This window comes from Diabrotica virgifera, chromosome 3 (genome assembly GCF_917563875.1).
Source record: "Diabrotica virgifera virgifera chromosome 3, PGI_DIABVI_V3a".
Classification (NCBI taxonomy): Eukaryota; Metazoa; Arthropoda; class Insecta; order Coleoptera; family Chrysomelidae; genus Diabrotica; species Diabrotica virgifera.
In genome coordinates this window covers 110,984,634-111,954,331 of record NC_065445.1, presented here as the reverse complement: position 1 = coordinate 111,954,331, position 969,698 = coordinate 110,984,634, and the positions used below count along the sequence as shown (strand labels likewise).

The following is a 969,698-nucleotide window of genomic DNA, read 5'->3' as shown; positions in this document are numbered from 1 at the left end:
AGCAGTGCGTGAAGGGTTTAAAGTGTGAGTGAAGTAACAATGTACCTATTTTAAATGGGATTTACTTTTTCGCACTGTTTTTGACACACTTTCATAATATAATCAGATATCCTTAACTTTCGCGTTATCATGGTGATGACATAATGAGCAATAAATTACAACAAAAATTTTGACAGATTTGTGGTTTGAAAGAAATTAGAATTTTTAAATGTCAAAGTTCTAAAAATTGTAGAATAGAAATGAATTCCAGTGACGAAGAGTTACAGTTTTTTTATTTGTTTATCGTAGATAAAATATTGTATGGAACTGTGCGTGAAGTACTTTTTGCGAACTTACGCGATGTAAAACATCGCGTGCGTTCGCAAAAAGCATACTTCACGAACTGTTTCATAAATAACTATTAATGTCCGACTCACAAACCATACATACTCATAGACGTTTCACGACCATGTTAATCTTTCGGATTGAATTAACGCCATACCTTGATTGGAATGGGAACTAAATTGACAAATTTTAGTTACGTGGGAATTTCAAATTATAAATTTTGCGGGATTTTTATGAAATTTCGCAGGAAATTAAAACAACAGAAAGGCAATTAAATGTTTTATTCCATATTTTACTGAAAACTTCAAATATTTCAATTTGTTTTCAAAATGCTAAACACTACTGCCATGTGTCAGGTGAAAGCACTGATGTGTAATATTGAGTTGAACGAAAATTTTTGAAAGTAAATATGATAAATATAATAAAAGTTACTTATTTTTACGTAAGGTATCCAAATCTGCAATAAAAAATAGGGGCGCGCGACTTTTCCCCAACACGACTCTACCTTATCGGCAGAGTTTTCTAGAAGTATACGGTAAATTGAAGCTGTAATTACAAAAGAGGGAAATATGTATGTCTTTGTACTCACTTTATCACGCTTAACGAATTACGGGATCTGGATTTCAATGCATATTTTTTTATAATTCTCGTATCAAAGTTACGCGTGAAGTTAGTCGTATTGATGACAGTTGGGGAAACGTCCGCGACCCAAAAAATAGATGTGCCTATGTAAGAGTTTATAGTTATCCCCACTCCAACTCTAGTGGGTGGAGTGAGGGTCGTGTTTAGTGTTATTCGATGGATTTTTGAAACATATTGAACACGTATTTTTAAGTTTTTCAATCTGATGTTCATTTCGCGAAATGTTCGACCGCTCCCGCTACTTTTGGCACACCCTATATATTTATGGTTTTATCTACACCGCCCCATGAAAATCGTCAAAAATATATTTTTTCGTAATCTTTTAAAATAAAAAAAATCAATCGCGATCAAATATTTCAAGATGACGTTTTTTTACAACTTTGTGACTGACCCATTTAGTTACGAGCCGCTCAAATCGTCAGATTATTGAAATATACACTGTTATTAATGTACTTGACTTACCTTGTCTTAATCTGACGCGGTAGAGTTTTCTGATGATAGATTTTTTTCAGTAACTGCCCTCAACGGACGCCCCTGTATTAAGAGTCCATATATGGTAGGAATACATTTACAGGATACAAGCTTACCATTTGATTTTCTAACGCGCTTTTCTTCCTTTAAGGTAGGGATCCCATACCACCAGGGAAGACAAGAGATGTTCATGTGGAAGAAGCAATGTAAGGAAATTGAAAGCACTGATGCTTGTGTGAGACTTCAAAAGATGCTCTTAAAGGAGAAAACACAACCTAAATTAACTCATTACTAGTAGTGATGAGCAAAACAAGAACAAGATCAAGACCACGCTTGTCTTGGTCTTGGTCTTTTTCTTGCAAGCTTGGTCTTGGTCGTGCAGCTAAAAGGCAGTCTTGGTCTTGGTCTTGGTCTTGCACTAATCGGTCTTGTTCTTGGTATTGGTCTTGCTGCAAGAGTCTTGCTGGTCTTGCTTTTTTGGTAGTAATAATTTGAACCAAACAAGTTCGAATAAAATGTACATTGAAATAAATAAAGATGTGAAGAATGAAACTATATTTTTGCTTTAAAATTTTAAAAGAATGTAGAATGTAGATTCAAACGGATACCAATTTTAACAATATACATTCACCTAATTATTTCAATAAAAAGTATGTTTCAAATATAAAGGTTTATTTTCAAATTTCAATTTTGAATTCAAAGTTGAATTGAGACACAACCTGATTCTTATACATTCGATAGATATAAAATTATACATTTTATACATAAAAGAAAAAATTAGTGAAAAAAAAAGAAGAAAAAATAAAAAGTTATTAGTTACATTTTATTTTATTTGGAGGAAATACGCGCTTTATTTAATTATACATACTTATATACAAGGCAATTTTAACCAGATGTAAAATTCCTATTGAAATGATGTATCGAACGTGAACACTGATTTCTCATTAAAAAAAAAATTATTTTCAGTTCATATGAACGTTTAACCTATAAGTTTGTACACATACTTAGTAAACATTCTGCATATACAGGGTGGCTGTATAGTGTGACAAAGCTCGATATCTCGGAAACTGTTCATAGAGAATAACTGAAAATAGAAAAATTAAAGAAAATCATTTTCCTAAGAATCCAGTATCACTCAAAAAAATTTCATTATTTTTAGCTTTTAAGTTCCAATTAGTAACAAATATGGCGGAAAATCTATTATACTGGAAACTGTTGAACTGTCATAGGAATAATTTTATTTCTGTTTCTACATCTACGGTTTTTTAAATGTCATTTTTTGGGTACTACAGAAACGAAGTCATCAGTATTCTTTTCATAAAATGTGTTCTTATACGACAGTCTAATACGGATAATTTTTTTTTAAATTCGATTGTGCTCCCCTTTTTTGACGTTCGATTGCTTTTTTTGTTATTTACTGAACCTAAGCTTTGGATTTTGCGATACCAAGCTTGACACATTACAATCGACAACCAGTTATTTTTTATTCAGGCCACAATGCTTTCACAGCAAAATCTTTCCCTTTTCAAAATCTATTTTGATATTTTTTGGTATTAAGGTGAAACAGTAGCGATCAACAGGTAGCGAAAACGCGTTCCAAGATTGCGGCTTTAATTTTGAATATTTTTTCGAGATATTTGGCACACGTATTTGTAATATAATACAGAATGGTGGTACAGAGCCCAATTTGAAAAATATATTAATATGTGGAAATTACTCTGTAATTAAATATAATATTAAAAAAACGAGCCTGTACCGCCATTGAGAAGAACAAAAAAATACACTTTCTTCAAATAAACTTTTTTTATCCGATGCCTAGATTTTGTGTCATTTTGGAACTACTAATGAAATAAAAAATTTTAGTAGTTCCAAAATGACACAAAATCTAGGCATCGGATAAAAAATTTTATTTGAAGAAAGTGTATTTTTTTGTTTTTTCTTAATGGCAGTATAGGCTCGTTTTTTCAATATTGTATTTAATTACAGAGTAATTTCCACATATTAATATATTTTTCAAATTGGGGTCTGTACCGCCATTCTTTATTATATTACGAATACGTGTGCCAAATATCTCGAAAAAATATTCAAAATTACAGCCGCAATCTTGGAACGCGTTTTTGCTACCTGTTGATCGCTACTGTTTCCTCTTAATTTTAAATTTAACGACCTACATTTTTCCTCGATTATGCGAAAAGAATTGAAATAAGTGTCAGACAAAATATAATATTTATATAGACAAAAAAGCGAAAACTATTGGTACATAAAAACCGTTTTTAATGGCATTTTTTTTAATGGATTACCCTATTTATAATTACATTTTTTTGTCTTACAAGTAATTTCAATTGTCCTTGAACTGTCGCCGTTTGAAAACTTGCCTTCTGGACACTTTGAAGGTTGAGAAAATGCAAACAGTTTGACTTAATCAAAACGACTTTAAAATATAACCAAAATATTATGTATTTTAAAAATTCGATATTGTTTAAGGTTTATTACAATGTCAGTATATATTATTGAACTAAAAAAAATAAAGTTAAATAATAAAAAAACCAATTTCTCAAAAAAGTGCAAGAGTCTTGCAGGTTGGTCTTGGTCTTGCGTAGTCTTGCAAGGTTCGGTCTTGGTCTTGGTCTTGAATACCTGGTCTTGGTCTTGGTCTTGCAAACCAAAAGACGGTCCTGCAAGACCAAGACCAAGACCGCAAGACCAAGACCAGTCTCGCTCATCACTAATTCCTAAATGATACGGGCGAGAATACCAATACAGAAAAAGACACAGCTAAAAATATTTTCATAGCCAGTGCACGTTACTAGATCACAAAAAGTTGAATCACCAATTGACAGATCAGCAGGCAAAAATGCTTTACAGAGGTCCTTACGAACTAACTGGCAGACAGTTGAAAAAATTGAGAATTATGAAAAAGTAGCTTGGGCAACAAACTCATTGAGCCGTATAAATGACACAAAATCTAGGCATCGGATAAAAAATTTTATTTGAAGAAAGTGTATTTTTTTGTTTTTTCTTAATGGCAGTATAGGCTCGTTTTTTCAATATTGTATTTAATTACAGAGTAATTTCCACATATTAATATATTTTTCAAATTGGGCTCTGTACCGCCATTCTTTATTATATTACGAATACGTGTGCCAAATATCTCGAAAAAATATTCAAAATTACAGCCGCAATCTTGGAACGCGTTTTTGCTACCTGTTGATCGCTACTGTTTCCTCTTAATTTTAAATTTAACGACCTACATTTTTCCTCGATTATGCGAAAAGAATTGAAATAAGTGTCAGACAAAATATAATATTTATATAGACAAAAAAGCGAAAACTATTGGTACATAAAAACCGTTTTTAATGGCATTTTTTTTAATGGATTACCCTATTTATAATTACATTTTTTTGTCTTACAAGTAATTTCAATTGTCCTTGAACTGTCGCCGTTTGAAAACTTGCCTTCTGGACACTTTGAAGGTTGAGAAAATGCAAACAGTTTGACTTAATCAAAACGACTTTAAAATATAACCAAAATATTATGTATTTTAAAAATTCGATATTGTTTAAGGTTTATTACAATGTCAGTATATATTATTGAACTAAAAAAAATAAAGTTAAATAATAAAAAAACCAATTTCTCAAAAAAGTGCAAGAGTCTTGCAGGTTGGTCTTGGTCTTGCGTAGTCTTGCAAGGTTCGGTCTTGGTCTTGGTCTTGAATACCTGGTCTTGGTCTTGGTCTTGCAAACCAAAAGACGGTCCTGCAAGACCAAGACCAAGACCGCAAGACCAAGACCAGTCTCGCTCATCACTAATTCCTAAATGATACGGGCGAGAATACCAATACAGAAAAAGACACAGCTAAAAATATTTTCATAGCCAGTGCACGTTACTAGATCACAAATAGTTGAATCACCAATTGACAGATCAGCAGGCAAAAATGCTTTACAGAGGTCCTTACGAACTAACTGGCAGACAGTTGAAAAAATTGAGAATTATGAAAAAGTAGCTTGGGCAACAAACTCATTGAGCCGTATAAATCATCAGGAATGTATGGTGTATACATCCAGTGTTATTACAATAGGCAACATAATTTTGTACCGCAAAATATGGAATATACTTATTTATTTATTTATTAAGCGCAACAGGCCTTGTAGGCCTAGGGCTAAAATGTTTACATTTCTGATTACATAAATAATATAGTAAATAACTTAATATAACTTACATAACTTATAAATTTTATTTAAATACACTTCAGTCTTTTGATACACTCCTTCACCACCTCTCTCCATCTCCTTCTGTCCAATGCTAGTTCTTTCCATCTCTCAATGTTACTTTTCTTCAAGTCTTCATATACACTGTCCTTCCATCTTTTCCTTGGCCTGCCTTTCCTCCTCTTTTGTATTGGTCTTCGTGAAAGTACCATTTTTGGCATTCGTTTACTTCCCATTCTCTCTATGTGCCCCAAGTATCGTATTCTCTGTGCTTTGATCGTCGTCGTGATCGTTGGCTCTTGATATAGTTCTTCCAATTCTTTATTGGTTCTTCTTCTCCACTGACCTTCTATTTTCACACCTCCATATATTGCTCTTTGCATTTTTCTCTCCCATCTTTCTAAAAGGTCTGTTTCTGACTTTTTGAGCACCCATGTTTCGCTTGCGTATGTTACTGTAGGTCTGATAACAGTCTTATAAATTCTTATTTATATACTTATACTTCAGGGAAATACGCTAGAAATAGACCATGTTCGGGCCACTCAAATATTCAGGTAGCTGACTACTTTTTTAGTTATTGTAGACCTATGGGAAGAAAACCTAACTGTTACCTGCCTAGAGTTCGCATCTGGCTTTTAATTATTAACAACTTAGTGGAAAAATCACGATTTTTTCGATTTTTTGCACCCCATTCAACATTCAAAATCTAAATATGTAGTTGACCTAAAATTACAAAATTTAATTCTTTAGAACATTGAAAATCCTTCAAAATGCTGATTTTTTAAATTTAAAAAGTTAATTTGTTGCTATGCAAACTGCATAATAAGTGAAAATTGTTATTTGTTAATTGTTCCTACTAAAAGCACCTTAGAACTTTGGTGTCCCAATACCCCAATACCCAACTCACCCAAAGTTGGGTATTGGGGTACTTAACAAACACTCAAAATTTGAGACCGATCCATTAATTAGTTTAAAAGTTATTCTATTTGTTTATCCTAGAGACCTTTATTTTGCAATAACATAAGACAGAAAATAATGAAGATAGGCCAATTCTGCGTATGCCACATGAAAGTAAAAAAGTGATACTCTCAAAATGTACTAAAAAAAGATAAAAAATTATCTAATATAGTCAAAAATCCTAATGCCAAATTTTTGAAATTTTGTAGTTTATAAACATTTAGAATAACTTTAAAAATATTGTCCGTAGAAAAAATCATTTTACATATTTAAAAAGCTGGTATTTTACACGAGTTTTTAAAAATGTAGTTCAATTGATGACTAGTCGTGGTAAGTGAAGGGGGAGCTGGGAGCCGACAAATGCACGAGTTCAAAAACTAAAAACGGCAACTTAAAACTATTATCATTTTCTATATCTCAGGATCTACTGAATATATGTATTTTGATCTTTCTTTTTTTTTAATTTGTATGTAATTTTTCTGTACATTACGAATATGCACCTTGTCTAGATATTTGTTAATTAATAAGCAGTCTAACTGGTTTAAACAATTTTTGAAAAAATAATTTTTTCCCAAAAATCCATGTTTTTAATCATACTATCATTATTAATCATAGAAAAAGTTAATGTATACATTAATAAATAAATTATCTTCAATAAATAATTATCTAATAAAAATAATTTATTTATTAAAGTTTACTTTAACTTTTTCTATGATCATTAATGATACTATGATTAAAAAAATAGATTTTTGTAAAAAAAGATTGAATTGTTTAAGTTTAAACAAACTAGACTGTTTATTAATTAACTAATTTATAAACAGATTACACATTTGTAATGTACGTAGAAATTATATACAAATTAAAAAAAGAAACATCAAAATCCGTTGAGTTGATCTGGAGATACAGAAAATTGTATTAGTTTGGTGGATTTGGTGATTTTTTAACTCGGTGGATTTGTAGGTTCCCCCTAGTAACCGTTTGAACTACATTTTTGAAAACTCGTAGAGGGTGCTGTGAAGGTACAATGTTTGTGCAGATTTTTTAACAAAAAACACAAATCCCATTCTTTAAAATGGCGTCAATGATATTCCTTAATTGTTATAAACAAATTAGCTGTCAATTAAAAAAACACATGGCTAAATTTGTCCCAAATGAACCCAGGCTAAATTTTTTTTATTTGAAAATTCGTGTTAAAATACTAGCTTTTTGAATATATAAAAATATTGTTTTTACGGACAATATTTTTAAAGTTATTCTAAATGTCTGTAAACTACAAAATTTCAAAAATTTGGCATTAGGATTTTTGACTATATTAATTAATTTTTTTATCTTTTTTTTTAATACATTTTGATACTACCACACTTCTACTTTCATTTGGCGTACTCAGATTTGCCCTATGTTCATTATTTTCTGTCTTATCTTATTGCAAAATAAAGGTCTCAGGGATAAACAAATAGAATAACTTTTAAACTAATTAATGGTTCGGTATCAAATTTTGAGAGTTTGTTAAGTACCCCAATACCCAACTTTGGGTGAGTTGGGTATTGGGGTATTGTGTAACATAGTACGTTAACCCTTAGCATTGAATAAAATATTATAAGTATAGTTTATAGTAATGTAAATATGTTTCGGCATTGACCGGTATTGACCTTATGATTTATTGTATATAAACGAACCAAAGAATTGACGAGACATTCAGATCAATCGATTAGTCACGATGAAGCAATAATACCTTAGTTATTGTTTACATATATACTGTTGTTTAATTGTGTAAACGAACGCTGTGAAGTTCAAATATATTTATAAAGTGAAAATGGTATATTATTATACATCCCGCACTTAGGGCACAATAGCTCAGCCACCAGACCTAGTACCACGTCATGGCGATCATCTGCCTAATTGGAAAAGCATGCTAAGCTCCAGCCTTTTGGACCCGAAGGAAAGTACGCAGAAAATAGTTGTTATAAACTAGAAATGGGAAGTAAAACCAATCCAATAGAGAAACGAACCAAAGTCGACACAGGGGAGAAACTTTAAAAGGACAATCCAAAGAAGCAATCCAGGTGTAAAGAGACAAGGTAAGAATTTATCCTATTTTTATACTTCCTTTATCGAACTTTTATTATTATTTTCAAATTTTTATTATCATGACGGACCGAGTTTAAGGTATTGACATTATTTTATAGGGATTCTAAAATATAATATTCTTTAATATTCATTGACATGACATTTTACTAATGATTTAACTTAATATAACATAATATTTTTTTAATATAATGAGCAATGATTAGATTTGCTTTAAATGTCGGCTAATTGGGAAACTTTTGAAAATAAATTAGATAGCCTGTTAAAAGAAAGTGATAAACAGAGTAAAAGAGCATTGAAAAAAGCAATACCCAAAAATATAGAAGTACGATTGGACATAATCAGCAACCTAATCACTACATATAACGAGTTCATTGCACTGGTAAGCAAAAACGAAGGAATCCTTAACGACGCTCAGCGTACTATTTGTAGCAATTATTTCTGCAAAATCAGGGATAAGGTTATCAGAACTTTCCAAGCTCTAGACTCAAGGATAATAGTTCCCGAGACGATTACACAACATATAAGAAAAGATATAGTGGAAGCACAGGACCACAGCGAAACTGAGGAAAACATGGCCTTAAATATGAACGACTTTCTAACTACAGCGAGTAGGGTGTTGCCCAGAGAATTCGATGGAGAAATCGGGAAGTTGCAAGCATTCGTGGATGCATTAGAATTCGTAAAATCGATACAAGAAGGGCACGAAAATACAGCAATAACACTGGTAAAATCAAGGCTTATTGGAAAAGCGAGAAGTCTAATCACGACAGAGGATTCCATCGAAAAAATTATAGACACATTAAAGAAAAATATAAAAGGAGATAGTCCTAAATTGGTAATAGCCAAGCTGAATAGGAAGAAACAAGCCCATAGGGACGCGACAACATACGCTACAGAAATAGAAGAATTGGTAGAACAACTGAAAACAGCGTATATAGCGGAAGGAATGCCCGGAGACCTGGTTAGAAAATACGCGGCGGAAGCAACAGTCAATACATTGACGCGAAATGCAAGTTCGGAAAGGGTAAGGATAATAATGGAAGCAGGGAAGTTTGACACACCACAGGAGGCGTTGACAAAATTTTTGTCAATAGACACGTCAGATGAGCAGCAGAATAGAGTGCTGAACTATAAGACCAACTTTAGAGGAAACAGTAGTAGAGGTCAGGACAGAAATTGGAATAGAAACAATTATGAGAGACAGCAAGGAGAATGGCGAAATAACGGTACTAGATATAGAGGAGACCCAAGATATAGGAGAAATCAGGAATATTATAATAGGGGAAACAGTAGATCAAATTTTAACAGAGCAAATAATGCCAATATTAGAACTTGCGAAAGCGAGAGTACAAGCGAAAATTCGCCTGAGGAAACGCAGTTGGGGTTTTGAATGGAAATAGGGTTAGGGTCAATCCCAACCGTCTCACAAAAGAAAGTAGCCATTATATTTACAACTTTGACTTAACACTCTCTAACTTTGTAGAAATTTACACAAAAATATCGAATAAAATACACACATTTATACTGGATACAGGAGCAGATATTTCCTTATTAAAAATTGAGGATGATTTCCCACGCCAAGCAATACAAAGAAACTCAATAGTCAAAATAAAGGGAGTTACGCAAGGAGAATTACAAACGTTAGGGAGAGTAGACACTTTACTAAACATAAATGGAAACACTTTTCTTCATAGCTTCCAGGTAGTTAGGAAAGACTTTCCGATACCCACAGATGGAATAATCGGGAGAGACTTCATAACCAAATATCAATGTATGTTAGACTATTCCAACCTGAAACTACACGTAAAAACTGACGATGATTATTACATTAGTCTTAATATTCTTGATAACACAAATCAGAACAACATAGCAATTCCACCGAGATGCGAAATTTATAGATTAATCAATGGATTTAAAGGTATAAATGATAATATAGTCGTAGAACAACAGGAAATTATACAAGGAGTTTTCATAGCAAGATCGATCATTTCAAGGAGAAACCCATATATCAAAATTTTGAATACAAACTATGAGAGTGCGATTATCAATACAAATGACATCAAAACATTGGAGCTGAACCTATTCAACATATATAAGGTGGAGAATGTTATGGAAAACAGGAAGAAAATATTGCAGGAATCACTGAATCTAGAAGTTCCTGAGTATACGAAAGAGAAACTAGTAGCCTTGTGTGAAGATTTTGCAGACATCTTTGCATTAAAAGACGACATATTAACACATAATAATTTTTACGAACAGAAGCTACGGGTGAAGGATACTACCCCAGTATATATTAAAAATTATCGTACCCCACATTTTCAAACATCGGAAGTCAACGCGCAGGTAAACAAAATGCTAAAGCAAGGTATCGTAGAACCTTCAACGTCGGAATACAACAGTCCAGTAGTTTTAGTACCTAAAAAATCAATAGACGGAAGCAAGGCGTGGAGATTGTGCATTGATTTTAGACAACTTAATAAGAAGTTAGTCACAGATAAATTCCCGTTACCGCGCATAGATGCAATTCTAGATCAATTAGGAAGATCTAGGTGGTTTTCAGTCCTGGACCTAATGTCAGGTTTCCACCAAATCCCACTAGAAAAAGCCTCAAGAAAATACACCTCCTTCAGTACAGAGAAAGGATCATTTCAGTACACAAGATTACCGTTTGGGTTAAACATAAGCCCAAATAGCTTTTCAAGAATGATGTCGATAGCATTCTCAGGATTGACACCCGAAAAAGCATTCCTATATATGGACGATATAGTTGTAATAGGCATATCAGAAAATCATCACTTAACTAACTTAAGAAAGGTATTCGAAACATGCCGGAAATTCAACCTAAAGCTAAATCCTGAAAAATGCCAATTCTTCCGAAAAGAGGTTACTTACTTAGGGCATGATTTATCTCAAGACGGCGTACGACCAGATAAAGCAAAATATTCGGTAATTGAGAATTATCCTACCCCTACAAACGCTGATGAAGCAAAAAGATTTGTAGCTTTTTGTAATTATTACAGACGATTTATTAGGAAATTTGCAGAAATTTGTATACCGCTAAATAGATTGGCAAAGAAAAAAGTGAAATTTGAATGGTCGACAGAGTGCGAAAATTCTTTTCAGAAGCTAAAACTGGCATTAACAAACCCTCCTATACTTCAATATCCGGACTTCAACAAACAATTTATTTTGACAACGGATGCATCTAATACAGCATGTTCAGCAATTCTGAGTCAAAACTATGATGGTATAGATCTACCCATAGCATATGCATCACGTGTCTTCAAGAAAAGTGAAATCAATAAGCCTATAATTATGAAAGAACTGCTAGCTATACATTGGGGCATAAATCATTTTAAATGCTATCTATATGGGGCACCGAAATTTATTATTAAAACAGATCACAAACCATTGACCCATCTGTTCTCCATGACAGAACCTACATCTAAACTCACAAGAATTAGGCTAGATTTGGAGGAATACAACTTTGACATACACTACATCACAGGAAATAATAACTACGCGGATAGTATTTCAAGAATATCCGTGGATCAGCTGAAAGACTTATATATTGATAATACTCATATCTTGGCAATAACAAGGGCCCAAGCAAAAAGAAATGCAGGGTCTAAGGTAGAGTGCGGAAAGCCCGTCCCGAATCAAGCAAAGATTAACACTCACAGTCAGGGAAAAGCTGTAAGGAAGGTACTAAATAATTTAGAAGCACATAAGCTACCAATCCTGTCTTTTGTAGATAACCGTATTTCTCTCGAGATGAACATACGGATCAGAAACAGGATACGGGTTTGCGAAAGACTGCCTACCAATTTTACCAACTTTGATTTAGGTCAAGCGTTGGGAAAGCTTAATAAGCTTGCGGAGGCTAGAGGAATCAAAAGAATAAAAATATATACAAATGACGTTATTTTCACAAACTGCACAATCACAGAATTTATAGAGAAAGGAAATAAAGTATTAAAAAATATAGAAATATGCATTTGCGAAGTACCTAGAACAATAACGGAGAAAAAAGAAAAAAAGCAATTAATAGAAACCTATCATAACCACCCGATGTTTGGAGGCCATGTAGGGAATAATAGACTAATAAAGAAACTAAAAGCCAATTTTAAATGGAAAAATATGGAAAACGAAGTAAGACTGTATATCAAGAATTGCCACAAATGTCAAGTAAACAAACCAAAGAAAGGCCATACAGAGGAATTCGTAGTAACGGACACTTCCGAGAAACCATGGGATATAGTGTATATTGACACGGTAGGCCCATTCCCACGGAGCAGAGAAGGAAATCGGTATTGCATAACAATGCTCTGCGAACTGACGAAATACGCAGTAAGTATCCCGGTGCAGGACAAGGAGGCGCATACAATAGCTAGGGGTATATTCGAAAACTTCATACCCACCTACGGGCTAATGAAACAAATAAGGACGGATCAAGGGACGGAATACAAAAACGAAATAATGTCGAGTTTGACGAAAATGCTCAACATCCAACATAACTTCTCGGTAGCTTACCACCCTCAATCGATAGGAAGCTGCGAAAAATTACATCGCACACTTAACGAGTACGTCAGGTGTTTCATCAACGAAGGTAAGGATGACTGGGATGAGTGGTGTAGAATGTTCACATACTGTTACAACACCACCCCCAATTCATACCATGGGTACACACCTTTTGAATTAGTATATGGGAGGCCAGCAAATATACCTGAGAACCTCACCTCTAACATCCAACCATGCTACAATATAGACGCATATTATAATGAGCTTAAGTATAAACTTCAGTTTGCGCATACCAGAGCCCGCAAAATTTTAATACAACAAAAAATAAACAGGCAGGGGCAAAGCCAAATCGTAGCATCACCTCAGAAATTCAAAGTAGGTGACTTAGTCTTAATTAAAAACGAAGAGAACACCAAATTCGATTCATTGTACAACGGTCCATATAGGATATCAGAGATAGGTAAAGTAAATTGCAAAATTGAGTTAAAACCGGGAAAAATAAAGGAAGTTCATAAGAATAGGCTATATTCATACAAGAAGTGAATTAGTGTGAAAGAAAGACTAAAATATATTTAATTTGTAAATAAGATTTAATCTGATTATAAAATAGGTACCAATTTATTAGAATAAGGAATAATATAAATATTTTATTGCTATATTTTGGATAAAAATAGGATTTCTGTTAAGTTAGGGTGATAATATAGTTGAGGACTTATATCTGACGATATAAGCCCTCCTCTCTAAAAGGGGATGATGTAACATAGTACGTTAACCCTTAGCATTGAATAAAATATTATAAGTATAGTTTATAGTAATGTAAATATGTTTCGGCATTGACCGGTATTGACCTTATGATTTATTGTATATAAACGAACCAAAGAATTGACGAGACATTCAGATCAATCGATTAGTCACGATGAAGCAATAATACCTTAGTTATTGTTTACATATATACTGTTGTTTAATTGTGTAAACGAACGCTGTGAAGTTCAAATATATTTATAAAGTGAAAATGGTATATTATTATACATCCCGCACTTAGGGCACAATAGCTCAGCCACCAGACCTAGTACCACGTCAGTACCACGTCAATTGGGACACCAAAGTTCTAAGGTGCTTTTAGTAGGAACAATTAACAAATAACAATTTTCACTTATTATGCAGTTTGCATAGCAATAAATTAACTTTTTAAATTTAAAAAATCAGAACAAATAGAATAACTTTTAAACTAATTAATGGTTCGGTATCAAATTTCGAGAGTTTTTTAAGTACCAAAATATCCAACTTTGGGTGAAACTTCAAAGTTATAAGCTAAATTTAGTAATTAACAAATATCGATATTCATTTATTTTGCAATTTGCGAAACAACAAATTGACTTTCAGAAAATCAGTATTGTAAGGCTTTTTCAATGTTCTAAAAAATCAAATGTTGTTATTTTATGCCAACTATTTAACGTTTTCATGGTTTTCATGGGGTGCCAAAAAAATCTAAAAAATTGCGTTTTTTGCACTAAATTGTTAATAATTAAAAAACGGACGCGAACTCTAGGCAGAAAACAGGTAGGTTTTCTTCCTATAGGTCCACAATAACTAAAAAAGTAGTCAGCTACCTGGATATTTGAGTGTCCTGAGAAAGTTCTTATTTCTCTGGACTATTAGAAGTAGTGTAGCCTACGAGTACATCCTTAAAACATGGAGATCAATTTAAAGTAATTGTCATTCCTAAACCGGGGACAAGATAACGGGAAAAGGAAAAGTCTACTAAAAAAAATTATTTTTTTGAAAAGTCTACTATCATTCCTACAGAAGTTAGAGAAACTGCTTGACAGGTATATTATCAGTAGTAATTGCACAAGAGCTCTGAAATTAATGAATTGTTCCCGAGTGACACTTTGACGTTTTAATTTCACGAGCCGAAGGCGAGTGAAATTATGTCAAAGTGTCACGAGAGCAAAAATTCTATATTAATTTCAGAGGTCGAGTGCAATTTGTTGCGATTATTTCATGAATAAAACTGTTCAACACCAAAGTTTTATTGTAATTTATTTATGTAAGTACCATTAAACACACAGATTTTATAAATATTTGACGATTGAAAGACATCACTTTTATAATTTTTAAAACATTAATTGTCATTAATGTCACTGAATGTACTTTTTCGTAGCAACGAAGGGCATCTGACGTAATATACTTAACGACGGGAGATTATCAAAAATTATCGATTTAATTCAGATTTCTGTAGCTTTCTATTGGTCAGAATCTCCTATGAATGAAATAATCAGTAGTAATTGCACAAGAGCTCTGAAATTATTGAATTTTTCCCGAGTGACACTTTGACAGTTTTAATTTCACGAGCCGAAGGCGAGTGAAATTATGTCAAAGTGTCACGAGAGCAAAAATTCTATATTAATTTCAGAGGTCGAGTGCAATTTGTTGCGATTATTTCATGAATAAAACTGTTCAAAACCAAAATTTTATTGTAATTTATTTATGTAAGTACCATTAAACACACAGTTTTTATAAATATTTGACGATTGAAAGTCATCACTTTTATAATTTTTAAAACATTAATTGTCATTAATGTCACTGAATGTATTTTTTCGTAGCAACGAAGGGCATCTGACGTAATATACTTAACGACGGGAGATTATCAAAAATTATCGATTTAATTCAGATTTCTGTAGCTTTCTATTGTTCAGAATCTCCTATGAATGAAATAATCGGGGATAAACTATAGACACACACTTCAATACATCAAGAACACTATGCCTATAGAGCAGACAATTCAACCGAAACAGCACTCCACAGACTCATAGAAAAATGGAGAACACAATTGAAAATGAATATGTGATACTGGGAGCCTTTTTAGATATAGAAAGAACCCTTCGATACACTTCGATTACATCCATAACAAATGCATTGGGACAGAAAGGATTACGACACGAATCATTGATGTTACTTTCAATTTGAACGACATCTCAGTTGTTACTCTGATTTTCTGGATTTGAATAATAAGCCTAATAGTTGTTCTTCTTCTTAAGCCTGCATCCACTCCTAGACAAAGGCCTCCCCATGAGTTCTCCACTCTTCTCTGTTTTATGTTATTTGGTACCAGTTTCTCCCCACTTTTGCTTTGATGTCATCTAGCAATCGTTTTTAGTCTTCCTCTAGTACGATTTTGTTAGCGTGGTCTCCAATGTACAATGTTTCTTGTCCACTTTTCGTTGTTTTGATGTGCCACGTGTACTACCCAATTCCATTTCATTTGCGCAATTCTTCAAATTACATCTTCCACCTTCGTCATGCTTCGCACGTCCTCGTTTCGTACATGTTCTCTCAGAGATACTCCCAACATACTCGTTCGATAGCTCTCTGTGTTGTTCTTAACCTTCGGATGACCAAGCGGGGGAAATTGTGACCCCAGCGTATGTTTTTCTTTAATAAATTCAAAAATATTTTCAATTTTTAACTCATTATTTTTTTATTTGACTTTAATATCATTCTAGATATTCTCATATTTTGAAATAAAAAAATTCCCTATATTTTACGAATAAAAAATATATTCTGAAGTTGATGTTTAGTAAAATAGCGTCTATTATGTGTAATTCCAAGTAGTTTTACACTAATGACGTCGACTTTGCAAAGTAACAAGACACTTACTCAACATACACACTACACATGACACTAATACTCATGTTGTGACTGGCTGAATGACATAAAATCCATGCCATAAAAAAATTTAAAAAAATTAAAAAAAAAAACTTCATTTTTTTGTTAATTGTCATTTTTGACATTTTTGACCTGGGGTCATTCCCCCCCCCCTGGTCATCCGTGTAACAAAAAAAGGTTAGTCATCGGAAGGTTAATCTATTGGCTGACAACTCTGTAAGTGTCATGGTCTCCATGACTTATGGAATGGAGGCCGTATAGTTACCATGACAGAAATATCCTCATCAACGCTAGTGGATAATAATATTCATATACAGTATGCGGCAAAATAAACAGTACTGAAATAAATATTTTACTGTTTATGATTATTTATATATCTAGAATACATCATATAGTCTTGCAACATCATTCACGATGACGCACGTTCTCCATAAAACAGATGTTAAAGATGCCCTCTGGCTAGTGGCGGATTTACGGGTAGGAAAAATGAGGAAATTTCCTCCCCTAGCAAGGTCCAAAATTAACGAAAAAGAATTGTTCAAACAAAAAAATAATCTATATTAGCTGACATGAAACCGAAACCACAAAAAGACAATTTCAACCCAATAAACACGCTAGTTAGGAAAATTAAGGGAAGTTAATGCCTATACATTATTATTTATGACTTTTATGTAATCTGAGTTTATCTTTTTTATGTCTTTTGTTTGGGTTTTCATTGAAAGTTCCCCCTCCTTAGGCATATTTCTAGATCCACCACTGCCTCTGGCATGAACAAAATGTTTAATTCTAGTCCGCAATTCCGAAATAGCAGACGGTGGATTTGTCTGACTCCTTCAGCATTCCCCATATGTACGCATCTGGTGGCGTTAGTTCTGGTGAGTGGCACTCCCAAAATGACCTCGCAGTATTCGAAGAGACTCCCTGGCAGTGTGACAGGATGTCCCGTCATGCTGAAAATATTGTTGATTTTAAGCTTGGATCGTTTTCGTGACCTTTTCCGTATGACCGAAAATAGTACTCCAACATAAAAAAAATTTATGCAAAACTTAGAACCATTCTGAAGCACCTAACGTTATCACGACATTCACATACATTATAACGACGTTCGGAAAGCACTCATAGTCTAAGAGCTAGTGAACCACTAGTGAACCCTCCGACTAACGGTCTTCCTGTAAGGCTAGAAATTTGTATAGTGATAGGCTAAAGTGAAGTGAAGAATTTGTATAGTGAAGGCTAAAAACCATGACCTGGCAGGCATCAGCCCTGCATGTGTATCTACCAGGTGAATCGAAAAGTGCATAGTTTAGGGGAAAAATAAACTTTCTCCTGTAAAGTTTAAATTTAAGTATGTGTTTGAGTAAGTCATTTAGAAGAAATGTGTACAATGCCAGGCGATTCTGAACAGCATAAGACCTTGCCAGGCGAGGGGAAAGATTAGGGGTTTTTCCTAAAATTATTTTTTTTGCATCGAACAAAGTTTTTTTAGGTTTTTTGAATCATTCCAAACAGAAAAGGTCTTTAGTGACTTTTCTCTTAGGTTAATATTTTTTGTTATATAAGCGATTAAAAATTTTAAAAGTTGCGAAATCGGCCATTTTTAACAATAAATCGGACATTTAACTAAAAACTTCAATGTTGCCAAGGTAGGTAGATATTCTTTAAACATTGAATAATGAAATCCCGAAGAGTTTTTTGCAATACAATATCGAAAAATCCTTTGATTTTTAATTGCTAATCAAGCGGACGCGACACTGTAGTATAAGTGAGGACGTTTGAATTTGCATAAATTCGTTCTCTCGAGAATGGGCAAATTTGAAGAGAAATCCTCAGAGAGGTCGATTTTTATTTTTAAATTAGGACTTTTTGGCATTTATATAATACTAGTGACGTCATCTATCTGGGCGTGATGACGTAATCGATGATTTTGTTAAATAAGAGTAGGGGTTGTGTTATAGCTCATTTGAAAGGTTATTTAATTCTCTATTCAGTAATATACACATTAACATAATTATTTATACAGGGTGTACAAAAAAAATTTCTTCGTTTTGTCTAAATTAATTTAATAAAAAAAAATGTTTGTACACCATGTATAAATAATTATATTAATGTTTATATTAATGAATAGAAAATTAAATAACCTTTCAAATGGGCTATCACGCAACCCCTACTCTCATTTAAAAAAATCATCGATTACGTCATCACGTCCAGATGGATGACGTCACTAGTATTATATCCATATATGCCAAAAAGTCCTAATTTAGGAATAAAAATTAACCTGTGTGAGGATTTCTCTTAAAATTTGCCCATTCTCGAGATAATGAATTTATGCAAACTCAAACGTGCTCACTTATACTACAGTGTCGCGCCCGCTTGATTAGCAATTAAAAAACAAAGGGGTTTTCGATATTGTATTGCAAAAAACTTTTCAGGATTTCATCAATCGATGTTTAAAGAATATCTACCTACCTTGGCAACATTGAAATTTTTAGTTAAATGTCCGATTTAGGGTTAAAAATAGCTAATTTCGCAATTTTCAAAATTTTTAATCGCTTATATAACAAAAGCTATTAACCTAAGAGAAAAATCACTTAAGACCTTTTCTGTTTGGAATTATTCAAAAAACCTAAAAAAACTTTGTTCGATGCAAAAAAAATAAGTTTAGGAAAAACCCCTAATTTTTCCCCTCGCCTAGCAAGGTCTTATGCTGTTCAGAATCGCCTGTCATTGTACACATTTCTTCTAAATGACTTACTCAAACACATACTTAAATTTAAACTTTACAGGAAAAAGTTTATTTTCTCCCTAAACTATGCACTTTTCGATTCACCTGGTAGATACACGTGCAGGGCTGATGCCTGCCAGGTCATGGTTTTTAGCCTTGGTGTGCTATGAATTATCACTATACAAATTTCTAGCCTTACAGGAGGACCGTTAGTCGGCGGGTTCACTAGCTCTTAGACTATCAGTACGTTTCGGCGCCTTACACATACAAATTTGAGGCATACGAATTTCGGTACTGTTTATTTTGTCGCATACCGTACTTAATCTGATAGAAATAATACTAACAAATAATAATGTTTTTTTGCAATAGAAACGAATTGCAAAATGCTTAACATTTATGTATATAACATTTTAATCAATTACTTATGTATAATTAAATTTAAATGAGAAAGACATTAACCATGGTATTTTCGATAATTACCTACCTACGAGTTATATGTATGTTAAAGGTTAATAGATTTAGAAATTAATTTATAAACCCTACTCTTAATGTTTTTTTAAAATAATTACCAGATATGTTTGATGAGCCCATAACATAAGCTATATTTGGATCTTATTTATTTAATAGCAATAGACCTAGTTCAAAAGCATTCATAATTGCAAACGAGAAGAAACTGTCCGTAAAACTATATAAAATATGATGCGATTTCTAAAACATATCCAATGTGCTTTTTATTTGGTAAAAGTTAAAAAACCAATCGTGAGTTGAGAAAATGTCAATGGAGAAATTTTCGATTGATAGATATAGTCCAGTCGGGTTAGACGAAAAAAACGCCTAACCTTGCATGGCATAACCCAATTTTATTTATTTTGCCCATTTAGGGGTCAATACTAGTGTAAATAGATTGCATTCTGCCGCCGTGTTAGCCGCCATCTTGAATTTAGAAGAAAACTGTTTTTGCTTAATATTTCCGTCATTTTTAACTTTTCTACCAAAACGGTAATTTCCTACAAATTCTTTCTTACAAACTTTTTTGTGAGGTCAATATTTTCCGTAGTGACAAAGGTTAATTATTGAAAGTCAAAGTTTTCAATCTAATAAAATATTTAAAAATATAATATCAAATTGAAATCTTATTAGACCATTTTCCTAGTAACACCTCCACGGCATCTAAAAATTGTAAGGCAGATGGATGCTGCAAAGAAGACAAGAGGGAATTTTAAAATTTGCAATTCACAGCACCGTCTGTTCAGCGTGGTAAATTTCAACGGAAAATGGACCTAGTTACTCAATAGGACTAATACTAATAGAAAATAAAAATGTCTACCATTTTTATTTAGTTGCAATGCGAAGCTAAAACTGTCTTAATTTTCACTAAGTTCAGAGAGCGCAAACCAGCACTCTAATCGACGATTTCGCCTCTTATTAGAGGCTCATCAGAGAATGCATAGGTTAGCTTATCTCTGACCCAAGTGAAAATCTTCAGCCAGCTAGTCCCCGCATTACAACTAACGTGATGGTAGTAGGTGCTTGGCGGCATCTGCTAAATAAAAGTCAAAGTTTTCAACCTAATAAAATATTTAACAATAATATCAAATTAAAAACTTATTATCAAATTATTGAATTAGCTCGTTTATTATTTACTTTGCATATATACATAAACAAAAATCGAGAGAATTACATTTTATACAATTTTGACCTTTTTGCTGAAATCAATATTTTGAGGTCGTACGTATACGATACAGGTTCCAACGTAAGTGTTTGCAAAGATCGGTTTTATAGGAATGTGTGTGTGTGTGTGTGTGTGTTTAGATTTATGACCTTGGTTTGAACCAATTGGCCAGCTCAAATTTTTTTTTTTTATTTTCATAGACACAATTTCCTAATTTTAACTGATATACATTATATTTTAATAATCACAAACATATATTATTACATACATTACATTAAAAATACATACTAATAAAACACTATTACTAAATACTTATACTAAACCACTAATTGATATTAACTTTTTTTTTTTTTCTTTTTTTTTTTCTTTCGCGCTAAGACCTAAACCCGATTCATCCTCGCGGAGGTTTAGGCCTTCTTTGTGATTTTTTTGTTTTTTTTTTGTTTTTTTTTTTATTTGTTTTTTTTTTGTTTTTTAATATTTATTTATTTTTTTTTTATTATTTTTTTTTTCTTTTTTTTCTTTTTTTTTTATATATATATTTTTTTTAATTTTTTATATATATATATTTTTTTTTAAATATCAATTTTCATATTTTTTAAGTGGTTATAAACAATTTTATACAAATTTATATTTCGTGTACATAAAATGGAATTTAAATTGGTGGGGAGAGTAACTCCTACTGTTTGTAGATTCTTATATAACTGTTGATTCAGCATCTGGAAGTTTGCGCAATCGAAAATCACATGCTCTAAAGTACCCAACTCCCCGCATGTGCAGTTTTGAGAAGTGGCCAACCCTAGTTTATTTTTGTGAACTGGATATAAACCATGTTTGTTCCTTGCTCTATTTAAGGTTTTAATGAAGTGCCGATTTGTAATGTCGTTAAACCACGGTTTTCTATAAATTTTTGGTTGGATATCATGAAATCGTACACCTTTAAGAGAGATATCATATTCCAGTTGCCATTGCTCCATTTGTTTTTTCTTAAACCATTGTCGTAGATCAGTGACTGGCATTAATGGTTCTTCTATCGTTTCCCCTGTTGTAGTAGCATCCTTGGCAAGTCTATCCACTATTTCATTTCCGTTAATTCCATAATGAGCCTTAATCCAAACCAAAGAAATTTGTTTACCTGTATTCGTAAGTAACTGGATTGTTTCTAAAATTTTTATAATTACTACTGATGAAGTGCTTGATAATTTAGTTTGTACTATTGTGTCTACCGAACTTTTGCTATCTGTTAATATAACAAACTTATTCTTGTGATGGATATTAATATACCTCAAAGCTTGAAGAATTGCGATGAGCTCAGCAGTATAACTAGACATTTGATTTGAAAGTTTAAATTTTTTGGATAGATTTTCATTTGAATGGTAAAAGGCGCATCCAGTTGACTCAGCGAATTTGGATCCATCTGTATAAATACAATCGGACTCCGGCCATCTTTTCAGAATTGTATTCTCAAGAAACGTATTTATGTTAAATTGATTAACATGTGGTTCAATATTAAGATAATAATAAGGAATTTGTAGTTCTAATAGGTTATAATCACAATTATAAAAGGGAAGGATGTCATTTCTGTAAACCTCGCTATTAAATTGGATTAATAGCTGATAACTGCTTATTACTTTGGGATGAATTTTACGTCGCCAGAAGGGACTATCTATTTTTGAATTGAGGTTTTGTATTTTCTCAGATCTTTTCTGTGCTAGGAGTTTTGACATAAAAGCATCACACAAAAATTGCCGTCTAAGATGCAAAGGAGGCTCTGCTGCTTCAATTTCTAAAATATGTGTTGGTGTGCTTTGTATACATCCAAGACAAAGTCGTAAACACTTATTTTTTATTTTTTCCAATATCTCCAATTGAGTCAAATTTGCATTTCCATATAAAATACAACCATAGTCAATCACTGAACGTATTAGTGCTCTATAGAAGATTAGTGATATATTTGGATCGGCTCCCCACTTTGTGTGGCTAAAAGCTCTTAGTACATTTATTGCGTTTTCACATTTTTTTGACAAATGATGAATATGTTCTTTCCAAGAGAGCTTTTGATTTAAAATTATGCCAAGGTATTTAACAGATGTTTTATATGGGAATGTGAAAGGTCCTATATTAATTTGGTTTGGTGGTTGATAACGTCTTCTCGTAAATGAACACATGACTGATTTATCTTGAGAGATGCTGAATCCATTTCTTTGTGACCATTCGGCAATTCTTTCTGTGGCGTTTTCTAATGCATTGATTGAAACTTCGATCGACTTCTTTTCCGTATAAATGCAAAAGTCGTCTGCGTACTGAAGTATTCTAGTTTCTTCGGTAATAGAACTAGTAACATCAGCAGTGTACAGAATAAACAATAATGGACTTAAAATACTTCCTTGAGGCAATCCAATTTATGTTGATTTGGGCGTACCTATCACTCCATTTATATTTAAATACACTTTTCTATCACGGTATAACTTCATTAAGTTCGCAATAACCCCTTCTGGAATTCCTATGGCGTATAATTTATCTGTCAATATGTCTAGATTAACTACATCATATGCTCCCTTAATGTCTAAAAATAGGCAGGATATTGAGTTGTTACGAGTAAATGCTAATTGTACATCAGTAACAAATGATGTTGTAACTTCTTGAGTTAAAACGTCCTCTTCTGAATGCATATTGGACTGCTGATAATAATTGATTTTTCTCCAGCCAGTGTTCTAACCTGTTTTTAATAAGTCGTTCGTACGTTTTCATTATACAAGACCCCAATGCAATAGGTCTGTAGGAGTCTGCAGAATCTCTAGGTTTATTAGGTTTAAGAATAGGTACTATTAAATATTTTTTCCAATCGTCTGGTATGTTCGACTTGTTTGTATATATACTGTTATAAATGCCTAATAAGCGCTGCTTAGTTATAAATGGAATCTCAGCAATCATTGGGTAGTGGATGTTGTCTATTCCGGGAGACGTATTATTTCTTTTCTTACAAGCTTGTTGTAATTCGTTCATTGTGAAAGGTTTATTTAGCATGTGATCATTTGTATAATTATTTTTGAACTCTCTTGGTTTTTCATTAACCCAATTCGGACAGATTTTACTATGAAAATATTCTGTCCATTCTCCCCACTCTATTCGATGTCTATTTGCTTGTTTCCTGTTTTTGAATCTGTTTAATTTAGCCCAAACATCTTTCATTGGAGTATTTTTGTTCAAACTTTCACAATACGATTTCCAACTAGCTCTTTTTGCTTCATTTGTAATTCTTTTAACGATCGCATCTTGATTTTGATACTTATTAAGATTATCCAAATTTGGATTCTCTTTATATTTACTAAATAACTGCTTGCGTTTCGTTACTGCATCTTGGCAGTCATTATTCCACCATGGTTTGCATTTTTCCCAAGTATTTCGTTTATTTGTACTCTTTTTTGGTATAGCTACGGTAGCTGCTTCGTTCATATCTTCTAATAATTTGTCATAACTATCGTCAATAACATTCAATGATTTTTCATATAACAAAGTGCTAAATTTTCTCCAGTCTGCCTTGTTAATTTTCCATATTTTATGACTTTTTGTTGGTGGTGGCGTTCCTCTAAGTTGACATTTCATGAGTATTGGCAAATGGTTAGAGCCATGGGGATCTTGAAGTACCTCCCACTGGAATAATTGACTGATATTTTGAGAGCATATAGTAATATCAATAGCACTTTTTCTTTGGCCTGGTCTAGTAACAAGGGTTGGTTCCCCTGTATTTAAAAATACTAGATTTAATGAGTTTATTGCTTCTAACAGGTTTCTTCCTTCAAAATCTTCTAGATCTGATCCAAAAGCCGAATGATGCGAATTAAAATCCCCACCAATTATACATGGTTTTGGTATGCTATTAAAAAAATTAAGAAATTGTGTCAGTGTAACTCTACTCAAAGGTTTTATGTAAACTGAAACAAGATAAACTTCCTTAAATTGACCAATCCGAACACACACACACCTAGCCATAATCTTTTCCATTTGAGGTAAATCTATCTCAGAAAAACTAATTTCATCCTTAATTAAAATTGCTACACCAGCTTTTCCATCTTCTCTATCTAAACGTGAACAATTATAACCTACGAAATTATAATAAATATTTGGTTTAAACCAAGTCTCCGAAAGAAGACCTATATTGATTTTATATTCATGAAGTAAATACTCCAAATTACATTTATTTGAAACTGCCGACCGGCAGTTCCATTGTGTAATAGAAAAGGTTTTGTTCATGTCTGCGAGCTTAATCCCTGTTTATTGAGTCTGTCCTTAATAATATTAACCACTTCAAACTGTTGAACATTTAAAATATTATCCCTATTTAAAGACTTTAATATATCCATAACTAATTCAAATACTAATGTTATCGTTTCTGTTTCTGACATTTCATTCGTTTTAATAATATTCTCTCGGTAAGATTCTTGACTCAAAATACCCCCTTGTAACCTAGCGATTTCAATTGGTTTAGTTATTTTGATTGCTTCATTAATACAAGGATCAGGTGTTTGAGGCCTGGCCCTTTTCGTTGGATTTCTATAGATAGTGTATTTATGGGAATCTATGGGGCTAGACTGCGAAAAACCTGAAGAATATGGAAGAGCAGCTTGACTGGGAAGGAGTGGAAAAGCTTTTTGAGACGCTAATTCTATGGGAAATTGAGGATTTAATGTTTTATTTTCACTAGTAGTTGCATTTGCATATGTTCTATTGGGGATTAATTTAATTGCGTCATTGTATGTTAAATTTTTTTGAGACATAATATCTTTAATAGTTTTTTGCCTCAGATATTCAGGACACAGCTGAAAATTTGTAGTTAAATGATCTCCGTTGCACTGAAGACATTTATTGTTTGGGTTTTCCGTGCATTTGGAGGATAAATGTTCACCGTGACATTTGAAACATCTAGACTTACCACGACACTGTCCACCCACGTGCCCGTAACGATGGCAATTGAAACACAAAATTACTTTCTGTACAAATAGTTCGACCGGAATTAATACCTTATTAATAACTACATACTTAGGTAAACTTTGTGCCCTAAAAGTCACAATAATACTTTTAGTTGGAACATATACCGTAGTTTTATTCTCAACAATTTTCCTTTTTAATCTTTTGACTTCTACTACTGTAAATTTACAGTGGTAGTCATAGGCTTTAATTTTATTTTTTAACTCCTCATCTGAAATGTCTCTATCAATATCCCTTAAAATACCCTGACGATGAATCATAAATTTAGGTACATAAGCCTCAAGTTTATTTTCAGTAAACCTTTTTGATTTATTTTGATCTACTAAAAAATTGGCCCATTTTGACTCTCCAAAAACTACTTTTACTCGATGTTTTCCTGCCAAATCAATTCTTTTTATTTTATTATCGAGTTCCGGCCAATTTTTTAATATTATATCACCAACCCTAATCGCATTTAAACGTAAATCACTTTTATTTTCAATTATTACTTCAAAAGGACCTGTGTCAGTTTGTAAATATTTATAGGTAGTTCTAATGTCATTTGTATTTATTTGGGACGAGTTTGACGAAATATGAAGTTGATTTTTACTTACGTTTGAGCTGCTATTGACATTTTTATTAATATTATCGATACCTGAAACCGCTATTATTTCCATATTATTATTCTGTTCTTCTCTAAACTTGTAAAATTCGTCCTCTCCGGGATCGGGAGGGTCACCGTCACCGTGTCCGCTCATCAAGATTTAATCGCTTCGAACGCTAAAACTGACTTATATTTATATAAAACTTAAACTATAACTAAATTAACGAAACTAAAAAAGAAAATTTAACGGATTTAACTAATAAAAACTGCTAATAAATATAAATTTTCGAGAGGAACTTTGAAATGCGTCTTTACACTTTGACAGTAGTTTGACGTTGTTATAGGAATGGTTATTGTTCAATATCTTAGTCGTTTTCAATTTTCGACAAAATGGTACGGACTAAATACGGACTAAAATTCGGTAATAAAAGAAATGAAGAAAATTGTTCCATGGGAAGCCAAGAAAATACATTTTTTAATGTATACCGATTTTGAACTTTGAGATTATATTTTCTTCAACCTAGTTTTTGATTGTGATTTTGGTATTTTTGGTATTTTTTACGCGTAATATCAACCTTTTTTTATTATTAAAATATATGTTATGAGTCTCTTGAAGATATGAAAACTTGTATGTAGAAAGAGGACCAAAATAAAAAGGTAAGGTTCAAAAATTACCATCCAATTATTTAAACTTCTTCACAAATACCGGTCAAATTTGACCGGCTGTATCTCAGGAACCACTAATCGCAATTAAACTTTTTTCTTTTAAAAGAAACGTCCTACAGCAATACTGTTTTCTTAATTTCATTAATACTCTTGGCTAATTAGCAAAATTCATGGAAAAGTTATTTACCAGCAATTTTATTGCTGGAATCGAATTATAAGTTCCTATAATATATTAATAATATAGGTATGCAAAGTCCGCAGATAGTGTGCTAATTTTTTTTTAAACAAAATGGCGCCGACAAATCGTATTTTTTTCAATTATTGCTCTATAACTCCGAAGATTTTAACTTTACAACAAAAACAACCAAATAAAAATTCACCGCAATTAAATTCTGCTTAGAGATATGTTTTTCCAGATTTACTCCGACGAAAATTTTCCTCGGAAAATGCGGGTTTTCCCAACAAAATTTCTAATTTTCAAATAAAGTTTTAGGTAAGTAATTATTAATCAATAATTAAATAAATTAGTGACGTCAAAGCTTTCTTAGTATATATTGTAATTCCAGAAGCCGGTGAAAATTAAACGAATATTTTAGCAACAATTCAATTGTTAATTAACAATTTACGATCGCAATAATAACAAAAATAATCATGATATATTGATCAAACTTATAAAGATTATAAAGATGAGATGCTTATTTAATATTTTATCGACAAATATAAACGAAGATTTTAACTTTACACCAAAAACACTCAAATAAAAATTCACTCCAATTTAATTCTACATAAAGGCATGTTTTCCCGATTTGTTCCGATGAAAATTTTCATCGGAAAATGTGGGTTTTCCCAACAAAATCTCGAATTTTCAAATAAATTTTTTGGGCAAGTAATTATTTATCAATAATTAAATAACTTTAATAGTGTGCTGAAATAAATGCTTTCTTGGTACAGATTACAACTGTAGAAGCCGGTGAAAATTAAACGAATATTTTAGCAAAACAATTTACAGTCGCAATAACAACCAAAATAATCATGAGACATTGATCAAACTTAGAAAGATTATAAAGATGTGATGCCTATTTAATATTTTGTCGACAAAATATAAATTTTTCTTTTTTTTTGCATAATCTTTAAATGTTTAAAAAAAATAGTTATAAAGAAATTAGCATTTCTCAGAAATTGTTTGTTATATTATAATTTTAAAAAATTCTTAAAATGCGTATTTCAAAGGTCTTGAAAAGAATGCTTTAAAAAAATTTTCCAACCATTTGCAAAAAAGTTATGAAACAGCAAAGTAAACATACGATTACTCCGTTGGTTATAACTTGTTTTAATTGTTTCGAAGCTTAAAAATGAGTTTATGGTACAAACTAATTACTCTCAAAAAATATCAAACATTAGTTCAATGGTTACATTTTAATCAAAGATTGAAAATATTTTTTTTTGTAAGTTTTAGCGCTAAAGTAGGCTTGATACAGAGCCGGAGCTAAAATGTTCACTCTAAGCGACTGACACGCTTTAAACTGGCGCGAGTTGTGTATGTGGAGGGGTTATAATACATACAGTCGGAAAAATGAAAGAATACCCATGAACGAACATAATATAAAACACGCTGTATTTTCCTGTCACCGTGTCACAAAGAAAATTGCCCATCGGAAGTACATGTAATAATAATTATTACATGTACTTGCGCTGGCCAATTTTTTGTATGACATGGTGACAGGAGAATACAGCGTGTTTTGTATGTTCGTTCATAGGTATTCTTTCATTTTTCCTACAGTAATTTTATTTATTAACTACTCTACGTCGCGCGGCGGTCGTCGCATATATATATATATATATATATATATATATATATATATATATATATATATATATATATATATATATATATATTTTGTAAGTAATTAGCTTGTACTTTAAACTCACTTTTACGCTTTGAAAGAATTAAAAAATATATAAACAACGTAGTAATCGTATGTTTATTTTGCTGTTTCATAACTTTTTTGTAAATGGTTGCAAAAAAGTTTTAAAGCATTCATTTTCAAGATCTTTGAAATTCGCATTTTACCTATTTTTTAAAATTAGAATATAATAAAAACTTTCTGAGAAACGTTAATTTGTTTATACCTATTTTTTTAAACATTTTAAGATTATTCAAAAAAAAAAAATTATATTTTGTCGACAAAATATTAAACAGGCATCTCATCTTTATAATCTTTCTAAGTTTGATCAATGTCTCATGATTATTTTGGTTGTTATTGCGACTGTAAATTGTTAATTAACAATTGAATTGTTGCTAAAATATTCGTTTAATTTTCACCGGCTTCTGGAACTATAACCTAAACCAATACAGCTTTTATGTCACCGAGTTATTTAATTATTTGTAGATACAGTGGAACCTGCTTAATTCGAACTTCCATAATTCGAAATCTTCTTTAATTCGAATTTTTATTCTGGTCCCTAGCATTTCCTATATAAGTAATGGTAAAAAGTCGTGAATAATTCGAATTATATTTTGGGTAATTCGAATTTTTCTACTATCTTTTCTGGATATCTTAGAATCATTTGTCATTACTGAGAAGCTAAATTCTAAAAAGCAGCTAAAAATTTCAGATCTCTTTGCAAAAAAATAAAGTAGATCTTTTTATAGCTTGCAAATATTTTAATTGGTATTTTTGGCCGAATTTTGTTGGCTCATTTTTTTAAGTTGGCAAAACTGGCAAGTTGGCAAGAATAGAAACAAAAATATCTCCAGCGTTAAAAATGATCAACTACTGTTTTTTGCTGATCAACTACTGATATTTATCATTATTTGCAGATGTTTATGTAGGTAATGATTGTTTTTATAGATTTATTTTTTAATTCGAATTTTTGGATAATTCGAATATTTTTAACGGTCCCCTGAGATTCGAATTATCCAAGTTTCACTGTAATTACTTATCTAAAACTTTATTTGAAATTTAAAGATTTTGTTGGGAAAATCCGCATTTTCCGAGGAAAATTTTCGTCGGAGCAGATCGGGAAATACATGTCTTTATGCAGAATTTAATTTCGGTGAATTTTTATTAGGATGTTTTTGGTGTAAAGTTAAAAAGTTCGAAGTTATGGAGCAAAAATAAAAAAAAACACGATTTGAGTGCGCCATTTTGTTAATAAAAAAAGTAGCACACTATCTGCAGAGTTTGCATACATTTATTATTAATATATATAATCATAAGCTTCGATTCCAGCAATAAAATTGCTTGTAAATAACTTTTCCCAAAAATGGCCTATTCTCCGATAATCAGCCCAGACTATAACTTAAGTTGCCTAGATAGATATTCTATTTGTTTAAGAGCAAAAAATTGTTTATAACTTTAAAACGTTCCTGAGGCCTCTCATATACTCAAATTTCAATTCTGTTAAATACATAAGATAGGCTATAGTGTCTTTTTATACGAAAATCATAGTTATTCTGGTGTATCATAATTATTATGGTTAATATTGCCACCCTAAATTGGTTATTAACAATTTAATTGTTGCTAAACTATTCGTTCAATTTCCACCGGCTTTTGGAAATATAAACTTTACCAAAAAATTTATGTCAACAAGTTATTTAATTAGTGATCTGATAAATAATTACTTTCCTCAAATTTTAGTGGAAAATAAAAGATTTTGATTTTGGTGTAAAAGTAAAATCTTCGTAGTTACAGAGCAATAATTAAAAAAAAAAGATTTCGGAGCTCTAGTTTATTTATGAAAAAAATAGCACACTCTCTGCGGACTTTGAATACCTATATTATTAGTACATATATACCATCATAAGATTCGATCCCAGCAATAAAATTATTGCTCGTAAATAACTTTTTCTATGGATACTACACAATGTGCCACTTCTTTCACTATTTACATACATTCAAAACAAAACATTTCTCACGCAGTGAGAAAAGTCGGCCATTGCAGTGAGAAAAGTCGGCTATTGCCGGTTTTCCATACACATGATCACCGTTTCCATGGTAACATGCACAATACAAACACGATTACTTTTGTCAAACAAAATGTATTGAAGCAAAACTTACCAAGAATTACCTTTTAAATCTGTTCAAATTTAACTGTGAATTATAATTTTAAATAAATAAAATATATAAATATTAAGTATATTAAATACCTACATATTCTGTGTATATAATATGTCTTATTTCAATTTAGACATATAATATACCTAAAAGCGCCTAAATTAATTAATTTTGAAGTTTGAACTCTTGACAAAAACGCATCCATAGAAAAAGTACAATGTACAACACGTGAGAAAATGACATATTCCTTCCTCGCTTGATTTGCGAACAAACTTCGGCGCTCATGAGAAATATGTCCTTCTCATTTGTTATACAATATACTATTTCCTTATTTTTTTGCTAATTTGCCCTGAGTAAAAATGTAATTCTCATTACAATCAATTGTTGTTTAATCACCAAAAAATCATATTAACCCTATACAGTGCGTCCATAATGTAACGCATAAATGAATTACTAGCTAAATAAACAACATTATTAGAAATTCCCAAAACAGGTCGATTTTTGATTTTTTTTTTGTGATTTGTTGACATATATATCATACTAGTGACATCATCCGTCTGGATGTGATGACGTAATCGATGATTTTTTTAAATGGGAATAAGGGTCGTGTGCCAGCTTATTTGAAATGTAATTCAATTCTCTTCAATTCATCATTAAAAACATTAACATAATTATTTATACAGGGTGTCCAAAAAATTGTTTTTAATTAAATTAATTGACACAAAAAGAATAATGTGCGTAATTTATTTAATTCAAAATACATTTTACTGCTATCAGAAAACAGAAATAAAATGTTTATTTGACAAATGAACATTGAGTTAAACTCAATGTCAAAGCTGCCACCCACCGACCTCTTGGCAGTTTGAACATTTAATTTAAGAGGATGGGTACGTATTTTCGGCTGCAATGCTATTCAAATGGGGATTCATTTTTGTCGAATCCTGAGAAAACTAATAGGTATTTTTGAAAAATTTAAACGCAGAATGAAAGATTACGTTATTAGTGTGGGCCGAAAGTCCCTGATAACTTCTATAATGTTTATTTTAATACGTTACAGAAGTGAAAAACTAAAAGAAAAGTTAGTGTGATTTTTAATTTCAAATATATGATTCAAAATAAACTTTTTATTTATTCTAAGGAACTTTCGGCTCTCGGTAATAATTTAGTCTTTCATTCTCCGTTTAAATTTTTTAAAAGTATATATTAGTTTTTTCAGGATTCGAAAAAAATGGACTCCATGTCCGTGGTAATATTTTCCAAATCTATCTTTGTCTTACAACTCACTCAGGCGAATAGAATATTGTCAGCTTATTGTCAGTCAGACATTGACAATCAGTGATAATCTTAAATATTTGACATGGCATCGGGAATATTTTGAGTTGTTGATTAAATAATATTTATATATATACAGGGTGTCCCAGACTAATTTAGCCACGCTATATCTCTTAAACGAATAGAGATTTTCGAATGAGACAAAAAGTGGTCTATTCTACTTGTAATACACTTTAATATGACGTAGAAAAAATCATCCCCTAAATATTCATCCCTTAGTTACAACCCCTAACTTTAATTTTTTTAATAGCACCCTGTATATTTTTTTATAGTTTTGGATGTGGTCTTCTATCGTCTATTCAACACATTTTTTGAAAATAAAATCGGTTCGTAAATAACCAAGAAAATATCAGTTTAGTTTTGTTAATTATGTGTCCTAGACTAATTTATCCAGGCTATATTTCTTAAACGAATAGAGATTTTCGAATGGGACAAAAACTGATGTATTAAATTTGTAATACACTTCAATATGGCGTAGAAAAAAAATTACCCCTAAATATTCATCCCTTAGTTACAACCCCTAACTTTATTTTTTTTAAATAGCACCCTGTAAGTTAGGGATGAATATTTAGCGGATGAAATTTTTCTACGCTATATGAAAGTGTACTACAAATGGAATAGATCAGTTTTTGTCCCATTCGAAAATCTCTATTCGTTTAAGAAATATAGCCTGGATAAATTAGTCTGGAACACACAATTAACAAAAATAAACTGATAGTTTCTTGGTTATTTAAGAACCGATTTTATTTTCAAAAAATGTGTTGAATAGACAATAAAAGACCACATCCAAAACTATAAAAAAATATACAGGGTGCTATTAAAAAAATTAAAGTTAGGGGTTTTAACTAAGGGATGAATATTTAGGCGACGATTTTTTTTACGCCATATTAAAGTGTATTACAAGTAGAATATATCACTTTTTGTCACATTCGAAAATATCTATTCGTTTAAGAGATATAGCGTGGCTAAATTAGTCTGGGACACCCTGTATATATATATATATATATATATATATATATATATATATATATATATATATGTATAGTGTATTTGATAAGTAATTGATTTAAGACGTGAACTTAATAAAAAGTTATTTATTGTGTATTATTTGTGGAAAATCCAATCAGAGAATACATCAGGATAATATATTCTGTGATCCAAGTATTTTATTGTTAAAGATGTTCAAAATTGTAAGCGTTCCATAGTAACAATATATTATTAAAAAATCACTTTAACACTTTTCCTCTTTTCTCGATTGAGTATTAGTTTTTGTTGTACATATAAATTATTACAATCACTGAATCACTGAATACGTAGTTAGTGAAAAAATTATGACATTTATTAACTGAATTAATAATTTGCAATTATACAAATAACAGTTATCCAAGAACATTCAAAAGCCATCTCTTTAAGTTAATGATGATATTTTCAAGTATAATGACATTCTAGTAATGTTTACATATCCATACCAGTGTGAATTTTACTACACGTAATTTGCCGTGTAAAGACAGAAAAAGTGGGGATAGCCGTAAAATATTTGCGAATTATATACCCATGGCCTTAATCGAAAAGTAATGTTTATTTTTCAAATAAACATTTTATTTCTATGTTCTGACAGCAGTTAAATGTATTTTGAATTAAATAAATTACTCACATTCTTCTTTTTGTGTTAATTTAGGTAAAAATTTTTTTGGACACCCTATATAAATAATTATGTTAATGTTTATATTACTGAATAGAGAATTTAAATACCTTTCAAAGGAGCTACCGCACGACATCTATTCTCATTTGAAAAAATTATCGATTCCGTCATTACGTCCAAACGAATGATGTCACTAGTATGATATATATGCCAAAAAATCATAAATTAAAATCAAAAACCGACCGGTTTCGGGAATTTCTAATAATGTTGTTTATTTAGCTAATAATGAATTTATGCGTTACTGTATGGACGCACTGTATACACACACCCAAACTTATATGGAATCATCTGATATTTCTTATTATTTCGTACAAATTTTAAAAAACGAACACATAAACTGAAACAATATTTATTCTAAAGCGATTTAACAACAAATACATAACAATTAAACAAAACAATAAAGTATTTAAAAAACAAATTGAAACTAGTTATTTTAAAGTCAATAGCATGTGAGCAAGCAGTCCACTCCAAACAAGGAATACCTTCTGCTTCAATGATGTCTCTAGTCACTCTAATGGTATGTGAGGTCTATTATCATGCATGAAAATTAAATTTTCTCCTGTTGCACCTCTCCAGAGCCTAACTACAGGTTATCAACATACCTGTGAGCAGTTAAAGTTGATTGGACGAAAATTAAAGGAGTTTTTTTACGGATCACAATTCCTCTTCAGAACATTACACTTCCACTTGTATATTTGTGAACAGATCTGACAGTTTTCGTTCTTGCGTGTCTTCCTCGACCTCTAAGTACACGATTTCGTGGGTCTGATTTTACACAAATCCTGACATTTTCTGAAAATATAACATTTTGTCAATTCCTAATGTTCCATTTTTGGTGGTGAAGACAGCAATTTAGGCGATCAATTTTGTGCTGCTTGGATAACTCGGGAACCCATAATTATCTCCTGCTGTATACTTCTTGACACGGACTCTTCTTCTTCTTGTTTCAACTGAAACAGTTACACCTGTATCTTCCAAAAGCTGCCTTTGGAGCTGCAGGTGAGAAATGGTTGGGTGTCTTCTAGCTGATTTGACAATTAAACAATCGGCGGAGCCTTTCCTACTTTTTGGCGACTTTCCCTTGCTTTATTATTGAATTTCCTAGTTCCTGTTCCCTAACATAGGTTATGGACAGATCGCCCTAAGTTACGCCTAGCTCTGCAGTTATGTTCCTCTGATAACCTTACTTGCTTGACAAGACCAATAATCTTTCCCCACATAAGACAATAATCTTTTCTATAACCCCACATAAGACATATTTTCGTTTTTGGACGCAAGTTAGTTTATTTATTTTCGTTCAATTTGCAACTCAACCAAATAACCTATACCGTACCGAGCTGTACTATCTGATTGTCTTATCGATTTGTTTATTTTCAATAAAAACCTATATTCTTCGCAACAATAACAAGTTTTTTCAAGAGAAATAAATATTTCTTTTAAATACATGGTGATTCATTATAAGTTTGGGTGTGTGTATTTATTAAAAAGAGGATTCCTTAACATTACTTATTCCTTGATTCTTTGTATTTTATTTATTTTTTTTTTGTTTCAGGAATCAAAATGTGACAGAAACAGAATGTGCATATCAGACACATTTTAGGTGAGTGTTTTAAATGCAATTCCCAATACAATTCAAACCATTTTAAAAGACAATTTACTTAATGCAATCCTCCATGTCTGCCTTTTATAAGTACTATTTGCCAGTACACTATCGTCGTTATCTTTAATGACAGCCAATTTGTTTCTTTTTTCCTATCGTTCCTTTTAAATGAGCCAAATTTGCATGTTGGTGTGTCCATAAAAAGTTTTATTCTCTTTTAACTTAACGCCTTATTACTTAACAACTTATTCTGCACAATTGTCTAGTTTACTGTTTTAGTAATTATGTAAAAGATCTAGTTTATTTACCCAAGTTCTCCGTTTTCAATTGTGAATCAAACCAATATACAGAGTGTGTCAAAAGTATCGAGACGCTCGAATATTTTGCGCAATTAACATCAGATCGAAAAACTGAAAAAACGTGTTGAATATTTTTCAAAAATCTATTGAATAAGACCAAACACGACTCCACACTCCTAGCCTTGGCGGTGGCGTAGGGGTAATTTTAAAACCCATTTTTTATTGCAGATTTGAATGTCTTATGCAAAAATAAGTTAATAACTTTGGCGCGATAATCGTAAAAACCTATTTGTCGTGATACTCTAGGTAAATTATAGATAGGTAATTATAGATATTATAGAAACAGCCTAATATCTTGATAAATGCACTTCCAAATAAAAAACCAAAAAACATGTGTTTAATATTTTTTTTAAACTATCGAATAGCACTAAACACGACCCCGCACTCTCATCCTTTGGGACTGAGGCAGGGACAACTTTGAAGTCTAAAATGGAGAACCACATTTTCATTGGAGATTAGCATTCTGTGTGATGAATCCTTTATCTGAATTTTTTTCGGTTCGCGATAAATGGCGCTGTAATAATCGAAAAACCTACAGTCCGTCTAATTTACTTACCGTTGCACGTCATTATTTACGTTAGAGATCTAAGTTGACATTGTTGCCCAATTACAAAAAATTCTTGAATTAATTTTAAATCAAATACATCACACAGCAAAACAAATTAATATTCAATATAAATAAATAAAAACTTTAGAAATAGAAAACAATAATTAAGTTATAATTTTACGTTAAAGTACATAATAAAAGCAGTAAATATAATGAAACAAATAGTTAAGTAAAACATATAAACAAATACAAAGTGTCACCACGGCAACTGTCAAATAAATGTTACCAATTTATGCCAAAATATCACCTTCGTTCGATTATAGTTACAGTGTATTCCGAACAAATGTGCTTCATAAAAACGCTTTATAATCCATTTATACAAATTAAATTAAACATATCTATTGTGTATTGCTTTAAGTTAACATTAATAAAAATCTTTAAATATTATTTCTACGCGTATATAATAAAATATGTCAAGTGGTTGTAATGTCAGTGTACTCAGCAAAGTGATTCTAAAAAAGGACACACCTACCGACTAAATATTTCGTGTTGGTATCATGTGACGTCACGGGCTATGACGCGGATGACGTTCAACGGTACGTAAATTAGATGGAGTATATATAGATCCGTCTGCAAACTAATGGGTGCGTTCACCAGATGCAAACACTTTCACAACTGTTTGGGCTTTGAATCATAAACATGTTGATAGCGAGCTGAACGGTTGGTTGTTGAGTTTGATATTTGACATAATATGTTTGACACGTTTGACATTTTGCTTTGCTTGTTTGGGTGTGGATGTGCATGTGGGTTCTTTTGAAATTTTGAACATAACTTAAAGTAAATTGTCTCAATAAATAAGTTATTGAATTATTAAAAAAAAAGAAAATAGGCGAGCACCGTATTAACGTAGCTAGGATTGTTGGTATGGTTGTAGATTTAGCGAAACCTTTATTGGATTTAGCCGATTTATTTCCCGCTGAACGACGGGATATAACTCGTAATGAAAATTATTATGAGGAAACAATTCCCAACTACACTAATACTCAGTTTCAAGAGCATTTCCGCATGTCAAGAGAAACGTTTGAGGTAGTATTGAATTTACAGGTACCTAATACTATTTTATAACACGTTCTGATTTTAGGTTTTGTTAAAACAAGTACAACAGTTTGTTGAAGTCGAAGGTACTCGAATACATCTAAGAAAAAAATTATTATTTGCGTTATGGACCATCAGTAAACAAGACAGTTTTCTGGCAGCAGGGGATCGATTTGGTTTGGCAAAAAGCTCAGGACATGGCATTTTTATTGAAATGGTTAGTCATTGGGCGAATGTGTCAGACATATATTAATTGGCCAAATTTAGAAGCACAAATGCGCATAGCTAATGTAAGATGTGTTTTATAAAATATTGTTAAAATATTCATCCTATTTTTATACAGGTGTTTGAGCATCGCTCTCGTGGCATTCCAGGTATAATAGGGGCAATTGATGGATGTCACATACAAATAAAACAGCCAGAAGGAAACGCCATTGACTATTATAATAGAAAAGGTACACATTCAGTCATCTTGCAAGGTAAATATTTTAAATAAACTCTAACATCAAAGTAAAACAACTTCTATATAATAGGTACCTATAATTTAATAAAATCCTAAAAAATCTCAGTGGATTGTATAAAATACGTTCAGAATTAACGTTTTCGGACCTATCAGTCCATCATCAGTGAACTCGTACTTGGTAACTAGCTCCAGAACCAAACAATGGTTGTAATTATAATTCAATCTACATTCTAAGGTAGGCTTAACGCCGATGTTAGTAGATAACCTCTAGGAACATGGTGAAACCCTAAGTGAAATCTTTAACAACCACCTCACACATTCATGGCCCAAGATGGTTGTTAAAGTTTTCGCTTAGGGTTTCACAATGTTCCTAGAGGTTATTTACTAACATCGGTGTTAAGCCTTCTCAATTTCACTACCTTAGAATATATATTGAATTATAATTACAACCATTGTTTGGTTCTGGGGCTAGTTAGCAAGTATATGAGTTCACTGATGATGGACTGATAAGTCTGAAAACGTTCGTTCTGTACATATTTTATACAATCCATTGGGATTTTTTAGCATTTTATTAAATTATATCTATTACGTAGAAGTTGTTTTACTTTGATGTTAGAGTTTATTTAATTATGTGGTATACAGCCAACCCAGGAAACTAGACCTTTTTAGTAAATATTTTAGGTGTATATTATAGTGAATTGCACCGTTAAGTTAACTTTTATTATCCACTTGTTAGCAAATTTTATTCTTTATCAAAAGTGGTATACTGCAGAACATTTTCGGTTGTCAAAGTTCAAATTTTCCAAACAGTATAGTAGGGAACATATGGATAATTAAAGTTTCTCAAATAGTACAGATTTTCTGAAACTTATTAATTAGTTATTGATGGATAGATTTATGAAAAAGGTCAATACTCACAATCTTATTGTTTTATTAGATATTACAAGAGGCGACTGGTTTCGTGACCTACAATTTATTCCCTATCCTCAGGCACAGCAAAGAGTGTGTTTATACAAAACAATACTAGAAGCTAAAATTAAAATAAGCTAACAATAACAACTAAAACATTATTATTGTGAAGTACATGTAATGTGTGTTTTTAACTTATATGTATGCATTTGTTGTCTACTTTTATAAAATTCAAAATAACAAATAATCTGACAACTTGGAACAATCCTAAGTCTATGGCAAAAATAACTAGAATGTAATTAAAGTATAAAGAACCATTGTAACACCTACACAGTTACTTCTCAATGTTTAATCTCAAATTCCAAGAGTTTCATCCTATTGGAAAGCTTTACACACAGAGAAGAATTAACACACTTCTTCACTTAAATACATAGTGTCTTTGATGTTAACAGAAAACTTCTTGCAACTGATATGTAAGTTATTTAATGTTTAATTCTTAATAAAATCATAGTTTTATAACTACTACTATTACTCCCATGTTTACCAGCCTCACGTCTACTAGGCAAAATTTTATATACATACTACGGCTGTCATCAGATTGGATGCAATTTAACAGTGTTAATCTTCAAATGCACATTACATAATCAGTCAATACTTCACCATAATAATATTTTAGTTGTTAGCTTATTTTAATTTTAATATGATACTGGTTTGTTATTTGTTTGTAATTGCCTATTTTTAAAATATTAGCTTTTAGTGTTGTTTTGTATTGACAAACTCTTTACTGGCCTGAGGATGGGGCATAAATAATTGTAAGTCTCGAAACCAGTCGCCTCTTATAACATATAATAAAATAATAAGATTGTGAGTATTGACAGTTTTTCATAAATCTATACATTATGGACTCACATTTGCAACCTTTTCATCATTTACTTATTTATGGAATTATGTGTTTTAGGTACATGTAACGATAAAGGACTTTTTACAGATATTTGCATAGGCATGCCAGGAAGAATGCATGATGCCCGTGTATTTAGATTAAGCCCTTTATTTAATAGGTTACAAGAATTGGTACCTAATAATTACCATTTAATTGGGGATTCTGCCTATCCCCTTTTACATCAGTTGATGAAACCCTATCAAGATAATGGCCACCTTAGTAGAGAACAAATTCATTTTAATACAAGATTGTCTAGTGTAAGGTCCATAATTGAACGAACATTTGGTCTTCTAAAAAGAAAGTTTCGGAGATTAAAATATTTAGATGTTGCAACTTCTGAAATGGCTAGCGAAATAATATTGGCTGCCTGTGTACTACACAATTTTATTGTGCTGCAGGAGAACCCCCAAGACAATTACCTTTTAGGAGAAATTGAAGATCAACAAGAAAATAATGTAGTGGAAAACAATGAGCCAATACTTCAAGGGGCAGAAATGAAACGCAGAGAACTGGTGAACCTGTGCAACAGACAATAAAACAAGAATACATTTAAAATATATTATATGTATTTTTATATTTAAGACATTAAATTATCATTCTACACTTAAGTTGTTGTTTTAATATTTCAATCCTCTCCTTTTGAATCCTGTTATTCTTTATGTACAAGCTCTTCACCAATGAAATTCCAAGAGACTGGAAAAGAGCAGTTATATGCCCAATCCACAAGAAGGGAGACAAACTCAGCTACAAAAACTATAGAGGTATATCCTTTTTCTGTGTGAGTTATAAGGTGTTTAAGTGGATCATAAACTAGAAATTATATAAGCTACTTCACAGAACAAATCATAGGAGAAAACCAGGCCAGTCTACTATTGACCAGCTATTCAACGTAAAACAAATTTAATATGAGCCGAAGCCTAGGAGCACCACCTATCTTTGTAGATTTTCGACAAGCCTATGTTAACATACATAGAGATAAAGTATAGTACGAAAAATTACCTTCTATCTTCCAGATATTTAACATATTTCATATGTTCGTTCATGGGTAATCTTTCATTTTTCCTACTATATATGTAATTATGCAAGAGTTTAGTGTACCAAGGAAATTGGTAAAGTTAATTCAAGCCACCATGACTTACACACACTTAAATTTACTGTTTAATAAATCTAACTAGATTGTAATGTACCTACCTAGGTGATATAAACTTGATGAGAAGAACAGCAAGATACATCACAAAAGTATATGTGCAGCTTGAAGAAAATGCGAAAGAAATAGGGCTGCAGTCAGTGTACATAAAACTAAAGCCCTAATACAACCAAGGAACCAACGAAATTTGCAGAATTTAACAATAGACGACCCTAACATAGAAGAAGTAGAACAGCTCACATACCTGGGTTTACAGATAACTGAGAATGGCAGCAAGGAGGAGGAAATAGGGAAACGGATAATACTTGCTAACAAAGCAAACTTATCTCTGTTGCAGGTGTTTGAATCCAAAGACATCCATAAGGAAATAAAGTTTAAAATATATAAAACCATCATACAGCCAATAGCAACATATGACGTATAAACATGGATCATGACTGAAAAGACAAAGCTTATTAATACTTTTGAAAGAAAGATATTGGGAAAAAGGAAGATATTGGGCCCATCTGCAATAATGGTATATGGAGAATAAGGTTCAACCTCAAATTAACATTTGAACTTGTAAAAGGAAAGGTTGGGTGATTAAAATATTTAGATGTTGAACCTCCTGAAATGGCTAGTGAAATAATATTGGCTGCCTGTGTACTACACAAATTTATTGTGCTGTAGGAAAACCTCAAGTTAATTACCTTTTAGGAGAAGTTGAAGAAAATCAATAAGAAAACAATTTAGTTGAACACAATGAGCCAATATTTCAAGGGGCAGAAATTAAACATAGAATACTGGTGAACCTGTGCAACACATAATAAAACAAGACTGCTTTTAAAAACTATTTATTATTATTTAACTAACTAAATCTACTTAACTACATTTTATACTTATGTATTTTTATACTACTTACTATTCGTCAGCTTAGGGACACACAAACCTAACTACATTTCGGGTAAGAGGGGACATATTATAACATATACCTATACTATTTTACTTATTATATTATATTATCTATTTTTATGGAATATGTAAATCATTCACCTGGACATACTCGTAGGTAATATACAGGAGGAAAAATGAAAGAATACCCATGAACGAACATATAAAACACGCTGTATTTTCCTGTCACCGTGTTACACAAAAAATTGGCCAGCGCAAGTACATGTAATAATTATTGTTACATGTACTTGCGCTGGGCAATTTTCTTTGTGACACAGTGACAGGAAAATACAGCGTGTTTTATATGTTTGTTCATGGGTATTATTTCATTTTTCCGACTGTACATTAAGGTAAGTATGACAACTGCGCTCTCTCAGCAACACTTTCATGGTTCTTTCATCAAAGCCCCAGACATTTTTACTTCTAGTATCTATTTTACGTTATTTATTATTATATATTTAAAAAGCTTTGGAGGCCTGTTGACGTTATTATAAAACACTTTTTATTTGAAAACTAATTTCAAAATTAACACTTTAACTGCTGGGTCCATTTATTCTGATAAGTTGTCACAGCCTGCAGCCACTTTTTCTCGCTTGAATAAGTTCTACTCTTGTGTATCAAATTCATATACATATAGGTCTGGAAGCCACATATGAAAAAAAATTTGATTAATAGCAAGCTGAAAATTTGTTAATAGCTTAAGGGTGTCTAGTCGGATAAACTTTGATATATGCGAACACTGCAACAGGGGCAGTTTTAATTGTGGAACAGGTTAAAAATTTGGAACGGTCAGACCACGAAAACGGCACATTTATTTTGTACGACAGAACAGACTTAAACTCTCCGAACAGAGATTAAACTCTCATGCAAAAATCAGACTGCTGTTTATCACCTGTCATAATTACTGTCATTTTACATATTCTACATGTTCCACTCATTAAAACGCCCATTTGGTGATAAATAGCAGTCTGATTTTTGCATGAGAGTTTAATCTCTGTTCGGAGAGTTTAAATCTGTTCTGTCAGACAAAATACATGTGCCATTTTCGTGGTCTGACCGTTCCAAATTTTTAACCTGTTCCACAATTAAAACTTCCCCTGTTCCTGTGTTCCCATATATCAAAATTCGTCCAACTAGACATCGTTAAGCTATTAACAAATTTTCAGCTTGCTATTAATCAACTTTTTTTTCATATGCGGGATCCAGACCTAATAGGCTCAGGAAGAGTACCTGTTGTGTATTATGTATGATACACATAGGAGTCAAAGTGTTAATCAGTCATAGTTCTTCCATTCTCTCAAGCCAAAAATATTCAGCTACTACATTGTCATATGTTTTAATGTTTATTGAATAGGTAATGAGTACTCATTTCGGCACACAACTCATTTCGGCACACACTCATTTCGGAACACAAATAAACGTCAGAACATGAATATGTAGTAACTGAATATTTTTGGCCTGAGAGAATGGAAAAAATATATGTCTGTTTAATTTTGAAATAATAATTTTAGAAATTAAGTAAGATAGATAATAAAAGTAAAAACATCTGGGGGGAGGCTTGACGATACCAGTGTCAGCGATAGAGTGCAGTTGCCATACTTACCTTAATGTTTATTACCTATGTCCAGCTGAAAGATTTACGTACTGTATTACACAATATCACTCTGCTTTTTTCTCTTTCTGTAAACTGTTCCTGTCCCTTTGGATTCGGTTGCTCTCTGCAATTTCCTTCACTAACTGTTCTAATGCAATAATTTTTCTTTTTTCCAATTCCAAATATTCTTTTCGGAATTTATATAGGCCTCTCCCTGCCTTCGGCTTGCTTGTTTGTTTGGTAGGCGTTGTAACTTCTTTCGGTTTTATCCCACTTGATGTGCTAGGACTTCCTAACAGTACCTCAGGTGCAACCGTATGTACCATATTTGATACGCTAGAACCTAATACATGGGGTGCAACTGCAACCGTATGTATCATATTTGATACCTTAGAACCTAATACATTGGGTGCAACTGCAACCCCTGTATTAGGTTTGGCACCTGATGTACTTGGTAAATTAAGGGAAGATATGATTCTCCCATGGTTTATTGTCTTATCATCCGCAAATACTTCTTCAAATAGGTCGAAGTATTCCCAAACGATGCGGCCTCCACCAGTCTTTGATTTTTTATTATTATCCTTAATATTTTTGTAGTGGTGTTTTAGGTTACGCATTTTCCTGTCCAGGTCATCCTCACACACTGCATAATCCATTTTACGGAAAACTTCTTTTATTTTTCCCCACACAGTTTTTTTTTTAATTTTTGGATCCCGGAATTCAGAAATGTTTTTGCCGTATTCCGTTATTAATAGTTTTGTGTTCTCGGAATTCCACGAGAACACTTTAGCATTTTCAGGAACGGGAACAATTGTTTCTGGTTTCTCTTCCTCTGGCTTAATTTCGATTGAGTTGGAATTTTCTTTTATGTAATTTAGAAAGAACTCAGTATCTCTAATAAAAATTTTTTTACGTTATAACACACATAAGCTGGTGATTAATAATTTAACTTATTACCATCAAATTGTTGATGAATTTCTTCAGTAGTGTGGACTTTATACAGGGTGTTTCATTAATAATTGTCCATATAGTAACTGGAGAAACCTTAACACAAAATACGAAGATTTAACCTAAAACACTTAAATAAAATGTTGTTCCTTACTGAGTTACAGGGTGTTTTATCTAAAAATTTAAAAACTATTTTTGCTTAGAATTTTAGAACTATTCGACGTATCCTTTTCATACTTGGCAGAAAGTGCGACTACTAGACACCCTACTAAACTGTGATAAACAAGCGTTTCTAGCTACTACCAGAGGCGTACGACAGGGGATGGTGAATGGTTGGCCCTTCTCAAATTCTACGCCACTGGAGAAATTACTATTTTAGTGCCATTTTTAGATTCTACAATACTTTCTACGTAAATAATATACTCTTCATTGGTAACGATAAAGCCAATAGTTTTCGAGATATTTGAAGTTAAATATGAAACGGCACAGTCATTTTGATTAATTTATGATACGATTCATATGATTAAAATTTAAAAATTATTTGTACCCAGTACTTTAAAGCTATTTGGCGTATCCTTATAATACTTGGCAGACAGTGTAGGTACTTTACATCCTACTAAATTAAAATAAATAAACGTTTCTAGCTACTACTAGAGGCGTACGACAGGGGGTAGTGACTGGTTGACCCCTCCCAAATTCTACGCCACTGACGAAATTGCTATTTTAGTGTATTTTTTTGATTTTTTAATACTTTTTATTTAAATAAGATACTCTTCATTCGTAACGATAAAATGATTAGTTTTCGAGATATTTGAAATTAAATATGAAGCGACACAATACACTGATCAAAATAACCGTGTCGTTTCATTTTTAACTTCAAATATCTCGAACACTACTAACTTTATCGTTACGAATGAAGAGTATATTATTTTCATAGAAAGTATTGGAGAATCCAAAAATTGAACTAAAATAGCAATTTCGCCAGTGGCGTAGAATTTGGAAAGGGTCAACCATTCACTTTCCCCCGTCGTACGCCTCTGGTAATAGCCATAAACGTTTGTTTAACATAATTTAGTAGGTTGTATAGTACCTATACTTCCTGCCAAGTATGAAAAAGATACGTCGAATAATTTTAAAATGTTGAGCAAAAATAGTTTTTAAATTTTTAGATAAAACACCCTGTAACTCAGTAAGGAACCACATTTTATTTAAGTGTTTTAGGTTAAATCTTCGTATTTTGTGCTAAGGTTTCTCCAGTTACTATATGGACAATTATTAATGAAACACCCTGTATAGGAATCCATCGTAAAGATATTCTACAGTATATTCTATCATCTCCATATTTCCCGCCATAAGTAAACAGACCAAAACAGACTAAACAAAACAAGTTTGCAAAGTTCAACCTAAATAATTTTATGTTTGCAAAAATGGCGACCGCTTTCCAAACATGGTTGACGTTAGCAAGTCGTTCAGAAGCATAAAACGCAAACTGATTGCCAACGTTTGCATCTGGTGAACGCACACATTCTTTATGGTACTAGTCCTGTCGCCAGTGGGAGTACAACGGCCTCCTTAATTCAGATGGACTTACCCAAGTTTTTTTTATGTATTTTGACCCGTAGAACACGAATTTTTTGGGTAACAGTCGATCCGGATGTCGATAAGATTGTTATAAACAAAGAACTTGAGGAATCACATAACAGCGATTTTTCGCAAAACAAAACATTTTTTTGTATTTTTTGGGTCATTCTAAGCAAAAAATGTTTTTACAAGTTTTTTCGTAGGATGCATAGTTTTCGACATAAACGCGGTTGAACTTTCAAAAAATCGAAAAAATGCAATTTTTGAACCCGAATAAATTTTGATTGAAAAATAAAATAGCAATTCTGCTTACCGCATTTGAAAGTTCAAGTCAAATTCTATCGGTTTTGATTACCTTCATTGCTAAAAATTAATTTTTTTATTGTTAAACAAAGCTATAAACACATAGTGGTTGAATGATATTTTCAATGCATTTCTCATTTGAAATCCAACGAGTAGGCGCGCATATGCTTCTTTTCATGAGTATTTTTCAGTGCGTCACAAATGATAGAAAAAAAGGTAAGTCCGTGATAATATACATTTTAGTGACATGACATTTTAGTTAAATCTGACAGTTGTCAAATTTTATTTGCAATTTGGCATAAAAACAAATCAATTCTGTTTATTGCATTTATAAAATGGTATTTTCTTTGATTTGTATAGTCTTATAAATTGTACAGATTATATTCGTAGATATATTATATAATTCAAAAATAATTTTTATTTCGATTATAGCGCCATTTATTGACAACTAGAATAAATGTTATAAATGTCACCGACGAAATGTAATCACCGACTTGCTTTTTTTCTTGTGACGAAAAACTGTGACGCACTGAAAGATCCTCATGAGAAAAAGCATACAGACAATTTCTACGTACATAGATTACCTTCATTAAAACGCATGCATTGGGCACGGGAAACACTATGTGTTTATGGCTTTGTTTAACAAATAAAAACATAATTTTTATCAATGCAAAAAGTCAAAACCGATAGAATTTAATTTGATCTTTCAAATGCAGTAAGCAGAATTGCTATTTTATTTTTTAATCAAAAGTTATTCGGGTTCAAAAATTGCACTTTTTCGATTTTTTGAAAGTTCAACAGCGTTTATCTCGAAAACTATGCATCCTACGAAAAAACTTGTAAGACCATTTTTTGCTGAGAATCGCCCAAAAAATGCAAAAAAATGTTTTGTTTTGCGAAAAATCGCTGTTATGTAATTCCTCAAGTTCTTTGTTTATAACAATCTTATCGACATCCGGATCAACTGTTACTCAAAAAATTCGTGTTCTACGGGTCAAAATACATAAAAAAAGTTGGGTAAGTCCATCTGAATTAAGGAGGCCGTTGTACCCCACTGGCGACAGGACTATACGGAATACAGTTTTTTAAGAATGTTTTGTAGAATCAGAATCTGCAATAAAAATGGGTAATCTTATCAAAGATTTCAAAGTTATCCCCACCCCATCGCCAGGCGGGGAGGCAGGTATGGTATGATTCGACAGATTTTTAAAAAATATTGTTGTAAAGAACACGTGTTTTTCAGTTTTTCATTTAAAAGTGTATTTCTTGAGATATTAGTTTGTTTCCCTAATTTTACTAGGGCATAGGAAAAATCGCTTTTTTTTCGATTATAATGCCTAATTCGAAAAAATGTATCGAATAACAGTTACTTATTTTTATACAGGAAATTAAAATTTGTAATAAAAAAGAAGGGTTCCTATTTAAGATTTTAAAGTTACCGCCCACTCTACTTTCAGAGGGTGCAGTGTGGAGTCGTGTTTAGTGTCATTTGATAGTTTTTTGAAAAATAACACACTAGTATACTGAAATAAACACTAGTATGGTATAACTAGACCCAAACCCAGACATCTAAAGTGAAAGTTATCCTTCAACGTCAAATTGTTCTATATGGTCCACATATTGTTCAGTAAAGAGTTACACCATTTTGAGCGTCGGGTTTGGGGGGGGGGGGGGTAAATTAAGAGTTTTTTAGGTTTTTCGTCAATATTTCTAAAACTATGCGATTTAGCATAAACAATGTTCTATAGAAAAATGTTCATCATTGAATTTTAAACAAAAAAGGTCATATGCATAATCCTTCTAAAATGAACGGTTCTAAAGTTACGAAGGTAGTATAGTATAATTGGTCCAAAAAAGGCCTAATCCCGTCATCCAAAATTAAAGTTTTCCTCCGATACCAAGTTGTTCTATATGGTTCACATATTTTTCAGTAAAAAGTTACATTTTGAGCGTCGGGTTTGGGGGGAGATGGACGCGAGAAGTCGGCAAATTATTAGTTTTTTACGTTTTTCGTCAATATTTCTAAACCTAAGCGGTTTAGCGAGAACTATAATTTATACAAAAATGTTCTACATTAAATTTAAAACGAAAATTTTACTGTTGGAAAGATATTTATGCGACATTGTCCATAGAAAGTTCAGATTGGATTTCTCCGTACCAAAGATTTATGTGGCCTACGCTTGTAGAAGCCTCTTGGTGAGGTTGACGTTCCTTCAAGGGCTTAACAGTAATATACCACCAGCCAATGAAATAGCAAATTATATTTAGAAAACACAATCCTGTTAAAAAAATTAGTTTCTTCATTAATAATATTATAATTTGTCCAACCAATATAAAAAATATAGAAAACCTCCACTTTACACCCTCAGTAACACCGAAACCGTTGATTTTAGAATAATTATGCATACGACCTTTTTCGTTTCAAATTTAATGTAGAACGTTTTTGTATAGAATATTGTTCACGCTAAACCGCTTAGGTTTAGAAATATTGACGAAAAACCTAAAAAACTACTAATTTACCGACTTTCCCCTCCCCTCCTCCGCAAACCCGACGCTCAAAATAGTGTAACTTTTTACTGAACAATATGTGGACCATATAGAACATTTTGGTGTTGGAGGAAAACTTTTATTTTGGATGACGGGGTTAGGCCTTTTTTGGACCAATTTGTACTATACTACTTCCGTAACTTTGGAACCATTCATTTTAGAAGGATTATGCATAGGACCTTTTTTGTTTAAAATTTAATGTTGAACATTTTTGTAAAGAACATTGTTTACGCTAAACCGCATAGTTTTAGAAATATCGACGAAAAACTTAAAAAACTCTTAATTTACCTACTTCTCCCGACGCTCAACCCGATGCTGTGACTTTTTACTGAACAATATGTAGACCATATAGAATAGAACAATTTGGCGTTGAAGGATAACTTTCACTTTGGATGTCAGGGTTATGCCTTTTTTGGATCAACTTTATCATACTACACGTATTTTTCGGTATTTCAATGTTCGATATTCTATTGATATTTTAGTAGTTTGTCTCAGTTACTTACACTAATTCACGATGGACAAGATGTAGATATGTATTCAAAGAACTAAAGCTTTAACTGAACAGTACGCCATAGGCTATACATCCGTGAATGAAGCGTTTTATTTTAAAATTGTTTTGCCAAAAATGTTTACTGTCTGGCATACAATTGCGCGTCTGTTGTTTTAGAAAATGAATCCAAATATTTTTCTCTTCGAATGCAAAAATACAGAAAATAAATTATGAATAATGGATACAATTTGTGAGATATTCATACGGGGTGACCGTCAATATCTTAATACCCGTAAATAATATTAAAAATCGGAAAAAGGTCAAGTTTGTTTTGAAGGTGAAGACTTTCACTATATATTTTTAGTCCTCGAATTCAATCCCCTATCAAGTGTAAATGTTACCAGTGGCGACGCGTGACTTTTTCGAAAGTGTTACCAAAACCAGATGTAAAAAAATCTTATTTAAAAAAATTATTTTGAATCTCCTAAATATAAGTTTTTGTTTTTAATCCTGAGGGATAAAATTAAACAAATCATTCCCAAAATAAAATGTATGTAATTATGTATACTGGGTTGGGATAAAGTATGGAACCAAGCAAATATCTTTGAAACGAAAAGAACAATATATATGAAACTTCGTACAGTGACGTAAAAGGCATCTGTTGCCATATTTTTTGTTACTACTCCACTTCCGGTTTCACCGGAAATACCCTTAACTTATTTAATTTAAATAGGACACCTTGTATATTTTTGCGGATTTTAAAAGAACACATTATTTTTAATTCATACATACCAAATTTGGTAGAAAAAATTTGTTAAAAAGTGTCTGTAGATAATTTTTTGTATTAATACAAAAACGAGTACTACCATCTATACTGTAGACCAAAATTGTTGTTTACATGCACTGCATGACTTATTTGAATTTATACATGTACGTGAAACTGTTACACAAAACTAATTGACAGAAATAAGTTTTATTAAAAATGGTTAATTTAAGTGAAAAAGATCGTATTAAAATATTAATGATAATTATTGGTTATGGTGAATTTTCATTTTTTGGAAGTGAATTTTCCAAATCGATGGATTGGACGTAGAGGATTCATAGAGTGGCCCGCTCGTTCTCCGGACCTCAACCCGTTAGATTTTTTTCTTTGGGATTATCTAGAATCACGTGTTTACGTTAGGCGACCAACATGCTTGCAGGATTTGAAAAAAAGAATAATTGATGAATGTGAACTAATACGTGGAGAGTGCAAAAAGTGACTCATGAATTTATTTATAGCCTTGCACGTTGTCAGCAGGTGAACAGCAAACATTTTCAACATTTGAATTTTTTTTTTTTATTTTTAATATCATTGGTCTAACGTAAATAAATTAACCTATTGTTTAACTGTAAAGAGATTTATTTCTTGTTTTAATAGTTTTTTCTTAAAAACTTGATATGTATGAATTAAAAATAACAAGTTCTTTTAAAATATGCAAAAATGTACAGGGTGTCCCATTTAAAGTAAATAAGTTAAGGGTATTTCCGGTGAAATCGGAAGTGAAATATTAACAAAAATTATGGCAACAGGTGCTTTTTGCGTCACTGTACTTGAATGCAAAGTTTCATCAATATTGTTCTTTTCGTTTCAAAGATATTTGCTTGGTTCCATACTTTATCCCAACTCTGTATGTAATAGGTATAACAATAAATAATAAACAAACTAAACAGATTATTCTTCCATAAAATTAACATAGAAAAATTAACAAGTAGGAAAAAGGACATATTTTGAAAACTATTGTTTATATTTTAAGTCTTCCATTTTCAACAATCCCATTTTTTTTTTCAAAATTATATATAAAAAAAATATACAAGGAGAATGACTTTTCAAGTAGTTGATCGATTACGCAATGGGCAGCAACACTCTTCCATGTTTAAATGCACGCACACTGTAATCTGTAGTAGGTACTAAACGAACGTCACCAAACCAAAATATGGTTACAATGCTGATATACACAGCATGCCAAAGCGCCGTATCTAGAGCCGTTGCTCCTTCAAAATTTTCAGAAATTAGCTAGTCCCGAGCGACAGCGAGTATTCTCCTGCGTTACCATACCCAAATGTGGTAACAGCATATAATAACGTGCAACGGATTCACATAATCTCGCCAATGTTTCCGTGCGTCTTGTTGGCTATTTACTGAATTAGGTACTATTAATAAATATTTCTGTTAGTAAAAAATATAAATGGAATTATTTCATAGTAGTCATAAAATATTTATTTACAAGATTTTTAACTGTTACCAATAGTAACAGTGGTTACATGGACGCTTCGCCAGTGAATGTTACCCTTGCTTTTTAAATAGGAAGTAGAGTTAAAGTGGAACACCAATTTAAAGGGTATTTAATGCTCTCCACAATGGTAGATTTATCTAATATTTGTTTGTTTAACAGTTCCAAACAATCATGTTCGAAAGTTACAGTAGTAATTAGAAAACGCCTGCACTGAAATTAATAATTCTGTAAAGGTATTATGTAAATGAAAAAATATTTTATTTAGACTTTTTTAATTGAAACGCAAAATAATAATACTTATAGCATAGTTAAATATAATTACAATATAATCTATAAAGCCGCATTCCCACGGTTCAATTTTAGTTGATCAACTTTAAAGGATCAACTAAAATCTGTCAAGTTTTTGTTCACACATTTCAAACAAAATTGAAGCAATTAGGTTTAATAAAATGGCACCAAGTGTAGTTATACGCAAAAGTATAAATATTATTAGTAGTTTACTGATTCAGCAACTCACGAAAATTAGGTTAAGAGGGAATAAAGAACATAAAAAAGTGGTGTTTCAGAAACTCTGCTAAATGAACTTACTTTGGAGGATACAGAAGGATATAAACATCTGAACATAACACTCTCTGGCCACTTTAAACTCATTTTGTTAATTTAAACGATAACAATTTACGCAGACAAGAGTGATTTTGGCGCCATTTTATTAAATCTAATTGCTTCAATTTTGTTTGAAGTGTGTGAACAACAAACTGAACAAACATGACCGATTTTAGTTGAAAGTTGATCATGATGGTTTGTCATCATGATCATCATGATCCACTAAAGTTGATCATGATGAACTCACCACGCGATCAGCACCTCGATTGCGATGTAAAACAAACGATTTTCGCGAGGGTGAACGGGTCACACATCCTTGGTATGTGCGATCTCATAAGAAAATGAAGGTTTGTTTTGATATCGATGTAGCGACAGCGATCGCGACCTACACCGCGCACATCCATGTATCTTCGGCATGTTCGTACCCTAAGACTTATCAAATTGTATTCGTTACATCTTTTTGAAATTTTGAGTGCCACTAAAAAGTGACGGCATAGTGTTCATACGTTTTCTTTTAGGTTCTACTATTTAAGCCTATTAGCAAATTTCACATATACCGGCTCTTAGTCTATAACCCGTTCTGTTGGATCTCGATCATCAACAAAAAATTCGGATGTGTAGGTTTTTCGTATTTCTGCTTCTTCCTGTTAATCTATTATCAATTTCTTCTCTTCCTTTTCGTCGATAAGTATTGTTGCTATTAATTTAATGTTTGTGTTATTTTTTTGACTTCTTATGCAGATTAAAAATATCCTATTTTCTTTCTAGCGTATCTATGTCCCTTCTTTATTAATTTACCCATTTTTCTTTGGATTCTTTAATTTGTATTAATGATTTTATTAATTCTGCTATATTTTTTCTGTTATGTTATTGCAGTCTTCTCTCTTATTTCAGCTGTAGGATTTCAATCAATCTTTTCCTTTTTATTTACTTGCTTTTTCCAGGATTTCTAATGTAGTTTCTTTTGGTATGACTCTGATCTTGTGTAAAATGCTGATCGATACGGCTAGTCAGCTATCCTTCATAAAGAGTAGCTTAGTGAAAAGGTAATGCTATAGGTTTTGTCACTAGTTAACTCTAATAGGTACACTCGAATTGATTCCTTTGTATTTTTTGTAATTTCCTTTTTTAAGAATTTGCCATCTCCGATGCCCCTGAGAGGCATAAGGAGTTTCGAGAAAGAAGAAGAATTTGCCTTGTAATATTCAACCCTGGTTATCTGTCCTAATGTTGTTATGAAGCTATTTCCCTGTGGCATTTTTATGACTGACTAACTGTTTATATGTGAAATAAGCCACAATTAAATTGAAAAAAATAATTTTATTAACGTTGCGACGCCCAAATCGGGTGTCGTTGTCAAAATAAAAAAAAACTACTAAATTAAACCAAAATGTTGTTGCTAAGTAAAATATTCTTCTAATAATTTATTTAATCTGACTCATTTATATTGGCAATTCAGACATATATTATACATTTTAAAGTAGAAGACTTTAAAATGATATTGCTCTTTTTTATTAAAAAATGATTATCCTTTATCGTTCATAAATAAGGAATTGTCAAGATTGGATCGAATGGAACATAACAACTTAATAAAAAGGGATCCTACAACATTCAAAGAAATAATACGAGGAAAATAACAATACCATATATAAAAGGACTATCCGAGAAACTTAAAACAATAGGAAATAAATTCAACATTTCAACAACATTCAAAACAACAAACACATTGAGATCTATTCTATCTAAAACTAAACCTAACAATGAACAAGAAAGAACAAGGAATTGCATTTATAAAATACCTTGTAAATGCGAACAATTTTATTTAGGTGAAACATCAAGACCATTAAACGTTAGAATAAGTGAACATCAGTCTTATATTAAAAATAGAAAATTTGATAGATCTCAAATAGGTCAACACGCATGGGATAATGAACATAGAGTTCAGTGGAGAGATTCAAGTATAGTCCTGAAAGAATCAGATAGTAAAAAGAGAAAAATCAAAGAAGCGGCTCTAATTATGCTAAATGAAACCAATTGTGTCGCAAATTCCTCGGTAGAATGCAGTAGGATGTGGTTACCCATACTGAAAGAGGAAGTCAATAGAAAGAAAATACCATGATTAGTAAGTCAATAAGATATCGAGTTAGTATAAATTTTATATTTTAGTATTACTTATGGTATCTATATATTATTAATATTATTTATAATTTAAACATATTAAAGTCAGAATTTGGTATTAGATTTTTGAAAGTAAATTAAATGTAAGACCAAATACTTACGATGTCGGGATAGTCTCACGAGGTATTTTCCTGTTTTCCCTCGTAATTTACTATGGAATCTCTAACGCGAGAATTTTACTGTCATCGTTGCATTTGGTTGTCTTTTTAAAGACAGATTACATGCTATGATTTTTTTTGTGACGGATATTCTTGAGTTGGGGTTGATTTCATGTGATCGAATGAACTATCTTTCAGTAAAGTCGTCCCAGGAACGCAACTCATAAATATTGGCAATATCATTTTAAAGTCTTCTACTTTAAAATGTATGTCTGAATTGCCAATATAAATGAGTCAGATTAAATAAATTATTAGAAAAATATTTTACTTAGCAACAACATTTTTGTTTAATTTAGTAGTATTTTGTATTTTGACAACGACACCCGATTTGGGAGTCGAAACGTTAATTTAATTATTTTTTTCAATTTAATTGTGGCTTATTTCCCATATAAATAGTTTATCTGTCCTGTATAAACTACTAAACAAATATTCTCAAAATAAACAAATAAACTAAAAGTCAAAAAATCAGGCATGCACGTCATAGACTTAATGACATCATAACCCACCAGTACAAACTTGACGGCAAACAAATTCAACAATTTTTTTCTCATAATATGTATTAGTCCTTTCACTACCGTTAGTTTAGCAGGAAAGCGTTGTTGCCAAATAAAAAAACATATATATTTACCACAGCAACAGGTCCATGTCACCAGCCCCCCCTTTTTCAATTTGAGGGTCAAAAAAAAGCTCATTCGTTTGTATTGCGTTAGTACTGGATTGTATCACCCTTCATTCGTTTGTACTGCCCCCACCCTTTTAAATCTGCCTGGAGGGGCTGGTGACATGCCATCCCCCCCTTTTTCGATTTGAGGGTCAAAAAAAAGCTCATTCGTTTGTATTGCGTTAGTACTGGATTGTATCACCCTTCATTCGTTTGTACTGCCCCCACCCTTTTAAATCTGCCTGGAGGGGCTGGTGACATGCCATCCCCCCCTTTTTCGATCTGAAGGTCCGGGATGGGTATGTTCGTTTGTACTGCGTTAGTATCGGATTGTATCGTCCTTATTTTGTTTGTACTGCCCCCACCCGTCTAGATTGGCCTGGGGGGGCCAGTGACATGCTACCCTCTACTCTGCACTTTTTGCCTTCTGAATGTCGAAAATAGGCTACTTCGTTTGTACTGTGTTAGTACTGGATTGTATCACCCTTCATTCGTTTGTACTGCCCCCACCCTTTTAAATCTGCCTGGAGGGGCTGGTGACATGCCATCCCCCCCTTTTTCGATTTGAGGGTCAAAAAAAAGCTCATTCGTTTGTATTGCGTTAGTACTGGATTGTATCACCCTTCATTCGTTTGTACTGCCCCCACCCTTTTAAATCTGCCTGGAGGGACTGGTGACATGCCATCCCCCCGTTTTCGATATAGGGGTCCGGGATGGGTATGTTCGTTTGTACTACGTTAGTATCGGATTGTATCGCCCTTATTTTGTTTGTACCACCCCCACCCGTCTAGATTGGCCTGGGGGGCCCAGTGACATGCTACCCCTCTAATCTGCACTTTTTGCCATCTGACGTCGAAAGTAGGCTATTTCGTTTGTACTGCGTTAGTACTGGATTGTATCACCCTTCATCCGTTTGTACTGCCCCACCCTTTTAAATCTGACTGGAGGGGGATCCCTTTTTTCGATCACGGGGTCCGGGATGGGTATGTTCGTTTGTACTGCGTTAGTATCGGATTGTATCGCCCTTATTTTGTTTGTACCGCCCCCACCCGTCTAGATTGGCCTGGGGGGCCAGCGACATGCTACCCTCTACTGTGCACTCTTTGTCTTCTGAACGTCGAAAATAGGCTATTTCGTTTGTACTGCGTTAGTACTGGATTGTATCACTCTTCATTCGTTTGTACTGCCTTCACCCTTTTAAATCTGTCTGGAGGGGCTGGTGACATGCCATCCCCCCTTTTTCGATATGGTGGTCCGGGATGGGTATGTTCATTTGTACTGCGTTAGTATCGGATTGTATCGCCCTTATTTTGTTTGTACCGCCCCCACCCGTCTAGGTTAGCCTGGGGGGCCAGTGACATGCTACCCTTCTACATTTAAAACAGGGAAAGATTAATGCTAGGAGTAAGGACACAAAATTAGCCAAAACTATTATAGTAACACCGCGGGTGTAATGGTAAATTCGTCAAAAATGTAACGAATTACATTTTGAAACTGAAAAACAGGCTTGCAAGCCACTCTCCAAGGGGAATGGAAAGTTACACCCTCAGATGGATCTCGGAGTAGTTCCATGCTACCGATTTGAAAAATGGTACATGTATTTGTTGGAGATATTTTGAACACCATTTTCGATCAGAAATCAGAGGAGCGACCTTGCCTTTTCCTACTAGGAAGAAATTTATCCATCCCCTCAATAAATTTTACAGTTTTACACGCTATCGATATGAAAATCAAAGATCTCATGCGGCGCATTCCGAAATGCACTCTTCGTTGTACAATTTCAACCTCTCTGGATAACTGATTAACTGAAACTTACATGCAGAATTCATTGGAATCGAAAATTATTAAAAGTATTTGGAACATTAAATGAAAAATTCCCACAATCAATGTCTTTCCTACCATCTAATGCGAGAGACCAGATAATAATTGCCGTTGCTATGTTATGGTAATTTGTTTTCTAGAAAGGTTTGTATTGTTCATTTATGACTGCAATGAGATTCAGAATTTCCGTATTCCATTTGCAAAATAAATATAGTGTCAAAAACTTGCTTATACATTTGACGCACTGTCCGTCAACGTGTTAATTGACTCTACAGATTCAGTGCCAAAACGAGACATTTTTATAGAAAAATATTTGCAAATATATGAAATGCCAAACTGACCTATTAAATAAACAATGACAGTGCAATTTTCGATTTTTTTACTATGGAATTATCGCTGTATAGACCAGAGCGGATCTGTTTTGAAGTGGATGTGAGAGGTGGCATTCCGATTTTTGCAGATAAAATTAGGTGACAACTTCAGTAATTATAATTGGCTTATGCTCCTTCTCAAATATGTCCGGAACATTAATAAAAACCTTCAAATATTTAAAAATTTCGAAGAACATCGATTTTTTCAACTTTTCAATCGTTTTTAAAACGATTCATTTTAGAACAAAGTCGTAGGGAAATAAAATAAAGATAATTGAAGTTTTTATGATATACGACTATAAAATACACTTAATAGATTTTGCATAATAATTTTGCAATCTAAATTTTTTTAAAAAAGTTAAAATTTTTTATAAACTTTCTGAACAAAAAGTAGACCATTATTTAGAAGTTTGCTAATTTTTTTACATAGAAAGATACGCCCTACCTATCTAATACACTTTACAGAACTTAAGTTGGTTTATTTAATCGGCCTCAGCAATGTTTTAAAGTTATACACAATTTTTTGGCTTATAAACAAATACAGTGAGGACGTTTGAGTTAATAAATACCAATAAATTCATGTTTCTGTTATTTATCAAATAAACATTTTTTTCTGTTTTAGGACAACAGTAAAATGTATCTCGAATTAACTAAATTAAATACTTTCTTCTGTTTGTCTCAATTAATTTAAAAAAATTTGGGCACCCTGTATAAATAATTATGTAATAAATAGAGAATTGAATAATCTTTCAAATAAGCTAGCACACGACCCACATTTTCATTTTAAAAAATCATCGATTACATCATCACACCCAGATGGATGATGTTAGTAGTATGATAGATATCCCAAAAATTATAATTTAAATATAAAAATCGACCTGTTTAGGGATTTATCTCCAGAGTTGCCCATTCTCGAGAAAATGAATTTACTCCAACTCAAACGTCCTCACTATATTTGTTTATAAGCAAAAAAATTGTTTATATCCTTAAGACAGTGCTGAGGCCGCTTAAATAATCCGATTTTAATTTTGTAAAGTGTATTGGATTGGTAAAGTACCTCTCGATGTGTAAAAAAATTAGCAAACTTCTAACAGGTCTACTTTTTGTTCAGAAAGTTTTTAAAAATTTGAACTTTTTCTAAAAAAATTTAGATTGCAAAATTAGTATGCAAAATCTATTATGTTGATTTTAATGAAATTTGGTGGACGGATTGAGTATGTCGTAAAAATTTTTTAAGTAAAATACGATGGTTCTAAGAGCAACCAAAGTGGTTGAAAAACACTGAATAAAAAGAGGCTTATTTTGCCCTCTTATTTTGTATTTATTGCTATTTTGCAGAAAGGAAAATCATTTAAGATATTTTATACCAGTCGTGTCGTATGTCACTTCAATGATCAATTATCAATTCAATTATCATTATGATATATCTTTATGACATATCATAATGTCATAAATTTAATTATTCAATTCAATTCAATTATCAATTGAATTTTAATTTCTTTATTTTATTTCCCTATGACTTTGTTCCAAAATGAATCGTTTTTAAGTTACAATCAATGAAAGTTGAAAAAATCGATGTTTTTCGAAATTTTTCAAATATTTAATTTTTTTTAATAATGTTCCAAACATATTTGAGAAGGAGGATAAGTCAATTATAATTACTGAAGTTGTCACCTAATTTTATCTGCAAAAATCGGAATGCCACCTCTCACATCCACCTCAAAACAGATCCGCCCTGGTCTATACAGCGATAATTCCATAGTAGAAATCGAAAATTGCAATGACATTGTTTATTTAATAGGTCAGTTTGGCATTTAATATACTTGCAAATATTTTTCTATAAAAATGTCTCGTTTTGGCACTGAATATGAGTCAATTAACACGTTGACGGACCGTGCGTCAAATGTATAAGCAAGTTTTTGACACTATATTTATTTTACAAATGAAATACGGAAATTCTGAATCTTATTGCAGTCATAAACGAACAATACAAACCTTTCTAGAAAACAAATTACCATAACATAGCAGCGGCAATTATTGTTATCTGGTCTCTGACATTAGATGGTAAGAAAGATATTGATTGTGGGAATTTTTCATTTAATGTTCCAAATACTTTCTTTTAATAATTTTCGATTCCAATGAATTCTGTCGTATGTATGTTTCAGTTAATTAGTTATCCAGAGAGGTTGAAATTGTACAACGAAGAGTGCATTTCGGAATGCGCCGCATAAGATCTTTGATTTTCATATCGATAGCGTCTGAAACTGTAAAATTTATTGAGGGGATGGATAAATTTCTTCCTAGTAGGGAAAGACAAGGTCGCTGCTCTCTGATTTTAGATTGAAAATGGTGTTCAAAATATCTCCAACAAATACATGTACCATTTTTCAAATCGCTACTACACCGAGATCCATCTGAGGGGGTAAATTTCCATTCCCCATGGAGAGTGGAGAGTGGCTTGCAAGCCTGTTTTTCAGTTTCAAAATTTAATTCGTTTCATTTTTGACGATTTTACCAAATTTTACACCCGCGGTGTTACTATGTGCAAGGTTTGGCTGATTTTGTGTCCTTACTCCTAGCACTAATCCTTCTCTGTTTTAAATTTAGAAGGGTAGGGGTAGTACAAACAAAATAAGGGCGATACAATTGAGTACTAACGCAGTACAAACGAAATAGCCTATTTTTGACATTCAGATGGCAAAGAATGCATAGTAGAGGGGTAGCATGTCACTGGCCCCCCCAGGCCAATCTAGACGGGTGGGGGCGGTACAAACAAAATAAGGGCGATACAATCCGATACTAACGTAGTACAAACGAACATACCCATCCCGGACCCCCATATCGAAAAAGGGGGGGATAGCATGTCACCAGCCCCTCCAGGCAGATTTAAAAGGGTGGGGGCAGTACAAACGAATGAAGGGTGATACAATCCAGTACTAACGCAATACAAACGAATGAGCTTTTTTTTGACCCTCAAATCGAAAAAGGGGGGAAGGCATGTCACCAGCCCCTCCAGGCAGATTTAAAAGGGTGGGGGTAGTACAAACGAATGAAGGGTGATACAATCCAGTACTAACGCAGTACAAACGAAATAACCTATTTTCGACATGCAGAAGGCAAAAAGTGCAGAGTAGAGGGTAGCATGTCACTGGCCCCCCCAGGCCAATCTAGACGGGTGGGGGCAGTACAAACAAAATAAGGGCGATACAATCCGATACTAACGCAGTACAAACGAACGTACCCATTCCGGACCCCCAGATCGAAAAAGGGGGGGATGGCATGTCACCAGCCCCTCCAGGCAAATTTAAAAGGGTGGGGGCAGTACAAACGAATGAAGGGTGATACAATCCAGTACTAACGCAATACAAACGAATGAGCTTTTTTTTGACCCTCAAATCGAAAAAGGGGGGGATGGCATGTCACCAGCCCCTCCAGGCAGATTTAAAAGGGTGGGGGCAGTACAAACGAATGAAGGGTGATACAATCCAGTACTAACGCAATACAAACGAATGAGCTTTTTTTTGACCCTCAAATCGAAAAAGGGGGGGCTGGTGACATGGACCTCACAGCAACTACCTGCTACACTGTTTCTCTTTGTCTTTAAGAGTGTGAAACAAAGATAAATATCTGTAATATAAGTGTCAAAGTCATATTGTCCTATAGAAGGTTATGTAAGATTTGTGTGTGTTTATTTTTTGTTTTGTTTTCTTTTATGGCCTTTGGGAGCTGTGCCCATTTAACCAGCAACATTTTTGAAATTAACGCCTAACTAAACCTACCATAAAACAAAACTATTACACGAAGCTAATCGACGAATCAAGGATAGGGAAGGGAAAGTGAAGTTGGTTAAAAAATAAACTGACAAATAAACTAAAAAATTAAAACGACAATAAATCGATAAATTTTATATTTTATAAATTATAAAAATTTTAATTTTAAAACAATAATTTGATATTATAATTATTAACCTCCAATATTATGAGAGACGTCAGTTACCATTTACAATCTCCAAAATATAATAATAACGTCATCTACACTCGTCATTAATTCTAGCCAATGAAATGCTCGATGTAATAGGAATGGCGCGAGATTTCAGTTTCTCTAGGATTTGTGTTATGGGAGAATTTGGACCAATCACGAGTCACAGATTTTCGATTTTTTGACACTTGACAGTTCGATTGTCAACTTTCGAAAATAGATCCATTTACCACAATAATAAAAAAACTAAAAACAAATTTGTTTTTAAATGTGTATTTACCTCTTTCATTTTGTTATTTTTATCCATTTTTATTTTGTTTTGTAGTATTCTGTACTTTTATTGATCTTTGTAGGTTAATTGAATGATTTATAGGAGTATAATTGGATTTACATATTTATCAAAATGCACTAAAAATGAATTCAAATTCAGAAGATGTAAGTGTATATAATTATATTATGTAGATTATTTTTTGATGATTTTAACTTCCAATCGTATAGTAAGATATTTGATCACGTGTTTAATTCTGTCCAATCAGATTAAAATTATACTGAGAATTATCTACTGTAGAAAATTACCGATAGAATTTTTTTACGTAGATTGTTTCTGTTTAATGGCAACCAGTTTCCTAGTTTTGACAACTGTCACATTTAAGAAAATATCCATAATATACGTATTAAAAAATAGTCTTACGAATATCACACGACAGTAAGAATAAATAAGAAAATAATGCTTCATTTTTACTCAAATTTGTTGTCATTGGGCAATAATCACTCGAGCCCTGCGGGCTCTCGTGTCTATTGCCAGACAACAAATTTTCGAAAAACTGTCGCATTATTTTCAATTTATTCTCACTCTCTTGTGATATTATACCCGATAATTAATGATAATAATTTTAATACTGTGAAAATGTAAAATAAATACACCTTAAATATAAATACAAGTGTTTTAATTTATTACCAAAACAAATTTTATTACCAAATAGTAAGGTATTTGAATAAATAAAAATGATTGGGATTTTTTAATTTTCTAGTATGTATTTTACCTTTCATTATAAGACTTTTCTATGCTGGAGTCACACAAAATAATAAGGTACATAAATACTTTTGAATGTTCTATAATTTCTTTATACAAAAACAACCAATGTCATCTTGTTCTTATGGTATTCACTATAGTACATAGTACATCTACTTATACAACACTTTTGCTTATATAATTAAAATATATAAAACTATACATAATATACAATTTTAAATACATAATATACAATTTTATTTTAAATATCGTCGCTTATTTGCAAAAAGGTGCCAAGTGACATTTTATTCAAAAGAGGGAGCAAAAATGATAGGTACGAAAGTTCTACCTATTCTGTAAACAAGGGTCAAGTGTATTACTTATTGTTGTTGAGATAGTCTCATAAGTTTTTGGTGCCAAGTAACATTTTGTTTTAAACTGTTTGTGTAAAAGGGAGCTAAAGTTCTACTTAGTAAAAATATAAAATGTTACTTGGCCTCTTTTTGCAAATCAGCGACAATATATAACCACACACATTACCCATTAAAGTACACACATTTAAAAATAGCCAGAAATAACCTAAAATGAAATAAACACATAAGTACCATTCTAAATTCTTTACCCAAATCCAAATTATTTATTAATCTGGATTTATAGTTTAATTTGACAGACTGTAGAGGAAGACGCACTGGAAAAAGATCAATATAGAAGTTTGTGTACTCTTGATTATAAAGCTTGTCACGCACGGGGAGCTATACTATAATATATCATATTGCTCACTATAATAATGAGTGAGCCTGCACGCACGTAACCATTCGTTCCTAACTAATTAGGTTCCTAGTTAGGAATCGCTGTAGTGAGCGATATTATGATACGAGTGAACCTGCATGCATGGAACCATTAGTTCCTAACTAATTAGGTTCCTAGTTAGGAATCGTTATAGTGAGCGATATGATATAATATAATTTATTATAGTATAGCTCCCCATGCGTGGCAAGCTTTATAAACAAGAGTACACAAACTTCTATGTTGATCTTTTTTCAGAGTGTCTATGTCTACAGTCTGTCAAACTATAAATCCAGCTTAATAAATAATTTGGATTTTGGTAAAGAATTTTAGAATGGTACTTATGTGTTTATTTCATTTTAGGTTTTTTCCTGTTCATTTTTTAACTATGTGTACGTTTAACAGTTTAATGGGTAATGTGTATGATTATCTACATAAAATAAAATTGTATAGGTATGTATTGAAAAGTATAAACGCACATTGGTTACATTATAGTTTTATATATTTTATGTTTATAAGGAAAAGTATTGTATAAGTAGATGTACTATGTACTGTAGAGAATACCATAAGAACAAGATGATATTGGTTGTTTTTCTATAAAAAAAATTATAGAAAATTCACAAGTATTTATCTTATTATTTTGTGTGACTCCAAGCATAGAAAAAGTCTTATAATGAAAGGTAAAATACACACCTACATATTAGGAAATTAAAAAATCCCAATCATTTTATTTCTTTGATTGTAACTTATCTGTTTTTGAGGGTTTGGATCTAACAAAAGTGTAGGTATTATTTAAATTTACTATTTAAAATTTGTTTTTGTAATAAATTAAAACACTTGTATTTATATTTAAGGTGTATTTATTTTACATCTTCTGAATTTGAATTCATTTTTCGAGTTCACTATATTTTGATAAATGTAAATCCAATTATACTTCTATAAATCCAATTCACCTAGAGGCTACAATGATGAATGAAAGGACAGAATACTACAGAACAAAATAGAAATGGATAAAAATAAAAAAATGAAAGAGGTAAACACACAGTATTAAAAACAAATTTGTTTTTATTGTGGTAAGGTAAATGGATATATTTTCGAAAGTTGATAATAGCACTGTCAAGTGTCAAATCGAAAATCTGTGACCCGTGATTGGTCCAAATTCTTCCATAACACAAGTCCTGGAGAAACTGAAATCTCGCAGGAATGGCATGTCAAAAAAATCTGATTATTCCCTATACGCTCTGAGCTTCGCTGGTGTCGCTCCTAGCGGATTATTAATGCAACTTTCACCGGTAATTTTTAAATTTATTATTTAATTATTATCGCTTAATATTTACAACGCAAAAAAGTAATTAAATTGTAATCGATTTTTTTAAGATTTTGCTAATCATTTTGACGTTCTATTGATGAAATATTAATTTCTTACTTCGGATACTTTCACAATTATCGTGTAGATGGCGCTAAGATTAATAGATTAATTTATAATTACATATTACGGAACATTAAAAAAACTTAAATTCAGTATTTAAAACGTAAGTATATTTAAGGTAAAAATATATACCACAGCTTTGACCAACTAATATTTTTTATAATTAATGTTTTTATTTTTAATTTTAAATTAAGCACTTTGACATTTATGTCAAATTTCCAGTAAACGTTTACAGATTTGTCACTACTTGCGCTCGCGAATTTTTAAATATCCCCTCTACGTACGAGCTCAGAGCGTATATATTTTTTTAAATTTAGAATATGACAAGGAGGAAATTACATGAATTCCTTATTGGTTGACTTTTCGTATATCTCATACATCCAAAATAAGCCTAAGAACCTAGGAACTACCAGTAGTAATATATATGTAAATCTTCTAGTATGATACCATTTTCATTAGTAACGAAATCGTTCATGTTAAAATTTAATATCAGGAAGGAAATGCATATCATATACGGTTAAGCAAAGTCTAGAAATCCGTTTTTAATTAATTATTTTATGTTCAATGAAAACTCTTACGTAAGTTATAAATTAAATTATTACCAAACAAAGGAGTTGCTAAATTTAATCCTAATATGTAGTAATAAATAGTAATAAACTAAAGGAAAAATAAATAGGTATCGATAAAATCCTCATTTTCTTCATAGAGTATTAAATTTTTAATTGTAAATTAAAAATATTACTCCCCATTTTAATTACCGTTTTAAATACTAAGGTATAATGATCAAGAAAATAATTATGTATTGCATTGTATGTATGAAATGATTCCTACTTGTAAAAGATAACTCAAAAGGTAACTAAAAGTTGTCTGATTCGAATCGGATCCGATATATTCAGGTATTGAGCGTTGTGTATCCATTGCTCTTTAAATCGACGCTCCATCTGGTAGGTGGTAGGTGGTCTACCTGTACTTTTTATCTCACTGAGTATTTTATCCTCTCTGGGTCTCCATATTTATTAATCTTCTCTTCCAACGGTTGTCGGTCATTTGGCCTATGTGAGATGTCCATCTCTATTTCGATTGTGTCAAACGTTAAATTTCAACGAAATATCATGTCTATAATAGCGTGATAAGATGGCAAAATATGCTCTCGGTTGGATCCTTGTTAGTACAGCCGATATGTGAAACAATATTGTGCATTTAATGATAGAAGTATATAATTTGGACCACATATACTACACATATAAAGGTTCAAATTTAGATATGAGCCCATCTCAGTTTTTGCCTTTTACAAAAATGGCGGCCATTCAAAATGGAGACTATACATATGTGACTAATATGCACGATAACTTTTGAACGAGACGTCAGATTTTAACCAAATTTGGTATGTATGTTCTTTTTTTGATGTATAAGATCGAGGTCTTGAACCGGAAGAATTGATTTACCAGAAGTTGTGTTCTTCCTGGTTTTTATGTACAAATATGTTGTTCTTTTTTTCAATTCTTTCACCCTGTATGTATTAATTTTTCAAAAAGATAACACCGCCATTAAAAAGAGCGTAAAAATATCTTTTAGTAAATATTTTTAACTTTTTAGTTCTGTTCATTACCATTTAATAAATGCATAACGTATCTTCACATGTACCTATGTGCGGCAGATTCGTGCAAATATCATAAGAATTATTGTGCATTTAATGGTAGAAGCATATAATTTGGACCACATATACTACACATATAAAGGTTTAAATTGAGATATGGGGCCATCTCAGTTTTTGTTTCTTTTACAAAAATGGCGTGCATCCAAAATGGCGACAATACATATGTGACTAATAGCACGATAACTTTTGAACGAGTATATAACGAGTTTGGTATATAGGTACTTTTTTAATGAGCAAGATCGAGGTCTTGCACCGAAAGAATCGGTTAACCAGAAGTTGTGTTTTTACTGTTTTTTTATGTAAAAATATGTTGTTTCTTTTTCAATTCTTTCACCCTGTATATATAAATTTTTCAAAAAGGTAATACCGTTATTGAAAATAGTGTAAAAATATTTTTTAGGAAATATTTTGAACTTTTTAGTTATGTTAATTACCATTTAATAAATGCATAACGTATGTTCACATGTACCTATGGGCGGCAGATTCAATTTAAATGCCCGCCATTTTTGTAAAACACAAAATCTGAGATGGCCTCTTATCTAAATTTGAATCTTTATATGTGCAGTATGTATGGTCCAAATTATACACAATAATTATTATATTATTATTTGCACGAATCTGCCGCACATAGGTACCTACCTGTGATGATACGTTATGGATTTATTAAATGGTAATTAATACAACTAAAGAGTTCAAAATATTTCCTAAAAAATATTTTTACGTTCCTTTCAAAGGTGGTATTACCTTTTTGAAAAATTAATATATACACGGTGAAAGGATTGAAAAAATAAACAACATATTTTTATAAAAATAATCAGTAAAAACACAACTTCTGGTAAACCTATTCTTCCGGTTCAAGAACTTGATCTTATACATCAAAAAAAGAACCTATATACCAAATTTGGTTGAAATCGGACTTTTCGTTCAAAAGTTATCGTGCTATTAGTCACATATGTATAGTTGCCATTTTGAATGCCCGCCTTTTTTGTAAAAGGCAAAATCTGAGATGGCCTGATATTTAAATTTGAACCTTTGTATGTGTAGTATATGTGGTCCAAATTATATACTTCTATCATCAAACACACAATTCTTATAATATTTGCACGAATCTGTTTTAGAATAAACCGTTCGAAAGTACAGTAGATCCCCGATACGTCGGTCTCCGATAACCCGGAAGTCTGGCTAACCCAGATTTTCATCAGACAAAACAAACATTTTTTCACTTTGACCAAGTTTTTTACCAAGAAAAAAACAATACTGTATACAACTGTACGTAATTTAGATGTACTGTCCATATGTATTTCATGTTTTTGCAATTATAATGGAGTTTATTAGTATTGCGTGTTTTATTAACTTTTACCCTATTCTTCGGCTAACCCGGATTTTCGATAACCCGGATCGGCCGCGGTCCCGATTAATTCGACTTATCGAGGTTCCACTATATGTCCAAATTCAAAAACCCCATTATCCAAATTTGTAGCTTCCTAGATGGCTCCATGGGTTTCCTATCGCAAAAATGTTTTTTTCGAAAACAAAATTTCTAATACCGTGATCAGGTTTACCAGTCGCAGACCAGAACATGCTCAAAATACAACAAACTCTCTTTTTTGACATTTTTCAGAGTCATACTCTGAATTCTAAAACACTGCATTTTCCATGCTTTTTTTATATTTTAAGTTCATTTAAATGTGACACCTCAATTGTCCCATTTAAATGTGCCAAAAAATAACTATTGTTCCTCCTCCACCTTCCTTCGAGTGATGAAAATTATTTAAATAGGTATTATCACTTATAGTCGAGGCATTTTGAAGCACAAAAATAGGCCTTACTGTCGATTTTTGGCGCAGTAAGACGGATTTTAATGCAGTTTGGTGCGTTGGATTCGTAAGAATGTCAGGAAATTTTGTGAACTAATGTAATGAATAAGAAATCTCAAATTGCATTTGTGCATAAGAAAAATGCATTTCAAAAATGTATTTCGGCAAATAGTGGTAAAAATTGACTAAATTTTCTTACTCGGGGGTTTTGGGGTCGCTGAAAACGAATATGAGGTCGGCGAGAGTGTGCAAACTACCTGGTGTCTGCAGCGGGTGTAATAAACGTGTTCCACTGGAGAATTGTGGTAATTTATCATATAATTGGCTTAAACTCATTACTCGGGGGGTTTTTGGGGTCGCTGAAAATAAATATGAGGTCGGCGAGAGTGTGCAAACTACCTGGTGCCTGCAGCAGGTGTAATAAACGTCTTCCTCTGGACTATTATGGTAATTAATTAAATAATTGGCCCAAACTTGTTACTCGGGGGTCTTTGGGGTCGCTGAAAATAAATATCGGAACGACTAAATTCTAATTTCATATCATTTAAAGCAGTTTGAATTAAGGCGCAAGTGGATGATGTGGTTTTGCCTTGAGAGAAAATTACTAGATAGAGAATGTAGTTAATGGCTATTGCCAAAAATAAAAAGGTTGTCATTGGAAAAATTCTTTCATCTGTTGATGCATTTACCCAGTATTTAAAAACTGTATATTTACAAACACAAATTTGGCTGCATGGAGAGGACAGTAACATGAACCCAACCGATTGGGGATGGGAATTACAAAATAATATATGAATTCCAGTTAGAATGACTCAGTCACCTGGTCCTCCAAACATTTTAAATTTAATATTCTGTAGTTGTAAGTCAGACTGAGGCAACTCATGTGGGTGCAGGAAGCATGGGTTAGTTTGTAATTTAACCTGCAATAATTGTGCAGGCTGTGATTGCACAAATATTGCATTAGACTCGAGAGAGGAATAATGAAGAAGAAGATGATAATGATGAAGAAAATGAATTTTAAAGATAAATTACGATAAATTATGTATAATGAACTTTTTTAACCATAAATATATTATAATAATATTTATGTTTATTTATAATAAAAATACCACCCTTTTCGATCACTATAGTTACATCGAAGAAAATAGATTACCCCAAAAACCCCGAGTAACGAGTTTAAACTAATTATATGATAAATTACCATAACACTCCAGAGAAAGACGTTTATTACACCCGCTCCAGGCACCAGGTAGTTTGCACACTCTCGCAGACCTCATATTCATTTTCCGCAATCCCAAAAACCCCCGAGTAATGAGTTTAAGCCAATTATATGATAAATTACCACAATACTCCAGAGGAAGACGTTTATTACACCCGCTACAGGCACCAGGTAGTTTGCACACTCTCGCCGACCTCATATTCGTTTTCAGCGACCCCAAAACCCCCGAGTAAGAAAATTGAGTCAATTTTTCCCACTATTTACCGAAATGCTACCTATATATAGATAGGTTATCTTCCAGAGTTTCGAGAGTTTTCGGTACTAAATTGATGCAAATGGATTACTCTTAGGTTTTTGGGGTTGCTTAACATGCATGCATACAGTAACAGATCCGATCCACGGAGCAGCTGGTGCCTAAAGCAGGTCATCTTCTGGAGTTTCGACAGGTTTTTGCATTAAATTGATGCTGATGGGGATTATTTATGGATTTTTGGGGCTGCTGAACACAAATACGCGATCAGAACAGACACCGGGGTACCTGTTGCCTAAGGCACGTCATCTTCTGGGGTTAAGAGAGTTTTGCTACTAATTTGATGCAAGCGGATTACTCCGGAGTGTTTTTGTGGTTGCTGAACATGAATATGACTTACATAAAAGACTCTTTAGTATCTAGTGACCTAGTGACCACGATGAATAACACTATTAAAATAGAATATAGTAAATCGATCTTAAAATAAATGAAGGAAATACATTGTCAGATATAAATTAAGTTTATATTTTTATAAATAATTATATATATATATCCCGTTCACAGCGTAATACGCCTTTGGGTTCCCGTTCGCCAAGCCTGTCTATTCTGCCAGTCTTCTTCAGATAGATTTCTTGCTGACATTGCTTTTGAGATTCCTTGGATCCATGTTGTTGGTGGTCGTCCTCGTTTTCTTTTCTCTGGTGGTACCCATTCTAATATCTTTTTGGGTAGTCTTTCTTCCCCCATACGTCTAACATGTCCGTACCATATTAGTTGTTGTTTTTCGATGTCTTCTATAATTGATCTTTGTACTTTCATTTGTCTCCTGATGTCCTCATTTTTCACATGTTCTAATCTAGACTTTCCCGCTGCTCTCCTCCAAAAATCCATTTCAACTGCCAATAGGTTACCTTTAAGTTTTTGTGATAACTGCCACACTTCTGAGCCATAGACGATTACTGGTTTTAATATGGTATTATATATTCGTTTTTTCGTTTCCGGTCTTATATTTTTTTGCCATAATACTGAATTCAACGCACCTATAACTTGTTTTCCTTTGGTTATTCTGTCTTTTATGGCTTCATCACTTCGTCCTGTCTTTGTCAGTTTTACCCCCAAATATGTACATTGGTCACATTTCTTAATAGTTTCATCTTCTAAGTCGAGGTCATCTGGATTATTTTCTCCTCCTACGCAAAGATATTGTGTTTTTTGGACATTTACTTCGAGGCCCCATTTTTTGTACTCTTCCATTAGTTTTCTAGCCATATACTCCAGGTCTTCTTTGTCTTGGGCAATAACTACCTGGTCATCTGCATAGTGCAACGTATATAACGTTTCATCCCCAATAGATAGCCCCATCCCTTTACACTTCTTCTTCCAGTGCCTGAGTGCTTCATCGATATATATGTTGAACAGTATGGGAGATAAACAACAACCTTGCTTAAGTCCTTTTGTTACCTGAAAACCATTAGACACCTCTTTTCCTATTTTAACTTTTGCTATTGTGTTCTTATAAAGCTCTTTAATAGCATCGATTAGTGTAACGCTGATACTGGTTTTCTCCAATACTTTCCACAACTTCGCAACCGGCACGGTGTCATATGCTTTTGTTAAATCGACTAAGAGTAAATGCACTTCTCGAGATCTCAGTGTTCTTTTCTCAAGTATTTGGGATAAGCAGAAAATACTATCTATTGTGGATCGTCCTGCTCTGAATCCGTTTTGTTCTTCTGACTCAAAAGGGCGGTATTCTTCGCATATGCGTTCTTTTATAATTCTTCCATATAATCTGCTAAGCGTACTCGTAACAGTTATACCCCGATAGTTATTGCAATCTTCCTTATTTCCTTTCTTATGGATAGATGTAATCCATCCTTCTTTCCAACTTTGTGGCACTGGTTCTCCATGCAAGTGCCTATTGAAAACTTCTGTTAGAATCTCGAATAGTTTGTTGGTTCCATTTTTTATTAACTCTGCATATATCCCCTCTGGACCAGGAGCACGTCCATTTTTCAGCAGTGATACAGCTTTTTTAGTGTCTTCTACGTTGATTGCTAATGGCTCCCCTTGAATCAGGACTTCATGTTGTTCTATGTTTTTGTATTCCGGTCTTTCTTCTACTAACAGTGTTTTATAGTGTTTTTCCCATTTTTCAGGTTCTATGGAGTGTATGGCTATTTGTTCTGTTTTGTTGGATCTGATGTTTTTTATAAACCTCCAGGATTCTCTTGATTTGCGGCCGCCGATGTACGTATCTAATTCCTGACATTTTCTTTCCCAGCTTTGATTTTTTGACTCTATTACCGTTGATTTAAATTTATTTACCATTTCTCTATATTCTCTTTTATGTTCTTGATCTTTTGTTCCCAGCCATCTGTGATATAATTTTTGCTTTTGTTCTTTCATTTCCTGTAGTTCATCATTCCACCAATTATTTGTCTTTCTGGGTTTATTTTCTCTTATACCTAAGGCTTCTTTGGCGGCTTGATGTATTCCTTTTTTTATTATTCTATGTAGCTCTTCTGTTGTTTTATGTTTGAATTCCTGTGGTAGTTGTTGCTCTAATCTTTTTTTATACAATTCTCTAGTACTATCGTTGTCTAAACTTGTTAGATTGTACTGCAGTTGTTTAACTTCTACTGAGTGATTTTCGTTTATGTTTTGATTTTGTTGGTGTTTACAATTTCCGCTTAGAGGTAGTATCATTTTGGCTTTTACTAAGTAGTGGTCACTTCCACATTCGGCTCCTCGAAACACTCTTACGTCATGCACTTTTATTTTAGATTTTTGTTTCATTATTAGGTAATCAATTACTGATCTCAAGTTTCTTGTAGGCTGAGTCCATGTATATGTATGTATTGCCTTATGTTTGAAATACCCATTCATGATCCTTAGTGAATTGTGTCTACACATTTCTATTAAGTTATTGCCATTGTCGTTTGTAGTGTTTTCTCCATATGGTCCTATTATTTCATCGTTTATTCTTCTACCAGTTCTTGCATTTAGGTCACCTAGTATAATAGTTTCCCTTGTTTGACCTATTTGAGAAATAGTTTCATCTAAGACTTCATAATATTTTCCTTTTTCTTCTACGCGTGCATCATCATTCGGGCCGTATGTGCCTATTATTGTCATTTTTGATCCTTTCAGGTTGAGGTTGACCTTTATGATTCTTTCATTTATTGCTTGCCAGTTCGATATGTTCTTTTTGTATTTCTTCAATATAAGTATTGATACTCCTCTTTTTGCATGTTCTTCCTTATTAACTCCTGTATGTATATGTATATATCTATCCAGATTTTGAGTTCCTTGTCCTTTTTTCTTTGTTTCAGAGAGTACAGCAAAGTCCATTTTGTGTTTCTTCATTTCTTCGATAACATCTTCGATTTTATTTCTAATTCCCTGTGTATTCCAAGTACCACAAATCAGTGTCCGTTTTCGTTGCCATTGTCGTCGTCCTTTAGTTCCATCCGTATTCCGAGGCTTGGTTTCGGTATTATTAGCGTAAAAATATTTTTCCAAGAATGAGTTGCTGGCCCATTGCTAAACCCCCTTGCTAGGAGGACCAGAATTTTCTGTCGGGGTTTATTCCCTTAGCCGATAAATAACTCGCCGCGCTGGCACGACGGTTTGGCAAGTGAGGGGGGATATAGGAAAGGAATTTGGGGTTTGGGTAGGATAATACTAGGGTTTGGGCCTGGTTTCACCTAAGTCGGGAGTGGAGGAAAAACCAGGAGCTCGCGTGGGCAGGGACGCTACCTCCCTGAAGTAAGTCTACCCTCAATCGGGACCATAGAGGGATACCTACCCGCTACCTCATATACCTACCCGCTACCTCCTATAAATAATTAAAACAATTAAATAGCACCACACAGTTATTTTAATAAAAATCTACAAATATCAAAAAAAAATGTTCACCAATTTGTACGCTTTCTTTGAACAGCAACTCATAAAACCTGGGTACCAATCCGTTTGCATCAATTTAGTACCGAAAACTCTCGAAACTCCAGAAGATGACGTGCCTTAGGCGCTAGGTGCTCCGGTGTCTGTTCTGATGGCGTATTCGTGTTCAGCAACTCCAAAAAGCCATGAGTAATCCCCATCTGCATCAATTTAATGCCGAAATCCCTCGAAACTCCAAAAGATGAAGTGCCGTAGGCACAATGTAATTCGTGGGTCGGATCTGATAGTGTATGCATGTTCAGCAACCTCAAAAATCTAAGAGTAATCCATTTGCATCAATTTAGTACCGAAAGCTCTCGAAACTCCAGATGATAACCTATCTTAGGCACCAGGTTCTCCTGTGCCTGTGCTGATCACGTATTCGTGTTCAGCAACCTCAAAAACCTATAACTAATCCGTTTGCATTAACCAGGTGCATAACCAGGTGCTCCGGGAGTCGGTTCTGGTGGCATATTCGTGTTTAGCGACCTCAAAAAGCCCTCCAGTAATTCATTTGATCAATAAAAACCATCAAAACTCTAAAAGATAACGTCCTTTGCAGTGACCCTGGCCACCACGTTCTCCGGAGGTCAATTCTGATGGCATATTCATGTTTAGCGATTCCAAAAACCCATGAGTAATCTGTTTATATCAATTTAATCTAGAAAACCCTCGAAACTCTAGAAGATGACGTCCCTCTAGAATTTCCTCTAGCCAGGAAAAAATCCTGGACTACTAGTACTTTTCTTTGATCCAAACTTCTACATATTGCCAGATAACCAGTAACTCAGGGAATTGGAATACTCAGGTAAATCTTATAATTTTCCGAGTTTGTGCCTCGAGATGTGCCCATGTGAACTTTTCATCACAATGCTTCAAAGAGTATTTTCCCAAAGTATGAACTAAATCCACTGGAACCTAATTTCCATAAGGTTTGTGCGAGGTACTTTGTTTATAACGTTATCAAATCATAAGAATATTAAAATGTATACTTCCATACATAAATATTTAAAACAATATTTGTCCTTCTTTAGTAGGTACACCAGGGAAATAAGGCAAAAATATACCATGTTCTGGGCACTTGAGCAGCCAGGTTGCAAATGGGTTTTTTGAGTACTATATACCTAATACATTATAAATAAAAAGATGGCCGTCACAGTTTGGACGAGAAATTTAGTTATTAACAAATAAGGGTCAAAAATGAGAGTTTTTTCGTTTAAATCGCTACAGGTAAAAATAGGATAATTAAATGTCTTATTTATAATATTTTTATTTTAGTAGATAAGCCAAGGTTTAAAATAACGTTTTTTGAATTTTGGTCTGATCATTTGTTGCTTCGGATATTGCAAAATAAAACTAAAATTTCGCAAATAAAAAATTTGCTATGACTTTTGCGAAAATGAATTTAGGACTTTCATATTGCATGAAAAGTTGAGTCAAACAGTCCATACAATGCACAAAAAAAATTTAAGACGATGCGTCAATTAGTTTAGATTTTCTTCGATTTGTTTATCCCAAAGAGCTTTTCTTCGCAATGTTATTGTTCAGAAAATAATAATGATACAGCAATTCTGTGAAAACAACATGAAAGAAGAATAGTTATGTTTTCAAGGCATTTAAACAAATCATTAAAAAGTCATTTTTATCACTCAGAAAACATTTTACTAAAATATAGTCATTTTTGGCTTATAAACAATTTGAATAATTTTGTTAATATTGACTGTAGGCTAAAACTACAATGGAATTTGAAAAAGTGGTTTATACGAATTTTTAAAGAAAAACTTTTCGTCTAGGTTAATTAAGGACAAAGTTAGCCACTTTTTTTTATTTAATTGACGGCTACTTTGTTTATAACAATTAAGCAATCTAACTAGAGCCATTTTGAAGTTGAAAAAATATAGGTTATGTGTAAAAGTTTGAGTAAACTAAAAATGGCGTCCGAACGAAATTAATTGGTGGTCGGTGGAGGGGAATTACTAAAATACGTGCACTCAAAAAATGAAACTGATTCTGCAAACATAATATGCTGCGATTAATATCGCTGGAACTTGTTGATGGATTTTGATCATAATTTTTTAAATTTGTATGTAGTCGTAGTCTTATAGAGTACGTTATGAACACACAACCCTACCTAACATTACAAAATGTTAGGGGGAACTCCCCTTATCACTCAGGGATATAAAAATAGATTACGACTGATTCTAAGACCTACCGAATATACATATATAATTTCATAAAAATCGGTCAAGCGGTCTCGGAGTAGTATGGAAACAAACACTGTGACAGGAGAATTTTATAGATGTAAATATATAGATGGCTATTAACAAATAGGGGTTGGTGATAGAAGAGTGAAAATTAAGGGTTGTATGTATTTTTTAATTCTACATCATATAAAATTAAGGTAGATAATTTTGTAGAAAAAAATTAAAAAAAATGACAGGGGGGCAACCCCCCTTATAACTTATGGGTATAAAAATAGATTAAAACCTCTTCAACGTCCTATAGGATAAACAAGTAAAATTTTATCGAAATCGGCCAAGCCGTTTCGGAGTAGTATGGTAACAAACACTGTTACAGGAGAATTTGATGTATAGAAGTAACTGTAACTTAAATAAAAAAAGTGGCTAACTTTGAACCTAATTAACCTAGACAAAAAGTTTTTTTTCTGAAAATTCGTATAAAAATACCAGCTTTTGAAATCCTAAAGTAGATAGATAGATCTATAGTCAATATTAACAAAGTTATTCAAATTGTTTAGAAGCCAAAAATGACTCTATTTTACTAAACTTTGTTCGGAGTGATAAAAACGACTCTTTAATGATTTTTTTCAATACCTTAAAAATATAATTATTATTCTTGCATGTGGTTTCCACAGAATTGCTATGTCATTATTATTTTCTGAACAATAACATTGTGAAAAAAAAGCTCTTTGCGATAAACAAATTGAATAAAATTTAAACTAATTGACGAATCGCCTTAAAGTTTTTTTGCATTATATGAAATGTTTCACTCAACTTTTCGTGCAATATGAAAGTCTTAAGGCCATTTTCGCAAAAGTTATAGCACATTTTTTATTTTTGAAATTTTAGTCTTATTTTGCACTTTCCGAAACAAAAAAGGATCGGAACAAAATTCAAATAGTGCCATTTTAAACCTTGGCTCATCTACAAAAAGAAGAATATTATAAATAAGATATTTAATTACCCTATTTTTACCTGTAGCGATTTAAACGAAAAAACTGCCATTTTTGACTCTTATTTGTTAATAACTAAGTTTCTCGTCCGAACTGTGACGGACATTTTTGTATTTATGATGTATTAGGGATATAGTACCCAAAAAATCCATTTGCAACCTGGCTGCTCAAGTGTCCCGACAAAAACCTTATTTCTCTGGACTATAGATGTTGCCTTTTTACAATCAGTATATATAAATATCTCACATTTTAGATTTTCTTAATCATAAATATTTTTTTCATTGTAGACATTTTCTTACAAAAATATTAATAATGTTCGTTTATAATTTCTGTTTGAATACCAATTTTGTGCAGTTTAGCAACACCCTGTAAAATCGTGAATTCAACCGCGCTTCTCCGGTTTTCAATCTGTACTCACGGTCTAAAAAGTGAACATTAGCATAAAACTGATATGAGTCGAGTGAGACCGGACTCGTCTTTTGCTCTTTAATGGTTTAGTTCAGTAGTATTGAAATAGCTGTGTTGGTGTACAGTTATTTGGTGATATTGTCGCAGGAAGAAGCATCGTGTATCGGCAACGTCAGTGCGCGTATGTTTTCATACGACCAATACACGTTGTGCGGTAAACAAGGCTTGGATTGGATGCGAGTCGATCCGTTCGGTATTTTTTGTTTGTTATGATTGTGTTTTGTGATAATTAGAAAAAACGGTAAACCTGTGTTAGTGTCACCAAACAAACTGTACCGGAGCAGTTAGTGGATATTTTTCTGGATTAGGGATTGTCAGCAAGGTGAGTGGTTTTCTCGCTTTATATTCATTCAAACAGGTGATTTGCTGCTGGTGTGGGAGGTTCATGTTTATCTGGCAATTAAAATATAAACAAACACTATCTTTATGTAAAACCAACCAAATCATTGAGTATTTACATGTAACTTGAAATATATAAATAAATATCTGGTTAATTATGGTTTAATATGGTTTATTTTTAATTATCCATCTACGATGTTCAATCTTTGTTTGCGTTAAAAAAGGATGTGAGTTTGAAAACTGTATATCCAGTGCAGTATGTCCTTTAAAGTATGATATTTATATTTAAGATTAGTTTTATTGGAACTGGAACGGAAGACAGTGCTTCCCGCTGTTTTCCTTAAGTGATACGGGAAAAATATTTTAATTAGTTCTTCCTTTCAACTTCAACTGCTATATACAGTCTAATCACTCATAATCATATTAAATGAAATTACCAGTAAATTCTACATGTTTAAAACATACACTTTGTTCCAACGAAAATTTGACCATCTCAGAAACTCATAAACCAAGAGTTTATTCAAAATTTAAAAAAATACGTTAATTTATACTGTGAGGGTGATGAATTTTTTATTCAAAATGCATGCCCTCAAATGTAACCACCTACGGCCCCGCATAAACCCCCAGTTTTTGTTAAGGAAGTGTCGTCGAATTTCACATCATTTGAAAGGTATTTTTTTTCTCTACAAGACACTCTATTTTTTTAATTTGCGGAATAACTTTGAAGATAATTTTGGATTTAACTGATTTATTGATTGAACATCATTAATAACAAAAAATCAAAAAATGAACCAATTAAATGTTCGAAATAATCTCCTGTGCCTCTGACCTCCATATAATAACACAGTCTATTTTTAATGCCTCTTCGTATATTTGCAAATACCTCAATATTATCAGTATGAGATTTAATATTTTAGTAGTATTTAACCAGTAAATTAGTTAAATCCAAAACTATCTTCAAAGTTATTACGCAAATTCAATTACGCGAATTAAAAAAATAGAGTGTCGTGTAGAGAAAAACATTATCTTTCAAATGATGTGCCACTCGACCACACTTGCTACTTAAAAAAAACTGGGGTTGATGCGGGGCAGTATGGGGTTACATTTGAGGACATGAATTTTGCATGAAATTTCATCCCCAACCCAGTCTAAATTGGCGTTTTTTTTTTAATTTTAAAGAAACTTTTGGTTTCTGAATTTCTGGGGGGTCAAATTTTAGTTGGAACACAGGTACTTATACATATTTCTTATGGGTGCTCTATGTTCTATGAGATCTAAGTAGATACCTAATAGTTTTAAGCGACTATGATTTTTCTACTTTATAGCTTTTGGTTGCATTTATTTTTAATAATTATTTGTTATATAAACTATATTTCTTTAAAAGGTAGAAACGCCAAAACTGAATAAAAACGACAGTGAAAACATACAAGTGAATATCTATAAGCAGGCCTTACAGGTCTTGGCTTCGATAGTCTTCATCCACTAGATTCATCCACTCAATCCACTGTTCCATTCCTTCACTTCTGTCTCCAGTCTCTTGTTCCCATTTCTTCTATGTCAGTCAGGACGACAAGAAACCATTTCCTTCGGAATCTCCCGCTTCATTTTTTCCCTTGTTCTCCTGCTTGCAAAACTCTTAGGAATTTCCTTTCTTGTGGCATTCGCGAAACATGTCCCAATCGTCTAACTCTCTGGGTCCCGATTTTCTGTTATTTTAAGTCTCTTATCAGGGCCGGATTTAAGGGGTGGCAGGCTGGGCAGCTGCCCGGAGCCCCCACATTCCGGTGGCCCCACAAAGCCCGAAACTTAAAAAAGCTGCACATTATTCATATAGACTAATTTTTGGCAATCAATTAACTCTGATATTTCTTTACATGGAAGGTTTCTCTCCTGTTGAAAATGTATTTTGCGAAATCACGATCATAAAGAAGAAGATATATTTAATTCTCTAATTTTTCTCTTTCAAGGAGATGATATCGATTTGAAAAACTGCATGGGACATTCCTACGACAACGCGTCATAACATAATATTTTGGCGTTGTGTTAAATTTAGTTGCAAATGCTGCAACAGTGTTGTCCTGCTGCCTGCTGCCATAGCATTCTTTGATTTCTTCGAAGCACTATATAAACTGTATGTATTGTTCACTTCCTCTACATATAGATACAAGTTTTTAATCGAATATTTAAAAGCTGCGTCTTTAAGCGAGAGCAACGCCCACCGTGGCAGAAATATTATTGTTCCCAAAGGGGTAAATACTACTAGATGGTCATCTAAAAGTGATGCCGCAGAAGCACGAGCTATACGTTATAATCAGATTAAAGGAGCATAATCCAAAATTTCAGAAGACGATGAGGAACGATTTAAAACTCGTAACAATGCGAATGGTTTGTATAATCGAATGTGTTTGTGTACAGGAAACAGGAATATTTGCAATATTTTGGAATGAAATCTTAGAGAGGACAAACAGCACAATACGTATTCTCCAATATCCAAATATTGACCTTAATTTAGGAGTGGCGGCACTTAGATCACTTAACGAATTTATGTTATTTTAAGGAATATTCGATTGACTCCACTGGATTATGGAACATCTCTAGAGATTGAAATGACAAAATCGGAGAAATTTAGGACTCAAAATTTGATCGCTATTATAGATCACTTCATTTCGTCTTTAAGTCAGAGACTTTCTGCATATGAATCCATTCATTCCAATTTTGGATTTTTACATCATTTGGAAAATTTAACTCCCACTGAAATTGAAGCTCACTCACTGAAGCTTACCGACTCGTACAACAATGATTTAGTTGAACACCTAGGTGTCGAACTGGTATAATTTGTAGAATTTTTCAATTCAGTTAAAGAGAAGGTTGGCTCATCAATAATAGGTAAGTAAAGAGCTTCAAATGTTCCTTCTGATAAAAGAAAAGAATGTGAATGATGCGTTTCCAAACGTTGAGGTGACACTTCGTTTATATTTTTTAGTTGTGATGCTAACTAACTGCAGTGGAGAGCATTCTCAAAACTTAAGTTAATTAAAAAACGACTTCGGTCTATGATGAGCCAAGAGCGTTTGAATCATCTTTTTATAATAATGAGCATTGAACACGATGTTTTAAGATATCTGGACATGTCAGACATAATCAAGGAATTTTCAATTAAAAATTCTCGAAAAGTACCGTGACTTTAACCATTCATCTAACTATGTTTATTTTTAATATTTTACTGTAACAAGATAAAGCCCTTGTATTTTTTATTATTTAACAATATATTGATAAAAGTAGATCAACATTTTTTTAACATTGTTCTAAAGCTATTTGTTTGTGGCATTTATGTAATTTACTATTCTAACTGGGAAATAAGCCACAATTTAACTTGGAAAATGAATTTACTAACGTTTCGGCTTCCACTTCGGACGTCATTATCAAAATACAAAATATTAATTTTATATAAATAAGTACATTAATATTTTGTATTTTGATAACGACGTCCGAAGTGGAAGTCGAAATGTCAATAAAATCATTTTATCGTGGCTGAATGGATCAAGCAATCCAAAGCCAATAAGAAAAGAAAAAAAAATAAATTTCCCAGTTAGAATAAAATTTTTTTTTAATTTCTAAAAGGTAAAATCCTGTAGTTGACTATGTAGGTACCATAGTTATAACAACAATTTTTTTCAATGGCAGGATGTAGGACCCCACACCAATTCTGCCCAGGGGCCCCCACTGCCTTAAATCCGGCTCTGTCTCTTATACATCTCCTTTAGCTCCTGGTTTGTTCTCATTTTCTTCTCATAAATCTCTAGATTTTTTCTTCTCTGTGATTTATTGTCCAAGTTTCCATACATTCAACACTGTTGGCGTCACCATTGGTTCAGAAGATAGAATCTTGCCCTGGATATGTTTTTTGCCTTCAACAGTGCGTTTAATGATCCTACTGCTTTGCAACCTTTCAACAACCGTTTATCGATTTCTCTCTCTTCGTCTCCTCTGTTTGTAACTGTTACTCCAAGGTACTCAAATTTAGACTCTCTGTCATTCATCCTTAGAGTGATCCATTTATTTTCTTCTGTATTTTCGATAACCTTTTTCGTGCAGTGAAAATCGAAGGAAAAAGAAGGAAAATCTGATTATACATATCTAAAATATCATTAATTTTAGCACTAATATCCTCTTCTTCTTCTTCTTTTACTTCATGGACATCTTTTGATCTGTTTAATTCTGAAGTTGCCTCTGGTTAATTTCTTGGGAGGTATAAAATGCCAACTATCCCTCCATCTTTTAGGTGGTCTTCTGGGGGGTCTTGAACCGGGCGAATTGTTTTCTAGGGCAATTTTTGGGAGTCTATCCTCATCCATTCGTCTTACATGGTTGTACCACATCCTCTTGCCCTGCCTTCCCCATCTTACAATTCTTGAATTTTGCATTGCTCTCTAATGTCTGTATTTCTTACTCTGTCTCTTCTTGTTTTGCCCACTATTGTTCTTAGGGTTTTCATTTCGGCAACTCTTAGCATATGTTTCGTTTTGTTGGTGTCTTCGCGCACTTCTATGCCATATGTCATGATCGGTCGTAAGCAAGTCTTGTAGATTCCAATTTTACTATCTGTGCGCATATACGGATTTGACCAGAATATCTCCCGCAGACATCCTGACAATGCAGATACTTTGTTGATCTGACTCATCAGGACCTTTACTGGGTCGTGAGTGCTTGATATATCTATGCCCAGATATCTGAATTGCATCACTTGTTCTATGGGGTTGTTCTCAACCACTAACTTACATCTGAGCGGATCTTTTGCTATTGTCATACATTTAGTTTTGTTGGTAGAAATGTTCATATTTAGTTGGCAGCTTACTTGAAAGAACTGAAAGAGCTGTCTCTAAAGATCATCTTCTGATTCAGCAATAATTGCTGCGTTATCTGCGTAACACACCATACCAATTCGTTTGTTGCCCATTTTATATCCGAGATTAAGAGATGTTACTTTGTTTATAATTTTGCCCATGAGTAGGTTAAACAAGAAGGGGCTTAAACTGTATCCTTGTCTAATTCCTCCCGGTGTTGGAATATTTTCAGTGAACTGGTCTTCTGCTCTAGCTTTGGTTCTTCTTCTTCTTCAGGTGCCATCTGCGCTACGGAGGTTGGCAATCATTATAGCTATTTTAATTTTTGAGGCAGTAGCTCTAAACAGTTGTTTTGAGCTGCATCCAAACCATTCTCGCAGGTTCTTCAGCCATGAAATTCGTCTTCTTTCTTAACTTTGGTTACGTTGTTGTTATTTAGGTTATGGACTATCTTTGTTATTTTGGTCGGTGTTTTATCCGACTATTATCCAAACTAGCACTAATATCCAAACTATTTAAATAATCACTGTTAAATAGAATACTCGAAAACGTCTTCATGAAATATATGCAACTACATACAAATCAAATTCTTAAGGCGGATCCACATCAATAAAGATTTATGTTGTACGTTGTATTTGACGCAAATTTGCTCGTGTGCGCTGAACATTTTGTTAATGTAGACTGTGCGCCGCATAGAAAAACGCAAAAATATTTTGGTAAAGAACAACGCACGCTCTCCGTCATGCTGTCGGTTTTTCAGTCGCTTTCAAAGAAATTTCCGCCGCACAGCAATGTAAGTGTGGACTTAATTGTCCACTTGTCTCTAAGTGGATTCGGCGGTACAACACACGAACTAAATATCATAGTCCACATCAACAAAAAAGAATGTGTGTGTACTTTGTACGCACGTAAGAAGTTATACTTCTACTATTTATTATGTAACTTTTAAGACTATACCAAAAATTTAAAAAAATAAAAGAATAAAACGCACACAAACACATTGAAAAATGCCACAAAGAAAAAATGATTTCTGAACGATAATAATTGTTGGCAAAAATTATAAATACGCATTTTCTGAAAAAAAAAAAATTATATAACAAATATACTTACAATCATAACATGCATAAAAAAATAAAAAAATAAAACTTGCATCGGGAATTGAACCCGTGAATTTCGTGGCCGATGATTCGTAATCGAAGCGTAGACTCACTCGTTCAATCCCACATTATTTATCATGTGGAAAAATACGGTAACTGAACGTTTTACTGTTTGACAGTTGTTTTGAAAATTAAATTATGTAGTTTAAATTTTGTGGAAGAAAATATAAAAATATAACAAAACAGTAAGAAAACAATATATTAGATGAAGATTGGTAGAACTTTTGGTGGTAATCAAATTAAGTATGTAAATCAAAGCATTACATACCTACTAGATAAATAAATCTACGCCAAAAAATCATAATTTAAAAATAAAAATCGAACCTAATTTGGGATTTCTCTCTAAAATCCGCATTCTTGAGAAAATAAATGTATGTATTTCAACCTAATCCAAATGTATAATTACAATATGATTATAATAAAAACTACTTACCAAATTAGAATGAGTTTTCCTTGTGCAAAATAGTCCAAAAGTCCAAAAATATAGGTATATGAAAACTATTTAAAAAGGCAGTATAACTATTAACTAACTTTTGTTTGTTGTTTCTTTTCACACAAATTTTAAAACGCAACAACCATAAATAATCTAACTACAGCTGTGCCACAGCCGCCATATTGAATAATTTTTGACATGTCATTTGAACATCCCATCAGAACAAAGTTATAATGCGCATGCGCCCGGTCGCTAGGTTTTACCATATAAAAATTCACCCTCTATCGCCGGTAAAGAAGTATAACTTCAAAAAGTTTAGATTTGCGTCAAATACAACGTACAAAATAGATTTTTATTGATGTGGATCCGCCTTTAGAGTGTGGTACGCGAGTCTTGTGCGCCTAGTTAGATATGGCCTCCCTAAAATCATACTGCACTCTATAAACTCAGAAGTTCGCAATACAAGAAAACCAACATCCTTGGACTGTTCCTATACAAAATATTCACTGCAGGCATACCAATGACCGAGTGACCAATGATGTTGTGTTGATGACAACATTTGTTGACTCAACTATACTTACCTCATATACAAACTATGCTTATATACTATATAATGATATGCTGTACTTACGTTCCTCTACAAAATTTTCACCGCAGACATACCAGTGACCAAGTGAGCAACGATATTCTGTTGATGACAACATTTATTTTGTTTACTCAACTGTACTTACCTTACATAAAAATTATTAAAATACTACCTACCTAAAGAAATAGAAATATTAAGATCAACTGAAAACATGGCTAAAATAAAACTTAAATAATATAACTTCAAGAACATTCAACAAAAAAGAAACGAAAAAATCCTAATTTATTTAAATAAACCTCCATATACCCACAACACTAGCTAAAGCTCAACACATATTTACCAATCATATACTACATATTATCCTCTTAATTATGTCTTCTGTGTTATTCGTAGCTTTGAAATTTTCTTGTATAGTAGAACCGAAACTTTGTCAGAATGCTCGAACGCGGCTTTATCAATGTTTGGTGTAAATGTGGTAAGACATTTGATACGGCCGCTTTAAAAATAAGAGCTAGCCGATTTAACATTCTATTAATCATGAAAATTAGTCATTGTTAGTAAACTTGCATATTACTACAGTTCAAATTATTAAACGATAAAATATTAAGCAAGAGAAATTAAACGTTTTTTTCTAGTTTTAAGCACAAAAAAAGCAAATTCATTACCGGAACCGAGTTCAAAATTATTTTGCACATCATATTTGAAACATTATTTGGTTAAAACATCTCATTTTTGTCGGTAAAAAGATTATTAATTTGTCTGGACTAAATTACGGTTTTGTTGATATCCTATATGACTTAGTATTCACAAAATATTGTCTTTTGCAACGTGAAATATCTGTTCAAACTGAGGTTAGTCAAATCTCTCTTTGCTGAGGATATATTTGAAGCAAAGATTTCTTCTTTTTTGCCAATCCTTTTCTTCCTTTGACTCTTTCTTGCATGATTACGTGTAGCAGGGAGTATTTATTGTTTAGTGTAACATTAAGTAAATACAAATCTAAATTCTGCGAAACTATTAGAATATAGCACAGGCAAACTTAAATCATCTATAGCAAACGTTTCACAAATGTATCAGATATAAAGAGAGAGGAAAACTGCATACCTAATTGGATAAAAAATTCAAAATAAATAGTCTTCTATTTATGCTATACGGGTTCGCAATTTTTAATTCAATCTCACGATTATATAGAAACAAAGAAAGACTCAGGTCTTGGAGCGCGAATCATCATCAATACATCGTCCATTCACTCTCTCTCAGTGATCGAGAAAAACCCAGTGTCGATCTTAAAATTGCCTGTAGCAATATAGTGAGAAACAAGTAGGTATAAATAAAGTATGGCAAGCACTTCTTGAAGCAACAAATAGGTATCCTACATTAATTTTTTTAATTAAATTCAGATTTTCAAAATTATGCTTGTTTGAATTTTCATCGAAGATTTTTAAACATAGCATTTTTGCTAAGCATCCCTTGATAAATGACTTTTTTTCAATAATATTATTGTTTTCCTTTCCTCAAAGGTAGTTTTCACCACCCCTGTTGAGCTAGCCCCCCCTACCCACTTGCAAAAATTAAAAAACAAATAGCGCTGATTTATGAGCTATTTATGAGCTTTCATATTCCACAAATTAAATTTTAGCTCTTTACACTGAGCAGGAATTTCATATTTTAGTGGGGGGGGGGGCTGACTCAGCCCCCCACTATTTAAAAATGAGGATGTTGAATCGATCTTTGCGGCAGAATTATGAGCTATTTATGAGCTCTTGAAATGATATAGTTTCGATTTTTGAGCTCATCCCCTTCACCCCCCAAACAACCCTTTATTTGATTTAACTTAAGAGAAACATGCTGAAAAAAATTAAAGTATATCGTATCGCGGATATAATTCCTATAGCTTATATATTCTAAAAATAAACTCTTAAATCGCGCGCATTTCGATTATTGAGCTACAACACCTTCGCAAGAAAACCACCCCATCTTCCCGGCTTAGAGAGAGTTGTACTTAAAATGCATTAAATTAATTATTTGGCGACTACATATCATACATGAAAATAATAGGAGCCTTTCAAATTTTTTAGTAAAGAGTGAAAAATAAAACGAACGCCATTTCCACAAAAATTAAAATCTTTAGTAATCTATTATTTAATTAAAAACTTTTCAAATTTTCGTAAATTATTTGCTTTGGATAATAACTCCAGCAATACTCGACACATGTAAAAAATTCTAGATAGGCAACGAAATTTGAGTTTTTTATTAGCAAAGAGTGTACTTGTCTTTTGATTCCTGTATGAATCAAAATAACCAAGATAGAAACGTTTAAGTCTAAATTTTACTGCGAGAACAATGTAACTGCAGCCCTTTAACCTATTATCATAAAAAAAATAAAGTATTTGAAAGATTAAAAATGTAATATAGTTCTATAGCTCTTGAAATTACCTTTCAAATAGTTGGATGTGCCTGATACCATAAAAATTAACAGTTATTCGAAACAAAAATCAATATTATTTTTTTGGAAAAATTTTTGGAGTATAAATTTTGATGCTATCAACTTTTTCTGGAGCTCATTTGATAAATATTTCTAAGTACTGTGACAAGTATTTAGTAAGTGTTATAAAATGCATCGTGTTCCCGTTATTTAAGCTTGGATCCTTAGTTTTGAATACTCGCAGAAAAAAATATATATATTCAATTACCTATAACTTACTTTTTCTACAACCGTGCTAAAAATGCAATTTTTAGCACTCCATACGAGCGTTAAAAATGCTACTTTAAGGCACTAGTGCTTTAAAATATTTTTTTCTACAACCACTATTCAAAGTGCACTTTTCTGCACGGTTTTATGTTAGCAAACTTGATATTTTCTCACAGTATAAGATATTTGACATTAGTGTGCAGAAAAGTGACGTTTCTGTGCCGCAAAGTGACGTTTCTGTGCCGCAAAGTTCTTTTCTGCACAGTTGACTACCTCATTCCGAGTAACGTTATTCTGTTTACATCCGTGGACTACCGCATTCTGAGTAACGTTATATTCTGTTTACATCCGTGGTTAAACTTTAGACAAATATATAACCTATAAGACAATTATTATATTTAACTATAGCATAGAAACTAAATTATGGATGTTACAACTGTTTTATTTTACAATTTTATTCTTATTAAACATTTTATAATTATCAAATAACCAATAAGGATTTAGCAACCTGTGCAAGAGACGTCGAATGAAGTAGGTTTTGTGTAAATCCGTGACTGCATAAATATGTCAATAATGTGTAATAATTGTTTAAATTTAAACAAATTAAGGCAGTCCATTAATTTTTTAACTGATTTCTGTGCAATTTATTTAGGTATAAGGAATTTAAATTGATTAGTAGGTATTAATTAAATACAGTTTAAAATTTATCACATAGGTACCTATTATAATTAATCGTCGTTTGGAAATTGTGATTTTTATTTTTAGGAAAAACTGTGCTTGTAGAAAAAGTATAGTGTGAAACACGTGCAGAAAGGTAATTTCTCACTCGTTTGAATTGCGGCACTCGCTTGCGCTCGTACCGCAACTTTTCAAACTCGTGAGAAATTAGTACCTTTCTGCACTTGTTGCACAATATACTATTAAGGCACTGCAGTTCGTATCATAGATTTATAATACTCTAGATTGCGCCTTACGATCTTAAAATGGGTGACGGTTGCGACAGAGATAAATGAGCCTATTTGGTCGGTAGTCTCTTTTTAATTTAAGGGGAATATCGACGACGTGACTATCCCACTTTATCGAGTATTATGTATTGACAGTTCGAGCGGGTGGTGACGAGAAATGGTCTTTGGTCTTCGGACATGGATAATCGTGGTTCGAATCCCATACCAACTTTACCTTTTTTATTTTTATTTAATCAATATTGCGTTTATTAGATATTTTTACATCTGAAAAATGGACCTAAGTTAAATCTAGCAGATAATAAATGTATGTATAGTAAGTTAATATTGGAATACATAATTATTTGTAAAATAAGTCATTCGTTATTAATATAAATTCGGCCTTATTCGAATGACGTGAATAATGTTTGTATTGCTTCTACCTTTTTAAAAAATTGTAATAATAGTTTCATAAATAAAAATAATGTCTAATTACTTATAATTGAATCGGTCATTTCAAAAACAGCAAAGTCCACAATTTTCAGAAACTAACTTTTTGAGAGGAATAGACTCCTTTAAGATAAACATTGTGTGCAAAAACGACACCAGTCCAGTAAAAACATTAGGAACAAAACTACAATATAACTCTGAATTTTGATGTCATCCATTTCATCCATCTTTCGACTATATAGGTAGTTTTCTTTGCTCTTCTGTAAAATTAGGAATATGTGACTCGTGTCTCGTGATGTTTTTGAAATGACCGATTCAATTAATAATTCGATGATGGTACATTATGTTGATATTAATTATTGGTAATTTGTACGAATATTTTTAACAATTACTTTATACTATTGTACCATTAACTTATTAAAAAAATAACATTGGCTTTTATATTTTTAAAAATCTATAGGTACCTACACAGTTTTTCTTATTTGTTATATATTTCTTTGCTTAGATTTATTTTAGAGATATAATAATATCTAATAAACGCAATATTGATTAAATAAAAAATAAAAAAAGTAAAGATTGGTATGGGATTCGAACCAGGATTATCCACGCCCGAAGACAAACGACCAGTTCTCGTCGCCATCCGCTCGAACTGTCAAATCATCTAAAATACTCGTCGATAGGGTAGGATAGTGACGTCGTCGATACTCCCCTTGAATTAGAAAGAGACTACCGACCAAATAGGCTCATTTATCTCTGTCGCAACCGTCACCCATTTTAAGATCGTAAGGCGCAATCTAGAGTATAATATATCTATGGTTCGTATTGACCGTATAGGAAATTTTTATGTAATGTCAAAAAAATATAAAAATGGAATGTTCAAGTAAAAGTTTTTGTAGATATTGTCCTGTAATTACGTTTGTAGAAAAAATATTGTATGAAATGCGTGTTAAAAAGTACATTTTTAAGGTAATCATGTCAATTGCAGTACTAGCTATCGCTCATTCTGCAAACTTTCACATGCGTGCCTTAAACGTGTACTTTTAACACTTATATCATAAATAACTATTAAATTACCATTAAATGGTTTTACAAGTTAGGAATTTATTATAGTTTTTATTATTGTCCTTTTCATGAGCATTTTTCAGTGCGCACAAATGATAGGAAAAAGGGTAAGTCCGTGATAATACACATTTATGACATTTATTCTAACATGACATTTTAGTAAAATCTGACAGTTGTCACATTTTATTTTCAATTTGGATTAAAAACAAATCAAATATGTTTCTTGCATTTATAAAATGGTATTTTCTTTGATTTGTATAGTCTTATAAATTATACAGATTATATTTGTAATATTATTATCTAATTAAAAAAAAATTATTTTTTTTTATTATGGCGCCATCTATCGACAACTAGAATAATTACCAAAGTAATCACCGACGTGCCTTTTTTCTGTCATATACAATTTAATGCGTTAGAAAGAAATCGAGAAACTGTGACGCACTGAAAGATGATCATGAGAAAAAGAATAGCTTCAATTTTAGTAATGAAAACTTTTTTGTAAAAACTTACAGTTTTTGAGTTATTTATGAAAACTCGCTTTAAAGCATGCATTTTTTAACAAAAATTAAAATATTTGATCTTAAATAACTCAAAAAGTATTGATTTATTTTAATAACATTACATAACAAATTTTGCTTAGAATTTGTCCCTCTATCGATTTGTGGAGTTATTTTTAATAAAGTAATTTTCACCCTCGAGAAGGGGTGACATCTACCCTAGGCAAAAACTGCAAGTTGGTACCATGTTATTTTGGTTCCTTGAGGTATCCTCTATCCACTCACCAATGTTCGTGAAAATTAATGGAGGTTCACCGAAATTGAAGGTCGCAGTTGATTTTTACCTTCAGTGACTGCACTATAGAAAGAAAATTGCAATTCAACAATAATTTAAATGCGTTTATTTTGCGAGCTCATGAATAATTAAACGATATGTAGTCGCCAAATAATTAATTTAATTCATTTTAAGTACAATTATCTATCAAGCCGAGACGATGGGGTGATTTTCTTGCGAAGGGGTTGAAACTCAAAAAGTCATCATCATCAGTGACGTTACAGCTCTTTATGAGCCAAAGCCTTCTTCAGAACAATCCTCCATTCGCCCCTGTCTCTGGCAACTCTTCTCCATGCTCTAATTCCTATAGATTTCAAATCATTTTCATTTTATTTCATTTTATTTCAAAATGAAATATGAAAATGATTTGAAACTCAAAAAGTATTGACTTATTTTAATAGCTTTATATACAAATTATGCTTATAATTTGTCCTGCTATCGAGTTGTGGAGTTATTTTTAATAAAATAATTTTCACCCCCGAGAAGGGGCGGTATCCACCCTCAGGGTAAAGGCGCAAGGTAGCACCATGTCACCTTTGTTTCTTGGGGTATCCTATAACCACTCACCAATTTTCGTGAAAATCAATGAAGGTTCACCGAAATTGAAGGTAATAGTTTATGTTTACCGTCAGTGACTGCACTATACAAAAGGAATTGCAATTTATTGATCTAAATGCGTGTATTTTGGGAGCTCATAAATTATTAAATGATATGTAGTCGCCAAATAATTAGTTTAATGCATTTTAAGTAATTAATACTCTCTTAAGCCGAGAAGATGGGGTGGTTTTCTTGCGAAGGGGTTGTAGCTCAATAATCGAAATGCGAAATCGAATAACTCGGAATTCTGTCGCAAAAATCGGTTCAATATCCCTATTTTTAAGTAGTGGGGCCTGAGTCCCTTCAGCCCCCCCCCCCACTAAAATATTAAATTCCTGCTCAGTGTAACGAGCTCAAATTTTTGATGTGCGGAATATGAAAGCTCATAAATAGCTCATAAATCAGCGCCATTTGTTTTTTAATTTTTGCAAGTGGGGGGGGGGCAGCTCAACACGGATGTTTTCACGTATCGTTCATAAAATATGGCCCAAGAGTGATAATTTCTGCAAATTGAAATAAATACAAGGTGGGCGGTTGATTGCTCCGGTGAGTGTAATATAGGAATAAACCAAATTTTAAACGCAATTTATAAAAAATATTTTATAATAAATTATTTATAATAAATTAAAACCAATAGAGTTCTTTTAACCGTATAATAAATATTACTGCTCGCCGCTGGTGTTTTAATTTTGTATCTGGTCAATTAATTTCTGAAACTGTTTTATTGTGGCATGTTTAAGTTAAATACAGGAGGAGAATTACATTTTATATTTGCTTTTCCGATTCAATTTTCAATACGGAAATCGTTTTTAAAATTCTGAAATAAAAAATTATGAAATAAAATGTAATTGTCAATACAATCAATTGAGGTTTAATCCGTTAAAAAATAATATCATTATGTGAGTAAATATATTATATATTATTATTTCATTGTGCCGACTCAAATATCACATTTTTAAAATTCAAAAAATTATTTATAGTCCAAGCTGTGGGTGAAAAATAGGTCGATTTTAGGATATAATTCAGGAATTTTTAAAACCTATCAGGTATTGTAATAGTAGGGAATTAAAGTATGCTAAATTTGCAGTTACTGGAGCGTTATGGGGACCTATTGGGTTGTGATTATTAGGTCCAAAAACAAAAAAAGTTAAGTAACGATTTCCATTTATTGGGAACTTTCCATTTTTTAATTTAATTTTCCTTTTCCAACAATCGTTTTTTCCGACTATAGCTCCATCTATCTATAATTCGAAAAAATGTCTCGAATAAAAGTTGCATCTTAAGATTTTAAAGTAACACCCTTACCTCACCTCCGTGGAGGATCGTATTTAGTATCATTCGATATCTTTTTCAAAAGTATCGAATAAGTGTATTTTGCAGTTTTTCGATCTGATGTTCATTTCGCGAAATATCGCGGGGTTCGTATTTAAAATTTTAAATTTGCCCCCACCCCTTTCCGTGGGGGGTCATGTTTGGTATCTTTCGGTAGATTCTTGAAAAATATTGAAAACGTATTTTTTAGTTTTTCGATATGGCGAATATTTCTCGATATATTCGCTTTTCTCCTGTGAAGCTTTGTCACTCACGCATTTCCTTACGCCCCTCTCAAATCGTCAGGTTTTTGAAATATACACTCTTTTGCATGTACTTAACTTACCTTATCTTTATCTGACGATTTCGAGTTGTTCTAAAGATAGATTTTTTTTCTTTAACGACCTCCGCTGTGTTAATAGCCAATATGGTAGAGGTACATCTGCAGGGTACCAGGTTTCTCCCCATATGATAATCTGACGCACTCGAGTAACTGCAAAAATCCCCGCTTGGGCTCCCCTACCATAAAGGACAATGCCAGAATAACTTCTATTGAAATGTAACCAAAAATGTTGTGCGCTTTTTTATTTATGGCGTTTTTCATTTGTTAAATTTGCAATTTTTAAAGATTTTTAATTTTGCAACTTAGCATATTCATTTTAGAAAATAACTTTTAAATAGAAAGATGTAGTAAATTAAAAATTCTACAGTTTGAGCTATGGCAAGTTTAATTTGCAAATCAGCCTGCGAAATGTATAAAAATGGCCGTTTTTTTTGCAATTACATTATCTATTGTAAAAATATTTTTTTTATTTTTTAAGGCTTTAAAATGACGATCTTTCAGTTCCAAACATAAAAAAAATTGTAAAGCCCAATTGCTGAACATTTCCGGACTTATTTTGAACGTATATTTTGTACCCCCATAAGGAGTGAAACTCACCCCCAGGGCAAAAGCACACATCGGCCTAATTTCACTTTTCTTCTTTGACATGTTATCTATGTACCTATATGCCAAATTTTATGTCAATCTGTATAATTCAAAGTAAAGTAAATGCGATTCGTCTCCCTGGTCCGCTTGGCCATCTGACCGACATTAGCAACATCATCATTATAAATAAACTTGGAGAAGCCACACGAGAGATGACTTCTGACCATATGGTACCCAAATATAGGATCAAACTACCTTTTAGGTGTAAATTCGTCAACAGAAGGCGTGGGGTAGAGAGTACATAAACCAGACAGCAGATATATTTCTTTTATATGGACCGATATAAAGTTGCAAAAGGGCTGGGTGTAGAACTGTAAATATAGTCTCTAGGCTAGAGTGGTAATACCGAAAAGAATTCGACAGACTAGTAGAGCATAATAGTGTCACACTGATATGGGTGCCAGGTCATCCGTGAATATAGGCAAAGAAAAAGCAAATCAATTTGCCAAATGAGCTGATAAACTTGCTAAAAGAGGATCAGCTACAAAATTTTTCAGTCCACAGTAGGTAACGAATCGCTTATAACAATCAACAAACAAATTTAAATAATTGAAAGAATCACGCAAAAGACCATTGCATAGTAAACGAGTTACCATTTGGAATGAGTCTAATCTGTACATGGGATAAGTACTTTTCTACCTTTTTGTGAGGACCAACTTTCAGTTACTGGCAATATAGAGTATTTTAGATGGAACATAATTTCGTCTTTTGTGAGATATTTACGCCACTTTTTCGCTGCAATAAGCACTATTTATTTTTCTTCTTCAAGTTCCATCTTCTATCGAAGGTTGGAAATCATCATGGCAATGCGGAACCTGTTGACTGCCGCTCTAAATAGGTCTGCACGATATGCTTCGTCTTCCCACATTTCGCTTTTCTTGGATTTTGCCTTGCATAATAAGTTGTAATAATGAGTATTTTTGCTCTCTCATCACATGTCCTAAGTATAGGAGACTTAGGATCTACAACCACTATGTCAACTATGTGTAAATATATTTTATGCGGATACTTACTAAATGTAGTTTCAAAAATGTTCTCTTTATTATTTTTAAATATACTCGTATTTTCCTGTTTCTTGTAATGCTACGGTAAGTATGATTAATCGGAAATTATTAATAATTACCAGTTACTATTAATACAAACCGAATAGCTAGGTAAAAGTAATAAATATACCAGAATTAATCACATCTACCGGTAATTATTAATAAATCCCGGATTAGAACGGTAAATGTGATACATTGCAATATCGTTAAGTGCGTAGAAGCTTGCGGAATATAGGGAGGTTTATTAGTGTCACTGTGACATACCCAAGTTAAATATGGAGCATAGTGCATACCATAGTGTTAGTCAATCTGTAGTTGGAAGCGGCCACTGTGTAATACACTATTTAATGTATTAAATACATAAGACTAAAGTAGATTAAAAAAGTAGATTAAAAACATCCTTACCTCCTTGTACTTTATCCGAAATAGGAAGAAGATTTAGCAGCGACAATAGCAGATCATTCTGATGACGCTGATGATGGAGCAAAGCACCCTGGTGATATGGAACTCAACAGTTCAACCGAGGATTCCCAGTTAGCGAAATTGAAGATACAGCTAACACTAACAGTCCAATCGAACATATTGCGTGTGCGATAATTGCTGTCAATGAGGAAGACAATGCCACAATTGGCGTTAAAGAAAATGAGGGAGACGAAGAACATGGCACTGCAATTATTGACAATACTTCAAAAGAAAATTCAGAAGACTCGGCAGCTTGCTAAACATTCACTTATAAAATAATCTGACAGAATGTTAAAACATTCTAATAATAGATTCCCTGTTGAAAAAGTAGGTTAAAGTGTTAAGGTAGAATTCCGCACCAAGCGACCGAGACAGGAGACCGCGACAGGCGACAGTTAGGTCGCAATAGGCGATAGTTGCGTAGCTGGTCTCGGTCGCGGGCTGCAGAACTACCCTGATAGAGTGCCAATTCCAGAAATTGATAGAGCTAAAGCCGATAGCCAAAACATTATTGCCATTAGTATTTCTGTTATAGATGAAATGCTATACAAGCTAGGCAATAAGCATGGTATTTTAAACCAAGTTCATGCAAGAAACAAATTTACCACCTGCAAGGAAACACTTTTTCAGTCAACGAAGCGCCTGATACTGAAATAAGTCTCAGTGAATGCGTTCGTAAATATTCGAATTTAGGCAGTCAAAGATTCCGCCACTGCAGTTGTAGTGACCAATGCAATTAAAAATGCTGCAAACGCAAAAAATTAGGCGTTTTTTGTAATTCTAAGTGCCACAACAGCCTTTCCTATAAAACAAGTATGTAATTATAGTCTAGTAACTTAAAGCCTAATGCGTGCGTATGAGTTTGTTTTTACCTATAAGGTGTCTAGTTGAGTTTTTTTTCAACGAAAACTTTTCGTTTATAAATTTGCAAAAGTCTGTGTGTTATTGCGTTGCCGCTCCTGCAATACTTAGAGCAGGCGTATCGATGGATTCTTATGTAGTTTTGCCTTCTGAATCCAAATCTGAAAACGGCATTTCGATACCTCTAACCGTCTTCGAGATAATCGACCTCAAAGTCTAAAATGTGACGTCACAATCCGGTTATTTCCTACCGACGCACTAAACGTCAGCTCAAATGGTTGATTAGGAAGTAGGCTACTTTTCAAAAAGCTAAACATCAAACTCAATAAGTTACGAGTAGACTAGTAATAATTATCTAGTAGTTTTACAAATGTTTGACATTTCTCTTCCAGAATTGAACAAGCGCTGTCGTATTTTTGTGTGACTATAAAAAAATCAATTTATTTAATCTCAATTTGTTCAGCAAAGCATAGTTTATTTACATTTGAGTTTGACACTTCGTGAATGTCAAACTAAATTTTAAATTAAGTATTAATAAAACATCAATGACATTTGATAGTGAATTTAATTATTATATAAAATAAATAAGATGTTCAAAAATACAATTTGAGTATATTTTAAAAGCAATAATTTATTAAGTAGGTATATATTTACGAGTATACGGCCTACCCTTTATGATAAATGGGCTGTTCAATTTGTTATGAAATTAAAATACAGGGTGTTCAGAAACTCAGAAACAGAACTAGAGGTTCCTCAGATAACTTTAAGACAATTTAACCCAATTAATCTAGTCCGAAAATGCTTCCTAAAGGAGCTAGAGCTAGTTGAAGATGGCGTCTGGTAATTAGTTTATCTTAAATATCTCCAGAACGCTTCTATTTAGAAGAACGAAAATTGGTACACATATTTATCTTCCAGGGATAAATCGATTTCATTAATTGACAATTTCTAGTACCGGTCATAGGCGTCCGTTTGGGTAGGGCATCAGTTATATTATCGTATAACTTTTTTGTTTTCAATTTTTAAGCACTTTTGAGTCTGGATTATTAAAATGAAAGGTATTATAGTACTAAAAGGTACTCTTACTTTAAGTCGATAGGATACACCGTTTTCTAGAAAAATCGATTTGAAAATTTTTCGTTGTTTGAATAAAAAAAAATTTCAATAAAAAAAAATTATTTAGAAAAACCAAAATTGGTACATTTATTTATATTCCAGAGATGAATCGATTTTATTAATTGTGAATTTCTAGTACCGGTCATATGCGTCTGTTTTGGGTAGATCGACGGTTATTTTATAGCATACCTTTTTTGTCTTTAATTTTTAAGGATTTTTGACACTAGATTATTAAATTATGAGGTATTCTAGTATTAAAATTTACTCTTGCTTGGATTTGGTAAAATACACCGTTTTTTTTTAATTTTCAAAATTTTTTTCAAAATCAGGAAACGAAAAATTTTCAAATCGATTTTTCTAGAAAACGGTGTGTCCTACCGACTTAAAGCAAGAGTACCTTTTAGTACTAGAATACCTCACAATTTAATAATCCAGTATCAAAAGTGCTTAAAAGTTAAAGACAAAAAAGTTATGCGATAAAATAACCGTTGCCTCACCCAAAACCACCACCCAAAGTCACCATAGATGGAATCGATTTTTCTCTGGAAGATAAATATGTGTACCAATTTTCGATTTTTCTAACTAAAAGCGCTCTGGAGGTATTTAAGAAAAACTAATTGCAAGGCGCCATCTTCAAAGAGCTCTAGCTTCCTTAGGAAGCATTTTCGGACTAGGTGAATGTGGTTAAATTCTCTTAAAATTATCTGAGGAATCTCCTGTCTTCTTTGTCGGTAGAGTTTCTGGACACCCTGTATAGTCGGTTCGCTAAGCTCGACACAACGGGCTAGTGATTTTAGTAGGTAATTTTTTTTTGTTTTTTGCGAATTTTGCCAAGATTTATGATGCAACCAACATATTATATAAAGTTTTATTAATTTTATACGAGGTATATAAAAATATAAATTTAGATCAAGAGTAAACTACCTTTATAGTTCATGACATTTAAATTAGAATGATATAATTGCACATTAAAACATAATTATTAATTCTAAACTACTTTTCATTACGAATTAAAATACGTAAATAAACAAAGTTTTCTTTATGATAATGCTCGCATTTTCAGCTTGTTTATTGATAAATTCTGTTTAAGTGGTTAACTTTATTATCAAATTTCATAAATAAACAATAGTGAAGCCCAAAATGCGTTTTTATTACATTAACCAGAATTGCTGGGAAAGTATTAATAATAACCGGTAAATCTAATTATAAAAGCATTATTAATCACATTGACAAGCTGCTACGGTAATTATTAATATTTACCGGTAATTATTAATACAGACAGGATTTATCACATCAACCGTATCATATACATTTTGTGGTTTATTATAATACTAACAATAATTTCATTTTAATACCACAAGAATAGATAAGAATGAGTATATTATTATGTAGCAGAGAATTACTATTTCATGAACTTTTGTTATGCAAAGGGGAACAGGATTAATACTTACTATTTGTTAACCGCATATTATACTACACATAGTTTCAAAAGTTATGCTTTACCCCTTGTATTCACGATGTTTACGCTTCTATAAATCTGTATCTTTATCACATATTTAATGGGCCTTTTTTATAAAAAATATAGCATTTTTGGTTTTTTATTTTATTTTATTACCCATTTAATTGACCTGGTTTTGCCAAGGTGTAAACATTTGAAAAAATGAATCGTACTTTAATTTCTGAGTTGGACCGTATGTATAAGAATTATCGATTTAGTTGAAGAAGGCCATTCACAGCGGTTCGTGGAGGAAAGAGTGGGTGTTTCTCAGAGTGATGTCTCACGGATATGAAATAGGTTCCTGGAGACAAACTCGATACGGAATAGAGCTCGGTCTGGTAGACCCCGAGTTACCAATGATCGACAGAATGGATATATCAGAATTTCCATCCGTAGAAATTCTTCTATGTCTGTATGAGCCCTCCAAAGAGAATTCAGGCATGGTACAAGAGTCAGAGTATCGTTGGCTACAATAAGAAGAATTTTAGACTCAGGTTTGAGGAGTCGTCGACCAATAAGAGTTCCTCAGCTACAACCTAGACATGTTTTGGACCTACTCCAGTGGGAGGAACACATACAGCTCTCCCAACAATTTTGGAATTTTGCGTTTTTTTCAGACGAGACCAGAATCTGTTTAAATACATAGTGATAACCGGCGAATTCGTGTGTGGCTAGTTGTGCAGCTCTTGTTTGCTCTCGCCACACACAAATTCGCCGGTTATCACTATTTAAAGAGATTCTGGTCTCGTCTAAAAAAAGCACAAAATTCCAAAACAGTTGGGGGAGCTCTATGTGTTCTTGAGCCACTAGAGGCGGTCCAAAACATGTCTAGGTTGTAGCTGACGAACTCTTATTGGTCGGCGACTCCTCAAACCTGAGTCTAAAATTCTTCTTCTTATTGTAGATAACGATACTCTGACTCCTCTAGCATGCCTGAATTCTCTTTGGAGGGCTGGTGCAGACATAGAAGAATTTATACGGATGGAAATTCTGATATATCTATTCTGTCGATCATTGATAACTCGGGGTCTACCAGACCGAGTTCTATTCAGTATCAAATTTGTCTCCAGCATCCTATTTCATATCCGTGAGACATCACTCTGAGAAACACCCACTGTTTCCTTCATGAACCGCTGTGAATGGCCTTCTTCAACTAAATCGATAATTCTTATACGGTCCAACTCAGAAATTAAAGTACAATTCATTTTTAATCACGTTTTCAAAACTTTCACCAGAATAAATTTTTCAAACGTTTACCCCTTGGCAAAACCAGGTCAATTAAATGGGTAATCAAATAAAATAAAAAACCAAAAATGGTATATTTTTTATACAAAAAGGCCCATTAAATATGTGATAAAGATATGGATTTATAAAAGCGTAAACATCGTGAATACGAGGGTGATGCATAACTTTTGATTTTTTTGATGTGTAGTATCTTACGGTGCTGAACATACCAAACCGTTTTTCATTAAAAATAATAGGCGATAATCAAATTAACACTTTAGTCCTAGCTATACGAATAACGTATCTACCGGTACTTCATTATCTATGTTGTGACCATATTTGAAATCAGATGCTGCTGCGTCTGTTGTATGGCATCTGTAATTTTCTCTTTTTTAAACTGTTGTATTATTTATTAAAATAAAATATTAAATAGACCAGTGCACTTAGAACAAAAATCACCGGAATAAAACGATTTTTAACTACAGCGCCTGTCGACTTGCAACTTTCTTGTGTTCTGGATGACGTCAGGAAAAAAGTCTGCAATAGAGAAATGACATCAGTGCATAAAATGTAGATACACATGTCAAAATCCTTATATTAAGGTTCAAATTTTAGTACACAGTTGTTTTTTGGGTCACTAAATATGAATCCGCTATCAGAACGGACCTCCGGAGCACCTGGTGCCCAGGGTTACGGCTCAGCCACGTCATGTTCTGGAGTTTTGAGGATTTTCGGCACTTAATTGTTGCAAACAGATTAAGTACTAAGTAGGTGGTTTTTGGAATCGCTAAACATGAATACGCCATCAGAACCGAGCCCCGAAGCACCTGGTGCCCAGGGTCACTGCTGAGGCACGTCATCTTTCGTAATTTTGAGGCTTTTCGGCTGTTGATTGATGTAAACGGATTACTGGGGGGTTTTTGCTATTTTTTTATACCCCATAGTACCCTGTTTGCATCAATTTAGTGTAGGCAGGCCTCAAGATTCCAGAAGATGACGTGCATAGTAGTTACCCCAGGCACTCTGCTCAGAGTTCTGCATCAATTTAGTACCGAAAACTCTTGAAACACCAGTTTGACATGCCTTAGGAGTAACCCTGGGTACCAGATGCTTCGGGTGTCAGTTCTGATAGCGGATTCATGTTCAGCGACCCCAAAAACTCCTGAGTAACAAAATGTGGCACTAAATATTACTGATTTTGACGTGTTTATGCACTGCGAATTTTATGTATACAGGGTGTTTGTTAGGTAAAGAATGGACCATAGCTTAACCGTAGATTTCTGAGCTTAAAATAGGTCGATTTAAGCTAACTTACCTTAGTACCAAAGTTGATAATAACCGAAATACAGGGTGCCAAAGTTAAACTTATTTTATTAAAGAATAAATTTTATTCTTGAATATTTCCTGACAGACATAGGATATCAACACTAAATTTGGTAAGCAGGGGTTTTTTGGGATGAAAACTCTAAAAATTTGCCACCAAAAATGATTTCTGCCACTCATTTAATACGTTCAATTTTTGTATCCCCCACTTCACGTACTTTTGCAATCAAAATTTTTATTCTCTTAATATTTTTACTTAAAAAAGGTATAAGTACTACATTCATCTCGCTAAACTGAACTGTTTTCGAGATAAAAGCATTTTAAGTCTGCGGTACAACCTAATTTTTTGCAAAATATCATTGTAATTAGACCCGAAAAATAAACTTGGAACCATAATAATTGTGCCAGTTCTCTTATTTATGTCATTTCATTGCATTGCAAATTCCATTTGAAGACATTTGCGATACATTTTTGTAAATTTTTACAAGAATAAAAAACCGCTAAAAGCCGTAAAAATGAGTGGCGCATACAATATTCTATCTACAAAATATCTGATATGAATATTACGTGGCGCGAAAATGTATTTTCATTTTGATGCAAAACAAAATTCTAGTTTTATTTGAAAAGATTTTTCCATAATATTTGCTAAATTTGAAGTAAAACGCCCCACAAAAGAGTAACTTTGATACAGTTTGAATTTTGAAACTCTTTTGTGGCGCGTTTACTTCAAATTTAGCAAATATTATGAAAAAATCTTTTAAAATAAAACTAAAATTTTGTTTTGCATCAAAATGAAAATACATGTTCGCGCCACGTAATATTCATATCAGATCTTTTGTAGCTGGAATATTGTATGCGCCACTCATTTTTACGGCGTTCAGCGGTTTTTCATTCTTGTTTAATTATATCAAAAGGATTTATTGTAAATAACTTCTTGTTGTAAATGTAAAAGATGACTATAATAGAATTTTTTTAAATTCAATTTAGAAATTACAGTGGAACTCCGATAAGTCGGCCTCCGATAAGTTTACAAAAATGTATCGCAAATTTTTTCAAACGGAATTTGCGATGCAATGAAATGACATAAATAAGAGAACTATAATTAGAACAATTATTATGGTTTCAAGTTTATTTTTCGGGTCTAACTACAATGATATTTAGCAAAAAATTAGGTTGTACCGCAGCCTTAAAATGCTTTTATCTCGAAAACAGTTCATTTTAGCGAGATGAATGTAGTACACCTTTTTTAAGTAAAAATATTAAGAGAATAAAAATTTTGATTGCAAAAGTACGTGGAGTGGGAGGATTGAACGTATTAAATGAACTCTGAAAGACGTATGTAGCGCCCTCTGGGTAATAAATCATTTTTGATGGCAAATTTAGATTTTTCATCCCAAAAAACCCCCGCTTACCAAATTTCGTATTGCTATCCTATGTCTGTCAGGAAATATTCAAGAATAAATAAAATAAAAGTTTAACTTTGGCACTCTTTATTTCGGTTATTATCAACTTTGGTACTAAGGTAAGTTAGCTTAATTCGACCTATTTTAAGCTCAGAAATCTACGGTTAAGCTATGGTCCATTCTTTACCTAACACCCTGTATACATAAAATTCACAGTGCATAAGCACGTCAAAATCAGTAATATTTAGGGCCACATTTTGTTACTCGACGCAAATTGTGTTAATATGGACGTGTTCGTCGCATAAATCGGTCGCAAGAATTTTCGACGCACACAACGCACCAGCTCCATCGGAAGTCGGTTTTTGAGCGAAGATCAAAGGATTTGCGTCGCATACAATCTGCAGTGTGGACGCTTTTTTGGTAAAGTGTGTGTTTTTAAGGTACTCCACACAAACTGGGCAGACGATAAACAAATTTTCGATGGTCGAGTAGTTAAAGCGGCGCAAATTCTTGCGACGGACCATAAGTTCAATACGCACGTAAAAATTTACCAGTGAGTATTCCCTACATTGCTTCCAAACGTCTTTATATCTTGTACCGTGTAGCACATTGCCTTTTCTTCTTTCGGAATAATACTGAACTAAAGAAATTATTAATTAAAGAAATCCAATTCCATTGTTTTGAGTATTAATTTGATATTAACAAGTGGAAATTCCCATAAATACAAAATTAATACACCGCAATATGAATAATTATTTATCAGAAATACCTGCATATTTTGGAATTCTATGTCCTTACCTACGTTGGTAGTTGTTTCTATACTTAATTTATGGTGCACAAGCTTAATTCTCTACCGGATACAAATATCATCACAAAGGTATTTTATTATTTTTCACATTTTTACGTGCATGATATAGCACTATTTGATTTAAATTTTATCACTGATATTTTAACGAGTAATGAACGAGTATGAATATTTCACAAATATATTTGTGCAGTTTTTTAATATGTTCGTAATTATGTATACTTTAATTTTATTAATAAAAGTTAAATAACTTCAAAAACGTTGTCGAACTGTCGTATAGACCAGGGACCAGGTTAAGCACTAAAAATACCTGACTAAATCGATTTTTAAATACAGCAGAATACAGAAATGTATTACCAGAATACCTCACAACTTTTTGCATTGTGTTCAGGATGACTGATCGTTCGTCTTTCTTTCTTTTTTGAGGGCTCTCCTCAAATGTGTTTTCTAGTTTTTCTCTTAGCCTGTTTTCCAGTATAGGTACTAGCATAAAGTTTTCCTTCTGTGCTTCCAAGTGTTATTCCTCTATAGTTTGAGCATCCTTTGCTATCTCCCTTTTTTTACAATGGTGTTATAATGCCTATCTGCCAGTTTCGTGGTACTTTATTTTCTTTCTTAGCTTGGTTCATGATGTTTAGTAATTCTTGTTGTCTTTCTTCATTCATTTATTTGACCATTTCTGCAGTTATATCGTCATGTCCTGGTGCTTTTCCCATCTTGATTTTGTTGATTGCATTTGTTAATTATTCGTTTTGTGTTATATTTCCTATCTGTTTCTGTTTCTCTTGTGGGGTGTGTGGATTTTTGTTTTGTTATATCTTATCTCCTTCTACTTGTTCCACTTCCAAGAGTTCTTCAAAATATTATCTCCACCCTCCACCTCTCCATAATCTCATTCTCTTCTGTAAGTATGGTTCCATTCTTATCCTTCACATTTTTCAATGTATTTGGTTTTGGTTTTCTCATGCTCTTAAGTGTGTTATAGAACAATTTCTGGTTTTCACCGAATGCTTCTGTTAATTTATTTCCAAATCCTACCCACATTCTGTCTTTGTTATTTTTAACCATCTGTTTAACTTCTGTTCTTTTTTTCTTTGTACTTGTCATAGCTTTCTTGCTTTCTGTCTGTTAAGTATTTTTTCCACAGTTATTTCTTTTCTTGTACCATTTTTTTCTAAGTCTTTTGTCCACCATGCCGTGCGTTTTTTGGGGTTATTACTTATTTTTGTTACTCCACAACTCTCTTTTGCAGCCACTAATAGACTATGTTTATAATCTTTCCATCTTTCTTCTATATTTTGGTACTTATTTTCTCTTTTCCTATGTTCCTCCCCTATTTTCCTATGTTTTTATTCAATGACTCCAAAAACCTCTCGAATATAAAAATCATTAATATACTGATTTTGACATGTTTATGCACTTTGTGATGCATTTTATGCACTATAAAATGCAGAAAGGGAAATCGATAGAATATAACAAATTCGCATATATTTGCTTCGGAGACCTAACGAAAGCATTTGACAGAGTCAGAGTTAGCGATATATTACAGAAAATGAAGCAAAAAAGGATACCGGCAAGCATTGTTGAAGTCATAAAACAAATGAATAATAACAACACGACAAAAATTAAAACAAATGACACCACTACGGACAACATAACAACACCAGGGGAAATCAGGCAGGGAGACAGCCTCACTCCATTTCTATTCAATATGCTAATGGATGAAATAATATAAGATGTGGAATCGCTACAACTAGGATACAGACTCGGTCACAGTAGAATCAGTATAGTGTGCTATGCGGATGATGCAGCCCTGATTGCGGAGGATCAGGATGACCTACAAAGACAACTTTATCGATTCTACCAAGCATGTCAACGACTCAACATGAGCATATCCACGCAGAAAACAATATGCTTTACCATTGCGAAAGATCCAATTAGATACAAGCTCGTGGTAGAGGGGAAACCCATAGAACAGCTAAACCAGTTTAAATGTCTTGGTGTAGACTTATCAAGTTATCATGACCCAGCCAGAGACCTAAGAGGACAAATTAACAAGGCCGCTGTCTTGTCCAGATGTTTGAGAGATGTGGTCTGGAATAACCCATATATGAGAATGAACACCAAACTTAGAATTTATAAAACTTTCATCAGACCTGTTATGACCTATGGCATTCAATCAAGAGAAGACACCAATAAAACCAAAATCATGCTACGAACAGCCGAAATGAAGACACTAAGAGCAATAGCAGGGAAGACAAAAAGAGATAGAATACGAAACAACATCATCAGGGAACAATGTGGCGTGCAAGATGTAGTCAGATGGGGCAGGCAAAGATGAAGAGAATGGTTCAGTCATGTTAAAAGAATGGAGTAGCACAGACTACCAAAAATTGCGCTAAAAGGAAAACCAGCAGGCAAGCGTCCACCGGGGAGACCACCAAAAAGGGGAGAGATAGCTGGCAGTCTACTTCTCAAGAAATACTTCAACGTCGGAATTAACTGATCGACAGATCTACAACAAGTATATGAAGAAGAAGAAGATGCAGTTATGCATTTTTACCTATTTTTCTATTGTAGATCGAATACAGTGAATACAGTGCTATATTTAAAAATCGATTTATTTTTTCCTAAATGCCGTGGTCTAAAAGGAACTTCGGTTTGGTTAAAACCGATATACTCTGGGCTAATTAGCAAAATACAAGGAAAAGTTATTTACCTGCAATTTTATTGCTGGAATAGAATCTTATTATTGTATGTATTAATAATATAGGTATGCAAAGTCCGCAGATAGTGTGCTACTTTTTTTATGAACAAAATGTCGCCCGAAAATCGTTTTTTTTTCAATTTTTGCCGTATAACTCCAAAGATTTTAACTTTACACCAAAAACACCCAAATAAAAATGCACCGCAATTAAATTCTGCATAGAGACGTGTTTTCTCCGATTCACTTTGACGAAAACTTTCCCCGGAAAAAGCGGGTTTTTCCAACAAAATCTTTCATTTGCAACTAAAAGTTTAGATAAGTAATTGTTAATCAATAATTAAATTACTCGGTAATGTAAAATCACTTTTCGTATAGATTATAATTCCAGCAGCCGATAGAAATTGAATGAACAGTTTAGCAACAATTGAATTGTTAATTAAAAATTTACGGTCGCTATAATAACGACAATAATTATGATGCATAAGAATAACTATAATTTTTTCATAAAAAGATACTATACCTATCTAATGTACTTTACAGAATTGAAATTGGACTATTTAAGCGGCCTCAGGAATATTTTAAAATTATAAACAATTTTTTGGCTTATAAACAAATGGAATATCTTGGTAAGTGTTAAACTAAATTAAATCGTGAAAATGGCATTCGAAAAACAGCGGCAGGAGGCTTCTTTTAAAAGAAAAAACGTTTAATTATGACGAGTGGTTCCTGAGATACAACCGGTCAAATTTTACCGGAATTGACGGCAAAGATATAAACAATAGGATCATAATTTTCAAACCATCACCTTTTTATTTTTGTCCCCTTTCTCCAAACCAATTTTCATATCTTTAAAATACTCATAATATATATTATTATAATAAAAACTCTCAATAATACGTGTGAAAATTGTCAAAAATAGCAAAATTCCAATCAAAAATTAGGTTGGAGAAAATGTAACTTTCTCGGCTTTCCATGGAGCAATTTCCTTCATTATTTTTTTGTTTCCTAATAACTCGAGTAGAGCCATCGAACGCATTATTAAATGTCAAACTTGCTTTTGTTTTGTTATAATAGATTAATTTATTTATAAGAACAGAAAACTACATATTTTTTCCAGTTGTACGCTTTTTTTAGATAAACTTACTACAAGTGTACCTTTTAAAGTTAAAAACATAAATATTCTCATTTGAAAGTTGTATAATTATTTAAACAATTTTTATTTAAACAAATTAAAATTTTGTGTTATAATAAATCAATTAATTTATTATAACAAAACAAAAGCAAGTTTGGCATTTAATGATGCATTAGTTCGATGGCTCTACTCGAGTTACTTGGGAACAAAAAAAGAATGAAGGAAATTGCTCCATGGAAAGCCGAGAAAATGCATTTTTTTAACGTAGACCGATTTTGAACTTTGAGGGTTACATTTTCTCCAACCTAATTTTTGATTGGAATTTTGCTATATTTGGCAATTTTCACACGTATTATCGATAGTTTTTATTATAATAATATATGTTATGAGTATTTTAAGGATATCAAAATTGGTGTGGAGGAAAAGGACAAAAATAAAAGGTGATGGTTTGAAAATTATGATCCTATTGTTTATATCTTTGCCGTAAATTCCGGTCAAATTTGACCGGTTGTATCTCAGGAACTACTCATCATAATTAAACGTTTTTTCTTTTAAAGGAAGCGTTTTGCCACTGTTTTTCGAATACCGTTGTTATAATTTAATTTGGCTTATAGTATAGTATAGTTGATCCAAAAGATGGCATAACCCAGACATCCAAAGTGAAAGTTATCCTTCAACACCAAATTGTTCTATATGGTCCACACAATGTCCAGAAAAAAGTCACACCATTTTCAGCGTCGGGTTTGGGGGGGAGAGGGGGGAGAAATCGGTAAATTCGTAGTTTTTTAAGTTTTTCGCCAATATTTCTAAAACTATGCGGTTTAGCACGAACAACCCTCTATACAAAATTGTTCTACATTCAATTTGAAATAAAAAAAGTTCTATGCATAATCTTTCTAAAATGAATGGTTCCAAAGTTACGGAGGTAGTATAGTATAACTGGTCCAAAAAAAGGCCTAACCCAAACATCCAAAGTAGAAGTTTTCCTCCAACACCAAAATGTTCTATATGGTCCACATATTGTTCAGTAAAAAGTTACACCATTTTGAGCGTTAGGTTTGGGAGGGAGATGGAAGAGAAGCCGGTAAATTAGTAGTTTTTTTTAAGTTTTTCGTCAATATTTCTAAAACTATACTTTAGTGTAAACAATGTTATATACAAAAATGTTCTACATGAAATTTAAAATGAAAAATGTTCTATACATAATTCTTATAAAATCAACGGTTCCAGAGTTACGGAGGGTGAAAAGTCGAGGTTTTCGATACTTTTTATATTTTTTGGGCAATATTTATGATATAACTATACCAAAAACCCAGACATCCAAAGTGAAAGTTATCCTCCAACACCACATTGTTCTATAATATGGTCCACATAATGTTCAGAAAAAAGTCACACCATTTTGAGCGTCGGGTTTGGGGGGGGGAGAGGGGGGAAAATTCGGTGAATATAAAAAGTATCGAAAACCTCCAATTTTCACCCTCCGTAACTCTGGAACCGTTGATTTTATGACAATTATGTATCGAACCTTTTTTGTTTTAAATTTTATGTAGAACATTTTTCTATAGAACATTCCTTACGCTAAAGCATAGTTTTAGAAATATTGACGAAAAACTTAAAAAAACTACTAATTTACCGAATTCTCCCCCATCTCCCCCCAAACCGGACGCTCAAAATGGTGTAACTTTTTACTGAACAATATGTGGACCATATAGAACAATTTGATGTTGAAGGAAAACTTTTACTTTGGATGTCTGGGTTAGGCCTTTTTTTGGACCAATTATACTATACTACGTCCGTAACTTTGGAACCGTTCATTTTAGAAGGGTTATGCATGGGGCCTTTTTTATTTAAAATTTAATGTAGAACAATTTTGTGTAGAGGGTTGTTTATGCTAAACCGCTTAGTTTTAGAAATATTGACGAAAAACCTAAAAAACTACGAATTTTCGATTTCTCCCCCCTCTCCCCCCCCAAACCCGACGCTCAAAATGGTGTGACTTTTTTCTGAACATTATGTGGACCATATAGAACAATTTGGTGTTGGAGGATAACTTTCACTTTGGATGTCTGGGTTTGGTTCTAACTATACCATACTATTAATATTTCCCGAGAAATTCTATTTGTTTATAAGCCAAAAAATTATTTATAATTTTAAAATATTCCTGAGGCCGCTTAAATTCTCCAATTTCAATTCTGTAAAGTACATTAGATAGGTATAGTGTGTTTTTATGAAAAAATCATAGTTATTCTTAAGCATTATAATTATTGTCGTTATTATAGCGACCGTAAAATTTTAATTAACAATTCAATTGTTGCTAAACTGTTTATTCAATTTCCATCGGCTTCTGGAATTATAATCTATACAAAAAGGGCTTTTTGTATTACTAAGTTATTTAATTATTGATTAACAATTACTTATCTAAAACTTTAGTTGAAAATTAAAGGTTTTGTTGGAAAAACCCGCTTTTTCCGGGGAAAGTTTTCGTCGAAGTAAATCTAAAAAAACACGTCTCTATACAGAATTTAATTGCGGTGAATTTTTATTTGAGTGTTTTTGGTGTAAAGTTAAAAACTTTGGAGTTATAGAGCAAAAATTGAAAAAAAACACGATTTTCGTGCGCCATTTTGTTTATAAAAAAAGTAGCACACTATCTGCGGACTTTGCATACCTATATTATTAATATTTACAATCATAAGATTCGATTCCAGCAATAAAATCGCTGGTAAATAACTTTTCCCAAAAATGGCCTATTCTCCGTTAATCAGCCCAGACTAATAGTATTTATTTAATTGTGGTGCTATCATGTAACAAGATATTACTATTATCTATATGTGTATTATCAGGTGAGTCAGATTGGGTCAATGGCTTCTCTACATTCATTTTTCCAATTTATTTATTTGGTATACTAACTACATTGTGCACAAACCTTATATTACAGTCCATTAAATCACGGTTTTTGCTCCAAATTTTAAAGAACCGCTTGGATTGACATGAAGTTTGGTATTCACTTAGGTAACATGTCAAAGAAAAAAAAGTGATATTATGCCGAGGTGTGCTTTTCCCCAGAGGGTCGAGTTTCACTCCTTCTCGGGGGTGAAAAAAAATTACGTTCAAAGTAAGTCTGGAGTGGATAAATTGACTACTTATATGCAACTTTTTTTCTATAGAGGTTTTTCAATAGGTCAATACTTTTCGAGTTATTTGCGAGTGAATGTGTTCATTTTTCAACAAAAACAAAACTACGTTTTTAATGGTAGGGGAGCAAAGTATGCTAAATGTGCAGTCACTCGAGCGTTATGGGGACGTATTGGGCTGTGAAGAGTAGGTCCTAAAACCAAAAAAAGTTAGGTAAAGTTTTCCATTTTAGTGGGAACTTTCAATTTTTAATTTAATTTTCCATTTCCAACAGTCGTTTTTTTAGATTATAGCGCCATCTATCCATAATTCGAAAAAATGTCTCGAATAAAAGTTACTTATTTTTACGTGAGAAATCTAATTATGCAATAAAAAATGGGGGGTATAATTCGATAGATATTTGAAAAATATTGAGCACGTATTTTTTAGTTTTTCGATCTGACATTAATTTCATCAAATCGTCAGATTTTTAAATATACACTGTTTTGCATGTACCTAACTTACCTTATCTTAATCTGAAGAGTTCGAGTTTTTCTAAGGATAGATTTTTTCGGTCCCCCTTAACGAACTCCCCTGCATTAAGAGCCAATATAAGGTAGAGGTACATTTTCAGAGTACAAGGTTTCTCCCCATCTAGACGCAGTAGAATCAGAGTTGTAGCTAATGAAAAATAGGTTCATATTCGTCTAATTTCAAATCGAATATCTTAACGTGAAATAACCGATAAATGAATCAGTTTTTGGGGAAAAGTCATTGTAAGTTTTATTTTTATTTTTAGAAGCTTTATTTTGGTTTTTTAAAAAAGTTTCTAGCATCAACAGTAAACAAGTTATGCCCAACGTAAAGTTGGTCCCTTTTTTTGGTAAAAAAATCGAAAAATCACCCCCTAATTGGCATCTCAAATGAAATTAATCGTTACCTCTTCATTAGTCGCTTTAATTATGTTTTATTTATATGATCTGTAAGCTTTATCGGTGCAAAGTGTTTAATTTTGGAAAAAATTTGGTTTTAAAATAATTTTTTTAAAATTTTTATTTTGAAAAAATGCTTCTTTTTGAGATCGGGGTTTGACTGGTCAAACCCCGATTACAAACAACCTATTAAAATGTTGTAATTTGTTAGATTACGTTTAGTAGAACGTCATTTTTTAATTGTAATGTTTATTATTTTTATATTGTCGTAATTAAAATAAAAAAATTAGTGTTTATTCTCTCATGTTGAGGCATTATGGCATATTTAGAGTTGCACAATACGTTAGACCTTTTACAATTACATGGTTTTGATGATCACTTCTTATTGCAGTGGTATTTTATAAATCCTTGTCCTCCAAATTTAGAATCTTTTGTACTATTTTCTCTTAGAGACAGCTTAACGTCTGGAACATCTTCGAAATTAGGAAAATTCTCTTTGCATTCTCTTATTTGATTTCTTGAAAAAAATGTGTTTATTTATTGTTCCGTATTTCGTACCAACTCTATATAAACCGTCAATTATTGTTTTATTTTGTATGGCACCCAAAATACTTCTAGCACCTCCTTGACACGCGTTCGAGCATGCGTTGTGCACAGACAGAAAAGATCACACAAAATAGATAAAGGAAATGCGATTGAAGATCTTCATGCCCAGGCTAATGCTATGAAACAATTAAGTGAAAAAAATGTCCTCCAATTTCAATCGGAAAAACTATGGCGATACCTATCCCCAGCTTTGATAGAGCCAAAGAGGATGCTCGAAATATTTTGAGTAGCATACAAGATAAAACAATTGACTGTTTATATAGAGTTGGTACGAAACACCCAACAATAAACACATTTTTTTCAAGAAATCAAATAAAAGAATGCAAGGAGAAATTTCCTAATTTCGAAGATGTTCCATGTTAAGCTGTCTCTGTCTCTAAGAGAAATTAGTACAAAAGATTCTAAATTTGGAGGACAAGAATTTATAAAATGCTACTGCAATGAGAAATGCTCTTTCAAATTACGTAAGTGTAAAAAGTCTAACGTATTGTGCAACTCTAAATGCCATAATGCCTCAACATGTGAGAATAAACACTACTTTTTTATTTTAATTACGACAATATAAAAATAATAAACATTAAAATTAAAAAATGACGTTTTATTAAACGTAATCTAACAAATTACAACATTTTAATAGGTGATCGGGGTTTGACTAGTCAAACCCCGATTTCATAAAATTAAATTTCGACCTTTGCCTGACCAACGTAGTCTCTCCTAGGTTTGACTAGTCAAAGGCCGAAACTGTAATTTATTTCGGGCTTTGACTAAGACAGTCAGTCAGACCTGAGGATTGCCTAGTCAAACCTAGGAGTGCCTGAAATTCGGGCTTTGACTATAACACATATATTAAATATTATAATATAATGAATAAAACAAACAATGCATAGTTTACTTTTACTATTAATTCTGTGTATTCGTTCAATAAACGGTTTACAATAATACTCCAGTTTATAATTTATGTTTTCTAAATAAATATCTATTTTTCTCGTTTTGTAATATTTCACATACTTATATACCAAGTTTACCAGAAAAGTACAAGTTTCAAACCGCGAGAGAGCGCTACTGGTGAAACTCACAGCGAATACGTATGACCATTCAAAAGATACGAGGGGGAGGAGGAATTTTTGACTAGCACTGTATAATAATTTATAGTAAACGCATGGATCTTTCTATAATGACTTGTTTCATACAATTCTGGGCCACATCTAAGCTATTAGTCATTAGAAAATCGTGTATAGTCCAAAATCCTCACTAATTGAGCATGATCAATGTGCCGCTGTTTATTTATTGTGTGGTAATTACCGGCATGTCTCTTTGATGTCATTAACATAACGCGATTTTAAACAATAATATATGGTCTAATGTCACCAACCCGATCTGGAGGTCAATTCACGTGTAGCCTAGCTACATTTTGTATAGTGTAACGCAAAAATACTTGATATTTAAAAAATGACCATAGTGTAGGAAACAGAGGTTGAATCTCGCGAACTGGACGCAAGCCCGGTTTTATTCTTTTTCTGGTATATCAAGGGGTGCTTATTATAAGACTAACTTTTTCTTAAAAAATTTCGCCCCGGAACCTCCATTTTCATCCCTTTAAACGTTTTGAAAAAAAGTTGTCCTTCCTGTACGGTTTGAAAAAAATTTCCTTATTAGAAATATGAAGAGGACTATATTTCCTACTATTTATTCCCACAGCATATGTCTATCACTCACGTGGGGGTGGCGCTCCAAAGTTGACAAGTTCTTAAAAAAAATGTTAAAAAAATTATTTTTCCCTAACTGTAATGGGAATGAACAAGAAACCCTGCGACAATTAATCACAAATAAGTTGGCTGATTTTTTGATATACCTAGGTTTGATTTAAGGTCAATTGCCAATTTTTTAATTACAGGGTGTTTAATTACACTTTAACAAACCCCTTTTTGTACCATATGCTCCATCAATAGTGTTGCAGCACCCCTGCGGAAACTACCCCTATCGCTGAAAATAAGTTGGGCGAGCATGTTTTTACGATTTTCTCATTGCCAATGCATTTTTTGAAACAAAACTTAAATAAGGTCCTATTCATTTTTTTCGTATGAGCAACCGTTACTGCACAGTGGCGTCGTAAACCTCAGACATGCTTTGGCGGGCTCCAGTTTTTGTTTTTTTTTTTTTTCGTCACCTATTCATTTTATTGATAAAGTACTTACGGCAAATAAAAGACCACACTGTCTGCTACACATTATGACCTATCGATATTTTACTTTCTTTGCACCCTAAAGCCACAGTGGTGGCTTAAAGTCAATTTTGCATATTTTCTTTAGTCATTCTCTTTTTTTGGTGGTTCCGGGGAAAAATGGGGGTACATTATATAAATTTGTAAATAACACCAGTACATGGATAATCGCTGACAGTTTTTTACTATCAAAAGCGGTTCAGATGGTATAAAAAGGGGTTTTTTAAAATGTAACACACTATAATTGCCTTTAAATCAAACCTATACCAAAAAATCAGGCACTTATTTGTGATTAATTGCCGCAGGGTTTCTTCTTGTTTCCCGTTACAGTTAGGGAATAGCTATTTTTTTAAACAGCTTTATAAAAACTTGTCAACTTTGGGGCCTCACCCCCACTAAACGGTGGGTGATAGACATATGCTGTTGGGGAGTAAATTGTAGGATATATAGTCCTTTTCATATTTCTAATAAGGAAATTTTTATCAAAACGTACAGGAAGGGCAACGTTTCACAAAAACCCAAATTACCCTCTTTAAAGGGACGTAAATGGGGGTTTCGAGGCGAATTTTTTTAAGAAAAACTTAGTCTCATAATAAGCACCCCTTGATATACCAGAAAAAAATAAAACCGGACTTATGTCAAGTTACTTGCGAGGTTCATCATCTGTTTCCTACACTACCAAGGTAATGTAAAATATTTCGTTTGTCATACTCTGTAAGATAAGTAAAGCTCCATGGTACGTATCTAACCAGACACTTCACAACGATCTGGACATCCCACTCATCAAGGACTTAATAAAGAATCGTTCAATAAAATATAAAAATCGCACCACTGACCACACCAACGAATTGATAAATAATTTATTCACCCAACCACTTACTGAAAGAAGACAAGAGAATATGGTCAGACGACCTACCACAATAATACTTAGAGAACTGTCACTGGACGGTACCTAACTCGTGTTAATTGACTTACATACCATTTACTTATTACTTTGTATATACAATGCAGTGTAAAAATGCAGTGTATCAAATAAAAAAAAAAAAATTTTGTATTACCAAAATGTTTGAAATCAGAATTTATAAGACTGTTATCAGACCTACAGTAACATACGCATGCGAAACATGGGTGCTGAAAAAGTCAGAAACAAAAGGATGGGAGAGAAAAATGCAGGGAGCAATATATGGAGATGTGAAAATAGAAGGTAAGTGGAGAAGAAGAACCAATACAGAATTGGAAGAACTGTAGAACGGCGACAATCAAACCACAGAGAATGCGATATTTGGGGCACATCGAAAGAATCGGAAGTGAAAGAATGCTAAAAATGGTACTCTGACGAAGATCAATACGAAAGAGAAGGAAAGGCAGGCAGAGAAAAATATGGAAGGACAGTGTGTACGAAGACCCGAAGAAAAGCCACATTGAGAGAAGCAAAAACTAGTATTGAATAGAAGGAGGTGGAGGGAGGTGGTAAAGGAGTATATAAAAAGACTGAAGTGAAATTAAATAGAATTTATAAGTCTAGAATAAAATGTAATTAGAAATATAAACGTTTTAGCCCTAGGACTACAAGGCTTGTTTAACTGTTAACATCAAATTAACGTAGACATTTTTTGGAAAATATAATAATTAAAAATACTAAATTAATTAAAAAAAAATTGAAGAAAAAGATCGTCTGTGTAAAAGGTATATTAGTTTGAAAACCCCAATAAAGGGCTACATTAAAATACACAACGTTTTCGCTCTAAAGAGAGCATCATCAGTGTTCTAAGCAAGCTCTACATGCTAAGCCACCAAAAATACATGGGTTAAAACCCTTAAAATGCCGACCAAAGGTCTTACATTGGCATATTATTTGTATACCTCAAGGCACCATATGACTATACCACAAGCAAGTGGGTGGTTAAGTTGATTTCTCTGTCTTCACAAAAGGAAATAGAATATTTTCCTTGTGGAAATTAATTTTATTATTATTACTCTTAAAACAAAAAATCATATCCAGAAAAGAATAAGGAACTGCGAATATAGCTTAAAAACTAATGTAACAATTCCGGTTGTTTAAGATTTGTCATTTTCGTAATATACTCCAGTCTTCAGACGAAAATGCAGCTAAAACTCTAAAACCTCTCGAACAAGCTAAATTTTTTGAAAATATTTCAAATAAGAAATGTACTTGAGATAATTTTGAATCCTAATATTCATTAGCCCTTTTTTGTAAAACGAATCGTTCTCCCAGAAACAATCCTTGAAGAGACCGGCGATTTTAAATGTCAGTTACGTATCAGTAATGTATTTATTTTTGTTTTAATTTATTGGATTCCTTTTTTTTAGTGTATGTTTACTTAATAGTTATTTATGATATAAGTGTTAAAAGTACACGTTTAAGGCACTCATGTGAAAGTTTGCAGAACTCGCTATCGCTCATTCTGCAATTCACATTAGTGCCTTAAAAATGTACTTTTTAACACGCATATCATACAATATTTTTCTACAAACGTAATTACAGGACAATATCTACAAAAACTTTTACTTGAACTTGACTGACATTCCATTTTTATATTTTTTTGCCATTACATCAAAATTGTCTATACGGTCAATACGAACTGCAGTGCCTTAAAAATATTTTAAAGCACTAGTGCCTTAAAGTAGCATTTTTAACGCTCGTATGGAGTGCTAAAAATTGCATTTTTAACACGGTTGTAGAAAAAATGTTTTGTGCCTCTTAGTTTCTAAAAATGTCATTTCTTTGTCCTTTCATAATATAAGTTTAATCAGATAACTATGTACCTACTTATTTCCGTTTGATTTCTAATCGTGAGATTAAAAATATGTATAAATAATTAGCGTTTACATTGCAATTATTTAAGTATCGGTCAATCTTTGGTATATGTAACATTTTAGGAGAGAGAAATACATTTTTCTTTTTTAAAAACGTGTGAAAACTATACAGGGTGTTTCAAAAAAGGTAACCCCGTCTCTAGGGTAGGTAAAAAACTGAAAAATAATTGGGGTTTGCTTAGTACAAAATTTTTGTAACGCCATCCGTTTTCAAGATACAGGGCGTTGAAGAAAAAAAATTTTACGCATTTTTGAAAATTGAAAAATTGAAACAAGGTTTAAAAACTCTAATTATTGTTTATCGCCATAACAATCAATAAATGTCAGATTTCCATGGCACGCTTGGAGAAATTAGAGGTATACCTATTAGAATTTTGTCATTACTACCAGCATCAATTATTACTTCATAATTTTCAAATCAAAATATTCCGAAAACGGTACACATTATCGAGTTTTACCAAGAGTACCTTTTTCGTGTAAAATTGAATAATGTTTACTTGAAATTTTGATTAATAATTATACTCTTAAAAAAGTTATATTGACTAATACTTAGTACGATCCGTGTAACGTGTAACTAGCGCCCTCTATGAGAATCAGATATAAAAACAAATTCATGGGATGTATCAACTTCCAAAACATATTCGTATAAAATTTCATTACAATGTTGCCCGTAGTTTCGGCAAAATCGTAAAAAATGCGTAAAATTTTTTTTTCAACGCCCTGTATCTTGGAAACGGATGGCGTTACAAAAATTTTTTACTAAGCAAACCCCAATTATTTTTCAGATTTTTATCTACCCTAGAGACGGGGCTACCTTTTTTTGAAACACTCTGTATACAGTGTACGGGTGGCAAGTTACTTATTGTAAAGAGAGTAAACTAGTTAAGAAAATCCAAGCCTTGTGAAAGCCATTTTGTTCCATTATTTCTTTGTTGCTTGTACTTCTTCACAATAATTCCGAACAAAGGTCTACTTTGAGAACTAGTGAAATTGGTAAATGTCTATTTAGATGTACTCATATTGCGAATAATTGCAAATACGAAAAAATGACAGTGCGCTGATTTGATAAATTTTCAGTAGTAATTTCACGAGAACTCTAAAATTATCGATTTGTATCCCGAGTGACACTTTGACAGTTTTAGTTTCACGACCAGAAGGGGAGAGAAATTATGCCAAAGTGTCACGAGGTCAACAAGTCTATAATAATTGTAGAGATCGAGTGTAATTCGCTAAGATTATTTCATGAATAAAACTATCTTTTTAAAGAATTTTAACTAATATTTTATTGATATCTTAACCTGAATATTTGCTAAATCTTTTTTCTTGGTGTTCTCTGTGACAAGTTGTAAAACATTAATAATTGTCATTAATGTCACTGAATGTTGATTTTTTCGTAGTAATGAAGGGCATCTGACGTAATGCTTGACGACGGGATATTATCAGTAGTAATTGCACAAGAGCTCTGAAATTATTGAATTTTTCCCGAGTGACACTTTGACAGTTTTAATTTCACAAGCCGAAGGCGAGTGAAATTATGTCAAAGTGTCACGAGAGCAAAAATTCTATATTAATTTCAGAGGTCGAGTGCAATTTGTTGCGATTATTTCATGAATAAAACTGTTCAAAACCAAAATTTTATTGTAATTTATTTATGTAAGTACCATTAAACACACAGTTTTTATAAATATTTGACGATTGAAAGTCATCACTTTTATAATTTTTAAAACATTAATTGTTATTAATGTCACTGAATGTATTTTTTCGTAGCAACGAAGGGCATCTGACGTAATATACTTAACGACGGGAGATTATCAAAAATTATCGATTTAATTCAGATTTCTGTAGCTTTCTATTGGTCAGAATCTCCTATGAATGAAATAATCAAAAAGTATCTCTGTAATTTTATTTCTGTAGCTTTCTATTGGTCAGAATCTCCTATGAATGAAATAATCCTAAAAATACAATCAGACATAGTGCTGCAAAGTGTAACCTTTTTTATACTTTTTTTCTTTATAGGTACTCTTCATGAACTCAAATAATACTTTAAATTCGTGTTAAATATTAAAATAAACCAAAAAAACACAACACTTTTATATTTATCAGAATGTAGGAAACTAATGGTTTATTTGTATATCTTTTTGTTAAGTAATTTGCCTGTTAATTGTAGTTCATATCCATTGTTTATAACTATTTGCTTAATGCGGCTCAATTATTAAAGTATTATAATTATTATCTTGTGGCATGGAAATACTCATTAACCTATGTCAGTGGTGAGCAAACTTTTTTAATGAGGGGGCCACAAAGTTCCAGAAATTCTACAGGAGGGCCAGAATTATAGAAAAATGGATTTTGAGTTAAAACTATATGTATACTATCATGTAGACAGATCCTCTGGGGCCGGATTAAATACTGTCGCGGGCCGGCGTTGGCCCGCGGGCCGTACTTTGCCCATTACTGACCTATGTATTACACTATTATATTATATGCCAAATACGAGGCCATACGAGAGAAGAAAAAAATAAGTAAAGGTAGGAATCTAATTATCAAACTAATTAATGATGAAAAGAAATTATAGAAATACCAAGTAGAGAAAAACACCGAAAAATAATAAAAAATGTTGGGTCTGAAGATATGTATCACATAAATAATAAAGGAAAAAATAAGAAACACAATGAACACAATGCGAAATAAGAACGCCTCAGGTGAAGACAGAATAATGTTAAAAACTAAAAAAAATTAAAAAAAAACAGAACATGTTAAACTACAAAGAGGGATTAGACAAGGAGAGAGAGTTTCTCTCTCTCTCTCTCTCTCTCTCTCTCTCTCTCTCTCTCTCTCTCTCTCTCTCTCTCTCTGTGCAGTTTCCATCCGCTACCGTCCCAATTCGTTGTAGGTAGGCCCTTAAAGAAGCCGTGCCCTGTGAGGAAGTACTCACCCAGCCACTATTTGTTGTTGCTCATCCTTCCTGTAGGTTTCCGCTCTAAGAAAGCTATGGTAGGTGAGCCCAAGCGGGGATTTTTGCAGTTACTCGAGCGCGTCAGAAAATCACATGGTGAGAAAACTTGTACCCTGTAAGTGTACTCATACCATATATGGACTGTTAATACAGGGGCGTGGGTTGGGGGCAGTCCGTAAAGGTATCTATCCTCAAAAAACTCGAAAACGTCAGATTAAGACAAGGTACGTTAAGTACATGAATAACAGTGTATATTTAACCTTCCGATGACCAACCTTTTTTTGTTACACGGATGACCAACGGGGGCAAAAATGACCCCAGATCAAAAATGACCTGGAATGAATGTTTTCAACATTTAAATCTTCATCTAATAATACATCCTCGTTTTCTGATACTATTTCATCTTCTATATCATCATAAAAATCGCTAGCAGTAACAATTTCCTGTAACTCAGCCAAAGTAAGATATTTGCGGGTCATATCTTATATGTACACAAAATACTAGGAAACTATAATAATATCCGCCAGGAAATAATAATAATGACTAACTGTAACAGACAGGAATGTCATGATTCGTACATAACAGGCACCACAGTCTAAAAATAGATTTTGATAACGCGCAGTATAAAACTACTTGGAATTCCACATAATAGACGGTATTTTACTAAACATCATCTTCAGAATATATTTTTTATTCGTAAAATATAGGGAATTTTTTTTATTTCAAAATATGAGGATATCTAGAATAATATTAAAGTCAAATAAAAAAATAATTAGTTAAAAATTGAAAATACTTTTGAATTTATTAAAGAAAAACATACGCTGGGGTCCAAATTTACTTCCGAAGTTATACTTCTATTATATGATTTCAACGAAATCAATATACTTTAAACAGTTTATTTATATTTTATTTAAATATTAAACTAAAATTAATACTTATTACTTTCCAAAAATTTTATTAAAACAATACCTACCAAAAATTAAAAAAATAAAACACACGCAAACACATTTAATCATGAAACAAAGAAATGATTTCTGAACAATTGTTGAGAAAATTTTAACTATACTTTAAATTCAATAGGATTGTCAGGGCGGACATTTTGTATTTCGTAAATACTTGATGGTAAGCGGCTATATATTTAATTTTTATTAGCCCTTATTTTCCCTTATTTTAACAATGTTCACACCCCGATTAAACTACACTCGTCTCTCATCTCAGGCCCCTCCAGAGGCTATCATCTTTAAGCGATACCCTGACAATCCTATCGAATTTCGACTATAAATACGTATTTTCTGAAAAAAGATGTAATTTTTTTTATTTGGGTTGAAAAAAATATAATAAATATACTTACAATCATAAAATGTATAAAAAAATAAAAAAAAAAATAAAAATTTGCATTGGGAATTGAACCTGCGTCCATCAGGTTGTTAGATTATTTATTTTGAACTCACCCCATGCAGAATTTAACTACGAAGACACGTGAATGAAGTGGGAAGATATAGCATCTAAACGTTTTAAAAATTTTTGACAGTTGCTTATTTTCTTTAATCAAATAAATCAGTTTAATCAAATAAATTTGATTCTTGTGGAATTTAAATACAAAAAAATATAGGCTAAAAAAGCAATATATTAGATGGAGATTTTTGTTGGTAAATCAAAGCATTACCTAGGTAGGTAAGTAGCTAGGTTAGCTAGGTAGGTACATTTTCCAAATAGGTATTTAATTTGTAATTGCTTTTAAAAACTATTTAAAAAGTCACTACAATAATTATAAACTTGCTTTTTGTCTTTGTCCTCACAACAATAAAAAATAATATACACAATATTTGTTTATGCATAATATCCATTTGAACAAATATTGACAGATGATTTTAACATTATCAGATCCCGTATAACGTTTGAGCGACTAAAACCATACTGTCGGTGTGCGCATGCGCCCGGCAAAATAAAAATTCACCCTCGTGCCTAAAGAAGTACAGTAAGGTCTCGTTTTATGCGGTGAATACGTTCTACAGAAAAGCGCATAAAAAAATCGCATAAAAAAAGACTTTACTTGCATTGAAAAAGTACGTTCCGTAGTTTTCTAAAATCACATAAAATGGTGGACGTTTGTCCACCAAAAATCGTATGTGTTTGATGTTTTTTTCTCCATTAGGCCAAATAAAATCTTAAAGAAGGAATTAAAAACGCAATCTAACGATATTGAAATTGCGAAAACCTCCTCTAATGAAACATAAAACTTTATGACACTTAATTAAATGTTTCAATCCAGAAATCAAAATGTGCTGTTTATTATACTGCAACTTGAAATCAGCAACATTTACGCCCGGTTTCATAATCAACTTAAAGTGAACATTAACTAAAGTTCACTTTAACGTTGATATTTACCCATATGAATTGCATCGATAAAGGTACCAACTTAAAATTTAAAGTCCACATTAACTGATTCTGAAACCGGGCGTTAAACTCTTTAATACTTAAACATTTAAATTTAATTTCAAAAGAATTACAGGTTATATAGTACATTCTTTCACGGTTTTTGCTCTAAATTTTAAAGAACCGCTTGGATTGACATGAAATTTGGCATACGCATAGCTTACATGTCAAAGAAAAAAAGTGATATTGTGCCGATGTGTGGTTTTGCCCTGGGGTGACTTTCACCCCCTATTGGGGGTGAAAAAATATATGTCCAAAATAAGTCCGGAAATGGGTAAACTGACTAATTTTAAGTAACTTTTGTTGTATAGAACTTTTTCTCCAAGTCAACACTTTTCCAGTTATTTGCTAGTGAATATGTTCATTTTTCAACAAAATAACCACATTTTTAGACGGTTTTTCGCAAATAACTCAAAACTTAAGTATTTTGTCGAAAAAAACGTTCTTAGCAAAAATATAGCCTGTAAAAAAGTAAAAAAAAAATGGTGTACGCGTTAGGTCACTGGACCTTGTAGAACCAGAGTTATAGCCAATGAAAAATATATTCATATTCCCCAAATTTCAAATAGAATATTTCGACGTGAAATATCCAAAAAATTAAGCACTTTTTGTGGAAAACCCATTAAAACTTTTTTAAAGTGTTTAAGAAAAGCTTCATTTCTGTTTTTATAGAAAGTTTCTAGCATTAAATTTAAGCAAGTTACGCTCAAAATAAAGTTGTTCCCTTTTGTTTTGGCAAAAAAATATCGGGAAGACCATCCCCTAATTAGCAACTTAGATGAAATTAATCGTTACCGCTCCACAAATTATTTTAGTTATGTTGTGTTTATACGATCTGTAAGTTTCATCGATTCAAAGTGCTTATTTTTTAAAAATTGGTTTTAAAGTAAAATTTTTAAAAATTTTAATTTTGAAAAATATGCTTTTTTCAAAATAACTTAAAAATTGTTAGAGATACCAAAAATCTCGAAAAACAAAAAAAGTCAGCATTGCTTTTCTAAATATCATGTATTTTTTTGTTTTTCTGTTAGACAAAAATTGATTAAGATTTGGTGTTTCTAAATTTGCATACATTCGTGATCAGTGACTCGTTCAACCCCTTTTAACTACAGCCCTTTCAAAAATAATGAATTTGAACCGATAAAACTTACAGATTACATAAACAATACATACGCGAGTCAAAAAACTTGTGAAGTCGTAACAATTAAGTTCATTTGAGATACTAATTAGGGGGTGATTTTCCCGATTTTTTTTACGAAAAAAAAGGGACTAACTTTATTTTGAGCGTAACTTGTTTACTTTTGATGCTAGAAATTTTTTTTATAAGACAAAAATGAAGCTTTTTTTAAATACTTTAAATAAGTTGTAATAAGTTTTCCCCGAAATGTGCTTCATTTTTGGTTATTTCACGTTAAAGTATTCCATTGGGAATTTGACGAATATGAACCTATTTTTCATTAGCTATAACTCTGCTTCTACTAGGTATAGAGATGTGATATATAAACCATTTTTAAAATTTTTTTACAGACTATATTTTTGCTAACAATTTTTTTTCGGCAAAATATTTACTATTTGAGTTATTTGCGAGAGACCGTCTAAAAGCGTGGTTATTTTGTTGAAAAAATGAACATATTTACTGGCAAATAACTCGAAAAGTATTGACTTAGTGAAAAACTCTATAGAACAAAAGTTACTTAAAATTAGTCAGTTTATCCATTTTCGGACTTACTTTGGACGAATATTTTTTCATCCCCAAGAGGGGGTGAAAACCACCCCCAGGGCAAAAGCACATATCGGCACAATATCACTTTTTTTCTTTGACTTGTTAGCTATGTGTATGCCAAATTTCATGCCAATCCAAGCGGTTCTTTAAAATTTAGAGGTTTTGCAATATTTTGCCGTTAAAGAACGGACTAATACCTTTCAATGCGAAACTCGACCAGATTGATGTAATAGCTACATGCTACATCATGGAACAAGGGGAAATACCCGAATTGCAAACCCTCAGATTAGTGACATCTGGATGGGAATAGTTAATATTAATTATACTAGTTAATAATAATAGAAATTTTTGGATGAAATACAAACCGCATAACATAAAAAAAAATCCGCATAAAAAGATACCTTACTGTATAACTTCAAAAATCTGACGATTTAGGTAAGGAAATGGGTGAGACAAGAGTTTCACACAAAAAAAGAAAATATTTCGCGAAATTAACATCAAATCGAAAAACTGAAAAATATGTGTTCAATATTTTTGTTTGGTTGGGGTGGCGGGTAACTTTAAAATTTTAAATAGGAAACCTTCACCCCATATACAAGCGTTTCTAAATTTGTGTATACCATAAAAAAAGTCCTAATTTTAATCGTGTTTATTGTGTTTCCCACAATAAGTGGGAAATAAACAATAGATCGATTTTTGCTACTGAGCGTATTAGATCTATCTAGATCTAGCTAGATCTAGATTTAGATTCAACATCTAGTAAACTTTGTGCCCATTCAAATTCGAAATCTATAATTAATTCATCTCGGTATCTCCGTGGACAACTATACGTATAGAAAACTGGATTGGACGTTGAGTTCGGTTCAGTGACTGTGACTGTTTGGGTTCTTCAATGGTTCACTGTCACACATGTCTACTAACTGCAATTTCCTATGCATTGAAATTAAATTTTAAAATGACACGAGTATCCCTTACCTTAATGAAAAATTTAAAAAGCGGATTTCTAGTAAGCTAACAATAGAGCCTTTTCATACCGTTGTATTCTTAAAAGACATTATGGCCATAATAGTTCCAGGAAAACGTTTTATATGACCAACGAATATAGCGTACATATTACTCAATTTACATCCTGATACTATTTGTATTTGTGCAATTGCACAGTTTACACTAAGCAACAAATTTGGGTTTGATTTTGAAAGTATACATTAAACATCTGAAAACCTGTCGGTAATCTGTGTATAATTAAATTCATTATTACCATTATAGGTCTGGATCCCGCGTATGAAAAAAAAGTTGATTAATAGCAAGCTGAAAATTTGGTAATAGCTGAAGGGTGTCTAGTCGAACAAACTTTGATATATGGGAACACTGGAACAGGGGAAGTTTTAATTGTGGAGCAGGTTAAAAATTTGGAACGGTCAGACCACGAAACCGTCATATGTATTTTGTTCGACAGAACTTCCAATTGATTTGTTACCCTTTCATTAAACTCTCATGCAAAAATCAGACTGCTATTTATCAATTGTCATAATTCCTATCATTTGACATATTCTACGTGTTCCACTCATTATAATTCCCATTTGGTGATAAATAGCAGCCTGATTTTTGCATGAGAGTTTAATGAAAGGGAACAAATCAATTGGAAGTTTTGTCGGACAAAATACATGTGACGTTTTCGTGGTCTCACCGTTCTAAATTTTTAACCTGTTCCACAATTAAAACTTCCCCTGTTCCAGTGTTCCTATATATCAAAGTTTGTCCGAATAGATACCCTTAAGCTATTGATAAATTTTCAGCTTGCTATTAATCAACTTTTTTTTCATACGCGTGATCCAGACCTATTACTTATTAAGGTGAAAAACCAGTTAAAATCCTTTAAAAAGTATATTTTATTTAAAAATCCCTTAAAGGACTACATTACAAAACGTTTTCGAAATAAAGAGGTCATCATCAGTGCTGTTAACAGGTTTTTACATGCTTGAGCAACCAAAATATAGTGGTGCCCGGTGCCCTTTAAATTTTGTAGTATATATCTATCTTATTAGCCTTCTTCGGTCCATCTTTGGACATAGGCCTCCCCAATCCTTTTCCGTTCTTCTCTGTCTGTCGCTACAGTTATCCACCTAGAGCCCACGTGCTTCTTGACATCATCTGCCCATCTCATTTGTGGTCTTCCTCTGCTTCGTTTATATTCCCACGGTCTCCAATTTATAAGAATTTTCTTCCATCGGTCTTCTTTTCTTCCATTTGTCTTATATTGTGTCCGGAAAATTTCCATTTCAATTTTGCAACTTCTTGTCCAACATCCCTCATTTTGTTTTCTATATTATCCACTTAGTCCAGAAAGCCACTGCGCATCCGCTATGAAAAATATTCCGATTCGGATTTTTTGCACAATCTTACTCAAAAAGGACCCCTTTTAACAAATTTGCATGTTGCCGGGACCAAAAATGGGTCAAAAATTTTTTAAACGTTTTTTTTTTGTTTTTGTTTTCTAAAATTATTTTTTTGTATGGAACAAAGTTTTTTTATGTTTTTTGGATCATTTAAAACAGAAAAGGTATTTGGTGACTTTTCTCTAAAGTTGATAGTTTTTGACATATAAGCGATTAAAAATTGAAAAATTGCGAAATCGGCCATTTTTAACCTTCAAAAACTATGTGAAAAACTTAAAATTTTAATGTTGCCAAGGTAGGTAGATATTCTTTAAACATCGATTGATGAAATCCCGAAGAGTTTTTTGCAATACAGTATTCAAAACTCCTTTGTTTTTTAATTTCTAATCACGCGTGCGCGACACTATTTTCCACCGTTGCATGTGTATGTGTACAGTATGGTGCAAATGAAAGGAATTAATTCGTTATTTCGTAAACCGGCGACTTTAAGAAAAAAACCCGAAACAGGTCGATTTTTATTTTTAAGTTATGATATTGTGGCATATATGGTATACTAGTGACGTCATCAGTCTGAGCGTGATGACGTAATCGATGATTTTTTTAAATAAGAATAGGGGTCGTGTGGTAGCTCATTTAAAAGGTTCTTCAATTCTCTATTCAGTAATGTAAACATTTACATAATTATTTATTCAGGCTGTCCAAAAAATTTTTATTAAATTAAATTATTTGACAAAAAAAGAAGTAGAAGGACACCCTGTATAAATAATTATATAAATGTTTATATTACTGAATAGAGAATTGAAGAACCTTTCAAATGAGCTAGCACACGACCCCTATTCTCATTTAAAAAAATCATCGATTACGTCATCACGCCCAGATGGATGACGTCACTAGTATACCATATATGCCACAATATCATAATTTAAAAATAAAAATCGACCTCTTTCGGGATTTTTGCACCATACTGTCGGTGGAAAATAGTGTCGGGCACGCTTGATTAGCAATTAAAAAACAAAGGAGTTTTGAATATTGTATTGCAAAAAACTCTTCGGGATTTCATCTATCGATGTTTAAAAAATATCTACCTACCTTGGCAACATTCAAATTTTCAGTTTTTCACATAGTTTTTGAGGGTTAAAAATGGCCAATTTCGCAATTTTTCAAGTTTTAATCGCTTATATGTCAAAAACTATCAACTTTAGAGAAATGTCACTAAAGACCTTTTCTGTTTGGAATGATCCAAAAACCTAAAAAAACTTTGTTGCATGCAAAAAAAAATAATTTTGGGAAAAAAACAAAAAAAAACGTTTAAAAAATTTTTGACCCACTTTTGGTCCTGGCAACATGCAAATTTGTTAAAAGGGGTCCTTTTTGAGTAAGATTGTGGAAAAAATCCGAATCGGAATATTTTTCCTAGCGGATGCGCAGTGGCTTTCTGGACTAACTCGTTTCTCTTTTTATTCATTAGTCTTGCGTTTTTATGATTTTGCCCATGTTTGCTTTTGTAAACGTCCACGTTTAGTAACGATAAGTGATCATAGGGAGTACGCATTGATTGTAGACCTTGGTCTTAAGATGTTTGGATATCTTTTGTTTTTAACGATGTAGCTTAGTTTGTCAAAGGCCGCCCATGCCAGTCTCTTTTGATCGATGCTGTTTGGTTTTCCTTGTTACGTTTTATAATTTGACCCAGATATATGTAATCGTGAACTTGTTCTATTTCATCTTGTCCTCATTGTGATGTCCTCATCCGTATTTGTTATGATTTTGGTCTTGCTGTAATTCATATTAAGGCCTATCTTTCCAGTTTTTATGTCCAGTTCTTTTATCATTTCAAACAATTCTTCTTTTTTATCGGTTATCAATACGATGCCATCAGCGTATCTTAGATGGTCCAAGCATTGTCCACAAATTTTTATAAATTTTTCTTCCCATTCTAATCTTTTAAAAATATCTTTTAGGGCCTGATTGAAAAGTTTCGATGATATCATGTCACCCTGTCTCACGCATCTAAAAATTTTAACCAATAGATTGACGACAAAATTCGACGAATACCAGTCGAAAGAACAAGCTGGTTTTAGAAAGGGATTCAGCACAAGTAACCATTTAATAAGCATGAAAATCCTTATAGAATGAGCAAATAAATACCACATTTCTCTATATATAGCGTTCATAGATTTATAAAAGGCTTTCGACAGTGTCGAACATTGGTGTCAATAAATAATAGTGTTAAGTTTAAATTTAATTATTACGTTTAGAGTAAACGTTTAACGTCAATTTATTACGTTTAGAGTTCCCTCAATTACTTCTACTTCAAGTACCTACAACTTCTGATCCATTAAAGATTGGATTTTTGTTTTATTTGATTTTAATAATAACGGTAATAGGTCTGGATCCCGCGTATGAAAAGAAAGTTGCTTAATAGCAAGCTGAAAATTTGTTAATAGCTTAAGGGTGTCTAGTTGGATAAACTTTGATATATGGGAACACTGGAACAGGGGCAGTTTTAATTGTGGAACAGTTTAAAAATTTGGAACGGTCAGACCACGAAAACGGCACATTTATTTTGTCCGACAGAATAGAATTAAACTCTCCGAACAGAGATTAAACTCTCATGCAAAAATCAGACTGCTATTTATCGCCTGTCATAATTCCTGTCATTTGACATATTCTACATGTTCCACTCATTAAAACGCTCATTAATTAAAACTTTTCATTTCATTTACTCCTTGCCTTTTTTATTCCTCGCTTTTTTTTTCATTTACTTTTATAGCTTTAAAAGACTAATTAATCTAATGACCCATTTTTAGTTTTAATGTATTGGTTGCGTTTCGGGCAATCAAGCAGAAATTTACACTTGCACTTAAAAAAGCATACGAAATTCAAAAATGTTTTATAGTCCCCACTTACATCCCAAGTTGAAAAAAGTGTTTTCAATGAGACAGGTTTAATGGATTTTTGTTGTTATACTTTTAGAGTTTGCTGATGGCATAAAATCTGTAACAGTTAAAGGGCATAACATGGAAATTTGGCAGTTTATATGCTAATTATTGTATATCTTCGTAAACGAGAAATGTTTTGATTAAATTGTTTAAACTATTAAACTGACCAGATAGTGATTATTGTGATAAACTATACTTTAATTTTCTAGGCCTGCATCCCGCGTACAAAAAAAATTGATTGATAGCAAGCTGAAAATTTATTAATAGCTTAACGATGTCTACTCGAACAAACTTTGATGTACGGGAACACTGGAATAGGGGAAGTTTTAATTGTGGAACGTGATTTTAATTGTGGAACGTTTGTGGAAGTTTCTGATTGTGAAAACTAGCAGGTTGTTTTTAATTTTATTCAATAGCAAATTTTATATAATATTTGAAAAAATGTTTGTCCGAGAAATATATTGGGCATTTTAATAAGTAGAACGTAGAACATGTCAAATGACAGGAATTATATTGGTTGTAAATAGCAGTCTGATTTTTGCATGAGAGTTTAATGAAGGTAACAAATCAATTGGAAGTTCTGTCCGACAAAATACGTGGGACGTTTTCGTAGTCTGACCAGAGAATAACGAACACGAAACGTTGCAAAAAAGTTTTCTTGGTCAAGTGATTCTAGAAAAACAAATGTTTTAAATAAAATTAAACAAAGAATTTCACATGATTAAAGAAAGGAAAAAATGCAACACCACAAACAATCCAAATACTCGCAAAAAGAGATTTGAAGATTACAACAAAATACGTTATAACAACACTGAAAACAACCAATACACTGAGATTTGTTCTGCCCAAAACAAACAACACACAGGAGAGTTTGAAGAATTGCATCTATAAAATACGCTGTGAATGTAACAATTTATATGTGGGAGAATGGGAGAAACCGCAAGACCAGAAAACTAGCATGAAACATACATCAAAGGCAGAGACTTCGTCATAGGTACAGAGTACAATGAAAAGATGCATCAGCCATCATGAAAGAAATACACATCAAAAAGAGAAAACATCTTATCTTCCTCAATTATCTTACTCATTGAAGAAAAAACCCATCTACAAAAAATCCCTTACCAAACCCATCAAGAGAATTTAGCAGGTGATTTTTACCAATTCTAAAAGAAGATACAAACGTATGTCAAATACTTTGTAAGCGTGAAGATGTTTTATTTTTTTGCATAGTCTTTTTTTAACACAGGAACACATTAGACAAGGGAACACATTTAACACATTAGACAAGGGAAAATTGACTTTTTTTAACAAATTGAACAAAGAATTCAAAAATGATTTTTAATTTTAAATATCCCAGTGACGTACTATTTTTTTTAATTCAGACCATTACCCGTATGCGCGCCAACAATCCCTATCTCAGAAACGAAGCATTTGCGGACAGATAAGAAAATTGTTATTATTTTTCATGTAGAATTACCTCTTAAAGTGTGTCACACTTATTTAGAAACACCCTGTATATGTGGCACAAATTTTTATTTAAAAATAAAAACCATTCAAGAAAATATTATTATTCTTCTTCTTCTTCGTGCGACTAGGATTACTCCTGTTTGTCTGCCTCTTGTCAAACCATGGACAGGACTAAAAAACATAGGAGACCTAATACATACTGCAAGGGAAAGAGAAAAATGGTCAAACGTGATCGCGAACATCCATTAGTGGATTGCATAAGAAGAAGAAGAAGAAGAAGTCTGCCTCTTATTCTGTTTCAGTTGTTGTTGACTCTACATTGTCTTTCCACCTTTTCGGCGGCCTTCCAACGGGTCTACTGCTATACGGCTTGTTGTTTCTACAGATGTTCGCTAATCTATCTGGCTCCATTCGGTTTACATGTTCGTTCCGGTTTTCCTTTCTTGTTTTTATCCACCTCTTAATATTTTGAATTTTGCATCGTTCTCGTATACTTCTATTGCTTTGTCTGTCTCTTAATGATATGCCCGCTATTGATCTTCATACTTTCATTTCGATATTGTTGATTTGTTGTTTCGTCTTTCTTGTATCGGTCCGTGTCTCCGCTGCATATGTTAGGACAGTGGCGACGCGTGATTTTTTTCTAAAGTGTTACCAAAACCAGATGCAAAAAAACCTTATTTAAAAAAATTATGATATGGCTAAATGTATATATGGCTTTAATAATATCATTTTGTATATCACTTGAAACACTCGAAAAAACAGTTGATGTTTCTAGATGTTGGCAAAAGTTTTGATCTTTTTTGGCAATTAATGTTAACAATTCCCTGTAATTGCCTCGATTGTCAGAGTCGTCGCCCTCAAAATGACCACGAAACGCTAATTCTTGTTTTGCCAAAAACATACGGTATCTATTATAAGTGTGCTTAAGATATACCTATCTATTTTTTTAACAAACTCATTATGTTTAGCAATATTTGCTTTAAAGCTTGGTTAAGAGAACTTTCGATTCTTGTTTTGCCAAACTGGGATTTTCCCAGTTTGGCAAAACATAACCAAGGATTTTCACTGTACCAACTAAATTTAAAATATTGAACTACTTTTTTTAATTCCTTTTTTAAATTGTTTAAAATAGGTCTTCCATTTTCAATAATCTCATTTTTTTCTTCAAAATTATACAAGGAGAATTACTTTTCAAGTAGTTGATCGATTACGCCTCTACATTCATCCATGGTTAATTGCACGCATACTGTAATATGTAATAGGTACTGTAAGCAAATCAAAATCTGGTAACATGCCTACTGATATAGACAGCGTACCCACACCATCGCTCCTTCAAAACTTTCAGCCACTAGCCGGTACCGACCGACAGCGAGGATCACCATATTATTATACCACATATTTATGTAATCACAGCCGAAAGTTGTACAGATAATATGTAACAACTCTACGAGTAGTTGGATATTTACTGAATTAGGGACTATTAACACATAATATATTTCTCTTGGTAAAAATATAAATGGAATTATTTCACAGTAGCCATAAAATATTTATTTGTAAGATTTTTAACTGTTACCAATGGTAACAGTGGTTACATGGACGCTTCGCCAGTGTGTTAGGATAGGTCTTACTGTTGTTTTGTACTTATACTTTTATTTTGCTTTCCGTGGTCAGATATTTGTTTCACCCATATGGTTTCTCGGAGGCAACCACTTACTCTTGCTGCTTTTGTTGCTTGTGTTGTGGTCTCTGCTCTTATATCCCTGTCACTTGTGATATCTACTCCTAGGTAATTGAATTTCATTACTTGTTCTACAATTTTGCCGTCTATTTCTAACTTGCATATACGAGGCTCTTTACTTATCACTATCTATACATTTAGTTTTGTCTACTGATATTCTCATATTAAGTTTATTTGCTGTGATATTGAAAGTGTGGAGCTGCCTTTGTAGGTCATCCTCGTTATCAGCAATCAGTACTGCATCATCGGCAGTATCATCATAGAATCGTAATTTTATGCGCTCCCATGTGGTATCCATGTCGTTTTCTTACTTCGTGAATTATTTGATTCATCACCATATTGATTGATTTGATTCCTCCTTTTAGTTATATGCGTTCTGTTTCTCCTGTTGACATTATAACTCGGGTCTTGTTGTTCTTGTTAATTTCATTAATTAGCCTTATTATTTGGTGGTATATTTGTTCAGCTTGTAATAAATTTAAGATGTCAGAAAAAATTAAGTTATTCAATAATTTTGCCTTTTATTATACAGTCAGCGCCAACATACTAGACACATAGGAACATTGAGCCATTAGAGTCCTGGAACCTTCACTTGTTGCAATGAACCTTCACTTGTTTAGAACGTCAGATTAATATGGCAGGGATGAAAATCACATCTGAGAACGGACCGGATTAGCCCATAAGCATAGCAATTAGGTACCTCCCCATGTGTCTAGTACGGTGACTCTTACTGTATACTTGCTATACAGATGTGCCATAGGCGAGTTATCCATTCATTATTTATAAAAGCTATTTTTTATTTCAAAAAAATTTATTATTTTTGTCTCTTACGTAAATCTACCAATATTTAGTAGTTTTTTATTATTTTGCAATGTATTTTACAACTAGAATTAAAATTTTAATATGAAAACAATTGAACATTAATTTTCAAAATATCGCTTTTCAATTTGTGTGGTTCATTAAAAATAATCTCTTTGAGTGGGTATTTGATATAATAAAATGCCTTTTGTAATGATTTCAATCGTAATTATAGGTTTTGTAATTTATATTATTTAATATCGTTGATTAGGAATTCAGCTATTAATTTCACAAATCAGAAATCTCAGTCAATAACATTTATAATTTGCTATTGTCAATATAAAGGTTGTTTTATTCAACAATTAATAATATAATATAATTGTTTAAAAAATTTGCTAAGAAAATTTGAAATAAGTTAGAAGTTAGCTTATGTTTATTATTTTCTAGAAGTGGCTAAACTTGCAAACACGTTTTTTTAATACACAGACTATGTACTCTTATTAGATAATCCTCTTAGTCAAAATGGGCGATAAGACACAACCAGATAACCACAGAGTTTTTTGCTAGCAGTTGCCGCTAGGGCATCCCTGCCATTTCGTTCGTTGCAATCCGTGACTGCACGCCGGGGTTTGTCCTAGTTGGGTCAGAGAGAGCAGCATATGTGCCTCCTTATGAGAGACTAATAAGTTTAGAAACCGGTAGAGGTGCTTGCTGCACTCTCTGATTGAACTGGAATAATGCGGCTGTAGTTTCGTGTTGCAACGAAATTGAAAATGGTTATTCATTTTTGATTTACATGATTACATGTTTAATCTGATTGGAGTACGAAGGGAACCATTCTCGTTGGAACTTTACCGCGCTGAGCAGATGGGACGTGAATTATAAATTGTAAAATTCCCTCCTCTGCCTTAGTCTCAGCATCCGTTATGGCTTGCAAATTGTAGAAGCCTCGGAGTTGTTACCAGAGAAGGTTCCCATTGTTTTCAATCTGGTAGGATGTAAAGTAACATTTTTGGATGTTGTTAGATTTGTCTATTAGATTGAAAACTTAGCTTTTTTTTAATTACAAATGTCTTGGAGTTGCTGGGAGCGAGATTCATGTTGAGATGTTTTCCTTGAACGACATGATAGAGATCCTCTAATTTATGTACCAGTTTAGTTACTCTTGTTACTCTTAGATTTCTCCCAAAAGCGACAAATGGAGGCGTGCCCAAAAGTGGAAGGAATAAGGCAGGAAAAATCGATATATCATTCCAAACATTTTTTTTTATAATTTTTTACTAATGTATGGAAACAATTTTCTTTAGATTAATAACAATACTTTAATAAATTTTTTTCTACAGACTATTGTCTATAAACTAATATTATTTCAACATACATGACGTGATTTTATTACCACCACATTCGAGTATATATTCATCTCAATTAAAGCATTATCGCAGTTTCTATTTTTATTGTAGACTGTAATTGAAAGTGCATAGCTTCAGAGAACAGGATGTGGGAGCATTAAGTGGTTTGTAATTGGATGAGTTGGTAAGCATTTTTGTAAAATACACAACTTTTAGTATTTTTCACCGATTTATAAACTTCTAATCTGTACCATGATATCCAATAACTTAAAAAAAAACGTGTTTTTTCTTCTAGCTAATAGTTATCTATTACAGCTAGTACATGTTATCAGTCTTTGCCTTTGGATATATTCCCAGGACGATCACTGCATCTTCTGTAATAGGTTTGATCTAGCAAACAGCCAAACTAGTCAGAAACCGTCAGTAAACAGTTGGTCAGTGAGAGAACATAATACAGTCACCAGTGCTATCCCCTCTACTGGCGCTGGTCCACTATTCGCTGATGGTTTGAAACCGTTTGAAACTGATGCTAGAACAAACCTAATATTAACTTGTTATCAGGAAGAAAACCTAAACACCATTTCATACAAACATACCAACTCATACAATTGACGTTTTTTTTTTCAAATGTTTTAAGATTTGAAGTTTGAAGTTTTTATATATCAGGGAGCAGCTTGGAATAAAAAATAGTTTATATTGACATAACTAAGAAGAATGATGACTTCAAATATATTTATAATGACATAAACAATTGTCTTTATCGTTATTGCTGATAACTAAATGGAGATTTTTTAAATTTTTTGTTTAATTTAAGCTAAGATTTAAACAACGTAGAATGAAGTAAACATTTCTGTTGTATGTAGGTATATGAATTTATTAAAATTCTTAAAATTTATCCACAAGGGAGTGGAAGTACAAAACGTTTTCGGTCAAACTGACTATCATCAGTGTAAACGTCCAGTGTACAAGTAATTGAAACTAGCCACTTCAATAGGTGTAAAAACCTCTAAATAACATTATTGCTACATTATGAGCTATATAGTAATCGACATTAAGTCGATGTCTTAAGATTATAAATATCACATGTGGATGTATGTCATCCTTGCTCGGAAATTGCACAAGGTTGTTGTGATCAGGTGAGAGGTTAACAACCAACTTAACCTCTCACCTGATCACAACAACCTTGTGCAATTTCCGAGCAAGGATGACATACATCCGCATGTGATATTTATAATCTTAAGACATCGACTTAATGTCGATTACTATATAGCTTATAATGTAGCAATAATGTTATTTAGAGGTTTTTACACCTATTGAAGTGGCTAGTTTCAATTACTTGTACACTGGACGTTTACACTGATGATGGTCAGTTTGTCCGAAAACGTTTTGTACTTCCACTCCCTTGTGGATAAATTTCAAGAATTTTAATAAATTCATATACCTACATACAACAGAAGTGTTTACTTCATTCTACGTTGTTTTAACGAAGGTATACAGCCAACTACAGGGTTTACCCTTTTAAAGTTCTAAGATTTAAACTTTGGAGTTCAATTGTTTAGGTTAAAATGTAGGAGAAATTATGTCTTCTCATTTATTGACATTTATTGAGCAAGAGTATCTGATGAAGTTTTTTGTGAAAGAGAAAGTCACAATGAACAGATTCTCAAGATCTATAATAGATATATCTGTTAGACATGGAGAATTTGAGTATAATAGTTAAGTTGTAGTTTATCGTTGGAGCAGTTAATGTTGGAAATATTTTTAGTCTTAAATGTGAGTGAAAAAACAAAATTTTCTGTTATATTTTGTTTTTAGAAGCTTGATCTAATACTGTTTTTTGATTATTGAAATGTTAAGTTTTTTTGTTATGTTAAATAAATTTAGTAAAATTAAAAACAATCAACTTACGGAAAAAAGGCAAAAATAAGGAAAAATTTCCAGTAGTTGGCGGTATACCTAGAGATGCATCAAGTCAAACTATGTAGTTTGATTTTACTCAACAAACTTGATTTGACTTGAAAACCAAACTCTTTTTGTAAAAAAGTTTGACTTGAGTTGATTTCGATATCTTTTGTACCAGAACAACGTGAGTCTGATTTTGAAAATATCCCAACTTCAAAAATTAAGAGAAAAAAACTGTAGACGAGGCAGAATTAATTAACAAGAAAAAGAAATAGAAACAGGTATACTGATTTATTTAATGTTTCGGCAGGTGATTCTAAACCAAAGAAAATTGCAAAGTGCACATTATGTAAAAATAAGAACAGCGTTATAAAATGATATAGTGGAACTACTTCTTTAAAACTACATCTGATGAAAAATCACAAAAAGATGTATGAAGAAGAATTTCCGTATGAAGCAACAACGTCTAGGACAAATAGTGTTTGTGCTAGTAACAACAAAAATATAAATATTATATTTTGTTGTTCCTTAATATTTTTTTTTCAAGTAGATTAAATTACACTTAGTGTCATAAAAAATTAATCCAACGGATTTTTTGTTGTAATATAACACTCAAATAAACATAAAAAAGTAATATTGTTGACAGAGTAGAAGAATTGTCAAACATAAAACGAAACTTACTATCAAGCAGTTTTACGTGCAAATGAATCAGTTTCTTATATTTACTACTCTATGTTGACTTGAATCGCTCTGTATTAAGTAATTTTTATATGGGACTCATTATATTTTTAATTTTGTTATCTTAACGGGCATCTTAATTACATTTTTATCTAAAAAAAGTATATCTAGGTACTAAATAAATTGTTTTTCAAACTAGTTTGACAAACAGTTTTGAATTTTCAAACCTGTAACCATTGACCAGTTTGACTTGACTTGAATTATTTGTCAGAAAGATTGACTTGAGTTTGACTTGAAATTAAGTCAAGCTCAAGTCAATTTCAAACATTTAAGTCAAACTTGTGCAACTCTAGGTAATATACCATAATTTAAAAATTAAAAAGAAAATATAAAAACTTCAAAATTGAAACTTCAAAAAAATTGTCCAAAGGGATTAGTTGAAAAACGTATCAAAACGTAATTTTCCCAGTCATTTTTTGTTTTAGTTTCAAAATAATTTATCAAAATTATTTTTCAAACAGTAATAAAATTCTATTGATTTATTAGTTTGCCTATCAAAACGCTAAGTGGCATGTCATAATGTAATATGTACTTATATTAATTGCATATCAACAAAACCATATGTAGTTGATGACTAACGATTTATGATTTATGCCCAAATAATGAGATTCATTTTCGAACAATTGTGTAAATACAATATGAGATTTGCATTTTATCATGTCTATTAATTCTTGAAAATCTGTTTTCAATTGAATTCGAGCCATTGTAAAACAAAGCGGATCAAAAATATTCTGATTAAATCCGCTTTTAACGTTTTCCTTGTAGGCCTGGATCCCGCATACCAAAATTTATTAATAGCAAGCTGATAATTTGTTAATAGCTTAACGGTGTCTAGTCGGACAAACTTTGATGTATGGTAACACTGGACAGGGGAACTTTTAATTGTGGAACTTGTCATTCTGACAAGTTTAGGATTGTAAAAACTAGCAGGTTGTTTTTAAGTTTATTCAATAATAGCAAACTTAAAAAAATATATGAAAAAATGTTTGTCCGACAATGTGGCCCTTAACATATGTGAGAAAATTTAAATTTTGAAATTTCACCCTCTCACCCCCCAAAAGTGTTTCATTATACATCAAACTTATACGTGCGAAATTTCAAGAAAATCGGTGAATATTTAGATGTGGCCCCGGGTCTGGAAGTTTCGTATATTCGTTATTCATGCTAGTATATTGCTGTTATAAAATAATGGGATATATAAAATAATTTTAATAATTTATTAATAAAAATAAATAATTTCTATGATCTTTAACACCTATAAGAAAGATTCACTACAGTAATTACTTATTATGCTGTTTTGTTTTCAAGATTTCGCTTTTTATAGAGCCCGGAAAAATTTTTCGATGCTCCGCGACTACTTGCAAGAGTTATTGTAACTGTTCTTCCTTATTAGTGAGTTTTTGTTAAGATCTTCAATTAGTGCAACTCCTCTTTCTGTCCTATCATTTGTCGTCACGAAATTCTTCACCATCTTTTAAGCTGCCTTGAAACTTTCATCATCTTTCCATTCTGAAAAACCGGATCTCTTTTTAAAAAGTCATTAAGAAGTCCAAGCATGTTGAAGAATTGTTTGGAGTTTACAGTAAAATCTTCTCCAGACTTTGCTCTCCAAAAATGCACAAGATTTCATATCAGTAGGACGTTTTAGAGGGTGTTCAGCAGCTTGATTCTCCATAGCTGCAATCATTAATCTTTTGGATTCTGGAAGTATCCTGGAATCAAAAAGACTCATCGGAAAGAGATGTTAAGATAGATATCATAAGTGTTTTTGAAGTTTTTGGCTCGTTACGATGGCACTTCTTTGGTGCGGGTAGTTAAGGAGCTGTTTCCTAAGTCGAAATCATTGAATGGCGCTTCAATAGCTAATGGTGCTTGTATCTAGTCCCTCAAGTATGCGCTGAGTGCGAAGAGCACTGATTTACAATTCCCTTCAGCTCCGAAGCTGTGAACATTAATTGGCTGTGAAACAACCACATATTTATAGCATAGATAACTTTAGACATCCATATCCATCTCGCCTCTGCATGGCTCCAGGATAATAGAAACGAACCCCTTTCTTTGGAAGCCAGTTCAAAAGTACTTTTGTCTATAGTTGCCCAGCTGTCTTAAATCTTTCGAAAATACTTATTTGGAGGCTAGATGATTTACTACTCATTACCTCATCAAACACAGATCCAACTATAAGTTCCGAAATATGGTGGCGGCAGGCTAAAAAAAGTAAGTCCTTTCTGGAGTTATGCTGAAGAATGGTACATGTTCCAGACTTCGGCCCTGAGTCGCATGCAGAAGTATCGAAACAGAGCTGTGACTTCATGAACAATACCCCATTCCTACAAACATTCCAAAATGGCATTTGCCTGGGCAATTCCCGTTCCATTGTGTAATTTTGGAACACCCAGCAGCTGTTTATATCCACGATTGACATTTGACACAACAACAGAAAGGCGATCTACATGTTTCTTGGAAGTTAAGTCCTCTATTAGCTTACCGTCCAAATGAACAATATCAGATCCAGAAATTAAAAAGTCTTTTTTTTTAATTTTGTTGCAATCTTGAATCGAGTTATCTCTCTCTCGCGCTGAATATAGTTGCGATTGATGACTAACGAGCTTACATCATGACCAAGACTGGATACTACATCACTAATAATAAATGTGGCTGTCTTGTAAGATACCTGGGTTTTATCGAGGGAAGAAGAAAGTTCAGAAGTCATGATTTTGATTCGTGCTCTTTTAGGTAAGGTTTCACCTTCAGAAGTCACAACCGCACCAACGTTAGCATCATCATTGTTCACCAATTTTAATATTCTTTATTCCTGTGCTTAATTGTAACTGCTAGGCGATTAATTATTAATATCTTTTACATTATTAGCAGAAATTCGTAGTTCACGACTAATTTCAATTCCATGTGGTCTCAGGGGCCCGGGGCCACCTTTAAATATTTTCAGATTTCAATAAAAATTTGTAATTTTAAGTTTCTTCATAATTAGAACAATTTTAGGGGGTGGGAGGTAAAAATCGTTAAATTTCATTTTTAAGGGCCACCCTCGAACAATTGTTTAAATACAATATGATATTTGCATTTTATTATGTCTATTAATTCTTGAAAATCTGTTTTCAATTGAATTCGAGCCATTGTAAAAAAAGCGGATCAAAAATATTCTGATTAAATCCGCTTTTAACGTTTTCCTTATAGGCCTGGATCCCGCATACCAAAATTTATTAATAGCAAGCTGATAACTTAACGGTGTCTAGTCGGACAAACTTTGATGTATGGTAACACTGGACAAGGGAACTTTTAATTGTGGAACTTGTCATCCTGACAAGTTTATGATTGTAAAAAGAAGCAGGTTGTTTTTAAGTTTATTCAATAATAGCAAACTTAAAAAAATATATGAAAAAATGTTTGTCCGACATACATGTTGGGCATTTTTATAAGTCCTACACGTAGAACATGTCAAATGACAGGAATTATGTTGATGATAAAAAATATCAGTCTGATTTTTGCATGGGAGTTTAATGAAAGGGTAACAAATCAATTGGAAGTTCTGTCTGACAAAATACATGGGGCGTTTTCGTAGTTTGATGTTCGAAACCTGTAACCTGTTCCACATATTAAAACTTCCCCTGTTTTATTGTTCGCGTACATCAAAGTTTGTCCGACTAGACACCATTAAGCAAATTTTGAGCTTGCTATTTATAAACTGTTTTTGATACGCGGGATCTAGGCCTATTATATTTATTTAGCTAAAACTTTATTGAAAGTAGTAACATTTAATAAATACGATATGGATATGTAAATATACTTACTTACTTAAGCCGTCCTCTTGTACCTTACGGTGTCGAAGTAACAATCGGAATACACTCATGATATACGGCGAATTTCACAAACTGATGATACCAGACCAGAATTGTTCCAACCGTTGATATGTGAATATAATATACTTCATATATATGGGTCATTCCATTTCAAATCACTCAATTTTGGAGCAAAAAAAAATTTTGGGCTTCCGATTTGTCTGAAAATTGGTATATAGCTTCTGCGGGACGTAAAAATAAGATATTTAAGGTCAAAAAATCTTCTTCTTCTTTTTTCTCAAAATGTTATTTTATGCGATTTTACAGTGATTTGGTGTTTATTTATACAAATTTGCATTTTCTATCGTAAAGTATCAATGAAAAACATAATATTTTAATAGAAGGGACTCAAAAATGTCATTATATGGCATTATAACAAGTTACTTTGATTCAAAACAAGCTTTTGATCAAATTTTATAGTGTAGAAAACGTTAAAATACCGTTTTTACATTTTTCTCCATTCCCAAAATACATCATAATCGATTTGGCTGAAAATTTGCCCACAGATAGACAAAACATAGGACTTTAAGTGGTGAAAAGGATTTGAATTATATTACAATACCAAAAAAGTTACATGCAATATTATAGTCAAAAATATAGGCGTCTACTGTAAGTAAAATTAACTCGAAAATATCGACCTCACCACAAAAATTGTTAAAAAGAAATTGTAATAATTGTAAATACGATTTATTTGGAACAATTTCAGTTCCTACCATTTTTGTCGAAAAGTTAAAAATGGCGGAGATATTGAGCAAAACAGGTTCTTATTTAAAATCAAGATGGCGGCTAACGTAACGGAGGAATTCATTCGTGATTTTAAATTTAGGCTACTATTGACTCCCCTTAAGATCAGAAAAATAAAATTTTGGGCATCTCGGCATTCAAGGTCAAATGCTATCCCGACTGGACTAATATATACTTTTGGGTCTGATATTACTGCATGTAACTTTTTTGGAATTGTAATATAATTCAAATCCTTCTAACCACTTAAAATCCTATCTTTTGGCTATCTGTGGGCAAATTTTCAGCCAAATCAATGATGATGTATTTCGGGAATGGAGGAAAATGTAAAAAACGGTATTTTAACGTTTTTTACACTATTAAATTTGATCAAAAACTTGTTTTGATTCAAAATAACTTATTATAATGCCATATAATGACATTTTTGAGTCCTTTCTATTAAAATATTATGTTTTTCATTGATACTTTACGACAGAAAATGCAAATTTGTATAAATAAACACCAAATCACTGTAAAATCGCATAAAATAACATTTTGAGGGAAAAAAGAAGAAGAAGATTTTTTGACCTTAAATATCTTATATTTACGTCCCGCAGCAGCTATATACCAATTTTCAGACAAATCAGAGATCCAAAATTTTTTGCCTAAGTGATTTGACATGGAATGTACCATATTCATTTTTCGAAAAATTATCTAAAAGACACAAAAGATTTTAACTTAGAATACCTAGAAACATTAGAGAGAGTGAAAGAGAGAGAGTGAGAGAGAGAGAGTGAGAGAGAGAGAGTGAGAGAGAGAGTGAGAGAGAGAGAGAGAGAGAGAGAGAGAGAGAGAGAGAGAGAGAGAGAGAGAGAGAGAGAGAGAGAGAGAGAGAGAGAGGGGGTAGATGGATATGTTTTGGGATACGTCTCGGTATTCCGGAAAAATACGTAGGTAATTTTACGGTGGTTTTTAGGGAGAAATCATAACCTTTAGGGAGATACACAATATACAATAAATTGTGTTAAGTTACAAAGGTCTTTGGAACAGGCAGTCATGGATAATTCAAGGTTTTTATATTTTTTTAATCCATCTGTGTATCATCCATACGTGTGTGTATGCTCAAAATAAGTTATCCTGACTGTCAGGCTGACCGATTATGTCGGGCGGTCTTGCTATTCCATCATCCTGACAAATTTGTCGTGTCAGGACGTGTGTAGCATTGTTGGCTTGATTTCTGACTCAAACAAGGATGAATTTAATAATCTATAAGGATGGCTTTTCTAAAGCGGTGGACACGAATTACGTGTTAACTATGCTAAAGTATATAATATAGAGTACCTAACTTACTACTTGGAGCTGTATATTTTAACATGTTGCATTTTTTACTCCAATTATGACGTTAGAATTTAAAAATAAGGGCTTATAAACATTAGTCCTAAGAAAAAATGTAAGTAAAATGATAATTTTAAGCTAGTGATACACACGCGAACGCAATACGCGAACTTATGGCTCGAGTTTTGAGAAAACCGTAAACCGTATTTGTTTTTGAGTAAATCTAATTATTTATAGGCTGTTTTATCCTCCTGATGAAGATATTATCCTCTTATTTATGATATTTTGTTAGTTACCCACACTTTTCGATTTCGTCTTTTTTTATTAGTATTAAAAATATATAATACGATAGGATACGATACGAAGTATATAATACGATAAAATTCCTAAATAGCACAAAGCATCTTCTCACGTGTATCACCGAAGGCGAGCTAAGTAGGTCCGCGATCTTTAAACCCGCGTACTTAATAACGTTTGCGTGTATATCACACGCTTTACATATTTATACCATTTACCATATTCGTAAGAAGTTGTTTATTTCGTTCTTTTCGTATTACTTGGAGCTGCATATTTTAAAACGTTGACAATAGAAATTAAAAAATACGGCTTATACACATTATGTTTAGACAAAATGTAAGTAAAATAATAATTTTACGTTTTGTCAGATACTTTTGTTAGGACATGTGTACGCTAACCCCGACAAAAATGGTCGGGGAATTTTGTCGTGTCAGATTAGGTTGCCAGGTTGTCAGGTAGACGGTTTAATACCTATACAAAAATGAGATATTATTAAATTATCAAAGGCATTATTATCTTCACCATGTTATATCACCAAATCCATTTAGTTCCTTTAATATATTTTTGAACTACTTCGCGTAATAATATGTATTAAAATGAAAGTTCTGTATCACTGCATGTTAAATTAACTTTAATTAAGAGCATGATAATGATATCAAACTTCACTCAATTACAGTCAATTACAATGAGTGTTCTATGACATTCTACCGCATCGTTTTAATTGATAATTGTGTTATATGAGTAGAGGAAATGAAAAAATAATCGAATAGTATAACAATATGAAGTCCCGTTATATCGGTTTTATTGTTATGATGTGTAGATACGTTATTCTGCGTGAAATGGTAATGAAAGGTTACCGGGGCACAATCAGAGGTGTAAAGTTTATCGCACTGTGATTCATTAATTTAGAAAGGAAAACATAAAACAACATTAGCCCAGTGAATTAACGTGAAATACGGCGATACCATGTAATTTTCAGTGTCGCCACCGAATTGGATGAAAATTTTGACTTAGGTTCTACTTACCCTCCACTTCAAAGTTGGACTTGTGCCTTGGTTGCTTCTACTTGGGGGGTGAAAAAACATTCGTTTAAAATAAGTCTGGAAATAGATACATTGACTAACTCTAAGCAGCTTTTGTTCTATAGAGTTTTTTAGCTAAGTCAATAGTTTTCGAGATATATGCGAGCGAATATGCTCATTTTTCAACAAAAAGAACAACCTTTTAAGACGATTTTTCGCAAATAACTCAAGTACTGTGTCGAATAAAAATGATCTTAGCATAAATGTAGCTTATAAATAAGAAAAAAGTGTATTCATGAAGTCCATCGACCCAGTAAAAGCAAGATTCGTCAAATTCCAAAGCAAATATTTCAACTTGAAAACCAAAAAATGAAGCACTTTTCAGGGACAATGCCTTAAAACAATTTTAAAGTGTTTAAAAAAGTTTTATTTTTTTTTTGTTATAAAATTTTCTAGCATCAAAACTAAGGAATTACGCTCAAAATAAAATTGGTCCCTTTTTTGGGAAAAAAATCGTGAAAATCACCCCCTATTTATCAATACAAATGAATTTAATCTTTACCGCTTTGACAGGTTTGTAAGTTTGACAGGTTCGAAGTGTTATTTTTGAAAAAAATTGGTATTATATTAAAATAATAAAAAGAGTGTGTGTACTCTGTATGCACGTAAGAAGCTATACTTCTTTATCACTATTTCAATAAGCTTTAAAAATGTATTCAAAATTACCTATTTAATCTTAACTCCGCCCTCTTAATATAATTTTAGATAACAAATAATACGTATAACATATTATACGATTACAAAAAACTGAACTGCCAACTAGTTTACTAAAATGTAAATATGTAAGTACTAGATACAAACTTCTCTAATTACGCTTTTTTGTCGATAGCTCAGTATTAACCTTATTAAAATACATAATATCAAAAATAAATAAAAAGAGGGAGTCCACAACATGCGGAAATCCCAAGCGATCACCCATCCAGGTACTAACCGCGCCCGATATTGCTTTACTTCGGTGATTAGACCCGAGAACAATTTTTTTAATCGGCCTTTGCCGATTTTAAATGAAACAAAGTTGATTTTTATGTCTTCTTTACCATATTCTTAGGTGAAATTAAACTTCCGTGAATATTTACTTATAAATTATCAATAAATATCTATCACTGTTGTATAATACAGTGCTAGTCAAAAGTCCGTACCCCCTCTTATCTTTTGAACGGTTATACCTATAATAGTGAAATTTGGAGGGAGGAAATAATAGGACGTACGCTTCTCAAATAGTTATAACAGGTGACGTAATAGTGACAGATGACGTTACAGAGCCACTGTGACCGATAATTTTAAATGGGACCTTAGAGCAAGTGATACCTCGTTTGAAAGGTATTCAAAATACCTATTCAGGCATTCTAATTTTTTTGGGTTTAAGTTGATTTTGATTTTGGTGAATAAATTAAATAAATATAATATTGTAGTTTCGCATTTAATTAATAAAAATTCAAAGGTCCGCCTATGCTTTTTCTTCTCAAAAAAGTTGACGTTTTTCAATTCTCTAGTAGTTATTACGTCAACGTCAACCTTTTTGACAAGTTATCATAGGAGGAATTTTGAATATTTATTAATTAAATGCGAAACTACAATTTTATATTTATTTAATTTATTCATCAAAATTAGCTTAAACTCAAACAAAATTAGTATGACTGAATAGGCATTTTCAGTACCTTTCAAACGAGGTATGACTTGCCATAAAGTCCCATTTAAAATTATCTGCCACAGTGGCGCTGTAAAGTCATCTGTCACTATTACGTCACCTGTCATGACTACTTAACAAGCTTACGTCCGTTTATTTCCTCCCTCCAAATTTCACTATTATAGGTGTAACCGTTCACAAGATACGAGGGGGGTACGGACTTTTGACAAGCACTGTATATAATTGAATTAACAAAAACACCAATAATTTTTTTCACATTTTATATAGGTATGTAAGTTGAAATATTTAGCAACTAACTTCAGACTGTCATTTTTATCTTGTCGGTGTGCGTGTACTTCGGACTGTAGTTTTTATAAAAGCTCACTCTCGTGAGAGTGCTAAAGAAAATAAAAAATAAAATCATGCCTAAAGAAGTACAACTTAAAAAAAAATTAATTTTGGAAAATATGCCCTTTTTTCAAAATAAAAATTGTTAGTGATACGAAAAATCTTAAAGAGTAAAAAAATGTAAGTTTTGCTTTTATAAATATTTTGGTTGTATTTGCGTACATTGGTGATTAGTGACTCGTTCAAGCCTTTTCAACGCACACCCATTAAAAAATAAGCACTATACATTTTATTACAGGCCGTATAAAAATGCATAAGGTATTATTATATAAACTAAAGCGGTAATGATTAATTTCATTAGAGGTGCTAAATAGGGGGATATTTTCACATTTTTTTTACCAAAAAAAAGGGGCCAATTTTATTCTGAGCGTAACTCGCTTAGATTTGATGCTAAAAACTTTTGTAAAAAACTAAATTTTAAATAAAAAGCTTTTTAAACACTTTACAAGAGTTTTAATGAGTTTTCCCCCAAAAGTGCTTCATTTTTTGGTTATTTCATGTTAAAAGTGACGAATAAGAACAATAGGGAACTTGCACTAAAAATTTTTTTTGCATAAAATTGTTAATTTATGTTTTAAAATGTTATATTCAAAATATTACGTCTTAACAATGAATAGTGTACATACAACATCTAATCAAAGTTCCGCGCCTAAAATTTCCGTTTTAAACAACTTCGAAAGCGAGACCTGTGGTCTGACGTCACAGGCCACTCGTATCGTTTGTCCGTTCGGGGTGGGCCATTGCATTGATGCAGTTTGCCCATAGATAAATAATATAGTTGAAATATCTTGTTTTACTCTGTGGCAAAAATGATTTTTTCTGTGACAGGCAAAATATTAACATTTTATCTCTGTTGACATGTATCAAAAAGTTCTTTTTTATGAAATTACTTTGTTCGTTTCTTGTGTTGAAGAACAAAGAAGAAACAAGTAACTTAAAAATAAACAAAACTGTTAGTAATAAAAGTAAGAGTAACTAAAAAGTATTGGTGCTACTATAGTATGCGGTCTACAGTCGGGTTTCTACTATAGCTTGCGGTCTACCGAGGTATGCGGTGTAAGTATAAGCTGAGATGATAAAGATATTAACTTGTAAAATTACAATAACGATTCTTCTTATTTATGCGTATTATTAACTTTGTAAAGAAGGATTTTGTTGCTGCTAATCACCATAATCTTTTCTCAGAAGGCTTTGAACACAATAATGACAGGCTCCAGTAGGTACTAATAAACATTACAATAAAATATAATCTTTATTATAATGCAAATTACACCGTAATCTTTTCCAGGATATACGAAATCCTTCGATTAGAGGTAGGTAGATCAAACCCACGGGGTAAACCGTATAAGTACTATAATATAATGGTACCAAACTATTGTTATAAACGGTTTAAACATGCTTATTAATAACTCTTACTTATTTGCCTTGACACCTCGCATTGCTCCAATAGAATAGCTTTTACTACTTTTTATAAAAGTTGACACGATGAAGACATCAACGGTAGGTAAGTTAGTCAGATTGACCTTTTGAAAAACCCTCGTCCGTCATATTATGCGTTTTAAACTCTTTACAAGGTAGCACTCAACTTTATCAATTTCAGTTTAAAACTAAGCTGATTGGGGAACTACTTATTACAATATATAAGATAACATAAATAATACCTAGGAATTTTTCATTAAAGACGATTAAAATGTAATATACCCGTGATACCTACCTTAATCGCGTTGTTTCCGCCGGTTCACCGTGGCCGGTGACGTCGAACCAATAGAAGGACGTTCAAGAGCCTCCTAAGATATTTGAATTTTATAGCATTTTCAAAACGTCGTAATTAGCGTACGGGTTAAAAATATTTGTTTTTTTCGCATGCAAGCGTTTTAAGATCATGTTACCTTATGTTTTTTAATATCATTTTAATATTTAAAAATTTTTGCAAGTTCCCTATTTTCTATGAAATATTACTTTGATTTTACTGGGTTAATAGACTTCATAAATTATTTATAATCTGCATTTTGCTAAGAATATTTTTTTCGATAAAATACGTACTTTTTGAGTTATTTGCGAAAAACCGCCTGAAAACGTTTTTTTTTTGTTGAACGATTTTTTATTTATAAACATTTTCATTCGCAAATAAGAAAAGCAAAAACATTACTATATAAATCAAATAAAATATGTAAAATTAAATATATAAATGACAAACTATATAAATCAAAAGTTGCTTAGAAATAGTCAATTTATCCATTTCCGGACTGTTTTTTCAGCCCCGAGAAGTGGTGCCATCCACCTCTGCCCCTACCCCACCCCGCTCCACCAAGTAAACAGCAACTTTGCAAAAACAAGTCCAACTTGGTGGTGACACTGAAAATTACACGGTATCGGCGTATTTCACGTTCATATACTGGGCTAATATTGTTTTAATCAAAACAAAAAATTGTTGTATGTACAATATGAACTTATTTGAGATTCTTTAGTGAATCTTCTTATAAATATCTACGTCTTTCTGCTCCTGTTCATCTACTTAGTAACTTTTGAAGGAAAATTTCTGGTGTTGAAACTTAGTACATAAGTTCCTCTTGATCCAAGGAAGAATCCTATTAAATTTGGAGTAAGCGGGCCAAAGGTCACTAAACTTACACCTAACTTCGGATAGAGAGGACATAAAGTCTGGAAACTTTAGTATAGGTATAGTTTTTTGAAGTAGTAATATTTCAAGTTCCTTTTTAAAGAGACTAACTTTTTTCATTAGAAATTTAAATTATTTGTTTTGAGCAGGAAAAACCTGTAGAATCCTTGACGTATTTTTTTATTTGATACTTATTAGGCATTCTTAACTTTTTTATATGTTTAGCACACCTTAAATACTTACGGCATACATCATGTCCTTGCGGATTTGCAAGTTAATTAATCTTAAACCATCATAAACAAACTTGCTACAACGTTCTTTGTGCTGCCTGCTGGCCGGTCATTCTGTTTGACTACGCTCAACAATTCCATAGACTGAATCACCCTGTGTCTAAACACGTTCTTCCTGCGCTCCTCCAATGGCCTGCAAAAGCATCAATAACGTTAATAGTCCATGTATGTAGGTATACATATACGATATACATATTATACGTTATAGTCTCTAGTCAAATAAAATACAATACGTACATGCACATCAAAATGTACAAAAGATATTTTTAAGAAAATATCAAATTTATATTACAAGATCGTTAAATTACTGAAATTATGTCATTTTTGCAGACAATTTTCTTTTTTTACTGCTGCGGTAATTCATATTCTTATGAAGGTATTTGTGATTTTTTTACTGCAAACTTGGAGGAGCAATCTTTCATTCGATATTATAAGTTTTGTATGCTACCCCAAATGAGAAGGTATATTATGTAGTTCTATTATATCATTTCAAACAATTAGGAATGCACGTCATAGATTTAATGACATCATAGTACAAACTTGACGACAAACAAATTGAACAAAATTTGCCTCATATTATTAGTATTTTCACTACTGTCAATTGCCAAGGAAGCGCTGTTACCGAATAAAAAACTTATGTATATTTACAAAAACGCTACCGGCTAAACTGTTTCTCTTTGTCTTCAATAGTGTGAAACAAAGATAACTACAATTGGAAAAATGAAAGATTACCCATGAACGATCACATCAATCACATATTTTGTATTTGCTGTCTTTTTCTATAACAAACGTTTGTTATTTATAGAAAAAGACAGCAAATACAAAATAAGTGATTGATGTGATCGTTCATCGGTAATCTTTCATTTTCCGACTGTATCTGTAATAGGGCTTTTCATCGATTGTCATTTGTTTCGAGCTTCTGTCATGTGTCACATAATATTAATATATCTACGTCGTACGTCTTTGGTTTGTATCATTGGATATATCAATAACGTATGACGTAGATATATTAATATTTAGTGACACATGACAAGCTCGAAACAAATGACTGTGAATGAAAAGCCCTATGTAAGTCTCACGTCACAAAGTCATGTTGTAATATAGAAGGTTATGTAAGATTTTTTTGTATTTTTTTTTCTTCTTCTTTTATGGCCTTTGGGATCTGTGGACTTATGTAAATGCACAATTAGCCAGCGTTTCTTAAAATTAACGCATAACTAAACCTACCATTTAACAAAACTATTACGAATCTAATCGACCAATCAGGGATAGGGAAGGGAAAGGGTTAAAAAATAAACTGTCGGTAAAATAAACTAAATAAATAAAATTTAATTTGAAAACAATAATTTGACATTATATTTAACCTCCAATATTATGACAGACGTCAGTTACCATTTACAATCTCTCCAAATATAATAATGACGTCATAATATAAACTCGTCACTAATTCTACCCAATGAAGTACTCGCTGTAATAGGGCTTTTCATTCACAGTCATTTGTTTCGAGCTTCTGTCATGTGTCACATAATATTAATTTATCTACGTCGTACGTTATTGGTATGTACCAATGATACAAACCAAAGACGTATGACGTAGACATATTAATATTATGTGACACATGACAGAAGCTCGAAACAAATGACAATCGATGAAAAGCCCTATAGGAATGGCATGTCAGGCATGTCAAAAAAATCTGATTATTCCCTATATATTTTTTCAAATTAAGAATATGGCAACAAGGGGAAAATTACGTGCATTCCTTATTGTTTGACTTTTGGTATATTTTAAACAGTTTATTTGTATTTTAATCAAATAATAAATATTAAACTAATTTTAATATTTACTACTTTCTAAAAAATTGTATTAAAATAACAACAAAAATAAAAAAAAGTAAAGAATCACCCATAAAAAATTGGTCCAGAGTAATAAGGTTTTTTCCATGACACTTGAACAGCCAGGGTACTGAAGTGTTTTTTCGACAGGTAATACCTATAAGAGCAAATTGTAACTATTTCCTGCGTAGGATCTGGCGGCCATTTTTATATATAAACAATTAAGTGTCAAAAAATGGCATTTTCATTTTTTTTCAAATCAATGGAAAATAGGAAAACTTTTAGGTTTTTTTAGTAAAAATATCTTCGAGATTATGGAAAATGCTTTAAAATGACGTATTACAAAGTTTGATATACTCAGTTATTGTTAATATAATTGCGAAAAAAGGTCGGAAATGCAAAAAAAAATATTTTCGCAATAACTGTTGTAAAAATTAGTGTACACCTTTAAAAATTTTGTCAAATAAGGGATCTTTGGTGCTTAATATGTGATAAAAATTTCAAGGCGATTCATTAAATTGTTTAAATTTTATTCAAATTGATTATCCCAGAGAGTATTTTTTTGCAATAACATAAGTCAGAAGAAAATGACGTTAGAACCATTCCACAGGTGTCACCTGAAAGATCATGAGCTATATTTTCAACTTGGTTTAAAAAAAGTGAATAAAAAATGAATTGATTACTAATAAATAATTATGCAAAAGTATCGTAAATCTTTCCTTATAAACTTTTTATTTTGTTATATAAGAAATTATACATATTTATTACAATTTTTTATCAATTATGATATAGATAGATAACATTACTTGGTAGTTGTGCACTTAAAACAGGGTAAAAAAGTTAATTTTTTTGGAAAAAGTTATTCAAAAAGTTTCTAAAGAAAAATTGACGATACTTTTGCATAATTATTTATTACTAATAAATGCATTTTTTATTAACTTTTTTAGCCATGTTGAAAACGTAGCTCATGCTCTTTCATTTGACACCTGTGGAATGGTTCTAAGGTCATTTTTTTCTGACTTATGTTATTGCAAAAACAATTCCCTCTTGGATAACCAATTTTAATAAAATTTAAACAATTGAATGAATCGCTTTGAAATTTTTATCACATATTAAGCACTAAAGGACCCTCATTTAACAAAAATTTCAAAGCTGTACACTAATTTTTACAACAGTTATTGAGAAAATATTTTTTTTGTAATTCCGACCTTTTTTGCAATTATGTTAACAATAAATGAGTATATCAAACTTTGTAATACGTCATTTTAAAGCTTTTTCCATAATCTCGAAGATATTTGTACTAAAAAACCACAAGTTTCCCTGTTTTCCGTTGATTTGAAAAAAAAGGGGAAAATGCCATTTTTTGACAGTAAATTGTTTATAAATAAAAATGGCCGCCAGATGCTACGCAGGAAATAGTTATAATTTGTTCCTATAGGTATTACCTGTCTAGAAAACGCTTCAGTACCCTGGCTTCTGAAGTGTCACGAACAGGATATATTTTTGTCTTATTACCCTGGCCTAAATATAATCGCGCTAAACATTGCTTGACTACATCGGGCGACAACCGTGTAAGTCACTGTGCTAGGGCCGTAAAATTGATACTAAAATGAATTATTTTGACAGATTGTACAAATAATATTAAAATTGCTTTTTAATCTTCTTTTTATCATATCTTGACACTTACTATCCTATTCCCGACGAAGACAAATCCAAAGACACAAAAATTATAATAAGTAAATATATTTACTAATAACACCAGTATATTTTTTCACACTTTGTACTGATACATACGTAACTTGAAAGATTTAGCAACTAACTGCATACTGTTGGTGTGCAAGTACTTTATACTGTCATTTTTATAAAAATTTACCCCCACATTTTTCCCAATCGCGCCTAAAAAGTATAACTTAAAAATATTCAAGTACCTACATTATTAACGAAGATATTGGAAACAACTCTTCCACCACTTTTCAGGCAAAAAGTTTTCAGTTAGGTCTCTATGAGAATCATTAATTTTCAAAATATTGTACAATTTTTACTATATGTTAAATTGCATTGTTAAGTAGTAGGGTTGATAGACGTACTCACGCACTTTTGAATCTTAATATTGATAAACAAATAAACTATGAATTTTTAAATTTGGAAAAGTTTTCTCTGAAAAAATGATCCTAGAAAAACATTTTTTAAAATGTGTGAAAAATTATCAAGAACACGAATATCGAAACAGCATTTTAAAATTTTTAATCCAGGCGATGCGCGATGGTATTAAAAAACAAGTTATGAACAAATTACAACAATTTTCAAACGCCATTTTGGAAGTGAGTTTGATTGAAATTTTGATTTCTCAATAAATTTATCGAAAACATACCTCAAAACAAAAAAAAAATGATAATACTCGATCGGCAACAGCCGCATTTTTGCAATTGAAAAAATTTTAATATTTAATAAACAAATTAAATATCTAATTAACCATTTTTTCAAGAAATGAAATAAGAGAATGCAAAGAGAATTTCGAAAGTGTTCCAGACGTTAAGCTGTCTCTAAGAGAAATTAGTACAAAAGATTCTAAAGTAGGAGAACAAGGCTTTATAAAATTCTACTGCAATAAAAAATGCTCTTCAAAATTATGTAAGTAAGTGTAAAAGGTCAAACGTATTGTGCAACACTAAATGACATAATGCCTCAACATGTGAGAATAAACACTATTTTTTTATTTGAAGTAGGACATTATAGAAATAATAAAAGTACTTCTAACAATAAATAATCAATGATAGATTAAAATCCATTCTCTTAACGCAAATTCCCCAAGAACAATGCGGATTCGTCCCAGGTAGAGCAACAAGAGAACACATTCTTAATATTCGTCAAATTATCGAAAAATCTCGAGAGCTTAACATAGAAACATATTTGTGCTTTGTTGACTACTCCAAGGCCTTCGATAACGTAAAATGGGATAAAATGTGGCATATACTTAGAGAAATGGGTACGCCAGAACATCTAATCTATCTATTACAAGCACTTTATGTAAATAACACCGCTAATGTAAGAGTTAATAATGTGGTTTCGAAAAACTTCAAATTAAAATCTGGAGTGCGGCAGGGATGTATAATATCCCCCATTCTATTCAATATATATAGTGAACACATTATGCGTCAAGTTTTTGAGGAATGGCAAGCTGGAGCAACGATATGAGGAAGAAAAATAAAAAACCTACTTTATGCTGATGACACTGTTATATTGGCGTCTTCACCAGAAGAACTGGAAGAAATTATGAATAGGCTAGGAACGGTGAGTACGGAATATGGTTTGAAAATAAATATACAGAAAACCAAAATAATGATCATCGATAGGATCAGAAACAACCAACCGGAGATAAGAGACTTGGCAGGTTACAAAGTGGTCAGACAATTTAATTACTTAGGCTCCGTTATTACTAACAGTGGAGGATGCGAAGACGAGATCCGTAGACGCATCACAATGGCCAGATCGGCAACAGCCAAACTCACAAAAATATGAAAAAATGCTGACATTACAAAAAACACAAAATTACGCCTTGTTCGAGCGTTAATATTTCCTATCGCCACCTATGCTTCAGAGACTTGAACCATCAAAAAAGCAGATTCAAAACGTATAATGGCATTTGAAATGTGGGTCTACCGGAGAATGTTGCGCATACCATGGACCGCACATCGCACAAATAATTCAATATTAGCCGAACTTCTATCAACCAAAATATACTGAGATATTTTGGACATATAACTACAAGAAGAGAAGGCATGGAACGAATGATAGTTGAAGGCAACGTAGAGGGCAGAAGATCCAGAGGAAGATCTCCATTACGATGGTCGGACCAAATAAAGGACATGACTGGTTACTCATTCTCCGAAGCAAAACAACACGCGCAGAAGAGAGAGAATTGGACAGAAATAGTCAAACGACTTACATGACGCCACTACATCCTTACGAAGGAGAACAGATAGAGGAGGAGGAGAAATAATAAACATTAAATTTAAAAATGACATTTTATTAAACCTAATCTAACAAATTACGACATTTTAATAGCTGATCTAAGTTTGACTAGTCGAACCCCCATTTTATAAAATTAAATTTCGACCTTTGCCTGACCAACTTAGTCACTCCTAGGTTTGACTAGTCAGAGGCCGAAACTGTAATTTATTTCGGGCTTTGACTAAGACCGTCAGTCATACCTGAGGATTGCCTAGTCAAACCTAGGAATGCCTGAAATTCGGGTTTTGACTATAACATAAAATATATATAAAATACAATATTTATATATATCTTCTGTATATAGATATGATTGGGATGTACGGTCATTCTGTTTGACTGCGCTCAACAATTGCATATACGTACTGAATCACCCTGTACCTAAACACGTTCTTCCTGCGCTCCTCCGATGGTCTGCAAAAGCATTAATAACGTTAAGTGCAACTGATTCAAGCACATACCAAACAAACCAGCTGGTAAACTGCAAAAAATTTGTGTCGCACGACCTTCTTGGAAAGTGCATCATACCGGATACGGTTGTTGTTGGCTGTTTAGTCGTGGCTAAATAAATTCCTGGCAAAATAACAACATAAAATTGCATATTATTGTGTATTGTGTCTTGTAATTTAAGTCGGCCATGGATCACGTGCCTCCCGAGATGATTTTTATTAAATAATTAGTGTAATATCGCAGCGAAATAGCTTAATAATAGTGTAAGTACTTTATTCTATGTTTAAATTCTGTTTTAATCAAATAAAACATTGGAAAACTTATTGGGTTGCTGGGACAAAGATGAAATAACCTGTTAGATTTTTCATGTTAAGTACCTAATTTATTATACATTATGATGCAAAAGTATGAAATAAATTTATTATTTCAAAAACAGACTTTTTGAAAAAACCTTAAAACCCCACAATTTAAATTTTTGAATGGCTATGAATTACTATACAGTGATGACCGCGCCAATAACCGGAAAAATAACGCAAAAGATGAAAAACATATTAAGATATGAGGTAAAAAGAAACGAAACTAGTGGAGGTGGGAAATTTAGTGATAAAAACCTATAAATTTACATTATATTTATTGTTTCCCATCTTTAGACGTATCGGACGAGTTTGGCAACTGCCGCTGTGACAGTGACAGTTTTAGTTGACATACTCCTCTGATTCGTCTAAAGATGGGAAACAATAAATAGAATGTAAATTTATAGGTTTTTATCGCTAAATTTTTCATCTCCACTAGTTTCATTTCTTTTTATCTCACAACTTATATGCTTTCCATATTTTGCGTTATTTGGTCGGTTATTAGCGCGCTCATCAATGTATATGTGTTGGATATTACCAGTGGCGCACCCAGGGGGGGTTTTGGGGGTTAAAACCCCTCCCAGGGCATATCAAAAATATAAAGAATAGTAGGAAAATGTAACTTGTCTTTCAGAAACAATATAAAAAAATTTCGGTGCCCAAGCGAAGAGGACAAATAATCCCCGGACAAATAATCCCGGACAAAAATCTCATCCCCAGACAAAAAATCCCCGGACAAATAATCACAGGACAGAAAATCCCGGAAAAATAATCCCCACAAATTTTTTTGAACAGAATATCCCCACAAAAAATCCCGGACAAAAAATATTTGCTGCCGTATAATAGTTCTCTAAAAAATTTCCCGTTAATACAATCGACTCAACTGTTTTTCAGGCTTAGTGCGTGAGAGCTATAGAAATCGCCATGAAACCGCTTTTCGGCACGAAAATAATTATTGGCAATTAATAGGTATTAAGCATGAATTGCAATTTCGATTACCAAATTTCGAAGTTCAATTCCATGTCGAAAACTTCAAATTTTACATGACAAACGAGTTTGAGTTTTTTCAAAAATCGTGGAAGATTTGGGGAATGTGCTAAGGCTGTGGGAACCGTGTTGTAACTATTCGCTTGCATCTTTTATTCACTCTGCTTCGAATAACTATGTTTAAAACATTGCCTATTCGTGATAAGAACTGCTGCTCCCGAAAACGATAATCTTGATTGTAATGCGCAAAACCTGTTACTTTTTGTAAATTTAACGTCAAGAATATTTAGTTATTATCATCATCAATGGCGTTATAACTCTTCGAGTATCCTTGCAAGTGGTTTACTATTGCCTTCCATGTGTCGGTCCTGTGCCACTATTTCCCATTGTCTCACTCCCATTTTCTCCAGATCTTCTCTGACTGCATCTTTCCTCCTTTTTCTAGGCCGTCCTCCAGATTTTCTCCCATCTGGCCTCTTTCGAGCAGCTATGTCTGCTTTGATTTTTGGATAAATTTTTCGCATGGCATATTCTAAGGCCAGGTTAAACAACAACGGGGACAACGGATCCCCCTGTCTCAGTTCAGAATTTACGCAGAAAGCATTTGATATTTCCCCACCTCTTCTAACTTGTGCAAAGAAGTTACTTACACACATTTGTGTTACCGCAGTTAGTTTCTTGGGTACTCCCAGCTCGACCATTGTATTCCATAGTGTAGGATGATTAATGGAATCATATGCCTGTTTGAAATCTATAAAGATCTGATGCACGTCTTGATTATACTCCCAATCCTTTCAAGCATTTTTTGTCTAATAGTAAATATTTTATCAACAGTCGATCTACCGGGCCTGAAATCACACTGGTAGTCACCAACTATTTTTTCGGTTTATGGTAGTAATCTTTTTAGTAATACATAACGAAAAATATGTATTTAGTTTCAATTCTCTTCAAGCAACATTTCAGAAACCTGCTTCAAAAGCTTTCAAAAGCTATGTCAAAAACCTGTGTTCTGCGTTTTCATAACAAAGCTGAACATTCTTAATAGCGCAAAAAATTTTCATGTATGCACACAGATAATAGGCAATGTTTTGAACTTATTTATTCAAGGCAGAGTGAGCAAAAGATTTAAGCGAATAATTACAACATGATTCCCGCAGCCTTAGCTCATCCCTCATATCTTCCACGATTTTTGAAAAAACTCACACTCGTTTGTCATGTAAAATTTGAAGTTTTCGGCATCTACATAATTGTAATTCAAAATTTGGTAATCGAACTTACAATAATTCATGCTTAATCTTAATTACTTAATCATTATTGTCGTGCCGAAAAGCGGTTTCATGGCCATTGCTATTATAACTCTTATGCACTGAGGCTGAAAAACATGAGTCGATTGCGTTCACGGGAAAACTTTTGTAGAACTATTCGGTAGCAAATATTTCATGGAGATTTTTTGTGGGGATTATTTTTGTCCAGGATTATTTTTGTCCGGGATTTTTTGTGGGGATTTTTGCCCGGGGATAATTTGTCCGGGGATTTTTTTGTCTGGAGATTTTTGTCCAGGGTTAATCTGTGGGGATTTTTTGTCAGGGATTATTTGTCCGAACCCCGCCCAAGCCAACCCCCCCTAGAGGAAAATTCTGGGTGCGCCACTGGATATTACGATTCAGTAGGTACTAGTGTAATTACGTAATCGAAATTTTTTTAAATACAAACCGAGGTCACGGAACACCGAATTTAAAAAGTCTACTAATCGGCTTTGCAACGATATATTATTCGAATATTTATTTCTAGAGGGTTAACCAAAATTATGTACTTAGTTAAGTATAATGCGAAAGTATGGAATCAGTTCATTATTGCAGAGACCGATGACTGTAAAGAAATATCTTAAACCACGTCAGTTTTGATTTTGAAATTTCTATTAGCTTTTATATATGTGTTGGACATTACGTCATCAGCGTTGGCGTAATGACGTAATCGACAATTTTTTTAAATACAAACCGAGGTTACGCCTTATCGACATTCGTCGATATGCCCACATTCAAATTTTTTGAGTCTCTGAGCTTTTAGGGTCCGCGCTTTGACGAAATGCAGAAGTTTAGAATATATGTCGTACTTCACAAAGTAATTTCTTAATATGGCAGCTGTCCAGGTGTTTGAACTTATGTAGAAAATTTTTTGGTTATGTCTGTTTCGGATACCTGTTTGTATACAGGTTGATTCGCATTATGGTTTTTTATCAATATTTTTGTTTGTATGGCGTTAATTTTTAAGCCCAGTAGATTTCCTTTGGCTGACGCCTTGTTAAGTAATCTCTGCAAGCACTCAGAACTTTCTTCAATTAAAACTACCATCGGCATGTCTTATATACTAATTTTTCAACGTTCCATTTGCTTCTATACCATTTTTTGAACTTTCAAGGGTTTACAGCTTTCTCTGGCTCCATATTTAATTGGTACAGCTTTTGTTTCGATGAAAACTCTACTGTCGCGTTCTGATGTCTGTAGACGTACTGTTTTGAGATCTTTGGAGTTTAAACCTTTTGTTTCTATAATGTTCAGTATCGTGCTAGGTTTTACATGGTCAAATGCTTCGGTATAATGCATGAAACAAGAGTATAAAATTATTTTCGCTGGTCGCGACACTTTTGGAGCAAAACCAACAGCGTGAACATAACTTCTCTAGTTCCTAATCGTTTTCAAAAACTAGGGATGGTGGTTATTGGTAAAACACCGGTTTTCGGTTATACCGGTTTTTTTACTTGGCGGTTATAACCGGTCAACCAAATCGGTTATTCCAAAAACTGGTTTTCGATTTCTGTAAATGATAGCCAATACCCAACAGGTTACAATGTTACATTTACATTACACTTTCAGTTTGCGATACTCGATTCGAACCGATAACGATACTATAGAAAGAATATATCGAGACCAAGATAATCAATCGATATAATTTTTATAAATGACGACGGCGTGTATTGCGTAGGTACTGCTGTCAGTATCTTACCTCAATTTTGCTACTTATGTTCTATCAATTAATATATCAATTTGTCAGTATCCCCATTTTTATTGATCCGTTCATTATAGCATCCACATCAATATTACTTGGTTTTTTTGATAGTTTCTAAAACTAAAAAGCTAAAAGTAACTTTGCCGGGATAGGTGCGAAAAGTAATCCTAGTTCCTCTCCCCATCGTAGTTCTTCATTTAAATTTCCAGAATAATAGTGTAGTTAGATTAGTTAGTTAGAATAGGTTACACATTTGTTACTGGCTGAATGGGCACTTAGCCCAAAGGCCAAAAAAAAAAAAAAAAAAAAAAACTTTGCCGGGAAGAATAAAAGATAATCTTTAAGTTAACGAACTGTTAAACCAAAAAGATGCCAATTGCAATGTAAAGCCAAAAAGATGGGAGAAACATTGAGTTTTAATACCAGGAACAGAGGAGCCTGTGTTCATTGATGAGCGGAAGAGATAAAAAATGGAATTGAATAAAAAAAAAAAATGACAAAAAAAACTTTCCTGTTGCTTTCTCTTATTTCTTCTTGTTGTGCCAATTCGGTTCGGATGTTGGCGACAATCATGGCAATCTGTACATCGCACACTGCTGTTTTGAAAAAAATTGTGATTGGTGACTTTGGGTTGAACCACTACCTACGTAGAAGGTACGTAGCCAGGAAATCCTTCGCCTTTCTGGTCCTCGCTTTCCTTCTACTTTTCCCTATAAAATTAGTTGCAGCAATTCATATAATATGGTATTCATGATATTGACTCTTGATGTGACCGAGGTATTCCATTTTGGGTGTTTTTTATTGGGGTTAATAGCTCTTTTTCTTTATATATTTTTACGGCACCCTGATTTAGACGCTCTGATTAGTAACGTGGCCGATATAAGTCTCAAGTAAGAGTAAGACCACATTTTTAAAGTCTGAATTTTCTTGCAGTTAGAGCCTGTGAGAGTCCACTCTCAATACAACTCCGTACATCTCTCTTAGTTAGAGTTTATTAATTTTTTTGAAATGATATATTTCCCTTACAGTGAATGTCTCTAGCTATTGGCGGATTCCTTTTGATAATTAACTTTTTTATATTTTTAATTTTATGTGGAACGTCTATCTTATCGATTGTTAGTTCATTGTTATAATTGTAATCTTAATTACATTGAATTTAGTTTATAGGCTGTAACCACCTTATTCTCTACAATACTATAAAATAACATTGAACATTAATACCCATGTAATAATTTTGATAACATCAGCTACTTTCGGAAATTTCTTTGCGGTTTATTGTTAGATAGTGAACAGTGAAAATATGCGTAAATAAATAGAAAATGTGTTGTTAATGATTATTGCACAGAAAATACAGTAGAACTTGATAATAGGATGTTTTCACATCGTTATTTAATCTATATGATAATGTAATTTACAGTCAATAACAGTGTAAGTACAGAGTGGCCGATTAAAAGGAATCTTTCAGTAAGAGTTGCAGGTTACTAAAAATGTAAAAACTGGAGTTAATAGTATACTTTCTAAAGATAAATAAACAAATAAATAAATAATGGTAATATACGTAACAAGTTCCGAAAGCGATATTTTACGGGATGAGTAGGATCCGGCGAATCTTGTAAATCGCCTTTGGACCGTGTTACGTACAATATTTTTCTTACGATTCCAAGGTTTTTTATAGATTTTATTATATACTTTGTCGCGAAAACTATTTATAACAGTCAAGGAGAAGGCATTGAAACTATTAGAGTGGGACTAGAAGGGTACAACAAGTAGAACAAGTAACACAGAGAGTTGGTTTAAAGATAAATTATGGAAAAACAAAAATTATAACGAATCTCATCCCCAATGGGCTAATAGAAATTGTGAAAAGATATATGTTAGTCGAGGAAATGAAACTGAAAAAATGGCAAAACCTCGCAATTTTTTCGTCCAGCATCGATTTGTACAAAAATTTAGGATTAGGCTCATTTCACCCTCTAGTTCATTTTCTATATTGAGCCGTTGTATGCTTTTGGTTTTTAAAGGGTGAAAACTACCCCTAAAAAAACTACTTGTAAAAAATTATAAAATAACATTTTAAACTTTAATATTGTCAACATTTGGTTCTTATTAGTTACATAATGATTGTTTTATGTTTTAAGATATAATATCATAATATTTCAACCCTTACAACCACCCTTGCTGGAGCTATATAGAAAAAATATTACTTATCCTAAAATAATAATTTCGGCTTGCATCGATTTACATAAAAATTTGGGATTAGGATCATCTCACCCTGTACTTCATATTCTATATCATGCTTAAGAACGTCGATTATTTTTATGGGTGTAAACTACCCCCTATTTTCAAAAATTATATAAAAACATTGTAAACTTTAATATGGGTAAAATTTGGTTTTGATTGACTAAAAATAATGATTGTTTTATGCTTTAGGATATAATATCATAATATTTCAACCCTTAAAAACCACCCTTAAGAACCTTACAATTTTTATAAGTAGATAATCTATAGATCTATACAGAAAAAAAAGTAGAATTAAAGAACTACAAAAACATTTATTTACACAAAAATACGAATTTACAAATATGTAGAAGTACAAATACAAATAGTTTTTAAGTCATCTTCCAGTATACGAACCAGTTCTGTGGTATTATACATGCTTGAGTGCATATATTTAAGTGCATATTGAAAATGTTCCATAAGCGGACTATTCGAATATTTCGAAAAAAAAAAAATTCGTTTTATAAACATAGCTCCTTCATTTTTGGCGATAAAAAGTTTTTTCAAAAATGATTTTGTAGGATTTTTGAAGAGCTATAAGACTGTGTAATTTATTTCGTATTAAATGTATTAAATTCCGTAAGATCCCTTAGTTTTTAATTGGGGTGGGTTTAAAGGGCTCGAATAAGGGGGTGTTTGTTCGTAAATTGAGGTTTTAAACAGCTGTATCTCGCTAACTGTTCACTGTAATGAAAATCTATGCACAATGTAATTTTAGTTATTAAAAAAACTACAATTTATTGGTCCATCATTTTTTTCGTATCTCCAGTATTTTCGGAGATATTTTGAAGTAAAAGGTGAAAAACACGAAATTGCAAAAAATCAATCTTTCTTTGAACTCCAATTTTTCTAAAATTGGGCCTTTTAAATAGGTCAAACTTCTTGGGTGTATTGAAAATACAAATATAAAAGGAATTACAGAAAGGTAAAGACCAATTTTTAATTAGGAGGGTAGTTAGGGAGTTATATTCACTGATTTTTTCGTAGAGAAAAGCAGGTACCGACCTTTTTTTTGATCATAAGTCGCTCTATTTTTATGCTAGAATTTTTTTATTATTATTCTTTGAAATGATTAATTGTATACTAGAAAAAAGATAATTTAAGATTTTCTCGAAAAATGCCTAGTTTTCCCGTTATTTGGCTTTGAATATTTCAAATTATGCATTTGACGAGAAAAGCTAACCTTTAACATGCCGTATCTCGGTTTGTATTGGTCTTAAAGATATAGAAAAATAATTTGGTTTGTGTTACTAAATGATACAATTTTGATATCTGCAGGTTTTTTGATTAAGTGCATATTTTTCGAGGTATTCTCAAAAAACCCTCTAAAAAAGTCGATTTTTTCGTCGAAAAACTGTTACTTTCAAGCGCGAATAACTCGAAAAATATTAGTTTTACGAAGAAAATGTAAAAAACATTTTTTTCTTAGAATTACTTTTTACATCAATTTACATGGTTAAAATGTAATTAAAAATTCCCACCTCCGAGATGTGGTGGCAACCAACCCCAAGGTTTTAGCGTACAGCGGCATGATATAGAAAATGATCCTTGGACTATTCCCTACCTTCTGTGAAAATTTCAAGTAAATCCATGCTGGACGAAAAAATTGCGAGCCAAAATGCTTCATTTCCTCGACTATGTGTATGTGGATAGCGAAATAAGGTTACCGCGAGACAACCAAACATACGACTACTCAGAAAAATAAAAACTTGGGCCACATTGAGAAAAATAAGAGACGTGTAACAAATAGGTATTCCAATCCATTTAAAAAGAAAAGCCTTTTTTTAGCCGGTGCCACCCGGTGTATTCTACCAGTCCTCACATACGGAGCAGCAACTTTAACTCAAAACTTTAACTCGCAAAAACATCAGCGGAAAAATTGAGGACATAACGAAAAATGGAGAGATCACTGCTTGGAATAAACTTAAGAAATAGAGTCAGAAACGAGGAAGTTCGTAGACGAATCAGGCAAGCAAACACAACACGCAAGTTATTTTCAGAAAATACGTATTTAGTTAAATTTTTTGTCAATAATTATTCCGAAATCATTTCTTTGTGGCATTTTCCAATGTGTTTGTGTTTTTTATTTTTTTATTTTTTCAATTTTTGGTAATGTTTTAAGAAAAATTTTGGAAAGTAGTAAGTATTAAAATTAGTTTAATATTTAAATAAAATATAAATAAACTGTTTAACGTATATTTATTTCGTTGAAATCATAATAATAGAAGTATAACTTCTTACATGCGTACAAAGTACACACACATTCTTTTTTTCTGCTTTTGTGTCCCTCACTATATAATTTATTTCACAATATTATTAATATTGTAAAAATAATAATTTACATACCTATTTGTTAGATAAGCCATCGGAGTGTTACATTTCAGTTGTTGTATTACAAATATACAACTTGATCCCATTTTTGATAAACACGATTTTATAAATAAATTCATAATTTTACTTCCTTCGAGCTATTTATTCATGTAACAAGGCTTTGTTTACAAACTTTTGCTTTTTAATCTCGTAAAATATTTATAAGGTGTATAAAATATACTTTTAACAAGTTTGTTTGTTTTGTGAAACTACGTTTTTTGTTGAAAGCAATTATTGAAGAATCAACCACATGAAGTATATTTTTTACCAACAGTTCTTTCATTTATGTACTGCAACGTCTCTTGGCAAATTAATCTTTTTAAAGCAATAAATGCAAAAAATAATAATAATAAAGTGAAAATAAAGTTCAACAATGACTAGGACAAGAAGATCCATTGTCGTCATTTGTTTTTAATGTAGTATTAGAAATGGTAATAAAAGGTGCTAATATCAATAGGCCATATATGTATATCATATAATCCATCAATGTTTGACATTCGTGGATCGTGGATGATGTAGTAATTCTGTACAGAAACAAGAAATGATTAAAGAAGGTAGAGGGCCAACTAAGAAAAATAGTGTAAGAAAATGGACTGTATATAAACGAAACTAAGTAGTTGCATGGAATAGACGGACAAGGAATATGAACAGGGAATTTATGTTGAATAGCTGAGGGCTAAATTTGAAATTGATCGATAAAAGAATGATTAGGATCTAGATCTAGAAGGTGAAGTGCGAACGTAAAATCTATTTTTATTATCGAAAACCCTTTTGTGTTCTGCTATACGTATGTTAAAGGTTTGACCAATGTAAGTTTTTTGGCAGCATGTAGTGATCTAAAAACTTGCATTGGTCAAACTAGTAGAACCTTTTATTCCGAGTTATTCCAGTGAAAATTGGGACTAAATACTTACCAATCTCTTGGACAAGTTTCAGTTTACTAAATTGACGACTGACTGGCCTAAATAATGCTACAGATGAATCCATTGCATATTTCAATAAGAATCACGCTCATCATTTTATGCGAAATGATTGTGCTCACAAATTTTTATTACTCTGTCTACTTCTATTTCGTATTGAAAATAGTTCGTGCTACTGTTATAGCACCGCAGTCATCTACTATCTTATTTTAAATAACATTTGACATTTTTATATTAAAAAATTTGTTTTTAATACCAATAAATTAAAATTGCCGGTAAAAGTCATTTGGCTAACACTGTACTATCATATTTTACTGAAAGTTTGGCAAATAATCAAAAATTATTCATACTTTAAGATCGTTCTAATTACCCGAAATCAAAAGATTTCGGTAGTAAAATATTAGTTTTAACTAGTTACTGGTTAAATAATATCTGCCTTTGTGGATAATCCTTAGTTAGTGGATAATATCGTTTCTCTGGTACTGTATACCATATTGTGGTAAGTAACTTTACCGTTTAAGATACTGTATAATATACCAGGGCGCATCTGTAAAAATATTAGTACATTTGGACGTTGAGTGGTGACTCAAATTTTTTTTTGCAGAAATTGCTTGATAATAAGTCAAATAATAATATTTGAGTTATCCTCCCTCTCAAAAAGGTCCGGAACATTGTTTAAATAATCAAAATGTCAAAAAATGAAGGAAAAAGTCGATTTTTTTCTTCGTTTTCTGATTATAACTTAAAAAGTATTCATTTCCGAGAAAAGTTGAACTGACATAAAAGTTGCGTAATTAAATTTCCTACAATGTAGAATTGGTTAAAAGTTTAAAAAATAGTCACCCTTGTTGCAAAATAGCAATAATTGCGAAAAAAACATACAAAAACAAGTATTCGCATTATACGTTTTTTAATCATTTATGCTCCACCTAGGACATTCATATTTCACCCAGAAAAACTTTATGACTCAGTAAAACAATACTGTAAATTTCATTTAGATCGGTTTAATACCTTTTGCAAAATAAATTTTTGCAATCCAGCTTTCGCAAAAAAAATCATTTTTTCAAAATGTTACAGGACTCAAAATAAAGCAGATAGCAAGTTGAAATTTTTTTGCATATAGAAGTGTACAGTTCCTTTCATTTGCAGTTTGCAAAATTAATATCGAATAACTACCACGGCGTCAGGAATTTTTTTAAATAAACATTAATTATTGGTGCTACGCGCAGGACAGCGGATAGTTTGCTCTGATTTGGCATTCCAATGACCTTTGATAATGATTGATACATTTTAATTTTTATTACATTCCGATATAAATAAATAAATTTGTTTATTGCAAAATAAAAACACGTACTCTATCCTTTGAAATAAACCTTTTTTTTTAGCATAAACTTTCTTTGTTCATATATCTTAACTTAGAGAATATAAGTTTATTATTTTTAAACATAAGCAATTGTTTAAACAATATTTCACAAACAATAATAAAATTACTTTGATTTTTGTGGAATTAAAATATTAAAATACAACAAAATATAGAGTAAGAAAATAATAGATAAGGATTGGAAGAAATTTTGGTGGAAATCAACTTGTGTGAATCGAACACCGCTGTCCTGCGCGTAGCACCAAAAATTAATGTTTATTTAAAAAATTTCCTGACGCCGTGGTAATTAAGGCTATGGGTACATAATTCGCAAATATTTTACGTGTATCCCTACTTTTTCTGTCTTTACACGGTAAATTACGTGTAGTAAAATTCACACTGGTGTGGATATGTAAACATTACTAGAATGTCATTCTACTTGAAAATGTCATAATTAATTTAAAGAGATGGCTTTTGAATGTTCTTGGATAACTGTTATTTTTATAATTGCAAATTATTAATTCAGTTAATAAATGTGATAATTGTTTCACTAACTATGTTTTCAGTGATTGTAATAATTTATTTGTACAACAAAAACTAATAATCAATCGAGAAAAGAGGAAAAGTGTTAAAGTGATTTTTTAATAATATGTTGTTATTTTGGAACGCTTACAATTTTGAACATCTCTAACAACAAAATACTTGGATCACAGGATATATCTGATGTATTCTCTGCTTGGATCTTCCACAAATAATACACAATAAATAACTTTTTATTAAGTTCACGTCTTAAATCAATTATTTATCAAATACACTATATATCAATAATATTTAATCAATTTCTCAAAATATTCCCGATGCAATGTCAAATATTTAAAATTGTCACTGATTGTCAGTGTCTGACTGACAATATAAAATCATTATATTCGGTTGAGTGCGTTGTAAGACAAAGACAGATTTGGAAAATATTACCACGGCATTGTGTTCATTTTTTTCAAATCCTGAAAAAACCAATAAATATTTTTGAAAAATTTAAACGCAGAATGAAAGACTAAATTATTACCGAGGGCCGAAAGTCCCTTAGAATAAATAAAAAGTTTATTTTGAATGAGATATTTGAAATTAAAAATCACACTAAATTTTCTCTTAGTTTTTTCACCCCTGTAACTTATTAAAATAAACATTATAGAAGTTCTCAGGGACTTTCGGCCCTCGCTAATAACGTAATCTTTCATTCTGCGTTTAAATTTTTCAAAAATACTTATTAGTTTTCTCAGGATTTGAAAAAAATGAATCCCCATTTGAATAGCATTGCAGCAGAAAATACGTTCCGATCCTCTTAATCGATTTTAATTTTGCAAATTGCAAATGAAAAGTACAGTCCACTTCTATAAGCAAAAAAAAATTAACTTGTTTCTGCTTTATTTTCAGTCCTGCAACATTAAAAAAAATGAATTTTTTTTGTGAAAGCTGGATTGCAAAATTTATTTTGCAAAATCTATTAAACCGATTTTAATGAAATTTGCAGTGTTGTTTTGCTTTATCATAAAGTTTTTCTGGGTAAAATATGAAGGTCCTAAGTGTAGCATAAATGGTTGAAAAACGTAAAATGCGAATACTTGTTTGTGTATGGTTTTTTTCGCAATTATTGCTATTTTGCAACAAGGTTGACTATTTTTTAAATTTTTAACCAATTCTATATTATAAGAAACTTTATTACGCAACTTTTATGTCAGTACAACTTTTCTCAAAAATGAACAGTTTTAAAGTTATAATCAAAAAACCAATAAAAAATCGAATTTTTCCTTCATATTTTGGCATTTTGATTATTTAAACAATGTTCCGGACCATTTTGAGTGGGAGGATAACTCAAGTATTATTATTTGAGTTATTTTCAAGCCATTTCTGCAAAAAAATTTGAGTCACCTCTCAACGTCCATCTCAAAACAGATGCGCCCTGGACTATAATTAGTGTGACCAACTCGAATTCAGTCGTGTTCGGGACAAATCTGAAAAAATACCTGAAATCCGGGACTTTTCAATAAAAATCGGGCCATTTTTTTTACATATAGAACTTTAATATTCATTTAAGTCATCATTTAATTGATTTTTTAAGATTTTTTTGTTGACAATTTTTGTTAATTTTTGTGTTTTCGTAGAACTCTAATATCACGATATAAAATACATGCGTTTTGGATGTGGTATTAGTATCACACTCTACAAATTGTCGAATTTTTTCGTCCCACCAATTCAATTTGATATGAATTCTTAAAAAAATAACATATTCAACATTTCAAAATAGAATTTTACCAAAACGTTGAAAATTCGGATGGCCCGGAAGCCATGTCCCGGATTTTTCGGACTAGTTGGTCACACTATGTATAATGTATATGTATTAATGCTGTCACATTTAAGATATCACGATATAATGAACTCAACAACCAACTGGACTTCGTAAGTCCTAGATTTTCACCCAACATGACGAGAAGTAGAACCGGAAGTCGATATTTGAACTCTTCGTGGAACTTTAAGTCGATTCATATACGATCTCACTAATTAATTTGAGCTACTTTGCCAAATTTCCGGATAAATTTTTACCCGGAAACAACACCAAAACCGGAACTAAGTATTAGGGCTCGCCTTTTTACTACGCGTCGATTCATACATCACATGTACTATTTCTGCGACTATAATGTGTCACCTCCGGTTAAAATTTTTTAACCAGAATTGACAAAAACCGGAAGTTTAATATGTATATTTGTTCTTATCTTGCTAAGGCGCGTCGAATAATATATCTTTTGTACTATTTCGGGACTTTATACAGTACTTCCGGTTGCAACTCTAAAACCGGAAGTCCAAGGTGAAATTTCTTCACCTTTAACACCATCTTTGGGTACATTCTATGTATACTCCATCTAATTTACTTACCGTTGCACGTCATCCGCGTCATAGCCCGTGACGTCACACGATATTAACACGAAATATTTAGGCGGTAAGTGTGTTCATTTTTAGAATCACTTTGACGAGTGCACTGGCATTACAGCCACTAGACATATTACATTATATACGCGTAGAAATAATATTCCAAGATTTCTATCAATGTTAACTTAAAGAAATACACAATAATATATGTTTCATTTAATTTGTATAAATGGATTATAAAGCGTTTTTATGAAGCACATTTGTTCGGAATACACTGTAACTATAATCGAACGAAGATGATATTTTGGCATAAATTGGTAACATTTATTTGACAGTTGCGGTGATGACACTTCATATCTGTTTATATTTTTTACTATAAGTATTTGTTTCATTATATTTACTGTTTTTATTATGTACTTTAACGCAAGATTATAACTTAATTCTTGTTTTCTATTTCTAAAGTTTTTATTTATTTACATTAAATATTAATTTGTTTTGCTGTATAATGCACTTCCGCAAAAATTGTGTGATGTATTTGATTTAAAATGAATTCAAGAACTTTTTGCAATTGGGCAACAATGTCAACTTATATCTCTAACGTAGATAATGACGTGCAACGGTAAGTAAATTAGACGGACTGTATCTGGTTTAATGACGGAGTTGTTTTATTTACAGACGGACAGACAAACCTGGATAATTCGTGGCTTTCACATTTTTGTTAAATGGGTGAAAACAAAACTCTCATATCCTCTTCATAGAGGTGATCATCATCTTTTCTCAACTTGTTAAGTACTCCAGTCCTAGGTATATACTTCTCCAAAATCCTTCATTTTGTAGCGGTTAAACGTATTCCTCCTTTCTTAAATTCTCCTCGTTTTCCAGTTAGTACTCTTGAGCTTGAGATAAAAGAATAAAAAATTAAAAAAACTGACTTTTTGTTCTGAAGCAAATTTTATGTATCTTCGATACTTTTGTACTTACTTTGAAAAAAGATGGTATTTTTAAGAATGCCAAAATATTTTTTCATTGTAACCATAATCTTACAAAATTATTCATTTTAAATTTAGGCCAGGGTAATAAGACAAAAATATACCCTGTTCGTGACACTTCAGGAGCCAGGGCACTGAAGCGTTTTTTCGACAGGTAATACCTATAGGAACAAACTATAACTATTTCCTGCGTAGGATCTGGCGGCCATTTTTATTTATAAACAATTAACTGTAAAAAATGACATTTCCCCTTTTTTTCAAATCAACGGAAAACAGTGAAACTTATGATTTTTTTATTACAAGTATATTTGAGATTAGGGAAAAAGCTTTAAAATGACGTATTACAAAGATTTATATACTCATTAATTGTTAATATAATTGCGACAACTGATCGAAATTGCAAAAAAAAAATATTTTCTCAATAACTATTGTAAAAATTAGTGTACAGCTTTAAAATTTTTGTCAAATGAGGGTTCTTTGGTGCTTAATATGTGATAAATATTTCAAAGCGATTCATTCAATTGTTTATATTTTATTCAAATTGTTTATCCCAGAGAGAATTTTTTTTCAATAACATAAGTCAGAAAAAAATGACCTTAGAACCATTCCACAGGTGTCAAATGAAAGAGCATGAGCTACATTTTCAACATGGTTTAAAAAAGTGAATAAAAAATGCATTTATTAGTAATAAATAATTATGCAAAAGTATCGTCAATTTTTCTTTATAAACTTTCTGAATAACTTTTTCCAAAAAAATAAACTTTTTTACCCTGTTTTAAGTGCACAACTACCAAGTAATGTTATCTATATCATAATTGATAAAAAATTGTAACAAATATGTATAATTTCTTATATAACAACATAAAAAGTTTATAAGGAAAGATTTACGATACTTTTGCATAATTATTTATTACTAATAAATGCATTTTTTATTCACTTTTTTAAACCAAGTTGAAAATATAGCTCATGCTCTTTCATTTGACACCTGTGGAATGGTTCTAACATCGTTTTCTTCTGACTTATGTTATTGCAAAAAATGCTCTCTGGGATAAACAATTTGAATAAAATTTAAACAATTGAATGAATCGCTTTGAAATTTTTATCGCATATTAAGCACCAAAGAACCCTTATTTGACAAAAATTTCAAAGCTGTCCACTAATTTTTACAACAGTTATTGCGAAAATAATTTTCTTTGCAATTCCGACCTTTTTTCGCAAATATATTAACAATAAATGAGTATATCTAACTTTGTAATACGTTATTTTAAAGCTTTTTCCACAGTCTCTCCACAATATAAAGATATTTGTACTAAAAAAACCATAAGTTTCCCTGTTTTCCATTGATTTGAAAAAAAGTGAAAAATTCCATTTTTTGACACTTCATTGTTTATAAATAAAAATGGCCGCCAGATCCTACGCAGGAAATAGTTAAAATTTGCTCTTATAGTTATTCTGTCGAAAAAACGCTTCAGTACCCTGGCTGTTCAAGTGTCATGGAAAAAACCTTATTACCCTAGACTAATTGTTCAAACTCTTGGATCCCTTTACTGTTGCTTAAATAAAGTGAATTTTAAATATATGTAAACGTTTAAAAATATAAACGTTTAATTTTAATTAGGGTAGAAATATAGCAAGAGTATTATAGCAAGAGTAGTATTGTTTTTTTACGAAACAAAAAATAGGGATCGACCTTATTCCGACATAACTCCCAAGTTTAGATTGTATAGGGTTCTACAAAGTCTCATTTTAATGCTTTTTAAGTACTTTAAAAAATTTATGGTAATTTTTTTTAAGTAAACTGAACCGTTTTCTTGTTATTCTATGTTGGATTTTTAAATTTTTTGTTAAATACGTAATTTTTCCCCTTAATGAAGTATAACACGAGTTGTATTAGGATTGCAGCAAAAACGAAACAGAGATCTCTTCGTTTTTTATAAGCTACATTATCTTATTCCTTTACAGTTTTTTGAAAAAATATTAAGTTTTTGAGTTACTTGTGAAAAATCGATTGAAAACATAAGAAAAATTAAAAATGTAAAGACTGAAATAGTTTTTGTGCACACTTATGACTACTGAAACAAGGAGAAGCGTACTTTTGAAGTGTGTAAAATATGTAACTCCTAGCTAAGCGCTTTCGGCTTATAAAGCCATCAGAGCTATGCTACAATAAAAAGGTCTCTAATGAATAATTGAACTTGGAATTCAAAAGTTTAACTTACGTCAAAAAGTTCAAAATACCCATATGAAGAGAGAGGGATCCCATGTAAGATATAAAAAAGACTTCTACTTCTTATGCAGTTTTTTAATGGTTGGCAGTAAAAACCTTGTCTGGCCTTTGGAAAAAACTGTCCAATGGTGCTGTCAGTTTGTAATCGGAACATAAAAAACATCAATTACATTACAAATTAAAAATTAAAAATATTTGATCATGGTAAGGTCAAAACACCTTACCATCTGAAGTGTACGTTGTCAGCATGCAGAATGGAGACATTATTATTCTTCTTCTTCTTTAAGTGCCGTCTCCTAATCGGAGGTTGGATATCATCATCACTATCTATGCACCGCTGCTCTAAAGAGTTCTATAGAACTGCATCTAAACCAGTCCCTTAAATTCTTTAATCATGACACTTTCCTTCTTCCTATACTCCTTCCGCCTCTTATCTTTCCCTGTATTATCAGTCTTAGCATTTCATATCGCGATCCCCTCATTACGTGTCTCAGATATTGTAACTTTCTTATTTTTATTGTGTTTATTATTTCGCATTCTTTACCCGTTTCTCGCAATACTTCCGTGTTCGTTTTCTTCTGTGTCCATGCTATTCTAAACATCCTTCTGTAACACCACATTTCAAATGACTGTAGCTTATTTTTGTGTTCTTGCTTTAATGTCCAGATTTCAAGTCCATATTGTAGTATCGAGAACACGTAGCATCTCAAAGCTCTTACTCTCAGTTCTAAGCTAAGGTCTTTGTTGCAGAGAACTGTTTTCATTTTTACAAACGCATTTCTTGCTATTTCTATCCTGGTCCTTATTTCTGTTGTTTATCTTTATCCAGGTTCCTAGGTATTTGTATTTATCAACCCTTTCTATCGGTACATTTCCCAAATGTATGCTTGTTTGTATGTTTGTTTTCTTAGTTATTATCATGTATTTGGTCTTTTTATATTCATTTTTAGTCCATATTCTTCACAGAAATTGTTTGTTTTGTTTAGTAGTAGTTGGAGTTGTTCAGCAGAGCTTGCCATAATCACGGTGTCATCTGAATATCTTATGTTGTTAATAGATCTTCCGTTAATTATTATTCCTTCACTTTGAGATAGCAATGCTTCTTTAAAAATGGCTTCACTATATGCATTAAAGAGTAATGGAGACATAATACATCCCTGTCGAACTCCTCTCCTGATTTCAATTTCTGGACTGGGTTCGTTATATATTACAATTTGTGCTCTTTGATTCCAGTAAAGGTTTGTTATTATTCGTAAGTCCCTTTTGTTTATGTTTTTTGTCTTTAGAATTTGGACTAATTTTTCATGTCTTACTTTGTCAAAAGCTTTCTCAAAATCAACGTAACAAACATGCACATCCACATTCATGTCCATGCATCTTTGAGCTAACACATTAAAAGCAAATAACGCTTCTCTGGTTCCTAGTCCGTTTCTCAACCCAAACTGACTATCATCTATTCCTTCTTCTAGTTTTTTATTTATACGTCCATGTATTATTTTCAAGAATAATTTGAGAATGTGACTTATTAATGATATTGTTCTGTATTCACTGCAATCTTTAGAGTTTGTATTTTTAGGGATAGCACAAAAGGTTTGGAGGCATGGAGGCATTTAATGACATCTAGTATCTATCTATCTACCTAGTGTCTAGGCCTATCTGTGTCGGCTGTCATTAAATGCCTCCATGCCTCAATTCTACATGCTGACAACGTACACTTCAAATGGTAAGGTTTTTTGACCTTACCATGATCAAATCTTTTTAATTTTTAATCTGTAATGTAATTTTTTGTGTAAGAGTCCTTTGTGCCTGTTTTTGATGTTTCTTATGTTCCGATTACAAACTGACAGCACCATTGGACAGTTTTTTTTTTCAAAGATCAGACAAGGTTTTTTTCAACCATTAAAAACTGCATAAGAAGTAGAAGTCTTTTTATATCTTACATGGAATCTCTCTCTCTCTTCATAGTGGTATTTTGAACTTTTTAACGTAAGTTAAACTTTTGAATTCTAAGATCAATTATTCATTAGAGACCTTTTTATTGTAGCATAGCTCTGAAGATGGCTTTATACGCTTTATACGCTTCTCCTTGTTTTTCAATATGAAAAATTGAAATGTCAAATTACGAATAAATCTAAAATTATTTAGTTTTCGAAAAACTATAGAATATTTTTTGTTTAGAATGTATATCTTTATCGATTTTTGAGGTTCTCAATATAAAGATTCCCACTCCCAGTTTAGGTGGATTCAACTTTGGAAACGCACTTCGGCATTGGGTAGATTGTGTTTGCACTTTCTAGTTTGCGCATGTTGCAGGTGTCCAGGTTGTTTTTTTTTCAACAATATGATATCAAAGCCAATTTAAACAAAATTTGAAACGGTCACCAACATTGTTGGATAATTTTGAGTTCACTGGTTCAGTAGTCAATCATACAACACAGGACACTCAACTCATGCAGGAGAATCCGATACAGTTGATTTCACATCGCTCACAACCACAACTGGAGCTGGAGCTGTAGGTAAACCACCATACACAATGACGTGTGTTCGTTGAATGAATCACGTTTGGAATATAGAGCAGTTGAAAAATCGCCTTTTAGTGAAGTCACTAGAGGTGGATATGAGCTATTACCTCCGATTTCGTTGAACCTCCATAGATTTGCATGAAAATTAGTGAGTGGTTAGAGGATATCTCAGGGAACAAAGGTGACATGGTGCCAACTTGCGCTTTTACCCTGGGGGTGGATGCCACCCCTTCTCAGGGGTGAAAATTATTTTATTGAAAATAACCCCATAATTCGATAAAGGGACAAATTCTAAGCAAAATTTGATATATAAAGTTATTAAAATAAATCAAAACTTTTTGAGTTATTGAAGATCAAAGATTTTAATTTTTCTTGAGAAAAATGCATGTTTTAACCGATTTTTCATCAATAACTCAAAAACTATAAGTTTTTGCAAAAAAGTTAATATTACCAAAATTTAAGCTAATAAAAAATGAAATAAATCCTCTACTAGAAAAACCTTTTAGTGTTTACTAAACGTGAGTTATAGGTAATTGAATATATATTTTTTTCGGCGAGTAAAAAAATTCAAGTATTCAAGCTGAAATAACGGGAAAATGATGCATTTTATAACATAAACTTATTTAACATTTGTCAAAGTATTTAAAAATATCTATTGAATGAGCCCCCGAACATGTTCATAGCATTAAAATTTATGCACCAAAACTTTTTCAAAATTTTTTTTTTTTTAATTTTTCCAAAAAATGTTATTGTTTTTTTTAATAACTCCGTTTATTTTTTAAATATCTGGTTTATCTAAAAACCGTTTGGAAGTTAATTCCAAGGGCTATTTAACCACGTTGAATTTAATCTTTTAGACCCCTCACTTTTTTAAAAATAAAAGGGTAAATGGCCCCGGTTGCATGGTTTTCACATCATTTAAGATTTAAACGTTTCTATCTCGGTTATTTATTACCCTATGGAAAAAGTAAAATATTTGGCACAAAATAAACTAAAATTTGGGAATTTATCATTTTTTACGTATATTGAGTATTTTTGGAGTTGTTATCAAAAGAATATGAAAATTACAATGATTTTAAATATTATGATTTTTTTAAATTATATCTTTTTTTCAAAAATATGCATTCTAAACCGGTCAAAATTATTGAAATCATTACTTATGCTAATATAAAGAAGTTATTTTAAGGATTATTATAAATTTTAATTTTTGTGGAAATGGCGTATGTTTTATTTTTCACTTTTTTATAAAAAATTCGAAAGGATTCTTTTATTTTCATCATAACTTGCTTAATTTTGACGCTATTAACTTGTTATGAAGCTCATTTAATAGGTATTTCGAAGTACGTTGACAAATGACTAGCAGGTATATTTTATACACTGCATCGTTTTCCCGTTATTTAAGCTTGAATACTTAGATTTGAGTACTGGTCGAAAAAAATACACATTGAATTGCCAATAACTCACTTTGAACTAACATTAGTTTAGTTAAGTGAGGAATGTATTCAGTTTTTTAATATCATCAATTTTATTAATAATAACTATTTTGTAAAAGCTTATAGTTTTTGAGTTATACGTGAAAAACCGATTTAAAACATGCATTTTTTTTACGGAAAAATAAAATCTTTGGTCTTTAATAACTCAAAAAGTGTTGATTTATATTAATAACTTGATATAACAAATTTTGCTTATAATTTGTCCCTCTATCGATTTATGGTATTATTTTTAATAAAATAATTTTCACCCCCGAGAAGGGGTGGCATCCACCCCCAGGGTAAAAGCGCAAGTTGGCATTATGTCACCTTTTTTCCTTGAGGTATCCTCTAATTACTCACCAATTTTCATGAAAATCGATGGAGGTTCAACGAAATCAGAGGTGAAAACCTTCAGTTACTCCACTATTTATCTCTCGTGGAGTTGATGTGAATTGGCCTCCTAGATCGTACGATTTGACCCTGTTCTCTTTCTTGTGTAGTTTTCTTATGTTAAGGTATATGCGGACCTCAAAGCTAATATAACCCATGTCATTCACATCGAGAGTTGTGAGATCTCAAAGAATAGAAAGTTAACCCTTCCAATTATGTGAACCACCAACAGCTTGAATACGCAAACCAATACAAATATATTGGCTGCTAGTTCAACAATCAACTTGATTATAAACAAGAAGTAAGAGTTAGAATAGAGGGGTAGCCCGGTAAGACTTTATCAAAATGAAAAGTTTTTTTTGTAACAGTAGCATTAATATTAGTCTTAGATGTCGTTTTCTGCATTGCTATGTATGGTGAATACTTTCGTATGAAACGAAGGCCTGAACGCTCAACATACTGATGAATAAGTTAAGAAACCGTTGAACTCTGGTTTTATAGAAGAATATTGAAAATACCTGGGACAACCCACACCACCAACGAAAATGTTCTGAGGAGAATAGATACAGATAGTGACCTGCTAAAGATTATCAAAAATTGGAGAAATTACATACCTGGAATAAATAATGAGAAAAGAAAAGTGCTGCCTCGCGGGACTGATCAATTAGGGGGAGATTGAAGGAAAACGGGGTCTCGGTAGGCTCCAGATTTTATGGCTTAGAAATATCAGAGACTGAACCGGCCTTGTTTCAATATCTTTGTTTAGAGCCGCATTTGGACAGAGACAGATTTTCCAGTGTAGAGAGGGGCCTTTCAAATGAATGAAATGTCGATAATATCTTAAACACACTTTGTTTTTATCCCAAAAAATTCATGGACGTATGCATTAATTTGTTGACCCATTTCATGGAGCATTTCAAACAACGTTTTCTACTCTCAGGACTGATTTCATTAGAATAAAATACTAGACCTTCACTAACAAATAAAAGTGTATAAGTTGTGAGTAATATGACATTTTAAATCCTCGTTTAGGATTTTTCTTGAGAACGCTCCTTCTAACACGCCCTTTTTTATTATAGTGTAAAATGCTGAAGACAGCAATAATTGTAACAATAGTGAATTGTAAGTCTTGAGTCTGTGTTTGTTTTTTGATTTGCGGTAACGTTAATATGAACTACTGCAGCAGATACTGTTGTATTCAAATTGGATTAAAAATAATACGAAGATGTATGTCGTTCACAGTGGTGGAGTAGGTACATTTTTATTGAAAAATAATTTTCAATAGAATTAAAGTAAAGTGTCAACAGTCAGTAAAATAATCACTCCCCTTTTATAGTGGAAAATCAAGATATAACTTTCTGTAATTTTATTAAATGTATAATAAATGACATTTCAAAAAGTTCTACTCCAAAAGTGGGTGCTGCATTTTTGATTAAACAAATTAACTGCAAAATTAGCTGTTTTTAAAAATATAAATATAGCTGCGAAAATATAAATTTTAGAAAAAAACTGAGCTAATCCTTGAAAAATTCAGAGAATTTTACACAAAAAGCCATATATTGTTCGTCCGCTATAACTTTTCCCATGCGTCACGATTCATTTTCAAACAAATTAAGTCAAAACATAAAGTGAAACGTACGCCGATGTGTTTAGTATATAGTATACACTATACAAAATGTATATACACATCAACGTTCGTTTCACTTTATGTTTTGACTTAATTTGGTTGAAAATGAATCGTGACGGGGAAAATTATAGCGGAAGAACTATACCTACCTATAAAGGTTCTTCTAAAATAAAATTCACAGCTTATGTAATTTTTTATTCGTAAGTCGCGAGTCACCCCTCTCACAGGCATTAGCGCACTGTATGGCATCGTTCGGCCGAGCGCGCGATTGACTAAATTTAACATATCTTTTTAATGAATTGAAATTAAATTTTACAAATTAAAAGGGAAAGAAGAACATTAAAGCTATTTTATAGTTAAATTACAAAGAAAAAAGTTATGTACATAAGTACAGTGTAGACAAAATTAATTTTTGATCCCAGTGAATGCTTTGCAATAGATCCGAATCATTTATTAAAATATATTTTCCGTCGACCGTCCATTTATGATCAATTTTAACACCCTCAAAATCATTGATTAATGACCCCTATTAATGAATGATTTTCTATTAGTGAACGATTTCATTATAGGCAACACAACATACATTGCTTGCATAAATTAATTAAACGCTCTGTGATTGGCAGTGACCTGTGGTGTAGGCAACCAAACATATACCTATTTATATTCACACTAAAAAATTTAAAATCAAGTAGCCGCTGTTGGTACTATCATTATATGTCATTATTTACTTTATTGTTTAAAATTCTGTGTATTTGAAAAATCAAAAGATGGATATATCTTTATTTCTGAAAAGTACGATCGACGGAAAAGTTTTGTAACCTAGCGCTCGCGCCGCTCACGCGGTAAAATATCCCAATTGTTAATCGCCCTTATTAATACACTTGTTGGTTAAATAACTATTAAAAATATTCAATTACTTTTAATGGGAAATAAACCAGAATTTTACCAAAAGTGATTTCATTAACGTTTCGAAGCCCAAATCGGGTTTCGTTGTCAAAATACAAAATACTACTAAAATAAACAAAAATGTTGTTGCTAAGTAATAAAATTCTTCTAATAATTTATTTAATCTGACTCATTTATATTGGCAATTCAGACGTATATTATGCATTTTAAAGTAGAAGAATTTAAAATGATATCGCCAATATTTATGAGTTGCGTTCCTGGGACGGCTTTACTAAAAGATAGTTCATTCGATTACATGAAATCAATCCCAACTCAAGAATATCCGTCACAAAAAAATCATAGCATGTTATCTGTCTTTAAAAAGACAACCAAATGCAACGATGACAGTAAAATTCTCGCGTTAGAGATTCCATAGTAAATCACGAGAGAAAACCAGGAAAAAAAAAACCTCGTGATACTATCCCGACATCGTAAGTATTTGCTCTTACATTTAATTTACTTTCAAAAAACTAATACCAAATTCTGACTTTAATATGTTTAAATGATAAATAATATTAATAATATATAAATATATGTACAATAAGTAATACTAAAATATAAAATTTGTAGTAACTCGATATGTTATTGACTTACTAATCGTGGTATTTTCTTTCTATTGACTTCCTCTTTCAGTATGGGTAACCACATCTTACTGCATTCTACCGAGGAATTTGCGACACAATTGGTTTCATTTAGCATAATTAGAGCCGCTTCTTTGATTTTTCTCTTTTTACTATCTGAACTAACGCGAGAATTTTACTGTCATCGTTGCATTTGGTTGTCTTTTTAAAGACAGATCACATGCTATGATTTTTTTTGTGACGGATATTCTTGAGTTGGGATTGATTTCATGTAATCGAATGAACTATTTTTTTAGTAAAGTCGTCCCAGGAACGCAACTCATAAATATTGGCAATATCATTTTAAAGTCTTCTACTTTAAAATGTATAATATACGCCTGAATTACCAATATAAATGAGTCAGATTAAATAAATTATTAGAAAAATTGTATTACTTAGCAACAACATTTTTGTTTATTTTAGTAATATTTTGTTTTTTGACAACGAAACCCGATTTGGGCTTCGAAACGTTAATAAAATCATTTTTTTGGTAAAATTGTGGCTTATTTCCCATTAAAAGTAATTGATTATAAAAATGCCACAAGAAAATAGCTTCAGAACAACATTATTAAAAATATATTTAAAATATATTTCGCATTAATTGATAAAAAATTATATTGTACACTTAATATAGATTTTAAAGTTTTAATGTTCAACTGCGTTTTTTCAGTTGTCCATACTTTATTGATACTAGAAAAACACGTTCTGATATTGTATTTATTTTAAGGAACATTACTGTTTAAAATAAAGGAATAACTTGGTTCATTTTTTGTCTGTTTCCACATTTACAGACAACCAACATTTTTTAATTTTTTGGTATCTGTAAAAATTTTTTTTTGACCTATGACGCCTCATCAAAAAGATTATTTTTCAAAAAATGTTTACTAGGTAATAGATAAATTCAAAAGTCCACAAGGAAAAGAAATAATTTTTCCTCTAGCTGGTTCTATACCATCAATGACAAAAATTTTATTGAAAAATCCTTTGTAAAAGGTATAAGTTTTTTTATTAAAATACCTTTAAGGGCTATATCACAGAGCGTTGTCGATTTTCTTAAAAAATCATCATCAGTGTTAAAAAATAAACAGGTTGAATGAGAAGCCTTTAAATGGTATACAGTTATGTTATACATGCATATTTGCTTGAAATTCCATAGGATGGATAAAATTTATAAGGAATTATGCCCGTAGGTAAAGTATGACATTCCCATCACGTGGGATGTAAAGTGAGTTGTTTTTTCAATAAAATTTTTTAAATGTAAAAGATTTTTCCACATATTCCCATAAATCTCCTTTTTTAATGTCACCCAATGAAAATTTTTAATATCGTTGAATTGAACTGTTCATTCTTCAATATATTCCAAGTAGTTTCCAACTGTACCTTGTCCTTCCAACCTAGTGATAAGGTATAGTTGGAAACCCTTCCAACCGTAGTCTTTTCGAATAATGAAAGGAAAGTAATGGTTATCAATTATTCTTTCTCGTAATTACTGATTTCATTTGACCCTTTTGTAATTGAAATTTTCACCCCTTTTTTACAGCAATGTGAAATAATGTAGCTTGCTTGTGTATGAACTGAAGCCAAAGTTGTGATAAGCCATTTTCAAAAAAGAGCTGCAATATACTTGTGACAGTTCTTTAAATATTTGCTACAGCTGGTAAAAGAGCCTGTTTTGCTGTCACCAAGAATGCTTTTATATTCGATTTCTGCGCTTTCACAAAAATCCTTCAACCTTTTAGCACGCACAGTATATTATTTTCAATATATTCAACATCAACTTCAAGCAGGTAAGTCAGATGCTGTTTAAATAGTATTATGTAGAATGTGCGCTGCAAAATCTACTCCAATATTGTTTTGGTTCATATGTTCGTTAAGTTTCCAAAAAACGTTATTGATGCCTCTTCTATATTTTCCACCAAACTTTGCGATAGTTTTAGATTTACCCGCACAATAAGCAATAATTTCATAATAAAATTTTTATTGTTCAAATTATTGTTTTTTAAAATAGTAGGTAGGTATTTATTGAGTCAAAAATTATTTTTGAAGTTTCATTCGGCAATGAAAACTTTGTGGTTTTTTAAATCTTTGTGGTTGAAAGCATCAGAATATATGGTGAAAATGCCCATTTCACGATATGGCACCATATCGTGAAAACGAATATGGTGAAAAAACATAATAACTGCTTCGGTTTTTGTACTTGCATATCCAAATTTTTTGTCGTATAAAATGTTGATCATTTGCGACGTATAATTCATTAATCTGAAACTTTGATTATGGCGTTATTAAAGAAGCGCCGTAATTAAAAAATCTTTTGTGCCTCTTTGTCGCTAGATGTTTAGTAATATTTCTTTTTCACCATATGAGACCGAAAAATCAACATTGAATTTATCACACCGTACCACAAAACACCACCACCGAGTAAATTTTAACTCGGTACATTGTCTAATTTAGTTTATTCTGCATGAATTTTATGTGTTTTTTACGTACTTTTTATTTTTTTATATTCACCATAATACTTAATAAATAATAGGTAATATATTCTTACAGTACATTTAAAATAAGAGATACAGGTATTTTCTAAAAAGCGAAACATTTTTAAAAATCTGCGGGACGCAGGACATTCCACTAAAAAACGGGACTGTCCCGCCAAAATCTTGACGTTGGTCATTTTAAATTATTAACGTAGCCTATGGACGCATTAGCTATGCACACAGCCCGAATTTCGGTGAATCAGCGGTTTATGTTGATGCACAGCCTTTGATATTCGTTAATTTACCGCTCCCAAGAGCGAATTACTGTGCACACACGACTCATCCAAGAGCGAATTACTGTGCACACACGACTCATGTTGTTTACGAATCGATTTTTAACGCACAAGACCCTACACACTATTCGTGCACTGACCGCGAATCGCGCATCACGAATCGCGAATCACTCAACGAACCAGCCGCTACACACTATGCGTGCACTGCCCGCGAATCACGCATCACGAATCGAGAATCGTGCATAATCTGTAGCGAGCTGAAGATAAAATCTTCAAGGTCGCGTCAGTGCAGTGATGCCACAGCTACCGATTTTTCTGTAGATCTACCTGTCAAATCTACCGATCTACCTAATTCTCCTTTTTCTCTACCGAAAAATCAAAATTTTCAAATTAATCTGCCGATTTTTTTTGTCTACCGAAAAATCAAAATTATTAGAAAAATTTTTTTAGCGGATAGATTTGGCAACAGAATTTAGTAAATTTTCAAGAATTCTCGAATTGCTTTTACTAGCTTGTGACACAATGTGCGAACCAGTAGATACGGATTTACCGATATCAATTTTATGACTAGTCCTTTGTCCTTTTATATTATGATTTAGGGAGTAAAATGTATCTACCTGAATCTGAATAGTGAATACTGAAGGATTGTGGCTTATTTTGATACAGAAGATAATTCCAAACTAAAAATAGTATTTATATTAAAATCTTAAAACAGGAGAAATTTATTTTGCACGTTTTTAACTTACAGTATTTCGACATAACTAAAGAACATTAAAAAAATTTAAAAGCACTTATGGGAGTGCCGACAGAAGTGAAAACTTCTTATGCTGTCTAAATTACGAGCTCAATGCTTTTTCCCCATCCAAAAAGAAGTGCTATACCTATATTATATACGCGTTGCGTCCGTTCTATACAATTTATGTATACATATGTAATGAAACTACATATTATACTTTCATCATTTTAATATTGCTGTGCTCCAAGATGTCATCTCAAATTGGAATTTCAAATTGGAACGCAGTCAGCCAACGTTAGAAATTCGGAACACACTCCTGGCCTGCCGAACCGTCACTAGCTGAGAAGAGATTGGATTGACAGACGTCGTCATTTATGAAATGTCAAGCATTTATGAAACTTTTATTTTCACTTATTTGTAGAAATAATCATAGATTGGGAATATTGACATTAAATGTCGTTTCTTTATTCTAGGTAAATATTGTAAATGTTGTATTAAAACATGTTTTAATAAAATACTTTATTCTAGAGCAACACAGCTGTCCTTATTCCTATAAATATCATTACAAAACGACATTACTAGTCAAAAAAATGGAGAAATTAAAGTTCCAGTTTACAATACAGGGATCCGCAGATGGAAAAACGAATGAAATATGTATAACAGCAATTGAAACTCCAGATGGACGTGTTTTTGAGCTCCCAGAAGAATTCAAGCAGGTAAATAAACATACATACCTAGCGAAATCTAATGTATTTATGAAAGTAAAAAATTCTTTGAAAAAAAGAGGTCAAAAAAGAAATTTATGGGTACCATTAGATATTGAAATGAGAAAGATATATTTAGATGATGGTGAGAATTTACAATTTGGGGAACAGTATTTAGATGAGAAAACACAATCTGTAGTTGCTACTTATGAAAAAGAAATACCATCAATAAAAAATTTAAGCAGAGTAACTGAAAGTTTTTTGATTGAAAAATTTTCTATAAAAATACCGAATGCTTGTCAGTGGATGGAAGACTTTGAGAGAGAGTGCGAACGATTTGAAATCATAGATGATGAACAGAAAATAGAGTCATTAAAATACTTACTTGAAAAACAATGTTTAGATTGGTACAGTAGCATGATAATTAAATACACAGTACAATCAGATTGGAAAATTTGGAAAACAAACTTTTGTGATGCATATGAAAAGAAAGGTTGGTCTCAAATCAAATACGCATTCACATTCAAATATCAAAGTGGTTCTCTTATAGAATATGCAACAAAAAAAGAAAGATTATTATTGGAAGTAAATAAAACAATCGACAATGACACATTAATAAACCTTATTGTATTAGGTTTGCCAGACGACATAATGAATAAACTTGATAAATATTCATTGATTTCAACTACTCATCTATTTAGTGAGTTGAACAAGAATGAATACTTGGTAAACAAGCAAGGTAAAAGACAGAAAGTATTCTTAGATTTTAAAGAAAAAGTTGAAGAAAAACAATACAAAACCAGCCAAAGATTATACAAAGAACAAAAACACATATGCAGTATTTGTGAAAAGCTTAAAAAAGGAACACGTTACCACTTAGAATCAGCATGTTGGTATAAGGCAAAAGATAATCACAATGACAAAGATAGTCAAATTCAACTTATCAACAACTCAGAAATAGAATGTGAACTACAAAATGAAAATCAAAAAAACTGCTAGTGTTGCCATTAATAAAAGTAAAATTAGTACTGAATAGCAATTTTGAGATTTTTGGAATATATGATTCAGGTTCAAATGTCTCATTAATAAATTCAAAATTGTTGAAAATAAATAATGAAACACTAATTAATCCTAGAGGTACTAATTTAAAAACTATTAATGGCCTTAAAAAAACAAATGGAATGGTCAAATTAAGTATAAAAATTTTTGACGTAGAAAAAGAAACTGAAGTCTTTGTGATTGACAAGGATAATTTTGATTATGATTTTCTAATTGGTTTAGACTGTATAAAAAATTTTTATTTATGTCAAGATGAAAACCTGAAAATAAGTCAAAAACCACCTATACATATAGATACTATTTCTAAGGAAATAGAAAAAACTTTTCAAACAAATGCTAAAATTTCTAAGGAAATTAATGAAGAAATAATATTTGCTTCTAAGGAAACAAATGATAATTCAAAGGTATCTGATATGTCAAATGAAATGGGAAATAAACATTTAATAAATTTTAATGAACACTTTGAAAATCAAATTTTTGAAATTTATGTAAACCATTTAGATCGCTATCAACAATTAAGAATAGATGAATTAATAAATGAAAACAAATCCATATTTGCCAAAGATAAGTATGATGTAGGAACAGTAAAGGATTATGAAGCACACATTGATTTATTAGAAGAAAAATATTGCAGCAGAAGGCCATATAGAAACTCAATTGAGGATAGAAAGGAAATTGAAAAGCAAATTGCAATGCTATTAGACAAAAAGCTAATCGAAGAATCATACAGCCCCTTCGCAGCACCAGTTACATTAGCTTACAAGAGAGAGGAAAATACAAAATCACGATTATGCATTGATTTTAGAGACCTGAATAAAATTGTTGTGCCACAATCACAACCATTTCCTCATATTGAAGATTTAATGCAAAAGACGAGAAACTGTAAATTTTTCTCAACCCTTGATATCAATTCTGCATTTTGGTCAATTCCTATGCGTATTACAGATAGATACAAAACAGGATTTGTTACACAAGAGGGACATTTTCAGTGGACTTGTTTACCATTTGGGCTGAAAACATCCCCAGCTATATTTCAGCGAATAATGTGTAATATAATAAGAAAACACAAACTTGCTGACTTTGCAGTGAGCTACATAGATGACATACTAGTTTTTTCAAAATCATTCTCAGAACATATCAGACATCTAACACAACTATTTACAGCTATCAAAAGTGAAGGATTCAGATTAAAGCTTACAAAATGCACATTTGCTGCGGAATCTGTAAAATACTTGGGTCATATAATACAAAATAATAGTGTACGACCACTGAAGGACAACTTAATTTCAATAAAGGAATTTCCAATACCTAGAACACAAAAACATGTAAGACAATTTCTAGGAAAGATAAATTTTTACCACAAATATGTGCCAAACATTGCAATAACATTGAACCCATTACACAACCTGTTGAGAAAAGGACAACCATTTATTTGGACTACAGAATGCCAAAATTCGTTTGACAAATTAAAAAACATATTGTTAACTCAACCTGTATTAACTATATTTGATCCAAATCTACCAATACATATTTATACTGATGCCAGCTTATTGGGAGTAGCAGGGGTATTAAAACAACCACAGGAAAACAAAGAAGAAAAACCAGTGGCTTATTTTTCAAAAAAATTAAATGAAGTTCAAAAAAGAAAAAAGGCCATATACTTGGAGTGTTTGGCCATTAAAGAATGTGTTAGGTATTGGCAACATTACTTAATTGGTAAGAAATTTACTGTTTTTTCTGATCATAAACCATTAGAAAATATGAATATAAAATCTAGGACTGATGAGGAACTAGGAGATCTAACATATTATTTATCACAATATGATTTTGATGTTAAATATTGTCCTGGGAAACATAACTTAGAAGCTGATTGCCTTAGCAGAAATCCTGTCCTAGGCCCAGATAAAAATACTGAGGAACAGTTAAAAATTGTAAATTCAATAACTATCCAAGATATACTGGAAGATCAAGAAAAAAATAGAGACATACAGGAAAATAAGTATAAATTAATAAATAAACATAATGTTTATTACAAAAATATAAAAGGAAGAGAAAAAATCCTTTTGACTGAAGACTTTAGTAGAGAATTTTTAAAAAACGTTCATAGAAACTTGTGTCACATAGGAGTGAAACAAATGCATAATATGATTGGAACATATTATACAGCAAAAAACTTAACAAAAAACATTAGAGAAACCTGCCAAAAATGCTCAGTATGCATTAGAAATAAATCAAGGGGATTAGAAAAATTCGGATTAATGTCACATTTGGGACCAGCCACAAAGCCTTTCAGCATTGTCAGTATAGACACAGTAGGAGGTTTTGGAGGTTCCCGTTCTACAAAAAAATATTTACATATTCTAGTAGACCACTTCACACGATATGCATATATATTGACATCGAAAACTCAAACTGCAAATGATTTCATTAAACTTGTAAATAGTATTCCAGAAAATGATCAAATCGAAATGATTCTATCAGACCAATATCCAGGAATAAATTCAAATGATTTTAAAAAGTTTTTAAAGAAAAAGTTTACGAAACTAATATTCACTGCTGCTAACTCTCCTTTTTCTAATGGTCTCAATGAGAGACTAAATCAAACCCTGGTTAATAAAATTAGGTGTAGAATTAACGAGACAAAAGAAAAAAAAGCTTGGACAACAATAGCACAAGAATGTGTGGGCAAATACAATGATACCGAACATACTGTAACTGGTTTCTCACCATCATATTTAATGTATGGCAAAAAAGTAACAACACTGCCATCTGAACTGAAAGAAGTAGATTCAGAAAAAGATTGGATAAGAAACAAAAATCTTGCTTTAGAAAGAACGAAAAGATCTCACAAATATAATAAACAAATTTATGACAAGAACCGTAAACATGTGGACTTCAACATAGGTGATTTGGTGTTTGTCGAAAATGGAAACAGGTTAAACCGAAAAAAATTGGACGAATTAAAAATTGGACCATATGAAATAACAGAAAAACTATCAAATTCCATTTATAAAGTAAATATGAATCGGAAGAAGTCAGACTCTAATCTATTCCATATCTCGAAGCTGGTTCCATTCCCTATACAGGAAGAAGGTCAAGATGAAGATGGTAACGAAAATATTTGAATATTTTCACCTTTGGGAAGGATGATGTAATGAAACTACATATTATACTTTCATCATTTTAATATTGCTGTGCTCCAAGATGTCATCTCAAATTGGAATTTCAAATTGGAACGCAGTCAGCCAACGTTAGAAATTCGGAACACACTCCTGGCCTGCCGAACCGTCACTAGCTGAGAAGAGATTGGATTGACAGACGTCGTCATTTATGAAATGTCAAGCATTTATGAAACTTTTATTTTCACTTATTTGTAGAAATAATCATAGATTGGGAATATTGACATTAAATGTCGTTTCTTTATTCTAGGTAAATATTGTAAATGTTGTATTAAAACATGTTTTAATAAAATACTTTATTCTAGAGCAACACAGCTGTCCTTATTCCTATAAATATCATTACACATATACATAATATATAATATACGGTCGCAATGACGGTCGCGATGACGGTCGCGATGACGGTCGCGATGACGGTCGCGAATCCAATGCCTTTTCCCCAATTCAAAAATCGCACAAGGTCCCTAAAGAAGTTTTCACTTCAAAAATAGGTACAAAATTTATTACGCCAAAGTGATGACGGTCGCGATGACGGTCGCCAAATCAATTCCTTTTTCCCATCCAAAAATATAATTTACATTTATTTTAAATTTAAATACTTCTACAAAATTTATATACACATACATTATAATATATGTATACGTACAATATTTATTTCGCCGAAGCGATGACGGTCGCGATGACGGTCACCAAATCAATCCTTTTTCCCCATTTAAAAATAGGTTTTACATTTATTTTAAATTTAAATACTTCTACACAATTTATACACACATACTTACATTATAATAATATGTATACATACGTACAATATTTATGTCGCCGAAGCGATGACGGTCGCCAAATCAATCATTTTTCCCATCCACAAATAGGTTTTACATTTATTTTAAATTTAAATACTTCTACACAATTTATATATATACATACATATTTTTAATATAGACGTACAGTATTTATTTCGCCGAAGCGATGACGGTCGCGATGACGGTCGCAATGACGGTCGCGATGACGGTCGCGAATTTATTACTTTTGCCCCATCCAAAAAGTGCGCTGACGGTCGCAATGACGGTCGCGAATTCAATGCTTTTACTCCATCCAAAAAGTGCACAACGTCCCTAAAGAAGATTTCACTTCAAAAATTGTCTCGTTCTCAATTGCTTCAATATCCGACATTGTTTTGTTTTTAAATGATTATAACGTGTAATAAATCATGTATTTGCCTATAAAACGTTCTTTGTAGATTTTAGAGAAAATTGTTTCAAATAAAAAATATTTTAGATCTTAATAGTTTCTAATTTGAAATACATAAACAATTGGAGATACATAATTGCAAAAAACCCTTATTTTTGCAGTAATTTATGTTAATAACTATAACTATTATTTATTATAATAACAATTTTTAACTCGTTTAAACAATTATACAGCTTTCAAATAAGAAGATTTGTATTTTGAACGTTAATAGGTACACGTGTGGTAAGTCTTTTAAAAAGTCTACAACAGGAAAAAATATGCAGTTTTATTTTATTATAAATAAATTAATTCCTTATAACAAAACTGAAGCATCCTTGATATTTAGTATTGCGTTAGTTAGACAGCTCTACTCGAGTTACTTTGGATTAAAAAAAAAATGAAGAAAATTGCTCTATAATACCTAGAAAGCCGAGAAAATACATTTTTTAAGGTATACCGATTTTGAACTTTGACTGATTTTTATGATGAATGGTGATTATTGATCATTATGATGAATGTAGTTTATTTTTGAATACTCGTACCTAAAGTAACATTTTTTTGCAATGTAATAGCAAAAGAAGCAATAAATGATATCTACCGAAATTTGACGATTTCTACCGAAAAAATAGGAGCAGTCTCCTGAAATTTTGTCCAAGACCTCTGGCAACACGGCGTCAGTGTAAAAGTGAACTAGTCAATGAGACGTAATAAAAGTTGTATTAAAAAAATTATAAGTCTTGTCTTTGTAAATCCTAATTTTATTCTTTGCTTATATTATGTTGATTCTGCACACAAACCAGAAATGAATCTACATTGAATTTTAACTCACTAACTAAAGTGTTCACATTTTCTCCCATTTAGCAATACAAAACGTGATATATAGATTAATAAAATGATTAACCTGGTTAATTCTTTCGTCCTCCGTTCAAGCTTTTATAATGGTAAGATATAATAATAATATAACCTAGTCAAGTCTGTAAATTGAACGGATTCTCCACTGAATTGTAGCGAAGAATTGAAAATTTAATAAGTGTAGAGCAATGAACCATAAAAATGAAGCATAGTAGCGTATTAATTAATTTAATAATATAAAGTAGTTATATTATCTCACTGACTACCTACAGTTAATTAAACTTTAATTATAGGGAATACATCAATACATTTTTAAATGTACCCGACATTCAAACAATGGGATAACGAGGGAGCAGAATGTCTAATGATTTGATTAAAAATTCTTGGATTAGTAGATTATCCAAGATATCAGTGCCGGTTTATCCACTGGGCGCTTGGGGCGGGCGCCCAGGGGCCCGGGCCCAGGAGGTTCCCGAATGGCCCCTTTCCTTTTAATTATTAAATAATAAAGTCGCTAAATAATCTACATATTTTCCGAAAATAATCTCATACTCAGATACGCCAATACACTGCATATAAGAACTGTGAACTTTTAAACCAAAGAGAAAATTAACCTTAGAAAATTGTAAAAAAATGTATCAAGATGGAGACAAAACTTATTATAGAAGATTAAATGAAAGCAACTTTTATAGAGTTAAACCCAATGGAGGCAAAGAAAAGAGAGATTGGCTAATATACGTCGCAAGTGTTAAAGCTGTTAATTGTTGCCCATTCAAATTATTTACAATTGAAAAAATATTTTAACTGATTGATTTTGGATGTACCGACTGGAAACATTTCACATCACATTCAAATCTCACGAAGAAAATAAATTTCAACTGATATGTATGGTTACATTAATAACAAGATCATCATTCATTGGAGTTATAGACGCTGGCTTGAAAGAGAAAGTGGAACGCGAAGCTGACTATTGGGTAAAGGGCATAAGAAGAGTTGTGGCAACCATTAAATTACTTGCTTCTCAAGGACTAGCTTTCCGTAGATTCAATGATGATTTAACGAGTCGTCATAGAAGCAATTACTTAAGTTGTCTTGTATACTTGGCTAAATTTGACAACTTCTTAGCTGAGCATTTACAGCGGTATGCGAATACAGGAAAAGGTTCAGTTAGCTATCTGTCTCACCAAATTTTAAATGAATTCCTGGAAGTGATAAAAACAAAACTTGTAAAAACTTTTATACAGGAAATTATAGAAGCCAAATACTTCTCTATAATTGTAGACTGTACTCTAGACATCAGCCATGAAGACCCGCTTACATTGATCCTCGGGTGTGTAAAGGACAACACGGTAGTCGAGAGATTCTTTGGTTTTATCCAGTTGGAGAGACACACCGCAGAGTATTTAGCAGATGTATTTATAAAAAAAAATTAGAAAAGTTAGGCTTAGATATTGAAAATTGTCGAGGACAGACCTATAATAATGCCGCAAGTATGTCGGATCGTTACACAGGGCTTCAAGAAAGAATACGAGCATTATCATCAACCGCTTTTTATGTCCCATGTGCGAATCATTATTTATCTAGCAGTGAATTTTGCATGTGAATCCAGCTTGGAAGCAACTGGGTATTTCAGCACTGTTGAAAGTATCTACACGATTTTTTTCGGCTTCTCCGCAAAGGTGGAATTTACTAAAAGAAAGCAGCAAATATTGTGTAAAAAGATTAATTGAAACTAGATGGTCCGTCCGATTTGAAGCTGTAACTGCATTACTTAAAAACTATATGAAATACTATGTTAAATACTTTATGCGAGAAATATAAAAACGATGTTGATGAAAACAAATAGAACTTGCGTAATGAAATTACCCATTTTGTAACGTTATGCCAAAATTTGAATAAACATACAATTATTTATGAAAAATTTGATGTCATCCAGGATATAAAGGCAACTTTTCCCAATATTTTAACTTTACTGCAAATTTATTTGACGATACCAATTTCTAATGCGTCAAGCGAGAGGTCTTTTTGGCCTTAAAAAGAATAAAAACATATTTAAGGTCAAATTTGGGTCAATAAAACCTAGACGCATTATCACTATTGTATATAGAGAATGAAGAACTGGAGAAACTGAATTGTGATAATATTATATTATGACAGTTTGCGAATGCCAAGTCAAGAAAAAGTGATCTAATTTTTGTCTTTATGTATTTTTTAGAATATGTTTTTTTGTTTGTCATGTGTTGTTTTGTGGAACGTTCTGTTTTGAATTTATGTTTTTTGTTTCTGTTTTTTAAATGTATTATTTGGATTATTTTTTAGGTTTGCTATTCTTCTTGCTTGTTTAAAAAAGTTTATTTTATGGATTTTAAAATAAACCTTTACAGTTAGTGCATGTGAAGAGTACAGGGAAAAACAAGGAATGTCACTTTTTCATGAATTTTGGCTTTTCTCGCGATGTTGTAGCAAAAACTGAGTACTATCGACTAGCCTATCGATTCAGGACAATAACCAAGAAGATCAGTGTATATAAATTTTCTAAGAATTTCTATCAAGACGAAGAACCAGGATTGTCCGCACGCCACTGAACAAAAATAAGGAATGTTTGCAGTTTTTTTGATGCATTATTATATTAATAATTAATAATATAGATTAATATTATATTAGGATTATAGAATAAGAATTTGCTAGAATTCTGCTAAGAATCTTTTAAGTAGTTTTTAGATATTCTCAGAATTAAACCTTTATTGGTGTTTATCTCAATATGTATAAAATGTGACATTCCTTGTTTTTCCCCTGTACTCTTCATGTGTTTTCTTGTTATACAACTGACAACGAATAGCAATGAAGGGGGCCCCTAAATCTCCAGCGCCCAGGGCCTGAAATTAAGTTAAACCGGCACTGCAAGATATACAATCTTGGATATCTTCTTTTATTAAAAAATCTATATTTTTAATTCCAAATTTATTACACTGTGTGTCCAAACTGAGTTGACATTATTTTTTAATCCAAAAGCCATAGTTATCAAGAAGTATGGATTTGCATAGTTCATGTCTTATGTCGCAACTATCAATGTAGGTTAAGAAGAGATATTATCACTATTTGAATTATTGAAATTAAATAATTAAAAATGGATTCGAAAATGTAAGCTCAAAATGAATTTTAACATTTAATTTAAATCAAATAAGATAGGTATAGAAGATAAACTTTCAAATGTAAAAAAGGGCTAATAAAAGAGGCTTTGATAGAATTAAAATAAAAAGCTTATGTAGATATAGTGCTAGCATGGCTGCAACATAGTGGTGACGATCAACTAATCAGCAATGCGTATTTACTGTAGCCTTCCGCCTTTGATACCTTTTTCCTTTTTTTTTCATTCTTTTCCATTTTTTCATAAATATCCAATCCACTTAAAAGGCCATTTTACTGATTGATCCACCATTGTTTCTTATACTTTCACTCGAGTCTATCAACACTTCCCATTTCCGTTCCTGCTCTATTTCTTACGTATAATCCTTACTACCGCTAAGAGCCTTTTTTTAGGTCTGCATTAAGAGTTTACACCTCTGGCACTGAGCTTAAAATAGATTTCACCAAGGCTAAACCCACTCTTCTTATTTTCATTTGAGATATTTTCATTCCACCATACTTAATTAAAACTTTCATTTTTCTATCTGTCATCAATTTTTTTTGAGTTTCTGTAATTCCAATTTTTTACATATTTATCATATTGCCTTTTCATTATGAATTCTAAATCATATGAGTCCTGGGCTAACCTGACCATCTGCAAAACTGGGTGAAAAATTCGTATTATTGTTGTTAATAGAAATTCCCATTCCACAATGTGTTTTCCATTTTTTTTATTATTGCTTATTAAATGCATTAATTTTTTTCGAATCCTAAAACGTATTTTTGAAAAATTTAAAGAATGAAAGATTACGTTATTACCGAGGGCCGAAAGTCATAAAAAACTTCTATAATGTTGTTTTTAATAAGTTACAGGGATGACAAAAAGAGAAAATTTAGTGTGATTTTTAACTTCACATATTTCATTCAAAAGAAACTTTTTGTTTATTCTAAGGGAGTTTCGGCTCTCGGTAATAATGTAGTATTTCATTCTACGTTTAAATTTTTCAAAAATATTTATGAGTTTTCTCAGGATTGCATTGTAAATGCAATGTAAATGCATTTTAATTGCATTGCAAATGCATGTAAATAGCATTGGACCAAGATTTTGCGCCTACCCCCTAACGCCATAATATATTTCGGAATATATTATCGTCACAGAATAAATAACCATACAGAAGCGAAACTCCTGCCGAAAACGGTAACATAATTTTCATGCTCATGTGTCAACGTAACTGGTGCAACCTCACTTTTGCGACTGACCTGACAGTTGTTTATAGTTAAATACTATATTTATATATGTCTTATTTTATATTTTATTTATATTTTATATTTCATATTTAATTAATAACAACTTGTCAAAAAATTACCTAATTTGGAATGGTTTATTCCTTAGAACATCAAGTTCTATTCTGTAACTGGCGCACAAGGTCAAATATTTCGGTCCCAACAAAATCAATGGAAACGACAGTCAGATTCCCTTCTGTGTGGTTATATATTCTGTGTTATCGTAGAGTTTTCCACACATTTTAGGTCCACAAATTCTGAATGTAATTAGTTTCCTACACCTACAAATTTGTATGCGATCTGTTGTAATAAAGATGTGTTATACATATATCTGTATAAAAGTTATCTGGGAGTCAAATCAGTTATAAAATTTTTTTCTGCCGAAGATGCTTACCTATGTGTCAGCGAAACACCGAGTTGACTGTATCATGTGGAAATTTAAAATAGTGTTATTTTCATATTAATTGTACTATTATTGACGATAAAAATCATGAGATCAAACTTTTATTTAGCACCGGATATTATATTTTTTGTGTTTTTTATTAATATAGTCCGTTCTTTAACGGTAAAATATTGCAAAACCTCTAAATTTTAAAGAACCGCTTGGATTGACATAAAATTTGGCATACACATAGCTAACAAATCAAAGAAAAAAGCGATATTGTGCCGATATGTGCTTTTGCCTTGGGGATGGTTTTCACCCACTTTTGGGGGTGAAAAAATATTCGTCCAAAGAAAGTCAGGAAATGGATAAACTGGCTAATTTTAAGTAACTTTTGTTCTATAGAGCTTTTTCACTAAGTCAATACTTTTCGAGTTATGTATTTGGCAGTGAATATGTTCATTTTTTCAACAAAGTAACCACGCTTTTAGACGGTTTTTCGCAAATAACTCAAATAGTAAGTATTTTGTCGAAAAAACATTCTTAGCAAAATATATCCTGTAAAAAGTTAAAAAAAATGGTGTATATATCACGTCTCTACACCTAGTAGAAGCAGAGTTATAGCTAATGAAAAATAGGTTCATATTCGTGAAATTCCAAATGGAATACTTTAACGTGAAATAACCAAAAATGAAGCACGTTTCGGGGAAAACTCATTACAACTTATTTAAAGTGTTTAAAAAAAGCTTCATTTTTGTTTTATAAAAAAATGCTAGCATCAAAATTAAACAAGTTACGCTCAAAATAAAGTTAGTCCCTTTTGGTTTTGGTAAAAAAATCGAGAAAATCACCCCCTAATTAGTATCTTAAATGAACTTAATCGTTACGACTTCACAAGTTTCTTGATTCGTGTATATGTTGTTTATATGATGTGTAAGTTTCATCGGTTCAGAGTCCTGATTATTGAAAGGGCTGTAGTTAAAAGGGGTTGAACGAGTCACTGATCACGAATGTATGCAAATTTAGAAACACCAAATCTCTATCAATTTTTGTCTAATAGAAAAACAAAAAATACATGCTATTCAGAAAAGCAAATCTGACTTTTTTGTCTTTCGAGATTTTTGGTATATCTAACAATTTTTAAGGTATTTTGAAAAAAAGCATATTTTTCAAAAATAAGCACTGTAAATCGATGAAACTTACAGATCATATAAACACAATATAAGTAAAATAAGTTGTGGAGCGGTAACGATTAATTTCATTTAAGTTGCTAATTAGGGGGTGGTCTTCCCGGTTTTTTTTTTGCAAAAACAAATGGGACCAACTTTATTTTGAGCGTAACTTGCTTAAATTTAATGCTAGAAACTTTTTGTAAAAACAAAAATAAAGCTTTTTTAAACACTTTAAAAAAGTTATAATGGGTTTTTCCCAAAAAGTGCTTAATTTTTTGGATATTTCACGTCGAAGCATTCTATTTGAAATTTGGTGAATATTAATCTATTTTTCATTGGCTATAACTCTGGTTCTACGAGATCCAGAGACCTAACGTGTACACCACTTTTTTTACTTTTTTATAGGCTATATTTTCGCTAAGAACATTTTTTCGACAAAATACTTACTTTTTGAGTTATTTGCAAAAAACCGTCTGAAATTGTGGTTATTTTGTTGAAAAATGAACATATTCACTCGCAAATAACTCGAAAAGTGTTGACTTGGCGAAAAAGCTCTATAGAACAAAAGTTACTTAAAATTAGTCAGTTTACCCATTTCCTGACTTATTTTGGACATATATTTTTTTACCCCCAAGAGGGGGTGAAAGTCACCCCCAGGGCAAAAGCACACATCGGCACAATATCACTTTTTTTATTTGACATGTAAGCTACACGTATGCCAAATTTCATGTCAATCCAAGCGGTTCTTTAAAATTTAAAGCAAAAACCGTGAAAGAATGGACTAATAGTATTTTTTGTGATGGCAAAAAATTATAAGGTGCTACACGGAGAGATAAGTTCCGCTAATATTTTCTTTGTCCTATTAATTTGTCTAACTTTATGGTTTATTTAATTTAACTAATTTTAAAATTCACGTTGCAATTACCTAATGTCTTTGTTTTGTTTCAGGTAATAAATTAAAAAAATAGTTTTTAATTGGTAAGTAATATAATCATTAAATCTTATATTTTGGAACAATTTTTAGTGCAATTAGAATGAAAATATGCATTGTTTCGGAAAAATTCAAACAAGCTTATATTTTTCTAAAACTTTTTTTGTTAGTTTATATACATGTTAAAGTAAAATGTTCTACTCGCGGATTTGGCCGCTAATTGTTTATTAATTGTTTAAACAATAACAATTGTTTTGTATTAATAATTTTAAAAATATCGTTAAATTCATAATTTAACTTTGATCAAATATGTTTCTATTTTGTTTTTGATTATACTGAATCCGAATATGGCATTGCAATTTGAAAATTCTTATACAGAAGCTCTTATACAGTATGTCTGCGTAACTAGGAACCACATGGAAAACTATTTATTATCAAATTTACGAAAAAAAGTTATTCTTCATAAAATGCTCTGGATAGTCAAAAATCTAAAACTCAACCACCAGATATCAAATTTTATCAATTTTGTACGAGTTATGTCAAAAATATGAATTTCGTTAAAGAGTAAAGTACCTTTCTATTTCAGAATATCAAAAAATGCTATTAGGAAAAGTTGTTCGAAATTAAAAACTATGTTTAAATATACAATTACATTATCCTGATCTAAAAAAATTTTTTCAATTTTTTTTTTCAAATTACGGATACTCATCATCATTTTATTACAATTATGATAACTATTTTATTATCACTTTTACGAAAAAAACTTATTCTTCATGAAATGATCTCCCTGGTCTAATATCTAAGATACAACCATCAGGTATTAAACTTTTTTAATTTTATACGAGGTATGTAAAAAATATGAATTTTTCTTAAGAGTTAAGGGCCTTTATTATTCACAATATTTTAATTAGAAGGATGTAATTAAACACTAAAACAAATTTTTTAATTCCAAACAACTTTTCTTAATAACAATTTTCGATATTGTGAAATTTAACGATATTTTACTCTTGAGTGAAATTCATATTTTTGACATTATATATACCTCCTATAAAATTCATTAAATTTGATATTTGATGATTGCATCTTTGATTATATACGATGCAGACTTTAAGAATAAGAATAAGAATAACTTTTTTTCGTAAAACTGATAATAAAAAGTTATCAATAGGTTCCAAGTTACGCAGACATACTGTATAAGAGCTAAAAAATTTTTTTTGCTGAACATTTATTATTGTTGAAGTTTATTATTAAATGTATTTTAGGTAAGTTTTCCAGAAAAAAGTTTTGATCACTTTATATAAACATTTTTTTAGCTGGTAATTTTCGGTTTTTGTATTACATTTTTGTTATCTTTCTTAATTTTCTCAACAAGAAATAGTCGATTTCATTTCTAAAATAAAATAATTCATTGCATTTTAAAGATTACATCCTAAGTTTTAAAAAAGCACTTATAGATCTGTAATAGATCTGTTCAAACTTGAGTAATACCGTCTTAAATTGGTGGTAATTCTATAAAACTACGAAGATTTCAAAAATTACATTTTTTAAAACGTCATATCATTTGAATTAAATTTTTGAGATTTTTTTTAAATAAAACATAATTTATTAGGATGCTTGAAAGTTAAGTTGTGCAAAATTGAGGGTTTTTTAAGAAAAATTGTATTAGTTACACATTTTTAAAGCATTTTTAAACAAAATTCATGTAAGGCTCACTTTCCGCCCCCACCGTACTTATGCCCATACATTTTATTTCTTTTTATTATAACCATAAGATAGCTTAATGATTCTTCTTTTAGGTTCAATTTGTAGAATTTTATTTGATCTATTAGTTAAAGAATTACATTAAAATAACTCAACCGTACACTTCGCCGTACGCTAGTTTACAGTGCGCCAATGTTTGTCAGAAGGGTGACTTTAGCGTTATAAATAAAAAATTATAGAAGGTACAGATTTAATTTAAGAAAATTCTTTATGTAAGGTTTTTTTGTAAAATTTTCTGATTTTTTTAATGGTCAAGTCAGTTTTTTTCTAAAATTTATATTTTCGGAGTTATTTAAAAAAACATCAAACTTCGTAGTTCATTTGTTTAATAAAAAATGAAGCACCCACTTCTCGAGTAGAACTTTTTGATATGTTTATTTTTTGTATTAAATTAACGAGATTTTCTGCTGCATAGAGACTTTAGCGTTCGTACCATCATACCATTCATACCTCATACCAAATGATGGTACATAGATATCTTTTTATCTAATATGGCGAGCATGTAATTTGTCAGTGTTGTTTTCAGCGTCCCTCAGGGTATTACGTATGTGTAGTACATATCGATAATAAATGTAACAACAAACTGTGATGTTTCACTTTTCGGGTTATAGGTGAATTTCAATGGACTCTCAGCTTATTTGGTGTATGTAGATGTAAACAATCAATAAATTAGATAGATGCGCCCAAAGCTATTCTAATTATTGGCACATAAACCACAATTTAACTTAAAAATAGTTAATTATGAAACAGTTCGTGAAATATGCTTTTTGCGAACGCACGCGATGTTCAGAGCACGAGGGACAGCGGAGCGAGTGCTATACATCGCGTAAGTTCGCAAAAAGTACTTCACGCACAGTTTCATACAATATTTTATCTACGATAAACAAATAAAAAACTGTAACTCTTCGTCAATGAAATTCATTTCTATTCTACAATTTTTAGAACTTTGAGATTTAAAAATTCTAACTTCTTTCAAACCACAAAACTATGAAAACTTTTGTTGTAATTTATTGCTCACATGTCATCACCATGACAACGCCAAACTTGAGGATATTTGATTATATGAAAGTGCGCCAAAAAACAGTGCGAAAAAGTAAATCCCATTTAAAATACATTGTTTCTTCACGCACACTATAAATCCTTCACTCACTGCTATCTATAATGACAGTTTTCACAAACTAAAAACTTATACATAATATGACATAATATGAGATAGAGTAGATAAAATAATTTTATTAACGTTTCGACTTTCAATTCGAACGTCGTTGTCAAAATACAAAATAATTAATGATTTAATTAATTACATTAATATTTTGTTTTTTGAAAACGGCGTCCGAATTGGAAGTCGAAACATTAATAAAATTATTTTTTCGAGTTAAATTGTAGCTTATTTCCCAATTAGAATTTAGTTAATTACAAAAATGCCATAAAGAAATATCTTCAGAACCATCTATTTAATTTTGTGTTTTATCGACGGCTAGATTAACAGGTTTTTTATTACACAACTTTTTTCAGTTATCAGAAACTTTTTGCTATTATACCGTTTTCAAAACCAGGAGGAGTAAACTTAAAGACAGATTCACATCCAATAATGTCACTACAAAAATCACCAAAATCACCTTTTTTGGTTGATCATGTCGGTCTTCGACGGTAATCCATAATAGTATATGATGCAACGAGCATTTAATGATGGTCATTATGAAACGAGTATGAGGAATTTGAAACGAGCCGCCTAGCGGCGGGTTTCGTATAGAGTACGAGCTTCATAATGATAATTAAATGCAAGTTGTATACACGATTTTTTCTATGATCATTCACAACAAAAATATATTCATATTTATTAATTTTGTAACGCAAACGAATTAAGTAGTTTGTCAGTTTGACAGTTTGTTTACATATTGAGAACTGCCTAAGCGTATGTATTTGACTCGGCATTGGTCACTGCGCGTGTGCCACCTTCATCGCGAATGACATACGCGATTATATTGGTTAAAAATCTATATCATAATGAAGTTCATTATGATACACGTAGTCAAATCATAATTAATATATTACAGTATGAGAATAGAAAAATATTATATTATACTAATTAGTCGCTAAAGAGGTCTAAAAACAACTGTTTTTTATATAAAAGCAGACTAAAAATCTAAAAATTAAAGGAATAACGTAGAAAACATAAAAAATCGCGGATATAACTTATTAACCTATGAAATGTCATTCGTTTCAAAATGTCAATATGTAGTGTCAAAATTTCATAATAGTGGATTAAACTTGCCTGAGGTTGGACGAATTACAAACAAGCCTTAAGGCGCAGTAAATTATTAAATTATTCCTCCTAGTTTAAGAGGATCGGTACGTTTTTTCGGCTGCAATGCTATTCTAATGGGGATTAATTTTTTTCGGATCCTGAGAAAACTAATAAGTATTTTTAAAAAATTTAAATGCCGAATGAAATATTACATTATGAGCGAGGGCCGAAAGTCCCTGAGAACTTCTATAATGTTTATTTTAATAAGTTACAGGGGTGAAAAACTAAGAGAAAATTTAGTGTTATTTTTAATTTCAAATATCTCATTCAAAATAAACTTTTTATTTATTCTAAGTGACTTTCGGCCCTCGGTAATAATTTAGTCTTTCATTCTGCGTTTAGATTTTTCAAAAAGATTTATTGGTTTTTTCAGGATTCGAAAAAAATGAACACAATGTCCGTTGTAATATTCTCCAAATCTATCTTTGTCATACAACGCACTTAGTCGAATAGAATATTGTCAGTCAGACACTGACAATCAGTGTCAATTTTAAATAATTATTTGACATGAATCGAGAATATTTTTAGTTGTTGATAAAATAATATTGATATTCTCCTTTTCATGACCATTTTTTAGTGCATCACAAGTTATAGAAAAAAAGGTAAGTCCGTGATAATACACATTTATGACATTTATTCTAACACGACATTTTAGTTAAATCTGACAGTTGTCACATTTTATTTTCAATTTGGAATAAAAACAAATCAATTGTGTCTATTGCATTTATAAAATGGTATTTCCTTTGATTTGTATAGTCTTATAAATTGTACAGATTATATTGATAATATTATTATTTTATTTAATAAATAATTCTTTTTTGATTATGGCGCTATCCATCGACAACTAGAATAACTAGAAGAAATGTTATAAATGTCTGTAATCACCGACGTGCCTCTTTTTCTGTCACATACAATGTAATGCGTTAGAGAGAAATCGAAAAACTGTTACGCACTGAAAAATGGTCATGAAAAGGCCTATTCGCGGTGTGCAAGTACTTGGAAGGGAGACGAGAAACGACCGTGCGCAAGTCGTGGAGAAATATTGCAACTATCTTAAATAATTCATATTGTCAATTGAAATTGTCAAATTGACGTATATTTCATACCTTCTGTCATTGAAGCAGAAAAATTATATATTGCTCCACAATATTGATATAATATGCAATTATTATATAAAGGTACATTTAATTAATTGTATTTTGCTTGCAGAACTGCATTTTAATAACTAATTTTATTTACTACATACAATTGTTTATGTTTTCATAACATAACCTGAATCTTATTTTTTCTTATTATTTTTTTGGATATGGCCTTGACAATTATCCAGTAACCAGACTAATATAATTGGCCAATATAATTAAAAACGCGAATAAAAGTACAGAGCGTAGAAATAGGGGTCGCTTTGCCGAACTTGCACGGTCCCAATATAAGTGTATTTGATAAATAATTGATTTAAGAGGTGAACTTTATAAAAAGTTATTTATTGTGTATTATTTATGGAAGATAGAAGCAGAGAATACATTAAGATATATTCTGTGATCCAAGTATTTTGTTGTTAAAGATGTTCAAAATTGAAAGCGTTCCATAGTAACAATATATTATTAAAAAATCACAACACTTTTCCTCTTTTCTCGATTGAGTATTAGTTTTTGTTGTAGGTACATATAAATTATTACAATCACTGAATACATAGCTAGTGAAAAAATTATCACATTTATTAACTGAATTAATAATTTGCAATTATACAAAAAATAACAGTTATCCAATAACATTCAAAAGCCATCTCTTTAAGCTAGTTATGACATTGTCAAGTAGAATGACATTCTAGTACTATGTACATATCCATACCAGGGTGAATTTTACTACACGTATTTTACCATGTAAAGACAGAAAAGGTAGGGATAGTCTTAAAATATTTGCGAATTATGTACCCATAGCCTTAAAACAAAGTATAATAATAAAAAACTGTAAAATCTCAATACAATTAGTTGCTATTAGTACCAAAAATATAGATTTTTATCTCTAATATTTTCCAGAATATTAAAGCACTGAAAACAGACATAATATACAATTTAATGATAGTCGTTTAGTTGGCAAAATATTACAAATCATTCCAAATGATAAACGTTTAATTCCTAACTGTAAACGAGTAATCCATTAAAAAGCTATGTCCATAAAATAGTGAATGGATTATCAGCTCTATATAGTATTTGAACGAATCTAAATGTTTGTCAATTGATACTAAATATTATACTGTAGATTCATAAAAAAATATGGATTAAAATGAACAGAGATCTTCAAGCGTATAGATATAATGGGTGTATGTATAATATGAGCTGATAATGTAAGATAGGGTGCTCTACAATTACACGGAAATATAGATATATAATTTTGTGTAGACAGATACTATTCAGACAGATATTCGGGAGCAAATGTCAATAGCCAGTGTAACCCAAAAAAAGAAATTCTATCAAGAATCGAACAAGCGAGAAAAACACTCATGAACATGGAACCATTTTTTACAAGATCGGACCTTAGTCTGGAGCTCAAAATTCGAATTATCAGATGTTATGTGTTTTCTGTCTTGCTATATGGCTGTGAAAGTTGGACAATGGACTCTGAAACAGAAAAGAGAATAGATGCCTTTGAGATGTGTGCATACAGACGGATGCTGAGAATTCCATGGGAACAAAAGGTTTCTAATAATGAGGTACTTCGGCTCATGAACAAACAAAAAGAATTACTAAGAATAATCCAAGAAAGAAAAATACAATACTTGGGCCATGTGTTGAGAAAGGAAAGATATGAGCTACTTCAAATAATATTGGAAGGTAATGTACAGGGCAAAAGATCAGTAGGACAGTGATTCTCAACCTGTGGGGCGCGCCCCCTTAGGGGGGCGCGTTTTTAGTAATGGGGGGCGTGAGTATATAAAAAAACACCAACATTGACTAATTTACTAAAAGCAAAGCAAAACAAAATTCTGACAAAATAAAATACCCATGAACACTGACAAGGAGCTATAATTAAAGAGCATTGAATACTAAATTAATACTAATTAATACTAAATTAATACTAATTAATACTAATTATCAAAAAATTTAATGTAAATTAGTGACTTCTTTGGGCTTGTTCTGCAAAAAAAGTTGACCGAAACAGGGTGTAACTAGAACATAATATGTACACATCCACAATAAATTTAACAGTTACAGAAAGACTGACTGAACTGACTCGACTAAGACAAAGACTGGTTGGTCAGAGTTAGAACTGAGAAGATGTAGATGTAGGCAGAAGATCGAGAATGTTCAAAATAACTCGGAATTTCCCGCGAAAAGAGACAATCTGTTCCGAATCGGTGTTGAATTTTTTGTCAAAATGCTTAAGGTACACTGTTATTGCATATGATATATTTTGTTACTGTACGAGGGGGGGGGGGGCATGAAAATAATTATGGAAAATTGGGTCGCAAATGGTAAAAGTATGAGAAACGCTGCAGTAGGAAGATGCCAGAACTGGTGGCTGAGGGACCTGAGAAGATGGTTTGACTGCTCATCCGCATAAGTAGAAGAAAATTTTAAAATTATAGTTAGGAAAGTAACACGGAGGTCCGAGACGCCTATTCCTCAAAATTTCCTCGTGTTTTTCACTTATGTTCCAGTCAGACGTACATATATCTCACCGGCACGAAAAACGGGCACCCTAAAAAATGCGTCAATTTTGATGTCTCGTAGCTCCTAAACTTGTTGTCCGATTTAAGTAATTCATTTAATATGTTATAGCCTTATTCTGTAACAATATCGCTGTAATAATATTGTTGCTAGACAGTTAAATTTTCATTGTATACCGGGTGTACCAATCAAACTGGAATTTTTTCTCAATTTTCACAACACCCTGTGGAATATTCTAGCCTTTGTAAAATATTAAAATTAAATCCCAACTATAGCCCTAGGTTTTCCTAACATTCTGTTTTTTTATTCATTCGCTTGTGTTGGATAATAAAAAAGTTAAGGACTTTAACAACTAGCAATGTTCTTTATCAATACAGGGTGTTTCTAAATAAGTGCGACAAACTTTAAGGGGTAATTCTACATGAATAAATAATGACCGTTTGCTTTATAAACCTATGTCCGCAACTGCTTCGTTTCCGAGATACGGGATGTTGAATTTTGTCTTACAAACTGACGATTTATTTATTGCTCTAAAACCGGTTAAGATATGCAAATTAAATTTGGTAGGTTTTAAGCGGTAGTTATTCCGCAATTTTTGACATACAATTGAGAATTTATATTCACCATTGGCGTGCATACGGGTCATATTACCCGGTCACATTACCCGCATGCACGCCAATGGTAAATATAAAATTTTTAATTGTATGTCAAAAAATGCGCAATAAGTACCTCTTAAAACCTATCAAATTTCATTTGCATATCTCCACCGGTTTTAGAGCAATAAATAAATCGTTAGTTTGTAAAAAAAAATTCAACATCCCGTATCTCGGAAACGAAGCATTTGCGGACGTAGGTTTATCAAGCAAACGGCCATTATTGTTTCATGCAGAATTACTCCTTAAATATTGTCGCTCTTATTTAGAAACACCCTGTATTGATAAAGAACATGGCTAGTTGTTAAAGTCCCTAACTTTTTTATTATCCAACACAAGCGAATAAATAAAAAACAGAATGTTACTAAAACCTGGAGCTCTAGTTGGGTTTTAATTTTCAATATTTTATAAAGGCTAAAATATTCCACAGGGTGTTGTGAAAATTGAGAAAAAAAAAACCCAGTTTGATTGGTACACCCGGTATACAATGAAAATTTACCTGTCTATCAACAATATTATTTTAGCGGTATTGTTAAAGAATAAAGCTATAAAACATTAAAAAAATTACTTAAATTGGACAACAGGTTTAGGAGATACGAGCTATCAAAAATTACCCATTTTTTGGGGTGCCCGTTTTTCGTGCCGGTGAGTGTATTATTATGTTTATATAATTTATTACGAAATTTTCACACCGTCTCAAACCGCCCAAATTAAAACTTTTCGACTATAAATTTCCGTCACGACCATCTTAAGAAATCCACGAAATTGCAACCTGCTGTTTTTTCTTCAACTCGCTTTGACGGATAGTTATCCTTAATAATATGAGCTTACAATTTAAGAGCCATTACTTGCAAATCTCACATTTCCTATAATAAAAGAGTCATTAATAATTAAATAATCAATATCGATAAAATATTTGTATATTAAATAATAATAATAATACCTATTGATTAAAATCAATTATTAACACACGTTCCTAATTTTGTCTTAAAAATAAATATTTTTTAATTATTAAAAGTAGTAGTCCGGGATCCCAGGTCCGTTTTCACCATTTATTACTAACAAGCTAATTTTTCGATTTTTCGTGAGTAGCTTCATTTTGACAAGACGTCCAACTTTTGTCCTTACAACCATTTTTGTTTCTGGCAGCTAAGAGGGACAGCAGGGGTGAAATATGTTGATTTGACGATTCTCAAAAATTTATTACTAACTGGGATTTTTTTGTTAATCCTGAAGATAATTATCTCAATTAACCAAGAAAAATTTGTCCCACAAAACGCAAGATTTTATCAAAGAGTCCCCCTTTCCAACAGGTATCTTTAATCTTTAACGAGGTCATGAAAAATAATTGATAACCATTTGACTTTTTTCGGTTGATTAGTTAATATTTAGATAATTTAACACCCACATTGTCCTACAAATTGTATGGTACTTTATCCTGGCCGTACGTTCAAAAGTTGTGGTTACTCCCATATTAACATAATATTTATTAGACATGCCAAAAAAAGTAGTTTCAGAACCTTATTATTGCACGTTTTATGTGAATGTATTCTTTTTCTTATTTCTTATTAAAATACATATAAGAAAATTATAGTCGGTTCGCTAAACTCAGACGCAACTGGCTAGATATTTTAGTCGATAATTTTTTTGTTTTTTGCCAATTTTGCAAAAATTTGCAAAATTACTAACTATTTAGTGATTATTAACTGTTCAGTAATTATTTTTTGCCAATTTTACTAAAATTGGCAAAATTACTGACTAAAATATCTAGAAAGTTGCGTCTGAGTTTAGCGAACAGACTATACTTATTTAGTCTTAAAAAGTAGTCGGTAATTAGCTTGTTATTTTATTACATAAAATACTAGTCACTTGTTGCTCTAAATTATAAAAATTAGAAAAATTTACATTAGTTTGGCCATTCAGAAAACGTCTTATCTTATAACATTACAAGCGACTAGAATGGGCGAACTGTTTCTTAAAAATTTTATAACAGGCAAGTGGGTGGTAATATGTATAGTTTGTACACAAAGGAAATTGTTTTATGACCTGAAAACGTGAATTTGTCAACGACTGATTGAATTGGTACTCATAACAAACTAATAAAATATTTATTACCTGACAACCCTAATATAAAACAGCACTACACGCCGTCGAGGCCCTTGTAGGTAAAAATTTATTCGTCGACCTGAAAAATATTCTAATAAGCGGTATTATTTTAATAATACGTATTTCAATAAACGAATAAATTTATTAAGGAATAAATGGAAACGTTTCGGGACCTCAAATTAATATTCCATAAACCGGGATATTCCTATAACCGATACTCTAATAAGCGGGTTCTACTGTAGTTATTAAATTTTAAAGAAACGCCGAAAGAGGTCCATTTTTATTTTTAAATTACAATTTTTTTATATATATTTTATACTAGTGACGTCATCCATCTGGGCGTGATGACGTAATCGACGATTTTTTTAAATGGGAATAGGGATCGTGTGGCAGCTCAGTGAAATGGTGGTGAATTCTCTATTCAGTAACATAAACATTAATTTCAATATTTATGCAGGGTGGCCATAAAATATTTGTTGAATTAAATTAATTGACGCAAAAAGAAGAATGTATATAATATATTTAACTGAAAATAGATTCCATGTAAAATTGTTTATTTAGAAAATAAACATTGCTTTTCGCTTAAATTAAAGATTCACCCTGCCGAGAGTGAGGAGGAGGCTGTTTGTGATTTAATTTAAGCGAAAAGAAATGTTTGTTTGTGAAATAGTTATTTTTTTTTCTATTTTCTGACAGCAGTACAATGTATTTTGAGTTAAATAAATTATATATATTCTTCTTTTTGCGTCAATTAATTTAATTCAAATATTTTTTTGGTCACCCTGTATAAATAATGATATTAGTGTTTATATTACTAAATAGAGAATTAAACGTCCTTTCAAATGAGCTACCGCACTACTTATATTCCCTTTTAAAAAAAATACGCTCACATGGATGACGTCACTAGTATGAAATATATCCCAAAAAATTGCAATATAAAAATAAAAATCAACCTGTTTCGGCATTTCCTTAAAATCTAATAACTACTGCCAAATATCGGGATGGACTCTTTTCTTTGGCCTACCCTGTATAACTAAATTGCTTCTTTGTCAGTGATATTTCACTTGACTTCACTTGTTACTATTCGTTTTTTCAATTAATTTATGTCGTATTTATTTGTTTCACTCTTTCTCGGGTTCATGTGAAACAATTTATTTACACAATTCTTTTATTATTTGAATTGCTCCTTCTTCTTCCATAGTCCACTACCTAGTCGCTTTCTTTATTATTTATTTCGTCCTTTCTGTTCTGCTGTATCCTTTACTAATTTGTTCCGTTTTATATTGTAAGTTTTTTTACAGTGTAAGTCAAGTTTTTCTACAGTTTTTTTTACTTTTTCAACAACGATGCAAGAGAAGCATATTATACAAAAAAAAAATAAACAATAGGTTCTCTGATATGGCAACTGTGGATGATTGTGAAAAGTTTTAATTATAAATCACCATAAAACAATCATATTTGATGATGTGAAAAGCACTTTTTAAAAATTTGGAAAAAGGAAGATTTGCTTCTCTGCTGTATTCTTTTCTGATGTTTTGGTGTACATTCTAAGTTTTTTACAGTGTAGGTCAAGTTTTTCCATAGTTTTTTTTTGACTTTTTGCATTTTTTTATTCGTCTTTTGTTATATCTATAGTTTACTCACTATATAACTGGAGTGGAGTAAAATAAGAAGAAAATTGACGTTAAATTGAACAAAATTACATACAACTATCCTTACTGTTACATTAACTAAATTAAATATTTTAATCACCAGACATAATATTAATTCCCAATAATTCAGCTGCTATTATAATCTTGTTTGGTATTGATGGAGTAAATAGGAGATTATTAATGGCATAGATATTACTAGTTATATTTCATGTGGATTAATCTTTTACATCATTTGTTATTTATACTAACTGAATAAACGTTATGCGATAAACATACCTTTTTAATTAATTTATTTTAAAACGAGTAAATTTGTGAAACTAAACAATCTGTCAACTGAATTTTTATTTTTTGGTAATTTGTTACTCATAGGTAAAGTGAATGATGATTATAAAAAATATACCATTGCTCACAATGCGTTGATTATCCGATATATCATATCCTTAAAACTTTTCTCAGAATCAGCCATACACGAATTAACAAGAAGTGTGAGTTCCAGATGAGATATGAGTGACAATTGCATTTTGCATTAAATGTGTTAACCGAACGATGCGGAGACATGAATGTAGATGAATATGCATGTTTTATTGATTATCGAAAAGCATTTGACTGTGGTAACCATCAAATGATGATCGAAATTCTGAAAACAACTGGAATTAAAGAACAAGACTATATATGGCACCAAACGGCAAAATTTAAATGGAGCCCACAACATCTGAAGATATACGAATCCAATGGGGAATGTGACAGGGTTGCGTCGTATCACCGTTATTATTTAATCTGTATTCAAAGTCTATATTCAGAGAAGCATTGGAGAAGGTTCAAAGTGAAATCAAGATTAACGGAACCAGACCAGCATAGACATCAGGTACGCTGATAATACCGTCCTAATACAAGCAACGCACAAAAAATACAAAATGTAATCAATAGTTCGTCATAGCGAAATGTTCGGTTTACATCTAAACATTTCAAAAATTAAAATTTTACTAGATAAAAGGCATTATATTTAATTTCGATTCAGAGATCATTACCATCTTTCTATGGACCATTTCGAACTCTTTTGTTCTCATCAGGAAAGCAACTGTAATGATGCTCTAGATAAAATTTTACTATTTTCAAAGGTAGAAATACATTTGTATGCCAAGGGACAAATAATAGAACATATAACTTCCATAAAATATTTGGAATCAAATATCAATAGTCAGTGTGACCCAAAATAAGAAATCCTATCAAAAATCTAATAAGCGGGGAAAAGACTCAAGAACATGAAAATGTTTTTTCAGGAACGTATGTTAGCTTGGAGCTCAAAATCCGAATGATCAGATGTTCTATCTTTCTGTAAAGGTTGGCTCACACGAATCGTGTACTGGGCAAATACACAATTATTTGCTTACTTGGCAAGTACAAGAGTTTTGCGATTGCGATTGTAAGAAGGGCGCTGTACAATTTACAAGTACGCGAGTGTGAACATTTGGCTTAAAAACCTTGAAAAGTGATTCAGTGTGTTGATGTCTTTGAAAACTAAATGAATAGTTTCAGTAAATGCCAATTATTTGTGCATTTCCTTGTAGCATTTCCATAAGCGCCTCTGCATGTATTGACAACTATACGACGTATTTCTACGGCATTGGGACACCAATGAGTCTAAAATTTTATAAGCAACGCATATTTTCGGCTTTGGTAAATTGAGACCATAACACCTTGAACGTATATATTATATACGGCGGCTGGGAATACAGACCCACTTTTTCAAAAACATATATATGCAGCGTTGGGACAGGAAGTTTTAACGTACATACAATCGACGTATACCACACTTTTTACGTCATTGGTGGCATTTCTTGTATTGCACCAAAACATGCAATAGCTCCTAACCAATCCATTCCTCGGCTAAAAACTAAACCCGCAACTGAGGTTTATGAAAGTCAGAGAGCTGTTCAACTAATACATTGTGAAAGGACAAAACCTCAAGGTTTATCAGAAATCAAGATCCGAAGGGAATGTTTACACTAACTGAAACTGTGACTCCATCTGTGCCTGATCTTCTGTGGCTCTAAGGGAAAAGCAGAGACATTCTCGGTATTTTAGGATGGAATGGATTCATGGAAGCTGTGAGAAGAGACATACCGTATTCATATTATGAACTAACATTTATTATTTGTACAGAAAACTAGGAGAAATTTATCAAATGACAGCATTCTAATAAAAACTAAAGTTTTGGAATGTAAAAAGTGGGTTTTGCCGAGACCGTTAAAACTTGGCAATTTTGAACTTGCACTCTAGACCGAACGGTTCGTCTAAAAAAAAAGTAAATAGTCATATTTGTAGATAATTTTAAGTACTTTAATTTCTGTTAACAGACCATTTACTAAAAGTTAATAGTTTTCGAGATTTGAGCAAAAAAGCGGAAAAAACCTGAAATTTTTCGATTTTTTCGCGATTTTTTCAATGTTCCGGCAAGAAATTTTGTCCGCAAACCTCATATTCGGATTCAGCAACCCAAAATCCATATATAATGAAAAAATTCAGAACTACCCCAAAACTTTCCCACTAGGGAGCTCGTATAGTACAAATTCACTGAATCAAAAGGCGTTGGACTACCCCAGCTAATTGAAATAATATTCGAAAATATTACCTCAATCATCCAAGATAGCCATCGCTACACCCTTAGCTTAGCTCAGTATCTCAAGGTGTGTGTGTTCGTCTTATCCTAATCTTAGAAATAAACTATGAAAATTCAGAATGGAAGCAAACAAAACAATATTTTTAACTAATCATGTTTATTGTTCATAAAAATATAATAAAAATGTGACTTATTAAGTGCATTAACAAATATATTCAAATTCTTGCCAAAAACTAACAATTTGTAGATTATACTTATGGCTTTGTGGTGTTTGGTTCGATGGTAACTTATTGATGTCGAATGGTACTGCTGTTGGTTCTGCAACGGGCTCGGGGTTTTAGGTGTTCAGGGACACCAGGCCTACAGGTGTTGGTTGTTGCAGTCTATGAAGTTACAGTCTGGATGACATGTCCCTCGTTCTTGTATCGCCGGCGATTTGAGGATTCTTGAAGCTCTCAGAGGGAGGACGGTGATCTTTATTAAAAACTAGAAGAATAATGCGTGTATAAGTTTTGACATCAAGAAGAAAAGGTACCCTTTGCCAAAAAGTATTCAAAGAGTAGCAGATGGCAAGGGGCAAATTAAATGGAATTAAGATGAGAATAGTTAAAATTTGATTACTAAACGTGCATATGTGTAAATTAAAAAGATATATTTAAAACTAAAATATCAGAAACCATGCTTTTAGATGGGATGTTAGATATAAAAAATATTAGAAATAGCTGTTAGATGTTGAACTGTGATTACAAGAAAAAATAATAATGAATATTCTTACCCCAAGAGAAGATTTCATTTGGAAATAGATAGCTATTATCAGCTCTGTAATTGCTTTATAATATTACCACCACCATTTTGAGAATTGGCAATCATCATGGCTATTCTGATCTTAGATGCTGCTGCTCTGAATAGTTCGGTTGATGTGCATCCGTACCATTCCCTCAAGTTACGCAACCGCGAGATTCGTCTCCTTCCTACACTTCTCTTGCCCTGGATTTTCCCCTGTATAATCAACTGAAGTATGTTGTATCTCTCATTACACATAACATGCCCCAGCTACTGCAGCTTTCGTGTCTTGATGGTTTCCAATATTTCCAGTCTTTTGTTGACTCTTCTCATGACTTCGTTGTTTGTTATATGCTCGGTCCATGATATCTTCAGGATTCTTCTATACACCCACAGTTCAAATGCTTCCAACTTTTTAGTAGTCGATGCGTTAAGTGTCCGTGCTTCTATCCCGTAAAGCAGAGTCGAGAAAATATAACACCTTGCCAGCCTAACTCTCAAGTCTAATTTCAGTTCTCTTGCACAAAATACCTTTCTCATTTTATTGAAGTTTGTTCTTGCTTTCTCTATTTAAACTTTGATTTCTTTGGAGTAATCGTTTGTGTGATTAATTATTGTGCCAAGATAGTTGTAGTTTTCTACTTGTTCTAAAGTTTTACCTTTAATTGTCAGGATTTCATCATTATTTTGGGTTTTTGATAATCTCATAAATTTAGTTTTCTTGATGTTTATTGATAATCCATATTCTTCTCCATACTCATCTTGTTCATTAGCTTTTGAAGGTCTTTAAAGTTGTCTGCTATTATGATAGTATCGTCCGCATATCTAATGTTGTTAATTGGCGTTCCATTTACTTTTATTCCTGCTGTTTCTCCCTCAAGAGCTCTTTTCATAATTTCTTCAGAGTATGCATTGAATAGTAGTGGTGATAATACACACCCCTGTCGCACTCCTCTTTTAATTTCGAACTCTTCTGATGTGTGTTCGTTAATGCGTATGTGTACTTGCTGTTTATAATATAGATTTGATATAATTCGAAGGTCATTGTATTGTAATTGTTTTGCTTTGAGGACGTCCATTAGCTATTTGTGGCGGACTTTATCGAAAGCCTTGTAATCTATGAAACAGACGTACATATCCTGGTTCACGTCCAAGCATCTCTGGATTAGTACGTTGAATGTAAAGAGAGCTTCACGGGTACCTACGCCTCTACGGAATCCAAATTGGGTTTCTTCAATATCCATATCAAGTGTTTGGTAAATGCGTTTATGAATGATCTTTAAAAACATTTTAAGTGTGTCAGACATCAGGCTTATGGTGCGGTGGTCGGTGCATTCTCTAGCATTTTTCTTTTTTGGGAGACAAATAAATGTTGAGGTCAACCATTCGTTGGGTATGTCACCCAACTGATAAATTTCATTAAAGAGCTTTAAGAGGACATCTATGTACTCATTTTCTATTATTTTAAGGATATCAGTAGGCAGTTGATCTGGCCCCGGGCTTTTTCCGCTACTGGTGTTTTTTAGTGCATACAATATTTCTTCCTTTGTAATTTCTACACTTGTTTCTCTGTTTTCGAAAGATATGCCTTGTAGGTTTCCTCTTTCGTCGTCGAAAAGCTCTTCCATATATTCTTTCCATCGTTTTAGCTTTTCGTCAGTCGTATAATAGTGTTTCCATTTTTGTCTAAAAGAGTTGTGTTGTGGTTTCTTTTTTGCAGCCCGGCCATTTCTTTAACCTTTTTATGCAGGTTGAATAGATCGTATTTGTTTGTATACATAGTAAGTTTGTTTTGTCTCTCTTATCTATTTTCTGATTTCATTGTTAATTATTTTGTAATTGTGATTGTCTTTGTTCTTGGCTTGTCTTCGTTGGTCCATCATGCCGAGTATCTCGTCGGTCATCCAGTTGTCTCTCTTTCTTATCGGTTCTTTTAATATCTCTTCGCATGGAACAAGTAGGCAATTTTTTAGTGTTTCCCATTGATGGTTTATCTCGTAGGTGTTAGTATCTAATTTATCAAGGTTTTCGTATATTTTCTGTCGAAGTTTGTTTTTTATATCAACTTCTTTCAGTTTTTTTTTTATTTACAATTTGCTTCAACCACAAGGGTTATTAGCAATGAACTGTATTTACATCAAATTACAAAATTTAGGTATATTAAATTTGGTTAATGAGTCCTATAGTACGTAAAAAATTAAGAGTCTTACATGAATTACTTTCACTTAAACAATCTTTAATTGTAGTTGGTAACTGTTGATGTTGCCGTTCTATAACGTAGAGGGGACAGTCTATTATTATATGTTGCACTGTTAGTTCACTATCACACACATAACACATCGGAGGGGCTTCCTTCTTTAATAAAAAGTCGTGGGTGATCTTCGTATGACCAAGTCGCAATCTGGACATGAGCACTTGGTCTCTTCTCTTTGTAGGATGTTTCGACGGTGATATACTTTGTTTGATTGTTCTTAATGTAGAGTTTGATTCGTTCCAATTTGTTTGCCATTTTGTCATGATCTTGTTTTTAAAATATTGCTTTAGATCAGTATGAACGCAAGTAGTTATGATGTCTGTTAAGGGATTCTCACTCGCATTTTTTGCTAATGTGTCAGCTTTATCATTTCCACTTATCTCGCAATGTGATGGTACCCAGAGGAACTGAACTAATCTTTGATTTTGTTGGCATATCAAGAGTTCCGCCTTAATTAAGAGGAGGATAGGATGTTTGGGGTATACCCGCCTCAAGGCCGTTAATGCACTTAGGGAATCGCTAATGATTATTGAGAATTTGATGTCATGTGTGTTAACAAACTTTAATGACTGGAGGATAGCAAAGAGTTCAGCTGAGAATATGGAGGTTTGGGGAGGGAGCTGGTAGGAACTGTTATAGTTATCTGTTGTGAAAGCCGCTCCTACTCCATTTGCAGATCTGGATGCATCGGTATAAATATGGATGTGATCATTAAAACCATTTAATATCTCTAATAATCTCTGATTGAAGATTTTTGCTGGTGTGTCACCTTTCTTGAATGCAGATAGGTTTGTATTACAAGCAGGGAGAGCAATTGTCCATGGTAATATGTGTTGGCTGACTTTAAAAGTATTGTAAGTGTGTGGAATTATTGTGTCTAAGCTCTGTAACGTTGCTCTCACTCGATGATAAAACGGAGGATCCAATCTTTTCCCACAATTAAATGTCGATGGAAATCTATCTGTAAATGTGTTTTTATAAACAGGTACATGTGGGTTAGTTGATACTCTTAAGGCATACATGAGGCTAAGGTATTCTCTCCTGAGTTGAAGGGATGGTTCGCCTGATTCAACATACATACATTCAACTGAGCTTGTGTAGTGTGCTCCCAGTGCAATTCTAATTGCTGAATTATGAACTGTGTCTAGCACTTTCAATAGTGAACCTTTGGCTGAGTTGTAGGCAACAGCAGCATAATCTAGTTTTGAACGAATTAGGGTTTTGTATACAGTCATAAGAGTTTGGAAATCGGCAGCCCATTGTTTATGAGAGATACTTTTCATTAAGTTAAGGCCGTTTTGAACTGACAGACGGAGAGAGTGGATGTGGTCTTGCCAAGATAGTCGGCTATCCAGTTTTACTCCCAAGAAGTTGATCGATTCTGAATACTTTATTGGTAAATTTTTTAGGAAGAGTTTCGGTGGATTTACTTGTTTCTTTGGAGTTTTACTGAAGATCATTGCTTTCGTGTTAGTGGGTGAAAATTCTAGGCCAGTAGTATTCGACCAATTCTCTAGTTTGTAAATGGCTTGCTGTATATGGGTCGTCATTGTTGATATATTTTTACCACGACAGAATATAACAAGATCATCAGCAAATAGACGGGCTTTGACTAATGGGCTAAGTGACTTAGCGATGTCATTGATGGCAATAAGGAAAAGTGCAACACTAAGAGTAGACCCTTGAGGAATACCGTTTAATTGGATTTTAGAGTCTGAAAGAAAGTTGTCTATTCGAACTTTGAAGTTTCGCCTATATAAAAAATTATTAATAAACTTGATAATATTTCCTTTAATCGACCAACTTGACAGGATTCTTATGATATCTGATCTCCAGATTGTATCGTATGCACGCGTTATATCAAAAAATACAGCCAGACATTCTTGACCACATCCAAATGACTCATGAATTACAGATTCAATATCCACTATGTTGTCTAATGTAGATCTGGACTTTCTAAATCCACTTTGTATAGGGCTAAGTAGCTGTCGATCTTCTAGGTACCACATTAGTCGGTTGCTTGCCATTTTTTCAAGTACTTTGCACATATTAGATGTTAGGGAGATTGGTCGGTAAGACTCTGGGTCCGATTTATTCTTGCCCTGTTTAAGAACTGGTACAATAATGGAATCGTACCAATCAATGGGGAAAACATTATTTGTCCAAATGAAATTATAAAGATCCAAAAGATATTGTTTTCCTTCCGTTGGCATAGCTTTTAAAAATGTCGTAGGGATGTTGTCAGGCCCTGGGCTAGTGTCTTTAACTTTGTTTAAAGTTTCTAACAGTTCATCCATCGTAAATATGGCATTTAGAGGTAAATTATTGTGGTCATCAAGATTTATACATGCATTATTAAATTTATTTTTATGGGCTAGGAAACTTGTAGATAGATTTTCGTCACTGCTATGTTGTTGGTATACGTTTGCTAGTACGGAGGCTATTTCTTGCTTAGTTGAATAAATATGGTTATGATGTTCTAGGTAATGAATGGTGTTAAATGATTTTTTCCCGTACATTCTGCTTATCATTTGCCAAACCTCAGAAGTCGGGGTAGATGAATTTAAAGATGATACATAATTTTTCCAGGCTTCTCTCTTACTCTTCTTTAAGGTGTATCTACAATACGCCCTTAATATTTTGAATTCTAGCTTGTTATTTAAAGTTGGGTGCCTTCTTAATTTATAAAACGCCTTTTTTGACTCTTTAATTGCTGCTTCGCAGTGGGAATTCCACCACGGGACTGGAGCACGTTTTTTTGGAAATTTTGAATAACCTATGGACTCGTGAGCTATTGACGTTAAAAACTGTACGAGATGGAGTACTTTGGAGTTAATATCAATGTCTGTATCAAAGGGCTGAACCAACTGAGAAATTTTTTGTGAAATTAAAGAGGAATATAGAGACCAATCTGCATTTTTCAGACACCATTTATTGGATGGAATTGATGAGGAGATATGGTTATTGTTCGTAATTAGGATAGGAAAATGATCGCTTCCATGCAAATGGGATGTCACATCCCACGACAGAGTTGGTTGTAAGACAGGGTCACAGAGGGATAAATCTATTGGGGATCCATTGCCGGTGGAAATATTGAACCTTGTGATTCTTCCATCGTTAAGGATATTCATATTAGAATCTGTAACAATTTGTTCGATTTTACGTCCCAAGGAATCTGTTTTTTTACCTCCCCAAAGTATATTGTGGGCATTAAAATCGCCTAATATAATACGCGGTTCTGGAATTTGATTGAAGAGTTCAGTTATTTCTTTTATGGACGGGTCTAAGTTCGGAGGAAAATAAATATTACATATATTGACTTTGTGGGGGCCTTTTATAGATACTGCTGTTGCCTCCAACTCAGTTCTTAAACGTATTACTTCGGTATTAAATGAGTTATGGACATATATTACTACTCCCCCACTAGCATGGCTAGCAGTTATTCTGTTCTTATAGTACGGAGTATAGTTTCTTAAATTATGACAGTTATCTTCTTTGAAGTGGGTTTCTTGTAGGCATATTACAGATGGTTTAAACTTAGCTATAATTAATTTAAGTTCTTCTAAATGGGTGTAATACCCATTTAGGTTCCATTGCAGTATACAGTTGAATGTTGTATTAAATTTCAGCAGAGGCGTCGCTGCTGTATTCACTGTGATCAGTAGAGAAAGCGGATAATAATAGCTGTTTATTAATCTTAGTTTTTAATCTTGTACAGCGACTTTTCAGATACTTGGGAGTTAATGCTGGATGGATTTTAGTTAAAAAATTAAGTAGTCCTTCGATATCTTCTGTATACGTTTTTGCAATGCTGAGAGGGTCTGCAGAGCCGTATGCATTTTCAAAGAAATCAATTAGTTCTTCCTGGGTTAAATATCCGTTGTCAGAATTATCTTGGAAAAAAGAACTAGTGCATTTAATAAGATCTTCTGCTAAAGTCTTATTATCTTCAGGAATAGTTTTTGCTTTCTTAGATTTACGCAGAGGTTCTTTAAATGGGTTCTGGTCTACTGATGTTGAAGGAGACGTTATTTCTGACACCGCTCGTTTAGACGATTGAGTGTCATAGGGTGTAGGAGGTTGATTTTGGCTGTGATTATTCATTTCAACATTATCTGGCTGGATAGGTGTTTGAATGGGATTTGAATCAAATAGAGAAGTATTGGTTGTTTCTTTTGATTGTGGACTGGTGGATTGTTGCGAAGATTGTGAAGGATGGATAGTTGGCTGAGCATCTGTTATGATAGGGTGGCAATTTTGGATATAATTTGGTTGAGCAGTAGGTGATGAATTTTCGATAGATGTTTGAGTGTTTGTATTTTTTTTGCACTGAGAGGCTAGATGACCTTGTTCTTTACAAATGTAACAAGACTGTTTTTCAAGTGAAAAATAAATTCGATAATTGATTTGTTCATAGTTAATTAATATAGACTCAGGGATATTTTCCAGATTTTTAGGAGAAATGTAAGTATAGCGTCGGAAACTCAAGATATGCTTAAATAAACAGTTAGTTGTACCTATTCTTAGAAAATCCAATGGAGTTATTTGATGAATTGCAAAATTTTGTAGTTGAGTCTCTATAATACTGTGAGGTATTGATGGGGGGACATTAGAAATTATCAGTTTTTCGCTTGGTATGACTAACTTCCTGGCTTGGATACGTTCCTGATTGATTACTATTGTTCCATTATCTGTTCTTAAAAATTCGGTGACTGTTTCTTCAGTAGTAAAATATACGCAAATACGATCGTTTACAATCCTGGAAATGGCGAGAATTTTATTGGGATCGACTTTAGTTGCTATGGCATTTAAATAATCTTCAATTTTTGTATTTGGAAGTGAATTGAATAAAATGGCTTGGTTTTTGCTTGCGAATTTTTTGTTAGGTTGAGTCAGAGCGGTTGAATATAATTTTGATTGATTGGATGGATTAATGACATCTTGAGAATTTTGAAGTTCAGAAGATCTCTCCTCTGAAATTTCCTGCATATTGGGCGTATGTTGCCTGATTACGGCCCTTGTGCTTGGACAGGTTCATTAGTAATTAAGCTACTTAATTACCTCGTTACTGGTATTTATAACCGTTGTTTACTGTTTGTTGATTAAAAAATAGTAATAAAGATGATCTAACTTACAGTTTGATCCCAAAATCGGATTAAGCACTATATAATACACTATTATACCAACTTTGATAATTTTCTAACAAGTAAAACCACCTTAATTTTGATAAAAACTAAGAGCTAATCGGAAACACTGTTTACTAGTTAAGAAACCAGTTTCGAATCTTCTTTCAGTTTTCTAACATCTATATTTGGAGTTCTTTGGGGTTTTCTAATACGTTTAAGCTTAAGCGTGACATTAGCGATTAGTGGGTTATGGTCTGATGTGACATCTGCTCCTGGATATGTTTTAACGGATTTGATGGTGTTACGATATCTCTCTTTAATTACGATATATATTAAATAGAAGATAATAAAAGAGGATAATAAAAGAGGGCGCCAACGAGTTTTTAACGAAGAAACTGGTAAAACAAATAGAAGAAAATTATTGTTAATGAAATATTAAATAAAATAAAGTAAAATAATTATTTACAATTAAAATAACAAAGTAGTGACGTTTGTAACGTTACAGTTCTGAAGCTATTTTCTTGTGGCATTTTTGCAATTAACTAGTTTTGATGGGAAATAATTCCACAATTTTACTAAAAAAATCGGATACTCAGAATTCCATGGGTAGAAAAAGTAACTAACAATGAGGTACTTCTTATCCTTATCGCAATTGATGTCTACTCAAAAATTAAAATTGAGACGTGTTTTAAGTTTTTTTTAAGTCGTGTGTTTCTGAGGTAACGGATTTATTCCATACTTTTGCATCATACTGTATATATTATAGTACAAACTTTTTAACTTTCGTAATAAAATTGTTTCAAATTTCCACTAAATACTATCCTGCAACTACGTTTTAGACTAACCTTGTGTTTATATCCACTGTTAGCAGAATACATACTTGTTTTTTATTGCACGTTCGAACCATAAAAGAATGGCCATTTTCTTGTTGATTCACTTTTTATATGGACATATGCACTGGACGCTCTTCCAAGAACTGTGAACAGATAAAAAGAGTCCTTAATGCAATTTAAGACCGGATGTATCCCGTTTCTCCGCTTTTCCTCGAAATAACGGATGAAAAGTAGAGACTCTTTACCCAAGCTTTTTTGGTTATTAAAACATAATGGTTTAAATTATAAAAGTCCACTTGCGAGAAAAAAACTCGACTCACTCAATGTATTGTAGTTTATGCTTTGTTATTTCATGTTGCGTTCTTTGAATTAAAACAACTTATAATATTAGTATGCAACATTATTAGTGTAAAGTAATGACTAATAGACCAGTAAGGATCTGCTTTTAGGTGGATGTGAGAGGTGGCATTCAGATTTTTGCGGATAAAGTTAGGTGATAACTTCGTTAATAATAATTGATTTATGCTCCTTCTCAAATATGCCCGGAACATTAATAAAACAAATAAAATATTTAAAAATTTCAAAAAAATTCGTTTTTTTTCTCTACTTTTTTTGCTTATAACTTTAAAATTCATTTTGGAACAAAGTCGTACAGGAATAAAACAAAGATAATTAAATTTTCTATCAGATGCGATTGGTTAAAAATGTCTTAATTTATCACCCTTGCTGCAGAAGAGCAATAAATATAAAACGGAATGGGACGTTTCATCGCCGCCGGTTCATCGCCGCCGTTTCGATGCCGCCGGTTCATCGCCAGTCCATTTTATCGCCGGCCGTTTCATCGCCAGTTAGTCAGTTGATCTTGTATTATGGGAGATGACACGACACGACGTTAAATTCAGTTCAAAACTTATGACAAATAAATAGATAAAAAATATTATTATATTAATTTACTGTTCTATTTCTACTTCCCCTAAATTTGATACTAAACGGTATCAAATTTGTAGTGTTAAATTATATTTTATATTATAAAAGTTTAAAAGTCTATTAAAAGATTAAGTATGGCAACGGGAATGGTCATATCTTGCATTTCCTAGAATTCCTAATTAATACTAAAAATAAATAATAAATGTAACTGTCGATTACCTGACTGGCGATGAACCGGCGGCATCGAAACGGCCGGCGATGAATCGGACGGCGATGAACTGTCCGCATCGAAACGGCGGCGATGAACTACTGGCGGCGATGAAACGTCCTAGACCCATATAAAATAAGGGGGCAAAACAAGTCTGTCCTTATTCAATGATTTTCCATCACTTAGGTTACACTTGGAACCTTCCTAATTCGCTTAAAAAATTTTTGTAACGTGCTAAAACCGTACATCAAATTTCATTAAAATTGACTTACTAGATTTTGAATAATAAATTTGCAATCTAAACTTTTTTAAAAAATTAAAATTTTTTAAAATCTTGAACAACAAAAACTAGAACATACAAAGATTTGTCAATTTTTTTACATATAAAGAAGCACTCCACCTATCTAATACAGTTTACAGAATTGAAATCGGATTATTTAAGCAGCCTCAGCAATGTTTTAAAGTTATAAACAATTTTTTGGCTTATAAACAAATTAGTGCTGTGGCCAGGAGGGTGTGCTACGGGCTCCTTTATTTAGATGGACTTACCCAAGATTTTTATGTATTTTTTACCCGTATAGAACACGATTTTTTTTTATAACAGTTGATCCGGATGTCGATAAGATTGTTATAAACAAAGAACTTGAGGAATTACATAACATTAAATTTTTCAAAATAATATATTTTTTTGTATTTCTGGGGTAATTCTAAGCAAAAAATGTTCTTACAAGTTTTTTCGTAGGATGCATAGTTTTCGAGATAAACGCAGTGGACCTTTCAAAAAATCGAAAAATTGCAATTTTTGAACGCGAATAACTTTTGATTAAAAAATAAAATAGCAATTCTGCTGACAGCATTTGAAAGTTTAAGGTAAATTATATTGGTTTTAATTATTTTCATTGCTAAAAATTAATTTTTTTATTATTAAACGAAGCTATTTGTTTATAAGCCACAAAATTGTTTATAACTTTAAAACATTGCTGAGGCTGCTTAAATAATCCGATTTTAATTCTGTAAAGTGTATTAGATAGGTAGAGCACCTCTATATATGTAAAAAATTAGCCAACTTCTAAATGGTCTACTTTTTGTTCAGAAAGATTTTAAAAAATTTGAACTTTTTTAAAAACATTTAGATTGGAAATTTATTATGCAAAATCTATTAAGTCGATTTTAATTAAATTTGGTACACGGTTTAAGTATGTTACAAAGAATTTCCTAAGCGAATTATTAAGGTTCTAAGTGCCATCAAGGTGGTTAAAAACATTGAATAACAACAGGCGTATTTTGCTCCCTTATTTTCTATTTATTGCTATATTACAGAAAAGATAATACGTTAAGACATTTTTGACCAGTCGTATATCATACAAAATTCAATTATCTTTATTTTATTTCTCTACGACTTTGTTCCAAAACGAATGGTTTTAAAATTATAAGCAAAGAAAGCAGAAAAAAATCGACGTTTTTCGAAATTTTTAAATATTTTAATTTTTTTATTAATGTTCCGGGCATATTTGAGAAGGAGCATAAGTCAATTATTATTACTGAAGGTGTCACCTAACTTTATCTGCAAAAATCCGAATGCCACCTCTCACATCCAAAAATTTACGTTTTTTCACAGATCCTTACTGGTCTATAAAGCCCGGATTATAAGCATGACAGAAAGGTCAAAATAAGCACTTATATACAAAGCAAAAAATGACGCAAAGATAAGCAAAGTTTTTATGAAATAAACAAGGTTCAAGAAAAAAAAGCCTGTAAGTAAACATGGATATGATATAAATATGAATAAAGGGCAACAACATTAAATTACATTTATTTTTAATTATCGTATTATTATCAATAAATAAAAAATTACAAAAGTATTAAACTAGAATATAATAAAAAAATCGAAAAATGATTAACACATTAATAATTTTTTATTCATGGCCATTAGCATAAAAACAATTAACAATATGTTTTTCAAAATTTTCTTGTAATAAGTTGTCTTCTATCTGTAGATATATTATTTATACGTAGAAAAAGTTCTTTCAAGATCTGCAGATGTGATTGGTGCGTAGGTATTTAAATTTAGACAAATGTACCGATACTACCGAAAAGTATTTTACAACAATATAATAAATTTGGGCTTTCTGCAGACAACTATTAGTTTATTACATGGACAGGTATAACGATGGGTTTTCGCGTTTATCTGCTAAGCCTAAGGGATTAAAATTCTTATGGTTTATTGAATTATTAGGGTTTTATAGCTCTGTATACTTATAGAATTTTGCTTAAGACAGGAAGTAATACATGAAATTTAACTTTAGTTTATCATAAGAAGCAAAATAAACAAAGATGAGCAACATATCTTTAAAATAAGCATTTTTACTAAAAATCCTAATAATAAGCAAAAAAAGCAAAATGCTTATAATCCGGGCTTTAGTAATGACAGAAGACGACACGTCTATTGAAGGCCCGGAGAACCATTTGCCCAGTGCTGCAGTGTCAAAACCTTAGAATATAAAATAAACCAGGAAGGAGTACAATGAAAAACAGAAATTTTGTTTGTGATCAGTGGTGGTCGCGGAGGAGGTTTGTCAGCGGATCGCTACATTACGGGTATTTTCCAAGACCATGTTGTTCCTTACGCCGGCTACATAGGCGACAGCTTCATGCCAATGCATGATAACGCTCGATGCCACACAGCGTGGATTACAAACGATTACCTGGCCAACACCAATATAACAACAATGGACTGGCCTCTATTGAGTCCGGACATGAATCCCATCGAACACATATGAAATGAGCTCAAATGCAAGGTTCCACAACACAGCACCAGCGACAGTGGCGAAGTTAAAACTGCATTAGATATAGAGTGGAAAGCGATTCTTGAACAATCAATCTGAAACTTAATAAGGTCCTTAAGATCTTGCATGGAAAGTATAACACAACGCAGAGAAGGAAATACTCTGTAAATTTTAATTTTTTATGTTAATTTATTTTTATGTTCATTACATAATGACTTTCATTCATAACCTGTTTTTTGAGATACAATATTAAGTTACCTTTGTTATGTTCTTTAGTTACTAACTTTATAAATATTGGTGTCATTGCAATAAAAATTACTTCTGTTCACAATAATTTACTTCTAATTTTAGAGTAAGAGCCGCTATAGGTGAAATTTCTTAATCGTTTTAGGCACGATAAGAGATCCCTATAACTTAAATAGTAACCTAAAAGAAAACGTTTGAACACTGTGCCGTCACTTTTCAGTAGCACATCACATCACATCGACAGTGGCGCATCAAACTTTTCCAAACGTCAGTAAGTATGGACGGGATAAATAAATTAAAAGTTACCCTCCCTCAATACCAGAATTCAATTTTTTTCATTATTTTAAGTTCTATGTGATTAACACATAAGATTCAGCGTAATTTTAACCCACCACCCCCTTCCCCCTGCCATCTACATCAAAAAATTCATTTTTCGTTTTTATTATTTTTTTTTGTGGGATGCAATCAATTTTGAAATTTCAAAAAATTCACACGCATAGTTGAGGTTTTTATAAAACATGTTTATTTTTTATAGACCTGTAGGTGAAGTGTACATAACCTCAAAAAATTAAAAAAAATTTTGGAAAAATGCGTATAACTTTTTTTTTGGGGATAGCTGCAGGTCTAATTTTTTCTTAATCTTGTGTATTTTATCAAACACTATATTTCTAATTTTCTTCAGATTTTTCCGTAAAGCTCGCCACCTTCAAAAATTCGAAAACAATTTTTTAGAGGTTTCTTGGGGATTTTCCCTATTTTATAGACTTCATAATAGATCAAATCAATTTCTTTTTTATAGGCTATATGTATTGTACATTGAAGTAACTGAGTCGTTTAGAATATTTAAAAATGGGAGAAACTTGTTCAAACCCCCCAAAACCCCATTTAAAAACATTTTTTTGAATTTTTGAAGGTGACCAGCGTTACGGAAAATCTGAAAAAAATTAGAAATATAGTGTTTGATAAAATACACAAGATTAAGAAAAAATTAGATCTACAGCTATCCCAAAAAAAGTTATCCGCTTTTTTCCAAAAAAATTTTTTTTGAGGTTATGTACACGCAACCTACTGGTCTATACAAAAATAGACATGTTTGACTCGATAGACTCAACTATGCGTGTGAATTTTTTGAAATTTTAAAATTGATTGCATCCCACCAAAAAAAAAATAAAAACGAAAAATGAAGTTTTTGATAGTGAGGCAGGGGGAAGGGGGTGGTGGGTTAAAATTACGCTGAATCTTATGTGTTAATCACATAGAACTTAAAAAATGAAAAAAATTTAATTCTGGTGGTGAGGGAGGGTAACTTTTAATTTATATATCCTGTCCATAAGTGGAAAGTTTGATGCGCCACTGTCGACGCACGTGCCACTGAAAAGTGACGGCACAGTGTTCAAACTTTTTCTTTTAGGTTCTACTATTTAAGTTATAGCCTCTTATCGTGCCTAAAATGATTAAGAAATTTCGGACATCTTGGATATTAAAGCACCCTAATATGTCTGTGTAGATATTGGCAATGAATCCGACCCAGTCCGACCGTCACATGTAACACCGTTGCCGTATCCTCTATTTTTTCATACTATCACGTTACAATTTTTTGTGATATTATATTTGTGTGTGAAATGTATCATTTTTGTGTATTTTAGGTATGTTCTAATATGTTATGTATATATAAGTTTTTACTTGATTATTTTAAATCATTGTGACGTTTAACTTGCTAGAAACCTTGTAATATTGTGTACCTAATGTGTTAAAAGTAAATAGTTTTCAAACACCAATTAAGTAAAGTTTATTATGTTGTTGTTTTCACCAATTTTGAAAAAATGTGAAAACATTGAATTGTCCACGTCCGTCTGTCCGTCCGTCCGTCTTGTCTGTCTGTTTGCAAACTCAACTCCTCCGTCAATATACCAGGTAGAATGACAAATGAGGTGTCAAATGAAAGCTTATCCAAGGATGGTACTAAAGGTGAGAAATTTAACCTAGGCTGTCTGTCCGTCTGTCTGTCCGACCGCGTATATGATTCCTTCGTCAGTGTACCAGGTAGAATGACAAATGCGGTGTCAAATGAAAGCTTATAATCCAAGGATGGTACCAAAGATGAGAAGTTTGACATAGGCTGTCTGTCCGCCTGTCCGTCCGACCTGGTATAGTGACGGAGGAGTTATATTCGCGGACAGACAGACAGACGGACAGACAACATAGGTCTAATTTCTCACCTTTACTACTATCCTTGGATTATAAACTTTCAGTTGACACCCCATTTGTCATTCTACCTGGTACAGTGACGAATGAGTTATACTCGCGGTCGGACGTACAGACGGACAGACAGCCTATGTCAAATTTCTCACCTTTAGTACCATCCTTGTATTATAAGCGTTCATTTGACACCTTATTTATCATTCTACCTGGTATAGTGACCAAGGAGTTATATTCGCGGTCGGACGGACAGGCGGACAGACAACCTATGTCAAATTTCTCACCTTCAGTACAATCCTTGGATTATAAGCTTTCATTTGACACCTCATTTGTCATTCTACCTGGTATAGTAACGGAGGAGTTATATTCGCGGTCAGACAGACAGACGGACAGACAACCTAGGTCTAATTTCTTACCTTTAGTACTATCCTTGGATTATAAGCTTTAATTTGACACCTCATTTGTCATTATACCTAGTATAATGACGAAGAAGTAAATGTTATTATTCTATTATTATTGTAGGTACATTTAACATTGATTGAAATTATGAAAGAAATATATAGAAAACAGCATGGCAACACTGTGATGCACAAACATAAAAATTCAGCCACATTCAGCTGTGCCGGCTGTGCGTTACATAGGGTGCTTTAAATCCAAGATGTCCGAAATTTCACCTATACCGACTCTTATTTTACTTATACAGTGAGGACGTTTGAGTTGGAATAAATTCATTATCTCAAGAATGCACAAATTTGGAGGGAAATTCTAAGACGGGTCGATTTTTATTTTTAATTTGTGATTTTTTGACATATATATCATACTAGTGACGTCATCCATCTGGGCGTGATGACGTAATCAATGATTTTTTAAATAAGAGTAGGGGTCGTGTGATAGCTCATTTGAAAGGTTATTTAATTCTCTATTGAGGAATATAAACATTAATATAAATATTTATACACAGGGTGTTCAAAAAAAATTTTTATTAAATTAATTTACGGAAAAAGAAGAATGTAAGCAATTTATTTAATTCAAAATACATTTTACTGCTCTCAGGAAAACAGGTAATAATGTTTATTTCACAAATAAACATTGCTTCTCTCTTAAATTCAATGTTCACCCTGCTAAAATACAGGTTGGTGGCAGTTTTAACATTGAATTTAAGCAAAAAGGAATATTTATTTGTCATATAAACATTTATTTCTGTTTTCTGACAGCACTCAAATGTATTTTGAAATAAATGAATTACATACATTCTTCTTTTTGTATCGATTAATTTAATTAAAAAATTTTTTTTGGACATCCTGTATAAATAATTATGTTAACGTTTATACTACTGAATAGAGAATTAAATAAACTTTCAAATGAGCTACAACACAACCCCTACTCTCATTTAAAAAAATCATCGACTACGTCATCACGCCCAGATGGATGACGTCACTAGTATGATATATATGCTAAAAAGTCATAATTTAAAAATAATAATCGATCTGTCTCAGGATTCAAACGTCCTCACTGTATATGGATAGACAATTGCCAAACAGCAGCTTAGTCAAAAGATATAACTTATTTTACTTTTTTGCTCGCAAGTGTATTACTTTATTCAGATAAGCGACAGGTATATCCAATGTTGATGACATGTAATTTCTGATAAAAGATCAAGAAAAGTTAAATAGGTACCTAAATAATTTATTTTGAACCAGATAAATTGCCATGGAAACGGCAGTCGCATGTTCTGCGCCCGAAGCCTTAAGTTCTGCAGATGCTCTTAATATTAATTATAATGACCGAGTAAGAGGAAATACATCAGTATACTATCCATCCATCGACATTGTTCCTAATTGATGTTCGCTATAAACTTGGCGAATTTCTAAATTTAGCAATTTAACAAAAGGAATAGTGTATCTTAGCCGATACATAATACTATTATGCAATGAATGATATTTGGTTTGATACTATTCATCATCAGTTGGAAACATTTCCGAGTTACATATAGTTCCTCTAAATAGATCCATTAATTAAAATGATCTATTATATCTCAGTTTACAGAGGTATTCAATTTCCACAAAATGTTACTAGTAATATAAAAAACAATATATTATGTAGGTACATACAAAAAATCCGTGTAACACAGTACAGTATGCTCAAGTCAATAATTTATAGGTGATAAAACTGATTTTGGTTGAATATATTATACCATTTTGCTGTAGAATATTCCACTTTCTTCAATTCCATTCAATCGGTCCCATTCAAATTAATATCATTAAAATATTGATTTTTTTGTCAAATTTAGTAAAAATTAATCTTTTATACTACGCCATTGACTCGCGCTGTAAAGCAGCAGCTTGTCCACACATACCTATTAGTAACCGTTTTGTAGATGCCATTGTTATCCAATTAGACAAGAAGACGAAAAGCTCGGGTTCGTTCGAAAAAATATTCCCATTAAACAAATAATTGTAAGAATAAATTTTTTTTATTGGTACCCCATTTTGCTCATGTTAAGTAACTTTCAAAAACGCGCAAGTTACCATGCAACTTTTGTACATCAACAAATGAACAGTTTTAAATATTGATCTGACCTGACAAGAATATACCTTGTAACGTCAAATAAATAAAATATGAAATATGATATTACTAACCAATGTTTCAATAGCTTTATTAAAATATGTATTTGAAAATCTTAATCTTTTAAATGCATGTGACATAATATTCTCGGAAGCCAATGAGGTTGTACTTCCATTCAATACTCTCTTCAACGTAACCAGTAGCCACAGCTGCCGATTTCCATCCTCCAATTTCCATCCTAGTTGTCGTTGGATTTATTGATCTATTGTCATGCCACTGTTCCCCATATTTGTAACGGTTTTTACGTCGAAACGCATGTCCAGTGTATTTTTCAGGATCGTCCAATTTTAGATAACGGGCGATTTGCAAGGGATATTATCCAAATGTATTAATACCAATTACTTGATTAGTGCACTTCCCTTTACCATACCACAAGAAAACTCGATTTGTACTTACATTTTTGGGGCGCAATAATAAATATTTCTTCACCAAACTCACATAATTAATTATTGCATCGTTATCAGTCACTGTAAAACATCTAGACATCACAGTCTAGGTGGTCGGATAGTAATAAGCAATAAGCTTTCTTCTTTCTTGATGTCATGTAAGCGTAAATCGCACAATTCACATATTCTGCAAGAGCCAAAGATTCCGCAGATGGCTACCACCTTCAACAATAAATACGTAATGTCAGGTGCATCTGTGAAAAACTTCCATAAATCGTCTCCCTTAATTACCTAAGCCCTAATATGCTACCCTGTGGTAGTCCTATATTTGTAAGACGTGGAGTGGAGATGGAATTGTTGATTTTTAAAACTGTCCATCTACGATACGGTGTACTCATGGTGTACACTGTCCTCAGAAATCTAGCTAAGTTGATGGGAATCCGATGTCTACTAGGTTTTTATACATAATGTCCAAATTAACTGTTTCGAATGCAGAAGAGACATCTAGAAAATAAGCCATAGTATTACGCATTATCAGTAAAGTTTATTAGTATAGATGAGACTAAGGAAGTTATCGCATGTTGAGTTGATTTTGATTTTCGAAACCCATACTGAGATTTTGGGAAAATATGTTTTTGCTCTTTCCAATGTTCAATTCTATTTTTTATTAATCTTTCTAAAGTCTTTAGGAAGCAAGAAGCTAGGGATATTGGTCTATATGAACTACAGCAATTTTCTGGTTTTCTAGGTTTTTTTAATAGGTATTAGAATATATTCCTTCCAACTCTCTGGAATTTGTGACGTATCATTCCAAATTTCGTTAAAAATATGTAATAATGATCTTTTATAGTAAAGTGGTGTATGTATCATGGAATATGAAATATTGTCTTTACCTGGAGCACTGCTATTTTGCTGACTAAGTACTCGATCTAACTCTCATAATTTAAATGGTTGTTCTAAGCCAAACTTATCCCTTGAAATTGTTTCGCTGTATTCTGGAAAATATTGGGAAGGTACCCACTGAGTAGTTATTTTATTATGAAATTCATCTAGCCAGCTTGAATTTGGATTTATTGGAATCTTGTTGGACTATTTGCGGTTTTTAAAGGCGTTTACTTTCTTTCATACTTCACTGATTTTTGTTTTTAATTAAGGCTTTCGCAGTACATACTCTATTCAATTCTGTTTTTTTTTCTTTTGTTTGAAGAGTTTTTTTGCGACAGCATCAAGTCTCTTAAATTCAAATAAATTATTCCTTGTAGGGTTTTGTTTATGTTTTCCGCATGCAATTTTACGGTTATCAGCAGCAGTTTTACAACGTTCGAACGACCATTGGTTTGAAATTTGTCTCTTATGTATGACGTTAGATGAAAACTTCGGTATTGCTAAATTGGCTGCTTTATTAATGTTTGCTATTAATTGTTGATAATTACTAGGAGAATTTTCAGCTTCGTCTAGTACAGAGGTGTATAAGTTCCAATCGGCCTAGTTAAGATTCCAGATCTTGTGAAAGTTTTCAGTTGGAGATGAAGTTGTATTATCTGTTTCCATGTTTATGATAATCGAAAGATGATTGGATCCATGAGGATCTTGTAAGACTCTCCAAGTTAAAAATTTTTAAATATTTTGAGTACAAAAGGTTAAGTCAATAGCAGATGGACTGTTACTAGTTGCTAATGTGGGCGACCCGTCATTCAGACGTATCAAATTAAAATGGTCAATACTTTCTAAAAGTTTTTTACCATAGTTGTCTTCAATTTCACAGCCCCATGCGATATTGTGGGCATTAAAATCCCCACCAATAATAAACGATTTAGGTATATCTTTAAATAATTCCAATCATTGTCGTTCAGATATCTGGGTTTTTGGTTCAATGTAAACTGACACAATAGTAATATGATTTTTGTTTCGAAATACATTTATGAGTGAAAGGATATCTATTTTTAAGATTGATTTCTTCACATCTTTTGTTTGATTTTAATAAAATGACAGTTCCACCATACCTGTCTGCACGATCTGATCTAAAGCAATTATAACCTTTAAAATTATAATAGTATTTTGATTTAAACCAGGTTTCTGAGAGTGATGCTATGGAAATTTGATTTTGATATAGCAGATATTCTAAATTTACTTTATTAGCTACGCTGAACTACAATTCCATTGCGGCAAATTCATATTTGTGATGTCTGCGAATTTGAAGAGAAGGGTTGGTTTACAAAAATGTAATTAAGTATTTTCTATGGAAGTAAGCCACAATTTTACTAAAAAAATGAATTTATTAACGTTTCGAAGCCCAAATCGGGTTTCTTTGTCAAAATACAAAATACTATTATTAATATTAGATCAATAGTATTTTGTATTTTGACAACGAAACCCGATTTGGGCTTCGAAACGTTAATAAATTCATTTTTTAGTAAAATTGTGGCTTATTTCCCATAGAAAATACTTAATTATAAAAATGCCACAAGGAAATAGCTTCAGAACAACATTAAAAATGTAATTAGTAAAATTATTTTTATAAGATTTGGGTTGTAAATTCTGTGTCTGCGGGAATTGGGGTTGAGAAGAATGGGGATAATTTGTCGAGGATATTACACTACTTTCCATGGCAGAGGTATTAAAAACGACTATGTTGGCGTATGTATTTCTTGGGACCTGTTTATTTGCCTCAAAGAAATTAACATTGCAAGAGCTGATGGTTTCCTTCACAATTTTTTGTGTTTTAAATTCTGGACAAGAAGATAAATTAGTTGTAACATGATTTTCTTGACAGCTAAAGCAATTTGGTAGGTAATCAGTACTAGTACAATCTTTTGTGGTGTGGGATTCCTGACATTTACTACATCTCGGTCTACTTCGACACTGACTACCCAGATGGCAGAAACGGAGGCAGTTATAACATAATAATACCTTTTGTTTGTAGGGTTCTAATTCCATAATAACTTTATAAATAGAAATATATTTTGGCAAAATTTGAGATTTGAAAGTAACAATGCAATACTTAGTGCCTACAGATTCTATTGATTTACCATCATCTGTAACTTTTTCTACTTTACGATTTATTCTTTTGACGTTAGGAACTTCAAAAGTGCAATGTTGATCAAATTGTTTTATTTTATCTTTTATATACGCATCCGAAAAGTCTTGTTCAATATCTTTAATGACTCCCTGTCTATGAAGAATAAATTTTGGAATATACAATACAAAGTTATTTTTAACAAAAATGTTTTCGTTTTTCTGATTTATTAGAAAATTCGCTGATTTATAATCTTTTAACTTGATTCTAATCCTATTCCGACCTATAGAATCAATACAAATAATTTTGTTGTCTATTTGCGGGAAGTTAGAAAAAATTATATCTCCGATTTTAAGAGCATTTAATTTACCTTTCAATTCAGCTGTATTATTCTCACCATAAATATGATACGGGCCTAAATCAGTACTTACATACAAAAACTCCTCTCTTTCTTTTGACATACAGTGGAACCTCGATAACTCGGATTAATCGGGACCACGGCCGATCCGGGTTATCGACAATCCGGGTTAGCCGCAGAATATGGTAAAAATTAATAAAATACGGTATACTTACAGATAAACTCCGTTATAATTGAAATACGACTGTACTACACACTATACAGTCACAATCGGAACGATGTCATGTTATTTAAGAACAGTGGGGACTAAGACCATTGTTTAAAAAATATTTTTTTAAATAGTATTTTAGTCTTTTTTAAACAATGCTAAGACAGTTTGAAATAAATAAAGGAATAACAGGTGCCTGTTGTTTCCTATATTCCGAGACAATTAACGTCGCTCTGCCGCGTGTGCCATACATTCAGTCATTTTTACTATCGTATAGTTCAAATTACACAAATACCCATTATCTCTCAAATATTATATTACATACATTTTTATTGTTGAAATGTTTGTCTGATGAAAATCGGTCCGGGTTAGCTGGACTTCCGGGTTATCGGGGGCCGACTTATCGAGGTTCCACTGTATTGTCGATTTTATCATTTTTTGACGAACTTTGATTAATTAATAAATTATTTTCAGTACTTACAGGATGATTTTCGTTGGAAATGTTATTTTTATTAAAGGTGGTCACCTGTCCGACTGGATAAATATCCATGCTTTACATCTTTACTCAAATCTATGTTTTTTTGATATAAATCTGGGGGTACAGGGTCAGGGGGTTTTCCCCCAACTTGCAGGTCCATTTATTTGGTTTTGAACACTCCATCCAAACTTTCTCTTATACCACCGAATTTGAAGAATTATAAGACACATTTTTAATCGGATACTGTGTAATTTGGTTTCACTCTTGCCGATAAACACGTCCGACTCCTAGGTGAACTACATCAGAACTTTAATGAAAAAGAAAACGATGAAAACTAATATTTTCTTGGGGGAAATTTAAAATATCGGTTTTCAATTGTAACGTTTTTTGACGGTTTTAACGTCTATGTTATGGTATAATATATAGGTCTATATAATATATGTTACATTTTTCTTAAATCTATAAAATATTCTGAGAATTATTTTTAGACTTTTGCATGTGACAGTTCACTTCCTCCCTTTTGAAAAAATGTGTCACAATAATTTATTGTTTTCACCCAATTTTAAAAAAATGTGAAAACATTGAATTACCCACGTCCGTCTATCCGTTTGTCTGTAAACACAACTCCTCCATCATTATAGCAGGTAGAATTACAAATTAGGTGTCAAATGAAAGCTTATAATCCAAGGATGGTACTAAAGCTGAGAAATTTGACCTAAGCTGTCTGTCCGTCCGACCGCGAATATAACTCCTCCGTAATTATCCCAGGTAGTATAACAAATGAGGTGCCAAATAAATGCTTATAATCCAAGGATGGTATTAAAGGTGATAAATTTGACCTAGGCTCTCTGTCCGTCTGTCCGTCCGACCGCGAATATAACTTCTCTGTCATTAAGCCAGGTAGAATGACAAATAAGGTGTCAAATAAAAGCTTATAATCCAAGGATGGTACTAAAGTGAGAAATTTGACCTAGATTGTCTGTCCGTCTATCCGTCCGTCAGCGAATATACCTCCTCAGTCACTATTCTAGGTAGAATGACAAATGAGGTGTCAAATGAAAGCTTATAATCCAAGGATGGTACTAAAGGTGAGAAATTTGACCTTGCTGTCTGTCCGTCTGTCCGTCAGACCGCGAATATAACTCCTACGTCATTATACCAGCTAGAATAATAAAAATGAGGTGTCAAATGAAAGCTTATAATCCAAGGGTGTTACTAAAGGTGCGAAAGACCGTGAATATTACTCCTCCGTCACTATACCAGGAATAATGACAAATGAGGTGTCGAATGAAAGTTTGTAATGCAATGATGGTACTAAATGTGATCAATTTGCCCTAGGACTTCCGGTTTTAGAAACGCGACCGGAAGTACTATTTTAGTCACCGGAATAATACAAGTAATATATTATTCGACGCACCTTCGCAAGACGAGAACAAATATATTTGTTTCATGACTGTCTGTCCGTCTGTCTGTCCATCCTCGAATACAACTCCTCGTTATTAATACAAATAGAATGACAAATGAGGTGTCGAATGAAAGCTTATAACCCAAGGATGGTAGATGAGAAATTTGTATAAACGATATATCATTCGACCTGCCTTGGCAAGATGAGAACAAATGTAAAATTTTGGTGCTTTATCATTTTCGGTTAAAAAGTTCTACCCAGAAGTGCCATTGTAGTCGCAGAAATAGTACATGTAACACATCAATCGAAGCCTATTGAAAAGTTTAGTTTGAATCTTTAGTTCCGGTTTTGAAGTCACTGCTGTTTAAAGAATGATCACCCAAAGTTTAGTAAAAATGACACAAAATTAGTAAAATTGTATCAATCGACTCAAAGTTACACGAAGAGTTCAAATATCGACTTCCAGTTCTACTTTCGATTACTTTGGGTAAAAGTCTAGGACTTACGAAGTCTAGTTACTTGTTTCTATTGTACTTATGTTCTCGCACTTTACTTATGTAATACTGTAAAAATAAATTATCAAAATTTTACACCTTTTTATTTAAATGGTTAATTACATGCTAATAAAAAATTTCTTAAAAAGACATTACATTTGCTAGAGAAATTGAATATTTTTCACATAAATTTTGCTTGACCTTTACGAATTTCTTGCATAATGATCTCATCGATAAGAAGGATCGGTTTATTCCCAGCTATTACGTATGTCTTCAGACTTTAACAATTGACGGTAGTTTTCAAGACGAGTACCTACTCGTATTATAAACCCAAACAATTATCTACTAATAATATAAAAAGTACCGTTATTTATGCAGTCGAACCCGCTTATTGGAATAGCCTTCATGCCAAGCAAAAATATTCTTATAACCGGGATACTCTAATAACCAATCATTGGTGGCTAGCCGTAATAAGTGTACCGAATATACGTAATAATAGTACATACTATGTTACTATGTATATGTATATGGTTTTAGGTCTTTTTATGTCAATAATACAATAGCGTAACGTATTTATTAAAAAACCAAATTACATTATATTATGTGGATGCATACAGTAATTAATATGAAATGTATGCAATATAAATATTTTAAATATAAATATAAATTTTTAAATATAAATATTTTGTATTAAAATACATAATATACTTAATAAGAAAGTTACTTATTTAGTCTTGAAAAATAATCGGTAAATGTAGCTTGTTTTTTTTTGTTACATAAAATACTAGTCACTTTTGTTGCTCTGAATTATTATAAAATTTAGAAAAATTTGCAACGGTTTGGCCATCGCGAAAACGTTTTATAACTTTACAAGCGATTAAGATGGGCGAACTATTTCTTAAAAATTTTATAACAGGCAAGAGGGTAGCAATATATATAGTTTGTAGAAAAGGAAATTATTGAAGTTATACTTCTTTACGGGCGTAATGAAGGTGAAATTTTATATGGTAAAACCTAGCGACAGGGCGCATGCGCATTATAACTTTGTTCTGATTGGATGTTCAAATGACATGACAAAAATTATCCAATATGGCAGCTGTGGCACAGCTGTGGGACTGTGGTTTGGTTATAATGTATGCTTGTTGCGTTTTAAAATTTGTAGGAAGAGAAACAACAAACAAAAAGTTAGTTAATGGTTATACTGCCTTTTTAAATAGTTTTCATATTATATTTTTGGACTTATTTACATAGAAGAGATGATTGTTGCATGCCAATGTGAAAGCCCATCAAACTGTGACTAGTATGAGTGCCGCAGATCTCGCTTATTCAAAGCTAAAGAATCTTTCACTGGTAAGTGTTTTATAAATAGTTGATCAAATTTTGTTATGATATTTGAACATAGCCACTTTGCACGACGCAAGTGATTGTGAAATTTATTAGTCGTTATACGGGCTCCGATACCTACCTTGAACCTACCAAAATACATAAGTAGTATGTAATACTTTTATTTACATAATTTGATTACCATCAAAATTTCTATCAATATTCACCTAATATATTGTTTTCTTACTCTATGTTTTGTTGTATTTTTTCAATTCTAAATCATTTCAATTCAAAATCAAAATAATTTGATTTACATAAGTTAAAAATGTCAAAAGGTTAATATGTTTAGTTAGACGATCTTCGCACATAGTGACAAGCTGTCTCTGTGGCGAAGTTTTAATGCGAGTGAATCCCAATACAACGCAAATACCAGCCGCGTGGTAAGTTGGTTCGAATCCCAATAGAAACTTTTATTTTTTTATTTTTTTATACATTTTATGATTGTAAGTATATTTATTATATAATTTTATTTTCAGAAAATACGTATTTAGTTAAAAATTTTTCCGACAATTAATGTTCAGAAATCATTTGTGGCATTTTTAATGTGTTTGTGTGTGTTTTATTTTTTTATTATTTTAATTTTTGGCACTGTTTTAATAAAAATGTTTGAGAAGTAGTAAGTATAAATTAATTTAATATTTAAATAAAATATAAATAAAAAGTATATTAATTTCGTTTATAATCATATAATCATATAATAGAAGTATAACTTCTTACGTGCGTACAAAGTACACACACATTCTTTTTTTACGACTGAATTTGTCGGTAAACGATTGAATTGGTACTCATAACAACGCAATAAAATATTTATTACCTATTTGACAAACCCAAAATAAAACAGCACTACAGACTACAAGCCTTCGAAGCCCTTGGCGAGAAACCATAATACAAGACACAATTTAAATTTTTAGGAAATTCGAAATTGTAGGTAAAATTTTATTCGTTGACCTGAATAATATTCTAATAAGCGGTATTGTTTTATTAATACGTATTCCAATAAACGGATAAATTTATTAAGGAGTAAAGGGAAACGTTTCGGGACTCGAATTTGTATTCCATAAACCGGGATATTCCTATAACCGGTACTCTAATAAGCGGGTTCGACTGTATAAAAAAGTTCATGGTGAACTATTGAACAACCGGTTGTAAATGAATACGCATAGCATCGATAAGTTCGTCGCAAAACAGCAATCGAAGGCTTTTTCAGTATTTGAAATCGTCTAATTGCACAATCTTCTCACTAACTAACCTCGGAAAACTCGAAGAGCAAACAGAGCCGCAGGTTGACTGAATTAAACAATATGGAGAAATAAAAATATCGGAAAAGAAATGAAAGTCAGTCATCAGACCAATAATAACATACACAGAAACACGACCTGACACAGATACGACAAAAAGAATGCTAGAAAAAGAAGAGATGAAAACCTGAAACAAGAAAAAAAAAAGACTTCTGTTGGAGTGAAAGTAAAAAGAAAGATATACTCCAACAGAAGTAAGGAAAAAGAAAGTAACTAATGGGACAAAAATGAAAATAGATCGGATGTAAAGAAGAGAGTGAAGTAATAAAAATACTACTTTGCAGTAGTAGGGGGATTAAAAGGGATAGAAGTAGAAGTATGAAGAGACAGAGGGAAACTGAATAGAATTGGCTAGCAAGAGATGCAAGACAACAACTTGACACTCAAGGGTGGATACGGCTCGTTTGCATGCCTGTCGAAGAATAGTAGCTCTAATTAGATAGTAATGATGACTAAAAGGTGAACTAATAAAATACGAATAATGTACTGAAAATGAATGAAGATGAATAATTGCTGAAGACGAACAAACTAAATAAAGCTAACAAATCATGGGCGCCAAGAAAATGATCTTCGATCACTCTCCCAGGTATCTTACACTGCTGTCAAATATTAAATATATTAAATATATGAGTAAATGTAAATATAAAGGAATAATAAGAAATGAATGATATACAAAATAAATAAATATTTATTATAAATAACTACTAGATTTTAGACAATCTCTGAGTTAAACAAAGTGCATATCATGTGACTCTGAAATGACATAAGTTATACAAAAGTTATATCTATCTAAGATAAAACAATAACGTTACCTGTTACAATATTACATAAGTATCTCTTACTTACATATAGGGTACAACTCACATGAGATTTCTACCAAATGGTTATAGTACGCTTGCTACGTACAACTAAAGTAAAACCGACAAATATTAAAAGTAATATAAATAAATAGGCACAAGCCTGACGAAGAGAAAATACAATGATGAATTAAGCAAATGAATTAATAAAAGTTATAAAAAGGAAGCTAAGATAAATACCGAAATGTTGACCTAAATTAACCGAGCAAATGGAATAAAGCAAATAAACAATAAAATATTTGGGAAACAAGCAATTAATATTATAAAATAAATATCAAACCAATAATAAAATATAAAACCCTAATTGTCTATGCCTGATTACCTTGTGCACACAAGTAACTTACCATAGATCGTAAATAAGTTTGGGAACCCAATACAATAGTACACAAACATGTCATATAAAAAAAACAAAGGCAATCTAAATCTGAAAAAGTAATGTCTGAAATATAAAACCAACAGTTACTCAAAGCACCCAAACTTAAATGTTCCCAAACAAATCCAAAGGACTCCTAAAAAGTCCGCTACTGCATCCAAAATGAGCACCTGGATGGTACGAAATGGTACCTCCTGTATGTCCAGGTGTAGAATGAAAATCAGGAGCAGGAACGCCCCAAGTGTTTCCCAAATGACATACTCCCAAAGTGACTTGACTGTGGCTGTAATGGTTTCCCTAGGTGGTCACTGGGCTACGACTTCATATTAGGGTTTCTTCCAAACGGCTAAAAAAACATTCCCAGTTTTATTTCTCATATAAACATGAGTAAAAAGTAAAGAGAAGAAATAATTGAGGAAACTTTTTTTTTAAGAAGAAATGATACTGAAAAAGTGACCATTTAAATGGAACAAAAACTAATCTCAGGTAACCTTGAACTATTTTGGGTGTGAAGACATGAACAAATAATGACATTGAATTGGAAATTGGAATATAAAATATGCTTTATCTGAGAGAATATGAGATTAATATAATAATAGCCATCTACATACATTTTATATACCTTCATGAAATGGTATGGAATCAGGGAAAGATAGTTATTTGACAATTTATAGATATATTGGATGCTCAATCAGTTTAAAACGTACAGCGAAGTAATGATAATTATGTTCAATATTACTTGAGGACTTCAGAAATGTTTGGTTATGTAAAACCAAAAACATATTAATATACTTATAATTTCCCTTGAATGAATATTAAATAAAATCAAAATAATCTACATACTTCACTTAATGGGTTCACTAAGGAATTTTAACGATGAAACTAATATTTCAAATATTCTATAACAAAAAACTCCCAAGGCTAACTGAAAACTTATAAAAAAGAATTTTTTACCGGTGATTCCTATTCAGGCTCCAAGAGGAGTTGTGTCACACACACACATACACATGTCTCCCTACTCCAGACAACCATTGGTGGTAACTTTTAAACTTTTCACTTTAAAATTGAACTTAGTTGAATAAAAATTTAGCTGGAAATCAACCCGCCATTTTTGTCTAACCTATTCGACACCACAGCCAACAGTCAAGTAAAGAACATTCCTCTCTCATTCAGCGAGGAAAACGTCAAACTCCCACGGAACACGAATTAAACGACAAGGAACGGTTCAACAACTATGTTCCGTACGCCTAAGTGTGACATCACGTAAGGAGTCCTTTACGAGAAAATTAAAGAAATTAATTGGGAGGTCAAGAGAAAATAATTATAAAAATAATTAAAGAGCTAAAAATTATATTATAACGGGTGGACCGTTACAAACCCCTTTGGAAAATCGATGGTAGGACACTATGGGACAGAGCTAGAAGTACAGATGAACGACGAAGATGCAAGGTGGAGAACATTAATGACTAGGTAAGAAACAAAAGAGTACAATGGAATGACCACATAAGCCGAGTGATAACAAATAGAGTAGTAAGAACGGCGGGAGACGGTTTCCCAATAGGAAGACGATAGGTGTAAAGACCACGAAAACAATTAAACAACACCTTACTGGAGGTACATTGAAAAATCAGATAGAGTCATGTCTACCCAAAAAGACGAAAAAGAATTATTTTTCGACTCTTGCATATTATGATAGTTGATTCCCTCCCGTTTAAAAAATGTGTTGTTTATTTCAATTGTTGTACCTACTTATGATTTCGAACTTTACTTATGTAGTACTGTAAAAAATTATCAAAATTTTACACCTTTTTACAAAATTTACTCCAATGGGAGTAAGGGGATCCATTTTCGTCAACTTTGCCGCGATGAACAGGGACTTGAATTATAATTTGTACAATTCCCTTATCTTCTTTCGTCTCAGCATCCGTTATGGCTTGCATTTTTTAGAAGCCTCGGGGGTGTAACCAGCAAATGGTCATAATAGTTTTAATCTGGTGGAATGTAAAATAATATTTTAAATTTTATTTTATGTACTATTAGATTAAAAATCTTTTTTACACCTTTTTATTTAAAAATGTAGTGTGCTTCATGCTAATAAAAATTTTCAAAAAAACATAAATGTTTGCTATAGAAATTAAAATATTTTTCACATAAATTTTGCTGTACCTTTACGAATTTCTTGCATAATGATCGGTTTCTTCTCAGTCATTACGTATGTCTTCATACTTAACAACCAACGATAGTTTTCAAGACGAGTACTCGTATTATAAACCCAAACAATTATCTACCAATAATATAAAAAGTACCGTTATTTATACAAAATGTTAATGGCGAGCTATTCAACAACCGGTTGTAAATGACTACTTATAGCATCGATAAGTTCATCACAAAACAGCAATCGAAGGCTTTTTCAGTACCTATTTGAAATCGTCTAATTACTAGATAAGGCTGTATTAATTTGGTCAACGCAATTACTTTAACATTGTCTATATAGAAGTAACTTTTAACTGTAATTAGTTTAGACGGCTTCAACCGTTTAACAAAGGATCAACGTGTATGACCTTAGCTTTATTTATATATAATTATACTTGAAATAGAAAAAAGAATTATTTTGAACGTCCATGTCCATACAAATATCTATAAATAATACGAGGATACTTTAACCAAGACTAGAGGTAATACGGAAGAAGTTTTAGTAATATTATTATCTTTCTGATGCAGATTTAAAAATTCGAAATATCGGTGTATAGTGGTGACCTGGACTTTCACATAATGACCCTTATAGACACACTCAAAACCACGTCAACCCTTTGTTTAATAAGTCTTTGATTAGAACCAGAAATGTGGCTGAGGGATATTGTGGCAATTCGAAGTGACAATTTTCAGCAGAGAGATACTGTAGATGTATTTCATTAAGAGATTCCTAACCTGTAACCTAAAGTAACCTAACCTGCTGTACAAGCATTCCGCCAGTGCGACAGAGAAAACTGTTCGAAATTAGCGTAGGCAGCTCTTTCCAATCGGCGGGGTTTATCAAATCGGCGGCAGTGGTAAAGTCACGTGGTCGATAAATCCAACGTCATTGGCTATGCCCCGTCGATTAGTAAGAGATGTCAACTCTAAATACAAACACTTTTCTCTGTGGTGCTGGGGAAACAATTTTAGATTGCAGCGCGTATTAGGTAGGTATTATGCCGCGTCCTCACTGGTAAAATTTGCGTGCTCGAGGTAAATTGTGTTAGTGTGAATGTCATCATCATCAGTAGTTCGACAACCCTTTTTGGATCCTGGATTGTTCTAGGATTTTCCGCCATTCTGTTCTGTTCCTTGATTTGTCCTTCCAGTGGGTAATCTCAAGTGTTTTCAGATCTTGTTCCACTTGTTCCATGTATCTAAGTTTGGGTCTTCCCTTTGACCTTCTCCCTACTGGTGTTTGCTTCATTATGTGTTTTGGTGTTTCGGTCTCCAACATCCGTTCAATATAGCCCATCCAGCGCAGACGTCCGATCTTTATGGATGTTATGACGTCTGGTTCGTTGTATGCTGCGTATGTGTGAATGTATTCGTTGCATAAATCTGACGCAAGAATTTTCGACGCACACAACGCAACGCTCCATCGGTTGTCGGTTCCCGAGCGAAGGTCAAATAATTTGAGCACCGCGTCCTCACTGGTACAAATTTGCGACGAACCATTAGTTCAATACGCACGAAAAATTTACCAATGCGAACGCGGCATTATATGTCTCTAAGCATTATATCGAACCAGCTAAACGTCGCAACTATTTGCGTGCTCGAGGTAAATTGTGCTAATGTGGACGTGTTCGTCGCATAAATCGAATGCAAGAATTTTCGTCGCACACAACGCACACGCTCTTGGTATTCATACTTCCATTGTCCATCTCAGCATGTCCGGAGTCTGAAACAAGAGGACCGCGTTGTCAAATCTGGACTTTGTGGATGCCAAGGCATTGGTGCGGGACAAACTTGGAGAACCGTGTCTAAAACATTGTCCCTGGAAGACTTCATTGAGAAGGTTGCGGATATCGAGACAAGATGGGATGGAGCGCCATCTTGTTGAAAATAGACAGTGTCAGCAGTTTCCTGAATGCCAACAAAAATTATAATATATGTTATATATTATATGTAATAATATATGTTATACATTCTTACAGTGGAACCTCCATAAGTCGGCCCCCGATAACTCGGAAGTCCGGCAACCCGGACCAATTTTCATCAGACAAACATTTCAATAATAAAAATGTATGTATTATGTTAAAACATTTTATCTGTAGCCTCTTCTGGAATGTCTTAAAAATATTGAGTTTCATTGATAAAACTTCGCTTTGACCAGAATATAATATTTGAGAGATAATGGTTATTTGTGTAATTTGAACTATAAGATAGTAAAAATGACTCATGGCACACGGCTGCGGCGGCAGAGCGACGTTCATTATCTCGGGCTATCGCAAACAACAGGCACCTGTTATTCTTTTATTTATTTCCAACTGTCTTTTAAAAAATTCTTACAATGGTCTTTTAAACAATGAAAGAGCCACTGTTCTTAAATAATATAACATCGTTCCGATTGGCACAACCGAAACTGACTGAGTTTTTTACCTAGAAATGAACAATACTCTATACTATCTATACTATACTGTATACAACTATAGGTAAGTTAGATGTGTACTGTGCATATATATATATATATATATATATATATATATATATATATATATATATATGGCTCACAAATGATAGGAAGCCCGCTACAACCTGCCGATGAATGGAAGCCCGCGGTTTACGGGGTAAGGGGATTGTAGCACTGTCTTATTCCTACAGTCTTACGAAGCCCACTCGTATAAACGCGTTCACAGTGTATATGGATTACGCATTATACGAAGCCCGACGATGTTGCCATGTTTTAATTTACGTTTAAATAATACGACTGTTCTACGAGATCCTTATATGTGTATATAAGTCGTCATATTGCCTGTTATAAGAAGCCCAATTCTATTCAGCAATCTATACGAAGCATTTTAGAAGAGTCAAGATAGAACGAAAAGATGCATTGTTTCGGAGCAATTCAAACAAGATTATCTTTTTCTAAAACTTTTTTTGTTAGTTTATATACATGTTAAAGTAAAAAAGTTCTACTCACAGATTTTGCCGCTAATTGATTATTATTTGTTTAAACAATAACAATAATTGTTTTGTACAGTGTGTCCAATTAACACGTTGTCGGACACTGCGTCAAATGTATAAGCAAGTGTTGTGACACTATATGTATTTTGCAAAGTAGAATAGGGAAAAATTCAACGTATATAGACGTTGTGTCACATTACATCAATGGAAATTAGACGACTATAGACGTTCTGTTCGTCAACGTGAAAAGTTGTGCATGGTCTAAATTAAAAATAGAACCATCAGTTCATTTTTTTTAAGCCGTATACGAGATATTATGTCAAAAAATATGAATTTTACTCAAGAGTAAAGTAGCTTTATTATTCAAAATATTAAAAATTGTTGTAATGAAAAGTTGTTTGGAATTAAGAACTATATTTTAATATTCCACTTCATCTTTCTAATTAAAAAAAAGTTGAATTTTTTTTAATTATGGATATACAACATTATTTTCAGTTATTTCAATTATGATAACTATTTTATTATAGACCAGTAAGGATCTGTGAAAAAACGTCTATTTTTGGATGTGAAAGGTAGCATTCGAATTTTTGCAGATAAAGTAAGGTGATAACTTCGTTAATAATAATTTACTTATGCTCCTTCTCAAATATGGCCGGAACATTAATAAAAAAAAATAAAATATTTAAAAATTCGAAAAACGTCGATTTTTTTCTGTTTCTTTGCTTATAACTTTAAAACGATTCATTTTGGAACAAAGTCGTAGAGAAATAAAATAAAGATAATTGAATTTTGTATGATATCCGACTGGTCAAAAATGTCTTAACTTATTACCTTTTCTGCAATATAGCAATAAATACAAAATAAGGGGGCAAAATATGCCTGTTGTTATTCAATGTTTTTAACCACTTCGGTGGTACTTAGAACCTTAGTAATTCGCTTAGGAAATTCTTTGTAACATACTTAAACTGTGTGCCAAATTTCATTAAAATCGACCTAATAGATTTTGCATAATAAATTTGCAATTTAAATGTTTTTAAAAAAGTTCAAATTTTTTAAAATCTTTCTGAACAAAAAGTAGACCATTTAGAAGTTGTCTAATTTTTTTACATATAAAGAGGTGCTTTACCTATCTAATACACTTTACAGAATTAAAATCGGATTATTTAAGGGGCCTCAGCAATGTTTTAAACTTATAAATAATTTTTTGGCTTATAAACAAATAGCTTTGTTTAATAATAAAAAATTAATTTTTAGCAATGCAAATAATTAAAACCGGTATAATTTGATTTATACTTTCAAATTCTGTCAGCAGAATTGCTATTTTATTTTTTAATCAAAAGTTATTCGCGTTCAAAAATTGCACTTTTTCGATTTTTTGAAAGTTCCACTGCGTTTATCTCGAAAACTATGCATCCTACGAAAAAACTTGTAAGAACATTTTTTGCTTAGACTTACCCAAGAAATATAAAAAAGTGTTTTATTTTGCGAAAAATCGATGTTATGTAATTCCTCAAGTTGTTTGTTTATAACAATTTTATTGATATCCGGATCAACTGTTACCCAAAAAAATCGTGTTCCACGGGTCAAAAAATACATAAAAATCTTGGGTAAGTGCATCTAAATAAAGGAGCCCGCAGCACCCGCTCCTGGCCACAGGACTAATTTGTTTATAAGCCAAAAAATTGTTTATAACTTTAAAACATTGCTGAGGCTGCTTAAACAATCCGATTTTAATTCTGTAAAGTGCATTAAATAGGTGGAGTGCTTCTTTATATGTAGAAAAATTGACAAATCTTTGTATACACTAGTTTTTGTTGTGCAAGATTTTAAAAAATTTTAATTTTTTAAAAAAAGTTTAGATTGCAAAATTATTATTCAAAATCTAGTAAGTCAATTTTAATGAAATTTGGTGTACGGTTTTAGCACATTACAAAAATTTTCTAAGCGAATTAGGAAGGTTCCAAGTGTAACCTAAGTGATGGAAAATAATTGAATAATAACAGGCTTGTTTTGCCCCCTTATTTTATATTTATTACTATTTTGCAGCAAGGGTGATTAATTAAGAGACTTTTAACCAATCGCATCTGATAGAAAATTTAATTACCTTTGTTTTATTCCTATACGACTTTGTTCCAGAATGAATCGTTTTAAAGTTATAAGCAAAAAAATTAGAAAAAAAAAAACGAAATTTTTTGAAATTTTTAAATATTTTATTTTTTTTATTAATGTTCCGGGCATATTTGAGACGGAGCATTAATCAATTATTAATAACGAAGTTATCACCTAACTTTATCCGCAAAAATCTGAATGCCACCTCTCACATCCATCTAAAAACAGATCCTTACTGGTCTATTATTAATTATACGAAAAAAAAGTTATCCTTTGTAAAAAGTTCTGCATGGCCAAAGACCTTAAATACAACCATCTTATATCAATTTTGATTAATTTTATACGAGGTATGTCAAAAAAGATAAATTTCGATCAAGAATAAAGTACCTTTATAGTTCAGAATATTTCAATGAGAAGGATGGAATATTGGAAGATGGTTTTTAGTGTTGTTCTGAAGCTATTTTCTTGTGGCATTTTTATAATTATTTTGATTGGGAAATAAGCCACAATTAAATTGAAAAAATAATTTTATTAACGTTTCGACGCCCAAATCGGATGTCATTGTCAAAATACAAAATATTACCGAGTAAATATTAGTAATATTTTATATTTTGACAACGACATCCGATTTGGGCGTCCAAACGCGAACAAAATTATTTTTTCAATTTAATTGTGGCTTATTTCCCAACCAAAGATAGATTCCCAACCTAGCGACCCGGCATTGGTCGCTAGGTAGATTGTGACGCGAGTGGTCGCGCGTGAGATTTTCTCTCACATATCCAAATTTTACCTTTTTTTACAAAATAAAGTTTTTAAAACAGTTTTTAAACTTTTTTTATTAACTAATAATAAGAAAAAAAAATGTAACATAATATAGATAATAATATAATAAAATAAAAAGAAATAATCGGAATTAAACCAATATTAATCAATCTCCGTATCTTGATAATTTACGGCACAGCACACAAATATAACAAGAATGCTCTGGAAAAATTGATTGATGACAATTACAATTTTTTTTACATTATTTTAGGTTTTAAGTGCCAAAATAAAATTAATTTTTATGTACAGTTCGTAACGCGGGTGGTCGCTTGATGAGAGAATGTCTCACTTGAAGCGCGCTGACTCAACAATTGGGTGATATTAGGTCAACTGAGTCACTATCTAAGCGGACGATTCTATTAGATTGTCGAGGGAGGATAGTTAGGAGACTAGAAGGAACTACAGATCTTATAATTTCCCAGAATAAAAATTCTGTGCAATTTTCTGAAACCGTGAGAGAAAATCTCATATAGCGACCACTGGCGGGTTAATTATGGTTTTTAGTTCTAAACAACTTTACATAAGCACAATTTTCAATATTGTGAAAAATAAGGGTATACTATTTAAGTACTCTTGGGAAAATTCATATTTTTTTATATACCTCGTATAAAATTGACAAAATTTGATATTAGACGGTTGTATTTTAGGTTTTAGACCCTGTAGAACATTTTATAAAGAATAACTGTTTTTCGTAAAATGAATAATAAAAGAGTTTTCCACCTACCTCTACTGAAAGTATACTTTTCCGGACCTGATTGTAGGGAGCAAAGTTGTACTTTTCCTCCCTAGGGAAGAAAAGTAAAAGTGACATCATGGTATTTCATTCATAAAAATATAACTTATTGACGCCCTGTACAATATCTATTTTCTATTACGTAAGTTTGTATACATTTTAACGTTTATTTATAAAACACTCTGTATTTCACAGAATGGTAAAAAACTGTAAATTGTTATTTTGATTTAACAATGTTTACATTTTTATTTTGACTTATATTTGACAGTTGACAGTTATATTGTACGTACTTATTAGTTTTAGTTCTAATAAATTTTGTTGGTTAGTTACACAAATAAATTAAGTAAAAATGAAAAAATGACTTGTTATTTGAGGAAGGTGGAAAAACCATATGTATAACATGGGAGTAAAGTGCCTTTTCCTCCCTTGAATGATTACTGCCCTCCGCTACGCGTCGGGCAGTAAACTTCATTCTCGGGAGGAAAAGAAGCAATTTCCTCCCTTGTTATACAAATATCTATATGTATCATAATTGAAATAAACAACTAAAAATAATGTTGATTAGAAAAATTTTCAAATTTTTTTTTTCCATTAGAAGGATGAAATTGCATATCAGAATATAGTTCTTAATTCCAAACAATCATGTTAAATTATATAATTTAAAATAATTTTAAAATATCGTTGAATTTTGTTTCTATTTTGTTTTTGATTATGCTGAATCCGAATATGGCATTACAATTTGAAAATACTTATAAAGAAGCTCTTCTACACTATGTCTGCGTAGCAAGGAACCATATTTGAAACATTTTTATTACAAATTTTACGAAAAAAAGTTTATTCTTCATAAATTGCTCTGCATAGTCTAAAATCTAAAACCCAATCATCAGATATCAAGTTTTATCAATTTTATACGAGGTATGTCAAAAATACGAATTTTGTTAAAGAGTAAAGTACCTTTATATTCCAGAATATCAAAATATGGGTATTATAAAAAGTTGTTGGGAATTAAAAACTATGTTTTATTATAATTACATCATTATAATTGAAAAAAAAAATTCAATGTTTTCTCAAATTACGGATACCCATCATCATTATTTTATTTCAATTATTTCAACTGTTTTATTATTAATTTTACGAAAAAAAGTTATTCTTCATAAAATACTCTATTCTGGTCTAAAGTCCAAAAAACAACCATCAGATATCAAACAAATATGACTTTTGCTTAACAGTTCAGTATGGTTTGTTCAACAGTAAATGGTTGAGTTCAATTAGTGCGGTCGTAAATATTATTAAATTTATCTGACCTGGCCCATTGTTAAGACCCACCCGGAGCGATAAGCAACCGAGGTAGACAGAGTTGGTCTTTTGACAATTAACACTGACTAGACGGTAATCCCATAATAAAGCAAAGAAATTGTACCAGAAAACATATTTAAATTTTACCTGAAACCGGACCTTTTATACTATTATCGGTTATTCCAGGATGTTTATAGTGGTAACTAATTGAACTCGACCATTTACGGTTAAACATACCATACCTTTATAGTTCACAATATCTCATTTAGAAGAATGTAATTAAACAGTGAAACATATTTTGTAATTCCAACCAACTTTTTTTATTAACAATTTTCGATATTGTGAAATCTAAAGGTACTTTACTCTTGAGTGAAATTCATATTTTTTTACATACCTCGTATGTCAAAATGTAAAATCGTATGTAAAACCTCGTATGTAAAATTAATAAAATTTGATATTTGATGGTTGCATCTGAGATCATATACGATGCAGAGTATTTTATAAAGAATAACTTTTTTCGTAAAACTGGTAATAAAAAAGTTATTAATAGGTTCGAAGTTACGCAGACATAATGTTTAAGAGCTAAAAATATTTTTTTGTTGAAAATTTATTATTGTTCAAGCTTATTATTAAATTTATTTTAGGTAAGTTTTAGAGAAAACATTTTTGATCACTTTTTATAAACAATTTTTTAGTTGGTAATTTTCGGTTTTTGTATTAGGTACATTTTTGTTATCTTTCTTAATTTTTGTCAAAAAGGAATAGTTTCATTCATAGTTTCATAGTTTCATTTCTAAAATAAAATTATTGAGTAAATTTTAAAAATACATCAAATGCTTTAAAAAATCACCTATAAAATTGTAAAAAATCTTTTCAAACTTGAGTAATACCGTTTTAAAGTGCTGGTAATTCTGTAAACTACGTTTTTCCTTAAAACTTACGTAAAAGTTTTCAAAAATTGCATTTTTGCGTCATATCATTTGAATTAAATTTTTGGCATTTTTTTGAATGAAACATTGTTTAGTAAGATGTTTGAAAGGTAAGTTGTGCAAATTTGAGAGCTTTATAAGAAAAATTTTATTAGTTACACATTTTTAAATAATGTTTAAACAAAATTCAGCCCACACCGTACTTATGCCCATACATTTTATTTCTTTTTATTATAACCATAAGATAGCTTAATTGTTCTTCTTTCCAATTAAGCTATTCTTTCTTGTTCCTTCTCTTAATTTCCTTCTTTCTTGTCCAATTTGTAAAATTTTATTTGATCCATTAATTAGAGAAATACACTGAAATAACTCAGCCGTGCACTTCGCTAGTTTACAGTGCGCCAATGTTTGTGAGAAGGGTGACTTTAGCGTTATAAATAAAAAATTATAGAAGCTACAGATTTAATTTTATAAAAATTTTAATCTTATATTTAGGTTTTTTTCAATAGTCTGAATTTTTCAATTCAAGTCAGTTTTTTTCTAAAATTTATATTTTCGGGGTTATTTAAATAAACATCTAATTTCGCAGTTCATTTGTTTAATAAAAAATTAAGTGCCCACTTCTAGAGTAGAACTTTTTAATATGTTGTTTATTAAACATTTCTTAGGGCCATTGGTACATAATTCGCAAATATTTTAAGGCTATCCCCACTCTTTCTGTCTTTACACGGCAAATTACGTGTAGTAAAATTGTCACTGGTATGGATATGTAAACTTTACTTGACAACTTCATCATTAACTGTAAAGATGGCTTTTGAATGTTCTTGGATAACTTTTACTAGTATAATTAATTGCCTTAATTGTTAATTCAGTTAATTAATATGATTATTTCATATTTCCGACCAATAGAAAGCTACAGAAATACAAATTAAATTGATCATTTTTGATAATATCCCATCGTCAAGTATATTAGGTCAGATGCCCTTCGTTGCTGTGAAAAAATACATTCAGTGACATTAATGACAATTACTGTTTTAAAACTTATAAAAGTGATGACTTTCAATCGTCAAATATTTATAACAACTGTGTGTTTAATTGTACTAATCTGTACTTACATAAATAAATTACAATAAAATTTTGGTTTTAAACAGTTTTATTCATGAAATAATCGCAGCAAATTGCAGCTCGATCTCTGAAATTATTATCGAATTGTTTCCCTCGTGCCACTTGACGTAATTTCACTCCCCTTCGGGTCGTGAAATTAATACTGTCAAAGTGTCACTCGGGAAAAATTCGATAATTTCAGAGCTCTTGTGCAATTACTACTGATGATTTTTTCACTACCTATGTATTCAGTAATAATTTATCTACTGTACAACAAAAGCTAATAATCAATCGAGAAAAGAGGAAAAGTGATAAAGTGATTTTTTAATAATATATTGTTACTATGAAACGCTTACAATTTTGAACATCTGTAACAACACAATACTTGGATCACTGAATATATCCTGGTGTATTCTCTGCTTTGGATCTTCCATAAATAATAAACAATAAATAACTTTTTATTAAGTTCACGTCTTAAATCAATTATTTATTAAACACATTATCAATATTATTTAATCAACAACTGAAAATATTCCCAATGCCAGGTCAAATATTTAAAATTGTCACTGTCTGACTGACAATATGCTGGCAATATTCTATTTACTACTGACAAAGATTTGGAAAATATTACCACGGACATTCTGTTCATTTTTTTTCAAATCCTGAAAAAAAAAACAATAAATATTTTTGAAAAATTTAAACGCAAAATGAAAGACTAAATTATTGCCGAGGGCCGAAAGTCTCTTACAATAAATAAAAAGTTTATTTTGAATGAGATATTTTGAAATTAAAAGTCACACTAAATTTTCTTTTAGTTTTTAGCCCTGTAACTTATTAAAATAAACATTATAGAAGTTCTCAGGGACTTTCGGCCCTCGCTAATAACGTAATCTCTTATTCTGAGTTTAAAATTTTCAAAAATAATTATTAGTTTTCTCAGAATTCGAAAAAAAAAAATAAATTCCATTTGAGTAGCATTTCAGCAGAAACTACGTGCCCATTCCCTTAATGAAATTAAAAAACATCTATATTGTTTGATTTTTTCCGAAGGGAAAATCTATATGCATTATTGTATTAAATATTTTGTATTTGTATTAAATGAGGCGCTCAGAGCAACAGTGGCACAGTCCACAAATTGAGCATTTTTAGATTAATACATCAATAAAAGCAGAAAAATTGGATATATGGTTCAACAGTGGTCTACACAATCTAGCTCTATATTTGGCAATATGGCACTACATAATGTATTGTTGCCTTGACAAATACTAAAAATACGAATGAAACAGTGGCCTAACCCTCAATTGTGTGACTCAGACCCATCAAAGAAGTGTTCATCGTATCAGAATCAGAATAATACGCATAATTCATAAGAATGACTATTTTTAATTTTATAAAGTAATATTTAATAATAATAACTTTAACTCCGTCCTTGACTGAGTGGTAAGAGCGCCTACCTTTGGATCGAAAAATCCGAATGGTTGTGAGTTCGAATCTCACCAGGGTCAGACATGTTTCATTTATTATAAATTAATAAATGAAAATAGTTTCTGTCCTTGTGGGATCGGTACTCACCGGAGGAACCGCCGACGTTCGGATACAGTTAGCGTCTCTTTGCAAAGACAATGACGTCAACTTTGCAAAGTAACAAGACACTTACTCAACACACACACACACACACTACACATTACACTAGGTACCTAACTGTTAAAAATTACCGTACCTACCATGCCAATGGCCATTAGTTGTCGAGGCATTAACCTTTTTTAAATAAAAAAAAAAAACAATAATTTAATTTGTCATATTAATTTCCTATTTGGTAGCAAATTTTGTGGCTTATTACAAACTAAAATAGTAAATTAGTAATACAAAGTATTAATTTGTATTAATTGTATCAATTAAAATAAATAATTCTTTTGCGATTCAATTTTTAAATCTTTTTTCTGTCGGTATCTTACTGTGTACAGGTAATGCTAAGAATTACCATAATCTGTTCTCGGGAGTCTTAGTACACAAGATTAATGACGATGAAAGACCCAAAAATACAAAAAATGTGCATTGCCAGGTAATAATAAAAATGTTTACAAGCTAATAGTACTTTGAGGAATATGCAAAAACGTTGCCAAACTTCAGGGCTTCTTATAATCGGTAGCTCAATGTGGGCTTCCTAACGCTGCTGAACTTCTACAGAGTATATACTTCTTTTCGCAGCGCAAACTGGTGGTAGATACCATGAACTACGAGTGTATGTTTTGATAATAATTCCAGGCATAAGCAGCCCGGGCTTCGTATTGTTAATCATGATTTCAGAGCTACCTATGGTACATTTCTAAAATTTGTCCGAATATATATGAAGCCCAAGCATATTCACATGTTCTGAGCTTGGTTAAAATATCGAGAGATGGTGTAAAGTACGTTTTTTGGGGAAATAACATTAAAGAATTACGAAGCCCGAATCCGGGCTTCGTAAGGAGGTGTCGGGCTTCGTATGACCGGTGCGATATAGCGTTTTTGGCTTCCTAAAGTCGGAATCCATATATATATATATATATATATATATATATATATATATATATATATATATGGATTCCGACTTTAGGAAGCCAAAAACGCTATATCGCACCGGTCATACGAAGCCCGACACCTCCTTACGAAGCCCGGATTCGGGCTTCGTAATTCTTTAATGTTATTTCCCCAAAAAACGTACTTTACACCATCTCTCGATATTTTAACCAAGCTCAGAACATGTGAATACGCTTGGGCTTCATATATATTCGGACAAATTTTAGAAATGTACCATAGGTAGCTCTGAAATCATGATTAACAATACGAAGCCCGGGCTGCTTATGCCTGGAATTATTATCAAAACATACACTCGTAGTTCATGGTATCTACCACCAGTTTGCGCTGCGAAAAAAAGTATATACTCTGTAGAAGTTCAGCAGCGTTAGGAACCCCACATTGAGCTACCGATTATAAGAAGCCCTGAAGTTTGGCAACGTTTTTGCGTATTCCTCAAAGTACTATTAGCTTGTAAACATTTTTATTATTACCTGGCAATGCACATTTTTTGTATTTTTGGGTCGTTCATCGTCATTAATCTTGTGTACTAAGACTCCCGAGAACAGATTATGGTAATTCTTAGCATTACCTGTACACAGTAAGATACCGACAGAAAAAAGATTTAAAAATTGAATCGCAAAAGAATTATTTATTTTAATTGATACAATTAATACAAATTAATACTTTGTACTACTAATTTACTATTTTAGTTTGTAATAAGCCACAAAATTTGCTACCAAATAGGAAATTAATATGACAAATTAAATTATTGTTTTTTTTTTATTTAAAAAAGGTTAATGCCTCGACAACTAATGGCCATTGGCATGGTAGGTACGGTAATTTTTAACAGTTAGGTACCTAGTGTAATGTGTAGTGTGTGTGTGTGTTGAGTAAGTGTCTTGTTACTTTGCAAAGTTGACGTCATTGTCTTTGCAAAGAGACGCTAACTGTATCCGAACGTCTGCGGTTCCTCCGGTGAGTACCGATCCCACAAGGACAGAAACTATTTTCATTTATTAATTTATAATAAATGAAACATTTCTGACCCTGGTGAGATTCGAAATCACAACCATTCGGATTTTTCGATCCAAAGGTAGGCGCTCTTACCACTCAGTCAAGGACGGGGTTAAAGTTATTATTATTAAATATTACTTTATAAAATTAAAAATAGTCATTCTTATGAATTATGCGTATTATTCTGATTCTGATACGATGAACACTTGTTTGATGGGTCTGAGCCACACAATTGAGGGTTAGGCCACTGTTTCATTCGTATTTTTAGTATTTGTCAAGGCAACAATACATTATGTAGTGCCATATTGCCAAATATAGAGCTAGATTGTGTAGACCACTGTTGAACCATATATCCAATTTTTCTGCTTTTATTGATGTATTAATCTAAAAATGCTCAATTTGTGGACTGTGCCACTGTTGCTCTGAGCGCCTCATTTAATACAAATACAAAATATTTAATACAATAATGCATATAGATTTTCCCTTCGGAAAAAATCAAACAATATAGATGTTTTTTAATTTCATTAAGGGAATGGGCACGTAGTTTCTGCTGAAATGCTACTCAAATGGAATTCATTTTTTTTCGAATTCTGAGAAAACTAATAATTATTTTTGAAAATTTTAAACTCGGAATAAGAGATTACGTTATTAGCGAGGGCCGAAAGTCCCTGAGAACTTCTATAATGTTTATTTTAATAAGTTACAGGGCTAAAAACTAAAAGAAAATTTAGACTTTTAATTTCAAAATATCTCATTCAAAATAAACTTTTTATTTATTGTAAGAGACTTTCGGCCCTCGGTAATAATTTAGTCTTTCATTTTGCGTTTAAATTTTTCAAAAATATTTATTGTTTTTTTTTTTTCAGGATTTGAAAATAAATGAACACAAAGTCCGTAGTAATATTTTCCAAATCTTTGTCAGTCAGACAGTGACAATTTTAAATATTTGACCTGGCATTGGGAATATTTTCAGTTGTTGATTAAATAATATTGATAATGTGTTTAATAAATAATTGATTTAAGACGTGAACTTAATAAAAAGTTATTTATTGTTTATTATTTATGGAAGATCCAAAGCAGAGAATACACCAGGATATATTCAGTGATCCAAGTATTGTGTTGTTACAGATGTTCAAAATTGTAAGCGTTTCATAGTAACAATATATTATTAAAAAATCACTTTATCACTTTTCCTCTTTTCTCGATTGATTATTAGCTTTTGTTGTACAGTAGATAAATTATTACTGAATACATAGGTAGTGAAAAAATTATCAGTAGTAATTGAACAAGAGCTCTGAAATTATCGAATTTTTCCCGAGTGACACTTTGACAGTGTTAATTTCACGACCCGAAGGGGAGTGAAATTACGTCAAGTGGCACGAGGGAAACAATTCGATAATAATTTCAGAGATCGAGCTGCAATTTGCTGCGATTATTTCATGAATAAAACTGTTTAAAACCAAAATTTTATTGTAATTTATTTATGTAAGTACAAATTAGTACAATTAAACACACAGTTGTTATAAAGATTTGACGATTGAAAGTCATCACTTTTATAAGTTTTAAAACAGTAATTGTCATTAATGTCACTCAATGTATTTTTTCACAGCAACGAAGGGCATCTGACGTAATATACGTGACGATGGGATATTATCAAAAATGATCAATTTAATTTGTATTTCTGTAGCTTTCTATTGGTCGGAAATATGAAATAATCATATTAATTAACTGAATTAACAATTAAGGCAATTAATTATACTAGTAATAGTTATCCAAGAACATTCAAAAGCCATCTTTACAGTTAATGATGAAATTGTCAAGTAAAGTTTACATATCCATACCAGTGACAATTTTACTACACGTAATTTGCCGTGTAAAGACAGAAAGAGTGGGGATAGCCTTAAAATATTTGCGAATTATGTACCGATGGCCCTAAGAAATGTTTAATAAACAACATATTAAAAAGTTCTACTCTAGAAGTGGGCACTTAATTTTTTATTAAACAAATGAACTGCGAAATTAGATGTTTCTTTAAATAACCCCGAAAACATAAATTTTAGAAAAAAACTGAGTTGACTTGAAAAATTCAGACTATTGAAAAAAACCTAAATATAAGATTAAAATTTTTATAAAATTAAATCTGTAGCTTCTATAATTTTTTATTTATAACGCTAAAGTCACCCTTCTCACAAACATTGGCGCACTGTAAACTAGCGAAGTGCACGGCTGAGTTATTTCAGTGTATTTCTCTAATTAATGGATCAAATAAAATTTTACAAATTGGACAAGAAAGAAGGAAATTAAGAGAAGGAACAAGAAAGGATAGCTTAATTGGAAAGAAGAACAATTAAGCTATCTTATGGTTATAATAAAAAGAAATAAAATGTATGGGCATAAGTACGGTGTGGGCTGAATTTTGTTTAAACATTATTTAAAAATGTGTAACTAATAAAATTTTTCTTATAAAGCTCTCAAATTTGCACAACTTACCTTTCAAACATCTTACTAAACAATGTTTCATTCAAAAAAATGCCAAAAATTTAATTCAAATGATATGACGCAAAAATGCAATTTTTGAAAACTTTTACGTAAGTTTTAAGTAAAAACGTAGTTTACAGAATTACCAGCACTTTAAAACGGTATTACTCAAGTTTGAAAAGATTTTTTACAATTTTATAGGTGATTTTTTAAAGCATTTGATGTATTTTTAAAATTTACTCAATAATTTTATTTTAGAAATGAAACTATGAAACTATGAATGAAACTATTCCTTTTTGACAAAAATTAAGAAAGATAACAAAAATGTACCTAATACAAAAACCGAAAATTACCAACTAAAAAATTGTTTATAAAAAGTGATCAAAAATGTTTTCTCTAAAACTTACCTAAAATAAATTTAATAATAAGCTTGAACAATAATAAATTTTCAACAAAAAAATATTTTTAGCTCTTAAACATTATGTCTGCGTAACTTCGAACCTATTAATAACTTTTTTATTACCAGTTTTACGAAAAAAGTTATTCTTTATAAAATACTCTGCATCGTATATGATCTCAGATGCAACCATCAAATATCAAATTTTATTAATTTTACATACGAGGTTTTACATACGATTTTACATTTTGACATACGAGGTAGGTATGTAAAAAAATATGAATTTCACTCAAGAGTAAAGTACCTTTAGATTTCACAATATCGAAAATTGTTATTAAAAAAAGTTGTTTGGAATTACAAAATATGTTTCACTGTTTAATTACATTCTTCTAAATGAGATATTGTGAACTATAAAGGTATGGTATGTTTAACAGTAAATGGTCGAGTTCAATTAGTTACCACTATAAACATCCTGGAATAACCGATAATAGTATAAAAGGTCCGGTTTCAGGTAAAATTTAAATATGTTTTCTGGTACAATTTCTTTGCTTTATTATGGGATTACCGTCTAGTCAGTGTTAATTGTCAAAAGACCAACTCTGTCTACCTCGGTTGCTTATCGCTCCGGGTGGGTCTTAACAATGGACCAGGTCAGATAAATTTAATAATATTTACGACCGCACTAATTGAACTCAACCATTTACTGTTGAACAAACCATACTGAACTGTTAAGCAAAAGTCATATTTTTTACATACCTCGTATAAAATTGAAAAAGTTTGATATCTGATGGTTGTTTTTTGGACTTTAGACCAGAATAGAGTATTTTATGAAGAATAACTTTTTTTCGTAAAATTAATAAAAAAATAGTTGAAATAATTGAAATAAAATAATGATGATGGGTATCCGTAATTTGAGAAAACATTGAATTTTTTTTTCAATTATAATGATGTAATTATAATAAAACATTTTTATAATACCCATATTTTGATATTCTGGAATATAAAGGTACTTTACGCTTTAATAAAATTCGTATTTTTGACATACCTCGTATAAAATTGATAAAACTTGATATCTGATGATTGGGTTTTAGATTTTAGACTATGCAGAGCAATGTATGAAGAATAAACTTTTTTTCGTAAAATTTGTAATAAAAATGTTTCAAATATGGTTCCTTGCTACGCAGACATAGTGTAGAAGAGCTTCTTTATAAGCATTTTCAAATTGTAATGCCATATTCGGATTCAGCATAATCAAAAACAAAATAGAAACAAAATTCAACGATATTTTTAAAATTATTTTAAATTATATAATTTAACATGATTGTTTGGAATTAAGAACTATATTCTGATATGCAATTTCATCCTTCTAATGGAAAAAAAAATTTGAAAATTTTTCTAATCAACATTATTTTTAGTTGTTTATTTCAATTATGATACATATAGATATTTGTATAACAAGGCAGGGAAGTGCTTCTTTTCCTCCCGAGAATGAAGTTTACTGCTCGACGCGTAGCGGAGGGCAGTAATCATTCAAGGGAGGAAAAGGCACTTTACTCCCATGTTATACATATGGTTTTTCCACCTTCCTCAAATAACAAGTCATTTTTTCATTTTTACTTAATTTATTTATGTAACTAACCAACAAAATTTATTAGAACTAAAACTAATAAGTACGTACAATATAACTGTCAACTGTCAAATATAAGTCAAAATAAAAATGTAAACATTGTTAAATCAAAATAACAATTTACAGTTTTTTACCATTCTGTGAAATACAGAGTGTTTTATAAATAAACCTTAAAATGTATACAAACTTACGTAATAGAAAATAGATATTGTACAGGGCGTCAATAAGTTATATTTTTATGAATGAAATACCATGATGTCACTTTTACTTTTCTTCCCTAGGGAGGAAAAGTACAACTTTGCTCCCTACAATCAGGTCCGGAAAAGTATACTTTCGGTAGAGGTAGGTGGAAAACTCTTTTATTATTCATTTTACGAAAAACAGTTTATAAAATTCATTCATTCATTCATTCTTTATAAAATGTTCTACAGGGTCTAAAACCTAAAATACAACCGTCTAATATCAAATTTTGTTAATTTTATACGAGGTATATAAAAAATATATGAATTTTCCCAAGAGTACTTAAATAATATACCCTTATTTTTCACAATATTGAAAATTGTGCTTATGTAAAGTTGTTTAGAACTAAAAACCATAATTAACCCGCCAGTGGTCGCTATATGAGATTTTCTCTCACGGTTTCAGAAAATTGCACAGAATTTTTTTTCTGGGAAATTATAAGATCTGTAGTTCCTTCTAGTCTCCTAACTATCCTCCCTCGACAATCTAATAGAATCGTCCGCTTAGATAGTGACTCAGTTGACCTAATATCACCCAATTGTTGAGTCAGCGCGCTTCAAGTGAGACATTCTCTCATCAAGCGACCACCCGCGTTACGAACTGTACATAAAAATTAATTTTATTTTGGCACTTAAAACCTAAAATAATGTAAAAAAAATTGTAATTGTCATCAATCAATTTTTCCAGAGCATTCTTGTTATATTTGTGTGCTGTGCCGTAAATTATCAAGATACGGAGATTGATTAATATTGGTTTAATTCCGATTATTTCTTTTTATTTTATTATATTATTATCTATATTATGTTACATTTTTTTTTCTTATTATTAGTTAATAAAAAAAGTTTAAAAACTGTTTTAAAAACTTTATTTTGTAAAAAAAGGTAAAATTTCACGCGCGACCACTCGCATAACAATCTACCTAGCGACCAATGCCGGGTCGCTAGGTTGGGAATCTATCTTTGGTTGGGAAATAAGCCACAATTAAATTGAAAAAATAATTTTATTCGCGTTTGGACGCCCAAATCGGATGTCGTTGTCAAAATATAAAATATTACTAATATTTACTCGGTAATATTTTGTATTTTGACAAGGACATCCGATTTGGGCGTCGAAACGTTAATAAAATTATTTTTTCAATTTAATTGTGGCTTATTTCCCAATCAAAATAATTATAAAAAAGCCACAAGAAAATAGCTTCAGAACAACACTAAAAACCATCTTCCAATATTCCATCCTTCTCATTGAAATATTCTGAACTATAAAGGTACTTTATTCTTGATCGAAATTTATCTTTTTTGACATACCTCGTATAAAATTAATCAAAATTGATATAAGATGGTTGTATTTAAGGTCTTTGGCCATGCAGAACTTTTTACAAAGGATAACTTTTTTTGTATAATTAATAATAGACCAGTAAGGATCTGTTTTTAGATGGATGTGAGAGGTGGCATTCAGATTCTTGCGGATAAAGTTAGGTGATAACTTCGTTATTAATAATTGATTAATGCTCCGTCTCAAATATGCCCGGAACATTAATAAAAAAAATAAAATATTTAAAAATTTCAAAAAATTTCGTTTTTTTTTCTAATTTTTTTGCTTATAACTTTAAAACGATTCATTTTGGAACAAAGTCGTATAGGAATAAAACAAAGGTAATTAAATTTTCTATCAGATGCGATTGGTTAAAAATCTCTTAATTAATCACCCTTGCTGCAAAATAGCAATAAATATAAAATAAGGGGGCAAAACAAGCCTGTTATTATTCAATTATTTTCCATCAATTAGGTTACACTTGGAACTTTCCTAATTCGCTTAGAAAATTTTTTTAATGTGCTAAAACCGTACACCAAATTTCATTAAAATTGACTTATTAGATTTTGAATAATAATTTTGCAATCTAAACTTTTTTTAAAAAATTAAAATTTTTTAAAATCTTGCACAACAAAAACTAGTGTATACAAAGATTGGTCAATTTTTTTACATATAAAGAAGCACTCCACCTATCTAATGCACTTTACAGAATTAAAATCGGATTGTTTAAGAAGCCTCAGCAATGTTTTAAAATTATAAACAATTTTTTGGCTTATAAACAAATTAGTCCTTTGGCCAGGAGGGGGTGCTGCGGGCTCCTTTATTTAGATGGACTTACCCAAGATTTTTATGTATTTTTTGACCCGTGGAACACGATTTTTTTGGGTAACAGTTGATCCGGATGTCAATAAAATTGTTATAAACAAACAACTTGAGGAATTACATAACATCGATTTTTCGCAAAATAAAACACTTTTTTATATTTCTTGGGTAAGTCTAAGCAAAAAATGTTCTTACAAGTTTTTTCGTAGGATGCATAGTTTTCGAGATAAACGCAATGGAACTTTCAAAAAATCGAAAAAGTGCAATTTTTGAACGCGAATAACTTTTGATTAAAAAATAAAATAGCAATTCTGCTGACAGAATTTGAAAGTATAAATCAAATTATACCGGTTTTAATTATTTGCATTGCTAAAAATTAATTTTTTATTATTAAACAAAGCTATTTGTTTATAAGCCAAAAAATTATTTATAAGTTTAAAACATTGCTGAGGCCCCTTAAATAATCCGATTTTAATTCTGTAAAGTGTATTAGATAGGTAAAGCACCTCTTTATATGTAAAAAAATTAGACAACTTCTAAATGGTCTACTTTTTGTTCAGAAAGATTTTAAAAAATTTGAACTTTTTTAAAAACATTTAAATTGCAAATTTATTATGCAAAATCTATTAGGTTGATTTTAATGAAATTTGGTACACAGTTTAAGTATGTTACAAAGAATTTCCTAAGTGAATTACTAAGGTTCTAAGTACCACCGAAGGGGTTAAAAGCATTGAATAACAACAGGCATATTTTGCCCCCTTATTTTGTATTTATTGCTATATTGCAGAAAAGGTAATAAGTTAAGACATTGTTGACCAGTCGGATATAATACAAAATTCAATTATCTTTATTTTATTTCTCTACGACTTTGTTCCAAAACGAATCGTTTTAAAGTTATAAGCAAAGAAACAGAAAAAAATCGACGTTTTTCGAATTTTTAAATATTTTATTTTTTTTATTAATGTTCCGGCCATATTTGAGAAGGAGCATAAGTAAATTATTATTAACGAAGTTATCACCTTACTTTATCTGCAAAAATTCGAATGCCACCTTTCACATCCAAAAATAGACGTTTTTTCACAGATCCTTACTGGTCTATAATAAAATAGTTATCATAATTGAAATAACTGAAAATAATGTTGTATATCCATAATTAAAAAAAATTCAACTTTTTTTTAATTAGAAAGATGAAGTGGCATATTAGAATATAGTTCTTAATTCCAAACAACTTTTCATTACAACAATTTTTAATATTTTGAATAATAAAGCTACTTTACTCTTGAGTAAAATTCATATTTTTTGACATAATATCTCGTATACGGCTTAAAAAAAATGAACTGATGGTTCTATTTTTAATTTAGACCATGCACAACTTTTCACGTTGACGAACAGAACGTCTATAGTCGTCTAATTTCCATTGATGTAATGTGACACAACGTCTATATACGTTGAATTTTTCCCTATTCTACTTTGCAAAATACATATAGTGTCACAACACTTGCTTATACATTTGACGCAGTGTCCGACAACGTGTTAATTGGACACACTGTACAAAACAATTATTGTTATTGTTTAAACAAATAATAAACAATTAGCGGCAAAATCTGTGAGTAGAACTTTTTACTCTAACATGTATATAAACTAACAAAAAAAGTTTTAGAAAAAGATAATCTTGTTTGAATTGCTCCGAAACAATGCATCTTTTCGTTCTATCTTGACTCTTCTAAAATGCTTCGTATAGATTGCTGAATAGAATTGGGCTTCTTATAACAGGCAATATGACGACTTATATACACATATAAGGATCTCGTAGAACAGTCGTATTATTTAAACGTAAATTAAAACATGGCAACATCGTCGGGCTTCGTATAATGCGTAATCCATATACACTGTGAACGCGTTTATACGAGTGGGCTTCGTAAGACTGTAGGAATAAGACAGTGCTACAATCCCCTTACCCCGTAAACCGCGGGCTTCCATTCATCGGCAGGTTGTAGCGGGCTTCCTATCATTTGTGAGCCATATATATATATATATATATATATATATATATATATATATTTAATTATAACGGACTTTATTATAATTGTTACCGTATTTTATTAATTTTTACCATGCTCTCCGGCTAACCCGGATTTTCGATAACCCGGATCGGCCGCGGTCCCGATTAATCCGAGTTATCAAGGTTCCACTGTACTTTTAATAAAAGAAAATTACACCAACAATGAACCAAACATAAGAAAATATACCTTTTATAAAGGATTTTATGATAAGAAAATGGTTTCACAAAAGTAAACAACACTGATACAACCACATTTTCAAAACATTAATGGTGAGTAGGCAGCCCAAACAAGTCTTGAAGATTTAAATTAATACATATTAAGTATGTACATAATTATTTTGCAAGATTAATGGTTGTATAATATAACATGAATACTTACTTATCAAGCATATAAAGATAAATACTAATTACTAATTATTCAGTTTTTGCTTCATTTGCCTAGAAATTGTACTTTTTCAAGATTTCATTTTTAGCTTCTTTTTGTAACATCATTCGCGTATGTTTTACAGCTATTTTTATTTCTGCATAATAATTAAACATAATTTATTTCTGAATATGTTGATGATTCAAATTCATGTATTTCATCATAGAAAGTTAACTATCACTTGTCATTGTCACATACAAAAGAGTAGAGGACAAAATAAATCTTAAGTAGAATATTTCACTAAAAAAAAGAATAAAAGAACTGCAAGATAATAGTGAGACTGTGAGCTTACAACATAAGTTGTGCTGTACATAAAAATAAAATGCGAAAACAAACCACTAAACGCTTGTCCATATGAGGGATGTTTGCCAGCGGTTGACGCCGCGGTTAGCCGACATTTTGTATCGTACACGTGCGAGCGGTTGACTGGCGGTCCCATTCCTCGCCTAGTTAAACTTACAACCGCCGCGGTTTGACGACGCACCGGTTGGGTTTTTCAGGTAAACCGCGACGTCGACGTTGTCAAACCGCCCTCATGTGGACAAGCTGTAAGGTTCAAAACAGACGGACCACGCTGCAGTGGTACGCTGTGGATCCACAAAGTACAGTGGAACTCCGACAAGTCGGCCCCCGATAACCCGAAAGTCCGGCTAACCCGGACCGATTTTTATCAGACAAACATTTCAACAATATAAATGTATGTAATATAATATTTGAGAGATAATGTGTATTTGTGTAATTTGAACTATGCGATAGTAAAAATGGCACACGGCGGCAGAGCGACGGTCATTGGCTCGGATTATCGGAAACAGCAGGCACCTGTAGTACTCCTTTATGTATTTGAAACTGTCTTAGCATTGTTTAAAAAAGTCAAATGTTATTTAATAAATTCTTTGTTAAATAATGGTCTTAGTCTCCACCGTTCTTAAATAACATAGTATCGTTCCGATTATGACTGTATTGTGTGTAGTATAGTCTTGTATTGTTCGCTTCCGTTATGTAATCGTACTTCAGATAGATTTGTGTTTGCGTGTATTTTTGTCTACGTAATGGCAACAAAACGTAAAAATGTTGTGTGACAATAAAAAAGAAAGTAGAAGCATTAGGTAGGATCGATGAAGGCGAATCTTTAAAAACAATTGCAGCGTCAAATGGTGTCGGTACATCTACAGTATTGGATTGAAAAAAAAATAGAACTAAAATCCAAGAATTTTGTTTCAAAATGATAACAAAAGACAGTTTGGACAATCGGTGCAAAGCTAATACAGCTAAAAATGAGACTCTCGACGACGCTTTGTATGTGCGGTTTTGTGCGGAACGCGAACGTGGTTTACCAGTGTCTGGACCAACTCTATACTCTATACAACTATACCTAATTTAGATGTGTACTGTGCATATATATTTCATGTTATTTCAATTATAACGGAGTGTATCTGTAAGTATACCGTATTTTATTAATTTTTACCATATTCTCCGGCTAACCCGGATCGGCCGCAGTCCCGATTAATCCGACTTATCGAGGTTCCACTGTAGTTTCCGATGATTAGCCGTAAATTCCCATGCAAATCAAACGTACCATCCCAGACGAGCGACAGTGGCCAGCCACAGTCGCTCTACTCCACAGGAAACTACTTTTGTGGAACCACAGCGTAGAGCTGCGGCGTGGTCCGTCTGTTTTGAACGTATATCGGAAAGGGCCACAATAATCAAGCGGTGATGTCAAACAAGTTGAGACAGAGGGTCTATCCAGGTGTGATCTTGGGCTCCCGCTACATTCACCCAACTGAATTTCTATCTACCTGAGTCCTCTCTAAAACAACTTAAAATAATCTACTACGAAGACGACGCAATACTAATCTCTCAAAGTGAAGATGATTTACAACGTATGCTGTACCAATTTAATATAACCGCTAGAAAATTTAACATGTTACAGTCGAACCCGCTTATTGGAATAGCCTTCGTGCCAAGCAAAAATATTCTTATAACCGGGATATTCTAATAACCGATCATTGGTTGCTGACCGTAATAAGTGTACCTAATATGCGTAATAATAGTATCTCACAATAAAACACTGAAAACTTTTGTTTTCTATAGTTCCACAAAATTTATTATTTACAACTATGTGACTACTAGTCTGGGCTGATTATCGGAGAATAGGCCATTTTTGGGAAAAGTTATTTACCAGCAATTTTATTGCTGGAATCGAATCTTATGATTGTATATATTAATAATATAGGTATGCAAAGTCCGCAGATAGTGTGCTACTTTTTTTATAAACAAAATGGCGCCCGAAAATCGTGTTTTTTTCAATTTTTGCTCTATAACTCCAAAGATTTTAACTTTACACCAAAAACACTCAAATAAAAATTCACCGCAATTAAATTCTACATAGAGACGTGTTTTTTCCGATTTACTTCGAAGAAAACTTTCCACGGAAAAGCGGGTTTTTCCAACAAAATCTTTAATTTTCAACTAAACTTTTAGATAAGTAATTGTTAATCAATAATTAAATAACTTGGTAATGTAAAAGCCCTTTTTGTATAGTTTATAATTTCAGAAGCCGATGGAAATTACATAAACAGTTTAGCAACAATTGAACTGTTAGTTAAAAATTTACGGTCGTTATAATAACGACAATAGTTATCACGCATAAGAATAACTATGATTTTTTCATAAAAATACACTATACCTATCTAATGTACTTTACAGAATTGAAATTGGACCATTTAAGCGGCCTCAGGAATATTTTAAAATTATAAAGAATTTTTTGGCTTATAAACAAATAAAATCGGGAAATATTAAATTAAATTAAATTCTAAAAACGGTATTCGAAAAGTAGCGCCAGCACCCTCCTTTTAAAAGAAAAAACGTTTTATTATGATGGGTAGTTCCTGAGATACAACCGGTCAAATTTGACCGGAATTTACGGCAAAGAGATAAACAACAGGATCATAATTTTCAAACCATCACCTTTTAATTTTTGTCCTCTTTCTCTACACCAATTTTCATATCATTAAAATACTCATAACATATATTATTATAATAAAAACTATCGATAATACCTGTGAAAATTGCCAAAAATAGCAAAATTCCAATCAAAAATTAGGTTGGAGAAAATGTAACCCTCAAAGTTCAAAATCGGTATACGTTAAAAAAATGCATTTTCTCGGCTTCCCATGGAGCAATTTCCTTCATTCTTTTTTTGTTTCCAAGTAACTCGAGTAGAGCCATCGAACTAACGCATTAATAAATGTCAAACTTGCTTTTGTTTTGTTATAATAAATTAATTTATTTATTATAACACAAAATTTTAATGTGTTTAAATAAAAATTGTTTAAATAATTATACAGCTTTCAAATGAGAATATTTATGCTTCTAACTTTAAAAGCTACACTTGTAGTAAGTTTATCTAAAAAAAAGCATACAACTGGAAAAAATATGTAGTTTTCTGTTCTTTTAAATAAATTAATCTATTATAACAAAACAAAAGCAAGTTTGGCATTTGATAATGCGTTAGTTCGATGGCTCTACTCGATTTATTAGGGAACAAAAAAAGAATGAAGGAAATTGCTCCATGGGAAGCCGAGAAAATGCATTTTTTTAACGTATACCGATTTTGAACTTTGAGGGTTACACTTTCTCCAACCTAATTTTTGATTGGAATTTTGCTATTTTTGGCAATTTTCACACGTATTATCGATAGTTTTTATTATAATAATATATGTTATGAGTATTTTAAAGATATGAAAATTGGTGTGGAGAAAGAGGACAAAAATGAAAAGGTGATGGTTTAAAAATTATGATCCTATTGTTTATATATTTGCCGTAAATTCCGGTCAACTTTTACAGGTTGTATCTCAGGAACAACTCGTCGTAATTAAACGTTTTTCTTTCAAAAGAAGCGTTCTGCTGCTGCTTTTCGAAAACCGTTTTCACAATTTAATTTAGTTTAATATTTCCCGAGATATTTTATTTGTTTATAAGCCAAAAAATTGTTTATAATTTTAAAATATTCCTGGGGCCGCCTAAATAGTCCAATTTCAATTCTGTAAAGTAGATTAGATAGGTATAATGTCTTTTTATAAAAAAATCATAGTTATTCTTATGTATCTTAATTATTGTCGTTATTATAGCGACCGTAAATTTTTAATTAACAATTAAATTGTTGCTAAACTGTCCATTCAATTTTCATCGGCTTCTGGAATTATAATCTATATAAAAAGGGCTTTTACATTACCAAGTTATTTAATTATTGATTAACAATTACTTATCTAAAATTTTAGTTGAAATTAAAGATTTTGTTGGAAAAACCCGCTTTTTCCGGGGAAAGTTTTCGTCTAAGTGAATCGGGAAAAACATGTCTCTATGCAGAATTTAATTGCCGTGAATTTTTATTTGAGTGTTTTTGGTGTAAAGTTAAAATCTTTGAAGTTATAGAGCAAAAATTGAAAAAAACACGATTTTCGGGCGCCATTTTGTTCATAAAAAAGGTAGCACACTATCTGCGGACTTTGCATACCTATATTATTAATACATACAATAATAAGATTCGATTCCAGCAATAAAATTGCTGGTAAATAACTTTTCCTTGTATTTTGCTAATTAGCCCAGAGTATACAGCTGTTTCGGCAGAGTGCCTTTCTCAAGTGATATAATTTACAATGTGTTTGCCTTTTTAAGTCTCTAACTGAAGAGGTTGAGGAGTGGGGAGCTGTTTGTCTCGAGTTGGTCATTCAGAATTATATCTGTTTTTTTTTCAGTTTATTAATTTCCATAGATTCTAAAAAAGATAGCTTAAGGCCTTTATTTTGGATCTGCAGAATTTGAAACTCTTCAATGAAAGAATGATTATGATCTAGAAGGTGAAGTGCGTATGTAGAAGTGTCTGTTTTTCTATTGTTGAAAGCCCTTTTGTGTTCTGCTATCCGTTTGTCAAAAGTTCTGCCAGTTTGACCGATGTACGTTTTCGGACAGTCACCACAAGTTAGTTTGTACACACCACTCTGTAGTTGCTTTCTCTTTCGGCTTTTATTGTTCTTAATATATTTACTTAAGTTGTTGTTAGTTCTGAAAGCTGGTATTATTCCTTTCTTTTTTATGTATCTGGCTATTTTTGTTGTTATCTTGCCAGTATATGTGAGAGAGCAGAAGGTACTGGGTTCTTTCTGTGGTGGTGGATACACTAATTTCAGGGCTTTCTTATGGAGTTTTTGATTTAAAATTTTTATGGAGTTTTTGATTTAAAATTTTGTTTACTATAGCTATAACGAACAAACAGTAAACAAAATTTTAAATCAAAAACTCCATAAGAAAGCCCTAAAATTAGTGTATCCACCACCACAGAATGAACCCAGTACCTTCTGCTCTCTCACATATACTGGCAAGATAACAACAAAAATAGCCAGATGCATAAAAAAGAAAGGAATAATACCAGCTTTCAGAACTAACAACAACTTAAGCAAATATATTAAGAACAATAAAAGCCGAAATAGAAAGCAACAAGTGTGGTGTGTACAAACTAACTTGTGGTGACTGTCCGAAAACGTACATCGGTCAAACTGGCAGAACTTTTGACAAACGGATAGCAGAACACAAAAGGGCTTTCAACAATAGAAAAACAGACACTTCTACATACGCACTTCACCTTCTAGATCATAATCATTCTTTCAATGAAGAGTTTCAAATTCTGCATATCCAAAATAAAGGCCTTAAGCTATCTTTTTTAGAATCTATGGAAATTAATAAACTGAAAAATACAGATATAATTCTGAATGACCAACTCGAGACAAACAGCTCTCCACTCCTCAACCTCTTCAGTTAGAGACTTAAAAAGGCAAACACATTGTAAATTATATCACTTGAGAAAGGCACTCTGCCGAAACAGCTGTAGTCACATAGTTGTAAATAATAAATTTTGTGGAAGTATAGAAAATAAAAGTTTTCAGTGTTTTATTGTGAGATAAAATGAACTTCCATCAAGTAACGGTCGAATCCATCGATTAGTAATAATAGTACATACCATGTTAATATGTATGCATATAGTTTTAACGACGTTCTACACCTTCGGCAAAGAATTAAAGATTTGCATGAAATTTTATTATGTTATAGTTTACTTCAAAAAACTAAGACTTGATTTTTTAAAAATTGTTTTATCGTGCCGTTTAATTATTATTAAGGGTCAAAGTTAAGTTTTAACATGGGCTCTTATCGGAATTCTTAAAAAGTTAATAACTTTTGACCAAAATTCTCGATTTTTAATTATTTGTGCTTAAATTAAAGGTTTTTTGTAAGGAATAACATATTAAAAAATGAGGATTGTTTACCCTACCATTTATTTTTAATTTATTTATTATAATTAATTCCGTAATTTATTCCGTAATGTCCGTAATTTATTATAATTTATTTTTATAAAGTATTCAATACTGAAACATATGATTTGAGTATTCTGCTATAAATGCATTGTTACCAACTTTCGCTTGCATATAAGTTTCCCCCCTTTCCTCTGAGAGGCATACCCCGCAACGAAGTTGTAGAACGTCGTTTTATGTCAATAATATAATAGCGTAACTTATTTATTAAAAGACCAAATTACATTAGGTATATTATGTGGATGCATACAGTAATTAATATGAAATTTATGCAAAATATATATTATGTAAATATTTTCGTATTAAAATACATATAAGAAAATTACATCGGTAGTCTTGAAAAGTACATTATTTTTTACTTTAAGTACTTTACAACAAGTAGCTTGTTTTTTATTACATAAAAGACTAGTCACTTGTTGCTCTAAATTATAAAAATTAGACAAATTTACATTGGTTTGGCCCTTCAGAAAACGTCTTATCTTATAACATTACAAGCAATAAGGTTGGGCGAACTGTTCTTAAAATTTTTTTAACAGGCAAATGGGTGGCGGTATGTATATTTTGTACACAAAGGAAATTATTTTATGACCTGAAAACGTGAATTTGTCGGCGACCGGTTGAATTGGTACTCATAACAAACTAATAAAATATTTATTACCTGACAACCCTAATATAAAACAGCGCTACAGGCCGTCGCGTCGAGGTCCTTGGCGAGAAACCATAATACAAGATATAATTTAAATTTTTCGGAAATTGTAGGTAAAAATTTATTCGTCGACCTGAAAAATATTCTAATAAGCGGTATTATTTTATTAATATGTATTCCAATAAACGGATAAATTTATTAAGGAGTAAATGGAAACGTTTCTGGACCTCGAATTTATATTCCATAAACCGGGATATTCCTATAACCGGTACTCTAATAAGCGGGTTCTACTGTAATTTCTCCAAAAAAGACTAAATGCAACTAAACTAAACAGCAAATCTAATAAGGTGTAAATTAGAGCTGGAGGGTCAGATAATAGAACAAGTCATGGAGTTTGAATATCACACTATAATTGCCTGAATGAAACAATATGGAGAACTAAAAATACCTGAAAAGAAGTGAAAGGCAGAATTTAGAAAACAGTCATCAGACCAATAATGACATATGCGGCAGAAACACGACCTAATACAGAAAGGACAAAAAGAATGCTAGTGACAGCAGAGGTGAAAACACTTCGAAAAATCGATGGTAAGGACACTATGGGATAGAGCTAGAAATGCAGATATACGATGGACATGCAAGATGGACAACATTAATAACTGGGTGAAAAACAGAAGAGTAGAACGGAACGATTACATAAGCCTAATAACAATAAATAGAGTAGTAAGGAGGGCGAGAGACGGTTCCCCAATAGGAAGACGTTTAGTGGGAAGACCACGAAAACGATGGAATGACAACTTACTGGAGGCACATTGAAAAACAAACAGTCATGTCTACACAAAGAGAAGAAGACTTTTAAAAAAGCGACTTACATTCCTTATCCAAGGTCAGAAACAATAAATATCTATGGTGCATATTAAGATAATAATTATATTCTCGTGTTTACGAATTATATTTCTAATATCACACTTGGCATTCAACTGAATTAAAATGAGCACATGTAAAACGTGCTTAATTTTACATACGCTATGACGCTATAATTACAGTATTAATTCATCATTTTTTAACCCGGCACCTGCCACGTGGGGTGCTACCAGCACCCCATATCATATTTTTATCAAATATTTGGTATTTCAAATTTGGTTACCGTGCCGTGCGTCATAGTAGCTTTCTATAATAGTATATAGCATAGATGTATTAGCATTTGAAGTGGTTATTTAGTGTCATTCTGAACTTGTAGCTCTAAAGTCGAAATGGAGTGTCATCATCTGGCACTTTAAGTTTTAAATTTTTTTTGTATTTTTGATAAGCAGGTCAAATTTACATTTTTTATTGAAATAACTGATTTAAATTATTAATATAGACTCTATACTCACTAAATCTTAATTTGTTTAGATATTTTCCTTGACTTCATTTATTATGGCTTGGTACTTGCTAATTTGCTTATAACACCTTTTTTATTTTATTTTTTAACTTTTATAACATATTAGTGGCTAATAAGTTAATAAAACATGTTTTTTTATATTCTTGTGCTACTCAACACATTATTTTGTTTTTTAAACAAGTAGATCACAGAAAATTTTTAAGGGGTGCTGTGAGCACCCCACGTGGCAGTTGGCGCCTTGCAAAGCCACGTGGCAGGTGCCGGGTTAAGCAAGTTCTTATTCCCAAGGAATAACCACATAACCAGATTGGGGGAGACACGAGTGGTCAAAATAGCAAGAAATAAATCACCAATCGGTAGAAGTATCGGCCGACCGCGCAAAAGATGGAGTGACAACCTTCCATATATGCAATATAGGTATCAATCCGCCAATGAACAAGCAGCATTAGCATTGCATATAAAAAGGAAGAAGAAGAAGAAATTCTTATTCGTCTGACGAAACGTTTCTAAAAAGGACCAATTTGGATTTAATTTGTTATGCGCTTCAAGAAATAAAAGCAGTAAAATAAAAATTGCATTTTGTTTTGGCAACTGATGCACCTATCTTTAGAGATATGCAGATATGACCAATTTCAATGTATATTCGCAAAGTGATATGATCCCATTATTTTAAATAACATTTCAAAATTGATATAGAACAGAACTACTTTTTCGGATTGAAGAGCAAAGCAAAGAATAACGATGATATAAACTTCAAAACCCGTTTTATAGACAAAGGTGTATCGCGTTGACAAAGAATTATATTTAAATACATAAACATTGTTGTCTAAGGACATATATTTCTTGTTTAGCATTCCAAAAGGTCAAGACCGCTCTCTAAAAGAATGTACAAAGATTGTCAATATATTATTTTGAAATATTCGCATTAGGCACTAGTTAATAATATCTAATAATTTAACAAATCATAGTGAAAAGTATCTCTCTAATGTTGTTTGTGAGGTAATAACGATTTACTCCTAGATCCCGCGTACCCAAAAAAATGATTAATAGCAAGCTGAAAATTTTGTTAATGGCGTAACGGTGTCTAGTCGGACAAACTTTGATGTACGGGAACACTGGAACAGGGGAAGTTTTAATTGTGGAACAGTTTAAAAATTTGGAACGTCAGATTACGAAAACGCCCCACATATTTTGTCGGACAGAACCAGAGAACAACGACCACATGTGGCCGTTGTTGTCTGGACAGAACTTCCAATTGATTTGTTACCGTTCCATTAAACTCTCATATGCAAAAATCAGACTGCTATTTTATCACCAATATAATTCCTGTCATTTGACATGTTCTTCATGTTTGACTTATTAAAATGCCCAGTTGGTGATAAATACCAGTCTGATTTTTGCGTGAAAGTTTAATGAAATGGTAACAAATACGACATGGCTTTCTGTCTGACAAAATACATGGAACGTTTTCGTAGTCTGACGTTTCAAATTTTTAACCTGTTCCACAATTAAAACTTTTTCTGTTCCAGTGTTACCATACATCAAAGTTTGTCCTTCTAGACACCGTTAAGCTATTAACAAATTTTCAGCTTGCTACTAATCAACTTTATTTTTGTGCGCGTGATCCAGGACTAATTGCTAATCGCTAAGTCCTAGACCATAAATTGTAAAAATAATATTTACTTAAAAAATTTCAGGACGTGTTTCGACATATCTGTCATGCTCAGCTTTATAAATTAGCAGAAGCTAAGCGGAGTCTAATTTAAATAAAACTGGCATTAAATGTTTGTGTACGATCCAATTAATTTATTGTTTTTTATTATCTTAGATAAAAGTGCATAATTTCAAGAATACTGTCTAAGAATTTCAGATTGATCGGATTAAAATTACCAGAGATAGATACAGCATGTTGAACATCTCTACCTTCGACTCGCTTTGCCGCGGTTTCGCGCCAGCACGCTTGAGCGTAGTGAGAAACGTTCAACAACTGTTCGCCTTCTCTTTTGTATATTACTCTGCGATTCAAAAAACATATTCCGATGTGCATCATTTTACTATTTGACAGACAAATAAGAAGATGAAAATGTAGTTGTCAAAACTTTAAACGCGTTTTTCTCAAAACTGCTTTTTCAAATGCGATGGACATTGTCACTCAAAAATTACTCGACCGACTTACCTCAAATTTTGCGCAGATTTTCTTTAGGCATTTCATTAGGTAATCTGTCGAGATATATTTGTTTTTGCGCTTATTTTTGGTTTAAAAAATAATAAATATTGATTTTTACCCTTTTGTTACAAATAATTTCGTTTTTTTTTTGGACTTCCGAGTTATACCAAGAACTCAAAAACGGTTAAAAATAAAAAAACTCGACAGCGTTACCTCGAGAAACTCATGAGATAATAAAATCTCTTTGAATTATTCTGTCTGTAAAAATTTGTCACTATTGGCATATTTTCAATATTTTTTATTGAAAATATTTTTGGATATTCTGTGAAATGTACAATATGCTTCTTAAATTTAAAAATAAAATATAGTTTCAAAAAAAATCACAAAAATTTGCTTGAAATGTTGATTTCAAACCGTACTCTTTCCTTATACACAATGGTTTTAAAACTTTTTTGCGACTTAGTACTTTTTCAATAAGGTAAGCAGCACATTGGGACGCAAGTGACACAGGCGACGCAGTGCAGAACAGGTTACACAGGTCAGAAAATATACGTGTCACGCAGTGTGAGCGCATATTTGGAAGCAGTCCTCTCAAAAATTTTGAGGTGTGAATATCAAATATATTATCTGAACATAGAAAGAGAATTTTATAATTTAAATAATGGCGGTATTTCTGGACAGTTCCGAGTCAGAGTCAGAAGCTGAATTTGAAGAAACGGTTTTAATATTCAACATGTCAAAGAGAAAAAAATCATTTTGGAAAAGCCACTAGATGAAAAGGAGAAATACTCACGGGGAATTTGCACTATCATCCGAATCCTCTGAGCCTGCTTATTTAAATTATTTTCGGTTAAGCAGAAAACAAGTTGATGAAGTACATAATTTAATAGAAAACAGTATTTATTCAGATGGTTGTAATGCCGAAACACCAATAGGAACTAAAGAAAAACTAGCTGTTTTTTAAGGTATTATTTTTATTAATTTTATGTTTTATTAAAAATTACAAAAATATTAATTTAAACAGTCATAATTCTATACTCTATAATTTTCCACAAAATTACGAATATTACCGGTATTGGCGGTTTGAGGAGATGTCTCAATAGACAACCTGGGGGTGAGTGTGGTAGATGAATAATTATTATTGGTGCTTCTAGAGTTGTAAGCACTCGAGCATAAAAAAGAGTTGTTGGTCATAGGAGATAGAGGATTATTATAATGTTGATTCTCAGTATTCTGACTACTGTGGCTGGAACTTGGTGATTGAAGAGGTGTTGACGAGTAAGGGGGGCTGCTGAATATGAGTATTAACATATGCACCTGTAAAAACTCTTTGTTCACTATGAGTGTAGTTTTCTTGACTGGGATCCTGCATTTCTAAATATGCAGCTTCCAGCTGCGATATAGCTTGAAACACATCATTTCTTGCACGATGTTGAAATTTAGGAGACATTTTTTTGGTTATTTTGTACATCGACATATAAAAATGATAGAGATCATCATCCAAAGGCTTCTGTACTGCCCTTTCAACTGCTCTTTCTTCGGCCCTTTTTTGACGTTGGATAATTGACTGCTTTATCACTTCCTGTATATCATCATTTTTAGGTTTCTTATTTTTAGCTGGTTTGGTTGTGATTGATTGGTCTGCAGTTGCCTTACGTTTGGCATTTTCTTTTTCGTTATTTTTTTTGTATAACAATACCAGACGTAGACGGCTCATCAACAATGTCATTTTTAACACTCTCGATTTCTTCGGTATCATGTCGAATGTCGCTGGTCACCTCGTCAAAAAGTTCACTGTCTGGATCAACTATGAATTCTTCCTGTTGTAGGTCTTCATCTTCACTATCTTCTTGTAAATTACCTTCACGTGATCTGTTGGACATATATGGAATCAAAAAATTCATCTGTTTTTGAAATTTCCATTTTTTGATGACGACAGCAGCAGCTCCGCTTTTTAGACACTTTTTCTGTCTTCGCAGTGCATCGCGGTGGCAGTTACGAAGCTTAAGCCAAAGTGTCTTCGCCTCATTTCCTGTAACAAAGTTTTATTTTTAAATAAATTCAGGCGTAAAGGGGATAAAAGACTTATGCAATATTGCATGATGTGTTGAAAAATAGTAACACAGATGTAACTTTTTTGTAGGTCTATAGGTTCTGGAGATAGCTACAGAAGCATAACGTACAGCTATAGAATGGGGGATCGAACAGTTGCTAAAATAGTAAACGAGATATCTGTTGCAATATGGACCAACATGCAACCACTGTACTTAGCAAAACCGACTACTGAAATGTGGAAAGCGATGTCATTGGATTTTGAGAAGAAATGGCATTTCCCTCATTGCGTGGGAGCTGTCGACGGGAAACATATCGTAATTCAAAAACCACCCAAAACTGGCTCCTCATACTACAATTATAAACAACATTGCTCCATTGTTTTAATGGCTACCGTTGATGTAAATTATAAATTTACTACCATTGATGTTGGGTCAATGGGGAGATTCAGCGATGGTAATATTTTCTCAAGCAGCCTACTTGGGAAAAGAATGATGAGAAAAACTTTGGGTCTTCTACAGCCGACTTTATTCGGTACAGCTGAAGTGCATTTACCATACGTTTTTGTGGGCGATGAAGCCTTTCCGCTAACAGAAAATTTAATGCGACCTTATCCGAGACGAAGCGTTATTGGTAATGGTAATCTTGAAAATAAAATATTTAACTACAGGCTATCACGAGCCTGTCAATGTGTTGAATGTGCCTTTGGAATTCTCGCCTCTCGATTTCGTGTGTTCAGAAAGCCTTTTGAAATAAAAGTTGAAAGTGTTGTGAATGTTACAAAAGCAGCCTGTGTCCTGCACAACTACCTAAGAGGCTGTAAAGAAGCCTGTAACCACGTGGATGGAACCAATACTGAGTCAGCTACTTTCATTACGAAACAATAATATCCGAAGTACATCAAACGCTTTCCTAATAAGGCAAAACTTTACGCAATATTTTAATACAGAAGGGCAAATACCTTGGCAAGAATCAAGCGTTTTACAAGGAAAATTTTAATATTTTATTTAAGCAGAAAAATCTTGTAGTGGTCTAAGGGGAAAGGTACAAAATGTCGCCTGTCAAAATATTCAATTTGTTTTAAATGTATTGATTTATTTCGAATCCTGCGAAAACTAATAAGTATTTTTGAAAAATTTAAACGCAGATTGAAAGGATACGTTATTACCGAGAGCCGAAAGTCCCTTAGAATAAATTTTATTCTTTCGGCCCTCGGTAATAACGTATTATTTAATAATAAGTTTCTTTTGAATGAAATATTTGCAATGAGAAATCACACTAAATTTTCTCTTTGATTTTCACCTATGTAACCTATTAAAATCAATTAACATTATAGAAGTTTTCAGGGACTTTCTGCCCTCAGTAATAATATAATCTTTCATTCTGCGTTTAAATTTTTCAAAAATATTTATTAGTTTTCTCAGGATTCGAAAAAAATGAATGCATTTAAAACACATTGAACATTTTGACAGACGACATTTTGCGGCTATGCCCTTAAAAATAACGTAGCTATATACTTACTGTTCTGATATAATTAAAAGTATTTGTTTAACTTACCGCTTTTTAAATTTAGTTTTTTTCCTATATCATTTCATAATTCATCCTTCAATTTTGCTTTTAAATAATTGGGATCGTTGGTATCCTAAAGAATTGTCTGGCTTCTCACCAATTCAATTAATTGTTCATTCATTTCGAATATAACCACACAAAATTTTACTAGAAACAAACAAACTGCTCTGCACGTGGCACAGGAATCTGTGTCCGGACGACTGCGCTGGCAGGTTTTCTTAAACACAGTTCTGTGCTGCACTGCCCTGCATTTCAATTCGCGCGGCGTAATGTAATTGTACGGAAAACAGAAACCTGTGCTGTCCTACGCTGCGTTGCTTGCGTCACCTGCGTCTCAATGTGCGGCGCGCCTAAGTCAGTTTTTTTCGAGATACGGCTTTTTTGTTAATCTATTTCAAATTTTTGAATACCTGAATTCTGTCATTTTAATCGGGTGCACAAATTTCACTGTTTTTTACATGTTCCTGCTATAAGAATGGCACATGTAAAATTTCAATATAAAATCTCTAACAGTTTTCAATATATTAGAAAAAATCGCTTTTCATTTTGTAACTTCAAAGGGCTGTAACTTTTTTTATGTGCATATTTGTTAGTTAGTTTCAATCGAACTATTTTTGGTCCCAAAATATGTGATTTAATTTATGACCTACCTTTTTGTTGCACCCTGTATACTCCAAAAGAGATCATTGGCAGCATAGTTCAAGTTCAGTATGTACCACGCAATCTACATTACTATTTGATGCATAAACAATCGTTTGAACTACTTGTTTTTAAAACGGCAACAATTATTATTATCTCGAGGAAGTTGGCGGCGATAGTATAAAATGACCAGCAACTAATCCATATCTCAAATTTGTAAGTATGTATTTCTTTTTAATATGGGAATTATTGTAACACGTGAAAACGCTGTATCAGTGATTATATAAAATAATTTTTTAGTATGAACAAAATTTTGGATATTAGAAATAATATAGGGTTTACTAGGGAATAATATAAAAATATATTAGGTTCGTATTTTTTATTCTTCTTTCTTAGTTCACGAAGATTTTTTGATTTATAGATTGTCAAAATCTTAACCTTTTTGGCGGTCTGTCGTTACTTTGCCGTCGATTATTATTGTCTGATTTACATTATATTTTTCTTTGCATTTTACTTTATACTTTTTTCGTCTTTATTTTTCATTTCATCCAATTTCATTTACTGTGGGTCATTTGAATGGTTTAAGCGAGAATATATTCGTAAACATATTCTTCCTTTAGTGGTTACAAGTTCAGCGTGCAATGTGTAGATTTTTACTTTTCTGTTATTCCCACATAATATTTATATTCCCTGGCTTTTTCGTTAATTTCTTACCTTAGTCGAAACTGTTCCGCTCTAATTAGTCCATGTGGTGAGACCACTCCCGTCTGGAAAAATTTCTGATTCGGTTTCTTTGTGGATTGCTATTCAAAAATGTCCCCTTTAAACAAATCTAAAGGGTGCCGGGCGGAATTTTTGGGCAGAAATTGTTTAAACAATTTTTTTAAACAAATACAGAAGATCACGTTTTTTTGCTTCGGAGCATATATTTTTAAGTTTTGTGGGTCATTCTAAACAAAAAAGGTATCCTGTAAATTTTCTCAAAAATTGATAGTTTTTGAGTTATAGGCGATTTAAAATCTGAAAAATGCGAAAATATGCATTTTTGGGGCCTAAATACTCATATTTAAATTGGTATTTTTGAGGTTGCCAGATACTTAAATTGAAGATTAAGCTTCAAGATCCCAAAATGTAATTGCGTCTAACCTTAAATTAAGCCGTCGTTTTTTAATTGTTGAATGCATGTTCATCTGATTTTTTGCCGGTGCGGCGCGCTCTATTTCAAAAATCTCTATTGTTCCTCCGAAAGATATTTTTTCTAGATTCTTTGGAATATTCTAAATAAAATAAGTTTTTTGACATTTTTCTCAAAAATTAACAGTTTTAAAATTATAAGCGATTTAAAATTCGAAAATGCGTTTTTTTGGCATTTTTCGGATTTTAAATCGCTTATAACTTTAAAACTATTAACTTTTGAGAAAAATGTCAAAAACCTTATTTTATTTAGAATATCCCAAAGAATCTAGAAAACATTTCTAGAAAAAAATTTTTCGGAAGAAAATAGGAGATTTTTGAAATAGAGCGCGCCGCACCGGCAAAAATATCGGGTAAACACTCATATTTAACAATTAAAAAACAACGGTATAAATTAAGGCTAAACGCGATCACTCTTTAGAATTTTGAAGCTGAATGTTTATTCTTCAATTTAAGTACCTGGCAACCTCAAAAATACTAACTTAAATATGAGTTTTTAAGCCTCGAAAATACGTATTTTCGCATTTTTCAGATTTTAAATCGCCTATAACTTGAAAACTATCAATTTTTAAGAATCAATCTCTATCAAATATCTATCAAATTACAAGATACCTTTCTTGTTTAGAATGACACAAGAAACGTAAAAATATATGCTCCAGGGCAATAAAAGGTGATCTTTTGTATTTGTTTAAAAAAATTATTTAAACAATTTCTGTCCATAAATTCCGCGCGGCACCCTTCAGATTTGTTTAAAGGGGACATTTTTGAATAGGAATCCACAAAGAAACCGAATCAGAAATTTTTTCAGACGGGAGCGGTCTCACCACATGGACTAAATAGTTGGTCTTAATAATCATGTACTCTTCTGTACCCTCTTCTTTCAATAAACTTCGCCAAAATGTCTTGTGTTCGAGGTAAAACTCAGCAATTTTAATAACTTGCACTATGAAATTGGCAAAAGAGCTTAAAGTGCGGCCTGTCGAATTCTGCTTCGAACTCCAATCTCCTTGTCGTCTCTTATACTCACATGTAGCCTTGTATAGACTTGAAACATAGGCCTCCACACTGAGTCCTATATTTTGTTTTCAAATGACAGCTAATATCTTCAGATCTCCACTTTTGCTCTTTGGAACAAACCTAATAAAATATGTCGAATATAGTGATTTTTTAAGCATTAACATGTGCTTCCCTTCTTTTTCTCGAATAAAAGAACTCTTTGTCAGAATATATCAACTCAAAGTATCTGTCCATGAGTCGACTTCTTTCATATTGAGGAGAACATTAAACTTGATTATACTTCTTCTCCCCTAAACTTCATTGTCCCCTTCTTTTCATCAGCAAGAACAATAACGGCTAAATCTAAATCAATTTTTTTACTTTTTCGATAAATGTGGTGCCATTGGCGGGAAACCTCGAAAGACGGGAAAGCAATTGGACCTGATCAAGTTCCTGTTGAGTTACTCAGATTGTTAGATGAAGAGGGAATGACGATACTCCAAAGATTTTTCAACCAAATCTATAAAAAAGGAAAATTTCGTGTCCAATGGCTTGTATCTGCCTTTATCCCTTTGCCAAAAAAGAACAATGCAATAAAGTGTAAAGACCACCGACTGATAAGTCTGATGAGCTATTCTTTAAAATTATTCCTCAAAGTTCTTCACTACAGAATCTCCACAAAATGCGATAAGGTTATTGGTTGCTCATAATTTGGATTTAGAAAAGGCCTGGGTACCAGGAAAGCACTAGTTGCAAGCCAAGTGCTAGCTCAGAACTGCTACGATCAAAGGAAAGATGTAATGATGTGCTTTATAGATTATGAAAAAGCCTTCGATCGAGTAAAACATAAACTCGCACATATACTAAAACAACTCGACATAGATCAAAAAGACATTCGTTGCATAGAAGCTCTTTACTGGAATCAAACAGCTGTCGTCAAGGTGAATAATGAAACAACGCAAGCTCAAAAAATTCTCAGTGGTGTAAGACAGGGATGCATTCTCTCTCCACTACTGTTCAATTTATATTCAGAAAGTATCTTCCAGGAAGCTCTTGAGTAATGCGAAAGCGGCATCAAAGTAAATGGTACCTGTATCAATAATATACGATATGCGGAATGACTTGGTCTTAATATATATGGACCGTTCACTCTTGTTAGAGTATAGGTCGCTCAAATACTATGAGCTCTTTTAATCCATTTCACGCGGTGGATTAGTCCGCAGTGTCCTTTAGGTCGTCGTTCATAGGTGGTGATGTTTTTTTGCCTTCTCTACTATCTTCTTCCACTCACTCCGGTCCTGAATCTTTTCTCTCCAGTTTGCAATTTCCATCTTTGATATATCGTCTAGCAGTTGGTCTTCCCATCTTATTTTTGGTCTTGCTCTTGGTCTATTTGTTATTGGTCTCCAGTTCATTATCTTCCTGATCAGTTCTTCTACCCCTCTTCTTTGTGTGTGCCCAAACCATCTGAGCCTTTGTGCTTTAATAAATTTTACGAGATCTTCTCCTTCAGTTATATTTATTATTTCATGGTTCATCAGCTTTCTATATTCCCCTGTTTCTGTCTTGACTGGGCCATGTATTCTTCTCAAAATTTTTCTCTCAATTATTATTAACTTTTCTTCGTCTTTTTTCGTAAGGCACATTACTTCTGCTCCATAGGCTATCACTGGTCTAATTGCTGCTGTATATATTTTTAAATTTGTTTTTTTGCTCAGGTTTTTGTCCTTGAGTAGTCGGTGATATTTCCAATTTACCTGCTTTAATTCTTTCGTTTATCTCTATACTCCTTTCGTTTTTGCCGTCCACCATCACCCCCAGGTATTTGAAGCAATCTACTCTCTGGAATGTATTTTCACCTATCTATTTCTACCTACCTATTTCTGTTATTCTGTTTACATTGTCTCTTGTGCTTATAAGGTATTTTGTTTTATTCTGATTGATTATTAATCCTCTCGTCTTTGCTTCTCTTACCAGGGTTAAAAGTGCCTCTTCTAGTCTTTTTTTATCTCGTGCTACCAGTCCTAGGTCATCCGCATATCCTATGATCTGTGTTGAGCTTTGAATAATTGTCTTTTTCAGGCCTTTGTTCCTAATTACTCCTTCTAGAGCGATATTAAATAGTGTCGTTGACAGACTGTCTCCATGTCTTACCCCAAGTTCTATTTTGATGTCGTTTGTATCTCCCTCATTTGTTTTAACTTTTGCTGTTGAGTCTTTCATTGTCATTCTAGTTAGTCTTATTAATTTTGCCGGTATCTCCATTTTTTTCATTTCCTTTAATAATTGTTGTCCTTATATGCTGTCGAAGGCCTGTTGGAAGTCGATGAATAGTATGTGTAATTCTATGTCATGTTCATAGCTTTTTTCAATTGTTTGTGTTAGTACGTGTATTGCATCTATTGTTGATCTTCCTTTTCTAAAGCCCTGTTGGTATGGTCCTATAATTTTTTCTGTGTATTGATTTAGTCGGTTTCTTATAATTGTGGTCAATATCTTATACGTTGTATTTAGTAGCATAATTGCTCTGTAGTTACAACACTTAGTTGGATCTCCTTTCTTAAATATTGGTGCGATATGTCCGTTTTTCCATTCTATAGGCATGCTTTCGTCCTTCCAAATTGTAACCATTAATTTGTGCATTCGCTTCGTGAGCTCCTCTCCTCCCTTGATGATAAGTTCGTTGTTGATTTCATCTGGCCCTGGCGTTTTGTTTACTTTTAATTGTTTTAGTACCTCCATGAATTCCTGATAAGTAGGTGCGCCTTCCTGTTCATCCCTGTTATCTCTTATTATATCCTCATCATCTGAATCTGCCTTGTTGTTGTTTTTGTATAGGTCCGTGAAATGTTTTTCCCAATCTTTTTAGTTTATTTTTGTGACAGTTTTTTTGGTGCTGTATTGTTGTTTTATGTATTCGAACAATTTCTTGTTGTCTTTATTATTCGTTTCTAATTCTTGCATTTGTTCAGAGATCCATGTGTTCTTCTTTCTTCTATAGAGTTTTAATGCTTCTTGTTTTTCTTTTCTATATTGGCCCAGTTGATCCTGTTGTTCCTGTTCGGCATTTGACACAAATGTACGAAGTTCGAAGTTTTATCACTATTCACTAATTACTAATTATGTGGAATGTTTTTTTGCCGAACAAAAACACTATTAAAAATACATAGATCTTCCTTAGGACGGTAACAGCAACCCTTGTACTTTCATGAACGTCCCATTTTCATGAAATTGATAATAGGTATTAACAATATCACTCACGTTTTTGAACGCCACTTGGTCTTAATAGCAAACAATATAGAAGACCTCCAAAACCTTCTTAATAAAATTGGAGAACATAGCGAGAACATGGAACCTAGCATCAACATAAAAAAGACGAAGTTCCTTATAATCAGCCGTCAATTATGTCAACATCAAAATGCAAGACTAGAATATAACAATCAAGATGTAGAGTGCGTAAGAAAATTTAAGTACCTGGGAATCTGGCTATGTGAAGACTGGATGTCGGATATGGAAATTAAATGTCGGATAGAAAGGGCCAGAACTCCATTCATGAAATTAAGAAACGTCTTTACGAATTATGACTTTGACCTGAACCTAAGACTAAAATTCACGAAATGATATATTATATGGTCGGTGCTCCTATATGGCATGGAAGCATGGACTTTAAAAATAAACACAATGAATAAGCTAGAGGCATTTGAGATGTGGATTTATCGACGAATCCTTAAAGTTCCCTGGACCGCACGAATAACAAATGAAGAAATTCTGAGAAGAATTGGTACAGAATGACAACTGATATGCACAATTAAACAGAGAAAAAGGCATACCTGGGGCACCTAATTAGAAACGAAAGATACCAGTTTCTGCAAACCTTAATTGAAGGAAAGATTGAAGGAAGAAGGGGAGTGGATAGGAAGAAAATGTCATGGCTCCGTAATGTCAAACAGTGGACAGGGCTAAGAAAATGAGACCTAATACATACTGCAAGGAATAGAGAAAAATGGTCAAACGTGATCGCGAACATCCGTTAGTGGATTGCATAAGAAGAAGAAGAAGAATTAAATAAGCAAACAAATTCAATTATCAATTCCCTATATTGACATTTTCTAGAGTTTCTTTTGGCGGAGGCTCGATTATGAGTATGATGGCATATGTTTAGTGGCATATACATAGTTTGTGATGATTTATAACTGAATTTTAACTGCCGCTTGGTACTTCGTATAGTATTACTAATATTCTACAAGATTATGCTATTCCGTAAGTCCTGACATTGCTCGTTTTATAACTGATTTTTTAATCCACGTTGAAACTAGCCGACGGGCTAGTAATGGGCTTGAGCATGTCTGGTACATGCTACCTGCTAGTGAGAAGAACAACAATCATTTCTATTAACAACTTCAAACCATAAATATAAAACATAACTTAAATAAACTGCCATAAAACATACCAAAATGTATTAGAATTAGTTACTTTTAACGATTTTTTCCTTAACATTCATTTTTAAATTTGCTCTTCAGACAATAAAATATTATATAACATACCTGTTCCTTTAAATTTTCCGGTGTATTTAGCTTGGAGCTAAAATTGCGACATGATTTTTGTCTTAACCAATATAAAAAAACTTGTTTCAATTCCTTTAGCAAAGTAGCTTTTATTTCAACCTTCAGTTTACTTAATACCCAATTACCATATTTAACATTATTTACTGTACTCCACATACAGACTAAAATAAAAAGACCTTAAAACCTAAATATTTTTGTCACGCTTAAAATTATACTTGCAAATATACTTAAAAACCTCCTTGAACCTTAAGTTTGCAATCGATATGGGATATCAACACTATTAAAATTCTACAGAAGTAAATAGACAATAGACTAAGGACTTTTTAAAAATATTAATGATTTTATAGCAACAACAAAATTGATTGAATTTTACAAAATTGTTTTTTATAGTTTTATGATTTAATTTATTTTAAAACTAATAATACAACTAAAAATATATCTGTTACCGGCCAAACCCGATTTCAGGACAAACTAGTCTGGCCTAGGCCAAACTAGTTTGTCCTAAGAGCGTTAAAATAAACTAGTATGGCCTAGGCCAAACTAGTTTATCCTGATATAAAGATGCACAGTTCAGGCCAAACTAGTTTATCCTGAAGTGTATGTTTTTATATCAGGATAAACTAGTTTAGCCCAATCTGAACCAATTTAATCTAGTCGAAAGTAATTGATTACAGATCGGTTGCTGATTTAGGGTCGATTTCTCATACCTGCGTTAATCTATGGTTCAGTTGAACCAGGTTCACCGGTGATCTGTGGTTTTGTTTGGAATGCATTTCTCATTGCACGTTCATGTCAGCGCTCGTTCTACAGCTTTCGAGAAATGCCAATAGATGGCAAAAGATAAAAAACTGTCGCCATTTTGAACTACCTTTTTTATGCTGTTCTTAAATAAAGTTAAATTTAAGTATTTATAGTCAAATAGTCATTTTAATAATTATAAATAAATATTATAAAAACAAAAATAATGTTATCGTTTATCGTTAGGCTCAATATAATAAAATAGGATATATTTATATTATGACAGCGTTTCGTGTTAATACAACGCATGCGTAGTCGATGAAATCATCTGAACTGAGTTCTGAAATCTTTGAACGGCCGAATTCCACCGTTCAAGCATCGTTCAAGTTTAAACTGCCATCGGTTGAACGTGCGAATTGAGAAAGACGATTTTGACTTTAAACTGACGTTTACTAGAAGTTCAGGTTAAACTGGAGTTGAACTCGATATGAGAAATTGGCCCTTAGACGTAAGTTTAGAAGAGTTGTAAGACTTTTAAGTATTTGGGGTAAATGATAAACCGAGATGGCACTTGTATGAAAGATATAGAAATGAAAATAGTAGGTACAGGGAAAACAAGCCACAAAAGCACCCCATGGGGTGATATGGAAGAACACTAACTAAAGAAAACAAAAAAGGATTTTTCAGAGCATAGTGCTGAATATTACCCTACATGAAGTGAATAGTGAATTTTGAGTCACTTTATTTACATTCCTATCATATTTTGAGTGACTTTAAAACAGTACTTGCGGTTGCAACTCTAAAACCGAACTCCGATATCAAATTTCTCATGTTTAATACTATCCTTGGGATATAAGCTTTCATTCGACACCTCATTTGTCATTCTATCTGTATTAATAACGGAGGAGTTGTATTCGCGGACGGACGGACAGACAGTCATGAAACTGGAAGTATATATTTGTTCTCGTCTTGCGAAATCGCGTCAAATAATATATCACTTGTACTATTCCGGTGACTTTAAAATAGTACTTCCGGTCGCATTTCTACAACCGGAAGTTCTAGATTAGGTCCTTTAGTACCATTCTTGGATTATAAGCTTTCATTTGACACCTTATTTGTCATTCTACCTGGTATAGTGACGGATGAGTTATATTCGCGGCCGGACGCACAGACAGCCTAGGTCAATTTTCTCACCTTTAGTACCATTCTTGGATTACAGTTGAGCCCGCGAATCTTTACTTGTGCGTCATTATTTAAAGCATACGAAGTAAGTCAATGATAAGTCGAAAATTGAAATTTACTAAACGCAACAGCCAGTGACTTGCTGTTGCGTTTAGTAAATTTCAATTTCCGACTTATCATCGACTTATTTCGTATGCTTTAAATGATGACGCACGGGTAAATATTCGGGGACTCAACTGTATAAGCTTTCATTTGACACCTCATTTGTCATTCTACCTGGTATAATAACTGAGGAGTTGAGTTCACGGACAGACAGACAGACGGACGGACGGACAGACGGACGTGGATAATTCAACGTTTTCACATTTTTTTCAAAATTGGTGAAAACAGTATTAATTTGTACTCGATTTTATTCGTAAGTGTATTTTTCTTTTAATTTTTGGAGAAAACCTCATCCTTTTATTTATTATTTATTATCATATGATACAATATATCGATGTATAATTTTTTGCCATTCCTGTTGGGACGTGATTTGGGAATGCATGTAAAAGTTCTTACATGTTCTCTAAATTACCTTCGACTCAGCTAAATTGGTTTAGACTAGACCGTACTAGTTAATCCTGAAGTGTGAGTCTTTATTATATCAGGATAAACTAGTTTGGTCTGTAGTGTGTGTATTTATATCAGGATAAACTATTTTGGCCTACGACAAACTTGTTTGGCCTACGCGCGATAGGACAAACTAGTTTGGCCTAGGCCATACTAGGACAAACTAGTTTGGCCTAGGCCATACTAGTTTATCCTAACGCGCTTAGGACAAACTAGTTTGGCCTAGTCCAAACTAGTTTGTCCTGAAATCGGGTTTGGCCGGTAACATATCTACGCATTAATGAACCACCAACACCTAAAGTGACGACAAATGAAGAAATTAACATCGAGTAGTGAGAGGTAAAGGAAGCATTAAGGAAATTAAAAAATAGAAAATCTCCAGGAGAGGATAGAATATCAAATGAAATCCTTAAAGTAGGAAGGGGAAGTTTTTTCCAAACAACTATCAAAAGATAGTACAACTAATAGAACAAAACAGAATACCACCAGAATGCAGATCAAGCATCCTTCAAAAAGGGAGACAAATTGGATAATTTGAGAATTACAGAGGAATTACTTTATTAAACACAACATTAAAATTAAAAACCAAAGTGACAACAAACAATATGAATGAAATTATAACAGCAGAAGGACAACAAGGTTTCAGATCGGGGGGAGATCTTGAACCGACGCTATATTTATAATGAGGCAAATTCAAGAGAAATCATTAGATTACATCAAACCGGCATATTTATGTTTCGTGGACATTAAGAAGGCATTTGACAAGGTTGAATTAAAGGACGTTATCCATTTGTTGTACTTAAGGGAGATACCTCTAGGCACAATTAAAACGATCGAAAGTACCTACTATACTAAATTTAAAATCAAGACGCAGTAGAAATAAACAAGCTAAAACCAAAGATGTAGAAGTTTTTGGTTCAACGACCACTCGTACGAAATCAATCAAATGAAATAGAGAATGTGGACATAAATAAAGATATTCAACCTCTCATCTTTACTGATGAGCCCAGAGAGGTTGAAGAGGGCGAAACATATTTCTAAGAACTAGTGTTTGGATCTTTAATTCTATTCAAAAAATGTTCCCCAAATTGGTGGATGTGTGAATTATTCGTAAGGGGATTTCTCCACATTCTCTATTTCATTTAACAAACTAAAACACGTCAAATGCTACTAGAAGCACTCCCGAATCATAATTTACAATGTATATACATTGTAAATCCCAAATCATGATTTCCAACGTTAAACATTGTAAATTATGGTTCGGGAATGCTCCTAGTAGCATTTAACGTGTCTTCGTTTGTTGATTTCTACTGCATGTTGATGTTAAATTTAGTATAGAATACCTGAAACAACACAAAAACGATAAAGGGTAAAAGATAAACTAACCACCCAATTGATGCTGGTAATGGGATAAGACAGGGAGACTCCCTGAGCCCTCTATGGTTCAACCTGATTATGGATGAAATAATAAAAAAATAAGTAAACAAGGATACCAAATGGGAGAAAAACAACTTAAAATTATCTGGTATGCAGAGGACGCAAAACTAAAAGTAGAAGATAAACTAACTGACCCAATTGATGCTGGTAATGGGATAAGACAGGGAGACTCCCTGAGCCCTCTATTGTTTAACCTGATCATGGATGAAATAATAAAAAAGAACTAAACAAGGATACCAAATGGGAGAAAAACAACTTAAAATTATCTGCTATGCAGAGGACGCAAAACTAAAAGTAGAAGATAAACAAACTGACCCAATTGATGCTGGTAATGTAATAAGACAGGGAGACTCCCTGAGCCCTCTATGGTTCAACCTGATCATGGATGAAATAATAAAAAAAGAACTAAACAAGTATACCAAATGGGAGAAAAACAACTTAAAATTATCTACTATGCAGACGACGCAAAACTAATATATCAAAGTGAAGATTTAGATCGAAAACGTTTTACAATCCATTTGGATGACATTTTAATAGTTTTTAATAAACTTTTTATACCATTATACAAACGAAGTTTTTTACTTCTGTATGAGAAGTGAAGATGATTTTCAACATATGCTGTAACAATTTAACATAACCGCCAGAAAATTTAACAAAAACAAATTTTCCCAAAAAAGACAAAATTAATGGTTATAACAACAAATCCAATAAGATGTAAATTAGAGCTGGAGGGCCAGATAATAGATAATAGAATAAGTGATGGAGTTTAAATGTCTAGGCATCACACTATCTAGCTACGGAAAGCTCGAAACAGAAAGCGAAATTATTTCATCAACTTCATCAGGATAAGTAACTTCACTCATACGTTAAAACTATTAAAAAATTTAGGAAACTGGATCAGTAGCTGATAAAAAAACTGTTCTGAATTAAGAACTTATTAATTTAAAATTTGGTTCATTTTATTTAGTCCTGTTGCCAGGGCGGGATATAACGGCCTTCTTTATTCAGATGGACTTAACCAAGTTTCTTTTATGTATTTTGACCCGTAGAACAAGAATTTTTTGGGTAACAGTTGATCCGGATGTCGATAAGATTGTTATAAACAAAGAACTTGAGGAATTACATAACAGCGATTTTTCGCAAAGCAAAACATTTTCTTGTATTTTTTGGGTCATTCTAAGCAAAAAATGTTTTTACAAGTTTTTTCGTAGGATACATAGTTTTCGAGATAAACGCGGTTGAACTTACAAAAAATCGAAAAATTGCAACTTTTGAACCCGAATAACTTTGATTAAAAAATAAAATAGCTTACCGTATTTGAAAGTTCAAGTCAAATTATACCGGTTTTGATTATTTGCATTGCTAGAGGTTAATTTTTTTATTATTAAACAAAGCTATAAACACATAGTGCTTGAGTGATGTTTTCAATGCATCTCTCATTTAAAATCGAACGAGTAGACGTGCCTACAAACGGAAATTTCTACGTAGCATGCATTAAAATACATGCATTCGGCACGGGTAAAACGCTCAAACACTATTGTTTATAGCTTTGTTTGACAATAAAAAAATTAATTTTTAGCAATGCAAATAACCAAAATCGGTATAATTTGACTTGATCTTTCAAATGCGGTAAGCAGAATTGCTATTTTGTTTTTTAATCAAAAGTTATTAGGGTTCAAAAATTTCAATTTTTCGATTTTTTGAAATTTTAACCGCGTTTATCTCGAAAACTATGCATCCTACGAAAAAACTTGTAAGAACATTTTTTGCTTAGAATGATCCAAACAATACAAAAAAATGTTTTGTTTTGCGGAAAATCGCTGTTATGTAAGTACCTACTCAAGTTCTTGGTTTATAACAATCTTATCGACATCCGGATCAACTGTTATCCAAAAAATTTGTGTTCTACGGGTCAAAATACATAAAAAAACTTGGGTAAGTCCATCTAAATAAAGGAGGCCGTTGTACCCTCCCTGGCGACAGCACTAATTTACGTTAGGTACATTTAATACAATTTCCTACTAATGTTGCAAAGTTATCGTTCGTTAAAAAGGCGAAAATTCAATTATATGTAGACACCTTTATTTTACTACTTATGCTTTATCTAAATTTTCATAATACCTACATTATTCGAGGTATACTTTTTGTTGTTAATTAAAATGTCCTGATCGACCCCTGGGCGAGAAGAGTGTAATCCCTTTTAAATCCTTTTTTCTAAAGTAATATAATTAATCATTCTAGATGTGTGGGAAACCTACCTAATGCCAAAAAAGGCATTTGGACATAGGGAAGACTACGTGAAAAATATTCTTTTTTTAAGGATTTTAAATATAAAAAAGTATACAGGATGAACCATTGGAAATATTAAAGATATTTCCATCAAAAGAATGTGTGTGTACTTGGTACGCAAGTAAGAAGTTATAGTTCTATTATATGATTTCAAGGAAATAAATATACAAAATCAATGGGAAAATCACAGTAGCTGGCTGTATACCATAATTAAAAATCATACAGAACAAGTAAAATCTTCGTTTGTACAATGGTATAAAAAGTTTATTGGCAAAACTATTAAAAAGTCATCCAAAAGGATTCGCAAAACGTTTTCGACCTACATCAGATCATCTTCAGTGCGTTCTGCTTAGTAGATGAAACTAGCAACCTTATAAAATAGGTGACATCGAGAAATATGATTTACATGTTGAAAATCTGATGTTAGTAGCGACTCTAAGTCGATGTTAAATGATAAATTTAGATGTTGCCCTTCGAGCACTAAATTTATTTTTTAACATCGACTTAGAGTCGCTACTAACATCAGATTTTCAACATGTAAATCATATTTCTCGATGTCACCTATTTTATAAGGTTGCTAGTTTCATCTACTAAGCAGTACGCACTTAAGATGATCTGATCTAGATCGAAAACGTTTTGCGAATCCTTTTGGATGACTTTTTAATAGCTTTTCAATAAACTTTTTATACCAATGTACAACCGAAGTTTTTACTTGTTCTGTATGAAAATAAATATACCTTAAACATTTTTTTGTATACGATTTAAATATTAAACTAATTTTAATACTTACAACTTTCCAAAAAATTTTATTAAAACACTACCAAAAATTAAAAAAAAAATATGATTTCAACGAAATAATTTTTTTAAAACAGTTTAATTGTATCTTTATTTAAATATTAAACTAAGTTTAATACTTAAAATAATACCAAAAATTAAAAATAACGTTAATACGTCATTTTTTATAAAGTGTAGCCTCCCCGCAATTACTTTTCCCTTGATGAATCGTAGAAAATCTAAGAAATGTCAGATTTTCTACATAAATTTTTAATTTTCTTTTCATTATATTTTAATACTAATTATCCTATTTCCAATGAAGACCAATCCAGAAACACAAAAATTATAATAAATATATTTACTAAAAATACCAATAATTTTTTTCACACGTTATTTGCATTGATACATACGTAACTTGAAATATTTAGCAACTAACTTCATACTGTCTATGTGCGCGTAGTTCATACTGTCACTTTTATAAAATTTCTCTGTCAACATTTTTCCCAATCGCTACTAAAGAAGTATATTATGTAACTTAAAAAAAAAAAAGAAAATCTAACAACCAATTAAAAAAAGCTACTATAAAATCGGTCGTATTATCTACAAACCTCTTAAAATCCAAAATTTATAAAAATCATGTAAAAGGGTAATGGTAAGGGTCAATGTAATCATTTTTTCTACATGAAAAAATAATGACAGTTTATTATACAAACGCGCATGTCCGCAAATGCTCGTTTCCGAGACACGGGGTGTTGAAAGGGTTTTTTTACAAAGTACGATTTATTTATTGCTCTGAAACCGGTTGATATATGCAAATGAAATTCTATTCTATCCATTTTACTCTTCTGGTTCTTACCCAGTTATTAATATTGTTCACCTCGCATCTCCATCGTATATGTTTGTCTTACCATCGATTTTTCGCAGGATTTTCATCTCTGCTGTTTCTCGTATTTTTTTGTCCTCTCTATGTCAGATCGTGTCTCTGCCTCTCATTCCTTTTCGGATATTTTTATTTCTCCATCTTGTTTCATTCAAGCAACCTGCGGCTCTGTTTTCTCTATTAAATTGATCTTCCACTTCTTGCACATTTTCCGTTTTCAAAAAAAAACAGAAAAATAATTTCAACGCGTCCTGCGATGGAATAGACCATTTTGAGTCCAAAAATAAGAGCAACACATAGTCATTTAATTTTTAAATGTCCTAGAAAAACAAACACCACGTTTGTTTTCAATTAAGTAGGTGACATAGATTTCTCAACACAAGTACACTAATCGGCAATAACGCTTGGTCAACTAGTCAATATTATTGTAATTCACGGCCACGATATATCAGCATTCAAAACAACAACACCTTACACTTTACTTATACATCCAGCAGAAGAAGCGTGATTCATTCTAATTCGATCTGTTATCAATTACCATTCGTTCAGATGGTTATACCGTAAGCACACTAACTCTTTACTGTTATACTTAGAGTTGGTAAATAAATACGTATACAGCGAGTAGTGTTTACTTCATCAACCCCTATCATAGGGGGTAACTACCCCCAACCAATATGAGACGTTCCTGAGGGTAGAGTACCACCATATGGCGATCCTGCCAGGATGTCCTGCCTACAACCCCTAACGCGTATCATGGTTACACACCGTTTGAACTGCTATATGGCAGGAAGATTAACCTACCAGAAGACCTTACAAGGGAGATTTAACCATGTTGCAATATAGATGCCTACTACAATGAATTACGATACAAACTACAAAGCGCACACGAGAGAGCTAGAACCTTCTTACTAAAGCACAAAAAAGAGCGGCAAGAAAAGAATAAGCCCAAAGCAACACTACAACACTTTAAAATAGGAGACCTAGTCCTGGTAAAAAGAGAAGAGAATGGTAAGTTTGATAGTCTTTATGTAGGCCCCTTCACAATAACAGACGTAAATAACGTTAATTGTAAGATCAAAATGGAAAACAATAAAATCAAGGAAATACATAAGAATAGATTATATGCTTACAGTCCGAGGACACAGTGAGTGACAAGTGAAACGGGAACAATGTTGTTATCGAACATTTTTTTTGTATTTACTTATTAGTAATAAGAAATAAATATTTAATTTTGTATTGATTAAAACACAGTAATCAGTTGTTGGCGCACACAAAAATTTTCTTCCTTGTCGGTAGTCAGAAAATTTTTCCCGTAAAGGGATGGATGTATCAGGATTATCAGCATCCAAAAATAAGAGCAACACATAGTCATTTAATTTTTAAATGTCCTAGAAAAACAAACACCACGTTTGTTTTCAATTAAGTAGGTGACACAGATTTCTCACCACAAGTACACTAATAGGCAATAACGCTTGGTCAGCTAGTCAATATTATTTTAATTCACGGCCACGCTGTATCAGCATTCAAAACAACAACACCTTACACTTTACTTATACATCCAGCAGAAGAAGCGTGATTCATTCTATTTCGATCTGTTAGCAATTACCATTCGTTCAGATGGTTATACCGTAAGCACACCAACTCTTTAGTGTTATACTTAGAGTTGGTAAATAAATACGTATACAGCCAGTAGTGTTTACTTCATCAACCCCTATCATAGGGGTTAAGTACCCCCAACCAACATGGGACGTTCCTGAGGGTGGAATACCACCATAACGAATTTAAACAATATTTTTTTAATATCGTTGTTGCTACCAATAACAGTTCAAATAAATAATTTTTAACTTATTACAAATCTCTTTCAATGTACTTTTTGACATAATGGGAAAATTTTGAAAATGACACTAGCAAAACATAGGCGTATGGTTTTTAAGAGGTATAACATTCTAATAGTTTGATTCTTTTAACACGAATAGAGTGGGAAAAAACATGGATGCCTGAAATCTCCAGCAAAATATCGGTCGTACCTTCTTCTTCTTGTAATTCCTTCTCCTATCGGAGGTTGTCTATTATCACTGTTATCTGTACCTTATTGGCGGCTGCTCTGAAAAGATCTACTGTCCTGCAAATATATCTCTTAGGTTTCTCGGCCAGGAAATTCTTCTTGTACCTATGGATCTTTTAGCCTTAATTTTACCTTGCAATATGAGCCTTAATATCTCATATTTCGCACCTCTGGTAATGTGGCCTAAATTTTCCAGCTTTCTTATTTTGATGTTCTTTATCAACTCACAATTCTTTTGTAGCCTTCTTAACACTTCCGCATTTGTAACTCGTTGGATCTATGGTATTTTCAAAATTCTTCTATAGCACCACATCTCAAATGCTTCCAACTTCTTTATATTGTCAACTTTTAGTGTACAGTTTTATATTCCATACAACAAAGTCGAGAACACGTAGCATCTTAAGGCTCTTATCCTCAGCTCCAGAGGAAGGTCTCGATTAACAAATATTTTTTTCATTTTTATAAATGCTTGTCTTGCAATTCCAATGCTTGTCCTGATTTCTCTACCTTGTTCTAATTTACCCAGGTTCCCAGATATTTGTAGTTATTCGCTCTTTCTACTTGTTTTCCCTCGATATCTAGCCTTCCTACTGGTGTTGCTTAGAGATAATCATATGAACTTGGTTTTCTTAACGTTCATTTGTAGTCCATATTTTATACTGAATTTATATAATCTACATATTTCCTAATAAGTAGTTGCAGTGCTTCTAGACTGTCTCCAAAAATAGTGGTGTCGTCTGCGAATCTTATGTTGTTCAAGATTTTTCTGTTTTTTTATATACCCTGTTCTTCCTCTGATATTGCTTCCTTAAAAATAGCATCGCTGTAAAAATTGAATAACAGTGGAGACAACACGCAACCCTGTGTAATGCCCGTATTGTGTAATGACCTTGAATAAAACTTGTGTGTAAACTAAATACGAATTTTATTCAAGGTCGACCTTGACTTTGAGACTCGACGAGGTCTTGCGAGACTCGACGAGGTCTTGCGAGACTCGACTATAAATACGGGAATAACGGTACCCCGTCAAAATAGCCCCGTCAAAAAAGCTCCGACAAAATAGCCCCGACATAATATCCCGCACACAAAATAGCTCCGACAAAATAGCCTGCAGACAAAATAGCCGCGGAATAATAGCCCGCCGACAAAATAGCCCCGACAAAATAGCCCCGACAAAAAAGCTCCCTTCAGAATTCATCATGAAATAATTCCTTAAAAATACATTTTTTCGGAAATGGTAGTTATCCTCTATTCAGATGTTTATCTAAACTACATTAAATAAAAATGGTCTTTTCAGAGAACTCGAGTCCTGTCTTCCCTGCCTCTTGGAAGTTTGAACATTTAAGTTAAGCGAAAATCAATGTTTATTTATGATATAAACATTTTTTTCTGTTTTCGGGCAACAGTAAAATGCATTTTAAATTAAATAAATTAAATACATTCTTCCTTTTTGTCAAATAATTGAAATTAAAAAAAGTTTTTGGACACCTTGTATAAATAATTATGTAAGTGTTTATAAGAGGCTGTTTTAGCCGGGGCTATTTTAGCCGGGGCTGTTTTGACCGGGGCTATTTTGTGTGCGATCTATTTTGTCGGGGCTATTTTGTTTGCGGGCTATTTTGTCGAGGCTATTTTGTGTTCGGGCTATTTTGACGGGGCTTTTTTGACGGGGCTGTTTTGACCGGGCTATTTTGACGGGTCACGGGGAATAACACATCTTTTGATTTCTACGGTTTCTGTTTCGACATTTTCAATTTTAACCTTTGCTTTTTGATTCCAGTACAGTATTTTCTTTTAAAAGTTCTACGAGTTTCTGATGTCGTACTCCATCAAAAGCTTTTTATAATCTATAGTGCAGACATACAGATCTTGGTTCACATCTAGCCGTCTTTGCGCGAGAACGTTAACAGCGAACAGAGCCTCTCTCGTTCCTAGTCCTCTTCTGAATCCAAATTGAGTGTCATCTATATCATCTTCTATTTTTTTGTATAATCTTCCATGTATTATTTTGAGGAATATTGAGTCTTGAGACCATGTCTGGTCGTATCACACATCTTTTTCTTGATGTGCCTATATGTGACGAATGTTGGCGATCATCATGGCAATCTTCACCTTCACCTTATCTGCAGCAACGCGGAAAGCTGCACAGATGTTGTGTTGAACCAGGTTCTGAGGTTCTTTAACCAGGATGTTCTTCTTCTTCCTGGACCTCGCTTTCCAAATATTTTTCCTTGCAGGATGGCTTGTAGGAGGGCATATCTGGATTCATTTCGCATAATGTGTCCAAAGTATTCCAACTTTCGAGATTTGATGGTGGTCAGTAAATCTCGGTTCTTCCCCATTCTTCTAAGGACCTCCTCATTTGTGACCCGATCAGTCAGTATCACACATGGTCTGCTCGTATTCCCTATTTAAACTTAAGGATGTGGGATTGGAGGGGAAGAGGGGAATTTGAAAATAACAGATATCTATATCTTGTAAAGATGACGCACTTGGAAAAAAATCACCTATGCCGTATGACCAATCCTGATATTTGATTTGACACAGGATTATTCGCAGTGTGCAAGTACTTGGAAGAAATACGCGAAACGATCGTGCGCGAATAGCGGAGAAATATTGCAGCTTTCTTAAATAATTCATATTTTCAATTGAAATTGTCAAATTGACGTACATTTCATACTTATTGTCATTTAAGAAGAACAATTATATATTGCTCCACAGTATTGATATGATATGCAATTATTATATAAAGGTAAATTTAATTATTGTATTTTGCTTGCAGTACTGCATTTTAATAACTAATTTTATTTACTACATACAATTGTTTACGTTTAAATAACATAACCTAAATCTTATTTTTTTTTTCTTATTATTTTTTTTGGACTATGGCCTTGACAATTATCCAGTAACCAGGACCATATGATTGGCCAATATAATCAAAAGTGCGAATAAAAGTGCAGAGCGCAGAAATAGGTGTCGCTTTTCCAAACTTGCACGGTCCTAATATGGACTTCTTATAAAAAATGTAAAAACTTATCTCTTATATGTTTTTATTTATGTATAAACTTCATCATACGCTTTATACCCACACCCTTTTAGACAAAAGAAGAGAAAAGAAAAATATCTTTAATCTTTTAATGATTTTAAAGCGGCGACAAAGACTAATTGAACTTTTCTAAATTGCGTTCCAAAGTTAAATGACTTTTTTTACTTGAAGACCCTAAATCCGGTAAAATCAATAACGGTGACATTAGTTAGATTGTTTTTTTAATGCATGAAAACTGATTTATTGCAGATTAGTTCGGTAGAAATTCAGGGACAAGACAAATTCAGTTAAATCATGAAAGTAAATAAATCAATTTAGAGACAATCCAATTTAGTCTCGAACAAGTGCATTGTAATAGTAATTTTTTATTTAGCTAATGCCTCGACAACTAATGGCCATTGGCATGGTGATGGTACTGTATGGATTTTTCCACTTAGGTACCTAGTGTAATGTGTGTGTTGAGTAAGTGTCTTGATTACTTTGCAAAGTCGACGTCATTGTCTTTGCAAAGAGACGCTAATTGTATCCGAACGACTGCGGTCCCTCCGGTGAGTACCAATCCCACAAGGATAGAAACTATTCTCACTTTAATTTATAATAAACGAAAAATTCTCTACCCTGGTGAGATTCGAGCCCACGACCATTCGGACCTGTCGGTCCAAAGGTAGGCGCTCTTACCACTGAGCCACAGAGGGGGTGGTAATAGTTTTTAAAGGGGTAAAGGTTAAACGATTATCATATACAGTGTGATCAAACAAACTTTGAACGTATTAACTGACTTAAACAATTTTTTTTTAATGTTAAGTTACACACTGTCCACCAAAATTAACAGAACAAGTTTATTTTAAGTAAAATTAAAAATTATTTAGAAAAAGTTAAATTCTCATATATTTTTTTATTTTATGTTCAATTACAAAACATAATAAAATATAATTTTGGGTGTACCGACGCCTTCTTCGTATATCCTGGACCGAACATGTCACCAACATAGAGGTAATCCACAGAATCGGAAAAAAGAAATAGGTGCATATAGATTTTCACTTTGGAAAAAATCAAACAAGATAGAACTTTTTGTAATTTCATTAAGAAATGTTTAATAAACAACATATCAAATAGTTCTACTCGAGAAGTGGGTGCTCCATTTTTTATTAAACAAATGAACTGCGAAATTAGATGTTTTTTTAAATAACTCCGAAAATATAAATTTTAGAAAAGAACTGACTTGATTGACTTAGAAAAATTCAGAAAATTTTACAAAAAAAACCTTATATAAATATTTTTTAAAATTAAATCTGTAGCTTCTATAATTTTTTATTTATAGCGCTAAAGTCACCCTTCTCACAAACATTGGCCCACTGTAAACTAGCGTACGGCGAAGTGCACGGTGAGTTATTTTAATGTAATTCTTTAACTGATCGATCAAATGAAATTTTAGAAATTTGACATGAAAGAAGAATAATTAAGCTATCATATGGTTATAATAAAAAGAAATAAAATGTATGGGCATAAGTACGGTATGGTCTGAAAATGAGACATGAATTTTGTTTAAAAATGATTTAAAAATGTGTAACTAATACAATTTTTCTTATAAAACTCTCAATTTTGCACAACTTACCTTTCAAACATCTTACTAAACGATGTTTTATTCAAAAAAAATCTAACGAATTTCATTCAAATGATACGACGTCTCAAAAAATATAATTTTTGAAAACTTCATAGTTTTACATAATTAACACCACTTTAAGAAGGTATTACTCAAGTTTGAACAGCTCTATTACAGTTTTATAGGTGTTTTCGATAGCTTAGGATGTAGTCTTTAAAATGCACTAAATTATTTTACTATAGAAATGAAATACACTATTTCTTTTTGAGAAAATTAAGAAAGATAACAAAAATGTAATACAAACACCGAAAATTACCAGCTAAAAAATGTTTATACAAAGTGATCAAAACTTTTTTCTGTAAAACTTACCTAAAATACAAATAATAATAAGCTTCAACAATAATAAATGTTCAACAAAAATTTTTTTTAGCTCTTATACAGTATGTCTGCGTAACTTGGAACCTATTGATAACTTTTTTATTATCAGTCTTACGAAAAAAAGTTATTCTTTATAAAATACTCTGCATCATATATGATCTAAGATGCAACTGTCAAATATAAAATTTTATTAATTTTATACGTGGTATGTCAAAAATATGAATTTCACTCAAGAGTAAAGTACCTCTATATTTCACAATATCGAAAATTGTTATTAAGAAAAGTTGTTTGGAATTAAAAAATATGTTTCAGTGTTCAATTACATCCTTCTAATTAAAATATTGTGAATTATAAAGGCACTTAACTCTTAAGAAAAATTCATATTTTTTACATACCTCGTATAAAACTGAAAAAGTTTGATATCTGATGGTCATATCTTAGATTTTAGACTAGGTAGAGCATTTTATGAAGAATAACTTTTTTTCGTAAAATTGATATTAAAATAGTTAAATAATTGAAATAAAATGATGATGGGTATTCGTAATTTGAGAAAACATTGAATTTTTCAATTTTTCAATTGTTCGATTAGAACGATGTAACTGTATATTAAAATATAGTTTTTAATTTGAAACAACTTTTCATAATATCAGTTTTTGATATTCTGGAAAATAAAGGTACTTTACTCTCTAACAAAATTCATATTTTTGACATAACTCGTATAAAATTGATAAAATTTAATATCTGATGGTTGAGTTTTAGATTTTTGACTATTCAGAGTATTTTATGAATAATAACTTTTTTTCGTAAAATTGATAATAAAAAAAGTTTTCCATGTGGTTCCTAGCTACGCAAACATACTCATAAGAGCTTCTGATTAAGAATTTTCAAATTGTAATGCCATATTCGGATTCAGCATAACCAAAAACAAAATAGAAACATATTTGATCAAAGTAAAATGATGAATTCAACGATATTTTTAAAATTATTTATACAAAACAATTGTTATTGTTTAAACAATTAATAAACAATTAGCGGCCAAATCTGCGAGTAGAACTTTTTACTTTAACATGTATATAAACTAACAAAAAAAGTTTTAGAAAAATATAAGCTTGTTTGAATTATTCCGAAACAATGCATGTTTTCGTTCTAATTGCACAAAAGAAATCGTGAGCACAATTAAACAAAAAAACTTGAATATCTGCGCCACATATTGAGATACGATAAGTACCGTCTACTGCAATTGATTGTTCAGGGGAAAATAGACAGTAAGCGTGGGCCAGGCGGGAGAAGACACTCGTGGCTCCAATGATTCGAATATGGATATTACAATCGAGTATTTCATCCTCGATCTCAAATAATAGCTTTCATCCTTTCATTGCTTAGCCTGGATCAAAGCAGCAATCTCGTTTTGCGGTATTTGTTCCGACTGGTTTACCAGTACTCTTCTAATATTAGCACAGTTTCAAACTCACCATAATTTTGCCTAACTACTCTTCCAAAGTTGTCCCACAAATGCTCTATGCCCTATGGGGTTAAGGTTTGGACTTCTAGGAGACCAGGCTGTACGCTAATACCAACATCTGTAAAGTATCGCATTGATATCCTGGCTATGTGCGGCTGAAAATCATCCTGCATTAGGAGAAAATGTTCACCAATAAAATGCACCACGTGCCCTTTCAGATATTTCCTAATGTACCTATCAGCTTATCCTCCTAACATAACAATATCTGTATGTGCTTCCAAAGAAATGCCCCCCATACCATTATACCTCCACCACCAAACTGTAGAGTAGTTAAGAGTAAAGCAGCAATGAGCATAGCTTTCTGCAGACCTTCTCCAAACTCTTTGGTAACCATCAGGTGAATGTCTCGTAAAACGAGACACATCTGCAAACAGAACATTTTTTCAATCTTCCATATCCCAATCTGCATGAGTACGAGAGAATTTCAAACGTTGTGTTCTATGAGCTGCGTCCAATATGTAAAGAATAGATACATAAGATGATACATTTTGTTCGCTTAATCTTTTGTGTCTGTATCAGGTGAAACTATGATAGCATGAACATCTGCCAGTTTCCTAGGCAAAGCTGTAGTAGTAACTGTCTATAGACCTGGATCCCGCGTACCAAAAAAAAGTTGATTAACAGCAAGCTGAAAATTTGTTAATACCTTAACGGTGTCTAGTCGGACAAACTTTGATGTATGGAAACACTGGAACAGGGGAAGTTTTAATTGTGGAGCAGGTTAAAAATTTGGAACGTCAGACTACGAAAACGTTCCATGTATTTTGTAAGACAGAACTTCCAATTGATTTGTTACCATTTTATTAAACTCTCATGCAAAAATCAGACTTGTGTTTATAACCAACTGGGCATTTTAATAAGTCGAACAAGAAGAACATGTCAAATGACAGGAATCATGTTGGTTAGTAATAGCAGTCTGATTTTTGCATGAGAAATGAATGAAAGGGTAACAAATCAATTAGATGTTCTGTCCGACAAAATACACGGGTCGTTTTCGTAATCTGACGTTCCAAATTTTTAAACTGTTCCACAATTAAAACTTGCCCTGTCCCAGTGTTCCCGTACATCAGACCGTACTAGACATCGTTAAGCTATTAACAAATTTTCAGCTTGCTATGAATCAACTTTTTTTTGTACGCGGGATCCAGGTCTACTACACTCGAAGTCTAAAACTGGGGTTTTAAAACCTTTCACGACGTTTATTGCATTTGATCTTGCATATCCAGGTCTTCTTGAGTAAGGAACAGTTTTTCGAAATCTGTGCAAAGCATAGGAGTTTGTACTTTTGTTATAACTTTTGTATTTTGTACTAACGTTGTGACGTTATCTTGTAGAGTTTCGATGGTTTTCGGCATTTAATTGATGCAAATGAATTCCTGGAGGGTTTTTTGAGGTCGCTAAACACGAATATGTCACCAGAACCGACACGTATTCGTGTTCAGCAACCCCAAAAACCTATAACTAATCCGTTTGCATTAATGTAGTACCGAAGTCCCTCGAAACTCCAGGAGCCCCTTTCATTGACCTTGGAAACCAGGCGCTCCGGGAGTCGGTTTTGGTAGCATATTCGTGTTTAGCGACCTCAAAAAACCCTCCAGTAGTTCAGTTGCATCAATTAAAGGCCGAAAACCATCGAAACTCTAGAAGATGACGTCCCTGGCCACCACGTGCTTCGGAGGTAAATTCTGATGGCATATTCGTGTTTAGCGATCCCAAAAACCCATGAGTAATCCGTTTATATCAATTTAATGCCAAAAACCCTCGAAGCTCTAGAAGATGACGTCCGTTGAAGGTCAAGGTCAAAGTAAAGGTCGCCATTGGATAGCCAGAATAAAATCCTAGACTACTATTGTTTGTTTTTTAACCAAGAGGAGTGATTCAAATTTACCGCGCTGTATGGCTTGTTTGTAATTGGCCCAACCGCAGGCAAGTTTACTCCACTGTTATAAAATTTTGACACTAATGACTAAAGCTCGGATTATATGCAAAATGCCTGCCTATTTTGCCTATTATAATTGTTTTTTGCACTTTTTGCCTTTTTTCGTAAATTCCGCCTATTTGTGCCTTTTTTAAAATTTCATGGTACTACCCATGATATTATTCTATTACTAAACCATTCTATAATAAAATTTTGGGTCAATAATAAAATATCAATAGTTTGTTTATATAACAGATTTCTAGGAAAATGTACCTGATCGACACTTGAGGGTTAACTATTTGGAAATCCCTAAGCTTTATTAGTTTATTATCAGTTGTACAGTCGGTTACTGTATCAGAGTTTAGTCACAAATTGCTATATCCTAGTTTAGTTTTGTTGCGTATACCGAAAAGCAAAGAACACGTTTTAGACATTTGTGTGAAAAGATGACATCTAAATTAAGGCTATGGATCGCACCTTATTCGGAACTTTCTCTAGAAGGAGATGGAGCATTTTGTAAACCATGCGGCAAATCGGTAAGTTTTATTTTTTCTCTTTTTTTCTCGTCCCACAACATAACTAAATTCTAAAGCGGTTTTAGAATTCTAATTATTTTTTTTTAAATTCTCAGATTTCAAGTAGAAAAAAGTACTTTATTGACCAGCATTGTAGAACCCCACTTCATAAACGTAATTTGGAAAAATTAAATTCCTCTAAGTTAGCCCAAATATCTCTGCGGGATAGTTTAAGCAGTTCAAAAAAAAAAGGAGGAAGACGCATTTAAATTTGATTTATGCCAGATGATGATTGCATCCAACATTCCTCTATATAAAGTTAATAACACTAGTTTTAAATGCTTTTTCGAAAAATATCTTAATAAATTCTTACCGGACGAGAGTACATTGAGAAAACATACTGTGGAAAAATGTTATGTGGAATGTATTTCAAAAATTAAGCGGGAGTTAGAGGGCAATTTTTTGTATATTATCGTGGATGAAACGACAGATGTATACGGCAGGTATATAGCTAATTTAATGATAGGAATTTTGAACGAAAACTTTGCGAGAAAACCTTATTTAGTTGCCGTTAAAGAATTGGAAAAAACAAACAATTTAACAATAAGTCGATTTGTACAAGATAGTTTAACAAACCTCTTTTTACCCAACCCTATACCAGTGAATAAAATAGTTTTAATGCTTTCAGATGCTGCGGCATATATGTTAAAAGCTGCTGTTAATTTAAAGATTTTTTATCCTAATTTAATTCATTGCACTTGTGTAGCCCACGGGGTAAATAGAATTCCTGAAGAAATAAGAAATCTGTTTCCGTTGGTAAATAATTTTATAAATTTTATGAAAAAAGTCTTTGTAAAGGCTCCGTTGAGGGTGCAAATATATAAAGAAAGACTTCCCGGTGTCCCTTTGCCACCTAAACCAGTAATTACAAGGTGGGGAACCTGGCTCGAAGCAGTTTTTTTTACTTTGAACACTGCAATGAAATAGAATTAGTTATGTCAGAATTTGATGATGATATTTCCGAAGCCATTCGAGAAGCAAAAAAAATGTTAAAAAATCCCAAATTGAAACAGGAACTCGCTTATATCAATGACAATTATAAATTAATAGTTATCACAATTACCTTATTAGAAAAACAAGAGATAAATTTATGTGGGTCAGTAAAATTAATAGATAATTTAAAGACGAAAATTAAATCGGCACCTGGAAGTAACGGTCAATTAATTTAAAAAAAAATGAAATATGTTTTCGACAAGAATGAAGGTTTTTCGTTTTTATCTAATGTTGGTAAAGTTTTGAATGGGACATTTTCCGAGGAATTACAAATTATGCCAGATTTATTATACGCTCTGAAATATGCTCCAATTACATCTGTCGATGTCGAACGTTCGTTTTCAATGTACAAATTAATTTTAAGTGATCGAAGACATAGTTTTAAGACCGAAAATATTGAAAAACATTTAGTTGTTTCTATTAATGATAAAATTTTAAGTGGTTACAATGTTTAATTATTAATTAACAGTTATTTAGTTACTAGTTTATTTATACTAATGTGTAAATATACCTGCCTTAAGTTAATATTACGTTAATTCACTTTGTACAATAAATAATAAGTTATATTCCTTTATTGCCTATATTTTGCCTAAATGTTAATATTCCTGCCTTTTTTAATAAAAATCTTTGCCTATATAGGCGCCTTTATATAGCTTTACTAATGACATTTATCAAATTTTGACACTAGTGACATTTCATAAGTTAATTAAGTTATATCGGCGATTTTTGTGTTTTCTGTGTTATTCCTTTAATTTTTAGATTGTTAGTCTGCTTTTATATGAAAGGCAGTTGTTTTTGGAACTCTTTAGCGACGTATTAATTTAATATAATATTTATGGATTACCGTTGAGGGTCGACTAGATCAACCAAAAAAGAAGATGTATTTGGTTATTATTCTAGTGATTTTCTTGGGTGTGAATCTGTCTTTTTAGTTTACTCCTCCTGGTTAAAAAATAAACGTTAGTACTTTTCTTTGATCCAAACTTCTACATGTTGCCAGATAACCAGTAACTCAGGGAATTGTAATACCCAGTAAATTTTATAATTTTTTCCGAGTTGGTGCCTCTATATCTTGAAAATCTTCCAGATTTTAGAATATTATTTTTATAGTAACTACTCGTATTATTACCAACTCTCTATGTTCTTACTTAACAATTTATAAATATGTGATGTATTTTACAAATGTTACAAATATCTCAAGAAATACTGGCTTATCGAAAAAGTACTAAGAGGCAAAACAGTTAAAAACATTGTGTTTAACTAATGGTACCACAATAATAATTTAATTGGAACGTACACAATAATTTGGGGGGTTTAAGGGAACAAAACCCCCATACAATTTGTATGGGGTGCACAAATTTCACTGTTATTTTTTTTTCTGCCACAAAGATGTTCCTGCCATAAGAATGTCACACGTCCATTTGCAATAAAATATATCTTTTAATTTTCGATATATTGAAAAAAAAAATCGATTTTGATTTTGTAACTTCAAAGAGCTGTAACTTTTTTTATGTGCACATGTTTACTAAGATCAGTTCAATCGAACTATTTTTGGTCCCAGAATATATGATTTAATTTATGACCTGCCTTTTGGTTACACCCTGTATAAAGACTTTATAATTATTATGCTGAAGGTTTTGATTGTTAAAATTTTATATGTTCTAATATCGGAATTGTGTTGACGGACAGACAGACAGACAGACATGAATAATTCAATGTTTTCACATTTTAATGCTTTAAAATGGGTGAAAACAATATTGATTTAAACCGAGACACAAACTTTTAATCATAAGTCAATTGTTAGTTTTTCTATTAAATTAATGAATATAATACAAATTGTCTCAATTTTTTTAAAGAAAAAATAGTACGCCACTGAGATATTTCAAATTAAAAATCATTTTTGGATTGCTCGTTCATCATCATCATCATTCTCTTTGCCTTATCCCTATGCGGGGTCGGCTTCCCTAATTGCATTTCTCCATACAATTCTGTCTTGGGTTATATCAATATTAATCCCCTTTACCAACATGTCCTGCCTAATCGTCTCCCCCCACGTCTTCTTTGGTCTTCCTCTCCTACTCCTTCCAGGAATCTACACTTCAGCAATTCTTCGTATTGGGTGATTAGCGTCTCGACGTTGAACATGACCAAACCATCTCAACCTATGCTCTCTCATTTTGGCATCAATTGATGCCACACCTAGACTTCCCCTAATATACTCATTTTTAATTTTATCCTTTTTTGTCACTCCACTCAGCCATGTAAGCATTCTCATTTCCGCTACATGCATTCGTTGTTCCTCTTTCTTTTTCACTGCCCAACATTCAGTTCCGTACATCATAGCTGGTCTTATGGCTGTTTTATAGGATTTTCCCTTCAACTTCATTGGAATTTTCTTGTCACACAGCACACCACTCGCTTCCTTCCACTTCATCCATCCAGCCCTAATTCTGCTGCATGCATCTCCATCTATTTCTCCATTACTTTGTAATACCGATCCCAGGTACTTAAAACTATTGCTTTTTACAATCAGTTCACCATCCAAAGATACCATTTTATTTGTAGTAACTCCATCTTTAAATGAACATTCCAAATACTCTGTTTTTGTCCTACTAAAGTTTTAAACATTTTTCCTCCAGAGCTTGTCTCCACTGATCCAGTTTTTGTTCTAAGTCTCTTTCAGTATTTCCTACTAACACGACACATCACATACATACATTGGATTGCTCGTTCAATTTACGACAAAAATCTTTCTTTTATTTTTTCATACGAGGCGCCGTTTTATGCAAAAAAATAAAAGATCTTAACGTTTACAAAGTACATAATATGTACTTCAAATATTATTTGAAGTAAGTTTCTATGCGTATGGAAACTACTTCGAATACTTTGTAAGCGTTAAGATGTTTTATTTTTTTATATAAAAACGGCGCCTCATATGAAAAAAAGGCAAGATATATTTTCTATCACAAATTATACGAGGAATTTAAAAATGATTTTTAGTTTGACATATCCTAGTGACGTACTATTTTTTTCTTAAAAAAATTCAGACCATTACCCGTACGCGCGCAAATGATGAATATAAAATTCATCTGTCACCGGTGAAGAAGGTATTTTGAACATTTGTTGTAGCTTTGCACCTAGTTAAAATCCTATTAGTAATATTTTCTGTTATTGTTCTAGTTTAGTATTATTATTTTGGATAGTTTCTTATAATGTATTAAGAAATGAAAAATACGCGACAAGATGTTTTATTTTTTTTAAGACAGGAAAGATTTTTTATCATAACTTATGGTAGGGGAGTAAAGTATGCTAAATGTGCAGTCACTCGAACGCTTTGGGGACCTATTGGGTTGTGATGAGTAAGTCCTAAAACCAAAAAAAGTTAAGTAAAGTTTTCCATTTTAGTGGGCGCTTGCCATTTTTTAATTTAATTTTTTAATTTTTAATTTTTTTTCTAATAAAAGTTACTTATTTTTACGTAAGGAATCCAAATCTGCAATAAAAAATGAGGGTTCCTATTTAAGAATTTAAAGTAACTCCCCACCCCACCTCCGTGGGGGATCGTGTTTGATGCCATTGGATAGATCTTTAAAAAATATTGAATAAGTGTATTTTACAGTTTTCCGATCTGATGTTCATTTCGTGAAATATCGCGGGATTCGTATTTAAAATATTAAATTTTCCCCCCACCCCTCTCCGTGGGAAGTCGTGTTTGGTATCATTCGATAGATTTTAAAAAATATTGAGCACATATTTTTTAGTTTTTCGATATGTCATTCATTTCGCGAAATATTCGCTTTTTTCTTGTGAAAGTTTGGGACTCACCCATTTCCTTACGCCCGGCTCAAATCATCAGATTTTTGAAATATACACTCTTTTGCATATACTTAACATACCTTATCTTAATCTGACAATTTCGAGTTTTTTTAAGGATAGATTTTTTTTTCGGGCTCCCCTTAACGAACTCCCCTGTGTTAAGAGCCAATATATGGTAGAGGTACATCTGCAGGGTACCAGGTTTCTCCCCATATGATAATCTGACGCGCTCGAGTAACTGCAAAAATCCCCGCTTGGGCACCCCTACCATTAAACGTGGAATTTAAAAATGATTTTTAATTTGGCATGCCTCAGTGGCGTACTATTTTTTTTTTCTTTAAAATATTCAGACCATTATCCGTAGGCGCGTCAATGATGAATACAAAATTCATAATTGTATGTTAAAAAATGCGCAATCACTACCTCTTAAAACCCACCAAATTTCATTTTCATAGCTCAAACGGTCTTAGAACAATACATAAATTGGCAGTTTGAAATAAAAATTTTAACACCTCGTATCTCGAAAATGAAGCATTTGCGGACATAATATGTTTATAGAGCAAACTGTTATTATTTTTTCATGTAAAATTACCCCTTAAAGTTTGTCATACTTATTTACTAACACCCTGTATAGAAATATTTCTAATAATACTCGAGATGTATAAACAAACCTTTTTTGACTATGTGAAGTTTATGACTTAAAATAACGCACGAAGAAAATAATTCTTTACGACGTATTTAATTTCATGAACATAATTGTAAGCTTTGAAAAACTCATTATCTAAAAAACAATAAAAATGTTAGCTTTTCTAGTAGATTTACCTGAGTAATATAACATGCAGTGCAAAATTTAAATACGTTTTGCTAGTAAATATATCCCCATTTTATGTTCATTATAATAATTAGTCTCAAGAGATATCTTTTGGAATTTATTAAAGTTTACACAAGGGAATGTACAAAACCAACATTTTTAATTAAATGTTTGGCTACATACCTACGTGGACTAAAAATCGCTAATCACAAAAGATTAATGTTGAGACTCGAAACATACACTAATCACAAAAAGTATCGCATAATTTTTGAAACAGAAAAAAAGTTTATAAAAATAATTTTTAATTTTTAGCAAAATGTTATAATACTCATCTATCGTCTCAATAGAATAGAATAGAATAGAATAGAAATATGCTTTATTGTCATGAAAAATTGTACAATTTTATCGGCAAAGCTTACAAAAAGTCAAGAAAACAAAACAATAACAATTCAATTTACTTAAATTACATAAATCGTCAGTATAAATTAAAAAAATAATGAAGTTAAACAGCTAATCAATTGCAAAATTTAAAAATTTAAATAAATTGCAAATTGAATAGTCTACCTAGTAATTAAGTTTAAAAGTTAAGCTGCTGCATATGACACCCAAATACAGATGAAAAATAATAATAAAAATACTATTTGTGCAAAGGGTACTGTAATTTCTTAGTTATTGATTAAAAAAATCTTCTAGTGCATAATATGGTCCTTCGGATAGGTAGGCTTTTGTCAGTTTACGGAATTTGGGGAAAGATGCTGCAGATTTAGTTGTCGAGGGAGATAGTTGTAAAGTTTTTTTGCTGAATATAATATAGATTTCTTTACTAACTCAGATGACGGGGTCGGTAAATAGACGTCAAAGGTAGAATTTCTCGTGAAGTAGTCATGATTCGGTCTTGGTGGAAAGACATGTAGATGTTTACGAATTAAGCAGTTTCTAAAATATATAAAGATGGAAGGGTTAAAATTCTGTGATCTTTGAAGTAACTTCTACAATGTGTTGTTTTTCTGAGGCCAAACAGATATCTTATTGCTCTTTTTTGTAATTTGAAAATAACATCGAATTGGGCAGCTGTACCAGAACCCCAAAAAGGAAGACCATAACGAAGATGTGACTCGAACAAAGAAAAATATGTTATTTTGGATGATGCTAAATTAAGTTCATTAGAAACAGATCTTATAGCTTAGCAAGCTGAAGATAGTTTCTTCCTTAACAAATTAATATGGAGGGACCATTTAAGGTTGCTGTCTAAAAAAATACTAAGAAATTTTATAGAATCAACAGTACTGATCTGGCTGTTATTAAGAGGCAAGGGTTGGAGAGCTCCTTTATAAGATAATGCTACTGTTTTATCTCCGTTAAACGAGAGTAAATTAGAGTCAGACCAGGTTTGTATTGTAAGTAGATCAGAAGTTATAGTAGCATGAAGAGTTGCAATATTTGAGTTGCTCCAAGTGATACTGGTATCATCAGCAAAAAGAAAGATTTTTCCACCGATTTTTAAACTAGTGATGTCATTAATAAAAATAAGGAAAAGTAGAGGATCCAATACTGATCCTTGAGGTACCCCACATACAATGTTTTTGACACTAGAGTCTGTATCATTTGCTCTAACTAGTTGTTTCCTATCATCCAAGTAAAATTGGAACCAATTCAAAGAAATACCTCGAATTCCGTAGAAATTTAGTTTTTTTAGCAAAATGCTGTGATTTACACAATCAAAAGCTTTGGCGTAGTCACAAAAAACGGTGGCAGTGTGAAGATTATTGTTCAGTGCTTGATAAACCTCATGTAGTACAGAAAACATGGCATCAGTGGTGCATTTATTATTTAAAAAGCCGAACTGATTTTGAGATAAAATGTTGTTTTTAACGAGAAAGAACATAAGTCGGGCTTTTATGAGTCTCTCAATAATTTTGGAGAGTACCGGTAGTAGTGCAATAGGTCTATAATTGCAGGTATTAGATATTTCACCACCCTTATGAAGAGGAATAATGATGGCTGTCTTCAGGCACTCTGGAAATTTACCTTTCTCAAAGGAATCATTAATTAGTGAGATGAGGACTTCTAACACATTTTCTGGGAGATTAGAAAAAAATTTTATCGATAGACCATCAGTACTACAGGAAGATTTGCTTTTGATACTATTTATTGTTTGGATAAGAATAACAAATGAATGAATGAAGAAATCCTGAGAAGAATTGGTACAGAACGACAACTGATGTGCACAATTAAACAGAGAAAAACGGCATACCTGGGACACATAATTAGAAATGAAAGATATCAGTTTCTGCAAACCTTAATTGAAGGAAAGATCGAAGGAAGAAGGGGAGTGGGCAGGAAGAAAATGTCATGGCTCCGTAATGTCAAACAATGGACAGGACTAAAAAACATAGGAGACCTAATACATACTGCAAGGGATAGAGAAAAATGGTCAAACGTGATCGCGAACATCCATTAGTGGATTGCATAAGAAGAAGAAGAAGATTGTTTGGATCAGTTCAGATTTATCGACTGGTTTTATAAAGAATGAATTCCTTTAGGTGTCTACAAACATTTCAAGTTAAAACGTATTTTTGGCGAAAAAAAAGCAGTAAACAAAATATTGGTTGTTGAAGGAGAATATTTATTTTGGACATTTGTGTTCGAGAACTTGATCTGTGCACTATGTCTGCTTGAGTATTCAATGAGGAGAAAAAAATTAGTGATATAACGTCAGAACAAACAGCCCAAATTGTAGGTTTAATTGGAGATGACAATTTCTTGCCGATGTTATGGGAATTCACCAAGCCAGCGTTTCAATAGCTTTAAGAAGATATAGAGAAAATGGAGTATGCAAAAAGAAGACCAGTTCCAGGACTTTCCAGGTACACGAACCCCGCAAATGAACGTTATTTACATCTGCATACTTTGAGTACACATCATGTTACAGTTAGACAACTGCGAAATGATCTTTCCACAGCCCGTAATGTTCGTAGAAGTGCCAACTCCGTTAGAAAGGGAATTTGGAATCAGAGCCAGAATGTTTGCTCCTGCTCCACTGTTAACGAGGCACACCGTTTAAGTTTTGCGCCAGTAGTCCAGGGTAATAAGGATTTTCTCGGGACACTCAAAGATCCAGGTAGCTGACTACTTTTTTAGTTATTGTAGACCTATAGGAAGAAAACCTACCTGTTTCCTGCCTAGAGTTTGCGTCCGTTTTTTAATTATTAACAATTTAGTGCAAAAATCGCAATTTTTTGGAATTCTTGCACTCCATTCAAAAACTAAATAGTTGACATAAAATTACAAAATTCAGTTTTTTAGAAGACTGAAAAACCTTCAAAATGCCGATTTTTGAAAGTTAAAAAGTTAATTTGTTGTTACGCAAACTGCAAAATAAGTGAAAATCGTTATTTGTTAATAACTTTTACTAAAACTACCTTAGAACTTTAGTGTTTCACCCAAAGTTGGATATTGGTACAAACCCTCAAAATTTGAGACCGATCCATTAATTAGTTTAAGAGTTATTCTATTTGTTTATCCCACAGACCTTTATTTTGCAATACGATAAGACAGAAAATAATGAAGATAGAGCAATTCTGAGTATGCCAAATGAAAGTAGAAGAGTGATAGTATCAAAATGTATTAAAAAAGGTAAAAAAATAATTAACATAGTCAAAAATCCTAATGCCAAATTTTTAAAATTTTGTAGTTTATAAACATTTAGAATAACTTTAAAAATGTTGTCCATAGAAACACTATTTTTATATATTCGAAAATATAGTATTTTAACACGAATTTTCAAATAAAAAAAATTAGCCTGGGCTCATTTGGGACAAAGTTAGCCATATGTTTTTTTTAATTCACAGCTAATTTGTTTATAATAATTAAGGAATCTCATTAATGCCACTTTAAAGAATGGGATTTGTATTTTTTTTAATTTGCACAAACATTATACCTTCACAGCACCCTCTACGATTTTTCAAAAATGTAGTGCAAACGATTACTAGGGGAACCTACAAATCCAGCGAGTTAAAATACCGAAAAAGCAATTTCAAACCAATATAATTTGCTTTATCTCCGGATCAACTCAATGGATTTTGATCTTTCTTTTTTTTAATTGGTATGTAATTTTTACGTACATTACAAATATGCAATTTGTTTATAAATTTATTAATTTAAACGGTCTAATTTGTTTAAACAATTCTTGAAAAAATATTTTTTTACAAAAACCTATTTTTTTAATCATAGTATCATTAATGATCACAGAAAAAGTTAAAGTACACTTTAATAAATAAATGATTTTTATTAGATAATTATTTATTAAAGTATACCTTAACTTTTTTATGATTAATAGGGATAGTATGATTAAAATCCTGGATTTTTGGGAAAAAATTATTTTTTCACAAATTGTTTAAACAAATTAGACTGTTTATTAATTAATGAATATCTAGACAAATTGCATATTTGTAATGTACAGAAAAATTACATACAAATTAAAAAAGAGCGATCAAAATATATTCAGTAGATCCCGAGATATAGAAAATGATAGTAGTTTTAAGTTGCTTTTTTTAGTTTTTGAACTCGTGCATTTGTCGGCTCCCAGCTTCCCCTTCACTTACCACGACTAGTCACAAATTAAACTACACTTTTAAAAATTCGTGTAAAATACCAGCTTTTCTAATATGTAAAAAGACTTTTTCTACGGACAATATTTTTAAAGTTTTTCTAAATGTTTTTAAACTACAAAATTTTACAAATTTGGCATTAGGATTTTTGACTATATTAGATAATTTTTTATCGTTTTTTAGTACATTTTGATAGTATCAGTTTTTTACTTTCATTTGGCATACGCAGAATTGCCCTATCTTCATTATTTTCTGTCTTATGTTATTGCAAAATAAAGGTCTCTGGGATAAACAATTAGAATAACTCTTAAACTAATTAATGGATCGGTCTCAAATTTTGAGGGTTTGTTAAGTACTCCAATACCCAACTTTGGGTGAAACACTAAAGTTCTAAGATAGTTTTAGTAAAAATTATTAACAAATAACGATTTTCACTTATTTTGCAGTTTGCGTAGCAACAAATTAAGTTTTTAACTTTCAAAAATCGGCATTTTGAAGGTTTTTTAATGTTCTAAAAAATAAAATTTTTTAATTTTATGTCAACTATTTAGCTTTTGAATGAGGTGCAAAAAATCTAAAAAATCGCGATTTTTGCACTAAATTGTTAATAATTAAAACGGATGCGAACTCTAGGCAGGAAACAGGTAGGTTTTCATCCTATAGGTATACAATAACTAAAAAAGTAGTCAGCTACCTGGATCTTTGAGTGTCCCGAACATGGTCTATTTCTAGCTTGTTACCCTGGAGTAATGTCGATTGGGATATTAACGACTGGGCTAATATTCTTTTTATTGATGAGTCAAGATTTGCACTTTGTGGATCCGAAGTGCTTGCCGGAAGAGGATCAGCTACACAATACTTCAGTCAAGCACATCACAAAATGTATATTGAACGGACATGCGCTAATAGGGCTGAAGTACTGCGGAATGAGCTTAGAACTCTAACGAGTTCCTTTACTGAACATGCCTTCTTGGGGCCATTTCGTGCTGTAGCAGAAAACCTGAAATACTTAACTATATCTTGCATGACAAACACTGTTTGAAGAATACCAAGTGATTCCAAAAATACATAGTACAAATCCTCTAAACCTATATAAGCTGGTACAAGGATTGAGAATTATGTGGATATGATGAATAAATAGAAAATATACAATAAACTAATTGGCTACAGTAGTACCGGTTTGTAACAGTTGGATTAACAGATATAAATTAAAATTATTGCCGTGTTTAATTTAAATAAAAAAATAAGTATTTTGATTATATACGGAATTATGTCTGGGTTTTAAATATGTAAGTATATAGTATATTAAAAAAACGTATTAAAGGCAATCATATAATTTATTATTACTCCTACTCGTACATATTAGTCCAGGGACCGAAGCTTTTCACCTCGAAATTTTTACAGAATGGATCGATTGATTTGCTTGAAAATTTGAGAATAAGTAGTGGATAGTCCAAGGATCAAAATCTATATGATGCCGAAAGGCACTTTTACCATGGGGGTGGTTGCCACCCCATCTCGGGGTGAAAACTTTTTATTATATTTTGACCGCAAAAGTTGATAAAACATTCGTTCTAAGCTAAAAATGCTCTATACATTTATTCCATAAAATTAATAGTTTTCGATTTATTCGCTATCGAAAGTGTTAGTTTTATATCGAAAAAATCAATGTTTTTCGATAATACTCATTTACGATTCACTCAATTTTTGCCGTAGAAAAAATTTTTTCAAACCAAGTTCTTGGGAATTAAATAACCTACAATTTCATATTTAGACATTTTTTCGTATCTTTGATGCTAATCTTGCTATTCTGAAGAAAATGGCATTTTTTACCAAACTACAAAAATTCGTTATTCAATTTTAACTCCAGTTTTTAAAAACTGATCATTCTAAGCTAGTAAAACTTCTAGAATCTATTAATAATACATAAATAAAGAAGAATGGATAAGGCCAATGACTAAAAACACCGCTAACTTACATTATTATGCTTCCAATTGGACTTCTCCATTTTTTAACCGCAACTTTTTTATTTTCTATCTTAGAAAGGTTGGTAAAAAAGAGATTTCTAGGTTTTTACAAGATCTATAAGCCAATTAATAATAAATCTTTGTAAAGTCCTCAGTCGCAAAAAGAGGTGACTTTGAAAGCGTTGGTAAAGATGGTTATTGCATGTCATTACAAGTTTTAATTGTCAATAGCCTCACCCAATTTTTGCAAACCAGCTTTTTGGGAATTAAATAAGCTACGATTTAATATTTAAACATTTTTTTCCTATATCTGATGATAATCTTTCTATTCTGAAGAAAAGGCAATTTTTTTCCAAACTACAAAAATTCGTTATTCGCTTTTAACTCAATTTTTTTAAAACTAGTCATTCTAAGCCGGTCAAACTTCTAGGACCTATTAATAATACATAATTAAAGAAGACCAATTAAGGTCAATGACTTATTTGAATTAGGGTGGTGATTAGGAGGTTACTTCCGATCACTTTTTCGCTGAAAAAAATAGGGACTGACATTCTTTTCATTATAAGTCACTTAATTTTTGAGTTAGAGACTTTTTTTATTTCTGGAGATAGACATTTTTAAATACTTTAAATTAGTTTGAACAAGTTATTCTCGAAAAATGCAGTTTTCCCATCTTTTGACTTTGAAACTACAATATGTAGCATTTGACGAAGAAGAACTAACATTATAAACTATAGCTCGATTACTATTGGTCTTAAAGAAAATTAAGAAAAAAAAGGTTTTGTTTATTTTTTTAAAAGGTACATTTTTGTTAAGTAAAGTTGTTTTGATTAAACGAAAACTTTTGGAGTTATTAGCAGAAAACTTATTAACAACATTGATTTTTCGATATAAAACTAACACTTTCGATAGCGAATAGATCGAAAACTATTAATTTTATCAAAAAAATGTATAGAACGTTTTTTGCTTAGAATGAATGTTTTACCAAGTTTTGCGGTCAAAATATAATAAAAAATTTCCACCGCCGAGATGGGGTGGCAACCACCCCATGGTAAAAGCGCCTTTCGGCATCATATAGATTTTGATCTTTGGACTACCCACTACTTATTCTCAAATTTTCGATCAAATTGATCCATTCTGTAAAAATTGCTAGGTTTTGTCCTATTTTAATCTTCATTACTTGGACTATATAGAAATTATTTTGATTGTATAATTTTATTAAAAATTGTTACAAGTAATTTCATCACAAAATAACTTTAACCTTGATGTTTTAGTATTTTGTGTATGTGGATAAAGAGAGCATTAATATTGTTGAACTACAGGAGCAATGTATTATAGGTACTTCTGGAGTTTAATAATCGAGTCAGTAATAAAATCCTATTAAACCTTCCATCATTGTGTTAAAATAGTTCGTTGTCTTGCCACTTTTGTACCAAACTGTGTCCTTTCGACTAAAAAGTCTTGTGCTCTAGATAAAACTAATTAACGATCTAATGGCGATTTTATAGATTTGTCCTGACTACGCAAGTCATATACTTAAATTGGAAACATATGGGAAATTTTTTTATTATTAATTTTACGAAAAAAAGTTATTCTTCATAAAAAGTTCTGCATGCTCTAAAACCTAAGATTCAATCATTAGATATCAAATTTTATCAATATTATACGAGGTATTTAAAAAAATATGAATTTCGTTCAAGGGTAAAGTACCTTTATTTCTCTAAATATCGAAAATTCTTATTATGAAAAGTTGTTTGGAATTAAAAACTAAGATCAAATTTGCAATTATATGCTTCTAATTAAAAAAAAATTTCCAAAATTTTCTCAAATTTATGGATACTTACTTAGTTTTTATTTATTACACATAAGATAACTCTTTTATTATTACTTTTACAAAAAAAATGTATACTTTATAAAAATCTCTGTATGTCCTAAGCCCTAAGATGCAACCACCAGATATCACATTTTATTCATTTTATACGAGGTATGTCAAAAAATATGAATTTCACTCAGAAGTAAAGTACCTTTATTTTTCACAATATTGAAAATAGTTATTACAAAAAGTTGTTTAAAATTAAAAACAATGTTTCAATATGCAATAATTACATCCTTCTAATTGAAATATTGTGAAATATAAAGGTACATACTATATTCATGAACGAAATTCATATTTTTTGACACACCTTGTATAAAATTAACAAAAATTAATATATCATGGTTGTATCTTAGTTTGTAGACCATTCAGAGCCTTTTATGAAGAATAACTTTTTTTCGTAAAATGAATAATAAAAGAGTTATCATATTTGCAATAAATAAAAAAGATGTTGGGTATTCATAAAGAGAAAAATTTGTAAAATATATTTTTTTTTTTTAATTAGAAGCATGTAATTGCATATTTGATCTTAGTTTGTAATTCCAAACAACTTTCCATAATAAGAATTTTCGATATTCAGAGAAATAAAGGTCCCTTGAACGAAATTCATATTTTTTGTCATACCTCGTATAATATTGATAAAATTTAATATCTAATGATTGAATCTTAGGTTCTAGAGCGTGCAGAACTTTTTATGAAGAATAACTTTTTTTTCGTGAAATTAATAATAAAAAAGTTTTCCATATGTTTCCAACTTAAGTAGACACGCTGTACAGTATTTAAATTTTTGAATGGCCATCAACGATGCATTATTCGAATATTTATTCCTACAGGGTTAACCAAAACTATATATGTACTTAGTGAAATATTATGCAAGGCTATGGAATACATTCATTATTACAGAAACAGGCAAATCTTAAAACACGTCAATTTTTATGTTTGCGTCAACTTCAATTGGACATCTACTGGACATAACGTCGTCAGTGTTGGCCTAACGACGTAATCCACGATGTTTTTAAATACAAACTGAGGTCACGGGATACCTCATTTGAAAAGTCTTCTAATCGGCTTTGCAACGATTTTAATATTTATCTAAACAAGGTTAATCAAAACTGTCTTTTTATTATTGTAATTAACTTATAATAAATGTTAGTAGTATACAATAAAATTATAAAAAATATTGAAATTGAACGACCTTCAGTAAAGATGCAATGAGAAAGATGAGCAATAAACTTGTTCCTAACGTAATTTGGTTTAGTGAATGAGTATTTATTGTAATTCCATTTTACTTAACTAAGTCTTCTAATCGGCTTTGCAACGATTTTAATATATATCTAAACAAGGTTAATAAAAACTGTCTTTTTATTATAATTAACTTATAATAAATGTTAGTAGTGTACAATAAAATTATAAAAAATATTGAAATTGAACGACCTTCGGTAAAGATGCAATGAGAAAGATGAGCAATAAACTTGTTCCTAACGTAATTTGGTTTAGTGAATGAGTATTTATTGTAATTCCATTTTACTTAACTAAGTACATACTTTTGGTTACCCCTGTAAAAAAAATATTAGAATAGTACATCGTTATAATTCGATTAGGAGAACTTTTAGCCACAGTTCTAAGTGGCTTGCGCTCTCTGTTCTAAGTGAAAAATAAGACAGTTTTGCCTTCGCATTGCAACTGAATAAAAATGGTATACATTTTTATTTCATTTCAATTTTTTGCGTTTCATTGTAGGTACTAAAAACCATTGGACATAATCCTTGTCATACTTGACTACAAGTGTAGGTACCGTACACATTACTAAATTATGTTAAACAAACGTTTCTGGCTACTACCAGTGGCGTACGACGAGGGAAAGTGAATAGTTGGTCCTTCCCAAATTCTGCGCCACTGGAGGAATTGCTATTTTAGTACAATTTTTGGATTCTCGAATTATTTTTATGTAAATGATATACTCTTCATTCGTAATGATTAAGTAATTAGTTTTCGAGATATTTGAAATTAAAAACGAAGTGACAATACATTAATCAAAATAAATGTGTCGTTTCATTTTTAACTTCAAATATCTCGAAAACTAAGGACTTTATCTTTACAAATGAAGAGTACATTATTTACGTACAAAGTATTGGCGAATTCAAAAACTATGCTAAAATAGCAGTTCCGTCAGTGGCGTAGAATTTGGGAATGGTAAACCATTCACTTTCCTCTTTCGTACGCCTCTGGTAGTAGCCAGAAACGGTTATTTAACATAATTTAGTAAGGTCAGTGGTGTCATGGCAAAATTAGCAGTGCTGGTACGTACTTTCCTTAACTTTTTTACAAGTAAAATATTACTCTATGTTTTTTTAATACAAGTTACGTTTGCATATTTTAAAATATATATGCATTTGCTTAATTCAAAATATTTTATTTACAAAACCTAAATTCCGGCGCGTTCCGGCACCATGACACCACTGAGTAAGGTGTACTGTAGCTATACTTTCTGGAAAGTATGATAAGGATAATATGTCAAACAATTTTAAAGTATCAGGTAAAAAATAATAGTTCTTAAACTTTTAAATAAAGAATAAATTATTAAAAAAATACTTTAAAACTATTTAACATATCCGTGTCATATTTGGCAGAAAGTATATTACGTGCTATAGACCCTACTAAATTATGTTAAATAATCGTTTCTGGATACTACCAGAGGCGTACGACAGGAGAACATGAATGGTTGGCCCTTCCCAAATTCTACGCCACTGACGGAACTGTTATTTTATCATAATTTTTAGATTCTTCAATAATTTGTATGTAAATAAGGTACTCTTCATTCCTAACGATAAAGTCATTAGTTTTCGAGATATCTGAAGAGTATATTATTTACATAGAAAGTATTGAAGAATCGAAAAATTGTACAAAAATAGCAATTCCACCAGTGGCGTAGAATTTGGTATTCTTCGATAATTTGTATGTAAATAAGGTACTTTTCATTCATAAAGATGAAGTCGTTAGTTTTCGAGATATCTGAAGTTAAAAATGAAGCGGCACAGTTATTTTGATCAATGTATTATGCTCCTTGGTTTTTAACTGCAAATATCTCGAAAACTAATGACTTTATCGTTACGAATGAAGAGTATATTATTTAAATAGAAAGTATTGGAAAATCTAAAATTTGTACTAAAGTAGCAATTCCGTCAGTGGCGTAGAATTTGGGAAGAGTCAACCGTTCACTTTCCCCCGTCGTACGCCACTGGTAGTAGCCAGAAACGTGTGTGTAACATAATTTAGTAGTGTGTACAGCTTGCTGCCAAATATGACAAGGATATATCAAATGGTTTTTAGTAACTACAATGAAATGCAAAAAATTGAATTTTGCATCGTAGAATTAAAATGCGTTTATCTCGAAAACGGTTGAGTTTAGTAAAATTAATGTAGTATCCTTTTTTTTAATTACAAATAATAGGGGAATAAAAGCTTTAATAAAAATTGTTATCATGGTCTAACATTTTAAATCACTCGGCTTCTATTGTAGACATTTTAATCACAAACTAACTTTATCCTTTTAACTTTTTATACGGATTAACTAGTGCCTAACCTATTTTTCTGCGGTGCAAAATAGTATCATTGAACTGAAAAAGCAACTATTGTCCTAATGAAATGAAATTCAATCAATAACAAAAATTAAATAAACGTGAAGCTCACGAATCGTGAACTTATTAGTTTCGTGAAAATAACAACACGCACGCTATTAATCAATGATTGTATTTCCATTTAGAATATTATTTTTTAATAGCTAAAATCAATAAAAGATGAAATTAGAAAAAGTAATTAATGATGTTTCTTCTTCTTCTTATCGTATGAAAATAAGTATAATCTCTTAATTCTTACATCTTGATATATTAGGCACATATTACATGATTGTCTGCTTTAAAGTACACCGCACACATCTTATGGAAAATATAATGTAACTCAAATCCTTTTCGAAATTAAGATCATTTCATATCATTGCAACAATTCTTAATTTTGCAATATCGGCGTAAATTGATATAAACAAATCTAAAATCAACTGGGTATGTACATGAGATAGAGAGAGAGAGAACATATTTTTTAATTCCTTACTCCATAATTCTACTGCATGTATTCTTTTTATAGACAATAAATGACAACGGCTTAAGCTCTTATCGGCTTAGCTCACGCTGGGTTTACTGTTTTAAATAGCACCTAGACTAATAGTATTTATGAATGACATAATATGTACTTCAAAAATGTGATTTCGATAAATTTTAATTACAATTTACGCCGTAATTAATCAAAATTCAGACTTGGCGCACTGAAATGAAATTATGGTAAATTCGAGACGAATCTATTCATGTAAATTTGATTGAATTTGAGTGACATTATATTCTCCATAAGATGTGTGCGGTGTCCTTTGTAATCTTAAACTATCTACTCAAATAAACCATTTATTGTTAAACGTAATTTGAACATTAGAACATATTGTTTACCTTTTTATGTAAAAAGAATAATTATTTATCTATTCCTTCTTTATAATATGTAGGGCGTTTATTTCATACCGATACCGAAATGAAAATGGTCATAACTCGTTAAATACCCTGTATAGTAGCGTGACATTTATTATTGTAGGAACAGGGATTATGTGATAAATCTAAATTATAAGAAAATATATATATTCATCTAACGCAAAAAATGTTTTCTTTCGAGAAGTGTCCTGAGCGATCTTTTGCTTTAAAAAATCGGAAAAAATTCGTGAATATACAATTAGGTCTGGATCCCGCGTATGAAAAAAAAGTTGATTAATAGCAAGCTGAAAATTTGTTAATAGCTTAAGGGTGTCTAGTCGGATAAACTTTGATATATGGGAACACTGGAACAGGGGCAGTTTTAATTTTGGAACGGGTTAAAAATTTGGAACGGCCAGACCACGAAAACGGCACATTTATTTTGTCCGACAGAATAGACTTAAACTCTCCGAACAGAGATTAAACTCTCATGCAAAAATCAGACTGCTATTTCTCACCAGATGGGCGTTTTAATGAGTGGAACATGTAGAATATGTCAAATGACAGGAATTATAACAGGTGATAAATAGCAGTCTGATTTTTGCATGAGAGTTTAATCTCTGTTCGGAGAGTTTAAGTCTATTCTGTCGGACAAAATAAATGTGCCGTTTTCGTGGTCTGACCGTTCCAAATTTTTAACCTGTTCCACAATTAAAACTGCCCCTGTTCCAGTGTTCCCATATATCAAAGTTTATTCGACTAGACACCCTTAAGCTATTAACAAATTTTCAGCTTGCTATTAATCAACTTTTTTTTCATACGCGGGATCCAGACCTAAATTTGATTCCCACAAATACTCTGTTTTTGGATTTTGGATCAAAATTTAGCTCAGGAAAAATAGTTAAATTTTTCAAAAAATTAAGTAATTTTGGCAAACTTCTAAATAATTATTTTTTGTTTATTTTTTTTTTTCGTTCTTTTGAATGACGGGATATAAATAGCTATTTTATAGACTAGAAGATGATCAAATTACTGCAAACTCTGTTTTATATGGCCTGCATGTAGGACGATTTTTGATCTATTTTTTTTTCGGTTTTTCTAATAACAGTGTCACGTTGGCCATTTTTCGATCCAAACATACTCTAGATTCGAAAAAACTGCATTTTTCGGTGATTACCCCCCCCCCCCTCTATCGAGAACCCCAAATAAGAATCCAGCCATGTGCAGATGTTACCAGCTTATCCCGCTATAGCCTTTAATTTTAATAAATTTCATTTGTAAAAATTATCTACATTTTATTTATAAATCTTTTCTTTTTTTTCAGGTTAGTTAATCATTTTTGGAATAGTCTTAGGTTGCTTTGTAAGTATACAATATTTCACATATTTATACAGATTTACAACATAATATGTTTTTTTGGAAAGTTAAGCCGTAATATTAACCAATAATATTTTAATATTGTGTCGGCAATAATGGACAGCTTAAATTTAAATTGTTCGGTGTTTGTAAAGGTAGGGATCGGAAAATGCACATATCATATTTTCTTTGGAAATTAGGTTAACTTGTAACTTCTCTTTTCATGTAGATTGTTTCTTTTATATCAGCTGATTTGATTGGTACTACTAGCGGAAAAAATGGGTTGTATTCAATTTCCTATATAGGTTAATGTTGAACAAAGTTGAAATACATTTATGGACCTTGTGCACGCCCTACAAGCATGTATGGTGTTTGTAGGATTAGCAGTTGTTACGGCTTTGTTAACCATCTTTGTTATGCTGTTCTTTTCTTTTGTCGTTTTACCACTGTCTACCATATATCAGCGTGTTTATAGGGAATTTCCGCCGCTTCTATGATTGCTGGTTCTGCTGTTTTCCAAGCTGGATGGAATTCAGATATCATTCGCATTCGCATAGTTTGTGGAATGTCTACGGATAATATGTTAGGTGATTGTCCCATTTAATGGACTTGTAATAAATTGGCAGCTGTTGATTGTTTGGATACTGTTTGATTCACGTTAGCACTTCTTCATACTCTAAGGGTAAGAACAGAACAAGTGGGTCGAGGTTAGCGTTACCAGGTGTCCCGATTTGCGCGGGACGTCCCGATTTTCAGGGGTCTGGGGACGCGTACCGATTTGTAGCTGATCGGGACACTAAATGTCCCGATTTTCACCCACGAAAACCAATTTCAGGAGGACTTGCAGTGAATTTTATAACTATGTTATAAAAACAAGGCACTCTAAAAAGCGACAAAATCGAATGAAAAATATAATTTTAATAAAAAATAAATAATTAACTTAATCTACGATTTTTTTTTTGTAATTTCGTCTTATTATTATTATTATGTAGGATTAAATACAGATTATAGAAACACCTTGTAGTCCAGTAAATGAACTGGAAATACGGCGATACCGTGTAATTTTCAGGATCAACTCCGAATTGAATAAAAATTTGGACGGCTTATGCCGTTGGTTGCTTTTACTCGGGAGGTGACAGTCACCTTCTTGGGGGTGAAAAATCGCGCGTTTAAGATAAGTTCGGAGATGGAAAGATTGACTAATTCTAAGCAATTTTAGTTCTATAGAATTTTAACTCAGTTAATACTTTTCGAGTTATTTACGATTGAAAATTTTTATTTTTCGACAAAAAATCACGTTTTCAGGCGATTTTTACAAATAAGTCAAAAGTAAGTATTTGATAGAAAAAAAATATTGATATAAAAAATGAAAAAAATTGTGAACTCGTGAAGTCTATAGACCCAGCAAATGCAAAGTTGTATTTCCCACCCAGCAAATATTTCAAAGTGAAATAACCAAGAAATGAAGCATTTTTCGGGAAAACCCAATTAAAACTTTTTTACTTAATAAAACTTTATTTTTATGTTTTAAAAAAGTTTCTAGCATTAAAACTAAGAGAGTTATGCTCAAAATCAAGTTGACTCATTTTTTTTTGGTAAAAAAAATCGTGAAAATCTCCCCCTACTTAGCACCCTAAATGAAATTAATCGTTACCAGTTTACAAACAATTTAATTTACTTATGTATTTTTTACATGATTGAAAGAGCCTGAACGAGTCATTAATCAAGAGTGTATGCAAAATATGAACAGCCATATTTGAAAAAATTTTTGTTTAACAGAAAAACAAAATGAATCTATCATATTTATAAAAGCAAAACCTGCCTACTTTTTACTCTTTGAGATTTTTAGTATCCCTAATACTTTTTAAGTTATTTTGAAAAAAGTACATTTTATATTTTAGGAAATTTTTTTTTACTATAAAACCAATTTTTTTCAAAATTAACACTCCCAACCGGTAAACCTTACAGATCGTATAAACAATACACATATAAAGTAAATGGTAAAGCGGTAACGATTTATTTTATTTACGGTGCTAAATAGGGGGAGATTTTCACGATTTTTTTTAACAAAAAAAGGAGCCAACTTTATTTTGAGCATAACTCGCTTAGTTTTAATACTAGAGACTTTTATATAAAACAAAATTAAAGATTCTTTTAAACACTTTAAAAAGTTTTAAAAAAATTTTGCTCGAAAATTATTGCTTAATTTTTTGGTTATTTCAAGTTGAAAAATTCGATTTGAAATTTGACGAATAAGAACGTATTTTTGATGAGCTACAACTTTGCTTTTACTGGTTTTATAGACTTTCTGACAATTTTTTTTCTTTTTTAAAAGCTACATTTTTGCCAAGAATATTTTTTTTATAAAATTACTCGAAAAGTATTGACTTAGTTAAAAAATTATATAGAACAAAAGTTTTTTAGAGTTAGTCAGTTGATCCATTTTGGGACTTAGTTTAAATGCGCGTTATTTTTACCCCCGAGAAGGGGTAACTGTAACTGTCACCACCCAAGTAAAAGCAACCAACGGTACAGGGGCTAGATTCCGTGCACTGTAATATCTACAGTCGCTTTCTATCGATGTCAATTGCCATGAAAATATTTGAAATTTTAGCTTTAATTGAATTATTTTCTAGTTTTGCTAGGTTATACTCTAATTGATACTGAAGTGACACTTAGTAAAACAAGAAAATATTTGAATTAAAACTAAAAATTCAAATATTTTCATGACAATTGACATCGATAGAAAGCGACTGTAGATATCTACAGTGCACGGAATCTAGGCCCTGGTTCAACTTTAAGTAGACAGTAAGTAGAACCTAAAACCAGATTTTCATGCAATTCGGAGTTGACTCTGAAAATTACATTCCAAAACGGTCATTTACTGGGCTATTGTTGTTTATTTGTCCCGATCTACAACCCCAAATCCCGATTTGTTTTTGCTTGTGTATCGATTAAAAACAAATTGGACCTGGCAACACTAGTCGAGGTGGAGGTGTAGGTTGCGGTAGATGCTACTAGTTAAGTCGCGGTCGATGTCGACAGCACATAGCAAGGAGGTCCCCTGCGCTGTCAGTCGAGCTAGAATCACTATCAAGTGAAGTAGTTTAATGAAATTTGAATGACAAAAAGACTGTGCTTTTGCGATGTTGTGTCAGTCAAGTGATGATAGTGATGAAATGTCAGCTGTAAATAATCAGATCCTCCTTCATATTTCAAAAAATTACTAAATTACTTTAGAAATTCAAAAATAATCTGAATACAAAAAAGGGATTATATAAAAAGTATCAACTCAGATAGCGCAGGTAATGACAACTTGGCTTCGAACGGACCAATCACAGGGAAGCATCCTTGTAGGCCGCGCAGTAGAGATCCATGTAAAACAAACTCATTTTATTTTCAAAAGCATCGATGTAAACCTCCTGGATGGCATCGCGCTAAACCTCCACCGCGACTTACCTGCTCTGTTCTCTTCCATTCACTACAATGTGTTTGTTTTGCATGGATATCGACATCGACCGCGACCTCCACATCCACCTCCACCGCGACCCACTTGTTCTGTTCTTACCCTGATACTTTAAACTAGAGGCTGAATTATTCAACATCAACTACGTCAACTAGTCTATTCAAGGGTTAAATGAGTGTTGCTTTTTTATAGCAGATGTAGATAGTGTAGCAAGTTCAAGAAAATGTAATAATAACAATAGCTTAAATTCACCGCGAAACGGTCCAAAACATATATGTATGTACATTTAATATCTTATTTATACCTGTAGACCAGGGCGCATCTGTAAAAATATTAGTACATTTGGACGTTGAGAGGTGACTCAAATTTTTTTGCAGAAATTGCTTGAAAATAACTCAAATAATAATATTTGAGTTATCCTCCCTCTCAAAAAGGTCCGGAACATTGTTTAAATAATCAAAATGTCAAAAAATGAAGGAAAAGTTCGATTTTTTTCTTTGTTTTTTGATTCTAACTTTAAAAGTATTCATTTCCGAGAAAAACTGTACTGAGATAAAAGTTGCGTAATTAAATTTCCTACAATATAGTATTAGCTAAAAATTTAAAAAATAGTCACCCTTGTTTCAAAATAGCAATAATTGCGAAAAAACCATACAAAACCAAGTACTCGTATTTTACGTTTTTCAACCATTTATGCTATACTTAGGACCTTCATATTCCACCCAGAGAAACTTTATGATACAGTAAAACAATACTGTAAATTTCATTAAGATCGGTTAAATAGATATTGCAAAATAAATTTTGCAATTCAGCTTTCGCAAAAAAAATTCATTTTTTCAAAATGTTACAGGACTGAAAATAAAGCAGATAGCAAGTTGAAATTTTTTTTGCATATAGAAGTGTACTGTACCTTTCATTTGAAATTTACAAAACTAAAATCGATTAACCACCACCGCGTCAGGAATTTTTTTAAATAAACATTAATTACTGGTGCTACGCGCAGGACAGCGGATAGTTTGCTCTGATTGGGCATTCCAATGACCTTTGATAATGATGGATACATTTTAATTTTTATTACATTTCGATATAAATAAATAAATTTGTTTATTGCAAAATAAAAACACATGCTCTGTCCTTTGAAATAACACTTTTTTTTAGCAAAAACTTTCTTTGTTCATATATTTTAACTTAGAGAATAAAAGTTTATTATTTTTAAACATATGCAATTGTTTAAACAATATTTCACAAACAATAATAAAATTAGTTTGATTTTTGTGGAAATAAAATATTAAAATACAACAAGATATAGAGTAAGAAAATAATATATTAGACAAAGATTGGAAAAAAAATTGGTGGAAATCAACTTGTGTGAATCGAACACCGCTGTCCTGCGCGTAGCACCAAAAATTAATGTTTATTTAAAAAATTTTCTGACGCCGTGGTAATTAATCGATTTTAATTTTGCAAATTGAAAATGAAAGGTACAGTACACTTCTATAAGCAAAAAAAATTCAACTTGCTATATGCTTTATTTTCTGTCCTGCAACATTTTAAAACAATTATTTTTTTTTGCGAAAGCTGGATTGCAAAATTTATTTTGCAAAATCTATCAAACCGATCTTAATGAAATTTACAGTGTCGGTTTACTATATCATTAAGTTTTTCTGGATAAAATACGAAGGTCCTAAGTGTAGCATAAATGGTTGAAAAACGTAAAATGCGAATGCTTGTTTTTGTATGGTTTTTTTCGCAATTATTGCTATTTTGCAACAAGGATGACTATTTTTTGAATTTTTAACCAATTCTATATTGTAGGAAATTTAATTACGCAACTTTTATGTCAGTACAACTTTTCTCAGAAATGAACAGTTTTAAAGTTATAATCAAATCAGAAATGAACAGTTTTAAAGTTATAATCAAAAAACCAATAACAAAATCGAATTTTTCCTTCATATTTTAACATTTTGATTATTTAAACAATGTTCCGGACCATTTTGAGTGGGAGGATAACTTAAATATTATTATTTGAGTTATTTTCAAGCAATTTCTGCAAAAAAATTTGAGTCACCTCTCAACGTCCATCTCAAAACAGATGCGCCCTGGACTACTACATATATATTGTGTCCTCTTTTAGGTTACAAGCACCAGTATTTATATTTGACTTCTATTATACAAAATACTTGAGCATGGTAACCACATACGGAATGCTTTGGTAAATATTCTAGTTATTTATTGAATTTACAAAATACTACAATTAGTAGTCAGTTTGACGCAAATATCAGCTATATAATTATTATCAGCAATTATAATAATTATTATTATTATTGTAATAACGATAACTAAATGCTACTTTCATTCATTACTGAAACATTATGGTAGGGGAGCCCAAGCGGCGATTTTTGCAGTTACTCGAGCGCGTAAGATTATCACATGGGGAGAAACCTTGTACCCTGTAAAGTGTAAATGTACCTCTACGATTGGCTCTTAATACAGGGGAGTTCGTTAAGGGGGTCCGAAAAAAAATATATCCTTAGAGAAACTCGAAATCGTCAGATTTGATTCAATAAAATTGTGTTTTGGCTAGGAAAGTTTTGGGGTAGTTCTGCTTTCTTTCATTATATATGGATTTTGGCCTGCTGAATCCGAATATGAGGTTTGCGGACAAAATTTCTTGGCGGACCATTCAAAAAATCTCGAAAAAAGCGAAAAATTTCAGCTTTTTTCCGCTTTTTTGCTCAAATCTCGAAATCTATGAACTTTTAGTAAATGGTCTGTTAACAGAAACTAAATAAAATTATCTACAAATATCACTATTTACTTTTTTTTCAGACGATCCGTTCGGTCTAAAGTACAAGTTGAAAATTGCCAATTTTTAACGGTCTCGGCAAAACCCACTTTTTACATTCCAAAATTAACCAGCCGTGCTTTACACAACAGACAACAGGTGTACGAAAACGCTGATTTTAACCCTTTCTATGCCAGGTGTGCAAGCCTTTCTATGTTGGTCCCTCAATCCCAAAGGTTTTTTCATGCTTAGAGTCCCATTATCTTATATATACGTCGCATATAAATAAACAAATAAATGACCAAAACATGTTTTTAATGAGTTTTTTTAACCCACTTAAACGTTTTCTTTTCAAAAGTACTCATCAGAGAGCAAAACCAACTTGAAAAAATGTAACTAACTTAAAAAAAATAATGTAATGTAAATTAACATTAAAGTTTTCTTTTGTGTGGTACTCCTCAAAACATGACACTACGCAAAGGCCGACTTCGCATCTTCCACACATGTATCTCGATTCGCTTCTTTTTTTCTGGTCTTTTCTGTGGCTACAAACGCTTCACCTTCTAGCAGCTACCTATAAGCGTTGTCAGCAGTATCTAAAATATGTGAACAAATATATACGGCAATGGGTCCGCATGACCTGTCTTAGGTGCCAACATTTTGAGGCTTTGGGAACAATGATCTAACATTTTCGAACATATTTCTACGGCATTGGGACACCAATGAGTCTAAAATTTTATAAGCAACGCATATTTTCGGCTTTTATTAAATTGAGACCATAACACCTTGAAGGTATATATACGGCGGCTGGGAATACAGACCCACTTTTTCAAAAACATATATATGCAGCGTTGGGACAGAAAGGGTTAAGGGTTAAGGTACATACAATCAACGGATACCACAATTTTTACGTCATGGGTGGCATTTCCTGTATTGCACCAAAACATGCAATAGCTCCTAACCAATCCATTCCTCGGCTAAAAACTAAACCCGCACCTGAAGCTGTTTATCTAATACATTTTGAAAGGACAAAACCTCAAGGTTTATCAGAAATCAAGATCCGAAGGGAATGTTCACACCAACGAAACTGTGACTCCATCTGTGCCTGATCTTCTGTGGCTCTAAGGGAAAAGCCAGAGACATTCTCGGTATTTTAGGATGGAATGGATTCATGGAAGCTGTGAGAAGAGACATACCATATTCATATTATGAACTAACATTTATTATTTGTACAGAAAACTAGGAGAAATTTATCAAATGACAGCATTCTAATAATAGTATAGTATAGTTGATCCAAAAAATGGCATAACCCAGACATCCAAAGTGAAAGTTATCCTTCAACACCAAGTTGTTCTATATGGTCCACACAATGTCCAGAAAAAAGTCACACCATTTTGAGCGTCGGGTTTGGGGGGAGAGGGGGGAGAAATCGGTAAATTCGTAGTTTTTTAAGTTTTTCGCCAATATTTCTAAAACTATGCGGTTTAGCATGAACAACCTTCTATACAAAATTGTCCTACATTAAATTTGAAATAAAAAAGGCCCTATGCTTAATCTTTCTAAAATGAATGGTTCCAAAGTTACGGAGGTAGTATAGTGTAACTGGTCCAAAAAAAGGCCTAACCCAAACATCCAAAGTAAAAAGTTTTCCTCCAACACCAAAATGTTCTATATGGTCCACATATTGTTCAGTAAAAAGTTACACCATTTTGAGCGTCCGGTTTGGGAGGGAGATGGGAGAGAAGCCGGTAAATTAGTGTTTTTTTTTACGTTTTTCGTCAATATTTCTAAAACTCTGCTTTAGCGTAAACAGTGTTATATACAAAAATGTTCTACATAAAATTTAAAACAAAAAAGGTTCTATACATAATTGTTATAAAATCAACGGTTCCAGAGTTACGGAGGGTGAAAAGTCGAGGTTTTCGATACTTTTTATATTTTTTGAGCTATATTTATGATATAACTATACCAAAAACCCAGACATCCAAAGTGAAAGTTATCCTCCAACACCAAATTGTTCTATATGGTCCACATAATGTTCAGAAAAAAGTCACACCATTTTGAGCGTCGGGTTTGGGGGGAGAGGGGAGGAGAAATCGGTAAATATAAAAAGTATCGAAAACCTTCACTTTTCACCCTCCGTAACTCTGGAACCGTTGATTTTATAACAATTATGTATAGAATCTTTTTTGTTTTAAATTTTATGTAGAACATTTTTCTATAGAACATTCCTTACGATGAAGCATAGTTTTAGAAATATTGACGAAAAACGTAAAAAAACTACTAATTTACCGACTTCTCCCCCATCTCCCCCCCAAACCGGACGCTCAAATCGCCCAAACCGGACGCTGTAACTTTTTACTGACCAATATATGGACCATATAGAACAATTTGGTGTTGAAGGAAAACTTTTACTTTGGATGTCTGGTTTAGGCCTTTTTTTGGACCAATTATACTATACTACCTCCGTAACTTTGGAACCGTTCATTTTAGAAGGGTTATGCATAGGGCCTTTTTTATTTCAAATTTAATTTAGAACAATTTTGTGTAGAGGGTTGTTCATGCTAAACCGCTTAGTTTTAGAAATATTGACGAAAAACCTAAAAAACTACGAATTTGCAGATTTCTCCCCTCTCTCCCCCCCAAACCCGACGCTCAAAATGGTGTGACTTTTTTCTGAACATTATGTGGACCATATAGAACAATTTGGTATTGGAGGATAACTTTCACTTTGGATGTCTGGGTTTGGGTCTAACTATACCATACTATAAAAACTAAAGTTTTGGAATGTAAAAAGTGGGTTTTGCCGAGACCGTTAAAAATTGTAAATTTTCAACTTGCACTTCAGACCGAACATTTAGTCTGAAAAAAAAGTAAATAGTGATATTTGTAGATAATTTTAAGTACTTTAATTGCTGTTAACAGACCATTTACTAAAAGTTAATAGTTTTCGAGATTTGAGCAAAAAATCGGAAAAAAGCTGAAATTTTTCGATTTTGTCGCGTTTTTTCCAATGTTCTTTGCCAGAAGCCGAAAATCCATATATAATGAAAGAAATCAGAACTACCCCAAAACTTTCCCACTAGGGAGCTCGTAGAGTACAAATTGACTGAATCAATTAAGATTAGGCAAGTTAAGTACATACATGCAAAACAGTGTATATTTCAAAAATCTGACGATTTGATCGGGGCGTAAGGAAATGGGCGAGTTACAAAGTTTCGCAAAAGAAAAGCGAATATTTCGCGAAATGAACGTCAGATCGAAAAACTAAAAAATACGTGTTCAATATTGTTCAAAAATTTATATAATGATACCAACCGCGACCCCGCACGGAGAGGGGTGGGGGTAAATTTAAAATTTTAAATACGAACCCCGCGATATTTCGCGAAATGAACATCAAATCGAAAAACTGCAAAATACAAGTATTAATTATTTTTGAAAAATCGATCGAATGGCACCAAACACGACCCCCACGGAGGTGAGGTGGGTTAAATTTTTTTGGTTTTAGGACCTACTCTTCACAACCCAATAGGTCCCCATAACGCTCGAGTAACTGCAAATTGAGCATATTTTCCTCTCCTACTATTAAACATATCTGCATTTATTAGCTTTTAATATATTTAAAGCGTGTTTTAATATTTTAACGTCACTTTAATATACACTCGGGTGTAAAATTAACCGGACACCTTAAAAATGGGTAATTTTTGATGTCTCGCAATTCCTAAACCTGTGGTCCGATTTAAGTGATTTTTTAATATGTTATAGCTTTATTCTTTAACAATACCGTTTTAATAATATTGTTGCTAAACAGGTAAATTTTCATTGTATACGAGGTGTACCAATAAAACTGTGTTTTTTTCTTAAACTTCGCATCACCCTGTGGAATATTCTAGCATTTACAAAATACTGAAACATTCTAAACATTTTGTTTTTTGATTCATTCGCGTACATTGGACCATAAAAAAGTTAGGTAATTTAACAACTAGCCATATTTTTCATCAATACGGGGTCTTTTCAAATAAGTATGGCAACCTTTAAAGGGTAATTCTGCATGAAAAAATAATGACAGTTTGCTTTATAAACGGTATGTCCTCAATTGCTTCGTTTCTGAGATAGGGGGTGTTGAAATTTTTCTTACAAACTGATGATTTATTTATTGCTTTAAAACCGGTTGAGATATGCAAATGAAATTTGGTGGGTTTTAAGACGTAGTTATTGCACATTTTTTGACATACAACTAAGAATTTAATATTCACTATTGGCGCGCATACGGGTAATATGACAGCTCATATTACCCGTATGCGCGCTAATGGTGAATATTAAATTCTAACTTGTATGTCAAAAGTTGTATAATAACTACGTCTTAAAACCCACCAAACTTCATTTGCATATCTCAACCGATTTTAAAGCAATAAATAAATCGTCAGTTTATAAGAAAAATTTCAACACCCTCTATCTTAGAAATTAAGCATTTGCGGACATAGGTTTATAAAGCAAACCGTCATTATTTTTTCATGTAGAATAACTCCATAAAGTTTGCCATGCTTATTTAAAAGCATACTGTTTTGATAAAAAACATGGCTAACTGTTAAAGTACCTACTTCTTAACGGTCCAACATAAGCGAATGACTCAAAAAACAGAATGTTGAGAAAACATGAGGCTACAGTTGGGTTTAAATTTGAGTATTTTGTAAATGTTAGAATACTCCACAGGGCGATGCGAAGTTTGAGAAAAAAACACAGCTTCATTGGTACACCCGGTATACAATGAAAATTTACCTGCTTAGCAACAATATTATTAAAACGGTATTGTTAAGGAAGAAGGCTATAACATATTAAAAAATCACTTAAATCGGACAACAGGTTTAGGAATTGCGAGACATCAAAAATTACTCATTTTTAAGGTGTCCGGTTAATTTTGCACCCGAGTGTATTATTAAAGTGTGTCGCATTTAAGTGAGCACCTACATTCGATCCGTATTTCTCCGATCCGATCAGATCCGATCCAATCCGACGTCGCGTCGGATCGGAGAAAAACGGATCCAATGTAGGTGCAGCCTAAAGCCGGATTTATGTTACAACGGGGACGTGGACGGGACGGGGCACGTTGAAAAATCGTCTGATATGAGTAGCATTGGTTAGTTTATTATACAACGGAACGGGGCGACACCGGGAAGTGCCGAGGACGTGCGATTTCTATTGTTCTGCGCGCCATGCCGTCCACGTCCCGGTGTAAGATAAATCAGCCTTAAGACGAAGATACCCCTATATTTTCCTTGCGCTTTTGCGCAGTTATAGCTTGATGATTCACATTTTTAAGATACTCAATTGAAATTTAAATTTTAAACGCGGCCTACTGCGAACCCACAAACAGGGTCAATTTTAGAGATATCGGAAAAAGTTATTTGAAAAAGGTGTTCCAAATATTATTCTAACTCCACATACCAAATTTCATGACAAAATTCGCACTGTTAGTTTTTTCGGTTTTTGTTGTCAGGATCCTAAAACCGACAATTAACTGTACCGAGATGCATTATAATAATATTTCTTGCAGTAACCTCTTGATATGCATCTCTTACCAGTGCTTCTATGGCGAATTTGGTTCAGTTATGCTACTTAGAATGTGCTGTTGTTCATTTATAGGAATGTTACTTTTTATATTGTGGATCGGTTTTTTCTATTTTTTATAAAGTCTTACTATTATTTGATTGCATTATTGTCATTACATTGACACTAGTAATGAACTTTGTAAGAGGATTTGTTGAGGCACTTAAGAATGTTTTTATACAAGGTTTTTGTATATGTTTTTATACATGGTTATAAAGCAAGTCCCACGAGAGTTAGTGCGATTGATTGTATCTCCTTTTTTTTTAAATAGACACGATCCTGATTCGTTTCTATATTTTTTTTGTATTATTCCATGATTAATAATTATATGTAATGTTAAATAGTATTTAGGTTTGGTATTTTATCTTTATTTGAGTTTTGTGGTTATCGCCTCTGCATCTATTGTAACATTTTGAATGTCTTCTTTTGGTTCTTCGTGATTTCCTCTGTTTGTGTGCAGATATGTTCTAAGGCCACGGCCAGTCAAGCGATAATGTACGGCGCTGTAAGAGCAGTAAAATGAAGCGCGAAAATGGGTCCCACGGTGAATGTAGTGGATGGCCAGACTGGGCTGTAAAATATCGCGCAGCAACATTGAACGGGCCCATCTTCGGCGTCGTGTCGCAAACGAATGGACCTGGGCCTAAATTTGTACCTCATCTAGCCACGACAACGACCAAAACGCTTTATTTACATCTCGCGACACGCCGTAATTTACATCCCCTGTGGCCATGCTTTTTACTACAGCTACTGCCGCTTCATTTTACTGCTCTTACTGCTCTTACAGCGCCGTAAATTATCGCTTGTCTGGCTAGCCTTAGTATTTCTTCTATGTTTCGCTTATAATTATTTCTGTGACCGTTTGCCAAAAGCTGATATGCCCACTTTTTGTGATTTGCACTTTTTTATGCCAATTAATAGTGTGTGATTATATGCTCCATATGCCCAAAGCAGATATGTGTAGTGTACTGTGAAATGTAGTTTACCCTCCATTTTTAAATCTGGATAATATATGTCCACATGACCAAATCAACGTTTGCCAAAATCTGATATTATATACCCTTGTAAGTCATAAAATACTGCGCATGCCAAAGGCAGATATGTACAGTTGAAGTGGATTTATCAGCTTTTGGCAGACATTTTTTTCTATATTTTTGGAACTCATCTTGTTTCTTTAGGAGCAGTATTTTGTTATTTTGTATTAAGACTTTAATGTTGTTCTGAAGCTATTTCCTTGTGGCATTTTTGAATCAACTATTCTAAATGGGAAATAAGCCACAATTTAACTACAAAAAAGGTTTTAATTACCGTTTCGACGTCCAAATCGGATGTCGTTGTCAAAATACAAAATATTAATAAATTAGACAAAAATGTGATTTAATCTGACTCATTTATATCGGCAATTCAGACATATACATATTATACATTTTAAAATAGAAGACTTTAAAATGATAAGTCTTCTATTTTAAAATGATATTGCCAATATTTACGAGTATATCCGATTTGGACGTCGAAACGGTAATAAAATCATGTTTTTTAGTTTAAAATTATTGTGGCTTGTTTCCCATTTAGAATAGTTGATTATAAAGATTTTGTTTTAAAACTGTTTAACTCTATTATTTTGGCAATATTTTTTTTTATTTAGGAAGCTTACATTATAATATAGATTTAGAAGAAATAAAAAATTATACTGAATACTAAATAAACAGAAAAGCTCACTGAAGGTACGGCTACCGTTTATATACAGGGTGTTTCTAAATAAGTTTGACAAATTTTAAGGGGTAATTCTACATGAACAATTATGGCAGTTTGCAAATACTTCGTTTACGAGATACAGGGTGTTGAAATTTTTTTACGAACTGACGATTTATTTATTGCTCTAAAACCGGTTGAGATATGCAAATGAAATTTGGTAGGTTTTAAGATATATCTATTGTGCATTTTTTGACATACAATTAAGAATTTTATATTCACTATTGCCGCGCATAAGGGTAACGATTTGAATTAAAAAAATAGTACTTACGTCAATGAGATATTGCAAATTAAAAATCATTTTTGACTTCCTCGTTCAATTTGTGACAAAATATCTATTGTCCTTTTCATGAGCATTTTTCAGTGCGTAACAAATGATAGGAAAAAGGGTAAGTCCGTGATAATACACATTTATGACATTTATTCTAACACGACATTTTAGTTAAATCTGACAGTTGTCACATTTTATTTTCAATTTCGAATAAAAACAAATCAAATGTGTTTCTTGCATTTATAAAATGGTATTTTCTTTGATTTGTATAGTCTTATAAATTATACAGATTATATTTGTAATATTATTATCTAATTAAAAAAATTATTTTTTTTATTAAGGCCCCATCTATCGACAACTAGAATAACTAGAATAAATGTTGTAAATGTCTGTAATCACGGACGTGCCTTTTTTTCTGTCACATACAATTTAATGCGTTAGAAAGAAATCGAAAAACTGTGACGCACTGAAAGATGATCATGAGAAAAAGAATATCTTCATTTTTTTATACGACGCGCAGTTTCCATAAAACTTAATACTTACAAAGTGTTCGACGTAGTTTCTATATTATTATGAATGAATAGAAACTTATTTCGAATACATACTTGTAAACTTGTAAAATTCTATGAAAAAAATGGAAGATAGATGTTTTGTTGCCAATTGAAGGAGTAATTCAAAAACTATTTCAATTTAAAATATCTCAATAGCGTACTTTTTTTATTTAAACAAATTTAATCCATTACCCGTTTGCGCACCAATGGTGAATAAAAAATTGTTAGTTGTATGTCAAAAAATGCGCAATAACTACGTCTTAAATCCCATCAAATTTTATTACAATGTGGCCAGATAGATGTTTTGTTGCCAATTGAAGGAGTAATTCAAAAATTATTTCAATTTAAAATATCTCAATAGCGTACTTTTTTTATTTAAACAAATTTAATCCATTACCCGTTTGCGCACCAATGGTGAATAAAAAATTGTTAGTTGTATGTCAAAAAATGCGCAATAACTACGTCTTAAATCCCATCAAATTTTGTTACAATGTGGCCAGTAGTTTATTTAAAAAACGTTTGCCAAAAGCTGATATGTGCACTTAGATCCGTAAATTTTTTGCATTCTGCAAAATTAACAAAAAATTTTTATGAAATTTGTAGCTAGGTTATATGTAAACTCATATGGATAGCTGTAAGAAAATTAAATTCAAAACCAAATATGATATTTCTAAAACTGTGATTTTATGGACGTCGCGCGTCGTAGAAATTTGAATTTGCTCTCCTGAAAAGTAGCAAAAATGGATATATCAGCTTTTGGCAAACGACCACTCATTTTTAGTTGTATAGTTTCGTGCCCGTAATTATGTTATCATAAGAAGATATCCCATGGAAAGTACCATTGTTGTTGTTTACTATAATTGTTGTAAACACCGACCTTATAAATACAGCTACAGTGTTTGTTAGCATTCATTCTTTCTACAACATTCATTCTACAATATTCAGTCTATATTGTTATTACTTAGCATTGTAACTCAGTAGTTATTATTCCATATATAAAAGTGTACAAAGAAATTATATGTATATCAGTTTTGTTGAACACTGTATACATATTTGTCATTTTCTGTAGAAATAAAGTTTTAAAAACAAAGTCTACGAAAGTGAAAACTTATTTGGCGCAGTCAGTAGGATATCCGACGGTTGCTGAAAGATACAGTGTGTGTTAAAAGTTTGAAAAGTTGCAGTCCAGATCCAGAATTTTGGAAAAGTGCGTCCAAAGCTGAATCTTTGCTGTCCAAAGCTGAATCTTTGCTGTCCGCTGGTTTCCACCACTCATCGGGAAGAACCAACAAAGAAATAGAGCAAAATTGTAAGTACTGTGGATTATTCCTTTTGTACTTTCCTAATTTTGTTAATTGTTGGAATATTTTCCTTTTTCTTTCGCTACACTTTTATTTTGTTATTGAAATTCTTCATTGCAACAGTAATTTAATAAATTTGAATTATTTTTAAAGCAAAATAGTAAGATTTTTCAATAATTTAAAAATTTATGGAATAAATAAAAATTTTGAAAAAAAAAAATATTTTGAAAAATAATAAATTCTCAAAATAATAATTTTAGAAATAATTTTAATTGTTTTGGATATACAAAATATCTATATATAAAAACAAAGCTCTTTATATAAGTAGTTACTTGAGTTACTTATTAATTAAAATACATTTTACCTCCTTTAAAATAAATAAAAAATATTTTTTGTATAAAAAATATTGAAATATGGCATTGAATAATAATGCAATTAATGCAGTTAAGGCTCTTGCTGAGTCCTTACCTATTTTCAATGGAAATCCATATAATTTAGAAATGTTTATATACAAATGTGACAAATTTCATACCACATTTGGACAAACGCAAGACAATGTATTAAATGATTATGCTTTTAATCTTATTTGTTCAAAAATACAAGGAGAAGTTGCAAATTTTATATTTTGTCGTTCTGATTTGACTACTTGGCCGTTAGTTAGAGATACTCTCAGAAATAATTTCGGTGATCGTATGGATCGTCAAACCCTAACTAAAGAATTTTTGAATATGTCAATAAATAGAAACGAAGATATAATAGATTTTGGATCAAGAGTTAGTCAAATGAAATCACGATTAGAAGTAAAGATTAACTCAGAAAAAGATTTTAATGCTGATAGAAAACAGCTAATGATGGAACAGATCGAAGGAAATGCAATTGATATTTTATCGTCAAATGTAGACGAGAAAACTAGAACTATTTTAGATATAAAAGGACCAAAAACATTTATTGAAGCTATGGATATTTTAACTAGACAAACATATAATGATCAAAGAATCCAATCTATAAAAAATTCTAGAAACCACACTACTCAAAAACATTTTTCTAATTATAAGACAAATGCTAATCCTTCTTATTCTAAACAACAATCTCAAAGTTTTGAATTTAAATCAAAACCAAACTTTTCACAAAATAATTTCCCAAGTACTTCTTCATATGTCCCAAAACCATATGTTCAAAATAATTTTCCTAATAACTCAAATTATACACCAAGACCAAATTTTTCGTATAATTCGAATAAAACAAATAATTTTCCTAGTCAACCTATACCAATTCAACCCAGACCAATTAATCGAAAATATTTTACAAATGAACAAGTGTTTGGAAAACCAAAAAATGTTTTCCATCCCAGAAATGTTCCAAAAAATACTTTTAAGCCAGAACGTATGTCAACAACTTCTAGAAATACTTTACCTAAACAAAATCCACAATGGAATTCTCAATGGAATTCGAGATATCCTCCATTTCAAGTAGAAGAATTATACCATAATCAAATTGATGATAATCAAAATACAAATTTTCGCGAAAATCACGAAAAACCCCCAAGAAGATAGCGGATAAAATAAAAATTGATTTAAATAATATTTTACCAAATTCGCTACCATATATAGAAATAAATGAACCTTTTCCAATAAAACTTCTTATTGACACTGGTTGTCATCCCTCTATATTAAGACCCTATATCGCTGAAAAATATTTTCCAGAAAAAATTATTAGACATTCAACTCCAATTATAACATGTGCCGGATCTCGTGAAGCACAATTTAAAGCCTCTATTCCTATATTACAAGAATATAATATATCACAACCATTAAATTTAGTTTTATTTGACTTCCACTCATTTTTTGATGGGGTCCTCGGCATGAGAGACCTACGTAAACTGAAGCTAAATATAAATATAAATCAACAAATATTATTTAATAATTATGTTAGTATTCCTCTTAAATATAGAGAAGATTTTAATATTCAAAAAATAGAAATTCCTCCTTATTCGTCAGTAATGAAACAAATAATTACTTCATTACCTGATAACGATTATCTTATCGAAGAATTAATAACCGCAAAAGGAACTCTCATCGTCCCATCTGGTATTATTCCAGTAAGGAATGGTTTAGCCACAATTGAATTTGTAAACAAAACACCTTACAGCGAACTTATACAGATAGACGATTTCCTGTTAAATAAACATGTAAATATGTTTACAACGGAAAAATTTGACTCGTTTTCTTATGAAGAAATAATGAATATTTCTATACAAGATGAAAAGGTCAAAGATAAATATATAAATAAAAATACGAATAAAAGAAATAAAAAGAATAAAATAAATTTATCTAATTTTAGAAAAGATCATTTAAATTTAGAAGAACTTCGTGCTTTAAAGTCACTGATTGATGAATTTAAAGATGTTTTTCATCATCCTGATGATAAACTTACATTTACTAATCAAGTAAAGCATGTCATCAAAACGACTGATGAAGTACCAGTTTATACAAAATCTTATCGTTACCCTCATATACATAAAGAAGAGGTTAACAGACAGATTAATAAAATGTTGGAAGACGAAATAATTCGACCTTCACAGAGCCCGTTCAGCTCGCCGATATGGATCATTCCAAAAAAGATGGACGCAAGTGGTAAACAGAAATGGCGTATTGTTGTTGATTATAGAAAAGTCAACGAAAAAACTATTGATGATCGCTACCCTATCCCTTCTATTCAAGATATTTTAGATAAATTAGGACGTTGCCAATATTTTACAACGCTTGATTTAGCATCTGGTTTCACCCAAATCGAAATGGATGAAAAGTCTATCCCTAAAACCGCTTTTAATGTAGAAAATGGACATTATGAATATCTACGTATGCCATTCGGATTAAAGAATGCCCCCGCTACATTTCAACGTGTTATGGATAATGTTTTGAAAGGAATTTTAAATAAAATATGTTTCGTTTATATGGACGACATAATTATTTTTTCAACGTCATTACAAGAGCATATAAATAGCATTAAGCAAGTATTTAAACGACTAAGACAAGCTGGTCTGAAAATCCAGTTAGATAAATCTGAATTTTTATGCAAAGAAGTTGAATATTTAGGACATGTAATTACTCCTGAAGGTATAAAACCTAACCCAAAGAAGATTAGTGCTATACAAAAATTCCCAATTCCTAAAACAGCTAAAGAAATTAAATCATTTCTAGGACTAGTTGGTTACTATAGAAGATTTATTAAAAATTTTGCGAAACTAACTAAACCTTTAACTTCATGTCTCAAGAAAGGTATACAAATAAAACATACCCCTGAATTTGTTGAAAGTTTTGAAATTTGTAAAAATATTCTAATGAATAATCCAATTCTCCAATACCCCGATTTTACTAAGCCCTTTAATGTCACTACCGATGCATCAAACTTTGCTATAGGTGCTATCTTATCCCAAGGACCCATAGGGAAAGATTTACCTGTCGCCTATGCATCTCGTACTTTAAACCCTGCAGAATGTAATTATAGCACAATTGAAAAGGAACTACTAGCTATAGTTTATGCTACTAAATACTTCAGACCTTACTTGTATGGTAGAAAATTTAATATTATAAGCGATCACAAACCACTTCAATGGTTATTTTCACTGAAAGAACCTAACTCAAAATTAGTTAGATGGAGACTTAAACTTGAAGAATATGATTATAATATAATTTACAAAAAAGGTAAATTAAATACAAATGCTGATGCACTTTCAAGAGTAGAAATAAATCCTCTTGAAACAGATGATAATACTTCATTAATAATGAATCTCGATCCTGATGAATTTTTCGATTATGAGCGTTTAACTCAAGATAATCAAGATATACCGAGATTACGAGATCTAGATTCAGATGAGATTATTGGTAGATCACCAATAAATGCTAATGAAGAAAATATAATAAATATTAATTCAAATAAAAATATTACCCAAGATTACATTGATCAATTCATTGATGATGAACTTCTTTCTACAAAACACGATATTGTTCAAGATACGACACTTGACGAAATATCTGACATAGAAAAGTTCATAAATGAATGTGAAGTAGAAAAAACTAAGGAAAACTTAGAAAATAAAAATAAGAAAATTAAAATATTACAGAATATTTCTATTAATCCTAAAGAAAAGGATACAAGAGATACCCTATTATCTGATAAAACAGATAATGTAGATAACCCTATCGTAAACGAAAATAATTCTGAATCATCAGATGAAACAATACATACTAGTCATGAAGACCCTATTTTAAATATCCCATTTACAGAAAAACCTATAAATGTATATAAAAATCAAATAATATTATCTTTTACAAATATTAAAAAACCAAAAGGTACATACGAAAAGATATTTGACAAAAATAGATATAACTGGCAATTTCCAAAAAGAAATTTTAATGACAATAATTTCTTGAAGCTAGTTAAAGATGTAATTAAACCCAAAGCAAACTATTGTCTATTATTTAAAGACGAATCTCTAAAGATTCCATTTATTAATTTTATGACCAATTTCTTTAAAAACAACTCATTTTCATTAGTTATTTCCAATAAATTATTAACGGATGTAATCGATGAAGAAGAAAGGAAAGAAAAATTAAAATTCTATCATGAGACAAAAACATCTCATAGAGGAATAAATGAAAATATTGCAGCCTTAAAGAAAATTTATTATTGGCCAGATATGGATAAAGATGTAACTAATTATGTAAATAGTTGTGAACTTTGCCAAAAATCAAAATATGAGAGACATCCCACTTCCTTGGTCTTTAAACCAACACCTATAGGGAAAAGTCCATTTGAACACCTTTATATTGATACTTTTAAGTTTAATAACCAAAACTTTGTAACAATTATTGATAGTTTTTCAAAGTTCGGACAAGCTTATGCAATTAATTCAATAAATGCTATTGAAATTGTAAACAAATTAATATTTTTTATGAGTCATTATGGTATTCCAAATAAATTAACCTGTGATAATGGCATTGAGTTTAAAAATAAAACTTTACAAGACCTTTGTCTACTTCATCAAATAGAAATACATTACGTTACTGCATATAACCCTAACAGTAACAGTCCTGTTGAGAGATTCCATTCATCTCTTATAGAAAGTTTAAGAATTTTAAGAGAAGAAAAAGAAAACGTCCCAAGTAAAAATCTTATGACTTATGCAATATTAACTTATAATAATAGTATACATAGCTCAACTGGATACACTCCATTCCAAATAATAAAAGGAAGACTCGATTACAAAAATCCTTTTGAGAAAGACGAAAATGAAAGAATAACACAGTATATATGTGAACATGCTGATAATTTAAATATTTTAAATGATTTTATATATAATAAAGTAAAAACTAATCAAACAAAAAATTTGACAAAAGTAAATAAGTCAAAAAGTAAAGAATTAAAGATAGATACAAATCGCCCATTATACAGATTAAAGACTTCTGATCAACGATCAGAAAAGGCCAGTCAGCCTTATAAAAAGTTATCTAATCCAGAATTAATTGGAGATAACAAAATAAAAGAAGATAGTAGAGTATATCATTTAAGAAGTCTAAAACCTCAACGTTTTGTTGCAGATGACGCTTCAAATGCTACTACTACTATCAATCCTCGTACTTCAAAGTCAAACAAGAAGTCAAAGTTTAGAAGTACAGAAAATAATTAATCCCATATTACCCGTACAAATAGGAGAAGCACGCCCTATTCTCTCCAAGCATACCTTTGTGTATCATGTAAATTTAAGTGAACCATTAGAGATAAATAAGAATATATATAATGAATTATTAAGTATGAATAACTCTATTAATGATACGAATGATTTATCTATATTAGTTTTAAGTAAAATTAATCAAGCTATTAGATTAAGCACTACAATAAATAATCAATTAATGATATTTTCATATAAACCTAGAATTAAGAGAGCACTTATTGATGCTGTTGGAAAAGTATCCAAATGGTTATTCGGTACATTAGATACTGACGATGAAAAGTATTTTAATGAATATCTTAATATTTTATCTGAAAATCAGAAACAACTTAATATGAGTTTATATAAACATCATACCTTGTTAGAAGAAATGACCAAATTATATTCTGATAATTTTAATATTTTACGAGAAAATCAAAATTCTCTAAAGAAACAAGTAAAAGTAGTCACAGAAGAAGTTAATGAACTCTTACATATAAAAAATGCTTTTTCTTTAAGTATAATAATTGACAATTTAATTAATCAATTAAAAGACTTGCAATTTCTTCTCAATAACTTAGAAACAGCTATTTCATTAGCAAAAATTAATATTTTGCATAACACTATCATAAATCCAAAACAGTTGGAATTAATAATTAAGAAATTAAATGAAAAATATAAAATAAGACATATTCCTATTTTAAAGAATTTTATGAACTATTATAATTTATTTTCAACACAAGTTATTATTCGAGAAAATTTAATAATATTTAAGGTACATACTCCAATAATTAATACTCCTTTTCGTTATTTTCATATATTTCCTGTACCTTTACATAATCTTACTATATTACCTGAAAAACCTTTCCTACTCCACAGTAAAGAAGAAAGTTGGACAACTGACGAATTGTGTCCAGAGATAGAAGATTATTATTATTGCCCACTACAAGTACTGCAAAGAAATAAACAACCATGTTTAGATGTTTTAATCACCAATGGAAAAAACAATTGTACAAGTACCCACATCTTTCAAGAAAAAACTATGATTATGCAAGTTAATGCTTATCAAATAATTATTATACCTGTTAATACGACACGTATACATACTACATGTGAAAATCATGGTATTCATCAAATAAATGACCCATCCATTGTTACTATTGGAAAGTGTCCAATTTTAATTGAAGAAAGAAGATATCAGAGAGAAGAAACTGTACATAAAGAATATATTTTCAATTTACCTCGTATTGAGTACAAAGAAAAAATTACCAAGTTACCAATGGTAAAACTAAAAACTTTAGATTCTAAAAAAATCAAAGAAGTTCAAAACTTAGTAAAAAATTTAGAACTTCCAAACTTACAAACAACTCCAACTTATCATTCATGGACTAATACTTCACTATTAATATTTTGTTTAATTGTTATTGGTGCATTATTGACATTCCGCTTTATTTGGCCAAGACTGAGAAGAATTCAAAGAAGAAAACCCCAGACGAATGATATAGCTCTAGAAACTGCAGTCCCCTTAGTTTCTCAGCTACAGGAGGGAGGAATTATGTTATCATAAGAAGATATCCCATGGAAAGTACCATTGTTGTTGTTTACTATAATTGTTGTAAACACCGACCTTATAAATACAGCTACAGTGTTTGTTAGCATTCATTCTTTCTACAACATTCATTCTACAATATTCAGTCTATATTGTTATTACTTAGCATTGTAACTCAGTAGTTATTATTCCATATATAAAAGTGTACAAAGAAATTATATGTATATCAGTTTTGTTGAACACTGTATACATATTTGTCATTTTCTGTAGAAATAAAGTTTTAAAAACAAAGTCTACGAAAGTGAAAACTTATTTCCGTTCCTTTTCATGCCTCATAATATTCTCATTCTCGCTTCCTAATATTCCTCATATTCATTTTTGTTGTCCCCATATATCTGCTTTAATTTTACTGATATATATCTTCCAGTTTTTTCTTTGATTTCCCAGGGAATTTCGTTTTATCTAACAATAGCTGGGGGTGGGGGGAGCTGTTTGTCTGAATCGGAAGAATAATTTGTTACTTTCATTAAAAGAACGATTATGACATAGAAGGTGAAGTGCGTACGTAGAATCAGTTTTTCTATTATTGAAAGCCCTATTGTGCTCTGCTATGCGTTTGTCTAAGGTTCTGCCAGTATGAGAGATGTAAGTTTTTGGACAGTCACCACATGTCAGTTTGTATACAGAGTCGGTATTTTCTTATCGATGGTGTGTGCCTTTAATAAGAGCAACAAAGAGACATGCATTTATTATACATTTAAAACGGGTTAGAAGATATTGGGCGGCCGAAGTGGGAAGGGTCACCAAAAAATTTCGCGTTGTAGGTATGGCTTTGTCAGACAGCGTTGCCGAATTTGGAAATTATCAAAAGAAAATATTAAAGTAGAAAAAATAATATAGTTAACTTTTTGTAAACAGATATAATAAACAAATTATTTAAAAATAACAAAATATTGTTTTCACCCATTTTAAAAAAATGTGAAAACGTTGAATTATAATTCAACGTTTATTTTTTTACTTATATTTTTCTTTTAAATAATTTGTTTAATAGATGTACTTATTTGTTCACAAAAAATAATATAGGTACAGTAATGAGTGCGCTATTAAGAACCGGCAAAATAACGCAAAATATGGAAAGCATAATACGTTGTGGAATATAAAAAAGAGATAAAACTAATAGAGATGTAAAATTATCGAGAGGAACCTATAAATTTACATAACATTACATAGTTTCGCACCTTTAGACATATCTGAGGAGTATAACAAATCTAACCGTGACAGGAGAATTTTATAAAATTCTAAATATTTTCTGTCACAGACGTCTAAAGGAGGGAAACTATGTACCTGATGTAATGTAAACTTATAGGTTCCTATCGATAATTTTACACATCTACTAGTTTCATCTCTTTTTATTTCACAACGTATTAAGTTTTCCATCTTTTGCGTTATTTGGCCGGTTATTAGCTCGCTCATCACTGTATTATTTTTTTTTCTACTTTGATGGATAATTACGCATGTCTGTCTCTCTCAGAGACTTTGTAAACACAACTTTTCCGTCATTAGATAAAACAGGACAAATGAGCTGTCGAATGAAAGCTCATTACCCAACGATCTTATTAAGGTGACAAATTTGACCTTGCACTTCCAGTTTTAGAGTTGAAACTTAAAGTACTATGTATTTTAAAGTCACCCAATAAATATTATAAACAACTTATTATTGGACGCGCTTTAGCAAGACGAAAACTATTATATTTTTCCGGCTTTGTGCAAGTCTGTCCGTCCGTCTGTCTATCGAATATAACTCCTACGTTATTAAAACACTCAACTCCGGTAGAAAGATAATATAGCAGGAGACCTGAAAGCTACGGGCGTGGAGAACTGGACAGAGATTGTCTAAGACAGAGAAGAGTGAAGGCATGCTGTCGAGTGGGCTAAAACCCACGAAGGGTTGTAACGCCACGTAGTAAGTATGAGGTGTCGAATTAAGGATGGTATTAAAGCTGAGAAATTGGACTCACACTTCCGGTTGCAGAGTTGAAACTGGAAGTAGTGTTTTATAGTCGCCGAAATAGTACAAGCGACATATTATTCGACGCGCCGTAGCAAGATGCTTCCGGTATTATACAAGTCGGTCCGCCCGACAAAAAAATAGAATGACAAATGTGTCGAATGAGAGCTTATAACCCAAAGGGTTATAAGCTCATTTTTTTTTAAAATGGGTGAAAACAATATTTTGTTATTTTTAAATAATTTGTTTATTATATCTGTTTACAAAAAGTTAACTATATTATTTTTTCTACTTTAATATTTTCTTTTGATAATTTCCAAATTCGGCAACGCTGTCTGACAAAGCCATACCTACAACGCGAAATTTTTTGGTGACCCTTCCCACTTCGGCCGCCCAATATCTTCTAACCCGTTTTAAATGTATAATAAATGCATGTCTCTTTGTTGCTCTTATTAAAGGCACACACCATCGATAAGAAAATACCGACTCTGTATATCACTCTGTAATTGCTTTTTCTTTTAACATATTATACTTTCGTTTATGTTAAATATATTTGTTTTATTTTTCTCCATATGTAATTAATATTTGAAACTGTTTTCATTAACATAAAGATGTTGATAGGTTATTATAATGTACAAACTTTTAATATTAACCCAGATACGACGTAAACAAAAAATATGAAATATTTTCATACTTTTATCCACTGCATCCATCTGAAATGAACGCACTACTAAATGAACGAATACTATGATTATGGAGGAAAATTATCTTGAATGGCCTATTTCGAGGAATTAGCTTTTCTTGTCAGCATTTTCAGTTTTCCATTCCTGTATTTCAGCAGTCGCGAAATACATAATTGCGTAATATTTTAAATTGTACATGACATTCATTCCTGCAGGACTAATTACGGACTAAAATGAACCCAAAGAAATTCCATACTCACAATCCATTATTCTCGTTTGTTAGATAACGTACAGTGGCGGGCTAAGTACAAAAAGGAATTTACTAAATAATTAAAAAGTGGCTGTAAAACAAGGTGAAATAATTGTAAAGTATTGAAACTCTAAAAGTATTGCAAAATGTACTTGAACTAATGATCAACGATAGAATGGTGAATTCCAACAAAAATCGCCCAAACCAAATCCCTGTGGATTATGGCTAACGCCAGCTCGTTTTGAAAATCCTCTTCTGGGTTATACTCCGGTCAAGTTACACATCCGAGGTTACAAAAATACGCAGCTAGCTGAAAATTGGCAGCATTGTTCAAAATATCATCATAAATAAAATCTAAAAAATCCTCATCGATCCGACCCAAGGAAAAAAAATACTCAGGGTCAAAGGTAACAAAAACGGGTTTTTCGCAATTTTCAGCGAAATGGTAAATAAATGGTTTTATCATAAAATTAGTCTAGACAAAAATTGTATACTAGATAATTATCTATAAAAAATATTTCAATCCTTTTTTTTATAAAAGCCACCGTTTTTGAGATATTTATAACGTTCTGTAATGATTGTGTTTAATTTGAAGCTAGTGAATAATTGATATTGACAAGGGTTGAAAATGATAAAAGTGATAAAAAGCGGTGTAAATTAAAAGAAATAATAATACAGTGGGTGATCGTATTATTAGAGCCACCTAGTAAAATTCAATGCTTTAGAAGAAGGGTATATAATTGAGCTGTATCATATATTACTGCATTTGTTTCCATTTGGCTGTCTTGTTACACTTTATGAAAGTGCAATAAATAGTCTGACAATGGTGGCAACACGCATGTGTGGCAATGCGTGACTCAGATGCCATTGTTCTTCAGTGCTGCCCAGCCTAGCTTGCAACTCGTGTGCCTATTATTTTGTATTCTTGGTGTTATAATAAACTTTGTGAGTTTCCATTGCTCTCTAGTGATATTCTGACAGTCCTATACTATATTTTATGACTTTAGTAAAAATTGCGCGTTCGTTACACTAGTGGTACCAGAACATCATGGGAAATCCAAAGACATCTCACCAAGGAAAATAGCAGAAATATAAACTTTAATATTCAATACTAATCACTCCAACAGAAACATAGCATCCATTTCTAAAGTTTCAAAGGCAACGTGGACCGTATAAAGAAAAAACTTACATACGATTATTAAACAAAAGTAAAATTTTCTGAGGTGGCTCTAATAATATGATCACCCACTGTAAATAAAAGAATTTTATGATAAAACGTATCATTTCGCTGAAAATTGTTAAAAACCCATTTTTGTGACTGTGACCTTTGACCCCGAGTAATTTTTTTCCTCGGGTCGGATCGATGAGGCCTTTTTAGATTCCATTTATGATGGTATTTTGAATAATCCTACCAATTTTCAGTTAGCTGCCAATTATTGTAACCTCACACCTATTTTTGGGTCTAACTAGGCCGGTCTATTAGAAGAATTATTCATCTTCTCATTATTATTTATAACTTGCAGTGTTGCTTTGCTGCTATGTCATCCAGCTATCTTCTAGAACTTTCTCTGCTCCAGAGACTTCGACATCTATGTGGGCTGGTCTCAGTATGTGTTCAACCTATTCAAAGGGGATAGACAATATGTTCCTGACTATGGTTTCCCTCTTTAATTCAATTTCAATTTCACTATTTGTTTCCATTCTTCTGTCTCCTTGCCTTGTTACATTGGGGCCTTAGTATTGTTGTATTTAATATTTTTCTTTTGAATTTCAGAAGGTTATCTTCCTCTTTTTTGTTCAGCGTTTCTATTCCACATACATACCGGGTGGACCAAAAGTCAGTTAACGCTATCAAAAAAGTCACGCACAAACTTGCGGCGTTTCCAAGAAAATCCTAAGAAGGAATCCTAAAGAATATCATGCTCTGTGAAAGGCCTTGCAAATAATCCACAGTTACAAGGTATTCGATATTTTCAGCAAGACGATGCACCGCCTCATTACGGATTGCAAGTTCGTGAGTTTCTAAATGACCAGTTTAGTGATTGAATAGGGAGAAGAGACACAATTGAATGGCTCGCGCGTTCGCCAGATTTGACGCCCTGTGATTTTGCCTTGTGGGGAGTACTTCAAGATAAAGTTTTTGCCAATTTGAAGTTCTCCGTGCCAACTTGGAAGTCTGTAGAAAGACTTGTTTCACTGTGTATAAGCGTTGCCAAAAATGTATTGATGAAGGTGGTTTACATTTTGAACATAAAATGTAAAGCATACACTTCTTTGTACCTACTTATGTACAATAAACAATAAACATTTTTTTACTTCAGTTATTTTTGCTTTTATTATTATACAAAACGGTTAACTGACTTTTGGTCCACCCGGTATAACAGGTCTGATTAAGATTATATAGATTTATTTTTGTTTTCTTACTTATAGTCTTTATTCTTAGCAGATTTCTATAAATTTCAAATAGGCATTTTTCCTGGTTTTGAATATTCTTTGGCCTCTTATTTTTTTCTGTTTGTTCCCATTGTCGCTCTAAGGGTAAGAACAGAACAAGTGGGTCGAGGTGGAGGTGGAGGTCGCGGTAGATGCTACTGGTTAAGTCGCGGTCGGTGTCAAAAGCACATAGTAAGGAGGTCACCTGCGCTGTCAGTCGAGCTAGAACCACTATCAAGTGAAGTAGTTTAATGAAATTTGAATGATAAAAAGACTGTGCTTTTGCGATGTTGTGTCAGTCAAGTGATGATAGTGATGAAATGTCAGCTGTAAATAATCAGATCCTCCTTCACATTTCAAAAATTTACTGAATTTAAGTACTTAAGGAGTTCAAAAATAAAGTGAATACAAAGAAGGGATTAACTATCTTTCAATAAAGTCGTCCCAGGAACGCACCTCATAAATATTGGCAATATCATTTTTTAAGGTAAATTGTGGTTTATTTCCCAGTTAGAATAGTAGTTTACAAATAGGTTATAAACACCAAGTTGAATCTCTTCTACAAAATTCTATACAAGAGTTGTGTAAAATTCTATTTGATCACAGTTTATAATTCAAAGTCAAATGTTAATTAGTTGTTTTCCTGTTTTAATAATAGAAAATTTTCATTACAAGCTAGTTGTGTAATCATTGTTTCATTAACACGATTGATTTTTTTAATTATATTATTATATTAATAAATTAATTTATCTTTTAATTAATTTACAATAGTTTAAGGCATTGCTTATTTTGTTCGTGTCAAATTTATTTCGTGACCGTGTATAACTATGAATAAGAACTGCATAGATATTAATTTAGATGTTTTTTATAAGACAATTGTTATCTCATAAACCAAGAAATGTATTGCGTCTATGATGTACTTCGGAAACCGAAGTGTAAATGAAAACGTCAAAATAAACGTATTTGTGAACAATAGTTTTTTAATGTACCTACAAGTCATTGAGCGGGTTTCTTGGTACAACTATTATCAACGAAACTAACTAAAACTAACTAATATTGTAAAAATAATAATATAACAAGCATGAGCTGTGTTCATCAAAATGAAAAAACCCTTGCCAACATCATATCTTGCTATGACTCTAAGAATCAGAATGGTTCGGTGTTATATATTGCTTATAGTCTTATACGGTGTGAAAATCTGGACACTAAATAAGAAACTCCTTAAAAAGAATGCAGACCTTCGAAATATGGATCTGCAGACTCGTTCTCAGAGTGTCCTGGACGGATAGAGTCACAAATCAGGCAGTGCTGGAAAGACTGAATATTGAACTAGAAATTATATTTGCTATAAAGAAGAGAAAACTTGACTTTCTAAGCCACGTCTTAAGATGCGCAAGACATAAGTTCCTATAGCTTATAATGCAAGGAAATAACATAAAAATTCTACAAGCAAAATAGTTTCAGAACCATATTACGGTGAAATATTTCAATCAAACAATATGAACAGACTGAATGAAATACTGATTTATAAAGGACAATATAGATAGTTAATAGGACTTTAAATGAACCTATGAAAAACAAAAGTAATAACAAACCGTAAATATGTAAGTTATACACACATAGGAGGACGAAAATGCAGTGAATCATGGAAATTTCTGAACAAGATCAAGAATAACGAAACACGCAACGACAAAGTAGAATTAATACCAACAGATAAATGGGTTCAACATTATAAGGACTTATTAACTGAACAAAGGCCCGAATACTCACAACCAACAGAGATGGAAATACAAATTGTAGGGGAAGAAATAAACATAAACAGTGTAGCAGTTAAAATGCAATTAAACAACTAAAAAATGGAAGATCTCCTGGTCCAGGTGGAATCAATGCCGAACTACTGAAAAATGGAACTAAAAAACTTTTCGAATCTCTGGCATATGTATTTACAAAGTACATCAATGGCGAAAATGTACCCAGTGACTGGAAAATAGCTTATATATCATCGATTCATAAAAAAGGCAATAAACTAAAATGTAGCAATTATCGCGGAATATCGCAATATATCAATTATCGCAAAAATTTTAAGAGAACTGATTGAACAAGAATACTCAGGATACGAAGAAGAAGAGCAATGCGGGTTTAGAGCTGGAAGGTCCTGTACGGATAATGTATTTTCGTTAAAACAAATCATCGAAAAAAAAATTAGAACGGAATAGGCCAATACACCTAGTTTTTATAGATTTATAAAAAGCATATGACAATATACCGATACCGAAACTATGGGAAGTACTGCAAAACTCCAACATTAACTTTACTCTCATAAAAGCTGTCCAAAATTTATACAGTGACATGAAATCTGCAGTAAAATTAGGAAACAAAATAACAGATTTGTTTACAGTCAACAAAGGTCTACGACAAGGATGTTGCATATCACCGAGTCTGTTTAAGATTTATATCGCCAAAGCCCTTGCAATATGGAAAAGCAAATGCAGTGGAATGGGCATCCAAATCGATGACAACACCTGCCTGTACACCCGTCAGTTTGCAGACGATCAGATAATATGTGCAAACGATAAAGAAGATTTGGAATATATGACTCGCAAATTAAAGGAAGAATACGAAAAATGGGGATTGCAGATGAATGTAGAAAAAACACAATATTTATGCCTAGGTGAGGATTCAGCTGATATGATATTGGACAATAATCAGAAAATAACTAGCTGTGATAAATATAAGTATTTGGGCATTAATTTCAACAAGGAAGGTACTGACGATGCAGAAATTAAGAGCAGAATAAATAAAGCAAGAACGATAATTAAATTATTGAACGGAGTTTTGTGGAGTACCGAGATAGGGAAACAAAGAAAAATGCGAATATACAACACCATGATTAAGAGCACATTCACATTGGTATACGGATTCGAAACATGGAGAATAAAGGAACACCTAAAACGAAAAATAGAAGCTACTGAGATGAACGCCCTAAGAAGAGCAAGTAGAACATCGAGATTGGACCGGGTTAGAAACGAGGAAGTAAAGCGAAGAGTGAATTTACAGGAAACGGTTGTAGAATGCATTGAGAAGAAACAATTAACGTGGTAGGGACATGTTCAGAGAATGGGGGAGGAAAGACTGCCAAAGAAAATTATGAATTGGATACCCACAGAAAACAGAAAAAGAGGTAGGCCAAGAACGACATGGATACAAGGAGTAAGACGATCAATGAGTGTACGAGGATTAGAAGATGAAAACTGCAATGATAGAAGATATTGGCAACAAGGCATCGGACAACGTCGGAGGACGTTTTGAACCCGAATTTATATATATATATATATATATATATATATATATATATATATAAATATGTAAGTTACAGCTACAGCCCAACACCGAAAGGTACAAATGGGTTTAACTAATTAAAAATAAATATGTAAGTCAAATAAACGTCGTGGAATAATATAAAGATAGCAGCTTTTCCTACAGGTGCCAATACAATCAAAAGAAACCAGAGGAATATTAAGAAAAAGATACGAAACGTAGGAAATCACATAGCTATCTTAAACTTAGACCTGGACACTTAAACAGAAGATAGGACGAAATATACAGCAAAATTACTATTTGGAGACCGATAACAGACAAAAGAGATAGGGAGAACCAATAGCGTGATGGAAAGACGGCATAAATAAAGATGGCGGAAAAATTGGATGGACATAATGTTAGTGCGTGATGGGGAGGTATACGTACATGAATGAAGTACACTTGAGATGTTGGTAAATGGTGATGATGATCATTTGATATTGTTCTGAAGCTATTTATTGTAGCAACCTAATACAATTTACTGTTTTTATTGGGAATAAGCCACCATTTTACTTTAAAATAAGGTTATTTTGACGTTTCGTTCTCAAAATACAAAATTTGGTATTTTGATTTTTGATTTGTCACCAAAATTAGATTAAATCTAATGGTTGCATCATAAAAGCAAGGAAGATGGTAATTCGGTCAAAAGTGATGGAGATAAAGCAAACATCCCAATTTTTTTAAATCACACATCAAAATTTTCTCAATTGAAAAAAAAATCATTCACGAAAACTTAAATGCATTCTACAATATGTCACCTATAGAAAAGATCAAAATAACTAGAATCAAAAATTTAGTAAATAATTTCTATGAAAAAATTTACCTGAAGAAGGATTTCTAATGGCTCCTCTACATAATCGGCGATTACAGACAAGCAAGCGCGAGCACGATTGTGTAGAGGACATACTCGGCTATAGTTGCCCATGATCGTCTACGATCGCCCATGACTGTAGACGATCTGTGAGTTTGCGGTTTTTCGGAGACGCTTCAAAGGGAATCGTCGAGTAATAAATAATAAGTTAATGCGTAATAAGAAAGTAATAAGTTGTTATAGTTACATGCCTTCCGTCGGAAAATATTGCGCTTAGGTTAAAAAAGACGTAATTTTAATTTAGTTATACTAAAAAATTGATGCAAGCTTTTATAACTATCCCCAGTAGACAAAAATCCCAATGTGATGGCAAGTTGTATTTTAATTGGTATGGACTTTCTGAAAGTAGTAGTAATTCCTCTGGAAACAAAGTATGTATACCTAAGTGCAAAGCGATTAGTGGCAAATAGATGTTTATCGAATTGCGAAGTTTGACCAGGATGTTCTTCTTCTTCCTGGACCTCGCTTTCCAAATATTTTTCCTTGCAGGGTGGCTTGTAGGAGGGCATATCTGGATTTAATATGCATAATGTCCCCAAAGTATTGCAACTTTCGAGATTTGATTGTGGTTAGTACCTCTCGGTTCTTCCCCGTTCTTCTAGGGACCTCGTCATTTGTGACCCGATCAGTCCATGAGATTTTGAATTCTCCGATATAGCCACATCTCAAATGCTTCCAATTTTCGGCACATATCTTCGTTCAGGGTTCATTATTCAACACAAAAAGGACAGAAAAGACGTAGCATCTCAGTATTCTTTTATACCAAGAGAAAGTTTGTGGCTCTTGAAAAAGGCTCCCATACGGTTGATCTAGCTTTTCCGATGCGCGCTCTTATCTCTTGGTTGTTAGTCCATTCTTCATTTATTATGCTTTAAATTATTATTATTATTATGCTATCATTCAACTTTTTGTTGGTCCACATTAACATAATGATTGTATAAATACCGCTATTAAATAAATTGTTGCAGCAATAACACACTCCACGTCCATCTTGATGGTGGTCGTTCGACATGCTACGGACGATTATGTGAACACTAGCACGATAATTGTGCCGATCATAGACAATCACATGATCGGCCATCATCGGCGATAATGAAGAGCAGGCATAACAATTATGTCGAGCTCCACATACAATATGAATTATCTAGCACATTTAGAAGAATTATACATTCTCTAGTCCGAAGTCAGGCAGTTCATCTCGCTTTCTATTCTTTTCGTCAAGATATAAGAAATTTGACCTGACGCTGGTGGGATGTCCCTACCGATTTAGTATCATAATAAATAGTTGACGTTACTAATCCCTCAATTGACTTTGCGACGGGTGGCAATAGTTTTGGAACAGCTACTAGGGCCGTACTTTATATTATTTACAGAACTGACTCGTTACCTATCAATGCAAATAAATTATTAAAATTAAAATTTCTAGACAATGTATTAAAAATTTTGTTTACTGTAGACGAATTCGTTTAGTCATCTGAAATTAACTTGCTTTAAGTCTGACATTTGCACATTCAGTCAGTTATTTTCTTGCATTTAGATGTCTGAAGTCGGTGAAGCTAGTGCTAAGTGTAAAACACGTGTACATTTACCTGATGATGCCAAAAAAATTATTAGGAATGTTTATCAAACTGTGAAAGGAGATAATCCAAATCCAGAAGACGGTAAATTCCTCATCAAGACAACATCTCGACTGACAAGGATGCCATATACAACAGTGTGGAAAATTGTTACGAATAGAATTCAACCTCTTAAAAAGCGGAGTGACTTTTCTACACATAAAGCAGTAAATGAAAAAGATGCTGAGGTAATTAGAAGAGCAATTTACAATTTCTATTCAAAGAACCTAGTTCCAACGCTTAGTATGATCTACGATCAACTTGTTAAAGACTATTCCATTACGTATTCGCCTTCAACTTTATCAAGATTTTTGAATCGCATTGGTTTCCGATACAAGAAAATTAATAAGCGATCATCAATAATGGATTCTCCTCGTCTAATTAAATGGAGAAATGAATACTTGGATGCTATATCTAAATTTAGAGATGAAGGAAGACCGATATTTTATCTAGATGAAACATGGTTCGATACCCACGATACTGCTCAAAAAGGTTGGACAGACGATTCTATTAAATGTGCACCCAATTATCCAATTAATAGAGGTCAGCGAATAATTATTCTGAACATTGGATCCAAAAATGGCTGGCTTGGAGGGGAAAGTTTTTTACTATCGGCAAAAAACATTAAAGCTTCAAAGCTGGACTACCATGAAAATATGACGAGTAGCTTGTTTAAGGAATGGTTTGAAAAGAAGGTGTTGCCAAATTTGCCTCCAAAAAGTGTAATTGTAATGGATAACGCAACGTATCACAGCGAACAAATTAGAAAAATCCCCGGTGTAGGTTCGACAAAAAAACAGATATTTGATTTATGACAATGATTTGTACTTTGAAGAAACATATACAAATGAACATATACAGAGAGAGTCTGTAAAGTGGAATAAATTCAATATCTCAAATACTAATTGTTTTTTTGGAAAATGCTCAGACCCGTCGATTAGTATTTCAAATTGTCCTTTTTGACATTCAATAATAATGTATACAGGGTGTCCCAATTTAGAGATATGACGTCATCGTCGATTTTCTTAAATGACAACACTGTCATTTTGATAGCTAATTTGATAGGGTTTGTAAAGTTATACATAACTGCAAAATATCAAATTTTTATTCTCTACCATTTACAAGATAATAGAAAATAACAAAGTTATATCTGTAATTTGGAATACATTCAATAATTAAAATACTAACTGTTTTTTTGAAAAATGCTCAGACCCGTCGATTAGTATATCAAATTGTCCTTTTTGACATATAATAATAATGTATACAGGGTGTCCCAATTTAGAGATATGACGTCATCGTTGATTTTCTTAAATGGCAACACTGTCATTTTGATAGCTATTTTGATAGGGTGTGTAAAGTTATACACAACTGCAAAATTTCAAATTTGTATTCTCTACCATTTAGATGATAATAAAAAATAACAAAGTTATGAAAAAGAAGTAATCAACTAATAATTGAATTTAATTATTTCAATAAATTAAGCAAAAACTCATAATGTTACCCTCAATTATTGTCAAATTGTCAATGGGCAAAGTTATGAGCATTTGCTTAATTGAAATAAATAAATTCAATTATTATTTGATTACTTCTTGTTCTTCATAACTTTGTTATTTTTTATTATCTTGTAAATGGTAGGAAATAAAATTTTGAAATTTTTCAGATGTGTATAACTTTACTCACGCTATCAAAATAGCTATCAAAATGATAGTGTTGCCATTTAAGAAAATCAACGATGACGTCATATCTCTAAATTGGGACACCCTGTATACATTATTATTATATGTCAAAAATGACAATTTGATATACTAATCGACGGGTCTGAGCATTTTTCAAAAAAACAGTTAGTATTTTAATTATTGAATATATTCCAAATTACAGATATAACTTTGTTATTTTCTATTATCTTGTAAATGGTAGAGAATAAAAATTTGATATTTTGCAGTTATGTATAACTTTACAAACCCTATCAAATTAGCTATCAAAATGACAGTGTTGTCATTTAAGAAAATCGACGATGACGTCATATCTCTAAATTGGGACACCCTGTATACATTTTTATTGAATGTCAAAAAGGACAATTTGAAATACTAATCGACGGGTCTGAGCATTTTCCAAAAAAACAATTAGTATTTGAGATATTGGATTTATTCCACTTTACAGACTCTCTCTGTATAAGAAATGTTGGAAGTTCTTCACACAAAAGTGTTTGAGAAACAATTTGTTATAGACGAATTAGCCAAACGTGATGGTCATAATGTATTGCGATTACCTCCTTACTACTGTGTCTTCAACCCCATTCAATTAATCTGGAGACAACTTAAGGAAAGTTTACGGCGAAACAACTGCTGTCCCAAATTTAGTAGCGAATCGTTGTCACATGTTGTAGAAGAAATAAAAAAAGATTTCCCCAACACTGTGGCAAAATTGTGTTTCAGATGTTATAAAAACGGAAGATCATCACAGAACATTAACCTCAGATATTAAACCAATAATTATAACATTAGATAACGATTCTAGTGAAGATGACAGCGATAGTGACATAGAGTTGTAGTTTGTATATAAATATAAATACGTAATGTAGCGGAAGAGAAATCTTGGCCGATCCCCGTATAACAGTAAACACCTCGAGAATGACGTAATCGGATGTGCTAGGCCTCCGGCGCGCCGGAGAATTCTGGAAGGTACGTCACGTAGGCGGAACAAGCCGATAGCTCGAGATGGGAGTCGATTGTTCCAGAATAACAACTGGGTATAAATACGGGCATATTTTGTGAATAAGTTTAGTGTATAAGATAAATTCGTCTGTAACTTATATAAATAAAGTCGTATATAAATTACGAACCGCTAGTTTTATTGTAATTAGAAGTAATTACACTAATCACGCTACAGTTGGTGTCAGGTGTGGGGTTAACTTAGTGCGATATAAATAAGTGAATTACAGAGAGACTTTAAAAGACTTTTGAACTTTATTCGTCGGGAATAACCGGAGTGCGTTAATTGTTCGGTATTCGGAAAGACTTTAAAATACTTTTGGACTTTATTCGTCGGGAATAGTTAAAGTGCGTTGATTGTTCGGTATTCGGAAAGACTGTTAAAAGACATTTTGGAAAGTACGTGTGTGCCGACCAAAGATGTTGCTACAAGAACTTACAGTAAAACAGCTCCGTGAACAGCTCGAGGAACGGGATCTGGACAGCAGTGGGCTCAAGATAGTCCTACAAGCACGACTCGAGGATGTCCTCACGAAGAACGGAGAAGACCCAAAGACGTTCCACTTCCAGTCAGCAGAACAAGTAATCTTATCGAAATTAAAAACTGTTTCTGAAACGATCGATGAAACTTCTAGAAGAAGCGACGAGAAACTTGAAGAAGTTAGTAGAAAAAGCGACGAGAAATTCGAAAATGTTGCTAAAAGATTCGATGAGACTTCTCAAATAATTAAAGAGGTCTGTAGGCAAAACAACGAAAAACTAGAAGAAGTTTGTAAACAGAATAATGAGAAATTTGAAGAAGTTTCTAGAACATTCGATAAGATGCAGAAAAGTGTAGAGACCGTAGAAGAAAAGATCAAACACCTAGAGAGCAGGATAACCGATACAAAAGTTCAACCATCAGTTAATGCAGCAGCGTTAGATCCTTTAGTGAAAGATGAACTACCGAGAGACGAAACGTCGCATAATATGAGATTCAAATTACCACCATTTGATGGAAAGTCCTCTTGGTCCATATATCTTAGACAGTTTGAAGCTATTGCGACCGCCAATCATTGGACCGAACAAGAAAAGGCTGTTTCCTTGACTGCTGCTTTACGAGGTGATGCTGCAGATATATTAAGGTCAATTCCCAAGGGTCAAGAAAATTGTTACCAGACCTTGTTCACTCGTCTAGAAAAACGCTATGGAGATGCCCATCTACAACAAGTATACAAAGCACAACTGCGAAGTAGAAGTCAACGAGCAAGTGAGAATCTGCAAGAATTTGAAGCAGATGTGGCTCGTGTGGTGCGGTTGGCTTATCCGGAGGTGCCAGACAGCGTTTTAGAAGAAATTGCGGTAGATACCTTTGTCAATGGGCTGAAAGATAGTGAACTACAGAAAGCTTTACGACTAGCAAGACCGAAAGTTTTAGATGAAGCACTTGCTATTGCCTTGGAACACGAAGCAGCTAGCCAAGCTTCACGAAACAATCGAGTAATAACCGTGGAAAAAGGCGATAAGAGAAAAGATGAACGTTTGGTGGAAATGGTACGGAGGGTGATTCGTGACACGATGCCGAAGAGACGCATGAAGAGGGCTGGAAGAGTTGGTTCAAATACAGATGCTTCCTCGATACGGCCATGCAGTGAAAGTTGTAATCACCAGCTTAAAGTAGATGAACAGCTTTGCCCTGTGAGACGAACTACCGTCGTTAATGAGCAATGGCAGCCACAACAGTTACAAGAAGCCCAAGAAGACGATCCGTGTATAAAAAGAGTATTGGATTGGATGCGTCGAGGTGAGAGACCTAGTTGGCAAAACATTAGTGCATGTAGTCCGGAAGTCAAGGCCTACTGGAGCCAATGGAATTGCCTGATACTAAAAGATGATCTTCTGTACAGAACCTTTGAGAACGATGATGGTACAGAATCTAAGCTTCAGTTGATTGTACCTAAAAGTAAAGTGTCAGAAGTATTGCGTCAGTTGCATGACGGTACATCAGGTGGACACTTTGGTATTACGAAGACTCTGCAAAAGGTTCGAGAACGGTTCTATTGGGTGAACTGTAAAGATGATGTAAGAAGATGGTGCCGAAAATGTGAACCGTGTGCATCCGGTAATGGTCCGGTTGGTAAAAAGAGAGCACCCATGAGACAGTACAATGTTGGAAGTCCTATGGAAAGAGTAGCTATCGACATTGCAGGTCCATTTCCAGAAACCGATGCTGGAAATAAATACATCCTGGTAGCCATGGATTATTTTACAAAATGGACTGAGGCCTATGCATTACCAAATCAAGAAGCTGCTACCGTTGCAGAGGTACTTGTTAAAGAATTCTTTAGCCGATTTGGTGTTCCCTTGGAGATCCACTCCGACCAAGGGCGAAACTTTGAGTCAGCTCTTTTCCAAAACGTTTGTAAATTGATTGGTGTCAATAAGACCAGAACAACACCCCTGCATCCTCAATCAGATGGGATGGTCGAGAGGATGAACCGAACGATGGGTAAACACTTGTCCAAAGTTGTATCTGAACATCAGCGAGATTGGGACCAACACATTCATTTATTCCTGATGGCCTACCGCTCGGCCGTGAATGAAACTACAGGTCAAACACCAACCTGCCTGATGTTGGGTCGTGAAGTTCGTTTGCCCTGCGACCTAGAGTTTGGCTGCAGACCTTCCGAGGAATATGTTGCAGGCGAAGAATACGTAGACCGCCTGAAGTTACGAATGAACAACATTCATGAACTTGCCCGACAACACATCCAGATAGCCAGTGACAGAATGAAAGATCAATATGATTCTCGCTGCAAGAATGAAATCTTCGAAGTAGGTGATCTTGTCTGGCTTTATAATCCACAACGTCGTCGAGGCCTGTGTCCTAAACTGCAAAGACAATGGGAAGGTCCGTATGAAGTTAAGAAGAAAATAAATGACGTAATATACAGAATTAAGAAGTTGCCAAACGGTAAACCAAAAGTTATTCACATAAATCGTCTTGCACCATATGCTGGCTCAAATGAAACAGAAGAAGCACGAGTCCTCCAACAGGAGATGAAAGATGTCGCACAGCCAAGTTTTAATCAATTTATGTCAAATTACGCAGCGAGAAAGAGTGCTAGATTCGGCGTGACCACAGAAGTTCAGCAAGATCTGTTTGGTGTTCCAGAAAACGTCTCTCTGGCCCACTGTGTTGCCCAAGACCTCGAGATGACTAAAGGAATATCGTCCGTATTCAATAGAAAGTTCGGCCGCCTGGACGAGTTAAGAAATCAGCAGCCTAAAATTGGAAGAGTACTGCGATTGGAAGATGGTCCTCGATCTTTGCTGTATATGGTGACCAGAAAGTCTTATACGGACACGCCAAGCTACGAGAACATATGGCGTGCTCTAACTAATTTGAAGAAAATCGTGTGTAATTATGACATCAAAAATTTGGCTTTACCAAAAATAGGCCATGCAGTAGAAAATCTGGATTGGAAGATTGTGAGAAGCATGCTTGAAGTGGTCTTCAGAGGAACTGGTGTACAAATCACTGTGTGTTGCATGAACCCGAAGATGTCGTACCCTTCAAAGACAGTAGACTGTTATTTCTTCTTGAAGGGTGTATGCAGAGCTGGAGAGTCGTGTAGATTCCGCCATCCTGGGCCTTCATTTAGAGTTGCTGATCGAGACGCTCAGATCTTAAGAGGGGAGCAGTGTAGCGGAAGAGAAATCTTGGCCGATCCCCGTATAACAGTAAACACCTCGAGAATGACGTAATCGGATGTGCTAGGCCTCGCCGGAGAATTCTGGAAGGTACGTCACGTAGGCGGAACAAGCCGATAGCTCGAGATGGGAGTCGATTGTTCCAGAATAACAACTGGGTATAAATACGGGCATATTTTGTGAATAAGTTTAGTGTATAAGATAAATTCGTCTGTAACTTATATAAATAAAGTCGTATATAAATTACGAACCGCTAGTTTTATTGTAATTAGAAGTAATTACACTAATCACGCTACAGTAATAATATAATGATATGATATTTAAATTTATATACCATATTCCACGAACATACGCCTGTTTTGGATTACTTCGACAACGAATATTTTACTGTGCAAAATAAGAAGAACGAAAGTAAATTGCAAATTACATTGTTGTTTATTGGAATAATTATTAGCGCCATTTACTTTCGTACTTCTTACGTTGCTCAGTGGAATATTCGTGGTCGAAGTAATCCAAAACAGGCGTATGTTCGTGGAATGGCCCATATTTATTATTCCAACCCCATTAAAATATTATATCTACTTGAAGACTTGAATTTTTTTTTTTTTGTTAAGGGGATGGGTACGAACTTTCGGCTTTAAGCCTTTACGTTATTACCGAGGGCCGAAAGTCACTGAAAACTTCTATAATGTTTATTTTAATTAGTTACAGGGGTGAAAAGCTAAGAGAAAATTTAGTGTGATTTTTAATTTCAAATATCTCATTCAAAAGAAACTTTTAATTCATTCCAAGGGACTTTCGGCCCTCGGTAATAAAGTAATTTTTCATTCTGCGTTTAAATTTTTCAAAAATACTTACATATTAGTTTTCTCAGGATTCGAAAAAAATGATTACATTTAAAACACATTGAAAATTTTGACAGGCGTCAAAATTTTGCATTTGTTCCTTTCCCCTTAATTTTAGCGAATCCGCTCCTGAAGGGTTTGTTGTTTGTTATTATGATACTAAATCGGTAGGGACATCCCACCAGCGTCAGGCCAAATTTCTTATATCTTGACGCGAAGACGTATAACTACATATGTGTACTCGCCTTAGTTCATATCTCGCTCTTTCTTCGTATTAAACGTGCATATTCGACATAGCAAAGAAGCCATTTAAACTTAGTTATTTTCAAGACAAATTGTTAAGATAATGTGTTTGTAAAATTAACTATGCTGCCGTGCTAAGCCCAAAGGCGGTAACTGATTTTTTATCGAAAATGAGATTTTTGTATTTCTAGGTAGGTTTCATTATATTATAATGCTTCTGCAACTCCAAAGACTTTGTAAATATATTCTAGATACCCATTATAATACTTCTGCAACTCCAAGAACTTTGTAAATATATTCTAAATATCCTGTTCTACCCTAGAAATACACCAATCTCATTTTCGATAAAAAATCAGTTACCGCCTTTGGGCTTAGCACGGCAGTATGGGGACAGCACTTATAAGATGCGACTAATAATAAGTCTACTCACTCTAAAACACACCTACACCACTGATTTCTCAACATGGACCAAGAACAAAAACGGTCGGATATTCGCCATGGCAATAATTATTAAAGGTTTACAAGTTGAAAGGGAGAAACATGACGTGCCGGCCGAGCGATATCCTCTTCGGCTGTCTTCTTTACTCCGTTCGATCATTATGGACCCTTTTTATGACAAAGGGAAAGGCTAGAGGGCGCCAATAATTTCCTGATGAGTTTAATCGTTTGCGATGACCCTTTTAGTCTAAGTGCTTGCTCACGAAATGTATCAATCACATTTGGAGTATTTAATATGTTTTCTTTTAAACTCTGCCCCCGAAGCCTGCATTTTGAAGTTAAAGTTTTAAAAAGAATTCCGAGGGAACGTATTTAGGCATGCTTTGCGAAATAGAACAATATAACAGAAAAACATAAAAACTGAAGAAGGGAATCAATGTAACGTGAAATTTCTCTCAAAATGTGTTATTTATGATCCTTAAGCTAATACTGAACGCTAATTTATGGTCTCTGGAGCATCGTGTTTTTGCGGAGCAGCGTGTTTTTATCCGTGAATTGTGGGTAAAGTGACACGCTTCAAAGAAATTTAATATACATGAACTAAGGCGTCCACCCTTCCGGCGGAGCTTAGGGCTGATACGATCAGTGCCGGGGTAATTTTACTATGTAGCGCTCTAACCACGTTGTGTTAAGATTTTTATCATTGTATGAGTTAACCAACTTAATAAAATTTCTACCGTCCACACTGGTAGTGTACCGTCCATGCCCTGGGTCCAACCGATTTTATCAGAAAGTAAATATTTATTAATTTCATAGTAACATTGAGTGCTAACTGTATTCTCTTTCCTTTTCACTATTATACAGGGTGTTTGGTAATGAATGGGCCATAGCTTAACCTCAGGTTTCTGGGCTTAAAATAGGTCGATTTAAGCTAATTTACCTTAGTACGAAAGTTGATAATATCAGAAATACAGGGTGTCAAAGTTAAACTTTTATTTTATCTATTTTTGAATATTTCCTGACATGCAATATGGGATAACAACACGAAATTTGGTAAGTGGGGGTTTTTTTGGGACGAGAAATCTAAATTTCCCACCAAAAATTATATATTACCCAGACGGCGCCACATACGTCTTTCATCGCTCATTTAATACGTTCAATTTTTTTTCCCATTCTATATAATTTTGAAATCAAAACTTTTATTCCACTATTATTTTTACTTAAAAAAGGTATACTTTATTCATCTCGCTAAACTTAACCGTTTTTTAAATCTACGATGCAAAATGCAACTTTGTGCATTTCATTGTAGTTACTAAAAACCATTTGACTTATCCTTGTCATACTTGGCAGCAAGTGTAGGTACTATACATCCTACTAAATTATGTTAAACAAACGTTTCTGGCTACTACCAGTGGCGTACGACGAGGGAAAGTGAATGGCTGACCCTTCCCAAATTCTACGGCACTGGCGGAATTTCTATTTTAGTACCATTTTTGGATTCTTCAAGACATTATATGTAAATAATACACTCTTCATTCGTAACGATAAAGTCATTAGTTTTCGAGATATTTGAAGTTAAAAACGAAGGGACATAATACATTAATCAAAATAACTGTGCCGTTTCAATTTAAAACTTCAAATATCTCGAAAACTAATGACTTTATCAATATGAATGAAGAGTACGTTATTTACATACAAAGTATTGGCGATTCTAAAAATTATGCTAAATAGCAGTTCTGTCAGTGGCGTAGAATTTGGTAAGGGCCACCATTCACTTTCACCTGACGTACGCCTCTGGTAGTAGCCAGAAAGGATTATTTAACACAATTTAGTAGGGTGTACAGTATCTACACTTTCTGCCAAGTATGATTAGGTTAATATGTCAAATAATTTTAAAGTACCTGGTACAATAATTAATAATACTTCTTAAAGTTCTAAATAAAGAATCAATTATAAAAAAAATAATATTTTAAAACTAGCTGATATATCCGTGTCATAATTGGCAGAAAATGTAGGTGATGTAGACCCTACTAAATTATGTTAAATACTCGTTTCGGGCTACTACCAGAGACGTACGACGGGGGCAAGTAAATGGTCGACCCTTTCCAAATTCTACGCCACTGGCGAAATTGCTATTTTAGTTCAATTTTTGGATTCTCCAATACTTTCTATGAAAATAATATACTCTTCATTCGTAACGATAAAGTCATTAGTTTTCGAGATATTTGAAGTTAAAAATGAAACGGCACAGTTATTTTGATTAGTGCATTATGCCCCTTCGTTTTTAACTTCAAATATCTCGAAAACTAATGACTTTATCGTTACGAATGAAGAGTATATTATTTACATAAAAAGTATTAGAGAATCCAAAAATTGCACTAAAATAGCAATTCCTCCAGTGGCGCAGAATTTGGGAAGGGCCAACCATTCACTTTACCTCGTCGTACGCCAGTGGTAGTAGCCAGAAACGTTTGTTTAACATAATTTAGTTAGTCCAGTCGGGTTAGACAAATAACAGGCCTAACCTTGCATTAGGAGCTGCCCTAAGTTTTATTTTTTTAATCTTTAGGGGGGTAAATAGTAGTGTAAATTTAAAATCTCGACTGAATTCCGCCATTGCGTTAGCCGCTATCTTGATTTTAAACGAGAACAGTTTTTACTCAATATCTCCGCCATTTTCAACTTTTCGACAAAAAGTATAACAACCAAAACTGTTGAAAATGTAATTTTCTATCATTTCTATTTTTACAATTTTTTCGTGCCATCGATATTTTCCGAGTTATAGCGGAAAATAGTGACAGTTATATATAAATAGAGCATAATTATTGAATTATCTCGTTTTTCTACGACCGTTTAATAACATGCTCATTATTCGCTATTTTTTCATAGATAATAGCACCCATTACTGTACCCGTGAGTAATAATTCATTACTCACGGGCTGAAGTTATTCACGGGTCATTACTCACGGGCTGAAGTTGGATTCAAGTGACGCATGCCACTTTTAATATTAATCGTATATAAACTGCAAATAAAATTACTTAAAGTTGTTAATTTAATACAATAATTATTGTAATTTATATCAATAATTAACTTCAAATATTTTTAAAGGAATTTTAACTGTAACAATGTCAGTATATTTTTTTCGTTTATATCTTGTTTACTAAAAATTTTGACGTTTATCATTTATTTTAGTGACAGTGACATTAGCTCATTTTGTTTGTTAATTGGAATTTATATCTAATATTATGTTTATTTTTCAAGTTATATTGTGTTAAATATGTTATAACATATTATGTATAGTTATATTATTATATTATATATAGTTAAATGTAAATATACATTTATAACTATTGAAATACGTCCACCGACAACAGCCACTTCCTATTTATTAGATTAATTGACAGTAGGTACAAATTTAAGCTTATAATTTTTCGGAAACGAATAGAACTTATAAGTATTGACTATTTCTAGTTGTATTTTTACAATAAATAATAATTTGGTAATAGTAGGCAACCAATTATTCAGTCACGTACTAATGGGTAAATAGCATGTAGGTATTCTAGTAAATTATTCTAATTTAAATCTCGAGTAGTTGATAATTACATTTTTTACCAATTAAAATGAAAAAATAGGTCGTAGAAAAAGTATAGTATTCTACTCGCATGTAATGGCTATTACTCACTCTGATGAATTACGACACTCGCCTACGGCTCGTGTCGAAAACTTCATCATCGTGAGTAATAGCCATCATTACATGCTCGTTGAATAATATACTATTATTGTTAGTTTTACGACAAAAATGTTCCTATACAAAAATAGAGAGAATTAAATTCTACACAATTTTAGTTTCTTACATTTTTTTGCTAAAGTTAATATTTAAGGTAGTATGTATGCGATAATGGCGCCAGCGTAAGACCTGATTGATTTTGTAGCAATTGTTTTTGTTCAATATCTACGCCATTTTTAACTTAAATTGTTCCAAATATGATTTCCTACAATTTCTTTTTAACAATTTTTTTCATGCGGATGATATTTTCCGAGTTAAGTGGGAAAATAGTAAAAAGTGGTGGGGGGAGCATAATTACTGAATTTAATCTTTTTTCCGAGCTGCCCCAAATTTTATAATTCTATCCTTTAGGGGAGATTAATAGTAGTGTAAATTTAAGATCTCGACTGAATTCCGCGGTTGCATTAGCCGCCATATTGATTTTGAAGGAGAACCGTTGTTGCTTAATATCTACGCCATTTTCAACTTTTCGACAAAGACGGTAGGAACTAAAATTAAAATAAACTAAAATTGTTGGAAACGCAATTTCCTACAATTTTTTTTCCACAATTTTTTTATGCGATCAATATTCTCCGAGTTGAGGAGGAAAATAGTGGAAGCGTAGGGGAAGCATAATTATTGAATTGTCTCATTTATTACCTATTAACTTTTCGACATAATTGTACCTAAACAAAAATAAAGAGAATTATATTTTATACAATTTTTGAAACTTCCAATGAAACACCAACCAAACTAAGTACATAAAAGACATAAATAATAACTTATATGCATTAAGTTCACTTAATTTTATTAACTAGCGGGTTTTATTGGTTGAATTTGTCTGTCGATAATTAAGTTTCATGTCAGCTAACATATTTTAATATTTCAACAATTTTTTTTTTAATTTTGGACCCCGTTGGGGGGAATTTTCCCATTCCCCCCTTTTAGAGCCGTCACTGGTTCTCTCAAAAAATTGTAGTAAATCGTAATTGCAACAATTTCAGTCCTTACACTTTTTGTCGAAAAGTTAAAAATGGGGAAGATATTGAACAAAAACAATTGCTTTAAAATCAATCGGGTCTTACGCTCGCGCCTTTACCGCATACGTACTACCTTAAATCTTGATTTTATCAAAAAAATGAAAGAGATCGAAATTGTGCAAAATTTAATTCTCTTCATTTTTGTATAGGTTAAAATTTGTTGTAAAAGTAATAATAAACGAGATAATTCAATAAATCAATAATTATGCTTTAACTGTCTGGTTTTTCCCCATAACTCGGAAAATATGGACCGCACGAAAAACATTGTAATAAACGAAATTATAGAAAATCACGTTTTCAACAATTTTCAGTTTTTATATTTTTTGTCGAAAAGTTGAGAATGGCGGAGATATTGAGCAAAAACAGTTCTCGTTTAAAATCAAGATGGCGGCTAACGCAACGGTCAAATTCAGTCGAGATTTTAACTTTATACTTCTATTGACCTAAAGATTAGAAAAATAAAATTTGGGGCAGCTTCTAATGCAAGGTCAAATGGTATCCCGACTGGGCTAAGTAGAGTGTACAGTACCTACACTTGCAGCCAAGTATGACAAGAATATGTCAAATTGTTTTTAGTAGTTACAATCAAATGTAAAAAATTGAATTTTGCATCATAGATTTAAAATGCGTTTATCTCGAAAACAGTTGAGTTTAGTGACATGAATGTAGTGTATCTTTTTAAGTGAAAATAATTGGGTAATAAAAGGTTTGATCTCAAAATTATGTAGAGGGGGGATAAAAAAAATTGAACGTATTAAAAAAATGAGGGCTGAAAGACGTATGTGGCGCCCTCGGGGTAATATATAATTTTTGGTAGGGAATTTAGGTTTTTCGTTCCCAAATAGCCCCACTCACCAAATTTCGTGTTGTTATCCCATGCCTGTCAGGAATTATTCAAAAATGAATAAAATAAAAGTTTAACTTTGACACCCTGTACTTCTGTTATGATCAACTTTCGTACTGAGGTAAGTTAGCTTAAGTCGACCTATTTTAACCTCAGGAATCTAAGGTTAAGCTATGACCCATTAATTACCAAACACCCAGTATATATTCAATTTCTCTTTGCCGACGTTTCAATTGGTAAATGGTGAAGCGCGCCTCAACACGCGTCGTTGGTCCGATCCTTTACAGAAAAGGTAATTTAAACATAAAATTTATCTTGAAACTACTACTTTTAACCAATAAATTTCTTTAATATTTGTTTGTCGATAACGGGTATCTACATTTGCATTATCGTAAATGTTTTAGTGTCATGTTCCCAGATACATAGTAGTACCTACCATAAATTTTAAAATAGATAGTACTAATACATTATCAACAATCACGAGTAATACTGTAGAATACATTTTTACAGTTTGCATATCTGCTAGTAAGGAAAATAAAGATAAATAGTCATATAACAAACAACCCTTAATAGGGAACTTGCATAAAATTTTAAATTCGAGAAAAATGTTATAAATCACAACAGAACATAATTTAAAATATATATCAAAGAAAATTAAGTTGTTTTTGTCTTAATTTCTACAGCTCCTAACATAGAGTAACAGTTAGGGTAAACATGGGCCCAGGGCCGTCTTAACCCGGGGGTGCAAGGAGTGCGAAGCACCCGGGCGCCAAGTCCAAGGGGCGCAAGCCGAACTGTTGTTAGGCTCAAACTTGCGCTTCTTGTCCTTAAAAAAATTACAAATAACAAAATTATACAAGTGCACTTTCGGTATTTTTTACAAAGGCATTAATGCTTACTACACCTACGATATGAAACATTTTTCAGTGCGTCACAAATGAGAGAAAAAAAGGTAAGTCCGTGATAATACACATTTATAACATGACATTTTAGTTAAATCTGACGTGACAGTTGTCAGAATCGTAATCAGCCAAACATAAAAAGGGTATTGCAGTATAACCCTTTTATTTGCAATTTGGTATAAAAACAGGTCAATTGTGTTTATTGCATTTATAAAATGGTATTTTCTTTGATTTGTATAGTCTTATAAATTGTCCACATTATAGTCGTATGTATATAATTCGTAAATATTTTTTTGTTCGCTTATAGCACCTGATAGCGCCCTCTATCAACAGCTAGAATAAATGTTAGAAATTACTGTAATCACGTTAATGCGTTAGAAAGAAATCGAAAAACTGTGACGCACTGAAAAGTGCCTATGAGAAAGAGATTAGTCGTTATTTTTTTAAAGTTGGCGGTAGAATCTTTTATGATTGCCGAAGTTAGTCTAAGTTTTTTACCGGTTACTGATACTACCGAACAAAGATTAGAAAATTATTTGTTAGAATGTTTGAAATTAATGATTATTGATTTAGATGATTTACGACGCCAAGGTTATGATAATGGGATAAATATCAGAGGAAAATATGGGCCTTTAAAAAAAATGTTTAGCCTTAGATTAATCAGGGTGCTCTTTTGTTCATTGTGCAGCTCACAGCCTTAATTTAGTGCTAAAATTATGCTGTTAAATGCTCATTGGAAATAACAATTTGTTTTTCAATTGCTTAAGAAATTTATGTTTTCTTCCTCATCAACATTACGGTTGAATGTCATAATGAATAAGATATCTACCCACTTTTACATTAAAACCGCTTTCAAATACGCGATGTGAGAGTAGAATTGATTCATTAAAAATACTTAGTTTTAATATGGGGAAAATTTACGATGTATTATCCTCAATTTTTGACAACAACAACTACGACAATGACACAAGAAACATCGCAGCTGATTGATGACAAAATTAAAGAACTTTAAGTTTATCGGCTCTGTCGTGACATGCTACAATATTTTAGCAAATGTTTAATATTATTATCAACAAAACTTTGCAAACGAGCGAAGATTTAGCCAATAACCAGAGGAGGATTTGAAGATTTGCTGTCCCTGGGCTATCCACAATTTGCCGCCCTCCCCTTTGCATTTTTTCCTTTTTTACCAAAATTTGCCGCCCCCTAAATTCTACCGCCCTGGGCTATAGCCTATTCAGCCCATATGTAAATCTAGCCCTGTCAATAACCACACTGATACTGCGTTTGATCAGATATTAATTGACTCAGTATCAATTGCTAAAGAATTAGATTGCGAAACTAAGTTTTCTGAAACTGTTCGTCCATGTCCCCGAAAAATACATCTCAATCTCAATTACGAGGCTGCAGACGAGCCTCTTTTAGACTCAGAACAAAATTTTAAAGTTAACCTATTATTATTTATTGGACATTGTCATTGCAAAATTAGGTGAAAGATTTGAAATGTTGAGCAAACGTAATTATAATTTTTCTTTCCTGGAAAATATATTGAGTTGGAGAAACTCCGAAGAAAACTTAAAAACAACGCAATGTTTAAATTGAAAATAAAAACTTGCGCATGAAATGAGAATGAATTAGAATTTCTTACCAATATTTTTTATAAATAAAGACTTAACCCCACTCGATATTATCAGTTATATGTATATTCTAATAATTTACTCTGTGTTTTCCCAAATTTTCTAGGTGTCTAAGGATATATTTAACACTTCCAGTAACAGTAGCTGAAGATAAAAGGTCTTTTTCTAAACTTAAATTGATCAAAACTTATCTGCACTCAACAATGGCCCAAGACAGATTAACAAACCCCGCTTTAATATTAATACTTAAGTATAGAAAAGCAAGTAAAAATAAAAAATAAAACGGGATAATACCCGAAGGTTGGCTGTATACCATCTAGTTAAATAAAATTAACATGAAGTAAAACTCCCTAGTGTAGTTGGTATATTTAATAAAAATTATAAAAAATTTTAAAAATCCAAACGGATTACGTTCATAACGTTTTCGGACTCATCAGTCCATCATTAGTGAACCTAAAAGTAAGTAATCTCACTTAATAAAATTGAAAGGGTGAAATTTTGAATGTTAAAAAATTGAAAAGTGTAATTAAGATTACTTACTCTCTGTCCTTGCTAAATAACCACAATGCAAAACACTGGTTAAGATGTATGTTCTAACTACATATTTAAATTTGTAAATTTCCGTAACCACATTGGATTCTGACCTTGGTTAATACCTTGAAAATTGCCCTTTCCTGGATGTCAATGTCACTGACATTTGAACTATTTCTACTTCCTTCTAAATCATTGACAGACTAAACGTAGTTCAATGTAGACCTAATTATATATAAAAAATCTCTTAATTAATGGAGTAGAGCATCATGTTGCTAGTATTAATCCGTTGGCATTCAATGTAAGCCAAATTATTTTACAAATTTCACTATGTAGTTAGAACATACATCTTAACCAGTGTTTGGCATTGTGGCAATTTAGCAAGGACAGAGAGTAAGTAATCTTAACCACACTTTTCAATTTTTTAACATTCAAAATTTCATCCTTTCAATTTTATTAAGTGAGATTTCTTACTTTTAGGTTCACTGATGATGGACTGATAAGTCCGAAAACGTTATGAACGTAATCCGTTTGGATTTTTAAAATTTTTTATAATTTTTATTAAATATACTAACTACACTAGGGAGTTTTACTTCATGTTAATTTTATTCAAGTAAAAGTAGATACCACCGAAGTAATAAAAACTTTTGCCAAATTAAAAGCTAGAAAAATTGACTTTGATATGTGTTATAAAATTGATCTTGTTTGAATATTGAAATCACTTTTTTTTAATATAGTTTAATTTAGTTTAATTAGTTTTAATTTTACCGTAACTATAACCTATATGATCTATTCTGACCAAAGGGGGCGCAAATGTGAGTGATATTGCACCCCGGCGCCGTGTGTGCTTAAGACGCCCCTGCGTGGGCCGTAAGAGAGAAGACAGTGCTTTTGGCTTCGATGCATATAAGATTGGATAGGGTTGGGCTCGAAAACTTTGTTGAGAGCCCGAAAATAGAGAAGAATTTTGTCAAGATGAGAGTTTTTGCCGATCTTCAATAGAAGAGGGCACTCGACGAAGAAGAATCTAGCAGAAATAATATATCAATAATAACTCCAGTACCTACATACACATTCGATCACCTGAAAATATTTCATATTATTATTCTACAAATAATGTGTTGATATTTACACATTTTTTAACACGGTAAGAATCAGCCCTTGGACTAATAATGTTTTCCTTCCGTTCAAAAGTTCATCCACAACGATCGCGATAAACGTTGACATTAGTGAAGTCGAGCATTTTTTTTATTTTTATTTTTTCATCAAATTAACTGGACCAAATTAAATTAGCTGGATTAACTTGTTATCACGAGCATGAACTTGCCAACAATAAATTCTTTGTATTGTTTGGGCCCCAGGAGGGAAATATATTTCGTTGTATATAAAAAGATGTTGTTTCTCTGTTGGTCGGTTATTGTTCAAATTAAATCGTTTTCCCAGAAGAGCGAAGGATAGAGAGAACCATCTTTCTTGTCAAAATAGTTTTATGTTCATACTTAAAGCAACTTATATACTGGTATTCAAAATAATAGGCCTGGATCCAGCGTACCAAAAAAAAGTTTATTAATAGCATGCCGAAAATTTGTTAATAACTTAACGGTGTCTGGTCGGACAAACTTTGATGTACGGGAACACTGGAACAGGGGAAGTTTTAATTGTGAAGAAAAAAAACTGCTGGTGACTGGACCACCGCAAATTGAAAAGCAGTTTTACGCCTGACGTGTTTCTTTCTTGCCGAGTTCCTGGATCTTACCTCCACACACCATAACAATCTGCGGAATCAGAACTGCGTAGCGCAGGATCACGGCATGTCACGGACCGTGAAAACTGCGTCACGTCAGTCTGCGCGTGAACTTGCGGTGTTAGTATCATTTCTGTGTTTCACAGAAATTCACAGTGACTAACCCTCTGTCACGTCACGAATCTGCGTGTCAACTTGCAGCCGGCCTTATCGTCTTTGTAAAAAATCAGCGTTAGATATTATTGCATTGTTTAAATTTTCGGGTATGCCCTCTTTTTGAAAGCACAAGATATAACTTTTGTCAATGTAATAGTTTATGTATAAGAAAACTAAATAGTAAACATTAAATAACGCACTTAAAAAAGATGCAATCCCAAGACAATGTTAATGACAAGTTAAGACAATACTTTAAATTTTATTAACGCTGTATACTTAAACTGCCGTCAAACGGTCGTGCACTATAATGCCGTTAACAGCTATGGCGTCATCCTTATGATGCGTTTGACGGCATTTTCTTCGACTGCCGTTCGCTTGGAGGCTGGCCATCTTAGTACCTATTCAATTTATTAATATTAGAAGGTTTTCTTATAAATGAAAAAGAAAACGAAGTGAAATATTAAAACGTATTTTAATTAAGGGTAATGATAAATACATAATTAAATTAGTCTTTATTATTATTGTAAAACCTGTTGTAAACTAAGAAAAAAAAATTAATTATAGAAATTTAATCCTTTCTTTGGAATGGAACCCTGGATTTATTTGGAAATGTTTTGGGGTTCCTTTTCTTTTTTTTTTTTTGTAATCCTATTGCTGTCAGGCTTTTTCCTTTTGGGCGTCCCTGTTTCTTTACTGCCACTAGCATTTTAATTGTCGACAAAACAACATCGTTCACTTGAAGAAATGTTATAAAAGAATTTTTTACCAATTTCAAAAAATGAAATAAAAAGTGAAATATAATCAAAAGTCATGATAAAACCATTTAGTATTTGAAAGTTCATTATTTATTAACAATTTGTTGTCCAATATTGTTAAAATTAATAAATTAAATTTATTCAAATGCAGAAACCCAAATAAACTCCAATTTGGTTAACAGTGCCGACGTTGTAGCGTTGTACCTATTGATAATCATTATATGCTTACTTTTGAGATATCATGAATGTGCTGAGTTTGAATTGACGTTATTTCTAACGCATTTCCATCTAACGATGCCTTGAATCGTACATGTACTGAGCGATCTTCTTTGAATGTCCAAGACTGCCGAAAATTTTTCCCACCGCTCTTGAAGTTCCTTTCACCATAATTGAATGCATAAACAAGTTGATAATAAATTAAATAGCTTTCCATCGGTCTCTTCATTTTACTGCTTGCAATAGTACGTGCATCTCGTTTCCAAAACGTGGTAAATGTACTTCCGAGATGGCTTTTTTGCATCGGCAAATGAGGAAAATGTATCGCCAACTTTTAACATCATTGACATACCAATACTTAACCGAACTAAAAGTTCCAATATTTAGAAAACGAACGAACGCCCAATAATGACACTTACCTAAGTCATTCAAGTTTTTCAAATTTAAACTTATTATTCCCACAATAATTAACAGTTAGGTACAAATATAACGCTTGTAACTATATGTATACTGAGACGGGCACTATAATAAAATAAGATTAGAGAATCCTCAACTCGTGCATTAACTCACCACGTGTATATGCTGAACTGCAAGTGGAAACAAACGGCAGCCGAAGAAAATACCGTCAAACGCATCATACGAATGATCATAGCTGTTAACGGCATTATAGTGCAAGACCGTTTGACGGCAGTTTAAGTACAGCGTTTTATTAATGGCATGTCCAAATTTTCAATATAAGTAATGGATAACTAGTTGTAGTTCTACTTCTTGTTATCAAAACTTTTTGTCAGTTATGAAATATTTTTAATATGAAGTAAAAGACCGCAATCATTCATTGTTAACTCTCGACGACCGGTTTTACATTTTTCGCATTTTTATACCCATCAATATTTTTTACCCAACTCCACAACTAACCCTTTGTTTTCTTTCTTTTTCTTTTCCTTTTTGCTCTGGTTTTCAGTTTCAGATACCTACATTGATATTAAGAGGATCGGTACGTATTTTCGGCTGCAATGCTATTCAAATGGGGATTCATTTTTTTCGAATCCTGAGAAAACTGATAAGTATTTTTGAAAAATATAAACGCAGAATGAAAGGTCACGTTATTAGCGAGGGCCGAAAGTCCCTGAGAACTTCTATAATGTTTATTTTAATAAGTTACAGGGGTGAAAAACTAAGAGAAAATTAAGTGTGATTTTTAATTTCAAATATATCATTCAAAATAAACTTTTTATTTATTCTAAGGGACTTTCGGCCCTCGGTAATAATTTAGTCTTTCATTCTGCGTTTAAATTTTTCAAAAATATTTATTGGTTTTTTCAGGATTCGAAAAAAATAAACACAATGCCGTGGTAATATTTTCCAAATCTATCTTTGTCTTAAAACGCACTCAGACGAATATACAGTCGGAAAAATGAAAGAATACCCATGAACGAACATATAAAACACACTGTATTTTCCTGTTACCGTGTCACACAAAAAATTGGCCAGCGCAAGTACATGTAATAATTATTGTTACATGTACTTGCACTGGACAATTTTCTTTGTCACACGGTGACAGGAAAATACAGCGTGTTTTATATGTTCGTTCATGGGTATTCTTTCATTTTTCCGACTGTATGTATATTGTCAGCATATATTGTCAGTCAGACACTGACAATCAGTGACAATTTTAAATATTTGACATTGCATCGGGAATATGTTGAGTTATTGATTAAATATTATTGATATATAAGGTATTTGATAAATAATTTATTTAAGACGTGAACTTAATAAAAAGTTATTTATTGTGTATTATTTGTGGAAGATCCAAGCAGAGAATACATCAGGATAATATATTCTGTGATCCAAGTATTTTGTTGTTAAAGATGTTCAAAATTGTAAGCGTTCCATAACAATATATTATTAAAAAATCACTTTAACACTTTTCTCTTTTTTCGATTGAGTATTAGTCTTTGTTGTACAAATAAATTATTACAATCACTGAATACATAGTTAGTGAAAAAATTATCACATTTATTAACTGAATTAATAATTTGCAATTATAAAAATAACAGTTATCCAAGAACATTCAAAACCCATCTCTTTAAATTAATGATGGCATTTTCAAGTAGAATGACATTCTAGTAATGTTTACATATCCATACCAGTGTGAATTTTACTACACGTAATTTGCCGTGTAAAGACAGAAAAAGTAGGGATACACGTAAAATATTTGCGAATTATGTACCCATAGCCTTAACCAAATCACATTTTTTTATAATATGACTGCAAATACAATCATTTAGTTACTTTTTTGACTGTTTCTTCCTGTGTACGACCACTGCTGCTGACATTGGAACATCGAGGAGCAATGATCTTAAAAATTAGGTTACAATTGCATAACCAGAGTTAACACCAATTTCAGATATTATTTTTTTTGATCCAAACGTTGTCAGTCTTACACTTATAGACTTCTTTTAATAAATTAAAATAAACTTCAAAACCGTTACATATTAAAAAAAAGTAAATATATGACATCCAACATAGATTTGTTGGCTGTCTCTCACCACTTTTCTCCCTACCCTCAAGAACTTGTCCATATACTTGTTAATCTATACAACATTTTCCGTCCATCCAATCATATTTGAGCAATAAATCATGTTATTAAAGACTATAGCAGGAGCCCTTTGTAGCGGCATGTGAGTACAACACATTAACATTTGATAATCAAAGACTGCATACATTTGCATGTGTTTGCGGGCATAAGAGCGTCTGTTACTGCCAGTATGTGTACACACATATTATGTATTTGTCTGTGGTCTTGATTTTTATATATATTGTTCAATATTGGCTTGATCTTATGGATCGTTTTAGCATCTTTTAACAACCAGACATTGTTCTAACTATGGTTTTTATTTGTAGCATTTAGTTTACTTGTAACCGTTGACCTGAAGATGCTCTGCATATTATAGAGAGCGAACCGGTCGTCAGGAGTTAACAATAAATGATTGCGAGTACTTCTGTCTTTTACTTCATTTAAAATGAACTCGCATATTATGCAACCCATTCAACTTTTATTTTTGATATATATTCCCATTTCACTCAAAATTAGTTTATGTGCGGTAAGTATAGAGTAGAGAGATATTTGCTTAAACGTATCAAAAATAAATTTCCCGTTCTTCAAGATAATTTTAAACTTGCTGAAATCTGTAATTACAAACAGGATATACTTTGACGTTAAATAATACTCGTATATACGTAATTCAGTGCCGCGAAAATAAAACGTTGAATATAATTTTTTTAAATTTAAGTAATTCGGGAAAGTGTGTTCATTAATTGAAAATTAATTTATCGTTTCTGAATCCGCAATTATGGCAGTAAAGGTGACTTTAAAGTGAAAAAAGTTAAAAATCTTATATTCTTATCGATAGCTTAAATAATCAGATCAAACTCTGTGCAGTTGCCATCGTTAGTTATCCTGGATCCGAGATAGTTGAAGCTGTGGACTATCTGGTATTCCTGCAAGTGGTTACTCAGCTATTGAATCTCTCTCACCATTATTTTCGTCTTGTCTTTATTAATTTTAATACCAATTTTTATAATTTTCAACTCAACTCTTTGCAAGAGATCCTAGCATTTCTTCTTCATTTGCTGCTATAAGTAGTGTCATCAACAAATCTTAATTTTTTGTCTACCAGCCATCGTTACTCCATTATTTAAAGTCATCCGCATGACATGCGCATCATAAATATTTAATAAGTCAGGTGACAAAGCACATTCTTGTCTAACCCCTCTCTCTAATCTGAAATGTGTTGAGAACCTGTGACCTAGTCGTACTGTTGCCATATTGAACTGGTACAGATTTTTAATAAGTGTATCGGTACACCCATCTCTATTAAAATGGACCAAAGATATATCCAGCTTACACAATCGAATGCCTTCTGGTAGTAAACAAAGCATAGGTACTTGAAATTCTCCTGACTTTTCAATGCCTTTTCTCAGGTTCACTATTTGCTCACGTGTACATTTTTTATTTGCAAAACCTGCTTGTTTCTGTGGTATTTGTCAATGTGGGTAAGTTTTTAATATGTTCTTCATGATATGCAACAATATTTTACTGAAATGTGTTGTGTCACAATTAACGGTATACTCCAGTAGAGTTAGACGAATAACAGGCAATAACAGGCTTAACCTTCCATGCCAAGCTGACCCAAATTTCGTTTTTCTAATTTTTAGGGGGGTCAATAGTAGTGTAAATTTAAGATCTCGATTAGATTCCGCTATTGCGTTAGCCGTCATCTTGATATTAACGAGAACCGTTTTTGCTCAATATCTCAGCTATTTTAAACTTTTCGACAAAAGTATAAGAACTAAAAATGTTTAAAATATGATTTTCTATAATTTCGTATACCTGTTACTGTTCAAGTTGATTATCCGGTTGAAGTTGACTTTTCCTAGTTCGAGTCGACTCAAACGGCTGGTTTTAGTAAAAGTTTATTACAAATATAAAATGAAGATTTTTATTCAACATTTACTAGTAAAAGTAGACTCCAACTAGTTAAAGTATACTCTTCCCAATGCCATTTAGTAAAAGTTGATTCACACAAACAACCGATTCTAGAAATTAAATGTTACTGTATATTATGTTCAAATCGTGATATTTATAGTCCAGACTGTATCGTCGCCCCCGTTAGGTAAATTATTCCAGTTCGATTTTTTGCACAAATTTACTCAAAAAGAGGTCCTTATAACGAATCCACAGGGTGTCAGGTGGTACCGTAATCGAAAAATTGTTTAAACAATTTTTTTTAAACAAATTCACAAAAAAAATTCACTTCGGACATTTTTTTACATCATTAATTTGGGTCATTCGGAGCAAAAGAGGTCTTTTGTGATTTTTCTGTAAAATTTATTGTTCTCGAGTTATACGCGATTTAAAATTTGAAAAATGCGAAAATCACCATTTTCAAGGCTTAATAACTCAGTTAAAAATTATTATTATGAAAGTCAGAAAGTCACCAAATCAAATTTTAACGACCCCCCTACAAGGTACTGAAGAAATATTTGTCGTTATTGTATTACTAAGCTGTTATTATTAACTATTAACAATGAGCGCTAGGAGCGTATTGAGGCGGTTGTCAATGTGGGTGCGACTGAGATGCACCATTGGACGGTCGGAATGGAGGATCTTACTCGCACTCACATTGACGGCCGTCTCAATACGCTTTTAGCGCTCATTGTTGATAATTAAAAATAACAGCTTAGTAATAAAATAATGACAAAAATTTCTTCAGGATCTTGTAGGGGGGCTTTAAACTTTGATTACAGTCGGAAAAATTAAGGAATACCCATGAACGATCACATCAATCACTTATTTTGTATTTGCTGTCTTTTTCTATAAATAGCAAACGTTTGTTATAGAAAAAGACAGCAAATACAAAATAAGTGATTGATGTGATCGTTCATGGGTATTCTTTCATTTTTCCGACTGTAAGTGACTTTCTGACTTTCATAATAATAGTTTTTAATCGAGTTATTAAGCCTTAAAAATGGTCATTTCGCATTTTCTAAATTTTAAATCGCGTATAACTCGAAAACTATCAATTTTATAGAAAAATCACAAGAGACCTGTTTTGCTCCGAATGACCAAAATAATCTAAAAAAATTTGTCCGGAGTGAAATGCTTAGTTATTTATAAAACAGTTCGTGAAGTATGCTTTTTGCGCACGCACGCGATGTTTAGAGCAGGAGAGGGCCGAGTGCTATACATCGCCTAAGTGCGCAAAAAGTACTTCACGCACAGTTTCATACAATATTTTATCTACCAAAAAACAAATAAATAAACTGCAACTCTTCGTCACTGGAATACATTCCTATTGTACAATTTTTTAGAACTTTGACATTTAAAAATTCAAACTTCTGTCAAACCACAAAACTGTCAAAACTTTTTTTGTAATTTATTGCTCACATGTCATCACCATGACAAGGCGAAAGTTAAGGATATTTGATTATATGAAAGTGTGCTAAAAAACAGTGCGAAAAAGTAAATCCCATTTAAAATACATTATTACTTCAGGCACACTTTAAACCCTTCATGTACTGCTATCTATATTTACAATTTTCACACAATAAAAACTTATACATAATATGAGGTAGAGTAGATAAGAATTTTGTGGATTTGGTTAACAAAAATTGGTTAAACAATTTTTCGACCGCGGTACCGCCTGACACTGTGTATTTGTTATAAGGATGTATTTGTTTGAGTGGGTTTGTGCAAAAAAATCGAATCAGAATAATTTACCTAACGGGGGCGACGTTAAAGCCTGGACTAATAAGTAGTTGAAACGGTCAAAACAAAGAGACGCACACTCATCAAAAATGCACGTGAGAATATACTCGTATAAATTGTATAATCTACTTTTACTAACAAGAGTTAGGAAGAGTCAACTTCAACTAGTAAAAGTTGATTAAAATTTTTCAAATCAACTTTTACTGCTCGTTTCAGTTGGAGTTGACTCGAACTAGGAAAAGTCAACTCTAATTGAGAATCAACTTGAACTGTAACATACCTATTACAATTTTTTTCGTGCGGTCGATATTTTCCGAGTTATGGGGGAAAATATTGAGAGTTAGAGCATAATTATTGAATTATCACGTTTATTATTAGTTTCTCGACACAAATGTACCTATACAAAAATGAAGAGGATTAAATTTTATACAAGTTTGATCTCTTTCAATTCTTTGATAAAATCAATATTTAAGGTAGTGAGCATGCAGTAGGAGTGCGAGCGTAAGACCTGATTGGTTTTATTGCAATTGTTTTTGTTCAATATCTCCGCCATTTTCAACTTTTCGACAAAAAGTGTACAGACTGAAATTGTTGCAATTACGATTTCCTATAATTTTTCGAGAAAACCAGTGGCGGATATAGTAGAGGAGGGTGATGGGGAAATTCCCCCCAAAAAGGTAAAAAATAAAAAAAAAAATCTTGAATCTTAAACTATAGGCAGGCAAATTCGACCCAATAAACCCGTTAATAAAATTAAGTGAACTAAATGCATATAAGTTATTAACTATTTATGTCTTTTATGTAGTTTGGTTGATGTTTCATTTAAAGGTCTAAAAATTATTTAAAATATAATTCCCTCCATTTTTGTTTATTTACAATTATGCCATAAAGATAGTAATAAACGAGAACATTCAATAATTATTATCTATGCTTCCTATCCCCTTACAGTATTTTCCCCTTATATTGACTTATACTTAACTCGGAAAATATTGACCACAAAAATAAATTATAGAAAAAATATTGTAGGAAATTGCATTTTCAACAATTTTAGTCCCTGCCATTTTTATCGAAAATGGCGTAGATATTGAACAAAAACAATAATGGCTATAAAACCAATCAGGTCTTACGCTCGCGCCTTTACCGCATACGTACCGCATACATTAAATAGTGATTTTAGCAAAAATATAAAAGATATACAAGTTGTTTAAAATTTAATTTTCTCCATTTTCGTATAGGTACATTTTGGTCGAATATACTAATAATAAACGAAATAATTCAATAATTATGCCCTAGCTGTCACTATTTTCCCCCATAACTTGAAAAATATAGACCGCACGAAAAAAATTGTAATACATATTATACGAAATTATAGAACAAATTTTAGTTGTTGTCGAAAAGTTGTCATACTTTTTGTCAAAAAGTTGAAAATAGCGTAGATATTGAGCAAAAACTGTTCTCATTTAAAATCAAGACGGCTACTGACGCAACGGCGAAATTCAGTCGAAATTTTAAATTTACACTACTATTGACCCCCGCTAATTAGAAAAATAAAATACGCGGTAGCTCGGCATGCAACGTCAAATGGACTAAAAAGACTGGACTAAAAAGACAATTTCATTCCTTATACTTTCTGTCGAAAAGTTGAAAATGGCGGAGGTATTGAACAAAAACAATTGAAATAAAACCAATCAGGTCTTACGCTCACGCCTTTACCGCATGCGTACTACCTTAAATATTGATTTTATCAAAAAACTGAAATAGATCAAACTTGTTTAAAATTCAATTGTCTTCATATACGAAATTATAGAAAATTATATTTTCAACAATTTTAGTTGTCATACTTTTTGTCGAAAAGTTGAAAATAACGGAGATATTGCGCAAAAACGGTTCTCGTTTAAAATCAAGGTGGCGGCTAACGCAACGGCGGAATTCAGTCGAGATTTAAAATTTACACTACTATTGACCCCCTACCCTTAAAGATTAGAAAAATAAAATTTGGGGCATCTCGGCATGCAAGGTCAAATGCTATCCCGACTGGGCTAGTAGTTTTCACATTTAGGCAGTGGCGTTTTTTGTGTAGTGGAATATAAACTGAGGTAGATACACCAATCAGATTGTCATTTTACCGAATTGCAATTAGCATCACAGATAGAATGGATAATATGTAACCCTTTGTCATTCAGAGACTGAGACGGCAGCATTTCTCCTAGTATTGTGGCAATTCCTGGGGATTTATTTTATTTTAGTTTTTTGTTTAAACAAATATATAATATATAGTACCTATATGTTTTTTAAGCAACCAGGTACAACGGGTAATAATTATATTAGAGGTCGTTGCGCTAAAAATATGTTAATGTAGATATCTGAAGATATTTTTAATAATGGCATTGGAACAACTGAGCAAATAACTTCAATAATTTTGTTTACATCACTCGGTTGTTCATTTTTTTTATTTAATATTATTTTACTTATGATATTGTTTATAGTATTTTAATTTATTCATTCGTCTTCTACTTTAACATTAACATTAATCCATAATTTGTGCTTTTTATTCCTTTTTTTATTTTTTAACAACATAGCCTATTAAGGATTTTTGTTTAGAATGTACATCAATATTCTATTCATTAAACCGTTCATCAAAAAGAATTTGGCAAACGTTTCCATTTATCGTTGGAAGTAATTAAGTGATGTAATTTAAATTTATATACCAGAATTTCGGAGCAAGGTAAAATAAAGTATAAAATCTGTCTATACTACAGGGTCATTAGTCGTTTCAGGTTTACATTAATAATACGGGTTTGTTGAATTCTTGTCAAAATCGTTTTAGGCCAGCAAATACTGGTATAGTAGGTATATTCGCTAAACTCAGACACAACTGGCTAGTGATTTTAGTAGGTATTTTTTTTGTTTTTTGTCAATTTTGACAAAATTGGCAAAATTACTAACTATTTAGTAATTATTAGCTATATAATAATTATTTTTTTGCCATTTAACTAAATTGGCAAAATTACTTATTAAAATCACTAGCCAGTTGTGTCTGAGTTTAGCGAACCGACTTATATATTAATTTGTACTTAAAATAAGTATTGTTTTGAAGCTAAAAATTCGAATTAGAAGTGAACATATTTATTGTGTTTCTAAGTCTTCCATCTCAATATCGCTTGATTAATTGTATTTTTCCAATCAACTAGGAAATTTTTAAAATAATCGTGGTGACTGACAAGAATGCATTGACTTCGACATAAACTCTGTAGATCATTTTTTGCTTTGTTTTCCCAAAATGGGATGAATTTAGGGATGGTGACAGGTGGGCGACATGGTTGCCTACTTGGTTGTTGGTTAACCAAAAGCTGTGTATTTAGTATTTTCCCTTTACTGACTAGTATGTATTTTTTTGTATTAAGATCTAGTCTCTAGTCCATACCTACTCATTACTGATTAGCCCAGAAAATGAACGTGAAATACGGCGATACCGTGTAATTTTCAGGGTCAACTTCGAATTGCATAAAAATTTGGATTTGGATTCTACTTATCTTCAACTTCAAAGTAGGACTTATGCTGTTGTTTGCTTTCACTGTTTGTTTGTTCACTGTTTGCTGTTTAAAATAAGTCCGGAAATAGGCAAATTGATTAATTAATTCTAAGCAACTTTTGTTAAATAGTTTTAATTGTTAATAGAGTTTTTTAAGGTAGTCATTACTTTTCGAGTTATTTGCGATTGAAAATGTTTATTTTTCAACAAAAAACACGTTGCGAAAAACACGGCGGTTTTTCGCAAACAACTCAAAAAGTAAGTATTTTATCCAAAAAAATATTCTTAGCAAAAATAGAGCTTATATAAAAACGAAAAAAACGGTATATTCGCGATGTCTATAGAACCTGTAGAAGCAAAGTTTAAGCCAATGAGGGATACGTTTTCATTCGTCGAATTTCAAGTCGAATATTTCAACGTGAAATAACCAAAAATTAAGCAGTTTTCGGGAAAAGTTCATTTAATCCATTAAAGTGTTTAAAAATGCTTTATTTTTTTGTTTTATAAAAGTTTATAAAAGGGCCCTTAGAAGGGCCCCTCTTTTTTGAAAAAAAAAATTCGTGAATATCTTCCCCTATTGAGCAACCCAAATTAAATTAATCGTTACCACTTTACAAACAATTTACTTACATAACTTGCTCCAATATTTTATTACTTGCTCAATTGGTTATTACAGCTTTACTTAACTTGCTCAAATTTACGGTTCAAATTGCTTATTTTTGAAAGGGTTATAGTTAAAAGGGCTTGAACGAGTCACTAATCGCGAGTGTATGCAAATTTTGAACAGCCATATCTTAACCAATTTTTGTTTACATAGAAACAAAATCCAACTAAGATATTTACAAAATAAAAAACTACATTTTTTACTCTTGGAGTAAATACTCTTTATTACTCTTACAGATCACTTTACTCATCACAGATTTTACTCTTACAGATCGTATGAATAATACATATACATACCATAAATTAAATGGTAAAGTGGTAAGGATTAATTTCATTTACGGTGCTAAATTGGAGGAGATTTTCACGATTCTGTTTTGCCAAACGAAAAGGAGCCAACTTTATTTTGATCGTAACTGGCTTAGTTTCGATGCAAAGTTCTAACTTTATAGACTACAGGTCCATGTCAAAAATGGATGGGTCATATGAACCACCAGGTGACGTATATAGGACGATATAAGAGCATAAAATAATAAGATTCAGCACTATGCCGTCACTTGTAAGCAGTCCAACTGAGTGCTTGTGAGAATTCAAAAGTGCAGGTAGAGTGCGTACATTTTGGTCATATATTTTTGTACGGCATTTTTACCATCGATAGATCCATGAAAAATAGTAAGAAAGCGCGCAGTGCCGTAAAAAAATGGTGAGCCACAAAGTTGGTAAATTTTTTTGATTTACTGACAATTTCCAGGGTAAATTTGGTCATTTCATTCTGTACAACATCAGTTTCATACTGTTTCAATACAACTTCTAATCCATTATTCCTCAACGCCGTACAAAAATCATGCGACAAGGGGAAAAAATGGAGGGTTGCAATCCCCTCTCTTTCCGTGGTCCGGGGGGTGATTTCATCAGCCTAAAATATATGGTCTGCATTAAAATGTACGGCATCATTTTTCCTAATTTATTTATCTAGTACTATTTAAAACAAAGGATAAATGTAGAAAATTGCTATATTTTATTAATCTATGAATATTTAAACTTTCGAAATAATTTTAAAAATTTCTGTTTTTGTATTTCTCTATAATTTTTTAAGTGAAAACTTCTTTAGGGACGTTGTGCGGTTTTTGGATAGGGGAAAAGTATTGAATTCGCGACCGTCATCGCGACCGTCATTGCGACCGTCATCGCTTATGCTATATATTATTTGTATGTATATATAAATTGTATAGAAGTATTTCAATTTAAAATAAATGTAAAACCAATGTAAATGACCGTCATCTCTTCAGCGAAATAAATTTTGTACGTATCTATATTATGTATATGTGTACATAAATAATTGTATAGAAGTATTTAAATTTAAAATAAATGTAAAAACTATTTGTGGATGGGGAAAAAGGATTTATTTCGCGACCGTCATCGCGACCGTCATCTCTTCGACGAAATAAATTTTATACGTATATTTATTGAAGTGAAAACTTCTTTAGGGACGTTGTGCACTTTTTGGATGGGAAAATGTATTAAGGTGATACAGTAGCGATCAACAGGTAGCAAAAACGCGTTCCAAGATTGTGGCTGTAATTTTGAATATGTTTTCGAGATATTTGGCACACGTATTCGTAAATAAAGAATGGCGGTACAGAGCCCAATTTGAAAAATATATTAATATGTGGAAATTACTCTGTAATTAAATACAATATTAAAAAAACTAGCCTGTACCGCCATTAAGAAGAACAAAAAAATACACTTTCTTCAAATAAACTTTTTTATCCGATGCCTAGATTTTGTGTCATTTTGGAACTACTCAAATTTTTTATTGCATTAGTAGTTCCAAAATGGCACAAAATCTAGGTATCGGATAAAAAAGCTTATTTGAAGAAAGTGTATTTTTTTTGTTAAAAAAAACTTTTTGGTGGCTCACTCATGCATGCTATTGGCTTAACACTGATGATGGATTACTTATTAATCCGAAAACGTTTTGTTTTGTGATGTAACCCTTATTGGGGTATTTTAAATATACCTTTTACAAAGGATCTAGTATTTTTTGTGATTTATGGTATACAGCCAGCTACAGGAATTTTATTTTCCTCGTGGATTTTATTTTTTGTTCTTCTTAATGGCGGTACAGGCTTGTTTTTTTAATATTGTATTTAACTACAGAGTAATTTCCACATATTAATATATTTTTCAAATTGGGCTCTGTACCGCCATTCTTTATTATATTACGAATACGTGTGCCAAATATCTCAAAAAAATATTCAAAATTACAGCCGCAATATTGGAACGCGTTTTCGCTACCTGTTGATCGCTACTGTTTCCTCTTAAATTGGCGACCGTCATCGCGACCGTCATGGCTTCAAAGAAATAAATTTTTGAAGTGAAAACTTCTTGAGGGACATTGTGTACTTTTTAAATGGGAATAAAGTATTGAATTAGCGACCGTCATCGCGACCGTCATCACTTTGAAGGAATAAATTTTTTAAGTGAAAACTTCTTGAGGGACGTTGTGCACTTTTTGGATGGAAAAAAGTATTGAATTAGCGACTGCCATCGCGACCGTCATCGCTTCGGCGAAATAAATTTTTGAAGTGAAAACTTCTTTAGGGACGATGTGCATTTTTGATGGGGAAAATCTATTAAATTAGCGACCGTCATCGCTTCGGCGGAATTCATTTTTGAAGTGAAAACTTCTTTAGGGACGTTGTGCACTTTTTGGATGGGGAAAAAGTTTTGAATTAGCGACCGTCAACGCTCTGGCAAAATAAATTTTTGAAAAAAAATTTAAAATCTTCTTTTGATAAAAGAATAAAACTTCTTTAGGGACGTTGTGCACTTTTTGGAAGGGGAAAAAGTATTGAATTAGCGACCGTCATCGCTTCGGCGAAATAAATTTTTGAAGTGAAAACTTCTTTAGGGACGTTGTGCACTTTTTTGATGGGGAAAATGATTAAATTAGCGACCGTCATCACTTCGACGAAATAAATTTTGTACGTATATTTATTGAAGTAAAAACTTCTTTAGATACGTTGTGCACTTTTTGGATGGGAAAAAGTATTAAATTAGCGACCGTTATCGCGACCATCATCGCTTCGATGAAATAAATATTTGAAATGAAAACTTTTTGAGGGACATTGTGCACTTTTTGGATGGGGAAAAATATTAAATTAGGGAACTTCATCGCTTCCACGAAATAAATTTTTGAATTGAAAATTTCTTTAGGGACGTTGTGCACTTCTTGTATGGGGAAAAAGTATTGAATTTGCGACAGTCATCGCTTCGCTGAAATAAATTTTGTACATATATAAATTATGTGTATCTATACATAAATAGCATAGGGCATACGCATTGCGTATATGATATAGGCAGGCATAGCACTTCTTTTTGGATTGGGAAAAGCATTAAGTTGGTAATTTATTTACTATAAGAAGTTTTTACTTCTGTCGGTACTCCCACGAGTGCCTTCATTTTTTTTTAAAACAGTTTCTTTTAAACGGCGATACTATATAACAATTTTATTTTACAATATCATGTTAAAAAAAGGTTGCCGTACAGAGTCAAATGATTTTTTTAGCTTTATAAATCAAGTATACCATGAAATTAACATAAATATTAATATACATTCAAATGAACAATACTTTTTTGACGTCATTATTTTTAATAGTACTTTTGAGTGCTAGATAATGTTTTGGAACCGAAGCCGTACTTTTTCAAATCACCCCCCGCACCACGGAAAGAGAGGGGATTGCAACCCTCGATTTTCCCCTTGTCGCATGATTTTTGTACGGCGTTGCGGAATAATGGATTAGAAGTTGTATTGAAACAGTATGAAATTGATGCCGTACAGAATGAAATGACCAAATTTACCCTGGAAAGTGTCAGAAAATCAAAAAAATTTACCAACCTTGTGGCTCACCATTTTTTTACGGCACTGGGCGCTTTCTTAATATTTTTCATGGATTTATCGATGGTAAAAATGCCGTACAAAAATATATGACCAAAATGTACCCACTCTACCTGCACTTTTGAATTCTCACCAGCACTCAGTTGGACTGCTTACAAGTGACGGCATAGTGCTGAATCTTATTATTTTATGCTCTTATATCGTCCTATATACGTCACCTGGTGGTTCATATGACCCATCCATTTTTGACATGGGCCTGTAGTCTATTACTTTTACTGGGTCTATAGACTTCATGAATACATCAGTTTTTTGTCTTTTTTATAAGCTACATTTTTGTTAAGAATATTTTTTTCGATAAAATAGTATTTTTTGAGATTTGCGAAAAACCGCCCGAAAACGTGTTTTTTTTTTTGTTGAAAAATAAATATTTTCACTCGCCAATAACTCGAAAAGTATTGGGTTAGTTAAAAGACTGTATGGAACAGAAGTTGCTTAGAATTAGTAATTTTATCCATTTTTTTAGGTATATTTTATGACTTATTGTTAACCCCCCGCCCCCCTCATAATATGCAATTCAGTGGCAACACTAAAAATTACACTGTATCGCTGTATTTCACGTTTATTTACTGAGCTAATAGACTGGATTAGTTTTAAATTTCGCCTACTACTCTGGCCTAATAACAATACTTGTTTATTAATTTCTTATAAGCAGAATTTTCCAAATCACGTATGAAGCATACGCATTACACAGGCCTGGAACGGCATTATAATTTTGTAACTGCGCTTTTTTTTTCAACGAGTTTTTTTTTTAACGAAACGATCAAGAGAACCAATTATTTATTCCGTTTACGCCTGAAGGCGTAATTCCAGACCGACGAGAAATATATTCTGTATCGGTTTTATTCTGAGGAATTGCTTTCAATATAGTCCGGTTGAATGAAGATATAAATATGGGAAAGGGAAACGAACAATACAAAAGAGTTCTTGAAATACAACAAAGACAACTTGAAACTACTTCACCTTTATGTACAAAATAATTAAGATAAAGGTAAAAAAAACGGAGGTGTTACCAGAGAAGGTTTCCATTGTTTTCAGTCTGGTAGGATGTAGAATAACATTTTTGGATGTTGTTTTATGTGTTCTTAGATTGAACACTTAGTTTTTGATAGCAGTTGCCGCTAGGGCATCCCTGCCATTTCATTCGTTGCAATCCGTGACTGCACGCCGTGGTTTGTCCTAGTTGGATCAGAGAGAGCAGCATATGTGCCTCCTGATGAGAGACTAATAAGTTTCGAAACCGGTAGAGGTGCTTGCTGCACTCTCTGATTGAACTGGAATAATGATGCGGCTGTAGTTTCGTGTTGCAACGAAATTGAAAATGGTTATTCATTTTTGATAAGATGAAGGTCTCAGGTAAAACTACGCGTCTCCGACGTTTAATATTAATACTACACCCAACGAAAAAGGTACGTAATATCAATAAAAATGTTAATTCTGACAACAAACGCAATACTTAAAATTTGTCCAATTCTTGGTTTTATTGGGACAACAAAACGATGTTCATCAATTCATTATTTTCGTTCGTTGAGCCAATGTATTACGTTTATTGAATGGACGAACATTCATTATGTATACCATAATATCACTTTATTGGTATTACGAACTCTGTTCACTGAGTCAACGAACACTATTTATTAATATTACGAAATCTGTTCACTGAGTCAACGAATACTATTTATTGAAACAACAACGTCGTTAATTGACCGACGAAGACTATTCGTTGTGTCAATAACAGTGTTATTTCTCCTAACGTATTTCGTTTATTTCTACAATTATTTCCGTTTATTGTTACAATTAATTCCGTTAATTCCCACAATAAATACGGTTTTTCTTACAATCAATTCTATTCATTCTTACAATCAGTTTCGTTCATTCCTACTATGAACGTATTTTATATTAATAATTACTGAATGCAATAGCCCAATGTATGATATTAATTGATTAATAATAATTTTTTTAAATCCCCCTTTTTTGTCCTTAACCTAAAGGACTTTACACTGTGTGATTTTTCATATGACTTCACTTATATAGTGTACTGGAATAAGTGTTACATTCCCCCCCGCCCCCTTATTAACTTATTTATTTTTAGCACATAAGCAAAACGCTCGGACAGGTCGATTTTTAAAATAATAAAAGTATATTATAACATCAATGTTTCGAACTTTACACGATTCCTCTTCAGGTGACAGGTGCGGCGTAACTTTGATTTTTTTTAATGGGAAAGTACGTCATGTGACAGCTTATTTAAAAGCGTTTGAAACAGTGATTCCAAAAATGTATAACACTTTAATCCTTTTTGACAGCGCAGGTGCAAAATTTCGATCGAATTCTTTTTAAAATCATTCATTTTTTTTTTAATTCTGAGAAAACTAATAAGTATTTTTGAAAAATTTAAACGCAGAATAAAATATTACATTATTACCGAGGGCAGAAAGTCCCTTAGAATAAACAAAAAGTTTCTGTTAAATGGTATGCCTATTTGAAATTAAAAAGCATACTAAATTTTCTCTTTTTCACCCCTGTGACTTATTAAAATAATCATTATAGAGGTTCTCAGGGACTTCAGACCCTCGATAATACTCTAATATTTTATTTTGCATTTAAATTTTCAAAAATAATAATTAGTTTTCTCAGGATTCGAAAAAAATGAATACATTTAAAAATAATTCGACCGAAATTTCACGATAATAGACACACAAAAACTTCCTTCTACTACGGACTACACTTGAAAACGAAATGCAATTATTATTCGGCACTTCGGTAACACAGAGAAGCTAGGGGTATCACGATAAGGAAAAGCCGTTAACTTTCAAATGGTCAAGCAAAACATTTATTGTCTCAATAACTACGATTATTGTCACAATGAACGCATTGATTGTGGGTATTAAATACAGTAGTAGATTGATTAATGCATTCGTTGTCACAACAATCAATTTACATATATTCAATAATCATATATTACTCTATATTAACAACATTTGTACATTGTTTTAATGAAATCTGTACGTTGTCACGATAAACCAAGGTAATTGCTTGTCATCTACGAAATGAAGAACATGAGTTGCTGCCAGAATTAACAGTATTTATTAAATATACGAAACTAAGTTATTGGCTGAATAAATTGAGTGTTATTGATTAATGTACTCTAGTTATTCTCACAATTATTATTCAATCATTGTGACAATAACCAAATACATTCGTCAATGTCTAAAAGTTCGTTGAAACAACAAATTAAATTGTTGTGACAACGAAATACTATTCAGTAATCACTGTTAATCAATAATACGAACTAAATTTTTTTGAGTGTATACATACAGATTTTTTTCGCCATTGAAGATTAAGTTATACAAAATATTAATTCAACGATTAGTCCATTGAAATGTTTTTTTCCTTTTTTAGGCCTTAGTTGGCTATTTTTAGAGAACACAAATTTTTTGTGTGCTGGGAAGATGTTTTTTAATTTCCTTAAAACTTTGATGAATTTTGAGTTTACCTATCTTTTAAGCTGTTGTCTTTTTGTCTGTTAAGATTGTCTCGCATCCTGAAAATGCATGGAAAACAGCAAATTCTCCGCAATAACGTTACCATAGACTGCGTCTTTCCTAATGCCGTAAGCAAGACAAGAATATCAATGTCCTCTACTACGACAGTCACAGAATCATCTGATGATGATGACTGTATCTGCATCTGATTCAGCCTGGTTGACACCAAAAACCCATTTCTGGTAGAACAGTTTGGAAAAGATTTATTAGATTATTGACTGCTTGGAAAAATACTTCTTCTTCTTTTTCTTCTGGTTCCCATCCGTTTCGGATGTTGGAAATCATATTGGCAATCATAACCTTGCTTGCTGCGACTAGAAACAGGTCCGTTGAGGTTTTCTTAAACCATGTTCTCAAATTCTGCAGCCATGATATTATAGTTGGAAAAATCATCAGTTTGGATGAAACTGATATACCGAAAGCTTCAATTTCAGCTGAAATAATTAAAAGGATCTAATCTAAAAATGGAATAAACTTGTCTGATGGTTCACTTAGCTTATCTAAAGAGCTAAATGGAATATGAAGATCTGAAAGAAGAAAACTAAAATAACAAAGTAAAATTGAAATAGTAGCATTTACAGACAAAATTTATGTTTTTTGTTTTGATTTTTGTAAAATACAATATTTATAGCTGTACTAACATTTTAAATTTGTCTATTTTTTTTTATTTACCTAATGCCTCGACAACTAATGGCCATTGGCATGGTAGGTACGGTGAATTTTTGCAGTTAGGTACCTAGTGTCATATGTAGTGTGTGTGTGTTGAGTAAGGGTAAGAAGAGAACAAGTGGGTCGAGGTGGAGGTGAAGGTCGCGGTGGATGCTACTAGTTAAGTCGCGGTCGATGTCGACAGCACATAGCAAGGAGGTCACCTGCGCTGTCAGTCGAGCTAGAACCACTATCAAGTGAAGTAGTTTAATGAAATTTAAATGACAAAAAGACTGTGCCTTTGCGATGTTGTGTCAGTCAAGTGATGGTAGTGACGAAGTGTCAGCTGTAAATAATCAGATCCTCCTTCATATTTCAAAAATTTACTGAATTTAATTACTTTATAAATTCAAAAATAAACTGAATACAAGAAACGGATTATATAAAAAGTATCAACTCAGATAGCGCAGGTAATGACAACTTGGCTTCGAACGGACCAATCGCAGGGAAGCAACCTTGTAGGCCTCGCAGTTGACATCCATGTAAAACATACTCATTTTATTTTCAAAAGCATCGATGTAAAACTCCTGAATGGCATCGCGCTAAACCTCCACCGCGACTTACCTGCTCTGTTCTCTTCCATTCACTACAATGTGTTTGTTTTAACATGGATATCGACATCGACCGCTACCTACACCTCCACCGCGACCCACTTGTACTGTTCTTACCCTTAGTGTCGTGTTACTTTGCAAAGTCGACGTCATTGACTTTGCAAAGGGATGCTAATTGTATCCCAGCTTCTGAGGTCCCTCCGGTGAGTACCGATCCCACAAGAACAGAAACTATTTTCATTTATTAATTTATAATAAACGAGAAATTTCTGACCCCGGTGAGATTCGAACTCACGACCATTCGGACCTTTCGATCCAAAGGTAGGCGCTCTTACCACTGAGCCACAGAAGGGGTTAAATTTGTCTATTAAAACCGCCATACTATACCGAATATACACATAGTTTCAAAAGTTATGCATCACCCCTCGTATTCACGATGTTTACGCGTTTATAAATCCGTATCTTTATCACATATTTAATGGGCCTTTTTTATAAAAAATATACCATTTTTGGTTTTTTATTTTATTTGATTATCCATTTAATTAACCTGGTTTTGCCAAGGTGTAAACATTTGAAAAATTTATTCTGGTGAAATTTTTTAAAAAGTAATTAAAAATGAATTGTACTTTAATTTCTGAGTTGGACCGTATAAGAATTATCGATTTAGTTGAAGAAGGCCATTCACAGCGGTTCGTGGTGGAAAGAGTGGGTGTTTCTCAGAGTGATGTCTCACGGATATGGAATAGGTTCCTGGAGACAAACTCGATACACAATAGAACCCGTTCTGGTAGACCCCGAGTTACCAATGCTCGACAGAATAGATATATCAAAATTTCCATCTGTAGAAATTCTTCTATGTCTGTACCAGCCCTCCAAAGAGAATTCAGGCATGCTACAGGAGTCAGAGTATCGTTGTCGACAATAAGAAGAAGAATTTTAGACTCAGGTTTGAGGAGTCGTCGATCAATAAGAGTTCCTCAGCTACAACCTAGACATGTTTTGGACCGCCTCCAGTGGGCCCAAGAACACATACAGCTCCCCCAACAATTTTGGAATTTTGCGCTTTTTTCAGACGAGACCAGAATCTGTTTAAATAGTGATAACCGGCGAATTCGTGTGTGGCTAGTTGTGCAGCTCTTGTTGGCTCTCGCCACACACATATTCGCCGGTTATTACTATTTAAACAGATTCTGGTCTCGTCTGAAAAAAGCACAAAATTCCGAAACAGTTGGGGGAGCTCTATGTGTTCTTGAGCCCACTGGAGGCGGTCCAAAACATGTCTAGGTTGTAGCTGAGGAACTCTTATTGGTCGACGACTCCTGAAACCTGAGTCTAAAATTCTTCTTCTTATTGTAGACAACAATACTGACTCCTGTAGCATGCCTGAATTCTCTTTGGAGGGCTGGTACAGACATAGAAGATTTTTTACAGATGTAAATTCTTATATATCTATTCTGACGATCATTGGTAACTCGGGCGGTCTACCAGACCGAGCTCTATTCCGTATCGAGTTTGTCTCCAGGAACCTATTTCATATCCGTGAGACATCACTGTGAGAAACACCCACTCTTTCCTCCACGAACCGCTGTGAATGGACTTCTTCAACTAAATCGATAATTCTTATACGGTCCAACTCAGAAATTAAAGTACGATTCATTTTTAATCACGTTTTCAAAAATTTCACCAGAATAAATTTTTCAAATGTTTACCCCTTGGCAAAACCAGGTCAATTAAATAGGTAATCAAATAAAATAAAAAACCAAAAATGGTATATTTTTCATAAAAAAGGCCCATTAAATATGTGATAAAGATACGGATTTATAAAAGCGTAAACATCGTGAATACGAGGGGTGATGCATACCTTTTGAAACTATGTTACTCTGGGCTAATTAGCAAAATTCATGGAAAAGTTATTTACCAGCAATTTTATTGCTGGAATCGAATTATAAGATCCTATATATTAATAATATAGGTATGCAAAGTCCGCAGATAGTGTGCTACTTTTTTTATAAACAAAATGGCGCCGACAAATCGTATTTTTTTTTTCAATTATTGCTCTATAACTCCGAAGATTTTAACTTTACAACAAAAATACTCAAATAAAAATTCACCGCAATTAAATTCTGTATAGAGATATGTTTTTCACGATTTGCTCCGACGAAAATTTTCCTCTGAAAATGCGGGTTTTCCTAACAAAAACTATAATTTTCAAATAAAGTTTTAGGTAAGTAATTATTAATCAATAATTAAATAACTTAGTGACATCAAAGATTTCTTGGTATAGATTGTAATTCCAGAAGCCGGTGAAAATTAAACGAATATTTTAGCAACAATTCAATTGTTAATTAACAATTTACGATCGCAATAATAACCAAAATAATCATGATACATTGATCAAACTTATAGAGATTATAAAGATGAGATGCTTGTTTAATATTTTATCGACAAAATATAAATTTTTCTTTTTTTTGCATAATCTTTAAATTTTGAAAAAAAATTAGTTATAATACGTTGGTCTAATTAGTAAAGTACAAAGAAAGGTTATTTACCAGCAATTTTATTGCTTTAATCGAATTATAAGATCCTATATATTATTAATATAGGTATGCAAAGTCCACAGATAGTGTGCTACTTTTTTTATAAACAAAATGGCGCCGACAAATCGTATTTTTTTCAATTATTGCTCTATAACTCCGAAGATTTTAACTTTACACCAAAAATACTCAAATAAAAATTCACCCCAATTTAATACTACATACAGGCATGTTTTTCCTGATTTGCTCCGACGAAAATTTTCCTCGGAAAATGTGGGTTTTCCCAACAAAATCTCGAATTTTCAAATAAATTTTTTGAGCCAGTAATTATTTATCAATAATTATATAGCTTGGTGAAATAAAAGCTTCTTGGTATAGATTATAAATTCAGAAGCCGGTTAAAATGAAACAAATATTTTAGCAACAATTCAATTGTTAATTAACAATTTACAGTCGCAATAACAACCAAAATAATCATGAGACATTGATCAAACTTAGAAAGATTATAAAGGTGTGATGCTTATTTAATATTTTGTCGACAAAATATAAATTTTTCATTTTTTTGCATAATCTTTAAATGTTTAAAAAAATTGTTATAAACAAATTAACATTTCTTAGAAATTGTTTATTATATTCTAATTTTAAAAAATACTTAAAATGCGTATTTCATAGGTCTTGAAAATGAATGCTTTAAAAAATTTTTCCAACCATTTGCAAAAAAGTTAGGAAACAGCAAAATAAATATACGATATCTCCATTCTTTATAATTTGTTTTAATTGTTTCAAAGCTTAAAAGTGAGTCTATGGTACAATCTAATTACTCACAAAGAATGTCAAAAATTAGTGCAATGGTTATATTTTAATCAAAGATTAAAAATACTTTTTTTTGTAATTTTTAGCGCAAAAGTAGGCTTGATACAGAGCCGGAGATAAAATGTTCACTCGAAGCGACTGACACGCTTAAACTCGCGCGAGTTGTGTATGTGGGCGGGTAGCTACGGTACTGTATTATTCTACTTTCACGCGTGTAAATTACAAAAAAATATATTTATAATCTTTAATTAAAATATAACCATTAACCTGATTATCGATATTGTTTCATAAATAATTAGCTTGTACTTTAAACTCACTTCTACGCTTTGAAGAATTAAAAAAAATTATTAACACCATAGTAATCGTATGTTTACTTTGCTGTTTCATAACTTTTTTGCAAATGGTTGCAAAAAAGTTTTAAAGCATTCATTTTCAAGATATTTGAAATGCGCATTTTAGCTATTTTTTAAAATTATAATATAATAAAAACTTTCTGAGAAACGTTAATTTGTTTATAACTATTTTTTTTTTAAACATTTAAAGATTATGCAAAAAAATAAAAAATTTATATTTTGTAGACAAAATGTTAAATAGGCATCTCATCTTTATAAGATTTCAAAGTTTGATCAGTGTATCATAATTATTTTGGTTATTATTGCGACCGTAATTTATTAATTAACAATTGAATTGTTGCTAAAATATTCGTTTAATTTTCACCAGCTTCTGGAACTATAATCTAAACCAAGAAGGCTTTTAAGTCACCAAATTATTTAATTATTGGTAAATAATTACTTATCTATAACTTTATTTGAAAATTAAAGATTTTGTTGGGAAAACCCGCATTTTCCGAGGAAAATTTTCGTCGGAGCAGATCGGGAAAAACACGTCTCTATGCAGAATTTAATCACGGTGAATTTTTATTTGAGTGTTTTTGTTGTAAAGTTAAAATCTTCGGAGCTCTAGAGCAATAATTGAAAAAAACACGATTTTCGGGCGCCATTTTGTTTATAAAAAAAGTAGCACACTATCTGAGGACTTTGCATACCTATATTATTAATATATAGGATCTTATAATTCGATTCCAGCAATATAATTGCTGGTAAATAACTTTTCCCAAAAATGGCCTATTCTCCGATAATCAGCCCAGACTATGTGTATTTATAGAAATATACCTATATAATAAAATCTTGTTCTTTTTGTTTCAGGTAAGATTTCGAGTTGATGTTTATATTGGTAAGAAAAATTTGTGTTAATAATAATAAATTATTTAAAATTAAGTTTAGAAGTTTTTTTCCTACAAATTCAAATGAGGCCAATTGATATTTTTGTCAAACCTTGAAATTTCCTGTAAATATACAAGTGTTATGAAATTTTGAGAAAGCCTCCAGTACTAATGACTTTCGTTGCGATGGTCACTTGTTATATTGCACGCATACATATTACGTAAATTTTAATATGTTTATTAGTATGTACTATTAACTAGAAACGGTACTTCAGAAGCAGAAGTTGTGTGTTAAAAATATTAATAATTTCCTATAATGTTGAAGACGAGACTAGTATCGGTATTTCAGCATTAAATTAAAAGTGTTTTGAACATAATTTGCTTAAATAACGGTTATTATACCACACCTGTCACCGATCACCGATAAATATAAAATCAGCAAAGCAAGTAAAACACAGTAAAAATAGTACAAGATACGTAGAGAAAAAATAGAGAGGGGGAATGTTATATGCTATTACTGTAGTCACGTCTATAAAAATAAGATCTTCTTGTTCTTATATTAGACCTCTTCACCTGTTTTCACCCGTTTTTGAGTTTGTATTCGTAGCTGTCATGTTGACTGCCAGCTATCTCGCCACCTTTTAATGGGTCTATTGGACCTATTGGTCTTCTGCCTGTTGGTCTTAAATCTCTGGCTATACGGGCTATTCTCGCCTGTCCATTCTCGTCCCATACTGATTCCACTCTCGTTTTCTCTGTGTTCCCCACCGTACTATATCTTGTATGTTACAGAGATCTCTTATTCTGTCGTTGGTATTTTGTCTCTCAGTGTTTTTCCAGTTATTGACATCAACGTTCTTATTTCTGATGTTCTCAGTCTCCTCTTGCTTTCTGCTGTGTCACATCTTGTTTCTATCGCGTACGTCATGAGCGGTCTTGCACATGATTTGTATATGCATACTTTCCCTTCCAGCCTCATATCTTTGTTCCTCCAAATGATATCCCTCAGACATCCTGACACGTAATTGGCTTTCTTGCTTGCTTTCAGACGCTCTCTTTAACATCTCCATAACTATACTAAATCTACAATCAAGATGCAGTAAGAGTAAGAATGAACAAACCAAGACACGTTAAATGCCACTAGGAGCACAACCAAATCATAATTTACAATGTATATACATTGTAAATCCCAAATCGCGATTTCCAAAGTTTAAACATTGTAAATTATGATTCGCGAGTGCTCCTAGTAGCATTTAACGTGTCTTGGTTTGTTTATTTCTACTGCATCTTGATTGTAAATTTAGTATAGGTACATATTTCCACTCCCTGATATTCCAATCTCGAGACTTGTTCAATTAGTTCGTTGTTACTATTCGTTGTAATCACCATTTTGCATCTTATGGGTTTCCTTGACACTACCAGGAATTTGGTCTTAGCTGTTGATATTTTCATTCTGTAGTTCTGCTGTAGTAGTAAAAAAGGATAATTTCATAAAAAAACCATCTTGCTTTTTTTAACATCATAACCCTGGATGGGTCTTTGCTTGTCTGGCTGTATCCTTCCATTCAGATGTCTCTTGTGCTTTTCTCCTCCATTGTCTTTTATTCATGGTTTTCAGGTCGTCTTCCACGTCATCCAACCATCTCGCTGCTTCCTTTTATTGTCTTCTTTTCGGCTTCCATTGTATTTTATTTTGCTCTTTTTGCATCTTCTTGTCTCTGGGCGTTTCCACAAATCTTACAATATCATACCCTCCATTCAATTCATGTTCAATTCGTTTCTCCTAATTCTCCACATACTGTCTTCCTCTTACACCGGGCCATATAATTTTCTCAGTATCTTTCTCTCGAATGTCCTGAGTTGGGCTTCATCTTTTTCCGTTTTTACTCAGGTTTCACAGCCATGGGTTATTACAGGTCTAATCAATGTTGTGTGGTTTAATAACCATTTTGGTTCTTTTGTCAATGTAATAATTTCGATGCCATCAATATTTTATTAGTATGTATGATTCCCACTGGAAATAACATGTGCATTAATACAATAATAGTACTACAGCGTGCACTATGGACGCGCCCCAGCGCAGTTTAGATTTTAACTTATCAAACATGTAACGAGTACTATAACTATCCTAAACAATGAAATAAAACTAAACTAAATGAATTAATAACCGACACACTAGAAAGGAAATAAAGTTATCAAACTTATGCGAGGACAGAATACTTCAAATAACCACTATTACAAGATCCATCCTATGTTACTATCCTTAACAGAATTACCACATATATTCCAATATAACATATCTAAACGATCAGCTGCAACTATAGTAAGACTAAAAACTAGTCACGGTGCTGTTCCAGCTCACCTGGATAGATTTAAAATTATCGAATCAGGAAAGTGCTCATGCGATAATATTTCCCAGTGTGATATTAATCACATCCTTTTTGAATGTTTTAAAAACAAAGCGCTTTCAGATATATTTTCTGAAAACCTTGTAAAAAGTAATGTGCAACTTCCAGTAAACATAACCACTCTCCTATCACTCAATGAGAAATCAATATTTGAACTCGTATGTAATCATCTATACGCTTCCGGATATATAATTTAGATTTGTAACAGTCAAGTTTCAATTCGTAAATATACTATAATTAATATAACTTAGAATAAGATTATAAAACATGCAAAATCTGTGGCAAATGGACTAGTTTCCATGCCAAACATCACCATCATCATCATCATCATCATCATCAAACTAAAATAAATGAATTAACCCACACACTAGAAAGGAAATAAAGTTAACAAACTTATGCGAGGACATGTAAATTCACAAACTTTTGGCAGCTTTTCAGCTAGCAAAATAATTCTGCGGTATTTAGATTCTTGCCGATTCTCGTATGTTGTTTGTCGAAAAGCTTTTCTAGTATCAACTTTAGGCGGCTCTACAGGAAATTTGCAGAGTTCCTTTCATCCTCATTTCAAGTGCTATCAATTTTACAGTTTTGTTTTATTGTTCAGATTTGAGTTTTTGTATAAATGAATAACAGCCCGTTCGGACGGCATTCGCGAGCACAATTCGATTATTCTCCACTTTATCTCGTAGTACATTACTTGGGAAACAATAAACAACTTATTAACTAAATAGAAAAGTAAAAAAGAGAAGCGATTAAAAGAACAAACGCAAGCTGGATCAAAAAATGTGAATACATAGATCAACAATTAGGAGGAACTAGGACTTCAGAAGCATGGAAGATGATAAAGAATATCAGAACATCACATAAAGGCGGGCACACAATTAAGAGTGTATCTGATACCGAGTGGGAACAACATTTTAAGGAATTATTAGTAGAAAAACAACCTCAATAAGTAACAAGAATACAAGAAAAAGAGAATAACATACAGAGAGAACATGAAATAAAACTAGATAAAAGCAAAGTTAAAGAAGCTATTTAAACTATGAAATCCTGGAAAGCACCCGGAGCTGGAGGAATTAATCTTGAATTAATAAAATATGGACCACCCAAACTATGGGATATGCCTAAAAAACTTTTCGAAAGACGTCTGAATGGAGAAAAAGTACTAGATGAATGGCTAACATCACATATTACTCACATACAAGATGGGGTCTAAAAATAACCACAAATACCATATGGGAATCATAGTCATCACCACGATTGGAAGATTATACTCCAGGATATTAAGAAATGAAATGGAACAAGAAATTCAAGGAAAGCAAGCTGAATAACAAGGTGGCTTTCTTGAGGAACGTTCAACGGTAGACAATCTCTTCACTTTAAAAATAACCCTAGAAAAAAGAATACAGAGAAATTAGGAAACCCACTTCGCTTTTATTGACCTAAAAAAAGCCCATGATAGTGTCCCCATAATAGAACTATAATAGAATTTTAAATAAGGTTGTTGCAACAAGTGAAGAATTTGGTCTGTCACTAAACATAAAGAAAACGAAATTCATGGTTATATCAAAGAAAAATATTAGAAACATCAATCTACACGTAAATAATAAGACAATAGAACGAGTTCAGAATTATAACTATTTAGGGACGAACATTAGTGAAACAAACGATTATACCAAAGAAATCCGAATTAGAACAGAAAAGGCTAGAAGTGCATTCACTAATATGAAACAAATATTGTGTAGTAGAGACCTCAGCCTAGACCTTAGAAAGCGAGTACTAAAATGTTATGTATTTTCTGTTCTTTTGTATGGTGTGGAGACATGGACTCTCAATAAACAATGCCTCAATAGATTGGAAGCATTTGAGATGTGGACGTATCGAAGAATGCTGAGAATCTCCTGGACAGACAGAATAACCAATGAGGAAGTACTAAGGAGAATACAGAACAGCAGGGAGATACTGGATTCCATCAAAATAAGAAAACTTCAATACTTGGGTCATATAACACGTGGTGACAGATATGAACTCCTAAAATTAATTATGCAGGGAAAGATTCAAGGAAGGCGCAGCATAGGTAGGAGAAAAATGTCCTGGCTGAGAAATCTCAAAGAATGGTTTGGATGCAGCTCAACTGAACTCTTTCGGGCTGTAGTGTCGAAAGTGAGAATATCAATGATGATTGCCAACCTTCGTCGCGGAGATGGCACGTAAAGAAGAATAGAACTATGGAAGTCAATGAAAGGCATCGGTATGGATGGAACACTCATACAAGCAACAATATTATCCGAGACCACTAACACCAGAATCAAAAACGACAAAAATTTCACTGAGGTATTTAATACTTCAAAAGGCCTCCTACAAGGATCTATCTAATACAAAGATCCTATCTCCCACTCTCTTTAAAATAGACTTGGACCAATCCTTACAGAGGTGGACAAAAGCAGTAAAACCGATAGGACTGAAAGTGAGAAACGACTCTTATTTACCTTATACTATGGGGACTTAAGACAAGATGACTTAAGCTATATAATACGAAAGCTAAATGAACATTACCAACAGGCAGGATTAGTAGTAAATATGGATAAGTTGGAATACTTTGTAGTGGGAAACGAAGACATTGAAAACTTACTATTGGAACAAGGACATATTGTTGGTGTGAGACAATGCAAATATTTGGGACCTATATTTAACAAACGAGGAAATAGTGAAGATGAAATACAACCCAGGATCAATAAATGTAGAAACATCAATAGATCCCTTAATTCAATTTTATGGGACAAATTTATCAGGAAGGAAACAAAGAGAAGAATATATGAAAGTATAATGAAGAGCGCTACAATCTACGGTGCAGAAGTTTGGGACATAAGTGCAAGAAATAAAAAGAAGCTACTTAGTACAGAAATGGACTTTTTGAGGAAAAGTTGTCAAGTTTCGAGATTGGAACATGTAAGAAATGAAACAATTATAGAACGTATGAAGGTGGAAAAAACTATAATAGACAATATTGAAAAGAGACAGCTGATATGGTTCGGTCACGTTAAAAGAATGAATGAGGCTCGCTGTCCGAGAAAAATATTAGAATGGGTCCCACTGGAGAGAAGAAGAAGAGGACGACCACTGAGAAGCGGGAGGGACAATATTCAGGAGGCGATGGATTCGAGGAAGTTAGATGAAGATATGTGTTACGATAGAAAAAATTGAAAGCTGCGTATGGAGAGGCGGCGACGACAGTCGTAGAAATCTATTATACAGGGTGTCCCGAAAATATTGGTCATAAATTATACCACAGATTCTGGGAACAAAAATAAGTTGATTCAAGCTCACTTACCTATATACAATAGTGCACACAACAAAAGTTACAGCCCTTTGAAGTTAGAAAATGAAAATCGATTTTTTTTCAAATATCGAAAACTCTTATGAGATTTTTTATTGAAAACGGACATGTGGCATTCTTATGGCAGCAACTTCTTAAAAAAAGATTAAAATGGAATTTGTTCACCCCATAAAAATTTTATGGGGGTTTTGTTCCCATAAACCCCCCCCCCAAACTTTTGTGTACGTTCCAATTAAATTATTATTGTGGCACCATTAGTTAAAAACAATGTTTTTAAAACTTTTTTGACTCTTAGTACTTTTTCTATAAGCCAGTGTTTATCGAGATATTTTGAATATTTTTCGAATCCACCACATATTTGTATATGTAGGGAAGTGCAATTAGAACGAAAACATGCATTGACCAGATATCAAACTTTTTTAATTTTATACGAGGTATGTAAAAAATATAAATTTTTCTTAAGAGTTAAGTGCCTTTATTATTTACAATATTTTAATTAGGAGGATGTAATTGAATATTTAAACATAGGTCTTAATTCCAAACAACTTTTCTTTATAACAATTTTCGATATTGTGAAATGTAAAGGTACTTTACTCTTGAGTGAAATTCATATTTTTGACATACCTCGTATAACATTAATTAAATTTGATATTTGATGATTGCTTCTTAGATTATATACGATGCAAAGTATTTTATCAAGAACATTTTTTTCGAAAAACTGATAATAAAAAAGTTATCAATAGGTTCCAAGTTACGCAGACATACTGTATAAGAGCTAAAAAAATTTTTTGCTGAACATTTATTCTTGTTGAAGCTTACTATTAAATGTATTTTAGGTAAGTTTTACAGAAAAAAGTTGTGATCACTTTGTATGAACATTTTTTTAGCTGGTAATTTTCGGTTTTTGTATTACATTTTTGTTATCTTTCTTAATTTTCTTTAATAAAATAGTTTATTTCATTGCTAAAGTAAAATAATTTAGTGCATTTTAAAGATTACATCCTAAGCTTTAAAAAAGCACTTATAAAACTGTAATAGATCTGTTCAAACTTGAGTAATACCGTCTTAAATTGGTGGTAATTCTATAAAACTACGAAGATTTCAAAAATTACATTTTTGAGACGTCATATCATTTGAATTAAATTTTTGAGATTTTTTTTAATGAAACATCATTTAGTAAGATGCTTAAAAGGTAAGTTGTGCAAAATTGAGAGTTTTATAGGATAAATTGTATTAGTTACATATTTTTAAATCATTTTTAAACAAAATTCATTTAAGGCTCATTTTCGGCCCACACCTTACTTATGTCCATACATTTTATTTCTTTCTATTATAACCATAAGATAGCTTAATTATTCTTCTTTCATGTTCAATTTGTAAAATTTAATTTGATCCATTGATTAAAGAATTACATTAAAATAACTTAACCGTGCACTTCGCCGTACGCTAGTTTACAGTGCGCCAATGTTTGTGAGAAGGGTGACTTTAGCGTTAAAAATAAAAAATTATAGAAGCTACAGATTTAATTTTAGAAAAATCTGTATATAAGGTTTTTTTGTAGAATTTTCTGAATTTTGCAATGGTCAAGTCAGTTTTTTTCTAAAATTTATATTTTCGGAGTTATTTAAAAAACATCTAATTTCGCAGTTCATTTGTTTAATAAAAAATGAAGCACCCACTTCTCGAGTAGAACTTTTTGATATGTTGTTTATTAAACATTTCTGAATGAAATTACAAAAAGTTCTATCTTGTTTGATTTTATCCGAAGTGAAAATCTATATGCACTCCCCTAATGGTTAAGTACGATCATAGACACATGTTAATAATCTGAAAATGTATTTATAATTTACGCTTTTAGGTATATGTATATTGAAAAAGAAGCCACATTTCGATAAAAAGTGACTTATTGAAAAAAGTGAAAAAGTGACTAAAAGGCAAAAAAGTTTTAAAAATGTTGTGTTTAATTAATGGTACCACAATAATGAATTAATTGGAACGTAAACAAAAGTTTGGGGGGTTTAAAGAAACAAAACCCCCATAAAATTTTATGGGGTGGACAAATTTCACTATAATTTTTTTTAATATGTTCCTGCGATAAGAATGATACATGTCCATTTTCAATAAAAAATATCTAATAGTTTTCGATATATTGAAAAAAATCTATTTTTATTTTGTAGCTTCAAAGAGCTGTAACTTTTTTTATGATCACATTTGTACAAAGGTAAGTTAGGTTCAATCGAACTATTTCTGACCCCAGAATGTGTGGTATAATTTATGACCAATCTTTTCGGGGCACCCTGTATAATATATTAAAAAACTGTCTAGCTTTGCGTTTTTGGTGTTCCGACTAGGTCGACAAATTTCGAAACGTACGAACAAGCGTATCTAGATACAACGCCACTGAGATCGATTTGATTTTTTATTGCATCATGGCATACGGTTTGCAGTGACAAAATAATGGAATGTTAAGTCGGACTACCGAGTAAAATTTTCAAGCGCGATATACGATCAATCAACTCAACGTTCCCGTTTAAAACTATGTGCCATTGACCAATTCGACATTTTTATCAATTTGAACAAAATTCCCAATCCGTACCGTCTGAACGGGTTGTAAGTCAGACGCAGCATATAAACGTTTTAGTCACAATTACAGCAACAAGTTGTTACTTAAAGTAACGAATTTATTGTTATCAACGTACATGAGTATGTTCTATTGTACACTTCATTTCGTTACGTGTGCTCAATCCTTTTGTACTGAAGTTTCCAATTTATTTTAGTTCATTTGGGACAATGCGCGTCTTTCGTGAGTAGGGCATTTGTTACTGTTTATTTTATGTGTCTAAAGGCCGTATGACACTATGAATTTTCTTGTATGATTTCTTATATCGTTTCTGATATAGAAAGTTTTATATGTTTTCTTGTATCGTTTCTTGCACGTACCTTTTTTGTGCCCTGTATGACACTATGCATGTTCTTTTACCGAAAATTGTATGTAATTCGGCAAGTGATTGGTCGAAATTTTGTTTGCCACCCTATGTCACGTTACATTGTTATGGTAGTAATGCGTCTACAGCTGATTTTAAGGATTTTATAAATTAATGCCTAGTTGCACCAACAGATCTTAAAACGTGCGTTAAGCTCAGCTTACGAAACATACACGTTAAACCATTGAGTCTTAGATCAATTTTCAGCTTATCACAATGGATTGCCACGTGGATAGCTTAGATAGGAATCGAAAATTATGGTGCAACGTAATTGAGCCTTAAAGTGGCTCTATCTATAGGCTGTTTATCTATAGACAATATAGATACCGTTGCACGTCATTATCTACGCCAGAGATCTAAGTTGGCATCATTGCCCAATTACAAAACAATCTTAAATGCATTTTAAATCAGATATATCACATAATTATTGCGAAGTGGGTTATAACGTATGGTCCTAAAGTTTAGGGAAAAATTTCAAAAGCATATAACTCTGACCACAATAATCTTATATTTTTATTAAATTATTCAACAATTTAACTTAACTATCCTTATTATAAATCAAAATTCAAATGACAGACAAGGGACCATTATTTTCGATTTGCCTAATAATTCCCCTGACACGTTGCATCATCCTTTGGACGACCTCGGCGTCAATTTCTCTAATTTTTGTATATATGCGGCGTCTTAGCTGTTCCTGATTTTGTGCTTCCCATCCGTTATTATAGACTTTCCGACTTAATATTGCCCTTCTTCTTCTTAAAGTTCCATCTCCTAGCGGAGGTTGGATATCATAATGGCTATGGTCACTTTGTTGGCTGCTGCTATGTAATATTGCCCAGAACTCTTCAATTGGACGAGCCTGAGGTAGGTTGGGGGGATTGTCTGCTTTCAGTACAAAGGTAATGTTGTTAGTTTCGTACCAGTCCCTTGTGATCCTCGCGTAATGACATAAAGCAAGATCTGGCCAAAAGACTATTTGATCATTTGCATGATGTGTGTTCACAAACTGAAGCCATTTAGAGAGACATATTTGAATATAAATATTTGCGTATAAGGCTTCGCCTCGAACAACACCAATGTAGGGCTGTGAGATAAAGCCAGCCTCAGAAATTGCACACCATACCAAAATTTTGTCCTCAAATTTTTTCTTACTTTTGAATTTTATTTCATCAGGTACATTTTCGTAATCGTTCGTGTAAAACCCATCGTTACCCTTCATCTCAGAGTTGGACAAAGTAAAATATTTTTCATCGTCCATCACGATCAACTTGTTGACGAAATGCATCGCCTTAACGCGCGGCAACATCTCGGAATTCTCTCTAATTGATCCTCTGTGTATTTTGGAGCTTTCCTTCTTTTCCGGTAGATAATATTGTTACTCGATAGGGTCCTGTATACTGTAGTCTTTCCAACATGAAATCTTCTGGCCAGTTTTCGCTGTGAGACCCCAGTTTTGTTCTTAGCTGCTTCAATCAGTATTGCCTCTCTTATATGGTTCAAAATCCGCGGTCGGCCACTTTTACGCAAGTTAACGCATGGTATCCCTTCTCCACATTCTCTGATTGTGCGATAAATTGTCGATTTGCGTATGTTTTGATCTCGATAAATATTAACAATATCTCGTTTCGACATTCGCCCAACCATATTATAAACACCTCGACGAATATCAATTTTATAAGACATTTTGCAGAGCACAAACCAAAATATTCTGCTTTGTTTATTAAATGTCAATAACTGATGACATTTCAATTCCATGGCCTTCTTTGTTAAATGCATTTTGCTTCTCAATCAGACCAGGTGAAATTTTTCCCAAAACTTTAGGACCATACGTTACAACAAAACACATTAATATTCAATGTAAATAAATAAAAACATTAGAAATAGGAAACAAGAATTAAATTATAATCTTATAGGTCTGGATCCCGCGTATGAAAAAAAGTTGATTAATAGCAAGCTGAAAATTTGTTAATAACTTAAGGGTGTCTAGTCGGACAAATTTTGATATATGGGAACACTGGAACAGGGGAAGTTTTAATTGTGAAACAGGTTAAAAATTTGGAACGGTCAGACCACGAAAACGGCACATGTATTTTGTCCGACAGAACAGACTTAAACTCTCCTAACAGAGATTAAACTCTCATGCAAAAATCAGACTGCTATTTATCACCAAATGGGCGTTTTAATGAGTGGAACATGTAGAATATGTCAAATGACAGGAATTATGACAGGTGATAAATAGCAGTCTGATTTTTGTATGAGAGTTTAATCTCTGTTCGGAGAGTTTAAGTCGATTCTGTCGGACAAAATAAATGTGCCGTTTTCGTGGTCTGACCGTTCCAAATTTTTAACCTGTTCCACAATTACAACTTCCCCTGTTCCAGTGTTCCCATATATCAAAGTTTATCCGACTAGACACCCTTAAGCTATTAAAAAATTTTCAGCTTGCTATTAATCAACTTTTTTTCACACACGGGATCCAGACCTATTACGTTAAAGTAAATATAGGGCAGTCAATGAGGTTATTTGGCTCCGAATTCCATTGTACTACATCTATTTACTTGATATTTTCACAGTAAGGAGACAACAGCTCAAGAAACAAAGTCTACCCTATGCCGACGTGTGCTTTTATCTAGGTGGTGGTTCCCACCCCTTCTCGGGGGTGGAAAATTTTTTGGTTAAAATAACCACGGAAGTACCTAGCCAATTCTAAGCAAAAACTGTTCTGTATTTTTTTTGAAAACTCAATAATTTTTGAGTTATTTGTGGTTGAAAATTGGCCGTTTTCATAAAAAAATGACACCTTTTCGGACGCTTTTTGGGAATACCTTAAAAACTATGAATCTAACAAAAAAAACTATATAAAATATTTTTGTAGCTTATAAAAAACAAAGAGATTTGTTGCTTCATAAATTTTCTAGTTATAATACAAAAAGAGATATGGTAGGTGAGAAGAGTTTGTTTGTTTGGTGCATGCTCAAATCAGTGTATTCAACTTAAAATAAAAGAGAAACGGTCGATTTTAGGTGTATAATGCTACTAATACCTTTTGTAGAGCTTGAAAATACCTTTAGAAAGGACGATACTAAATGTCGATTACATTCAAACTAAGCGATATATGCTGCAAAAAAATTTATGACTAATTTATTTTAAGAAAAAAGAAGTATATTTAACCCCTCATCCATCAGAATTTAAATGCATCGTTTTCCTTCTACAATACTTTTTATTATAGTGTTACTTCTATGTTCAAAAAGTTACACGGGTTTAAAATGGATGGTTTTTGAAAAAAATAAGATCAAATTATATAGCACATTTTTAAATTTTCTTAGAAATCTTCCTTTTTCTCCATGTAGCTTGAAAATAATAAGAGATACGAAAAAACATACTGTAACGAACAAGAAAACTTCTGTTGGAGTGAAAGTCAAGAGCCATAAACTCCAACAGAAGTAAGAAAAAATAGTATCAATGTAAGCTATTGGAACAAAAATTAAAATAAACAGAAAATAGCTTCTCGTTGAAACGGCTGAAGTAATAGAAATACTACTTTTCAGCAGTATTTTGTAGGGGGGAAATGATTAGATGAAAGGAGTGATGAACAAATAATATATAAATGAATAGACATAAGCAAAATGAATAGAGTAAGGCTAGCAAGAGATGCAAGAGAAGAACAACTTAACACTCAAGGATGGATACGGCTCATTTGCATGCCTGTCGAAGACGGTAGCTCAAAGTAGATAATGATGATGACTAGAAAAGGTAAATACTAAAATAAGAATAATATACTGAAATTAGGTAAAGAAGAATAATTGATAAAGAAGAACAAATTAAATAACACTAACAAATCATGGGCGCAAAGAAAATGATCTTCGATCACTCTCCCAGGTATCTTACACTGCTGTCAAATATTAAATATAATAAATCATTAAATGTGAACCTACTCCAGAGAACCATTTGTGGTAACTTTTCACTTTAAAATTGATGTTGAATAAAATAAGTTGGATGGAAATCACCCGCCATTTTATGGTACCACACCAACCTCACATACAGCCACAAGCCAAGTGCCAATCATTCCTCTCTTATTCAAAGAGAAGAATGTCAAACTCTCAGAACGCGAGGTCATATTCGCCAGTAGGTGGCGTAGAGTATGTTCCGTACACCGAAGTATGACGTCACGTAAATATTTATTTACGACAAAATTAGAGAATCTGAAAGAAATCAACAGAAAATAAATTATACAATAATTAAAGAGTTCAAAAATGATTCCGTAACGTGTCAAACCGTTACAATACCGCACAAAAATGTAGGGTTTTGTTGGACAAAAATTTCGTTTTTATTTTTCATTATTATATCTCTTATCATTTTCAAATTACATGTAGAAAAAGGAAGATTTTTAAGAAAATTTAAAAATGCGCTCTATAAATTGATCTTATTTTTTTTTCAAAAACCATTCATTTTAAACCCCTCCAACTTTTTGAACATAGAAATACCACTATAATAAAATGTATTGTAGAAGTAAAATTATGCATTAAAATTCTGGTGGATGAGGGGTTAAATATACTTCTTATTTTTTCTTAAAATACATTAGTCATCAATATTTTTTGCAGCATATCTCGCTTAGTTTATATGTGATCGGCCTTTAATATTGCTCATTTTAAAGGTCTTTTTAAGCACTACAAAAGGTATTGGTAGCATTATACACCTAAAATCGACGGTTTCTACGTTATTTCAAGTTGAATACACCGATTTGAGCATGCACCAAAAAACAAACTATTTTCACCTACCATATCTCTTTTTGTACTATAACTATGAAGCAACAAATCTCTTTGTTTTTTATAAGGTCTAAAAATGTTTTATATAGTGTTTTTAGTTAGATGAATAGTTTTTAAGGTATTCGCAAAAAACCGTTCGAAAAGGAGGTTATGTTTCAATGAAAATGGCCAATTTTCAATCACGAACTCAAAAAGTATTGAGTTTTCAAAAAAAGATTACAGAACCGTTTTTGCTTAGAACTAGGCTCTCTAGCCATTTCCGTGATTAATTTATTCAAGAAATTTTCCACCCCCGAGAAGGGGTGGGAACCACCCCCAAGATAAAAGCACATATCGGTATAGGGTAGACTTTGAAATAGGAGATAAGTAGAGGCTATTCCCAAAATTTCATTAAAATCCATGCGGTAGGATAGAATTCGGAGGTAATATCCTATTCTTGATCCCATTGACTGGCGTAATAATAAAAACAATAAATACCACAGATTAACCCAACATGTGTAAATACCTATAATAAAACAAATACTTACCGTAAAGAACAGAAACCAATCTGAATAGTCAATACCGAAACTGTAAAATAGATATTAGGTACCAATTTATGCCAAAATGTCACCTTTGTTCGGTCGCAGTTAGAATACGATCGAACAAATTGCTTTATAAAAACGCTTAATGTTCCACTTATAAAAATTAAATGAAACAAGTTAGGATATGTTTCTTTAAATTTACGTTAATAGAAATATTCAAATATTATTTCTACGCGTATATAATAAAATATTTCTAGTGGCTGTAATTCCAGTGTACTCAGCTAAACGATTCTAAAAAGGAACACACCTACGACTTAAATATTTCGTGTTGGTATCATATGACGTCACATGCTGTGACGTGGATGACGTGCAACGGTATCTATATTGTACGGACTGTATAATATGACTCTCGCTTGTCGATCACGTAATCTCTAGAGTCTCACTCTCCTTGAATCTGCGTGGAGATTAAACCTAGCTGCGTTTATGAATTCCAGCGACGTAATGTGGAAATACTTGACTCTTCGCGTGCAGTTGTATGCACATATCGCCAAACTAATCGCTACCATCCATCATGCCAAGCCATAATTGCTCGTTGACGACTTCCATGTCTTTCAACGGCATCACCAAATTATTCATAACAATGCCACAACCACAAAACCACGCTCCGAGAGGCGTCAAAATGAGATGCAATATTAGCAAGCGGAAATCTAGCGTCAAGTCCAAATAACAAATTTAAAGCTTTGTCACTTTTAACCTAGAATTACAGTGTATGGAAGCTGATTATTTTGCTCCATCGCTGAGTTACTTACAATAAAACATTGGCAAATATTCACTTTTAGTTTTCAACGTAATAGGTTAAAATTAACAAAATTTTTTTCATGGGAAAACCCTAACCATCTACCATGTATAATGCTCCTCGACAAAAATATTGTTTGACCTCTACAAATCACTTTTTTACGCACATATGACATGATTCTATTACCAGGTAAGTAGACTGTAAGTCTTAGAAACAGTTATTAATCGCTGGAGATCAAATCTGGAGAATTTTATGGATACTCAATAATTCGAAGCCTCCGTAAGCGATTGTAGCTGTTTTAATGACGTGAAAAGAGATGAAAACGTTGAATTATTATCCATGTCTGTCTGTCCGTCTGTAAAAACAACTCATCCGTCATTAGACCAGATAAAATGACAAATGAGGTATCGAATGAAAGCTTATAATCCTAGGATGCTAATAAAGATGAGAAATTTGACCTAGGACTTCCGGTTTTAGAGTTGCAACCGGAACTACTGTTTTAAAGTCGCCGAAATAGTTCAAGCGATATATTATTCGACGCGCCTGAGCAACACGAAAATATAATTATATATTAAGTCTGTTCGCGAATATAATTCCTCCGTTATTAAAACAGATAGAATGACAGATGAGGTGCGAATGAGAGCTTATACACCAAAAATGGTATTAAATTTGAGAAATTTAACCTCGGACTTCCGGTTCCAGAGTTGTAACCGGAAGTACTATTTTAAAGTCGCGGAAATAGTTCATGCGATATTACTCGACCCGCCTTAACAAGACGAGAATAAAAATAGATACTTCCGGTTTTTCTCTCAATCCGGTTAAAAGTAGTAGCCGGAAGTGCCACGTTTTAGTCGCAGAACCAGTACATATAATATATGTCAATCATCCCGTATTGAAAAGTCGAGCTCGAATATTAATTCCAGTTTTGATGTAATTTCGATGATGTTGATGATGTAATGAAGTTATGACCGGAAGTTTGAGTACAATAACTCAAAATGAGTGAAATCGTATATCAATCGACGCAAAGTTATACAAAGAGTTCAAATAGTGACTTCCGGTTATACTTCCGGTCTCATTCATTTGCATTATGGGTTGTGAGAAAGCAAAATTATTAACATATCGAAAATTGTGTACATATATACCTACCTACCAAAAATTATTCGAATTTTTTGTTAAATTAGAGAAACCATAGTGGTCTAAGTTTGATATTCTGATGTGATATGTTTATTTCACATAAGGCGTTGTTCTTAATCTTATTTGTTTTGCTCACTTGCAATATTTCTGGTAATAGGCCTGGATCCCGCGTACCACAAAAAAATTGACTCATAGCATGCTGATAATTTGTTAATAGCTTAACGGTGTCTAGTCGGACAAACTTTGATGTATGGGAACACTGGAACAAGGGAAGTTTTAATTGTGGAACGTGTCATCCTGACAAGTTTATGATTGTGAAAACTACCAGGTTATTTTAAAATTTATTCAATAGCAATCTTTATATAATATATGAAACAATGTTTGTCCGACAAATATGTTGGTCATTTTAATAAGTCCGAAACGTAGAACATGTCAAATGGCAGGAATTTTATTGGTGGTAAATAGCAGTCCGATTGTTTGCATGAGAGTTAAATGAAAGGGTAACAAGTCAATTGGAAGTTCTGTCCGACAAAATACATGGGACGATTTCGTAGTCTGACATTCGAAACCTGTAACCTGTTCCACAAATAAAACTTCCTCTGCTCCAGAGTTCCCGTACATCAAAGTTTGTCCGACTAGACACCGTTAAGCTATTAACAAAGTTTCAGCTTGCTACTAATCAACTTTTTTTTTGGTACGCGGTATCCAGGCCTATAACGGTGTCTAGTCCGATAAGCTTTGATGTACGGGAACACTGGAACCGGGGAACTTTTAATTGTGGAACAAGTTGCAGGTTTCAAACGTCAGACTATGAAAATGTCCCATGTATTTTGTCGGACAGAACTTCCAATTGATTTTTTAACCTGTCATTACACTCTCATGCAAAAATCAGACTGCTATTTACCACGAATATAATTCCTGTCATTTGACATGTTCTACGTGTCGGACTTTTTTCATATTATATAAAGATTGCAATACTTCATTATATAAAGATTGCTATTGAGTAAACTTAAAAACAATCTGCTTGTTTTCACAATCATAAACTTGTCACGATGACACGTTCCACAATTAAAATCACGTTCCACAATTAGAACTTCCCCTGTTCCAGTGTTTCCTTACATCAAAGATTGTCCGACTATACACAATCACATTAAAGATACACTAGAAGTAAACAAACCAAGTCACATTAACTGTTTATTTAGTCAGGAGTGCTCCTTGTAGCGAGATTTCAGTTTCTCCAGGACTTGTGTTATGGAAGAATTTGGACCAATCACGGGTCACAGATTTTCGATTTGACACTTGACAGTTTGATTATCAACTTTCGAAAATATATCCATTTACCGCAATAAAAACAGATTTGTTTTACTGTTACATTTTGTTATTTTTATCCATTTCTATTTTGTTCTGTAGTATTCTGTCCTTTTATTCATCATTGTAGCCTGTAGGTGAATTGGATTTATAGAAGTATAATTGGATTTACATTTATCAAAATATAGTGAACTCTAAAAATGAATTCAAATTCAGAATATATAAGTGTCAAATGTAATGATATGTAGATAATTAATGATAATAATTTTAATTCTATGAAAATATATAATAAATACACATTAAATATAAATACAAGTGTTTTAATTTATTACCAAAACAAATTTTAAATAGTAATAGTAAATTTAAATAGTACACTTAAGTTACAATCAAAGAAATAAAATGATTGGGATTTTTTAATTTCCTAATATCGATGGTGAAAGTTCCCAACCTCCTATGTCAATTTTTGGATATTTTGTTTTGTTGCCCTAAAATTAAAGAGAAATATATGTATTTTGACTGTTTACAAGCTCCTATGTCGTTAATTCATGTATGGCCATCTATAAGCTAATTAATGAAATAACGACAAAGGAGCTGTAAATAGTAAAAATACATATTTTTCGTTAATTTAAGGTAACAAAACAAAATAGCCAAAATTGACATAATAGGTTGGGAACTTTCACCATCGATATGTAGGGTAGGTACCTATGTATTTTACCTTTCATTATAAGACTTTTTCTATGCTGTGAGTCACACAAAATAATAAGATAAATAGGTACTTGTGGATTTTCTATAATTTTTTTATAGCAAAACAACCAATATCATCTTGTTCTTATGGTATTCCCTACAGTACATAGTGCATCTACTTATACAATACTTTTGCTTATAATATGCTTATATAATGTAACCCAAAGTGCATTTATACTTTTAAATATAGGTACCTATACAATTTTATTTTAAGTAGGTATATAATATATACTAATACTAATACTAATTATATATACTAATATATAATATAATGTGTATCATTATATTATAATGATACACATTACTCATTAAACTGTTAAACGTACACACAGTTAAAAAATGGACAGGAAAAAACCTAAAATGAAATAAACACATTCTAAAATTCTTTACCCAAATCCAAATTAAGCTGGATTTATAGTTTGACGAACTGTAGACATAGACACTGAAAAAAGTCAACATAGAAGTTTGTGTACTCTTGTTTATAAAGCTTGCCACGTTTGGGGAGCTATACTATAATATATTATATTATATCATATCGCTCACTATAACGATTCCTAACTAGGAACCTAATTAGTTATTAACTAATGGTTCCATGCGTGCAGGTTCACTCATCATTACTATAGTATCATATCGCTCACTACAGCGATTCCTAACTAGGAACTTAATTAGTTAGGAACGAATGGTTACGTACGTGCAGAATGACTCATTACTATAATAGTGAGCGATATGATATATTATACATAGTGTAGCTCCCTGTGCGTGACAAGCTTTATAATCAAGAGTACACAAACTTCTATGTTGATCTTTTTCCAGTGCTTCTTCCTCTACAGTCCGTAAGCGTGTGCTCACTACGGAGACCTAAGGATGGTATCCTAGCCTAGAGCATAGTATCCTACTCTTCATATTCGTGAATTCTGGCATTCAAAATAATGCAGTTATTTTACATAGCGATCGATAATATAGTTTCGATCGCCATCCAGGTAAAATAAATACATTATTTTAAATGCGAGAATTCACGAATATGAAGAGTACGATACCATGCTCTAGGCTAGGATACCATCCTTTGGTCTCCGTAGTGAGCAAACCCTCAAACTACAAATCCAGCTTAATAAATAATTTGGATTTGGGTAAAGAATTTAGAATGGTACTTATGTATTTATTTCAATTTAGGCTTTTTCTGACTATTTTTTAAATGTGTGTACGTTTAATGGGTATTAATGTGTGTGATTAAACAGGGTGGTTCATCTTATTCGCCTCAGTGTTTGTACGGAAAACCACTTAATATTTTAAAAAAATTCTCCACAGAAATATACAGGGCCATTAATACTACAATCTAAAAATAATGTGAATTATACAGGGTACTCCAAAAAAGAGTGGTATATCAAAGTTATATTTTTGCTTATGGAATGCCCTGTATCTGATGACATTATCGAATTGACCTTAAAAAATAAACTATCCTTTCAAAAGGTTCCCTGCACCTAAATACAGGGTGTTTTGATTTATTTCGATTTTTATAAAAATGTGAGGTTTTAGAAAAAAATAAAAACAAAAAAATAAATATCTAAGAATCAGTAACAAATTCTTTCTTGAATCTTAATAATAGACTATCTAGCATACTGAAACAGATGCTTATTGCAACAAAGTTTCTTACAGGGTGGTCAAAATATGAGATTCTTCTATTAACAAATTCAAGCTGTAATAACTCTTATACAATACAAGTCTTATAATGAAAGGTAAAATAATACATACTAGCAAATTAAAAAATCCCAATCATTTTATTTCTTTGATTGTAACTTGTCTATTTTTGAGGGTTTGGATCTATAATAACAAAAATCCCTCATTTTCTATTTAAAATTTGTTTTGGTAATAAATTAAAACACTTGTATTTATATTTAAGGTGTATTTATTTTACATTTTCATAGTATTAAAATTAATACCATTAATTATCTACATATAATTACACTTACATCTTCTGAATTTGAATTCATTTTTAGAGTGCACTTTGATAAATATGTAACTCCAAACTCCAATTATGCTTCTATAAATCATCCAATTAACCTACAAAAATCAATAAAAGTACAGAATACTACATAACAAAATAAAAATGGATAAAAATAACAAAATGAAAGAGGTAAACACACAATATTAAAAACAAATTTGTTTTTAGTTTTTTTATTGTGGAGCTATTTTCGAAAGTTGACAATCGAACTGCTAAGTGTCAAAAAATCGAAAATCTGTGACTCGTGATTGGTCCAAATTCTCCCATAACACAAGTCCTGGAGAAACTGAAATCTCGCCTCCTTGTATTGTTTGTCCGCTATAACTTTTCCCATGCGTCACGATTCATTTTCAAACAAATTAAGTCAAAACATAAAGTGAAACGTACGCCGATGTGTGTAGTATATAATATACAGTATACAAAATGTATATACACATCGACGTTCGTTTCACTTTATGTTTTGACTTAATTTGTTTGAAAATAAATCGTGACGCATGGGAAAAGTTATAGCGGACGAACAATACAAGGAGCACTCCTGAATCATGATTTACAATGTACATATATACATTGTAAATCCCAAATAATGATTTACAAATTTATACATTGTATATCATGATTCAGGAGTGCTCCCTTGCAGCAGTTAACGTGTCTTGGTTTGTTTACTTCTAGTGCATCTTGATTATGATTTTATGTAGTATAGACACCGTTAAGCTATTAATAAATTTTCAGCTTGCTATTAATCAACTTTTTTTGGTACGCGGGATCCAGGTCTATAATTTGAAACTCAATAAGCAAAAGTGGAAAGACGTAACAAATAATGCTCATATTATTTGGATTAATATCTGCACTCAATTCATTTTTCTGGTTTTTTTCTAAAGCGACAGTCAAATAATTGTGATAAATGAAGAGGTGTCACGCTGGAACGAGGAAAACAGGCCTTCGTGGTAAACAACTGAATGATTAAAGATACCAATAATGCTCTTGACAGATTATGTGGAAGTTTTCAACAATGATTAAATGAATTTTAAGCAAAGGGGATGGTTCTTTTATGTTTCCAGTAAATAGGAAAAATTTAAAGAGTTTATTGCACCAGTGTTATCAACATTTTTTTTACTATTTAAATATCCACAGAGAACGGCAGTTCTCACCAGTGGCGCACAACACCCCTACAAGCGACACTATATATACACGAAATTTTCGATTTTCTAAACCTGACTGAGTGGAAAATTGGGCCACATCCCATCTTAAAGTTTACGAAAAGACTCGTCCATCCATATGTTACTTCTCCATTTTGGTCCAAGGGTGTGGAATTTACGGCCCTTCCCATTTAAAGTCTGTTTTTCGTTCTCGTCCCCAAAACTCCCAAAAATTTCAAAAATTTAAGCCCTACCTTTGCGGCTTCTGATAGCATAGATCATTACCTTTCCAACGCATGTTTAATTTTGAAAATCGGTTGTACCATCCAAAAGTTATCGAGCTCAGAAATATGACTCAATTTTTATTTAAAAAATGGAAAATGTTTGTAAATATGTATGTTTGTATGTTTGTATGTGGAAAAGTTAAACCGATCTGAATTTTTTTTTCTGTGTTTCAAGAGGGTGTGAGGGCCGATTCAGAACCGGTCTAATTTTTGACTTCTGACTACCCGTAAGTTAGCTAGAGGACTAAGTAGATACAAAATAGCATATTTTTTGGGCGTATATATCTTAGGTTCAAGAAAAGACAGGAACACCGCAAATACACCAAATTAATAGGGTTGAGTTAAGCTTTCAAATGGCCCTTAAGCGATCAAGCTGAGACATACTGCACTGTTCACCATAGCCAAAAAACTGAAAAATTAAACTTTGAAGATTTTGGTTTTTCGACAATTACTCAAAATTTCAACCTACGAATTGCGCCAAAAACTGAGCGATTGTAGAATTTTTAAGTTATAGGGTTCATAAGTATGATCAAATCTATTTCTTATGGGAAAAACGGTTTTTCAAGCTCAATAATTCCTGTAATATGTTCAGTTATCATACTCGATCTTGGATGCATCAGATACTACTTGTCAATATGTTTCAAATTCATGTTTAGTGATCAACATCAGGTAAGCCGTTCAGAAATTATAGAGCTCCAAAGGTATAATTAGTCCAGGAACTGAAATTTTTCACTTCGCAATTTTTACAGAATGGATAGATTTGTTTAAAAATTTGACAATAAGTAGTGGATAGTCCAAGGATCAAAATCTATATGATGCCGAAAGACGCTTTTACCAAGGGGGTAGTTGCCACCTCATCTCGAGGGTGGAAATTTTTTTTTTATATTTTGACCGCAAATGCTGGTAAAAATATTAATTATAAACAAAAAATGTTCATTATACATTTTTTTGATAAAATTAATAGTTTTCGATTTATTAGTTATCGAAGCTGTTAGTTTTATATCGGAAAGATTACCAGATAACGGCAGTTCTCGCCAGTGGCGCAGAAATACACCCCCCTACACGCGACACTATTATATACACGAAATTTTCAATTTTCTAAATCTGACTGAATTGAAAATTGTGCCAACTCCCATCTTCAAGTTCAGAAAAAGACTCACCCATTCATATATCAACCATCCATTTTGGTCCAAGGGTGTCGATTTTACGGCCCTTCCTATTTAGGGTCTGTTTTTCGTTCTGGTCCATAAAACTCCCAAAAACTTCGAAAATTTAAGTCCAACCTTTACGGTTTCTAATAGAACTGATCATTGCCTTTCCAACGCATGTCTAATTTTGAAAATCGGTTATACCATTCAAAAGTTATAGAGCTTAGAAATGTGACTCAATTTTTATTTAAAAAAGGGAAAATGTTTGTGGATATGTATGTATGTGTGTTTGAAAGTTAAACCGATTTGATATTTTTTCTCTGTATTTAAAGAGGGGGTCAGGGCCGATTTAGAACCGGTGTAGTTTGTGACTTTTGACCACTCATAAGCCAGCTATAGGACTTTGTAGGTACAAAACGGCATATTTTTTGGGGGTATATATATTCGGATCAAGAAGAGGCATGAGAACCGCAAATATATCAAATCAATAGTGTTGACTTAAGCTTTCAAATGGTGTCCAAGCCGTCAGGATCAGATATACACACGGCTCAGTATAGCCGAAAAACTGAAAAACTAAACTTTGAAAATTTTGGTTTTTCGACAATTACTCAACATTTCAACGTACGAATTGTGCCAATAACTTAGCGTTTGTATAAGGACTCAAGACGAATCTAACGATGTATACCTCATATCCGGGAAAATTCAAATTTTTAGGTTATAGGCTTCATAAATATGATAAAATATATTTTCTGTGGGAAAAACGGTTTCGAAAGCTAAATAATTCCTGTACCTAATAGCTTCAGTTATCATACTTGACCTTAGATCCATCAGATACTACTGGTCAATACGTTTCAAACTCATGTTTACTGATCAAAATCGGTTAAGCCGTTTAGAGAAGTTATTAAGATACAAAAGTATAATCCAATTAACGATTATTCCCCAAATGGTTTATGAGTTGTAGTGGTTACGACGCTAAATTTGATCTGGCAACGGGCAATCCGACTTCATTTACCGGCCATCTCAATATATTTTTTTTTTCAATCTATTTCGAATAGAAAAAAATCTAGTGTATATTCGATGGACACTAGATGATTTGGGAGATAATGCAACAAAGGTGACCAGTTATAAATCTTGACGTGTAATAGAGGAACATTGCATTCAACTTCATACATTTAATTTATAAATAACTTTGAAAAACTCCTGATACAAGAATAAAAAACCGCTAAACGCCGTAAAAATGAGTGGCGCATAAAATATTCCAGCTACAAAAGATCTGATATGAATGTTACGTGGCGCGAAAATGGATTTTCATTTGATGCAAAACAAAATTCTAGTTTTATTTTAAAAGATTTTTCCATAATATTTGCTAAATTTGAAGTAAGCGCGCCACAAAAGAGTTTCAAAATTCAAACTGTATCAAAGTTACTCTTTTGTGGCGCGTTTACTTCAAATTTAGCAAATATTATGGAAAAATCTTTTAAAATAAAACTAGAATTTTGTTTTGCATTAAATGAAAATCCATTTTCGCGCCACGTAACATTCATATCAGATCTTTTGTAGCTGGAATATTTTATGCGCCACTCATTTTTACGGCGTTTAGCGGTTTTTTATTCTTGTTTCCTTATTCGATAATAAAGTAGAGAGTCGCATCTAAATATTATAATTAATAATAGTAGGTAGTGTATGCAATGATAATGATGCATCTGAAAATATCGAAATTAGTAAAATGGTAGGGGAGCCCAAGCGGGGATTTTTGCAGTTATTCGAGCGCGTCAGATTATCATATGGGGAGAAATGTGGTACCCTGCAGATGTACCTCTACCAATTGGCTCTTAATACAGGGGAGTCCGTTCAGGGGGGCTCGAAGAAAAAAATATATCCTTAAAAATACTTGAAATTGTCAGATTAAGATAAGGTAAGTTAAGTACATGCAAAAGAGTTTATATTTAAAAAATCTGATGATTTGAGCGGGGCGTACGAAAATGGGCGAGTCAAAAAGTTTCACAAAAAAAAGCAAGTATTTCGCGAAATGAACGTCAGATCGAAAAACTAAAAACTACGTGTTCAATATTTTTCAAAAATCTATCGAGAGATACCAAACATGACCCCACGGAGAGGGGTGGGGGGTAAATTTAAAATTTTAAATATAAATCCCGCGATATTTCGCAAAATAAACATTAGATCGAAAAACTGCAAAATACACTTATTCAGTATTTTTGAAAAATCTATCGAATGGTAACAAACACGACCCCCACGGAGTTGGGATGGAGGTTACTTTAAAATCTTAAATGGGAGCCCCCATTTTTTTGTTGCCGATTTGGATTCTTTGCATAAAAATAGGCAACTTTTATTCGAAACATTTTTTCGAATTATGGATAGATGGCGCTATAATCTAAAAAAAAGTGTTGGAAATGGAAATTAACCTAGGTTTTAGGACCTACTCTTCACAACCCAATAGGTCCCCAAAGCGCTCGAGTGACTGCACGTTTAGCATACTTTGCTCCCCTACTATAAATGACAGAATACAGATTCGTTGATGCAGCCGATAAAGCCTCTATACCTACAAACATTTACGAATTGCTGCTTTGTACGAAACTCCACAACATGTTATCTGATAAGCGTATTATCCAGAAAAGGAGGATATACCATAACATTTAACATAAAGTCTCTAGATATAAAAAAACTTCTTGAAGCTTTAAGGAGGCAGTAAGACTGCGTGATATGCTCTAATCACTGAGGAGCATCAAAGCAAGCAAAAAAAGAAGGATAAAATATATCTTATAGCTGGCAGTGTGACTTCTTTTCTTAAATTAGGAACATTAGAAGTGTGGTAACTATTTTTGTATTTATACATTCTATCTATTGTGTTTCTACTCGTCGTTATTTTTTTGATAGATCCAAATTTTTACGTGGTAAGTTCACTCATCATGTGTATACTAAGGAAAATCTTTTTCCAACTACTCAAATACACTATTACATACTTTGATAATATGACAATTTATTTAAATAATATTTAAACCAACGTTTTTGATGGTATTATATAATGTATTATAAATCGTCGCACTGCAACCAATTGGTCTATTGTATATCTTCTATTTATTCATAAATGCAATTCCAGAAATCTGAAATCCTGCATCAGCGTGGACAGATCTAGTGGGCATAGGTACTATTATGTTTTTATAGCTATTGGTTAGTCTCCAAAAAGATATTGATGCTTGCGATCTAAAACCTTGCACTCATGCATGATATGATTAACTGTTTCAGATGCTCCATTAGAGTATTTGAAACTTGCACCTCCACAAAATAGCCCTAGTTATTTCCTGGGACTGGCGTATGTCCAATAATATAAGGAAGTATACTAATATATAAGGAAGCCTGTTATGATTATGAGTTGAGCTTGTTCTTGGCAGCCCTATTAACACCTTCTGTCTAATATACATTTTGATATTGTACGTCCTACGTGACCGGGTATACCTTTACAGTGAGAGTTATGCTTTACTGTGTTCAGATCCAACCTTTTTGACACCCTTCCGGTCGGATGGGGATCGAAATATTTTGTAACGGATTAACCCATCCAGGACCAGATTCTACAAGAGATAAAATAGGGTTCCTGTGCTACATATGATGGCACCGTATCTTTTAGTACAGTTTATCCGCCGATAGCTGATTTCTTCTATTCCTTTCAACCCAGTATTTTTATGAAGAATCCAGCTTTACACACATATCGTCTCTGATGTATTCGACTTCAATTGATACACTATCTACAATGTGCCCATAGAGCAGTTTTTATAGAGTCTTGAGTACAAACGGCACGAGACATATTGACCTCAGGGAATTAGTTTTGTCCTATCTAGTTCTATCTGGCCAATTTAGGTATGAAATCTAGCCTTACAGGACTCCGTGTTTTTACTATATAGTGCAGTTACTAAAGGTGGATATGAGCTATTACCTTCGATTTCGTTGAAACTCCATCGATTTGCATGAAAATTGGTGAGTGGTTAGAGGATATCTCAAGGAACAAAGGTGACATAGTGGCAACTTGCGCTTTTACCCTGGGGATGGATGCTACCCCTTCTCTTGGGTCAAAATTATTTTATTAAAAATAACCCATAATTCGATAGAAGAACAAATTCTAAGTAAAATTTGTTTTATAAAGTTATTAAAATAAATTACAACTTTTTGAGTTATTAAAGGTCAAAGATTTTAATTTTTCGTGACAAAAATGCAGGTTTTTAACCGATTTTTCATAAATAACTCAAAAAATAGTTTTTACAAAAAAGTTATTATTATCAAAATTGAAGCCAATAAAGAAATGAAATAAACACCTAACTAGACAAACCTACTAATGTTAACTAAAAGTGAATTATAGGTAATTGAATGTATATTTTTTTCGGCGAGTACCCAAATCTAAGTATTCAAGCTTAAATAACGGGAAAATTATGCATTTTATGACATAAGCTTATTAAACATTTGTCAAAGTACTTAGAAATATCTATCAAATGAGTCCCGGAACAAGTTTTGAAAAATTTATCTTTTAATAATTTTTCCATAAAATTTTATTGTTTTTTTTTTAATAACTTCGTTAATTTTTACGATATCAGGTTCACCTAAAAACCATTTAAATTAAACCACGTTAAACTTAATCGTCTAAACCTCTTACTTTTTTTAAAATAAAAGGTTAAATGGCCCCGGTTACATGGTTCTCGCAGCAAAATTTAAGCTTTAAACGTTTCTATCTCGGTTATTTTTTACCATACAGAAATAGTAAGAAAGGTAAAATAATTGATACAAGAAAACTAAAATTTGGTTGTATATCATTTTTTACGTATGTTGAGTATTTTTGGAGTTATTATCAAAATAAAATGAAAATTACGACAATTTTAAAAATTCTAATGTTTTTAAATTATATCCTTTTTTTTTCAATAATATACATTCTAAACCGGTCAAAATTGTTGAAAGCATTACTTATGCTAATATAGAGAAATTATTGTAAGGATTATTATAAATTTTAATTTTTATGGAAATGGCGTATGTTTCATTTTTCACTTTTTCCTAAAAAATTCGAAAGGGTTCTCTTGTTTTCATCATAACGTGCTTAATGTTGATGATATTAACTTTTCCTGGAGCTCATTTGATAGGTATTCCGAAGTACTTTGACAAGTGTTTAGCAAGTAAGTTTAGCAAGTGCATCGTTTTCCCGTTATTTAAGCTTGAATACTTAGATTTGAGTACTCGTCGAAAAAAATATAGATTCAATTACCCGTAACTCACTTTGAATTAACATTAGTTTAGTTCTTTAGTAAGGAGTGTATTCAGTTTTTTATTATCTTCAATTTTGATAATATTAACTTTTTTCTAAAAGCTCATAGTTTTTGAGTTATACGTGAAAAACAGCTTTAAAATATGCATTTGTTTACGAAAAAATAAAATATTTGATCTTTAATAACTCAAAATGTATTTATTTATATTAATAACTTTATATAACAAATTTTGCATAGAATTAGAGGTATTATTTTTAATAAAATAGTTTTCACCCACTAGAAGGGGTGGCATCCACCCCCAGGGTAAAAGCGCAAGTTGGCATCATGTCACCTTTATTCCTTGAGGTATCCTCTAACCACTCACCAATTTTCATGAAAATCGATGGAGGTTCAACGAAATCGGAGGTGAAAACCTTCAGTGACTGCACTAATATACTCTAATTCTAAACAAGCTTGTAGTATCATACTTACCTAGTTTTTGTGTAGAAAGTCGTTTCTCTTGTGTACAAGTATTGGATAAATCTCATCCGATCCGGTGATTTGTATTTCTCGAATGAGTTTATTGTCCATTTGATTTTGTCTTAATCTACCACTTCTTTTGTCGTACACTAATTTACCTAGACGTTATGGTCTCCAGGCCAGCCTTCTGTCATGTATCTAAGGCTATTAATTTTGTGTCCGACTCAGGAAAGTGCACCTTGAAAAGTTCTCTAGGGCGTTCCTCGAGTAGTGATATTTAACACATTTCCCTCAATTGTTTCCTAATTACAATTTTTTATGTTTAGTCACATCCAAATGCACTTAGGAAAATGCATTTTCCTTGTTCAATAATCCAATTTACATTTTGTCATCATCACTTTAGTTCACAACGTAGCCTAATGTTCTTACGAATCGATTGCAACAAGTGTGATTGAGACGCATCCAATTGCAAAAATTGGGTAGGTTTTGGGCTTTTTACTGCTTCATTGCCTAATCATAAAATATAAAAATGCAACAAGAAAATAGTTTCAGAACTCAGAACTATATTGAGTATAAATATTACCAAGCATTTAATGCAGCATAACTTAGTCCATACGTAACATTATGTTTTTTTTAATAAAATATACAGTAGATCCCCGCAAATCCGAACTAATTGTAGTTGGAGAGATAGAAGCGGATTTTGTGCGTGATAAGTAATATGGAAAAACTATACGGGGATATGTTGAATTAGTTGTGTACATGACTTTCCCCAACGGGCGGAAACCAGAGTGGGGGACGATCGTAGCTATAAGGGGTCAAAGTCGCGGTTTTTATTATTTTTTTTGTGACGCTCATGATCGAGATAGTGCACCAAAATTTGGGAATAAGTAGATCATGCATGACCTAACTAAGTAAAATCTCCAGGGGCGGAACGCTGCGTGGCTGACAAAGGGGTGGGGGCAGGGGTGAATATAAAAATTATAAGGGGTTTTTGTGACGTTTCTGATCGAGATAATGCACCAACATTTGGGAATAAGTAGACCATGAAATAACTACGTAAAATCCCCAGAGGCGGAAACCAGAGTGGCGGACGAGGGTAGTTATAATGGGTCAAAGTCGCGGTTTTTATTATTTTTTTGTGACGCTCATGATCTAGATATTTCCCCAAAATTTGCGAATAAGTAGGTCATGACGTAACTAAGTAAAATCTCCAGGGGCGGAACGCTGCGTGGTCGAGAAAGGGGCGGGGGCAGGGGTGAATATAAAAATTATATACCCCACGCAGCGTTCCGCCTCTGGAGATTTTGCTTAGTTACGTCATCTACCTATTCCCAAATTTTGGTACACTATCTCGATCATGAGCATCACAAAAAAAAAATAATAAAAACCGCGACTTTGACCCCTTATCGCTGGTACCTATGATTAATGTGATTCCTAATACATTTCCAGTGAAAATAATAACTCTTTGATAAGTGTTGCCGATAAAATTTTTTTTATATGCGTGTCCGCGAAGATTATAACTCACAAAATATTTATAACGAAAATATTTAGTTGATAATAGATGCCGAAGAAAACAATTATTTTTGAGAACTTTTTAGTAATTATAATTTTCGTGGACCCACAAACAGAAATGATGTTTTTTGCTGATACTCCTCAAAAAATAAATTTTTTCGCTAACAGTTTATTAGGGATTATAATTTTCACAATCATATAATCGAAAATAATATTTTTTCGAGGCGTTCATTGAAAGTTCTACTCTTAACGGCATTTTTCGGAGTTATACTTTTCGTAGGCGGCGGCGTTGTAACTACCCTCGTCCGCCGCTCTGGTTTCCGCCTCTGGAGATTTTACTTAGTTATGTCATGGTCTACTTATTCCCAAATTTTGGTACACCTCTCGATCAGGAAAGTCACAAAAAACCCCTTATAATTTTTGGAATGAATGTCGACTCGATTCAAGTTCTCTGTTAACCCATATATGACAATATCAAAAGGCACCTCTAGGAAAATATTCCAATATGCGGTTCAGAGAACCTGTATGAAACGAATCTTTGTACTCTAATACAGAGTATGGCATTAGTAAAAATAGAAAATATACGGTTTCGTTTTGATTTAAATCTGTCTCTTGCCATCCCCCGATAGCGCTATTTCTAGGTGTACCTGTTATCAAGGAGGCTATGCAAGAAGACAAATTTACACCAAAACGTCCGTAGTTCTCGGTACAAAATAAAACTATTTATACCGTAGTATGACTAGAATGCCCTCTAACGGGGAATAAGTGAATGAATGTCGACGAATAGTTTTATTTTGTACCGAGAACTACGGACATTTTGGTGTAAATTTGTCTTCTTGCATAGCCTCCTTGATAACAGGTAGACCTAGAAATAGCACTATCCGGGATGGCAGGAGACAGATTTAAATCAAAACATAACCGTATATTTTCTATTTTTACCAATACCATACTCTGTATTAGAGTACAAAGATTCGTTTCATACAGGTTCTCTGAACCGCATATTGGAATATTTTCCTAGCGGTGCCTTTTGATATTGTCATATCTGGGTTAACACAGAACTTGAATCGAGTCGACATTCATTTCACTTATTCCCCGTTAGAGGGCGTTCTAACCATACTACGGTATAAATAGTTTTATTTTGTACCGAGAACTACGGACGTTTTGGTGTAAATTTAATAATAAATAAAAAAAATAATAAAAACCGCGACTTTGACCCCTTAAAACTACCCTCGCCCCCCACTCTGGTTTCCGCCCGTTGTGGAAAGTCATGTACACAACTAATTCAACATATCCCCCTATAGTTTTTCCATATTACTTATCACGCACAAAACCCGCTCCCAGCTCTTAGACTATTAGAGGGACAGCCTGTTCGGATTCCGAAAAGTTCGGATTATCCGAAAGTTATCCTAACTAATAATTCAAAGCTTTCGTTGTCCTTGATTTTAAGTCGCAAAACGTTCTCACAAGAGTGTGGACAATATTTTTGGACTCAAGTTGACTGCAAGAGAACCGAAGTGTTTGTATTTAACCTTTATAAGCACTACGTATAAAGTACGTATTCATTTTTAAGAAATTTTTAATCTCAAAGTCCTATTAATACTACATTGTTCAATTTTTTAGTTTTACTTCGTATAATAAACTTTTTTTTAAGTTCTGTCTTGAATTTTTCAATTTTTTTCACTTTCTGTTGGTTTGGTTTTGCAGAACGTTCGGATTAGCGGGGTTCGGATTTGCTGGGTTCTACTGTACCTATAATCACATGCATTGTTTTACTGCCTACATCACAGTTCCAAAGTTGCTAATTTCTTTCACACAATTCACACCTTAAATGTTTATTTGTGGCGGATGAGTTAGAAATGCTAATGAACTAACCAATTTCGAGATTTACGATGATGCAACTCAATCCGTGTCCCCGTTTTTTATGTCGTGGATAATAAATTTGGTGATCATTGTGTAGTAAGTTATTACCTTTTGTTCGGAGATGTATTTAGCAAATAAATTAAATTAGTAGGATATTTGCAAAATGCCGCAGTTTCTTAACGATCCTTAATGGAGCTGTGTCCCAATCCGAAATTAAAATAGGTAAAATGATAATTTTATTCCAACAAATTAATAACAATAATATAACTGCATATTTTATGAAACATTAATTAATTTTGATTATATTTTTAATAAAATTAATGTTTGAAATTTTTTTATCTCTACGTAATATGCCAGCCAATGAGAGCAAAAATAGGATATTACCTCCGAATTCTATCCTACTGCATGCATTTTAATTTTGGGAATACGCACTCCTAATTCAAAGTCTACCCTACGCCGATGTGCGCTTTTATCTTGGAGGTGGTTCCCACGCCTTCTCGGGGGTGAAAATTTTTTTGGTCAAACTAACCACGGATGTGGCTAGAGAATCTAATTCGAAGATAAAACAGTTGTATAATTTTTTTTGAAAACCCAATACTTTTTGAGTTATTCGTGGTTGAAAATTTGCTATTTTCATTGAAATAGTCTTTTGTACGGGTTTTTTGCGAATACTGTAAAAATTATGCATCTAACGAACAAAACTATATTAACATTTTGGTAGCTTATGAAAAATCAAATACATAGATTCAAATCAAATAGTTTCTTCGTAAAGCTTTTAGTTATAATACAAAAAGAGATATGTTAGGTGAAAAGAGATTTTTTTGGTGCATGCTCAGATCGGTGTGTTCAACTTCAAATAACAAAGAAATAGTCAATTTTAAGGGTATATTTCCAACCAATATCTTTTGTAGTGCTTGAAAACGCCTTTAAAACCAGCACTGTTAAATGTTGATTACAGTCAAACTACACGAGATATGAAGCAAAAAAAATTGATGACTAATTTATTTTAAGATATAATGCGAAGTGTATTTAACCCCTCATGCATCAGATTTAAATGCATCGTTTTACTTCTACAATGCCTTTTATTATAGTGTTATTTCTATGTTCAAAAAGTTAGATTGGTTTAAAATGCATGGTTAAAAAAAAGATCAAATTATAAAGCGCATTTGTAAATTTTCTTAAAAATCTTCCTTTTTCTCCATGTAACTCGAAAATAATAAAGAGATACTAAATGAAATACTAAACAAAATTGTTATCTGAAAAAACCCTACATTTCTGTAATGTATCTTTTTTTCGTATCTCTTATCATTTTTGGGTTACATGGAGAAAAAGGAAGATTTTTAAGACAATTTAAATATGCGCTCTATAATTTGATCTTATTTTTCTCAAAAACCATTCATTTTAAACCCGTACAACTTTTTGAACATAGAAATAACACTATAGTAAAAAGTATTGTAGAAGGAAAACGATGCATTTAAATTCTGATAGATGAGGGGTTAAATATACTTCTGATTTTTTCTTAAAATAAATTAGTCATCAATTTTTTTGTACCATACGTCGCTTATTTTGAATGTAATCGACATTTAACAGTGTTCGTTTAAAGGTCTTTTCAAGCACTACAAAAGGTATTGGTAGCATGATACCCCTAAAATCGACAATTTCTCTGTTATTTTAAGTTGAATATACCGATTTGAGCATGCACAAAAAAATCTTTTTTCACCAACCATATCTGTTTTTGTATTATAACTAGAGAATTTATGAAAAAGTAAATCTCTTGGATTTTTCATTAGCTAAAAATATGTTATTGAGTTTTCAAAATAAAAATTATAGAACAGTTTTTTCTTATAATTAGAATCTCTGGCCACTCTGTAGTTATTTTGACCAAAAAAAATTCCACCCCCGAGAAGGGGTGGGAACCATTCCCAAGATAAAAGCTCCATATAATATAGGGTAGAATTTGTTTCTTGAGCTATTCCTTACTTACAGTGAAAATATCAACTAAATTGATGCAGTAGGATGGAATCGGAGCCAAATACCCTCACTGACTGCACTATAAATAGCTACTCAAAAATGAATTCAATCGCATATTTTATGATTATCTAACTTATTAAAAATCAAATTAACGAACTTTTATAGAAAATGGTCCCAAAAACAAGCTAGTAATATAGGGTGCTAAATAAAAACGAAACTTTATCCACATTCCGAAGCATTTTTCGGGGATTTTTATAAAAATGCTGCTGGTATAGAATTTTTTTAAGAAATTTCCACAAAAAGAAATCACTGAGCGATAAATCTGGTTAATAAGATGATAGTCAATTCAGCCGCTGTTATCAATACAGTACCTATAATACAATAATACGACGCAGTCTGGTTCTAAATGCCGAAAAGGTAGTCATGAACCTTTAAAAGCGTACATTGTTTATACACTTCGGAATTACCTTCGTACCTAAGGGGGCGGATCCAACATGGCGAAAAGAAATTGAAAATATCAATCAAAACGAAAATGTTTTTGTCAAACTTGATGGTTTAAGTTCCCTGATTAAAAAATCTAACATTTTTTTGAAAAACAAAATGGCAGATCCAATATGGCCGAAAGAATTTCGAAAATTTTGTTTTAAGCGCATATTTTTTTGAAATTTCATATTATATGATTGCTGAATGCTGATTGTTGATCGCTGATTACCAATACCTACATTTTTGTTTTTGAAGTACAATATTTAGAACCTATTACTTATGTACAACCGCCCATACATACACTATATAATCGCTAGAACCATGTAGCTAATTTTTGAATGTATTTTCTAAAAATTTTGATTATTTTAATATAGGTATTTTTACTGTTTATTCATTAACAAATTTTATGCATTTTTCTTGTTATCAAATCTTTAGTCAAATTTTATCTTACATTAATACATACTTAAAAAAGAAGAATATGCTTTACAGCAATCAAATTGATAGACTACAAAACGTTTTACAGCGTTTTCAATATACGCATTCTTTTTTACTTTCACTGCCGGCCAAAATAAATCGTACATGGCTCACTTGTCCCGGAGTTATGAATAAGAATAGATCCGGTCTAATCCTTAAACCTGCGTATGCGTATTACGATAGTATGAGAAAACTACTGTAAACATGAAAATCCCTAAATAGGAGCTTTTTATTTTATCTCACGACCACGTTTTTAGCATTTGGAACCACTGTGTGACAGTATGATAAGGTTTACAGGGTGTTTGGTAAAGAATGGGCCATAGCTTAACCTTAGGTTTCCTGATTCCTGAGGTTAAAATGGGTCGATTTAAGTTAACTTACCTTAGTACGAAAGTTGATAATAACCGAAATACAGCGTGTCAAAGTTAAACTTTTATTTTATTTATTTTTGAATATTTCCTGACATGTAATATGGGATAATAACACGAAATTTCGTAGGCGGGGTTTTTTCGCTGTATTACGCAGAGGGCGCCACATACGCCTTTCAGCGCTCATTTAATAGGTTCAATTTTTTTTTTACCTACTCTATATACTATTTGAATAAAAACTTTTATTCTCTTAATATTTTTACTTAAAAAAGGTATACTATATTCATCTCGCTAAACTCAACCGTTTTCGAGATAAACGTATTATTTTAAATCAGCGAGGCAACATACTATAATTTTTTGCATACTATCATAGTACTAACACCCAAAAAATAACTTAAAACCATAATAAATTTAAAAAATTGATCGCAAATTTCTTTAAATTGAATTATCAAAATGGCACAATTATTATGGTTTCAAGTTTATTTTTCGGGTCTAACTACAATGATATTATGCAAAAAATTATGTTGTAAAGCAGGTTTAAAATGCGTTTATCTCGAAAACCGTTGAGTTTAGCGAGATGAATCTAGTATACCTTTTTTAAGTAAAAATATTGAGAGAATAAAAACTTTGATTCATAAAGTAGGTAGAGTGAGGGATAAAAAAAATTGAACGTATTAAATGAGCGCTGAAAGACGTATGTGGCGCCCTCTGGGTAATACATCATTTTTGCTGACGAATTTAGAGTTCTCATCAAAAAAACCCCCGCTTACCAAATTTCGTGTTGTTAGTTATCCCATGCATAGGCGTAACCAGGATGATCCTAAGGGGGGGTTACAACTACTGGAAGGTCTCTGAGACCTATGGTGTTAAGCGTATAGAGCTCAAAGTACATCCGAATGGGGGGGTTATAACCCCCAAACCCACCCCTGGTTACGCCTATGATCCCATGCCTATCAGAAAATATTCAAAAATAAATAAAATAAAAGTTTAACTTTGACACCCTGTATTTCGGTTATTATCAACTTTGGTACTATGGTAAGTTAGCTTAAATCGACCTATTTTAAGCTCAGGAATCTAAGGTTAAGCTATGGCCCATTCTTTACCAAACACCCTGTATATATTATACTAGACCTAGATATGGCTGCCAAACAATTTAAAAGGTTCTCATATCGTCATTTGAAGACACAATTATCCGAAAATAGTCACTTATAATCCATTACTTTGACTTTAAAACAGAGGAACTATAATCAATTGACGTGTAATAAACATTTTATAAAAAATACAGATAAAAAATTGTGATGTGAGATGGTACCACCCATAAAGGAAAGTAAAAGTAAATATGGAAATATACCTATTTGGAAAAATAAAATAGCAGATCTTGTTTATCGACCTCTGAACGGTATATCATCATTGACGAAAACTTCTTTAACACGAACAGCTCTATTTGTGTCAATTTAAACGTCGCATTTTTGAGGAATCCTATTTCCTGCGGTAACTTTTTTATAAAGCAAATATAAATCTCAGTTAGAATATAAAAAGGATCCAAGGCGATATGTTTAACAAATCTCGTAAAAAATCGTCGAGTTGGGAAGCACACTCAAAGGATCCATCAAATTTGGATTCGGCCTTGTTGTTAATTAAATTTGTTGGTTGATATATTGCGATATATTGGGATTGTTATTTTGCGAACTTACTGTATAAGACTTTTAGAGACACATTCAGAATATTTCAGAAAGATTGCGTAAATGGCGATATATAAAAGTTCTCAGGAGCTGATTTCTTGATAATCTCAAAAAAATGTTTTTAAACTCTATTTTTTTTTTCTTTATCTAATGGCATAGACATTATCGAATGACAAAATATATGGAGTGCACAAAGTCGAATCAACATGAAAATCTGAAGCAGTGTTGCCAATCGCCGTATAATTATCCGATTTTCGGATCTTTTTAGAGTTGTCGTATCTTCTTCGTATCTTCAAATAAATCGGATATTTGCGTATATTTTTCGGTGTATCTACCAATCTACTACAACCGACTAATAACAAAAATAAACTTAAACAAATCCGTTTCTCATCCATATATTTCTAACAACACTTTAATTATTTTCTTATATTCTAACAAAAATTGTTTATTAATTGTTTAAACAATAAAAGCTGTTTTGTACAAACAATTTTAACAATATCGGTGAATCTTTTTACCTTAATCAAAAATGTTTCTATTTTGTTTTTAATTAATCTGAATCCAATTCTGACGTAACAACTGGATAATTTAAAAAAAAATTGAGCTCTTATACTGTGTGTCTGCGTAACTTGGAACCATATGGAAATTTTTTTATTGTCAATTTTACGAAAAAAAGTTATTCTTTATAAAAAGCTGTGCATGGTCTAAAATCTATGATGTAATAATAATATATAAACTTTTATCAATTTTATATGAGGTATGTTAAAAAATATAAATTTCGCTCAAGAATAAAGTAGGTCCTTTTATTTGAAATTCACAATATTTCAAACAGAATGATATAATTGAATATTAAAACATAGTTTTTAATTTAGAACAACGTTTTATAACATTATAATAATTTTCGATATTGTGAAATATAAAAATACTTTACTCTTCTTGAGCAAAATTCATATTTTTTTATATACCTCGTATAAAATTGATAAAATTTAAAATCTGATGTTGCATCTTAGATTTTATACCATGCAAAGCATTTTATGAAGAATAACTTTTTTTCGTAAAATTGATAACAAAAAAGTTTCCAATAGGTTCCAAGTTACGCAGACATACTGAATAAGCGCTCAAAATTTTTTTTTAATATTCCTTATTTTTTAAGCTTGTTATTAAATGTATTCTGGGTTAGTTGTACAGAAAAACGTTTTGATGACTTTGTATAAGCATTTTTTAACTGATATTTTTCGATGGTTGTATTACATTTTTTATCTTTCTTAATGTTTTCAAAAAAAATTGTTTATATCATTTTTAAAGTAAAATAATTTAGTGCATTTTACAGATTACATCTTATAAGTTTTAAAAAAACACCTATAAAATTGTAATATATCCGTTTAAACTTGAGTATAATATCCTCTTAAATTGGTAATTCTGTAAAACTACAGTGGTAATACTGTAAAGTATTCAAAAATTACATTTTTGAGGACTTTCTATCATTTTTTGAGATTTTTTTGAATAAAACATTGTTTAGTAGGATGTTTGAAAAGTAAGTTAGGCAAATTTGAGAGTTTTATAGGTAAAATTGTATTAGTAATAAATATATATTTTTAAATCATTTTTAAACAAAACTCTTGTTAAGTCCACTTTCCGCCCACACTGTACGTATGGCAATGTTTATGAGAGGGGTGACTTGAGCGTTTTAAATAAAGAATTATAGAAGCTGTAGATTTAATTTAAAAATAAATATTTATGTAAGGTTTTTTTTGTAAAATTTTCTGAATTTTCAGTGGTCCACTTTTATAAAAGTTTTATAAAAATTCATATTTTGGTAGGTATTTAAAAAAACAACTAATTCGCAGTTAATTTGTTTAATAAAAAATTAAGCACCCACTTTTGGAGTAGAAGTTTTTGATATGTTGTTTATTATACATTTCTTAATGAATTTATAAAAAGTTCTATCTTGTTTGATTTTTTCCCTAAGTAAAAACACCCATGACTCCATTAATGGTGACTGTTCAGTTTTTCGGAAAAATAAAGGGTGTCACATTTTTTTAAGGTAAAATTAGATACTTATGTAGATTCAGATTTTTCTATTGACTGGGTTCGGGGTAGTTTTAACCATATAAGTGTTGATTCAATTTCATTAAAATTAAATAAATCTGAATAAAATTAAAGAAAATAAATTAAAATTAAATTAAATTAAACAAAATTAAATAGAATCAAATAAAAATTAATTACTTAAATCAAATAAAACTGAATAAAATTAAATATCAAACAATAATAGTAGGTAAATACATGAACTAATCAGCTAGGATATGAGACATCAATCTATAAACGAAAATTGTTAAAATTAAATGGTAAAACAGAAAATCCAGTAGATTAAAAATTATTCTGTAATAAGTAGTCAGATAAAAGAATAACATTGGCAGCATTGATTTTAATTACAGAATAATTTTTGACGTAGCGTATCTCAGGGCGGATCCAGAGGGGAAGGGGGATTCACGGGGTCACAACCCTCCCCCCAAAAACGAAAATAAATATCAATTCAATAATCCTAAAAAAATAAAAACCGAGAGCTGTCAAACAAAAAAAATTTAGGCAAATCCAAAAAATAATTGAAAACCCACTTATCCTAGGGGTGGTAAGAATACCTGGCATCATGGAAAAGTAATTAAATCACCCTCAAGATCCACGACCCCCCCCCCCCCAAAATCATGGATCCGCCACTGGCGTATCTTTTTGTGACAAATCGGATCTTTTTCGAGCGATCATCGGATAATCTAGAGAAATTCAGTTGGCAACACTGAACTGAAGATAGACAACCATATTTACGAATATGCCTCCAATTTTCCCTACCTAGGCCCAATAAGAAATGACAACAACAACACCAGTCAAGAAATACAAGCACGGCTTCTTAACGGTAATAAGTGTTTTTATGCACACAAAGACTTAATATGAAAAGTAAGTTACTGAATCGTGAGTCTAAGCTTAGAATCTACAAAACAGTAATTAGACCAGTGGTCTTATATTCATGTGAAAATCAACTGAGAATATTTGAGCGCAAAATACTAAGGAAGATATTTGAACCAACACATTGCAGCGATGCTCGATGGCTCATGGAGAAGTAAAATGAACCACGAGCTGGATGAACTAATGCAGAGCGCAGATATTGTTCGATTTGTAAAATCACAAAGGCTAAACTGGCTTGTTCACTTAGAAAGAATGCCAGACAATCGAACTGTGAAATTAATCTAGAGATGGAAGCCCCAAGGAAATAGAACAAGAGGAAGGCCCCGTAAAAAGATGGATAGACGACGTAGAGGGGGATTTTAAAACCATGAACATCAGGCAGTGGCGGAGGAAAGTATCCGACAGGACAGAATGGAAGAACATGCTTAAGCAGGCCAAGACTCACAAAGGGTTGTAGCGCAATTAGAAGAAGAAGGTGGTTACATAAATGGCGCCCAACGTCTAAGGCTTTGTATACAGATATTTCGCGACCAACTACGGCAAACATATTATATATATATATATATATATATATATATATATATATATATATATATATATATATATATATATATATTCGTATGAACTTTACACATTGGTAAAACATACAATAGATTGTAAGAATATAAATGAAAACATTAAAGGCGGAAAGGCATTCCAATGACTCAGGAGTTAGTTCGTGGATTTCGATTAAGCTTCCTTCGAATCGTGTGGCTGGACATTCTTGTGTAATGTGGTGGACTGTTTGTTCAGCAGCATTGCATTTGTCACATAGCGGGCTGTCTGCGATGCCCCATTGGTTAAGTGATTTATTGCACACTCCATGACCTGCCCTGATTCGGTTCAGATTACACCATTCTCGGCGCGGAAGAGAGAAACCGTTGAGTTTGACTGTGGGATTTCCTATTAGGTGTGCATTGTTCACTTCTTCGTTCCATTCGCTTATCCAATGCTCATCGATTGTGAAATTGTTTGGAAGATTTTTTGCTGTTCTTGTTGGCGGGTTTCGAGATCTCAGCTGCAATTGGCCCTGGTTTAACTGATCTATGTCGGTATTTATTGGCAATGAGGGATTCTTTTGACATTTCTGGTATTGTGATTTAAGGGCAGCTAACCGTCGTGTTTTGGTTGGTGCAATGTTGCTTAGAACTGGAAGCCACTGAGTTGGTGTGCTTTTTATGGTCCCCGTAATATACCTTATTGTCTGATTTAGTTGTGTGTCTAGGACGTTAGTATGGTAACTATGTAGCCAGACTGGAGCCCAATATTCGGCTGCTGAATAGACTAATGCAAGAGCGCTTGTCCTGATTGTGTCTGCATTGGCTCCCCAAGAGGTGTTTGCAAGCTTGTGAATGATATTATTGCGAGTTTTTACTTTAGCTTCAGTTTTATATAAGTGTTCCTTGAAAGTTAGAGTACGATTCAGTGTTACACCGAGATATTTTGGATTTGGGTTATGTTTTAGGGTAACCCCTTCGCTTTCTATGTTTAGTCTGTAGTTCACTTCCCGGTTACTTAGATGGAAGGCAGTAACTTCTGTTTTTGTGGGATTTGGCTGAAGGCCCCATTTTTTAAAATATGTGTTAATAGTATGTAAGTTGCTTTCTAGGATAGCTTGGGCGTTCTCGATGTTTCTTTCTTGTATGCCTAAAGCCATGTCATCTGCCTAAATAAACTTGCGTGAGATTGTAGTGGGAGCGTCTGAGGTGTAAATGTTAAACAGGAGCGGCGATAGAACCGATCCTTGGGGTAACCCATTCTGTAAACTTCTGTATTTACTAGTTTTCCCATTAACGCTAACTTGGAATAATCTGTCACACTGCATTTGATTTATTAGCTTATTAAATGATTGGCATGGTACCATCTGGTACAATTTTAGTAGTAGTCCTTCTTTCCAAACCGTGTCGTAAGCACAAGTCAGATCAATGAATGCTACTGTCGTTTTGATTTTCTTTTGGAAGCCATTTTCAATAAATGTGGTTAGAGAAAGAACTTGATCACTGCAGTTCCTTCCTGGCATAAATCCAGCTTGTTCTACGGGAATATTTTCTCTTACAGAGTGTAAAAGTCTCGCGTAGATTATCCTCTCAAAAGTCTTATAGCAGACACTTAAAAGGGCGATTGATCTGTAACTCTCGGGCAATGAAGCATCTTTGCCTGGTTTACAGATTGCGATGACTTTGCTTTGCTTGAATAGTTTGGGGAGCTTTTGCGTCGTCATTATCTGGTTGAAGAAGTCGAGGAGCCACTTTCGAGTTTTTGGACCAATGTGTTTTATGAACTCAGGATATATTTTGTCAACTCCTGCAGCTTTGCGGCACTTAATTAAGTCTAGCTAGAGCGTTGAAAAGTTCCTCGGTCTCTATTTGCCTCATGATGGGTAGGCTTTGTTGAGATGCAGTTTTGATCTTTTTGAGCTGATATCGCTGATAACATATTATAAGGTTACGTGACGAACACCAAGGTAAAATGTTTAAAAGTACCAATAGAGAAATCATTTTGAGAGAAAGACATTTAACATTTTAGACAAGAAATTTAATACGATGGGGATCTGTTCACATAACGAAGAATTAACACTTTTTGCAACTTATATTCGTTAATCTGGTCATAAAACGTTTACAAATTTACAATCACAAGTTCAGTATAAGTAACTGTAATGCAACTAGTTTATTTGTCGTTATCATTTATACATGGAAGAGTTCTTTGTTCAAGGAAACTAACTAAGTAGAATTTGTCTTGATTCCCGGATTTTCACGAGATTTTATATATCACGGTAGTTGTGTAGGATTGCGTTGTAAATTCTGAGAAGATAGCTTAATGTCAGAGGCTATAAACGGATCTAATAAAGAAGTTCTTAATAAGGCGAATCTAGATCGATACCGTCATCCGACTAACGTACTTGGATAAATGAAAGACTGCTGGATATTATATAAATCTCAAGAGTAACGTTAAAATAGTTCACATCAAGTATTCGATGAAGCGTTGAGATAGAATAGACTTCAAAGGAATGCGAGTACAAAACTGTATTGTTCTTATAATTTATGAATCTGATATTATATTCAACAGAAGATTGTAAACAAGTAAAAAGATTTTTATACAAAAATGGAATACATAAAAGTTAAAAATATTAAAATATAATGAAGAATCAAAATGTATGGAAAGTTTCAAAAAAGTAGAAAATTCAAATAATACAAACGCAGAACAGTCAAAACGGAGAGTAGATGTTGTATTATCTCTATATAGGCTATTGATTATGTACTATAGAAAGGAACTACAACGTTAACGGGGTTTTATTATTTCATATGGTCAATGAATCTCTATATATGAAAAAACCGCGGAGTGCTACCATTTAAAGGGGTGCGTTTTTGAGAAATGGGTGAATTAGTCCCTGGGCACAGGTTACATTAGGGTGAGTTCTATGCACTTTTGGTACAAACACGTCTACATAAAAATTGTTTCTGGTTCAATTTCCTATCTAAATATAACTTTTTAAAGTCAAAGATACTTTTTTTTACAAAAATATATTCAAAAGAAAAAGCACAAAGAAACCCAAAAGAAAAAAAAATTGTTTTTTGTCCCATAACTTTTGTCCACGGGGATATAGGTATAGACACTGCTTCACAGAAAAAAAACTTACAAACCAATATCCAACTATTTAGATGTAAAAGTATTTTTTTCATAATTTCTTAAATAACTTGAAAATAAGCCTTCTTTTAAAACTTTACATTTTAAGAAAAGTCACCATAACTCAGAACACTCTGTACATAGGTATAGGGAAGTCTTATTAAACTATACCTTATTTTCTGCGGACAATTAAAAGATGCAATAAAATATAGGGTGTTCCATAAGAAAAAATATAACTTTGATACGCCGCCATTTATTGGGACACCCTGTATATTTCAAAATAATTTTAAAATGTAGATTTTATCAACTTACAAAGTACTAATTTAAAATTTTTTTCAAATCTTTTACCATTTCGCTGTAATCTTTTGTCCCGTTAGAGGTGACTCACCCTGTATACCTAAATGTAGAAAAAAAAAGTTATAACGGGAAATTTAAAAAGTAATCGTAAAAAATATAAAAACTCGTTAAAAGTATAAAATCTTGAAAAAGATAACCTCTTTAAAAGAAGTTGTACAACATTATACAGTAGAACATTTTAACGGTAATTGATTTCTATTCCTCTTACATGTACCACTGCATATGCCTAAAGTTACGTAGAAAAAAGGTACAGAACAATATTTGCGAAATAACAAGGAAAATTGCCCAAAATTGCTGTGAGTGGCGAACTTTGAAAAATCATATTTCGAAAACTGTAAATCCTAATCACCTCTACCAAACATCATTTTAAAGAGAAAATATGTAAGTACATATGTACAGAACTTATTCAAGGGAAAATACAAGGTATGGTACAAAGGTCATGACCAAGTGGCAGAGACTAACTAGTCTCGCCTGATCTAAGAAGAAGAAAAAGGCATCACAATATTTTCAACAAATAAAGCGTGTAAATATAATGTATTTTAATTAAATTTCTCTGTAATTAACCACTAATAAAGATAAGATAGTTATGTTTTATTTTTTGAACTCTTATCAGAAAGTACACAGCTCTTGTTATAAATGATAATTATTACGAATAATACATTCACGTTAGTGTATCTTGAATAACTGATATAGAAATTAAAATTACTGTGTAGTTGGTGAAAATGATAAAGATCGTGTCAAAAAGAGTAAGTGAAGATTTAAGCTACAACTCTCCACTAACATCAAATAGTTTGATGACATAACATTTAATGGTCGTTTTCTTTGATTGAAATGTAACCTTGGCATTTATATTAATATTTAATGATTATTTACCAAACCGGGTTTTAAGAAATGACGAACCCACGTTATTCTTCAAGGGATTGACAGTTCGTTTGAAAGTGAAAAGGAATTTTTTAGTCACGAAGTGAGTAGGATCAACGAATAGGAGACACCTTTGTTGGTAGGATCTTATTCAATATTTTGAATTAAACAAATGTAAACATTTTACGGTAGAGTAGAAATTTGAAATGAATGTGTCACTTTATGAAAGATGGTGACAAAATCATTTTAATGTTGTAATAAAAATGTTTCCTCTTATCAAAAGAAACAATATACACTGATCAAAACGAAAAAGGAGCCACTAACTTAATTTAATGTAACTTGTTTATTTCGTTAGATAGGAACTTGAAAATGTACGTTCACCCAGTAGACACATACAGTTTTTATAAATGAAAGGAAAAAACAAGTTTCTTATCTTCGTTTTTCTTGTATTCAGTAACAAAGCAAAAGTTGATAACATTTTGGAATCACATTTATTCCGTTATTGAATTTCTGTCGATATCTACGTTAAAGTTGTTAAGAATTAATTATGGATTTTGATGTGCTTGGAAGGCCCCGAATGCGCAGTGTATCTCACAGAGTTTCAAATTGCTAGGGCTAGGTTACTCAAGACGTCGTTCCCAAGAAATGTTAAATTTTAGTCGTGCTGCGATAATAGAGCCTGGACCAGACATGAAATGTATGGAGTTATTAGAAGACAACCTTATACGCATCTTGCAAGATCAACTACAGCTAGAGAGGATCAACTTTTACAACTAAGGGCCGTCATAGACCGTCGAAGTACTGCTCGAGCGCTACAAAATATAATAATAATAATAATAATAATAATGGAGTTTATTCGTAGCAAATAAATTATACAATAATAAACTCAGTTCCTCACTGAAGTTGTACGTACCTACAACTTGTGCGTGAGGGTTCAATTTTGATTGTCTTTAACAACACTAATCAATTTTAAAATTTACAAAAAGGAATCAAATAAAGTTTTTTTCGTTCATCTGTCTCGAAATTTGGGCTCCTCTTCTCACTAATTCAGTTACTATTACATGTTGTTTTTAGGACCTACGAAAATTTCTCATAAAATTCAAGAAATGATTGCAAAACGTTTCCTATGGGACTCCTCTGGTGGGACTTCGTTTTCTATGATAATTATCATTATTTTTAATGTGTTTTATCTATTTTTACAAAAATTTTTACAAATTTAACACTTATAAGTGACATTTCAAAAAATTCATTTTTGACATTTTGCTAAATGATTTGGTAAAAGCTATGGGTGAAGGAGTCACTACCCAAACTATGCGTAATCAGCTGCATAAACATGGGTTTGATGCAAGAAGGTCAGCTAGAGCTCCTTTGACCCCTGCACATCGTAGAGCTAGACGCTTGTTTGCAGAAGAACACATGAATTGGACTAGGGCACAATGGAGTAACCTTATGTTTACTGATGAGTCCAGACTTCTTTTAAATCGTGTTGATGGACGTGCTAGAGTCTAGAGAAGACCAGGCAAGCGCTTTTTGGATTCCTCAATTCAAAAAACCCAGGATCTTGGCGGAAGTTCCATTATGGTCATGGATGGGATAACTTTTAATTGCCGTTCTGACTGAGTAGTTATTCGGCTACGGGCGATGACGGCAGAGCGGTACATTAATGAATTTCTTGAACCACAGGTTGTCCAATTTGCTGAAAATATGGGTCCAGCATTTATCCTTCAGCAAGATAATGCGAGACCGCCAGAATAGTGCAAAATTGTTTGACTACCCACAATATTCAGGTTATGGAGTGGCCAGCGAGGAGTCCAGATTTAAATCCCATTGAACACATTTTGGATATACTTGGGAAGTCCTTGGAGGATCGTCATCCACCAAGAAACCTAGAACATGTCGAGGAAGTTCTAGTGGAAGAATGGGAACAACTAGATCAAGGAACTATTCGAAATGTGATCAAAAGCATGCCTGAAAGTTGTGCAGAAATTCGGCGAGTTAGAGGAGCCCATACACGCTTCTAATTTTGTTTTAAAATAATTTTTAACAACTCTGTTATTAAAAAAAAATAAAACGAATTTTTCACATTTATCATTTTTTTTCTCCAGAAAATTAGAAAATTTACAGTTCAGTAAGAAAAACTTTACTATGTTTATAGCTAAAAGCCTTAACTGTAATAGTCCAGGAACCGAAGCTTGTCACTTCGCAATTTTTACAGAATGGATCGATTTGATTGAAAATTTGAGAATAAGTAGTGGATAGTCCAAGTATCAAAATCTACATCATGCCGAAGGGCGCTTTTACCATGGCGGTGGTTGCCACCCCATCTCGGGGTGGAAATTTTTTGTTATATTTTGGCCTCAAAAGTTGATAAAAATATTCATTTTAAGTAAAAAATTTTCTATACATTTGTTTGATAAAATTAATAGTTTTCGATTTATTTGCTATCGAAAGTGTTAGTTTTATATCGACAAAATCAATGTTTTTCGATATTATACTCATTTACGGTTCACTCAATTTTTGCCGTAGAAAAAATTTTTTCAAACCAAGTTCTCGGAAATTAAATAACCTACAATTTCATATTTTAACATTTCTTCGTATCTCTGATGCTAATCTTTCTATTCTGAAGAAAATGGCATTTTTTACCAAACTACAAAAATTCCTTATTCCGTTTTAACTAGGTATGGGAAAAACCTACCGGTTTTAACCTAAAACCGATTTTTTTTACTTCGCAATAACCGGTTTTACCGGTTGTTTTTTTTGTCCCGGTTATAACCGGTTTTTTCTTTTTAAAGTAAAAACCGGTCATTAGGTTTTTACCGTGATTAGGATTAGATTAGGTATTATTTTCGATCCCAATCATAATTATTATTCTCAAGTAATTATTCCAAACAAATCCATAATTCAAATTTTATTTTATAAATACAGAAGCAAACTGAAAGTGCAAACTCACATCAGCCAGAAACAATTAAGTTTTATTATAATATTTCATTAAAAAGGTATTTGTAATCATAATATTTACATAAGAAGTGATCTGGTTGAAGTAGACACAAACATCATCTATTTTTCACACTTGACTCTTGACATTGAAAGTGGGTGAATGACTTTTTCTGATTACCAAAAATAATGTTCGGACTATGAATATCGAATTACCGATTACGAATACGAATCTCCAAGGATTTCTCTACGTTTTCAAAACGATACACCCATACAGGAAGCATTAAATGAGTTAAAATGTACCTATTATATAAATATACAAACGTGTTAACAAGAATTACATGATTAATTTTTTTTGATGGTAGTAAAAATAAAAGATAAATTGCAATATCCAATTTATTTTTAAGTAAAATATTTATGTTTATATTATTTTTTTTTAATCCCATTTGAAAGAGTCTGGGAATATTATTGCAACATGTATATATTAATCTTACGCTATATTATATTTAATAATAATCAATAAATATAATATAATAATAATAAAATATTAAATAAATATAATAATTAATCGAATAAAACGGTTTTATTAAAAATTGTGTTTTATTTATATTGATATGTTTCGATCATTTTGATATCGAGTATCGAGTCGAGTGGAGTATCGCAAAGTAAAGTGCATTGTAAATGAAACATTGTAACTTATTGGATTAAAAGAACCGAAAACCGGTTTTTGGAAAAACCGGCTTTTTTGGCCGGTTATAAACGCCAGGTTAAACCGTAAGCAAAAAAAAACGGTATAACCGAAAACCGGTGTTTTGTCAAAAACCGCCATCCCTAGTTTTAACTCCAGTTTTCTAAAAACTAATCATTCTAAGTCAGTCAAGCTTCTGTAATCTATTAATAATACATAAATAAAGAATAATTAATAAGGCCAATGACTAAAAACACTGCTAACTTGGATTATTATGCTTCCAAATGGATTTCTCCTTTTCTTTTTCAAAAAAATATATTGATTTTTTAACCGTAACTTTTTCATTTTTTATCCTAGAAAGTTTGGTAAAAAATAGTTTTGTAGGCTTTTATAAGATCTATAAGACTATTAATGTTAAACCCTTTTAGAATCGTCAGTTGCAAAAATAGGTGACTTTAAAAGGGTTGGTAAAGGTGGTTTTTGCATGTTATTACAAATTTTTGCAAACCAAGTTCTTGGGAATTAACTAAGCTACAATTTTATATTAAAATATTGTTTCGTATCTTTGATGCTAATCTTTCTATTCTGAAGAAATTGGCATTTTTTACCAAACTACAAAAATTCGTTATTCGCTTTTAACTTCATTTTTTTTTAAACTAAGCATTCTAAGCTGGTCAAACTTCTAGAAGCTATTAATAATACATAAATAAAGAAGACCAAATAAGACCAGGTGGTGAGGTGGATGTTTCCGATCATTTTTTCGCTGAAAAAAATAGCGACTGACATTCTTTTTATTATAAGTCGCTTAATTTTTGAGCTAAATACTATTTTTTTATTTTAGGAGATAGATATTTTTAAATATTTTAAATTATTTTGAACAAGTTATCCTCGAAAAATGCATAGTTTTCCCGTCTTTTGCCTTTGAAACTACAATATTTAGCATTTGACGAAGAAGAGCTAACATATAATAAAGTATAGCTCGATTACTATTGGTCTTACAGAAAATAAAAAAAAAACGGTTTAGTTTATTTCTTCAAAAGGTAAATTTTTGTTTAGCAAAGTTGTTTTGATAAAACGAAAACTTTTTGCGTTATTAGCAGAAAACTGATTAAAAACATTGATTTTTTCGATATAAAACTAACACTTTCGATAGCGAATAAATCGAAAACTATTAATTTTATCAAAAAAATGTATAGAACGTTTTTGCTTAGAATGAATGTTTTACCAACTTTTGCAGTCAAAATAAAATAAAAAATTTCCACCCCCAAGATGCGGTGGCAACCACCCCTATGGTAATAGCGCCTTTTGGCATGATATAGATTTTGATCCTTGGACTATCCACTACTTATTCTCAAATTTTCAAGCAAATCGATCCATTCTGTAAAAATTGCGAGGTTTTGTCCTATTTTAAGCTTCATTACTTGGACTATAAAATAAAAAAAATAATATAGTCATAAAAAGAATTAGTTCAAAATTACGAACATCTTTATAAGTGGCTCCTTTTTCCTTTTGATCAGTGTATTTGTGTAATGGGTATGTACCGTTATTATAAACTCCTCTTTCTTCTGGTTGAGGCATACACGCCAACAAAAGTCTAGAAACAATTTATAATAGTTAATATATTTTTTTGAAAATTGAAATTTTGGTATCAATGATAGTTTCGGATGTATTTGGCAAAATTGATAAAAATAAAAACTTTGAAAAAAAATTTAATTTTTTTCTCAAATTTTGTTCAAATTCAAAAAACGCAAAATTTTCAAATCGATTCCATTCCATTCATTGGGATTTCGCTTGTGTATATGCATTCTTGAAATTGTTGTCGAAGATATTCGTACAATTTCTTCGTTCCATACTTAAGGGGCTGTCCATTAATCACGTGAGGCTCGAAAGAGGGGGGAGGGTTCCATAAAAAATCACGAAACATCACAAGGGGGGAGGGGGTCTAGTAATAATATCACGTGTATTTATTTTTTAAGGAAAATGCCCGAAACTCAACTGAAAAGTGGCGTTACATGTATTTATTTTTTTGTCAAATGCACACAAAAATCGAAAGTGGCATTGGTGTAACTGATAAAAAAAATCATTTCTCATTCTAATATTATATAAACCAACAACACATTAACTTTCTTTGGTTCCACTCAAATTTCTTTAGCGACGCGGTATACTTTACATGGTAATTATTTTAAGTGCTTTATACCTACTATCTGATAAATTGGTAAAATGGTGGGAGTTATTCTGTTGTTTTGGCACTGAATATCTACGAATCTATGTAAGAATCGGAGGCACATTTCTTCTTGGATCTTAACACTAGAGTATTTGACATATTCAAACATAATATGTTTATTGTTACACAATTTTGTACAGGGTGATCAAAATATTATAATATTCTATTGACAAACTCAATATTTTAGCTCATGTATCAATACTTCAAAAGTATTGCCCATGCCCTACACAACTTTGTCAAGCATGATCTAGAGCAATATTTATCTTTACAAATGCACCTGGTATAGCGCGTTCAATCGCGTTGAGAGAAGAATGGCGCCTTTCAGCCCGGAATTATCTGGACTTACACTTCCATATGATTCTTATGGAACCCATTTGGATGAACAAGGGAGAACAAAAGATCATGACCTTGAAAAAAACTTTCAGAAGGCTGGTGAAGTTCTCTCAGAAGTATGGAGTAATACGGTTATTGACGGTCATGGCGTCGTAGCAGAGAGCAGAGTATGTCAAGCCAGATAACATTGTCGAAAGTTTTATTCCAGATCTATCTTCCCAGCAGTGGTATAGCAAGCATGTGTGAGAAAGTCAATATTTGCTTTAGGTATATAATATGCGGAGTTCTATAAGATTCATTCTTTCGGAACGATTCGTTATACCTCCTTACCCGATTTTGCATTCGTTCGGTGGCCTATATTATATTCCAGAGCCTCAAGAGCATGATGACAAGATCCATCATGCTCCATTTCTTCTGCGACGTTCTCTCGAAATTACTCCAACGTATGAAGTCTTCGGCAAATTGATTTATGACCAGTATTGCCCTAGCATGCAGAAGGATCATCAGATACTTTTGAAAGGACATGTCAGCTGTGTGCACTGGACTTCTGTACAAAGAAAAAAGCTAAAGCGCATGTGAATACTTGTCACAAGACTCACAAGCAACTGAATCTGAGCAATAACACTCTAGAGATGCACAATGTTCATCCTTCCTGCATCCTCACGCAACGATCGAACAGTAGATCGAGAGAGATTATCTGCGTAGTGCGCGAAAATAATGACGCCGAATGGCTTGATGAAACTGATGTGGATCTTCAACAAAGCACTGTGCCAACAACTGACTTGCTAGATGCTTATCCAGTTATTGGTGTTGAAGAAAGTCTTGCTCATTAGTGATCCGAGGACACCGTACATTAAATAATGTTTATGTATAATACATTTAGTATTTAATACTAATTTAGTACAAAAATGTTTTTCGCATTTTTTTCATTATTTTTGTCAGTCAAAAACAACCTGCAACCTTTCTGTCTACCTCTAAACGTTATTATTGTAGTCTTTAATCTTTTATAAAAAAAATTGATGATACTTATCTACCTACTATACGTGTATTTTATGGATATTAAAAAAATAGATTTTTTGTAGATCCTAAAAAATATCACGTGATATAGGGGGTGGGGGGGGGGAGTCTTAAACCTCACCATGTATCACCAATGGGGAGGGGGGTTAAAAAATGCCAAAAAAATATCACGTGATTAATGGACGGCCCCTAAACAATTCTCCGGGTATATCCCCTCGTCCGGGTACTTTGTTCCTCTTCAGCTGTTTACATACATTTTTAATTTACTCTGTTGTTAATCTAATTGGCGAACCGACTATTGAAATTCTATCTTGGTTTTGATTTCCACGTTCTTGAAATTCGACTCTATTCTCTACCAAAAGTTATTTGAAATACTCTTCCCAGTCTTCAGGGTTTATGCTCTGTATTATGTCTTTATTATTTTCTTTTCTTATTTCTTTTCTCTATCGATTTATCTCTGGAAGATAAATAGGCGTACCAGTTTTCGTTTTTCTCAATAAGAACGTTCTGGAGGTATTTAAAGAAACTAATAATTACAAGACGTCATCTTCAAAGAGCTCTATACTGCGTTTCAAATGTTAGAATCAGTGTGCTTGTATATTGCAATAGGGTTTGCCATACTTCGCCCATTGTGTGAATATCATAAATAAAAAATACTTCTTTTGTATTCCACAGCAGTTAACAGCGATAATCCTCTACAATACTATCTTTTACCACTACCGTGAAGATGCCGTGAAGATCTGTAACCTGGTATAAAACAACCTTTTACTGAATCTACAGTTAAAATAATTGTATAGCAAATTTGATGGCCACTCAGAAATTATAATTGACTGCATCATACCAAACTGCATCATACTGTATATCAATATAATTTTCTTTTTAATATTAGAAAATTTTAAAATAAAAATGTATACCATTTTTATTCGGTTACAATGCGAAGGCAAAACAATCTTACTTTTCAATCAGAATACGGAGCGGAGTCCAGTCCTCTGAATCGCGATTTTCGGCTCTTATTGGAGCCTCATCGGAAAGAACGTAGGCACTGTTCTCCATACCCTAATTGACTAGCGTCGAGAGTTTTTCCCACCCATTGCAACCGAAGTGAAGGTATTAGGTGACTAGCGTCATCTGGCAATTGAAAGATGAAGTTAGTTTTCAATCCTAATAGCAAAATTAATAATATTGAAAATATTAAAAATATTGCTTAAAGATTTTTAAATTGAAAACTTATTGGTACATTTCCCTGGTGACACCTCCAAGGCTTCTACAATTTGCAAGCCAAATGGATGCTGCAGTAAAGACAAAGGGAAGGAATTCTACACTATGCAATTCACATCCCCCGTCTGCAACTCGGTAAAGTTCCAACGAAAAATGCACCTGGTTACTCTACGGAGTAATACGACTATAAAATAAAAATGTATACCATTTTTATTCAGTTGCAATGCGAAGGCAAAACAGAGTTTTTCCCACCCATTGCAACTCTCGACGCTAGTCAATTAGGGTATGGAGAACAGTGCCTACGTTCTTTCCGATGAGGCTCCAGTAAGAGCCGAAAATCGCGATTCAGAGGACTGGACTGCGCTCCGTATTCTGATTGAAAAGTAAGATTGTTTTGCCTTCGCATTGCAACTGAATAAAAATGGTATACATTTTTATTTTATAGTCGTATTACTCCGTAGAGTAACCAGGTGCATTTTCCGTTGGAACTTTACCGAGCTGCAGACGGGGGATGTGAATTACATAGTGTAGAATTCCTTCCCTTTGTCTTCACTGCAGCATCCATTTGGCTTGCAAATTGTAGAAACCTTGGAGGTGTCACCAGGGAAATGTACCAATAAGTTTTCAATTTAAAAATATTTTAGTAATATTTTTAATATTTTCAATATTATTAATTTTGCTATTAGGATTGAAAACTAACTTCATCTTTCAATTGCCAGATGACGCTAGTCACCTAATACCTTCACTTCGGTTGCAATGAGTGGGAAAAACTCTCGACGCTAGTCAATTAGGGTATGGAGAACAGTGCCTACGTTCTTTCCGATGAGGCTCCAATAAGAGCCGAAAATCGCGATTCAGAGGACTGGACTGCGCTCCGTATTCTGATTGAAAAGTAAGATTGTTTTGCCTTCGCATTGCAACTGAATAAAAATGGTATACATTTTTATTTTATAGTCGTATTACTCCGTTGAGTAACCAGGTGCATTTTCCGTTGGAACTTTACCGAGCTGCAGACGGGGGATGTGAATTACATAGTGTAGAATTCCTTCCCTTTGTCTTCACTGCAGCATCCATTTGGCTTGCAAATTGTGGAAGCCTTGGAGGTGTCACCAGGGAAATGTACCAATAAGTTTTCAATTTAAAAATCTTTTAGGAATATTTTTAATATTTTCAATATTATTAATTTTGCTATTAGGATTGAAAACTAACCTTTAGAAAAATTTAATATGGTTGATAGTTTTACGATACTCGTCTATTTCAAAAGCAGACAGGCCACTTGACAATGCATACCTCAAATTATTGTCTCAAAAATTTAGTTATAACTTGTTGATAAGAAAATAATCAAAAAAACCTTATGATATATCTAATTTCTATGATATAATACCCATCTAATTTTAATTGATATTTTTAAGATCTATAATAAACTAATGTTTGATGAAAAGATAATAAGCGATTATGTATTTCTTATTATAAACAAAAACTATAATTTAATTTTATGTTCATTTCAAAATTACATTTTTACTTAACTAATGTTTGACGTTTCAATTTCCACTTCGGAAATCATTCTCAAAAAGGCTTATTTTAAAAATTCTGGGAAGATTTATAACCTAATTTTATTAGGTTATGTGTGTCTTATCAACATGTTGACACACTTGACTAGATCTTGTAGGTCACAGCAAATATATAGTTGAAAAAATTTTTGGGGGGAGGTGTTATTACCCTAGGGAATATTAAATTCAGATTGTTTTTGTGTTTATTTTGTATTAATTTGTTCATTTCATCTGTATCGTAGTGGTTGTGTAACTTTTTTAGTAAGTTTTTTAAATCTTCTACATCAGTTATGTGTGCTCATGTACAGGGTGTCCCAAATTGGTATGTTTTGCAGTGTATACCGAAAACTAGAGGAGATAGAAAAAAAGTAGTTAAGATGCCATGACTTCTTTTTTCGTTAAAGTAACGATTGCCCAATCAAATCATCAATAGCTCCTCACATTATCGAGATACTGGGCGATTATTGAAAAATGTCGAAAACGACAGGGTTGCAGATCTTCTTTATTAAGAAAAATTTTAAAAAAACTTTATAGGAACTTTTGATAAGATATATTATGGACGGATTCAGTGGCGTACAAATTTTTTTTAAGGGGGTCTCGCTAAGGAAATATAAACCATACTTATGTTTTTTTTTAAATGGGACACCCTGTATATTTTGACATTTTTCGTTTACCTTTTTAATTCTCTTTCATCTGATATGACATATCATATATCTATTTTCAGTTGTTGGAGCTACCGTGCAAATAAATTGTTTATAGTTGACGACAGGTTAAAGGCACTTAAAAATAAAACACTCGGTAACGTATTTTAACATTTTAATATTAGGGTAATACCAATCCTTGACATTTTTATTAAATTTATTTATTAAAATAAAATCAGGACCTACCTAACTTGAAAATAAAGTAAATACTTAACTGCTTATTATTGGTTCAAAGTGAATTTTTATTTTTAAATTGTTGATTCCATATTTTATAAAATAAAATTATCACGAAATAGAATACACTGTATTTTATTACCTTTTTCGTTACCATTTTTTAATTTTTCTACCCAATATATTATTATTGTCTTTTATATTTTCTATCTAAAATGACATACTGTTACATCTTGTAAGAATGTTCATTTCATCGAGTAGGCTTTGGTAATTAATGTTGGCACGGAAAATAAAACAAAACATGTGTCATCTTAGACCAGGGCGCATCTGTAAAAATATTAGTAGGTACATTTGGACGTTGAGAGGTGACTCAAATTTTTTTGCAGAAATTGCTTGAAAATAAATCAAATAATAATATTTGAGTTATCCTCCCTCTCAAAAAGGTCCGGAACATTGTTTAAATAATCAAAATGTCAAAAAATTAAGGAAAAATTCGATTTTTTTCTTGGTTTTTTGATTATAACTTTAAAAGTATTCATTTCCGAGAAAAGTTGTACTGACCTAAAAGTTGCGTAATTAAATTTCCTACAATATAGAATTGGTTAAAAATTTAAGAAATAGTCACCCTTGTTGCAAAATAGCAATAATTGTGAAAAAAACATACAAAAACAAGTATTTGCATTTTACGTTTTTCAACCATTTATGCCACACTTAGGACCTTCATATTTCACCCTGAAAAATTGTATGATACAGTAAAACAATACTGTAAATTTCATTAAGATCGGTTCAATAGATTTTGCAAAATAAATTTTGCAATCCAGCTTTCGTAAAACAAATTCATTTTTTCAAAATGTTACAGGACTAAAAATAAAGCAGATAGCAAGTTGAAAAAATTTTTGCATATAGAAGTGTACTGTACCTTTCATTTGCAATTTTGTAAAATTAAAATCGTTTAACACCACGGCCTCAGGAATTTTTTTAAATAAACATTAATTATTGGTGCTGCGCGCAGGACAGCGGATAGGTTGCTCTGATTGGGCATTCCAATGACCTTTGATAATGATTGATCCATTTTAATTTTTATGACATTTCGATATAAATAAATAAATTTGTTTATTGCAAAATAAAAACACATACTCTATCCTTTGAAATAACATTTTTATTAGAAAAAACTTTCTTTGTTCATATATTTTAACTTAAATAATAAAAGTTTATTATTTTTAAACATATGCAATTGTTTAAACAATATTTCACAAACAATAATAAAATTAGTTTGATTTTTGTGGAATTAAAAAATTAAAATACAACAAAATATAGAGTAAGAAAATAATATATTAGATAAAGATTGGAAGAAATTTTGGTGGAAATCAACCTGTGTGAATCGAACACCGCTGTCCTGCGCGTAGCACCAAAAATTATTGTTTATTTCAAAAATTTTCTGACGCCGTGGTAATTAATCGATTTTAATTTTGAAAATTGCAAATGAAAGGTACAGTACACTTCTATAAGCAAAAAAAAATTCAACTTGCTATATGCTTTATTTTCAGTCCTGTAACAATTTGAAAAAATGAATTTTTTTTGTGAAAGCTGTATTGCAAAATTTATTTTGCAAAATCTATTCAACCAATCTTAATGAAATTTACAGTATTCTTTTACTGTATCATAAAGTTTTTCTGGGTAAAATATGAAGGTCCTAAGTGTAGCATAAATGGTTGAAAAACGTAAAATGCGAATACTTGTTTTTGTATGGTTTTTTCGCAATTATTGCTATTTTGCAACTAGGGTAACTATTTTTTAAATTTTTAACCAATTCTATATTGTAGTAAATTGAATTACGCAACTTTTATGTTAGTACAACTTTTCTCGGAAATGAATACTTTTAAAGTTATAATCAAAAAACGAAGAAAAAAATCAAAATTTTCCTTCAATTCTTGACATTTTGATTATTTAAACAATGTTCCGGACCTTTTTGAGAGGGAGGATAACTCAAATATTATTAATTGATTTATTTTCAAGCAATTTCTGCAAAAAAAATTGAGTCACCTCTCAACGTCCATCTCAAAACAGATCCGCCCTGGACTATCTGTGTTATCTGTCAGAATTAATATTGCCACTAAAGTATTCTCAACAAAAACATGAATTTTGAAAATTATGAAAAATACGATAAGCATTTGGCATATATTGAATGTCAAAAGAATGTTATTGCTGCATCTGAATTATATTTTCAACCATATCCAGAAAGAAGGCAACCAGACAACAGAATTTTTAAAAAGCTTTATTTAAATTTATTACAGTATGGATGTTTCGTAAAACCACGGCGTCAGTATGAAAAAAATAATGAAGCGAGAGTTTTAAATACGTTGGTTGGGTTATTATATACACGCATACCATAAAATTTCTTTGCGTCAAATTGAGAAGGAAATAGGTATTCCAAAGACAAGTGCTGGGAGAATTTTAAAGAAACATAAATTTAGGCCTTATCGTACATCTGTCCGACAAAAATGATATCCTAACGATTATTTGAGAAGGATAGAATTTACAGAATGGCATATAGAAAAATGTAATGAAAATCCAAATTTTTATTCAAAGGTAATATTTAGCGATGATGCTCGCATATCCAGTGCAGGAATATTTAACCGACACAATGAACCATATTGGAATGACTCAAATTCCCCTTAGTTCAAGGGATCAGGAGGCAAGGCAGATTCGGTTTTAACGTTAGTTGTTTTTGCAAGCATAATAAATTAGTTTATCACGTATTTGACGATAAACTAACTGCTGCCGGATATGTAGATATCTTAGAAACGAATTTAAATGACATTTTTGATAAGGAATATTATTCGGCTGATCGGAATACATTTTGGTTCCAACAAGATGTAGCACCTGCCCATAATGCAGAATTCGTTGGAAATTATTTAAATGAAAAACTTCATAATCTGTGGATTGGAACTTATGGTCCTGTTAGGTGGCCCCCCCTCGTTCACCAGAACTAAATCCTCCTGATTTTTTTATTTGGGGATTTTTAAAAAACAATATTTATAAAACTGAATTTAACACCAAGGAAGAATTATTACAAAGCATTCATCAAGCGTTTAGAAAAATAAAACCAGTGCACATACTCAATTGTGTAAGATCTGTAAGAAAAAGGTGTCAATTATTATTACAACAAAACGGGGAGTATTTTGAACATCTATTATAATTTTCATATTTTTGTAAAATTAATTATAGTTGTTACGTTGTTTATTATTGTTGTTTGTTGGTTTATGTTAATGTTATTATTTTCGTAAAATTAATTCTTGTAGTTAAGTAGTTATTTGTTGTTGGTAAATTCGTTATTCCTATTTTTTAAGTTGATTGATTTTATTTTTGGTAAATAAAAATGTCAAGGATTGGTACCCTAATATTAAAATGTTAAAATACGTTACCGAGTGTTTCATTTTTAAGTGCCTTTAACCTGACGTCAACTAGAAACAATTTATTTGCACGGTAGCTCCAACAACTAAAAATAGATATATGATATGCCATATCAGATGAAAGAGAATTAAAAAGGTAAACGAAAAATGTCAAAATATACAGGGTGTCCCATTTAAAAAAACATAAGTATGGTTTATATTTCCTTAGCGAGACCCCCTAAAAATTTTCTTTGTACGCCACTGAATCCGTCCATAATGTATCTTATCAAAAGTTCCTATGAAGCTTTTTAAAATTTTTCTTAATAAAGAAGATCTGTAACCCTGTCGTTTTCGACATTTTTCAATAATCGCCCAGTATCTCGATAATGTGAGGAGTTATTGTTGCTTTGATTGGGCAATCGTTCTTCTTCTTCTTCTTCTTCTTCTTGTGCCATTCCTATCGGAGATTGGAAATCATCAAGGCTACCCTGACAATTCAAGGCTACCCTGGGCAATCGTTACTTTAACGAAAAAAGAAGTCATGACATCTTAACTACTTTTTTTCTATCTCCTCTAGTTTTCGGTATACACTGAAAAACATACCAATTTGGGACACACTGCATAGTGTCTTGCATATGCATTGTGTACGAGATTGTAGACCTGAGATAAGGAGCTCAGGGAACAATGGGAAGATGTATAAATAATAATTAAAGAAACAGACATGAAAAAGATAAAAGTCAAAGAAGCAGCCCCCACCCTACTTAACGAAGAAAAATTGTGGAAAAGCCACATATGGGAATTGGTTGCCAATACTAAAAGAAGAGGTAACAAAAAGAACATAGGTACCGGAAAAAAAGATAGCTATAGCGGAGTAAGGGACAAGCATCTCAAAGGGTATACACCTCCCTCAAATATTTTTTCAACCGCGCATTTATTGTGGCTTACAATATCTAGGCATCTAGTCCATTTGTTGAAAAGACACACATCTTCTTCTTATGGTGCCTATCCGTTACGGATGTTGGACACTAACATGGCTAGTCTGACTCTGTTGACTGCTGCCCTGAAAAGTCCGGTAGTGGTTAAGTTAAACCATGTTCGCAGGTTATGCAGCCAGGATATTCTTCTTCGTCCTGGACCTCTTTTCCCATGCACTTTACCTTGAAGTATGGTCCGAAGTAGGTCATATCGTTGTTCATTGCGCATTATATGGCCCAGGTATTCCAGTTTGCGACGTTTTATGGTTACGACTAGTTCGCGCTCTTTACCCATTCTATGTAGAACTTCTTCGTTGGTAACTCTGTCTATCCAGGAAATCCTCAACATGCGTCTATAGCACCACATCTCAAATGTTTCGAGTCTCTTCAGTGATGCTTCAGTTAAAGTCCATGACTCCACGCCATATAAAAGAACGGAGAATACGTAGCATTTTAGTAAACGAACTTTTATTTCCAATTTTTATCGTGGCTGTTAAAGATTTTTTTCATTTTGACGAAAGCTGATCTTGCCTTATCGATCCTTGTCTTAAATTCCGTCGATTGGTCCCACTGTTCATTTAAGTTTGCACCCAAATAACAAAAGTTTGTGATTTGTATTATAGGTTGTTGGTTAACTAGTAATTGACCAGGTGGTATCCTATTTTTGCTTATAACCATGTATTTCGTTTTTTTGATGTTAAAATCAAGCCTAAACCTGCTACTTACTTCTGCCACCCTGGAGACAAGTGTCTATAGACCTTCAAGACTGTCTGCAAAAATGACAGTATCATCAGCGTATCTTATATTGTTCAATCGTTCTCCGTTTATAAGTATTCAATTTATTGAACAATAATGGGGACAATATACATCCCTGTCGCACACCTCTTTTTATCTTTATGTCGTCTGTTAACTGATCCCCTACTCTAACAGCTGCAGTTTGTTCGTAATAGATATTGTTTATTATACGGCGATCTCTGCTGTCTAGACCAATTGAATTTAATATTTTCATCAGGTCGTCATGTTTTATTCTATCGAACGCTTTCTGGTAATCAACAAAACACACATATCACAATTCACGTCTCTACATCTTTGAAAGAGAACTTGTATTGCAAAAAGTGCCTCTCGAGTACCCAATGCATCCCTGAAGCCGAATTGTGTGTTTGTCATGTGTTCTTCACACTTTTTATATATTCTTTTATGTATAATTTAAAAAAAATTAAAAAAACACACACATAAGTTAATAAAATTAGTTCAATACATCTTCCCAAAATTTTCAGTAGTAGGTAATTATCCTAGTAGTAGGTAAAAACAAATCGATACTTGTTAAGAGCTCGAATTCTATAAGATTATTTCATGAATAAAATTGTTTTTTAATCATTATAACTAATATTTTATTGATATCTTCTCCTGAATATTTGATAAACCTGTTCATGGTGTTCTCTTTGATAAGTTATAAAACATTAATAATTGTCATTATTCTCACTGAATGTTCATTTTTGCGTAGCAACGAACGGCATCTAACGTCTGACGTAATACTTGTAGCTTTCTATTGGTCAGAATCTATATGAATGAAATAATCAAAATAATCCTTTTTTATAACGGTTGTCGGAGTGAAAATCGAAATTTCAAATATTAGTTAAGTGTACCTACCAATAATTATTGTGGCTTAATTTCATATAAACATAATACGTAAATTAGACATGCCACAAGAAGGCATTTAAAACTTTAAAAAACTATAATGACAAAAAGAAAATATATAAAATTTTTCGTTTGAACCTAAATACTACTAGCATCATCTCGTTTTTGTATAAATTTTATTTATTTTGCCCAGCTACCTCTACTATTAGTCCGTTCTTTAACGGTAAAATATTGCAAAATCTCTAAATTTTAAAGAACCGCTTAGATTGACATAAAATTTGGCATACACATAGCTAAGAAGTCAAAGAAAAAAAGTGATATTGTGCCGATATGTTCTTTTGCCCTGGGGGTGGTTGTCACCCCCTCTTGAGGGTGAAAAAATATTCGTCCAAAGAAAGTCAGGAAATGGATAAACTGGCTAATTTTAAGTAACTTTTGTTCTATACAGTTTTTTCACCAAGTCAATATTTTTCGAGTTATTTTGCAGGGAATATGTTCATTTTTTCAACAAAATAAACACGCTTTTAGACGGTTTTTCGCAAATAACTCAAATAGTAAGTATTTAGTCGAAAAAACATTCTTAGCAAAAATATAGCCTGTAAAAAATTTAAAAAAATGGTGTATATATCACGTCTCTACACCTAGTAGAAGCAGAGTTATAGCTGATGAAAAATAGGTTCATATTCGTCAAATTCCAAATGGAATACTTTAACGTGAAATTAACCAAAAATGAAGCACATTTCGGGAAAACTCATTACAACTTATTTAAAGTGTTTAAAAAAAGCTTCATTTTTGTTTTATAAAAAAATTCTAGCGTCAAAATTAAACAATTTACGCTCAAAATAAAGTTAGTCCCTTTTGGTTTTGGTAAAAAAATCGAGAAAATCACCCCCTAATTAGTAGCTTAAATGAACTTAATCGTTACGACTTCATAAGTTTCTTGACTCGTGTACAGTCGGAAAAATGAAAGAATACCCATGAACGAACATATAAAACACGCTGTATTTTCCTGTCACCGTGTCACAAAGAAAATTGTCCAACGCAAGTACATGTAATAATAATTCTTACATGTACTTGCGCTGGACAATTTTTTGTGTGACACGGCGACAGGAAAATACAGCGTGTTTTATATGTTCGTTCATGGGTATTCTTTCATTTTTCCTACTGTATATATTGTTTATATGATCTGTAAGTTTCATCGGTTCAAAGTCCTTATTATTGAAAGGGCTGTAGTTAAAAGGGGTTGAACGAGTCACTGATCACGAATGTATGCAAATTTAGAAACACCAAATCTCAATCAATTTTTGTCTAACGGAAAAACAAAAAAATACATGATATTTAGAAAAGCAAATCTGACTTTTTTTGTTTTTCGACATTTTTGGTATCTCTCACAATTTTTAAGTTATTTTGAAAAAAAACATATTTTTCAAAATTTAAATTTTTAAAAATTTTGCTGTGAAACCAAATTTTTTCAAAAAAGCACTTTAAATCGATGAAATTTACATATCATATAAACACAACATAAGTAAAATAATTTGTGGAGTGGTAACGATTAATTTCATTTAAGTTGCTAATTAGGGGGTGGTCTTCCCGATTTTTTTTTGCAAAAACAAAAGGGACCAACTTTATTTTGAGCGTAACTTGCTTAAATTTAATGCTAGAAACTTTTTGTAAAAACAGAAATAAAGCTTTTTTTAAACATTTAAAAAAGTTATAATGGGTTCTTCCCAAAAAGTGCTTAATTTTTTGGATATTTCACGTCGAAATATTCTATTTGAAACTTGGTAAATATGAATATATTTTTCATTAGCTATAACTCTGGTTCTACGAGATCCAGAGACCTAACGCGTACACCATTTTTTTACTTTTTTATAGGCTATATTTTTTCTAAGAACTTTTTTTTCCACAAAATACTTACTTTTTGAGTTATTTGCGAAAAACCGTCTAAAAATGTGGTTATTTTGTTGAAAAATGAACATATTCACTCGCAAATAACTCGAAAAGTTGTTGACTTGTCGAAAAAGCTCTATAGAAAAAAAGGTACTTAAAATTAGTCAGTTTACCCATTTCCGGACATATTTTGGACATATATTTTTTTACCTCCAAGAGGGGGTGAAAGTCACCCCCAGGGCAAAAGCACACATCGGCACAATATCACTTTTTTTCTTTGACTTGTTAGCTATGTGTATGCCAAATTTCATGTCAATCCAAGCGGTTCTTTAAAATTTAGAGCAAAAACCGTGAAAGAATGGACTATATACCTATTTTATAATGAAATCAAACAAATCATCAAACCGTATATCAGATTTTTGAACGTGTGAAGTAAATGAAATGTGATCATTTATTCTTGTTTACAAATTTTAAATTACAATTATTCTAGGTAAGTTTTCAACTAACCCAAAAATCATTACATAACGTTAGCTTTATAATAGCTAATAAAAATGTAACTAATTAGTTAATCTAGACTAGGTTAATAGTTAATATAATGCAGCAATCAGCAAATTGGTGGGAATTAGGTATACCGTAAAAATAATTTCGTTTAATAAAGCAAAGTATTTTGTTACATTTATTTTCGTATGTATAGAGTGAGCACGTAAAGGCTGGAATAAATTCATTTTTTCGTAAATGGGCTATTTTGGAAAAAAATCCCAACAAAAAAGGTCCATTTTTATTTTGAAATTATAATATTTTGTCACATATCTCATACTAGTGACGTCATCTAGGCGTGATGACGTAATCGATTATTTTTTTATTGCTGTATTTACTGCTATCAGAAATCGGAAAAAGATGTTTTATCGACAAATAAATATTGTGTTTTGCTTAAATTCAATGTTAAAGCTGCCACCCACCTGCCCCTTGGCAGTTTGAATATTATTTGTATTTAAAAAATATTTACGAAAAGCAATGTTTATTTGTGAAATAAACATTTTTTCTGTTTTCCGACAGCACTAAAATGTATTTTATAAATTACTTACATTTTTCTTTTTGTCTCAATTAACTTAATTAAAAATATTTGGACACCCTGTATAAATAATTAATGTTAAGGTTTATATTACTGAATAAAGAATGTATAAAAGGATACAAAAAAATATCTTACTCTTGACAAGGGTCTCTCAATACATAATATCGAACGTCAATGCATACTAGCTCAATGGAAAATGAATTTAGATAAAAAATATTCCCTTTTATAGAGAGATAATCAAAAGGGATATCGTTATTTTTTGTGTCTGTGTGGTCCAAAATATACGGATCTGTAATGTTGATACAAAAGCCACCGACGCCACTGTAATTAAATAAAATATTACAAAAACGAGTCTGTACCGTCATTAAGAAGAACAAAAAAATACACTTTCTTCAAATAAACTTTTGTATCCCATGCCTAAATTTTGCGTCAGATTGGAATTACTAAAATCGTTTATCTATAAAAAGAAATAACTGACAAGACAATTGACTGATTGGCAACATTTAGCGCCCCCATGAGTATAATATACACTACTCCAAGAAATTAACGCACCACCTTAAAAATGTGTCATTTTTTATGTCTCGAATTTCCTAAACCTGTTGCCCGTTTTAGATGATTTTTAAAATGTTATAGCCTTATTCTTTAACAATATCGCTGTAATAATATCATTGCTAGACAGGTAAATAATTGTCATTGTATACCAAGTGTACCAATCAAACTGTGTTTTTTTTTCTTGAAGTTCTCCACACCCTGTGGAATATTCTCGCATTTATAAAATACTGAAACTAAAACCCAACTATAGCCTAAGGTTTTCTTAAAATTCTGTTTTTTGATTTAATTACTACTTATGTTTGATAATAAAAAGTTAGTTACTTTAACAACTAGCCATGTTTTTCATCAATACTCGGTGTGCGACAAACTTTAATGGGTAATTTAACTACATGAAAAAGAAATGACAGTTTGCTTTATAAAGGGCCTAGCCGGGTAAGATGATGAAAAGTGCCCACAACTCGATTCGAATTCCATATAGGTCACTAGTGAAACTAACTTTCTGAAATTTTTAGCCCCCTAGGTGGTCATGTGACCCACCTAGAGCCTAATTAGGCTTTTTATGTTTTTATTTTTTATCTCAGCCGCATCGAGAATTAGCGAAAAACTTTAAATAAAAAATAAGGTTCTGTGCGAAATTTTTTTTTTATTTTTGGCGGGAAATTTAAATTTTAGAACGATTTTAAAATTTTAAATGAGTAGTATAAAAAAATAACTAAGACATTCGTTTTCACGAAAAAAATATATAACGTGTATTTTTGCATAATATTTCACCCTGAATTTTTTCAAATTTTTAAAATTGGTGAAACGCACCTTTAAAAATGAAAAAACCGCATTTTTCGGTTTTTTTTCGTTTTTTGATACAATTTTTTACATTTTTTTCAAAAAAGGTAATACCGTCACTAATATAGGTAAAAAACTGAAAAATAATTGGGGTTTGCTTAATAAAAATTTTTTGTAATCCCATCCCTTTTCAATATACAGGGCGTTGAAGAAAACAAAGTTTTACACATTTTTTACGATTTTGCCGAAACTACTGGCAACATTGTAATAAAATTTGGCGAAATTTAAGAGGTGGTTGTTGTGCATTTTTTGACATACAATTAAGAATTTTATATTTATCATTGGTGCGTATACGGGTAATAGTCTGAACTTTTTAAAGAAAAAATATAGTACGCCACTGACATATTTCAAATTAACAATCTTTTTTGAATTCCTCGTTTAGTTTGTGACAAAAAATCTAGCTTCCTAATTTTTCATACATCGCGCCATTTTTATTCAAAAAATAAAACATCTTAACCCTTACAAAGTATTCGAACTTCTATTAGTAGTTTCTACATCTACATACAGCAGGAAAAATGAAAAAATGCCCATGAACGAACATATAAAACACGCTGTATTTTCCTGTCACCGTGTCACACAAAAAATTGTCCAGCGCAAGTACCTGTAATCATTATTATTACATGTACTTGCGCTGGGCAATTTTCTTTGTGACACGGTGACAGGAAAATACAGCGTCTTTTATATGTTCGCTCATAGGTATTCTTTCATTTTTCCGACTGTACGTAAACTCGTACGTCCATTATAAAAACTAATTCGAATACTTTGGAAGCGTTAAGATATTTTATTTTTTGCAGCAAAACGGCGCCTCGTATGAAAAAATGATAAGATGGTTTTTTTTATCGCAAATTGAATGAGGAATTTAAAAATGATTGTTAGTTTGAAATATGTCAGTGGCGTACTATCTTTTTTTCTTTGAAAAGTTCAGACCATTACCCCTAAGCGCGCCAATGATGAATATCAAATCCTTAATTGTATGTCACAACATGCACAATAACTACCTCTTAAAACCCGCCAAGTTTTATTACAATGTTGCCAGAAGTTTCGGCAAAATCGTAAAAAATGTGTAAAATTTTGTTTCCTTCAACGCCCTGTATTTTGAAAATGGATGGTGTTACAAAAAATTTTTATTAAGCAAACTCCAATTCTTTTTAAATTTTTTACCTGATCCAGTGACGGTGTTACCTTTTTTGAAAAATATGTATAAAATTGTATCAAAAAACGAAAAAAAAACGCTGTGTCTAGGTACACGCTAACGTGTACGCAAATAAAAAAGTTAGGTACACGCGAATTAAACTTCATCAAGTCAGTGACGTCATTATTTAGCGTGCGCAGTGACTTTATATTTTGGTACACGCTATTTTGATATTTTTAGTGTTTGTTGTTTGTTTGATAGAAAATATTTTTATTAAGGAAGGGGAAGGGAAGCAAAACTATTCAGATGTTTCAAACTTAATTATTGTAATAAAATAATATGTATATTAAAGTATATATATTTTATTCAGGTTAGCAAAATAAATATTAGTTAACATGATATATACAAAATACTGCTAAAATCATTTTTATACGTAAGTTAATTATACCAGTTTATATTGGTGTTTATTTTTGCTGTGGTGTTTATTTTTATTTATACAGGGAGTTGAACTTGTTACGATTTTCATAGAAAATTGGTTATAACTTTGTAAATACCCTGTATAACATAATAAACCTTTATATTTTTGTGATATGGAAGTTAAGAAGATTTCGAATATAAAATAAAATATAGAGGGTGTTTCATTTAAAAAACATAAGTTTGGTCTGCCACCATATTATCGAACGCCCTGTAACATTCTAACTAATTTTAGTAATTTTGTAATATGAAGCTCAAAGTTTGCTAAAATTTTTGTTACCAACTTTTATTGCTATCTATTACTATAGCGGATCTACTGAGCTTTATCACACTAATCAATCGCCCCGTATATTTTATCTTATTACTTCTGCTACCCTTAATCACGAATTTTTGTCTCTTATCTTTTTCATACTGTTTTAGAATGTTGTTAAACTCATTAAAAGAACTAAATAATTGTCCACACTCCATAGTTAATTGAAAAAAAAAACACTAAGCCAGTGATCTCTTATCTTTTTCATACTGTTTTAGAATGTTGTTAAACTCATTAAAAGAACTAAATAATTGTCCACGCTCCATAGTTAATTTTAAAAAACACTAAACAAGTAAAAAATAAGAAAACTCTTTACAAATCAATATTAAAGTTTAAACATAACGCGATTAGACAAATTCTAACCACACTCTGACACTCGCGATACTTACAGATACTTAATAACGCGGCTCAAATTAGCGTGTACCAAAAAACCCAGTCATAGTACACGCTAAATAATGACGTCACTGAGTTGATGACGTTTAAGCGTGTACCTAACTTTTTTATTTGCGTACACGTTAGCGTGTACCTAGACACAGCGAAAAAAAAAACCGAAAAAATGCGGTTTTTTATTTTTGAAGGTGCGTTTCACCAATTTTAAAAATTTGAAAAAATTCAGGGTGAAATACTATGCAAAAATACAAGTTATATATTTTTTTCGTGAAAACGAATGTCTTAGTTATTTTTTTATACTCATTTAAAATTTTAAAATCGTTCTAAAATTTAAATTTCCCGCCAAAAATTTAAAAAAAAAATTTTTTCGCACAGAACTTTTTAAATCTTACAAATTTTTTATTTAAAGTTTTTCGCTAATTCTCGATGCGGCTGAGATAAAAAATAAAAACATATAAAGCCTAATTAGGCTCTAGGTGGGTCACATGACCACCTAGGGGGCTAAAAATTTCAGAAAGTTAGTTTCACTATATTTGCTAAACGGTGACCTATATGGAATTCGAATCGAGTTGGGGGCTTTTTTCATCATCTTACCCGACTAGGACCTTTATGTCCGAAAATGCTTCGTTTCCGAGATACGGCGTGTTGAAATTTTTCCTACAAACTGGCGATTTATCTATTGCTCTAAAACCGGTTGAGATATGCAAATGGAATTTGGTGGGTGTTAAGAGGTAGTTATTGCACATTTTTTGACATACAATAAAGAATTTTATAGTTACCATTGGCGTGCATACGGCTAATATGACTCGTATGCGCGCCAATGGAGAATATAAAATTCTTAATTAAATGTCAAACAATACGAAATAACTACCTCTTAAAACTTAAATTAAATTAAATAAATACATAGTACTTACCAAAAGTAATCAAATTAAGAGAGGACAGTAGTTAGTCGTTTTCACAATAATTTTATGTTTGAAAATAAAAATTACAATGTATAATGACTAAAACTTAAATAATTTGAAAAACCGAATAAACACTAAATTCTGTTTGTGTGTTTGTGTTTTATTGGCACTGGTTTTAGCAACCAACAGGGCTTTTCATTCACAGTCATTTGTTTCGAGCTTATGTCATGTGTCGTCTAATATTAATATATCTACGTCATACGTCTTTGCTTTGTATCATTGGTATATACCAATAACGTATGACGTAGATATATTAATATTAGACGACACATGACGGAAGCTCGAAAAAAAATGACAATCGATGAAAAGCCCCTGGCCAAAACAATAAATTTGAATAATAATCAACAAATGCGTTAATGTAACTGTCACTTAAAATCATAAGCGTCATAATAATTCATAGTAAACAAGGAATCAACGACATGTCCTATTGTTTATCCTTATTTAACTTATTGTGGTTTCTATGGATAAGCGGCTTTTCGTGACTAATAAATTATCACAATATTGCGCGTTAGTTTTTGATAGTATTGGCTCCGTGCATGACTGACGTGATGCCTAGCGTAGTGGCCTGTAATTTTTGGCGAACACAGTTTAGAATAGAATAGAATAGAATAGAATAGAATAGAATAGAATAGAATAGAATAGAATAGAATAGAATAGAATAGAATAGAATAGAATAGAATAGAATAGAATAGAATAGAATAGAATAGAATAGAATAGAATAGAATAGAATAGAATAGAATAGAATAGAATAGAATAGAATAGAATAGAATAGAATAGAATAGAATAGAATAGAATAGAATAGAATAGGATAGAATAGAATAGAATAGAATAGAATAGAATAGAATAGAATAGAACAGAAATATGATTTATTGTCACTGAAATTTATACAAATTTTATGGACAAAGCTTAACATAATCAGAAAAAAATAATAACAATAACAACAACAAATACAATTTTCTGAAATTTGATAAATCGTCATTATAAAAACAATTCAAGTTAATAAAGTAAAGAAAAAACAAAACCGATATATTGCCAAATTAATATAAATTGCAAAGTGAATATACAACAAAATACAGACATAGGAACTTATAAGTTTAAGCTGCTGCATGTGACACCCAAATATAGGTAAATTTAGTTACTTGTACCGGGTGTCCCAATAAGAATGGCGCTCGGCCATATCTCAGGAACCGTTTATAGTACAGCTTTGGGAAAAAAAAATGTATAAGAAAAGTTGCCTCGAGAAAAGCCTGGAAATTATTTTCATAATTGTAAGTCCACCCCTAGAGGGCGTAATTGAATATCAAAAATTAAAAAATCGAAATTTTACAAAATTTGCCTAATGAAAGGGCACTGGAAATCCGATTATCGTATTCTTTATAAAATTCTGCGCATATTTTATTTCACAAGTTTAAGTCTCCTATGCAAATAAGAGGTGGGGGTGAGTGGAAACCTTGTTATTAAAAAAGTCGCTGTAAGTCCGGTTCTGCTTAATCGATTTTTGCAAACTTGGTGTTGTTGAAAACAGCTCTTTTTAGTCAATGTAATAGTTATAATTTGGAAACAGCCTATTACGTAATATGCCGGCTAGGAGGCGCTATTTATTTTCTTTTTAGAAATCTAGTTTTCTTTGGAAAATATTAAATACAAGTATGTAGTTTTTTTCCTTTATTACAAAATTAGACCAAATTAGCAACAGAATACCGAAAACCGCATGTCTATACCTTTTTTCTATCTCGAGATATCTTAAGAAACGTGTAAATTTTAAACATAACTGTTGCTGTCATATAAGTGAAAATATATAGAAGCAAGCAGTGTGCTATGGAAAAAAACAAAGAAACATTTTTCAGATGTAACCGTTTATAATAAATCAAAACAAAATATGAAAAACTCTACTACTGGGGTGACGTCTTTGGGGATATTTCATTGCGTATATTCTAGCCGCAACAGTTGCATTTCTTATGCATTCAAAGAATGTGGATATCATGTCAAATGCTTCTTAGTTTGTAAGAATCATCTTAAATTTCACTCTGTATAAATTTTATATAAAATTTAATAGAAACAAACCGCAACAAACCATCAATGCACAAGTTTTTATGTTTTACTGATTTGACACATAATTTGACACATGATCACTTCTTTAAGTTAATACTTCTAACAGTTCTATTTTTTCCATAGCACACTACTTGTTTCCACTTTGACTTCCTTAACTTAGTTTACCGGTGACAATAACAGTTACGTATTTATCTTAGTTGGAAATAGGATAATTGATATTAAAATATAATGAAATAAAAATTAAAAATTTGTGTAGAAAATCTGACGTTTTTACATTTTCTACGATTCATCGAGAGAAAAGCAAATGCGCGGAGGCAACAATTCATAAAAATTTACATATTAACGCTATTTTCTTTGGTATTATTTTAAGTATTAAAATTAGTGTAATATTTAAATAAAAATAAAATTAAACTGTTTAAAATATATTTATTTCGTTAAAATCATAATAATAGAAGTATAACTTCTTACTCGCGTACAAAGTACACACACTCTTTTTTTGTCATATTTTATAGTGTTATTTGTCTTATTGTTGTTTTGATTCATTATATACGGTGACATCTGGACAATGTTCCTTCGATTTTTTTCATAGCACGCTACGTGCTTCTATCTATTTCCACTTATATGACAGCAACAGTTATGTTTAAAATTTACACAAGATATCTCGAGATAGAAAAAAGGTATCGACATGCGGTTTTCGGTATTCTGTTGCTAATTTGGTCTAATTTTGTAGTACAGGAAAAAAATACATACTTGTATTTAATATTTTCCAAAGAAATCTAGATTTCTAAACAAAAAATAAATAGCGCCTTCTAGCCGGCATATTACGTCATAGGCTGTTTCGAAATTATAACTATTACATTGACGAAAAAGAACTGTTTTCAAAAAGACCAATTTTGTAAAAATCGATTAAGCAGAACCGGACTTACAGCGATTTTTTCATAACAAGGTTCCCACTCACCCCCACCTCTTATTTGCACAGGTAGACTTAAACTTGTGAAATAAAATATGCATAGAATTGTATGAAGAATACGATGATTGGATTTCCAGTGCCCATTCATTAGGCAAATTTTGTAAAATTTCGATTTTTTAATTTTTGATATTCAATTACGCCCTCTAGCGGTGGACTTACAATTATGAAAATAATTTCCAGGCTTTTCTCGGGGCAACTTTTGTTATAAATTTTTTTCCCAAAGCTGTAGTATAAACGGTCCCTGAGATATGGCCGAGAGCCATTCTTATTGGGACACCCGGTACATACAATACTGTAATTTCTTAGTTAGTAATTAAGAAACTCTTCTACTGAATAATATGATCTTTTAGATAGATGAGCTTTTGTCATTTTACGGAACTTGGGGAAAGATGTTGCAGATTTGATTTGAATTTGATGTTAAACACATGATACACATATGACATATTTGACGTTAATGTAATGTTTGTATTTGCCATTTTTGATAAAATTTATTATATAGTCGGTTCGCTAAACTCAGACACAACTGGCTAGTGATTTTAGTCGGTAATTTTTTTTGTTTTTGGTCAATTTTGCCAAAATTAGCAAAATTACTAACTATTTAGTAATTATTAACTATTTAGTAATAATTTTTTTGCCAATTTCACCAAATTGGCAAAATTACTTACTAAAATCACTAGCCAGTTGTGTCTGAGTTTAGCGTACCGACTATACAAACAATAGGTTAAAGTGTCAAATAAACGTCAAATTAATAAACGGATATTTGTAAGTTCTCTGAAGAAAATACCAATTTTAAGGGTTTTTCTTCACTTTTTCGTTATATTTTAGTTTAGTTGTTGGTGTTAACATTAATTAAGTGTACATCGAAAGCAATTAGGCAGTGTGAATTACTATTACTAGATTTTAACATTAGCTGGGACTATTGAAATTGAACTATTACTTTTGTGATGTGTGTCTAACACAAAATGGAAATATATGACGATAGGAATATACCATCAGATCGGGGAAGGAAAGAAAGTCAGTATGAAAATATAAAAATAAATAATAAAAATCAAAACGGCAATAATAAGGTAAAAACGAAATATCTATTGAAAAAAATGATTATTCAATCCTTACATAGAAAAAGTGTTGTGTGATTTGGTAGAATGCGATCTTACCCTTCAAAAAATATGTCACGTATTTCAGCACCTGGAAAATTGGAAGGATACTACAAATCTGGCCTCCACATAAGTGGTCTGTAGCTTCGACATGATAGGTGTGAAATTTTAAACGTTCTTGCTGTTGATTGGATAGGAAGGGTAGCGTTATCTAGCCTCCACGCTAGGTACACCATAGCCTCCATACGGTACTTCCAATATTTAATATTATTTTATTCAAGTGGACAATAAAGGTAAAACACAAACAACTTTTGTTTCTTAATTATTTATTTATACAATAATGTGACATTTTACATAGAAATATGAGTATTTAATTTCGATTAAATATATGTTTACTTTCCGCAAATCGCCAGGAAATTTTGACATTCCTGTCAAAATTTCTTGAAGAAAAAGTCAGGACTTCCTTACTGTAAGGAAATGTCATTTCCTTACTGTAGGGAAATGATATTTCCGTACAGTTGTTAGTGTTCTATTTATAAGCGTCTAGTTTGACAATTCAACCTCAATACGTTTCCATAGTAACCCAAGTAATTTTATTAGGAATTTCAAAGCACCATTTATTTGGGAATAAAATTATCGCGTTTTTTTTAAATCAATCAATATCTGTCGAATTTTAAACGATTTGCGGAAAAATAGTATGTTTACCTCGTAGGAAAAGCCACATTCCTGGACTCTGTGTTGCTAAGTCTCGGCTTGCGCCTCGACTTAGCAATCTTCACAGTCGTCCAGGAATGTTAAGCTTTTCCTACCCGGTAAACAATGTACTATTGTTGAATTTATCGGCTGCACACAACAGCTGATCGGCCATTAGACTCAACAACAAAACGCGAAATAAAATGTGTATTTTAAAACTGTTTGATAAACAGTACCTACAATCAGAAAAACTTACCTTTAAAAAGGTACTCGATTATGAAATAACAAAAATATCAAAAAACACGACTGAATATCAGCTTTTTATGGTGACACAAACTAAACACAAACACCAAACACATCACATAACCGACCATATAAAATAAGTGAACGACAACGAACGAACGAACACGAACACAGATTACAGATTCACAGATAGCGCAGGATTTGTCAGAAGTCATGTTCCACCAATCACAATGCCAACATCAGCGCCTCTGACTAAACGGAAGGAAAATAAATACGATTACATGTTTTTTATTAGAGTTAGCGGGGCATGAATCCTTATTCGCCAAAGTTGTCATATTTCACCGCTACGGGCGCTGGCAGAGTTTCGTGTATTCCCACCATGGTCGCGCACGGAGCCCATACGGTCAGGTACTGCCGACGCAATGTTGCGGTACTGTTGAAATTTCGCAGAACTTTCGAAAAAAAATGATGACGCGCTGATGTAGCCTCTTAAGGGTGAATTATATTACCTTTTCATAAGATTTGTCGAATATATGGTAGATTTATTAGGTAGTATTATAGGCCTAAAATAAGTTCTTCAGAACTTTTACAGAAATTAATTGCATATATAAAATGTGTATTTTTTGAATAAAGAACTAAAATTTTGACAAGATGTAATGTGTCAATTACAAGTTGTTTAAAGCCATTCGTCGGTTTTTTTTTTAGATCGGTATTAATTTTAATAGATATGTTCTCCCCCATTTTATTCTTATTTTAAACAATACAATGTATTATAAAACCGTCCAACCTTTAATGTTTTATTATCTCATTTTAGTATTAAGGCCATGGCTACATAATTCGCAAATATTTTACGGCTATCCCTACTTTTTCTGTCTTTACACGGCAAATTACGTGTAGTAAAATTCACACTGGTATGGATATGTAAACGTTACTAGAATGTCATTCTACTTGAAAATGTCATCATTAACTTAAAGAGATGGCTTTTGAATGTTCTTGTATAACTGTTATTTATATAATTGCAAATTATTAATTCAGTTAATAAATGTGATTATTTCATTCATAGGAGATTCTGACCAATAGAAAGCTACAGAAATCTGAACTAAATCGATAATTTTTGATAATTGCCCGTCGTTAAGTATATTACGTCAGATGCCCTTCGTTGCTACGAAAAAATACATTCAGTGACATTAATGACAATTAATGTTTTAAAAATTATAAAAGTGATGACTTTCAATCGTCAAATATTTATAAAAACTTTGTGTTTAATTGTACTAATTTGTACTTACATAAATAAATTACAATAAAATTTTGGTTTTGAACAGTTTTATTCATGAAATAATCGCAACAAATTGCACTCGAACTCTAAAACTAATATAGAATTTTTGCTCTCGTGACACTTTGACATAACTTCATTCGCCTTTGGCTCGTGAAATTAAAACTGTCAAAGTGTCACTCGGGAAAAATTCAATAATTTTAGAGCTCTTGTGCAATTACTACTGATAATTTTTTCACTAACTATGTATTCAGTGATTGTAATAATTTTTATGTACAACAAAAACTAATACTCAATCGAGAAAAGAGGAAAAGTGTTAATTACCATGGAACGCTTACAATTTTGAACATCTTTATCAACAAAATACTTGGATCGCAGAATATATTTTATTATCCTGATGTATTCTCTGCTTGGATCTTCCACAAAGAATACACAATAAATAACTTTTTATTAAGTTCACGTCTTAAATCAATTATTTAGCAAATACACTATACATTTATACATATATCAATTTATTTAATCAACAACTCAAAATATTCCCGATGCCATGTCAAATATTTAAAATTGTCACTGATTGTCAATGTCTGACTGACAATATGCTGACAAATATTTTATTCGACTGAGTGCGTTGTAAAACAAAGATAGATTTGGAAAATATTACCACGGACATGGTGTCCATTTTTTCCGAATCCTGAAAAAACTAATAAATGCTTTTAAAAAATTTAAACGCAGAATGAAAGAAAATAGACAAACATGACAAACAGATTAATGTTTTAAAAATTATAAAAGTGATGACTTTCAATCGTCAAATATTTATAAAAACTTTGTGTTTTTTTGCACTAATTTGTACGTACATAAATAAATTACAATAAAATTTGGTTTTGAACAGTTTTATTCATGAAATAATCGCAACAAATTGCACTCGAACTCTAAAATTATTATAGAATTTTTGCCCTCGTGACACTTTGACATAATTTCACTCGCCTTTGGCTCGTGAAATTAAAACTGTCAAAGTGTCAATCGGGAAAAATTCAATAATTTTAGAGCTCTTGTGCAATTACTACTGATAATTTTTTTACTAACCATGTATTCAGTGATTGTAATAATTTTTATATACAACAAAAACTAATACTCAATCGAGAAAAGAGGAAAAGTGTTAAGTTATTTTTTAATAATATATTGTTACCATGGAATGCTTACAATTTTGAACATCTTTAAGAACAAAATACTTGGATCGCAGAATATATTTTATTATCCTGATGTATTCTCTGCTTGGATCTTCCACAAATAATACACAATAAATAACTTTTTATTAAGATCACGTCTTAAATCAATTATTTAGCAAATACACTATATATCAATATTATTTAATCAACAACTCAAAATATTCCCGATGCCATGTCAAATATTTAAAATTGTCACTGATTGTCAATGTCTGACTGACAATATGCTGATAAATATTCTATTCGTCTGAGTGCGTTGTAAGACAAAGATACATTTGGAAAATATTACCACGGACATGGTGTCCATTTTTTCCGAATCCTGAAAAAACTAATAAATACTTTTAAAAAATTTAAGCGCAGAATGAAAGACTAAATTATTACCAAGGGCCGAAAGTCCCTTAGAATAAATAAAAAGTTTATTTTGAATGAAATATTTGAAATTAAAAATCACACTAAATTTTCTCTTAGTTTTTCACTTCTGTAACTTATTAAAATAAACATTATAGAAGTTTTCAGGGACTTTCGGCCCTCACTAATAACGTAATCTTTCATTCTGCGTTTAAATTTTTCAAAAATATTTATTAGTTTTCTCAGGATTCGAAAAAAATGAATCCCCATGTGAATAGCATTGCAGCCGAAAATACGTACCCATCCTCTTAACGCTTAATTAAAAACTGCTGCAAAATACACCTTAATGATTTTATGTTAACAGTGGCTCATAAATAAAATATTGAACCGTAATGATGGCAACAATCAACGTTAAAATGTGTTTCATTAAAAATCAGTTGGTGTGCATACAATGCACACTTATTAATACGTACTTCAAAATAAAAATATAGCTTTGAATATTCATATAAGCGTAGAAAATACACCCAGATAGAGTGGATTTAGGTTAAATTGTTTTCAAACAATATTTAATGCTCATTTTGTATACTTTGTTCAAAAGTGTTCAAAAGTGTAGATAACTTTCCTATTTTCATTTCTATGTGAGTATTAAATAAATAAAACAATAACTTCGGATACACAAATACTGCATACTCTCAATAAATATATAAATAAATGTGTAAATCTCAATAAATGTATAAATAAATAAGTAGAAAATGCATTAATTAATATATAAATAATTTCAAAATTATAGTAACTTAAACCCTATCGACTTGTTTCCTGGGAGCCACACGATTGTGACGATAATATAATTTTATCGCCTAGAGTACACCAAAATACTAAGCAAAACGTGTTTTTATACCGTCTCGGACAGTATAAAAGACGGAACGAAAAACCTAATTGATTATTATTCTCGGAGCGTTGATCGGGGAATAATAAACAACAACAAGTTATAAGAGGTGAGTTAAGGATATCCCGACCATTTTCCGAAACCCTACAACCCCCGTCGTCTTGGTGTGTTGAACGATTTCGACGGTTTCATTTTACCCATCCTATACGAGAGGTGATCGTAATTCCTTACATGTCTTCCCCCTGGTGAGTTGAGCGAGATGTCCTCTCCTTATACGTATATTTCCTATTAATAAATAAATGTAATTCCTAATCCACACGATCGTCGGTATTATTCATTCATGTATCAAATATCGTCACATCGACCCGAACCGTAGATTATAAATATATTTTAATAACGAAATTAACGAGTAATTAATACTAATTATCTTTTGTACGTTTTGATTTTAAATAAAAATGTCTTAAAGAGCGAACATTGTCTTCGATTGTATTTTGTTACCCGAAAGTTGCCTGTATTTCGATACATTGAACGAGAACATCACAGGATGTACTTAGTACAATAATTGTACTAAAATATCTGAAACTGAGAAGGTCACTCAGGTAGCAAATCAAGGAAAGGGGGTTCTTTTGAACGCGTTGGTGCAAAGAGTAAACATCCATTTAAAATACATTGATCACGAATTCTGTGGTTTTGCGACATTGCCAGATTAAATCGTCGAATAGTTGTTTATTTTATTTAAAAACATGAAAGTGCTGTGAAAAATAGGAACAATCCCGTGAGATTAGACGCAATGTTTTAAAATTTACACAGGAGGAAGTCGAAGGAAATTTTACTGTGAAACAGGTAAAAAATAGAACACCGAAAACCTTTGAAGCCCGATTGATCTGTTTTTGGGCTCAATGATCCGGAATTTCATCACGGCGATGGTATCCTAGGCACCTGGTGCCCATAATGGGTCTTATCTGGAGTTTTATGGAAATTTAATATAAAATCAGAGCAAGCTCATTATTTTTAATTTTTTGGGGACGCTGATCACGAATATGATGATGACGATGGTCTTTGACGCACCTGGTGACCAGGATTGGACACACGCTTGGAGTTTTGTAGAAATTCGATAAAAAATGAGTGCAAACTCGTTACTTGCAGGTTTGTTTTCGGGGTCGCTGAATACGTATATTATGTCGTTAACAATCTCCGAGATATCTGGTGCCCAGGAGGGGACTCGTCTGCAGTAGTTTTATAGAAATTCGATACAAAATCAGTTGGTTCTGTCCATCAGGTACCTCGAACATTATCGCCGACATGATATTCGTGTTCAGCGATCCCAAAAACCACCGAGTACCGAGTTTGCACTAATTTTGTTTCATTGAACCTTCCGTGCACCAGCTGCCTCGGAGACCATTGACGTTATGATATTTATGATCAGCGCCGCCAAAACCCCCGAGTTTTCAATGTTTTTATCGAATTTCCATAAAACTCCAGATGAAACCATAAAACTCCAGGATACGAGGTCCATACTGAGCACCAGGTACCTCGGAGGATGCCGCCTTCATAATATTCGTGTTCAGTGAGCCCAAAAACTACGAGTAGAATTCATTTCTATCAATTATTTCCGAATTACAAATTTATCATTTTTCATCAGTTCGAAATACATTTTGGAAAATGAAATTTCCATTTCGGCATCTTCAATTTAGTCCCCAAAGTTTCACAAATTCAGGTTCACAAATTTAGTTCCTAAGGCTCTTACGAATCGAATGCGACGAGTTTCATTGAGATATATCCAACTGAAAAAATTTGGTAGGTTTTGTCTTTTTACGGCTTCATTGCCTCGCATATATGATAATTATTAAAAATTAATAAACCAACAGTAGAACGCCTGAATTTTTTATACAGTGAGGACGTTTAGGTTGGAATAAATTCATTTTCTCGAGAATGGACGATTCTCGAAGATACGTTCCGAAACAGGTCGATTTTTATTTTTAAATTGTAATTTTTTCATTTCTTTATTCAGTAATATAAACATTAATATCATTAAAAGAAAAGAAAATATGGTTCAGATTTGATTACAGAACAGAGCCCCTACTATGTGCGTATACGTATTTCGGAATAACCATTTCCTCATCGGAGCACCTGGGTAGAGGCACTGAACTGCAATCAAATCCTTTCATCTTTTCATGGTAATATCAGTAGTAATTGCACAAGAGCTCTAAAATTATTGAATTTTTCCCGAGTGACACTGACAGTTTTAATTTCACGAGCCGAAGGTGAGTGAAATTATGTCAAAGTGTCATGAGGGCAAAAATTCGATATTAATTTTAGAGATCGAATGCAATTTGTTGCGATTATTTCATGAATAAAACTGTTCAAAACTAAAATTTTATTGTAACTTATTTATGTAAGTACCATTAAACACAGAGTTTTTATAAATATTTGACGATTGAAAGTCATCACTTTTATAATTTTTAAAACATTAATTGTCATTAATGTCACTGAATGTATTTTTTCGTAGCAACCAAGGGCATCTGACGTAATATACTTGACGACGCACAGTGGTTCCAAATGCCGAAAACGTGGTCATGAACCTTTAAAAGCGTATATTGTTTATACGTTTTGAAATTACTTTCGTTCTTAAGAGGCTACAGTAGCGAGCAACAGGTAGCAGCAAACGCGTTCCAATATTGCGGCTCTAATTTTGAATATTTTGTCGAGATATTTGGCACACATATTTGTAATATAATAAAGAATGGCGGTACAGAGCCCAATTTTAGAAATATGTTAGTACGTGGAAATTACTTTATAACTAAATAAAATATTGAAAAAAGGAGCCTGTACCGCCATTAAGAAGAAAAAAATAATAAACTTTCTTCAAATAAACTTTTTTATCTCATGCCTAGATTTTGTGTAATCTTGCAACTACTAAAATTTTTTATTTCTAACAAGAAATCGAACATATTATAACTAAATAACTAATTAGGCAACATAGAGAAATTATCAGTGTCATTTTGACAAACCTGCGTCAGATTTTCTCTAATTTGTTCTGTCATCTTTATTGATATCAGTCCAGTGCAGTAGTGTGTTACTTTAAGAATTCGTTATAGTTGTTTCATAGGAAAATAGTGTTTATTGATAGTTATTTATTATATTTTTGTTGTTGTTGTATAAGTTGTTGGCCTGTTTGAAATAATAGATTGTTGTTAATTGTGTTTTAGTTCAGTTCTATGTAGGTAGGTAAGTATATTTTACGTAAAAACATTTCGAATTCTAATGCGAGTATAAAGATTTAGGAGGATATTTTATTTTTAACATATTATCAATAGTTTAACGAAATTGGAAAAGTTAATCAAACGACAAATAAAGCGAATAATTCCAAGAAATAGTCCATTAAAAGCCGTGCCAAAATTATGAGAACATCGAAATTGGAGCCACCAGAAATTTTAACAATGTAAGTACCTATGAGAAGTAATCTACTGTTGTCGTACATAAAAAAAGTGTGAAAAGTGGTTTCCCATGAAAATGAAATTCGTAATAAATCTATGTTTAGGTACAGAAATCCTGACTACAGTACAAATGCCAATTTTTTTTAGGTAGATATTCATAGTCCTGTCGCCAAGGGGGTACAACGGCCTCCTTTATTCAGATGGTCTTACCCAAGATTTTTTATGTATCTTGACCCGTAGAACACGAATTTGTTGGGTAACAGTTGATCCGGATGTCGATAAGATTGTTATAAACAAAGAACTTGAGGAATTACATAACAGCGATTTCTCGCAAAACAAGACATTTTTTTTTGTATTTTTTGGGTCATTCTAAGCAAAAACTGTTCTGACAAGTTTTTTCGTAGGATGCATAGTTTTCGAGATAAACGCGGTTGAACTTAAAATCGAAAAATTGCAATTTTTGAACCCGAAAAAATTTATTTTTGCTAAAGGTGATACAGTAGCGATCAACAGGTAGCAAAAACGCGTTCCAAGATTGCGGCTGTAATTTTGAATATTTTTTCGAGATATTTGGCACACGTATTCGTAATAAAATAAAGAATGGCGGTACAGGGCCCAATTTGAAAAATATATTAATATGTGGAAATTACTCTGTAATTAAATACAATATTAAAAAAACGAGCCTGTACCGCCATTAAGAAGAACAAAAAAATACAATTTCTTCAAATAAACTTTTTTATCCGATGCCTAGATTTTGTGTAATTTTGGAACTACTAAAATTTTTTATTTCATTAGTAGTTCCAAAATGACACAAAATCTAGGCATCGGATAAAAAAATTGAAGAAAGTGTATTTTTATAAAAAGTGCAGGAGCTAACAATGCCGAGGAAGATCTATCAGGCTGCATCTTACTTCCCGCCTGTCCAGCACGGTAAAATTCCAACAAAGCTTAGTTCCGAATACTCAGATTACGAGTAGAACTAATCAAAATAATAAATAATCATTCCATGAAGTACGACTTAACCTGGTAGATTTCCCTCGGCCTTCTTAGCTCCGGCAATTCGTTGGCTTGCAAATTTTAGAAGCCACAAGCCACGATTGGTTTAATCAGAAGACTAGTTCTAAGTTTTATTTTATTTTTGATATTGTTAATATTAGAAGTAAAACTTTCGTTCGTCTTTAGCAGATACCGCCACGGCATTCATGCCATCATTTCGTTGTGAACCGATAACGGTAGCCCGAATTTTAGTAGTTCAAAGAGAATGAAATATGCACCTCTGATGGGACCCTAAGAAGGGTTAAAGGGTGTTCTAGAGTGCCTTTGGCGCTCTATGAACTAAATAAAATAAGACTGCTCTCGTTTTGCTTCACAAGGAAATTATTATTTATTATTATTTTTTCGTACAAATACCTATGTTAACATAAAATTTTCACCCATTTGGGTTTATTTTTATAAATATTTATTTACTAATAACAAAATTGTTTTCGGTTACTTCCATTTAGCGCGCATATGAGTTAAATTGTCAATAATATTAATCTTACATAATGTCAAAGATTACCAATGTTGCCAAAGTTTATGATACTATCTCCCGAAGTTATATTTTATTGCTACCTGTTGATCGCTACTGTTTACTCTTAAGGGTTTTTGGCATCGCTGATTACGAATCTGGCATTATTTTTTCTGAAAAACAAAATGGCGGATCGAACATGGCGGAAAGAAATTGAAAATATCAATCAAAAAGGAAATTTTTTTGTCAAATTTGGTAGGTTAAGGTAGCTGATTACAAATCTAACATTTTTTTTAAACAAAATGGCGGATCCTATATGGACGAAAGAAGTTCGAAAATTTTATTTTAGGCGCATTTTTGTTTAAAATGTTATACTATAAGGGACTTTTGAAACTGCTGATTACCAATACATTTTCTTTATGAAGTACAATATTCAGAACCTATTACTTATATACAACTGCCCATACATACTCAACAATCGCCAGAATCATGTAATATGCGTCATTTCCCACTTTTGTATTCAAACAACTGCCAGCAATGCATAGGCAGCTATAGGCAGCTAAACCAAAGTGATTCTGTATCTCCTTACTATATATTTTAAGATTAATAAACATTAGTCGCAGAATTATGCAGAATTTTGTACTTTTGGAATGCATCTTTACAAATTTTTAATTATTTCAAGTATATTTTCACTATTTATGCTTTAACAAATTTAATGCATTTATTGTTAATAAATGTTAATTTAAGTTACATCTTACATTACTACATACTTAAAAAAGAAGAATCTGCTTTACAGCGATAAAATTGATAAACTACAAAACGTTTTACAGCGTTTTCAATATACGAGTTCTTTTTCACTTTCTCTGCCGGCCAAAATAACCCCGGACATGGCCCACTTGTACCTGAGTTGTGAACCAGAATACATCCAGTCTGATCCTCATACCTGCGAATTTGGACTCTACGATAGTATGAGAAAACAACTGTAAACATGAAAATCCCTAAATAGGGACTCCTTTTTTCGCCTCATGACCACGTTTTCAGCATTTGGAACCACTGTGCGACGGGACATTATCAAAAATTATCAGTTTAATTTTTATTTCTGTAGCTTTCTATTGGTCAGAATCTCCTATGAATGAAATAATCAAAATAATTACCAAAGATGCTACTAGCACTATCTACGAATCGAAAGTCAAATAAGTCAGGAAATAAAATTCGAAATTATTTACTCTCTGAGCTTTTTAAGTTGGAAAAATAAAGCATAACAGAGTGGCGAAATACTCGATAAGGGAAATCTAAAATTGCATTTCACGTCCTGTCATTCACCGTGATAATAATTTTAGCGAATTATTTCCTTTAATATCCACCAAAGGTGAATAAAGTATAAACTAAAAGAAAGGAAAAGATGGTTCAGATTTTATTACAGTACAGAGCCTCTACTGTGTGCTTATACGTATTTTTCTGAATAACCGTTTCCTATTTCCTGATTTTCGATTGATATAATTATTTATACAGGGTGCCCAAAAAAATATTTTTGAATTTAATTAATTAAGACAAAAAGAAGAATGTATGTAATTTAATTATTTCGAAATAAATTTTACTGTTGTCAGAAAACAGGAAAAAATGTTTATTTGACAAATAAATATTGTTTTTCTCTTGGCAGTTTGAACAATTAATTTAAGTGAAGAGCAATGTTTATTTTTCAAATAAACATTTTTTCTGTTTTGTGGTAGCAGTAAAATGTATTTTGCATTAAATAAATTACATACATTTTTCTTTTTGTCATAATTACTTACTTACTTACTTACTTTACTTACGTACTTACTTAAGCCGTCCTCTTGTACCTTACGGTGTCGAGGTAAGTGGAGAAATCAAACGTCTTCATGCATTTCGGTCAGTAGCTAGTCTTTCTGCTTCTCTCCACCCAATATTTCTTTTTACGCAAGCCTTTCCAATATTTGCGTTCCACGTTCTTGCTGGCCTGCCTCTTCGTCGTTTGTTGTCAGATGCCGCTTTCCATACCCTCTGTACAGTTCTACCTTCACTCATTCTCGCCATATGTCCGAACCACGATAACTGTTTCGTTTCAAGTATGTTAAGGTCCTTCCAACACCGCACCTTTCACGTATGTCTTCATTTCTTATACGATCACATCTGGTCACCCCGGATACCGCACGTAAATATCGCATTTCGCATGCTTGAATTTTACTACGGATGTTGTCGTTCACTGTCCACGTTTCACTACCGTAGAGTAGCACCGGCTCGTATACAGTTTGAAATACTTTCATTTTTGTTTTCAGGCTTACTTCTTTCTTCCTAATAAAACTTTTATTCAGTGCATAGTATAATTTTGTTGCACTCATTACCCTGCTGTTTATTTCTGGTTCTATATTTCCTTGCCCATTCATTGTTGATCCTAGATACTTGAAGTCCTCTACTTGTGTAATGGTCTCATTATTCAGCTTTACATTTATATTTTCTTAAGTTTTCGATATTACTAAATCTTCTGTTTTTTCAATATTTATTTTCATCCCAAATTTCTTAAAGGCTTCATTCCAAACATTCACATTCACTTGCAAGTCTTTTTCTGATTTTACCATAATTACCAGGTCATCGGCATATATCAACTCTGACACGTAAACTTGTTGAAGTTTATACACCCCAAGCCTAGTTCTTTTTAACTTACCCCTGCATTCTTTTGCAATTTCGTCCATTAGAGCGATGAATAACAAAGGACTCAAAACACCACCTTGTCTTACACCTGTCCTTGTGTAGAATTCTAGAGATGAGCGATTGTTCGTTCTTACATTATTACGTGTACATTTATATATACTCTTTATTGCTTGGATTAATTTCGGTTTCACATTTCTACGGTTTAATATTTCCCAGATTTTGTTCCGTGGCGCGCGATCAAATGCTCCAAGTCCACAAAACAGAGAAACAACTTACTGTTATGCTCTAGAGCTTTTTCTGAAAAAAAAAGCTCTTGTCATAATTAATTTAATTAAAAAACAATTTTTGGACACACTGTATAAATAATTATTATGTTATCGTTTATAGTACTGAATAGAGAATTGAATAATCTTTCAAGTGAGCTGTCACACGACTTCTATTCACATTTAAAAAATCATAGCTTACGTCATCATGCACAGTTGCACAGTTAGCTGACGTAGTAGTATGATATAATATATGCCAAAAAATTATACCTAATTTAAAAGTAAAAAATTGAATAAATCCTTTGTAAAAGGTATACAATTTATTAAAATCCCTAAAGGGCTACATCAGAACAAAACGTTTTCGATTTTATTACAAAATCATCATCAGTGTAAGACCTAAAAGTAAGTATAACCTATTTTATTAATGTAAAATTGATATTTAAATTCTGACTAAGGTTTAAAACAAGTGGTTATACTCACAGTCTGGATGCTAGCTGAGCCACCAAAGAAATATAGGGGTAATAACCCTTCAAATATAAAATGTATGCTTTACAGATGCATATTTACTTAAAATGCCTTGTGATGGGCAAAAGGCAACAGGAATAATGCCCTAAGGTAAGGTATTTAAATTCCCAACATGTGGGATGCAAAAAATTTGAGTTTAAATTTCGATGACTTTATGGCAACTGAACGAAAGTTGAGTGATGTTTCTGAAAGGTGTCAAAGAGCAAACCAAACAAAGTGACATAATGGTTACCATGTATTACCTCAGCCAACTGATTGTGATATGATATTTTTTTTTAAATTTTCCAACAGTAATAACTAACATCAACAAAGATGTGGCTATAATAAAGTTTACCCCAATTTTGTAGGTTGTATTAAATGGATTTTATAATGTGGATGGAGCAGTAGCCAGATTGTATGCAACCAACTACACATAATAATAATGAAAATAAATAAATTAGCGGAAATGGATCCATTTATGTATAGGAACATCTGGGACCCAGTAATTAAGTGGGAAAATCTTTTGCTAAAATGTTTTATTTATGTGTAAAGGTTGATGATTGTGGTTCGAATTTAAAATGAAATCGAGTCCAAATGTGTTGATGAAAGTTGAGTTTACTATGTATGAAAAATGATTTAAATGTACTAATTGTAAGAGTAAATTGGGTAGTCTAAGCCCTAGGCCTCCAAGGCCTGTAGAGCATGTTAAATAAATAAAATTGGGTAGTCTATTGTGTGTGGAGGTCTGATATCACAGTAGTGTTGAAATTATGATAAGTAGTATAATTTACAAGAGGAGATTGATATGATATAAAGATATGTAGGTTGGTTGGCTAAAGATAGGTGTGTGTATTAAATTGAAGTGAAAACAAGGTATCAATTGAACTCGTAACTTGGGTAGAAATGATAGGTCCTTTTATGTAACATAAACATCTAGGACTAAAAAAGTTTCAAGAATTAGGGTATATTTTTAACAAGTTACTGAGTTAAATTGAAAAGGTTTAAAATTGGATGGATGTATGAGGGTGTTTTGGAATACAGCTGGCATTGTTGGTAAATATCAGTTAATAACTAATGAAAAATATATGGTTAGATATCAAAATTATTTACTGTAATGAGGTGTGATGAGAAAGGCTGGGAGACCCAGAGATCATACTTTAAACTCTAAGGGTAAAAGAGTGGAAGTATTATATGAACGAATTTTTTTTTTTCGAAGTTAAGTTGGACCTAGGGCGAAAACTTGAAACGAATGATGATATGTTGTGAGAATGGGGGGGAAGAAATCAAATAGTGTCAAAGTTGTGACTTGCAGATTTAACAAAACTGTGAGAAATAAAGTTGAAGTAGATTAATTTGGAAGACTAGTAGAAAATAAGGGGTAATGAGTTAATGTTTTAAATGTCAATGTGAGACAAGTAGATATGGAGGAAAATTAATATAAATGAAAAAAGGATTTATAAACAGCAAAGAAGTTCAGAGATTTAAGTTAAGAAAAAAGTTGACGATGTAAGGGATTGAAGTCACGATTGAAGGACACATGGCGGTTGACACAATTAGGGCTTCTTTGCTTTTCTTTAATTATTTCCAAGTCTTCGTATAGATCCAGTTTTAAAAAATTCTTTTGTGGTATGTTGTGAATTAGAGATACATTTTCCGGAATGTTAAGAGTGTGACTGTTTTGTTTTAAATGTTGAGAAAAGGTGGAAGTGTTCTCTCTTTTTGTGTATTCAAGGGAACGAGATGCTAGTGACCTACAAGTTCTTCCTATATACGTAGCATCACAGTCAGAGCATTGAAGTTTGTAAACCCCACTACGATTCATGTAGTTAATAGGGTCTTTGGAGTTGGAAAGACATTGTCCTAAATTATTGGAAACTTTAAAAGAGATGTGTATGTTGTCAACTGATCTCTTGATAATATTACTGATATCACCGGAAAGGCTCTCTTGATGGTAAGGCAATGAAACATAAATGGGTCTGGTGGTAAGGTCCCTGGGAAACGCCGCCTCCCTCAGAACCTTCAGTTGTCTCTTATGGAGGAGTTTGGTTATAAGGTTCGGTTCATAACCGTTATTGAAAGCAATTTGTTTCAGAGTGTTGAGTTCTTTTGTGTAGTTGGATTGAGATAGGGGGATAGTTTCTAGACGGTGTATGTAGCTGTGGAAGGCTGAGTACTTGTGTGAGATTGGATGGTTTGAAGAAAGGGATATGACATGATCAGTCTGTGTTGGTTTCCTATAAATACTAAAATCGAAGTGGTCATTTAATCTGGTGATGGTGAGGTCGAGAAAGTTAATTGAATTGGATGATTCCAGTTCCATAGTGAACTTAATGTTAGGGTGGATTTGATTAATTTTAAAAAGCAATAAATCAGCTGATGTGGGAGGTCCTGTTAAGAAAACTAAACAATCATCTACATATCGAAACCAATGTAGAATTTCAGGATTTTTCATAATGTGTGTGGATTCTAAATGATCCATAAATATATCAGCTAAGAGAGGAGATAGACAACTTCCCATAGCTAGGCCATCAGGTTGTCTATAATATGTATTATTGAATACAAAGAAATCTTGAGCTAAGCAAAATTTCCTCTTGTAAATTATACTACTTATCATAATTTCAACACTACTGTGATATCAGACCTCCACACACAATAGACTACCCAATTTACTCTTACAATTAGTACATTTAAATCATTTTTCATTCATAGTAAACTCAACTTTCATCAACACATTTGGACTCGATTCCATTTTAAATTCGAACCACAATCATCAACCTTTACACATAAATAAAACATTTTAGCAAAAAAATTTTCCCACTTAATTACTGGGTCCCAGATGTTCCTATACATAAATGGATCCATTTCCGCTAATTTATTTATTTTCATTATTATTATGTATAGTTGGTTGCATACAATCTGGCTACTGCTCCATCCACATTATAAAATCCATTTAATACAACCTACAAAATTGGGGTAAACTTTATTATAGCCACATCTTTGTTGATGTTAGTTATTACTGTTGGAAAAAATTTTTAAAAAATATCATATCACAATCAGTTGGCTGAGGTAATACATGGTAACCATTATGTCACTTTGTTCGGTTTGCTCTTTGACACCTTTCAGAAACATCACTCAACTTTCGTTCAGTTGCCATAAAGTCATCGAAATGTAAACTCAAATTTTTTGCATCCCACATGTTGGGAATTTAAATACCTTACCTTAGGGCATTATTCCTGTTGCCTTTTGCCCATCACAAGGCATTTTAAGTAAATATGCATCTGTAAAGCATACATTTTATATTTGAAGGGTTATTACCCCTATATTTCTTTGGTGGCTCAGCTAGCATCCAGACTGTGAGTATAACCACTTGTTTTAAACCTTAGTCAGAATTTAAATATCAATTTTACATTAATAAAATAGGTTATACTTACTTTTAGGTCTTACACTGATGATGATTTTGTAATAAAATCGAAAACGTTTTGTTCTGATGTAGCCCTTTAGGGATTTTAATAAATTTTATACCTTTTACAAAGGATTTATTCCAATTTTTGTGATTGATGGTATACAGCCAACTACAGGAAAACTTTTCTTTCCTTGTGGATTTTTTTTTTAAAAAATTGACTTTTTGGGATTTATCTCCAAAATCGCCCAATCTCGAGAAAATGAATTTATTCCAACCTTAACGTCCTCACTGTATATTTTAATGTGTCCCACTACATATATTTTTTTTTCTTGGCGTTATATCACTACAAGGCATATTAAGGCTCATTCGCCGATACACCGATTTCGCTTATTTACTTTACAATAACATACATATTGTGTATTTTCCTATACTTAATCCCTATCCTACTTAATTTTTTTAGGGCTCGTTTTCCCTTCTTTTACCTGCTCTGTAACTTAAATTTGTGGATAGCAATAATTATTTTGTTACATAATATATTTACAATATTTCAAAAATTTAATTATAGATACTGGATTCCAAACCCTTTCGAAACTTTTCTTTTGAAATGATTTCTCCATCGAAACGATTAATATGAAACCCATTAAAATTCGGAATGATTTTCAAGCAAACTGTTAACTGGGTTTACTTTTTCCAGTTGTATATCAAACTTGAGACATTAAAATTCCAAATTGAGTTCTTTGATGCCTTTTATCTGGGAAATTAGTCACGTGTTCAATGGAGCGCCAAATTTATTCCACCAAAGCCGCATTTCCATAAGGTGTATTGTCTGGTCTTCTTTGTAGCAGTCAGAAATATGCTAATATTTCGGCGAAAGTAAGAAGATCAAGTCCAATTTACCTTATATTCGTAATTATTTAGTATGCATTTATGTATATGGGTTGGTAAATCTAGGAAGCGCTGTTAATACCTAACAAATTGTATAACCTCTGCGATTAAAAACATTGAATATATTATTTATTTAATTTTGGTAAATTTACATAACAAATTAATAGTTAGTTGTTTATTACAAACGAAAATTTCTTAACGCATTCCAGGCAATTGATAAACCATGTAAAATTTTCAAAACCACATCTTATAATTAAGTATATAAACCCACACATTTAAACAAAGTTAAATTCGTATCTTTTATGTAGCGCCTTGTAACAAATTTTTAAAAAATTTCCTCAAGGTAGTGGCTAAATTTTAATTTGAGGACGAATTGATGGCGTCCATTATTTATACTATTTATGTTGTATATTATTTACATGGTATACAGGGAAAAGAAGGGAAACGCAGTCGGACCATATGATATTCCTGGGGAAATATAGAGAGCATTGGGAGAGACAGGAACAAGTTGGCTAACAGGTCTATTTAATAGAATTATGGAAGTTGGACAAATGCCAGACGAATGGAGAAGTCGTATATTAGTACCTGTTTACAAAAATAAGGAAGATATACAACAATGTACAAACTACGGGGCTATAAAACTACTTAGTCACACCATGAAAATATGGGAGAGAGTAATTGATAGACGGATACGTGAAGAAACCGAACTATCCGATAATCAATTTGGCTTTATGCAGGGCAGAGCAGCAAGAGATGCAATTTTCATTATGTATAAGGCAATTGATGGAAAAATACAGGAATAAAGAAACAAATGCTCATATGGTATTGATTGATCTTGAGAAAGCATATGATAGAGTTAGTCGAGAGATTCTGTGGTGAGCACTCAATAAGAAAGGAGTCACTGGTGAATATGTAAAGATTGTGAGAGATATGTATGAGAGAGTAACGACTAGTGTTAGGACAGGTGTGGGAGACACTGATAAATTTCATGTGAAAGTAGGATTGCACCAAGGCTCGCTGCTTAGTCCTTATTTATTTTCATTCGTTTTGGACCAGATAACGGCGAAACTACAGGGTAACATTCCATGGTGGTTAATCTATGCTGATGATGTAGTGTTAATAGGAAATAGTGAAAGAGACTTGAGACAAGTTCTTGAGGAAAAAGGTTTAAAACTTAAAAGTAGGACAAAAACAGAGTATTTGGAATTTTTATTTAAAGATGGAGTTACTACAAATTAAATGGTATCTTTGGATGGTGAAATGATAGTAAAAAGCAATAGCTTTAAGTACCTAAGATCGGTATTACAGAGTAATGGAGAAATAGATGGAGATGCATGAAGTAAAATTCGGGCTAGATGGATGAAGTGGAAGAAAGCGAGTGGTGTGTTGTGTGACAGAAAAATTCCAATGAAGCTGAAGGGAAATTTTTATAAAACAGCCTTTAACAGTGCCCGATTAACCATTAGGCAAAGTAGGCAGTTGCCTAGGGGCCTCGGCCCCAAAGGGGCCTCGCAGAGCCCAAAATGAAAAAATAATAATCAGAATTAAAGAAAAATTGTAATTTGTCGAAAAATTCAAATATCGCGCAATACCATAACAGCGAGGGTGGATCTATAAAACTACATTTATGTAGTATTTATGTTATAAAACTGCAAACTTTTGTTCACATAGAAAGCCTATATTGTGAAAATAAGTCGCTAATGAATGCCGTTTGGTAGAAGGAACAGTACTGCCTGTCAGTCTGCACCGTTTCTTAGAAAAATACTAAGAGCAAGAGGAACAAATGAGTCAGGGCCCCGTCTCTACCCTCTCCGCCACTATCCCTGCCTGTCACTCTAGTTATCCGCAGAATTTATCATTTAGCCTCTTATTTCTTCTTTCTTCTTAGTTTGGTTTTGTTCTTTGGAAAATAATGACCGTTCTTGTGCTGTTTTAACTTTTTTAAACAACTGTGGCATTGATGTAAACGACATGAGGGCGAATTATACGACAATGCAGCAAACATATCAGGCAAATACGATGGTCTCCAGGCTCATTTATCTAAGACTAACAAACTTGCAATTTACAATCCTTGTGCCGCAGAGTGTTGCTAAAAGTTGAGTCGGAGCAATATCGTATTTTGGGTTATTTCAGTCCGTATACATATTTTTTTTTAGCTTCTACCCACCCTTGGGAAGTTATGATCAAATGCTTAAATGAAACTCCACTAAGTGATCCCATTTTCCACGATCTAGTCCTTAATGGAACAGGCAGTACTTGATGAAGTGCAAGGAATGATGCAACTAGAGCTCTGTCTAAAGATTAGAGTGCCTTCAAATCTTCTCTTCATACTCTTGCTGAAGATACTAATCAGAAAGCTGAAACAGTTCATGATAAGTGTTTGTAGAAAGAAATATCAGAAAAAGAAACATTCATAATGAACGAGTTTTTGGCAACGCTCTCAGTAAATCATTAAAGAGAGAAGAGCTTGACCTTCAAACTGCAGTTCAGCTTCTAAATTCGCATTTGGAGTTCTTGAAATCCCAAAGAGATTATTTTGCTTATTACAAGCAGACCTGCAATTTACAATATTTTATCTGAATATTTCGACGAGAGTAAACGAAAGCGAACAAGAAAACTTCATTTTGGTGATACTATTTCCAGTAATGTTTTTCTAGTGGGTAAAGAAAAGTTACAAGTTGAAACGTATCTACCAATGTTGTGTCAACTCACTATTTGGTGTTTTTGTGTGTTTTCCAACACTGAGTGATACTCAATTAAAGGGTTATGCTTCAAAACTACATGAAAACAATTCTGATGATATTGAACCTGAAATTGAAGATAAACTAATACACTTCAAATATTTTATAGCCCAGCTTCAAGACTTGCAGGGAAAACAATTTATTCCTGCTTCGCAGTCATTTTGGTTTATTTCTGAGAACAAACTCGAATCGACATTTGTAAATATGTCAGAAGCTTTTAATATCTTCCGCTAATGATTACAAATGCAACATGCGAATAGAAAATTTTTTAAAAACTTTCACCATTTGACAATGGCGCAAAATAGACTAGCATTTCTTTTAACAGTGTCTATTGAGAGTGATTTGCTCGAAAATTTCGAATTTGAAGATATTTTAAGGAGATGGATATATGATGTACGAAACTGATTGTTGGACAGTGGAAAAGAAAGAGGAACAACGAATGCATGTAGCGTAAATGAGAATGCTTAGATGGATGAGTGGAGTGACAAAGAAGGAAAAAATTAGAAATGAGTATATTAGGGGAAGTCTAGGTGTGGCACCAATTAATGCCAAAATGAGAGAGCATAGGTTAAGATGGTTTGGTCATGTTCAACGTCGAGACCTTAATCCCCCAACACGAAAAATTGCTGAAGTGCAGATTCCTGGAAGGAGAAGGGGAGGAAAACCAAGCATTATTTATGCAGGGTGTGAGTACATACTAGATAGTCTGATAAGTAAGCTCCTTTGAAATAAAACTTAAAATGTTTTGAAAACGTGTTTTTTCTGAAACTTCTTTTATTTTATTCGATATAGTTTCCTTTTAGATCTTCTTCTTCATGTGCCTCATCCTTTAAGGACATCGGCGATCATCGTGGCCCATTTTACTGTGTCTATAGCGGTTCTGAAAAGTTATATTGTTGTCTTTTAGATCAATACAACGATTCCAATGCTTTTCCATCTTTTTATGCCGTGCGAATAATACGATTCTGGAAGCTCTGCTGCAAAATAGCTGTTTGTTTCTTCAATTGTCTTTTCGTTCGAGCTGAGTTTTTATCTTCAAATTTGGGAACACATAATAGTCGGAGGGGCCCAAATCAGAAGAATAAGCCGCATGAGAAAGCAATTCAAACCCCAAGACCAATGATTTTTTGCCATTGTCAAAACGCTCTTGTGAATCGGGGCATTGTCTTGAAGAAACAACCCTTTTTTCTTTTCATTTGGGCCGTTTCTCACTGAGTTCCTGCTTCAGTTTGTCCAATAATGCATAATAATTGATAGTTTTACCTTTTCAAAATAGTTAGTTAAAATTGTATGCCTTTGCAATCCCAAAATACAGTGGCCACGACCTTTCGGACCCATTGATCGACTCTTGGCCGATTTGGAGCACTTTTGCCGGCTTTGGTCGACTGCCGTGCCTTTAATGAGAGATAGAAAATCTTTTATCTACTCTATGTCATATTATGTATAAGTTTTTAGTTTGTGAAAACTGTCATTATAGATAGCAGTGCGTGAAGGGTTTAAAGTGTGTGTGAAGTAAAAATATATTTTAAATGGGATTTACTTTTTCGCACAGTTTTTAACTTTCGCGTTGTCATGGTGACAATCCTTACCTTTCGCGTTGTCATGGTGATGACAATATGAGCAATGAATTACAACAAAAGTTTTGACAGTTTTGTGGTTTGAAAGTAGTTAGAATTTTTAAATGTCAAAGTTCTAAAAATTGTAGAATAGAAATGAATTCCAGTGACGAAGAGTTACAGCTTTTTTTATTTGTTTATCGTAGATAAAATATTGTTGTTCTGAAGCTATTTCCTTGTGGCATTTTTATGATTAATTATTTATATGGGAAATAAGCCACAATTAAAATGAAAAAAATAATTTTATTAATTTATGTGACGGATATTCTTGAGTTGGGGTTGATTTCATGTAATCGAATGAACTATCTTTCAGTAAGTCGTCCCAGGAACGCAACTCATAAATATTGGCAATATCATTTTAAAGTCTTCTACTTTAAAATGTATAATATATGTCTAAATTGCCAATATAAATGAGTCAGATTAAATAAATTATTAGAAGAATTTTTTTGCTTAGCAACAACATTTTTGTTTATTTAGTAATATTTTGTATTTTGACAACGGCACCCGATTTGGGCGTCGAAACGTTAATAAAATTATTTTTTTCATTTTAATTGTGGCTTATTTCCCATATAAATAATTAAAGATAAAATATTGTATGAAACTGTGCGTGAAGTACTTTTTGCGAACTTACGCGATTTATCCGTTGTCGCTCGTGCTCTAAAAAATCGCGTGCGTTGGCAAAAAAGCATACTTCACGAACTGTTTCATAAATAACTATTTTCTCCATATGCGTAATTTTTCCAAACACGTCAACTTTATGCAGCTGTCAAAAATATATTAATGTCCGCATCACGCTAAAATTTGACATGCGTGTCTAAAATTTAGAATTTGTAGAAGTTGTGAGATTGTAGCGCCCCAATCGGCAAAGGAGGTTACTTAGCAGACCACTAGATATTAGTATCGTTCGCGGTAACGATACTGAACTAGTCCAGGATTACCTCGCATGCGCACTTTAAAAAAGAGCGTTCGCGGTAATCGAGTTCTGAACTGCTAGTCCGGGATTTTGTCAGATTTGTCGTTCACGGTAACCGAACTGCGAGTTAACCAGTCCAACCGATCCTTGGGATCGAAGCGAACTAAGAGTCCGAATATGCGCAGTTAGACAAGACGAAAACGGCGGGTTCATTGGAAAAATATTCCCATGAGATTTTTTTGCATAATTACATTCGTGAGACACCCCAGAATAAGGTTCAAGAAGTCGCCCACACGAAAAGTGGTCCAAATTTTTTTTTAATTAAATTGCAAAAGTAAATATTTTTTGTCCGTACAAACCTTTTTTTGGGTTTTTTGGACCATTCTTGATAATAAAGGTTTCTTATAATTTTTCTCTAAAGTTAATCGTTTTTGAATTATAAGCAATTTAAAATTTGAAAAACGCGAATATGGCTATTTTTAAGACTTCATAACTCTGTTAAAAATTATTATTATGAAAATCAGAAAGTGACTAAATCAAAGTTTAAAGCACCCCCTACATGATCCTGAAGAAATTTCTGTCATTAATTTATTACTAAGCTGTTATTTTTAATTATTATCAATGAACGGCAAGATCGTATTGACGCGGCTATAAATGTGAGTGCGAGTAAGATGCACCATTGACTGCCGGAATGGCATCTCGCTCGCACTCACCATGGAGGCCAGCCTAATACGTGCACAGCGCTCAATAATATTACTTAAAAATTACAGTTTGGTAATAAAATAATAACAAAAATTTCTTCAGGATCTTATAGGGCTAGCTTTAAACTGTGACTTTGATAATAATAACCTTTAAGGGCCAATTTCTCATATCGAGTTCAACTCCAGTTTAACCTGAACTTCTAGTAAACGTCAGTTTAAAGTCAAAATCGTCTTTCTCAATTCACGATCAACCGATGGCAGTTTAAACTTGAACGATCCTTGAACGGTGGAATTCGGCCGTTTAAAGATTTCAGAACTAAGTTCAGATGATTCCATGGACTACGCATGCGTTGTATTAACACGAACCGCTGTCATAATATAAATATATCCTATTTTATTATATTAAGCCCAACGATAAACGATAACATTAATTTTGTTTTTATAATATTTATTTATAATTATTAAAATGACTATTTGACCATAAATACTTAAATTTAACTTTATTCAAAAACAGCATAAAAATGGTAGTTCAAAATGGCGACAGTTTTTTACCTTTTGCCATCTATTGGCATTTCTCGAAAACTGTAGAACGAGCGCTGACATGAACGGGCAATGAGAAATGCATTTCAAACAAAACCACAGATCACGGGTGAACCTGGTTCAACTGAACCATAGATTAACGCAGGTATAGTATTTTTACTACAAAAACGTTATTACGTAGGTCAAAATTTTTGACGTAAGAGAACTGTCAAAACATTAGAATGTGACTTTTCATTATTGCTATGTTTATTATAAACACGGCAATAATGAAAAGTCACATTCTAATGTTTTGACAGTTCTCTTACGTCAAAAATTTTGACCTACGTAATAACGTTTTTGTAGTAAAAATACTATATGAGAAATCGACCCTAAACGAGTTATTAAGCCTTGAAAATCGCCATTTTTCGTTTTTTTTTTTCAATTTTAAATTGCTTATAACTCAAAAATGATCAACTTTAGAGAAAAATTATAAGAAACCTTTTTTGTCCAGAATTGCCCAAAAAATCTAAAAAAAAATTAGTACTGGCCGAAAATATTGATTGTTGCAATGTGATTAAAAAAATTGTTAAAAAAAATTGTTAAAAATTTTGGACCACTTTTCACGTGGGCGACTTTTTGAACCTTATTCTGGAATGTCTCACGAATGTGATGATGCAAAAAAATCTCATGGGAATATTGTTTCCAACGAACCCGCCGTTTTCGTCTTGTCTAAGTAGGAATTTCAAAATACTTAGGTACAAACATTTCTACATATAATTTGTACTGATTTGTAGCGGTGTTTGCTTTTCATTCTGTGTTGATTTTATTTGTTTTTAATACTGTGGTTTAACTCAAAAGTTTAGAAATTTATTGATTTTCAATAAAATCTTTTTTACATACTTTGATGTATAATTTTTACAGTAATATGACCATAAACAAATTAAACATTTTTTTAATATCTTCTCTTCTTCATGTACCATCTCCTTTCAGAACGTTGGTTACCATCATAGCTATCCTAATTTTATTCACTGCCACCCTAAATAGTATGCTTGTATCAACACTATACCAATCTCGCAAGTTCTTCAACCATGAGGTTCTTCTTCGTCCTGGACCGTGTTTGCCTGCTATTTTTCCTTGCATAATATTTTGTAGCAACCTATATTTGGAACCTCTCATTACATGTCCGAAGTACTCCAGCTTTCTCTGCTTGACGCTTTTTGTGATCTCAGTAGCCTTGCTGAGACGTTCTAGTATTGTGGAGTTTCGAATCTTCTCCACCCAGGAAACTTTTAAGATTCTCCTATAGCACCACATTTCGAAAGCCTCAAGGCGTTTTAGATCGATTTTATTCACAGTCCAGGACTCGACGTTATAAAGTAAGACCGAGAACACGTAGCAGCGAAGTAGGCGGATCCTCAATGCCAATTTTAGGTCTCTGTTACAGAACACCTTGGACATCCTTCTAAAAGCGGCTCTAGCCTGCTCTATCCTAGATCTAATTTCGCCGTGACTTTCTACGTTACAATTTAGTTGCTGTCCAAGGTAAACGATTTTATCAACTTGCTCAAGTTTGGTATTATTTACATGTATAGACGGTTTTATATGCTGCTGTTTACTTTTTTAATATGAAGGTACTAAATACTGTGTGTATCTTTAAAGTTAAATATTTATTATATTTGTGATACAAAAATAACCAAATGAAACCTGAAATAAACCTGAAAAAATGAATAAAATAACATATATCTATGAAATCTTTATTAGACGAGGATACCCTAATATTTTATTGATAAACAGTACATAATATAGACGTTAATAATATAATATGTAGGTATTAGAAATATTAAAAATACTCCATGTAATTAATAAAAATTATATAATATGGTCCATTTCATAGGCATTTTTCAGTGCGTCACAAATGATAGAGAAAAAGGTAAGTTCGTGATAATACACATTTATAACATTTATTCTAACATGACATTTTAGTTAAATCTGACAGTTGTCATATTTTATTTGCAATTTGGCATAAAAACAAATCAATTGTGTTTATTCCATTTATAAAATGGTATTTTCTTTGATATTTATAGTCTTATAAATTGTACAGATTGTATTCGTAGATATATTATATAATTCGTAAATAATTTTTTTTTTCGATTAAAGCGACATCTATCGACAATTAGAATAAATGTTATAAATGTCTGTAATCACGGACGTGCCTTTTTTCTGTCACATACAATTTAATGCGTTAGAAAGAAATCGAAAAACTGTGACGCACTGAAAGGTGCCTATGGGAAACAGAATACCAGTAACCTGTATAAGAGAACAAATTTTTTTCTTGGAAAAAATATTTGGAGAATGTTTTAATATGGTCTTGTAGCTTATTAAAGTCACTAAAACTTATAACAATAAAATATTTTATTAAACCATGCCTATTCATACTATATATCTCGCTGATCTGATCTAGTAAAAAATGTTCATGCAAATCTGAATTAAAATAACAAATTCATCAAAATAAGATAAACATATAAAAACTAGGTTATAATAGTGTTATGTACTCCCTCCCACATCACTGGTTGGTTATGGACTATTTCTAAATTCGTTCGCGGTGTAAATCAATCCTGAACTGATTCTGAACCGCGCTTGCGTACAACCCGAGTACTAGGAGAATTCTTAACTAATCCTAGACTAGTCCAGGAGCGTTACCGGGAACGAAGCTATTAGGTACTGTCGTACAGAGATCTGGTGGCGGAGCTTAGAGTGTGCAGAGAGAGAAAGTATTCGGAGAGAAAACGATGAAAGGACATCGCACACATCTGATGGAAAATATAATGTGACTCAAATTCAATAAAATTTATACGAATAGATTCGTTTTAAATTAACGGTCAAATTTTATCATTTCGCCAACTCCATATTTTCAATAATAAGAGCAGAAATTGATATAAATAAATCTGAAATCAAATGGATACGTACATAAGTTAGAGAGAGAAAAAATATTTTATAATACCCAAATTGTCGGTACTCCATAAATCAGCGGATTAGTTTTACTAATCCGCTTAGGCCCAACGGGGTTTAAGCTCTTTTGAATAGCACCCAGAGCAATAGTGATTGTAACTGACACTTTTACTGACTAAAAAATTTGATTTCGATAAACTTTAATTGCAATTTGCGCCGTAATTAATCATAATTAAGAGTTGGCGCAATGATAAGATTTGACCGTTAATTTAAAACGAATCTATTCGTATAAATTTTATTGAATTTGAGTGACATTATATTTTCCATAAGATGTGTGCGATGTCCTTTACCCGAATATTACCGCTTGCTAATTCACTCGCAAGATTTTAAAATTTTTACAATGTTGTTAACATGTGGATGATCACAGTAGTATTGGGTAATTTTACTATGAAATGAGAATGTTTGTGAGATTGCAGCGGCACAATAGGTAAAGGAGGTTACTTATCAGACCACTGACAAACTTCGGAGGATAATTCTGTATGAAAAAAGAATGATAGTTTGTTATATAAACTCATGTTCTGAGGTGCTTCATTTTTGAGATACGAGGTATTGAAATTTTTGTGACAAACTGATAATTTATTTATTGCTCAGAAACCAGTTGATATATGCAAATGAAATTTAGTGGGTTTAAGAGGTAGTTACAAAAATATTAATAGAAAAATGTAACGAATACAAGTTTCCAGTTTTTATAGCATTTGTAGACTACGAAAAAGCTTTCGACACCATAGAACACACGGCCGTAATAAACGCAATGCAAAATTGTAGAATGGACAGCAGATATATTATCTTAATAAAAGAAACTTTGAACCAAGATACAGCTACATACTACCTAAATGAAAATGAATACACGAACCCTGTACCATTAAACATGGGAGTCATTAAACACAGGGAGACACTCTATCACCCAAACTGTTCACCTTAGTTTTGGAGAACGTGTTTAAAAATCTAAATTGGAAATATAAGGGAATAAACATCAATGGCCGCTACCTCAGTAATCTACGATTTGCGGATGACATAATTCTGATAGCTACTGGCCTACAAGAACTGCAAACCATGGTTTCAGAACTACACACAGAATCTTCTAAAATAGGACTGAAAATGAATTTAAACAAAACAAAAGTCATGGACTCCAACGAAACCGTGACAATAATAAACGACAAAATTATAAAAAAAGTTGAAGAATATAAATATATACTTAGGACAAAAAATAATACTAAATAGGAAAATTCAAACGGAAGAAATAAAAATAAGAAGAAAGTTAGCATGGGCAGCATTCGGCAAAGTGAACTATATACTCAGAAATCAGCAAATTCAACTACATCTTAGATCTAAAGTTTTTGATGCATGCATTATTCCGATATTAACATATGGGGCACAAACATGGACAATCACAAAAATGAATATGAACATACTCAGAGTCACTCAAGTCAAAGAGCAATTCTTGGCATATCACTTAAGGACAGGAAAACAAACACATGGATAAGACAGAAAACCAAAGTCACCGATGTGGTACAAAAATCATTAAAATTGAAATGTGAATACGCTGGACATGTAGCTAGGAGCGATCTAAACAATGGCACAGAAAAATTCTAACCTGGAGACCATGCCAACACAAAAGACTAAGAGGCAGACCTCCTATGAGATGGACAGATGGTCTGAAACGAACTGCCGGGAAAAATTGGCTACAAGTAGCGTACAACAAAAAACAATGGAAAGGAAGACTTGAAGAGGCTTATGTTCAGATGTGGACGTGAATGGCTAGACGAAGAAGAAGAAGAAGAAGAGGTAGTTATTGTGAATTTTTTGACATACAATTCAAAATTTTACATACATCATTAGCCAACATACGGGTATTGACCTGAATTTTTTAAAGAAAAAATTGGTACGCCACTGAGATATTTCAGGTAAAAAAATCATTTTTCAATTCCTCGTACAATTTGTGACAAAATACCTCGTCTGCCAATTTTTTATATAAGGTGCCGTTTTTTCGCAAGACATAAGAAATTTTATTTTTTGCATAAAAGCGGCGCCTCATATAAAAAATGGGCAAGAAAGATTTTTTGTCACACATTCAATGAGTGATTCAGAAATAATTTTTAAGGGGGAAAGGCAGTTTTGTTTTAATTTGATTCAAAGCTGGACCACCATCTACAGATAGCTATTTCTGCATCTTATGCTTCATCAGTGTAGCTATGCAGTCCCATAATTTTTAATTTGAATATACCTTTAAAAAAATTTAAAAATAGCTTACTGGCATAGTATTTTTTTTTTCTTTAAAAAAATTCAGGGCATTACACGTATCACTGTGTAACATAACAATATCCGCTTTTCTACAAATTTCTATTAATTTTTTGATTTCCGAAATAGAAATCAAAACGTCAAGTATTTTTTACAGTGACTAATGCCATATAAACAAAACGTTGTATTTCGTACAGAGATTACCATTTAAACCTGACTATAAAGTAATTTACTGTTATTTTAACAGGCTTTTCAGAAGGTAAAAAAACGATTTTTTTTTTTTTGTAAAACTCTTGGCTTGGCCCTCGTATTCTAAATCCTCTTTTGTTGCGGAAAGTGGCACAAAACTACTTCAATTTAAAAACACAATATGCAACGCAAATTAAATTATGTTCTAACTTCTTGCACAAATAAAAAGTTAATAGTTTAATCAACGCCTGTCTTGCTCGGCACTCCGTACTAAATAATTTATTTAGTAATCCAGAAATACTCGCTACAGACGAAAACTTAATTATAAAAGTAGTTACTGCCGGGCGATAATCAAATTTTAGCCGTAGAAATGTTTGCAGAAATTACTTTACTTATTATTGATTATTCTATGTCGATCTACATTACTAACCAATGAAACAAGCGACTGCGGTTGGACTGGGCTATTTGATTTAGTTTCAACTTAACTGAAAACTTCCTCTGTATTTTCTTATCCAAGTATAATATATGTATGGTGGCCCAAATATACCGATGCAAACATTTATTTCTGAATATTTAGATTCGTATAAATGAGATGGAAAATATCATATACCGCTGTACCGGGTGTCCGATAATAATGGCTCTCGGTCATATCTCAGGAACCGTTTATAGTACAGCTTTGGGAAAAGAAATTATAACAGAAGTTGCATCGGGAAAAGCCTGGAAATTATTTTCATAATTGTAGATCCACCGCTAGAAGGCGTAATTGAATATCAAAAATTAAAAAATCAAAATTTTACAAAATTTGCCTAATAGCCAGGGAGGTAGTGTCAAATTTTACCGAAGCATTTTAGCATGGCTGGTTTCTTATTATTTAGGTAGGTGCTCCAAAGCTTATTAACAAATGATGTGTCAGCTGGCCCAAAACCGGGGATTTTAGTCAAGAAAAGGTAAATATGAAAGTTGATGGACCAACGCTACAGCTTAAATGTCAAATATTTATATACGTTACTCAGAACATTTAATGGACTTGCTTACTTGGCGCCTACCTTTCACTAAGGAGATCGGGGTTCAAATCCTGGCGCGGAAAATTCTTTTTGTTTTTTAAATTGACATTTATTTTGAAAAATATTTATTTTTATAATACCACGTTTTTATTATTTATACGAGACAATATAAAAAAATCTGTATGTCTTTTATAGAATTATGCATAGAACTTATGAAATAGCATAATATATACATTTGATGATAAATATTATGATTCACCTTAATAAGCAAAATTACTGTACATGAACCCCTGAAGCTTCCTGAGTTAGTACGACCAATCTAAGTGAAAAGGGGGGTTGGCCTCCCCACCCCACCCCCCTCCTGACATTTTTTATCTTTTTAGACAAACTGTTTTTTGTATATTAAATTTTATATATATTATAGAGAATAGGGAAATATTTAGATTGCTATTAAAACATGGGGGTTGGTGATAGAAAAGTGAAAATTTAGGGTTGTATCTTTCGGTTCTACAACATATAAAATTAAGAAAAAACAGTGTGTCCAAAAAAATAACAAATAATATCTCCCTTTTCACTTAGATTGTTGGTCTTACCAACTCAGGAACCTTCAGGGGTTCATGTAAACACATTTGCTTATTAAGATCAATCATAATATGACCAAAAATGCATAGTTTGCGATTCTATAAAAGACATACAGATTTTTTTATATTGTCTCATATAAATAATAAAAACGTGGTATTAGAAAAATAAATATTTTTCAAAATAAAATGTCATTTTAAAATACAAAAAGAATTTTCCGCGCCAGGATTTGAACCCCGATCTCCTGAGTGAAAGGTAGGCGCCAAGTAAGCAAGTCCATTAAATGTTCTGAGTAACGTATATAATTATTTGACATTTAAGCTGTAGCGTTGGTCCATCAACTTTCATGTTTTACTTTTTCTTGACTAAAATCCCCGGTTTTGGGCCAGCTGACACATCATTTCTTAATAAGCTTTGGAGCACCTACCTAAATAATAAGAAACCAGCCATGCTAAAATGCTCCGGTCAAATTTGACACTACCTCCCTGGCTATAATGAAAGGGCACTGGAAACCCGATCATTGTATTTTTCATAAAATTATTAGTCCGTTCTTTAACGGTAAAATATTGCAAAACCTCTAAATTTTAAAGAACCGCTTGGATTGACATGACATTTGGCATACACATAGCTAACAAGTCAAAGAAAAAAAGTGATATTGTGCCGATATATGCTTTTGCCCTGGGGGTGGTTTTCACTCCCTCTTGGGGGGGAAAAAATATTCGTCCAAAGTAAGTCCGGAAATGGATAAACTGACTAATTTTAAGCAACTTTTGTTCTATAGAGTTTTTTCACTAAGTCGATACTTTTCGAGTTATTTTCCACTGAATATGTTCATTTTTTTAACAAAATAACCACGCTTTTAGATAGTTTTTCGCAAATAACTCAAAAAGTAAGTATTTTTTCGAAAAAAAAAACATTCTTAGCAAACATATAGCCTGTAAAAAATTTAAAAAATTATGTATATATCACGTCTCTATACCTAGTAGAAGCAGATTTATAGCTAATGAAAAATAGGTTCATATTCGTCCAATTCCAAATGGAATATTTTAACGTGAAATAACCAAAAATGAAGCACGTTTCGGGGAAAACTCATTATAACTTATTTAAAGTGTTTAAAAAAGCTTCATTTTTGTTTTATAAAAAAGATTTGTAGCATCAAAAGTAAACAAGATACGCTCAAAATAAAGTTAGTCCCTTTTTTTTGGTAAAAAAATCGGGAAAATCACCCCCTAATTGGTATCTCAAATGAACTAAATCGTTACGACTTCACAAGTTGTTTGACTCGTATATGTATTGTTTATATGATCTGTAAGCCTCATCGGTTCAAAGTTCTTATTTTTGAAAGGGCTGTAGTTAAAATGGGTTGAACGAGTCGCTGATCACGAATGTATGCAAATTTAGAAACACCAAATCTTAATCAATTTTTGTCTAACCGAAAAACAAAAAAATACATGATATTCAGAAAAGTAATGCTGACTTTTTTTGTTTTTCAAGATTTTTGGTATCTCTAACAATTTTTAAGTTATTTTGAAAAAAAGCATATTTTTCAAAATTAAAATTTTTAAAAATTTTACTTTAAAACCAAATTTTTTTGAAAAGAAACACATTGAATCGATGAAACTTACAGATCATATAAACACAACATAAGTAAAATAATTTGTGGAGCGGTAACGATTAATTTCATTTAAGTTGCTAATTAGGGGGTGGTCTTCCCGATTTTTTTTGCCAAAACAAAAGGGACCAACTTTATTTTGAGCGCAACTTGCTTAAATTTAATGCTAGAAACTTTTTATAAAAACAGAAATAAAGCTCTTTTTAAACACTTTAAAAAGTTATAATAGGTTTTCCCCAAAAAGTGCTTAATTTTTTGGATATTTTACGTCGAAATATTCTATTTGAAATTTTTTGAATATGAATCTATTTTTCATTGGCTATAACTCTGGTACTGCGAGGTCCAGAGACCTAACGCGTGCACCATTTTTTACTTTTTTACAGGCTATATTTTTGCTAAGAATGTTTTTTTCGGCAAAATACATACTTTTTGAGTTATTTGCGAAAAGCCGTCTAAAAATGTGGTTATTTTGTTGAAAAATGAACATATTCACTCGCCAATAGCTCGAAAAGTGTTGACTTGGCGAAAAAGCTCTATAGAACAAAAGTTACTTAAAATTAGTCAGTTTACCCATTTCCGGACTTATTTTGGACATATATTTTTTCATCCCCAAGAGGTGGCAAAAGCACACATCGGCACACTATCACTTTTTTTCTTTGACATGTAAGCTATGCGTATGCCAAATTTCATGTCAATCCAAGCGGTTCTTTATTTAGAGCAAAAACTGTTAAAGAATGTACTATATGGGCATATTTGATTTCCTAAGTTTAAGTCTACCTTTGCAAATAAGAGGTGAGGGTGAGTAGGAACCTTGTTATGAAAAAATGGCTGTAAGTCCGGTTTTGCTAAATTGAATTTTGCCAACTTGGTCTTGTTGAAATCGGCACTTTTTCGTTAATATAAAAGGTATAATTTCGAAACAGCCTAATAACTAATCTGCCAACTAGGAGGCGCTATTTAATTATTTTATTCAGAAATCTAGTTTTCTTTGGAAAATATTAAATACAAGTATGCATCTTTAATCCTATATTACAAAATTAGAGAAAATTATATCAACCGAATAGAGAAAATCGTATGTCGATACCTTTTTTCTATACTCGAGATATCTTAAGAAACTTGTAAATTTTAAACTTAACTGTTGCTGTCACCGGTAAACGATGATAAGGAAATCAAAGCGGAAACAAATAGTGTTCTATGGAAAAAAAATTAGGCCGATAAGAAGTATTCACTTCAAAAAGCAACAATCATGTCGTGTCAAATTAGTAGAACATAAAAATTTGTTCATTAATGTTTCATTGCGGTGTGTTTCTATTAAATTTTGTATAAAATTTATAGAGAGTGAAGTTTAAATATTTGAGAAACGATAGCCACATTCTTTGAATGCATGAGAAATGCAACTGTTGCGGTTAGAATGTATGCAATGCAATATCCCCAAAGACGTCATCCCAGTAAAATAGTAGAGTTTGTCATCGGCTCATTCACCGTTTAAGAACGGCCTTATAGCTGTTCCGAAATTATAACTTTTACATTAACGAAAAAGAGCCGTTTTCAGCAAGACCAAGTTTGCAAAAATCGATTTAGCAGGACCGGACTTACAGCTATTTTTTCATAACAAGGTTCCCACTCACCCTTACCTTTCATTTGCAAAGGTAGACTTAAACTTGTGAAATCAAATATGCGCAGAATTTTATGAAGAATGCGATGATCCGATTTCCAGTGCCATTTCAATATGCAAATTTTGTAAAATTTATATTTTTTAATTTCTGATATTCAATTACGCCCTCTAGCAGTGGACTTATAATTATGAAAATAATTTCCAGGCTTTTCCTGAGGCAACTTTTGTTAAAATATTTTTCCCAAAGCTGTACTATAAACTATTGTTTTGCAATACAATAGTTATGACCAAAATCTAGGATTACATATGCTCTTTATCGATTTTAAACAGGCTTACGACTCAATCTCACTAAACGGGCTATACGAAGCAATGAGAGCACTAGGAATATCAGAGAAACTGATACGATTAGTTAAAATGACGTTAACCAACACAGTCAATAAAGTCATGATAGAAGGCAGTTTTTCAAATCAGTTTAACGTCAACAGAGGTTTAAAACAAGGGGACCCCCTGTCAACAGACTTATTCAATCTAGTACTAGAAAATATAATTAGAGGAGCCAATATCCAGATAAGCGGCACGATTCTTAACAGAAGACAACAGTGTATAGGTTTTGCAGATGACTTGGTGTTTCTGACGCGTTCAAGAATAGAACTTCAAAAAATGTTCAAGCAATTTGAAGAAGAAGAAAAAAAATATGGCCTGACTATAAACCAAGGAAAAACCAAGTATATGGAAATGAGAGGAGAAAATGCTGAAGAAAATAAGTGGATTACTCTAAGGACAAATGACAAAGATTATAAATTTGAGAAGGTAACTGAATTTGAGTACCTTGGAGTCACAGTTACAAATAGAGGAGACGAAGAGAGAGAGATAGATAAACGGTTGTTAAAAGGTAGCAAAGCAGTAGGTTCATAAACGCACTGTTGAAGGCAAAAAACGTGTCCAGGGCAGCCAAGATCCGAGCGTATGAAGCAATAGTGAGACCAACGGTGCTGTATGCATGTGAAACTTGGACAATGAACCAGAAAGTAGAAAAAAAGCTAGAGATTTGGGAGAGAAAAATATTGAGAAAAGTTTTTGGTGGTATAAAGGAGGATAACGGGAAATGGCGCAGAAGAACAAACCAGGAGCTAATGGAGATTAGAATGGTATAAGAAACCTAAAATAACTCAGAAAATCAAGGCACAGAGAGTTAGATGGTTGGGCCATGTTTTACGAATGCCACAAGAAAGAAACGTCCTAAGAGTTTTATCAGCAGGAGAACAAGGGAAGAAAAGAAGAGGGAGACCACGAAGGAAGTGGTTTGATGCCGTCCGGACTGACCTAGAAGAAATAGGTACAAGAGACTGGAGAGGACAAGTACAGGACCGCAAAAAGTGGAAGAAATTAGTCAAGACTATCGAAGCCAAGGGCCTCTAAGGCCTGTAGGGCTGTTATATATATGTACTATAAACGGTTCCTGAGATATGGCCGGGGGCCGAGAGCCATTTTTATTGGGACACCCGGTACATAGCATTTATGGATTTTCAGTATTATTTTTTGTTTTAATATTTGAATATTAAATATATGAATGTTCAACTATTTTGGATTAGAGATGAAAGCTTTGACTTAAAAAGTCTGCTATGCTGAGCAAGTTAATAGCAAATTCTCCCAATATTCGAAGCACTATCGAAAACAAGCAAAAAAACGGTTTCAATTGATAATGTATTTTACATCCATTTAGTAGTACAAAAATAGAAGAAAATTATCGGTATTTGTTCGCATATGCATGACACAGAATATTTAAATTCTTAAAGTTCAGCTTGGAACAGACCACGTTCACTAGTAATCACACTGAGCATTTTGATTGATGTATAAATATAGCGAGGAGCAAAGAGTAAATTCATTGAATAACATTTCAAATGAGCTAGCACACGATACCTATTCTCATTAAAAAATCGTCATCGATTACGTCATTACGCCCAGATGGATAACGCCACTAGTATAATGTGCATGTCAAAAAATCATAATTTAAAAATAAAAAGCGACCTGTTTCGGGATTTGTTTCCAAAGTAGGCGATTCTCAAAAAAAAATAATTTATCCATAATTTTGTCCCTCCGTGTGTATAAAATTCTTTACTAACGCCATGCCAAATTTTTGGGTAACGTTTTTTTTTCTCAGTCCTCTTGGTCAACCTGATCATGGATAAAATAATAAAAAAATTAAAAACTAAAAAAAGATGCCAAATGGGAAAAAAACGTAAAATAATCTGTTATGCAGACGATGTAACACTAATCTCTCAAAATGAAGATGATTAACAACTTACATGTGCTCCACCCATTTATTATAACCGCCAGAAAAGTTAACATGTTAATTTCCCCAAATAAAGACCAAACGCATGATTATAACTTCAAATCTACTAAGATATAAATTAGAGCTGGAGGCTCAGATAATAGTCATAGAACTTCATAAATCACACTATCTAGCTACGGAAAGCTCTAAATAGAAGTGTAAGATCAAGTGAGTAAAACAAACAGAGCCGCAGGATGCCTAAATGAAACAATAGGAAGAAATAAAAATATCGGAAAATGAGAAATGAAATTTAGAAAACAGCTATCAGACCAATAACGACATACGCGGCAGAAACATGACCTGGTACAGAAAAAACAAAAGGAATGCTAGTAAGACACTGTGGGACAGAGCTAGAAGTGCAGAAATGCGAGGGAGATACAAAGTGCAACAAATAGAGTAAGTAGTAAGGACAGCGAGAGACGGTTCCCCACTAGGAAGACAATCAAAGGGAAGACCAAGAAAACGATGAAATGACAACTTACTGGAGGCACATTGAAAAAACAGATGAAGGCATGTCTACACAAAAAGAAGAAGAAGAAGAGAAGAAGTTTTTTCCTCGCTCGTTTGGGTCTTGTTTTCAATAGACTTGTCATTACAAATGTCAATTGTGACCTTTTGATATTGATATCCTGAATTTTATATCTAGCCTATTTGCGAAATGTAAGTAGTTATTCTTACAATTTTATTTAATATACACAGTCGAATTCTGCTACATAAAAACAAATATGGACTATAATACACATGGTTGAAATTTAGGTAGATAGTTAAATTTGTATTGTCCATTTTTTGCAGCACTAAACATAATGTATGACCTTTCCAAGACTATATTTTTTACTTCTATCGGTAAGTTTTTTTATCTTTTTGGATTATTATTGTCTTTCATTTTAATCTTTAATTTTCAAAGCGTAAAAATTGAACTCGAAAAGATTTTTCTATTATTTATTTATACTCAAAAGAAGTTGGAGTAAAGTCTCGAGAGCAGTTAATATAAAGCAAGCACAGCAGATTAAAATTGGAAAAAATATGAGAAAAATTTATGTGATAAAGTAACTACTATTATAACAGGTGGAAGAGATAAATATAGACTATATTTATAGGAGATTTCATGTGAATGTAGTGGTGCATTAAAACTTAGTCCTAAGCCCATAATATATTCCCATTAATATTAATATAAAGCAGAGCTGTACCAAGGAGATATTTCTTGGTGTTTAAACATGTTCTGATGTTGTGGTTTAGCAAGAGTTGAAGAAAAAGAAATATAAAAAATTGTAACAGTTATCAGTGTATTCGGAAGGAAGTGAATAGCCTCTAACAGAAACATATATTCTCCCAAAATCTCCTATAATACTGTTCCCGTACTATATTTTAGTGCATCTTACATTTTACCTTACTCTTTGAAATAAAAAACATGTTTTTTAGTGCGGCAGATTCGTGCAAATATTATAAGAATTGTGCATTTAATGATAAAAGCATATAATTTGGACCACATATACTACACACATAAGGGTTCAAAATTAGATATGAGGCCATCTAAGATTTTCCTTTTTACAAAAATGGCGGGCATTCAAAATGGTGACGATACATATGTGACTAATAGCACGATAACTTTTAAACGAGAAGTCCGACTTTAACCAAATTTGGTACATGGGTTATTTTTTTGATGTATAAGAACGAGCTCCTGAACCGGAAGAATCGGTTCACCAGAAGTTGTGTTTTTCCTGATTTTTTATGTAAAAATATGTTGTTTTTTTTTTAATTCTTTCGCCCTGTATATATTAATTTTTTAAAAAGGTAATACCGCCATAGAAAATAGCATAAAAATATTTTTTAGGAAATATTTTGAACTTTTTAGTTATGTTAATTATCATGTAATAAATTCATACTTATCTTCACATGTTCCTTTGTGCGGCAGATTCGTACAAATATTATAAGAATTATTGTGCATTTAACGGTAGAAGCATATAATTTGGACCACATATACTACACATAAAAAGATTCAAATTTAGATATGAGGCCATCTCAGATTTTGCCTTTTACAAAAAAGGCGGGCATTCAAAATGGCGACTATACATATGTGACTAATAGCACGATAACTTTTGAAGGAAAAGTCCGATTTCAACCAAATTTGTTATATAGGTTCTTTTTTTGATGTATAAGATCGAGCTCTTGAACCGGAAGAATCGGTTTAACAGAAGTTGTGTTTTTCCTGATTTTTTTGTAAAATATGTTGTTTATTTTTTCAATTCTTTCACCCTGTAGGTATATATTAATTTTTCAAAAAGGTAATACCGACGTTGAAAAGAGCGTAAAAATATTTTTAAGGGAATATTTTGAACTCTTTAGTTATATTAATTACCATTTAATAAACACATAACGTATCTTCACAATGTAGGTACTTATGTGCGGCAGATTCGTGCAAAAAATAATATAAGATTTATTGTGTATGTAATGGTAGAAGCATTTAAGTTGGACCACACATACTACACATACAAAGATTCAAATTTAGATATGGGGCCCTCTCAGATTTAGTCTTTTACAAAAATGACGGGCATTCAAAATGAATTTGCCGCCCATAGGTACATGTAAACATACATTATGCATTTATTAAATGGTAATTAACACAACTGAAAAGTTCAAAACATTTCCCAAAAAATATTTTTACACTCTTTTCAATGGCGGTATTACCTTTTTGAAAAATTTATATATACAGGGTGAAAGAATTGAAAAAGAAACAACATATTTTTATATAAAAAGACAGTAAAACAGAAATTCTGGTAATCCGATTCCTCCGGTTCAAGACCTTGATATTATTCATCAAAAAAAGAACCTATATACCAAATTTGGTTGAAATCTGACGTCTCGTTCAAAATTTATCGTGCTATTAGTCACATATGTATAGTCGCCATTTTGAATGCCCGCCATTTTTGTAAATGGAACAAAAACTGAGATGGCCTTGTTTCTAAATTTGAACCTTTATATGTGTAATATATGTGGTCCAAATTATATGCTTCTACCATTTAATGCACAATAATTCTTATAATATTTGCACGAATCTGCCGCACATATGTACATGTGAAGATACGTTTTGCATTTATTAAATGGTAAATAACATAACTAAAAAGTTAAAAATATTTCCTAAAAAAACAATTTTACGCTCTTTTTAATGACATAATTAACTTTTTGAAAAATTAATTCATACAGGGTGAAAGAATTGAAAAAAACAACATATTTTTACATAAAAACCAGGAAAAACACAATTTCTGCTAAACCGATTCTTCCGGTTCAAGACCTTGATCTTATACATCAAAAAGAGAACCTATATACCAAATTTGGTTGAAATCTGAAGTCTCGTTCAAAAGTTATCGTGCTATTAGTCACATATGTATAGTCGCCATTTTGAATCCCGCCATTTTTGGAAAAGGCAAAATCTGAGATGGCCTCCTATCTAAATTTAAACCTTCGTATGTGTAGTATATGTGGTCCCAATTATATACTTCTATCATTAAATGCACAATTGTTTCACATATCGGCTGCACTATTTCCAGTAAATTCTTTTATTTTATTCGATATAGTCTCTTTTTTATACTAAATGCTACGTGTGGTCGGTGCTGCTATATGGCATAGAGGGCTGGACACTCAAAACGAGGGATATAAACAGATTAGAAGCCTTCGAAATGTGGCTTTATCGCCGTATCCTAAAGATACCATGGACGGCGAAAGTCACAAATGTGGATGTCCTTAAAAGAATCAACCAAGAACGTCAGCTTTTCGAAAACATCAAGAAAAGAAAAACGGCGTATTTGGGTCACATCATGCGAAACGAAAAATACCAGTTCCTTCAACTTATAATCCAGGGTAAAATTGAAGGCAAGAGAGGAATAGGACGCAAGAAAATGTCCTGGCTCCGAAACATAAGGCAATGGACAGGGATTACCGACATTCAATCACTGATCCACATTGCAAGAAACAGAGAGTTAATGGAAAATGTGATCGCCAACATCCATTAGTAGATTTGCATTTGAAGAAGAAGAAGAAGTCTCTTTTTAGCGCAATACAATGATTCCAGCGATTTTCCAACTTCTTTATGCTGTCAGAATGTTACGATTTTGGAAGCTTTGAAGAATATGTATTTGTTTCATCAATTAGGTATATTATAATATCTTCGTTAGAGCTGAATTTGGTATTTATACCGTCTCTTCAAATTTGGGAACACGTAGTAATCGGAGGAGGCCAAATCAGGAGAATAAACTGGATGAAAAAGCAATTCGAAGCTCAGCTCATGGATTTTTGCCTCCTAAGATCAACTGCATAAAGACAAAGTTTAGCCGTAACTGACTTCAAAACCGGAACTAAATATTCGAACTCTACTTTTCAATACGCGATGGTTGATATATCACATGTACTATTTCTGCGACTATAATATGGCACTTCCGATTACACCTTTTTAACCAGAAGTTATATAAAAACCGAAAGTCTATTCTCCTCCTATCTATTCTCCTCTTGCTATATATTGCTTGTTCTATTCCGGCGACTTGAAAACCTTAGTTCCGGTTACAACTCTAAAACCGGAAGTTCGAGGTCAAATTTCTCATCTCTAAATTTAAGGTTTCTTTTTAGGTTAAATTTCTCACCATATCTAGGTTATAAGCTTTCATTCGACACCTCATTTGTCATTCTATCTGTTATAATAACAGAGGAGTTATATTCGTGGACAGAGAGACGGATGAACAGACCGGGGTTGCCAATCGGCGGATAAATATCCGATTTGCGTATTTTTTGAGAGTTGTCCTATCTTCTTCGTATCTTTAAATAAATCGGATATTTGCGTATATTTTTCAGCGTATCTACCAATCTACTACAACAGACTAATAACAAAAAGAAACTTAAAAAAATCCGCTTCTCATTCATATATTCCCAATAACACATTAATTTTCTTTGGTTCTACCCAAATTTCTATAAATAGCCTATATAGTGGATGAATGTGAGCGACATCCGATACTTTTCATGGTAATTATCTAAGATAAGAAGGGACAAAAGGGACCTGTGCGAATTGTTTTGTTTAGAATTTGAATGCACAAATGTTTCCACTTAAAGCATACTGATCCAATTCAAATTTCAAAAACAGGAATTCTGCCGTCCGATTTTATTTATAATAATAATAATAATAATATCGTCTTTATTATTTCTTCAATATAGAAATGTACATTTTTATATAAAACATAAAATATTATTTTCAGAAATAAAGGGCGAAGTTCATTTTCTGAAATGTCGCCATTTACAGAAAATGTTCTTCCACTTAACCCGAAAAAGAAAAAAAAAAACTTATCTATATAGTGCCATTATAAAAACAACAATAATTTCGTTTCATTTACCAATTTATTCGAGCTCGAGCATTATGTTCGTCCAGAACCAAAATTATGATTGAGAAATAAACAAATAGTCTCTAGATTTGGATTTAAACTGCCCAATGTTTAATACTTTTATTGTTGATGGTAATGAATTATACAAATGACATACCTGATACCTAAAAGACCTTCTAAATATCTCTGTTTTAAATTTCGGTATTGCCAGCAAACCTTTATATCTAATATTTAAGTTGTGTATGTCCGTTCGATACGTGATTTTACGATGAAGATAAGACGGTTTTTTTGTTAGAATTATTTTATGATAAAGACAGACTGTATGATGTACCCTTCTATTTTCCATATTCAGCCACTCAATTTCCTTAATTTTATGTGAAACTCTTTGTCGTCTGCGAATGCCAAATATGAGTCTTAGACAGGAATTTTGAACTTTTTGAATTTTATTCTTGTAGTGAGTGGTTAAATTAGGACCGTAAAGAGCGTCAGCATAATTAAAATTTGAAAGTACAAGAGATTCACACAAAATTTTCTTAACATTAAATGGTAGAAAATGTCGATTACCGTATATAATCTTAATTGAAGCGTAGGCACGCTGTATCAATTTATTTATATGTTTTTCGAATCTTAACTCTGAATCCATTAATACACCCAAATTCTTTGCCACATCAACAACATCAAGAATTGAATCCTGAATTTGGATTTGGATTGATGGTAAAACTAATTCCCTTTGATTTTTTGGCCCAAATATTAATATGTTTGATTTACTGGAATTGATGCATAGGCAATGGTTTAAAGCAGCTTCTACAAATCTTTTTAAATCGGCATTAATCAGATCATTAGCGTTTTTTAAATTTTCGATTGGGAAACTGTAGTAGAGCTGAGTGTCATCAGCATATAAATGAGCTTGGCATGACTGAAGCTTAGAGAGAAGATTAGAAGTATATAGAGAAAATAATAAAGGACCCAATATTGAGCCTTGTGGAACTCCTGAATTAATATTCAAAGAGTTTGAATTTTGACCTTCTATATTAACATGCTGTTGTCGCCCTTCCAAATAGCTTATTATAAGTAACAACGCATCATAGGAAAATCCTAAATACTTTAAAATGCTTATCATTAATTCATGGTTAATAGTGTCAAAAGCTCTGCTAAAATCTAATAAAATCAATATAGTACATTTTCTGTCATCTATAGCCGTAAGTATGTCATCGACAATATGCAAAAGTGCAGTTGTGCAACTAAAGCCTTTGCGAAATCCAGATTGAACATCAGGTAAAAGAGAAAATTTTTGTATATATTCCTTTATTTGAATTTCCATAGCTCTTTCCAATACTTTGGATAAAGTAGGTAAAATACTGATACCTCGCAAGTCTTTCATTTCTTTTGGATTTTGTTTCTTCGGCAATACCCTCACAACTGCCCTCTTCCACATCGCCGGACAGACATTCTCTGTTAAACAATAATTTATAATATGTGTAATGTAAGGTACGATATGAGGACAACAAAGTTTAATTAATTTAATATTTATACCATCACACCCTCTCGCATTCGTTTTTATATCTGATATGGTCTTAAAAACAAACAAGTCATTAATTTCCTTAAATTTAAAGTTTTCATTGAGTAATCTATTATTATTATAAAAATTTAAAAGATGTTGGGGTGGTTTTTTATTAGGAACAGATTTTATAAAAAAATTATTTAGATCGTTAGGCTTTTTTAAATCCTCTGGAATATTTTTATTTTTATCGGGAAGAAATTTATTCAACTTTAGTGTCTTCCACATTTCTTTTGATGAATTATTATTGAATTGATGTATAAAGTATGCCTTTTTTTCTCTCTCAATAGCCCGATTAGTAAAGTTACGCATTTGTCTATAAAAATCTAAATGTCTCTGTAATCTAGTCCTTTTAAATTTGCTTAAAGCTTTGTCCCTCTCGTTCATCATAATTTTGATGACATATGTCATCCATGGTGCTCTGGCTTTAGTGACTCTAGAGGTAACTATGGGAATATGTCTATCAAATAAATTATTTAAGCAATTAACTAAGTACGATATTTTTGCATCAATATTTTCCTGGTCATATATTCTGGAAAATGAAGTATTAAACAAATCAGCCTGAAAGGATGGGTTATGGGTTTTTAGTCTTTGATAGCTAGGTACTGCACGATTTAGTTTTATTTTTATTTTATGTACAGTGCAATGCTCAAGTAAACGTCTATTGAAATAAGGTTTGGTTTGTGAAAATACTTTTTTATAATGGATAAATGGTGAAATTAAAAAATGAAGATAACATAATATATTTGTTTCCAAATTTAAAAAAAAAGTTATTTCATTGCTATTTGTTCTACCATTTTGAAACGCTAGTGTAGAGTGTACAAAGGGTTTTCAGTAATGTATTCAATATAAAAAAAAAGATAAAAGAAACCAGGATAATCCTAAGGGGGGTTACAACTACTGGATGGTCTCTGCGAGATGATCATATGGGGAGGGGGGTTACAACTACTGGATGGTCTCTGGGAGGGGTCGCCCCCAAAATCGCTACTGTGATTAACACGCCTAACTTCACGCGCAACTTTGATACGAGAAGTATAAAAAAATATGCATTAAAATCCAGATCCTGTAATTTTTTGAGCATTATAAAGTGAGTACAAAGACATAGATACAAAGTTTATTTTTGTAATTCCATCTTTAATTTACCCTGCACTTCTCGTAGACTATTATTGATAAGGTAGAGTTATCACTATTTTGGGTCGCGCCCCTCTGAGGGGTATGGAATAGTAATGTTGTTAAGCGTAGAGAGCTCGAATTCCATCCAAATGAGGGAGTTATAATCCCCAACCCCCTGGTTACGCCTATGAGCGTATCTTTTCGTGACAAATCGGATCTTTTTCGAGCGATCATCGGATAATCTAGAGAAATGCGGTTGGTAACATTGGAACAGACAGACATGAAACCAGAAGTATATATTTGGGCTCGACTTGCTAAGGCGCGTCGAATAATATAACGCTTGTACTATTTAGGCTACTTTAAAACAGTACTTCTGGTTGCAACTCTAAAATCGGAAGTCCTGTTTATAGAAGTCAAATTTCTCACCAGTTTATAGTTTAATGCCATCCTTGGGTTAATAACAATTAAATGAAAGAGAAATTATTCGATACTTCATTGGTCATTCACTCTGGTCTAATGATGGAGGAGTTGTGTTTACAATATCTCTGAGATAGACAGACATGGATAATTCAACGTTTTTACATATTTTTTTTTTTTTCAAAATGGGTGAACATATACACTATGTCCCTGTAAGTTGTATCCATATGGAAAACTTTTTTAATATTAATTTTACGAAAAAAGTTATTCTTCATAAAAAGCTCTGCATGGTCCAAACCTAAGATTTAACCATCAAATATCAAAGTTTTTGAATATCATACGAGGTATGTCAAAAAGTTTGAATTTTACTCAAGAGTAAAAGAGCTTTATTTTTCACAATATTGAAAATTGCTATTATGAAAAGTTGTTTGGAATTAAAAACTATAGTCTAGTATGCAATTACATCCTTCTAATTGAAAAATTTTTTTTTTGAAAATTATGGAAAACTAACATTATTTTCAGTTATTTCAATTCAGATTATTATTAATTTTTTTTATTATTAATTTTACGAAAAAAAGTGATTCTTAATAAAAAGTTCTGCATGGTCTAAACCCTAAAATACAGCCATCTTATGTCAAATTTTATCAATTTTATACGAGGTATGTCAAAAAAGATAAATTTAGATCAAAGGTAAAGTACCTTTATAGTTCAGAATATTTCAATTAGAAGGATGTGATTACATACTGAAACATAGTTTTTAATTCTAAATAACTTTTCATAATAACAATTTTCGATATTGTGAAAAATAAACGTATTTTACTCTTGAGCGAAATTCATATTTTTTGACATACCTCGTATAAAATTGATAAAATTTGACATAAGATGGTTGTATTTTAGGTTTTAGACCATGCAAAACTTTTTATTAAGAATCACTTTTTTTCATAAAATTAATAATAAAAGAAAAATACCAAGTTTCTTGTAAAAGGTATATATTAAAATACCCTAAATAAGGGTCACAATACAAAACGTTTTCGGATTAAGGAATCCATCATCAGTGTTTAAAAGCCAAAATTTGCATGCCTGAGCCACCAAAATGTATAGGGTAAAAACCCTTTAAATGTAAATAATAAAGTTATTTTACATATTTATATAAAATTCATCGGATGTTATAGATAAACCTGGATGTTACCCAGGGCAACACAGGACTCTCCCCTGGCCAACTTAGTCAGTTGGCCATTGAAATCCAATATGTGAGGTTTTCTCCAAAAAAAGTTCCAACCACGTGGGGAGAGTCCTGTGTTGCCCTGGGTAACATCCAGGTTTATCTATAACATCCGATGAATTTTATATAAATATGTAAAATAACTTATTATTTACATTTAAAGGGTTTTTACCCTATACATTTTGGTGGCTCAAACATGCAAATTTTGGCTTTTAAACACTGATGATGGATTCCTTAATCCGAAAACGTTTTGTATTGTGACCCTTATTTAGGGTATTTTAATATATACCTTTTACTAGAAACTTTGTATTTTTGTGATTTATGGTATACAGCCAGCTACAGGAAGTTTATTTTCCTCGTGGATTTTAATAATAAAAGAGTTATCTGAATTGAAATAACTGAAAATAATGTTAGTTTTCCATAATTTTTCCAAAAAAAAATTTCAATTAAAAGGATATAATTGCATACTAGAATATAGTTTTTAATTCCAAACAACTTTTCATAATAGCAATTTTCAAGATTGTGAAAAATAAAGCTACTTTACTCTTGAGTGAAATTCAAACTTTTTGACATACCTCGTATAATATTCAAAAAACTTGATATTTGATGGTTAAATCTTAGGTTTTGGACCATGCAGAGCTTTTTATGAAGAATAACTTTTTTTCGTAAATTTAATAATAAAAAAGTTTTCCATATGGATACAACTTACAGGGACATACTGTATAAATTAAATATAAATTCAGGGAACCATCCCTTTTTAATAAATATAAATAAGTCTAAACACTACCCATTAATATTACTTAGTACTTACACTAAAGTAGAGGTAGTGATGATATTTTTTTATATTTTCGAAAATAATTTTCAGTATTTTACCGTTTCATATCCACTCTATTTAGCATGCCATTGTTATGTAGGTAACATCCTGTCTAATTATATATTTTTATTTCAGGCATGAACATATCCAAGAAAAAGACGACAACACAATCATTATCAGCAATACTAATGCACACATATCAGGAATATCCATACTGTGATAATCCACAGAATCTTATCTGATTAGACCTGTGTTATTTTATCAAAAGATGTTTACACTCAACTACAGATAAAGCTCACTCGGAATACAGTGTCATCTAGTCAACGTTAGTGTCGCGTAGTTTTAGTAATTTATCGATAAAATGGGAATGTTGTACAGGAAGAGATCTCTGCTTCTGAAATTAGCAGTTATAGTAACGACCGCATGGTTCACGATAGCCTTTTTACTCTACACAGACAATAGCTCGCCTCAATCCGACGTGGTGGCGCTCCCTCTAGATGGCGAACATATCAGAAAAAACGAAGTAGCGCCCGAAAGAGTGATTCCGTTCCAAGAATCGCGAAGGACTTCGTCCAAAAGTGTAAATAAAAACAATAATAATAATAATGACTATGGTGGTGTGCTAGTGCCGCCTGATAACGTGGCAGGAGAGATGGGGAAACCAGTTGTTTTGCCTACGAATTTATCAGGTAAGCTGTTAGTATGTAATTTTTACATAATATTCTTTTCTTTGTATTCCAAACACAAATTATTTAATAACGATAAAACATAAATATGAGCATGGTTGGCAGCCACGTAGTTTTAAAACTAAACTTTCGTCATAGACTAGCTTATCTGATAACAGTAAAAGAAAAAATATCTTAAGATACATAAAATAATGAAAATGTATTCTTTTAACCAATTTTTTATTTGCGGAATATTTGAGGTTGTTGACATATTGCTTACTACATATTATATCTTGTCGATTTTTATATATAAATCTGTGCTTTTTAAATATAAATTTAAATGTACGTGGTGAATCGTGCAAGCGTTAGCGTAAATAAGCTTTATTTTTATGAAACATCCTGTGTATTTTTATATTTTTAAAAACTGGTTAACAACCTAATCTCAATGAACTATGTCATGTAGGGTCTATTATGAATATTACAGTGTGAAATTTCGAAATTATACAGTGTGAAAACCACTTATAGAAGAAAATTGTTCGTGTCCTTATTTTAGAAAATTTTAAGAACACTGGTGCACGTTAACGTTAATGGAACATCCTGTATTTTTTTATGTTTTTAGAACCTTCTCATTAACAACCTGAATTAAAAAAAAACTGTATTACCTATGTAGGGTCTATTATAAATACTACAAGGTGAAATTTTGAAATTAATTATAATTTTCGTAAAAAAAAATAAAGCCTAATATTGATACTTACAACTAAAATCTTACGAATCAGAGGATAAGTTTAGCAGATGAACAACAGGGTTTTCGTACTGGAAGATCGTGTACAGATGCAATATTCGTCATAAAGCAAATTACTGAGAAATCACTAGAGTATAATAGACCAGCATTTCTATGTCTGATTGACTTAAAGAAAGCATTTGACAGAGTAAGACTCACAGATGTAATCCATCTTCTGTATAAGAGAGAAGTCCCTCTAGATATCATATAAACTATTGAGAACATCTACCAAAACAACAAAATGGAAGTCAGACAGAATAGATGGACAACTTACAGAACCTATAGATATAGGCAGCGGAATAAGACAGGGAGACTCATTGAGTCCTATGCTTTTCAATTTAATCATAGATGAAATCGTCAAAAACGTCAACAAAGGAAGAGGATATAGAATGGGAAACAAAGAAGTAAAAATACTCTGCTACGCAGACGACGCAATATTGATAGCCCAAGATGAAGATAGTCTGCAAAGATTAGTCCACAGATTTAACATAAGAGCAAAAGAATTCAATATGACAATTTCATTTCAGAAAACCAAAACCATAGTAATCAGTAAAGAACCAATCAGATGCAAAATAGAAATTGATGGTATCAGTATTGAACAAGTAATGGAAGTAAAATACCTTGGAATTACATTGTCAAATTACGGAAACCTAGACAAAGAAGTGAGAAATTAAGTACAAAAAGCAAATAGATTGGCAGGATGCCTTAATAACACTATATGGCGAAATCGACATATTTATTAACACTGAGATGAAGTCAAGAATTTATAAAGCCAGTGTAAGACCAATAATGACATATCAGAAACAAGACCCGATACAGCCATAACACAAAGACTACTGGAAACGGCAGAGATGAGAGTACTGAGAAGAATTACAGGAAATACACTGAGAGATCGAAAGAGTAGCGAAGATATTAGAAGACAATGTAACGTACAGTGTATAAACGAATGGACACTAAATAGAAAAAAAGAATGGAACAACCACATAACCAGAATGGGGGAGACACGTCTGGTCAAAATAGCACGAGATAAATCACCAATCGGTATAAGAACTATCGGCCGACCGCGCAAAAGATGGAGTGACAACCTTCCATAGAGGTATCAATCCGCCAATGAACAAGCAGAATTGCTTATAAAGAGGAAGAAGAAGAAGAAAAAGAAGAAGAATATTGATACTTCGTTTAGAAAAGTTAGTCTGTATTTAGCTAATTTAAAAAACTAACATTTTAAAGTGTGATAAATTATTAATTCCAAAATTTCATCATATATAATTTATAATATACTTTTTTGAGATGAGGTTGTTAAGTAGCTTCTACAAAAATAACAATACAAATACAGGGTGTTTCATTAAAAATACATATGATAGATTATGTTAGATTTGCGTGAATCACCCTGTATATTTAAACCTATATTTAAAAAGATCACATTTGAATTTACAAATCGACTTGCCCAGCGTTTTCTATAATTTTTAAAAATAATTCATCATACAAACAATTTTATTTTCCTTGATGCATATTTGCATATTGCATATGCGTATGAATTTGTGGCCAAAAATAGATGCATCGCCCCCGAAAAGTCTTCAGAAGACTGAAGAAAAGCGATAGAAAAGACCATGCATTTTAATGAAATTTTGGGAATGACCTCTACTTATCTCCTAATTCAAAGTCTACCCTATGCCGATCTGCGCTTTTATATTGGGGGTGGTTCCCACCCCTTCTCGGTGGTAGAATTTTTTTTATCAAAGTAACCACAAGTGGCCAGAGAACGTAATTCTAAGCAAAAATTGTTTTATAATTTTTTTTTTCAAAAAATTCAACACTTTTTGAATTTTTCGTGGTTGAAAATTTGCCATTTTCATTGAAAAATGTCACCTTTTCGGACGGTTTTTTGCGAATACTTTAAAAATTATGCGTTTAACGAAAAAAAAACTAATAAAACATTTTTGTAGCTTATGAAAAATCAAAGAGATTCGTTTCTTCGTAAATCTTCTAGTACCAATTATACAAAAAAAGATATGGTAGGTGAAAAGAGATTTTTTCGGTGCATGCTCAAATCGGTGTGTTTAACTTAAAATAAAAGAAAAATTGTCGATTTTAAGGGTATAATGCTACCAATATCTTTTGTAGTGCTTGAAAAGACTTTTAAAACGAGCGCTGTTAAATGTCAATTACATTCAAACTAAGGAATTGATAACTAATTAATTTTTTAAGATAAAATGCGAAGTATATTTAACCCCTCATCAACCAGATTTAAATGCATCGTTTTCTTCTATAATACCTTTTATTATAGTGTAATTTCTATGTTCACAAAGTTGGACGGGTTTAAAATGAATGGTTTTTGAGAAAAATAAGATCAAATTATAGAGGGCGTTTTTAAATTTTCTTAAAAATCTTCTTTTTCTCCATGTAACTCGAAAATGATAAAGAGATGCAGTATTGAAAGACAAAACAAAATTGTTATCTGAAAAAGCCCTACATTTTTGTACTGGTTCTTTTTTCGTATCTCTTATCATTTTCGAGTTACATGGAGAAATAGGAAGATGATTTTTACGAAAATTTAAAAATTCGCTTTATAATTTGATCTTATTTTTCTCAAAAACCATTTATTTTAAACTCTCCCAACTTTTTGAACATAGAAACAACTCTGTAATAAAAGGTATTATAGAAGAAAAGATGCATATAAATCTGGTTGATGAGGAGTTAAATATACTTCGCATTTTATCTTAAAATAAATTAGTTATCAATTCTTTTTGCACCAGATCTCGCTTAGTTTGAATGTAATTGACATTTAACAGCGCTCGTTTTAATGGTCTTTTCAAGCACTACAAAAGATATTGGTAGCATTATAACCGTAAAATCGACCATTTCTCTGTTATTTTAAGTTGAACACACCGATTTGAGCATGCACCAAAAAAAATCTCTTTTCACCTACCATAAGTATCTCTTTTTGTATTATAACTAAAATATTTACGAAGAAACGAATCTTTTTGATTTTTCATAAGCTACAAAAATGGTTTATATAGTTTTTTTCGTTAGATGTATAATTTTTAAGGTATTCGCAAAAAACCGTCCGAAAAGGTGACATTTTTCAATGAAAATGGCAAATTTTCAACCACGAATGACTCAAAAATTATTGAGTTTCCAAAAAAATTATAGAACCCTTTTTGCGTAGACTTAGGTTCTCTAGCCACTTCTGTGGTTAGTTTGACCAAAAACTTTTCCACCCCCGAGAAGCGGTGGGAACCACCCCCAAGATAAAAAGCGCCATAGGATATAGGGTAGACTTTGTTTCTTGAGCTATTCCCTATTTACAGTGAAAATATCAAGTAAATTGATGCAGTATGATGGAATCCGGAGCCAAATTTATATTTAGTCGAGGCATTGAAGGATTGAAGTGTCGAGTTTTGTGCAGTAAGACGGATTTTAATGCGGATTGGTGCGTTGGATTCGTCAGAATGTCAGGAAATTTTGTGAACTAATGTAATGAATAAGAAATTTCAAATTGCATTTGTGCATAAGAAAAATGCATTTCAAAAGTGCATTTTGAAATAGGCAATTATTATGTGCAGGTACCTACATGCTTTTGTGCTTACTTATGTTTTGTATAAATGTACCTATTTACGAATGTTTCTTCTAAAATTTAGGAATATATTAATTTTATAATACATTTAAGTATGTAGTAATTTTCTTTATAATTTTTACTTACCTATTTATTTTTTTATACCTAATATCGCCCGTGTCTAGCAAGTGTCTGCGTAGGCTAGCGGTAATTGTATCTAGTTACAGACGTGTTAGTACTTGGTTCGATTCCCCATAAGAAAAAAAATTTTGTTTATTATTAATGGTTGTTGACATCTTAGACTATTATATGCCCTTAAAAAATGATTAAAAATAATAATTGAAATAATTAATCGGTATGTTGCCCAACTATTTACCGAGTTGCAAATTTATAAATGCACTTCTGAAATGCATTTTTCTTATGCACAAATGCAATTTCAGATTTCTTATTCATTACATTAGTTCACAAAATTTCCTGACATTTTCACGAATCCAACGCACCAAACTGCATTAAAATCCGTCTTACTGGGCCAAAAATCGACAGTAGGCCTCTTTGGGGTCTAGGACATTTCGGCGTCGCCGTTTCGGCGTGGCCATTTCGGCGTGGCCGTTTGGGCGTAGAGCCGTTTCGGCGTAGGCCGTTTCGGCGTCGGCCATTTCGGCGTCAGAGATTTTATTTTAGTTGACTAAATACCTACATTGGAGTCTATTAGTAAGACATTATTTTGAAAAAAATCTTTTAATATAGTTATTTAAGTAGATACATTGGAGTCCATTGATCACAAAATTTTAATATTAATGGTAGATTTGTATATGTCAATTTTATACTTATGTGTGTGTGCTTGTTATTTAGCTCATAGTTAATGTAATATCTGTAATTGGCTTCTAGCTGTAGATATTATATATAAATAAATGAATAAACAAGATTTTGGAAAATTTTTATAATTATGTGCTAGTCCTCTTAAAAATTCTAAAACATCCCCGTTTGCATCAAAATTTCCCACAAGCCGTGAAATGCGATCATCTGCGTCTCTGTATTTTCTTAATTTCAATGGTGGGAGATTACCTGCCACAAGTTGCTCGAAATAGACATCTCGACCTTTCTGCACCTGACGCAGGCCATCTATAAATTTCCATATGGTTGGATGATCTGCTCCCAATTCCATCTTGAGTCTTCTATGGGCGGCCTCAGCGTGATTATTTGTCCGGTCTTCTCCATCCAGAGTTCTCTGGTAGAGGTTCCACATCCTTTGGGGAAATAAACTTGGTCTTCTGCCATTTCCTCTTCTGTTCATACGTCCAATATAGTAGTCTTCAAACCAGTCTACAAGTGGTTGGTGTTCAGCAGGTAGAGCTTCCGCTAGAACGGCAAAGGCATCATCTAAATGTTCGATAGGAACAAATGCTAATGCTGTCAACATTCTGCAATTTAAAGCGAATTGTGGATCAGCATTATACTCTCTCGTATATCCCATAGCAGCCACTTGTTTCTTCATATTTTGTGCCAAATGGAAAAAACATCCATTGATGTCGACGCCTGGAAAACAATCTTCCATTGCCTTAAATGCCGCCTGTTCGAAATCGCAATGGATTGTTTATGTTGTATACTGAAGGTAAAGTTTATGGCCCGACCGCAGGGAGGGCCATAATTTACCTGAAGTTTTACCTAAGTTTTCGAGGAAATGTTAATAACATTATTATGTGATTTATAGAATTTTGTATTTAAATTTTCGAAGAAACTGCAATAAATATAGGGATAACTATTATTATACTAACTAATGGTAAATATTTTAAAAGCAGATTCCTTTCAAGAAAATATTGTATAATTTAATTTTTTTTAAAAATATACATTCTGCAAATATTTTTGCTTAAAAAAGATATTTTAACAATATTAAAATTCTCCGTCTATATACCATATAATGTATGTCTAATTAAAGTTGAAAAATGTCAGTTATCATCTAATTAGCTCTGGGACAATTAAGAGAACAGCAATTATTATTAATATGCATTAATAAAAAATCCAATATAGGTATTTGCAGAATAAAATATAACAAAATGTTTATAAAAGAAATATATTTAGTTTATTTTTCTACTTGACCATTAATGTTAAAATTGTGTGACCAATGAACTCCAATGTATTTAAATAACTATATTAAAAGATTTTTTTCCAAAAAATTGCCTGACCAATAAACCTCAATGTAGGTATTTAGTCAACTAAAATAAAATTTCTGACGCCGAAATGGCCGACGCCGAAACGGCCTACGCCGAAACGGCCTACGCCGAAACGGCTCTACGCCCAAACGGCCACGCCGAAATGGCCACGCCGAAACGGCGACGCCGAAACGTCCCATTCCGGGCCTCTTTGTGCTTCAATGCCTCGACTAATTCGAAACACAAAATAATTAATTTTCCTTTTTTAAATTGCGTTTAATCATATATTTAAAAAATGTTGTAATAAATCAATACCATTGTAAAATATACAATAAATAATTTTTCATATACTCGTTCATACATATTCATATCCAATCTGCTGCAGTTGTTACGTAGTATTAAAAAATTCAAAACGTTGCTGATAGGTGTAACAAACAAGAGATATTAATCTGCTAAATCGTATTCCATTACATGAGCGATTTACAAATTAGTTTTATTGACAGTGGAAAATATTGTTTACGGTTGAAGCTAGAAAGATAAAACTAGTGGAAAAATAAACATTATGTGCATATTTATCCCAGAGAACGGTAGTTCTCGCGAAGTTTTTGATTCTGGTAACCTGGCCGAATTGAAAAATGGACCAAATCCCGTCTTAAAGTTTAGCAAAAGACCCGTCGACCCGTCGATATGGTTTGACGGCACTCCCCATTTGGGGTCTATTTTTCGTTCTCGTCCCCATAACTATTTTTAGAATACATATTGAGCATTACCTTTATAGTATAAGAGTGTGAGACATTTTTGAGTAGGTATTTTAGGCAACCTGAAAATTTTTCAGGTGACTTTTCCATGATAGCCTAATACAAAAATGCCGGTCTGGCTGGAGGGTAGCAGTTATTTTCCCCAAAAATCCCCCCCAAAGTTAAAAAAGGGTAAAAATTGTTATTACAAAAAATATCATTGACGTTACTTTAAAGTAAATTTAAATATTCAAATATAAAAAAATAAACAGGCCAGGCGATTTGAGGGCGATTTTAACTGTGCAAGATACTTGCACGGGCGTCCCAGGATTATTTTCAGGGGATGCATCTGAACTTCAGAAGATTTCATCTGAATCTGTACATACTATTAACGAATATGTACATTCCTTCCGGACAGGGAGGTGCAATTGTTATTTCTACAGGGTATTTTTTAATATTAAAAATAAATATTCTAAAAAAGACAGGTTTTTTTTGGTGAAATTTTCCAACTGCCATGTGATCAAACAAATTACGCGTGCATTATAAATGAAAAGCGCTATAGGTAAGCACCAGTGTGAAAAAGAGCGTATACCGATAGCTGTTTGCTTCCTCTGTTGTAACTGAGCGAGTCCGTTCGCTCGAGAAAAGTCACGTAACCTGGCGATACCTATGTTGTTGTAAGTAACTTTTTTTTAATTAAAGGAAAATAATACGGACTATACAATAGATTTTGCAAATATGATAGAAAAAGACAAATTTATTATTATAAATATATAGGTAAACAGTATAAAACTATAAACTAAATTAATTCTGTGTCCGAATCTTGTACTTCTTCTTCAAACTCCTCATCTGAGCTTAAATATTCATTCTCTTTTTCTTCGTCAGACTTCCCTCGAGACTCAGATTCCTCTTCTACCTGATCTGTAAATAGTTGTAATATGTCTTCTTCTTAACGTGCCCTATCAAGTCCCCTTGACGTTGGCGATTAACATTGCGAAGCTGTCTCTGTCTCGAGCTATTCTAAATAGGTGTTCTGCTTTCTTTATTCCTGTCCACTCCCGGATATTCCTCAACCAAGAGGCCTGCTTTCCACCAATTCCTCTGCGTCCTTCGATTTTACTTATCATAATAAGTTGAAGAATATTATACCGGTCTCCCCTTACTACGTGTCCAAAATAGGCCATCTTTCTATATTTGATATTATCAAGCAGCTTGCGGGTAGCATTTGCTCTCTTAAGGACTGCCACATTTGTCAGCATAGCATGTCAGCATTTGTAATATGTATTTAGGGTTAATTAAAAATTAATTAGTGATTAATTAATTGAGTTGCTACGTATTCTTACTTATATAACCAATACTTAATACTTTTCCTTATATAACCAATCACATCAGGTTTTTTATTTCTTAGTATATGACCAAACTAGCTCATTTTTTCCTTCATAGTGTTGAGTATTTCTTTTTCCTTTTTCATCTTTCTTAATGTTTCCGTGTTTGCTACGTGTTGTGTCCATGATATTTTTTACATTATTCGATAACACCACATCTCAACAATGGCAAGTCTTTCTTCAGATGCGCCCGTGATTGTGTGCAGGCTTCGACTGACGAGTCTGAGGAAGAAGAAGAGAATGAATATTTAAGCTCAGATGAGGAGTTTGAAGAAGAAGTACAAGATTCGGACACCGAATTTATTTAGCTTATAGTTTTATACTTTTCTACCTATATATTTATAATAATAAATTTGTCTTTTTCTATCATACTTGCAAAATATATTGTATAGTACGTATTATTTTCCTTTAATTAAGAAAAAGTTACTTAAAAAACTATAATATATAATAATTACTCTAACGTTTCGAGGCACAACAACATGGGTATCGCCATGTCACGTGATTTTTCTCGAACAAACGGACTCGCTTCGCTAGAACAGAGGACGCAAACAGGTATCGGTATACGCCCTTTCTCACAGTGCTGCTTACCTACAGCGCTTTTCATTTATATGCACGCGTAATTTATTTGATGCCATGGCAGTTGGAAAATTTCACCAAAAAAACCTGTCTTTTTAGAATATTTATTTTTAATATTAAAAAATACCCTGTCAAAATAACAATCGCACCTCCCTGTCCGGAAGAAATATACATAGCTATGTATGTATAGTTGTATATTTTATATTCGTTAATAGTATGTACAGATTCAGATGAAATCTTCTGAAGTTCAGATGCATCCCCTGAAAATAATCCTGGGACGCCCGTGCAAGTATCTTGCACAGTTAAAATCGCCCTCAAATCGCCTGGCTTGTTTATTTTCTTTATATTTGAATATTTAAATTTACTTTAAAGTCACGTCACTGATATTTTTTGTAATAACAATTTTTACCCTTTTTTTAACTTTGGGGTGGATTTTTGGGGAAAATAACCGCTACCCTCCAGCCAGACCAGCATTTTTGTATTAGGCTATCATGGAAGAGTCACCTGAAAAATTTTCAGGTTGCCTAAAATACCTACTCAAAAATGTCTCACAGCTCGTGGACCATTACAACGAATGTCTAATTTTAAAAATCGGTTATAGGTACCATTCAAATTTCAAAAGTTACCGAGCTCAGAAATTTTATCCAATTTCTATTTAAAAAGGGGAAAATGTTTGTGGGTGTGTATGTATGTATGTTTGTATGTGTGTGGAAAAGTTACACTTTTTCTATGTTTCAAGAGGGAATCAGGGCCGATCCAGAGTCGGTATAGTTTGTGACTTTTGACCACCCATAAGACAACTATAGCACATGGCAAGTACAACAGTGCATCTTTTTTGGGTCAATGTATCTTAGGTTCAAAAAGAAATAGGAAAACCGTAAATACACCAAATCGCTTAACTTTAGCTTTCAAATGGTGCCTAAGTGGTCAGGATCGGACATACACACGGCTCAGTAGCCCCGAAAAACTGAAAAATTGAACTTTAAGAATTTTGGTTTTTCGACAATTAGGTAGGGGAGGGTGGGCCACAATGAGACAAAATTCACTTTATTATTTTTTATTTTTTTTTTTTTTTTCAGTAGACAGATTATTTTCAAATTTAGTATTCTAGAAACTTTGACGTTTTCTCTACGTTTTACATTGAAACTGATGATCTGTGATTGATTTCAATCAGTTTCATAAAAATTTTTAAAAATAATTGTAAGTGTCTCATTGTGTCCCAAGCATGGACCACAATGAGACACCTGGATTTTTTCAACTTTTGCTTAAAAAAATTTTCACCATTTATGTCCTTTGTTGAGATTACTTTACCTATGTAATAAACATCTCTCATGTCTTTAGCCTCAAACTTAACAAGGACAAAATCTTCAACATTTGGGTCTTCATCAAGGGGCTTAAATTTTGAAGGATCAACTCTTTCTTGCTGGTCATTATCAGTGTCTGAAAACTTCTCTTCACTGTTACTAGAAGCAGTAATTTCAAATTCCTCGCTGCTCTCACTTGAAACGTAGTGTTCTATGTTTGACTGCCTACAAAAATTCTGTCTCATTGTGACCCAATATATCTGTCTCATTGTAGCCCAATGCACAGTGTTTTACTCTTTTGTTATTATAACCGATTTAAACATAGAAACTTAAATGTAAATATCATGAAATTCAACTATACAAACGTGTGTTATATGTTAGTTATAAAAAGTAACAGAATATCTGCTTAACTTTGTAATATTTTGTGATGAAATAGAGCGATGAAAAAACTTCCGGTGTCGAAAAAGTACGAAAGTCAAACAATCTGTAATAGAGTGATAGCAGCTATTTGTAATGTAGGGTTATGGGTAAAGATAAAATTCATAGAACTGCTCGTAGAGTGCAACACCTGTCAAGCCCCGCTACATTTAAATACTTCAACTGTCTCACAGTGGCCCATGTCTCATTGTGGCCAGTGGTGTCATGGCAAAATTAGCAGTGCGGGAACGCAGTGCCGAAACGCACTGCTAATTTTTGTTTACAAAACCTAAATTTTCTATTATTTTTTTTTCTTTTCTTAACCAGTGCGGGAACGGCGTTCCCACGCGTTCCCACACCATGACACCACTGATTGTGGCCCACTCTACCCTACTCGAAATTTTCACCTACCCCTTGCGCTAATAACTGAGTATTTGTAGGAGGACTCCAGACGCATCTAACGATGTATGCCATACCGCATATCTGGGAAAATTCGAATTTTTAAGTTATCAGCTTCCTAAGTATGATCAAATCCCTTTCCGATGGGAGAAACGGTTTTTTAAGCTCACTAAATCCTATAATACCTTCAGATATCATATTTTGCCTTGGGTGCATCAGACACTACTTGTAAATACTTGTCAAGCTCACGTTTGGGCAATTCTTATATAAGAGGTATCGAGTCCATAGAGGATACGACCAGGGCGAAAAGTTGCTGTTTTGACATTAAACACTTTATTTACGATTTTTGTCCTATTTAACTATCTTTTCACGTAAGGGCAAGTCACTTTATGCATATTTTATTACTTTTTACAAAGCCAGGGTAAATATATTGGGCAGGGTAGAGACATCAAGATCAGGGTAGATACTTATTTGTCCAGGGGAGAGAATTTGTGGCAGTAAAAGTAACAAAACTAGTAATATCAACTTTAATTAAACATGGTATTTAACATAGAATCAGACTATCATTATTACCGATCACATTCAACATTAATCAGATTTATTTCAGCCAAATTCTTTGTATTTGATTTCTTTATTTTTATAAGTAAGGCATTCTCGGGAAAGACACTGTTCGTTATACCTATTGCAACAAATTATATGAAGCAGATTTCGATGCTTTGATACAGAGATAATCTTAGCTTGAAATAGAGCTGTGAGCATCCGATCCATATTGGCGTGTGTAACATACAAACAAGTGTCACATTTGTCGCAATTCGGTTATACTATCCAAAATGGCTTAAGGCGACAGAAGATGATATTTTGATGTTGCAGGTCTTCATGAAAGATATGTGGAGATTTCTTAGAGTATTCACAAGACCTCTCTTTTGTTTGCGATCTCCTTCCTTCGTCACATAATCTCTTTTGCTGACACATAACCTCGTATTCGAGTCATTTTGGAGAAAATTTATAATTTTTTTCTTCATTATTTCATAACTTGCTTTGGCTTTCCTTTTATTTTCCAGTAATTTTACGTATCCAATTTTTCTTAAAGGTTTCATATTTTTTCATTCTGTAGTATGCTGTATTTTCTCACCAGTTTTCTGCTTATCATTCTTTTGAAAATTCTTTTTTCTTTATTATTTGGAAGAGAGGAATAATTTTCTTTTAATTGTTGATTGAGCACTTCTGCAAAAAATAAATTTTCTTTACTATTTCTCTGAAACTTGGAGAATTCAACACCTGTTCTACTTTGCTGTTAGGTGTCAGTTTTTCAGGCTTTCGTAATCTTTGTAACCATTTTTGTAACATGCTAATTTAATTTTAGGTTTATTCATTTATGGTCTGATCTTTTTCTTATGAATTAAATATCTTTGTCTTCTGGCTTGGTCTGATTTAAGTTTGGCAGCTACAACTCTTCTATGAGAATTAAAACTTTGATAATTATTAACATCTGCCATCAATGGTGTTGCCGAAAGATTAGATATTTTGAAGCACAAGTCGCTGCCTTTGCTCTCTTGCTTTATTTTTCCATAGCTTGTGTGCCTTACGTTGCTCTGTAGGAGTCATTTGATCGAAAGTCTTTGTAAGTCCTTTCTCCTTCTTATTTAAATATTTTTGCTTTTCTTTTTGCTTCTGCAATTCATATTTTTCTGGATAACTTTTAATCCTTTGATATCGTAGTTTCTCTGCTTTACGTTTCTTCTGTAATCTTTCTTCACGTTTTAACTTTTTCCGTGGTGCCATGATCTGTAACAATATTAGACAATAATATAATAACAATATGAACTGAGAACCACCTTTATTTTTTAGTCTTTAACTATTTACCAGAATTGTTTAAATTATGTATTTAGAACAGTAACATTGATGAAAATAAGCTATACCTGAGTTAGTTTGCATTCACAGTATCTCCCCTGGTCAACAAGTCTCTCCCCTGGCAGTTATTTTGCCAGGGGAATATGGCAGGGGAGAGACGTTTTCATGATAATTTTTTATGTTCTAATTGACATAAGAAATGTTTCGGTACATTATGTATCACATCTTAACTCTTACAATAGTATTAAATTAGAGCAGTAAATGCAAATAAATTAGATGGATATTATAACTTTTGTGACTTACCAGTGGAGAGACACAATCACCTCGCGAAGCCACCACTCTGCTGGAACTTGTTGCAATAACTAACAAATGGCGGCTCTTTCATGGCTCTTGTGCTTTGCATTGCTAACTTCGCATCGATAAATGACCCTGAGAACTATTTCGAATATATCTGTTTTATATTATGTGTTTAGTAGCTCAATGAAATTTGCCAGGGTAGATACACAAAACAAAGTGGGACAAACTTTAAATTTAAAAATTATTGGAAATAAATAAATATTGTTAAATTTTTTATTAATAATAATTAAATATATTTTTCTACAACCTTGTTAAAAATGCAATTTTTAGCACTCCATACGAGCGTTAAAAATTCTACTTTAAGGCACTAGTGCTTTAAAATATTTTTAAGGCACTGCAGTTCGTATTGACCGTATAGGCAATTTTGATGTAATGTCAGAAAAATATAAAAATGGAATGTCAGTCAAGTTCAAGTAAAAGTTTTTGTAGATATTGTCCTGTAATTACGTTTGTAGAAAAAATATTGTATGATATGCGTGTTAAAAAGTACATTTTTAAGGCACTCATGTGAATTGCAGAATTCGCTATCGCTCATTCTGCAAACTTTCACATGCGTGCCTTAAACGTGTATTTTTAACACTTATATCATAAATAACTATTAATGAAGTTCGTGTTTAACATATTTTAGTTTAGCAACTGATACAAAGAAGTTATGTATCGTCTTCAAATTTAACTGAAACTGCCCAGGGGGAGAAACAGGACAGGCCAGGGTAGAGACATTTTTAGACTTTATAAGGCATTTCAGAAAAATATACTTTAATTGGGCATTTAATCATAATGTTATTTAATAAAGTACATTATGGTGATGTGTTTCATAGCAAAAAATAACAACTTATAGTACAAGATTTCTATTTTAAACTGATTGCCGCTCAAGATACCTCTTATATAAGAATTATCCGTTTACTGATTAAGATCGGTTACCTCATTGTCAAAATAACTGTCAAAGTTGATGTTGATATTTTGATCTGCTCCTGTAAAAGATAAAAGTTTTGGTGTTTTTTTGGAAGATAAAGTAGTGGTTAATAATTAATTTAGTGTTTATAAACAAAAACATTTCAGTATATAGTGGTTTAAAACTTATTTCCCCTTAAATGGGGGATAAAAGTGAGTCAGGGACGTCTCTTTTGACGCGAGTGACTGCGGATAATGGTGATATTATTAGTGAAATGGAATGGAATATGCAAGATGATGGACAAAATGCGAGACCGAACATTAAACAATTCAATTTGCTTTCAGATAAGTATAATCTTGATACTATTTGGGTTTATATTGAAAGGATTGGTGATAATCTTAATTTGGGAAAATTACATGCAATGACAATTGGGCACCTTATTTTTAAAAAATTAAAATTAACGAATGTTCGAGAAATTAAAAGTATAGGTAGGAACCGTGTAAAAGTTTTGCTTACTTCTCGGTTAGGGGCAAATAACCTCGTCAATAACAGCTCACTTAAAGAACAAAATTTGAAAGCATATATTCCTACTCATTTACTAGAAATAAAAGGTGTGGTGAAAGACGTTGACAGTAGATATGATGTGAAATATCTCATGGATAACATCGAAACTCCTTCTAATGTTTTAAGTATATATAGGACTAATCGTAGGGTACAAAAAGAAGATAAAATTGAATATGTGGACAAAAAAACTATAATTGTAACTTTTGAAGGCAACATTTTACCGAATTATGTTGCCTTTAATAGAGTATATTTTCCTGTTGAACAGTTTTTTGGCCGAGTTGTTCAATGTTATAAGTGTTTAAAATTTGGGCATGTTTCAGGGCAATGCCGAAGTACACAGGAACTATGTATACAGTGCAGTGAAATTAAAAATAAAGACCATCATTGCGAAAAAAGTATGTTTGCAAAAATAACGAACATGTGACAATATCAAAAAAATGTCCATTTTACGAAAAATAAAAGAAAATTAGGAGTATTATGATAGAACAAAAAACTACTTTTGTGGTAGCTAGATTAATATGTGAAAACTTCTTTTCGGCACTCATCAGTCCCAACTCTTTCTCTAGTTTAAATAATAATGAAAAAGAATTTCCATCCCTACCAATTAATAATAATAATAAAAATCTTGGTCCGACTCGGCCAACTGTAGAAATTAATATATCTCAATTTTTGACTCAATGAAACTCTAATATAAATAATTCAAATGAACACTCAGGAAAGAAAAGAGAAGCAAATTCACCTATTTTAGAATCAACATCTCATAAACCGATGTTCTCCTTTACTTTTGGACCGTCTCAACCTTTGCCAACTAATTCTTATACACCGAATAATAATATCGAATATAAAACTGAACTAGCTAAATCTGTAGCAACATTTATAATAAACTTTTATAAAATATTCATACAGTAGAAGACATAAAAACCTTAGACAACAAAATAATTCATAAAGAAGTAGAACAGTTCATAACTAATTCATAATGTCAATACAACATAATTTAAAAATAAGTCAGTGGAATTCCAGATCTGCTATATCGAACAAAGGTAGTGTAATGCATTATTTAAATAATAAAAGTATAAACATCCTCCTAATTAGTGAAACATGGTTCAAAAAAGATATTAGCTACCATTTTAAAAATTATAATTTGGTTAGAAAAGACAGAAATGATGGCTTCGGTGGTGTAGCTATTCTCATCCACAAGTCAATTACTTTTAGTGAATTAAATTTAAATTCTAATTTTAATACGGAAATAGAAGTTTGTGGTGTAACAATTAAATGTAAAACAAAGGATCTGAATATTTTATCTATATATAGACCACCTAAAAGTAAAAGTTCATTAATTATTGGACAAACATCTTCTCGCAAGTTAATAATTCAGAAATTATAGGAGGAGATTTTAATGCTCACCATACTATTTGGGGATCTAGTTACAATGACACAGTTGGAACACAACTTATTAATACTGCAGATGATCTCAACCTTATCGTAATAAATAATGGTGAGCCTACTGTTCTAACTCGACCAGATCAAAATAGTTCAGCAATTGATGTAACTTTTGTTACTCCTGACATAGCTAATAAAATCCACTGGTACATACATTCTGACACACTAGGCTCTAATCATTTTATTATCAATATAGAAATATTAGATAGTACTACAACTGAAGAGTTTATACCCAGAAGTAAGTGGAACATTAGAAAAGCCAATTGGACTCTATGCACAACCTCAGTTGAAAATTTTTTTAATAGTGTTTACGAAATGGACAGTACATCTGATAAATATAGCTTTCTAATAGATAGTATGAATCATGCTGCGCACATTTCAATCCCGCAATATAAAACTTTTAAAAATAAAATTCGTTGTTCCCCACCTTGGTGGAATACAGAATGTGATTCAATTATTAAAGAAAGGCAAGAAGCACTGACAGAATATAAAAAAAAATGCTAATTTTAAAAATTATATAAAGTGTCAAGCTAGCATGGCTAAAACTAAGAAGAATCTAAAAGTGATAACTAAAAAGAGTTGGAAAGATTTTGTGTCTTCTCTAAACAAAAATACTCCAACTACAACGTTGTGGAAGCAAGCCAGAAAACTAAATAGAAAATCAATTAACTTTACGCCAAAAATACTCACAGAAATTCACCGTAGTTAAATTCTGCATAGAGACTTGTTTTTCCCGATTTATTTCAACGAAAATATACCCCGTATTTTCCAACAAAATCTTTAATTTTCAACTAAAATTTCAGATAAGTAAATTGTTTATCAATAATTAAATAACTCAGTAATATAAAAGCTCTTTTCGTATAGATTATAATTACAGAAGCCGATGGATATTGAATGAACAGTGTAGCAACAATTTAATTGTTAATTAAAATTTACGGTCGCTATAATAACCACAATAATTATGATACATAAGAATAACTATGATTTTTGTATAAAAAGACACTGTACCTATTTAATGTACTTTACAGAATTGAAATTGGACTATTTATTTAAGCAGCCTCAGGAATATTTTAAAATTATAAACAATTTTTTGGCTTATAAACAAATAGAATATCTCGGGAAATATTAAATTAAATTAAATCATGAAAACGGTATTGGAAAAAAGCGGTAGGACGCTTCTTTTAAAAGAAAACACGTTTAATTGTGATGAGTAGTTCCTGAGATACAACCGGTCAAAGTTGACCGGCATTTACGGCAAAGATATAAACAATAGGATCATAATTTTCGAACCATTATCTTTTTATTTGTGTCCTCTTTCTCCACATCAATTTTCATATCTTTAAAATACCCATAAAATATATTATTATAATAAAAACTATCGATATTACGAGTGAAAATTCCCAAAAACAGCAAAATTCCAATCAAAAATTAGGTTGGAGAAAATGTAATCTCAAAGTTCAAAATCGGTATACGTTAAAAAAATGCATTTTCTCGGCTTCTAATGGTGCAATTTTCTTCATTCTTTTTTTGCTCCCAAGTAACTCCAGTAGAGCCATCTACTTAATGTATTATTAAATGTCAAACTTGCTTTTGTTTTGTTATAATAGATTAATTTATTTATAAGAAAAGAAAACTACATATTTTTTCCCGTTGTAGACTGTTTTTAGATAAACTTACTACAAGTGTACCTTTTAACGTTAAAAACACAAATATTCTCATTTGAAAGCTGTATAATTATTTAAACAATATTTATTTAAACAAATTAAAAAATTTTGTTATAATAAATAAATTAATTTATTATAACAAAACAAAATCAACTTTGACATTTAATAATGCGTTAGTTAGATGGCTCTACTCGAGTTACTTGGGAACAAAAAAAGAATGAAGAAAATTGCTCCATGGGAAACCGAGAAAAGCATTTTTTTAACGTATACCGATTTTGAACTTTGAGATTACATTTTCTCCAACCTAAGTTTTGATTGGAATTTTGCTATTTTTGGCAATTTTCATTCGTAATATCGATAGTTTATATTATAATAATATATGTTGTGAGTATTTTAAAAATATGAAAATTGGTGTGGAGAAAGAGGACAAACATAAAAAGGTGATGATTCGAAAATTATGATCCTATTGTTTATATCTTTGCCGTAACTGCCGGTCAACTTTGACCGGTTGTATCTTAGGAACCGCTCATAACAATTAAACGTTTTTTCTTTTAAAAGAAGCGTCCTGTCGCTTTTTTTCCAATACCGTTTTCATCATTTAATTTAGTTTAATATTTCCCGAGATATTCTATTTGTTTTTAAGCGAAAAAATTGTTTATAATTTTAAAATATTCCCGAGGCCGCTTAGATAGTCTAATTTCAATTCTGTGAAGTACATTAGATAGGTACAGTGTCTTTTTATACAAAAATCATAGTTATTCTTATGTATCATAATTATTGTGGTTATTATAGCGACCGTAAATTTTTAATTAACAATTCAATTGTTACTAAACTGTTCACTCAATTTCCATCGGCTTCTGGAATTATAATCTATATGAAAAGATCTTTTAAGTTACCAAGTTATTTAATTATTGATAAACAGTTACTTATCTAAAATTTTAGTTGAAAATTAAAGATTTTGTTGGAAAAACCCGCATTTTCCGGGGAAAATTTTCATCGCAGTAAATCAGAAAAAACACGTCTTTATGCAGAATTTAATTACGGTGAATTTTTATTTGGGTGTTTTTGGTGTAAAGTTAAAATCTTTGAAGTTATAGAGCAGAAATTAAAAAAACACGATTTTTGGGCGCCATTTTGTTTATAAAAAAAGTAGCACACTATCTGCGAACTTTGCATACCTATATTATTAATATATACAATCATAAGATTTGATTCCAGTAATAAAATTGATGGTAAATAACTTTTCCCAAAAATGGCCTATTCTCCGATAATCTGCCCAGACTATTATTCAGATAGATATAGGGTTCGCACCAGTTGATGTAAAATGAGAGAGCATAAGTTAAGATGGTTTGGTCATGATTGTCAGTCAATTACCCACAGAGATTGTTAAGAATATACATCCGGTTTCGTTGGTCTAATAAATATGTTAACCATTATGTTATCAATATGTGTTAACCACTTCTTATCATATACAATCTTCTTGTCAATTGAAAATCCTGAAAAATTATGTAAATATCATCGATATTTTTATGTCAACGTTTTTTTGTTTATTTTTTCAATGTTGATATTTTGGTTTCAGTAACTTTTTTTAAAATGGTTCTCACCCGAAGTACCGCAGTTGTTCGGATATAAAAAGCGGTTCTTTATAAAGACAGTGAAGCCGTCTTTACCTAGTAACAAGGTGTTTACTCAACATACACATATCCATACTAAAGTCTTTCTCAGAGGCATCTTTCAGTGCATCACAGAATTCGATTTCTTTTTAACGCATTAAGTTGGAAGTGACAGAAAAAAAGGTACGTCCGTGATCACAGTCATTTATAAAATTTATTTTAGTTGTTGATAGATGGCGCTATAATCGAACAAAAAATGATTTACGAATTATAAATATACGACTATAATCTATACTCTATACAATTCATAAGACTATACAAATCAAAGAAAATACCATTTTATAAATGCAATAAACACAATTGATTTGTTTTTATACCAAATTCTAAATAAAAGGGTTATACTACAATACCCTTTTCATATTTGGTTGGCTGATTACGATTCTGACAACTGTCACATTTAACTTAAATGTCATGTTAGAATAAATGTTATAAATGTGTATTATCACGGACTTACCTTTTTTTCTGTCACTTGTGACGTTGTGACTTACTGAAAAATGCCTCTGAGAAGGACCATAAACATCAATCGTATATATTATAGTTAAATAGGGCTTTTCGTTCACAGTCATTTGTTTCGATCTTGTGTCATATGTCGTATAATCCGTGTATATTAGTATTATACACAGATTATACAACATATTACAGAAGTTGTTCTGAAGCTATTTCCTTGTGGCATTTTTATAATTACGTATTTTTTATGGGAAATAAGCCACAATTTTCCTAAAAAATGAATTTATTAACGTTTCGAATTATTATTATATTAAATATTACAGAAATATTAAAAATATTACAGAAGCTCGAAACAAATGACAATCGATGAAAAGCCCTATACTTTTAGCACAATTTGATGCACAGTTTCAACTAATAGTACGAGAGCAGTTTCTTTTCCTCTTCTTTTTTCTCTCCGTTGCTCATAGTTTATAAAATAATATAATTTATTTCTTTACATTTTTACCCCATTTGCTTCTTCTTTTTTCTCTCCGTTGCTCATAGTTTACAAAATAATATGATTTATTTCTTTACATTTTTACCCCATTTGTATATTCATAGTCCTGACTTCATACTGTTTTGTATTAATCCTTTAATTTTATTTGATTAGGTATTATCGTAGTTCATGTTTATTTTCTATTGGCGCAATCTATAATCCATATTTTATATTTTTATTATTTAATTTGTATTTTGAGGAAGATTTCCGAAGTGGAAATCGAAACGGCAAAAGATTTTAAACTAATATTGTTGTTATTCCCAGTAAAAATAGTAAAATGTACTAAAATTCCACAAGAACATTATTATTCCTTATAGTTGAAAATCTAGGTGTGTATTTTGATTTATTATCATAAATCAAATTTAACACAGTTCAACATTATTCCTTTTTACCTTATTTCCCTTATTCACAAGGCAAAACATGTTCGCAAATATTACAGCAATATTTCACTATATCTGAAAACCCCTCACGCTTACCCCCGAGACCATTCCTCATTTTCTTAACTGATTCTCAGTCTCTTGTGACATGACATGACATGTTTTAAAATGTGGCTTTAGGGAATCTGTTGAATAAGTGATACGTTTTCTGCAAATATTTTTATTTCTTAATGGATGGTTTAAATTTAAGCTTCGCATTAGTACATACCTCGATGCACTGTTTTTCAAGCAAATAGAAAATAACATTAGCTGAGAGGTAAGGGTTTCAAGGCAACTGGAAGAGTTTATGCTAGAGTGAAAATTGAAAGGACTGATTAAAACTAATCTTAAAATTAAAACTGTAGCCCAAAAAAATGGTTTCGTAATTGGTTATATCGAAAGCACTACTTAAAAAATAATAACCTACGGGGTCATCCATAAACTACGTCGTTGAGAAGAGGGAGGGGGGGCTTGCTTATTACGACGGAGTACGACAGGGGGAGGAGGGTATGAGTGCCCATTCGACGTCGTTTAAAATATTGGTATAGTTAAATTGGTCGCTATTGTGTCTATAAAAATAATTTTTTACTAGCTTCTACCAGCATTAAAGTATCAGATATTCATATAAAAACGTATAGTTTTTGATATGAAATTGAAAATAAAACAAAACGTTTACGAATAAATATACCTTTGTTAAAATTAAAAAGAATAATTCTATTATAGATACTTTTATCGCATACTTTTCATTTCGTTTTTATCATTCACGGCGTTAAAATAATATTAGATAGCACTTTTGTATAGGACAACAAACAATAAGACATTGTTCTTTGGGTTTAAACAATCGCTTCTATATACAGAACAACGTCTGGAAGCAAAAAAATATTAAATTGTTAGTTCATTTATGTGCTGCATACTGTGTGTGAAACAACAGTTCGGAAACAACGAATAGAAATAAAATATTGTTTTCTATTTAGTTAGTAAGTCGTATTTATACTTTAGAAGAAATGGCATCGAAATCAAAACAAAATAAATATAAAGATTTATATGATGCAGTTAAGAAAGATGGTTCATCAAAGATGCAAAATCTTGGTCCAATTCTTGGCTATTTAAATGCATTCATTTTTTTCGAATACTTAGAAAACTAATAAAGATTTTTGAAAAATTTAAACGCAGATTGAAAGACTGCATTATTGCGGAGGGCCAAAAGTTCCTGAAAACATCTATAATGTTTATTTTAATAAGTTACAGGGGTGAAAAAAAAAAGAGAAATTTTCTCTGATTTTTCATTTCAAATATTTCATTCAAAAGAAACCTTTTGTTTATTCTAAAGGACTTTCAACCCTCGGTAATAATGTAATCTTTTATTCTGCATTTAAATTTTTCAAATATATTTATTAGTTTTCTGAGGATTCGAAAAAAATTAATGCATTTAAATAGCATTGGACCAGGATCTTACGCCTACCCCCTCATATTTGATTAAAAAAAAAACAGAAATAATATTGATTTTTTTTTAATCAATGAGGGGGGTCGTGAGTTGCAACGACGACGTCGACATGGGAGGGGGTCGTCTCTAAACGACGAATTACGACGGAGGGGGGGGTGTTAAAAAGTTCAAATTTTTTACGACGTAGTTTATAAATGCTCCCCTACACAGTTTTATAAAAATATGACGTGGATTTTTTTCAAATGAAGGGTCAGGGGGAAGAACGATGAATGTCTATCTGGAAGCATTTTCGGTAAAATGAGAAACAAAGTTTCATATCAATACCTAAACTTCAAAACCTCTCAACTGTTGTTGTTCCTTCTTCATAGTTTGGTCTTTTTTATGTATTAGAACTCCTGCAACCTTTTTGTAATGCATTCTGCATTAAGTTAAGACCTTTTTAGGTATCGATATTCATTGTTTTTCCACCTTGCGGCAAATCTTGTGACGTGTTTTTAAGACGATTCTCATCGTTATTTCCGCTTGGCGATTCACAGGTTGATAGTGCTCTTTCTAAGCTAACAGATTGCACAAAAATCGCAAAATGACCAAAAATTGACATCATCGTTTTTCCCTCTGACCCTTCAAATGAATAATTGTTTTTTTTTACTGACTATAAGAAAGAATATCGAGATTCGGCCATAAGGCTCTCACTCTCTCTAAGGGGAAAATTGACTCATCCCAGATACCTACGGTATCAAAAGGATTGAGCTCTGATTGGACTCTTTCCGTGTTATCGAGCCCTAGGTGACTTGGTATGCTGGATTATCTCCCAAAAATTTTCGGACACATTTGACCGTCTAGAGTGGTAGAGCTTTCTGCATGGTCTTATAAAGATGTTCATTTAGACCCAGCTTTTTTATGTTTGTAGGAGGTTCTTTTTTATGACTCCAGCAGTAGGCATAAAAATAAATATTTTTTGGATACTTTGCATTCTCCATTGTTTTCGTATTTGAATTTCCAGATCTCTGTACATGGCAATATTTTCAGTAAATTTAGGAAATTAGATTATTGTTGTTAGGTATCGCTGCATCAATTATTAGTGTTGTTTGTCTTGTTAATTTATTAACTAGTACGAGATCTGGTAAATATTATTAGAAAAGAATTTAAACCGAGAATCAACTATTGTAATGATAAGGAAGGGAACTTACTTACCAACAAAGAGGATATCCTGTTACGATGGGTAGAGCACTTTCGTTACTGGAAGGGGAACCTACTAACAATATAGAGCTGGAATACCGAAATGAGGAACTCGTGGAACCCCCCTCGGTAGAAGAAATGAAAATATCTATAGAAAAACTAAGAAACCACAAATCCCCAGGCAGCGATGGCATCCCAGCAGAGTTATTTAAGCACGGTGGAGAGCAGCTCGCCAAGGTGATGCGAGAAATTGTTTGTAAAATTTGGTCTGAGGAGCAAATGCCTGAAGAATGAAGCTTAGGCTTAATATGCCCGTTACACAAAAAGGGAAACCAACTGGAATGCAATAATTACCGCAGAATAACTCTCCTAAATACAGCATACAAGATATTGTCAAACATTTTGCACGAGAGATTGAAGCCTTATACCGAATCGTTTCTAGGAGAATATCAGGCAGGATTCAGGCGTGGATGTTCAACCATTAACCAGATCTTTACAGTACGACAGATCCTGGAAAAAGCGCAAGAGTTTAACATAGATATGTACCATATTTTTGTCGATTTTAAAGCTGTATATGACAGTGTCGTTAAGACCAAGTCTCTACAACGGTATGAATGAGTTAGGAATTCCAAAAAAACTCGTATGTATGGTAAAAGTGACAATGGCGAAGATGATATCAGCAGTAAAAATTCAAAACGACTCGTCAACCCCATTTGAAATACATAGGGGGTTAAGGCAGGGAGATGCGCTGGCGTGTCAACTTTTTAATGTAGCATTAGAAAAGGTCATACGAGACGCTAATATAGATAGCAGGGGAACAATATTCAATAGATCTGTCCAAATTCTAGCATATGCAGACGACGTGGACATTATAACAAGAAACAGAGCGAGAACTGCGGAAATCCTAACCGAGCTAGTAGCAGCAGCAGAACGAATGGGGTTACATATAAATCGAAATAAAGCCAAATTCATGGCGACTAACACAAACACAAGAGCTGGAAATGTTGACGCAGATCTAGTCATCAATGACCAAAACTTCGAAGCGGTCAAAGAGTTCATATATCTAGGGACATCGGTTAACCCCAATAATAACACATCAGGGGAAATAAAAAGACGAATAATAATTGCAAACAGGTATTATCATAGTCTATCAAAGTACTTAGCCAACAAACGTCTGTCTCAAAAATCTCGTATAAGGCTGTATAGAACATTGATAGTCCCCGTTCTCACATATGGATCAGAGGCATGGACGCTAACTAAAACAGATGAATCAGCTCTATCGATTTTTGAAAGAAAGGTGCTACGTAAGATATTCGGAGCGGTCTGTGAGAACGGAATATGGAGGCGTAGATATAACTTTGAACTGCAGAATAACTACAAGCATACGTTTAGTGGAAAAGATATTATCACTATAATTAAGCGAAACCGCCTGCAGTGGGCAGGACATGTAGCCCGGGCCCCTGAATCGAACATGATAAAAAAGATTCTAACAGCGCAACCCGTGGGAATGAGAAAACGGGGTAGACCAAAGCTGAGGTGGATGGACGGGGTAACACAGGATGCCGAGAAGATCGGAGTCGGCAACTGGAAAATGCAAGCAAGGGACAGAACAGAATGGCGTAGAAAGCTTGAGAAGGTCGAGGCCCTCTAAGGGCTGTAGCACCAAGATGATGATGATGATGATGATGAGATCTGGTCTATTGTATGCCACTGTTTGGTCTGTGAATACAGTGCTGTCTCAGTATGGGACCGTGCAAGTTCGGAAGAGCGACACCTGGTTTCATAGATCAGCAACATTTATAGCACTTTTAATTATATTGGCCAATTATATTAGTCCTGGTTGCTGGATAATTGTCAAGGCCATAGTCCAAAGAAACGAATAAGAAGAAAAAGTAAGATTAAGGTGATGTTATTAAAAGGTAAACAATATGTAGTAAATAAAATAATTATTAAAATGCAATACTGCAAGCAAAATACAATCAATTAAATTTATTTTAATAAATAATTGCATATCATATCAATATTGTAGATTGTAGAGCAACATATAATTTTTCTTTTTCAATGACAGTAGGTATGAAATATACGTCAATTTGACAATTTCAATTGACAATATGAATTATTTAAGAAGTTTGCAAGATTTCTCCGTTACACGCATACGATCGTTTCTCGTATCCCCTCCAAGTACTTTCACACAGCGAATAACTTGTAGTTGTCATTCTCAAGCGTACTCTCAGGGACGTGTTGATAATATGGGAGATGGTCCATTTGGAGAAGTCTCAGCTTGATAGATATCTCTTGATGAAGAATCTTTCTTACCGAGTCATGCCGTTCCTTGCATTCAGTTGCAGCGCAAATGCCTGGCAGCCCCCTGTAAGATGTTTGATGGTTTATTAGGCTTGACATCCAAATCGGCATTTGTCGTTTTGGACCTGAGGGTCTTTGACGATATATTTTAGCAGAGCCGGATTTAAGCCTGTGGGGGCCCCTGGGCAGAATTGGTGTGGGAGCCCTACCTCCTACCATTAAAAAAATATTGATCTAGTTTTATAAATATAATTTTAAATAATAAAAAGTACCAGAGCTGTAACTTGTTACAGTAAAATACTAAAAATAATAGTAAGATGTGTGATTAAAGTCCGGGAACTTTTCGAGATATTTTAATTAAAAATTTCTTGATTATGTGGGCCATCAGTTGCATTTAGACATCGTGGCCAATGCTCATTGTAGAGAGATAAGTCTAACAGTCATGGCCCATCATAAACCGAAGTCGATTTTTAATTAACTTAAATTTTAAGAATGATCTCTAACCACGGCAGTTAGTTAGCATCAGACCTAAATATTAACAAAGTGTCACCTCAACATTTGGAAAAGCATCATTCATATTCTTTTTTTTTTAGCAGTTGGTACATTTGAAATTCTTTGCTTATATTTGATGAGCTGATTTCCTCTTTAATTGAATTAAAGAATCTTACAAACTGTACCAGATGGACACATAAGTTTTCATCTTAATCATTGCTATAAATGTTGGTAAGCTTTAGTGAGTGAGCTTCAATTTCATTCAGAGTTAAATTGTTTAATTTTCCAAAATGATGTAAAAATCCAAAATTGGAATGGATGGAATCCTATGCAGAAAGCCCCTGACTTAGACGTAATCTATAATACCGATAAAATTTTGAGTTCTAAACTTCCCCGATGTTCTCATATCTTTCGAAATTGTCACGTCTTGACTGTAAAATTTGTATAAGTGATCTAAGTGCTGCCACTTCTGAATTATTAAGGTCAATAATTGGATCTTGAAGAATACGACTTGTGCTGTTTGTCCTCCCTGATATCCTATCTGTTTCCAGTAAACACATTCGATTATAGGTACAACAAATCATTTGCAATGAGTTTTAGATTGTTACTCATAGTCTTCCGAAATTTTGGATATTGCTCCTTTAATCTGAATATAACCTTTAACTAGTTCTTTTGCGGCATTACCTCGATGACCATCTAGTAGTATTTGCTCTTTTAGGAACAATAATATTTTTGGCACGGTCTGTATTGCTGTCGCTTTAAGGCGCAGCTTTAAAACATTCTGTTAAGTTGTATCTATATGTAGAGGAAGTGAAAAATATATATAAGCTAGTTCTTCTAAGAAATTAAAGAATGCGGTGCTATGCTAATGCATGATAACACTCAGTTGCAGCTTTTGAAACTAAATTTAGAGAGTGGGCGACACAAGGAATCCACAACTCCAAGATGTTAAGGTACGTATCCATACGTGGGTGCTCCGTGCTCGGTGTAGCAGCTCCACATAGTAGATACGTTGGTGATCGCCAACCAGTTGTAACGGTCACGTTACTAACTTAACTCTTTAATTATTTTTATAATTATTTTCCCTCGCTCTCCCAGTTAAATTCTCTAATTTCTCGTATAGGACCACTGACGTGACGTCATACCTCGGTGATGGAACGTACTTCACCTATCGAGAATTATTTCGCGTTCTGTGAGTTTGACGTCGTACTCTTGGAAGGAGAGACGAATGTTCATCACTTGACTGGTGGCTGTAGGTGAAGTTGGTTGCTACCATAGAATATTAGAATGGCGGTTGGTTTTTTATTTTATAACATCAGTGAAAAGAAAAAAATTACCACAAATGGTTTTCTACAGTAGGGTGGCATGTGGGTAGAACAACCCCTCTTGGAATCGGAATAGAAATCACCGGTAATAAAACCTTTTTATAATATTTTTTTTTGTTAGCCTTGAATATTAAAATATTAGTCCCATTGTTAAAATTTCTTAGTCAACTCATTATTTGGATTTTATGTAGATTCGATTATTGAGTATTCATTCAAAGAAAATTATACATTAATATATTTTTTTGGTTAGACATAACCAAACATATGCAGTCCTCAAATTAATATTGGAAATAAGTATCATTTCTCTGTAGGTTTTTGAATATCCAATATTTTATAAATTCAATATTTTTACAGATATTTCCTTAAATTAATCATATTCAAATTACAAATTCCATGTCATTTGTTCATGTATTCACACTCAAAATAGTTCAAGGTTACTTGAGATTGGTTTTTGTTACATTTTTAATGGTCGGTTTTTCTATACTATTGCTTCTAAAAAGTTCCTCAATTATTTCTTCTTCCCTTTAATTTTTGCTCATGTTTGAAATGAGAAATAAAACTGGGAATATTTTTTTAGCCATTTTGGAGTAACCACATGGTGAACTCATAGCCCTTTGACACCTAGGGAAACCACTACAGCCACAGTCAAGTCATCATGGGAATACGTCTTTTTGGGAACAAGCTATGGGAGCGTTCCAGCTCAATTTTCGTCTTGGCACCTGGGCCTACAGGAGTCATGGGGTCGCACCATCCTGGTGCATCATTTTCTAGGATGCAACCGCAACCTCGTTTGGGAACATTTAGTGAGGTGTTTTAGTAACTATTGGTTTTTTTATATTTCAGACTATCTGTTAAATACACTATGTTTTTTTCCAGATTTAGGTTACCTCTGGTTTTTTTTTGACATATTTGTATATTAGATTATTTGGTTCCCAAACTTTGTATCTACGGTAACTTCTTGTGCACAGGAATAAGCCTAGAGAAAATTAGGTTTTTAATACTTTATTATTGCTTTGATATTGGTTTATGTAATTCGGTTAAATTTATTTTGTAATATTACTTGCTTGTTTCCCAAATATTTTACTGTTATTCGCTTTATTCCATTTGTTCGGTTAATTTAGGTCATCGTCAGTATTTATCTCAACTTCATTTCTACTTTAGTCAATTGTATATTTAACTTTATTTATTCATTATTGTATTTTCCCTTAGTGAGGCTTGGGCCTATTTATTTGTAGTATTTTCATCTTTGTCAGTTTCCTTTAGTTGTACGTAGCAGGCGTACTATAACCATTTGGTAGAAGACTTATGTAATTGTAAGAGGTATTTAAGTTTATAACAGATAACATTATTGTTGTTATCTTTAAAATATATATAGCTTCTTGTATAACTTTTGTCATGTTAGAGTCACAGCATAATATGCTTGTCTAACTCAGAGATTGTTAAAAATCTAGTAGTTATTTTAATAAATATTTATTTATTTTGTATATCATGAATTTTATTATTCCTTTATGTTCATTATTACAGGTTTAATATATTTAATATTTGACAGCAGTATAAGATACCTGGGAAAATGATCGAAGATCATTTTCATGGCGCCCATGATTAGTTAGTTTTATTTATTTTGTTCGTTTTTAGTCATTATTCATCTCCATTCATTTTCAGTATATTATTCTTATTTTATTATTTCATCTTCTAGTCATCATTACTATCTATATAGAGCTACTGTTCTTCGACAGGCATGCAAACGAGCCGTATCCATCCTTGAGTGTCAAGTTGCTCTCTTGCATCTATAGCTAGCCAACTCTATTCAGTTTGCCTCTGTCTCTTCCCACTTCTACTTCTATCCCTTCTAATTCCCCTTTCTTCAGTACTACTGCACTTTAGTAGTATTTTTCCTATTGCGGCTTCTCAACGTAGAAGCCACATCACCCTTTTCTTTACACATCCCACATTCTCTTCTTTTCAGCCACACAGTGATTTAACCGGTTTGCTGTTTATATCTAGGGGAGCGCATGCCGTATCCATTTAAGCAGCTACACCGAGCACGGAGCACCCACGTATGGATATGTACCTTTTTGTTCTATAATTTCAGCCTGAACACCATTGTATTTTCCATTGATATCTGACGCATCAACGTAGAACGGTCTCCTGCAGTTTTTCAGATCGATATCATGTTCTTGCAAAAATGTCATTAGATAATTAAATATATCTTCTGCTTTATGATGGCGATTTGGCAAAAATATGGTAAACCTTTCAACAGGAGTGAAACCTTCTATGTAACGAAATGTCACAGTTAATTGATTTGTATGAACTGAATAATATTTTGACTTCTTAATCCTTGAAACTACTTCATTTAATACGTTTTGACCCATCAGATGTACAATTTCCTCACATATGGTTGATGAAAGATAGTTGACATGTCCGCTTCCAGGATTTGAATATTTATTAAAATATGGTGCTTCAAAAATTGATCATATTCAGCTAATAACTGGAGTATTTTCAAATAATTTTCATTTTGTGATGATCTCGACAACTCCTTTTCGCTGCGAAATGCTAAATCTCGTTCACAAATAAACTTTATAACTCTAAAATTAGTCTTTGAGTTACCATTTTCCAATAATTCTTTATTTCTTCGGTCTGTTTTGCTACTTCAGTATCAATACGCCCAATTCTTTCATGTGCTTTAGACATTTCGTGATCAATAAGCCTACTATCTGCATCTACATGTTTCCTATCACAAAATTCTCTTCTCATCACTTCATAAGAATTTACAAACGAAGCAATACACCCACCCGGTGGAAGGTCAAAAACATAACCATGAACAATGCAATATTATCACTCCTTCGCTCCTTCATTTTATACTTGTCATACATTGTTCCTGTATCTCCTGCCAATATCTGTTTAAATGAATCTTTTATGTTTGGGACTTTGTGGGGGCCCCGGGCAGCTGCCCAGCCTGCCCTCCCTTAAATCCGGCCCTGTATTTTAGGTAATTTTTAGTTGGTATAACCTGATCCTGAATAGTGATGAGCAAAACAAGAACAAGACCAAGACCAGGCTAGTCTTGGTCTTGGTCTTGTTCTTGCAAGCTTGGTCTTGGTCTTGGTCTTGCAAGCTTGGTCTTGGTCTTGGTCTTGCAGCTAAAAGGCAGTCTTGGTCTTGGTCTTGCACTAGCCGGTCTTGTTCTTGGTCTTGGTCTTGCTGCAAGAGTCTTGCTGGTCTTGCTTTTTTGATAGTAATAATTTGAACCAAACAATTTCGAATAAAATGTACATTGAAATAAATAAAGATGTGAAGAATGAAACTATATTTTTTGCTTTAAAATTTTAACAGAATGTAGAATGTAGTTTCAAACGGATACCAATTTCAACATTATAAATTCACCTAATGACCTAATTATTTCTCTCTATATAAAGAGATTAGAGTATATTTTTATAATGGTAATGTTTATCAGTAGGAAAAACCGGCATTTACAACCCTTGTTGCAATTGCCGGCCTTCGGTTGTGTCACGTTGTGTTTTGCATGCTGTCAATACCTGCCGCCTGCCTTCAGACCACGTCTTGAGTCTGGATTATTGTTTATTGCCCTATTGCCCCTGTATTTTAATAAAATGTTAAAGAAAAAGAGCTTCTTAAAGGTGTCACAAATGGTCGGGGACCTTCAATTCACGGATTTTGCGAAAAGGGATAAACGGTTTATAGTTGTTAACAGATAATGATCTGCTCCATTCACTCGAACACTGTAGTATTTATTCTACGAGGGTCAAATTTAAGAACATAAATTAATTTTTTTTAGAGAACACAAAAATCAAATATTTTTTACTCTAATCATTATTTAATATAATTAACTTTTTTTATAAACTAACTAAAACATACTTTTTAGTAAATACGTACATATTTACCATACCTATTTATAGACCTAATACTATAACATAATAACTAAACCTAATGGGGAGTTATAAAGGCTTAATTCTGTAATTTGTTATCTTGCAGTTCTTTAATTTTATTTAAACTACATTGCTCTCGTAACACGAGTTATTCGCACTTTTTATTTTCACATATTTTTGGATTGAACACCCATTATGACATTTAAAAAGTTGAAAATATTCGGATGTGGGTAGTAAAAACTGGAATTTAAAACACACTGAAATGATCCGCATGCATTTCAAGTGCGGCACATACTATTTGTACTACTGGCCCTCTTTGGGGAAAACCTAGATTCTTCCAAATAGTTTTCAACTATGAAATCAGTAAAATTCTTTACACGTTTGTCATCCGAGATTTTTACAAATAATTCAACTTCCAACTTTCGTTGATTGTAAAAATTTAATCCAAGAAATAATTTTAAAAATTTCCCAGTATCGGAATTTTTGTCACTTTTGGATTTTGCGATACCAAGCTTGACACATTACAATCGACAACCAGTTATTTTTTTATTCAGGCCACAATGCTTTCACAGCATTGTGAATCCCTTTTCAAAATCTATTATGATATTTTTTGTATTCATTTTAAATTTAACGACCTACATTTTTCCTCGATTATGCGAAAAGAATTGAAATAAGTGTCAGTATTTTTATTAGACAAAAAAGCGAAAACCACTGGTACATAAAAACCGTTTTTAAATGGATTACCCTATCTATAATTAAATTTTTTTGTCTTACAAGTAATTTCAATTTTCCTTGAACTGTCGCCGTTTGAAAACTTGCCTTCTGGACACTTTGAAGGTTGAGAAAATGCAAACTGTTTGACTTAATCAAAACGACTTAAAAATATAACCAAAATATTATGTATTTTAAAAACTCGATATTGTTTAAGATTTCTTACAATGTCAGTATATATTATTGAACTAAAAAAATAAAGTTAAATAATAAAAACCAATTTTTCTCAAAAAAGTGCAAGAGTCTTGCAGGTTGGTCTTGGTCTTGCGTGGTCTTGCAAGGTTCGGTCTTGGTCTTGTTCTTGCAAGCTTGGTCTTGGTCTTGGTCTTGCAACCAAAAGGCGGTCTTGGTCTTGGTCTTGGTCTTGGTCTTGCTGCAAGACCAAGACCAAGACCGCAAGACCAAGACCAGTCTCGCTCATCACTAATCCTGAATGGTCAGTAATGAACCTTCTGTTTCAGGGAACATCTTTCCTGATGTCAACCAATAATTCGACGCTGTATTATTGTCGACATAGACGGCTGACCTCATTGGGGTGTCGCCCGTGCAGAGGTTTACCCATCCAGGTGCGCATTTCTGGTTCCCTCAGTTTGATCGGTGTTGTGTCATCTGAAGTCATGTTTCAGCCTGCATCTGAAAATAAGTTCTTAAATTAGCAATCGGTTTATCTAATTGTTCACCTATATCCGTAAGTCCTCTTCCTCCTAGATACCGCGGTAATATCGTTCTTGCTACTGCACTTGGAGGATGGTGTTTTTGTGCCTTCGTGAGATGTGTTTGTACTTTTCGTTGAAGATTTTCTATATCCGTTTTTGTCCACTTAACAATACCAAATGAATAGCTAAGCGCGGAACAAGCGTAGGTGTTTAGTGACTTAAACAAATTTTTACTGTTAGGCAGGCCGCACATCAAAGAAACATGAAACGTAAATTACGTTTCATGGAAATAAACCACTGCTAAACAAATATACGTCCGGCCATTTATGAAACTTTCCGAAAATAAAAATGTGTTATGAGCATGAATCACACTCGTTTCATTGGTAGACGGACTTCAAGATTTGTTTAGCCGTGTTTAATTTTCATGAAACATGTTTTTCGTTTCATGTTTCATGTTTTTCGTTTCATGTTTCTTTGGTGTGCGGCTTGCCTAAAGCTGTGAACGAAGAAGCTGTTTTACCCTTCGTATAAACTCAGTAGTGATCTCAGTTTTCATTTACTTATGGTCAATTTTCCGCGCCTGCTTTACTCCATGATATTTGTACATATCGTTTTCACCCATGGCCTTGAGGTTCTGGCCATTTTGCATATCGAATCCACAGGGCTGTATCTTTCCTCTGACTATATTCAAAACACGGCACTTGCCTAGTCCGAAGTGTTATTATCGTTAGAAAATATTTGTACAGTTTTGAGCATATGCTGCCATTAATTTCAAATCATCTATACATGGTGATTGATTAGTGGGGTAAAGCTCAATAGATCCGGTATAGCAATAGATAGCAATAAAAGTTAACGACAAAAATTTTAGCCGCCTTTGAGCTTCACATTACAAAATTAGTTAGAATGTTACAGGGTAGGGTGTTCGATAACACAATGGCAGACCAAACTTATGTTTTTTTAAATGGAACACCCTATATTTTATTTTATATTCGAAATCATGTTAACTTCTCCATCACAGAAATATAAAGGTTTGTTATGTTATACAGAGTATTTACAAAGTTATAACCAATTTTATATGAAAATCGTAAAAAGTTCAACTCCCTGTATAAATGAAAATAAGCAAAACAGCAATGGTTTATTAATGCCATATTTTTTTACATATTGTCAAAAATTTTAAGAATGATTGATATTGCTAATTTTCTTTATATCAAATACAGGGTGAGTCAAAACGCAAGTACATTATTTTCTCAGTAATTTTAAATGGAACACCATGTATTTTATATCACTATTGAAAAGTACCATTACCGTACTTTAATTTTTAGGTAACATTCCCTATGTCTAAATTTATTGGTTTTCGAGATATTTTCATTTTTTAATGGACCAGTAGCGTGGCCACCCAAATCACCAAAATTTAATAAACTTGACTGATTTTTTTGGGGTTACGTTAATAATGAAGTTTATAAAATACCTCCAACAACAAGGGATGAGATGAAAAATAGAATACAAAGTGTATTTCGATGTGTTAATTTACAAATTCTTCGTAGAGTAAGTAGCTCATTTAATAATCGTTTTTAGGCGTGCATAAATGTGTTAAGAGGTAATTTTGAACACCTTATGTAATTAAATATTAAAAATATTTTATTAAAAGTAACTTCTAATTTTTTCAAACATGTTTTTTTTTGCAAAATGTATTACTGATAAATTATTTTTCGTTCTTTATTTGTTACATTGTTAAATTTACATACAAAAGTAGTGTTTTATTGTCTTCACAAAATGTTGTATTTTGTGTTTGTGTGTTTTTTTTGTAAAATTTATTACTAATTTTCTTTCTTTATTTGTTACATTTACATAAAAAAGTAGTTTTTAATTGTTTCAAAAATGTTGCATGTTGTGGTTGTGTTTGTTTTTGTAAAATGTATTACTAATAAATTATTTTTATTTCCTTATTTGCTACATTGTTACATTGATTACCGGATTGATAATCAGTAATCGTCAATTGTCAATTCAGTCATGGCTTACTTAGATAAATTTAGACACCTAAAATAATTTGCTCTGAAAAATGAAAATATCTCGAAAACTAATAAATTTGGACATAGGGAATGTTATATAAAAATTAAAGTACGGAAATATTATTTTCAATAATGATATAAAATACAGGGTGTTCCATTTAACATTACTGAGTACAATAATGTACTTGCGTTTTGACTCACCCTGTACTTAATATAAAGAAAATTAGCAATGTTAATAATTCCTGAACATTTTGACAATAAACAAAAAAATATGGCGTTAATAAACCATTGCCGTTTTGCTTATTTTTATTTATACAGGGAGTTCAACTTGTTACGATTTTCATACAAAATGGGTTATAACTTTGTAAATACCCTGTATAACATAACAAACCTTTATATTTTTGTGATGAAGAAGTTAACAGGATTTCGAATATAAAATAAAATATAGGGTGTTCCATTAAAAATACATGAGTTTGGTCTGTCACTATGTTATCGAACACCCTGTAACATTCTAACTAATTTTATAATGTGAAGCTCAAAGTTAGATACAATTTTTGTTATTAACTTTTATTGCTATCTATTACTATAGCGGATTTATTGAGCCCCCACTAATCAATCATCCTGTATACAGTGGGTGATCATTGATCATATTATGAGAGCCACCTCAGAAAATTTTACTTTTGTTTAATAATGGTATGTAAGTTTTTTCTTTATACGGTTCATGTTGCCTTTGAAACTTTAGAAATGGATGCTATGTTTCTGTTGGAGTGATTAGTATTGAATATTAAAGTTTTTATTTCTGTTATTTTCCTTGGTGAGAAGTTTATTATAACTCTAAACACCAATACAAAATAATAGGCACACGAGTTGCAAGCTAGACGGCAGCACCGACAAACACTGGCATCTGAGTCACGCATTGCCACACATGCGTGTTGCCACTATTGTCAGACTATTTATTGCACTTTCGTAAAGTGTAACAAGACAGCCAAATGGAAACAAATGCATTAATATATGATACAGCTTAATTATATGCCCTTCCTCTAAAACATTGAATTTTACTAGGTGGCTCTAATAATATGATCACCCACTGTACAACAGATGATTAAGCTTCGGCACCACACTGTTGTTATTTTTGATACCTACCTAAAACCTGATTCAGTGGAGTTCAACAGCTGAGATAATGGGTTCATACCTAGACAGAACCACAGTGGACTCAACGAATCTCCTTGGAACAGGCCCCGGCCGATTGCAATATTTTCAGTTTCGATGTTATTTTCACCAGGTATTTGGAGGTAAATTTTAGTTTTCCACTTTGTCATTACATACTTTAAAAAGAACACGATCTTATCATCGACATTATATATTTTCAATGTATCTATAAGCCATTCATCCGGCACTGAATCAAAATCCTTCTTGTAATCAATGAATGCAATATAAAGGCTCCTTTTGTTTAGAATATGCCTGGTTATTGTTATAAATGACTGAGTCGATGATAAGTTATTCTTTGCAGCCCATGGAACCCTTAGCGCATCATTTTTGTTGAGGCTCTATGATATTGTTTAGAGCACAGTGTGGTAGATACGCCGTGCTACACAGGATGTCACCAATTTTTACAAAGTTGGAGGATAAGTAATTGGCGGTATTTGGCTGGTATCTTGGGTGTTATTTTGATCTTTCGGTATTAAATAAGTGGTGCCCTGAGCTAGGAATGATTGTATTTCCTGCGGATGAGAAATAATATAATTATAAGCGCTCATGAATACTTGTTAAGCCAGAAGTTTTGAACTCCGTCTGGTCCAGGAGATTTCCAGTTATGAAGCTCTTTGATAATATTTGAGTCTTCTTCAGTGGTGAAGGGTTCGTAGAGAGTAGTAATGTAGTGTTGGCAGTTCTGCGTCGTATTTATATCCAGCCAGCATTGGAGTTAAGAGTTACTGGTGTGGAAAGTTGATTTCCCCAAAACTCACGAATTTCTTCTTGGCTTGGAAAGTTACTTATCGACACTTTCTACGGTGGAATTAAGTTTTCGATAGAACGCTTTCTCAGCGTTCTCAAAAAGTGCATTGTTGCATTTGCGGTTGTTACTCACTTTGTAACTCCTTAGTCGCCCTGAATAAACAGAGTTTTTGTTTTAATGTATCCAGGCACTGTTGGGCTGTGTTGTTTTCTGGATCATATCTTGAGTGTCTTGCAGTATTCAGCATTATTTCTTCAGCTCTCCTGATGACTATTCTACTTGTTACTCCTCGTATACATGTAAATTATTATTTAAAGAATAAGATACAGTCGGAAAAATGAAAGAATACCCGTAAACGATCACGTCAATCACTTATTTTGTATTTGCTATCTTTTTCTATAACAAACCTTTGTTATTTCTAGAAAAATACAGCAAATACAAAATAAGTAATTGATGTGATCGTTCATGGGTATTCTTTCATTTTTCCAACTGTATATAATATGTATATCTTATTCATTCCACAGTTTTAACAGACTTTTTATGTGAAGATACGGATATATCATATAAAAAGTTACACGATTCAGAGCAGATTTTGCATTTTTTGCTTTCATTTGCTATATATACAAACATACATGTTATGTACTTGTATTCCTGCACAATAAATTCAGAGTTTATCTCTTCTGGCGCGTAGTGTATGGAGGCGATTTGGAAGAGTATTGTTAAACCCCAGAAATATGTTACGTCGTTCTCAATTTCTACTAAAAAGTTTTTCTATTTGTGTAGAGTTTATGAATATAAATTCAGCAGATGTATCGATTTAGAAACGAGGAGAAATGTCCAATATCAATATTTGAACAGATGTCGATTGTACAAGTTGAAGCAACAAATTTTAAATTTTATATTCTACCTTCACGGGTATCGTTTTCTCCGTTTATAGGTCGCGCGAGGCTCGAAGCGTGCCTTTTTCTGACAAAAATATTTTTATGATGGGCAAAACGAGTAGTAAAACATTCACAAAATGAATATATTATTTTCTCTCTGATGTAATTTCATTTTATTGATTTAGTTGTCTTATACTCATTTTTTATACAAATAACAACACATAAATTTAATTTAATATAAACAAAGAAGTATTTTTAAGCGTAAGTTTTACTTTTAATAAAATTAAAAATAATATCAAAAATAAAACTATTGGGACCAATCTTCTAGTAACACTTTCGTGGTTTCTAAAATTTGCAAACCAACGAATTGCCGGAGCAAAGAAGGCCGAGGGAGATCTAAATAGTTGCATCTCACTACCCGCCTGTCCAGCTGGTAAAATTCCACCGAAGATTAGTCCCCCATACTCAGAATATAGTGTAGGAAACAGAGGTTGAACCTCGCAAAATGGACACAAGTCCGGTTTTATTTTTTTTTCTGGTATATCAAGGGGTGCTTATTATGAGACTAACTTTTTCTTAAGAAATTTCACCCCGGAACCCCCTTTTCATCCCTTTAAAGGGGGTTATTTGTGATTTTTGCGAAACGTAACCCTTCCTGTACGTTTTGAAAAAAATTTACTTAATAGTAAAATGAAGAGGACTATATTTCCTACTATTTATTTCCCGACAACATATGTCTATCGCCCACCGTTTAGCGGGGGTGGCGCCCCAAAGTTGACAAATTTTAAAAAAGATGTTTATAAAAAAAATTATTTTTCCCTAACTGTAACGAAAATTAAGAAGAAACCCTGCGGCAATTAATCGCAAATAAGTGGCTGATTTTTTGGTATAGGTTTCATTTAAGGGCAATTGCAAATTTTTTAACTACAGGGTGTTACATTTTAAAAAAACCCCTTTTTATACCATCTGAACCGCCTATGCTACTGGTGCTATTTACAAATTTCTATAATGCACCCCCATTTTTTTCGGAACCACCAAAAAAAAAAAAGAATTAATAAAGATTTTCTTGGAATCCTTCACACACCATGCCCTTTATTAAAATGCTTCATATATCATTTTGTGCAAGTTCTTATTACCCAAGCACAGACACCAAAAGCGAGAGTGCAACCCTTGTAGCCAAAAAAAATAAATAAAAGGGGGTTGAAAAAAAATTTTTTTGCTTTTTGACCCATATGAACCTATGCTCCGTCAATAGAGTTTTTTATAAATATATATGATTATTGCAACATCCCTGCAGAAAGTACCCCTATCCCTTGGAGAGCATGTTTTTACGATTTTCTCATTACCTATGCATTTTTTTAAAACAAAACTTATACAGAATTAAAGACCATTATTTTCTCTACAAATAAGGTCCTAGGCATTTTTTCGTATAAGCAACCGTTTCGGCACAGTGGCGCCGTAAACCTCAGAAATGCTTTGGCGGGCTCCAGTTTGTTTTTTTTTTCGTCACATATTCATTTTATTGATAACGTACTTATGGAAAATAAAAGAACACACTGTCTGCTACACATTATAATATATGCTTATTTCACTTTCTCTGCACCCTAAAGCCGCAGTGGTGGCCCAAAATCAATTTTTGAATATTTTCTTTATTAATTCTCCTTTTTTTTTGGTGTGGTTCCGGGGACAATATGGAGGTGCATTATAGAAATTTGTAAATAACACCAGTACATCGGTAACAAAACAAAAGCAAGTTTGACATTTAATAATTCGTTAGTTCGATGGCTCTACTCGAGTTACTTGGGAACAAAAAAAGAATGAAGGAAATTGCTCAATGGGAAGCCGAGAAAATGCATTTTTTTTTTAATGTATACCGATTTTGAACTTTGAGTGTTACATTTTCTCCAACCTAATTTTTGATTGGAATTTTGCTATTTTTGGCAATTTTCACACGTATTATCGATAGTTTTTATTATAATAATATATGTTATGAGTATTTTAAGGATATGAAAATTGGTGTGTAGAAAGAGGACAAAAATAAAAAGGTGATGGTTTGAAAATTATGATCCTATTTTTTATATATTTGTCCTAAATTCCGGTCAACTTTGACCGGTTGTATCTCAGGAACTACTCATCATAATTAAACGTTTTTCTTTTAAAAGAAGCGTCCTGCCTCTTTTTTTCGAATACCGTTTTTACTATTTAATTTAGTTTAATATTTCCCGAGATATTCTATTTGTTTATAAGCCAAAAAATTCTTTATAATTTTAAAATATTCCTGAGGCCGCTTAAATAGTCCAATTTCAATTCCGTAAAGTACATTAGATAGGTATAGTGTCTTTTTATGAAAAAATCATAGTTATTCTTATGCATTATAATTATTGTCGTTATTATAGCGACCGTAAATTTTTAATTAACAATTCAATTGTTGCTAAACGGTTCATTCAATTTCCATCGACTTCTGGAATTATAATCTATACAAAAAGGGCTTTTACATTACCAAGTTATTTAATTATTGATTAACAATTACTTATCTAAAATTTTAGTTGAAAATTAAAGATTTTGTTGGAAAAACCCGCTTTTTGCGGGAAGAGTTTTCGTCGAAGTGAATGGGGAAAAACCCGTCTCTATGCATAATTTAATTGCGGTGAATTTTTATTTGGGTGTTTTTGGTGTAAAATTAAAATATTTGGAGTTATATAGCAAAAATTGAAAAAAACACGATTTTCGGGCGCCATTTTGTTTATAAAAAAGTAGCACACCATCTGCGGACTTTGCATACCTATATTATTAATATATACCATCATAAGATTCGATTTCGGCAATAAAATTGCTGGTAAATAACTTTTCCCAAAAATGGCCTATTCTCCGATAATCAGCCCAGACTACACAAAACAAAATTGCCTATTTAAAGGAAATTTCAAAGATACATTGAAATCTCCTTTGAGGACGCTGCAGTGACATCTATTAAAGAAAATAGAAAGTAGGAAGGTCTCAGATACAGAATACATTATTGAAAATAATATAAACTAATTTAAATCTAGAAACCTTCATTATTAGAACCATTCTCTGTTAGCATCCTGAATCTCTGCCTTCTGCCTTCTACCATTTACAAGGCATAGAGACGACGAACATAGAAAACGGAAAGCATACATTAACTAATTGAAAGGTTATTAACTCTAGGCCACCTTTACATAGTTACTATTATTGAAGCAATATTATTCACGAATAAATGGTTAAAAAAACGATAGCGCTCACACGACTCAATAATATTGATCAATAAAGATAAAAAACACTTTTTAAGAATGGATGAACAACTGTTTCAACACCTAAGTATACTAGACCAGGGCGCATCTGTAAAAATATTAGTACATTTGGACGTTGAGAGGTGACTCAAATTTTTTGCAGAAATTGCTTGAAAATAACTCAAATAATACTATTTGAGTTATCCTCCCTCTCAAATAGGTCCGGAACATTGCTTAAATAATCAAAATGTCAAAAAATGAAGGAAAAATTCGATTTTTTTCTTCGTTTTCTGATTATAACTTTAAAAGTGTTCAGTTTCGAGAAAAGTTGTACGAACATAAAAGTTGAGTGATTAAAATTCCTACAATATAGAATTGGTTAAAAATTTAAAAAATAGTCACCCTTGTTGCAAAATAGCAATAATTGCGAAAAAAAACCATACAAAAACAAGTATTCGCATTTTACGTTTTTCAACCATTTGTGCTAAACTTAGGACCTTCATATTTCAGGCACAAAAACTTTGTGATACATTAAAACAATACTGTAAATTTCATTAAGATCGGTTCAATAGATTTTGCAAAATACATTTTGCAATCCAGCTTTCGCAAAAAAAATCATTTTTTCAAAATGTTACAGGACTGAAAATAAAGCGAATAGCAAGTTGAAATCTTTTTTTGCGTATAGAAGTGTACTGTACCTTTCATTTGCAATTTGCAAAATTAAAATCGATTAACTACCACGGCGTCAGGACTTTTTTAAATAAACATTAATTATTGGTGCTACGCGCAGGATAGCGGATAGTTTGCTCTGATTGGGCATTCCAATGACCTTTGATAATGATTAATACATTTTAATTTTTATTACATTTCGATATAAATAAATAAATTTGTTTATTGCAAAATAAAAACACATACTCTATCCTTTGAAATAACACTTTTTTTAGCAAAAACTTTCTTTGTTCATATATTTTAACTTAGAGATTTATTATTTTTAAACATATGCAATTGTTTAAACAGTATTTCACAAATAATAATAAAATACGTTTGATTTTGTGGAATTAAAATATTAAAATACAACAAAATATAGAGTAAAAAAATAATATATTAGATAAAGATTGGAAGAAATTTTGGTGGAAATCAACTTGTGTGAATAAAACGCCGCTGTCCTGCGGGTAGCACCAAAAATTAATGTTTATTTAAAAAATTTCCTGACGCCGTGGTAGTTAATCGATTTTAATTTTGCAAATTGCAAATGAAAGGTACAGTACACTTCTATAAGCAAAAAAAAATTCAACTTGCTATCTGCTTTATTTTCAGGCCTGTAACATTAAAATCAAATGAATTTTTTTTGCGAAAGCTGGATTGCAAAATTTATTTTGCAAAATCTATTAAATCTATCTTAATGAAGTTTGCAGTGTTGTTTTACTATATCATAAAGTTTTTCTGGGTAAAATATGAAGGTCCTATGTCTAGCACAAATGGTTGAAAAACGTAAAATGCGAATACTTGTTTTTGTATGGTTTTTTTTTCGCAATTATTGTTATTTTGCAACAAGGGTGACTATTTGTTAAATTTTTAACCTCGCAACTTTTATGTCAGTACAACTTTTCTCAGAAATGAATACTTTTAAAGTTATAATCAAGAAACCAATAAAAAAAATCGAATTTTTCCTTCATATTTTGACATTTTGATTATTTAAACAATGTTCCGGACCATTTTGAGTGGGAGGATAACTCAAATATTATTATTTGAGTTATTTTCAAGCAATTTCTGCAAAAAAAAATTTGAGTCACCTTTCAACGTCCATCTCAAAACAGATGCGTCCTGGACTATACCTAATAGTTGCATTCGTTTCACCATTTATAATAAAGTAGGATATGATTATGAGGAAATAATTGGGGGAATTAGATGCTAATGGGTTAAGGGTTAAGTTGAGGAAAACGAAGTCAAAGTTAAATTTACATGGTAAACTCGACAGCGAATTAATGACTTATGGACTTATTTTGAATTAATTGTATACATTTTTTTATCTAATCGCAAAAACTTCAGTAAAGTTCGTATTTATTTTCATTCAAAATATTTTAAATTTTGAAAAAACGCTCGCACTTGTACCCCTCTGCTTCAAATCTTGCACTTGTTTCTCTTTGTCACTTAAGTACCTTACGAATTTCTTAAAGTAAAATAAAAGAAAAATTACGTAAAAATTAATTTTTTTGTTTTTACTTATGAAAAGTTACCTGGTACATTTTGTGTTATTATTTCACTTAAGTAGTTTGAATAATTTTTAAGAACTTGATTTGCAAAGATGCTAAACGATTTACTAAACATAATATCCAACACCTTGTAGGCAAAGGGGTGCAAGTGTAGTTATACCTGTTTGCCGCAAATTCTTTTTAAATATTTCGTAAGTAGTCAAACTAGAACCTGCGGTATGTCGCCACCACTAGTTTAATTCACCTGTATCTCTTTGCGACTAAATTTTTAGTACTATCTAGTATTATTTTGTGCACTTAACTCAGTTTACAACATTTTGTCACTTGTACCCCTAGCATCTAAGCCCCTCAATTATATAAAAATTATTTTTGTTTATTCCCTAAATTAATATGGATCGTTTTTTTTATGATCTATTCGAAGTAGAATTATTTATATGCAATTTTCTTAATTAGTAAATATATACACATAGCTTAATAGGGTCGTTTCATTATAAGCATACTATAGTAGCACCTGTTATTCTTATTATGCAACTTGGTATTACCATTTACACTAACAAAATTAATTTAAAATTTAGAACAACTGACGTTTTATTGGTCAATATCTCGTATACCCCTCACACGGTGAATAATATTGACGGCGTCTCAATATATTGATGGGACTTCAATAAAAATCAAACCGATTTGATTTTCTTCAATATTATTGCCATGTTATTATTGTTTCAATATTCTCCTTACACGTTCAATATATTGATGAATATCGATATTGCTTCAATAATATTTAAAACAACTGACGTTTTATTGGTCAATATCTCGTATACCCCTCACACGGTCAATAATATTGACGGCGTCTCAATATATTGATGGGACTTCAATAAAAATCAAACCGATTTGATTTTCTTCAATATTATTGCCATGAATATTATTGTTTCAATATTCTCCTTACACGTTCAATATATTGATGAATATCGATATTGCTTCAATAATATTTAAAACAACTGACGTTTTATTGGTCAATATCTCGTATACCGTATACCCCTCACACGGTCAATAATATTGACGGCCTCTCAATATATTGATGAGACTTCAATAAAAATCAAACCGATTTGATTTTCTTCAATATTATTGCCATGAATATTATTGTTTCAATATCCTCCTTACACTTTCAATATATTGATGAATATCGATATTGCTTCAATAATATTGACCGTGTAAAGGTCGCCTAAAGGAACTCGATGTTCATTAGATTTTTAATGATTTTTTTTATGAAAATTTGCTTCTCATCTCATGCTTTTTTATCGAAACGGAATGGTCTTGGTAATTTAGGAAAAAGTTGCAATTTTTTTAGATTAGAATGATGTAATTTCATAGATATTAAAACATAATTTTTAATTCCGAACGACTTTTTATAATATCAATTTTCGATATTGTGAAATTTAAACGTACTTTATTCCTGAGCGAAATTCATATTTTTTGACTTACCTCCTAGCTAGAATATTGATAAAATTTGAAATCTGATGGTTGTATCAATGTTTTAAACCACTCGGAACATTTTATGAAGAATATTTTTTTTTTGTAAAATTCATAATAAAAAAGTTTCCCAACTTAAGTAGACACATTGTATAAAATCAGATTTCTCTGTACACTTGAATCCATGTTTCTTTACACGTTAAACTGTGAATGAGGTTAACTTTGTATGTAAATTAATGGCAAAACTAAATACACTTACCGTAAAATTTCAAAGTCCAGTATAAAATTAGTTGTGAAAACAACTTTTGGTTTAATATAAATAACTTCTAAATGCAAAAACAGGATAGAAAACAGCAAAAAATCCAACAAACTGACAGTGACAAGTAAACAACCCAGAAACGTCACAAATTGTACTTTTTAAAATCTGAAAACGTTCCCAAGCGTCTTTTTTGTATCTATCTCTTTTCAATATACTGACTCTAGAGCGTTTACAAAAATAACATGTGTCTTTACTTAATAACAGGCGGTATCTGGTTTGTCGTTAGTTTCATGCGTGGAAGACAATGATGCTAGATAAAAAGTATGTGTTTTATCGCGTCAGGTATTAATAATGACGCACGGGTAAAGAACCCTGGACTTAAGTGTACGTAAGTATATTATCGAAGAAAACCAATATCGGAATTATTGGACCACAGATAACGGTTTATAAATGTGTCTACAAAAACTTGATCTGCTCATAATTTATGTTATGAAAATACTCACTGCCTTTTTGACTTCGATAAATTTTGTATATGCACCTATTGTTTTTACTACAAAAATATTACGTTACTTGAGATTACTGATGTCAGAACCCCACAGCGTTGCCAAAACATTAAAATAGTAAATTAATATGAGGTATTTTCCAAATACTATCAACTTGACGTTTGGAAAATAGCTTCTATAATTATTTACTATTCTAATGTTTTGTCAACGCTGTGGGGTTCTGACATCAGTAATCTCAAGTGACGTAAGCGTATTTTTGTAGTAAACAAACCATACCTAATATTGTTTTTATTTATATTTCTATTATTTCTATTATATTTATAGTACTTTGAAAAACTGATTATTTCTAATTTGACATTGTTTCTATTTCAGCGGATATAAAAAAATTAGTGGACGAGGGCTGGATGAAAAACGCCTTCAACCAGTATGCCAGTGACCTGATTAGTGTACATAGAAGTTTGCCTGACCCTAGGGATGAATGGTAAGTCATGTAAAACATAGAATAACTTGCTCATCCGGAAGAAAAGTGTCAAACTCAAAACAAAACTTTTTTCAGTAGAGATAGTCCATTGAAATGTTACACTTACATTGCATTTCTTAGAGGAGTTAATTTTATTTTTTTAATGTGTAGGGGGGTTCAGTAGAAGCTTAAGTTCAAGTTTTTGGGGTCGCCACCTTTGTCCCCCGGCCGCCATATTAAAAAAAGGGGTGCACAGGGCTTTCGCGCTGTATCTGCTAAACTAGCAACCCTACAGAAAATTTAATTACACATAAAATGTAGCAAATTCAATTTTCTACAATTTTACGTGTATTACTTTTTATCGTCAAGTGACCAACAAAAAAGTTATAAACAAAAATAAGAGACAATTTTGTAAGAAGTTTCCTTTTGGAGGTTATAACTTTTTTTCCGTTCATTTCACAATAAAATAACATCATAGCGATTTTGTAGAGGATTTTTCAATGAACAATTTTCACTATAAAGTTGTTTAATTTTATTTATTATCTAGGTTTTACAGCGCTCCAAACTTCACCAGATTCTGTAATTCTCATAGGAATACAATAAAAACAATACTTCAAAATTACGTTATGCCGACCACGAAAATCAAATTTAAGATAATTGACTAATTTTGGTAATTTTTTATGTTTTTGTGGTCGCTGAATCCGAATATGAAGTTTATTTTTATCTAAAGTTGGTGGAACATGTTCAAAAATCAAATTTTATACAAAAGTGCCAAAAATCAATTTTGATGATTTTTCAAATTTACCTCGCTGTATCTTTGGTCGCTGGAAATATTTCCTTTTAAAAATTTAACTGTGTTATCGTTGAAGTATGTAGATAACAATGAAATTTGTCCAAAATGTTTAAACACATTATAAAAGGAGTTGTTAATTTTTAAACATTTTTGTCATCATATTCCGTTAGTTTCATGTTTACTTAAAAAAGTTGAGTGACAAACTTTTTAATTTATAATTTTAACCAACAACAATAAAACATGATTCATGAAGAAGTTTTTTGGAAAATTTTAAGTCAAAATATACAATAGGAAAAAAGTTATGTTACTTCATAGACAAGCGGCACACCCCAAAAAACGCTTATATCTCGAGATCCTGGTCACGGTGTGGTGGATGGCTAATTTTGATCATACTTTATGACTTTGATATCAAAAATCGTTTTTCGCTCTTCTTAAGAATTTTGCATTTTGCGGTTGCGTCATTCTTCTTCTGGACGGGCGAATTTGTCCTCAAACAACTTCTTGGGCCTTTTCTATATATGCTTAGGGTTATAAGTTTTATAGTGGGGAGAAAGGTCAAAAATAGATTAGTAATAGCATATAAATGTTAAATCATAATAAATTGTATGAATAAGAAATATATATATATAGATAGAATAGTAAGCCTAACGTTTTGTTTTTATTGTATTCCTATGAACATTCGAGCATCTGGTCAAGTTTGGAGCGCTGTAAAACCTATATAAATAAATAGAATTAAACAACCTTATAGTGGAAATTGTTCACTGAGAAACCCTCTACAAAATTGATATACTGTTATTTTATTTTAAAATGAACTGAAAAAAAGGTATAACCTCCAAAAGGAAACTTGTTAAAAAATTTGTACTTATTTTTGTTTATATCTTTTTTGTTGGTCACTTCACGATAGAAAGTAAAAGAAACAATATTGTAGAAAATTTAATTTGCTACATTTTATGTTTAATTAGATTTTCCATAGGGTTTGTAGTTTACGAGATATAGCGCGAAAGCCCTTTGCACCCCATTTCCAAGATGGCGGCCAGGGGACAAGGGTGGCGACCCCAAAAACTTAAACTTAAGCTTCTATTGATCCCCCTACACATTAAAGAAATAAAATTGACTCCTCTAACAAATGCAAGGTATGGCCTAAAAAATGTAACATTTTAATGGCCTAAGACAAAAATAGATTTTTTAGATCTTTCAGTTTTATAGGTCTTGGGCCCACCATTTAAAAAAAAGGTATTACCCCTCATGAGACTTTTTTATTCGGGTATTTATGTGGAGTCAGACAACGTTTCTGTTTCGGAAAATTTTTGGGGGGAGGGCGTTTTGAGAATATAGAGATTTCTAAGCTTTGGTACGTCCGACAATAATTGTAGTTCCATTAAACATTTGTCGAATAGTATTACCAGTTAAATGTAAATATTTTAAATCAAAAATCAGCTGTATGATAGTGATGTTGAAAAAGTAACTATTCGTTACAAAGTACTCGTTACTTACGAATACCGAAAGTAACGATTACTATACAGAGAGGCAAATCGTTACTTAGATTACTCTACTTCATTACTTCGTACCAATCGTATCAGAGCGAATAACGACTATTGTATCTAATTTGATTACTTTGATTTCTCTGATTACTTCGTACCAATCGTATTAGAGCGAGTAACGACTATTGTATGTACTTTGATTACTCTGATTACTTCGTACCAATCGTATTAGAGCGAGTAACGACCATTGTATGTACTTTGATTACTCTGATTACTTCGTACCAATCGTATTAGAGCGAGTAACGACCATTGTATGTACTTTGATTACTTTGATTACTCTGATTACTTCGTACCAATCGTATCAGAGCGAGTAACGACTATTGTATCTACTTTGATTACTCTGATTGCTTCGTTACTCCGTACCAATCGTATCAGAGCGAGTAACGACTATTGTATCTACTTTGATTACTTTGACTTCTCTGATTACTTCGTTACTTCGTACCAATCGTATTAGAGCGAGTAACGACCATTGTAATTACTTTGATTACTCTGATTACTTCGTTACTTCGTATCAATCGCATCAGAGCGAGTAACGACTATTGTATCTACAGCCAGTACACTTGATTACTTTCTAGTTTCTAGACTGACCGGAAACATGTGGAAATGATAATGTTTCTACATTTGTTATATCTGTGATAATGTTATATCGGAATACAGTGGAACCTCGATAAGTCGGCCCCCGATAACCCGGAAGTCCGGCTAACCCGGACCGATTTTCATCAGACAAACATTTCAACAATAAAAATGTATGTATTATGTTAAAACATTTTATCTGTAGCCGCTTCTGGAATGTCTTAAAAATATCGAGTTTCATTGATAAAACTTGGCTTCGACCATAATATTTATAATATTTGAGAGATAATGGGTATTTGTGTAATTTGAACTATACGGTAAAAATGACTCATGGCACACCATGGCTATCGCAAACAACAGGCATCTTTTATTCCTTTATTTATTTTCAACTGTCTTTTAAAAAATTATTTTTAGAACAATGGTCTTTTAAACTTTAAACAATGAAAGAGCCACTGTTCTTAAATAACATAACATCGCTCCGATGGCAGACGAAATTGACACAACCGAAACTGACTGAGTTTTTTTTTACCTAGAAATGAACAATACTCTATCTATTTATACTGTCTATATACTACAACTATAATAGGTAAGTTAGATGTGTACTGTGCATATATATTTCATGTTGTTTTAATTATAACGGACTTTATCTATAAGTATACCGTATTTTATTAATTTTTACAATGCTCTCCGGCTAACCCGGATTTTCGATAACCCGGATCGGCCGCGGTCCCGATTAATCCGAGTTATCGAGGTTCCACTGTACCTATACAAAATACCTACCTACTGAGAAATACGATTGTCGATATGATTACCGGTACTCAAATACAAAAGTAACAAAAGTAATCATAGTAATCAAAGTAACAAATACTGTAAATGATTGCTTGTTATATCGGAATACCTATACAAAATACCTACCTACCTACTGAGAAATACGATTTTCGATATGATTACCGGTACTCAAATACAAAAGTATCAAAAGTAATCATAGTAATCAAAGTAACGAATACTGTAAATGATTACTTGTTATATCGGAATACCTATACAAAATACCTACCTACTGAGAAATACGATTTTCGATATGATTACCGGTACTCAAACACAAAAGTAACAAAAGTAATCATAGTAATCAAAGTAACGAATACTGTAAATTATTACTTTATACAAAAGTAACGATTTGGAACGAATACTTGAAAGTAACTATAATCAACATCACTACTGTATGGGTATAAATTTTATGACTCTTTGTGATGGGTGATGGAGTCATAAATGATGATTTTTTCGCAGGATTCTTTGATAAAAATACTTACAATTTACTGGTAATATGGTCCGCCAAATTTTTTAGGGTACGCCAGTTGTCGGGCACACCAAAGTTTAGAAAACTCTATATTTACGAAATGCCCCCTTCCGAAAATTTTCCGAAATAGAAAAGTTGTCCGACTCGACATTAATATCTGAATAAAAAAAGTCTCATGAAGGAGGTAATATTTTTTTAATGATGGGCCCAAGGACTAATAATCGGTAACTGCTAAAATGTATGAATTAAAAACGAAGAATATGGGTAAGTGAATGTGTCTAATTATATAAGAAGAAAAATCAAAAAAACTATGATAGGTATTTGATTTAACAAAAAAAAACAACATTTTGAGTTATGTTACTTTTCTTTTAAAATATTGGTCACTTTATCGTCGAAATGCCAAAAAATACCTAGGACACTTCTCGAAATACAACGGTTTTCGTAATAAATAACGATATATTCACTTCGAAAGTAACTATAATCAACATCACTACTGTATGGCTATTTTATGACTCTTTGTGATGGGTGATGGAGTCATAAATGATGATTTTTTCGCAGGATTCTTTGATAAAAAATACTTACAATTTACTGGTAATATGGTCCGACAAATTTTTTAGGGTACGCCAGTTGTCGGGCACACCAAAGTTTAGAAAACTCTATATTTACGAAATGCCCCCTTCCGAAAATTTTCCGAAATAGAAAAGTTGTCCGACTCGACATTAATATCTGAATAAAATAAGTCTCATGAAAAGTGTCATTGTTCCTGAATAAAAATATTCATTGTACCGCTAAATGAATAATAAATAGGTAACCTCCACCTTACGAAGTTGAAAGTAAACATCTTTTGGACACTTTTCCTGGTAAAATTTCAGGTTTTTGGGGTCAATTTAACAAGATAACTGGAATTATGCATTTGTTTAGTTGTGTCACTTTTTTCGGATGAGAAAACTATTCATTTTTTACGTTCATGTAAAAAACAAAACAGTATTGAGTTATATTTAGTAAAAAATTGGTTCTTTATTGCAACAGAGCAATACAATTTTTATTGCACTCATCTGTCATTTTATTACAGCGTTTTGCGATCATGACAAACATAAACATTGAATCCGACAGCCGTTTTTATAGGAGGGATTCACTTCTATACAGGGTGTCACAAAACTATCGGTCATCAATTATACCACGATTTTTCAGGATGAATTAATCAAGTCGATTTGGCCTAACTTACGAGACCGGGTCAATAAGTCCATCACTTTTTGAATTAAACACAGGTTTTTATATATAAAACGTTTTTTATTCTTCAACATAGTCTCAGAGGGAGCAATTCGTAGCCTAACTCATCGATTTTTGCCATGGGAACTTGCACTGGTGAAAAAGAAATTTTTTCTTGGCCAAATGCGGTCGTTTTTTTCAATCCCTCATTAAATCAAACCAATAACTTGGTATACTATTCGCATTTGATTGTTTTCCCATTTTTAAAATAGTGAATAATATGAATTATACCGCGTGCATCTCAAAAAACGGTCGCCATGACTACATTGGCTGACAATCCCACCTTTGCTTTTTTTGGCGCCGGTTACCGAGAAACCCACTGTTTTGACTGCTGTTTAAGTCTGTATATCCACGGGTATGAAATATGAAACAGCGTAAAAACTTGTCCATATTGCGTCAGACGGTTGCCTTTGTGGTCGATTGTGAGCAAACGCGGCACCCATCTTACAGAAAGCTTTCTCATATCCAAGTGATCATTCAAAATTGAAACCAATGAGCCATGTCAGCTGCCTATGGCTTTCACAATCTCTCTCACTTTCCATCTCCGACCGGCTAAAGCCATATCGTGAATTTTTGCAATTGTTTCGGATGCAGACTTCGGGCGTCCAGAACGTGGGGCATCTTCCGCGTTTGTACGGCCACATCAAAATTCACTAAATCACTTCTTTACCGTGAAAATGGATGGTGCTGAGTTCCCATAATATTTATTAAGCTTTCCCTTGGTTTGAGTGATGTTTTATTAATGTATAAAATATTTAAATAATGAATGGGTTGCATGTGTGAGTCCATACTATTGTAGTAAAGAAAAAAGAGACGTTCTCACAAACAATTTATTTTACAACTGACGACCGGTTTCGCTGTCTACAATATTCACAGCATCTTCAGGTCACGGTAAAAGTAAAATTAAATGCTACAAATAACAAAAAACCAGAGTTAGTTAAGTGGTCTAGTTGAAATCAAAGGGTAAAGATCAAGCCAATATTAAAGTATATATATTCATGCATACATATAAATACTAAAATGTACGTAAATATGGTTTAACAACCCTCACACTCACATACATGCAAGCATTCAAATGTAGTGGCAACTAAAGTATGTCAAGTATAAGTATAAAATGTACACTTACTTTCCGGTATAAGGGAAGAATATAGTAGTATTCAATATCATACTTTTTCTCCAAATTATGCTAAAGGGAGAGATGGTAGAGGGACAGATTTGATTGTAATGTACAAACAAAACAAAATAAAATAATTGGCAGGATCTTGAGGTGATTAGTAAGGGAACACGACATTAAACCGTGAAACCAAAAATTGTTAGTTATATATAAAGTGATGTTATTTTTAAATTTTTTAAAGTGTATATTTTTAAATTTATTGGGATTATTAGATGTTGTTCTGGATGTTCAAGAACTGATGGATGTAAGATTGGTTGTGCAATTTTCTTAAAACCAGAATTGGTCAGTTGTGTATTATTTGTGGTGTGATTGTGAAAATGTTTTAATTTTTATTTGTTGGAGACTTTGAAATTAAACTGAACAATAGTAAATAGGTAAAATTTGCTAAAATTTAAAAGTGTCAAACAATAAAATCATTAATAAATAATTCAGAATTAAATTCAAATGTGAAGGTAACTAACTGTACATGAAATTAAATTTATAGTAATATAAAATTATGATGATTTGTGCAGCAATGAATGAGATTTTATGAGATATTACTAAAAAGTTAGAAAAAGGCAAATATGAAAAAATAGATGAAAAAATGATTCATTTATGTTAATATCTGTTGAATGTAATAAATAGTTGAGTAGATTGAAAAAATTAATCTCAAAAATCTTTGAAAGTTACCTGGTTGAGCTGAATTATATGGATTCTTTGAAAAGTTAAAAAAGTTTTTGAAATATTTTTTGTTTTAAAGTCGATGAAAATAACACATAACAGATTCTCGAACGCAGACAAAGGACGTGGACACAACGGGAGTTTGGGAATTTTTTTGATGAGGAAAGCAAACTGTGTACTTAAAGTGTACTCTCAAAGATTTTTGAGATTAATTTTTTCAATCTACTCAACTATTTATTACATTCAACAGATATTAACATAAATGAATCATTTTTTCATCTATTTTTTCATATTTGCCTTTTTCTAACTTTTTAGTAATATCTCATAAAATCTCATTCATTGCTGCACAAATCATCATAATTTTATATTAAGTACTATAAATTTAATTTCATGTACAGTTAGTTACCTTCACATTTGAATTTAATTCTGAATTATTTATTAATGATTTTATTGTTTGACACTTTTAAATTTTAGCAAATTTTACCTATTTACTATTGTTCAGTTTAATTTCAAAGTCTCCAACAAATAAAAATTAAAACATTTTCACAATCACACCACAAATAATACACAACTGACCAATTCTGGTTTTAAGAAAATTGCACAACCAATCTTACATCCATCAGTTCTTGAACATCCAGAACAACATCTAATAATCCCAATAAATTTAAAAATATACACTTTAAAAAATTTAAAAATAACATCACTTTATATATAACTAACAATTTTTGGTTTCACGGTTTAATGTCGTGTTCCCTTACTAATCCCCTCAAGATCCTGCCAATTATTTTATTTTTGTTCTGAAGCTATTTCCTTGTGGCATTTTTATGATTAATTATTTATATGGGAAATAAGCCACAATTAAAATGAAAAAAATAATTTTATTAACGTTTCGACGCCCAAATCGGGTGCCGTTGTCAAAATACAAAATATTACTAAAATAAACTAAAGTGTTGTTGCTAAGCAAAAAAATTCTTCTAATAATTTATTTAATCTCACTCATTTATATTGGCAATTCAGACATATATTATACATTTTAAAGTAGAAGACTTTAAAATGATATTGCCAATATTTATGAGTTGCGTTCCTGGGACGACTTACTGAAAGATAGTTCATTCGATTACATGAAATTAACCCCAACTCAAGAATATCCGTCATAAAAAATTATAGCATGTGATATGTCTTTAAAAAGACAACCAAATGCAACGACAGTAAAATTCTCGCGTTAGAGACTTGATAGTAAATCACAAGGGAAAACCAGGAAAAACCCTGTGATACTATCCCGACATCGTAAGTATTTGGTCTTACATTAATTTACTCTCAAAAAATAATACCAAATTCTGACTTGTAACATGTTTAAATTATAAATATTATTAATAATACTAGATATATAAGTAATACTAAAATATAAAATATGTACTAGCTCGATATTATTGACTTACTAATCTTGGTATTTTCTTTCTATTGACTTCCTCTTTCAGTATGGGTAACCACATCCTACTGCATTCTACCGAGGAATTTGCGACACAATTGGTTTCATTTAGCATAATTAGAGCCGCTTCTTTGATTTTTCTCTTTTTACTATCTGATTCTTTCAGGATTATACTTGAATCTCTCCACTGAACTCTATGTTCATTATCCCATGCGTGTTGACATATTTGAGATCTCTCAAATTCTCTATTTTTAATATAAGATTGATGTTCACTTATTCTAACGTCTAATGGTCTTGATGTCTCACCTAAATAAAATTGTTCGCATTCACAAGGTATTTTATAAATGCAATTTTTTGTTCTTTCTTGATCATTGTTAGGTTTAGTTTTAGATAGAATAGATCTCAATGTGTTTGTTGTTTTGAATGTTGTTGAAATGTTGAATTTATTTCCTATTGTTTTAAGTTTCTCGGATAGTCCTTTTATATATGGTATTGATATTTTCCTCGTATTATTTCTGGTGAATGTTGTAGGATCCCGTTCTAAGTTGTTCTGTTCCATTCGATCCAATCTTGACAATTCCTTATTTATAAACGATAAAGGATAATCATTTTTTAATAAAACAGATGTTAACAATTGTTTTTCTGCTAAAAAGGAATTTTCGTTAGAACAAGTAATTTTGGCTCTATCATATAAGGATTTAATGATTCCCTTTTTAACGTTGATGTTGTGATTTGACTTGTAATTGAGATATCTGTTGGTGTGTGTTGGTTTTCTATACACTTGAGTCTCATATCCAATATCCTTCTTTGAGATCAAAACATCGAGGAAAGGTAGGCTGTTATTGTATTCCTTTTCCATTGTAAATTTTATTGTCTCTTCTTGATTTTATTTTAATTGTGGCTTATTTCCCATATAAATAATTAATTATTTTATTTTGTTTTGTTTGTACATTACAATCAAATCTGTCCCTCTACCATCTCTCCCTTTAGCATAATTTGGAGAAAAAGTATGATATTGAATACTACTATATTCTTCCCTTATACCGGAAAGTAAGTGTACTGTTACGCGATTGACTCTACTATTTTATTTATTTATATCTTTAGGCACTAAGTTTAATTTAAATAAAGGAAGACTTACTTATATTATTTTATTTACATCACTTATTTATTTTAATAATTACAAATAACACCAACTAACACATCTAATTTATTTACAACTCAAATTTATGATTTAATTAACTAAACATAATAACTTCGATAACTAATATATACATTTCATTAAATCCGAATCGAGTACAATTATATTACGCGTCGCGGCTCGTTCATTGACTGACTGGCCTGTGATCAGATTCCTGTTCTTAAATACTCTGGCAGCGGTCGCCTCGAATCGCCGTGGAAGATCTGGCCTTTACTCGTAACGCGGAGAAATATCGAGAAGAATTAGGCCGGGTTGTGAGGCGTCACATTGCCCCCTCCTTAAAAGATGGTTCCTCCTGGAACCTTGTCGGGACTGGAACTGGATGCTGGTATCTGCAAGTGGACCCTCTTTTACAACTCCCAGTTGTATAAAAGTGACAGGGGACGGTCTTCTCTCCGCACCAGTAACTATGCGGATTGCAACAGACTAACACCTGGACCTCGGTGTCTTTAAAAATTTCTTCTACCATATTTCGGATAACTCTCCAGTCTAATTGGCGGCATTCTAACTTTGGCATGGCTAACTTTTGCACGTCCGACTCCAACACGTGCTCTCTCAATTGAATTAATGCATCCCATACATCTTGGTAGGTAGGTTGGTCATGGACAGTGTCTTTTGTTACCAGATAGAATAGGTAACGTGATGCATCTTGGAGTTTCAATGCTTTGCCAGGAGCTGGCAGTTGGCATTGAAGTTCTGCAACTCGACCAAACTTCCTTCGGAAGGCGGATGCCAACCCTCGTGCGTCTTTGATACTGGCCGGGATGGTATGGGCCAGCGAGTAGTCATCGGGAAGTGCGAGAAGATCTCGCTTTTCTTCAGTGGTAACACCATGTCTTGCTTTACCGGTACCTCCGTAGGCACCCATGAACTCTTCAAAGGTAAGGTCAGGTATTTCTCGAACTTGGTTGACTTCCACTTCTTCATCTACGTCGTGGTCTCCCTCGTACGGCGCCAACCGGTTATGGTGGACTATCATCGGCTTTCCCCTAGGAATCTTGCTTATTCGGTAGATAACGTCATTGATTTTCTTGACAATGAGGTACGGACCTTCCCAGAACTGCTGCAACTTGGGAGAGCAACCTGTTCGCCTCTTTGGATTATAAAGCCAGACTTTGTCGTTCTTCTTGAAACATCCCCTCTCGGCTTGGGTATCGTATCGTTTCTTCATTCGGTCGCTAGCGATCTGAAGATTAGAACGGACCAACTCATGTATATCGTCCATTCTTCTTCGCAATTCATTCACGTAATCCTCACCAGCAACATCTTCTCCAGGTCGACATCCAAACTCTAGATCACAGGGTAGGCGCATCTCACGTCCAAATAGGACTTTTGCTGGTGTTTGGCCAGTTTATTCATTAACAGCAGATCTATAGGCCATTGCGAAGAACGGAAGGTACTGGTCCCAGTCTCGTTGATGATTGGACACCATCTTTGTCAAATACTTGCCAACTGTCCTATTCATACGCTCCACCATTCCATCCGATTGCGGGTGATAGGCCGTGGTTCTTGTCTTCTTCATGCCTAGTTTATCACAGATTCCTTGAAAGAGATCGCTCTCAAAGTTCCTTCCTTGGTCACTATGGATCTCCAGAGGTACTCCAAATCGGCTGATGCAGTCTTTGATTAACACATCTGCAATAGTGGCGGCCTTCTGGTCTGGAATTGCGTAGATCTCCACCCACTTCGTGAAGTAATCCATTACCACCAACATGTATTTGCATCCATGGTCACTTTCTGGAAATGGCCCGGCAATATCCAAAGCTATTCTTTCAAACGGACTTCCAACATTGTACTGTCTCATAGGAGCCTTTCTTTTCCGGTAGGGTCCGTTACTTATAGCACAGGTGGTACATTTCTTACACCAGTCCTTCACATCGTCGGAACTATTCATCCAATAAAATCGTTCCCGAATTCTCTGAAGGGTTTTCTTTACACCAAAATGCCCTCCTGATGGACTGTCGTGTAACTGACGAAGTACTTCGGCTACTCTGCTCTTTGGAATCACCAACTGTGTTCTCCTCGCTGAACCATCATCATTTTCCATCACTCGTTTAAGCAAGCTGTCTTCCAAGATAAATGAGTCCCACTGGGCCCAATACGTCTTAACTACTGAGCTTAGGCTTGATATTTCTTGCCAAGATGGTCGACGATTTTCTTCTTTCCATTTTCGAATCTTCTGTAAAACTGGATCTTTTTCTTGTTCTTCCTTGATCTTGGTAGGCGTCCACTCGTCGTTGACCACTGCTGTTCTTAGTACTGCTGCTTCCTTTGACTCTGTTTTGTTGCAATGGGAACATTCTGCTGGACACGGTCTTCTAGATAGGGAATCAGCGTTCCTGTGGCTAACTCCGGCTCGATGCTCGATCTTAAAATCATATTCTTGAAGTCGTTCAATCCATCTGGCTATCTGACCCTCTGGATTCTTAAACTGCATTAACCATTTAAGGGCGGCATGGTCGGTTCGGATTAGAAACTTCCTTCCATAGAGGTATTGATAGAAGTGTTCCACTGATTTTACTACTGCTAGAAGTTCTCTTCTCGTGACGCAATAATTTCGTTCAGGTTTTGAAAGCACTTTACTAAAATATCCAAGGACTCGTTCCTGTCCTCCTTGGATCTGCGACAGCACTCCTCCAATTCCCACATTGCTTGCATCCGTATCTAAGATGAACTCTCCTTCTGGCAGTGGATACCCTAATATTGGCGCTGTAATTAAATGCCTCTTCAAAGTTTCAAAGGCTGTTTGGCAGTCTCTATCCCAGCAATAATCCCTTGCTTCCTCTGTAAGTCGCGTTAATGGCTTAGCGATATCTGCAAACTTCTTAATGAATCTCCGGTAGTAAGTACATAGTCCCAGAAAACTTCTCACTTGATGTTTATCAGTTGGTTCCGGCCATTCCTTAATGGAATCGATTTTTCCTTTGTCCACGGCCACTCCTTCTTTGCTGACTATATGGCCTAGATAATTGACTTTACTTTGAAATAGCTGGCATTTGTTGGGGTTTAACATTAACTGGGCAGCTTTAAGTCGATTAAAAACGTCTTCTAAATTCTTCAGGTGGTCTTCAAACGTCTCCCCCAAAACGATTATGTCGTCTAAATACATCAGGCACGTCTTCCAAGATAACCCTCTCAACACATTTTCCATAAGCCTCTCAAATGTCGCAGGAGCATTACAGAGTCCGAACGGCATAACGTTGAATTCCCATAATCCAGATCCTGTCGTAAAGGCCGTCTTCTCCTTGTCCACTGGATCCATTTCTACCTGCCAATATCCAGACTTCAAGTCCAACGTGGAAAACAATTTACTTCCAGCCAATGTGTCCAACGTGTCGTCGATCCGAGGCAGAGGATAACTATCTTTCTTGGTAACATTGTTCAACAAACGGTAGTCCACACAGAACCTCGTAGTTCTATCTTTCTTCTTGACCAGGACCACCGGAGAGACCCATGGGCTCGTAGAAGATTCTATCACCCCGTCTTTCTTCATTTCTTGAACAATCCTTTCAGCTTCCTCTCTCTTTGCCTGTGGTAATCGTCGAGCTGTTTGACGAATTGGCCTAGCGGTACCAGTGTCAATTTTATGTTTGACAACTGTCGTTCTTCCTGTCTTTCCTCCTTTCGGTACGAATATGTCACGATATTGCCTAAGAAATTCCCTTAATTTTCTTTTTTCCATTTGATTTAGAGACTGGCCTGCAACTGCAACCATTTGGTCGAACTTGTCGTTGGAATTATCTGATGTTGTCGTCTGACGGATTATGGACGTCACGGGTACACAAGTTTCTACTTTTGTCTCCTTCTTGATGGTCACTGGGTAGTCATTGACATTAATCAATCTCACGGGAATTTCTTTAAGTCCGCAGTCGCAACCTCGTTGGTAAGAGTTTCTTACGGCTGTTTATAACTGACGGTCGTATAATGGTCCTGGTCGCTCCGGTATCCACCAACAATGTATACTTTTTACCATTTATTTCTCCATCTACATATACACTATCTTCACGACATTTCAAAGAAGCTATTAGTATGAGATGGTCTTTAGAGTAGTTCTGAGTCGAGGCTGCCCCCCTAGGGTCTGTGCGCTCTCTTATTTCCTGCTGGCGAGTTTCTTGATTTGCGTTCTTCCTTAACCTCCGTGCGTGCCCCTTTTCACCACAATTGCAGCAATTCATGGTCTTCGTTTTCTTCGATGTAAAGCCTTTCATCATATTTACCAGCTGGTTAAGTTTATCTTCATCCTCTTCTTCTTTCACAGTTCGAACTGCACTGTACTCACCAGAGGCCTGCGTAGCTGATTCGAACTCGAGGGCCGCGGACAATACATCGACCAACGTCTTGTGACGAGCTAATCGCAGTGTTCTTTGCATTTCATGATCACGAAGACCATCAATAAATGTTTGAACAGCCAACATTTCCATCATGTCTTCGGGAGCTGTTGGATAAGCAAATCGTACTAGCCTGGCAATATCTAGATCATATTCTTGAAGAGCTTCATCTTTCTTTTGTCGTCGGTTTTTAAGCCGCGCTTGATAGACATACTCCAAATGTTCGTGCCCGTATCGCATATTCAGTCTCTTTTTAAGCTGCTCAAAGTCATCTGTCTCCTCTACGGCTATGGTCTGGAGGACATCCAAAGCGTCGCCTCGAAGAGCAATAGTGAGGTTTACAGCCTTTTCTTTTTCGGACCATCCGTTCGCTCTGGCCGCCGATTCGAACTGTTTCATGTAGTTGTTCCATGATGACTTTCCGTCGAAATTTGGCACCTTAACACGAGCAAGACTCACACTCCCTTCAACTATCGACTGTGGCTCCAATTTGTATTTGGTTTTATCATTTTTAATGTCTGTTAAGATGGGTTCCATACCTTTGTCTACTTTTTCCGTTTCCTGCATTTTCTTTTCTATTTCCTTGATCTTTTCTTCAAAAGTAGATTTTATGGACGATATCTTGTCGTCAAAATCCGAAGTGACTTTAGAGATCTCGTTAGTCATTTTGCTGTCAAGGGATGAAATATCACCCGAAACTTTCTTCTCTAACGATGCAATGTCTGTCGAAACTTTCAAAACATCCGAGGAAACTTGGGAAATTTCACTAGAAACCTTTTTCTCTAACGATGTGATCTCTGTTGAAACTTTGTTCTCTAGCGATGTAATGTCTGTCGAAACTTTCAAAACATCCGAGGAAACTTGGGAGATTTCACTAGAAACCTTTTTCTCCAACGACGTAATGTCTCCGGAAACTTTGTTCTCCAACGATGTGATGTCTGCCGAAATCTCTTTAGAAATTGACGAAATTAAAGCAGTTTGCCTGTCCTCAAACACGTAGGTTTCTGGATCATGACCCTCTTCTTGTAATGCGTTCTTCAGACGAACCACTAGATCAGCCTTTTTCCCCGCTGCGTCGAGCTCACGATTTTCCAGTTCTGTTCTGAGCTCCGTAAGGCGCAGATCAGAAAGTTTCGGCTTACACTGTGAAGACATGGTCACACTCTTTATTTATTACGATTTATATTTTATTTATTTTTAAAGGTTCCACACTCTATTTAAACCGAAAATTTACGTTGATATTTATTTCAAGTATCCCACTTCTGACACCAGTTGTTACGCGATTGACTCTACTATTTTATTTATTTATATCTTTAGGCACTAAGTTTAATTTAAATAAAGGAAGACTTACTTATATTATTTTATTTACATCACTTATTTATTTTAATAATTACAAATAACACCAACTAACACATCTAATTTATTTACAACTCAAATTTATGATTTAATTAACTAAACATAATAACTTCGATAACTAATATATACATTTCATTAAATCCGAATCGAGTACAATTATATTACGCGTCGCGGCTCGTTCATTGACTGACTGGCCTGTGATCGGATTCCTGTTCTTAAATACTCTGGCAGCGGTCGCCTCGAATCGCCGTGGAAGATCTGGCCTTTACTCGTAACGCGGAGAAATATCGAGAAGAATTAGGCCGGGTTGTGAGGCGTCACAGTACATTTTATACTTATACTTGACATACTTTAGTTGCCACTACATTTGAATGCTTGCATGTATGTGAGTGTGAGGGTTGTTAAACCATATTTACGTACATTTTAGTATTTATATGTATGCATGAATATATATACTTTAATACTGGCTTGATCTTTACCCTTTGATTTCAACCAGACCACTTAACTAACTCTGGTTTTTTGTTATTTGTAGCATTTAATTTTACTTTTACCGTGACCTGAAGATGCTGTGAATATTGTAGACAGCGAAACCGGTCGTCAGTTGTAAAATAAATTGTTTGTGAGAACGTCTCTTTTTTCTTTACTACAATATAAAATATTTCTTAAGGGCGTAGGCGCAAAATTTCGTGCTAATGTGTTTTAAATGTATTCATTTTTTCTAATCCTGAGAAAACTAATGAGTCTTTTTGAAAATTTAAACGCAGAATGAAAGATTACATTATTACCGAGGGCTGAAAGTCCCTTAGAATAACCAAGAATGCTTTTGAATAAGATATTTGAAATTAAAAATCACACTAAATTTTCTCTTTTTTTTTCACCCCCTGTAACTTATTAAAATAAACATTATATAAGTTTTCAGTGACTTTCGACCCTCGGTAATAATGCAATCTTTCATTCTGCGCTGAAATTTGTCAAAAATACTTATTAGTTTTCTCAGGATTCAAAAACAATAAATGCATTTAAAACACATTGGCGCGAAATTTTGAGCCTACGCCTTTAACTCGGCTATGTCACTGGTTCAAAATTCTGCCAAGGATAAGACTGAAACGCTTCTTATCTTTTTATGTATTGTTTGTAGGTTGTTTTTGCCTAAATTACAAAAATATTATGAAGTCAAGTGGTACTTACAAGATTCATTTGTCAACACTAACCAATGCACTTAAATACGTAATAGATTAACTTGATCACTATCAGATCCTAACTCATCATATAAAAGTTTTAAACTAGTCCATTCACTCACGGTAAAATATTGCAAAACCTCAAATTTTAAAGAATTGGATTGACATGAAATGTGGCACACACTCACACGCATAGTTAACATGTCAAAGAAATAAAGTGCCGATGTGTGCTTTTGCCTTGGGGGTGACTTTCACCCCTTCTCGGGGGTGAAAAACTATACGTTTAAAATAAGTCCGGAAATGTATAAACTGACTAATTCTTAGAAACTTTTGTTCTATAATGTTTTTTCACTGAGTTGATACTCTCCGAGTTATTTGCGAGTCAATGTTCATTTTTCAACAAAAAAAAACACGTTTTTAAACGGTGTTTCGCAAATAACTCTAAAAGTATTTTATCAAAAAAAAATATTCTTAACAAAAATATAGATTATAAAAAACAAAACAAAAATAGTGTATACCTATATAAGGTCTCTAGATCTAGTAAAAGCAGAGTTTTAGCTACTGAAAAACAGATTCATATTCGTCAAATTCCAAATCGAATATTTCAAAGTGAAATAACCAAAAAATGAAGCACGTTTTGGAGAAAACTCGTTACGACTTTTTTAAAGTGTTTAAGAAAAGCTTTATTTTTGTTTTTTAAAAAGTTTCTAGCATCAAAAGTAAGCAAGTTACACTCAAGTAAGGTATCAGTTTCTCCGAATGGTCAAAAACCCAAGTACAGGCTACGAGGATTCAATAAATATCTACACTTGTATTAATTCAATTTAGAAATTACTTGTTTCGTATTTTCATTACTACAGCAACTTATTTTCGTACTTCTTATGCTGCACAATACAATGGACCATTGGCTATTGAATGTCTAATAATAATCCAAAACCATCGCAGATTCGTGGAATATACTATAGTCTACAAAATTTCAACACACTGATTAGGAGTATGAAACTCCATTAATCCATTCCCCCAAATTAATCATGAACTCACTGACACTCTGATTAGGAGTGTGAGACTTCATTAATTCATTCCCCCAAATTAATTATGAACTCACATATGCAACTAGCTCATCATTTGAGTTACTCTAAGTTTAATTAGTTCCCGAAATTATCGAATATTCTCTTATACTAATAATAGCATTTTAGTGCAGTCACTGAAGGTTTTCACCTGCGATTTCGTTAAACCTCCATCGATTTTCATGAAAATTGGTCAGTATTTAGAAGATATCTCAAGAAACAAAAGTGACATGGTGCCAATTTGCGCTTTTACCCTGTAGGTAGATGCCACCCTTCTGGTTGGTGAAAATTATTTTATTAAAAATAATCCCATAAATCGATAGAGGGACAAATTCTAAACAACATTATTTGTAATATCAAGTTATTAAAAGCAATCAATACTTTAGACTTATTAAAGATCAAAGAATTTAGTTTTTTTAATACCTGTTTTTAAGCGGTTTTTCTTAAATAACTCAAAAACTATAAGTTTTTACAAAAAAGAATGTGTGTGTACTTTGTACGCACGTAAGAAGTTATATGTACATACTTCTATTATATGATTTCAACGAAATAAATATACTTTAAACAGTTTATTTTTATTCAAACTTATTATTTTATTTAAACAGTTTAATACTTACCACTTTCCAAAAATTTTGATTAAAACGATACCAAAAATTAAAAAAAAAATAGGAATCGTCCGGATTTGAACCCGAGACCTCTCGATCTGTAGAATGCTCTACCAATGGCCCACAATCGCACTATTTACATGATTTCTCGGACATAATGACAAATCACGGTAACTAATTAGACGAAGTGAAGTAGGTATAAATATAAAAATGTTTTAGTGTTTTACCCGTTGCTATGCGACGTGGGATTCAATCAATTGCCATCTACGACAGTCCACTCAATTTTTTAAAATTGAGTGGACAAATTGAGTGAAGTTTCAACAAACTTTTAGGCCTGTTAGGAAATATTTAAGAATAAATACAATAAAAGTTTAACTTTGACAACCTGTATTTTGGTTATTATCAACTTTCGTACTAAGATAAGTTAGCTTAAATCGACCTATTTTAACTTCAGGAATCTAAGGTTAAACTATGGCCCATTATTTACCAAACACCCTGTGTATACCTATCAAATGAGCTCCAGAAGAACTTGATACCATCAAAACTAGGCAGGTTATGATGAAAATAAGGAGACCCGAACACCACCGAGAAGGGGTGGCATCCACCCCCAGGGTAAGAGCGCAAGTTGGCACCGGTTTTTTGAGGTATCCTCCAACTACTCACCAATTTTCATGAAAATCTATGGATGTTCAACGAAATCGGAGGTAATAGCTCTCATATCCATCTTCAGTGACTGCACTATTAGCATTTGTGATAAAACTATCAATTTACTACTTTTACGTCGAAATTCAAATCCGAGTTGAACTTTCTTAGATAGGTATTTGTGCCAGTAGACAATGTAAACGATTTCAATGGACGTATCTTGGCAGAACTTCTCGGAATAAAACAGTCATTTAATTATTCGAAGATTATCCTTAATTGGAAACATGTCGCTACACCGGTATTGTACATCTCAGGTGTGTTTTCTGGGTTACTTTGTTTAATTTATAGTAAGAGAGCTAGACTTAAGTGGATGAGTGTTTTTGTTCGTTAAGAGTTTAGCTCTTAAAAATTATTGTTCATTACGTTGGAAACTGTTGAGTTTAAGCCTTTTCAGTTTTAGGTTTGAATAACGTTTAATCACATTTAGTGCAGTCAGTGAAGGTTTTCACCTTCGATTTCGTTAAACCTGCATCGATTTTCATGAAAATTGGTGAGTAGTGGCTCAAGAAAGAAAAATGACGTGGTGTCAACTTGAGCCACAGGGTAAATCCTGGGGGTGGATGCCACCGCTTTTCGGCGGTGAAAATGATTTTATTAAAAATAACCCCATAAATTGATAAAGGCACTAATTCAAAGTTTTCGTGAAAAAAATGAATATTTTAGCGGTTTATCATAAATAACTAAAAAACTATAAGTTTTTACAAAAAATTTATCATTACCTACCAAATTTCATGCTAATAAAAAATATAATAAATACCTTACTTGAAAAACCTTTTATTATTAATTAAAAGTGAGTTATAGGTAATTTAATGTATATTTTTCTTTAGGCAAGTACTCAAATCTAAGGGGGTATTCATGTTTAAATAACAGGAAAAAGGACGCGTTTCATAAAATATCCTTAAAGTCGATTCGCTAATTATCCCGATAAAAGAACAATCTGACCCCAAAAAAAAATAAAGGAAGGATGAAAATTTGGGAATAGGTAGTTGAAATTGTCTATTATTATATAAGAAAAAGTTTACAATTCTACATCCCCTCCATTTTTCAAAAATAGATGGGAATACCCCCTCTCGAAGGTGAAAAATATACATTCAAAATAAGTCCGGTATTGGATAAAATGACTAATTCTAAGCAACTTTTGTTCTATAGAGTTTTTTCCCTAAGTCAATATTTTTCGAGTTATTTGCAAGTGAATATGTTCATTTTTAACAGAAAAAAACATGTTTTTGGACGGTTTTTCGGAGATAACTCAAAAAGTAAGTATTTCAGCGAAAAAATATTCTTAGCAAAAATATAGCTTATAAAAAAACTGAAAAAAAAAATGGTGTATGCTTGAGGTCTGTAGACCCAGTGAAGCAGAGTTGTAGCTAATGAAAAGTAGGTTCTTCTTCATAAAATTCCAAATCGAATATTTCAATATGAAATAACCCAAAAACGGAGCACTTTTCGGGGAAATTCATTTCAACTTTTTTAAAGTGTTTAAACAAAGGATTATTTTTGTTTTTTAAAAAAACTTATAACATTAAAAGTAAGTGAGTTACGCTCAAAATATTGTTGGTCTCTTTTATTTTTTGGTAAATAAATCGCGAAAATCACCCCCTAATTAGTATCACAAATAAATTTTATCATTACCACTTCACAAGTTACTTTGCTTATGTATTATTTATATGATCTGTAAGTTTCATCGGTTCAAAGTGCTTATTATTGAAAAAGCTGTAGTTAAAATGGCTTGAACGAGTAACTAATCACGAGTTTAGGCAAATTTTGAACAGCCATAGCATAATCAATTTTAGTATAACAAGAAAACAAAAAAGGAAAAATATTCAGAAAAGCAAAACGTACATTTTATTATTCTTTAAGATTTTTGGTATTACTAATAATTTTTAAGTTAATTCCATGAACAATTCCATTTTTTTTTTCAAAATTAAAAAAATGTTTTATTTTAAACCCAATTTTTTTCAAAACTGAGCACTTTGAACCAATGAAACTTATAGATAATATAAACAATACATAAATAAAGTAACTTGTGAAGCGGTTACGATTAATTTTATTTGGGAAGCTAATTAGTGGGTGATTTTCGCGATTTTTGTACCAAAAAATAGAAGGGGCCAACAATATTTTGAGCGTAACTCAGTTATTTTTAGTGTTAGAATTTTTTTTTTAACAAAAATAAACCTTTTTTTAAACACTATAAAAAAGTTGTAATGAATTTTCCCCGAAAAGTGCTCTGTTTTCTGGTTATTTCACATTGAAATATTCGATTTGGAATTTGACGAAGAAGAACCTACTTTTCATTAGCTACAACTCTGCTACGCGTAGACTATTTTTTTCAATTTTTTATAAGCTATATTTTTACTAAGAATATTGTTTTCGCTAGAGTGCTTACTTTTTGAGTTATCTGCGAAAAACCGTCCATAAACATGTTTGTTTTTTGTTAAAAATGAACATATTCACTCGCAAATAACTCGAAAAGTATTGACTTAGTGAAAAAACTCTATAGAACAAAAGTTGTTTAGAATTAGTCATTTTATCCAATTCCGGGCCAATTTTAAACGTATATTTTTTCACTCGCGAGAAAATATTTTTCACCCCGTATTTCCCAATTTTTGTAAAATGGAGGGGATGTAGAATTGTAAACTTTTTCTTATATAATAATAGACAATTTCAACTACCTATTTCCAAATTTTCATCCTTCCTTTATTTTTTTGGAAGTTTTCGTAAAATTGTGTGTTCCCTGATCGGGCTAAATCTGAGACACAACTATCTAGTTACGCCAATCAATAATTATTTATTTACACCGTTATAATGTACCTATTGATAACAAATGAGAAAATTATTTATTGTCTAAAATAAAAATATTTTGTTGAAATAAATTCCACAAAATTTTATGAGTTTAGTATACACTCCCACTGTTTCCAATAATTCTTCTTTTTTTAATGAAAGATTAAGAGACCAGTAAGGATCTGCGAAAAAACGTTTATTTTTGGATGTGAAAGGTGGCATTCGGATTTTTGCAGATAAAGTTAGGTGACACCTTCAGTAATAATAATTGACTTATGCTCCTTCTCAAATATGCCCGGAACATTAATAAAAAAATTAAAATATTTAAAAATTTCGAAAATCAACGATTTTTTTCTACTTTATTTGCTTATAACTTTAAAACGATTCGTTTTGGAACAAAGTCGTAGAGAAATAAAATAAAGATAATTGAATTTTGTATGATATACGACTGGTAAAAAATGTCTTAAGGTATTACCTTTTCTGCAATATAGCAATAAATACAAAATAAGGGTGCAAAATAAGTCTGTTGTTATTCAATATTTTTTAACCACTTTGGTGTCACTTAGAACCTTAGTAATTCGCTTAGGAAATTCTTTGTAACATACTTAAATCGTGTACCAAATTTCATTAAAATCTACCTAATAAATTTTGCATAATAAATTTGCAATCTAAATGTTTTTAAAAAAGTTCAAATTTTTTAAAATCTTTCTGAACAAAAAGTAGACCATTTAGAAGTTGGCTAATTTTTTTACATATAAACAGGTACTCTACCTATCTAATACACTTTACAGAATTAAAATCGGATTATTTAAGGGGCCTCAGCAATGTTTTAAATTTATAAACAATTTTTTGGCTTATAAACAAATAGCTTTGTTTAATAATAAAAAAATTAATTTTTAGCAATGCAAATAATTAAAACCGGTATAATTTGACTTAAACTTTCAAATGCTGTCAGCAGAATTGCTATTTTATTTTTTAATCAAACGTTATTCGCGTTCAAAAATTGCAATTTCTCGATTTTTTTAAAGTTCCACCGCGTTTATCTCGAAAACTATGCATCCTACGAAAAAACTTGTAAGAACATTTTTTGCTTAGAATTACCCAAGAAATACAAAAGAATGTTTTATTTTGCGAAAAATCGATGTTATGTTATTCCTCAGGTTATTTGTTTATAACAATCTTATCGACATCCGGATCAACTGTTACCCAAAAAAATCGTGTCCTACGGGTCAAATACATAAAAAAACTTGGGTAAGTCCATCTAAATAAAGGAGCCCGTAGCACTCCCTCCTGGCCACAGCACTAATTTGTTTATAAGCCAAAAAATTGTTTATAACTTTAAAACATTGCTGAGGCTGCTTAAATAATCCGATTTGCATTCTGTAAAGTGCATTAGATAGGTGGAGTACTTATTTATATGTAAAAAAATTGACAAATCTTTGTATGTTCTAGTTTTTGTTGTGCAAGATTTTAAAAAATTTTAATTTTTTAAAAAAAATTAAGATTGCAAAATTGTTATGCAAAATCTAGTAAGTCAATTTTAATGAAATTTGGTGTACGGTTTAAGCACATTACAAAAAATTTCTAAGCGAATTAGGGAGGTTCCAAGTGTAACCTAAGTGATGGAAAATCATTGAATAAGGACAGGCTTGTTTTGCCCCCTTATTTTATATTTATTGCTATTTTGAAGCAAGGGTGATAAATTAAGACATTTTTAGCCAATCGCATCTGATATAAAATTTAATTATCTTTGCTTTATTCCTATACGACTTTTTTCTGAAATGAATAATTTTTAAGTTATAAGCAAAAAAAGTAGAAAAAAAACGAAATTATTTGAAATTTTTAAATATTTTATTTTTTTTTATTAATGTTCCGGGCATATTTGAGAAGGAGCATAATTACGGTGACCATATGTACTTATTTAAGTAGGACAGTACTTATTTTTAAATATTGTCCTAATGTACTTTAACACCTTTCTAAGGACACTCGAATGTACTTATTTTTCCTAAAAAATGAATATTTTTATCTTTTACTACTTTTAAACAAATTTCTTTGTATACTGTTCCAGCTATTGCAGCTTTTGGGTCTTGATGGTTTCCAATATTTCCATTCTTTTGTTGACTCTTCTCATGACTTCGTTGTTTGTTACAGGCTCGGTTCATGCTATATTCAGGTACCTTCACCCACAGTTCAAATGCTTCCAACTTTTTAGTAGTCGACGCGTTAATTGATACTTCTATCCCGTAAAGCAGAGTCGAGAAAATAAAACACCTTGCCAGCCTAACTCTCAAGTCTTAATTATTTCAGTTCTCTTGCACAAACTACCTTTCTCATCTTATTTAAGTTGGTTCTTGCCTTCTCTATTCGAAAGATTTCTTTGGAGTAATGTGAGTAATGAGATCGTTTGTGTGATTAATTATTGTGCCAGATAGATGTAGTTTTCAACTTGTTCTAAAGTTTTACCTTTAATTGTCAGGCTTTTATCAATATTTTGGGTTTTTGATATCCTCATAAATTTAGTTTTCTTGATGTTTAATGATAATCCATATTGTTCTCCATACTCAACTATCTTCTTCATTAGCTTTTGGAGGTCTTGGAGGTTGTCCGCTATTATGATAGTGTCGTCCGCATGTCTAATGCTGTTAATTGGCGTTCCATTTAGGAACGTTTATTCCTGCTGTTTCTCCCTCAAGAACTTTTTTCATAATTTCTTCTGAGTATGCATTTAATAGTAGTAGTGACAATACACACACCTGTCGCACTCCTCTTTTAAATTCGAACTCTTCTGATGTGTGTTCGTTAATGCTTATGTGTGCCTGCTGTTTATAATATAAATTTGTTATAATTCAAAGGTCATTGTATTGTAATTGTTTTGCTTTGAGGACGTCCATTAGCTCTTTGTGGCGGACTTTATCGAAAGCCTTGTTGTAATCTATGAAACAGACGTACATATCCTGGTTCACATTCAAGCATCTCTGGATTAGTAGTGTAAATCCAAAGTGGGTTTCTTCAATATCAAGATCAAGTTTTTGGTAAATGCGTTTATGAATGATCCTTAAAAACATTTTAAGTGTGTGAGACATCAGGCTTATGGTGCGGTGGTCGTACACAAAACTTCACTGCACAAGTGAAACATTTTTACACAAAATGTGTAACCTACCTAGAAAACTGGAGTACAAATTCTCATGAATTTAAACTATTCAAAAGCATAGATCTAAAGCGGGCTCCACACTCTCGGCGAAGTTACTTCGCCAAAGTTGACCGAAGTCCGAAGTACTCTCTCTACACACTCGTTCTACTTCGCGAGGAAGTGAGATACCGACAAAGAGCGGTGCGATACCGACAAAGATCCCTTTGACCAGACCGACAGAGAATGGAAGTAGAACGAAGTGAGGCAAAGTTACACAAGGTGGCCGTCTACACTCTCGTACTTGTTGAACCTCGATCGACTTCGGCGAGAGTGTGGAGCTTGCATTAGAAGTGAAATAACATGGAACGATGTTTGTTATTCTCTCGAAGCTTTTAAATTGAATATCAAGGCAACCATGTTAAACGAAGATCAACTCTTTGACGAACTGGGAATTTTGAAAGACATGGCTACAAGTGAAAAAATTGCTGAGTGGAACACAGAAGAAAAAAATAGTTAGGATCGATGGCTTAAAGTTTTTGAGTGTGTAGATCAATTCAAACTGAAAAACTTACAAATATTATGCGAATTTATTTTTTGTCTTCCGGGTACTAGTGCGGCTATCGAGTATTTATTTTCTGTAATAAATAATTATTATTGGACGTCGGAAAAATCACAAATGTCCATATCCACTCTCAAGGCAGCGATGCTGGTGTACGCAAATTTTGATGAGACTTGTATGAAATGTTTCATTTACTTCAGTCAAAGCCGGACCTTCTTAAATTAATTTTAAGTTCAGAAAAATATGAATGATGCAAAAAACCGAAAGAAGATGAGGTTATTCCAGGTCCCTCATCTAAAAACTCTTAATTACAGGCTTGTAACTTTTTTAAAGTTAATGTAATATGTTGTTTAGTTTAATTGATATAATTTTTTATGTTTAGCTACATAGTTTATTTATTTTTAATGCCAAAAAGTTATATTTGTCCAATAACAAGATACATTTTGCGTTTTTAATAAATTTTTGTTTTTTGTACTTTTTTTTCTTTAAAAAGATATGGTCACCGTAAGCATAATTCAATTATTATTAACGAAGTTATCACCTAACTTTATCCGCAAAAATCTGAATGCCACCTCTCACATCCACCTAAAAACAGATCCTTACTGGTCTATAAGTTGATTTGAGCAGTTAATAGTGTGAGGTAGGAATTTTTGTGTTGTATGTTTCATATTCAACATGAATCTCGGCTGAGCGAATTCAGAAACTATACAAATTTTTCAATTTGAGTAATGATAACATGATGATTTTTGTAAAAACTTATAGTTTTTGAGTATATTATGAAAAACCGCTTTAAAACACCCTTTTTTCACGAAAAATAAAAAAAAAATTGGTCTTTAATAACTGAAAAAGTATTAATTTATTTTAATAGTTTTATAAATAACAAAAATAGACGTCAGGTGTTATTTTTAATAAAATAATTTTCACTTTCGAGAAGTGGTGGTATTCGCCCCAGGCGAAAATCGCAAGTTGGCACCAAGTCACTTTACTTCTCGAGGTATTCTCTAACTACTGACTAATTTTCATGAAAATCGATGAAGGCACACCGAAATCGGAGATAATAGTTGATTTTAACTTCATACACTGTAGGTACTAATTAACATTTTTAACTTTTATAAGTATTGTTAAGAAAATATACATACTCATACCCTGAAACAGAACAAAGTTGTAGAATATAACTCTTTACGCACATGTGAGAAAATATAATGAACACATAACAAGTTATACTTGCGTGATGTCGTAATCGATGATTTTTTTAATGAGACCAGGGGTCGTGTGCTAGTTCGTTTGAAAGGTTATTCAGTAATTCACTATTCAGTAATATAAACATAAACATAATTACTTATACAGGGTATAAAAAAGTATTGTCTTTTCCTGTTGCTACTCACTTTGTATCTCTTTATAATTTATTATAATACATCAAAGTATAAATAAACTAAGAGCGTTGATTGACAAATATACAATTTAAGGTATCCTAATTTAAATTATCCTAATTTAAGTTATCATTCAGCGCTAAGAGTTTGTCTTAACGTATCTAGACACTGTCTGGTCGTGCTGTTACTTTGATCATGGTTTGCATGTACCTACACCACAGTACTCAGCATTATTTCTTCAGCTCGCTTGCTTACCCTTTTGGTTCTCACTCCTCAAATTTATTTTGTCTTTTCTTCAATATTCTACGCAATAATTCAATGCTTCTTGTAAATTTCAATATATCCTTACAGGCAGTACTCAGCATATCTTCAGCTCGCTTGTTCAAATTTCTCGTTCTCATTCCACGAATTTATTTTATCGTTTGTCCAATATCTCTACGCAGTAATTCAATACTTATAAATCATTTTTCGCAGGATGGTAATACAGGCGTTTGTTGTTATGATTTTTTCTCATGTCATGAAAATGTACTGTAAATATCTTGGGCTCTCAGTTACCACATTAAACGCCCAATTGAAAATTTTTGTTTTGGCCTTCAGGCTCCATGTTTAGAACCTCATTGTTCTATGAAATTATATTTAACCCACATAACGCCTGGACCAAACCGGGTGTGAGTTAAATACAACTCACGTGGCGTTTAATGTGTTAATGGAACTAATGATAGGAGCATAGTAATCAATGAAATAATCCAGGCAGGAAACAGAACCTACTGGAAATACAACAACTTCCTCAAAGATAAGAAGCTTAGTCAGAATACTAAACAGAAAATTTACAGAGCAGCAATTAGACCAGTAATCATATGGTACTGAAACAATATGTTTGACACAGAAAGATGGAAAAAGATTGAGTATCCTAGAAAGAAAAATAATTCGGAGGATAACAGGCCCACTAAACTTAGGTAATAATGAATTTAGAAAACTGATGAACCACGAAGTAAGAGAACTTTTAAAAGGAGAAGACATCATCAGATTTATCAAGGCACAGAGACTCAGACGGATGGGACATATAGAAAGCAGAAGTCCAGAAGCAGTTATCAAGAAGATTACCAAATCGAGACCTATATCAGGCAGACCACTAGGAAGACCCAAAACCAGGGGGGAGAACCAGATAGTCGAGGACCTTAAGGGGATGTACGTAGTTTCTGCTCCAATGCTATTCAAATAGGATTCATTTTTTTCGAATCCTGAGAAAACTAATAAGTATTTTTGAAAAATCTAAACGCAGAATGAAAGATTACGTTATTAGACTGGGGCCGAAAGTCCCTGAGAAGTTATATAATGTTTATTTTAGTAAGTTAGATTGATGAAAAACTAACAGAAAATTTAGTGTAATTTTTAATTTCAAATATCTCATGCAAAATAAACTTTTTATTTATTCCAAGGCACTTTTGGTCCTCAGTAATAATTTAGTCTTTCATTCTGCGTTTAAATTTTTCAAAAATATTTATTAGTTTTTTCAGGATTCGAAAAAAATGAACACAATGTCGGTGGTAATATTTTCCAAATCTATCTTTGTCATACAACGCACTCAGTCGAATAGAATATTGTCAGCATATTGTCAGTCAGACAGTGACAATTTTAAATATTTGACATGGCATCGGGAATATTTTGAGTTGTTGATTAAATAATATTGATAGTCTATTTGATAAATATTTAATTTAAGACGTGAACTTAATAAAAAATTATTTGTTTATTATTTATGGAAGATCCAAGCAGAGAATACACCAGAATATATTCAGCGATTCAAGTATTTTGTTGTTAAAGGTGTTCAAAATTGTAAGCCTTTCATAGTAACAATATATTATTAAAAAAATCACTTTATCACGTTTCCTCTTTTCTCGATTGATTATTAGTTTTTGTTGTACAGTAGATAAATTATTACAATCACTGAATACATACTTAGTGAAAAAATTATCAGTAGTAATTGCACAAGAGCTCTAAAAATATTGAATTTTTCCCGAGTGACACTTTTGACAGTTTTACTTTCACGAGCCGAAGGCGAGTGAAATTATGTCAAAGTGTCACGAGGGCAAAAATTCTATATTAATTTTAGAGATCGAGTGCAATTTGTTGCGATTATTTCATGAATAGAACTGTTCAAAACCAAAATTTTATTGTAATTTATTTATGTAGGTAAGTACAAAATTACTACAATTAAACACACAGTTGTTATAAATATTTCACGGTTGAAAGTCATCACTTTTATAATTTTTAAAACATTAATTGTCATTAATGTCACTGAATGTATTTTTTCGTAGCAACGAAGGGCATCTGACGTAATATATTTGACGACGGGAAATTATCAAAAATTATCAATTTAATTTAGATTTCTGTAGCTTTTCAGAATCTCCTATATTATGGATATTTTCTTAAATGTGACAGTTGTCAAAACTAGGAAACTGGTTGACATTAAACAGAAACAATCTACTTAAAAAAATTCTATCGGTAATTTTCTACAGAAGATAATTCTCAGTATAAGTTTAATCTGATTGGACAGAATTAAACACGTGATCAAATATCTTACTCTACGATTGGAAGTTAAAATCATAAAAAAAATAATAAGTTTAATTGTTATTTCTGTAGCACGTAATTTGCCGTGTAAAGACAGAAAAAGTAGGGATAGCCGTAAAATATTTGCGAATTATGTACCGATGGCCTTGAGAAGATAAGAGTTCGGAATTAGATAACAATAAGCAAACACAGAAACTAATTGAGAAAAATTGTAGAAGATGCCAAGTCACACAACCAATTGTAAAACGAAAATGTTAAGGTACTAATACACTTTAGAAGACCAAAAATAATTATTTTTTTCAAGAATTTTTTTCTCAGAACCTTTATTAAAAATGAACATAACACTTTTTAAATATGAATATCTAACTCTTAGAGAATACAAAAAATATATCTTTTTTCATTTTTGCACGTACACTAATATTGTAGGGGGCGCAAAAGTCAAGGCCTCGAAAAATGATGGCGGACAGTTAATCTCAGGATTGGGATATCTGAAGTAAAAAAATCGTACTGCATTTGAAAAAGGTAGGTTTCTTGCGTGACAATTTACCACAATTTGACCAAAAAATAAAAAATAAATATTTTTTAAACATGAAAAACTGAAGAAAGACGGGCGATTTTTTCACAAAAATTTTTCAAATTTCCGTAAAATATTTTTTTGCGGAATTATTCACTAACGGTGGTAAATTGTCACGTAAGAAACCTTCCTTTTTCAAATGCCGTACGATTTTTTTATTTCAGAGATCCCAATCCTGAGATTAACTGTCTGCCATTGGAACTACTTTTTTTATGGCCTCGACTTTGGCGCCTTCTACAATAATAGTGTACATTCATAAATGAAAAAAGATATATTTTTTGTATTCTCTAAGAGTTAGATGTGTAAAATATGTGTAAGATATGTAAAAAGATTTATGTTCATTTTTAAAAAAGGTTCTGAGAAAAAAAACTTGAAAAAATGCTTATTTTTGGTCTTCTAAAGTGTATTAGTACCTTAATGTGGACTGATTCCCCGAGACAAATGAATAAGAGGCTCAAAGAGGGCGGCAATCACTCCGCTAGGAGTGTAGATGCCATGATGATGATGTTATGATTTCTTGTTTTTTATTATTATTTTCTTTTTGATCACCCTTGACTGAAGAACATCAACATGATCATAAATAACAATTGTGAAAATCTTCTAGAGACGTAATTAGTATTTAATATTAGCCTTCATTTATTTGTTCCAGTCGTAATTAATAGCTTCCATTACCAAGTTAAACCATTTAGAGATCATCGTGGTTACCCTGCTTCTCCTTCCGTATTAAAGACAAGACAAATCGTATTTGATGATGTGACAGATTGAGATTGGCTCATAGACTATAAGATTCGAAGCCAAATGAAATAATTAGCAAAGAGAAATTGGAATAACGACATCAATTAGCGATAGTTTATCAAAGAGAGGATGGCACTCACACCCTTTTCCTTTACTTATTAGATCGTGATCTGATTAAACTTTGGCCTTCTGCTAATCGTATACAATGACCGAAGAGCTAATATAAGGATCGATAATTACCTCGAAGAGAATTTGTTGGGTTGAATACCAAAATTCCCAATATGCTTATAACTATTCGTAGATGTCTTGTTTTCGATTATACACGGTGGGCCAATGAAAACAGTTCTTCCCGATATTTGGCAGTATTTATTAGATTTTAAGGAGATGAGGAAACAGGTCGAGTTTTGTTTTAAGGGGGACACATTTTTACGATACATCATTTGGCATTTGTCAACCTCCTCCCACGTTCCCAACACCTTATTTTTAAATAGGGAATATACCATGTGCGGCACATCATTAGAAAGGCATTTAGATGGAGTATTCAGACTTAACGATTGTCCACGTTTTTTTTTTTTTCATATTTGCACCCTCTTTGCAAAAAAACTCTGTATTTATTTAAAGTATAACACCTCTTAAAAATGAAACGTAAGGCCTATGGTTTGCTAATGGGTCTATTGAATAAAAAGAAGTATATATTTGCTTTTACTTCCTCGTATTTAAGTATTTACTTAATAGTAATTGAATAAAGCATTAAAGAAATGACTTTATTCAATTAGTATTAAGTATTGTATTGTATGTCAATTAGTATTAGTAAGATATTGTATCTTTTGAATACAAAACAACCTGATTTTTTTCAGATTTTTGTAATGAAAAATGAGCACAGGAAAAATTTTTGAAATTTTCAAAAAATGTTTAGGTTGTGATAATGTGATTTGGCCAACTTTTAAATAGTATTTTTTTGTGTACTTTTTGCCGTTTTTCTGAATGGCAGAGGCAGAATTTTTAATATCTGAGCGGAAAGAACGAAAAAATCGAAAAAACCGTTTTTTGCTCTCTCGAGATGCATATCGGGACAGCCAATTTTAGGATTTGGGATCCTGACTACAACAACTGAAAAAAACTAAAAGTGTGAATTTTGTCATAAAAGTTGATATGTGGGGTTATAATAATATTTTGGAACAACTTTTCCAAATAACCTCTTCCGATATCTCTAACGCGAAGCAAATCGAATCGGATATCGAAAATTCACCCTGTTTGTGGATTCTCAGTAGGCCGCGTTTAAAATTTAAAGTTCAGTTGACTATTTTAAAAATTGTGTATATTTTGATAGCCGAAACATAGGGGTGTCCTCATCTTAAATGCGACACACTGTATCTTATCAATTTAATAATTTATTGCAACTAACATAGTCGTATTTTTTATAGATTCAAAATAAACAATCAAAATACTGACTAATTCACTAATTTTATCATAAAATTTCAAACTGATTGCATTGAAGTATTGAACCAAGTAATGCTTATTAAAACAATAAGATACATTTGAAATAAAATAGTAAATAATATCTAAATATTAGAAAAGAAAATAATCGTTTTTGTTTTGATTCAATTCGAGTCTCTTGCCATCCTCTGACACCGTGTTTCGGGGTCTCTACCCCTTATCAAAGAGGCTGTGCAAGTAGACTTGCATAGCGGTAGAGGGTTGCAAGGGGTGGAGACCCCGAAACACGGTGTCAGAGGATGGCAAGAGACTCGAATTGAATCAAAACGAAAACGATTATTTTCTTTTCTTTTTCATACCTTACTCGGTTTAGAGTACAAAATGACCACGTTTCGTTAAAGTATTCTGAGACGCATTGATGGAGTGCTCCTCCTAGCGCCGCCTCTTGGTACTATCGTATCTCGGTTAACAGGATCCTGACTCGTGGTCGAAATTTATTTTTATTTATCTAAATATTAGTTTATTGCATGTACCTATTATAATTATTTTAAGGCCATATTAAAATATCTAAACGCGTGCGAAAAAGTAAAACGCGTGCGGAAAAGTAAAACGCGTGCGGAAAAGTAAAACGATACATACCAATGACATATGTATGTATCGTGAAAATGTGTCCCCCTTAGAACAAAAATTGACATGTTTCCTCATTCCCTTAAAATCTAATACATATTGTCAAATATTGAGGTGGACTGTTTTCATGGGCCCACCCTGTATAATCTAAATTTAGCGATCTATGAATAACTTGTCATAATCTACGATAAAGTCCAGATTAAAAATCTACTTCCTAATTCAATTTCTAATTGAAATTTATCAGCGATAAAAACAAGTGAATTTTAAATAAATATTTTTTAAAAAATTGTTTTTTTTTTGTAAAAATTAAAAAAAACTTTAATTTTTAATGATTTATCTTCAAGGCAACGATTTACACTATTTATAACATCAGTGTTGCTTGTCAAACTTATTTATACAGGGTGTCTAGAAACTCTACCGACAAACGAGACAGGAGGTTCCTTAGATAATTTTAAGATATTTTAACCCAATTCACCTAGTCCGAAAATGCTTCCTAAGGGAGCTAGAGCTCTTTGAAGATGGCCTTTTGTAATTAGTTTTTCTTAAATAACTCCAGAACGATTCTATCGAGGAAAACGAAAATTGGTACACCTATTTATCTTCCAGAGATAAATCGATTCCATGGATTGTGAATTTCTAGTGCCGGTCATAGGCGTCCGTTTTGGGAAAGGCAACAGTTATTTTATCGCATAACTTTTTTATCTTTAATTTTTAAGCATTTTTGACTCTGGATTATTAAATTGTGAGGTATTCTACAACTAAAAGGTACTCTTGCTTTAAGTCGATAGGATACACCGTTTTCTAGAAAAATCGATTTGAAAATTTTTCTTTTTTTGAATTTTCAAAAAAAATTTCAAAAAAAAACTATTTAGAAATCCGCAAACTGGTACGTTTATTTATATTTCAAAGATGAATCGATTTCATTAATTGCGAATTTCTAGTACGGGTCATATGCGTCCGTTTTGGGTAGGTCAAGGGTTATTTTATCGCATAACATTTTTGTCTTTAATTTTTAAGCAGTTTTGACTCTAGATTATTAAGTTATGAGGTATTTTAGTATTAAAAGTTAATCTTGCTGTAAGTTGGTAAAATACACCGTTTTTTTTGGAAAATTTTTTCAATTTTTTTTTTTTTGGATTCTAAAAACGAAAAATTTTCAAATTGATTTTTCTAGAAAACCGTGTGTCCTACCGACTTAAATCAAGAGTACCTTTTAGCAGTGGCGGCCCGTGAGGTAGTGCCATAGAGCCATGGCACTACCTTGCTAACTATCCATAAACATATTTTTTATCTTCAAAACTCTTTAATTCCTATTAATTTTTTTGTGTGTATTTCTTTTGATCTTCATAAATTATATAAAATATGGCAACTATGGGCGCAATACAATCCCTGCCGACAGCGGAGATTATTCGACAGGAGAATCTCCTTCGCGCCGAAGTCAGTACTGGCACGAGTAAAGAGAGAAAGATTTTACGAGCATTATATGTAAGTGACAGAGAAAGAGCTATATTGGACTATTAGTATACCTTAACATTAGAATCTCTGTGCCAGGCACGAGGGTATGAAGCCAGGTCTATTTATTTTGAGTTTCTTTACGTGCTGGTTTGTCGCTTTTATTATGTATATTTTCTGTTAAAAAGTTTTTGTATTTATAATTAAACTTTTGGTGCATCATGATCGTGGGTATTTTGATAATATTTTGATTATTTCTTAAGTTTAATTTATTAATTGACAATAAAGATTAGTATTTTAAAAATTTTTTTGGTGGTTTTTCGCTAGAAAAAAAAAACTACAAATGTTATAAGTGGACACTATAAATGTGGAGCTTTCGAGTTAGCTTTAAGAGGTCACGACGAAAAAGAAAATTCAGAAAATAGAGGCATATTTAAGGAGCTGGTCAATTTTAGCGCCGAATTAGACAACGACTTAAAGGTTCATATTATTCAAAGTACCAGATCTTTCAAAGGTCTACCTTCTCCGGACATTTAGTTGCTTCTAATTTATTTATGTCGGAGAAGTTTTCTGCTTATAAGCATCAGTTCTCCGAATCATTTCTTAATGAACCATGAAGACAATTTTAATTTTTAAGCAAAACTCGGTTTAAAACTGAATTAGAAGTAGGTACTGTATTAGCGAGACGAATTAAGTACTACCTCTGGGGCTGTTTCGCTATCGGTTTTATTGTAGAGGGAAGGTTCAAAAAGCACATTTGAAGAAACTATTAAACTTTTAAGTATTTTAGTTACCATTCCTATATCAACATCTGAAGCAGAACGCTGTTTTTCGATGTTTACATGGAAACCTAGTGCTTTAGGTATGCTATCTGCAGAAAAGCATTTTGTAAATTGTATTGATAATTTTAATTATAAAGTCATTGAAAACTTTGCAACCAAAAAATAGAAGAATGAACTTCATATATCGTAAACTTTAAAAGTGACATTACAAAAATTTGTGCATGTGTGTGAATAATGAAATAGTATTATTTTTATAAATTGGTAAATAGAGACTAAATCGTAATAACAATTTTCAAGCACTATCAGCAGTAAATGCTGGTGGTAGGTTAAGAGGTTTTTATTATTAATTAATTTACGGAACTGTTTTGATCAATGTTGGACAATTGCTTGGCACCTCAGATCAATAAACTTAAGATATGTACATAAGATAAAAGTATCCGCGCATATTTTTTTTAGTTTTTGTTGGCAGTATACCTTTTTTTGACAATATCGTGAATCCGTCACTAAAAATTTTGGCGGCTGCCCGAGTTGTGGCACTACCTTCTTAAAGTGGTACGAGCCGCCACTGCCTTTTAGTACTAGAATACCTCACAATTTAATAATCCAGTGTCAAAAATGCTTAAAAGTTAAAGACAAAAAAGTTGTATGATAAAATAACCGTTGCCCTACCCAAAACGGACGCTTATGATCGGTACTAGAAGTCGCAATGGATGGATTCGATTTATTTCTGAAAGATAAATATACGTACCGATTTTAGTTTTTCTAAATTGACGCGTTCTGGAGGTATTTAAAAAAACTAATTACAAAACGCCATTTTCAAAGAGCTCTAGCTTTCTTCGGACGCACTTTCGGACTAGGTGAATTGAGCTAAATTGTCTTAAAATTATCAGTAGTAATTGCACAAGAGCTCTAAAATTCTATATTAATTTTAGAGTTCGAGTGCAATTTGTTGCGATTATTTCATGAATAAAACTGTTCAAAACCAAAATTTTATTATAATTTATTTATGTAAGTACAAATTAGTACAATTAAACAGAAAGTTTTTATAAATATTTGACGATTGAAAGTCATCACTTTTATAATTTTTAAAACATTAATTGTCATTAATGTCACTGAATGTATTTTTTCGTAGCAACGAAGGGCATCTGACGTAATATACTTAACGACGGGCAGTTATCAAAAATTATCGATTTAATTCAGATTTCTGTAGCTTTCTATTGGTCAGAATCTCCTATGAATTAAATAATCTGAATAATCTTGTCTTCGTTTATCGGTAGAGTTTCTGGACACCCTGTATATTTGGATATCTGAAAGTTTAATGATGTAGGTAGACCTTGGACCCACTCTTAAAAAAATGTATTACATCCCTCATGACACTTATTTTATTCAGTTATTCATGTCGAGTCTAATAACTTTTCTAATACGGAAAATTTTCGGGAGGGGGGGTCGTAAATATTGGGATTTCTAAACTTTGGTGCGTCTAACAACTGGAGTAGGGGAACAATGGGCTTGTTGTAACAGGGGTAAGTAGTAACACGGCTTTTTCATAGGTTATTTGACCTTTTAAGTAATTTAGTTAGAAATGAATAACCATTTTCAATTTCGTTGCAAAACGAAAATACAGCCGAACCATATTCCAGTCCAATCAGAGAGTGCTGCAAGCACCTCTACCGGTTTCGAAACTTATTAGTCTCTCATCAGGAGGCACATATGCTGCTCTCCCTGATCCAACCAAAACAAACCCCAGCGTGCAGTCCCGAATTGCAACGAACGAAATGGCATAGATGCCCTAGCGGCAACTGCTAGCAAAAGACTAAGTTTTCACTCTAATGGCATATAACATATCCCACCAGAATGAAAACAATGGGAACCTTCTCTGGTTACACCTCCGAGGCTTCTACAATTTGCAAGCCATACGGATGCTGAGACTAAGGAAGATGAGGGAATTCTACAATTTACAATTCACGTCACATCTGCTCGGCGCGGTAAAGTTCCAACGAGACTGGTTCACTTCATACTCCACACAGAGTAAATGTAAATCAAAAATGAATAACCATTTTCAATTTCGTTGCAAAACGAAAATACAGCCGAACCATATTCCAGTCCAATCAGAGAGTGCTGCAAGCACCTCTACCGGTTTCGAAACTTATTAGTCTCTCATCAGGAGGCACATATGCTGCTCTCCCTGATCCAACCAAAACAAACCCCAGCGTGCAGTCCCGAATTGCAACGAACGAAATGGCATAGATGTCCTAGCGGCAACTGCTAGCAAAAGACTAAGTTTTCACTCTAATGGCATATAACATATCCCACCAGAATGAAAACAATGGGAACATCTCTGGTTACACCTCCGAGGCTTCTACAATTTGCAAGCCATACGGATGCTGAGACTAAGGAAGATGAGGGAATTCTACAATTTACAATTCACGTCACATCTGCTCAGCGCGGTAAAGTTCCAACGAGACTGGTTCACTTCATACTCCACACAGAGTAAATGTAAATCAAAAATGAATAACCATTTTCAATTTCGTTGCAAAACGAAAATACAGCCGAACCATATTCCAGTCCAATCAGAGAGTGCTGCAAGCACCTCTACCGGTTTCGAAACTTATTAGTCTCTCATCAGGAGGCACATATGCTGCTCTCCCTGATCCAACCAAAACAAACCCCAGCGTGCAGTCCCGAATTGCAACGAACGAAATGGCATAGATGCCCTAGCGGCAACTGCTAGCAAAAGACTAAGTTTTCACTCTAATGGCATATAACATATCCCACCAACATATATTTTCGTTTTGCAACGAAATTGAAAATGGTTATTCATTTTTGATTTACATTTACTCTGTGTGGAGTATGAAGTGAACCAGTCTCGTTGGAACTTTACCGCGCTGAGCAGATGTGACGTGAATTGTAAATTGTAGAATTCCCTCATCTTCCTTAGTCTCAGCATCCGTATGGCTTGCAAATTGTAGAAGCCTCGGAGGTGTAACCAGAGAAGGTTCCCATTGTTTTCATTCTGGTGGGATATGTTATATGCCATTAGAGTGAAAACTTAGTCTTTTGCTAGCAGTTGCCGCTAGGGCATCTATGCCATTTCGTTCGTTGCAATTCGGGACTGCACGCTGGGGTTTGTTTTGGTTGGATCAGGGAGAGCAGCATATGTGCCTCCTGATGAGAGACTAATAAGTTTCGAAACCGGTAGAGGTGCTTGCAGCACTCTCTGATTGGACTGGAATATGGTTCGGCTGTATTTTCGTTTTGCAACGAAATTGAAAATGGTTATTCATTTTTGATTTACATTTACTCTGTGTGGAGTATGAAGTGAACCAGTCTCGTTGGAACTTTACCGCGCTGAGCAGATGTGACGTGAATTGTAAATTGTAGAATTCCCTCATCTTCCTTAGTCTCAGCATCCGTATGGCTTGCAAATTGTAGAAGCCTCGGAGGTGTAACCAGAGAAGGTTCCCATTGTTTTCATTCTGGTGGGATATGTTATATGCCATTAGAGTGAAAACTTAGTCTTTTAATTTAGTTAGCTGACTCAATCTTATTCTCTTATCGCCCTGCAAATGACACCGTCTAGCCAGCCATCCTCCGATTCCGATAGTTGCAAATAGTACAGTAGAACCCCGCAAATCCGAACTAATTGGGGGGAGAGCCTGTTCGGATTCCGAAAAGTTCGGATTATCCGAAAGTTAGCCTATCTAATAATTCAAAGCTTTCGTTGTCGTTGATTTTGAGTCTCAAAACGTTCTCGCAAGAGTGTGTATAGTACGAATAAAGTACGTATTCATTTTAAAGAAATTTTAAATGGTAAAGTCCTATTACTCCTACATTGTTCAATTGTCTGGTTTTACTCTGTATAATAAACATGTTTTTAAGTTTTTGTCGTGCCGAACGTTCGGATTAGCGGGGTTCGGATTTGCGGGGTTCTACTGTAGTTTTGTACACGTGCTTCATTTGGATGAGGTAATTTAAAATTTGACTCTCATAAAATTATCGCTATTGTTTTAAATGGAAATGAATCTTTCGGTGTTCATTTCTTTTCTAAATTTAGTTATACTTTGATGTTGCTTAACGATTTTACGATTAGCAAGATATTTTTACACTTATTTTAATAAATATACAAAAGTGTGCTACGGGGCATGTTGTAACAAAACGTTGGGGCTTGTTGTAACATGTTACAAATTGCGCTGAATCGTAATAAATTTATTTTCTACAATTTAAAAACGTATTATTTAGTTTAGTAATAGTCCAGAACGAGACAACATAAAAGAAAATCAGAAAGGGCAACTCAAGGACAGGAAGTGAAGTCTACGAGTTAGGTTCAGCGGAAATTTTAGATAATCAATGTAGCATAAAGCAAGCAAGTAAAACAGCACGGACTGTGTCATGTATCTTTATAACGATAGAGAATAAAAGAAAAACATTAAGAGTCTACAAGTGGGCTGTACTAAACCAGGGATATTTTTTACAGCCGAAGAAGAAAGTAAAATGGCTTCGTATATTCTGAAGTGAACCGAAGTATATTTTGGACTAATTTCCATGAAGCTGCGAAAACTGCCTTACCAATATGCTGTGAAACTCAGTGCTAAGCAACTTCCTTCTTCTTGGTATCAAAATTATACAGTTGGTCCAGATTGGGTCCAAAATTTTATGCGTAGAAATCTACATTTATATTTAAGAACACCAGAAGCCACCTATTAAGTCGAGCAATATCTTTCAACAGGACCAACGTTGGTATTTTCACTAGTAAAACCACTAGAGGTCAAATTATTTCCGGAAATTTTCTAAAAATATTCATGATCAAAAAAAAATTTCCGGATATTAATTTGACTTCGCGTGGTATTCGGTAAGAAAATTCCACACCAAATTTGCATTTGAAAATCCAAAGCTGCATGAACAGATTAATAGCGCGCCATAGCTTTGTCAGCAATTATTTAGACTTTCAAATTCGTAATTTCTACTCATTGTAGTTGCATGGGAATACCATTTCAAGATAGAAAATAGTATATTCTTCAATTTTACATAAGTTTTGAGTAACTACAAGTGATAGAAAATGAATCAAAACTAAATTATGTAAACAAATAAAAACCAGTCTGTCAAAAATGTTCTGTTATTGTAAACGTCAAAAAATTTCCACTATAATTCGCTGTTGGGTACCCCACGAGCAAAAAATTTCCGATAAAATACCTCCGTTGCCATGGTGATCTGTCAAAATAACGTATTTTGATTGGTTCAAAATTACAGGTGTGGAATTTTCTTCGAAATATTCCAAAAAATTCGAATTTTCGTAATGTTACAACCTGCCCCAATAGATGTTACAACTAGCCCCAAGCGCGGGGTAAGTTTTAACAATGCACTTTTTTTGGTAAAATGCTAGTTGATTAAAAAATAACAGTCTTCTTAACTTTTCTTCAGTTCAATTTTATTCAGAAAGAGTTAAACTAGCGTTTAGTATTTAATTAGTGATAATTGGGAAAATAGCTGTCAAGATATATTTGATTTTATGAAAATTGTTACAACTAGCCCCCTGCTCCCTTACCCTTAGAAATTTGTCAGATTATTTCATTCATATGAGATTCTGACCAATAGAAAGCTACAGAAATAAAAATTACAAGTATTATTTTTTAATGATTTTAACTTCCAATCGTGTAGTAACATTTTTCATGTTTAATTTTGTCCAGTCAGATTAAAATTACATTGGTAATTTTCTACTATACAAAATTTCAGTGCAACATTTTTTTACGTAGATTGTTTCTGTTTAATTGCAACCAGTTTCCTAGTTTTGACAACAGTCATATTTAAGAAAATATCCATAATAAAAAATAAAAAACCTTATTTTGTAAAAGGTATATGTATTTAAAATTCCTAAAAAAAAAGATTTTTACCTTTTACAAAATAAGGTTTTTTATTTTTTGTGATTTATGGTATACAGCCAGTACAGGAATTTTTCCTTGTGATATCCATAATAAACTTTTAGTTCTGCACCTAATGTCAAATTGTCACGAGGAGAACACAAATCGGAAAATTTAAGCACTCGAGTTTACTATCGTAAGATTATTTCATGAATAAAACTATATAAATAATTTTAACTAATATTTTATTAATATCTTCGTCTAAATATTTGCTAAACTGTGCCGTTCACTTTGACAAGTTGAAAAATGTGTGTCACATTAATTGAGATCAATGTCACTGAATGTTTTTATACAAAGAATTTAATTTTTGTATGTAAGTATTAAAAAATAACCTTAAGAATATCACACGACAGTAAGAATAAATAAGAAAATAATGGTCCACTTTTTCTCAAACTTGTAGTCATTGGGCAATAGACTCGAGCCCTGCCGGCTCTCGTGTCTATTGCCAGACAACAAGTTTTCGAAAAATTCTCACATTATTGTCAATTTATTCTTACTCTCTTGTGATACTAATGCCAATAATTTTTCATAATATCCCGTCGTCAAGCATTACGTCAGATGCGCAAAAATGAACATTTAGTGACATTAATGACAATTAATGTTTTACATCTTGACACAGAGAACACCAAGAAACAGATTTAACAAATATTCAGGTGAAGATATCAATAAAATATTAGTTAAAATGATTTAAAAGACAGTTTTATTCATGAAATAATCTCAGCGAATTACACTCAATCTCTAAAATTATTATTGACTTGTTGCTCTCGTGCCACTTGACATAATTTCACGACCCGAAGGGGAGTCAATGTCACTCGGGAACACAGTCGGTAAAACAGTCAGTGTCACTCGGAAAACAAATCGATAATTTTAGAGCTCTCGTGCAATTACTATTTTATGATTTTTATCAAAAAATCCTGCAAAAAAATCATCATTTATGACTCCATAGTGCGCTCCCATAATATGATAATCCAACAGTATTAGTTAAAATTGTTTAAAAATACAGTTTTATTCATGAAATAATCTTACCGAAGTACACTCGAGCACTTTTAAATAGCCGATTTGTATTGTTCTCGTGACAATTTGACTTTAGATGCAGAACTAAAAGTTTATTATGGCTCATTTTCTTAAATGTGACAACTCAAAACTAGGAAACTCGTTGGAATTAAACAGAAACAATCTACCTACATGTAGGTTCTCCCAGTATAATTTAATCTACGTAGAACATTCCCGGTATAATAATAATCTCATTGGACAGAATTAAACATGTGATGAAAAATCTTACTACACGATTGGAAGTTAAAATCATTAAAAAATAAACTAATGCCGGATTTATACTCAGCTATTGCCACTGCTGCTGCCGGAAATATTGCCCGAAACGATATCGACGCGAGTGAGGTGTTCATATCAGTTCCTCGCCAATGTCCTCACAACTCATTTACCGAACGACTCTCAAGAATGGAATGTGACGACAGCATCGCCTTGCTCACTTACTCACTTGTCGCTTTGCCGGCGGCAAGTGAGAGAGAGTGTAGTTGAATGTGAATACTCGCGCTGCCATGCCAGTCCTTTGACTTCCTTCCCGAAAACCGACTTTTTGGGGAGCGCCGTGCAATGGCAGTGGCAGCGCGAGTGAGCTATTTACACACTTACGCTGCCCAATTCCCTGTCCAACAGGACGGAGTGTAAATCCGATATTAGGAATATCAAATTCTGTCTTTGTGCTAGAAGTTCACTCCGCTATTGTTGATACGTTCTTGTTGTTGAATTCTTCTTCTAGTATTGCCAACCAAAGCCTGCTGCATCCTGCTGATGGATTTGATACACATTTTTCTTCGTTAAGTAGGATGAGGGCTGCCTGTTTGACTTTTTTTCATGTCTATTTCTTTTATGGAAATTTTCAGAGGAACAATAAGTGAAATTTTTTGACGAATATTGTTTAGAAATATAGGAATTTTCTTCACCGAGAAAATACCTTTATTATTTTATTACTTTGTTTGTGGATTGTGTGGTTGTGTATTTATTTCATTTCTCTACGACCGTTTAATAATATGCTCATTATTCACTATTTTTGAATAGATAATAACACCCATTACTTGGCCCGTGAGTAATAGTTCATTCCTCACGGGCTGAAGTTAGACTCAAGTGGTGCATGGAACTTTTATATAGTTATTATTAGCAAATAAAATTACTTAAACTTGTTTATTTAATAAAATAATCGTTGTAATTTATATCAACAATTAACTTCGAAAAATGTTTAAAGGATTGTTAACTGTAACAATGGGCTAGTATTTTTTTACGTTTAAATTTCAAAATTTGACATTTTAAGATTGACGTCATTAAAAGGTGAACAGAGGTATTTACTAATTCCGTAAAAGGGATTACATATATAAAATTTATATCAATGAATTATATTTCACTTACTGTTGATTGTACAATAGATTTTTATTGGGAACAAACATATTGGGAACATATAATTGCCTTAAAATATGTCTTATTTTTACAAGCCACCGCCATTATACATATACCATGACACTAATGAAAATTGTTTCATAACTCAAGAAGGGTAGTTCTAACAGTGTTGCCATAGTTATATAAAATATATGTTTTCTTATGAAAAATAAAATTTTCGATTTTAAATAATGTTAGTTGATAATTATAATTTTCTACCAATCCAAATTAAAAAGGTCGTAGAAAAAGTATTGTATTCTACTTGCATGTGATGGCTCATTATAGGCGTTGAATAATATACTATTATGCACTCCTTTCAATTGTGGTATATTCATTATTATTTAATAGTTTTAAAGTATTCTATTCATTTTGTCAAATGTATAAGGTTTAGATTATTTATTGGTCTTTTGTATTTCTTATCAACTTACACGGCTCTGGTATCCGTGTTACACCTATAAATAGCACATGTAAATTTTACTATCTTCAAGGCCTCCTATTTGTAGCTATATTGATATGCATTATTATTTATTTGAAATAGTTCTTTTGTTGCTCCTGGCTTATCATTTTCTTGATAACTTACGGCTTTTGTAGCAATTCATTAATTACAACTTTAATTTTGTTGGTATAAACTTTCAGTAGTTTGTTTTTCAGTTTCAACGTTCTGTAGGTTTCTGGCAACAGATATCAACACACTTTTAATGTCTAATAGTGTAGTTAATAACTGTGTTCCACGATTTTTAACTCCGAATTCCATCAAGATTCATCGATTTTCTTGAAATTTCAACAATAGAAAATACCTTAACAAACAAAATGCGCCTACGCCCTTAACAAGTAAAATCTGCTTACCTTACACCAAAATATGACTTTACCCTGGGAATCCACCCCAGCTGGGGTCGAGAACCTTTATATTGAAAATAACGTCAAAAATCGACAGAAAGATACACTCTATCTACTAAAAAAATTTCTCTAAAATTTTTTTCGAAAAATCGATACCTATCAAATTTAATAACTACTACACAGGGTAGTTTTTAATCAATGGCAAGACTTAATCTTGATTGAAAATTGAAATTTTTCATATGTTTTCAACCGATGTTTCACGAATAACTCAAAAACTTTGCATTTGATCGAAAACACTGTAAGATAATGAAATATATATGTTATAAAAAACAAAGAGATTGCTTTTTCGCTGTAAGTCTAATAAAAACCGAATTATAACTCATTAAAGGTGAAAAGTAGGTATTTAACGAAACATTTTCAAAATTTAAAATAAAATAATGGAAAAACGGTCAATTTTACAGGAAATTCATTTTTTGAAGTATGTACTTGAAAAAGTATTAAAACGAGACTTTGTAGAACTCTTGTAGAATTTTTAGTCTTTTTTGCCAAACTTCTGGTCATTCTTTCTTAACCAACACCAACACAGGTGACGGTCGTAATGTCCAACATTTATAAATATAGCAATTGATAACCATTCAAATATTAAAATTGCTTGTTTTAAGATTTTTTTTATTTAGTTTGATGCCTCGACCATTAATGGTCATTGGTAATGGTATAGTACGGTTGAATTCGCAATCAGTTAGTGTAATGTGTAAAGTGTGTGTTAAGTAAATGTCTTGTTGCTTAGTAAAGTCGACTTCATTGTCTTTACAAAGAGGCGCTAATTGTATCGGAACGTCTGCGGTCCTTTTGATAAGTACCGATCCCACAAGGATAGAAACTATTTTCATTTTTTGATTTTTCATTCATCAAAAAGATTTTATGCAGCAAAGATTTGACATTGGCCCTCAGAATAAGGCTAATGTTATGTACACGTACACAGTGTGCTTTACTATGGCGCTGAATCATGGACATTAAACCGAAATGCAATAAATCGATTTAACGCCTTTAAAATGTGGACATTTAGAAGAATGTTAAGGATTTAATGGGTAGAGTCACGAATAGAGTCACGAATATAGAAGTGTTAAGGAGAATAGGCAGAGAGCAATATCTCGGACATGTGTTAAGAGGCGAAAGATACAACATCTTGAGACCCATAATTCAAGGAAAAATAGGGAGGAGGAGAAGCGTAGGAAAGAGACGCATTTCCTGGTTGAATAACCTGAGAGAATGGTTTGGTTTCAGCTCAATCAACTGTTCAGAGCAGGTGCCTCGAAGGTCAGAATAGCCATGATGATTCCCATCGTTCGTCGCGGAGACGTCACTTAAAGAAGAAGAAGACAAGCCCAGGAATTAGAAAAGTTTCTTTTTAAAAATGTACAGTCAGGAAATAACAAATACTAAAACTTCTACGTAGAGTGTACATGCGCTTCTGCTACCTTGCTCACTTTTTTTTTTCACTTGCTACCATACTGTCATCATGTGAACAAGTCGAATTAGAGCTCAGATGGTACCTAGAGCATATTACATGGAATACTTTGAACAGCCATGCTTAAGTACGAATATTTCATCTATGTTTCCTTGATAGACCAGTAAGGATCTGCGATAAAACGTCTATTTTTGGATGTGAGAGGTGGCATTCGCACTTTTGCAGATAAAGTTAGGTGACGCCTTCAGTAATAATAATTGACTTATGCTCCTTCTCAAATATGCCCGGAACATTAATAAAAAAATTAAAATATTTAAAAATTTCGAAAAACATCGATTTTTTTTCTGATTTCTTTACTTATGACTTTAAAACGATTCGTTTTGGAACAAAGTCGTAGAGAAATAAAATAAAGATAATTGAATTTTGTATGATATACGACTGATAAAAAATGTCTTAAGGTATTACCTTTTCTGCAATATAGCAATAAATACAAAATAAGGGGGCAAAATAAGTATGTTGTTATTCAATATTTTTTAACCACTTTGGTGGCACTTAGAACCTTAGTAATTCGCTTAGGAAATTATTTGTAACTATTTGTAATTATTTGTTATTTTGCATAATAAATTTGCAATCTAAATGTTTTTAAAAAAGTTCAAATGTTTAAAAATCTTTCTGAACAAAAAGTAGACCATTTAGAAGTTGGCTAATTTTTTTACATATAAAGAGGTACTCTACCTATCTAATACACTTTACAGAATTAAAATCGGATTATTTAAGGGGCCTCAGCAATGTTTTAAATTTATAAACAATTGTTTGGCTTATAAACAAATAGCTTTGTTTAATAATAAAAAACTAATTTTTAGCAATGCAAATAATTAAAATGGGTATAATTTGACTTAAACTTTCAAATTCTGTTATTTTTTAATCAAACGTTATTCGCGTTCAAAAATTGCAATTTCTCGATTTTTTAAAGTTACACCGCGTTTATCTCGGAAACTATGCATCCTACGAAAAAACTTGTAAAAACATTTTTTGCTTAGAATTACCCAAGAAATACAAAAAAATGTTTTATTTTGCAAAAAAAACGATGTTATGTAATTTCTCAAGTTCTTTGTTTATAGCAATCTTATCGACATCCGGATCAACTGTTACCCAAAAAATTCGTGTTCTACGGGTCAAAATACATAAAAAAACTTGGGTAAGTCCATCTAAATAAAGGAGCCCGTAGCACCCCCTCCTGGCCACAGCACTAATTTGTTTATAAGCCAAAAAATTGTTTATAACTTTAAAACATTGCTGAGGCTGCTTAAATAATCCGATTTCAATTCTGTAAAGTGCAATAGATAGGAGGAGTACTTCTTTATATGTAAAAAATTGGCAAATTTCTGTATGTTCTAGTTTTTGTTGTGAAAGATTTTAAAAATTTGAATTTTTTAAAAAAAGTTTAGATTGCAAAATTATTATGCAAAATCTAGTAAGTCAATTTTAATGAAATTTGGTGTACGGTTTTAGCACATTACAAAAATTTTGAATTAGGAAAAAGTGAAATGTGTCATGGCCTACTTATTTCCAAATTTTGGTGCACTATCTCGATCCTGATCACAAAAAATAATAAAAACCGCGACTTTGACCCCTTATAACTACCCTCGTGCCCCACTCTAGTTTCCGCCCGTTGGGGAAAGTCGTGTACACAACTAATTCAACATATCCCCGTATAGTTTTTCCATATTACTTATCACGCACAAAATCCGCTCCCAGCTCTTAGACTAAAGGGTTTTTACCCACATATTTTTATAATATTTTATTTTGGTGGTTAGCATGCTAGATCACGTAAGTACTGATGATGATTGGTCAACCAATCGAAAACTAGTTCTGTGATGTAGCCTTTTTAGGGATTTTAAATATATACCTTTTATAAATGATTTTATTCGTTTTTTTTTGTATTATATGGTATACAGCCACCTAGAGGAAAACTTTTCCTTGTGGATTTTTAACTAAGCAACAACATTTTTGTTTATTTATTAATATTTTTTATATTTTGACAACGGCATCCGATTTGGACGGATTCTATCGGATAACTATTTCCCATTAAAAATAGTTAATTACAAAAATGCCACAAGAAAATAGCTTCAGAACAACATTATTTTGAAAGGTCACAGTTTGCCTCACAAGTTCATTTTCCCGGGATTTGCAACAATCTAACTATCCTTGTATCTTCGTATAGTCGTATTAGACGGAGAGCTAGAGCCGAAAAATCATCGTCATAAGTAATATGGAGTTTTTCCTGTGAAATGTGTCCATTGTATATTGACAATTATGACCCCTTTCAGGCTGACACCTCAGTGGATACAGGAATTAGCAATAAGGGATGAAAGGGGAAAGTTAGTGCAGTCATTAAAGGTTTCCACCTCCTATTTTGTTAAACCTCCATCGATTTGCATGAAAATTGGTGACTAGTTAGTACATACCTCAAGAAACAAAACTGATTTGGTGCCACTTGCACTTTTACCCTGGTGGTGAATATCACCCCTCCCCGCAAGTGAAAACTATTTTATTAAAATAACGCCACAAATCGATAGAGGGAGAAATTTTAAGTAAAATTTGTTATATCATTAAAATAAATCAATACTTTTTGAGTCATTAAAGATCAAAGATTTGTCTATTTAAGAGCATATGCGTGAAGTTATGGATGATAAAAAGAACATGTTAATTAATTGTATGTTAGTAAAATATTATTTTTATATTATTTCGATATTTAATTGATTTTTTTTTTCATTATAAACTGAATATGTCCAGAAACTGGGGGAGTCCAATAATGGATACATTTGACATATTCGAATACACTTTTGCTAAATTTATAATATCGAAATAATATAAAAATAATATTTTAGTAACATACAATTAATTAATATTTTCTTTTTATCATCCGTAACTTCACGCATGTGCTCTTAAACAGACAAATCTTTGATCTTTAATAACTCAAAAAGTATTGATTTATTTTAATAACAGACAAATCTTTGATCTTTAATAACTCAAAAAGTATTGATTTATTTTAATAACATGATATAACAAATTTTACTTATAATTTGTCCCTCTATCGATTTGTGGGGTTATTTTTAAAAAAATCGTTTTCACTCCCGAGAAAGGGTGGTATCCACCCCCAGGGTAAAAGTGCAAGTTGGCACCAAATCATTTTTATTTCCTGAGGTATGTTGTAACTAGTCACCAATTTTCATGCAAATCGATGGAGGTTTAACAAAATAGGAGGTGAAAACCTTTAAAGACTACACTAACTTTCCCCTTTCATCCCTTATTGCTACTTCCTGTATCCACTGAGGTGTCAGCCTGAAAGGAGTCATAATTATCAATATACAATAGACACATTTCACATGCCAAACTCCATATTACTTATGACGATGATTTTTCGGCTCTAGCTCTTAGACTATATATGCCTAGTAGAAAATAGCCATCAAAGTTTCAGCTGTTGAAATCGTCCTATTCTTAAAGCTAATATTATAGCTGTCTTGGCGATGACAATCGAAAAACACTTAAATGATCAGAAACGTCTCATATGTATCGTGTACGTCTTAAGGGACGTGAATAATATATATATACGACGCTGTCAGAAATAGATATTTAATGTCGCGTTAGTTCCAAGAATTTTATTTTCCATCTTCAACTTTTCACAAGTTCATCCAACTCCCAAGTTTTGTGCGACTTCGTTTTAAAAAGAAATCATAACTTATTTCAATTCCATTTAGATTTTTAGAGAAAGTTTTCCAGTTTGTAATGCTGGATGTGGTCGGGTATCAAACTTTCAGTTTTGATATTTGAATTGGTTTTGCTTTAACCATTTATGGAAAACTGTTAACGTTGTTACACAATTTTTATTGTCCTTTGTTATAAAAGTTCAATTCCACATCTAAATTGTTTTGCATTGTACCAAAGAAAACAGGAAAATTGGTATCCTAATGTACATACAATGTGAATCAAAAGTATGGAATAAATTCATTATTTCAGAAACAGACGACTTTTAAATGTCTTGTTACTTAGTCTTATAGTCCAGGGCGCATCTGTTTTGAGATGGACGTTGAGAGGTGACTCAAATTTTTTTGCAGAAATTGCTTAAAAATAAATCAAATAATAATATTTGAGTTATCCTCCCTCTTAAAAAGGTCCGGAACATTGTTTAAATAATCAAAATGTCACAAAATTAAGGAAAAATTCGATTTTTTTTTCGTTTTTTGATTATAACTGTAAAAGTATTCATTTCCGAGAAAAGTTTTACTGACATAAAAGTTGCGTAATTAAATTTCCTACAATATAGAATTGGTAAAAATTTTTAAAAATAGTCACCCTTGTTGCAAAATAGCAATAATTGCGAAAAAACCATACAAAAACAAGTATTCGCATTTTACGTTATTCAACCATTTATACTATACTTAGGATCTTCATATTTCACCCAGAAAAACTTTATGATTTAGTAAAGCAATACTGTAAATTTTATTAAGATCAGTTCAATAGATTTTGCAAAATAAATTTTGCAATCCAGCTTTCGCAAAAAAAATTCATTTTTTCAAAATGTTACAGGACTGAAAATAAAGCAGATAGCAAGTTGAAATTTTTTTTTGCTTATAGAAGTGTACTGTAGCTTTTATTTGAAATTTGCAAAATTAAAATCGATTAATTACCACGGTGTCAGGAATTTTTTAAATAAACATTAATTTTTGGTGCTACGCGCAGGACAGCGGTGTTCGATTCACATAAGTTGATTTCCACCAAAATTTCTTCTAATCTTTATCTAATATTTATATTATTTTCTTACTCTATATTTTGTTGTATTTTAATATTTTAATTCCACAAAAATCAAACTAATTTTATTATTGTTTGTGAAATATTGTTTAAACAATTGCATATGTTTAAAAATAATAAACTTTTATTCTCTAAGTTAAAATATATTAAAAATAAAGTTTTTGCTAATAAAAGTGTTATTTTAAAGGATATAGTATGTGTTTTTATTTTGTAATAAACAAATTTATTAATTTATACCGAAATTTAATAAAAATTAAAATGTATCAATCATTATCAAAGGTCATTAGAATGCCCAATAAGAGCAAACTATCCGCTGTCCTGCGCGTAGCACCAATAATGAATGTTGATTTAAAAAAATTCCTGACGCCGTGGTAGTTAATCAATTTTAATTTTGCAAAAGTGCAAATGAAAGGTACAGTACACTTCTATACGGAAAAAAAATTTCAACTTGTTATCTGCTTTATTTTCAGTCCTGTAACATTTTGAAAAAATGAATTTTTTTTGCGAAAGCTGGATTGCAAAATTTATTTTGCAAAATCTATTAAACCGATCTTAATGAAATTTACAGCGTTATTTTACTGTATCATATAGTTTTTCTGGGTGAAATATGAAGGTCCTAAGTGTAGCATAAATGGTTGAAAAACGTAAAATGCGAATACTTGTTTTTGTATGTTTTTTTCGCAATTATTGCTATTTTGCAACAAGGGTGACTATTTTTTAAATTTTTAACCAATTTTGTGTTGTAGGAAATTTAATTAGGCAACTTTTATGTCAGTACAACTTTTCTCGGAAATGAATACTTTATAAGTTATAATCAAAAATCGAAGAAAAAAATCGAATTTTTCCTTCATTTTTTGACATTTTAATTATTTAAACAATGTTCCGGACCTTTTTGAGAGGGAGGATAACTCAAATATTATTATTTAATTTATTTTCAAGCAATTTTTCCAAAAAAATTTGAGTCACCTCTCAACGTCCAAATGTGCTAATATTTTTACAGATGAGCCCTGGTCTATTAGTCAAGTCTACTTCATTGCCTTTACAAAGAGACGCTAATTGTATCCGAACGTCTGCGGTCCTTCCGGTGAGTAAGTACCGATCTCACAAGGATAGCACCATGCTAATTGCTATTAGTTGTCGAGGCATTAAGCTAAATAAAAAAAATCTTATGAGAGAGGTAATCATGATTTTTGAAGTTATACTTCTTTAGGCACGAGGGTGAATTTTTACATTCCCTGACGCATGCGCACACCGACAGTATGGTATTAGTTGCTACATATTTTAAGTTATGTAGCGCAAATAAGGTGTGCGTGAAATGAATATATTATAAGTGTTTTTAGTAAATATATTAATTATAATTTTTATGTCTGTGGATTTGTCTTCCTCCTAATAAGTGTTATTGAAAATGTTTATTTTCAATTAATGTATCTGTCACCGTGATTGTAATTATGTCCGAGAAATGATCGACTGAATACAAAAACGGTGGTAGCTGATCGGTAGAGCATTCGCCTAAGGACCGGAAAGTCCCCTGTTTAAATCCGGACAAAATCATAACCTTTTTTTTTTAATTTTAATTTTTGGTATTCTTTTGTTCTTTCTAAAATTAGTTTAATATTTAAATACAGTACAAAAAAACTGTTTAAAATAGATAGGCATATTGATTTCGTTGAAATCATAATATGACGTAGATTATATTATATTAGAAGTATAACTTCTTACGTGCGTACAAAGTACACACACATTCTTTTTTTTTAATTGTTGCCCCAAGAACTATATAATTTTATACGTATTTTGAAAAAAAAATTATTTTTACCAATGTCAAAAATATTTTTTTTTAATGTAAACATAATTTTTTTTAATTATTTATTTTAAATATTCAAATTTTTGGACCTCTTTACTAATATTTTACATAAAGTGAATTTTAAATATATTAAATATATACCGATTAATTGCAATAAGGGAAGAAAGTAGCTTAGTTGTTTTTCAAGGAAAATATAGGAATCGACATTATTTTCCTCATAACTTCTTCTTCTAGAGAATTCTCGCATTACTCGCAGGTCTCGTTTTAATACTTTTTTTAAGTACCTACAATAATATTCAGAATTTATTGTTTTACCAGTTTGCAAGTAATCCACAAACAAAATTCCTCTCGCATCCTAAAAAACTGATGTTAACACCTTCTTGGCCGATTTCTGGCCTCTCGTTTAGTATACCACGCTATATTTATACCACGTATAAATAACCACGCTTTTAGACGGTTTTTCGCAAATAACTCAAATTTTAAGTATTTTGTCGATAAAGCATTCTTAGCAAAAATATAGCCTATAAAAAATTTTAAAAAATAGTGAATATATCACGTTTTTTTATTTAGTAGAAGCAGAGTTATAGCTAATGAAATATAGGTTCATATTCGTCAAATTCCAAGTGGAATACTTTAACGTGAAATAACCAAAAATGAAGCACATTTCGGGGAAAACTCATTTAAACTTATTTAAAGTATTTAAAAAAAGCTTCATTTTTGTTTTATAAAAAAAATTTCTAGCATCAAAATTAAACAAGTTACGCTCAAAATAAAGTTAGTCCCTTTTGGTTTTGGTAAAAAAATCGAGAAAATCACCCCCTAATTAGTATCTTAAATGAACTTAATCGTAACGACTTCACAAGTTTCTTGACTCGTGTATATATTGTTTATATGATCTGTAAGTTTCATCGGTTCAAAGTCCTTATTATTGAAACGGCTGTAGTTAAAAGGGGTTGAACGAGTCACTGATCACGAATGTATGCAAATTTAGAAACACCAAATCTTGATCAATTTTTGTCTAACAGAAAAACAAAAAAATACATGATATTCAGAAAAGCAAATCTGACTTTTTTTTGTATTTCGAGACTTTTGGTATCTCGAACAATTAAGTTATTTTGAAAAAAAGCATATTTTTCAAATTTTAAATTTTTAAAAATTTTACTTTGAAACCAAATTTTTTCAAAAATAAACACTTTGAATCGATGAAACTTACAGATCATATAAACACAATATAAGTAAAATAATTTATGGAGCGGCAACGATTAATTTCATTAAAGTTGCTAATTAGGGGGTGGTCTTCCCGATTTTTTTTTGCAAAAACAAAAGGGACCAACTTTATTTTGAGCGTAACTTGCTTAAATTTAATGCTAGAAACTTTTCGTAAAAACAGAAATAAAGCTTTTTTTAAACACTTTAAAAAAGTTAAAATGGGTTTTCCCCAAAAAGTGCTTAATTTTTTGGATATTTCACGTCGAAATATTCTATCTGAAATTTGGTGAATATGAATCTATATTTCATTGGCTATAACTCTGGTTCTACGAGATCCAGAGACCTAACGCGTACACCATTTTTTTTACTTTTTTATAGGCTATATTTTTCCTAAGAACGGTTTTTTCGACAAAATACTTACTTTTTGAGTTATTTGCGAAAAACCGTCTAAAAATGTGGTTATTTTGTTGAAAAATGAACATATTCACTCGCAAATAACTCGAAAAGTGTTGACTTGGCGAAAAAGCTCTATAGAACAAAAGTTACTTAAAATTAGTCAGTTTACCCATTTCCGGAGTTGTTTTGGACATATATTTTTTCACCCCCAAGAGGGGGTGAAAGTCACCCCCAGGGCAAAAGCACACGTCGGCACAATATCACTTTTTTTCTTTGACATGTAAGCTATGCGTATGACAAATTTCATGTCAATCCAAGCGGTTCTTTAAAATTTAGAGCAAAAACCGTGAAAGAATGGACTATTATGAAAACGCTCTAAATGTTGCTGAGAAAGTCGCATTCGATTGTGTTTTTATTCAGTTGTTGGCGAATGCGGCAACCATAGGGCTTTTCATCGATTGTCATTTGTTTCGAGCTTCTGTCATATGTTGTATAATCTGCGTATAATATTAATATACACGCATTAGACGACATTTAACATCGAAACAAAAAATGACTGTGAATGAAAAGCCCTATTGTAAACACAGCGTTCTGAACCATAGAGGTATATATTAACATACAATTTAATTATTGTATAATTTATTTTCTGTTGATTTCTTTCAAATTCTCTAATTTTGTCGTAAATAAATATTTACGTGACGTCATACTTCGGTGTACGGAACATACTCTACGCCACCTACTGGCGAATATGACCTCGCGTTCTGAGAGTTTGACTTTCTCCTCTTTGAATGAGAGAGGAATGATTGGCACTTGGCTTGTGGCTGTATGTGAGGTTGGTATGGTACCATAAAATGGCGGATGATTTCCATCCAACTTATTTTATTCAACATCAATTTTAAAGTGAAAAGTTACCACAAATGGTTGTCTGGAGTAGGGAGACATGTGGGTGACACAACTCCTCTTGGAGTCTGAATAGAAATCATCCTCCATTTGGAAGAAATATATGAAGTCATAGCTCTTTAAACATCTCGAGAAGCCCTGAGACAGTCACAGCCAAATCAATCTGGGAGTATGTCGTTGGGAGCAAGCTATTGGAGCGTTCCAACTCAATTTTCGTCTGGACACCTGAGCCTACAGGAGGCATGATTTTTCACCATCCTGGTGCTCATTTTCGAGGATGCAGCAGCAACCTTTTAGGAGTCGTCTGGGTTTGTTTGGGAACAATTAGTTTGGTGATTTGAGTAACTTTTGTGTTTTATATTTCGGACTTTTGATTTAATGCACTATGTAGAGTGAGCCTACCCTCCGCGCTTCCTGACGACAAGATCTCATGGACTGGTTTGCGGTATCTCTCTCTAGCACATTGTATCGAGAAACTAAGATGACATTAAGTGTGAGTATAGGCACGGAAGGGGAGGACAACTGTCGCAGCTTTACTATGCGTAAGAGTGAAACAGCACTAATCCAAATAAAAAAGATGGTGTCGTCACTTCGCTCTGAATGACACTCTGTCTATGATAATATATAAGTCTATGTTCTGAACCCCAATACTTCAATCAAAATATTGCTTACACTGTCCAATGAGATGATTAGGGCTTTTACCAAAATCTCTTTAAGTCACTCGGTGATTTTCCAATATCATATCATGTATTTTGCCTACGATTTCTGGCAGGGCTGCTTTATCCATTAGGCAATATAGGCAGCTGCCTAGGGCGGCAAATTGTGAGAAGGCGGCACAGGGGCTTGAAATTTTGATTGGGGGGGGGCAAGCATTATAATATACAATACATTATATATTATATGATGTAATAATGAAAACTGAAAGTATTTTTTGTAAATTTCAGTCATTTTCAGTTTCAGGGGAGGGGGCAACTGCCTCCCCTAACCCTATCAAATGACGCCCCTGGGGCGGCTAAAATACTGTACAAAAAATATTTTTATTTAAAAATTAAAATCGAATAACAAATATGTATATTCATCATTCATCCATCAATTAAATAGAAGTGGGCGTTCGTTTCTAAATAAAAGAAATTGCATTCACATCAAAAATAAAACAAACATAGCATTCTGTTATCTTAAACCTAACACTATTCATCAAAAAAAAAACGGAAGTCATAAATTTAGTGATTATTGGGCCGCCAGAAGCTCCGCAAACACGGTCGGTGAATTGACTGAAAACATCAATATTGCACATATTGCAGAAACTAAAGATTACCAGTAGGAAATCGAGTTAGAGTTAGGATTTTCAAACTGTATTATTACAAGGAGATAACATTCGTGTCGTCGCACTGATATAATACTCCAGTCAGGGAAATAAGCAAGAAATAGACCATGTTCGGGACAATGAAATTAATATCAAGCTAGCTGACTACTTTTTTAGTTATTGTGGACTTGATATCTATAGGACTTGGACCTATAGGATGAAAACATTGAAAACCTTCATGTTTCCTGTCTAGAGATCGTGTTTTTTAATTATTAACAATTTGGTGCAATCAATGCGATTTTCTCCATTTTTTGCACTCAATTAAAAAGCTAAATAGTTGACATAAAATTACAAAATTTATTTTTTTAGAACATTGAAAAACCTTCACAATGACGATTTTTGAAAGTCAAAAAGTGAATTTGTTGCTTCGTAAACTGCAAAATAACTGAAAATCGTTATTTATTAATAACTTTTCCTAAAACTAACTTAGAACTGTAGTGTTTCGCTTTACTCAAAGTTGGGTATTGGGATACATAACAAACTCCCAAGATTTGAGACCGATCCATTAATTAGTTTAAAAGTTAGGTATTCTATTTGTTTATCCCAGAGACCTTTGTTTTGCAAGAACAAATGACAGAAAATAATGAAGGTAGGACAATTCTGCGTATGCCAAATGAAAGTAGAAAAGTGATCCTATCAAAATGTATTAAGAAAAGATAAAAAATTATCTAATATAGTAAAAAATACTAGTTTATAAACATTTACAAAACATCTTCTTACATAGGTATTCGGAAAGATGATATTTTACTCGAATTTTTAAAAATGTAGTTCAAATGATGATTAGTCATAGTAAGTGAAGGGGGAGCTTCTGCATTGATTGCACTAAATTGTTAATAACTAAAAAACGAACGCGAACTCTAGGCAGGAAACATGTAGGTTTTCATCCTATAGGTCAGCAATTAAAACAGTTGTCAGCTGCCTGGCGGGAGCCGAAAAATGCACGAGTTCAAAAACTAAAAAAGCAACTAAACTACTACCATTTTCTATATCTTGGGATCTACTCAATGAATTTTGATATTTCTTCTTTCAATTTGTATGTACTTTTGTGTAAATTACAAATATGCAATTTGTCTAGACATTTATTATAGGTCTGGATCCCGCGTATGAAAAAAAAGTTGATTAATAGCAAGCTGAAAATTTGTTAATAGCTTAAGGGTGTCTAGTCGGACAAACTTTGATATATGGGAACACTGGAACAGGGGAAGTTTTAATTGTGGAACAGGTTAAAAATTTGGAACGGTCAGACCACGAAAACGGCACATCTATTTTGTCCGACAGAACAGACTTAAACTCTTCGAACAGAGATTAAACTCTCATGCAAAAATCAGACTTCTATTTATCACCAAATGGGCGTTTTAATGAGTGGAACATGTAGAATATGTCAAATGACAGGAATTATGACAGGTGATAAATAGCAGTCTGATTTTTGCATGAGAGTTTATTCTCTGTTCGGAGAGTTTAAGTCTGTTCTGTCGGACAAAATAAATGTGCCGTTTTCGTGGTGTGACCGTTCCAAATTTTGAACCTGTTCCACAATTAAAACTACCCCTGTTTCAGTGTTCCCATATATCAAAGTTTATGCGACTAGACACCCTTAAGCTATTAACAAATTTTCAGCTTGCTATTAATTAACTTTTTTTTCATACGCGGGATCCAGACCTATTAATTAATAAACAGTCTAATTTTTTAAACAAATTTTGAAAAAATAATATTTTCTCAAAAATCCATTTTTTGTAATGATACTATCATTATTAATCATAGAAAAAGTTAAGGTATACTTTAATGAATAAATTATGTTCAATAAATTATTATTTAATAAAAATAATTTATTTATTAAAATATAGGTACTTTAACTTTTTCTATGAACATTAATAGTATGATAGAATTGATTAAAAAAATGACATAACCCAGACATCCAAAGTGAAAGTTATACTCCAACACCAAATTGTTCTATATCGTCCATATAATGTTCAGAAAAAAGTCACACCTTTTTGAGCGTCGGGTTTGGGGGGGAGAGGGGGGAGAAGCCGGAAATTCGTAGTTTTTTACGTTTTTCGTCAATATTTCTAAAACTATGAGGTTTAGCATGAACAACCTTTTATACAAAAATGTTCTACAATAAATCTGAAATAAAAAATGCCCCTATACATAATCCTTCTAAAATGAACGATTCCAAAGTTACGGAGGTAGTATAGTATAATTGGTCCAAAAAAAGGCCTAACCTAGACATCCAAAGTAAAAGTTTTCCTCCAACACCAAATTGTTCTATATGATCCACATATTGTTCAGTAAAATGTTACACCATTTTGAGCGTCCGGTTTGGGGGGGGAGATGGGGGAGAAGTCGGTAAATTAGTTATTTCTTTACGTTTTTCGTCAATATTTCTTAAAATATGTTTAAGCGTAAACAATGTTATATACAAAAACGTTCTACATAAAATTTAAAACAAAAATGGTCCTATCCTTAATTGTTATAAAATCAACGGTTCCAGAGTTACGGAGGGTGAAATGTGGAGGTTTTCGATATTTTTTATATTTCTTGGGCAATTGAAGATGATTTTGGGTAGTGAGGTTGACGTTTCTTCAAGTGCTTATCACTAACATACCATCGGCCACTGAAATATCAAATCCTGTTAAAGAAAATTTCTTTCAATCAGTAAAAATATTATAAATTTCTCAAAAAATATAAAAAGTATCGAAAACCTCCACTTTTCACCCTCCGTAACTGTGGAATCGTTGATTTTATAACAATTATGTATAGGACCTTTTTTGTTTTAAATTTAATGTAGAACATTTTTGTATAGAACATTAAAGCATATTTTTAGAAATATTGACGAAAAATATAAAAGACTACTAATTTACCGATTTCTCCCCTATTTACCCCCCAAACCGGACGCTCAAAATGGTGTAACTTTTTACTGAATAATATCTGGACCATATAGAACAATTTGGTGTTGGAGGAAAACTTTTACTTTTAATGTGTGGGTTAGGCCTTTTTTGGACCAATTATACTATACTACCTCCATAACTTTGGAACCGTTCATTTTAGACGGATTATGCAGAGGACCTTTTTTGTTTCAAATTTAATGTAGAACATTTTTGTATAGAAGGTTGTTCATGCTAAACCGTATAGTTTTAGAAATATTGACGAAAAACTTAGAAAACTACGAATTTACCGATTTCTCCCCCCTCTCCTACATAAACCCGACGCTCAAAATGGTGTGACTTTTTTCTGAACATTATGTAGACCATATAGAACAATTTGGTGTTGGAGGATAACTTTCACTTTGGATGTCTGGGTTTGGATCTAGTTATACCATACTATAATGATATGATTAAGAAAATAGGTACCTAATACATATTTGGAAAAAAATAATTTTTTCAAGAAATGTTTAAACAAATTAGACCCTGTATTAATTAATACATTTATAATAAAATTGCATATATGTAATGTATGTAGAAATTACATACAAATTAAATTGTTAATAATTAAAAAACGGACGTGAACTCTAGACAGGACACGGGTAGGTTTTCTTGCTATAGGTCTACAATAATTAAAAAAGTAGTCAGCTACCTGAATATTTTAGTTAGATACAGTGGAACCTCGATAACTCGGATTAATCGGGACCGCGGCCGATCCGGGTTATCGAAAATCCGAGTTAGCCGGAGAGCATTGTAAAAATTAATAAAATACGGTATCCTTATAGATAAAGTCCGTTATAATTAAAATAACATGAAATATATATGCACAGTACACATATCTAACTTACCTATTATAGTTGTATATTGTATAGAGTATAGTATAGACAGTATAGAAAGAGTATTGTTCATTTCTAGGTAAAAAAAACTCAGTCAGTTTCGGCTGTGTCAATTTCGTCTGCCATCGGAAGGATGTTATGTTATTTAAGAACAGTGGCTCTTTCATTGTTTAAACTTTAAAAGACCATTGTTCTAAAAATAATTTTTTAAAAGACAGTTGAAAATAAATAAAGGAATAAAAGGTGCCTGTTGTTTGCGATAGCCCGATAATGGATAATCTGCTGCCGCCGTGTGCCATGAGTCATCTTTACCGTATAGTTCAAATTACAATACACAAATACCCATTATCTCTCAAATATTATATTATGGTCAAAGCCAAGTTTTATCAATGAAACTCGATATTTTTAAGACATTCCAGAAGCGGCTACAGATAAAATGTTTTTAACATAATACATACATTTTTATTGTTGAAATGTTTGTCTGATGAAAATCGGTCCGAGTTAGCCGGACTTCCGGGTTATCGGGGGCCGACTTATCGAGGTTCCACTGTATTATGAAAATGATGTAACAGTGTGAAGTAGCTTCAGTGAAATAACAGTTAAAAAATAACGGCTACTGCTATCGCAACACATTCCTATCTTATACTAGTGCAAATTGCAAATTATACATAATCATAATTTTTCATTTTTATGTAAAACATTCTGTGTTTATTTTCACCGGTCAAAAGTGAATTCATACCATACTGTGATCAGTGTGATTTTTGTTCTTCTCACTTGTGTAAAATATTATTTTTTTAAAATTCTACGTTCCTCATTTTAATACATTTCCAAACAATACATTTCTTATTTAAGGGACCGTTCAAGTATTACGTAACGCAGGTTAGGGGGGTCAAAAATCTTCAAAAATTGCGTTACGTAGGGGGGGAGGGGGTCAAAAATCTTCAAAAATCTTCAAAAATCGCGTTACATAATGCTTGAACGCTCCCTAAATAAAAAATTCTGCTTGCATTTTTTTTCGCAAAAATGGTACATGTTTGAAGGGCGGCTACTAGAGAATTGCCTAGGGCGGCAATTGACCTAAACGCGGCCCTGATTTCTGGTGTTGTTGCTGTTTTTGGACGTCCTTGACGTGAATCGTCTTCAAGTCTTATACGATCACGTTTAAATTAAGCAACCCATTCTTGTACTGTACTAATTGAAGGCGAAGAGTACTGAAACATTTTAAACATTCGTTAATAAATTTCCTTTGCTTTTAAACCTTCCAAAAATAAAAATTCAATAACTGCACGATATTTGATTGTTTCCATTGTAAAACAAGCTGAAAATGCGAGCATTATTATAACGAAAACTTTGTTTATTTTCGTATTTTAATTCATAATATGGAAAATTGCTATTATAAAAAGTTGTTTAGAATTAAAAATTATGTTTTAATGTGCAATTATATCATTCTAATTTAAATATTTTGAACTATAAAGGTACTTTACTTTTGATCGAAATTAATATTTTTTATGTACCTCGTATAGAATTAATAAAATTTACGAGGAAAATAAACTTCCTGTAGCTGGCTGCATACCATAAATCACAAAAATACCAAGTTTCTTGTAAAAGGTATATATTAAAATACCCTAAATAAGGGTCACAATACAAAACGTTTTCGGATTAAGGAATCCATCATCAGTGTTTAAAGCCAAAATTTGCATGCCTGAGCCACCAAAATGTGTAGGGTAAAAACCCTTTAAATGTAAATAATAAAGATATTTTACATATTTATATAAAATTCATCGGATGTTATAGATAAACCTGGATGTTACCCAGGGCAACACAGGACTCTCCCCACGTGGTTGGAACTTTTTTTGGAGAAAACCTCACATATTGGATTTCAATGGCCAACTATTGGCCTCACAATATGTGAGGTTTTCTCCAAAAAAAGTTCCAACCACGTGGGGAGAGTCCTGTGTTGCCCTGGGTAACATCCAGGTTTATCTATAACATCCGATGAATTTTATATAAATATGTAAAATATCTTTATTATTTACATTTAAAACTATTGAGTTGGCCATTGAAATCCAATATGTGAGGTTTTCTCCAAAAAAAGTTCCAACCACGTGGGGAGAGTCCTGTGTTGCCCTGGGTAACATCCAGGTTTATCTATAACATCCGATGAATTTTATATAAATATGTAAAATATCTTTATTATTTACATTTAAAGGGTTTTACCCTACACATTTTGGTGGCTCAGGCATGCAAATTTTGGCTTTTAAACACTGATGATGGATTCCTTAATCCGAAAACGTTTTGTATTGTGACCCTTATTTAGGGTATTTTAATATATACCTTTTACAAGAAACTTGGTATTTTTTTTTAATAAAATTTGATATATGATGGTTGCATCATAAATCTTAGACCATGAAGAGCGTTTTATGAAGAATAACTTTTCTTCGTCAAATTAAAAATAAAAGAGGTATAAATGAAAATGTTGTTGGTATCCATAATTTGAAAAAAAAATTCAAATATTTTTTTCCATTAGAAGGATGCACGTATCAGACCATAATTTTTTATTCCAAACAACATTTCATATAGTCGGTTCGCTAAACTCAGACACAACTGGCTAGTGATTTTAGTCAATAATTTTGCCAATTTGGCAAAAAAATAATTACTAAATAGTTAATAATTACTAAATAATTAGTAATTAGTTTTTTGCCAATTTTGACAAAATTGGCAAAAAACTAAAAAATTACCCACTAAAATCACTAGCCAGTTGTGTCTTATTTTAGCGAACCGACTATAATAACAATTTTCATTTCATAACGAATGGAACAGTCCATTGATCATTAGGTACTCCCAAGGGGAGGCCGTATACTCGTATAAACCTTTTTAAAGTTTTTAATAAATTACTGCTTTCAAAATATACTCAAATTGTATTTTTGAACACCTTATTTATTTTATATAATAATTAGATTCACTATCAAATGTCGTTGATATTTTATTAATACTTCATTTAAAACTTAGTTTGACATTCACGAAGTGTCAAACTCAAATGTAAATAACCTATGCTTGGCTTGACAAATTCAGATTAAAAAACTAGTCTACTTACTAGCAACGATTTCAGCTGACGGTTAGTGTGTCAGCAGAAAATAAAATTATTGTGACGTCACATTTTAGACTTTGAGGTCGATTATCTCGAAAAGGGTTAGAGATATCGAAATGCCGTTTTCAGATTTGGATTCAGAAGACAAAATTACATAAGAAAATCGATAAATCTGCTCTATCTATTTCAGGAGCGGCAACGCAATAACACACAGACTTTACGAATTTATAAACGAAAAGTTTTCGTTGAAAATCTGTGCCACGTCGATACTAAGTGGCTTGTAAACAAAGAATGAATTGACAAATTGAAATGAAAGCCACTTGGTTCACACACGTTCATATGAAGAGTTTACCAACATAACAAAATAAAAATAGGCTAGTAACAACGCCCTCTCTTATCGAGAGATTCTTGATAATAACAAGACGGATATGTCTTTAGCATTTTTTTAACACAAAAGTGATTGGTCTCGATTATTTCAACTCAAAAAACAAATCTGGGTTTGATATCTCAATAAAAATTATTGTTTTAGGTGTAAAGAAGATGGACGTTTCCTCGACGTCAGCAAGCTTCCCTCCACATCCGTTATCATCTGTTTCCACAACGAAGCATGGTCGGTGCTACTTAGGACCGTTCATACGGTGTTGGATAGGTCTCCTAGAGATCTCATTGAAGAAGTTATCCTCGTAGACGATTATTCGGACATGCCGCACACCAAAAAGCAATTAGAGGATTATTGGAAAGATGAACCGAAGGTGAAAATTGTAAGGGCGCAAAAGAGAGAGGGATTAATTAGGGCTCGATTATTAGGTGAGTAATAAAAGAATACTTCATTTGCAACATCAGTATTTGTTTTTTAATAGGTAACAACACCCTTCTATTTTCTCTTCATTTATCTTAACGTGTTGGTATTTATGTCAAAACAGATATAAATAATAAAAATCTGATATAGAAAAAGAAAGAGGAAGAGAAAATTATGGTTCGGACATGAAAACAGTATTATGTTGTCATAGACGAGTATATAGAATTCAAACGTTTCTTTTTCGAATCATTCTTCTTGAGTGCATGTAATTACACATCATAACATAATACTGATTATTTGTACTGATAAATTAATCATAGTTCTCTCATTTGAATAATATTGTTCTAAAGCTATTTCTTTGTGGCATTTATGTAATTTACTATTCTAATTGGGAAATAAGCCACAATTTAACTTAAAATATTATTTTATCGACGTTTCGACTTACACCTCGGACGTCGTTATCAAAATACAAAATAATAAAAAATTAAACAAAAATGTTTGTGCTTGGTAAAAAAATTCTTGTAATAATTTAATTTAATCTGTCTCATTCATATCGGCAATTAAGATATACATACCTATACATACACATTTTAAAGTAGAAGACTTTGAAATGATATTGCCAATATTCATGAGTTGCATCCCTGGGACGACTTTATTGAAAGATAGTTCATTCGATTACATGAAATCAACGTTAACTCAAGAATATCCGTCACAAAAAAATATATCTGTCTTTAAAAAGACGTGCAATGGTGACAGTAAAATTATCGTGTTAGTGATTCCATAGTAAATAACCAGGAAAAACGAGGAAAAAACCTCATGACCTCTTCGTTTACTTTCAAAACTAATACCAAATTCTGATTTTATATGTATGTTATTTTAAACTATAAATATAATAATACATAGATATATAAATAATATTAAAATATAAATTATGTACTATCCTCGATATGTTATTGACTTACTAATCGTGGTTCGTGGTATTTTCTTTCTATTGACTTCCTCTTTTAGTATGGGTAACCACATCCTACTGCATTCTACCGAGGAATTTGCAACACATAGTGCGGCAGATTCGTGCAAATATTATAAGAATTGTGCATTTAATGATAGAAGCATATAATTTGGACCACATATTCTACACATATAAACGTTCAAATTTAGATGGGAGGCCATCTCAGATTTTGTCTTTTACAAAAATGGCGGGGATTCAAAATGGCGACTATACATATGTGACTAATAGCACGATAATTTTTGAACGAGATAACAGATTTCAACCAAATTTGGTATATAGGTTCTTTTGTTGATGTATAAGATCGAGATATTGAACTGGAAGGATAGGTTTACCAGAAGTTGTGTTTTTCCTGGTTTTTTATGTAAAAATATGTTGTTTTTTTTTCAATTCTTTCACCCTGTACGTATTAATTTTTCAAAAAGTTAATACGGCCATTAAAAAGAGCGTAAAAATATTTTTTAGGAAATATTTTGAACTTTTTAGTTATGTTAATTACCATTTAATAAATGCAAAACCTATCTTCACATGTACCTATATGTGTCAGATTCGTGCAAATATTATAAGAATTATTGTGCATTTAATGGTAGAAGCATATAATTTGGACCACATATAGAGGTTCAAATTTAGATACGAGGTCATCTCAGTTTTTGTTCCTTTTACAAAAATGGCGGGCATTCAAAATGGCGACTATACATATGTGACTAATAGCACGATAACTTTTGAACGAGATAACAGATTTCATCCAAATTTGGTATATAGGTTCTTTTTTTGATGAATAATATCGAGGTGTTGAACCGGAAGAATCGGTTTACCAGAATTTGTGTTTTTACTGTTTTTTTGTATGTAAAAATATGTTGTTTCTCTTTCGATTCTTTCACCCTGTATATGCTAAGTTTTTAAAAAGTTAATACCGGCGTTGAAAAGAGCGTAAAAATATTTTTTAGGAAATATTTTGAACTCTTTAGTTATATTAATTACCATAACGTATCTTCACATGTAGGTACCTATGTGCGGCAGATTCGTGCAAATAATAATATAAGAATTATTGTGCATTAAATGGTAGAAGCATATAATTTGGACCACACATACTATACATACAAAGATTCAAATTTAGATATGAGGCCATCTCAGATTTAGTCTTTTACAAAAATGGCGGGTATTCAAAATGAATCTGCCGCCCATAGGTACATGTGAACATACATTATGCATTTATTAAATGGTAATTAACACAACTGAAAAGTTAAAAATATTTCCTAAAAAATATAATTACACACTTTTTCAATAGCGGTATTACCTTTTTGAAAAGTTATATATACAGGGTGAAAGAATTTAAAAAGAAACAACATATTTTTACATAAAAAAAAACAGTAAAAACTAAAAATTCTTTTAAACCGATTCTTCCGGTTCAACACCTCGATATTATTTATCAAAAAAGAACTTATATACCAAATTTGATTGAAATCTGTTATATCGTTCAAAAGTTATCGTGCTATTAGTCACATATGTATAGTCGCCATTTTGAATGCCCGCCATTTTTGTAAAAGGAACAAAAACTGAGATGGCCTCGTATTTAAATTTGAACCTTTATATGTGTAGTATATGTGGTCTAAATCAGTGGTTCTCAATCTTTTTGAGTCATGTACCACAAAATACTTTTTAATATTTTTGGTACCACCTAACTGAAATAACTACCTATCTAGATAGGTAATCTAATTAACTGTAATAGTGGTGATTTTGACAGTTTTGCGTTTTGTGTACCACCGCAAATAATGATATGTACCACCAGTGGTACATGTACCACAGATTGAGAACCGCTGGTCTAAATTATATGCTTCTACCATTAAATGCACAATAATTCTTATAATATTTGCACGAATCTGCCGCATATAGGTACATGTGAAGATACGTTTTGCATTTATTTAATGGTAATTAACATAACTAAAAAGTTAAAAATATTTCCTAAAAAATATTTTACGCTCTTTTCAATGGCGTTATTAAGAGCAAACAGTAGCGATCAACAGGTAGCAACAAACGCGTTCCAAGATTGCGGCTCTAGTTTTGAATATTTTGTCGAGATATTTGGTACACACATTCGTAATATAATAAAGAATGGCGGTACAGAGCCCAATTTCAGAAATATGTTAGTATGTGGAAATTACTCTATAACTAAATAAAATATTGAAAAAAGGAGCCTGTACCGCCATTAAGAAAGACAAAAAAATACATTTTCTTCAAATAAACTTTTTTATCCCGTGCCTAGATTTTGTGTCACATTGGAACTACTAAAAATCGATTTTTTATAACAAGAAATCGAACGTCACTGACTTGGCAACATTTCGGGCCTATGTGTATAAAAATTATTGTTTTTGATAGTATAAACGTCACTGTCAGTGTCGAATTAATGACGCACTGTTGCCTCACTTTTGAAAGCTCGCAGAACTTTCGCAATCTTGGACCGCGTTTGTTGCTACCTGTTGATCGCTACTGTGTGCTCTTAACTGTTTGAAAAATTAATACATACAGGGTGAAAGAATTGAAAAAAAAAACAGCATATTTTTACATAAAAACCAGGAAAAACACAACTTCTGGTAAACCGATTCTTCTGGTTCAAGACCTCGATCTTATACATCAAAAAAAGAACCTATATACCAAATTTGGTTGAAATCTGAAGTCTCGTTCAAAAGTTATCGTGCTATTAGTCACATATGTATAGTCGCCATTTTGAATCCCCGCCATTTTTGTAAAAGCCTCTCATCTAAATTTGAACGTTTATACAGGGTGTCCCGAAAAGATTGGTCATAAATTATACCACAGATTCTGGGGTCAAAAATAGGTTGATTGAACCTCACTTACCTATATACAATAGTGCACACAAAAAAAGTTACAGCCCTTTGAAGTTACAAATGAAAATGGATTTTTTTCATATATCGAAAACTCTTAGAGATTTTTTATTGAAAATCGACATGGGGAATTCTTATAGTAGCAACATCTTAAAAAAAAAATTTAAGTGAAATTTGTGCACCCCATAAAAATTTTATGGGGGTTTTGTTTCCTTAAACCCCCCCAAACTTTTGTGTACGTTCCAATTAAATTATTATTGTTGCACTATTAGGTAAACACAATATTTTTAAAACTTTTTTGCCTCCTAGTACTTTTTCGATAAGCCAGTGTTTATCGAGATATTTTGAATATTTGTCGAATCCACCACATATTTGTATATGGTTAAGTACGATTATAGAGAGCTGTTAACAATCTGAAAATTTATTTATGATTTACATCATTAGGTATATTTTGAAAAAGAAGAAACATCTCGATAAAAGGTGACATCAAAAAAGACTAAGAGGCAAAAAAGTTTTAAAAACACTGTGTTTACCTAATGGTACCACAATAATAGTTTAATTGGAACGTACACAAACATTTGGGGGGTTTAAAGGAACAAAAGCCCCATAAAAATTTTATGTAAACATATTAAAAAAGAAGCCGTATCCCGATAAAAACTGGCTTATATAAAAAATACCAAGAGGCAAAAAAGTTTTAGAAACGTTGTGTTGAACTAATGGTACCACAATAATGAATTAATTGGAACGTACATAAAAGTTTGGGGGGTTTAAGGGAACAAAACCCCCATAAAATTTTTATGGGGTGGACAAATTTCACTATAATTTTGTTTTAAGATATTCCTGCCATAAGAATGCCCCATGTCCATTTTCAATAAAAAATCTCTAATAGTTTTCGATATATTGAAAAAAATCGATTTTCATTTTGTAACTTCAAAGGGCTATAACTTTTTTTATGAGCACATTTGTACTAAGGTAAGTTAGGTTCAATCGAACTATTTTTGACCCCAGAATGTGTGGTATAATTTATGACCAATCTTTTCGGGACACCCTGTATGTGTAGAATGTGTGGTCCAAATTATATGCTTCTATCATTAAATGCACAATTGTTTCACATATCCGCTGCACTAACAATTGGTTTCATTTAGCATAATTAGAGCCGCTTCTTTGATTTTTCTCTTTTTACTATCTGTTTGTTTCAGGTGTACAGTAAGGGAAAAAACCCTTACTTTATAATATAATATTATGTATCCTAAAATGTCTATAATTTAAATATAAGTAGGTCGTTAAAGAGGTGTTGTTTCTGTAATAACAAACAAAGCGAAGGTTGATAATATAGCAAATTGATGTAGTTTGTTTGGATAACCTTGGCAATAAGAATCGTTACTCACGTATAATCTAAGTTTAAAGTCTTAATAAAGGAAGATATAAAAAGCCTTAGGAGGGGTTAAGTAGAGATTATTATTATAGTTAGCATTGCTCGAGATGGGTGTCTGAACGACTACCCCTTTTTACCGTCCCTTAAGTACCAACACGACATGGCGATCCGTGCCCTTTGAACCAGGACAGCTGAGACGACATGGAGACCCGTACCCTTTAAACCAGGACAGCTGAGGCGACATGGCGGAGGTACCACAGCTAATAACGAAAAGGGTAATCGATTCCAGAGATATTGGGAGTAGTAGCTTGAAGAGATTCCAGATATATTGGGAGTAGTAGCGAGAGTACAATAGCGCAGAGTGTAAAGTGAAAAGTGACTAAGTGAGAATAGAAAGAAGACTACTTAATACGTACGGAACTAATAATTGTAAAGGTTTTTTTTGTTCATGTTTGGTTTTATCGTAAAACGGAAGAAACGAGCTATATATGTATATATTTAACACCAAACGGGCGGACGGAAAAATGAAGCGCAAAGGTTTTCCATTGCTTTCATTTTTTTTCCGATGGGAGGTGTACAGTAAGAGAAAAACCCTGACTTTATAATATAATATGTATCCTAAAATGTATATAATTTAAACATACGTAGGTCGTTAAAGAGGTGTTGTTTCTGTAATAACAAACAAAGCGAAGGTTGATAATGTAGCAAATTGATGTAGTTTGTTTGGGTAACCTTGCGAATAAGAATCGTTACTCACGTATAATTTAATTTAAAAGCCCAAGATAAAGGAAGATATAAAAAGCCCTAGGAGGGGTTAAGTAGAGATTATTATTATAGTTAGCATTGCTCGAGATGGGTGTCTGAACGACTACCCCGTAAAACAACACCTCCTTAAACCCTACGCTTATGGACGTTGTATCTTTAAATAAAAGTATAGTGTAGATTCAGTGTTTTTCCCAAGTTCGAGAGTTGGCCCTTTTTACCGTCCCTTAAGTATCAACACGGTCGGTCTTGACGGTCCAGTTAGCTGGGGCTCAGTCGATCGACAAGTTTAGTGGATTTGCGATTTGCGGTCGCTGGTTCGAGCCTCAGCTAGGTCATGAAATTTATAAAAGGCCAACGCCGTAGTATAAAACACAATAGAGTCTACGGCTTGGTCTGGAATAAACTGGCGTCTGATCGACCTATGGAGGAGCGGTACGGGAAGGGATAAGGGCTTCCGGCTTGGTGATACTCCTCCATAGATCCCTACCGAAGGGCGTTGACGCCTAAGAACGGTGTATACATACAAGTATCAACACGACACAGGACTATACTTGAATCTTTCCACTGAACTCTATGTTCATTGTCCCATGCGTGTTGACATATTTGAGATCTATCAAATTCTCTATTTTTAATATGACTGATGTTCACTTATTCTAACGTTTAATGGTCTTGATGTTTCACCTAAATAAAATTGTTCGCATTCACAATGTATTTTATGAATACAATTATTTGTTCGGCTATAATTGGCTTGCAAACTGTTTAACGGCCGGTTTCACAAGTCGAAGTTAACTTGTGGTTAAGAGATAACCAGAAGTTACCCCGAAATATGTGTTTCACAATATCAGGTCAACGGCGAAGTTGTGGTTAACCGACAGAATTTTTAACCAGAGCTTGGAGTGATGGTTAAGCTCTTAACCAGAGGTTATCCTAACCTAATTTCGTTTTATTGACAGGACAGGGTGTATACACGTAAATTATTAATTACAGATATGAATTTATATGATGTACTTACTTAAATGCGTTTAGCATTTCAGCGGCCAATAATTGTTCAATTTTTAAATGATTTGCTTCCTGGAGTAATTATTAATACATACTATAGTCTCTTGCTTGCTACATGTTTTTATATTAACAACTTAATTTTAACAATATTGGCGAAAGACCTCAAAACAAATATTATTCTTAAACAAAACTTAAAATGTATAATGTGCATGTAATATACAGTGTGTGTACTTTAGTTGGCCACGTATGGGAAGGATTTTTAATATTAATTTTACGAAAAAAAGATACTTCAAAAAAGTTTTGCATAGTAATTTTTATGGTCCAAAATCTAAGATGCAACCATCATGTATCAAATTTTATTAATCCCATAGGAGGTATGTTAAAATATATGAATTTTTAAAGCAAGGTAGCAAGAATCAACATCAAAAATATGATTATGCAAATCAACTACAAGTCTGACTGAATATCCTAACCACACATATACACACATTTATTTTTCCTTAATCTGCAAAATAAACTCCACAACTAAATATAAAATCCTTAAAAAATATATATACAACAAATTAATAGTCATACAGAAATATAACAATTTATTGAATTTATCCTAATAAAAATCAATCGAAACTCATCTGACTGATCAGCTGATTTGATAATTCTTCCATAAAAATGTTATTTCTGGTGATTATTGTCCATAATTTCCTACCAACATAAGAAAAATAAAACAAAACTTACGGTCAACTAACCATGATTGAATCTGTGGTTGTGAAACAGCAACTGTCAGTTAGACTGTGGGTAAAGGTTAGTTGACCGCTAGGGTTAACCACAGATTGTGAAACCGGCCCTAAGAAGTTGGCAGTTGACAGAGATATTAAAGATTAACTTCGTTAGTTTAGGCTGGAGTTTTAATAGGTTTTCAAACTGATCTCGTTCATATTGAAGGATTTTTATCAGCAAATTAATATAGACATCATATTCTTGAACCTATTGCTCGTCAATATGCTGCACAATTCGTAGGAAGTTTTTTGCTGATCCACGACAATGCACGTCCGCGTGTTGCAAAAATCGTGAGAAATTTTTTAAAGCCGAACCATATTCAGATATTTCCCTTGCCTGCTCAATACCCTGACTTGAATCCAATCGAGCACATTTGAGATATGCTAAAAAGATCTGTACAACAGCAGAAATTGGTGTTCTAGACAAGGGAACAGCTGCTAAACTGTATGTAAAAGCAATCGCAACAAATTGAGCAAGACAATATTGACAATTTGATAAGAATTATACCAGATCGATGACAAGCTGCCATTAATAGTAGGGTGGTCATACACTCTGCTAACAAGAGCCTATGACTTTAGTTTTATATTTTAGTTGAGAGTTTTTTTAATCTTTTTTTTTTCAATTTTTTAAACCCTCTGTGTAAAACGACCGGTTATTGTGTTCTTCATAATGTATCGTTAAGCAGCGTCCAGATTTGTCGAATTTCAATATTTTCCAAATAAATTGTCAAATTACCATTTAATTATTCTTTGATTACTTTGTCCCCTAGACCAGCGGTTCTCAATATGTGGTACATTTACCACTGGTCCACTGGTGGTACATATCACTATTTGCGATGGTACACAAAATACAAAAACAGCCAAAATCAGCGCCACTATTATAGTTAATTATATTACCTAGCTAGATAATTATTTCAGTTAGGTGGTACCAAAAATAATAAAAAGTATTTTGTGGTACATGACTCAAAAAGATTGAAAACCACTGCCCTAGGCCATTTGGATGTGTGTATTTATTTAAAACTGTTGAATGGGTTGCATGTGAGAGTTCATTTTGAATGAAGTATAAAAACAAACGTACTCTCAATCATTTATTGTAACTTCCGACGACCGGTTTCGCTCTCAACGGCCCAGGTCAACGGGTACAAGTCACTAAACGCTACAAATAAAAACCAGAGTTAGAACAATGTCTGGTTGTAAAAGATGCTAAAGATCCATAAGATCAAGCCAATATTGAACAACATACATAAAATTAGTTAAGCCAGTAGACAAATACATATAGGCATGTACACTCGGGGGCGGCAACAAACGTCCCCTAGCTGACAAACACATGCAGATGTATGTCGTCTGTAATCATGCAATGATAACGTGTCGTACTTACATTCCTTGTAGCCGAATGTAAGTACGACACGTTATCATTGCATGATTACAGACGACATACATCTGACAAACACATGCAGATGTATGTCGTCTGTAATCATACAATGATAACGTGTCGTACTTACATTACTTGTAGCCGAATGTAAGTACGACACGTTATCATTGCATGATTACAGACGATATACATCTGCATGTGTGTCAGCTTGGGGACGTTCGTTGCCGCCCCCGAGTGTACATGCATATGTATTTGTCTGCTGTTTTAACTACTTTTATGTATGTTGTTCAAGATTGGCTTGATCTTATGGATCTTTAGCATCTTTTACAACCATTGTTCTAACTCTGGTTTTTATTTGTAGCATTTAGTGACTTGTAACCGTTGACCTGAAGATGCTCTGCATACTGTAGAGAGCGAAACCGGTCGTCGGAAGTTACAATAAATGATTGAGAGTACGTCTGTTTTTTACTTCATTCATTTATTTAAAACTTTGAACATTTTCAGGTGCCAAACATGCTAATGGCAAAGTCTTAACCTACCTCGATTCGCATTGTGAATGTACCGTGGGATGGTTAGAACCGCTTTTGGATAGAATAGCGAGAGATTCCACAACCGTAGTGTGTCCTGTTATCGACGTAATCGACGATTCCACATTAGAGTATCACTACCACGATAGTTCTGGCGTTAACGTCGGTGGATTCGATTGGAACCTACAGTTCAACTGGCATGCAGTTCCTGAACACGAAAAGAAGAGGCACAAGAACACTGCCGAGCCTGTTTGGAGTCCTACGATGGCAGGAGGACTGTTTAGTATAGATAAGGTAAGGGATTGTTTTTATAACAAAACTTTTTAAATTCGTATCGGTCATTGTAATAAAATCAGCTTTATAAAATTTTAAAAATAACCAATGAATACCAATTAATAAATTACCAAACCGAAAAAAACGAAAAAGAAGAACGCATTTCTACTTTATAAATAGTAAAATAGTCTACCTTCGATCCACTATATTTTCGATTAAAAAATTTTCAAAATAGGCGATTTATTTCTCAACAGTCTCCTTTTAGTCCGATACACTTGACCCATAGATACTCCAATTTCTTTAACTTAACCCGTCTGAAAAATACGGTTTCTCGAGGTCTGCAAAATAGGCTTCCGTGGTGGCGATCACCTTCTCATTCGACTTAAAGGAAACAAAAAGAAGTCGCACGGGGCCGAATCTGGAGAATACGGTGGATGGGAAGGCAGTTCGTAGCCCAATTCGACCAATTTGGCCATGACGATGGCGGAAGTGTAAGCCTAATTGTCATGGTGAACGAGCACTTTTTTCTTCGCCATATGGGTTTTTTTCTGGAGCCTGGCTAAACGATCAATGGAATCCTGAAGGTGGTCAAAATGCTCCGTACTGTCTACACTGTTGAACGGAGTTCAAAAATGGACTTTAAATGCAACAACCATGTCACGTTTGGATTATTTTGAGTTGTGGTTGTACCGGCGGTTATTGAAAGTACCATGGATCGAGAGAGTATCAAGTGATCGAGTGACCTATTTGTTACCATTTGGCTTACGTGGTCGTTCCATTCTACTCTTCTGTTTTTTACCCAGTTATTAACGTTGTCCACCTTGTATCTCCGTTGTATATCTGCACTTCTAGCTCTATCCCGTAGTGTCTTACCATCGATTTTTCGAATAGTTTTCATATCTGCTGTTTCTAGCATACTTTTTGTCCTCTCTGTATAAGGTCGTGTTTCCGAAGCGTATGTGATTATTAGCCTGATGACTGTTTTGTAAATTCTGCCTTTCATTTTTCGATATTTTTATTTCTCCATATTGTTTCATTCAGTAAAAAAATTTGGACATACGGTAAAAATTAGCAGAGACAATCAAACTTCTGAGCTGCTAAGAAGAATAACTCTGGGATGTGCAGTATATGGAAGACTACGTGATATTTTTAAAGGTGATACATATACCTATCAGCTTAAAAAGAAGAGTATTTAATCAATGTGTCCTACATATGGCGCAGAGACACTTACTCCAACAAGGACATCTGCACGAAAACTACAAGTGACGCAACGTAGAATGGAAAGATCATTGTTGGGCATAAGGTTAAGAGATAGGGTAAGAAACGAAGAAATTCCTAGAAGAATTGGTGTAGAAGACATTATAAAACACATTGCCAAAATTAAATGGAAGTAGCAGGACACGTCGCCAGAATGAGAGATGATAGGTGGACCAAAAAAATATTGGAGTGGAGACCGAGAGCGGATAGACGAAACCCGGGAAGACCACCCACAAGATGGACTGACCGTCAGTCCGTCAGGACTATAGGTATGTACAATGTAAAGGTAGCAACACAGTCAAATTCACATTCTACATTTTCTACAACCGCTTGGATTACTCCTGTCCGGATTTGGCCTTAATAAATTATGGTAACCCTAGACTGACGACATAAAGAGGATTTGTACCAACTGAATTGAAGCAGCGCAGGATAGATCTGAATGGAAGTTTTTCGAGGAGGCCTATGTTCAGCAGTGGACGACTATGGGCCGATGATGATATTGTTTCATTCAAACAACCTGCAACTTCTGTTTCGAGCTTTCGGTAGCTATACTAAAATCACAATAAAGATGCACTAGAAATAAACAAACCAAGACACGTTGAATGTTATGAGAAACACTCCCGAATCATGATTTACAATGTATAAACTTTGTAAATCATGATTTGGGATTTATAATGTATATAGTATATACAACTGTAAATTATGATTCGGGAGTGCTCCTCGTAACATTCAACGTGTCTTGGTTTGTTTATTTATAGTACTTACATCTTTATTGTGATTTGTGATTGTAGTGTAGATAGTGTGATGCCTAGATATTTAAACTCCATGACTTGTTCTATTATCTGACCCTCCAGATCGAAGTTCCATCTTAGCAGATTTGCTGTTATAATATATGCTTTTGGTCTTTTTTGGTGAAACTAACATGTTATAATTTCTAGCGGTTAAATTAAATTGGTGCAGCATACGTTGTAAATCATCTTTACTTTGAGAGATTAGTAGGTATTGCGTCGGCGTCGTCTGCATAGCAGATTATTTCAAGTTGATTTTCTCCCATTTGGTATCCTATTTCAGTTCTTACTTTTTTATTATTTCATCCATGATCTGGTTGAACAATAGAGGACTCAGGGAATCCCCCTGTCTCATCCCATTGCCAGCTTCAATTGGGTCAGCTAGTTCTTCTTCTACTTCAACTTTAATAATAAAGGGATAACGTCATATAATTTAATTATTTAACATATATAACGTCATATAATTCAATAATTTAACCCTGTCAAATGCCTTCTTAAGGTCCATGAAACATACATTAATATGCCGGCAAATCTTAGATGAAGTATATATTTAGTATATTTTCTTAGTGTATTTTCTTAAGTAACATAGTGAAAAAACTTTTTTGAAATTAAGGATTGAGGAAAAGCGTGGAATTGATTGTTGCTCTTGCTAACAAAATTAACAATAAAGTAGAGAAATGTATCTACTGTTCTCATTTTTGACTTTTTTGAGATATGACGCTCTTTTTCCACTGAGATGGGGGTGAAGTCGGTAAATTAGTAGGTTTTTAAGTTTTTCGTCAGTATTTCTAAAACTATGCTTTAGCGTAAACAATGTTCTATACAAAAATATTCTACATAAATTTTAAAACAAATTTTCGATACTTTTTATATTTTTTGTGCAATTGATGATGATTTTGGGTGGTGAGGTTGACGTTTCTTCAAGGGCTTATCACCAACATACCATCGGCCACTAAAATAGCAAATTTTATTTACAAAACACAATCTTGTTAAAGAAAATTTCTTTCATCAGTAATAATATTATAAATTGCCCAAAAACTATAAAAAGTATCGAAAACCTTCACTTTGCACCCTCTGTAACTGTGGAACCGTTGATTTTATAACAATTATGTATCGGACCTTTTTTGTTGTAAATTGTATGTAGAACATTTTTGTATAGAACATTGTTTACGCTAAAGCATAATTTTAGAAATATTAACGAAAAACGTTAAAAAACTACCATGTAATTTACCAACTTCTCCCCCATCTACACACCCCGCACATTTTTGTCTCCGCTGGTGTAGTTCTTCTTGGATATATATTTTGAATATGGTAGGGGAAAGACAGCATCCTTGTCTCAAACCTTTAGTTACTGTAAATACCCTTGAGAAAGTATGTCCTGTTTTTTTAAATTATTGCTTAAAATTTAAAAATTAAATAATTCATTATATTTTTCCGACTTTTATTGTCGAGTAATACATTTCTGTCTGCATATATTGCTACAATCAATCACGTACTTTTAGTCCAGAGAAATAAGATTTTTCTCGTGACAAATCCCCCTCCAGGTCGAAACCAAATTTTTTGAGTAGTATGGACATCTGGACATCTATATTAATAACCTATATGTTTCCTGCAGCCGATTTTGATGATATAAACAAATGAAGATCAAAAAACGATAAATTTTCGCTTGTTTCGTCTATTACTAAAAAACTTCAATATGGCGTTCGCTGAATATGTCTATCCTTATTTGTTGCTTAGAAAATTGCAAAATAAGTCATAAATTTTGAGATTTTATAAATGTTCATAACTTATGTAAAAATTAAGTTAGAACCTTCTTATTACACGGAATGCTGAGACTTCTTGTGCTTAAATTATTATTTTAAATTTCAAAGCAATTGGTCAAATAGTTTAAAAGTTATTTAATTTGTTTATCCCAAATTGGCTGCCTAAATGGAATACTTTGGAGCTCCGAAATAGGAATACAGCGAAAATACAATATCTATGAAACACTTATTAAAAGCAGCCTACTTTACGGAGCAGAAACTTGGAGAATAACCGAGAACAACAGGAAAAAATTAGAAGCTGTAGAAATGGATGTGTTTAGAAGATCGTTAGGTATATCCCGTAGGGAAAGAGTTCGAAATGAGGAAGTAAGACGACAAATTGGAATAGATGGTTACTTAACAACAGACATTGAGAGGAAACAGTTGATTTGGTATGGTCATGTTCAAAGAATGGAAGACACAAGATTGCCCAAAAAGATCATGCAGTGGGTACCACCAAACCGCAAAAAACGAGGAAGACCCAAAAAGACATGGAAAGAAGGGGTAACCAAAGCAATGAGTGCAAGGGGATCTTAGAGATGGCCAATGGGATGATAGAAGGACGTGGAAGTTAGGCATCAGACAACGTCGAAAGACGTTCTAAAACCGATACATACATACTTATGTAAAAATTAAGTTAGAACCTTCTTATTACACGGAATGCTGAAACTTCTTGTGCTTAAATTATTATTTTAAATTTCAAAGCAGTTGGTCAAATAGTTTAAAAGTTATTTAATTTGTTTATCCCAAATTTATTTTTTTTGCAACACCAAAGTCAGAAAATTATGAGATTACAGTAATACTTCGGACAGTTTATGAAAGAAGAACATTTATACTATTAGCTTAATTAAAAAAAAATGACAAAAAGTAATTTTAAGCAGTGTAAAATTATTTTGCAAAAACATGTCGATTTTTAAATTTACATTTACTTATAAACAATTAGAATAACTTTTTAACCGTTGCCCGTAGAAAAATTATTTTTTCATATTTAGAAAGACTGAATTTTTATACACATTTAGAAAGAAAAACAATTGTCCTAGGACAATTAGGGACGAAGTTAGCCCCCCCTTTTTTTAATTCACATGTTCTTGCAAAATAATTTTGCAATATTTAGAATCATTTTTTGTCATTTTTACTTAATTAAATTAATAGTGTAAATCTTCTTCTTTCATAAATTATCCAAGGTATTACTGTAACTTCATCATTTTCTGACTTGTAGTGTTGCAAAAAAAAAATTAATTTGGGATAAACAAATTAAATAACTTTTAAACTATTTGACCGATTGCTTTGAAATTTAGGGTATAAACCAGAAGTTTCAGCATTCCGTGTAATAAGAAAGTTCTAATTTAGTTTTTACATAAGTTATGAATATTTATAAAAACTCAAAATTTATTATTTATTTTGCAATTTTCTAAGCAACCAATAAGGATAGACATATTTAGCGAACGCCATATTGAAGTTTTTTATAAGATTTATGAGTTTCTTACTCTCAAATTTGTTTAAAATGCTTAACTTTTTGGTAATAGACGAAAAAAGCGAAAATTTACCGTTTTTTGATCTTCATTTGTTTATAACTATGTATATCATCAAAATCGGCTGCAGGAAACATAATATAGGTTATTATTATAGATGTCAATACTACTCAGAAAATTTGGTTTCGGCCTGGAGGGGGTTATGTCTCGAACAGGATATTTTTGTTCCTTATTTCTGTATTGTCTGCATATATTGGTACAATCACGTACTTTCAGGAATTCTTCGAGAAACTTGGTACTTATGACGATGGATTTGATATTTGGGGAGGAGAAAACTTAGAAATATCTTTTAAGACTTGGATGTGCGGTGGCACACTCGAAATCATTCCATGTTCACACGTTGGACACATTTTTAGGTAAGTTACGAATTATCTGTATTACAAAAAAAATTTAATCTATACTAACTTTTTTTAGAAAAAGATCTCCTTACAAATGGAGAAGCGGAGTAAATGTGCTACGTAGAAATTCCGTGAGACTAGCAGAAGTTTGGTTAGATGAATACGCCCAATATTATTACGATAGGATAGGAGGAGAAAAGGGAGACTATGGAGATCTCAGTAAAAGGAAAGAACTTAGAAAAAATTTAGGATGTAAGAGTTTTAAATGGTATTTGGACAACATTTACCCAGAGCTATTTGTTCCGGGTGCAGCTGTAGCTAAAGGAGAGGTGCGTATGTGTTTACAAATAAGCTAATATTGTGTAAAATGAAAAATATTAAATAATAAGATGTGGATATTCGTAAGAAAACTTAAAATATGATCAACTTTAGGCACATTTCTTCTTATAAACTGGAAGTAAAACCAAACTACTGGCAAAATAGTACGTTCTTTAACGGTAAAATATTGCAAAACCTCTATATTTTAAAGAACCACTTGGATTGACATGAAATTTGGCATACACATAGCTAATAAGTTAAAGAAAAAAAAAAGTGATATTGTGCCGATGTGTGCTTTTGCCCCGGGGGCGAGTTTCACCCCTTCTCGGGGGTGAAAAAATATATGTCCAAAATAAGTTGGGCATTCGATAAACTGACTAATTCTAAGCAACTTTTGTTCTATAGAGTTTTTTCACCAAGTCAATACTTTTCGAGTTATTTGGGAGTGAATTTGTTCATTTTTAAACAAAATAACCACGTTTTTAGACGGTTTTTCGCAAATAACTCAAAAAGTTAGTATTTTGTCGAAAAAATATTCTTAATAAAAATATAGTTTATAAAAAAATGAAAACAATGGTGCATATACTAAGTCTGTAGACCCAGTACAAGCAAAACTGCAGCTAATGAAAAGCAGGTTCTTATTCGTCAAATTTCAAATCGAATATTTCATCGAGAAATAACCAAAAAACGGAACACTTTTCGGGAAACACTCATTTCAACTTTTTTAAAGTGTTTAAAAAAAGGTTTATTTTTGATTTTTAAAAAACTTCTAACCTTAAAAGTAAGTGAGTTATGCTCAAAATATTGTTGGTACCTTTAATTTTTTGGTAAAAAGAATCCCGAAAAGCACCCCCTAATTAGTATATCAAATAAAATTAATCGTTACCGCTTCACAGGTTACTTTGCTTATTTATTCTTTATACGATCTGTAAGTCTCAGCGGTTCAAAGTGCTTATTTTTGAAAAGGCTGTAGTTAGTTAAAATGGCTTCGAGTCACTAATCCCGAGTGTATACAAATTTTGAACAACCATAGCATAACCGATTTTTGTCTAACAGGAAAACAAAAAGTCCAAAATATTCAGAAAAGCACAGCGTACATTTTATTACTTCTTGAGATTTTTGGTATTACTAATAATTTTTAAGTTATTTTGAAAAAGAGCATTTTTTCAAAATTGGTGGGTGATTTTCCCGATATTTTATGCCAAATCAAAACGGACCAACTGTATTTTGAGCGTAACTTGCTCACATTTGATGCTAGAATATATTTTTATAAAAATAGACATAAAGCTTTTTAAACTCTTTAAAAAAGTTGTAATGAGTTTTTTCCAAAAAGTGCTTAATTTTTTGGTTATTTCACGTAGAAATATATTTATTTGAAGTTTGGCGAATATGAACCTATTTTTCTTTAGCTATAACTCTGCTTCTACTAGGTTTGGAGACTTCATATATACACCATTTTTTTCACTTTTTTACAAGCTATACTTTTGCTAACAATGGATTTTTCGATAAAATACTTACTTTTTGAATTATTTGCGAAAAATTGTCTAAAAACGTGTTTGTTTTGCTGAAAAATGAATATATTCACTCGCAAATAACTCGAAAAGTATTGACTTAGTGAAAAAACTTTATAGAATAAAAGTTGCTTATAATTAGGCATTGTATCGAATTTCGGACATATTTTGAACGTATGTTTTTTACCCACGAGAAGGGGTGAAACTCACCCCCAGGGCAAAAGCACACATCGGCACAATATTACTTTTTTCTTTGACATGTTGGCTATGCGTATGCCAAATTTTATGTCAATCCAAACGGTTCTTCAAAATTTGCAGCAAGAACCGTCAAATAATGTACTAAAATAATAATGCTGTTTCTTCTCGAATTTTTCTTAAATTATCAGTTGCAGTGGTCTGATATTTTGGGTGTTATTAAACTATAATTGTCTTCTAGTCGCCATTTGGTTTAAGCATTGTCTATTTCATGAGGTTTATACTTTTTCATATTCTATATAATCCATATAATCATATCTCAAATATTTACAGGTAATATATTCTACAAGCGTTTAGGGTTAGCCTTTCTGAACTGTAAATTTTTGAATTTTTACTAAAGACGAAATCTTATCCACTTTAACCATTTTATCAGACCTGTCATTTTGTTAGAGATCCTGATATATTATTATACAATCTGTGACGAGATCTTTATGTATCACTAAAGGGGAAATCCCTATAATTGGCTGTATACCATAGTTAAAAACTTACTGAAGAAGTAAAAGTCTTCCAGTGTAAAGGGTATATGAATTTTATTTAAAAAAATATTTAAAATTATCCAAATTGGATTAGTAAATACATCACAGAACGAACGTTTTCGGTCGTATTCGACCATCATCAGTGTACACTCTAAGTCATCGTAGTGGAAACTAGCCAGACAAATATTGGTAAAATGACCGTTAAATTACATAATTAAATGATTTAAATGTAGGGGAAGTCCGGGAGAGTTGAACCGCTTTTTGAATAAAGTAGGTATGTTATTTTCTTATAAATGAGACTTATTGATTCAATTATAATAATAAACAGTACCTTATTTATATAAGTTTACTTATGCAGAATTACTTGTTGGATAGTATATGTACAACTAAAATGTGTTACCCATATTTGAATGAAAAATGGGATATGTGTCAACTCTCCCCACCCTTAGTGAGACTTGAACAGGGGTCTGGGGAGCGTTGAACATTGCTTTTTGAAGGGGAAAATAAAATCATTTTGCAGCTTAAAACACAGATATATTAACCAAAACAGCACAAAATTAAATTAAATTATAAAAAAAACGCCGTTATGGCTCTTATTTTACAAAAGTTCAACATATTCTCAAACATTCCATAGTTAACATAATTACATATTCAACATTTTTACTAAAACTTGACATTTAACGTTTCTTTAAATAAGTTTTTTGGTCTTTCTTAACCTTTTGTTTAAATTATATACTTATGTAGACTAATCATTTGGTATCATAAATTGTATCTTAATATGTATGTAGGTTCAGTCCGCTAGTAACTTAAAAGTCTAATTCTGGTCACATTCATGACAAATAAAATCATCAATGTTTTTAAGTCCTACACATATCTGCGGCATAAAAGACATAGTCGCATGGTCATATTTTTTTGAAGTTATACTGCTTTAGGCGCGATTGGGAGTGCATTTTTATTATCCCAGGTGCATGCGCACACAGGCAGTATGGAGTTCCTTGCTAAAGCTTTTAAGTTATGTATGTATCAGTGCTAAAAAGGTGTGGAGAGAATATTTTAGTGTTTTTAGTAAATATATTTATTATAATTTTTGTTTCTTTGGATTTGTCTTCCTTGGGCGTAAAATAATAAGTATTATTAAAACATTTTTATTCCTTCGTCTATTTGTTGCCGAGATTTGTCATTATGTCCGAGATCCCACGTAAACAGTGCGATCTGGGGTATTGGTAGGGCATTCGTTTACAGATCGAGAGGTCCTGGGTTCAAATGCGGACAATTGATATATTTTTTTTAATTTTTGGTATTGTTTTAATAAATATTTTTGGAACGTGGTAAGTATTAAAATTAGTTTAATATTTAAATAAAATAAGAATAAACTGTTAAAAGTATATTTATTTCGTTGAAATCATTATAATAGGAGTATAACTTCTTACATGCGTACAAAAAACATACACATTCTTTTTTTTTTTATTGGGAAACAAAACCATACCAACGATAATTCACGTCCAGATTTTCTCCAAAATGTATTGGAACTCTCAGAGTACGAAACATCATCGTCTTCACACTTGATTTCACAATAATAAAGTTTTTATTCTTTTTGTCCTTTCCAGCTTTTCTTCTCTGGGCTTTTTATTTTGAGCCTTATTTAGTTTTCAATGTTTCCTTTCCTTTTTCTTGGAACGTTCTTTTTTGCCGTCTTTTCGTTTTGGATTTTGTTAAGTTTTTATTTTCTTCCCATTAGTGTCTTCTTGAATCTTCTTACTAGTATCATTTTCATTTTCTGATTCAGTGCCGCTATTCTCAAAAACTCTTCTTAATATTCATCTTTCGTTTTCTTATTTCGTGATTCTTCTCAATATTGGATTTTGTTTCTTTTAGCTTTCTTTTTGAAAACAGCTTTAACAAGAACAGCTTTCTGAACTTAACAGCCAATTGAACAGGCCATTGTAAAAAAGGACGGCATGCTGTCCGTGGGGGTCGTGTTTGGTGCCATTCGATAGATTTTTGAAAAATATTGAATAAGTGTATTTTACAGTTTTTCGATCTGATGTTCATTTCGCGAAATATCGCAGGATTCGGATTTAAAATATTAAATGTACCCCCCACCCCTCTCCGTGGGAAGTCGTGTTTGGTATCATTCGATAGATTTTTAAAAAATATTTTGCACATATTTTTTAGTTTTTCGATCTGTCATTCATTTCGCGAAATATCCGCTTTTTTCTTGTGAAACTTTGGGACTCACCAATTTCCTTACGCCCGGCTCATATCGTCAGATTTTTGAAATATACACTCTTTTGCATGTACTTAACTTACCTTATCTTAATCTGACAATTTTGAGTTTTTTTAAGGATATATTTTTTTGTTCGGGCCCCCCTTAACGAACTCCCCTGTGTTAAGAGCCAATATATGGTAGAGGTACATCTGCCGGGTGCCAGGTTTCTCCCCGTATGATAATCTGACGCGCTCGAGTAACTGCAACAATCCCCGCTTGGGCTCCCCTACCATATTTATTACTCCCTAGCGACGCTACTTAAATCAAAATTGCTATCAACGACAGCCGAAACAATGGTAATAATATGGCGACAATGGCAAAGGAGATAAAAACCACATAAAAAAAACATCGAATGGAAAACTGTTAAGGAAAGAAAAAAAAGAATGTGTGTGTGTACTTTGTACGCACGTAAGAAGTTATACTTCTACTATATGATTTCTTAAAAATAAATATACTTTAAACAGTTTGTTTTATTTTTTTAAACACCAAACTAATTTTGTGCTTACCGCTTTCAAAAAAAAAAATGTATAGGATTGCTCCGGACTCGAACTCAAGACCTCTCGATCTCTGGCCGAATGCTATACCAAATACGCTACGAGGACTGTCTGTATCGGTTCGGACGTACCTAATGACAATTCACGGTAACAAACAGACAAGTATAATAAATATACAATAAAATGTTTTAATAATACTCATCTTACTCCTGAGGAAGACAAATCCAAAGACACAAAAATTATAATAAATATATTTACTAAAAACACTAATATATTCTTTTCACACCTTTTCTTGCACTGATATATTTATACATAACTTGAAAGATTCAGCAACTAAACGCCATACTGTCTGTGTGCGCATGCGCGCAGTATTATGAAATTTTACTCTCAATCGCGCCTAAAGAAGTATAACTTCAAAAATCGAAAACTGTTACAGAAAGAAATATTGATACACTTCGTATGTTACACAAAATAGGATGCAGAGGAATAATTACGGTCCTCAATGCAGATACAATATTCTACATTAATATGCCATATGGTACCATATGCAGAACGAATAATAAGAAAATACTAGGCTGGTTTCAGAGAGGTTCTAAATCGACAATTCATCAGATTGCAATCCTGAGCAAATTTTAGAAAAAACACTGGAATCTGGAATAGATACCCACCAGATATTTATAGACTACAAGGCAGCCTATGACTCTGTGAATAGAAGAGAAATGTTTGGAGAACGGAAAACGCTGTACGAAAGGCGCATTTAGTACCTACTAAAAGAAGCGGCTACAAAAATGGGCTTGATAATAAACACCAACAAAGCAAAATACATGAAAATAAGCATGCAACCACAAATCCTACGGCCAATTGTTGTAAAAAAATAACGTCATCGGCGCAGTTAATGAATTTATATACTTGGGAGCGCTTGTCAACATTTAAAATAACACTAGCGAAGCGATAAACCAGAGTTTGCACAGCCAATAGGTGCAATTTGGGGCCCAATCTCCTTTTTAAAACCTCAATTATCATCATTCTCTTTGCCTTGTCCCTATACGGGGTCGGCTTCCCTAATTGCATTTCTCCACACAATTCTATCTTGGGTCATATCAATGTTAATCCCCTTTACCAACATGTCCTGCCTTATCGTCTCCCCCCAGGTCTTCTTTGGTCTTTCTCTCCTACTCCTTCCAGGAATCTGCACTTCAGCTATTCTTCGTATTGGGTGATTAACGTCTCGGCGTTGAACATGACCAAACCATCTTAACCTATGCTCTCTCATTTTGGCATCAATTGGTGTCACACGTAGACTTCCCCCTAATATACTAATTTCTAATTTTATCCTTCTTTGTCACTCCAATCATCCATCTAAGCATTCTCATTTCTGCCACATGCATTCGTTGTTCCTCTTTCTTTTTCACTGCCCAACATTCAGTTCCGTACATCATAGCCGGTCTTATGGCTGTTTTATAGAATTTTCCCTTCAGCTTCATTGGAATTTTTCTGTCACACAACACTCACTTCTTTCCACTTCATCCATCCAGCCCTAATTCTACTGCATGCATCTCCATCTATTTCTCCATTACTCTGTAATACCGATCCCCGGTACTTAAAACTATTGCTTTTTACAATCAGTTCACCATCCAAAGATACCATTTTATTTGTAGTAACTCCATCTTTAAATGAACATTCCAAATACTCTGTTTTGTCCTACTAAGTTTTAAACCTTTTTCCTCCAGAACTTGCCTCCACTGTTCCAGTTTTTGTTCTAAGTCTCTTTCACTATTTCCTACTAACACGACATCATCAGCATACATTAAGCACCATGGAATGTTACCCTGTAGTTTCGCTGTTATCTCGTCCAAAACTAATGATAATAAATACGGACTAAGCACAGAGCCTTGGTGCAATCCTACTTTCACATGAAATTTATCAGTCTCTCCCACACCTGTCCTAACACTAGCCGTTACTCCCTCATACATATCCCTCACAATCTTTACATATTCACCAGGGACTCCTTTCTTATTTAGTGCCCACCACAGAATCTCTCGAGGAACTCTATCATATGCTTTCTCAAGATCAATGAATACCATATGAGCGTTGGTCTCTTTATTCCTGTATTTTTCCATTAGTTGCCTTACAATGAAAATTGCATCTGTTGTTCATCTGCCCTGCATAAAGCCAAATTGATTCTCGGATATTTCGGTCTCTTCACGTATCCGTCTATCAATTACTCTTTCCCATATTTTCATGGTGTGGCTAAGCCGTTGTATAGCCCTTTAGTTTGTACATTGTTGTATATCTCCCTTGTTTTTGTAAACAGGTACCAGTATACTGCTTCTCCATTCGTCTGGCATTTGTCCAACTTCCATAATTCCATTAAATAGGCCTGCTAGCGACCTTGTTCCTGTCTCTCCCAATGCTCTCCATACTTCCCCAGGAATATCATCTGGTCCTACCGCTTTTCCTTTCTTTATTTTTTGAAGCGCTTGAGCCACTTCCTCGTTTGTTATTTTGGTGACCATTGTTGCTACTGTCTCCGTTGACTCTACAGGCTGTCTGTCAAATTCTTCATTTAATAAGCTGTCAAAGTACTTTCTCCATCTCTTTTTGACATCCCTTTCGTGAACTAGTATTTTATTATTTTCATCTCGGATACATCTAATCTGATTAAAATCTTTTGCTTTCTTTGTTCTCTGTTTGGCTATTTTATATATCTTCGTTTCGCCTTCCCTGGTATTAAGTTGATCGTATAGAATTGAATACGCTTCTGCTTTGACTTTTGCTACTGCTATTTTCGCCACCATATAGTTTTGATGATCTGTGTCGGATCTGGTTTCTTGCCACTTTTTATATACTGTTCTCTTCTCTTTTATTTTTCCTTGTACTTCGTTTGACCACCACCAAGTTTCTTTATTCTCAAACTTTTTTCCTGACGTTTTCCCAAGTATTTCAATAGCAGTCTCTCTAATACTACTGGCCATTTTTCTCCAAATTGTATTAGGGCTTCCTTTCATGTTCCAACATATTTTTCTACTATTCTTCTCCTGAATTGACCTTCTTTCTCATCTTTTAGCATCCACCACTTGATTTTTTGTGGTCCTCTCCGATATTTTTGTTTAGTTTCGCTTTTTACTTCGATGTCCAGAACAAGCAGCTTATGTTGTTGGCTTACTGTCTCACTAACTATTACCTTGCAGTCCTTGCATTCACGTATGTCTTCTTTCCTTATCATGAAGTAGTCTATTTGGGATTGATGTTGTCCACTTTTGTAGGTAATAAGTTGAGTTTCTCTCTTTTTAAAGAATGTGTTAACAATCGCCATATCCAATGCTGTTACTAATTCAAGCATGTCATCTCCAGCTTCATTTCTAGTTCCAAAGCCTAATCCCCCATGTATTGCTTCGTATCCTGCCTTGGCTTGGCCCACATGTGCATTAAAATCACCTCCTATTATAACTTTCTCCTCTGACGGAATATCACTCAGGACGTCTCCTAATTGGTCATAGAAAGCTCTTCTTTCATTCTCACCCAGACCTATTTGAGGAGCATACACACACACACACACCCACACCCACACACACACACACACACACACACACACACACACACACACACACACACACACACACACACACACACACACACACACACACACACACACACACACACACACACACACACACACACACACACACACACACACACACACACACACACACACACACACACACACACACACACACACACACACACACACACACACACACACACACACACACACACACACACACACACACACACACACACACACACACACACACACACACACACACACACACACACACACACACACACACACACACACACACACACACACACACACACACACACACACCACACACACACACACACACACACACACACACACACACACACACACACACACACACACACACACACACACACACACACACACACACACACACACACACACACACACACACACACACACACACACACACACACACACACACACACACACACACACACACACACACACACACACACACACACACACACACACACACACACACACACACACACACACACACACACACACACACACACACACACACACACACACACACACACACACACACACACACACACACACACACACACACACACACACACACACACACACACACACACACACACACACACACACACACACACACACACACACACACACACACACACACACACACACACACACACACACACACACACACACACACACACACACACACACACACACACACACACACACACACACACACACACACACACACACACACACACACACACACACACACACACACACACACACACACACACACACACACACACACACACACACACACACACACACACACACACACACACACACACACACACACACACACACACACACACACACACACACACACACACACACACACACACACACACACACACACACACACACACACACACACACACACACACACACACACACACACACACACACACACACACACACACACACACACACACACACACACACACACACACACACACACACACACACACACACACACACACACACACACACACACACACACACACACACACACACACACACACACACACACACACACACACACACACACACACACACACACACACACACACACACACACACACACACACACACACACACACACACACACACACACACACACACACACACACACACACACACACACACACACACACACACACACACACACACACACACACACACACACACACACACACACACACACACACACACACACACACACACACACACACACACACACACACACACACACACACACACACACACACACACACACACACACACACACACACACACACACACACACACACACACACACACACACACACACACACACACACACACACACACACACACACACACACACACACACACACACACACACACACACACACACACACACACACACACACACACACACACACACACACACACACACACACACACACACACACACACACACACACACACACACACACACACACACACACACACACACACACACACACACACACACACACACACACACACACACACACACACACACACACACACACACACACACACACACACACACACACACACACACACACACACACACACACACACACACACACACACACACACACACACACACACACACACACACACACACACACACACACACACACACACACACACACACACACACACACACACACACACACACACACACACACACACACACACACACACACACACACACACACACACACACACACACACACACACACACACACACACACACACACACACACACACACACACACACACACACACACACACACACACACACACACACACACACACACACACACACACACACACACACACACACACACACACACACACACACACACACACACACACACACACACACACACACACACACACACACACACACACACACACACACACACACACACACACACACACACACACACACACACACACACACACACACACACACACACACACACACACACACACACACACACACACACACTATCAATTACAAATTTCACTGACATCATTCTATCACTCGTTCTTACAACTTCCACTACGTTGATCTTTCATTTCACTATCAGCAATTATACCAACTCCATTTCTAGTGTTACTACTCCCTGCATACCACAATTTGTAACCTTCACCTAGTTCTTTCGCCCTTTGACCTTTCCACCTTTAAAACCTCAATTATATCGAGAAATATAAAGGTAAAACTACAAAGCAATAATACGCCCAGTCTTGATATATGGTTCAAGGACCTGGGCTAACAAAAAGTTATGAAGACATGTCACGATATTTCGAAAGAAAAGTACTAAGGCGAATATATGGAGCGGTGAATCACAATGCATTGTGGACGTATGGACTCCATGGAGTAAGGAAAGACGATACAACTTCGAACTTTATAGAATATACCAGGAACCAGATATCTCCTTTAACACATGACGTCTGAAGTGGTTAACAAACTGACCCAGTTAGAAAAATGCTCCTGGATAGAGACCCATTGGCCAGATAACAAGAGGAAGGCCCAGAACAAGCTTTTTTGATAATATCGATGAAAATATGGGAATACTGGCTAGGTGGAGGAAGGACTGGAGATAAATTCTAGGAGGCTAAGACCCATCCAGGTTTATAAAAGCCAGAATGATGATGAAAACATTAAATGAGAACTTCACTATAATATAATTGTTACTTACAGAGAGAGGTTTAACTCGTTCGTTCCCTTTATAAGAAAAAGAATGTGTGTGTACTTTGTACGCACGTAAGAAGTTATACTTCTATTATATAATTTCAACGAAATAAATAATATACTTAAGAGGAAACAGTAGCGATCAAGAGGTAGCGAAAACGCGTTCCAAAATTGCGGCTGTAATTTTGAATAGATATTTGGCACACGTATTCGTAATATAATAAAGAATGGCGGTACAGAGCCCAATTTGAAAAATATATTAATATGTGGAAATTACTCTGTAATTAAATACAATATTAAAAAAACGAGCCTGTACCGCCATTAAGAAGAACAAAAAAATACACTTTCTTCAAATAAACTTTTTTATCCGATGCCTAGATTTTGTGTCATTTTGGAACTACTAAAATTTTTTATTTCATTAGTAGTTCCAAAATGACACAAAATCTAGGCATCGGATAAAAAAGTTTATTTGAAGAAAGTGTATTTTTTTGTTCTTCTTAATGGCGGTACAGGTTCGTTTTTTAATATTGTATTTAATTACAGAGTAATTTCCACATATTAATATATTTTTCAAATTGGGCCGCCATTCTTTATTATATTACGAATAAGTGTGCCAAATATCTCGAAAAAATATTCAAAATTACAGCCGCAATCTTGGAACGCGTTTTTGCTACCTGTTGATCGCTACTGTTTCCTCTTAACAAGTTAGTTGTATTTTATTTAAATATTAAACTAATTTTCTTACCTACACCACTTTCAAAAAAATTTTATTAAGACAACCAAAAATTAAAAAAATATGAATCATCCGGGATTGGAACCCTGGACCTCTCGATCTCTGGTCCAATGCTCTACTAACCAAGCTATCGAGCCCCTCGTAAATGACGTGTCGGATATAATTACACAACACGGTGACAAATAGATCAAGTGAAGTATAAAAATGTTATACCTAGATATTTTATTATCTTACTCCTGAGGAAGACAAATTCAAAGACACAAAAATTATAATAAATACATTTACTAAAAACACTAATATATTCCTTTAATGACTTATTTGCGCTGATATACACCTATCTTGAAAGATTAGCAACGAACTACATACTGTCTGTGTGCGCATGCGCCAGGAAATTATAAAATTTCACTCTCGATCGTAAAGAAGTATAACTTCAAAAATACCATAAAAATTGTCCGGATAAGTAACTTTTAATGCACTTTTCATTTTCAGATAAGAAACTTAGGTGTCGGTGGTAAAACATGTTTGGATTCAGCTGCTAGACGTGCAGATTTGCATAAACCAGCCGGTTTATATCCTTGTCATAAGCAAGGAGGTAATCAGGTAAGAATAAATCTGTACAAATAATAAATATTCAGCAAGGATATTTCAAAATATATAATTTAGATACTTTTAATCTTTCTTCTTCTTCTATTTAGGCATGTTATCTGTTTTTCCATGGCATTCCAAATTATTCTAGGAGTATTGATGATTTAGCTTGGGCTATTCTGACTATTCTACTTTTTGCATTCTATTACGTGTCTGCTCTTTTCTTTCCATCTTGAACACACTCATTTGTGTTGTCTATTCTGCACGTTTCTTATCTTATTGCTCGTTATTTTACCCATAAATATTTTTCCTGTTCTCATCATATTCAAATGTGATCGTTTCATTCGATTTGATGATATAGAATAGAATATAGATAATCCCAAACCCTTTTTTCAGTGCGTCATTAATTTTGACGTCATATAAGATTTTAAGAATGTTGCAAATCATTACATCTTAGTTAAATCTGACACTGACGGTTGTCAGAATATTTAATTTTATATTAACATCAATATTTATACAATATTTGCCAGACTATTATTCATACAATGTCCGAATATACCAATGACATAAAATATTTATATTTACGTCGCTGAAAAATACGAACCTAGAAATTACAATTGTCATTTTACCATATGATTTTGAAAATACGATCACAATCAATTAATTTTGTGTCAAATTATTCGCATCAGTGATTGGTTATTTTAGAGTATTGTAATCGCCAACCAATTATACATCTTTAAGTATAAGTCGTTTTAATATTTCCGTCGTTTCCGTCAAGGAATACATAATTTTCTAAGTTCAATTTATAATAATCACAGAGGTACGTTTTTTTTTGTAACTTCCAACTGTAATGCGTTAGTAGAGAAAATTCGATAATCTATGACGCACTGAAAAAAGGGTAAATCATCTAAAATGGTACTGTGTTTGGCATGGAAACTAGTCCATTTGCCTCAGATTTTTGAATGCTTTATGTTATATTTAAGAATTGAAACAAATTTATATTATACACTCACCGGCACAAAATTCCGCCCCCCAAAATTTTTGATTAAGTTTGACAATCTATATAACTTTATTATTTCTCCGATTTTCAAGATTCTTGCATGAGTTTGTATGTAGGTACATGTATTGACGTCGTTTGCTATTATTCCGGTAACAAAAATTTTTTGCTTAATTGGCATTATACGGGGATGAATGGAAGCGTTGATTTTTCTCCTAACTTTAAAAAATTCTGTGGAAAAATTGGAGGGCTGATTTTGTTTCATACTCCTTTTATATTAACCTGAAGGTATCACTAACGTTTTGTTTTTTGAATAATTATCCCAATATCTCTTTTCTTATAACACAATCCAGAAAAACAATAGGTTGTCTAAACAGCGTACTGTGGAATCATGAAATGGGAAAAAGAAGAAAACACAATATCTACGAATCTCCTATTAAAAGCAGTCTATTGTACGGAGCAGAAACTTGGCGGATAACCGAAAACAACAGAAGAAAAATGGAGGCAGTAGAAATGGACGCTTTTAGAAGATCAGTAGGAGTGTCACGCAGAGAGAGAATACGTAATGATGAGATAAGACAGCGAATGGGGGTTGACGGCTCTCTAACAACAGACATAGAAAGAAAACAGCTGATATGGTACGGACACGTCCAGAGGATGGATAACTCAAGACTCCCTAAAATAATTATGCAATGGGTACCACCAAACCGTAGAAAGAGAGGAAGACCCAAGAAATCTTGGAGAGAGGGAGTAACGAAGGCGATGAGCGCAAGAGATCTTAGAGAGGGCCAATGGGATGATAGAGTGTCATGGAAATTAGGCATCGGACAACGTCGCAAGACGTTTTAAAACCGATTGATATATACAGGGTGGTTCATCTTATTCGCCTCGGTCTCTGTACAGAAAACCACTTGATATTTTAAAAAAATTTCTTCACAGAAATATACAGGGCCTTTAATACTACAACCTAAAAATAATGTTAATTATACAGGGTGTTCCAAAAAAGAGTGGTATATCAAAGTTATATTTTTTCTTATGGAATGCCCTATATCTGACGACATTATTGAATTGACCTTAAAAAATAATCTATACTTTCATAAGGGTTCCCTATAACTAAATACAGGGTGTTTTGATTTATTTCGATTTTTATAAAAATGTAAGGTTTTAGAAAAAAATAAATATCTACGGATCTAAGAAGCAGTAACAAATTCTTTCTTGGATCTTAATAATAGACTATTTAGCATACTTAAACAGATGCTTATTGCAACAAAATTTCTTACAGGGTGGTCAAAATATGAGATTGTTCTATTAACAAATTCAAGCTGTAATAACTTACTTATTTTAAATGCAACACCCTGTATCTTACTAGTCTATCGCGTAGAAAATTTACTTAGCTTTCAATTTGTACTAGGGTTTCCTATACCTATTTTTTTACAGGGTGGTCAAAATATTAGATTGTTCTATTAACAAATTCAAGCTGTAATAACTTACTTATTTTAAATGGAACACCCTGTATCTTACTAGTCTATCGAGTAGAAACTTTACTTAGCTTTCAATTCTTATTAGGGTTTCCTATACCTATCTAGCTTCATTTTTTAAATATTTAAAGATTTCCTAATTTGTAAGCTTTAAAAATTAGAATTAAGTACCTATGTCGTGGTTATGTACAACACATCAGCAACACCGGCAATATACTTAAATATCTTAGTCAAGATAGTTTCATTAATAAAATTCACATTTTTATCATTTAATCACACAGAGTGTTCTTATTTTAAATGACATACTCGATATTCTATTCTTTATAATGGAAGATATTTAAAATCTCTTCAATTCCATGTTAACATTCTCAATACACATGTTATTCTGTAGATATAAATTCCCATGTTATTCTGTAAATACCCATTTTTACATATTTTTGTACAATAGGCTCGTTTTCGTCAAAGTAGCCATTGCATTTAATTGTTTGTAATTGCGATTTAAAGATTCAAACAAAAAGTGGCGTTCTTAAATTTACTTAATAACCGTTGGGTCAAGATATGGAAAATACTTATACGGAATGAAATATAATTTAAATATCTTCCAGAATACGGCATCTAATATACGGTATGCAGTTTAAAATAAACGTATTATTCAATTTCACATGCAGGCCAAAATCAACTAAAATAATACAACACTCTGTGTGACTACATGATAACACTGAAAATTTCATTAGTGACAGTATCTTGTCTAAGTATATTGCCGGTGTTGGTGATGTGTTGTACATAAACACGACATAGGTACTTATGTAATTCTAATTTTTAAAGCTTACAAATTAGGAAATCTTTAAATATTTAAAAAATGAAGGGAGATAGGTATAGGAAACCCTAATAAGAATTGAAAGCTAAGTAAATTTTCTACTCGATAGACTAGTAAGATACAGGGTGTTCTATTTAAAATAAGTAAGTTATTACAGCTTGAATTTGTTAATAGAACAATCTAATATTTTGACCGCCCTGTAAAAAGATAGGTATAGGAAACCCTAGTACAAATTGAAAACTAAGTAAATTTTCTACGCGATAGACTAGTAAGATATAGGGTGTTCCGTTTAAAATAAGTAAGTTATTACAGCTTGAATTTGTTAATAGAACAATCTCATATTTTGACCACCCTGTAAGAAATTTTGTTACAATAAGCATCTGTTTAAGTATGCTAAATGGTCTTTTATTAAGATCCAAGAAAGAATTTGTTACTGCTTCTTAGATTGGTAGATATTTATTTTTTTCTAAAACCTTACATTTTTATAAATATCGAAATAAATCAAAACACCCTGTATTTAGGTATAGGGAACCCTTATGAAAGTATAGCTTATTTTTTAAGGTCAATTCAATAATGTCATCAGATATAGGGCATTCCATAAGAAAAAATATAACTTTGATATATCACTCTTTTTTGGAACACCCTGTATAATTCACATTATTTTTAGGTTGTAGTATTAAAGGCCCTGTATATTTCTGTGAAGAAATTTTTTTAAAATATCAAGTGGTTTTCCGTACAGAGACCGAGGCGAATAAGGTGAACCACCCTGTATATATATATATATATATATATATATATATATATATATATATATATATATATATATATATATATTTTCTTTAAAATAACAGCTGACCTGGTAGATAAAAATGGGGTTGAGGTTTATTGGGTATACAGCTGAATAAAACCAAGTGGTATTCTGTTTAACAAATCGTTATATTTCGCTGATTTTCATTATTAGATTTTATATGATTTTCAATATTATTAACGATTTATACCTAACTTATTTCTCACATAAAACACTCAATAACATTCCCATATAAATTTTCCCATTCTCAAAAATAAAGAAAATAATATTTTCTTTAAAATAACAGCTGACCTGGTAGATAAAAATGGGGTTGAGGTTTATTGGGTATACAGCTGAATAAAACCAAGTGGTATTCTGTTTAACAAATCGTTATATTTCGCTGATTTTCATTATTAGATTTTATATGATTTTCAATATTATTAACGATTTATACCTAACTTATTTCTCACATAAAACACTCAATAACATTCAATATTTAGTATATCTAGTACTTCACCTTATTGACATTCAATCAACTTCAAATCAAAAAAATTTTCCTTCTTGTCAATATAAAAATAATTTAAATCAATCCTAATATATCACTATCAACAAAATTTCATCCATTTTATATCAAAATTGCAGTATCTCGATGTCATCTTAATATCTTAATACCGTTAACCTCAATTAGGTAAGATAAAAATTGTTAAAAAAAGATCATATTATAACATTGTACCATTTTTTAAATATTGTAGCTTTCGTCTGATGATGCTGATGAAAATCAGCGAAATATAACGATTTGTTAAACAGAGTACCACTTGGTTTTATTCAGCTGTATACCCAATAAACCTCAACCCCATTTTTATATATATATATATATATATATATATATATATATATATATATATATATATATATATATATATATATATACAAACAACTAGTTTATTAGGGTTGCAGTCAGAAGGTTGGCCAGGATGTTAAAGAAACACTCTTTTGACTTTTTGTCTAGCTTTCGGAATGGTTTTATTCCTTTTTCAAGACTCTGTAATATAGAAAAAAGAAATATGTAAATTTTTATAAAATATCACAATTCGTCAGTTCAACTTACTAGTCGTTGAGATTATTTAAAAGCTTTATGACCCTCAACAATACTAACACAAACATAGAATACAGAAAATAATGGACAAAATACATTCTAAAATTTGGTAAGGATGGTAAATTTTTATATTTATTCTATGACATCTTTTGATGGTGTGTTTTAACTCTGATACATAGAGAACAGAAAGAAAAAACAGTCAGATTAAAATGTAATTAGGTGTTTTTAATATTGTATTTATTTTCAAAAAACCAATAGGCCCATACTGGGTAATTTTTATTTTTAAATCTGTCTTAATGGTATGCAACCTGTTATGCACACAGATGTATTGTGTAGTGCATATGTATAAGAAATATTTATTTTATTTTTGATGTTTTTCCAGTAAGTAACAATAAATATTGCTCAGTTTATCTATGTCAGACTTTTTATTTATGCAAGACTTACTGGATTTTATCAAACACATTTCCAAGAAAACACGTTTTGAATGGTTTGTTTCTTTGGCCAAAATACATGAATCTTCGAAATTAAACTCATGTTTCAAAGTTAATGCATGTTCTGTAAGTGCACATGCATTTATTTTATTGGTTTTTATATCACTACGATGTGAGATCACCCTACTGTGGAAATTGCGAGATGTTTCCCCGATGTATACGTTGTTACAATTGGAACACGGTATGGAATAAACAACATTCGAAGACTCTTGTCTTGTGAAGGGATCCTTTGTTTTTGAGTATAACTTAGATACCGTTTTCACGTTCCTAGTTGAAATTTTTAAGCCATTAACATTTCTGAAAATGTTAATTAGCTTAGGTGTCAGAACTGGAATGTAGGGCAAGGAACCAAAAGTTATTTTAGATGGTATTACTGATGTGTTGTCGCTGTCTGTCAATGTCAATTGTCGGACCTCATTATTATGAAAATTTTGTTTACCAGAAAATTGAGAAGGAAAAGGAGAACCGAAAATGAGTTTATTTAAAAGCCCTATGGGATATGAGTTCTCTAGTAGTATAGATCTCAACTTTTTTAGTCCCTTGTCCCTGAAATCAATGTGCGACAAGTTTGTAACCCTACTTTTTAAGGCCAAAACCAAGTTTGTTTTCATCCTAGATGGATGTTGAGAATGAAAATTTATGAAACGGTTACTAAAACAAGGCTTACGATACCACTCCGTCCTCAGAATGCCATCACTGCCACGATGAATAAGCATGTCCAAAAAAGGAATCATATTATCAGCCTCCCTCTCAACTGTAAACTTTAGGTGTTCACATTGGGCATTGAAGGTGTTTAAAACATCAGATACTTTGTTTTCAGGGACCGACAAAATCAAATCATCTACATATCGCTTAATAAAAGGTATGTGAAACGGTATCTTTTCTTTACAAGTTGTTATAAGTTCATCCAAAACAAAGTTACATAGGATGGGGGATATTTTGCTACCCATTGGAGTGCCAAAGATTTGTTTAAAAAAATTACCATTGAACAAAAAGATGTTGGAGTCAAATATGAATGTTAAGATTCTTATGAAATCCTCTAAACTGATCTTGGTATGCAGAGAAATGCTGTTCCAGTTGTTTTTGATGCTGTTAAGGATAGCATCTAGTGGTAAGTTTGTAAACAGTGACACAACATCTAAACTAATCAATATATAATTATTCGGAACTTTAACATTGTTGATGAAGTTACTAAACGTGAAGGAATCTCTAATATAGAATTCATTGGATTCGTTGTAGGAAATTGTGAGAATATCTGTGAGGTGTTTAGCAAGTTTACTATTGGGAGCATCAATTGAAGAGACAATAGGCCTCATTGAAATAGTGGGTTTGTGAACTTTAGGAAGTGTATAAAACCTGGGTGCAACTGCATTATAGATTTTCAAGGATTTTGCAGCTTCTGTTGTTATGGATTTGGAAGAAGCTAAATCCGAAACCAGCTTGTTCGCCTTTTGTTGGAGGGTGCACACCGGACTATTCCTTAGTTCGATGTAACTTTTTTTGTCATTCAATAAACTATTACTTTTTTCAATGTAATCATTCTTATACATTGCCACTGTTACATTTCCCTTGTCACTCCTAACAATGTAAATTTCCGGATGTGATTTTAAAAATTGTTTGCACTCATTGTATATATTGTTCAAAAAATGCCCTTCTTTACTTGTTTTGTGTAGAAAGTTAGTGATAACATTAGTGCTTTGAGATCTCATGATGTCCTTCTCCTGGAGTTCTAGACCAGAAATTAGAAATTCAATATCTGAGAGAAGAGAAGACATTTTGAAATCTTTAGCGCTAGGAAATAGGCAAAATTTTGGACCCAAAGACAAAAGTTTTTTGACATTGTAAGGAAAAGTGATGTCAGTTAGATTTTTAAACCATTTTTCTTGGAACGTTATTTTTGAAAATTGATCTATTTTTATTTTGTTAAATTTTTTGATGTTATTATTTCTAATTTGGAAAAATACTTTATTGTATTTAATTTTTTGTCTTCTATAAAATTCTTGTAGTAAAGTCTTCTCTTCTCTCAGATATTGAATTTCTAATTTCTGGTCTAGAACTCCAGGAGAAGGACATCATGAGATCTCAAAGCACTAATGTTATCACTAACTTTCTACACAAAACAAGTAAAGAAGGGCATTTTTTGAACAATATATACAATGAGTGCAAACAATTTTTAAAATCACATCCGGAAATTTACATTGTTAGGAGTGACAAGGGAAATGTAACAGTGGCAATGTATAAGAATGATTACATTGAAAAAAGTAATAGTTTATTGAATGACAAAAAAAGTTACATCGAACTAAGGAATAGTCCGGTGTGCACCCTCCAACAAAAGGCGAACAAGCTGGTTTCGGATTTAGCTTCTTCCAAATCCATAACAACAGAAGCTGCAAAATCCTTGAAAATCTATAATGCAGTTGCACCCAGGTTTTATACACTTCCTAAAGTTCACAAACCCACTATTTCAATGAGGCCTATTGTCTCTTCAATTGATGCTCCCAATAGTAAACTTGCTAAACACCTCACAGATATTCTCACAATTTCCTACAACGAATCCAATGAATTCTATATTAGAGATTCCTTCACGTTTAGTAACTTCATCAACAATGTTAAAGTTCCGAATAATTATATATTGATTAGTTTAGATGTTGTGTCACTGTTTACAAACTTACCACTAGATGCTATCCTTAACAGCATCAAAAACAACTGGAACAGCATTTCTCTGCATACCAAGATCAGTTTAGAGGATTTCATAAGAATCTTAACATTCATATTTGACTCCAACATCTTTTTGTTCAATGGTAATTTTTTTAAACAAATCTTTGGCACTCCAATGGGTAGCAAAATATCCCCCATCCTATGTAACTTTGTTTTGGATGAACTTATAACAACTTGTAAAGAAAAGATACCGTTTCACATACCTTTTATTAAGCGATATGTAGATGATTTGATTTTGTCGGTCCCTGAAAACAAAGTATCTGATGTTTTAAACACCTTCAATGCCCAATGTGAACACCTAAAGTTTACAGTTGAGAGGGAGGCTGATAATATGATTCCTTTTTTGGACATGCTTATTCATCGTGGCAGTGATGGCATTCTGAGGACGGAGTGGTATCGTAAGCCTTGTTTTAGTAACCGTTTCATAAATTTTCATTCTCAACATCCATCTAGGATGAAAACAAACTTGGTTTTGGCCTTAAAAAGTAGGGTTACAAACTTGTCGCACATTGATTTCAGGGACAAGGGACTAAAAAAGTTGAGATCTATACTACTAGAGAACTCATATCCCATAGGGCTTTTAAATAAACTCATTTTCGGTTCTCCTTTTCCTTCTCAATTTTCTGGTAAACAAAATTTTCATAATAATGAGGTCCGACAATTGACATTGACAGACAGCGACAACACATCAGTAATACCATCTAAAATAACTTTTGGTTCCTTGCCCTACATTCCAGTTCTGACACCTAAGCTAATTAACATTTTCAGAAATGTTAATGGCTTAAAAATTTCAACTAGGAACGTGAAAACGGTATCTAAGTTATACTCAAAAACAAAGGATCCCTTCACAAGACAAGAGTCTTCGAATGTTGTTTATTCCATACCGTGTTCCAATTGTAACAACGTATACATCGGGGAAACATCTCGCAATTTCCACAGTAGGGTGATCTCACATCGTAGTGATATAAAAACCAATAAAATAAATGCATGTGCACTTACAGAACATGCATTAACTTTGAAACATGAGTTTAATTTCGAAGATTCATGTATTTTGGCCAAAGAAACAAACCATTCAAAACGTGTTTTCTTGGAAATGTGTTTGATAAAATCCAGTAAGTCTTGCATAAATAAAAAGTCTGACATAGATAAACTGAGCAATATTTATTGTTACTTACTGGAAAAACATCAAAAATAAAATAAATATTTCTTATACATATGCACTACACAATACATCTGTGTGCATAACAGGTTGCATACCATTAAGACAGATTTAAAAATAAAAATTACCCAGTATGGGCCTATTGGTTTTTTGAAAATAAATACAATATTAAAAACACCTAATTACATTTTAATCTGACTGTTTTTTCTTTCTGTTCTCTATGTATCAGAGTTAAAACACACCATCAAAAGATGTCATAGAATAAATATAAAAATTTACCATCCTTACCAAATTTTAGAATGTATTTTGTCCATTATTTTCTGTATTCTATGTTTGTGTTAGTATTGTTGAGGGTCATAAAGCTTTTAAATAATCTCAACGACTAGTAAGTTGAACTGACGAATTGTGATATTTTATAAAAATTTACATATTTCTTTTTATCTATATTACAGAGTCTTGAAAAAGGAATAAAACCATTCCGAAAGCTAGACAAAAAGTCAAAAGAGTGTTTCTTTAACATCCTGGCCAACCTTCTGACTGCAACCCTAATAAACTAGTTGTTTGTTTATATCGACAGTCACTAATATCCAGTATTTCTTATATATATATATATATATATATATATATATATATATATATATATATATATATATATATATATATATATCTTTTCTTGTAAGAGTTTTAATTAAAAACACTGCTTTGAAGGTTTATTTAATTAACAAACGCACTAAGATTAACAAAACAAAACAATTCAATAGCGGGTACGTCCACCTCTTGCAGCAACGACTACTCGCAATATGTTTAGCATCGAATAAAGATGTGTTTTCCTTGCCTGGGGAATAGCCCGATATTCCTCTTCCAAGGCCATAACTGTACCAAATTTTCTGGAGGCCTAGGATGACGGCATAAATGCTCAATAGGATTGAGATCTGGGCTGCATGCTGGCCATTCTAATCTTATCAATCCAACCTCTATTTTATGAGTCAATCAGTGTTTTTATTTACAAAAAATGGTTTAGCTCTTACAAGAATAAAGATATTCGGGTGATTCAAAAAACAAAATGTTGGTGATGCTTCCGGGATAATATGAGAGGACTATGAATAGACCAGGGCGCATCTGTAAAAATATTAGTAGGTACATTTGGACGTTGAGAGGCGACTCAAATTTTTTTGCAGAAATTGCTTGAAAATAACTCAAATAATAATATTTGAGTTATCCTCCCTCTCAAAAAGGTCCGGAACATTGTTTAAATAATTAAAATGTCAAAAAATGAAGGAAAAACTCGATTTTTTCTTGGTTTTTTGATTATAACTTTAAAAGTATTCATTTCTGAGAAAAGTTGTACTGACATAAAAGTTGCGTAATTAAATTTCCTACAACATAGAATTGGTTAAAAATTTAAAAAATAGTCACCCTTGTTGCCAAATAGCAATAATTGCGAAAAAAAACATACAAAAACAAGTATTCGAACTTGACGTTTTTCAACCATTTATGCTACTTAGGACGTTCATATTTCACCCAGAAAAACTTTATGATATAGAAAAACAATATTGTAAATTTCATTAAGAACGGTTTAATAGATTTTGCAATCCAGCTTTCGCAAAAAAAATTCATTTTTTCAAAATGTCATAGGACTGAAAATAAGGCAGATAGCAGGTTGAAATTTTTTTTGCGTATAGAAGTGTACTGTAACTGTCATTTGCAATTTGCAAAATCAAAATCGATTAACTACCACGGCGTCAGGATTTTTTTAAATAAACATTAATTATTGGTGCTACGCGCAGGACAGCTGATAGTTTGCTCCGATTGGGCATTCCAATGACCTTTGATAAATATTGATACATTTTAATTTTTATTACATTTCGTTATAAATAAATAAATTTGTTTATTGCAAAATAAAAACAAATACTATATCTTTTGAAATAACACTTTTTGTAGCAAAAACTTTCTTTGTTCATATATTCTAACTTAGGGTCGATTTCTCATACCTGCGGTAATCTATGGTTCAGTTGAACCAGGTTCACCGGTGATCTACAGTTTTGTTGGGAATGCATTTCTCATTGCGCGTTCATGTCAGCGCTCGTTCTACAGCTTTCGAGAAATGCCAATAGATGGCAAAAGGTAAAAAACTGTCGCCATGTTGAACTACCTTTTTTATGCTGTTTTTGAATAAAGTTAAATTTAAGTATTTGTAGTCAAATAGTCATTTTAATAATTATAAATAAATATTATAAAAACAAAAATAATGTTATCGTTTATCGTTAGGCTTAATATAATAAAATAGGTTATATTTATATATGACAGCGTTTCGTGTTAATACAACGCATGCGTAGTCCATGAAATCATCTGAACTAAGTTCTGAAATCTTTGAACGGCCGAATTCCACCGTTCAAGTTTAAACTGCCATCGGTTGAACGTGCGAATTGAGAAAGACGATTTTGACTTTAAACTGACGTTTACTGAAAGTTCAGGTTAAACTGGAGTTGAACTCGATATGAGAAATTGGCCCTTAGAGAATAAAAGTTTATTATTTTTAGACATATGCAATTGTTTAAACAATATTTCACAAACAATAATAAAATTAGTTTGATTTTTGTGGAATTACAATATTAAAATAAAACAAAATATAGAGTAAGAAAATAATATATTAGATAAAGATTGGAAGAAATTTTGGTGGAAATCAACTTGTGTGAATCGAACACCGCTGTCCTGCGCGTAGCACCAAAAATTAATGTTTATTTAAAAAATTTCCTGACGCCGTGGTAATTAATCGATTTTAATTTTGCAAATTGCAAATGAAAGGTACAGTACAGCTCTATAAGCAAAAAAAATTCAACTTGCTATCTACTTTATTTTCAGTCCTGTGACATTTTGAAAAAATGAATATTTTTTACGAAAGCTAGATTGCAACATTTATTTTGCAAAATCTATTGAACCGATCTTAATGAAATTTACAGTATTGTTTTACTGTATCATAAAGTTTTTCTGAGTAAACTATGAAGGTCCTAAGTGTAGCGTAAATGGTTGAAAAACTTAAAATGCGAATACTTGTTTTTGTATGTTTTTTTTTTCGCAATTATGGCTATTTTGCAACAAGTGTGACTAGTTTTTAAATTTCTAGCCAATTCTATATTGTAGGAAATTTAATTACGCAACTTTTATGTCAGTACAACTTTTCTCAGAAATGAATAGTTTTAAAGTTATAATCAAAAAACCACTAAAAAAATCGAATTTTTCCTTCATATTTTGACATTTTGATTATTTAAACAATGTTCCGGACCATTTTGAGCGGGAGGATAACTCAAATAATATTATTTGAGTTATTTTCGAGCAATTTCTGCAAGAAAATTTGAGTCACCTCTCAACGTCCATCTCAAAACAGATGCGCCCTGGACTAGAAACAAAATCAGCTATTCCATTTTTCCACAGAATTTTTTAAAGATAGGAGGAAATACAACGCTTCCTTTTACCCCTGTATAATGCCATGCAAGCAAAAATTTTTTGTTAGCGGAATAATACCAAACAATATCAATACATGTACCTACAAACTGGTGCAAGAATCATGAAAATCGGAGCAAAGTTATAAATTGTCAAACAATCAAAAATTTTGGGTGGCGGAATTTTGTGCCGGTGAGTGTATATTTATATATCTATCAGAGTTTATATTACTTAAAATTTCGACAATACAAACACTTGTTTTTTTCTCAAATTGTATATACATATATAAATCAGGCCTCATTTAAAAATCTACATTATATATTATATTATTAATTAATTAATTCAACTTACCTGCAAATTCCTTCTCGACTTGATCCAATTTTTTATCAAAATAAACTCGAATCCTTTCGTTTTGTTTAGACTTGTTTAATCGTTCATTTTTATACTTAATTAGAAAATTAAATTTAAGGATCTATATAGCATGAATTTAATTTTCTAAATAATTTCTACTTATTGATTATTTGGTAAATGGTAAAGTTTTTGTCAATTATTCTTGTTTCTGAACCGATACTACTAAATGTTTCATCACCGATATGTATCTTTTTACTGTAATCTTTTTCATTTACTTATCGATTATAACCTTTGCTTTCTAAAATTCTTGTTTCGAACGAAAAGTACCAAGTACTGCCCTTGAGATATAGTTAGGCGAGTTTTTGGCTGTTATGACAATTTTAAGAAAATCATATTCCCCGATTCCCCGTCATTTTGACACATCAGGTAATGTACCATGTTTGTGATTATTTTTCTTCGAAGCTAACAAGGATTGTCTATTAGCATTACTTTTTTCGTCAAACAATAATCAAATTTTAACTGTGCGCAGTTATCGATGAATCTCAGTCCGTATTCCGTTACAATTCGTATGGAATTTATGTCTTAAATACCTCTGACGGCTCTACATTCCAAATTGAGCCTTGGCGTCATGTAATTTCTGCCTCCAACATTGGTATTCCAATCCTTTATCCATCAAATTTTGGTTTTTGTAGACTGCCCGACTTCACTTCTTCCTTTTAGCCTCCTCTTCTGGGGAGCTTTTCGTGGCAATGATTTCGTATTGGCCAAATGATGGTTTTTGTAGATCTTTTTTGGAGCGAAATTTGTGAGTCTTCGAAAAATGGGGTTTGTTGTAATTCCTTCTTTATTTTAAATTCTGCTTCCTACATTTATTTAGACTTCTAAATATGTGAAGCCCGTCACTTCTTCAATATGTTACTTAGGTCTGAATAGAAAGCTAAAAATTTGTTTAATAGCTTAACGGTATCTAGTCGGACAAAATTTTATGTACGGGAGCACTGTAACAGGGGAAGTTTTAATTATTGTGGAACAGGTTAAAAATTTGGAACGTCAGACTACGAAAACGTCACATCTATTTTGTCGGACAGAACTTCGAATTGATTTGTTACCCTTTCGTTAAACTCTCATGCAAAAATCAGACTGCTATTTATCACCCACAGAATTCCTGTCGACATGTTCTACGTGGCGGACTTATTAAAAAGGCCAGTTGGAGATAAATACCAGTATGATTTTCGCATGAGAGTTTAATGAAAGGGTTACAAATCAATTGGAAGTTCTGTCCGACAAAATCATGGACCTATAAATAAAGATGGACGGGGCATGCTCTACTCTCTGTTCACTAAAATTTGAAGCCGAAAAGTTTATAGGCGCGGAGAAAGAGTCGAGGTGATAGACTGCGACACTTCCCGTTTAGTTAGCGGCGTACCTTCCAATAATTGAAAGGTATTTGAAATTTTATTTATACGTCCATGGACAAAATACATGGGGCGTTTTCGTAGTCTGACGTTCCAAATTTTTAACCTGTTCCACAATTAAAACTTCCCCTGCTCCAGTGTTCCCATACATCAAAGTTTGTCGACTACACACCGTTAAGCTATTAACAAATTTTCAGCTTGCTATTAATCGACTTTTTTTGGTACACGGGATCCAGGCCTAACTGTAGTGCAATTGGATTCTATTCCCTCTCGTTCTTGTCTGTTATTGTTTTCGTGTATTTAATTATAGTCCAAGCTTTATTTTTTCTTGTGAATATATTTCAGTTATTAACTCCACCCTGCTGGGCACAATGTTGTCATCTACCTGAGCGGTAAGTTGTACTAAATTAGTTGTTCTGGCTTTTCTAACACTCGGCTGTCTTCTGATATTCAAGGGGTAGGTTGAACAACTTCTTTTAGTCTTTTGATTATTTGAAGCTTTCAACAAACTTATTCTGTACGCGAACTGTCACTGTTACGGAGTCCATTGTGATCTTACCAGTTGGATATATTTCGAGCAGATGTTGTTTTTGTAGCATGTTATATAACCCACTTATTAAGGACGGATGTAAAGTTTTTTAAACCGAACGCAAGAGTTATGCAGAGATAAGTTTCGCTTTTCAGCTTGTACACTTTTGTAGGATGGACAGTTATTCCCATTTGTACTGCTAGACCGTTTGCCGCCTAATTTGAGTGTTGTCAATTCCTCGTACCTCGTTGTTTCTTTGTTTACTACCTTATTTGTTAGTTTACTACTTATTTGACCAATTTTCGCGGGTTTTATCGCTTCATTGTCTAAGTATTACGAGTTTGGTTTCTTGGTTTCTACACGAACTTGTACGAAGGTTGTATTTTATCTTACATTTCGGAATTATTTATATGCCTCTCTTCGATAGTTACTTTGAAGGTTCAGTTCCCTTTTCTGTAATAGGGAACTTGCACATTTTTTTTTTCGAATTTAAAATTTTACGCAAGTTCCCTATTATCATTTTCGAATTTTTAATTTCGTCTTCGGCATATTTTGTTCGCCCTTTGCTTTGTTTTAATCGCGCAATACGATCTGATTTCTTCTTCCACGGATAATTTTTATTTTTTGTATGTATTTAGAAGCCCAAAAGCTAAATTTTCTTTTTTACCTATTGTTAATACTTTTGGACTCCAATGTATGAAACCTTTTTAAAACTAATAATTACGTATCAGCTTTACTTAATGCAAAATTTGTTTTCAGTACTGGATGTACAGCAAAACTGGAGAAATTCGCCGAGATGAATACTGCTTGGACTTCAGTGGTGGGCAGGACGTAATTCTTTATCCGTGCCATGGTAGCAAAGGAAACCAATTCTGGGACTACGACCAAGAACTGAAGCTTCTGCGACACGGCAGTAGCGACAAATGTTTGGCCATAAACGACATTAAAACTAAACTAGTTATGGAAAGGTGCAACCCCGACGTTCAACGACAGCAATGGTCATTAGAGAACTATGATAAATCGAAATTGTGATGATTCATTTTGTTTTACGTTATTAAATGATTTGTTGTATTCTTGTCTTATTTTTGCTAGAATTCCCCGGGATTTTTGGTTTAGGAATACAGGGTATAAATAAAAATCAAACCTTCACTATTCATGCTGCAAATATCGTTAATTTATAAAATTGTTGGCTGATATGTAAAATAATTTGCATATTCGTTTTAAACAAAACATCAAACCAAATATTTTCAGTAACCTATGTTGAAAAAAATAACGCAAAAAACAACTAAAATTATCATATTCATAAATTTACTACAGATATTTAACTGTATTTAAATATAAGGATCTTTGTATTTGAATATAAGGATGTTTTAACATTTTAAATTAGAAAAAATATGATTTCAAATAAGCGACCAGCCCCAGTGTGACAACTATAAAGGTATAGTATAATACAACCCTCTAACAACTGCTTACAAAATATGTACTAGCAAATATTTTCTACAAAAGGCTACACGGGTTCACTTCAGGAAAATCAACAATTGACCACATTCATTCAATAAGACAGATGATGAGAAGAAATTAGAATTTAACATTGAAACCCATCACCTATTTGTCGACATTAACACTGCGTATGAGTGTCAAGAGAACTAACTATACCAATCAATGCGTGAGTTTGGTATACCAAAAAAATCTCAATAACGAGAATAGCCATATCTATTCGCGGTGTGCAAGTACTTGGAAGGGAATTGAGAAACGATCGTGCGCGAATAGCGGAGAAATATTGCAACTTTCTTAAATACATAATTCATATTGTCAATTGAAATTGTCATTTCATATCTACTGTCATTGAAGAAGAAAAATTATATGTTGCTCCACAATATTGATATGATATGCAATTATTATATAAAGGTAAATTTAATTAATTGTATTTTGCTTGCAGTACTGCATTTTAATAACTATTTTATTTACTACATACAATTGTTTACGTTTTAATAACATAACCTGAATCTTATTTTTTCTTATTATTTTTTTTGGACTATGGCCTTGGCAATTATCCAGTAACCAGGACTAATTAATATAATTGGCCAATATAATTAAAAGTGCGAATAAAGTTGCAGAGCGTAGAAATAGGTGTCGCTTTGCCGAACTTGCACGGTCCCAATAGGAAAAGTCAAACAATAAGGAGTGCACGTAATTTTCCCCTTGTTGCCATATTCTAAATTTGAAAAAATATATAGGGAATAATCAGATTTTTTTGACATGCCATTCCTATTACAGCGAGCATTTCATTGGCGAATTATTAGTGGAGAGTTTATATGACGTCATTATTATATTTGGTGAAATTGTAAATGGTAACTGACGACTGTCATAATATGGACCGCGATAGTCGTGACGTCAAAAAAAGTTTTCCAAACACGTTGTGTCTAGGTATACGCTAAAATGTACGCAAATAAAAAAGTTAAACTTCATCAAGCTAGTGACTATTTAGCGTGGGCAGTGACTGTATATTTTGATATACGTTAGCGTATACCTAGACACAACGTGTTTGGAAAAATTTTGACGTTGACGTCACACTATCACGGTCCATTGGAGGTTAAATATAATGTCAAATTATTGTTTTCAAATTAATTTTATTTATTTAGTTTATATTTTAACGACAGTTTATTTTTTCTCTAACTTCACTTTCACTTGTTCTATGGTAGGTTTAGTTAGGCGTTAATTTTAAGAAATGTTGCTGGCTAAATGGGCACAGCTCCCAAAGGCCATAAAAGAAGAAGAAAAAAAGTAATAAACAAACAAAAAACTTACATAACCTTCTATAGGACAATGTCAGTTTGACACATATAGTGCAGATATTTATCTTTGTTTCACACTCTTGAAGACAAAGAGAAACAGTGTAGGAGGTAGCTGCTTTGGTAAATACATATTATATGGTTTTTATATGGCAACAGCGCTTTCGTGTTAGACTTGACGGTAGCGAAAAAACTAATACGAGGAAAAATTTTTTGAATGTGTTTGCCGTTAAGTTTGTACCGGTGGGTTATGACGTCATTAAATCTATGACGTGCATTCCTAATTGTTTGACTTTTAATTTAACTTAAAAGCAAATGTTAAAATACAGGGAAAGAATTCTAGAACATTTTGAGACAAACGATGGAATTGGAAAAGGGGATGCTGGGTTGCCCGATATTTAATAGTGTCTTGAAAACGCAGTCCGGGATACAAGAATTAGAGAACCTGGTACATTTTACAAGAGATAATAAAAATCTTAGCATGTTGATGATATTGAGATCATCAGTGGCAGTCAGTGAGATGTTAAGCAATATTCCGTAGTCTTGGAAATGGCTGCGAAGCAGGTCAGTTTAGCCATCAACGAAGACAAAATCAAATCCTATAGCAAACAAGGAACGGGAAACAGTATTTTAAAGTCTTATCTTTGAACATGTCGATTTCTTCACATACCTTAGCTCTCTTATGACTACTGCTAACAAAACAACAGAAGAAATTAAAAGATTAACTTAAAAATAGGGCACACTATAGAGTTCAAAAACTAAAATTATTATATACAAAACACTGCTGAGGCCGGTCCTCACATAAGGAGTAGAAACAAGGACCCTACGCAGAAGGATGAAAGACTTTTGGGAATATATGAGCGTCAAATACTGCGCAAAATATTTGGAGCTATAAACGACCAAGGCCAGTGGCTCAAAAGATGTAAATTCAAATTATACCAACACTTTAATGAACCAGACATCGTAATGTTCATTAAAAGAAAGTGGCTAAGATGGGTTGGACATACAATACGAATGCCACACAACACAATGGCTACAAAGTTAACCACAGGAACACCTATAGGAAAAAGGAGCAGAGATCGACCGCTAATTAGATAGTTGGATATAGTTGAGACTGACTCACGGGTATTAAAAATCAGAAGATGATGACAGATCGCCAGAAATCGAACAGAACGGCAACGAATCTTGGAGCAGGTCAGGATCTACCGATCCACAGAGGATTGCTGAGCCAAAGACGATGATGATAGCAATGAACACTCAAACACTGTACGTGATTGGATATTTTTGTATCTAAGATTCTTAGTAAATAATGTAAAATTTGCTTTAAAAAGTAGTCAGTAAATTTTAGGATTGATATTTTGTTCAATTCCGGTCTAACTAATTGATTTATCCTTAGAATATCTTCTAATTTTATGTGTACGATTTTGTAGCATGATTTGAAAGATAATATAGCGACATTTAAGACAACCTTTATTACTGAATGCATACTGGTCATTGGGTTACATGTACAGAGCATAACAACTTCAGTTACTTAAAAAGCACTTACATAACCTAACTTATCCTAGGTGATCATCTGCACCGACTGCAATGGTACTTCTCTTAATAATATCCAAGTCGAACATATACCTAAAATTCTGCCATTCTCAAGTCCATAAAACAATTAAAATCACTTCATAATAACATTTTGTGTAAATAAAGTAGCTCTGTGACAACTATAACTATAATAATAGTATCAAACTCATAATTGAACATTGTGCAGACTTTTAGGTGTAAAGTACAGTAAATTTTTGCTCAGCTCACCACGAGAAGCTCGCTCATATTAAGGGTGAGTAATAAGGTAATAAGGTATGAGTAGTATCTTTTTATACTGAACGTTTTTGGAGATAAGTATTTGAGGTAGGTATTTAAGAGTAGAAATAAATACATAATATGGTTAAATATTACAACCGTATAATACTCTATAAGATTGGTTTAAGTTATGGATGAGTTGAGCAAACATTAGTAATAATTACAACAATAGTGCAGATTTTTTGTCTATTTTTACGATATATACTTTACTTGTATTTCTTTCTATATAATATATATATCAATTAAGTCTTAATAGGTAAATATTTGTGAAATGTTTCTTTACACAATATTTGAAAGATGTCGAAGATTTGATTTACAGAATTTTGAAATGTTTGATATTACCGTGATATAGCGGCCTGGTCCCTAAGTTTACCCTCCCAAAATCTTTTAAATATTTAAGAGATTCACATTTTATTACAATTGGATACGACCTAGCTCATTTCGTTATTTGCATTTATCAGGAACCAAAATATATATTTTAACTTTAAGAGGTAGCCTTACTACGTTATTGAACATTATAGAAATCGACAAATGATATTTCTCTATAAAATATTATATTAATTGACCACAAAGTAACGAAAATTAGTCAACATGTATTACAACTTTGCCCTTGTATGGTGGAGTTGTATCATGTCTTCAACCTTATTATGAAACTTTTTCTGTGATTAAAGCTATATCTAAAATGCAATGTACGAACAAAAAGTTTATTGATCTAAATTATCCTACCAAAAGTAAATGAATAAACCTGATAGGATGAACTGACATTTTAACTCCAGAAAATGCTTCATGTATTAAGTAAGCAACTAGTTATTGATAAAATTAACACTAAATAAAAAATGGGAACACGCAATATTTCGTTACTCTTTTCTTAATACTACAAATTTTATGTGAAGAGGATCTTTTATAAAAATTGTCAATTTATCACATCTGAATCTGTTAACAAAAACTAAAATTCACTAATGGCCATTTTCCTAACAAAACATTCGTTATCGCATGTCATATTGATAACATTGCATCACATATTTTGTAAAACGTCGTTTAACAGAAAAACCTCATGTTTGATTATAAAAATGGCTGCAAATGTAACAGTGGTCTGGTACTTTCACTGGGCACAAAAGCAGGTATTACATGTGTTTGTTTAAGCCAATTGCATTAGGAAAATTACTATTTAATCGACCAGAGTACCAGACCAACTCAAAGAGCAAATAAACTTTTAAAATGTAAACAAGTCCGTAAGATGTTTACTGTTGTTTCTAGAATAATTTTGGTTTAAGGAGCGTCCTCTCTTTTATATTAATCTTTTCAAAAAAATACTATGATTAAATCACTGTATTATTTACTACATTTACAGATGTGCAACAAAAATGCTAAGTATGTTGTTACAACTTGAGTTTGACGGATTTTACACATTACATGATAAAAATTTATTATGCCCTTCTTTCAGTATGTTTATTAAAACTTGATCAAGGTAAAGTGATACGAAAATCCTGACTAAAAACTATGTACAGGTTTTCTGCAGCCCCATTGATAGGGGCAAAGTTGAAAAACTTCCAACTTTATTTGGTTGACGCAAAAATTATTTTCTAATAAATTCAGTTATTGCAAATATTAACAATAAATAAACTTTTATACCTGAATATCAAATTCTATTTTAAAGGCATATGGATGGCACGTAATGTATTGTATTCAGGATGTATTTATACCTTGAAACACTTCAAAATTTAAAAGTTTTAACTTAGACATACATATGTGTAACAGTCTTTAGATTTACTACTAAATTTAAAATATCAGGTCGTCGCATTCCTTTTTATAAAAAATAACATGTAGTTACTTTATCACTATAATTCACACATATCACATGAGAAACGTCATTTTTAGACTTAAATTTCGAGAAACCAGAGATAAATCATTCGTCCTATCAATGTCAATTTTAGTACAAAAAAAAAACAAAAAAGCAAGGTCTAAAAAGGTCAGATCAAATCTAATCCATCTAAATTTAAATTCAACAGAACAGTACATATAGCATAGAGCTGTTAGAAGTTGAGGGTAAGAGAAGTAGAAGAAAACCGATAAGAAGATGGAAGAACTGTGGGCAGAGGAGTTCAGAGAGAAAGGTTTAAATGAAGAAGACACGATAAACAGAAAGGAATGGCCAAGAAGAGTAAGGAACAGCGACTTCAAAAATGCGAAAAGCTGAGAAAGAAGAAAAACGGGCTCGTACTGCAAAAAAACAAGAGCATTAAGGTCCATCGAATACTAAAAGGTCACATAATTGAACGAACTTATATTTAATCAAAATTGGAAAGAAATCCTTTGTAAAAGGTATAAAAATTTTTTTATTAAAAATCCCTTAAAAGGGCTACATCACAACAAAACGTTTTCGATTTTTTTTTTAAAAATCATCATCAGTGTTCGATAAACTGGATGCTAGCTGAGCCACAAAAGAAAAATATTTGGGTAAAAACCCTTTACATAAAATATAGATGCCTTAAAAGTGCATACTTCAGTAAAAAGGCCTGTGATGGTCACATGGCAAACAGGATAATGCCCTAAGGTAAGGTATACAGGTTTCCCAACACGTGGGATCCAAATTGAGTTGATCACATTTCAATGACTTAATGGCAACTGAAGATGTTTAGTTTTAGATTTAGTTTAGTTTTTAGATTTAGTTGCCATTAAGTCATTGAAATGTGATCAACTCAATTTGGATCCCACGTGTTGGGAAACCTGTATACCTTACCTTAGGGCATTATCCTGTTTGCCATGTGACCATCACAGGCCTTTTTACTGAAGTATGCACTTTTAAGGCATCTATATTTTATGTAAAGGGTTTTTACCCAAATATTTTTCTTTTTGATGATTTTTTAAAAAAAATCGAAAACGTTTTGTTGTGATGTAGCCCTTTTAAGGGATTTTTAATAAAAAAAATTTTATACCTTTTACAAAGGATTTCTTTCCAATTTTGTGATTGATGGTATACAGCCAACTACAGGAAAACCTTTTTCTTTTCCTTGTGGATTTTATATTTAATCATTGTTCAAGTAAGTACAATACAAATTTTATCATTAGTACAAAATGACAACGAATCTTTTATATGACAATGATCTATTGATTGTTCTAGTACAATAAAAGCCCATGTTTGAGAGGCAAACTTTGGAAAAATACAAAAAATTTATGCTAATTGTAGTTTAATCTGGTGTTACTTCATATGAATACACTGTTCATATTCATACACTGTTTATTTTTTAGACAAAATTATAGCAATAACACATACTCAGATACAGAGTGTATTTAAAGAAGCAGAATATGATACGAATATAATCACATAAGTAGGCTCAAGGATTTTTGAGATGAAATACAAACTACGAGATATAGTCAGTTCGCTAAACTCAGACACAACAATTTTGTCAATTTAATAAAATTGGCAAAACAATAATTACTAAATAGTTAATAATTACTAAATAGTTAGTAATTTTGCCAATTTTGGGAAAATGGGTAAAAAACAAAAAAATTACTGACTAAAATCACTAGCCAGTAGTTGTGTCTAAGTTTAGCGAACTGACTATACCAATATGATTCAGTACAAATGGCGTATACCTATACTTCTCACCAGCATTTTATGTGATGAGATGGAAATTTTTACAAGGAAACACAAAAAAGCTCGTCCTATGTAGTCTGACACTCTAAAAACAATTAACTAAACAAATGATTTATATATTCGGAAAACTTGTGTTACATAATATATGATGTGTTGTATGTGACATGTATGACGTACAAATAACACCTATATCTTATAGTGTTTTCCTAATATTATTATATGGTAGGTAAAAGAATGTTAGACCTGATACAAACAAAATCATATTGATAACAACAAATTGTGTACGACACAGATTCAGTCAAAACCGGAAATTAACAGCATTTTAAATTTTTTCTTGGAAGTTTTTGGAGGATTATTCAATAAATATTACTTATATGAATGATAAAAATACTTCACATTTTTACCAACAATAAAATCAACACATAAATAAAAAATGCTATATTATGGAATAACAGTAATCAGGCAAAGTTGGACTAGAAGTTATAGGAGGGAACTTGTTTAGGCCATTTGTGTTACACAAAGAGGAAAAACAAAACCGAAATAGTGATGCAGTACAATACATACAGCTACTTACAATATTCGCTTATACACTGGGAGTTATGTTTTATGTAAGATCATTCAAATACATACTTTTTAAGATACAAACACGTTGAATAATCTTCAAACTCAACCTCGTTGGAAGAGATACATACTTGCATTTAGCAGAGTGAATCTCAAGAAATATGTCATTGTAACGTCAGTGTACTTAATTTTCAGGTCCCAAATCAGATAAAGAACGCATTAAAAAAACTGCAATTCGATTTAGAATTAAGAATTAATGTAATGTTTGTTGTAAACTGTCTATACCTAAAACAATTTATATATCTCAAAATTCGATCAAAATATCAGCCTGTTCGTAAGATTACCTTCGACACTAATTAACAATAATCAGATGGAATGATATAAAAAGTTTACAACAGTTGTAAATCTCTTATACACACAAATTTGCATCACAATACGTAAGGGCATAAATATAAACATAACACTTTTGAAAGAAAATCTTATACATAATACTTTGAAGTATACCTGAAATAGTCAACAAAATAACATAATGTGCAATATTTTCACATCGGGAGCATGCTACCTTCAATTCAAAAATAAATCGGGAATCATTTGGAGACAATGTTAATGTCGTAACGTGAACTTTGCTACTTTTTTAAATCCATTATATCTACATCTTACACTAATAATAACACATTTCCTATCCTACCTAATTGTTGAAAAATATTATTTTACCTATTTAGATATACTATATGAAATTATAACAATTGTACAAATTCAGCCGATATACATACATGGGTCAATATATATTGCATTATAAGTTAATATACACAGCTTATAAGCGTATGCAATCCTCAGTTTTCGAAACCGAGGATCGCTGTGAGCAAAAATTTTCTAAGCAAAAATTTTGGCACATTTTGAAGAATGAGAATAGTCCTCTTTACTCACTCTCATCAAAGATCAAATTTTCTACCTTCATTATGTCAAGTTTAAAGACTAAAATAACAAAGTCGTTCGAAAATACTGGATAAGTTCAAATTTTAAAAATAATGGAAAACATTAAGTGATTTTAGGAAATAAGACAAATAAGACGATTAAGATATTCCCACTAAAACTATCTAAAAATTTCTTTATGCTATTGTCGAATCGTTCAATTTTGTGACTTGCAAGTTATTAGTTAAACATAAGGAAGGTCATACAATGTTGATGAACAATGTAACCAGCAAAAAATACAATATAAGAAATATTCGTATATTTAACAAGGGTAACAGAAAAAAGAAACAAAACTACCGAAAACACTAACAAATATGGTGAAAATCACGACTGGCAACTTGTGGGACAGATCAGACTAGTACTGCAAAATTTATGGTGCAGTGTATGGTCTACAGCCCATTAACTTAAAGAGGCTGTTCGTAAGATTACCTTCAACTGTGATTTCGTGATTAATATAAGCATGCCGTGAAGGACGAATCTTTTACATTAGTAAATGCTATGAAAAGCATCTATTTTGGCAATAGTCATAAATAGTGTGAACACCATTAGAAACAATAAGTGGAAAAATCAAGGACAATTTTGACTCACAAAAATTTGGGGATTTTGTAATTAATCCAAGCAAACCACCGTATTACGTCAATTACTCTAATTAACAGCAGCCTTTTTTTTCAGGAATACTTCATAAGAATCATTAAATATGAGGATGTTTTTGGTGGACAAAATACGGTGGGCGTTTTTGAAATCAGGAACTGTAAAATTTTAGAAGACCTACAATAAACAATCTCTTTGGTTATTGACACTTTTTTAATGATAAAAGGGCATCCACACATTTTTCAATTGTGCCAAGGATTATTAACAGACAACAATATAAACAAGTTTCATTATAACAAAATATGTATAAGAGGAGGAATTGAGAAATTTATTATTCAAATCAAATTTACTACCACTAATCACAAATTTTTACAGTATCAATAAACTGAGAATTTTATCACTTGCAGGTCACATTTTATTGGCAGACTGAACATAAACAAATTTTAATTTGTCAGGTAGAAAATTGATCTAGTAACTTGGAAAATTTGATTTTAGTAATAGGAAAAATATATCCCTACGTTCATTTATTTTTACAGGAATTAGAGAAGCACAAAAATTAGATTTTTGAGAGCACCTTCAAATGGACCATTTTGTTTTGCCCAAGCTAAAATTCTGTGCAAGTCTTATTTTTATACCATCTAGGTTTATAATACACTGGGTAATCGAGTTTGATCACTTTGTCTTTAAAACAGTCTTTATATGTGGACTTAAATAAAAACTTTTATGACATACATCGTATTTAGAATTTTAATCTTCTAGTTCTTCTTCATGAAATTGTTGCTTTTTCAAAGCTTTATACAAAAAAATAGAGAGACTACACTCCTAAATTTCTGTACGTTTTGGCATATTTAAATCTTTATCAAGAAACCTTGGAAGGCTATAATTTTTCTATTACCTAACTACGTTACTCAAATGTTTAGAATTTAGAGGGCTAATCGGTTATCGAATACGGGAGATTCGCAAAACAAATCTACTCACAATTTGTTCAAATTTCGTTATTCAATCACAAAACATAATTTGGATCCTATATTTTAAGATTTATCGAACTGATTACGTCACATTTACAGCATACAGTCTAAGTCTAATAAACGGAACAGTTATTTTTTAAGATGTCTCAGGTTACACCACGGAATTAAACCTAAATGCACAAATACTACGATCCAGATTACCTTAAAGAAATATCAGATATGTTCAAAACAATAAAATTATTTGAGAAATAAACATTATTTCAACATTTAACTTCTACATTAAGATATTTGAATGAATATAAATTTTAAAATGGGAAAATAAACTTTTTACATGAAACAATCAACTAAACAACTAAACCTATCAATATACACGATTACATTTTTGAGAAATTAAGGAATGTTTTTTTCACCTATTGATATCTTTTTAGTGATTTTCCCGCAATTGAGAAAGCTAATTAGAAAATGACAGCAGACCTATTAACCTACCAGTAGTAACGCTAAAACCTGAGAAAGAGAGGGCCTAACACCGTATATGTGTACATTACCTCAGCTACTTTTCTACCCGGATTTGTAGATAGGTAGTTCGGGTGCTCAACTTATTCAATATCTACAGAAAGACAGACACAAAACATCAAAATGATGAGTTATCACGGGAAAACAAATTAATTGACATATCTTCTTCTTTACGTGCCATCTCCGCGACGGAGGTCGGCAATCATTATAGCTATTCGGATTTTAGAGACGGCTGCACTGAAAAGTTCATTTTTTGATGTAAATCCGTATCATTCTCTCGGTTGCGTAGCCACGAGTACTATATTTATTGCTACTACTACTGCGTCTTCCTATGCTTCTTTTCCCTTGAATATTTCCCTGCATAATCAATTGGAGCAAGTCGTATCTCTCTTCACATGTAATATGTCCGAGATATTCCAATTTTCTTGTTTTGATGGTATTTAAGATTTCCATTTCTTTATTTAACTTTCTCAGAACCTCTTTGTGACGTGTTCTGTCCACGATATTTATTTTCAGCTAAAATGACAGTGTCATCCGCATATCTAATGTTGTTAATGGGAACTCCATTTATATTTATTCCAGCTGTTTCACCCTGAAGAGCTTTTTTCAAGATCTTTTCCGAGTAGGCAATAAAAAGAATTGGCGACAACACGCATCCCTGTCTCACTCCACGTCTGATTTCAATTTCCTCTGATAGCTGATCGTTAACACGTACTTTTGCTCGTCGTTTATAGTATAAATTCGATATAATCCTGAGGTCATTGTAGTCTATCTTCTTTGATTTCTGGACATGCATTAATTGTTCATGTCATACTTTGTCGAATGCTTTATTATAGTCAATAAAACACGCATATATATCTTGATTGACGTCCAGGCACCTTTGTATAAGTATGTTAAGTGAAAAAAGAGCTTCACGAGTTCCTAGGCCTTTGCGAAACCCAAATTGCGTATCATTAATGTCTCTGTCCAGTTTATGATATATTCGGTTATGGATGACTTTCAATAGCAACTTTAGCATATGGGACATCAAACTAATGGTGCGACAAATGGTGAGACAAATAAAGATTGACGTTAACCATTCTTTGGGTAATGTGCCTGAGCTATAAATGTTGTTCAAGAGTATCACGAAAACATCAATATGCTGCTCATTTATAATTTTTAGAAGGTCGATAGCAGGCCGTGGGCTTTTTCCGTTCTTCATTGTTTTTAATATGTGTATTATTTTCTCTTTTGTAATATCTGGACCTATTTCTCCTTAAGTTCTATGTGTTCCAGGTCTCCTCCCTCATCACTGAACAGTTCGTCTATGTATTCTGCCCAACGTTGTACTTTCTCATCGGTCTGTGTTATGGCAACCCCGTGTCTATCCAGAAGTGCACCAATGAGATTTTGTTTTCTTAGTCCAGCCATTTCTTTGACTTTCTTATGAAGATTCTCGGATGTCATATACTTGCATATTATTAGTAAAGACAATCGAAACCGAAGAAAACGTGAAATATGGGTTAAAACTGACGGGATAAATAAATAATAGAAAAACTGTTTTTAAACCAAATGCACTGGCAGATACACAAGTATGCAAGCCAATAAAAAGAGAAATAAGAAGAAGAAAACTGTTAACAATCTAGTCTAGATAAACTAGTACATTCTGAAAATAAGACAAAATTAAATATAATTTGGTATGTATTAAATAAAAAGCAGAAAATGGAATTAAAAGAAATTATGTGACCACAAAATACTAATCAGAATATTTAGAACAGACCTACAACTTACATAAACATCTTAGAGTGTGTAATATCTCCACGTAGAAACCAAAATTTTAAAGAATTACCATCTAAAGTTGTTGTTGCCTGCGTTTTAAGGGAGAGATGTAAAAAAAATTCATTGAAATAGTCTTTGAATGTTCGAAATTCTGATATTTATCAACTGACAAACATCAAAGTAAAATATGTGTACCCCTCAATCCTTAGATCAACTTCAACGTCTATATTTAACCTACATATTCCTTTATTTTTACATAAGACATACATTATCTTTTATACAGTTTTAATTGGCAGTTCCCAGCTAGCTATTAATCTCAATTTTGAGATCAAAAATATCGATATCTCTACATTAAACCTAGTCACCCCACTATACATAAGCATTTAACATCTGCAAAATATCTGTCACCTAACACAAGGAAATATTACTTAATAGAATCCATCGACAACTTAAAAACCAAACAATCTAACTCTTTATGGAGTGTTCATGATATTTTGATTTTTTCGATTAGATGGGTACTATTTGATAAGAAATCTGGAGTACAGAATGTAACGATATCGAAAATTTTCGGACAAAACACCTCATTGATATAACCTTCGTCCTCTGAAACTACTACTCATTATCAACTAAGTTTTCATTAAATCTGTGAGTTTATACATAGTGAGGTAAAAACCTTAAGTTTTTGATAGAAATACATTCAAAAATCACTTAAAATTTTAAAACCCTGTCATTAGAGTCAGGCCCTATATTTATAAAATTGCACGATTATAGGCACTTACATAAACATGTGCTTTTGCAAGCACAGTAATTTGGTTAACCATTGCAAAATAAATACCAGAAATCAAAAATCACAGCGTAGACATCAAACTAATTGCTCAAACTTTAATAAAAACAGTTATTAATCTCACATCTCAATAAATTAAAATAATTAAGAACTAACCGTGTGTCATGTGTCAAGTATAAATATAATTGAAACATTGAGAAATGAGTTTAGTCTTTTTAATACTCTGAAAAATAAAGTATAGCTTCCTAAAAGACTTCAGCTATATTCCAAACAGTATTTGATTATTCCTATTGTAAAAAGAAGATCGAGCATAAAACAGCATTTTTAGGTTATATTGGTTTAGTGTTTGGCTAATATACAAGAAGTGCTCTGTTTTATAGTTTTAAACAAACACATACATTTAAGCACCAAACCTTGTATTGCAGTAAAGTACAAAACTTCGTTTCAAAGACAGATAATTTAAAACTTGAGAAAATATGCCTTTCTCGTGCCAAATAGGAAACTGTTAGGTGTAGCTAGGTCTTTTAAGTCACTAGAACAAAAGGTGATGTTTTTAAAACATAGTCGCGACTATACTCTTTTTCTGTCGATCACAAAGTTTTAAATTCATCACCAAAAAGCTGAAACGAAATAGCACAATGGAATATAAAAAGCGTTATAACACTATTTTTTAACACTATCACAACCTCCGTTGGAAGATTTTGGCAGAAAATTGAAAATCATACAACATGTTCAACTTAAAAACGCCATTGAAGTCAATGTTTCGTCAATTACTAGGTAATTCACAAAAATAATTAACAATAAGACGAAACTAAGTTGAAGTGTGATTTACTAAAAACTTTTTTTATTTAAAAACAAATATGACACTAAACCTCTTTGGTACATAATAAAGGGGTGTTTAAAAAATGGCAAGACCAATGTGCTGTTTACAAAAATCTTCTACTTGATAAAATAACCACATCTTGTTTAATATGGCCTGTGTTATCTAAAATTGTTCCTGACGTTCGAACGATAGAAGTATATCAAAAATCAAATAATTTGCGATTGATTTACATGTTTGAAGCTTTTTATGTATAGTACGTCAGTTTAGTAAAAGAAATTACACTGATGCTCAGGACAAATATGTCTCTTAAATATCAAGATGTAGAATTCTAAAAGACCTAATATGCGAAGAGTACCATCCATACGGATCAAAGGAACAAAGGTACTTTAGGGCAGGTAGATCCACAATAGACAACCTTTTCTGTATAACTCAAGTAATAGAAAAAAGGCTGTCAAGAGCCCAAGAGTTGCATTTACTCCTGGTAGATCTAACGAGGCATATGACACGGTCCCCATTAATAGACTATGGGAAGTACTAGAAAAGACCAGCATAAATGTTTCTATTATACAGGCACTCAAAGAAGTCAAAACCTATCAAAAGCTTTCCTGGTCACTAAAGGACTAAGGCAATGATGCTATGTATTATTTATTCAACATTCAATATGTATATATTGATGAAACCCTTAGTCAATCGAAGAAGTGCAATGCAATGGGACTACCGATAGGAGATACGATACTCTACACGCTACACTATGCAGATGACCAAACTGTAATTGCACAATACCAGGAAGATCTTGAATATATGGCAAGGAAACTAATAGAGGAATATAGAGAATGGGGTCTAGATGTGAATACCAAAAAACACAATATCTATGCGTAGGAAGGGAAGAAACGGAGAACCTGAACCTGGAACAGGAGACAATTGCAAGCTGCAATGGATACATATATCTGGGAATAAAACTAATGAGTACAGGACGAAACGAAGGTGATAGGAGCCCTGAATTCGGTACTGTGGCAAAAAATATAAGAACAGAAAATACACTCGGGTGCAAAAAAATCGACCCACTTAAAAATTTGGTCATTTTTGATGCTCGAATTTCCTAAACCTGTTGTCCGATTTAAGTGATTTTTTTACCATATTATAGCCTTATTCATTAACAATATCGCTGTAATAATATTGGTGTTAGACAGGTAGGCTTAATATATATTATGAATATCAAGATGTACACTGAGAAATGAAAACAGATCGCAATTAAACAAATTCTTCTTCGAAAAATAGGTATCATAAGTAACGTTGGAAGAATATCTAGTCTTGAAAATTTTGTTTTAATAATTACTTTATGACGTCGTTCATTTTAATGACTTTGTAATGTGAAACTTTTGAAGCGGTTACTGGTTAGAAGATTTTTGTTAAATCAGAAAAGTAATACTTAAAAGGCAAAAAGATCAGTATTGCGAAAAAGGTATCACACAGTTTCATGTAATACTACTTATAAACTAAATGCTGCTAGCCATATTAAGTAACAATATTTTAAGTGTATTAAAAAATTACCATAATAATATCCCATCAACCGACTATAGTGACATAGAATAATTAAGTTTATATATTTTTTTGGGTAGCAAGGTTCACGTCGCTTTGTCTTTTGTTTTCACCTAATTGTCCTATAAAAATACGTGAAAAATATTTTGGATTATTCAAAAATTTATTTTACTAAGGCATCTTGTCGTCAAATGTATTTTTATTTAAATAAACGAATTAATTTTCTTTAATACTGAACTATTAAGTTTTTAATAGCTTAGGTCTGTATGACATTACGTGGGAATATGAGACCAAGCAGATCACGTTATTTTTTTTTTCTTCAAGAATTATCATTGTCACACATAACAATTTATTAAAGAGGCACATCATTTGGTATTATAAAATATGGTGAACATTGCATTCTACTAATCTAACAAGTATTAAGCATGTCTTACATTTAAAAAGTTATTACTATGATATTCACTCCATTTTTAGAAAAAATATGCTTACATATTAAGATTAAAGAAATGTTTTAATAAATTAACATTATTGCTATATTACAAAAACGGATTAAAGATATAGTCAGCTTCAAACAAGTTGTAATATCAAATGCTTTCGTCTTTGTCATTCATAAAAAAGAACTTAGCTCTTTAGACTAGATCAGCTTATCTGATCAATTAATTATAAACAGGTGTACATTACTTATAAGAATCAGAATGTAAATACATCTTTATTGACAACAGTCGCCCCGGTGATTGATTTTCTGGTAGCAGTAGCACAACATGAATTATGTCGTCATTCATAAGAATGATCCTTTAGCAGTTTTTCATTCGTTCCTGTACTAGTTATTTCTAGTTTCGATGAAGGGTAGCGTTGTATGATTACATAATATGATTAAAACGCAATATGATTTTACTACTTATCTAAAGATTTTTAACAGACAAATTTTAAATTTATCTATGGGTTTTAAGTGTTGTCAATTTGAGTACAAATGCAGCAAATATCTCTTGTTATTCTATATTATCGCATCAGTTCTCTTTCGAGAAATAGTTGGAGCTTTAGTCAACAGCTTACTCCCTGATGTTTCTTAGTTTTCTTCTTTGGACTCCAAATAAGGATTGTGAGATAACTCTTGTTGTCTCCAGAAGTGTCTCGGTGTTTTCTATGTGAGTATGCAAATCATACTACTCTGCGGCATCAATAAAGCAACGACTGGAAACCCCTACAAGGGCAAGATTGAATGAAGAAACTCATTAGCAATATCAAGAAAGCTTTGGACTAATCTTAGCAGGATATCTGTAGACGGTCACATACCAGTCAAACTAGTGGCCCAGTTATAGATGGTTATAGTAATAAAATGAAAGGATTTGGTATGAAAGGTTCACGGCAAAGTGTCTCACAAGAAGTGTTTCATCTGATTTAGGACGAAGTAGTACAAAATGTATAAAATACTTTTGGAGGAGAGTTAAACAATGAGCCAGATTTACAAAGAAATCTTAATTAGGGATAATTTAAATCTATCAACATTTAAATTATTAAAATATTCGAGGAAGTTTTGCCAAGCAACTGATGGTGTTAATTGTGTTATTGAAAACTTATTATAAACTATTATGTTCATTTAACAAATCACAATTATTATCTTTTATTTTAATTATACTATATAGTTAATGGTGAAAACAATTTTTAATTATTTTAACAAATTAGTTCATTTCATTATTGCACACGACAGTTTTTCTATTTGAAAACATTTGATAGTACAAACTAATGTTATTTACGTTGTCATGTCTGATACCCAAATGATATAATGTAAAAACACAAACAGTACAGATATTTGGTGATTATAAAAGGAAGTTGGTACAAGTGATGCCTTAACAAAAAATGAACAACACCATTCAGGCATTTACATAAAAAATGTCTCAAGTTTGTGTTTACTTTGATTAAGAAGAACTTGGACAAAAGTTTTCTAAAAATATCTGTATGAATCTAGAGATCTAATATCAAGAATTGCAATAAATCTTTCAGAGATGGCTCAAAATGTGGATAATAAAATCATGAGTCATATGTACCTCATATGAGTTTTACAAAAAATGAACAGGAACTGTTCAAATCTGACGAGGCATGTATAAAAACGCGTGGTTCTAAAATTTTTCTAATTAGATAAGATTCGAAATTCATCACATATTGTTTAGAAACAGTGCTGAAATAGTGTTGTTCAATACAAGAGAAGTATTTATTTGTATGTTTTTTAAACACAGATAAATACAGAAATATATAAGCTCAAAATGATCTTAAATCTACCGAACACCAAGTTTATCCTATGCTAAGGCAGATATGCCAACTATTTACCATATATGTTATATTTTTTTAAATATATATAATATATATTTATACGATATAATATAGTTCAGTGGCGCATGATTAAATATACTTGAAAACGCAAGTGGCACTTAGATCACAAATACTGTAAACCTAAATCAATAACTATAACTTCTACAATATTTTTTATAGTTTTTGCTTTTCTCAAATTGGCTTTCAGGTGTCAAGTTTTTACGTATTCTATTATATTGGTTGTACAAAAAAATCATTACACATTTTCGTTGATACAATACAAACAGGCAGGGTTAACAATTTGTTGTTCGTATTGTCATTGGGCCATATTTTCTTTATCCAACTTATAACAGCACAGAAGCATTCATACAACGAATAAAATGAACAGAAATGTGATAATGAAGATCTATGTAATAATCAATAATTTTGAGAAGTATTTTGAAAGAAGAAAAAATTTATTAAAAAGAATATAGAACATTGTAGGACTGCTTGATATTACAATCATATAATCGATTAAAGATGAATACTCCTTAAGAGTCATTTATCTAATTTACCTCACTATACCACAAGAATGAGAATAGAGAGTAGGGCAAATATATAAGAAATTAATCCGTAAAAAAAGAATAATTAAAGCTATAAAGGTAGGTAGTCATAACTATTGTAAGGTTTTTAAAAGAAAAATTAATATATTATGAATCTACTATATATTGTAAAAAATGAAAACTTAGATGAATATTAAATATTCTGCAAATAAAAGCTTCCATATTTACAACAAGTCACATAATTATTCGTGTAAATCAATGTTTACTTTGTAATTGACTCAACTGTGGCCTTACACACTGGGAGGAGTTTTAAATATTTTCAAATAAACTTTTATAAAGTTTAAACAGAGTAAAAGACCATAATACATATTTGTGTTGAAAGCCTACAAGTCGCTGTCTTTACATCAGTGGCCACGTAAAGCAATATTTCCAGTCGTTCTTTTAAAAGTTAAGGTTAGAATTACTTATTAAGTAATTATTGTATTGAAAACTAGGGGTTCCAAAATCAATAGTATCATTAAGACACAATTTAAGAATGGTAAAAATGAAGTACATGTATATATTTTTCAAGCTTTGCTTTATTGGAAATATCGCTATGCTCCTCCCATCGTGTGATGACACAAAAATTATACTTTCTGGTCATATTCTGTGAGAGGTACAAAATGGGTTAATCTTTAAATCACATTAAAATAATTTTGATGTACAGTCAATATATGTGGGTAAATGTTTATCACACCTCTTTATTAAAAGAGAAATAATTTTGAATCAAAGTAAAATTAAAGCCAAGAAAGTGTTTTTTTGAAGGAATTTTATAAACATTTACGTCAGAGTTGCTATTTCGATAGCCCAACTGGCCGGTTATAAATATGTATCATTTAAATATGTTTTCACTGCTGAGCAACTTAACCTAAGATTCTCAGTAATATAATATTTCTATTTAAATAAACACTAAACCTAATTTTCAGAAGGTACACAATATCAGACATAGAATATTTTTTCAGAGTTTAGAAAAGTTTCAAGTTACCCAAAAAATAGGAGTAATTGTAAAACTTTCACAGCTCTATTTTTAAAGCACACGCCATTATTCTTTTTTTTAATATGTATAAGATTTGAATTAGTAAGTAAATCACAATGGCAGTCTCAGCCAGCTAACTGCTATTCACTGGCGGGGCTAGCAGTCGCTACGCCCAAGGAATACCAATTCCGGCAGTTTTTAGAGAGTAATCAGAGTTGCATCCATATTACAGTCTAAATCGGTATTTTATCTTCTGACTAAAACACAGCAAAAGTACCTTAATGCCCACAAATCTAGGAAACGACATAAGTTTGAAATAACCATAACAAGATTACAAAATGAGTCTTTGAAACGGACTCTGTAAAATGTCTAAAAATTTAAAAATATAATTTTCAATGTTCTTGGAACACCCTGTATACTCCAAAATATTTTACATTTAATCTATCCGTATTTAGGGATGTAGTGTTTAGAGATATTCAACCCTGTACTTTACAATTCAATAGGTTGAAAGAGGATATAAGAATAAATTTATGTATTAAAGAATTCCTTCTAGCTCTAGATTATAAGAATAAAATGGTTAAATAATAGTTTGAACAACCAAGTCTCACGTAGAAATTAAGCCAATAGATACATACCTACATACTTTTCATATTTATTTTATAGAAAGATTCTACCTCACTATTTACCAAAAAGGAAAGTAATAACGAGCAACAAAAAAATATTTGTATTGGAAATGCTACATGATTCTGAAACGATCTTCTAGTGGCATCTTTTTATTAACTACTAAATATAATGGGAATAAACCACAATTTAAATTAAAAATATTTCATAAAGTATTTTTAAATAGAACTGTGGTTGATTCACATTAAATATTGTATACTTCAGGTCAAGATAGTGTTGTAAATAACTTAACAGTCGGAAAAATGAAAGAATACCCATGAACGATCACATCAATCACTTATTTTGTATTTGCTGTCTTTTTCTATAAATAACAAACGTTTGTGAAAAATGAAAGAATAGGATAACAAACGGAAAAATGAAAGAATACCCATGAACGATCACATCAATCACTTATTTTGTATTTGCTGTCTTTTTCTATAAATAACAAACGTTTGTTATAGAAAAAGATAGCAAATACAAAATAAGTGATTGATGTGATCGTTCATGGGTATACGCTCTGAGCTTCGCTGGTGTTGCTCCTGGCGGATTACTAATTCAACTTTTACCGGTAATTTTTAAATTTATTATTTAATTGTTATCGCTTAAGATTTACAACGCTAAAAAGTAATTAAATTGTAATAGATTTTTTTAAGATTTTGCTAATCATTTTGACGTTCTATTGATGAAATATTAATTTCTTACTTCGGATACTTTCACAATTATCGTGTAGATGGCGCTAAGATTAATTTATAATTACATATTACGGAACATTAAAAAAACGTAAATTCAGTATTTAAGACGTAAGTATATTTAAGGTAAAAATATATACCACAGCTTTGACCACCTAATATTTTTTATAATTAATGTTTTTAATTTTAAATTAATCACTTTGACATTTATGTCAAATTTCCGGTAAACGTTTACAGATTTGCCACTACAGGCGCTCGCGAATTTATAAATATCCCCTCTACGTACGAGCTCACAGCGTATAGGGCTTTTCATTCACAGTCATTTGTTTCGAGCTTCTGTCATGTGTCACATAATATTAATATATCTACGTCATACGTTATTGACATATACCAATGATACAAACCAAAGACGTATGCCGTAGATATATTAATATTATGTGACACATGACAGAAGCTCGAAACAAATGACAATCGATGAAAAGCCCTATTCCTTAATTTTTCCGACTGGAAATCATTTTACAATTACATAATCCCCAATGGAACCCGACAATGATACCTGTATGTTTTTCCTTACTATATGTAGACCTTGTAACACTGATTTAGACGTGTAGTTTCCCGTCAATACACATTTGAGCGATTTCTCGACGTCAATACACGCTAGAAATAAACAGTTCTGTATTTACGTTGAACTCCATCGCGCGGTCAACGTGTGCTCACTGATGCCCAGCACAGACTGCCAAACCGCTTAACTTGTTTTCAAGCCGCGTGCACGTGGCGGCGTACCAGAAACTGGCGTGCTCTCGGTCCACGCGGCTTACAAGTCACTTGCAAGCGGCTTTTACGCCGCGGCTCAGCTCGAGTGTGCAGCGCCTGGTTACAACTCATGTACTGCCGAACCGCCAGCGATCGCACACAACGTGTACGTGGCTTGAAAATGCATCGAGCCTAAAAACCTTAAAAAACACGAACTTGACCTGCACTATTTCTGGTGTAGTTTATAGATTGTCAGTTTTCTCAAAAACAACTTTTGAAGACCATTCAATTTGTTGGAAACTTTTTAATAATGAATATAAAGAAAGCTTAGTGACAGATGATGTTGAAAGATACCATAAGAACACAGGATATGATTGACGTACATGATGATCATACATTTCATATTCACATGATTACTAAAACATTGCCAGTACTTGTATCCACAAACCTCTTGTTTCATCAATGAAAAAGTGTGAATTAACCAATTTGGTATTCAACACTTTATACTTCATGCTCTTACTCATATCATGTATTACTCTTACTCATATAATGTATTACTCCCTTAATTGATTTAGCAAATACGTAAAATACTTCCTATATAATATAGCGAGTTCAAGTATGTTATAAATTATTGGACTAATTGATGGATTCGACCGTTACTTGATGGAAGTTCATTTATCTAACAATAAAACACTGAAAACGTTTGATTTCTATACTTCCACAAAATTTATTACAACTATATGACTACAGCTGTTTCGGCAGAGTGCCTTTCTCAAGTGATTTAGATTACTATGGGTTTGCCTTTTTAAAGTCTTTAACTGAAGAGGTTGAGGAGTGGGGAGCTGTTTGTCTCGAGTTGGTCATTCAGAATTATATCTGTATTTTTCAATTTATTAATTTCCATAGATTCTAATAAAGATAGCTTAAGGCCTTTATTTTGAATATGCAGAATTTGAAACTGTTCATTAAAAGAATGATTATGATCTAGAAGGTGAAGTGCGTATGTAGAAGTGTCTGTTTTTCTATTGTTAAAAGCCCTTTTGTGTTCTGCTATCCGTTTGTCAAAGGTTCTGCCAGTTTGACTGATGTAAGTTTTCGGACAGTCACCACAAGTTAGTTTGTAAACACCACTCTGTAGTTGTTTTCTCTTTCGGCTCTGATTGTTCTTAATATATTTGCTTAAGTTGTTGTTAGTGCAAATATATTAAGAACAATAAGAGCCGAAAGAGAAAACAACTACAGAGTGGTGTTTACAAACTAACTTGTGGTGACTGTCCGAAAACTTACATCAGTCAAACTGGCAGAACCTTTGACAAACGGATAGCAGAACGCAAAAGGGCTTTCAACAATAGAAAAACAGACACTTCTACATACGCACTTCACCTAGATCATAATCATTCTTTTAATGAACAGTTTCAAATTCTGCATATTCAAAATAAAGGCCTGAAGCTATCTTTATTAGAATCTATGGAAATTAATAAATTGAAAAATACAGATATAATTCTGAATGTCCAACTCGAGACAAACAGCTCCCCACTCCCCAACCTCTTCAGTTAAAGACTTTAAAAAGGCAAACCCATAGTAATCTAAATCACTTGAGAAAGGCACTCTGTCGAAACAGCTGTAGTCACATAGTTGTAATAAATTTTGTGGAAGTATAGAAATCAAACGTTTTCAGTGTTTTATTGTTAGAATTATTGGACTATATCTTCTTAATGTACTGATGAATTTTAAAAAGCCTAATATTCAACAGTTTGGTACATTTGCTGTGTTTTAGACGAATAATTCTCCTAAATGAATACTCTACGGGATTTTTTTTCGTTTTGAACTTTTTTATTACAGCGAACTATATTAAAATATCTACCCTATATTCTACAACTTTTACATTTTAAATTTAACTGTCGTTTTCGGTGTTAACAAATATTTCCAGTATTTGAAGTGAACATCTGAATTACTTGTACATCGGTCATTGCCCGTACATTATCGGTGAAGGATTGTGACTTCATTTGGCCATTAAAATATTTCAAGGTTCGCAATACGAGATTTAAAACATTTTTTAAACAATAGATCTGTTTGGATATCAATATCGTACATATCTTCAAGATCATACGATTAAACCGTAGATGTTGTTAAGCTCTTGTGGCTAATTCTGTTTTTTGTTCTTACTGTTAATCTCATGTATAAAATGCTTGATGGGAGAAAAGATATATGAAGTGACACCATCCTTTTTCATAAAGGTTATAATATTGTGATCTGAATTTGGCGTCTAATCTCAATAGCCGCCAAAACGTGCCAAACCTTTTTGTCGTCCAGAATAATCAAAATCCCATCCAAACTTTGTTTTAGCAGGCACTGCTGGAACATCGTAACTCCTAATTTTTTTAAAGATCAACAAAGTAATAAGTATCGATAATATTTATTAAGAAAACTATTTTACAGCAAATTGGAGAAATTCTATCTAAATATCACAATAATCAACAATACATATTATTCGAGAAGTGTGGACCACTATTTAATGATCAAATAAAACCACTCTCCTTAAAAATAGTATTAAAGGTATCCCGAGGTTTCAACGACACCTAGGAAATAATTAGGCAGTATGATGATACTGCTCGACGGTAGTGGCGTCACATTCAGATTGGTTGTCAGTTATATGAACACACAACATAAAACAATATACCCCTACTACCAAACTCCTTAAAAACCATTTTAATATTGACACTTAAGGACTAAGTATATTTTACACTATAGCTACAAAATTCAAATTGGCATTAATATACTAAATTTAGATATTTTTACTGGAACTTCTATATAGACTGCTTCAGGAGTTACAAGATCACTATCATCGACTTTATTCCCAAAGCAGTCCAAAATTCTTGCACCATTTTTAATATAACAGTTTCCGTTTATTATCAAGCCTAACTTATCGGCTAAAACACATTTATATTGATACAGTATAACACAGCAAAGCTTTGGAGTAAACGTCTGACATAGTCAATATTAGCAAAATAGAAGTTTCAATCATCCCATGAAAATAAATTGCTTTGACAATTAGTAGAAGCAAGAGCCATACATACGGGATAAACATAATTGTTTTCATGGTTATAATGGGTCATTTTTAGACCTATTATCATCTAAAGCGTTTCTAAAGAGAGAACACAGATGTTATCTTTCTTAGTCAGAAGCTACTTCATCCATATTAATATAAGTGGTAATTGTAAAGTTGAAATTTAATTCAACTAGTGTGTTATTAATGAAATAGAAGCTCTATACTCATCTAGAATATCGGGCTTAAATTTATGATTTGTGTATCTTAGTATCTTTTTAGTATTAGGCGGAAGTTTAATTACTACTCAATTGTAGTCAGATCCAAATAAATCGTGGCCATAAATGCATGACACATAGAGCTACTAAGCCAAATAAAGTATCAGTTATACTGATTGTATGAGTATTCTCAAAATATTTTATCAATGATACATATCCTCTTCTATATTGCATGTTCTAGTCGTCAGTTTCTACCCTACAGCCGCTAAAATTTAATTGAAAATGGCAATTTAAGTTTTCTTGATAAATAACGGTCACCATTAAAAAGCTTTAATAATGAGAGCTCCTTAGAATATAATTTTTATTATTTAAAAACTAAAAAGCCACTTAAGAGTCACAGCACAGTTGTGTACTTAAAACTTGATCAACTCTTAGAACCCACAAAATTATTTCAGAGATGTTACAAAAATAAATAAAACAATTATTTGTGGTATTAACAGTACAGCGTTAATTACAATTCGAATGTCTTTTATCAAAGCAGGTACCAATTGAACGAGACAAGATTAGATTATTCCCAGAGAGAAATAGGCCACCTGCAGCACATATTATAAAGAATACTGCTCAGTTTGTTGTAGCTGTCGCTGTACTGCGCATGTCTTCTATCACAAATACGCTATATAAAGGCCGATTCAATTTTCCAAAAATACTAATACCGATAAATAGACATCTCTGATCTAAAACTTTCCTTTTGATATGTCCAGCAAAAAATAAAAACAAAGGTTAAATGCAAGTAAATAATTAAGATCTCATTTTTTCAGTCTTCTTTTTAAACTATAGTGTGTTAATTAACAACATGGAAATAAGACTAGATGAAATAGGGCGTTTCGAATAGCACTGCATCGTATTTCTCGCATGAGCTGCCAAAAATAGTTCCTTTCTTCAGACAAGCCATTTTCAAAATCACAGTATAACACCTTGAAATATCAGAAAGAGAACTACGTTTTGGATGATTTTTGCGTTGTGCTCCTTGATAGGTACGATATTTGTAAAAGCTGCAACAAACTCATACTACTTGTTTGTAGTATGTATACATAATGTCACTCTCTATATGAGATGTAGTTGTACTTCAATACTGAGAATATGTTCACAACTTCGTTTCCTTGTTTTATTTGGATTTATAAAAGTATATAAATGTTCGACATGATTGAGAATCCGCGAAATCTAGTAGTGTTGGAAAAGGATTTGACTACAAGATAAAAACGGAATCCATCGGCCTCTATAGTACAAATGATCAATTAAAATAGTTGGTAGATTTTAATGTCATGGATTACGATATGAGCATTCAAATGTGAAAATCAAAAATGTACATATAGTCTAAGAGCTAGTGAACCCTTCGACTAACGGTCGTCCTGTAAGGCTAGAAATTTTTCTAGTGACAATTCATAGCACACCAAGGCTAACTGGCAGGCATCAGCCGTGCACGTGTATCTACCAGGTGAATCGAAAAGTGCAAATTTAGGGGGTAAAATAAACTTTCTCCTGTAAAGTTTAAATTTAAGTATGTGTTTGAGTAAGTCATTTAGAAGAAATGTGTACAATGGCAGGCGATTCTGAAGAGCATAAGACCTTGGCCAGGCGAGGGGAAAGATTAGGTATGGGGTTTTCCTAAAATTATTTTTTTGCATCGAACAAAGTTTTTTTAGGTTTTTAGAATCATTCCAAACAGAAAAGGTCTTTGGTGATTTTTCTCGTTAAGTTAATAGTCTTTGTTATATAAGCGATTAAAAATTTTGAAAATTGCGAAATCGGCCATTTTTAACCCTAAATCGGACATTTAACTAAAAATTTCAATGTTGCCAAGGTAGGTAGATATTCTTTAAACATTGATTGATGAAATCTCAAAAAGAGTTTTTTGCAATACAATATCGAAAACCCCTTTGTTTTTTAATTGCTAATCAAGCGGGCGCGACACTGTCCTCACTTATACTGTAGTATGTTTCCTTATACTGTAGTATAAGTGAGGACGTTTGAGTTTGCATAAATTCATTATCTCGAGAAAGGGCAAATTTAAAGAGAAATCCTCAAACAGGTCGATTTTTAATCTTAAATTAGGACTTTTTGGCATATATATAATACTAGTGAAGTCATCCGTCCGGGCGTGATGACGTAATCGATGATTTTTTAAATGAGAGTAGGGGTTATGTGATAGCTCATTTGAAAGGTTATTTAATTTTCTATTCAGTAATATAGACATTAACATAATTATTTATACAGGGTGCACAAAAAAAAATTTTTATTAAATTAATTTAGACAAAAAGAAGAAAAAAATTGTTTGTACACTCTGTATAAATAATTATGTTAAGGTTTATATTACTGAATAGAGAATTAAATAACCTTTCAAATAAGCAAACACACAACCCCTACTCTCATTTAAAAAAAATCATCGATTACGTCATCACGCCCAGATGAATGACGTCACTAGTATTATATATATGCCAAAAAGTCCTAATTTAAAAATAAAAATCGACCTCTCTGAGGATTTCTCTTCAAATTTGCCCATTCTCGAGATAATGAATTTATGCAAACTCAAACGTCCTCATTTATACTACAGTGTCGCGCCCGCTTGATTAGCAATTAAAAAACAAAGGGGTTTTCGATATTGTATTGCAAAAAACTCTTCGAGATTTCATCAATCAATGTTTAAAGAATATCTACCTACCTTGGCAACATTGAAATTTTTAGTTAAATGTCCGATTTAGGGTTAAAAATGGCCGATTTCGCAATTTTCAAAATTTTTAATCGCTTATATAACAAAAACTATTAACTTAAGAGAAAAATCACCAAAGACCTTTTCTGTTTGGAATGATTCAAAAAACCTAAAAAAAACTTTTCGATACAAAAAAGATAATTTTAGGAAAAACCCCTAATCTTTCCCCTCGCCTGGCAAGGTCTTATGCTCTTCAGAATCGCCTGTCATTGTACACATTTCTTCTAAATGACTTACTCAGACACACACTTAAATTTAAACATTACAGGAGAAAGTTTATTTTACCCCCTAAATTTGCACTTTTCGATTCACCTGGTAGATACACGTGCACAGCTGATGCCTGTCAGGTTATGGTTTTTAGCCTTGGTGTGCTATTAATAATTATCACTAGACAAATTTCTAGCCTTACAGGACCACCGTTAGTCGGAGGGTTCACTAGCTCTTAGACTAATACATCAGTTCAGTTAGTGAACCAGAGATTTATGGATCATGTGAAAAATGTGACAATTTGTGGAATTCCTTAGAACGGTCGAGTTTGTATACATCGAGGTGGTACAAAATGTTACAAAAGTATATTAGAGAATCAGAAAATCATTTTTTACGTTCATGTTAAAACTACTTAGGAATTTTCATTGCCAGCAGTTTTTTAAATGTGTCATTGAATTTCTTGTTCGAATTTTTGATTATACAAAGATGATATCCTATTCAAAAATTTGCAAGTATACAAATATAAGTCTCAAATATGATTTTGATTTTTTTTTTGATACGTTAATGTGAAATGATATGTTGTTTTTTTTGTACCCTATTTATTTGAACGTGGGTTATCACATCTTTTTTAAAAGCATGAAATGTTTCAGTCGTTGTCCACTTTACTGTCAACATCATCCGTCAGTGTCTTATGTCACGTTTGACAGCAAAAATTATCGTCGCACTACCGTTAACGGAACATAACTAATAACTATTAAAATTCAATTTTTCGGTTAGATAGATAAAATCACACAAGTAGGAACACATATTTTTCACATTAGCGTATTTTTTAGCTTGTTTAATTTTGTTTCGATATTTATATAATTAAAATGAACTTACATAAATACTTTATAAACACAATATCAAAAGGATGGTTATATCAAAAGGAAAATTTTACATTTAGGACAGTAATAGAAGAATCAGTTTTTCATGAACACCATAAAATGATGTGATTTTTGAGTTCTATACGGGCTCCATAGACTGTACCCCCTTAAGAACGCTAATCACAGTTTAGGACTAACATAGAAAGAAAGTCTATGACTAAACATACAATACACATAAACACCAACATTATTCTGAATGTCATCAAGAGCCATACGAAATGGGATAGAGATGTGAACTTGATGACTATTTTCATACTTTAGTTGATCACGGGGCTTTTGAATAGTACAGTATGCTCTCCATCTCCCCCCGTAACGTGTCGAACTCTTAATGATTTGGCAAATATTTTAATACATCACATAATTCTGTAGTAAGTATTTTCCCATTGAAATATTCGTTTGATTGATATGTATCAAAATATGGTTTGATAACTTGCTGTTTGACAGATACTGTATCCCTATAACTGACAGTCATATGAACATTTAATCTGGCAAAGACAATGTTAAGTGTATAAAATGTAGACAATATTTTCATTTCAGCTTTAGTTTTAAGCAATCTGGTATTTTTTGGTTCGAATGCAGTAGTGCAGAGCTATTCAGAGCGGCAGTCAACAGGGTCCGCATTGCCATGATTTCCAACTCCGATAGAAGATGTAACTTAAAGAAGAAGGGGTTTTTTTAAATAGTATAGTATAGTATTAAGATTACAGTAATGGAGAAATACATAAAAAATAAAAAGATAAACGAAACTAATAAATAACGTGAAAACATAATAGTGGAACTGGAGAAAAACATAGGCATGTGGAGAAATATATAGAAACTCTTCCAGGATGAAAGACGGCAATCAATAACAAGAATAAATCGAAAGAAGTAAAAAAAAATAAAAAGAACAACAGTTCTTTGTTCTTTCTCAAAAGAACAAAAAAATGTGAAGAGAGTATAATTCAGTTTCCACAGTGGCTTAGGAACCTATTTAGTATAAATGTACTGACAACACTGCACGAAGGATTATATGTTTGCTTTGTTGATAATGAGAAAGCATTCAACAGAGTGAAACACAACCAAGTATTGATAATTTTTAAAGAAAAATAGACACATAAGATGTTAACTCCATGGGTAACTGACAATGTAACCAAATATTTTTAAAATTTAAAACATCAAAATTGAACGGGGTTGAAGTAGCGGTGTACCCTCTGTCTATCTTTTAATTTGTATTCTTAAACCATTATGAAAAGCACTATATTTATATATACACCGTATACGTATATGTATACAAATATCTGGGCACTTAATAGCAAGGATTTTTCAGTATAATAAAGATTAAGAATTCAAATTGTCTTCTTAGTTCTCATCCTTTAATGATGTAGATGATCATCACAGCCCATTTTACTTTATCTGTAGCAGTTTTCGGGTTCATTAGATTTTCAACAACTAGATAGCAAAGGTTAGTTTTAAGAGATAAAAGATTACTTTTAGAGTTTATTGAATACCCATATGACGTCAGTTTTCTTTGGATACATTTGCTTATTGGAGCTTCTAATCCCGAAAAATATAGTCGTTTTGTTGATATCAATGTGTTTGTACTGCGGCAATAAAAATAAAAATAAGTTCTATTATTCGCCGAGATTGTCCCGATTTATGAAGCAAAACAAAAGATATTCCAAGATCTACTTAAGATAGAAATGTTTGTCCTAAAATACTTATCATATCTAAAAACAAAGACTAACCTATATTATTTGTATAAATTGACTTTCTTAACTAACAGACTTTTATTAAAATAATTAAGTAGAATATATAACGACAATTAATGAATATCTTTGAAATAAAAATTACTAGTAATACATTTTGTTTTTGCACTCATTTGCCCGTCTAAAGAAAATAATGTACTATGAATTACTGTGATGTAGAAGCGTCACTGCCACAATAATTTCGTTAAGATCAGTTAATATATTAAATAGTTATGTTATTTTTTAAATATTTCGTTATTATTACTCAATTTATTTAAGAATAGTACAGAATGTGCAGTCTAAAACTGATTGTGTGGTGTTACCTCTGCGGTTTCCGCATAACCGCACTTTTTATTTAATAACAATATTACATATAAAGGATTATTTTTTGTATGTGTAATTCTACATGATAAGGAATCGGAGATCACAGGTTATGTGGGTTTAAACATTTTTATGTCATGATACACATCTGAAAGAAACTCTGTTACAACAAGAAAAATAATATCGGTCGGATATGCATCATGAAAGGATAAAGAGACCACGATGTAACACGACAGGATGTTAGGTACACTAAACGAAGTCCTTAAAAAATTACCGTCAATATCAAGGCAAAAGTGTTACAAAATACTCTATTCAAAATGCTTTCAAAGCAAAATTTTGCATTTATTGTCTTTTTTCACTAAAAAAGCTTAATGGAAGGAAAACCACAGTAGCAGCAAAAATAGTTCAGGTTTTAGCTGTCGCATGCACATATCCAATTTCCTATTGATAAGGCGTTATTGTCACACAGCATATGTACGTTTCTTTCCATTGTACCTCATTCTTGACTAGAATCTTTCTCATCTTATAAAACAAATTTAGATCACAGTGGACAGTTATTAAGTATAATATTTTGTGAGTATTTGGTGCTTTAGTACTACAAAGAATATTTTTTCGAAGTTTGTACTTCTTCGAGCGGCTTTTTGGGCCAATAAATTTACCTTTTAATGCGAACTGTGTGTAAATAATGATTAGATACAACAAAAAAACCTCTACGATAGAGTGTAATTAACATTAACCAGTTGGTACATCACGTGACAAGGCCTAATATAGTTTTTAATTTTTACGAAAAATCGTTTCCAGTTGTGACTGCATCATCGAAAAGTGGCCCAAAAAGCACAGCTCCTTTAAAAGTAGACATAATAGATTATTAGCCTTGTTGTTTTAGGCACCGCTACTGGGGTATGACCAACGTTTACATGACCCGGTAATTTTTTGAGAACATTAAATTTCGTCAATCTGATCATGCTGTCGTTTTACAGGAGAAACAAACACATACAAATAGTTTATATGTAGGTACATATTAAATTATGAAAAGTAACATTTATATACTAACCATAATATACAAGAAAAATATCTTATATGAAAGAACAAATTTTACAGTACTTAAAATAGTGAACTTATAATGAGTTTGGTCACATATATTAATTAGTTTAATATTATATACCTATGCAATTATATAATCTTGTTGATTGAGACTAGTTGGGTTTCTTTATGAATGTCACATAAAGTGCGTTATGAATCTTGAGCGTGATATCAATGGAATACTATAAACGCTTGCAGTCCATAATATAAGTTAGAAGTAATGATTACGTCTGATTTGGTAAATGTCATTTTTAAGCATTTTATTTGGGAACCTAATCCACAAACATACACCAAATAAATAAATGGCAAAACTTACAAACAGGAAAAAAATGTTTAAATTCTTCACCCTTTTCTAGACGCTAATAATAATTAATAATAATAATAATAATAATAGTGTACATTTGTTGAAATCCTTATATAAATAACTGAAAATAAACAAAAAACACCTTTAAAACAACAACTCTTAAATCACCATAAAAATTAAAAATAGAAATACATTTACAAATAACAATAAAAAAGATTGTTAAATAATACAATAAATATCATCAAAATTTCTAAGACAATTGTTAAATTTAATATTATAAAACATTAAAAACATTCAATAAAACTTTTATAGTGAAATAGCGCAGAGAGAGATATCAACACTTGTAACTAAGATGGAATTATTTTGGTTTCATCCTTAACTTACATGGACTCACCACCTAAGAGGTCGTTAGGAAGAAAAGAATTTAGACTAGATGGGGTTCCACGAGCGGGATCTGAGTTGTCGAGTTGAGGAGCTGCCCACAAACTGGTGCTGCTTGAATTGTTGGGCCAGCCGGTACTCCAGGTGTCTGCCCCAGTGGGTTGTTTGCTTGAACCTCGCCATGCGCCGGAAGAGCCGCTCTGTTGACTTGCTACTTGTTGGAGCAAAGTGTTTGCATCCCAATCGGTTGGATTTTCGGCTAGTATTGTTGTGTTACCGAGTACACAGTTGTTGAGGGTGGTCTGAGCCTGAAAGGAAAAATTACCATAAATCATACTGGGATTTGAAAAGTAGTTAAGATCTTTTAGAAAATGTTATCTTCGAATTGGAAGAGACATGATTTGTGTGTGTAGGGAGAAGTTGTGAAGTGGACCTCAGTGGACCCCTCAGTGGACTCGGCAGCCGTTAAGGCTCATTTAATGGAGAATGGAATGAAAGCAGGGTTTATTTGCCAGAAAATGTACACTAAAAAGGATGATCAAAGAAGTTCCTTCAAGCTAGGAGTTCCCACACATCAGGCAAATGAAATTGTTGATACGTCCCTTTGGCCAATTGGGATCTCAGTCAACCATTTTATGAATATCCAGAGCCACCAGGGACAAAAGATGAAGAAGATATAAACTCAAGTGAATCTCCAATACCTCTTAGTGTTTTTCATCTCAATATGCAGTCACTGAGAAATAAGATTGGTCTCTTGGAGGCATGCATCAAGGACAAGAATGTTGACATTCTATGCCTTACAGAACACTGGCTGGCAGACGGGGAAATCCAAACAGTCCATATTGAGGGCTACAGATTGGCCAACTACACGGTAAGGTCACAAAATAGAGGAGGGGGTTCTGCGATCTTCGTCAAAAATACTATATGTTTTAATGTTGTTAATAATGACACTTTTATAATTGATTTTTGTATAGAATATTGTTGTATATGTCTAAAAGATTTTAACTTGTTAGTTTTAGCAGTATACCATAGCCCCTCTGGCCCGTTTGACATCTTTTTGGGCTCTCTTGAAGGAGTTCTAGGCACATTAAGCCCAAATAAACAAGTCCTTGTTGCTGGGGACTTCAATGTGGACTTTCTTGTTGACAATGCAAGTGCCCGTAAACTTCAAGGCGTTCTTAAAGGTTTTCACCTAGTCAAGACTATAAATGAATCGACAAGGGGTGATAAGTGTCTGATAACATTTTCATGGATCCTGGATTGCCCCTGTACTCTGCTGAGGTTTTTGAGACTGGTTTTTCAGATCACAAAGGCCAGATTGTCAAATTTGAGATTCAAAAAAAGGTTACAGGTTTTACTGAGACAACTATGCTTATTAGGCCTGTAACTGAAAAAGGTAAGAACATATTTTTCAGCAAAGTATCGGAAGTAAACTGGGATTTTATCTATGAAGATAACACTGATGTTGAATTAAAATTCTGTCACTTTATGAATATTCTTGAAAGTTGTTTTTTAGAATCTTTTCCACAAAAAAAATATAGAGTAAGATCAGACCAATCTGAAAAAATCACATGGTTTACAAATGACCTACAGGCAATGCGGGAACATCTAAAATTTTTAGAAGAATTTTATAGGCAACATAAAAATGATAGTAACCATCATATACTTAAACAATTCAGAAATCAATATAAAAATGAAATTAAGAAAGCCAAAGTGAGGTCAAATGACCAAATAATATTAAATTCAAAAAATCCACAGAAAACCATGTGGAACATGATAAACAAATATCGAGGAAAATCAGGGTCTTCATTAGAAGATCACAAGATCACGCCAAACCAGTTCAATGATTATTTTTCCCAAATTGCCACTAATATAGTTAAAGACATTCACAAAATTAAATATTGACTTTATTAATAAAATTAATTATGTTAATCATACAAACACCTTTTCATTTCTTGAAATTACCTTTAATCAAACGAGGGATATAATAAACAGCTTAAAGAATAAAAATAGCCATGATATATATGGATTTAATGTTAACCTTATTAAAATGATTAAAAATATTATAAGCCCACTCACTAAACTAATAAATCTATGCTTTAAAGAAAATAAATTTCCATCAGTCCTTAAAAAAGCAATTGTTACACCAATTTATAAAAAAGGTGACGTTAAGAATCCAGAAAACTATAGACCTGTTTCGCTGCTTCCAATAATCTCTAAAATTGTTGAAAAAGCTATGGCAGTACAAATAACCACATTTTTTGAAAATAACTATTTCTCAGACTCTCAGTTCGGTTTTAGAAAGGACAAATCCACAGTACTTGGCATACTGGACTTGGTCTCACATATTGTAGACTCCTTTCATAGATTGCAGTTTAATACTGTTCTGTTTTGTGACTTGAGCAAGGCATTTGACTGTGTAGATCATGGAATGCTCTTGCAAAAACTCAAAAAATACAACTTCTGTCCTTACAGTGTAAAACTAGTTCAATCTTACTTAGAAAACAGAACACAGGTTGTGAGGGTCTCTGGGGTGTTATCGGGAAAGAGTGTTGTTAACATTTGGGTTCCCCAGGGCTCTGTTCTGGGACCCATTCTCTTTCTAATTTATATTAATGACCTTACGAGCATTAACACAAATGCAAAGTACACACTCTTCGCCGATGACACCACAGTGTCTTTTACAACTGATACACTTGGGGAGTCGCTTGAGGGTTCTATGTCTGCACAGTCAGTGACCAATGAATGGTTTTGCGTAAACCGATTACTGCTCAATGCAGCAAAAACCAACAGAGTTGTTTTTTCTCTCAGAGACACACTAGAATGTAAATGATGGTATGAGCAGTGTCAGATTTCTGGGTGTATTATTAGATCTCAAGCTTCAATGGGGTGAACATATCAACAGTCTAAGTAAAAAGCTAGCAAAAAATCTGTCTGTACTCAGGAATCTGGCATCTAATGTTTCATATAAAGTCTTAATAACAGCGTACCATGCAATTTTTCAGTCTCATCTAGCCTATGCCATTTTAGTCTGGGGTCATTCAGCAGAAATGTTGACAGTCTTTGGTTGGCAGCGTAAGGCAGTTAGAGTTCTTGCTGGTCTTTGGTATAGGGATGATTGTAGGCAAGCATATAGGTCCCTAAGAATTCTCACTGTTCCATCTCTAGATATACTTGAGAACCTAATGTTTATCAAGAGGGGAGGGGCGCACTTTGAAACCCATGAGAACATACACCAACATGACACCCGATATAAACACCATCTCGTGCCAGCCTACTGGAGATTGAGGAGGTGTCAAACTGGGCCAGGATACTGGGCTATTAAATTTTTCAACAAACTTCCAGATAGTTTAAAGTGTCTTCCATTAAATCAATTTAAGAGTACAATTAAAGATATTTTGTTAGAAAATGTTTTTTATAGTAATGAGGAATTTCTTGCATTTAAATTTTAGGATTTTATGACTTTAAGCAATGTCCATTGTTAATGTAATCAAATTTAATGTGATTTTAATGTTAGTATTTAATGTTATTAATACTCTTAGTCGTATTGTGCATCTTTTTAATTTGTATTGCGTCCAAATCTTTGTGTAATTTTATTTGACATGTGTTAAACACTTGTGTTATTGACATGAATAAACGAATCTGAATCTGAAGTGATCTTGGATATGGTATGTTGACATGATACCAGGTGGAATAAACAACACATTCAGCGAATACCTAGATAACATAAGAAACAGTGTGGGTCGACCCCCAAAAAGATGGCTGGATGAAGTGAAAGAAAAGGCGAGAAGACGATGGCACCAGGTAGCAAAAGGCAAATTAAAATGGAAACGCAAAGAGGAGGCGATCCAGGAGTAGATTTCAAGGACTATTGAAAAAAAAAGATGTCATCTGGCATTATAATCTTGAAAAATGAAGTTTTCCCAAATTTTTGAAATACTTCTTTACGGGCGTAATGACGGTGAAATTTTATATGGTAAAACCTAGCGACCGGGCGCATGCGCATTATAACTTTGTTCTGATTGGATGTTCAAATGACATGACAAAAATTATCCAATATGGCAGCTGTGGGACTGTGGTTTGGTTATAATGTATGCTTGTTGCGTTTTAACATTTGTAGGAAGAGAAACAACAAACAAAAAGTTAGTTAATGGTTATACTGCCTTTTTAAATAGTTTTCATATTATATTTTTGGACTTATTTACATAGAAGATGATTGTTGCATGCCAATGTGAAAGCTCATCAAACTGTGACTAGTATGAGTGCCGCAGATCTCGCTTATTCAAAGCTAAAGAATCTTTCACTGGTAAGTGTTTTATAAATAGTTGATCAAATTTTGTTATGATATTTGAACATAGCCACTTTGTACGACGCAAGTGATTGCGAAATTTATTAGTCGTTATACGGGCTCCGATACCTACCTTGAACCTACCAAAATACATAAGTAGTAATACTTTTATTTACATAATTTGATTACCATCAAAATTTCTATCAATATTCACCTAATATATTGTTTTCTTACTCTATGTTTTGTTGTATTTTTTCAATTCTAAATCATTTCAATTCAAAATCAAAATAATTTGATTTACGTAAGTTAAAAATGTCAAAAGGTTAATCTGTTTAGTTAGACGATCTTCGCACATAATGACAAGCTGTCTCTGTGGCGAAGTTTTAATGCGAGTGAATCCCAATACAACGCAAATACCAGCCGCGTGGTAAGTTGGTTCGAATCCCAATAGAAACTTTTATTTTTTTATTTTTTTTTATACATTTTATGATTGTAAGTATATTTATTATATAATTTTATTTTCAGAAAATACGTATTTAGTTAAAAAAATTTCCGACAATTAATGTTCAGAAATCATTTGTGGCATTTTTAATGTGTTTGTGTGTGTTTTATTTTTTTATTATTTTAATTTTTGGCACTGTTTTAATAAAAATGTTTGAGAAGTAGTAAGTATAAATTAATTTAATTATTAAATAAAATATAAATAAAAAGTATATTAATTTCGTTTATAATCATATAATCATATAATAGAAGTATAACTTCTTACGTGCGTACAAAGTACACACACATTCTTTTTTTTTAATATTGAACGATACTTCAAATAATGTCATCTGCATAAGTAGTTGTTCAACAAATAAAGTGATGATATGTAACGACTGTAGTTTACAACACCCTAAAAATCACTGATTGCAAGGAAAAAGACCTATTGGAAGACCAAAAAAGAGATGGTAAGATGAAGTAGAATAGGATGCCAAAAACCTCCTAAACCGCATTCATGGAAAAGAACAGCAGTAAATCGAAATGATTGGAGAAGCTTGCTGAAGAAGGTCAAGGCCCGTTTGGGTTGTAGTGCCATTGGATGGATGGAAGGAAAGATGGAAAAAATAACTGATAATCAAGTGAGGAACAAATTCTCCGGGAAACGTGAGTAAGCCACTGTCAATCCCTATATCTATCTCTGTAGCCCATATCTATAACTTATAGATTTATCAATGTAAAGACTTGACACTTTTAATTAAAAGTCTTTTTGGCCTTAAATCTGCATTGTGCACTCTTCTTACTTTCGCACCTAGATTTTTCTCATCTATCCAGTTACATTTTGAGCTTCCAGACTTTTGGATTATTACACATTATGCAGTAGTTATACTATATTTGTTTATTGGATCAGATATGTAACGTTATGACAAAAGTTGATTTGTCAACTTAACTTTTCTAACTTAACTTTTCACTAGAGCATTTTGAAAGTTTGTAAGGCGCTCTAAATTCTTGAAATTTTTAAAGAGAATTGCCAATGTTATTTTCAACTTCCCACATTACCGATGTAACGAAATTTATTAACAAGTATTATAATTATTGTTTAGTGAACACCTTTTTTTAATGATACACACCTTTCAATGAACACTTTCAAAATACACACACATACAGAATACGGGATACATAATAATATCATGTTTTGCCAACTCAAAAACGGAAAGTAAATGGACATATTAATTACTGTCAACATAAGAAATCAAGTAACAGATCAAGTTCTGCCCTGTCTAATAGGTACCACAGCTGACATACCATATGTTTCATTCTCATTTTTAAAGATTCACCATATACATACCAAACTCTACCAACTTGAAGAAATGTCACTAAATAACATATCCAGCAAATTATCTCATTTTGGCAAAAATCGGACATATCAAGTTTTGACATTCTACTACAGATGATTATATCGATACATCAGTATCAGAGTGCAACAACTCAAAAGACATAGTTCTTCACAAATCAACTTTAACTTATTTTTTCTGGGAGCAAATATTTTTAATCTGTTGTAAATGGTCCATTTGTTTTTCAAATAGGTAGAACAAAATTTTGGAATTAGATGCTTATTTTATGGTTCTTTTAGATGATAATTTTTGATTAATTTTTTTTTAAAGAATTCAGATTTTTTTTTTTAGTTGGTGCACTATGAAACTGTCGACACATGATTTTTTAACAGTTAGTGCATTTTGTATAGGGTATTTGTATGGAAATCAAATAAAATTATTTAAGTATTTTTTTTTCTTATAAAATCATTATGGTTTTCTTGTTATGAAAAAATATAATAACATCAAAATAATTCTGAATTGCCACTTTCTTCAGCAGCGGCAGCTGTGGCAGAAGTCGGTAAGTTCTGGAAAAACTGGACGTTTATTTGGAGAGGATGAGAGATGGTTCTTCATAAGCCACGCTCGTTCTGTTTTATCGAATATTTATGACATTATAATTTTCGTCAAAATAAGACTTCTTTTACATTATTTTGTGTGGCTGGTTTTTCTCAACTCTTAGAATTTATATTTCGCTCCATTTTATTTTGTCTCCAGCTTCATTTATATTAAAAATTTTCCCAATTTTTTGTAAACTTTTACTTCATACACTTCGGCAATTTCTTCTGTAGCGTACCAGGCTGTCCAGTTTTTTCTTCTCTTCTTTTCCTTTTTGTATAGACATGACTGTCTGTTTTTTCAAAGTGCCTCTAGTAAGTTGTCGTTTTCCATCGTTTTCGCGGTCTTCCCACTGATCGTCTTCCTATTGGGGAACCATCTCTCGCTTTCCTGACTACTATATTGGGTCGTGTGGGACTACTTTTGTCCTCTCTGTGTCGGGTCGTGTTTCTGCCGCGTATGTCATTATTGGTCTGGTGACTGTTTTGTAAATTCTGCCTTTCATTTCTTTTCCGATATTTTTATTGGAAGTTTTCTTAGCCAGGGTAATAATTATCGGTACCATTTGCGATAAAATATAGAGCGGGCTTCCTTTTAGGTATCTTTTTTTTTTTCTTTTCGATGAGGGCATGCACTGATAAGCATTTGTGGGTTATGCTTTTTATTGCCAAGTTTTGACAGCAATATAAATACAAGCAAGCAATGCACTTGTTTTTGTTTAGGCCCAGGCAATTATCGGAGTAAAATATGTGCTCATATTGAGGTCCCATGGTTCTTTAGATACTGTCAAAGACACATACTTATTTCATTAACACCTCTGCTTGCGATACGTTCGTGCCACAAAAAACTATAGCAATGTTTGTGAGAAATATCAAATATAGTGAAATTTTAACATGATAGGCGTCTCATGTAAAAATAAAATCATTCCGATCTCCATTTGGTGGTGATAATACAACTTGAAGATGAAAGCAACAAACTACAGTACTGTCATCTTCCTTTGAATCCTTGATATCCAACTCCTTCTCTAACCGAATCTGATTTTTTTCTCTGATATGTCCATCATACTTAACGACGTTCTACACCTTCGGCAAAGAATTAAGGATTTGCATGAAATTTTAGTATGTTATAGTTTACTTCAAAAAACTAAGACTTGATTTTTTAAAAATTGTTTTACCGTGCCGTTTAATTACTATTAAGGTTGAAAGTTAAGTTTTAATATGGGCTCTTATGGGAATTCTTAAAAAGTTAATAACTTTTGACGCAAATTTACGATTTTTAATTATTTATGCTTTAATTAAAGGTTTTTTGTAAGGAATAACATATTAAAAAATGAGGATTGTTTACCGTACCATTATTAAATAAAAGTGAAAATACTGTTTCGCTCTTAAAAAGTTAATAACTTTTGACCCAAATTTACGATTTTTAATTATTTGTGCTTAAATTAAAGGTTTTTTTGTAAGGAATAACATATTAAAAAATGAGGATTGTTTACCGTACCATTATTAAATAAAAGTGAAAATACTATTTCGAAATCATGTTTCGCTCTTAAAAAGTTGACAACTTTTGACCCAAATTTACGATTTTTAATTATTTGTGCTTATATTAAAGGTTTTTTTGTAAGAAATAACATATTAAAAAATGAGGATTGTTTACTGTACCATTATTAAATAAAAGTGAAATAAAAGTTTCGAAAATACTGTTTCGCTTGCATATAAGTTTCCCCCCTTTCCTCTGAGAGGCATACCCCGCAACGAAGGTGTAGAACGTCGTTAAGTTGTTGTAATAGTTTTTACAACACTGGTCTTTTTTTACTGAAAAAAGGCGGTGTAATAATAGAGTTTTACAGGAATTTTCAGTTCTCCTCTACATTTTTCTTGATACAGTCTGTACATGGTGGCTAAGTTTAGAGATTTGTTTTTTCTTGCTCCGCAATAATGAGTGTCAAATACTGGAAAAGATTTGATGTGGGACCTCACGAATTCTTTTTCATCATCTAGCACAGTGGTTCTCAAAGTGGGCGATAACGCCCCCTTGTGGGCGCTGGAGGCCTCTAGGGGGGCGGTAAAGGGCACAGAGAAGATTGGGGGGCGTTGAAGCGGTTTACAGGGGCAATGGCTAATTTAATTTTTTACCACAATAATTAATCAGTTTATTAAAATATCAAAAAAGACAACACAATTCTATTACAAAAATTATCTTTAAAGAATACTCAAAAATATCAAAACTGTTTTTTCTAGAAAATATAATAATACTATAGCTCTCTGAGAGGAAAACCTACCTACTGGTTATAATACCGCTTTTTATCGATTCCCCGCCCGCTGCCGAGGCCGAGGCGAGGCCCGCCCGCTGCCTCATATAAAAGCGCACGCCATCCAGTCATGTCATTCGACAATCTGCTCTACTAGGGACCGAACGTCTCAGACGTCAAGGAGCATCGCGTTATTACGAAAACAAGTGAATTTAGTGACGAGATAAAGTGCTGTACGTACAGTGCCTAATTTGCTCAGTAAGAATACTGTGAGTGGTGTCATTAGCAAGTTTTTAATACTCGATTCTTTACTTCGGCATTTTTGAAGACAAAATTATGTCGGAAGCAAAAAAGAAGAAACGGCAGTACAGCGCGGAATATATAAAATATGGATTTATTGAAAATCCTACAAATCCATCTTCACCTATGTGCCTTCTTTGTCAAAAAACATTTTCGAATGAAGCGATGAAACCCTTAAGGTTGCAAGATCATTTGAATAAAATGCATTCAGATAAAAAAGACAAAAATGTGACTTATTTTCAAGACTTGGAAAAGAAGCACGCAGCTCAGCCAACTGTGTCAAAACTTTTTTCAGCGGCTTCTAAGCAAGACAAGGACGGACTCCGAGCTTCCTACAATATCTCCTTGCTAATTGCTCGAACAGGTAAACCTCACACTATTGGAGAGGATTTAATTTTACCGGCAATAAAAGAAGTAATAACTACTGTGCTCCATAAACCAGCGGCAGATATTATCCGAAAAATTCCTTTGAGCAATAGTTCCTTGCAAAGACGAATTGATGAGATGGCTGAAAACATTGAAGAGTCGTTGTGCAATATCCGAAAAATTCCTTTGAGCAATAGTTCCTTGCAAAGACGAATTGATGAGATGGCTGAAAACATTGAAGAGTCGTTGTGCAATCATCTGAAGACTTCTAAATTCTCAATTCAGTTAGATGAGTCCACTTTACCAACTGGTGAAGCATTGTTGCTGTCATACGTGAGGTTTATTAAAAATGATAAAATATGTCAAGAACTATTATTTGCCAGAAATTTAGAGACCGATACAAAAGGAGAGACCATATTTAATACACTGGAAAAATTTTGTGATGAGAAAGAAATTCCACTGAAGAATATTATATCAGCTGCTACGGATGGCGCTCCGGCTATGACAGGACGTCACAAAGGCTTCATAGCGTACTTAAAAAATAAAATTCCAGATGTGCTCGCTGTACATTGCGTCGTTCATAGACAACATTTGGTTGCGAGAAATTTGAGTGAGCGTCTCTCTCAATCACTGCAATATATCATCACAGCAGTCAATAAAATCCGAAACAGCTCTTTAATAATAATAATAATAATAATAATAATATCGTCTTTATTATTTCTTCAATATAGAAATGTACATTTTTATATAAAACATAATATATTATTTTCAGAAATAAAGGGCGAAGTTCATTTTCTGAAATGTCGCCATTTACAGAAAATGTTCTTCCACTTAACCCGAAAAAGAAAAAAAAAACTTATCTATATAGTGCCATTATAAAAACAACAATAATTTCGTTTCATTTACCAATTTATTCGAGCTCGAGCATTATGTTCGTCCAGAACCAAAATTATGATTGAGAAATAAACAAATAGTCTCTAGATTTGGATTTAAACTGCCCAATGTTTAATACTTTTATTGTTGATGGTAATGAATTATACAAATGACATACCTGATACCTAAAAGACCTTCTAAATATCTCTGTTTTAAATTTCGGTATTGCCAGCAAACCTTTATATCTAATATTTAAGTTGTGTATGTCCGTTCGATACGTGATTTTACGATGAAGATAAGACGGTTTTTTTGTTAGAATTATTTTATGATAAAGACAGACTGTATGATGTACCCTTCTATTTTCCATATTCAGCCACTCAATTTCCTTAATTTTATGTGAAACTCTTTGTCTTCTGCGAATGCCAAATATGAGTCTTAGACAGGAATTTTGAACTTTTTGAATTTTATTCTTGTAGTGAGTGGTTAAATTAGGACCGTAAAGAGCGTCAGCATAATTAAAATTTGAAAGTACAAGAGATTCACACAAAATTTTCTTAACATTAAATGGTAGAAAATGTCGATTACCGTATATAATCTTAATTGAAGCGTAGGCACGCTGTATCAATTTATTTATATGTTTTTCGAATCTTAACTCTGAATCCATTAATACACCCAAATTCTTTGCCACATCAACAACATCAAGAATTGAATCCTGAATTTGGATTTGGATTGATGGTAAAACTAATTCCCTTTGATTTTTTGGCCCAAATATTAATATTGTAGCGTGATTAGTGTAATTACTTCTAATTACAATAAAACTAGCGGTTCGTAATTTATATACGACTTTATTTATATAAGTTACAGACGAATTTATCTTATACACTAAACTTATTCACAAAATATGCCCGTATTTATACCCAGTTGTTATTCTGGAACAATCGACTCCCATCTCGAGCTATCGGCTTGTTCCGCCTACGTGACGTACCTTCCAGAATTCTCCGGCGAGGCCTAGCACATCCGATTACGTCATTCTCGAGGTGTTTACTGTTATACGGGGATCGGCCAAGATTTCTCTTCCGCTACACTGCTCCCCTCTTAAGATCTGAGCGTCTCGATCAGCAACTCTAAATGAAGGCCCAGGATGGCGGAATCTACACGACTCTCCAGCTCTGCATACACCCTTCAAGAAGAAATAACAGTCTACTGTCTTTGAAGGGTACGACATCTTCGGGTTCATGCAACACACAGTGATTTGTACACCAGTTCCTCTGAAGACCACTTCAAGCATGCTTCTCACAATCTTCCAATCCAGATTTTCTACTGCATGGCCTATTTTTGGTAAAGCCAAATTTTTGATGTCATAATTACACACGATTTTCTTCAAATTAGTTAGAGCACGCCATATGTTCTCGTAGCTTGGCGTGTCCGTATAAGACTTTCTGGTCACCATATACAGCAAAGATCGAGGACCATCTTCCAATCGCAGTACTCTTCCAATTTTAGGCTGCTGATTTCTTAACTCGTCCAGGCGGCCGAACTTTCTATTGAATACGGACGATATTCCTTTAGTCATCTCGAGGTCTTGGGCAACACAGTGGGCCAGAGAGACGTTTTCTGGAACACCAAACAGATCTTGCTGAACTTCTGTGGTCACGCCGAATCTAGCACTCTTTCTCGCTGCGTAATTTGACATAAATTGATTAAAACTTGGCTGTGCGACATCTTTCATCTCCTGTTGGAGGACTCGTGCTTCTTCTGTTTCATTTGAGCCAGCATATGGTGCAAGACGATTTATGTGAATAACTTTTGGTTTACCGTTTGGCAACTTCTTAATTCTATATATTACGTCATTTATTTTCTTCTTAACTTCATATGGACCTTCCCATTGTCTTTGCAGTTTAGGACATAAGCCTCGACGACGTTGCGGATTATAAAGCCAGACAAGATCACCTACTTCGAAGCTTTCATTCTTGCATCGAGAATCATATTGATCTTTCATTCTGTCACTGGCTATCTGGATGTGTTGTCGGGCAAGTTCATGAATGGTGTTCATTCGTAATTTCAGGCGGTCAACGTAGTCTTCGCCTGCAACATGTTCCTCGGAAGGTCCGCAGCCAAACTCTAGGTCGCAGGGCAACCGAACTTCACGACCCAACATCAGGCAGGTTGGTGTTTGACCTGTAGTTTCATTTACGGCCGAGCGGTAGGCCATCAGGAATAAATGAATGTGTTGGTCCCAATCTCGCTGATGTTCAGATACAACTTTGGACAAGTGTTTACCCATCGTTCGGTTCATCCTCTCGACCATCCCATCTGATTGAGGATGCAGGGGTGTTGTTCTGGTCTTATTGGCACCAATCAATTTACAAACATTTTGGAAAAGAGCTGACTCAAAGTTTCGCCCTTGGTCGGAGTGGATCTCCAAGGGAACACCAAATCGGCTAAAGAATTCTTTAACAAGTACCTCTGCAACGGTAGCAGCTTCTTGATTTGGTAATGCATAGGCCTCAGTCCATTTTGTAAAATAATCCATGGCTACCAGGATGTATTTATTTCCAGCATCGGTTTCTGGAAATGGACCTGCAATGTCGATAGCTACTCTTTCCATAGGACTTCCAACATTGTACTGTCTCATGGGTGCTCTCTTTTTACCAACCGGACCATTACCGGATGCACACGGTTCACATTTTCGGCACCATCTTCTTACATCATCTTTACAGTTCACCCAATAGAACCGTTCTCGAACCTTTTGCAGAGTCTTCGTAATACCAAAGTGTCCACCTGATGTACCGTCATGCAACTGACGCAATACTTCTGACACTTTACTTTTAGGTACAATTAACTGAAGCTTAGATTCTGTACCATCATCGTTCTCAAAGGTTCTGTACAGAAGATCATCTTTTAGTACCAGGCAATTCCATTGGCTCCAGTAGGCCTTGACTTCCGGACTACATGCACTAATGTTTTGCCAACTAGGTCTCTCACCTCGACGCATCCAATCCAATACTCTTTTTATACACGGATCGTCTTCTTGGGCTTCTTGTAACTGTTGTCGCTGCCATTGCTCATTAACGACGGTAGTTCGTCTCACAGGACAAAGCTGTTCATCTACTTTAAGCCGGTGATTACAACTTTCACTGCATGGCCGTATCGAGGAAGCATCTGTATTTGAACCAACTCTTCCAGCCCTCTTCATGCGTCTCTTCGGCATCGTGTCACGAATCACCCTCCGTACCATTTCCACCAAACGTTCATCTTTTCTCTTATCGCCTTTTTCCACGGTTATTACTCGATTGTTTCGTGAAGCTTGGCTAGCTGCTTCGTGTTCCAAGGCAATAGCAAGTGCTTCATCTAAAACTTTCGGTCTTGCTAGTCGTAAAGCTTTCTGTAGTTCACTATCTTTCAGACCATTGACAAAGGTATCTACCGCAATTTCTTCTAAAACGCTGTCTGGCACCTCCGGATAAGCCAACCGCACCACACGAGCCACATCTGCTTCAAATTCTTGCAGATTCTCACTTGCTCGTTGACTTCTATTTCTCAGTTGTGCTTTGTATACTTGTTGTAGATGGGCATCTCCATAGCGTTTTTCTAGACGAGTGAACAAGGTCTGGTAACATTTTTCTTGACCCTTAGGAATTGATCTTAATATATCTGCAGCATCACCTCGCAAAGCAGCAGTCAAGGAAACAGCCTTTTCTTGTTCGGTCCAATGGTTGGCGGTCGCAATAGCTTCAAACTGTCTAAGATATATGGACCAAGAGGACTTTCCATCAAATGGTGGTAATTTGAATCTTATATTATGCGACGTTTCGTCTCTCGGTAGTTCATCTTTCACTAAAGGATCTAACGTTGCTGCATTAACTGATGGTTGTACTTTTGTATCGGTTATCATGCTCTCTAGTTGTTTGATCTTTTCTTCTACGGTCTCTACACTTTTCTGCATCTTATCGAATGTTCTAGAAACTTCTTCAAATTTCTCGTCATTCTGTCTACAAACGTCTTTAATTACTTGAGAAACACTTTCAAATTTCTCGTCGCTTTTTCTACTAACTTCTTCAAGTTTCTCGTTGTTCTTTATAGAAGTTTCATCGATCTTTTGAGAAATGGTTTCGAAATTCGATAAGATCGCTTGTTCTGCTGATTGGAAGTGGAACGTCTTTGGGTCATCTCCATTCTTCTTGAGGACTTCCTCGAGTCGTGATTGTAGGACTATCTTGAGCCCACTGCTGTCCACGTCCCGTTCCTCTAGCTGTTCACGGAGCTGTTTTACTGTAAGTTCTTGTAGCAACATCTTTGGTCGGCACACACGTACTTTCCAAAAGTCTTTTAAAAGTCTTTCCGAATACCGAACAATCAACGCACTTTAACTATTCCCGACGAATAGAGTCCAAAAGTCTTTTAAAGTCTTTCCGAATACCGAACAATTAACGCACTCCGGTTATTCCCGACGAATAAAGTTCAAAAGTCTTTTAAAGTCTTTCTGAATACCGAACAATTAACGCACTCCGGTTATTCCCGACGAATAAAGTTCAAAAGTCTTTTAAAGTCTCTCTGTAATTCACTTATTTATATCGCACTAAGTTAACCGAACACCGACACCAACTGTAGCGTGATTAGTGTAATTACTTCTAATTACAATAAAACTAGCGGTTCGTAATTTATATACGACTTTATTTATATAAGTTACAGACGAATTTATCTTATACACTAAACTTATTCACAAAATATGCCCGTATTTATACCCAGTTGTTATTCTGGAACAATCGACTCCCATCTCGAGCTATCGGCTTGTTCCGCCTACGTGACGTACCTTCCAGAATTTTCCGGCGAGGCCTAGCACATCCGATTACGTCATTCTCGAGGTGTTTACTGTTATACGGGGATCGGCCAAGATTTCTCTTCCGCTACAATATGTTTGATTTACTGGAATTGATGCATAGGCAATGGTTTAAAGCAGCTTCTACAAATCTTTTTAAATCGGCATTAATCAGATCATTAGCGTTTTTTAAATTTTCGATTGGGAAACTGTAGTAGAGCTGAGTGTCATCAGCATATAAATGAGCTTGGCATGACTGAAGCTTAGAGAGAAGATTAGAAGTATATAGAGAAAATAATAAAGTACCCAATATTGAGCCTTGTGGAACTCCTGAATTAATATTCAAAGAGTTTGAATTTTGACCTTCTATATTAACATGCTGTTGTCGCCCTTCCAAATAGCTTATTATAAGTAACAACGCATCATAGGAAAATCCTAAATACTTTAAAATGCTTATCATTAATTCATGGTTAATAGTGTCAAAAGCTCTGCTAAAATCTAATAAAATCAATATAGTACATTTTCTGTCATCTATAGCCGTAAGTATGTCATCGACAATATGCAAAAGTGCAGTTGTGCAACTAAAGCCTTTGCGAAATCCAGATTGAACATCAGGTAAAAGAGAAAATTTTTGTATATATTCCTTTATTTGAATTTCCATAGCTCTTTCAATACTTTGGATAAAGTAGGTAAAATACTGATACCTCGCAAGTCTTTCATTTCTTTTGGATTTTGTTTCTTCGGCAATACCCTCACAACTGCCCTCTTCCACATCGCCGGACAGACACTCTCTGTTAAACAATAATTTATAATATGTGTAATGTAAGGTACGATATGAGGACAACAAAGTTTAATTAATTTAATATTTATACCATCACACCCTCTCGCATTCGTTTTTATATCTGATATGGTCTTAAAAACAAACAAGTCATTAATTTCCTTAAATTTAAAGTTTTCATTGAGTAATCTATTATTATTATAAAAATTTAAAAGATGTTGGGGTGGTTTTTTATTAGGAACAGATTTTATAAAAAAATTATTTAGATCGTTAGGCTTTTTTAAATCCTCTGGAATATTTTTATTTTTATCGGGAAGAAATTTATTCAACTTTAGTGTCTTCCACATTTCTTTTGATGAATTATTATTGAATTGATGTATAAAGTATGCCTTTTTTTCTCTCTCAATAGCCCGATTAGTAAAGTTACGCATTTGTCTATAAAAATCTAAATGTCTCTGTAATCTAGTCCTTTTAAATTTGCTTAAAGCTTTGTCCCTCTCGTTCATCATAATTTTGATGACATATGTCATCCATGGTGCTCTGGCTTTAGTGACTCTAGAGGTAACTATGGGAATATGTCTATCAAATAAATTATTTAAGCAATTAACTAAGTACGATATTTTTGCATCAATATTTTCCTGGTCATATATTCTGAAAAATGAAGTATTAAACAAATCAGCCTGAAAGGATTCTTGATTAAAATTTTTAAAGCTTCTATATGTACACATTTTAGATTGTTGCGATGTACCACCTACATTTACCTTACAATAAACAATAGAGTGATCTGAGATGTTATGATGTATGACACCCCCCTCCACTGCAGCTCCTTTTTGTACTATTACATAATCTAGAAGTGTTGCAGATGTAGCAGTGACTCTAGTAGGAACGTCTATCAATTGACAATAATTCAGTGATTCTAAAATTGAATAAAAATTCTTAACACTACTATTGTCATAGTCAAACAAGTCTAAATTAAAATCACCCATACAAATTATTTCATCTACAGTTGGTCCAATATCAATTAGACTATTTTCAAACTCATCCAGAAAAGAATTTAAATTTTTTTCATGAGGTCTATATATTACACCTATTCCAAATGTTTTTTTATGAACCGTAATTTTAATCCATAACTGTTCCCAGATATAATCCTGCCTACTTATAAGTGGTTCACAACGCAATCCATCTCCAACATATATACATATTCCTCTACCTCTGCAATTTCTATCCGCCCGGTATAATTTATAATTATTAAAATTTAATTGGTCATCAACAATACTATATTTCAACCATGTTTCACATATTAAAAGAATATCTAAAGAATTATCCGAAACTATTTGTTTAATATTTTGCAATGAAGGTACTAATGATCTTGCATTACAGCAACCTACTTTAAACATTTTGTTTTATTTTAAACAATTTGAATGCTCGAGTTCGAAATTAAAACAATACCAAAACAAACGATATCTAACTTAAACAAAAAATTGTAGTTCTTGTAGTTTTTTGTTCCACCTAGATAAAAATCTAGTAACGGGAACAACTCAATTGGTCAAATGCTGCAAATATAATCCTTAACATTGTTATGCTCGTAAAAGATAAAAATAACAAACATCATGATTCTATCTGTTAATTTCAAAAGCCATTAAATAGAGAATAATAATAATACATTATATACTAAGTAAGTAGTTTAGCGACATCCTCCAGTGAGCTGATTCTTCTACCATTTTGTTGACCATTCAGTTTGACGTAAACTTGACCATAATTTGTCCAAACCACACCTGAACCATTAATTTTTTTCACTGCCTCCGTTACAATATTTAGCTGCTCTCTCGTTAAATCCTCTCGAATTATTATATTTGTAGACTTCAGTGACCTTTTATTTTTGTAAACAACATTTTTATAATAATTTGAGGAAAATTTCACCAAAACTGGTCTACTTTTGTGGGTTTCTTTCTTGTTCAGTCGATAGCAGAACTCTATACTTCTTTCATCTAATTCCAGATGCATTGTAGTTGTAAATATAGCAAGCATAGTTTTAGACAAATTTTCAGGACCCGATGGTTCAGGAACTCCATAAATTCTAAGGTTGGTGCTTCTCCCCATTTGTTCCTGTTTCTTTTGGTGATTAACAAGAGATTTGATTGTCTCTTCCTGCTGCTGAAGTTTTCTAACAATACTTTGATTTTCTTCTTCGAGTTTGGCAATTTTTTCGTTATATTTCTCTTCGATAATCCCAGTTATAGTTTCGGTAAGCTTGAGGATAAACTCATCTGCTGTGCATAATTTAACAACAAGGTCTTTAACTACTGAGTGCAATTCATCCTCTCCCTTACCAGCTCTTTAAATGACCGATTATTTAATCAGCTTTGTGTTGCTAATGATGAAGATTTCAACCGATTGCTATTTCACACAGAAGTACGTTGGTTATCAAGAGGTAACTGTCTGACTCGATTTTACAATCTGTTTGAGTCTGTGATAGAGTTATTGGAAAACAAATACAAAGAATTGCACGACAACCTCATCACTTCAAAGAATGATATTGCGTACTTGACAGACCTATATAAATTATTTAATGATGTCAATCTCCAACTTCAAGGTGACGACTCGAATTTGATTAAAACAAAAAATGTCATTGCTGCTTTTGTAGCTAAACTGCTCTTATACAAGAATAATATCGGCAGACGTGAGTTTAACAATTTCCCTAATTTGTCAGCAGTATCCTTCAACAACGACGACTTGCTTGTTTACTGCCAACATTTGGAGAACCTCCACAGGAATTTCACAGAACGATTCCAGGACATTTTAAACTTGGAAATACCGGACTGGGTGTTGGATCCTTTTTCAAATGTCAACACAGCAGGATCACCCCAGCTGGAAGAAGAACTCATAGAACTGACAACGAACGAGGAAATAAAAATAAAATTCAAAAATGGATACCAAGAATTTTGGCTACAAAGGCTAATCCCGCAATTGTACCCTGGATTGTGGTCCATCGTTCAACTATTTTTGATAGCATTCCCATCATCGTATTTGTGTGAACGTGGATTTAGTGCTGTGACAACGTTGCTAACTAAAAAGAGAAATCGGTTGCAGATTACCAAACGCGGTGACTTACGGCTGTTTTTGAGTAAATTCGAGCCTGATATTAACAAACTTGTTAAAAATCATCAGATTCATCCTTCACATTAGATTAGTTTTAAAATTCAAATTGAAATGTTTGTTTTAATAACATGAATAAAAGTTTTTCTAATATTACAAAATGGTGTTTTAAATTACTCTCATCAGAAAGTCTCATTTTCACATGACACGCATAATTTAATTATTAAAATAATGACTGCGATTGTGATTCTTAAGATGTAGTAAAGTAAAAAAAAATGGGGGGCGCTAGAAAATAATTAATTTTCGATGTGGGCGGCAGACAAAATAAGTTTGAGAACCTATGATCTAGCACCCTTGGTCGCACAGCATTTTTTTTTCCTCCTCGATTGTCATTCTGTGCAAACCTGTGCAAACTCTGTTTTTTTTTTAATTGCTGTGCATGCTTTTTCATTATTATCCTATTCAAAATGTTTAAAGTGTTCATAAAGAAAACTTTATATACTGTAATTTTTTCATTTCTCATCGAAAAGTGGTAAGCTATATTTTCGCTTCTATGACTCCCTTCTTTCTTATATTATTATTTTGGCTTAACCGGCATTACATTGTTAACTACAAAATCTCGCTGCCTATTTAAATCACCAAGACCCCAGTAGTTATTTAACAGTTCTTCTCTTTCTGTATCACTAAATTTTTCCGAACATTTAATTTAGCAACGGCCAGTGCAAGTAGCTTTCATACACCATTTTGAGTTAGTAGCTGACAACAGTTCTACCGATCAAGTTTTATTATGCACTAACTCAAAGTGATGCGGTATGAAACTACGACGTTGTAAAAAATATTCAATTCTGCATGTTGACAAGTCAAAATTTTTACAATTGGGTTGGAATTTTGAGATGGTGTAATTTGAAACTGATAAATAAACATATTTTAAACATTTCCTCATACTTATCTCAATATTGAAAAATTTTGATTTGGTGCAGTCTGATACTGATGTATCGATATGATCTGAATATCTTTACTATTATACTGTGAGAATAGGTAAATATTAATTTCCAAATGTATATACATAAACATCATTTCTTTATTGAGAAATTAAAAATAATCAACCTTTTCAAAAAGCAAAAAATATGTCAGTATGTTTTACTTACTTTGATAGCTTCCTCACGGGATGAATATTTGGCAAGTGCAAAGCCTTGGTGTAAGTATAGATGGAAACTTAAGAGAGGACCATGTTGTAAACATAATGTGCGTAATGTAGAACCGTCAATCTGAAATAAAAAAGTAAAACAAAAGTAATTTTAAATAACCATTGTTCAGTACAAAATGTATTTTTTCAGCAAAAATGAAATTTACGAATTAAAAACAGTTAGGGCCGGTTGTTCGAACGCTAATCAAGAAGTTGATTATAATTATTAAGTCCCCTTAACAACCATCAAATAACAACACCTCTCATTCGTACGTCAATCAGTTGATTGTAATCAATTATGTTAATTATCATTAGGATAATTAACATAATTGATTGATTAATTAATTATTAATTAATATAACAATTATGAACATAATTATTGATTAATAAATCTCATAATTGTAATCAATTATGTTTTCAGCAACCCAAACAAAGTTGACATTGACAGTTGGTGACAGTAATTAAATATTTGATAATGATCAGTTAATTCCATTTTTGATTAGCGTTCGAACAACCCGCCCTTAGTTTTTTATATTAACAGGCTCTCCATCTACGATTTTTTTATTTAGTTTTCTGTGAATTGAACTCACTGTTTATCATTTATTGTGTTTATCATAACTTGTGATACAAAGATGTATCTTTATTTTTTTCTGATTGTTATTAGTTTTTGCTTAGTGTCTTCTTACTATACATTAAATCCCATTGTTTCTGACTGTACAACTTTCTTCCAATTTGTTCGGCCTTCCATTAACCTAGGGTCAAAAAGAATTATTCATTTTTCGGAGATCTGCTTGGATGTTATCTCTCCATCGCATTCTGGGACGTCCGAGTGGTCTTTTGCCTGTAGGAATCTCCTCCCATACCAGTTTTACAAGTCTCTCGTTATGAAGTCTGAGCACGTGGCTTGCCCATCTTAGTCAGTGTCATTTAATTTCTTGGACAATATCGGTATCGCTGTAGAGTGCTTTTAATTCGATGTTGGTTCTGATGCTATTATACTGGTTTGTGTTAAGAGGAAACAGTAGCGATCAACAGGTAGCGAAAACGCGTTCCAAGATTTCGGCTGTAATTTTGAATATTTTTTCGAGATATTTGGCACACGTATTCGTAATATAATAAAGAATGGCGGTACAGAGCCCAATTTGAAAAATATATTAATATGTGGAAATTACTCTGTAATTAAATACAATATTAAGAAAACGAGCCTGTACCGCCATTAAGAAGAACAAAAAAATACACTTTCTTCAAATAAACTTTTTTATCCGATGCCTAGATTTTGTGTCATTTTGGAACTACAGTGGAACCCCGATAAGTCGGCCCCCGATAACCCGGAAGTCCGGCTAACCCGGACCGATTTTCATCAGACAAACATTTCAACAATAAAAATATACTATCGGTTGTAAGATAATTAGGATGGAATTCCCCAGATTATTTTGTGCTTGATATCGGCCCAGTCTCTTAATCTGGGGAATTCCATCCGAATTATCTTGCAAGGGATAGTATGTAATATAATATTTGAGAGATAATGTGTATTTGTGTAATTTGAACTATGTATGCGATAGTAAAAATGACTCATGGCTTATTGTCTCGGATTTATCGGAAACAACAGGCACCTGTTATTCCTTTATTTATTTCAAATTGAGTTTATCTAAGTATACCGTATTTTATTAATGTTTACCATATTCTCCGGCTAACCCGGATTTTCGATAACCCGGATCGGCCGCGGTCCGGATTAATCCGAGTTATCGAGGTTCCACTGTACTAAAATTTTTTATTTCACTAGTAGTTCCAAAATGACACAAAATCCAGGCATCCGATAAAAAAGTTTATTTGAAGAAAATGTATTTTTTTGTTCTTCTTGATGGCGGTACAGGCTCGTTTTTTTAATATTGTATTTAATTACAGAGTAATTTCCACATATTAATATATTTTTCAAATTGGGCTCTGTACCGCCATTCTTTATTATATTACGAATACGTGTGCCAAATATCTCGAAAAAATATTCAAAATTACAACCGCAATCTTGGAACGCGTTTTGGCTACCTGTTGATCGCTACTGTATCACCTTAATATCGTAGTGAGGTCCGAAAATGTTTCTAAATATTTTTGTTCCATTGTTCTATTGTCTTCTAAATAAGATGGTTTTTAATCTCACTGTAGTGACTCTAAAGGCAGAATCGCATTAGGGTCGATTCTCACTATACCTCCCGTTTACTTTCCATATCCGTGGCATTCCGTTTCCATAAAATATTATTAAATACAAATCATATAGTACGAGGGTCGTTTTTTTTTTCAACCTCAGTTTGTCCATAAAAAATTCCCGTGAAGTGTTTCGCCATTGCGGTGCGCAGTGGGCGACAGCGCATCTCGTCCGCTACACTCTACATTAATCCCGACTTCCAGGCATCAGTCTGTACTGTGCTACACACGAAACAACATGGCCGCGACAATTAGTTCTCCCGCCAAGTGTGAATTACGCGCTGTCATTCGCTTTCATTTGACACATCAAGGATGTGTCAAATGAAACTTGTGGAAATTCCATTGCCAACGATGTTAAAGTGAAGCGACGGTTGTTTCTCACCGCTTCATCAACACGTTAAACAAGCTCATCTGTAACGATAGAATTGCGACCTTGACCCCCTTCGTCATGCACATCATTTCGTCCTTCTTTGAATTTTCGGCACCATTCACACAACTCCATCACTCATAAACCCTTCTCCGTACACTTGACACATCCTTCGATGAATTGCAGCTGCACTATTGCCTTCTGCCTGCAAAAAGCGAATGACAGCGCGTAATTCACACTTGGCGGGAGAACTAATTGTCGCGGCCATGTTGTTTCGTGTGTAGCACAGTACAGACTGATGCCTGAAAGTCGGGATTAATGTAGAGTGTAGTGGGGGAGATGCGCTGTCGCCCACTGCGCACCGCAATGGCGAAACGCTTCACGGGAATTTTTTATGGACAAACAGAGGTTGAAAAAAAAACGACCCTCGTATATGCCCACTTTCCGTCCCGTTTACCTACTATTCCCGAAGCTTTGCGTTCAATATCGGCCACGTCTCGGGTACCTTATGGATAGTGTGAATATTTCTATTACCTCGCGGTTCAGTCACGTATTTTTTCTGCGACAAGGTGTGACTTGTCGGGTAGGGTATGGATAGGGGGAATAGGTACATAGCGGTTATGGATAGGGGGAATACATGTTGAGATAAATTTGGACGACAAAAAATTTATAGATCTTGTCTGGCATGACTTTTTAATTTTGAAAATAAAAAATACAGTGATAATACATTTAAAGACGGCAATATTTTGGCCGGCTGTTGCCAAAGAATTAAAATATGTTCTTCATCCAATATCTTCTTATTCCTCTTTATAAGCAATTCTGCTTGTTCATTGGCGGATTGATAACCTCTATTTAAGATTGTCACTCCATCTTTTGCTTGATCGGCCGATACTTCTATCGATTGGTGATGTATTTCTTGCTATTTTGACCATACGTGTCTCTCTATTCTGCTATGTGGTTGTTCCATTCCTTTTTCTTCTATTTAGTGTCCATTCGTTTATACATCCTGGGATATATAGTCCTGAACATTTCAGGGACTACCTTTTTCGCTTTCCGGTGACACTTATAAGTGTCTGCTTGTTCCAACTGCGTCGCTTCACTTGAAACAAAGTTAGAGAACTATAGGCTCTTCCAAGTTGTGCGTTACCTTTTTCGCTTTCCGGTGACACAATTATAATATATCTGCTTGTTTCAACTGCGTTGCTTCACCAGAAACGAAGTTAGAAAACTATAGGTATTTCCAAGTTGTGCGTTACCTTTTTCGCTTTCCGGTGACCCAGTTATAATATATCTGCTTGTTTTAACTCCCTTGCTTCACCAGAAACGAAGTTAGAAAACTATAGGCTCTTCCAAGTTGTTCGTTGCCTTTTTTGCTTTCCGGTGACACAATTATAATATATCTGCTTGTTCCAACTGCGTTACTTCACCAGAAAAATTAAATTTTTAGTTTATGAATGTTCTTTATATTGATATCGATTTCCCAAGTAAAAGTCGAAACGTCAAGTAAACTTGATTTCAAACTCGAATTGTGGCTTATGCCCAAATAAAATAGTAAATCTTATTTTGTATTTATCATGCCAGTAAGAAGACAAATGTGAAATGGCCTTTTTTACATTGGTCCGCATGTATATTTTCTATTTCAGCTTCTATTTCCCTTCAGATATCTGCTTTAAGTTGTTTTTTTTAAATGGTCCTTTCTTGAGAATCCCACAATAATGATTTTCCACGGTAAACATCAATACGTTTGATATTTCCTTCCGACCACTCCATTACTAACAAATATTCAACTCAGGCGTGCCAAAACCAACAAACCACTCGCAAACCCGTCCAAATACGTATTGCGAACCATCAAAGCGTTTGTTGAAAAACCGACAGAAGTTAGATCGTGGTGCGCCGTGTGCGAGCCGTTTGTGCGCCACTTGAAAACACGTACTAATCTAGCAAACATGCTGCGCGCGAGCGGCTCGCATGTTTGCTAGGTTTGCTCGGTTCAATACTGACTGGTTCTTTACTGATTACTATTGTTTTAGTTTTCTCAGAAATCTTGTAATCAGTAAAGAACCAATCAGATGTAAAATAGAATTTGATGGTATGTATTAGTATTGAACAAGTAATGGAAGTAAAATACCTTGGAATTACATTGTCAAGTCACGGACACGGAGACCTGGACAAAGAAGTGAGAAATCAAGTAAAAAAATCAAATAGACTGGCAGGATGCCGTAATAACACTATATTATCGCGAAACCGACATATTAACACTGAGATGAAGTCAAGAATTTATGTATTCTCCTTCAGTATTTCTATTTTTGAACATATTATATATCCAATATTTCCGTTGCCTTTTTTTATTGAAATTATTTTCTTCATCCAATATAATAGCTGTTATTATTAAATTTTCTTCAGACCACTTATTTCATCAAGCCGGAAAAAACACGTGTATTCGAGTCAAAAATTTAGGGTAAAATGTTACCAAACCGGTACAAAATGTGTGGAATATTCAGGGCCGGTTGTTCGAACGCTAATCAACAATGATCACTATCAAATATTTAATTACTGTCACAACTGTCAATGTCAACTTTGGTTGGGTTGCTGAAAACCTAATTGATTATAATTATGAGATTAGTCAATCAATTATCATAACAATTATTAACATAATTGATTGACTAATTTCATAATTGTAATCAATAATTATGTTTTCAGCAACCCAATCAAAGTTGACATTGACAGTTGTGACAGTAATTAAATATTTGATAATAATCATTTTTGATTAGCGTTCGAACAACCGGCCCTAAATGGGGAAAGTAAACGTGACGTCTAGTGAGAATGGTAGTTAAATTAATGGGAGGTGTATAGAATGAGTATGGAAAGTAAACAGGAGGTATAGTGAGAATCGACCCTTAGAGTCGCGGACGCGACCCATCGCAAACAAGGCAGTGGAAGACTTGACATTCTCATTAAAAATTGAATTAAGTCCTCGTCGCATCCGCGACTTCCAAATGCGTTCATGAAGATTAAAAACAACGTAAAGAATCTCAGCTAGACTAGTCCGCGACTCTCTAATGCGTTTCTGCCTTAAATATTTAAATAGAAACATTTTAACAATGATTTTGAAAATGATGGGAGGATGTGAACAGTTGAAGACAGTGTAACATGGATAACGCCCTAACAACACAAAACATTCCAGGAATGTACTACCAAAGTTCTATCAATATTTGAATGTCCTGGCCATTCAGGGAACATTCGGTGAACATCTGATTAAATTATTCCTGGAATGTTACCATAAGACATTCTGTGAACATACTACCAATGTTCCTATATTTTAAGCTGCCAAATAATAAATACTTGTAACGATATAACATTTATTTATAACAGAAACTTGTGCAAAAACGAAGAGAGGCATTTATAATTATTCTCAATTGCGTTCATTTTCAAATTTGCCGCGCGTGTATTTGTCAGAATTTGTGAACGGCGCTTAGAGAGGGCATCACGTGACTAAAAACGACCAATGACCACAACGAACGACCTCACTTCGGCGCTTCGCGTGAATCGCGTGGCTTCGGTTCGGCCATCTTGCCGTCTTGTTTTCGTTTTGGTAATGTTTGGTAAACGAAACGTGTATGTTTTTTGTTGTTTGTTTTGTTTTGTATTTGTGCTTGTATAGTGCATAATGGTGTCCTGTTCTCAACGAAGTTGCAGTGGCAAAAGCAATGTATTCTACAGGAATAACGTTTCATACTAGGTTAGTTAGTATGCAAATATGTAAACAAAGGAATAACCCCTATTTCAGAAAATACTAATACCCTAATACTATTAATAAAAAATCTTTTAAGTAACGTAGATATAACAAAGTGAATAAAATGCATAAATCCGAAGAATTATTATTTTGTAAGTTAATAATTGGTCATATCCATTTATTATTTTAATTGCGAATAAGCCACAAACTTCGCTTATTCCTAACTAAAATAGTAAATAGAGATAATATAATAACAAAATAGTAAATAGAGATAATAACAAAAGGATTAAGTATTTTTGTAAAATTAAAATAATAATTCTTTTTGCGTTTTTGCTAATGTATGCGTTTATAAACACGACGGTAGACCACACACTATAATAGTACCAACTACATATAATGAATACACAGAATATAAAGATATTGTCGGTCCGCTAAACTCAGAGTCCCAGTACAACTGAGTCTCACACAACTGGCTAGTGATTTTAGTAAATAATTTTGCAAATTTACCAAAAAAAGAAAATAATTACTAAATAGTTAATAATTACTAATTAGTTAGTAATAGGGCTTTTCATTCAGTCATTTGTTCCAACATCTATCATATGTCGTATAATCCGTGTATAGTAATATTATACACAGATTATACAACATATGACAGAAGCTGGAAACAAATGACAATCGATGAAGCCCTATTTTGCCAATTTTGGCAAAATTGGCCAAAAACAAAAAAATTACCTACTAAAATCACTAGCCAGTTGTGTCTGAGTTTAGCGAACCGACTATATTATTATTAATAAACAATTTCTAAGCTGTTTTATAATATTTTTGAGTTCATTAATCATATTTTTTATTTAAAACATAAATTCGTTAATAATGCTTAGTAATGCATATATTTGTATTTTTAGCTTTCCAGAAGATCCTGAGAAAAAGGCGTAAAGTATGGATCAGATTTGTTAGTAGAGGAGTATGTTCAAAACATTTTTTAGAAAAAGATATTGACAGAACTTCACTTTCATCTGTTCATTGAGAGGCTGTACTGTTCCATTAGCTTATGTCACACAGGTAATATGCTTAACCTAATTAATAATACAGTCCGTACAATATAGATACCCTTGCACTTCATTATCTACATCAAAGATCTAAGTTGACATTGTTTAATTATTTGATTAATATTCAATGTAAATAAATAAAAACATCAGAAATAGAAAACAAGAATTAAGTTATAATCTTACGTTAAAGTAAATAATAAAAACAATTAATATAATAAAATAAATACTTATTTGTTTGTGAAAAAGCTATTTTTTTGTGGCATTTTTGTAATAAACTAGTCTAACTGGGAAATAAGCCACAATTTACTTGCAAAAATAATTTTATTAAGGTTCTACTTCCACATCGGATGTCATTGTCAAAATACAAAATATTATGTATTATTTATTTAAATATTATGTAATATTTATTTTATTATTATCCAGATTAGCCATACGGCTCACACTCCCTCTAGGGGGAAAATTGACTCATCCCAGATACCTACGGTATCAAAAGGATTGAGCTCTGGTGGGACTCTTTCCATGTTATCGAGCCCTAGGTGACTTGATATGCTGGAGTATCTCCCAGAAATTTTCGTACACATCTAGCCGTCGCAAGTAGTACAGCTTTCTGCATAGTCTTATAAAGGTGTTCATTTAGACCCAGCTTTTTTATGTTTTCGAGGAGCTTCTTCGGAATGACTCCAGTAGTAGACATAATAATAGGTATCGTCTGGGTACTTTGCATTCTCCATTGTATTCATATTTGAATTTCCAGATCTCTGTACTTGGCTATCTTTTCAGTAAATTTACTGCGCAGATTATTGTTGTTAGATATCGTCACATCAATTAGTGTTGTTTGTCTTGTTAATTTATTAACTAGTATGAGATCTGGTCTATTATGTGCCACTGTTTGGTCTGTGAGCACAGTGCGGTCCCAGTATAGCTTGTAGTTGCCATCCTCAAGCATACTCTCAGGGACATATTGATAATATGGGAGATGGTTCGTTTGGAGAAGTCCCAGCTTGATAGCTATCTCTTGATGAAGGAATTATTGCTTATTATTATTATTATTTATCCATATTATTACCTGTAAATAATATTTCTTCTGATTGTTAATTGTAAAGGATAGAAAAATTACCATTTATTTTAATTTTTTTTAGAATCAGCTGAGAGAAGTGGTCTACAAAGAAACAGGAAGGAAACGGAATATGTGGCTACGAAAGGCAAAAGAAAGGCTTACAAAGCAAATGTGACACATTTTTTTATAGGAATATCAGTAAATTACATTAAAAAAATGTATGAAAAGATTTTGTGCAATAAAAATGTTTATATTTATCAAGGATGCATTATTTGGTATGGCCACGTATCGTCAGTGATGTGACAATACCTCCTATCTGTTTTTTCATGAGATTTGTAAGAGAGACTAAACACTTGTTTGGGCCACCTCCTGTTTTCATATATTTTTTGACTCGTTTTGTAGTAAATTCAACTATCTATTTACTACAAAACAAGTCAAAACTTACATATGAAAACAGGAGGTGGCCTTAAAAAATGTTTTTCGTCTCCTGCAAAACTCATGAAAACACATATAGGAGGTATTGTCACATCACTGACGATATATTTCAGAGAATGTCTAAAAAATATACTGTGAATGTCCTAGGAACATTCGTGGACATTCATGGAATGTTCGTGGACATTCGTGGAATGTTCCAACAAGACATTCAGTCTAAAAAATATACTGTGAATGTCCAAAGAACATTCGTAGACATTCATGGAATGTTCCCACAAAACATTCAAGGAATGTTTAAAATGCTGACACGGCACTTTCCTGGGACTTTCCAGAGACATTCGTGTGCTTTTGGGGACATTCCAGGAATGTTTTCAATGTCCTGTGTGTACCTTCTAGGAACATTCCTGGAATGTTTTGTGTTATAGGGACACTCACCTGAGCAGTCAAATTTCGAAGCAATAACCATTGGGAAGAACCTCCCCAATTTCCGGAAGTTCTTTGGCCTCCTGGTCCCCACGGCATAGTGTTAACAGCGGACCAACCATTTGATATAGCACCACTTCCCTTTGCAGATAAACCAGGGGGAGGACCTCTGGATGATTTTGGAGCTCCCCAAAGTTCAGAGGTCACGGCAGTCGAGGGATTCAAATCTCCTAAAGCTTTAGATGTTGGCAATTTTCCAGGAGGACTAAAAAAACAAAAAGTTGTTGCTGCTTGAAACAAAAAGATGGTTATAGATACAAAAATGTTTCAAAACATGTCTTACCTAGTAAACGCACTTGATGTAGAGGTACCAGATGGATTAAAGCTCCATGTGGATGAACTGAGACTTAATGATTGTATACCATCAGTGGCAGGGGGACTTTTGCTGGGATTCATGTTGAAAAGTTCATTGTCTTTGATTGTTGCTATAGACAGGGGACTACGCACCACCGAACCAGGTGTAATACTGGGGTCATCTTCAATTTTTATTTGATTACCCTAAAAATAAAAAGTAAAATATTTATCATTTATTTAGCCATAAAAATTGGATCGTTGAAAAAGCGGAAAGATAACCTCACCTTCCAGGGCTTTCCAGGTTCAAACTCAGGTACAAGATCAGTCAGGGAAGGTTGAGTGGTGGTTGACCACTGTGCGTCTTTCACATCATTCGAGTTATCATTGGCTGAAGAATCAGGCCAACCAGTATCTCCTGTTCTACCAGTAGACCATGGTCTAAAATTGATTTAAAAATATACATTAATAAAGATCGTATAGGGAAAGCAATACAATATTCTTGAATTGCATTTAAATATAAATATACATTGCTATGCTATATACAGAGTGAGTTTTATGTATGGAAAGCCTCAATTATCTCTGAAACGGCTTGCACGATTTTTATAGATTTTGGTGGGTAAGGGTTTTCTAATGCGGCCGATATTATAGTGGTATGTAATTACATTGTTGTCAGATCTTCCGTTTGTCTGTAAATTTAATGAACTTTCTGATTTCAAATGGAACACCCTGTATATTTTTTGCGTTTTAAAGTCCTTAAGAAATGCTGATTATTTTTCATGTCATATTCCCTATACCTAGGGATATAACTCCAAATAGGAGTTATTGTTACATTTATTTAAAAATTTTTTAAACAAATTATAAAATAAATTTTTTCGGCCCGGGTAGACATCATTTTAAGTTCTTTGGATCATTGGAAACAAAAAAGATCTTTTGTAATTTTTCTCTGAAGTTAAACGTTTTCGAGTTATAAACAATTTAAAACTGAAAAAAACGAAAAATGACGATTTTCAAGGTTCAAAAACACAAATATGTATAAAATATTATTTTTTAAACTACGAGGTGCCTAAATTCAAGTTCAAACCTTATTTTATCGGTAACCGATAAGTAATTTGGGCTTGTTTCATTTTAAAACATTGTTTTTTAGTTGTTAATGCAGCCAGATCACCCATCCTCTCATATGCGCTTCATTAACAATTATTAAAATAAATGTTTTAGAATAAAACGTGCCAAAAATTTTTAAGGGGAGCTCATAGAAGAAGATTTGAGCTTGAATTTAGGTACTTTGAATGTAATTTCAAAAATTATATTTTTTACTTGTGTTTTTGAACTTTGAAAATCATCATTTTTCGTTTTTTTTTCAGTTTGAATTTGTTTCACTTCTCTTGAAACTCGAAAACGATTAACTTTAGAGAAAAATTACAAAAGACTTTTTTTGTTTCCAATGATCCAAAGAACCTAAAATAATGTCTAATGTCTAATTTTTATAATTTTTTTTAAATAAATGTAGATTATTGTAGCAATAACTCCGAAATTATGGCATTTAGGTATAGGGAATAGAGTATACAAAATAATCAGTATTTCTTAAGGACTACAAAACGCAGAAAAATACAGGGCGTTCAATTTGAAATAAGAAAGTTCATTACATTTCCAGAAAAACGGAAGATCTGACAAAAATGTAATTACCACTATAATATCGGCCGCATTAGAAAACCCTTACCCATCAAAATCTATAAAAATTGTGTAAGCCGTTTCCGAGACAATTGAGGCTTTCCATACATAAAACTCACTCTGTATTGTTGACATGGTGCAATTGGTAATACTTTTGGTACACTGATCATCAACCTAATAATTTTGAAGGAAAAAATAGAAATCATTGATAACAACACTTACCCATCTGATGGATTGAGAACGAGAGGATTCATATTAGGCGAGGTATTAGGAGGTTTGGAAGATGAACCAGGTGCTCTACTGAATTCTCCACCATCATCCTTATCTTTACTTATCCACTGGGTGAGTCGTGATTGTTGTGGGTTCTGGAAAATAAAAATATTACTTACATATCCTTATGACAGGTGGACTGAAAAGTTCGTAGGCTGAAACATAGATGACACTGCTGGTATTAAATCCATATGATTCTTAGTCAGCCCTAACCTTCAAAAGATGAGTGTATAAATTTGGCAGCTGTTGAACTGTTAGTTTATGAGATATAGCATTTTAAATGAAGCAACTTAAGTGTTAAGTTTAAAAAAAAATGGATAAAAAGGAATTTTGTGTTTTAAAGGATTGCTATTTGGCGAAAAAATACTGTTGAAGCCAAGGCTTGGCTTGATTAACATTATACAGACTCTGCGCCAGGAAAATCAACCGTTGAGAAGTGGTTTGCTAAGTTTAAGTGAGGCGAAATGAGCACCGAGGACGATGCACGCAGTGGACGCACCAAAGAGGCTGTTACCGACGAAAACATCAAAGAAGTCCACAAAATAATTCTAGATGACCTTAAAGTGAAGTTGTTCGAGATAGCTGAGACTCAGATATCAAAGAAGATATTAAAGGAACATATTGGATATATTGTGCATGAATATTATTGGGTATGAGAAAGCTCTGTGCAAAGTAGGTGTCGCAAGAGCTCACAATCGCACAAAAACAACAATGAATTGGTGATTCTGTGAGGATCAAAAACAACAACGAATTGATTCTGTAGTGTTTGAAGCTGTTCAATCGTAATAAAACAAAATATTTTCGTCGATATGTTAAAATGGATGAAACATGGCTCCATCATTTCACACAGGAGTCCAATTGACAGTCAACTGAGTGGACTGTACCTGATGAACTGACTCCAAAGCGTAGAAAGACACAACAGTCGGTTGGCAAGGTTATGGCAACATTATTTTGGGATCCGCATGGTATAATATTAATCCACTATCTTGAAAAGGAAAAAACCATTAACAGCGACTATTACATTGCGTTATTCGAGTGTTTGAAGGACGAAATCGCGAAAAAACGGCCCCATTTGAAGAACAAGAAGAAGAAGAAAGTGTTATTTCATCAAGACAACATACTTTGTCACAAATCAATGAAAGCAATGGCAAAATTTCACGAATTGGGCTTCAAATTGCTTCCGCAGCCACCGGATTCACCAGATATGACTCCCAGTGACTACCATCTGTTGGTTTACCTCAAGAGAATGCTTGCTGGAAAGAAAATTTAGCGCCAATGAAGAGGTAATCGCCGAAACTGAGGCTTAATTTTTTTCTATGTTAGCCTACAAACTGTTCAACCCAACTATTATTTATTAGATTTGCATATATTTTAAAAACTAAATGAACATACCATTTGAGGCTCTTTGTTAATGCCTAAGTCACCAAAATTGGTTTGTAAAGCGTTTATCGAATCATGCATGGGATTCGTTTTAAATGAGTCATAGGCACCCATGCTGCTTTGGTGTTGTTGTTGCTTAACGTAAGTCGCTTGTTGAGCAGCGATTTGATTCTGGAATTAAAAAAAAAACTCGCAGATTAATATTAGTTTTTTAAAGTACTAGTACACTTTAGACGGCTCAAAATTAAGCATTTTTTCAAGAATTTTTTTCTCAACCCCTTTGTTAAAATTTAATATGAACATAAAGCTTTCAACATAATTCAACTGAAGTCTTAGACAGTACAAAAAAAAAAGTTTTGTTTCATTTTTACATTTACACTCATGTTTTAGAGGGCGCCAAAGTCGAGGCCTCCAAAAAAAGTTGTTCCAATGACTAATCAGTTAATCTCAGGTTTGGGATCATTGAAACAAAAAAATCGTACATCATTTGAAAAAGGAATGTTTCTCACGTGACAATTTACCACCGTTAGTAAAAAATTCTCCAAAAAGAAAAAATGGCTGAAATTTTTTAAAAAATTGTGAAAAAATCGCTTTTTCTGCTGTTTTTCATGATTAAAAAATTGTTTTTTTTTATTTTTTAGGCAAATTGTAGTAAATTGTCACACAGGATATAATGACAAATAAAACGCACCGGGATTTATTTAAATCGGTCCAGCCAATCCGGAGATTAACTGTCTGCCATTGGAACAACTTTGGGAATATCCATAAACCACGTCGTTGAAAAGGGGGAGGGGGGGGGTCTTTGCTTATTACGACGGTATACGACAGGGGGAGGGGGCCATGAGTGCACATCCGACGTCGTTTGATGTTCACGAATATAAAAAATTACCCTATTTTAGAATTAAAAAGAATTATTAGGTATATTACTTTTATCGCACACTTTTCATTTCGTTTTTAGCACTCACAACCTTAATAATATTGCTAGCAGCTTTGTACAGAATAACAATAAAACATTGTTCTATGTATTTAAACAAAAGCTTCTGTACAGAACAACGTCTGGAAGCAATAAATATTAAACTGTCATTTATTTACTGAATACTCTGTGAAACAATTCTACAAGAATGAATTGAAATAAAATATTCTATTTTATTTACTTAGTATTCTTGTTCCCATGATAATTTTTCAGTGCGTCAGTTTTTCGATTTCTCTCTAATGCATTAAGTTAGATGAGACGGAAAAAGCGGTAGCTCCGTGATTAAACACAAAAATAATGCAGCATTACAATGGTTATATACATAAGATGTCTATTCCTAACCTACGTTTGATTCGTTGATATTTAGAATGCGCGTTTTTTCTAGCCAATCAAATACTCGTATTACGAACATTTGACGAAAACTTCGTTCATTTTGGCCATTTTTTAGAAGTGTCAAAGAGTCAAGTGACGGTTATTATTCAGGTCAGTATTTTGTGTACCTGTCATTTTGAAATTTCGAATTCGACTTCCCTTGTGTTTCACAACGTGTTTGTGCATTTTTTTGTGTTTTGGTTTAGAATTTAGTTCGTTAAAAGTTAGTCATTGGCGTGAGAAGACTAGAGACATTTGAGATGTACCGAAGAGTGCTAAATATCTCATGAGTAGATAGAATAGCCAACGTGGAGGTAATGAGACTTACGCATAAGGAACGAGAAGAACTAACAAATAAGAAGAAAACTGAGATATATGGGACATGTGATGAGAGATGTATAGCTAATACTCCAGGTCATTATACAAGAAAAAGATCTATAGTAAGGAGACGTAACTCATGGCTGAAGAACCTTAGGAACTGGTTTGGATGTAATAACAATGAATTATTTAGAGCCGCGGTTTCAGAAATAAAGATCGCTCTGATGACTGCCAACTTTTGAAGCGGAGACAGCACCTAGAGAAGGAGATAAAAACACAATTAATGGATAGTTTTGTGTCATTTTTTAATGTTTCCATATTTATAAATTTAATTAACAATATTCTTTACTTTTTAATTTTATTCCCCTTTATAAAAAATACCTACATGTTAACATATTGTGTAAAAATCAAATATACTAAATTACTAATTAGTTTAATTCCACCAGCTTTTCACCTATGGCTAAGTACGATTCTAGCATCTGTCAGAATCGTCAATAATTACATGAAATAAGTCTCGACACACCCAATACATTATATGACGTCATAATTAATGACGCACTGAAAAATGATCATGAGAACAAGAATACATTGTATTTATACTTAATAAAAAAAATGGTATTGAAATCAAAACAAAATAATCATCAAGATTTATATGATGCAGTTAAGAAAGCATAGGAACTCCGATAAAAGTATTGTCTTTTGTTCCAATAAAACTAATTAGTTGTACAGTGAATTGAGAGAAAAAGTACGTGGATATTAATGAGCTACATAGTAATACTGATTTGGATACATTCGTAAATAAACTTTGATAGCTAACTCTAAAAAATCCAGAAATAACATGGAATTTAGAAAAAAAATCTCTAAAAGAGGGGTCACGAGTTGCAATTGCGACGTCGGTATGAGGGGGGGGGGTCAACTGTAAACGACGCTTTACGACGGAAGGGGAGAGGGTATTAAAAAGTCCAAAATTTTTACGACGTAGTTTATGGATGTTCCCTTTTTTTTTGGATGACTCGACTTTTTTTTTAATTAATTTGATGGCTTTGGTAGGGACCAATTAGCCAGACAATTTTTTCTTATAATAAAAAAATCAAACTTTTGTTTTCTTTATAATTTAATTTTTACTTATCTTTTTATATGTAAAATTTAGTTTGATTTTTTTCTTATTCTTTTTTGCTATTGTTTTTTTTGTCGTTTTGTTTTTTTTATTTAATTTTTTTTATATTTTTTTTATTATTTTTTCGGTGCACACGTACAAAATATAACTAGTTGCAGAATTGCTAACAAAGATGTGGTTAGTAATTTACAATTTCATTTTGCACCTGTTGGTGTGATTATACGAAGATAGATTGATATTAAACTAGCCTTTGATAGATGGCGCTACTTGATACCGAATTGCTTTCGGTTTTGACATTTGCCATTCATGACATGACGTCTGTCAAAATTTTAAGTTTTAAAAACAATTAGTTTGGTTTTTACAGCCGTCAAAAGCAAGTAAATTTTGTGTTTTCTGAGAAATGGAAAAAATCGAGTATCCTTCGGTGATTAAGTTCCTCCACACAAAGGGTAAAACGAATGTGAAAATCAAAGCCGACCTAAACGAAGTGTATGGTAAGCTTGCACCTTAGTTAGCAACAGTAAAATTTTGGAAAGCTGAATTTGTTTGTGGTCGTACGAGTGTTTTTGATGATGAGCGTCCCGGGAGGCCAAATGAAGTCACCACGCCGGAATTAAGCTCCGCGAGTTGATAGAGCTCCTGAACATTTCCTACGAATGCGTACACAACATCATTCACCATCATTTGGACATGAAAAAGCTATCCGCGCGATGGGTGCCGCGTTTGTTGACAATGGACCAAATGCGAAAACGTGTGACCACTTCTGAGACGCTTTTGGCGATGATACGGCGTGATCCAAAGGATTTTTTTCGCCAATTTATCACCGTTGATGAAACCTGGGTGCATTATTACACACCGGAAACCAAAGAACAGTCAAAACAGTAGCGCAAACGCGGGGAAGGCCCACCGAAGAACGCAAAGAGTGCACATTCGGTCGGCAAAGTGATGGCGACTGTTTCCTGAGATGCGAAGGGCATCATCCACATCGACTACCTACTTGGAAAAACAGTCAATGGCGAGTACTATGGCAAAAAAATGGCAAAGAGGACGCAGTTTCGCAACAAATGATGAAGTCGTCGCTGAAACTTCGGCCTATTTTGAAGAGCTCGAGCAAAAGTACTATTCGGATGGGATAAAAAAAAATTGAACATCGTTTTACTAAGTGTATCGAGCTAAAAGGGGACTATGTTTTATATCTAGTTTTATATGAATCCACCCTACTATAAGGAATACAATATATTATTATTCGTATTGAAAATTATACAATTTAAATTTATGGGTAAAAAATTGTTGTTATTAACTATTTCATTATAGAATTTATCTGTGCTTGCACTATTTAATGAACACCCGAGTATAATATGAGTTAAGTCTCCCAGTTCACCACATAAACATGAAGAATCATCAATTTTACACCAATTTTACATTTATAGGTTGGTGACATTGCATGATTTGTTCTTATTCGGTTAATGGTAATAATAAAGTTCCTGTTGTTTTGGTTGTGGAACCATCTTAGCCTCGGGATCTGGACTTGACATGATTTGTAATTTAGTCCTGTTTGTTTGCTGTTTAACAATTATTGCCATTTGGTTTTGAGCTGAATTTTAAGTATGGAATCCAAATCGGTATAAGGAATACGCTGATTAATACAATCTCTGTCTAAGTCTGATGCAGATTTTGCAAACTTATCGGCAATTTCGTTTCCTTGAATACCCGAATGTCCTTTTATCACCTTTCGTTGCGAGAAAGTATTTCGTAATTGGTCTGTAATATTTCTACTTCTAGATGATTTAAGTTCTTGGACACACCTATATTCTTTAGTCTCTCGACGACACTTTTGCTATCTGTAAATATAATACTTTTCGATCTATCAGTCCTAAGTATATATTTCAGAGCTTCACTTATTGCAAACATTTCTGCTGTATATATCGTTGCCTCATCTGGTAATCTGGTCTCTTCGTGATATTTTGTGGTGTGATCGTAAAAACTGGCGCCTGTACGAATTTTTTTTGATCCATCGGTGTAAATCTGGTTGTAGTCGGGCCATCGTTGATTAACCGTTTCGAGAAAGTGGTCGTGTTTGTCCATCTCAAATGTCTTGATTTGTTACGGCTCGACTTTGGCGCCCTCTAAAATATGAATGTAAATGTATTAATGAAAAAAAATTGTACTGTCCTAAGACTTAAATAGTATTATGTAAAAAGTTATTATATAAAAAATATATAGCTAAAAAATAGTAAAAGCTAAAATATGTTCATTTTTAATAAAGGGGCTGAGAAAAAAATTCTTGAAAAAATGGTTAATTTTAGCCTTTCTAAAGTGTACTAGTACCTTAATAAATCCATTAGATTTGAAATGGATTTGATTAACTTACCTGTAAATTGGCAATTGATTGTTTTGTTTTTGTGATGAGTACTGAAAACTGCATATAAGCGTTATTCTGTTTTCCGTTGATAGGCGTACCAGTTATTGATTGTTGTGATATGAGCTGCTGTAAATTCTTGATCTGTTGCAACAGTTGATTTAGAAGAACCAACGTTTGTGGCGCCAAAGGTTGATTAAGAATCTGAAAAAATAAATAAATAAGTAGCTTAGTAGCTAAGCTGAAAGCTTGATGTACTCAAATGCAATTTGGTTCAACCCAGAAAGGAAGCATTTGAGATGTGGTACTATAGTACGACTTTAAAAATCCCATGGCTCGTGCACACGATAAAGACTTCAGAGAAAAAGCTGAAATCTTGATGCACTCAAATTAAATTTGGTTCAACCCAGAAAGATAGCATTTGAGATGTGGTGCAATTGAAGAATTTTGAAAATACCATGGATCCAATGACTTACAAATACAGAAGTATTAAGAGGGCTACAAAAGGATTGCGAGGTCATCTTCTTCTTCTTACAAGTGCCGAGACCGTTTGTCGATCGTTGGCTCTCATGTTGCCCAGCATATTAACAATCATTGTCTTATTTACAGCCGCACGAAACAGTTCAGTGCTAGTTTTCCCAAACCATTGGCGTAGGTTTTTAAGCCAAGAAGTTGTACGGCGGCCCACACTTCTTTTTCCCATTATTTTACCTTGCATGACAAGGTGAAGTAGGTCATATTTTTCTGGGTGACGCATTATATGACCAAAGTATTCCAATTTGCGCCTTTTAACGGTGTTCACTACTTCGCAACTTTTATTCAAACGTTGCAAAACCCTTTCATTTGTGACTCTTTCTACCCAACTGATCTTCAGAATACGGCGGTAGACCCACATCTCAAATGCTTCTAGGTTTTTTAAAAGCGATTCTGTCAGGGTCCATGCTTCAACCCCGTAAAGTAGTACTGGGACTATATAACATCGAACCATTCTTATGCGAAGTTCCAAATTTAGATCATGACTGCACAGGATTTTCTTAAATTTCATAAAACTTGTTCTTGCTTTGGCAATTCTACTTTTTATTTCTGTACTAGGGTTCCAGCTTTCATTAATATGAGTACCCAGATATACAATATTACTTACTCGTTCAATTGAGTCATTACCGATTGTTACGTTATAGTTATTATTATTTACGGCTGCCTGTTTACTAATAACCATAAACTGCGAGGTCATAAAGAACAGCAAAACAAGAAAGGTGGAATACTTAGGCCATATTACCAGAGGGGCAAAATATGGAATATTAAGGCTCATAATGCAAAGTAAAATTTGGGGTAAAAGGTCCATAGGAAGACGAAGAATTTCCTGGCTAAGAAACCTATGAGGGTAGTATAGTTGCAGCTCAGTAGATCTTTTCAGAATAGCCGCCAATAAAGTATGAATAGCTGTGATGATAGCCAGCATTTGATAGGAGAAGGAACTACAAGAAGAAGAAACCAAGTGAGTTTGATATTAATTTTTCTAATAATATTAATTTTAGCTGTAGGTTTAAAGGTACACACATAAATATGTATTCATAAGCAGAAAAATAAATGTGTGCGTCTTGGAACTCCCCACTTCAACTGGACAGAGCTACAAAAACGCCATCAACTCTGATGACCATGAATGAAAACACAATTAAATATAGTCGGCTTCTATATTTTGTGCTGTATGAAATCTTATATACATTTTCCTTTTCTGTATGAAATCTTATATACATTTATTAATATATATTACTGTACAGGGTGTTTCAAAAAAAAGTAACCCCGTCTCTAGGGTAGGTAAAAAACTGAAAAATAATTGGGGTTTACTTAGTAAAAAATTTTTGTAACGCCATCCGTTTTCAAAATACAGGGCGTTGAAGAAAAAAAGAATGTGTGTGTACTTTGTACGCACGTAAGAAGATATTCTTCTATTATATAATAGGTAATTTAAACGAAGTAAATATACTTAAAAGGTTATTTGTATTTTATTTAAAAATCAAACTAACTTTCTTATTAATTTATTAATTAACTTTCAAAAAAATTTTATTAAAACAACCAAAAATAAAAAAAAAATATGAATCGCCCAGGAATTGAACCCGCAACCTTCCAATCTCAGTGCTACCGCATTTCCCACTACTCCAGCGAGGCCCTAGAAATAGACATGTAAGTTTCGGATATAATTACACAACACGGCGACATATAGTGTAAAAATGTTATGCTTACATAATATTTTATTATGTTACTACAGGGAAACACAAATCCAAAAACACAAGAATTATAATAAATAATACATTTCCTAAAACCACTAATATATTCTTTTAATGACTTATTTACAGATACATACATACCTATCTTGAAAGATTAGCAATGAACTACACACTGTCAGAACTACACACTGTCAGAACTACATACTGTCAGTGTGCGCAGGCGCGCGGATCATGTACAATTTTACCCTCAATCGATTCGCCGCTAAAGAAGAATATCTTCAAAAAAGATTTACGCATTTTTGAAAATTGAAAAATTGAAACAAGGTTTAAAAACTCTAATTATTGTTGATTTATCGTCATAACAATCAATAAATGTCAGATTTCCATGGCACACTTGGAGAAAATAGAGGTATACCTATTAGAACTTTATCATTACTACCAGCATCAATTATTACTTCATAATTTTCAAATCAAAATATTCCGAAAAGGGTACACAGCATCGAGTTTTACCAAGAGTACCTTTTTCGTGTAAAATTGAATGATGTTTAAGTTTACTTGAAATTTTGATTAATAATTATACTCTTAAAAAAGTTATATTGACTAATACTTAGTACGATCCGTGTAACTAGCGCCCTCTATGAGAATCAGATATAAAAACAAATTCATGGGATGTATCAGCTGCCAAAACATATTCGTATAAAATTTCATTGCAATGTTGCCAGTATTTTGGGAAAAATCGTAAAAAATGCGTAAATTTTTTTTCTTCAACGCCCTGTATCTTGAAAACGGATGGCGTTACAAAAATTTTTTACTAAGCAAACCCCAATTATTTTTCAGTTTTTTACCTACCCTAGAGACGGGGTTACCTTTTTTTGAAACATCCTGTATAAGTATTATATTTTACTAACCTGGTGATTGAGATACCCTGCCTGAACTGCCATCTGTATTTGTTGCACCAACATCCGTAGTTGTTGCGTTGAAGGCTGAGACTGTGGTTGGATATTTCTTCCCGCATTCGCCGAAGAACCACCAAAACCTTGAGATCCACCCCCTTGTTGTTGTGTCAACAACTTTTGTACGACAGCAGGGGCAATGTTATTAATAAGTGAATTGTTTGTTCCTGGATTCGACATATTGTTTAAGAGATTTGGAGCATTGTTTCCTGGTTGGAAACCAGTCAATTGACCACCTGGACCGGTAGAAAATCCCCGTTGACAGAACGGGGGATGTTCGTAGTGATCGTCGTGACGGGTATTCCACCCGTCGTTTGCTCGATTATTGCGCATAGGGCTGAGGAGGTCTAGAGCCTCTTCAACGTTCATGGCGCGTAAGCGTAAAGCATTTTCGACGTCTTCTTTCTAGAAAAACAAGAAGCAAACCCACATTAATAATTTTCCAATCATTAAGTACAAAATATTATTAGTAATAGATTATTACTTAAAGTAATAATATTTTATACATTTTTGGTATGTACATATTAAATTTTAGTATGTTAAATATTATTTTGATGTGATTTCCATTAATTCGTTCATTACTTTAACTATTAAGTGGAACATCACTCTGTAAACAGTCATTAACCACTTGTGTACATTTGACGAGTGAGACTCGTCACTGATATGAATAGCCAAGTTACAGATGACGAGGAATTGAATATAAATATGGGTGGTGTTTTTCTTGGAGTAATGTGGGCATACGTTGTGCTTGGGCGAATGCGCATGCTCAATTTCTCCAATTCGCTAACACAACAGGTGACCACATAACAATTGACGCACGAATATACATATTTGTTTCAGCATGTTTACATTTCCATTGGTGGAAATAAAACATACAGTTTATGAAAATGATACGGAGAATGATCTTGAGCAATCGGATGTAGAATTTATTAGTGATTACAGTGATTTGGGAAATGAATAAGATAGTGATATAGTGGCACGCCCGGACCTACAGATTTTGCCACCCTGAGCAAGATAGTAGACCACGCCTACCCCCCTCACTTAGTAGATCAAGTAATAAATTTCAGAAAGCGGCTGTACTCTAAAATTTGCTGCCTGGACAGCCACCCGGTTCGCCCACCCCAGGGGCTGGCTCAATGTGTTAAAAAAAATCAAATGAGTCGGGACTCAAGGGGTTAAATGAATGAACTTTATTAACAATAAAATCCTAAATTTACATCAAGAAATCTTTACAATCCCAATAAACAAGAAAATATGAGGCATTATTTCGCTTCGAAAGGACTTAATTACAATAAAAGAATTTACAACCAAAATTTGTCCAAGGTGAACTAAAATCCTAAATTTACATCAAGAAATCTTTACAATCCCAATAAACAAGAAAATATGAGGCATTATTTCGCTTCGAAAGGACTTAATTACAATAAAAGAATTTACAACCAAAATTTGTCCAAGGTGAACACGGATCATTAATAAATTCATTTTTACTTTTAACTTTTAAAATGATGAGATATCTGGAACATCAATGCAACTTCATATATAGGAACATAGAAAACTCATATATGTTGGAAGAATAGTACAGTTTATCCCAAACCCCTTTTTTCAGTGTGTCATACTTTGTTGAATTTGCGCTAACGCTTTAAGCTCGAAGTGACAGAAAAAACGATGTCCATGATTATTATACATGGAACTTCGAAAATTATGTATTTGTTGAAGGGTATTTCCATATTAAAGTGACTTATAGATGTATAATTGGTTGACAATTACAATACTCATAGATAACCAATCCATGATGCGAATAAAGATAATTTGAAACAAAAGTAATCTATCGTTACAGTATGTTTACAATGTTAATGGATAAAATGACAATTGTAATTCTAGGTTAGAAATTTGTCAACAACGTAAATATAAATATTTTATGTCATTGGTATATTCGCACATTGAATAGTGAAATTGTATTCTATATTTATTTATTTTTTCCTTAAAATATTTTCTTTCTCGAAACTCCTTATGCCCCTTAGGGGCGTCGGAGCTTTCTTAAAATATTTTAAATATTAATATTTGGCAATATTTATATAAATATTGATATTTATATAAACATAAAAATATCCTGACAACTGTCATATTTAACTAAAATGTCATGCAGTGATTCGTGACATTCTTAAAATCGTATATGACGTCACAATTGAAAAAAACACACACTGAAAAAAAAGTTTGGGATAAATTGCAAATGGTAAAAACCAATATCAAATGTTTTATACTGCTTATGTGTCAGACCTAGACCAAAGCTATTGAAAATTATCGTGAACATATTCACAGTAATTCGCTACTGATCAACTTTAAGAAAGTTTGTTGCAATTTTTTAAAGTTTCCACAAATTTCCATAGTGTGATTGTTTTTGTTTTCAATGTGAGCAGCGTGTTTTTTGCAGTGTTCTGCCTTTTATATTTTTTTATTATTAACGGGTTAAATAATTATACAGTATAATAATTTACTCCTCTTCTAATTCTTTGAAAGCAACAAAAAATTCAAATTTACAAACGAAAGAATGAAGTTGCATTAAAGAATTTTATATCCTCGTTTCACCCACATTGAGAAATTAATGCAGTATGTTATGTTGGCAATTATTTTTAGACCACCAATATAAATATTCTATTTTTATGTGACTCATGACGACCACGCAAAATTTGGAATAAATAGTTATTTTTGGATACAGATGATTTCAATGTTATATCACAGGGGTGGCCAAGCTCCTTTATAGTAAGAGCCACTTTTCACAAGTTAAAATTTTTCGCGAGCCGCAATTAAAAACGTATTCAAAAAGTATGTAAAGAAGGTATGTACAATGTTTTTAACAGAACTTTTATCTATTGAAAACAGAAATAAAATTACGAAATATTGAAACTTAATTACATTTGTTTTCCTTATTCTTCTTCTCGTTGTCCTTATGCCCAATAAGAGAGTCGAACTTTGCTGTCACCTATCCATCTTTTACCCATTTCTTCCACGCCTTCCGGTCTTCTTCCCATTTCCTTCACCTGTTGCGCTGTTTTCCGTCTCTTGGTTCCGATTTACTGGATTTTTTCCATCCACCCCTTTCTAGGTCTGCTCATTCTTCTTTTCCCCGTCTCTTGACATCTGTCACCTTTTTTACTAGTCTGTTCTCGTTCATTCTAGTTATATGTCCAAACCAATTCAGGTTTCTTTTTTCAACTTTTTTCTCTATTGGTCCCTGTCTTAGCATGTGTCTAATGTTTTCGTTCCTTTCCCTGTCCAACATTTGTTTTCCTTCTTTTGGTAATTCTTTAAAATTTGGTGAATAATTTGTGGTAGCACTTCTCAGTAATTCTTTCAGATGCTGGTTAGTTAATACTGATATGTGTTAGGATTTCACGAATTTTAAAATGGAATTAAATGGTCCATACAAGTACGTTGTTTCTAATGTGGAAATAATTCGACAAGCATCCTTTTTTAATTTAGAGTATTTAAGTACTTCGATTTTGGTACAAATTTCCAAAATTCGGTAATCGGCGTCGACTTATAGTTTTATTTTCGAGCTTGATCTTCTTGCGTCTCTATTAATTTTAATTCTCCAGATATTGTTTGGGTCATATATTGTTAATAAAAAATTCACCTTATGCACTATGTTTATTTCAAATGAATTCAGAAAAAAACGAAGAGACGATTTAAAATATTTTAAGCCTTGAAATAAATTTTGGAGTTCGGTCAATATTCCTTCTGACTTTTTTATTTACTCGTTAAGTTTTTCTAGCTTAATATTGTAACAAATCTTTTAAGTCGAGTAAAATGACTAAATATACAAATCGGTCTGAAGTGGGTTGATTACTGACTTTTATGCCGCGCCACTTTTAATATTCTTTCGCGCAGTTTTCGATTTGTCATATCACTCTTAGCTTGGATGGAAATGTAATTTGTTACAAAGTTGCATTTGGTCTTTCATATTTGTTGTCAGTAATTTAAAAGACATCCTGAAACACATATGAAACGATAATAATTTTTTTAAATAATAACACACAATTGAAAATGATCTCGGGTACATTTATCGAGAGCCACAAGTAATTCTTCAAAAAGCCGCATGTGGCTCACGAGCCGCAATTTGGCCACCCCTGTTATATCAGAATAAAATGTCTACAAACATTTATTGTTCTAAATAGCAAAATTTTTAATATGGTACCTGAATTGTACCTTTACATGCAACTTTTTTATTTAAGTTGGAACAAGCATAGTATTAAAATTTAAAATTGAAATCAAAGACCAGTCAATTACTATAAGAATCCTTTATACAGTGATGAGCGTGCTAATACCCAGCAGAATAACGCAAAAGATGGAAACATATTAAGTTATGAGATAAAAAGAAATGAAACTAGTGTAGGTGGGAAATTTAGCGATAAAGACCTATAAATTTATATTATATTTATTGTTTCCCTCCTTTAGACGTATCGCACGAGTTTGGCAACTGTCACTGTGACAGTGACAGTTTTAGTCGACATACTCCTCTGATACATCTAGAGAAGGGAAACAATAAAAATAATGTAAATTTTTAGGTTTTTATCGCTAAATTTCCCACCTGCACTATTTTCATTTCTTTTTATCTCACAACTTAATATGTTTTCCATCTTTCACTGTATAATCAACCAAGGACATACATAAGGTAATTAAAAATATTTTTTACTTATTAGCTACATACCATTAAAAGTGGGACATATAGTAAATATGTGCTAAAATTAATTTTGGCTTTTTTTTATTTACATTTTACTTTATGGGACCCTCTTGGGGTCTAAAGGGGGGTTGAGTTATACCTCATTATAAAGGTCATTCAATTGCCTTTTCAAAATTACCACATAAAGTCGGAAAAATGAAAGAATACCCATGAACGATCACATCAATCACTTATTTTGTATTTGCTATCTTTTTCTATAACAAACGTTTGTCATTTACTTTTGGAAAAAGTACTTTTGGAAAAATCTTAATACTCCAAAAGATTTTTGGAGTTCTAAACTCAATACTTAATACATTTACAGTTTTATTTGATCTTTCCAAAAATACTCCAAAAATATTCAATTGGAGTTCAATACTCCAAAAATTTTTTTGGAGTTCTGAACTCAATACTTACTACCTTTACGGTTTCACTTGATTTTTCCAAAAGTACTAAAAATAAATATTAATGTATGTGGTATTTTTGATAGCTTTACTTGTGTTAAATTGTTTGTGACATTATTACAATAATTCGTTGGAAGTCTACAGTTGGTTGTTGCTGGACTATTTGACATACATAATATGTCACGTTTTGAACATTCCAACTGTTAAAGGACATGTTGCGTTTGTTTACAAGTTATTAACTTTATCGTGTCTATGTATATGCATCATTGATTCTATTTTGATTTTCTTTTATTTCAAATACAGTTCACTTGGCTTATTTCTTTGTATTTCATAATATACATACTCAAGTCCAAGGTGAGGAACCAGCATTGTTCTAGACTGAATTTATATATCCAGACACATTTTCTGATGTTCTCATATACAGTATGTCCCTCCTAAGTTGTATCCATATGGAAAACATTTTTATTATTAATTTTACGAAAAAAAGTTATTCTTCATAAAAAGCTCTGCATGGTCCAAAACCTAAGATTCAACCATCAAGTACAAAATTTTTTGAATATTATATGAGGTATGTCAAAAAGTTTGAATTTCACTCAAGAGTAAAGTACAGTATTTCTCATGATCATTTTTCAGTGCGTAACAAATGATAGGAAAAAGGGTAAGTCCGTGATAATACACATTTATGACATTTATTCTAACATGACATTTTAGTTAAATCTGACAGTTGTCACATTTTATTTTCAATTTGGAATAAAAACAAATCAAAAGTGTTTCTTGCATTTATAAAATGGTATTTTCTTTGATTTGTATAGTCTTATAAATTATACAGATTATATTTGTAATATTATTATCTAATTAAAAAATTTTTTTTTTATTATGGCGCCATCTATCGACAACTAGAATAACTAGAATAAATGTTATAAAAATGTCACCGACGAAATTTAATCACCGACGTGCCTTTTTTTCTGTCACATACAATTTAATGCGTTAGAAAGAAATCGAAAAACTGTGACGCACTGAAAGATGATCATGAGAAATACTGTAGCTTTATTTTTCACAATATTGAAAATTGCTATTATGAAAAGTTGTTTGGAATTAAAAACTATATTCTAGTATGCAATTTCATCCTCCTAATTGAAAAAAAATTTTTTTTGAAAAATTATGGATAACATTATTTTCAGTTATTTCAATTTCAAATCAGATTCAACTCTTTTATTATTAATTTTACGAAAAAAAGTGATTCTTGATAAAAAGTTCTGCATGGTCTAAAACCTAATGTGCAACCATCTTATGTCACATTTGATCAATTTTATACGAGGTATGTCAAAAAATATGAATTTCGCTCAAGAGTAAAATAGGTTTATTTTTCACAATATCGAAAATTGTTATTACGAAAAGTCATTTAAAATTAAAAACTATGTTTCAGTATGTAATTACATCCTTCTAATTGAAATATTCTGAACTATAAAGGTGTTATTTACTTTTGATCTAAATTTATCTTTTTTGACATACCTCGTATAAAATTGATAAAATTTGATATAAGATGGTTTTATTTTAGGCTTTAGACCATCCAGAACTTTTTATTAAGAATCACTTTTTTTCGCAAAATTAATAATAAAAGAGTTATCAGAATTGAAATAACTGAAAATAATGCTATTTATCCATAATTTTTCAAAAAAAAAAAAATTTTCAATTACAAGGATGTAATTGCATATTAGAATATAGTTTTTAATTCCAAACAACTTTTCATAATAGCAATTTTCAATATTGTGAAAAATAAAGATCTTGAGTGAAATTCAAACTTTTGGCAAATAAAATCTGAATATAAGGTTATTTCAATGACAAATAAAAATAGTTTATAATGTTATTAATAATTAAATTAAGTATTTTAAATTAGACTTTAAACAACAAAACACAAACAATGTTTCTCAAATCAAGTACTCCTTTTTTTACCTATAGCACATAATAAGACATAATAAGGATATATATTTCTTTTAGATGTTTCTGTAGAACCTCTGGTTTCTTTATATCCAAAACCTTTAAACCTAAGAGTATAAGGTAAGGTACACAATTCTTTATTTTATTCAGCATTTGCTTCATATCTTTGCAATTATCAGTTCTATTTTCTCATTCAAAATTTCTGCTTGCTCGATTTTAGAATAATGCTTTTATGTAATCAGTTAATGTGTAAATATTTGTTCTTGCCCACTTTTATTCCTTCGCTGATTCCTGATTAACACTTTCTCAAAATATATTAATTTCAGTACATTATGCTGCACTCAACGAGCAGCATAGTTTCATGCAGTTTTCTTAAATCTGGTTTTATCTGGTGTAATGCAGTTTTCTTAAATCTGGTTTTACTTGGAAACCTATAATAATATATTAATCTACATGTTTATACCACTTCCACTGTCCTGGATATAACAAACCAGATATTTTTTCGAATTAAATAATAGATGATAGTTAAGGCCGTAAATCGAGACTATAAAAGAGTGTCAAAATGCTTAAAGTCAAATGCTCTGATATGACTCTTAGTTTAATTAAATGAACACGAATATTTTTCTATTTTTGTCCATTAACTATCTCTTGCATCATTCGTCTGTTGTTGTTTATGTCTTTATGTAAGTTTATATAATACACACGCAAGATAAATTAACTGATTTTTGTGTATCATAATATGTTATTTTTTATTGGGAAAAGTTGACTTATCAGTCCAAATTCCTATAAAGAGATTCACAGTAAATCAACAGCTAAATTTTTTTATAACTACCAAACTATAATTTTTATTTACTTACTTTATGTCCCATGTCGACCAACATCCTAAACTGTTTGGAGTTCCAAACCATTTCCTTGGTAAGCTGGGGTTTGCTCTGTTGTTTGTGTCCCCATTCAGATTCGTCCCATAAAGGATCCGGCATTTTCTGTTTCGCCCAAGAATTAGGTTCGTCCCAGGCTGCACCTGGTCCTGTTTCGTCCCAAGATCCATTGCGTCCGTGTCCACCCCACATCGAACCTTCAGGTTGTTTCATACCGCGTGCTTGATTCATACCAGGTGGTCCGGCAGGATTACCTCCACGGCCCATACTTCCCCCTGTGGGCAGATCTTTCCAGTGAGAGCCTAGTGTAGGGTGCAAATTTAGTAAAGTGCTTTCGTAACAGATTTATTTATAAATAACATCTGAAAATTATTGATACATGTGTAGAATGGCATAATAAAGTGTGGCATACAATTATTATGTGTTATATAATGTACTTATGTGTAAATCATTACTAGATTTATTACAGCAAGTTCTACAGTGCCGGCAAAAAAAATCTTTACATTGCCAAATTTGAAGACAATTTGCATGCCTTCTGTCTGACCTTGGAGGGGAGGGGAGGGGAGGGGGGATAGCGTGCTTGCGACGGCAATTATCTGTAGTTTACGGACCGCGTGGCTTATTTAGGGTATTCTGCGCGTTTGCACTGTAAACAGTTGGCTTTGTGTGGGTGGTCAGTGTTAAACTTCTTCTCATTTACCGCGTAAAGTTTGAGATCGTCAAATTCTAAATTGAACTGACAAATATGGGTCGAAAGAAACTCACAAAATAGGACAAAGGTTCGTGCTTTAACATTACTGGAGAAAGGAGACTCTGTAATTACCGTAGCACGTGATATTGGTACTTCAGGAGGGGCTATTTATCAACTGAAACGTTCGGCTGCAACGTTTCAGTTGATAAATAGCCCCTCTTGAAGCACCAATATTACGTGCTACGGTAATTACAGGGTCTCCTTTCCCCAGTCATGTTAAAGCACGAACCTTCTCCTCTTTTGTGAGTCTCTTTCGACCCATATTTGCCAGTTCGATTTAGAATTTGACGATCTCAAACTTTACGCGGTAAATGAGAAGAAGTTTAACACTTACTACCCACACAAAGCCAACTGTTTACAGTGCAAACGCGCAGAATACCCTAAATAAGCCAAGCGGTTCGTAAACTACAGATAATTGCCGTCGCAAGTACGCTATCCCCCTCCCCTACCTTCCCTCCAAGCGCAGACAGAACGCATGCAAATTGTCTTCAAATTTGGTGATTTATTTGGCAATGTAAAGATTTTTTTGCCGGCACTGTACACTTGAGAGCAAAAAAATCGACTCGCGTGATGAATTGTAGTTTATGCTTAGTAATTTCATGTTGTGTTCTTTGAATTAAAACAACTAATGCAAAAAAAAATATTGTCTAGAGAGAGCTTCCAAAAAATAATTGTTTTATGCAAATTGGCAACGTGTTGTATAATTTGTCCCCTTCTGTATGTTATAGGGAATGCAGCAAACATTGTAACGGGCATTTTCTACGGAATTTAGACCTCTACGAATTTGCCGGTGGTCGTCTCAGTCGCTTTTCAAACGTTGACCTGTGTGTACACTTCGAAGTGCAGTAAGTGAACATTTTACAAAGTGGATACTTCACCAGTGAAGGCGGTCCAGGTAATTGCATAATTACGAGAGAGATATAGTTAGAGGACTGTCACCCATCGCCTCCTTATGACGCAGTCTGCAGTCTCAAGGGCTTACAGTCGATACCAGAAGACCGGTAGCTACAGTCGACGACCAGATTAGTCCTGTCGCCAGGGGGGGTACAACGGCCTCGTTAATTCAGATGGACTTACCCAAGTTTTTTTTATGTATTTTGACCCGTAGAACCCGAATTTTTTGGGTAACAGTTGATCCGGATGTCGATAAGATTGTTATAGACCAAGAACTTGAGGAATCAAATAACAGCGATTTTTGGCAAAACAAAACAATATTTTGTATTTTTTGGGTCATTTTAAGCAAAAAATATTTCTACAAGTTTTTTAGTAGGATGCACAGTTTTCGAGATAAACGCGGTTGAACTTTCAAAAAATCGAAAAACTGCAATTTTTAAACCCGAATAACTTTTGATTAAAAAATAAAATAGCAATTCTGCTTAGCGCCTTTGAAAGTTCAAGTCAAATTATGTCGGTTTTGATTATTTGCATTGCTAAAAATTTATTGTGTTATTGTTAAACAAAGCTACAAACAACTAGTGCGTGAGTGATGTTTCTATGATTTCTCATTTAAAATCGAACGAGTAGGTAGAATAGGTACTAGTGCAATCAAGACTATTTCTACGTTACATGCGTTAAAACGCATGTAAAAGCACGGGAAACCCTACGTGTTTATAGCTTTGTTAAACAATAAAAAAATAAATTTTTACCAATGCAAATAATCAAAACCGATATAATTTGACTTAAACTTTCAAATGCGGTAAGCAGACTTGCTATTTTATTTTTTAATCAAAAGTTATTCGGGTTCAAAAATTGCAATTTTTCGATTTTTTTTAAGTTCAACCGCGTTTATCTCGAAAACTGTGCATCCTACGAAAAAACTTGGTAGAAATATTTTTTACTTAAAATGGCCCAAAAAATACAAAATATTGTTTTGTTTTGCCAAAAATCGCTGTTATTTGATTCCTCAAGTTCTTGGTCTATAACAATCTTATCGACATCCGGATCAAGTGTTACCCAAAAAATTCGTGTTCTACGGGTCAAAATACATAAAAAAAACTTGAGTAAGTCCATCTGAATTAACGAGGCCGTTGTACCCCCCCTGGCGACAGGACTAGATTCGGGTCGGCGACTTTGACAGAGAGGGATGATCAATGTATTGTTCTGAGTGTCCTGAGAAATGTTCGAGGTGTCACCATCTCTCAGTGGATAGTTAGGTGAAGGCTTAAGGCTGCCACTTTGACTCCCAGACGAGCTAACTCATGGTCCAAATTGAACTCACGTCAGAAACAAGCTCGACTTCAGTTTGCCCGAGAACACGTTAATTGGGACCTTGGCCAATGACGCAGAATTTTATTCTCTGATGAGAGTCAAATATGTTTGTAAAGCAATGACAGAATATGACACGTCAATCGGAGGCCCAGAGAACGATTTGACCAATGCTGTAGTGTCAAAACAGTGAGTTATGGAGGTGGTTCGTGTATATTTTGGAGTACTTTATCTTTAGAAGGAAAAAACAGAGCTTGTGTTCGTGCCCGGTGGTGGTTACGAGGGGGTTTGACAGCGGATCGTCACATTAAGAAAATTCTCCAAGACAATTTGTGACGGCTTCATGCTAAAGCATGATAACGCTCGATAGCACACTGTGCAGATTACGGAAGATTACCTGGCAACACCAATATAACAACAATGGACTGTCCTTCTTTAAGTCCGGATATGAATCCCATCGAGCACCTATGGGATAAGCTCAAACGCAGGGTTCAGGTTCGTAATTCAATACCAGTGACAGAGGCGGAGTTAAAAACTTTATTAGATGAAGAGTGGGAAGCGATTCTTCAGGAATCAGTAAGAAACTTAATAAGATCGCATGTAAAGTGTAATACAACGCAGAGGAGGAAATCATCATCATTGGCTCTACAACCCATGGTGGGTCTTGGCCTGTTCCAGAATCAGCTTAAATTCCTTCCTAACCTTCGTCTTGGTTTTCCAATTTCACACTCCTTTCCGGAGGAGTAAATACTCAGTATTAATTTTAATTTACTCGGATTTTTTACGCTAATTTACTTTTATATTCATTACATAATGACTTTCATTCATAACATGTTTTTTCACATACAATATAAGTTATCCTTCTCATGTTTTTTAGTTACTAATTTTATAAATATTTGTGTCATTGCAATAAAAAATACTTGTGTTGATAATATTTTACTTGTAAATTTACATTGTGTGTGGATAGACACAACCTATTTTACTTTTTAGTCGTTTTTTTTTGTTTTCAAGTGTAGTTTTAGTAAAAAACAAAAGTAAATAAGATTTCTGTATTATGAAAATATTTTGAGGAAATTTTCAGATATTGAGAATATTTTGGCGCAACAATCTTTATTCCTAATCATGGGCACCGCCAGGAATAAACTCAGGGAGGTGCATCTGCATCTACATATTTATAGTATTAACTAATATAAAATATAGAACTATACATATATAGATATGTACTTTCTTTCCGGACAGAGGGGGGCAATTGCTACCCCTTGCCGGCGCCCATGTTCCTAACGAAACATCATAATATTATTATTCCAGAATTAGAAATGGTAGTGATTCCAGTAATACTCATAATGATGTCATTAATGACCATGTCATATAAAACTTTTATTTGTTCCAGTTCATATTTTCTTCTTCTTCTTTTCATGTACAGCTGGGGTCACTGAATAGTTTACACCTTCGTTTTTTACATTATAATACTGTAAATCGCAGTGTCGTACGAATTTGCTAAATGTAAATGTCAAAGTGTTTGTCAAAAATTTCGCACGCATAGAAAAATAAAAAGCTATCAAACGCGTCCAAAACTGGATATTTTGAAACCAGAATTCCTTATTTTTTGGTTATTAAGAACATAGTCCATTTTATTCAAAAAAACTTCTTTCTATAATTTCCATTTTGTTACATTTTGTAAAATAGATTTATTTTAATTTTTTATTTTAATCAACCTATTCTGAGTCCGCCAATGGTAATTAACGTCACTTTGACGTAAAAACGAGGGCGTTTAAACGAGGTAAAAATTCAAAAAACGGGCTACTAGATATGTAGGAGTGTAAACTATTCAATGGCCCGCCAGCTATCGGTTTAAGATTTGGAATCCTCTATTATCTACTAATAACTCTTTCTCTGTTAATTTTTTTTATCCACTATTATTTGTGTCATCGTTGTATTGATTAAAATGTTTTTTAATATCTCTATAGGTTACGTATTATTATATTTATCTATGCTGTAGGAATATAGTTATCCCAACTCAATACTTTATTTTTCTTTAATGTTCCTTAGATGTCTCATATTTTTCTTGATCTTAATAAACAAAATGCATAATACTTGTGATCAAATGTGAATAGTTTTAGTTTTAGAATTATTGGGAAAAATTTAAATATGGTTTAATTCAATCCATTTATACAGTATTTAAATCAGGTTTGTTCATTTTGGATGTCATTAAAAGCAAAATAAGTAGTATATAAAAATAGACCATTTTATTATCTACACCAAAAAAATTCTCAATAAGGTTAAAGCAATAAAAAATTATTGAAAGAGAAGATAATGTTGAATAAAAACTTATATTAAGGAAGTCCTACACATTGAAAAATATAAATTACAAAACATATCCGCTATCAATAAAACTTACATTATTTATTATCAGTTGAGCAGTTAACATATGCTTTTCTGTTAATACAAAACAAAGTAACTTACCTTGTTGAGGATTACCCCACAAAGAAGTTCCATCATCATAATTTGGCATATTACGTCTTTGAGATGGTGGTGATGGTTCTTCCCAACCGCCTGTACCATTACCTGGAGGCACTGGCATTTTGTTGTGGTGATGTATTGGTTGAGATGCTGCATGAGGTGTACCTTGGCCCCAAAATGCTTCAGCTCCTGCTCCGTTTAGTCTTCCAGTAATACCTAGATATAAAGTTATTGCGTGGTGTTAATCATGAATTATAGAAAAACTATATTCAAATAATTAATATCTTTAAATCCTATGTAAAGGACTTACCGCGCGGATCTCCTCTCATATCACTATTAGACATTTGCCTCATGGTCTCTCTGGGATCCATAATTCTCATGGTTTCTGTATTACCTGCCCGCATATCTCTCAGTTCTGGGCGGATTTCTCGAGGGTCCATACCAGTTTGACGTGGATCAGCTGCACGTGGATCACCCCAGCCACCGGTATTGCTTGCACCTGTACCCCAATCGTTTTCTTTCTTAGGGCCTGAATAGAAAATTATATTATTTAGGGAAAAATTATAGAAATAAAAAAGGGTGTTTTGGTATTTTAACCACAAACGTAAAATACATATTTTATTTCACTATTTTAATTTCTAGTGTAAATTTACAAGAAATGGTTCTGTATACATGATCCCAACGACTGCCTACAACATGGGTTTTATCATACTAATCATTGTTTGAAATTTAAATAAACTGCTGAATGGCGAAAATTTAGCAAAATTTGACTTTTATGTTGTATATTATGGTATGGTATTTATTCATTTCTTTGGAAGCACATATACAATCACATATTGTTATGTTTGGGGCAGGTGGCCTTGTAGCTGATAGGTACATTAGAGAATGTTTGGAAGGAGATGTAGTATCTTTTATGCATGTTGTACATGAAAATTTTCTCCTAATGTAGGATAATGCTCGACAGCACATAGTGCATAGTGCGCAGTGTAACAAGGCAGTATTTTACAGATGTTGGTATTCAGGTACTAACATGGCCTCCTAGAAGTCATGACTCCACTTGTGAAGAGTAGATAGTTTAATATGGTGAGTTTAAAACTGTGATAGCGTTAGAACAGCCGCTGGTAAACAAGTGGGGACAAATAACGCAAAACGAGATTGATCCAGTCTATGCTAGAGGGGATAAGAGATGATGTTATTTGAGGAGGAAACACTCGACTTCAATATCCATATTTTAGAAATATTTTATGATTTCAATGTGAAAAATATCTTACTCCGGAATAAAAAAATTGTCTATATTTCTATTTGTTGGTAAATTAATCAATATTTTGGGACCTCATTTATATTTCACGGTTTAGTAATGCTTTTTATCTTACTTAAAATAAACATAAGTGTTCAGTTTTTGATGGTTTGCATCAAAATGAGAAGAAAATATTTTAAATTATCCAGACGCCACTTTACTTATAAATGTCAGGGTAAAAAACAGAACAATCTCTTGAAAAGGTAATATCCAATGTTAATTAACTTAAAAGATCTGCTGAAATGTCTAAGATTTATCTATATTTCATATGGAAATAAGACACTACATTAATAACTCAACAGACAATCTACTTTGAAATAAAAAGACAAAAGAGGGACACTATCCGATTTGTATATTTAGATATACAAGCAAATATATATTTAGATATATATATATATATAAGCAAATAATGACAAAATATTTTATGTAAGGTATACATATTATCAGGTAAACGGACAATTGTTGATATGTTTTGAAACAGTATTAGTTAATTGCGAAATTATTTAACAAAAGTTAGATAACGTTATCTTCACTTAACTTTTTATAAAAATAGTGATAATATTGCACACCATCCATTTTGTATATTTGGATATATGTACCTATTTGGATGTTTTTAAATGAACATGTTTTTTCTTTTATCTAAAACAATGACGAGTAGTTTTATTTGCAATACTAATATTATTTGTACTGTTTACATATTGACCTGAGATCAAAATTGACTGTAGAAATCAAATTTTACTCTGCATGTCAAAGTATATCAACCAATATCAGGCCTAGTGAAAACCAGAGACATGTTAACAGTAGACAAGGCATACTGAGCAAAAAAGCGTAACGCGCGGGCAGTGGATCGGTGGTCTATCTATCTCTTTTTACTAAGCGATACCGCTCATATGACGGACAAAGATGGCTAGACCACTGAAAATTAATATTGACCAATGGCGTCCTTGATATCGGCGTTACACCTCGATGCACAGAGCGGCCCATAGCTAGCCTAATCTACAGGTTATTATATCTATGGTGAAAACACAGATTGTAAAGGGTGGTTTTTTAGAGGTATAGAAATGTAAGTTGGCAACACTTTTTTAACTGGCGGTGATTTTGACAGCTGTCAAGTATTTATGTTTAGCTTGGTTTGGCATTGCAGCATGAATAGAATGACGCCTGAACAACGCTTCCAAATTATGCAAATTTATTTTGAAAATCATGGTTCTGTTTAAAATACATATCGCGTAATATGTCCACTTTATGGTCAACATATTCGTTCATCAGAGCAATTCATTTGATTAACCCTGGTATGTTTTCGCACCACATTTACTCTAAATGATAATACGCATCCACAGAGACGTCGTCGTCTAAGAAGTCAGAGAACAAACAATGAAAGCAACTAGAATCTCAGGATGCCTGAAAGAAATCGTATAGAAGAACAAATATCTAACTGAAAGTACAGTCAAAATATACAGTAAGAGACACCGTAGTAGACACATAGGAACATTGAGCTATTACAGTCCTGGAGCCTTCACTTGTTGACATGTTTATTTTTATGTCAAGTGACGTTTAGAACGTCAGAAAATGTATAGAAACTGAATATTAACAAAGAAAATTGACAAATCATAGATCAGCTGTATTAAATACAGCTGATCTAATTTTGACGTTTATAGTTGTCATTTTGTTAAAGTTGTAAAAACTTTGAAGTATTGTACTATTCTTGGTGTTTGAATAAAATTATTTTAAAACAGAGTAATAATACTATTAACTAATGTATTTTTTGTATCAAAAAACAATTATTATTTTGAATAGTTTCTTGACAGTAACATGACAGGGATGAAAGTCACATCTGAGAACGGACCAGATTAGCCCATAAGCATAGCAATTAGGTACATACCCATGTGTCTAGTACGGTGACTCTTACTGTATAATACAAAATACAACAATAAGACCTATTATAACATATGCGGCAGAAACAAGACCAGACACAAACAGAACGTTACAAATGTAATAGTTGAAATGAGAACACTAAGAAGTATACAAGGCAACACTCTACGTGACAGAATAAGAAGTGAAGACATCAGACAAAACTGTGGAATACAGGACATAGGAAGGTGGGTCAGACAGAGACGAAGATATTGGAACAAACATATAAAGAGAATGGGGGACAGCAGACTCGTTAAAAGCGCAAAAACGAATTACCCAGTAGGTAAAAGACCACAGGGTAGACCACCAAAACGATGGCGAGAATGCAGGACCTCATCGTCTGGGGAAGACTTGATGACAATGAACAGGCAGCAGCCTACTAGCATGATCGATCATGCTAGAAAGAAGAAGAGACGTCGTCCAGAAGAAGTTGTTGATGCTGTAGAGCGCAGCATAAAGACCGATTTAGCTTAGGACGAGACGTGGACGGCACGGGGCGTTGAACAATAGACGCCGCACGCCCCCATTGTCACCCCGTCCCGTTGTGCTGTAAACTACGCAATGTCTATCATATCACAAGATTTTTCAACGTGCCCCACAAGGCATCCGTGCCGTCCAAGGCTGCCTAAAACAGCCTATAAAGCTGATTTATCTTACAAAGGGACGTGCACGGCATAGGGCGTAGAACAATAGACGGCACATGTCCCCGTTGTCGCTCCTTCCCGTTGCACGATAAACTAGCCAATGCTTTTCATATCAGATGATTCTTCAAAGTGCCCCGTAAGACAACCGTGTCAGCCACGTCCTCGTTCTAAGATAAATCCGGCTTTAAAGGAAGATCCGAGTCAGCCTATCGGCCATCCGTGCACAGCAGTTGGATGTGTCCACTGTCCATCCACTTTATTGAACATTTTCCGGAAAGATCTTGGTTTGCGTGCTTAAGATACACGATCAAGATTCTGTGAATAGGGCTTTTCATTCACAGTCATTTGTTTCGAGCTTCTGTCATATGTCGTATAATTTGTGAATATTAATATTATACACAGATTATACAACATATGACATAAACTCGAAACAAATGACAATCGATGAAAAGCCCTAGGGCCCAAAACAAGAGTGCCGTTGATCTCGATTTTCATAAGCGAACTTTGTTTAGCGATGAAGCTCACTTTTTGTTGAATGGCTACATCAACAAATATCCTAAGAGCTAGTGAACCCTCCGACTAACGGTCTTCCTGTAAGGCTAGAAATTTGTATAGTGATAATTCATAGCACACCAAGGCTAAAAACCATGACCTGGCAGGCATCAGCCCTGCACATGTATCTACCAGGTGAATCGAAAAGTGCATATTTTATGGGACAAATAAACTTTCTCATGTAAAGTTTATATTTAAGTATGTGTTTGAGTCAGTCATTTAGAAGAAATGTGTACAATGACAGGCGATTCTGAAGAGCATAAGACCTTGCCAGGCGAGGGGAAAGATTAGAGGTTTTTCCTAAAATTATTTTTTTTTGAATAGAACAAATTTTTTTTAGGTTTTTTAGGTCCAAACAGAAGAGGTCTTCATGTGATTTTTCTCTTAGGTTAATAGTTTTTATTATACAGGGTGTCCCGAAAAGATTGGTCATAAATTATACCACAGATTCTGGGGTCAAAAACAGGTTGATTGAACCTCACTTACCTATATACAATAGTGCACACAAAAAGAGTTACAGCCCTTTGAAGTTACAAAATGAAAATAGATTTTTTTTCATATATCGAAAACTCCTAGAGGTTTTTTATTGATAATGGACATGAAGAATTTTTATCGCAGCAACATCTTAAAAAAAAAATTATAGTGAAATTTGTGCACCCCATAAAAATTTTATGGGGGTTTTGTTCCCTTAAACCCCCCAAACTTTTATGTACGTTCCAATTAAATTATTATTGTGGCACCATTAGTTAAACACAATATTTTTAAAACTTTTTTGCCTCTTAGTACTTTTTTGATAAGCCAGTGTTTATCGAGATATTTTGATATTTGTCGAATCCACCACATATTTGTATATGGTTAAGTATGATTATAGACACCTGTTAATAATCTGAAAATTTATTTATAACTTAAATTTTTTGGTATATTTTGAAAAAGAAGCCACATCTCGATAAAAGTTGACTTATCAAAAAAAGACTAAGAGGCAAAAAAGTTTTAAAAACACTGTGTGTAACTAATGGTACCACAATAATAGTTTAATTGGAACGTACACAAACATTTGGGGGGTTTAAAGGAACAAAACCCCCATAAATTTTTTATGTAAATATAGTAAAAAAGAAGCCGCATCTCGATAAAAACTGGCTTATTCAAAAAATACTAAGAGGCAAAAAAGTTTTAAAAACGTTGTGTTCAACTAATGGTACCACAATAATTAATTAATTGGAACGGACACAAAAGTTTGGGAGGGTTTAAGGGAACAAAATCCCCATAATTTTTTTATGGGGTGGAGAAATTTCACTATAATTTTGTTTTAAGGTGGTCCTGCCATAAGAATGATACATGTCCGTTTTCAATAAAAAATCTCTGAGAGTTTTCGATATATTGAAAAAAAAATTGATTTTCATTTTGTAACTTCAAAGAGCTGTAACTTTTTTTATGAGCACATTTGTACTAAGGTTAGGTTCAACCGAACTATTTTTGACCCCAGAATGTGTGGTATAATTTATGACCATTCTTTTCGGGACACCCTGTATAAGCGATTAAAAATTTTGAAAACTGCGAAATCGTCCATTTTTAACCCTAAATCGGACATTTAATTACAAATTTCAATGTTACCAAGGTAGGTAGATATTCTTTAAACATTGATTGATGAAATCCCGAAGAGTTTTTGCAATACAATATCGAAAACCCCTTTGTTTTTTAATTGTTAATCAAGCAGGCGCGACACTGTAGTATAAGTGAGGACATTTGAGTTGGCCTAAATTCATTATCTCGAGAATGGGCAAATTTGAAGGGCACCTCAGACAGGTCGATTTTTATTTTTAAATTAGGACTTTTTGGCATAATATATATAATACTAGTGACGTCATCCATCTGAGCGTGATGACGTAATCGATGATTTTTTTAAATGAGAGTAGGGGTTGTGTGACAGCTCATTTGAAAGGTTATTTAATTCTCTATTCAGTAATATAAACATTAACATAATTATTTATACAGGGTGTACAAAAATTTTTTTTTATTAAATTAACTTTGATTAAATTTGACAAATAGAAGAAAAATTGTTTTTGTACACCCTGTATAAATAATTATGTTAATGTTTATATTACTGAATAGAGAATGAGCTATCACAGCTTTCAAATGAGCTATCACACAACTCATACTCTTATTTAAAAAAATCATCGATTACGTCATCACGCCCAGATGGATGACGTCACTAGTATTATACAGGGTGTCCCGAAAAGATTGGTCATAAATTATACCACAGATTCTGGGGTCAAAAATAGGTTGATTGAACCTCACTTACCTATATACAATAGTGCACACAAAAAAAGTTACAGCCCTTTGAAGTTACAAAATGAAAATCGATTTTTTTTCATATATCGAAAACTTCTAGAGGTTTTTTATTGAAAATGGACATGAGGAATTTTTATCGCAGCAACATCTTAAAAACAAATTATAGTGAAATTTTTGCACCCCATAAAAATTTTATGGGGGTTTTGTTCCCTTAAACCCCCCCAAACTTTTATGTACGTTCCAATTAAATTATTATTGTGGCACCATTAGTTAAACACAATATTTTTAAAACTTTTTTGCCTCTTAGTACTTTTTTGATAAGCCAGTGTTTATCGAGATATTTTGAATATTTGTCGAATCCACCACATATTTGGATATGGTTAAGTATGATTATAGACACCTGTTAATAATCTGAAAATTTATTTATAACTTAAATTTTTTGGTATATTTTGAAAAAGAAGCCACATCTCGATAAAAGTTGACTTATCAAAAAAAGACTAAGAGGTAAAAAAGTTTTAAAAACACTGTGTTTAACTAATGGTACCACAATAATAGTTTAATTGGAACGTACACAAACATTTGGGGGGTTTAAAGGAACAAAACCCCCATAAATTCTTTATGTAAATATAGTAAAAAAGAAGCCGCATCTCGATAAAAACTGGCTTATCGAAAAAATACTAAGAGGCAAAAAAGTTTTAAAAACATTGTGTTCAACTAATGGTACCACAATAATAAATTAATTGGAACGTACACAAAAATTTGGGGGGGTTTAAGGGAACAAAATCCCCATAAATTTTTTATGGGATGGACAAATTTCACTATAAATTTGTTTTAAGGTGGCTCTGCCATAAGAATGACACATGCCCGTTTTCAATAAAAAATCTCTGAGAGTTTTCGATATATTGAAAAAAATCGATTTTCATTTTGTAACTTCAAAGGGCTGTAACTTTTTTTATGAGCACATTTGTACTAAGGTAAGTTAGGTTCAACCGAAATATTTTTGACCCCAGAATGTGTGGTATAATTTATGACCATTCTTTTCGGGACACCCTGTATATATGCCAAAAAGTCCTAATTCAAAAATAAAAATCGACCTGTCCGAGGATTTCTCTTCTTCTTCTTCTTAAGGTGCCGAGACCGCTTGTCGATCGTTGGCTCTCATGTTGCGCAGCATATTAACAATCATTGTCTTATTTACAGCCGCACGAAATAGTTCAGTGCTAGTTTTCCCAAACCATTGGCGTAGGTTTTTAAGCCAAGAAGTTGTACGGCGGCCCACACTTCTTTTTCCCATTATTTTACCTTGCATGACAAGGTGAAGTATGTCATATTTTTCTGGGTGACGCATTATATGACCAAAGTATTCCAATTTGCGCCTTTTAACCGTGTTCACTACTTCGCAACTTTTATTCAAACGTTGCAAAACCCTTTCGTTTGTGACTCTTTCTACCCAACTGATCTTCAGAATACGGCGGTAGACCCACATTTCAAATGCTTCTAGGTTTTTTAAAAGCGATTCTGTCAGTGTCCATGCTTCAACCCCGTAAAGTAGTACTGGGAATATATAACATCGGACCATTCTTATGCGAAGTTCCAAATTTAGATCATGACTGCACAGGATTTTCTTAAATTTCATAAAACTTGTTCTTGCTTTGGCAACTCTACTTTTTATTTCTGTACTAGGGTTCCAGCTTTCATTAATGTGAGTACCCAGATATACAAGATTACTTACTCGTTCAATTGAGTCATTACCGATTGTTACGTTATAGTTATTATTATTTACGGCTGCCTGTTTACTAATAACCATAAACTTTGTTTTTCTTGCGTTGAGTTTGAGTCCATATATCGCGCAGAATGCCACCATTCGATTCAATAACGCTTGAAGATGTTCAATTGATTCAGTCAGCAACAAGGTGTCATCTGCGTATCTGATATTGTTCATAAGCATACCATTAATGAGTATTCCCTCTTTTGCGTTTTCCAAGACTTCATTTAAAATTGTTTCAGCGTAAAGATTAAACAACATTGGTGACAATATACAGCCTTGTCGAACTCCGCGCTTGATTTTTACTTCTTCAGAGCACTGATTCGCAACCCTAATACATGCAGCCTGGCCCCAATGGATTTCTCTTGAAATTTGCCAATTCTCGAGATAATGAATTTATGCAAACTCAAACGTCCTCACTTATACTACAGTGTCGCGCATTGATAAGCAATTAAAAAAACAAAGGGGTTTTCGATATTTTATTGCAAAAAAGTCTTCGGGATTTCATCAATCAATGTTTAAAGAATATCTACGTACCTTGGCAACATTGAAATTTTTAGATAAATGTCCAATTTAGGGTTAAAAATGGCCGATTTCGCATTTTAATCGCTTATATAACAAAAACTATTAACTTAAGAGAAAAATCACTAAAGACCTTTTCTGCTTGGAATGATTCAAAAAACCTAAAAAAATTTTGTTCGATGCAAAAAAAAATAATTTTAGGAAAAACCCCTAATCTTTCCCCTCGCCTGGCAAGGTCTTATGCTCTTCAGAATCGCCTGTCATTGTACACATTTCTTCTAAATGACTTACTCAAACACATACTTAAATTTAAACCTTACAGGAGAAAGTTTATTTTACCCCTAAACTATGCACTTCTCGATTCACCTGGTAGATACACGTGCAAGGCTGATGCCTGCCAGGTCATGGTTTTTAGCCTTGGTGTGACATGAATTATCACTATACAAATTACTAGCCTTACAGGAAGACCGTTAGTCGGAGGGTTCACTAGCTCTTAGGCTAAAACCAAACTGCCGTTATTGGAGTGAAGATAATCCGCAAGTGTATGTTGAGACACCATTACATCCAGAAAAACTGACTGGTGTGCTTTATGAGCTAGTGGATCATTGGTCCATACTTCTTCAAAAACGATGCTAGCCAGAACGTTAGTCACTGGTGACTGGTATAAAGTCATGACTACTGACTTTCTCATTCCTCAATTGAACAACGCCGCAAACAAAATTAAAATTGCTATGATGATAGCCGAGGTCCGCCACGGACAAGGCACATGAAGAATAATAATTGAACAACCACGATGTGCAAGAGCTGTGGTTTCAACAAGACGGGTGCAACATGTCACAAAGCTTGTGCCACAATTGATTTATTGAAGGAAACGTTTGGTAACCTGAGTTAAGTCGCTAGTCTAAGTCCTAAGCTGATAAGCCTGAAACGATTGTTCACTTGGAGGACAGCATTCGCCGTGTTATTGCTGATATACGGACACAAATGTTAGAAAAGTTATCGAAAATTGGACTTCCAGATTAGACTACGTCAGAACCAGCCGAGGCGGTCACATGCCAGAAATCATATTTAAATTATAATGCCAAAAGATTTTCTTTCGAATAAAGTTCAATATTATGTCAATTTAAAAAAATCATCTTTGTTTTATTCAATTTCAAAATTCTATACCTCTAAAAAAGACACCCATTATACTGTATGCTGCAAAATAAACAGTACTGAAATGCGTATGCCTTAAATTTGTATGTGTCATGGGCTGACACGTACTGAGTGGTTTCCGAACGTCGTTATAGCGTATGTGAACATCGTGTTAATGTTAGGTGCTTCAGAATGCTTCTCAGTTTTGCAGAAATAAACTTTTATCGTGGAGTACTATTTTTGGGTCATAGGGAAAATGTCGCGAAAACTGCGTGATCCTTTTGATAGATCGCCACTCACCAGAGCATCAGATCTAACGCCACCGGATGCGTACATATGGAGAATGCTGAAGGAGGCAGACCGATCCACCGTCGTGACATTCCGGAATTGCGGACTAGAATTAAATATTGTTTTCGGGCTAGAGGGCATCTTTAACATATATTGTATCGGGAACGTCGTCGTGAATAATGTCTGCAAGGCTATATCCTCTATACTAAATATATAAATAATCATAAACATTTCAATATTCATTTCAGTACTGTTTATTTTGCCGCACACTGTATAAAGAACATTCACAAAAATAGTGCTTTCAATATCCTAAGGGCCTCTTAAAAATGATGGTAAAGTAATTACGCTTGATGATAGTGTCAGTCTTAGATGATGTTTTTTGTCAGTGTCAGTTCCAGAAGGCTACGACGCTTCCGACCGTTTCAATTGATAAACTGAATCTCTTGAAACACCAACATCACATGCTATGGTAATTACAGAGTCCCCTTTCTCAATTAACGTTGAAGCACAAACTTTCTCTTGATTGTGAGTTTTTTTTTCCTCATAGTTTATACTTCAATTTTTCAAGAAGTTTCACATTGACTACTTGTATTAAGCCAACTGTATATACAGTACAAACGCACAGAATAAACTAAAGAAAATAAGTGGTCAGTAGGTAAACTACAGGCACCTGCCGACACAAGTAAGTCATCACCTCTCCCATCAAACGCTAAACGGGCTCAGACAGAACGAATGCAATTTTCTTTGAATTTAGTGATTTATTTGGCAATGTAAAGATTTTTTTGTCGGCACTGTACAATTCTAATCTTAAAGATGCTTTAACTATCTATCACATCACCATTTATTTATTATTATGTACCATTTCCAAATAATTGTTATTACACAAAATTCTTTTTATAATTAATTATATATATTACGTAATTATAATAGAAAACTTACCGCCCCACATGGCTCCATTATTCGTATTTCCACCTGCACCACCCCATTGAGGTTGATTGGATGGTACGCCGGTCCAAACATTAGAAGTGTCAGCGTCGTCATCTTCGCCCCAGGTACCGCCTATGTTCGTAGAGGGTGTGTGACCCCAAGGGGTTTTCTGTTGAGGTTGTGGAGGAGGTTGTCCACCGTTTCGAAGATTCGCTTCCCATAATTCGGTACCATTATTCACAGCCGGTTTCCATGGTGGTGGACCTCCGGAACCATCCATTTTAATGGGAGGCTCGGGGCTACTGGGAATGTCCCAATTTGTATCTTGATTGACATGTTGCTGTAAAAGGTGGATTTATGAAATACTTATAAAATGGTCTTTTAAGAAGTATTATATTAACATCTAGTTGAAATTAAATATTCAACAGAAGTAATAACTAATACTTACTCCGCCCCAGCCATCCTGGCTAAAAATGGCTTCTCTCATACTGTTGAGTTGTTCCAATTGTTGTTTGGTATTGTTGCTTGGTCCATTGTTGTTCTGAGAATTAGCAGTAGAGGTAGGAGGTTGACTATTAGGTGGCATTGCATTGTTATTTGCAGTTTTCGTTCCAGGTTGACCCCAACCAGTGTTGTTTGATTGGGAGGTAGGTGGTTGCTGGCCATTGCTCTTATTTGCTGTAAAGAAAATAGAAAGCAATCATATTTAGTTTTAAGTTATGATGCTTAAATCAGCCCATCATAAAAGAAAGATTTAAATTTTAGAACTCAGAGTTTGAGCATACTTTGAGTTTGAGCCCTGGTAGAAGTGAAACATAATGAAACCTGTTTACAGAAATTTCTGATAACACTACACTATGAAAGCAAACGCAGCAAAATCCGCTCATTTTATCCATTTACAGTAACATAAAGTATAAAATATAATGGCCGCTATTTAATAACCATCTCTCAAATAACAAAATCTGGACCTCAGAGGTAAACTACACTATGTCGACTTGGTGTTGTTTTGAATAAGTTCCTTTAATCCACTTATTTTATTAGTTGGATTATACAAATTGGTTATATATTATCATTAAAATATGGTCATATTGTGTTTCAACCAATTATGGGATATATCAGATTTTTATTAACATCAAGTGCTCTAAACTTTGTTGCAAACACACGCTAAACACAGATGCTTGAAATGACATAGTGCAATTTACCTCTGAGGTCCAGAAATATAAATTCATAGCCTTGTAGTCAAAAGTTATGCAATATTTACTACTATTTTTGGTTGATGTGGGAATGAATTACATTTGCTATACAAGTCAGCTGTTATCGTTTAGTCAACTTTATGATTCCACCGTCTCATACTTATAGTACGGGATCCGAATAGGAGATCGAAATGTACCCATCTGCTTGACGGATGAAACATTTTTTTTTTAATTTCATCAGAATCAGCCTATCAGAATCGTGTCATAGCTATCCTTAAGGGGGGCCGTAGGGGTTGAAATCAACATTTTAAGCACATTTTTGTGAATTTTTTTTGAAAGTATGAGAGAATAATTTTATTTTTAAATTAAATAAGCATATTAAGTATAATTCAAAGAATATTTAAAAAAAAAATCAAGAAAAAATATTGAAAAATAAGCCAACAGTGGCAAATTTTTAAAGACACCTAAAAAAAAACAATGAATTTTGCGGTTGACATCAGAATTTATCATTGGATCATGGTAGATAAAAAATTCGAAAAGATTTTATTAGCTATGAGTTTCTCGAGGTAACGCTGTTAAGTTCCTTTTAGTTTTAATAATCTTTCGACTTAAGAAGGAAGCAAGTTATCGCACCATCTTTTTCTTGGTCTGCCAATACATCTTCGTCCACTTGGTGACTTATCTCATGCTATTCGTACTATCCTATTGTCTGCCATTCTACTAATGTGTTCGTTCCACTCCTGATTCCGTTTTGTCACCTATCCATTTATATCTTCGACATTGTATGATCCTCTTATGTTTTCGCTTCTCTCCCTATCCAACAGACTTTTCCCTGACAGTCGTCGAAGTATTTTCATCTCTGTTGTTTGTAGTAGTTGTCTAGTTTTAGATGTGTCAGGTCTTGTGTCTGCCGTGTATGTCAATATAGGTCTAATTGCTGCTTTATAGATTCTTGCTTTTGTGTCTTAGGTGTTTGTTCTTCCAGATTGTGTCATTAAGAGATCCCATCGCTTTACTTACTTTTAAGCTTTGTTGTCATACTTCCTCTTCAACATCTATATATATTCCCAGATATCTAAACTTTACTTCTTGCTTTATTATTTTCCCATCAATTTTGGGTATTTAGATGTTGTCATAATTTTTTTTGTGGAGATGTGGAGTTCGAATCGGGGGAGAAACTATTAACAACATCAGATATGCAGACGACACCGCGATCATGGCTGAAAATATCGAAGATCTTCAATTCCTTATAGATGGGGTGTAGCGATGGATCGCCTCCACGTGGTGCACCCTGGGTAACGCCAAATGATCCATCCTCCCAATCCTAAGGTGTAACACCATCGTGCCGACGGGATGCATGGTACAGGGAGTAAAGTGTATCTAAAGCGATGCCCTAGAGAGATGGCGAACTCTGGGGGATTATAGCCTTAGCACGGTAAGGGCGCACTGCCGTGCCTGACAGCAATTCGTCCCAACTCGTGGGAACAAATATGGAGAACGAGATTGAAAAAACAAACACAAAAACGGGAACGGACACAGAGGTGACTTCAGTCGTGGATTCTGTATCTGTCCCAAATACTGAGCCAGAAGTTGTTCCAAGCGGAACAGACTCTGCACAAAGTAGCAAAAAACGCCTTTCTGGAGCTCAAAAAAGAAAGATGACGAAAAAGGCAAAAATGGCTGCTGGAACATGGACCACAGCAAATCCCCAATAAAAACAAAACGGGAGTACTGGTAAAACCCGAGGGTAAAAAGAGACCGCGGGAGAATACCATTACCCCCCCGCAACAAAGGGTTGCTAAGAGACCAAGGAGCTCTCATGAGCAGACTAGGTCATACAGCAATGTCACAAAAGTATTCAGGATAGCGGTGGCACACAGGCACCATCCGGATACTCAACTAGATCAGGCTCACGCAGACCTGATCATCAACAAACTAAAGCTAGCAGTGGATGAGGCTCCTGTTGGAAGTCAAAATCAACTGCTACAGTTCCATAAAACATCGTTTAGCGCAGGTACTCTGTGGGTAAACTGTGCTAACGAACATACCAAAAAATGGACCACTGAGGTGGTAAGGACTATGGAGGGCCTGTGGGAAGGAGTCGACTTAAATGTGGTCGATCCCAGCCACATGCCAAAACGCCCTATGGTCCTCGCCCGCATCCCCGAGAAAGAGGCTGAAGAATCAACAGTCAGAACCCGTTTAGAGAGGCAAAATAAAGACCTTAAGACGGAAGACTGGTTGTTGAAAAATCGGAAGGTCGGAGAGGACATGCAAATCCTCGTATACACGATCGACGAGGTCTCCTATAAAACATTGAAGGCTGCAAATTTCAAGGCGTATTACAGACTTGAAAAGATATCCTTCAAAACCATCAGAGGCATTGATGGCTCCAATCAGAATCCTGCAAGCGAATCTCCAGCATAGTAAGTCAGCTTCGGCAGAACTTACTGTCGCCACGAGAAGGTTTGATGTAGCCTTGATACAAGAACCCTGGGTTTACAAGGGCAAAATAAGAGGTCTATCGGGTATTGGTGGAGAGCTTATATATAGCCGATCTGCCGATGTCCCGAGAACTTGCATAATAGTCAAACGAAACATCAAAACACTGCCGTTGATAAATCACTGTTCCAGGGATTTAACCACGGTAAAGATGAAGATCATAGATGGAGGAGGGGTGAAGCAGATAGTTTTCGGATCAGCATACCTCCCATATGATGATCCCGAACAACCACCATCAAGGGAATTGGAGCAGCTAGTGAGAGATTGCAGGAAAAATGGATTGCAATTGATCATTGGCTGTGATGCGGATGCGCACCATCTGACTTGGGGCAGTACAAACACCAATGCAAGAGGTGAGTCAGTACTACAGTTTATAATGCAACATAATTTAGACATATTAAACGTAGGAAACAAACCAACCTTCGTGACTTCACGACGGAAGGAGGTGATTGATATAACAGTTGCCACGACTAACGTGGCTAGAACTGTGAAAAACTGGCATGTGTCAGATGAGGTGTCCTTTTCAGACCATCGACACATTTGTTTTGAAATGACAGGCAATGAGCTTATCAAGGAAACTTATCGTAATCCTCGTAAAACAAACTGGGAAGCATATCAAGCAGACATAGAATATAGCTTAGGCAGGATTAACGGGAAGATAAGGCATACATTGGACCTAGACATGGCTGCCGAACAATTTCAAGAGATTGTCACGTCAGCGTTCGAAGACAACTGTCCGGAGATAGTCAGGAATTCCAACAGGAAAGTTCCCTGGTGGAATCATAATCTTGCAAATCAAAGGACAGAGGTTAGACGAAAATTTAATTTCGCCAAAAGGTCAGGCGAGTGGGGCGATTATCGCAAAGCTCTGACTGACTACAATAAGGAACTGAGAAGGGCAAAAAGAGAATCGTGGAGAAGGCATTGTGAAGAGATAGAAGGGACTTCAGAAATGGCAAGGCTCCATAAAGTTTTCTCAAAGGACCCTCAGATAAGTATTCCCTCGCTCCAAAAAGAGTCAGGTGAATACACTCAGAATGGTGAAGACACCCTGAAAGAGCTTTTCAGGGTGCACTTTCCTGAGTCTGAGACAAAACTGATACCACTAGACACATGGCAAACCGGACTGGATATCATGAATTATGGTTCTAGGGAAAACTGGCATGTGGCAAAAGAAGTTATAAACCAGGACAAAATCAAATGGGCAATAAACTCATTCGAGCCATATAAATCACCGGGTCCGGACGGGATTTATCCAATACTTCTACAGAAGGGAAACGACCTTCTTTTCAAAAAATTGTGTAAGATACTGCAGGCTAGTTTAGGGCTGGGGTACATACCAAAAGCATGGAGGCTGATAAGGGTGGCTTTTATACCCAAACCTGGCAAAATCGGACAGGAAAGGGCCAAGTCTCTGCGGCCATTAAGTCTGATGTCATTCGTACTGAAGACCTTAGAAAAACTGCTCGATAGGCATATCAGGGATGGTGTATTGGTTGAAAGTCCGATACATCGGGGACAATATGCATATCGAGTGGGAGTCTCCACAGAAACGGCACTGCACCATCTTGTACAGAGAGTGGAGTACGTTCTAGAAAACCAAGAGGTGATGTTGGGTGCATTTCTCGATATTGAGGGAGCATTTGACAACACCTCTTACGAAGCGATCACAAGGGCGATCCGTCTAAAAGGAATAGACGAAACAAGCTGTAGATGGATAGACTGCATGCTGAGAAACCGTGTGATATATGCTACGTTGCTAGGGGATACAGTGTCAGCTCAGGTAGCCAGAGGCTGCCCACAGGGGGGAGTCTTATCTCCTCTATTGTGGAATCTGGTCATGGATGGCCTGATAGCTAGACTCGACAACGATAGGCATCACGTCCTGGGCTATGCGGATGACCTAGTCATCTTAGCCCACGGAAAATTTAATGGTACAGTCAGAGATCGAATGCAACACGCTCTGACAGTAGTTACAGAATGGACTTCAAATGTAGGGCTTAACATCAGTCCTCTAAAGTCCAAAATCATGAAATTTACTAAAAGAAGGAATTCAGAGGAATTGGGTCCTCTAAGTCTAAATGGTATACATTTAAATCTGGTGAGTGAAGTAAAGTATCTCGGGATAATATTAGACTCAAGACTTACTTGGAATCAGCAGATAGAAAGAATAACGAAGAGAGCGGTATCTACGTTAATGGTAGCCAGACGTACTCATGGAAAAATGTGGGGTTTGAGACCAGACATGGTATATTGGACTTATAACATGGTAGTAAAACCCACAATTACATATGCATCAGTGGTATGGTGGCCAAAAGTGCAGCAAAAAAGTGCCATCATCAAATTAAGCAAGGTGCAAAGACTTGCTTGTCTCGGGATCACGGGGGCTATGAGGGGCACACCTACGGCAGCTATGGAGGCACTACTGGATCTCCCTCCTTTACATATAACAATAAGAGGTGAGGCGAGAATGGGCTATTATAGACTGCGAGAAAACCTGAGCAACGTACCAGTTAAATCAGGACATAGTAAAATAACGAATGAAATTAATGATGCCGAATGGATGATGATTTCTGACCATATGACATCAAGATATATGCCTGAAGTACCTTTTCAAGTGGACATTTGCCCACGAGACGAATGGGACAGAGGAAACTCTCGACCCAGACTGCAGGGTTGCACCTGGTATACGGACGGGTCTAAAACTGCAGACGGTTCGGGCGCAGGAATATTCTATAGTGGTGGAAATTTCAACATTTCTATTCCACTGGGAGAATGTACCTCCGTATTTCAGACAGAGATTTTTGCAATCTTGCAGTGTGCAAGAGAAAACAACCTGAGGGCATTCGAACTGCAGCGGGTTAACATATGCACAGATAGCCAAGCAGCCATTGGGGCTCTTATAAGCCCTAAGGTGAACTCTAGGCTGGTGTGGGAATGTCGACAAGAACTTGATAGACTGGCACAACATAACAGTGTTATACTGGTATGGGTTCCAGGTCATCGGGGCATATACGGCAATGAAAGAGCTGATGCACTTGCCAAGAGAGCATCAGCTACAAAATACCTGGGTCCAGAGCCGGCCGTGGGAGTGCCAAAAAGCACCGTCCGCGAACGAAAAAAAGCCTGGATCCGAAGCCAACACAACTCACACTGGGAGAGTGTACCCGGTCAAACACATGGCAAGATGTATATCGGACGGACATGTGCTAGTAGAGCTGAGTTACTGCTGAAAACAAGCAGGAATCAGCTCAGAGTCATAACAGGTTTCCTCACTGGACATGCGCCAGTTAAGGGTCACCTGCATACAATGGGGCTGTTTCATGGAGACTTGAGCTGCAGACTCTGTAACAGAGAACCTGAAACAGTCAACCATATTTTGCATGACTGTGAGGCATTGGATCGGAGGCGGCAAACACTTTTCGGAGACATCGAAATGACTCCAAAATTATATGGCACCCACCCACTAGACCTGTACAAGCTGGTACAGGGTTCCAGAATTCTGGAATGGGTTTCATAAACAATGGAAGATGTACAATAAGCCAAGTGGCTGCAGTACAACCGGTTCACAACAGACGGCTTCCAGGAAAAAAAAAAAAAAAAAAATTCCTTATAGATCGAGTCACTAGAGAATGCTCCAATAACGGACTTAACATAAATGCAACAAAAACAAAGTTACTTGTGGTTAGTAAACAAGACGTCGGCCCTATGCAACTAATTGTCAATGATGAATCAATAACAAAAGTTAACCATTTTAAATACCTAGGATGTTGGATAAACGAGACACTAAATCCGGATGAAGAAATTAAAACTCGTATAGAAATTGCAAGAGGAGCATTTATGAAACTTAGATCTATTCTGAGCAACTATCAGCTGAACTTACAACTAAGAATCAAGTTCCTAAAATGTTATGTGTATCTTGTATTACTATATGGATGTGAAACCTGGATCATGAAGGTTAACATGATGAACACATTAGAAGCCTTTGAGATGTGGTCGTATCGTAGAATGCTCAGAATATCTTGGGTTCAACGCATTTCAAACAGAGAAGTCTTAAACAGAGTAGGTCAAGGCGAAGGTGACTTAATGAAGATGATAAAAGAGAAAACTTGAATATCTGGGGCATATAATGAGAGGTAGCAGATACAGGATGCTGCAGTTAATACTCAATGGAAAGATCGACGGAAAAAGAGGAATTGGTCGAAAGAAATATTCATGGCTCCGAAACCTTCGTCAATGGACTGGCTTATCAGCAGATCAATTGTTACATGCCGCACAAGATCGAGAACGATATCGGCAAATTGTTATGGAAGCTACCTACGCCTAAAAATTTGGGCACGGTACTTAAAGAAGAAGAAGATAATTTTTTTTCTGCTGATATTATCATATTGTATTTCTTGGCTGTTGTATTGAAGATGTGCATTAATCTTTGGAGATCGTCTTAGTAAATAATGTATCACATATATTGTTTATCCTTGTTTAACTTATTGCGGTTTATACAAAATAATGGTTTATACAGCGTGTCTACTTAAGTTGGAAACATATGGGAAACTTTTTTATTATTAAGTTTACGAAAAAAAGTTATTCTTTATAAAAAGTTCTGCATGCCCTAAAACCTAAGATTCAATCATCAGATATCAAATTTTCTCAATATTATACGAGGTATGTCAAAAAATATGAATTTCGGTCAAGGATAAAGTTCCTTTATTTCTCTCAATATCGAAAATTCTTATGATAAAAAGTTGTTTGGAATTAAAAACTAAGATCAAATATGCAATTACATGCTTCTATTGAAAAAAAAATTTTTTTTCTTAAATTTATGGATACCCAACATTGTTTTTAATTTTTACAAATATGATAACTCGTTTATTATTCAATTTACGAAAAAAAGTTATTCTTCATAAAAAGCTTTGCATCGTCTAAAATCTAAGACACAACCATGATACATCAACTTTTATTAATTTTATACGAGTTGTGTCAAAAAATATGAAATTCGCTCAAGATTATAGTACCTTTATATTTCACAATATTTTAATTAGAAGGATGTAATTGCAAATTGAAACATAGTTTTTAAAACTTTTTTAATAACCGTTGTCAATATTGTGAAAAATAAAGGTACTTTACTCTTGAGTGAAATTGATATCTTTTGACATACCTCATATAAAATTAATAAAATGTGATATCTGATGGTTGCATCTTCGGTCTTAGGACATACAGAGCTTTTTATAAAGAATATCCTTTTTTCGCAAAAGTAATAATAAAAGAGTTATCATATGTGTAATAAATAAAAACGAAGTTAATATCAATAAATTTGAGAAAAAATTGGAAAATATTTTTTTCCAATTAGAAGCATGTAATTGCATATTTGATCTTAGTTTTTATTTCCAAACAACTTTTCATAATAAGAATTTTCGATATTGAGAGAAATAAAGGTACTTTACTCTTGAACGAAGTTCATATTTTTTGACATACCTCGTATAATATTGACAAAATTTGATATCTGATGATTGAATCTTAGGTTTTAGAGCATGCAGAACTTTTTATAAAGAATAACTTTTTTTCGTAAAATGAATAACAAAAAAGTTTCCCATATGTTTCCAACTTAAGTAGACACGCTGTATATAAAAAAGTGAACTAGTACAAAAATAATTCGTGAATAATTTCATGCTTTTGCAAAGATCCAGCGGAACAACTACGTGTAATGTTTGTTGTACAAAACTCTTACTCAGAATTGACAAGCTGATTACTAAGCTGATTACTTTATCCTTATCTAAGCAAAATACAAATCGCGTAGTGCCTAGCATGTAATTGTTTGTTTTATAAAAACATTCCATTTTATCAAAATATTTAATCTTATCAGAAATAAATTCAGAATGTGTAGGTTTAACAGAATTAATACATATTATCAGATCCTTGTTATTAGGAAATAAAATCAGTGATTGAATACAAATTATTCGGCTTTTTATACATTCTACATTTCATTAGATCTTTATGTCAAATGGATATCAAAATTGCCAGTTAACTAAAGAAGAAGAAGAAGAAGATGAAGAAGAAGAAGCAAATTGTACAATGTACTAACTCCAAATTGTAAGTGAATAAGGAATTTTTCCTTTACTCCGCAATGATGAGCTGGCCAAATACCCAAGTAGGCGGAGGCCAATAAACTGAAGAAGAAGATATCAAAATCTGCACATGATTTTAACTAGACAATGAGAATTATTGATGATATTGAAAGATATTGACCAGATGTACCAAATTGCAATTTTTTAATATACCTTTTTATTGCTCTTTAACAAGATTTGTCACATGTATCTCCAAGGTTTATGTTATACTGTAAATAAAATAGTTTTTCCGTTATAGCCCGAGGATTTGAATAATTAACTGAAAATGTTGAAGTTAAGAATCGACTAACTAGAGAAGTTAATGAGGATATAGGCATATTGATTTTGTTTGATGTTTTGGTCAAGAAACATGTGGCAGAAGTTGGTTCTGAAATTGCTAAATTTTGACCAAAGAGCTCAAGGCTATAAGCTTCGTCAGTGGCGCATCCAGCGGGCATATCAAAATTCTTCTTTCACAAACTATACAAAAAAATTTTGGTGCCCAAACCAACCAACCCCCCCCCCCTTAGCAAAATTCTAGGTGCGCCAATGAGCTTCAGAACTCGACGTAATTAGAGATGTTCTCATTGGACACTGTTCAATAAGATCTATATAGATATAAGATCAATAAGACAAAATGAGTAAAGCGGTAAGAGCAACATATAGATTCTACGAAAATGCAGAGACGACATATATTATCTGCAACTGCAAGGTAATTACACTAAAAAATACCATAAAGTCCTGAACAGGTCTTTTTAGAACCTGATAAGATAGCTCCAGGGACGATTAATAAGCTGTCTCAGAAGTCTGTATATTTTTGACTAAAACATATGATATTGGGTATAACTAAGAACGACCTCTCAGGCCACAGTTGAACGGTATACGGTCAAACGATCCTCTTGAAATCTAAAAAGAAAAAATTATAGAAGATCAAACAGTAGCTTCAAAACAATCATACCGGAGGAATTGTATTTGTTTAAACAATCGTTATTTTTGTGTGGCATGACACAGCAGGTGACAAAGTACAAATACTAAACTTAAACAAATAAAAAAAGCATTGTTTAGGAATTTTTGTATCTAATCGCATCTATAGTATGTTTGTAATAATTATTTTGATCTGCGCATGATCATTAAGAGTACTATTAATAAACTTTTTTTCTCCTTTTGCATGCAATGAAAAAACAGACAAAATAAAACAATGTTATATTAACATAGATTACGTTTTTTTTCACACTTATTTTGTGATAATTGTCGCTATCTCCAAGTTGTTTTGAATTTAATATTACATAAGGAATAATAATCAAAACTAGATATAAATATTTTTGTAACAGCAATGTTTGAAATATAACTTGAATGGAACTAAAACGCAAAACATTTGTTTCCTCCAAAATAAAATCATTTCTCCTGACCACGCACAAGTAACTTACATTTATTTATAATCGAAAAGATAAATATTTTAATAACAAAAACAATATTTTAATTGGTGGAAATTTTATGGAGGATATAAGTGTAATGTTGCAGTTTGAGTATGCTTCTTTTCATGGGCATTTTTCAGAGCGTCACAAATGATAGTAGTGACATGACATTTTAGTTAAATCTGACAGTTGTCACATTTTATTTGTAATTTGGCATAAACACAAATCAACTGTGTTAATTGCATTTATAAAATGGTATTTTCTTTTATTTGTAGTCTTATAAATTGTACAGATTATATTCGTAGATATATTATATAATTCGTAAATAATTCTTTTTTCGAATATAGCGCCATCTATTGACAACTAGAATAAATGTTATAAATGTTACCGACGAAATGTAATCACGACGTGCGTTTTTTTCTGTCACATGCAATTTAATGCATTAGAAAGAAATCGAAAAACTGTGACGCACTGAAAGATCCTCATGGTGGTACCACAGTTCTAGTTAAGCATCAGTGTTAACTAGTCTGTTGTGCCAGTCATTATTTTGTTGCAAACTGTTGCCAATTTTCCACGTTAATCTTCCTTTCCTTCTCTGGTATGCCATCCTTAAACCTCGGTCTGGGCCTACCCCTACTCTTATTTCTCCCAAGCAGTGATAATCTTTCACCACGTCGTCTTCTGACCCTGGCTCAGTCATCATGCATCCCTAAACAGAATCGAGATTCATCAAGACAAGATGCAAGACGTAGCACCCGTGCGGCCTTTCATACTCTGTAAACCAATGATTTGCAATAGACCTGCATCTTGCACTTTTCAAGTCGCGTGCACGTTTCGTGCGATCGCTGGCGGTTCAGCAGTACATGAGTTGTAATTAGGCACTGCACACTCGAGGGGAGCTGCGGCTTGCAAGCTACTAACATAAGTGACTTGTTATATTACAATTGGCTAGTTTATGTTACAACGGGACTGAGCGACAACGTGGCGGAGCGATAACGGAGTGGGGACGCGGCTTGCACAACAAGTCAGGTGGCTTGGCAGTCTGTGCTAGGCGATCAGTGACTACACATTGACCGAGCGATGAATTTGAACGTAGATACAGAGCTGTTTATTTCTGGCGTGTATTGACGCCGAGAAACCGGTCAAATATGTATTGACAGGAAACAAATAAGCCAAACACACGCAACTTGCGTCTTTGCAAGTAGCGTGCACCTACTTGCAAAGACGCAAGTGTGCATCGACCTTTAGATGACGCTGCTGACGCTCGATTTTCGTGTTCGGCTTTCTTGACGCCGTGCTTGATAACATCTTAACTTCTTCAAGTGCCATCTTCGTTCCGAAGGTTGGCGATCATCAGGGCTATACGTATTTTCGAAACTGCTGACCGAAACAATTCGTTGTTGCTACAGCTGACCAAATGAAATGTCTTTGAACAATATCACTTATACAACTCCAAGTGATATTGCAAATGCTTTTGCATTATATTTCTCATCAGTTTATTCTGAGAAAGTAATCAGTAAACGTGTTTTACCTCCCACCACCAATATAACGATTAATTCATGTAATATTACAATATCTCAAGTATATGAAAGGATGATGGCGTTAGATGTGAACAGAGGTGCTGGTCCTGACAAAATACCTCCTATAGTTTTGAAGAAATGCAGTTTTATTTTGGCCAGACCATTGTGGAAAATTTTTAATTCTTCATTGTATACTGGTTACTTTCCTGATTCATGGAAATTAAGTTTTTTAACGCCAATACATAAAGCTGGTAGTAGATCTGACATTACAAATTATAGACCGATTTCTATATTAAGTACCATTCCTAAGTTATTTGAAAGCTTAGTGTCCGACTGCCTCTCGGTATGTTTCAAATTGTTTCCAGTAGATGAGCAATATGGTTTTCAGAAACACAAATCATCGGAATTAAATCTTCTTTGCTATTTGAATGCGTTGTCAAGTGCTTTGGAGGGTGGGTATCAAATTGATTCTGTTTATACAGACTTCTCCAAGGCATTTGACAGGGTAAATCATAACATCCTATTGTCTAAATTAGAAGCTGCTGGAGTAGATGGGAAACTGCTTGAATGGCTGGAAAGCTACCTAATAGGAAGGCGCCAAGCAGTAAGGATCCAGGATTGTCTATCTCAGGATGTAGTTGTCAGTTCTGGGGTCCCTCAGGGTTCACATCTGGGTCCGCTATTATTTATTATATTTATAAATGATATTGCAGATATAAACTGTGATAAGCTTTTGTTTGCGGATGATTTAAAAATCTTTTCGAAAATATCTAGTCCTGACGATTGCGAAAATCTGCAATTTCAATTAAATAAAATAAAGAAAATGAAATGGAGCTAAATGTCAAAAAGTGTCATAAAATTAGTTTTTATCAAGGTAGAACGTGTATTCCGTTTGAATATAAACTTGATAACACACCACTAGATTGTGTTAATACAATAAGAGATCTTGGAATACTGTTTGACAAATCGCTAAAATTCGCAGATCATATTGATTCTATTATTTCAAAGGCTTTACAGATGCTTGGCTTCATGAAACGAAACTGCTATGATTTTAAAAGCCCCAATACCCTAAAATTGTTATACTGTTCTCTTGTTAGACCTTACTTGGAATACTGTTGTAGTATTTGGTCACCTTACTATAATGTTTACGCAGAAAAAATTGAAAAGGTCCAAAACAAATTCCTTAGGTTTTTGGGATTTAAAATTAGAGCTATTACTGGGAGTAACAGGTTTTACAGTTATGACGAAATTAGAGCATTTATAAATATCAATACACTGGAAGAACGTCGTTATCACCATGATTTGAAAATTCTATATAGTTTGTTAAATGGTACAGCAAATAGTCATTATTTATTGTCTAAGGTTGGTTTTAAAGTTCCTTTATACAGTACTCGAAATGCAGTCGAAACCACTTTTCATGTACCATTTCATCGATGTAATTATGGCCTCAATGAACCTATAACTAGAATGTTACGTCTAGCAAATCAAAATACCGAGAGGCTTAATTTTAGTTCCACACCCAACCAATTTATACGCAACTTACAACAAATTAATATTGCCTCTTAATTGTTTTGTTATGTCCAACTTTACCAGTCTGTTTTTAATTTGTTTTGTATGTAATTTATATTATTTATGTTAACTCTATTTTAACTATTATATTTTATGTGTTATATATATATGACTTATATTTAGTATACTAAATTGTTCCAAAATTTGTAAACAATTGTAACTTTATTGGGCTTGTCCCGTGGAAATAAAAAAACAAAACAAAACAAACAAAACAGCTATACCATTCCCGTAGATTCTTTAGCCAGGAGTTTCGTCTTCTTCCTATGGACCTTTTTCCTGCTATCTTCCCCTGCATAATTATTCGAAGCGGTTCATATCTTTCGCCTCTTGCAATGTGTCCCAAGTATTGCAGTTTTCGTTTTTTGATCGTAAATATGACTTCCTTTTCTTTATTCATTCTTCTCAAGACCTCGACGTTTGTGACTCTCTCCATCCATGATATTCTCAAGATTCTGCAATACATCCACAGTTCAAATGCCTCTAATTTTTTGGTATCAATCTTTTTCAGCGTCCATGATTTCATTCCGTAGAACAGCACAGAAAGTATGTAACATCTCATCAGGCGAAGTTTCATTTCAAGGCTCAAATCTCTTCCACAGAACACTCTCTTCATTTTAGTGAATGTGGATCTGGCTTTTTCTATTCTTATTTTGATTTCTGCTGAGCTATCATTGTCTTCATTTATAAAAGTGCCTAAATATTTGTATTTGCTAACTCGATCGATAATTTCATTGTGTAAATATAAATTTTGGACATTTCGTGTTGATTTCGATATTACCATAACTTTAGTTTTCTTTATGTTCAAAGATAGTCCATATTAGAGTTGCACAAGTTTGACTTGAATGTTTGAACTTGACTTGAGTTTGACTTAATTTCAAGTCAAACTCAAGTCAATCCTTCTGACAAATAATTCAAGTCAAGTCAAACTGGTCAATCGTACAGGTTTGAAAATTCAAACTGTTTGTCAAACTAGTTTGAAAGAGTTTGAAAAATAATTTATTTAGTAGATATACTTTTTTGTCGAGATTGACATGTTAGTTGCCAATTAAGATAAGAAAATTAATAATACAATGAGTGCCACTTAAAAGTATCTTGATACAGGAAGCGATTATAATCAAAATAGGGTAAATTTTTTGAAAATGATTCCTGTATGCTTAGATTGCTTGCTGGTAAGTTTCGTTTTATCGATATAACTTTTTTATATTTCAGTGTCACTAGATTAAAACAAAGAATTCGTTAGATAGTTTTTTATCATACCAAGTGTAGTTTAATCTACTTTGGAAGCTTTAAAGTATTACGTAACGCAAGTTGGGGGAGGGTAACGCAAGTTAGTAAATGGACTAATTAAACATCTAAGATCTAAAAACATCACGAGAAAAACCAAATGCAAAATATACAAAACCCTGATAAAACCGGTCCTTATTTATGGATCAGAGACATGGGCACTGTCTAAAAGCGATGAGAACTTATTAGGTACGTTTGAACGAAAAATCATCAGACACATTATAATGGGGTGAAAGAAAATGACGTATGGCGCAGAAAATATAATTTTGAACTATACGTAGCATACAACGAACACGACGTCATAACATCCATAAAGATCGGAGGTCTGCGCTGGATGGGCCATGTTAAACGGATGTTGGAGACCGAAACACCAAAACATATAATGAGGCAAACACCAGTAGGGAGAAGGTCAAAGGGAAGACCCAAACTTAGATACATGAAACAAGTGGAACAAGATCTGAAAACACTTGAGATTACCCACTGAAAGAACAAAGCAAGGAACAGAACAGCATGGCGGTAAATCCTAGGACAAGCCAGGACCCAAAAAGGGTTGTCGAGCTATTGATGATGATGAAGTTGGGGGAGGGGGTCATGTAAAACGTTACAGCGCGTTATACGGGGGGAGGGGTTCGAACAGCGCGTTACATAACATTGTTTTTTAACTGAAATAAAAAAACTACGGAATCACAATCTCCCAACTTTTCAACTTTCGTTAATATTTTACATAGAACCCCTGGATTGTATTATATTGCCCCCTCACACTCCGCTCATGTTACAATAAGACAATAGTATTCAAGTGAAAAAATCTTAAAATTTTTATTACCAGATCAAGCACAGATACAAACACATGGTTGCAATAAATAGCTGGACCTTTCTTCACAACAAAAGATGAAAAGGTACAGATGGGATAAAGAGGTTGTAAAATTGTGTTACGATACTTGAACGGCCCTTAACAAAAAATTATGAAGGAACAACAAAATATTATATTTTTGATAGAGTAGGTTTAATGAATTTTTTGCGACTTTGCAATGTCTTAAATAATTAGTTCACTAATTGTCATTTTATAACACTGTTCTTTATTTTTACATAATACAAGTATGCAGTTTTCAATTTTCATTGTTTTGAAATCACCTGCCGCAATATCAAATAAATCAGTATATTTATTTTTCTTAATTAATTCTACTTCAACTACAGTTTTTTTTCGCTTAATTTTTGCAGTGGAAGAAAAGGGATACCTTCAAAATCAGACTCAATTTGATCTGGTACTTGTTCTGAGCCGAAAAATATTCAGGTTCAGATATTATTTCACAAAGCACACACTTCAAAACGAACGTAATAAACAAGCCAAGCACATACTTCTTAATATGAACTACAAACTAATTTGCGAAGTAGCAGAGTACAGATTCAGACCCATCCAAATTAGTCAAAACAAAAGTCGGTACGCTCTCAATTAGAATTGGAAATAAACAAGTTGCGCAATATGATATTCAAACTTCAAACTGTTTGAAGAAGTTTGATTTCAAGTATTCAAGTCAAACCTCAAGATATCGAAATCAAGTCAAGTCAAACTTTTTTACAGAAAAAGTTTGGTTTTCAAGTCAAGTCAAGTTTGTTGAATAAAATCAAGTTTAAAAAAAAATCAAGAATAAAATCAAGTTTAAAAAAAAATCAAGAATAAAATCAGTTTGATTTGATGCATCTCTAGTCCATATTCTTCGCTGCAGTCTGCTATCTTATTCACCAATGTCTGTAGCTTTGTAACATCCTAAACAGTATCCAAACTTCTGTGAACCGTATTCACAATTACCCGAAAAGAAAGGCTGGTTTCTTTTAGACTAGTGTTATCCGCCCCGTATCAAACTCGACAAGTTGATGGAAATTTCATAAACATTGTAAACAACTTTCCAAAAAAAAAAACAAGAATCGCAAAATGTCGCTTAGTATTTATATAAATATTCAAACAGAAAGCAAAATACGGTATGCGGCAAAATAAACAGTACTGAAATTCGTAGGATTCAAATTTGTATGTGTCAGGCGCCGAAACATACTGACTGGTTTCCGAACGTAGTTATAATGTATGTGAATGTCGTGATAATGTTAGGTGCTTCAGAATGGTTCTCAGTATTGCAGACAAATTTTTTATAGTGGGGTACTATTTTCGGTCATACGGAAAAGGTCACGAAAATGGTTCAAGCTTAAAATCAACAATGGTTTCAGCAGGACGGGACAACCTGTCACACTGCCAAGGAGTCTCTTCGAATACTGTGCGATCATTTTTGAGGCTGCCACTCACCAGAACTAACGCCACCAGATGCGTACATACGGGGAATGCTGAAGAAGTCAGCGAGATCCACCGTCAGCCATTTTGGAATTGCGGACTAGAATTAAAGATTTTTTCGTGTCACGAGGCAGTGGCGGATCTAAAAATTTGACTTAGAAGGTGAAATTTGCCTATGCCTTTCTTCCAATGAAAAACCAACCAAAAGACAAAAAAAAAATAAACTCAAGTTACATAAAATACAAGTGTAGAATTGTATATATTTTACCTTAATTTTAAATTCTCCTGTATATATAATTTTTCTTAATTATTATTACGAAAACGAAATAAGAGGCTCACGCATAAGAACACATGTGCGGATTAGCTTGGGGATCGGAATCGGAGTTGCAAGATAAACATACGTAGCCGCCTTGACTAATTTTATTGGTTTTCGTTTATTGGAAAAAGTCGGTACATACTTTGATTCAATTTTAATAGGTTGGTTCTAATGGCAAAACGGAAAAGGGAGATGAGATTAGATGTATTTAAGAGAATTGGTTTTAGCTTAGGGGTTAGGAAAGGCAGTCGATTTTAACATCATAAACGCGAGGGATGTGTTATTTGGGATAATACTTAGAAAAAGACGAATTAAGACCTAAGACGGGTATTATATTGATTAGACGCAAATTATCTATAAATACATTTCTTTTTTGTAAGAATAAGAACACGTAAAATTTTAGTCGCAATTACACAAACACTTTTACATTTCGTCAATTTAATAGTATCAATAATTTAGTTATCTATTTTATTAATTAAAACTGTTTCACATCACACGGACTTTTATTACGATTGTCTTTAAGAATCCCTACATAAGTAATAACTTATAGTCATTAGGTTTCCTTAATTTTCCTAACCAGCGTGTTTATTGGGTTGGAATTGTCTTTCTGTGGTTTCGGTTTCATGTCAGCTAATATATTATTATGTTTGAACAATTTTTTTCCTTAATTTTGGACCTTGTTAGGGGGGTAAATTTCCTCATTTTCTCTCCCCGTAGATCCGCCACTGGCCAGAGGGCATCTTTAGCATATGTTTTATCGGGAACGTACGTCGTGAATAATGTTTGCAAGGCTATATTATGTATACTAGATATATAAATAATCATAAACTTTTAAATATTCATTTCAGTACTGTTTATTTTGCCGCATACTGTATTTTAATTAGGCTAGACGTATTCGAGACAAGGAAGAAAGAACCACGAATTCGTGTGAGAAAGCATAGGTTAAGATAACTAGGGCACGTTTAATGTTAAAATGATAATCACCCAATACAAAGAACTGTTGAATTGAAAGTTCCTAAGGCAGTAAAAAAGAAAGACCAAAGAAGAATTATTAGGAGACGATTAGGTAGGACATGTATGGTATGTAAGGGGCTTGATATTGATATGGTCCAAAGCATATACATGGAGAATGTTAATGTAAGCTCCCGAACTAATGTAATATTCAAGATATAAAGAAAAAGAAGAATTAAGTTTTAAGGTTATGTTCAATAGTTCAATATTGTAAGTTAGGTTACACAACACAAATGTTACACATGTTTAATTAATATTTTCAGTTTTCTCAGGCTAATTGTTTAATAAACTTTTTACTAATCGACAGGAGAGTTATTTTATTTATCAGGTTATGGCTGCCCAGACACGTTATTGTGAGATTTGAAAACTAGTCTGTTCTTCGCGCCGGTAAAAAGTTTAGTTGTTTTCGCGTTCAAGTCGTGAGTGGCCCCGTGTTTATTTTTCGCTACGTTTAAGTCGTACAATTACAAAATAAACATTTAGTGAAGTGCAAAAATGGCCTCAGCTGTGAAAATTGATTCTGGTAATATCACCAAGTTTGATGGCTCAAATTTTCAACTATGGAAATTCAGTGTAACCATTTTGTTTCAAGCAGAGAAGCTGCTTTCAATTGTGAATGGAACATTTAAAGAACCAGCAGTCCAAACTAGCAGTGAGTGGAAAGAATGGGATGACAAGAATTCAAAGGCACAGGTAATTTTATTATCTACTATATGTCAAGATCAAATACAACATTTGATAAATTGTGAAAATGCTTCTGAAATGTGGTCAAGACTGATCACAATACATGAACAAAAGACAGAAATATCTAGAGAGTTACTATGGCAAAAATTTTATGAATATAAAATGCATGATAATGCAAAAGTTGCAGAGCATATATCAACAATAGAGCTATTAGTTAGACAGTTAAAAGATGTTAAAGAAACTATTAGTAACAGTGCTGTTTGTTCCAAAGTAATTAATAGTTTACCTCCTAGATTTAATGCCTTTCGTACAGCCTGGAACTCTGTAGCTAGTAATTAGCAAACGTTTGAAAATTTAGCAGCAAGATTGCTTAAAGAAGAAACTAAAATGAATAATGATGACTCTGCTTTACAAGTAGAGGCTTTACAAAGTAAACTGGAAGTCACCAGTAAAAAGAAAACAAATATACAGGACTTAAAAAAGAATACCACCTGTAATTATTGTAAACACAAGGGACACTGGGTCAGAGAGTGTAGAAAGAGAATACATGATTCCAAAAATCAAGATAAAAATAAGTCATCAGAAAGTAATCTAGCATCAAGTTCAGCTTATATATGCGATATTTCTTCCATGTACTTGTCAACCTCCAGCGCAAATAGAAGTGAGTGGATATGTGACTCAGGAGCAAGCCTACACATGACTGGTGAAAAATTATTGTTTTCAAAATTGGAATCTCTATCAGAACCTATGTTTGTTAGAATAGCAAACGACAAGCTGATTCCTGCAGAAGGTAAGGGTCTTATTGAGATACAGGCATTTGTAGAAGGTGAGTGGTATGATCGTACTATAAATAATGTCCTATACATTCCTGAACTTAGTCACAGCTTATTTTCAGTGGGAGCTATGACAAATAAAAACTTTACTTATCATTCTCATAAAAACAGGTGTCAATTTCTAGAGCCAAATGGAAACATTTCATGTGTTGGAGTACGTAGAGATAATCTGTGGCTCATGCAATTTAGAGTTAAGCCTATTGCAGAATGTAATTTAGCTTGCAAAACATCAATAAAGTTATGGCATGATCGCCTAGGGCATATCAACTTCACCACAATTAAGAAAACAGCTAATTTGGTAGACAACATGAGAGTTGACGACAAAGAAGAATTTTTCTGTGAGACATGCCAGTAAGGGAAGCAGTCAAGAAAATCCCATAAAAGTCTTACAAGAAGCAGATCAGACAAACCAGGTGAAGTGATTCACACAGATGTGTGCGGGCCAGTAAACATTTCTTCTCCAAGTGGATCAAAATATTTTGTTTTATTTAAAGATGATTGTAGTGGTTACTGCAGTGTTTATTTTCTAAAGCACAAGTCAGATGTTCTCAACAAGTTTAAAGATTTTAAAATACTGATTGAAAATCAAACTGACAATAAGATTAAGGTTTTAAGAAGCGACCAAGGTAAAGGAGAATATATCAATAGTGACTTTCAGAATTTTATCAGGAAAAATGGTATATTACATGAATGTTCAGCTCCTTATACACCTCAACAAAATGGCCGCAGTGAGAGGCAGTTAAGGACAATTGTTGAAAGTGCGAGGACTATGCTTATCAACAAAAATGTGTCACAAGAATTGTGGACCGAAGCTGTAAATACTGCTGTATATGTTTGTTTGGGAAAGTATGCCATGCGTTTCAATATTAGTGTTTTATATTTGCTCTATGACTAGTTAATTATGTAATACGATTGATTTCTTTTAAAACCTATAATCTTATTTGATATTCACCCTATATTTTGTATTTTCTAACACCGCCCTGTAAAATGACTGGCCATATCATATTTTGAGCAGATATTCAGAGAAAACGCACTTTTACTTTTAACACAAAGGCATCTTTGACACTAATGCCTTTCAAAGCACCACATGTGTCAATAATTTATGACCCAAGCTAAGGGCTGTTACCTCGGCCCTGCAAAAGACGCAAAAGAGCAAAAGACGACAAAAAATTTTAGTAGGAATTTACCAGTTGAACGAACTACATCGCCTTAGCTTATAAAAGGGACGGCCGTCCACGTCGCGGAAATGGTGCCCACTAATGAAGGCGCTGTCCAACCACATTCATTTTAAAGGTAGGTGCGATATTTTCTCTAACATTGATACAATTTATGAACATATAGCCAGGTCAACTTTTTCACATTTGCGTACAAACACACACATTTATTCATTTTGCTATACTAAATGCACCTATATATCTTATCTCTACAAATCTAAACAGTCCATTGTCTTTACTACCTAATTAATTAAATCCAGCGACCATGACTTCAAGTCAAGTACAAAACATGACTCCATATGAAAAATGGTTTGGGCGAAAACCAGATCTAAAGCACATCAGAGTTTTTGGCAGTACAGCTTACATGTTGATACCATCACAGTTTCGTAAGAAGTTTGATTCAAAATCAAGAAAATTATTGTTCGTTGGATATGATGGATATTCATCAAATTATAGACTTTGGGATTATGAGAAGAGAAGAATTGAAGTGAGCTGCAATGAAACGAGATGAAAACGAAACAATTAAAAATAAGAAGGAAAATTTTAGATTAAAATTTGAACTCCTAGTAGATGATAATGAAGAAAGAGACTATGATGATATGTACGATATTCAAGAAATAGATGAAGAGAGTTTAGACATGTCACAAGGTAGTAGGTCTCAAGCAACTGATCATGATGATGAGGATTTTGATTGTAATCTGTTCTATGATGCCAATGATGATAGTATTAATGATAGACAGCTACGTAACAGAAATACACTGTCTAAGCCTGACTATTATGGTGTACAAACTACTGTGACATACTTGAACCCAAAGGTTATGAAAGTGCAATAAAGTGTGAGGACTCTAGCAAGTGGCAACAAGCAATGGAAGAAGAAATAGATGCCCTCAAGTTTAATAACACATGGGACTTAGTAAAATTGCCCGATGGTGCAAAAGTGATAGACAATAAGTGGGTTTATCGTGTTAAGACTGACTCAGACGGTAATTCTGTTCGTTACAAAGCACGTCTGGTTGCACGCGGTTTTATGCAAGAACGTGGAATAGACTATGAAGACACTTTCGCGCCGGTTGTGAGGTATGACTCAGTGCGGATTTTGTTATCATTAGCAGTGGAAAAGGACCTTAGACTTGCTAACTTTGATGTACAGACTGCATTCCTGTATGGTGACCTACCAGAGTGTGTGTATATGAAGCAGCCAACTGGTTTTGAAAGTAAGAAGTCACACAACTTAGTGTGTAAATTGAATAAAAGCTTATATGGACTTAAGCAATCACCACGATGCTGGAACCAGAAGTTTGTATCTTTTCTTAATAAATTTGACTTTAGACAATTAAAAAGTGATCAATGTGTTTTTGTTGGTAATTTTGCAAATTCTGAAACTTATTTAGCAATTTATGTTGATGATGGACTTGTCATGTCAAAATCAGAAAGTGCTATTAATGAACTTCTAGAATCTTTAAAGCAAATATTTAAAATAATTGTAAATTTAAATGATAAATTACATTTTGTTGGACGAGATTGAACAAGATCTTAGTGCAGGTACAATTGCTATTCATCAACATAATTATATAGAAAAACTTCTTGTCAAATTTAATATGACTAATGCTAACCCATTAAAGATTCCTGCTAGCCTAGTGTACCTTTGTTTAAAGGAAATATTTTAAATTGTAATAAATCTTTGCCATATCGTGAGGCTGTTGGTTCACTAATATTTCTAGCAACCACCAGTCGCCCAGATATTACATTTGCAGTTAATCAGGTAAGCAGATTCTTTAATGCTTGGAGTGATGAACATTGGAAAGCAGTAAAACGAATTTTTAGATATCTGAAATATACTGCTCATTGTAAAATTGTGTACAGAAAAACTACACAAATCAAGGTAATAGGCTACACTGATGCAGACTATGCTGGCTGTCTGGATACAAGAAAATCTACTAGTGGATATGTATTTATACTAGGCAATGGCCCTATTACCTGGAAGAGCCAAAAACAGAACGTAGTGGCACAATCAACGACAGAGGCAGAATATGTGTCCTTGGCTTTTGGTGTTAGAGAAGCTTTATGGCTTAGAAATTTTTTAAAAGAGATTGGAATTGATGTCTCACCTGTCAACATATTTGTTGATAATCAATCTAACATTAAGCTAACACAGGCACAACAATTTCATAGCAGAACAAAGCATATTGATATTAAGGTTCACTTTGTTCGAGATGAATGTGAAAACAAGAATATATGTGTAAGCTACGTCAATACAAGTAATCAGTTAGCGGACTTGTTCACTAAAGCATTGTCAAAGACAGTTTTTAACACCCGTGTTGAGCTGGCCCCCCCCACTTGCAAAAATTAAAAAACAAATAGCCCTGATTTATGAGCTATTTAGGAGCTCTCATATTCCGCAAACTAAAAATTTTGAGCTCGTTCCACTGAGCAGGAATTTAATACCCTAGTGGGGGGGGCTGAGTCAGCCCCCCCCACTACTTAAAAATAGGAATATTGAATCGGTTTTTGCGGCAGAATTACGAGCTATTTATGAGCTCTTGAAATTATATAGTTTCGATTTTTGAGCTCATCCCCTTCACCCCCAAACAACCCTTTAATTGATTTAACTTAAGAGAAAGATGCTGAGAAAACTTAAAATATATCGTATTGCGGATATAATTCATATAGCTTATATACTCTAAGAATAAACTATTAAATCAAGAGCATTTCGATTATTGAGCTACAACCCCTTCGCAAGAAAACCACCCTATCTTCCCGGCTTAAGAGAAAGTTGTACTTAAAATGCATTAAACTAATTATTTGGCGCCTACATATCATTTAATAATTTATAAGCTTCCAAATTACGCGCATTTAGATCAGTAGATTGCAATTTATTTTGTATAGTGCAGTCACTGAAGGTAAAAATCAACGATTACCTTCAATTTCGGTGAACCTTCATCGATTTTCACGAAAATTGGTCAGTAGTTAGAGGATACGTCAAGAAACAAAGGTGACATGGTACCACCTTGCGCCTTTACCCTGAGGGTGGATACCGCCCCTTCTCGGGGGTGAAAATTATTTTATAAAAAATAAATGCACAAATCAATAAAAGAACAAATTAAAAGCAAAATTTATTATATAAAGTTAATAAAATAAGTCAATACTTTTTAAGTTATTAAAGATCAAAGATTTTAATTATTTGTGAAAAAAATGCATGTTTTGAAAAGGTTTTTTGTAAATCACTGAAAAACTTGTAAGTTTTTACAAAAAAGTTAATAGTAGTTTAATTCGTATAGCTTATATTCTAAGAATAAACTCTTAAATCACGCGTCTTTCGATTATAGAGCTACAACCCCTTCGCAAGAAAACGACCCCATATTCCCGGCTTAAGAGAGAGTTGTTCTTAAAATAATTTAAATTAATTATTTGGCGACTACATATCGTTTAATAATTTATGAGCTTGCAAAATATACGCATCTCAAGTATTGAATTGCCATTTTCTTTCTATAGTGCAGTCACTGAAGGTAAAAATCAACTAGTACCTTCGATTTCGGTAAATCTCCATTCATTTTCACGAAAATTGGTGAGCGGATTTTGATACTATCAACTTTTTCTGCATCTTATTTTTCATAGGTATTTCTAAGTACTTTAACAAGTATTTAGTACCTAAGTGTTATAAAATGCATCTCTTTCCCGTTATTTAAGCTTGAACCCTTAGATTTTAACAGTCGCGGAAAAAATATACATTTAATTACCAATAACTTACTTTAAATTAGCATTAAAGGGTTTTTCAAGTAAGCAATTTATTATATTTTTTATTAGCTTCAATTTTAGTGATGAAAACTTTTTTGTAAAAACTTACAGTTTTTGAGTCATTTATGAAAAATCGCTCTAAAGCATGCATTTTCTTTCCAAAAATTAAAATATTTGATCTTTAATAACTCAAAAAGTATTGATTTATTTTAATCACATTATATAACAAATTTTGCTTACACTTTGTCCCTCTCTCGATTTGTGGGGTTATTTTTAATAAAGTAATTTTCACTCCCGAGAAGGGGTGACATATACCCCAGGCTAAAACCCCAAGTTGTTATTGTCAATTCGTGAAAATAAATGGAGATTTACCGAAATCGAAGGTACTAGTTGATTTTTACCTTCAGTGACTGCACTATAGAAAGAAAATGGCAATTCAATAATTGAGATGCGTATATTTTGCAAGCTCATAAATTATTAAACGATATGTAGTCGCCAAATAATTAATTTAAATTATTTTAAGAACAACTCTCTCTTAAGCCGGGAATATGGGGTCGTTTTCTTGCGAAGGGGTTGTAGCTCTATAATCGAAAGACGCGTGATTTAAGAGTTTATTCTTAGAATATAAGCTATACGAATTAAACTACTATTAACTTTTTTGTAAAAACTTACAAGTTTTTCAGTGATTTACAAAAAACCTTTTCAAAACATGCATTTTTTTCACAAATAATTAAAATCTTTGATCTTTAATAACTTAAAAAGTATTGACTTATTTTATTAACTTTATATAATAAATTTTGCTTTTAATTTGTTCTTTTATTGATTTGTGCATTTATTTTTTATAAAATAATTTTCACCCCCGAGAAGGGGCGGTATCCACCCTCAGGGTAAAGACGCAAGGTGGTACCATGTCACCTTTGTCTCTTGACGTATCCTCTAACCACTGACCAATTTTCGTGAAAATCGATGAAGGTTCACCGAAATTGAAGGTAATCGTTGATTTTTACCTTCAGTGACTGCACTATACAAAATAAATTGCAATTTACTGATCTAAATGCGCGTAATTTGGAAGCTTATAAATTATTAAATGATATGTAGTCGCCAAATAATTAGATTAACGCATTTTAAATACAACTTTCTCTTAAGCCGGGAAGATAGGGTGGTTTTCTGGCGAAGGGGTTGTAGCTCAATAAACGAAATGCTCTTGATTTAATAGTTTATTCTTAGAGTATAAAACCTATAGGAATTATATTCGCAATACGATATATTTTAAGTTTTCTCAGCATCTTTCTCTTAAGTTAAATCAATTAAAGGGTTGTTTGGGGGTGAAGGGGATGAGCTCAAAAATCGAAACTATATAATTTCAAGAGCTCATAAATAGCTCGTAATTCTGCCGCAAAAACCGATTCAATATTCCTATTTTTAAGTAGTGGGGGGGGCTGACTCAGCCCCCCCCACTATGGTATTAAATTCCTGCTCAGTGGAACGAGCTCAAAATTTTTAGTTTGCGGAATATGAGAGCTCATAAATAGCTCATAAATCAGGGCTATTTGTTTTTTAATTTTTGCAAGTGGGGGGGGCCAGCTCAACACGGGTGTTTTTAACAATTTATTAAATAAGTTAAATTTGTCAATTTAAACTTTGTATTTGTTAATGTGTATCAGGTTTTTGTTTTAGCATTTGTTGTCAAATCTTGAATAAGTGGGAGTGTTAATGTAAGCTCCCGAACTAATGTAATATTCAAGATATAAAGAAAAAGAAGAAATAATTAAGTTTTAAGGTTATGTTCAATATTGTAAGTTAGGTTACACAACACAAATGTTACACATGTTTAATTAATATTTTCAGTTTTCTCAGGCTAATTGTTTAATAAACTTTTTACTAATCGACAGGAGAGTTATTTTATTTATCAGAGAAATGTAACTAGGGAAGCCTTTAAAGTAATAAAGATACAGAGAATGACGATGAACTTGAACTATACATAGCTATATTGGAAGCATGAAAGTAGTCCATAATAGAATATGGTCAAAATACACAATTACATTTCTTGAAGTCTTGAAAACACAGTGTAATGGAGACAAAAAGTAAAGTATATCTGCGCGAATAAACGTGTACTTACCATTGTTGTTACCAGATTGAGAAGGTGGCGTGCCCCATCCAGAAGTACCAGTGCTGAGGGAACTTTCGCCTCCCCCTCTAAGTCTCAAAGGCTTGTACAGCTCTTGATAGCTGTTGTCATTATTTGTGCAGGTATGAGTTTCAATGTTCGACATTTGGTATGCATCATGGTCGTCTTTTTCATCGTTGTTATCGCAGAGTGTTTTAGTATCGTATTTAGTTGAATTCAGTACATTGAGGTCATCGCGTAGTAGTTCGAGGTCATCAGACTTTTGATTGGGAATGTCTCGTCCGGGGAGTAAAGCACCAAACTTACTAACTAACTTAAAGCTATTATTGTGGGTGACCATGCCATGGTCTAAACGTTGCATATTTGGTACGGTAACAGAGTTCAGAAGACAATTTTCGGTCACAGATTGCATTCTAATATTAGAGTTGTCGATTGAACGGCAACTTGAGCCGGATATCACAGACAGAGCGCCTTCATCGGCGCAACGGGTACTACTTGGGGGATCGGCTCGACCCCCCCAAGATGGCCCTGCAACTTGTACTGGGGGTGCGCTGCCCCTCATGGCTGACTTTTGAGGCACTTGGTAGGTAGGAAATGTAGACTTCGGCTCGGAGGGGGTAGGGGCGCGCATCTTCAATAGTGCTCCATATCAGTCTGGCCAGCCAGAGATCTGAAACAAAACAATACAATGTACATCTAAGATTATAAGAGACAATTCATATATCTAATGAATATTAAATTCTCCCTACTACACCGCTAGAATAGCATAGGAGTATAGCGAGATAGTCTGATATTTCTTGGGCTAGGCTGATGGTATATAAGGAATGTAAAGAAGGCAGTGCTATGTTTCAACCAAATATCATCATTCATTGTTCTTTTTCTAACCGTTTTTTGTTCTTATTTGTTTTGATTCCAAGTACATATTTATTTACGGCAATAAATACTTGGTAAAAATAAACAGTGTACTTACGAGAGAAAAAAAAAACAAATTTTACATTTATACTTGGCGAATAAAATGGTATAAACTTTTTTATGAGATACAGTAAAACCTCCGCTAAAAGAAAACTTTTTAACCGAAACATCGTTTAACCGAAAAGGCTAACAGTTTCAATAATTTCTCAATAAAAAGTAAATTTTTATCGCAAAACAGAAACAATTCGATGTTAAATTGTCAAGATCGTCAACATTGCTCGATCGAATCGAATGAGGCAAAACCTTATGACGAACATTACGAAGTCACCTCATAGTATCTTTTAATACCAATTTTAACCAAGAAAAGTATGCAATTTGATATAAGAAGAATACAAAAACAATGTTATTTTTAACCGAAATTCTTGTTATCCGAAACGGCCTCCCCCAATTATTTCGGTTAACGGAGGTTTTACTGTAGTTATATATTTTATCAAAACACAAAATCCAGTAATTAAACAATCCAGTAATTAAACAATCCAATCCAGCAATCTTTTTATTGAATGACTTTTATATATTTTTTAATTCGCACACATTTAACTTTAAATCACTTTTAGGGATAAAGTACCTCGAGAGCTCAGCTATGGCCATATCATAAAATACACATCGTAGTTTTACTCAAAGAAAAGATACTATTTAACAAAATCCTCGTTTATCGAACATAAACAATTGGTAGGCATGGCATATTTCAAGTTTTTTGTGCAAAATATAGGACCTGATAAAGTTTGGTAAATTTGAATCTCAAAACTTTACCAACATGAAGTAAAGGCGAGAGAAATCCTTTGTAATGAAATGTGCAAAGTTTATATACGGACCATTTCTAAGTTAGATTTAGTTCTTGTAATATATCAACAGAGTCTACATTCCGCTTGGAACAAACATAGTGGCATACTTATGAAATACTCAATATAAGTTACAGCCCTTTGAAGTTACAAAACGAAAATCGTTTTTTTTTTCATATATCGAAAACTCTTTCGAGATTTTTATTGAAAATGGACACGTGGCATTCTTATGACAGGAACATCTTAAAAAAAAACAACAGTAAAATTTGTACACCCCATAAAAATTTTATAAGGTTTTGTTCCCTTAAACCCCTCCAAACTTTTGTGTACGTTCCAATTAAATTATTATTGTGGTACCGTTAGTTAAACACAATGTTTTAATACTTTTTTGCCTCTTAGTATTTTTTCGATAAGCCAGTTTTTATCGAGATGCGGCTTCTTTTTTAATATATTTATATAATAATATTAGGGGGTTTCGTTCCTTTAAACCCCCCAAATGTTTGTGTACAGCTAAACACAGTGTTTTTAAAACTTTTTTGCCTCTTAGTATTTTTTCGATAAGGCACCTTTTATCAAGATGTGGCTTCTTGTTTAATAAGGTTCAAAATATACCTAAAAATATAAATTAATTTTCATGTTATTACCAGGTCTCTATAACCGTACCTATATTAAATTTACAATCAAGATGCAGTAGAAAAATAAACAAACCAAGACACGTTAAATGCTACTAGGAGCACTCCCGAATCATAATTTACAATGTTTAAACTTTGAAAATCATGATTTGGGATTCAGTATACAATGCGTATACAAAAAATATGTGGTAGATTTGACAAATATTCAAAATATCTCGATAAAAACTGGCTTTTCGAGAAAGTACTAAGAGGCAAAAAAATTTTAAAAACATTGTGTTTAACTAATAGTACTACAATAATAATTTAATAGGAATACATATACACAAAAGTTTAGGGAGGTTTAAGCGAACAAAACCCCATAAAATTTTTATGGGGTGCACAAATTTCACTATAATTTTTTTAAGATGTTCCTGCCATAAGAATGGCACATGTCCATTTTCAATAAAAAATCTCTAATAGTTTTCGATATATTGGAAAAACTTGATTTTTATTTTGTAACTTCAATGGGCTGTAACTTTTTTTATGTGCACATTTGTACTAAGGTAAGTTAGGTTCAATCAACCTATTTTTGACCCCAGAATCTGTGGTATAATTTATGACCAATCTTTTCGGGACACCCTGTATAAAAAATGTTAACACGTGCTTAGTATAAAGGCGGAGATACATATCCGCGCCGTGTGAGCGCCGCGCGTTCGTGGCGCGGTTAATGTTTGTTAAAATTTTTCATTTTGACGAACCTTCCGCGATCCAGAGGAAACTTACGAACAGTTAGTAATTGTAGATAAAATTAGTATTAAATGTGGGTGCCTACTAGCGTTACCAGGTGTCCCGATTTGCGCGGGAAGTCCCGATTTTCAGGGGTCTGGGGATGCGTACCGATTTGTACCTGATCGGGACACTGAATGTCCCGATTTTCACCCACGAAAACAAATTTCAGGAGGACTTGCAGTAAATTTTATAACTATGTTATAAAAACAAGGCACTCCAAAAAGCGGCAAAATCGATTGAAAAATATAATTTTAATACAAAATAAATAATTTACTTAATCTACTATTTTTTTTGTAATTTCGTCTGGTTATTATTATTATGTAGGATTAAATACAGATTATAGAAACACCTTGCAGTCCAGTAAATGAACGGGCGATACCGTGTAATTTTCAGGATCAACTCCGAATTGTATAAAAATTTGGACGGCTTGTGCCGTTGGTTGCTTTTAATCGGGAGGTGACAGTCACCCCTTCTTGAGGGTGAAAAACTGCGCGTTTAAAATAAGTCCGGAGATGGATAAATTGATTAATTCTAAGCAATTTTAGTTCTATAGAATTTTAACTTAGTTAATACTTTTCGAGTTAATTACGATTGAAAATGTTTATTTTTCGACAAGAAAATCACGTTTTCAGGCGATTTTCACAAATAACTCAAAAAGTAAGTATTTGATCGAAAAAAATATTCTTAGCAAAAAGTAGCATAATATAAACAAATGAAAAAATTGTGAATTCGTAAAGTCTGTAGACCCAGCAAATGCAAAGTTGTAGCTCATGAAAAATACGTTCTTATTCAACTCCGTTTTGTTGACAACCATAAGTTTTGTCTTAGAAGTATTAAATTTTACCCCATATTCACCACATGCTTCAGTCACCCTGTTTATTAGTCGTTGTAAGTCTTCTTCATTGGAGGCAATCAATACCGTGTCATCTGCGTATCTGAGTAAATTCGGAGTAGATATTAAAAAGAAGAGGCGATAAAATACATCCTTGCCTCACTCGCGTCGTATTTTCCAACAAAATCATAACAACGGCTAATATGAAAGCAACCATCGAAACGACTCTCTTTATAATAATTATTGATCGTACCAAGGCCAAAAAACAAAACAAAGAAAATTATTGATCTGAACTAATAGTATCTAGATATTAGTATTCCACAGTTTTACCTACTATTGTATCTATTTTTACATACATATTATCATAATATGTATGTAAAGAAAGATTTATAGGTTTTAAAAATTATATAACTGTGTGAAACAATCAAACTTGGTTTATTGATAAATGCTACTGTGTTGTTTAGTCATACTAGAAACTAGACTAGTTGACTATACGGAATTCAATTACGAATATAATTATTATAGCATCACGTTTTTACAAATCCTAATTTTATTAATTTATCTTTAGATTTTCAGAATTGTTATACACTCCGGCAACACCGTTTAACACCTACGGCGTCGATAGATTTAGACCGAGCTTGAAATTCCAATAACGTATTGAAGAAAAAAAAAACGTGGGTTATAAAATTAAGTGATGGTAAAGAAAAAATATCCTATGGAAGAATGGAAGATGAAATAAAAGTGTATTAGTCGAATATTCAACTATTCAAAATTTCAACTTACACATTTCGAAACTTGCAAGTATGGGAAAAGGTTAAGAGGAAACAGTAGCGATCAACAGGTAGCGAAAACGCGTTCCAAGATTGCGGCTGTAATTTTGAATATTTTTCGAGATATTTGGCACACGTATTCGTAATGTAATAAAGAATGGCGGTACAGAGCCCAATTTGAAAAATATATTAATATGTGGGGAAATTACTCGGTAATTAAATACAATATTAAAAAAACGAGCCTGTACCGCCATTAAGAAGAACAAAAAATACACTTTCTTCAAATAAACTTTTTTATCCGATGCCTAGATTTTGTGTCATTCTAAAACTACTAAAATTTTTTATTTCATTAGTAGTTCCAAAATGACACAAAATCTAGGCATCGGATAAAAAAGTTTATTTGAAGAAAGTGTATTTTTTTGTTCTTCTTAATGGCGGTACAGGCTCGTTTTTTTAATATTGTATTTAATTACAGAGTAATTTCCACATATTAATATATTTTTCAAATTGGGCTCTGTACCGTCATTCTTTATTATATTACGAATACGTGTGCCAAATATCTCGAAAAAATATTCAAAATTATAGCCGCAATCTTGGAACGCGTTTTGGCTACCTGTTGATCGCTACTGTATCACCTTAAGCAAACCTCATATTAGCAGTGGCGGATCTACGGGTAAAAATTAAGGGAAATCCCTTAGGAAGGTCCAAAATTCATGGAACTTAAACTATTGCTATAGACAGACAAATTCAACCCAATAAACCTGCTAATTAGGAAAATTAAGGGAACTTATAATGCACATTAAGTTATTACATACAGTAGAGCGTCGATAATCCGAACCCTGGTAATCCGAACGCAAAAAAAATATAAAATTAAAAAATATGATCGCTGTTGGAAATCCCATAAAATTGATTTGGTTGCTTAAATAATTCGAAGTCATATCCCTTTTTTCCTTGTCGACGCCTGTGTTGTTCCTTGTTCGCATGTTATCGAAATTCACATGTGTCGCGAAGAAATGGACTTTCAACCACTTGAAATCCAAAAATTCTTCCCCTACGAGATGAGGATGAGATGCATCCCAACCACTCGAGTGTAAAGACGTGAAGTCGTTGGTTTGGTTTTTCGATCGTTGTGTCTCCAACCAGATGGGGTAAGCTTAATCTGAATTTAATTACCTTTATTACCCTTTATTGTATTTTGAATTATTTAGCAACAACCCAATTTAAATTTGTGTACATTGTATTGCGCCTATGGAGAATTTCCATTCATCTCACCAATAGAAGCTTACAGAAGGAATAAATTTTATAAGCAGGTGTTGTAATTAGTTTTATTGCTTGTTTTTGATTTTAATAATTGTCTCGTACAGTACTTGCTATTGGTAATCAAACAATCGCGGACCGAATTTTTTTATTTAATATGACAATATAGGCAAAATATGACCGCGGCTTTTGTTTTGTTTATGCAGAAATGCATACAATATATTTGTTTATTATGCAGGTGTTTTATTCCTTGTAACTATAACGTATGTACATAATATGTACTATGTTTATGAGCTTTGTATGTATTTTGAACATATGTTCGATAATCCGAACAATTTGATAATCCGAACTACTCCTGTACCAATTAGTTCGGATTATCGACGCTCTACTGTATTTGTCTTTTATGGAGTTTGTGTTTATCTTTTTCCTCTTTTGGTTGGTGTTTCATTGGAAGTTCCTTCCAAGGCAAGTTTCCTTCCCCATATACCCCAAATTTGAGGCTTAGAAATCGAAAAAGCGAACATGATAGGTGAATGGCAAATTTTAGTCATTCTTTATGTTTTCGATGTCGCTGAATCCGAATATGAAGTTTATTTTTATCTAGAATTGGTGGAACATGTTCAAAAATAAAATTTTATACAAAAATTCAAAAAATCAATTTTGATCATTTTTCAATTTTATCTCGCTGTATCTTTGGTCCCTGTAAATATCTCCTTTTGAAAATTTTCTGTGTCATCTTTGAAATATTTAGATAACAATGAGATTTGTCCAAAATGTTTAAACAAATTAAAAGATGAGTTGAACATTTTGTCGTCAGTTTTCGTTAGTTTCATATTTACTTAAAAAAGTTGAGTGACAAACTTTTTAGATTATAATTTTAACCACCATAGCAATAAAACATATGTCATGAAGAAGTTTTCTGGAAAATTTTAAGTCAAAATATGCAATAGGAAAAAAGTTATGTGACTTTATAAACTAGTGGCACTCCCCCAAAAAACGCTTATTTCTCAAGATACTGACCACGATGTGGTGAATGGCTAATTTTGGTCTTATTTTATGTTCTTGATGGTGCTGAAAACGAAAATGAGGTTTATTTTGAATTTTAGATGGGGGAAGATTGTCAAAATAAAAAAGTTGCCCTAAAAATACAAAAAAAGAAATCACGTTTTTCTTAAAATTAAAAGTTGCACAATGTTTTTTCTATAAAAAACATTGTGTTCCTTGTACTCTATATTTTAAGATAAACTTGATAAAAGGCTAAATTTCAAATTATGTCACTCAACTTTTGCGACTGAACTCTGCCACTTTTTTACTTCACTATTTGCAGTCCCACCTTAATTCGCGTGACCTTGACATTTCCGATTAGATATTTCAATTCTTTGTAAGATGATTGATGAAAGATTTATTATACTACGACGCCAATTTCAATACAAATACATCAACTACATACTATACAAACAAGGTATCTATTATTTTCCACGTGAAGTGAATTAGTACATATTTGAGAAGTTACAGGCATTTATCTTCCATCCACTTTTATTGTTTTTTATTCATTCCTGTTTGTTTTTATATTTTCACTCTCATTTTCAGCTGTGTTCTCTGCTCGATAAACTTCAGGATTCCCTCAGTCATCCATTGTTGCTTTTTGCGTCTTGTCTCGTTTTAGCATGTTTGTCCATTATTTTTGAAATATCTTTAAATGTGTTCTCGATTTCTACACTATTGTTTTTATTTATTATTTTGTTCAGTGGGTTATTTAGGTATTTTTTAATGTGAGATACTATTGTAACTATAATTTTTCTACAAACAAATCGTTTTTCGTGGCATCCACTACTATCGGTATATGTACATAATTGCAAAATGAGGTATTAGATGAAGGCGAAGGGACAGAAGTCAGAAGTATTACAAGCTACCAAATTGGCACTGAATACTTACTGAAGCTGTTGGTAAGAAAAATGTTAAACAAAGAACTTACAACGAATAAATCATTAAAATATTGGTGAATCTTTTCAATCATGTTTACATAACTGGTGAAATCTTAAGATTGGTTAAAGTACGAATTCATAACTTTACCAAAAAACAACCTCAAAAACACTGTAGCGACTATAGACGATAAGCCTTATGAGCCGCAACTTGAAGATATTCCTACGATCATCCACAGTCGAATAACGAATAAGTGTGAAGAATAGAGAGATTTTGCACCTCTTATTTTGCAATTCCGTTATGGTTATCGTTATACTACGTCTGCGCAGTAGCGAATATAGTATGATCCGTTATCGTTATTAAACATAAGGGATTCCGTAATTTACGGAGGTTTAAAGTAGTGCTTATCGTTATCGTTATAGTAATGGTTAAATTGCTTTGTTGCCAGAATGTAAAAAAATCACTAAAATTACATTTACATAGATTCTAATTTTGATGACCTATAAATAAAAATATCAAAAACTGTTCAAGTATATGCTTAAAATTACAATAACGTTTTGAAGTGAGGTTATGTTTAAATAACGATAACGATGACACCAAAAACCTACTTGACAGGCTGCAAAAACTCTGCGTTTTAACGTTGCCGTAATCGTTATGCTTAATAAAGTTAACCATAGCGGAGCCAAAATCAGCGGTTATTTTAAGAGGTGCAAAATCTCTCTATTATTAAGATGAAACAATATTTCAGAAGAGGAGAAATACTACATATTTGGAGTGAATGTGTTGCTACATAGATGTCGAAATCAATTCAAGTATATATTTGCCGTTTTTATTGATTATGAACAATTATTCAATCGATTGATATGCCGATGACGCGATGATCCTATCAGTAGCATAGATTAATTACAACAGGCAATTGAAAGGGTTAATTTAGTTAGTGAGGAATACGATTTGAGCCTCAACTTGAAGACAAAATGAATACTGATAAGCAAAAAACAACAACCTGCTCGACAGTTATGGATAATTATTCAATCGATTGATATGCCGATGATGCGATGATCTTTATCAGTAGCATAGATGAATTACAACAGGCAATTGAAAGGGTTAATTTAGTTAGTGAGGAATACGGTTTGAGCCTCAACTTGAAGACAAAATGAATACTGATAAGCAAAAAGCAACAGCCTGCTCGACAGTTACGGATAAACAACATGCTAGTTGACCATGTAGACCATGAATCTTATGGATACCTTGGCACCAATGTAAATGCAACATGGGAACAGGCCATAAAAATTAAAGCGAGAATAGAACGAGCTAGAGCAGCATTTAACAATATGAAAAACCTCCTTGTGACGATAATATAATTTTATCGTCTAAGTCTAGAGTACGCCAATGAATTAAGTAAAACGTGTTTTTGTACCGTCTCGTACGATATAAAAGTCGGAACGAAAAGCCTAGTTGATTATTCTTGGAGCGTTGATCGAAGAATAATAAACAACAACGAGGTATAAGAGGTGAGTTATACCGACTATTTTCCGCCGTCGTTTTGCTGTGTTGAACGAATCCGACGGTTTCCTTTTATCTATCCTTTTACGAGCGTTGATCGTATTTCCCTAAATGTCTTTTCCGCTGGCGAGTTGAGCGAGTTTTCCTCTCCTTATATGTCCGTTTCATATTAATAAATGTAATTCCTAATCCACGCGATAATATTCATTCATGTACATATCGTCACATCAACCCGAACCTAATGTTCGATACGTAGGTTATAAATATATTTTATTAACGAAATTGACGAGTAGTAATTAAGGCTAATTATCTTATCATTTGTAATGTTTTGATTCTAAAATAAATGTCTTAAAAGGCGAACCTTCTGTCTTCGGCTGAATTTTTGTTACCTGGAGCAACAAACGCAACGATCACGTTACATCCTCATAAGCAAAGATTTGTCTCTTCCCCTAAAACTACGTGTAGTTAAATGCTACATTTTTCCGATCTTACTATATTATGGTGTAGAAACTTGGACGCTGACAGAGACGTTCATGAAAAAACTAGAAGCATTCGAAAAGTGGGTATACATTATACATCCCGCATTTTTTGTATATCCTGGACCGAACATGTCACCAACATAGAGGTAATCCACAGAATCGGAAAAGAGAAAGAAATCGTGAACACAATTAAATAAAGAAAACTTGAATATCTAGGCCACCTATTGAGACATGATAAGTACTGTCTACTGCAATAATTGATTATCCATGGGAAAATAGACAATACGCGAGGGTCAGGCAAGAGAAGACACTCACGGCTCCACAATCTGCAGATGTGGTTCGGGCTCACATCGGTCGACTAGTCAACTATTCAGAAGAGTCGTAAGCAAGCTCAGAATTGCCATGTTAATAGCCAACGTTCACAATGGACAAGGCAGTTGAAGAAGAAGGTTAGATCGATTACAACATGACAAGTTACAGTATTGTGATATAAAGGACTGAATAGTCATGAGCCGTAGAGGCAAAGAAAAATTACAGCATCCATTCACATTAATGGAAAGTTAACAGAAGAATGTATGACCCTAAAAGGAGTTATACAAATTTGCATACTGTCCCCTATTTAACAATTAATAGAAAACTCATAAATACAATCAGATACGCATATGATACAGTTAGATTAGTGATAACTTTAAGAAAAAAACACTATCCAGAAAGAAATCAACAAAGTCCCTCATATGAACACGACATATCGTAGAATCAAAATCGTGAGATCTCAGAAGCTACGTCAACTGAGCGTGTAGTAGATAATATCATAATATTAATATATGATATTATCATGTCTCAAAGGGCGATGGAGCGTGCTATTTTGGGCGTTTCACTACGAGATAAGATCCCAAACAGTGAGCTACGATAAAGAATAGGAGTGGCTGATGCAGTAGAGAGAGTAGCAACGCTAAAATGGAACTGGGTAGGTCACGAGCTCGAATGACAGATAATAGATGGACAAAGCGGACAAAGAGATAATGCCTACCGAAGCAGATGTCGTCCACCAACATGTTGGACTGATGATCTAAAAGGTTGTAATAGGAATTGGATGCAAGAGGCACAAGATCGAAATAGACGGAAAATGATGAAGAAGATCTATGTCCAGCGTGGATAAGCGAAGATTGAATGATGACACAGATATGAAAAAGATACCCGCATGATACGTCTGTGAAATAGATAATGAGAAAGCGGACCGTAGGGCGTAAATTAAGGGGTGAACTCTGTACTGTCTCAATAATACTATGAATAGAAGGAAAAATATATATCTAGGGGTAAAAAGTTTTCATGGCTGAGTAACATTCGATTCGCCAAGCTGGCAGAAATATTTATGCAATTTTTATTGTGGCGAATAGATTTAGTGTCCGCAGTCATAATATTATAATCCCAAACAAACAACAACAAAACGTTAATGACAGATAAGAATGTTTTGGTTCCATTTCCCAGATCTCATTGTCATAATCTGCAGATATTTTCCCTTCTTTTTTTATCATTATATTTAAGGTTTAATGTATGTTTTATTCACATTTATTCATTTTATGCCGTCCTTAGGACAATATGTCTAAATTTTTATTGTATTTTTATTATAGGTATTAGTAAACAAGGACTACGGTAGGAAGTAAACAACGAGGTTATTTATTTTGTAGTTTTGTGGCACTACAGCCCAAATCGAGCCTTGGCCTCCTTCAATAAGCTTCCCCAATAATTTCGATTTACCGCTGTTCTTTTCCATGAACGCGTTCCCAGGAAGTTCCTGGCATCCTCATCGACTTCGTCTCTTCTCTTCTCTTTTTAGGTCTTCCAACAGGTTGAAGCCATCTAAGCAGAACAAATATAAGGAATCGCCAATGCCACTAGAGTGAAAGAGATCTGAGAGAGAACTGATAAACAGAAAACTATGGAAACTGAGAACCGGAAGGCGATCACATTCAATATGAAGCCTGAATTATTGTATATAAAACAAAAGCTTATATGATACTGCAATGGATGAAGTAAACGAAGGCATAAAAATCAATGGAGAATTGACAAATAATATCCGATATGCGGAAGATACATTCGTACTTGCGGTACACTTTAGAAGACCAAAAATAATCAGTTTTTTCAAGAATTTTTTTTTCAGAACCTTTATTAGAAATGAACATAAAACTTTTTACATATTAATATCTGACTATTAGAGAATACAAAAAATATATCTTTTTTCATTTATGCACGTACACTAATATTGTAGAGGGCACAAAAATCGAAGACTCGAAAAAAAGTAGTTCCGATGGCGGACAGTTAATCTCAGGATTGGGTTATATGTAACAAAAAAATCGTACTGCATTTGAAAAAGGAAGGATTCTTACGTGACAATTTACCACAATTTGACCAAAAAATAAAAAATACATATTTTTTAACCATGAAAAACAGAAGAAAAACGGGCGATTTTTTCACAAAAATTTTTCAAATTTCCGTAAAATCTTTTTTTGCGGAATTTTTCACTAACGGTGGTAAATTGTCACGTAAGAAACCTTCCTTTTTCAAATGCCGTATGATTTTTTTATTTCTGAGATCCCAATCCTGAGATTAACTGTTCGCCATCGGAACTACTTTTTTTCGAGGCCTCGATTATGGCGCCCTCTACAATATTAGTGTACGTGCATAAATTAAAAAAGATATATTTTTTGTATTCTCTAAGAGTTATATTGTAAAAAGTTTTATGTTCATTTCTAATAAAGATTCTGAGAAAAAAAATCTTGAAAAAATGCTTATTTTTGGTCTTCTAAAGTGTACTAATACCTTAATTCAACACGTAGACTCGTAGACTCATATGTATACCTTGCAATAGTCGTTAACTCGAAATAGGATGAAACAACCGAACTACGACCTAGAGTAGAAAAAGCCAGAGCAACATTTAACAACACGATGCCGGTAAACACTTCGCTATGTCGTGCTATTTGTTATGCGGCTACACTGTATGCGCCCAAATATTTGTCCATTGAAGTGTGTCAAAAACCGACAATTGGACGAATAGGCGTATTCGCTATGCGTGCGAATAAAACGAATAGTGGCGAATAAACCCTGCACACTTCGTCCTATGCAGCCGAATAAGGCCCATCATAACTAGTGTGACCAACTAGTCCGAAATATCCGGGACATGGCCCGAATTGCGAAGTCGTGCCCCGGCGTCCCGGACAAGGCTTCCGGGCCATCCGAATTTTCAAAGTTTTGGTAAAATTCTATTTTGAAATTTTGAATACGTTATTCTTCTCTTCTACGAATTCACATCAAATTGAATTAGTGGAACGAAAAAAAGTCGACAATTTCTAGAGTGTAATACAATACCACATCCAAAACGCATGCATTTTATATCGTATTATCGTATAGGTCTACGAAAACTCAAACTATGAACTTTTTTCGTTTCTGTATTTTAATTATCGTCTTCTGAAAAGACGAATCAATAACAATAACAATTTAATTTAATATAAGAATTTTAATAGTTTTCTTCTCATTTTTAAGCAAATTCAATCATTCGACAAGTATGGGCCTTAAGAAGCGGTGCCGCCCAAAATCTCGACAGCCAAAATCCCGACGGCCAAAACACCGACACGCCAGAATCCCGACATGCCAGAATCGCGACAGGCCAAAATTCCGACATGCAACAATCCTAGCATAAGTAAAAATTCCGACTTTTGTTTAATACTTTTAATACAAAATGCTTTTGTTTAGTAACAAAAAATAAAAAACAGATGGCTATAAACAAAAAACAAGAAATAAATGTAATTATATGTTAAAAAGAAACTAATCAAACCTGTCGGGATTCTGGCCGTCGGGATTGTGGCTGTCGGGATTTTGGCCTGTCGGGATTCTGGCGTGTCGGGATTTTGGCCGTTGGGATTGTGGCTGTCGGGATTTTGGCTGTCGGGATTTTGGGGTAGACCCCTTAAGAAGTAATCAACATAAAAATGTTCTGAAGCTGTTTTCTTGTGGCATGTTTGACAATTATATTTTTGATGGGATTAAGCCACACTTGGTTGTAATAATTACATGTTTATATTAACCTCAAGGTTATATTTATCCAACATCATTTGATTTTCTAATTTTTTCTTTTTTTTGAGAACGATTTGATCCTGATTTGAAGTCGAAACGTCAAAAATTAACAAAAATGTAATTATCATTAAAAGCAATTGTGACTTAATACCATCAAAAATATCATTGTCAACAAAAAAATGTTAAATAATCAATAAAATGATGATATTAAAGTTCTATATTTAAAAAAAAATGGCCCGATTTTCATTGAACAGTCCCGGATTTCAGGTATTTTCTTCGACTTTATCCCGAATTCGACTGAATTGGAGTTGGTCACACTACCCATAACAAAAAATAATAATATTCACCCATTGCGACATATCTCTCCCATTCCCAGTCTTGGTGTATGGCGCAGAGGCCTAGACAATAACGGAAACATTAATGAGAAAGCCAGAGGCATTCGAAATGTGGGTGTACCGACGTATCCTCAAAACATCCTGGACGACTCGCACCACCAACATAGAGGTATTGCGCCGAATGGAGAAACAAAAATAATTATTACTTCACAATTAAGGTTCCACAAAAGTAGTTTCCGATGATTGGCCGTGGGTTCTTATGTGGAGTGGACGTTCCATCACAGACGAGCGACTATCAAATCATCGGAAACTACTTTTGTGGATCCACAGCGTAGCGCTGCAGCGTGGTCCGTCTGTTTTGAACCTAAGGCTACGGCTCCACGGGCTGGAAATTGACGCTAGCAGTAGCCGCAAAACGAACTTAAGGTTCCGCAGAACGGAATAGGAATAGCCGAACTGTACCGACTACAGGACTTGTGCGTAGTCGGTTCAGTTCGGCTATTCCTATTCCGTTCCGTGGAACCTTAAGTTCGTTTTGCGGCTACTGCTAGCGTCAATTTCCAGCCCGTGGAGCCGTAGCCTAAGGTTAAGGTTACGGCTCCACGGGCGACAAATATACGCTAGCAGTAGCCGTAAAACGAACTTAAGGTTCCGCGGAACGAAATAGGAATAGCCGAACTGAACAGACTACAGGACTTGTGCGTAGTCGGTTCAGTTCGGCTATTCCCATTCCGTTCCGCGGAACCTAAGTTAGTTTTACGGCTACTGCTAGCGTAAATTTATCGCCCGTGGAGCCGTAGCCTAAGGCCACACGGGCGATAATTTACGGCGCCGTAAGAGCAGTAAACCTGACGAGGCATTGGTTGACTGACTCCTATTTCATCTAAAATTGGTGGAGGAATTAGTCAACCAATGGGTTTACTGCTCTTACGGCGCCCTAAATTATCGCCCGTATGGTCTTTCGCTAAGGCTTTGGCCACACGGGCGATAATTTACGGCGCCGTAAAAAAGCGCAAAAATGGGTCCCACGGTGAGAATAGTAGATGGCCAGACTGAGCTGTAAAATATCGCGCAGCAACATCGAACCGGCCGAATTCATTTTATTGGTCGTCACGTAGTCCGTGGCCAGGCAGGCGTGTTTGACTGCGAGCTACATTTTCGTTAAAAAATTAACAACCCATTTCGCCGGAATTATTTTGTTTTGAAATCTTAAAATTTTACTTAAACATAATTATCAGTAATCTTGTTACTTGTTATAATATTGAAAGTATGTATGTATGAATGAGTTTAAAACAGATATGAGAATTAAAATTTTTATTTACATCTATTCCTGTTTTCATTTTCCACAGTACGTTAGTGCTTTGGCATGGTCTCTGCTTTTCACGTTTTTCCATTGAGTGTCTTTTCCCATCAAATCGTACGTCATAAAAATTTTTAATAATAATAATAACGTTTTCACTTTTTGAAAATGCTGGACACTGTGACCTCTATTTGGCAGAGTTTTAGACTAAAACTCTGTATTTACATCTCGCGACACACGCCGTAATTTACATCCACGTATAGCCATGCTTTTTACAGAGCTTACTTCCGCGTAATTTTACGGCGTTTACTGCTTTTAGTCCATTCTTTTACGGTTTTTGCTGTAAATTTTAAAGAACCTCTTGGATTGACATGAAATTTGGCACACGTATAGCTTACATGTCAAAGAAAAAAAGTGATACGGTGCCGATGTGTGCTTTTCCCTGGGGGTGACTTTCACCCCCTGTTGGGGGTGAAAAAATATATGTCCAAAATAAGTCAGGAAATGGGCAAACTGACTAATTTTAAGTAACTTTTGTTCTATAGAGCTTTTTCGCCAAGTCAACACTTTTCGAGTTATTTACGAGTGAATATGTTCATTTTTCAACAAAATAACCACATTTTTAGACGGTTTTTCGCAAATAACTCAAAAAGTAAGTATTTTGTCGAAAAAAACGTTCTTAGCAAAAATATATCCTATAAAAAAGTAAAAAAATGGTGTACACATTAGGTCTCTGGATCTCGTAGAACCAGAGTTATAGCCAATGAAAAATAGATTAATATTCACCAAATTTCAAATAGAATATTTCGACGTGAAATATCCAAAAAATTAAGCCCATTTTGGGAAAAACCCATTATAACTTTTTTAAAGTGTTTAAAAAAAACTTTATTTGTGTTTTTACAAAAAGTTTCTAGCATTAAATTTAAGCAAGTTACGATCAAAATAAAGTTGGTCCCTTTTGTTTTTGCAAAAAAAATCGGGAAAACCACCCCCTAATTAGCAACTTAAATGAAATTAATCGTTACCGCTCCACAAATTATTTTACTTATGTTGTGTTTAAATGATCTGTAAGTTTCATTGATTTATAGTGCTTATTTTTGAAAAAATTTGGTTTCAAAGTAAAATTTTTAAAAATTTAAATTTTGAAAAATATGCTTTTTTTCAAAATAACTTAAAAATTGATGCTTTTTTTCAAAATAACTTAAAAATTGTTAGAGATACCAAAAATCTCGAAAAACAAAAAAAAAGTCAGATTTGCTTTTCTGAATATCATGTATTTTTTTGTTTTTCTTTTAGACAAAAATTGATTGAGATTTGGTGTTTCTAAATTTGCATACATTCGTGATCAGTGACTCGTTCAACCCCTTTTAACTACAGCCCATTCAATAATAAGGACTTTGAACCGATGAAACTTACAGATCATATAAAGAATATATACACGAGTCAAGAAACGTGAAGTCGTAACGATTAAGTTCATTTAAGATACTAATTAGGGGGTGATTTTCTCGATTTTTTTACCAAAACCAAAAGGGACTAACTTTATTTTGAGCGTAACTTATTTAATTTTGATGCTAGAATTTTTTTTTATAAAACAAAAATGAAGCTTTTTTTAAACACTTTAAATAAGTTTTAACGAGTTTTCCCCGAAATGTGCTTCATTTTTGGTTATTTCACGTTACAGGATTCCATTTGGAATTTGACGAATATGAACCTATTTTTCATTAGCTACAACTCTGCTTCTACTAGGTGTAGAGACGTGATATATACACCATTTTTTTAAATTTATTACAGGCTATATTTTTGCTAAGAACGTTTTTTCGACAAAATACTTACTATTTGAGTTATTTGCGAAAAACCGTCTAAAAGCGTGGTTATTTTGTATTGAAAAGTATTGACTTAGTGAAAAAACTCTATAGAACAAAAGTTATTTAAAATTGGCCAGTTTATCCATTTCCTGACTTTCTTTGGACGAATATTTTTTCACCCCCTAGAAGGGATGAAAACCACCCCCAGGACAAAAGCACATATCGGCACAATATCACTTTTTTTCTTTGACTTGTTAGCTAGAGGTTTTGCAAAATTTTACCGTTAAAGAACGGACTACTTACGGCGACGTAAATTATCACCCGTGTGGCCTTTCGCTTAGGCTTTGGCCAAACGGGCGATTTTTTACGGCGCCATAAGAGTAGTACTAAGCGCCGTAAAATTATGCGGCAGTAAGCGCTGTAAAAAGCATGGCCACGATGTAAATTACGGCGTGTCGCCAATAAAATGAATTCGTCCCTTCATTTGTGACACGACGCCAAAGATGGGCCGGTTCGATGTTGCTGCGCGATATTTTACAGCTCAGTCTGGCCATCTACTATTCTCACCGTGGGACCCATTTTCGCGCTTATTGTTACGGCTCTTACGGCGCCGTAAAAAATCGCCCGTGTGGCCAAAGCCTTAGAACCGGAAACTTGAATACCTCGGTCATATTATGAGACATGATAAATATCGAAAACGGAGAGAGAGCAAACGCGGAAAAAGAAAACACTCATGGCTTCAAAACTTACCCCCCCCCCCCCCCCCAATTGTTTGGATTTACATCGATCGAGTTATATATTCAGATACGCCGCAAACAAAATTAAAATTGTGTACAAAATCGTTTGTGTAACATACTGAATGTTATCGAAATATTCACAACATAATCACTCCAATATTAATAATAACACTATAGGTGGAATTGTCACCATACATTTTTTAAAAAATGATGATATCAATCATGGAGTGTAACTGATAATGCAAAACAAATTTATACAAAAACTAGCAACAATAACAAGCTGACAATATTAACGAATCAAAAACAAATTTGAAAACGAGATTATTTTACAAAATAAAGGACTTAAGGTATATTGATATAAATTTTCATATTTTACTTTTATATCAAAATAAAAGGTCATATTATCAACAGTTTTGGTATTTCTTGAAACTTTAAGAATAAAAATGATCGTGTTTCATATTTATTTTGATTATGGGTTTCCATCTTAATCTTTCCTTTGATGATTACGGCCAGGTATCCAATTTTTCGTACCTTGATCTAATTGAGCAATTTTCTCTCAATATTTGCTCTTCTCAAGACTTTCCTCATTTCTCACCCTATCTGTCCATGGTATGCGGAACATTCTTCGCAAGGTCCACTTTTCGAAGGCCTCCAACTTATTAATGGAAGATATTTTCAAAGTCCATGTCTTAATGCAGCATAACAATAATATGGCCATACATAGCATTCTGTAACGGGAGATTGAAGTAGCAGCGGTTTAAAAATAAAAGCGTGTTTTTCTTGTTCGGTACGGCATTTTATTTCTTGTTGAGGATCCCGTTGATCATTCACCATCATTCTTAAGTATTTGAATGTTTTCATTTGTTCGATTAGAGTACTATCTATTTGCAGTTGTAGTCTTAAAAGTTCGCCCTTTCTTTGGTTTTTCCAGCATTTATCTTCAAGACATATGTTTTTCTTGTGGTATTTATTTTATTTATCACCAAGTGCATATTTTCGTTATCTGTGATTATCGCGGTGTCGTCGGCGTAACGAATGTTATTTATCGGGTACCCGTTGACCTTTATACCACAGTCGAAGCCTTCAGAAGTGTCTCTTCAAAAACATTCTCCACATTGAGGGTGCACAGCACAGGAAACAATATACTTACAATAGACTTACAGTCGGAAAAATGAAATATTCACAACAAAATTACTAACCCATGAACGATCACATCAATCACTTGGAAGCAAAAAATAACGTACAGGGTCGGACTTATAAAACAATTTATGTAACGGTGCATTTGAGCTCGTTGCAAATGAAAACTGTCTTAGCTAAAATTGAACTGATTTGCTCTTTTGGTAGGTTAACTATCCAGAACACTTCATTAAAAAGGAAATTTTTCAATATTACCGGATTCGCAAAATATCATTTTTTTAAATTAGGAAAATATAACATTTTAACAAATAACACATTTATGAAAACAGTTTAATAATTTTAAAACTTTACCACCACCATTATTGTTTACCACTTCTTGAAGTCTGCGCAATAAATTGATAGCTCCATTTATTACACCCTGTTCAAAATTGTTCCAAACAAACTGCATTCTTTCTTTGAGCTGTTCGATGGTTTTTTTTGTTCGAAAATTTCCCAAATTGAATAGTCAACCGGATTTAATTCTGGGCTGTTATGTGGCCTCTGGAAAGTGTAATAATAACATACTTCTTCAATTTCAGGTAATAGGTGCTGCAAGATTGCTTTCCACTTTTATGTTCAATAGACCCATGGGTTTCCCTTAGATGTCTTAAGAACTTTCCTATCGTTCCAATATGCTAATTTTTCTCAGGAAATGCATTTACAATTTTTCTTGCACCATAATTATATTTTCACGGTAATATTTAATTAATATTCTGTCCTCTTTGCTTAAAAGTGGCATTATGAACTGGCCCATTTACTTATCTAACTATAAATGTCAAACAAATTCTATGGCAACCTAAGCCTAAATTCTTAAGGGGAACGGAACAAAATGCAAAATTTTGACGCATGTCAAAATTTTCAATGTGATTTAAATGTATTCATTTTTTTCGAATCCTGAGAAAACTAATAAATATTTTTGGAAAATTTAAATGCACAATGAAAGATTACATTATTACCGAGGGTCGAAAGTCCCTGAAAACTTCTTTAATGTTTATTTTAATAAGTTACAGGGGTGAAAATAAAAGAGAAAATTGAGTGTGATTTTTAATCACAAATATTTTATTCCAATGAAACTTTTTATTTATTCTAAGGGACTTTCGGCCCTCGGTAATAAAGTAGTCTTTCATTCTGCGTTTAAATTTTTCAAAATAATTATTACTTAAATCTCTCAGGATTCGAAAAAAATGAATACATTTAAAACACATTGAAAATTTTGACATGCGTCAAAATTTTGTATTTTGTTCCGTTCCCCTTAAGACATTTAACAAAAATTACTGCTAATATGAGGCACAAACGATGGAAAATATGTAATTTTGTGTTAAGAGGGTTTCGTTCTGGTGAACATATTAGAAAAGTACTAGAATAGAATTTCCTAAGTAAAAAACGATATTTTACAAATTCGGGATTTTTTTAAAACTTCATTGCGAAGGCGTGTTCTGAACATTATTTTAATAAAAAAAAAATGATATTTTGCCAATCCGGTAATTTTGAAAAATTTCCTTTTTACTGAAGTGTTCTGGATAGTTATTCTACCAAAAGAGCATATTAGTTCAATTTTAGCTAAGACAGTTTTCATTTGCAACGAGCTCAAATGCACCGTTACATAATTTTTTTAAAAGTCCGACCCTGTATGTTATTTTTGCTTCCAAATTTGCAGTCATGTTGAAGACATGTTAGGCTATTAGCCCTGCAAAAAGAAATTAAATCGACCAAAAAACAAAAAAGTTATTTTCAACTAAAAAATGTACTCCTTTATTTCGGCCCACTTTCGGATGAATTCTGATAAACAGGAAAAATACATAGGAACCGGTAACAGTAGGAAATGCCAAGAAATAAGTGTTTTTTCTTCAAATCACAAAAAATATGTTTTGAATGATAATGTAAAATAGTTCTAGGCAATTTTAACCCATAATAATTGCGCAATGTATATTAGAAAAAAAGGATTTTTAGTGATTTCCATTATTCTATCTACTGGATACATTTGCAGTTTCTGACATGAACGTATTCCTAAAATACCTAAAATTAAATCACACTGCACTCAAGTTATTGGGTTATCACAGGCCAAAATATGGATAGCGTATGCCAGGATTTTACAAGATAATTTTTAATTATTGAAATATGCTCGAAACTAAGGTATGCATCGAAACAAAGGTCATTGAAATCTATACCCTTATAAAGCATATAATATTGTCATACAAAAACTGCATTTTGTTTATTCGGCAGAAATACCCCATAATTTGTTAGGCTTGATTACAAAGCAAAATATGCTGTGGTTTATTGTTTATGTTCATAATTGGGGACAGAATGGAACTATAGTAGTTTACTAATATCATTTTGTTAGAAAATGTATTTATAGTCAATTTAAAATGAATTCAGAATAGTTTTAGAAACAAGCACCAACTAATTAGTCCAAAATTATTCCGATTCGTTTTTTTGCACAAACTTACTCAAAAAGAGGTCCTTATAACAACCCCACAGGGTGCCAGGCGGTACCGCAGTCGAAAAATTATTTAAACATTTTTTTTAAACAAATTCAAAAAATCAATTTATCTACTCTATGTCATTATAGATAGCAGTGCGTGAAGGATTTAAAGTGTGCGTGAAGTAACAATGTATTTTAAATGGGATTTACTTTTTTCTACGGCCGTGCTAAAAAAGCCACTTTCACGCACGCATTTCGTTTCGTTTCCGAAAGTTGCACTTTCCCGCACGGCGTGCGTGAAAGTAAATTTTTCAAAAGTAATTTTCAAATTTTTGAAAGTAAAATACCTTGTAATATGGCATTATATATTATAATACATGCAATGAACTAATATTTAGATATTAGTTACCATTTATTTCAAATTTATCATATTGTGTTCATGTTTTAATGAAATGAGCGCGATAATTCGATGAAATAAAATTATTTTGACATAATATTTAAAAGTCAGATCAGCAGACAATTACAATGGTTTTGAATCGTCGTCATGGAAACTAATATCGTCGTCGTGGTAACTCATTATATTGAAAGTTTGGTTTTGACAACCTTGTCAAAGAATTAATTTGTGTATTTTCACTTCTAGATAAAAATTTATATAACTCTATTTTTTGTGGCTTTTTTCCAAACGTACGGCTTTAGAAAAAATATTGTTCCTAACTCATGCGGAAAGTGTCTTCCCCGCACTCGACTGCTTGCCCGAACTCCGCTATCTAGTCCTGTCGCCAGGGGGGGTACAACGGCCTCCTTAATTCAGATGGACTTACCCAAGTTTTTTTTATATATTTTGACCCGCAGAATACGAATTTTTTGGGTAACAGTTGATCCGGATGTCGATAAGATTGTTATAGACAAAGAACTTGAGGAATTACATAACAGCGATTTCTAGCAAAACAAAACATCTTTTTGTATTTTTTGGGTCATTTTAAGCAAAAAATATTCCTACAAGTTTTTTCGTAGAATGCATAGTTTTCGAGATAACCGCGGTTGAACTTTCAAAAAATCGAAAAATTGTAATTTTTGAACCCGAATAACTTTTGATTAAAAAATAAAGTAGCAATTCTGCTTACCGCATTTGAAAGTTTAAGTCAAATTATATCGGTTTTGATTATTTGCATTGCTAGAAATTTATTATTTTATTGTTAAACAAAGCTATAAACACCTAGTATGTGAGTGATGTTTTCAATGATTTCTCATTTAAAATCGAACGAGTAGGTAGAGTAGCTACGAGTGCAAGCGAGGCAATTTCTACGTAGCATGCGTTAAAACGCATGTATTAGGCACGGGAAACACTGTGTTTATAGATTAGTTTAACAATAAAAAAAAGAATGTGTGTGTACTTTGTACGCACGTAAGAAGTTATACTTCTATTATATGATTTAAACGAAATTAATATACTTTTTATTTATATTTTGTTTAAATATTAAACTAATTTATACTTACTACTTCTCAAACATTTTTATTAGAACAGTGCCAAAAATTAAAATAATAAAAGAATAAAACACACACAAACACATTAAACAAGCCACAAATGATGTTTGAACATTAATTGTCGAAATTTTTTTTAACTAAATACGTATTTTCTGAAAATACAATTATATAATAAATATACTTACAATCATAAAATGTATTAAAAAAAAAAACAAAAAAGAAAGTTTCTATTGGGACTCGAACCAGCGCTGATAAGCGCGGTTGGTATTGGAATTCATTCGCCTTCAACGCTTAGCCACGGACACTATGTGTCATTATTTACGAAGATCGACTAACTAAACGGATTAAACTTGTGATATTTTGATATTTTGAAAATTGATCAAATTATTTTAATTTTGAATTGAAATTATTTAGAATTGAAAAAATACAACAAAACATAGAGTAAGAAAACAATATATTAGGTGAATATTGATAGAAATTTTGATGGTAATCAAATTATATAAATAAAAGTATTACATACTATGTATTTTGGCAGATCAAATAGGTAGGTTTATACCCATGATACATTAACGATTATTACGTACCTGTTGCTTTTAAAAACTATTTAAAAGTCACTACAATATTATAAAATTTTTTGTTTCTGTCCTCACAACAATAAAACTAATATATTATACATTTGTTTACCTTTACCTTTACCTCCAAACCACAGCTGTCCTACAGCTGCCATATCGGATAATTTTTGACATGTCATTTGAACATCCAATCAGAACAAAGTTATAATGCGCATGCGCCGGGCTGATAGGTTTTAACATATAAAAATTCACCCTCTATCGCCGGTAAAGAAGTATAACTTCAAAAATTAATTTTTAGCAATGCAAATAATCAAAACCGATATAATTTGACTGAATCTTTCAAATGCGGTAAGCAGAATTGCTACTTTATTTTTTAATCAAAAGTTATTCGGGTTCAAAAATTGCAATTTTTCGATTTTTTGAAAGTTCAACCGCGGTTATCTCGAAAACTATGCATTCTACGAAAAAACTTGTAGGAATATTTTTTGCTTAAAATGACCCAAAAAATACAAAAAGATGTTTTGTTTTGCTAGAAATCGCTGTTATGTAATTCCTCAAGTTCTTTGTCTATAACAATCTTATCGACATCCGGATCAACTGTTACCCAAAAAATTCGTATTCTACGGGTCAAAATATATAAAAAAAACTTGGGTAAGTCCATCTGAATTAAGGAGGCCGTTGTACCCCCCCTGGCGACAGGACTAATCGCGTCGTTTGGGTCAACGGCAGTCTCGTGCGTGAAAGTATCACTTTCCGCACTATGTAGTTAGGAAAATAACTATTTCGCACACTTTCAAAGGGTTTTTTGGCACACTTTCATATAATATATCCTTAACTTTCGCGTTGTCATGGTGATGACAATATGAGCAATGACTTACAACAAAATTTTTGACAGTTTTGTGGTTTGAAAGTAGTTAGGATTTTTAAATGTCAAAGTTCTAAAAATTGTAGAATAGAATTCCAGTGACGAAGAGTTACAGTTTTTTTATTTGTTTATCGTAGATAAAATATTGTATGAAACTGTGCGTGAAGTACTTTTTGCGAACTTACGCGATGTATAGCACTCGCTCCGTTGTCGCTCGTGCTCTAAAAATCGCGTGCCTTCGCAAAAAGCATACTTCACGAACTGTTTCATAAATTACTATTTTTCACTTCGGACAATTTTTTTTAGATTCTTTGGGTAATTCTGAGCAAAAAAGGTCTCTTGTAATTTTTCTCTAAAATTGATTGTTGTCGAGTTATACGCGATTTAAAATTTGAAAAACAAGAATGGGCATTTTCAAGGCATTTTCATAACTCAGTTAAAAATTATTATTATGAATGTCAGAAAGTGACCAAATCAAAGTTTAAAACCCCCCAACAAGATAGAAATGTTTGTCATTATTGTATTACAAAGCTGTTATTTTTAATTATTAATGAGCGCTAAGCGCGTATTAATTAAGGCAGCCGTTCAATAGAATGTGAGAGAGATGCACCATTGGACGGCCGCGGCCGCACATCTCTCTTGCACTCTATTGAACTGCCGCCTCAATACGCGCTTACCGCTTATTGTTAATAATTAAGGATAACCAATTTTATATTTGTTATTTCATTATTTCGAATACTTTCTCTCTCACACCGACTATAATACAGCGCATAGACGCCAACCCCCACCTGCACCTTTAAAATATGTGCACTGTACATCTGTTTTAGCCTTTTAGCACGTATTTATAGCCCTTTGACGTTATGTCGACTTTCTAAGTAATGAAATTATGATCCAGTCACATTATTGTATTGTAATGGTAAAACTGATCACGCAATTTACCCCCGGTTACCGCCGAGGAAGGAGACGTGATCCGAGTTTAAGTTTTAAATACGTTTTAAAAGTTTCAAAATAATATTACCGCAATCAATAAATTTATAATAAATAAATAATTACCAAAAAACTTTTATTTAATTTGTTGCATAATGTATCGTTATAGCTTTATTACACCAACACTATATCAAATTATTATCATTATTATACTAATACATATAGATATCTAATTATATAGTACTGATAATAAATATGAATTAGTAACCTGAGCGTTCGGCATGGTGTCAGATACTCAAAAACAATGTTCTCAATTACGTTTGTTGATAGCACCTAAAATTGTTTTGTTTAATTTGAGCTCAGTGTTCTATACTGTACCGTTTCTCAATGTTTGGAAAAGGAAATTGATTAGTACATCTTGAACTGCGTTTTTATCAGTTGAAACTAGGAAATCCTAATTTTATGGATGTGGATAATAGAAAACAGCCGATCATAGAAAACTTAAGAAAAACAAAGGAAGAAAAAAGCGATGTGCTGTCATTAATACCAAAATTAGGAACTTATTTAACCCGGGAGCAGTCGCCCGGTAGAAAAAAATCTAACATTTTATCCTTCTCCGTGATAACTTGATGAAACATTTTGACACATAACTTTCCACTCGTAAGTGCCTCGGGTAAGGTTGTAGTAATGTGTAGGTATTATTTTTTTTATTTTTGTTTCAGCCTATTTTTTAAAATTCAAAGGTTTTAAAAAAAAACTTTTAACCCCCCCCCCTCGTTTTTTATAGCGTTCTTCGACTTCTGGTTCCCAATTTCCAGCTTCGTCGGTCGTTCCATTCGCCAGGGTGAAGATTCCTTTCCGACATTGCCTTCTGAATGCCGCCTAGCCAGGATTGTTTCGGCCTTCCTCTCTTCCTTCTTACCCTTGGCGTCCATTTTAGAATTTGTTTTGGCAGTCTGCCGTCGTAACGGAAGAACGCATCGGGACGAGGACCCATCAGTGCGTTGCGCTGCGTCGATCACTTGCGATGTTTCAACGGATCGACGGACAGAGGTGTTCTTCGATACCAGTGTCATCGCAAGGCAGGTGTGGCATACAATGCGTTGTTCCGTTGCGACGTCGCAACGCAACGCACTAATGGGACCTCACCCCTGCGTTGTTCCGTTGCGACGTCGCAACGCAACGGATTAATGGGGTCTCGCTCTTAGTGCGTTCCGCTGCGAGGTCGCAACGGAACAACGCATTGTATGCCACACCTGCCTTGCGATGACACTGGCATCGAAGAACACCCTTGTTCGTCGATCCGTTGAAACATCGCAACTGATTGACGCAGCACAACGCACTGATGGGGCCTCGTCACGATGCGTTGATCCGTTGCGACGTCGCAACGCACTAATGGGGCAAGTCCCGATGCGTTGTTCCGTTGCGACGTCATAACGCAACGCACTAAAGCCTGGGTTTCCTCGAAAGAAGCACCGACAAACTGCGGCCGTAACACTGCGATGAATGACGTCAGATTACGGTGAAAAATTCAAGGTTCTTCACTGCAGCAATGAAATGTGTAAACTCAGCAAGCGGTGGCTTCCAACGCATCCTTGAAAACCACTGCTATTATTTTGCGTGGTACAGTTTTTATGACGTCATTCATCGCAGTGTTACAGTCGCAGTTTGTCGGTGCCGCTTTCGAGGAAACCAAGTCTTTAGTGCGTTCCGCTGCGACGTCGCAACGGAACAACGCATTTTATGCCACACCTGCCTTGCGATGACACTGGCATTGAAGAACACCCTTGTTCGTCGATCAGTTGAAACATCGTAACTGATTGACGCAGCGCAGCGCAACGCACTGATGGGGCATGGGGCCTCGTCCCGATGCGTTGTTCCGTTGCGATGTCGCAACGCAACGCACTAGTGGGGCACGTCCCGATGCGTTGTTACGTTGCAACGTCGCAACGCAACGCAGCGCTATGCACTAATGGGGCCTCACTCTAACTTAATATTCATTTAAGTTTGTAACTCCAGACCAAAACCTACAAGTGATCTTCAAGAAATGTTTGAGGAACCTTTTGATCTTAGGGATCCTGAAAGCTTCCAGAAATAAAATGTAGCATTGTTTTGAAAAATATTGGGAAACTTGAATTCATCGTTTGTGCGTGTTTGTTGAAAAATATAAAAATATGTCATGTCAAAGAGTTTTTGCAAAGAAAAGATCTGACAGTGGATTTATCTTGGAGGTCTTTTAACATTCTGAAGTCTTGCGGAGAGTTTGCTCCATCTGAGACCATTACTGAGGGTAAATTCTTAATAAGCATCAATTACCTACAATCTGAGTCTGAAAGAAGACAAAAAAAAATAGAAATATTTACAAACAATTATACAACAAGCAGTTCAAAGGAATTCAATAAGAAAAAAATTATATTAAACTCATCTGTACAAACATATCTGGAATCTGTGTGCAAGAATATCAGCTATAGTCGATTCGCTAATTTGAGACACAACTGCCTACACTACAATCACAATATAAATGCACTATATAGAAATAAACAAACCAAGACACATGGAATGTTCGCCAATGTTCTTGGAACGTTCCCAAATCCTGATTTGGGAGTGGTCCTCGTGCTTGTTTATTTCTATAGTCTGTGTTTAAACCAAAAGGAGTAATTCATATTTCCCGTGCCGTAAAGCTTGTTTGTAATTGATCCAACCTCAGGCAAGTTTACACCACTGTTATCAAAGTTTGACACTAATGATATTTATAAAATTTTGACACTATTGGCATTTCATAAATTAATTAAGTTAAATCGGAGATTTTTTGTATTTTCTGAGTTATTCCTTTAATTTTAAGATTTTTAGTCTGTTTTTATATAAAAAACAGTTGTTTTTAGAACTCTTTAGTGACATATTAGTATAATATAATATTTATGGATTACCGTCAAAGGCAGATATGACAACCAAAAAAGAAGATGTATTTGGTGATATTTCTAGTGACTTTCTTGGGTGTGAATCTGTCTTTTTAGTTTACTCCTCTTGGTTTAAAAATAAAGCTTAGTGCATCTTTATTGTGCTTGTAGTGTAGACAGTTGTGTCTCAAATTAATGAATCGACTATCTATGATATTATAACAATGGTATCAGGTAGAGAAGAAATAGTTTTAAAAAATGCCTTTCTCACATAAATCTCTTAATGAAAAAGGAAGGAAAGGACTATGTACATCAAATTTATTTTCTTATGTCAGTAGTGACAGTATTATGGCCATAACCATAATGATCATTTTGAAATGATAATATTAAAAAAAAAACAGTATCAAATAACAGCAAAAATAAAATTTTTGAGAAAAATTTTTTGGGCAGATCAACACAAAGGGGATATGAAAATTCCAATATAACCCCATGAACTTTATCAAATAACGTTGAAAAAAAAAAACCTATTCGAGAATTCCGTGGGCTCCAGAGATTTTGATGGGCTGGTTATGTTGTGAGGATAGATGATTGCCAAGAAGACCTTTATATTATATTAAAAAGTATGGCAAGAAGACCCAAAGGGAGGCTTCAAATAGACAATAAAAATTTTTAGATGAATTTAAAAATATTTAAGGTAAAAATGTAAGCACACAGCATATAGACAACAATTCAGCCAATATAAATATGTATGATTCATATACAATCTCACTCACATCAAGATGCAGATAATTAAAAAAAAATTAGAAAGAAAAATAGCAGAACCAATTATATCAAATGAAAATAATGTTCAAGATCATAGTTGAACCCTGACATACAAAACTTTATGACAACTGTTAAAGATTAAAATCTGTAAAATTTAGCTCAAATTTGGACTACACAAGAAAGTGTATGATGATTATCTACGATTATAGAAAGTCTTGTCTTTTAGCTATTTAAGCATCAAGAGTTTATAGTCCACTATCCACTAGATTTAGATCCGCGTTTCCCAGCTCTAAAATAAACATCAACAATCAAGATAAACAATCAAAATAAAAATCAGATTCTTTGTGTTTTTATGATTTAGTCCATAGGAAAAGTATAGTTAAAATTCATGAAATGTTTCCTATTTGAAGTCACAATAACTACAATGCTGATATAAAAGTGTATATGGTACTTCTCAGGGTTTTTTCAGTGCATCACAGTTTTTCGATTTGAGTGACAGAAAAAACGGTATGTCGGTGATTATACTCATTTATAACATTTATTCTAGTTGTTGATGTTGATAGATGGTGTATAATAAAAAAAAATTATTTACTTACATATTCTATATTATGACTCTGTACAATTTATATGACTATACAAATCAAAGAACATACCTTTTTATAAATGCAATGAACACAATTGACTTGATTTGTTACCAAATTGCAATCATATTATAATAAATAACTTTTTTCTGATTATAGTGCCATCTATCAACAACTAGAATAAATGTTATAAATGCGTATAATCACAGATGTACCTTTTTTCTATCACTTGAGACGCACTGAAAAAATCTGAGAAGCATTATACAGTAAAACCTGTCAATAACGGTCACTAAAAATGACAGAACTTTTGGCCGATATAAAAAGGTGGCTGCTAATACCAGGTTTTGTAGTTTACAAATTTTGGTTTGGGGAACTTTGAAACTGGCCGGCTAGTTCAGGTGGCCGGTTTTGATAGTTGGCCGTTAACACAGGTTTTACTGTACCAATTATTCTTGTGGATGTGTAAAGTTTATGATTGATATAAAATGAATGGTTTTAAGTGCAATTCCTTAACAAATCAAGTAAGGTACAGAATTTTAATTTAAAAATATGCTATTATAATAATAGAGTACGAATACTATTGTTAAAGGAGTATGTAAGATAAAATAAGGCCAAACTATTAGCAATAAGTGTAAACAAATGCATTTTTCAAGCTAGAATAAACATCCAAGGGTAGGGCACACAACAACAAGCATACATTTGTCCATCTGAAGTATCCAACTGACTTTCACTTCACATTAATGCATATAATGTTTTCAACAGATACCTTTGTGTTCTCTCATCTAATATTTCACAACACATTTGTTTGTGATTCTTATTTTTGAGATTAACATCTCTGGTTAAATAAAACAGTTTTAGTTAGATATTAGACCTAGTTTTTTAGATGATTACAAAGAAATTTTACCTGTATTTGCATAATTACCAAGCAAAATAGTTTATCTCTAAACACAGTTTTGATGGCGATGATAAAAATAACAAAACCTTCATATAGTTTACTTTTTGATGAAGTTTTTTTTATATAGTTACTTAGCTTTGCACTAAAATTTCTATTTATATACGATGTACATTTTTAAAATGTCCAATCTCAGAGTACATACCTAGAAAAAAACTACACTTCTCCAAGAAATTAAGGCACCGCCTTAATGTGTCATTTTTGAAGTCTCAAATTTCCTAAACCCCTTGTCTGATTTAAGTGATTTTTTTATGTTTATAACCTTATTCTTTCGAATCCCTGTGCAGACGAAAATAGCTAGACATTTTTAAAAATGTCTATAGTGGGTGGCACTATTACCTTCCTTGTTATACTGTAGGTCCTGGATATAGCAGACTACCCTCCTGTAATCTTAAAACTGTGTTAGCGGTGTAACATGTGAGACTATTATTATTATTATACCTTATTCTTTAACAATATCGCTGTAATAATATTGTTGCTAGACAGGTAAATTGTCATTGTATACCGGGTGTACCAATCAGACTGTGTTTTTTCTCAAAGTTCGCAACACCCTGTGAAATATTCTAACATTTATAAAATATTGAAATTAAAACCCAACTATAGCCTCAGATTTGCTTAACAATTTGTTAGGTACTTTAGAAACCAGCCATCTTTTTCATCAATATATCCTCATTTGCTGCTTAGTTTTTTAAAAATGCCTACAGTAGTCTATGAAAAATTAACAACTTGATAAATGTCAATTGTTTACAGTCAAAAAGTGTCTGGTTTGGTTACAAGGAATTTGACCCGCCATGAGTATGTTTAAGCAGTAACCTTACATAGCAAAGGACTTAGATACCATGATATCTGCTCCTTATATTGGTAAAATTTTTTGCTAATGCATAGTAATGCAAGACCTCACATAGCACAAACTGTAACTGAATACAGTAGAAACCGGATTATCCCTGTGCAGATTATCCCAGCTGCGGAATATGCATGCTAAGATATTCTATTTTTTAAATTGCATTTTTGAAGTTTTATTCTAATGTCACCGTAAATCACTTGACAGAAAGTCTATACGCCGAGAGGGAGACTCCTACTGAAAGATTTATTTTCTCTGTTATCTTTTTATTCAAACCTGATTGAACATTTGTGGCACATAATTGGCAGAATACTACGACAGCATTTGCTACCTCCTCTAGAACCTAACAAGAGGTAGAAACACTACTCTCGAGATTTGGAATAATATTGATTAAGACCAAATAGCAAACCTCATTTGTAATATAAAAGTACATTTCTCTATTATTATCGAACATAAGCAAATGAATCAAAAACAAAATGTTAAGAAACCATAAGGCTACAATTGTGTTTTAATTTTAATATTTGAGATAAAAACACAGGATTGTTACACCCAGTATTCACGGTGTGCAAGTACTTGGAAGGGATACGTTAAATGATCATGTGTGAATAGCAGAGAAATATTGCAACTTTCTTAAATAATTCATATTGTCAATTGAAATTGTCAAACTGATATACATTTCATATCTACTGTCATTGAAAAAGAAAAATTATATGTTGCTCCACAATATTGATATGATATGCAATTATTATATAAAGGTAAATTTAATTAATTGTATTTTGCTTGCAGTACTGCATTTTAATAACTAATTTTATTTACTACATACAATTGTTTACGTTTTAATAATATAACCTGAATCTTATTTTTTCTTATTATTTTTTTGGACTATGGCCTTTTGCACGATCCCAATACAATGACATTTACCTGTCTAGCAACAACATTATTACGTATTCTTAAAGAATAAGGCAAATCAGACAACACGTTTAGGAAATTTGAGACATCAAAAATGTTCCCATTTTAAGATGGCCAGTTAATTTCTTGCAGAAGTGTACATTGTTTTTAAAGGCAATGACAAAGGTAGTGTTAATAATTGAAATTAACATCATTATTATTGAAATTTAGTGACACTTGAATATTGATTTTGAAATCAATATTGCAAGATACTTGACAAAGAACAAGGCAGACCCACTTGTTACAGAGATATTATTTCAAATTTTAATTCTAGAAAACCTCTGCAAGATTTTCAAACCCACCAAAGTAAATGGTAAGTAAGCACAAGAGAAATCAAATATTTGAGGTTGTGCTTGACTCAAAACTCAAATATTAGTATGAAGCAGTCATTAGTGTATTTTGCTATAATTTTCAAATTTACTGGAATAATGCCATAATATACCTATAAAGGATTGATGATTATTTACTGACCATATCTGTTAGCTGAGGAAGTAGGTGTTTTAGAGGTGTTTTGTTTGAGTTCACTTGGTCATTACTATCTATTTTCAGAGGTATCAAGTAGGGTACTTTGTCAGAAATCAACAATAGAAGAGTATAGGTAAAACTAATTAAACAAGTAATTTCATTAAGAAGTATTTAGATAAATCACATTATTACAATTCGTCCTAATCTGATGAATATTTCCATGAAAAAATCTATTTTTAACTATAATCTGAATTCCATAGATGTTAATAAACAAGCCATTACCTAACAATTAAATATTGTTTGTTTATTTTTCATTGAAACTATCCTACTCTTGCAACAAAATTAACATGTGAACAAATGTAAATATAGACGTGAGTGCATGTAATGGGTTTTGTTTTGTTGCACTACCCACACGATATTTGACTATAAGACAATTATTTTTAGATTAATAATCCATAAATTACTATTCAGAAATGACCAACCTTTCTTTTTTTTTTCTGTTTTTGACTTTGAGAAATAAAGAAAATGGCTAATACAGGATTACAGTACACGACAGGTAACTCATTCAAAACAAACCATAGCTTAAAAATTAGGCACAAAGTAGGAGACTCTGTATTATAAGTCGGTAAACAATAAAATGTTTATAAATACCGAGTTTGAAAGGCTGAAGAGCTCGTGTTACCTCTTATTATACCTAACTATCAAATCCAGAAGGAATTAGACTGAAGTAGGACACAATCAATATCAGCATATTAATATCAGATAAAGGACATTTCCAAGTGAATAATATTATAAATAGATTTGAAAGTTAAATAATTCTTGAAGGATAGATGCAACAGCTATACATACGTAATTACAAAAATAAACTTACACACAAATATGGACGCCAGGAGACCAACCAGCGAAACTTGTGCTAACGGGAGGCATCAAAATGTTTTAGAAACACGCAAGTCTGTTATCGAATGCACTTTTACGTTCACAGATAGAGAGTTAGTGTTTATATCACACAATACAAATGAAATACTTAATATCACAATTTTTTATAAAATTTGGCGTTAATACATGTATTTTGCGGCACCACAAACTTATTTTAACTTATTGATCCATCGTTACGTGGCAGCGCTGCTTGCTAAAAACCAACAACGATAAATGGCCGATCTGACACGATTGAGAACGAATACGAGACAAACGGACTGGTTTGCAGTGCTATCTTCGGTAGGCGACAGTGGCCTCGACCTGTTTGGCGACGTTGCCAGGTACTTCGATCGCATAGTTTTTATTATAAAAAAAAAAATAGAACAGGATTTGCAATGAACAGAACAGAGGAAAGCAAACGAGAACTTAAAAAAAAATCCTTTGAACATGAAAAATATTAAAGAAGAAGGGGAATTACGACAACTTTAACACACAAATATTTTTAATAAAAATCATCAGACGAAGACATTTATTGAGTAAAATATGCCAAGGTTTTTAGGGCACTTCTATTTATATCTTCAGCGGATTTATTACTTTTTTACCTTTATACCGTTTAGGTAGATTTTCCAGATTATGGCACTGGATTTTAGAAACGTAATACGAATATCCAGGACACTTGTATTCATTAATAGACATTTCTTCTTGAGATAGATATACAAGGGTCTTCGAAAAATAAGCAGATTAATAGAGATTCAATAGAATAAATTTATTCTGCAATATGTAAATTGGAAAAAAGTAAAAATGACAAAATTAGAATATTGTTACAATACGATGGGTGCCCCCTAGATGTTTTTTGGTAGTTAGCGTCTACTGAATCCGTATTATTCTAGAAATTCTACCAGACTGACTGTCTCGAAAATACTGCCGGTTTGGAGAAAAGAGTGGAATAATTTTATTTGTTTACCTCCGAGTGTCTGCCCCTTTCCTATTTGTAGACCAGGGCAGGGCATTTAGCACAAAAATAAATCAATTTTTATATGCAGCACCTAGAGACTTGCAACGTATTGCATTGTGTTCAAGATGATGTCAGGAGAAAAGTCTAGTATAGAAAAATGGGTGGAAATGCAAAATTGCATTTTAAAGTGCATACAATGCATCCAAAAGTGCATAATCATGTCAAAGTAAGTGTATCAAGGTCCAGATTTTGTTAGTCGGGGATTTTGGGGTCGCTGAAGACGAATACGCTATCAAAACTGACCACCGGACAAGAGCGGATCCAGGACCGATTTTCGGGAGGGGCCATGAACTTTTTTTTGGAGAGGGTTACCGGACGGTCTTGGGATAATTTTTAAAAAAATTTGGGTTTCAATGGTGAGATTTAAGGCACTTTTCACACACTTTTGAGTGCCATAAAGGCATTCAAAACTTATGGTTATTAAAGTATTAAAGTCAGTAAAAATTCCTACATATTTCTTCGGATCCAAGTGCAGTTCTTTCAACAAATTTAATACTATTTTTCTCAATGCTTCCCCAATGCTGTCAGTCCTTGTTCTTTCCCTCTTTCTGATTTTCAGTAATTATTTTTATGTTCTCATAAGCGTCAATGACCTTAACAAAGTTTCACGAATGTTGTTATTGTGTAAGTATGTATCTTAAATTTAGAGAAAGCTGTTCGACGTGGGATACGTCGGTCATTTCGTCAAATATGACAGAGTAATAATTTGCACTTTGAACCTGATTCATCATTTGTTCAATTATGTCTTCATCACAACATGTTATCAATTGATTTTGACTGGTGCTACTAATGTATGTTGCTCGGGAAGATGCTATGGATAGGTGTTGTTTAAGAGTCTTATCTCCTGATGCGATTTTAAACCTTAACAATTCCCCTCATTGTTAGGTCCAGCATCTTCGTCCAGAAGCAGAAGGCTATCATCACGATGGCTTCTTAAAGGGTATTTTGTCGACTTAAGAACACTATAGGTTCTACTATTAGTCGTAGTCTTTCTCTATTTTCTTGTACCTATTTAGACCTCTGAGAGTATATCTGGTTAATGACTGACTTTTGCCGGTTGCGATAACTTTGTAGATAATCCAGCCCAACCTGAATGCACTCCTTGTGGTATGATGTTTTTTCATGGGTTTGTATGGCTTTGTGACCATGACTTTGGCGAAAGATGTTAAATGTTTCGTGACAAGACTTTGGGCTATCATCCCTTTATTGTGACCATATTTTTCGTTAGAAAAATAAAACGCAATACTTGATAAACAATCCCTTTTGACTGTGCGAAAGTACCAACCAACTCCTCTGTTCTAAGTGCTGGTGACCCAAGTAATGCTTCATTTCTTTTCTTTTCTTTATGTGTACACAATATGGAAATTGATACGATTTTGATGGCTGCCAAAGTCGTTCTAAAAATTGGCACTTTGTAAAATTATTAACATTTTGATTTGCAAAACATCCTGTGTCATTCTTCAAGAATTTTGTTAATGCTTTTGTTCGATTCTAGTCTAGACAACATATTTACATCCTGTTTTGTACAAATACATGTGTTTGAATCTAAAAACATTTGAACTGCAAATATTTAAATTTATATTTTTTTAAGTTCTCGGAGGGGGCCATGGCCCCCTCCCTTGATCCGCCCTTGCCACCGGAGCACCTGGTGCTTAATTTTACTGCTAAGGCACGTCATCTGGAGTTTCGAGGATTTTCGGCACTAAATTGATACAAACAAATTGCTCGGGGAGTTTTGGGGTTGCTAAACAAGAATACGCCATCAGATCCGACTCCTGGCGCACCTGGTACCCAAAAACCCTCCAAACTCCAGACGATAACATGCCTTAGCAGTGACATTGAGCACCAGTTGGTCCGGTATGGTCAGTTCTGATGATGTATTCCTATTCAGCGACCCCAAAAAACGCCTTTATAATAATCTATTTGCATGAATTCAGTGCCGAAAGCCTTCGAAATTCCAGAAGATGACGTTCCTTGTGCGCCACCGGTGACCGTGTGCACCAGGTTGTCCGTGAGTCGGTTCTGATGGCGTATTCATATTCAGCAACCCCAAACACTCTGTGCACCAGGTGCTCCGGTGACCCCGGAGCACCAGGTGCTCCGGGGGGTCGGTTCTGGTGGCGTATTCGTATTTAGCGACCCAAAAAAACCCCGAATAACAAAATCTCGCCCTTAATATGCTTAGGTTGACGTTGACATGATTATGCACTTTTGGATGCATTTTATCCACTTTAAAATGCAATTATGCATTTCCACCCATTTTTCTATAGTAGACTTTTTCTTGGCATCCTGAACACAATGCAAAAAGTTGTAAGTCTCTAGGTACTATATTTAAAAATCGATTTATTCCGGTGTTTTTAGTGCTAAACTGGTCTATTAATTTAGATCGAGCCTAGAATATGGTAAAACATAGGGTCGTAGCAGGTTAATAGTCCAGGAACCGAAGCTTTTCACCTCGCAATTTTTACAGAATGGATCGATTTGCTTGAAAATTTGAGAATAAGTAGTGGATAGTCCAAGAATCAAAATCTATATGATGCCGAAAGGCGCTTTTACCATGGGGGTGGTTGCCAACCGATCTCGGGGGTGAAAATTTTGTAAAAAATGTTCTATACATTTTTTTGATAAAATTAATAGTTTTCGATTTATTCGCTATCGAAAGTGTTAGTTTTATATCGAAAAAATCAATATTTTTTCGATATTATACTCTTTTACGATTAACTCAATTTTTGCCGTAGAAAAAAAAGTTTTCAAACCAAGTTCTTGGGAATTAAATAACCTACAATTTCATATTCAAACATTTTTTGTATCTCTGATGCTACTCTTTCTATTCTGAAGAAAATGGCATTTTTTTCCAAACTACAAAAATGCGTTATTCGCTTTTAACTCCAGTTTCTTAAAAACTAATTATTCTAAGCAAGTCAAACTTCTGGAATCTATTAATAATGCATAAATAAAGAAGAATAAATAAGGCCAATGACTAAAAACACCGCTAACTTACATTATTATGCGTCCATTTGTATTTCTCCATTTTTTTTTCAAAAAAATATATTGATTTTTTAACCGTACTTTTTTTATTTTTTATCCGAGAAAGTTTGTTAAAAAATAATTTTGTAGGTTTTTATAAGATTTATTAATATTAAATCCTTTTAAAATCCTCAGTCGCAAAAAGAGGTGACTTTGAAAGGGTTGGTAAAGGTGGTTTTTGCATGTTATTACAAGTTTTAATTGTCAATAGCTCATCAATTTTTGCCGTAAAAAAATTTTTTCAAACAGTATATAACCTACAATTTTATATTTAAATATTTTTTAGTATCTTTGATGCTAATCTATCTATTATAAAGAAAATGGCATTTTTTAAGAAGCTACAAAAATTCGTTATTCGCTTTTAACTCCATTTTTTTTAAACTAATCATTGTAAGCCGGTCAAACCTTTAGAACCTATTAATAATACATAAATAAAGAAGACTAAATAAGGTCAGTCTTAGCGTAGTAAAAAAAAACAATTTATAAAAAATAACAATAAAAAAATAATAAAAAAAAACAAATTAACAATATAAAAAAAATGCAACAAAAAATACAAAAAAAAATAAAAATTTACAAAAAAAAATGAACAACCAAAACAGAGTATTATTTAGATAATAATTGTAGATAATAATGTTAGTTTGTTATGTATTTAGAGTTAGAAATACAGAAAAAGTTCCTCTGATTGAAAAATCAAATTTGTTTGTTTTTAAAATAACAAAATGTCTGGCTAATTGGCTCGGCCAAGGCCATCAAATTCACTCAAAAAAAAATAAGGTCAGTGACTAATTTTAATTAGGGTGGTGAATAGGGGGAAGTTTCCAATCACTTTTTCCCTGAAAAAAAAATAGGGACTGACATTATTTTTATTTTGTCACTTAATTTTTGAGCTAGAGACTACTTTTTTATTTCAGGAGATAGATATTTTTAAATACTTTAAATTAGTTTGAACAAGTTACCCTCGAAAAATGCATAGTTTTCCCGTCTTTTGACTTTGAAACTACAATATTTAGCATTTGACCAAGAAGAGCTAACATATATGTAATAAAGTATAGCTCGATTACTATTGGTCTTAAAAAAAATAAAAAAACGGTTTAGTTTATTTTTTTAAAACGTACATTTTTGTTAAGCAAAGTTCTTTTGATAAAACGAAAACTTTTTGAGTTATTAGCAGAAAACTGATTAAAGACATTCATTTTTTCGGTATAAAGCTAAGACTTTCGATCGCGAATAAATCGAAAACTATTAATTTTATCAAAAAAATGTATAGAATGTTTTTTGCTTAGAATGCATGTTTTTACCAACTTTTGTGCTCAAAGTATAATAAAAAATTTACCAAACCACCCCCATGGTAAAAGCGCCTTTCGGCATCATATAGATTTTGATTCTTGGACTATCCACTACTTATTCTCAAATTTTCAAGCAAATCGATCCATTCTGTAAAAATTGCAAGATTCTGTCCTATTTTAAGCTTCATTACTTGGACTATAATTCGATGCCACATTATGCGCTTTGACCGGATGCGCTTCCACCGCATCCAGTCAAAACGCATAGTGTGACAGGTCGTTCCGGTTGCGTTGGAAACGGATGCGTTCTAAGACATCGTTACGTGCTTACAAACTGAACCAGACTAAACACATAGTGTGACAGGTCGGTCCGGTTGCGTTGGAAACGGATGCGTTTCCACCGCATCCGGTCAAAACGCATAATGTGACATCGCACTTAGTGTATCATGGGGTCGTAGTATATTATGTAAGTTGAATTGTTCAGGCTTTAGCTTAGTCATAATCTGAATGTCGCGCATTATAAACGTTAAACATAAATCGTAAATAAATAATTATACATATATAATTATACCTATATATAATATGTATACAGATAAATCAAGTATATGTTTTAGTGTGTAAATAAGTTAAAAATAAAGAATAATCAATTCTGGGTTTTCAATTAAAATAAGTTAAAATAAATAAGTAAAAACGTAACAATAATAATTACCTATAACATTATAATATGTTGCAATTTGCACTCTCTGGGTACCTATAATACGTTCAAAATAGTAGTGCCTTCATTATCTTAACAGCCTCTTAAAAATGATAGTAAAATAATAAAAGTAATCCCCTCTTATACTTAAATCTTCTATTGTTGAAAAGGCCACCGCACACATCTTATGGAAAATATAATGTCACTCAAATGAAATAAAATTTACATGAATAGATGCGTCCTGAAATTTCAATAATTTGATACCATTGCGCCAACTCTGATTTTTGCTTAATTAGGGCGTTAATTGTAATTCAAGTTTATCGAAATCGCAGTTTGAAGTCCATAAAACTGGTATTCATAAATAATATTAGTCTAGAGGCTATTTAAAATAGTCTATTCACCACTAGCTTAAGCCGATTAGGATTAGAGGCGGTACAACTAACCAAATTATACCTACTTTATTATCAATAATAATAGGAAAAGATAAGGCCGATGCCACATTATGCGTTTTGACCGGATGCGTTGAAAACGCATCCGTTTCCAACGCAACCGGATCGACCTGTCACACTATGCGTTTAGTCTGGTGCAGTTTGTAAGCGCGTACCGATGACTCAAAACGCATCCGTTTCCAACGCAACCGGACCGATCTGTCACACTATGCGTTTTCACCGGATGCGGCGGAAACGCATCCGGTCAAAACGCATAATGTGGCATCGGCCTAAGAGTAAGCCATTTCCTTAATCCCTCAGAAAGATTTATGGAGTAAGCGAATCGCAAGATCTTTTTTCTCTCTTTGACACACGTACATTCCTATTTGATTTTAGATTTATTTTTATCAATTTACGCTCTTGTTAATCAAAATACAGAGTTGGCGCAATGGTATCAAATTATTGAAATTTCAGGACGCATCTATTCATGTAAATTTTATTTCATTTGAGTGACATTATATTTTCCATAAGATGTGTGCGGTGTCCTTTGTAATTTATCAGGGCCGCTTTACATGGTGAGGAGTACACACACTCTTCAGGTAGACCTGACAAGTCTGTGAATCCATGGTTTCTCCAGAATGTATCTGTTTGCTCTCCTTATTTTTTGTAATTTTTGCGAAACCTGAAAACAGACGGAGAAACGCAAACAATGGTGTATGTATGGTATGGTTGTAGAAAGAAATAAAACTCATATCAGCATCTGATCATATCAATCATATTGATATATTGTCATATCCATACCAATCTCTTTTAGTAGAGGATACGATATAAGGTCGATCTGCAGCTATCTGTTTAATGGATAATTAAGGAATTATCCTGTTAATTATATCTTAAAAACAATTTCAATAGGTACATTCGACGGTTGAAGGTAAAAGGTGGTACCCACCAATCAACTTTTTGTAGGAAGTAGAAAATACGTTCCATTTAAGTAATTTGATGAGGAATTAACGTAATAATTTTCAACGAAAATTTTGTTTTTGTTTATAAATTCGCAAAGTATGTTCGTTCATTCGTGCGTCGCCGCCCTTGCAATACTTGGAGCCAACCTACCAATGTATTCCTATATAGTTTTATCTCCTGAATCCAAATCTGAAAACGGCGTTTTAATATATCAAACCCTCTTCGAGATAAACGACCTCAAAGTCAACTTGCATCTTAGGACAGCAATTTAGGGTCTTTTAGCAAATTTAGATATTGAGAGAATCCTACAATAGAGACACTGCTAGAAACGCATTAAAGCTAATGTACGTAAAAATGCAAATGAAAAATATACCACAAAAAAAAGTATAGCACGTGACTTCGACTGACATCGGATATAAACACTTGTGATCAGGATCCTAAATTGCTGTCCCGAGATGCAAGTTGTTGTTTTGTTTGACACATAAACGTCAAGTTGAAATGTCAAATAAATAAAAATGTTGTTTATTAATGTGATGTAGTAGTCCGTTCTTTAACGGCAAAATATTGAAAAACCTCTAAATTTTAAAGAACCGCTTGGATTGGCATGAAATTTGGCATACACATAGCTAATAAGTCAAAGAAAAAAAGTGATATTGTGCCGATATGTGCTTTTACCCTGGGGGTGGTTTTCACCCCCTCTTGGGGGTGAAAAAATATTCGTCCAAAGTAAGTCCGGAAATGGATAAACTGACTAAATTTAAGTAACTTTTGTTCTATAGAGTTTTTTCACTAAGTCAATACTTTTCGAGTTATTTGCCAGTAAATATGTTCATTTTTCAACAAAATAACCACATTTTTAGACGGTTTTTCGCAAATAACTCGAAAAGTAAGTACTTTGTCGAAAAAACATTCGTAAAATGGTGTACATATCACGTCTCTATACCTAATAGAATCAGAGTTATAGCTAATGAAAAATAGGTTCATATTCGTCAAATTACAAATGGAATACTTTAACGTGAAATAACCAAAAATGACGCACATTTCGGGGAAAACTTATTACAACTTATTTAAAGTGTTTAAAAAAAACTTCATTTTTGTCTTATAAAAAAAATTTCTAGCATCAAAGGTAAACAAGTTACGCTCAAAATAAAGTAAGTCCCTTTTTTTTGGTAAAAAAATCGGGAAAATCACCCCCTAATTACTATCTCAAATGAACTTAATTGTTACGACTTCAAAAGTTTTTTGACTCGCGTATGTATTGTTTATATAATCTGTAAGTTTCATCGGTTCAAAGTCATTATTTTTGAAAGGGCTGTAGTTAAGGCTATGGGTACATAATTCGCAAATATTTTACGGCTATCCCTACCTTTTCTGTCTTTACATGGCAAATTACGTGTAGTAAAATTCACACTGGTATGGATATGTATTTATTACTAGAATGTCATTCTACTTGACAATGTCATGACTAACTTAAAAAGATGGCTTTTAAATGTTCTTGGATAACTGTTATTTTTTGTATAATTGCAAATTATTAATTCAGTTAATAAATGTGATAATTTTTTCACTATCTATGTATTCAGTGATTGTAATAATTTATATGTACAACAAAAAATAATACTCAATCGAGAAAAGAGGAAAAGCGTTAAAGTGAGTTTTTAATAATATATTGCTACTATGGAACGCTTACAATTTTGAACATCTTTAACAACAAAATACTTCGATCACAGAATATATCTTGATGTATTCTCTGCTTCTATCTTCCATATATAATACACAATAAATAACTTTTTATAAAGTTCACCTCTTAAATCAATTATTTATCAAATACACTATATAATATCAATATTATTTAAATTGTCACTGATTGTCAGTTTCTGACTGACAATATTCTATTCGACTAAGTGCGTTGTATGACAAAGATAGATTTGGAAAATATTACACCGACATTGGGTTCATTTTTTTCGAATCCTGAAAAAACCAATAAATATTTTTAATAAATCTAAACGCAGAATGAAAGACTAAATTATTACTGAGGGCAGAAAGTCCCTTAGAATAAATAAAAAGTTTATTTTGAATGAGACATTTGAAATTAAAAATAACACTAAATTTTCTCTTAGTTTTTCACCCCTGTAACTTTTAAAATAAACATTATAGAAGTTCTCAGGGACTTTCGGCCCTCGCTAATAACGTAATCTTTCATTCTGCGTTTAAATTTTTTAAAAATACTTATTAGTTTTCTCATGATTCGAAAAAAATGAATCCCCATTTGAATAGCATTGCAGCCGAAAAAACGTACCGATCCTCTTAAGGCTATGGGTACATAATTCGCAAATATTTTACATGTATCCCTACTTTTTCTGTCTTTACACGGCAAATTACGTGTAGTAAAATTCACACTTGTATGGATATGTAAACATTACTAGAATGTCATTCTACTTGAAAATGTCATCATTAATTTAAAGACATGGGTTTTGAATGTTCTTGGATAACTGTTATTTTTATAATTGCAAATTATTAATTCAGTTAATAAATGTGATAATTTTTTCACTAACTATGTATACAGTGATTGTAATAATGTATTTGTACAACAAAGACTAATACTCAATCAAGAAAAGAGGAAAAGTGTTAAAGTGATTTTTTAATAATATATTGTTATGGAACGCTTACAATTTTGAACATCTTTAGCAACAAAATACTTGGATTACAGAATATATTCATAGAGTTACATATTAGCATAGAAAGAGTGTCATTCAGAGCGAAGTGACGACACCATCTTTTTTAATTGGATTAGTGTTGTTTCACTCTTACGCATAGTAAAGCTGCTAAAGTTATCCTCCTCTTCCGTGCCTATATTCACACTGAATGTCATCATAGATTTTCGATACAATGTGTTAGAAAGAGATGCAGCAAACCAGTCCATGAGATCTTGTCGTCAGGAAGCGCGGAAGGTAGGCTCCCTCTATGTTAATATATACCTCTATGAATATATTATCCTGATGTATTCTCTGCTTGGATCTTCCACAAATAATACACAGTAAATAACTTTTTATTAAGTTCACGTCTTAAATCAATTATTTATCAAATACACTATATATCAATAATATTTAATCAATAACTCAACATATTCCCGATGCAATGTCAAATATTTGAAATTGTCACTGATTGTCAGTGTCTGACTGACAATATATGCTAACAATATTATATTCGGCTGAGTGCGTTGTAAGACAAAGATAGATTTGGAAAATATTACCACGGCATTGTGTTCATTTTTTTCGAATCCTGAAAAAACCAATAAATATTTTTGAAAAATTTAAACACAGAATGAAAGACTAAATTATTACCGAGGGCCGAAAGTCCCTTAGAATAAATAAAAAGTTTATTTTGAATGATATATTTGAAATTAAAAATCACTCTAAATTATCTCTTAGTTTTTCACCCATGTAACTTATTAAAATAAACATTATAGAAGTTCTCAGGGACTTTCGGCCCTCGCTAATAACGTAATCTTTCATTCTGCGTTTAAATTTTTCAAAAATACTTATTGGTTTTCTCAGGATTCGAAAAAAATAAATCCCCATTTGAATAGCATTGCAGCCGAAAATACGTACCGATACTCTTAAAAGGGGTTGAACGAGTCACTGATCACGAATGTTTGTAAATTTAGAAACACCAAATGTTAATCAATTTTTGTCTAACAGAAAAACAAAAAAATACATGATATTCAGAAAAGCAATGCTGACTTTTTTTTTGTTTTTCGAGATTTTGGGTATCGCTAACAATTTTTAAGTTATTTTGAAAAAAAGCATATTTTTCAAAATTAAAATTTTAAAAAATTTTACTTTAAAACCAAATTTTTTTAAAAATAAGCACTTTGAATCGATGAAACTTACAGATCATTAAACACAACATAAGTAAAATAATTTGTGGAGCGGTAACGATTAATTTCATTTAAATTGCTAATTAGAGGGTGGCATCTCGATTTTTTTTGCCAAAACAAAAGGGACCAACTTTATTTTTGAGCGTCACTTGCTTAAATTTAATGCTAGAAACTTTTTATAAAAACAGAAATAAAGCTTTTTTTAAACGCTTTAAAAAAGTTATAATGGATTTTCTACAAAAAGTGCTTAATTTTTTGGATATTTCACGTCGAAATATTATTCTATTTGAAATTTGGGGAATATGAATTTATTTTTCATTGGTTATACCTCTGGTTCTACAAGGTCCAGTGACCTAACGCGTACACCATTTTTTTTTACTTTTTTACAGGCTATATTTTTGCTAAGAACGTTTTTTCGACAAAATACTTACTTTTTGAGTTATTTGCGAAAAACCGTCTAAAAATGTGGTTATTTTGATGAAAAATGAACATATTCACTAGCACTGTAAAAGTGTTGACTTGGCCAAAAAGCTCTATAGAACAAAAGTTACTTAAAATGAGTCAGTTTACCCATTTCCGGACTTATTGACATACATTTTTTCACCCCTAAGTGGGGGTGAAAGTCACAACATCACTTTTTTTGTTTGACATGTAAGCTATGCGTATGCCAAATTTCATGTCAATCCAAGCGGTTCTTTAAAATTTAGAGCAAAAACCGTGAAAGAATGTACTATAGGTATTTGAGGTAATGTTAAATGATGGCAGCTTACTATTTTTTTATTTGAGCTGTTTATCCAATGATATATGTATCCAATAAAACGTAGTTTTTAATTCTAAACAACTTTTCATAATAGCAATTTTCCGTATTATGAATTTAAATACGCAAATAAACAAAGTTTTCTTTATGATAACGCTCGCATTTTCAGCTTGTTTTCATTAATTTATAGATAAGTTATTGATCTACAAATTAATAAAAAAAATTGTTAGATTAATTCTTCATAAAGTTACTTTAATGGAACGTTTTTCTATTTCCTGAAAAAAATTGATTTGGGGTTACCCCCTTTTACCTTTCAACCGTCGGTATAATATAACAATCTTCAATGAATCAGTTTACAACGAGTTGCTATTTGCTATCACTTTTCATTAAGAAAAAAGATCACAAAAATGAGAGTGGCTCCCCACACGAAAGAATGACGTGGTTTCGTTTGCATCAGTCAGGCGCTATCTAATTCAATTATTTATTCACCAATTATCTGTACGCAGCATCTCTCTTGTCTCTGTTTTGATAGTCATTATCGTTTACTTTCCACAAGTAAGGTTCACTTTTATAAATTTCAATGAAATCACCAAGAACTTCATTATTTCATTAGGTAATAATAAAATCTTAAAGGAATTCAACAGTAAAGTAAATTAAAATTACAAAGCTTTATAAAAAGTGTCAACAGTCCAGAACAAAGGATTGCTAAAAACTGAGATCCGTTCAGTAGTCCAGGGCGCATCTGTTTTGAAATGGACGTTGAGAGGTGACTCATATATTTTTTTTGTAGAAATTTCTTGGAATTAACTCCTATAATAATAATTAAGTTATCCTCCCACTCAAAAATGTCCGGAACATTGTTTAAATAATCAAAATGTCAAAAAATGAAGGAACAATTCGATTATTTTCTTCGCTTTTTGATTATAACTTTCAAAGTATTCATTTCCGAGAAAAGTTGTACTGATATAAAAGTTGCGTAATTAAATTTCCTACAATATATAACCGGTTACAAATTTTAAAAATTGTCACCCTTGTTGCAAAATAGCAATAATTGCGAAAACCCATAAGAAAACAAGTATTTGCATATTATGTTTTTCAACCATTTATGCTACACTTAGGACCTTCATATTTTACGCAGAAAAACTATATTATATGACATAATAAAACAATACTGTAAATTTCATTAAGATCCGTTCAATAGATTTTGCAAACTAAATTTTGCAATCCAGCTTTCGCAAAAAAAATTCATTTTTTCAAAATGTTGCACGACTGAAAATAAAGCAGATAGCAAGTTGCATTATTTTTTACGTATAGAAGAATTAGTACATTATTTGACGGTTCTTGCTGTAAATTTTAAAGAACCGTTTGGATTGACATAAAATTTTGCATACGCATAGCCAACATGTCAAAGAAAAAAGTGATATTGTGCCGATGTGTGTTTTTGTCCTGGGGGTGAGTTTCACCCCTTCTTGGGGGTGAACATACGTTCACCCCCAAACATACGTTCAAAATAAGTCCGAAATTCGATAAAATTCTAAGCAACTTCTATTCTATACAGTTTTTTCACTAAGTCAATACTTTTCGAGTTATTTGCGAGTGAATATGTTCATTTTTCAGCAAAACAAACACGTTTTTAGACAATTTTTCGCAAATAATTCAAAAAGTAAGTATTTCATCGAAAAAACCATTGTTAGCAAAAGTATAGCTTGTAAAAAAGTGAAAAAAATGGTGGATACATGAAGTCTCCAGACCCAATAGAAGCAGAGTTATAGCTAAAGAAAAATAGGTTCATATTCGCTAAACTTCAAATAAATATATTTCAACGTGAAATAACCAAAAAATTAAGCACTTTTTGGAAAAAACTCATTACAACTTTTTTAAAGAGTTTAAAAAGCTTTATGTATATTTTTATAAAAAATATTCTAGCATCAAATGTGAGCAAGTTACGCTCAAAATACAGTTGGTCCGTTTTGATTTGGCATAAAAAAATCGGGAAAATCACCCCCTAATTAAAAACTTAAATATAATTAATCTTTACCGCTTCACATGTTCCTTTATGTTGTGTCTATATGGTCTGTAAGTTTCATCGATTCAACGTGCTTATTTTGAAAAAAAAATGAAAAATTTTTAATTTTGAAAAAAATGCTCTTTCTCAAAATAACTTAAAAATTATTAGTAATACCAAAAATCTCAAGAAGTAATAAAATGTAAGTTTTGCTTTTCTGAATATTTTGGACTTTTTGTTTTGTTTTCCTGTTAGACAAAAATCTTTTTGGTGCTTTTCGGGATTCCTTTTACCAAAAAATAAAAGGTACCAACAATATTTTGAGCATAACTCACTTACTTTAAGGTTAGAAGTTTTTTAAAAAACAAAAATAAACCTTTTTTAAACACTTTAAAAAAGTTGTAATGAGTGTTCCGTTTTTTGGTTATTTCTCGATGAAATATTCGATTTGGAATTTGACGAATAAGAACCTACTTTACATTAGCTACAACTTTGCTTGTACTGGGTCTACAGACTTAGTGTATGTGTTATAGTCAAAGCCCGAATTTCAGGCACTCCTAGGTTTGACTAGGCAATCCTCAGGTCTGACTGACGGTCTTAGTCAAAGCCCGAAATAAATTACAGTTTCGGCCTTTGACTAGTTAAACCTAGGAGAGGCTAAGTTGGTCAGGCAAAGGTCGAAATTTAATTTTATGAAATCGGGGTTTGACTAGTCAAACCCCGATCAGCTATTAAAATGTCGTAATTTGTTAGATTTAGGATTAATAAAACGTCATTTTTTAATTTTAATGTTTATTATTTTTATATTATCGTAATTAAAATAAACAAATTAGTGTTTATTCTCACATGTTGACGCATTATGGCATTTCGAGTTGCACAATACGTTAGACCTTTTACACTTACGTAATTTGGAAGAGCATTTTTATTGCAGTAGCATTTTATAAATCCTTGTCCTCCAAATTTAGAATCTTTTGTACTAATTTCTTTTAGAGACAGAGACAGCTTAAAGTCTGGAACATCTTCGAAATTAGGAAATTTCTCTTTGCATTCTCTTAATTGATTTCTTGAAAAAAGTGTGTTTATTATTCCGTATTTCGTACCAACTGTATAAAAACCGTCAATTGTTTTATCTTGTATGACACCCAAAATATTTCAAGCATCTCCTTTGGCTCTATCAAAGCTGGGGATAGGTATTGTTACAGTTTTTCCGATCGAAATTGGAGGACATTATTTTTTCACTTAATTGTTTCATAGCATTATAGGCTGGTCATGAAGACCTTCAATCGCATTTCCTTTATTTATTTTAATCTTTTCTGTCTGTGCACAACGCATGTCTGTACCACCTGATTACAAATTATGCGCGTATATGCGTCAGAGCTCTCTTTTTGGCAAATACAACAAACCACATCTGAAGAAGTAATCTGAATTGTTTGACAATTGAAGAAAATTATTTTCTTTCTCCACTAGTGACGACGCGACGGTCCAGGGCCTTCGTTAGTACTATGGTGATCCTTACTTTTCTTTGATACTTTTTTATACGATTTTGATACTTTTTGATACGATTTTAAATTTGCTCTACTGTTGACTTCCCCTAAAGATTAGAATAATAAAATTCTAGGTAGCTCGACATGCAAGGTCAAATGCTATCCCGACTGGACTAGGTATATAATGGTAGGGGAGCCCAAGCGCGGATTTTCGCAGTTATTCGAGCGCGTCAGATTATCACATGGGGAGAAACCTTGTACCCTGTAAATGTACCTCTATCATATATTGGTTCTTAATACAGGGGAGTTCGTTAAGGGGAGTCCGAAAAAAAATATATGCTTAGAAAGACTCGAAATCGTCAAGTTAAGATAAGATAAGTTAAGTATACACAAAAGAGTTAAGATTTAAAAAATCTGAAGATTTCAGCGGGGGGCGTAAGGAAATGGGTGAGTCACAATATTTCACAAAAAAAAAGCGAATTTAACGTCAGATACGTCTAAAAGATACGAAAAAATAAGTTGGTACGAAATACGGAATAATACACACACTTTTTTCAAGAAGTCAAATAAGAGAATGCAAAGAGAAATTTCCTAATTTCGAAGATGTTCCAGACGTTAAGCTGTCTCAGTCTCTAAAAGAAATTAGTACAAAAGATTCTAAATGTGGAGGACAAGGATTTATAAAATGCTACTGCAATAAAAATGCTCTTCCAAATTACGTAAGTGTAAAAGGTCTAACGTATTGTGCAACTCTAAATGCCATAATGCCTCAACATGTGAGAATAAACACTCATTTTTTTATTTTAATTACGACAATATAAAAATAATAAACATTAAAATTAAAAAATGACGTTTTATTAAACCTAATCTAACAAATTACGACATTTTAATAGCTGATCGGGGTTTGACTAGTCAAATCCCGATTTCATGAAATTAAATTTCGACCTTTGCCTGACCAACGTAGTCTCTCCTAGGTTTGACTAGTCAAAGGCCGAAACGGTAATTTATTTCGGGCTTTGACTAAGACCGTCAGTCAGACCTGAGGATTGCCTAGTCAAACCTAGGAGTGCCTGAAATTCGGGCTTTGACTATAACATATGCACCATTTTTTAAATTTTTTTATAAACTATATTTTTATTAAGAATATTTTTTCGACAAAATACTTACTTTTTGAGTTATTTGCGAAAAATCGTCTAAAAACTTAGTTGTTTTGATTAAAAATGAACAAATTCACTCGCAAATAACTCGAAAAGTATTGACTTGGTGAAAAAACTCTATAGAATAAAAGTTGCTTAGAATTAGTCAGTTTATCGAATGCCGAACTTATTTTGGACATATATTTTTTCACCCCCGAGAAGGGGTGAAACTCACCCCCAGGGCAAAAGCACACATCGGCACAATATCACTTTTTTTCTTTGACTTATTAGCTCTGTGTATGCCAAATTTCATGTCAATCCAAGCGCTTCTTTAAAATTTAGAGGTTTTAACCGTTTTAAGTTTTAAAATAAACGAAAATATGAGAATTTGCTTCAAATTTACTTGTCATCCAAAAACACTTAATTAATTTAAAGCTGCATTTTACTACGGTATTGAAATGAAACTGACTTACAAAATCGAATCTACTTATTTCACCAACTTTTATATTTATTTTTGAAATTATATTTCGAAGCTGGATAGATGGTAATAAAAACTTTGTATCGTGCCCGAGAATTAGAACTGCCATCGGCGCAATCGTGCCCACAGCTTAAATGACATTTTATCGAGACTGGATTATAGCAGGTATAATCGGCGCAATCGCCTCCTGCCCAAATACTGTACCTTTCATTTGCAATTTTTAAAATTAAAATCCATTAACTACCACGGCGGCAGGATTTTTTTTAAATAAACATTAATTTTTCGTGCTACCCGCAGGACAGCGGTGTTCAATTCACACAAGCTGATTTCCACCAAAATTTCTTCCAATCTTTATCTAACATATGTAACATGTATATTTTCTTACTCTATATTGTGTTGTATTTGAATATTTTAATTCCACAAAAATCAAACTAATTTGATTATTGTTTGTGAAATATTGTTTAAACAATTGCATATGTTTAAAAATAATAAACTTTTATTCTCTAACTTAAAATATATGAACAAAGAAAGTTTTTGTCAAAAAAACTTTTATTTCAAAGGACAGGGTATGTGTTTCATTTTGCAATAAACAAATTTATATATTTATATCGAAATTTACTAAAAATTAAAATTTATCAATCATTATCAAAAGTCATTGGAATGCCCAATCAGAGCAAACTATCCGCTGTCCTGCGCGTAGCAATAAAAAATAATGTTTATTTAAAAAAATTCCTGACGCCGTAGTGGTTAACCGATTTTAACTTTGCAAATTGCAAAGGAAGGGTACAGTATTCTTCTATTATGTAAAAAAAAATTCAACTTGCTGTCTCCTTTATTTTCAGTCCTGCAACATTTTGAAAAAATGAATTTTATTTGCGAAAGCTGGATTGCAAAATTTATTTTGCAAAATCTATTGAACCCATCTTAATGAAATTCACAGTATTGTTTTCTTATATCATAAAGTTTTTCTGGGTAAAATATGAAGGTCATAAGTGTAGTATAAATGGTTGAAAGACGTAAAATGCGAATACTTGTTTTTTATCGTTTTTTCGCAATTATTGCTATTTTGCAACAATGGTGACAATTTTTTAAATTTTTAACGAATCCTATATTGTAGGAAATTTAATTACGCAACTTTTATGTCAGTACAACTTTTGTCGGAAATGAATACTTTTAAAGTTATAATCAAAAAACGAAGAAAAAAATCGAATTTTTCCTTCATTTTTTGACATTTTGATTATTTAAACAATGTTCCGGACCTTTTTGAGTGGGAGGATGACTCAAATATATGAGTTATTTTCAAGCAATTTCTACAAAAAAATATGAGTCACCTCTCAACGTCAAAATGTACTAATATTTTTACAGATGCGCCCTGGTCTACAGGTACACCTGATGAAACCGCCACACACACATAAGTCTACTCGCCCGTCAGGTAGAACTGATAGAATTTTCATCAGGCTACCGAGTATCAGGTACATACACCTGACAGGTGTACCTGATAGTGAGTGGCCGGCTTTAGGGCCTAGAAAATGATCTAGTACATCTCTCTCTTCAATCCTGATCCCCCGGAGGGAGTGTAGTGGTCGATGTGATGTCGTGTATTGTTCATGTATTGTTCATATCCATAGATCTATGTCTTTGGACATTTCTTTTAACTCATGCATAGATCTTTTGCATATTCCTGTAATTTGATCGATTCATCTTGTTGGGGATCTTCCTCGTAATCTTCGGCCTTCCACCTTTCCTTGTATAATGAGTCTTTCCATGTTTTCTGTGTTTGCTCTCATAACATGTCCAAAGTATTTTAATTGTTGGATATGGACTTTACTGGAGAGTCGTTGGCTAACTTTTAGCTCTCTTAAAATTGAATTATTTGTGCTACGGTAGATCCAAGGAATTCGTAACACTCGACTCCAACGGGACATTTCACTGCTTCCAGAACCTGTGCATTCCAGAACTTTGTGCTCTACATGGTGTAACATAAAGCTAGGTCATGAATTAAATCTTTAGTTAGTACCTTTAGTCCAGGAGGCATCTGTCGAAAAGCAGACATACTATAATGATCCTTTTCCATAGGATTAGGGGAGAGGGACCAACAGGGAGACAGGTCCTACAGTGAGACAATTTGTTTCCGCTCCCCTCCTTATATCCAATTCGTCTAGCAGTTTGTCAGTGCGTGTCTACTATCGATGCAGTTCCTTCGCGTTCGCGCCAGTATTTACTTTACAGCGAATGGGTGCAGGTCTGTTGTCGAACTACATTTGATTTGCACATGCTAAAGTAATTTTTCAGGAGCGTCATTTGAAATTTTGTTTGGGGGGGGGGGCAAGCACTATATTATATACAATACATTATATATGATGTTATGATGAATATTGATGTATTTTCTGTAAATTTCAGTCATTTTCAGGGCCAGGGGGGGGGCAAATGCCCCCCCCCCTGGACGCCCAAATGACGCCCCTGTAATTTTTATAGCTATCTTGTTTTGTTCTAACACTCCAAATATAAATAAATATTTTAATAGGCGATTTACGTCAGGGTAAGTAATATTTATGTAGTTTTGAAATATATTTAAATCTTGTGGATCCAATTTGTTTTACATGATATGCATTACAAAATGGCGGTCGAGGTCGGATGTCTAACAGTGAGACATAACATTAGGTCCAACACTGAGACTGTCTCACTGTTGGACTTTGACAATAATTATGAATAGCTTTGACAATAAGTATTTTATTTGTTTCAGATCAAACATGGATCCAAAGAAAAGAAAAATAGGGAACTGTCCTGAAGAAAAAATGAAAGAAGCAGTGAATCTTGTGCTGAATTGTGGAAGTATCAGAAAAGTAGCTGCTTCAAAAGGTATTGCTTTTCAAACTTTGGCAAGATACACAAAGAAAGCTAAAGAAGTTGGTGATGTCAGTAATATTCACATGTCACCTAACTACTCCGTAAACAAGGTTTTTACAACAGAAGAGGAAGCTTCCCTAGCAAAATATATAATCGATTGCTCCCGAATGTTTTATGGGTTGTCTGTTACCGATTGTCTTAAACTTGCCTACGAAATGGCTGTCTGCAATAAAAAGAAAATACCCGAAAAATGGCACAACCAAGAGAGGGCAGGATTAAAATGGTTTAGGGGGTTTCGTAACCGACATAAACAACTCTCATTAAGAACGCCAGAAGGCTGTAGCTTATCTAGGGCTACCTCTTTTAATAGACATAATGTGGGGATCTTTTTTGAAAATCTAAAGTCTGTTTATGCAAGAACTTCTGCATTTGCCGACGGAAGAAGAGTATTTAATCTAGACGAAACATCCACTATGACGGTCCAGAAACCACAAAAAGTTGTTGCTGTTAAGGGGGTTAAGCAGGTAAGGGAGCGTTCAAGTATTACGTAACGCAATTTTTGAGGATTTTTGACCCCCCTCCCCCCCATGTAACGTACCGTAACGTTTTTCTGTACCCCCCTCCCCCTACCTAAACGTTACGTAACCGTAACACCCAAGTGGCCATTTGTACCTAAATGGAAAACGAGGTTGCGAAAAGTACCGGAAACTCGGTAAAAGAACTTTGTTATTATTTTAATGGCATTTGAGGTAATAATAAAAACTTACAATCATCATTCAGCCTTAAATGTCCACTGCTGAACATAGGCCTCCTCCCCTCGTTTCCAACCACGTCTATCCTGCGCCGCTCTCATCCAGTTTTTATTTAGCTTTCTTAAGTCGTTAGTCCATCTTGTAGGCGGTCGACCGACGTTTCTCTTGTCTTCGCTTGACCTCCATTCCAATAACCTTTTTGTCCATCTCCCATCTGTCATTCTGGCAATGTGTCCTGCCCATCTCCACTTCAACCTGGCTAGCCTTTCGATGACGTCAGTCACCTTTGTTCTTCTCCTGATTTCTTCGTTTTTGATTTTGTCTTGCAGAGTTATTCCTAACATTGAGCGCTCCATTCTTCTCTGCGTTACTCTTAGTTTGGTAGCCGAGGCTTTAGTTAAGGTAAGTGTTTCTGATCCGTACGTCAGGACTGGGAGGACGCACTGATCAAATACCTTTCTCTTTAGGCATGTGGGCAACTCACTTTTAAAAGTTTCTCTCAGTTTTCCAAATGCTGCCCACCCAAGAACGATTCTTCTATTCAGTTCATGTGTCTGGTTATCCCTGCCACTCGTAATTTCATGCCCCATGACATGAAATATGTTCAAAACTTACAATATTCTTTTATTATTAATTTTACATTTACATTTTCCCCACTTGGCCCCATCCTTACATACATTTTTGGTTTTATTCTTTATTGTTCTTCTCATGCATTCTTCTATTTTATCTTTTTTAATAAAAGCTTAAAATAAAATAACATATTTATAATTTCAACATTTTATTTTGCTTAGTAAAAATTTTTGTATAACAAATAATATACGATGTTACCAGTAGTTTCGGAAAAATAGTGAAAAAAATGTGTAAAACTTTTTGTTCTTCAACGCCCTGTATCGTGAAAACGCATGCCGTTACCAAAATTATTTAGTAAGCAAACCCCAATTATTTTTTAATTTTTCACCTATCCTAGAGATCGTGTTACCTTTTTCTGAAACACCTTGTATATATATAAGAAGGAAGGCACTTATGGAATAAAATTATTTCTGTCCTTGTTTTAAATAATTAAAAAAAACGCTGGGACCCGTAGATAATATAAAAATGTGTGCTTTTTAAACATAAATTTAAATGTGCCTACAGGGTGATTCATGCAAGCCTAGCGTAGTCCATTATCATTAATTTTAATTAAACACCCTGTATATTTTTGTTTTTAGAAGCTGCTTAACAACCTCATCTCAAAAATGTGGATTATGTAGGGTCTATTATGAATAATGCAAGGTGAAATTTTGAAATTATGTATAATTTTCGTCAAGATGTTAATCACATAAAACTTTGAAATTAATAATTCAGGAATCACACTTTAAATAAGGGTATTATTTTTTAAAATATCTATCACTTTTCTAAACTATCAATATAGTGGGTTTTGTATTTAATGCTTTTTATTTAAAGACATTTTTAAATAATTTGAAAATTTGCGTACCTATTTAAAACATTAATGAATACCTACCTACTGCTGAAAACGATACTGCATGTTATGGACTTAAATTCTTAAATTACCCATTTCATTTTTACCAAAATATAAAGTACCTACCTATCTATTCATCAGATAAACCCATAAATAACTCCGAGAGAACAGTTCCGGATATTGGAAACATAATATGACACATGGTCTTTTGAAAACAAAACAATTCTCAACGAAAGAATCCCTTGTTAACTTAGGCACTTGACATCATTTTTTTACCCTGAAAATCCTTTGTCGCTAACTTTACCATCAAATATAATTTAGGTGAAGTGAAACGAAAGAAGATTATGTGCTGTTGGATGTTGGGTTTTGGGTTGTATAATATAAATGAGAAATGGTTTACATTTGAGCAATGAATTTTTTTAGAGTTTTCGGTTGATTTTATACAGTTTTCAGTAGATAAGTAGATTGGAGTTCAAATCAGTAGGTTTTATACAGTTTTCAGTAGATCGGAGTTAAAATCAGTAGGTCTGCTGAAAAATCAGTAGACAAATCATAATACAATTCAGGGGTCTATGTAAAACATAAAAGAAATTATGTAGTTTTTTTTATTTAAGTTAAAAAAGAATGTTACGTAACGCGCTGTTCGAACCCCCCTCCCCCCATGTAACGCACCGTAACGTTTTACAAAACCCCCCTCCCCCCAAACTGCGTTACGTAATACTTGAACGCTCCCTAAATAAGGTAACAAGTGGTGAGAGAGAAACCCTAGTAACAACATGTTGCATAGTCAGTGCTACAGGCCAGTATTTACCTCCAGCAATGGTGTTTCCCAGAACCCATTTTAAGGAACATATGCTACATGGAGCCCCGCCTGGTACCTTGGGCCTTGCTTCACCTAGTGGGTGGATGAACACAGATTTGTTCTGTGAAGTAATGGCGCATTTCATTAAATATTCGAACAGCTCCAAAGAAAATGCGTCCCTTTTAATTTACGATAACCACGAAAGTCATCTTAGCATTGCTGTTCTTAACCTAGCAAAAGCTAATGGGGTAACAATTTTAACGATTCCCCCACATTCTTCCAATAAATTACAACCCCTTGATGTGGGGGTTCATAGGGCGTTTTCGACAGCATATAATGCTTCGGTGGATAGCTGGATGCTGCGACACCCAGGTAAACCACTATCCATATATGAAGTGGCAGAATGCGTTGGCATATCTCATGAAAGGGCTCTTACGCCAAGTAATATAATAAACGCATTCAAAAAGTGTGGAATATATCCGTATGACGCAAGTGTATTTAGCGATGTAGATTTCTTGCCAAGTGCTGTTACTGATCGAGAAATTCCAGAAGAAAATATTACTAGTGGGTTAAATTCAACACAACCAAGAAGTGATGATGATCTTAGAACAGCAGAGTCAGCAAGTGACGAAAACACGAATATAACACAATCGGGAATCGAAAACCAAGATACGCCTAGTAAAAAATGCGCCTTTAGGAGTCCTGAAGATTTTCGAGGATTTCCAAAAGCAGAACCACGGAAAGCCAAAAACATAAAAAGAAAGGGAAAGAGTATAATTGCTACAGAAACCCCAGAGAAAGAGGCAATAGAAGAAAGGTACAGGACAAAAACACAAAAGGGAAAGGACAGATCTAAGATAGAGAAAGTACAAAAAATTAAGAAGAAAGTATTTGCTGAAGATTCCGAAACCTCCGAAGAAGAGCCACTACTAAATTCATCATCAGGAGATGAATCTTTTTTTAAAATTGACCCAGGTGATTTTTCGAATCTGCATAGTAACCCGACTAAAGCAGATTTTGTCCTAGTGGAATTCACTGACAAAAAAGAGAAAAGAAAGATTTATTTCGTTGGAAAAGTCTTAAGAAGCGAATTAAATAAAGAATGTGAAGTTACATTTTTAAAACATCGAAAAGAGGGTTCGAACAAATTTGTATTCCCCGAAATAGCTGACGAAGCTGTTCTTTCTATGAATGATATTAAATTTGTAATGCCCCCTCCAATTCTCTGTGGACACACAAGTCGACAAAGGGCTTCGTTTATGTTTGAAATAGATTTTAGTTTATTAAATGTTCAGTAAAATGTATTGATTTCTTCAGTGTTTTGGTTAATATTAGACTTTTTCATGTTAAAATAGTGTTAGCTGTTACTAAATACAATAAAATATTAATTACCGAATGTCTGCCTTTTTCTTATAAGTGAATAACAAATATATATTTGTGCAATTTTTCTTGTCTCACTGTAGGGCAACTGTGCCTAACAGTGAGACAGGAGCAGCTGTTTTAATCAGGGGCGTGCAGTCCATGGAAGCAAGGGAAGCATTGCTTCCCTTGGTTTCCGTAGTAATGCCGTACCAACTGAGTAACTGAGATAATTTAAAAAAAATTGAACAAACACATAATAAGCAGGATTTTAAGTTGCGTACGAGAATATTTAATTATGTAGTACAAGCAGCAAGTACCTACCTAATAAGATAAGAAAAGACAAAAGTATTTTACTCTATTTTTGTCATACAATAAAAACTAAGCAATGAAATTAATAGGTACCCATACTCGTATAAGCAGCGCTGCATGCTGCATCCTTCCGTACTCGGACCATGATCGTATTTCTACGGTGGTATTCGGAGTTATGTCGGCATAATAATCTGATTTTTAAGTTGCTTCTCTCCAGCGACTCAAGCCTATGTAAAAAATCATCGGGGTTAGACGGTGAGCGGTGAGTTCAAATTTGGGGCATATCTTTAGCTTATAAGCAGTTTTGTCAATTGCATACGAAGATGTTTTTGGTGAATTTAAATGGGATTTACCAGCATTTGACAATGACGGGCTTCGTTGGCTGATTTTTTGAAAGTATGAAGATGGATTTTATTGAATTATTTATATAAATAAATACATGAAATTATTTATATTATAAATACTAAATATAAATATTATTTATATAAATATATTAAAAAATATGTATTAGTGTTTTGGAAAATGGTGAAAATGTGAAAAGTGGGATACAGAAACCATAAATAGCTCGAGAGGATTTTTAGATAGTTTAAAAGATTATTTGAATTTTACTTTAAAACTTAGCTTTTTTCAGAAATATTTCCATTCTCAGATAATTTATTTAATATATTGCAATGCAAGATAAACGAGATTGCATGGTTTCTGTGTAAAAAAATTAGCGTATTTAAAGATATTATTAACAAAAAGAGAGAGATGACTTTGAAAAATGCTCGAATAATATGATGGCAAGAAGTTTTGAGCCTAAAAGGAAACGAATAGGTACGCACTGATAATGTTGGAGATGTCGAATCGTGCTACCGCCGACTATACTATTTACCAGATTTTAGATAAAATATGCCAACGAATGGAGAATAGGTTTTAAGAATTTTGATGACCGAGACTTTCTTTAGCTGTGCAATTTTAATACATTTAAAAAACATTGAAAGACTGATAGGTTTTGTACACACTTGAAATGAATGAAAGAAGTGAAAGAAGTATATTAAAGTGTGTAAATGTTTTTTAATTTCCTTAGCTAAGCGCTTTCGACATAAAAGTCATCTTCAGAGCTAATGGTCAATATATAAAAAGTACCGGCTACTTAGGAATGTATTTTCTTGCATCTCATTAAGAAATTTGTAATTCAGGTCCACCGTACAACTCCGGCTGATGAAAGCTAGTTTTAATTTTTAGTTCTTCTATGGTAAAACAATGAAAACAACCACTGGGACGATACATACATATAAAATTTTTTTCATGGTAAAGGTTTTACCCAACCATTTTTAAGTGATATGAGCTGGCGACTGACTCTCGCCAGGAGTCAGTCGCCAGCTCATATCACTTAAAAATGGTTGGGTAAAACCTTTACCAGGAAAAAAAATTTATATGTATGTATCGTCCCAGTGGTTGTTTTCATTGTTTTACCATAGAAGAACTAAAAATTAAAACTAGCTTTCATCAGCCGGAGTTGTACGGTGGACCTGAATTACAAATTTCTTAATGAGATGCAAGAAAATACATTCCTAAGTAGCCGGTACTTTTTATATATTGACCAATAGCTCTGAAGATGACTTTTATGTCGAAAGCGCTTAGCTGAGGAAATTAAAAAACATTTACACACTTTAATATACTTCTTTCACTTCTTTCATTTAAAAAACACATTTTCCTGAAAAACAAACAAAATCTTTGATGCGTCTTTATGGACAATACTTCGACTTGATTTCATTACGTTCAGAACTAACAGCTTTATATGAGACTGAGGATATTGAGTATTGACACAAAAAATATTGCCAGTGAGTTACTAATATTTTTTCAACCTACCTCTACCAAAAGTATACATTTCCTGACCTGATTGTAGGGAGGAAAGTCGTACTGTAACAAAATAATTATTGACCTACCCTCGTATACCAGCTCCCGTCTTAGCACAGACAGAACACTATCGATGTTTCGAGATACGCCGATGCAGCGCCGATGACGTGCAAGCGGTCACATGGACATAGCTGGAGATATATAGATATTTCTGGAATATCTGTATCGCATATATAAATAGGACATATTTGTAAATAGAGTTAGTCTTAAGCTAAAGTTTGTAAAGTAAACTTGTATAAATAAATAAAGTCGTATATAAATTACGAACCGCTAGTTTTATTGTAATTAGAAGTAATTACACAAATAACCGCTACAGTGGTGTTAACGGTGTGGAGTGTAAATAAATGAAAAGTGAAAAAAAAGACTTTTGAACTTTATTCGTCGGGAATAATCGGAGTGCGTTAATTGTTCGGTATTCGGAAAGACTTTTAAAAGACATTTTGAAAAGTACGTGTGTGCCGACTAAAGATGTTGCTAGAAGAACTTTCGCTAAAACAGCTCCGTGAACAATTAGAAGAGTACGAGCAAGATGCCAGTGGGTCCAAGAAAGTCCTGAAAGCACGACTCGAGGAGGTCCTCAAGAAGAATGGAGATGACCCAAAGACGTTCCACTTCCAGTCAGCAGAACAAGCGATCTTATCGAAATTCGAAAGTGTTTCTCAAAAGATCGATGAAACGTCTAAGATAAGTCTAAGTCTTTCTCAAAAGATCGATGAAACTTCTAGAAAGAACAACGAAAAACTCGAAGAAGTTAGTAGACAGAACAACGAGAAATTTGAAAGTGTTTCTCAAAAGATCGATGAAACTTCTAGAAAAAGCGACGAGAAATTTGAAAGTGTTTCTCAAGTAATTAAAGACGTTTGTAGACAGAATGACGAGAAATTTGAAGAAGTTTCTAGAACATTCGATAAGATGCAGAAAAGTGTAGAGACCGTAGAAGAAAAGATCAAACAACTAGAGAGCATGATAACCGATACAAAAGTGCAACCGTCAGTTAATGCAGTAGCTTTAGATCCTGTAGTGAAAGATGAACTACCGAGAGACGAAATGTCGCATAATATGAGAATCAAATTACCACCATTTGATGGAAAGTCCTCTTGGTCCATATACCTTAGACAATTCGAAGCTATTGCGACCGCCAATCATTGGACCGAACAGGAAAAGGCTGTTTCCTTGACTGCTGCTTTGCGAGGTGATGCTGCAGATATATTAAGATCAATTCCTAAGGGTCAAGAAAATTGTTACCAGACCTTGTTCACTCGTCTAGAAAAACGCTATGGAGATGCCCATCTACAACAAGTATACAAAGCACAACTGCGAAGTAGAAGTCAACGAGCAAGTGAGAATCTGCAAGAATTTGAAGCAGATGTGGCTCGTGTGGTGCGGTTGGCTTATCCAGAGGTGCCAGACAGCGTTTTAGAAGAAATTGCGGTAGACACCTTCGTCAATGGGCTGAAAGATAGTGAAATACAGAAAGCTTTACGACTAGCAAGACCGAAAGTTTTAGATGAAGCACTTGCTATTGCCTTGGAACACGAAGCAGCTAGCCAAGCTTCACGAAACAATGGAGTAATAGCCATGGAAAAAGGCGATAAGAGAAAAGATGAACGTTTGGTGGAAATGGTACGGAGGGTGATTCGTGACACGATGCCGAAGAGACGCGTGAAGAGGGCTGGAAGAGTTCGTTCAAATATAGATGCTTCCTCGATACGGCCATACGGTGAAAGTTGTAATCACCGGCTTAGAGTAGAGGAACAGCGTTGCCCTGTGAGACGAACTACCGTAGTTAATGAACAATGGCAGCCCCAACAGTTACAACACGCCCAAGAAGATGATCCATGTATAAAAAGAGTATTGGATTGGATGCGGCAAGGTGAGAGACCTAGTTGGCAGAACATTAGTGCATGTAGTCCAGAAGTCAAGGCCTACTGGAGCCAATGGAATTGCCTGGTACTAAAAGATGATCTTCTGTACAGAACCTTTGAGAACGATGATGGTACAGAATCTAAGCTTCAGTTGATTGTACCTAAAAGTAAAGTGTCAGAAGTATTGCGTCAGTTGCATGACGGTACATCAGGTGGACACTTTGGTATTACGAAGACTCTGCAAAAGGTTCGAGAACGGTTCTATTGGGTGAACTGTAAAGATGATGTAAGAAGATGGTGCCAGAAATGTGAACTGTGTGCATCCGGTAATGGTCCAGTTGGTAAAAAGAGAGCACCCATGAGACAGTATAATGTTGGCAGTCCTATGGAAAGAGTAGCAATCGACATTGCAGGTCCATTTCCAGAAACTGATGCTGGAAATAAATACATCCTGGTAGCCATGGATTATTTTACGAAATGGACCGAGGCCTATGCATTACCAAATCAAGAAGCTGCTACCGTTGCAGAGGTACTTGTTAAAGAATTCTTTAGCCGATTTGGTGTTCCCTTGGAGATCCACTCCGACCAAGGGCGAAACTTTGAGTCAGCTCTTTTCCAAAACGTTTGTAAATTGATTGGTGCCAATAAGACCAGAACAACACCCCTGCATCCTCAATCAGATGGGATGGTCGAGAGGATGAACCGAACGATGGGTAAACACTTGTCCAAAGTTGTATCTGAACATCAGCGAGATTGGGACCAACACATTCATTTATTCCTGATGGCCTACCGCTCGGCCGTAAATGAAACTACAGGTCAAACACCAACCTGCCTGATGTTGGGTCGTGAAGTTCGGTTGCCCTGCGACCTAGAGTTTGGCTGCGGACCTTCCGAGGAACATGTTGCAGGCGAAGACTACGTTGACCGCCTGAAATTACGAATGAACAACATTCATGAACTTGCCCGACAACACATCCAGATAGCCAGTGACAGAATGAAAGATCAATATGATTCTCGATGCAAGAATGAAAGCTTCGAAGTAGGTGATCTTGTCTGGCTTTATAATCCGCAACGTCGTCGCGGCTTGTGTCCTAAACTGCAAAGACAATGGGAAGGTCCGTATGAAGTTAAGAAGAAAATAAATGACGTAATATACAGAATTAAGAAGTTGCCAAACGGTAAACCAAAAGTTATTCACATAAATCGTCTTGCACCATATGCTGGCTCAAATGAAACAGAAGAAGCCCGAGTCCTCCAACAGGAGATGAAAGACGCCGCACAGCCAAGTTTTAATCAATTTATGTCAAATTACGCAGCGAGAAAGAGTGCTAGATTCGGCGTGACCACAGAAGTTCAGCAAGATCTGTTTGGTGTTCCAGAAAACGTCTCTCTAGCCCACTGTGTTGCCCAAGACCTCGAGATGACCAAAGGAATCTCGTCCGTATTCAATAGAAAGTTCGGCCGCCTGGACGAGTTAAGAAATCAACAACCTAAAATTGGAAGAGTACTGCGATTGGAAGATGGTCCTCGATCTTTGCTGTATATAGTGACCAGGAAGTCTTATACGGACACGCCAAGCTACGAGAACATATCATCATCATCATCATACAACCTCTTCTGTCCACTGCTGGACATAGGTCTCTCCCATTCTTCGCCACTCTTCACGGTTCTGTGCTTCTTGTTGCCATTTCTTGGATATTCGTTTAATGTCGTCCATCCAGCGTGTTGGTGGTCGTCCTCTGCTGCGTTTGTCTTCTCTTGGGCGCCAGTCAATTAGTTTTCTGGTCCATCGTGAGTCTTTCAGTCGCGCTATGTGACCTGCCCAATTCCATTTCAGCTTGGCTATACGTTCAACGACATCAGTGATACCTGTTCTTTTCCTTAAGTCTTGGTTCCTTATTTTGTCTTTTTTTGTCACGCCGAGAATCGATCTTTCCATGCGCCTTTGTGCCACTCGCATTTTTAGTGCTGTTGTTTTTGTGAGCGTGAGAGTTTCTGCTCCGTATGTCATAATAGGAAGAACGCATTGGTCAAATGTCTTCCGTTTCATAGCTGTCGGGATGTTGCTCTTAAAGATGTCTCTTAGTGATCCATACGCCGCCCAAGCAAGTGTTATTCGTCGTTGAAATTCGCAGGTCTGATTGTCCTTGCCTATTCTGACTTCATGACCGAGATATATGTACTTTTCTGTCAATTCTACCACTTGATTTTGGATGGTTAGGTGTTCGCTGGGAACTAAATTTGTCATAAATTTGGTCTTACTGATGTTCATTTTTAGACCTATTGTTGAAGACACGTTTTCTAATTCTAGTAGCATTTGTTGTGCTTCACCCAGATCTTCGGTAATAAGTACTATATCGTCGGCAAAACGCAGATGATTGAGCATTTCTCCATCTATCTTTATTCCTCTATTTTCCCACTTTAGCATTTTAAAGGCGTATTCGAGGACCGCTATAAATAATTTAGGTGAGAGAGTGTCGCCCTGTCTCACACCTCGCTTGATATGAATTTCTCTGGTAGTATCATGTAGTTTTACACGCATTGTGGCGTTTTGGTATAATGTTTGCACTAACTTTGTAAACCGGTAATCTATTCTACTATTGTTCAGAGCAGTTATAATGCTGTCTAATTCCACAGTGTCGAAGGCTTTGTGAAAGTCTACGAAGATAAGTACCAGTGGTTTGTTATATTCTATCGACTTTTCTATTAAGGTTTTTACTGTTTGTAGGTGATCGTTCGTTCCGAATTTTGAGCGGAATCCAGCTTGTTCTCGGGGTTGGTAGAAATCTAACTTTTTTTCTAGTCTTGTCGTAATTATTCGGGTAAACATTTTATAGATGTGGTTCAATAAGCTGATTGGTCTATAGTTTTCTAGGTGCGCCTTGTCTCCTTTCTTGTGTAGTAAAATTGTTACTGCATTGTTCCATGTTTCCGGTATGCAACAATCTGTTAGACAAAGGTTAAACAAAATTTTTATTTGGTTGAGAAGGACACGTCCACCCATCTTTATAGCTTCTATTACGACTCCATCTTCTCCTGGCGCTTTGTTGTTTTTCATCCTTTTCATTGCGTCCTGGATTTCGCTTAGTGTGATCTCTGGCATGAGCTCTGAACCCTGGTTGATAACTTTGCGTGATGCAGCGGCTTCTAAATTCTTTTGGTCTTCTCTTTGGCTTGTATATAGTTCTTGATAGAAGTCTTCCACTATGTGTAGTAGTTCTTCTCTATTTGATGTGGGGACTCCTTCTTTGTTCTTTAGTTTGTGTATTTCGCATTTTCCATTGTTTAGCCGCCTTCTCAGGACTTTCAGACTTTTATTCTCTTCTATAGTCCGCTGGACTTTTTCATTCTTAAATTTCCTTAAATCTTTCCTTATAGCTTTTGATACTTCTTTGTTTATTTTTCGCAGTTCTTCTTCGTCAGTGCTTTCGTTTTCTTTGATTTTTCTTCTAGTTTCCATTAGTTGCTTTGTTTCAATGGTTATTTTTTCGTCTTGGCTTCTTTTAGGACAGCATTTTACTTGAGCCTCTCGAATAGCTTCTACGATATTTTCGTTTAGGGCATCTACATTATTCATGCATTCATTTTGTTGTAGGATTTTATTGATATTGCCTTGGTATTCATTTAAATTCGTTGGGTCAATCCATATTGGGTTGGCTTTCTTCCTAATCATTTTGGATCTTTCTGTTATTAAGTCTAATTTTAGTTTGGCTCTTACCATTCTATGATCGCTGCCTGTGGTAAAGCTATTAAGGACTGTGACATCGTTGAATATATATTTTTTGTCACTGATTATGTAGTCTATCTCGTTTCTGGTCTTACCATCTGGGCTTTTCCACGTCCATCTTCTGTGATCTTTTTTAGAGAAGAAACTATTCATCTGGTAAAGATTTTGTTGTAATAGAAATTCTAGTAGTGTTTGGCCACGCTCGTTTCTGCCTTTGGATCCAAATTTACCTAGTGCTGTTTCCTGTTCATCCTGCTTTAGACCGATCTTTGCGTTAAAGTCGCCGCATATAATCGTGTAATGTGTTGGTGTTTCTTTCAGTGCCGTTGAGATGTCATCGTAGAAGTCTTCAATCTCCTCATCCGGATGGTTCGTTGTTGGTGCGTATACCTGAATAATCTTTATTTTATACCTTCGGTTTAGCTTTACGATTAAATAGGCTACTCTTGTGGATATACTTCTTGTAATCACTATGTCATTTGCAAGTCTTTTGTGTATAAAGAATCCAACTCCCCCGACTGATTCGGTTTCACTACCTATACTATAAAATATATGCCCTGATTTTAGTGTTGTCAGGTTTTCTCCATGTCGTCTTACTTCACTGACTCCAATGATATCCCATTTTACTTTTGACATCTCGATTTCCATTTCAGTGACTTTTTCTTCAGATAATAATGTTCTGGCATTGTAGGTACAGATAAAGAGTGTTAGAGGTTTTTTCGTCTTTCGCGTCGTCAGTTTTTTGTCCCCCCCAGAATCCTTGGGACAGACTGATAAATCAGTGTGAGAGTTTCGATTTCTCGCTATACTCACCTGGGGTACATCCGCTTCTGTTTTAAAATCTGACATTTTGTTGGGAGGTATTTGCCTTAAAACACCACGCTGGCAAGGCGGGTTGGTGAGTTTTTAATTCAGCCGCTCATTGTGAGTACCGACGCTGTTTGAAGCCGCCCGCTCCGGGTCAGACGCTTCTAGGTTTGTGATCTTATACTACCCCTAAAATCGAGGGTTGCCAGCTCCGCCATCTTCGCCGTACCGGAAGTATTCTTCGTCGCCTTGGATGCCGTTCTGGACTTCATCCGTGACCCTGGACAAGGGACCCTTAGCAGGTACTAGCTTCCCGGGTCAAGAAGCTCCTGGAATCTGCGGGGGGCAGGGATTGATTCACTTTCCCTGATAGGACTATCCAAGAGAGTCCAAAGGACTTCAAAGGAGTTCCTACCCGCTACCCGCCGATACTACGAGAACATATGGCGTGCTCTAACTAATTTGAAGAAAATGGTCTGTAATTATGACATCAAAGATTTGGCTTTACCAAAAATTGGCCATGCAGTAGAAAATCTGGATTGGAAGATTGTGAGAAGCATGCTGGAAGTGATCTTCAGAGAAACTGGCGTACGGATTACTGTGTGTTGCATGAACCCGAAGATGTCATACCCTTCAAAGACAGTAGACTGTTACTTCTTTTCTAGGGGTGTATGCAGAGCTGGAGAATCCTGTAGATTCCGCCATCCTGGGCCATCTAGAGTTGCTGATCGGGACGCTCAGATCTTAAGAGGGGAGCAGTGTAACAAAATAATTATTGACCTACCCTCGTATACCAGCTCCCGTCTTAGCACAGACAGAACACTATCGATGTTTCGAGATACGCCGATGCAGCGCCGATGACGTGCAAGCGGTCACATGGACATAGCTGGAGATATATAGATATTTCTGGAATATCTGTATCGCATATATAAATAGGACATATTTGTAAATAGAGTTAGTCTTAAGCTAAAGTTTGTAAAGTAAACTTGTATAAATAAATAAAGTCGTATATAAATTACGAACCGCTAGTTTTATTGTAATTAGAAGTAATTACACAAATAACCGCTACAGTACCTACTTTTCGTCCCTAGGGAGACAAGGTACTTTTACTCCCTAGGGAGTATACCTAGTAGTATGTATAGGTACCTTTTATAAAGGATTTTACTTGTTTTCTTTTTCAATTAAATATAATCTGATTAAAGAAATGTCACAATATCCACGTTTGTACAAGGAAGTTATGACAACTTTTCGAAAAATGGTAGAAGAATTTAATTAAATTATAAATAGGTGTTTTTACAATTTTTTTTTTATAAATTGCTTCCCCTGTGTCAAATTTCAGCGCACGCCCCTGGTTTTAATTAATTGCCATAAAATATTCTACTTTATTAAAAACACAAAATTGGTAGCAAGAATATTGAAACAGATGTTATAGCTTCAATATGCCTAAAAAACTAGTTACTTTAAAAAAATAGTAAAATAGTTATGTCAGTTACAAAAAAAAGCGTCTCACTGTTGGTAACTCTCCCCTATATTTTCTTGCTAGAATCATTTCAAAATGTACCTTGCTTACGATATGCATCAGTCGTAAACCTTGTGCTTAATTTTTTATTTAACAGAATTTGAAAAAATCAAAAATTTTTGTTTTTTGCGCCTATATTTTCGCCTATAACGAGATTTTTTGCACTTTTTCCCAATGATCGCTATTTTTGAAACGGTAAACATTAAATTTTTAAAAGATAAAATTTTCAATCCTAATAGCAACATTAATAATATTGAAAAATATTAAAAATATTACTAAAAGATTTTTAAATTGAAAACTGATTGGTCGATTTCCCTGGTAACACCTCCATGGCTTCTACAATTTGCAAGCCAGATGGAGGCTGCAGTGAAGACAAGAGGGAATTCTAAAAAGTTGCAATTCACAACTTCCGTCTGCAGCTTGGTAAAGTTCCAACGGAAAATGGACCTAGTTACTCTATAGGAGTAATACTAATATAAATTAAAAATGTATACCATTTTTATTCAGTTGCAATGCGAAGGCAAAACAATCTTATTTTTCACTTAGAACAGGGAGCGCAGTCCAGCACTCCGAATCGACGATTTTCGATTCTTATTGGAGTCATCATCGGAGAGGCGTAGGCCTGCTGCTCTCTGCTCGCAGTGACCAAACAATGAAAGTTTATTTCCGCATTGCAACTGACGTGGTGACGTGTATGGAGTAAGTGACTAGCATCATCTGGCAACTGAAAGGTAAAGTTTTCAATCCTAATAGCAACATTAATAATATTGAAAAATATTAAAAATATTACTAAAAGATTTGTAAATTGAAAACTTATTGGTCCATTTCCCTACCATACGTATGGACGTCAGTTGCAATGCGGGGATAAGCTCTAGGAGATTGGTCACTTGGGGCACAGAGCAGCAGGCCTACGCCTCTCCGATGATGACTCCAATAAGAGTCGAAAATCGTCGATTCAGAGTGCTGGACTGCGCTCCCTGTTCTAAGTTAAAAATAAGAGAGTTTTGCCTTCGCATTGCAACTGAATAAAAATGGTATACATTTTTAATTAAATTTTTAATTTCTAGCAAAAATATCATGTAAAATTGCGAAATAACATGTAAAATTGTGAAATATCATGTCAAATTGTGAAATATGTAATATTGAAAAACGAATCTTTAGCGGCGAATCGATTGAGGGTAAAATTGTACATTTACCGCGCGCCTGCGCACACTGACAGTATGTAGTTCATTGCTAATCTTTCAAGATAGGTATATATGTATCTGTAACCGTGCCAATAAGTCATTAAAAGAATATATTAGTGGTTTTAGGAAATGTATTATTTATTATAATTCTTATGTTTTTGGATTAATAAAATATTATGTAAGCATAACATTTTTACACTATATGTCGCCGTGTTGTGTAATTATATCCGAAACTTACATATCTATTTCTAGAGCCTCGATGGAGTAGTTAGAAATGCGTTAGCACTGAGATTGGAAGGTTGCGGGTTCAATTCCCGGGTGATTCAATTTTTTTTTATTATTTTTGGTTGTTTTAATAAAAATTTTTTGAAAGTGGTAGATAAGAAAGTTAGTTTGATTTTTAAATAAAATACAAATAACCTTTTAAGTATATTTACTTCGTTTAAATTACCTATTATATAATAGAAGAATATCTTCTTACGTGCGTACATAGTACACACACATTCTTTTTTTTTTGTTGGAGCAATATCTCTCGAGTTATAGGTGAAAATATGAGCACAGAAAGCAAAAAAATTTCGATTCTTTTTCAGATTTTGGCACATAATGTATTTATTGATACAAGGTAGGTACCTACATCCTGAAGTAATTCCGGCAAAAAATACGACTCCTATGAAAATTGTCCAAATTCAAAACAGGTCCTGCCTATATCAAATCACAGAAAAACAGATCCTGCCTAGTACAAAAATATTCATACAAAATGAAAATAGATATGTTCCAAGATCTTGTGAACTGTTGACATTTTGTAATTCAAAAGATCATGTGATTTTCTTACGATGGGATCATTTTAAAAAAAAATCAAGAACTCTGACTTCGTCTTTTGAAGACGAAGAGGTTTATAGAAATGGAAATGTGAAAAGGCTTCATTTTCATTATAATTCAATATCTAATCCATATTTCTGCTTCTAATCAACTGCTCAAAATGGGTAAAATATAAATAAAATACCTAGTGGTCTGTGAATGTTTGTTTGGTATAGTTGGAGATCACGTAATCGACCACATTTTTTCGATAGCATAGCGGATGGTCGTGTTTATTCATACTTTTTAGATAATTATTTGCCATTATTGTTGGAAAATCTTGTACTCAACATTCGTCAACGAATGTGGTTTTTACGAGACAGCTCCGATAATTCATAATTAACTTAGAATAGCATGGACACAGAAGAAAACGAACACGGAAGTATTGCGAGAAATGAGCAAAGAATACGAAATAATAAATACAATAAAAATAAGAAAGTTACAATATCTGGGACACGTAATGAAGGGACAGCGATATGAAATGCTAAGACTGATAATACAGGGAAAGATAAGAGGAGAAAGCGAGAAAGGAGTAGGTATACGAAGGAAAGTGTCATGGTTGAAGAATTTAAGGGACTGGTTTAAACGCAGTTCTATAGAACGCTTCAGAGCAGCAGTAGATAGAGTGAAGATAGTGACGATGATATCCAACCTCCGATTAGGAGACGGCATTTAAAGAAGAACGTTGTTTTAAAGTAACTCAGATAGTGACAGTTGTTAATGAATTTGGGATACAGAGACAAAGTTTGAAACATGTGCGCATGTTGTGCATTATATTCTTATATTTGATATTGTAGAGTTAGCCCAGTCGGGATAGCATTTGACCTTGCATTACGAGCTGCCCCAAATTTTATTTTTCTAATCTTTGGGGAGGGCCAATATTTGTATAAATTTAAAATCTCGACTGAATTCCACCGTTGCGTTAGCCGCCATCTTAATTTTAAACGAGAACCGTTTTTGCTCAATATCTCCGCCATTTTCAACTTTTCGTGTAGAAACTGAAATTGTTGAAAATGCGATTTTCTATAATTTCGTTTATTATTTTTTTCGTGCGGTTATGGGGGGAAAATAGTGACAGTTAGAGCATAATTATTGAATTATTGAATTATCTCGTTTACTATTTATTTTTACAACAAATATGAACCTATACAAAAATGAAGAGAATTAAATTTTGTACAATTTGGATGTCGATCATTTTTTTGATAAAATCAATATTTAAGGTAGTACGTATGCGGTAAAGGTGCGAGCGTAAGACCTGATTGATTTTATAGCAATTGTTTTTGTTCAATATCTCCGCCACTTTAAACTTTTCGACAAAAAGTGTAAGAACTGAAATTGTTGCAATTACGATTTACTACAATTTTTCGAGAGAACCAGTGGCGGGTCTACAAGGGGGGGATGGGAAGATTCCCCCCAACAAGGCCCAAAAACATGAAACTGAAAATATCAACAGAAAAATTCAACCAATAAAACCCGCTAGTTATTAAAATTAAGTGAACTTACTGCAAATCAGTTATTATTTATGTCTTTTATGTACTTAGCTTGGTTAATATTTCATTGGAAGTTTCAAAAATTGTATAAAATATAATTCTCTTTATTTTTGTTTATGTACAATTATGTCGTAAAGTTTATAATAATTGAGACAATTCAATAATTATGCTTCCCCTCCGATTCCACTATTTTCCCCCTTAACTCGGAGAATACTGATCGCATAAAAAGAATTGTGCAAACGAAATTGCATGAAATTGCATTTCCAACAATTTTAGTTCCCACCATTTTTGTCGAAAAGTTGAAAATGGCGGAGATATTAAGCAACAACAGTTCTCATTTAAAATCAATATGGCGACTAATGCAACCGCGGAAATCAGTCGAGATTTTAAATTTACACTATTGATCTGCCCTAAAGGATAGAATTATAAAATTTGGGGCAGCTCGGAAACAAGATTCAATTCAATAATTATGCTCCCCCACCACTTTTTATTATTTTCCCATGCAACTCAAAAATATCAACCGCATGAAAAATATTGTTAAAAAATAAATTGTCGGAAATCATATTTTGAACAATTCTAGTTGAAAATGGCGTAAATATTGAACAAAAACAATTGCTATAAAATCAATCAGGTCTTACGCTAGCGCCATTTCCGCATATGTACTACCTTAAATATTAATTTTAGCAAAAAAATGAATGAAATCAAAATTGTGTAGAATTTAATTCTCTCTATTTTTGTATAGCAACATTTTTGTCGTAGAACTAATAATAAACGAAATAATTCAATAACCAGGGGCGGTTTCTCCATTGGTTCACTTGTGCAGTGAACACCCAATCAAATTTCATTAAAATACATATTTTTAAAAATCTCATAAATATCATTAAAATATTTTTTCTTAAATCTCATAAATATCATAGTATCATTAAAATATAACTGTATTTATTAATCACATAATTTATTTGCACAACACCGCTACGCTAGATGCACGTGGTAAGTGCAGAATTCAAATTGAACCCAGCCACTATACAGTAACCCTATAGAAGAACGAGAGCTCTTAAATCCGTGAACCAGAGATTCTCCTATCTTAAAACATTGAGGATTTGTGCACTGCACACAGAGACCGGGGCGGAGCGTTTCCATTCACAGTTTGGCATTTTCTGTTGTGGGAATTTATTAATACAATATATAATTTATAAATACAATATTGGTAGGTAGTTTTTTTAGGATGGAGCCTTATTCAGTGAAGTTTATAAACGAAAATGCAAATAGTTTTGAAAATCGACTTCTTATAAAAAGAATGGACTAACTTGGCCGGAGATAAACTTGGTACAAGAATGTGCAATAAGAGACAAAAAGTTTAAACATTGTTTTAAAGTTGAACAATATAGAAAAACTTCGTGATTATACAGGTGTGATAAACTACATTCGTTATTTTGTTTTCCATGTTTAGTGTTTTCAAAGAATAAAACTATAATAATTTCAATCTCGGTCTTTAGATGCCGTTAAAATAAACGGATTTTTAAACAGTTTTGACAAAGCAATTTCAATATTCGTAACTTCTGCGTCCACCTTCACCACCGAAGAAGCGCCATCATTCAGTAGGTATCATATTCTGCACAAAACAAAAAAGTGTGTGACATCCTGACTAATGGGGTCAAAGATAGGTTTCATTTTACAGAACATCTTTTGGCGAGGCCCCAAAAATTTTTCGCCTGCAGCGCTTATTCACCGTTTGTATAATTACATTCTTTAATTGAACACCCTCCCTAAATTACCACAAGCTGCCACTGTCAATAACTATGCTCTAACTGTCAATATTCTCCGCCATAACTGGGAAAATATCGACCGCACGAAAAAATTGTAATAACAGAAATTATAGAAAATCACATTTTCATCAATTTTGGTTCGTATACAATTTGTCGAAAAGTTGAGAATGCGGAGATATTGAGCAAAAACGGTTCTATTAGTTTAAAATCAAGATGGCGGCTAACGCAACTTCGCAATTCAGGCGAGATTTTAAATTTACACTACTATTGACCCTCCCTAAAGATTAGAAAAATAAAATTTGAGGCAGATCCTAATGCAAGGTTAAGCCCTTTGTCTAACCAGACTGGACTAAGTAAGTATGTAGAGAACAGTATTATCTATCGTGGATCAAGCCATTAAAAAAATTGAGACGGAAGTATAATAAAATTTGGTATTGAAATGTTGAATAATGACTTATTTTCCACATAGCGACTTTTTTTTAAGCAAATTTTGTAAAAATTATTCTTGCCAACGTAACTTTCATTAAAGTAATCATTTAACAGCTTAATACATACGCCCCCTGGATTGTAGCTTGTGTTAACTGCTATTAACAAATAGTTAGAAGTTTTTCCGCACTCCGCAAGTTCATTGTGAATAAAAATGTATCATACAGAGTTAACCAGCGTTAATAAAATATAACAAGTATGTAAATTTATGCAAAGTAAACAACAAATTATTTTGTTTGTCATAAGCTATTATTAAAATATAAAGTAATTCGCTAATTGAATAGTAGGCTATTGATTATGTACTACTATAAAAAGGAACTACAACGTTAAGGGGGTTTTATTGTTTCATATGGCCAATGGACCTCTAAATATGAAAAAACCGCGGAGTGCTACCATTTAAAGGGGTGCGTTTTTGAGAAAGGGGTGAATTAGTCCCTAGGCACAGGGTGCATTGGGGTGAGTTCTATGCACTTTTGGTACAAACACGTCTACCGAAAAATTGTTAAATTTTGACTTTTAAAGTCAAAAATGTTTCTTTTTACAAAAATAATATTCAAAAAAAAGCAAAAAAAATCACGAAAGAAAGCAATTTTGTTTTTTGTCCCAAAACTTTTTTCCACGGGGATATAGGCATAGGCATTGCTTCACAGAAAAAAATCACTTCCATCCTTCCTCTTTAAAATGACGTTCGGTAGAAGTCTCTAGGATTTATAGTTTCCGAAATATGATTTTTCAAAGTTCGCTGCTCACGGCATTTTTGGGCCATTTTTCCTATTATTTCGCAAACATTGTTCTGTAACTTTTTGCTACGCATTTCTAGGTACATATCGCCGTCGCGCGCCGCCTACGAAAAGTATAACTCTGAAAAATGCCGTTAAGGGTAGAACTTTCAATGAACGCCGCGAAAAATATTATATTCGATTATATGATTGTGAAAATTATAATCCCTAATAAAGTGTTAGCGAAAAAATTTATTTTTTGAGGAGAATTAGCAATAATCATCATTTCTGTTTGTGGGTCCACGAGAATTATAATTACTAAAAAGTTCTCAGAAATAATTGTTTTCGTCGGCAGAAACAGAAACAGAAAGGGAAATAATTGTTTTCGTCGGCATCTATTATGAACTAGATCTTTTCGTTATTAATATTTTGGGAGTTATAATCTTCGCGGACACGCATATAAAAAAATGTATCGCCAACACTTATCAAAGAGTTATTTTTTTCACTGGAAATGTATTAGGAATCACATTAATCATAGGTACCAGCGATATATGCATTGGTACATTTAGCAGGAAGAGAAGTCAATGGCCATTAAAATGGTCTCTATTGTATAAGGTTATAAGACTATTTTTAAGCAAATTATGGTTTTTCAAAGTTTTACACATTTAACGATTTTTTATTTTTTTATGATTATTTTTTAAATTGCTCATTATAACTTTTTTTCTTGTAGATTTAGGTATATACATTGTGGAATAAAAAAGAAAGCTTATTTTCTTTCCTTTAAAATGGTGTACATATTGTAAAAAATTCTAGGACTATTTTTAAACAAGATATAAGATTTTAATTTTTAATTCCAAATAACTTTTCTTTATAAGTAATTCTTTTCCATATTGTGAAATATAAAGGTACTTTACTCTTGAACGACATTCATGTTTTTTAACATACCTCTTGTACTATTGATAACATTTAATATCTGATGATTGCATCTGAAGTCGACTTTACATTACATGATTTATCATGTGATTTGTCATATGATTTGGTCATGGAGTGAAATTTACATGTTTACACTGTGTGATTTGTCATATGATTTTGCATTGTTTATACGGCTCGTTTTGTCATAAGCATTGTCATGCGGCTCGTCATGGGAAAAATCATAGGACAAATCACATGATAAATCATGTAGTGTAAAGTCGACTTTAGGTTTTAGGCTATGCAGAGCATTTTATGAAGAATATTTTTTTTTATAAAATTATTAATAAAAAAGTTTTTTATATGGTTCCAACTTAGTGGGACATATTGCATGTTTATATGTCACACTTTGAAAAGTATATCTTGCTTAAAAATAGTCGTAGAATTTTTTACAATGCACCATTTTAAAGTAAAGAAAATAAGCTTTTTTGTATTTAGCAATGTACACAGCGCACAGTGGGGCAGGAGAGCTAAAAAGTTGGCATAAAATGAAAATACTAAATGCAATATTTTCTGTCTCATTCATTTTAATTAAATAGTACACAATCCTGCGTATGATTTGGCATCATTTTTTTCCCATTAAATCCCTCTCCACCAGTTGCGACGCGTCGCAAAGGGCACATGGTCCCGTGTTAACAATGCATAGGCCGCGATAACGTGATTCGACTTACGTTTGATCCACTTATTTCAAGTCAAAAGTTAATTTACTAGTAAAATTGGCTACGGATATTTGATCTTCAGGAAAGTGACAATATTATTACAGATGTGATATAATAATTAAGTAAATATAGTTTCTTATAATATGTTGTTTAAAATTACCTGTAAAAAATATCAAAATATGCATTTTTCAAAAAGGGTAAGTGATTTGTTATTGTTCCCAGACTGATCCAACTTTAATTTTGTTTTATTTTGAAAGCTTGAGTATCATTCTTTAAAAAGTCATTTTAACTTTTTGCTCATATTTGCTCCTTTTTTCATAATTTTATTTTTTGAGAGGTTATGTTGACCTAATTAAATTGAATAACACTCTCTTCTAATTTTTCGTTATTTGCACAATTCAAGCATAATAATTCAAGAAAGTGTAGTAGATCCAAAACAAATTAAGATGTATTCCACTTTTTGTTAATTAGTAGTGATCCACTAATCACAAGCAAAAGAAACATAAATAGAAAGAAATTAGAAGACCTGCCAGTGGAAGCACTGCATATTAGTGCATAATATATTATGTTCAAATCTCCGAATGTGCAAGATGTTGACGTCACATCTGATGATTCTGATGATGATTTGTAGTTTAAGTTTTTCAATATTTTACCTACAAAATTTTATGTTATTCTTATAAATATGCGGTAAATGGCTTTAAAGAACAATTTGGTTAAGCAATTTTTCAAAAATAATGTTAACACAATTGTTTTGAGATATAAATAATATTAGATAATAAATCTACATAAAAACAAGTAAATTAGACTGTAGATTTATTTTAAATTAAAATTACTAAACTTCAAATATCATTTAAATCAATATTGGTAGTAACTACGGACATGCAGCTTTGAAAATTTTGAGCAAAACATTTTTTGAACAAGCCAGCTTTCAAGGAAAAATATTTGTAAAGCGGGGCCCAGGAAAAAGAAGAACATCCTGGTTAAAGAACTTCAGAACCTGCTTTAACACAACATCTGTGCAGCTTTTCCGCGCTGCTGCAGATAAAATAAAGATTGCCATGATGATCGCCAACATTCGTCACGGATAGGCACATTGAGAAGAAGAAGAAAACATTGAAAAAACATCGTTTTTCTTTATGTAGACACAACTTATAATATTTGAAAAAAAATTGGCCATAATATATCGACAATGATTTAATGCCAACTTATGTTGTGTCTTGCCCCACTGTGCAGCGGTGCAAAAAAATCGATCCTTACAAATTTGGTCATTTTTGATGTTTCGAATTTCCTAAACCTGTTGTCCGATTTAAGCGATTTTTTACCGCGTTATAGCCTTATTCATTGACAATATCGCTGTAATAATATTGTTGCTAGACAGTCAAACTGTCATTGTATACCGGGTGTACGAATCAAACTGTGCTTTTTTCTCAAAGTTCGCATCACCCTGTGGATTATTCTATCATTTATAAAATACTGAAATTAAAACCCAACTATAGCCTCAGGTTTTCTTAACATTTTTTCTTTCGATTCATTCGCTTATGTTGGATAATAAAAAAGTTAGGTACTTTAACAACTGGCCATGTTCGTCATCAGTACAGGGTGTTTTCTAAATAAATGCGACAAACTTTAAGGGGTAATTTTACATAAGAAAATAATAACAATTTGCTTTATAATCATATGTCCGCCAACGCTTCGTTTCCGAGATACGGGATGTTCAATTTTTTTTACAAACTGACGATTTATTTATTGCTTTAAAACCAATTATGATATGCAAATGAAATTTGGTGGGTTTTAAGACGTAGTTATTGCACATTTTTAATATACAATTAAAAATTGTATATTCACCATTGGCGTGCGTACGGGTAATATTATCGGTCATAATACCCGTTTGCGCGCCAATGGTGAATATTAAATTCTTAATTGTATGTCAAAAAATGTGTAATAACTACGTCTTAAAACCTACCAAATTTGATTTGCATATATCAACTGGTTTAAAGCAATAAATAAATCGTCAGTTTGTAAAAAAAATGAACATCCCGTATCTCGGAAACGAAGGGTTTGCGGACATATGATTATAAAGCAAATTGTCATTATTTTCTCATGTAAAATTACCCCTTAAAGTTTGTCGCACTTATTTAGAAACACCCTGTTCTGATGACGAACAAGGTCAGTTGTTGAAGTATCTAACTTTTTTATTATCCAACATAAGCGAATGAATCGAAAGAAAAAATGTTAAGAAACCCTGAGGCTATAGTTGGGTTTTAATTTCAGTATTTTATAAATGCTAGACTAATCCACAGAGTGATGCGAACTTTGAGAAAAAAACACAGTTTGATTCGTACACCCGGTATACAATGACAGTTTGACTGTCTAGCAGCAATATTATTACAGCGATATTGTCAATGAATAAGGTTATAACGTGGTAAAAAATCACTTAAATCGGACAACAGGTTTAGGAAATTCGAAACATCAAAAATGACTGATGAATTTTTAGTGGATCGATTTTTTTGCACCGCAGTGTATATTACCTAAATGTAGAATAAAAAAAGTTATAATGAGAAATTTAAAAATAATCGTAAAAATCGTTAAAAGTATAAAACTTTGAAAAAACATAAATATCTTGCTTAAATAGTCATAATACAACCTTCTATAATAATAGACCATTTGAAGGCAATTGACTTCTCTTTTTACTAAATGTACCATTGCATATATGTACCTAAAACTGCGTAGAAAAAAGTTACTGAACAATGTTTGCGAAATAATAGGTAAAATGCCCTAAAAATGCTGTGAGTGGCGAACTTTGAAAAATCATATTTCGGAAATTATAAATCCTGAAGACTTCTACCAAGAGGAAGGATAGAAGTTCTTTTTCTGTGAAGCAATGCCTATAATTATATCCCCATGGAAAAAAGGTATGTGCTAAAAATCAAAATTGCTTTCTTTCGTGTTTTTTTTTGCTTTTTTTTTAATAAACCTATTATTGTAAAAAAATATTATTAACTTTAAAAGGTGATATTTCGATAGTTAATTTAACCTGGAATAATTTTTATGTAGACGTGTTTGTACCAAAAATGTATAGAACTCGCCCTAATGCACCCTGTGCCTAGGGACTAATTCACCCCTTTCGCAAAAACGCACCCCTTTAAATAGTAGCACTCCACGGTTTCTTCAAATTTAGATGTCCATTGACCATATGAAACAATAAAACCCCGTTAACGTTGTAGTTCCTTTTAGCTCTCTTATTTTGAACATAATCAATAGCCTATAGACTATAGATGGATAAATTTAGATTACCTACTGCCACCTTATAAAGGTATTGTATAAAAGACATATTATGAACTTCGCCTACAGTCCATTGGGTGGAATGATTAGCTCACTGGACTGTTGCCGGTCTTAAGCCGGGTAAAGGATGAGGGTTCACGTCTTATTAAGACGTGAACTTAATAAAAAGTTGTTCATTGTTGATATATTCTGTATCAAGTATTTTTTTGTTAAAGATGTTCAAAATTGTAAGCGTTCCATAGTAACAATATATTATTAAAAAATAACTTTAACAATTTTCCTCTTTTCTCGATTGAGTATTAGTTTTTGTTGTACATATAAATTATTACAATCACTGAATACGTAGTTACTGAAAAAATTATCAGTAGTAATTGCACAAGAGCTCTAAAATTATTGAATTTTTCCCGAGTGACACTTTGACAGTTTTAATTTCACGCGCCGAAGGCGAGTGAAATTATGTCAAAGTGTCACGAGGGCAAAAATTCTATATTAATTTTAGAGATCGAGTGCAATTTGTTGCGATTATTTCATGAATAAAACTGTTCAAAACCAAAATTTTATTTTAATTTATTTATGTAAGTACAAATTAGTACAATTAAACACACAGTTGTTATAAATATTTGACGGTTGAAAGTCATCACTTTAATAATTTTTAAAACATTAATTGTCATTAATGTCACTGAATGTATTTTTTCATAGCAACGAAGGGCATCTGACGTAATATACTTGACGACGGGAAATTATCTAAAATTATCGTGTATAATATCACAAGAGAGAGAATAAATTGAAAATAATGCGACAGTTTTTCGAAAATGTGTTGTCTGGCAATAGACACGAGAGCCCGCAGGGCTCGGACAACAAATTTGAGTAAAAATGAACATTATTTTCTTATTTATTCTTACTGTCGTGTGATATCCGTAAGATTATTTTTTAATGCGTATATTATTGATATTTTCTTAAATATGACAGTTGTCAAAACTAAGAAACTGGTTGCCATTAAACAGAAACAATCTACTTAAAAAAATTCTATCGGTAATTTTCTACAGCAGATAATTCTCAGTATAATTTTAATCTGATTGGACAGAATTAAACACGTGATCAAATATCTTACTATACGATTGGAAGTTAAAATCATTAAAAAATAATCAGTTTAATTTTTATTTCTGTAGCTTTCTATTGGTCAGAATCTCCTATGAATGAAATAATCACATTCATTAACTGAATTAATAATTTGCAATTATACGCTATGAGCTCGTAGGTAGAGGGGATAATTAAAAATTCGCGAGCGCCAGTAGTGACAAGTCTGTAAGCATTTACTGGAAATTTGACATAAATGTCAAAGTGATTATTTTAAAACATTGAAATTAAAAATATTATTAGGAAATAATATTAGTTGGTTAAAGCTGTGGTGTATATTTTTACCTTAAATATACTTACGTTTTAAATACTGAATTTAAGTTTTTTTAATACTTCGTAATATGTAGGATATTTAATACTTAATAAATTAATCTAAGCGCCATCTACACGATAATTGTGAAAGTATCCGAAGTAAGAAATTAATATTTCATTAAGGCCATCGGTACATAATTCGCAAATATTTTATGGGTATCCCTACTTTTTCTGTCTTTACACGGCAAATTACGTGTAGTAAAATGCACACTGGTATGGATATGTAAACATTACGAGAATGTCATTCTACTTGAAAATGTCATCATTAATTTAAAGAGATGGCTTTTGAATGTTCTTGGATAACTGTTATTTTTATAATTGCAAATTATTAATTCAGTTAATAAATGTGATAATTTTTTCACTATGTATTCAATGATTGTAATCATTTATATGTACAACAAAAACCAATACTCAATCGAGAAAAGAGGAAAAGTGTTTAAGTGATTTTTTTAATTATATATTGTTACTATGGAACGCTTACAATTGTGAACATCTTTAACAACAAAATACTTGGATCACAGAATATATTATCCCGATGTATTTTCTGATTGGATCTTCCACAAATAATACACAATAAATAACTTTTTATTAAGTTCACGTATAAATCAATTATTTATCAAATACACTATATATCAAATTATTTAATCAACAACTCAAAATATTCCCGATGCCATGTCAAATATTTAAAATTGTCACTGATTGTCACTGCCTGACTGACACTATGCTGATAATATTCTATTCGACTGAGTGCGTTGTATGACAAAGATATATTTGGAAATATTACCACGGACATTGTGTTCATTTTTTTCAAATCCTGAAAAAAACAATAAATATTTTTGAAAAATTTAAACGCAGAATGAAAGACTATATTATTACCGAGGGCCGAAAGTCCTTAGAATATATAAAAATTATATTTTTAATGAGATATTTTAAATTAAATATCACACTAAATTTTCTCTTAGTTTTTCACCCCTGTAACTTATTAAAATAAACATAATAGAAGTTCTCAGGGACTTTCGGCCCTCGCCACGCCAATAACGTAATATTTCATTTTGCCTTTAAATTTTTCAAAAATACTTATTACTTTTCTCAGGATTCGAAAAAAATGAATCCCCATTTGAATGCCATTGCAGCCGAAAATACGTACCCATCCTCTTAATAGAACGTTAAAATGATAAGCAAAATCTTTAAAAAATCGATTACAATTTAATTACTTTTTTGCGTTGTAAATATTAAGCGATAACAATTAAATAATAAATTTAAAAATTACCGGGGAAAGTTGCATTAGTAATCCGCTAGGAGCGACACCAGCGAAGCTCAGAGCGTATACAAATACCAGTTATCCAAAAACATTCAAAAGCCATCTCTTTAAAGTTAATGATGACATTGTCAAGTAGAATGACATTCTAGTAATGTTGACATATCCATACCAGTGTGAATTTTACTACACGTAATTTGCCGTATAAAGACAGAAAAAGTAGGGATAGCCGTAAAATATTTGCGAATTATGTACCGATGGTCTTAAATAAATTATTTTATGTCATAATTATAAACAAACGTAATGTTTTTTGTAATGATTTGTATTACTTTTGGGAAATCAGTGGTGTCATCGATAGAAGAGCTCGTCAAACACAAAAACTTCAACACCTTCTATGTTAATAGTGATAAAACTTACCAAACATAATATTTAAACGAACTAATCTTTAAATGAAATGACCAATAGCTCAACAGTATTTCAGATTACTTTGTAAATACACTGTATCTATATTTTGTAAGATAAGAAATCTGTTTGGTTTGAGAACATATAAGGTATATTGATGTGCACCGTTCATGAATAAAGCAACCACTATTTAGGAAAAACAAAGTATTCCACAAACAGTGGAATAAACTTGTCTGAGGTTGGACCAATTACAAACAAGCATTACGGCGCAGTAAATTTGAATTACTCCTCTTGGTTTAAAAACAGACCATATAAGTGTTTGTTTTACTATATTTATTGTTTTTATTATTTACTTTAACGTAAGATTATTCTTGTTTTCTATTTCTAATGTTTTTATTTATTTATATTGAATATTAATATATTTTGTCCACATCTGCAATACTTAATTATGTGATATATTTGATTTAAAATGAATTCGGGAATTTTTTGTAATTTGGCACCGATGTCAACTTAGATCTCTGACGTAGATAATGACGTGCAACGGTATTTATACTGTACCAACCATACTTATGCTTGATTCATTCTTATTTATCTTGTTATAATTAGATTTTAAAAATATTTTTCTATTATTTCCAAATTTCCGCCAAATTTAGTCAAATTACTAATGCCGCCGTAATATTCAATTTAGCTATAAAGCTGCAAATAATATGCAGGAAATAAAAACACTATTCTAACATCAATTAAGTTATGAAGAGGGGCCTAGATCTGACCCCGTTGACATTGTTTCCGTTACATATTACTATACATAAAGAGATTTTAGGCCACTCAAATTTTGACAAACGCTGCATGATATAGAACATATTGAGCATAAGCATAACGCAGATTAACATAAGATTTATAGGTATGTCACAATATCCAAAATCAATTTTTGGAACAATTTAGCATTAAATACAGTCTTAATACAATGAGATGTACTCTGTAGCAGGAGACACCAAATAGCGGACCGCGGTCCGCATCCGGACCGTAGGCTAGTTTTGTGTGGACCGCCATTCAATTCAGAATATTATAGTGTTTGGCTTGAAATCAACATTTCAGGCACATGTTTGTGTTTTTTTTTAAACTGTCGTAGAGTTATTTTATTTTTAAATTAAATAATCATATTCAGTACAATTCAAAGACTATTAAAAAAATTTCAAGGCAAAATATTGAAAAATAAACCAACAGTAGCAAGTGTCTTGTTACTTTGCAAAGTCGACGTCATTGTCTTTGCAAAGAGACGCTAATTGTATCCGAACGTCTGCGGTCCCTCTGGTGAGTACCGATCCCACAAGGACAGAAACTATTTTCATTTATTAATTTATAATATTATGTAAACGAAAAATTTCTGACCCTGGTGAAATTCGAACTCACGACCATTCGGACCTTTCGATCCAAAGGTAGGCGCTCCTACCACTGAGCCACAGAGGGGATAAACTCTATTATTAATTACTAGTAAAATAGTGAATAAGGACAGGCTAAGCGCGATTTGGAAGGATAATGTAGATAAGGATACAAGAAAGATTGTCGCGGGAAATTAGCAACGGTTGGCAACGTAGCGAAACAGGCTAAGGTTTAAAACATACGAACCACTCTGCAGCGGCTACTCTGTGGATCTACAAAATGGCTGAAACAGGCGATTTTGTAGCCATAATGATTTTGTAATGGACGCCACAGTGACGAGGATCGGCGACCGTGGCCAGCCACTGTCGCTCGTGTCGAATGGCACGTTTAATTGTTTTCACCCAATTTTGAAAAAATGTGAAAACTTTGAATTATCCACGTCCGTCTGTCTGTCTGTCTGTAATCACAACTCCTCCGTCAATATACCAGCAAGAATGACAAATGAGGTGTCAAATAAAAGCTTATAATCCAAGGATGGTACTAAAGGTGAGAAATTTTACCAAAACTGTTTGTCCGTCGGTCTCTCCGACCGCGAATATAACTCCTCCGTCCTTATACCAGGTAGAATGACAAATGAGGTGTCAAATGAACGCTTATAATCCAAGGATGGTACTAAAGGTGAGAAATTTTATCTAGGCTGTCTGTCTATCCGACCGCGAATATAACTCCTACGTCATTGTACCAGGTAGAATGACAAATGAGGTGTCAAATGAAAGCTTATAATCCAAGGAAGGTAATAAAGGTGAGAAATTTGACCTAGGATGTCTGTCCGTCCGACCGAGAATATAACTCCTCCGTCACTTTACCAGGTAGAATGACAAATGTGGTGTTAAATGAAAGCTTATAATCCAAGGGTGGTACTAAAGGTAAGAAATTTTACCTAGGCTGCCTGTCCGTCTGTCCGTCCAACCGCGAATATAACTCCTTCGTCATTTTACCAGGTAGAATGACAAATGAGATGTCAAATGAAAGCTTATAATCCAAGGATGGTACTAAAGGTGAGAAATTTTACCTAGGCTGACTGTCCGTCGCCGTCGGTCTGTCTGACCGCGAATATAACTCCTCCGTTCTTATACCAGGTAGAATGACGAATGAGGTGTCAAATGAAAGCTTATAATCCAAGGATGCTACTAAAGGTGAGAAATTTTATCTAGGCTGTCTGTCCGACCGCGAATATAACTCCTACGTCATTGTATCAGGTAGAATGACAAATAAGGTGTCAAATGAAAGCTTATAATCCAAGGATGGTAATAAAGGTAAGAAATTTTACCTATGCTGCCTGTCCGTCTGTCCGTCCAACCGCGAATATAACTCCTTCGTCATTTTACCAGGTAGAATGACAAATGAGATGTCAAATGAAAGCTTATAATACAAGGATGGTACTAAAGGTGAGAAATTTGACCTAGGCTCTCAGAATTCCAAGAATGACAAGAAAGATGAGAAACTTGATCTAGGACTTCCGGTTTTAGAAATGCGACCAGAAGTACTGTTTTAAAGTCACCGGAATAGTACAAGTGATATATTATTCGACGCGACTTTGCAAGAAGAGAACAAATATATACTTCCGGTTTCATGACTGTCTGCCCGTCTGTCTTTCTCCTCCGTTATTAATACAGATAGAATGACAAATGAGGTGTCGAATGAAAGCTTATGAAAGCTTAAAGATGAGAAATTTGACATCGGACTTCAGGTTTTAGAGTTGCAACCGTAAGTACTGTTTTAAAGTCACCGAAATAGTATAAGCGATATATCATTCGACGTGCCTTAGAAAGATGAGAACAAATGTAAAATTTTGGTTTTTATATCATTTCCGGAAAAGTAGTTCTAACCAGAAGTGCCGTTATAGTCGCAGAAATATTACATGTAACACATCAATCGAAGCGTATTGAAAAGTTGAGTTTGAATCTTTAGTTTCGGTTTTGAAATCATTTCTGTTTAAACAATGATGACCCAAAGTTTAGTGAAAAAGACTCAAAATTAGTAAAATCGTTCAATGGGCGCAAATTTACACGAAGCGTTCAAATATCGACTTCCAGTTCTACTTTCGATTACTTTGGGTGAAAACCTAGGACTTACAAAGTCCAATTACTTGTTTACATAAGAATTTACGGCTAATCATCAGAAGCTACTTTGTGGATCCACAGAGTAGCGATGCTGAGTGGTTCGTCTGTGTTAAACCTAAGGAAGTTATAACTAGAGCTATAGTAGCATAAAGCAGGGGTCACCAATTATATTTCCTGAGGGTCCGTTTCGAAAACCTATGATACTTCCGGGGTCCGCAGTTAACACTACCTGTCTGGTTGTTCCAATTCTGCAAACAAATCAGAAGGGTGCAGTGCGAAATTTTTAGGCAGAAATTGTTTTTAACAGTTTTTTAATAAATCCAAAACATCACCTTTTTTGCTCCCGAAAATATGTTTTTAGCATTTTTGGGTCATCTTAAACAAAAAATATTTTCTGTCATTTTTCTCAAAACTTGATAGATTTCAAGTTTTAAGCGATTTATAAACTGAAAAATGCAAAAATAAGCATTTTCGAAGATTGAAAATTCATGTGTACAATATTATTTTTGCGGTTGTCAAGTGCCTAAATTGAAGTTTAAACATTAAATTTCATGATTCTGATGAGTTATCTGGGTTTATTTCAATTTCGATCGTTTGTTTTTATTGGCGTATTTAATTATCACATTCGCAATAATTAATTGAATAAATAAATAAATCATTAAGAAAACAATATGTTAATAATAAATTATAAAATTTTAATAAATGGTATTTGTTGGGCATTTTTTGCATAAGTACGTATAATATGTATAATAAGTGCAACAGACACGCAACATAAATTGCAATGTGCGGCGACTTGACTTAAAAGTCGAGTGGACTCGCATAATTAACAATTAAAAAACAACGGTCTATATTGAAGTAAGTCCCGATTACTCGTTAGCATCTTGAAATTGAATTTATAAACTTCAATTTAGGCACTTGGCAACCTGAAAACTAATAATTTACATATGAGTTTTCAAACCTCGAAAATGCGTAGATATTTTCACATTTTTCAGATTTTAAATCGCTTATAACTCGAAAACCATCAACTTTTGAAAAAAATGACAAGAGACCTTTTTTTTAATACAATTTTCGGGGCTAAAAGGTAATTTTGAATTTGTATAAAAATATTGTTTTGTCCGGCATCCCGGGTCCCTTCTGATTTGTTTAAGGGGACATTTTTGAACAGGAATCCACAAAAAAAAACCGAATCAGAAAATTTGTCATTCTTTAAGGCTGTATGACACAACGCATTTTCTTGTATCATTTCTAGTATCGTTTCTGATATTAGAAAGTTATATACATTTTCATGTATCGTCCCTTGTACGTACATTTGTGCCCTGTATGACACTATGCAAGTTCTTGTATCGAAAACTGTATGTAATTCGGCACGTGATTGGTCGAAATTTTGTTTGTCACTCTGTGTCACGTTAAATTGGTATGGTAGTACTGCGTCTAAAGCTGATTTAAAGGATTTTATAAAATTTATAAACTTTTAAAAACTTATAAAAATTTATAATTTTAATGTTAACCAGAATTTTTACGTTTACTGTTTAACTTTTTTTTAATAACTAAGTATTGAGGTTGATTATTTGTGTTTTTATTGTGTTTCGATATTTGTGCTAAAATATTTGCATTATAATTATCTTCAGTTTGATCCAAACTAGGAACTATTGTATTTTCCTCTATTAAAAAATTATACAACCTGAAAGTCAAAGTAATAGTTTGAACTTTACTAGGAGCTAAATATATGGTTATTAGTAGAACAGCAGTCCATATATTATCAATAAAAGATTTATAAATAATACCTACAAAAACACAAATTAATTCATCAAGACATAAATCATATGATCCCATTTTCAGCCGCCATTATGCCAGTTGTTTTAGTGGCAGGTTTTACGTTTTTGCTCTTTGCGCAGAAATTCTCGCAGTTCTTGTACAAGAATCTGTGTCTGACACAAATTCTTGTATCGTTTCTGATATCGTTTCTTGTTTCTGTGTATGACACTATGCATTTTTTTGACATACCAGAAACGATATCAGAAATGATACAAGAAAATGCATAGTGTCATACAGGCTTTACAAAATTAAATTATCAGTGAGAAAAATGACATATTTTATTATGTACAACCTGTCTGAAGTTTGGAGTAAGTTTGGTGCAACTGATTCTCATTGGGGAGTTGAGATATTCATCTGTTAGCTCAGATCTCTACCGATTTTTAATAAAGTTCATTCTTGATAAAGCGGCTTCGCACACATGAGTTGAGTCAAACATAATATACTATTTCATGGCCGAACATTAATTTAATGACGGTCCGCACAAAAGTAGCTCACGGTCCGGATGCGGATCGCGGTCCGCTAATTGGTGACCCCTGGCATAAAGCATGATAACATAACCTATCATCAAGACTGATGTTACACGCTCCTCTTTAACGATACAAACAATGAGAAAAGTTAAATGAACAAAAAAAGAATAAGAAAATTCAAGAGATTAAGTGTGTCCAGGATTACACCGTCTAAAAAAAGAAGAGCCTATAAACCATAAGAAAAGATTTCACGGGTTGTTAGCGGTCAATAATAATGATGAATATGTCACAGAAGTGGTGACACAGCTATTAAACAAAGACGAACAAAAGTAAGCGAACTAAAATTAAGAAGGTTTTGCCATGACACTTTGAAATGAACTGTTGTTTCTTTAGAAACTCATTTCAAACTAATTATGCAATTTGGAATCTTTTCATTAACATTCACATGTTTCTATCTTGTTGAATATTACCATTAATCACTTTAATAGACGTCTCGTCTAGCAGTCTCCCTTCGCGTCTTCTTTGGCCTCTCTCCCCTACTCCTTCTACGAACTCGACACACAGTGACTATTCATTTTGGGTTGTTATTAATGCGTTGTCATGCCCTAGGTATACTCCAGGCTGTGGGTGAAAAAACGTGATATAATTCAGGAATTTTTGAAACCTATCAGGTATTGTAAAGGACGATGCCAGGAATAACTTCTACTAAAATGTAACCAAAAATATTATGCGCTTTTTTTATTGCGATTTTCATTTGTTAAATTTGCAATTTTTAATGATTTTTAATTTTGTAGCTTAGGATATTGATTTTAGAGAAACACTTTTTAATAGAAAGTTGTAGTAAATTAAAAAACCTACAATTTGGGCTATGGTAAGTTTAATTTCGTTAATTGGTTATTGCAAAACAGCCTGCGAAAGGTCCAAAATGGCCGTTTTTTACAATTACAATATTTACAAATAATTTTTTTTATTTTTTAAAGCTTTAAAATGAAGATCTTTCAATTCCAAACATAAAAAAAATTGTAAAGCCAGATTAACGAATTTGTTGCTTAGATATTATAAATTGTTTATCCCAAGGTCAAATGTCGAAGGCTATAACTTTTTGAAAAAAATCGTAGAGAGTTGGTGAAACATCCAATCTCCTTCTAAAGAGTTATATTTTCATATTCTGATGTAAATAAATGCGTAAAATATTTTAATAATAAGGGGGCAAATCTCGTTATAAACATTTAGAGCTGAAGCGGCCCTGTACATCCTATGAGTTTTTAACTTACAGATTATTGTTGCTGAAGATGAAACGAAGATTTATAAAAAAATAAAAAATTTCTACGACGAACTGAAGCCGAGATAATTTTTAGGATTGAAAATAATGGGGCAAGTTTCGTTACAAACATTTAGAGCTGAAGCGGCCCTGTATATCCTATGAGTTTCTAACTTACAGATTATTGTTGCTGAAGACGAAACGAAGATTTATAAAAAAATTGAAATTTTCTACAACCAACTGAAGCCGAGATAAATGTTTTTTTTTTCTTAAATCGTAGTGCCTTTATTTATAACAATTAAGAAATTATTTTACAGTCATTGACTAAAGAAAGACTTATATTATCTTAAAATAAAAATTATTATAAAATATAATTACATTTAATTATTAAAAATTATTTTTTAAATCGGCGCTTTTGCAAGCGGCCGAATTTTGCAAATCGACCGGCTCGCTTCAAATCCGCGCGCTCGGAAAATTTTTACGTAACTTGTATTAAATTTTGACAGAAAACAATTTAATAATATTACCATTATTATACAGTCTATTTACCAGAGTATTTGTTTTTCTTGATAAACTTTTATATTATGTGAAATCCAAAAAGAATAGTCACTACAAGAAGAAAAAGTTGTATATTGTATATTATAGTAAGAAGTAACATTATTATTATTATTATATTTATATAACAATGAAAAAATTAAAAATATAGTTATATATTTCATATGTATGTATCATTTTTGTAATATTATTTCTTCAGAAATGAAATTTCACATATAAAAGTTTATCAAGAAAAACAAATACAGTGGTAAATAGACTGTATATTATAATGGTAATATTATTAATTTGTTTTCTGTCAAAATTTAATACAAGTTACCTACGTAAAAATTTTTCGAGCGCGCGGATTTGAAGCGAGCCGGGCGATTTGCAAAATTCGGCCGCCCGCAAAAGCACCGATTTTAAAAATAATTTTTAATAATTAAGTGTAATTACATTTTATAATAGTTTTTATTTTAAGATAATATAAGTCTTTCTTTAGTTAGTGACTGTAAAATAATTTCTTAATTGTTATAAATAAAGGCACTAAGACTTAAGAAATAAATACAATTATCTCGGCTTCAGTTGGTTGTAGAAAATTTTTATTTTTTTATAAATCTTCGTTTTGTCTTCAGAAACAATAATCTGTAAGTTAGAAACTCATAGGATGTACAGGGCCGCTTCAGCTCTAAATGTTTATAAAGAATTTTGCCCCCTTATTTTCAAACCCAAAAATTATCTCGGCTTCAGTTGGTCGTAGAAAATTTTTACTTTTTTTATAAATTATCGTTTCATCTTCAGAAACAATAATCTGTAAGTTAAAACTCAGGATGTACAGGGCCGCTTCAGCTCTAAATGTTTATAACGAAATTTGCCCCCTTATTTTCAAACCCAAAAATTAGAGGTTTAAAAATATTTTACGCATTTATTTACATCAGAATATGAAAATATAACTCTTTAGAATGAGATTAGATGATTGACCAACTCTCTACGATTTTTTCAAAAAGTTATAGCCTCCTACATTTGACCTCTTGGGATAAACAATTTATAATATCTAAGCAACAAATTCGTTAATCTGGCTTTACAATTTTTTTTATGTTTGGAATTGAAAGATCTTCATTTTAAAGCTTTCAAAAATAAAAAAAAATATTTGTACAATAAATATTGCAATTGTAAAAAAACGGCCATTTTGGACCTTTCGCAGGCTGTTTTGCAATAACCAATTAACCAAATTAAACTTACCGTACCTCAAATTGTATGTTTTTTAATTTACTACAACTTTTTATAAAAAAGTTTTTCTCTAAAATCAATATCCTAAGCTGCAAAATTAAAAATCATTAAAAATTGCAAATTTAACAAATGAAAATCGCAATAAAAAAAAGCGCACAATATTTTTGGTTACATTTTAGTAGAAGTTATTCCTGGCATTGTCCTTTACAACACCTGATAGGTTTCAAAAATTCCTGAATTATATCCTGAAATCGACCTATTTTTCACCAACAGCCTGGGGTATAATAAATATTCTTTTCTTAACCTACGCTCTTTCATTTTGACATCAACAGGTGCCAAAACTAGACTTCTAGTAAAAAATGAGCAAATTCACTTTTCCAAGTCCGGAACTCTTTTGAGCATTGAACAAAAGCTACATAAAAGGAAAAGCTCATACTCGCTCGTTTGCTCGTTTTAAATGAGCTTCGACTCAATTTACCTGACTACTTGTCAATAATCCTCTTGATTTTGGGAAGTACGGCCTTTAACTGTATCCAGTTCCAAGATATCCGGATGCTAGGTTGAATTGTTTGCGTGTTTCTGGTCCAATTTTTCTCACCAAAAGCTAGGCAGTAGATGATTACTCTTGGCAAAGTCATAGATACCGGAAGAATGCTAGTAAAATCCGGGTGTCTCCTGATGTCCGGAGTTGAGCAGTCGTCAGGCTCAACTTGTTCGTGTTCATAATTACTGATCCCAAAAATGAAGATCACCTCCATCGAGACAATGTGTCATGATTAACCTCTTTAGAAATTCACTATAACAATCGACGGAAACTCTATACGCCGTGAGGGACACTCATAATGAAAGACTTTATTTTCTGTTATTTTTTATGTTAGGTAGGTACATATATGTATTATACCTTGAGTCTAGGGTTCTATACTCTCGTGCGTCATTAATACCTGGCGAGATAAAACACATACTTTTTATCTAGCGTCATTGTCTTCCACGCATGAAACTAAATACAAACCAGATACCGCCTGTTATTAAGTAAAGACACATGTTATTTTTATAAACGCTCTAGAGTCAGTACATCGAAAAGAAATAGGTACAAAAAAGACGCTCGGTTACGTTTTCACACTTTAAGTACAATTTTTGACGTTCTTCTTACTCTCTTTCTTGGCCTGCATACTTGTGCATCTGCCAGTGCATTTGATTGTATTGCAGCATTTTTTTTTAAGTTTCTGGTTTGTTTACTTGTCACTGTCAGTTTGTTGAATTTTTTGCTGTCTTTTTGTCCTGTTTTTGCATTTAGAAGTTATTTACATTAAACCAACAGCTGTTTTCACAACTAATTTTATACTAGAGTTTGAAATGTTATGGTAAGTGTACCTATTTTATATTGATATTTATATTTATATATTTGTATAAAAAGTTAACCTCATTCACCTTGTTAAGGGATTTTGTTTAAATTTCCGTAAAAGTGACATAAATAACAAAAAGAAAATATTTTATTTTCAAATATTTATATAATAACAAATATTAAATTATAATATCACTAATGATATTAAAATAATTTATTAAGGCCATCGGTACATAAAATTCGTAAATATTTTATGGCTATCCCTACTTTTCCTGTCTTTACACGGCAAATTACGTGAAGTAAAATTCACACTGGTATGTTACTAGAATGTCATTCTACTTGAAAATGTCATCATTAACTTAAAGAGATGGCTTTTGAATGTTCTTGGATAACTGTTATTTTTATAATTGCAAATTATTAATTCAGTTAATAAATGTGATATTTTTTTCACTAACTATGTATTCAGTGATTGTAATAATTTATATGTACAACAAAAACTAATACTCAATCGAGAAAAGAGGAAAAGTGTTAAAGTGATTTCTTAATAATATATTGTTACTATGGAACGCTTACAATTTTGAACATCTTTAACAACAAAATACTTGGATCACAGAATGTATTATCCTGATGTATTCTCTGCTTGGATCTTCCACAAATAATACACAATAAATAACTTTTTATTAAGTTCACGTCTTAAATCAATTATTTATCAAATACACTATATATCAATATTATTTAAGCAACAACTCAAATATTCCCGATGCCATGTCAAATATTTAAAATTGTCACTGATTGTCAATGTCTGACTGACAATATTCTATTCGACTGAGTGCGTTGTAAGACGAAGATAGATTTGGAAAATATTACCACGGACATTGTGTTCATTTTTTTCGAATCCTGAAAAAACCAATAAATATTTTTGAAAAATTTAAACGCAGAATGAAAGACTAAATTATTAGCGAGGGCCGAAAGTCCCTTAGAATAAATAAAAAGTTTATTTTGAATGAGATATTTGAAATTAAAAATCACACTAAATGTTCTCTTAGTTTTTCACCCCTATAACTTATTAAAATAAACATTATAGAAGTTCTCAGGGACTTTCGGCCCTCGCTAATAACGTAATCTTTCATTCTGCGTTTAAATTTTTCAAAAATATTTATTAGTTTTCTCTGGATTCGAAAAAAATGAATCCCCATTTGAATAGCATTGCAGCCGAAAATACGTACCCATCCTCTTAGCTACTTCAAATGTAGCTATATTTCTGCACCAAAATTTTAAATTATATTTATTTTACGTCAAATTTTATAATATAATACGTGATCGGAGTTATAGCCACTTTCTGTCACTTGCCGTTGCGTGGAAAGATTTCCGACTTATTTCGTATGCTTTAAATCAGCGGTTCTCAATCTGTGGTACATGTACCACTGGTGGTACATATCATTACTTGCGGTAGTACATAAAATGCAAGGACAGCCAAAATCAGCACCACTATTATATGCTGTATTCCACGAATATACGACTGTTTTGGATTATCGCGACAACGAATATTTTAGTGTGCAACATAAGAAGTACAAAAGTATTTTGCTATAATAATTACTCCAATAAACAACAATATAATTTGCAATTTACTTTCGTTCTTCATATTTTGCACAGTAAAATATTCGTTGTCGCGATAATCCAAGAGGGTCGTATATTCGTGGAATGGGGTATAGTTAATTAGATTACCTAGCTACATAAGTATTTCAGTTAAGTGGTACCAAAAATAACAAAAAGAATTTTACGGTACATGACTCGAAAATACTGAGAAAAACTGCTTTAAATGATCACGCACGGGTAAAGAATCATGAACTCAAGTGTAGATATATAAGAAATAAATGTTCGCATTATCCGTGCTTTTCAGTTACCCGTGCCACGTCCGGTCCCGAGGAGCACGGATAATCGGGGGTCTACTGTATTGCCATTCCGGTCGTCAAAACAAACAGGTGATTCTATGTATCTTTCGAGGGAAAGAAAAGCCGCCGGCGAAACCAGAAGAATGGTCTAGTGCAGGGTGCTGTATTATAACGGATGCTGGTTAACGTGTACACCAAGGACCAAACAATCGTTAAAACTGCCGAGCACTTCCTCTATACTGACGATCTTGCTTTGGCCGTACTGGACAGAATCTCCCAAGGGGTCGAAGCCAGGCTTGAGGAAGCACTTCGATACCACAGTATATAGAGGTTCCACAGTAAAATCACTCTTCTGTCGGCGCTTTGATCTCAGGAAGTAATACCGGCAGTACGCAATTGGTAATTCACCAGTGGTGGATGCGGGCTTTCCCTGTTAAAAGCCGTACGTTTCTATGCGAATAGCAATGCGAGAGTAGGGCAAAGGCGACTGCCAACATTGCGCGGTCGCCATGCGCGACTACAGATTTTACTTCCAATTTTTCGGAGAGTGGTTCTACTGTCCCTCTTTATACTGTGTCAATACCTTATAATTTACTACGACAGGAACTCTAATCTCATCGAGAATCTCACTCATAAACCTAAAGATGGACATTCACGGTCATGCCATCGCATCAAATGGCGTGATATACAGCCAAATATTGATCGTGAGTGTTGAATCATGATTGCTTTTTTGGCGTGATGCCAAAATTCGGATTTCCATTCGCTTCGTAATCTATCGTGTCATGCCGTTGCTTGAAGCCAAGCCATTATGCCGTCTGCTCGTGAGTGGCGATACATCGCGTCATGTCATCGCGCCACTCTCCCGTCAATGTCCAAACCCAGGTCCATTTTTCGTTCATTCTAGCCGAGTTCTTCTTTTACAATCTTCGGAATCCGACATAGTGCTTCTTCACGTCAAATAAGAAATGATAACCAATTTGGAGTGATCGTGAATGGGCTATGATTTTGGCGTCAATCCATTTGACTGAAGCCATTTGGCGTGGCTCCAAATGGATTGACCGTGAATGCCAGCTTAAGATTGGAAGAGGCTGAAACAAAGCTTAATATCAGATGGAACGGACACAAACTGGAACACTCGGGGCGTCCAATACACCTCGAAGTAAAGCTTAACAGAACACTAACTTATAAAGCACGCTGCCAAAAGACCGCTCTGAAGTAGCATTCCGTAACAACCTACTTCGCAAACTCCACTAGCCTAAATAGGGCACCCGGCCAAACGTCCTCTTAACTACAGCCAAGGCTCTTAGCTTCTCCACGGGCGAGTAAGCATCTGGGGTCTGGGCTAGGTCGGCAGGCACTAAGACAGTAGACGGGGCCCCAAAAGCGTGCCGAATAACAACAGGGTGCCTTAAAGCAACGCCACTAGAGAAACTATATCAATGTGCGGGAATCGATCCATCGACCGACCGGACTTGCAAAGACGAACAGACACGTGATTTTCAATGCGGAAGAGCACTCACATGACGACCTGCGGTTGATATCCAGCAAATTTTTTCTGAGTGGCGTTACCGGGGAACTTACAGCCTGGTATCCCCTGAAATCACTTGACACACCAACTGGCTTGAACTGCGACTGAAGGACATGGGCAATACTGAACTAAATGAAATCGGGTATAGTCGCTGTGAAAACCCACTGAACAAGGTGAAACTTTATGCACGTATAGCTAACGGCGGGACACTGACAACCTGCTTCAGTGCAACTCAATGTCTGTTCTGGTGAACGATGGACGACATGTGAAGATCAACACCACTGTAATAAACTGGGTCCGATTCTATACCGAATACCTGAAATGATCACGCTTGGACACGAAAAAGTATATAATATGTAAAGCTGGCAAAGCAAGCCTAGAAACATTAGGCCCGGCGCAAATTGAACCTAAGCGAGACACAACCTGCGCCGGCGAGTCGGATGACCCGTGCATTTATTTTTCTAGCGCACCGCATATTGAACACAACCCAACATAACCGTTGGCTATCGACGTGGCGAATAGAGACGGGCAAAATCAGTGCGGACATGTAACGGTTACTTTTGATACCGGTTCTCAGTGGTACTGAGTACAAATACTGATTACAAAATACTTATGTATCTGATCCTTGTACTGAATTGAGTAGGCAACTTAAAATCGGTATTTCCGTACTTGTAACTAGTAACGTTTTAAAAATATCTTAAACGTCCCTAGTAGTTGTAGCGGTATGACTTTCGAAAACATCGAATTTGATCATAAGCGGGTGCATAAAAAGATATCTTACACTGAGTATTTTATTTCTGCACATAATACCTACATATTTAAAATAATCTCTCCCCTACTGCTCGGTCATAACTCATATTCCTCAATTTACTGCTCGGATCATAATCATTTGCAATTACTGCAGGATTGCAATCATTTACAATTACTGCAGGATCACAATCATTTACAATTACTGCAGGTCATAATTCATAATCCCTCCGCTACTGATCGGTCATAAAAAATAACACTATCTGCATATTTCCTTTTTAATTTTTAAGCATAAACAAAAATGTAATACGTAATATGCCGACAAGTTGCGCCCTTTCTTCTACTGGTGTTATATAAAATACCAATTAAAAAATTCGAAGGGCGCCTATATACCCTAGTGTCGAGGCTGTCTTCAGTCATCTCGAGTATAGCATTTTATTACAACACACTTTCTTTTGGTACACTTCTTCCTCGTCATGTTCTCTCTCTTCATCGGAGGTTGGCACCATTAATTAGAATTATTCTTCTCTATCTTGTGCTAATCGTATACTTGTGCTAACCTCTCTTATGTCGAATCATTGACGTAAATTTCGCAGCCAAGAGATGCACTAGATCAGGGGTTCCTAACCGGTGGTACGCGGGACGATTTCAGGTGGTACGCGTCGCGTGGGTGAAACAAGCTATTACGCTGGTCCTCTGTCTGCGGATGTGGATGTGGCAGTACTGCATTCCTCGAAATATCTCAAAATACCAGATGTAGTGGATGACATAATTCTTCACTTGGAATCTCTTCAAGAAAGTTTTAATAAATATTTCTCTGAAGATTATTCCAAACTTGACTGGATCAGAAATCCTTTTGCAGGAACCTCACCAAATGTGTTGTAATTGGAGGAAACATTCATCGATCTAACAGAAAATAATTCTATGAAACACAGCTTTAAAGAGAAATCCTTAGTTGACTTCTGGATCGGGTGTAAATCCGAGTATGCAATGCTCTTCTGGCAAGCGATGCTGTTTTTGATGCCATTTGTCACTATAGTTACTTGTGTGAGACTGGTTTTAAATACTGGACTATTGTATATGTTTTAAAATTAGACACCATAACTGTGTCTATAAAACAAGCCAATGGACATGTTTCTGATAGTAAATATGTTTCTAAAAACAATAGTATCGGGGGCATTCTTCCATTCCATGACACCCCCCCCCCCCCCGATGTTTGGTGGTACGCCAAAATTTTCAAAATATTTCAGGTGGTACGCAGTTACTAAAAGGGAACCCCTGCACTAGATGACCTAATGTAAATCTACCTCTTTTCAGTTTTACGCATTTAAAAACACTAATTTTGGATGATTATTTTTTGCACCCATAAAATACACCTATGTACGCCACTGGAAATTATTGTTCTCTGCATTTTACTGTTATCTTCATTTTTTTATCTTATTTATTTGCCTTAATAGAGACATATATTGCACAGGTACTTATTTTTTGTTAACATTATTTTTACTTCCTTTATTTCTCAATTTATATTAATTTAATAGGAAGTAGTATTTTAGTCATTGATAAAAAGTAAGTATGTTATTTTCTATTCTAATGCGCACTTATAACTGGCAGTGTGTTGGGAAAATTGTTTGAAAATTTTTAAATGTGTAAATTTGTAAGTTGCCCCCTATGTACATTAAAGTTTTGAATATTTATTCTATATTATTAGTCTGGGATATTTATACCTTATTGACATTCGTATGAAAGTCGTATGAAAACATGCTTATTTTGGTGAAGGAATTACAAATTGTCACAGTCTAACATTCTATTCGCGTTCAAAGAACACTTTAGGTTGTGAGTTTCAAATTACTACTTACTAAAAACAAACACTTTTTTAAGCAATATATCGATGTATTCAAATTACTATTAGAATTTGCTAAACTTACCTATATCCTCGAAATGTGATGCGATTAAAACGGAATATCACTAAAAAATCACATTGGCTTTACGTCGATAAATTAATATGGAGAGAATGAGAATAAGAACACACCATCACAAATCACAACTTGGGTGCAGGATAAATTGGTTAGATATCAAAGTGGGCGGAGCTTCACAGAGAAAGATACTCCATTGTTTCCAACATGAGAAAGAGATGGAAGGTAACTGGATATGTAGAGAGATGTGTGAAATAATTATCTTGATTTAGATTTATTTATACAATTTATTTATACAGTTTGATCTCCAATGTATATGTATATTACTGGAGTAAGAAAAATTCCAGAATAATACAAATTTAACTTTTGGATAACATTTTGGGCAAATGTTATGTTTGTAAAATTGTGGATTCACTCATAGTTCTTTGATAATGGTGCTTTATTATTCTTTCTCACTTTAAGATTATATTTCGCTCACCGAAAAGAAATTTCTGTAGTTTTGATTGTGTAATTTTCATTTCTTTTGGTTTGTTAGAAACAATGTCTATTTTTTATGACTTCTCTGGTAAATCTTTTGCAGTATTATTTAAATAATATATTATAACATGTCTGTTTGTACAAAATAATATAAAACAAGGGATTAAGTTTGCAAAATGTTAAATTATATGTTTTATCTACCTATCTCACTTCTTGGCCTTATGAGAATTTCCTCCGGATCCGAACTGCGAAACGAACAGAGCGGTATATCAAATGGGGTGTGCCGCAACTCATCGAATCTCATCTCATCGAAAGATATTTTATATACACCCAAATCGTATACAGCGTATACACCCAAATCGTCTGTATCGTCGCTATAGACATTAACCATAAACCAGGCAGTGGCGATCTCAAGGGGGGGGGGGCGACGGGGGCGATCGCCCCCCCCAGAAACCTTAGTTTTCTGAAAAATTGAGAAGTTAATATACATATTAATCCGAAGTGTGAGATCGAACTAATGCATTGCTATTATTGGACAAAATAATCATAACAGTGTGAAAACGTCCGTAGACAGATTATTTTAATAGCCTACGGTTAGTTTTGATATAACGTAACAACATCAAATACGGTACAGTACGTTTCTGTAATGTTGTCGTTGAAGTCACACTGGCAGTGGCAACACTGTATAAATCACAGAGAATAGACCAAATCTTCTTCAGTCAGACGTCAGACGTTGCTTGCTAGCCTTGCTAGTTGCTACATATTGGCCGTGTATCAATGCCTGGCAAAGTCAAAGGGCTATAAGTGTCAGTTTGCTCAAGCGTTTTCTTTTCCATGTGCAACTACAAAAGACGACATCGACATGGTAAGTTTGTTTTAATTATGTCCTTAAATCATTCGTATTTATATCTTTAGCTGCCTTGGGTTTAACTTAAGGGTTTAAAAGAAAACCTGTAGTTTTGGTGTACCGTAGGCTATAGAGAATTATTCACAGGCCTACCGCTTAGGCTATTAACTCACAAACAAACGTAACATTTTAAGAAAACTGAGTGCCTTTTGAGGGTACGGAGTACAACGTATTATGTACAGCCTATCAAATTTACCTTCATTATTTTGTATTTATCGTAAAATATTGCGATTTTCATACTAAAAGAGGCAAGTAGATATTAGTATTCCAAGAATATCACAAGTGCAGAAGAATCGAGCCAACCACGCAACTAAAGACCCAGAGACATACTTTAGAGTATCAGTGTTCCTTCCCATTCTAGACTCTGTAATAGAAGACACAAAGTCTCGTTTTCCTGAAGAAACATTGGAGTTGTACAATCTTCACGTATGCATGCCTGAATACCTGATAACCAACTCTGTTCAGGACATGTCTGAAAAAATTGAGTGTTTAGTAAGGAGGTACAGTGAACTTTTTGATATGTCTCAAGCTGAAATGAAATGCTTATTGAAAGGTGAACTACAGCTTTGGGAAATGCAATGGAAAGACACGGACGAATTTCAAAAAACAGCGCTGGACGCGTTAGACAGTTGTAACAGAGATTTGTTCCCTACAGTCAGCAAGCTACTTCTAGTCTTAGCTACACTTCCCATCAGCAATGCTTCTGCAGAGCGTAGCTTTCAATCTCTAAAGAGAATAAAGTCGTGGCTAAGAACACGGATGCGTCAAGACAGGTTGACTGGACTTGCTCTACTCCATGCCCATCGAGACATCCCTGTAGACCCAACGAAAGTTTTAGAACGATTCGCCAAAAGTGGCCATCGAAGACTTGAATTCGATTTGTAATTACATTCTTTTTAAAACCTTATAACTTGTTATTTTATTACTTATAACCTAATAAAACTATTACAATGTATAATGTGAACCTCCTTTTTTCCATTCTAATAGACTAATTTGTATTGTATATTTATTGTAAATTTTAACATTTTAAAAGGTAAAATGTTTTTTGAGCTCTTTCAATTCAAGCGTAAAACTAACATTGTCAGACCAAACCTCTGAAGTTTGACGTTTGTTCGTAATAAAGTAAAACCACCTAAATCGTCAAAGGTTTAGAAAGATAAGACTTGCTTCAGAGGCTTGCCATTGAAAAATACTATCACCCACAAACCTTTTCTATTAGACTTTGAGTTGTTTTCAATAGTTCTAAATTGGTTTTTGATACAATCACAAGAATACAAAATATATTTTGAATATTTTATTTGTAAGTTAGCCGAACAATATTTACAACAAGCTTTAGAGGCTAGTTTTTTATTTTTTATTATAGTGTAAAACTGTTTCCACTCATACTAATTGTAATAATAATAAGTGATTTTCCTTTTTCTCCGTTCGTCACAACCACAAGTGACAGTCAGTCCATATTCGGGCCATCAACTGTTCAAATGAATAAAATGCCTTTAAAACTCTCAAAATCTTGCCATATTTTTAAAAATTTTCCGGACCCCCTTTCCGGCTGGGGGCTGCACCCCCAGACCCCCCTGCAACAGACCATCGCCCCTCCCAAAATCTGACTCTGAGACCGCCACTGAAACCAGGCTAGGTATATGCCGCTTAATGCATCGTGGTGTAACGCCAATATCAAGTAGAGTGGTCTAGCTATCTTTGTCTGTCGTACGAGTGTGGAGTGTATCTACCAAGAGGTGGGAGTAATGGAACGACACAGACACAGAGTACAACGGCAGCGGCCATCATATGCTAGAGAAAGAAAGCTAAGCGCCGGTAGAGAGAGATAGATAGACCAACGATGAGAACTTCTCCGCGTTACGCTATTTTTCGTATCTTGCCTAATCTATGTATTATTATATCTATGATCGTCGCCCCCGTTAGGTAAAGAAAACCAAAACCATAGATACTATAAATAACTATACTATATAATAACCTATATAATAACCTATACTAAGTATAGGTATAGGTGGTGTGTGCTGTGACCAAGACCACAGTTGGTTTATTATGCTGTGCTTTATTATTTGAGGTTCTAACGTTGGGACGTGAAGGGAGATATATAGCTGGAAAAAACTCGTCGTTTAGACACAAAAAAATCAACACTAGGGAAATCGAACCAGTTTCTAATACAAATACATTTCTTTTCTTCTTATTCGTCAAATGCCCTGTCCGTTGCGAACGTTGGCTATTAACATGGCAATTCTGATCTTCCTTACGGCACTTCTGAATACTTCGAATGATGTGAGCCCGAACCATCGTGTCTCAATATGTGGCCTAAATATTCAAGTTTTTGAAGTTATATTTCTTTAGCCGCGTTTGGGAGTAAATGTATATGTGCGCGAATTCATCAAAAGTCTTGGTCCTGAGCGCAGCTCAAACGTTATACGGGATCTGATTGGGTGTTAAAATGATCTGTCAATAATTGTTCAATATGGAGGTTATGGGTAAACAAATGTTGCGTATATTACTTTTTATTGTTGTGAGGACAGAAACAAAAGCAAGTTTATAATTATTGTAGTGACTTAAATAGTTTTTAAAAGCAACAGGTACGTAATTGTAAACGTTTCAGTATTGTAATAAAAAATTATCTACATATCCATTTGAAAAATGTAAAAATAATGTACTTACCTATATTAGTAGGTAATATTTTAATTTACATAATTTGATTACGAACAAAATTTCTACCAATCTTCATCTAATATATTGTTTTCTTACTCTATGTTTTGTTGTATTTTATTATTTTAAATTCACAAAAATCAAACTAATTTGATTAAATTCATAAGGTAATAAGCAATTGTCAAAAAGTTTATGGTGTAATAAACGTTCAGTTGGTGTATTTTCCCAAATGAATGATACGTCTAGATGGCTAAATGGTAGAGTGCTCTGATTTACAATCTAACAGCCCTATAATACGCAGGTTCGAACCCCAATGCAAGTTTTTATTTTTTTTATATATTTTATGATTGTAAGTATATTATTATATAATTTTTTCCAGAAAATACGTATTTAGTTAAAATTTTTGGCAACAATTATTGTTCAGAAATCATTTCTTTGTGGCATTTTTCAATGTGTTTGTGTGTGTGTTTTATTCTTTTATTTTTTTAATTTTTGGTATTGTTTTAATAAAAATTTTTGGAAAGTAATAAGTATTAAAATTAGTTTAATATTTAAATAAATCATATTAGAAGTATAACTTCTCACGTGCGTACAAAGTACACACATTCTCTTTTTTTTTTAATTGTGCTCACGATTTCTTTTTCTTTTCCGATTTTGTGGATTACCGCATACGATATGTTGTTGACATACACGCGCGCAAAACATTCATCGACTGTTGGTGACGTAAATACGAACTTTTGTCCAGCGTGGGATGTTCGATCCCAGGGATATACCCACATTTCGAATGCTTCTAGTTTTTTCGTGAGCGTCTCTGTCAGCGTCCAGGCCTCCACACCATATAGTAAGATCGGAAAGATGTAAGTAATAGCATATAGCATTTAACTAGACATAGTTTTAGGAGAAGAGATAAATAATTGCTTATGAGGAGCATTTTCATATTTTTAAATGCTGCTCATCTAGCTCTTTCTATTCTCGCCTTAATTTCTGTGCCCTGTTCCCATTTTGCATTTACGTTGGTGCCCAGGTACCTATATATAAGATTCTACGTAGTCAAAAAGTATATGTTGTTTATCCGTAACTGCCGAGCAGGTTGTTGCTTTTTGCTATCAGCAACCATTTTGTCTTCTTGAAGTTGAGGCTTAGACCGTATTCATCACTAACTGAATTAACCCTTTCCATTGCCTGTTGTAATTCATCTATGCTACTTAGAGGAGTGCAATTAGAACGAAAACATGCATTGTTTCGGAAAAATTCAAACAAACTTATATTTTTCTAAAACTTTTTTTGTTAATTTATATAAATGTTAAAGTAAAAAGTTCTACTCGCAGATTTGGCCGCTAATTGTTTATTAATTGTTTAAACAATAACAATTATTTTGTATAAATAATTTTAAAAATATCGTTCAATTCATCATTTTACTTTGATCAAATATGTTTCTATTTTGTTTTTGATTATGCTGAATCCGAATATGGCATTGCAATTTGAAAATTCTAATACATAAGCTCTTATACAGTGTATCTGCGTAGCTAGGAACCGCATGGAAAACTTTTTTATTATCAATTTTACGAAAAAAAAAATATTCTTAATAAAATGCTCTGGATAGTCAAAAATCTAGTAAAACTCAACCATCAGATATAAAATTGTCTCAATTTTATATGAGTCAAAAATATGAATTTCGTTAAAAAGTAAAGTACCTTTATATTCCAGTATATCAAAAATGCTATTATGAAAAGTTGTTTGAAATTAGAAACTATGTCTAAATATACAATTAGATCATTCTAATCGAAAAAAAAAATCAATTTTTTCTCAAATTACGGATACCTACTTATCATCATTTTATTACAATTATGATAACTATTTTATTATCACTTATACGAAAAAAGTTATTCTTCACAAAATGCTCTCCCTGGTCTAAAATCTAAGATACATCTAAGATATATCAAACTTTTTTTAATTTTATATGAGGTATGTAAAAAATATGAATTTTTCTTAAGAGTTAAGTGCCTTTATTATTCACAATATTTTAATTAGAAGGATGTAATTGAACACTAAAACAATGTTTTTAATTCCAAACAACTTTTCTTAATAACAATTTTCGATACTGTGAAATGTAAAGATACTTTACTCTTGAGTGAAATTCATATTTTTTTTACATACCTCGTATAACATTAATTAAATTTGATATTTGATGATTGCATCTTAGATTATATACGATGCAGAGTATTTTATAAAGAATAACTTTTTTTCGTAAAACTGGTAATAAAAAATTTATCAATAGGTTCCAAGTTACGCAGACATACTGTATGAGTTAAAAAAAAATTGCTGAACATTTATTATTGTTGAAGCTTGTTATTAAATGTATTTTAGGTAAGTTTTACAGAAAAAAGTTTTGATCACTTTGTATAAACATTTTTTTAGCTGGTAATTTTCGGTTTTTGTATTACATTTTTGTTATCTTTCTTAATTTTCTTAAAAAGAAATAGTTTATTTCATTTCTAAAGTAAAATAATTTAGTGCATTTTAAATATTACATCCTAAGCTTTAAAAAAGCACTTATAGAACTGTAATAGATCTGTTCAAACTTGAGTAATACCGTCTTAAAGTGGTGGTCAGAGGCGTAGCTACCGCCGTATCAGCCGTATCAATTATACGGGGCCACCGACATTCAGAGGCCCCAGCGCGGCATGTCGAAACAAAATTTAATTAAAAAAATTGAACAAAATATTCTATAATTATTTCACTATTAAAACGCTTTGAAACAGTGTATATTGTTTGGATATCGACATTTTCGTGTAATGGATTCTGTATCTATATATTATAAACTATGTTTATGTACACGTACATATCTATTTTCTGCCTTTCGCCGTTCTATAACAACAGAGCTTTTTTTATTTTCAAGCTACTTTTTATTGTCTATTCACCGTTGGCTGTGTGTGAGACATTGTATAATGTATATTGCCAAATTGCAATATTTGTAATCGCTTTACCTTTGAATATTTGAAACATTGAAACACTGTGTATTGTTTGCGTATATTTTCGTGTAATCTGTTCTTTATCTATAAATTGTATTTAGGTACAGTCGGAAAAATGAAATAATACCCATGAACGATCACATCAATCACTTATTTTGTATTTGCTGTGGTTTTCTATAAATAACAAACGTTTGTTATAGAAAAAGACAGCAAATACAAAATAAGTGATTGTTGTGATCGTTCATGGGTATTCTTTCATTTTTCCGACTGTATACCTATTTGCCGGTCGCTTGCCGTTAAAGAACACAACTTCTTTGTTTACGCTCATTTTATCATTTTCACTGTCCATTCATCCTTGGCTTGAAAAAATTGAATCTGGTTTAAAATAATGAGCTTGAACAATTCAAATTTATTTTTCGACTTTGGTTTATTAGAGTTTATTAGGTTTATTATGATTATCTATATTTGGGTGTTTGAGTTATCTATGTTTGGGTATTAGGTATTAGGGGAGCCCAAGCGAGGATTTTTGCAGTTACCAAAGCTTGTACCCTGTAAATGTACCCCTACCATATATTGGATCTTAACACAGGGGAGTTCGTTAAGGGTTGCCCGAAAAAAATCTATACTTAGAAAAAGTCGAAATCGTTAGATTAAGGTAAGTTAAGTACATGCAGAACAGTGTATATTTAAAAAATCTGACGGTTTGAGCTGGGCTTAAGGAAATGGGTGAGTCAAAAAGTTTCACAAGAAAAAAGCGAATATTTCGAGAAATAAACGTCAGATAGCAAAAATTAAAAAATACTTGTTTAATATTTTTCAAAAATCTATCGAATGATACTAAACACGACCCGCCACGGAGATGGGTGGGGGTAAATTTAAAATTGTAAATGGGAACCCCGCGATATTTCGCGAAAGGAACATCAGATCAAAAAACTGCAAAATACTCGTATTTAATATTTTTGAAAAAGCTATCAAATGACACCAAATACGACTCCCTACGGAGTTGGGGTGGGGTGTTACTTTAAAATCTTAAATAGAAGCCCCCATTTTTTGTTGCAGATTTGGATTCCTTACGTAACAATAAGAAACTTTTATTCGAGACATGTTTTCGAATTATAGATGGCGCTATAATAGGAAATACGATTGTTGGAAATGGAAAATTAAATTAAAAAATGGAACGTCCCCACTTAAATGGAAAATTTTACTTAACTTTCTTTGGTTTAGGACCTATTAATCTTCACAACCCAATAGGTCGCCATAACGCTCGAGTAACTGCAAATTTAGCATAGTGCCCTCCCCTATATTATGTAATTTGCAATTTATTTAAATTTTGCAATATACAGGGTGTTTCATTAATACTTGGAAATAATTAAACTGTAGATTCCTGGGCTCAAAATATTAAGATTTAACCCAAATCACCTAGTTCGAAAATGCTTCCTAAAGGAGCTAGAGCTCCTTGAAGAAGGCATCTTGTACCTAATTAGTTTTTTAAATACCTCCAGAACGCTATTTATAGAAACGGAAACTGGTACACCTATTTATCTTCCAGAGATAAATTGCGAATTTCTAGTACCTGTTCTACCTATTCTATTCTAGACAAGCGTTTTTGCTTCTTTTGTTGAACATTTTTTTAGCACTATGCCATATCAGTGGTGAAAAAGGGCCCCCGTGACAAACTTTGATATGGGGCCCCTGTGGAACTAGCTACGCCACTGGTGGTGGTAATTCTATAAAACTACGAAGATTTCAAAAATTACATTTTTTGAGACGTAATATCATTTGAATTCATTTTTTTTTTAATGAAACATCATTTAAGATGCTTGAAAGGTAAGTTGTGCAAAATTGAGAGTTTTATAAGAAAAATTGTATTAGTTACACATTTTTAAACCATTTTTAAACAAAAATCATATAAGGCTCACATTCCGCCCACACCCTACTTATGCCCATACATTTTATTTCTTTCTATTATAACCATAAGATAACTTAATTATTCTTCTTTCATGTTCAATTTGTAAAATTTCATTTGATCCATTAGTTAAAGAATTACATTAAAATAACTCCACCGTGCACTTCGCCGTACGTTAGTTTACAGTGCGCCAATTTGTGTGAGAAGGGTGACTTTAGCGTTATAAATAAAAAATTATGGAAGATACAGATTTAATTTTAGAAAATTCTTTATATAAGGTTTTTTTTGTAAAATTTTCTGAATTTTTCAATGGTCAAGTCAGTTTTTTTCTACAATGTATATTTTCGGAGTTATTTCAAAAACATCGAATTTCGTAGTTCATTTGTTTAATAAAAAATGAAGCACCCACTTCTCGAGTAGAACTTTTTGATTATGTTGATATGATTTTTTCCGAAGTGAAAATCTATATGCGCTATCTACATTTACAAAAATATCATATAAGTTAAATTACTATAAGTATATAATATAGCAGTCCGAGATATTAGCATACTATAAAATAGGTTGTTTTTACAACAGGTAGGTACATAAATTAAATTAAATTCTCTTTTCGCATTTCTAGTTTTTTATAAAATTATGGAAATAAAGCCAAGGCAAGATTCAATAATTATTTAAGCAGAGGCTACAAATATTTTGAGCCGGGCTAATATGTCCTAATTGTCTATTTGTTTATTAAAATAATTTTATCGGTTTTCTAAAATTATATTGTTCCTTTTATTTATTTTCCTTAAGAGGCAACATCAGCGCGCGGAAAAAGTGTTCCAAGATTGCAGCATTAATTTTGAATATATTGTTATGTAGAGATATTTGGCACACATTATATTCGTAATATAGCAAAGAAAGGCGGTACAGAGCAGAATTTGAGAAATTAGGCAGTAATGTTAGTATGTGGAAATTACCCTATAATTAAATATCTATATCTAATATAAAAAAAACGAATCGCTGTATTGTCATTAAGAACAAAAAATACACTTTCTTTAAATAAACCTTTTTTATCTCGTTCCTAGGTTTTGTGTCACAATGAAATATGGAATTAGTAAAAATCGACTAGGGGAATGGGGGGCATGACGGGGTCTCGAGGTAAGACGGGGTACCGCACACAAACAAGAAACTACACGTTGTTGAATAGCATGCAGTAACTCAATAGGAAGAGTCATTCGACTAACGGTCCCTGCAAGAGAAACCGTGAATGAAAGTGCACGCGTTTTTTGTTTACAAACGGAAAACTGTTTTAGCGATCCGTTGATCTAATTTTGTGCAAGGACAACCATCGTTATTTTAAGGTAATTATGATCACCTCATTAATGTCTTTGTTATCGTTGTTTACTAGTATTCTTATTTTGATAATGGCATATTGTTTGTGTGAATACGTTAAACATTTAATTAGTGAATTTTTTTTTGTTCAAAGTTACCTTTTGAGGCAAGATGGGGTATTGGGTTGCGGGGTATGATGGGACATTGGTGGTAAGTCTGGGTTAATTTAAATTTCTTAATAAATAACATTGGATTATTATTTTAGACAATACCATGGTACGTACTTACAAGAAAAAAAACAAAAAGAGGAGAGTGGTCGAGAGATGCTATGAAAACAGCCATAGATAAAGTGACATCGTCAGAACCCTGGGTAGGCTGCCAGATCTGTGGATGTTGAGCTCACAATGCTTGTGCTAGGGTGGATAATGAAGATCTGGAGCAAATACACATTTTTGTTTGTTTTGTGAGAATTGATTAGCATCACCATCATGCCCCAATTCCATTACCCCATCATACCCCATAGTATGGGGCAAGATGGTTTTTCATAATGTTCTTATTAATGGCTAATTGTTGAAAAATGTGATAGGTTGATTTTCCAAAGATTGTACCAAATCATAGTTAGATTAATGACGTAACGTGTCATCAATTAGTAATAGTAATAAACGTAGTAATTATGTTGTATTTTTGTTATTTTCCTTAGCTACCCCATCATACCCCCCTTCCACTACCTATCTCTTTTTTTATAACAAGAAACCGAACTTGACTGACTTGGCACCATTTAGCGCGCCTATGAGTATAATATTAATTATTGTGATCACAATATTGTGCCTTCATTTTTGATAGTATTTTTGGCAGTACTGTCGTACTGCCGACGCACTGTTGCTGCAATTGCAATAAAAAATTATTGATGACGCGCTGATGTAGGCACTTAATATGTATGTGAGTTGGTGTGTATATGAATAGGATCGTATACGATTTGGTGCGTATGCGTTTTGGGTGTATGGGAGTTGGGATTCAATGAGTTGGGTACGACCCATCAAATGACGTTTTAAATTTGTCAGGGTTATCCATAACTTAACCTATTAAATTTTATTTTTAAGTTTATAAAAAGATGTAATTTTTATTGAATTTAAATGGTCAGTATGTAATAATTTAATATTTTTATGGTAGTGCACAGTTTTACCTCGCCTATCAATTTCCCTTCTCATTACCCCAAAAATGTTTATTTGCTGGGATGTTATTTAGATTCAGGCACAATCAGTCCAACCAAATAGTATTATTATGCATTTTGGTACTAGCAGGAGGTCTAATCTTTGGGTTAAAGCTGCTTTACCTACGACACCAAAAGAATGTGAGGTTACATGATTATGGCAAGCAAGTAAGTAATTTCTAATTATTTTCCTGCACATAATAATAATTGTAATCTTTGGTTTAAAACATTAATGACATAGTATAGGATTGGAAAACTAAAAACCCATAATTATATTGAGTGACATGTATTCTTCTTTAGGCGCTGTGCCATATCGTCCCTTAGCTAACAACACGGCATAAGTCATTTTTACCAACTTTACAGGAGACGAAAAAACTACTTTTTGAAACACCGCCTAAGTTAAAAAAAATAGCATTAGTAAACACCACTTAAGTTATTTTATAATCATTTCTTTCTATATTAATATGCGTAAATGAATATATTACTTTATTATATAGCAATATAGCTTACCTCTTAATCTTCTATAAGAACTTCTTGGATACTAGACTTTTCGGCAGTAAAACTCACGTACAAACATAATAATCCCAGAGCGACTTGTGCGGTGTTGACCATGATACAGGTGTTGACGACTTGCGCAGTGTCACTACTTTTTGAATTACGGCATCTGATTGACTGAAATCTAAATCATGTGACAAATAAATGGTTAGATGCACAATGATCAGATCTATCCAATGGTATTAAAATCTGAAAACCGTTAATCTTCGACTTGAGCGGTGTTGTAAGCTAAGGGACGATATAGATGTTGGCCATCATCATGTTCACAATTTCCTGAAACCATTCTCTATCGGCTGATGTGCAAAATAATTCTTCTATTGCGGAACCACACCACTGTCTAATATTACGTAACCATGAAATTTTCTTTTGACCAATCCATCTCTTTTCCTTCACTTTCCTTGTATTATAAGGTGAAGTAGATGGTATTTAGGTTCTCTAATCATATAGCCGAAGTATTCTGTTTCTCTCCTCTTTATGAAGTTTATGAACAGACATTTGGAATTAATCATTTGAAGAACATCTTCATTGGAAGTATGAGAAAACCAAGATATCATTGGGATCCATCAATAGCACAACAATTCAAATTGTTCTAATTTGGTTAGCATTGTGTTTTTTAACATCCATGTCTCACAACCATATACTCCATCTAATTTACTTACTGTTGCATGTCATCCATGACATAGCCCATGACATCATATGATACCAACACGAAATATTTAGGCGGTAGGTGTGTTCTTTTTTAGAATCACTTTGCTGAGTACACCAGCATTATAGCCACTAGACATATTTTTTTATATACGCATAGAAATAATATTTAAAGATTTTTATTAATGTTAACTTAAAGAAATACACAATATGTTTCATTTAATTTGTATAAATGGATTATAAAGCGTTTTTATGAAGCACATTTCTTCGTAATACACTGTAACTGGTGATATTTTGGCATGAATTGGTAACATTTATTTGACAGTTGCGGTGATGACACTTCATATTTGTTTATATTCTTTACTGTAAGTATTTGTTTCATTATTAGTCTTTACTGCAAATTATTCGACTTGACTCATTACAGAGTCGTCGTCAACATAAAGATCTTTGCTTTTTATATAATAATTCATGGTCATAAATTCTGTATCTCACTCTTAAATAAAATTGGTCTACATGTACCTTCAAGAACCACCCGTTCTGTGACCACCTTCCACGAAGTCATTAACCGTACAAACTATGATTCAAGTTCCTATCTCTGTAAAACTATTAAATTAGCAAACACATTATTATCTCCTCATATTAATTTCTTTATGAACGACTTTACTGCGTTTTCCACACAATTACATTTATATTTAACTTAATATGTATATATTGTAATATGTATATATTGTAATATGTATATATTTTGTACTTATTATTATGTTTTTGAACTTAACATGTATATTTTGTAATGGGGGTAATCCCGTAAATAAATAAATAAATTAATGTTCTAATTTCAAGACTGATTTGTCAATTACTATTATTGTCTTTGTTCTAAGATAAGTTGTATTTGTCAATTGCAAAATGTTTTAGATATTCAGATTTTTTACTTTATATTATAGGAGTAGCTCTCAATTGTTAAATGAGAGCAAGTAATTTTATTTTTTTGTTGTTGTTTATTATGTATTTACCAATTTTGTACCTACTAGTACTAGATCTTATTTTGAATTGTTTTTATAATTTGTGTGACATTTTAATTGTATCTATCATGTACTAATGGACTTCGGTCAGTCAATAAATAATAAATAAATAAAAAAATTATATTTACTGTTTTTATTATGTACTTTAACGTAAGATTATAACTTAATTCTTGTTTTCTATTTCTAAAGTTTTTATTTATTTACATTGAATATTAATTTGTTTTGCTGTAAATCCACTTCCGCAAAAATTGTGTGATGTATTTGATTTAAAATGAATTCAAGAATTTTTTGTAATTGGGCAACAATGTCAACTTAGATCTCTAACGTAGATAATGACATGCAACGGTAAGTAAATTAGATGGACTGTACAATTTCATAACCACACATAACACTTCAAGACTCAGGACCTTCTTGTGAATATTCATCTACAGGTTTTTGTTATATAAAACGGGTTTCCAGGTCATAAAAATATCGAGGGGTTCGAGCGAAAACCCGATAAATACCAAAATTATGAAATCCGGTATTTTTATTTCTGCTGTAGTAAAAACACGTCTCCTACCACTGGTAAATGTTATTATTTGATATTAACATTTTTAAGCACAATAACTAATAAAAACCAAACATGGTAAAAACCGTTAACTCATATTTTTAAATAACACCAACCCGATATATATTACTGATTGTAAACATATTTATAATATGAGAATCCGGTAGAATAATTTATCTTCTTTTTCCTGTATAAAGTTACTAATTTTATTAGAAATATTTCTAAGTTAAAAACTGATAATTAATTTTATCGGAGATGAAGATTACAAAATTGTTCGTTTTGACAAAATATATTCATGCGAAACCCCGATAAAGAAATTTAGACTTAGACTATGATAGTTTATTAAATTTCAGCACACTTTTTTCCTGCGAAAACCCAGTAAATGTCCCAGTCAATGGCGTAAATTGACAATTGAATATTACGAAAACAAAAAAGCGGTTAGAATGGGGCCCATATTTATAATGAAAAACAAACTCAGAGCTTCCAAGGTATCACAGCAAATCAATTGTAGTAAATTTAAATTTAAGTGTAAAGTTGTCTGAAGACTATTGAAACTCTATAGAAATTACTGGAGTCTAGTACCTAGTAGTAGTCTAGTCTAGAAAAATTTTTATTTTGTACAAGATAACTGTCAAACTAATTAGGACTGGACTTGTCCCTAAAACTTCCCAAAGAAAGGAACGAACATTTATATAGTAAGAAATGTTTCTTTCCACTAGCTTACCATGAATGAATTCCAGTGTGTCAAAAGTTTTTTTAAAAAACGCTGTGTATATTTTCAGATGATATAATAAATACTGTATTTCTACAGTGATTCTACTGCTGGATGGTATTCTAAAGAAGACAACAGCGGAAAACGGTAACCAGTTAATAAAAATATCAGAAGATATTGGTTTGAATTAAAAAAAAAAAAACTCCTACTCTACGTCCTAAAAGGCTAAAACAAATTTCATCCCAAAAAGCAACCATAGACTTACCAACTCCGGGCAATTTACCAAAGTTATATAAAAGTACCTTTCCAATACGTGAAGCAAAGAAAACGGATTCGATAAAGATGTGCCAAGAAAATATTTTCCAGAAGAGGTGCATGCTTGAATAACAGATTTAAAAACCGGTAATTATATCGTAGATCGAATTCCGACGTAACGATGTGAGAAGAATAGGAAGAAGACACCTTCTACCTTTTAATTTTCTAAAAAGAATGCAGATTAATTTATTTTTGTTGGAATAATAGGTATACAATTAACTTTTATTTTATAATTAAAAAAATTCAAAATAAAAACCAATGAAGTCAAATGTTATACTCATTCAACGAGGTAAAACCCGATAAATATCACGTTTTATTTTTTTCTGTGAATACGTTTTTACAAATTAAACTTAAAACAAATTATTCTAACTAAATATTAAATTCTCTGCCATTTGGCTATTACAAATATTTGATAAAACTTCCTATGACGATTTTAAATCTTCAAACTTCCTAAAATCTTTAATCGCGATTATCTCTAAACAATGGTTTTGTTAGTTATCGGGTTTTTTTTCGCTCGAACCCCTCGATATGTGATATTTCGATCCTGGTTATTATCTCTTTGTCATAGTCACAATTTACATTTAACCAGCTGCCAAGATATTTGAAATGGTTTACCTATTCTCTCTCCTCTCCATTACCCCATTCACTGATTCACTGCCTATCGAAGAGGATGGAACTCGGCTAGGAGAAATTCTGTTAAACGGCATTTGACTGAAGTAACCATATCATGCACTGGCGCCTTTTCGGCAGCGAATAGGTTAAGAGAAGGCAGACCTTGATCTATATTAATCTTTTCTAACTGCCATCCACTTTGTCTTTGAAATGTTGATTCTAAGCAGTGGCGGCTCGTGATTTTCACAATAGGGGAGGCTATACCCAACTTTAAAATATCTAGACAAATTTGCACTAGCAAAAAAATGCGCCAAAAAAATGTAATGTAAGGCCCCATTTTTTGACCATTTTTTATTTACATTTCATAATATCATCATAATTCATAATATCATATCATTTTAAAAATAATTAGTCTAATTGTAAAAGTTTAATACCAAAGTTTGTGTCGTTTATTTGTTAACAATTCCATCTTTGTAAGTAGATATGCATATCAAAATAAATACAGATTTGAAGTTTTGCAGTCCATACAGGTTGAAGGTTCACATTTTTTAAGATACACAACTGAATTTTTTTTAATTCCAAACGCGGTCTACTGAGAATCCAAAAACATGATAAATTACCGATATTTTGCTTTGCGTTACAAATATCGGAAAAAGTTATTTGAACAAGTTGTTCCAAATATTATTCAAACCCCAAATACCAAATTTCATAACAAAATTCGCACTTTTAGTTTTTTCATTATTTTTAGTCAGGACCTTAAAATTCGTTGTCCCGAGATGCACACAACGGCAACGGAGCCGAGAAGCTAGTTAGCCTCCGTTGGTAAATCTCCGGGCAGCGTGTGATGGCACCGTAGATGCCACTATTAGGAGATCGCGTCTCCTTAAACGCCCGCTGCGCTGTCCGTAGCAACGGAGGCTGGCCGGCTTCTCGGATCCGTTCATGCATCTCGGGATAACCCAGGGTCCTGCCTACAATAATAATAAAAAAACTGAGACGCAATCATGCGTTCTAATGCTAATGCTCCGTGCGTATGGATATTTAGTGATAATATGGAATTTACACGTTGTATAATAGTGAGAGTGCTTGTTGTTTTTCGCGATTCAAGATAAACAAAACAGTTTAGTATGTGTAAAAAATTTATGGGGAGGCTAAGCCTCCCTTGCCTCCTCTGACGAGCCGCCACTGATTTTAAGGCCTCCGATAACTGGCTTCACAGACTAGGTTTACTAATGTCTGGAGATCTTATAAATTTACTAATGTCCAGAGTAACAATCAGGTAAAATTCTAGCTAATCTTTTGAGGGCCAGTGCCGGTTTATCCACTGGGCGCATGGGGCGGGCGCCCAGGGCCCGGGCACCGGAGGGGTCCGGAAGGGCCCGTTCCTTTTAATTATAAAAAATTAAAGTCGCTAAATAATCTACATATTTTCCGAAAATGATCTCATACGCAGATACGCTAATACACTGCAAACGCCTATGTTCTATTGTTACATCTCTTCATGCCTATACACAGTGGCGTAGCCTAGCCCCACAGGGGCCCCATGTCAATATTTGTGGCGGGGCCCTTTTCCAAAAACTGCGGAAAGTTGTCAGAAGGATGTCTCGAATTGTAGTGAATTTTGCATGTGAAACCAGACCAGCTTGGTTGAAGTAACTATAGTATTTTTACTACAAAAGCGATATTACGTAGGTCAAAATTTTTGACGTAAGAGAACTGTCAAAACATTAGAATGTGACTTATCATTATTGCCATGTTTATTATAAACATGGCACATGACTTTCCATTATGGCCATGTTTATAATAAACATGGCAATAATGAGTCACATTCTAATGTTTTGACAGTTCTCTTATGTCAAAAATTTTGACCTACGTAATATCGCTTTTGTAGTAAAAATACTTTATAATAAACATGGCAATAATGAAAAGTCACATTCTAATGTTTTGACAGTTCTCTTACGTCAAAAATTTTGACCTACGTAATATCGCTTTTGTAGTAAAAATACTATAGTTATTTCAGAACTGTTCAAAGTATCTACACGTTTTTTTTTCGTATGTGGTTTTTCGGCTTCTCCTCAAAGGTGGAATTTACTGCAAGAAAGCGGCTAATGTGTAAAAAAATTAATTGAAACTAGATGGTCCGCCTGATTTGACGCTGTAAATGCATTATTTAAAAACTGCGGATCCATCAAACATATTTTTTCCAGTTAAGCAATAATAGAGATGAAAAATCAGCAAATAGAAGTGAAGCCAAGCCGCACTGTACAATAAAATGGATACCTTTGAGACAGCTCTATTGACACTGATTTAGGCAAGAATTTTGGAACGAGTGAATGCAACAAGCAAAACGTTAGAAACTGTGGACTTAAACGTAGAATGTGTCAATTGGGTCAGAATTAATGGCATCTCTTTTGAGCTTTGTTGGAGACGTAAGAAATAAGTTTAGCGAAATTAAACAAGAAGCGAAAACTTTCTTTTGCGAAGGCGAGGATATCTCAAACATCTACTAGGGGAACTGCGGGTATTACCGCCCAGCGGCAAATACCGCCCACTCTATAAAATATCTTAAATATAGAGAAATAGTAACTTTGGCAACATCGAAATGACGCCACGATACTACTGAGAGAACCGTGCAACAAGGTCGCCGGCCATAAGCATATTTAGTTGTTTCAGAGAAGTCAACGTGTTTTGTGTGGTGCCACTATAATTTTTAGGAGCTCGAAAATAATTTGTGAGTAACTTATTTTTATACTTAATTTATTGATTTTTTTATTAATTAGTAACCGGTCCTCTTATATATATGAATCGAAACAGTTTCTTTCAATATTTTGAGAAATAACGATTAACAATTGTTTTGTTTGAAATATGGCGATGGCGGGTAATTTCGCCCAACTTGGGCGGCATTACCCTCCAGTGGGCGGTATTATACATTGATTTATACATTTTTAATTTAGGATAAAGAATGCCAAAGACAATGATGAATTCGCGGAAAAAGGCAACATGGAGCGCAGAACAGCTTCAGGAAGCTATAAATGCAGTTAGAAGCGGAAAGGGGAAAAGGCAAAGTGCAAGAGAGTTTGGTAATATATGATCTTTATTTTTTAATCCATTTTCTAATGTTCTTTTTTCAGGTATCCCATATTCTACATTAAAAGATAGGTTAAATACAAACAATGCTTGTGCAGCACAACTAGGTCGTCATCCTATATTTTCCACTGAACAAGAAAAGCGAGTGGCTGATCGCTGCATCTATTTGGCAAAGATGTTCTATGGTCTAACGGCCACTGATTTACGAAAAATCGTCTACGAGTTTGCGGTTAAAAATAATATCAAACACTGCTTCAACGATGACAAAAAAATGGCCGGTAAAGACTGGCTTCAAGCTTTCTTAAAACGGCATCCAAATCTTAGTTTGAGGAAACCCGAGGCAACCAGTTTAGGGAGAATTTCGGGTTTTAATGCTGAAAGTGTAGGCCTTTTTTTTTCAAAAATTTAAATATAGTTTTAACAAAATATAACTTTCAAGCCTGCCGCATATTTAATGTTGACGAGACAGGCATTACCACGGTGCAGGTTCCATCCAAAATTGTAGCTCCAAAAGGTGTCAAACAACTGGGAAAAGCTGTAAGTTGGGAGAGAGGTCGAAATATAACTCTGTGCTGCTCAGTAAGTGCATCAGGGATATATATACCTCCGATGTTTATTTATCCTAGAATCCGAATGTCGGAACAGCTTAAACGCAATGGACCGGTAGGTGCCATATATGAATGCTCGGCCAAAGGCTGGATGACTGTAGAATTATTCTTGATTTGGCTTAAACATTTTAATAAACACGCATCTACTTCGAACGACAACCCAGCATTGCTGTTGCTAGATAATCACAGCAGCCATTGTTCTTTAGCTGCTTATGAATTTTGCCGTGAAAATGGGATCATTATGTTATCGTTTCCGCCCCACACGTCCAATAAGCTACAGCCACTAGATTTGACATTTTTTTGGGCCGCTAAAATCTGCCTATTCAAATGAATGTTCACAAAAAAATAACACCATTTGATGTATCTGAAATTTTGAATCGAGCATTCGTTCGTGTAGCTACCATGGAAAAAGCTCAAAAAGGCTTTGAAATAAGCGGTATTGTTCCATATAGACCAAATATTTTCACGGACGAAGATTTTTTGCCTTCTACCCTTTCTAATATTCCCGCTGTTGAACTACAACTTCCTGAAACTGAACTTACTCCCTGTACCTCTGAAACAAATCGAGTGCCTTCAAAAGATGCAGTCTTGGAAACAAATGAACCTAATGTTATTCCAAGTACATCAAAAGCCAACGAAGCTCATGCAGATGTCACTCCTTCAACATCAAAATCAGGAATTACAAATGAAAGACAAGGAGATATATCGATTGAAGAAATGACACCGTTGTGTGTCATAACTGAAAATAAATTAAAAAAGAGGGGTAGAAAATTAGACATTTCAAAGATTTTGACGGCAACTCCAGAAAAAATAGAACTGGAGCAAAAAGAAAATAGAAAAATACAAAAGAAAGAAAAGCAAAAACTTTCAAAAAATGTAAAACACGTTAATAAAAAAATTAAACGTGTTACGAGGAAAGTCTTCGATGATAGTTCTTCAAGCGGTTCATCCCTACACGATGAAATGGAGATTTGCAATGACCACAGTTCCGATGATCCCAGCAGCGACGTAGAAGAAGAGTGCATCTATTGTGGCGAATATGGAAAATCGGAAATGTGGTACAGATGCGGAGTTTGCCATAAATGGGCGCATAAAGAATGTAGTGGTTACGATAATCACAAAAGTTTTATATGCGATTATTGCAAATAGAGTGTAGTTTGAAATGTTTTTTTACTTAAGTATTTTTTTGAATGTTTTTTTATATAAAAAATATATATATGTTGTTTGTGCGTAAATAATTATGCGTTTGATTTTTATACAATGTAAACCCTGGGCGGTATTATACCATCAGTGGGCGCTATTACCCGCATAGTCTGATAATTCCGCCCAAGTGTAGGTTTGTGAAAATAAATGTCATACTCCGCAAAATAAAATAAATGAATACTTTAAGGCTTAAATAATTAGAAGTAGATAAAATGACTGTATTTTGACAGTTGATATTTTTTATCAAGACCTGTAGTTTTTGAATAATTCAGTAAATTGCTTAAGTGGGCAGCAATACCCGCACTTCCCCTATACAACTGACCTTCAAAGAATAAAGAAAATAGAAACATTTTTCGAAGAAGCAGGTGAAAGTCAAATAATTTTAAAGGGACAAGAGATATTCAGAATTGAAGTATTTAATGTTATATGCGACAGTATTACTCAAGATCTTTTAAAGAGAATTGAATGCTACAAGGATGTAACATCAGCTTTTAGATGTTCTTTTACGCTAGATAAAGAAGAAGTCAAGACGTTAATTAATACTTTATGCGAGAAATATAAAAAAGATGTTGATGAAACCAGAGAGAACTTGCATATTGAAATTACCCATTTTGTAACTTTATGCCAAAATTTAAATAAACATACATTTTATGAAAAATTTGATGTCATCCAGGATGTAAAGGCAACTTTTCCCAATATTTTAAAATAAAAACATATTTAAGGTCAAATTTCTGTTTCTGATTTATGTTTTTAAATGTATTTTTTGGATTATTTTTTATAATAATACTCTCCCGTTTTATACCACTGACGCGGCTTTGGGATTATAGCAGGATAGTCTGCTATATCTAGGGCCTACGGTATACAAGGAGGGTAACAGGGCCAGTGCTACGTTTCAACCGCCTATTATTACCCCTGGTTTTACCCAAGGTACCTACTCACTTTATTCAGGCTGAGTCGACCTGAGACCTATAGACATTTTAAAAATGTCTAGTTGTTCTTGCCGACGCTGGGATTTGAACCCCGTCCTACCAGCACGCGAGTCAAGCATACTACCGCCTGAGATACGCCGACCCGGGATTATTTTTTACGTTTGCTATTCTTCTTGCTTGTTTAAAAAAATATTTTATGGCTTTTACAATAAACCTTTATAGTTAATGCATGTTTTCTTGTTAAAAAAGTGACAACGAATAGCAATGAATGGGGCCCCTAAACCTCCAGCGCCCAGGGTCCGAAGTTAGGTTAAACCGGCACTGTTGATGGCTCTACATAAATTAGCCCTTTTGCTGCAGATGACTTTGAAAGATGTCATTTGGTTCTTAAGTAAGAGGCAGATGAAGTCTTTCGGCACTTTGTTGGTTGAAAAAACATCTTCCCTCTCTTCATCTCGTCTCTTTAATATGGTCATCAATATACTATCTTTATTTCAATTGACATATGCAAAAAGTATTGTTCTGTTCAAAGGTGCCCTATACAATCATTCTAAAATGAATTCATATTGAAGAAATTATTTCCACAGTTGAAGTTGCCCTCCGAACAAAAATTTGGATTTGGAATACATAGATCTCTGATAAGAAGCCTTCCACAGAGAATGAGGAACGTCATTAGAGACAGCAGTGTTAATATCAGATACTAAAATGTTCAATTTGTCCTTGAAATTCCATATTTTTCATAGATAGATAGATAGATAGATAGATAGATAGATAGATAGATAGATAGAAATAATGTATTCGTTTAGAAGTTTATACAATGTATACAATATTACACAAATTTATCTGACTAGTTAAAAAAAATATATGTTATACAAATGTATACACACATTAAAAGTTAAGTACATTAAGAATTTAAAAATTCTTCAATACTGTAAAAAGCATGGCTAACTAGAAATGTTTTTGATTTTGTTCAAAGCAGTTAATAGTGCCAAGATGCATCTTATGTGTCACCGACATGTCACTGAACTTATTAAAACATTTGATCCCAATGTAGCTAGGAGCATGCTGTGCGACTCCTAGGCGGGAAAAAGGCTGATGTATGTTATCCTTTAGGCGTGTGTTATGTGGATGTAGATCAGCGTTAGGAATGTTTGCTCATGTTTTTTTATATACATTATTAATTGTAAAATATATAGGCTAGGAAGAGTTAAGATGTTAGCTTTTATAAATAGTGGCTTACATGATGTAGTTGGTGATACTTTAAACATAGTTCGTAGTATTTTTTTTTCGAGATATAAAAGCTCTATTCATATATGGACATGAGCCCCAAAATATTAAGCAGTACTGAAGGACTGACTGCACCAAGCCATAGTACATTAGTTTTAATATATGGAAGGATACAGTATCCCTTATATTTCTAATTACATATAACAACGACTACTTAGCGTCGAGGTTACTTTATCTATGTGATCTTCCCAACTTAGATTTGGATCTAGGATCAGTCCTAAAAATTTTATTACTTTAGCATTTTGAATGGACTTGTGATCAATATATAGATAAGGATCATAGTCAGGGGCTATATTCTTTGGTAAAAATCTCATGAAACTAGTTTTTGTTATATTTAATTTAAGGCCGTTGCCTTTGCAATACTTACTAAATTCCTGAGATGCTGTATTGTCCTTGCTAACAAGCTGATCAAATTGATGATGTAATATAATGAAGTTTGTATCATCTGCATATTCAATAATTTGATTAGGAGTAGTGCAAACTTGGTTGATATCGTTGATAAAAACAATAAAGAAGAGAGGACCAAGAACCGAACCTTGTGGTATTCCCATGGAAGAATTCATTGGGTCTGATAGTGTACCATCTAATATTATTGTTTGCAAACGATTTGACAAATATGATCTTACCCAGTCATGTGTTATACCTGGAACTCCCATGCCTTCCATAGATTTTTATTTTTCATTTGTTGAATAATAATTGTTATTTTAATTTTCTTGGTCTGTTGATTTTTCATTTTACTGGAATAAATCCATTTCTGGCATTTCCAAGAAAATTTAGGAGATACAACTTCTAGACCTATACTCTAGACTTTATACATTTATGGGATACTTTTTCGACAAGTGTATTTTCATTCCTGATACCCCTTTGTACTGAGAAAAAGTGAACAACTTACTCAAGGACCAATTGTGATCTCACCAATTGAACAGTTGAACAAGAAATGAATTTTCTAAAGACAAAATCAAAAAGGTTATTAGTCGTAAAAATTACAACTGCCCTAGGAATTAGGGCTACTATATTAAATTGTAACGACTGAAATATTTTTAAATATATTTAGGGAAAATTTTATGGGTTTAGTATATATACCCTCCCATTATTTATAATAATTCTTTTTTCAATTAAAGAAGTTTGCAATAGTAAATTTATTTGACCTGTTAATAGTGTGAGGAAGGAATTTTTGTTGTAGGTTTCTGACTATGAATCTGTCAAAATATTCCCAAGGGAATGAACTACGTATTAGTCTAAGAGCTAGTGAAGCCTCCGACTAACGGTCTTCCTGTAAGGCTAGAAATTTGTATAGTGATAATTTGTAGCACACCAAGGCTAAAAACCATGACCTGGCAGGCATCAGCCCTGCACTTGTATCTACCAGATGAATCGAAAAGTGCATAGTTTAGGGGAAAAATAAACTTTCTCCTGTAAAGTTTAAATTTAAGTATGTGTTTGAGTTAGTCATTTAGAAGAAATGTGTACAATGACAGGCGATTCTGAAGAGCATAAGACCTTGCCAGGCGAGGGGAAAGATTAGGGGTTTTTCCTAAAATTATTTTTTTTGCATCGAACAAAGTTTTTTTTAGGTTTTTTGAATCATTCCAAACAGAAAAGGTCTTTAGTGACTTTTCTCTTAGGTTAATAGTTTTTGTTATGTAAGCGAATAAAAAATTTGAAAATTGCGAAATCGGCCATTTTTAACCCTAAATCGGACATTTAACTAAAAATTTCAATGTTGCCAAGGTAGGTAGATATTCTTTAAACATTGATTGATGAAATTGAGAAGAGTTTTTTGCAATACAATATCGAAAACCCCTTTGTTTTTTAATTGCTAATCAAGCGGGCACGACACTGTAGTATAAATGAGGACGTTTGAGTTTGCATAAATTCATTATCTCGAGAATGGGCAAATTTGAAGAGAAATCCTCAGACAGGTTGATTTTTATTTTTAAATTTAAGCTTTTTGGCATATGTATATATAATATTAGTGACGTCATCCACCTGGGCGTGATGACTTAATCGATGATTTTTTTAAATGAGAGTATGGATTGTGTGATAGCTCATTTGAAAGTTTATTTAATTCTCTATTCAGTAATATAAACCTTAACATAATTATTTATACAGGGTATACAAAAATTTTTTTTCTTCTGTTTATGTATTATGTTAATGTTTATATTACTGAATATAAAATTAAATAACCTTTCAAATGTGCTATCACACAACCCCTACTCTCATTAAAAAATCATCGATTACGTCATCACGCCCAGATGGATGACGTCACTAGTATTATATATATTGCAAAAAGTCTTAATTTAAGAATAAAAATCGACCTGTCTGAGGATTTCTCTTCAAATTTGCCCTTTCTCGAGATAATAAATTTATGCAAACTCAAACGTCCTCACTTATACTACAGTGTCGCGCCCGCTTGATTAGCGATTAAAAAACAAAGGGGTTTTCGATATTGTATTGCAAAAAACTCTTCGGGATTTCATCAATCAATGTTTAAAGAATATCTACCTACCTTGGCAACGTTGAAATTTGTAGTTAAATATCCGATTTAGGGTTAAAAATGGCCGATTTCGCAATTTTCAAAATTTTCAATCGCTTATATAAGAAAAACTATTAACCTAAGAGAAAAATCACTAAAGACCTTTTCTGTTTGGAATTATTCAAAAAACCTAAAAAAACTTTGTTCGATGCAAAAAATAATAATTTTAGGAAAAACCCTTAATTTTTCCCCTCGCCTGGCAAGGCAAGGTCTTATGCTCTTCAGAATCGCCTGTCATTGTACACATTTCTTCTAAATAGCTTACTCAAACACACTTAAATTTAAACTTTACAGGAGAAAGTTTATTTTCCCCTAAACTGTGCACTTTTCGATTCACCTGGTAGATACACGTGCAGGGCTGATGCCCGCCAAGTCATGATTTTTGGCCTTGGTGTGCTATGAATTATCACATCACTATACAAATTTCTAGCCTTACAGGAAGACCGTTAGTAGGAGGGTTCACTAGCTCTTAGACTATATAGCCAATTTATGGATTTTAAATGATTTTTTATATTTTATTATACCCCTAGCTGTATATATTGTATAAATATATTATATACTTTTTAGATTCAGAATGTAATGGAAAATACCAATTCCGTAGAAGAAACGGCAAAGCAGACATCCTTGCTAATAAATAAACTTCAAGATATAGTTCAACTTCAAAATAAAGCTAAACACAATAAACGAAGAATATTGCCAAAGTAGTCACAATGTTACCATATAAATCGTATATATTTTATTTATAGTAAATGTAATATATTTATGAAATGCTTCGATTTTTGAAAAAATCATAATTATTTGAATTTCCTGTATTTTAATTTAAAGACCTTAATAATTTCATAATTTTTTTTGGTATTAGGGAGGATTCCCACACAGCAAAAATTATTAATTATATTCTTTAGATAGAAGGATTTAACAAGGACTAAACTCTTCTCGACCAGGGTCGATCAGGGCCATTTTTTTGACAACACTATACTAAATTTACAATAAAGATGCAGTAGAAATAAACAAACCAAGACACGTTAAATGCTACTAGGAGCACTCCAGAATCATAATTTACAATGTATAAACTTTGAAAATCATGATTTGGGATTTACAATGTATATTGTAAATTATGATTCAGGAGTGCTCCTAGTAGCATTTAACGTGTCTTAGTTTGTTTATTTCTACTGCATCTTGATTATAAATTTAGTATAGGTAGACCTCGGTTAGTGCAGTTACAAACATTTAGGAAAAACATAAGGAGTAAAATAAATCTAGGAGCTACTGAATATAGAGGAGCTACTATAATAGAATTTTCGCGATAATTGGTGGTTGAAACAAGAATATTGCGATACTTTAAAAAATATAGTCATATGTCCTATACTTAAATTCAACAAAAATCAAGAACTTCCATCATCTTATAGGCCCATCTCCTTATTATCATGTGTAACAAAATCTTTTAAAAGACTAATAAAATTGAGAGTAACATCTTTTAGAAAGTAAAGCAGTTTTTTCCCTATTCACAGTATGGATTTCGTAGAGGTCGAGGCACAATTGATGCTCTCGTACATTTAGTTTCGGACATTCAACTCTGCTTCTCAAAAAACGAATTTATGCTCTGTTTGTTTATAGATTTAAAGGATGCGTATGACGTGGTTGATTTGGATATATTATATTCAAAAATGGTGGCATGTGGTATCGATAAAAGATTATCTGTAAATATATTAAATTTGTATGTGAACAGAAAAATATGTTTACGTGACCATAATAATGTATTACACGGTCCAAGAATATTATATAACGGTCTTCCCCAAGGCTCAATTCTAAGCCCTTTATTATTTAATGTTTACACTGCAGATCTGCATGGCCTGATAGATGACAAATGTAAAATAATACAGTATGCGGATGATATATGTTTATATACCAGCCATAAATCCTACGATGATTGTATGTTTAATCTAAAACGTAACTTTAAGAATATATATAGGTGGGTTAAAAACATGGGATTTAGCATATCACAAGAGAAGTCTTCGATTGTATGTTTTACAAGACGTAGACAAAAAATCAAAGGCAAATGCCATATGGGTGATTATGCTTTTCCCTTGGCAGAAGAGTATAAGTATCTGGGCATGATCCTAGATAAAAAACTCTTGTGGTCTAGCCATATAAAATATGTGAAACAAAAGTCAGAGCGTGGAATTAACCTTTTGCGTTTCGTTTCCAAAAAAATATGGGGTGCAGACCAATATATTTCCTTAATGTTTTATAGATCCTACATACGATCCATTCTAGATTATGGCTGTATTCTTTATGGTTCTACTTGCAAAACAAATATTTTAACACTAGACAGAATACAATATAAATCTATAAAAATCTGTCTAGGAGCTATGATGTCCTCACCAAGCCATGCAGTTCTAGCAGAGGCTCAAGAACCACCTTTATACATACGTATACAAATATTAGCAAACAAATGTCTAATAAAATACAGAACGTTTAATACAACTATGGTTCACAAAATAGGTCTACTTTTGACAGAAAATTTAACAAATTCTTACTGGAGGATAAAAAATTAGCCTCCTCTTACAGAAGCTTTTATCGATACGAATCTTTACCAACCTTATATTTTACAGCTACCAAAATTTCCTTTTTTCGAACATGACTTTGAAATTCTGATAGACAAACCAACCATTATAATGCCATCTTATTCAGACTTGCCAACGTTAACAAAACTTACATTTAAATCCATACTAAGCAAATTAGGGAAAAATTTAACAATAATTTATACAGATGGATTAAAAACAGATGAAAGTACTGGTTTCGCATTTTTTGTTTCAAACAACAATTATGCAGAAAAATACCGAATTCCTGGTTGTTGTTCTATTTTTACAGCCAAGGCTGCTGCCATACAGAAAGCACTAACTTGGTGTGTTTCTAATTATTGCGAGAACGTTGTAATAGTCTCAGACTCTCAGGCAGTACTACAAGCTATTTGTAGCCATCCATTAGATAATTTCCAGAACTCCATTATTCTTGATATCAAAAAAATATTACATATTCTAAAATTCACAAAAAAAAAACAGTAACTTTACTGTGGGTTAAAGGACATGTGGAGTAGTTGGAAACGAAATAGTGGATGGAATGGCAAAAAATACATCTGAGATACCAGAAATCACAAACATTTTCAACTCCAAAGACCTATTTCCTATTATCAGAAGTGTTGGGAGGGAAAGATGGAGGTCCAAATACGAAGATGTTCAGCAGACATCAAGAAATCATTACTTTTCTATTCACCCATTATACCAAAAAGTATACCTACCTAATTTTAACTACAATTAAGTATAACAAAGTACATTCCTCATTAATAACCCGGCTAAAACTTAACAATGGCCTTTTTCCAAATCATCTACATAGGATTGGAATCTATGAAACTCCCTTCTGTTCGTGTAACAGTCAGTCCATCGGGGATCTGAACCATGTATTCTTTGATTGTCTTAATCATAGGGATCAGACTAGAAACTTATATTTGGGTTTAATTGACCTTAACATTAGCCTTCCAGTTAACATCAGCAATCTTTTATCTTATTCTGACAAATCTATATATAATATCTTAATCAAGTTTATAAATGATACTAAGATAAAACTTAAACATCTTTATAACAAAATTCTGTGGCAAAAAGACTCTTTGTCTAATGCCATCTCTTTCTCTCCACACACACAAGAATTTTCGCTGATTTCATGAATGATAAAAAACAAGCAAAGATTTCTTTTCTATCTAAAACCAGCAAGTACATTATATTATATGAGCTTTCGATTTTTAATTGTAGAAGTTTCGTGAAAAGTTCAATAGATTGCGCCCTATATTTTATGTATCCAAAAAATGTGGTCAAGATCTCTGATTGTGTTACAAACCTCGTAAAGCAGAGCTCGGTTTCTGCAGAAAGCGAACACATCGGAGCGATAGCGACCTGCGATTTCATTAGTGTAAATGTAATTAATACAGTTCGAAATATTGTGTATAAAATGTGCGATTTACAAGAAGAAGAAGCACTGTTTGTTGCAGTATTGTTGGACGAAAAAAGGCAATTCAATCTAATTTGAAAACATGTAACCTTCATTATTCGAAATTAATGCGGATAAAGAAATAAATTTAATAAAAGGTATGCGTGGGCGTTTTATTTTTTCCATTTACAAATGAAGACATTTATGCAGTTCACTTTTCACAAAAGAAGGGATGTTTGAGTAGGTATATGACATTAACCTGAGGTACAGGCAATAAGGAGAATTTCATAAATTGTTCTCAGAACTTCGCAGAGATGTATAGACCGTTTCTATACATATTTTAGAATGAATTTAGAAAGTTTTGATGAAACATTTATTTTTAATACGTATGTTCTTATAATCTGGGTGGGCCAGGCGCGGATCCAAGGGGGGGTCAATTGCCCCCTCCTTGAGACTTTGCTTGGTGTCGCCTTTTTTTAAGAAAGAGATAATTACGATTGAAAATAAATAGTGGGTTTTGTGTCCTGTTGATAACTGAATAACGGAATGAAACTTAAAACAGAATTCCTTCTCCAAAGTACGTGTTCTCGGTCTTATTGTATGGTGTCGAGTCTTGGACTGTGAATAAAATCGATCTACTTACCTAAATCGCTTTGAGGCTTTCGAAATGTGGTTATATAGAAGAATTTTTAAAAGTATCTTGGGTGAAGAAAATTCGAAACTACACAATACTAGAACGTCTCAGCAAGACTACTGAGATTATAGAAGGCATCAAGAAGAGAAAAGTGGAGTATTTTGGACATGTAATGAGAAGTTTCTAATATAGGTTGCTACAAAATATTATGCAAGTGAAAATAGAAGGCAAACGCAGTCCAGGACGAAGAAGCACTTCGTGGTTGATTTAGGGTGGCAGTGAATAAAACTAAGATAGCTATGATAGTAACAAACGTTCTGAAATGACATGGTACATGAAGAAACATAAAGTAACAGCCCATTCCGAAAAAGAATCCTACGTACGCAAGTGACGAGAAAATTTTGATTTCATTGCCCCCTCCTTGCAAGGTTGCTGGATCCGCCGTTGGGTGGGACGGTCGAAAGATATATCATAATTTTTTAAAATTTCAATAAATTTTAGATACCTATACATTTTTATTTGCATCGTCGCGACCAGCGATAAACCTGCTGCGTTCTGAACGCTAAACTAATTCGCCGCGATTGCAATCAGAACGCTGCACAAATTCCTTTGATCTCGACAAGTGTGTGCTGAGTGCTGATTCACTTGTTTGCTTCAGACGAGTTGAATCAATGACATTTGAATCGTGAACGCCATCGCGTCGTTATCGCTTCGGTGTGTTTTTCGCTTAAGCGGAAAACACACCTATGCGATCGCGATTCGACTCGTCTCAATGAAACGAGTGGATCAGCACATACTTGCTACGATCTGCTGGCGATCAAAGGAATTTGTACAGCGTTCTGTCTGACGGCGATCGAGTCGCGCCGAGCAGAGGTGTAACCATAGGTTGATCCTAATGATCCTAGGGGGGGGGGGGGGGTTACAACTACTTGATGGTCTCTGAGGGTTATGGAATAGTAATGGTGTTAAGCGTATAGAGCTCAAAGTACATCCAAATGGGGGGGGGGTGTAACTCCCCTGCATGGTTACGCCTATGGCGCCGAGGCAAATAAAAGTGGATATTCAAAAATTTGAAACAAGAACCGTCGCGGAATAAGGGAAAATATTTATATTTTAATGACATTTATCGTATGTCATTGTAATAATATACATATACCAGTTTGTTGAGATTGAAGTTTGATACAGATTTTGAAGGAAAGGAAAGAAGGTTTACTATGGAAAATAAAAGATAACTTAGAAGTACAAATTTAAAATCTTCTATGTATTTAAAATAGTTCAAACGACCAAAGACACTTGTGACGTCACATAACTGTATTTTCTACTGACGTTTATAATGTCTAATTTAAAATTATATACTACTTTGTTGATGCAATGTAACCCTATGACGTCACGATGCGTTTTGGGCTAGCTGCTATAATTTGAATTTAGAATCGTCTTTAGGGGCCAGACGGAACACAAAAACAACTTTTTTATCTTTGATACATGTGTTAAATTATGTTCTGTTGTGATTTATAACATTTTTTTCGAATTTAAAATTTTATGCAAGTTCCCTATAACGGTTCCGTTGCCTGTGGATATTTTAAAAGGGTTCGTTATTTGTGCGCGTTTGGTGAAGATACTAGATTAAATTAGTCTGTGATAATAGAAAATAGTTTGTTTTCGGTGATTAGTAGAGACTTATTTGTTTTTTATTAACTTACTATTAGATAGGTACTTATAACTTACTGTTATACTTATTTAAGAGGAAACAGTAGCGATAAACAGGTAGCAACAAACGCGTTCCAAGATTGCGGCTGTAATTTTGAATATTTTGTCGAGATATTTGGCACACTTATTCGTAATATAATAAAGAATGGCGGTACAGAGCCCAATTTCAGAAATATGTTAGTATGTGGAAATTACTCTATAACTAAATAAAATATTGCAAAAAGGAGCCTGTACCGCCATTAAGAAAGACAAAAATATACACTTTCTTCAAATAAACTTTTTTATCCCGTGCCGTGCGTAGATTTTGTGTCACATTGGAACTACTAAAAATCGATTTTTTATAACAAGAAATCGAACGTCACTGACTTGGCAACATTTCGCGCCTATGTGTACAGTTGAGTCCGCGAGTCTTTACCCGTGCGTCATTAATACCTGGCGAGATAAAACACATACTTTTTATTTAGCATCATTCTCTTCCACTCATGAAATTAATGACAAACCGGCTGCCGACTGTTATTAAGTAAAAACACATGTTATTATTATGAACGATTTAGACTCAGTGCATTGCAAAGAAAGACGATTGGGGATGTCTTCACATATTTTAAGTACAATTTCTGACGTTTTGTTTTTTTTTTACTTTTGTGGCTGTCAGTTTGTTGAATTTTTTGCTGTTATTCTGTCGAATTTTTGCATTTTGAAGTTTTTTATAGTATACAAACAGTTGTTTTCACAACAAATTTTATATTGGAGTTAGACATTGTTTGATAAGTTTATGTTATTTTACGATAAATTTTGACAACGTACAAAGCTAACCTCATTGTTGACACAGTTGAATGCTTGTGTTTAAGGTTCCGCCAAAGTGAATAAAATAACAAAAAGAAAATATGTTATTGATTTTTTTTATAAATTAAAGGAAAAGAAAATGTAGTATGTCAAAGTGTGTAAATAATTTATTTCTTTAGCTGAGCGCTTTCGACATAAACGTCATCATCGGAGCTAATGGTAAAATAGTAAAAAGTACCACCACAATTGAGGTGTAATCATGTGCATCTTATGAATATAAATGTGATTTTTGATTGCAAATGTTAACTTTTTTGTCCTCCATACATAGTGTGACCAACTCCAATTCAGCCGAATCCGGGACAAGGCTGAAAAAAATACCTGAAATACGGGACTTTTCAATGAAAATCGGGCCATTTTTTTAGAAGACGATAATTTTTATCGTCTTCTAAAAAAAATGTCTTCTAAAAAAATGTATCGTCTTCTAAAAATTATAATTAAAATACAGAAACGAAAAAAAGTCCACCGATATAAAATGCATGCGTATTGGATGTGGTACATATTAGAATTAAACTCTAGAAATTGTCGTCGACTTTTTTTCGTCTCACAAATTCAATTCGATGTGAATTAGAAGAATAACGTATTCAAAATTTCAAAATAGAATTTTACTAAAACGTTGAAAATTCGGATGGCCCGGAAGCCTGGTCCGGGACGCCGGGACACGACTTCGTAATTCGGGCCATGTCCCGGATTTTTCGGGCTAGTTGGTCACACTATCCATACAACACCAAACAGTAAAAAACAGAAAAAACGGCCACATACACGTTGCACAAAAACATAGAGTAGAGACAGCTGACTGACTGTAGAGACAGCTGGTCAGTCAGGTGATACTAGGCCAAGAATGGATGGGTGATGCCTACACCCATACCATGAATAAACTTTTTATGCTTTTGTGCAACGTGTATGTGGCCGTTTTTTCTGTTTTTTACTGTTTGGTGTTGTATGGAGGACAAAGAAGTTAACATTTGCAATCAAAAATCACATTTATATTCATAAGATGCACATGATTACACCTCAATTGTGGCGGTACTTTTTACTATTTGACCATTAGCTCCGATGATGACGTTTATGTCGAAAGCGCTCAGCTAAAGAAATAAATTATTTACACACTTGTGACATACTACATTTTCTTTTCCTTTATTCATTCAAGTGTTTACAAACTTATCAGCCTTTCATCTATTTTTATAAATTGTTTATTTATTTATTAATCAATGATAATAAAATAATTCATGCTACTTCAAATGTAGCTGTAATTATGCACCAAAATTTTAAAGCACAACTTAAATTTGACATTCTATTTATTTGATAACGTCAAATTTTATACTCTAACCCGTGATCGGAATAATATCAACTTGCCGTTGCGCTTAGTAAATTTCCGACTTATTTCGTATGCTTTAAATGATGACGCACGGGTAAAGACTCGCGGACTCAACTGTATAAAAATTATTGTTTTTGATAGTATAAACGTCAGTGTCAAATTACCGACGCACTGTTGCCTCACTTTTGAAAGTTCGCAGAACTTTCGCAATCTTGGACCGCGTTTGTTGCTACCTGTTGATCGCTACTGTATCACCTTAACGCTAGTCATAAACTATTGGGACCGTGCAAGTTCGGCAAAGCGACCCCTATTTCTACGCTCTGTACTTTTATTCGCACTTTTAATTATATTGGCCAATTATATTAGTACTGGTTACTGGATAATTGTAAAGGCCATAGTCCAAAAAAATAATAAGAAGAAAAAATAAGATGCAGGTTATGTTATGCAAACGTAAACAATTGTATGTAGTAAATAAAATTAGTTATTAAAATGCAGTACTGCAAGCAAAATAAAATTAATTAAATTTACCTTTATATAATAATTGCATATCATATCAATATTGTGGAGCAATATATAATTTTTCTGGTTCAATGACAGAAGGTATGAAACATAGAAAAAAGTGTTGTGTGATTTGGTAGAATGCGATCTTACTCTTTAAAAAATATGTCACGTATTTCAGCGCCATCTCAGCACCTGGTTAAATGGAAGGGTACTACAAATCTGGCCTCCACATAAGTGGTCTGTAGCTTCGACATGATAGGTGTGAAATTTTAAACGTTCTTGTTGATTGGATAGGAAGAGTGGCGTTATCTAGCCTCCATGCTAGGTACATCATAGGCTCCATACGGTACTTCCAATATTTAATATTTTATTCAAGTGGACAATAAAGGTACAACACAAACAACTTTTGTTTCTTAATTATTTATTTACACAATAATGTGACATTTTACATAGAAATATGAGTATTTAATTTGGATTAAATATATGTTTACTCGTTGAATTTTTCCACCGTCTGCACATAACACCTGATGGGAGCCATTAGACCTAACAACAAAACGCGAAATAAAATGTGGATTTTAAAACTGTTGGATAAACAGTACCTACAATCAGAAAATCTCTACCTTACAATCAGAAAAACTTACCTTTAAAGAGGTACTCGATTACAAAATATCAAAAAACACGACTGAATATCAGCTTTTTATGGTGACACAAACACATCACATAACCGACCATATAAAATAACTGAACGACAACGAACGAACGAACACGAACACTGAACACAGATTCACAGATAGCGCAGGATTTGTCAAAAGTCATGTTCCACCAATCACAATGTCGACATCAGCGCCTCTGACAAAATGGAAGGAAAATAAATAGGATTACATGTTTTTTATTAGAGTGCGCGGGGCATGGTATGAAATATACGTCAATTTGACAATTTCAATTGACAATATGAATTATTTAAGATAGTTACAATATTTCTCCGCGACTCGCGCACGGTCGTTTCTCGTTTCCCTTCCAAGTACTTGCACACCGCGAATACTATAGCTCCCTGTTTTTATATAGTCAGGAGGAGTAAACTCAAAAGACAGATTCACACCCAATAATATCACTAGAAAAATCACGAAATACATCTTCTTTTTTGGTTGATCATGTCGGTCTTCGACGGTAACCCGTAAATAATATATTATACTAATACATCGCTAGAAATCTAAAAACAACGGTTTCTTATATAAAAGCAAACTAAAAATCTAAAAATTAAAGGAATAGCGCAGAAAACAAAAAATCGCCGGTATAACTTAATTAATCTATGAAATGCCAATAGTGTCAAAATTTCATAACAGTGGAGTAAACTTGCCTGAGGTTGGACCAATTACAAACGAGCTTCAACGGCGCGGTAAATTTGAATTACTCCTCCTCGTTTAAAAACAGAGTATAGATTTTAAAAATCGACGTGTGGTGTAAAATAGCAACAGAAATTATTTAAAAATAAATAGATATTAAATATCTATTTAAGTTCTATTCAATATCTTCTTTTTAAAAATTTTGATATACAAAATTTACAATTTCTTCTTTTTTATATTTTCGTTTTTTATTAGATAACATATGATTATAAACCTAGTCGCACATGTAACTTTTCTTCTCGGAGCGTTTGGACGAACAAGACGAAACGATGGCAAATATATGTTTTTTTTTATGGCCGTGGCATAGCCAATTAGCCAGTCTAGTTTGGTATTAACGCAATTTCACAAGTTAAATTACAATATATTACACATTTTCATATATCATATAATATACAGACACATATATACACACATATATATATATATATATATATATATATATATATATATATATATATATATATATCCATGTCTAATATTAATAAATTTGCAGTTTTCTCCTGAAGAAGTCACCAAATAGTGACGAAATATTGAGACTTAAAACAAATAGAGTTTTCTTTCAACTGACCGAATTGCCGTTATTCAAACCGAATGCCGAATATATATATATATATATATATATATATATATATATATATATATATATATATATATATATATATATATATATATATATATATCAGAGTGTGTGTCAAAGATCTACATCTTATGTTTTTAAATATATATATATATATATATATATATATACATTTTTATTTATTTATTATATAATATATATTTTTTTTGTTTATTATTATTTTTTTTATATTTTTTTTCTTTTTTTTTATATCTATAAATATGTTTATACTAAAACTAAAGCAGGAAAATTTTAGGGAAACATGGAAGAAAACTGGGTAACATAACTTCTAGTCCAGGGGCCCTTCAAGACATTTTAGTAGACGTATCAGAATTAGGCCACGGTTAGAGGGTAAGAAAACATTAGGTAAAAAACAAAGGTTGTCGGGATAATACTAAAGCCTAATATTTGATTTAAATTTACATCTCTTTGTGTGTTCATATGATTTTAAAATTTCTATATTTTTATGAAATATTATTAAATTTAGATTTATTGGAAGTAAACATTTATTTTTACATAGATCTACATATAACTGTGATGTACTATTATCTTTCTGGTTACATTCTAAGATGATGTGATCTAGACTGCCAAGCTCTCCACATATGCAATTTGGCGATTCTATTAAACCCATTCTATGTAGGTAGGAAGGAGTAAGAGCATGGTTGGCTCTTATTCTATTTAAGGTCTTAATGAAGTGCCTATTGGACTGATTACAGAACCATCTCTTAACGGGTAATATAGGTCTACATTTTTTATAGTTTAAACCGGTTGTAGACAAACTGTAGTGATGTTGCCATTGAGTTAGAACGTTATTTTTGATTACACTGATTATATCTGTATACGGAATATAGTTGTTATATTATATTTCTTCTCCATTTATTGCTGCTCCCTAATATATGTTTTGAAACTTACAATGGTCGGTTTGCTAATCTCAGACACAGGTGTCTAGTAATTTTAGTAATTTTTTTGCGAAGTTAGTTACATTTTGACTAGTACTAAGCACATGTGCTCATATATTAGCCAATATTAAGAGTATTTTTATGGCATAGACTTGGGTGTCAATTAGCCAGTCACAACTTTTTTGTTTTCTATTCATACATAAAGAACGCAATGAGGTCCTTCGAGTTCCATAGCAATCTGACATTCAGTATAAAGATTTGAATCATAAGAGTAAACAAATATATAATGTATTAATTACAAGGAAATAATTTTATGAGTTTAGTATATATACACTCACACTATTTCCAATAATTATTTAATGAAAGAGTAAGTTTATTTGAGCTGTTAATAGTGCGAGGTAGGAATTTCTGTGTTATATGTTTCGTACTCTGAATTTGTCAAAATGCGTCTGAGTTGAGCGAACAGAGTTTAATTCTCGAATTCCACTTTTTGACAAATTATGCCAAACATTAGCAAATGTTTACTTATGTTTGTAGATGATTTTTGGTGAAATCGCACCTTAAAATTATAATTGTATGTAAAAAATGCGTAATAGCTGCCTCTTAAAATCCACCTTTCATTTGCATATCTCAACCAGTAAGAGCAATAAATAAATCTTCTGTTTGTAAGAAAAAATTCAACACCCCGTAACTCATAAACCATACACTTGTGGACATACGTTTATAGAGCAAAATGTCGAGTGAAATTATTTTTTATGCAGAATTACCCCTTAGTCGCAATTATTTAAAAACACCCTAACCTGCGTGTACTGCTGTGTGTTTTCATGTATTGATTGATATTGTTGAAGCATCAACCACAATGACTATTATGTCATTCGTGTACAAACCTAGGATTATAATAATTTGCAAATTAATAATAATTAGAATAATATAAAAATTGCGTGCTTACTTGGAACAGTGAAAAAATCACAGATAATGAAATTATGCTCCATCTCTAAAATTTTAAGATAAAATGACACTGACAGTAGTGTAGTGACAGATAGTTTTAGATTTGTTTACGTTGTTTGTTACAAATGTTGATGGTTGTTGCAAAGTTTTTGTGTTTTTAATATTATTTCAAAATGGATGTTGATAACGAAGTAGATATATCTATATCACAATTACAAATTACTGCATCTGACGACACTATTACAGAAGTAAATGAATTAAATAAATCTTCACCAGAAACAACAGAACCATCTCGACGTTCTGGTCGTGTAAAAATAAGACCAATGAAACATGATAAAAGGAGAGTTAAGTGCAACCCAAAGAGACTCAGTGAGGACAAGGCAATAATAAATTATTACTTAGATAAGAAAATCAAAGGAACTACTAATTTAGAAACAATTTTTGAAGACCCTGCATCCCCCCATATAATGAGCAGGAGAAAATATTCAAGAACTATGAACTTTCCAGTTGAAATTTCTCTTACCAAACAAAAAAACAAAGTGAAAAAGCGCAGCTTGAAAGCCAAAGACAGAGGCAGCTTCAAACCGAAGAAAGTATCTATGGACTTATTGCTTAAAAAACTGGCTTCTATTGAAGATGGTGAAGAGTGCTAGAGTGTATTGATATTGTAAGAAAAATTTTGATGTTCGTAATCATAAACTGTCTTATGATAGTATTATTTGAAAGTGAAAGTACTGTTCTACTTGGAATGAGAAATATGATAAAAAGTATTCTACTACAATTATTATTCTAAAATTGACCTAAAATATTTGTAAATCAAGTAAATAGCTTCTTCTTTTAGAGTATAATAAAAAACCGGTTTTGTTTGTTGTATTCTGCTTTAGGACTTTCTACCAATTATTTTCTATATTGTATAAATAATAAGAAATATTCAATTTACCGATTGAAAGCCATTTAAGGTATTTAACAAAGACTATTGATTTCAATATTGAAAGGTTTCTACAAGTGTACTGTGCAAGAAACAGAATAAAAACAATCATCATCATTCTCTTTGCCTTATCCCTATGCGGGGTCGGCTTCCCTAATTGCATTTCTCCATACAATTCTTTCTTGGGTCATATCAATATTAATCCCCTTTACCAACATGTCCTGCGTAATCGTCTCCCCCCACGTCATCGTTGGTCTTCCTCTCCTACTCCTTCCAGGAATCTGCACTTCAGCAATTCTTCGTATTGTGTGATTAGCATCTTGACGTTGAACATGACCAAACCATCTCAACCTATGCTCTCTCATTTTGGCATCAATTGGTGCCACACCTAGACTTCCCCTAATCATTTTTAATTTTATCCTTTTTTGTCACTCCACTCATCCATCTAAGCTTTCTCATTTCCGCCACATGCATTCGTTGTTCCTCTTTCTTTTTCACTGCCCAACATTCAGTTCCATACATCATAGCCGGTCTTACGGCTGTTTTATAGAATTCAACTTCATTTAAATTTTCCTGTCACACAGCACACCACTCGCTTCCTTCCACTTCATCCATCCAGCCCTAATTCTACTGCATGCATCTCCATCTTTCTCCATTACTCTGTAATTCTGATCCCAGGTACTTAAAACTATTGTTTTTTACAATCAGTTCACCATCCAAAGATACCATGTTATTTGTAGTAACTCCATCTTTAAATGAACATTGCAAATACTCTGTCTTTGTCCTACTAAGGTTTAATCCTTTTTCCTCCAGAGTAGGGCTTACAATACTGGGATCCCGAATTCCGGACAATTTTTGTCCGTTATTAAAAACTGGTATTTATGTAAAAATACCGGTAATTTGGTATTACATTAGTTGATAAAAATTGAAATTATGCACAATATAAATATAATTTAAAATAATATTAATTATTTACAAGAACTTTTTTTTTTGAAGATAGACAAACAATTTCGTTGTATTAAAAGCTATATCAGGCATATTTATTACACATACTGAGCCAAGTATGAAACCATCAAAAAGCGGCGCGCGGCGGTGTCGGCAATATAAAGTGATTGTTTATGTTTTACGTCTACTACACCCAATGCCACATTTCACAAGAAAAAATAACCTGATGAAATTTTGGAAAAAATACAAATCCACTTTCCCTGAGCTTTTTTATTTGGCTATAAAATATTTGTCAATACCTTCCGAAAGAGTATTTTTAAAGTCTGGGCAGTTAACAAACCTAAGAAGAAATCATTTATCGCCCAAAAATTTGGATCAAATTTTAATTTTTAACAGCTTGTTTTAAAATCCATGTCATTACACACACAATTCATTCATTTCAAATTTAATGAAACGGTTGTAAATTTTTTAATAATAATACCAGTTTTAATACCGGTATCCCGATATTTCAAATATCAAATACCGGTATTCAGATTTTAATTCGGTATTGTAAGCCCTACTCCAGAGCTTGTCTTCACTGTTCCAGTTTATGTTCTGTCTCTTTCACTATTTCCTACTAACACGACACCATCAGCATACATTAAGCACCATGGAATGTTACCCTGTAGTTTCGCTGTTATCTGGTCCAAAATTAACGAGAATAAATACGGACTAAGCACCAAGCCCTGGTGCAATCCTACTTTCACATGAAATTTATCAGTCTCTCCCACATCTGTCCTCACACTAGTCGTTACTCCCTCATACATATCCCTCACAATCTTTACATATTCACCAGGGACTCCTTTCTTATTGAGTGCCCACCACAGAATCTCTCGAGGAACTCTTATCATATGCTTTCTCAAGATCAATGAATACCATATGAGCGTTTGTTTCTTTACTCCTGTATTTTTCCATCAACTGCCTTATAATGAGAATTGCATCTGTTGTTGATCTGCCCTGCATAAAGCCAAATTGATTGTCTAATATTTCGGTCTCTTTCCGTATCCGTCTATCAATTACTCTTTCCCATATTTTCATGGTGTGGCTAAGCAGTTTTATAGCCCTGTAGTTTGTACATTGTTGTATATCTCCCTTGTTTTTGTAGACTGGTACTAGTATACTGCTTCTCCATTCGTCTGGCATTTGTCCAACTTCCATAATTCTGTTAAATAAACCTGCTAGCCACCTTGTTCCTGTCTCCCAATGCTCTCCATACTTCCCCAGGAATATCATCTGGTCCTACCGCTTTTCCTTTCTTTATTTTTTGAAGCTCTTGAGCCACTTCCTCGTTTGTTATTTTGGTGACCATTGCTGCTACTGTCTCCGTTGACTCTACAAGCTGTCTGTCAAATTCTTCATTTAATAAGCTGTCAAAGTACTTTCTCCATCTCTTTTTGACATCCTTTTCGTGAACTAGTATTTTATTATTTTCATCTCGGATACATCTAATCTGATTAAAATCTTTTGCTTTCTTTGCTCTCTGTTTGGCTATTTTACATATCTTCGTTTCGCCTTCCCTGGTATCGAGTTGATCGTATAGCAGTGGCGCACCTAGAATTTTCCTCTGGGTGGGGTTGGCTTAGGCACCGACATTTTTTTGTATTGTTTGTGAGAGACAAGTTGCATTTTCCTATAGGTGAGGAAATAAAGCACACTTCTAACTTTTTTAAAGTAAGACAGATCGTTATGAACCTTTTGCACTCAATTCAGGAGAGCTTTAGGAAAATTCTTGAACACTTGGCATGGGGGACAAATGAAAATTGCATTGTTGTAAGCGGAAAAGGCATTTTCCAAAGTGCTTCTCAAAGTGTTTAAAAAATAAAAAATTCATAACTCTTGAAAATAATCATGGAAATAAGTTCAATTTTCATACTTGGGAGTTTTGAGGTCGCTGAGTAGGAATATGGGATCGGCGAAGCTGTAAGATGTACGTGGATGCCCGGTATCCCGGTAGACACGTCGTCTCCTGGAGTTTTATAGAAATTCATTATGAAAATCGTTCAAAGTTATTATTCCAAGGTTGATGAGGTTGCTGAATACGAATATTGCTTCGACGATGCTGTTTCATGAAAATTCGTTATGAAAATAGGTAGTTCAAATTTATTACCTCACGGTTTTCGAGGTCTCTAAATACGAATATTGCACGGAAGATGCTGTACGAGGTACCTGGTGCCCGGTATCTACGTGGCGTCTTGGAGTTTAATTGAAATTCGTTATAAAATTCAACAATGAGTAACAATAACAGTAAATTATTTTAATTCAGAGCGCAAATTATAAAAAAAAAATAAATCGAAATTTTTTTCAGTGTTAATAATTTTTTTAGATATAAAGATGTCAGAACCTCGCGTATATGATTAAAACTGTCAGTTACCTTAAAAACCCCGGAATAACAAGTTTCCATAAATTTTCTTACGAATTTTCATAAAATTCCCGGAGACGACGTGGATACAGCGCACCAGGTACCTCGTACAGCATCTTCGTTGCAATATTCGTGTTCAACGAAATCAAAACCCCGAGATAATTAATTTCAACTATTTTCATAACAAATTTCCATAAAACTCCAGGATATGACGTAGATACCGGGCGCCAGGTACCTCGTACAGCATCTCCGAAGTAATATTGGTGTTTAGCGACCTCAAAAACCTCGAGATAACAAGTTTCAACGATTTTTATAATGAATTTCCATAAAACTCCAGGAGTCGACGTGAATACTGGGATACCGGCCACCAGGTACCTCTTACAGCTTCGCCGACCCTATATTCCTGTTCAGCGACCTCAAAAACTCCCGAATATAAAAATTGAACTTATTCCCATGATTATTTTAGTTGTGAATTTTTATTTTGTAAATACTTCGAGATGAACTTTGGAAAATGCATTTTCCGCCTACAAGAATGCAATTTGCATTTGTCTCTCATGACAAGTGTTCAAGAATTGAGTTCAAGAACGATCCGTCTTACTTTGAAAAAGTTAGAAGTTTAGGCGATTTTGGTGCTTTATTTCCTCGCCTACTACTATTCTTTATATATTTTTATATGCCCTGGGAGGGGTTTAAACCCCCAAAATACCCCCTAGGTGCGCCACTGTCTTATAGGCTTGAATACGCTTCTGCTTTGGCTATTGCTACTGCTACTTTTGCTTCCTTTTTCGCCACCATATAGCTTTGAAGATCTGTGTCGGATCTGGTTTCTTGCCACTTTTTATATAATGTTCCCTTCTCTTTTATTTTTCCTTGTACTTCGTTTGACCACCACCAAGTCTCTTTATCCTCAAACTTTTTTCCTGACGTTTTCCCAAGTATTTCAATAACAGTCTCTCTAATACTAAAACAGAATAAAAACAATATATTTTTTAATTTAAATTGCTGCTGCTTCCATAATATTGGTTTACTATGCTCTTTTTTCCTATTCTTGTGGAAGCTTTTTCCAGATGTGGACGGTATTTGAGAATAGTGGGCACACCATTAAAAGATATTACTTCCTCCATGAGATTTTTTTATTTAGTTATTCATGTTGAGTCAGAGGTGTAACCAGGATGATCCTAAGGGGGGGGGGGGGTTACAACTACTTGATGGACTCTGGAATGGTGTTAAGCGTATAGAGCTCAAAGTACATCCAAATGGGGGGGTTTTGGTTACGCCTATGTGTTGAGTAGGAGAACTTTTCTTATTTCGGAAAATTTTCAGGAGGGGCCTTCTGTAAATATAGAGGAGGTTTCTAAACTTTGGTGCGTCTGACAACAAGAGTATCCTTAAAAATTTGTTGGCAGTATATAGTACATTGCAAGTATTTTTATCAAACAAGTGTGCCCCCATGGGGGGGGGGGGGGACAGATGTATCAGAGTCACAAAATTTATACCCTCAAAGCAGAAAAACAGTTCAAAATTTATTTTGAATATTCTGATTCATCAGAATCAAATTCAAATCTTCACCAGAAACAACAGAATCTTCTCGACGTTCTGGTCGTGTAAAAATAAGACCAATAATGAAACATGATAAAAAGAGAGTTAAGTGCAACCAGAAGAGACTCGGTGAGGACAAGACAATAATAAATTATTACTTAGATAAGAAAATCAAACGAACTACTAATTTAGAAACAATTTTTTAAGACCACACATCTATAGTCATATAATGAGCAGGAGAAAATATTCAAGAACTATGAACTTTAAAGTTGAAATTTCTCTTACCAAACAAAAACACAAAATTAAAAAGCGCAGCTTGAAAGCCAAAGACAGAGGCAGCTTCAAACCGAAGAAAGTATCTATGGACTTATTGCTTAAAAAACTGGCTTCTATTGAAGATGGTGAAGAGTGCTGGAAAGTGTATTGATATTGTAAGAAAAATTTTTATGTTCGTATTGATAAACTGTCTTGTGATAGTATTATTTTTTGAAAGTGAAAGTACTGTTCTACTTGGAATGAGAAATATGATAAAAAGTATTCTGCTACAATTATTATTCTAAAAATTGACCTAAAATATTTGTAAATAAAATAAATAGCTTCTTCTTTTAGAGTATAATAAAAACCGTTTTTGTTTGTTGTAATCTGCTTTAGGACTTTCTACCAATGATTTTCTATATTGTATAAATAATCGACAAATATTCAATTTACTGATTGAAAGCCATTTAAGGTATTTCTATCTAATTAGCCTTCTTCGGTACATCTTTGGACATAGGCCTCCCCAACCCTTTTCCATTCTTCTCTGTCTGTCGCTACAGTTATCCACCTAGAGCTCACGTGCTTCTTGACATCATCTGCCCATCTCATTCGTGGTCTTCCTCTGCCTCGTTTATATTCCCACGGTCTCCAATTTATGAGAATTTTGTTCCATCGGTCTTCCTTTTGTCTTATAGTGTGTCCGGCAAATCTCCATTTCAACTTTGCAACTTCTTGTCTAACATCCCTAACTTTGGTTTTCTCTCTTATCCACTCGTTTCTCTTTTTATCCAATAGTCTTATGTGCAACATTTGCCTTTCTATTGCTCTGTGCGTTTCTATGATCTTGTCCATGTTGGCTTTTGTAAACGTCCACGTTTGGGAACCGTAAGTGAGAACAGGGAGTACGCATTGATTGTATACCTTGGTCTTAATAAGATGTTGTGGATATCTTTTGTTTTTAAGAATGTAGCTTAGTTTTCCAAATGCCGCCCATGCCAGTCTAACTCGTCTTTTGATCTCTGCTGTTTGGTTTTCCTTGTTAAGTTTTATAATTTGACCCAGATATACATAATCGTGAACTTGTTCTATTTCATCTTGTCCGATCCTCATTGTGATGTCCTCATCTGTATTTGTTATGATTTTGGTCTTGCTGTAATTCATATTAAGACCTATCTTTCCGGCTTCTATGTCCAGTTCTTTCATCATTTCAAACAGTTCTTCTTTTTTATCGGTTATCAATACGATGTCATCGGCGTACCTAAGGTGGTTCAAGCGTTGTCCACAAATTTTTATACCTTTTTCTTCCCATTCTAATATTTTAAAGATATTTTCCAGAACCTGATTGAAAAGTTTCGGTGATATTGTGTCACCCTGTCTTACGCCTCTATTTATTTGAATTGATTGTGTTCCTTCGTATACTTTAATTGTTGTTGTGGCATCTTTATATATATATTGGCTATTAGGTCTGTACACCTGTGGTCAATTCTGCTGTTAATCAAAGAACTTTTCACTGCCCAATGTTCGACACTGTCAAAAGCATTTTTGAAATCTATGAACGCTACATATAGAGGGATGTATTCATCTGCTCGTTCTATAAGGATTTTCATACTCAATAAATGATCACTTGTGCTAAATCCCTTTCTAAAACCAGCTTGTTCTTTCGACTGGTATCCGTCGAATTTTGTCGTCAATCTATTGGTTAAAATTTTTGTTAGGAGTTTATACATTACATTGAGGAGTGTTATAGGACGGTATTTTTTTATATCTGCTTTGTCCCCTTTCTTGTGTAAGATAATGGTTACGGATTCCTTCCAGTTGTTTGGGATTCTTTTTTCTTTTAATATTTTGTTAAAAAGGGAATAGAGAGTATTAATTACCACTTTTCCACCATATTTCAGCATCTCTGTAGTTATTCCGTCTTTTCCAGGCGATTTGTTGTTTTTCATTTCTTTCAATGCCTTCTTTATTTCTGATTTGCTTATTTCAGGCTGTAATTCTGAATTGACATTTTTTATTTTCGACTTAAGTTGGGTTTTTATTTCTTCTGATGGTTCCTTTTTTGTTTTATATTCCATATTTATGATGTCGTCTTTAATGTTTGTTTCTACTCCGTTTACCTCTTTTATTTTGTTTATTTCAAATCTGTCGAGTTTCGGTCTTAAGCATTTCATATTCTTGTTGTTCTGTGTATTACTTCTTCTATTTTTATTTCTTGTTCTTTTCTCTTAGTTTCTTTTATCATTTTGCTTATTGTTTTATTGATTTCTACATATTCTATAGATTTCCTTTTGCCTTCTTCGATCAGTTTTCTTCTTTTATCCATAAGCTTCTTTGTTTCTTCTGATACATAGTTGTCCTTTTTAACATCCTTTTTTGCTATTTCTTTTCCTGATGTAACCATCGCTGCTGTAAGTATGTTGTTTATTTCGTCTATATCTTTATCATCACTGTCTAATTTTTCGGTGAGTTGTTCTTTTAACAGGTCTTTGTATTTTTCTTTATATTGCCCTAGTTTGTTTCTATCTACTAGATCCGAGTTTCTTATTATTTTTCTTTTCATCTCATAGTTACCGTCGATACTAATTTTTGCTCTGACCATCCTGTGATCGCTACCTACCTGTTGTGAATTTGTTAAGAACTGTTACATCTTTAATGATATATCGTTCCGTGGACAGTATGTAGTCGATCTCATTTTTTATGGACCCATTAGGGCTGATCCATGTCCATTTTCTTTGGGGCTTTTTTTTGTAGGAGTTCATTGCGTATAGACGCTTTTCTTCTAGGTAGTTCATCAAAGTAGCACCTCTATCATTTCTCTGGCCGTATCCGAAATCTCCTATTTTAGTTTATTCTTTGTTTAGTTTCTTACCCAGTTTAGCATTGAAATATCCAATTACTAGTGCGAGACGATTTTTATGTTCTTCCATAGCCTTTGAAATATCTTTGTTAAGGTATTTAACAAAGGCTATTGATTTCAATATTGAAATGGTTTCTAGAAGCTTACTGTGCAAGAAACAATAAAAACAAAATATTTTTTAATTTAAATTGCTTCTTCTTCTTCTTCTACGGCACTACAGCCCCAATTGAGCCTTGGCCTCCTTTATTTTTTGCCTCCACTCTTGCCTGTCTGTGGCTGCTCTTCTCCATACAAGGACTCCTAAAAGGGCTTGTGCGTCGCTGTTTAAATTTAAAGTGCTACTGCTTCCATAATATTGGTTTACTATGCTCTTTTTTTCTATTCTTGTGGAAGCTTTTTCCAGATGTGGGACTGTATTTGAGAATAGTGTGCACACCATTAAAAATTATTACGTCCTCCATGAGATTTAGTTATTCATGTTGAGTCAGAGGTGTAACCAGGATGATCCTAAGGGGGGGGGGTTACAACTACTTGATGGACTCTGGTGGGTATGTAATAGTAATGGTGTTAAGCGTATAGAGCAGTGGTTCCCAACCTTTTATATCTGGTGACCCACTTTCTGATGTTTTTTCATATTCGCGACCCATCCCTCACCCATAATGATAGAAAAAAATAAGGAACACGATCACTGTACGCTACACAGCTACTGTAAAAGCCACGCCACACCCCACCCGAAATCCACCCGCGACCCACCGGTTGGGAAACGCTGGTATAGAGCTCAAAATACATCCAAATGGCCCCCCCATTCAAATGATTATAACCCCCAAAACCCCCCTGGTTACGCCTATGTGTTAAGTAGGAGAACCTTTCTATTTCGGAAAATTTTCAGGAGGGCCTTCTGTAAATATAGAGGTTTCTAAACTCTAATATTATACACACAGAAATAAGGAGAAAGATCAGAGAGGCAAAGGAAAGATGGTATAGTGACAGATGCGCAGAGATTGAACAGTTGGTAGAGAAACATGATAACTTAAACCTTCATAAGAAAATTAGAGAAATAACAGGCACAAATATTAAGAAAAAATCAAACATACTGCTGGATAAAAACGGCAAAATAATATAGACGTCGGTGAAAGGCTTAAAAGATGGCAGGAATATATTCAAGAGCTATTTAAAGACGAACGGACTGAGATAGTACTAGAGCAGGAAAAGTTCGACAACGGCCCAGACATAACAGAAGATGAGGTATTAGAGGCGATAAAGCGAACAAAGAACAACAAGGCAACAGGTCCTGACCAAATACCTGTAGACATAATACGGTTAATAGAAGAACAGCAAATTTGAATATTGGTCGACTTATTTAATACAATATACAGTACAGGGATCATTCCCAGAGATTGGCTGCTGTCAACGTTCATAACACTGCCAAAAAAACCAAACGCAAAAGAATGCCAAGACCACCGGATAATAAGTTTAATGAGTCATACACTCAAAATATTTTTAAAAATTATACACCGGAGAATACATAACAAACTTGAGCAGGACATAAGCGACACGCAATTTGGATTTAGAAATGCAATGGGAACGAGGGAAGCCCTGTTCGCTGTAAATGTACTTGTGCAAAGGTGCATGGATGTTAATCAGCCAGTATATATGTGTTTCTTGGATTACAACAAAGCCTTCGATAAGGTCAGACATAACCGCCTTATCGAATTACTTGAAAAGAAAAACTTAGATATGAGGGACATCAGGATCATTAGTGCTATCTATTATAATCAGATCGCTGTGGTAAAAGAGAACAACGCTTTTTCAAATGAAATACAGATTGAGAGGGGCGTCAGACAGGGCTGTGTCCTGTCTCCTACTTTGTTCAATTTGTATTCAGAATAAATAATCCAGGAAGCACTAGAAGACCTAACCACGGGAATAAAAGTAAATGGCCGACCAATCAATAATATACGGTTTGCCGACGACACTATTTTATTAGCCGAATGTCTTGAAGATTTACAACAAATGGTTGACAGAGTGGTAGAAGTCAGCCAAGAAAACGGATTGTCCCTAAACACAAAAAAGACACAATTTATGGTAATCACAAAAGCTCAGCAGCGCCAAGAAAGCATAACAATACATGGAGAACAAATTAAAAAGGTTGAAAAATATAAATATTTGGGTACAATAATTAATGAAACTAATGAGTACACAGAAAAGATTAAAGCAAGAATAGGACAGGCAAGAAATGCTTTCAACAAACTGAAAAAAGTACTCTGTAGCAGGGACATTACAATTTCTTTAAAGATAAGACTTCTGAGATGCTACGTGTTCTCCGTATTATTCTATGGGTTGGAGGCTTGGACATTAAAGAAGAATGTTTCGGACAGATTAGAAGCCTTCGAGTTATGGGCCTACAGAAGAATATTAAGAATAAGTTGGGTGGATAGAGTCATGAACATCGAGGTGTTGAGAAGAATGGGAAAAGATAAAGAGGTTTTAAATACAGTTAAAGTCAGAAAACTACAATATCTGGGACATGTTATGAGGGGCGAGCATTATAACTTGTTACAATTAATATTGCAAGGAAGAATACAGGGTAGAAGGAGTCGCGGAAGAAGACGCATCTCCTGGTTAAACAATTTGAGAGCTTGGTTTAATTGCACTTCTGCTGATCTCTTTAGAGCAGCGGTATCGAAAGTGCGAATTGCCGTGATGGTTGCCAACCTTCTTAGAGGAGATGGTACATGAAGAAGAAGAAGAAGAAACTTTAGTGCGTCTGACAACTAGAGTACCCTTAAAACTTTGTTGGCAGTACATTGCAAGTAATTTTATCAAACAATTCTAAAAAAAGTCATTTATGACTCCATAGTGTGCCTCCATCGAGGGAGGGCAGCATGTATCAGAGTCCTATAATTTATACCCTCAAAGCAGAAAAACAGTTCAAAATTTTAAATATTCTGATTCATCAGAATCAAATTAAAATCTTCACCAGAAACAACAGAATCTTCTCGAAGTTCTGGTCATGTAAAAATAAGACCAATGAAACATGATAAATGGAGAGTTAAGTGCAACCCGAAGAGACTCAGTGAGGACAAGGCAATTATAAATTATTACTTACATAAGAAAATCAAACGAACTACTAATTTAGAAACAATTTTTGAAGACGCCACATCTAGCCATATAATGAGCTGGAGAAAATATTCAAGAACTATGAACTTTCCAGTTGAAATTTCTCTTACCAAACAAAAAAACAAAGTTAAAAAGCGCAACTTCAAAGCAAAAGACAGAGGCAGTGTCAAATCTAAGAAAGTATCTATTGACTTATTACTTAAAAACTGGCTTCTATTGAATATGGTGAAGAGTGCTAGAAAGTGTATTGATATTGTAAGAAAAATTTTGATGTTCGTATTCATAAACACTAGTATTATTGGAAAGTGAAAGTATACTGTTCTACTTGGAATGAGAAATATGATAAAAAGTATTCTGCTACAATTATTATTTTAAATATTGACCTAAAATATTAAATATTTGTAAATCAAGTAAATAGCTGCTTCTTTTACAGTATAATAAAAAACCGTTTTTGTTTCTTGTTTTCTGTTTTAGGCCTTTCTACCAATGATTTTCTATATTGTATAATCCACAAAAATAATATTTTATGACAATATACTGTTTGAAACAGTGGCAGATCTAGACATTTGCCTTGGGAGAGGAAATTTGCCTAGGGGACGTCCATTAATCACGTGATGTATTTTTGGCATTTTTTGACTTTCCCTTGGTGATACATGGTGAGGTTTAAGACTACAGTTGTACATCATGTGTATTTTCAGTACCTAAAAAAATCTTAATACGGATAAATATCATTTAATTTTATTATAGAAAATTAAAGACTACAATAATAACGTTTAGAGGTAGACAGACAGAAAGGTGGCAGGTTGTTTTTGACCGACATAAAAACAATGAAAGAAGAAAAACTTTTTTGTACTAATACATGAACATTATTTAATATACCAGTGGCGTACTGAACATGGTTCCGCGAAACCAGGACCCGGGTCCCGCTCTAATGCGCTTTTTGCCTTTTTTCTAATTTGATTGGGACATTTTGAAGTAGACGAGTACACACTAGAGAATTTAACTGCTAAATAAATTTTTATTTTGTGTAGGTACTTATACATAAATAAAAACGAAGAATGCCTATTTATCAAAAAATTTTAAAACAAAATTTATTAAGAAACACAGGGAACGCTTTTGTACGGTTCTGTACTCGTTTTACCTGCTTAAACCGAAGCCCTGGTTTCAACGCTTTAAAGAATAATCGCCTGTATCTACTAACCCAAACACTTATATTTATATCAGCATGATCCATGAATAAGTTGTAAACAACAAATTTGTAAAAATTCGGAAATTAAGATATTTAATTGAAGTTTTATACGGAATATTATACAAATAATCCCAAGACAATAAACTCGACGCTCGATGCTCCTTTTGTTCTTGATGAATTACGAACTCTGATTAATAACTTCATCATCGTGAGTAAAAGCCATCATTATATGCTCGTTGAATAATATACGAATATAATATTATTACATTTTATAATTTAAATTGAAAATTAAGAGTTTTGTAATAACAAAATCGTAGAGTCCGATACCCGCAAGATGTCACCCTAGCGCGGTAGGTTTGTTATTACATGACTCTTAATTTTCAATTTAAAGTACATACTTATATTTAATTAATAAAGATTGTCGATCTCTTGTCCGACAACGTAAATATGTTAATGACGCGGAAACGCGTCTAACCTGCACTATAAAATTTTTTAGATAGTGGTAGACTCGCTCAAACGAAGCAGTTAAGACCATTTTTAAGACTTTTGTAATCATCTTCCAAAACGGACGATGCACTGTGGACTATAGATGTTTGTATTCAATTAGATATTTAACTTATTTATAAATGCATACATATATGCAATTTGAGAATCTATTTTGTTGATATAAATTGCATTCCCATGCGAATTTTTAAAAGCTGTTTTAGTTTTCCGATATTAAGGTTTTTAATTATGACTGGAGTTTTAGATGTAGAAAATTTTTGAGTTTCATTGTAAAGTGATCAGTCATGTCAGTATGTATAAAAAACGATAGGCTTAATATTAATTTGCTGTTTTAAATTAGCTTGAGTTTTTGATATATGTACAATGTGTGTCCAGGGCGGGGACCCGCGTCCCAACTGGAACCAGGGCCCGCGGATCTATCGGTACGCTACTGTAATATACAGTATCCTCAGACCACAGATAGCAAGACCAATAACTGGATAAACATCTTGCAAGTCAGTAGTTGTTTGCACAGTGCTTTGTTGAAGATCATGATCAGTTTCATCAATTCACTCGGCGTTATCATTTTCACACACTACAGAGAATCTCTCTCGATCTCGATATAAACATTGTGTTTATAATGAGAATATCTCTAGACTATTACTGCTCCGATTCAGTTGCTTGTGACAAGAATTCACATGTGTCTTTAACTTTTTTCTTTGTACAAGAGTACAATGCACACTGCTGCCCGCTGCGCTGGCATGTCCTTTCCAAAAGTATCTGACGATCCTTCTGCATTCTATGGCAATACAGGTCGTAAATCAATTTGCCAAAAGCCTCATACGTTGGAGTAATTTCAAGAGACGGACGCAGAAGAAAAGGAGCAAACGTCTTGCCTTCGTGCTCTCTAGTGGCCTTGGAATATATAGGCCACTGGACGACCTCAAAATCGGGTAAGGATTTATAACGAAGCGTTCCAAAAAATGGAATGGAAAAAATAAATACATGTAACGCTGCTTTTCGGTTGAATATCGTGCGTTTGCCGAAAAAATAAATACATGTGATATTATATTACTACACCCCCCCCTCTTGTGATATTTCGTCATATCTTATGGACCCCTCCCCCTTCGAGCCTCACGTGATTAATGGACAGCCCCCTAGGGGGAAACTTCCAATGAATTACCAACCAAAAAACAAAAAAGATAAACCCAAACTACACAAAAGACATAAATAATAACTTACATGCATAACAATGTTTATAACAATGCTTATTTAATAAAGTTCTTTATTAACAATCTGGTAATCTCTGATTACTACATGGTGTCAGGTGAAAAACATCAGAAACATAAAGAGGAAAGAATAGTGTTTTTGTGAACACAGGAAAGAAAAATAAAAACCACTTTGAGGTTAAGCTTTAAAGAAAAAAGGCCACGTGAAAAATAAAAGAACAAGAACATTTTTAGCAACTAACTAGTAGTAGTGAAAATAAGTAAGGTATTATGGCTTCTTTTAAACCACCAAATAACCTAAAATTCGATGAGGACATAGCAAAAAACTTTGAACAGTTCCATAATAGTTTCAAGTATTACATGAAGGCATCGGGATACGAAAAGAAAGATGACGAGACAAAAATAGCTATATTTTTAAACATAGCGGGAGAGGAGGCGCAGGTTGTATTTGAAACTTTCGAACTAGAGGATGATAAGAAAAAAATATATAAAGAAGTAATTCAAGCCTTTGAGAATCACTGCGCTCCTGTTAAAAATGAAACTTATGACAGATACAAGTTCTTCAACAGGCTACAAGGAGATAATGAAGACTTTGAACATTTTCTCACGGATATTAAAACTTTGGTAAAGCCGTGCAATTTTGGTACTCTTGAAAACAGCCTGTTGAAGGACAAGATTGTAATTGGAATTAAAAATAATGAGCTGCAAGAAAGACTATTAAGAACACCAAATTTGGATTTAAAAACAGCAGTAGAATATTGCAGGGCTGCAGAAATGAGTAAGAAATAGTTAAAAGCACTTAATAATGAGAAAGCAATAGATGCAGTAATGAAGAAGGACTTCAGGAGAGAAAACAAGTTAAGAAATAAAAGTCAAGCAGTAGCAGTACAGAAGAAATGTCAATTTTGTGGCAGGATGCATAAGCCCAGAGAATGCCCAGCTTATGGGAAGATATGTGTTGTGTGCAAAAAGCAAAATCATTTTGCTAATGTCTGCAAATTTAGTCAGAGGAAAGTGCATGAACTTCGGGAAGTGGAAAGTGATAGTGGTAGTGATATAGGTGACTACTTACAAATTGACTGTATAGAAGTAGATTCTGTAGAAAAACATGAAGATAAATGCTGGAAGAGATGGTAAGTGTGCATGATGTTGACATACCTTTTAAGCTAGATACCGGCAGTGAGGTTTCTATTTTGCCACATAAATATTTTTTAAAAATTGATGAAAGTAAAACCACTTTAGTAGATACTGATACTGTTCTAGTAGTGTATGATGGCAACAAAATAAGACCTCTTGGGACAGCAGTTTTGGACTGTAATGTTAAAGATAAGAAAACAGAAATTAAATTCATTATAGTTCAACAAAACAACGCTGTACCTATTTTGGGCCTAAGGGATTGTGTTAGTTTAAACTTGATAAAAAAGGTAGATACCATATTCACAAGCAAAGAAAAGCTAGAAAACCTTTTTGTTAAAGATAAAGTAGTATTTGAGGGACTAGGTAACATAGGTAGCTATAGTATAAAGTTAAAAGAAGGAACAGAGCCAGTAGTTAAGCCTCAGAGAAGAATTCCTGAGTCTATAAAACCTAAATTAAAAAAGGCTCTTGACAAATTAGAAAAGGAGAGCATTATACAAAAAGTGCAGGGACCTATTGAGTGGTGCCATAATTTAGTTATTGTGGAGAAACCTAATGGTAGTTTAAGGTTATGCCTTGATCCACAGTATCTAAATCAGGGCATCATAAGGGAGAGGTGTTTAATACCCTCTGCGGAGGAAATTTTTAGTAGATTGCCAGGAAAAAAATACTTTTCAGTCCTGGACATGAAGGATGGGTTTCTTCAAGTAGTGTTAGATGAAGATAGCAGTAAAATGTGTTGCTTTAGTACACCTCATGGTGTTTACAAATATTTACGAATGCCTTTCGGGTTCTCATCAGCCCCTGAAGTAATGCAGAATTTGAACTTTAATATTATTGGGGACATAAATGGGATTGAAATTTATTTTGATGACCTAATAATTGCAGCAAATAGTATACAGGAACATGACATAATTTTTAAAAATGTCATTGATAGAGCTAAAAAGCATAATGTTAAATTTAATAAAAATAAATTGCAATACAGGGTAAACCAAGTAAAATTTTTAGGAGTCATAATTTCTGAATTTGGGATTAAATGTGATCCTGATCATGTAGAAAGTATATTAAAATTAGAAACACCCAAAAATATAAAAACTTTGCAATCTTTTCTGGGAATGTGCAATTATTTAAGCAAATTCATACCACATTTTACTGAAAGTACAGCTCCTCTTCGAGAGCTTATTAAAAAAGAAAATATGTGGAATTGGGGTAACAAGCAAGACAAAGCTTTTCTAGAATTAAAAAATAAATTAAGTAAAGCGCCTACTTTAAAAATATTTAACAAGGACCAGCCCATAATTTTACAAACGGACAGTTCTAAAGAAGGGGTGGGTGCTTGCCTCTTACAAGAGGGGCAACCAGTATCTTTTTATTCTAAAAGTCTTACAGATGCTCAGGTAAGATGGGCTCCTATTGAAAAGGAGTTGTATGCAGTTTGTTCTGGTGTTGAAAAATACCATCAATTCATTTATGGTTATAAAGTAACTATACAAACTGATCACAAGCCCCTAATTTCGATTGCAAAAAAGGACATAAATAAGGTAAGTTCTAGGTTGCAAAGAATGCTATTAAAATTATTAAAATATGACTTGACTTTTGAATATGTTCCGGGGCCAAAAATGTTTATGGCAGATTTTCTCTCAAGAAATTTTTTAAAAAACACAGCCTGTGAAGATAAAACCTTGTTAGAAGTAGTCCACTGTATGAGTGTTGACTCACACATTAGTGATAATCGCTTAGCTCAAATTAAGTTAGAAACAGCCAAGGACAAAAATCTTAAAACATTTCTAGACTGGTACAGTGTTGGTTTTCCTAAAAATAATACAAATATAGAGAGTCATGAACTTAAAAACCTATATAAACTAAGAGATAACATTACGGTCCAACATGGTATTCTTTATTTAGGTTTAAAAGTAATAGTCCCAAAAAGCTTAAGAAGGGAAATGCTAGACATCATACACACTGGCCATTATGGCATTAACAAATCTAAAAATAGAGCACGATCTGTACTATATTGGCCGGGCATGAGTAATGATATTGTTAAGGTGGTACAAAGTTGTTCCATTTGTGAAAAATTTAACATATCAAATTCAAAGGAACCTTTAATATCCCATCAAGTCCCAGACCTGCCCTTCAATAAAGTAGGGGTTGATTTATTTCAATTTGGCAATAAAGACTATTTAGTCCTAGTAGATTATTATAGCAGATGGCTAGAAATAAAGGAATTACTAAACAAAACTTCAGAAAGTGTAATTAGTGTTTTAAAAGAAATTTTTTCACTGTTCGGAATACCATCTGTTATGATATCTGACAATATGCCATTTAGTAGTTATAGGCTTAAGGTATTTGCTAAGGAGTGGGGGATAAATATAATAACATCAAGTCCAATGTATCCTAAATCCAATGGGTTAGCGGAAAAGGGAGTGGGTATAGCCAAGAGACTGATGAAGAAATGTGCTGAAAATAATGAAGATGTAAACTTGGCTTTACTCGCTTATCGTAACACACCTATCACGGGTATGAATTATTCACCTTCCCAAATGCTAATGTCACGTGTGTTGCGCGATAAATTACCATGTAACACAAAGCTTCTAAAGCCTAAACTTTGTACAAATGTCAGTAAGCAAATACTAGCGTCTAAAGCTAATTCTAAACTAAGTTATGATCAGACTGCAATTTCTAGAAAAAAATTTGAAACAGGCAACAATGTCTTAGTTCAAGACGGTAGATCTAAGTTGTGGTCGCCTGCCAAAATTGTTCAACCTTGTCAGGTTCCTAGGTCTTATGTAATACAAAAGTCTGATGGTCGGTTTTTGAGAAGAAACACTTTTCAGTTAAGAAAATCGCACAATGATGTAGTTAATCCTAAGTGTGATGTTCCTCTTTTAGAAGGTATACCCAGGCCAAGTTTGCCTGTTAGTAACATTCACAATAATATTACTAAGACTGTTCAACCTAGCAATAATGAAACAGGATCTCCTCCTACAAATAAGTTTGGACGAACTATTAGAAAACCTGCCTATCTGAAGGACTATTGCACTTAAATTAAGTATTATATTTTTAGTTTTATAAGTTTCTATATTTTTGGAAAAAGGGAGATGTTGTAATGTTAAGATGACATCTGGCAACAGTGTCTATGGACGGTTGTCAGCGGTCACTGGGCATGGCATCGCCCTTGGTCGGAAGGGGGGATCATTGATGTTCGATGTAGAACAATAATAATGTTTATAACAATGCTTATTTAATAAAGTTCTTTATTAACAATCTGGTAATCTCTGATTACTACATTACTTTCCCGTAGAAAACATCATTACTGAGGTAGAGACTACAATTACTAATCTCCCAGCAGAAACAGCCGAGATCATACGCCAAGACGTATCAAAAATATTAAGAACAGCTAAACCGCCAAAAAGAAATTTAACACGGGAAGAGAAAGAATCCTTACATAATTTGAAGAACAACAAAGAAATCATCGTGCTTCCAGCTGACAAAGGCAACGCTACGGTAGTGATGAATATTCAAGACTACGAAACAAAAATAAACGACATCTTAAATGATACAACATATCAAAGCATCTCGTCAGACCCGACAACCTATCTAGAGAAAATAACAAAAGCCAAGATCAAAGCCTCAAATATCAATAAAGAACAACAGGTCCATCTCATACCTAGAGAGAAGTCATCTAGATGCCCAAAATTTTACGGCCTACCCAAGGTACACAAGGCAGGATTACCACTGCGACCAATTGTGAGCTCCATCGGATCTCCCTTACAACCGCTGGCGAAATTTCTGGCCCAACAGCTGCAGCCATACGCGGAAGAAGCGGATTCTTACGTCAAGAACGCGAGCCACTTCATCGAGCGTATAAAAGGTGTGACTCTTGAGCCGGGACATTTGCTAGTCAGCTTCGATGTTGTCTCACTTTTCACGAATGTTCCTATAGATGAATCACTGGACATCATAAGCAAAAAGTATCCAATATCACCGGATACACTAAACCTAACCAAACACTGTTTAAATAACACTTATTTCATCTATAAGGAACAAAGATATAAACAAGTTGAGGGAGCACCGATGGGTTCCCCACTGTCACCAGTAATAGCGAACTTGTTTATGAAGGAAATAGAACAGCGGGCAATAGAAACAGCTGAATACAAACCCAAACTGTGGCTTAGATACGTGGATGACACTTTTATCATCTGGACCCACGGAGAAGAAAAACTAAAGGCTTTTTTTAGAACACATCAACAATATCCACCATAAAATTCAGTTTACCATGGAACTGGAAGAAAACGATCAAATTCCATTCTTAGATGTGTTAATAATAAAGAAACAAGACGGACGCATAGGCCATACAGTGTATCGGAAACCGACACCTACCGATAGATATCTAAATGCTGCTTCACACCACCATCCTGCACAATTGCATTCAGTCATCAAAACCTTGATTACAAGATCCGAAAGACTGACAGACCAAGAACATCAAAATGAGGAAATGCATAACGTGAAAACAGCGTTAAGAAAAAACGGCTTCTCAACATACAACATCGAAAAAGCTCAAAATGCTCGAAGAAGAGATAAGGACCCTACAGAACACAATAAACCGATCGGCAAAACTATTCTGCCATATGTGAAGGGTACGACAGAGAAAATAGGGAGAGTGCTGAGAAAACACAACATAGAAACGATATTTAATACGGACAGAAAGATCTCAACTATTTTACCAACACCAAAGACCAAAATATCGTTAGAAAGCCAAGGTGTATACGAGATTCCGTGTGGGGATTGTGGAAAGTCGTACATTGGACAGACCAACCGAAGAATCCAGGTAAGACGAGAAGAACACCGAAATGCTATCGAAAGGGGAGAAACCACGTCATCCCTGGCTCAACATGTCGCAAATACAGGACACACAATAAACCTGAACCAAACAACGATGTTAGCTAACATCGAAGTAAAAAGAAAACGGGAAATCAGAGAATCGATAGAAATTGAAAGAAATCCCAACGGCTTAAACCAAAGAGATGATGCGCAACGGCTTCCTACAACATGGAAAACGGTACTGAAGAAAAAGACCAAAATAAATCAGGCCGCAACATCCACGCGTAACATCCCGCCGACGACTGCAACCTACACCGGACCAATAACAAGAGCCAGAGTTCGCGCAGGGCAAGCAGCAGCATCAGGATCAACTATATAAGTTACGGTATCGTGAATAAAAATTCAGTCTACTTCCAGCAGCAGCGAGAAGCGGAACTACCTGACTTGACAATGGCAAGTGAGATCTTGCCGAAACGTCGTCAAAATAATGGTTTTTCTCAAAACCAAAATTATTCAACGCGGAGTCAAACCCGGAAAACAACAGAAAGCACATATAGCTCCCGCGGAAACTTCAAGTGTAATATATATATATATATATATATATATATATATATATATATATATATATATATATATATATATATATATATATATATTACACTTGAAGTTTATATTTTGGTGGAAGCATTTTCCCGATGTGGACTGTATTTGAAAATAGTGGGCACAAAGTAGGTAGATACTTTGCCCACCATTAAAAAAATATCACCTCCCACATTAGACCTTTTTTATTCAGTTATTCTGCCGTCCTCAATTAAAACGCGGTATCTGAAAAAAAAATTGAAAATCGAGTTTTTGCTATAATGTGGTTTCCTTTTTACCTTATATTTATGCTACTGCAATATCTGAAAGCCGTATAATTTTATTTACTACCAAAATAAACAAACTGGAATATTCCGTATGTGCTAAATTTCAACAGTTGATTAATTAAAATGCGGTATCTGCTGCGTGTAGAAGCGGTATTGTGCTAGCGAGTATCATGTGTTTGCCGCGTTTTAATTGAGCACAGCACATTTACCGCGTTTTTATCGAGACTCATGTTACGACCTCGTATTTTGAACATTTATGACATGTAGGTATTTTGAGTATATAATGAACAATTATAAGCTATTTATTTTTCTTTTTTTGGTAACTATTCTTGCTTGTAAAAGATCCTATTTGTAAATAAAATGCAGATACGGCACTCTTTCTGATCCAGTAATATGTCCGCAGCTTTGATAAAAACATGATTTTTTTAAGAATATATTTTAAAACAATGTTCAAATATAATTAGAACATATTTTACGTTAAAAAGTTGTCAAACCATATAGAGTCATGAGAAAAAACTTTGAGAGCCGATTTCTCGGTTTTGAGTTGGCTGCAAATACCGCGTTTTATTTGAGGACGGCAGTATTCATGTCTAGTAGGACAACTTTTCTATTGCGGAAAGGAAGGCGTTTGGTAAATATAGAGGTTTCTAAACTTTGGTACGAACAATAACTGGAGTACCTACCCTTAAAAATTTGTCGGAAAATATTACTATAGTCGGTTCGCTAAACTCAGACACAACTGGCTAGTAATTTTAGTCAGTATTTTTTTTTGTTTTTGGCCAGTTTTGTCAAAATTGGCAAAATTACTAACTAATTAGTAATTATTAACTATCTAGTAATTATTATTTTTTGCCAATTTTATTAAATTGGCAAAATTACTTACTAAAATCACTAGCCAATTGTGTCTGAGTTTAGAGAACCGACTATACATAGTACATTTCAAGTATTTTTATCAAACAATCCTGCAAAATATCATTGATGACTCCACAGCATGTATCATAAAGAGTCATTCAATTTATACCGTCACAGCTGATTTTTGCAGGATTGTTTGATAAAAATATTTCCAAGGAACTGGTAATATTGTCTAACAAATACAAATTTTTCTGGGTAGGTACTCCAGTTGTAGGATGCACCTCTATATTTATGAAACGCCTCCCTCCTGAAACTTTTTTAACTCGACATGAATAACTGAATAAAAAGTCTCATGAGAGAGGTTAAATTTTTTTTGATGATGGGCCCAAGACCTAACACTGTATATTGTACGGCTATAGATATCAAAGATATAGACCAGGGAATTTAGCACCAAAAACACCTGAATAAATAAATTTTTAAATACAGCACCTAGAGACCTGCAGTGTTTTGCATTATGTTCAGGATGACGTCAGAAAAAAAGTCTACTATTCAAAAATGGGTGGAAATGCATAATTGCACTGTAAAGTGCATAAAATGCATCCAACATTGCATGAATATAAAAATAAAGTCAAAATCAGTATACTAAGGAACTAAATTTATTATTTGGGGGGTTTTTGGGGTCACTGAATACGATTACGCTATCAAAACTGACCCCCGGATCACCTGGTGCCAAGGTCACTGCAAGGGACGTCATCTTCTGGAGTTTCGGGGGCTTTCGGTATTAAATTGCTGCAAACGGATTACTTGCGGGTTTTTGCGGCCGCTAATCACGAATATGTCATCAGAATTGACCTCCGTAGTACCTGGTGCCCAGGGTCGCTACTAAGGCACGTCATCTTCTGGAGTTTCGAGGGATTTCGGCACTAAATTGATGTAACTGGACTACTCGGGGGGCAAGGGTGGATCTAGGACCGATTTTCGGGAGGGGCCATAAACTTTTTTTGGGGAGAAGTACCAGAAGTACGGGGGGTAATTTTTAAAAATTAGGGTTACAATAATAAGTTTTAAGTCACTTTTCACACACTTTGAGAAGTGCCTTAAAACTCACCAAGTACCGATTCCTACAAATTTCTTCGGATCCAAGTGCAGTTCTTTTAACAAGTTTAATACTATTTTTTCCAATGCTTCTTCTGCCAGATCTTGTTTTTTCTCTCTTTCTTGATTTCCACTAATTATTTTTAGGTTCTCATAAGCGTCAATGAATTTGACAAAGTCCTCACGAATGTTGTTATTGTGATGTATCCCAAATTTAGAGAAAGCTGTTCCACGTGGGAAACGTCAGTCGTTTCGTCAAATATTATTTGTTCAATTATTTCTTCACCACAACATGTTGGTGTTCACACTAAATGAAGGGAGCAATTGATATACGTGGTTTCTTTTTTCGGCTGTAGAAAATAGTCTGGTGTATTTGGATTGTTTGTAACAGTTGTAAATCATGGTTTTCAAACTAAAACCACCAAAATGTCATTTTCGAAAAATAATGAGATACGACGTTTTCACACTAAGCCATCGTTATATAAAGTATGGACAATTTGAGCTTAATATACATTTGTAATAATATATAAAATATTTCCCACTCATACTAGATTCAAAGATCCAGCACATATCGTCATAATTCATACTGTTTCCACCTGAGCAAATATATAGGTATATCAGCACTGCAGGAGTCAGGGGTCCATGGCTTGAAATTTTTCAACTGTCTTTCTCCACTTTACTCTGTCCAGGGCAGCTGTCTTCCAGTTTACAACGCCTGCTTTTTGTAGATCCTTTTTGGCTGCTTCCAGCCACTTTTTCCGCGGTCGACCCCTCCTTCTTCCCTCACCTCTTAACAATATACTCTTCGCCCATCGGTCACCTGTCATCCTTTCCACATGTCCCAGCCAGCGAAGCCTTCTGGTTTTAACCATATGGCTGATTACTGGCTTCCCAAACAGTTCTTGAACTTCGGCATTCGTTCTCTCCCACTTTCACACCACCAAAAATCTTCCTCAGCACACTCCGTTCCCATCTTTCCAATGCATTTTCTTCTCTCTTATTCAGAACCCAACACTCACTACTATACAGTAGGT

The 969,698-nt window shown here is 32.8% G+C and overlaps 6 protein-coding genes across 13 annotated transcripts; 4 read left to right on the top strand and 2 right to left on the bottom strand.

The window, feature by feature from the left end:
• Window positions 1-77,906: 77,906 nt before the first annotated feature.
• On the top strand, window positions 77,907-680,710 carry LOC114332128 (putative polypeptide N-acetylgalactosaminyltransferase 9). 5 transcript variants are annotated; one of them, XM_050646836.1, is made up of 10 exons: window positions 135,298-135,387; window positions 198,790-198,819; window positions 524,980-525,533; window positions 571,618-571,726; window positions 635,411-635,688; window positions 645,318-645,634; window positions 651,209-651,348; window positions 651,407-651,659; window positions 664,265-664,375; window positions 680,399-680,710. In XM_050646836.1, the coding sequence occupies exons 3-10, from the start codon at window positions 525,206-525,208 to the stop codon at window positions 680,669-680,671; spliced, it is 1,809 nt and encodes a 602-aa protein (XP_050502793.1). In that variant the 5' UTR covers window positions 135,298-135,387; window positions 198,790-198,819; window positions 524,980-525,205; the 3' UTR covers window positions 680,672-680,710. The 5 variants fall into 5 exon arrangements, with proteins under 5 accessions (XP_050502792.1, XP_050502793.1, XP_050502794.1 ...); XM_050646835.1 differs by lacking the exons at window positions 135,298-135,387; window positions 198,790-198,819 and adding an exon at window positions 77,907-78,201; XM_050646837.1 differs by lacking the exons at window positions 135,298-135,387; window positions 198,790-198,819 and adding an exon at window positions 333,043-333,060.
• LOC114330349 (uncharacterized) lies at window positions 277,909-281,382 on the bottom strand. The gene is made up of 2 exons (XM_028279675.2): window positions 281,027-281,382; window positions 277,909-279,449 (listed from the first exon to the last, which is right to left on the bottom strand). The coding sequence occupies exon 2, from the start codon at window positions 279,174-279,176 to the stop codon at window positions 278,655-278,657; it is 522 nt and encodes a 173-aa protein (XP_028135476.2). The 5' UTR covers window positions 279,177-279,449; window positions 281,027-281,382; the 3' UTR covers window positions 277,909-278,654.
• A 24,042-nt stretch (window positions 680,711-704,752) lies between the features above and the next one.
• Window positions 704,753-906,825, bottom strand: LOC114332125 (protein Gawky). 3 transcript variants are annotated; one of them, XM_050646833.1, is made up of 16 exons: window positions 906,623-906,825; window positions 807,388-808,066; window positions 780,062-780,291; window positions 779,626-779,953; window positions 768,595-768,813; window positions 768,288-768,500; window positions 762,848-763,170; window positions 754,890-755,339; window positions 751,769-751,960; window positions 746,630-746,788; window positions 745,190-745,332; window positions 743,584-743,737; window positions 743,289-743,503; window positions 742,958-743,210; window positions 733,651-733,770; window positions 704,753-713,634 (listed from the first exon to the last, which is right to left on the bottom strand). In XM_050646833.1, exons 2-16 carry the CDS (start codon window positions 808,025-808,027, stop codon window positions 713,326-713,328), a joined length of 3,948 nt encoding a protein of 1,315 aa, XP_050502790.1. In that variant the 5' UTR covers window positions 808,028-808,066; window positions 906,623-906,825; the 3' UTR covers window positions 704,753-713,325. The 3 variants fall into 3 exon arrangements, with proteins under 3 accessions (XP_050502790.1, XP_050502788.1, XP_050502791.1); XM_050646831.1 differs by lacking the exon at window positions 906,623-906,825 and adding an exon at window positions 841,324-841,608; XM_050646834.1 differs by lacking the exon at window positions 906,623-906,825 and adding an exon at window positions 841,324-841,608 and having other exon boundaries at window positions 762,848-763,143.
• An 11,052-nt stretch (window positions 906,826-917,877) lies between these two features.
• On the top strand, window positions 917,878-932,906 carry LOC114332126 (uncharacterized). The gene is made up of 2 exons (XM_050646846.1): window positions 917,878-918,216; window positions 932,671-932,906. The coding sequence occupies exons 1-2, from the start codon at window positions 918,073-918,075 to the stop codon at window positions 932,806-932,808; spliced, it is 282 nt and encodes a 93-aa protein (XP_050502803.1). The 5' UTR covers window positions 917,878-918,072; the 3' UTR covers window positions 932,809-932,906.
• Window positions 924,464-932,172, top strand: LOC126882042 (uncharacterized). 2 transcript variants are annotated; one of them, XM_050646845.1, is made up of 3 exons: window positions 924,464-925,184; window positions 925,408-925,533; window positions 925,585-932,172. In XM_050646845.1, exon 3 carries the CDS (start codon window positions 926,476-926,478, stop codon window positions 927,295-927,297), a length of 822 nt encoding a protein of 273 aa, XP_050502802.1. In that variant the 5' UTR covers window positions 924,464-925,184; window positions 925,408-925,533; window positions 925,585-926,475; the 3' UTR covers window positions 927,298-932,172. The 2 variants fall into 2 exon arrangements, with proteins under 2 accessions (XP_050502802.1, XP_050502801.1); XM_050646844.1 differs by having other exon boundaries at window positions 925,408-932,172.
• A 12,130-nt stretch (window positions 932,907-945,036) lies between the features above and the next one.
• LOC114332130 (uncharacterized) lies at window positions 945,037-945,823 on the top strand. The gene has a single exon (XM_028281865.2). The coding sequence runs from the start codon at window positions 945,124-945,126 to the stop codon at window positions 945,601-945,603; it is 480 nt and encodes a 159-aa protein (XP_028137666.1). The 5' UTR covers window positions 945,037-945,123; the 3' UTR covers window positions 945,604-945,823.
• Window positions 945,824-969,698: the final 23,875 nt, after the last annotated feature.

Coding starts and splice junctions, on each gene's coding strand:
- LOC114332126 (XM_050646846.1), top strand. CDS start 918,073: ATGTTATTTAGATTCAGGCACAATCAGTCCAACCAAATAGTATTATTA. Junction 918,217..932,670: donor TACATGATTATGGCAAGCAA/GTAAGTAATTTC, acceptor TATACTTTTTAG/ATTCAGAATGTAATGGAAAA.
- LOC114330349 (XM_028279675.2), bottom strand. CDS start 279,176: ATGATACCGAAGAAATCGAGAGTGTTAAAAATGACATTGTTGATGAGC.
- LOC126882042 (XM_050646845.1), top strand. CDS start 926,476: ATGAATGTTCACAAAAAAATAACACCATTTGATGTATCTGAAATTTTG.
- LOC114332130 (XM_028281865.2), top strand. CDS start 945,124: ATGGATGTTGATAACGAAGTAGATATATCTATATCACAATTACAAATT.
- LOC114332128 (XM_050646835.1), top strand. CDS start 525,206: ATGGGAATGTTGTACAGGAAGAGATCTCTGCTTCTGAAATTAGCAGTT. Junction 571,727..635,410: donor CCTGACCCTAGGGATGAATG/GTAAGTCATGTA, acceptor TTATTGTTTTAG/GTGTAAAGAAGATGGACGTT. Junction 635,689..645,317: donor AATTAGGGCTCGATTATTAG/GTGAGTAATAAA, acceptor GAACATTTTCAG/GTGCCAAACATGCTAATGGC.
- LOC114332125 (XM_050646833.1), bottom strand. CDS start 808,027: ATGCGCGCCCCTACCCCCTCCGAGCCGAAGTCTACATTTCCTACCTAC. Junction 751,961..754,889: donor CAGGGTATCTCAATCACCAG/GTTAGTAAAATA, acceptor TTATTTTTTCAG/ATTCTTAATCAACCTTTGGC. Junction 733,771..742,957: donor TTCGAAATTTGACTGCTCAG/GTGAGTGTCCCT, acceptor TTTTTATTTCAG/ATTGACGGTTCTACATTACG.